The sequence below is a fragment of the Mastigoproctus giganteus genome, chromosome 7 (assembly GCF_048544385.1).
Source record: "Mastigoproctus giganteus isolate SK-2022 chromosome 7, ASM4854438v1, whole genome shotgun sequence".
In the NCBI taxonomy this organism is placed as follows: Eukaryota; Metazoa; Arthropoda; class Arachnida; order Uropygi; family Thelyphonidae; genus Mastigoproctus; species Mastigoproctus giganteus.
The window spans coordinates 20,936,610-22,011,491 of NC_143581.1; the positions used below are offsets into that span (position 1 = coordinate 20,936,610).

Sequence of the window (1,074,882 nt, forward strand, 5' to 3'; positions counted from 1 at the left end):
GCATTATTGTCATTAGCATTAAAAAAAAAAAACACTTCCCATTTCACCTATTCGTTCCCTTCGCTAGTTTTTCTTCGTCTTCCTTGAATTTATTTAAGCTATCAACTTACGCAACAATATATGGAAGTTTGTTCCACCAATCAACCACCCGCTGGCTAAAAGGCAAACTTCCGCACATTTATTCTACAACCGTCCTTCCTCAATTTGAATTTTTGGCTCCCTCATGTGCGTAGTCTGAGCAACAGGAAGAATCCCATCAGCATTGAGCTTGCCCAATCCATACAAAGCCTTAAACACGTCAATTAGATCACCTCGGCACATTCTCCAGAGGCTGAAATTTACAGATATGAAGTCTCTTTGTAAGAGCACTCCTTTGTTCCAATCACCAATCTCGTTTTCCTTCTCTGTACTCGTTTCAGCAGCTCTACATACTTCCTAAAATGAGGCCTCCAGACCTGTATGCAGTACTCAAGATGTGGCGTGACCGCTGCCTTATACAAGGGGATAATCACCTCCTTATCCCTACTAGCAAAGTTCCTGCGTATTATTGACAAGACCCCATGATCTGCTCTGGCAACCAGTCTGCACTGCTCAGAAAACTTCATATCTGACTGCACAATTACCCACAAGCCTTTTTCACTTTTAATTACCCTAATTGTAGTACCACACAGTTGATAAGTTACTGTGGAATTACTGCTACCCATATGCAGTACTTTGTATTTCTCAATACTAAACTTCAATTGCTATTTCTCGGCCCATCTGCCTAATTTTTCTAGTTCCTGTTGCAGTAGCATACCGTCATTCTTGTCATTAATCACCCTGCCAACCTTTGTATCATCTAAAAACTTGGATATTAAGCCTGATATGCCTTCATCAATATCATTGATAAATACAGAAAACAACAATGGACCCAACACTGAACCCTGGGGGACTCCACTAATAACATTAATCCACGAAGAGCAGTGTCCATTGATTACCACTCTCTGTCTTCTCCCACTCAACCATCCCTTTATCCATAGCAGCAATTTGCCTCCAATGCCACACTGCTCCAATTTGTGCAGCAGTCTTCCATGTGCAACAGTATCAAAAGCCTTTCTAAAATCCAAATATATGATATCAAAATTATTCTTTGCATCCAGTTCCTTTGTGACTACATCATAGTATCCAATCAAATTGGTCAGACAAGACTTCCCCTTAAAAACCCTATGTTATTTCTGAATTATTACTGCAATCTTGTGCAGATGATCCTTCAATGCTTCTTTGACCAGTGACTCCATTTTTTTTTCGGGAAAAGAAGTTAAACTAACAGGTCTGTGATTACTCTTGTCACCCTTTGACCACCGCTTTTGTGAATTTGGGATACATTTGCATGTCTCCAGTCTGCGGGAACCTCCCCTGAGTCCAAGGATGCTCTCATAATTATGGCTAAGATTCTTTTACCTGTAGATGCTTAATGCATGAATAATAACTGCTCATAATCAGATGAAGAGTATTCAACTTCTTGTTGCCTCCCTAACATTCCCCTGTAGAAAATGGTCATACAATAAATCCAGAAAAGTCTTATTTAACCACCGTTTCATTAAAAAAAATAATCGCGAGCAGTTTCATGAATTATTCATGATTTTTTTTATAAAAACACATATGTATAACTTCAAAGTACGATATTAGAATACTAATAGACACGATTTACAAAATTCTGTAATTATTGTACATCGCGTTTTCGGTTGTTCATTAGAAAAAAATATAGAAATCGAGTAATTATATGTAAAAAAGACACTGTTCTTTTACCTACCTCATGCATTCTTTGAATTATACGGTATGTATTTCATATTTTTATTTATTTATTTTTTCTCACGGAGTGCGGTTCGTTTGACTGACAGTGTTCGACAGTATGTGACGATATATTTTCTTAGAACACATTTTAAACAAGGTTGCAGTTAATAAGCACAGTCTATTAAAAGGGTAATCATCACAGCAGTCAGAATTAAAGAACATAAAAAAGACGCGCAGCTGTATGAGTATAATTTACTAAATACAGAGTTAAATAGTTAATTCTTACCTGGGTAGAAGCCGACCTTATGCAAAGTACAAAAAACCGGATCTGGTATATAATTCCTAAATTGCTGACTAGCAATAAAAATATTTCATTTCAATCAAGCTAGTAATATTGCGTGTCATAGATTAGAAGCTAATAAGACACTGCAACGTTTCACGACATAAAAATATACCTCTACAAAAAGATTTGGGTTTAGCTTCCGGCAGATCATTATGACGGCTCGCTTTTCTGCTGTCCTGAAATAAAAAGCAAAAGTGGCATTACTTATAAAGTGTACAAAGTAAAAAACAGAGATGAAGTACATTTCTACGTCTTACTGCTCCTAAAAAGTAGGAGATATTAGGTGAAGAGAATCCAACTTGTTAGTTGTGCGATCTTATGCGGTTATGCCATTTATTATTGCGTTTATACTCGAAATTATTTGAAATACGTAAACCTTTTTCAATGAACAAAGTACATCACAAAACTGATTTTAAAAACAAAAACAATTGAGAAAGTTAAACTCTCACACTATAGAACTACTTAATAACTTGCATTACAAGTTGAATCCTGTAACCAGGCCTAATCAGGAAAGGTAGCCGTTACTAACTGTACAAGGTAGAAGACCTGTGCAGCTAGTACAGGTCTTCAAATCTTTCTTGATCACGAAAACTTTCCCAAATCAGATAAAAATCTTCAAATATCTTTACTGATTAGGAATAAATCTTTACTAACTGAACAGGAAAAGCACTTCAAGCCTTTACTTTTAGTAAACAGCTTTCAAGTCTTTCCTGAAAAGCCCGATGACGGAATTCAACATGAATACAGAAACTTGGCCAATTCTTTAGTAATTCTGGTGCATGGAAGTTTAACTTGATAATTTGTACACAGTGAAATTCGCTTGATTACAGAAATTCGTGTGCTTTCATTAGGGTTATTCACATTTCAAATTAATTCATTGCGAACAACCACGTAATGGCATTCTCTCAACACATTAAAAAGTAAAATAAACAATGTTTTGTAACAGATTTCAGTCGAACAAATCACCCTTATTGACACACTTTTCCATTTGTTCGAAGGATCTAATTCAACTACGACTTATTTTTCAACTTTCTATATACAAAATATGCTAATATTCTTTTTCTTTATCTCTCTCTCTCACGCTATGTAGTCTTCCTGGAGTAAACAGAAAGCTTATTATATTTATTTCGTTTTATTTTATAGTAAACTGATAATAACAAAGTATTTGATTAGAAAAAATTTGTATAGAATATTTGTTTTTAGCCAGAGTTCCAATTGATTGTTAGAATTAACTTCCATCTGGTGTTGTGGAAGTAGGTAGTTTGAATAACTTTAAAGAAGGATTAGACAAATTACTAGAAAGGATGAACAAATGAAGGGGTGATTTTTTTTTTTTGCCGATGCTATATAAAGTTTCATTTTTCCAGCACTAATGCTAATGGGCATTTCACGTTTATTTAGCTGAATTAACTAAACGTCACAATTTTTTTTTTTCGAATAGAAAAGGCAGTTTTAAGGCAAATTATTATAAAATTGCAAAACAAATCACAGAAGACAATAAAATCAGCAAATCATTGTTTGCTAGTGTTTTGTATTATCCCAAGAAGGTGTTCGGTTCAGTAAAACTTTCCATTTTGAGTGTTGATTTATTCAAAGAAATTAATAGTGCGTGCGTTGGTCCACTTTTAGCCGATTACGATTACTTCAATGCGTCGTGGTCCTCGTGGGTAACACAGTTGGTATAATCGAACACAGTTGGTATATTCGAACCCAGGTATGGGAAAGACGGGCCCACGAGGATCCGTTGCTAATGCGCCTAAAACCCTACAACTCCCAACCAACTACCGTGGAAGACTTTCTACTACTTCCACTACTACTAAAAAAAAACTCTCGTTATTAGGAAAAAACTCGTTTTTCTCCCTGAGACTAACTCATCTGCTCATGTGTAATATATTCATCAATTTCGCGTGTTGTTGTCGATTTACCTGTTTTTGCTGGACGAAAAACCCCAGTTTCCAGGAGGGAAAAAACTTGGTAATTCACGCCTGACACTGACTAATTCAGCATTCAGCGACGGACTGCAAAAAGCCCATAAAAGTTGATCATATCATTGATGTTGTTGAAACCCGGGCCTTTTTTTCCCACCTGGTATGGGGAAGACATTGATAATACCACTATCCATCCTCGCGGACTTTCCAAACGAACAATAAAAAAAAAAAAAAAAAAAACTGTCATATTATGACTACCAAGACCGAACTTATCAGCCCATGTATTATGTCATTAATTGTGTAGGATCTCTGGTCGATTTCCGTGTTTCTGAACGAAAACTTCAAGTTTTCTGGATGGAAAACCTTGCTATAATGAGACCGACAACCCAGATACGAAGTGGGGGGAAAAAACGTCCATAAAAGTTCCTCGCGTCATTAACGGGATTCGAACCCGGGCCTTTTCCGCCAGTATGCTACCTGCGCAGTTTCTAAAACGATCACGACCTTGATGTCATAATAACTCTGCGTTCAAATTTATCCGAAGCTGTTCGATGCTCTGCGTAGCCACCGCAGTGTTCTGATATTATTCGCTTTTATTGTGACATGGAGATTTGTTGTGTTGGAAAGCTATAACGACTGCTTCCATAAAATTGCCACGATGTAGGGTACACAGACTTGTCCAGAACATCAGTGTATGATGTAGCATTCATGGTTCCATGCATTGCAAGTAGTTGACCTAGTTCCTACTTATATATGATTTGTATGAATCCGAATATGGTTTGTAATAATTTCACGAAGAAGGAGGTGTCATAGTTCTACTAAACCATGACCTCCTCCCATCTTCACAGTTGGGAGAGGTTATCGTTGTAGGATTTTTAGGCGCGTCGGTAACTTGATATTGCGCGGTATATAAGGCCCATAAAAATTCCTCACATCATTGAGGGAATTCGAACTCAGGTCTATTCCACTCGGTGAGGGGAAGACGGTGATTATACCACTGTGCTACCCACGAGGGCATGACAAGGGTATCTACCATATGGTTGGCCTGCCTACTTGTCCGACCTGAATCTCGAGCACGTCTGGGATGCCCTAAGAAGACGTACTGCAACTGGCCGGACTGACCAGTGACACTTAATACGCTGTAAACAACAGTTGCATAAGAATGGTAACTGATTTAGCAGCAACTCATCGATAATTTGATTTTATCGATGCATAACAGGTAAGAAACATATCCGGCGGTTTCTGGGACCATACAAACGTACCTAACTTTGTTATCCGTGCTCATGCCCTCCACAACGTTATCATTTGTTAAACGGTACTTTTAAATAAGTTTTTACTGTTGCTGGCTTATAGTACTTTGCTTCTGATAAAGTTGCAATCACTGTTCACTTTGGAGCGTTTTCGACAAACACTAATTGGAACCTAGCTTCAACTACATCATGGTGAAGTATGTATATCATGATATTAACACAATCATCATTTGCACATTTTATGATTCTTTTTTTTTCTTCTTCTTTTTTTTTTTTTTTTTTTTTTTTTTGACCAGTTAAACGTAAAATACTGCGTGACAGGTTTTCATGTTAGCCAATATTTTATGTCTATGAACCATAATTATTTTCATAACAAGAATGAACTTGCTTATTCTCATAACAAGATGCGGTAACGCATCTTGTTATGAGAATCTTGAGTTGTGGGACTGTAAGTTGTAGAGAAAGGTGCACAGCCTGTGAGCCTTTGATTTAAAAAAATGCCCGCAATCGATTGGAACAGTGGGACACACCGAGCTTGTACTATGGATCAATAGAAACCGGTTGTGTGGAGCGAAGAGTCACGCTACACACTCTTCCCGTCTGCTGGATGTGTTTGGGCATGGAGGATACCTGAGAACGCTTACTAAGTGTGTTGTCCTAGCTGTGCCCTCGTTGAATCCCACAGATGAAACAATTACCGTCCTTTCCCCACCGGCTGGAAAAGACCTGAGTTCAAATCCCGTCGATGATGTCAGGAAGTTTTATGGACCTTTTTCGCAAACGTGGCTGAGTTAGTCTGTCTCAGGCTAGGACATTATGGAAGTTAACCTGAAAGGATGGATCATTAATAAACTGCATATTGACAGAGAGCTTATGAGAAGTGGAATCTGGATATAGTGTCTATTAATGGAATCCTGAACAGGTAATATGTTTAATCTTGATTTTAAGCATTCATACTTCGGGTAATAGTTGAAACGAACGGTCTGTTTATAGTGATTCAGTGCAGTGGAACATAGCAATATTCTGCTTAAGGCAATACGGCACTTAAACTCTGAACAAGGTCAAGCGGTGACAAAGTTAGGGTTTATACCTCCCCCACTCCCACTTGCATACTTCATCAGCTAGTCGTGCGCTATCTTGTTGTGCTAAAGACTACCTGCCACGAAATTACTGAAATTCCGGCTCCCGTTTGCATTGCAGAACGATACATTTCAACGCATCAGCCGTGCCGCTTACTTGCTGCATATATCTGACGAATGATGACTTCATAATTAAATGCGTTACTTGTCACAAAAACTATTGATTATACTTCTGTCGATATTAAAAGATTGAACAAAACTAGAAAACGCAAGTTTGAATGTGACGCTTGTAGGCAACAAACAGGAAAAAATAATGAAGAATTACCTAATGAAGTCATTTGTGAAGATTCTTGCGAAGAACAGATTAACGACCTTGAACAAGCAACAAGAGTTGGAAATGGCATCTTGGGCCGTCCTGAAGGATCAATTTTTGAAACCTTGGAATGAGATATTTGCCCGGAAGACTGCGAGCACTCTGAAGGGGGTTCCGCTAGACAAAGGAGCAATCATAGCCCGAATGAAAGGCAGGAAGAGAACCGTAAAGAATATTTCTCGCGTGCGGAATTAAAGGATATCCTTGCAGACTGCATCAGCCCCTTTTCGATGCAGGCTGTGGAATACGCTGAAAACTTCGCAAGCAATTTCATCCCTGTACATAAAATGCTACAAGAACTGCAGGAAGAGAATTTTCTTCTCAAAGAACAAAACAGTAGAATATTGCACACCCTTAAACGACTGTAGGAAAAGCTAGGATGCTTTGAATCCGTCCTCGTTGCACAAGGTGGCTCAGCGGCCCCGTAACCGACGAAACTTACTATGCGAGGCAGAGCTACCCAAAGAAAAGTAGAAGTGATATGCATGGATTGCACAGGAGGATAGAAAACATTGAAAATCACAAACAGAAGACAAGAAACAAATGGAATTCGGGGGAAAACATATCAGAACGAATTGCAAAACTACAAGACAGCCAAATAATATGTGAATTTCAAGCCCAGCCACGAACTTTTTTTTTTTTATTTAAACCCCAAACACGAGAGGTGTTAGAACCTATAGTACTTAATACCGTGCTTGGGTTGGAGGTTGAGAAGACGAAAGAAGATATTTGTTGGCATTGGACTTGAACTTCTGTAGACTGTAATTTTCAGGAAATACGTATGAAGGAAGGTTAATTAACCTAACTGCCCTCTTCTGAATGGAATCAAGAAGCCTGAGAGAGGTTTTCACCACCCAATATGGGAACAATATTCCATGGCAGGGCGGATTTGCGATTTATACAGAGTGAGCAGCTGTTTAGAAGAAAAGTAACGCCGAGAGCGAAAGAGAAAACCAAGTTTTTTAGATGCAGAAGAAGCAATATTTGTAATATGCTTGTGCCAAGAGAGATTAGAAGTCAGGGTAATCCCCAAAAGAGATATATCATTTTGCCTAGAAATCGGAGTGTCACTAAACATAAGCATAAGAGCAGAAGAATCCTTTTTGCGAGATATAAGACAAGACTGAGTTTTAGAAGGGTTGAAATCAACTAAGTTGTCTTTGCCCCACTGGAAAATTACATGAAGATCGGCATTTAAGGAATTGGTAGCAGATTTTCGGGAAGTTGAAGCTGATCGAGCAGGACAAGGTTTCTCAAAATGGAAAGTGGAATGCAATGTGCTATCATCGGCAAAACTATGGATAGAATTTCCAGTCAATGGAAGAAGGTCATTAATATACAAGAGGAAAAGAGTGGGGGAAAGAACTGAACCTTGGGGGACACCGGCATTAATGGAGAAGTTAGAAGACAGAGAGCCATCTACCATCACCCTCAGTGAGCGATCAGAGAGAAAACTGGATAACCAGTTACTAAAAACAGTTGGAAAACCATAAGATGGAAGCTTGTTTAGAAGACCTTTATGCCATACACAATCGAAAGCCTTTGAGATGTCAAGAGCTGTCTGTTTGCAGCAGGACCTCGCAAGCAATAGCACCAAACCCAGTGAAACTTTAGGGGCAGCACAAGGAAATGACTTCACACGTTCCACTAGGAAAGTCGAAACCAAAATAAAGAAGTCTCAGAAATATTAGGACAACAGGAATCCACTGAAATGATTGGGGCATGCATGTATTCCGAGAGTACGAACGCCAGAGTTACATCTTCCCCCTCAGATCATGTTCCTGCAAACCCATTCACTCATGCGCACATCGCTAAGCTACCTAAAAAGCGTAACACCTTTGTGGGTATAAAAACCCGCCCACCCCAAAATTTCATGCTTACTCTCGCCGAGAACGGCCGAGGACGTAATCCAGTTCACAGAGAAAGTATTAACATGTCTTCCTGTAACACACCTGAAACAAACAAACGGTTTTCTGAAATCTACAACATTACTTCCGTTGCAACCAGAGAGCAAATTTTTGTATCAAGGCTGGGGCCCACAACACAGCCCAGAAATATTAAAGCCATGTGTGAGGGCGAACATGGGATAACTGTGGAAGTAAAGCAAGTGAAAACAATACACCCAGCTTACTCCTCCTTTATAATCTCTTGTCCACCAGATATAGCAACTCGCCTACAAGACGTAAGCGCCTGGCCAGTAGGTACCTTAGTCAAGCCCTACAGAGACAGATGGGCCAGACCACTGGTTAAAAATGACGCAAGGAATCGGGCTCAATAGCAATAAAAAAAATTACCCCCAGCTGGGGATACAGAACATCACATCCACTTGTTTGCACAAAACGTGAGGAGCATCTCAAATAAGCCACACCTTACAAACGATGATGATGTACGAGGACCTGGATTTCATTTGCCTAATCGAAACCTGGTTGGGAAATGGAAAACAGATCGGCTAACTGCGGCAGCAAACTACAAATGTGTGGGAACTGGAAGAACAGATAGACGAGGAGGGGGAGTTATAATTTGGTATCAAAATAAATACCAGCCTATAAGAGAACGAACAACCAATTCAAATAATTTTGAAGGGATTTGCGTCACCTTTTTCAAAAGAGCACGAGAAAATACAGTTATGCATCATATACCTCCCACCTGAGCACACAAAGGAGACAAGAAACGAACGCCATGCGTGGCTTGCTGCAAATCTAAAGCCATCAGTCAACACAATAATAGGGAGATTTTAATTTGCCTCTTCCGAAACACAGGGAGGCCAAGAAAGAGCTGGATGCTACATTGGGTGCATTGCACTTAACGCAGCTTCCGACACCAGTGACAAGGGGAATGCAGCAACTTGACCTGTTGTACCATAGTTCCTTAGACATAAGGCTAACGCAAAACTTGATAAAATTTAAGTCGGACCACAATCCCATTAAAATAGAAACAGCACTGAAGATACATAAATACATGCAGGGTAAGCACACGAACTGGGAAAAGCAAAGTAAATATCTTTTCTCCGTGAAGTATATTAATGCAGAAGTCATCCTCAGCCATCTGACTAGTTACAACTGGAATGACCTGCAAGAAAAGCCAGTAGACAAAGCTTTAGAAATGATCACTAAAAAGCTATACCAAACAGCATTGGAAGGAGCAGCAAAAGAAATCAAAATATCGGAGAGAACAAAAGAATGGTTCAACCCACAACTGAAAGCAGGTTTCCTCAGGAAGCAAAAACTGTATAGAAAATGGCAAAGAACGGGTCATCCCGCCGATCACGTTCGTTATAAGAAGGAAAGAGCACATTTCATCAAAGCAAAACGACAGGCACACTGCAGTGTTGTTCATAACAAACTAAAACGAGCAAAAATAATCACTAACAATAGAAATAGCTCAGAGAATATGACCGAATGCATTTTCAAGGAATGGGCTAATAACACTTTTGGTAACCTGCCTGGACTGAATCAAATTGAGAACACTGATAATAGTAACAAAATTTTGGACCTCCTGAAAGATTTAAACAAGCGAGACTATTCGACAAGAGAGGAACCAACAAGACCTCCATTGTTTGAAATACAAATCACCAAAGAGAGCGTAATGAAAGCAATCAACGATCTGCCCAATAAGGCCACTGTTGGACCAGACAAATTTCCAATGTTCATCCTTAAAATAAGTAGCCCATTTATAATAGATCGATTACTGTACATCTATCAGGAAATCATCCGATCAGGAGCGTTCCCGCAAGCTTGGAAAAATTACATTGTAACCCCAATACCAAAGATTAAACACCCAAAATTGGCTAAGGATTACAGACCAATTTTTGTTAGTTGCACCCTACAGAAGGTATTCGAAATCAATCAACACTGCTTCAGCCATAGACCACCACATTTGCACTCAGTCATTTTGGGGAGATCAACAATAACAAACTTACTGGAAACCCTTTTTCGTGTGCAGAAAGCACTAAATGAGAAAAAACAAATTGATATTATTTTTTTGGATATCTCCGCAGCCTACGACAACGTCTCAATTCCAGCGCTCATTGCGATTTTAAGGAATTATTTTAATGTAAGAGGAAATTTGTTAACTATAATAAGCAGCCTGCTAGAACACAGAAAACTTACTGTTACGCACCAAAAGCTACAATCGTGCTTTATCATCTCGCGAGGAGTGCCACAGGGGGGGGAGTTCTTTCGGCTACCCTCTTCGCGGCCGCCTCGAGCCGTTTCTTGCACGGTACTACAATTTTATAACATTCTTCATCATTTCCAAAGACCACGAATCAGCAGAAGGTATTTGCCAGATGGCGAATAGCACAATCCGAGAATTTGAAAGCTATCTGGATTGCACCGGGCTCCGTATTAATGCACAGAAGTCTGCCGAAATGACCATAACTTACAAGCAGAATAAAAATGACATCTGGATCTCTGTGAACGGGTCTAGTGTGGAAAAAGTGCACTCTCACCTGGACCTCGGTCTTAAGTGGGATGACAGACTCACCTTTGCTCAACACTTCGCCCATATGAAGACAAAAATATTCGCTGCTTTATGGGCTACTAGACAGGAACTGGTAGGAATTAGGGATCCTCAGCTAGCGACCAAGTACATTTTAATGTGTGTCCTGCCAATTGCAATGTATGCCTCGCAAATTTGGTCTTCAGCTCCAGATTCACATTATAAGTCCGTCCTTGGGATCGAGTACTGGTTCTTGCGATGGCTTAACAGCGTTGCTGGTCACCCTTTTACTATCTCAAGGGCCATTCTCTACTCAAACCTTAACATCACACCCTGGATGCAGTGGATAATTAACAGGAACATACACACTCTCGCACAAATGCTAACAGGCAGAGTAGATGCTCCAGTCCTGGATAATATTCTAGTCAAACCGCGTGCCACTGCTAGACGTTGCGGAGAAGTAAATAATCCACTGCGTCCAGTCCTGAACAATCTTAGTAGCCTGCAAAGATTCTTCCCATCAAATACAGCAAAAGTATTTAACTCACTACACATAGATGCCGAAAAACTGTGTGAGGATGCAGCATACCGGAAAAAGATCATCCAGAATTCGTACAGACTTACCGAAATATGAATCGGCTGCAAAGTACCAAAGAATTGTGAGTAAAAGTGAAACTTTCTGCTTTAAGAACAATAATAATTTGTTGACTGGAAAAATATACCTTCTGTAACAGTTATGTAACTATGTAAGTTATATATGGAATTATTAATGAATTGTAAATATATGATTTGTATAATGCATGTACAGAATCATTAATGAGTAAATACTATGTATATATTAAACATAAAATTTGTATATAATATTTCGGGACGAGACTACGTATTCAGTATATGTAACCCACTGCACGTAGTATCTCGTACGGCGCCTCCGTAGCCAGGTGGGAAGGAGCAGCAGTGCGTAGCACCCGCTTCTTCATTAGACCGGGGTTCGAGCCCGTCACCACCAAATACGGAGGATACGGAAAGGTCAGGCGAATGACCACCGCATATCCCGGAGCAATATGGCCTTAGTTGCTAATGCTCCAAATAACAAACAAACAACAAACGTATCTCGTACCCTGATATGTACTTAGCACCCTCCTGGCACTTTGCCGTCCCGGGGTGGTTTCCTTATGGAAATAAACAGATAATAATAATAATAATAATAATTTTTCCCCCTTCCGAAAACTCGGGTTTTTCGTCCAGCAAATAGCAAATCGACCACAGAACACACGCAATTTACAGACTTATATACGGCGTAATATGACCTAAGTTGCTGGTGCGCCTAAAACCCTACAACAGCCAACCTTCGTCTTCCAACATATTGTTGATCATCTGTGCTTCAATATAATTGAGCGTTATCGTCCATCAGAACAAACTCTTCGCCTACAGCAAAGAGTCAGGGTTGGACCTTGGGTCTCAGGATCTCATATCTATACCTGAGTTCAGTCAGGATGCCGTTCCTGATGACGTAGAGATCCGTACAACCACAGAGTAATGCCACCTATTCAATTTGGTTTCCCGATAATATGATTGCTCAGCAATACGCTTACCAGAGTGGTATTATTTGCCGAGAACCCCGCAAATCGTACCTGTCCTTCAAGTGAACTATCTGAGCACGTTAACTGTTCTACAAATTGTATGTGTCGACAATTGTACCTCGGGAATTTGATTATCAGCAAATTGACTTCGTCCCATGCCATCCCATACTACTAACAATCTACCTCCACTGAGTTAGTCGGTCTGAGGCGTGGAGAGTAAGGCTTCCCCCCACCCTTCCCCGAAACTCGGGTTTTTCATACTGCAAGACAGGAAAATCGATCAGAGAACACACTTAATTTATGGACATAATGCACATGGGCTTATAAGTTCGGCCTTCAGCGGTCCTAATATGACAGTTTTTTTTTTATATAACAATTATTTTTCCGACAGAAAAATTGCTATAAATTTGGAACAGCAACTCCGATCCCTTGTACCAAATTTCACTCACGTTGATAGGTCAGCTCATTTTTCCTTTGCGTACTTCGCTTCTTTACCCTTCATGCGGTTTTGATGAATACGTGTTGAGCACAATATAGAAGTTTATGCCCTGAGGTATGTTATTTAATGATCTAATGCGCCTGTAATATTAACGCAATGAGTACACATCTAAGTTGTATAAATGGCTTGTGTAACTTCAGTTTGCCAGAGAAGTCCCTATTATTTAAGATGGACACATATCACACAAATAGTACATTCTTGAGGCTGCAGAAAATAATTTTCGTCATCTTATTTTATATGCAAGCATCACAGCGCAAGTATTTCAACCATTACTCGAAAGCTTTTTTTCAAGTATTGGTTGAAAAAAGGTTTCAAGCTACTCCGAGTATACCTCAATCAAGAGGAACAGTCGTAGATTTGCATTACTTAAAATTTTCGCCGAGGCAACAGAGATCACAGCTCCACTATTCCATATCTGTAAATTGGGTGTTTACTATATTCAGACTGTATGGCTTGCGGGATGAAAACCCCAGTTACCGGGAAAAAAAAAAAAAAGGCATTTTGACCCGAAAGTGACTAACTTAGCCACAGTATGAAAACAGCCTCTAAGAAATCCTCTCTCCCCGACAAAAAGTGTTTGTCAACTTCAGCCAACGATGATAATCGTACCCAGACCCTTTTCCACACGGTGTGACCGACTGAGGTGAGTTGAGACTTTGGTCTATATGCAACGCTGTGCAAAAATGTATAAATCTAAGGGATCACATGGTATGTGACGTATGCAGGAAAGCGCTATAAAACCGAGTGACCCACTAGTCTAGGAATGAGCGGAAATTGCGTTCTGACAGATTTTCAAGGACTACTAAACAGATATGTTTATCGATGCTGGTTTAGCTAGCAAGTAATATAGCAGAGGGGGGCGGCTGTATTTGTCGAATATTCAAAAAAACAGTGTTATTCGAGCCTTTAACGAATGGTAAAATTCCTGGGAAGCATCTGTGAACAGATGCGACTGTAGGGGAAAATGTAAGGTAAAGGAGCGAGGCTCCACATCTGCAGCGAATTATCAAACGTAATCATCACCAAAAGACGGAACAGCGAAAGTTTAACTGCTTTTCATGTGGTGCTGTAAAGCGCACATCGGACAATACATCAGTACCCCCACTATGCGAAGAACCTTACGGAGAATGCATTGCAGAAGTAGGAGAAATGATTTTGAACGCTAACGAGATAATTCGGCTGCATTGGTGTCAGGAATGCAAAGGATGGACGCAGAAGGACCGGAGGTAAATTATGTGGTCAGCTGAGCTTCGATTTGCGCTTTACAGCACCAATGGAATAGTGCCCATATGGTCGAAACCACATGCGGCACTCTGTAACTATCTTCCTGTATACCAAGAATGACTTAGCGGCTCCAAAACTACTGAGATCTACAGACCCCTTCACAAATCAAAAAAAAAAAAAAAATAATAAAATAAATAAATAAATAAATAAATAAAATAAAATAAAAATTGCGGACCCCTCCCTATATACAGTATATGTATATTTTTTGTATGTATATATATATATATATATAAACATGTTACTTGATACGCCTTCTGAACATTTCGCGGACCCTTTGGAATTGATCTACGAACCCCAGTTTGGGAAATGCTGAACTTAGTACATTCCCTTGATCCCACTAGAGCAGCAATTCCCAACCTTTTTGATCCGCGGAGCCCTTTTTAGAATCAATTTCTATGGAGGAGCGAGCCTCTGTGCCGGAGCCACTATGCCGGTGCTCCGCTTTGCCTCGTCGTCTGTCCTTCTCGTACTACAATAATTTTGAAGCTAATGGCAGCAAAATGACTGAACGTCGTCTGCTAGAGAATGCGCAAAATTCAACTTGGCAAATTTTTATTCAGAATGTGATTTCTAGTTTTCTAAAAGTTATGTTTCTCATTCTTTAATTTCATTCAATTTTTAGCTATTTTATTTTCCTGGAGCGGCCGCGGAGCCCCTGGGAAGTGTACGCGGAGCCCTTAGGGCTCCGCGGAGCACAGGTTGGGAACCACTGCACTAGAGGATCCCGTGAACACTACAGTAGTGTAGTGTTCTGAATATCGTTGCGGATCAGTATACCTGGCAACGTTGCACGTTTTCCTTACGAAGAGAGGGACTTTCAAGATCACAACGCAACTGTCCACCTCCCTAAATATGTTAAAAATGTGGAAGGGCTACAATGACATTCCGTTAGCATAATCCTCTACCCGCGTCACTTCGGGAATTAAGGGCAGTTTTGCTACATGAATGGTCCAATATTTCTTGTGGTCACTTTTCAGCAGCTTGTTGACTCCATGTCATGTCGTGTTTGAACAATGATTCGAATCATCACCGATCCAACGCGCTGTTAACTCATGTTTCTAATAAAGTGGCCCTTGGTGTAGAAACCAAGGAACTTTATGTGCGTGTGTGCATTAAGCGCCAAAGCAGCTAAGGCTGTTAAGCAACGGTATATTGTGTCTGTAAATAGCGTGTGTTCTGTGGTCGATTTGCCTGTTTGCTGAATGAAAAACCAGATTTTTCAGGAGAAAGAAAGAGAGAGAGAGAGAGAGAGAGAGATGTAATCCTTGCCTGAGATCGACTAACTCAGCCACCTTGTGAAAAAAGCCCATCAAAATTCCTCGCTTCATTGATGGGATTCGCCCGGGCCTTTTTCACGCGGTATGGGGAGAACGGTACTTATGTGCATTGTGTTATCCGCAAATACATGGCTAGGCCTGCGAAGTGAAGTTGTAAACTTTTTAAATCAGACCTTTGCAGTTACTGAAATACCAGATAAAGATAAAATCTGTATCTGCCGAAGCCAGTTTAGCAGTTTTTATTAATCATTTGGTTGATGTTCAGATAATGAAATGTAGTATGTTGTAAACGAAATATGTCAACGAAGTTCAGTTAAATTTTTAAAAAAAAAAGTTATTGCTGTTTTTTTTATCTTAAAAAAATATGGGACTCCCACTTTTACCCCACATACGAGTAGGCTGCATGTTCCATGAATGCAAGAACATTTGAATTGCTAATGAAACTAATCGTCTTTAACTTCATTGAAAGAGAAGTGCACTCTTAGAATAATACAGATCTTGTAACAGGCTCGTCGTAGTTTATTGCATTGGTTCTTGCAGTTCGTAAATAGCATGGAGTCAATAAGCCCTTAGAAAGGCTCTGTCGTATTCTCGAATTTCGTTTGCAGTAGACACGCCAGATCAAAGTGTTGGAATGTTGGAAGCGGAATACACAGCCAAAGCATGCACTGAGTCTCCCTGCTGTCAACATCGCTCATGGTCCACATGTGATGAGGTTTACAGTGGCAGTTTATTTTCACTGTTTGTGGTTGACAGTGGCGACGTAGCGAATCGCGTGGTCCTCGGAGAAACAGCGAAGCCGCTTAAGGAGGCAATTACATTTAAGAAATTTTTGAAATTCAAGAATTTTAACCAGCTTATAAGCTTTAACATTTAAAGGTTAAAAGTCTAAACTTAAACTGTTAATCTTTAAAAATTCTAGAGTTTTAGTAATCTTATAAACTACCGATAGAGAGAAGAGTAAAATTTTTACTCGCTCTAATTATTATTTTTCATAGCTTTTTATGAACTGAATTCGCTGTAATTGAAGAATAGTCCAGCGCTGGAGGCATTCCATTCTCTAAGGAATGGAATGGCAATCCTGATAAGCGTTCCAATCCCATAGTCTTAACCAATTTCAGTCTAAATCTGAAATTGGTGAAGACTATAGGACTGGAACGCTATGGGATGGAATTTGTTAAAAATAACTACGCGAAGCCAACTGCAAATTATCTACACATAGACAGCGATTAGTATTCTTAAAATATTTTTTATACAAAACTAAAACTAATCGATTGGATATTATTAAAAGAACATTAGGTACAACTATAACTTTAAACATTAGACTTTCAAAACACAAAACAAAATACGATTATTTTAATATACTGTATATAGGAATGCGCGTTAATCTCGGGACAAGAATAGCAGGTATAATTACAACCAAAGTAAAATTGTTTCATGAATGAAGCGAATTCCTGAAATTCCTGAATTTCAGAAACTATAAAAGTACTCCTCGTATCCGTCTATAACCGGCACTGAAAAGATTCTTTTAGAAAAGATAGTGGATGCAGGAACATGTTTTTCATGTCGGAAATATTTTAAAATAATTTTTGAAGATTGAAGAGGCTCTTTCAATGCACTCTGAAGCCCGGTTAAATAATACTACTTAAGCTAGGCACAGAATTATGGAAGATGAGCCAATGTCATGTAAATAAATTTCAACTTTTTGCTAAGTTAACTTATTTTTATTAACAATCAACAGAACTGCGTACCATATGATCAATGGCAGTACAAAATGAGAGTTATTTCATTAACAACTGAGGTTCAGTCGCTCACGGTTACCTAATAATCACAAAAATTCCTCTTCTAGAGATGGATTCGATCCCAGACCTTTTTCTAGAATGTAGATGAAGGGCGATTATAACTAATATGCTAGCAGCAAAGATTGGTATCAGGAAGTATACATTATATGAATGTTGTCGACCAATGGAATAAACTGCTTCCCTGGGTGATTGTGGTGATAGTCTTGAGAAATTTAAGTGGTTGCATCCGGCTTTGAGAACAGTATGATAAGAAGGGTGGATATATAGACAGTTTTTTTTTTTTTTAGGCTAATGCAGCAAAAGCCTTGCTTCTTCGCAGCTTTGGCCTTCCTAATATACTATATCGGCAGAAATATCCGGAAACACCCTGGGATTTGTGAAAAATAGACTAAATTTTCCATCCATCCGCTTGTCAGGAATAGATATAAAAGCAGCTGTGTTAACGCTAGAAGTAAGCAGAACAACGAATTGAAATACGCAAGTTATGGAGCTTAGCGACTTCCAATGGGGAGTCACCATAGGATGCGATGCTGTATTGGCAATTAACCTGTTTCTGTTTGTGCCATGTAGAAAAAGTGTATCATTCTAGATCAACGGTGGCTAACGTACTCACCAAATGGAAACGTTATGATGCCGGAAAGACTGCAGAAAATGAGAGAAAGAGACCGGAGGGCGCTCAGAAGGGTGGTGCGTAGATCTTGTCAGTCTCGTCGAACACTGTCAACCAGGAGATGACAGGTGTTCAGAAAGGTTACAGGAACTGATGTTAATACAAGTACGATATGTAGGAGGATGGATTTTACAGAATAGCTACAACACACAAATCAAACATCACAGCATGCAGTGATGTTTGATGCACAGTATCGACTTGCCTGGTGCATAACCCATCTTAATTGATTCCTAGAACTTTGGAAAGCTATGTTATGGAGTAAAGAATCTCGGCACATGATTTTCCGATCTCATGGACGTGTTTCTGTCTGGCGGATTTCCGGAGAACGTTGTTTATCAACGTTATTCGTCCTAACTTTGAAGTTTTATTGCTGTTGCCGTCCGGAGTTGTTTCTCTTGATATGAGCATGGTTTATTGGTCCTGGAATGATGAATGTGATGCGATGCCTTGATATTTTGAACAATTCCTTTCTTTCTACACTCTGGCAGCAGTGTGGAGTGTGGGAAGAGCCTTTGTGTTTCAGCATGACGGTGCACCATGTTATACTTGCATTGTTTGTCGTTTTTTTTTTTTTTTTTGTTAGTTGTTGGCGCATCGGCTTCTGTGGCCATATTGCACCTCCCAAGGTTTTTGCATTTTCTACTCTGATCCAAGCCCGAGGCGGGGTTCGAACCCGCGACCTTTGGGTTATAGTTTGTAGTAACTTGGTCAGAAGACATGGATATGAATATATCCATGTCCATGATGGACCAGATATGAATATATCTGGTCCATCATGGACATGGATATGGACCAGACCTTAACTTTACTGAACGCCTTTGGGATGAACTGGAACATTAGTTTCGAGTCAGGCGAACACACCTGCAGTTAGTTAAATAAATAAATTTTCTCTTTATTTTCCCGGACAGCCACAGATGGGCAGAGTTTACAAGATAAAGAATACACGAGCATTACGTGTCGTATGGGATCGAATCACGTTCAATTCAAACGTATGTACTGCTGTACTCTCATGTTAGCCACTCGACTAAATCAGTAGCTGAATTGACACCGTGTTGAAGAGAGAACGGAACAAAATACCACCTTCCTATTATCAAAAATTGGTTTGGAGTCTACTGATAAGAATAATGTGTATAATTAAGACTCAAGGCAGCCTGACACGTTATTAAATATCAATAAAATGTTCTTCGAAACATGCTGGTGTATGATTACTTTTGGCTATAAAACATCCATATGTTACAAAGATTATCCTAACTAAAATGTTATACCGTTGACACTATCCATTCTGCATTTCCATCGACTATCTCTTTGAAGTCTTGGAATAAATACTGTACAGTATATAAAATATATATGTAGTATTTATTCTATATATACTATTTGTATATAGATTATACACGTAGTATATGTTCTATATACACTCAATGACATCGAAATTGCAGCAGCCTGAAGGAATAGGAATACAGAGAAGATATCCAGAATAATGATAGACAATCTGTTAAAGGAACACATGATATAAGTTGCAGATGCTAATATATGTGTGAACATATTTAATGACACACACAGTGATGTTTACAATGGACAGATCAATTTGATGTAGATCCTCCATAGTTGCGGATACATTGAGCTAAGCGACACGGCATTGAGTTGTATAGGAGTCAAATAGCCTCGTGCTGTATTTCACACCAAGCTCCTTACACGTGATCCTGCAGAACATTCGTGGTCTGTGCTGGCTGCAGGTGGCTCTTTAGATGGCGTCCAATCCTGGCCCACGTGCTCTATGGTGGGGAAATCCGCGAACTTGGTCGGCCAGGAGAGTACGTCCACACCCAAAAGCTCTTGTGGTATGTGAAACCCTTGTGGTGTGTGTTTGGACGTTGTCCTGCTGAAAAATGGCATCAGGCACTGCAGTAAGATAGGAAGAGTGACGGGTTGCAGAATCTCGGCGACATAGCAGCAAGAAGTTGGACTGCCGTTAACGAACTTCAGTGACGACCGACTATCAAAGCTGATTGCTCCCCACACCCTAACACCAGCAGGGCGTGCATTATGGCGTTCAGTAATGACTCTAGAATCGTTACGTTCACATCACTTTGTCGCGCCACACATGTATGCGGCGATCATCGGGCCCCAAGCAGAAGCGGGATTCATCACTGAAGACCACTTGACGCCATTCTGTATCTCAGGTGGCCCGTGTGCGGCACCATTCCAGACGCTGTTGACGATGGACAACAATCAGGGGTAATCGACGAAATGGCCCGCATGCACGGCACGGCGACCCCTTTCTGCCAGTCGGCATGCAATGGTTCGACGGGTGATGGGGCGACAACCAGCCGCTGTCACAACTCGGTGGAAGGTAGCTAGCGTGGGTGAAGGTGCGGTGTAAATCTGTCAAAGGTTAAGACGATCCTCCCGTTCTGTAGTCTTCGTCATGCTCCATTACCCATTCGCTTTGTTTTGTGGGTATACTCTCAGACATACCAGTGGTGAAAACGGGAAGTATGATTGTGCGCAAAATTATATCATTTTATAATTTTATAATATCGATCAAGACTATTAATTTCAGTCAGGTTATTTTTTATTTATTTATTTGTCCAATGACATGAAAAATCGTTCGATCTTTGTTTCAGTTTATTTCTGGCACACAGGTTCACCATCACTGCCGAAACTTTACCCGCTTACATTCTAATCTGGCCTCTGAATAACATAAATTATAATTCGATTTCAACTACTGCTTTGAAATACCCTTGCAATCCTGTCAATATTGAGAGAGAGAGAGAGAGAGAGAGAGAGAGAGAGAGAGAGAGAGAGAGAGAGAGTCTTTATTGCAACATTACAGTTAAATAGCACTACTGGTACAGTTTATGTTGCAATTTACCTATCACGGCTGCAGACTAGGGGTTAAGTTACATCGTAAACTGAGGAATTCTTAACTGCCTTTTTCAATCTAGTCTGTTATAAGTAACTTAATAGGCGCCTCCGTAGCCAGGTGGGAAGGAGCAGCAGTGCGTAGCACACGCTTCTTGATTAGACCGGGGTTCGAGCCCGTCACCACCAAATACGGAGGATGCAGAAAGGTCAGGGAATGACTACCGCATATCCCGGAGCAATATGGCCTTAGTTGCTAATGCTCCTAAAAACCAAATAACAAAACAGTAACTTAATCCCTGGCTGCAGGCCAGGGCTTAAGTTACTTATAATCGATTTCGAAAATACTGTCGTTTTATTTCCTGTAAGCAAGTAAACCCCGTAGTTCTTATCAGCATAGCTGTGCTTTAACTGCTGGATTCAGTTAACTACCCTTGTAGCAAAACCTGACTGAACGTGAAAAGTCTGTAGCACTCATCGATGTTACAGGTTTCAGATTGCGGAAGGTTACTAAACCAATGACACTGTAAATTTATTGGTTCTAAAGAATGGAGTGGGAATGACCCATCGTGATGTCCCTTCTTCCTTAGATGTTGAAAAAGAATAAAGATTGAAATATAGAATAAAGGATCCCTGTTTCTGTATTCCAATCTTCATTATTTTAATAGTAGAAGCCCAAATACCTGTTAAATCATCAGCCAAAGTAATGATTTCGCCATGTGATTTATCTGCATAATTTTCCTTTTATTTACAAAATGCATTCCAGGATATAATATTTAACAGAACTTGGTAAGCATTGGTAGCCAAGTAGTCAGGTAAAATCAGGTACAATGCAGAGTCATGCATCCAGCGTATTTAAAATCTTTGCAAAGCCACAAAATATGTAAACTAGGTTTTTTTTTTTTTTTTCTTAGATCTGTTTATTGCTCTCTGAAGAGCCATCCCTGGAAAGCAGTAAACTAGGAGGGTAATATTCACATTCAAAGGTTAAGGCGGGGACAGGTGTCAGGAGTTACATGGAGAACATGTATGCTTGTTTAACCTGAAAGGCACAGAATTTAGCTTTTTATTTTATATACTTGAAAATTGTGGAATACCATAGTATCCCAAATTAAGAAGGATATTATTTTATCAAAAAGTGCTGTACAACAACATGAGAAATATGTACAAAAATATAAAGGATTTAGGCAGTCCATCATCGGTTGTTGCCCATAGTATATCATCGGTTGTTGCCCGTAGTATATCTTGAATCTTGACTATCTGAGCGCTCACCGCCAGGCGTCTTTGGTGTAATAGATGCCCAGGGAGGGGATCAGTAACGGCTTCACTTTATTTTATTTGATATTTATCGTGTCACTGGAAGCATTGCCGTGGCAAGTTATTTTCTTTCTGGTGGTGTTGTTATGAATTATAACGGTAGATTTGTGTATGTGTCCATTAGCTTCTGGCGTCAGTATGTATGCTTCTGGCAGAATTTATGCAGATCGATGACTAGATTGTTAATCAAATCTACCGTGTTTTCTGGGAACATGCGTCTCAGGCCCAACAGGTTGTTGATTTTCAAGACATAACTAGACAAACATTTGGAGCGAGTGGATGGGTGAAATGAGAAGGGTGTGTGTGTGTGTGTGTGTGTGTGTGTGTGTGTGTGTGTTGGCTGATGCTATATAAGCTTGCTTTCTTGCATCATGTGCCCTTGCTAATGCTAATTTTCTTACCAGCATCTTCGGCCATATTGCGCCAGTAGATTATGTCTATGCAAACTTGTATATCCATGTACCGTTTTGCATTTTATGCGGAAAATGCGTGGAATAACTCACTGAGAAAACCGTATTCCTTCTCCTCTCCACCTGAGATACAAATGACTTCCTAGATTGAAAAGCCCATTAAAAATTCTCCCAGTCTCCCACGAGATTCAAACCCAGCCCTTTCCAAACGAGTGTCAAGTGGAGAAACCACTTACTATCACGGAGGGCATAAAATACGGAAAAAAGGCTTCTAAATAACTGTAGTTGCAAGCTCCTCTACTTTCTGGAACGTAAAACAGAAAATTTATTTTAATTAAAAGTTTTCGGATTAAAGTCTGTCGACTGACCAGCAGAAATAAAGTTTACAGTGCTAACGAGGATGCTGCCGCCTGTTTGGTAGATTAAAAATCGGTAACACAGGATACTTAGAAATCTCTACGATTATACTAATAACCTTTTATATTTATTAAATATATAATATAATAAAAGTATTAATTATTATTAATATAATACATTTATTAATTTATTGCATGAATTGTATTTATTTTTATAATTAATTAATTAATTTATTTATTTATTATATTTCTTTTCTTTTAAGCGCATTACGTTCAGTTTTTCCACTATTTTATTAATTTTCGATAAAAAAATTAATGCTGAAAGTGTATTTGAAATCAGTATGAAGTGTATTTGAAATCGGTATGAATTATATAGGAGCTGCTTCTGCTTTAATGAAATTTATTCTCGGCGGAAAGTAAGCACGTATGCACCACCTAAAAGGAATGCATACATTCAACTCAAAATAAGTTTAGTGATATATAGCAACATAGACAAGAAATGATTATGTTTCTGTATCAGCTCAACAGTATTTAATTACGGAAATGCTGTGCATGTTAAGTCGCTTGTATCTGTTCCTGGCCTCCAGAGTCCAGATACAAGCCACCAAAAGTCGCGGTAGGAAGTCGAAAAGGTGATGAGTGTCATCTTGGTGAACATTTGACTATGCTTCTTGCACTTTTTCTGTAAGTTGGACAACAAGATGGGATTTGAGGGAAGATGAGGGGAGGAAGTCAGTAAACATCCCCTCATATTCCAAACGTTTTCGATGGGCGACAAAATCTGCTGAATATACCGGCCAAAGAAGCATGGCCACATTACGTAAGTACTGTCCAGATATAACTGCCGTGTGTAAATTAAATAAATATATAAATTTTCTGTTTATATTTCGGGACGACCACACAGTCAGAGGAGGAAACCACATGATAGAGAGAGAGAGAGAGAATACAAGAAACAGCACCGTATTTAGCAGTCACGGGCTTGAATCCCCTTCATTCAAGGCTCGTGTACTTATGTACCCTCGCGACTGACCACTCGGCTACGGCAGGTCTTGTTGGAAAATAGCGTTTGGGATGGAGCGTAGCAGTACTGATCCTGTTTTTTTTTTTTTTTTTTTTTATGTAAACACCAAACACGAGAGGTATTAGAACCTATAGTACTTAATACTGTCCTTGGGTTGGAGGTTGAGAAGACGAAAGAAGATGTTTGTTGACATATTAGACTTGAACTCCTGTAGACTGTAATTTTCAGGAAATACGTATGAATGAAGGTTGTTCCAGAAAATGGCAGTTGAATGAATGAACGAGGAAGATGAAAAGTTGGTCCTGTGAGTTTGAAGTTGGACAGTAAATGGATGTTGGCTGGTGGGGGCACGTGTTCGGACTGTTTTGAAATAGCGAGCGGGAATTATAGAAGCCAATTCAGAAGAACAGTGCCCATGGAGGTATCTGTAGAAAAGGCATGCAGCAGAAACAGTATGTCTATGAGACAGAGTGGAGAGACTCTGTTAGAGATGAGTCATTAATTAACCTAACTGCCCTCTTCTGAATGGAATCTAGAAGCCTGAGAGAGGTTTTGGGGGCACCGTCCCAGATGAACGGCCGCCGTAGCCGAGTGGTCAGGCGCACGGGTGCATAAATACACGTGCCTTGAGTGACCGGGGTTCAAGCCCCTGACTGCTAAATCCTTTTTTTTTTTTTTTAATGAAAACCATAAACATGAGAGGTATTAGAACCTATAGTACTTAATACCATCCTTGAGTTGGAAGTTGAGAAGACGAAAGAAGATGTTTTATTGTATTCTGTCTATTTTGTGAACTCCTCTGACCGTTTGGTCGTCCCGGAGTATAAACAGAAAATTTATTTATGTGGGAACAATATTCCATGGCTGTTTGGAAGAAAAGTAACGCCGAAAGAGAAAACCAAGTTTTTTAGATGCAGAGGAAGCAATATTTGTAATGTGCTTGTGCCAAGAGACATTAGAAGTCAGGGTAATCCCCAAAAGAGATATATCATCTTGCCTAGAATACAGAGTGTCACCAAAGATAAGCATAGGAGCAGATGAATCCTTTTCGCTAGATAAAAGACAGGACTGAGTTTTAGAAGGATTGAAATCAACTAAGTTGTCTTTGCCCCACTAGAGCATTTAAGGAATTGGTAGCGGATATTCGAGAAGTTGAAGCTGATTGAACAGGGTGAGGTTTCTCAAACTGGAAAGTGGAATGCAATGTGCTATCATCAGCAAAACTATGGATAGGATTTCCGGTGAATGGAAGAAGGTCATTAATATACAAGAGGAAAAGAGTGGGGGAAAGAACTGAATGGGGGAAACCAACATTCGTGGAGAAGTTAGAAGACAGAAAGCCATCTAACATCACCCTTAGTGAGCGATCAGAGATAAAACTGGGTAACCAATCACAAAAGACAGTTCGGAAACCATAAGATGGAAGCACGATTAGAAGACCTTTGTGCCAAACATGATCGAAAGCCTTTGAGCTGTCAAGAGCAACTGCTTGTGTTTTGTGTTTCACCGACCTTTTCCATTGAATTTCTCCATAAATGGGTAACATAAGCCAGAATATCACCAGTGGATCGACACTGACAGAATCCATACTGGCCATCGCTGATCAGACGGAAGGGTTCTATGTAGTTTAAGAGTTGACGGTTAATTTATTTCTCCATTATTTTAGAAAGAGTAGAAGTAATTGCAATGGGACAATAATGGAATGGGAGCAATTTGTCACCCTTTTTAGGAACTGACTGGATATGAGTTAATTTCCAAGAAGAAGGAAAAACGCCTTTGGAATAAGAAAATGAAAAAAGGCGGCAAAGTACAGGAGTAAGTTCAGGAGCACAGGTTTTGAAAACAAGTGGAGAAATACCACCAGGAGCACAGGTTTCGAGAACAAGTGGAGAAATACCATCAGGACCTGATGCTTTCTTAGCATCAAGATTCGTCAAAATCCTTCTGACATCCTTTTTACGGAAGACCACAGGAGGTATTGAATGGAGCGTGTTGGGAATGGGGTTATTATCCCCTTTTATAAGGCAATGATTAGGCCACATCTTGAGTACTACATACAGGTCTGGAAGCCTCATTTTAGGAAGGACGTGGATCTGTTGTTACGAGTGCAAAGAAGAGCAACAAGATTAGTGAGGGGAGTAAATGGGTGCTTTTTACCAGGAAAGGCTTCAGTTCTGCAAATTGTAGCATCTAAAGACTAGACATCTGCGAAATGATCTGATTAATTGACTGCTTAAGGCTTTGAATGGATTGAGTAAGCTCAATGCTGATGGAATCCTTCCTCTTGCTTGGAGTACACGTATGAGGGAGTCTGCCCGGTAGCACAGTGGTATTGTCGCCGTCCTCACACACCAGGTAGAAAAGGCCCCGGTTCGAATCTCGTCGATGACGCCTGGAATTTTGTGAGCTTTTTTTCATTCCGTGGCTGAGTTAGTCGGTCTCAGGCGTAGATAACAAGGTTTTTTCCCCTCAGAAACTGGGGGTTTTTCGTGCAGCAAAACAGGCAAATCGACCAGAGGACACATGCAATTTACAGACACAAATACGGGTTAATGTAATCATTTACTGGCAACCTTAATATAATAATTTGATACACATATCAGGGAGCAAACTGAAACTGAGAAAGGATGGTTGAAGGATAGATATGTGGAAATTTGACTTCAATCAGCGGTAGTTGGTTGTTGGAACAAGCTTCTGTCTGGTGTTGTTAAAAGTGGGTATTTTTTAAGTGGGTAATCTGTCTATTTACTCTAACTGTTAACGGGAATGGACAGATGATTAGGAAGTATTGGCTCTTTTTTTTGCTAGTTCTGCATAAGCTTACTTTCTTGAATCATTTTACACTACTAATACTAATTAAAAATAGATATTTTGACAACCCGTTATCTGTTTTATCTAAGTACTTAATTTCATTTTTAAATTGTTCTAAAGAAAGAAATATTTTTCTTAAAATATAATTTTAATAACTACAGTGTATAATAAATATAATAATAACTGTAATATTATACATATACGACAACCAGCGCATAATCCGTCATATAATAATGGAAAAATTAATGTGTATGACTTTTTTTTTTTTTTTTTTTATTAGTCTTTTTTTATGTATCTTTATTGTGCAAATTCCTATGATCTTATGTAGCTGTCCTCGGGGAGGAAGAGGGGAGAGGAGGATTATCAAATTCTCCACCTTCATTATTTTCCATTGACTCTTGTGGCGTTGTTTAGCACATTTATTAATGCTACTTGTTTAAATCAAATTATAACAATTTTAAAAAGATAAGTCAGAGTTTTTCCCCCCTTAAGTTAGAACTTGACATGTGAAAAACTGATATTTAGTCAACTGTAAACAGAAAGCATTTTTTCAAATATATCATAGGCTGTTCTGAAAGACACATTTTTATGTTACCATCACATGCTAAGCTATTAGTTGCTTGCCTTTGAAGGCCAATGTCAACTTGTAGTTTCATTAGATGGCGCCTATTGAAATTATCGAGATTATAAAAAATCTCACATTGATACATAGATATCTATAGGGATAGCTTCTTCGCCCCCACAACTACTGCAAGTTAACAATCTCATGAAATTGTGCTAATATCTGAATTCCCCCCACAATGGAACTGCTTCACCTCAAGTACTTATGACTGAGTAAGCACGCACCTCACAACCTGCAATCGCTGCAACTGCTCAATTGAACCATCACATTTCTTCGCCCCGCGCTCCAAGGTTTGATTCCAAAGATGCCTGCTGTCAAACGGATCTTTGCAACTGTTGCATGTCTTCTCCAGTTTCCATCTTATGACAGTCACACTATCTTTAGTATGCTCCATAGTTTCCATTAATATTCAAGTTGATAACAAAACCGATGTCGTTCAAGACGATGTTCTTAAGATTGCAGAAGCTGTTAGATTACTAAGCTCAGCCAATCTTCATCTTTCCCTATAAAGAAGATTTCAACTTTACCAAATTGAAAGGGTCATATCAAATTCACTCATTCAAATTCTATGGATGTCAACCCAATATATCCAACCCGATGTCCAACCATTCCACTAGTGTTATCCTAGATGCTGATCTCAACACCCTCATGCCACCTGTCATTCCACAACCCTATTTCCCACTCCCTCTAACTCCCCAGTCTGTCCTGATTCTGTTCCACTTTGTCTTTCTTACACTCCCACCACCACCATATAATCCCTCAGTCATTCAGCCAATCTCCATGGCACCTTCCTATTCTCCTCGCCATTTTGGTCCATCTCCCAAACTACTACAAGGATATGAGAAATATATATTGATGTTGTTTATGGTACTCCAAACTCCAAGCTGCAGTCCTGGTATTAACAGTTTGTCATGAGCCTCCCACAGAAATGGATGCAATTCCTCTACCAGCACAAAGTACCTTCTACACATCATTTTCCATTATGTATCAATCTACAGACTACTTAGTATTATCAAATCCAAGTACTTGTCCTGTCGGCACCATAGTTCTTCCATTCTATGAGAATAGATGTCACCTTTCTTCTTCTTCTTCCCTCCCACAACTAATCTCCTGCTAATAATCCAATATGACCCATCGGAAAACCTCCATCCACCATTCTTGTTCATGTTTTGCCACTATATCCACATCCTCCACGAGGCAGGCGCTCCCTACAAGCCACTTGCCATGTCTGAAAGTGCCACGTTCTATCAAAATGTTATGAATGCCATGTCCTATCAAAATACTCACAGACTTACAAACAAGATCTAAACACTTGACTTTTTACTGTTTTCGTACACGTATGAAGTGTTTATATGAAACTTGGTTGTCTTCCACATGAAGAATCCATCCCGTCAGTCATTGCCGGCCAACATGGTGATGGTGTTGGCATTATCTATGGATGGTCTGCTCTCAACATTTCTTCTCATATAGCCATTAAGACTGAATTATTCGATGTCACTAGGATTACTTTTTAAGTCATAATAATCTCATTGACATTGTGGTAATAAACATTCCTCCACCTTCCTCCCCAAAAAGTCATTGATGCCTTTAGCTGGATTCTAAATGCACTCCACCCTACGACGATTAAAGTCATCTGTGGCGATTTCAATCTCGCCATATATCCCCAACCTCAAACAAGTACTACTTGCACGTCTCCCAGTTCAGTTCTGATTTCACCCTTAGCAGTGACTTTCAGCCAAACAAAGATTCTTAAACCCTAGATCTCGTCATCAACATCGAATGTGTGCCTCATCTCCAACTCAGTATAAATTCACTTATGGTTTATCCTTTGAATCTGATTACAGTGAAAATCACCTTCGAAATTCAATACTTATCACTCACAAGCAGTCACCAGAAAATCAAACTTTCCACCAAGAAATCCGTCTGTTCTCCTTCCTTTCTGAACCCATCAAATCTCTTCCAAGCCTCAATCTTCCCATAGGACTTTGGTCGACTGCAATCCAAAGCCTGCTCCAATTTGCTCACTGAATGGCTGAATTCAGTACCTAAGAATTCAGCCCATTGCAGCCCATTAAATCATGCATTCTGTCCGAAGTTTTCTCTCCAGACGAAATTGATATGTTGATAGTTGTATATAAAAATATACACTCAGTGATCACTAAATTATGACAACCTACGTAATACCGTGTTGGGCCACCTTTCACACGGATAACAGCATTTATTGCACGGATAATGGCAAAGAGCACACAATTTACTAAGAGCTGCCGGAAATATATAATTTATAAATGTCACACTAGAGCCACGCTGTATATAAATTCATCTGCCCAAGTGTATTATGTTTGTGAATTGCGTATGCTCTCTGGTAGATTTGCTTGTTTTACTGGAAGAAAACTTGTGGGTTGGGGACTTTGCTATCTACTCCTGAGCCCAGCTGACTCAGCCACGGAAGAAAAAAAACAAACAAACGGGATTCGAACCCGGTGCGTTTCTACCTGGTGGAAATACGGTGAATATGCAACTGTGCTTAGGTTTAAGAGCTATCGGTAGACCTCACCAGTCCATAGGTACCAGGTGTCATAATTCTTGCTAGTAAAACATGCTCCAAATGAAGCAACCACTTCCAGCTGCCTGGATAGTGGGCACGATGCAAGAACGCGTCCAACGTCGTGTTGCATCAGATATTTCAACTCTTCCGACCAGCATACTCGTTTCCAGTCCTCCAGTATTCAACTAGCGTGTTGTTACCACAGCATTCGCCGTCGACGATGATCAGCAGTGAGGAGAGGATGAGTCTCTAGAGTTGTCGCTGTGGAACCCCATACGTCTGAGTGTGCGGCGCATCGCCATTTGGGATATTGTTCTTGCGTTCCCCATATTGTATTACAATGTCAGCTGTCGCACAGGGACCTGCCGTTGAGCTACAACCCCCTGCACCCTTCGCTCATCACGAATAACCGCCTACGTAATCCTTTACTAATCTGTCTGTGGGAGGTGATTTAATCACTTCGACACCATTCTTTGTGTACCTTAACGACAGTGGGCCTAACAAGACGTGCCGTTTCTGATATGGACGCACCTGACGCACGAGCTCCCACAATCATGACCTTTTGAAACCCTATGATATCTTTACTAACTCCCATAACTGCTACTTTATCACTTTGGCTTGCTCGACCAGATGTAAAATACCACTGCTCTAGCGTAGGAAACTGTTCGGCTTTTTGTACTGTGAGCTATGCGGCATAGTCCATTACAGATGGGAGTGGTTATGATTCAGTGATCACTGAGTCTAAAAATCAAATTATTATATTAGGGTCATCCCGTAAATTAATACATATACCTATGTGTATTATGTCTGTAAATTGCGTGTGTTCCCTAGTCGATTTGCCTGTTTTGCTGGATGAAAAACCCCAGTTTCTGGGGAATTAACCTTGCTATCTACGCCTGATACAGACTAACTGAACCACGGAGTGAAAAAGCCTTTAAAGTTCCTCGCGTCATTGACGGGATTCGAGCCCGGGCCTTTTCCACCCGGTGTGGGCGGACGGTGACGATACCACTGTGCTACCGGCGCAGACATCACTGAGTGTTAAAAAAAATCCCCCAAAACTATTATATTTGGGTCACCCGGTAATTTCTTACATATACTGTACCCATATTTGTGTCTATAAATTGAGTGTGTTTTCTGGTCGATTTGATTTGCATGTTTTTCTGGATGAAAAACCCCAGTTTCTGTAGGAAAAAACCTTGCTATCTACGCCTGAAACCGACTAACTCAGCCACGGAATGAAAAAATCCCATTAAAGTTCCTCGCGTCATCGACAGGATTCATACCGGCCTTTTCCATCCGGTGTGGGGAGGATGGTGACGATACCGCTGTGTTACCCCGAGCACACCAGGCGGACGTGAAGAAAGACTCACATTTCATTTCGTTGCCTTAAAACACAGCTGCCGTTCATCTGACCTTCCTTGAAACATATTAAAATCTCCCTGAAGAGCGCTGATCATTGACCACTCTGCCAGTCTTGAAATCAGCTACAAATTTTCGTACTGACTGTGTGGTACTACACTCGTAGTAGAAAACGAAAAAGATCAGGGGTAACTGTGTAGTCAGATATGAACTTCTCGGAACAACGCAGACCGACTGCCACGACAGCTTATAGAGTTTTGTAAATGATATACAGAACTTTACTAGCAGGGATATGGAGGTGATTATCCCACTGTATAAGGAAATAGTCAAGCCACATCTTCTAGGCACCTGCGCGGTGATGATTTAGGTGTTTAAAGCTTTGAATGCATTGAGCAAGCTCAATGCTGATGGGACGCTTCCTCTTGTTGAGACTATGCACGATGGGACATACATTCAAATTGAGGAAGAACGGTTGCAGGACTGATGTGCGGAGGTTTGCTTTCAACCATCGGATGGTTGATTGTCAGAACAAACTTCCATCTGTTGTGGAAGTGGATAGTATGAATAAATTCAAGGAAGAACGAGACAAGTTATTTGAGGGGATTGATAGGGGATGTAGGAGTTTTTTTTTTTTTTGTCTGATACTTTATAAGCTTCCTTTCATGCATCATATGCCACTACTGCTACTACTGCTACTAATAATAATATTAATAAAATATTTGATGCTTTAATACTTGGGAAGAACTCCATCTTGACGCATTATAATGAAACCTTACCTTCTGGGCACTGCATTACTCGATATTCTTTTTTTAGACTGTTGTTTATTTGAATGCAACATTAAGATAATTCACTGATGAACCCCCCCCACCCCATGTATATTATAACTAGAGGACACGTGAGCTAACGTGCAAAGTGTATAACACCCACCCCCGTTTTTGTATATTCTCTGTATGTGCATATGCACATGTGGATGTCAGGGTTAAAAAGGTAAAAGTCAATTCTAACATGTCTGGCTCTCGCGCGTAGCACAGTGCATATAAGCATCGTGCTCTTCACCCTGGTGGACAAGGCCCGGGTTCGAATCCTTTTAATGACGCGAGAAATTTTTATGAGCTTTTTTTTTCCCAGCGTGGCTGAGTTAGTTGGACTCAGACAATGGTTATGTGGTTTTTCTTAACGGAATCTCGGATTTTCGTCCAGCAAACAGACAAATCGATCGCTGAATACACTCAATTAACAAGCGTAATATACAGGGTCATTGAAAAAGGTGTCCGTGATTTCCCTTTTAATTATCTTCCGAAATATTTGATCGATTGCTGTGATCGTAGAAGCAAACAGTGTGGTAACTCACTAAGTTTTATTTGACATTCCAACAATGACCTTGGCTGCGCCGTGAGTGTGCGCAGAATGACTCTTTTGCGCACCGCCCTAGTCAGTGTCAGTAAAATGGCTACCGTGAAACAGAAAGCGCGGTGTGTATTGTGGTACGCTGAATTTAAATCTGTCATAACAGTGCAACGTCAATACCGACTACTTACAGACAAGATGCGCCAACAGACAAAACTATAATACGTTGGTTTAATCAGTTTAAGGAAACTGACAGTGTAGACATTAAGAAATCTCCAGGCCGACCACCAACGTCTGAAGAAAATATGGAGCGCTTGAGACAGGTCGAAAAAATCCGTCGCTCGTCTCAGCCTGGAGCTTGGCATTCCAAATACTACCATTCAGAATGTGCTTCATAAACGACTGAGACTGCATGCATACAAGATTCAACTCAAACACGAAATCAAATCTGAAGACCGTCCCATACGTACTGAATTTGCTAGTGCCATGTTAAATGAGATTGACGATGATGAAAATTAGTTAAAACGCATTTTGTTTAGTGACGAAGCAACCTTCCATATAAATGGGTGTGTTAATCGTCACAATTGTAGAATTTGGGGGTCACAGCAACCAAATGAAGTTCACCAGTATGTACGTGATACTCCTAAAATAAACGTGTGGTGTGGACTAATGCACGATCGCTTGCTAGGTCCATTTATGTTTTCTGAAAGTTCAATAACTGGCAACATTTATTTGGATATGCTTAGACATAGAAAGGAGTTTCTGTGATTTTTCAGCAAGATGACGCACTACCTTATTTCAGCCTTAATGTGCAGAATGCCTTAAATGACAGGTTTGCTGATCGTTGGATCGGAAGAGGTGGACCTGTGCCTTGGCCACCAAGAAGTCCTGACCTGGCACCATTATACTTTTTCTTGTGGGTCTACCTAAGGAACATCGTCTAGCAGAAAAGATTCGCGATCTGCACCATTTAAAAGAAAGGATCACAGCTGTAATAGCAATCGTTACGCCGGAAATGATTGAGCGCACATGGACAAAGATCGACTACCGCTTGGATGCTTGCCGAGCAACGAACGGTGCTCATATTGAAACATACTAAGGTATGAAGTAAAATTTGAGATATTCCTGTAGATATTAATCTTCTTCTTCTTTGTCTTCGCCTTTTCCCACGTTATATGGGGTCGTATGAAATTCCTGTAGATATTAATAAATAAATCAATTGATTGATGTATTTGCGTTGTTATTTTATCATGAAATCATGGACACCTTTTTCGATGGCCCTGTATATGGAGCGATATGGTCTAAGTTGTTGATGTCCCTAAAATCCTGCTACAGCTAATATGCTTTGTATAGTTTAAATTAGGGTTTACTAGTAGACCTCCAACGATTTTTCACGGATCACGATTGATGTACAAATCATTTGCTAGTTTGTATATGAAGTAATTATTTCAGCTTTGTATTTTTGTTTTATTAATTCGATATGTGATATTTAATAAATCGATGATACATTAAATTAATGCACTTTTCCTTCTCTTCGTGTTCTGTGGTAAAAATATGTTATTATAATATTTACTTGATGTTTTATTAATTTTATACCAAAAAGGGATCGTGATCACAGTTTCTAATATAGTCTGTCATTAGAAATTATTACCCGAATCCCTTGAGTTGCATTTTTTCTGAAAAGATTTCGAAGAAAATTGATTGGAAATCCCTATTTTAGATGATATCATGATGTCTTAAAGACATCGCGGAGGAACTGGTAACTATATTAAATGGCCAGTTTGTTAGGATGCCTCCATCATCTGAGAAATCGACCACCTCATCAGAGAAAGTGTCACCTGCACCAGACTATATTATTATTATTTATTCATTTTATTGTTTTTTTACAATCACTCCCTGAACAGCACGCAAGCTAGAAGGGTAAAAAATTACAATAATGTTTACAAAGACAGTATTGATGTACAGAAATATTTACAATTGTTATTTGATATTTATATAAATATAAGGAATTGAATAAACTGGACTTTAGTTAGGAGAGTTCACTGGTTTCTCAGATCAAGTGAAAATATGCATTTGGTTCTTTCTTATTAGACATCCCCAAAAGGGTTTAGGAATGGCTCACTCAAGGCTGCGATAAAGGTTCTCCCAGATTGCATTTTTGTATGTCTTATTTTCGGTTACTTTGAATGGGTCAATTTGAAGTTCATTAAAATATTTTGAGGTGTTTGCTAGAAACATATTGTTCAGGCAGGCAAGGTTGTTCACTTTCATCCTTAAGGGAAACAGAAAATTCTGTCTGCTTCTGTGACGGGATCTGGGACCTGTAACAATTTCATATATGTTGAGCACAGCAACTCTTCTTGTCAGCAATTTCGATAGAGCAACGATATTTTTTTCTAGGACCAGGAACTTTTAAGGTGGCATGTCGAGGTTGGCGTGTAATGTCATCCGGGATATAGTGGACGGCATCCTTCGCATGCGGTTTATCCATCTTAAAATCCAGTATTCGCTGCCGAATATCTTTTCTTTTTGACAGTCTGCGCGAGTAGCACAGTGGGATCGTCACTGTCCTCCCACACCGGGTGGAAAAGAGCCGAGTTCGAATCCCGTCGATGACGCGAGGAACTTTAATGGGCTTTTTTCACTCCGTGGCTGAGTTAGTCGGTCTCAGGCGTAGATAGCAAGGTTCCCCCCAAAAACTGGGGTTTTTGTCCTGTTCAAAACAGATAAATCGACAATAGAACACACGCAATTAACAGACATAAGACACACAGCACGGCAGATGAATTTAAAAATTACGGGTGGCCTAAAATAATAGTTTTTTTTTTTTTTTTTTTGGCATAACGGTGCAGAGGACCAGATCGCTGAAGCATAAAATGGGATGGATGTGAGACAACTTATTATATATTGGCATATTAGGACACGTTGTGGCAACCTGTTAGTTCCTGCCGGATTGCTCAAGATGGCGCATATGTTTTGTTTTGTTTCTAGTTTGGCGAAATGCTCCTGAAATGTGAGATTCTCATTCGAGGTCTGTATACGTGCGCTAAAAAAATAATGTGCGCTATTTTTTTTTTTTTTTACTAACTTTCGTATAATAACTTTATTATCTACTGTATATAAAGTACGGTAGGTAGTCAGATGTTGGTACCTAGGTCAGAGTCGTGCAAACTTTTTCGACCGCTTTTGATTTGTAACTTTACTAGTGAACCCCCAAAATAATGCATTGGGATCTACAAGGAACATTATTTCTTATTCACCTTTAACGTATGCCGTTCTGCTTTTCAAAGTTGCTAAAAAGCTATCCACCGTCTGCCTGTCATTACACATAAGTATCCTTAATTGCTTATACTATATTTCGACTTCCAAAATTGTTCAAGAGAAAAAAGTCTTAACAGTTATCTCCAGATAGCGTTGGCGTGGAGCGAGCTCGTGTCATTTTTGCTGTATAACTCATTCGTAGCGCACATAATGAACTAAGAGTCTACCTTCACGCGGACCCATGACATTGTCCGCGGTCCATAGTTTGCACGCCACTGACCTGGATAATACAGTTCGTATAAATTCTGCATCCGCTGAGGCGAATTAGAATAAGCAGCAATCTAGGCAACATTTCTGTAAGATTATAATTTATGTCAATGAAAGAATGTTAAAAGATTTGCATTCACTATTCAAATTATTTTATTAGAGCCACTCAGAATTGCTTCTATATACCCATATATGTATTGTGTCTGTGAATTGCGTGTGTTCTCTGGTCGATTTGCCTGTTTTTCTGGACTAAAAAACCTCAGTTTCTGGGGAAAAAAACCTTGCTATCTACTTCTGAGACTGGCTAACTCAGCCACGGAGTGAAAAAAGCCCATTAAAGTTCCTCGCGTCATTGATGGGATTCGAACCCAGGCCTTTTCCACCCGGTGTGGGGAGGACGGTGACGATATCACTGTGCTACCGCACAGACTGCATTCACTTTGAATGAAGTTGTCACATTGGATGTGTAATAAGCTTATGTGAATATTAACATGGTGACTCTAGTGAGTAGAGATTCTTCGCCTTCGCAGTTGATATGATCACCGTCCTTCCTCTACCAGATGGAAAAGACCTGGGTTCGAATCCCGTAGCGAGGAGGTTTTTTTTTTTTTTTTTTGACGACGTGGCTGATTTAGTCAGTCTCAGGCAAGGATAATATGGTTTTATCTCCCGGATAACTCAGGTTTTCCTTTCAGCATACAGGTAAATCGACCACACACACACACACACACACACACACTGACGCTTTTTTTTTTTTTTCTTTTGGTAGTTGTTGGCGCATCGGCTTCTGTGGCCATAATGCACCTCCCAAGGTTTTTGCGGTACTTTGATCCAAGCCCGAGGCGGGATTCGGACCCGCGACCTTTGGGTTGCCAGGCAGGCATTATACCCACCCGGCTAGCCCGGTCGGCGATATATATATATATATTGACGCTGTTGTTGTTTTAAGATTTTAGGCACATTAACAACTAACACCAAAAATGCGCCGTATATATATATTATGTCAGTAAATTGCGTGTGCCTTGTGGTCGATTTGCATGGTTGCTGGACGAAAAACCGAAGTTTTCGGGAGAAATAATCATGCAACCCTCGCCTGAGACCGACTAACTCAGCGACTTTTTGAAAAAAGCCCATACAGATTCCTCGTGTCATTGATGGAATTCGAACTCAGATCTTTTCCACCCGATACTTTTTAGCGATAGGAACACCAGATATATACCACGTTATAACTGGGAGATAAATGATTTTGCGATAACTGAGAGGAAAGTGGAAAAGAAATCGTTGCAACTAAACGTGAATAAGTCACCCGGGCTGATAGAATCTATCCAATTATATTAAAAGAAACAGCAAAAGAAGTAAGCAAACATTTATCCGTCATTATGACAGCATTTTTAAGTTAAGAGGAGAGAGATCCTTACAGATTGGAGAAGTGCAAATGTCTCTCTTATTCACAACGAAAACAACAAATGACGAAGTAAGTAATTACAGACCTGCAAGCTCAGTTATTATTTAGGTGAATAATAAAGTCAATGGTTAGACATGTAGACGTGTATAATATCTTCTGTACAGCGGCTCCGGAACATTAGTTCAGCTCCGCCATTGTGTTCTGTGAAGATACAAAACTGTAGAATGGCCAGAAACGTGTGTAGTCTGTGTGTTGTTTCAGTTCCCGGTGGCAAAGTGGCCAACTTTGCCACCGGGAAGGCCAGGATCTCCTGGAGAGCCTACTCGGTGCCCGTCTACACCACGAGGAGGTCGGCCACAACTATGTATATCCCTAGTCCCATGGAGGTTGATCATTGCAATCTTTGTCTGCCCTAGGAAGGGCGAAGTCCCGCACCCACTGACCGTAACAAAAATGAATAAAATAAAAATAAGGGGAGAAAGGGGTGGAAAGAAAAAAAAATAATAATAAATACAAATAATTAATGATAAAAAAATATATATATATATACTGTATATGCTTGGAAAAAAAAAAGTGGGGTGGGAAGATGGAAGAGAGTGACTATCTTCGTGTTTTAGAGACATGAGATCTCCTAGGAATTGAAGATAGAAGATTCTTAAAGTTACATAATTTAGGTTCTTCATAGTAAACAGTGGTAAAAAGGGTCTCTGTTATTCTAGGCATCTTGATTTGAATTTGTGACTGGTTGGTTTGCCAAAAGTCGTTTTCTTCTAGAAAATAGCTCAGTTGAGGACTGCTGAAAGGCTTTAAAATTGGTGATGGATTCTTCTGAGTGTCTCGTTCCCTGGAGAAAGGCTGGGAATTTGTGTCTTCAGGATGTTTCTAATGTACATGTAGAGCGGGCAGTGGTATAGGATGTGGGTCCAATCTTCTGTTTGTCAATTGTTAAAGGAATAATGCAGGATCATCTTGACAGGATCGCAGTTTTGTGGAAATCACAGCATGGATTTCTTATGATAAAATCTTATCTGAAGCAGTAACAAAGGAGAGCTTTTTACACTATTCCACATGAAAGACTGCTGTAGAAACTGGAACAGTTTGGCAGTAGAGGCAATTTACTGTTGTGGATAATGGTATGGTTAAGTTTCAGAAGACAGATAGTGATTAGATTCAGAAGAAGGATAGTGATTCAAAAGACAGTTAGTGATACGGGTACAGCTCTTCTTGGCCTAAGTTGCTGTAATAGTGGAGTTGTTAGGAGCATCAGCGACTAAGGCTATATTGCTCCATTTATACTGTCTGTAAATTGCGTGTGTTCTGTGGTCGATTTGCCTATTTTCTGACCGAAAAACCCGAGTTTTCCGGAGGGGGAACCATGCTACCCTCGTCTGAGACCAACTGATTTATCCATGTTGTGAAAAAGCCCATAAAAATACCTCACATCATCCACGGGATTTTAAACTCAAGTCTTTCTCATCCTTTTATCGAGAGGACGGCGATTCCACAAACAGTGCTACAAGCGAGGGATTCCACAAGGCAGCGTTCCATGTAATTACAGTCCAACACTGTAATGCCAGAATTTCTGAGTTATGATTGCACCTTAAGGGAGAAAAACGAGGGAAAACATTGGTGTAAGTATGTTTTAAGCTTTGTGAGACAAGAAGACAGATTCATCATTAAATCTAAATAGCATAAAACTTACCAATTTTGCTGTGTGGCAAGGTGCTGAGTCCTGTTGAAAACCTGACCGGCGGGGAACTTTACAATCGCTATTATGCTGTCAGGATGGTATGGATTTCGTCTTTTGACATATCGCTTCCCATCCCAGCCATGCAGGTTGGGTTTTAACGCAATTCTGCTCCAAATTACCTGACAAGACTGGGGACTGAACACTAAAACCCTACATCTATTTTATACTGCTGCCATAATCCCAATTACAACCTATGCTGCCAGCCTTTGGTTTAGACGTACTGCACTTAAAACTGTACAAACTAAGTTATCCACTATTCAACGTTGTTTTCTCCTTCGCCTACTTCACGTTTGCCGAACAGTGTCAACTCCAGCTCTACAGACTCTTGCAGGCACTATACCACTTGACCTGCATGTTGTGTTTAGAGGGGCTTTGCTTTTACATCCGTAGAGGCATTTCTACGGAATTTCAGAGAATCATTGTTAACCCTCAGGCTGATCTCAAAACTGAACGAACCCGATGCTGGAATTTGTTAGTGAACACCTGGCAGAATAGATGGAATTCTACCGAAAAAGGAGCTATTACCAAAAAATTCGTTCCCAACGTAACTGCACTACTTTCATCATCCAACAGAAAATGGTTTTCACCCTCACTGTTTACCTCCTATATACTAACTGGACATGGTTCGCTTAACGCAAAATTCTACCAATTCAGACTTTCTAATAGTCTCCTGTCGATGTGGGCTACTGGAAGACTCTCCTCATGTACTTTTTGAATGCTCCATTTATGAGGACCTAAGATTGGCTCTTAAAGCAACAGTACAAAACTTGTCTCCCGGATGTGAGAAGATACTCATATCTATCAACAATTTCCAGGCCCTTCAAACCTTCTGCAGTGCTGCTTTTAATCGCAGGAAGACTTTCAACCTCAGTGTTAATGCAAGCAATCAAACTGAAAACCCTTCATAAATGAAAATACAACCCATTGCCTCGTTTGTTGTCCTGATGACATAATGTCCAAAATTTTGCTCCACAACTAAATCCTTCCTCTGCTCATTGATACCGTCATCAACCAGTGACTTCTGATACCACTCCAGATTAACAGATTTATATCTAGAACTTGTTCCTGCTGATCTCGTTTTTGAATGACAATGACATTGCTACTTCTGTTTGACAGTACACCTTTTCTCTTTGTGGACTACTTTGGGCATCACTGCATAATTATTATAAAGACGTGGGCAAAGACATAGATAAAGATTTTATTTTATTTATTTTTTACTTTATGCTATTCTTTTCTTTATTTCTTCGTCTTCTGCTGTCTTCTCTCCTGGGAATGACTGTGTGTGTGTGTGTGTGTGTGTGTGTGTGTGTGTGTGTGTGTGTGTGTGTGTGTGTGTGTGTGTGTGTGTGTGTGTGTGTGTGTGTGTGTGTGTGTGTGTGTGTGTGGCGCGCGCGCTGTTGCCGGCACGGGGTTCTTTTGAATGGTTCCAAACTCGCTTTGGACATTCAGTGCGTGACTGTTGAGGTTGGCCATGATTCATGCGTAGTTGTGGCCTACCTCCCTGTGGTGTAGACGGACACTGGGCAGGCTTTCCAGGTGATCGCCTGCCTGGTGACAAAACGGCCAGAAACAACTAAACAACACACACACATTGCACGAACATAAAATTACACACATTTCTGGCCTGTTATAGTGCTCTGTCACCATCACAGTGTACAAAGGCGGAGTTGAACTTTCGTTCAGGTGCCGTCCGACATAAGATACTATACATGTCTACATGCAGGTTGAATTTTGATTCGTCAGAAAAGTTGTTCCATTGCTCTTTTGTCTATGAAACATGCGTTTTAGCCCAAGCAAGTCGCTTCTTCCTCATTTGTTGGGTCAACAAAGGCTTCTTCTTGGGCCGATAGGCATGCAGACCACATTCCGAAAGCCGTCTCTGAATAGTTCGTGCACTTGTTTCAACACCAGAGGCCATCTCAGAGTCCAGTTTTAGATCAGGAGCACTAGCATGGCGATTACTAAGGCATAGCCGTTTCAGATATCATCAATCTTGGAAAGGTGTAGCCACTCTCTTACGGCTTGATCCAGGCCTTCTCTATCACATCACCGGTTTCACGCTTTAATTTCAGCACCCCGGATACTGTTGGCAGCCTATTTTATCAGCGATAGCACGCGTAGAAAGTCCTTCCTGGGACAGAGCAACAGCTACACTTTTTTTCTTGGTGTCAACTGAACATATGGAGCCATGCTTACATCTCCGCCAAACAGAATACTAAAGAGCATGTATACCCTTCCAATGCCGTATTTAAAGAAACGGCTGATGCAATACTTTGCAATTACTGTCTGATATAATAGAAACGTCATCTGACGCGATAGAAACTTTATCTGACGCAATACCTTTATTTTGCGACAAACAAAATGACGCAATACCTGTGCTTTGCGACAAACTATTGTAATCAAACAATATCGTATACGTTTCACTACAAATGTTACTCTTTTTAAGGTGATGCAGTTTTTTCTTCGCCCCTGTATATGCAAGGCAGTGATAAAATCTAGTGGAGGAAATTTTGATGAAAAATCATTATACTGTAGTTGTTTAATTTAATCATTTAAATATTATTTTGCTGTAAATTTTTCAACACTTAATAAAAAAAAAATCCAAAAGTAATTTGTAGTGTGTGTTTTTTTAATATTAAAATTTACATTGCCATAGCTAATTTCAAAAAAAAAACAAAAAAAAAACGAAAACTGTTGTCATTTGCTGTGATTCCAAACTTTTAGGTGGGAGTGTAATGTGCAATTTAACTAGAATGCTATTGTATTCTTAATTTTTTATACACGTGCCATCAACCAACCAGTAGCTAATAGGTACATACTATATTAATGCCGTACTGTGCAAAAGTGAGGTGTTATAATGACAATAATATTATTAAATAGGCCGAGACAGCTTACTTTTGCATATTATGGCATTAATATAGTATGTACCCATTAGTTATTGGTTGGTTAATGATACTTGGTTATATAAAATTAAGGACACAAAGAATTCTGGATAAATTGCGTTTATATATACTGTCTATTATTATTATTAACCATATGGTGCAAGGAAGCCTGAGGTTTATGCTGCACCAGCCAAAAAAAATTCCTCCATCACACTGAGAGAGAGAAAGAGAGAGAGAGAGAGAGAGAGAGAGAGAGAGAGAGAGAGAGAGAGAGAGAGAGAGAGAAGAAGGGAATCACCAAGAAAGAGAAGAATGATATCTAGCTCAGGACCCTGTGTGTGTGCCAAGCCCAAACTCACCAGATGCGAGCCCCTGGGGAACATATATATATATATATATATAATTTGATTTAAGTTGTAATGTATAACATGAATAGTTAAGTTGTAATGTATAATATGGCTAGTAAAATAGCTACTCAAGAAAACCAAAAACCTATACGGGTGCTAAACGTAGCCTGGAAAAAATACATATATGCCAAAAATAACATAAAATAAGCAATACAAATGTACAATTAAAAAGTTAATTATAGGCGATCAGATACATTGAAAGGGACTTTTTCAAGGGCTAACCCTTTCAATGTATCAACCATAATTAATGAGCTATCCGTTTCTGTAGTCATCGTCCAGCATAACTTGTCCGAATGATAGTTAAAAATTAATGAGATAGAGGGCCATAAATATAAAAGGCATATTTGTTGATACATTCCAATTTTTTTTCCTTCATTCTTTTTTTAGAAGTTTCCCTTATATATATATATATATATTATTTTTATTATTTTTATTTTTTTCAGTGTATTGGGAGGGGTGCTGACCTGTCAAGTATAATTACCATGGAAAAAATTAAGAATGCCTGCAAAGTAAAAGCAGATAACCTGAAATTAAATTAGATTAACATAAAAATAATAATGCAAACAACGAAGAAAAAAAAAAAAAAAGAAGGTACCTAAAGCATTGGGTCCTAGGGCTTTAACTACTTCTTTATAGAGTCGGCAGCCAAATCCGTAGGAGTCACTGCAATAAGCAGGGTCTTGTTATGATGTATATGAAATGTATACATCATAGCCGACCCGACAGAGACCAAAAAGAAGGAATAAAATTCAAACATAAAGCTAAAATAATGCCAATTATTTGATTTAATTTTATATTTATTTTTATTTTCGTTTTAATTCTATTCCTTCTTTTTGGTCTCTATCTGGTCGGCTATGATGTATACGTTTCGTACTTATACATCATAACAGAGACCCTGCTTATTGCGATGACTCCTACGGTTTTGGCTGCCAACCCTATGAAGAAGTAGTTAAAGCCCTAGGACCCACTGCTTTAGGTACCTTCGTTGTTAGCATTATTATTTTTATGTTAATCTAATTTAATTTCAGGTTATCTGCTTTTACTTTGCAGGCATTCTCAATTTTTTCAGTGGTGATTACACTTGACAGGTCAGCATCCCTACCCAATACACTGAAAATATACATTTGTCTATATTTCATTATGGTTGCCGGGTATTTCTGCTATAACTAGTAGTTCCTTGGATCCATAACCCAGTTTATAATTTAATACTTTTTCTTCTTTGCTTAGTCTTTCAGTAATGTGATTATACCCTATTATTTTTATCAATATTATATATATATATATATATGTGTGTGTGTGTAAAGCAGGAAGTGTAAGTTGTGTGTATATATATATATATATATATATATATACTGGCTGATGTTTTTATTTTAAATATCATATTTATTTTAATTATCAGATATATATATATATATGTATTTATATGTGTGTTCCGCTTCAATTATAAACAAAAACGTAGTGGGTAGGGATCTCAATGCAAAATTCCTGGGAGGAGAGTTGGGGGTTAAAACCTATAGCAGATTGCTAAGGCCGGAATTAGACTTGAGAAGGCATGGTAAGCCAAACTATGTGAAACGGCCCCAAAAATATGTAATTTTACATTTTTGCCTTCACAGAAGGAAAGGGGAAGGACCCCTCTCCCCCATCAGATCGCGAGGCTAAAATCCGGCCCTGCAGATTGTTGTGCTAACGAAAAGCAGGGAGTACCCCCAAAACTGACCATACACCCGGCCTCAAGGTGCCATTGCTCGATCCGATGTGTATGAAATAGAGAGAGAAAGAGCCTCCAGTAATACCGGCTTACAAATACTTTCACTATAATGATCAGTTTTAGAGAACAATTCCCTATGAAAAAAGAGGGAAGCAAATCGGAAGTTTCATTCATGAGTGCAGTTTCATCGATTCCGATGTATCTCTTCCAAAAACACTTTCACTTACTATTAATAACATTTCCTTAACGTCATAAAAGGTCTAAAAGCTGTAACATCGGCAAGGTCTCTTTTGTGCTTTGGCTTACCCTGTAATACAGCTCGTCTTGTATGTTATCATGGCTGCGAAGCAACTTCTACTTGCTAGAGCACATTCTAAATGAAGAAACGTAAATGTACGGAGTACACACTAGAAATATTTATCAATAATTATCAAGGACAGGGTAAAATTTTGTAAAAAAATTCAAGTATTTACCAATGGGTATTTAGATTGGTTGTCTGGGGAGGAGTTTTAGTAACGTTCCTGCATTGCACAGAAGATAATACATAACCAATGATAAGAACGAAGCTTTACGAAGCTCCAATAGGATGAGAGGACAAAAAATCTCGCGGTTGTTCCATCATGGCGGGTAAGATTTGTGTTGTAGCTAAGTTTAGATGCTGCAAAACTTTTATGTTCAAAAATGACAACTAATATTATGAATTACTTTTTTCGTTATTGAGAGTGTTAAACTATGTTTTTTACAGACGTAAACTTTCTGCTACAAGAGGACTGCCAGGTTTGCGGAGATGATTGTTCTGAACGTAAGTTATTACGGTCTATGAACTCATTCAGCTGTATTGCTAATCAGAAACTTAGGCTTGGTATATTTAGACTTTGAGTAGGTCAAGGATTTCTGCTTTAAGAAACAAGGATTTTTATTTGTTTGCTGAATTTTCGCATTAAGAAATTAAAATCAAGAAATGATTTTTTTAGTTTTAGTATTAAAGAAATATAAATAAAAGTTATATGATGAAGTTAATGACATATTGGGTACACCTACATCTTACATACTTTCATTCATCGCTATCAAATAGACTTTATTTTTTATTAAAATCTATCCAACATTTAAAAATGTTTTTTTTTTTTAAATGTATGACATATATTTATGTTTTATGGTATTTATTAATGTTATGCACACGTTACTACATTATGGCTCTTGCTAGCCCTTTATTTTAGTAGAGTAGTTTCATTCATGTACTAGTACTCCAGTGAACAGTGAAATTTATGAATAGTGTATATGAAGTTGTGTTTGTTTGCATGTTTAAAAGGTGTGTATGTCATCTTGAAATTTATATTGTAAGCATTGCAAAACAATATCTTACATAATTTGAATTGTGATGTTTCCTTATTTATCTAAACAATATTGGTAAACGATTGTTAGCACTTGCGAAACTGTTTTACTCATACTTCTTTAACGTGGCTTCGTTTTTTATTTATTATTTATCCGGAAAGTAGGTAGTTTTGCCCTAGCAAAATGTATTGTTAATAAATCAGTTGCTTTTAATTTGATTGCAGTTAATGTTTGTGGTCATTTATTCTCCTTCAGGGTACCTTTATTTTATGGCAATTTGTGCCACTGAAGCATTTTATATTATTCGTAATATAGCTAAAACTATATTGCCATACCAGTTTTGAATGATATTTTCATTTAATGAAGTGGGAAATATATTATTTTGATTTTGTTCTGAAATTCAAAAAATTCAGTTGCCATTCATATTTTAGGCTCTACAGAGGTTTCATTGGAAAGAGGATAAAATTTAAATGTTGTGAAAGGCTTACATAGAATATTCTAGATCAAAATCAAAAATTATAATGTAATTAACACTTAAATCACTTGGGATCTGAGCTGAATTGTGAGATTTATTAGATTGAGTGATTTCTAATACATTTAATGAGTAAATGAATAAATAGAGGTGCTGTTTATAATATAGCATAACCACATAAATAAGAGGTAATCATTTTACAATACTACAGTTACTTGAATTAACTGTATTTAGTAGTCATTTTGGCATGTCAACCCAAGTAGTAGCCAACCATTACTTCACACCTTGAGTAGGTTCTGTACTCAACCACTCTGACATTCTTGCTCTAACAGAGACAGCACTTAAATTTACAAAATCCAACTTTGAAGTTCATTATCAGGTTTTGAAAAAGCACTTGCTGTGTCTTTTTAAAGCTAGGAGAGCCTACTTCATTTACTACTTAGTAATTAAGTGTAATGGAAATCTCTCAGTATGCAGTAATCTCTTAATTAAGTTCAAATCTTATGTGGTGTCAAGTGTCAGTTACTTTGCAGTTTTTGATTTAATGATGTAGGCTGAAATTTGCTTGAAAAAGTGATGCAGAAGACTTAGTTTGTTCTAAAATTGTACAATTTTTCTTGTATGTTCAGATTAATTCATTTTATAAATGGTATATGCACAGATGCTACTTATTGGGACCACTTCAAGACACAGCTTAATTAATAACAATAACTGATGAAAACAGGAATGCAGTTTTTCAGTGTTATTTATTGATGCCGAGTGGAAACATGTATGTAAAACATTTTAAAATCAAATATAAAATATACTGACTGTTCATTATTATTCTAGAAAGCCATCAGCAGAAATGAAACAGTCATAATGTTTTCTGTAAATCCATTCAAACCATTAAAAACAAAAATATTAAAATCAAGAATTATGAAAGGGTTAATGCTTTACTGTAGAACAGTCAGATTGGTAGGAGTACAGGATACAGTACTTTCTTCGATGGAGTAACGATACTGACAACCATATGAACTGTACAAAGCAGTAGCTGGGCATTAAGCTTTTCAAGTTCCAGAACAAATTGGGATGTTTTGTAATCACTTCCACTGCACATGCATAAACTGTGATAAGGCAGAAAAAGTGATACCAAAACCAAGTGCTGATTACAATAAGCGTTTTTTTATGTGTTAGTATGTCTGATTGGAACTTCATAAAAGTGATATGATTACACAAAAGATGATGTTATCCATGATCACAATAAGCAACTTATGCTCTATTTATTTATTTTCTTTTATTTATTACTTTTTATTTATTTTTTTTTTTTTTTGTCGGCAGGTGTTCTATCATAAGCTTTCCTTCCTTGCATTGTTTTAATATTAACACTACAAAAATTTTAACTTCAGTCAAATTTTATGTGAACATTAAGAAAGCTGATAGATTTCCAGATGTGTGCAATAGGGCTTTAGGGGTCCATTTAATTTATTTTGGTAAAAATTAAATAGTTTACTGAAATATTAATAAGGAAATATGAGAAGTTTCAGTAGTAATAAGAAGCTAGGGGCTTTTTATGAAGAAATGTTTTTCTTTTTATGAGAATAGTATTTAAGTGTTAGAAGTGGGTGTGCAATGATTCTCCCACATGTTTTGCCTTTTAAGGAGGCAGAGATGCCTAATTGTATTTTTTTTTTTTTTTGTACTTTAATATTTCTTCAGAGGCTGGCCTACTTGATTAAAGTTTGGTTAAGTATATTTCCACATCAGTCATAAAAATAATTCAGTATGTCTCAATCAGTGGTCCATTCACTGTAATTTTTTTTTTTTTTTTTTTTAGTTAACATTTGAAGTCATTGCAGTTGCAAGTTATAAAGATAAAATAAATGGCTACTTGGCATATTCTTCTCTATAGATATAGTTCACTATATTAGTTATGAGGATATTCTACCTTTTGGAGATCGTTAGTGATTCTTTGGCATAATAATTATTACTCTACTATTGAATTTATTTTTAAAGGGAAACTTATTTTAGTGAATTTATATGGTATGTGTAGGAATTGTGAATTTCCCAATGTTATGAGTACAGGATGGCTCAAAGTAATAATTGTTATAGGGAAAAAATTTCAAACTTATGTCTTTTCATTAACCTGCCGACAAGTGTATGGAAATTCATAAATGTATATGGATAATTTTGATCCTAATTAGTATTAGCCAAGCTCTCAACCGATGGAAGCAACTTATTTTTACTGAGTAACAACTCACTGGCTAAAAGAAAATGATTAGGAAAATGTCTTCAATTTTTATTAGAGAAACCAAGGAAAAGACTTTTTTGAAAGGTATCGAATTACAGATGGGATAGAACAGCTGAAGAGTCCAAAAGAGCTAAAAAAAAAAAGTGAAGAAAATGGGAATCAAAATGACTACTATTTGATTAGTACTGGGTTAAAGTTTCATAGATACGAGCCATTACATAGTTTTGTTATTGTTCACCTCCATAGCCATGTAGACTCATTTGTTAGTATGTTTTATTTAAGATCTTAATATGTATTTCTTGGGATGCTGGCTGTTCTCTGTGAGAGCTTAGTTTCAAGCTATATTGCTGTCTGCTGTTTCTTTGAATAGCCTGGGTTCGGTTCCTCTCTGAAACTGGAGGAATTATTTAGGCATCATCAGTTGTTGTAGTTAGCTGAGCAGGAGGGATCAAGGTTTCTCTCTGCAAATTTTTATTGGTTTTTCTGCCTGTACAACGTGCAAATCTATCTCTGAACACACACTGTGCATGGCTTGCATTAGAATTAGTCACCGAATATGGGTGTAAGGGTGGATTAAATGGGAGATTATAAAAGAAGCAAAACTGCTTCCCCATCCAAAGTTGAGGTAATAATGTTAGGATGCTTGCTGATAGCAGTGTCATCTTTTTTGAAAGTTAGATATAATAACAGATAGCTTTGGAAACATGCAGTTAAATCAGTTTTTATCTTTGACAAAGCATTTATATCTGAACTTTGAAATTATAAAATAGCTGCTGCTAATTTGGTCTTTTCACAAATTCTGAAAATTGTTAGATGAGGAATCAGTAAGTCCTGAGACAGGTTGTCATAACAGTATCTTGTATTTTAACTAAATGGTAGCTTAACCTTGTGGGATGCTATTTACTTAAAAGTAGTCCAACACTTAAAATACCAAGTCTGCTTATTCAGAAAGTCTGAATGAGAAAGAAAAACATCCAGAAAAACAAAAGCCCATTAAGCTCTGAGCAATACCGACCATTGCATTTACTAGGCAGTTCAGATCTTGCTGGACCAAAAAACACAAGAATGGATGAAAAATTCCTCTCAGTTTTTCATAATGTTAGACACTTGCATTCTGTGGAAGTCTTAACAGATTTTGGGCCTGCATGATTTTGGTCCAAATGGATTCCTTTTCATGGCAAAGAACAGATATAGGATATAAGTTAAAAAAAAAAAAATAGTGGTATGGAGTTTGGGCTCCTTATCGTATTTAACAGCATGATAATTAAGAGGGCCCTGCATTACCACTGCACAAAGAATGTAATATTTAGTCTAATGTTCTCTATAACACTGAGAAGGAGGTTATTAAAAGATTTAAAGTGCATTTCAGCAAGTAATAGACATTGTGTATCTGGTTAAGAAAGTCTAGCTTCATTGAATCTGTTGATCAATTAATTAGATTAGATTAATAAATAAATTTGCTGTTTATACTCCTGTATGGCCATACTTTTTAGAAACTTTTAAGACAAATAGAAATTTTTTAGGTGGCCATCCAGGTGTAATAGAAACTAAAATATTAATACTGTATTTCATGATATCATGTAGATTTGAATATGCAACATGCATCTCTGTACTTTCACATGGAGTACTTGGCCATAGTTGTTTCTTTATTTGGTTGACTGAGAAAGAAAACATATATAGGATATGAATTTTATCAAAATGGAAGGAAAAGAATAGCAAAACTTCTGTTAATAATTTGTCTTAATTGTTACTATATTAAAAATATATTTAAAACATTTTCACTGTAATATAAGAGCAGGAAGGGATCATTGTCATAATTACTATTCTCATTCACAGTATTCACAGATCTGTTGCTTTTTCTTTTCTGCAGATTTTGCCATAAGATATGGTTCCACCAAATAAATCTGTCATTATTCAGCTTTTCATTGTTTATCTGTTTGAAGAAAACTCGGATAAAATAAATGAATATTGTGTGAGGAAAATATTTTTATTTCTTTTGGAGTCAGATTTGTCATAGGTAGTTGTTCTGTGGGGAAACACAGCACAAATAACCTGGGTAGGGAAAATTATTATTTATGCCAGGTAGCATTCTTGAATGGGTAATACATCTTAAATGACATAATTAAAAAAAAAAAGGAAAAAATATATTTGTAATCATTCAGAAACGGGCTTTTTTAAGTTGTAATATGGAAATACGGTATGGTTATATTTATAGATACATTTGTGCAAATGTATCTCCAATTCACAAAGGTGGATCAAAGGGTGACACGAGTAATTACAGACCTGTTAGTTTAACCTCTGTTCTAGGGAAAATAATCGAATCGCTGGTTAAAGAAGCATTGCAGGATCTTCTAGACAAGACTGCAGTAATAATTCAGACATAGCATGGTTTTGTTAAGCGGAAGTCTTGTCTGACCAATTTGATTGGATACTATGATATGGTCACAAAGGAACTGGATGCAAAAAATAATTTTTATATCATATACTTGAATTTCATGAAAGCTTTTGATACTGTTGCACATGGAAGACTACTGTACAAATTGGAGCAGTATGGCATTAAGGGCAAGTTGCTACAATGGATAAAAGCATGGTTGAGTGGGAGAAGACAGAGAGTGGTAATCAATGGACACTGCTCTTCGTGAACTAATGTTATTAGTGGAGTGCCCTAGAGTTTGGTGTTGGGTCCATTGTTGTTTTCTGTATTTATCAGTGATATCGATAAAGGTATATTAGGCTTAATGTCGAAGAGCACAGATGATACAAAGGTTGGCAGGGTTGTTAACGACAGTATGCTACTGCAACAGGATCTAGAAAAGTTAGGCAGATGGGCTGAGAGGAGGCAACTGAAGTTTAACATTGACAAATGCAGAGTACTGCATTTGGGTAGCAGTAACCCCAGAGAAATGTACCGACTGTGTGGTGTTACACTCATAGTAGTTGGAGAATGAAAGAGACCTGGGGATAATTGTGCAGTCAGATGTGAAGTTTTCTGAGCAGTGCAGGCAGGCAGGCAGGCTGCCAGAGCAGGTCATGGGGTCTTGTCAATGATATACAGGAATTTTGCTAGCAGGGATAAGGAGGTGATTATCCCCTTGTATAAGGCAATCGTTAGGCCACACCTTGAGTATTGTGTACAGGTCTGAAGGCCTCATTTTAGGAAGGATGTAGAGTTGCTAGAACGAGTACAGAGAAGGGTAACAAGGCTGGTGAGGGGAACGAAGGGGTGCTCTTACGAAGAAAGGCTTAAGTTCTGCAAATTGCAGCATCTGGAGACTAGACACCTGCGAAGTGATCTGATTGAGGTGTATAAGGCCTTGAATGGATTGAGCAGGCTCAATGCTGAGGGATTCTTGCTCCAATTACTAACCTGAGGGGTCATAAACTGAAATTGAGGAAAGACAGTTGTTGAATAGAATTGTGGAAATTTGCCTTTAGCTAGTGAGTAGGTGATTGCTGGAAGTTTGTTCCAGCAATCACCTACCTGTGGAGGAAGACATATTTAAGCCATCAACTTCCACAATCTGTCGTTGTGGAAGTTGATGGCTTAAACAAATTCAAGGAAGAAGTGGATAAACATTTTGGAGCAAATGGATGGGTGAAATGGGAATTTTTTTTTTTTTTTTTGGCTGATATATAAGCTTGCTTTCTCGCATCATATGCTTCTACTACTGCTAATCTCAACGTCCATTATTTTTAATAAATTGAATCTGAATGAACTTATAAATATATGATTCTGTGAGTTAAAAAGAAGTTTATGGAAGGTGATGCGTTTACACTGCACAAAGTGAGGACACCATTACACTTTGTGCAGTGGTATCAGTATGAATTTCAGCACCTGCTCCCCAGAAAATTGTATTTGGTGATCTGATTGCTGAGCCAAACTGTGACTTTTGGTAGCCTCATTTTGAGTTCAGCCATCCCTCCATTCCTTGGATGTACTGTATAATAGTTATGCCACTGACTTTTCAACTGACAAATAAAGATCTTTAATGCATCCTGCTAGTAGTGGTTGCAGATTCTGTTCATGATTTTGTTTAGTTGCATGTATACAGATTACATAAAATAAAACTTGAGCAGTTTTAATTTGCGTACTCTGTGTATCGAGAGTTGGGGACAGAAAACTTTGTTTTTTGTACAAGTCAATTTAATTTAATTATAACTGCGAAATGTTGCTGTAGGAGGAGTCGAAAAAATAAATTGAAATTGTAATTCAGATATTTAATATAACAATAAAAAGTGATGATCATACTAGAAAAATGGTATACTTCACGAAGACAGGTGTACTAGCTTTTGCTTATTAATACTTTGATAATGTGAAATTAATATTACACTGTATAATAAATGCATTCTGGCCTTAAACTAAAAAAACAATGTACTAGCTTGTGTCAAGATTTGCAAACAGGCAATATTTTTAACTAACAGAGTGAAATTCTTATCTCTGTGCTGAATCATAAATAACAACAATAAAAAAAAAAAGATTTTTGTTCAGTGACTGGCCATTGCATACTTCAAATAATGACAAAAAATCATTGCTTCGGTATTAGTGTTAGTAGTGGCAAATGATGAAAAGAATGAAAGGTTATATAGCATCAGCCAAAAAATCGAAAAAAAAAAAAACTTCACATCACCTCTCTGTTCCCTCTAATATGTATAATTGTATGTATAAGTACTATGTATCAATCTATTTACTGAAAGAAAATTTCTGTCCATCTATCCTGCAACTATCCTTCCTCAATTTAAATTTATGCCTGTTATGTGTGTTGGCTGAGCAAGAGTAAGGATGTAATCAGCATTTAGCTTATTCAATCCATTCAAAGTCTTAAACACACAGTTAGATCTTTGTGCATGTGCTTATTTTTTAGATGTTGTGATTTACAGAACTGAGGTCTTTCTTGTTAAGAGTACCCTTTTGTTCTTCTCACTAACCTCATTACACTTATCTGCACCCATTCCAACAGATCCATATCCTTTCAAAAATGAAGCTTCCAGACCTGTATGCAGTACTCAAGACGTCGCCTAACTATTGCCTTATACAGCGAAATAATTACCTCCTCATCCTTGCTGGTTTTATTTATTCTTAGATATGTTGACTTAATTTTTTATCAGCATGCATCAGAGCTAGGATGTGAGGTGTTTCTATGCTGTGGAGGTAGTTACTCTGAAACGAGCCCTGCCTCTCCTTCCCAAATTAAACTATATCACAGAAACTTACACACAAAATTCCTTAATTCTGGTATTCTTTTCAGACAGGCACCCAATGGCAATACTCTTATTCCACCTGTAGCATAACTCTGTGTGTACAGTTTAGTTAATTGAAGTATTTTGAGAAATGAGATAAAAATTAGTATATTAAAATATTGTTTAATATCCATTGAACAATAATAATGCTGTCAAACTAACATTGCTGATTTGTACAACTGTGATTAAAAATCAAGACTTCAGAAAGATGCAATACTCTAGAGTAATGTTAAGATTTTTGTTCATTGTTATGGACAAAAATCTCTATGAGCGAAACAAAATGGAAGAGTAAAAGTGGTCTATTTTATTATACACTATAATAAAAGTTAATTATAATATGTTATTGTAACTGGAGTTTACAAAATGCCATGATTGTTAAAAAAAAGTTGAATACAGAAATTGGGGTTGGGGTCTTATTTTGTTGAATAGGGCTACCATATCCTGGTGTCCCTGTCATGTGGTTAAAATTATAAAAAAAAATCCTGATTTGGCCAGGTATATTAAATGACACCAGTTACCATCTCTCTCTCTCTCTCTCTCTCTCTCTCTCTCTCTCTCTCTCTCTCTCTCTCTCTGCCTTTCACCAAAAAAGTATATATTTGGGCTTTGTTAGGGTTACTAAGAGCAAAAACAGGCACACAATAAACAAATTTGATGAATTTAAAATATTTGTTAAGTCATCATGTGAACATTATAAGAACAGATGCACTATACTAATGCTAGGAGCATAGCAAATAAATTTGATGAATTTGAAGTGCTGGTCAAGACATTAAATGCAGACATGTTGGGATATCAGAAGGACGTTGCCACTTAGGCATAGGGGATGCAGAATTTGAATGTGGTCAGTACAATGTGTACAGAGAAGACAGACAGGATGAGAAGGGGTGGGGATGAGGCTATGCTTTTAGTTCAGATGTACACAGAATCTGATGTAGTACATTTGTTTAATGTGAATGGTCAATGTAATGTTGAATCACTTTAGTGTGATAAGCATTGGGAAAACCAAAATGAGAGAAGTAAGTTATAGGCCACAGGACTATTATAAGTATAATGAACAGTTGTGCAGACAAATAGAGTGAGCCAGTAAACCAGAAGTCTCATAATGGAGGTTTCTGTTTTCTAGATATTGACTGGAACTTGTGAGCCGGTTGCTCTTATTGTAGCAGAACCTTTCTGGATTTATTGGATGACTGTTTTCTACAGCAGCATGTTAGAGAGGCAACAAGAAAATGCATGCAATCTGATCTGATTGCTTTCTCTGATTACACTGGTCAACAACAACAAAAGAAAAAAAAAAAAGTATCTCCGGAACAGAGGGTGCAGATTTAAAGGGAATTTATTTCCAGATATACCAAAATGATGTCTCTGGTTTCTCTTTTTCCATTGTGTATATGTTCGACGAAAGCATTCCCCTTGTTCATCATTTACATTTCTGAAGTGTTCAAATAAATGTTCAAAGACATTTGGCAGCCCATATCTTTATAATTTTAGTGCAGTTGACACCAAAGATTCATAATTATCTTCTTTCCTTCTTCCAAGAAATCCATGCACAATTGTTTAAATTATTGCCAAGCTGCTAGTTCAGTAACTTATAGCTTTGTTTCAAATTCATGATCTTTCAGTTCCTTTATATGAGGCCCAGTAAAAATTTCTTATTTATCTAGAGCCTCAACAAAATTTTTCATTAATTCAAGCTTTATATACAAAGGTGGAAGAACCTTTTTTCAGGTCAACCAGTGGAACATATTTTTATATTACTTCTCCACGTTAAAAATTCTTCCCACTGCTGCACAATATAATGTTTTTGATGTGAAAACATCTTTGGCAGCACCTACTACATTTTTGGACTTAAGCTAAACCAGTTGGTAACAAAATGGGCTTGGCAGACCCAGGGTCCTGAGCTGGATATCATCATCCTTCTCTTTCTTGGTGATCTCTCTCTCTCTCTCAGGGTAACTCAGGAAATTTTTTTGGCTGGCGCAGCATAAGCCCCCAGGTTTCCTTGCATCATATGGCTAGTAATAATAATAATAATAATAATAAAATTTTCTTATGCAAATGATGTCACTTCCCTAATGATGCTAACTCACTGCATGGGTAGCACAGTGGTATCGTCACCATCCACCCCACACCGGGTGGAAAAGGCCTGTGTTCGAATCCCCTCGATGATGCGAGGAACTTTAATGGGCTTTTCTTACTGCGTGGCTGAGTTAGTTGGTCTCAGGCATAGATAGCAAGGTTCCCCCCCCCCAAAAAAAAACCCAGGCAAATTGACCAGATAACACACGCAATTTATAGACACAAAATATGAGTTTATGTAATGAATTACGGGTAACCCTAATATAATAATTAATTATTATTTATTATTTGATTTTTAATGATGTCACTAATTAACTCAGTCACTAATGATGATTCGGTAGAGTAAGTAGCGGTAGTATTATTATGCAAGAATAAAGGCTTCAAAGCCACCGCAGAAGCCCCTTGTTTTGACAAAAAGCAAGAGTTCAAAAAAAATAGAGAACAAAAAAAAAAATGCATATTTTAACGAAATTTGTTTCTCAAAATTTTGATCAACATCATCCTTCTAAGTAGTGGATGTGAGCGTAAAACTTTACATCATTCATAACTTCAGTTCTAGCTGTTAGATTTTAATAGCTGTTTGATTAAACCGTTTAAAAATTGAAACAGTTTTGATTTAAGAAGGCAACAATAAAACAATCACTTCTTGCAGTAGTGTTTTTTTTTTTTTTTTTTTTATGCCGCCTCTGTAGCCAGGTGGGCAGGAGCAGCAGTGTGTAGCACACGCTTCTTGATTAGACCTGGGTTCAAGCCTGTGGCCACCAAATACGGAGGATGCGGAAAGGTCAGGGAATGACCACTGCATATCCCCAGAGCAATATGGCCTTAATTGCTAATGTTCCTAAAAACCAAATAATAAACAAACAAACAACAAGCAGTAGTTTTTGGTTGGTTATAATATCATACTATTCTACAAATGGATTGCGCTAACTATTGAATTATAAAAATACCAAATATAATTTCATTTATCAATCTATAAGAGTATTCCGAAGATGGTTAAAACTCCAGCTGAGCGAAATTGAGAGATTATGCAAGAATAGCCACTGAAGAAGCCTCCCACATTGACAAAAGAACGACTTCAAAAACATAGGGAACGGAAAAAAAAAAAAAAAACAGAGTTTAATGAAATCTGATTCTCAAAATTTTTATCAACATCAACCTTCTACATCGACTTCTCATCAAGAAAACTGGATGGTCAACATCACAAAATTATATTCAAGAACTTCCTGAAGATTTTGATCCAGAAGATTTGAGTTCAGATCAGATTTGAACTCGGTGAGATTCCTGAACCTTCTAGATAGAATATTCTGCAAAACCAGCTTCTATTGCATCATCCAAAAAGAAACAATATCATATTTTAGCTCAGTTGCAGACTCTCCCAGGTTTCAACGGTAGTCGAGCATGAAATCATTTACAATAACATCGAACGTGACCGTAATGCCTATAAAGAATTTGAATGGCAATTTTCTGAGAAATACATTTAGAGCTGTTTATGATATCTGTGATCAATTATGATAAGAAAATGATGTAAAATTTTGCAATCCAGGGAGTTATCCATTACTTCTTAGAATTTCCAACTGCAGATGTTGCGACTATGAAGGCTTGTAATACGTGTGGAGCGTCTCTCAAAAATGATTCCGTTCCAACATTTTCTAAGAGCAATGGTTTCGTTTATCCTGCTGTTCCACCTCATCTGCCTCAATTGGATTTTGTGACCGAGTGGCTCATTTCTCCTCGTAACCATTCATGCAAAATAGAAGACTAAGACATGGTTTTGGCTAATACGGAATTTTAGACCAAATTATAAATGTTCCTGTAAATTAACATTTACGGTCAATCATTTACCCTGGAGTATAGATGATGATTATTGAGTTAACATTCATATCAAACTTAAGAAAATTCACAAATTGAGTTATTTAATGGGCTTGGTTCATAAAGGTGAATGAAATGTTCCACAAAGTCAACTTTTTGACAGGCATGCTAATGAATTGTCCTTTCCTAGCATTTACCTTGGTCAGTATCAAGAGTTTACCCTGATCATTTGTCCTGGAGTATGATGCCCTGGAGTGAGATGATGATTATTGAATGAAATGTTCCACAAAGTTAACTTTTTGACAGGCATGCTTATGAATTGCCCTTTCCTTGCATTTGCCTTGGTCAGTATCAAGAGTTTACAGATAATTTAAAACCTGCACCGTTTATGATGTCATCGAGTGAGCTTCGTTGTTTAGATCATCGTGGAGTGACACCTTATCTTCTTTATATGGCCCTGAAAATAATGAGACTAAAAAGTTGAGATTTGTTAACAGTTGCTTTTAATAAATACATCGGAAAAGATACTAAACTCACCAAAGAACAAATCCAGTTTTGAGAATACATCAATAAATGCATTGAAAACAATTTAGCGTTTTCAAACAATATTGTCGGTAGTCATTTACAGTTCGCCTAACCAAAAGATCGAACACATCATTGAATTCATCCATTTCGTTTTACCCCCTTACTTGATTGAAGGAGCTGCACTGTTACAACAATTTTCTCACAAAAAATGAGATTGAATATCAATGATACTTAGTGGAGATTTCAACATGAATTTTGTAGAACTCAGTCAAAACCTTTGATTGATTTCTTAGAAAATAAATTTGGACTAATGTTAAATACTTCTAGATCTGTATAGACTACTAATCATGGAACTATAATTTGCCGGTGTTTCAAAGATATTTGCACCCTTTACAATCTCAAGTATATGTATCATATTTTAGCTATCACAAACCCATTGTAAGTGAATTACCTATTGAACATGTATTGCAACCTCAGGTCGATGAAACTGTCGAAAAAAATAAATGCTTTAAAATGTTAAACATGTTTGGATTTTTTTCATTCTTAAAACCCATTAACCTCGTCCAAGCCAAGGATGTTTTCACATAAAATAAAACATGTTTCATGTGTACAGGATATACATGCTGCTTTTTTTATTTTTCATGACTGTTCCACAAACAGAAAATAACAATATATTGTGAACTCTCCCTGTAGATTAATGAGTAATTCAGTTACCTTAAGATTATTTTATGTATTTTATCATTATGGTATTTTATCACTCAGGATCTTGGACATACTTTCGTATGTTTCTTCTAAGCCAACAGCATGAAGTAGAGTAACTGATGGGAATGCATTTCCATTGAGCAACTAAACTACTTTTAAACTTATTACTTTTGAGGCATGAATAAATATATGCCATCCTTTAGGATTGTGTTCAATGCCCAGTTCATTCAGATGGCTAGTATCTTTAGGGAAACACATACCACCTTTCATAATGAAATATTTCGAAAACACTTTTGACTCTTTCAAAATACTGTAATTTTAGTTTTTTTTTTATGAAAACCCTAAACACGAGAGGTGTTAGAACCTAGAGTACTTAGTACCGTGCTTATATGGATTGGAGGTTGAGAAGACGAAAGAAGATATTTGTTGACATTGGACTTGAACTTCTGTAGACTGTAATTTTCAGGAAATACGTATGAAGGAAGGTTGTTCCAGAAAACAGCAGTTGAATGAATAAACGAGGAAGATGAAAATTTGGTTCTGTGAGTTTGAAGTTGGATAGTAAATGGATGTTGACTGGTGGCAGCACATGTTCGGACTGTTTTGAAAGAGAGAGCGGGAATAATAGAAGCCAATTCAGAAGAACAGTGCCCATGGAAGTATCTGTAGAAGAGGCATGCAGCAGAAACAGAACATCTATGAGACAGTGAGTGGAGAGACTCTGTTAGAGATGAGTCATTAATTAACCTAACTGCCCTCTTCTGAATGGAATCAAGAAGCCTGAGAGAGGTTTTGGGAGCACCACCCTAGATGTGGGAACAATATTCCATGGCAGGACGGATTTGCGATTTATACAGAGTGAGCAGCTGTTTGGAAGAAAAGTAACGCTGAGAGCGAAAGAGAAAACCAAGTTTTATAGATGCAGAAGAAGCAATATTTGTAATGTGCTTGTGCCAAGAGAGATCAGAAGTCAGGGTAATCCCCAAAAGAGATATATCATTTTGCCTAGAAATCGGAGTGTCACTAAAGATAATCATGGCAGCAGAAGAATCCTTTTTGCGAGATATAAGACAAGACTAAGTTTTAGAAGGGTTGAAATCAACTAAGTTGTCTTTGCCCCACTGGAGAATTACCTGAAGATCGGCATTTAAGGAATTGGTAGCAGATTTTCGAGAAGTTGAAGCTGATTGAGCAGGACAAGGTTTCTCAAAATGGAAAGTGGAGTGCAATGTGCTATCATCAGCAAAACTATGGATAGGATTTCCAGTCAATGGAAGAAGGTCATTAATATACAAGAGGAAAAGAGTGGGGGAAAGAACTGAACCTTGGGGGACACTGGCATTAGTGGAAAAGTATCACCCTCAGTGAGCGATCAGAGAGAAAACTGGATAACCAGTTACTAAAAACAGTTGCCAAACCATAAGATGGAAGCTTGTTTAGAAGACCTTTATGCCAAACACAATCGAAAGCCTTTGAGATGTCAAGAGCAACTACTTGTGTTTCACGGAACCTTTCCATTGAATTAGTCCATAAATGGGTAACATAAGCCAGAATATCACCAGTGGATCGACACTGACGGAATCCATACTGGCGATCGTTTATCAGATGAAAGGTTTCTAGGTAGTTTAAGAGTTCGCAGTTAATTGATTTCTCCATTACTTTAGAGAGAGAGAGTAGAAGTAATTGCAATGGGACGATAATTGAATGGGAGGGATTTGTCACCCTTTTTAGGAACTGGCTGGACATGAGCAAATTTCCAAGCAGAAGGAAAAACACCTTTGGAATAAGAAAGTGAAAAAAGGTGGCAAAGAATAGGAGTAAGTTCAGGAGCACAGGTTTTGAGAACAAGTGGAGAAATACCATCGGGACCTGGAGCTTTCTTAGCATCAAGATTCGTCGAAATCCTTCTGACATCCTTTTGACGGAAGACCACAGGAGGCATTGAATGGAGCGTGTTGGGAATGGTGGGAGGTGTTTTACCAAGATCATTAATACATGAGTTGGAAGAAAATGGGATGCTAGCAAGTCAGCTTTATCCTTCGCTGAATTGACAACAGAACCATCTGGTTTGGAAAGAGGTGGGAGCAGAGATGGGCAAAAGTTGCGGCCAATAGCTTTGGCAAGAGACCAGAATGCTCGGCTACCATTAGGGCAAGAAGCAAGTTTTCTACTCTTAGCCTGTTCAAACTCTAGTTTGAACTGATTAATAACTGCTTTACAATTGTTGCGAGCTTTGGTGTAGGCAGAAAATGAAACTGAAGAAATAGAAACAAGCCAATTATGATATGCAACTTTCTTCTCTTGAACAGCCTTAGCACATTTATTGGAAAACCAAGGTTTAGATAAAGGACAAGATTTTAAAGTGGAGTGTGGGATAAAGGATTCCATTTCTGCAAGAATAATTTCACTGACAAGATCTGAGCAAATGTTGACATCAGAAGTTTTGAAACAGTAATCCGACCAAGGAAAAGAAGAAAAGAAGTCTCGCAGGTCATCCCATTTTGCATTCTTGTAATGCCAAACAACACGAGGTTGGGAATAGCCATGAGATAAAGGTTCCATTGGAGAAGAGACAATTACCAAGTTGTGATCTGAAGTGCCTAAAGGACCGCTCACTTCGACCGTGTACTTAGAACGGTTGTTTGTGAGAAAAAGATCAAGCGTATTGGCTGTATGATTAGGATTGTCCTTTATTCTTGTAGGTAGATGAACAATCTGTGCAAGGTCATTAGTAATTGCAAAAGACTCAGCATCTCAACTAGCTGGGTCGGTGTGACTAGAAAATGGAAGCAAGCTGGAGGTGTGAACATTAAAATCACCAAGGAAAATTACCTCACTGTTAGGAACGTTGGACTGGAGAAAGTCAAGTTGCAAAGAGAGGAAGTCAAAGAGCTCCAAGTGATTAGTGGAGTTGTGAGAACTGGAGAGACAACAGATAAATTTGACACAATGAGGTAGAGAAATTTTAAGCCAGAGAAGATCAAAGAGAGGAGATTCCAAATTGCTAAGTCTCTGACAGGGAATATCAGAACGGACATATGCACAAGTACCACCTTTGAGGCGAAAGGAATCATACAGCGAACAATTTTGGCATCTGAGATGAGCAGTAGTTGAATCAACCGATAACTGAGATTCTGTCAGAAAAAGTACGAGGTTTGGCAGATTGCAAGTGGAAATGGACATCGTTGGGATTAGAGTTGAGACCACGTATATTTGTGAAATGAATTAGGAAGTGCTTGGGAGGTTTAGATCTTTTTGCAGATAAGCTTGCTCTATTAGTTTGACAATTCATGGTGTACTCAATAGTAAGAAAAAGTGGGTGGGATATACTGTATGAAGTAATGAAATTTTTGAATATGGCGTACACATGGTAAGAATATACCCAGATCCTTGACATAACGGGGCCTCAACAATGTTCCCTGCATACACACTACTCGGACTCCCTCCAGTCACTGTCTGGCAGAGTACAGGTAGCAAGATTATACACTAGCTGATCGGGAAGCCTCCTAGAGAGTTACCAATAGGTTTGGTCTGGTGTACTAACTAGCGGCCGGCCTGCGAACACTGTTTTAGAGCTGCACCCTCGAAATGTAAGGAATATTGGATCTCGCAACGATGTTCATCATAACCTCAAAAGTCATCAATCATACTGCATGATGGAAGAGGTGGGGAAGGGTTGACCGGAACTTAGCTCTAGAGACTAAACATGGGTTCCACCACTTCAAGCCTCCAATAAGCAAAGTGGTGGTATTACACCGGTTGATGAGAATCATCTACCACCTAGTACTGCCTGGTAACATAGAGCGGTGGATTTCCTCCATGTGATGTGGCTGCCACACCTCGACCCCTCCTTACGTTGGTTCACACCTGGGTGGTCACCCACCATGTACTTGTACATGGAGGTTATACCCAGGATTACTAACAGTCCCACCATCGTGAAGGTGCAAGCAGAGGATTGGCTGTCACGGATCGTCCGAACTTCGCCAAAATTGGGTACACTTGACTTGAGTGTCACCAGAATATCAGTTTCATCAGCATTTTAGACTCCTGGCTAGCAAGTACAGCTTGTCTGGCCTATCTGAGAGAATGTCTGTGACAACCTCAAGGACTCAGTTCCTGCTTCAAGTAATTTCCACTGTTGTAACGTAGAGCTAAGGAGTTCTGCTTGCTCTTTAGATAAGTTTAAATTGCAAACTAAGTGATTCGACTCTTTTTGCTTTTAAGCAAGAAGAGTTGAATGTTGAATGAAGAATTAACATGCCCCACTTAATTAAGTGTGGCATGTTATAATTTTATGGTTCGTAGTCCAAATCTGTTGAAGTGAATGGTCCAGCAAAGACTGCAGTACAAGGATCCTGACTGATATTGATCACTCCTTCCTTTATCCTATGATTTTGAGGGAACTGGTATTGGCAGGCCTGTTCCACATAATGGGCTTCATTATGTGGAAGATATTTTTTTTCTTGGAGAAATAGCAATTGTCACTGCTGTTGTGTGGTTCTAGCCATACCACAGGAACAGCAAATGACCTGCTTTTAATTTTCCCAGTTAGCCATCCTCAGATTTATGGTACGGGTAATAAAGCACGTATATGGAGCCCAAGTTTTGCACTGATGACTAATCTTATAGTCAAAGTATAAAGAATGCACACATTTTTTAATTCTCTAGGATTTTCTTCCACCGAGTGTGAATTGCCCAGATATGTAGAGAAATTGGCTGCAATATGCATGTGGTGTTAGACAGCAAAGAGATCAAATTGATAGATTGACAGTATTCTGCTTTTAGATGGGCAGAAAGGTTCCCTACTTTTGGCTAGGCAGAACACATAAGGGAACATAAATTGATAAAGGATGGTGTTAGGATAGATATATAAAATTTTGCTTTTTGCCAGTGAGTGAATGATTGTTGAAGTAAATTTACACCTGGTGTTGTGGAGGTGAGTAGTCTAATAAATTTAAGGAGGAATCAGACAAATTATTAGAGGGGATGGACAGATGAGAAGGGCAGTGTTTTTTTTTTTTTTTTTTTTTTTTGTGTATCATTTGCCAATTGCATAAAACCTAATTGCATAAAAAGCTTATCCACATTCTGAAAATACTTGAACATCACTGTCTTTTTTTTTTTTTTGCTATGTACCACTGGTAACTTATTCTTTTGAAACAGCAAGGGTTTAAAAATGTTAGCATTGTGTAATATATTATTTTGAGTATTTTTTTTTTTTTTTTTATCCAAAATACAGGTCTTTAAATTCCAAAGTTTAATCTGGAAGACTGTAAAAAAAATAAATAAATAAAAAAAATAATAAAAAGAAAAAAATACCCATTTCATCTATATTGTACATATCTTTGCTGTGTAAGTTTTTAGTAGGGAAGGGAAGGTAGAGGTTAACCAGTATTTTGCCATGTCATTAAATACTTCTCGTGATTCACCACATGCCTTTTGCATCAAAAGAGGGCCAAAAATCAGAGCATTCTCTGCTCTTGCCGTTTAAACAAATGAGCAGTGTTGCATCTAAATCTTCGCATGCTATTGTTCCAGTTCAGACTTGCTGTTCTCAAGCATGGAATTATTTTTTTATGATTTTTTATAATAGTCAACAAAGTTGAATTTGGAAAGCCATATTTGCTTGCAGATGTCTGTTTTTGATGCAGAACCTGTATCAGGTGCTTGTAGGAGCTGCTCATTAATTTTCAGCGATTGTGCATTCTGTTTTGCTTGTCATTTATAATATGCAACTGTAAACAACTGTATTACAGAATGAACTAATAGGTAAACAAGAGCTCTAGAACAGGCAGCATTTCCACCTAAAAAATTCAGGAACTGATTGTGTAGCATCAAGGAATCAAACAAGTAACTCCATGTATAGCATTATACAAAAGATGAAAGAGGTACTGGGATGGGGAAGAGCAAGAAAGAAAGTTGTGTAGGTATACTTGGGATTTTCTGTAGTGCTGGACTAATGGAAAATTGCAATGGGCAGGTATGGGTGTTCAAAATACAAAGAGAAGATGTGAAAACAGTCCACAATACCAGTTCATGTTAATTGAATATTATGCATATATTAATTTTTACTAGGATTGAATAATATTTTTGTGTTAAGTGGTATTTCATGTCAACTGTTTTGTGTTAAGCAAAAATATATTCTGCCTTGGAGAGACAGCACATGGCTCATAGGGTAGAATTTTTCTTAGCATCAGCTGTGCTTGTTAACAGGAGAGACTGTTTTTAAAGGGATGGGATGCAAGAATATTTCTTGACACTATCAAAGCAGTGTTAGATGACTGGGAAAACTGTTAACCTGGGGAGGGATATGCAGACATAGATTAATAGCAGCTACAGGCAGAGGTGAGAGTGATTCTTGCAATACTTCTATTGGGCCATATAGCAGCTTGAAAAGTGAGGTGTTGGAGGTTACAAGGTCTGTTGGGGGTCATCATGCATTAAGTAAATACTTGAGTTACGTTTACTAAAAGTAAAACCAGCTGCATATATACTTGCTTGTAAACTAATGCGAGGAGTATAGTAAACAAATTTGATGAATAGAAGTACTGGTTAAGTCAACAGATGCAGATATAGTATTGATTTCAGAAACATCACACCACCCAGACATAAGCGATGCAGAATTTGAATGTGGTGAGTACAATGTGTCCAAGAAGAACAGAAAGTGGGGGGAGGAGTAATTCTCTTTTTTAAGGAGCATTCACATAGAATTTAAGGCAGCACATTATAATTCAAAGTGTAAACCTAAATGGATGTTAGATGAATTGATGAGACAGAAAAGAAGATTACATTATGATGGTTATAAACAAGCAGAGGACATGGATTTCTAGAGCAAGTTCAAACTGATGTGAAAGCAGGTCACTAAGGGAGGAGGGGTTAGGCAAGCTAAGGCAGATTCTCACAAGGCTAAGAATGCAAAGAAAAGTAGCAAAGAATTCTTCGCTTATCTTAATACTAGAAGGAAAGATGATCTGAGTAATTATAGGCCTTCTAAGTTTGACTTTTGTTTCAGGTAAAATATTGGGAGTCAGTGTGATTAAAGATATATTGTAGACTCATCTTAACAGAAATGGAATTGTATGGAAACTGCAACATGGGTTAGTTAAGAGAGATCCTGTCTGACTAATCTGATTAACTACTATGACTGAGTAACAGAGGAACTGGATGCTAATAATAATTTTTACATCATATATTTAGATTTCAGTAAAGCTTTTGATACTGTTCCATATAAAAGACTGCTGTAAAGATTGGAGTAGGTGGTATTAGAGACAAGTTTACTGCTATGGATAAGGGGATGGTTGAGTAGCAGAAGGCGGTTATAAATTGCCATTGCTCTTCTTGGACTAATGTTATTAGTGGAGAAAAAATATAAATAATTAATAAAAGAAAAGGAAATAGACAACTTATGTGTTTCCCTCCTTCCGTAGGTATTTATCCAGTTGACCTTTGAATTTCCCCAAACTGTCAGCCTCTGCCACCCATGTAGGTAACTTATTCCAGTAATTTATAACTCACTAGCTAAAATAAAACTTTCTGCAATTCAGTCTAAACATTTTCCCCCATACCACCAATTTTAAACACACACACACCAACCGTTTATGACTGATTGAATAATGAAATAAAATAAAATAAAATGATAGAAAAGACTGTAAAATAATATTTACAAAAAAATAAACTATAACAAAAATAAAATAAGTTAAAATGCATTAAAATATAAATATAAAAGCGATAAAAAGACGATAAAAAACACTATTAGAGCTTTCGGAGGTGTCTGCCTCCTTCCTCAGTAATAGTGAGACTTAAGCGACACATCCTTAAATACCAGGTTCACAGCACACGTGGATGACCAGGCGCATACTCAGCATTCCTTTCACTTGTACCAGAACCAGAAGTGGTCTGGAGACGCGGAAAATTAAAACGTTTATCTCTGGCCAAAACCACCGCCTCAAAAAGGGGGTGAAGCCTAACTCCCCTGTCTCTGTTCATACTATCGTTACCAGAGGATCCAATCCACAGACTTTCCAGCCACTTGCGGTCCCAGAATCTATGCGCCCGGTCAAGGATGACAGCGTTGTCGGGGGAGATCTGGTGTTGTTTTTCCCAATAGTGCTCGGCAATGGCGGATTTATTGAGCTCTGCGGTCCATATCGCTCGTGAATGTTCCCCCAGACGGTCCTTGAGACGCCGTCCTATCTCCCCCACGTAACATTCCCCACAATCCGGGCATGTGATCTCATATACGACCCCACTACTAGAATCCCTAGTAATGGGGTCTTTGACCTGTGACACTACTGTGTGCAACCTCCGGCCCAGAAGCTGCATACAGCATGTCTGAAAGTCACGAAGCATCCTCGCAATGCGATCTGACAAGGCCGGATAGTAGGGAACATACACTGTGGTAAGCGGTACAGGTGGAACTACCCGATTGGGCTCTTCCTCTCTGTTGTATTCATCAATGACCCTCTGGGGGTAACCGCACCTCATAAGATCCATCGTGATTTGCCTAATTTCCTTCTCCCCCTCCTCAGGGGTACTGCAATGTGTTCTCACCCTACCCAAAAGTGCCCTGGCCACACTATTTTTATGTTGGACAGTCTGTGCCGTCCTATAATGTGTGTACTGGCCCCTACACATTGGTTTCCTATAAAACTTAGTTCTAAGTCTGGGGCCTTCCCTATATACCATTATGTCCAGAAATGGGAGGGTACTATCTATTTCTACCTCCGAGGTGAATTTTATAAAGGGAAGAAACCAGTGAGAAACGAGACTACATCTTCCTCTCTCCCCTTCTTTACGATAGTAAACGTGTCATCAACATATCGTTTCCACTTATGCATAGGGAACTCCAATCTCGCAAAAACCCTATTCTCAAATTCCTCCATAGCCAGATTTGCAACAAAGGCGCTGATTGGAGACCCCATGGCTGTGCCGTGAACCTGTTTATACATCACTCCTTTGAAAACCAAGGTTGTACTAGAAAGACATAATTCAACAGCACCACGAATATCTTCTATGTTTAGGTGGGATCTAGCACTTAAGGTATTATCCTTTTGTAAAGCCAACCTCACACATTCTACCCCATGTGCTATGGGGATACACGAAAATAATGATATAACATCTAATGACATCATCATCTCGTCCTCCCCTATTTCTTGACTCCTTACAAAGTTCACAAATTCCGCACTGTCTCCAATGACCAATGCGGACCGCCCCACAACCGGGGAAATCAGCTGCACCAGATATTTTGATAAAGCATACGTAGGGCTACCAATGAAGGAAACTATGGGCCGTAATGGAACATTCTCCTTGTGTGCCTTAGGTAACCCATAAAATCTGGGCAGTCGACACCCTGTTGCATGCATGGACCAATACTTGTCCTTAGGAATCTTTTCCATTCTTAGCCAGGAAAGTAGCATCTTATTTACACGCTGTTCTAAGCTAGCCAAGGGGTTTCTGTGGATAATCTTATAAGTACAACTATCACCTAATAAGTCTAACACTTTCTTGTGGTAATCTTCTTTGTTTAATACCACCGTTGATCTGCCTTTATCTGCTGGTAGCATTATAATATCTTCGTCCCGTTTAAGTTCTTCTAGTACTTTCTTCTGTTTTGGGGTAAGATTTGGAGCAATCGTTTTTGCTTGGCCCAGGATGGCGACAGCTTTAACATGAATTTGATTAGCAATATGTTCAGGTAATTTGCTAATTGCCCTCTCAATACCCATAGATGTTTCGGTAATTGGAGGTTTAGGGGGTAGCAATGCAAACTTAGGTCCAAGAGCCAATAGTCTCTCTTGTTCTTGTTGCAAATCTGGCTATGGAGGAATTTGAGAATAGGGTTTTTGTGAGATTGGAGTTCCCTATGCGTAGGTGGAAACGATATGTTGATGACACGTTTACTATTGTAAAGAAGGGGAGAGAGGAAGATGTGGTCTCGTTTCTCAATGGTTTCTCCCCCTTTATAAAATTCACATCGGAAGTAGAAATAGATGGTATACCCTCCCATTTCTGGACATAATGGTATATAGGGAAGGCCCCAGACTTAGAACTAAGTTTTATAGGAAACCAATGTGTAGGGGCCAGTACACACATTATAGGACGGCACAGACTGTCCAACATAAAAATAGTGTGGCCAGGGCACTTTTGGGTAGGGTGAGAACACATTGCAGTACCCCTGAGGAGGGGGTGAATACAACAGAGAGGAAGAGCCCAATCGGGTAGTTCCGCCTGTACCGCTTACTACAGTGTATGTTCCCTACTATCCGGCCTTGTCAGATCGCATTGCGAGGATGCTTCGCGACTTTCAGACATGCTGTGTGCAGCTTCCGGGCCGGAGGTTGCACACAGTAGTGTCACAGGTCAAAGACCCCATTACTAGGGATTCTAGTAGTGGGGTCGTATATGAGATCACATGCCCGGATTGTGGGGAATGTTACGTGGGGGAGAGACAGGACGGCGTCTCAAGGACCGTCTGGGGGAACATTCACGAGCGATACGGACCGCAGAGCTCAATAAATCCGCCATTGCCGAGCACTATTGGGAAAAACAACACCAGATCTCCCCCGTCAACGCTTTCATCCTTGACTGGGCGCATAGATTTTGGGACCGCAAGCGGCTGGAAAGTCTGTGGATTGGATCCTCTGGTAACAATAGTATGAACAGAGACAGGGGAGTTAGGCTTCACTCCCTTTTTGAGGCGGTGGTTTTGGCCAGAGATAAACGTTTTAATTTTCTCCAGACCACTTCCGGTTCTGGTACAAGTGAAAGGAATGCTGAGTATGCGCCTGGTCATCCACGTGTGCCGTGAACCTGGTATTTAAGGATGTGTCGCTTAAGTCTCACTATTACTGAGGAAGGAGGCAGACACCTCCGAAAGCTCTAATAGTGTTTTTTTATCGTCTTTTTATTGCTTTTATATTTATATTTTAATGCATTTTAACTTATTTACTTATTTTATTTTTGTTATAGTTTAGTTTTTTGTAAATATTATTTTACAGTCTTTTCTATCATTTTATTTTATTTCATTATTCAATCAGTCATAAACGGTTGGTGTGTGTGTTTAAAATTGGTGGTATGAATAATCCCAACCTCAGAGGCCTTATTGCAGATATTTTCCCCCATAACTTGAAATTATGGCCCGTAGTTCTAAAATCATTTATAATGGTGAAAATTTCGTCCTCATTCATTTTACTTATGCCTCTCAGAGCCTTAAACATCTCAGTCAAGTCTCCTTCTAAGGTACCTAGTTTTCAAGCTCTACAACACACATATTCAAAGTCTTTACTCATATGGATGTGATTTTGCCAATCTCACCAGGCAAGTTACCCTTCTTTGAACCCTTTCAAGAAACTGTCTTTCTTTAGGTGTGGTCTCCATACTTGAACACAGTATTCCAAGTGTGTTCTAATATAATGGGATTATGACGTTCCTTATTTCTACTAGCAGATGTTTGATAAATCATCTATAGGGCACCATGCACCTTCCTTGCAACCTGTATACAATGCTTGGAGAACTTCATGGCTGACCGTATCATAACACCCAAGTCCCTTTCCTCCACTACCGGCTTTAGTTCAACTCCACCAAGTGTATAAGTTATTTTGGGATTACTGTTCCCCGGGTGTAATCCCTTACACTTTGCTGGATGTCATAAAGCATAGCTGCCATTTTTCTGACCATTCCCAAAGTCTATCTAAGTCACTCTGAAGAAGCTCTGCTTGGTCGTGGTCATTAACCTCTCCACCAATCCTTACATCATCAAATTGAGACATCACACCCTCTACCCATTCATCAATGTCATTTACAAAAATCAAAAACAACAGTGGTCTTATTACTCATCCCTGGGGAACCCCTCTTCTTACATCAACCCAATCTGGGGAATAACCATTTATCACAACCCTCTGCCTCCTGCCCCGAAGCCATCCTGTTATCCATCTAAGTTCCTCTTATCCATCTAACTCTGTGATTCCCACCTGTTCCAGCTTATAAAGTAACTGCTCATGTGGGACTGAGTCAGAGGCTTTGCTGAAATCCAAATAAACAATGTTAAAATTATTCCCTAAATCCAGCTTTTGAGTGACCCTGTCAAAATAGCTAACCAGATTAGTTAAATATGGTTTTCCTTTACAAAACCATGCTGAGTATTCTTCAGAATTCAGATTCTGTTTAAATGAACCTGAATTCCACCCTTGATCATTGCCTCCATGATTTTCCCTACTAACAAAGTTAGACTGACCAGCTGGTAATTTCCCACTTCACTGTTAGAACCGCCCTTATGTATTGGAGATACGTTGGTACTTTCCAGTCCAATGGAATCACTCCCATAATTAATGGGAGTGATTAATTATGAGAGTGATGCTCTCATAATTAATCTCAATGGTTCAATGCACTCATTTTCTGTCTCCTTTAAGATTATAAGGTATATGTCATGAACCCCAGGAGCCTTACTTGCCTGTAGGCTCAATTTTTTTCATTAAATAATTGTGAAATTTCAATATCATTAATTGGATATTTTTCTTCTTCACTCCCATAATTTCCCTCTGACCTAAGGGGTTTTTATTCTGTAAATATTGATGCAAATAAATGTTGAGTTCATCTGCAACTTCGGCTGTGGTATCTAATACTATCCCAAGTCCATTACATAAGGGTCTGATCTGGTTTGTCCTTCTGTTCTTTGCATTTATATATGTGAAGAATTTCTTATCCTCACTCTTTGCTCTCTTTGCCAGCGATTTCTCATAATCTGCCTTACCAGCCTAACCTTTTCTTTGGCACTATTGCAGATCACTTTGTAGCTGTTATAGGCTTTAGTACTTTTTAATTGCTCTGTAACTTTTCCATGCCGTCTTTTTCTGCCCAAGTAATATGGCAATTTCATTATTTATCCAACTTAGAATCTTCCTTGTGGAGTCTTTTTTTTTTTAATGGTATATAAGCATTCAAGGCTTCTGTGATTAATGTTTTAAAGATATACCATAATTCAATTGTATTCACTCCCTGTGCGATATCTACCTAGTTAATAGAGGCCATGTAGCACCTTAAGGCATCGTAATTTCCTTTTCTGAAATTATAACCCATTTCTTTGCCTTTAAGTACTGCTACCTCTCTCTTCATCGTCCACCCTAGAATTCCATGATCACTTTCTTCTACTGGTTCCTGTACTGTCAGCCCTATTATGTCATCTGGTTCATGGGTGATGATGAGGTCTAGAATATTCTTTTCCCTAGTACTTTCCCTGACATGTTTATACAAATAGCAATCATTTATTTGATTTAAAATTTTCATCTCATGTTGAGTTTCCTTCCCATTTGCTCCAATCAATTAGAGGCAAATTAAAATCACCCATAATAAGACATTGATGCTTACTTGCTCATTCCATTTGCATGTAGAGGCTCTCATCATAATCTTCACAATCACATGACCTGTAGATTACTCCCACTGTCATTATACCGTTGCTTCCAACTATCTCACACTGTGCAGATTCTCTACTAGCATGCGAAATGTCTGAATCTGGGAAAGCTTTTGTTGTCCTCAGGCTGCTTTTGATAAGAAGGCATGACCCCCACCACCCCTTCTATCTCCCCTATCCTTCCTAAATACATTATGCATACCATACTGAAACTCATCATCCCCCCTATCTCTAGGTGGTACTACATTTCAGTAAGCCCTCTTATGTCAGCATTACTTGTCCTAACCAGCAGTTCGAATTCACTTATTTTATTGATGACACTTCTGACATTAATGTATAAACATTTAAGACTTGGTGTTCTTGTATAGTTAACTACTCTGACATACCACTTAAATTTATTTAAGCTCGCTTCCCTGGCATAAGCTACCTGCTCATTTGAAACGTTTCTGCCTTCAGAACATCTGGCTAATATGTTCTGTTGTGGTAACAAACAAGAACTCTTGAGGTATGTGCAAGCATTACTTTGACCAATATTATAAGATAAATGTGTATCTGTATTACCCTTGGCCCCCTCTCCCTGAACTTTAACCATAATAATACTGGCAAAAACTGTTTCACCATTTTTGTTTAAATGTATCCCGTTTCTACAAAACAGATTCCTTCTACCTACAAGTGCGGGCCAAGCTGCTAGAAATTTCCCCCCAAAAGCCTTGCAGAGTCCTTCACGTCTTGAGTTAATCCACAAGGCTTTCAGCATATAATCCCTCCTATCATGCCTGGGCAGAATTGCAGACACGTAGACATTGTGACCTAACTCGCAGCATATCTTCAGCATGGTCCTATATTTGTCTAACAAATTGTCAGATCATGTATGCTTAATATCATTAGTCCCCACGTGAATAATAATATTCTCTTTACTCCCCTTAAAATCTGACAGTCTGTTGGTGGCATCATTAATAGTTGCTCCCGGCAGATATACCCTGGTTCTAGTCCACCTATCCTTATTACAAAAAATATTTGCTAGGCCTCTTAGCCCATCTGTGTATTAAATTAGGCAGATGGGCTGAGAAGTGACGGTTTAGGTTTAACATTGCTAAATGCAAGATACTGTATATGGACAGTATCTTGCATTTAGCAATCTCAGTATAAATAGCATACCATTCAGGTGGTACCACACTCAACGTGGTTGTGAATGAAAGTGACCTAGAGATAATTGTACAGTCCGTGAAGTTCTCTGAACACACTCAAGGTGGTGGTGAATGAAAGTGACCTAAGCATAATTGTGAAGTTCTCTGAATAGGGTAGACAGGCTGCTAGAACAGTTTATGGGGTTCTGTCAGTGATATATAGGAACTTTGAAATCAGGGACAAGGAGGTGATTATTCCATTATGTAAGGTAATGATTAGGCTCCATCTTGAGTACTACATACAAGTCTGGAAGCCTTATTTTAAGAAAGATGTGGATCTCTTGGAATGGGTGTAGAGAAGAGCAACCCGAGTAGTCAAGAATACAAAGGGATGTTTTTATCACAAAAGACTTGGTTCTGCAAATTTCAGTGCCTGGAAACTAGGCACTTGTGAGGAGACCTGATTGAAGTATTTAAGGCTTTAAATGGATTGAGTAAACTCGATGATGATGGCATTCTAACTCTTTCTCAGACAATGCACACTAAGGGATCTAAACTTAAATTGAAAAATGATGATTGCAGGATAGATGTACAAAATTTGCTTTCAGCCGCAGAGTAATTGATTGTTGGAACAAACTGCCATCTGGTGTCGTGGAAGTGGATAGTTTGAATAAATTTAAAGGAGAATTAGGCATATTGTTAAAGGGGATGGACAAATGAAGCGGGTAAGTTTTTTTTTTTTTTTTTTTCCTGGCAGATGCTGTATAAGCTTTAGCTTGCTTCCGTGCATCATTTGCCAGCAGTACTACAACTGCTAATAATAATTACATATTCTTTGAGTGATGTTGGTTCAGACTTTCATGACTACTGAATATGTTGCTGTTTCTTGTATACTCTGTCTTGAAAACTTCTCTGCCCATATGGTTACCCTGGAGTATAAATGGACATTTTTTTTTTTTTTTTAATTTATTTAGATAACTGAGATAAACTGGAGTGTGTGAATCACCTTCATGTATTTGCAAGGCTTGGTGTCACTGCATTTATTGAACATGCCTAGCACCAAATTTCCCTGTAATTAATATAGGCTAGTTTGTTTGAATTGAAAGTAAATCAGCGTTCTTATGAAAACAGTCTGCAAATTGTGTTGATTGCTTCTCAGGCAGGGAGAATGATTATTAACATATGGAATACTGGCGAGGAACTCATCACATCACCTCTCAGTTATTGGACCGACCATTACTATAAAAATAGACATTTCACTGATTCCCACTGTTCAGTATGTTCCTACATGCAGGGCTGTGTAAATGAGGGGTGCATTGGATGTACCGCACGAGGGCCCCCAATTTAGGGGGCCCCCAATTGATGCAGCCACCAGTCTCAACATAAATAAAGAAGGCCCCTTATTCCCTTTTTCATTCTGGCCCCGGCGTCTCCGTAGCCAGGTGGGAAGGAGCAGCAGTGCGTACCACACGCTTCTTGATTAGACCGGGGTTCGAGCCCGTCACCACCAAATATGGAGGATGCGGAAAGGTCAAGGAATGACCACCGCATATTCCGGAGCAATATGGCCTTAGTTGCTAATGCTCCTAAAAACCAAACAACAACAACATCATTCTGGCCCCCAAATACCTTTGCATGGCACTGCTTACATGTGTGTTAACTCTTATTGTGGTCTGTCATCTGTGGCTTTGAATTTATAATCTAGCTGTTGGGTAATGTACATTTGTTGTTCATAATTATTTTAAAAAAAACATACATACTTGAGGTAACTTATATATATGCAAGCGTTCATTTTTAGATTTCATCACATCACATCACATCACATTACTTGTAATATCTCCTCATTGGTTGTTTCCTCCCATAATTTATGTAGTTTTAATTATCCACATCCCATTAGGGATCCTACTTATAAAACCAAAATTATATGACTAATAATATAAAAGTGATTCAGTTATTTGCGTTACGTATACCCAACTTTCTGGATTTATGATGGATTTATTTCGAACCCTTCTTCTCACCATCGTAACATAGTTTTTCTCTATTGTTTTTGCATAAAAATAGTAGAATTTTGATATTAAATTCAGAATATTTTAAAAATTTTGTGAATTTCTGCTTATTTTTATTAATAAATTGGCTGTCAGATGTAACCTATGTGTCATGAAGTATGGGGAAGCTGAACTGTGAGAGACACTTAGTGTTGTTCTCTGTTATGTTGACGTGTTTCATCATACTTTTTTGTGTTTGTTGGCGTGCATGCAATTCTGCAGCAAGATGCCAAAGAAATACTATGTAAAATTTCAGAAGACATATGCAAGATTTTGTAAAATTTGGAAAAGGTAATACATCTGCTTTACTGTATATATATAAATGCAATTTTTCAATTTCAAGCGGTGGGGAATGCGATGCAATTAGACATATATGTAAAAAATAAACATAAGGAAAAGCAGTGCATAGAAAGAAATGCAAAGAAAAGATCTAGCATTTCACAGTGAAGTTTCACTGTTGTACATGCTGAATGTTATTTGTATTGTTTTTCATAGAGCATAATCTACTTGAGTTGTGCTAATCCTACAGGCATGTTTTCAGAAATAGATTTCCCAATAGTGAAATAGCAAAAAAAAAAAAAAAAAATGTTGTGGTAAAAGTAGCAGGCATTGTTAGCAAAACTGCACAGAGAGGAACAGAAGAGGTAGTGATGGCTGTGAAAAATGTTGCTCTTTTTTGATTGCTCTTTTTGATTGCTTGGAATCAAGGTGATTCCAAGTTATATTCCATTGTGGTGAACTTTCTTAATAAATAAAAAAAAAAGCCAAATTGAAAGCCTTCCACTACTGACAGTGTCAGCAGTGGAGGGCATCTCTAATGGATATGTTGGGCACCTTGTTCTAAACAACCTGCAAGTATGTAAGTTGTTCAGAAATGTCCTTGTTATGGTAGGTCTAAAAACTGTAGTAGCAAGAATATTAAAAGAGAAGATTGAGCAGTTGCTGGTAATAGGCTGTCCTTGTCTGCCAATTAATTTGTGTAATTAAAAGGGTGCTGTATGCCTTTAAATATAATAGGACAATATAAATTTTCTAATGAAATTTATATGTAATATATAGTTTATTTCTGTGGGAGGGGATGAAATTTGGTGGACATTTACTGCTGTATAGAGAGAAGTGCTAAAAGGAAAGATAGATTTAAACAGTTTCAGTTAATGAATGTCAATGAAGTGAAAAAGATTTTGAAGCATTTATATGTATGTGGCATCTTTGAATAAATGTTTAACTGGATGGTAGAATAATGGCAACCTCTGACAAGGCTGTTTAAAGAAGAGGTTAGAAGTGTTGAGAAGTAGTTATCAAATTGAAAAGTACAACAATTGATCACTATTGAGTGGTTCTTATTCATATCCAAATCCAGTTCGTAAGTTTTAAAAAGACCAACTAATGAAATCTTCAAGAAAAAGAACTTCTGAATTGTAAACTTTGGTGAAGCAACTCTGAACATACCAGGCAAACTGATAAATCTAGGCAGGTTATTCCCACTCATGGAGAAAATCTGTTCATGTTTCTCTTTTCTGGTTTGAATACAGCAGTTTACTAGTTTCTTTTAAGTGTTATGCCAACATTTTAAAATCTAAATATAGCTCTTCAGTGCAACAAACCTGACATACATTTATTATGGTCATTACTCCTAGATATGTTAAAGAATGTGATGTGTAAATTATTTTTCCACCAACAATTTTTAAATCTTCCACTTCCATTTTGGAAGTAATGACAAAACACAGAATCAGAAGATAATTCAGACTTAGTCGTGGCACTTAAATTGTCAAGGTTGTGGAGAGTCTAAAACAAAAGCAAATGATTTTTTTTCTTTTGTTCATTTAGGAAGTATAAGAAGTCCATGTTTATTGTTTCGTTAATTCATCAGCACTTGTCTATGATAGCACACCATGCTCCAGCTGGCGCATTATAGCCTTAGTTGCTAATGCGCCCATAAAAATCCAATCCAAACCAAACCAAATCAACCATGCTCCAGGACAGCTCATAGTTTGCTTTATACATTTATTGAGAATTTTTCAAACTTTCTTATAAATTTCACTGCAACCTTAATGTTATGTTAATTATTATATATAATATAGTATTTTTATATAAAAGAGACAGGCTTTTGTGATAATTGATTTAGGTAACAACAATTCTTAGTTTTTTAAAATAAATTATAAATTCTGTTATTCTCAAGTCAGTCTAACTCCATTGCCTACAATGATTCAGCACTTGTGGCCGGAGCCACATTTCCCCATACCCTAGTTACTCCTCTGCTTTCAGTTATTTAAATATTTTAAAGAAAAATTTAAAAAAGCTACAAAATATCTTCAGATGTTTTTATACACTTTTTATTATTATTATTAATGAAATTTAAATATAAAATGAAGTTACAAATAAATTTCTGAATAAGTTTATATGTACTTGCGAAACTATACACTGCTTAAGTTGCAGGCCATTTATGACATCTGAATGGTCTGCAACAACTGATAATTTTACGTTAGAAAAGAAAAAGGCTAAAAACACTACTCAGTTTGAGCAATATGTGAACATTATTTGCAGGTGGATATAGCCCTAGTGTCGTTAAACCGAATAACAACAACAACAGGTGGATATTGCACGAGATTTATCCATGCTGCCCATTTTGGTGAGATCTGATTGAAAAAAAAAAGAAATGGTATTTAGAAATGCTGTATAAAATGTTACTTCTGTGAGTGCCAACAAAGTAACAACAATAAGGAGCAATGTTATAGAAAGAAAGAATCGAATACTTTTAGCCATCTGGATTTAGGATATGAATCAATGGCATATGCCCATTAGTATGAGGATAATTAGCATTAGCATTAGTAGAGGCATATGATGCAAGAAAGCAAGCTTATTCAGCATCAGCAAAAAAAAAAAAAAAAAAAAACCCCACTCCCATTTCACCCCTCTGTTCATTCGAAATACCTGTCCAGTTGAGCTTTAAATTTGTTTAGGCTATCAACTTCAACAACAAGTGATGGAAGTCGGTTCCACCAACCAACCACCCGCTGGCCAAAGGCAAATTTCCGCACATCTATCCGACATCCGTCCTTCCTCAATTTGAATTTATGCCCTCTGAGGTGATTATTCTGAGCAAGATGAAGAATCCCATTGGCATTGAGCATGCTCAAACCATTCAAAGCCTTATACACCTCTATCAGATCACCTCGCCGGTGCCTAGTCTCCAGACTCTGTAATTTGCAAAACTTAAGCCTTTCTTCGTAAGACCAACCCTTTGTTCCATTCACTAATCTTGTTGCCCTTCCCTGTACCCGTTCCAGCAGTTCTACATCCTTCTTGAAATGAGGCCTCCAGACCTGTATACAGTACTCAAGATGTGGCCTAACCATTGCCTTATACAAGGGAATAATCACCTCCTTATCCCTGCTAGAAAAATTCCTGTATATCATTGACAAGACACCATGAGCTACTCTTGCAGCTCGTCTGCACTGCTCAGAGAACTTCATATCTGCCTGCACAATTACCCCCAGGTCCTTTTCATTCTCCACCACTGTCAGTGTAGTACCGCAGAGTTGATACGTTGCTCTGGGGTTACTGTTTCCCATATGTAGTACTTTACATTTGTCAATGTTAAACTTCATTTGCCACCTCTCAGCCCATCTGTTCAACCTTTCCAGATCCTGTTGCAGCAGCATAGCGTCAGTAGTGTCCTTAACGACCCTGCCAACCTTTGTATCATCTGCAAACTTGGACATTAAACTTGATATCCCATCATCAATATCATTCATAAACACCGAAAACAACAACGGACCCAACACTGAACCTTGAGGAACTCCAACGATGAACAAGGCAGAGTTTAGATATGTGTGTAAAGCAGGAATTTGGCAAAAGTGTGAACAAAGGTTTTAATGCTAGTCATGGATTGTTTTAAATACTATTTCCTGTTACAAAGAACTTTAAAAAGAGAAAGAAAAGCAAATAAAATGAAAAATCGTTCTCTCATTTAAGAAAAAATTAGGCTACAGTATCCTTGCAGGAATAAATTCACAACGTTTTGGTTTATTTATAGTTTACATTACGTGAGGTTTATATTAAGGAGAAAAACAGTTGGTAACTTGATAACACAAATTACTATTAAAATTTCTAAGGAAGCGGTCTTTTTCTGTATCTGCCATATAAAATTTAAAAAAAAATTAATAATAATAAAAAAGAAATCACAATCCCGTATACTTTTCCCATTGCTAAAAAGTGGCTATCCAATTGCATTTTTAACTTTACCAAACCCTCTCTACCTTAACTACCATGATAGGTAGTTTATTCTAATGATCTATAACTAAAAACTATAGTGCTACTTGAAAGTAAACTTCATGAGATCTGCCCTTCCATTACTGCTTAAGATTTTATATTTATGGCTCCTAATCTCATTTTTCTGATCCCCTTCAGGGGCTTATATACCTCCCCCAAGATGCCTGGTTGCTAAGATTTTCAGTCTGCACTTTGAGCCATTCTCCATGTAGATATCTATTAGCTCACCAATCTGGTTGCTCCTTTTTGAACCCTCTTTAGAAGCTCTATGCCTTTCTTCAGGTGTGGCCTTAACCCCTGAACACAATATTCTAATATTCCAAATGTGGTCTCACCATCATCTTATACAGATGGGCAATGACCCCCTCCTCTTCCTTCCCTCCTTGCAAATGCTCAATAAATCATAGATAGGGCAGCATATGCCTTCTAGCCACTTGTTTAAAATGCATACTAAATATAATATCTGATTATATGATAACTCATAATTGTTTTTTGTCCTGAACCGCTTTTAGCTCCTGTATTCCTAGCTTATATGCAATATTTAGATTTCTGTTTCTCAAGTACAAAACCTTACATTTAGAAGCATTAAACATGAGTTGCATTTTTCAGACCATATCCACAACCAGTCTAAGTAATTTTAAAGCAAAGTAGCCTGGTTCTGGAGGGAAAGATCTACATGGAGCCACCAAGCATTTTTCTATTTAATAATGTTTTTATACATTATTAAAAGTGATATAAATATATTTTTATACTTTATTGAAAGTGATAAATGGGATCTTAAAGAACATCTGTGCTTTTGCCAGGGGCAGTAAAGTTTGCAGACTGATGCAATAAAAAACAACACAAAGTGGAGCTCAAAAATGGTTTTATTTTTATTCAAAGTAATCATCACTTGATTGAATGCACTTATTACACCTTTTTAAAAGTTTTTAAAAAGAGTCAGTGAAGGCATCTAAAGAGATGTTCAGTTTGGCAGTTATGTTTTTCTGTGTCTTCCACATACTGAAATCTCTTTCCTTTGAGGGCAGTTTTTACCTTCTTGGGAAAGAGGAAGAAGTCTGCTGGTACTAGGTTGGGAGAGCCGGGTGGATGGTCGATCTGCACAGTACCATTTGTTTTGTAGAAATATTTTTGCTTCAAAAACTTGAGTAGTCTTTGAAGCAAATATACATAGAACACATCATTTGACTCTTTCACCCTTAAGGTACAAATTCCTTGCGAATCACACCCTGTTTGTTGCAAATTATGATCAGCATCGTCTTGATCCTGGACATCTGTAAACAAAACTTTTTGAGCCTTAGTGATGATTTTGAAGGACACTGCATGCTGTGATGCTTCATTTCTGGATCATACCGAAACACCTAACACTCATCTCCAGTGGCAATACAATTGAGGAAATTAGGATTGTCTTGACAAGTCTGGGTGAAATCTTCACATGATGACACCCTTTGTTGCTTTTACTCATCCGTGCGCTTCTTTGGTTGTCATGCACTTCTTTGGTCGTCATGAACATTCTAAAGACCACCTTTGAACAGTTATACCATTTAAACACATTGCTAATAATATGACTTAATGTTTCATACATTTCTGTTGCAAATTTTTCCAGTTTAAAGCAAAATTTGATATTTGTTTGTTGCAAAATCGTGAAATGGAACATTAGTGCTACTAACGAAACTGTTTGTTATGAGCAACCTGTCAGCCTACGGGACGATCTCTATACATACTACCATCTATTGGAGGAAGTGTGAACTACAACATACAACTTCTAGTTATTTTTTTCAAACTCATCAAACATTATCACAACAATTCTAGTCCAGGAACTTTATTTCCACACCATGTGTTCTTGAAGATCATTTTTAATATCACTTTTAATAAAGTATAGAAATATTATTAAATAGAAAAATTCACCACTCAACCCTTTACTCACTGTGTGTACATCTTTCTCTGTTCCACATAATTCGTGAATAAATAAAATAAATTTGCTTTTTAAGAACATAATTTTTTTTTTGCCTTTTGTGCAATACATGTTATATTCAAGTGTATAAGGATGTTGATTGGTCTGTTCTTTTTGTTTTTTTTTTTTTGTGTTTCTAGGAATGAAACTATGGCAGACAACAAGGGCTTCCTGTATTTTATTGATGTATATAACTATATGGTGCACAGATGCTCATTATAAAAATATTCTTATAAATCCGAAGTTCCACAAATTTCATCATTTGCCAGTGCATCATTTTCAAATTAGAAATTTTTTGTGGATAATTTTCCAGTTATCATTGAAGATGAAGAAATGGCTGTTTTTCAGTACAGTTCTGGCAGCTTCAGTATGAGAAGCTACCAGATGCTAATATGAAGAAAGAATTGATGTACATTGGTCCTTTATTGGAAAACTGACAAGTGTACATAGAAGCTTTAAATGCAAAAAATTATCCCAAGTTGCTTAGCATTTTAACAGTTTCTTATAGCATTGCCGAGTATGAGATGATATTCAACCAGGGGATAAAAAAAAAACACACTTCAGATTTTCTCTTTTTGGTGAAGCCTTGGAAATGCTTGTTGACAGCCAAGTCTAGATAGCAAGGGGTGATTGTTATAAACAAAACTTTAATGCAACATTTCTGAAAAAGATAAGTCTGCAGCAGTCACTTTTTAAAGCAGTCATAATCACTTGATATCTAGCAGGCATTCCAAACAGAAATCTATAGACAGAAAAATTATTAGGTAAGCTAAAGTTTGGAAGCACACTGTACTGGTAAATATTTCTATGGATGTAAATTGCATTTGTCAGTGAAATTGAATTTCAAGTCCCCAAGTACGGATTTTTTTAAAAAAAATCTGGTTTCCTCCTACTTGCAGTTAGTTGATCTTCAACTTTTCAAAAGTTGGCAGGTATGTGATTGACCATATCTGTGAAGCACTAGATTATGATATTGTCTTATTTTGATGCTGCCTGCTATTGGAGGTTGGTGATCACCACGCTGTACTTTTCTCTGTTTTGGGCGAGATGAAAACGATCCTTAGCTGATCTGCCAGTCCAATTGCAGACCTAGCCACATTTGCCAGTTTCCCAACTTCATATAAGGTTCTAACATTCCATGTTCCTATTTTACCTAATGAAAGTTTTTGCCACCCAGGGATTCTTAGCACTCCTGTCCCATTTAAAGGACGCCGTAGACTCGGGGCCATCTCTCTCGTTGTACTACCCATGGTGATTATTCTTGGGAAGCATAGGGCAGTAGTTTCCCCTTGCTTTCTGCACCCCAGTACTTTAGCTGTATCTATTGGTTCGACTACACCTGAAGTAATCTGAAAACGAGCTGGAATGAAGTTCAGAATATATATACATAAGTATTATTCAATTACTTTTGCACTATTTAATTTTTTTTAATTTTCAGTGAGGTGTTGCTATTATCCCTCTTCCTCTCTCAATCTCTAGCTAATAGTGTCCAATATATTAATGAGTTTTGAATTTTCTTAAAACATATTTTCATGGTGGTTTTGTATAGGCTTAGTCCCAATGAATAAATTTTAAATTATAGCCAGATAAAATGTTAAAATATTTACGCTATGCTGTAACATAGGCAAACAATCAGCTGAATGTTAGAACTAAGAATGTTCCAACTGTCAAATAAACATGTCTGTAAGTAGTTGAATACTACCTGATATGGTGCAAAAACACTTAACTCTAACTACAGTGCAACTCGTTAACAAGATGATCACTAAGAAAATCAAATAACTCTTCTTAATATCACATTTTCAACATAAAATCCAGGAGCATATTGTAATCACGTTAAGCATACACAGTAACCAGATTACGACTCCAGAACTGTTTTGAAAGGGGAACAAGTTATGTTGTATAAAACTGTTGGATTAACTTAAAAGATTGCTCTAAAGATAATTTTATTCTTCATGTAATTAAGATTGCCTGTGATGAAAACAAGTTGTTGAGGATAGTATATAATATGGAATAGGAAGTATTAGTATTAAATTTTTCTAAGCAATACAAAAAAACTAAGCTTATGTAACGTTTACCATCAATACCCCATTTGATAAGTTAACTTGGATTACTGTGATTCAGTTACAGAACTAGCATTAAGTAATTAAATAAATACTCTGTTGTACAATGAGATAAATCGAACAGTGCCATTTTACAAGCCTCTTTTTTGTCAGGGAAACGGGAAAACAATTGTTCATAAAGGATAGGTGGAACAGGACCAGGGTATGTCTTTCTGGGGAAAAAGTTGATGAAGATCTGCAGACTTACTTAACAAGGCAATGCTTAAAAAAAAAAAAAAAAAAAAGAGTCAAGAGTTAAACTTAAATTTATAAGTATCTGCAATTCTGCCCAGACAAGATAGGAGGGAATATATGATGAGACATTTGTCAATCATTTCGGCCCTTGGAGAGATTGTTCAAGGCTCATGGGGTAGAATTTTTCTCAGTGTGGTCTGTGCTTGTGAAGAGGAGATTACTGCTTCTACTTGGTTGGAATGCACTTAAATAGAAAGTGTGCAAGAATATTTACTGATGCTATTGAATCAGCATTAGGTGGGTCAAAAAACTACTAGTTTGGGGGGGATACACAGACTAATAGATTAACAATAACTGCAGGCAGAGGCAAAAGTAATTATTGTACTGCTTCTATTGGAACAAGCAGCAACCTGTAAAGTAAGGTGTTGTGGATTTCCAGGACTGCTGAGATTCATCATGGAACAAGTAAATACATGGGCTGTGTTAGGGTAACTAAGAAAAAGGACAGGCACATGTATACTTGCATGTACACCAATGCTAGGAGCACAGTAAATAAACTTGATGAATTTGAAGTGCCAGTCAAGATATCAAATGCAGATATTGTTGGAATATGAGATGGGTGTCACTCACTGTGGATGTCAGGTATGCAGGATTAGAATATGGAGAGTGCAATGTGTACAGATGGGAGAGGGAGTTATGCTCTTAGTTAAGAAGCACAAAAAAATCTAAGGCAGTGCATCCAGTTGACATGGGTGGCCAGTGCAATGTTGAGTCACTTTGGTGTGACATAAGCACTGGGGAGTAAAATTGAGAGTAGGAGTGTGTTATAGGTCTAATAGCCGAGTGGGCAGGAGAGGGAATGCAGTAGCACATGCTCTTTGAATAGACCGGGGTTCAAGCCCCTGACTGCTGAATACAGTCGATCTGCCAACCCGCACTGGACCAGCGTGGCAGATTATGGTCCATTTCCCTCAGCATGAATTGTTGAGGAGGCTTCCATCCTGCAGTGGGTTGATAATGGCTGCACTTTACTTTTTTTTTTTTTTTTACTTTATAGGTCTAATGACTGATGAGTACAATGAACAACTGTACAGAGAAATATAGAGTGGCCAGTAAATCAGAATGTCTTATAATGGGGATTTTAACTTCCCAGATATTGACTGGAACTTGTGGGTTGGTCATTCGCACACCAGCAAGACTTTTGTGGATTTATTGGATGATTGTTTTCTACAGCAACATGTTCAAGAGGAAACAAGAGGGAGTAATACCTTTGATCTGATTATCAGCAGTGATTATGCATGCATTAAGATTCTGCAGATAAAAGAACCACTAGGTGGTAGTGACCACAGTGTATTTGCTGTGGGATTTAGTTAAGGATGTAACTACCATCAAGGGTAAAGGTGAGTACAATGGTCTCAGACAGTTTAAATTTTATACAGTGGGACCAACTGATGATGTTACCATCAGCAAAGTCTGAATGGGAAGCTTCAAATAATTAATCCTAGAAGCTACTAGGCTTTTTGTACCAACTAAGAAATACTCTTCAAAGTATACACCTAAATGGTTGTCAGATGAACTAATGAGACTCGTAGCAGACAAGAAAAATGTATGTTATACATATAAATTATCAGGCAGCACAGAAGCCTATGGTAGATATAAACTAGTCTGTAATCAAGTCACAAAGGAGGTTAGGCAAGTGAAGGCAGATTACAAGAAAAATATTTGGCAAAGGATGCAAAGAATCATGCTGGTCTACTTGATGTTAATAGTTTAATTGTTAACAATCCTGCTTATGTTACTGACCGGCTGAATAGGTATTTTTCATTTAGATTAATGCATGAGAAGCTCTTGAGGGGGAATGTCAGAAGTTCATCAAAACCTAACAGGAGCAAAAAGATTTTGTGATAACGGAGGAAAGTGGGAGAAAAACACTTGAAGCTAAACATCAAAAATGTACCTGGGATGGATTGGATACATTTAATTGCAGTAAAGGAGACAGTGAAGGAAGTAAGCAAACCTTTAGCCATAATTATGAGAGCATCCTTAGATTCAGAGAAGCAGTGTTGAATCCAGGGGGGTGAACGGGGGCGAGTTTCACCCCTGGTGGAATAGTCCCCCTCATCGAAAAATAGTAATTTTTATTTTAATATTCATATTCAGACCTTGGAAGTTGAAATTTTCTTCTTACTGCACTTTTTAGGGGCCATATTATCAGTTTATACAATGTTGTAATTTTTAGGTGGTATACGGCCAAAATAAATCGCTAAAATTCAAGACACAAAATTTTCAAAATAATTAAATGGGCAATATTTCTGGCTGTACAAATTGTAACTAGAAGCCACTATTTCAAGTGCCAACCCGCACTGGACCAGCGTGGCAGATTATGGCCCATTTCCCCCAGCATGAATTGTTGAGGAGGCTTTCATCCTGCAGTGGGTTGATAATGGCTGCACTTTACCTTTTTTTTTTTTTTATGATGTGGTCACAAAGGAACTGGATGCAAAAAATAATTTTGATATCATATACTTGGATTTCAGGAAAGCTTTTGATACTTTTCCACACGGAAGACTACTGTACAAATTGGAGCAGTGTGGTGTTAAGGGTAAATTGTTGCTATTTTTAAAGGGATGGTTGAGTGGGAGAAGACAGTGAGTGGTAATCAATGGACACTGCTATTCCTGGACTAATGTTATTAGTGGAATCCTCCAGGTGCGGTGTTGGGCCATTGTTGTTTACTGTATTTATCAATGATATATAATGATGGCATATCCAGATCAATATCCAAGTTTGCAATTGATAAAAAGGTTGGCAAGTAATCAGATGAATCGAACAGTGCTGTTTTACAAGCCCTTCAGCCAGAAGGCCAAGAGTTAATTAAAGCTTAATTACCATTTTGAAACCATTTGTATAATTTATCCAAGCCTTGTTGTAGCAACATACTCTGATTCTCATTATTAACAGCTTTTCTCACTTTTTTATCATCAGAAAATTTAGACATGAAACTTGTAATATTACTAAAAAAATCCTTGGAGCTCTGGAACTGGGCGAATGAATAATTCTTGATCACACGAATGGGGATTTAGTTTTTAAAATATATTAGATTAAAGCACTAAAAATAAAATCTAAATACAAAGACACTTTCAGCACAATTCCTTTATCCTTTCAATATGATTCCTTTATCAACTGTAAAAGGTACTGGAGGGCAGTGAGTATAAATACGTCATGATGACAGAATGCATACATCTGGAAATGTGTTTTGGGGAGGAAAGAACAGTGGGATGAGGAGTATCAGATAGATTAAAAGTGAAAAGAGACTGAAGGGAAGGTGGTAGGGGAAGGAAAGGAAGTATTTTCCGAATGTCTTGAGGTAAACCTCTCAGTAACCTGGGTTATTCATGAATTACTTAGATATGGAAGGTGGGGGGGGGAAGAGAGAATCTGGGTTCATTATTTTATTATTATTATTAGCTATATGGTGTAAGGAAGCCTGTGGCTTATGCTGCACCAGCCAAAAAAAAAATTCCCAAATTATCCTGAGAGAGAGAGAGAGAGAGAGAGAGAGAGAGACATAAGTAGAAGGAAGTCACCAAGAAAGAGAAGAATGATGATATCCAGCTCAGGACCCTGGGTGTGCCAAGCCCATACTCACCAGATGTGAGCCCCTGGAGTTGATGTAATATATCAGTTTTCATTCAGAAAAATTCTCTCCAATTTTATATTTTATTTACATTTTTCTAAACGTTCATATAATATCCTATTTTAAATCCATATTAGTTTTCTAACTTTATTAGGCTAAGTGGTAACATGTTCCAGTAATTAGTTACTTGGAGGGAAAATTTTTGTACTTCGGTGTAGTTTTCTTTCCTTAATTTGAATCTGTCTCCTTGTCTGTGTCATAATAACACAGACAAGGAGATATTAAATTAGATCAAGGAGATCTAATTGAGATATTAAAATATCTCAATTAGATCCCCAAACAAACTAAGTTTACAGAACTAGTCTCTTACTCTAAGAATATCTTTTGCAGATTGTGAGAGGAACAAAGGGGTGCACTTACGAAGAAAGGCTGAAGTTCTGCAAGTTGCAGCATCTGGAGACTAGGCACCTGCAAGGTGATCCGATTGAGGTGTATAAGGCCTTGAATGGCTTGAGCAGGCTCAGTGCTGACAGAATACTTCTGCTTGCTGAGACTAAGAACCTGAGGGGGGCCTAGATTCAAATTGAAAGACAGTTGTAGAATAGATGTGTGGAAGTTTTTGCTTTTAGCCAACGGGTAGTTGATTGCTGGAACAGACTTCCATCTGGTGTTGTAGAAGTTGATAGCTTAAATAAATTTAAGGCTGAACTAGACAAACATCTGGAGTGACCAGATGGGTGGAATGGGAATTTTTTTTTTTTTTTTTTTTTTGGCTGATGCTGTATAAGCTTTCTTTTTTGCATCATATGCCCCAACTAATGCAATCACAACTAGTCTTGTTGCCTTCTTTTGTTCCCTTTTAAGTAAGTTGATATATTTCCTGAAATGAGGCCAACAGACTTGGTATTCTGTGGAAGTCCAGATGTGGTCTGAATATTGGCTTGTACAGTGAGATGACCTCTTTATCATTAATGCCAAAATTACCATATATCATTGATTGATTGACGGTACCCAGTGCACTTTCCAGAGATTTTTTACTGTCAGTTGTGCTGTGTGCTCTTCACTCCCCCCCCCCCTCCACACACATCCATTTGAAATTACTGTGTTCTAGATACAGCATTTTCTGTCATTAAACTGAGAAAGGATTGTTGCAGGAGAGCTATGCAAAAATTTGTTTTAGAGTAATTGATTGTTGGAACAAACTTCCATCTGGTGAATAAATTTTTGGAACGATTGGAGACCAATTATTAGAGGGGATGGATAGATTTTTTTTTTTTTTTGGCTGATGCTGTATAAAAGCTTGCTTCCTTGTATCATACGTCACTTCTAATGCGAAAACTTAATTGCCATTTTTCAGACCATTCATCAGCAAATATCATAAAATACCTCAAACTTATAATAATAAATTCCATTCCTGAAAATTAGGTAGCCATCCCTTTTTGTTCAGTGCTCCTTAGCTTATGTATAAAATGCTATTGTGCAGGACTTTGTTGAAGCCTTTCTAAAATCTAAGTAAGTTGTGTCAAAGTTATTCCATCCATTTGTCCCTTTGTAACTACCCCATAATACTTTACTGGATTGATTAAACAAGATCTTACTTTAACCTTTGATAATATACAGGAACTTTGCTAGCAGGAACAGAGTTCAATATCCCCTTGTATAGGGCTATTGTTAAGCTCTATCTTGAGTACTGCATACAGCCTCATCTTAAGAAATATGTGGATCTCTTGGGATGGGAATAAGAACAACCAGATTAGTCAGGTCTTCAGTTCTGCAAATTGCAGAGCTTGGAAACCTGATTAAAGGAGGCCTGATTAAAGTGTTTAATGCTTTAAATGGATGGGGTAAACTTGATGATGATATTCTAAATTTTCTCAAACAAAACATAAACTTAAATTTAAAATGGGTGTCTTTATTGTCACACAAGGTGTGACAATAAAGAGTTCCTGGACTGGTGATGTTGCGGTCATGTTCATGTGTTTGAAAATAAATGGTAGTTGTAGTTCAAACCACCCTCCAGCAGATGGTAGTACAGAGATTGTCTGTATGGAAAGCATTCTCCATAAATTCATTGAGTGGCTCGTCCATTGCCATCTGCTAATCCATACACTAGGTGCATGTCTGGCAGCTCACAGTTCGTATATCGATGCATGCTCTTCGTGCTGCAACTACTGCTTGAATGAGTAAACCAGAAATTTTCCCTCTCCTCTCGCGAACTGATGAACAGTACCATGTACCGACTTAAGGTGACGTTTCTGGTTATGGGTTCCTATGCAATTCACATTCCTTTAGATGTTACCTACCTCCTCTAAACGTTTGTACCAATATTTTTGAGACACCCTGTATATATAAGAGTAATAAAAAGGGCAATAATAATAATTGAAGGGCAAGACCATCCAGCCCCACCAACTGGAAGTGTTTCCTGTGCAACTGCACTAGTGACCACCCAGGAAGTAAGAAAACGCCAACGCATGAAGTGGAGCATTGAAATGAATACATACATCATGCGAGTATACTATGAAATAACCAGGCTAGAGACCAATATGACAATGTACAGATCGCGACTACATACCAAATCGTTGGAACGATACCTGGATATTCAGGTCACCGAACAGTGATTAGCAGACTAAAGAAGGACCATCATCACAAAGAACCTAATAGCACCTGCCATCTTGGAAAAAATCAAGCAGGATGTCAGTGATCTGCTGCAAAGCACAAAGAATATGGTAAATATGGAACCAGAGGAGGAACAGCAAAAAGAAACACAACCCAGAGTAGCTGAAGTGGAAAGAGACGAAGTCATGCTATTCAGAATAGAAGATGAGTGGAAGAAGGCCCTAACAGAATTCGAAGGAATGGACCCCACAAGAACCCACGTGATACCTAAGCAGAGGCCAAATAAAATCCTGTGGAGAGTAACAGACCACCTCAATCGGCAAATAATGCAACATTACCTTGACAACAATGGTACAATGCTGGAGGCTATCCACACAGCCGTATACTGTGCTGCCATAGCAGCTACTAGGATTAATGGAAAAGAAACGAGAGACCAGCAACAGCAGAAGAACCGAAAACAGAAGGAACCGCCAGCTTGGGAAAGAAGACTGCAGCAGAAGATAGAAGAATTAAGAGTCAAGATAGGTCAGTTGACCCAGTAGCAACAGGGTAATAGAAGTAAGAAATTGATTGGAAAGGTGAAGAGCATCCTCAAGAGAGACAGCGTCCACAGCAAACATCAGACCAGAAATCAGATAATAGGAGAATACTTGGACAGACTGAAGCAGAACCTCCTCGCACTCAGCAAGAGACTACAAAGATACAAAGAGAGTTCTCAGAAGAAAATAAACAACCAAATCTTCGATGAGGACCAAAGAGCCGTCTACAAAAAACTGGGAGAAGATCAGAAAGCAGGAAATGGATCACCCGAGAAGACGACGATCGAGGAGTTCTTTGGAAATATTTGGAGCAGTGAAGTAAGACATAACAGCCGAGCCCATAGAGAGAAGTAGAATGGAAGAAAACGAAGGACATACAAGAGATGATAGATTGAGAAGAAGAAGAAAAACAGTTGATCAGGAACACCCGCAACTGGCGAACCCTGGGAATTGATAACATCCACAACTATTGGTACAAGAAGCTCACCTGCACACACAAGAACCTAGCAGAACAGTTCATTTGAATGATAAGGCACCCAGAGACAATCTCGAAGTTTCTCACTGAAGGAGTCACATATCTGAAGCCAAAAGATGGAGAGACTGCTTCTACAGGGAGGGTATACACTTAAATAGAAAGGGTGCAAGAATGTTTGCTGATGCTATCGAGGCAGTGTTAGGTGGGTCGGGAAACTGCTAGATTGGGGGGATACAAGGACTAATAGATTAACAGTAGCCACTGGCAGAGGTGAAAGTGATTCTTGCACTGCTTCTATTGGAATGAGCAGCAGCCTGGAAAATAAGATGCAGGATATTTCAGAGACTGCTGGGAATCATTGGGGTACAAGTAAACACATGGGTTGTGTTAGGGTAGCTAAGAAAAAGAACAGGTGCATGTATACTTGCATGTACACCAATGCTAGGAGTTTAGTAAATAAATTTGATGAATTTGAGGTATTGCTCAAAACATCAAAGGCAGATATTGTTGGAATATCAGAGACGTGGTGTGACACAGATATAAGGAATGCAGAACTGGAATTTGGAGAGTGCAATGTGTACAGGAAGGATAGACAAGATAGGAAGGGAGGAGGCGTTATACTATTAGTTAAGAAACACATAAAATCCAAGGAAGTGAAGCCAGTCGACATCGCCGGACAGTGCAGTGTCGAGTCAGTTTGGTGTGACATAAGCATTGGGAGATCAAAATTGAGAGTAGGAGAGTGCTATAGGCCAAATGACTCTGATGAGTATAATAAGAAACTGTACAGAGAAATAGAGTGGGCCAGTAAATCAGAGAGTCTTATAAGGGGGGGATTTTGATTTCCCAGATATTGACTGGAATTTGGGGGTTAGTCACTCACACACTAGCAAGGCTTTTGTGGATTTATTGGATGATTGGTTTCTACATCAGCATGTTCGGGAGGCAACTAGAGGGAGTAATACTCTTGATTTGATTATCAGTAGTGATTCTTCATGCATTAAGAATCTTCAGATAAATGAACCACTAGGAGGCAGTGATCACAGTGTGCTGAAGTGGGATTTACTCAAAGAGGTAACTACCATTAGGGGTAAAGGGAAGGGTTATTGCGTTCGTAAAGGTGACTACGATGGACTGAGACAGTATTTAAATTCTATACAGTGGGACCAACTGATGATGTTACCAACAGCAAATTCAAAATGGGAAGCATTCAAAGAACTTATCTTGGAAGCTACTAGGCTTTACATACCAACTAAGAAATATTATTCAAGGTTTAGGCCTAAATGGATGTCAGATGAACTAATGAGACATATGGCAGAGAAGAAAAATGCATGGGATACATACAAATTAACACGTGACACAGAAGCCTATTATAGATACAAGTTGATCTGTAACCAAGTTACAAAGGAGGTTAGGCAGGTGAAGGCAGATTACGAGATATCTTTGGCAAGAGATGCAAAGAAAAACAGCAAAGAGTTCTTTACTTATGTAAACTCTAGAAGGAAGGGGATGAATCAGATTGGTCCACTGGATATCGATGGGTCAACTGTTGATGATCCTGCTCAGGTAGCTAACAAACTAAATGAATATTTTGCATCGACATTCACACACGAGGAGTTATTCAGCGAGGGTAATGCCAGAGGTGTATTCAACTCTAGCAGTAAGCTAGAGAATCTTGTAATCTCTGAGAGTAAAGTGGAGGAGAAATTGTTGAAGATAAACACAAGAAAAGCACCTGGGGTGGATGGGATCTATCCAGTTATATTAAAGGAGGCAGCAAAGGAAGTAAGCAAACCCTTAGCCATATTATGAGAGCTTCCTTGGACTCAGGGGAGGTACCCATGGACTGGAGATGTGCAAATGTGGCCCCAATTCACAAAGGAGGATCACAGACTGACACAAGTAATTATAGACCTGTGAGTTTAACTTCTGTTCCCGGAAAATTAATGGAGGCACTGGTTGAAGAAGCACTGCAGGATCATCTAGAGAAAACTTCAATTATAGCTCGGACACAGCATGGTTTTGTTAAGGGGAAGTCTTGCCTGACCAATTTGATTGGATACTATGATGCAATCACAAAAGAACTGGATGCAGGGAATAACTTTGATTTTATATACTTGAATCTTAGAAAGGCTTTTGATACTGTTGCACATGGAAGACTGCTGCACAAATTGGAGCAGTGTGACATTGGAGGCAAATTGCTGCTATGGATAAAGGGGTTGTTGAGAGGGAGAAGACAGAGAGTGGTAATCACTGGACACTGCTCATCGTGGACTAATGTTATTAGTGGAGTCCCTCAGCGTTCAGTATTGGGTCCATTATTGTTTTCTGTATTTATAAATGACATTGATGATGGTATATCAAGCTTAATGTCCAAGTTTGCAGACGATATGAAGGTTGGCAGGGTTGTCAAGGACACTACTGACACTATGCTGCTGCAACAGGATCTGGAAAGGTTGAGCAGATGGGCTGAGTGGTGGCAAATGAAGTTTAACATTGACAAATGTAAAGTACTACATATGGGAAACAGCAACCCCAGAGCAACGTATCACTCTGTGGTATTACACTGACAGTGGTAGAGAATGAAAAGGACCTGGGGGTGGTTGTGCAGGCAGATATGAAGTTCTCTGAGCACTGCAGACTGGCTGCAAGAGTAGCTCATGGTGTATTGTCAATGGTATATAGGAATTTTTCTAGCAGGGATAAGGAGTTGATTATTCCCTTGTATAAGGCAATGGTCAGACCACACCTAGAGTACTGTATACAGGCCTGCAGGCCTCATTTCAAGAAGGTTGTATGCTGCTGGAACGAGTACAGAGAAGGGCAACAAGAATAGTGAATGGAACAAAGTGGTGCTCTTATGAAGAAAGGCTTAAGTTTTGCAAATTACAGTGTCTGGAGAATAGGCACCAGCGAGGTGATCTGATAGAGGTGTATAAAACCTTGAATGGTTTGAGCATGCTCAATGCTGATGGGATTCTCCCTCTTGCTCAGAATAATCACCTGAGAGGGCATAAATTCAAATTGAGGAAAGACAGATGTAGGATAGACTTGCGGAAATTTGCCTTTAGCCACCGGGTGGTTGGTTGGTGGAACAGACTTCCAATCCTTTGTCGTGGAAGTTGATAGCCTAAATAAGTTTAAGGCTCAGCTGGATAGGTATTTCAAACGAACAGAGGGGTGAAGTGGAAGTGGTTATTTTTTATTTATTGATTTTATTTTATTTATTTATTTTTTTGGCTGATGCTGCATAAGCTTGCTTTCTTGCATCAAATGCCTCTACTAATGCTAATGCTAAATACACGAGTTGTGTGAGGGTTACTAATAGTAAAAACAGGTGCATGTTTACTTGCATGCATGCTAATGGAAGTAGTACATTAAACAAATTTAATGAATTTGAAGTAATGGTTAAGTCATCAAACATGCACATTGTAGGGATGTCGGAGATATATGGTACCACTCAGACATAAGGAATGCAGAATTTGAATATGGGAATACAATGTGTATAGAAAAGACAGAAGAGAGAGCTTCTACTCTTAGTTAAGAAGCACATAGAATCTAAGGCAGTGCACTCAGTCAACATGAGAAGCCAGTGCAATGTTCAGTTAGTTTGGTGTGCATAAGTACAGTCAGTCCTCGTATAGCACGATAGTTGTGTTCCTAGAACCCTCATGCAATGCAAAATCGTGCAATATAAACAACAGGCCCTATGGGAAAAATAGGGTTAGGTGCCGATCACCCAAGATTGAACACACATTTGTAACCAAAACATTACCAAACACAGTAAATAATCGTAATAAAATACTGACTATTACGTAATAAAATATTGCTAATGCTTTTGCTTCTATCGTAAGCAAACTTGTTTTGTGTTTGATTTTCTATCCAAACAGATGACAGCCGTTCCATCTCTTCCAATTCTCTGTGTCTTAATCTAATGGATTTTAATTACACTTTGAGTTGTTCCTGCTATGAAAGTTGTTTTTATTTTCTCTGCATTCTTTGTAATTCTTGGCATTGCCTCATTTAGGTCTGTAGCACGGGCAATATCACATGGTCTTTCATTTCGCATAAAGCGTTTCACAATTTCAATTTTTTTTTCTATCGACAGAGGCGGACTGGCCATAAACCTTACTGGGAAAACTCCGGTGGGCTTATGGCCAGTCACACCACATGTGATTTTGGCCATAAACCATAGTTTGAGGCCACTATAAATTTTCTCTGGTAAGAAGTTTTGACCCAGTCCGCCTCTGTTTATCGATATTGCTTTTCTTTTTCTCTCTGAATCTGCAGTGTCTTCACCAGGATGCTTCCTTTTCACACCTTTTAAGTATTTTACTCATTTTTAGGGAATAAAGCACAATTACCAAACGAGGAGGTACGCTTGATACACATAAAAAAAAAAAAAAAGGTTAAGTGCAGCCATTATAAACCCACTGCAGGATGGAAGCCTCCTCAACAATTCATGCTGCGGGAAAATGGACCATAATCTGCCACGCTGGTTCGGTGCGGGTTGGCAGATCGACCATATTCACCAGTCAGGGCCTTGAACTCCGGTCTACTCAAAGAACGTGTGTTACTGCACTCCCGCTCATGACCACTCGGCTATGGAGCAGCAACTGAATAACCAACATCGTAAAGGCAGAGATATGCTATTAACACCTCACATTTCTAGGGGTTACTACCATAGAACAATAAAAACAATTTCCAGTTGCGTTTCTGCTAGTGGAATCTGTTATAAACTGTTAGTAAACTCGATCTAAATGCATTTGCGATTATACCGATAGCTGGAATTGTGTTGGTTTTTACGTTATTATGGTGAAATGTGTTTCTCCTTTACCGATATATATAAAACATAAATACATTTTCAGAATCTTCTCTTCATTCCTATCGTGTTGCGTTCGGTTGGGGTTATTCCGCATTCGACTGCCATTTCTTGTAAACACAAAGGCGAATCGTGCATTTTCAGGGAAACGGGGAATATTTTTTGTAATAAAGATAGGTGGAGCAGAACCAGGGTATGTCTGCCGGGAGCAACTATTGATGATGTCACCAACAGACTGTGAGATTTTAAAGGGGGTAAAGAAAATATTATTATTCATGTGGGGACAAACGATATTAAACGTACACGATCTGACGATTTGTTGGAAAAATACAGGACCATGCTGAGGAAATGTCGCGAGCTAGGCCATAATGTCTATGTGTCTGCAATTCTGCCCAGACACGATAGGAGGGATTATATGTTAAGAGCCTTGTGGATTAACTCAAGACTTGAAGGAATCTGCAAGGCTTTAGGGGGTAAATTTCTATCAGCATGGCCCACACTTGTAGGTAGAAGGAATTTGTTTTGTAGAGACGGGATACACTTAAACAAAGGTGGTGCAAAAGTTTTTGCCAGTATTATTGAGGATACCTTAAAGGCTCAGGGAAACTGCTAGTTAGGGGGGGATGTGGGTAATACTGACACGCGTTTATCTGATAATATTGGTCAATGTAACTCTTGCACATACCTTAAGAGTTCTTATCTGTTACCCCAACAGGACGTATTATCTAGATATTCTGGGGGCAAAGACGTTTCACGTGAGCAGGTAGCTAATATCAGGGAAGAGAGCCTAAAAAACTTCAAGGGTTGTGTTAGGGTTGTTAAATATACAAGAACAGTAAATCTTAATTGTTTATACAGTAACGTTAGAAGTGTCGTCAATAAAATGAGCGAATTCGAACTGCTGGTTAAAACAAGTAACGCGGACATAATAGGGCTTACGGAGACGTGGTGCCACCCGGAAATTGGGGATGATGAGTTTCAGTACGGCTTGTATAATGTATTTAGGAAGGATAGAGTAGATAGAAGGGGTGGTGGGGTAATGCTTCTTATCAGAAGCAGCCTGAGTGCGACGATAGCTTTCCCAGATTCAGACATTTCACATGCTAGTATAGAGTCTGTATGGTGTGAGATAGTTGGAAACAAAGGTACAATGCGAGTAGGCGTAATCTACAGACCAGGTGATTGTGAAGACTATGACAAAAGCCTCTACATGCAAATGGAATGGGCAAGTAAGCGTCAATGCCTTATTATGGGTGATTTCAATTTGCCTCTAATTGATTGGAGTAAATGGGAAGGAAACTCGACATGGGGAACAAAATTTTTAAATCAACTAGATGACTGTTATTTGTATCAACATGTCAGGGAAAGTACTAGAGAAAAGAATATCCTAGACCTCATCATCACACATGAATCAGATGACATAACAGGGCTGACAGTAGAGGAACCAGTAGCAGGAAGTGATCACGGAGTTCTACGGTGGATGATGACGAGAGAGGTAGCAGAAGTAAAAGGCAAAGGAATGGGTTTTAATTTCAGAAAAGGAAATTACGATGCCTTAACGTACTACATGGCCTCTATTAACTGGGTAGATATCGCACAGAGAATGAATACAATTGAACTGTGGTACGCTTTTAAAACATTAATCACAGATGCCTTGAATGCGTATATACCATTAAAAAAATACTCCACGAGAAGGGTTCCAAGTTGGATGAATAGTGAAGTTGCCACATTACTTGAGCAGAAAAAGGTGGCATGGAAACGTTACAGAGCAATAAAAAGTACTGAAGCCTATAACAGCTACAAGGTGGTGTGTAATAGAGCCACAGAAAAGGTTCGACAGGCAAAGGCAGTTTATGAGAAATCACTAGCAAACAGAGCAAAGAGGGGGGATAAAGAATTCTTTACATATATAAATGCCAAGAAGAGCAGGACAAACCAGATCGGACCTTTACGTAAGGGAAAGGGGATAGTAATAAATACACCAGCTGCCGTTGCAGATGAACTCAACAGTTATTTTGCATCGATATTTACAAATGAAAAGCCTTTTGTGGCAATGGGAAATTGTGGGAGCGAAGTTAAAAAATATGTAATTAATGATATTGAAATTTCGCAAGATTATTTAATGAAAAAACTTTCAAGCCTACAGACTAGTAAGGCTCCTGGAGTTGATGGAATATACCCTATAATCTTGAGAGAGGCGGCAAGCGAGTGCATTGAACCACTGAGGCTGGTTATGCGAGCATCACTAGACTCTGGGGAGATTCCCTTGGATTGGAAAAGTGCAAATGTATCTCCCATACATAAGGGTGGCTCTAAAAGTGAAGTGGGAAATTATCGACCTCTCAGTCTGACTTCAGTAGTAGGGAAAATCATGGAGGCATTGATCAAGGGTGGAATTCAGGATCATTTGGATAGAATTGAAATTCTCAAGGATACTCAGCATGGTTTTGTAAAGGGAAAATCATGTTTAACAAATCTGGTTCGCTATTTCGAAAGGGTCACTCACGAGCTGGATTTAGGGAATAATTTCGACATTGTTTATTTAGATTTCAGCAAAGCTTTTGACTCAGTCCCACATGAGTGGTTGCTTTATAAGCTGGAACAGGTTGGAATCACTGGGAAAATCCTTAGATGGATAGAAGGATGGCTTCAGGGCAGGAGGCAGAGGGTTGTGATAAATGGCTATTCCTCAGATTGGGTTGATGTAAGAAGTGGGGTTCCCCAAGGATCAGTATTAGGACCACTGTTGTTTTTAATTTTCATAAACGACATTGATGAAGGGATAGAGGGCGTGATGTCTAAATTTGCAGATGATGTTAAAATTGGTAGAGTAGTTAATGATCACTGTCAAGCTGAGCTTCTTCAGAGAGACCTAGATAGACTTCAATAATGGTTAGAAAAATGGCAGCTGTGCTTTAATCCAACAAAGTGTAAGGTATTACACCTGGGAAACAGTAATCCCAAAATAACTTATTCACTTGGTGGAGTTCAACTAAACCCAGTACTGGAGGAAAGGGACTTGGGTGTTACGATACGGTCAGACATGAAATTCTCTGAGCATTGTAAACAGGTTGCAAGGAAGGCCCATGGTGTCCTATCGATGATCTATCGAACTTTTGCAAGTAGAGATAGGGACGTGATAATCCCATTATATAAGGCCTATGTTAGACCACACTTGGAATACTGTGTTCAAGTATGGAGACCGCACCTAAAGAAAGACATCGAGCTTCTTGAAAGGGTGCAAAGAAGGGTAACTCGCCTGGTGAGATCGGCAAAAGGGCGTCCTTATGAAGAAAGACTTCGAATATGTGGGTTGCAGAGTTTGGAAACTAGACACCTTAGAGGAGATTTGATTGAGGTGTTTAAGGCTCTGAGAGGCATCAGTAAAATGAATGAGGACAAAATTTTCAAGATTATAAATGATGCTAGAACTAGGGGACATAAATTCAAGTTACGTGGGGAAATGTTTAGATTGGACTGCAGGAAGTTTTATTTTAGCCAGCGAGTTATAAATTACTGGAATAAGTTGCCTTCATGGGTGGTAGAGGCCGACAGTTTGGGGAAATTCAAAGGTCATCTGGATAGATGACCTTTGAATTTCCCTTCCGGGTAAGGGAAGCGCATAGGATGATAGGATTAATTTCCTTTTTATTTAATTTTTAATTTCATTTTATTATTTTTATTTATTTATTAATTATTATTATTTATTTATTTAATTTTTGTTTTTATCATTGTTTTGTTCGGATTTTTTTTTTTTTTTTTTTTTTGGCTGGTGCAGCATAAGCCATAGGCTTTCTTGCACCATACGGCCGTTACTAATACTAATACTAATACTAATAAACGAATTCAGTTCGTGTTATATAAGATATCGTTCCCCTATTTATAAATCGTGTATGATCGAATTCGTGTGGTGCAAACACGTGTTATACGAGGATTGACTACTGGAAAAACACAGCTAAGAGTACGAGTGGTTTATAGGCCTGAAGAGCTTGAAGAACAGTTATACAGCCAGTAAATCTGCACGTCTTATAATGAGGGATTTTAACTTTTTGGATGTTGACTGGAAATGGTGGGTTAGTCACTCATGCAGTATAAGTTGAATGACTGTACACCATCATGTTAGAGAGAGGAAACAAATGAAAGCAATTCTCCTGATTATTTGCAGCAACTCTTCGTACATTAAGAACCTGCAGATAAAAGAACCGCCAGGTGGGAGCAATTGCAGTGTTACAGATGTGGGATTTATTTAAATATGTTACTACAGTTGGAACTACTTCTTCTTTAACGAACTTCCATATAGAAAATTTTTCTATGTAGCAAACTTTTTTTTGAATTCCCCTTGGTCATTATATTGAAAATAGTTTCTGTATAACGAAGAAAATTTCCATATAATGAACTGATTTCGAGAGACGTGGGTATGCATTGTTCGCACCTCTGGCCTTTAGGCAATACAGTTGATGCTGTAGAAAACATGGTTTAAGAGGTGAAATTAATCCCTTTAGCTTTTAAGAGCTAAAGAGATTAATTCCACGAATTAAGAGCTAAAACATTTACCATTTATTGCTGCCTGCAAACCCTGCAGGAGGAAACTGGCCGACCGTGGCGCAGAATAGAAAAAGATGGAAGGTTTTGGAAGACGCCTTTGCCCAGCAGAGGGTCAGCAATGGCTAAAAAGAAGTAATATGTATACACTACTGTACCGAGAAGTCGCGCTGGTCAACTGCTATCTATATGTTCACAGGCATTGGCAAAGATTAAGACATATTGCTGACATGCACATTGGCTCTGGTCATCCTGTTTTTGCTGTAAGCATTCTATTAAAGAATTAGGAGAGAGTGTTTTTCCTTTATCCCAGAAATTCATCTGTTGTTTCGAAGAAATGAGTCATCCACGCTTTCACTAAATTTCACCTGGCCCTGTTTACATGGTAGGTAAAAGTGGTCTCAAAATCAGTTTTATTTTTTAGTTACTGTGCAAGTAACTTTATGGTGTCTAAGAGGAAATCCTTGAGTGTAGTGTGAAAAAGTGGAAGTGCTAAATAGTGTAGATCGGAGCATTAAAAAAAAAAAAAAAAAAACAGAAATCGCTTTAAAATTTGGTATTCCTGCCTGCCAGTAGTGTCTCAACTGAAAAACCGTGTTTCGATTCTGAAACTATTTGAGGAAATGCAATCGTGCAAAATTATGCCTGTGTGAAGGTGTAGATGAAGCAGTTTTTAAGCAGATGAAGTTGATTCCAGATCAAAAGGTGTTGATATCAGGGCCATTAATGAAAGAAAAGGCTATGGAGTACGCTTCTTTTCTGGGTCATAAAAAATTCCAAGCCAATTCTGGTTGGCTGGTTAAATTTAAAGAGTGCGATGGCTTACTCAAAAGTTATTTCTGATGAAAGTGGAGTTTCTATCAAAGAAGACAATACCCATTGGAAAGAAACAGTTTTGAAAAAATTATGGAGAACTATGAGCCCAAAGATATATTCAATGTTGATGAAACAGGTCTATTTTTTTAAATGTTTGCTGAACAAGACGCTGACATTTTAAAGATGATAAATGTTTAAGTGGTAAAAATAGTAGAAGAGAATTGTCTTGGTTGGTGAAAATATGGCCTATAATGAAAAACTGATTTTGGTAATAGGAAAAAGTAAACAACCTCGATGTTTCAAAGGAGTAAAGTCAGAGTTGGACTACAACTACAACAAAAAAGCTTGGATGACAAGCAAAATTTTTGAACAGTGGATGTTTAATTTCAATAGAAAGGTGACGAAGGAAAACAGAAAAATTGCGTTGATTGTCGACAACTGCCCCACCAACTTTCATTCGTTAATTTTGAGACTTACAAGTGTGAAGCTTGTTTTCTTCCCCCGAATACCTCGTCTAAACTGCAGTAGCCAGTGGACCAAGGCATTATTAAGAATTTGAAAATGCACTATCCAAGGTGCTTACTGAAAAAAATTATACTGAGAATAGAAACCAACCAACCAATAGATTCTGTTATAGAATCTGTAGCAAATACGTTAACAGTGATGAACTACTATAAGAAATTGAGCAACCTTGGGAAGAGTTCCAAGCAAGGTTTGATCAGTGGAGAAATTGTTCTTGACGAATTTTTAGGAGTTGATAATGACGTCATAGTAGCTGAATATCCGAGTGACACCAACATTTTGGAACGTATTTAAAGAACTGGACAATATCAATGATTAAACCTTCCAAACAAGAAATGTTAAGTATTTGAAACTTTGCGTCGGGATCTTCAGTGGGAAGAAAATATATTTGCTTGTTTAAACAAATGCGAACAGTGTACAGTAGAATCCAATGTACAACAAAAAATAACCAAATATTTCACAACATAATTCTTAAAAGTGTACTAATATATTGTGCGCATCATGTAAGTAGTCATTTCTTAATATGTATGTATTAAGAAATTAATTCTTTTAAAATGTTAGAAAAGTTAATCATTCCCACTTATTTCTGATGTATTTCCCATCTTTTACTATATTTCTAAATTTACAGTATTTTTCGTTGCTGAAAAGGTCATATTTCTTTATAACGAAATTTCTATTTAACAAATTTTTTCAAGGGAATGATCGATTTTGTTATATAGAGGTCCAGCTGTATTGTCAAGGGTAAAGGAAAGGGCTATTGCTTCTGTAAATGGGACTACAGTGATCTCAGAGAGTTTTTAAATTCTATTCAGTGGGACCAACTGATGTTACCATAAGCAAATTCTGAATGGGTAGCATTTGGGCAAGTAATTATAGAAGTTAGGCTTTTTATAACAACTAAGAAATACTCTTCAAGAAATACTATTCATTACACCTAAATGAATATCAGATGAAGTGATGAGACTAGTTGCAGAGAAGAAAAATACATGGATTGTATATAAATTATTGGGGAATTACCTACTACCTACAGTGCATATACGGTAGTCTGCATCATCACAACAAAGGAGGTTAAGAGGGCTAAGGCAGATTTCAAGAAGTGGCTAGCAAAGAATACAAATCAAAATAACAAAAATATTCTTTACTTATATATACACTAGAAGGAAAAAAATGAATCATTAGTCCATCAGATGTGAATGATATAACTATTAATGATCCTATTTAGGTTGCTGACAAACTGGATAGATATTTTGCATGTGTTCATATATGAGGAATTTTTTAGGGGGATCAGATTGCAGGGAGCCAAGTGACATTATTATGATTAGTAGTGGCATAAGATGCAAGAAAGCAAGCTTATAAAGCTTCAGCCAAAAAAATAAATAAAAAAACTCCCACATCACCTATCCATCCACTCTAATAATTTGTCTTAATTTTCCTTGAATTTATTATTCAAGCTACCCACTTTCACAACACCAGATGGTAGTTTCTTCCAGCAATCAGTTACTGTACAAATTTTTGTACCTCTATCATGCAGCCATCATCTTTCAGTTTAAGTTTATATCTCTTTGTGTGCATTATCTGAGAAAGAGTTCGGAAACCGTCATCATGGAGTTTACTCAATCCATTTAAAGCCTTAAATATTTCAGTCAGATCTCCAAAATTAATGATGCTTTCAACAGATTGTCAGATTTATTGGAAGAGAGGTAAAGAGAGCATTATTATTCATATGGGGACTAACAATATTAAACGAACATGACCTGACTATTTGGATAAATATTGGTAAATATAGCACCATTCTGAAAAGGTGCCACGACTTAGGTCAGAATGTGTATGTGTTTGCAATTCTACCTCGGTTTACGATAGGAGGGATTATATACTGAAAGCCTTGGGGATTAACTTAGGGAATCTTGGATTAACTTGAGGGAATCTGCAAGGCTCTGGTGTGTAAATTGTTATCACTGTGGCCTGTTTGGTTTTTAGGAACATTAGCAACTAAGGCCATATTGCTCTGGGGATATGTGATGGTAATTCCCTGACCTTTCCGCATCCTCCGTATTTGGTGGTCACGGGCTTGAACCGCGGTCTAATCAAGAAGAGTATGCTACACACTGCTGCTCCTGCCCACCTGGCTACGGAGGCGCCTCACTGTGGCCTGTATTTATAGGTAGAAGAAATCTATTTTAGAGATGGTATTCATTTGAAAAAAGGTGGTGTAGGGATTTTTGTTCATATCATTGAAGATATTTTAAGGGTCCAGGTAAAACTGCCAGTATGTGGTGGAGAAGGGTAATACAGATCCACATTTATCTGATGATATGGATCAAAGTAATGCTTGCATTCACCTCAGGAATTAGTATTAGTAGTGGCAAATGATGCAAGAAAGCAAACTTATACGGCACCAGCCAAAAAAAACCAAAAAAAAAACCCCACCCTTTCCATTTCACCTAACAGTTTGTCTAACTCTCTACTTCACAACATCAGACAGAAGTTTGTTCCAGCAATCAACCACTCGCTGGCTAAAGGCAAACTTCCACACATATATTTTGCAACCATCATTGCTCAGTTTGAATTTATGCCCCATCACATGCATAGTCTGAGCAAGAGGAATAATCCCATCAGCTTTGAGCTTGCTCAATCCATTCAAAGAATTAAAAACCTCAATAAATCACCTAGCAGGTGCCCTAATCTCCAGACATTGCAGTTTGCAGAACTGAAGCTTTTCTAGGAACAGAGAGTAGCCTTTTGTTCTCTTCATTAGTCTCGTTGCTCTTCTCTGTACCCACTCCAGCAGCTCACATACTTATTAAAATGAAGCTCCCAGACTGTTTTTTTATTTCTTTTTTTTTTTTTTATGAAAACCCCAAACACGAGAGGTATTCAAACCTATACTTGAACTTCTATAGACTGTGATTTTCAGGAAATGTGTGTGAGGGAAGGTTGTTCCAGGAAATGGCAGTTGAATGAATAAACGAGGAAGTTGAAAAGTTGGTCCTGTGAGTTTGAAGTTGGACAGTAATTGGATGTTGGCTAATGGCGGTACATGTTCGGGCTGTTTTGAAAGAGAGAGTGGGAATTATAGAAGCCAATTCAGAAGAACAATGCCCATGGTAGTATCTGTAGAAAAGGCATGCAGCAGAAACATTCTGTCTATGAGACAGAGAGTGGAGGGACTCAGTTAGAGATGAGTCGTTAATTAACCTAACTTCCCTTTTCTGAATGGAATCTAGAAGCCTGAGAGAGATTTTGGGGGCACCACCCCAGATGTGGAACAATATTCCATGATAGGGCGGATTTGAAATTTGTTCAGCGTGAACAGCTGTTTGGAAGAAAAGTAACACCGAGAGCGAAAGAGAAAACCAAGTTTTTTAGATGCAGAGGAAGCAATGTTTGTAATGTGCTTGTGCCAAGAGAGATTAGAAGTCAGTGTAATCCCCAAAAGAGATATATCATTTTGCCTAGAAATCGGAGTGTCACTAAAGATAAGCATAGCAGCAGAAGAATCCTTTTTGCGAGATATAAGACATCTTTTTGCGAGATATAAGATTTATCATCTTTCCTAGAAATCGGTAAATATGCATAAGAGCAGAAGAATCCTTTTCGGATTGAAATCAACTAAGTTGTCTTTGCCCCACTGGAGAATTACCTGGAGACTGGCATTTAAGGAATTGGTAGTGGACATTTGAGAAGTTAAAGCTGATTGAACAGGGCAAGATTTCTCAAACTGGAAAGTGGAATGCAACATGCTATCATCAGCAAAACTATGGATAGGATTTGCGGTCAATGGAAGAATTTCATTAATATACAAGAGGAAAAGAGTGGGGGAAAGAACTGTACCTTGGGGGATAAAAGCATTAGAGGGGAAGTTAGAAGACAGAGAGCCATCTACCATCACACGCAGTGAGCGGTCAGAGAGAAAACTGGATAACTAATTACAAAGAACAGTCAGCAAACCATAAGATTGAAACTTGTTTAGAAGACCTTTATGTCAAACACGATCGAAAGCCTTTGAGATGTGAAGAGCAACTGCTTGTGTTTCGCCAAACTTTTCCATTGAGTTTGTCTATAAATGGGTAACAAGCCACAATATCACCAGTGGATCAACACTGACAGAATCCATACTGGCAATCGTTGATCAGATGGAAGGTTTCTAGATAGTTTAAGAGTTGGCAGTTAATTGATTTCTCCATTACTTTAGAAAGAGTAGAAGTAATTACAATGGGATGATAATCGAATGGGTGGGATTTGTCACACCCCTTTTTAGAAACTGGCTGGATATGAGCAAATTTCCAAGCAGAAGAAAAAACACCTTTGAAATAAGAAAGTGAAAAAAGGTGGCAAAGAACAGGAGTAAGTTAAGGGGCGCAGGTTTTGAGAACAAATGGAGAAATACAATCAGGACCTGAGGCTTTCTTAGCATTTCTTAGGTCTTTTTCATTTTCCACTACCCTGAGTGTAGGGCCACACAGTTGGTATGTTAATCTAGGATTACTGCTAATTGTGTGCAGCACAGGTAGTAGTAATCCTAGATTAACAAATTGCATTTGTCAATGTTAAACCACTGTTTCCATTTCTTGGCCCAACTCCGTAATTTTTCTAGACCTTGTTGCAGTAGCATACTGTCATTACTGTCATTAACCATCCTGTCAACTTTCATAGCATCTGTATTTTCTGTATTTTTAATAAATACAGAAAACAACAGTGTGACCAGCACCGAACCCTGGAGGTGCCTCCACTAACAACATTAGTCAGTGAAGAGCAGTGTACATTAATAACAACTGTCTTCTCCCATTCAACCAACTTTTTATCCATAGCAATAACTTGTGCTTAATGCCACACTGCTCCAGTTTGTACAGCAGTGTATTAGCAATGGTCACTTGGTGCAAGGAAGCCTATGGCTTATGGTGCACCGCCAAAAAAAATATATATAATAATAATAATAAGAAGAAGAAATTTTTAAGAAAATAATTATAATTAATAAGAGAAAAGGAAAGCTTTCGTGAAATCCAGGTGTATGATAACAAAATTATTTTTTGCATCCAGTTCCTTTGTTATGGTATCATAGTATCCAATCAGAGTGGTCAGACAAGATCACCCCTTGTTACTGCTAAATCTGATGTTGGCAAGATGTTCTGAGGGTAGCAAAGTTTCAAATGAGCTGGAAGGTAAAGTTGGAGAAAAAAGCTTAAATAACTTCAAGGGGTGTGTCATGTAGTAAACTATAGAAGAATACTTAGTCTTAACTCTGTTTACAGTAATGTCAGGAGTGTTGTCGGCAAAATGTCTGAATTCGAACTCCTGGTTAGAATGACTAATGCTGACATAATAGGACCAAGAAACAGGGTGCCACCCCGAAATTGGATACAAGTTCCACTGTGGCACGTATAATTTATTTAGGAAAAACAGGGAAGATAAAGTGGGTGGTGTCCTGCTTCTTATGAAAAACAGCCTAGGCACAAAAAGAGCTTTTGCTGGGTGAGAATTTAAGTCTGCCAGCATAAATCTGTGTGATGTGAGTTAATTGGAAGCAATAGTATAATGAGAGTGGGACTAGAAGATGGTGAAGAGTATGACAAGAGTTTCTACGTGCAGATGTTATGAGCAAGTAAGCATGAATGTCTTATTATGAATGACTTCAATCTGACCGTAATTGATTGAAATAAGAGGGAGGGAAACTCATCATGGGAAACAATTTTTAAATAAGTTAGATGATTATTATTTGTACCAGCATGTTAGATGATTATTATTTGTACCAGCATGTTAGATGATTATTATTTGTACCAGCATGTTAGAGAAAATACAGGTGGTGAGAATATCCTGAATGTCATCATTACTGATGAATCAGATAACATCATTGGGCTTCAATACAGGAAATATTTGCAGATAGTGATTGTGATCATTAGCATTAGTAGAGTCATACAATGCAAGAAAGCAAGCTTATGCAGCATCAGCCAAAAAAAAAAAAAAAAAAAAAAACCCTCCCATTTCTCCCCTCCATTCGTTCCAAATTCCTCTCCAGTTCAGCTTTAAATTTATTTAGGCTATCAACTTTCACAACAAAGGATGGAAGTCTGTTCCACCAATCAACTACCTGCCGGCTAAAGGCAAACTTCTGCACATCTATCCTACAACTGCTTTTCCTCCATTTGAATCTGTGTCCCCTCAGGTTCTTAGTCTGAGCAAGAGGAAGAATCCCATCAGCATTAAGCATGCTCAAACCATTCAAGGCCTTATACGCCTCAATCAGATCACCTCGCAGTTGCCTACTCTCCAGGCGCTGCAATTTACAGAACTTAAGCCTTTCTTGGTAAGAGCACCCCTTTGTTCCCCTCACCAATCTTGTTGCCCTTCTTTGTACTCATTGTAGCAACTCTACATCCTTCCTAAAATGAAGCCTCCAGACCTGTGCACAGTACTCAGGTGTGGCCTGACCATTGCCTTGTATAACGGGATAATCACCTCCCTGTCCCTGCTAGCAAAATTCCCATATATCATTGACAAGACTCCTTGACCTGCCCTGGCTGCCCATTTGCACTGCTCAGCAAACTTCATATTCGACTGCATAATTACCCCCAGGACTTCTTCACTTTCCACTTCTCTGAGTGTAGTACCACACAATTGGTATGTTTCTCTTCGGTTATTGCTACCCATATGCAGTACTTTTCATTTGTCAATGTTAAACTTCAGTTGCCACTACTCAACCCATTTGTCTAACTTATCTAGATCCAGTTGGAGTAGCATACTGTCTTTACTGTCGTTAACAACCCTGCCAATCTTTGTATCATCTGCAAACTTGGAAATTAAACCTGATATACCTTCATCAGTATCATTGATAAATATACAAAACAACAATGGACCCAACACCGAGCCCTGGAAAACTCTACTAATAACATTTGTCCACGAAGAGCAGTGTCCATTGATTACCACTCTCTGTCGTTTCCCACTCAACCATCTCTTTATCCATTGTAGCAACTTACCCTTAATGCCATATCTCTCCAATTTGTACAGCAGTCTTCCATGTGCAACAGTATGGAAGGTTTCCTGAAATCTAAGTATATGACATCAAAATTATTTCTGCTATTCAGTTCCTTTGTGACCACATCATAGTATCCAATCAAATTGGTCAGCCAAGACTTCCGCTTAACAAACCCATGCTATGCCATGCTAAGTTTTGCGAATTACAGTGTCTGGAGACTAGGCACCAACAAGGTGATCTGATAGAGGTGTACAAAGCCTTGAATGGTTTGAGCATGCTCAATGCTGATGGGATTCTTCCTCTTGCTTAGAATAATCACCTGAGAGGGCATAAGTTCAAATTGAGGAAAGACAGATGTAGGATAGTTGTGCGGAAATTTGCCTTTAGCCAGCGGGTGGTTGGTAGGTGGAACAGACTTCCATCCCTTGTCGTGGAAGTTGATAGCCTAAATAAGTTTAAGGCTCAGCTGGACAGGTATTTTGAACGAACAGAGGGGTGAAGTGGAAGTGGTTATTTTTTATTTATTTATTTTACTTTATTTTTTTTTTTTTGGCTGATGCTGCATAAGCTTGCTTTCTTGCATCAAATGCCTCTACTAATGCTAATGTCTGAACTATTACTGCAGTCTTGTCTAGATGATCCTGCAATGCTTCTTTAACCAGTGATTCCATTATTTTCCCCGGAAAACAAGTTAAACTAACAGGTCTATAGTTACTTGTGTCACCTTTTGAAACCCCTTTGTGAATTGGTGATACATTTGCACACCTCCAGTCCATGGGGACCTCCCCTGAGTCCAAGGAAGCTCTCATAATTATGGCTAAGGATTTGCTTACTTTCTTTGTTGCCTCCTTTAACATTACTGGATAGATCCCATCCATCCCAGGTGCCTTTTTTATGTTTAACTTGAAAAATTTCTCCTCCACTTTGCTCTCAGTTATTACAAAATCACTTAGCTCCCTGTTAGAATTTGATAAAGTTCTGGCACTCCCCTCATTGAATAACTCCTCACGTGTGAATGTAGATGCAAAATACTCAATCAGTTTATCAGCTACCTGAGCATGATCATCAATAGTCAACCCATCTATGTTAAGTGGTCCAATCTGATTCATATCTTTCCTTCTAGAGTTTACATAAGTAAAAACTGTTTGCTGTTTTTCTTTGCGTCCTTTGCCAAGGATTTCTCGTAATCTGCCTTCGCCTGCCTAACCTCCTTTGTGACTTGATTATAGACTAGTTTATAACTGCGATAGGCTTCTGAGTCACCTGATACTTTATATGCATCCCATACATTTTTCTTCTCTGCCACAAGCCTCATTAGTTCATCTGACCTCCATTTAGGCCTAAACCCTGAACAGTATTTCTTAGTTGGAATGAAAAGCCTAGTAGCCTCCAAAATTAAGTCCCTGAAGGCTTCTCATTTAGAATTCAATGTTGGTAACATCATTAGTTGATCCCACTGTACAGAATTTAAAAACTGTCTGAGACCCCTGTAGTCACCTTTATGAAAGCAATAGCCCTTCTCTTTAGTCTTGGTGGAAGTTTATCTTTAAGCAATTCCCACATCAGTACATTGTGATCACTGTCACCCAGTGGTTCCTTTATCTACAAATTCTTAATGAATGAATAATCACTGCTGATAATCAGGTCAAGAGTATTACTCCCTCTGGTTGCCTCTCGAACATGTTGCGGTAGAAAACAGTCATCCAATAAATCCACAAAAGTCTTGCTAGTGTGCGAGTGACCAATCCACAAGTTCCAGTTGATATCTGGAAAGTTAAAATCCCCCATTATAACGCCTTCTCATTTACTGGCCCACTATTTTTCTGCACAATTGCTCATTATACCCATCAGATTCATTAGGCCTATAACATACACCTACTCTCATTTTCCCTTTCCCAGTGCTTCTATCACACCAAACAGACTCAGCATTGCATTGTCCACCAACATCAATTGGATGCACTTCCTTAGATTTTGTGTTTCTTAACTAACAGCATAACCCCTCCTCCCTTCCTGTCATTTCTATCCTTTTTGTACTCATTGTACTCCCCAAATTCCAATTCTGCGCTGCTTATGTCTGTCTAACACCATGTCTCTGATATCCCAACAATATCTGCCTTTGATGTCTTGACTAGCACTTCAAGCTGATCAAATTAATTAACTATACTCCTAGCATTGGTGTACTTGCAAGTATACATGCACCTGTTTCTATTCTTAGTTACCCTAACACAGCCCATGTATTTATTTGTTCCACTACGACTCCAAGCAGTCTTGGAAATCTCCATTGCCTTGCTTTCCAGACTGCTGCTCATTCTAATAGAAGCAGTGCAAGAATCACTTTTGCCTCTGCCTGCGGCCACTGTTAACCTTTTAGTCTCTGAATCCTCCCAAGCAAGCAGTTTTCTGATCCACCTAACACTGCCTCAATAGCATCAGCAAATATTCTTGCACCCTTTCTTTCCATCCCTGTAGAAGCAGTCTCTCCTGTCAACAAGCACAGACCAGGCTGAAAAAAATTTTACCCCTTGAGCCTTGCACAATCTCTCCATGGCCAAATTGATCGACAAGGCTCTCATCATATACTCCCTCCTATCGTGTCTGGGAAGAATTGCAGACACTTTCACATTCAACCCTAACTCGCAACTTATTTTCAACATTGACCAGTACTTGTTGAGTAAATCTGCAGATCTCTTACTCTTAATGTCATTAGTTCCAACGTGTGCAACAATATCACCTTTTGTGCCCTTAAAAGATGATATCTACTCTACAACGTCATCAACTTTTTCCCCCGGCAGACACACTGGTCTTGTTCTACCTATCCTTCTTGCATAGTATATTCCTCGTCTCCCTGACAATAGTCATCAACAATAACTAGCTCCTGTGGGACCAATGCATTCTGCCTTGGAGATTGCATCTGTGTTGCCTGATGCACAGGAGTGAGCTCTGCCGTTGAGCTGGGCAGCTGATAGCTTGATGGGCCCCTAATATTAATTTTTTCGTGGGCATTTATCTTTCACCTCAAGCTCTCATAGACGCCCATTAAAACACTGAATTGGTGGCTAATTTCTTGACACTCTAGACACCTAGCACACACACAATGGCATCTCCTTGGCAAACATTTCACATTTCGCACATTTTTTGAGACTGTGATGTGTTGGAGAATCCCCCCCCCCTTTGTTTCTCTCCCAAGTCACAGCACTCTCACTAGTATGCGATCTTTGCTTCGCAGCTCTAGTCTGGATCATGATTTCCGTTTAAATACAATTTTTAATTAACAATGAAATTTAATATGATTAATTGATAATACTAAAATAAGCTAACAGATTCCTAATTGAGTGCTTCGTATTATGCTATCTAGTTTTACTTTACACCTTACGCTATCAGTTCACATATACGTTATGCTATTTCTTATTGACTACAATATGGCGGCTAGTTCAACAATATTGGTGCCAACACCGGGAGTCATAACTTCCAAAAATCGCTAGTTAAATTCAAAATAAAAGCTAACGAATGCTACTAAACCTATTTAAAATCTCTGTAAAACACAATGTAGTATGTTAATTAATGAAGAATATGGTAAAAATTAAAAATACTTATCCTTTTAACAGTAGCCAAAAATTTACCGACTGTTTTCTTCCACGACTAGAGTGTCCTCTCCTTAATTTTCACAACTAACTGCTCCAATCCAAGCAGTCTCTCTTTGTCCACAGGCAATCAATAATACTATCTGGAACCCATCGTCTTTTAGTTACTCTGTTATGCTGTCATCACCACATTCAGGTACAATATTAATAAATTTTAGTGTTGTGAATGCTCCTCTACGAAGACATTGAAAAACAAAATTCCTGATTTCTTAAATAAGCTAGATGATTATTATTTGTACCAGCATATTAGAGAAAATACTGGGGGTGAGAATATCCTGAATGTCATCATCATTACTGATGAATCAGATGACACCACTGGGCTTCAGTACAGGAAACATTTGCAGGTAGTGATTATGTAATTATTAGCATTAGTAGAGACATACAATGCAAGAAAGCAAGCTTATGTAGAATCAGCCAAAAAAAAAAAAAAAAACCATCCATTCACTCCAAATGTTTGTCTAGTTCTGCCTTGACCTTAAGTTGCTGACCTCTATTACAACAGATGAAAGATTGTTCTATCAAGCACCCACGGCTAAAGGCAAATTTCTGCACATTTATTCTACAATTGTCTTTCCTCAGTTTGAATTTATTTATGTCCCCTCAAGTGAGTAATCTGAGCAAGAGGAAGAAACCCATTAGTATTGAGCTTGCCAATCCATTCAAGGCCTTATACACCTCAATTGGATCACCTCGCAGGTGCCTAGTCTCCAGAAGCAGCAATTTTCAGAACTTAAGCCTTTCTTGGTAACATCAACCCTTTGTTCCAACGCTCACCAGTCATGTTGCCCTTCTCTGTACTCGTTCCAGCAGCCGTAAATTTTTTCTAAAATGAAGCCTCCAGACCTCTATATTATTATTATTATTATTGGCCATATGGTGCAAGGTAGCCTGAGGCTTATGCTGCACCAGCCAAAAAAAAAAATCTGAATTACCATGAGAGAGAGAGAGAGAGAGAGAGAGAACAAGAGTCAGAAGTAGAAGGGAATCATCAAGAAAGAGAAGAATGATGATATCCAGCTCAGGACCCTGGGTGTGCCAAGCCCATACTCACCAGATGTGAACAGTACAGAAGGTGTGGCCTGACTATTGCATTATACGAGGGGACAATCACCTCCTTATCCCTGCTAGCAAAATTCTTGTATATCATTGACAAGACATAATGACAAAAGCTACTCTTGCAGCCTTTTTGCACTGTTCAGAAAACTTCATATCTGACTGCACAATTACCCCCAGGTCCTTTTCATTTTTCACTAACCGAGTGTAGTACCACCCAGATAGATATGGTACTCTGGGGTTACTGCTAACCATATGCAGTACTTTATATTTGTCAATGTTAAACTTCAGTTGCCACCTCTCAGCCCATCTGCTCAACTTCTTCAGATCCTGTTGCAGCAGCGTACTATCATTACTGTCATTACCAACCCTGCCAACCTTCGTATAGTCTGCAAACTTCAGTTGACATTATCAGTTGATCCCACTATATAGAATTTAAAAACTCTCTGAGACCACAGTAGTCATCTTTACGAAAGCAAAAATCCTTCTCCTTACCCTGATGGTAGTTACATCATTAAGAAAATCCCACATCAGTACACTGTGATCATGACACCTAGTGGTTCCTTCATCTGCACGTTCTTAACGCTTGGAATTACTAACGCTTAAGAATTACTACTGATAACCAGATCAAGATTATTACTCCCTCTGGTTGCCTCTCGAACATGTTGATGAAGAAAACAGTCATCCAATAAATCCAAAAAAGTCTTGCTAGTGTGCAAGTGACCAACCCACAAGTTCCAGTCAATATCTGGAAAGTTAAAATCCCTTGTTATAAGACATTCTGATGTACTGGCCCACTCTGTTTCTCTGCACAGTTGCTCATTATACTCATCAGATTCATTAGGCCTATAACACACCTACTCTCATTTTCCCTTTTCCAGTGCTTATGTCACACCATACTGCCTCAACATTGCATTGTTCACCAATGTCAGTTGGATGCAGTTCCTTATATTTTATTTGTTTCTTAACTAACAGCATAACCCCTGCACCCTTCCTGTTCTGTCTATCCTTTTGTACAGATTGTACTCCCCAAATTCCAATTCTGCACTGCTTATATCTGTGTGGCACCATGTCTCTGATATCAGAACAATATCCACTGTTGATGTCTTCACCAGCACTTAAAATTCATCAAATTTATTTACAATACTCCTAGCATTGGTGTACATGCAAGTATACCTACACCAATTCTTACTCCTAGTTACTCTTACACAACTCATGTATTTACTTGTTCCGCTATGACTCCCAGCAGCCCTTGTAGTCCCCAGTACCTTGGTTTGCAGGCTGCTGGTCATTCCAATAGAAGCAGTGCAAGAATCACTTTCACCTCTCCCTGTGGCTCCCATTAATCTATTAGTCTGTGAATCCCCCCCCCCCCAAGCTAGCAGTTTTCTGACCCACCTAACACTGCCTCGATAGCATCAGCAAATATTGTTGCACCCTTTCTAATTTAAGTGTATTGCATCTCTGCAGAAGCAATCTCTTCTGTTAACAAGCACAGATCATGTTGAGAAAAATTCTGCCCCACGACCCTTGCACAATCTTCAGGGCTGAATTGATTGACAAGGTTCTCATCATTATACTCCCTCCTATTATGTCTGGGCAGAATTGTAGACGCTGTCAGATTTAATCCTGTCTCGTGACTTTTTTCAACTCTGACCTGTACTTGTTAAGTAAGTCCGCAGATCTCCTATTCTTAATGTCATTATTGCCAACGTGTACAACAATATCACCCTTTGTGCCCTTAAAAGTTTATTTCTGCTCTACAGCGTCATCAACTTTTGCCCCTGGCAGACATACCCTGGTCCTATTCCACCTATCCTTTTTGCACGACATATTTCCCATCTCCCTGAGAATAGAGTCACCGACAATAACTAGCTCCTGTGGGACAAGTGCATTCTGCCTTGAAGGTTGCTGCTGTGTTGTCTGATGAACAAGTGCAAGCTGTGGCATTGATGTGGGCAGCTGAGGACTTGATAGGTCCCCCAGTTTAAGTACTTCCAGGGCATCTACTAATTTAAGTCCTTCGAGAGCAAGCCCTCATTAAGGCCCATAACAACACTGAGTTGGCACCCAACTTCTTCACACCTCATTTACATCGAGCACACACAAAGACATTCCTTGACATCATGTCCTGTCCAAGAAAATCTGCAAACATTTCAAGTTGCACATTTCTTTAGACTGTGATGCGTTGGAGAATCGCCCTCTTTGATTCACCCCGAAGCCACAGCACTCCCGCTACTTTGTGTGTGTTGATTTGCTGCTCTAGTCTGTGACTTGATTTCTGTTTAAATGCAATTTAATTAACACTGAAAATTAATAAGGTTAATAAATTTAATTGATTAATTTATTATACTATACTTGACTGTACAATATTATACTAAGCCAATGCAGTAATACGTTTTCCGCTATATAGTTTTACGTTATCAAATTATCAAATTTGATTATCAATTATCAATACATTATGAAATTCGAGATATACATTAAGTTACGCTATAACGTAATGATCAAAATGCTAAATTAATTATATCCTTAGCTAAATACAAAAGTGATATGCCCAGTAAACGATTAAAACCTTCAAAATAGTTATTTATTGCAATTAAAACCCTACTATTCTTCTACGCTACTGATTACGCTATGATGTTCCAGCCAAAACACCAATACGATAGCGGTAAGAGTAGCGAGTTGTAACTTACAAAGTCACTAGCTAAATATAAAAAAATACACTAACTAATGCTACCAAGCCTATTTAATCTATTTGTAAAACACAAATTAATATGCTAACTAATCAAAAAATACAACAGATATATGCCCAAGAGGTGATTAAACCCTTCAAAATACTTATTTATTACAGTTAAAACCTTACTATTCTTCTGAGCTACTGATTATGCTACAATATTCTTGCCAAAAACACAGCTACAATAGCAGTAGGAGTAGCGAGTTGTAACTTCCAAAATCACTAGCTAAATTTAAAAAATAAGCTAACGAATGCCACTAAGCCTATTTAATCTATTTGTAAAACACAAATTAATACGCTAACTAATCAATCAAAAATACGATAAAATTTCAAAGAAGAAGAAAGATGTTGCAGTAGTTAAAGGCACAAGTTTTAATTTCAGTACAGGGGAATTTTTTTTGCAATTGGAATACTGTAGATTGGATTACATAATGGATGAATTGGTGGACTGTACCCTTTTATTTACATGGGAAAGTAGTTAAATAACAACTAAGGAAGCCTTAGTTGTTGTTTTTCTTGGGTTTGATCCTGCAATAACATCTTCCGGCTCGGTTTTGCTGGTTGATATGGGTAAAGTCTGTTGAGCTCTCTGATTCCTGGTGAATTGCTGTTCCTTGAACTGTTTATCTTTTTGGCGATTACTGCGGGCTCTTGCAATGCGTTATAGCAATGCGATGATTAGTATCTAGGATGTAATGCTTATGTTGTTGTTATTTGGTTTTTAGGAGCATTAGCAATTAAGGCCATATTGCTCTGGGGATATGCTGTGGTCATTCCCTGACCTTTCTGCATCCTCAGTATTTGGTGGTCACTGGCTCGAACTCCAGTCTAATCAAGAAGCGTGTGCTACGCACTGCTGCCTCTGCCCACCTGGCTACGGAGGCAACTAATGCTTATCTGTGGACAGTCTCTCTTCAGCAGTTTCTGTTGTAGCCTGCTTGTCCAGCTCATTGTGCTGTAGCTGAGTTCAGGATAACTATTGAACAATATAGTTTGTTTGTCATGTGCTAGTTTAATTAATTGATGATGTAAAATGTTTTCATGTATATAAGATATTGTTAATATTTGTATATTGTACTATGTCTATCATATGTATAGCAGATTTGCCAGATTTTTTTGGCTAGGGGGGCCACTTTACTCATTAAATGAAAAAAAAAAAAAAGAAAAAAAAAAGTAACATTACCAAATAAGGTTAGGGAGGTGAAGACTGAGTATGAGAAAGTGCTGCTAAGAGAGCAAAGAATGGGGACAAGGAATTTTTCCAGTATGTGAATACAAAGAAGAAAAAAAAATGAATCAGATCATACGTACCCTTGTGTTACTGGGTGTGAGGAAAGTCTTAGATAACCCAGCTGATGTTGCCGATGAATTGAATAGGTACTTCACATCGGTCTTTACTGACAAAAGACCCTTCATGCTGAAGAGAGGTTGTGGAAGTGTGACTGAGCCATATGAAATTAGTGTTTTCGAACTTACTGATGAGTGATGGCTATTTATTAGATAAACTTTCTAATAAAATTAGTGATGAAATTAGAATTACTGATGACTGTTTATTAGATAAACTTTTGAGCATAAAGGCAAGTAAGGCTCTGGAGTTGATGGCATATATCCAGTAATTTTGAGGGAGATGTCAAGAGAGTGTATTGAACCAGTGAGGTTAATTATGTGGGCATCATTGGACCCCAGAGACTCCTTTGCATTAGAAAAATGTCAATGTATTGCCAATACATAAGAGTGAAGTTGGTAACTACAAACCAGTTAGTCTGACTACAGTGGTAGGGAAAGTCATAGAGGAGATGATTAAAAAGGGCAATCCAGAGACATTTGGGAACAAATGGAATAATATATATATATTTTTTTTATGTGAACCCCAAACATGAGAGGTATTGGAACCTATAGTACTTAGTATCGTGTTTGGGTTGAAGGTTGAGAAGACAAAAGAAGATATTTGTTAACATTGGACTTGAACTTCTGTAGACTGTAATTTTTCAGGAAATACGTATGAAGGAAGGTTGTTCCAGAAAATGGCAGTTGAATGAATAAATGAGGAAGATGAAAAGTTGGTTCTGTTGGTTTGAAGTTGGACAGTAAATGGATGTTTACTGGTGACGGCACGTGTTCAGACTGTTTTGAAAGAGAGAGCGGGAATTATAGAAACCAATTCAGAAGAACAATGCTGCCTATGGAAGTATCTGTAGAAGAGGCATGCAGCAGAAACAGAACGTTTATGAGAAAGCGAGTGGAGAGACTCTGTTAGAGATGAATCATTAATTAACCTAACTGCCCTCTTCTGAATGGAATCAAGAAGCCTGTGAGAGGTTTTGGGGGCACCACCCTAGATGTGGGAACAATATTCCATGGCTGGGCAGATTTGTGATTTATACAGGGTGAGCAGCTGTTTGGAAGAAAAGTAAAGCCGAGAGCGAAAGAGAAAACCAAGTTTTTTAGATGCAGAGGAAGCAATATTTGTAATGTGCTTGTACCAAGAGAGATTAGAAGTCAGGGTAATCCCCAAAAGAGATATATCATTTTGCCTAGAAATCAGAGTGTCACTAAAGATAAGCATAGCAGCAGAAGAATCCTTTTTGCAAGATATAAGACAAGACTGAGTTTTAGAAGGGTTGAAATCAACTAAGTTGTCTTTGCCCCACTGGAGAATTACCCGAAGATTGGCATTTAAGGAATTGGTAGCAGATTTTCGAGAAGTTGAAGCTGATTGTTCAGGACAAGGTTTCTCAAAATGGAAAGTGGAATGCAGTGTGCTATCATCGGCAAAACTATGGATAGGATTTCCAGCAATGGAAGAAGGTCATTAATATACAAGAGGAAAAGAGTGGGGTAAAGAACTGAACCTTGGGGGACACAGGCATTAGTGGAGAAGTTAGAAGACAGAGAGCCATCTACCATCACCCTCAGTGAGCGATCAGAGAGAAAACTGGATAACTAATTACTAAAAACAGTTGGCAAATCATAAGATGGAAGCTTGTTTAGAAGACCTTTATGCCAAACATGATCAAAAGCCTTTGAGATGTCAAGAGCAACTACTTGTGTTTCACCGATCCTTTCCATTGAAATAGTCCATAAATGGGTATGGATAATACCAGAATATCACCAGTGAATCGACACTGATCGAATCCATACTGCCGATCGTTGATCAGACGGAAGGTTTCTGGGTAGTTTAAGAGTTGGTGGTTAATTGATTTCTCTATTACTTTAGAAAGAATAGAAGTAATTGCAATGGGACGATAATTAGATGTTAGGGATTTGTCACCCTTTTTAGGAACTGGCTGGATATGAGCAAATTTCCAAGCAGAAGTAAAAACACCTTTGGAATAAGAAAGTGAAAAAAGGCAACAAAGAATAGGAGTAAGTTCAGGAGCACAGGTTATGAGAACAAGTGGAGAAATACATCGGGACCTGGAGCTTTCTTAGCACCTAGATTCGTCAAAATCCTTTTGACGGAAGACCACAGGAGGCATTGAATGGAGCGCGTTGGGAATGGTGGGAGGCGTTTTACCAAGATCATTAATACATGAACTGGAAGAAAAATGGGATGCTAGAAGTTCAGCTTTATCCTTGGCAGAAGGCACAACAGAACCATCTGGTTTGGACAGAGGTGGGAGCAGAGATGGGCAAAAGTTGCGTCCAATAGCTTTGGCAAGAGACCAGATCTCGGCTACCATTAGGGCAAGAAGCAAGTTTTCTACTCTTAGCCTGTTCAAACTCTGGTTAGGACTGATTAATAACTGATTTACAATTGTTGCGAGCTTTGGTGTAGGCAGAAAATGAAACTGAAGAAATAGAAACAAGCCAATTACGATATGCAACATTCTTCTCTTGAACAGCCTTAGCACATTTATTGGAAAACCAAGGTTTAGTTTAAGGACGAGATTTTAAAGTGGAGTGTGGGATAAAGGATTCCATTCCTGCAAGAATAATTTCACTGACACGATCTGAGCAAACGTTGACATCAGAAGTTTTGAAACAGTAATCCGACAAGGAAAAGAAGAAAAGAAGTCTCACAGATCATCCCATTTTGCATTCTTGTAATGCCAAACAACACGAGGTTGGGAATAGCCATGAGATAAAGGTTCCATTGGAAAAGAGACAATCACCAAGTTGTGATCTGAAGTGCCTAAAGAACCTCTCACTTTGACCGTGTACTTAGAAGGGTTGTTTGTGAGAAAAAGATCAATCTTATTGGCTGTATGATTAGGATTGTCTGGTATTCTTGTAGGTAAATGAACAATCTGCGCTAGGTCATTAGTAATTGCAAAAGCCTCAGCATCTTGACCTGCTGGGTCGGTATGGCTAGAAAACGGAAGCCAGCTAAAGTTGTGAATATTAAAATCACCAAGGAAAATTACCTCACTGTTAGGAAAGTTGGACTGGAGAAAGTCAAGTTGCAAAGAGAGGAAGCCAAAGAGCTCCAAGTGATTAGTGGAGTTGGGAGAACGGTAGAGACAACAGATGAATTTGACACAATGAGGTAGAGAGATTTTGAGCCAGAGAAGATCAAAGAGAGGAGATTCCAAATTGCTAAGTCTCTGACAGGGAATATCAGAACGGACATATGCACAAGTACCACCTTTGAGGCGAAAGGAATCATAAAGCAAATAACTTGGGCATCTGAGATGAGCAGTAGTTGAATAAACCGATAACTGAGATTCTGTCAGAAAAAGTACATGCGGTTTGGCAGACTGCAAGTGGAAATGGACATCATTGAGATTAGAACTGAGACCACGTATATTTGTGAAATGAATTAGGAAGTGCTTGGGAGGTTTAGATCTTTTCGCAGATAAGCTTGCTATATTAGTTTGACAATTCATGGTGTATTCAATAGTAAGAAAAAGTGAGTGGGACATGCTGTATGAAGTAATGAAATTTTTGGATATGGTGTACACGTGGTAAGAATATACCCAGATCCTCGACATAACGTGGCCTTGACAATGCTCCCTGCATACACACTACTTGGACTCCCTCCATTCACTATCTGGCAGAGTAGAGGTAGCAAGATTATACACTAGTTGATCTGGAAGCCTCCTAGAGAGTTACTAATAGGTTCTGTCCGGTCCGGTGTACTAACTAGCGGCCGGCCTGCGAACACCGTTTTAGAGCTGTACCCTCGAAATGTAAGGAATATAGGATCTCGCCACAACGTTCATCATAACCTCAAAAGTCATCAATCATACTGCATGATGGAAGAGATAGGGAAGGGTTGACCGGAACTTAGCTCTAGAGACTAAACATGGGTTCCACCACTTCAAGCCTCCGATAAGCAAAGTGGTGGTATTTCACCGGTTGATGAATCATCTACCACCTAGTACTGCCTGGTAAGATAGAGGGGCGGCGTTCCTCCATGTGGTGTGGTCACCACACCTTGACCCCTGCTTACATTGGTTCACACCTGGGTGGTCACCCACCATGTACTTGTGTATGGAGGTTATACCCAGGGTTACTAACAGTCCCACCATCGTGAAGGTGCAAACAGAGGATTTGGCTGTCACGGACCGTCCGGACTTCGCCGAAATTGGGTCCACTTGGCTTGAGTGTCACCCGAATATCAGTTCCATCCGCGTTTTAGACTCCCAGGTAGCAAGTACAGCTTGTCTGGCATATCTGAGGGAATGTCTGTGACAACCTCAAGGACCAAAATGATGAAGAAAACTCATGATTTTGTTAAGGGAAAATCATGTTTTACTAACCTAGGAAGCTATTTTGACATAATTACTGATGAGCTGAATGTAGGGAACAATTTTCACATAGTTTATTTAGATTTTAGTAGTATACAATCGTAGTATCCAATCGAATCTCTGACAGCTTCCTTTCCAGGCTGATGCACGTTCCAATAGAAGCATCACTTCCACCTCTGCCTGCGGCTATTGTTAATCTGTTAGTTTGTGCATACCAGCAAGGTATTAGTTTCCAACCCTCTTAACATGGTTAACAACATCACGGAGTCAAAAATTGGAACTTGTAATTTCTTCTTGAGGAATTATGAATGATTGCCTTGATAGCATCAGTGAATATTCTTGCACTCCAATTTAAGTGTATCCCATCCCTGTAAAAACAGTCTCTCATGTTAACAACACAGACCATGCTAAGAAAAATTCTACCCCATTGGCATTTCACAGTCTCTCCAGGGCCAAAATGATTGACAAGTCTCTCAACGTGTATAATTGAGAAGAAAGTGGAAGAGAAATTGTTGAAGCTAAACTTACGTAATTCACATAGGTCAGATGACAACTACTCAGTTACATTCAGAGCAGCAGCAGCAGCGGCGCCTCCGTAGCCAGGTGGGAAGGAGCAGCAGTGCGTAGCACACGCTTCTTGATTAGACCGGGGTTCGAGCCCGTCACCACCAAATACGGAGGATGCGGAAAGGTCATTCAGGGAATGACCACCGCATATCCCGGAGCAATATGGCCTTAGTTGCTAATGCTCCTAAAAACCAAATAACAACAACAACATCAGAGCAGCAGCAAAAATAGGCAAGTGAACCTTTAGCCATAATTGTGAGAGCATCTATGTATTCAGGCAAGGTTCCAAAGGGATCGTGGCAAATTCACATATTTGGCTCAAAATCGAAGACACTGGTAGGAGCAGCAGCAGTAATTTACCTGAATAACATCTAGATTCAGCAATTTTTACAAGAATGCAGTATACAATGCTTCAGACTACAAGTGACAAAAATAGGTAAAGACCATATCTATACTAAAAATCTGCAAAATTGCATGTAAAATAGTAGAATTTTTTAAAGGAATTGCAGAGACATGATTCTGTTGTATACCTGGCCATCTAGCAATTAAAGGTAGTGAATGAGCATATGGAACAGTAATAGCTATAAGTAACAATTTCTTAATCCCATATACTAATTATTGATTGGCACTATGATGCAGCTGCTTGAGATAGTGTCAAACATTCTGAAACAAACAAGTTCTACATAAACTGTATCAAGGGGAAACAAGTAATTGAACTGTGTCATTTAATCATGAGACAATCTCAATGGGAGGAGGAAGAAGGCCTATCCAGATTGTGAATAGGACAAATGCATATTACTGACTCTTAATTACTTAGAGCTTAAGATTTATGACAATATTCAAGCATACCATCTTGGAATTTTCAGAACATGAAATGCAGAATTAATTCTGCAGCCTTGTATAGAAAACATTAATTAGTTACCCTCAAAGAAATATTAGAAAACAGAAATAGTATAAAACAAAAATACTCTAAACCCTCCCCCCATGAAAATGTATTTTTTTTTTTTTTTTTTTTTTTTTTGCAAGTCCCCAGACAACCACACTCAGTAGAGGCCATGTAGCATCTCAGACTTGGCGCCTCCATAGCCATGTGGGCAGGAGTAACGGTGCACACGCTTCTTGATTAAGACTGGGTTCGAGCCCGTGACCACCAAATACGGAGGGTACAGAAAGGTCAGGGAATGACCACCACATATCCCCGGAGCAATATGGCCTTAGTTGCTAATGCTCCTAAAAACCAAACAACAACAGCATCTCAGACTGTCATAGTCCCCTAACTTCTTTGGGAGCTTAGCCATCACAATACGTTGTTTTCAGCAACTCATTTAGAGAAGCCTGGGTTTGATTACTGTCGATGACTGGAGGAATTTCTAAACCTCTCTTTAGTTGATGCTGTAGTTTACCAATCTCAGGAGGAGGGAGCAAGGTTTCCCTGTGTGTTTTTCCAGGTTTTTCAGTCTATGCACCATGCAAATCTGCCTGTGAATGCACTTTTACAGATAAATACGTGATTTGGATATGAGCAACAAGCTGCAGGATGGTCATTAAAATAATAATTTGATTTTATTTTGCTGTAGTTTCCTTTCCTGAAATTAAAATTTAAACCTTTTCCATTACCTTTAACAATTGAAAACCCACTTGTCATCCAGTGACCTTAGCACTATATGATTGTTCCCTGCTACGGATTCCTGCACTGTCAATCTGAGGTACTTCAGGATCTCAGGTAATGATTAAGATCACAATGTCCTTGCATCCTAATGCTTTCCATAAAATGCTGTAGTAGTCGTCTAATTGATTTAAAATGTTTGTTCCTGATGGTAAGATTTGCTCCCAGTTGCTCCAGTGAGTAAGAGGCAAATTGAAATCTTAACAAGACACTTGCACTTGCTTGCCCCTTTTACAGTTGAACCTCTGAAATCTGACATCCTTGGAACCTGATGCTTGCTGGATCTTAGGACTTCCAGATTTCCAGTAGTTGTATTATTTATCATAAAAAACTACAAAAAATAAAAAAATATTGAATTTCTAGACTGCAGCTTTTTGTACATGTACAAGTGCAGCATCCTTCTTCTTCAGAGGGAGAACAATATATGGAAAAATAAAGTAAATATTACATTAGTAAAATGAATATAGTACGGAAAAAATAAAATTATTTCCCTTTCCAAAATAAACCAACTTTGTATGGTACATTTTGGAAAAGGAAAATGCTTCACACAATCAATTCACCAAAATCCCATTGTAGATTACTTGAACAACATGGCCTTTTCTGCAATATATATGGACCTGTGTATTCGTGACTGGATTTACAAGGAGCTGCCAAGCTTGGGAATTGTGTGGTGAACCAACTTAATTATTGTAAGGATTAAAATTTTTTTTAGCTTTTATTGTTTATATGCACCAAAGCCCCCAAACTACCTAAATCTGGTATTGTGTATATGTGTTTTGATACACCACAGTTTCTCTGGGCTGTTAATTTTCTTTTATGAAATCTGTTACAGATACAATGGATGAAGGCTGCTTGTTGATGTTATTTACAAAGGAGGCTAAAAGTTCTAAAACATTCACTAAATAGTGAATGTGTTTAGTGAATAATGCTTTTGGTATGAATTTTGAAACTAAAAAAAAAAAAAAAAAGAGTAATTTATCATTTATTATCAATGAGTCACTAATCTTGTTTTATGAATAGGAATTAAATTCCATGACTTAAAACAAATTTCTCAATATAGTTGGAGAGCAGTCAAAGGGCATTCTTGATCTTGCAAAATCATTTCTAAGATGGTGCTGTGAAAAATGGCCAATCTGAGAACAAAATTTTTTGATAGTTTCTGGGGTTTTCTAATTTTACTAAACATAGCTGGAAAGTGGGTGGTGCAGGATAAAGATTTGCCAGATTTGAGAAGTTCAACTGTAATTAAATTATAAAATAAAACAATGACTATATTATTATCTAAAAGCCTGTTTATTCTGCAATATTCTGTATGAAATTTTTTTTTTTTTTTTTTTTTTTTTTAATGAAAAACCCCAAACACGAAAGGTATCAAAACCTATAGTACTTAGTACCATGCATGGGTTGAAGGATAAGTATGGGGGGAGGGGGATTTAGATATGCAGATTAATCTTTAAGAATATTTCTAAACATATTTGTTATTAGTATTTTGAAAACTATGCACCTTCAAGGTTATTGACTTCAGAGAATGTCTGTGAAGTATATCTTCAGAGAATGTTTGTGACAACCTCAAGGTCCTTGAGGTTGTTACAGTCATTCTCTCAGATATGCCAGACAAGCTGTACTTGCTACCTGGGAGTCTAAAACGCTGTTGGAACTGATATTCGGGTAACACTCAAGCCAAGTGGACCCAATTTCGTCGAAGTTCGGACGGTCTGTGACAGCCAAATGCTCTGCTTGCACCTTCACGATGGTGGGACTGTTAGTAACCCTGGGTATAACCTCCATGTACAAGTACATGGTGGGTGACCACCCAGGTGTGAACCAATGTAAGCAGGGGTCGAGGTGTGGTGCCCATGCAATATGAAGGAATGCCACCCCTCTATGTTAGCAGGTAGTACTAGGTGGTAGATGACTCTCATCAACCGGTGCAATACCACCACTTTGCTTATTGGAGGATTGAAATGGTGGAACCCATGTTTAGTCTCTAGAACTAAGTTCCGGTCAACCCTTCCCCATCTCTTCCATCATGTAGTATGATTGATGACTTCTGAGGTTATGATGAACATCGTGACGAGATCCAATATTCCTTACATTTCGAGGGAACAGCTCTAAAACGGTGTTTGCAGGCCGACCGCTAGTTAGTACACCGGACTGAGCCTATTGGTAACTCTCTAGGAGGCTTCCGGATCAGCTAGAGTATAATCTTGCTACCTCTACTCTTCCAGACAATGACTGGAGGGAGTCCAAGTAGTGTGTACATGGGGGGCATTGTCGAGGCCACGTTATGTAAAGGATCTGGGTATATTCTTATCATGTGTACGCCATATCCAAAAATTTTATTACTTCATACAGCATGTCCCACTCACTTTTTCTTACTATTGAATACACCATGAATTGTCAAACTAATAGAGCAAGCTTATCTGCGAAAAGATCTAAATCTCCCAAACGCATCATAATTCATTTCACAAATATACATGGTTTCGATTCTAATCTCAACGATGTCCATTTCCACTTGCAGTCTGCCAAACCCCATGTACTTTTTCTGACAGAATCTCAGTTATCGTTTGATTCAACTACTGCTCATCTCAGATGCCCAAATTATTCGTTGCATGATTACTTTCGCCTCAAAGGTGGTACTTGTGCATATGTCCGTTCAGATATTCCCTGTCAGAGACTTGGTAATTTGGAATCTCCTCTGGCTTAAAATCTCTCTACCTCATTGCGTCAAATTCATCTGTTGTCTTTACCGTTCTCCCAACTCCACTAATCAGTTGGAGCTCTTTGAATTCCTCTCTTTGCAACTTGACTTTCTCCAGTCCAACTTTCCTAACAGTGAGATAATTTTCCTTGGCGATTTTAATGTTCACAGCTCCAGCTGGCTTCCGTTTTCTAGTCACACCGACCCAGCTGGGCGAGATGTCAAGGCTTTTGCAATTACTAATGACCTTGCACAGATTGTTCATTTACCTACAAGCAGGGCTTTTTTTGTGACGGTACGCAATGGTACGGCGTACTGGCACCTTTTTTAGCAGTGTGTGACATGGCTGGCACGCAGTGCGTGTCAACCATGCCAACTGTTTCCGTCTATTAAGGAGATCATGTGAGAACAGGCGGAGTCAGCACCCGTCAATCGCGGCTGTGTCGCTAGCAGTCTGGAAGGGGTACCCGTTTCTGAATCTCCTCGACCAAAACTTCATTATGAAATTATTTTTACTTATTTTTATATTTTACTTATTATTTTTTATTTATTAAATAAGACTCACCTTAGACTTATTTTTTATATACTTGTATAATAAATTTATGCTTAATGAACTGTGTGTTAATAAAATTAATGGTCGAGATTCAGTATCGGGTACAGTGTTCCGACAGCTAGCGATACGGCCATGATTGACAGGTGCTGACTCCGCCCAGCGTCACGTGATCTCCTTAACAGACAGAAGCAGCTGGCATGGCTGAAACCCACTGCATGCCAGCCATGTCACCCGTGTCGGCACGGATTTTTTCTTGATAGCAAAGAATGAGTACTGGCACCTTTTTTTTTTTACAAAAAAAGCACTGCCTACAAGAATACCGGACAATCCTAATCATACAGCCAGCACGCTTGATCTTTTTTCACAAACAACCCTTCTAAGTACACTGTCGAAATGAGAGGTCCTTTAGGCACTTCAGATCACAACTTTGTGATTGACTCCTCCAATGGAGCCTTTATCTCATGGCTATTCTAACCTCGTGTTGTTTGGCATTACAAGAATGCAAAATGGGATGACCTGCGAGATTTCTTTTCTTCTTTTCCTTGGTCGGATTACTGTTTCAAAATTTCTGATGTCAGCATTTGCTCAGATCATGTCAGTGAAATGCTTGCAGGAATGGAATCCTTTATCCCACAATCCCACACTCCACTTTAAAATCACATCCTTTATCTAAACTTTGGTTTTTCAATAAATGTGCTAAGGCTGTTCAAGAGAAGAACGTTGCATATCGTAATTGGCTTGTTTCTATTTCTTCAGTTTCATTTTCTGCCTACACCAAAGCTTGCAACAATTGTAAAACAGTTATTAATCAGTCCAAACTAGAGTTTGAACAGGCTAAGAGTAGAAAACTTGCTTCTTGCCCTAATGGTAGCCGAGCATTCTGGTCTCTTGCCAAAGCTATTGGCCGCAACTTTTGCCTATCTCTGCTCCGACCTCTGTCCAAACCAGATGGTTCTGTTGTCACTTCAGACAAGGATAAAGCTGACCTGCTAGCATCCCATTTTTCTTCCAACTCATGTATTAATGATCTTGGTAAAACGCCTCCCACCATTCTCAACACACTCCATTCATTGCCTCCTGTGGTCTTCCGTCAAAAGGATGTCAGTAGGATTTTGACGAATCTAGGTGCTAAGAAAGCTCCAGGTCCCGATGGTATTTCTCCACTTGTTCTCAAAACCTGTGCTCCTGAACTTACTCCTATTCTTTGTCGCCTTTTTTCACTTTCTTATTCCAAAGGTGTTTTTCCTTCTGCTTGGAAATTTGCTCATATCCAGCCAGTTCTTAAAAAGGGTGACAAATCCCTCCCATCCAATTATCGTCTCATTGCAATTACTTCTACTCTTTCTAAAGCAATGGAGAAATCAGTTAACTGCCAACTCTTAAACTACCTAGAAACCTTCCGTCTGATCAATGATCACCAGTATGGATTCAGTTAGTGTCGATACACTGGTGATATTCTGGCTTATGTTACCCATTTATGGACTAATTCAATGGAAAGGTTCGGTGAAACACAAGTAGTTGCTCTTGACATCTCAAAGGCTTTCGATCATGTTTGGCATAAAGGTTTTCTAAAGAAGCTTCAATCTTATGGTTTGCCAACTGTTTTTTGTAATTGGTTATCCAGTTTTCTCTCTGATCGCTCACTGAGGTTGATGGTAGATGACTCTCTGTCTTCTAACTTCTCCGCTAATGCCAGTGTCCCCCAAGGTTCAGTTCTTTCCCCCACTCTTTTCCTCTTGTATATTAATGACCTTCTTCCACTGACTGGAAGTCCTATCCATAGTTTTGCCGATGATAGCACATTGCATTCCACTTTCCATTTTGAGAAACCTTGCCCTGCTCAATCAGCTTCAACTTCTCGAAAATGTGCTACTGATTCCTTAAATGCTGATCTTTGGGTAATTCTCCAGTGGGGTAAAGACAACTTAGTCGATTTCAACCCTTCTAAAACTCATTCTTGTCTTATATCTTGCAAAAAGGATTCTTCTGCTGCTATGCTTATCTTTGGTGACACTCTGAGTCCTAAGCAAAGTGATATATCTCTCTTGGGGCTTACCCTGACTTCTAATCTCAAATTATTAGAAGGCATGGATAAAAAAAAAGCACATAATTTTTTTTTCTTTTTCTTAGCTGATGTTGTGAAATGTCCTTGAGGCCTGCTACCAAAGTCTACAACACTGATGGAACTGATATTCAGATTAAATCTTCGACTCTAGTCAAATCTTGAGTCGAAAATTTGAGCAAATTCTGGTCATACTGCAAAAACGCAAAAACTAGATCCTCTACAGCACCTTATGATGGTGGAACTGTTAGTAACAGTTCCACCTGGGTATAATCCCATGTGCAAGTCCTGAACTATGCCACCTGGTATACTGGAGGTGACTGCCCAGGTGTGAACCAACATAAGCAGTAATCAGGGTGTGGCATCCAGACCACAGAGGAATGCTGCCCCTCTGCATTAACAGGCAGTATTAGGTGGTAAATGACTCAACTGGTGAAATACTACCACTTTGCTAATTGGTGCTTTGAAATGATGAAACCCACACTTAGACTCCAGAACAAAGCTCTGGCATCCCCCTCATCTCTTTCATCGTGCACTATGATTGATGTCTTTTGAGGTTATGATGGGCATCACGACAAGACTAAATATTTCTTACATTTCAACGATACAGCGCTGAAATGGTGTTTGCAGTCTGGCTGCTAGGTAGTCCACTGGACCAAACTTATTGGTGACTCTCTAGGAGCCATCCAGATCAGCTAGTTATTAATCCTGTTGCCTCTACTCTGCCAGATAGTGACTGGAGGAGTCCAGTTAGTGTTTATGTGGGGAGAATTGTCAAGGTCATGCTATATCATCATTCTTCTCTTTCTTGGTGATTCCTTTCTACTTCTCTCTCTCTCTCTCTCTCTCTCTCAGGGTAACTCGGGAATTTTATTTGGCTCTGCAATATAAGCCTCTGGCTTCCTTAGACCATATGGCTAATAATAAATAATAAATAATGTGAAGGATCTGAGTATATTCTTGCTGTGTGTATGCTGTATCCAAAAATTTCATTACTTCATACTTGTCCTCCCCCCACTTTTGATGTGAAGACATCTATGGCGGCACTAGAGTAAAATTGATTGATAACGAAATTTTCTTATGATAATGGAAATGATGCAATTGATTGTTAACAGACTTTTTTTATGGAAATGACACAATTGACATCACTTCCTATTAGGTGGCTGTTAGATTTTAAATGACGCAAATGACGTTACTTCCTAAATGGTGCTAATGATGCCAACTCAGTCACTAACGTTGATTTGGTAGAGTAAGCATCAGGTAGTAATATTATGCAAGAATAAAATGCAGACTTTAATAAAATTTGCTTCTCAAGAATTTGATCAACATCAACCTTCTAAGTAGCATAAGTAAGTTTTGATCAAACTGTTCAAAAATTTAAATGGTTTTACTCTAGTTCTGCCATAGATGCTTTCACATAAAATAAAACATCTTTCGTGCATACAGAGTACATACGCTGCTTTTTCTTTACTGTTGAATATATCATGAATAGCCAAACTAATAGAACAAATTTATCTGCAAAAAGATCTGAACCTCTTAAACATTTCGTTCATTTCACAAATATATGTGGTCTGTTTCAATCTTAGTGATGTCCATGTTCACTTACAGTCTGTCTGCAAGCCGAACTTACCTTTTCCGACAATACCAGTTATTGGTTGATTCAACCATTGCTCATCTCAGTTGCCCTAATTATTAATGTGCTGTCCTGGAATTTTGTCTGCAATGCTAGGCACTTCATATCTGACTGTACAATTATCCCTGGTCTCTTTCATTTTCTACTACCATGAGTGTAGTAACACACACAGTTGGTATATTAATCTGAGGTCATTGCTACCCATATGCTGTACTTTGCATTTGTTATTGCTAAACCTGAATTGCCATTTCTTGGTCCAGCTGCCCAATTTTTCTAGATCTTGTTGCAGTAGCATATAGTCCTTACTCTCATTAATCACCCTGCTAGCCTTGATATACCTTCATCAATATCATTAATAAATTCAGAAAACAACAATAGCCCCAGCACCAAACCCTGAGGGACTCCTCTGATAAGATTAGTCCAATACAAGCAGTGTCCATTAATTACTACTCTCTGTCTTCTCCCACTCTACCAACCCTATGTCCCTAGCAGTAACTTGTCCTTAATGCAACACTGCTCCAATTTTACTCACTATGTACAGATCTGAAATTGGCCCTACCATGGAATATTGTTTCCACATCTGGGCTGTGTTTCCATAAGCTGTCTAAGGCTTCTAGACCCCATTTAAAAGAGTGTGGTTATGTTAATTATTGCCACATGTCTTACAGAATATCTTCACTATGTCTCATAGATGTTCTGTTTTCACTGCACACCTTTTCTGTAGATACATGGGTCGTGTCCTTCTGAATTGGCTTCTATAATTCCTCTCCTCACCCTCTTCGAAACCAGTCTGATAATATGCCACAACCAGTGAACATCCTTTTTCTCTCCAACTTCAAACTCACAGAACCAACTTTTCTTCCTCATTTATTTCTTAAACTTATTCCATTTCTAGGAAAAACTTCCCTTCACTTGTAATTCCTGAAAATTACAATATACAGGAATTCAAGTCTAATGTCAGCAAGTATTTTCTTTAGTCTTTAGCATTAGCATTAGTAGAGGCATATGATGCAAGAAAGCAAGCTTATTCAGCATCAGCCAAAAAAAAAAAAAAAACACACCACTCCCATTTCACCCCTCCGTTCGCTCGAAATACCTGTCAAGTTGAGCCTTAAATTTGTTTAGGCTATCAACTTCAACAACAAGTGATGGAAGTCGGTTCCACCAACCAACCACCCGCTGGCCAAAGGCAAATTTCCGCACATCTATCCGACATCCGTCCTTCCTCAATTTGAATTTATGCCCTCTGAGCTGATTATTCTGAGCAAGATGAAGAACCCCATTGGCATTGAGCATGCTCAAACCATTCAAAGCCTTATACACCTCTATCAGATCACCTCGCCGGTGCCTAGTCTCCAGACTCTGTAATTTGCAAAACTTAAGCCTTTCTTTGTAAGAGCAACCCTTTGTTCCATTCACTAATCTTGTTGCCCTTCTCTGTACCCGTTCCAGCAGTTCTACATCCTTCTTGAAATGAGGCCTCCAGACCTGTATACAGTACTCAAGATGTGGCCTAACCATTGCCTTATACAAGGGAATAATCACCTCCTTATCCCTGCTAGAAAAATTCCTGTATATCATTGACAAGACACCATGAGCTACTTTTGCAGCTCGTCTGCACTGCTCAGAGAACTTCATATCTGCCTGCACAATTACCCCCAGGTCCTTTTCATTCTCCATCACTTCAGTGTAGTACTGCAGAGTTGATACGTTGCTTTGGGGTTACTGTTTCCCATATGCAGTAATTTTCATTTGTCAATGTTAAACTTCATTTGCCACCTCTCAGCCCATCTGTTCAACCTTTCCAGATCCTGTTGCAGCAGCATAGCGTCAGTGGTGTCCTTAACAACCCTGCAAACCTTTGTATCATCTGCAAACTTGGACATTAAACTTGATATCCATCATCAATATCATTCATAAACACCGAAAACAACAACGGACCCAACACTGAACCCTGAGGAACTCCACTAATAACATTAGTCCACGTTGAGCAGTGTCCATTGATTACCACGCTCTGTCTTCTGCCACTCAATCATCCCCTTATCCATAGCAGCAATTTGCCTCCAGTGCCACACTGCTCCAATTTGTGCAGCAGTCTTCCATGTGCAACAGTATCAAAAGCCTTTCTAAGATCCAAATATATAATATCAAAGTTATTCCCTGCATCCAGTTCTTTTGTGACTACATCATAGTATCCAATCAAATTGGTCAGGCAAGACCCGCCCTTAACAAAACCATGCTGTGTCTGAGCTATAACTGAATTCTTGTCTAGATGATCCTGCAGTGCTTCTTTAACCAGTGCCTCCATTAATTTACCTGGAACAGAAGTTAAACTAACAGGTCTATAATTACTTGTGTCAGCCTTTGATCCTCCTTTGTGAATTGGGGTTACATTTGCACATCTCCAGTCTATGGGTACTTCCCATGAGTCCAAAGAAGCTCTCATAATTATGGCTAGGGGTTTGCTTACTTCCTTTGCTGCCTCCTTTAATATAACTGGATAGATCCCATCCACCCCAGGTGCCGTTTTTATGTTTATCCTCAACAATCTCTCCTCCACTTTCCTCTCAGTTATTACAAAATCATCCAGCTCGCTGCCAATGTTTACTTTACCTACATCATTCTCCTTCCTGAATAACTCCTCATGTGTGAATGTAGGTGCAAAATACTCGTTTAGATTGTTAGCCACCTGAGCAGGATCCTCAACTGTTGAACCATCAATATCCAGTGGACCAATCTGATTCATCCCTTTCCTTCTTGAGTTTAAATAGGTAAAGAACTCTTTTCTGTTTTTCTTTGCATCCTTTGCCAAGGATTTTTCGTAGTCTGCCTTTGCCTGTCTAATCTCCTTTGTGACTTTTTTACAGACCAACTTATATCTATCATAGGCTTCCATGTCACCCATTAATTTGTATGTATCCCATGCATTTTTCTTCTCTGCCACGTCTCATTAGTTCATCTGACAACCATTTAGGCCTAAACCTTGAACAATATTTCTTAGTTGGTATGTAAAGCCTGGTAGTCTCCAAGATTAGTTCCTTGAATGCTTCCCATTTTGAGTTTGCTGTTGGTAACATCATCAGTTGGTCCCACTGTATAGAATTTAAATACTGTCTTGACCATCATAGTCGCCTTTACGAAAACAAAAACCCTTCCCTTTACCTCTGATGGTAGTTACCTCCTTGAGTAAATCCCACTTCAACACACTGTGATCACTGCCACCTAGTGGTTCATTTATCTGCAGATTCTTAATGCATGAAGAATCACTACTGATAATCAGATCAAGAGTATTGCTCCCTCTTGTTGCCTCATAAACATGCTGATGTAGAAAACAATCATCCAATAAATCCACAAAAGCCTTGCTAGTGTGCAAGTGACCAACCCACAAATTCCAGTCAATATCTGGGAAATTAAAATCCCCCATTATAAGACTCTCTGATTTACTGGCCCACTCTATTTCCCTGTACAATATCTTATTATACTCATCAGAGTCATTAGGCCTATAGCACACTCCTACTCTCAATTTTGATTTCCCTATGCTTATGTCACACCAAACTGACTCGACACTGCCCTGTCCATCGATGTCGACTGGCTTCACTTCCTTGGACTTTGTGTTTCTTAACTAATAGCATAACCCCTCCTCCCCTCCTGTCCTGTCTATCCTTTCTATACACATTGTATTCCCCAAATTCCAGTTCCGCATTCCTTATATCTGTGTGACACCACATCTCTGATATCTCAACAATATCTGCCTTTGATGTTTTGAGCAATACTTCAAATTCATCAAATTTATTTACCAAACTCCTAGCATTGGTGTACATGCAGGTATACATGCACCTGTTTTTATTCTTGGCTACCCTAACACAACCCATGTGTTTACTTGTACCGCAATGACTCCCAGCAGTCTCTGAAATATCCTGCATCTTGTTTTTCAGGCTTCTGCTCATTTCAATAGAAGCAGTGCAAGAATCACTTCCACCTCTGCCAGTGGCTACTGTTAATCTATTAGTCCTTGTATCCCCCCCAACTAGCAGTTTTCCGACCCACCTAATCTGCCTCGACAGCATCAGCAAAAATTCTTGCACCCTTTCTATTTAAGTGTATCCCATCCCTGTAGAAGCAATCTCTCCTGTTAACAAGTACAGTCCAGGCTGAAAAAAATTCTACCCTTTGAGCCTTGCACAATCCCTCCAGGGCCGAATTGATCGACAAGGCTCTCATCATATACTCCCTCCTATCGTGTCTGGGCAGAATTGCAGACACTTTCAAATTCAAACATCTTCTCAACTTTCAACCCATGCATGTTACTAAGTATTATTAGTTCTAATTACTATTTCATGTTTGGGGTTTCATAAAAAAAAAAAAAAAAAAAAAAAAAAGGCCTCATTTTTTGCATCATTTTGTTTGCATCATTTTGCCATTATTACTATTTTTTGTAACACTTCTTAAACTTACAGCATGTCCCAAAAGTAATTATGCAGTGAATTTCTGTGATATTATTCCCTGTATCTGCTTGATAGCATAACAGTGCAGTCGCTTGAATTATTGTGTGGCTAGTGTTTCTATATTTGTTCTAAAGCCTTGGATTTCTGTTCTAGTAAAAAGTTATTAAACACATTTTTTTTCTTGATTTCAAAATTTTCTGCATAGTTACTCTGAATACTGTATTTCATATAGTTTTCTGCATTAATCAGTCGTGTTTATTAAAAATGTTTATTTAAACAATTTATTTTTCTTTAAGTGGTCATTAAAACATTGGCACCTTGTGACTGAATCCTCTTCTCCCCAGTTAACAGTTTCTGTGGGCCCTTAGCCTGGTCACACTGCACTCAACAGGTGTACTGAAAACAATCTTTGTGCAGAAATTTTTGATTTAAGGTTAATGAGTGAAATATTCTTCACTTTCCTAAATACAGTATATACTATTTTCTAGACCTGTTTTCACAGCATAACTGTGTGAGAACATGTGTCAAATGTAGGGCAACTTTTTTCATTTTTGGTGGTTACACTATGCCACAGGTTTACCTTTACCGCATCTCCAGATATACTATTTATGTAAATATTTTAATATTTAAATAAATAGAACTAGGAAATGGAAGCGATTAATTTCATGCACCTGTTGGATTGTAGCGTGACCATTTTTTTTTTTTTTTTTTTTTTTTTTAGTGATTTAGTGAAAGTAATCAAAGTACAGAAAAATTTATGTGGATATGGAAAATAAAGTGAATTTTAATATTCCTTAAAAATAGTATTCCATCCCCCTCTCCAAGCTGCATCATTATTTAAGTTTTAATTGGCAGAGTATAGTCAATAAAGAATTCTTTAAAGCTTTTTTGGAGTAAGGCAGGTCACTGCCCTAATTTTTTGGGCACCAAGCCTGTGTCTAATGACGTTTTTTTATTTTATGCAATGCTTTGTCAGATTGGCATCTATCATCACTTACAGTGATTATTCCAAGAGAAAACTGAATACCAAATTGGTAAAAAAAAACATTCGGCAAGCCATAAAATGGAAGCTTATTCAGAAGTCCTTTATGCTAAACACGATCAAAAGTCCTAAAAATTTCAATGGCAACTGCTTGCGTTTCACAAAATTTTTTCATCCAAAGATAAGTATCATAAGCCATTTTATCACCAGTGTATCAACACTGACAGAATATATATTGATGATTATTGATTAGGTGGATGGATTCAAGATAACTTAGGAGTTAGCAGTTTATAAATTTCTCCATTTCTCTGGAAAGAGTAATGTGGGATGAAAATTGGATAGGAGGGATTTGTCAATCATTTTAGGAACTGGTTGGATATGAGTAAATTTCCAAGCAGAAGTTAAAATGCCAGTGGAAAAAATATTAAAATGCTGTACTACCATATGGACAAGATGCAAGTTTTCTACTCTGTCCGTTCAAAATAGTTTGGATCAATTAACTGTTTTATGATTTTTGTTGAGCTAAATTTTGTGTGGGCAGAAAATGAAGCTGCAGATTTGGATACAAGCCAATTGTGATATGCTACTTTCTTATCTTGAATAGCCTTAGCATATTTATTGGGAAACCAAGGTTTAGATAAAGGACAAAATTTTTGGGCAGAATGTGGATAAAGGATTTCTTCCCTACAAGAATAGTTTCAGCAACACAATTTGAGCAAACATTGGGATCAAAATATTTAAAACAGGATTCTAACCAACAAAAGAAAACTAGAAATCGTGTAGGTTGTCCCACTTCACATTCTTGTAATGCCAAATGACGAGATGCTGAGAATGACCATGAGAGAGAGGAGGTTCCATTAAAGAAGAGACTCTCATCAAGTTTTGATATGAGATTCTTATAGGATTGTTTTGATTGTACTTTGAAAGGGTTTATGGTGAGAAAAAGATCCAGAGTGTTGGGTGTGTGTTTAAGATTGTCTGGTATTCTGGCCGGTAAATGAACAAGCTTTGTGAGATCATTTCTAACACAAAAGCCTTTAAACTGCAGATTTAAATATGAGGCTGATTGCTGCAAAATTTGTGACCTGTTTGATTGGTGGGATAATTTGGGTCTTTCGGGTAAAGCCTTGGTGGTGTCTAGAGGCTGTGTAGTAGTTATGTACCGAGGAGTATGCTGGAAAGGGTTTTGGATCAGTGAAAATTATCTGAGTATGAACAGGGTAGGCTAAAATGGTTTTGGGTGACGTTCAACTAGCCATAGTCAAGGATAGGTGAAGGGTTATGAAAGCAGAAGGTCCGTTAGCACAGAGTCCGGTCTGAAGTCCTAAAAGGAAGGCATAAGAAAATTCAAGCCCAAAATGGAAAAACCGTCCTTTGTTAACGGAACTGGCCCAACCTGGCGATGGGAAAAAGAACTAAGTACATATTATTCATACTATGTCTAGTAAAAAATTTTGTCCTGAGTAGAGGAATTAAACTTTTAATTTAAGAACTAAAGAAAAAGGCACTCTGTGTTCCTGCTAAGAAAAGACTCAATTAACAAATGTAATAAAAGAGAAAATTTTACCTGATTTCTAGAAGAGAAATGTCTAATGAAGTAGCAAGGACCCCTTGCTGAGAACTGGATTTATTGTAAAGCGTAGTAATTGTGTATACAAAAAAAAGGGGGGGGGGTTATATGTCATAAACAACTTGCTTGTAAAGTTATTAGTAAAAAGAAGAAGGAAAAATTAAATCTTATTATCTGTAACAATAAGGTATAACCTCATGCTTGAAATTTTTATATTAAACAAGTTTGAAATATATTTGTCTGTCAGTTTGTTTCACTTTAGTCTAGTTAACTAAAGATCCCTGGACACCTATATGCAGAGTCAGTGGCCCAAAAGGATAACAATAGGTTAACCTTAATTCAATAGAAATTGGTACAGATATATATATATATATCAATAAAGTTATACACAGCAGACTCTCGATTAACCGGGACACTTCAAAACTCCAAATAAAAAAAATAAATAAATAAAAAAATCAGAAATCAAAAAAATTCAAGTGATAACTGGAATAGGTATAAACAGACTTATAATACAAGCGATATTGTAAGTCGTCATTGGGAGATTAGTGTACCCCGCTGTCTTCACATCCGCCGCTCAAAAAAAAAAAAAAAAAACCCTGACACCAAATGTTTAGTTTGTTTTAGTGCATCGTGTTGATTGTTGTGTTCCTTTGCAGTGCAAAAGGACAAATTTTGTTTCGTTATTTATGTCAGGGATGTTGGAATTTATTATTTTTTGTTTTTGTTTAGAAAACACGAAAATGATGGGTAAACACAAGAGTTGCGTTTTCAGTTAAACAAAAACTTGAAATTATTCAAAAGTTTGAAAACGGTGCATCTGTTAAATCTCTAAGGAATCATTATAATAAGGATGTATTAAAATGGCCAAACATTAACAAGTATTGCGCGGAATTCAGATATTGTCAATAATAATAATATAGTAACAATATGTTATTAGTCATTCCCGAGTTACGTAAAACTCGGCGAAGTAAGAAGTCCTGGAACGTATGTCGGGGACTTTTGTATTTTTGGATTAACTGGGAAATCGATTATCCGGGGTTTGTTTTTTACCATCTATCTCAGAAAATCAAGTCTATTGTATATATATATATATATATATATATATATATATATATACAGGGTGTCTCAAAAATGCACGGCATAACTTCAGGAATGAGTTCCTCATATGTAGACAATAAAAATATTTTATATCAACATAGTTCCGGAAATGCTTGGTTTTCAAGTTTTGAAGGTCGTTCTTTGACACTTATCTGTTCATATCAACTTATAGTAATTGTTCAAAATGTCCACCTTCTGCCTGAATACAGGCCTCACATCTACGTCTCATGGACTCGCGAAGACTATGCCAAATTCCTGGCATGTTTCGTATTGTGTCACAACCTACCACAATTCGATTGTGGAGATTTTCCACATCAGCTACTGGAGTCAAATACACCAATGACTTTAAATGGCCCCACAAGAAGAAATCTAGTGGGTTTAAATCAGTGAGCGTGGAAGCCAGGCAGTTGGTCAACCCCTCTACTTCAGGAGTCGTAGATCTTGGTCGTCCTCTGTCGGCAGCACGAGGTGTAAAGGTCCCATGTTCACAAAGGCGGTGATAGATACTTTCAAACGTTTTCCTGTCTGGACATCTTCGTTCTGGGAACCTTTCATGGTACAAACAACGAGCCTCCAGAGCATTGCCGTCTGCCAAACCATACATAAAGTGCATATCCACTTGCTCCTGATCTGAGTACATGGTCGGAATGGAAAACCACCAGATTCTGTCAATACCTTGTGATGAAGGAAATCACATGCGGGAGATAAGATATTCTGGTTAATAACTCAGGAACCAAGCATTTCCGGAACTATGTTGATATAAAATATTTTTATTGTGTACATATGAGGAACTCATTCCTGAAGTTATGCTGTGTATTTTTGAGACACCCTGTATATGTAAGAAGAAAGATACACCTACATGTTCTTGTAGGGATGGTATCCTTTATTCTGCACTCAACCTTAAAATCTCATGATTTATCTAAACTTGGTTTTCCAATAAATGTGCTAGTGTTGTTCAAGGTAAGAATGTTACATATTGCAATTGGCTTGCATCCAAATCTCCAGATTCATATTCTGCCTACACGAAAGAACAACAATTGTAAATCAGTTATTAATCAGTCCAGACTAGATTTTGAACAGGCTAAGAGAAGAAAACTTGCTTCTTGTCTAAATGATAGTCAAGCATTCTGATCTCTTGCCAAAGCTATTTTCAACTGTAACTTTTTCCCATCCCTGTTCCCACCTTGTCAAAACCAGATGATTCTATTGCCACTTCAGCCAAAGATAAATCTGACCTTCGACCTTCCTATTTTTCTTCCAACTCATATATTGATGATCTTGGTAAACCACCTCCCACCATTTCCAGTACACTCCATTCAATGCCTCCTGTGGTCTTTCGTCAAAAGAATGTCAGAAGGATTTTGATCCATCTTGATGCTAAGAAAGCTCCAGGTCCTGATGGTATTTTTCCACTTGTTCTCAAAACCTGTGTTCCTGAGATTACTCCTGTTCTGTGTTGCCTTTATTTACTTTCTTATTCCAGATGTGTTTTTTCTTCTGCTTGGAAATTTTGCTCAAATCCAGCCAGTTCCTAAAAAGGGTGGCAAATCACTTCCATCCAGTTATTGTCTCATTGCAGTTACTTGTACTGTTTCTAAATTAATGAAGAAATGAATTAACTGCCAACTCTTAAACTATCTAGAAACCTTCCATCTGATCAATGATCTCCAGTACAGATTCCATCAATGTCGATCCTTGGGTGATATTCTGATTTTCTTGTGTTACCCATCTGTGGACAAATTCAATGGAAAAGTTTGGTGATACTCATGCAGTTGCCCTTAACATTTCCAAAGCTTTTGATCATGTTTGGCATAAAAATCTTCTAAATAAGCTTCCATCTAATGGTTTGCCAACTGTTTTTTTGTAATTAAGTATCCAGTTTTCTCTCTGACCACTCACTGCAGGTGATGGTAGATGACTCTGTCTTCTAACATCTCCACTAATGCTGGTGTTTTACAAGATTCTGTTCTTATTCACACTCTTTTCTCTTGTATGTTAATGACCTTCTTCCATTAACCAGAAATCCTATCCATAGTTTTGCTGATTATAGCATATTGCATTCCACTTTCTAGTTTGAGAAACTTGCCTTGCACAAAGAGCTTCAACAACTTGAATATCCACTACCAATTCCTTCTCTCCAGGTAATTCACCAGTGGGGCAAAGATAACTTAGTTGATTTCAATCCTTCTAAAATTCAGACCTGTCTTATATCACGCAAATTGGACTCTTCTGCTCCTATGCTTATCTTCTGTGACGCTCCGATTTCTAGACAAGTTCATATATCTTTATTGGGGATTACCTTGACTTCTAATCTCTCTTGGAATAAGCACATTACAAATATATTGCTTCCTCTGCATCTAAAAAATTGGGTTTTCTCTTTTGCTCTCAGCATTACTTTTCTTTCAAACAGTTGTTCACTCTATACAAATTGCAAATTCACCCTACCATGGAATACATGGTATTCCATGGTAGGGTGGATTTGCTGGCTTTCTGTTTTTGCTGCATGCTTTTTCCCACATCTGTGGCTGTGCCCCCAAAACTTCTCTCAGGCTTCTAGATTCCATTTGAAAGAGGACAGTTGGGTTAATTAAAGACTCATCTCAAATGGAGTCTCTCCACTCTCTGTCTCGCAGGCTTTCTGTTTTTGCTGCATGCTTTTTCTGTAGATACTTCTATGGGATCTGTTCTTCTGAATTGGCTTGTATAATTCCTGCTCTCTCCTTTTGGAAGAGAGAGCGGGAATTATAAAGCAGTTTGAACACGAATCGCAACCAGTCAACATTCCACCTTCAAACTCACAGAACCAATTTTTTTCCTTCTCCATTTATTCATTCCAACTTCTGTTTTCTGGAACAACTGTCATTTATACATATTTCCAGAAAATTACAATCTGCAGAAGTTCAAGTGTAATGTCAACAAATATCTTCTTTCACTTTCTCAACCTTCAACCCATACATGGTACTAAGTACTATAGGTTCTAATATCTCTCGTGTTTCGGGTTTCCATGAAAAAAAAAATCATTTAAGTTGAAAATCTAATTGATGTTAAGATTTCAATTACATAGTGTCTTCACCAAAAATCCAAAACTTCCTGCGAAGAAATGTTGATTTCCCTATGGATACGTAACAGAGTTAAATCACTGTCTTTATTCTCCTGTTTGATTCTGTATGTATGTTTTCAATCAATGAAGTAGAGAAGGAGCATTCATTTGCAATCGTTGAGTCTGGCAATGTGGCTAGTATTTTTAAGTCAGTTTATGATAGGAAAAAAATCATAACTGTACTCCTAATAGAATTCAAGAACTTTTTCTGGCTTCTTTATCAGTTGTGAAATTTGGTGGTGGCAAAGCCAATAACCCTCTTTCCCATTGGAAACATATCACTCACTATATTGCAAATCATTTTTGTAGAAACTAGTTGTTCTCTTCATCTTGTGTTGTAATTGTACTTCTGTCTGATAAAATACAAAAATCTGTAACACCTCTGTGTAGTTCAGGAAGCATTGTTCTATACCGATAATGAAATAGTCAAAAAATGAAACAGAAATACAGTGTGTAATATTCTTCAAGGTAGCTTGCCTTTTCATTATGCCTTTGTGGCTAGCAGCCAACTGTTTGAGGAATCATAATAAAGATTCCCAGTTCCTCAGCCAAAACAAAAATTTTTATTAGTCATAAAATTTGTTATTTTCTAAACCACTTTTAAAATGAAGACCCATTTCAGCTTCAAAGCAGCAAAATGATGGTGGGAGGGGGTACAGTGAAGCCACTGAAAATGGCTTTTGAGTATTCCAATCTTTGTTATGATGAAACCTTGTTTATCTCTGAAACATTAAAATATAATTTCTGTAAAGCAGTCTTATCAGTAGTGCATCACATTGTTTACATCTTACGAACCCATGTTGTTTTAAAATATTTATACTGTTACGCTACCATTTGCTGTTTTGTTTTTCAGATTTGGGTATGTCCCAAGAAGATGATGATAATTTAACAATAAAACAGGATGAGAATGATCTTGATCCAGGAAACTTGGAGGATGAGCTAGTTTCCAATCCTGATGATCCCCTCCCACCAGTGGCAAAATTAGAAAAATATGCCAACAGTGACATTGTATATAATAGGTAAATAAATTTTCTGTATTTGAATAAGTATTTAATTCTGAAACATGTATGAAAATAGAAGTCGAGAGAGGCATTTGATTCATTCCAGACTATTTTCCAGAAGCACTTGTTCATCCCTGTATTTTATTAATTTCTTTTTATATAAGAATATGTAATAGCTGAAGAATATGACTTTTGCTGGAGATTTGGAGTTTTCAAATTAAGCTTTAATAGGGTTTATAGTAATTTATCTTCTCTTGCTGTATCTGTGACTTGATCATTTTTGTTGCAATCCATGCATTTGGAAAAGTCTGTGCTCAGATCTTATCAAGAACTTAGGAACTTACCAAGGCTATAAAATTTAAAGTAGTCATTATTTCACAAGAAGTAGAACTGTTGAGCCTAATTAGAATGCAATTTTTCAGTTGTCTTTCTTATTTAAATTTAAGGATCTTAAGCATATGGTTTTTGATTTGCAACCTCAAACCTAATCAGCTTTTCAGTTCAATATGAATTAGCAGATAAACTTTTTTTAAGGATGCCCACATGCAATTAAGTTTCTATTTTTAAATTTTACTGATGCTGCTTTCATTGTGTACAATGCTTTATTATAAATTAAGCATAGCAGTTTTTAAAGTACTTAATTTACTGTAATTAGTACTGTATCAAATTTTTGTAATTTTTTTTTACTTCAATAAATGGTTAATACAAGAACAAGTTGAAATGCTACAACATGGGATTGCATGACTGAAATAGGAATGGCTGTAGGCAATTTTCCTCTGAGGATCCTCATAGGGAAATCCTAGATAAAGAGATAAATAAATAAAAGGGCTGCAGTACAAGGAACTTTCAAAGTGATGACCCTCTTTATCAACTTAAACTTTAACATAAACAGAAGTTTACTAATTATTCCACATATGTAGGGAGTCATACACTATTCAAATACTAGAAATAGAAGGCTCCAATTTGATAAAGAAGCATGTCACTTGAAAAACTTGTGTTTTTGTGCTTTTATTTATTTTTAGCGTTTATTTGACTTTATGTAGTTTTTATCCTCTTTGTATGTTACATTACATTTGTATGTTACTTTGTATGTTGTATGTTAGTTTACATAAGTAAAGAACTCTTTGCTGTTTTTCTTCGCATCCCTTGCCAAGGATCTCTCTTAATCTGCCTTCGCCTGCCTAACCTCCTTTGTAACTTGGTTACAGATCAACTTGTATCTATCATAGGCTTCTGTGTCACGTGTTAATTTGTATGTATCCCATGCATTTTTCTTCTCTGCCATATGCCTCATTAGTTCATCTGACATCCATTTAGGCCTAAATCTTGAACAGTATTTCTTAGTTGGTATGTAAAGCCTAGTAGCTTCCAAGATAAGTACTTTGAATGCTTCCCATTTTGAATTTGCTGTTGGTAACATCATCAGTTGATCCCACTGTATAGAATTTAAATACTGTCTCAGTCTATCGTAGTCGCCTTTACGAAAGCAATACCCCTTCCCTTTGCCCCTAATGGTAGTTACCTCTTTGAGTAACTCCCACTTCAGAACACTGTGATCACTGCCACTTAGTGGTTCATTTATCTGCAGATTCTTAATGCATGAAGAATCACTACTGATAATCAAATCAAGAGTATCCCTCTAGTTGCCTCCCGAACATGCTGATGTAGAAAACAATCATCCAATAAATCCACAAAAGCCTTGCTAGTGTGTGAGTGACCAGCCCCCAAATTCCAGTCAATATCTGGGAAATTAAAATCCCACATCATAAGACTCTCTGATTTACTGGCCCACTCTATTTCTCTGTACAGTTTCTTATTATACTCATCAGAGTCATTAGGCCTATAGCACACTCCTACTCTCAATTTTGATCTCCCAATGCTTATGTCACACCAAACTGACTTGACACTGCACTGTCCAGCGATGTCGACTGGCTTCACTTCCTTGGATTTTATGTGTTTCTTAACTAATAGCATAACCCCTCCTCCCTTCCTATCCTGTCTATCCTTTCTGTAGACATTGTACTCCCCAAATTCCAGTTCTGCATTCCTGATATCTGTGTGACACCACGTCTCTGAAATCCCAACAATATCTGCCTTTGATGTTTTGAGCAATACCTCAAATTCATCAAATTTATTTACTAAACTCCTAGCATTGGTGTACATGCAAGTATACATGCACCTGCTCTTCCTCTTAGCCACCCTAACACAACCCATGTGTTCACTTGTACCCCCATGATTCCCAGCAGTCTCTGAAATATCCTGCATCTTATTTTCCAGGCTGCTGCTCATTCCAATAGAAGCAGTGCAAGAATCACTTTCTCCTCTGCCAGTGGCTACTGTTAATCTATTAGTCCTTGTATCCCCCCAATCTAGCAGTTTTCCGACCCACCTAACACTGCCTCGATAGCATCAGCAAACATTCTTGCACCCTTTCTATTTAAATGTATCCTATCCCTGTAGAAGCAGTCTCTCCTGTTAACAAGTAAACTCTAGAAGGAAGGGGATGAATCAGATTGGTCCACTTGATATCGATGGGTCAACTGTTGATGACCCTGCTCAGGTAGCTAACAAACTAAATGAATATTTTGCATTGACATTCACACACGAGGAGTTATTCAGCGAGGGGAATGCCAGAGGTGTACTCAACTCTAGCAGTAAGCTAAAGAATCTTGTAATAACTGAGAGTAAAGTGGAGGAGAAATTGTTGAAGATAAACACAAGAAAGGCACCTGGGGTGGATGGGATCTATCCAGTTATATTAAAGGAGGCAGCAAAGGAAGTAAGCAAACCCTTAGCCATAATTATGAGAGCTTCCTTGGACTCAGGGGAGGTACCCATGGACTGGAGATGTGCAAATGTGACCCCAATTCACATGGGAGGATCAAAGGCTGACACAAGTAATTATAGACCTGTGAGTTTAACTTCTGTTCCTGGAAAATTAATGGAGGCACTGGTTAAAGAAGCACTGCAGGGTCATCTAGACAAGACTTCAGTTATAGCTCGGACACAGCATGGTTTTGTTAAAGGGAAGTTTTGCCTGACCAATTTGATTGGATACTATGATGCAGTTACAAAAGAACTGGATGCAGGGAATAACTTTGATATTATATACTTGGATCTTAGAAAGGCTTTTGATACTGTTGCACATGGAAGACTGCTGCACAAATTGGAGCAGTGTGGCATTGGAGGCAAATTGCTGCTATGGATAAAAGGGTGGTTGAGGGGGAGAAGACAGAGTGGTAATTAATGGACACTGCTCATCATGGACTAATATTATTAGTGGAGTCCCTCAGGGTTCAGTATTGGGTCCTTTATTGTTTTCTGATTTTATAAATGATATTGATGATGGTATATCAAGCTTAATGTCCAAGTTTGCAGACGATACGAAGGTTGGCAGGGTTGTCAAGGACACTACTGACACTATGCTGCTGCAACAGGATCTGGAAAGGTTGAGCAGATGGGCTGGGAGGTGGCAAATGAAGTTTAACATTGACAAAAGTAAAGTACTACATATGGTAAACAGCAATCCCAGAGCAACGTATCAACTCTGTGGTACTACACTAACCGTGGTAGAGAATGAAAGGGACCTGGGGGTGGTTGTGTAGGCAGATATGAAGTTCTCTGAGCAGTGCAGACGGGCTGCAAGAGTAGCTCATGGTGTATTGTCAATGATATATAGGAATTTTTCTAGCAGGGATAAGGAGGTGATTATTCCCTTGTATAAGGGAATAATCACCTCCTTATCCCTGCTAGAAACCTGGCCACACCTAGAGTACTCTATACAGGTCTGGAGGCCTCATTTCAAGAAGGATGTGGAGCTGCTGGAACGAGTACAGAGAAGGGCAACAAGATTAGTGAATGGAACAAAGGGGTGCTCTTACGAAGAAAGGCTTAAGTTTTGTGAATTACAGTGTCTGGAGACTAGGCACCAGCGAGGTGATCTGATAGAGGTGTACAAAGCTTTGAATGGTTTGAGCATGCTCAGTGCTGATGGGATTCTTCCTCTTGCTCGGAATAATCACCTGATAGGGCATAAATTCAAATTGAGGAAAGACAGATGTAGGATAGATGTGCGGAAATTTGCCTTTAGCCAGCGGGTGGTTGGTAGGTGGAACAGACTTCCATCCCTTGTCGTGGAAGTTGATAGCCTAAATAAGTTTAAGGCTCAGCTGGACAGGTATTTCGAACGAACAGAGGGGTGAAGTGGAAGTGGTTATTTTTTATTTATTTATTTTTTATTTTATTTATTTTTTTTTTTTTTGGCTGATGCTGCATAAGCTTGCTTTCTTGCATCAAATGCCTCTGCTAATGTCAATGTGTTATAGTTGTATTTATTTATTTTTTATAACAGGTGAGCTAATGTAGATATGACAAAAAAAATAATTAAATTATTAATAGAGACAGTGTATTTGCCTCTTTTTTTTTTTTTTTTGATAAATACATTGTATACAAGAGAGAGGGAATAAAAAGATATGTTTCTTATTATGCATGAAGGCAACCAGATTATTTCCAGAATGATGAAGCTTGAAGGAGGGTTAGTCTCTGTGCTGTGAGATAATCAGTTCTGAAGGAAAGATAGCAGGTATGATTTCTTGTGGACAACTTTAGTTTGCATCTTATAGACTGGCTGTATAAGTGGCATCAAATTTTGTACCGATTTGATGGCTTATTATTGCAACTTATCAAAGAGGATACAACGGGTTCAGATGTCCCTGATCTGATTCTCACTAGGGATGAAGGCAAGCATCCTTGAGCTTGGTTGTGAGACTGGAAAATTATTACAGTGTAGGCACCAATAGCAGTTAGTGACCACAATATCATTAAATGTGTAGGATTCAAATAAATTTCAACAGTCACAAGAAAGGACTCTGGCTTTAATTTTGTGTGTGAGGGAGGAAGATTAAGTTACTTTGTGGACTCTATTAAACAGAAGAGACAGCTTTATGCTGCAAGAATCAGTGTGCCAGTACTGAGTAGTAGTTAATTTCATGTGCCTTTAAGTTTATGGCACTTATTTGTTGATCTCTTAAGAATGACTGCTTTTATGTATTGCAGCACATCCCTCCTAGTGCTCTTTTACACTTATAAGCATAAGAGCAGTGTGTGTGCTAAAGGATTAACTTGGAAGCCATTGGCATATTCATTTCAGTGAAGAAATATTGGGGGGGGGGGGGGAAATAAGAATAAGCCAAAGCGCACGATAAAAGAACGTGAAAGGTCTAAGGGAAAAGGAAAAAAGAATCAGATAGATAGAATTGGAAAACACCATTTCATTTGACTTTTATATGCATATTTCTAACAGAAACTGTTGAGAAGAAAGGGGTTAGGAATGAGTTGAAGTCTGTTCAAATATGTATACAAGAAAGAAGAGATAGTAAATCAGATAGATCCCCCCCCCCCCACAAGATAGAAGCAGTTGATTCTTAGACAATCCAGATGAAGTGGCAGATGAATTGAATAGGTACTTTGCAGCAATCTCTATGATTGAAATTGCCCTTGAACCAGGAGGAAATATTGAAAAGGAATCAAGTTGCTGTAAAATAAGGTATGTAATGATTTCTGAGAAGCATCTATCAGGGAAACTACTGAGACTGATGGTAAGGCCTGAAAGGTGAATGATATACATCCAATTATACTATAAAAAGGCAGCATGCAAAGGAATCAAGCCATAACGATGATCTAAGCAATGTTACTGAGATCATCAACTCTTTTATCCCCTTGGACTGGAGAATCACTGTTTCCCCAATCCATAACACAGGACCTAAAGAGGTGATGGAAAATTATAGACTGGCAAGTTAAATGTAAGTAAGCACTTGACATTGTACATCTACTTTTGATGTGAACCTCAGTGAGAGGTGTTTGTACAAAATGAAACAAGCTAGGCCTATGGAAAATATGGGAAAGACTCTTAGGTAGGGGCTGGCTGAAAGCCAGGAGATGAAGGGTAGTCATAAATGGGCAGTCTTGCTGCTATCATAGTATGTGGAGCCTCCTAAAGCCCAGTGTCAGGATTCGTATTTTTACCCACCCTAATCTTCATTAATGGCTTTGATGGAACCAAAGGAAAACCAAAACAAGGGAAATCATTTCATTCTGGAGTACAGGGAAGCTTACCTTTTACACCCCAAGAACAAAATGACCAGAATCAGCGTATGTTGCTTCAACATGATAGATCGTTAATGAAAATAATTGTGTGAAAAATAGCAGCTAAGGTCTAATGATACTAAATATAATGTTTTGTACCTAGAAAACACAAACCCAGATTGCGAAAGTGGGAGTTTTAAAATGTTTCAGAATGAAAAAAATGAAAGGTTACGACTTCTACCACTATTGTTCTTAAGGACATTGTAATAGGCATTGTATTTCTCCTTTAATGTTGCAATAATCACAATGAAGATTGCAATAAGGATTATTACATCCTCAACTAAAGATAAAGCTGACTTGACTGGCTTCCTATTTTTCTTCTAACTCTTGTATTGACAATATTGGTAAAACATCAGAAGAATTTTGCATAATCTTGATGTCACAAAAGCTCCAGGTCCCAATGGAATTTCCCTATTTGTTCTCAAAACCTGTGCTCCTGAGTTTGCTCTCATTCTGTGTTGCCTACAGCATTTTATCCTGTAGTTTCTCCAATAATGCTGATGTGTCCCAAGGTTCAGTTATTTCTCCCACTCATTTCCTCTTATATATTAATGACCATCTTCCACTGCCTTGATATTCTATCCATAGTTTTGTTGATGATAAAAGCACATTCATCCTTCCAGTGTGACAAACCTTGCCCTGCACAAACATCTTCAACTTCTTGAATACGCTGAAATTCCTTAAATGCCGATCTCCAGGTAATTCTCTAGTGGGGAAAACATAACTTAGTTAATTTCAATCCTTCTAAAACTCAGTCATGTCTTACAAAAAAGTGTACTGCTCCTATGCTTATGTTTGATGACAATCAGATTCCTAGACAAGATCACATATATCTATTAGAGATTACGTTACTTCTAATCTCTCTTGGCATAAACACATTACAAATACTGCTTCCCCTGCATCAAAAAAACTAGGTTTTCTTTTTACTCTTGGTGCTATTTTTCTTCTAAACAAATTTCACTCTACAAATCGTAAATCTGCCCTACAGTGGAAGATTGTTCCTATCTAGAGCAATATCCCCAAACCTCTCAAGCTTCTTGACTCCATTCAAAAGACGGCAGTTAGGTTAATTAATGATCCAATCTCTTACAAAGTCTCTTCACTTTCTGTCTCGTAGGTGTTTTTTTTTCTGCGGCATGTCTTTTCTACAGATACTTCCATGGGCAATGTTCTTCTGAAATGACATTGTAATTTCCCCACTCTTCCAAACCTGTCCAATTCTATACTTGCATAACCAACTTTTCCTCTTCCTCTTTTAACACTACTTCTCTTTTCTGGAACAGCTTTCCTTCACATGTATTTCCTGAAAACTAAACTACAGACATTCAGGGCTTTTGTCAGTGAGTATTTTCTGTCTTCTTGGTCTTTGGTTCATACAAGGTACTTACCATAGATTCTAATACTCATGTGTTTGAGGTTTTTTTTAAAAAAACAAAACAACAAATGAGCTTATAATGCAATCAGATGTGAATTTTACCACATGATAGGTATATGGTGTCTTTATCAATGATTTATTAGATCTTTGCAAGTAGGGAAAAAATTTTTTTCTGTATAAGCGAGTGGTGAGATTGCCTATAATATATTCAGGTCTGGAGGAGGGTATACTGAAGGGGAAAAGATATAGAAATTCTGATTTATAGAAGATTCAGAGGAGGTACCCAGTTCAATGCGGAATACTAATTTCCCCCCTACTTCACTAACAGTTCAAATTCAAAGAAACCAGGCTTATTCAGCATTAGTCTTAAAAAAAAAAAAAAAAAAATTACAATATATAGTTTCATTCAGGCTTCTGTCCAATCCATATTATATAACATATTACAGTATATAGGAATTGGTATTCTTCAGTTATACAAGGTTAATAACCACCTTTTGACTAAATTTAAAAATTTTAGCTAAAGGATTATTGATCACTGAAATAATTTATTGAGTGTATGCTCTCTAAAGAAAAGAAAAAAAAAAAAAAAAAAAATTTTCTCCTTATTAATTTACAAAAGCCATGAAATTGAATACTGTTTCAGTTGTAACAGTAATACTGTTACTGTTGCATAACTGGGATTAGTGAAGCAGTGTTATTGTACTTGAATATCTCTTAGTTTGGCGTAGTATTTTTAATTTAAATTTAAGCCAAAATCATGTCTCTAACACCTGACAGTTTCTTGAATCATGACACCTGACAGGTCCTTGCACTCAAAACCGAATCAGCATTGTGCAGGCCATGTCTGATGCATTATCATAGATTCTGTGTACTTGTTAACTATGAGCATAACTCTTCCCTGCTTCTGTTTTTCTGTTGTTTGTACACATTGTACTTATCACATGCAAATTCTGCATCCCTTACGTCTGAGTGTCACCATGTTTCTGATATACCTAGAATGGCCACATTTGATGACCTACCTAATGCTTCAAACTCATTACATTTGTTTTCTGTACTCCTTGAAATGGGTGTGCAAGCAAGTATATCCATAATGCAGCCCATGTGTTTGCTTGTCCAGTGAGGACCTCCTAGCACCTTGGAATCCCTGACACCTTCCTTTCCAGGCCGAATATCCCAATAGAAGCAGTGCAGGAATTACTTTCACCTCTTGCTGCTGTTGTTATTCTGGGTATCTCCTCCTCCTCCAGTATTATCGAAGCTAGCAGTTTTCCCATCCATCTAAACTATCTCACTAGCAACAGCAAATATTCTTGCATACCTTCTATTCAAGTGTATTCCATTCCTGTAAATACAGTCTCTCCTGTTAACTAGCACACACCATGCTGAGAAAAATTGTACTCCACGAGCCTTGCACAGTCACTCCAGAATCTAATTGATATCAAGGCTGTCATGACATACTCTCTTCTATCATGTCTGGACAGAATTTGCAGATACTTCTCATGACTTTTTTTCTCAACATTGCCCTATGCCTATTTAATAAATCCTCCGATCTGCTATTCTTAATATCATTATTGCCATTAATAGTGATACATTATTACTGGTAATAATGTATCAACATCACCTTTTATGCCCTTATAAGTCGATAACTGCTGTATAACATTGTTATTGTTTACCTCCGACAGATAAATCCTGGTCCTATTCCACCTATCCTGTTTACACAGTATATTTCCAACTTCCCTGATCATTTGCTTGCTCATGTGCATGATGTGCCACAGTCAACAAGGAGAAGTATGAAGTGGTGAGCTTAGTGGTTCAGTGGTGAGCTTATAATGCAGCAGATAATGATCCAGATATTCTCCAAAACATAAACGGAACCTGGTGTTTATATATAGTCACTATTATAAACTCTTGATCTCCACATGGAAGCCGTGCATGTTTGAAGTCTCTTCTTGATCAAATTGATTATTGTATTTAACTTGTGGAACAGGCTATGGGCAATGCTCACAGCTAAATAAGCTAGAAATGAACCTTTGTATACATCACTTGCAGCCAAGAAGTACTAGCTCTCTCTATTGGGAAGGTGAAGTTAGTGTTTTTGTTTTACTAGTAGGACATTTTGCACAGAAAGTTTATTCCAGAGGATTCCACAGTCAACAAGGAGAAGTATGAAGTGGTGCTTGTCTGTATGTGGAAAGCAGTTCACCTGAAGTGTCCTGAAATGTGGGAACCTATGATTGCATTTTTCTGCATGACACTGTCTTGGCACATTGATTGCTGCTTGTTCAACAGCAATTTGCCAAGAACGGTACTGTGATAATTCTCACCATCATAGTCTCCACTTTCATACCTTATGATTTTTACTCTTTTTTTGTGAGTGAAGGACTGCTACTTCAGGTATGTGGTGGCAGTTTAAAAGGTTTTGGAGGTAGTATTGTAGGAGCTCGTGTATGGTGGTTTCTGGAAATGTTTCGAATAACCATGCAAATGCTTGACAGAAGTGTATAGCTTCTGAGGAATAGTCTTTTGAAAGCAACTGCATTTTGGCACAAGAAGCTTAACTCTTTTGCAAATTCATATATATATAATTTCCTGTGGTCTCTGTGGAGTATGCACATATATTTTGAAGGTTTTTCCAGTGCAGTGTTAACAATTTATACCTGTATATATACTGATTATCTTGAAATGCTACAGCAGTGGTTCCACCCCACAGGGCATTTTAGAAATTTTGGAAGCATTTGGGTTGTCTCACCAGTAACAAGGGCACTACCACAGAACCTAATATTTATAGACCGACTCAGTCACATTAAACTTAGGGATCTCATAAAAATTGCTTGTTGAAAATAAATGTACTTATATTATATCATTTATTTCATTTATGTGTATTTATATTATAAATACACATTGTTACAAATAGTTTATACATTTCCTTATCTATAAATGATTCTTCTGGAGTTTTTTGGTGGAAATATTCTAAGTAGAATATCATATGGTTTATAGATTAATATAGTTATACATGTTTTATTTTGACAGAAAATCTTATAAATTCATGAATATAATATCAAAATACTTGTAAATTTGTATAAATAGTAAATATATTTTAATTAGTTTTATTACAGGAAAAATTATTTTGATTTCGTGAAGGGGCATTAGATACTTGGTGAAGGGGTGGGGCACTGGGTTTAAAAAGTTGATATTGTGGTACAAGCCATAGTGCCATATATTAACTGTATTCACAAGTAATAGTAGCCATTTTTATATTTATGGTAGCATAGGAGGGTTCGATCTTTCAACAAGGTTTGAGATGATGTAGGCTTAAAAAATTCTTAGAAAATTAACTTAAATTCTTTGGAATTCAGATACAGAATATTATAAAAAATGAATTCAAATAAATTATAAATGTAGAAAATATTATATAGCATTAGAGATGGGGAAGAAAATAGTAGACTAAATTTAATTATTTATTATTGTTTTTAAATTTATTTTTGACAATAATCTCACTTTGATGTTCAGTTATAAAGTCTAAATAAGACAGAACTTAATATTTAAAAACATTTATGTGCATAGTTTTTCAAACTGAGTAAATTAACTAACTTGTTTTTACAATGTTTTCAGATTTGTCAAATTCACCCCAAGTTTCTTGCATACCCTCTAGAAACTCACTTGCAAAAGGGTTAAAGATAACACCATTCTTTATTTTTGATGGGGTTGGTATGATTTATGTGAATTTAACTGGGTCACAAAACACATTTATGTAGAAAAGAAAATATTTTTAATAACACTGAACATATTCTCTCCGTTTAAGATTTTGCATGAGATTGCTAATTTCACTGGGAGGTGGGGAGTCAATTATAATAATAGTATAACATATATAAAACTGCATTATCGTGTGTACAATGCATTAGATATAATTTATAAATAATATTTAATAATAATATTTTAATATTTATATATATTATTAATAATTCTATGAGAACGGACAGTATGAAGTCACAGAGTATTCCAAATGATGCTGTAATTTGTTAATGGTGCAAATTAAGAAAAATTTTTGAATACTTATTAATTTCAATATGTATTGTAAAAGGGAAATTATATGCTATGTGGATAGCCTATCTGATTTTTTTTTGTATCCATTACAACTTTAATCCTTTTTTTCTGCACATTAGCATATTATGCATAAAGATTCTATTGTCTTCACAATGTCTGTCCATCCATCTATGTGTATTAAAATGATTCTTAGCAGATGAATTTTCATGAAATTTTATGTTTAGCTCTTTTTGAATGGTTTATTAAGCCATTCTAAATTTCATTAAAATTGGACCAATAGATGATATCTGGCAATTATTCATTTATTTATTTAATTTTTTTTTGTACATATGCCATAGACTCTCCATATACTATGTATTGTAGCTGAAATACTAGTTATTGTGGTTGTTGCTGTGTGCTGATCGAAGGAATGAATGGGCAGTGTGGCAGATGTGTAGAAATAAAATATTCATAGTTCATGCATTAAAGTTGCTTTTTGCTTGTGATTTGTCATTAGTTTACTAAATACATAAATCATATGATTAATGTAATAAGCAAAATTATTATTGGAAATTGATGAAATAATGAGTGCTTAAAACTGCGTAAATCTACTTTTAATTTCTTAAAGAATTACAGATTATTCTCAGACATTTTGTGGTTAGTGCTCAAGAAGGTTTGAAGGTTTCCAGTTCTTGATATACCTACACACTGCTGTTAAAAGAATATTTAAAAATTATTCCTATTTTGCTTAATGTAGTAATCACAGCAGAAACATTAAATATGTATTATTATTGAATTGTTCTTAAAATCCAGGAAGAAATAAGTAAATACATTATGAAAGTATTGAGATTATCTTATGATTGTTTAATTTATTAAATCACACAGCTTGAAATATGTGTTGCATTCGTGTGATTATAAAGTATTACAAAATGTGGAGTGATTATTAAACTAGAGGGCAAGTGCAAGTGAAAACAATTATATATTTTTAGTTAATCAGTTCATAAGTTCATAATTAATTGGTAACAAGGTACTTGGTTATTTACTTTATCTACTTTACTTTATATATTTACTTGGTTATTTACTTTATTAGTCATAGAAAAGGGAAAAATTTAATTAATTTAAGAAATAATAATCTAATGAGCCTAAAATATAACACACTGAGTACATTAACTAACTTGTTTTTGTTACCTTAGGACTTAGTGAAGGAATGCACATCCATTATTTTTAATATATATGAATAAGTTTTTTTTGTTTTGTTTTGTTTTTGTTTTGCTTCCCTTTATACTGTTGTGTATGTGATTCCTATTCAGTTTTATCATAGTCTGACACTGATTTGTTGTGATTAGGTGTAGAAATATTTTTGGTTTGTCTGTGTAAATTAAGCATACAGATTATTCTGAAATGCAACATTAAATGGAAAAAGTTATTCTGCATCTAAGTGTTAAATAAGAGAAATACCCTCACTGCATGTAATTAACTTAAATTTATTAAATTTTTTAAAAATATGCAATAATAAATAGACTTTATATATAACATTGTACTATTTATATGCCTAGATGTCCAAATGTCAAATTTCGTCTTATTTTAAATGTTCACTCTCATTCTATTTAGTGAACTTGTGTGATTCAGTTGTGCCTTTTAATTCTCATATCAGAAGCATCTAAGTATAATATCAAATATTGCATTGAGTCAAAACATTTGTAAGGGAGTTTAAAGTTCATAATGGAAATAGAAAGATAATATATGGGTTGTTGAGGAATAAAAAAGGAACAATGAAGAACCTAGATTTCTAGTCGATATAGGTGGAAAATTAGTCACTGATGAGAAGGAAATTAGAAAACAGTGACAGGACTATTTTGCAACCCTGCTTAATGCTAAGGCCAATGGGAAGGAAGATGGTGTAAGAAGAGCAGAATCCACAGTGAGAAAAGAAAGCCGAAAAGTTGGTCTTTGTGAAGTAAAAGAATCAGTGAAAAAGATGAAGAATGGAAAATCACCTGGAGTAGATGAATTACCCGTGAAAATTATTAGGGCTGCAGGAAATATTGGACTAAAATGGCTTTATGGTATTATCAACGTAATTTGGAAAGAGAAAAAAAATACCAAATGATCGGAGAAGGGGAATCATTATACCAGTTTTTAAGAAAGAGTCCAGAAAAGAATGCAGCAACTATAGAGAAATCACTATATTATGCCACTGCTCTAATATCTGCGAGCAAATTCTTGAGAAAGATTGACGAATAAAATAGAAGAGAGAATGAGGGAAGAACGGTATGGATTTAGAAGAGGAAGGTCAATGATTGACTTGATATTTGTCTTAAGAGAATTGCTAGAAAGACACTGGGAGTTTACTAAGAGAGCCTTTTTCTGGTACTCTTAGACCTTGAAATGGCATATGATAGTGTGCAAAGAGAAAAAGTGTGGAAAAGTTTGGAGAAAATGGTAATAGATATGGAGGAGGTAGTGATTATTAAAAATATGTATTTAAAGTGTGAAAGTTGTGTGAGGACAAAATTTGGGGATTCAGAATGGTTTTCAGTGTCCAGTGGACTTTGATGGGGTAGTGTATTGCCACCATCACCACTACTTTTTATTATTGTCCCATGTACAATATCCTTGCAGCGGTGGATGATAAAAAAGATGGAACAGCAGTGTTTGTGGGTGTTCTTGTCCTTTGGGCAAACAAGGAGGAAGAACTTCAAGAGAAACTAATGCATTGGGAAAGAGTAGTTAGTGAGTATGGTTTAAAATAAGTAACCAGAAAAGCAAAGAGATAGTGATGAATGGAGAAGTAGTGTAAAAGGTGTGAAATTGGGGAAGGAAAAGTTGGAAGTGGTGGATAATTTTAAGTATCTAGGGCAGGGGGTGGCAAACCTATGGCATGCATAATTAAGTATTGCATGTAATGCAATAGCATATCATTTACGTGTCTGACTTTTTTACTGCTATGCCTGCTACAGGGTAAAAAAAAAAACATGCACGTTTACCCTGTACACACGAACAATGTTTTATTTTATGTGAAAACATCTTTGACAAAAGTCAGAACTGTTTTAAAATCGAACAGCTAGAACTGAAGTTATGAATGGTGTAAAATTTTATGCTCATGCTCGCTACTTACTTTGCAAAATCAATGTTAGTGACTGAGTTAGCATAGGAAGTGACATTATTTGTGTAATTTTCGTTCCCAATCGATTTTACTTCAGTCCAAAAAAATTTAGTAGGTGTCACCAAGGATGTTTTCATATCAAAAAATTGAACTTTCTCTAGAATTCAGTATGTAAATATAAATTTTTATTATTATTATATTGAAATGTTGTACAGTAGTTGCATTTTATATAGTTGTTTTTATGTGCTAGATTTTTTACTTATACCAGCATTTCCCAACCTGTAGAGCACAAACTGTTAGGAAGAATAAAAGAAGTAAAAGTTCATTTTTATGAATGATGATAGCATATCAATATGCTGTTATCATTCAACTCCATCCAAAAGCTGGATTCTCTAGTGACCAATTCAGTTCATTTGTTATAAATTCTGCAAGTAATGTGACCGCAACCACTTCAACTTATTGTTCTTTGGAATAATATTTTTAATTTTAATTTTTTTCCTTTTTTCCTAATCCAGCTATTTCTCTTTCTGTCCAGTTTGTAATTCCAAGAATTCTTCTTTTCACTCCTCTTTGAGGAGGTACTTTTTAAGTTCTGTTCCATTTATCTGTAAGCACCCATGTTTGATTTTCATAATCATGATAGGAAAAAGCTCATTTATTAATTTACATTTCAAGCATGATGATAGATTCTGTTTAGGAAGCTACTATACTCTTAGAGAATCATTCACCTTGAATTAATTTTTTTTTGTTATTTTCCTCCGCTTTTTAATGTCACAGAATTTTTGGCAAAGATAGTTTTATGTTCCACTTCAGTAACTTCATTTTTCAATTTCTATCCTTTTTTAAAACTGAATACCTGTTGTAAATATTTTTAATCTTTCCTATGTTGACCGTTTTGGCTTATTTCTTTGTTCACTGCTTTCAATTGTAGTCTTCTAATATATTTTCATATTGTGCTATCAGAGCACATTGAAATCTTAGATGAATCAGTATTTCACTCTACATTAGTACATTTCCTTGTTTAGTTCAGTTTTCTGAATGTGTATATTTCAAATTAGCTGTACAAAGTTTGGATGACAAAGTGCTCCTTCTTTGCTTCATTCTATTCGCAATTTTTTTTCCCCCAAAAAAATAATAATAGCGTGTAGAAATTATTAATTCTTGGTGAGATTTTCAAGAGGGCATCCATATGACTGGAACACTGATATATCGGTTGCCGATATCCTCTCTTTGGCTATGGCCTTAATTAATGCAAATGGATCTATCCAGTTATATTTAAAAGAAGCAGTAAAAGAGGTCAGCAAACCTTTAGCCATAATTATGAGAACATTCTTGGATTCAGAGGAGGTCCCTATGAATTGTAGATGTTCTAATAACTAGTATTTAGACAGGAGGATCAAAGAGTGAAGTGAGTAATTTCATACCTGTAAGCTTGACTTCTGTTCCAGGAAAGATAATGGAGTAAGTGGTCAAAGAAGTAATGCAGTAGCAGCTTGACAGGAATGCAGTTATATGGAATTTACAGTACGGATTCATTAAGGGAAGCTCTTGTTTGACCAATCTGTTTGGATACTGTGACACAGTAACAAAGGAACTAGATGCAAAAAAAAATAATAATAATAATAATTTTGACATACTTAAATTTTGAGGCGCCTCCTTAGCCAGGTGGGCAGAAGCAGCTGTGCGTAGCACACACTTCTTGATTAGACCAGGGGTTCGAGCCCGTGACCACTAAATACGGAGGATGCAGAAAGATTAGGGAATGACCACCGCATATCCCCAGAGCAGTATGGCCTTAGTTGCTAATGCTCCTAAAAACCAAATAACAACAATAAATAAAAATAACTTAAATTTCAGAAAACCTTTTGTTACTATTGCACATAAAAGACAGCAGTGCAGATTGGAACTCTGTCACGTTAAGGGCAAGTTACTGCAATGGAGAAAGGGATGCTTGAGTGGGAGAAGACAGTAGGTATCAGTAGACACTTTTTGTCTTGAACTAATGTTATTAGTGCAGCTCCCCAGGGTTCAGTGTTGGGTCTGTTGTTTTCAATATTTATTAATGATATTGATGAAGGCATATCAGGCGTAATGTAAGTTTTCAGATGGACTGATAACAATTGAAGTTTTAACTTTGACAAATGCAAGGTGCTGCATATGGCTATCAGAATAACATATCAGCTGTGTGAATAGTATACCAGAATAACGTACCAACTGTGTGATGATACCACACTTACGGTAGTGGAGAATGAAAAAAATTAAAAAAAAAAAAAAAAACGTGGAGAGTGAGAATTTTTCAGCTAGGCATGAAGTTCTTTCTGCTATGCACACGGGCTGCTATGAGAGCTCATGGGGTTTTGTCAAAGGTGTATAGGAATAAGGTGGTATTCCTCTGTATCAGGCAATATTTAGGCCACACATTGAGTATTGCATGTAGGTCTGGAAGCCTCATTTTAGGAAGGATGTGGACTTGTTGGAACGGGCAGAGAACTGTAACGAGATTAGTGAGGGGGAACAAAAGGGTACTCTTACTAAGAAAAACTTCAGTCCTGCAAATTGCAATGTTTGGAAACTGGGCATCTGCGAGGAGACCTTATTTGAGGTGTTTAAAGTTTTTAATGGATTTTGTAAGCTAAACGTTGAAGGTATACATCCTTAGTCTTGCTCAGTCAATGCACATAAGGGGATAAATTTAAATTGAAGATGGAGGTAGTAGTAGTAGTAGTAGTAGTAGTAGTAGTGGCACATGATGCAAGAAAGCAAGTGTAGGAGCTTATGCAGCATCAGCCAAAAAAAAAAAAAAAAAACAAAATCATCACGCCATTCCCTCCAAATGCCTGTCCAGTTCCTCCTTAAATTTATTTAACCTATCAACTTCCACAACGACAGATGGAAGTTTGTTCCAGCAATTAACCACCCGCTGGCTAAAGGCAAATTTCCGCACATCTATTCTACATCTGTCCTTTCTTAATTTGAACTTATGTCCCCGTAGGTTCGTAATCTGAACAAGTGGAAGGATCCCATCAGAATTCAGCGTGCTCAACCCATTCAAGGCCTTATAGACCTCAATCAGATCACCGCGCAGGTGCCTAGTCTCCAGCCACTGCAATTTGCAGAACTTAAGCCTCTCTTGGTAAGAGAATCCCTTCATTCCCCTCACCAATCGTGTTGCTCTTCTCTGTACACGCTCAAGCAAATCTACATCCTTCCTAAAATGAGGCCTCCAGACCTGTACGCAGTACTCAAGGCGTGGCCTGACCATTGCCTTATACAGAGGGACAATCACCTCCTTTTCCCTGCTAGCAAAATTCCTATATATCATTGACAAAACCCCATGACCTGCCCTAGCAGCCTGTCTGCATTGCTCAGAAAACTTCATATCTGACTGCACAATTACTCCCAGGTCTTTTTCATTTTCTACCACCTTAAGTGTAGTACCACACAGTTGGTACGTTTCTCTGGGGTTACTTCTACCCATATGCAGTACTTTGCATTTGTCAAGGTTGAACTTCAGTTGCCACTTCTTAGCCCATCTGCCCAAATTATCTAGATCCTGTTGCAGTAGCACACTGCCATTACTGTCATTAACAACCCTGCCAACCTTTGTGTCATCTGCAAACTTCGACATTAAGCCTGATATACCTTCATCAATATCATTGATAAATACACAAAACAACAGTGGACCCAACACCGAACCCTGTGGGACTCCACTAATAACATTAGTCCATGAAGAGCAGCACCCATTGATTACCACCCTCTGTCTTCTCCCACTTAACCATCCTTTTATCCATTGTAGCAACTTACCCTTAATACCATTCTGCTCCAATTTGTACAGTAGTCTTCCATGCGCAACAGTGTCAAAAGCTTTCCTGAAATCCAAGTATATGATATCAAAATTATTTTTCGCATCCAGTTCCTTTGTGACCACATCATAATAACCAATCAAATTTGTCAGACAAGACTTTCCCTTAACAAACCCATGCTGTGTTTGAATTATTGCTGCAGTCTTGTCTAGATGATCCTGCAATGCATCTTTAACCAGTGACTCCATTATTTTACCCACCAAATGCCAGGTTGCAGAAGAAATGTGTGGAAATTTGCTTTCAGCTAGATGGTAATTGATTGTTGGAACAAACTTCGATCTTGTGTTGTGGAATAGGTAATTCGAATAAATTGGAGGAAGAATTAGACAAATTATCCCGTCAATGACACGAGGAATTTTTCTGAGCCTTTTTTTCACAACGTGGCTGTGTTAGTCGATTGTGCAAAAAACTATGCAATGCCCTGCGAGGATTGCATGGTTTTTTCCCGGAAACTCGAGTTTTCGTCCAGCACATAGTCAAATCGAGCACAGAAACGCAATTTAGAGAATGAATGTACGGCGCAGTGTGGTCTAAGTCGTTGATGCGCATAAAGCCCTACAACAGTGACATATAAGCTGCACCATATCATTTGTTCTCAATAGTCTGTACTGAACCTGTCTACTGCATGTTCGATATAACGTATATATATATATTGCAAAAGTAGTACTTTTTTTTTTTTAATTTTACATTTCGTGCGGAAAATGTAAAAAAGTATAATTTTTTTAATGTATCCCCAGTTTTATTTATTTTTCATAAAGCATTTATTTCGTAAACATATCCTTTATTGTAGTACAGCACGGTTGTTTTTAAAGCTTAACTACGACCTCTGGATACTATATTTATTATTATTATTTTTTTTATTAGAGAACAGAAATAATCACAGTGTCAGTTAATGAATCATTTTAAATTCACGTCAAATGATAATAAACTTGAATTTTAAATATAGTTCATTAAGTGAAACTTCTGTTCTTCGGCACATTTCTGCTGCTGTTTATTAGGCATTTATTGGTATATATAGTGCGCATTTTCATTTTTTGAATGTCTTAAACGCACCAGTCTGTTGCGATCCTGAAGAATCTTCTCCCCCCCACCTCCTTTCTATTTGTACAAGTATGGTGTTTTACATTTTTTGCTTGACATTGAAAGGTGAATGGGTATGTCAGTGACCTAGTTCCCATCCCTCTGAATGGATTTCCTCTCCCAAAGAGGCAGGGATAGGGGGAGTTGAGGAAGAAAAATCGATGATTGACTCAAGGGTCAATCCACTGATGGTTGAGGGAGGTAGGCATTCAGAAAAGAAAAAAGGAAACGGTATTTTTGTCCCACAGAGGAGCTGAAATGAATAACAATGATTTCTTCGTCTCATCTAATTACAACTATTTATGAAAAGCCCTGCTATGTTAAATATTTGATATGCAAAGATTAGTTCCGAATTTTAAATGTTTTATTTTTGTGTAGGGTAGACTTTTTTTTAGTAAAAGAGATATATCTTGCTATTAATTCAATTCATGCATTATTTTTTTAATTAAAACTACATGACTTCTTGAAATATCCATTTCACGAAGCCTGCATTAATTCTCATTTTTCTTCTGTAGTTTTATTGGTTTCTTTGAAATTTTATTTTAATACTCCACCAACTCTGAATGTTTTCACTTTTCAAACACTGTAATCACCGTTTAATTATCTTATTTGTTAACCATTTCCGCACACCTTTTTGACCAGGAGAAAAACATCTTGCTAGATGAAATTATCTGCGCAGCAAAATAGAGACCAAATTTGTCTTTGGGAAGCTTTTCATTATTCCATCAACCAAGTTACCTACACCTTTGCAACAAATGGCTTTGCTATGTCGGAAATTTAAAAAGGAGAAAATGTCTTTCTTCTTGTAGAGACTTGATACAGTTGTCCAATTCATGTGCTGACGGCGTTGCTAGAAAGTTTATCTGAATTTAGTTTATTTCAATATTTCCTGTTTTATGGCGTTTATTTTGGTATTGATTATTTGATTTTATTTATTTATTTAACAATATACTAAGGGACTTCGCCCCCCCCCCCCGTTCCCTTTGCTCGCCCAATCCCGCACACACTTTTCTACGTAAAATGTAGAAGCATAGGGAGTAAGTCAAATCTTTTCTAGTAAAAGATACACCTGTCGAAACGCAATGGTCAATATTTAATCAGGAAATGACCTATGTAATTATTAACCTGTGCATTTGGAGGGCGTGGGATTCTCAAGGTCGAATAAATATCACGGTAAACTCCAGAACGGGGTACACCCTCCAAAATAGCGGCAAACAAAACAGCGGGAAAAGCAGTGATTGACAAGTTGTGATTCTCATATTTCGACAAACATGCAGGAACAAAGCGGCGATTGGCAGATTCCCTGCCCACTGGCCTCTTAGGTTGATATACCTAGAGTGTTTTTCCCTACATTTGCCGATGTTTTTAAACCTGGAACTCGTTTTCCCATTTTCAAACAGTGGGATGGAGGGATAAACATCCTACCTAAGCTAAGCTCCTTCTCGATGACACAAAACAATCAGAAAAGGGAGTTGCCTTCACCTGTCAATTATGGCCATCTTTCTCGCTTTCATCGAAGTACCTGCCGGTGTTCACTACACTGGACTTCAGCCAATATATCACTATGTGATTATTTACCTGCGTTTACGTAGGTCACTTAGAAAAAGGCCTTTTGCTTTGGGTTCCATAATGCATGACGAATATTATTACTGTGCCCTTATGTTATTTCTCCCTGATTGGGGATTCCACTCTGTGACGGGTACTGTTACCAAGTACATAGTGTGGTTGTAATGTCTGGTGTTACTGTTGGTTGAAGAACTCTCTGAATATCCTATAGGTGTTCAGGATTGCAACTTTCTGGAGTTCCTTGTAGGTGTTCTCTGGGAGATCTATTGCTGCTAGGCTGCTATGTAGAGTCTTTGGCATCATACCAGTGGTCTACACGATAATCGTTACTTCTTGTATATGCAACATCTCTTTGACCTCGTGTCTCAGGTTCATGTACTTCCCAATTTTTTCCTCATAGGTTTTCTGGACATTGCTAGTGTCGGGAACTGCTATGTCAATCAGGTAGGTACCCTTTTCCATCTTGTCCACAAGGATAATGTCCGGTCTGTTGTGCCGGATGGTCTTATCCATTATTATGGTGCGGTCCCAGTACAGCTTGTGGGTTGAGGTCTCTAGTACTGTCTGGGGTTCGTACTTGTAGTACGGTACACATTCTTTGGTCAACTGACAATTCCTCGCTAGCTTCTGATGTATGATCCTAGCTTTGTGTACTCAGTCTGGGTGATCACCTTGCATCCCCCTGTGATATGTTGGATTGTTTCTGAGGCCAGGTGGCATCGTCGACATGTCATCTGACATTCTGGGCTCCTTTGCGATGTATTTTCTATAGTTTTTGGTGTTGTTACCTGTTCTTGGATGGCCAGCATGAATCCTTCAGACTTGGGGAAGGGCATCCCACTTGTGAGCCATGCATTGGAAGCAATGTTATCGATGTGATCTTGATGGAGGTCATTGTAGTGTCTGCCATGGAGTGTCTTCTTTGCCCATCTTTCTAGCTTTGTTTCTTGTGCTGTCTGGGCAGGAGGGGGATGCTCGCTTAGGTTGAGTGGAACATACCACTTATCTTTCTTATGGCCTGGTGGAGTGGTGCTGTGTTGTTCTCGAAGTAGTCCTTCAAGTTAACTATCGCTGTTTTCGGTTGCTCTATCAGGTCTTTCAGGCCCTTTCCTCCCTCTTTCCGAGCTATTGTTAGTCTCTCCACTGCCGACTTTGGATAGTGTTGGTGGCTTTTGGTCATCATTGTCCTTGTCTTTTGCATGATATCCTCTAGCTCAGTGTTAGTCCAATCTATAACCCCAAAGAAGTATGTTAGTACTGGAGTTGCATAGGTGTTTATGGCTTTAACTGTGTTCACTCTGTTCAATTTTGCTTTCAGCAGTCTTCTGAGTCTGATGATAATTCTTGGTCAGGTACTTCATGATTTCCTTGTGCTCTAGCTGCTGAGCCTGCATCATCCCTAGGTATTTGAAGGTCTCTCCTTCTGTCATAGCTTCGATCTCTTTACCAGTCAGTAGCTGGTAATTTCGGCCGACTAATTTTCCCTGGTGCAGAGTGTGGGTCTTGCATTTGTCTAGACCAAATTCCATCCTGATGTCCTTGCTGGAGTTGCTTCTTGGTTGCCGTGTAGAACTTGATATCATCCATACACATCAGGTTGGTGAGGGTGTACAGGTTTTTTCTTCCTTCTTTAAGGTTATATCCATACTTGCTGCCATTAAGTATGGTGGATAGAGGGTTGAGTGCTAGGCAGAACCACATTGGGCTCAGAGCATCTCCCTGAAAGAGTCCTCTTATGATGGGGATTGGTCTGGTTGTGATGTTCGGAACCTTAATGGTGGTACTCCATTTTGCCATTGTACCTAGAAAGTTTGTCACTATCAGATTGACCTTGTAGATCTTCAGGATCTCTATTACCCAGCTATGAGGTACGGAGTCAAATGCCTTGTGGTATTCGATGTAGGCAGCATATAGGTTGCGGTGCTTCTTGTAGGCCTGCTCCATAACTGTGGCATCTGTGGTTAATTGCTCCTTGCATCCTTTGCTCCTCCGCTTTCATCCTTTCCGTTGTTCGGCCATTATGTTCTGACTTTCTAAGTTGTCTGATATCCTCTTAGTTATGCAGCTGGTCAGGATCCTGTACATCGTTGGGAGGCAGGTGATTGGTCTGTATTTTGCCGGATTTCTTGTATCTTCATCTGTAGGCTTCAGATACGTCACTCCTTCAGCGAGAAACTTCAGGATTGTCTCCAGGTGCCTTATCATTCGCGTGAATTGCTCTCTAGGTGCTTGTGTGTGCAAGTGAGCTTCTTGTACTAGTAGTTGTGGATGTTATCAATTCCTGGGGTTCTCCAGTTGTTGGTGTTCCTGATTGACTTTTACTTCTTCTCGAATCTCTTGTATGGCCTTGGTTTTCTTCCGTTCTACTTCTATCTATGGGCTCGGCTGTTATGTCTTACTTGGGTGGTCCATTTCCTGCTTTCTGATCTTCTCCCGGTTTCCTGTACAATACTGTTTGGTCCGCATCAAAGATTTGGTTGTTTATATTCCTATTGGTGCTCTCTTTGTATAAGCATAGTCTTTTGCTGAGTGCGAGGAGGTTCTGCTTCAGTGTGTACAAGTATTCTCCTATTCTCTGATTTCTGGTCTAATGTTTGGTGTGGATGCTGTCTCTCTCTTGAGGATGCTCTTCATCTTTCCAATCAATTTCTTACTTCTATTACCCTGTTGGTACTGGGTCAACTGACCTATCCCAAGCTGACGGTTCCTTCTGCTACTGGTCTCTCGTTTCTTTTCCATTAATCCTTGTGGCTGCTATGGCTGCACAGTATACAGCTGTGTGGATAGCCTCCAGCGTTGCACCATTGTTGTCAAGGTAATGTGGTATTATTTGCCGATTAAGGTGGTCTGTTACTCTCCACAGGATTTTATTTGGCCTCTGCTTAGGTATCACGTGGGTTCTTGTGGGGTCCGTTCCTTCGAATTCAGTTAGGACCTTCTCAGTCGTCTTCTGTTCTGAATATCATGACCTTGTCTCTTTCCACATCAGCTGTTGTGGGTTGTATTTCTTGCTCCTCCTCCTCCTCCTCTGGATCCATATTGATTGTGTTCTTTGTAGTTGATTGCTCATATCCTGCTTGATTTTTTCCAAGATGGCAGGAGCTGTTAGGTTATTCGTGATGTGATGGTCCTTCTTTGGTCTGCTAATCGCTATTCGGTAACCTGAATATCCAGGAATCTTTCCAACCACTTGGTATGTAGTCGCGACCTGTACATCGTCATATCTGTCTCTAGCCTGGTTATTTCATTGTATGCTCCCATGATGCATATATTCACTTTGATGCTCCACTTCATGCATTGGCATCTTCTTCCTTCTTGGGTGGTCACTAGCACAGATGCGCAGGAAGCACTTCCAGTTGGTGGGGTTGGATGGGCTTGCCCTTCTCTTGTGGTAGCCATACAGGGGACAGTGCCACTTCCTTCACTGTCTTGCTCGGGAGACTGTCTCCAACTTTTTGAATCGACCCCTCTGCCTAATGGCCTGAAAGGGAGTGATTGTCCTGCGCCACACTCGATGCAGTGTGATTAATATTTCTGTGCGACGTCATCCGTCTGTGGAGGTGGACTTGTTTAGCTTTGGCTTATGTCGAGTGAATTTTTTTGTTCTCGCGAGTGACACCAGGCGGCGTCACTATCTACCTAATCCGTCACTTCGACCTTGGGGAAGGCAAGTCCAGTGGAGCAACTTTCGGGATGCTTTATTATTATTATTATTAGCCACATGGTGCAAGGAAACCTGAGTCTTATGCTGCACCAGCCAAAAAAATTCCCTAGTTACCCTGAGAGAGAGAGAAAATCAGAAATAGGAGTCACCAAAAAATATTTTTGCATCCGAAAGAGCAGGACTAAAATATTTACAAGATACTAAACTACAGTATTTACAATATAATATAGAATATTCATTAATATACAAAAAAAACGTTACAATGAACATCTAATGTTAGACAGAGAATTATGTGCACGAGGTTGGTGAACATTATGGAGGCAGTTGCCAATAATTAATTGTATTTGTAGTGACGTAATTGCCTCGCCCTCTTCTCCCGTTGGCTCGAATTAAATATCACTAGGAGGAAAACTTTTTTTAATCTATAGATAGAAATCTGCAAATTTATTTCGTTCAAATATATTTATATCAATCATCGTTTGAATAAACTTATCTAATGCTAAGGAGTACTTAATTACACTGAGGGGGGAAACAATTTATTAGGTATGCACCTATTATTCGACCACACCATCAGCAGCACCTCCATTTGCTACCCCAGGTTGTATAAAGAAAGTAGTCGGATACCGAAGGAGTATGCATATCAGGGAGAGAATGAGTCCATATCACGACCTGTGACTTTGAACACGTTACAATAGGCGGCGAGAGCAGGGGCGTTCCTAGCATATGTGGCGTCCCCTTTAAAATTTTCTTCATATATATATATATATATATATATATATATGTGTGTGTGTGTGTGTAAGTAAGTTGCAGGTTTTCAGTCGCCCCTTGAACGTTGACCCCAGGGTGCAGTGCATCGCTGGCACCCTCTGGACGGTCCGCCCCTGGGCGAGAGACATGCTAGCGTAAATATTTCAGACACTGGGGTGTTCACGTACAATACAGACAGAGAATGATCCAATGACCAGAGAATATTCAGCCAATGGAAGTCACGTGGAGACAGCTTCTTGATCTAATAGGTTTGCGGACATGAGACAAAAATTGTGCACTCCAACATAATCAGTAAAATGAAGAGCACGGTACAACAGTTGTGTGTAATGGGATATATCGGAACGCATAATGCTTCGGATTCCCTCAAATAAGATAGTTATGTCCATCCCGTGGGCCGCATGCGACCCACTCAACATTGTGAAAACCTTCCTCTTTCCTAAATCTTCATGCAGAATTAGACGAATTGTTTCCTTATTCGTATCCAGCTGATCAGCCATCATTGAGGGTCAACCGACGATCTCGTGTCAGAATTTCCCGAAATTTTGCAGTTCTGCCCTCATTGGAACACACTGGTATGGCAACGTTTCATCGCCATAAAGAGTTTTAAGCATTTACCTTTCATTGTGTTGATTTTCCCAGTTTAAAGCAAAATTTGATATTCGTTCGTTGTTCCATTGCAAAATCGTGACACGGAACGTTAACGCTATTAACAAAACTGGTTGTTATTGGGCAGTCTTTGTTCTGGATTGGAGGAAGTTTGAACTTCCTCCAATCCAGCACAAAGTTTGAAAATATGATGAGTTTGAAAATACAGTAATACCACTTATTTTCAAACTCATCGAACATGATGGGAACTTGGTTGCCACACCTTGTGTGCAGGTGCACGCGCGCGAGTGTAAACGAGAGAAGGGTAATGGCTAAGTTTAGAAAACGTAAAATTATGGTTTTATTCAATGTTGTTCTATAAAGTTGAAATTGTAATAAATTGTGATAAGAATATACTATATTTACTTTTCACTTCTGTTAATCAGAGAAAAAGACAAAATCAAGGAAAAAATCGAACGCGCTTGAAATATAACACACTACTTACATTACGTTGTTAAATTAATTTTCCAGGGGAGGGGGTTCTTCGTACGAGAAAATTGGATATGATACGGTCCAAACTCCCTCCCCCTCCCACGCACACTACTTTTTCCAAAATTTGAATATGTTGCGCAGTGGTCAGTTGGCATAATCTTTTTCACACAACGTTTACTGTATAAGTAATTGGACCTGTTTTCCCGAATTCCTATTTCATGCCGTACTGTTAAAATCTCTGTATGTCTCCCTCTTTTTTTTTTTTTTTTTGTTTCCCCTAAGCGTAATAATGTTTGGATGTTTGCCCATGCTTAGATTAGTAGCAAACACCGGGGTGGGTGGTGGGGGAAAGAATCTGCCTTCAAATACAGTTAGCTGCATGTACAGTATATTCACCAGTCATGTCCTGTTTTGAAGCGTCTGCGATGACGCATACGTTGTCGAGACATCTTTGAATCAAGCATTTATACTTTATTATATGTATGAATACAGTATTATAGCATAACATACTAATATAACGCAGAGAACTGAAAAATATTCTATAATATAAAGAAAAATTTAATCAAGGGTGGGTAGAAAAAGCTGATAGATTTATTAAATTGCTGATTTCAGATTCTCTAAGTTCCTGAAAATGCACACGTTACTTGCTGTCTTTGAACAGGATAACTATAATAATATAGAAAAATCTCTCTCTCTGTATATGAAATTTATGCACTTCTTATTGTTTACAGTTTAGGGTGGATTTTATTATGTCTGCCATTATTTACGCCAAGCCATTAAAAATTTAAAGAAAATTAAATTTTCTTTTAATTTTTAATTGCTGAAGACTAAATGCACAAGTCATAATATGTTATGGGTAGAAATTAACTTTATAATATCGGTGTAAATACACCATAGTTTATCTACATAAGTAGTGTAACGGTATCGTTTGATTTTATCTCATATCGTGGCTACATTCACAACGAGATACCAGGTATTATTGCACTACTTCGAATAAATAACGCTTCTCTAGTAGAGGGGACTACCGTTATTTATTCTCAGTGGGCTGCACTACTTATGTAGATAAACTTATGGGTAAACTGTGGTGTATTTACACCGATATTATATAGTTAATTTCTACCCATAACATATTATGCCTTGTGCATTTAGTCTTCAACATATTATCATTATCTTCACCATTTGGCATCTCTCATATTAACTGCGCAACCGTGATGGCATGTCTGTATTATCAGGGTACCTGCCCGCCCACCGATGAGTGAGCCAGCAAGCTCCGCAACGCGTCTGTGTGGTAGTGCTCACTGAGAATAAATAACAGTGCCTGCCTGGCAATCCAAAGGTCGCGGGTTCGAATCCTGCCTCGGGCTTGGATCAGAGTACTGCAAAAATCTTGGGAGGTGCATTATGGCCATAGAAGCCGATGCGCCAACAACTAACTAAAACAACAAAAAAAAAGAATAAATAACGGTAGTGTCTCCTCTACTAGAGAAGCGTTATTTATTCGAAGTAATGCAATACCTGGTATCTCGTTGTTGTAGGTAGCCACAATATGAGATAAAATAAAATGATGCCGCTACACTACTTACATAGATAAACTTATGGGTAAACTATGATGTATTTACACCGATATTATGTATTTAATTTTTAATGCAAGCCAAAGGTGAAATAAAAAAACCAACGCAATGTTTGAATATATTTTATTCTTTGGTGAAACAGGTTATTTTTATTTTATATACAGTATTTATTTTTTATGTTCTAAATTTGTCCAAATATATCTATTTTGGATTTTTTAACTGCGCAGATTATCGTCTTTTTCCGATATTTGTTCATTTGGCCATTTAAACACAACTCGCCTATATATTAATGGTCTTCATGCGTAATTTCATTTTGAAGTTATTTTTTGCGTCGTGGGTTTTTCTATACCCCCCTCCCCCAACATACGGCTGGCCGTGGTTCATTTGCTTGCGTAATGGGTCAGGTTTTCTATTAAAAATATCAGTTAAAAATATTACGGCTTTAATTGTAAAAAGTGCAAAATAAAGTTTTTTGTTTGCTTTGCCAAACTATTGAAACCACCTTTATTTAAAAATGAATAAATAAGACTTGAATAAATGAAACCTCATGAAACAGTACTTCTCTTAAGTGCTACTCTTCGAATTAACGTCTACATTGGCGAAATTGCGGAAAGATATATGTATACGAAAGCGTAGGTTACAGAATACCTTAGGCGTTAGAATATACGAGTAAAGCACCTGTTCCCCCCGTATCTAATAGCTCGACTTCCAGTGGACTGCTTTTCATAAAATTTATATTTGGCTCTTTTAGAAATATCGCATAGGCTATCCGTATACTGTACGGATAGTTGAAGCACTGATTAGCGACAGTATGGCGGATGCGCAGAAACGAAATGTAGGTTCGTGCACACAACTCGTTGCTTTTTTCTGTTTTTTTTTTTTTTTTTTGTTATCAGTTTACTAAATACATAAATCATGAATTATTACTACTAAATTTGCTTATTAATTAAAAATTTAACCGAAAAGGTTCAGGACTTGGTTGAAAGTTGATATATTCCAAGGTCTTCTGTGAATTTCTGGGGCTTTCCTAACGATTGAGTTACGAATAACTTAAAAGTAATATCATTGATATTAGCAAGAGGATGCCACGAAAAAAATAATCCTTTTAAGTTTTTCCGAAGCACACCCTTATTAGCGATATTAGTTTCAGGTTATTTGTAAACTCATACCTTAGAAATTCATCTGACTTCACAGAATACCTTGGGATAAAGTACAGGCAGCGAACTATAATATTTATGTATTATATTGATAACATCAGAAACGTTAAATACGTTTAAATTTCTATTGTTAATAAAATCCAGGGGAAAAAGTAAATGTATTACGAGGGCGTTGACTGTATTGTTTAATTTATTAAATCGCAGAGCCTAAAATACGTGTTGCGTTTCACGTACTGTTGATTATTATAAAGTACAGTACTTATTACAAAACGTGGAGTTAATTAGGAATTATGTGCAGTAAAGTGAAAAGTTATTTTATATATTATTTTTATTTTATTTTATATATAGTCAGTCAATTAGTAATTAATTGGCAATAAGATAAATACTTATAAAAAGTAAATACTTTACTTTTTTCTTTTATTAATTACAGAAAAACATAACAAAAAAAAAACCACAAACATTTATTTAAGAAATCTAACGTTCGTTAATGCGCTGCGTGCATTAACTAACTTGTTTTATTTATTTCATTTAACTTTGGTTTAATAAAAGCTGTATAAGCCTTAAAGATGTTTCGGTGTGTTTTCGCCTTGTAGATTTTATGTACAATCAGTAATTTGATTTGTTATGAATAATTTAATAATGTTTGCCATACCCTTATGTCTGCGATTAAGCGATTTGCATAAATTATATTTTAGAGTTTCGTCCAGGTCAAGATGACGGTTACATTTTAGGTATACAGTTTTTTTTTTTTTTTTTTTTTTGTCTTTGAAGAATACATTCTTCCCTCTGCGGTAGATGGATTTAAACCTCTTAAGGTAAACACTTCGATGGAAAAGTGGAATATACTGCTGGTAACATTTAAATTCGGTTAGTTCACTATGTGCTGCAGGTTCAGTTCATACATAGGAAAAAATAATAAAACGATAAAGTGACATCTTTTTAATTAAAAAAAACAAACCAAAAATAATGGTAAGTTAAAAACTATACAAGACTTCTTCGAATAAGTAACGCTTCACCTATGGAGAAGACCAATCTTACTTATTCTCGGCGGATACCCCCACCCAGACGGCACCGTCTCTAAGCTTATTGGCTTCTCATCGGTGGGTGGGCAGGTACCCTGTTGTTAAAATAATTAAAACTGCTTTGGTAGTAGAAATTGTGTGTGCATTAATTACCCATGCATAATTAAACTCCATACTCTTAGGCATTTAGCCAAGAAATATCTTTTAGATTATACAAGACTGCTTTAAAAGCTATACAAGAGATAGTTCATACTCGAGTTTCTTCCTCAGACATCTGCTATGTTTTGGCAATCTGCCAGTCTCGCAGTTTGTTTTTAGCTGTAAATCGAACTTTTCCTGATTTGTGTGGTATTTAAAAATGCTTAAGTATAGCATTTTCCCATTAGATGCTATGATAAATGTTCACCTTTCTTGAATCTTTTGTTACTGTAAGAAGGGAATTGTAAATGTGTAGGCTATTTATTTATTTTTTATTATTTTAATTGAAACAAATAATGTTTCTAGTGTAATAGGATAACAGCGACTGTGGCGACTACGGATTATTTCAAATATTAATGAGAGAGTGGTGATACCTTAAGTTCGTGGTCATGGTCATTGAAGATTAGTTTTATATGAAAGAAATTTTAGAATTAATAGCATGTACACCCAGAGGCGTAGCTAGGTTTTCGGCGCCCTTGGCAAATTCGTAGCTACGTGCCTTTTTTCGATAATTGGTAAAATCATGATAAATAATAAGTAGTCGGACCTCTGTTTAACAAACTTCTTTATAGCGAATTTTTTTATTTAGAGATAAATGTTTTCTTTTTACCGAATTTTTTTTGAATTCGGTAAGTAGAATTTTATTCTTTGTCGAATTTTTTTGAATTCGGTAAGTAGAATTTTATTCTTTGTCGAATTTTTTTAGAATTTTTTTTATTTCTTCGTTTTTTTATGGAAACGAAAATTTTCTTTTCGTTTCCATAAAAAAAACGAAGAAAATTTCCGTATAACGACTGCATTACGAGACTCAACTGGGTACACATCGTTCGCACCCATGGCGCGCGCAAGCTATAGTACTGTTGTTACGCCCGAATTAAAAGATAGAGAGATTACCATCTGCAACTCATTGGAACCCGTAAAACCTATCCGACTACTTGCCCCCACATACCGACAAGTCGAGCTGGTCAACTACTTCCTGTGTATCCATAGCCAGTGAGCAGACCAAGGCTCTGGTCAACCTTCTATTGTAAGCACCCAGTTAGAGATTTAGAGCGCATTATGGCCTTAGCTGCCAATGCGCCATTAAAAATCAAATCAAATCAAAATCAGAGATTTAGAAGAGAGTGGTTTTCCTTTATCCTGACAAGCAGTCATCTGTTGTTTCGTGGAAGCGAAACGGCACCGTTTCAAAGCTATTGACCTATCATCGAGCACAATATGAGAGATAGAGGAAATGCCTCCCACACTACTATCGTAGTGTTTTCGAGTTATCTGTGATGTATCCACACCGCTATTATATAGATATAAAACTCTTACTCTTAACATATTATGACTTGTTGCATTTAGTTATTTTGAATTATTTCACTTCGTACTTTTGTTGCTAACAAATTAATAAATTCATTCTGAATTTATGGAGATAAATAATTAGTGTGGTGTTTAATATGCGATTCCAGAGCATTTTTCATACCGTCAAATTGGCTGACAAATTTTATCAAATTTAAAAATACGCCACAATTTTTTCCCCTTCGGTATCAATATTACTAGTATGTCCACGAAATGCCAAATTATTCAGCACAGAACAATATACATATCAATATTATTTTCAATATATGACGCCATTTCGAAATTTCGCTTCTTAGCGAAATTTCGCTTGTGCAGCGTCCATTAATCTGCCTTTTTGAAGACCCTTTTCTAATAATTTCCATTTTGTGAAATTGTTTGTGTTCTAATGAATTCTCATGAAAAAGAACGTTTGGGTTTAGATGTTTCCAATCCATCTGAACTGCAAAATGGAACATTATTTGTGTCAGATACAAATAATAGGCACGGAAAACAATATATTGCATCTTTTTTTTTTGCAATAAAATAACCATTTCCTCTCTCTCTTTTTTTTTTTTTTCCAATATCTTCATTTTTGTATTTCCACGAATTATTGAAACATCGGCCATTAGTGACAGGATACGTATTTAAGACTATGTTCGGGACCGTGTTGCACCATAAGAGATCTGTTTTTGTGGGTATTAAAGTTCCACGTGGTCCGATCATTAAATTCACTTTCTAATTCTTTTAAAAGAACTTCAACTGTTTGAGCGTTTTCTTGAACTTCCATTTCAGTGGCATCATGATTCCAATCATGTCCGTTTTCTTTGTCACTTTCAGGTTTGGAGTGGCTTATTGTAATCTAGTTTTGTGAACTAGCGGAATGTTTTTTTTTTTTTTTAATTTTATTTGTCTACTTTTTTTCTTTGGTGGCATATCTAAAATTAATTTGGCCTTTGTTTTATTTAAATTATAAATCAAAATATTCACGATTACCTGTTTATATAGCAATCACAAAAACACTAACTTATTCAGTTTGTACTCAATGCGTGAATTGCGAACTACTATGCATTCGAGCATGCGCTGATGAAGCGATCGCCTGATTGGTCCCTTCAAAGTTACATTCTGGACAGCAAATAGATCTATGATACTGTGCAGTATGTACTCAGATGTAAGGATGCATGCAGACTTGAATCGCCGTGTGAAAATTAATTTTCACCCTCCCTGTGCTGTCATCTTGATTCGACATCATCGAGGGGCACCATTTCGTCAGCTAGCCTCGGATGTCGAAATAGCTTGGCACTGTACTGATGTGGCCTACAGTGGCGCCCTTGGCACCTGCCCCAATGCCAAGGCGCTCCTACGCCACTGTATACACACACACACACCACCCGCTCACCCATAAGTGTTGTACTACTTGGCTACTTTTATTAAGATTAATGAAGGCCGGCGTATTAGTGGCAAATGATGTAAGGAAGCAAGCTTATATATCATCGGCAAAAGCGCGCGCGCGCGCACACACACACACACACACACACACACACACACCCTATCTGCTGTCCCTTCTAATAATTTGTTTTCAATTCTTTCTCAAATTCATTCAAACTGCCCGCATCCACAACACCAGATGAAAGTTTATTCCAACAATCACTTTCCTGCTGAAAGCGAATTTTTTTCACAGTTATTCTACAACCATCCTTTTTTAAGTTTAAACTTATCTCCCTTTATGTATACTGCCTCAGCAACAGGTCCATTTAACGCCTTAAACACTTCAGTCTGGTTCCCAGTTTCCAGAAGCTTCAATTTGCAGAACTGGAGTTTTTTATGGTAAGAGTACACCTTCTATGTTCCTGACTAGTCTCGTTTTGCTCTTCTCTGCACCTGTTGTAGCAATCTACATCCTTTCTAGAATAAGGCTTCGAGACCTGTATGCAGTATTCAAGATGCGGCTTAACCATTGCCTTATACAAGGAACAGTCATCCTTGTTCCTGCTTGCAAAATTTTGGCAGTGTTTTTTTGCATAAGCTTTGCAAGTGAAGAAGAGATAAAAATGGAAATTTTTAGCATTTTTAATTTTGAGAACAGAGAAATACCATGTATTGTAGCCAACACTGGGAAAGGGATCTCTTTCAAGCACTTTATTGAAAATAATGTAGGCAACGGTATCTAAACACTAGCAAGCGTTAATAAGGAGTAGAGTCAAGGCCAGCCGCACAAGGAGATAAGGATTGTTATCTTTTTAAACTATTGTGTTCAAAGATAACGGAACTGATAGAGAATTTTTGATAATTATCTATAATAATCAATATTCTGTAATAAAAACAAAGTAATGATTGCATGTAAACAGTATTAGGGATCATCACACAGTGTGTGATGATATGATCCCTAATAATGAGTTTCAGGCTCTCCTCCAAAATAACTAGGTTTCTGCATTCAACATTTCGTTAATAAACTTTATTCGCCCCACCCCTTTGTCTGCTTGTTATGCATCCCCTGACCGCCGGGGAACTTTACAGTCGGTGTTATGCAGTCAGGATGGTTTGTCTCCGATTTTCGTCTTCTGACATCGCTTCCAATCCGAGCCATGCAGGTTGAATTCACTGAACACGCAAGGCGCATTATAGCCATAGTAGCTTATGCGCCATTAAACTCCCATAACAACAACAACTGAACACGCTGCAGGTTGAATTCGCTACAATGACGTCCATTTTCTCAACAAGATCTACAGTTTGGATTTGTGCTGTGGTTTTTTTTTTTTTTTTTTTTTTTGCAACTGTACAAGTGTCCTACAACTCAGTTTAACGCTAAAAATTCTGTGCTCCTGAATATTGCTCGGCTGGCTGTGACTTTGTCATTGGTGATTGACTGGCTGTGACTTTGTTATTGGTGATTGACTGGCTGTGACTTTGCTACTGATAACTGCAGGACCTACTGGATGTTAATTTTTAAAATTTAACGAGATTACTTTCTTTGTTTACTTTGAAACCTCAAAGTATCATTTGTTTACCCCAGTATGTCGAAGTTAATCTCGTGTAAAGTATTTAATTTCTGTATAGTTGCTAAGATACCTTTTTTTTTTTTTTTTAATAATTTTTGGCTAGTCTTTGGCTCGAACTTTGTTGGGCTCTTGGCGACCCTCTCTTCTGCTGCTGGCTGCTAGCCTTCTGGTCTACCTTCCCTTGGTGGTGGTGGGGCGTTTCCCACCTGCTGATTCCGGGTAGCCAAACAGACAGTTCATTTCTGGCCATTTCTACAGAGTCCTGTATTTTAAAAGTGAAACGAAGTGAAGATGAACTGACGTTCCAGGTGCCGCCCTACACAAATACATACATACATACATGCAGGTTGAATTTCGATTCGTCAGAAAAGATGACAGTGTCCCATTGCTCTTATGTCCATGAAACATGCGTTTTAGCCCGAGCAAGTCGCTTCTTCCTCATTTGTTGGGTCAACAAAGGCTTCTTCTTGGCCGATAGGCATGTAGACCACATTCCGAAAGCTGTGTTTGGATAGTTGGTGCACTTGTTTCAATACCAGAGGCCATCTCAAAGTCCAGTTTTAGATCCGAGCCATGCAGGTTGAATTCACTGAACACGGCGCCTCCGTAGCCAGGTGGGAAGGAGCAGCAGTGCGTAGCACACGCTTCTTGATTAGACCGGGGTTCGAACCCGTCACCACCAAATACGAAGGATGCGGAAAGGTCAGGGAATGACCACCGCATATTCCCGGAGCAATATGGCCTTAGTTGCTAATGCTCCTAAAAACCAAATAACAACAACAACAACAACCGTAGCCAGGTGGGAAGGAGCAGTAGTGCGTATCACATGCTCCTTAAAACCAAAACAACAACAACGATCACTGAACACGCAAGGCGCATTATAGCCATAGTAGCTTATGCGCTATTAAACTCCCATAACAACAACAACCACAACTGAACACGCTGCAGGTTGAATTCGCTACAATGACGTCCATTTTCTCAACAAGATCTACAGTTTGGATTTGTGCTGTGGTTTTTTTTTTTTTTTTTGCAACTGTACAAACATGGCGATTACAAAGGCATAGCCGTTTCAAATATCAATCTTGGGAGGGCGTAGTCATGCTCTTACGGCCTGATCCAGGTCTTCTCTTCACATCAGCGGTTTCACGCTTTAATTTCAGCATTTGGCATACCGTTGACTGGTGGCAGCCTATTTTATCAGTGAAAGCACGCGTAGAAAGCCCTTCCTGGTATAGAGCAACAGCTACACATTTTTTTTTTTTTTTTTTTTTTGTGTGTCAACTGAACATATGAAGCCAGTAATTGCAAGGTATTGTATCAGCCATACTAATGGCTGATACAATACCTTGCAATTACTGTCTAATGCAATAGAAACGTTATCTGACGCAATACCTTTGCTTTGCGACAAACAAAATGACTGTAATCAAACAATATCTTATATGTTTCGCTACAAATGTTACTCTATTTAAGTTGATGCAGTTTCTTTGTCCGCCACTGTAGACTGTTCGTTGGTCTCTGTCTCCGGAAGTACTTGTAGCCATTGCAATAAGGATTTTTTGGTGTGCTTGAAGAGTAACCTAATCATTCAGTATTCATAAGACCAGAGAATAGATGAGGAAAGGGTGGCTAAGATTACTACAGTATAGAGCAGGTGTGGGCAACAGCCGGCCCGCGGGCCACATCCGGCCCGCGACGATGTTGAATCCGGCCCCCTCGGTAAATGCATAAATATAGAAAATCCATACCTGACTACACTCGCCGTAAACGTTCAGCTTAATTCGGTTCAATCGCGGCCAGTACAACAGTAACCAAGTGATTCTACGCAGCATCAAAGAATTATTTCCTAATTATTATTGTAGCATCGATCAAAGAAGTTCCTTTGGGTTTGACTTCTTATTGAAAAAAATAATATTGGTGCGAGATATTTTATGTTTTATGCATTTTCTAATTATTACAATTTTTAATTTAATATAATTTATAGCCCATAAAATGAGCCAATTAAAAAAAAAAGAAAAATTGATGCCGAATGCCGCATTTTCAATGATAATTGGACATTCAGATATTTTTTTTAAAAATACATTAATAATTTGGTAATTCAAGTAATATAACATTTTTTAGGTTCTGATTTTTTTATTAAATCGTTCAATCTATTCCGGCCCGCATCATGATGCGAAAATTTCATTCGGCCCGCATCATGATACGAAAATTTCATTCGGCCCGCTGACGAAAAAAGTTGCCCACCTCTGGTATAGAGGATTGTTGGGTGGATTTGCCTGTCGTTTTTTTTTTTAAAGATTGTTCGTTTGTGTTGCAAGTTTTGCCTAGCTTAGCACCAGAGACGAGTCGCCTTGAGATAAGGGATATCATAATCAAACTTTAGCCACCTGTCAAAGATCTTTGAACCAGGGGATTGGTGGTCCGTCGGGGATTGTGTTGATCTGAGTTTGGTTATGCTGAAAATAATAATAATGATCAGGACTGAATGGAGGCCAGAACGTCGTTCCCGTTATTGGAGTTGTCTTCAGACTTCAGCTCGTATTGTGCTGTTGACAATTCCATTTTGTAAAATTATTATTTTGAATCCTGATAATAATATTAACTTCCCCATCTTCTCTCCTCTTGGATTGCTAAGTAGTTTTACTGCATAGAATATATGTCATTTTTTCAAATACTGTTTCGCCAGTATTGAAAAAATTAAAAGCAAAGTGTCAAATTGAATTGAAACGAGGAGGGCGAAGTTCAGCTTTAAGTATTGGGCAGAACCAAATGGTACTTAATTTCGGTGATTGGATTCGAATACCATACCATACCATCTCGATTGGAGAAACTTTAATCTAATCTTTTCGCAGTATGGCTGAGTTAGTCGGTCTCGGGCGAGAGCTGCATAGTTTTCTTCCAGCAAGAAGGAAAACCGACCGAAAAATGCACGATATACTGACTCCGCATGGAATTAGTTGCTTTGGTTCGTAATACACACACCCAGCCAAGCTTTATAGTCAGTTGATATAGAAATTAAAAACGTTTTATTTAAGAACGAAATTACGACTTTTCGTTCAAGACTCAAATCTAATTCATGGGTTTAGACAAATTTAAAATTTATATATTGAGGCCGTATCGTCTGATCTCAAAAAGTGTTTAGATACTTCGAATTGAAATATGGATATAGTGAAGAAGCCAGAAGAAATCAAGAAGCGTAAAATGACTGATATCCTTGTCCCATTCTAACACGATTAATAGGGAGACTGGTGGACGGATCTACAGTGGGGACTGTGCGTGAGGAAACCTCTGTCGTTATCACTTATTTATGTATTGAGAAATACAGAGTAAGGGGGTTTCGGAATTCTTTTTGAAATTAAATTCGAACACGAGCGTACCTACAGTACTTGTCTTTGTTGTGACTTTTATAGAAATACCTTGATGGGATGAAATCGTCTCGTGATGCCATTCGGGCTGGCCTTCTGTGCTACATTTGATATCAGTCCTGTAAATTGCCCATCCCTGGAATTAATTTGGTGTGACAGCTTGGTTTCAGACTGACTGATAATACTCGGCAGCGTTCAATAAAAAAAAAGTAAATTTGAATTAACAATTTTCTACAATTTTTACATAATTTATTATACATACTGGATTAATTTTCTAAACCAAAAAATAGAACAAACGTAGAAAAAATTTCTCTTTGACGCATGATGGAAAAAAAAAAAAAAAAACACCATGATGAGGCCTGCCATAGTCATTTCTATATTAATAAAAATGAGTCCGTAGCTCTTAGGAAATCGTAGAGAGATATGTACGAATTTCTTAATAGCCTGCTGTATTTTTCTTGTAAGCGTTGTTTCGACATTAAGAAAACTAAAGATGCAAACCGAGAAAGTGATAGTGTTATGCCAGTTAAATTACATTTCGAAGTTTTCGCTTTGGGGCATGTGGCAATAAGACAAAGAAGACTTGCAGTCATCTATACCAGGATCAACTAGGGCTACTAGAGTTAAAAATCAATCGTAATAAAATCAAGCAGTTTCGATTGTGCACGGGTGCAATGTATTCATGGGACGCGAGAACTTTTGTTACCACTTTTCTCTACAGTATCGTTATTTATGAGATGAATATGGTAAAATTTTTACCGAAAGGTTGTCGGCATTGTCGTAGCTCACTGGTACCTACAAGAAAAGAGGTACCGTAAGCGCAAAATAAAATTTTAAGTACCAAGAGAGACGTAATGGTAGGTCTAAGTTATTGTGCACGTCAATTAAGCGGAGTAAATAACTCCGCTTAATTGACGAAAGTAAGTATAGTGATCTTGTTTGTGATTTAAATGTCAGAGCAGTAGGAAGAACTTTATGGTTCAAGAATGGAATCTGGTGGTTGATGATACCGGAATTTCCGTGTATAAACCAGAGATAAAAAGATTGCCGTCGTTTTAAAATTTAAGTGATTTCCTGGATATAAATGTACTAATGAAAGAATTGAGTTTGAAGAATGAGTGCTAGTCATTGATTCATCTAAAGTTAAATTTAAGGATAGTTTTATTACATAAAGGAAATGCAAAGGCTTCAATACTTGTAATGAGAGAAACCTACAAGAGCCAAATGTTGAATGCAATCAAATATGAGGAATACCGCTGGTATTTATGGTGATGTTAGTGCCATTATTCTTTTTGTGGGGGTCAGGGTGGATTTACTAAATATTGTTTCCTCTCCTTGCAGGATATTTTATCAACAGAACAGTACTCTTGTTAAGGGTTTACCAACGTGAGAAGAGTTCGTTTCTGTGAGAAGTAATGATAGATATTATGCAGCATTGGTAGATCCTCAGTTGTTATTCATTACTCCTTTACTGTTATAAAGGAGTAATATGAAAAAAGGCCTAATGAAAAATTTTCTGAAGTTGTTGGACAAAGAAAATAGTGGTTTTAACTGTTTAAAGGAAATATTTCCAAAATTAGTTTAGTGATGTCAAATTCAAATAATTACACTTTGTTGGGTTGAAAATTAGAATACTGTTGCATGGAAGCAGTTTCGGGTGGGGGGATAGCCCAGTCAGTTAGCTGCAAAGTACCTTTTAAATCCTTAGTAGGTGACTCAGGTTTCCCACAAGTACGATTTTGGTTGACAAAGGAAGCAAGTTTATTTTTCACCCATGGAACAAGGAATGTGTTCCATTGGGTGGAAAATTTGGCTGTCACTAATAGTAGTAGTAGTAGTAGTGGTGGTGGTGGTGGCATGTGATGCAAGAAAGCAAGTGTATGAGCTTATGCAGCATCAGCCAAAAAAAAAAAAAAATCCACCATTCCCTCCAAATGCCTATTCAGTTCCTCCGTAAATTTATTTAACCTATCAACTTCCACAACAGATGGAAGTTTGTTGCAGAAATTAACCACCCGCTGGCTAAAGGCAAATTTCTGCACATCTATTCTATATCTGTCTTTTCTTAATTTGAATTTATGCCACCTTTGGTTCGTAATCTGAACAAGTGGAAGGATTCCATCAGAATTCAGCGTGCTCAACCCATTCAAGGCCTTATACACCTCAGTCAGATCACTGTGCAGGTGCCTGGTCTCCAGCCACTACAATTTGCAGCACTTAAGCCTCTCTTGGTAAGAGGATCCCTTCATTCCCCTCACCAATCTTGTTGCCCTTCTCTGTACACGCTCAAGCAAATCTACATCCTTTCTAAAATGAGGCCTCCAGACCTGTACGCAGTACTCAAAGGGTGGCCTGACCATTTCCTTATAATCACCTCCTTTTCTCTGCTAGCAAAATTCCTATATATAATTGACAAAACCCCATGACCTGCCCTGGCAGCCTGTCTGCATTGCTCAGAAAACTTCATATCTGACTGCACAATTACTCCCAGGTCTTTTTCATTTTCTACCACCTTAAGTGTAGTACCACACAGTTGTTACGTTTCTCTGGGGTTACTTCTACCCATATGCAGTACTTTGCATTTGTCAAGGGGCTAGCCCAGTGGGTAAAGTACCTGCCCGGCAACCCAAAGGTCGCGGGTTCGATTCCCGCCTCGGGCTTGGATCAAAGTACTGCAAAAAACCTTGGGAGGTGCAATATGGCCACAGAAGCCGATGCGCCAACAACTACCAAAAAAAAAAAAAAAAAAGCATTTGTCAAGGTTAAACTTCAGTTGCCACTTCTTAGCCCATCTGCCCAAATTATCTAGATCCTGTTGCAGTAGCACACTGCCATTACTGTCATTAACAACCCTGTCAACCTTTGTATCATCTGCAAACTTCGACACCAAGCCTGATATACCTTCATCAATATCATTGATAAATATACAAAACAACAGTGGACCCAACACCGAACCCTGTGGGACTCCACTAATAACATTAGTCCACGAAGAGCAGCACCCATTGATTACCACCCTCTGTCTTCTCCCACTCAACCAACCTTTTATCCATTGTAGCAACTTACCCTTAATGCCATTCTGCTCTAATTTGTACAATAGTCTTCCATGCGCAACAGTGTCAAAAGCTTTCCTGAAATCCAAATATATGATATCAAAATTATTTTTTGCATCCAGTTCCTTTGTAACCACATCATAATATCCTATCAAATTTGTCAGACAAGACTTTCCCTTAAAAAACCCATGTCATCTTTAACCAGTGACTCCATTATTTTACCCGGAACAGAAGTTAAAATAACTGGTCTGCAATTACTCGTGTCACCCTTCGATCCCCTTTGTGAATTGGGGATGCATTTGCACATCTCCAGTCCGTGGGGACGTCCCCTGAGTCCAAGGATGCTCTCATAATTATGGCTAAGGGTTTGCTTAGTTGCTTTCTCGCCTCCTTTAATATAATTGGATAGATCCCATCCACCCCAGGTGCCTTTCTTATGTTTAACTTCAACAATTTCTCCTCCACTTTGCTCTCAGTTATTACAAAATCATTAAGCACCCTGCTACAATTTGATAACCTTGTGGCATTTTCAAACCTTAATAACTCCTCAAGTGTGAATGTAGATGCAAAATACTCATTCACGTTTGTTTGCTATCTGAGCCGGATCATCAACAGTCGAACCATCGATATCAAGTGGAACAAGGAATGTGTTCAGATTCCCCCCTTCCTTTCAGAGTTTATATAAGTAAAGAAATCCTTGCTGTTTTTCTTAGCATCCTTTGCCAAAGATTTCTCGTAATCTGTCTTCGCCTGCCTAACCTCCTTTGTGACTTGATTACAGACTAGCTTATGTCTGCCATAGGCTTCTGAGTCGTTTGACAGTGGTCTCAGACATTAAAAACTGTCTGAGACCACTGTACTCACCTTTACGGAAGCAAAAACCCTTTCCTTTACCCCTGATGGTAATTATATCTTTAAGTAAATCCCACATCAGTGCACTGTGATCACTGCCACCTAGTGGTTTCTTTTTCTGCAAATTCTTAATAGTGATAGGAGTGTTCTTAAAACATCTGAAGATGTTTTTAGCTTTTTAAAATTATTCTTGCAAATGTTTAAATAATTGAAAGTAACATTTAAGGTTGCAGTGAATTTTATAAGAAATTTTGTGAAATTCTCAATGAATATACAAAGCAAACTGGGTTTAACAACAGTATGACCAGGTGTGAACTATCACGTGATAGACATTTGGCGACGAATTAATGAAACCACGACGATTTCCTGTATATAAATCACTAATGTGAAATGAATTTTGGGAAAGAAATCGCTGCACTCGGTTCAATTAGTGTCGCCATCCAAAGAGTCCAGATGGAGTACTCAGTTCTCTGTTAAAATTAGTTAAAAATAATGAATTTAGCGGTTTATTATTAGCCGAAGTTACCCGTATTAAAAATCAGCATGGTGTTGAAAACAATAGCGCCCAGAAAAACAATAACTATGCTTGTTATTGTTTTTCTGGGCGCTTATATTCAATAAGTTTTGTTACTCCGTCTGGAGTTATTTGCTTAACTTACGTCATACAAAGCTTATTATTTTATTATATTTATCTACTTATTTTATTCTTAAATAAAAAAAAATTAAGTCATATAGGACAGCATATATATAATTTGTAATGTTCCTTCTAAATGAAATAAAATGAATGATTTTATTTTTTATTTATTTTTTTTATGATTCTGTTGTTAAATATTCTTATTTTATTATTATTATTTTTTTCTCAAATTTCTCGATCTTTATCATCGCGACAGTCAGTGCATAACATTTATTAATTTTCGCATTTTCTTTGTGTTTTCTTGCCCTTGAAGTTCTTTCTGTTTTTTCCTCCCCCCCCGCCATTTTCCTGGCGCGTTGTAACCTTTTACATTTTTGCACCATAACAAAAAAAAAACCCCAACCAAACCAACCCCATTTCCAGCGTTACTTTTCAACAGAACATGAGTTGGGTAAAAGCGCAACTGATATTTGTAATTTGCTACACATCTATCGTAATCTTATACTAATGCAGTCAACCAAACCTAGAATACTTCTCTGCTCTCACGTTTGGGATGGCGCTTGCAATGCATTTCTAAAAATGTTCACTTCTGTATAAAATTGCGTTTAGATCAGTGATACATGAACAACACGCATCCACAGCAGCAGTTGAATATTGGCGTGTAAACATTTTGGATTATATGCATATTTTGGCTTAATTAGGCATTGATACATTTAAGCTTTATTGCATGACTCAGGAATGTAATTGCACATCAAAAGGCAATTTTGGCTGCATCTAAAGCAAGGCTTAACAAATCCTAGGCACCAAGTCTTTACGGCGACTAGAAAAGAGACCCTGATGAAACAAAACCCAGATTCAACCCACTTGACTTCCCGACATACGACTCAACAACTTCGACTTTCAAGGTAGTCGGCTGGATTCAAGATTAATAATAATAGGATCACAGTTGTATTTTCAAAGAATCAGAAATCAAATGCTCTCAATTCACAATTTCTGAACACAAGAATCTTGGTTTTATTTGAGATCAAAATCTGCTTTTTCTTCGCATAAAATCTGTAGATCAAAATGCTTTGCTGCCATGTGAGGGAATGAAGAAGGAAATAAATCTTAAAACAATACATAAAGTGTGTATTATATTATTATATTCTCTGCGTCTTAGCTATAAGGACGTGAGTACAGGTTACTCCGCTGGGTTAACAAATCATGGGGAATCCACCTGTTGCTCCAAGTGTAGTTCCTCCTCATATCCATAGTCACACTGAGTCGGCTCTGGCAGCGCGCCTCGTGGGTAGCACAGTTGGTATAATCACCATCCTCCCTACACTGGGTGGAAATGATCTGAGTTGGAATCCCATCAGGGAATTTTTATGGGTCTTTTTTCACGACGTGGCTGGGTTAGTCGGTCTCAGGTGAGAGTAGCATGATTTTTTCCTCCTGGAAAAAAACTATGCTACCCTCGTCCAGCAAAAGTAAAAGTCGACCACCAAACACGCGCAATTTATAGACATCAACAACCAACCAACTTCTGGCAGCACTTCTTAATGTCCCAGGAATTCGTAATAAGGGATGAGCCAGTCGTCCCTGGTGCTGCTCTATGCGTGACTAAAATTACCTTTTGGAATCAAATTTGGGCTGGAAAATAAGGAGACAGAAATGAACCCTTGGTCCCGGAAGCTGTGAACTCTCGCTGCGTAACTGTCAGAAAAATTAATCATATGATGACCTGCTCAAAACAAAAGATGCATTACCTCCTCACAATGAATTTTCCACAGTAACCTTTTATCCCTTAAAACACCCTTGGCATCTGCCTGATTAGAATATCTCCATACAGAAAACACTTCGAGCCTCAAAACAGGAAGTCACAGTTCGGACGCTCTAAACTGGACTTCCTTTGAGACCTTTGCTTCCAGAAGAGATCAGGCACAAATCCTTTGTTGAAGATTCCACAAGTCTATCTTCGCGGCGATCTTGGCACAAACTACATCAGTCTTCTTATTTTGTGACAAACTGGTTCTTCCTCCTCCCCTCCGACCACTTTGAACCCTTTTCTGATACCAAACGTCTATATTTGAGAGACTGTACAAACTCAACTTGAGGTTGTTCGAACTTCCGATATATTTTTAGTTTTTCATTTCTCGTCTAACCGTACAACTCTAATTCCACACATTTCCTGCTGAACTCATCTTAATTTTAACCTGTTTGTATTGCATTATACAAATTACCTGATATTTGTTGTCATCATCGTATGGTGTCATGTTCATCACTCATTTCTCTGCCTCTGATAAATTTACAAATGGTTACAAATGCAATAAATTTTTATCGCACTTGTAACCATACATTCCATGGTCGGTGAAATGCCATGGCCCATTCCGAGATTAATAAGCACAAAATAAAAATAGTAATACAATAATGTTTTATCTACATTTGGTCAAAATATTGTCTTAGTCAAAAATAGCCCCAAACGCTTCTGTAATAATTATGTTATTTTAGATAATTTTGGGAACGTTATTCTTGTAATGAAATAAAATACTCGTAAAAATGAAACAAATCATCATCAGAATTAATTGTGAAAAAAGAGATCGCTGTTCTATATAATTTTTTTCCCCGAATATGAAAGAAGTTAAGTTTGAAAGAAAATTTTTAAAGGAAAATAGGCCACGTGGTTACTGGAGTTTTGAATACTGCTGCTGTAGATAATTTTTAGGCACATTGTTCTTCTGAATTAACATCTATATTATAATCCCTTCACCTTCTTTTAAACCTCTCAGAACACATGCTTCAAAATCACAATTCATCAGAGTAACTTTCTTCCGTTTCATCCATCTGTTAACTCCACACGTCATTCACGTGCATTCTACACTTTTCTGTTTTAGCTGCTAAGTTGCACTGTGAAATAGAAACCGACAGAGTTTGCATAGGTATTGAAATGTGGATGAAGTTTGAGGAATATTTGGGCTTAATTTTTTAAAAATGTATTTTGAGTGGATGTATTAATTTTAAGTTCTTTTTCAAATTACTTTTATTTTAATTGCATTCAAAAATAGGCCGAAGATGCTATTATTTTTCCGTACTAAATCTAGTAAAAGATTTCATATAATAATTGATCAAATATCACGTGATTATTTAATATGATTTTTGGATTTTACTAGAGGTAATCCAAAACCTGAATGCTCCTTCCACTTATGAGTGGACGAGGGAACTTGACCAGCTATTTCACTGTTTCCCGTAAAGATTTTTCTGGGTGGAACTATTGATCTAGCATTTCCAGCAGGGATAGAAACGACGCCCTAGTATTCCCAGGTCTGATTAGACTGGTCAATATCGACTTCTCTCGAATGGCTCTAGCTTGTGCACACAGCTATCGAATTGGCAACCGCATTTTCTGCCTTGCGCTATTTTTCCACCTTTTGTTACGCGGTAAAAGGAGCATACTCTTTACGGTTGTTGCTCTGCATCAAGCCACTCGGCATTTCACGTCCTAATACTTTGATCCACGGAGTGTTTGTTCTTTCGGCTGCTTATGGAAGATATGCATAAATTTCTCTGCGATTTCCGTGGGCGGTTGGTTCGTTGGCTTTCCATTCGTTTTGTTGCAATTGCAGACATTCTGTCAATACTTGATGGCCGGCAACGCTATAAGTTCTCCATCTGTGTGGATCCTTCTCCCCCATCCCTCCAAATGTAGGGATACTGTTTTCTGCCCTCAGTGCTGATAAATGCATTCCTCACACGCGCGCACATACACCACACAGAATCATCTTAAATCTTGCATGCTTGGCAAAGACTGAATTTACGACGACAGAATGGATGCATAGGTATTGAAATGCTGATGAAGTCAGGGAAATTTGGGCTTAGTCTTTTTTATTATTATTTTTTATCTCACTTATTTTTAGGTTTAAGGAATGTGTTTTAGGTTTAAGGAATTTGTATCAATATTTGTACGAAATTTAACTTGATATTAAACATAGGCCTAAATTTAACCTTTTCGATACTAGCAGTTTATTTATATTTATTTATTTTTCTAATATCAAAACAACTTTAATTTTTCCAAAATTAATTGCTTTTTTATCTCAGCGAGTGAGTTGATGCCATTATCAGTTAAGTCTAAAAACACCATCGATGTGCTATTAAAACGAACATAAACCGCTGATTTGGCTGGAGAAATACGAACTTCACTGCGTAAAGTGGGGGGGCACACACACACACACACACACACACACACACACACACACACACACACACACACACACACACACACACACACACACACACACAGTGTATATATATAATTTATGTGCATTTAATGTTACTGCACGTGATGACTCCTGCATAGCGTGTATTATGGTAAAAATATAAGCCGAAATCCAAGTAGAAAATCACTGTTATGCATAAAATAAAAATGTTTAAAAGAATTGCTGAAAAATTGAGCGATAGAACTCATGGCACTTAATATTAAAAGCCGATTTCATTTGCATTAAAAAGTGGGGTGGGGGAATCGTTCTGTGTGCGAAAACTGATTTTCGTACACAATAGTTTCCTACTAATTATCGAACAGTTTTGTTTGAGATCTCAGATGTCAAATAGTTCTGTTTCAGATTAGGTTGTGAGCAGGTTCAGGTTCCAACTCACCCAGGCTTTAGTAAAACGAATTCGGAATGCCTTCTGTTTTCGGAAAGATTGTCTTATCTAGTTCTTGGAAAAATTCTTTTGTAGACTGAATTGTTTAAGTCTCATTAATTGTAATTTTTGCCTATAAACGAGTGGTTACCTTCCTTCAGTTATAAAAATTTAGTTTAATCCCATGTAACTTTCTTGTACTTTTCACCAGTTTATATTTGTCGCTGAAAATATTAATCCATTCTTCGAGCAGAGCGGTTTTTAATCGAGATGACGGTGGTTTCTGTGAAAGAGTCTTCACATGTCTTTCTAGGTTATCCCACATTGTTTCTATTGGACTCTTCAGTGAACCAGCCCACATTATTTTCTTAAAACCACGGAGTTATGTGATGGAGGAATTTTTCTGTTGAAAATTGTAAGGTCAGTATTGGAAGTAAGGTGCTGTCGATGATGTCACAAAACCGCTCATTGTGCAGGGCGCTATAAAAAAAACAATGGTTGGTCGATATTATGCAACGAAAACAGTTCAAAACAGTCAGCCTGCCCCACCATGCTTGATGGTTGGAAAGTTGCAATCCTTCTCCAGGTCCTCCAGAGGCCAGTTCTGGCGACCATGAGATCATTTAAACTGCTGATGCTAACTAACTTCAGGAATGAAAGGTTTGTGGGTCAGGACTGACACTAGCGTTTGTGGTGCCGTAGGCAGAACCTGTAACGGCGCCTAATTTATATTCTATCTATCTATCTATCTATCTAGCTATCAAAAGTGGAGGTGCTTATTGGATGTTCAACAGTAGCCTTCTTCAGGACAGGGAATACATCTCTAAGCTATAAGACCTGATATCCAATCTTGCCCAATCCAAAGACAGATTGGAGCCCATGAACACATGGTGGTCTAGATTTAAAAGTCAACTGAAATCATTCTCGCAAACCTACAGCCATCAGAAAAGTCAACAAATGCGTAATAACATCTATCAACTTGAGCAAAGGCTGAAAAATCTCCCATCTGACAGTCAGGTCCATCAGTCAACACTACAAGCCATACAAACTCACTTAGAACACTCTGCAAAAGGCAGATCGCCCTACTCAGATCGAGATACACCCATATAAATCTATCTGATGCCCCAACCAAATACTTAATCTCATTAGAACGCTGATATCACAAATCAACCACCATCACTGCCATTCAGCTGCAAGACGGAAACATCACTGTAGACCCAGAGGAAATCTTCTCTGAAGTAGCAAGATTTTATAGAGAAATTTACAGTTCTCAAGAAACTTCTACAAATGCAACCGAGGAAATCTTTTCAGGACTTAAAAAAATCTCCCATATGGCCCATTGCAGTATGGAGAAACCAATCACCCTACAAGAACTAACAGCAGCATGCAAAGCCTTTTTCCAAAAATAAATCACCTGGTCTGGACGGACTGACTTCTCAGTTACCTGGAGTGCTACTCTTTGGAATGCTTGAAGAAGCCCAGTCCCATGGACTACCAGGTTCGGTCACCACCTCTTTCGCTCGACTGATTCCCAAGAAAGGGGTCGCACCAGTCTACAAAACTGGCGCCCGATTTCCTTAATGAATACGGACTGTAAAATCATTTCCAAAGCCATCGCCAATAGTTTAAAATCCACTCTCCCTGATATCATCGATCACCAACAAACATACTCAGTACCAGGAAGATCGATTCACGACAATCTACATCTGATCTGTGACCTCCTCTCCACTGCAAACAGCCAAAGAGAATTACTAGCATTAATTAGCCTTGACCAGGAAAAGGCATTCGACAGCGTTGAACACAGCTACCTTTTTCAAACCTTGAAAGCCTTTGGATATGGACCTTACATCATCGGAACAATCCATCTGCTATACAAGGAAGCCAATTTCTGCCTGAAACTGAACAACCAGCTCACCTGCCACTTTCCGTATTCCAGAGGGATAAAACAAGGCTGCCCACTCTCTGGACAAATCTACACAATTGCTATAGAACCATTCCTTAATAAAATTGCCACCAGCATACAATCCCGACGAACGCTGCTATCAGAACCCCACCTAAAGATAACCTACTCAGCATACGCAGATGACGTCACAATTGCAATACGCCACGAGAGCGAATTTGAAGACATTCAAAAAGGCTCATGATCTCTATGTTCAATCAGGCACAAAACTCAACCACTGTAAGACCAGCGGCCTGTGGGTTGGCAACTGGAAAACCAGAACAGACTCCCCCATCCAATGCACATGGTCCAGCGAGGGACAGAAATACCTAGGTGTGTACCTCGGCAATATCCTCCTTTCCTCCCAGAAGAACTGGCCCGAATTGCTGAGTCGTTTCAACAAAGTACTCGGGAAATGGAGAAGCGTGTGCGCCACATCTTCGCTGAGAGGGAGAGTGCTTGTGGTCAATCATATGGCGGCAAGCGTTCTCTGGCACACCTCCAAAATTCTCACTCCACTTGTTGACTTCCTCTAACAAATCCAGGCATCTGTCCGAAGCTTCCTTTGGAACAAAACCAACTGGATGTCCTACTCCAAACTTAGCCAGCCGCTTACTCACGAGGGTCAAGGGTTGGTCTCTCTTGACGTCAAAATCACAGCATTCCGGGTCACCTTTCTTCTTAAGGTGCTGCAAACAAAATACCCACATTCCGACACTACTGATAAACTACTAGAAACAGCCACTAGAGGACTATCTCTTTCAACAATATTGAGAATGGATATGGCACCAGCACCTCTCAAACTACTGCCGTTTTATAAAGATGCACTGTACCGCTGGAAAAAGCTAAACTTTCACCATACTCTTGAGAGAACATTCCTTCCCGGAATACTTTCAGAACCGCTCTTCTATAATAAAAGAATAATAGACCCTACAAATGATGAGTTTCTCTTCTTCCCTCTGTGGAACTGGGCAGGAATAAGAATCATAGGCGACCTCCTGATACCAAGCCTTGAATAGAAAGGATCAGAAGACTTGCCCATTAAACCCTTAAATGGAAAGCAGCAACACAGACATCTAAAATCAGCGATCACACAAGCTCTTCCAGACATCACTACAGCTAAAGGGATTAGAAATGTCACCGGATCCTCACCTACACCAACTTTCGTCATCACATCACCAGAAGACACGGTACCTCTGTCCCCTGCACTCTTCAAAAAGTCTATCAATTAATCATGTCTCGCCATACAGCCACAATTTTCCTGTCATCCACCTGCCAAGCTGTCCCTGTACCTCTCCACTCACCACAAGCCACCATCTAACTTTCAGTGTAACCCTCCGTACAGGAAAATGTTCCAAATCGGACGCAAATATCCAGTGGAGACTGTGGCACAACATCCTTCCCACCCCAGTCAAGCTACAAATCTTCGAGTTACGCACCTCAAACTACTGCCTCTTCTGCGCCACGCCAGGTACCCTGGAACATACATACCAGGCGTGCCCTGTGAACAAGGAACTGGTCAAATACGCTTTGGAAGCAGCAAATCTTGCCTGCAACCACGCCCACACTCTGGAGGACTGAGGATAAATTTCAGTTGATTCATTTATTATTTATTTATTTTTGCAATAAATTTAAATGCTTCTGAGAAGGAAAGAAATATTGGAAAAATTATGTGTGAATTTTACTAAATGGAACTTAAAATTATTTTGGTTACTTTTCTTTTCTCTCTTAAAAAATGAAACTACGAACCTTACAGTGTAAGATTATAGCTATTCCTTATAACCATATCAAAATTTATATCGTTGCGTAGTTCATGAACGTCACTTATCAAGCAATTCTATTATTTTATTTTATCTATTTTTATTTTTTGGAGTTTATGCACTTCTTAATCGATTAAAGTAGCTGAAATCATAAAATTGAGTGTTTTGCTAACTTCTGATAGTGCATGATTAGAGGCAGCCAACAATATGCCAGATAATTGGAAGGAAATGGGGGACCACTTAGAAGAAAAAATTGCTTTTCACCAAATCTGTATGCGGGATTTCGTCAATATGTTCCTAGCAAAATTCCAAATGAGACGATTTGTTTCTTTATTCTTTGAGAAAATCTACAGGATTTACAATATGATAATGAAATATGTGATGATTACAAATGTGACATCAAGTTATTTTCCTGTGGGGCTACTTTTTTGGCATCTTTCCAAATGCTTTAGTTGGCATGATGTCCAGTGCTGTTAAAGTTGTGTCCGCATCTGGATACATTTCTGTCGCTCTGTACAGAGCAACAGTCGAACAACAATGTTGCGTGTCCACATTGTGCAGTCGTGATCACGATGTCAGTGAGTGAAGAATTGGGCGCCGTTTTGGTGCTGCATATGTTGTTATTTCAGTACACCACATGCACATACGTTGAAATTGAAGACTCGTGAATGAGATAGTTTCTGGAAGATTGACCAACACATGAAGATTCATTTACATCTGTATCACAACGAGAGCATGGATCTAGTTCCGAGAACTTCGTGTAGCGTCTAACTTTGAATTTCAGTCGGTTGATTGCTCCGAAAATTATACGATTAGTTCCAAACCTTTCGAAGAGTGATTAATGAGAGAACTGTTAAACAGATATAAGAGTTATATGTAATAAAAAAAAAAAAAAACAACCAGAACACGAAAACAAAAGTTTATCCTTCTTTTCCGTAAGAGCTCGAAAATATTACGTACTGTTTATGCCGAACAATTTTCTGGAAACTGAAGTTAAGTTTAGCGAGATACAATTTAGACTTAACTAATTGAATGGACGGGGGGAGTATTTTTACTGCAAACTTGCTGAGATGACAGCATCTCAGTTTCGTGCGTCCATTTCAGATATATTAATAAGCAGTGTAATCAAAGTTTAATCAAAAATAATTTTTGGTAATACGGCTGTTCATAATTTATCTAATTTTAGTATACTTCTCTCTTCCGATGTGGTATGTAGAATATTTGTTATAATTACATCAAAACTTTTTCGTTACTTATGCTGGCAACCGTACAACTTTATGTACAGCGGAATTTTCCGCGTCGTTACATATAAATTAATACACTGCAGATTAAATAATAAGATAGCCTCTATAGTCGGTCAGGAGCGGTGGTGCAGTAGCACAAAGTCTTTGAGTAGACCGGGGTTCAAGCTCCCTGACTGCTAAATACGGTCGATCTGCCAACCCGCATTGCACCAGCGTGGCAGATTATGGTCCATTTCCCTCAACATGAATTGTTAAAGAGGCTTTCATCCTGCAGTGGATTGATAATGGCTGCAGTTTACATTTTTTTACTGTACTATAATACACTCGAATTATCCGTCTGTTCATTTCTCTCGCCTAAGAATTTTTTGTAATGTAACTTCGGAAAAAAATCCAGTTCTGTTCTGTAGGGTCCAAAAAAGCATTTCAGTTATGGGTAATTGACTTGATCAGGAATTCGCAACATTCAAACAGTTTTAGTAAATGCAAATGTGAAATATATGATAATCCATTTTTATTATTCATCGATATCTGTTGCAATTTGCACCTTTATTGTTTAATTGATTATTTCAGATCTTACACTTAAAACTGGTATCATAATTCTAAATAAAACTTCTTTTTAAAAAAAAAGGATAATCAGAAATGGCGGTCACTTGCAGTGGAAAATTACTAAGGTCTTCAGATCTGACGCCATTCATTTGTCATCTGATGAAGGCCATCAGATGACAAATGAATGTATACCAAAACTCTCTCTCATAGCAGCCTCGTTTTTCCAGTGAATGGCAAATTAACTATTTGGTGATAATATTTGTTTAAATGTAGTTCAATACTAAGCAGTATAAAATTCTGCCGAGGCCAACGTAGCAAGCTTATAGAGCATCAGCCCAGCCAAAAAAAAAAAAAAAAAAAAAAAACCCACTTCCCATTTCACCTATCCATTCCCTCCAGTACTTTGTCTAGTTCTTGAATTTATTTAAGCTATCCGCAACAATAACAGATGGGAGTTTGTTCCAGCAATCAACCACCTGCTGGATAAGGCAAACTTCTGTACATCTAGTCAGCAAGCCCCCTTCTTCAATTTGTATATGTGCCCCCCTCCCCTCATGTGCATAGGCGCCTCCGTAGCCAGGTGGGCAGGAGCAGCAGTGCGTAGCACACGCTTCTTGATTAGACCGGGGTTCGAGCCCGTGACCACCAAATACGGAGGATGCGGAAAGGTCACTCCGCATATCCCCGGAGCAATATGGCCTTAGTTGCTAATGCTCCTAAAAATCAAATAACAACAGCATCATGTGCATAGCCTGAGCAAGGGGAAGAATCTCATCAGCATTGAGCTTGCTCAATCCATTCTAAGCCTTAAACACCTCAAATAGATCACATCGCAGGTCCCCAGCCTACAGATGCTGCAGTTTGCAGAGCTGAAGCCTTTCCCGGTAAGAGCACCCTTTTTTCTACTCACCAATCTCGCTGCCCTTCTCTGTACTCATTCCAGCAGCTCTACTTCCTTCCTAAAATGAGACCTACAGACCTGTAAGCAGGTCTCATTTTAGGGATGTGGCCTGACCATTGCCTTATACAATGGGATAATCATCTCCTTAACCCTGCTAGAAAAATTATGTATATCATTGACAAAACCCCATGATGTTGTTGTTGTTGTTGTTGTTTGGTTTTTAGGAGCATTAGCAGCTTAGGCTATATTACTCCGGGATATGCGGTGGTCATTCCCTGACCTTTCCGCATCATCCGTATTTGGTGGTGACGAGATCGAACCCCGGTCTAATCAAGAAGCGTGTGCTACGCACTGCTGCTCCTTCCCACCTGGCTACGGAGGCGCCCAAAACCCCATGAGCTGTCCTGGCAGACTGTCTGCACTTCTCAGAGAACTTCGTATCTGATCGCACAATTATCCCCAGTTCTTCATTTTCCACTACCCTGAGTGGTACCACTCAGTTGGTACGTTAATCTGAGGTTACTGCTACCCATATGCAGTACTTTGCATTTGTCGATGTTAAACTTCAGTTGCTATTTCTCAGCCCATCTGCCTAATTTTTCTAGATCCTGTTGCAGTTGCCTCCGTAATTTCTGCCCTCAGCCACTCTGTCTTTGTATCATCTGCAGACTTGGACATTAAGCCTAATATGCCTTCATCAGTATCATTTATTAATATAGAAAACAACAATGGACCCAACACCAAGCCCTGGGGACTCCACTAATAACATCAGTCCATGTAGAACGGTATCCATTGGTTACTAATTCTGTATTCTCCCACTCAACGATCCCTTTATCATAGCAGCAACTTGCCCTTAATGCCATACTGCTTTAATTTCTACAGCAGTCATTTATGTCCAACAGTATCATCAAAAGCTTTCCTTAAATACAAGTATGTATATGGTATCAGAATAATTTTTTGCATTCAGTTCCTTTGTAACAGCATTGTAGAATCCCATCAAAATTAGAAGACCAGCAAGTGTGCACATTTTCCTTAACTTTCTTTCGTTAAGCAATTGTCTGGTAATATACCGAATGTGAAGACTATTCTCTTTTACTCTTTTGAGATATGTACTGTTTTTTTTTTTTTTTAACTCTTGTGTAATGCATCGTGTTTACAGTTTTTAAATCTTGTGTAATGAGTTTTATCAATTTCTGCTGTTGCACTCTAATTTATTTAGTCGAAAGGAGGTTTTTGTTGAGGTTCGGGATTCTGTAATTTAGAAATAAACTCATTAATTAAAGAATTTGATAAAATCAAAGGATTCTAAATGTATTAAATCAAAGGATTCCAAGTCAGTTTGGAAACACTTATATTTTTCCAATACCCAAAGTTAGGTCCAATCCAATTCTGTTTAACTTTTAGCAAACTCTCCGCCTCGGCTAACTTGGAAATAGTGACCTAATGCGTGCCTCCGGAAGATAAACTTTATGCAATTAAGCCTCTTACTTCCTAATGCTTCGTATTTGTGTCCTCTAGTTCTATTCATTTCATTGTTCCCCTTCAGGACTTTTTAAACATCAGTCGCCCTCCATCCCATTGCATGGTACCGTTGCCAGGCTTTGCTGTCCACGCCTTCTAAGCCACTAATATGTTTGGCCTTCTTTGAACCCTATAAAAGTTCTATGCCTTTTTAGGTATGGCATCTGTATCTGAATACAATATGTAAAGTGCAATCTACGTCTCTGTTCTATGACGGTTTTCAAACTTTAGTGCCATAAAAAATATCCCTTTTAATTTGAAATTTTTTTTTTTTACCTCCAAACTTAGCAAAATTGTTTCTGCGCTGATACTTCTACCAGCTTTTTAAATATTTATCAGAAATTTGGACATAATTCGCGAAAATCCTGATGTATCTCTATGAACCCACAGCGATCCGGGGACCACAGTTTGAAAAACGCTTTTTTGGAACGATTGCAAACTTAAGATTGCATACTCTCCTATTACATTCCTACTCTTCTATGCCAACTGAACTACAGGGTTGTGACATCGTGGGACTGGTCTCTATATATCGCGATTTTTTTTTGATTTTTTTAACTTTCCCTACGACGTACTCGGAAGAGAGTGATAGAACCAGCTAAACCAATCGTGAAACCGGCTAACTCCTGATTAATGAAATCAGTCAGGAGTTAAGCCGGTTCTGCCACTGTCTTCTTAAAACTATTGGAGGTGCGGGTGAGGTGGCGAATGGAAATTTTGTGTTGGCTTTTTATGCGAACTGACGGGGGTGGTTAAAGAAGAGAGTGATGTAGTACCATGTTATTTTCTGTTACTGCTTCGAAGTTCATACAACATACAGTTATTTTAATTCAACATTGAAGTTGTAATCCTGTATATTATTAAGTACTCTTCCAGAAGAGTTTTCGTCTTCGGATACATTTCCACTCACTGTCCCGTTTTTCTGAGGCTGACATCCTAGTCGTGATAGGAGAAAGCGGCTTCTCCCCCCATTAATCATATTGTTATTCAAAATATTGTTGCCACTTGACTATTTAATCTTGTTTATAATGTGTGAGCTTATTAGTTTAACGAAATAAGCCTTTTCGTTATCTCTCTCACCACATTTTATCAGTTTTAATTTTATTTCAACTTGTATTGCATTCTACACATGCATGCTCTTGATGATAATAATCATCCTGTATGTAGTAGTTGAGCGAATGAGAAACAAGCGGCCATTGTGTTCTTAGTGCATTGCGGTATCATTTCTGATCTTACCGCCGTCCATTATTCTTGCGCTGCTTGGCCAGAGTCTTTTGAGCTCAGTAATGCCATTAACTTGCGGTATTTCCTGCAGCTACTCTTCGCCTTATTCATTTTGTGCTCTCGGTTGTCAAGTAATTCTCTTGCAGAGTTTCTTTTGACCAGTTAAAGAGCGGATATGAAATGATGGGACTATAATGTTGCTCTAATTGCAGAGGGAAATCCTCCCTACATTCCATCACCTCTAATTTTCAAAATAGGCTAAATAAAAAAAAAATTGAATTGAATTCTGAAAACACTTGCATTTAGTGTGTAGTAAAATTTTTATAACCTATGCGGTAGCGATTATAGACTTCGGTGTGCTTGTACGAGTAGCTTGCACACACACCAGATTTGTGTTGGTCCATGTAGACTACATATTTGCAGATAAGTTAATATCTGGGAATGAAATTCATAATATTTTTATTAATTTTTGATTTTAAAAATTTAATTCAAATTCGAGCCATTCCAGATTTCATTAAATTTAGACATTCATAAATCTGGTAATTATTATTATTTTCTTGCATAATAATTACATAGACCAAGAGTTAGTTGGTTAATTATTAAAATCGAGCATATCTAAAACAGTTTTTAAGCGAATTCGCATATGAATAAATCATATACAGCAGAATACGGATAAGAAATTGCCGCACAAGAAGTTTTCCCCTGCACTAGGTTTGGTTTCTTAAGTCCCAATTTCATCTCTATATTCTGTAATGTGTTATTTTCCCGCTTAAGAGGTTTCCCGGGTAAAAAGCTTTCCCGCATAAAAAGTTCGTGATAAAGAATACACAGTGTATTATTATAATGACGTTTTCCCACTTAATACATTTTTTAAATATAGAAATTATTTATTTTTAATACAGTATTTAAAAAATATTAAACAATATAAACATTTGGTAATTGAACAGGTTAGTGCCAAATATAATTTTAGTTCATAGTAAACCACCGAAATAGGTGAAATGTCATCGTTTTTGATATGTACATATGTCTCATATTGTGGATACCTTCACAACGAGTGGCAAAGGTATTGCACTGCTTTGAATAAGACATTAGTCTTCTCCATTGGCTTTGCCAATGGAGAGTAGTGCATAGTGCAGTCGTGTAGAGTATTGGAAGTTGTGCGCTATCAGGGCAACTCGTTGTGAAGGCATTTACAATACGAGCTATAACAGAAACGATGCCATTTCATATACTTCGGTGGTTTACTATGAACTAAAATGATACTACGCGTTAACTTTTTCGATTAGTGAATTTTCCGTAGTCTGAGGCTTTCAGCGCTAAAACCTTTTTAGTATAAACATTTTATTATAATGGAAGTGATAAATTGCAATTGTTTTAATCGATATCCATAATTGGATACGTCGACCACGTTAAGAGTTAAATTCTGATGGTTGTGAACAGTTGTAAATTACTTAGTGGACTGTTGCTCTGTCTTGTTGTAATTGTGACCTTTAAAGATGTGTTTAAATGCCAAAGGAGCTCATTCTTCCAACTTGATAATGAGTTTAATGAACAGAATGTTAAGCAATTAGAAACCTTAGTTTAAAAATGTTTCCCATAGGCAGGGTAAAATATTTGATAAATTCTGAAATAGTACTTAAAAATCATCTTTAACTTATGTATGTGTATCTTTTCGTTTTTATTTGTGTAGTTAATATTTCATACCCTTAGGTCATTTTCCCTTCTAATAAGTTTCCCCGCGTAAGAAGTTCTAAACCTTTTTTTTTTATGAAAATCCCGAAAGGTATCAAAACCTATAGTATTTAGTACCGTGCATGGGTAAAGGAGAAGTATGGGGGGAGGGGGATGCCGGAAACTTTGCTCTAAAGACTAAACATGGGTTTCACCACTTCAAGCCTCCAATAAGCAAAGTGGTGGTATTTCACCGGTTGATGAAAGTCATCTACCACCTACAGGCCTTTGGAAAACTTCTTATCCGGGTTCTACTGTATTTTACTGACAGTAGCCTTATATTCTGATAAGTGTTTTCTATTTTTGAGGATTATAATAATTATTTGGTAAACGTGACTCTAGAGATGCACGCCGTCAACATTGATGGTTCTCAGTCGAATCCGTTCCAGGCTCGTGTTTCCCTAGGACGTCATCAGGATAACATCCTAGGGTGACATTAGTTGACAGTTTCCTAGGATGACATCAGTTGCCGGGTCGGCAACTGATGTTACTTCCACCCCCCCACCCCTTTTATCCCCGTATCTGGCATTACCATACCAATTTCTTAAAATCCGTGTTGTGTGTCTATCATGTTAAATACCAACTTTAATTATAAACTTTTTATTCCAAGACTAAACAAGTTTTATCTGTTTATCATTATTTTGTACGGCTTCTCCACGTGAATATGTTGTTAATTTCTTACCTTGCCGCTGAAGGAACCATATACAGTAAATGCAATAAAGATGCTCGCGTTCTCTCCCTCTCCCTAAAGGCATCACCTTAGAATTTCCTGGATGACACAAGACAATTTCATTTAATCATCCCAACAAGGCATTGCAAGATGCAAAGACAGACAGGACTGGACTGCTCATGTTATAATTTAATGTGAAAGTGGAACATTAGATTCCTCCCCCTCCTCCAACATATACACACTCATTCTGTGTGCATAATCCTGCGAAATAACAGTAGATTATTTTGCAATTGTTAATTTTAATTTCATTTTTCATGCTATTTTGTCCTTAGACTCAGATCCTCTGATTTCAGAAATTCATTGGAAAGGTTTCGCACCATCCTGAAAGCTTGCAAACCTTTGTTTTAGGTTATCGTAATGTAATTATTGTGTTTTATGTTCTCAGAGAGAGAGAGAGAGAGAGAGAGAGAGAGAGAGAGAGAGAGAGAGAGAGAGAGAGAGAGAGAGACAGAGAGAGACCTGTTTGAATGCTGAGCTGATGTGGAGTCCATAATAATAAATTATATTCTTGGCGTTGTCTTTTTAGTTACTATTTCTACGTGAAAATGCTGTTATTAGGAATATATTAAAAAGTTCCAGTGCGCTTATATGGGGGGGGGAAAGAGTTTCTTACGGAATGTCTTCCAGTTTAAATCACCGAAAGGATACTGTCTTAAATGCTGAATAATATTTTAAATGTAGCTTGACATTTACTGTTCTGATAATGTTTGGTTTTCATTTCCTATTTGTTATCCAACTTGACAGAACGTTTTAATCATTGAAAATGAATTTCGTTAATAAATGAAATTAATGCTTTTCTCTTTTAAGGGAGAAAATGTTTATTCCTGTTTCTACGATATAAAAAAAAAAGAAAAGAAAAAAAAAAAAAAAAAAACACGCATATCTTTGTAAATTAGTTTGTTTCGCAGCCGGTTCTGGTTTCCTCTATAAAAAGTGACAATGTCAAACGAACACTTAATCGATTTAACGAGAAAAGTGGGGCAGTAATGATCCGTGTAAGTAAAAACGGGCCTCAAATTAGAAAATGTAGTATTCAGGTTAATTAGTGTGTGTAACTTGTGTTAAGATAGCTTTGCGTTCTGCTAAGAACGGGATTTCATTGGCTTTAAGAAGTTTAATCCCTCTGTGTTGTTTGTTAAAGATTGCTGTATTCCTGGAAAACGGTAGCAGAAGTAATTAGTTGGTATTACAGAGCTTCCATTCATTTCTTACACTTTCCAATTACTGTTTCCCGAATTACATGTCACAGTGTGGGACATAAATTCGGGAAATAGTAATGCATACAAGAGGTTACTTGACAGGTAGAAAACACTGATTTTGACGGAGTAGGTAAGAAGAAAGCAGGCCAGGAAGGGACGAGGAATGACCAAGTTCCTTTCTACGAAAAAAAAAAAAAAATAATAATAATAATAAAATAATAATAATAAATAAATAAAAGAAGAAGATAGAAAAATTTCTATAGTGGGATGCAAAATACTTATTACAGCTGCAAATACCAACCTCATCATGGGATGTCTCTTCATCGATTTCAAATATTAAGTATCAAACTTGGCTTTCAGATAAAAGTTGTACGCAATTTCCACATCGGACTACCGTCAACAATTAGTATGTCTCAAAAACATATGGAGTACCCATTTAAATTAGTCTGTAAGTTCTCCCCATAGATTCCTGCAAATTTTGCAATGGCAACGGCTACAGGAATCGCGCACACAGAATACTTACCAATCCATTGAAGTTCTCCATATATATTAACGTCATTGACGAATGAATATCAATTTTAATGTTTATGTTTGCAGATGACACAAGAATAGCAGAGTTGTTAATAACAGGAATCAAAACATACTACTGCAACAAGACCTAGAAGAAATAAGCAGATGGTCTGAGAAGTGGCAATTGAAGTTTAATATTGATAGAAGCCTTAACGAATCCGAGTGGTCAAGTGTGAAAGTGCAGTAATGCACATGCGTTTGAGTGCACCGTGTTTCAAAGTCGCGTGTCTGCTAAATACGATTAATTATTGTATTCAGTATTCATCAAAATAATTAACTGTAAATCCCTTTGATATTGGTCATACCGTAGTATAAACAAGAACATAAATGCTGTATATGGATAGAGTAATCCAAGAAAACAGCATTTGGGGAGCACCACACTCAAGGTGGTGGAGAACGAAAAATACATGGAATTATTGTACCGTCTGGCATGGATTTCTCGGAGCAGTGCAGACATGTTGTTAGGGCTGCTCGTGGAGTTGTACCAGTGATATATATGGGTCCAGAAGGGACGAGGAGGTCACTATCCCATTGTATAAGGCAGTGGTTAGGCTTCATCTTGAGTACTGCATACAGGTCTGAAGGCCTCATTTCAGCAAGGATGTGGATCTGTTGAAACGGGTGTAGAGAATAGCAGTAACATTAGTTATGGACACGAAGGGGTACTCTTAACGAGAAAGACGTTCTGTATGCAGCTCCTGGAAACTAGGTACCTGAGAGGAGACGTCATTGAAATCTTTAAATGGATTGAGTAAACTAAATACTGATGACATTATCACCCTTTCTTGGGTAAACACAGAAGGGAATATAAATGAAAAGGGATGACTACAGGATAGATGTACGAAAATTTGCTTTCAGCCATAGAGTAATTGATTGTCGAAACAAATTTCCATTTTGTGTTGGGGAAGTGCGCAGTCTGAATAAATTCAATGAACAATTAGGCCAATTGTTAGATGTACAAATGAGAGGGGTTTTGAGGGAGGTAACTGATGCTGTATAGCTTCTTTTGCTTCCTTGCATCATTTGCTACGCTATAGCTCAGCAACCAATCCTGGCGTTGGAACGAAGTAATGACCAGTTTTTCATAAAACGTTAGTCGCCTTCCAGTGTTAAAGGTATGGTTAAGTACTCATTGCGTCTTCAGAAGGATTGGTTAATATGCCTTAGTCATTCTTTAAAACTGTACTTAATCATAATCTGAATTTGTAACTGTAAATAAGCATATATTTAATCCAGGTGAGAATTATAAATATAGATTAATCTGTAAAAAGTTATACATACTGTATTTTCATGTGGTCCATAATTATTTACCTGAATATATATTTAAACACATTATGTAAAATGTAAATGTTATCATGATCTATTGTTAATTTAAACTTCCTATCTTAATTCTTAGGTAAATCCATATGTGAATCTCGCATAGATAGATGCATTTTAATTTTTACCATGTCTTCCTTGCCGTCAGTCTACTTAAGGACAAAACCTTTTGTTTAAATAAACGGATAATAGTATGTCCCGAGGATGCCGGATTTATAAGGTTCTACCGTATGTCTATTTCTGGGTTATAAGAGCAAGCTTCTGTATCAACAACTGGAAATGCCCATGTAAAACAGGATAGTACTACTTTTCAGATACTACTATCAGTACAGTAGACAACCATTACCGTTAATTCTAAAGGGATGATAGTACTTAAAATGTGTTGTAAAAGGAAACTGCAAAGCTATCTCTGTCGAGTTCACAAAAAAAAAAGTATAGTATACAACGGGTATACAGTAGGTGGGCCGACTATCATCAGAAACACTAAACAGGATGGGATATGATGGTCGCTCAGCTGCTCACAAGTTCAAGCTGTTGCCTCACTTTAGCTAATTCTTGTGGGCACAGAGGAGAATCAGGTTTAGCCTTGGATAATCTTGAAATATATGTGATGTATGTATCTATTTTTATAGGGCGGAATCTGGAACATTAGTTCATCTCCACCTTGTTTCACTGTTAAGATACAGGACTTTGTAGAAATGGCTGTTTGGCTACCCGGAATTCGCAAGCCGGAAACGCACCACTTCGGAATGGTAGACCAGGGACTACCAAGCAGCAGCAGAAGAGAGGGACGCCAAGAGCCGAACAAAGTTCGAGCCCAAAGACATTTGCAAATTTTTTTTTTTTTAAAGAGAGAGATAGGGTATCTCAACAACTATACAAAAAATTATACACTGTACACAATACTAACCTCAACATTTTGAGGTTTTCAAAGTAAACAAAGCAAGTAATCTCGTTAAATTTAAAAAATTAACATAAATATCAAAAATTAAAGATTATAGACAAGATCAAAGAAAATAATCAAGGAAAGATGTGTGATGACTTACAGTTTAACGTTTACAGTATATTGATTGATTTATTGTAAACTCCACTGACCTGGTGGTCGTGCCGGAGTATAAACAAGAACTTTTTTTTTTTTTTTTTTTTACTAAAACGTTATACTAAGACTTTGGGTTCCCCAATAATTTTTAAGAGTATAAAGGGGGTCCTGAGACTCAAAAGGTTTGAGAACCGCTGCTCTAGGAACTTCGATGTATCCCCAGTGTAGTTCAGTATTGATATCAAAATGATCTGAGCCTATTTCTGTGTGATTGTTTTCGGTATATTGACTTTTGCACATGGAACCATGGTTGTTGTAGTAGTCTAAACAGTTCTGACTTTACATGTGTTGTGGGAATTCTGTGGAAAAGGACACGTTGGAAGATAAATATACTTCTTTGATGCACCTTATATTTCGTTCCTCTTCGCTTTAGTCGACAACTCAATGGATCTCCTTTTCTTTACAGTGTCGATCTACTAGTGATATTCCGGCTTATGTTACCCATCTTTGGACAGTTCAGTGGAAAAGTTTGGCGTAACTCAAGCTGTTGCTCTTGACACTGTGGGCGATGGTAAATGGCTCTCTGTCTTCTAACCTCTCCACTAATGCTGGTGTTCCCCAAAGTTCAGTTCTTTCGCCCACTTTTTTCCTCTTGTGTATTAATGACCTTTCATTGACCGGAAATCCTATCTATAGTTTTGTTGATGATAGCACATTGCATTACACCTTCCAGTTTGCGAAACCTTGCCCTGCACAAACAGCTTCAACTTCTAGAATATCCATTACCAGTTCCTTAAATGTTGATATCCAGGTAATTCTCCAGTGTGAAAAAGATAACTTAGTTGATTTCAATCCTCCTAAAACTCAGACCTGTCTTATATCTGGCAAAAAGACTTTTCTACTCCCGTGCTTAGCTTCTTCTATGACACTCCGATTTCTAGGCAAGATCATATATATTTATTGGAGATTACGCTGATGTCAAATCTCTCTTGGCATAAGCAAATTACAAATATTGTTTCCTCTGCATCTAAAAAACTGGGTTTTCTCTTTCGCTCTCGGCGTTACTTTTCTTCCAAACTTCTGTTCACTCTGTACAAATCGCGAATCCTCCTACCATGGAATATTTTTCCCACATCTGGGGCGGTGCCCCCAAAATCCCTCTCAGACTTCTAGATTCCAGCCAAAAGAGGGCAGTTAGATTAATTGACTCATCTCTAACAGAGTATTTCCACTCAGTGTCTCACCGACGTTGCGTTTTTGCTGCATGCCTTTTTATATAGATACAATACTTCCATGGGCACTGTTTTTCTGAATTGGCCCCTATAATTCCGCTCTCTCTTCCAAAGCAGTCCAAACGCGTGCCGCAACCATTCAGCATCCTTTTGCTGCCCACTTTCAAACTTACAGAACCAACTTTTCTTCTTTCTCATTTTTTATTCATTCAATTTACATTTTCTGGAACAACCTTCCTTCATACGTATTTCCAGAAAATTACAGTCTACAGAAATTCAAATCTAATTGTCAATTTCTTTCATTTTCTCAACCTATGCACGGTACTAAGTATTATTGGTTCTAATGCCTGTCGTGTTTGCCATTTTCATTAAAAAAAAAAAAAAAAAACCCTCTTATTTGAGTACGCCTCAGTTCGATTAAAGCTGAAGTGATTATTAATCGACTTGTCTTATCATTCCACATAATCAGCAGCTAATTTTTGTACAATGATTTTTATCTGGCAATTGCCGTTTGAAGAGGAAGAATAGGCGGTCTTCATTTTCAACAAAACTTTATTTACTTATTTATTTTTAATATATGCAAGGTTTGTCGAATAAAGAAAACAGATAGCAAGTCCTATTATTGTAATACTGCAAAGGTTTTCATGTTTCTTTCTTTTTTTTTTTTTTTTAAGCTGTATCCCTTTCTGGTTCCAAGATGCACCTGATGTATGCTCATATTTGTAAAAGAATAAGAGAAGTTTACCTCAACATGATACGTAGAATACCTCTGTATGATACTCTCCAGAAATTAAAACGAAAACAATTAAAAAAAATCTAAAATCTAAAATACAAATTGATCTTACAAATATTGATTTCAACGTATAACTATTAGTTACAAATATTGATATAAACCTAGAACGTATTGAGCATTATAGCTCTGGTTCATACTATCAAGCTCATGATGTTTGTATGTTACCGGTTGTGGGATATATAATAAAAAATTATCGTACTTACGTTTATATTAAATAAAATTTAATATAAACTTTATTTAATATAAATAAGTACATATACTAAATAAATAGTATAAATAAGTTATTTTACGGCAATTTTTATTTTTATTCTAGTTGTGCATACTCTCGCTTCGCAGCTACTGTATTATTTTGCTTTTGTTATTACATTTTATTTTTATTTTTGTATTTTACATATCCATTGTTACTATCATTCTCTTGTGGGGGGAGCATTTGAAAGGGTTTATGGACGATGGTTTGATTTCTTTGACTTTTAGTAACTAATCATTGGATGTGTATTAGCAATACCATTGTCACCATTTTAAAAGTAACTTATTTTATAAGAAAATTATCCGTGACTTTGTGTTAGAATTACTCCGACAGTGAAATGCACTGTATAGCAGTTTGTTATGCAGTAAATCAAGTTTCTGATTTGTCCATGCATGAAAAATATATGTCGGATTGCTATTGAAATACTGGCATAGATGATAATACGAATATTCTAGCAGTGATTTATTGTGAAAAGCATAAAATGGACTCAAAATAGTCTTGCTCATTCTCTTATAATTATTTTTCATCCATGTGTGTTTTGTTAATGTCAATGATAATAATTATTTTGACACTTTCTAGTTTTAAGGCCATAATATATATATATATTTTTTTTTTACTAATTAGCCTGTACAAAGTTCTAACACAGGCTTAATCGTATTTGCATTCTGAAACGCCATTGGTAATTGTTATGCCAGGCCTCCATAAATCTTGCTTTGCGAGCTGTATTCATGGAGTGGAAAGTTTTGTGCGCATGCAGCTTTACAATTTGTTAAACATTAATGTTTTGTAATTGTTATGTTAGGTTTGTTTTCATTCTCGTAATTTTCTTCTGTTCTTATTTTTCCATGTGTTATTTATTATTATTCTTTTTTTTGTTCATTCATTGCGTGCTAATCCAGAATTTTGTCATGACTTATTACTGTTTCCTTATTCGTTTTATAGATGAATCGCCACAAATCCCCTACCTCCTTTTGAAGCCTAGTGGCATGCATTTTGCAGAATTTCTTCTCTTCTTATCGTTTTTTTTTTTTTTTTTTTAATGGAGACCGTCGCCAGATGGCAGTGATGCTGTTAAAAAGAGGTATGAGAATCCTCTCTGGCATTCAGCCTCTTCATCCACTCTTCTTCTTGAATGGCAGCTGCCGCTGTTCGGCGTCTGTTCTTATTGGCTCTAATTGTGAGAGAGGCGTATCTGAGCATATTAATTAGGAACGATGCCTGCTTGCATCCCAGAATTGTTCCCTGTCATACTATTCGACTGCTTCCGACATTGTAATGGGGCGTAGAGCCGGGGTTGCTTATGTCTGGCGCGGATCACGCAATCTGCATCCAATTCACGAAGATGGGAAGTTACAGGAGCGCCCATGGAAGAGTATTTTGAGACTTGACAAATCAAATGGGGTGTCACGGCATCCTATAGGAGCTCAGTGTTCACATTATCGTGAAAAGGCCAGGTTATAACCAAATAGAGGTGTTGTATGCGTGTCAGAGGACTAATTCTGTGCGAAACTTCATTTTTTAAAATTAATTAATTCGTATGTACTTTACTGAACGTTGTTGCCAATCTCAAATAAAAGAATTGCATTTTTGGAATTAACAGCATTAATAGTTTTTTGTATAATACATACCTAATTACTTTAAAAATCACCTTCCTTTCAGTACATACAGTCTTAAAGCGTGTTTTGATGATATCCTGAACTTACCCTTTAATTTTTTTTTTACTAAATTCAGCAATAAACACAATGATGCCAATCATCAGCATATATGACTTTAATTTGAAAACTTTTAGCCCAGAGACTTTGTCCACTCGTTGAGAGAGAGAGAGAGTAGCAGCAGCAAAGCATTAACGGAATTACCATCTGTGAAAAGCTCTACGAACTGGCTGCATTATTTTAGATTTGAAAAAGACGGATTATCTAGTTGCCTCTCCCCCCCCGCTTAATAAAATTAACAGAATATATCTTTCCAAAGGTGAATCTTTAATGCAACTTATAACCATGTTCAGACTCGGTTATTATGTTGCCGCAAGATATGCAGTTCTGCTACATGTTATACAGTTAAATTATCGAGAAGCATGAGATAAAGAGAATTTCCTTGGATTAGATCATTGGTTGCAGAATACATTTGTGAAGTTTATCTTTATCTTCGTTGTTCCAGTACCGAATGTCACTGTGAAGGAAGGTAAATTTACCTTAATCTAAATATGAAGCAGTAAAGTAATACTGTACAGACTTTTCTGAATCTTGTATATCAAATTAGTATTTTATACCCTTCAGCTACTGGCTCAGCACAAAGCGATTAGCAGTCGCAAACGCTTCCTTCCATTTTGTTATCTTTTGGAGTGTGATGACCACATTTTGATAGTGGTTGTTGTTAACGCTATTATAACCGCTGTTATATGTTCAGCGATTAACATATAATTCTATGATATGTTAACCGCTGAATAAATCGAAATTTATATATTAAAGTTGATGTATGCATAGGTTACCGAGTATGTAATTATTATTTTTTTAACACCTCTAGCCTAATTGTAAATTGGTTGCAGCCTTTGAATGTCATGACAGAATTAGCATTTAAATACATATATTTCACATTACTAATAGGAATAGATCAAAATATGCTTTACTTTTGTTAGGATAACTTTCGAAACCGAATGACTGATTGAAAAAATCCTGTTTCAACCAGTTGAAACTTAGTTTATATTTTTGATTTGCGCTGAACTTTGTGGTTATGCGTATTTTGTTAATTGAGGTGATATATTTAAAAATAAATAAATAAAAATAAATAAATAGTATTTGAGATGATTCTGGGATACCTCAAAGTAAATTCACCGAATTGTGTGAGCGGTCTTTCTACGAGTATTCATGCGACATTCAAAATTTTTCTTTCCTAATTATACTTCGAAACGCATTCCCAGAATATATTTTAAACTGTATAAATGCTCAAGAGCCTTTGCAATTACAGGTATATTCCGTCGAGTATTCTCATTATATTTAAATCTCTCTTCTTTCCCATGTACAGTTAGTCCTTTTTACCTTTGACCCGAGCAAGCTGGCTTTAGGACAGGATTCTCAACAATGGATCATCCTCAGGTAATATCACAGCTAATGGAGAAAGAAAATGAACATAAAACGTCATTATGCGTGGTATTTGTGGATTATGAAAAGGAATTTGACTCCATACAGCATAAGGCAATGTTTCGGGCACTGGAAAGACAAGGAATAGCAATCCCATACATTATGATTTTGAAGAAAATATATGAGAATGCTACCTCCTTTATTAGACTAGACAAAGACAATAGCAAATTTAAAATTGAGAAAGGTGATCGACAAGGAGACACAATATCTCCGAAATTGTTTACTGCTGTCCTTGAAGAAGCTTTCAGACGATTGGACTGGTTGCAGAAAGGAGTCAATGTGAATGGAGAATACCTAAACCATTTACGATTTGCAGATGACATTGTGATTATGATCCCGAAAATCGTAATCAGTTATGCAGAGTTAGTAAGGATTTCGGACTAAAGATGAATATGGTTAAAACAAAAGTAATGATAAACAAGTATGTTACAGGAAGGGATATAATCATTGAAGGAGCAGAAATTGAAAAAGTGGATTCATATACTTATCTTGGACAAGTCGTTAGCAATAATAATGATAAATGGCTGGAAGTGAAGAGAAGAATAAATTTCGGATGGATAGCATTCACATACTGAGGAGCAATATTCCAATTTGTCTGAAACGTAAAATAATGAACCAGTGTATACTCCCCACCATGACTTAATTAAGTGAAACTTGGGCACTCACCATTATATTAGGAATCAAACTGTTGGATAAGAAGAGAAACACATGGATTCGGCAGCAAACTGAAGTAAAGAATATTCTTATCAAAACTAAAGAACTGAAATGGACTTGGGCAAGGCACATAGTTCGAAGACATGACGACAGATGGACTAAGAAAATAACAGATTGGTACCCAAGAAGAGCTAAAAGAAAACCTGGAAGACCACAACGGAGATGAATGGCCATTGCACGAAACAGAAGAAACTGGAAAGTTGTTGGAGAGGCCTTCATGCTGCAGTGGATTGAAAATGGATGATGACGACGACGACCTTTGGCCCAGTGTAATCTTTAATTGTAGAAATGGAATTGTTACAGAGCTGACAAAAGCACAAAATCATTTTCATGATAGGACTTAAAAAATTCATAGAAATTGTGATAAAGCATAAAATTGTAACGGTTATTTGGCCTAAAAATAGTAGCACTCATTCTCCTGTAGTTATTTTCTATCCATGCTGGAATGATTATCAAATCATTTTAATTGAACACAGATTTAAGAAAAAGTACGACGGATCTTAGGTCTGTGTTTTTCTATGATTGGTTCTTTCTAGAATGGACCATTTTGCGATAGTGAATTTAAGGAATATGCTTTTAAGGCAGCCTGTCCCAAACTGGGGTCCATGGACCAGTTCCAGGGGTCCGCGAAACGTAACTGGTCAAATTATTCGTTCTATGTATAGCAAATTGATAATAAAGTTGTTATTATCTATTTATATAAAAATAAGAATATAAAGTTCAGTTGTTTTTAACATAAAAGTTTTGAATTTTCTTTTCAGAAAACCCAGTGTTCATACATATATTTACGCACGCGCGCGCGCGCACACACACACACACACACACACACACACACACACACACACACACACACAGGGGTGCGCAAACTTTTTTTGATTTTTGTAGAGGTCCGTAGATCTCAGTAGTTTGGAACCGCTGATTTAAGGAATCAGTACGTTGCAAATACAAGAATGTTTAACTGTAAAGGCTTTTCTTGCTTGTAGAAATTTGATTATAGATTTTATTTTAAAAAATGGGGGAAAATAAATCTTAATTGTTTTCAATTAAGTTTATTTTATCACATTATTTCCCTTTATGGGAGTTGCGTTTCAAAACGATTCTAACTTCTTGATCGGCGGTTTAGATTCACTAAGGTGTTGCAGTCGCTATATTTGAATTTACAATTCCTGCTTCCTTTAATTTATGTTTAATTGGTGGTATAAAATAACAGTTTATCGAAATTATGCAGCTTTTCTCAGAGAAATAGTTTCTTCTAATGTTGTATTGTTTGTTCTCTAATTTTGTAGAAATGTATATAATTAGTAAAAAATAAATAAAAACATACAAATATAATTTGTGTAGAATTTCCAGTCTGCTTGCAAACGTATTAGAAGAAAATTTTTCTAATAAATTTTACAAAGGTGCATTGAAGCTTTTGTATGCATGTCTACTATGTATACTTACCCCTCCTATATCACCTCATTGTTGTTTGTGTGCTTATAGAACTTATATTTTGCATCTGTGGGAGTGACCATTTTGCAAATCCAGTTTCCATACGTAGCGTTTTGGAATCTGCACAATGCCATGAAATGCGCTGTCCATTCTAAATACTTGAACTCCTTGTGTGTCAATTTTAACTTCTTCTGGTGCAGTTTTATGACTGTAGTATGCAAATCACTATATCAATAACTAAATAACACATAATCTGTGCTTACCTGCTGGAATTCTTGATCAATTGTAACCTTAGGTTTATATTCTGTGTTTATATGTATATAAAGTTGTGTGGTGGATTCTGTGTTCAATTAGTCACAGGAGCCGTCTCATTTATAATATACTCATGTAAAGTGAAAGTATGGATTTCTCTTTGTGTTCTAATTGAGAAACTCAATTTATGATGTTAATTAATTTGACTGCACCGTGTGTGCTGGAGTGATTAGACTTGTGGAAGTTCTGGTTTTAAATAAAGTAGTAGTATCATTCGTTACTTTAAGTGCTGTTGTCTGGTAGACGGAAAACTAACTGTGTTATTTCTGCCTTCTAACAAAATATATCCTCATAACATTAGCATTAATGAAATTTGCAACAATTTAGCCTTTGGTGGAAGGTAGCATAATGTGCATGTTGCTAAAGAAGGAACGCCATCAGACAACAGAGTTCTTGTAAACAAGTAATTTGAAGAAGTCTATTTTGTATGAGGTATTCCAGAGGTATTTTGCTGTTGTAACACATGCTCTAAATACCTAGACATACCGGTGTTTGAACGCTTGGGATAAAAATAGTTCGCACGAATGGAATGATGGTGTTTTAAACTGCAAGCCTACAACGTGTGCATTGCAAAAGCATCACAGATCTAATGAGCACCGATTGGTCGCGGGGAGAAGATATTTCACAGAAATTTAAACTTTGACGTTTAAACGTTTGATTTAAAGTTCTTGTCTACAGAGGCTCCCGAGATTTAATAAATTAATTGAAATCACGTGGGAAACTTCATTAAAAGTTAATGAAATTTCATTGAACTGCTCAAACAGAACGGGAGGATTCGATTTCTCGTATTTGACCCTTTCATACTGGCCTTAAGAAAATGCATGTGTATCAAACAGAAAACATCGTAGTGTTCCTAAACATTTCCTGAGAAGTTGTAGCAGTTCATCCCTTTTTGTATTTAGAAAGAACTTTAGGCTATTATTGATTGCCTAAAACGAAACTTTTACCAATTTTCGGATACATCGCTTTGAGATCTCTTTAGAGACTAAATTGAGGAGAAATAGACACTGGATACGAATTCCCGCTTTTTGAAAGTTTTAACGAAAGTATTAAGGACAGAGAAGAAAACTTGTGCACAGTAAACCTTGGCATTAAACCTTGGGAAGTATGTTTCTAGCACAACCAGTTCTGCTTGTACCTTGAATATTGACTGAAAATAAAATTCACGGAGGACAAGAGCTACAGGAATGAGGTCCTGAAAGTTATGGAAAAGCATCCAAACCACTAGCAGATATAAACTGGAGTGTATAAGAGATCCGGATGTTTGTGAATAAACAGGCCAGTTTGAGGTCCAGCAGTTAGCGCAGCGTGGGTGCGACGAGAAGTATAAAGGGCATATTGAACTGCTCAAATCCTTGGATGAGACAAAACCTGGTACTGAAGACATGTAGGACTTGTATCTTGTGATGACCTTCGATTTTGGAGCAGTTATGCAAGAGGTAAAGTTTGTAAATAGTGAAATTTGTGTAGTAATTGATTTTTAATTTATATTGTTTTCCTGATTTCTAGCATTTAATTTTTCCATTCCGTCATATTCGTGGCGGCTGTTTTTGGAGCAATTAAAAATTATAAGCCACTGCAGTGTGGATTTGAATTTAAAGATGCAATTATTTGTATTGTTGAAATTTCATTTTATTTTTGGCAGTAAACGTATATTTTACAGTTTTGAGGAGTATTTATTTAGTTCATAATTTTTTATGCTTGACTTTCTAAATATAACGAAGATATATGAACATAAGTAAAAATGAATTTGGTATTGACTTTTGATGCTTGTTTTTATTCTGTTTTACACAATTTCAAAACATTTTAGAGGACGTGATAAAAAAAAAATAATTATCTAATAGACTTGAAGAAAGCTTTTGTCAGTTCTTATTGACTAATAAGTGTAACTAAATAAATGTAGCAAATGTTGCTACGAGAATATTTTATTAATAAATAGGTCATTGCAAACGGAAGTTCACACAGTGTGGAAGAGGCTAGATCATGTATAGACGAGAATAACGTTTTTCGCACGTGGCTGAGTTAGTTGGGCTCGGGCGAGAGTTTGTTAGGGTTCCCCCCCCCCCATCCTCAAAATAGGAAAATCAATTGAAAAAATGCATTCAATTTACAGACACAATACTTTGATGCTTCATGGCCTTAGTTACCTTGACACAAAATCAATTGAGCAAGTAATTCCTGCACATCCCAACTTCTTATTCCAGAAGTGTATCAGTTCCACATTTTAACAAACGTTATAATTGATGTTCATTTACGTTATAAATAGGCTACTGTAAATATATATACAGTAGAACCAGGATAAGAAATTCCCGCATAAGAAGTTTTCCTATGTTTCGTTTCTTAAGTCCCAATTTCACTCCTATATATTGTAATGTATTATTTTTCCACGTAAGCAGTTTCCCTGATAAAAACTTTTCCCGCATAAAAAGTTCGTGATAAAGAATACACAGTGTATTATTATAATGACGTTTTCCCACTTAATACGTTTTTTTAATATAGAAATTCCTTATTTTTAATATTAAAAAATATTGAACAATATAAACATTTGGTGATCGAATATAAACATTTAGTGCCAAGCATCATTTTAGTTCGTAGTAAACCACCGAAGTAGGTGAAATGATATCGTTTTTTACATCTCATGTGTGAATGCCTTCACAATGAGTTGCCCTGATATTGTACTACCTCCAATAAGCAATGGTTCACCACTGAGAAGACTAATGTTACCACCCAGGCGTGGCGATCCGCCGAGAATCCAGTGTAGAAGCGTTGCCTATTCGAGAATCCAGTGTAGAAGCGTTGCCTATTCGAGAATCCAGTGTAGAAGCGTTGCCTATTCGAGAATCCAGTGTAGAAGCGTTACCTATTCGAGAATCCAGTGTAGAAGCGTTGCTTATTCTAGGTAGTTCAATATTAGGGCGAAACTCGTTGTGAAGGCATTCACAATATGAGATATCAAAATAACTATACCACCTACTTCGGTGATTTACTACGAACTAAAATTATGCTACACACTAACTTGTTCGATTAGTCAGTTTTTCGTAGTCTGATGCTTTCAGCCTTAAAACCTTTTTAGTATTAAAATTTGGATATAATGGAAGTGACACACGGTTTTGCAATTGTTTTCATCGATATACATAATTGGATAGTTTTGACCACGTGAAGCATTTGCCGTTAAGTTCTGAATTTTCTGAATTACTCAGTGGATTGTTCTCTGTCTTATTGTAATAGTGACCTTTTAAGGTATGTTGAAACTCCGAAGGAGCTCTTCCTTCCAATTTGGTAATGAGTTTAATAAACAGAATGTTAAGCAATTAGAAATCCTGTTTAAAAATGTTTCCCCACAGATAAAATATTTATTTATTTTTCTTTATATTTCTCATTCTTTCCTCTTTCTTACTTTTCTTCTATTAGGCTCGGCACCTTGTGTTAAATATATATATTTTTTATTTATTATTATTATTATTTATTATTTATTTTTTTTATGTAGAAATCGTTTATTTCGGTTATAATGCAAAACTTAATATGGTATGTCAGTTCATATGGTGTATTGTATATGTACAGGTGGGACAGATAACAGATATAATCTGTTATACATTATAAAAGCCGTTCTTGAATATATGTATGCACTCTGTTTGTTAACAATATTGGCCTCAAGTTTTGCATCTGCAAAGATAAATCACATCTTTCGAAAGGTCTCAACCGGGAATCTAGTTTATAATATTAACCAAAATTTAATCGGTTAATTTTTAAATATGAAATTAAAATAATCGATGCGTTTGCCCAAATAAATAATTGACATTATAAATCATAATATTATGTGTTCATCGACCACAGTTGAACGAGTAGTGTAATGGTTTAAAAAGTTTCATGTGTATTCAATGACTTTGGGGATACGTGATAAAAAAGCATGTCACCAGGAAGGGAATTTACTGATTAAATACACTAACCACCGAACGTTAAACTGGAACCTTGTTTTTGATCTTTATAAACGGCATTTTGCAATCCATTCGATCACAGAAATGCGGCATACCTCCGAGTAGGGTAAAATGACTAATTTGCATGTGTTGAAGTATACTACTTGTGTAATCTACAATAGTACTAACTCAACCTTTATAACACGCAAAAATAAATACCTTTGAATAGTTGACTTTTGAAAAACATCTATTACCAAATAAATTTCTTTTGCTTTCTAGAATATAAAGTTCGTTATTTTTTCTTTCTTTTTTATGTTATACTGGATATTCTAACACTTTCAGTACCTTTATCCGGACTTAACCATCACAAGAAGAAATCAAGATGGTCGGGAAATCCAAATGTAGGAGGTTTTTAAACCTCTGATTTTCACGTTGTGGCTGGAAAAATTTCGGAATAACTCGGAGGAGAAACTGCTCCCTAGAACGGCTTCCACCATTCTCCGATTGAATTTGTTTCATTATCATGATTTCCCCTTTATTGAAGTGCTGTACGGAATCTTCCTTCTTCTTCATTGTAAATCGATTCCCATTCCAACAATTCAAATACAGTTAAAATACTTTTTATTTTTAATGATATGAGCAAAAATCGGTTTGCTTAAGAAAAGAAAACGTTTATTCTAATATAGGCATTCATCTCTAATATGCAGGTCAGTCGCTACGAACTTCTCTGATAACACCTGCAAATAAAAGAGACTTAAAAAAAATCATATACTCCTAATCCTTTGTTGTTTAGACGGTGTCACCATCCGCTCACAGTTGTTTCAACTGTGTTGCTGCTTGGTTAGATATCAATTAATATCTTTCCTGCAGATTCATTCATCTGTTTTGCTGTTACTGCGCCGTTGGATTAACAAACGACAGAATTTTAAACAATTCTAAGATTAATGACACTTAATTACAAGTAATTAATCTGTACCACATACTTCTCTTTAGAAAAATGTTTTTTATTCGTAGGGAAGTAAAACGCGACTAGTGACTATTGCACTGCCTAGTAGAGATTAATATCTTTATCGGGGGGGGGGGTCCCTTTTGTAAACTTGGGTTTATCTAGCTCATTATGAAAGTACGAGTAGAAATTAGGTTCTGTTTGTGTGGGCGTGAAGCTACTTATAAGTTCATTGATTTTAAATCGAAAATATTCTTTGAAGAATATTTTAGATTTAAAAATTTGCAAAAAATGTGAAACAAATGCCCTTATGATTATTATTATTATCGCGGTTTATTCTAATTAAACTACATAAAAGTGAAGAGTTCATTTTCAGAATATGTTTGATGTCTACTCCTTTTTTGTGTTACCGTGTGTCCTGACATCTGCAACACTTGTCTAGAGTTAGTCCAGTTTCGCTCAGACTTAATCTTCATAGAAGAAACAAAGAGTAATTAAATCTGGAAATCTTTCTTGACTTTATTTTTGGGCGATAACGATCATCAATTACACTGCGTTTATTTAATGTGAAACAAAATAATTATGCAGTGTGATTTCTGTGCTGGTAGTTAGCGGATTTCAGTCTGGGGAAGAGAATTTCTCACTTTCTTCCTTTACCGGTTACAGATGGATTTATCATTATCAAAGTGAAAATCGAGGAGTATTCAGAAGGTAAGAGAACTTTTCTTTGTAATTAAAAAAAAAAAAAAAAAATTGTACGTAGACTACAAATGCTATCCTAAGTTATAAAAATGTTGCTAACGATTCGCAATGGTTTTCGTTGTGTTGCACATAATGATCAATATAAAGGGTGTCGTGATCGTAAGAAATGGTCGAATTCAACAGCACTGAAGTATGGTCGGAAATAATTTACCCCTAAGAGAAAAATGCAGCTGCAGTTCAGGGTAAATTAGTGGCTACCTGTATGTGGGAGATGCAACTTCGTTGGAAGTATAGTTCTAGATTGCTTATGAGTTCCGTTCTGGAAGAGGCAGTGCTGAAGATGAACGGTTTCTGGATGGGCAGCACAGCAAACTACAACCTATACGAACGCATGAAAGCTGCTGCTTGGAGTGACGTGCATCTTATGTTGTATTTTTCTTGGTTTTGTATACATTATTATTCATGATTATCTAAAGGTAGAAAAGCTTTTGCAAGAAAGGTGTAGGAAATGAATTGCGGAGAATTTTATTTCGACATCTCAATGAAGGTGTGTTGCTGTTTTCATTGACAAGGAAAGAAATTGTTTTGGAAGATCCGGAAACCAAAATGAATTTGAAAGCATTCAGATTCATCGCTGCTATAAAGTTTCGTTTGGGCCATCGGCGAAAAGTTTGGAACGTGACGTTACATGGAACCGACAGGAACTTATCCTCGCATATCTTCTATCCAAAGGTAGCATTGCAACACGAATAAAACGTTCAGACTTAAAATATAAAACAGAAGTAAGTGTGTGTGTGTGTGTGAGAGAGAGAGAGAATATTAAAATTTATTATTATTTAAAAGTAAACAAAAAAAATATTGAAGATAATAAAACAGATAAATCAAATAATAACATTCAGAAATTTTAAGAAAACGCAAAGGGATTTAAAAAAAAAAAAAAAAAAAAATTGTTGTTGTTTATCCACAATCCAGATGACTTCAACTGGGGCCAACCACCCAGACTGAAGGCAAAAAACGACAAGAAGTTCTCTGTTTCTGTAATGATCAATATATGCTAAGTAATTTGAATTTAAACCAAATATAGGTAATTAAAAATAGTTAAGAAAATTTAGCATCAAAAGTAAGAAATTATAAATGTAAGCATATATTAATGATCGTTTACCCGACATAGAACATAATTTTTTCTAAACTATGTTTACAAATAGATGTAGTAAAAAAAAAAAAAAAAATCTTAAAATATCTGTGCTTATGGCAGGATTGATAACGTTTTACTCTGGAGTAAAGAAAGTCCTTATCGATGCGTTGAACATAAATTCATTTTGAATTGTGACTTTGGAAAAGAGGATCTGTGGAATGGTTTCTAATTGGCTTCTTATCTGAACGTGTTAGATATACTTATAGCTCATAATGCTGTGAGTACTAGCATGTTTTAATTATGAGAAAGCATGAATTTTTTGCTAATTTAATAATTATTTGATATCCTCTGATTCCATTGCTACTTCCTTTCAAATTTGAATTATATTTAACAATAAGTTGTGTGATCTGCGAAGAAATATGCTGTAACTAATGTCTGGACGTATGCATGTTCTCATCACCTTTTCCAACTCCGATTGACCTAGACACAGTGGCCTTGCATACTGAGACCTTTCGATACTGTTTGTTTGACTTCGACAAAAAAGTCCCCTTTCCTCTCCGGAACCAGACTATTATCAAGTTAACCCTTTTCGTACGTGTACTATTGAGTGCGTCGCCTCAAACTAAGCACCTCAAACGGAAAAAGAAAAGGCCAAAAAACTGGGAAGTCCGCTGTTCCCATCTTAGCTGCGCGTGCTGCTATTGTGCTCATCCACTGAGTCTTTCTCAAGTCACCCTCTTATCTTTCATAAGGAGTGTAACGGAGGTCTGTTGTGTATCTATTCTGCTCCTCCTTAGGCTTCCGAGTGCAGGACTCCTTCCTGGCACGTGCCTATTCCATAGACATGCCACCAAAATACTAGTTCGCTCACCGATGTTTGCAATCAGTGTAGTAGATCTTTAGTAGCAATATATCAAGTAAATAGAGCACATTGTGTCTGGTTACGTGGTTCTTTCTTGAACGCTTTATTACTTTAGTTTCCTCATACTTTTTTTTCCTCTCTCTTTTCTTGTAGTCCTTGCCAACTGTAGGTAACTGCATTAGGAAGATACATTATTAAAATATTTTGTTGCTTCATTATTTTTTTCCCGTCAGCTTCCAGTGTCTTTTTTTTTTTAATTGGATTGGCCATCAGTGTGTGTACGTTTTGAACGTACTGTTGTCTTTTTTCCCTGTAAAATTATTTTATTATGGCGGATATACGTGCTTTTTGTGCCTAAGTCAGCGAACAAAGGTTTGAACAAAGTTACATAAATGAGTGAAGTTCCGTAATCATAATTTTAATGCCCTTTCTATCCTTTGAACTGCTTTCGCAGTGGTTCCTATTTATTTATGAGATTATAATCAACAGGATTAATCTAGTTAGTAATGCGTTATGCGTAGCTTATATTATAATTCATATTTATTTTATTTTTTATTTCAGTTAACTTCATTATAATAACATTGACTATAGGATATACATACATTCACATATTTCTATTTATTTACATTAGTTATCATAAGATATATCACAAAAAAAAAAAAAAAAAAAAAACAGGTGTTCCAATCATTACGAAGGCGATATATCAAGTCTGGCTCATTATGCACTGAATGATCACTGAATTATGACCACCTACCTAATACTTCGTAGGTCCTCCTTTTGCCCTCAGTACAGCAGCTATCCGACGTGGCATTGATTCAACAAGATGTCGGGAGGTGAGACCAGCCAAGTTGTGTGTAATGCGCCCAGCAATGCAGGTATGGAGGTGATTGTTGTATCCAAACGCCTGATATGCCTTTCCATAGTGTCCCACAAGTTCTCTGTGGGATTGATATCGGCAGATTTCGGAGGCCAATGGATATGCTGGAAGTCAGAACTGTGTTCCTCAAACCATTCCTGCACAACAAGTGCCCAATGGCTCGGCGCATTGTCATCTTGGAAGACACCATCGCCATTCGAGAAAAAGAGTAACATAGCGGGGGTGTACACAGTCAGCAAGCAGTTGACGGTAGCGGAGACCACGGATACGTTGATCCACATGCACCATGGGTCCAAGTTCCTGTCAGTGAAACATGCCCCACACCATACAACCGCCTCCACCGGCCTGCACTTTTGATATCATGCATGATGGATGAAGAGCCTCGTGTTGTTGACGCGAAATCCGTTCACGACCATCCACGGTGTGGAGTAAATAACATGGCTCTTCCGACCAGCACACCTTCCAGTCTTCTAAAGTCCAACTTGCATGCTCTTTGCACCAGGCGAGTCTTTTATGCCGATGAACCTTGGTTAGGAGAGGGTGCCATGGGGATCGTCTGTTGGTATAGCCCATACGTGCGACGCATGGTCATGCCAGATATTGTTTTGGGTTGGCCAATGTTGTATTGAGTAGTCAACTCTTCAACAGTGCTGCGCCTGTGTGAGTCGTCGGATCCGATGCTCATCTCTAACATCAACCTTTCGCTGACCTTTGCAATTTTGCCGTCCGGTCGTTGTTTGACCATTTTAACGCCAGTCCTGGTACACTTTAACTACGGCGGCTCTTGAACACCCCACCAGTTCAGCCGTTTGGGAAATCAAGGGACCAGCTCGTCGAGCAACCACAATCTGTCATTTATCAAAGTCGATAAATCCTTCCTTTTACTCACCACGCTCGGAATTTTACTACCTACTGAACCAGTGACACTTTATCTATGCTACGTAGGTCGACTAACTATGCATTCTCGTACCTCACTTGGTCAACGGGTCGCATTCAGTTTTCATAGGGGTGGTCATAATTCAATGATCACTCAGTGTATATCCAGTTCAGCGAACCCGATACAAACAAATCATAGGTTTTAAATTTACGCAAAAACTCAGAACACTCAGGTCACTAAAATACTAATGTCCTAGTGAATCAAAATAAAATCCAGCTCATTATAGGTTCAATTCACAGATTCTAACTATAATATTAGTAGTGGCAAATGATGCACGAAATCAAGCTTATACAGCGTCGTCAAGAAGGAAAAAAAAAAAAAAATAATAATAAAATAAATAAAAAATAAATAATTATAAAAAAATATATATATGTATATTGTGTGTGTGTGTGTGTATATATATATATATATATATATATATATATATCATTATGCTCAGACTGGCAACAAATTTTCAATTTTTTATTTCTTTCATGAAAGTATTTTCTTCTGTATTGTTTTGCATGTGCGGAGTTAAGAAATCAGCATAAAAATATATATATTTTAAAAAACGTCTACCGTATTTTAATATAGCTTATATTGAAAAACATTTTATTTAATAATAAAAAAAACTTTACAAAAAAGTTTAAAATTATAAGAATTGATACATTTTTTTTGTTATTGAAAAGAAAAATATTGAATGACATTGATCGGCAAAATACATAAAATCATACATGATTAATTATTATTTTACGCTTCTTCGCCTGTCGTTTGTACCCCACATCTGGGGTCACTCTTGTAAAATAGTCCAGCAGTAGTCAGCTAGTATTGCAGAGTTCCATTTGCCTTGGTATCGCTTCTCCATCTCTCAGATGTTCTGATGAAATCTCTTGCCATGCTCATCACTTAACGCGCCGCAATTGTCCAGTAAAAAATCAAAAATGGAAGTGAAGAAACTGTATTTTTAATGAAGTGTTGCAGCCTAATTTATGGTATGATGATCTCACAAAACTGTTTGTAGTTATTTGCTTTGTTGTTTCCCAGAAAGGTTGTTGCTACAAGTTTGAAAGCATTCCAGGCCGCTTTCTTATCACCACGGAGGATCTGGTCATTGATCGTCCTTGAGAAGGTCCCGTATCTGTGGTCTTCCTTTATTTTGGCCTCACTAAGTCTTCGAAATTTTTTCTTGAGGTATTTCAAAGCTGCTTTGATTGATCCATGACATTTTAACATTTTGATCCATGGCCTTAAATTGTTTCATAAGTTCCAATTTTAAGTGTAGGGTAGCTAACAAGATTTTGCTTGGCTCAGCTAGTGAACTGTAATGGACATTTTTTATCCCTGGATCGAGTGAGTGCCTTGGAGGCCAGTCTTTTCTTTGTAATGAAAAGACCGCGCTCTGCGAATTCCATTCGCAAAGAAAACAAAATTTTGTTTCCCTGTTGCATTCCTTAACAAGGTAGCAATAACTTTTAAGTCATCGCAAATCTGCGATTGCTACTCTTTGTAGTTGATGAAATCAATAAGAAGCTTCATGTTACCGTATGATCCTTTCATATGCACTATATAGCCAATTCGAATTGATGGTAGTATGTTGCCATTATGTCATAACACTGCTTTTAAACTCAATTTAGAAGAACCTATGAAGAGTCTCCAGCCTTGAGGGTTGTGATGAATATTGAGTCCATTAAACCATTGATATCAGTGCAGGCAACAAGATTATTTTCCATTTTAAAAACTGGGTTAAATCTTTTTGGCGGCATCGGTATACAGATACTTTAAACATTATCTTGAAGGAAATTTCTACTGTTGCAGTCTTGAGCCTAGAAGTTCTGCCTTATTTTTTGATAAACCGAGACCTGTGATAAGATAATTCATTTTGTGTGGTTCTGTAGAGGGAAATTGGAAATAAAAATCAGGATCTGTTGATGTGGATGGTTCAGGTGATTTATCTCGACTCTCACCTGACTTTTCATTAGAAAATTTCATCAATAATTGGCCACCGAAGAGAAGCCTCAACCAATTGATATCGATGGCACGTCAATACCAAAAGCTGTAATGCAATTTGGAATCCTATATTGCCTCAGAATAAATTTCATGGTCCAATTCAGCCGTAACGTTTAGCAAACCCTATATCATACCAAAGTTTAATACCTAGAAGTCATGTCTTTCCTGTCTTACATTAAACCAAAATCAGTAATCAATTTTTTTAAAGTTCCAGATCAAATTCAAGCTCAAACTGAACTGCAAAATTTTGCAGTACAGTACCTAGAAATCAAGAGTCCTAATTGGCATGAATCCATACAACATCCAAATGAGAGAGGTTATTGGTCTATGTTTGAGATACAGCATTGGAATGATCATATGCTGGATCTTAAACACAGACCAGTAACTTCTCTCATTTGGATGCTATGTAAGACCTGAATTTCAAGAAATCATTTCATTGCATCAGAGTTCTGTTCCCAAAACGAGGACAGTTCATAAAACCAAGTGTGCTTCACAGATTTTCTAGCATAGCTATTCTTTTAACTCTTTAATTATTTAAATTGGACATTCTTTAGATCGTTTGAATGGTTCGAATCAATTTTATTAGAAGTGGCCATGCCCTTTCACTGCGCAATGTCCATAAGACAAACATTTACAACAAGAGTGTAACTAGATAAAATCGCTTGAAACTAGATCAGTTAATGTTCTCCGTCGCCTTTTAAGGATGGATCTCATACTGAAAGTTGTCTCGACCACCCAGTTTCTTCTTGTTCCCTTTTCTGTGACACCTCGAAAACTGAACTTTAGTTTCATGAATAAAATCTTCCTGTTTAATATCTGTATCTGCTAAATTGCGAATGTAAATTTCTTTAATTAACCCGTCTTTATCTATATCTGGAATAATATCATAAATTATAATTTTTTCGTTTTATATCTCCTATTGTTTCCACCACCAGTCCGTATCTTTTGAACATATTGTCCAATTCATTATTATTGTTGTGGTGATTATAGTACAGTTCACTGCATCTCAAACAGATGTAATCCTAAACTCGCAAATTCGATCTAATTTCCGAATGAAAGATCTGCTTGACTTCTCAGTGTACTGACAGATGCAATGTGGATCCCCCTTAATGACTGTCACATTCGATTGATCTCCAGAGACCTGTTAAGTTCTTTTATCACATCACTGGAATAAGTGCAGAGGCGATAATCTGTGTAACCTTAAAGGAGGACTATCAGACTTAATTCATCTGTAGACAGAACATTTTTCGTATTTAGTTCAAATCTTTTTATCGAGTATGTAATTCGGGCCATTGCCTTTTCTAGACCTGTCAACCTCTCTTCTGCCCTCGTTGGTAGCACAGTTGATAGAATCGCCGTTCTCCCCAACACCTGGTGAAAAAGACCTGAGTTCGAGTTCCGTCGATGACGCGATCAATTATGGGCCTTTTTCACAACGTGGCTGAGTTAGTATGTCTCAGGCCAGGGTAGCATGGTTTTCTTCCCAGAAACTCGGGTTTTTTGTCCATCAAACAAAATATAGAGCACAGAACAGGCAATTTAGAGACAATATAGGCAGAGCAATATGGCCTTAGTTGCTGATTCTCCCTAAAACCCTACAACAACAGCGCATTCCAAAGAGATTTATATTATTAATAATCTTCCTATCACTGTCGCCATCCTTTGTTATCATCGCAGTAGTTTTCCGTTTAACGGCTTTGTCCTGAGATTCCATACATATATTACTGTAACTATAGAGCTACAATTATACTCCATTTCCAAGTTCTAGGTTATCATTATTCTGTTCTTTTGATTCAACATAAATTCTTTGCAAAATTGCGCAGTGTCCCTGTGAGCAATCCTTATCCGAGGAAGATATCGGTTTATCCACGTTTTTAATCACTTCATCCATAGTTGTTGTTTTCTTCTCCAAATAGTAAAATTCATCCCAAAGCTGTAATGCGAGTTGAGGTAGTTCATGTAACCTCTTATCGCATTCTATTAATAGCCTGATCATTTGAATCCATCGATCTCTAATCCATCAAAGCATCGACTGTTACGACCTTCCGCAGCCTCCTCCTTAATAAGGTCCTTCATGCGAGCCTTCGCAATATCTACCATTTCCCCAAACTTACGTTATTTAGATCTTGGGATTCCGTTTGGTTGAAGGAGAATCGTAACCAGTTCCTTATCTGTATCAGATTTAGCATAATATTTCTTCTTTTCCCTGTTAAGCAGGTCGCTTTTGAGAAAGGATCCTATTCTTCTATGAATCTCCCTGCAAGTCAAATCATGCATTTGAGTGTCAGTACTCTCCAAATTCTCTTTAGAAAGAATATTTTTTTTTATAACCCATCTTTAGTTCCTCTCGCGTCTTCCTTTCAGAATTAGCGTTACCTTCGACTGGAGACTGGCAGCTTTCACTTTGACTTTTAACTTCAACTTTTGAAATTCGTAATGTAGACGACTAAACCAATATAAGTTAGTGTATTGTTTGTAATGAAAAAAAGTGTCCACATATATAAATCTAACAGAACTCAAAAACTCCAGGGGGGGTATAATTTATTAATTTTCTAACACATCAAAGCTAAGGAAGGGGGTGTCACTACTGTAACCATATCTCCTGCAGCCCCTCAAGGACTTCATCCTTATCTTCATGTAGTTCAACATATGCCAATATGGCCGCCTTAATGTTATCCAGTAGGCTTCCTAAAGTCTCAATTTCTCCACAACTCCCAATACGATTTGAACAAAACTCCTTATCTTGTTTACCCAAAGAGAAGAAGTATTCACAAAAAGTATCTCAGAGGGATGCTTATGCAACTATCTTAAGATAACCGATGATTTCTACCCAATATCTGAACTTCCCTACAACTGCTTGAAGAGTGTGGAGTGGAGGTTTTATCAACGTGATAGAGTATTCTTTATGAATACTTTATCACCTTCATAAAACCTCCAGTACGATTTGAATAAAACTGCTGCAGAAGTATCTCAGAGGGTTACTTAGGCAGTCGTCTTAAGATAATCAATGATTTATACCCAGTATCTGAACTGCCCTTCAATTGCTTCAGAAGTACGGAGTGGGCAGATTGTTATGCATACTATTACATTAATATTTTAAAATAGTTCACCCAGCTCTCTGAATTATTCAGATGGCGCTGATAGCCCAGCTTTGAACTGAATGAAGGAGGGCGAAATGGCTGTTATGGAATACCTCAGTGATCTTTAAAATGACCAATAAATAAATTTTCTGTTCACACTCCGGGATGACCACACAGTCAGAGAGAGGAGTTCACAAATAGAGCGAATACAAGAAACAGCACCGTATTTCTCAGCCACAGCTAGAACGTGGCTATTTGAAGTCAACCTATAATTATGCAGAACTCTCCCCTAAGTAATAAGACAGAGAACTTTTTTGACCTTGAATTTTCTAATGCTGCTGTATCCTTTATGGGAGGCCATTAAGTTTTCAATACTGCAAATGCTATCGTTAGTTTTTCAAAAAAAAAAAAAAAAAAAAAAAAATCCCTTGTAAGAAAGAACATCTGCTTACATACTCTCTATTCTGTTACTCACAGATTCTTTATTTTTTGTTTCACTATTAGTTAACTGTCGAACTAAACACAAGCAGCCTCATGATAATACTACTACTACTACTACTAATAATAATAATAATAAAAAACATAAGGAATAAAAGGAAGCGTGGTTACCGTGCTCTGAAGTGCAACTCAAGAAATGTGTTGATGAAATGTTCAACATGGCTATGTTAAATAATGATTAGTTGACTAGTGCTCCATTGTACAGTATGGAACAAGGGCTCATATTGTATAACATATAAATGTGCAACAAATTAATTTGATTGGAGAATATTATTTTTAAAATACGATGTGAATATTAATACAATTCATGTATACTACACATTAATTAATGCAAATAAGCATAATTAATAAAAATATTCGTAAGTCGTTACACACTTTAAGCGTTACAAGGTGGACTGAAGTATCATAAACGAACGCTTGGGTTCGCCATCAATATTAAAAGCATGCTGTCCACTTACAAATGCTGCCTACCTGGTTTAACCAAGCGTTTTCTGTATCATAAGTGAAAATTTATTTCTCTTTTTTGCGAATTGATATCTGCAAACGGATTCCTTTGTCGTCTTTTCACTAGCTTATAATCGAATTCATACCGTCTTCTGTGATTTAGAATTTCCTGTGGCTTTCCTTCACATTCTTGCTTTTTGAAATCTTTAAATCACGTTAATTTAATTTATTAATTTTCATATCTTATTCTTAACGGCTTTCTAAGGCATCTTCATATCTCAATCGGGTGGATGGGCTAAAATTGATAGAAGACTATCCTGCCATTAGTCTGTGAGGACTTATTGCATCCGATGAACGATCAGGCTCTGATTAAAAACCTGATGAGCCCTTGCAGTGAACAATGTTGCATACTTCACTGCACAACGTTCCAGTGAAGTATTTGTTTCTGGAGTCTTTGAAGTGGGTTGGCTTTTTTTTTAGGAGCATTAGCAACTAAGGCCATATTGCTCCGGGAATATGCGGTGGTCATTCCCTGACCTTTCCGCATCCTCCATATTTGGTGGTGACGGGCTCGAACCCCGGTCTAATCAAGAAGCGTGTGCTACGCACTGCTGCTCCTTCCCATCTGGCTACGGAGGCGCCTTTGAAGTGGGAGCGGACGGTAAGGTTTTGATCACATGTCAGCCCAACAGCTCCTTGTAGTGAGAAACCCCAATTTCGGACTCATCGAATATCTCGTTCTCTGTGTTCTTCTTTGTAAAAGTGACTTGCTCTGATTTCGCCTGTTCGCTTATAGTGTAATGGAATGTAGGTATTCTTCAGTACAAGTTTGTGTCATGTTTTCGGGGAATTCACTGGGTGGAAACTTGATCTCCTGAAGTGGTGATGATTTTAAATTATCCCTCACCAACTTATCAGTGATATTTCACACATTTCGAAAGGGTCAGTCTCTTCAGTGGCCGTTGTAATTGAAACGTTTTCTGTTTATACTCCCGGACAATCACGCATAAGGTTAGAGTAGTTAACAAAATAGAGATACTAGAATATTACTATGTTTAATAGCTGCTCAAATCGCGTGTGCTTCTGTACCTTTTCGATTGACCACTCAGCTACCAGATGTTTATTAAATTATAATTTTTGGTTGTTAATTTAATATATAGTTTTTTAAATTTTATATGTTCCACAGTTTTACTTCACTGTTCCGGTTTCGTTTTATTTCCCGTGTTTTGTTTATTCCCTGTCTTGATGTTAAATTTTCCGTGTATGTTCTAGTTTACGAGTGATACCTAATCTCTGTTGCTTGGCGCGGGCTTGTCTGCTAAGTATTTCGTTTCTCTACGGTTCTCAAAAATTTTATAATTTCGTTTATGCACACACTGTAATGAGATCCTTACCTGCATACAGACAACATATTCAGATCTCTTATGAATAAGATTGCTAGCACCTACCTATTTGGAGTTTTTTAGAACTGTTAAATGATAAATCAATGTTCATTTGCATTTCAAGGAAGAATTATTTGAAACACTGTTATTTGGATGGCTAAGAATCTTCTTAGTATGAACCATGTGCTCTTCCATGATTTTTCTTTTTTTTTTTTTTGTTGTAGGGTGGGGATTCAAAGCTGCTGCTTCGGCCTAAAGAAAATAATTTAGATGCTTCCCTCCCCATTTTGATAGGAATTTGTGAAAGAAAAGAAAGCCTTTCCATTTCACCCTAAATCAGAATCTTGCTCCGTTTATAAATATTTTTAAAATTGATTCTTTGCTGCTTGAATCTAATTTAATTTTGAATGCTTTTTCAGTTTAACTCAATTTCTGAGAATCATGAACTGCTTCCCTCTCCCCCTTTTTTTTTTAATTTGTTTTTTCCCTCCCTTCCCCTCGGGTAACTCGGGAATCCGCCGAGATCCATTCTAGTGAGCTGCGTTGACATTCCTTTAGTAAGTTGAGACGTCTTCAAAGGCTAGGAAGAAATTCTCAGAACGAGGCTACACTGGGGAAGTTTATATAGGTGAGGGTCAGTCAGCCTTCTTCACATTTAGATGAGAGCCACATATAGAATGCACTCTTTGCGCGAAAGCTACTGCGGCACCCCAGAGTTGGGGAGAAAAATGATTTATTCATAGTTAACATAGAAGTATAATAAAAATTTATATTTCTGCTGTTTCAGCTATTTTTATTTTATTATATATAGTTAACTCAGTTCTCCACACTAGCCTTAGAAGTCTACGATTACCCGTTTGAAAAATTTAGTGACAACTGGCGTGGTCGAGACGTAGCTATCACTTAGCTTCCAAATTCGCTAATTTAATTTTGAATGCATCTGAGAGGCATCAGTAAAATATTCATTTTACTGATGCCTCTCAGAGCATTTCATGACCTATTGCTATTTCGTTCTATAACATTAATGCGAAGATTGAAACATTCCTGCAAATGACATTGGGGATGTTGAACGGTGCATGGAAAAATTTGGCCTCGAATTACGAGCTGAACTGTGTCCGTAAGTGTTGGGGGTGGGGGAGATGTTAAGTCCGAACAAACTCAACCACAGTCTCTCATCTTTTTAGAAAGTGAGTCATAAATGCGAGTCAGAAACTAACGGTTGCTATTTGGAAACGATTTCATGGCTAAACGGTTACCCTGTATGTTCATTATATGAAATCGTGACATGATATTTATGAAAGAGGTGATAATTATCTGTATCATTAAACACACCTATTTTTCATTGTATTCATTATAGCATTTCACTTAAATGCTATATTTATATATTTCCAACATTCTTACCACGATTTCTGATTACTTCAGAACTTGGGGATTACTTGTGCAAGGACCTACTAAACAGATAGCAATGCAATAAATTAGCTACTAATTAAAAGTCTCAAGCTTTGTGCAACCAACAATAAAACAAAAATTTTTGTGATAGAAACTTCTTGTTTTATTATATTGTGTTAAGATGATTAAATAGTTCAGCTAGAAATTGGTTTTAGCGTGACGAGACAAAACCATTCTCACTGCTCGACATTTTCTTGGTTGTTTCTGTTCTGTCGTTTTACTTGAAATTACGACTGCGATTGATCGAATATTATTCCAGTAGTACGGTGTAACTTGTTATTGAATGAATATATTTGATTCAAACTTGTCCTGAGGAGAAAAATCTCAGTGCTCACTAACGCAACAACTTTCAGAATGTGAAAGGTTACTATAGCGGTGATATCGTGAATTCATGGTTTTCAATGATTGGTTTGTCACTAAGCTTTAATGTTGTTCTTCTTTTCTTCTCTGTATAAGGTTTATTAACTTTAGGAGCCATAGTGAGGGGTTTTTAATTTTAAATAAATGTAAAACAGCGGTATAATCCGTGATATCAGTACAGAATTCACTTTTAAAATGGCGAGCATAAACAAATACAGTAATCACGTGACTCGTCCTTTTTTTTTTTTTTTTTTCCGGCACTGCAAGACATCTGCGCTGTATGTAAATATCCGATTTCAATGTGCTGTTATTTGGGGTGCCGTTATTTCGACAGTCTACTGTAGTTGGCTGGGATCGCGTTTTTGACCACACCTTGTGGTCAACTTAACTTGCTGCTACAAAATATGACAAAATGCTTGTACAGTAAATCACTGTAGTTGCATGCTCATCAGACTATATGGTCCTATCAAATTATAAACAGAAAATTTATTTTAAAAGCTTGCGGTTAACACTTGTCAAATGAAGAGTAGAAACTGTTTATAGTACTAACAAGTTAGTTAAATGTACTCAGTGAGTTACATTTCAGACGCGTTAGATTTTTATTTTTTAATTAAATTGAGTTTCTTTCTTTATTATTTATTATTTTTTTTTTAGTGATCAATAGAAGCAGAAAGTAAATAACCCAATTTATTAAAACACAGTGCGTGAAAGGCACTGTGATTTCATAAATTAAACAATCGTTGTATACTGTCTAAATGCAGTTTTACTTATTTCTTCCTGGATTTTAATAAAATTGAACATAACGCGCATTTAATGTTTCTGATGTGATTAATATAATAAGCAAATAGGAAATCAAACCTATCATCCTAAGCGTTTCCCTCACCCGAAGGTACTATCCAGATGACCTTTGAATTTCCCCGACCTGTCAGCCTCTACCACCCATGTAGGCAACTTATTCCAGTAATTTATAACTCGCTGGCTAAAATAAAACTTTCTGCAGTCCAATCTAAAACCTCCCCCCCCGTAACTTGAATTTATGTCCCCTTGTTCTAGCATCATTTATAATCTTGAAAATTTCGTCCTCATTCATTTTACTGATGCCTCTCAGAGCATTAAACACATCAATCAAATCTCCTCTAAGGCGTCTAGTTTCCAAACTCTGCAACCCACATATTCGAAGTCTTTCTTCATAAGGACGCCCTTTTGCCGTCTCACCAGGCGAATTACCCGTCTTTGCACCCTTTCAAGAAGCTCGATGTCTTTCTTTAGGTGCGGTCTGCATACTTGAACACAGTATTCCAAGTGTGGTCTAACAAAAGTCTTATATAATGGGATTATCACGTCCCTATCTCTACTTGCAAAAGTTCGATAGATCATCGATAGGACACCATGGGCCTTCCTTGCAACCTGTTTACAATGCTCAGAGAATTTTATGTCTGACCGTATCGTAACACCCAAGTCCCTTTCCTCCAGTACTGGGTTTAGTTGAACTCCACCAGGTGCATAAGTTATTTTGGGATTACTGTTTCTCAGGTGTAATACCTTACACTTTGTTGGATTAAAGCATAGCTGCCATTTTTCTGACCATTCCTGGTCTATCTAGGTTTCTCTGAAGAAGCTCAGCTTGACAGTGATCATTAACTACTCTACCAATTTTAACATCATCTGCAAATTTAGACATCACGCCCTCTATCCCTTCATCAATGTCGTTTATGAAAATTAAAAACAACAGTGGTCCTAATACTGATCCTTGGGGAACCCTACTTCTTACAACCCAATTTGAGGAATAGCCATTTATCACAACCCTCTGCCTCCTGCCCTGATATCCATCTAAGGATTTTCCCAGTGATTCCAACCTGTTCCAGCTTATAAAGCAACCGCTCATGTGCCACTGAGTCAAAGGCTTTGCTGAAATCTAAATAAACAATGTCGAAATTATTCCCTAAATCCAGCTCATGAGTGAACCTTTCAAAATAGCGACCAGATTTGTTAAACATGATTTTCCCTTTACAAAACCATGCTGAGTATCCTTGAGAATTTCAGTTCTATCCAAATGATCTTGAATTCCACCCTTGATCATTGCCTCCATGAATTTCCCTACCACTGAAGTCAGACTGACAGGTCGATAATTTCCCACTTCACTCTTAGAACCACCCTTATGTATGGGAGATACATTGGCACTTTTCCAATCCAACGGAATCTCCCCAGAGTCTGATGTTGTATGTATGGGGGGGGGGAATAATAAAATTGCTGTATTAATTTTAATGAAATTTGGAAGGACTCGACAAACCTTTCTAAAAGCGTCAGGTATACAATTTCATGGAAATATACCAACTGGGAATCGTGTCGTTATATGCGGACGGACATGGTGAAGACAGTAGGCGCTTTATGGCTATATACTAAAGGGTCTAACTAAGACAGGTTATGTTTGTCTCTAGTATAGTTATTTAATCTTATCTTCATTCTTTTTGTCCTACTAACTGTGTTATGTATCCGTTTAGAAAGTAGTGATAGCATAACTTTTTTTATTGTTAGTGAATTGCATAAGATCTGTAAATGATGGACTGAGTAATGTTGTGAGGGTGTTTACTGCATATAATGCATTTCACTGTTCAGAAGACAGTGCTCAGTAGAGTTGTGGCAATGGTGGAAAATGGCAGAATTCAAGGATACTAAGTGTGGTCATCATATTCTTTGCTGACGATAGAAAGTTAGGAGAATACAAAGCAGTGTTTGTTTTTGCTTCTGTAATTTTGGCGAAATTAAGGATGGCTGTTTTTTTTTTTTTTTCTCTCCCACCTCGTATAGTTGCGAAAATATTTTATAGATACGTTACCTTCTAATTAACAGTACGGAAAAGTAAATAAATCCATCTTTATGGACTTGACTTTTTTTTTTTTTTTTTTAAGTTAAAGTCTGTTATGTAAATATACCTGTGTTTTCTAACTGTGTGATTCATTGAAGTAATAGATCGAAGTACTTTTAGTGAAATATTTGGTTGGAAAGCAAGACGATCGGTAAGTAAGATGCACACATGCAACAGCACACGCACACAAAGCGAAAGAACCCGAATGAATAATTCATAGCCGAAGCGTGACTTTATTATTGAATGCAGTTGCCGCGAGACTTGCCAGCCGAATATCTACACAAATCAGTCGGTATAGGTGACGAGGTAGCATTTCACAGAAAGACAAGTTGCGCATCATGTTCTTTTAAGGTTCCTAAAACATATTAGTGGATTCTTTGGATCGCAACTGTTTCCCGAAGGCAGCCTGATCGAGCATTAATTCGGAGTTCGCGGGGGGCGGGGTGTCATTTAGCATTGCTCATATGAACTGCGATTATTCGTGTATGCGAATAATCGTAGTTATTACGCTAAAAGAAACTTCGTGTCATGATTGTTTATCGACATAGCTTAGGGTGTACCTTGAATGATCTGGACAACGAAATTGGCAATTCAAGTTAATTTTTACAGTTCATGGCTCGCATGGTTGTGTTTTGTAATATGCCGATATTTTAAATGTCCAGTGGCTTGTTGTACTAACCTCTTTATTCTCATATCTTAAAGCCATAGTGACTTATTTCAACAACAAAATTTTTATGAACTAGATTTGTATTCCGTACCAGTTCTTGGGAAACGACCTTTTTTTGGCAGCCCTCATTTCTCAGGATTTGTAAGTTTTATAAATTATGGAACTTTGCTGCCGCCACGGTTATCAGAAATATGGCAGCGATATGCATGAAAACTTAAGACATCGCCTTAGATATTGGCTAATGTGTGTGGCGGAGAGGAGAATTAGAAAAATTAAAAATAATAATAATAAAATAATAATAAAAAATAAATAGATCATTATTGAATATATATTTGTTCTTAGTTTCAGAGTTGTTTATTGAGATCGTTGTAACAACTTCAGTGGATTTAAGATTTATTAAATATTGAAGAAATGATTTCTACCTTTATCGTTATTTTTAAGCACAAACGACAGAGATAAATCATGCCACCCCTCTACTGTGTCATTTACTGACTAATGACTGCCCTCCGACTTTTATTGAGCTCATCATTGCTTAGTGGACATGTTTGCAGCAGAGTGGAAAGGTTTGAGTCCAGAAGGAGCTTACTTAGAGTTCTTTGCAGCAGTTATTTATATCATATACACACATTTTTTTTTGTTGCCTTCTTATAATAAAACAATGTACTGTATGATCATATTTTGACCTCCTCCATCCTTCTCTTCGCTCCCAGCTGTCTATCTGTGAGTAATTCTGCAACATTTTGGCGATTGTGCGCATCCCCCTCCCATTCCCCCCTTTTTATGAAGTAGTATTTGTATATATCATTCCTACAGAAATATAATTTGACGCTAAAAGTAAGTTCTTGTACCATTTTGGTTTGTTTTCTATAATGCATACGGTGGTCACGTTATCATTAAATATTAACATGATTGCGCAGAATTGGTGCACCATATTACTTTAGAGTTTTTATGCGCGCGCACTATTTCACTCTTGTATCGTATGCGTGATATACTTGAGCAATTGTAGAGTGTTCTAATAAATGAAAATTGAATGTTTTGCAACCAAATCCTATTTGGTTGGGTGACCTGTATTTGTATAAGATCAGTAATAATTGCAGTAACCTTTACGTGTATGCTGTTAATACAAATCATTAAAGGATTGCATTTTCAATCATAGAAGTTGAAACTAATTAAAAACGAGAGAGAAAGAGAGATTATCGTTTCAAACACTGTCCCTTCCCTCTTCAATTCGAAATGTTTTTCATTAATCCCAGTCGATGCATGTGCCTGAGAATACATTCAAAAAATGGGGGAAGGGGAAGCATATTTATATGCATTCTTAGATTTTACGCAGCTATCTTTGGTTATTGCTTGCAATATTGAGAAAGTGTAAGCCAATCTAGCACAAAGTTTCTTTTCTTCCTGTTTTTATGCTAAATGATACTTGATATTACTGAGTACAGTTGCACACGTAGAGCAAATCTCTTATGTTGAATAGTACTGCCCTCTAGTGTCAGATCAACAGATTAGTAGGAAAAACCTAGACATACAAAATGGATTTCGGTGTACATTCTGAGGACATACACCGAAATTAGTAAAACCAGAGTCAGACGGGTGCAAGGTCATTTTAGCCGCAAACAGTACCATCCGTATGCAGTTAGAGTATAAAATTACTGTGGCCTCCATCATTTAAATTAACTGATGTATATTTTTACATATTCAAAATGATCTGCAACCAGAATGATGTAGGATTTCTCAATGTCGAATAAATACCTTTTTCACAAAGAGAGATTTGTAAATCTGCCGAATGGAAGTAATTTGAAAATTGTTGGGGAAAGTATTTTATTTATTATTTTTTTTAAGATTCTTTTGTTTATTTTATTTTTATTTTGTGCGCTGACAGATGAGGATTTTTATTCAGCACAGGTTTCCCTAAAGCAAAGTAAGAAAACTATTTAAAATGGCATATGATACCCCAATAATTTGTAATAAATTAATAAATCACGTTCTGTCATGTGTGAGTTAAACCGCTTTTTTTTTTTTTTTTTTTTTTTGTTTTCAATTTTATGACCGGTATTACACTTATGTATATGAAAACTCTTTTTGTCTACGGTACGCGTGTTGTGCGCGCTTGGAATGAATCTGTGCGCTTCGGGGAAGGACGAAATATTGTTTCGGACATATCGTTAAGGCTATTTCTAAACATTTAATAGCCACAACACAACCATATATGATTCCCAACAAGCTGAATCGATATTAATTTCGATATTTATTCAGTATATAATTAAATTTCTCAAACATTATTCCCATTAAAAAAATGGGAACGATTCCCCCCCCCCCTCGAAGTTATAATCAAAACGATACTAACATTAAATATATTACGTATTTATGTTTTTTTACAGCCTGCGATTTAGGTCCAATTCTTTCGACCCTCAGCGATTGTCCTCCTCGGAGTTCTCACCGAAATGTTATTGTGTTCGGAGGGAGGCGGTCTGAAATAGGTAAAATAGATGTATGTCTTCTGTTTTTGCGCGCACCAGAAAAGAAAGTGTTGTTCTGAGTTCATTATCGGCAAAGAAAGTGTTCTGGTTCATTAAACCGCTTTTCTCCAAAATATTCAGCACCACGTGCGTTTCCGCAGTTATCATCAGATAATCCTGGCGTACATTAATTAGCATATGTAAGTATATATAGCAAACCCTCGATTTAAAGGAGGTCGTATTTAATAGACGAAACAAAAATTTCGCTGGAATCAGATTGTGTTCATGAGACAGGGAAAACCAGGAAGTTATGAGTCATGGCAGCTGACAGCAAGCGTCCCAGTAGTCTGTTTGTGGTTAAGCTGGCTGTCATATTGTGCCATGTTTCTTTATTGTAACCCCCCCCCTCTCCCCCAATTTTTTTTTTTTTTTTAATTTACTATCAGTTTATTAACACAAAGTTCACCCCCTGTACAGCAAGTGGGCTTACCACGCCCCTAAGAAAACTGGTGAAAGAGAAAGCGTGAGCATCTGAGTGTTGTGAAGAAATTAAAGCTGTTACAGAAATTAGACTCTGCCATGTTTGTTTCCGCGTTTGTGAGGAATATGACGTGATGGGGGACCTTATGTCAGATGTCTATAAAGAAACTGGCATCAGTTTGCTTTTTTTTTGCAACTTTTCCTCTACTATTTGTCTTAATCTTAATATTTGGTCAGTTGTTGATCCCTCTTCTCTGAATCCTGCTTGGTATTTTCTAGTATTTCCGCAAATGGTGTTATTCGTTTTTGTATCAGGATGGATAGAATTTTATACCCTATTGTTAGAAATGAGATTTTTTGTGGATTGGTATTATTAGTGAGTCTCTCCACTCCCTTGGCATCTCAAGGCGCCTCCGTAGCCAGGTGGGAAGGAGCAGCAGTGCGTAGCACACGCTTCTTGATTAGACCGGGGTTCGAGCCCGTCACCACCAAATACGGAGGATGCAGAAAGGTCAGGGAATGACCACCGCATATCCCGAAGCAATATGGCCTTAGTTGTCTTTTCCAAAGTTGTCTTTTCCCGTTGTCTTTTCCAAAGTTTTCTTGATGCACTCATTTGTTTCCCTCCATGTTTGATCTACTTCTCGTACATTGTTATCTCTTCTTCCCCTTTTCGTATTTTACCCTGTCCTCTCTATTATATGACTTGTCCATATTATACCTAAGTTGTTTCTCTCCTCTTGAAACTACTGTTGATTTTGATCTTTAGGGTGATTCCCACAAGGTAATGGTCCTAACTGCACTTCGCCCCTCCAAAGCTTTTGCAGGTTTTCTGTGCGCCCTTTAAATGTGTTTATTAGTACATGGGCTTTTTGATTGTTGTACCTCTTCGTTCGGTGCTGTTCGTGTTTGTTCCAACCTGGAGAACTAGTGTGTCACTTTTCTGATTCCTGCCCGGCTAGGAAGTCTCTGTTAGTATCTAGACTACCACCGACATAGCTCTCGGGGTCACCAGAGCACGCAAGCCCTCCTACCACGATAAGGCGAAGACACCTAGGAGGGATTGATTAATTATTTTAAGTATGTTTGAATACGTCTAATTAAGTATCCATGATCATGCAGAAGCATGAAGTTTTAAGATTTGCTTTACTTACCATTATTTAACAGTATGCATTTATATAAGTAATACATTTTCTTTTTATACTCCGGGATGACCACGCGGTCAGTGGAGTTCACAAATTAAAGAGAATACGAGAAACAGTACCTTATTTAGCAGTTAGAGGCTTGAATCCCGGTCACTCAAAGCACCTGAACTTATGCACCCTCTCAACAGCCCACTCTGCTCTGGATCTGTTCCTGCATTTTTTAGGTCTAATTTTATATCAAGCATACAATATTACCCCTCCAGTATGTTTTTATGCGTTGTAACTGAGTGCTGGCCTGGTAAAGGAGCTGCTCTAACCTGATGACGTTTATTTGATGGTAATAATTTAGAAATTGCTAAGGCGTAATTATGACGTCTGGTGTTCACGGTGATTTGCAAATTTATTTTCTGTTAAATGTGAATCTGACTTTCAAAAGAGGTGTCCAAATGAAGGTCATTTTTTGAACTGGAGAATGCCTACTGGGTGCCTTCGAACAAAGACAGGAATTGTCAGTTATATATCTTGACATCCATTCCGCTTTTGGTGCCATCTATATACCTAATCTCCTACGTCTCTTAGAAAACTACTTCAATTTTCGCGGCGATGTTCTCTGGTTCCTAGAATCTCTCCTATCGAAGAGGACCCTTGTTCTAAAGATCGGAACAAAGACCTTCACGCGCCACATAACTGCCGGTGTACCTCAAGGGGGGGGATACTGTCTGGCATTCTCTTCTCAGAAATCATGGTGCCATTTGTGACCAATAAGTGCAATTGGATCACATATGCTGACGATGTCAAGCTCCTTACTAAAATATCGCCATCCAACTCGGCAGCCGAAATCACTCAGCAAATCACTAGCAAACTGCAGGACATGGCTGACTACCTCAATACCTTCAACCTCCAAATCAACCCCCTAAAATCAGCACAAATAACTTACTCTCTAAAGGGCAGCCCAACAACGTTGGAGCCTGTGCTTAACGGCTCCTCAGTTCCAAGTGTTCAAACACACAAAGATCTGGGGGTCGTCTTCGACTCCAAACTATCTTTCAACGATCACATAAACCTCATACAGTCGAGGCTGAACTCACTACGCTGGGTCGCCAAACAACAGCTGCTCCACACCACCGACCCACAACTGGTAAAAAGATACATCGTATCAATCCTTTACCCGACAATACTGTATGCTTCAGAGATATGGGCCTCGGCCGCCGAATCCAACATCAAAAGAATATTCTCTGCCGAATTCTGGCTTCTAAAATGGGCCAACAGCAAACTCCACCTTCCCCCAGCTCTCAGATCAACGCAGTTAGCAGAAGCTCTTCAACTACGCAGGCTCCGGTCCTACATCGCAGAAAGAAGGCTGCTGTTCACCATCAAGATGGCCACCGGTAAAATTACAGAGCCGAACTTCTGGGATCACTGCTCTTGGCGCATTCCTCCCCCTTATCTCCGGTCTTCAGCACAGCTGCTAGCAAACCGTAACCGGCTAGTACTAACCGACAGATTCCTGCCAAAGCAAATGCTGCCCTCACTGCAAGCCATCGACGGGGACCTCCAAGAAGTGGTCAATAATAAAAAATACAGGAAGGGTATCCTCGTCGAACTGAAAATGTAAAACTGTGCTTTGTTAATAATCTGATTTATCTTTTTTTCTCATGTGTATCTCTTTTGTAAATATGTTTTGTTAACCCCTGGCACCACCATGCCGTGACGGGACTAATTGTATGTCTATCATTGCTGCAATTAAAGATTCTATTCTATTCTATTCTATTCTATTCTATTTTCATTTTCAGATATTCACTTGAATTAATTTTTAATACTTTGGTTACTTCGGGCAAAAATGAATAATTTCAACACGTTGCTCGTTAACGTGACATATTAATACCAACTTCCAATAAAACGTCAGTGCGAAATGAGGGGGAGGACAAGAACTCTATAGGCAAAATGTCAGGAACCTTACTGACTTTGGCTTGAGTCTTCCAGTTTCTCGGCAGAAAATATTTCAATCTCTCACTTCAGTGGTGACATCAGTGCCTTAACGAATTTTCTGGAGCGCATTAGTTTTCTGATATTGTAAGCCAGAGGTTCCCAAAGTGTGTGCGGGGGAGCGCACTTGTTTTTTTTTTTTTTTTGGCGGGGCGTTTTTTTATGAAGCAGTTTTTTTTTTAACGAAATAAGGACAAACCATCCCACTAATATAGTACGAAACGTATTTTATTTATTTAAATCTCTGAGATTAAATGTATTAATTTATACATTTGTTTTGGAAGGGTGGGGCGTGAAATTTGGGAATATTTTAAAAGCGTGCAAGGAATAAAAGTTTGGAATCTCTGTTTTAACCATAGAAAAGAATGTATTACACTTGGTATGTCGCTTGCAAATAGTCGTATTTATAAATGCTATAAATGTAGTGCATGACTATTCGTACTAAATTCTGTTCTTCACTAAATTAAACTTTATTCATTCTAAAACAACAATTGAATATTTATTCATAATTAGTACTTGGTAGTTGTACGTCCATGACATTTGCTTGGAATGGTGCTGTTGGTTGAATTGTATTTCTTTAACTGCAATTAAACAAGAGTAAATCATAGTTTTAATAATTAAATGATAATACAGGATTATCCGTTTATTGCGAAACTCATTGGCCAGTGTATGTACCGAAGCTATTCCGTAATATGAATTTAAAAAAAAAAAAAAAAAAAAAATATATATATATATATATATATATATATACACACACACACACACACAAACACACACAGGGTGATTCACTGCCAGTGCGACAAACTTGCAGGGGGCACAAAGACGAATCGGAATCACATAGCATTTCAGGGTCGAAATACCTTCGTCATGCGGTAGAGGACGTTGAACGGGAGGTCGCGTGAACAGCGATCCTACTGGAAGTCAGCATTTGCGAACCGGTTCCCGAGGCAGTAGGATTGACGAGTATTCAAACGTTGAACTGGCCGACATGCACCTCGCGTATGGAGCTGCGGACTGTAATGGGCGCGCCGCTCTGCACTTGTACCAGGAACGTTTCCCGCACAGGCGTGCTCCTCATCATACGATTTTCGCACGTGTGCACAGAAGGTTACGTGAGACTGGTTGTTTCACGAGAGGTACCATGAATCGAGAGCGAACGACGAGGACGCCAGACAATGAGGAGAATGTCCTACGTCTTGCAGAAGGCAATCCGAGTACGAGTACTCGAGCGATAGGCCAACAATTGGGTATTTCCCAATCCACTCTATGGAGGATACTGTCAACAAACGAAATGAGTTCATACCATCTGCAATGCGTCCAATCATTGGAGCCTGCGGATTATCCACTCCAGAGGACTTTTGCTACTTGGTTTCTTCAACAGAAACAGTTCGCGAATGCTGACTTCCAGCGGGATCGCTGTTCACGCGACCTCCCATTCAACGTCCTCTACCGCATGACGAAAGCATTTCGGACCCTGCAATGCTATGTGATTCCGATTCGTCTTTGTGGCCCCTACACCTCCTGCAAGTTTGTCGCACTGGTAGTGAATCACCCTACACACACACACACACACACACACACACACACACACACACACACACACACACACACACACACACACACACACACACACACACGTGTTCAAAGAAAGTGCATCACTCAAAATTGTAATTGGCAGTATTTCTTACAGATTGCATCAGATACGATTGACACGCGTAGGTGATGAGGTAATATTGCATCAGCTATTACTTTCAGCTATATAAGCACGCTCTGCAAGGGTTGCAGTCATTCCTTGCTTGTGTCAGGATAACGAGTTACGTGCAGTTGACGCCACGAAGAAAGAGTGCTATTGTTGCTTTACGTGAGGATGTTCTTCCCATCATATTGCTTATAGAGTGTCTTGTAATCAGTCGATAGTGACTAGATTTCTTTCCAAATTCAAGAATACTGGTTCTGCTGATAGGAAAAAAGGAACCGGACGCAAACGGGTCTCTACGCCAAAACAGGACAGCGTTTTGAAGCGCTTATGCTTTAAAAACCGTAAAGCTTCTTCGTCTTGGTTGCACATGGAAGACTGCTGTTCAAATTGGAGAGGTATGGCATCAAGGGTAAGCTGCTACAATGGATAAAGGGATGTTTGAGTGGCAGACAACAGAGAGTGGTAATCAATGGAGACTGCTCTTCGTGCACAAATGTTATTAGTGGAGTTCCCCAGGGTTCGGTGTTGTGCCCATAACAATGGGCACAACACCGAACTGTTGTTTTGCATATTTATTAATGATATTGATGAAGGTATATCAGGTTTAATGTTTAAGTTTGCAGATGATACAAAGGTTGGCAGGGTTGTTAACGACATTAATGACAGTATGCTACTCCAACTGGATCTAGATAAGTTGGGAAAATGGGCTGAGAAGTGGCAACTGGAGTTTAACATTGACAAATGCAAAGTACTGCATGTGGGTAGCAATAACCGAAGAGAAACGTACCAACTTGGTGGTACTACACTCAGGAAAATGGAAAAGACCTGGGGTAATTGTTCAGCCAAATATGAAGTTCGCTGAGCAGTGCAGACGGGCGGCCAGGGCAGGTCATTGCAGTCTTGTCAATGATATATAGCAATTTTTCTAGCAGGGACAGGGAGGTGATAATCCCGTTATAAAAGGCAATGGTCAGGCCACACCTAGAGTACTGCGTACAGGTCTGGAGGCCTCATTTTAGAAAGGATGTAGCGTTGCTAGAACGAGTATAAGAAAGGCTTAAGTTCTGCAAATTGCAGCGCCTGGAGAGAGTAGGAACCCGCGAGGTGATCTGATTGAGGTATGTAAGGCCTTGAATGGGTTGAGCAAGCTGAATGCTGATGGGATTCTTCGTCTTGCTCAGACTAGGAACCTGAGGGGGCACAGTTTCAAATTGAGGAAAGCTAGTTGTAGAATAGATGTGCGAAAATTTGCCTTTAGCCAGCAGGTAGTTGGTTGGTGGAACAGGCTTCCATCTTTCGTTGTGGAAGTTAATAGCTTAAATAAATTTAAGGCTGAGCTGAACAGGCATTTGGAACGAATGGAGGGATGAAATGGGAGGATTTTTTTTTTTTTTTTTTTGGCTCATGCTGCATAAGCTTGCTTTCTTGTATCGTATGCCTCTACTAATTGCTAATGCTAATGTCTGAGCTGAAAGGAGAATGGAAAGAATACAGGAATGGTAGCAAGTGCAGTAACAGTCAGAAGATGCCTCTTCAAAAATGGACTTATAGCCCGTCGTCCTAAGAAGAAGCCCCTCCTCACACAAAAAATGAAAAGGGCCCGATTAATTTGGGGTAAGGAGTATGTCAAATGGATCCCGGAACAGTGGAAGTCAGTTATTTTCTCGGATGAAAAGGAATTCAACTTGCATGGCTCTGATGGGAGACAAACGATTCACCGTAGAAGTGGTGAAGAATACCATCCCGACTGTATGGTGTCTACAGTAAAATTCCCTACCAGCCAAATGATATGGGGGTGCATTTCTTATCGCTGAGTAGGTCACCTGCAGTTAAAAGGTTCCGTAAATGCCAATGGACACCTGGCTGGCTATATTGGAAGGCAAATTGCTGCCAACCGTTAGAGACCATTTCAACTTGCCAAGTAACTGCATCTTTCAGAACGACTCTGCTCCTTGTCATCGGGCGAAAACTGTAAGCAAGCACTCCTGTAGTTAGTTACTTTAGCTTCATTTGTGCAGCTAGAGGTTAAACAGTAATGTGTTTACCTTTATTACAGGTGAAAAAGTGGTTGGAAGAACGATCCATTACAGCTGTTAGCTGGCCAGGAAACAGCCCGGACCTGAATCATGTAGAGAACTGTTGGCATACTGTGGAATCTGCAGTTGCCAGAAAGAAACCAAAGACCCCTCAGGAAGCCACAGTTCGTGTTCGGAACCACGAACTATCAGTTGATTATCTTCAGAAATTGATTTTGTCAATGCCTCGACGGTGTGCTGCTGTCATCAGGGCCAGAGGCGGTTCAACTAAATATTATTTTGCACCTGGTGAACTTTTCATTTTGTCTTCCATTTAAAATGGTAAACTGAAGCAAATCGAGAGCTTCTGATAACATTTCAGCCATAATTGTGTTCATCCAAAACTGTTGTATAAAGGTTGCAATTGCTCATTTTGGAATATTTTGTGAGCACTTTTTTTTTTTTTTTTTTTTTTTTATGAAATTCCAAACACGAAACGTATCAAAACCTATAGTACTTATTACCGTGCATGGGTTGAAGGAAAAGTATGGGGGCAGGGGGATGCCTGAAACTTTGCTCTAGAGACTAAACATCGGTTTCACCACTTCAAGCCTCCAATAAGCAAAGTGGTGGTATTGCACCGATTGATGAAAGTCATCTACCACCCAAAATATTACTTAGCTTTGCCTTAAATATTAATAAATATCTTTTGTTTATATTTCTATTTGTGATGCTAGTCATTAATGTAACACACCATCGCGAAAAAGGGTTAGAAATGTGAAATTCCTAGGTGATACAATTTCTTTGAACACCAGTGTATATGCGTTTACTGTAAAGGCCTAAAACCAGCTAATTTCAAGATTTACTAATTCGCATTGATAAAAAGCCACTAATTTTGGGCTTTTCACCAAATCGAATTGTTAAAAGTCCGAAATATTAAAAAACGTTCTTCATCAGTGATTCATTGACTTTTCCGATTTTTAAACAAGGGGGTTGGAGGGAATATATTTGCTATCCCTGTAAGGTTGTCTGGGTAACATTCGCAGCATTTGGGACCTTGCGGGTATAAATAGCAGATACATCTCCTCTCTCCCATACCCTTGTTTAAAAATCAGAAAAACGAATGAACTAGGAAATCACCATTCCTCTCCTTTTTGTGCTGAGAATATTAAGATATATTCTCCTGGATCTTCCCTGTACCCTTGATCCTTTAAATTTCGGAAAGGGAATAATGGGACAGTAAGTAAAGTCAAGCAATGATAATTTCCTATTTCAATCACTTTTTCGATTTTTAAACAAGGGTATAGGAAATATATCATCTATTCCCACGCTCCAAATATACAATACTTAACAATGGAAAAGTCATAATGAAAAAAGAATTCGCAAATATGATTATCAGACGGACTTTTTTACCAACGCGAACTGCTTAATACTTGAGTATACTTTACCAGATCGTATAGTAAAGTAAAGTAAAATATTTTGATATCTCGGGCTTAATAAACAGTGCTTCAGTCAAATAATGGAAAAGAGTCTGACTTTTACCAAAGCGAATTAGCAAATGATAGGATTTACTGGATATATCTTTCCTTTCTCTACACTCACCGGTATTTCACTATAACTATTGACAGACCTTTTATGTAAGTCTAGCAGCATTCTCTGCCAGAACTCACACATGCGCACCCATTTAAAAAAATATATATAAATAATAAAAATAAAATAAAATAACTGACCGTTTCGGAATATATTTCCGAAATGTTCTGATGTATTTCACCAAAATCGGCGCCACTGAATAATACAGCATTAGCACCAATCGTGATGCAAAAGTGCTATTCCAGATTTAAATAAAAGGTGACGTATTTATTAAAATTTTAAATGAAATTCCCATCAGATGAATCTTATTGGGGAGCGCTTTTAGTGCTTAAACGTTTATATCAGTGCTTCTCAAACTTTCACCGCCCCCCTAAAAAAAAGCCCTCGCCAGGGCTTTTTTTTAGCCCATCAATATAAAGCGAAGCTAAATAACTGAAATGAATATTTGTCTGTTTGCCTCCAAAAACGTAAATGCAGCCCTGCATGTATGTGTGTGAATTATAAAGAAAACTATTTACTGCACTTTATTCCTTCGTAAAAAAATTAAAACTACATAAAATAAAGTCAGTTATAGTCACTTAAATTAAGTCATAAAAATTAAAGTTAATTACATAAATAAGTCATGATATTAATGGAAATAGTTAATTATATTTTAATATTTAATGCGATGGATGAGCTTGGTGGAGATTTATTAACTTATCAATATTAGGTTTAATATCTGTAAGTAGAAGTCGTAAATCGCCACGTTTTAACAACATCCAGACAATTTCTTTGTTTTGTCACCAATTGAGATACAACACTGAAACCAGTTTCGACTAGATATGATGTTGGAAAAGAAATAAGTAATTTTTTTACAATTCCCCACAATGCAGGATAATGGTCAGGGATTTTCTTTTGTAACCAAAATTCCTGATATGAATTTTGAAATTTTGGCTTCAGTTCAACTTCATTTTGTAACTCAGTCAATTCTTCTACAAAACGTTCACCGTCGTCATTATTTAAAAAATGATTTATAACCCAATCTGGAATTTTCAAATTAAGGAGATCTTCGAACCTTTCCAGCATATCTCTGTGCAACATTTCTTGATGATTACAAAAAGTTCGTAGAGTTTCATCAGCTATTTTTTCTTTTTTCTCTATTTCCAACAGATTTGGAAATTGATACAATTCACGTCGTCCTACGTTGCGCATAAAAAGCATTAATTTTGAAATAAATGCTGAAATTTGAGTTTTCGCCTTAATAAGAGTTACATCTTGTCCTTGTAAATGTAAGTTCATTGAGTTGAATCTAGTATATAAATCTGCAAGATAAGCAATATCAGTTTTCATTTTCTTGAGGTCATTACTAAGGTCGTTGTTCCTATCTTCAAAAAACTCGTGAGACAATTGCCTTTTGACAGCCACCGAACCTCGGAGTGAAGTAGCAATCGTTCAAAATCTTCACTGTTTTGATCACAAAGCTTGCGAAATATACGATCATTCAAAGAATGTGCTTTAATTTTGTTTATAGCAGTAATAAGAGTTTGTAGAGAATTGTGCAGTTGATTACCAAGTTTTTTCGCAACTAAATGCTGACGGTGAATGACACAATGAACAGTAATAATATTTGGCACAGCATTTTTTAAATAAGCCATAAAACCCTTGTAACGGCCAATCATTGATGGTGCTCCATCCGCCCAATGTCGCCCCTTTCATGCATATCGCCCCTCTGTTTCCCCCTTTCGTGCCTAACGCCCCCATGGATAATTCAAACGCCCCCCCAAGGGGCGATATCGCCCACTTTGAGAAGCACTGGTTTATATTAACAACAGGTATGTGGTACATTCAAGATATGAATTGCTTGGTATTTAAATCTGAAGATATCGTCACGTGGGAGTGATTATATACATACATAAATTTACTTTTGCTCCTGATAAAGCAAAAGTTTTTTGGTAAAGTTTTATTTAACGTAATCCTTTTTAATGAACAAAAATCGTTCCCTTGAGGTTCATTGGAAACGTGCATGAGTATATTATGTTTGATATATTTTTCCAGAGAAACTTATGCCTGATAATACTGTATATGAAAAAAATTAAATGTCACAAAAGCATAACAATATATAATAGTTATATTATATTACTTCCTTGTACGATAAACCACGTTACACATTAAAATTGCATTTTGGCGAGTGAAATAATATATCATACTGGAAACCATTTGTTTACAGGGGCGTGGTTTATAAATGGTAAAGATTGTTTTAAAGTTTGTCTCTATTAGCATTAGTAGAGGCATATGATGCAAGAAAGAAAGCTTATGCAGCATTAGCCAAAAAAGGAAAAAAAAAACAAAAAAAAACGCTCCCATTTCACCCCTCTGTTCGTTCCAAATACCTGTCCAGCTCAGCATTAAATTTATTTAGGCTATCAACTTCCACAACAAAGGATGGAAGTCTGTTCCACCAACCAACTACCCGCTGGCTAAAGGCAAACTTCCGCACATCTATCCTACATCTGTCTTTCCTCAATTTTAATTTATGCCCCCTCAGGTAATTATTCTGAGCAAGAGGAAGAATCCCATCAGCATTGAGCATACTAAAACCATTCAAGGCTTTATACCTCTCAATCTGATCACCTCGCAGGTGCCTAGTCTCCAGACACTGTAATTTGCAAAACTTAAACCTTTCTTCGTAAGTGCAACCCTTTGTTCCATTCACTAATCTTGTTGCCCTTCTCTGTACTCGTTCCAACAGCTCTACATCCTTCTTAAAATGAGGCCTCCAGACCTGTATACAGTACTCAAGGTGTGGCCTGACCATTGCCTTATACAAGGGGATAATTACTTCCTTATTCCTGCTAGAAAAATTCCTGTATGTCATTGACAAGACACCATGAGCTACTCTTGCAGACCGTCTGCACTGCTCAGAAAACTTCGTATCTGCCTGCACAATTACCCCCAGGTCCTTTTCGTTCTCTACCACTGTCAGTGTAGTACGACAGAGTTGATGCGTTACTCTGTGGTTACTGCTTCCCATATGTAGTACTTTACATTTGTCAATGTTAAACTTCATTTGCCACCTCTCAGCCCATCTGCTCAAATTTTCTAGATCCTGTTGCAGCAGTGTACTGTAATTAGTGTCCTTAACAACCCTGCCAACCTTCGTATCGTCTGCAGACTTGGACATTAAGCTTGATATACCATCATCAATATCATTTGTGTGGCATTGAAGGCAATTTGCCTTCAATGCCACACTGCTGCAATTTGTTCAGCAGTCTTCCATGTGCAACAGTATCAAAAGCCTTTCTAAGATCCAAATATATGATATCAAAGTTATTCCCTGCATCCAGTTCCTTTGTGACCACATCATATTATCCAATCAAATTAATTGATCAGGCAAGACTTTCCCCTAACAAAACCATGCTGTGTCCGAGCTATAACTGAAGTCTTGTCTAGATGATCCTGCAGTGCTTCTTTAACGAGTGCCTCCATTAATTTTCCTGGAAAAGAAGTTAAACTAACAGGTCTATAATTACTTGTGTCGCCCTTTGATCTTTAAACTATTACGTTAGTTTAAATTTAAACTTTGTTATATAAACAGGGATGCATTTCATTTGATGATTCTAGATGAATAATATGGATTTATTGATCAATCGATAAACTATTTTAATTTATAACACTTTTATCTTTAATATTTATTACTTAATTTTATTGAATTATGCAAAGCATTAATATACTGATAGTGAGGATATTAATAAATACACTCGTATACAAGTTTAAAACTATAGGATGAATTAATATACATTTTGTGATGCCTTCAGAAAGTATAACCCAAACAACGGAGGTGAAAGAACTCATACATATGACGATAGTTTTCGTGTTTCCCCAGCAGGGTAGACCTTACAAGGAATTACGTGTAGAATTCCACGAACAAGTAAATTAAGTTAGTCGCGTGCTAGCGTTTCACTTGATCGTGTCACACAGCATACCGCCATCAAAATGTCATTTCTCGATGAAAAATAAAAGGAAAAATACTTATCTAAATGAGAGTAGCTTTCATCTCGTAGTCGTCATATGTGCAGAAATCTCAAAGGAATCAGTTCCTACTTACAGTGGCACTCATACCATATCTTAGGTTATTGTAGTTTGTTTGCTAAAGACTGCCATCTGCAATAGTAGTTGCGAACTGTGATGAATAAAAGAAAAGAGAGAGAGAAAAAAAAAAAAAAAAAAAAAAAGAGTATAATGAGGTTTCTGTATTACTTGAAGTGTACAGGGAATACACATATAATTGTTTTAATATATACCGTTATTTTTATGTTTATTGACGAGAACAAATGACCAAGCGCAATATCAATCTGCACCTCACCCTGAACCATATCAGAGCCTTTTATCCGAGAGAGAGAGAGAGAGAGAGAGAGACGTGGATTTTTGAACCATCTGATGCTGGATTTTTGATGCTTTTAACTAACACCGGAATCATCTAACCCTTTGCCCTGAAGGGGCTTTTACAACCATATTTAAATTCCTCGTTGTACAATGAGGTAAAAAGTGTACTTTTTATCTATCCGAGTTTCTTGGCGCTCTAGGGATTTCCTGTCTTTCAGCGTTGGGATCAAGATGTTTCTTCTAGTCGAGTGTAATTCTCCTTTATATTGCAAGTCCCCCCCCCTTCTTTTTTTGTTTTCCCATTAACTAACTTTACGAGAAACTGTTAATTCCATTGTTGTGTTTGTTTTTTAGAAGTTAAAATTCACCGAGTTTATTTATATTTATATTATTTTAGTTGCAACAATCTTGTTTATTTTCTCTGCACATACCATGGTTCTAACTGCATTTTTCTCTATACAGGGTGTCCCAAAAGTCACTGCCTATTTTGGTGAAACAGTGATTTTCAAATAAATTTCATTACGACAAGTATATTTATTCTTTTTTACATAAAACTTAAGTATTTGTAGTGTGTTAGAGATGTTATTATAATTTTTATTAATTTTTTAATGTTTTGTTTTCAGACTCATGATGAATGTTGAAGAGCGAATTTTTGTTGTAATATCCCGCATCAAAGGAGTGAAGTTTTGTGAAATTAGGGAAAGATTTTCAAGGAGATTTCATAGTGTGGTCCATTAAGCTGTTATTTTGGATTTGATCGACAAGTTCTGCACACATTGCTGCTCGACGTGGAAAATCTCCTTTGTGCAGATCATGCAACAGTTGGATGTGGTAGGGCTTTTTCATGTGTCGAAAGCAAAATTCTGTGAACTGATGTTTTGGGTATGTTCAGTCTTCGAGATCCCTCCCTAATTGATAATTTTGGCTCCTCTTCGAACACTTCTCGAATTGATTCAATGCTTTCACGTGCTATCCTTAGGCGTCCACATCTCTCCTTGTCACGCACAGACCCAGTTCCTTTAAACTTATTCACCAGTGCACGAATCGCATTGTCTGTAGGACCGGGACTATGAAATCTCCTTGAAAATCTTTCCCTAATTTCACAAAACTTCATTCCTTTGATGCGGGATGTTACAACAAAAATTCGCTCTTGAATATTCATCATGAATTATGGGTCCGAAAAGAAAATATTAAAAAATTAATAACAATTATAATAACATCTCTAACACATTACAGATACTTATGTTTTATGTAAAAAAGAATAAATATACTTGTCGTGATGAAATTTATTTGAAAATCACACTGTTTCACCAAAATACGTAGTGACTTTTAGGACACCCTGTATATACAAAGTTAAACAAATATGTGATACGTTTTTAGAGATACTCAGAGATGTTCATCTGTTGTAGAGGTCTGCAATATGAATGCTACTTATCCATTTGGGGACGTTTTAAGGTTCCTCTGGGGCTTTGGATATACATTTATAGCGAAGAGAGCCGAGACGAGTTCCTTTCGACAGAGGAAATGGCTTCGTATTTCCTTGGAAGTTCTGCTTTAGTTTAGTTAGTGTTCTTTTTAATAGGCTTATGTTTTATCCCATTTTCGCCTGCACTTTTCTTTGTACAATCGCAATATTTATATTTTTATTATTTTAAGATTAAGAAATGGATTGGGTCAGCGAATCGAATTTTAGACTCATATGGAAAGAAGAAAGTCGTTACATGGCATTTTCGTGTTATTTTTGCTTATGAAAAAAGAAAAAAAAAAAAAGGCTTCATTGTGGTGATGCATCTACTAAGGAAAGACACTAAGCAATGAAATAGTTGAATATATGAGAGATGATTTAAGCAAAATAATAATAATAAATAAATAATGAATAAATCATGCAGAAAGTGACTCATTTGCATCAAGTACGAGTGTTTTTCCTAAAGGAAACTTGGATGTGGTTCCGACTTATATAAATGTATCCACATATGCTTACACAGAGCTTTCCGAAGGTTGCGCGCTCTTCTTCAGCGTGAGCCTCACGCTGATGTTTGGGGGATCAGGAGGGAGTTATTACTGCAGCAATTTCATTGAAATGCGATGTTAACTTCGCTGTTTGTCGACTGAACCGGTTTGCGTACAGAACACATAAGTTTGTCATCGTTGAAAGAAATACGAGGAGGATGTTCAAAAAGTAGTGGCAACACTGCTGTGTAGATATATATGGTCCTGTTAGCTTTTACACATAGACTTTGTGTAAAAGGTAAACGGGACAGCTGGACGCAGACCTATAGGTGCATGCTGCAGATGTTCGGAGCTGTTTTTAAACAAGATAAACGTTCTCGGATAAAGATTGACGTTTCACTGGGAAAAAATGCCAAAGAACGTTTCTGAAGTTTAAGGGAAGCATGCGAAAATGGTGCCTAATGTCACCCAAATTCTCTCCATAAAAATGAATAAATAAATAAAATAATAATAATCCAGACAACAACCAAGAATCGTGTAGGTGATGTCATTATTCTACGTCGTGCTGTCCCAGAAGCCAACGTTGTAAATACCACTAATGCTACTCATTCCTGGAAAAGCATTTTCACCAAGTGATTCTGCGAAAGCACCGACATTTCATGAAGCCTTGTGGTTGGGGAAATTATTACTGAAGCTTCGAAAGTGGGAAAACCTTGACCCCCCCCCCCCCCAACTTATTTTCTAGACATGATTCCTTATAACTTTGATTTGTTTCACAAGATGTGGAGCTACTTTACGTCAACGCTTTCGGACAACAGACGGACTGAGAACAGTAGACTGTTCATTCACCGCTCTTCAAGAAAATAAGGCTACTGATGGTATCAGAGCTGCCCCTGTATGCTTGGGATCGAGTTATTTAGGAGGCCGGAAATTACTTTGAGGAAACGTAGCTGCCAAATACTTGTAAAGCTTGTATGTACACTGGCGTGCAAAACTTAAGGACCAACACTGTTTCTAAAGGTTACAACCACAAAATCTTTACTTAAGATACTCTTTACTGATGAGAGTAGATTCAGTCTCAGCACCAATTCTGAACGTCAGCTAATCTGGCGAGAGGTTGGCACATGGTATCACCCTGCAAGCATCACTGATGAAAGGGATCGATATGGCGGTCGAGGTATTCTCGTCTGGGGAGGCCTTATCTTGGATTGACGTACATAACTTCAGATACTGGAAGGCGGTACTGTAACCGGTGCACGCTACTGTACTGAGGTAATCCTTCCCCATGTGCGTCTCTTCCGAGGTGCCATTGGCCCCGAGTTCGTGTTTATGGATGATAACGCCACACCGTATCGCACTGCAGCTGTTGATATGCTTTTGGAAAGTGAGGACATTGTTCGTATGGATTGGCCTGCCGATCTAAATCCCATCGAACACATATGGGACATTCTGGGGAGGCGCCTAGCGGCACGTCCACACCCACAAGAAAATGTTAACCAGATGAAGATGGCGTTGACAGAGGAATGGACGATGTTACCGCAAGAACTTATCAACAACGTTGTTCTAAGTATGGACAGGCGGTGTAAAGCCTACATCGACATTAGGGGTAGCCATATTTCCTACTGAAGACCACCTCTTCCCCTTGTTCCATCTTTGGCAGTGATACATATGTATCATGGCAGCCAGTGCTATGTTGCCATTTTTGAATAAAGTCCTTCTGCACCGTTTTGTTTCCGTTGTTGTGTCGGTGTTGTTTCCTTCATTATTTCTGTACCTCACGAGGTTCCTTTGGTATGATTTTCCCATATCCAGGCCACTCCTATGAGAAGCTACAGGTGAAAACCTGACTGGTCTTTAAAGTTTGCACACCAGTGTTTAACAGAAATGTTGCTGCAACTTTTTTAATGGTCTTGTATACAAAATATTTTAGTATATTCTTTGCACAGGAATGCGTGTATAAGGGTCAGCGTCAAACATTATTACAAATGAGACATGCAATATATATTTGTTGAGTTTTTTTTTTGTTTTTTTTTTTTATAAATACACATTCTCCATATTTTAATTTAATCTTCATTTTGATCCGACATTAGGATGAATTTTCAAACAATAAAAAGTGAAATGTAAGGATATTCCTCCAAACAGTAGCCGAACCTCAGGAGATTAGTTAATCAGTCGTTTTTCAGTCGAAAATGTTATAAGCATGTATCGCATTCTCAGCGTTACAGAGCTGTGAGCATTTGCGCGCCTTTATCGCTTAGAGTAAATTTTAGATGAATGTCACGAAGATATCACATTTTAGTTGTTAGATACTTCTCTCGGTGATTTCCACCGTTATGTATGCAGAGCCTTTTGTCTGATTTCATATCCTCTGTTTTCAGCAGCAACCATGTGTCTGAAGTTAAATGTATGGGCATGGAGAATGTTCCCCTGCAGGAACTTAAGTCCCTTTTTACATAATCCCTTAAATTTACAGTTGTCAAGAATCTGTAGGAATGTAACCTCCGCGAACGACGAGGTCTTACTGTAATGTAAACATATTTCGAAATAAATTAGCTACGTTGTTTTAATAACAAAACGATTTATTTTATTTATAAACTATATTTAATTGCTATACAAAAAAAAGAAAAAAGAAAAAAGAGCTTATCTGCTGGGAAGTTCTATTAACTGGGGCAAACATCCTGGATGATAAGAAAGGATCGATATCAAATTCTTGAACAAATCGACCTGTACGTTTGAAATATTAATGAAAAGCTAGATTCATTCTTGAAAAGGATGTAGTACATAAGGAAGCATTAAGCTTGCGCAATGATCTGAATTAAAACAGAAATAAGTGATGCAGGAAAGAAATTTAGGTGCGTCTGCAATTCTACGATGTGGTATTTTCCCTTTTCCAATCCATGGTGAAAAATACCAAATGTTTGTGCTAATCTTTATATGATTTTAAGTGATTGCTGATGCCTTATAACATAATATAATCAAGGGCATTTGTGCTTTTTAGAGTGAAACTGGAATTAGAGAGATATTCTAAGACGTTGAGCTTTATCGAAGCTAATAGAAAAATTCACTTAACTTGTATTTTGTACGGTATATTTTATTTGAAGTCCTCCGTGGTGTAGAAACTTTGTAGTTTGTCAACCGTCTGGAAATCCCTGGTTCAATTCCCGCCTTCCACAGGAGGGACTAAAGACTGTAGCTATCACGTCTCAGGTGCAGAGATTTATTCGAATTATGCATCCCATGTAAGCTACCCGAAAAAACCATAGCAGGGTTATTAATTCGACAGTACTGTAGTGCACGCGTTTGAGTTGACTGTTTTAGTATTAGTAACGGCCGCATGGTGCAAGAAAGCCTATGGCTTATGCTGCACCAGCCAAAAAAAAAAAAAAAAAAAAAAAATCCGAACAAAACAATGATAAAAACAAAAATAAAATAAAATAAATAACTAAATAATAATAATTAATAAATAAAAAATAAATAAAAGGAAATTAAACCTATCAGTGATAGGTTTAATTTTGCTTCATTGAAGTTTTGAGCCCCTTTGACCGTTAAAGGCCCCAATGCTCTAATTATCAGCCTTGTAAATTTCCCATCATCTTAGGTGATTATCCTGGAGTATAATTTTTTTTTTTTTTTTATGTTCATTCAGAATATCAATGAACATCGCAACCTAAACTCTCTCCCTAAGCACTTTTTATCTGTGATGCTTTCACTAACAGCAGTCGTCACTTCCGAGAGTACACACAAATAAAGTATAATTTTGCTTCATTGAAGTTTTCTTTTACCAGGAGGTAGTAGTTGGGTTCATTATACAGGGGTGTACAAAATAGTGGAAACACCTGTAATAAAGAGTTACAGGTATGCACTAATATGGTGTTGGGCTATCCTCTGCTTTTAAAACAGCTTGTATTCTATGTGGAATAGATTCAGATAAATTTTTCATGGAGGAACATTTCAAGATCTTTGAATGATAAAGGTGGAAGAAATCTGCTTATGATTCTCCTCTCCAAATGTGCCCGCAGTGTCTCAATAACATTTAAGTCTGGTGATTGTGCAGGCCATGGACAGATACTTAGTCTCGGTTTCTTGCTCCTCAAGCCAAGATTTGATGTATCTGGTCTGTATATTTGGAGCATTACCATCTTGAAATATGTTATCGTTTGTGGGAAAGTGTTGCATCGTGGGTGAACCTGATCACTCAGAATATCAAGGTAATCAGTGGCAGTAATTCGACTGTTCAGGGCAGAATCCTAAAGAGTATCAAGATATTGCTGCTCAGACCACTTGGTCCTTCTCCATGTTTGACACTTGGCACAAGACAGTCAGGTTGAAGCGCTTCCTTTGGCATTTGCTAAACGTAAACTCTCCCTGGTGTTAGAAAAGGTGTAAATGATGATTGTCTGAAAAATATGACGTCTCCAATCATCACGCGTCTGGTTTCTAGAACTTGGCAATAGCTGCTTGGCCTTAAATTTCAAGCTTTATGAAGTTCTCGCCGAACTGTTTTCCTAGAACCTGGATTGCCGAGACTCACATTAAGTTCTGCAGTTCATTTTGAGGCAGTAGTTTGTTTTGGGGCTAGAGGCAGTCTGTTCCAGTCAGCTTCGATTTGTTGCCGCAGTTCGTTCAAACAAAATTTGTTTTTCCATATTTGGTGAATGCAGACGTCACTTTCGATGTCTGCATTCACCATCGGTTGCTCTAGATACATTAAACAAATCAGCAGTTTTAGTCACCGTTGCCACTGCTAAACGTGTACCAACAATTTGACTTCTTTGGAATTCAAACAGGTTGGTCATTTTTTTAATGTATCTTTTTATATCACATGTAAATAAACAGCAGCATTTATGTCTTTTTTTACAGTACTACATGCAAGAAAAAGAAGGGGGGGGGGAACATGCTTTCATATCGGGTGTTTCCATTATTTTGTTCAACTTCCCCATCCCCCCATGTGTCGTGCTTTCTTTCTCATACATCAGCTTTGTAAAATTCAAATGTTAGTTGTGTAAATAGTAATAGCAGAAACACAAATTATCTATCTTAAAAACATTTTGAGGCTCTCGTTAAATTTCCCCTTCCCACCAATCAATAAACACTGATATTAGAGAAATAGCGAATTGAAAATCATTTTGAATCTACCTAAGAAACGTTATCATTTTTTGTGGTGCTATTAATGCATAATAATATATGTGGAGTATCGGTAAAGGCCTTTTGTTAACGTTGCTGATGTCAGACGTCCTTGACATCAGCAGCACTGTGTTCAAACGATATTTTTCGGCAACACAGGTGAAGATATTAATCAGTTTATTGGTTGTTGCAATCGCATATTAGTTATCAAATATAGATGGGGGTGAGCAGCTGTTTGTTTTGAATGTAACACGCCTGAGACCAGCTGCTTATTTTGAATATAACACACTTTAAGACACTTGCTTGTTTTGTAAAATGCGTATCATTTTAAAGGTTCTTATTATTAAGTTTAAATTTCACATTTCAGTGATTTTTTCTAACAAAATTTATGAAACGAATTTCTAAGTCGCCTTATTTTTACCGCCATTTTATGAAACTGTGGGAGTCTTATGAGAGGGGAACAGAGGTTAAGTGCTTACATTTGAAACTACCAACCACAGATGTGTGTATTCACTGATGATAAGGAAGGTTCAAGTCTATCTTGCCAGTATTCTGTTAGAAGATCGTGGAAACTTGACTGAAGGTCAAAACCAGAAACCCTTAAGTACGCTCTACTTAAACATATACGGCAGTATTTCTTTTCCTTTATTTTATGATTTTCTTGTTGTTCGTGCCAAAAATCCGTATTATGTTATTTAAATCGGCATTATAGATAAATTTTAATACCTCTTTTTTTTTTTTTTTTTTTTTTTTTTTGCAAAAAGTTTGGAGAAAACCTCTTTTTTTTTTTTTTTTTTTTTTTTTTTTTTTTAATAATAAATATAAATTCGCATATTTCGACTAATCATCAAAGACCCCGAAGACAAACTATTCAAATTGGATCGGCCTATCCAACTGTAAAATGAATTATTAATCCAGATACTGTTTATTAATCCAGATACTATTTTTGTATCCAGAATTACTGGATACAAAAATAGTATCCAGTCGAATAAAACTGTTTGTTTTATAGTCATTTCAGTTTACTTCCATCAGTTATATTATAATAAACTCTGTTATATTTTTATTATAATATAACTCTGTTATATTATAATAAAAATTATAATATAACAGTGTGTCTTACCATGCTAGATGACCAGGATAGTTTTTAAAAAACTTTGCTGTACATTCGTTTTAAATGCTGAGTACGTAACCACTTACCTTACGTTCCATAGATTGCTACGCAGTTGCAGTACTAAAATAAATCAGTTGTGAAATAATAAACGACCATTCGAGTAAATAACGAGCTGGTGTATGTTCGGAAACCAGCTCATAGACCTCCGGCCGTCAACAGACTTGCTAAACTCAGAAGGTGCCTAGTGTTTCAGCATCCAGACTATATTTAGAGCGAATTCTAGAGAATGCCTTTAACAGATATTGTTGTAATGTTCTTATAAACTGGGATGTTGGCAAGTTCGTTTGGCATTAACAACTGTTTTTATTAAAGAATATAAACAAATTTAAAAAGCTGTTTTATTTTTTATTTTGTGCACATCTGCATGTAAATGCTCATTGTTTTAAGTGAGTCAAAGACGGATCCCCTACGATTATTTCAGAATGTTTTTCGCGAGTTCTGGATCTCTCTCTCTCTCTCTCTCTCTCTCTCTCGCCCCCCCCCACCTGGTTCGGTCGAATTGTAATTTTCTCCAGTATAAAGTTGAGTAACTAATACCACTTATGCTTTAGTTGCTTCGCACTTTTCTAACTTAAAACAAAATGCCACTTTTCCTTATTTGATTTTGCAATTTCTACTATAATTTATATAAGTGAATGATAATTTAGAACCGTTGGGATCATTAAGAATACCAGACTCGTCTTAGATATATGCAGTACTGGCGGTAGAAGCACAGACGCTAGAAGAGTAGTCTGGAATAAAATTTTACAAATATCCAAGAACAGCTGCCCCCATAATGACCTGGAAAGGACATGATATAACCGAGCCAGAAGAAATATCAAATGCACTAGGAGACACCTTTGCAAAAATGTCAGCAATGCCTTCATATGACCCAGTCTGTCAAAAGCATAAAACACAGATCGAAAGATATAAACTTATAATTTTCATACGACTCAACAGACATCAACCTTTCACCTTTATATAGTTACAGAAAGCTTTAGCCAAAACAAGAAAGAGTACAGCATGCCCTGATAGAATTCATCTAATGATAAAGCATCTTGGTGAAAATTCCTTATTATTCTTTTTCTTCTACATTGAGGATACCTATCCTGACTGTTGACGACACTTGATTGTACTAGCCTCTCTGAAACCTGGCAAAGATCATACAAATCCAAATCAATATCGGCCTGTTGTCCTTTCTAGTTGTTTTAGAAAAATATTAGAAAGAGTGATTAAAAAAATCTAATGTGGTCTAATATGGTTTCTTGATTCATATAATCTTCTTAGTCTTATTCAATATGGTTTTCGCAAGAATAGATCCACTTTGGGTGTAATGACAAAGGCGGAAGCAAATATACGCAACGCGTTTCTTAGAAATGAGACTACGGTTATGATATGCCTTGACATTGAGAAAGCTTTTGATACAACCTGGAGATATGGTATCTTGCGTGACTTACACAGAATAGAAATGCGAAGCCGTTTAACAAAATTTATATACAATTTCTTAAGCAAAAGACCCTTCCAAAAGTCCGATTTAACCATATTGTGTCCCGAAAATATGTTCAAGAAGGAGTTCCCCAAGGCTCAGTCCTCAGTGCAACTCTGTTCGCACTCAAAAAAATTAACCTCATCACACAAGACATTCCTGAAATTGCTAAAACATTTTTGTATGCGGATGACCTCACTATTTCATGCCACTCACACAATATGTGTACCATAGACAACTGCAAGGTACTGTAAATAAAATAGAGAAATGAGCCACCTATAACGGATATCGGATCTCAAGAAAGCAAAGCATGTTATACCTTAAAATATTTTCTATCTAAGATTTACACTGAAGATTTTTTGAGAATCCGCGGGTCGTGTAAGGAACGACTTGGTTTTGACGTCGTACTCTTTTGTTCCGTAAGAGCTACTGAAGAATCATGGCGTCTTTTTTAGGTTATACTCCTTTGTCGCAGCTACTGTTTCTTTGCATATCAAGCACAAACCTTTACTTTTCAGATCTGTAAAGAAATATTATTCTTCCACTGTTCATTAAATGCACTACACACGGTCACCTCTCTCTCTCTCTCTCTCTCTCTCTCTCACACACACATACGGATAACGTCTAAAAAAAAAAAAAAACTTAACTAAACTGCAACATAATAAATTTACGAGAAAATTAATTAAATTAAATTTATTTATAGACCAATAAAATAATGATCTCGAAGCATTTTCAGCTGCGTCACCTGTGTATATGAAAATGTCGGGATGCAAGTCCGTTTTAGGTGGAACTTAGTGACCTGAAATTAGTGGATGGTTCAAAATATCTATTTCTGCAAATATACCTAGCGCTTTTATGTTTTGGCCGCACATATCTGTATGAGCGGCCATATCAAAACATACAAGCATGCGAAGAGATATCCCACTGAAGTCCGTTTTAGGTGGAACCTAGTGACCGGAAATTAGTGGATGGTTCAAAATATCTATTTCTGCAAATATACCTAGCGCTTTTATGTTTTGGCCGCACATATCTGTATGAGATGGCAATCCTAAACTTCATTAAAATAAACAGATCGAATATATCTGAGTAGTCATTTAAATGACTATCGAGTTCACAATGTTATTCCTGATAAGTTCGCTGTAAATCGGCTGTCCTAAGTGTGTCATGTTAAATACAAATTTCTTTTAATTAATTTTGTTATTCACACTTCCCTAAAAAAAAAAGCATTTATTTTTTTACTGTATAAGCTATTATTCGCCTCCTTTTTTTTTTTTTCATAATAACTTGTTTACGTTGAAAACCATTCTAATTAGGATAACCCCAATTCAGTCTTTTTAAGGTTAGAGACAATTAGAACCTTAGAGACAATGGCATTGAACTGCGCGATTTTAAGGTGACCATTATAGCTAGGTTCATATTGCTGTCTGATATTCACACTGAATATGTCAGACAAGAATATAGAGTATAAACGAAAGATTTTTCTTCTAAAAAAGAGCGGGACAAATAAAAATAAATAAATAAATAAATAAATAAAGTAATGCCGCCTTTGAACGGACTAATATTATTCAGCATTGATGTAGCACAAAATTTTCAGATTCATGTTATTTTAACAGCACTAAATCTTGTCGCTCAGATCCGTATCGTGTATTTGTCTGTGGACGTGTCCCTCCGCTTGAGATCTAACTATAGCCTCGATTAAAGAGAACTCGTAAAATTTCCCCAGTCGTCGACGAGAATCGAACTTCAGACCTCTCCAAACAAGGGGCAGCCGGCGCTTTATCGGACCAACTCATCCATCACGAAGTGCGTTGACGTAACACAGTTAACTTCTTTGCATCATCTGATTATAAATTAATACTTTCCTACCTACCCTTTCCTTTCCCAATAGTTATAAATATACGTACCGACAAATTCATGCGTGATATCCTCTTCGGTAAAGATTCATTTAATTCAGTGAACCTTTAAGATGCGTATGAGATCTCTCGGTTGTTCGTCGACCTCAGTTTTTGTTTAATGCTATGCTCCCAAGACGCTGCTGTTAAGGAGAGCATTAAAAAGATCCGCAGTGCTATTTCGAAGTCGGATACGAGTCAAACGTATTCATTTCATGCATAAAATTTAAATGAGAAATCCAAATTAAAAAAAAAAAATTTTTTTTTTATTGAGATTTGTTTGAGGTGATCCTTAGAAGTATTTCAGATATAGTATAGAAAAGTCTACTGCACAGTTTTGTAGATACCGGAATGATTGTTATCATAATTAAATAATCTTTACGGTGCATATTCTCTCTAAGATTTTTGCCGAACGATTCTGCAATTATTCCTACTGGATGGTAGTCTGAGATTCGAAATTCCTGACCTATTTCCAGAGGGCTATGTGGAGGAATTTGTAATTATACAAAATATTGATTTAAAACAAAATATTGATTTAAAATGAATATATACGCTATACACATTTGTATTTTTCAGGATGAAAAACTATATTTTTGGCCTTTTTCTGATTGTTCTCTGCGCTCCGATGCCATCTGTAATTCGCAATGCCTTGGAAGCAAGGAAAACTATGAAGCCTTTCCTCTCCGAAAACATTGCTTTTGGAACAGGACAGCCAACAACGTCTTAAAGTTGTTTATAATATTCGGACGTTATAACTTCCACTAATGCACCAAATTAAGTTACGATCACATTTCATTATGCTATTCCAAATTAATAATGCATTATGAAAAGAGTTTAAGGTCGCAGGAGTGAATGCTGATAATCATTTCTTCGATGTTAGCATCTGGAAAACTTAGTTCTGCGCTTATTTAAATGCTGTTTGCCATTTTTGGCGTGTGGCACATAAGAATTGGATCGGCACAGTTTTTACTTTTATTGTTTGATTTAGCCATTAAAGTTAAATAAAACGTTCCCATTATCATGTGCGTGTTTTCCTTGAAGAATTTTGGCGCCTGAACTTTTTCAATGACTTGACGTTGACAAATGGTAGATAATATTATTCAGACTGTTCACTACAGAGATTTTCATAAGCTGTGAGTGAATGTTTAACGTTTTATCGGAAAAAAATTTCGACAAGGCCATTCGAATTGCACTTAACTACTCAAAAACTGCATACAAACAAATTTTTAGCCATATTATTAAACAAGGAATGTTAGAGGTCCCCTTTTTCTTTTGGCATTCTGCTTTGCCCTGTGGTACTTTATTGAATTTTTATAAAATTAGTTTAACACGCAAAATAATAATTTAAACATTAGGTAGCAGTATATTGTACGAGATTCAAAGCCATAGAATTTATCTGCGAAGGAGTTCCCCAAGATAAAATACCCATTGAACAATAAAAGTAATGTCACTGTATACACCTTTTCTGAGCGGATGAGAATTTTGAATCGTATATCAAAGAATTCTTTAAGGGTATGAGAGCTTCAGCAGTCATTTTGAGCAACGTAGACTGGTTCTTTGTCAGTATGGTCTGGAAAATGACAACTGAAGTTTAATTATTTTTTATAATGTAAGCTTTGCACCTGGGGAACAAAAATCCATGTATTGTAAACTATGGGGAGAGCAGATTGCGTGATCGCATTTAGAATATTGCATTCGGATCTGGAGGGCGCACCTAAGAAAAGACAGCGCTTCTAGAATTCAAAGAAGGTTCACCAGTTTTGTTATTAGCATTAATTGATGTCGGTATGAGGAACGGCTTAGAAGTGTTGATTGCAAAGTTTGCAGCTAGAACAAGCTAGATGTCTTAGGGCTGGGACTGAGTGAGATATATAAAGCCGTGGAGAGGATCAGTACAATGAACGAGGGAAGTATATTCTCATTGGTAAGAGAGACAAGGACCAAGTGACACAAATATATAATCTTAACGAGTGGCGGAAGGCTGGATCTCATGAAGTTTACCTTTGGGCAGCGTGTTGTAGATTATTGGGCAGGTTATCTGCCGAGGTGGTGGATCTAGAGTTCAAAGTGAAATTGGATAATCATTTCTTGAAGATAGGGAGTGATCGTAATTTTTGTTTTTAATTTTTTAGCAGATGCAAAAAAAAAAAAAAAAAAGTCGTTTGTTTCTTTACATCATTTAACCACTCCAATACTCATACTGATAATAAACAAAACGCTACTGATGAGTGATGCAGGCTTAGATACCATCAGAATTTCTTTTGTTGCTTGCTAAGCATTCATGCACCTTGTCATTATTGTCACATTTTGTACCTTATGATTGTCGCAGAAGGGCAAAAAGCACTTAACACCATCAAGACAGAAACATAAATTGCTTTAGTTATGGTATGAAGTGGTGCTTAGCTGTATCTGAACTGAATTCAATTTTAATCCTGATGATGGGATCTCACAGTTTATCCGGAAACGCAGCCTGTCAGGTTATCATGACAATTGTATAAAACATAAATTTATTATATTGGATTAATTAATATTGCAAACTTTTCCAAGGAAATTGATTAAATTAATAATGATGTTTTCTGTTTATAACATTGATGACGTTAAAAATTTGCAAACTTAAATTGATTTGAAGTTAACTTAACATTGGAATTGTCTTGAGAGATAAAACGATTATTATTATTAATTTGGTTTCTTGTACATTTTGTGTTTAATAAGCACCATTGATCTAAACATACAACATGAATAATCAAATTTTTTTTTTTTTTGTTTTTTTGTTTCAGTTCGAGGTATGTTGCTGACACGCTCCCTCACGCGTGTTCAACCTTTAATTTTTATTTATTTATAAAACTTGTGACTTCAAATAAATCTAGACTAATTTTGCTATGCATTCCATGTTAACATTTATAGTAAAATTTGTTGTGATGTCAAGGGTGCACTGAATGGAATGGGGTGGGGTTGGCTGGCTGGTGTCGAGCTTCAGCCCCTTCCTCTTAGAGACTTGATAAAAAAAAAATAAAATAAAATAAATAAATAATAATAAAGCTGGATAATTTTTGCCATGTTGGAACAGCAGCCCTCGATCCTCAGCAGAAAAATAATGGGTACTCTAGGGTGCGGTATATTGAATACTGGCATAATAGCGCATTTATGAATGTTAATATCGAAATTGGGACCAGTTCACCATGGGGTGTCACAGTTTTTCAAGATGAATTGCTGATATCATAACTTGTTTAATTCACACACAAAACACATCGAAGACACTTAATTTGACAGATTATCAAATTTCTTCAGTCTGATTACACGATATTTGAGGTGGGCAAGATGGAAATGCGATCAGCTAAGGAGTTCAACGTAATTTTAATATCGAAGGACAAGAATATTCAGCAAATGTTTCATGGAGTACACATATAAATTCTCCTGAATCGAGCCGAACTGGTGCTAATGTTCGTGGGATCTCCTGACGTACGTGAGTCTTACCTCTCTGGTTGCTATGGCAACAAAAGATGTAGACAACGTGACCATTGAATATTTCTCCATCACTTTGTTTCCAGGGTAACCAGGAACATTTGTCAGGTCACTTCTGTAACTCAAGAACACCAGCCGAACTGGCGTTGGTGAAGGTTTTCTAGAAAACTTGATTCCCCTCTAAGAATCTGAGAAATATGAGTTGGTCAAGTTTTATGGTATTGAGTTGGTCACTAATAATGTGTGTGTGTGTGGCTAATCTCAACACACGCACACAGGGAGATCAGGTGAAGAAGCTGCACTATTATTTGTTTGTCTTGCACAAGTGTAACTGAATTAGCAGTTTCGTTATTGTTTTCTTCCAGTGGTTACTAACAGTGTTTGACTATACGATGCTATTTCAGGCTGCGTTGCAGGAGCTCGCTGCACAGTGACATTTTATTACAAACTGATTTTTATTCCTTTTCAGTCATTGCGATATGATTGAAATCCTAAATAGTACAGTTGTTCATGCATAATATTGTAGGATGCAAGGATATCACATTGAGCGTAATACATAAAAAGTTGTTACCCCCCCTGACCCGTCGGTATGGATTTTTTTTATATATATGTATTTGATATTTTATTAAATTATATATATATATATATATATATATATATATATATATATATCGCTTATTTTAAAAGCAGAAACAGAGTGGGATGGTGGACATTAACATTTAAGGGATTCCTGTTTGAGGGGAATTTGGCATAGAATCCTATTTGGAGTATTACATCTAATCTTGGTAACTTGTCGATAAATTTTTCCGTGGTACATACCAAATGTACTGAATACAATGTTTTCAGTTCCTTTGTTGTGGACGATGATCGACGGTATTATTAATTGAAAAAAGACCAGTCCTTCTCACGCTTTTCGTGAGCGACGTGACTGTCTGCTATTCGTGCTTCCAGCCTGTTAGTATCTACAGCAAAAAGATTGACACTTTGGCAAATAGACAACAGTGTGTACTGTACTTCTGATTCGTAATGAGTCACATATTCCACATTAAAAAACTTCTTTTATTTTATTTCTTACTAAGTTCTTGGTGTTATTTGTAAGAGGCACTGAATTAAGTCATATTACGGATTTCATGTATTACTTTTCACGACCCCCTCATATCTGTTACTTGTGACTCGAGCATTATTTCCCATCTTTTGTGCAGTACTTTACGGCAGCCTGCTTTTGATTAGTAATATTTAAATATAGTGAGTTTATAGGTCAATACCTATTTTCAAATGCTTGTAAATCTTTTATACAGAATTTACTTAAATCGGTTATCATGATAGATGCTAGTATATTTGTCACCGCTGGCGACATGTTTTCTTTAACTTTGTTCAGAACACTAGTTACTGTTTCTTTCAGTTTGTCCATGTTTCTTGTTTTTGCTTTTTCCTTTCTCCCTCAGTCTTACAGGACGAAGTCACATGGGCTTATTTAAGTCAGCACTGGGAGGAGGGAAGACCACCATTTTCAGGTCAAATTAATTTGACCTGAAAATGGTGGTCCAGCCGCTCTCGAAGAATACTGGCAAAGGATGTATAAAAATCCTCCATAAAGTGAAGAAAGGAATTCAATGTTACCCTAACGAGAAGCGACTAGCTACATTTTGTTCCTTAAGATTTCGAAGTGTCTTTTAGCATTTATTTTTGAACGATATAGCAAGTTTTGTGGATGTCATACTATACCAAACTCTGTGTGGTCATATATGAGTATAAAACAATTGTCACATTATACGAGCGTATTTCTATGTACACTTGTGAATTCTCTTTTGCCCAATAATGGCATTTGGGCCTGTTGACAAAACCACCAACAGTGAGTGAGTGGAATCACTCCACGTAATGTATCCAATAATTGTGAGCACATTTCATAACCGATTTTAGTCGACGAGTTGATGGTTGCCCTGATCTCTTGTCAGCAACGCACCTATTGTCAATTAATCTTTAATGTCAGTTCTTTTCTGATCGTGCATTCAAAATAGCATTAATTCCGTTTTGATAACAGAACTCCGAACCTCATAACTGGCTACAGTTTTGGCTCACGGTTATATACCTGGGATTAAAGCCTTCATTGGGTGAACTGTCTAAAAAAAAAAAACTTCTTAAAAACTCTATCATTTGATAGTTTGCCTAATTAAAATTGACTTACAATATCGGTTACGAGTTTACTACTACTTCTCCTTTTTTTTTTTTTCCTTTCATATTTGGATAAGCTCTTATGATAGTTGGGTAAATTAACGCACTTTAATAGTTTTAAACTTGTATACTGAGGCCGCTCATTTCTAAAATGGTGTAACAAGGAATCATAACGGCTCGCCATATAAAACTGATGAATAAATTAACCGATTTTTGTTATCTTTTTGATTCAGTCAATGGCTTACTCAGTGTAACATAGAGGAAAAATTATGGTCTCTCTCTAACCATTTTAATGACAGTACTGTTTAGAACTCTGCGTTCTAATCTGAGAATCATAAAGGTTTTATAAGGGAACGAACGAACATTTGTTTTTCAATATTTGTTTAATAATCAGTTCTAAAGAAAAGTACTAAGGCCTGTTGTGGACATGAAACATGGACTAATATTGATAAGCTTGCGATTGTAAAAATATTGAGAAACCGAGCATTATCATCGCATGAAATTCTTCATCATTTGATAGGTGAGTTGCCTTTTAAATGGCGACTTACCACCGAAATTGTTAACGTATTAAACTAAAAAAAAAAAAAAAGAGTGAGAGAAAGAAAATAAAAATTTTCTGCTGTATCGACATAAACACCATGTTACCACGAAGTTATTTCGCTTCTGTGTTAACGATATGGAAAGTAGATCATCAGTGCATCGCCTCACTTTATTTCTATGACGATTAAGTAGACAATAATATGTATAAATATAGTGCAAACGCATCAGAATTTTATTATTATTGTCTCTACTCGTAGACAGTAATAATAATAAAAGTGCAAGTCTTATGTTAACTTCTAGTCAAAGAAAATAGTACTCCACTAACAGGTACTTCCGATGAGATTCCAGTTTCATCAGACTCATTCCATTTTAAAATTAGCCATCTTTCGATTAGTGCGGGATCAACTGGTTTATTCATAATCTCTACTCTTACTCTCGTAATTGGTTTTATCTAATTATGATGGCAGCGTAAAGTGGTTCTGTACAAATGCTCTATTCCACTTTCTTTGTTCGAACCAAAATATCGGTGAAAATTCTCACGATGAGACATTCTCCGCCCTTCATTTCGTATACTTGGCCCCTCACAATTATTTATTTTTTTAGTCCATTATTCCGCCAATTCAGTAGTTAAGTTGACATTTAAGTTCTCCAGGCCAAGTAATTGCAAAGAATTGCCATACAGTATTATCGATTTATCAGTATGAGGTTCTTTCGTGAATATATATAAACATATTTTAAATGTATTTAAAATATCTTTGCCGTTGACTTTGCGTTGACTCTGGATCGTTTTTTGATATTTGAATATAAAAGGTGTATATTCACTAGAAAAGTTCCATACTACGAATTGCACATCAAATGAAGGAATGTATTGGACAGTGCGTAGTTTCTTAAGCGAAGTATTGAATTTTGCAGATATCGTATGCATTTTAGATACCGCTAGGCTTTGAAAACTAATTACCTGCTGTTATTACCAGCGACAGAAAACTCCATCTTAAGGCGAAGGAATCGATCTTTGGCTCACAAACGTTATGTTTATCAACAAAACTGATGAATACACTGTCATTATGGGAAAACAGAGGTTTTATTACGCGGTCTTTTCCTCGTTTAAGATTGTAGAGGAAGTGAAATTCGAGGTTTGGTTGAGAAAAATTCAAAATTTACGGATTGTATGAGGGAACAGATGAATGATGAAGAAGCGCTGTCATCTCCATTCCCAGTGAAAAGGAAGATAAACTGCCTTTACTGCAAAAGTAGTGCTCAGACTCGCCAGATAATTCAGATTTTCTGCGTGTCTTGCAGTTCCAATCACGTTATCAAGAGTAAACCTACCATTATGTCATCACATCGAAAGATGGTACATGACAACCTGAAGATATTTAATGTCGTCCGGAAAAAAAAAAAAAGAAAAAAGAAAGGAAAGAAAAGAAAGAAAGAGGAAAGAAAGGAGTGAGGGAACTGTGTATGTGTGCTGAGCGAGAGATGGAAATATCACCTAAACTTGAACCTCTTCAGATGTGGCTGTAAAGAATGAGGTCATTCGCCGCCAAAAACAAATCTTTTAGCGACCTTACGCGTTCTTAGCGTTCTTACTTAATTTTATTGAAACAGAACACACTCGTTTCTGATTATAATTTATGGTTAACAGTGGAAATATTTCGAGTTAGTTACCAATAAGAGTGATAAGATTTGAATATAGTTAACTAATAAATTACCTACCAGGAGGAAAATGATAAAACGAAAAAAGAAGAGAGAAAAAAAAAAAAAAAAGGGTTAAAAAAAAAAAGAGAGACATTTCGTCTACCAGTTAAATTGTACAATATACCACGATGTTAATATGTTATTTATTTTGTAAAGAATCGTTTAATCTGTTAATTGTACATATAATCGACAATTTATTTTACAGCCATTAGTTAGAGGGGTGTTTACTTAGGTAAACTACCTACTTAGATTTAAGCAGAGGCATATATCACAGTTGTCCTGAGTAGATTTTATTTACATTATCAGTTATTTCTACAACATGTTCTATTAGTCTGGAACCATAGGCAGGTGTTACAAACATGAGTTAAAATGAAAATATGCAAGCGTTTTTGCCAGTCCCGGAGAATAGTATGGATTGTTTTAGGTATGATTTCACTGCACGCTGTGACATATTTTCACAGCATATACCTTGAGTTTGAGATGGCCCAAGTCCAGCAGTGTAAGATCAAAGAATAGGGCTGCCCATTACATTTATTTCCACCTTCTGTCCAGTTGAAGAAACTTCTATATCCGATTTTCTGACTGCACGGTTGTAATTAGCAGACGCCACCAGCTTCCTGTAACCATTTCTGATATTCTTTCTGTTTGGAAAAGCTTCGTTTTGCATCTCAGTTATTCGGTACTTCCAGATACGTCATCATACCAGAAAATAGCTATCGCCTTAGTCGGACTAAACTAGTTTGGTTATTTTTGGACCAATAATTTGTGTTTTTCTGATTAACCTCATCCACATTAGAATTCGCTCTATCACACAAAATCACAGTTATTCTGAAAGCAGAGTTTTCTTGCCTGGAGCGCGGTGTCTATTCATAGAACTATGATACACATTGATAAAGATAATTCTCGCTTATTGCATGAAGAATTTGCAGCTTCTAAGAATACCATTGGTTTTCTTCAGGATGCAGTGAATACTCAATTTTTTTCTACAGTACCTGCCGGTCATAATTAGAAAGAAAAAATGAAAGAGATATATCATGGATTTTATCAATGAATCGTCTTATATAACATGAATTTGACGAAAATCAGCAAACTGAAAAATATGCTGCTCCGGAGGGTGAAAACTTTTGGTCAATAAATTGAATATGCCGAGTTACTTCCATATGCTCGTCTTTATTCAGTGTCGTCAGTCACAACTGTATCGGTGTTTAAAATAAATAAATGATAATAATAAAAAGGTATATAAACCGTATAGCATCCAGACTTATGAAACGTCCAGTATTTTGGATAAGTTTGTAACTTTTGTATTGCAATTATAGACGTTACGTGAGTAGTACTAAACTCTAGATTGGATTAAAACTCAGCCCTTTTATTAGCTTTCTGATGTGTTACCTATGACAAAAGATATTGGCATAGATTCCACGAGAGCAAGGTGTAATTCTTCGTAGCATAAATTACTTATTGTTTTTTTACCAAGAATCCTTGAAACCTCAAAACTGACCAAGTCGTTTTGAGATCGGGCAGCTGGTTTGATACTGATATTTCTTGAAGTTGTAATGCAGCAACTCGTTTTCTCAAAGCACCAATGCCTTGTTAATGCGAATATTTAGTTTCCCGATTCTTATGTTGTTGATCGAGATTTAACGTGCTCTTTCTAAATAGTTTTCAGTGGAAAGATCAGTGGTGTCATTCAGCCGGTTCGCACTGGTTTTCGAAGAACCGTTAACAAAATTTTAGAAAAACGCTGCCATAATCCCTCGATTAACTGAAGTTTTGATCAACTTCAACAACTCCGCATGACGTGATCTGTTGAAAGTAAAATGATTGAGAATGAAATGAAAAATAAAAATAAAATAAATAAATTTTCGGTTTATTTTCCAGGACGACCACATAAGGTTAGAGGAGTTTACAAAATAGAGAGAGAATACGGGAATGTTACCATATGTAGTAGTTACTTGGGCTTGAACCACGGTCACTTCACTCAAAGCGTCTTTATTTTCTGTATCCTCATGCTTGACCACTTGGCTATGTATCTTTTAATATTTATGAATTTAATGTGGACTATACAATAGTACAATAATTTAATGTGGACTATACAATAGAACAATAATTTAGGGTTGCTGCTACGATATTTTGTTTATCTAAAAGCACGGTACGTTATTAGGGCCTACAACCAAGAAATTTAACAAAAGAGGTTTAAAATAAATTCCCAATGATTGATGAATATATTGGAATTACAAAACCTCAAATTCGGTAAAATTGAGGTTAGACCAGTGAGGGATTTCGGAAGGAAAGTATATAGACATAATATTATGCTTTCTATTTCTTTCTGTTTGCATAGCAGAATGCTGCTCTGCACTTGGTTTTTATTATACTATAAACAACTTTTGGCACTAGTCTCATTATATATCGCTCTCGATTGAGAATATCAGTGACACCACTGAGAAATATTATGTAATTACTACGAATATTTGCTCTAAGGGTCTTGTGATTTAATATGCCTAAAAAGTTGCTGCTTTTGTGGATTCATTAAAACAATCAGGAACCGAGACAGAAAAAAGCGGATGCCCTCTTAGCAGGCTTCTTGAGTTCGTTTATTGAATTTTTGAATTGTTTCGACATTGTCTTTGATGGGAAGGTCGTTTCAGATTTGTGCTTTTGGCCTGTTACGTTCATGAAGATGGGGATTATTTGAATTCTTGTGCGTTTCTGTGAGAATCAGCTATGCTGTCTGAGTCTTCAATTTTTAACATATTTAATTGGCTTATTTGAATATGCGTTCCCTCGACAATCGGAGTTCCATATATGTATTTTACCAGTAAATTTAAATTACTTAGGTGTCTTACGTTTAATTAAACAAATGTTTATTTATTTTAGGGTTTGTATTTTGTATGTAAAGTTTGTACTTTAACATAACAGAATGGTTTTGTTGTGTTAACAAATACATTATATAATGCACATAGAGAGGGTAAAAAAGGAAAAATTCGAACACCACCGTAATGGTATGTATGTATTTTACAATAATAATGAAGATTAGACGTGATTACTATAGGTACTGCTAATAATTAACCTTACAAGGTAAATTGGTCTACTAAACGGAAGAGTTGCTTTCAGCGATCTTTCTTTACTTCAGAACATAGACTAGCGCGGAATTTCTTTACCTTTGTTAGTGTCAGATATTTCGAGAAATCTTGCTGTGCAACCCGGGTGTCATAAATGAACTCTTGTTATCCTCAACTTCCGCTCCGAGCTGATAAAAGAGCGCTCAACGGCGTTTAATTCACTAATAGATAACAGCGGTGTGTTTTAAGAGATGTGTCGACACGGGGAGAGTAAAGGACCACCATCCTCGTGTGAGCGTCTTCTTACAGTGGGGCGAATCTGCACTCCAAAGTCCACAGTAAGTTCGGAGTGGGACAATGACCCCACCCTAATGGCAGGAATTTCTGTGAAACGTAAGGAGAAAATAAATGGCGCTTCACTAGGAGCAACGGCCGCATTAAACGCCTGGCGTTCATTTACTTCAGACAAGACCCCCCCCCTACCCCCCTTTCAGTTTTTTTTTTAAATACCTGACTTTTTAGCCTCGATAGTTTTTGGATGGACCCAAACAAAGATCAGAAATCATCGATCTCGTAGCATTATTATTTTCAACTACGTAGCGACCATATTTCACTTACCGGTCATGACGCAAACTACTTAATAATGCTGAAAAAAGCGGAAGTTATTTGGGCATTTTCATCTGTTAAGCTATTCATAATTAAGCTATTTAAGGGATTATTACTTAGTTTTATTTGTATGTGTGCGTGCGAGACTGAGAATGACGGTGACAACTGTACTTGGGATTCTATTTATAAAAGCGCTTACTGAGGGGAGGGGGCTGGTTGGTATGTGATAGTTCAAATAGAGAGATAAGCGATATAATTTAATAAAATAAGCAGTGCACAGGTTTTCTTTAAATGGACGATTTGCTCTAAAATAAAAAAAAAATCCAGTTTTAATTATAACACCGCTATTTTTTTTTATCGTAACGTTTTTCATCTGGACGTTCTTTCCCCCTTTTTCAAGAGTAAAAAGGCAGAATTATTTGTTGCAATCCTCCTTTATAATACCGCCGTTGAATGTTCTTTAATTGGTATGCTTATTGTATATCAGACTGCTTGGCTCAACGTTTTTGTTGAACCTAAGGGATGGAAGCTGAAATCAAAGGTTTCCAAACTTCCCCGCCCTCAAATTTGTGAATCATAAATTCATTGCATTATATTACGTATTCTCGACACATTTGAAAATATACATTTAATTTATCTTGACTGCAGGGAATTTTGGTGACACTGTTTTAACATCTCAATAACTAGAAAGAGAAGAGGTTCTCAACTGGTGAATCGCGATTCATTTTGGCTTACGGAATTATAAGAACGGTTGAAAACGTCTTGACGATATTTGTATATAATTGGTTCATCTATAATATCTGTTCATCCATCCCTCCCTCCCTCCCTCTCTCTTTCTCCCCCCCCCCCAAACCGACTCATCATTTTTGGAAAACTTCGTACTTTGTCCTTTTAGCCCTTATTTCCAAATGAGATGAATGGACACAAATTAGATTTTACAGATGTAATAACTGAAAACTGTCTTTCAAAAGAATTTTGCAGTTTACTGCAGTGCAGTGTAATATTATATATAAAATATTTTTGTAATATTCCCGTCCCCTACCGAGCTGACATACGGGAAATACCTAACTTGAAGAGAACGTGCGTAATTCTCTCCCCTCCCTCCCCTGAGTTCTATCTCTCGACCTTGGCTGTGTCCCAGTTGCATATATGCATGCAGCTCAGGGTTCTCAGCTGCACATTTCCGTAGTAGGGGCACGAGATGGGGACTATCGTTTTGGGTCTCCTCGTCATGGTGCCCGCGTAGTTTTTGTCTCCCTTCTCCTCCCTACCGTTGCAGATGTGCCATCAGACTATACTGTTCTGGTACCGGACGTCATACAAATTAGACTTAACATAGAACTTACAATATTTTTAAAATATAACGCATTTCAGTCTTCTTTTAGGTAGCTTAGTATGTTTATTTTTCTGTAGGAGCTTCCAGTATAATTAAATTAGCAATTTGATGAAGATAATGGAGAAAATATCAATTTTGTGTCATTTTTTCCCCCTTTATAAATTTAAATTATTTCTTTGTTATACTGTAATATCCGGGATAAGTTCCTTCATCATCCTTTTCAAATATCCGAAGTTATTTTATGGCCGATAGAATGTCGAATTTCATCATTGTGTTTTGTAAAATATCTTCAATCAGCAATATTTGAATTTTGGCTATTATACTATGCCCAAAAAAATTCTAGAAAAGGAATTTTTTACTTGCGCATTTTGGCCGAGTCTTGATTTCTGAATAAGAAGGTTAATTCAAAGGAAACTTTTAGATAGCCCTCTGGAGTTTTTCCAAGTCATGTGACATGCATTTAATAAAATAAGAATTTAGTGTTGGTCTCTGCATAATGTAAAAAGTATACTGTCTGGTAAAACAGTTTGCATAGAAATGACTGAAGTTTTGTTCTAGGAACGTGGCGAAAATAAACAGCCAAAAATAAATTCGTGATATGTTCTAGATATGATAGAAAAATAAAAAAAATTATCGGATTGGCAATGAGTTAGCAAGTTAAGTGAGATTAGGTACAGTCTGCGGAAAACCTGTGCGTCAAAAACGCCCAAGTAACGTGCAAAGTCCCGACGCCTTTGCTCTATCATATTTTGCTCTACCACATTTATATTTTTGTCACTACCACCACTACTTTTTTCGCCTTTTGCTTTACCGTTTTACTTTACGTTCTATCTCATTTTGGTTTTACTCTCACTTTACTTCTAGGTTTTTGCTACTGTGCCGGCGTTGGGACTTTGCACGTTACTTGGGCGTTTTTGACGCACAGGTTTTCCGCAGACTGTACTTAATCTCACTTAACTTGCTACCTCATTGCCAATCCGATAAATTTTTTTTATTTTTCTATCATATCTAGTGTGTGTGTGTGTGTGTTAGAATTGTACAAGGCTGTCTTACAGTTAAGTAGAATACTTTAGTAATCTTGCTGCAAGATATTCACTTAATGAATGTTAAATTGGCATGTGTGGCACTTGTACGATTTATTTATGCATTTTTTTGTTTTGGCTAAATGTGGAACTGCAGTATGCATGTGTTCAAGATTATCGATAATTGGTATTATATACAAAAGTCGTTATCTCATGGTAATGGAAACTGGTGTTTAAGTATGTTATCTACAAAGGTCAAACAGTGAAAATATAATTTTTTTATTATTATTATTATTATTTTTTAATTTAAGATCAGTAAATTTTAGAATGTAATAATAAACGTCACTCGATGTATCCTCATCAAAATCAACACGTTTTTATCAGAATGTTTTTTTTTTTTTTTTTTTTAAACCGCTTTGTAACTTCAGAAAGAAGTTAATCTCTTTCAGTGGCTTTTATGGCATAGCTTAGACTCTCATTTACCGAATAACAAAACCTGAAGGAACAATGTTTAGGCTGCAAGTAGGATGAAGCTTGCCCACCTAAATCTTGAAATTCTTGCTCGTGCCGCCCGGTCTTACAGTATCCTAATAGAAAAGCACTGGACACCTCTCTAAGAAGCATTGCTTAGTTTTTATTGCCAATCTACGTTTTTTTAAAAGATAAAATATATCTCTCTTTGTTGACAGTGATTTCTTTTTCAAGAAAATCAACAAAACTTACGATTATCCCATTAGTTCCAAAAGAGAGTAGCTGTTATTTTATTTATTTAATTTTAGAAAATTGGTGTGTGTGTGATTCCACTGACTGGCATTTTGTTGTAGGATAGCAGTGATATAGCCATGTCTTCAATCCAATGGTATAACTCCTTTAAAACAGTCTTCCTTCATCTGTTTGTTGGTGTTTTCAATTTTATATGGGAGAAGCTTACTTATTTACCTTGATGCGTTTATAATCTTAAATAGCCTTTCATTTTCAGCGATGCAGACAGAGTTGGTCTTTCTGATCCAGGCCGATCATTAACATCAAAATCACTCTTTTTGCAACTTTCTAATCTGTGATCATTAGTTCTGCGAATTGACTTACCCATGAACTTGGAACAGATTTCTGTGGAGTGAAGATTAGATCTGTTACTTAAAATGTGAAGTGACAGACCGCTACCGATAATATATACATATTTTGATTAGTCTTTCACCCGTAAAATGGTAAAAAGTGTAGTGTACAATATTTATGCCAAAAGTGGTTACACCTATATTTGTAAAAAAAAAACAAAAAAAAAAAACTATAGCCCATTGTGCATTGTTATTTATTGATTGGCCCTTGTGCATATCTAAAATGAGTACCCACTGTTTTTATAGGTGTATATACAGGACTTGTATAGTTGTCTTACCTGATCGTATATCGTACACCGCATTGTAAAAATACTACTCATTAGGTTCCACATATGTGCTGCGTTTATACGGTAGAATTTTTTATTCATCTGGCCATATCATAATATAAACAAATGATGTAATTCGAGGAAAAATACATACATGCACACAATACAGCCTATATACAAAGGAAAATCGGAAAATAAGGCTTCCAGAGTTTTGTAGTAGTAGAGACATGTGATGCAAGAAAGCAAGCTTATGTAGCATCAGCCAAAAAAAAAAAAAAACATTTCCCACATCCATTCCCTCTAAACATTTATCCAATTCCTCCTTGAATTTATTTAAGCTATCAACTTCCACAACAACAGATGGAAGTTTGTTCCAGCAATCAACTACCTGCTGGCTAAAGGCAAATTTCCGCACATCTATTCTACAACTGTCTTCATTCAGTTTGAATTTATGCCCTCTCAGGTTCATTATTTGAGCAAGAGGAAGAATCGCAGAATTTGACCTGCTGAAACCAGTTAAGGACTTATACACCTCGATCAGATCACCTTGCAGGTGCCTAGTCTCCAGATGCTGCAATTTACAGAAATTAAGCCTTTCTTGGTAAGACTACCCTTTCGTTCCCCTCACCAATCTTGTTGCCCTTCTCTGTACTCGCTCAAGCAACTCTGCATCCTTCCTTTTGTTTTCAAAAGTTAGTGAGTAGCAGAAAAGCAGATTGTGTAATAACAAAGATACATGTAGTTTATTTCTAAATATAATTGCCACGACCGTTTAAACCATACATACCAACGTTTGTTGATTTTCGAAATACTGGTAATATTGTACTTCTATGATTAACATTGTTTCAAACCCATCGTTAACCATATTGTTAAGAAAATGTATGAAAGGTCAATAGGGAAAAAGCCTCATGCTACGAGAATTTTAAAATATTATTGTATGAGAAGGCCAAAGTCTCATTGTGTAGGTAGTTCGTATTGCACTACTCTAAATATAAAGCCTCCTCTAATGGAGAAGTATATTGCTGTATGTTTGAAGCAGCGATTTTGATTTAAAGTAGGTCAATTCTAAGGCAACTCGTGACGAAGTTCCCCAGAGTATGATCTCGACACCAAGCAGAAAACTTGATTTGCTCATTTATACATACAGAATTCGGAAATATGTATTTAAGCCCATTATTGTTAGGGAAATATTTTCCTTCAGCTTAAAGTGAGGAAACCGAAATATGAAGGTGCCAAAACAGAACTGTATGGGGGGGGGGGTTCTAACCAAGCCTGCTATTAATTGCGCAGTGGAATGTGTGGTCGGTGTGGTGTCTTGCGAGATGATGACCCACCATGAAGTTCCGGTTGGTTTTTCTATGGAATTTCTCAGTGTCATTTATTTGCAGTATGAATATTTCTGGGCATTAATACGATGAACATGTTCTGGGAAATCGATCAAGAGTTTTATTTATATATATATTATATCCTTTTTTTTTTTTTTTTTTTTTTGGAAAGGTAAAGAAAGACAGAGAGGGAAACTGATGGACAAGGCTCACTGATAGACAGAAAGCACCCATCGGCCACTATTACCAATCATAGTATTTTCCCTCGTATACCACATAATATTTCTTGTTCTGTAATATACTCCATTACGACCGCTAGGTCAGAGGACGTTACAGTCAGGAGCGGTTTAAGGTCGGTTGAGGTTCCGGGCGCAGAAGAAAATATTGGGCCCCTTAAAAGAGAGAGAGAGAGAGAGAGAGAGAGAGAGAGAGAGAGAGAGAGAGAGAGACAGGGAAAATAAAAATACATGTTAACCATTTTTTTAAATAAATAAAAAATATTATGTACTATTAATGTTTTATTTCCAATAAAATTTGAATATAATATATGTATAATATAATTAATAATAGCATAATAATAATCACAAAGTTTTGAACTAATAGTTGAACATATTAGTTCAACTATTAATTGAACTAATATATTCAAATAATTTGTTGGAGTTTTGCGTGGGCCCTTCAGAAGTCCGGCCCAGGGCGCCCGCCAGCCGTTAAATCCGCATTAAAAACCTTATTTAGCAGTCACTTGGGCTTGAACCAGTACCACGGTCCATTCAAGTGCGTGTGCTATCGCTCCTGACCACTCTGCTTCCTGTAGATGTACGACCATAGACTAAACAGTTATTAATAAACAGCTTTGGTTTGAATCTCTGAGTAAGTGCCCAAGGGGAGGGCAATGTCCTTCCATGAGATTTTTTTCTCGGCATCTTCTAGCTCCATTCCGACCTTATATTGGTCATTGTAGATAACGCCTGAAAAGTTCCTCTGCAGACAAAATATAATCAGTAGATTTTGTAGAACGATTTTAGGAAGAAAGTGTATCAAATTGTTGTGTTCTTGTGTGAAACAGAAACTGATATAAATTGAAGATATTAAAGGAAAGGTGTGTGTGTGTCACTCGAATATTTCTCTTAGATGAATAGACTGGAATAACGCTAAGAAAAACTTCCAAAATACTACTAGTTGATCATTCAGTTAACTAATGGCTATTGTCTTTGAATCCTGTTGTTAGCCAGTCTAGCTTCTGTTAGTGGTGATACATCTCCCCTTTGCGGCTTTTATCTTTTTTTCGCTTTATGTCATTGTATCCCCCATTAACAGCATCGTTAATTTTCAACTTTTCCGTCTCTTCAGAAGAAAGATAGCTTTTATTTGTCATCTTCAGTGATATTCTCTCGTTACTAGAACGGGTTGGTGTAGTTGGCTCATTTAATCTTAGTGCTGATTGACCGTAGTTACCAAGTTCCTGTCATGTGATTCGTTTCCGCATTAGTAGAGTTCAGCTTCTGAAGTCGGAAGCTGGTATTTCAACTAGCATGAAATCACTATCTCGTCCTACAGTATTCATTTATTTATTCGATGATATATTTGACGGTATTAAGGGTTGGAAATTAGCAGTATCAGAGGAAATACTGTACAAGAATTTCAAATTAATTTGGGAAAGGTTCTTTTTTATTATTATTATTAAGTTTCTCGCAATGTTCAGATATAGTTCTAAGTTATTGTAATGTTATTTTTGTTATTCTCCCTTGGCTTGAACGGAAGGTGCATTGTTCTATTTTTTGTTATATATTTTTGCTACTGTATTTGCAAGTACTGCAGGTCTTTTGACTAAACTTGGATCTCAGTTAAACCCTCATTCTTGTATTATGATGAAGCACAATAAATGGTGCTGTTTTACTTAAAGAATGTTGTTCAATTCTAGACTGATATATAGACTGGCTGAATATTTAATAATTGGCTAGGTTCACTGTTTTCATATATATGTCAGCACACAAACAGATGTAGTTTAGAGAAAAATAATACACAGGCTTGTGTTATTATTTTTAATTAATTGTTTTCCTGACCCAAAATAAAGAGGTGGAATCCTCTACACGTTTTTATTTCTCTTATTCTTTCATTTAAAGTAGTTAATTATATTTTTACTGTTCATTATTTTGTTTCAAGTGGATTCTGTTTCCTGATGGCCTTAGGCCTTTCGTTTTCCTTTTTTTCTTCCGCGCTTACTTTATGAGGAGATCTGTAGGAAAGTTTTCTTTTTTAAAGCTCCCTTCTTTTTCAGGGTTGTTGACTTTTAGCCTCCAACGTTTTTTACATATGCACACCTGTGATCGCTACGTTCCCTGAAGCTAGATCTAGCCGATTTAAAATGGTACAGGTGCTGCTTTTCTTATTGCTAAGTACTTGTGCCGATGATTTGGAATCAAATAAATAAGCAATTGATTGCAGGCCATCTACTAAAATCAGAGTATGGAAACTTTATGCTTTGCAGAATGGAAGACTTTCTGTTTTCTAAAATGCCCACTGTATTGCATTTGATTTTCCATAGCGTGGGACAAGTTTTTGATTTGAATAGTCACGACTTTATTATATATCATCAAATTATTAGAGGCTTAACTAATCATGCCACTATTATTTTGATTATTAGGGTCGAATAAAATTGATAAAGAATAGTAACAACGATGGGTATAATTGTTAATTGAAGTATAGTTTCTATATTGCTGTGAGACAAAGAGATTATGAACTGATGAATCATGCTAACCGTACAAATATCAGATGGACGAACCCGGTTCTAACAAAGCCCAAAGAATGGTTTCACCCAAATTATTTGTTTTTTTGATTATTCATCCAAATTATTTGTATTGCAGTTTGGTGGTCGTGGTAGTGCGATGATATGGGACTGAATGATGAAACCATGAATGCAACTGACTATTAAAACTTTTTGAACAATTTTGCTTACCTACATTGTGGCAATTCTTTGAAGAGGCGTCATATTTGTATCGGCAAAACGTTCCATGTCGCTCAGCATGGTCAGTAGAGGGATGGTTTGAAAAGAATAATGCGGTGAATCGGCTATTTGCGGGCCAGAGTACAAGTCTGGATCCAGTTTGAACACTATTAGGAAATATTTTGGAACAACAATTGCTAGCCATAAAAAGAGTTAGTTCAAGCAGAAGATTAGCTGCACCCTACGGTAGAGGGCGATCAAGGTTCTAGTATACACCAGAAGGCGATCTAGTCTATGTATACACCAGAACTTGAAGTGTGCCCCAGATGGTTACTAATGTCATTAAAGCCCATGGGAAGAGGCAGACACAGTTGAATAGTGAACACGGGAGTACAGCAGTATACGCGTTTGAATTGACCATAGTTCGAGTACGAATGACCGCTAAATACGATTTGTGATAATATGCTTGCCAAATAACTAATTGTAAACTGATCTACATGATCGTGTTGGAGTATAAACAGAACTAAGGTGGTAGATGACTTTCATCAACCGGTGAAATACCACCACTTTGCTTATTGGAGGCTTGAATGGTGAAACCCATGTTTAGTCTCTAGAGCAAAGTTTCCGGCACCCCCTCCCCCCATACTTCTTCAACCCATGCACGGTACTAAGTACTATAGGTTTTCATAAAAAAAAAAAAAAAAACGAAAATTTCCTTTTTTGTTATGCAGATGTATTTTCATGTGGTGTCCCAATATAAATAAAATAATATATTGAGCATTATCCGTTATAATTCGTTGTTTATTAAAATATTCAAGTGTTTTAACGAGAGAATGGAATCGTCGCTATAAATTTAAGCATCGCTAGGATTGCTGTGTGTGTGTGTGTGTGTGTGTGTGTGTGTGTGAGAGAGAGAGAGAGAGAGAGAGAGAGAGAGAGAGAGAGAGAGAGAGAGAGAGAGATATTCTGAACAGTTCTGCCTTGTATTTATAGCAATTCTTTTGAGGGGGGGGGATGTTTTTATAAGCATTATAATAAATAAATTTTCTGTTTATACTCTGGGACGACCAAACGGTCAGAGGAGTTCACAAGATAGACAGAATACAAGAAACAGCACCGTATTCAGCAGTCACGGGCTTGAACCCCGGTCACTCAAGGCACGTGTACCTATGCAATGACCACTCGGCTGCAGCTTATAACATTCCGTATCATTATAGCACGACCAGTAGTACAATATTGTTGTTTGGGGAGAATAATGTGTGACCCAATCATTTTCAGCCCAGAAGTAAAGGGTATAATGAAGTAATTTTCATTATACTTTTGTTGTTGTTGTTTGTTGAATTTATTAGTGCAAGAGGGATACTAAGGCCATAATGCACCTATTACAGTCTTATTTGGTACATGTTATTATACTTTTAATTTTATTATATTTCACGTTAATCGTCCGCCGAGTGCAGCACTCCTCTCCCTAATTCCTGACTGATAATTAATCGAGAGTTTGTTATATATCAATGCCATCTCTTGATTTCTCGAATATACTCCGATAATACTCGAAGATTATTTGTTTTTAATGAGATTGGAATATTCTATTATTTTATTTAGGCGACGCAGCGTTATTTTGAATGTTGTATAAAATGATTAGTTGACTTAACAAAAATTATTATTTTTATGTTTAATTATATTATTTCATATTTATCTTTAACCACAGTTCCGAAAACTGTTTTTTTTTTTTTTTTTTGATAAAATTTGCTTTACCCCATCTTGTCAATAATTAAATACTAAAGATGAGTTAGATAGAAAGTGGTTCATTGAAATGCTTTCCTTTTAAACAATAAATGATATATTATTTGCTTAAATGTATGGTTTACTTCTGTGTAATTTTCTTTAACTTTATTTTTATTCATATAAAAGTGATGCTGCCGTTATCAGCTTGTCGAACTATTTCTGTTCTTATTTTTAAATGCCACAAAATAGCAGTTTAATTGAAGCTTGTCCTGTACAATTATCACAAAAGAGTTTGTAAGCCCGAAATCGAATAGCTAACTTCGCTTGACCTTGAACTGAGTCTTCACTATATGTGGGTTTTTTTCCATGCCACGTGAGCTCTCTCTCTCTCTCTCTCTCTCTCTCCCCATTTTCGGCGGGGATGGAATGGAGGTAGAGCACGAAAATGGACCGTTCCGGACTCCTCCCGTGCTTCTGAATGAACGAGACACCACCCACCCCTCGTGCCTCGTGTTACCTTCTGCTACCAGAAGGAGGGTCCGCTTCGACTTCATGCCTGTGAATGGCAGGGTTATGGCAAGCATCCTTTGGCGGGAAACGCTGGTTGGTCGTCTCCGCCTGCAGTTCACGACGTGATAAGGCGGCTGAAGCCCTACTGGTTGAACGTAAGCATTTCGTGGGCTGCCGGCCAAAGGAGTAGTTTGGAGGATTATGCTGGTGAGATTGGCGCTCAGTGTTGAAGTTAGTCATGTGTGATAGTGGTTTACTGTGGGATGGAAAAGCGTTTTAATACTTGTAGTGTTGTGTTCTTTTGACCCTGTTTGTGTCATTCGCAGCGTCTGAAGGAGAGCGAGAGAGAAAATATTCGTTGGATTTCTTGTGCTGGATGTGTCGGGAAGTGAAGCGTGTGGTAACTCGTCTTCGTGTGCAGCAAGTGATAACTGTACCGATAAACGACAGTTAGCTGACAGGAAGTTCCCGTTTAGTTATCGACTGAGCCATTCATTCGCCTTCACAAAGCTGTTTCCCATTCACGTATAAGCAGCATTCATTGACGAGTGGACTTGACGACCACTGGCGTTTAGTAACTACCAAATCCCCCACCAGGAGCCGCTGTAATTGCTTGTCTACATATTTGGCACCATGCCAGGATTACGAGTAACGGCCAAAGCTGCGGGATGAGCACAGCTAACAACACTAAGAAACTGAGCTGCGAATGCAAAATTGGAAAATAAAACTTCCACTTCTGCTTGTGACCCAAAGTTTCTGGAAGAATCACGCAACGATGGAAAGATGTCGGAAGAGCAGGAGACTCTATTGTAGAGATTTTGTGCCGAGGAGTGGCTGGACGCCGCGAACGTCATTTCGCGTGGCAGAGAGAGGCATGACCTTGGGCTGCTGTGAGTATTACCACTATGGATACCTCTCTAGTTGTAGACCAAGTTCTGCGCTTGCACGCCTTCGATTTAACTGGGGTACCGCTACTCTATCCTAGCCCTCGTTGCTTTCGAAGCCTTGAAATCGCTGATTCACTGGAGAATTAAGCTTATGGAGGGTGGGAGGGGAGGGATATTGGGTGGAATAATGGTATCGTGCACGTGGATGAAATTCTTTCCCCGTCTTCCCCCCACGTTCTTTGAGCTCTCGCATCCGTTAGGTCGAGGAGGGAACTGTTCCCGCTCCCCACTTCCTTAACTTTTAACTTAAAATGGCGAAAACAGTTTAAAACTTTTTCATTACTTTCTTTGGTGGATCAATAAGTGTAGCGTAAACTATAATCATGGTCCTAATTCAGTAATCAAAAATGCTTTATAATTATTGCAGATCTTTCATGCTCTGGCTGTAAAAAGAAAAAAAAATAAATAAATAAAAGAAAAAAACAACAACAACCCATAATCCAGTTTAGTTTAGATGTTTATTCTTTAGAGAGCGACTTAATTCTATATCAGTATAGGAAATTACTTGAATTAATGATTACACGTTAAAATGTTTACCCACTGGCAGAGAAACAAACTAGTTTTTTTACTTTGGTTTCACCCTTCTACCTTTGCTCTCCGAAATGTTTTAAGATGGTGAATAATATTCAAATAGGAGCTACTCAAATAATTTTCTAATGTATACTGCTTATCTATCTTATTTATGCGATTACTCAATTATTTATAATTTTTTAGATAAGAATGCTCGCAATTTCGCTTTCTCAGTTTTTGTGTTTCCTAATAAAATTTAATGGTGCAATTAAAATATTGATTGCATGCTAGTGGTAAAAATACGGTTATATGCAGCTGGAAAGAAATATTAAATAAAATAGCCACTACAGTCTTACTAATGGGCATCTTTACATATGATCTCTGTAGTTTTAAAGGATAGTTGTTACAAAAGAATTTTGTTGTTTTTGTTGTTATAGATGATTGAACTCAGTAGAGTTGCATGAATGCTATATTTAGCTCAATTGTAATATTTCCTTTAGCCAAATAATGATTGATGTTAAATAACAATTACTCTCAGATATTCCTGTTATTAGTCACCTGTTTCTTCTCCCGTTTTCCTCAAATCGCAAAAGGAGTGCTTTTCTTCATACGAAGGCAAATACATTCATCCACCCTTTTAAAAAATTGTATTTTTTTGAAGGATTGGAAAATTTTGCAAATACTGCAAAATTTTCCAATCTTAAACTTGCTTTTCGACATGCGATATACCGGTATGTTACAAAATTTCTTCAGTATTATTTGTGTTATCTTCCTTTTTTGTTTTCTTTCCTCTCCCATCTCCTGCCAGAATTTGCTGTAATTTGTTAATCAGTTTGTTTGTAGTGTCGTATTTTTTACAATTTTGTTGCATGCACTTGCTAGTGATGTCCGCCATTTCTCATTTTTGTTATTTACAAGTAAATTTTTAGATAAGCGGCAGAATGTAAATAACGAATACAATACGCTGAATAAAGTCGTGTACGTGGAGATCATTAAATTTCAGTTGAGTGGCAAAACATTTTGCATACAAAGCTTTATCCCAATCAGAAACAGTCATTCTAATCATGGAAAGATCCAGCTATTTTGGTAACTCTAATGAGAGGGGTGGCTCTAATTATATTTTCCCTTTTATGGAAGATTTATTATCAGTTTCGCGGACGAGCAATCTGTTAAAATAATTTTCATTCCACATTGCGGAATCACTACTATAATATGCATTAACATGAATTTTAGATAGCTGAAAATTTTAAAATCTCTTACGAAAGTTTCTTCTTCACCTTTAACGTGTTCTTCTCAGAGTCGGAAGGAGGGATTTCTGCGCTCAAGGCATGTCCGGTCAGCTTTTTGGGACGTGCGCCCTTCTTCATCCTCCTTAAATAACCTTATCTTATCAACTTACGCCATTAAATTCTTAACTCTCCCAGCTTTGAGCCAGAGGCAGATACCCGAATGAGCATACCTTTGTCCCGGCTCTGTTTTTACCTTGTAACTGTCATCTAAGTCAGAAAAGAAACTATCGTATGGCTAAAAAATTTGCATGTCAGATAGTAGGGGGGGACGGAATCACAGGGGGAAAAAAGAAGTAATGCACGGTCATCTAGACAAGAATGAAATTATATTACATTCACAACATGAATTTGTTAAGGGGTGGTTTTATTTGACCAATCTGATGGATACTGCCACGCAGTAACAAAGGAGCTGAATGCAAAAAAATAAAGAAAAGAAAAAGAAAAAAAAAATTGACAATATACTTATGATTTTAGAAAAGCTTCTGATACTATTGCACTACTGCTGTACAAATTGGAGCGGTGTCGCATTAAGGGCAAGTTACTACTATGAATAAAGGGATGGTTGAGTGCGAGAAGGCAGAAAGCGCTTATCAATGCCAATGCTTCTTTTTGGACTAATGTTAATTCGAGTCCTTCAAGGTTGGCCTAGTTATTTTCTCTGTATATTAATGATACAGGCATATCAGACTTAATGCCTAAGTTTGCAGATGATATGAAGGTTGATAGAGCGGTTAATGACAGTAATCAAGGTATTATACTACAATAAGACCTATAAAAATTATTCAGATGGCAATTTAAGTTTAACGTTGAGGTACTGTTATGAGTATCAGTAATCCCAGATTAATGTACCAACTGTACACCACACTCACGGTGGCGGAGAATGAAAAATACCTGTAGGTAATTGCGCAGTTAGATATGAAGTTCTCTGAGTAGAGACACAGGCTGCCAGGACAGATCATCGACTTTTGTCAATGTTATACAGAAATTTTGTCAGCAGGAATAAGGAGGTAATTATTGTATTGTATGAGGGAGTCGTTGAGTACTGCCTTATACAATACATCGTGAGTATTGCATACAGGTCTGAAAGCTTCATTTTAGGAAGGATGCGGATCTGTTGAAACGGGTGCAGAGAAGAGCATCCAGGTTAGTGAGGGGAACAAAAGTGTGCTCTTACAAAAAGATTTTAGTTTTGCAAGTTGCAGCATCTAGAGGCTTAGGCACCTACGAGGAAATTTGTTTGAGGTGTTTAAGACTTTGAATGGATTAATTAAGCTCAGTGTTGGTGGCATCATCTTGCTCGGACTACACTCATGAGCAGACATAAAAATGAAGAAAGATGGTTGCAGGTTGGATGTGTGGAAATTTGCCTTCAACCAGTAGGTTGTTGACTGTTGTAAGAGATTTCTATCCTTTTTTTTTTTTTTTTTCTTTTTTTGTTGCTGATGCTGCATAAGCTTACTTTCTTGCATCATTTGCTGCTACCAATAATGATCTCTAATACAATTCTCCAAATTGTAGGAGAGTAATCGGATGTACTTTATTCTACAGATCATGTGGTTAAGATAGTGGATTTTTTAAAATGATTCCTGTAGTTTACAGAATTCGCTTTTATCCATATTTCTCTTGAATAATTTGGCATTTAATACATTTCTCTCAAATTGTAGATGAATCATAGATAGACATTAAAGGCTTAGAAAACTATTGCATGGTTGGTCGTCAGTCATAAACGAAAACCGCACAAAAAATTTATGAGAAACAGCATTTGTAAAGCTGTTTATTTTCTTTCCTGAAGGGTTAAGGTTTTTTTCTTATTTTTAAATTCACACTTTGTATATTCAGACAGCTTATTTTCAACGTTTCACAATTTTAGAATCTGCAGCATACAGCAGTTAAATCGGATATTGGTAGGGGAAAAGACGATATGAATATCTAGTACGAGTCGAAATGTAATCTCCGAACATCTCTCATAAATTGAGTGAATTACTAAATTATGTGTAATGAAAACCTCCATCCACAGGTAAAAATGCAATAGCATTTTCCCAGTAAAATAAACTGGAAAAATAAGTAACCCATTTTGAGAAATCTACTTCTTAAACAAATTCGAAGTTTTAAAATACCTGTGAAATGTAATAGTTCTACACAGCATAAACCTCAAAATCACAATCTGCAGTTAAATGTGAGGAGGGGAAATTTAGAAAACTAAGGAGAAAGGATACTGAACTCAGACTTAACCACGTAAGCTAAACTAGCCGAAGAGAAGCCTGAATAATCCTCCTGATGAAAGACCTTAAAAAAGAATAAATAGAAACCGTACAAATGAAAATCGTAATAACTCCAGTTCGATGTAGGTTTTTTGATCATGGGGGGGGGATATAACATTGAACACAAAGAAATATCAGCAGAATGGAAAGACTTTCAAACATATTCAAGGAAAAAAGATTCCCAAAACCTGTTATTCGATTTAAACCCAACAGGGAAAAGAGCATGAAAAGGACATAGAAAATGTGCCAAGAGGAGTATCATTATACTCCAGTGAAACTTTCCAACGTCCAATCCACACATTTTCAGAAAAAAATTCAGGTTTATTGGAGCGTCAGTTCAAATCAAAATTTGTTAATAATCTGAATTACCTTTTAAAAGTAATTTAGATTATTAACAACTTTTTAGCATAACAGTGTGCTAGAAACTATTTGTAAAGACAGCTCTGTATCAGTGAAAAATTATCTTATTTAGTTTGTATTTGTTATTAACAGCAACATACTTTAATGCATTTTAGTGTATCTGTTAGGAAAGGTTAAAGCCAGTTATAATATGGGCATTCTAACATTTCAAATTTCTCGCCTACCTTAGTTACTATAGCAGTCAAGAAATGCCTCAGCAATGCACCATGGAAGGATTTTTGTTTCAATTGGGAACTGGGAAATTGGGAATCATAGTCTTTTTTTCGAAATAAATTAAAATTCAGTTTTCGTTAACTTTTTTTTCCCTCACAATATATATATATATATATCGCAATTTAAATTTGTTTTATTTTATGGTTTTAAAATTCTCTTTAACTTTTTTTTTTTTGCTATACTGCATCTAAAGGTTGTTATAACATGACGTTGAGGCATGTTGAATTTTTTCTCTCTCTTTTTTTAATACCTATCAATCTAAATTTGTTTTATTTTATAGTTTTAAAATTGCGAAGTGCATTGTCAGTAATAGCGTCTTGGGGAGAGTTGTAACATTTCAAATGGAGCAGCAGTTGCCACTCGATGTTTTCAAAGTGGAACACGAAGGATAGTTTAGATGCAGTACAAAGAAATGAGAGAGTCTGAGGTTCCATGTGACTCTTTGTGCTGTTTGAAAGCGATTTTGAAAACAAAGCTTCGATTTAGGTCCCCTTAATGGCCAGGCGCGAGGGTGCATAACACGTGCTTAGAATGACGGGGGTTCAAGCCCATGACTGCTAAATATAGTGCTGTTTCTTGTATTCTCTCCATCTTGTGAAATCCTCCGATCGTGTAGTCCACCTGGAATATAAATAGAAAATTTACTTATTTTTGTTTTTCTTATTTAGTTTGCAAGTGTTCTCTTCCGTTTTTAATTTTTTCTCTTAATGTTGGTATATATATACCAACAAATTAATGTTAAAACACACCTGAAAATCTCTTTCGGAGGGATCCCGATACAGTTAATCCTCGCTTGCTTGTTTAAATAACATCCAAATGGGTAATTGCAGAATGGGAACATTCCAAATGTTATAGAAGAAATCACCCAGAAGTAGCGGGTCAGAATATCACACGGGCAAAAAAGATGGTACACTTACACCTATCCGTACCATCATTCTCATCTGTACACCAAACTGACCGTCAGCAGTTGTGAATTGTTGGGTGAGACCTTACATTTCCAATCTAGTTGTGTGTTAAATGCCAATAATTTGGATAAACAGTTCACAAATAGTCTGCAGAGGAATTGCCACTTATGCGTTTATTAGTTCCAAAGAAACACACGCAACTTGTACCACATTTTATTTGCTGTTTGTGCAAATATTAAAATGTCCTTACTGTCAAGGCAGTCACTCAGTTTTTTTAAAAAGAATACGAAGAATGGACAAAGGGAGAAGAAAATGAGAAGTACGAAGTTGAGCATAAAACATCATACCAAGAAGCATAAAAGCAATTTCTGTAAAGAATATTTACGCATGCCCGAGTAATTCAACGGCAACGTACAGTAACAGTACAAAGAGACGTTACTGCTCTACTAAGTACCTTTTCTGGTTGGGCAAAATTGCTCCTCGCCTCGCCATCTAAAGAGCAAACTGTTCCTTAAAATGCGACACTCACTATAAAATACTCTGATAACAATTCCTATAGATACCAGATCCATCTCACAAACGGTAGATTAAATAAAGAACACTAAAACAGGTGAGGAAACACACTCCGGGTCATATGGAGGCTGATAACAAGGAGCATTATAATGATCCCATTCGTAAAATAGAAGCAGAAAATTATAGGAACAAGCAAGCTTGTTCCTACACCTCCCCCCCCCCCTCAAAAGGAGAAAACAAAAACACCGCCACAAATAAACTTCCCTCAAGCAAAACAGAAAATTCAAATAAATTCAATTACAAACAATGTCTGTCTTAATTCAATAGGATTGTCGTTGTCACCGTGGCAACCTAGATGACTTATATAACCTGCCACAGTGTTTGTTGTCTTGTAGCAAACATAATCAGGCACCACTATTATTTCGGCCTTTCCAAAACCAGAAAAGGATCACAGTGAATCTACAAACTACCATATTGTAGGTCTTACTAATTGTTTAGGAAGAACTATAGAAAAGATAATCAACCTTTGCGACTTACATGGTTCTTCGAAGCCCACCACTTATTGAGTTATAAATCGCTATGATTTTCGCAAAAATAGGTAAACACCTGGTCTCATGGCAAAAACATACATTTGAAATAGCCTATGAGAGCCTGGCGATACGGAATCCTTCAAGAACATAGTTTGACGTGCCACTTTCCAAAATTTATCCAACACTTCTTAAATAATAAATTCTCTCAAGTTTAGTTTCGCAATATACTTTCCCAAACAAATATATAGAAGTTATGTTTCCCAAACATATATAAGGAGTTCTTCAAGGCTCTGTTCTTAGTGCCAGGCTCTCTGCACTAAGAATTAACTACGTTAGTAAGTGAATATCTAAAGCAGTTGAGGCATATCTTTATGCTGATGATCATGCTGTCTCATGCCATTCTTAAAACATGCCAAGAAGAAAGACAGTTAAAGAGTACCATAAGCAAGTTAGAAAATTGGGCAAAAACAGTGGTTACTGTCTCTCCAAACAAAAAGCAGCTGCAATTCATTTCTGTCGGAAGCGATTATTACACCCAGATCTTTATAACGACTGGGTCTTCAGTAAATCCCGTTCATTCATAATATCAAATATCTAGGAGTCTTATTTGATGAGTTGTTATCCTTTTGAATCATTAAATACATTTGTACTACTTAATTAAAGAAATTAAATCTCTTTAGAACAGTAGAACAGTATCTATCTTCTTTGGCTTTGAGTGCAGATCGTTACACACTACAGGCTGGCCTCGATTAACGCGATTAATTCGTCCCGCGAGCGCATCGCGCAAAACGGAAACGCGTTAATCGAATATAATCAATAGGAAAAATTATAATTGGTCCTTGACCTTCTGGAATGTCTATAAAGAATTTTAAAAATACCTTTTAAATAACTTTTTAACTGTATACAATGTAAAAGATAATGAAAATAATTATGGATTAAATGTTTATTGCATAAAACAGCGGTTCCCAAACTGCGCCACGGAATATTTTAAATTTTCGAGGGAAACACAGCAATACTCGACATCTGTCGGATACCGCGCGAACTACTAGCTTGAGGTAGTTCAGTGTCAACATTTCTTAAGTTGTTTGGACTTAACTACTAAACTTCCGTAGCCGAGTGGTTAGGAGCGGGAGTGCAGTAGCACACGCTCTTTGAGTAGACCGGGGTTCAAGCCCCTGACTGCTGAATACGGTCGATCTGCCAACCCGCACTGGACCAGCGTGGCAGATTATGGCCATTTCCCTCAGCATGAATTGTTGAGGAGGCTTCCATCCTGCAGTGGGTTGATAATGGCTGCACTTTACCTTTACTAAACGGAACTGTTAGGTATTTATTTTGGTCTGGGTGCGCCGTGAAAAAATTACTTTTTCACGGCACTGAGACACTAAGAGCGCCATGAACCGAGAAAGTTTGGTAACCTCTGACATAAAATACACAATGAAGAAATGACTGTTGCGGAAATATTTGAACAGTGTTGGCTTTCTCTTTTCATCAATCAATTTCCGATAGCGGACAACAATCTTCTCTGGGCCCTGGCGAAATAAATATCGCAGAGAACCTCAAACCTTTTGTTTGAGATTCTCTGCGATACGAAAGATTTCATCTAGTTCTTTTACCGTCATCTCCTTCGTGGTTACAATTTCATCTGGCTCATTTAAAAATTTGAATTTTTAAATGCAAGTCTGCATTGACTTTATTAGCGGTAGACAAACAAGTAACTCGTCTTTTTCCGATTGTGGATGGAACACACTGAGGCGGGCAGCAGGCAAACGTTTGTTTATTTCCCGTCTGACGCGCGGTAGGCTTAACGCACGATTCAAATCTTTTTCAACTACTACATAAAAAAAAAAAAAAAAAAAATCGCGTTAACTGGAAATTTTCATCGTGTAAAGTGAAAAGTGGTATAATTTTTTCAAATAGCGGTAACTGAAACACGCATTAATCGAACTCGCGATATGCGAGGCCTGGCTGTACTTTTATATCATGAATCAGGTACAAATTAGGTTATGGGGCTCCAGTTTATGCCTTAGATAAGGAAAATGTATTGAAATAGCATGATCCTATGCAACATGATGCCTTGTGCATCGCGCTAGGCACTTTCTAACATCGCATTTTGAGTCTCTGCACAGAAGCCAATGAACCCTCGCTATGTATCCGCAGGCAAGCACTAATCCTGAGTTATGCAGCCAAAATAATGTCTCCCAAACCTCCCGTTTTCCAAGCCTCCTTGGGAAAACCTATATCGAAACAAACCACTTCTAAACACACCAATTGGTATTCGACTACAAAATCTAGCCAGACAGTGGATTTCAGTAACGAAAAGTTGAAACAAATTATTCATGATTGTAACAATTTCAGCAGTATGGTAAATATGTTATTCCAAGCATGAACATCGAGTAATTGTGTATGGCTCAGTTTCACGGCCTTACCAAAGTGTATACCGATGGTACCAAAAAGGATAGTAAAGTTGGAGCAGGTGCGATTCTTCCAGGTAATAAAATTTCCTAACTCCGGTTGGAATGCAGCGTGTGCTCCTCAGAACAACTATATGCCGTATTTCTAGCCTTGAAGAACATTAATGAATTTTCACAAAAAAAAAAAAAAACACCCCTATTATATATATATACAGATTCTTTCAGTGCTGTGCATGCCCTTCTAGTCACCTTTTGCAAAAAATCTGAATGGTTCGGATTTTCTGCAAAAAAACGAATGCAGGTACCAAACTTTAATTAAATGATCAATCGTATTCCGGGTCATATAGCAATCCCAGGAAGTAAATGCGCCAATTATAATGTCAAAAACGCTGTCGATCCAATCTCGCCTTTCTTTAAAGTTCCAGCCGCAGACCATAGATTTATGAATACTGGACGACGTACATAGATATGTATTGTCCAGTACTCACAGCTTCCATACGTATTCACAGCTACCTTCTTACAAAGAATTACCTCCCACAGTTCCAAAATTATCCCAGTTAATTTAATAATAGATGTTCCAATCTATCCAAAAGAACGAAGATTGATCTTTAGTTCTCCCTCTCTCGAATCTTGAGGACTTTTTTTTTAAACATTACAGCGTGTACTAGGGAGAGGTAGGACATTGCAGAACTATTTACTTTCTTAAAAGCAATCAATAAATGTTTTTTGACGCCTTTGTTACATGATGGAATAAATGTACTTTGTAAAGCCTGATATGGACATATTATAGCCATAGCTACCAATGCGCCATTAAACGAACAACAAATAGACGAGGACCTAAATGAGAACCTTGTGGGACGCCATGTGATGCAGCAGAAGGAATTGACGTCTTCCTTCATCTGATAATGACCGTAGCTGTTCAAGCAGATTCAATAAAGAGAAACCGAATACCATATATAGAAAGTTTAAAGATGAACAACATCCGGATGAACGGAATCAAATACATATGATACACTGCTGGAACCGAAATGAGAGTGAGTTGTCTAAAGAAAGCTGTATGCATAACATCGATAAAAGAATGAAGGATTAGACACTGAGAACTTAATGTTTCAAAAACTTTAGCGACTTGCTTAAAATCAGAAGCATAACCACTACGAAAATACAGTTGAACAAGATAGAAGGAGCAAAGGAAATAGTACGCTTCTTTAAAAAGGGCCTAAGAAAAGCATCTAGACCAGAAACACTTGAACTTTTAGTGTCATTTGATTAGTTATGCTAACGTGATTCAACTGCAACAATTGTATTACAATACTTTGATTAATAATAATAGTAATGATACAATACAATTTATTCATCAAAAGATTTGTTTATAATAAATAAACTTGTTAAGAAAACTAAATTTCTTGGCAACAAGTTATAATTCATCAAATAAAACAGTTTTCCAAACAAATTTTTTTTTTATTAAACAAAAAAGAGAGGAAGGAAAAAAATAAAAGAAAAAGGAAATTACTACACATAATACATTCCACACCGTAAACAGAGAGTACTTTTTATATACAAGAAAACTCTAATCCACTGAATTATTAAGAATCAAAAATTTAATTCTTATTAAATATTTTAATTTGGAAATGGGATACTTCTCCTGAATCAAACACTAGCCAACAAATTGTTAATTATATTCATTGTATGCCTTTCTCCAAATCTCAGTACCCTAATGTGAGGCAAAACAATTGCTTTTGGATTTCTTAAATTATGTGAAAAATTCCTTTGCTCATTCAATCCATTAAAAATAATGTCCAAATTTTTCAAAATTTAGTTTAACTGCAGTTTTTGAACTAGATAAAGGATTTTATATTTTAACAAAAATTACCTTCTCTTATTCGAGTCATTCCAAATATTCTTTCCAGTTATGTTTCAAAATCCTGCTAATTGAAGTTCTTTATTACCCTTACTTCTGATAACTTGCTCGTGCTCATACATTAATTAAATAATGAAGTTGGGAGTCCACTAATGCATAACATAAGGTAACTTTTGTTCTGAGATTTAACTAATTCTTAATATAGTAAAAAAAAAAAAAATATACATAAAATCCTATTTTTTTTAATATAAATTCGTTATATGAATTGCCTAGCTAAGACTAGTCAATCCGTAACCCAAGGTAACGATGATTTGAAACTTCTTCCACAGTTTAACATTTGTAATTTTGGAAATTCTGATCATGAAGGCATTCTTTATGTATTTTAATAAAAGGATGACTAGAATTTTATGAGGAGGTTTGATTACCAAAAAAAAAAAAAAAAAAAAAAATTTTTTTTTTTTTTTTTTTTCAAAACTGAATGCTAGTTTATTATCATGTAGGAAAAATGTAGCCAACTCTGCCAATGAATAAGATTCCGCTGTAAATCATAAGTCATGTTTGTTTAATTTTTTCCAACTGTATATAAGATTATATCATCTGCATAAGCTTTTATATAAATATTGAACATTATTGGCCCTGCATGAGTTCCTGGAGGTACCCCTCTTTTATTAACTGTTATTCAACTGTTATTTTTCTTTTGGTTAAATCTTCCCCTTATACTATATTTCAGTTTTTTTTTGTTTTTTTTTTGCAATGTAGGGATATCTATTAAGTCATAAGCTTTAGTCAAATCTATAAATAAAATTATGATGAAATTATTATTATTTAAATATAAGTTTAAAGAATCCATTAAATTCTCTAATAATTGTCTGCGTATATGACAACCGCTAGGTTGTCATATACGCAGACTAATATATGACAACCGCTAGGTTGTCATATATTAGGGACTAAGTAAATAGGAGAATAAGAAATTAGTGAGTGGGCAATAGTAACAAGAATTGGATTGAAGACAGTTTACTTGAATAACAAATTTGGTCTACACTGAACTAGTATTTGTTCCTTATCGCTGTCATTGGAATATTTAGAATAATGGAAAGTGACATTCTCTGAGTAGCTGTTTGCAACATTTCAGCAGAGACAGTGCAGTTCAACTATAAGTAAGTTTGGAATGTGGTAGAGGAAGCATGGAAGAGGAAGTATAGGAATGAATGAAAAAAAAAACAAAAAAAAAAAACAAATCTGCAGTTTGTGGAATGCGAGGACAAACACAGTAGTTTGGATGAGGATGAAGGCAATGGAACAGTTTAAAATCTTATGGAGCATCTGCAGAAGATTAATAGATGTGAAGATGCCGATGTATTGAGTGATAAGAAAAACAGTACGATAACGGTTTTCTAAGATAACTGTGATGAAAATGCTGCCAGAAAATAATGAGAATGTGCAAGATAGCGGTAGATCTGCCAGGCTGTTAGGAAGTAGCATGAATAGTAAGGAAAGGAACCCAATTAGGAAGGACAAAAGTGTGAGTGAGCCCCTTTTTGTATGAGAGAGGAATATGCCAGTTAAAACCCACCTTTATATTATTTTAAAGTGACATTACTCCTTAGACAGACTTAACTTCCATATGATATTACTTTTCCAAAAAAAAAAAAAAAAAAAAAAAGAAAAGTGTTACGCTTCAGAAAATCATGTCAGTTCATGTCTGTCCTAGGTTTTCTTTCTTTAGTGTTCAATAAGTGACTTATATTCAGAACAGAAATTCCATTAACAAACCATTGTTAATTTTCCCAACTTGTATGTTTGGCAATATCCTCTATTTTCTTATAATTTTGTGTAGCCGTCAGCTTACCAGTATTGCGTCACCTGCAATTTGGAATTTATCAGAACCGGTTCTCTTTATATTTCCTGCATACTTAATAATGGTCACATCTAACTTCAGCACCTATTCCATGTGCAGTTCTTACTTTGATCATAATTCTTCTTTAGCCGTCCTTTAACTATATTAAAGAACTTGATCAGAAACAAGTTTACAATACTCAAGGAATTCGTCTCTCTTTCCTTGCACCTATGCCTACAACAGTGATTTGTGTTATACAGGAGAGGGAAGAAAAGGAGGAGGAAGGGAAAAAAAAGAAAAAAAAAAAACAACTACCAAACCGATTTTCATGATTTAGCCTAATAGAGTAAATATATATCCCATTTGAATTTTTTAAATGTATTTTATCCTGCAGACAGATTACTGAATTCTAGTGGCATTACCTACCTCGCTGAATATTCTAAAACAGCTCTATAACGAAGACGCTGTCATAAAAGAAAATCAGTTTTCAACTTCGGCAGTTGCTGGTGTCGTGTTCAAGAACTTTTCTTTCAAAGAGTTATGAAATAATTTTACTTCCCTGATCGTCTGACTATGATAATGAGGAGCAAAATCATGCAGGTATATCCAAGACATCGTTTTTTCTTTGATTGTCGAAGTGTTTTCTGTGCGGTGTCCGTGTGTTGAACGTTTACCAACGGAATGAAATTTTATTCTAAAGGAAAGCTTTAGAAGACAAAATTGAAATGCGCCCTAAATTATTAAATTTGCCACTGCCAAAACAAACAGATTACAGTATTTATTTATTACAAATTTAAGAAACTTCCCAACAAGGGAGAATAATGAAAAGAAGTCGACTTCCTAACAACAAAGGCAAAGCAATTCTGTTCCATCAGATTACTGGCTGGTTTAAGAACAGACGCTCCAGATAAACGCAAACATTGGGAGTATCCTCTACTAAAAATTCTGTATTTTCAGTATTATAAGAAATATTAAAAAAATTGTTCTGTTGTAACAATTACCAGGAGCATTGCGTCGGTTGTATTATCATGGAATCTTATCTTAATAAAATAAATTGTATTTAAAATAACAGATCAACCATATTTTTTGTCCATTGGCTTTTCAGCGATGCGCCCAAATGTTTTTAAGTAAACGTATTCAAGTATCTTAACATAATCGTTAAAACTGTCAAAATGTTTTTTTGATAACATTTTGTCAAAATGTTATAAAAAAAAATTATACAGTTTTCTTAAAATGCACGGTGTTCCAAATCACTCAAACGATCACATAGTTACAAAATTTTGGTGAACATCTTGTAGCTCTATGGTTCTTCGAATATGATAATGGCGTGCGTTTTGGGAGAAAGTCGTACAGTTTTCTTTTTTCTTTTCTTTTCTTTCTTTTTTTATGTAAACCCCAAACACGAGAGGTATTGGAACCTATAGTACTTAGTACCGTGCTTGGGTTGCAGGTTGAGAAGACGAAAGGATATATTTGTTGACATTACACTTGAACTTCTGTAGACTGTAATTTTCAGGAAATACGTACGAAGGAAGGTTGTTCCAGAAAACAGCAGTTGAATGAATAAACGAGGAAGATGAAAAGTTGGTTCTGTGAGTTTGAAGTTGGACAGTAAATGGATGTTGGCTGGTGGCGGCACGTGTTCGGACTATTTTGAAAGAGACAGCGGGAATTATAGAATCCAATTCAGAAGAACAGTGCCCATGGAAATATCTGTAGAAGAGGCATGCAGCAGAAACAGTACGTCTATGAGAAAGCGAGTGGAGAGACTCTGTTAGAGATGAATCATTAATTAACCTAACTGCTCTCTTCTGAATGGAATCAAGAAGCCTGAGAGAGGTTTTGGGGGCACCACCCCAGATGTAGGAACAATATTCCATGGTGGGGCGGATTTGCGATTTGTACAGACCTGTGTATACAGTACTGAAGGTGTGGCCTGACCATTACCTTATAAAAGGGGATAATCACCTTATCGATGCTAGAAAAATTACTGTATATCATTGACAAGACACCATGAGGTACTCTTGCACACTGTCTCCACTGCTCAGAAAACTTCATATCTGCCTGCATAATTACCCCCAGGTCCTTTTCATTCTCTACCACTCAGTATAGTATCACAGAGTTGATACGTTACTCTGGGGTTACTGCTTCCCATATGTAGTACTTTACATTTGTCAATGTTAAATTTCATTTGCCACATCTCAGCCCATCTGCTCAACTTTTCTAGATCATATTGCAGCAGCGTACTGTCATTGGTGTCCTTAACAACCCTGCCAACCTTCGTACCGTCTGCAAACTTGGACATTAAGCTTGATATACCATCATCAATATCATTTATAAATACAGAAAACAACAATGGACCCAACACTGAACCCCTAGGGAATCCACTAATAACATTAGTCCACGATGAGCAGTGTCCATTGATTACCACTGTCTTCTTCCGCCTCTTCTGAACGGAATCAAGAAGCCTGAGAGAGGTTTTGGGGACACCGCCCCAACTGTGGGAACAATATTCCATGGTAGGGCGCATTTTCGATTTGTATAGAGTGAACAGCTGTTTGGAAGAAAAGTAATGCCAAGAGCGAAAGAGAAAACCAAGTTTTTTAGATGCAGAGGAAGCAATATTTGTAATGTGCTTGTGCCAAGAGATATTAGAAGTCAGGGTAATCCCTAAAAGAGATATCATTTTGCTTAGAAATCGGAGTGTCACCAAACATAACCATAGGAGCAGAAGAATCCTTTTTGCGAGATATAAGACAGGACTGAGTTTTAGAAGGATTGAAATCAAGTAAGTTGTCTTTGCCCCACTGGAAAATTATCTGGAGATCGGCATTTAAGGAATTGGTAGCAGATTTTCGAGAAGTTGAAGTTGATTGAGCAGAACAAGGTTTCTTAAAATGGCAAGTGGAATGCGATGTGCTATCATCGACAAAACTATGGATAGGATTTCCAGTCAATGGAAGAAGGTCATTAATGTACAAGAGGAAAAGAGTGGGGGAAAGAACTGAACCTTGGGGGACATCGGCATTAGTGGAGAAGTTAGAAGACAGAGCCATATACCATCACTCTCAGTGAGCCATCAGAGAGAAAACTGGATAACCAATTACAAAAAACAGTTGGCAAACCATAAGATGGAAGCTTGTTTAGAAGACCTTTATGCCAAACACGACCGAAAGCCTTTGAGATGTCAAGAGCAACAGCTTGTGTTTCACCGAACCTTTCCATTGAATTAGTCCATAAATGTGTAACATAAGCCAGAGTATCATCAGTGGATCGACACCTACGAAATCCGTACTGGTGATCGTTGATCAGACGGAAGGTTTCTAGGTAGGTTTAAGAGTTGGCGGTTAAATCGATTTCTCTATTACTTTAGAAAGAGTAGAAGTAATTGCAATGGGACAATAATTGGATCGGAGGGATTTGTCACCCTTTTTAGGAACTGGCTGGATAAGAGCAAATTTTCAAGAAGAATCAAAAACACCTTTGGAATAAGAAAGTGAAAAAAGGCGGCAAAGCCAGGAGCACAGGTTTTGAGAACAATTTGAGAAATACCATCAGGACCTGAAGCTTTCTTAGCATCAAGGTTCGTCAAAATCCTTCTGACATCCTTTTGGCAGAAGACCACAGGAGGCATTGAATGGAGCGTGTTGGGAATGGTGGGAGGTGTTTTACCAAGATCATGAATACGTGAGTTGGAAAAAAAATGGGATGCTAGCAGTTCAGCTTTATCCATGGCCGAAGTGACAACAGAACCATCTGGTTTGGACAGAGATGGGAGCAGAGATGGGCAAAAGTTGCGGCCAATAGCTTTGGCAAGAGACCAGAATGCTCGGCTACTATTAAGGCAAGAAGTAAGTTTTCTACTCTTAGCCTGTTCAAACTCTAGTTTGGACTGATTAATAACTGCTTTACAGTTGTTGCGAGCTTTGGTGTAGGCAGAAAATGAAACTGAAGAATTAGAAACAAGCCAATTATGGTATGCAACGTTCTTCTCTTGAACAGCCTTAGCACATTTATTGGAAAACCAAGGTTTAGATAAAGGACGAGATTTTAAAGCGGATTGCGGAATAAAGGATTCCATTCCTGCAAGAATAATTTCACTGACATGATCTGAGCAAACGTTGTTGACATCAGAAGTTTTGAAACAGTAATCCGACCAGGGAAAAGAAGAAAAGGAATCTCGCAGGTCATCCCATTTTTCATTCTTGTAATAGAAATCTTTATTGCAATAATAATAATTATTGCAATAAAGATTTCGTAATGCCAAACAATACGAGGTTGGGAATTGCCATGAGATAAAGGCTCCATTGTAGAAGAGACAATCACCAAGTTGTGATCTGAGGTGCCTAAATGACCTCTCACTTCGACCATGTACTTAGAAGGGTTGTTTGTGAGAAAAAGATCAAGCGTGTTGGCTGTATGATTAGAATTTTCCGGTATTCTTGTAGGTAAATGAACAATCTGTCCAAGGTCATTAGTAATTGCAAAAGCATCGGCATCTCGACCAGCTGGGTCGGTGTGAATAGAAAACGGAAGCCAGCTGGAGTTGTGAACATTAAAATCACCAAGGAAAATTACCTCCCAGTTAGGAAAGTTGGACTGGAGAAAGTCAAGTTGCAAAGAGAGGAAGTCAAAGAGCTCCAAGTGATTAGTGGAGTTGGGAGAACGGTAAAGACAACAGATGAATTTGACGCAATGAGGTAGAGAGATTTCAAGCCAGATGAGATCGAATAGAGAAGATTCCAAATTACCAAGTCTCTGACAGGGAATATCTGAACGGACATATGCACAAGTTCCACCTTTGAGGCAAAAGGAATCATAGAGCGAATAATTTGATCAACTGAGATGAGCAGTAGTTGAATAAACCGATAACTGAGATTCTGTCAGAAAAAGTGTATTGGGGTTTGGCAGGCTGCAAGTGGAAATGGATATCAATGAGATTAGAATTGAGACCACGTATATTTGTGAAATGAATTAGGAAGTGTTTGGGAGGTTTAGATCTTTTCGCAGATAAGCTTACTCTATTAGTTTGGCAATTCATAGTGTATTCAATGGTAAGAAAAAGTGGGTGGGACATGCTGTAAGAAGTAATGAAATTTTTGGATATGGCATACACATGGTAAGAATATACCCAGATCCTTGACATAACGTGGCCTCGACAATGATCCCCCGCATACACACTACTCGGACTCCCTCCAATCACTATCTGGCAGAGTAGAGGTAGCAAGATTATACACTAGTTGATCCGGAAGCCTCCTAGAGAGTTACCAATAGGTTCGGTCCGGTGTACTAACTAGCAGCCGGCCTGCGAACACCGTTTTAGAGCTGTACCCTAGAAATGTAAGGAATATTGGATCTCTCCACGATGTTCATCATAACCTCAAAAGTCATCAATCATACTGCATGATGGAAGAGATGGGGAAAGGTTGACCGGAACTTAGCTCTAGAGACTAAACATGGGTTCCACCACTTCAGTTCTCTAATAAGCAAAGTGGTGGTATTGCACCGGTTGATGAGAGTCATCTACCACCTATTACTGCCTAGTAACACAGAGGGGCGGCATTCCTCCATGTGGTGTGGGCGCCACACCTCGACCCCTGCTTACGTTGGTTCACATCTGGGTTGTCACCCACCATGTTTTTGTACATGGAGGTTATACCCAGGGTTACTAACAGTCCCACCATCGTGAAGGTGCAAGCAGAGGATTTGGCTGCCACAGACCGTCCGGATTTCACTGAAATTGGGCCCACTTGACTTGAGTGTCACCCGAATATCAGTTCCATCAGCGTTTTAGACTCCTAGGTAGCAAGTACAGCTTGTCTGGGATATCTGAGAGAATGTCTGTGACAACCTCAAGGACCATGGTATGTCTTGAAACTATGGTATGAAATAAGGTATAATAAACTGTTTTATCGTTCCAAATACCCCTGACTATTTTACATAAAATAATAATGTGAAATGTAGCCTGCCTCGGGAAAAAAAACGTACTGTGTCTGGAGCATGGACTCTAATATTTTCATGGCTTCTTCCACAAAACAAATTGTTTTGCTGTAAACATTGAACTTCATTAACCTTGCTAGATTTATAAGTTTTCTATGTAAATGTAAAATAATTAACAGTATCTCAAAAAGAAGTTAAGGGCGTACTAAAAAAACCTTTTCTTTTCAATAAAAAATATTTAAGCCACTAAATCTATATAACCTGAGTCTGTAATCAGGGAATATTAGATGTGGTTTGTTACCAACAATTGGTAACATCACATATTTGCCCATGCAAATATCAGTTTTCAATTTCAAAATATAATTAGGAAAACAGAAAGTAAGTTACTATATTTCGAAATTATAAAGAAGGCTCTGGATAATTAGGGGGGGGGGGGATATATATATATAGTTCTTTGGTTCACAAATATCCTGCCTACACAAGAACAATGAACCAGTTTAGAATGTTTCTACATGATTTGACTTTAATTTTTCTAATATTTCTGCTTTCACTGTATAAGCTCGGCCTACTTTACAGTTTCAATACATTTTGCAAGAAATGGATTAGTACAAACTTAATAGTATTAAAATTTAAGCTTTTTACTTTAATTCTGTAAATGAAATTTTCGACTAAACCTTATAATGATTCAAAATGTTCACAGTGAAGAATAAAGTAATCTTGCTCTTCGCAGATACCCGGTACTTCTTACAGGACGAAGTGAGAAAGTTGAAGCGTTAACGAAAAGGCATACTAATATATTTTAAGGATTGTGGGTTTCCTAGGAAACTACTACAGTTTCATAGAACTCCATTGCGATTAGGACTACAACTTTCCAGTGGAATCATTGTCCTGTAAACGGTGTCTTTCCACACACAGACTTCTGTTACGTTCTATGTGTTTGCTATTTGTTCAAGAAAGCCAGTTGATTATCATACTCTTGTGTTAAAACAAAGTGCATCACCTAGGAATTTCACATTTCTAACATTTTTTCGCAATAGTATATTACTTTAATGACTAGCATCACAAATAGAAATATAAACAAAAGATATTTATTAATAGTTAAGGCAAAGCTAAGTAATACAAGGTTGTTAAAATTAAATTATCCCTATGTAGAGGGCTCTGGAGCGCGTTCTAAGGCTTGTACTGAAGAGAAATTTGGACAACAGGTACAATAAAGAATGCGCTCGCCATTTATTGGGAGAAAAAAAAAATAGTTACAAAATTTGTCATTATATGGCGCTGTGGCAATACAAATCACTTGAACAGCACTACAATTGTTCAATGTGTCCTCCATTTTGGTCAACAACAGTTTCCATTCGAAGAACAACATTTTCTACAGCAGAACGTGACATGTCAACTGGAATAGCCAGCACATGACGTCTAATGCTATATTTCACATCTGCCAGAGTTTGACCTCCTTTCCGATACACCTGGTTCTTCAAAAAACACCACAACCAGAAGTCGCATGGGGTTGAGGTTCGGTGATCGGGGTGCCAAGATGTATGGAAACAATGTCTGATGACCCGTTCGTTTGTAAAGTGTTGTCTTAGCAATCTTTGGACACAACGGTGGATGTGGGGTGGCACACCATCTTGCATAAATATGGTATCCTGAAGGCACCCACGTTGTTGCAGCTATGGTATTGCGAAATTTGCCAACATTTCATGATATCGCTATCCAGTGACGGAACAGGTGCGGGGTCCAGTCGGTGTTACCTGTTCAAAAAAATATCACTCAATCATGAATGTGGCCACACTTTTGGAGAATGCAACGGGACCTCTTGGATAACTCGAGGGTTTTCTGTTGCCCAAATGCGACAGTTGTGCGTATTCACTTGTCCATTTAATCAGAAGTGGATTTCATCACTCCAAAGGATGTTCCATGGCCAAGTGATATCCACTGTCATTCGCGCCAGAAACTGAAGTGTGTATATGAAACGAATATATGCATCATCATTCTTTTAGCTGCTGTATTTTTATGGATATGCTGTATTTTTATGGATCATGTGCATTTTTAAGGATAGTACCGCAACAACTGACGCATTACTAGCCTTACAGTGGAATACGGCATGTCCACTTCACGAGAAACTGCTGGCACACTTATGCTACCACATGGAGATTGACTTTATTAAATCCACGACAGCCATAACCACATCTTCCACACGAGAGGGGTCTACTCGTTTTCGACCTTTACCTAGTTGAACGCCAAGGCCTGACGTTTTTTTTTTTTTTTTTTGTCCCCAAAAAGGGCCCATTCACATCTGAACACAACGAAACAACGAATGATCTGCGTAACAAGATGTAAAAGAGTAAATTCTACTATCTTTTAGACCAAATATCAAGAGATTTGCATTGCATTTTTGCTAAGTTTCTGATTCTGCTGATTAAGAAAAGATTGAAATTTGCTTATGGACTTTGTTTAAACCACAGTCGTCCTGTTTACTAGACGATTCTTCCACCTCTGAGGTCTCTTTTGAAGAAGGTAAGTCTGCGGTGTGGAATTTGAGCAGTAGTCACTTTATTTGGAGAAGTTAATTACATTAAAAATACGAAAGAAGTGTCATAATTTTTAATGTAATTATCTTGTCCAAAACATTAAAAATAGAGTTGTGTTTATAGGGGGAGTCTAACGATAACCATATCGGTTCACTTATGAAGTGTTAAATTTGTATAAAAGCAAAGAAGTCTCTTCAAAATCATACAGTAGATGTTTGCCTGCACTACAGCAGCAATGCCAACAACGTTGCAGGAAAAGGCGCTATTAGTGAAGCTATACTATCAGAACAGCAACAATGCAGCTGCGGGTATCAGAGAATTCCGGCGTCAGAAGCGCATAAGGCCCACGTGGACCTATGACTGTTTGTGCTGTCCGCAAAATGATTGCGAAATTTGAAATGACAGGACATCTTAAAGACTACGCGTGCTATGCACTCAAAGAGTGCATAGCACGCGTTCCTTGAGTGAACCGGGGTTCAAGCCCCTTACTACTAAATACGATAAATATTTGTATTGACGATTAATTGTAAACTCTACTGACTTGGTTGTCGTGCTGGAGTATAAACAGAAAATTTATTTATTTTAAGATGTCCTGTCATTTCAAATTTCGCAATCATTTTGCGGACAGCACAAACAGTCATAGGTCCACGTGGGCCTTATGCGCTTCTGACGCCGGAATTCTCTGATACCCGCAGCTGCATTGTTGCTGTTCTGATAGTATAGCTTCACTAATAGCGCCTTTTCCTGCAACGTTGTTGGCATTGCTGCTGTAGTGCAGGCAATCATCTACTGTATGATTTTGAAGAGACTGCTTTGCTTTTATACAGTACAGTAGAGCTGAGTAGTGGCGCTGTGGCAATAACTTACGATTATGCAAATAACGTCAGTTATTTGCATAATCGTAACTAATTATTTTTTTCCAATAATGTTGAGCGCATTCTTTCTTGTACCTGTTGTCCAAATTTCTCTTCAGTACGAGCCTTAGAACTTGCTCTTGAGCCCTCTACATAGGGATGCTTTAATTTTAACAACCCTGTATTTGACAGGTGCTCTCAAAATATTTTATTCCAAAATGAGCATTTGTAACCTTTATACACAACTGATTTGGTAAACACGACAATTATCATTTGAAATTATCAGTTTATCATTTTAAATGGAAAACAAAATGAAAATTTCAGGGGTGCAAAGTAATATTTAGTTGAACCGCCTCTGGCCCTGATGACAGCAGTTCGAGGCATTGACAAGATCAATTTCTGAATATAATCAACTGATAGTTCGTGGTTCCAAGCACGAATTGTGGCTTCCTGAAGTTTACGAAGGGTCTTGAGTTTCTTTCTGGCAACTGCAGATTCCACACGATGCCAACAGTTCTCTATACAGTTCAGGTCCGGGCTGTTTCCTGGCCAGGTAAAAGTTGTAATGGACCGTTCTTCCAACTATTTTTTCACCTGTAACAAATGTAAACACATTACTGTCGAACCTCTAATGCAGAAATAAAGCTAAAGTAACTACAGGGGTGCCTACTTACACTTTTCGCCCGATGACAAGGATCAGAGTCGTCCTGAAAGATGCGGTTACTTGGCAGGTTGAAATGGTCTCTAATGGTTGGCAGAATTTTGCCTTCAATTTAGCCAGGTATCCATTGGCATTTACGGAACTTTTTATAAACTGCAGGTGATACGAAATGCACCCCCATATCATTTGGCTGGTAGTGAATTTCACTGTAGACACCATACAAACTGGATTTTTCACCACGTCTACAGCGAAACGTTTGTCTCCCATTGGAGCCATGCAGGTTGAATTTCTTTTCATCCGAGAAAATAACTGACTTCCACTGCTCGTTGGTCCATTGAGAGAGAGAGAGAGAGAGAGAGAGAGAGAGAGAGAGAGAGAGAGAGAGAGAGAGAAAGGTTGAAAAAGGTTTTTATATAATATCTACAGAATTACTTAGTAAACCTTATAAAGACCTTGGACTATTTTTATTTTTTTTATATCTGCTGGAAGTCACTGTCAAGTTAATTTCACATGGACAACTTAGTTTAACCAAGAAGAGGTTAGATCGGATATGCAAGTTATATCCTGCTATATTTGCAACTCTAAGCTGCTTCTAATCTTAATCGTACATCTCTCTATGATTTTTGTTCCAGATGCTTTTTCCAGGATTCAGAAAAATGTTGATCATAAATTGTGACAAATGTGTTAAACATTAAAAGAGAAATTTATTATTATTTTGAAATTTAAAAACTAGCTGTGTAAAACGTTGCTGGATCTTTCTATAATGAATTGCATATTTTATCCTGCAATAGGAGATATCAGAAATAATGGAGAGAAATTCTTTAGGCAGCTAAAGGTCTTTCTCTCCGTATATCTTTCACTCACATAATTCGTGGTACCCTACAGCTTACTTTTTTTTAGACCACAGTTTGTTGACGAAAAGGGGTGGAATTGTAGCGTGAATGCATACCGAAATGGCTAGTGAATGACCTTTACTCGCCTGTAGAAATTCTCGCTACTGTATGTTTGGTTGGATGCAATTTTTTTATTTTTCCCTTCAGAAAATTAAAGTGTCTTTCGTTACTTATCTTTTGCTGATAAATTTAATGTGAATTTTATTAGTCTTGTAATTGCTGCAACATCTAACTCTAACATTAACTTCAGATTGGCTTTACTAACTTAAGAGTTCCGTTCCATTCCGACTTTTCCCTTACTGCAAATATGTATAAAAATATACTGCGGTTTACATTTAGCAGGCGGCTTTTGTTTTTTGTTTGTTTTTGTTTCCTACAACTGATACTCAATCTGTGGTCGCAAAGAGCAAGAACAGAGAAAGCTTCGTTTGTTTGTCTGTGGGACAGCTGATAACAAAAGCAAGGGTAGTTAGTTCTACTTTGCACTGCAAGAAGAATTAATTGTGATAGCTACATACTGAATTTACAGATTCAGTTTGTAACTTCACACTTATTTAATTTTCTCGAACAAGTGCATGGCATTTTCAATCTTCAATTCATTTTCAACTTTTTCAAAGAAGAGCGTTTACTTCACAACGGAAATCTTTATTGCCAGTTGTGAAGTAAACAATTTTCATTGGGTTGTTCATGAACAGACTCTGTCGGATTGCGTTCACTACCAGTTTTTTTTTGCCCCCAAAAAGGGACCATTCACATCTGAACACAACGAAACAACGAATGATCTGCGTAACAAGATGTAAAAGAGTAAATTCTACTCTCTTTTAGACCAAATATCAAGAGATTTGCATTGCATTTTTGCTAAGTTTCTGATTCTTGCTGATTAAGAAAAGATTGAAGTTTGCTTATGGACTTTGTTTAAACCACAGTCGTCCTGTTCACTAGACGATTCTTCCACCTCTGAAGTCTCTTTTGAAGAAGGTAAGTCTGCGGTGTGGAATTTGAGCAGTAGTCACTTTGTTTGGAGAAGTTAATTACATTAAAAATACGAAAGAAGTGTCATAATTTTTAATGTAATTATCTTGTCCAAAACATTAAAAATAGAGTTGTGTTTATAGGGGGATTCTAACGATAACCATATCGGTTCACTTATGAAGTGTTAAATTTTTCTTTTATGGAATTCTGCATTTTCTCTTGGTATTTGGTTTACTTTCGAATTCAATACACTTCATTTTTAAAAAAAAAATTCTCTTTGGTCTATACAAAAACGAACCCCCCCCCCTCATAATCTTTCTTACCAAGTGACTTTTTTCATTAACATTAAAAAAAAATACGGGCGAGTGTAAGATGAATAAAAGGAAACATTCCGCTAACTGAATAGATTAATTTTAACGACTGCATCCACTAAATGGAAGTTCACAAATAAACTGCGCTCAAATAATTGCTAAACCCCATTGAGTGAAAGTAATGGACATATTAGCTTCATGATTACGCTTATAACGAGCATTATTTTTCTTTTCTTTTTTTTTTAAACTAAAATCAAGTTGATATATTTTAATGAGTTAAAATTTTTAAATAGAATATGATGAACTTTTGAAAACCGCAAGGGAGCTGACTTACAAAAACAGACACTGAAAAATGGGGGTTAGAAAACTGCCAGTAATTCGACTGGCAGTGTTATTCACTCCCTTTTTATTTGGAAATTAATTTAACTTTTGAGCAGATGTTCTGAAAAACAGTTCTAAAACTCTTTGTTGGTTGCTTGCTTATCAAAATATTACTCTATGCTGCTTAATAGATTAATTGGGTGGGTTTTAAACCCAGAATATTCTTTTTTCCGCTCTTAATATTGAACCACTGACTGTCGACAATGCACAGTACTGGTACTAGAGACGGCTCTGAATGGAATTTCAAAACAGTATTCATTCAGTACTCAACATAAAATATTATTGCAAAAAACCCCTCCCGCCTTCTGTGCACACATTTCTTCAAATTATCAATGGGAAATTTCTTTATACTGTATATAAATTTTTTGACTTCAAAATTTCCGATGGCACCAGAGATCCCCTGACCATAGTGAATCAGACACACCATCACTGCAAGGCCTACCACTCTTCCCCTAAGATCATCTAACAATCTCAGTCAAAGAGACGTCTTAAGAATTTTTCTCTCCTCCCCACAATCTCGAGATTCGAATCCAGACCTGTTCAAATGAGTTAAGTGGCGAAGACATTGTCACGTAGGACTTGTTTAAAAGGAAGGCATTTCTACTTTAGTAACAACTTGGAATTAGTCGAGCTTTCCAATCGTCCCATAAAACGGTTCTTACCTTTTGCTGCAACTTACGATTACGTATTTGTGTTAAGCAGGACCCATTGAATTTTTAGCTAGTATGTTCCGATATCATTCTTCGCTCTCAGATCTGATTGCGGAAATGTGTTGATAAATCTGTGGTTTCCAATGGGGACGCCACTGCCTCCTAAGGAATTTTTAGAAAATTTCACAAATTTCTAAAAAATCTGGCAAGTTTCTCATGGACGTTTGGTTTGTTATAGTGATAAAGGAGGCGTGGCTACAAAACTGAGCATTTGCAAACTAGCTGAGTCACTTCATTGTCAGGGATCTTATAGAATTATTTAATTAATAACATATCAGTTTCTGAACTTCTTAATTTTTGAGATCGCGATAAAAAAAAAAAAAAAAAAGGCTGAGAAGCTCTGGACATGAAAAGCACCATCTTTAAGCAGTTTTTGTTAGATTATGTCAAGGTCACGGGGATACTAGGATAGATATTGCTTAGGCCCTTCCTTTCTTTTCCCGTTACTGAATTGGTGAAAGCTATATTCCATTTATTTATTGTATTTTATTACCTTTGTTATGAAGAAATTATATGTTTAATTGAACCTGTTGAGTTATACATATTTGCCAATAATGTAGACTCGGCAATTTTCTCAGAAAATTACGAATACTTGGTATATTAATAAATTTGGGTATGTATTTAAATAGGCATTTAGATTTGACATATATCCATCTGAGTATGAAATATTTCTGGTAGCTCAACTTTCTTAAGTGAACGATGCTTTATCCCATATTATGGAGCCATACATCCAGTTTAGGTGAGAGTTGGATAGTTAAGCAGAAGGCTTCAGTACTTTTGAATAACATTTAGTCCTCCGTGACAATCTTAAAACAAAAAGGATGAATTGTGTGTTATTCCTAAGTATTTACGTTTAACTTTTCCTGTAGGTCAGCCATTCAGTTTATATTTAATGATATCGTTAATTACGAAGTTAAATACAATAAGGTGTATAAGATAGTTACATCTCTTGGGTGTATTTCGACTAATGAAATCATTATCTTTACATTTTGATATAAAGATAATACTTTTGTATTTCACGCTGCTTTATGTATTAAGTGGAGATAATATTATGATGTTGAAATTGTCAACCACTTAGAAAATGTACGGTTGCTGAGAATAGATGGGCAAAAATCTGTCAAATTTTATGTCGATGGAAGCTCTTCAGTCGCTAGAAGCCACTTTTTCACATCGGCAACAACTTCGACATCATCCCTAAACTTTCATCACAAATAGCATACTTCAGTTGATGAACTAAAAAAAGGTGAAAATTTCAACGACTTCCATCTTTTTGGCTCCAAATTTGGTTACAAAAACTATCATCGCCGTTTATTTACGCTGTACCTTGCTTCAGAAAGTTCACAGAACTTTTGGTTTCTTATTATATTATATTGAAAACTTACACAATTGTGCATTTTTTTGTTTTAACTCTAAATAATTCAGAATTTGTTTATTATATTTTCTTTCGCACATCTTCAATTTTATGCTGCCATATGAAACAAGAATATTGGTTGTTTCACTCGGGGGGGGGTTGGAAACAGCTTTAGACGTTCTTCTGTCATGACCAGATCATCTCGGACAATTCTCATCGCTTTCATTCAAATGGAACATGCGTAATAAACACGGGTGCCACCCAAGTATTGTTCGACTTTTCCACAGTGAAAATAGCGATACATGATGATATATAAGAAGAGATGCACTAAATTTTATATTTTAAATTATACGAATCTTTACAAGTCAATCAGGAGATCAGACATTTTTATGCCAGGACCAATACGCTAAAGTATTTGCTACATTTCTCTCAATAATGTTACATTTCTGACAACCTGAATCAGAATTGAGTCTTCCTTACTTACATAAAAGAGCACTAATTCTATCACCCATGTTTTCCCCTTAACATTAATAGCTCTTTTATAGCAAAGGTAAAAGTTCTAAGTTCGTGGATTTAAAAATCAGTTATCTCTATTCATTATTCAGAGAGAGAGAGAGAGAGAGAGATGTCACTTTATGAACTTATTTCTTTAACACGAATTGTCCATCCTAGAGTTACAACCCTTTCTGTTTGGAAAGTTTCCCTGAAAATTAAGCTTTTGCTGGGTACTCATTTCCCCCCCCCCCTGGGGGAAATGGGAAGAATCTACCCTAATCTTGTTGGCAGTGTTTTGCATAAAGAATAGTGGATACAACTTCCAAGCCATTCGATTGCCTTTACATTTCATTGCCACGTTCTCCTCCAGGCTTTCTCGTTCTTCACCTGCTTGACAGCATTCATTACTTCCCGTGTGATGTGATTATTTCTCTTATCAGTAGCTGATCTGAGGTTTAGTTAGATTGTTTTAAGGTCATTTCCGTTTAAGGTACATTTAAAAGGTTTTCTCCACCTGTCTTTCCTGTGTGTAACTTAATTTCCTTTTTGATGTGATTTTGCGCTTTATTTACTCGTAAACTCACAGAATTTTAGTTAATGTCGTTTTCAAGCACATGACCCATAAAAATAAATAAAACTTAATTCTGATTGTATTTCCTTTAATTTTTTACTTTCCAGATTTGAGGCAGTCGCATCTTTTCGTTTTTTCCTTATATTTTCTGTATTGTTATTATCTTTGTCGTTTCCTTGAAGTTTATTATGATATAGTTTTTATTAAAACTCATTCCACTTCCTTCCTTCGCATTGTGAAGTTCTAACGTATAATGCTATTCTTAAAATTTTAATTAAATATACGTTGTATTTAGTGCTGTATCTATTTGCTAACCTTTTACGATGATTTCGCCCTCGCTCTCTCGTAAATAATGAAGATAGTTATTTTGATTGATTCACTATAAATCAATATATGTTAGGCTTTAAGAGTTTGTATGTTCATCATGATTTTACATTTTGTGAGTATATGATCTATTCTAGCCGACTTTGGTTGGGAATAGGGTTGTATAATATTGATAATTTATTATTATAGTGTAAAATACTGGTACGGCAATACGTCTTATTGGATTTAATCAAAAACAATTGGAATAAAAAAAATAATCGGATTTCATTTCATTCATTCTGATAAACAAGGCTTCCCTCCCCCCTTCCTCCCTGTGCAGATGTGTTGCAATCTCTTGTTTTATGCTGAAAGCTTTTTTGTGTAAAGTATTAGACGATTTTTAAAGCAAGCCAAAATCGAAACTTAGTTATAATAGCAGTAATTGCATTCATTTCTTCACTCAATAGACAATGTGAATGTACAAAAAAAAAAAAAAAATAATAAAATAAATAAATAAATAAATAAAATAAAAAATAAATAAAAATAAGGGAAAGGAAACTTTCCTATTAAGTGGGAAAAAAGATATTACCACATTACAAATAAGCAGCATTGCACTTCACTTTGAGCTGCTTGTTCCAAATAAGTACAGCACCTCGTAGCGATAACTTCACAGTTTAAGAGATCAGATACCTTGTAAAAAGTCAGTTCTCCCGAAATAAGAAAGCATATGAAAGTACTGCTATTACGTTCAAAATAGACAGAGGCTCAAGACCCTAAATTATCGGACTTCGCTTTGGTATCTCCCATTTTTGTGAGATAATCATTACTGGGATTGTCAACTGCTGCACGGATGGGTGCCTGCTTTCCTTCCTAGAGGCGCAGAAATTACCAAAACTGGGAAGGTGTGCATGGAGTTAGAACCACATTACAAATAGCACTTTTAGATACTGCATATTTGCAGTGCAGCACTGAAAAAGACTTCCTTTTTTCATGTGATAGCCAACTTTCTTTTGCTGTCATCTGTGGAACATTTATAGTTCAGGTTTTTACCTATCTAGTAGCAAATTAATCGTTCGTAGCAAACTAGGTTTGCTACGAACGATTAATCCCACATTGTGAAGGAGGAACCTTTACCATTGTATCGTACCATGCACTTTAAATAAAATGTACTGCTCCAGAGAAGTATATTGCTATTTATGTAAAATTCGCGCCATTACCTATATTTCTCATTACTTGGTGGCTGGTCTTTGCTTCTTGGTACTCACTTATTCAAAATGCATGCCACTGGGTAAAAATTAAAAATATAAAGGAACGATTTAATTATCCTGTATTTTAATTATATCACACTTCAAATTTAATAATTCCTAAGTTTAATAAAGTTAATTACCAAAGGGAATTGGCAGATACATCTCAATATGCTGCTTTGAAATAAATTGTCCTATTTGTAGGCATTTACAATGATTATGCGCATTATGGTATAAAACGTAATTAAACCCTGGAATAACTAATAGGGGTAGAGGACTACTGATGTTTAGAAATCGTACTAGCCTTTAGAATTAATAAATATTAGTTAGTAATACATTTTATTAATTAAATATTAAATTAATAAATGCCAGCCGTAATGAATTAATAAACTAATAATAATACTGAGGTGGAAGACAAAGAAGAAATAAGTATTTCTTATTTCTGTTTAAAAGAATGCTGACTAGTTTATAGCCGTTTTGTGGTTAACGATGTGATCTCTTCTTGGGGGGGGGGGGGGATTAAATAATAATTAAATAAAACTGGAGTAAAAACTTCAAATTAATTCTTAAGAGAATTTTAAAAACTTTTTAGAATTAATTTAAGTTTTTACCACAGTAGGCATTATAATTTTATGGCATAAACTGTATGAATACAACTTACTAAGTTCGAAATAGAGGTTGTTGCTGTTCCTTCTACTCGCATGTGGGATGTGCGTGTGTTATTCATAGATTCAGCTGAGTGTACGTATGTACAGGATAATTGTAATTGAAGTGCATGACTTTGGCAACTTGTAGTTGGCAAACCGTGAATTGCCCAAAAATAATTTAGAATAAACAGGCAGTGTACCGTGCGGAAATGAAAGGCACGGGTGGAACCGAAAAAGTGACGCTAGGGTGCATTTCTCTCTGCTTGGCCACACAACAAAATTTATATGATCATGTTACAGATTATAAATATAAAATTGACCGATGTTATATAGCCATTTGCATTTCACATGTTGCTGGAAGCTCAATGGTCATCTATAAATGCCTGGGGATGATGTAATTTTTTACCTCATGCTTAACTTTTCTAGGGGCACCCTAATATCATTTCATATAACAAGTCTGGTCAACTATTGCTTGAAGCATGTCGTGGTCTTGGGAAACGAGTTGGTCGGACATTAGTAAAATGCAGGGAAATAATATGGTCATCGTTAATGTATCCTCGATCAGCTGTTTCACTAAAGAAGCACTATGCGTTGGATCTCCATAATGTCCGAAAGGTGTTGTATCCAACAACTTCTTTCTTCTTTTTGAATGCTGCCTCAAAAAGAGTGGTCCAATTAAGAGGTTTGGGTATTGTAAAGGAACGTCTTTGGCAAAACGTGGAGGCAATTATATCTCCGATTATGGATATTCACATGCTGTCATTTAGTCGGAAATGAGTCTTATCGGTCGAAAAGGTATTCCAAGCCTATATGTCATCTGCCTCCATTCTAAACTAGACATTGTAGAGCGAAGTCGGGGCATTGTTGGGAGCATATGGAGTTAGGATGGAGCATAGTGATCCTCTAAGGAAACCATTGCCGGAGGGATCGAAGGACTTTGCAGACAGCTGCCCATGAATATCTAGTTGTCGCAAAGCTGTCATTACCAGACGAGTGGATGGTATTTCATGTGGCACCACATGAAAACCCTACGAACAGCGATTTCGTCTGTCGCTGTTGCAATTGGACAGCGTCCCCAGCTTACAGTTATAGATAAAGTACTTTTTCTTTAAATATTTCATGACTAATAAATATTTCATAAATATTTCAAAAAAAAATATATATATATATATATATTTTTTTTTTTTTTTTTTTATTACAAAGAACAGGCAAGGATTCATTTGCAGTACCATGTTGACTTTAGATTACTACTATGATTGCATCTGAGATGCATACGTTAGTCATGCTATGAGATAGTTTTCATGCCTACTGCATTTCGGAATATTTTTGTGCCTTTCATTTTCCACATGGTCTTGGTACCGGTATTCCAAATTGTAGTTCATGGTTTGCCACCTACATAAGCTGTCAAATTGACCCGCTTTAATTATTACTATCCTGTATATACTGTGACACACACACACACACACACACACACACACACACACACACACACACACACACACACAGTATGCTTTACAGATCTATGTTATAAAGCCATGGTTAATTACTCTGTATACTAGAGGTTCCCAAAAATTATACCTTTCGTCCCCCACTTCACCTCCAGAACAAATACAAATGAACAGATCTGATATAAATTTTAGCTATGAGTGTACATACTTTTAAAAATTAATATATACTTAAATATATTTGATCTCAGCTATTTATATAAAATAAGCTTCGTACCTGAATTAGTGTGTGGGGGGGGAATAAATATGAAACCATCCCCAGTGAAGTTTTCTGCCGACGCTACTGGACAGAATTACATGCGCAATTTAGCCTGCTTGTTAGATTCTAATCCGCAACTTCTCGCCTCAACTTTAAGAAATAGAGTTATACTGTCACACACGTTTGTATTCTTAATCATACTATAATGCTTCCTTATCAATTTATAAGGAATTAGTAATTAAGAAAAAATGAACGCTAATGTGAAAACACATTGGGTGACTAGAAATGGTGTACCCATTTTTGGAGATAAAAACGAAATAGTGAGACAACGAAGTATTGATTTTTCCAAACATCTGGTACGCAGTAGACAAAAAAAAAAAAAAAAAGAAAAAGAAAAGAAAGAAGGAAAATCAAGAGAGGCAGATCAATAGATCTACTGTTTTACTGGTTAAAGAAGTTGTTGCAAATTCCTCCCGAATTCCATGTGAACGTTCCTTTATTTCAAAAAAACGATAACTGAAAAGTCCCGACCTCCTATTTGAGATTTATAATGGAAATTCTGTAGTCAATTTTTAGTATGTATAATGTGGTCATTTCTGCAAATTATAAAATATTTAGTTGTAAAGTTAGTAGATACATCAAACCTGGGAACATAAATATATTGTATGTCAGAATCCATTCTGTTCTTTTGTGTGGGTTTGTACGACTTCGTAGTCGCATTCACTACTCTTTTTGAACTTGGTCTGTGACTTCCGGATGGTGATTTCAAAGAAGCATAGTACATGCTTCTTTGATGAACAAGAGTAGTTTATATAAATATGAAAGCCGATTTATTTAAATCAACTATGAAAAAGTCTATTCAGTTAAACCAGAGGTACTCCCCCGCACCATTAAGGGCGGATCTGCCCTTGCTTATGAGCTACAAATTAACTGAACACCTATTAAGGATTTGTTATTTCTTAATTGAATCGGTACAGAAACATCACTCTTTGTTTTTAATATTTTTGAATGTAAAAATATCCATTGAAAATGGTACTGAAATTAGTATGCCACTGTGTACAAGCATATACATAGTGGCATACTAATAGTACAGTATTGTACTATTAGTATGCTCTTCAATATTGCTGCAAAGAATTAACGTACCGACTGTGCGGTACCACACTCAAGTAGTGGAGAATGAAAAAGACCCTAGGGTCATTGCAGTCAGATATGAAGTATTCAGAGCAGTGCAGAGAGGCTGCCAGAGAGCACTTCGTGGAGTCTTGTCAATGATATACAGGAACTTTGCTAGCAGGGATAAGGAGGTGATTATCCCTTTGTATAAGGCAATGGTCAGGCCACACCTTGAGTACTGTGTACAGGCCTCGAGTCCTCATTTTAGAAAGGCTATAGAGCTGCTGGAACGAGTACAGAAGAAGGGCAACGAGGTTGGTGAGGGGAACAAAGGTTGTTCTTACCGAGAAAGGCTTAAGTTCTGCAAATTGCAGCGTCTGGAGACTAGGAACCTGCGAGGTGATCTGATTGAGGTGTATAAGGCTTTGAATTGTTTGAGAAAGCGCAGTGCTTATGGGATTCTTCCTTTTGCTGCTCAGATTACACTTGAGGTGGCATAAATTCAAATAGCAAGACAAATAGGAAGACAGTTGTAGAATAGATTTGCGAAAATTTGCCTGTAGCCAGTGAGTGGTTGATTGCTGGAACAAACTTCCATCTGTCGTTGTGGAAGTTGATAGCTTAAATATATTCAAAGAAGAACTGGACAAACTTTTGGAGCGAATGGATAGGTAAAATGGGAATTTTATTTTATTTTATTAATTAATTAATTTTAGTGACTGATTCTGTATAAGCTTGTTTTCTTGCATCATATGCCACCAATAATGCTAATACTAATTGAGTCAGGTAGAATATATTTTTTATAATTTACCCATTCGAAGGATCCGCGAACTAAAGACTAGTTTAGGTCTAGAAAATTGGTGACCATTGCAATGTTGACAAATTTCTTTTATAAAACATCGCATATTGCTTGATTTTTGGGCCGCTTTCCGATATTTTCCGCTTTATTAATTCCACCTGTCTGCGAAAAAAGGCTTATTAGTCATTTCCTTTAATTTGAAATGTCTTTATTTCATTCTATTTTGGTTGTGGTTAGTCATCACATTTAGTGCAAATTTCTATGATTTTCTTTTATTCTTTATCTTCCCTTGCATTTTTACCTTTGTTTATTCATTTAATTTAAAGAGAAGAGAATGGTACTGGTGGTGATGGATGCGGTTGCATTATTTTCCATATATTTATTCTACATTTCAATCCGCCCCTTTTTTTAGAAACATTTCTCTTGGAGTTATGTCAATGTCTCTGAAATTCCTCTTTGTTTTGTATTTGGTTTAGATGAATAGACTTTTATATTTATATAATGAAAAATGTTTGTCATGCAACATTATTTTTCCGTTTTTACTTTGCGCGTACCTTCGCTTTTTTTTTTGACTTATTTGTTACTGGTAAAACTTCTAGTTTGATAATCGATTTTTATTAATAGCCTGCAGTTTGTTTTGGATGTCTTTTGAAACTCTTTTGTTTAATTATTATTATTTTTTTTAATTTGTAGTTGTCATTGCATTTGCACAGAATGAATCAAAAGTTACTTCTACTTTTAACACACACACACACACACACTGCTGGAAACATTTGGAAATCCCAGATGTGGTGATTGACTAATTTGATTGAGTCTTTTAAATACTAACCTGGCTTTTTAGTTTAATGGAACTATTATCTTTGAAGTCACTTCACGATTCCATACAGCCTGTTCTTGTATTGGCCGTGCTCTTTAGTGTGTGTATTGTGTGAGAGAGAGAGAATTCTTGGGTGGGACAGATACGTGAATGAATATCTGTATGCCTTGAACTGTTCTAGTTAACTTTTAGTATCATGATAACTGCCATTACTTTGACAGCGATTGGCTACTATTTTAGCACCGGAGGGGGAGGGGAATTCTATAAAAGTTACGGCAGTCATATTTGAAGGTTTTTTTTTTTTTTTTTGTAGTTGTTGGCGCATCGGCTTCTGTGGCCATAATGCACCTCCCAAGGTTTTTGCAGTACTTTGATCCAAGCCCGAGGCGGGATTCGAACCCGCGACCTTTGGATTGCCAGGCAGGCACTTTACCCGCCCGGCTAGCCTGGTCGCCATATTTGAAGTTTGTTTGTTTGTTATTTGGTTTTTAGGAGCATTAGCAACTAAGGTCATATTGCTCCGGGATATGCGGTGGTTATTCCCTGACCTTTCCGCATCCTCCGTTATTTGGTGGTGACGGGCTCGAATCCCGGTCTAATCAAGAAGCGTGTGCTACGCACTGCTGCTCCTTCCCACCTGGCTACCGAGGCGCCTCATATTTGAAGTACTAACTGTTTAGTGTAGAAGCAGTTGTATCAGAATCTGAATTAATGAATTAATTTCAAAAGTAGTACAGGGTGTTAAGTTTAAATGAGACCTTATAAAAAGCAAATAACTTCTAGTAAAAGAGTGCCAGAGAGATGAAATTCACAAATGACATTCTTTATTCTGTATATATTGTCACCATCTGTCGACATCTTTGCAAAACTATGAGCAGTGCATGCAGTAAGCTCAAGGTGAAAATAACCTCCAAACAGTCGTTTAAAACCACTCAACGTAATTTTTGTACGCAATTTCGATGTCGTAAGCCGCCATAAAAATCCTTTAATATTGGAAGTTTGTGAAAATGTACAGAGACATATCCAGCATCACTACAAACACGCTGAAAGCAGTAGTTTCGAACATGCTTTTTGCTGGGTATGGTGGTAATTTCAACATTTTTGACAGATTAATGTTACTAAAGAATTAATTAATAAAGAATGTTATTACTTGTGAATTTTAATATCCATAGCGCTCTTTTACTTGAAGTTATTCTCATTTTTATGTCTTGTCATTTAAAATGATTACCCTGTATTATAAGAAACTACATAGTCTATGATTTGTTTGCTAATTTTAGGATTACTTAGTTTATGATTTTTGATGTTAAGATTTTTTTTTAAGAATTGTTGTAACCTGTTTTACATTTCTTTAACACAAAAGTTTTGTTTTTACTCGGCACCAAATTCGGATGATTTCAGATTACTGTACTATCTAGATGGCGTAAAAACTGTCTCTGTGAATGCTATTGGATGTTTTCTTCATTTCATGAGATAGGAAAGCTGTATTAGCTTAAATATTTCGCGATATTAATTATTTTGAGTGTAGTGTTTGCAATGTTTTTATCATTGATAAGATGAATTTTTCATTAGCAGCCGAATACATGACAGTAGAATACGTATCTTTGTACAAACCTTCCAGTGCTGCCATTGGTCAGCTCTTGGTGTAACGAGATTATTAAATGAACGCAACAGAATTGATGAAAATATTCCAATCTGCCACTCATTTGTAGCAGTTTTTCTGAACCTCAAATTGTTAAAATATCATTGGATGATAGTGGATTTCTGTAACCAACTTGTCAGATTTATTTTTACTGTAATTTTCAAGAAAACTTGGGGTAGTAGTGAACATCACACCTGCATTGTTGAGGTAGGTACATCTGAAGATGAGACCTACTCTGCAACAGTTAGTTAAATAAAACTTAAGGAACGTTAGTTATAACAACTCGGAGACAAAACAGATGTTTTCAGCAGAGATCATCCATGAATCCCCTTCCCTCCGTACAAAATGATTTCAATGCTGTTATCCTTTTTTGGCGAAGTGTAATAAAAATGGTTATTGAAATTACGAATTTTTTTTTTTTTTAAACCTCCTGTATAAGCCGAACGAAACTGTTGCTACTCTTCAGTTTTAAAAATGGCAATTTCTACCCCTCCTCATATTCTAGTATATATAAACTCCTGTAGCCCAAGGGCTACACAGGAAATAAAAACTGAACAGAATAAACAAATATAAATGTCATATTATTTAGCAATCTAAGTTAAGCCGATTCTAGTAAGTGTTCTAATTTCTTTTTCTTTCCTCCTCGGGTCACATTCCTAATATTATACTGGCACTTCATTCATATGGTTGTTCATTCGGCACGTGAAATGACTCTATTCTATTATTAATTATGAAATATTTCGAATTTCTTCCTTCATATGCTTGTTAAATTTTAAAAACTCACTAAATGAACTACTTCATATGTTAAAATGGCTAATCCACCCTGTCCGGATTCACGTTGTGTTTCCTGTTAGGTCAAGTGCTCGATCACGCTAGGTCACACTTAGCAGGTCCCTCATTTTGCTGCAGGGCCTCAAACAAAGGAATGCTGTTTTACGAAATTTACGATACCCATGTTCTCAGTTTCTGTTGGGAAAACTGAAGAGAAAATGAAATTTATTCTTGTCTATAGTTTTCAAGGTAGAGGCTTGTTTGATTACTCGCAACGCTATTCTAACGTAAATCGCTCAGACTAGTATACGTGATTTGAATTTCTTTCAATTTGAGTTTTCTCTTTCCAACGTTTAAAAAAAAAAAAAAAAAAAATATATATATATATATATATATATATAAATTTAGTAGCTTTTACTGTTTGTATCTAAGCAGACTCAACTAGTTGTAGTTTATAGCGAATCAAAACTATGCACATTTAATAATGCTGGAGTTTCTAACAAACTTAACTAAAAGCTAGTTTGTTTTAATCTTGTTTGAAAAAGCGAATTCAGCAATAAAGACAATGATTTGTTGCCACCTGCCATTGTTAATGTATTATTTTAGGCACTACTAATTAGTTTTTAATGTGCAATTCTACGTTAGCTTTTCACTTACTAATTTCCTGTATCGATTTAAAGCCATTTTTTATTTTCTGTTTGTAAACGTATTAGTTTAGGTAATTCATTGCTTAATCAAATTCTGGACGCACTGAGTTCAGATACATAATATATTGGCGCCTCCGTAGCCAGGTGGGCAGGAGCAGCAGTGCTTAGCACACGCTTCTTGATTAGACCGGGGTTCGAACCTGTGACCACCAAATACGGAGGATGCGGAAAGGTCAGGGAATGACCACAGCATATCCCCGGAGCAATATGGCCTCAGTTGCTAATGCTCCTAAAAACCAAATAACAAACAAACAACCAACATGATATATGAATTGGAAGGGAGTGGACCAGAAAGCAGGTATTGGATTCTGAACAAGAATTACAATGTAGAAATCTGGTTTATAAGCATAGTTGTTGGTGGTATTGATAACATCTTTAGCAAAACTTTTTATTTGATATTTTGATTTTAAAATTTCTATTGGTAACAGCATAGTCGTCGATTTCAAATGTTCTTGTGGACCTTTATCTCTTGAGTTCAGAGCTATCAGAGATGGCTTCAGTGCCTTGTAATGTTTATGAACTTTATTCGGTGAATCATTTATCTGCATTTCTTTATATTTATGAATTTGAATATGCTGAATCCAAATATGTAATAATACTATATCAGATTTATTAAAAATGTTTGACATTTTTAATAAATCTGATATAGGTACGGAACAGATTATTTATTCACTTTTACTCTATAAGCTTTAAAAAAATCACAGTAAAAAGTAATACAGTAATAAAAAAATCCTTTAAAATATTCGTTTGAACGTCTTTGTGTTTTTTGGTCATTATCATCATTCCGCCTTCCTTGGTGCTCTTCTCCATTGGCTGTATGTCCTGGCGGAATCTCTCCTGATGCTCTTCACTAACTCCCTAGATAATTCCGAAAAACCTAGGTGACATTTTGTACATTCTATTTTTCTGTAATTTTCAATCTTAATGTCACCAAGATAGCCATTTGCTGTAAGGCGAAACGAGATGCCAGGAGCTCTGCATTGCATTTGGTTAGACCCATGGCCCTGACTAAGTCATCCAGTTCTTGCTGATTAAGGAAATGTGGCATTTTACTTGAATAAGCTTCTAAGGTATAATCCCAATTATCCTGTTCATCAGATTCACCAACCAGTTCTGAAGATTCTTCTTAAGTAGGCGGATTGGGAATTGGCGGTCTTCATTGTGTGGCATTGGAAAACTAAAGGATAGTATATTGGGATACATTACAGCCTTAAATTAGCAGACGTTTTAAACTTGGGTATTTCCGCCATATAAAAGTAGCAGATGTCATGATGGTTTGTGGCTCTCTTTTTATGAGAAGTATAGCAAAAGGCACGCACTTATGAGTACCACGAAACCATCCTTTTAATATTGACCTGCAACCATCACAGCAGAAATGAGGTACCCACAGCATGTATTAATCGCACATAGGCATTTCAGAATAGACTTCATTGCCCTGCAAAACTTCGTAATACTAACGATGCTGTGTCTCACCTACTTCTAACCCTATGTAATACCCACAAACGTATAAGAAGGAGTCTGAAGATAATTTACACCTTGGTAGAGCGAAGGTGGCAGTAAGCAGAGGTTGAAGTATCTTTTACTTGAAGTAAAAGACATTTATCGCTAATCCCGTTTCTTCGGTATACATGATCAAATTGAACTGTGGATGTTGAATGTTTTATTACAGAAAAATTGAGAGAGCTTGTTGTAGAGAATGTTCTAGATTAAATAAATGTATCACTTGATGTATTAAATTCTTATTAGATGTGCTGTATTATTAAATTATTAGGTATTTATTATTTTACATTTTCTTCATTATTAGGGTTTGGAACTTCTGTCCCACTAGAAACATAAGACATTTCATTTATTTGTCCCAATCTGTATGGCGCCTCCGTAGCCAGGTGGGCAGAAGCAGCAGTGCGTAGTACACGCTTCTTGATTAGACCGGGGTTCGAGCTCGTGCCCACCAAATACAAAGGATGCGGAAAGGTCAGGGATTAATCACCGCGTATCCCCGGAGCAATATGTCCTTAGTTGCTAATGCTCCTAAAAACCAAATAACAAACAAACAAACAAACAAACAAACAAGCCCAATCTGTTGGTCCGTTATTCTCGTTCTCTGTTTATGCAGTAGAATCTCTGAACGAAATAAAGCTATCACCATCAATGCTTAATCCTATTGCAGTTTTCGGATTAGCCAAATAATTCGACCTGATGTAGGTAACCCAAGTAACCAGAAAAATGGCATAGAAAAGTATTTGGAAGATTTGTGCATTTTGTTTCTTTTAACTGATGTTTCGATTATAGATCCACAGTGGAGAGAGAGGAAAGAAAGAAAGAATCCCTTGGTTCCTTACACGGAAGTATATAAAGATATGCATAAAGTCAACCAACTGCCATCACTAGGCTTTTTCGCTAGAATTTTTCGCAAAAATCAGAACTGGGCAGGTTTTTTTTTTTTTTGTAATAAGAGTCACTTCCATTTTTGTTAGAACTCCACTGTCCATTTATTTATTTTTTACTTAATTTAGGCATAGACCTTATCATGCTGCCAGGTTTCAGAACTTTTGCCGATCGACTTTTAAACTCAGTATTCATGTCAGTTGTTAATGTTTCTGTATATTTACGATGTATTTACTGTTCTTCCATTTCTGTAACTTGATTCTGTATTTTCAAGGTTCACTGATGAACTGTGATAGTCTTCCCCACCACCGGTTGATGTTAATGGAGTGGTAACTGTGTCGTGTGTAGTTCTTGTGGAAGCTTTAAAAACATGAAATTGAAAACTGTCTTTTTATAAATCATATAGTTAATTAGTTTTCATCTCACTTTAATAGCTTCTTGAAATTCATTTTGTCATAAATATTCATCCTCTCGCGTGATTCTCTCGTACTGCGCTTCCAAGTTATGTTATAATTTGTACTTCAGATAGCTGTGGAATTGATAGGTTTCTACATTTTACGTAGTATGCGGACTTTATTTATAAATTTCTGTTTTGGCTGTAATCGTTTATAGTCAGTTTTGCTTTGTATATTTAAAATATTCAGTTCCTAGCTGCAGGAAGTTTTTGTGTCAGTGTATATATTACAGTGTGAAACTTTCAGAACGCTTTCTTTCGCATTTGTTTTCTGTTTGTAAGCAAGGATTGTGTAGTCATAGTATTTAGGAGATAATAAATTCCCATTAATTGAATTACCTCACATATTACCCAAGTAACCAGAAAAATGGCATAGAAAAGTATTTGGAAGATTTGCGCATTTTGTTTCTTTTAACTGATGTTTCGATTATAGATTTTAAAAACAAGTTTAATCAGTTTGAGTAAGTCATTAAATTTTGATTGCCTTCATTTTCTTGCTTCCATGTAATAAATTATAGCTCAGGATAATAAAGTAGGCAATATTATAATCCGATTTATTTTCTGATATCTTACGTCCTGATATAGATAAGAATAATATGGAGCATATTTGGAAAATTAAAAGAAATAACAGCATTTTTTTAAAAAGTACTTTCCTAAACAAATAAAGTGCATGCACTGTATTGTTTCTCTTCGCCATTCCTCAATGAGAATGTTAACTTGCTGCAAATTATCAAGGAACATGGTTCTTCGCTAACGAACAACTCTGTTATCCATGATTAATGCTATTGCAGTAGATGTTTCCCCCTCCCCATCACAACGAGAGAGAGAGAGAGAGAGAGAGAGAGAGAGAGTGTTTTACTTCCGTCCGTCGTATATTTGCCGGGGTTTTCGGGTCGTGTCTGACATTGAATTAGCCTCATACAAGTTTTAGTTTTCAGTGCGTCTTATTCTTTTTCCTTCAGAACGGGATTTTTGTTTGTTATAATTACATCTCTGGAAAAAATATGATTGTATCAAGTGTCTAATGTGCGTACTGAAGTGTTTTTCTGTAGTAAAAAGACAGAAATTATGCATTTTGTTTTTTGTTATTATGACTCCCATCATCCAGCAGCAACTTCATTTTAAATAAAAGTACTTTGCGTTTACCTCCCCCCTCCTCCCCTTATTGTAAAAGTGGTAAGAGGCGATAGTCGACAGTCTTGGCTGTTCATGTTCAGTTGCATTGCGTGTATGCCACCCACTCGACAACTAAATACGATAACGTTCTTGTATTCTCTATCTTGTAAACCCTCTGACCTAGTGTGGTCGTCCGGCTTATAAATAGAAAATTTATTTTATGTACTGTATTTTAAAAGAGCTCAGAAGGAGCCAGGTTGAAAACAATTTAAAACATTGTCAATCTCTATATAATGAAATGTTATACACGTACTGATGGCACGTGGTGCTCTATTCTGTGATTGAAGGAACTGCGTTAGAGTATATCGTATTTTATTTAAAAAAAAAAAAAAACTTTGTAACTTGCGGAAATTCTTGTGTGCTTGCTCACATGTCAGCTGTTTTTCTTGTAGACATGTGGTGAATAATTCAGCATTTTCAGGATCTTAAGCTAGATAGAACACTTGTTGTGGGACCCATCCTATGTAAAAATACACAGGTAATGTTCATTATCCGCAAGATAAATTGCTACTTGGTTCAAGGTTTATTACAAGTTATATTTTACATACCTTCTTGCACGAAACGAAACGGAAGTGTTTCCTTAATGGATTTACTTGAGATGTATTGTAAGTGCCTGTCTGGGTTTCATTTGTGTTGGCTCTGTTCTAAAATGTAATTGCAGAAAAAAAAAGTTAAATAAAATAAAATATATTTTTATAATAAATGCAACAATGGCTTAGCTGTAATAATTTCTGGATCCCTAAATTTTGGATTCTGAAGTGTCTAGTTACCCTCCTTTATGCTTTTATTTACTGTCGTAAACGAAGTGTTTTATATAATGCTGTGCAAAATTCGTTTTTAATTATCTTACAAAAGCGTATTGGATATAAATATGCATTTGCGGATTAAAATAAAGAAAATAAGAAGTGCTGTATTTCATTATGCTGAATTACATGCCTTTCCTAACAAAACAGCTCATGATTTCAAATGTTCAGTCATTGCTAGTATCACTGACTCATCAGGACCTTGGTCTTAAAATAAGTTAAGACGATTCTAGCTCTGTTTGTTTTGAATTCAGTGGACCAATCTATATAAGAAGTTAAACGGTAGGGTTTGCAGAAAGAACATGGAAAATATTCAATCCGCTAACATTGGGCGCAAATGACACCAAAAGTGGAATGGGCAGAAAGTATTCGCCACCAAAAATGCAGCGAAGGAAGGCTTACATTTCTTTCTTTTTTTTCCCCAGCAACAGTGATGGTTCTGAAAAGTTGCCACGTGCAGTCATTGGCAGCTTTACCAAATTTAGATGCATTGATGATGAGAATTACCTCTTGAATTACTCTTCAAAGATGCACGGATAACATCATCTCTATTCAGAAACGATTGAACAATTTATGCACCATTTGCGATTCAAAGTAGAGGAAATTATTCTTTTTCCTAGATTTAATATCTTACTCGAAATAATCAGAGTTTATCATTACGAAATGAGAGGTAGTTTTATTTCCTCTAAACCGTCCATAAGTTGCAATTAATGGATCAAGTGTTATTTCTCAGGTAAAGAAAATCTAGAGAACTTGTCCAATGTTTCTTTCCATCTTTAACTATAAATTTCATAGGAATCTATGATTGAAAATGAAAGAAGGATCATCTCGACAAAGATGGTATCCTAAATGTCTCAGTATGGTTTCGTGAAGGGCAGACCTAGCCTGACAAATCTAGTAAGTTACTGTGATGTGGATATAAAGAAGTTGGATGCAAGAAAGAATTCTGGCATTATATAATTTGGAATTTAGTAAAACTTTTAATACAGTTCCCCATGACAAGTTATTGTATAAATTAGAGCAAATTGGGATAACAGGAAAAATCACCAGTGGATTAGGGATTGGTTGAAGGACAGGAGACAGGGGTGGCTATAAATGGGTAGTCTTCAAGAGTACTAAGTGTGGTCCTTCAGGGATCAGAGCTCGGGTATCATTTGTTTCTTGTCTTTTTAAGTGACATTGAGAAGAGAATAAAAGGGTAGCTTTCAGAGTTTGCTGGTGACTTAAATGCTGGGAGTGTGGTCAACATTCAGAAGGGCTATAGTGCTTCAAGAGGATTTGGACCGGTAACCAAATTTGGACAGTTTTTCAGCCTGTGCTTGCAGTATAGGTTGGAAAATGGCAGATAAAGTTTAATGCTACCAAAGGGGACAGAAACCCAGAAGTACGTTATAGATTAGGACAGGAATTAAAGAATGTTCAGGATGAGAAAGACTTGAGGATTACAATACAGAAACACATGAAGTTCAACATGCATGTAAGCGGCAAGAAGGGTGCATAGTATTTATGTTTTATCGGAATTTTGTAAGCAGAAATAAGATATTATCTCTTCCTATAAGACAGTGGTGTGACTACACTAAAAGACAAGATGTTGAACTTCTACAGAAGGTGCAAAGAAGGGCCCTAAGCATTATTCCTATGACGAATGGTTTAGAAGATATGGTCTTCAGAGCTTACTAACTTGACACCTTGTGGGTGGGGGCGGTTGATTGAAATGTATAAACCCTGAGTAAAAGGAATGAGAGAAATAATAAATAAATTTTCTGTTTACACTCCTTGACGACCACACATTCAGAGGGGTTTACCAGGTATAGAGAGAATACCAGAAACACAGGCTTTAAACACTGTCACTAAAAGCGCTTGTAGTTATGCACTCTCGCGCATGGTCACTCAGCTACGGCGGCCATATTCTCACTGACGAGTTAGATGAGAACCAGAAGGCAAAACTATAAAATCTTAGGGAACGGCTGGACCATATGAAGTTTACCTTTGACAGCTTGGTGCGGAAACATCAGAATAAGTTTGCCTATAAGGGTAACCGAAAGTTTGACAAAATTGAGGAGGAATTGGATAGACTTTTTTACGATGTAATTTCCCCCCCCCCCCCTCTACTAGATGCAATATATCATGTCCTTGCATGATTATGCAATTGTAATACTTATACTAAATGTAATTAAGCTGTCTTCTGATGTCAGGTCCAAAATGCTGCATATAGTAAAGGCAGTGCAGAGAGTGTGTATATCTGGAGAAAGAGAATCTATAGAATGCTACTTATAAAAAGCACTATTTATGGTTACTGACGAAGTGTCTGTGTTTGAAGATACGTAATTCAGACAGTGCTTGTGACATTTTATTTTATTTTATTTTTATTTTTTTTTTTTATTGAATTTGTCAAAATGTTGCAGCAGATCATTCATACCTTTCCTGTTGTCACCAAAAAGTACCTATCCAATTTTGGATTCCAAACTCTCTTCCCCGACTACTGTGGCAGGCAATTCACTCCAATGATCTGCAACACCCGGCCTAAAAGTAAAACTTCATGAGATCAAATCTATTATTCTTCCAATTTGTATTTGTGCCCCCTGATTCTTCTGTCACTCCATCAGGCCTTACCTAAGATGTCTTGTTGCCAAGCTTTGTTAGTCCATGCTTTTTAAGCCATTCTTCATATTCATGAAGCTCCTTACCAATCTGGTTGCCCTTCTGTGGACCCTTTCTAGAAGACAGTTTTTTTTTTCTTTCTTTTTTTTTCTTTCTTTTTTTTAAGTATGGCTTCCAGACCTGAACACATACTAAACTTGGTCACTCCATTGTCTGATACAAAGGGATAATGACAACCTTTTTCCTACTTGTGAAAGTCATATATCGTAGACAGGACAGTTGTATTGCCATTTGAAGAGTTTGTCACAGATGAGTTGAAAGAAAATGGAACAGAGCTGAAGTCTGAAGATGAACAGGAATTACATAAAATCTTACCACCCATTTTGGTTTCGTTAGAGAAATAAAGTGATTATTGAGAATGCTTTAATAAATTGCAGATCGCCGCCAAGCAGCTCATCGTATTTACTCAGCCATTCTATTTTTTCCGCGTGTTCAATATACTCGACTCGATTTTATTTTTTAATCGGTGTCCGATTGGAAGCTGAATATTTGAATGTACGTAAACTGATCTGATATTCCATTTCCTCTTTCCGTTATTGCACATTGTTTCTTGCTTTGTGTGCAGTTATCAGTACAAAATGTCATCTTCATGCAAAAGTAATGGTATATTAGCTATATTTTGCGTTATTGTTTCATTCCTCTTTCTTGGAAGTAATGTTTACGCATGCGTTGTAATTTTCTTTTAGATTAGTTTTCATGTATTTATTGTTTCTTGTGTAATAAACCACTGAATTCATAATTTAATTCTTCACAGTTTCAATTGGCTTTCATTTGATTAATCAAGTTTTAGTATATAATAAAACAGGCCTACGTGCTCTGGATTCATAATGCGAAAATTTTATTTTTATTTTGTTACACAGAGCATTAATTTTTGATTGTTATAATCTTAACTAATAGATTTTTTTTTAAGAATTCCCATATATCGAAGTTGTGAAAATAGGGTCAGTTGTGTTTTTCTACGTGGACGCTATATATATTTTCCCTTTTCTCTTCTTTTTATTTTTTTAACTCAACTAGACTGGGTGAAATCGGCCAGACACGATGTGCTCGTTAGCAAAGGAACATTTAATTTATGCTTATTTAAATTTGTTGTCAGTGTCCCTTAACTGCACATGTTTATATTAGGTGATGCGCATTTTATGCGTGTGCGCCTACTAGTTTTTCGTACCGCCAGTGGTTTCGAAACTACCGAGAAATGCAACCATTCGCATCGTTAGTGCTAGATAATTATTATTCTTGGGAGGTAATAAATTTGGAATTTAACGGCGTGCTTTTGGTTGTGGTTTTTCAGGCGTTGTGCTACTTTATTTTGCATGGTAATATCAAATCTTACAAAATGTTTATTTCTTGCGTTTCCTTTTTAAATTTCTCAGATTTAATTTGGCAAAGTTATCTCCACATAGATTCATAATTACACTGTTGAAACTTTTTTTTTTTCTCCCTTTGTATGCTTTTGTTAAACTAATCTAATGCCTAGTCTAGTGTTCGAGACTTCATAACTCCATAGTTGTAACAGCGATCACTATGTTCGGTTGTGTATCACATTAGCTCTCGCTCTGTAATTGCTATTCCGGCTGTTTGTGGTGTCCACTATTTGCATATTGTGCCTTTTCTCATCACAGATAATATTCGTTTATACTCATTGTGTATTACCTTTTATATTAAAGGTAATAAATGGATTATTTCGGAATTTGTTTGAAACTTGCTATCGAATGTTTGGAGTTGTTCTGTAGCATAAACTGAAAATTTATTTATATTAGGCAATAATTTCTATTCTCTCTCTCTCTGCTGCGGTACCATTGGCAACTTTTCATAGTGCTGACCACCAGTTAATTATACTTTATTTTTTATTTTTTTTATTTATAAGGCAGGCCCTGTTTTTCAGATTCTTTACAGAAGACCGTTTATCAAATCATGGTACGCAAGGATTTATAGATTAAATTAAAAATATTAGTGATTATTAGTTAAAATTTAAAAAAATAATAATCTAAATGTGATTGTGCCCAAATTGCGGTATTATTTGAACATTGAAAATATATAATGTGAGACAAAAAAAAAAAAAAAATATATATATATATATATATATACACACACACACATAACCAATAATTCATATAAAAAATAAAACAGTAGTACGGCAAAACTGTAGAGCGAAAGTTAACATAAAAATAAATCAACAGGGAGGGGTAAGTAAAGGTAACAAGACAGAAACCGTAGCCGAAAGTTCCCAAATAATTTGGGGACTTTATTATAATTATTATATAATTGGCATTATTTTAAATTTAAATTGGATTTATTATTATTAATTGGATTTAAAGCTCTAAATTATTTGGGGACTTTCGGCTACGGTTTCTGTCTTGTTACCTTTACTTACCCCTCCCTGTTGATTTATTTTTTATGTTAACTTTCGCTCTACAGTTTTGCCATACTACTGTTTTATTTTTTATATGAATTATTGGTTTTACCCCTATCTGTTGATTTATTTTTTATATGAATTATTGGTTACATCTGGGCATCATGTGGAGGATGTGCATTTTGCTACCTCTAATGATATACACACTCGTTCATTAACAATTAATACTGTGTGTGCGTGTATATGATAATGCGGGAGCTATTAAGTATGGAATATAGAAAGTATAAAGAGAAATATAACAATTAGAACAGCATCAGCGAATCTACTAGATTTAAGTCACGATGACAATTTTATTGTATAGATTCTTTGGCAGAATTTATACAATAAAGCTGAAAAATAAGTAACTAAAAGTATGATTATGCTCACATAATTCCAGCTGGAATTATGTGAGCACAAACGTTTGTGTGTAATACGGGTATTTCTCGAGTTCCACAAGTTCGAAATAATTCCACCCCTCCCCCATATCCTTACGCACATGAATGCGTATTAAAAAAAATAATCAAATTCATTTATTTTTAATACGTATTCAAATAAAAAGTTTGGTACTGCACGGATATTTATTTTCAGAACTGTGTGGGAATTGCACTTTTCAGGCAAACTCTCCACAAGATATCTAAATGTGATGTGATCAACTGCGTGTCTGCAAGGTAAGCTGTATCTTCTATAGGACCACACACACTTTGAATTTTATTATCTTTTATTATAAATTTACTATTAGCCACAAAAAAAAAGTGTATTTTACTTGAAAGAAATCTCAGGATTGCAATCACTGTCTCTTCCCCCCCCCCCCCCCCCAATAATCTCCTTGACCGAGATTTTGAAAAGGTTGCAATGAAACTTAAATATTGTTGCTAAAAAAATCAAATATGTAAGCATACGTGTCAATACATTTTGTTTAGAATTATGCACACGTTACAGCGATAAACAGTTCACTTTGTATGCCGGAATAAAATAAGAATTAACACGAATGTACTGCTGCTTCTGCTGTAGCAGGGTTTTAGGAATATCAGCGTGGGCATTGTGTGCAGCTTTCATTTCTTTCCTCATTTAATCAGTAATCTTCGCATTCATTTTTCGAATATATCATCCTTCATTCATATGTCTCGCATTTAGTATAATCAGTATCTATTTACTCTCCCCATTAACATGTTTCATTTAGCACATATCTTTTGTATTTAATACATCCATTTCATTTAAAATATTTCAGCATTAATTCATTTTTATTTTTTTAAATAAAAATTCAATTTATTTCGTTAATTTTCATTAATTTATTTTTGCCCTCTTGTTGTTTTCCTGTTTGGATTTTGTTTTACAAAGTGATGTTAACTAATGAAATTAATTAAAATAATATATTGTGTAAATTGCAGATTACAAGGAGGCAACACTATATACAAAACCCAAAGTAACAGGAGTTTTTTTTTTTTTTTTTAAGGAGCATTAGCAACTAAGGCCATATTGCTCCGGGAATATGCGGTGGTCATTCCCTGACCTTTCCGCATCCTCCCTATTTGGTGGTGACTGGCTCGAACCCCGGTCTAATCAAGAAGCGTGTGCTACGCACTGCTGCTGCTCCTTTCCACCTGGCTACGGAGGCGCCTAGTAACAGGAGTTAAGAGGGTTTGGAAGAGCAGAAAAGGACCTGGAAAACATAATGAGAGAGAGAGAGAGAGATAATACATGCATAACGTTTAACGCTGGCGTGCGTTCCTGTATGAGTGCTAAGGGATCATTATAGCATAGTCCCAATGAAGATGGGGTCTCTACATAGTAATCTTTTACTTGCGACCAACACATTAGGGTTATTTAACATAACACAGATAATAACCTGATTTAATAAATCTATTTTGTATTGTCAAATGAATAATAATGAAAAAATAAATAAATACAGTAAGTTAGTGTATTCATCAATGTATGGCGCAACCCGAAATGTGACGAACTTGGTAGCGCTGAGAGAGATGATTAGAGTTATTGTGAGAAGATGGGCCAGGTTATAGTATATCCTCCTCCTCCTGGAATAAAGCTTCAAAGATTGATTGGGGAGCTTGAAGGTTGTTCGCCTGGAGCAGTTCATTGTAGTGGGAGATCGAATCAGCAACAACTCTCTTCACTGCAGTGCTGCGATTAAAAATCTGCATTATTTTCAGTGAAGAGATCCAGGATGTGCATGATCTTGTTGAATCTCCTCTGTCAAAACCGCTGTTGTGCGATTTCGTCATCTGTGGAGTCGTCGTCCTAAGTAGAACGACGCTGTTCCGGCTTGTCTGGTGAGATTGAGTAGCTATGCACGTTGTCGCTGCCATTTCATCCATTCCTACTTGGTTCGTAACCACTGCTTAGTTCTCTTCAAATCCCCTGTAGCCGTGACAACCCGGGGCCATAGCTTCTTCCACCTATTGTTCATATAGTTGGTTGATATCGAAAACACAGAAATCAATGGTGGAATACAGATTGTTTAATTGCCAAACAGGAAAAAAACCGCGCCTGGAATCATTTCCGCAAGTATCCCACCACTAGTAACCTAATTGCTTTTAAAAGACTAAAAGCAAAAGCTAGACAAGTTAGGCGGAAAGCGAAACGGGATTCATGGATTGCTTTTGCCTCCACCATTACCAAAGACACAGACACACAAGTCATCTGGAAAAGAATACAGGCACTAAATGGCAAATTTGCTCGGCTGCCCTCTCCGACACACAAGTCATCTGGAAAAGAATACAGGCACTAAATGGCAAATTTGCTCGGCTGCCCTCTCCGATACTTCATTGGAAAGGGAAAGACGTTTCTACTCCCGAAGAAGTTGCAAATGCATTAGCAGAATCATTTGCAAAAATATCAGCTTCTGCCACCTATGCCCCCACCTTCCAGAAAATCAAAGCAGGTGCAGAACGGTATAAAATTAACTTCTCCACGCGCCGTTCATTCCCGTACAACCAACTGTTTATGTTAATAGAACTTCAAGAATCATTAAACAGATCTTCCAATAGTGCTGCCGGTCCAGATGGAGTTCATTACATTATGTTAAAGCATTTACTTGGAGAAGACTTGAGAACCCTATTAATTTTTTACAATCGGATCTACTCTGAAAATGCCTATTCATGGCGCCATTCGTTCATTATCGCCTTACCAAAACCAGGAAAAAATCCTTCCTGTGTTGAAAACTACAGGCCAATATCTCTTACAAGCTGCATGGGAAAAATTTTCGAAAGAATGGTTCATACTAGGCTCACTTACATCGTGGAGTCAGAGAATCTCCTTCCAGATCACCAGTATGGCTTTCGAAAAAATAGATCAACCCTAGATTAAAGCCGAGTCCCATATCCGAAATGCCTTTGTCATGAAATAACATCTAGTCATGGTCAATTTAGATCTTGAAAAGGCATTTGACACTACATGGCGGCATGGTATTATTATGGACCTTTACCATCTGGGGCTTAGGGGTCATTTGCCAGAAATAATTCAGAATTTCCTGCAATTGCACTCTTTTCAAGTCCGATACAAAAACGTCCTCTCTACATCTCACATTCTGGAAGAGGGAGTCCCGCAGGGATCAATACTCAGTCCAACACTGTTTTCAATTCGAGTTAGCAGCATGACACGAGATATCCCAAAACTGTTCAAACTTATATGTATGCAGATGATCTTACCATTTCCTGTCAATCTCAAAGTATGAATACCATTGAACGGCAGCTACAACTTGCCATAACCAAAATAGAATCCTGGACTTCACGGAACGGTTACAGACTGTCAGAAAAGAAATGCACTGTCACTCACTTTTGCAAGAAGCGAGCTCTCCATCCTGAACCTGAATTACAAATAAACAATACTCCAATCCCGCTCGTTAATACCGTTAAATTTCTTGGACTACTATTAGACTGCAAACTAAATTTCCAAGCTCACATCACTTATTTGAGAACTTCTTGTTTAAAGCATTTGAATATACTTCGTTCGGTATCATCAATGTCATGGGAAGCTGATCGGTGTACTTTGCTGCATCTTTATAGAAGTTTAATCCGTTCACGGCTAGATTATGGTTGTCCAGTGTATGACTCTGCCAGGAGCACTACTTTAAAATGGCTAAATATGGTCCATCACAGTGCTCTGAGGACTGCGTTGGGAGCTTTCAGGACTTCTCCGATCCAAAGTCTGTATATTGAAGCGCACGATCCTCCATTACACCTGCGTATAAAAACACTACTGCTTAACTACGCTGCTAAGATCCAGAGTCTACCTTTGCACCCAAGTTGGGAGTATCTCTATAATACTCGTTGAGATGTCTTCTATGAGAGCAAGCCAAATGAAAATAGACCCGCCTCTCTCAGGATCAAAGAGCTTGTTCAGACTTGGAATGTCGATTTAAATGAAATCTTCCAAGACACAACTACACCTGTTGCTCCTTGGACATATGTGTCTGTCTCTCAAGATACATACTTCCTCCAGTGGGGGAAAAATATACCTTCCTGCAATATCAGACAGTTACATTCAGCTCATGATATGAACAACCATGCCTATAAAATTTATACGGATGGTTCAAAAACTGAGAGTATGGTAGGTGCTGCGGCAGTTTTTCCTTTATGTACAATTTCAGCCACACTACCGCTTGCTTGCAGCGTCTTCACAGCTGAATTATATGCCGTTAAGTTAGCGCTTAATAAGATAATTGAGCTTTCCATCTCATCTGCCATAATTTACACAGATTCTCTTAGTGCTGTCTCTGCCATAAGGAAGAGTTCCTCCATTTCTCACCCTACATTGAACAGATTCATTCCCAGCTATTTGCTTGCAGTGTGTCCAATCAGTCAATCAGTTTTTGCTGGATCCATGGCCATTCAGGCATTCCGGGAAATGAAAGTGCCGACTTTGCCGCTAAACATCCTCAACCCGCTCTCTCACAACATCCTCAGGTTCCTTTCTCTGATTTTAAGTCTGTCATACGCAAAGCCTGCTACAATAAATGGTCACAGACCTGGAAAAGTGACCCTAACAATAAACTTTACCAGATAAAAGAAGATCCAAAGCTGTGGCTGTCTGGCTTCCTAAGAAACAGACGAGAGGAAGTGGTACTGGCAAGCTCAGAATTGGACACACTCACCATACTCATCTCTTTCTATTATTGGGTGAAAGCCCACCACAGTGCCCATCCTGTCAGACGCAACTTACAGTCCGTCATTTCCTGGTTGATTGTCCCTTACATTCAACCATCCGGTCAAACCATTTTCAGTCTCTCTCTAAATTGAATATATCACCAGATTTATCTCGCATCTTAGGAAATGAAGCAAATATTGAAGAACTTTTATTATATCTAAAACATATTGGTTTGTACGGAAGCATATAATGTAATTTCTCTAACAATATGCTTTTTGTAAATTAACAATGAAGAGACACAATTTGACCTTAGTAGCCCTTGTGTCGTTAAACTGAACAACAACATACAGTTGGTTGTCACTTCCTCCTAGGCTGCAACGATGTTTTCGACGCCCTTCATATTATCGAAGGGCTTCCACTATCCCTAATTGACTGCTTATTTTTGCTGGCTGATTCCTTGACTAGTTCCTTAAAGGAGCGTTGCAGGTAGTATAGTTTAAGATTTGAAATGACTTTCTGATCTGTTGGTTGAAACAGTGATGTCGTGTTTCGTGGAAGGAACACCACTTCTACAGAAAGTAAAGATTGTAGACAGGTCAAATTTTCAGGATGGCTAGGAGCATTGCTGAGCACGAACAACATTCTGGGCTCTGGGTAATTTTCCTCGCAACAGTGCTGCAGTGTTGAGCAGTGACTAGAGATGAACCACTGCTGAAAGATGGCTCTTTTCAGCTCCACTCTTTTTTGTTTGACATCCAGATGACAGTGAGGCACTCTTTGGCGTACCCTTTCATCTCCCGGAGTATCATCAAATGCTAGATAAGAGTGTGCGTCAGTTTAAAATATATATTAATAGTGTACTGCAATGGATTCTCATATACATCACACATGAATCAGATGACATAACAGGGCTGACAGTAGAGGAACCAGTAGCAGGAAGTGATCACGGAGTTCTACGGTGGATGATGACGAGAGAGGTAGCAGAAGTAAAAGGCAAAGGAATGGGTTTTAATTTCAGAAAAGGAAATTACGATGCCTTAAGGTACTACATGGCCTCTATTAACTGGGTAGATATCGCGCAGAGAATGAATACATTTGAACTGTGGTACGCTTTTAAAACATTAATCACCGATGCCTTGAATGCGTATATACCATTAAAAAAATACTCCACGAGAAGGGTTCCAAGTTGGATGAATAGTGAAGTTGCCACATTACTTGAGCAGAAAAAGGTGGCATGGAAACGTTACAGAGCAATAAAAAGTACTGAAGCCTATAACAGCTACAAGGTGATGTGTAATAGAGCCACAGAAAAGGTTCGACAGGCAAAGGCAGTTTATGAGAAATCACTAGCAAACAGAGCAAAGAGGGGGGATAAAGAATTCTTCACATATATAAATGCCAAGAAGAGCAGGACAAACCAGATCGGACCTCTACGTAAGGGAAAGGGGATAGTAATAAATACACCAGCTGCCGTTGCAGATGAACTCAACAGTTATTTTGCATCGATATTTACAAATGAAAAGCCTTTTGTGGCAATGGGAAATTGTGGGAGCGAAGTTAAAAAATATGTAATTAATGATATTGAAATCTCGCAAGATTATTTAATGAAAAAACTTTCAAGCCTACAGACTAGTAAGGCTCCTGGAGTTGATGGAATATACCCTATAATCTTGAGAGAGGCGGCAAGCGAGTGCATTGAACCACTGAGGCTGGTTATGCGAGCATCACTAGACTCTGGGGAGATTCCCTTGGATTGGAAAAGTGCAAATGTATCTCCCATACATAAGGGTGGCTCTAAAAGTGAAGTGGGAAATTATCGACCTGTCAGTCTGACTTCAGTAGTAGGGAAAATCATGGAGGCATTGATCAAGGGTGGAATTCAGGATCATTTGGATCGAATTGAAATTCTCAAGGATACTCAGCATGGTTTTGTAAAGGGAAAATCATGTTTAACAAATCTGGTTCGCTATTTCGAAAGGGTCACTCACGAGCTGGATTTAGGGAATAATTTCGACATTGTTTATTTAGATTTCAGCAAAGCTTTTGACTCAGTCCCACATGAGCGGTTGCTTTATAAGCTGGAACAGGTTGGAATCACTGGAAAAATCCTTAGATGGATAGAAGGATGGCTTCAGGGCAGGAGGCAGAGGGTTGTGATAAATGGCTATTCCTCAGATTGGGTTGCTGTAAGAAGTGGGGTTCCCCAAGGATCAGTATTAGGACCACTGTTGTTTTTAATTTTCATAAACGACATTGATGAAGGGATAGAGGGCGTGATGTCTAAATTTGCAGATGATGTTAAAATTGGTAGAGTAGTTAATGATCACTGTCAAGCTGAGCTTCTTCAGAGAGACCTAGATAGACTTCAAGAATGGTCAGAAAAATGGCAGCTGTGCTTTAATCCAACAAAGTGTAAGGTATTACACCTGGGAAACAGTAATCCCAAAATAACTTATTCACTTGGTGGAGTTCAACTAAACCCAGTACTGGAGGAAAGGGACTTGGGTGTTACGATACGGTCAGACATGAAATTCTCTGAGCATTGTAAACAGGTTGCAAGGAAGGCCCATGGTGTCCTATCGATGATCTATCGAACTTTTGCAAGTAGAGATAGGGACGTGATAATCCCATTATATAAGGCCTATGTTAGACCACACTTGGAATACTGTGTTCAAGTATGGAGACCGCACCTAAAGAAAGACATCGAGCTTCTTGAAAGGGTGCAAAGAAGGGTAACTCGCCTGGTGAGATCGGCAAAAGGGCGTCCGTATGAAGAAAGACTTCGAATATGTGGGTTGCAGAGTTTGGAAACTAGACACCTTAGGGGAGATTTGATTGAGGTGTTTAAGGCTCTGAGAGGCATCAGTAAAATGAATGAGGACAAAATTTTCAAGATTATAAATGATGCTAGAACTAGGGGACATAAATTCAAGTTACGCGGGGAAATGTTTAGATTGGACTGCAGGAAGTTTTATTTTAGCCAGCGAGTTATAAATTACTGGAATAAGTTGCCTTCATGGGTGGTAGAGGCCGACAGTTTGGGGAAATTCAAAGGTCATCTGGATAGTACTTTCGGGTAAGGGAAGCGCATAGGATGATAGGATTAATTTCCTTTTTATTTAATTTTTAATTTCATTTTATTATTTTTATTTATTTATTAATTATTATTATTTATTTATTTATTTAATTTTTGTTTTTATCATTGTTTTGTTCGGATTTTTTTTTTTTTTTTTTTTTTTTTTTGGCTGGTGCAGCATAAGCCATAGGCTTTCTTGCACCATACGGCCGTTACTAATACTAATACTAAATACTAATACTAATACTGTATATGCTCTTTAAAAAAAAAAAAAAAAAAAAAAATATATATATATATATATATATATATATATATATATAAATAATATAATATAATAGTAGTTATTGATTGTAGATAATTTCACCAGGGGAACGTATATGTGTTTTAAGGGCCAAAGCAACTAACGCTATGAGTTTCTGCATGCTTTTATCTCCTGTGATTTTAACTAATTAAGCCACGTTGTGAAAGACAATAAAAATTCCTTGACAGGATTGGTAGAAAATACTCATCACAGTAAAGTAAAATACGTGTATAATCGTACTTTAAATATGGCAACTCTTCGCCTGACGTAGCTAGCTATCACTTTAGAAGTGCAGTAGTATGCACGTTTTGAGTTGACACTGGTTCAAGCCAACTTGAATGCTGCATACGGTCTTGATTGTTTTCTTGTCAAATGATTTCTTGTAAACTCTGACTTTGTGGTTGTGCCAGAGCATAAAACTCTGTTTCCATCCTTTGATAAGACAAAAATAGCTGCGATAATTAAAGAATCGCCCCATATATAGGGAGATTAAACCACCATTTGTAAGACCCATATCGATGAAGATCATTTATGGTCCTAGTGGAATTGATTGTTCATTTGGTATAGATTATTTGATAATAAAATAATCCCTTATTTTTTCTGTTTCTCCAATTCATATCAGTTCCTATTACTTTTGGTTTTGCAGGAAACTTATTACATGTTTATATATAAATTTTCATGAAAAATTGAGTGTTTGTTTTCCTTCGTACTGAAAAGTTTAAACTGTTGACTTTTTTAAATAGATTGAAAGCTGAGGACATCAGGGAAATTAATTTGCTAAAATAGAAGAGCGTACCTTTTCCAGAGAATTAGAGAAATCAAACGCCCGTGCAATGAAAAATGCTCCCAATGTAGATGTACATTCGCCATCCCCGTAAAATAATAAGATAGTTTTCGTATTTCATATGAGCATTTTACCCACTTACAGCTTTGATCTGTGTTTTCTAGCGAAAATTTCTTTATTTTCTCATAACGTCTTCTTTTTAACATTTCTCTGGAGGATACTTTTAAATTATATAATCAACTTCTTTGTAACCTCTGGCGTCTAGGGGGCGGTGAGGGGAAAGCCACTTGAGTGAAATTTTGCTTCTGGGTATCGAAAACAAACTCATACTTACAAGATTAATTCAGTAGAATCATATCTTTTTCGCTTTAGGTCTCTATTAAGTTGTCAGATTGTCGAAGGCTGGTACTTCTGTTGGGCAACCATTATTCTGCTTTTCTTGACGCATTTCTTGGGTTATGTTTGCTCTTTTTTCATTGATTGTTTCCCTTTGGAAGGACAGAGGAAATATTTTTTATTTGTTACTAAATATCTTATCTTGAATTTCTTTTAACTTTTTACTGCCAAATTGGTACAGATCTTGGAGCAGGGTAGCCTGGTGCATTTCATAGATTTTTTTTTTTTTTGTTTTACTCAAAGCTATGACTAATTTATGATTAATACCTTAAACTCTATTTCGTATCAGTAACATCGCTTTTATTTTATTTCCATCAAGACCGTGTGGTGAAACTGGATCGTAAATAGAGGTATTATTATTAATAATCATAATTATTGATAATCCCCTAATAAAAATTAAATAAATGAATAAACAGGACATTCGATAGATATTTACGGGGCCGGTATGATAACTTCTTTTCTTTTGCTGCTAACATAAGCAAAAAGCTTTTTTACAGATTACTTTCTTTTTGTATTTATTGTAGGATTCAGGTTCCATTGATAGTTGATAATCATCTGTCGCCCTCACATGTAGCATAGCATATAAGCACTATCCTCCCCCACACCGGGTGGAACATGTCCGTGTTGAACCCTGTCAGTGACACCAGGAATTTTTAAGTCCCTCTCACAATGACCGAATTAGTCGGTCTTAGGCGAGGATTGCCTCGTTTGTTTCTCTCTCCCGGACACTCGGGTTTTTCATCCAACTGCACAGGCAAATCTATCGCAGAACACACGCAGCTTACAGACGTAATATATACGCAATATAGTCTATATCTCTGATGCGCCTAAAACCGAAACACAACAACCACGCATCTTTCTTTTCTACCGGCCAAAACTATCAGTTTTTTTGATATTGAAAATTTTGTTTATTCTTTAACAATACCTATTCGTTGATATGAAAAAACTTTATTAGCTTGCAAAATAACTTCTTTTTACATTACTTATTTAGCATTTGTCCCACTGAAAAGAATTTAAATGTGGCTGAGACTTGTTGTGAAACATTGTTTCATCATCTTTCCTTGGACAGTAGTTATTTGATTAAACCAACAGTGAAGCACCGTGATCACTGATTGAGACCTGCAGAAAAAGAATGCTTCCTTGCATCATTAGTTATAATACTAACACTAATATGTGTACTGCATATATTAATACATAAAAATTTAAATTATGAAACAACCAACTCTCCTAGTTGGAAAAGAAGCTTCCTATATCTAAAATAATGGCAATCCCTATTGTTTCATAATATAATAGAATATAGGAATTATCGAGCACTTAGTAGCTTTCTATTATCAAATCTAATAAATATTGAAAGCATTTCTTTCTCGTTCATGTTGTTTAAGATCATGTTTTATATGATAGCAGAAGTTAAGCAAAAGTTCGTAAAATGAATATGCGGTCAACAGTTCTTATTCTTAAATTGGGAGATGACAGTATCAAGAAACCCATCGCTTGACTTCAGTGATCTGACGAGAATTTATGCATTCAGCAGATTATGTTGGTTGATAATGGAATTCGAAAGGATCATATACCTCTTTTGTAGTCGCATCTATTTACTTTTACTTTTATTTTAGGCGCCTCCATAGCCAGGTGGGAAGGAGCAGCAGTGCGTAGCACACGCTTCTTGATTAGACCGGGGTTCGAGTCCGTCACCACCAAATACGGAGGATACGGAAAGGTCAGGAATGACCACCGCATATTCCCGGAGCAATATGGCCTTAGTTGCTAATGCTCCTAAAAACCAAATAACAAACAAACAAACAAACTTTTATTTTACAAAATTTTAAAGGGGTAGCAAATTTTTACTGCATTTCAAAAGACCTGATGAAAGTATCATCCTTTTTGGAAAATATTTTTTGCTTGTACGGAGCTATATCCCCATTTGCCAAGTTAAAAACTGCTCGAGACAAAGAAATATGCAGCACATAGGTGAAACTTGACTCTCATTATTGAACAGTTTTATAATCTTTTGATGGCTTAATTTTTCTGCTTCATGCGCGAAACTAATTTCTTCCAGTACCCAATAATTTCCTTTGAGAGTTTTAATTGCCCAGTATTCTTGAATTCTCTCAAAACAGGGAAGACAAAAAAAAAAAAAAAGTTTCTGTTCAGTTTAAAAATTCTCTGTAATTTCAATATTTCATGTATTCTTATATGATATAAAATTATTTTATAATAATTTTTATTTCATGTGTAGTGTATTTTTAATCATCTCTGAGATTCAGTGCATTTTTTAGTCTTTATTGCTTTGAATTGCCTAATTCAATAGCGGTGGTAAAAGCATGCAATTATAAATATTCTCTGCTGATAAATTTTAACTGTTACATGTGTGACTGGATGAAGAGACTAAGGGACAGATAGAATTCTTTAAAGCTGTGAATGGATGGATGTGGTATTAGGTGAACGTTCCACAGCGGAAATCGGACTCTCTCTCTCTGCTATTTCTTTTTCTTTTCTGTTTTTCTTCTCCATACCACTCCTTTTTTTTTCTTCTTCTTCTCGGGAGGAAATAGAGGAGTAGGTTACAAAGAGGGCCTTTTCGAGGGAACTAATAGGGTTTCTTGTCACAGTTAAGTCTGGTAGTACCGCGTGCCCTGAGGGGGAGCTCCGCGGTTGGAAGTTTCATGGCTGTATAATATGTTCAAGTAGAGAATGCGGAGAAAACACACAAAGCTTTGTTCCTTTTTTAAAAATGTATTTTTTATTTTTTTTTAAATACCGAATTGGCAATTCCTTAATTTCATTATTTATAGATTGAGTACAAATATAGATCATACTATCATTTAATAAGAATAGTATTGACAGAATCGGCATAAGTGTTGTCGTTAATATCAAAAGAATTTACGATGGAAATTATTCCGTGCCTCTTTAATCATTAGCAAAGGTGTTTAACAGGTAATTCATAAATTGATAATAAGTCGTTAGGGATGGTAATAATGTGTTTCGGGATTAAATTGGATCTTAAAATTGAACCGTGGCTGCTTGTGTTTTAGTATTTTATAATATAAAGAAGGGAATTTACAAGGAGGGGCTGCACCTATGAAGGTAAGTGTACCGAGAGAACAAGAAAGAGTCCTAACGTTTTAATCTGATGAATAGCCTTGCAAAGATACTTTAAGACTGGAAACGGATAATTTATAGATTTCATTTAATTCTGTGACTTCTTTATTTTCTTTTTTTTATATGTGGTCATGGTTAGCTACTTTTTTTAATCGACTTTGCGTGCCATTTTGATAGTAGGTATGCTTCGAACCAGTAATATTTTCCTCCCCCGCAAATATCTCATTAATAATTGAATATGCACTGTGTATTACGGAAAAAGTGAATAGTCGAAAGAGTTTTTAAGTATATATATATATATCTGATAATTAAAATAAATATGATATTTAAATAAAATCATCAGCCAGTAGTACGGCAATAATGCAGAGCGAAATAAAACGCAAAATAATATAAAATAAACAAACAGGGAAGGGAAAATAGAGATAATAAGACAAAAAGGTAGTCGATAATCCCCTGTATAATTTAGTCAATTAAATCATTAAACCCAATTAATAAAAAACGATATAAATTTAAATAATGCCAATTATAAATAATTTAGCGGTACCGCCCTTGAAGGTACCAGTTCCAAAAGACGTGAAATATCACCAAAAAAGGGTTAAAGAAACTACCAAAAAACTAAAATATCAAAATAATAGACTGACCATCATGCCCCATATCGACAGAGGACCACGAGGCCAATAATGGTCATGGAATCGCTGCATTTCAATCGTCATACAAATCATCGCAAAGGCAGAAATATCGAAGAACCAAACCACCCCTCCATTCTCCGATAGATCAACCAATGCAGAGGATTTGCATGGCGGTGGTCCTTATGCAGCGAAAACTAATCTATAGAACAGACAGCACTCTAGATCAGAGCCACACCACTGACATAATGCAAGCTTAACCAGCTTATATAACAGAAAGAAAAAGAATAGATGGCGGCACAGGTGCTGCTTATTTAGCATATCAACCCACTACTGCCACTAATTTATATTATGTAAGGTAAAAGTTAGGTAAAGGTAATAAAAATAAATAAATATGGCTATGTAGCTATCATTAGAGGCAGCAAATGCACATCCTCCACATGATGCCTAATTATATCTGATAATTAAAATAAATATGATATTTAAATAAAATCATCAGCCAGTAGTACGGCAATAATGCAGAGCGAAATAAAACGCAAAATAATATAAAATAAACAAACAGGGAAGGGAAAATAGAGATAATAAGACAAAAAGGTAGTCGATAATCCCCTGTATAATTTAGTCAATTAAATCATTAAACCCAATTAATAAAAAACGATATAAATTTAAATAATGCCAATTATAAATAATTTAGCGGTACCGCCCTTGAAGGTACCAGTTCCAAAAGACGTGAAATATCACCAAAAAAGGGTTAAAGAAACTACCAAAAAACTAAAATATCAAAATAATAGACTGACCATCATGCCCCATATCGACAGAGGACCACGAGGCCAATAATGGTCATGGAATCGCTGCATTTCAATCGTCATACAAATCATCGCAAAGGCAGAAATATCGAAGAACCAAACCACCCCTCCATTCTCCGATAGATCAACCAATGCAGAGGATTTGACGATTGAAATGCAGCGATTCCATGACCATTATTGGCCTCGTGGTCCTCTGTCGATATGGGGCATGATGGTCAGTCTATTATTTTGATATTTTAGTTTTTTGGTAGTTTCTTTAACCCTTTTTTGGTGATATTTCACGTCTTTTGGAACTGGTACCTTCAAGGGCGGTACCGCTAAATTATTTATAATTGGCATTATTTAAATTTATATCGTTTTTTATTAATTGGGTTTAATGATTTAATTGACTAAATTATACAGGGGATTATCGACTACCTTTTTGTCTTATTATCTCTATTTTCCCTTCCCTGTTTGTTTATTTTATATTATTTTGCGTTTTATTTCGCTCTGCATTATTGCCGTACTACTGGCTGATGATTTTATTTAAATATCATATTTATTTTAATTATCAGATATAATTAGGCATCATGTGGAGGATGTGCATTTGCTGCCTCTAATGATAGCTACATAGCCATATTTATTTATTTTTATTACCTTTACCTAACTTTTACCTTACATAATATATATATATATATATATATATATATATATATATATATATTTATTTTACCCTTGAGAAAACTCAACTCACCCGCACTCTACCTTTTTTTTCTGGTTTTAATATTTCAAATCGATTGTTTTTCAGTCAGTATTTTAATAACCACACCTTTTTTAATAATTCAAAATAATTATACAGCTACAAGTTTAAAAAAAAAAACTTCATTATATGTGGCTACGTAATTAGAGAAAGAAATTCAAGAAGCTAATTCTCAGTGCTATTTAGGACATTTCATGGTTTATATGTTGGTATCTAGTAGTATCCTACACTGAAAATTTCGGTGGATTCCATTTCATTTTAGAATTGTCTGGTTACCTTGATATCAATGAAATTCAACGTAAATTAGGGAAAAAAAATCGTATATAGTAGAATTGTTTTTCAGTGTTTTTAATGACCACATGAAATTATATGATGAACAATTCAACAGTCCATATGCTTAATTCTCCCCACTCCACCCCTCTTAAATGCCGTTACATGTAGAAAACAGTCAAGGCATCGTTTTTCCTCTATCTGGTTTTATCGTTGTTGGTCGAGGTGTTTCAGGAGCGGACGCTCTGGTATTCTAACCCTGAGGTCAAAAATACCATTTTCAGCCACAAGCATCTGCACCTCGGGGTTCTCCGTGCCGCTTCTGGTGTATGTGTATGCACAAGACTTAAAAATGCGGGTTGCCGGGAAGATTTCCAGGAACCTCTGTGCGTGGGATGAAAGAAGGGGAGCGGGTAGGGAGAAGGAGGAAGAGGAGGGCCGTTGTGGGTGTGTCATTTGAGTTCCCGCCCAGACAACCCCCTGCTTGATGTAGAAAAATTCACATAGCGATATGGGAAAAGAACTGTAGTGTCGAATGATAGAAACCATTCCAGTATCGAAAGCGGCTACAGAGATAAGCAGCTTTCTGTCTCCCGCCCCCCTGTCTGCTTTAGCAAAATATGTTACTTTAAAAGTTGATCACAGTATATTCCTTTTGTTAGATACCCAAGACCTCTTGCAGAAAAACATACAATCATTCTTATTATGTGTTTTGTTATTTAAAATAACTATCTTCAAAAAACATCAATGACAATCTTGTCTGCGAAACAGCGAATATCACTAATTATTTGTAGAGATGCTTACATGAAGCATTTATATCTATTGGATGATTATCTGTTTGGCTCAACAGTTTACTTGTTCGTTACTTGTAGGCCATTAGCCCTTTTCAAAGCTGCAATGTATTTCTTATAATGACCTCAGTCACTCTCTAAGAATCAAGAATGGATGAAAAACGTGCTGGTGAAAATACGTTTGCTAAAACACACAGGACTGTTCGTTGGTATTTTGCCCTGGGTGTATGGTGAGTTTAGGGAATTCCATACCTTCTATTATAACTATTTCGTAACATTTGAGAAATGTTTTGCTTCCTCTCCCACTTAAATTGGGGGGTCGCGTGCTTCGTATTCACTGCATCCGCATTTTTCACAGCCCCGTTAACAGAGATGCTCATCTTAGAGTATTATAGTCATTTTTTTATTTAGAGAAAGACAGGGTAAATAGTGATAGTAAAAGATGTTAAAAATTGTGGGGAAAAAGGAAGCACTCCACTTTTTTTTATTTATCATTGTATCATTTCTTGCGATTCATAATGTGAAATGGGTACCCGAATAACTTTTCAGTGTTATTCGTGGATTATTTAAAATAGACAGTTTTTATGATTTTTTGCCTTTACTATTTTCTTCATGATGCTTCAGCAAAGTTTTATCACGGATTTTTTTTTTTTTTTTTTTTTAATACTCACAATGTTTTCCATAGGCGGATTTAGTTTACAAAAATTGTGGGCAATAATTCGAAATTAAATTTACCCATTCAGTCAAGTGTCTTGTAACACTATGTAATAGTGTTACATGACACTTATTTAAATATCCGAGTTAGGAATTGTTATGTAAATTTCTGCTGTCTCCTCTTTTGGAAGATGTACTAATTTTTATTTATTCGGGAACCTCTGTGCGTGGTTATATGAGACCAATGAATATATTCTAGTCGTTCATGATGGTTTTGGTATACGCGGCTGTTAGCATTCTTTCTTCAGCGTACTTTTTTGTTCATTATATAGATCTATCTTTACATTTGCACCCAGGATGGATTTAAATTATTTTGCTAAGGCCCTTTCAGTACCATGAATTATATACATGTAATATGGCATAATCTGATTTTCCGTTTGAAATTGAGTACCTTAACCGATTTCTGTCTTTTAGCTACCATCTTAATATTGCCTATTTATCATCTAGTAGCAAATTTTCTTATTTATCTTTGAAGATGGACAGTTCGTGCTTCCTAAAATTTCCCCCACATTGGTTATGAACTCGTATTGATTGAGTAATGGATGAGAATTAATTGCCCACTAGTACAAAAACACCTTCAAATTTTGGCTTGCATTTGCAAAACGGTGATTCTTTCTACTTTCCAGCTTCATACGAGCAGGGGGCCTGTTCCTGGTACTAATCCATTCAGGTCCACATCTCACTACTAGTAATGACATCTTATTGCCGTCGCCCGGAGGTCGGAGCGCCACTGCTCAGAACAAGGCTAGCTAGCTGTTGAGTGACGTGACTCGCGGCCGTTGGAGCCTAGGCCCATGATTGGTCCTGGTGGACCAGTTCAACCGCGATCATCCTCGGGGTCGTCACATACCAGAAATATTTTGGCTCGGACTTGCCATCAGCACGGCCACAAAAAGCTCGTCCCTTCTTTTTGCTAAAGGCATATGACGTGCCCATTTATGTTCTTTTACCCCTAGTGTGCTCTGAGAGGCTACCCTAGGCAGTTCTGATTATTTGTGGGGGTTAATGTCACAAAGTCGTGCATTTTGCAGCTGTGTGGGGAAATAAGTCTCCACGAACATCAGGCTGTATTTCCAGGAAAACGTTGGTCGCACTTCAACTATTTCACTTGAGGTTAGCGCACTTAGAAATAACCGGAGGCTTCGTTTAAAATTTTAATCTGGAATAGGAAATAAAATGAGCATATTGAAAATTTTAAAGGTCTTAAACATAACAAAAGTGTTGTAAGTTGTGTATTATAGCAGAAAGACTTAAAGAGAGTGATCACCAGTTTAATCCTTAACAGCCTTGCCTGAAAATCCAATTTTATTTTCTCACTATCGTGTTAAAATTGCAACTGGTGTAAATCAGTTTGAATTCTTAACTGGACGATGTATAAAAGGGTGGAATAGTACCAGGGTATGTTTGTCAGGGAGCTAAAGTTAATGATGTAGAACAGTTAACATCCTCTATGGTTACAAAGAATAACATTGTTTTACATGTTGGCACTAATGATATTAAGAATAGGAGAAACTACAGATTTACTTAACAGGTATAGGAAAATGTCTAGAAAAAGTCGCAAGTTAGGATTAAATTTGAAAGCGTCTGTGCAATTTTGCCCAGACACGAAAGGAGGGAGTACATAATGAGAGCCTTATCACTTAATGGCTACTTCGACCCTGGAAAGGTTGTGCAAGGCTCATGGGGTAGAATTTTTCTCAGCATGGTCTGTGCTTGTAATTAACAGGTGAGACTGCTCTTACAGGAATGGGATGCACTTAAAGGGGACGGGGTACAAGAATATTTGCTGATGCTATCGAGGTAGTGTTAGGTGGATAGGAAAACTACTAGCTTGAGGACTACGCAAACTAGCAGTTTTCCTGCAGCCGACAAGCAGTGGTGAAATTGATTCTTGTTCTGCTTTTATGGGGACATGCAGCAGCTTGGAAAACAAAATGTGGTTGATTATAATGTCCATGGTAAAAGCAAATATATGGGACACTAAGGGCGAAATCAGGCAACATATACGTGTACGTTTGTGTTGGGCACTAATGCCTATTGTAATGAATAGTAATTAAATTCGATGAATTTGAAATATTAAGTCATCAAATACAGATATTATAGTGATTCAGAACATGGTGCCACTCAGACATCGTGGGTGTAGAATTTGAATATAGAATGTATACAATATGTACAGAAAGGACAGGATGTTGGGAGAATTATGTTCATGATTAAAAAGCACATAGAATCTAAGACAGTGGTTAACGTGGGTGGCCCATGTAAAGTGCAGACAATTTGGTGCGACATACTCATAAGCTCTGAGGAACAAAAAAAAAAAAAAAAAATGGGCGCAGCAGTATGGTTATAGGCCAAATAACTGTAATGAGTATAATGAATAACTCACAGACAGAGTAGGTTAATAAATCAGAATGCTTTATAATGGAGGGTATTTAACCTTCCATATAGTGACTGGAACTTGTGGTTTTGTCACTAATACAGTAACAGAATTTTTCTGGATTTATAGATGACTGCTTTCTACACCAGCAAGTTAGAGGCAACAAGGGAAAGCAATGCTCTTGATCTGATTATCTGATTATATAAGTCTTAGTGACTTATGCATTAAGAATCTCCAGATAAAGAAACACTGGGAGGTAGTGATCATAGTGTGTTGATGTGGAATTTGCGAAGATATAACCGGTAAAGTGAAAGGATTTTGCTTTTGTAAAGGTGACTACAGTGGCTTTAGGCAGCTTTTAAATTATTTTCAACTGATGATGATACCAACTGTAAATTCTTAAAAAAGCTTTTCATTACCAACTGAGAAATATTGTTCAAAGTTTAGACCTAAATGGATGTGAGATGAACTGATGAGATTACTGACAGAGAAGAAAAATGCAAAGTTTGATTATAAATTATCCAAGGATACGAAAACCTACAATGGGTACAAACTAGTCTGCAATTAAGGCACTAGGGGAGGTTAGGTGAGCTATGGCAGATTTCTAGAAGTTTTTGGCTAATAATGCGAAGGAAAGTAGCAAGTAACTCGTTACTTATGCTAGAAGGAAAGGGATGTGGTTCACTAGGTACGAATAGCATAAATATTGATGAATGTGTTGAATTCACTGACAAACTGAATGAATATTTTGCATCTATATTTTACTCGTCAAATTGTTTTTCAGGATAGTTATTCCAGAAGTATACCAAGTTATAACTGGGAGCTAAAAGATTTTGTGATAACTGAGAGGGAAGTGTAAGAGAAATTTTTTGAGCATAAAAGTCAATATGGCACCTGGGAGTGACTGAATCTATTAGTGATATTAAAAGTAGCATCAGAAGAGATAAGTAAACCATTAGCCATTATTATGAGAACGTCCTTGGGTTCAGCAGACCCTAAATATTGAATGTTTGCAAATATCTCTGCTGTTCTCAAAACTGGGATGAAAGGGTGAAGTGAGTAATTGTAAGCTTGACTTATGCTCCACGGAAAAAAATGGAGTCAGTGGTTAAGGAAGTAATGCGAGTCATCTTGAAAGAATGTAGTTATACGGCAATCGCAGCATGTATTTGCTAAGGGAAGATCATGTCTGACGTCTGATCAATCTGATTGAACATTATCATGCAGTAACAAAAGAACTGGATGCAGAAAATAATTTTGACATCCTATACTTAAATTTCAGAAAAACTTTTGATACTGTTCCACATGAAATACGCAAATTACTGCTGTGGATAAAGGGCTGGTTGAGCATCAGAAGTCATAGTAGTTTCTAATGTGCACCGCTCTTCTTGGACTAATTTCGTTAGTAGAGTCCTACAAGGTTCGGATGGGTAGTGAATGACAGGAATCAGGGCGTACTATTGCAACAAAACTGGGAGAAATTAGGCAGACGGGCTGAAAAGAGGCCCATCTGCCTAATTTCTCCCAAGACGGGCCAATAATAATTACAGAATAACATCTTAATTCGGTGGTACCACACCCAAGGTAGTGGAGAGCAAAAGAGATTTAGGAATTACTGTACAGTTGGACATTAAGTTTTCTGAGCAGTGCAGATATGCTGCTAGGACAGTGTAATGGGTTCTGTCAGTGATATACTGGAATTTTGCCAGCAGCGACATGAAGATGGTTTTCCCATTGTAGAGGAGGACTTGGTCGTACGGCGATCACCGCCAGGGAACAGCAAATATAGGCCGTCAACTGGTCATGACTTGATAACGATTCAAAACGGGGCCAAGATCTACCAGTACGGCCCCGTCCTGTTGCTATAAGGCATTGTTGAGGACTGCATACTGGTGATGGGCATTATCTAGACGTCATAATCGAATTAATTGATTATGGACTTTTGATAATCAAAACTCCTGAAGATTCGGGATGGGCGAATGCGAGAACACGCACACGCGCGCTTAGAGAGAAAAGATTGGCCAAATGGAATACGCCATTACAGAACTTAAGCTTTAGTTTTGATAGCATAACTTTGAATTCCTCCACGTTCATTTCTTTCTCACCCCCTTCTTGTTTTCGATTTTATGATCAAATGGTTTGCATGATCGATTATTCAGCCAATTCAATTATGCCCATCACCACTGCGACACGCCTGGAAGCTTCATTTAGGAAGGATATAGATCTGGTGCAGAGAAGAGCAACAAGATTAGTCAGGGGCACAAAAGGCTATCCTTACCAGGAAAGATTTGAGTTTGTGAATTGCAGCGTCTGGAAATCAGGTACTTGCGAGGAGACCTGATTGAACTGTTTAAGGTTTTAAATGGATTGATTAAACTAAGTGTTGATGGCGTCTTTACATTTTGTCGAACAGCACACATAAGAGGACGTAAATTTAAATTGAAAAGGGGTGGTTGCAGACTATACGTGCGGAAATCTGCTCTTTAGACAGAGAATTTGAACAACCTTTCATCTCGTGTTGTGGAAGTGGGTAGTTTTAATAAATTTAAGGAAGGATTAAACAAATTGTTAGAGGGATCGACAGATTTTTTTTTTTGTTGATACTGCATACCTTGCTTCATTGCACCATTTACCATTATGAATGCTAAATAGCAAATAATGAATAATTTGTATAAATTGTAAACAAATTAATTTATAAATAATAAATTTATCGAAACTAGTTTGTTTTTATTTAAAAGAAGCATAGAACATTCCAGGACTGCAGTCTTGAATGTCCTGTCGCGACACAGACTATATGCCAAAAAAAGCTATTAGAAGAATAAATATTCTTCTAATAGCTTCACGTCTAATGCAGTCACGTACATTGGCAGTATAAAAAAGTTTAACATCCCAAGTCTCTTCCGATCTTCACAATGTCTTTGGCTTTACGAATTCACTGGTTTTGAATTCGTAATTCAAAACCAGTGAAATAATTTGCCAAATGGGTCACAACATGCATTCTGTTTGGCAGCATGTGCCAAACAGAATGCATGTTTGGCACATGCTGCCAAACAGAACAAAAATAAATTGTGAAATTAAAAGCTATCATGTCGTCTTGTCAGGATGGAATTAAGAATACTGAACACTGTTGCACTTTGCCAGTGACTGCCTGAGGGAAGCTATTGGCACATGTGCATATGAGACTATTAAGTTGGCACTGGAGCATATATGTACACGTTCCTAGGCTACAACAATGCAGCATATATGTAGAGTACATGTCTAGGCTATTGAATGAGTTTTAATATGTACAGTAAATTTTTGACTTAAACTTCATTGAAAACCGTGTTATAGTGAAACCCGTGCTGTTTGAAGCCGTGCTAAGCGAGCTATTGCTGTATTTGTCCCTGATATGATTGACGTGATGCTTAAATGTTACTTTTGTGTCCCAAATGAGACCAAGCTCTTTATGTTCGTCACCTTTGATAACTGAAGATCCAAGAAGAAGAATAACTTGAACGATTTTCAAGTTATTCTTCTAATAGCCTGATAGCTTTTTTTTGGCAAAAGTAATTTAAGCACATTTCTGATTTAAGTCGGCATCAGTTAAATGAGTCGTCAGAGCGGACGAGTACTGTAGTGCCATCTGCATAAACCAAGAAATCTTGATGAGTCGCCAAGAAAGAGTCGAATGCAGCAGAAAGCGTTGTTGAAAAAACTCCTCTGTGGAATTCCTCTCGTGACCTTAGAACGTTGGTAAAAACTGTCATGCGTAACTAAAGGCTTGCATTTCTTCAATTACTTTTATGAAATAGCTAGTAGATTTCCCCGAATATTGAAATAAAATTGAAGTATAGATGGGTACTGACTGGATGTGCCCTTCTATACATACTTGGATGTGAAATAAGGTGCGAAGAAGATTTGTAACCGTCGATCGACCTCGAAAACCGTTTTGCAGGTAAGACAGTCTATGCCCGCAACAGTGTTCGTTCAGTCTTCATGGATGAGTTTGTTGAAAATCTTTAGTAGCGAGCAGTCTGTTAAGCCTATAATCGTTGGCTAATTTTGGCTTTCTAATTTTGGGATAGGTTTGGCGAAATAAGTTGACCAAATCATCGGTGGAGTTGCTGCTGTGAATATTTTCTTGGAATATATGGAGCAATACATCATTAATGTATGGATTGCACACTTTATAATTATAAAAAGTTGGAATCCATCTGGTCTTACGGTAGCTTTGTTCTTCAACCTGCTAATTTTGTAAGGGCTTCTTTGTAGGGGGGAAAAGAGCATTGTTATTAATTTCGGTCTTGGGGAAAACACACAGCTGGATCTTCTTTAAGTTCAAAGGTCTTCAATGCCTATTCCTGAACGATGTCATTGGTCATTTCGAAGTCATTCACGTTGTTTATTCAGAATTCTTCTGCTACTCCGCAACCTTGTTAACGCTGCCCTGTAGTAGGTGACTATTTTAAGCTGCAAGAATTTTGCCCTAAACGCTTTGTAAGCAATGTTATAGCCCTTAGTCTGTGATTTTCTGCATCGCCTAAAAGCTCTGTGTTTGAATGCCGCCTTCAGTTCCTCAGAAAACCAAGCCTTGAAGAAATTCGAATCCTTTTTGAGGCGCCTACTAATGCAATCCTGCGAAGCGCGGAGCATAGTTCTCTTACTGCGTCTTCCACACAGATTATATAGCCGAAGCCAGTCCACACCTTGTAGATTACGTAGGATGATGTCACCGTGGATGAAAGCTACAGCCTCAAAAAGAAATGAACTTACAATGCCATTGCATTGGAGAACAGCGGTGATCCTTATTTTAAAGAGCCACTACAAAAATAATGCCTTTCTGTTTCATCTATTCCTGAGAAATAGTCCTTTAGTTTTATAGTAGTTAGTTGTTATATTTCGCAAGATGCTTTTTGTTTCTTGAGTGGTCTGTGTTTTCTTTCATTAATAATAGTCTTTTGGCACTTGTAGACATCAGAATTGAAGTGCTGTGGATTGGTGTATTATTAAATAAATATGATAGATTCTTGAAATTCGGGAACAATAATGGTTTGTATTTTTGAGGCATTTTGTTAATATAAACCTTAAAAAGAAGTTTCTGTAATTCCATTGCATATCAACAAGATTAATGAATTAACCATTTTAACACCCATCTTTCAGATATTGAAACTTTAAGTTATAGTACAGTTTATGAAATTTAACTTATTTTTACACGCTATTTTAGCATTAATTATTTCATCAGGATAAATAATAACAATAACAATAATTTTAATCTATCGAAGTCTGCTCTTTACTTTGGTAAACAGTCGTAGACTAAAATTATAAATTTTAGTGATTGCAAGCGATATTTTAATTGAAATCTCAATTTTTATTGTTCTATTTAATGTATACAGGCTACTGAAAAAAAAGTCCCCCTCCCCCATTTATAAAGATCATATGTCATGAATAGAGAAATCGACGTAATATTATACATCTAACTACTTCCATAGTGGTTAAAATTGCTATTCTTCCACGTTTATCGCACGGAAAAGGACTAGGAGGAATGTTTTTGCTTTTTCCGTCCATCGGGTGGGCCATAAGATGGATTCCCGTTTAGGAGACCTATGTTGAACCTGGCATATAGGTCACGATCAAAAAGGCTTAGCTTGAGCTACATAAGCCACCATATTACGAGTAGATCGACACTGATGGAATTTATATTGGATTCCATCAGTGTCGATCCACTGGTGACGACATTCTGATGCTTCCAAATTTTCAAAAATCGAATATTGTGGAAAGAGGTTTGGGTCGGTTGGTAGGGACGGATCACAATCAAAATTTTAGTGCAGGTTTCACACGCAGTTGTATATTTGCGAGTATGTAGGATTTTAACTGATAAAACTCAGTTCTCTGAAATGGTTGTTTATAATCCAGATTAACCACACAGCAAGAAGAGTTAATAGTGTCATTATTACGGCAGCGCTTAAGTTAACAGTGGCTATGCATTTAATAATGTAATCAGCTTTCGATTGTGGGTGGGATTTGAAGTAATTAGAAACTTCAGCAAGTCTTGAAATTGAAATCTTAAGTTTTGGTGTCCTATTTAATGTATACAGGGTACTGAAAAAAAAGTTATTTTTCATTCCGAAAGTTATGTCCTGAATAGAGATCAAAGTAGATATTACATCAAACTACTTCCCTCGCAACTAGCAAGCGGTTGTAATCGCTGTCCTTTCATATTCACACGGAAAAGGGCTAGGAGGATTACTGATCGCATATATTTGAAATCTGTATTCGCAATGATTTTTACCACTGAATTTATTTTTAGTAGACAAATGTTAATACTAAAAGAGAGAACGAATGTTTTCTTTATATGTGTTGACTTAGAGTCATTATCAACTGTCAGATAAACAGGTAAGGCGGCATCTCTTTTACATCGAGTGGTACTCGTGTGCTGCCTTACGGTAGTCTTCCTTGTAGAACAACTAACCTTTGATTAAAAGAGATTAAGTTGGGTTGCCAAAGTGGCGTGATCAGAGATTTAAAATCGAAGATACTGCTAATCCATCTTTGTTAGTTATGGCCGAAATATTTAAGACCTCATTCACATGTCTGCTTTGATTCTACTTCAGACTGGCCTTCAGATAATTACCATGCCCCACCCTCTCGTCTGCTTTTTATGGTTACAGTCAAGCGAATCATTTGGCTACTGTCCGTAGTTCTTCATCTGTCCATAATAGTTAACGAGTTTAATTTACAAGGTTTACCAAATTCTTTTATCTTGAGCTAAAGGACGAAAAAATTGCGGTTATTTTGCGTCAGTTTACTCATGTATAATGTATATATAAATTTATGTGCTTGATAAAATACCTCGACTTTTCAGGAGTTAACATGCAGCACTTGCCCACGATGAGATGCTTTTTATAGTCAAGTGTGCTGGTTATAGTTTAACACCATGATTTTCGATAGATTTTTTTGGAGGCCTGTGATTTGGTCTATAAAACATATCCCAATTTTTGAATTTCTGAATTAAAACTATTAGAGAAAGTAATGCCTGTTATTACCTATGGATTAAACATACAGTAGGTGAATATTTTTTGGTTAGTTTGTACATAAACTTTAGTTATAATTCCTTTCTTCGTTTGAGACTTGTATTTTTAATTGATTATGCTACGTAGTAGCTCTCAAAATATCCTTTGAGAGCAACTTAGTACTATTTCAGTTTTGCAGTTAATATTTTTTAAAAGCTAGTGAACGTTAGACTAGTCTTTCACCGCCGGCTTTCCATATTTAGTTTCTGTATAGGCTATGCAAAATTTAAAACATATCAGAAAAGTGACTTTTTGTTAGAAAAACATAACGGTAAGCATTAAACAAATTCTACGCTGTGGTTATTGAATTCACTCCCACCTTTCTGGAAATTAAATGGAATCTTTCACGATAACAGAATTCGAAAATTGTATAGAATGATTTGCAAGGGGTCCATTACCAGTTTGGCTTTCTTCTTACGCCATCTGAATCACAAAATTAAATTTCACGGAAAACAGCAAATATAAAAGCATGACATAAACATTTATAAATCAAACGAGAATATTTATCAGCCTATTCTATCTCTTTCTTTATTATTATTATTAAGATTTGATCTAATTGCCTCGCACTATATATCTCAAATATAGTACCAATGAGTTAAAAACAGTGGAAATAAATGGGGAGAAAAAAAAATATATATATATATACAGGGTTGTTAAAATTAAAGTATTCCTATGTAGAGGGCTCTGGAGCGAGTTCTAAGGCTCGTACTGAAGAGAAATTTGGACACCAGGTACAATAAAGAATGCCCTCGCCATTTATTGGGGGGGGGGGTGGAAATTAGTTACAAAATTTGTAACTATATGGCGCTGTGGCAATACTACAATTGTTCAATGTGTCCTCCATTTTGGTCAACAACAGTTTCCATTCGAAGAACAACATTTTCTACAGCAGAACGTGACATGTCAACTGGAATAGCCAGCACATGACGTCTAATGCTGTCCTTCAGATCTGCCAGAGTTTGACATCCTTTCTGATATACCTGGTTCTTCAAAAAACACCCCACAACCAGAAGTCGCATGGGGTGAGGTCCGGTGGTCGGGGCTGCCAGGATGTCTGGAAACAGCGGCTGATTACCCGTTCGTCTGTAAAGTGTTGCCTTAGCAATCTTTGGACACAACGGTGGATGCTGAAGGCACCCACGTTGTTGCAGCTCTGGTATTGCGAAATTTGCCAACATTTCATAATATCGCTGTCCCGTGACGGAACAGATGCGAACAGAACCAATCATGAATGTGGCCGTAAATCCACACCACACTGCCACTTTTGGAGAATGCAACGGGACCTCTTGGATAACTCGACCTTCTCTCGAGAGAGTTTTCTGTTGTCCAAATGCGACAGTTGTGCTATTCACTTGTCCATTTAACCAGAAGTGGGCTTTGTCACTCCAAAGGATGTTCCATGGCCAAGTGATATCCACTGTCATTCGCGCCAGAAACTGAAGTGCGTATTTGAAACGAATATCTGCATCACCATCTAATTTCGCAATCGTTTTGCGGACAGCACAAACAGTCATAGGTCCACATGGGCCTTATGCGCTTCTGACGCCGGAATTCTTTGATAGCTGCATTGTTGCTGTTCTGATAGTATAGCTTCACTAATAGCACCTTTTCCTGCAACGTTGTTGGCCTTGCTGCTGTTGTGTAGGCAAAATCATAAAATTAAACTACTTTGGTTTTATTCAGTACAGTACAGTAGAGCTGAGTAGGTGGCGCTGTGGCAATAATTTACGATAATTGTAACTAAGATATCACGCGCCATACAGTGACAAATTTTGTAACTAATTTTTTTTTTTTTTTTTCCAATAAATGACGACCGCATTCTTTATTATACCTGTTGTCCAAATTTCTCTTCAGTACGAGCCTTAGAATTCGCTCCAGAGCCCTCTACATAGGGATACTTTAATTTTAACAACTCTGTATAAATGAAATTTTCGCCGCTATCCTGAAATGTCATGAACGTAATATAAAGAATTGAGAGAAAAATATCCTTTTCTAGAAGATGCCAAAATATAGTTTTAACTAGTCAGCTTGGACTCACTGGTAATAACTATAGCGAATCAGTTACATCGGGAGCATGATGTATGCCTTATAAAATATGTTCCTTGGCTAAACATGACAAAGGTTCACAATTCATTCGGTCAAAAACCTGAAAAGATGGTTCGGATGTTGTTGGCGCATAGTCTACTTTTGATCATAATGCTCCAATTCATATGATTTTTGATACGTGCTAAAAGTGTTATGTCTGTATTAAAAAAAAAAAAACTCTTGTTTATACTCAGGCACGGCCATCATGTCAGAGGGGTTTACAATATATCAGGAATTCAGTAGGGGCTTGTTTGTTATTTGATTTTTAGGAGCATTAGCAACTAAGGCCATATTGCTCCGAGAAATGCGGTGGTCATTCCCTGATCTTCCCGCATCCTCCGTATTTGGTGGTGACGGGCTCGAACCCCGGTCTAATCAAGAAGCGTGTGCTACGCACTGCTGCTCCTGCCCACCTGGCTACGGAGGCGCCATTCAGTAGGGGCTAGAACCACGGTCCACTCTAAGTGGCATGTGTTACAGCACTTTTTCTCCCGACCACTCGGTTACGTCAGGCGTATTATAAGTGTGTTTATGTTGATTTTCATATTATGCTGGCTGAAAAATCTGGAATAACTCAGAAAGGAACCCCTACTCCTTCTGCCTGCGTGATTACATCCCCCGATTGAAGAGGTAATAAAATTTCTGCAGTTTTGACAGGATTTGAATCCATACTTCTCCAAACGAGTAGCAAGTGGTAAATCTACTATTATTGTCATGGAGGAAATCTGAAAAGATGATGATCTGATGATATGAGTTATATAAAAAAAAAAAAAAAAAAAAAAAAGAGAGAGAGAGAGAGAGAGAGAGAGAAGCGTGCATTTATTGAGAAAATTCCTTCTCTTACATAGGTTAACTGGAGTTGGACTTATGTATCCTGGTGTATATACTTTCTACAGGATCTTTCGAGCTGAACAGGAAAACCTAATTTATTCAACTGAAATCATTTTTGTTCTTTATGTAAAGTGTGCGTAGTGGGAGGGGGGGGCTCTTCTGGAGAAGAGGATTTTCCGTATTTTGCGTTTAAAGACTAGCATACAGGCATTGCCAACTTCTTTAGGATATGTTCTTGGAAAACAATTTTATAATTAAGGTTGGTCTGAATATAATTTTCATGTGTGATTTATTGTAAAGTCCCGGCACATTTCAACAATGGCTTAGATTGCCGATCAAAAATTGTAGTCAGAATTGTAAATGTACTTACATCATTTGTTATGGAAACAGTTCATTTTTATATTTATGAAATGCAAAAAGGAAACTAAAAGATTAAAAAATATATACAAAAATTAAATAAATAAAAATACAGGGGGTAAAAAAAAACTTACCGAGGTAAGGATGAACTGAAGTTGATTTTACTGAGTTGGTCAGTGTCAATAAGCATTACCAGTCCAGAACTACGGAGGGGGGGGGGGGGAAGAATTATTATTTTTTAACAAATTTAGCTGCACTTCATAGCTGCTAGTTGAATATATTACGCAAGCCACAGGAAGAAATGCTTTCCATCTGTAATAAATTTTCAAAATCGCCATGCCGTAAAGGTTATAAGCTGAATTTCCTCAAATACGTTTTTCTATTTCATAAAAATTTATTCCGCTCAAGGAACCACATTATTCAACGCGCCAATTTTGCTGTCCAGAACGGGAGTTTTCTGGTGCAATATTGTATATATCAATATGACAGACATGCATTTGTATGTCTGTCATATTTTCTTTTGTATTCGCGTGTGTGTGGTTATCATTTTAAAACACCAGATGCATTCACCTACCCACCTATTCACACATGTGATAACTGAGCTAAGCATTTTGCTACCACGAACATCTTAATTTGTTAGAAACAGACTTATAATGGGAGGGGAGAGGAATCATTTTAAGTGGGTAGCAGTTATCCTTCTTTATGAGTTATACAGACGTCAGCAAAACATCATCAAGTTTCTTTCGATGCATTCAAGCGTTAGTGATACTGTGACTTCATTGTTCTTCGTTACTATCTTTTGAATAGAGACAACTATACAGTTTATTATCGCAGCTTTCCTGTGGTCCTTTTGCCAAGGAGTAGAGAGGAGTAGAAGGTGAACGGCACGTGCTCAAGCATCTGTTTAATCGATTGTTAGAATTTTCCTCAGTTGCGAGTCTTGAGATATTTGCTCCTCGTTGCAAATAAATCCTCTTATAGAAATATTGCAATATTCCAGAAATTCTGAAGCCTTTCAAGATTCTACTCCCCCCACCCTTCCCTAGCGGCATAACAGTAGTTTAAAATTAAGCTTCGTTTTATTTTTCCATTGTGTTTAGATGAATAATTCCTCTTTTATGTCGCAATTTGTGTTTATATCTGTTATTTTTCAGGTTGTTCTGCCGGAAAACAGAAGCTCTTGTTTAATTAGTTTTAACTTTTTCAAAATAAAACATTCAAATAGCTATTCTTATTATTCTTAAAAAATCCCAATTATTTGCGATTACTCACTGCCAAAAAAGTAATTAGAAATTCACAGGAATAGCAGTGTAGTGCCTTAATTTCAACATATTGCAATCAGCTACAGATTGCAGGAATTGCATCAATCTTTCTCAAACCATCTACACCTTGCGAACCCTTTATTGGTCATAACAATTCCTCATTTTATATCATTCGAGCTCCTCCGATCAGAACCAGCGAGGATCGTTTTGAAATTATGGAGAAGGTTTGTGTATGCTTCCAAGTTTATTTGATTCTCCAACAAAATTAGTTTTTATTTAATACTGGGAGAACTGTCTTCTTTACGAGTACTAAATCCTCCTTAGCAGGTTTGGCACTTGTCACACCGTTGAAGAATGGAAGAATTATTAAAGGTAATCTTCAATCAAGGCTGTACCTAGTCGATTTTAAGCGGAGGGAGCAGAGTTTTCTTGAGGTTTTGCCACAGTATATAAATCTGCCCCTGAACACAGAATAACAGCCATATGAACTGACAGTATGACTAAAAGTAGCTAATGTGCCATAAAAACACCCAGAACTATCATACCATTAACTAGGACAATACTGCCAATACTCTTATGCTCCCAAATGAAACCTTTATCTGATCAATGATCGCCAATATGGATTCCGCCCGCGTAGATCCAGTGGTGCTGTATTGGCCTATGTTACCCATCTTTTTGAAAAATTAGATGGAAACCTTTGGTAAACTTCATACAGTTGCTCTTGACACATCTTGAAAGTGTTTGGTATAAAGGGTTTTTAAACAAGCTTCCAACTTATGGATTGCCAACTGCTTTTTGGAATTGGTTATCCAGTTTACTCTCTGAGATGATGGTAGACGGCTCTTCTGACTTCTCCACAAATACTGATGTTCCCCTCCATGGTCCAGTTCTATTTTCCACTCTTTTCATCTTGTATATTAATGATTCTTTTTCAAGTTGACTGGAAATCCTATCCATAGTTTTGCCAACGATAGCACACTACACTGGAAACCTTTGAGTCTGAGAAACCTTATCTTGCACATAAACAGCTTCGACTTCCACGAACAATCCATTAAATACTTAGATCCAGGTAATTCCCTAGCGGGGCGAAGAAAACTCCAGTCCTAAAACTCAATCCTGTCGCAAAAACTCTGTTGGTGATAATTGGATTTTAAAAATATATTTTATTTTTTAATACTGTATATTAAATATGTTTAAAATTTTAATATTTACACATTGTCAGGTATTTAGGAAAATATATTTTTTATAGTATTTATTAAGATTGCGTGTAATTATTTTACTTATTTGATTTTAGGCTGTCGATATTTCCATCTGTCTTGAACTGAAGCGCTTTAATACTTCTGCTGTTTTTGAATCGGCTACTCAATTCTAATTTATGTTTACCACCACGCATTAAAGGTTTTAATAATTCCAATAAATGGCAATGCCAGAAATAAGACTATATCTATCTTAGTAAGTTATTGAGTTTCTCTTAGTTATTCTGCTGAAATATTTTTTATCTTGATTCTTTCCACCTGCCCTGTTGAAATTTTAACAGTATTTGTTCTTTCTGTGGTTTGTAGTTGTATGGTTCTCTGCCTTCTTCAGTTACGCTGTTTGTATCAGATTGTGAAAACTCCGTCTTTTTTCATCTCTTCTGAGCAGTTGGGAAGTGTCTGATGTTCATTTTTATAAGTAACAAATTCGCTTGGAACTACGCTGTCTTCGATTAGAGGATGCCAGAATCCTATCTGATCGTTCGTTTCTTTCTGGCTGACTTCATGCGCATCAGTTCGCTAATAACTGGAGTTTTTCAAAGCAATTTGGCTTCTAGCCAGCGGATTTTGCCTTAATCTTCATGTTTTATCCTAGTATCGAAGAAATGCAGTGTTGTAAAATTGAAGCATCACATTTTCTTCGAGATTTATGACAGTTTGGCAGCAAAATATAATCCGGTGTGTTCTTCTATACAGGTAAATATTTCTACCTTTCATTCACCAATTTGAAGAATCTAGTGATTTATGGGGAATAAACTTAATAGTAACCTGTCATTTTAATAATTGGCACGCCCTCAAAATTTATTATAAGTAACCTTCTAAAAAATAGCACATGGCAAATTTAAAGCATTTTCTGTAGCAACACACTCAATCTGATGCTCAATGGAGGCGAACGATAGCTTCTTCGGAACGTGGTGAACGTTTGGGTTAGTATCAGAAAAACGTTCTTTTTTATAGGAGGTTTTGGTGACCTATATCATAAAAATTCAACCAGTTCGGGAGAGTAAAGAACATCACTTTTATTTCCCTGTTTAACACAATTAAAAAGTAATGTCGGTGGCGGCTGCAATGTCTGATGGCTTTAGTCTCTTAAAAGAAACCGGGTGGGGGAGGATTTCAGTGCTTCGTACACAAGGGTCTATTTGTTTGGAGCATATCAGTAATTGTCTGCAGAGCCATTAAAAATAGGGGTAACTTTACCTTTTGTAATTTTTTTATTTCTTTACTTATTTATAAATCTATTATGCATAATCAAAACCTTCTTAAATAAATAATAATAATTATTATTAAAATCAGTTTATTTCCCAAGAAACCTTGGGTCACCCCGGGGCCGGCTCTGTGCCAGAAGGGTGTGAATATTTACAGATTAAGGTGCGAGGAACACCATGTACTGTACAATAAACAAGAGTACATGCGTGCTCGACCCGAGACTTTTACAGGATTAAATATACAATAATGTACAAAATATACAGTTATATGCAAAATGTATGATTGCATGAAGACAAAAAGTCTTTTCATATACAAATAGGCAAGTTAAAAAAAAAAAAAAAAGTCTGTCCAGGAGCAGGTGAGTATTATAAGTTCATAATCTGGTAGCAGTTCTTAATAAATTATTTAAATAAATACATTTTCTGTTTATACTCCGGGACAACCACACGTTCAGAGGAGTTCACAAGGCAGAGAGAACACAAGAAACAGTACCGTATTCAGCAGTCACGGGCTTGAACCCGGGTCACTCAAGGCTTAAATATGTTCATGATATTGGCCTCGAGTTTTGCTTTTACAAAGATGAATCATATATCGTTTTAAATTCTCAACCAGTAATCGAATTTATAATACAAAATCCGAACGTCAATAATCCGAACGAGCCAGCATTTAATTTTTTATGCTGGTGCCATAAAATAATTACAGTAAGAGCTGGTTATTGTGATCGCGTTTGCGAATTGAATTTTTATTCTATTAAACGGCAATTCTAATAAGCGAGAATCGGAGGAATATTATCCACAGGCTATAAAAATTAAGATATAAAGCACAAATTTACACTTTTATTACCATACCAATTAACAAAATTAAATGATACGTGAAAATCGACAAACTGGATGCTGAATCGGAAAACGATCAACAAACTGAATGCTGTTCCAGATGTTTGGTTATTATCACCTTGTTTGCTCTATATCCCCACACACCCACTCCGTAAGTAAGAATAGAAAGGAAAACACAGTTATAATGTAACCTTAGCGTGTGGGCTTTTAGGCCCCATTCTCTTCTGGTTATTTGCTTCAGGACCATTTCTCTCTTAAGTATTTCGTGTGTGTGAGAGGAAGCTGAGTGTTTCATCCACCATGATGCCTAGGTAGGTGGTAGACATCACAGTGCCCGGCACATGGATGACTGGACCCAGGGTATCCCAGCAGAACATCGCCCAATGCAGGACACCGCTGCCACCAGCTTGTTTTCAGCCCATGGTGTATCCGGGTGCCATCACTTTCCCAGGTAAACGACACACACGTACCCGGCCGTCCACATGGTGCAACAGGAAACGTGGTTCATCGGACCAGATGACCTTCTTCCAATCACGCAAGCTCCAGTTTCGTTGCTCGCGTGCCCACTGTAGCGCTGCGCCGGTGAACCGTGGTTAGCATGGGCACTCGGAGCGGGCTGCGGCTACGCAGCCCATTTTCAGCATGGTTCGATGTACTGTGTGTTGTGACACATTACTCCCATCACCAGCATTCCAATTTCTGGCGAGTTGCACCACAGTCGCCCTTGTGTTGCCACGTACCATCCGGGAGAGCCTTCGCTCACCTCGAGCATCGATGACCCGTGGTCGTCCAACGCCTCGCCGGCGGTTCGTGGGTTTTCCCTACTCGGACCACTTTCGGTAGGTAGGTACACGGCTGACTTTGAGAATCCCACCAGTCGTGCCGTTTCGGATATGCTCTGACCCAGACGACTAGCCATTATAATTTGGCCTTTGTCAAACTCGCTTAAGTCCGCTGCCTTTCTCATCTGAAGAACAAAAGTAACACTGATTAACGGAGCTAAGTGTCGGGTGTTTTTTATACTCTGTCCCGACCCGCCGCACGCGCCTTAGTTCCTGCAGTTGCTTCGATTTGCATAACGACTTGCTGGTCATAATGTTTTGGCTCATCGGTGTATGTGTTATTGTGGATGGAAGTTCCATTTGATTTGTTACCTATGAATAAAAATACGTAAGTACAACTTAAGTCTTTTTATTTCTAAACATACTGAACATTTTTTTTTTTTTTTTTTTTAAGTCTCTAGAATAGTATTTTTGATAAGTTCGAAAATCCGAACAAATCGGAAGTCTGAACTACCCCCGTTCCCAGTTAGTACGATTATCGAGGCTCTACTGTATTAACTAGAATTTAATGGGTTAATTTTTTAATTTTTAAATTCGAAAATAAGTAATTAATGCTTTTGCACTGATGACTAACTGACGTAAATTATTTCGATTAAATCCAGAAGTAAGCCTTCTCCCCGTCCCTATATGAAGTGATTTAAATCTGATATATAAATAAAAAACGATGTCACCGGGAAGGGAATTTACTGAGTAAATAAACTAGTCCCTGTAAGTTGAATTACAGCCTTATTTTTGACCTTTATAACCAATATTCACTGCCTTCTGCGTTCCATTCGGATCACAAATATCATAGACAAGTCGATCTCAGAATCAGGATATTTCCGAGTAAAGTGAAATAAGCACTTTTCCTGTGGGTTGCTGAAGTATATTAAATGATACAAATCGACTTTTTGGAATCATTTATTACCAAACTAAATTATCATTCATTCTATAAGGCCTTAAATTCCTACCTTACATGCAGGCCTTTATTACCAAGCTAAATATTATGAGTAGGTACAAGGCAGACGACTCAGACTTCCATCAAGAAACGTTTGTACCGAAAAATTACATTTTAGCAAAAGACGTTGCTACAAAGTCTACAAATACCTCCACGGACAAAGCATGAACTAAAATTCATGCTTTGTCCGTGGAGGTATTTGTAATGTTTTAAATAACTTTTCTTTTATCGATTACAAAAATTACTCATTTTTAATTTGGCAATAAAATCTTTTCTCAGAATTTTACTTAAAAGGATACTTGAGGATGTGTGCTTGTAAGTGTTAGGAGTTAGTATTATCAGTTTAGTATTCCTTTCAAAAAAATCCATATGCAAGGCAGTAATTTAAATTATTACTTAGTGTTAGGTAAACTTATATATTGTATTTAAATATACATCTGCTACTATATTTGTATCAGTCGCATTCAGCTGAAATTATACATAGTAAAATAAATTCTTTTATTCTTATATTTCATCAAACTCATCTAGGATAATATATATACATTGGTTTGTTATATATATATATATATGATAAGAATAAATTGGTACACTAAATAAGTAATTCGTTATATATTATATCAAGTATTGGATCTTTTTCTATTGGTTATGGCTGTTTGACCGCGCAGTGCACTATTATTTCAAGGTCTTTGTTAACTAATGGGATAAGATCGTTGTCCCTTTGCAAAATCCATGTTATTTGTAAATTTTCAGAATTCCCTCTTTTTGTTTTCTCCCATTGGTTGTTTTAAAGAGAAATTACTACATATATATTTTTTTTTACGCGGAGTTAGTTTAAAGTAATTTATACATCACTAACAAAAATCGCCCTAACTTACTGATCAAGTGCAAGGGTTCATCAGTATCTGCGTTTGAATTTACACACGATTTTAGTGTAACTACTAAATCCAGAGACGTTTTTATATTCTCTACCTACATTGTGGACTCATAACTTTACGATTGACCACCAGTATAAATTCAAAATTTATTTATATTTAGTTGGATTTGCAAAGGAACTGAAACCACTGGATAATACATTCACAACTAATGATACAAGCCTTGATATAGTTATTCGTGGGGTTGTTACAAACCACGTTCAAAACATTGTATATTTATTTTAAAAGCTTTTTCTTTCTTTCTTTTTTTAATTTCAAGTTGTTGAGATTTTTTTTTTTTTTTTTATCCACCACCGTGGGTACACATTAACTTCTCCAGTTCTCTTATTGTTCTTCTCCCCCTCCCCAATAATTTGATAGCATATCTGGTAGGCAATACTGACCAGATATTAGTAGTTCTAAATTACGAACGACCAAACTTCAAAATTTCTGTGATCTGTGACCGGGTATTAACGCTGTCTTTATAGACTTAGAATTTTCACGTATGTATTCAGTGTTTGAACTTGGGTAGAATTCTTCGGAATGAATTTCAGTACGGTAATCTTGAAACCTCTTTAAGGAAATTATTTTCATCTGGCTCAGATGAAAATGGTGTCACAAGTAGAGACCTACCTAGGGATGTTTTTATCAGTGCAAGTCTCCACAGCCCTCCTAAAATGTGCCAGAGGAAACTGTCCAGTTCTCTTACCCACGAGACGCCTCTGGTCAGCTGCTTTAAATCTAGGCGGGACAACCGTGGTTGGCTGCCAGAAAAAGTCTGCAAATGCTCTACTTGTATAGGTTAGAATTTTAGATGCTGTTGAAACGTCTACGGTTTTCAAATGGTATGAGTAGCTCAGCTATTAACATTTTCTCCACGCTGTAGTAGTAATTCACAATTAAATTGCAGAATTTTACATCCATTGCTAGAAATTGCAGGTTATGGACTTTTCTTTTCACTATTAGATATTGTGCTTTCACGTTGCGATGTTATCACTACGAGTTGCTCAGCTGTTGCATTATAAGTAAACTGTACTTTGTGACGTATGTTATTAGTTTCACTGCTTTCATCGCCAACATTGAGTACCGTTTCAGTGATTATTGCCATCCTGATCAGAGTGACATCACATTAATAAATAAATAGCATTATACCTCTCATTTGCAAAGTAGCTGTCTATAGCAACCCACAATTTTTGCAATTGAGTGAAAGTCCAGCAATTTAATTGAGTTAGTATACGATGCAAAAGATAAGTTATGTTGACTGGTTGATTGGTGCTGTGCAAAGGCCGTAATAGTTGTTTTAGGACCCTGTAGCATTGACTACTTTTGACCATAGTACAGCAGTTTCTGTGGTGTTAGATATTATCTTTATCGTGTGTTATGCCTATAAATGTGGGTCAACGGGCCGATTTACAGTTGTATTTAAAATTCCTCAATACCTCACAGGAAAAACCATACTCTCTCTCTCTCTCTCTCTCTCTCTCTCTCATTTTGAGTTCGACTGACTTCAGCTCTGATGAATTAAGAATTTCTCCAGCCTCCGACGGGTTCGAACACAGACCTTTTCAAACATGTGACCAATGGTGAAAAAATTGTAATGTGACGGGAAGTCACCACCAGTACCCTCTGTGTATTATTGATTGCAAATTATTTTTGTTTTAATGGCTTATTTTGCTTTTGTATGTTGTGAAAGAAACGGATACTGTAGAAAATATTTTTCCACTCATGGAGGGGATTCGATGAGGCACAGATAGCAATATGTAATTTCGCTATTCAAAATGTGTGAAAAATAAGTAAGTTGATAAAATTATTATTATTATTTTTTGGATTTAAAGTAGGGGAAAAAATCAGCGTTCAGGAGTGGTTACGGTACATATATATATTTCTTGAATTGAATAATTAGCAGAAATAGAATTGTGGCAAAAAATGGACTCTATCCTCTTCTTAGCGCTCTCTCTCTCTCGACCCCCCCCCCCCGCAAATTTCCTTTGTAATTATCTAGGAGGGGGGGAAGCCACTAATAATAAGGATCCGTGTTTTGGACACGATACGAATACGTTTATTTTGTTTAAGTGTCGGATGATTGGAAACCAGAAAAGTGTATGTGGGGGGGGGATGATTAATGCTTTAGTAGTGAAATGATTTACACTGTTTACTTCTCGTCTCCTGACTGAAACTGGTGACGTCAAAGACTTGTTTTTAAGTTGCAGCTGAACTGATGCAAGCAGAGACTGGCCTGGCTTTTGTGGTGATGAAATTACACTTGATTTCGTTTTGGCCACGTACAAACACAGCTTTGACTCTTGGCCTTCGCCCTTTGCTCGATTCATGAAAACTAGTGCTGAATGATGACTGAGAACCGCTTAAAAGATCTTGACCTATTGTAGATATAACCTTTTGTCTGTATGCAGTGTAAATCCCAGTTGATATCCGAGGAGCTGGATTTGGACTTTAATTTAAAAGCTTTTGTGTTAACAGCTTTATTTGTGCTTGTTCTGCATAGTGGGTATTTACATTTCCTTTACAGTTTATTTAAAAAAAAAAAAGAAAGAAAGAAAAAAGTGATACCAGGCCTCTTGTTGCATCTTTACGAAATCGGTGATCTTGTTTGTCTACTTATCGTGCATAATAATTTTGTAATTAACGCGAATCTTCAGAATGCTTAGGAGAGTTCTTAGCTAATTTAAGAAAATAATGAATAGGAGCAACCCGAAGTCAATCTTAAAGATTCCAGTAAAGCGTTTTTGTCAGTGACCTGAATTACTAAATGACCTACTTTATGAAAGCAATTGATTCAAAATAGGCCACAGAGTAATTGTACTGTCAGGTAAGTCCATTTGCCTTGAAACGTACGGCCACACGGTTGACGTCACTGAGTTTTTGACTCGACATAACCTTCCCCTTCTCCAGTGAAAGAGGAAGCCAGAGACGGGCTCATTCAAAAAAACAAAACCCTCACTATTTCGTTAATAAAGTTTAAATTGCATACACCTTTTCCTCTAATTTACCCAGATCACACAATATATGTTTCACTGGTTTATTAAATTGAAAGTACAGCAATTCATTGAACATCGAGTCTTTTGAAACTTCTGAAATTGTCTTTAAATGATATGCGTGCTTTAGCCTGTGTGTGGGAATGGGGGAGATCGAAAGATCCATTTCTCACCTTGTTGCCTATATCCTACAAACTAGATATACAGGTAGGGTTTGCATTATTTCATTTGAACCTTGTATCCCCCACCCCCGATTTTTGTATTTCATGAAAACTGTATGTTGATGACTGATTAGGACAATTTTAATATATGAAATAATACATTAACATAATGAAGTTTTAAGAAATAATACATTAACACAATGAAGTTTTAAGAAATAATAATACAAAAAAAGTCTTACGTAATCAAGTGGCTGACATGTGGATAGAGTAGTACAAGCGTTTCGGTTGTCTGTGTTTCAGGCCTACGTGACCGCTGAATACGCTAACTTATAATGTTCTCGTAAGTTCCACTGACGGTATGTGACCTTCCAGGAGAATAAACAGAAAATTCATTAATTTATTTATATAGTTTATTTATAAACCGGACTTGAAATTATGAAAATTTTTGAGCCCGAATAATAAATGTCAGTAAAGTTCTCTACATCAGCACTTTCAGTTTTCAAAATTATTTGCTTACATAGAGTTCCTTGCTGTTAGAACCGGGGTTACGTCGTTCCGCATCACTTGTAAAAAGACGGAGTTCAAGTTCCGTCTGGGTGAGGTGGTGGTGGGGGGAGAGACTGTTTTTGACACCGTTACTGAGTTAGTCCCAATCGAACGAGAGTGGCACCCCCCCCCCCCCGAAAACTGGAGTTTTTATTAAGCAAACAAGCAAAGACCAAAGAATGCCATCAGTTTTTATAGACACATCGTTTTTAGGAGCGTTCGTGTATCTTTATGTATAAGAGCTTATTGCTTTCACCATTTCGTCGGTCTGTTTGTCCGTTCGCATGCACAACTCGATTCTAAGTGGATGGATTTTCATGAAATTTTAAATTTAACTCTTTTAAAATGATTTCTTGAGCCATCCCAGATTTAATTTAAATCGGACAAATAGAAACCTGGCAGTTATTTCATTTTTCCATACAAACTATGGAAAAAAGAAAAATAATAATTGCCACATAGATTACACATGGCTTATAATAAGTAGTAAAACTAATATTAAGTAATATACAACTAGTAATAAGTAATAAAATATTAATAAGCTATAATACAATGTGACTTTATGTATAAGTAATAAATATACAGTTGCAATTAAACTGAACGTCTAAGTTTAGAGAACATAAAAGTATAAAGTTTTATTAAGTATTTTATAAAGTTATAATCTTAGTAATTAATTGATAAGAAGATAAATGTATTTATTTTTAACTTTTGTTAATCACAGAAAAAAAAAAACCAACATAAAATTGAATTAATTTATGTATGAAATCGAGCTCGCCCAATATGTAACGTACTGTGTGCATTTCCTAACTTGTTTGACCTCAATTTGGAATTCTATTATAAGTGCGAAGATTATATGCAACCTATTACTGTTAATTGTAATAGTATTTCTATTATTAATATTTAGTAATAGGAGTACATCAATTGTACATTTTGTTCTTATTTTATATGCATTTTATAAAGGTTACATTTGGAATTAATTGCCTGGTTTTTATGCTAACCCCAAAGTCCGCAAAGAATGATGCAAAAAGGGGGGGGGGAAAGCCACTTGTATGTGCTTAGCTTATACTAAATGTACGCTGAACTATTTTCGCACTGCAAGTTGCATTATGAAACTCTATTCTTAAGGTTAGCTTCCAATTGAAACTGATTTTAAGTATTATCAACTTGTATTTTGTGATCGGAGAAGGAAAACTCCGATACAAACCATAGTGGTTGGGCAGCAGCACTCACTATTACCAACCTGAAGCGGTTAATATTAACATTAACTAGGCTCAAGACTGGAAACCTGAAGACTTAGGTAAGCCCATAGATACAGCACTGCGATGTGGAAAGCAAGGGGAAATCACCACATTAATCATCCCAAGAATACATGACCAGTTCACAAAGCAAGAAGAGTTGGCTGGAAAATGTTGGTCTCCAATGTTCAAATTGAACACGGAACCTGAAGAAGAAGATTTTGTGATCCACTCTCTGACTTCTTTTCACTATAAATATATCATAGTGTAAATATTATGTAGTTTCATAGATAGATTTGTTACAGGTCCTATAATTTGACTTATTTATTTAGTAAATAAATGACATTGACTTCGACACATTCATATGCTAAGAAGGCATTACATAAAATTATACAAAAAAAAGCATAATAGCATATTTCTAGACAGATACATTATTTAAACATCGGTAGACTTACCATCAAAACTTCACAGTAGAAGTTTCACATAACACCCTTACCAATCGGACATATATAGATATATTCTATAACCCTTCGACATGGATGATCAAGATTAACTCCAGTTACTTACACACTATTTACACTACAATAAATTTTTATATTGTTCAATACATTTAAGCAGTACGTATATTAGAACCCTGATCACTTCCAATATGGAACAAAGTCTGGTGATCATTTTTCCGGTAAAGGTGCTTTAAAGCATTGCTGAACAATAAAGGATTTTATCCTGGTGAAAAAAGTGTAAGTAATTAGAATTAATTACCCCACGAAGAAAGCGACTCGTTAAATTAATGAAAGGTGTTAAAGCGAATTGGATGATTTATTTAATATTTATAGAGTACTAAGCAAGGTTAAAAGATACCAACTATATCTCCGAAATTTACTATCAGAGAAGCCTAGTTTCATTCAAAATGCTTTAATTTTTAAATAAGTGTTTTGATTTTTTTTACTTATACCAAGATTCTGTCCAGCATTTCAAATTCGCTGAACGGAAAAACGCGTTATATTCTGTCTTAAAAATTTAATTACTTATTGCTTACTTTTAATTACTTATATAGCATGGTTATTTCAGTAATTAGAATGCCGTTTAATTAATCGTATGACTTGGCATTCAGAAAGGAACCAATCCTCTTAAGCTTACTTTGTTAGTTTAGGGAAAAGGTAGGGTAGCCCTCAGTTAGCAGCTTGCCAGCCAGTTAGACGATCGGAAGTGGTGGCAAAGGATTTAGTATACTTATTTTGCCTTCTGTGACTAATGAAAAATTCATCCGTCACGAATATACCGTTCTTATTATTGCAAAGTATCAACAATGCCTTCTAAAAAATAAAACGGTGGCTTGGTTCAATCAAGTCAGCAGTAAGCAAGTTCCACACGCTACGGATTTCAGGCTTCAGTAGGCAACGATTAGGTAATTGGTATATTCAATCAGTAGATGATTTGTGAATTTTTATATTGGGATTGCAGTCTGTTTGATAGATGACAGGTCACTTGAGGTGCCACTTACTTGGTTCTTTGACCGATTGAGCATCATAAACAACCCATCCAATTAATAACAGTAAAATCGTGTTACAATGAATGCCATTTTACAGAAAATATTTCTGGCTTCTGGTGACTTCCATTATTATTAGTCAATATTTAGGTAAAATAAAGCAAAACTTACTATTTTATATATATATATATATATATATATATATATATATATATGAGCAAATAATAGTTAAATTCGAGTTAAACTGGATTTTACTGCATACTCATTTGAAGCTCTCCGTGATGACCTAGTCAGCACGATATATCGCCATCTGGCACTCATTTAGAGAGGTCTGGGTTTGATTCCCACTGGCAACTGGAGTCTTATCCTCTTCATTCGAGACTACTCTCCGATCTCAGTCAGAGAGCGTAGGGTTTTACCGTGAGTCATTCCGTGTTTTTCAGTCAGAATGTGCAGATCGACCCATGGACGCATACTTCTCTAGACATAATACACTGATGCTTATACGCGCTCCTAAGTATACATAAAATAAATATTGGTTAATGCCAGTATTTATTTTATGTATGCTTATTTGGCAGCTTAGGAACACCACAAAATACAGTACTGTCTCGTTTTTGACCCCTGAACATCGTGGATTTCTTTTGAATTAAGAATACAAATAAACAGAAAATAGATTAATTATAGTTATTTGCTTGGAAAACACCTATAATTGCGCTCGCGCGTGCGCACACACAGTATTATTAAAAAGTATTGGGATACCATATAATAGTCGCGTGATATCTAAAATGACGGTTATAGTAATAATATAGAGGACATTATCGTTGCACGTGGAAAATTGAACTGCAGATTGTATCTGGTTTAGTTTCAAGCGAAATATTACTTAGAGTTGGTGCTCGGTAGGTTCGATCGCGGACAAGTGGTTGAGTGCCACATCGTAGGACGTGGATTTCGGAGGTTCTTCGCCAACCATTGAATGGAACATCATCAAAGGAAGTGAAAGATGAAAATTAATGCTAAAGTTGAATCACGAAGGGACTAATCTTGTATTTTTACAGCAAGAGGCATCAGAGCAGTGTTGTCGAACAAAATCGCTACAATTGCAGCAAACTCTCCCAGTAATTCCAGAAGCGTAGCGGATAAACGCGATTACTGTAGGCATTGCATCGCATCAGATGGTTTTCATGGACGAGATGCAGTGCGCATGATTGCAAAAATCAGTGACCATTACAGTGGTGGCTTGCTTGCAGAAACTAAACAGTGTAGGAATGGAATCTGGAGGATGGATCAGTCGAGTGATGAAACAGTATACAAGACAACCCGCTTAATGACATAAAATTACCACCATTATTCGTTTGCGAAATTCCTCATCTCGTTATAACGAGGTGAGGGATTTCACAAAAATGTATTAAAAATATTAAGAATCGCGCCGCGAGTTATATATGTATATATGCTGTGTTCACTTGTTCTGTGCTATTTGCTTGATTCATTTATTGGTTTTTCTTGAATAACTCTGTTTAAAATGGATCCAAAACGCTCATGAAAGGGACTTAAGACTGGAGCGTGGAGTAAACCATGGCCTGGCTGTATCCAAAATTACTTTTGAATTGGAGACTACAAAACTGGCTGGCTCGGATAATATTAGGTAGGCTGGTGTAGTCGATTTACTGGAATCACACCTTGAAGAGTTTTATTACTGAAGAACTTCTTGAATTTGAAAGCCGAAGGATGCAAGTCATGGCTGAAGAAGTGCTAATGTTGCAATCCTAAAAATTAATAACAATCAAGGATGTTCAGAAAGCCTTTACCCTGTTTATAATCTGTAATGGCACCTTTGCCGAGAAAGATCAAGACACGCAAAGGAGCAATTGAATAAACAGAGATATAAAAAAATATGCGAATGTTACCAGCTAGTTTACAAGCAGAAGAAGAATACGTAGGTGTAAACAGACTGTTTTAAACGACCTCAACTACGTACACTTGCAACAGAAGATGCTTTAGCGTCTGTGACCGACTAAGACGGGGAGTCCCTTTTTTATTCTCCAGATTTGCTTTCTTCATTGCTTATAGGTCTAATGGGATTGTTAAATTTTAAATAAACCACTAATCCACGAATGTCTGCCTTTTATTATTATATAGCTGGACTCTTTCATGCGTAATATATGCCGAATAGGTAAGTACTGTATTATACTTCTTTCTCTATTGCATTGTTACACTAACGACTCATTTTAAAATTTGTGTATGGAATGCATATATTATTATAACATGGGAATATATTGAAAATCTCCATTCCCTTGACGACATTCGCTTAATGACTCTTTTTCTCGGAACGTAATGCTGTCGCTAACCGAAGTATACCTGCACAACGTTTTAGTGTGATGGAAGAAGCCGGGTGTGGCGACATCCATGAAAAGTTTTTCCGTACAGACAGCATCGTGATATGGCGTCGTACTGATGATTCCAGATAGTGGATCATCAGTACAGTATGGAATTTAACCCTAAAGGATCATACATGTTTCAGCAAGATATTGTTCCTTCCATGAAATAAAATACGATGACGAAGCCTGGTTTTAAGAGAACAATGTAGAATAGCCGGCTTTTAACCCCCATTGCAAATCTATAGGATGGATTGGATGGAAAAGCATATGGCGGCTGCAGAAGACACTCAGGAACGGTGACGGTGAAATATTGCCATTGAAGGACCTCCTTCGCCGCACATGCTGTCTGTTGTGTTGAAAGCCAAAGATTTGTGGATAGCCTATTAAAATTGTTTGTTTGCAGTCACTTATATGGATATATCATAACATCTCAATACTTGGTAGCATTGTATGTGTGCATGCATGCAGCGTATGTGTGTTTGAAAATGTAAGTAAATGTAAAGAAGATTGAATATTGAAAAAGAGCTTATGAAAAGTTATTAAATTAAATTAAAAAAGAATAACTAAGCATTGGAAAGCACTGAGTAATGCAGGTACAGTCAGTACTGTATTATACACTGGTGTGCAAAACTTAAGGTACTCTTTACTAATGAGAGTAGATTCAGTCTCAGCAGCGATTCTGGACATCAGCTAATCTGGCGAGAGGTTGGCACACGGTATTACCTTGCAAACATCACTGAAGGGGATCGATATGGCGGTCGAGTTGTGTTATCTTGAATGGACGTGCACAACTCCAGATACTGGAAGGCGGTACTGTATCCGGTGCACGCTACTGTACTGAGACAATCCTTCTCCATGTGCGTCTGTTCCCAGGTGCCGTTGGCCCCGAGTTTGTGTTTATGGATGATAACGCCACACCCAATCGCACTGCAGCTGTTGATATGCTTTTGGAAAGTGAGGATATTGTTCGTATGGATTGACCTGCTCGTTCCAACGATCTAAATCCCATCGAACACATATGGGACGCTCTGGGGAGACGCCTTGCGGCACGTCGACACCCAGCAGCTGAAAATGTTCAGATGAAGATGGCGCTGACAGAGGAATGGACGGTGTTATCGCAAGAACTTATCAACAACGTTGTTCTAAGTATGGACAGGCGGTGCAAAGCGTGCATCGATATTAGGGGTGGCCATATCTCCTACTGAGGACGACCTCTTCCCTTTGTTCCATCTTTGGCACTGATGCATCTGTATCATGGCAGCCAGTGCTATGTTGCCATTTTTGAATAAAGTCCCTCTGTACCGTTTTGTTTCCGTTGTTGTGTTGGTGAGTTTCCTTCATCATTTCTGTACCTCACTAGGTTCCTTTGGTATGCTTTTCCCATATCCACACCACTCCTATGAGAAGCTACAAGCTACAGGCCAATCCATACGAACGAGCAGGCCAATCCATACTGACTGGTCCTTAAATATTGCCCATCAGTATATAAACATTAGTTAAAGTAACATCATTAAGTGAATAATTTTTTGAACTATGTGAAATAATAAACAAAAAAATGGCACCTACCGCCATTTTGCTGTTTAGACCTTTTCATGGTGGCTTCTCGATAAGATGGTGTGCAGTCGCTTATGGTTGTGTGTGTGTGTGTGTGTGTGTGTGTGTGTGTGTGTGTGTGTGTGTGTGTGTGTGTGTGTGTGTGTGTGTGTGTGTGTGTGTATTCCCCCCACCCCTATTTTCCATTCTGTAGTGCTAGTTTACAACCTTACGTATTTCAGTGTTTTTTTACTTAGGTTATTTTTTATTAATATATATTTTTTCTTTACTTATGCGAAGTCTTGAAGTTTTCGCACTATACTTTTAATTTTGTCGATTGTTTTCAGCATATCTGTAGTTGATTGGGTGAAACGTATACCTGAAAGATTAAAACCTTCTCTTAAATATCGTTTCCAGTATAATCGGGATTATTTTGTCCCGTAGATGGAGTGTAACACCAGTCTTTCTTTTTTATTATTGTCGTTAAATGTCTAAAAGTTCTGCTCGGGAGTAATTTCTTTGAAACGGCCGGTTTCAAATTGCGTTAATGACCGCTGCCAGGCTCAGTTTCATTTTTAACTACAACATTCGTTTCTCTTTCTGATCGTAAAAATCTAGATTAGCAAATATGTTGTCTTTTTATGGTTTTGTGATGAAATTATAGTTTCGGATCAAATAGGAGCATCTTAATTCTTTAATGTGGCTTGGTTTTTAAAGAGCTAAATATAGGTTAGATTATTCAGTAATCTTTGGTTTCAAAATAACCTCCTTTTAATTATTATTTTTTTTAACCTACAGATAAAATTTTTGCAGCTTCATTTGCTGGGAAGGTAAGCAAAAGTTGTTGCTTTACCCTCCCAGTAGTAACTTTTAACATGTTTAATTTAATAATTATATATAATCGACAACGTATTTAGTACTGTGCCTTTCCACATTACAGGCGTGAAAATAATTATATCGTAGTTTAAAATGCTTTTTATGGTGAAAAGTTTCATACAGTTTAGACCTTATTAAATTCTCATATGACAACCTAATATTTCTCCGTTGAATTAACTATACATTAAGTAATGCTCACTGTAGTGATTCTCATCAGTATATTGGTTATTAGGAGTGCATTCAATGTACAATAAAATATACATCCAGTAATAGATTTTTACTATACGTAGGTCACAGGTCATACCGTTGTACTAAGTAATTCCTGAAGCGCAAAACTTTGTGCGAGAGGTTCAAGATGAACTGCAGAGAAGCCCTTTCTGAAGTCTCTGAAGATTTTGCTTGTTGTTAACTGACTCGTTAACCACTGTCGTTATACAAGGATACCAGTTCTGTAAAACTGGACGCAAATTGCTAATTGTCGTCAGAGAGCTTCTTTATGTTATTATTATTTCTATTTTATTTTTATTTTTTTACCCAGTGACACTAACCTAACAAGATATACCGAGATCTCTAGTGAAGAACTAATTTTTCTTCTTTCTTGACATTACGGTATTGCTTCATCAGAATAAAAAAAAGCGGTATCTGTTTCTCTGCCAGAATTAGGCTTCTTAATTGGCATATTTTCCTGCACTCTTATACCTTGTAGACTGCCAATAACATCCATTATCGAACTTCTGCGCACTGTATTAATTTTGCTTTCTCTCCCTTCAAATTGTTTCTAATTTATTTTGTAGACAGTTCTTTCTGCATACGTAATTCGTAAAATTTAGTCTTCAGAAATTCAAGTAATGTGAACCTTCTCAATCCTCTGCCATTCCCGGTACTGTGTGGTAATTAACTCTTATAGATTGAGGATACCATACAGAATGGTGGAATATCCATTGAAATTTGGATCACATTTACAGTATATTTAGAATATATTAAACAAAGCATTAGCATCTTAAAAATGAGAAACATTTGATGAAGCAAATTTCTGTTTTAAAGATGGGATTAAGGAAACGTTTCTTATGTTTATAGCTTATTTATCATCTATAGTAAGCGCAATTTTATTTTTCGACTTTGTGTCGATTATTTCTGACATTTCGTAAGCGCAGTTACATGTATAGGTATGCTATTCTCATTTCCTGTTGCACAACATATTCGTTTAAGAAAATGTAATTTTGCATCCAATTAAAAAAAAATATATTCATTAAATGGATGGTTTATAATTTAGAGGTTTATAATTAAGGCGTTATTCATAAAGGAAATAGCCAAATATGATACATATATATAAATTGACTTATCATTTGAAAAATTTTGAACGAAAATGGAGTATTGGTAGACTATGAATTCAATCACATCTGAACTGGCTAATATCCTATTTCTGCCCACCACTAATCACACTTGCCTCTTTGGTATCCTTCTAAAAATTGCGGCATTCTTCCCATCTTGTCTGTACTGTAAATCTCGAATTTCAATTTATAAACGGTTATGGGCAAACTTTATTTGTTATGTAGCAATGTTGTAGACTTTTTATTTATTTTATTTTTATTTTTTGGAATGGGTGGGTGGTATTTATTGTCTGTGTTTTAGAAGGTTCACATTACATTGAATAGTTCTGCTTTAAACCAAAGTCAAAGATATGGATTCTCTGGTGGCAGAGATGAAGGCCTCACAGTTCTATGTCGGCTCCATTTTTTTTTTTTTTTTTTTTTTTTTTTGCTATTAAGAGACTCATTTTGTGATGAGAAAAGATTTTGTGTATCTTGAATCTCCACTCTTAATGGCCGAATCATTATCCAAGACTATTAGAAGACAGATGGGTTCTCCTCTCTGCTATCTAATAGTCCTGTTTTAACTCCATCGATTATGTCTGTCATCTAATAGTTCTGCTGTGACTCCATCAGTTATGGTTCGGTGGAAATACTTCGCTCCGTAATCCTTATCAGAATTATGTTTTTTGAAAACTATTTAGTATCCGTTAAATTCCACAGGCTTAGTGTCAAGTGATTCTTCACATGTCCGTAGACTTCAAAAATATTCAAACGGTAAAAGAAAGGTCTACTATCAGTTTAATTGCAAATCATTCGCCTAAATATATCCCGTTTCTAGCGTCATGAATGATGCATTGTTTCTTCTTCTTCTTCTTCTTCTGCAATTAATATATATTTTAGCATTTTTAAGTGTCAGGCTCTTCGCCCCCTTCCCTACTTCTGTTTTTGAACCCTTTATAGAAATAAATGCAAATATATTTGTGGGCATAGGAAGCGCGTACAAAGGGAGTTGCAAGATTCCAGTGTCGGGCGTGATGCTGCTAGATATGGTTTTTGCCGTCTTCAGTTGTGATTTCATTCTTGAAACTTGTGCGAGGGCGATTTGGGTAGCGAAGCGCCACATAATAAGCCTTTTTGTAAAGTGCACGATCGTGGGTAGAAATTAGCGTTGTTTCAGTTCCTGTTGGCCAATGTATTTATGTACAAATGAATGAATGTCCTTTTTTCATCCGATGTCTTACAGCCTATAAAGCTATGCAGAGTTAGAAGATGGATAATATTTCGTAAACACTCAGGAGGCGTAATTTTCTTTAAAATGAAGCTTACGTGGCCTCCAATAAGGTTATGTCTTGTTAGGGCAAATCCTCACAACAACCTTTGCTATTCTTTTCCACCACGTCTTGGAATATAGAAATTCACATTAAAAGAGTAAATCCAGTCGAAAAGTAAGTTTTTTGCTAAATTAGAACTGAGATATGTATGTATGGATGAGAGAGAGAGAGAGAGAGAGAGAGAGAGAGAGAGAGAGAGAGAGAGAGAGAGAGAGAGAGAGAGAGAGATGTAATGTAAACTTTTGGAGAAATGGTTTCTTTAATCTTAAGTGGTGTGTCTGTCTTGATTTACTACATAAACAAATGTTGTTCGCAGCTGATAGTTTATTCTGCCGGTCCTTGAAATGTTCGTATAGTCTGAGGAAAAATTCTGTAAATAAAACTTCCTGATTCAGAGTATCCTATCGTACGTATGAAAGTTCAGTATTCTGTTGCATGTTCGCAGACTGCAGACCTTGGTTTGGTGGAGCAGAAATAGCATTCATATTAATGAGTTAATAAAGCACTTAATTGCAGTTCTACGATGAAGTTTTATTTCCTCTAGAAGGTAATTTGAATGAGCTAGCTAGCGGAAGTAATGCAGGTAAGTTGAAATGGAAAACAAGAAAAGGAGAAAAGAATTATATTTAAAAGACTTACAGTATACTGTATTGTTAAAAATTGGGAAATTTAAATTTGCATTTGTGAGCTGATTCTTAGTTTGTTAATTGTAATATAACATGTGATGAAAGTTTGATTATATATAGCTTCTATCTTAATTCGGCATAAATGAGTATGGATTTTCTTGAAAAATATATTGTGGTGATGGGGCAGGATGACTGTGCTGAAGCCAATTTTTGGATGTAGTAGCGAAAATGAGGGTATGTCAAAGGAGATCGATATCTTATTCTTTCACAGTATTACATCTCGCTGCTTGTGTGTGTGTGCACCTCAGAGGAATTGGGAACATTCAAAACACAGGATGATTTGGTTTACATAAATCGCGAAAGTTTTTCGCGCATACAACAACACTTTCTTATCTAAATAATATTGAGAAAGGCATTTGAAATAGTCTCATTTGCCCCCTGAAGAGACTTCAACTATTGCCCATACATGTCCCATACAATGGTGAGGTAATCCGAGCGAGGCGAAACTTCACCTTTTGGAGAAGTGAATAACTGTTTTCTGGTGTGATAATGTCACCTTGATGAGAATTATTGTCACTAGTACATGTACCGTACTTAGCAGCAATATATTTTGGTCTGATAAAATAAAGTTTTATTCCATTTTTGCCAAATTGATATTTGATTAAATCAAAAGATGACAGATTTGATGATACACTAGGCTTAGAATTAATTTTTGTCAAAACTATATTATTATTTTAGAATTGTTTATTTACAGGAGTTGCGATAACAGTAAGTTTTTTTATTTATTTATTTATTTACAGTATTTTGTGTTTTATTAGTGAGATTCAAACGTAAACTTTTTTTTTTTTTTTTTTTTTTTAAATCATGATAGATCGTGGAATTCAAATTAGGCTTTTATTGTAAAATATTCTTCGTCCCTCGTATTAATATTAATGCTACTATTAATAATACAGTATTTTTTTTTTGCCTTTTATTTTTATTTTTATTCTGCAAAATGATCGAATTCTGAACCTGAAACATATTTGCTTGCTTCTTATTATTTTTTCTTTTTCAAAATTATAATAGATCTTTTTCCAATATTAAAGGTTTTCTCTCCATTTGGAGAGCTGATCAGCTTGCCTTAACTATTCTTATTAAAAACATGTAAGCGGCCGAAAAACGCAGCCTGCCGGCATAATATACCGATACATCATGCTTTAGTTGAATCGTTGAAAATCCTAAACAACCCCATTTCAATCCGTTTTTCAGCCATGTTTATTGCTGATAGCTTCTGTGTAAACATTTTGTCACTACTAACATAAGTTGGAATTGGTGGCTTCATGAATCAATTTTTTGTCTGAATTCTAACCTAAAACGCAATTGCCTGAGGTCCTTCTTTTTTTTTTTTTTAATTCTATTTTCTAAATTTTATTGCTTTTTGAAATAGTCACGATTTTGTGTTGCTGTCTTTTCTCAGTAGAGTTACTGGTACTCATAGACTCTGAAAAGATGCAGCTCCTTGCTTTGCAGACTGACTCAATCTAGTGAAGACTTGACGTCTCTATTTAATGTCTGCAGAAAGTGGTTCCTTGTGCTACTGAGATAGAAAAAAAGAAGAGAGACTGTACTGGGGCACCTATCAGTGTTGGAACATTGTGTTTTTTTTTTTTTTTTTTTGTGCTTTGCCATTGGTTATCTTAATTGATGATGCTGGGGACTGACGATCTGACAATTATTGATAGTGTGGATTTAGTCTAACCTGGAATTTGGACTTCGTCAGTTTTTAATATGTATCTATTTTTGCGTTATCTTGGAGAGTCTTTCTAACCCCAATTGGGCTAAGAGGCTGACGCCAGTGACTGCCTAGCGTGGGATCATCTTCTTACCCTGTGATTGGGCAAAAACAGGGAGGGTGGATATATCAGAGTAGAAGATGTAAATTATTTGTGTAGTAGATCTTTAGCAGGGTTGCTATAGGTTAGCAGGCACCGTCTAAACACAATGAATGAAATGAGATGGATGAATAGTAACTTCCTTTTGAGTGGTGATGGAATAATTTTTCTGCATTGCTGTTGGCCTCGGTGAATTCTTGTATATCTGGCCACAAAGGCATGCCTCTAGATTATTTTATTGAAAGATCTTTAAATTGCATGGAAATTTTCGAATTACTCGATAGTATGAACCAGCTTCTAAGTTTATATCTACATTTGGATATCTTGCTCTTGCCAGGTTCATCAAATAGAATAATATCTGTCATACTGCCAGGAAAATGAACTACCAGATGCAATATATTTTAGGGAAAATGAACTACAAGATGCAATATATTTTAGGAAAATGAAGGTCACCACTTGATGCAGAATATTTTAAGAAAAAGGGGTAAAATTTATCAGGGGATAGATGACGTTCATCAACCGGTGAAATACCACCACTTTGCTTATTGGAGACTTGAAGTGGTGAAACCCATGTTTAGTCTCTAGAGCAAAGTTTCCGGCATCTCCCTCTCCCCATACTTCTCCTTCAACCTATGCACGGTACTAAGTACTATAGGTTTTGATACCTTTCGTGTTTGGGATTTTCATAAAAAAAAAAAAGGGTTAATTTAGGGTACTTTGACTTTTATTTTAATTTTAAACAAAAATAATCATATGTGTATAACAAAATAATGTATAGAATCGATACTGATATCACTTCGATCTTGGTCTATAATATAAATATATATACATTCACCCACTTTTTCTGCACTTCATTAATCCCTCATTTCTGAAATAGACTGTGTACAGTATTGTGGTGATTAAGTTCAGTTTATTCTCGTAGCGGTAGGAGTGTAATAAAATAGTTAAGATATTCTGCACGTTTTGGCTAATATAGATATCTTCCTTTACTTAGTCATATATCAACGATTGTCCAATTTTGTCAAAAGAAATATGAGTTATTGCTTTTACAGATTTCATCCAGGTTTTGAGGATCGTTGCCAATTCTGTTGCCCAAAATTTTACTTGAAGGTGTAAATGAGCAAGGATTTTTCATAATAATTTCAATCATACTCATGAATTGCCTTGGGATTATTTATTCCTTTATTAAGAAACTGATTTCTTTCCAGTTGATTTCTTTAAACCCGTTTTCTCAGGAGTATTCAGTGGTAATTGAAATCAACAGTATGGTTAGATTTTCCCACAATTTTCCCAATTCCAAAAAACGTTCGTATTCTGATAAGTATTCTGCAGTCCCTTGTAGTTATTTTCATATGGGAAATTTTTCGATATCTCCTCTCCTGTTTCCAATTTTAACTAAATGCAATGCATTTAGTTAAAATTGTATAGTTTTTAAGTTACTTAGAGAATGCTCCTAAATGAAGTGTTTTACGTTGATGATACTAAATCCAGTGAGAGGTTCTTCCTTTAAATATTATTTTATATAACGGACCTCGTTTGCTTAATCTTATTTTCTGGTGGAGTGGAATGGAATGGTCAGTGCACTACTTTCGAAGAAAATTTCACCCCTAAACTCTCCTTAATCTCTTTGCCGATTTTCTTCTTTTCAAACCTGTATCCATCTTGCTTTACTATTGACCAGTAAACTATTAATTTATAATATAAGGTTAAATGCATCAACGGATGCATTTTTTTTTTTTTTTTTTTTTTATTTGTATGTATGCACTCTTTGAGTACTCCATAGTGTCCCCAGTAGGAGAGTTACAAGCAGAACGTGTGGTTTTTAACGACTTATTTCCCTTCTGTGGGTGGCCAAGTACTGTATTCCCCACGCAATTTGCCATGCAAAGCAATGAGCAAGCTTACGATGAGAGTTCTGTCATCGAATCTTCCTTAAGTTTTGGGGCAAGGTGGGGGGAATAAGAAGAAAACTTTAAGCCTATTTCAGTGGGTATATAGTGGAGCGATGTTAAGACAACACATTTTTGAATTGCATAAATAGTTCCGCACGAGTTCATATTCAGAGCAGTAATTATCATTTCCGAGTATCCGTTAACACGGTCTCCGACAAAGTATCGATGCCCAAGGAGAAGCTAAAAGACTATCGACCACTGACCGTGCACGAAATGTCGACAATGAACATCGCTTACGCGAGTGTGAACCATTTCGTAATAGTATTTCGTGCTTGTGGCAGCGTGTCGATGCTTACTTAATGGCATCGTGGCTGAAAAAGATAATCCTTTGAACGCAATTTCAATTATGCTACAGCAGTGAAAATGGAAAATGTAAGATAAATGTGGTAATGAATATACTCCATATCGCAGCTTCTCTTCAAATCGGGGACTTGGGATCAGCTAGGACTGAAGATTTTATGGCAGTGTTTTTCCCAAAGATTATTACTGTTTTATTATTCAAGTATTTTTCTGGTCCCTCACTAAGTCTTTGTCGAAACCTTTCCGTAATAAACCTGAAAACAATACAGTGTCGATAATTCGCTTGACTAGAAGTTTCATATACTTTTATCGTCATCCTATCTAATGGGGCCATGTTAAATGAATTAATATTCTGCAAAATGAATTTTTGAAATTGTCGCCACTCCTTTTTTAGATGTACGAGCACCTGTTGTTTTCGTTAAGTTGGCCTACCCATAGGATAAAGCATCTCTTGCTGATTGATTGTGCCAAAATTTGTATGTTAGGTTATAGGATTTCGAAATCTCCAACGAAATTATAATTGATCCTATATCTACAAAATTGCTAAATGTTAGAGATATAGGATCCATACGACCAACAAATGTAGCTGTTATTCCATTCCTTGTGTTTAATGGAACAAGAGGGTGTAATTCTGCATAGGAAATTCTTTCAGCATTTCCTATGCACCATTACAGATCACGAAGTCGGTGGAAAGCATTGTGTTAAACCTATATACACTGGTGTTCAAAGAAATGCATCACCTAGGAATTTCACATTTCCAACCCTTTTTCGCGATGGTAAGTTACATTAATGACCAGCATCACGGTGAGTACCTAAACCATTTAGATTTTCAGATGACATTGTGGTCATAAGCCACGATCCCAAAGAATTAGAGGAAAATCTGAATCATTTATGCACAGTTAGTAAGGATTTTGGACTAAAGATGAATATGGCTAAAACAAAAGTAATGATGAACAAGTATGCCACAGAAAGAGAAATAATGATTGAAGGAGCAGTAATTGAAAAGGTGGAGTCATATACTTATCTAGGACGAGTTATTAGCAGTAATAATGATAAATGGCTGGAAGTCAAGAGAAGAATAAATTTTGGATGGATAGTATTCAGGAAATATAGTCACATACTGAAGAGCAATATCCCAGTTTGTCTGAAACGTAAAATAATGAACCAATGTATACTCCCCACCATGACTTATGGAAGTGAAACTTGGGCACTCACCAAAAGAATGGAAGAGAAGCTGAGAACTACACAGCGAAGAATGGAAGAGAAGCTGAGAACTACACAGCGAAGAATGGAACGAATTATATTGGGAATCAGACTGTTAGATAAGATTGTTGTTGTTTGTTGCTTTGGTTTTATTGGCGCATCAGCTACTAAGGCTATAATGCGCCAAGACCAGTTAGATAAGAAGAGAAACACATGGATTAGGCAGCAAACTCAAGTAAAGGACATTCTTATCAAAACTAAAGAACTAAAATAGTCTTGGGCAGGACACATAGCTCGAAGACATGATGACAGATGGACTAAGAAAATAACAGAATGGTACCCAAGAGGAGCTAGAAGAAAACCTGGAAGACAAAGGCGGAGATGGATAGATGAAATTCACGAGTTTGTGGGTAGTTCCAGGTAGTAAATGGATGGCCAGTGCTCAAAACAGAAGGAACTGGAAAGTTGCTGGAGAGGCCTTCATCCTGCAGTGGATTGAAAATGGCTGATGATGATCACAAATAGAAATATAAACAAAGATATATTTATTAATAGTTAAGGCAAAGGTAAGTAATATTTGACAGCTGCTCTCAAAATATTCCAAAATGAGCATTTGCAACCTTTATACAACAGTTTTGGTAAACACAACAATTATGGCTGAAATGTTATCAGAAGCCCTCAGTTTGCTTCAGTTTATCATTTTAAATGGAAAACAAAATGAAAAGTTCATCAGGTGCAAACTAATATTCAGTTGAATCGCCTCTGGCCCTGATGACAGCAGCACACCGTCGAGGCATTGACAAGATCAATTTCTGAAGATAATCAACTGATAGTTCGTGGTTCCTAATGTCCCATAAAATCCTTACGTGTATAATATTCAAGTTGAGATCCACCGTATTCCTGACGACAGAAATCAAATAACAAGGAGTGTTGGCTACCAAGTGCACATCCGAACCCAGGGACAAGAATCTTGTGAGAAAGGCTATGGGCATCTAACGTCCCTATACTTATCTAAAGCGAAGACCGATAAATTCAAGTCCTTAGAAATTGATAGACGATTTTTAAAAATCCAGATAATGGCCAAGTTTCGAGCTCATCATGGTTGTTTCGTTAGAAGCATGACACTGCCTGCTTTATCCTCAGGAGACTATATGCTCCAATGGCAAGCGTCTAGTCCGTTTCATTACTGGTCTAGAGATGCTCTTCATTTCTCAGTAGGATACTTTCGACTAGCAAATTGTATCCGCTCACTGTTTCTTCGCTTCCTGTGGAAAGGCCTAGTTTCAATTGCTGTTCAGTTGTCAATGTGGTAGAAACTTTTAGGGCCTTTATTACCTTCTAGAAATAGCTCAATTAGCTGTTCAATGGTAGCATGGCTTTTTCTCCTGGAAACCCGTGTTTTTAGTTCTGCAGACCAACAATAGAACACGCGAATACGCGGTGTGGCTATTAAATATCGAGATTGCGCGCGCAGCCACTACATAAAGCGCCACCTAGTTAACCTTGAACCTCCCCCTGGTTGCCTGTCAAGTCACGTTCCAATGCGCTCATTCCCTCTGCAGTGAGAGGTTTTTATTACTTTGTGATTTTGCAGTTTGCCGGGGAAATGGGGGGGGGGGGGGATTCGCGTGTTTGAATGGTATAAAGGATTTTTAGAAGGAAGAGAAAATGTGGAAGTCGATGAACGACCAGGCCATCCGATTTCCATGAAAACTGATGAAAATGGTCCTGGACATTGTAGATATATGTACCAGTAAGAAGTTGTATGTATACAAAAATATATAATAATCTTATACTTAATAATATATTCAAATCCTAATCTTATGCTGTAGTATAATTTTATAATAATCTTACATTATAGGTAACTGACTGATATATGTGAAACGGAATCTCTTGAGGATGCTACCCTATTTCACTATTTCATTATAATATATACTGAGATAGCCCATATATGCAGCTTATAACGTTTCAATAGTTTTCTGCACATATAATCTTGTATTTCTGCAAATAAAATATAAATACCAATTTGGGATGAATTTTTAGCAAATAAAATGTAAATACCAACGTTGTTTTCAAATATACCGTACCACTGGGTAATCTACATTTCATTAGAAACATTTATCACAGTGGTTGATATTTGCCTTAAAAACAAGCACGTTTTTTACTTTTGATGTTTTAAAAGTTTTTTTTTTTTTTTTGTGTGTCTTAGTGGACGCTTATCTCTGTTTATTAAGAAATTTATTTCCCCATTAATTTCAAGTTTTTTTTTTTTTTTTTTTTTTATGAAAACCCCAAACACGAAAGGTATCAAAACCTATATCACTTAGTACCGTGCATGGGTTGAAGGAGAAGTATGGGGGAAGGGGGGGGGGAACTTTGCTCTAGAGACTAAACATAGGTTTCACCACTTCAATCCTCCAATAAGCAAAGTGGTGGTATTTCACCTGGGAGCCACCTCTTGATCTTTCCAACAATTAGGGATTTTTATTTTCCAAAGACTTTTGAATAAATTTCATCACAAAACTTCTCCCTTCAATATTCAATGATTTCTTTGAACTTCGTATCCTATTTCCGTAGACAATTTAAAAAATTCGTTCTTATTAAATGAAATTCCTTTCTCGTGACCTCTTTACGACTAATTTCCACGCCATGGTCCCCCTCCTCCTCCCAACTCTTGAATTTTTGCATCAGGATGAGTAAAATATTCAGTGTGAATTCTTAGGTGTTACTGTTTCTTTCAAAATCCCCAATCTTAGCTGTTCACTGAACTATTCATCGAAGGCTTGGATGCCTGATGTGCTTTTGAAATGGTTTGGTGTTTCTATTTTATGAGATATCTGACATAATAACTCTGTTATACCCATTATTAAATTGGTTATTTGATATTTTGTCGTACTTAGTGTAGCTGTTACTTTGTATTAGAAACGTAGCAAACAGAGTAAACTCTTCCCCCCTTCCCCAAAGCCAGACGTTTTTATGAAACGTGGCATTGTATATACGAGGATGTATTTGGATGTACGTATATATTTACAATAGCGTGACAAAAATATCTTTGTATCCCGTGTACCCGTCGCTATCTTTGTGTGACACACGGCTAATTCAGCGATGCGCGTTTGATTGCGCGCGTTTCCATTACTGCCGTCATCATCTTGCCCAGCTCTGTGTGCTACCGATCGACCTATGCTTTTGTCTCTGCATTCATCGATTGTGAGAAATTAGGGGGTTTAAGCAGTAGTGTTGTCGGTTTACGGTTCGGCAGCCGCCGCCAACTGTGCCAACATTTATATTTCTGAATGGCCACTGTTGTGTCAGCTGTTAGCAAGGCAAAATTAACTGTGAGCACAACAGGTATTAATTAAGGAGGTCGAGACATATTAAAAGTCCATTGTATGAATTTGGGTCTGTGTACTTCATCTGGGGAAGATGCGGGTTCGATAAAATTCATCTATCCTTTCCAGAAGTACATTCGACTCTTGGTTTCCAGCCTGAGTCTGCTGATTGTTGTCATATTTATTCGAATCTCGTGTATAGACTGGAAGTTTCTGGTTTACTTGAAGATTCCTTTCTGCTCCCTCCCATTGCTTCAGTTGATAAATTTGACGAGATATGTTCTTATACCATAGCCTGCTTGGAAACATCTGGAAAATGGTATAGAAATTGACTGCTCAAAATGTATTAGTATAGCCATGTAGTGCAAGGAAGCTCCAGGCTTTTGCTGGACCGGCCAAAAAAAAAAAAAAAAACCCTCAATCAGGTACCATCTAAGGTGTCTCGTTGCATGCTCTGTAGCCCACATGATCGGAGGCTTTCTTCTTACGGTCGCCCATTTGCCGATCTCACCATGCGATTGCTCATCCTGGACCTTTTCAAGAAGCTCTGTCTTTTTTTTTTTTACATGAGGCCTTGCCTTATACGATGGGATTATGGCCTCCCTATCTCTACAGGATGTTGTTCGATAAATAATCGATAGGACATCATGGGCTTTCCTGGCCCCTTGTCTGCACTGCTCAGAAAAATTCATATCTGCCTGTATCGCAACTCCCTGATCGGTCTCTTCCTCTACTGTTTTTAATTCAACCCCACAAAATTTATAATTTATTTTGGGGTTGCTATTTCCCAAGTGTTAAGACCTTGCATTTTGCTGTATTAAAACATACCTACCACCTCTCTGACCATTCTTGAAGCCTGTTCAGGCCATCCTGAAAGAGCGCTGCTTGGCACTGATAATTAACTACTCTCTCAATCTTTACGTCGTCTGCAAATTTTGGCATCACGTTCTTTATCCATTCTTAGATGTCGTTTATGGTGATTAAGCTCCGAGTGTTTCTTCCAAATTGTTCATATCCGTAGCTTATCTTTCTGCCAGTACGTGTTTATTTTTTATGCCATCGGTTGTGAGGTAATCATTGGCCAGTTATATATCAGCTCAAGATTTCATTTATGGTGTGTATTATGTAATTTCTGGAATCCGTGATTATTCTTTGGGATCGAACTTTTGTAAAATTTAAGTTAGTGATTTTAATAAAGATTTATTAACAGAATAAATTCACAAATACATATAAATTATATTTATATCATAAAGCTTTTTTTATTCATAATATTATTAAGTTTATATCTTCCAATAAGTATTAAGAAAAACAAAATATTTTGTCCTAGATTAGCGATAATCTTTGAACAAATATGATGACAGGCATAACACTTATGAGGGCTGTTGGTAAATCTCGGTTTTAATCTTGAATACAGAGTTACTTTGTATTAAAGTTCCTTGTAATAAAGAGCATTATTGTATTGGGAGAAGAACATTATGCCACTGTTTTCTCAATACAATAATGAGAGAACATTACGCCATTGTTCATAAAGAATTAATGCGAAGAAGACCAAGTGAATTTTGTTCTATTCAAAAGATTACACCACGATGCTAAACCTATCAGATAGTGCATCTACTTGACAGTTCGTAAATTTTCATTCTCCCTTGACTGGGCCTAATGACAGGATTCAACATAGAATCCAGAAATGAATGTCAAATTGCCTGAAACCTTTACACAACTATATAGCTGGTCACGTTTTTTAATTACTGTCATTTTTACTTTACACTAATTCTTTATGGCGCCTCCTAGCCAGGTGGGCAGGAGCAGCAGTGCGTGGCACACGCTTCTTGATTAGACCGGGGTTCGAGCCCGTGACCACCAAATATGGAGGATGCGAAAAGGTCAGGGAATGACTACCGCATATCCCCGGAGCAATATGGCCTTAGTTGCTAATGCTTCTGAAAACCAAATAACAACAACAACTAATTCTTTATGGAATCTATCATAGACTACAATATGCAAAAAAAAAAAAAAAAAAAAAAAGCCTAGTAAACATGGGTCCTAAAGTGAATCGTTTTCGAGATATTGCACATTTCTAGTTGGGATCCACCACTGACTTGTTTGTTTAGGTTAGGTTATGTTAAGTCAGGTTATGCTCATTCTCTCCCTTTTCCCTCTCTCAATGCTCTGAGACGTAGCGGGCACACTAGTACTTGTCAAAGGATGATCAACATGGAAAGAGGTTACAGCAACGAAGAGTATGCGGATATGCACTTCGTGTATGGTAAAGCCAGCGGCAGTGCACTCGAGGCTGCACGTTTGTACCAAGAAGCATTTCCTCGCCGAAAGCAGCCGAACAGGCACACATTCTTCAGGGTACATCACCGCCTTAGAGAACATGGGCGCTTCTCACATGGAGTACGAGCGGGTAAGCCCAGAAGCATAACACCTAATGTTGAGGAAAGGTGTTAGAAAGAACATCCTGTAACATGTAATATCTGTAAAATCCTGTGGTGTTGAAACCAAAAATTAAAAATTTATTATCTTATGTTTAATAAAACCACCCTTAGCAAAGGATTCACAGCTTTTTTTCCAAACTAGTGCTCCCATAGTCAGTGGCGGATCTTAACAGAAAATGTGTATTATATTGAAAACGGTTCATTTGCGTCCCGATGTTCACTGGGACTTTTTTTTTGCTTATTTTAATTTGTACTTTTCACCTTTAAATTATTGACTAACATTTTGAAACACCCTACACACACACTACCAGTGCGTGTGTGATTCACTACCAGTGCGACAAACTTGCAGGAGGTGTAGGGGGCACAAAGACGGATCGGAATCACATAGCATTGCAGGGTCCGAAATGCCTTCGTCATGCGGTAGAGGACGTTGAACGGGAGGTCACGTGAACAGCGATCCCGCTGGAGGTCAGCATTTGCGAACCGTTTCTGTTGAAGAAACCAAGTAGCAAAACTCCTCCGGAGTGGATAATCTGCAGGCTCCAATGAATGGACGCGTTGCAGATGGTATGAGCTCATTTGGTCTGTTGACAGTATCCTCCATACAGTGGATTGGGAAATACCCAATCGTTGGCTTATCGCTCGAGTACTCGTACTCAGATTGCCTTCTTCAAGACGTAGGACATTCTCATCATTGTCTGGCGTTCTCGTCGTTCGCTCTCGATTCATGGTACCTATCGTGAAACATTTCGGACCCTGCATTGCTATGTGATTCCGATTCGTCTCCGTGCCCCTTCACCTCCTGCAAGGTTGTCGCACTGGTAGTGAATCACCCTGTATATAAATAATGGTTTAAAAGTTAGATTGTAATAACATAAAATAAGAAAAAAAATATTAAACTATCATTAGAGGTAGCAAAATGCACATCCACATCATGTCCAGATATAACCAATAATTAATATAAAAATTAATATAAATTTTATTATTATTTATTTATTTTTATTAATATAAATTTTATATTAATATAAAATCAATTTTATATTAATTATTGGTTATATATATATTATACAATGCTTTTTTTGAAAAAAAAAAAACAAAAAAAAACAGATCATTTAAGAAGGAAACAGCAGTGAACGCTGTGTACAAACTATCAGCGGAAGGAACAGTGGATGCTTTCATGGCACATTTTTGGTCTGATTCTACTGATGGGCAATTTAGACAGGCAGGTTATTTGTGCATCATCACAGATCATGTGTATCCGGTAATGTTACATATTTGCTCTAACTGGAATCGATACTTACAAGATGATGATGCAACTACCAGAGTTGGTTCAGGAATACAATGGGGAATAAGCCTCCACTAGCAGTCAGATCTTCATTTATTTGAATTGAGATCCTGATTGCTAGGTAGGGCATCTAAACATCTGTGGGGTAGACTGGAATGATGTCTTTTTGAATACATTCTCTGCCTGCCTGCCTCTCTAGAACAGTTACAAGATATTTTGCCCACTTACTGATAAAACGTTCTTCCTGATATCTTTAAGAACCTCGTAGATTCTATGGTAATGGGGAGTCAGATTTGAAGTGATCCAATATCTATTTGGACATTTTTGTAATGAAGTGGCCAACCAGTGAGTAATTTTGAATAGGTTATAGTAAGGGCCAGCAGCCTTTCTGGATTGATGCTGTATGCACTCTGCTAGGGATATGGGAGCCAGCTTCATTGTGGTCAAGAGCAGTATTTCGGTAATCATGAAGAGCTGGGAGAGGTATCGCCAAATATTTTCGAAATGTTTATACTTTAAATATACCGCTTTTTTGCAGAATATTTAAAGTATACCTATAAAGCATTACATAAAAAAACTTATGTACTTTTACTTTTGCAGTTTGTTTATTGTACTAAATTCCATAAAATAAATTAAACCGTTCATTTATAGAATTTATTATTGATGTATTTTCAAACAAAATCCAATGCACTAATTCAAGTGGCCATCCTCGCATTTCACAGTCTTTCAATCTACTGTTACTTATCTGTCGTAGTACGCACAGAATCCAGTGATTGGCCGATATTGCGATTACAGTTAGCTTAGACCGTTATTAGGATGTTTGATGTGACTAGAAAGCTATGTTTATGATGCTTTAGCCTTGTGAGCAAGAGCTGTGAACCCTGCTGAAAGGTCGAATGGCTTTCATGGAACATGGTAGCCTTCGCAACCTTCTCTGAAATGGTTACCGAAATGCAGGTCTATGACTTATAATGATCCCACAAATTCATCGTCCACGCTAGATAACTTATGCATGGTACCAGTAGCTTTCATGATCGCTGAACAGAAAGTTATACTTATGAAAATTAAATGTGGTTTTTTTTTTCAGTAGTAAACATTTTCTCTTGTCTGCGAAAACTTTCTCTGTCGGTTTTCGCAGGCTGGTCTGATCTGAGCTTCTTGATTTACTGTGAAGAGATTTACCATGTGTCCTGCCCTCCGTCAGCGCCCACACCTTTAGATCCGGATCCAGTTTTATTAACTTTGGTATGTGTTTCATGATGATATATCCATTTCCTTTGTTGCCACCTTTTGTTTGCAGATAGAATGTCGAATTCGGTAGTTTCGAGCTCCTCTGAAGTTCTAACTATCGTGGGTGACCAGATATACAGCTTTCATCTGTTCCCCGGATGTTACTTTAATGGCATGGCAAACAAATTGTCTGGTAATTTCCAATGGCTGGAGCCATTTTTTGAAAGTGTTGGATAAAAATTGACCCGTTTTGTGCAGTAATAACAGCTTCTCTGTATATTTTGTCGTCCCACAGAGGAAAACATAATTACACGTATTACTAGTTATGAGCGGTGTTTTGGCAAGTTCGTAACGTGGCCATGAAAGAAAGTAGTAGTAACAAAAAAATTAATATAATTTTTTTTGGCACAACCTCTTCTAATATATATATATAAAACAGATGCTCGAGTGTGCTAAATATGGGAATAAGGAGAATGGGACAGCCATCGAAAGCCACAATCAGTAATTGTAGCCATTGTAAAGTAACTTATTGGTGGCGAAGTGTCTTAATGAATCTGAAATCCTCTGGTAAGCAATCTGTAGTTTTTTATTTTTGCACGAATTTGGTTATAATAGTGTGATAGATAGTATGGCAATTTTCAAGGCAGGCTACCATTATTGTGCCCCTGTATCCTAGAAAATGGACCATCTTTCAAGCAGTTTGGAAAAGAAGTGAAACGGCATATTCCACTGCTCTGACTGTTTTGTTTCGCTCCAAAGTACATGTAGAACTGTAGATGCACGTTTCGTCTTTACAAATCTGTTAATGAAATTTACTTGGTTAGAACACCCTGAATTAACACACACGATATGCTGATACATGATAGCCATAGTTGTCTTGGAGTTAATTTTAAAATGTTTCAGTAAGTGGAATATTTTCATGGTTTGCGTCATCCCACCTCCCCAAGCGTTATTATGTTGAAGTAAGAAAGTAACTTCATAGAAGTCAAGTTAACAAAAATGGAACTGTTTCTTGGACAGCATTGGTCAGTTCACGTCGCTACACTTGTTTGGGTAAATTATTTATACCATTACGGTGTTGTTTTCGTAATAAATCAGTATTTCCTTCCAAAATAGTATTCAAATTTTAACTCTTCCCTGCAAATGTGTAGTGCACTTTTCTTTTGTTAGAGCGTTTTGAATTTTTTGGGGGATAAAATCTGTATACTACAGTGAATACAGTTTTTGAGTTCTTACCTGTTCTGTTCGGAAGAGTTGAGTTATATTTTATCTGTAAAAATAAGTATTAAGTGCGTTCCTTGAATTTGAAGGTTATGAAAATTCTTACATTTACATGAAAATATTCATATCTTAACTATGGGGTATAAAAACGTCCTAGCTAATTATGATATGATTGAAGTTTGAATTTTGGCAAGTTCTGACGGTAATTTATTAATTTAAACTTTACTTTGCGTTACTTCACATAGTAACACTACAGTTCGATGACCCGAAATAAATATGAGAGAAAAATTAATTGCAGAAAGTGAAAACTGTAAAAGTGTTCATTGTTATGTACTGTACTTTGGAAATTTAGTGTAAGAGCCCTTTAATATATTATCACCGTATGTACCAGCTACATTTTGGCTCTGGTGTTTTTCGAATTTTGTTCATGTGATTGAACCCATGACTCATGCATATCCATTTTGAGAAGTTGGAAGAAACTTAGAAATGCTAACTTGTAGAGGTTTTCTTTTGTGTGGTGCACTTTCAGAGAATGGAGTAATGGGAAGGGTGCCTCTGAAGCTCGAAGTCCTACCATATCTCCCAGTACCGTAGTCAGTCCTAATTCATGCGCCTTTACTTTTGTCTGTGGTTCGGCTTTCTATTATTAGACGGCTCAGGAAATGGTCGGAATTCCCTCTTGTGCTGTGTTGTTACTTAAAGCCGTCGTTTAGGGCGTGACTGCACACGACTCCCTTCGTATTACGGCTTGATGGCAATCTCACTCTGAGTTCGCAGAACACCGAGGTGTGGAATCGCCATTACACTTCTACCACGGGTGGAAGGGAGATTTCTAACTGAGTTAGTTGGGGTTCTGGAGTTGTTTACAAGGTCGTTCAATATCTGCAGGCTGACGTTAGCTGTCCAGTAAGACATTACTATTTGTGGTGTTTCTTTATCTTAGTATTGTATTGATCAGTTTCACCCTATTTCTGTTCAAATTTTGTACCGTTCTTGAAAGTTTGATAAGTTATATCCCATGCCGTCTTGGATTAAAAACATTTTCTTTCTCACCTTTTGGATTTTGGATGAGATGTTTTTCCGAGCCCTGCTGAGATGCTAACTCGTTTAGGTCCCCTTAAGGTCCTTCCTCACCTTTTGTAAAAAGGAGGGGGAAATCTTAATTTGTAGTTGTTCAGTTAGTCCTAAATGCCCTTCAAAGAAATTTCGCTGTTTTCAACTGATGGTACGAGATTACGTGAATCATAGACAGTATAAGTACAACTACTGTTCCTGTTTTTGAATGGATGATGTAAACGCATTTCCCATTCAGAATATCAATAAGCTTCCCCCCCCTCATTTTCTTATCATTTATTTATTTATTTTATTTTTATTTTTTTATTCCTTGTCGAAAAATGTCAGCTCTTCTGAAAACCGCGTCTTGGCTGAATAGGTATAATTTTTTTCAGCAATTAAAAATAAAACAAACAGTTTCTCGAAAGCCAACACATGCATAACATCCTGGTGTTAGAACCCTTCCTATATGTGTTGCAGTTTTATTATATCTTCTAGAAAGGGAGAAAGATAGTTAAAAACCAAAGTTTTGTGCCTCGTTGTTCGCTTCAGACCATTATGCTTTAGGTTTCGATATATATATATAATATATAAAATATTGTATTAAAGAGTAAAAACAGAAAACATCAGAGAGTTAAATAAACTGGATATGACAAATGCACCGATTATATATGTATATATAATATACATATATAATATATGTATGTGTATATATATATATATACACGTTTCCAATAGTTCGATTTTCTTAAATACTGGTGTTTTTTACATATAGGTATTATTGTTAATACAATAATACCTATATGTAAAAAACACCAGTATTTAAGAAAATCGAACTATTGGAAACGAATATACACCGGAACGTATAATGTTCAATTGGCCAACATAGCGAAAAACAATGGCATTAACGATGCACAAAAGACGGATTAAACCCCAATAGAATGATAGTAGAAAAGAATTATATATATATATATATATATATAGAAAGTGATACTCCTCAGTGAAAAAAATATTACCATACAGTTGTTAGGAAAATGTTAAGTATCTTGTGAAACGTACTCCTACGTTAAGATACGTTAAAGAACTTGGCTATCATGGGACCTTTCTAAAGCGGAAAGATTTTTAGGGCTCATCCAAATATTTTACCAAGATAAAACGAAGTGATTGTAAGCAGATCCTCAGTTAAAACAGCACTTGGATATATGTAAAAAGAAAACATTATCTTTCCGCAAACTTACCCATGCGAAACTATATTTTACGGTAATAAAAACGAAGTATCGAAACAGGTTGCACATTGAGGTTGCATTGTCGAATGTAAGAACCCCAAATTGACAAAATTGTTTCAAGAAAACAATTACATACAATGTAATGTGATTCATGTAATAAAATTTTATTTTGTAATTTTTGTGCATTTGGATTTTTTTAATACTGTATATCCTATTTATTTCTTTGGTGTGTATCACTGTCATATAATGACACACAGCTTATCATAAATATTGATAAGATATTTTATCTATCTTAAAATAGTAATGATAACACGAATGTTTATAAATGGTTAATCGGCACAAAACCAGTAAAATGTGAAATTACTTTTTTTCCCTTTATGTCCATATTTTGCAAAATAAAAAGTTGGGGACCCTATGTCCATCCGCCAAAAGTTTGGGAACTAGCATTTTAGCCAGTTGCTACCATTGAAGATTGAAACCACTGCTTTAAAAGTGCCTGGAAGGAACGTACCAACTGATAGATGCCGATGCACGTTGATACTGCTGGTTATTCCATTTTGCCATCGGGCGCTAAAGAATTTCTTATTTTTGGAGCTGAGAGAAGCCAGGAGCAAGTATGTGTTTTCTCACGTAGAGCTGCATGCCGCGAATATTCACAGAATAGTTGCAGCCTACGAGCCTTTGATAACAAAAAAAAAAAAACAAGTGCACACTGTTAGTATAAAACACTGAACCTAGACTGTTGATCAGTGAAAGCTGGTGTTCTGGAGCGACGAGTTACACCACAATCGGATGGATATGGAGGACGCTTAATACCAGAATATGTTTTCATTTTTGAAGATGGGAGAAGGAGGGATCGTGATTTAGGGGTTTTCTTGTAGTGCAGTCCAATGGATGCCACAGCATGCTAGTTTCTACATTGATGTCTTGGATAATTCTGGGTGCCCTTCGTTATAGGTATTTTACGAGGTATCCCTTTCATCTTCCAAGAAGAAAATAATATTTGAACATTGCAGTGGTTAGCACGAACCACATCTGAGCATTTTTGAAATTAATTGGGACACAGAATTAGGGTGAAGACGAAACTGCCTTCGTTAGTGGAGCTCACGAATGCTTTAAAGGATGAGCGGAGCACTGTAGCCTAGTGGTCAGGCGCGCGGGTGCATAAGTACACGTGCCTTGAGTAACCGGGGTTCAAGCCCGTGACTACTGAATACGGTGCTGTTTCTTGTATTCTATCTATCTTGTGAACTCCTCTGACCGTTTAGTCGTCCCGGAGTATAAACAGAAAATTTATTTATTTTTTTTTATTTTACTAGGTTCTAGTAGTAGAAAGCCTTCCATGGTACGTTATGGCCAGAGATGGGCTAACACGTTATTAATTAATATGTATAAATACGTACATTTTGCTCACTGTCTCATGACTTGGTATTTAAGACCTCTTCTCGTGTACTTTAGTTACTCACATAGCACTATTGGTGTCCTTTAATATTGCGATTTTATTATCGCGAAATTTGGATTTCTTAATCATCGCTTATTGATTCTCATCCTTTAACCTAACTTCAGTCATTGAATCTTTTGTTTTGTAATTTGAAAACACTGCGGTAATCGGGATAAATAAGTTTAGTATGAGGGCCATACATTTTCTGTAAGTGGATCTGTAGTGATCTAGTAGCGGCCTAAAGGAATGGGCAAAAGCTGCCCGAAAAAAGTGTATCTTAGGTTTCTTTGTTGATAAGATAGTGGAGGATCACCACTAGCTGTGGTGGTATTAGATGTGAAATTTAAACACAAATGGTTAATGCGTAGAATGGGTAAGTCATTTTGGTGGTTAGAGGAACTGAAAGGAGTCATTCTAGAGCTGCTGAAAACATTTCTTTATCCAGTAATTTCTTGTATATATACTTTATTCAGTAAAAGTAACCTTCGAGAGTAAGATTTGACATTTAACCTATGCGAAATGCATAGGTTAAATGTTTTTATTTTTATTTTATTTTATTTATTTTATTTTAATGTTTTTTAGTAAAATAAAATTTTTTATTTTACTAGGTTCTAGTAGTAGAAAGCCTTTCATGGTACGTTATGGCCAGAGATGGGCTAACACGTTATTAATTAATATGTATAAATACGTACATTTTGCTCACTGTCTCATGACTTGGTATTTAAGACCTCTTCTCGTGTACTTTAGTTACTCACATAGCACTATTGGTGTCCTTTAATATTGCGATTTTATTATCGCGAAATTTGGATTTCTTAATCATCGCTTATTGATTCTCATCCTTTAACCTAACTTCAGTCATTGAATCTTTTGTTTTGTAATTTGAAAACACTGCGGTAATCGGGATAAATAAGTTTAGTATGAGGGCCATACATTTTCTGTAAGTGGATCTGTAGTGATCTAGTAGCGGCCTAAAGGAATGGGCAAAAGCTGCCCGAAAAAAGTGTATCTTAGGTTTCTTTGTTGATAAGATAGTGGAGGATCACCACTAGCTGTGGTGGTATTAGATGTGAAATTTAAACACAAATGGTTAATGCGTAGAATGGGTAAGTCATTTTGGTGGTTAGAGGAACTGAAAGGAGTCATTCTAGAGCTGCTGAAAACATTTCTTTATCCAGTAATTTCTTGTATATATACTTTATTCAGTAAAAGTAACCTTCGAGAGTAAGATTTGACATTTAACCTATGCGAAATGCGAATACCACTGGAATTTTACAGAGAAAATTAACAATCCCAAATTATTCGTTATTATAAACAAGGTTCCAACATATTAAGGAGAATTGTTAACGTTTTCTGGCTAACAGAATATTTGCATTTACTTCATATCATATTTATTATTATTTCTTTAACTCTTACCATTTAAATTAGTAGACGGTCATTAGCGAATGTTACAACTTATAATAAAATATCACAAGTTTTATTCAATTCAAGTGCATTATTATTCAAGTATACTTCAGTAGTCAGCGGTGTTTGCTATGGCATGCTAAAATAATAAATAACATAATTGAGCTTCAGTAATCGGTACATATTTAGTTGACGCATTGCTCAATAAATTAAATTCAATTTCGTGTTCTGAGCACGTTTGATTTAAACGTCTCCATGTTTATCTGATTTCCTTTTGAAATTATTGGAAGGGAATTCTTTTGTGTGCTGAGAAAGGGAGGATAACCATTTAAATACGTAAAAGCATATACAGATAAATTATACAGGTAATTAATATATTTTGTTATATTTAACTGCAGTTTAATATTATTGCGAGAAGTCATTCTTTCTTCCCATGCCAGGATAATTTATTTTATTTTTTGTATGTCTTTCTACCCGGTTTGCTCTACACATCTCACTTGACTTTGGGAACCATCTCGGGTTTCCTAAGGCCTTGACTTGTGAACAGACTTCTATCACGTGGTAGTCGGTCATTGGTCACCGACCGTTGAGTGGGAGTGGGGGTCAGGGAGGACGAAAAAAAGGCACGGACCGGAAGTCCCTTACTGTGGTAAACGGGTGGGGGACATAAACCAACCGCCGGGTAGCAGGAGAGGCTGAAATACTATGTTCATGTGACCGTCTGCCCGTCTTGACGATCGTGAAGGTAAAAATAGTAAACTTGTTATTCCTTATTGCTAGCAGTTTCGTGGAGTGCGATGAAAAAGGTTTCGTCCTGCTTTTCATTCTTTCTTTCATTCATCCAAACGCGTAATCGTGAACATTGTTGAATGTCAGCTTTTGCATCTGTCTCCTTAACGTATCATTAGAATATGCTAGTCATGGCGGAGTTTCACTTGGATATCATTCACCCCAGCTTTCTGTGTCTCATTTTTGCTGTGATACAAAATAATTGGTGGCGGGGGATGTTCTACGATAGACGAAAAGCAAATTCATATAGCTGAAGGAAAGCAGCGATGCACAACGTTGTGTTGAGGGTAACTCTGTTTCTTTAGCATTAATGACATTAATCTGATTCTAGGAAAGTTGATTTTGATCAATGGGAAATGCTTCTGTGTATGCATGAAAATACTTCATGTTATTTGCTGAGGTAAGTTTTTTTTTCTCCTTTTTTTTTTTTTTTGCATTTTAAAAAATACTGAAAATAAAATAAAAAATACTGAAACGAGACTCAAAATTTATTATACCAGATGGGGAAGCGGGGTGATTAGAATTTTAAGTGAGAAAAGTCATTATTTGATTAATAAGGAGATTCCGTTTGTGGTACTTTGGGACTGCGCTTATTTCTTTAGGTTATTAAATTATTATTAATTTGTTAGTAATTTGAAGGAGAGAATGTAAAGTAATGTATCGATATTTATGAAATATTTTTATAAATTATAATTTATTAAATCAGTTATACCCGGGAATTGCTTATAATACAATATAAATAGTACAATATATCATCATCAACAATATATCTTTAGCTGCTGTCTTTTAACAATTGGCGTAATATGAATAATCTCAATGTTTTGTCCGGATGATTTTTTTTTTTTTTTTTTTTTTTTGGTACATTCGTGTACATTTTCTTTTACAATTTTTGTTAATGCGCCTTAACCTTACATTGGATTTTTATTTATTGTGGATAATAAATTCAACACCGGTATAACAATGTAATCCCATCCTGCTTGATGCAATGTTACCAATTTTTTAGGCAAACGTACATATTGTGCAAGGCTGTGTTTATTTGTGATTGTTTAATTATTATCTCCAATGGATATTAATGCTTTCTAGGATTCATTATTATTAGAGCGAATCGTATGTTTTCTTTGACATAAATTTTTTTTAAAAACTGATATGAGGTAGGATCGTTGAAAGTCTCGTGTTCTATAATGGGTTATATTAGCTCTAGACAAAAGCAAACTCCACCTCTCATTTATTTTTCCGCTCAATTATCTATATGCATAAAGTGCAAGCATTCGAGTCATGGCATTTTTCAGTAGTTCTGTATCTTATTCTTGAATAAGACAGAACTATTTCATCCATCCATAGCCGAGTCTGTAGATGCGGCTAATCACTATTCATTTGCTAGCGAGATCCGAAAGACACTCCAGAACGTATCCTAATGATGGGATGGTACAAAGTTAGACAAAATCTTCCCTTAGAGAATCAAGTAGCCAAACGACTCATATTTGAAATAACGAATTTCATACATTTATCATTTGAAGGAATGCGTATAGCTGGTTTTCCAATTAGACACTTCTGACGATATTTTAAAAGGATCCATTTACAAAATACGCGTAATCCCACGAAGATCCTTAATTTCTTCAAATGAGTCATTTGAAGAAACTTTGTTTGAAATTCCTTTGAAAAACCTTAAGAATTAAGTTCCTTCAGTCGGGATTGTAGATAGCAAATCTTAGGCAGAGAGATCAGGGCTTCCTTTGTTGAGTTATTGTGGAATTTGTGTCACACAACATACAAATCGACACTTGAACATTTGCATGTACTATTGACAAAACACACATGGCTCGTCTACTGTTACTACTATTGTATGAGAACTGCCACACTGGTAGCTAATACATTGGTAGCTAATGCCAACCAATCCACAAAATCTCTGCTCCCAGAGCAGTTACATCTTTTCTGCAATGGGGTTTCACTTATAAATTTTTATTCAATTAAATTATTTAGTGATAAAATCAATAGTTATATTCTAAATTATATTATCTTTATCTTTTTGTTTATTTTATTTTTTATTCCTTGGTGAATCCTGAAATCTGTAATTGAAGACTTAAAAAAATTGAAAATTAAACCAATTAAGATTTAATATTTTGCATCAGTACAGTTAATTTCAGGTGAATATACAAGTACTTGTAAACCAATTTTAAAATTGCATTTATAAATTTTTTTATATTATAAGATGCATTTAATTAATATTTTAGGAGTCAGCGTTTTATATCTTTTATAATGGTTTAATTTTTTAAAGAAAACTAATTTGTTTTTTATTCTCTCTTAGCTGCTCTGCAATAAACCTTTAATTGTCATGATGTTGTTAATCTTAAAATTTTGGACACTGAGCTTCCAGATAGTTTCGTTAATTTAATGCAGTTAAATTCAAATTCAAATCCTAATTCAAATGCCAGATTAAAATCATTTCAGAACGTTTTTTAATTAAAGCCTTACATTGTGTTTGTTTTTATCGCTGAGCATAGACAAATATTTGAAATTCGTTGTAAATCAGAGTTGATGTTTATGAGTTTCACAGTTTAAAAACTGCAGCTGCTAGTTAATCGCTGAGATTTACTGAATACAGACATGATACGGATAGATTTGGAGCGAATATAATTGAGACATAAACAAGACGCGAAGAGGAGGTTGATGAAATCGTTATTGCAGACTTTCAAGGGTACACAAGCTGTGTGAATAACGAGGTTGCAGTTGGTGATTTGTAGACATTGGTGAAACTTGACCATAGACTCTGATCACAAGAACTTCAGACAGGATTAGATATTATAGACTGTGGTAGTGTAATTCTGCCAATAAGCAGGCTGGCTTATGATAGCCCCTTGCTCCACAATCACAGATAGCTTTCAGTGTATCATCATTAATGCTCCCTTAATGGTGCCCCTTGCGAAGCCTGCTAGAACACACACGTTGATCTGGTGCTAACATTCACCCACGACCAAGCGACGGGATGATATTCTCCCGAACCTCTCCCCCATCTCCCCACCTTACCAGTATTATCCAGGCGCGTGTGAACCTAAGGTTAGTCATGACTGTTTCCATGGTAACAGATCGAAGTGTCCATCATTCAGCAGATATGTTTCGCATAGAACTATTTTTCTCTCTAGCTGCTCTGCAATAAATTTAAAATTCATGTTTTGAACTGTGTGTATATACTTAAATATTATTTATTTAATAATTCCTAGGCCGTAAGCAGGCTGGTAATTATTATTTTCATTAGAATTTATATTGATGTTAATTGATAAATTTAATACTTCTAGTTTTTGATAATTTGTTTCCCTAATGCAACAGTGTGTAACGCTGAAACATATCCTATCTTAATATAATTTCTATTGTGTAATACCGAAACTCGATTCTTTAAGAGAAACATTTTTTGTTTAAAGGAGGGGGGAAGTTGTTAAAAGTATTTGTAATTGTTAAAAGTAAAACACGATTTACTGGAAATATTCATGGAATGTATTCGCTAGTTTTTGTCACTTGAGATACTTGATTGACTATTTTGCAAACTAGCTCGCAAAATAATTATATAAATTTAAATATCTGTATGCGTTTTCACGCCTTAGTGTGCTGTCATCGTTTGTACAATAAATCAAAATCTTGTTTTCTCAGCACGCCATAATGATCGTTTCCTCATAAAGGATTCGCGGGCAAGAGAGTGATGGAATGGGCGCGCGCGCACACACACACACACACACACACACACACTGTTAATATTGTATTGACTCCAGCGTAACAAGTTAAACTTTTTTTCCTGATAATTATTGTCACCTTAACCCTATTTTTATCCGGTCCACATGTTCGATATCGGATCTGTTCTAAAGGGATTGCAGGATAGTTATTTACTAAAGATATGCACACACCGAGGTACACACCCCAATTTAAATTATATGATGTTATTTATTTTAAGATATTTTTCCGGTAATCCGAAAGACGAATGAACTGAGAGTCGGGGATGAATTCACTGACTTGTTGTTCTAAGCCCCCTTTTTTATAGGATTATGCGATCGACTCATTCAAGAACTGCAGGCGCATGATCTGTGACACAAGATGCTGGTTAGGGAACTTACAGGGAGTAGCTGTGGGTCCATCATAACTGCTTAACCTGCTCGAAAAATTACGTGCAGTAACTCTTGAATGGCCCTTGAAAAGTGTGGAGAGTTGTATTTTTTACGGGCATTTTGAGTACGACTTACTTTTTTGACTTAGTTGTTGTAGAAGAAGCATTAATGATACGCTGAGGTGACGTCAGTAGTGATGGCGTTTTCTTTGAAGAAAATTCAACTTGCGATAAAATATGTCAAGGAACATCCGCATTTTCACTTTTAGTGGATTTAACTTGAAGAATCACGCTGCGGCATGTACCAGAACGTCTTGAGTAAAGTTTATTTACTGGAAATGTCACATCATTTCAAAATCCAAGCTTTCGCAGTAAAATTTCACTCCTTTGTAATTTCTTCAGCATGAGACGGCAAAAATAGACCCACGCTTGGTAATCTGAGGTTCTTACTCTATGTCGCAATTGGATGTGATAAGCAAGGAGCTTGAGGTCATCTTAAACAATGCGATATATTCTTCTCATGGCGAGTTCCAGTTCCAAGGCCGCTCGACGCACGCTGGTCTTTTTTAAAATTAAAAAACGACCCGGTTGGGTAGTTTTTAAATTTTTATGTACATCAACGTTGTTCTGTCAATGATTGTTTCTGATTCGTGATTATCAATTATCATTTTAAATAACATTTTGGGGGGAGGGGAAATAAGTAAAAATGTGGCATCATCAGCATTTTTTATCCTTCTTTTTTCACTTTTTTACTTTTTTTCATGTTTTAATGTTTATTTCGGTGTATAAGGTGCACCACAATTTTACGGCGACTTTTTTTAATGAGGTGAGTGATATACACTGGGAAATACGGTATTCAGTATTATATATAAAACTAATACAATTTCCATTATAAAGGTCATTTTTTAGAGAGATAAATATCTTAGTTATATAGAGAAAATTTCAACTTCTGAAGTCTTGGAACGAATTACTAAAAAACAGTGTATTATTGGGTTCACATTACGATATTTTCACGATACGGTGGTCTCTCTGGAACGGATTAATATCGTAATGCGGGCGTCCACTGTACTATGTTACCTAAGGTGCATTTTGTAATTAATTACAAAATATTAACTGCTATTTATTTCACCCTTTATTTCATCCAAAGCTAAATATAATCAGTAAATCCTCAATTGGTGGAAATGAGTTTGAAGTTTCTTTCTGAGGAATGCTTGCGAATGAAATTCACTAAAACACATGCAATGAATGTTCGGTTTTCTAAATTTGCATATGTTCAGTATGTCAAACATCATCGTCAGAGGTTTCTTTACTTTGGTAATTGCTGTTAATTTATAAATAATTAGCACTTTCTGGATTTGCTTGGAACCGAACGCAAGGTTGATTAACTCTTTCTCTAGGTGAGTAAAAAGTTGGCATTTATCGAATGTGAAAATTGTTGTTATTATAAAAATAAACACTTTTGCCACATAAAGGAGATTGGGATGGGGGACCAGCACAAAGTAATGCTTTCAGCTGAATTCAGATCACTAGTTTTCGTTTAAAAAGGTTAGCCTAAAGTGAGTGGTCATCACTTTCTCCTTGATAAAATATATAGCTTACTCTTAGAATTGTTTTGTTTCTAGTGTATTTTTAATTTTATAAAAATTATGACATTAAGTTGTAATTGCTTGATTATCAGCGTGCGGTGAAATGTTTTCAGAGTTAGTTGCGCCGTTCGCAGAAATGAAGATTAATACTTAAGATTTGCCGACACACAAGGATTTTATTTATTATTATTATTTTTAGGAGACATTTTAATGTTTGTATCCCACTGAAGTTATGTTTCATCCAGTCCAACAGTAGCCCTAGAGAATCTCGATAATTACGACAAATGATGATCTCTCAGTGTAAGTGGTGCTTCGTTAGGTCAGCAAAGGAACGAAGAAAGAAGTTGCTCCTCTTGTTGCCTGGCAACCTAAATGAAACTCACAATGACTGTGATGACTTTTCTGGCTCGTTTTCCACTTTTAATCTATTATCAGCAGAAAGCCTGTTGGAATCAACGGGAAGAGTGCAAGTAATTTTCTGTAATGAAAGTAAACGTGTAGCCAATTTTCTACATATTGTATGAATCTAGTTTTGTGGCAACGGTATAATTTATTTTTATTATTATTATTTTTTAATATTTTTGTTAAGCTTTAAAAAGTAATATAGACTTTGATAATAATTCAAATTGCAAATATAGAACTTGAAAGATTTCGAAGGACTTATCACTATTCACATCGGAACCAGAAGATTGACAGTTCAATGGAGAGTTATATAGATAGGGATTAGCGATGATTAATATGTAGATGAATGTTTTCAGATTTAGAGAGTTGCCGAGTAATCCAGAGATAATGGTCGAATGCACTGCATAACGTGATTATGACGTTATTTATTATATTACTATTTAAAAAATCGCTGTTAAAACGGTTTCAGAATAAACAAATTTCTCTTTATTTTCTTGGATAACAATTGAATTTAAATACATCAATCCTAGAGTAGGTGATTGAGCTTCTGTCCTTTTTATTATTATTATTTTTTTCCCTGGCGAACTCCAATTTCTGATGCGAATTTAGTGAATGGCAATCTTTTATCCCAGTAACTAATTACTAAAATCGGTGGTCGACACGTGTTGGGCATGATTAATTACGCAGTTGTTGGCGGTACTGCTATCAGTAATAATGTTGTTATTCTGTACTGCTAGTAGTAATCTGCAATAAAACCTTATGGAATATGGAAAAAGTTTTTTTTTTTTTTTTAAGTAGAATAAAATTAAATTGAACTTAATTTGCCATTAGTGGATAGTGCTTTGAGTGACCCAGGTTCAAGCCCGTGACTGCTAAATACTGTGCTGTTTCTCATTCTCTGTGTCTTGTGAATTACTCTGACCTTGTGGTCTTCCGGTAATATAAACAGAATTAATTTATTTTATTTTTTTTATTTAACGTTCATTTCTAATTCGTCAAAATTTGACTGCCAACAAAAGAGGTAATCTTGACTTGTTTTCTCTTAGTATAAAAATGTGATATTTCGTTTATCGTTTATTGCAAAGAATTTTGAATAATAATAATAATAAAAAAAAAGCTCTAGTCTTAAATAATGTTGGAATAAAGTAATCCGTGTCTAAACATGAATTTCAAACCTCTTTGACCCAACTAAATGTCTCTTTTGTAGTTTAGCGATTCCCTTTAATGCTTCGTGATTTTTATTGGATGATTTTGTTATGACGTTATAAATTTAAGTGGCTTCATCCTGTGATTAATCGCTTTATCTTGGACTTAACCCAGGTAATACTGCACGTTCTTACGTCTTGTTACCCTGTGTAGCCGTTACGGATCAATGGGACATGCAGTTTAGCGGGTTGGAAGTGAAGCACTGAGAATGTTTTCGTAGTCTTTTAAGTTCACGATATTCAGGGCTATCTATGCTTGAAGCTCTGCAGTTGGTAGAGTAACTTTAAAAAGACGGATGCTGCCACCCCTCCTCATGAAAGCATTCTTTCTAAAATCACTGTGCTTGATATATGATATGGAAGTTATAAAGATCAACGTACCATAAATTTAATGTGTATTTCTAAAGTGTCGGACCAGTAGTAATATATGTACTTTTATTTCTTTCGAATATTAAGCTAGTAATAAAGACTTTCCTTGGCACATTGTTGGATACTTATATGATGTTCAGCAATCCAGGTTGAAGTGCGCAGGATTCGATTTATTTATTTATTTATTTTTTTTTGTTACAGCTGATATTTAATCCAGTGCAAATTATTGTCGATAGAATGATGACGTACATCAATAACAAAGGAGGAAAAAGTTAATCTGGATTCGTAATATTCGATCTTTAACAATTAATTATAATAATGATAAAGTAGTTCTTGTCAAGTTTTATACTTTCATAGAATATACATTTTTGCATTAATAATTTTCTAGCGCTCTTTCTCTTCACATCAATGCATGTGTATCCTCGCTCAGATTTAAAAGTAACTTTTCGTTATGCTGAAGTTTTTATTTTGATGACTGTCATATGATTGTCAGTCTGTATTCTGTACATTGAAAGTAATGATACGAATCTCGTTCTTAGATACTATTCGCAGGTCTACAAGATTAGGTGAATATATTTATTAGCTGTTTTACAAATATTCTTAATTCAAGGCGTTGCTATTGGATAAAAAGGGTTTTTTTTTTTTTTTTTTTTTTTTGTGTGTGTGTGCTTTAGTGGTCAAACTTGAAGCATATCATTTTTGTAGATTTTAAATTATACATTTTTCATTCTTTGATCTGGGATGTGCATTTTCCCTTCGATAACATGTTCATATGTTTGGATCGCTGACCAGACCAGTACGCTCCGTTTTCTGATAAGGGATTAACGTAAAGTCCTCGAAGATTTCTGTATTTGGCCCCTTCTTCCGAGAGCTAGCTGATCCATTATTTCCTTTCATCTGACACTGCTAAGGCCGATGTGGTAGTCTGCGATGATGGATGAACGGAGGCAGGCTCTGCTGGTTGGATAGCCATGGTCAGCCTGATGGCCCGATTCTCAGTATTTCCTTAAACTAATGGTCCTGCAAGCGTGGATGCACCTTTTCTGTTGGGCGGAAAAATCCGCACGAATTGCGAATACTGTAGTCGTGCTGAAATGAGAAAAATAACTATTATGAATTGAGAGGGGGCGCGCAGAAACCATTGCTGTAATGAATTCAGTAAGAGTTATAAAATTTGAGAGAGTGAAATAAAATGACCACTACATAGATTTTTGAAAGTATTACTTCGTAGAAACGCATGCTACAGACTGTTGTTAGACAATAAAAAAAATAAAATAAAAGACAGAGAGAGTCGGCGAGAGAAAGAGCGAAAGAAGCCGCCAGTCTTTCAACATACAGAAACTCGATCTAAATGAACAGCAGTAGCAACTAGTGAATCTTATTACAGACAAGGTTTTGTGAGTATAAATTGTGTGATAATCCAGTGGGAAAAATAAGCTCACATGATTTCTCCCCCACCACTGCATTAATGAGATTTTTGTTCAGTCGCTTTTTGCCGAGTTCTCGATTGCAGATCGAAAACGCAGCAAAAGAACTTCTAGTTGCAGATCGTGGTGTTATTGGTGGTCAAGAAGTGATTCTATAGTTGATTCATCTTTGTCAGGAAGGATATACAGCCAAATTGAAATGCTGTTGTATTACAAAATTCATACATTTTGTTTTTTTTTTTAGTGCTGTTGAATGAAGATTAAAAAAAAAAAGACTTTTTTAATACATCCATTTTTGAGTCATTTCTTTTCAATAGTTAGGAAATTCTTTTTCATTCGATTATAAAATAAGTGTTGCAGGTTAGCAGGTTCAAGTTGGACATATATTAAATCTGCAATATACACTGGTGTTCAAAGAAAGTGCATCACCTAGGAATTTCACATTTCTAACCCTTTTTCGTGATGGTATGTTACATTAATGACTAGCATCACAAATAGAAATATAAACAAAAGATATTTATTAACAGTTAAGGCAAAGTAATATTTGACAGGTGCTCTCAAAATATTCCAAAATGAGCATTTCCAACCTTTATACAACAGTTTTGGTAAACACGACAATTATGGCTGAAATGTTATCAGAAGCCCCCGGTTTGCTTCAGTTTATCATTTTAAATGGAAAACAAAATGAAAAGTTCACCAGGTGCAAACTAATATTTAGTTGAACCGCCTCTGTCCCTCATGACAGCAGCACACCGTCAAAGCATTGACAAGCTCAATTTCTGAAGATAATCAACTGATAGTTCGTGGTTCCATACACGAATTATGGCTTCCTGAAGTTCACGAAAGGTCTTTGGGTTTTTTCTGGAAACTGCAGATTCCACACGATGCCAGTAGTTCTCTCTGTAGCAGGGGTGGCCAACTTAATATGTGATGCGATCTACTTTTTTACTTAAAAATGCGCCGCGATCTACCATTTCACAAATTTCATTGCACAAGGTGCACAAATCGAGGGATGACTGTATATTTAAAATTCTTCGTGATCGACCGAAATTAAATCAGCGATCGACTCGTTGGCCACCCCTGCTCTATAGGATTCAAGTCCGGGGTGTTTCCTGGCCAGCTGACAGTTGTAATTGACTGTTGTTCCAACCATTTTTTCACCTGTAACAAATGTAAACAGATTACTGTCGAACCTCTAATGCAGAAATGAAGTTTAAAGTAACTACAGGAGTGCCTACTTACACTTTTCGCCCGAAGACAAGGAGCAGAGTCGTCCTGAAAGATGCAGTTACTTGGCAGGTTGAAATGGTTGACAGCAATTTGCCTTCCAATATAGCCAGGTATCCATTGGCATTTACGGAACCTTTTATAAACTGCACGTGATACGAAATGCAACCCCATATCATTTGGCTGGTAGGGAATTTCACTGTAGACATCATACGGTCTGGATAGTATTCTTCACCACGTCTACGGTGAATCGTTTGTCTCCCATCAGGGCTATGCAGGTTGAATTTCTTCTCATCCGAGAAAATAACCGACTTAAATACTGGGGGGGGGGGTTCCATTTGACATGCTCCTTACACCAAATTAATCGACCTTTTTTATTTTTTGTGTGAGGAGAGGCTTCTTAGGACGACGGACTACAAGTCCATTTTTGAAGAGGCTTCTGACTGTTACTGCACTTGCTACCACATTAATTATCACGAATTCCCATTCTCTTTTCAGCTCAGACGAAGAAGCTTTGCGGTTTTTAAGGCATAAGCGCTTCAAAACGCTGTCCTGTTTTGGCGTAGAGACTCGTGTACGTCCGATTCCTTTTTTTCCTATCAGCAGAACCAGTATTCTTAAGTTTGGAAAGAAATCTCACTCACTGATTACAAGACACTATAAGCAGTATGACGGGAAGAACATCCTTCCTCACGTAACGCAGTAATAACACTCTTTCTTCGAGGCGTCAACTGCACTTAACTCGCCATCCTGACACAAGCAAGGGATGACTGCAACTCTTGCAAAGCGTGCTTATACAGCTGATGCAATATTACGTCATAACCTACGTGTGTTTATCTGATGCAATCTGTAAGAAATATTGCCATATACTGTACTTACGTTATTCGGACGACAATTACAATTTTAAGGGGTGATGCACTTTCTTTGAACACCAGTGTAGATGCCAAGTGAGTCGTAATTATTTTTATTAGCGGAGTCTTTCTTTTATGACATCGTTCAGCAAATTGTATTCAATACACTATGTGAGTATTCAATATGGTTCTCTTTACCACCAGATCAATCTTACAAATAAAATATTTCTGATTCTAGCTAGCAGTTAGTTCTTTGAACTTCCTCATTAGCCATTAGTATGTCCAGCAGCTTTCATTATATTAATTTTTGTTTTTGCAAGTCATATACTAAATTACTCTGGCATTTCACCTCGTGTGCTCATTTGGTAAGTTTTACAAGGATCCTGTTCGGCAACCTCTTTACGTCTAAAAGATCCGTGTAGATTTAATTTCGCTTAACCATATTTAGGTTCTAAGCAAATTTCTCTTTGGTACGTATGTTCTTATTCTGTTATTTGAACACATCTAGAATATTTTAAGAAGTTTATAGTTTTCTTATTTCTTTTCTTCTTAAAGCCATGGTTTATTGAAGCCAAATTAATAAAAGTAGGAGCTTTCATTCTAAATGCATAATACTATTAATTATTTTATTTTATTTTATTTTGATGCCTTTGTTTTGAGATAATTCTCATACAGTAACTTAAATGATTGTAGGAATAATTCAAAAATGATTTTCTACAAACTCCTTATTGGACTCTCTGGTTTAGTTACTTCATGAGTATGTTTATTTTAATTTTCATTCACACGTGTGTTATGTTTTCAAGGTTTGTATCGTTGTCCGCACAGCCGGTACATTTTGATGTTTTAAGTGAGATGAAAATTCACGAAACCCAATTTTATATTGTATAGTTGTGTGTTCGTGCGATGATAAATTTCTTACATGAACTTGGACTCTGTGACAATGGATTTTGCCACTTGTCACTCCTTTGGAGAGGTCTAAGTTCGATTCCCTTCGACGACGGGAGGAATTTTTAAAGACTGCCTAAATTAAGGTTACAGTTAGCCGATCTTAGGCGGAGGAAGTAGGATTCCTCCGTTAAGTATTCCAGGTTTCTCTTCCCGCATGACATGTAAATCGTTCTGCAAATACACTTTTGTACAGACATAATACACACTATATGGTCTATCACCGATGTGTCTAAAACCCAACAACCAATGATGAACTTAGTTTTCTACACATAATATAAAAACTCTTACATTAATTATCACGATAAGTAGAGAAAGATACCTTCTCAGTGCATCAGAATGAGCTACTGTCGCCAATCTTCATGAAAACAGAGGCCTGAAATATATAGGTACACTGTATGATCGACTTAAATTTCTCAACAGCTCAGCCACAAACTTTTGATCTTTTGATAACTGCTTCTTGGACATTGTCAAATAGTAGTAGTTGTACACTGGTGTGCAAAATTTAAGGACCAGTCAGATTTTCATCTGTAGCTTCTCATATAAGTGGTGTGGATATGGGAAAAGCATACCAAAGGAACCTCGTGAGGTACAGAAATTATGAAGGAAACAAAGGTACAGAGGGACTTTTATTCAAAAATGGCAACATAGCACTGGCTGCCATGATACAGATGCATCACTGTCAAAGATGAAACAAAGGGAAGAGGTGGTCCTCAGTAGGAGATATGGCCACCCCTAATGTCGATGTAGGCTTTGCACCGCCTGTCCATACTTAGAACAACGTTATTGATAAGTTGAAACAGTTCTATCCTACTGCAAAATGTATTGATATAGCTTAATATTAAACCGTGTTCACACATCTGGAAAAGTCGAAAAGAATAATCATCGCACATAAGTTATAGTGAACTCTTCCTCTTAAAAGACTGCTTGAATGGGAGAGGTCTGAAGTTGATACTTGGTGTGAGAAAACTTATTGTTTTGCTTGTTATTAAAGCCGGACCTCAACACCCATTTTATTCTCATTAATACTATTTTACTCCAAAACTAGTCTAATCGTTAATCGAAAGTTTCTCAGTGACCTGCAGTTAGACTTTCTTTATCCAGCGATGCTAAGACAATAGTTTAACAGAGAAAGGCGTTGTAGGTCTCAACCCGCGCTCGATAGTAGTATGAGTTGAGAAATGCCATTAAATGCAACGAGCCACATTTACGTGTATCAATTTCGTTGCAGCTGATTGCTGTAATGTTATTGATATCGATAATTTACAAAATTTTAGGTGGGCTATATTTTCTGTTTTGTAATTTGGCTCATCAGTTTTCTACTCAGTCTCTATTCAGCCAATACAAGGTCTTCGCCTTCGACACCCTTTAGTATTATTAAGGTAATTTTAAGCATATCGGGAACCTGCTATTCTTATAACATCTTAATATGAATTCTCTTTTAATTATCAGTTTGCATACGCAAATATTTATACACAAGTTAGTAGCCCGTAGAGGAAAGAATAATGTTCTGTTTGCTCACAGGTTACACAGTAAAGCAGTTTATTCCTTTCGTTTATTAGCTTTCACAAAAGTGCATTGACACAGCTTTTCATCGCTTATCCTGATGTGCGTGACAGTCGATTAGGGTTCTCATTGTGTGTGTTAATGGACTTTGCCGTGCTGAATTTGTACCAGTTACCATCTAAGAATAGTGTTTATTTGAATAATCTTATGTTGAATTCCACGCAACACAGGTCTTACACGCATCGTATTCCTCTATCGTACTGCATTCTAGACGACAGTATACGGAATGCGATTGTCGAAACACAACGTTATATGCTCTGACAGGCCTCCAAAGAAGTGCATTTTGCTGAGCCAGATCCACTTGCTGTATAGTTTATTTCGTCTAGATTTTCTTTTAGCAAGAAAGTTAATTTTTTGATTCGTGATAACCAATCACGAATACTAAGTTGCTTATAAGTGGCATTACAGTGAGGCGAAAATAAAGAAATTGAAACAGAATTACAGTACCAAAAAAAAACAAAAACTAATTCTTTGACCATACTTAAAGGAGAAAAAATAAGAAAATACCAATATAATTGACTGAAACAAAACTAGTAAGACTATCTAATCTTTATACAGTATTATAAACTTGTTTTCTTAATCTGTACATAAAGCTCCTTAAAAGGTAAGGTATCTAGACTGAATCTGAACCTCATACCGAATCTGGCTCCCTATTTTCATTATATGCACATCGTATATCATTATCTACTGAGCGCCGAAGAACCTCCGGGATATTCAACAGGGAATACCAACCTCCTGTTTAATATCCCGGAGTTAAACATATATTGTGATAGATTGCCCAACATTATGAATACGATTGACGAAGGATCTTCACATTATTATACACTGAGTGATCACTAAATTATAACCACCCCTATGAAAACTGAATGCGACCCGTTGACCACGTGAGGTACGAGAGTGCGCAGTTAGTCGACCTACGTAGCATAGATAAGGTGTCACTGGTTCAGTAGGTAGTAAAATTCCCAGCGTGATGGGTAAAAGGAAGGATTTGTCGAACTTTGATAAAGGACAGATTGTGGGTGGGTGCTCGACGAGTTGGTACCTCGATTTCCCAAACGGCTGAACTGGTGGGGAGTTCGAGAGCCGCCGTAGTTAGTTTATCAGGACTGACGTCAAAATGGTCAAACAACGACCCGACGGCAAAACTGCAGAGGTCAGCGAAAGGTTGATGCTAGAGGCGAGCGCCGGGTCCGACGACTCGTACAGGCGAACAGGGTCAGCACTGTTGAAGAGTTGACTACTCAATATAACATGGGCCAACCCAGAACCATATCTGGCATGACCATGCGTCGCACGCTCTCACGTATGGGCTATACCAGCAGACGACCCCTACGGCATCCACTCCTAACCAAGGTTCATCGGCGTAAAAGACTCGCCTGGTGCAGAGAGCATGAAAGTTGGACGTTAGAAGACTGGAAGAAGGTTGGATGAGTCACTTTATTTACTCCACACTGTGGATGGTCGTGTCTGGATTTAGTGTCAACAACATGAGGCTCTTGATTCACCATGCATGGTATCAAAAGTGCAGGCCGGTGGAGGCGGTTGTATTTTGTGGGGCATGTTTCACTGGCAGGAACTTGGACTCCTGGTGCATGTGGATCAACGTATCAGTGGTCTCCGCTATCGTCAACTGCTTGCTGACCGTGTACACCCCGCTGTTACTCTCTCTTTTTTTTTTTTTTCTTTTTCTTTTTTCTCCCGAATGGCGATGGTGTCTTCCAAGATAACAGTCGGCCGAGCCATCGCGCACTTGTGCAAGAATTGTTTGAGGAACACAGTTCTGACTTCCAGCATATCTATTGGCCTCCGAACTCGCCCGATATCAAATCCATAGAGCATTTGTTCGACACTATGGAAAGGCATATCGGGCGTCTGGATACACCAACCACCTGCATTGCTGGACGCATTACACACAACTTGGCTGGTCTCACCTCCCGAACGCTTCCGACATCTTGTTGAATCAATGCCACGTCGGATAGCTGCTGTACTGAGGGCAAAAGGAGGACCTACAAAATATTAGGTAGGTGGTCATAATTCAGTGATCACTCAGTGTATAATAAAAGGCAAAATATCACCCTCAAACGTATCCGAGGCGAAAACGAACACGGATCAATCAGCATCCCATATACGTAAATAATAATGATATACTGTACACAGAATAAATATTTAATTTTCATAAAGGTGGATTTAGTTCTCATACAGAGAACCTAATACACCAAATTATCTGGCGCTTTGTGATCTCTGTTGTCGATGCGCCGATAAACACCAAATCATCCAAACCCTATCTTCAGCATTATTCAGTAACTAGAAAGATTTAGACAAGGCGTTTACTAACGTATTAGACTGATATCTGCATTTATTACAACAAAGGAAGGAAGGTGATACCTGAATAAGCCGATTTGTAATTTACCCTCACGAACTTGTCTGATATTTATTTTGAATATTCTTCAAATGTTTTTAAAGGAGGGTGGTTGATACTCTCGCTTCCTCTTTAGATAAGTTTGGTTCAGACAACGATTGGAAACACTTCAATAAGGAAGTTATAACATTATACTTGAATATAATACAATAATCATACTGATATCTGTTATTTACATTTGCGCGTTGCGTTTATTGGAATAACAGCATTCTGTGCTGTAACGTTAAAATATATAAATACGCATTTAATAATTCATAAGTGAGTTCCTGTTAGATTTTTTGCGCTTTTTGTTATTCATGCACAGCACAGAAATTGCAGTTTTTTACGCACGCGACGTTACTATGCTTTCCTTTCGGTGCTTTGACTTACGATTTACCCTTCTTAGTTGTCATATTTGACAGATATTCATAGAATCGTTAAGGGTTTGCTGATCAGCTGTTGAACTTCATTTTGACAGCTCAGTGCTTCAGAGATTTGTATCTGCTGTCGCTGAGCCCATCTGGTGGCATCCTTTGGCAATTTTGTGCTTACGGTTGTCGAAACATGGCAGGAACATGCTAGTAAAAGGAAAACTGTGGCTAATAATGATGTAGGACAGCTGAATACAAGTGGATACATGTCATTTTCATGAGTTCTCTTAATTCTGTATTCCAGTAGTTATTTATTTATTTTTTTACATCCTTTAAACTGCAATGGTATATTATGTTTCCATTTTAGAGGCCGCTTCTCTCAAGCGTTTGCTAAATAGCAGGGATAAAGTCGATCGTGCACTGAAGCGTGTCGAGTAAAAGCATAAACCAATTTTGTCACGCTCCATCAATCACGACGCAGCAATAAAAAGAGAATAAATCATTTATTATTGTTGCTAATTTTTCTCTGTCTCATTATTAATAAAAAGGCTTACTGCTTGCTCCCTGAAGCTCTTCAGGGAATAATCGATTAAGTAATCTTCATTAATATCATTCTTAGGAGAAAGTTTACCATCATAGAGATGTCGTGCATTCGATCACCCCATTTTTTTAAAATAAATGTGCATTAAAATGCCAACGTTCGATTTTATTTTTTAAATTTTTTTTTTTTTTAATTTCGTCATTTCGTCTCCACCATTTTATCCTTGTACTGTCTTTAGAAACCCCAAATAACGACCAAAATGCCTCGTAAACGAGCGGAGTGATTGTTAACGTTCCATTTTCCACTGTGTCCCGTCACATTGTCTTGTTTGTGTTGAATATCTTTGTCTTCTGATTTAATGATACAGTATTCGTTCGTTGAGGAACTGAACTCGATACTTGGTTTCACTGATATGAGGGACAAATTGCTTATCATTGCACACAAGACTTAATCAGGCCATCACAGTTTATTCCCTGGTAATGTCTTTAGTTCATTCAATGAACTGACAATACGTTAAAACGGGGGAGTTTCGTTGGATTTTTTTCTTGCAATATATAAGAGATCAGTTGTTATTAACCATAAACTCTAGTCAATGAACTGAACCTCACAGTTGCTATAGATGGCATTAGGAATACTAAATAATATTTTACGAACAGTTGGAGGTATTTTCAGCTTCCATTGTATTCCTTTATAGAAGTGTTAACAGGCTGCTTTTGTTGACTCGATTCATGCATGTAATGCACTTTGCTGAAACATTTCAAAGCAAATACCAAAAGACCAAAGTAACAGAATTTTGTTACTTTGGTCTTTATTTATTTATTTTTATGATGGCGTAACAGCAAGTCGCTGAAGAAGCGGAGAGCGAAACATCCTCGCAACGTGATTTGCAAACTCTATTAACAGTAAATAAATTCTAAAACTTTACAGATGCGAAATGCTTTCAGTTCAACTATTTAGATCAAAGATAACCTGTGCAACATACTGTTCAAACATTAATTTCAAGAATTTTTTGAATCTCTCTCTCTCACAACATTAAAAGTTTAAAATGTTTATAGTGGTGGTATTTTATCTAAACAAGGATGATCGTTGAACCAATAGTGCCCTTGTGCTCATGGGTGAACGGTGGAAATAGGATTTTTCTTGGATTAGTATCTAGGTGAGGCATCAGTAGGTCCTTTCTGTCAATTGTTGTTCTAAGATTGGTTGGCTTGTAGAATAAAACTACTCAGGATAATTCCTGGAAAAATTGTGTAATTCGTTTGAGCAGCGATAGAAGAGGTTTCAAGGTCCTGACATCATTGAAATTAGACTCGTGACCTTTCCAAACAGGTAGCCATCGACGAATACACTTTCCGGAAGCACTGCTTTCTGCTTAAACTCACTGACATTGAAATAATTTATCCAGACAGTACAATACAGCCGTAGATGCCAATGCGCGCTATAAATAATAACAATTTTCCCAGAAATGTATACAGAACTTTTTTTTTCTTCTTGATCTTCGCCGTGGGGTTCTGGATTCTACCTTTTCGAATAAACGGTTTTTAATTCGGTATTTTTTAAAGGTTAAATCTGCAGGGCTATTCGTTTTGTTAACCTATTTTTTTTTTATATTTATTTTGAATTTCTAATTTTTTTTAATTTTTTTTTTTTTATTAATGCAGTGGTTACTGGAGGAAGAAAACCTTTTATGTAGTGACTTGCATTCGGTGAGCGTGTTATATAATAAGAGTGGAACTTGGAAAAGTTAGAGATCGTGAAAAGACAACATTGGAGAAGAGAAATCAATATGTGGTGAAATGTTTGATGGCTACTGGGAAGTAATCCTATAAAAAGACAATGCCGTTCCGAAACGCAAACACATGGGTACTACCGTCTCGCCTGGGGATGAGGAAGAATCTGAATGCAGATGTATTTATCGACCAGAAGTTGGGGCATTAGAATCCTTGCGCCAGTCCATATGTGGTCAGATCATGCAATGAGATGACAATTCTTTTCGCCAACCCATTTTGTACTGGTAAACTAACCGCCACGTAGTGCTGTTAATGTCCAGATTTGCGTCGGGGGAGAGGCAGCTTGAAACGACGCAGGAATTTGTTACAAATGAGGACACTTTATATGTATATTTAAAGATGTTCCCCTCCAGAGAAAGCTCGTGAACCCCAAAAATTCCTAAGAAAAAAATGGGCCCAACGCTCCAGAAATGATTTATTCTATTAATCGTTAAGATGTTACAGTAACTAGTTTCAATATAGGTTGTCAAGGTGGTTAATGACGGTATGTTACTGCAGTAGGATCTAGAAAAGTTTGGCAGATGGCTGAGGAATGGAAATTTGAAGTTTAACACTGACAAACAAAGTACATACTGCATATGGATAGCAGTAACCCTAGAATAACGTACCAACTGTGAGGTACTACCCATAGGAAATTGAAAAAGACCTGGGGATAATTGTGCAGTCGGATATGAATTTCTCTGAGCAATGCAGACAGGGTGCCATGACATTTCATGGGGTAATTTTTTTTTTTTTTTTTTTTTTGTTGATACTGTACAAGCTTGCTTTCTTGCATCATTTGCCACTACTAATGCTAATATCATGTGATTTAGATAATCTTAAGAGGTCATGATGTGGTAATCCTAACAGATACTTGGATTTCCCCCATCCGTTCAGAATTTGAAGGTTTCATGCAACCTGAACTTCTGTTATCATAAAATATTTTAGTTATTACTTGTTATTTTATGGACATTTCAAATATGAAAGGTTACTGTAACCTATATCACTCTAGAACCGCGAATGGGTCCTGGGTTGATAGCCAGTTAAGCTTATTTAACATCAGATATGAATTTCTGTAGATATAGGTTGGAATTTTCAGAAAACAGATACCTGAGAAGATGTTTGTTCCAGTGAATCGAAGAGAGGTAAGAATGAATGAAAAAAGAGGAAGTTTGGTGAATTCTTTGATATTTGTGAGTATATTATTAGAAAAATTTCATAATATTCATCATTTTATTTTCCCATCGACCTTACTGTTTATAAATTGCATTTATATCACAACATTTGCCATAATGTCATTTTGCCGTAATTAGCTATACTTGTATATTTTCCTCGCTTTCATTTTCAATAATATTAAAGTGGAAAAGATTTGCCCATCCCTTCTAACAGTAATTTGGCTCATGTTAATTTTACTGCAAAATTTCTTCTAGAAATTATATTATACTCACAAATATATAAGTTAATACTCATTGTGAAGGCATCCTGTGTGTATTATATTATCTCACTGTAACCTTTGAAATTTCTTTTTGTTGCTTTAAGACAGTGGTTCCATCCGGTGGTTCGCAATAAAAATTCTGTAATGGCGTCTGCTTAGGTTTACATAGGCATATTATTGTAAACTACAAAAATTGCCACATCTCCCATAATTTCTTATAATTACTTTACTATCTTACAGTATATCATGTTAAATAAATATGTTATCAATACTAAATTTTTTTTTTCATTATCAAGGATCATTGTTATGTACAGGTCCCTTTTTTTTTTTTTTTTTTTTTTTTTAAGAACCTATAGTACTTAGTATCGTGAATTGGTTGAAAAGTTGGAAAAAAAAAAAAAAAAAAAAAACTTGTTGACATTAAACTTGAACTTCAGTAGATTTTAATTTTCAGGAAATACCTATAAACGAAGGTGGTTCCAGAAAAGAGAAGTTGAATGAATAAATGAGAAAGAAGAAAAGTTGATTCTGTGAGTTTGAACTTGGACAGCAAAATGATGTTGACTGGTTGCGGCACGTGTTCGGACTGCTTTGAAAGAGAGAGCAGGAATTATAGAAGCTTGATAGGATACTGGAGAAGTTGAAGCTCTTTGAAGCTCTACGCCCAGAGTACAACAATGTACAAAATAAAATTTGCCACTACTACTACTGCTACGGTACTTGCGACAACATTCGAAAAAAAAGAAATTCTAATTTTATAATTAGAAGAAAATCGCTGAGAAGGCAGCAAATAATGAACTCTCACTACATGATTGAGAGCCTTATCTTAGATCAAATTGCTATTGAGGGGAGACTTCGCTAATTTATTTGTAATATTCTTATTTTGTAACACTTGATGCCAATTTTTCCAGTTATATGGGGTGATTTTCCTGATGCTGCGCATGGTTTTTCCAACAAATGAAGTTTCAAGCATCTTCATAAACATCGCGCACTAACTCGAAAATAATTTAACGTTTCGTTTGCGATTTTATTGAATTCACTGCCAGTTTAATTAAGAGTGAATTCTTGGAATAACAGATTATTTGCAGTGTACTTCCATTTGCTGGTTGTCGATGTCATCATCGCAATCCATAACAGTTCTCTCTCTCGTTTCTAAGACCATCTTTTACATTAGTTTTTGTTTGCCGGATAGTATCTATAAACGAAAGGCGCAGCTTAAATGAGTTTTCTTTAATCTAGACTGTACTTTATGCTGCTTAGTGGGCTAACTGTCCAGTTATAGAACTGTAAGGTTTACGGTTTGCCATAAACCTTAGAGGATTGAACGGGTTAAATTGACAGTAAATAATAAAAAGGAAGTCTACTTGTTATGTAATTTAATCTCATTTAATTTTTCTATACAGAAGATAACTTTTACAAATATCCTGCAAGTGTATCGGAATTTATAAGCTCAAAAACAACAACCGTGATTTTGCAATTTAGTATATCTAACTATTTATTTAGGAGGGTATTTAATTATGGTCATTTCTATACTATTAATTTTGTATATTTTTCACTATATATATATATATATATATAAAAGGATTTCTCTGTTTTAATTGCGTGTGGTTTTCACTTCTGGGAGCGCAATAGAAACAGTCACTTCAGTTGCTGCTATTAAGTGTGTAAAAATGAGAAAGTTGAATAACAGTGAGATGAAATACCGGCTTTCCATGTACCGTTACAAGAGTATTATAAATTCCATCACCTTAACAAACTATTGATATTCGGTTTCATTCGGCAAGGTGGAAGTAGGTGTCAAAGGGATGCGGAACAAGTATGACTCCATGAGATTAACGGAAAAACCAGTTTTGACCTCGTGCACATGGGGGTAGTCTTCAATATGCCGAACAGTTAACTTTTGAGTTAAGATAGGAGAGTTGAATAGTGGTATGTCTTTGACCGAGCAGTTTTTTTTTTTTTTTTAATTGTTACACCTCCCAGCCCCTATCATTTCAGTTTGCTCTTACATTTAGTAATAGTTTTTCTTTAGGATATTGGATGATTAGAATTTAGGATGTTATTTTCAGACTGGAACTCAGATCGCAGTTTGTTCTGGCACTATCACAAATCACAATGTTACTGATATTTCGGCGCTTCTGGAAAACACCGTATATCAGTGGTTTTCAACCTTTTTTTAATAACGGCATCCCCTACTCAGTTTTCTGCCTGTTTTAGGTCCGATTCTCTCTCTGCATATATATATATATATATGTTTTATGATAGTTATTATAATAATATAAATATAAAAATTACATTTCATAATACAAATTATATATATATATATATATACAGTATATAATTTTATTCTTTATATAGAGGTATTCAGTAAACATCAATTATAGATCACCACAAAATTAAAAAGATACTGTACACCTCTTTATAATGAAATAAACATTATAAATTTAAAAATAATAATAAGTTTAAGTAACTTAAACCCAAATTATGTGGCATCTCTGGAATGTTGTTGCGGCATCCCGGTTGAAAACCACTGCCGTATATGGTAATATAATTCCCTTCTGTAAGTAAGAGTCCTTTATTATTATATATATTTTTTTCTTTCCGACAATTACACACCACATTTGCCCAATAACAGCGTATGGGAAAAACCAGTTTTGACCTCGTGCACATTGGGATAGTCTTCAATAAGCCCAACAGTAATTTACATTACATTTGATGTAATGCAAATTACCGTAATATTAACATTAATATATATTTCACTTTTGATTTATACTGGGATGGAGAAGGAAATTAAATAAAACGGAAACTTAAGAAATTTTTTGATACTTGAAACTGTTGTGAGGAGGAAGAGAGATGAAACTGTTGTTTTTTCGATTTTGACGTGCTTGATATCCTTTAATTTGCTGAGTTATAATTTTTATTTGTCCTATTTTAAGAGATAATGAAGTTTACATTGGTAAGATAGAGTATCCTCAGGAGATAAATTGGATTTGATTACCCATACCAAGAAACACCTGCACCATACGAAACTCATTTGTTCATCGTTCCGCATTCTGCAAAGAAGTCAGTCCATTGACGATGCCGAATTTGTACACATTTTGTTCTTTTGTTATGTGGAATCTTTGCTGTGCTTCCATAATCTGTTAGGCCTACGGAATAGAATTTTACTGAGTAATTGTACCAAATCAGAGAAAGCTTGATCGTGCGAATGAGTTCATGTTCGCTAGTCATAATTCTGAACTGGTGATATTCCTCATAACTGTTATAGCAGGGAATATGGTACCGGTTGAAGATTGTGGCTCTTGGGGAGAGGGGGAGTGATGAAGAAAATCTCCTGAAACTAAATGCAGTACTATAAAAATTATTTTAATTATGCATCACATAACAGGATACAGTTCTTTTTTTATTAATAATAAATGTATTATTAATAAATTATAACTGTTGGACCGGTATAAAAGTAAGAATTATGTAGACCGTAATGCTAGCTTGAAAATGATTGACCAATTAGGTATAGTATGATTTTAATCAAGGATTTATTTTAAAAGTGCTTGGAAAAAAGTATTACATTAAGGTATTAATGGCTTCCACCCACCCTACGCCACTGTGTGAAACTATAAGCCCCTGAATTACAACAAAATCATATCAAAATTAGGGCTCTGCCGTTTGAGAGATTTCATTAGTGAAGTGAGTTGGTTCTGTTCATTTTATTTTCTTTTCTTTTGCACCTTCGTGTAATTTCATGTACCAGGAAAACAAAGATATTCGAAATAGAGTTTGAAGTTACGCTCTTATTCTCTGTGCTATTTTGGGAAAGGGTAAAAAATAACATTACAGTACTTTGAATAATAAATATCAGTTTCTTGTGGCGATTATTTATTACGAAGGCAGATGTCTATATAAAAAAAAAAACATTATGGTAACAACAAATTACAAAGTATGCACTAATCGGGATATACGTATTATAATGGTATGCAAGATTCTGTCATTTAATAATCCCAGTAAGTTAGGAAATGTGTAACAAGGTCAAGCGAGTGCGCATGAATTTTCGCACTCCACTTTTGAAAGATGTAGTTCTCTATGTTAAGAAAACAAACCTTGAATTTTTCGTGCTTGCAAAGTTTTTCAGACCTAATTATTCCTGAATTTACTCTGATAAAGTGATATCAGGATGTCCCGAGTAGGAGCTGAAGGGATATAAACCCAATTATAATCACAATAATATGGATTTTTTTAAAACTGCTACATGATGATTAAAGCTTAATGGTTCCATGAAAACTTCTTTATCCTCCTCAAGAAAACCTTGGGACCGCCCCGAATGCTTTCTCCCTTCGATTGTATTTGCAATTCACTTTAGTTTTCACTACTTAATAATGAACGCAAGAATTAGGTTATTCTGATTATTGCATAAACAACTCATGATGCGTTAGTATATTGTCTCTGGAATCTTAACCCCTGGATAAACTGTATAAAAGGGAAGTGTCGTTTTGATAGCTGAAACACGGAGCCGTACTTTGCGATAATCGACCGGATGTTTATCTTTGAATTTGGTTTCAGAGAGGCAGGATGGTTCTACACTGGTTGTTAAAAATCTTATTGTGAATTGTTGTATTATAAGTGTACACGTTTCAATCCCTTCGGTCATAGTTGTATTAAACAAAATAGTGTTGTTTCACGGTATGCAGTCGTAACTTACCCCACCCGATCTTTAACTTGCAGCTTCTTTCCGTTCGCAAATCATTAGGCCAGTGTACGTCGTACTGAATCCCTTCGTTCATGCTACAGTTGCCCTTCACTTTTGTTCACAGTACGAAACGTGATACGCCACTGCTGCATCAGATTTCATCCATAAGCAGCTTCTTGTGCGAACAGCACAGCATACCTCTTCCCCACATCGCGGGAAGTGCCGGCCACGTCCTTGAGTAGGTTTCCGTCCTCTACCCTTTGCTTACTTCTCATACATGTACATCGAGTGTAGTACATGTGTACGGATGGATATGTGGTTGGTTTAATAACAGCTTCTTCACTTTACAGGTATGACAGTCAAGTCACAGTGCAAAACAGAATTTTTATTCAGATGACATGAATAGAGCATACCTGAAATTGTTACACTTGATCAAGTGATCATCCGTAACTTTATATGCTCAAAAATGGAGAATAAATGAAGTTGTTTTTTAATACCACCGGAGCTGACGTTAAGCATGTGGAACCGGTACAGCTCTGCCGAGCCACGCGTAATGAAACTTATATTCCGCATGAATTTATTTTCACTAAAACTTGAAATAGGTTAACAAAGCTACACCGGGTCTAATGGAATATTGCGCTTGCTTTGCATTACCGTAAGGCATAATTATTTTTTATTTTCAATTTTTAGAACAAATTGCGCAATTTTTTATTGACGTGTAACCTTTGGTATTTATTCGATGTTGAAAGAACAACTTTTATTGGAATAGACGCATTTGGAATTACATTTATGGAATAAAAACAGAAATCAGAATCTGCATACACCACAAATGTTTTAAAAAAAATGGCACGTTTTTGATTTTATCCAGAATGATCTTTTTATTATAACTTATTCTGTGTCTAAATGGACAAGTCAAATTATGTACTTTGCTCATTTATGACATTTGTAATTGGTTAACTAAAAAACAGATGCTGATTTTAACTCGAGCCATGTCAGTGTAGGATGAGGAGTGTTCTTTCATTGATTATTTATCACTTAACAATAACATACTGTTTCATGCGAATGTTTAAAATGTATCTTGTTGACTTCCGTTACATATTACTCTTGCACTCGTTACTTATTCTTAACTGCTTCCTTCACCCGATGCTCAGTCTTCTATTGTCCGCGACAGTACAATAGTGTGGGGATTTCGCCTCTCCTTTGAGAGGTTTTGGTTCGAATCCCGTCGGAGACTAGAGGATTTTTTAAAGATCCCTTGAATCGGGACTGTACTTAGCGGATCTAAGGCAGGGAAATACGATTTTTCAGCCCTCACAACATGCAAATTGGTTCTTGAACACTGCCATTACAATCATAATACGTATAACATTAATGTGTTGTTATATAAATAACAGTAATAATGTACAATAATTTATCAGCTAATGAGATCAGCCAAGTGTGAAACCTCATTGAAGGGGGCCTTTAAGAATTCCTTCGAACCCAGACCTCCCCAAATGGGTTACAGTTGGCGAGGACACTATCACAGAGGATTTACAAGCTCAGTCTTCCACGGCTTCTATCATTTAAAATATTAAGAGCAACAATTAAATCTACTCTTAAATCCTGGATGGAGGAATCCAAATTTGTCTGTTTGTGTGTGCGTGAACAGCATAATTGCGCACCAACACACACACACACGTGTAACAGCCATTATCTGAGCCAATCAAGAACTGACAGATAACGCTACGTAGTTCATTTACACTTGTTTGTGTTTGTTCTTGATTTCACCCCAGTTTAAGCACATTTAACGAATTCCTCCAGTATTACCTAATAAGGCCAGATCTGTTTTCGTATAGGTGTTTTAGACCTCACTGTGTTTTTTTTTTTTTTTCCCCTCCTCTTTTTAAGACCAGTGACAACTGTATTTAAGTCAGCGCATGACTGCTCACAGTATAAGGAATTTTTTTCTCCCGTGAGAACTTGGGTTACAACAGTAGCTTAGTATGGAAAATAATGCCGAGTTATAGTTTCTAAATTTACATTTTGAAGTGAGGCGACTCTAAGCGAAGCCTGTGTACTGTAGTCTGCTGTTGCTGAGGGAGCCAAGTGAAATGCATTGCGTTGCGGCATACATTTTGGCCGAAAATCCTGAGGGAAGACAGAATTTGTACAGTCCTCTCAGGAGAACAGGCTGGACGTGGTTAGCGTTCATTGCACTACAATAGCAGATAAGTTTTGAGGATGTTATTTTCCCATGCACATCTTTTACAATTTAATAGAGATGTCCATGAGGAAACTAATACATTTGTAAAACTTAACTGCCCAAACTACCTACTGGTGCAGTGGTTTTCAACCGGGGTGCCGCAACAACATTCCAGGGGTGCCATGTAATTTTGGATTAAGTTACTTAAACTTATTTTATTATTATTTATTTATTTTTTGAAATGTATATATTTATTTCATTATAAAAAGGTGTACGGTATCCATTGTACCGTATCTTTTTAATTTTGTGATGATCTATAATTGATGTTTATTTAGTACCTCTTATAAAGAATAAAATTATTATATAAGTATATATCATTTGCATTATGAATTTTAATTTTGTTTATAATTATATTATTATAAAAACTATCATATAAGATATATTTTTTAATAACACGCACACACGCACACACACAATCAGATGATTATTAAATGGTCGAAAACTACTGTATTAAGTATTTCTTTTGGCCTAGGGGTGCCATGAAAAAATTACTGGGGCGCTGAGGGTGCCGTGAACCGTACTCTGTAAAGAATCGGTCCGTTGTCAGAGCAACGCTAATCACTTCGAATGTCTTACCCTAAGCCGAAGAATATAGTTACGCCTCTGCGACAGACTCTGGGGGTGGTGGCAGGAGCGTGCAATGGTATCTGGAAGCCCGGGTCCATAGACGATTTTTGGGCCCCTTTTCTTTTGTTATAGCTATGTTACCATTTAAGAAATGCTTTCCCCCTCTCTTTGCCGGGGTATTGCATCCTGCGCATTCCTGTTCTGCACTGCTCTGCTGGGGAGTGATGCTGTTTGCACATTATTTTTATATATACAGTATATTAAGAAACAATGCATTTTGCGTTTCTTTGATATTGGCCCTTTTGCTTCAGGTTCCTTTTAAAGGTTGTGATGGTCATATATTTTTAAACGATCATTTTATTCAAGATATTTTTAAATTACTGTATAAAGTAAAAGTAAAATTAAATCTGTTAATTTAATTGGCAATTAAATTAGGAAGTTGTAATTGATCATGCAAGTGACTATTTTGTCAAAGTGCTGCTGGTTGGTTCTTCTTTCTGAGCTGTGTACTTAGGCTAATTGAAATGCAATGCGACGATTCCTTTTAGGCTTAATTTTTTTTAAGTATCGAAAATTTTCATGCCAAACAAAAAATAGGAAAAAGTCATCATTCTTTTACGATGACCCTTCTGTTAAATATCGCTCTACGAAGCCTGTGTGTTATATTTCTTTCAGTATTATCTTATCAGCTTGTTTTAAGAAACAGGTTATCTATAACATTACGAAGATATACTGTACAAAGGTAGGAAGTATTGTACCGTCAGCTAGTACTAATGTAGTAACATCTGTCGTAAAACATGCAGTGAATGAATACAGAATTGCACAAATAATTCGAAACACTTTCGCGCTCATTTAACTCCTGATCGTATCCTACGGCTGATAAACTTGGATATGAGAAGCTGACATCAATTAAGTGGTTGTTGCGCGAAAAGATTAGTGTTTTGATGTATATGAATCCTCCTTTTTGAGTTAAAAGATACGCATAGGAATAGTCTCAAAGATTACACCTGCAAAATGCTCTGTACAAAGATCATTTATCGAATTATATGTTAAATACAGTTGTACTCAGAACAATAGCTGGTTTCTGAATTTTGGGACTGACGTAGTGAGTGCAGTTGCAAACGCTCTTTGGGTGAAGTGAAGTTCAAACCCGTGATTACTAAATACGATTAACCAGTGTATTCGTGATTTTTTGTAAAGGCCTCTGGCCTGATCATCATGCCGGAGTACATTCCACCTCCCTCTCTCCTTTTCTTATCATCAATTGGCACACAGGTTTGTCATGCAAGCTGGTCAGTTTTAAATATAGATTCTACTTTTTCACTTGATTACTTTAAATACCAGAGCTTTATTTGTAATTTTAAATCGCGTGTTAGCACGTGATCACACCTTTCAATTAAAAGTTTTTTTTTTTTTTTTTTAATACAGTTTTTCCAGTTACACTGAACTCCCAGTATAACGCTTCTGCTTATAGCACTCTCCCACCTTTAACTCCCTTTTCTATTGGTCTTGTGTTAACTCTGATTGGAACAAGTGTTTTATTATTATTATTAATTGAAAACATAATAGCGGCACCTAACAATGGAATGTTAACGGAAATGCAAATGGTGTGGTCAAATATTTGCATTGTTGCAATCATACTAAGGAAGTATGATTGTGACGTCACAATCATACTTCCTTATGATTATTGACATTTTTCATATGTTTCTGGAATCAAGATAGTTGACATTTCGAGGTTTAGAACACAGACGGTTTCTAATATACAAAATGGTTTGTTTTCCAAATGACAGATTTTAGAGCATCTCGCGTTGAATTTTTGTTTATATTTCATTATTGCTTTGACTTAAGACCTTGTTGGAAAGTAACTTTCAACGAGAAAACAATGTTTCAAGGCATATTGAATTGCTTTTGTTGTTACTATTCAATCAGCTGGAACAGTGCACTATCTGTTTAGCTAGTTCTGTTTTAGTGTCATATCCAGTATATGGAGCTGTGGGTTTCTGAATTTTGGATCACTCTGTGCATGTTGCAGAGTAGCTGATAATTAATTAGCAGTGGAATTTAACCTCTATCATATTCGGATTGGGCGAGCCTGAATATTTTCAGGCTCGCCCAATCAGTTATATGTTTGACAATAATTTTCAAACTTTTTTTTCTGCGATTTGCCACTAGAGACCACCTGCTTTTACTACCCATTCTTACTACCAGTGTCAAGAAATTTGCAGTATAATTTTATTTTGTAACAATTATCATGACTCAATTTGAGAATACTAAAGATTAGATCAGTAGAACATCACATTATGAAAAGTACGACTTCCTCTTCTTTTCTGTTATTTTTTGGACTGTAGAATTTAAATTTCCTAGTAAATGTAATGACCTCAATAGTCAGAGCAGAACAAACTTCGTTTCTTGGAATTGCCCTTCTAATGGACTGTTGTTTAAATAAATGATGTGTATATACTGGATACATTTGAGTTTTTGAAGCTTGCTTTCATAGATGAAATACAAGGAATTGTGACTTCTTTTGTTCATAGCACATGAAATAACGCCAGTCGACTTCGGACGCATCAGAATAATGCGAGACAAATTAGGCAAAGGTAACAGCATTTCTCAAGTTATTTCCGAGATGCGTCTTTCAAGGTCGAAAAAGTATTGCTTTAGAGCGGGTAAAGGGGTTTCTGGAAGTTCGGTAAAACCACCTGAGCATCTAGTATTCCAGCTCGAAGGAGGAGTTGTGGGAGGCGCTGATGACCAGATAACAAATACTACAGGATGACCTTTCATTGGAGCTTTTTTTTTCTCAAGCCACTAAGAGAAATCCGCCTTTGGAAAAGGGGGTTAGGTGCATTCAGTTTGTTTGAAGAATTCGACGCATGCCTAGAAACAAGGCACAGGATTCGTATGTGGTTGCAGGATTCTGTGGCAGGTACTGATAATAGTTTTTTTTTTTTTTTTTTTACAGTAAACTATTGTTGTTTGCTGCTTGATAAAATAAATTCGTAGTCGTCTTTTCGGAAAATTAGCCAAATTAGCCTAACTTTTTTACCTTGCTAACTCTAGAAATCCGCGAATTTTGCAGGGATTCTACTGCGCTTAGAGTCGGAAGTAGTAGGGAAGAAATACTAAGAAGTTTTTCATTTATTATTTTTTTATTCGGCATCATTATTTTATTTTATTTTATTTTTTATTTAGCTAAGCGTACCGTTCTTTAAAATGTAATGTCAGACACAAAGCGGCACAACAAGGCTAATCCTGCAGGAAGACCTTTCTGGCAAATATTTACATAATGTAATCTGTTATCGACTTCCCAAAGTGCTATAAAGACACTTGTCTCCATTTTTATGCCTTAGTGCATGGAGCTGTTGTTAATGACGTCCCATTTAACTGTTGTGGAGCCACATAGATAACTGTTTATCATCTTAACGTTACGCACCGCTGTAAACACTTTCATGGTTAAAGGTAAAACACTTACTTTGTCTGAAACGAAATTCCACGTTTAGAAAAGCAATAGAGCAAGGAAATAACATTTTCGGAAATAAGAGCGTAATGAATATTCGTGACAGTGTTTTTTTTTTTTATCTCTACCTGTCGCGATTACTTATTTATCAGATCTTGGACCAAAGAATTGAATTTCTGTTGTTTTGTACACGCCTTGAGTGCATAAAATTTCGTTATTAATGTCATTAACTATATTAACTAGTTCTAGCTTTAAGGATCGAGTAATGTATTAATTTAATTGCATTACATTTTTGAGATTATATAGGGCGAGTCTGAAAAAGAAGCAAAAAGAAGCAAAAATTTCAAAAATCATAGAAATGAAAATTGCCATTTTTTTATACTTGGAACATGCAGATGTACAGATTGCAAGATTCAGGAATGCTTGAATTGAAATTCAATTTATTTGGCAATGGTGTCACAAACACAGCATCCTTTACCTATACCTACAAAAAGAAGTCTATTCCATCAGCGATTAACAGAAAGCTGTGCCAAAAAGAAGACTCCATCCACTTTCCACCCATTGTTGAGGTATGAATTATTTGAGATATTCTTTCACGCTCGCACTTGAAATCGAGAAAGGGACATCAACTTGCTAAATCGAGAAAGGGACATCAACTTGCTAGAACAGGGGTCGGCAACTTGCGGCTTTTTAATTTTTAGCCTACTTCACCAGAGCAGCGCGCAGCGGACGCGGGCGGCGACGTGGATATAACATTAGTGTCAGTGCAAGCCGCAGAACTTCTCAGTTTAGTTTGTTACGCATCGCGAGCATTAAATTTTTTTATTAATGATTATTTATTAATAAATAATATTTCAAAAAAAATATATTTTTAATAAAACACCTTTCCACTCTTCCAAAAATTTTTTAATAAAACACCTTTCCACTTCCATTTCTTAAAAAAAAGCTCATCTTCCCCCATATTGAGTTGAGGTGCGGCTCTTCGGGTTCTTTTCTTTTTTTTTTTTTTTTTTTAATTAGATCAGCAATGGCTCTTCACTCAAAAAAGGTTGGCCTACCCTGTGCTAGAAGGTGAATTAGTGGAACCTTGAAATTGAGGCATAATTCAGTTATTCGAACACGTCAAGTTAAATGTTCCCATTAGTCCTATTTTCATGAGAGAGAGAGAGAGGGGAAAAAAAAAAATGGACCATAAATTTTCTGTTGATCCAAAGAACATTTATTTGACGTAGGGGATTTCCGTTTTATTTGTAATTTGGTGACGATTTTCGGTGCCTCCCATAGTCAAATGTTGCAGGAATTGACTCGTTTCAGTTCTGAGCAAAAAGTCAGCACTGAAATGCTGGGCTTTGCTTCCACACCAATTCCTTACTGTTGAAAGTCACGGAAAAATTTGTATCGCTTGCACTTATCGTTTTAACATCTACAGAGTTTACTTCTTGTATTAATCCTCCTAAAAAAACAAATAACAAACAAACAAACTTCTTGTATGTTTTGAAAAGCTTACAAGTTGCATTTAGTTCCCGTGAATATGCCACACCATTGTTTGAGACATTTAACTCACGGCCACACATACAAGTTTAAGTGGGCTGGCTTCTCTTACACTGTTATCTCTTATTGGCCTGTGCTTTGTTCCTTGCAGATACTCTTTATTATATACAGAAGGCACGTTGCTGTATACAACTCCCTTCACGGCTGCAAGCGATTTACTCGTACAGCCGTTACGTTCGAACTGATTACATAATGTGCACCATATCACAGTTATTTCCAAATGAAAAAGTATTAATCGAGAAATGTCTGTTACCCCCCCCCCCCTGCAATTTTAACCCATTCAATCGAATGGGTATCGTGAAAAGCATTGATGTTTGGATATACGGCGTTGACATATCAAAATTTTACTATTTTAAAGTCTTACTATTGTTATTCATTGTGTACCCCCCAGGTTGATGAGATTCTCAGATAACCGGAACGCCCTAACCCCGTGATACCGGATAATAAAGCCTTTGCTTGTAGTGCATTAAATCTATTTAATGTTTGTTTACTGTAAATTATTTTGTACCAGAAGATTAATTCTTGTATTATTTTTAGGGCCTGAATCATTTTCTGTAATCTTCCCTTTCACAGTGAAAACAAATTGCATTCATTTGTTTTTCTTCAGTACTTTGAATTGAAGAACCATTATGATAAAAATGATTTCTGTTCACTAGTATGTTGGCTATGAGATGGTAATGCTAGTGACCAGCAATGTTGGCGTGAAGCCACCGGATTCTTAATGTAGGTTTGATAAAGTTCTTGATAATTGCCACGAAGATGTGTATCGCCATTTACTCTTTGCGCTGCATTTAAGAGAGAAATGCTTTCACTGGTCGTACTGAAAACATTGAATTGTTGTTCCGAAAATGTTGTGTAGTTATTGAAGGGGAGTTGGGGCGAGGACCGAATTTAAAGAGAACCTACTCGGAGACTGTGAAATATTCATGGTACATACAGGTTGATATGTTTTCATAGATATTTTTAAACGTCCATGACTTTCAAGGGGGGAAAAAAATAAAATCGTAAAAATATATTTTAAACTGAAACCTAGTGAGATATCAAATAAAATAGTGAAGCAGTTATTCTTATGACTTTTTTTTTTTTTTTTTTTGCCTCCATTACATATATTTTTAAAGCTTCTCTAGCTTTATGCTTCACCGCTAATGCATTAAGCAGACCGTCAGACTTAAAACGAGAGTGATTGGCTTATCTCATGTTTATTGTGCAGTATCTGATTCCTCTCTTCTCATCTATGCTAATTCATTGCAGGTTTTTCTGTTATAGAGCAAAACTGAGAAAATTTATATGGGGCATGGGAACTAGTTCCAACAAGAGATAATACAATTCACTATATTTATAGATTTATTTTTATTTATTTATTTATTTATTATTATTATTTTTTTTACAGACACGCTGTACTATAAAGGAACACATATTGGCAATATTATTCTTTATCAAAAATTAAGCAGATATATACAGACACCGGACAAAAATTAGCCACTAGTGTAATTTTTTTATTAATAATGTCTAACCCACCCTTTAGCACTCATTACTTATGAATTCTCTTTGGTAGGGATTCAGCTAGTCCCCCTTAAATAGTTTATATCAGTATTAAGATTTTTTTTTATTTTATTTATGAAAACCCCAAACACGAGAGATATTAGAACCTATAGTACTTAGTACCGTGCTTGGGTGGCAGGTTGAAAAGACGAAAGAAGATATTTGTTGACATTAGACTTTAACTTCTAGTACACTGTAATTTTCAGAAAATACGCATGAAGGAAGGTTGTTCCAGAAAACGGCAGTTGAATGAATAAACGAGGAAGATTAAAAGTTGGTTCTGTGAGTTTAATGTTGGCTAGTGGCGGCACGTGTTCGGACCGTTTTGAAAGAGAGCGCGGGAATTATAAAGCCAATTCAGAACAGTGCCCATGGAAGTATCTGTAGAAAAGCATGCAGCAGAAACAGTACGTCTATGAGACAGCGAGTGGAGAGACTCTGTTAAAGATGAGTCATTAATTAACCTAACTGCCCTCTACTGAATAGAATCTAGAAGCCTGACAGAGGATTTGCGGGCACCGCCCCAGACATGGAAACAATATTCCATGGTAGGGCGAATTTTCGATTTGTACAGAGTGAACAGCTGTTTGGAAGAAAAGTAACGACGAGAGCAAAAGAGAAAACCAAGTTTTTTAGATGCAGAGAAAGCAATATTTATAATGTGCTTATGCCAAGAGAGATTAGAAGTCAGGGTAATACCCAGAAGAGATATATCATTTTGCCTAGAAATCGGAGTGTCACCAAAGATAAGCACAGGAACAGAAGAATCCTTTTTGCGAGATATAAGACAGGACTGAGTTTTAGAAGGATTGAAATCAACTGAGTTGTCTTTGCCCCACTGGAGAATTACCTGGAAATCGGCATTTAAGGAATTGGTAACGGATATTCAAGAAGTTGAAGCTGATTGAGCAGGGAAAGATGGAAAAGTGGATGTAAAATGGAAAGTAGAATGCAATGTGCTATCATCGGCAAAACTATGTATAGGATTTCCAGTCAATGGAAGGTCATTGATATACAAGAGCAAAAGAGTGGGAGAAAGAACTGAACCTTGGGGGAACACCAGCATCAGGGAGAAGTTAAAAGACAGAGAGCCTATCAACCTCAGTGAGCGATCAGAGAGAAAACTGGAATAACAATTACAAAAAAAAAAAAAAAAAAAACTGTTGGAAAACCATAAGATGGAAGCTTGTTTAGAAGACCTTTATGCCAAACACGATCGAAAGCCTTTGAGATGTCAAGAGCAACTGCTTGTGTTTCACCGAACTTTTCCATTGAACTTGTCCATAAATGGTTAACATAAGTCAGAATATCACCAATGGATCGACACTGACGGAATCCATAGTGGCAATCGTTGATCAGACGGAAGGTTTCTAGCTAAGAGTTGACAGTTAATTGATTTCTCCATTACTTTGGAAAGAGTAGAAGTAATTGCAATGGGACGATAATTGGATGGGAGGGATTTGTTACCCTTTTTAGGAACTGGCTGGATATGAGGAAATTTCCAAGCAGAAAGAAAAACACCTTTGGAATAAGAAAGTGAAAAACAAGGCAGCAAAGAACAGGAGTAAGTTCAGTAGCGCAGGTTTTGAGAATAAAGGGGAGAAACACCATCAGGACCTGGAGCTTCCTTAGCATCAAGATTCGTCAAAATCCTTTGATGAATTTGACAGATGCGGGAGCAGAATTGGGCAAAAGTTGCGGCCAATAGCTTTGGCAAGAAATCAGAATGCTCCGCTATAATTAGGGCAAGAAGCAAATTTTCTACTCTTAGCCTGTTCAAAGTCTAGTTTGCACTGATTAATATCTGCTTTACAGTTGTTGCGAGCTTTGGTGTAGGCAGAAAATGAAACTGAAGAATTGGAAACAAGCCAATTACGATATGCAACATTCTTCTCTTGAACAGCTTTAGCACATTTATTGGAAAGCCAAGGTTTAGATAAAGGACAAGATTTTAAAGTGGAGTGTGAAACAAGGGATTTCATTCCTACAAGAATAATTTCACTGATACGTTCTGAACAAACATTGACATCAGAAGTTTTGAAACAGTAATCCATCCGATCAAGGAAAAAATAGAAAAGAAATCTCTCAGGTCATCCCATTTTGCATTCTTGTAATGCCAAACAAGACGAGGTTGGGGGAATTTCCATGAAATAAAGGCTCCATTGGAGAAGAGACAATCACAAAATTCTGATCTGAGGGGCCTAAATGACCACTCACTTCGACCGTGTACTTAGAAGGGTTGCCCGTGAGAAAAAGATCAAGCATGTTGGCTGTATGTTTTTTTTTGGGGGAAGGGGATTTTTTTGTCCGGTATTCTTGTAGGTAAATGAACAATCTGTGCAAGGTCATTAGTAATTGCAAAACCCTCAGCATCTTGACCAACTGGTTTGGTGTGACTAGAAAATAGAAGCCAGCTGGAGTTGTGAACAATAAAATCACCAAGGAAAATTACCTCACTCTTATAAAAGTTGGACTGGAGAAAGTCAAGTTGCAAGGAGAGGAAGTCAAAGAGCTCCAGGTGATTAGTGGAGTTGGGAGAACGGTAGAGACAACAGATGAATTTGACACAATGAGGTAGAGGGATTTTAAGCCAGAGAAGATCGAAAAGAAGAGATTCCAAATTACCAAGTCTCTGACAGGGAATATCTGAACGGACATATGCACAAGTTCCACCTTTGAGGCAAAAGGAATCATAGAGCGAATAATTTGGGCTACTGAGATGAGCAGTAGTTGAATCAACTGATAACTGAGATTCTGTCAGAAAAAGTGTATGGGGTTTGGCAGGCTGCAAGTGGAAATGGACATCGTTGAGATTAAATTGAGACCACGTATATTTGTGAAATGAACTAGGAAGTGTTTGGAAGGTTTAGATCTTTTCGCAGATAAGCTTACTGTATTAGTTTGACAATTCATGGTGTATTCGATAGTAAGAAAAAGTGGGGGGGGGGGACATGCTGTATGAAGTAATAAAATTTTTGGATATGTCGTACACATGGTAAGAATATACCCAGATCCTTGATATGACGTGGCCTCGACAATGTCCACCGCCTACAACTACTCGGACTTCCTCCAGTCACTGTCTTGCAGAGTAGTTTTTTTTTTTTTTTTTGATTTGGTAGTTGGCGCATCGGCTTCTGTGGCCATATTGCACCTCCCAAGGTTTTTGCAGTACTTTGATCCAAGCCCGAGGCGGGAATCGAACCCGCGACCTTTGGGTTGCCGGGCAAGTACTTTACCTACTCGGCTAGCCCGGTCGGCCTGCAGAGTAGAGGTAGCATGATTATACACTATCGCAATCGAGGGGTCCTCCTTGAAGCCACCAACAAGGAAGATCTGACCTCAATCTCCATGGCACCTGCTCTGCAGGCAGCTGGCCTGTCCAGCAACCCGCCTAAACGCACCGATCCATCAGTCCTTGTTTATGACGTGCCCAATACCATCACTGATACAGAACTACTGGAGGACTTGTTTAACAAAAACCTTGACAAGTTTGACATCTCTTTTGAAGAGATTAAACAAGAGATGGTGTACAGGTTCTCTATGAAGGCTCGCTCATCTGCAGCATCACATCGCGTCATTACAGTGTCCCCCAGACTCTTCAAGTACATCATGTCCCATGATAGAATCTTCCTGGGCTGTAGTGCTCACCGATTCAGACCCTTCACAGTACTAACAAAGTGTTTCTTGTGTCTTGGCTTTGGGCATTCAGCACAGCATTGCACACACTCCTCTCCTACATGTGGACACTGTGCCCGCAGTGGACATGTGCTTGCTGAATGCCCACATAGGGATGAAAGTCCTTGCTGTGCTAATTGCAAAAGGAGAAAGAAAGAGCACGGCCACTCGGTCAGAGATGCAGCCTGCCCAGAATATCAAAGAGCCCTCGACCTGGCAAGACTAAGGACCGCTGATGGATGAACCTGTTCTAACCCTCCTACAGAAACAGTCAGCCGATGATAGACCACCACAACCACTCCGAATATATTCAGCCTCAGTAAACTCTAGGAACAAGAATCCCTTTACAAAACTTAGAATAATGCAAATAAATGGTCACCGGTCTCGGGCAGTTGCTGACGAAATTAGAAGAGCAGCAGAAGAACACGCAATAGATATAATCTCCATCCAAGAGCCCTATGCCTCCAGAACTCCGATGTCCAACAGTGATAAGATTGTGGGATACTCCATACATGCAAAAGTCATCCACTCTGCTACAAAGGACCCAAAATCCTGTATTGTAGTGCTTAATAGAAATCTTGATGTACTGGTGATCCATGGATTATGCACAAAATTTGCAACCTGTATTCAGATAACATTCTACTCACACTCATTCTATCTAATATCTCTATACTGCCCACCATCTATGGATATTGAAGAGTCACTCCACTATATTGAGCACGCATTGGACCTTCTTGGCTCTAAAGCTATCGTCATCACCTCAGATGTTAATGCAAAATCCCCACTTTGGCACTCCCCGGCTTCAGACCCTCGAGGACTTCTCCTGGAAGACTTGATCCTGTCTAGGAATCTTACTGTCCACAATCAGCCCAGCCAGCTAACAACCTTCTGCAGTCCATCAGGTCAGTCCAACATTGACATTACAGTCTCGACCAAGGATCTCAGGACAGCAGTCAGCGAATGGACTATCATTCCAGACTGGACACTCAGTGACCATAGGGTGATCCTATTCAACCTCTGCCTGAACCTGAAAGACTCAACATCCACGAACCGGACCCCGGACTTTGTTAGGTTCTCCACGAAAACAGTTCACTGGACCGCTTTTGATGACACCATCCAGAATGACTTCCCTGATTCAAATATCCAGGGCCTGGAGCACATCTCAGCAGTTGACCTTGGACATAAGATTCAGAATTCTTTATCAAAAGCAGCGTACAAGTCTGCTAGGAAAAAGACTATCGTGCTAAGACCCTGTGCCTGGTGGACAGCTGAACTAAGCAAACTCAGGAAAGACACCCACAGTGCCAGGAGGGAATACCAACGCCATAGAGACTGGCCTCCCCCTGATGTCGAACGTCTTCACACTGCCTACTTGATAAAGAAGAATGAATACACCAAGGCTATTGCTGCTCGCAAAAGAGAAACCTGGACTGGATTTGTCAGAGACTCAGGTAATACTAACCCATGGGGCCTCCTGTACAAAATCACAAGGGACAAAACCTTTGTCCCAGAAATCTATGGATCGGTTGCCACTGCTATGAGGGAAACCACCAACTGGGAAGACTCAGTCAACGAGATACTAGATAAGCTTTTCCCCCCCGATGACGTATCAGAAGATATGCCAGAACATATGACAATCAGAAGAAACAATGCTAACTATATAGCATCCAACAGTACTAACCCTTTTACCCCACAAGAACTTGAAACAGCTATGATGAAAATTAATCCCAAAAAATGTCCAGGCCCCGACTTGATTGAGTATATGTTTATACAAAGATTTTATAAATTAAGACCCAGCCTACTGCTACTCCTGTATAACAAATGCCTCCTGGAATCAAAATTTCCGAAATACTGGAAGGAAGCACTCCTCCGCCTTATACCTAAACCAAACAAGCCACCAATGGAGCCAAGATCCCTTAGGCCAATTGCTCTTTTGGCCAACCTAGGCAAAATCCTGGAACGCCTCATGGCCCTGAGGATTGTCAACTTATTCCAATCACAAGATCTTATTTCCCCAGCACAATACGGTTTCACGCCTGGCCGCTCCTGCGAAGATGCCCTCTTCGACCTGGTTCTTCATCTAGAAACATCTAAGTCAAAGTATGAGCTTGCTGTTTGTGTTGACTTTGAGGGTGCATTTGACAAAGTTTGGTGGGAGAGTGCACTGGAGCGTCTCCGGTTAGCCAACTGCTCCTCACAACTCTACTGGCTAACTAGAAACTACTTTTCTGAAAGGTCAGTTATGGTGAAAACAAAACATCAGCACGTCACCAGACCAGTCTTTAGGGGCTGCCCCCAAGGATCTGTCCTAGGCCCCCTGATCTGGAATGTAGTTTTACAAGATTGGCTAAGCAGATCATTTGAACGCACCAAGGTCATTGCATTTGCTGATGACCTTACCATTGTTGTCTCCGGACACTCAAGACTTGCTCTGGAAGATACTGCTAACCTAGTACTAACTAACCTTACCAACTGGGCTAAGATTAACAAACTGCACATCAATCCTCACAAGACAAATATGATGATTTTTAAAACTAAACTGGATCTTCGGCTGCCCCCTCAGGTCAAGATAGATGGAATACGGCTCCCCCTGGTGACACAGACCAGGGTCCTTGGGGTCGTTATTGATCACCGGCTATCCTTCTTACCACACTTGCAACATTTATATGCCAAAATCAGAAAATTCTCTGCCTCAATTATCAGAATCTCCCGAAGCGACTGGGGTCTCTCTAAGCGTACCTTACAGTTATACTATAAAGCTGTTTTCTTACCTATCGCCACGTATGCTGCAGGAGCATGGTTTCACAGAGCGACCAATTGCAAAATCAAACAGAAGCTTAACTCCATCCAGAGAAGCATTATTCTTGCTACCCATCGTGCTTGTAGAACTGTGTCAACTGCAGCATTGCAAGTAATATCTGGAAACATCCCCCTGGATCTATTCCTTATCTATAGAGGACTTGCCTACCGTCTGAAGAAAAGAATCCCAACTGAAATACTGGATATTGAACTCAACCTGGACAGTGATACCAAACAGGAAAGAGCTCGTTGCTATAACGAGCTAATCAATTACTGGCAGACAAGATGGGACACGACCACAAAAGGCATTGTTACGAAAAAATTTATACCGGATGTCACATTCGCAACCAGCAAAGCGGTCAACAAGTGGTTCTCAATCAGCATGGAAACATCCTTTCTGGTCACTGGACATGGATCTCTCAACCAGAAACTCCACCAACTAGGTCTGCTAAATACTGACCTCTGTTTCTGTGGGTCTGTCGAGAGTTGGGAACATCTACTATTTGAATGCACTATCTACGAGGACCATAGACAACAACTCCAGGCAGCAATTTTGGGATTTTCTCCTGACCAAGTAGAACTCCTTGTCCATTCCAAAAGGAACTTAGGTGCACTACAGCACTTTGCGGCAGACGTATTCAAGCGTAGGAGGAGGATCATCCTAGAAGCTTCTGCAATTCAATAACTAGTTATTTATTTTTATTATTTTTTTTTTTTTACTCTCTCTCTCTCTTCTTCTCATAATCAGCTAGCACTAGTAGCCCTAGCACTCTCCTGATAGCCTTTTCCTATCCACCCCGTGTGGGATAATTTGAAAAAAAAAAAAAAAAAAAAACCCTCTTTCTTTTCTTTCTTATTTATTTGTTATTTTTTTCCCCTTTAACATCATTCTGCTTGCTGACATCCTGGCTCTATTCCTTTCCTTGACCAGGTTGTGGGATTTAAATCTTTTTTTTTTTTTTTTTTTTTTCGCGTTCTGACTTGGGCTGGGGCTCCCCAGACCAGGAAAGCTCCTCTCTCACACTAATTTTTTTTTTTTTTTTTTTTTTTTTTTATTATTATTATTATTTATTTATTTATTTGTTTGCGTTGTTGTTCTAGCTATCCATCCTGGACTGGGACTTTCCTGGGCCGGAACAGTCCTTCTCCTCTTTACTCCTTCCCTCTCTTCATCTTATACAAGTTTTTCTTTCTTCTTTTAACATCATTCTGCTTGCTGACATCCTGGCTCTATTCCTTTCCTTGACCAGGTTGTGGGATTTAAATCTTTTTTTTTTTTTTTTTTTTTTTTTCGCGTTCTGACCTGGGCTGGGGCTCCCCAGACCAGGAAAGCTCCTCTCTCTCACTAATTTTTTTTTTTTTTTTTTTATTATTATTATTTATTTATTTATTTATTTATTTGTTTGCGTTGTTGTTCTAGCTATCCATCCTGGACTGGGACTTTCCTGGGCCGGAACAGTCCTTCTCCTCTTTACTCCTTCCCTCTCTTCATCTTATACAAGTTTTTCTTTCTTCCCTGGGAACTCTTCCCCAGGGAGGAGGGCGTGCAGATAGTAGGGGAGGCCTTGCCCTTCTTCTGCTAGGGACGAGTACCTGGAGGAACCGTCCAGGTGCTCACTCCTTCCAGGTAGCCAATAGGCCAAAACACAACATCACGCTACAGAACACACACACATAAGCTCACAAACACAGTTTTTCTTTCCTATCACTTTCTCCCGTGCGGGATGAAAAGCTTTTTTTTTTTTTTTTTTTTTTCCCTCTCTCCCCTTCCTTTTCATCTATCTTCATCCAATCTGGGATATTCCTGTGTGGATTCGGTTTGGAAAAAAAAAAAAAAAAAAAAAAAATATTATTTATTTTTATAAGACACACACCGGCCTTACCCTTACAGAGTCTATAAAAACTGAACAGAGCAACGAGGCGGAGATGAACTTCTGTTCTAGGAGCCGCCCATACAAAAGCACAAAAATAATAAAAAAAAAAATGATTATACACTAGCTGATTCGGAAGCCTCCTAAAGAGTTACCAATAAGTTCGGTCCGGTATACTAACTAGCGGCCGGCCTGCGAACACCGTTTTAGAGCTGTACCCTCGAAATGTAATGAAGATTGGATCTCGCCATGATGTTCATCATAACCTCAAAAGTCATCAGTCATACTACATGATGGAAGAGATGGAGAAGGGTCGACCAGAACTCAGCTCTGGAGACTAAACATTGGTTCCACCACTTCAAGCTTCCAATAAGCGAAGTGGTGGTATTGCACCAATTGATGAGAGTCATCTACCACCTAGTATTGCCTGGTAACACAAAGGGCGGCATACCTCCATATGGGCGCCACACCTCGACCCCTGCTTATGTTGGTTCACACCTGGGTGGTCTCCGACAGTGTGCTTGTGCATGGAGGTTATACCCAGGATTACTAACAGTCCCACCATCGTGAAAGTACAAGCAGAGGATTTGGCTGTTACAGACCGTCCGGATTCCCCCGAAATTGGGTCCACTTGACTTGAATGTCACCCGAATATCAGTTTCTTCAGCGTTTTAGACTCCCAGGTAGCAAGTACAGCCTTGTCTGGCATATCTGAGAGAATGTCTGTGACAACCTCAATTACCAAGGAAGATACTCTGAAAACAGTTGGGTTCGTAATTCATTGAAGTTTCGTTGATGCTTTTGTGTTTTCGCTTTCAAATCAAGATAGTCCCTTGCGTTCTCTACAGAATTTGAGTCTGGTGATGGCCTTGCCATTCTCTCGTGTTCTTTATGCCAATTTAAAATAGTAGAGGCCCTGTGAACCGAATAGATATCAATCTGAAATACAGAAATATCGAAATCATGAGTGCCCCTCAAATGCTCAGCAAAAGGCACCCCTTTATCATCCAGAATATTTGCAACGTCCCGAATTATCTTGATTGGTATTTCAATTAGGAGAACCCACTTCATAAGAGTTAAAACATAACAAAAACATCACTGACCACTACCAGCTTGCACACCACCGTGCACGTAATATGGATGAGATGTGTCATTGCTTCTCCTGTGAACTTGATGCCTGGTATCATTAGAGTATAAGCAAATTTCCTTAAGCTCTTGGATTCGTTAGACCACATCACAGCATTCCTGTCATTAACAGTCCAATATTTATAACTTTAGCCCATATTAGCCGGACTTTGTTAAGTGCAAGTGTTAACATTGGTTTTTTTCGGATGATCCTATTCCTTTTAACTCTGTGTTATGCAGTTCTCTTCGCAGTTCTTTTAGAAATCAGCTGTGGGGTTCTTGGTTATCTGTTTGCAGCAGTTATGTCGTTTGAAATCGTTTTTTGTCTACTAGACACGATATTCATTGGCAATCATGAAAACTTCAAACCACAGTTCTTCCGCTGATTTTTGTTTGATTCTGACTTGTACCATTCCGTAAAATCTCTTCTTTCTGAAGCAGCAGCATATTCAGCTACTTCTTTAATAAGATATCCTTTAGATTTTCCAAATGCATGGGTGCAAATCCTTCTTGTTCAGTCTCAGCTCTACCTATAACTAGAGAAAACCTTATACTCTAATTTCAGTGCTGTAAGCAAACAAGTGTATAAGACACACGTGTTCAATCTGCTATATATGCCCTAAATACTGAAGGTTACTGATGTTTTTTGTCATCTTCAGTATTTATATCACCCTCCTTAGTGGAAGTCCTAATTTTGAAAGCAAAAAAGAATATATACCGTAAGTAAAAATTGTGATTTTCCTTATTTTAAGGAATTGAAATACGACAATTACAATAACCACTGATGCAATTTTGACGTTTAATTTAACTGGTACAGTTCATTTGGCCCCTACATCATTCGTTTGTTACATGTTTGACTTCCAAATCGCACCTGGCCGCATCACTCGTCTGGGTGATGTTATTCAAAACTCTTGGTGCTTTTGGTTCCCCAGAGGATCATAATCCGCCACTGAACATGCAGCATGCCTAGCAATACTTGTACGTTGATCATTATTTGGCTATGGTAGCGTTACGTTCGCTTGCAGTGGTTCTGTAAAATGTATTGCCAAGATTGCATTGGGTAAATTGCCTAAAGAAATCATTTTTCGAACTGCATATTAAAAGTTGTTTTGGCTTCCACCTTTAAAAGGAAGAAAGTTGTACAGCAAATGGATTGTTTTCAACTTTTGGGAAGGAACAGCCATCACGATGGGCCATTTCTGGTCTCCAGAACCCATTAACACCATCAGCGCTCTAGTAACCTTCCGCATTTTGAAAGTTCTTCCGTGGGTGAGCCTATAGATCCTTCAGGTTCAGGTTAGTCTTGTTCCAAGTGTGTATGTGGGGTTTACTACAAAAGGATGCAAAAATTGTTTTGATACAACGAACTGGTGGAAAATGGTGCACATACTGTTCTCTCGTTTAGTATTCATTTATTTATTATTATCGGTTCCAGTTTCGTGGAATAGCAATCCCAGCAGCATTCTCTAGAACAAATTTGTTTCACATGTTATTTCTTGAAAATTACAAGTTACAGAAATTCACTGAGTCTTGAATTAGGTTTGCCGTCTACTGGAGATGGAACTGTAACTACGAAATTTTGTTTACAAAATTTCGTAATCATAGTTCACCTGATTTTTGTAAAAAAGAACTAGTATCTTTCCATACCGATTTCTTAAGTTTTTAGTTTACTTTTTTAAACTACATGATGCATTAAATATACCGAAACGATAGACACTGGTAATATTACTTTTTCTCAATATATATATATATATATATATAAAAATCACATACCCTTTTCGCCATTCATCCCCCCCCCCCGATTTTATCCTTGTGTATATCTTGTGAATATTGCTTTCAGTTTCCTGCAAATTGTTAAATATACATCAGTTTACCTTACGATACGATAAATATTCTTGTTGACACCGACCAGGCAGGAAAAGTAGTTTTAAAATGGTAAAATAAAGTCCGCCCATGTAGAAAATGAATAATAGCAAACAAGGATCATTATAGTTATTTGCCTTCTTGAACTTCAGTTTTTACCTAGAATGGAGAAATTTTCTGCACTTCGTAATAACTTTTGTAATAATAGTCCTCTGCTTGAAGCAGTTTACATAATTTGCGACTTTCCGTTTCGATTTAAAAGTCCCCCTCCCCCCACTTTTTTTTTAACGGGTTGAGGCAAGTGTAGCTAATGACAACAATTTTAGTCTATTTGCCTCTCCCATTCCCAAGAAGCAATCAAAGATGAGATACCTAACTATTGAAACAATGGTGGATCCAGTGGAGAGAAAACTACCCCCCCCCCCAACACACACAGATGTCTGAGTAAATTGGAACAAACACTGTTTTATGATATTAAGTTTTATAGTAACCATTCGTTGTTGCATGTATATTATATAAAGACTTTAATAATTCTAAGTCCTAGCTTGATTTTTAATTACTGTCAATCACTAATATCATCATATCTCCCCCACTCCTCAAGAAAAGCAGTCTGAATCTGCCACTGCAGAAACAGGAAGCTGCATTTCTTTACTGTGTATCTCTGACCTTGGTTTATTGAATTTCTTTTTTTCGAACACTACAGACAATATTTCCTTAGCGGCAAGGACGTGAATGAGGCTGTGCTTGACAGGTTTCTTACTGAAGGCATTATACAGATCCGTGTTCACGCCGAGATAAAACCTCAAAGTAGTGTGATTACTTAAAGACGTACTTTTTTGTAAAGCGTTCGTCCAGGCAATAAAAGTTGAATGTCCTGCTTACTCTTCGTCAGATGTTCTTTTTTTGTATTTGGTGAGAAACTGATTTATAAGTTTATCAGGGTTTTTTTTTAAACATTTACTTTTGAGATTGCAGGGCTAATGCAAGTACTGTATAATGCGGACTATCTGCAACGGGGGGGGGGGGGGGGGGCGGATATATTTCTGTAGTGTACTTATTTACAAGAGGATAAAGATACGTGCTGTTGAGGACAGATCCCACTTGTATTTCCTGTAGACACATGGTTGGATAGAGACTGTTTTTCTAGGATGGACCGATATAACAGTAATGATATGTGATTGACAGTAATTGAAATACTGTAATATCATGAAACACCCATTTGTTCTGATATATTCAGGCTCTGCGGAGGTGGGGTGCAGGAGTAGTCTTGATTGCCTCCTCATGGAACCTCCCCACTGTGTGTACATACATGGTACAGATTACCGTTAATTTTCTGAAACTGTTGAATTCAATAAAATAATTGTTTAGAGGAGCGTACAACTATGGCAGTTACTTTTAACAGTGGACCACATTCGCGGATCATACTGTTAGCATGCTAGAGCGTCCGTGGATGTCGTCTTTATTTACTCCTTAGTATTTGTGGAATGAACTAGATCATTGTGCTGGTGCAATCCTTGAAATGTTTTATTTTATATATATATATATATTAATTTTTATTATTTTTTTTTGGCGGTTGGTTCATAAAGCCACATTCAAGTAATTTAGGACAAAAGCCTCGTGTTATAAGAACTATAAAACATTATTGTGTAACTAGGGCATAGCCTGAATGTGTCAGTAGTAGTGAGCAAACTAGGTTTGCTATTTAGTGCATCGATCTTATATTGTGAAGGCACTTCGCCACGAGTTGCCTTGGTATTGCACTAATCTAAACGAAGAGTACTTCTTCATTGGAGAGGTATATCGTTATTTAAAGTGTATGCAACTACCCAGACTTAACTTACTTTACCCGCTGTACGATATTGCATCTCACATTGTAAATATATCTCGTCACTGGGTTGTTGGGGTCTTCACATACTAACCTACCCACCGAGGAGACTCTAGTCAGAGTCGAAACCATGGTCTTTGCAGTGACGTCGCCTTAAATGTATAGCAATATACTGCATGCGCAGACAGTTAATATATGCAGACTGCATATTTTCCATGCAGTCTGCCCAATAATGGAATTGTGGCATTGGATTTTGTTTAGAGATTGGAAAAATACATATTATTTATTGTAGCATAAAGGCAGATCATGGCGAAAGCTTTCGCGATATGAGATCGGTGCTCTGAACAGCAAAACTAGTTTACCCATTGCTGCATAAACAATTAGGCTATGCCCTCATTGTATATGCATTTGTATAAAGCTAATTAATTCCTGTTTATTTCTATCAGTCTAACTATTATTGCTCTTGATTTATACATTCTCTGTCATATCCAGTTTTTTACCTAGAATGGAGAAATAAAGGATATCTAATAAGTAACTCAAGTTTTATTTTGTATTATTTTATTTTTTAGGTACAAAAATGTAGCATATACAGCAACTGTCTGTGCATTGTTTTATATATAGTATATTAAGTGCTGTTACATCTGGACGTCACCTCTTAAACCGATGTGATACATAATCCACAGATTTTCGCATAAAGTCAGTTGGAATGTTGCCGAAAACGGTTCGAATTTCTTTATTCCAGTGTTTGAATGGGTTTTGTAAATCTTTCTTTTGGTCCAGCTCTGAAAGATGAAGTCACAAGGTGTTAGATCTGAATTTTTAGGAAACCAGTTGACCCACGGTCTCTTAGCCACCTTCCAGAAACTTGATTATCCAGCTACGCACGAACGGTTAATATGCAATATAGTGAGATCGTTGGCCATAAATTCAAGCATCTGCGCTTATTGCACATGGTATCCTGTAACAGATATAGCTGAACAAACTGTATTGTAGCTATGCCAAACGAGACAGTGACTTTGGCTTGGATAACAAGTTCTCTTGTCTTTCCTAGATGTCGAAATTGTTGCAGCTGCAAAAAAATGAAATTTTAATGATTTACGAATTACCCAACTTGGAACACTGCTTCGTCTAATCAGAAAATATTGTTGAACAGACCTCTAGTCCTCTTTCTATAGAGTTCTCCGCAAACACTTGAGTAAGTAGACAGTTCTTAAACATAACGAGGTTTTCATACCCAGTAATGCAATGTCTTTTTTTTTTTTTTTCTTTCTTTTTTTTTTTTATATCACAGTATGGGCTGTCTAACGTGTTATCCCACTCTTTGCAGATTTTTATGAACTTTCTTGAATAGCTCCAACGGTTTATTTTGTCCGCGATGTTGAGGGATTCCCACCTCTCTAGCCACCTTTGAGTGAGCCCGTGGCCATTACCTTCATTTAAAACTTCTTAATTGCGTTTCGGTCTAGTATTGTATGTTTTCCATGAGTAGTTCGCCACCATCTTAAAAGACTGACAAACAGACCGCCGCATCTTTTATCATCCTGTGACTTGCTCATGGTTTTTTAAGTGATTTGCCGTTCTTTATCCGAAAATGTCCAAAACAAAATGGTAAATAGTGAGCTTCGCATCATTGACAGTAGTCTTGTTATAGCTCTTTGTTTTGCGAGTTATAAATGTCAAAATAAAAATAAAAAATAGGAGCTACATATTAGATACCCTGTGCATAAATAAAAAAAATGGAATCAGAATATATGTAACTTCCTAGTATGATTCATTGGAATAAATGATTTTTAGGCGTTTTTTTTTTTTTTGTTAAAAACGAGTACCAATGCTCCTTATGAAGCACTTTAAATGGCGTGGCTATAACTTGACGTGGGAGCTGGATCAGTAATGTCATTAAAATTGATCAGATGTTAATCGGCATGTTTTGTTCTCTCCATTTAGTTATGCTATATAGGTTTCTAAGGATATGTAGAAGTTGTTGTTCAAGACCATGTTGAAAATACTTGTCTTTTCAACGAGGTCTTATTCGTCAATATCATTCTTTTTACTTGGTATAGTAAAAAAGATCATTGTCCAATTATTCTTTTATATATTTATTTTTGAAATAAAGAAGGCTCTAAATTAATTTCAAGATTATTACCAACTTTAATATACATTACAGTATTTATTTCTATTTGTATTTCTAGGCAGGCGGTGGCGAGAAATATCCTGGATACTCTGCGTGCGGTGGCGGACGATGCCGATGAGGTGAACTGTGTATTGTCTGTTTTGTGCAGGCTTGCAGAAGATTATGGTAAGTCATTATGACTTTACTGTGCTGTAAAACTACCCTTCATAATTAAGTCAAATGCTGGTTTTTATTGAATTTCCTTAAGGAACGCCAAGTTAAACACTATATGTAAAACCAACAAGTGTTACTTTTCTATATAGCGGTTTTAAGAGCGATGCAAGTGTTATGATGTATGGGAAGAATGTTCTATTTCACTGAAGATTCTTATTTTAATCATGATGCTTAGTATGCTTAAAAATATCAATTGATTTGTTAGATTTTTCTGCCAGTTTTGCGTATGCATTTTCGAATAAATTCCAGTCTTCCCTGGTAATTAAGAATATGAAGGCAAGAGTAGTTTTACTAGTGATTTTTCTGGAAAGATGAGTTTGTTTTACGAGCCCAATTAAGAATTTTTGGAGTTAGTGTAAAACAGATTACACTCTAAGTGAATCATATTTAGCAATCATATGGGTTCGAACCACTGTTCAAGTTATTGTTCTACCCCTACCATGATGTGAAATATCGTAACTTATTTCTGTTTCATATACGTTCGCTTTTTACTCCAGAACGACCACATTGGCCAGAGGAGTGCACAAGCAGTTATTTTGATAAGAATATTAGCATTAACCATATTTAACGGTCAAGTGAAAATGCAATCAGCTCAATATAATACTGACTTAAATCTTAATTGCCTGTGAACAAGTGAAGCAAAGCAGTGCTAAAAGTGTTTCACTTGAAATATACGTTTTTTGATTACTTTCTAAAAATTTGATTTCCAAAATGTTATTTATATAGGGAAAAATTAACAGAAGGACTTTTCTTATAACCATTTTAGTTGCATAGATTATTTAATTTAATAATTTAAATACAATAATTTTAATCAACTATAATTTAAAACAGAGGTCCAGCGTGCTGCAGTTTCTCGAGAACATTATTTCCAGAAATTTCTAACTACCTGCCTGGTTTAGTTTATAAGTTTGCTTCAAAATTTTACGAACCTACTTACCTAATGTACATTTTACTATTTAAAAAAAAAAGGTGAAATTCTACAACCAGGAATGGTTCATGGATCATGGAAAATCCTACCGAATCCTTATTTATACATTGCGATACATGTATTAAAATTGCTTCACAAGTTCTTCACATACATTCTTTAAAAAAATTTAAAATAATAGTGATACCTCAAAATGGAATGGAAATGTTATTATTATTTTTACCTTCTACCCTATCATTGTATGACTCGGAGAAATTACGAATTCGGAATGCGAATGTGGCATTCTTAAACTCGATGCGGTGGTAATCCTAGTTGTACTTTTTTACTCGAGCAACCAGCTGCAGCACAAGCGATCGCTCTTTCCCCCAATTCCAACTTTGTAACAAATAATATAACCAAAGATTAGATGAATCGTAAAAGCGATATCAATTCATTTTCGAAGCCCGGAGTGCTCAGCGTATCAGTTGCGAGTTACACGTTCGAATCCACGTGATAGTAATATTGTTGTCGGGCTATTCTTGGAGTTTAAACTGAAAATGTATTTTATATACGCTATGTCTAATTAAATAGAAGGTAAAAAGATGACCCGAATTGCTGCACTCAAGTCCTTTCTATTTGGAAGTGTTTTGAAGCTTTCTGCATGTTCCTTGTTGTGCTTCACGTAAGTAAATCATGGTGGAAAGGTATGGTTCAATTTGAGAGCCAGGTTACCAGAAAGTGTATGACTCACATGAATCTGGGGAAGGGAGAACCAAACTCATAATAATGAGCACATTTTTTTCATTCGCTTCTTCCTAAATATTTATCTTGGATCATTAATATTATAAAGCGCTATAATATAATATTTCGTTCCTAAACAAATATTACTATTGTGCTAGTATTTGCCGAATCTCTCTGTCAGGCACTGCCGCAAAAGAGAATATTATTCAAGTGGGAATGGAGCGGGTCACGATACAGGAAACTTTCGTTTGATATGTAATTCAAAAGAACGAATTCAGTTTTTCAGTGTCGTCCATATACAATATGGACGACATATTGTATATAGTCAGTGTACGTGTGTTGGTTTGAAAGTCAAGCGCCCATGCTTGGCTTGCCATTTTTAGTGGGCAGTTATATCTTTATACAGGAAACTAATAACTTGCCAGAGTGTTTGGAAGTAACATGACCGGCAGTGTTCAGAAGAAAATTATTGGTATTATTTAAACTAACTTTACTTTTACTGTACATAAGAGTACTCTCCTCCCAATTGAATATACTGTTCATCGAGCACCAATTCGAAGCCCGCTCTAAGAATTGTCTTCAGAACTGCATTAGCATCGGACTCAAAGTAACTTCCACGAAAATGCTTCTTTATTTCAGGAAACAGAAAATTCGGAAGCAACCAGATATAGCGAATAGGATTGATGTCCCATCAGTTCATTCCCGTGTCTTCAGTTGTAAGAACGCAGTGTACGAGCATATGATGTAATTCTTCCGTTTCTCTGACTGTTAACATACAAGCTAACCTCGTTTTGGAACACAAAGTTGGAAATAACTGACGAGGTTCCCTACATATATTCCCAATTATCTGGGAAGCGTGTTGGACTGAATCGCACACTTATGCACCAGTTGATTATGCTCCCACCATGCACTTTCCATTGTTGTTGTTGTTTTGGTTTTTAGGAGCATTAGCAACTAAGGCCATATTGCTCTGGGGATATGCGGTGGTCATTCCCTGACCTTTCCGCATCCTCCGTATTTGGTGGCAACGGGCTCGAACCCCAGTCTAATCAAGAAGCGTGTGCTACACACTGATGCTGCTGCCCACCTGGCTACGGAGGCGCCCAACTGCACTTCCCATTAAAAATAAGAGTATAATCAATTTTGTTAATTTCATTGCTTTATTCGAATGAGTCTTGGCTAAAGATTAAGGAGTTTAACTTTTTAGATATTAATGGCCTGGGAAAATTTTTCAAACTCTTATTTTACAGGTATATGATTTAAGTTTTATAGATAGGCACAGAAATTGCAAATCCCAAGCAGATACACCTATACCTATCTAATACACCTATCTCATCCTATAGGATTTACTCTCTTTCCACAGTAATGCGTTTTATATATTTGTTAATATAAGTTATTTGTAATCTCTCATTTTAATTAAGGCGTTGCTGCTAATTTTTATAACCTTGTAACACGAAGAATTTTACATTGATGAAATGTTTACAGATTGAATTTATGTATCAGCCTCTTTTTTTTTTTTTTTACTGCTAACTATGTGTATATATATATACAATGATGGCCTCATAAATTGTATCCCCCTCTTTAAGTTTAATATTTCAGTATTAACTCCCTTTGTAGGTAAAATTGTCATCTCAAGACACGTCACTCTACATCCGATCTACATCCTCTTGGTGATGACGGGCAACAGGGGTCCCGACTAAATGGCCGAAGGAATAACACTGTAGTGTGAATAGTGTACTACGTAGATACCACCAAAACTCGCACTATCTCTGGCCTTCACAAAGTTTGTATTGCGACACAGAATTTACGTGTAGTTGGGGGGGGGGGGCTTAATAGCAAACACTATACATTGTTACATAACCCTGTAAAACGCTATATTGCGTCACCATTCCGTAATATTAGAGTATATTACGAGTGGTTTTGCATCATCGTTCTCTGACATTAGAATGGTATTGCATCAACTTGTTTATAAAAGCATCCACCTGCTGCTGTCCGTCGTCGCTTCCTGTTCTGCAGTGATATGGCCTACGCTCAGTTAACTCCAAGGGATAAAAAAAAAAAACACATAATTATTGCCTTTGACAGGGAGGTGCTTTTCTGTCGACATATAACTGCAAAAGTTGACTGTAACCAGTCTACTGTGTCAAGGGTATTAAAAAGAAATCTGAGGCTGGAATGTCAAAAGAAAATTCGGAACGAGACTGAAATGGAAAAGTATTCAAACATAGGAGGAGTTTTGAAGCGTCTGTGCCTCTGTCATTGTCTTGCAAGTTTCTTAGGCCTAAAATCCACATGGAATGAAAATACTGTGGTAAATGCAATAATAAAACTGCCTGCATGCCTGACGAAGACTCGTGATGAGTAGTCTGAAAGCATATTGGCCTAATAAGAAGCTCCATTGGCAAAATCCATGTGGGAAAAGATGACTAACTTGGGCTAAAGAACGTGCTAATTGGCCACTTGAACGATGGAAATCGGTGACATTCTCTGATGAATCGAAATTTATCCCCCACAGGTCGGATGTTAAATTCTTCATTCGGCGTATCACCCTGAGTGTTCAACCAATAGTAAAGTTTCCATTGAGCCAGATGGTTTGGAGATGCATAACGAGCAAAGAAGCGAGCAGAATACATATTTTATAATTGTAACGCTAACGATGACTACTACGCAAAAATTTTAAAGGAGTTTCTTCTGCTCGTCAAGGGCAAGACAGGTCGTGTTTGGGCTTCTGAAATTGGATATCATATAGTATAGATCATCTGAATCTTGTCTTTTCTTCTAACTCTGCATGCTTTACACTACACAGTGCTTTTAAGATCAGTATGCTGAGTAGATTGGTATGGCATTACCTGTGTTTGGTTGTAGATCCCTCCCCGGCTTCATATGCCAGGGATGGGAACAGGTTGCTGTGGTGAGCTAAGCTAAGCGGCCAGTCAAACAACACAACCTGACACTACACTATGACACACCTACACCACTGCACTGAGTCTGTGATAATTCTACACATTACACGCAGAGTTACCATAATCGCCCACACCAATAAATGCCCTCGTGGGTAGCACAGTTGGTAGAATCGCCGTCCTACCCACACCGGGTGGAAAAGTCTCGTCGATGACTTGAATTTTTATGGACCTACTCTCGCCCGAAACCGGGCGAGAGTAGTACGGTTTTTCCTCCCAGAAACTCGAAATTTTCTTCCAGCAAACAGAAAATCGACCACAGAACACCCGCAATTTACAGACAATATACGCGAACAATATGGCCTAAGTTACTGATGCTCCTAAAACCCTACTACAACAACAACAGCACCAATAAATAAATAAAGCAAAAAATGCCCGTCATTAGAGACATTATTTAATACAATTTCTAGTATGCTAATTTTAACTTGTACACTCCATACTAGACAGACGGAAGGCGGTAATTAAAGCTCATGCTGGGCCAACAAAATACGGATATCTGTTGTAAACTCCTGATACTATCACAACAGTTTTTTTTTCCCTAGTTAATATATATTTCAGTCTTCAATTATTTTTTTTAAATAATTGAAGACTGAATTTTTTATAATAAAAATAATAAATAAATATTTTTATTTTTTAATTATCATTCTAATTTACTTTACTTATATATATATTATTTTATTTTTTATTTTTTATTTTATTATAATTTATTTATTATTACTATTATTATTATTTTTTTTTCATTTTATGCTGTCTACGTTAATTTCAAACATTAATCACGATAAAATCACGATTGTATTATCAATAAAATGCATAATCATGTTTTGGGAGAATATTTACAGTGATGTATTTTGTGGCCGACCCTGTATATATATCGAGCCCATATATCCAAACTTCTACTAGTCCAAAGTTGTTCTCTATATGGATGCTACATTCGATTACCTGTGGCGCTGTGTTTACACAAGAGCTCAGTCCACAGCCTCTGCAAACTGCTCGTACAAGACATAAACAGGAAGTGGTATCCTTATCAAACTTTGTACTATAACGACGCCGTAACGATTTCGCGGATTTTGTTCCATGCATTCACAGAACACGTGATTTCTCTAATGGTGTCGCTGTTTTGTTTTAAATATGACCGCTGCGATTAGCTTTAGTTTGAGGTTTCACTTTTCATTGGCTTATGATTATTATTGTATAGTTTTCCAGTTTCCTTATAGTAAAACACTGTGGTGGTGGAGTACTTAAAGTGCGAAATTTTGTTACACAGTAACAAATCGTTATGGTGTTAAACAATAGTACTCTCCAAAAGTGTTGAAAGATGCTTTTAGAGAATAATAGCATTTTATTACAAAACTGTATACAGTCAGCATGAAGTTGAATGAGCAGTGGGAATCGACACAATCGTTTTATTATTATTATATTATTTCTTTGTGATGGGGAAGTGTCCGCTCCGTGACGTGCAGTGGTACCACGTGCACAGGGTGGCTATGTCCGGAGTTATTGTTCATCAAGGAACTCTCTGACTACCCTACAGATGTTCAGGATTGCGACTCTCTCTAGATTTCCTTCTGTTTTTTCTCTGGGAGACCTATTGTTTCTAGGCTCAGTGTAAGGTCTTTGGCACCATACCGGTGGTTGTCACGATGATCTTTACTTGTTGCATATGCCGCATCTTTTGATCACTTGTCTTAGGTCTCTGTTCTTCCAGATATTTTCCTTTTCCCGATGGGTTTTCTGGAGGTTGCCAGTGTTGGGCAACGCTGTGGCGATCACATAGGTAGCTTTTCCTTTTGTCGACAAGGGTTATGTTCGGTCTGTTGTGCAGGATTGACTTGTCCGTTATTATGGCCCCAGTACAGCTTGTGGATTGGGGTCTCTAGTACAGCCGTATTACAAATTCGTACTTGTAATACGGTACACTTTCTTTGCTCAATTGGTATTTCCTCGTTAGCTTCTGATGTATTGTCCTGGCTACCTGGTCGTCTTTACGAGTGTACTCCTGGGTGATCACCCTGCATCCTGCGGTGATCTGTTGGATTGTTTCTGAGGCCAGGTAGCATCGTCGACGTCATAGGGGCTCCTTGGCGATGTATTTTCTATAGTTCCCGTGTTGATTACTTGGTCCTGGATGGCGAGCATAATTCTGTTATGGCTTCGATCTCTCTACCAGTCTGCAACTGGTCCATTCTGAACAAGCTCAAATAAATCCAAATAATACCAAGATGATGCTTTTCAAAAACAAATTGGACCTCAGGAGACCTTTGCAAGTCAAGGTCTCTGGTTCTGACTTCCCATTGTTACACAGGCCAGCGTCCTTGTGTGGTCATTGACCATAAATTCAGTTTATTTTCTCACCTGTCGAATCTAGTACCAAAATAAAAAGATTTTCCCCATCCATCTTAAGGGTCTCTCCAGGAACGAGTGGGCTGTCTAAGTGAACGCTCTCGCTTTATTACAAGGCGGTCTTTCTTCCGATCGTCTCCTATGCGCCGGGAATCTTGTTCCCTCGTGCTACTCTAGTCGGCGCTTCCGTAGCCAGGTGGACAGGAGCAGCAGTGCATAGCACACGCTTCTTGATTAGACCGGCGTTCGAGCCAGTGACCACCAAATACGGAGGATGTGGAAAGGTCAGGGAATGACCACCGCATACCACCGGAGCAATATGGCCTTAGTTGCTATGGCCTTAGTACCCAGAATAATCTCTCCAGGTGATTAATGCTTCTGGGTAGCCAAATGGCCTATACTCTACTCACACAAACATACACCTCACATATCTGCCACTTTTATAGTGGTGCTGTTCTTTACAGGGATACGAGGTGGAGTTCAACTGACGTTCTAGGACCGCCCCTTACAAAAACACATGTCCACACAGTCTGCAGCTGCTTAGTTTCCCCTGATGCAATCCATGGGGCTTGAATTTGTCTAGTACAAATTCCATCCTGATATCATTGCTGAATTTTTCTTGGTTGCCACTTAGAGCTTGATGTCATTCATGTTCACCAGGAGGGAGAGGTTGTATAGGTTGTTCCTTCCTTCTTTAAGGCTATATCCATACTTGTTGTTGTTGAGCATGGTGAATAACGGGCTGAGTACAATACAACTAAAGTGGGCTCAGGGCATCTACCTGAAAGATTCTTCTCTTTATGGGGATGAGACTGGTTGTTGACATTGATGGTGGTACTCCATTTTGCTATAGTAGCTTCTAGGAAGTTTGTCACTGCCGGATTGACTTTGTAGATCTTCAGCATCTCTTTTAGCCAGCTATGAGGCACAGAGTTGAAGGCCTTGCTGTAATCGACATAGGATTTGTACAAGTTTGCGCAACTTGCTCTCTGACTGTGCCTTCAATGGTTAATTACCCGTGTACTCCTATCACCCTGTTGATTCTGGGCTGCCATTCGCAGTTTGATGACTTAAACATCCGGGAATTGTTCCAACCACTTGCCATGTTCATTACTTCTCTTTGACATCATCCATATATGGAGGTGGACCTGTTTTAGCTTCGGCTTGTGTCTTTGATCTTTATTGGCTGGGCAGAATTAAGAAAAGTTAAAATGTATAGACTGGCTACTTTATTGGGTATAGCTGTTCCTTTTCACGAAATTACAGCATCGTCGCATCGCACCATGCGATAAAAAACAAGTAGTAGTAGTAGTAGTGGCATGTGATGTGATGCAAGAAAGCAAGTGTATGAGCTTATGCAGCATCAGCCAAAAAAAAAAAAAAAAAAAATCACACCATTCCCTCCAAATCCTGTCGAGTTCCTCCTTAAATTTATTCAACCTATCAACTTCCACAACGACAGATGGAAGTTTGTTCCAGCAATTAACCACCCGTTGGCTAAAGGCAAATTTCCGCACATCTATTCTACATCTGTCCTTTCTTAATTTGAATTTATGCTCCCTTAGGTTCGTAATCTGCACAAGTGGAAGGATCCCATCAGAATTCAACGTACTCAACCCATTCAAGGCCTTATACACCTCAATCAGATCACCGCGCAAGTGCCTAGTCTCCAGCTACTGCAATTTGCAGAACTTAAGCTTCTCTTGGTAAGCGGATCCCTTCATTCCCCTCACCAATCTTGTTGCCCTTCTCTGTACACGCTCAAGTAAATCTACATCCTTCCTAAAATGAGGCCTCCAGACCTGTACGCAGTACTCAAGGCGTGGCCTGACCATTGCCTTATACAGAGGGACAATCACCTCCTTCTCCCTGCTAGCAAAATTCCTATATATCATTGACAAAACCCCATGACCTGCCCTGCCAGCCTGTCTGCATTGCTCAGAAAACTTCATATCTGACTGCACAATTACTTTCATTTTCTACCACCTTTAGTGTAGTACCACACAGTTGGTACGTTTCTCTGGGGTTACTTCTACCTATATGCAGTATGTACTTTGCATTTGTAAAGGTTAAACTTCAGTTGCCACTTCTTTAGCCCATCTGCCCAAATTATCTAGATCCTGTTGCAGTAGCACACTGCCATTACTGTCATTAACAACCTGCCAACCTTTGTATCATCTGCAAACTTCGACATTAAGCCTGATATACCTTCATCAATATCATTGATAAATATAAGTGAACATAAGAGGTGTGCAATTTAGTGTGAGAATGGGAAAGGCAAAAGATTTAAGTGACTTTGAACGTGGCCTGGTAGTTGGTGCCAGTATCAGTATCTTGGAAACTACAACCCTTCTGGGATTTTCACATACAACTGTGTCTCGGGCGTATTGAGATTAGTCCAATAATCAAATAATATACAGCCAACGGCAATCCTGTGATCAGAAATAGCTCATTGATGTCAGACGCTAACGTAGGCCGACAAGACTTGCTCAGGGTAACAGTCGAAATAATCAAGCGAAACACTGGTAGCGAATGAGCTATTTCAGAATATACAGCCCATCGTATCTTGTCACGAATGGGGTATTTCAGCTGATGACCATAAACGTTTCCGTTCCTGTCAGCAAAAATACAAGAAGATGCAGTTACATTGAGCTCAGGAACACTAACTAACGCTAGACAGTGGGGAATTGGAGAAACGTTCTGTGGTCTGACGAATTCCAGTTCCTGCTTTTCGCGTTGATGGCTGAACTCGAGTATGGCATAAACAGCATGAGTTCATGGATCCATCCTGCTAGGTATCAACTACGTAGGGTGGTGACGACCATGTAATGTTGCATATTATTATTCCACTAGCACCTTCACTTTGATTCCAGTGGAGTAACATTTGATGCCACAAGGGTATCTGGAAATTGTTTCCGAATAGGCGTATCCCTTCAAAGTTGCAGTGTAACCATCTGAAAATTGGCTCCTCCAACAGGATAATGTTCCATATCACAAGGCCAGAATTTACGAACTTTGTTTCAGGAGCACGAGTGAATTCAGTCCAGCGCAGTGGCCTTCCTATTCTCCAGATCTAATTGCATACCTGTGCAATGAGGTGGAACGAACTCTTTGGGCTAACGAGACCCTAACTATCCAAGTTGCGAAAACTGATCTAATGTGATTTTTTTTCTACACGCACACACACAACGTATAATAGAAAAATCGAATATATGCTAAGTGGTTATTAATTACTTTCTAATTGGAAAATTAGTTTAATGTTGTGATAATGATGCATTCTGGTGGATGGCTACTTATAAGTTTTAGAGTATATTTTCAATGTTTTGTTATCAGTTACATCGACTGAATTACTTGCAGACTTTTGATTGTATGGATCCCAAATAGCACACACAAAACAAGAATGGAAAAGTGAAGGGTGTATCAAATACAGAGAAGTTTCAATTACACATTCTGTGACAGTGTCATTGAAACCGTGCATAAGTTTCACCAAATTTCTTTCATCCAAACAGGCAATGTTACAAAAGTGAAAACTTTTGTAGCATTGCTTGTTGTAACAGTCATGAAAAAGTGATAGCCCAAAAGTGAATTCGGTTAGTCAATTTTAATAAAGACATCTGTATAAAATTTCATTCTCTCCGCCAGGAAGGCACTTTACTCTACGTATACAGGATGTTTCATAACATGTTGCAATGATCAGTCATCTTCCTTTCTGATGGGAGAAGAAGAAACATTTAAAAAAATTTTTTTTTCAGTTTAACTCAATGTTAGAAAGTGTTTAACTTAATTTTATCTTAAATTATATGTCCATTTTATGATTTTGTAAGAAAGGAAGGAATTTTAAATAATTACTGAAACATACGCATATAACGCATTCTGTAGTCAATGGCTGTTAAAGAGTATCTCTAATGAGAAATAAATGGATAATAATATTGTGGGCTGTACTTTTAGGATCGATTCAGCACTTGTAAAAAAATGAAAAGTTCATATAAACATGTGTCCGATTCTGAACGGTTAAGGAACTGTGGCTGTTTGAATTATATGTGTGCGGCGCGTTTGATTTCTTAAAAATTGAATTTTCATTTTCTGTGATTAATAGAAGTGAAAAGCAAATAACTAATGAACTTGTTGCCAGTTAATTACTAATTAACTAACTAATAATATATAAAAATAATTGTTTTCATTTCACTGAGCATACCTCAATATAATATTTGCTCATCTTTTTTGTGACGAACTCTACTTATATCTTTATGGATTTTAATTAAAATTGAAATGCAACACCTATTTCACGCTCTGATTTAATAAATTAAATAGCAAAACGTACCTCAGATGGTAGTGCACTTTCGTATTGTATGTTGATGGTATTGATGGTAGTGCACTTTCGTATCGATGTGAATAACATTTGAAATAATAAAGCATATTTCACGTTTATGCTGTGACTAATATAAGCAAATAGTAATAATTCATGATTCGTGTATTTAGTAAACGAATAACGCCTCAAGTTTCATAGGCGCGAACTGAGGACCGTGACCATATATTGCTTTCCCCACTCCCAATGAACAAACAGCACGAAACATAATGACCAATGCTTAAGCCACAATATACTGTACACGGGTAGCCTCTGTGATATGTATGAAAAAATAAAAATAACTGCTGGAATTTTATTTGTCCAATTTTAATGAAATTGAAAGCATCCCTCATCAGTCTGGTTGCCCTTCTATTGAACCCTTTCTAGAAGCTCTGTCTTTCTCCAAGTGTGTCCTCCAGAACTAAACAATATTCTAGCGATCTCACCATCCTCTTATATATCGAGCTTTCGTAGCAGCCTGTTTACACTGCGTGGAAAATTTCATTTATGGCTGAATAATAACCCTTAAGTCTTTTTTCGTCCTGAACCACTTTTAACTACGTTCCTCCCGTCTTACAAGTAATTCCTGGATTTGTTTTCTCCAGGTGCGAAACTTACATTTAGAAGCATTAAATTATAGTTTGCTGTTTGTATTCTGAAGCAGAATGGTCTAGTTCTGATCGTTTACCGCCCCATCTACCAATTGTAAGTCATTAGCAAACTTTGACAACTTGCCCACCACTCCCTTGTCAATGCCATTAAGGATTATAAGAAACAGAATCTATGTTTAGTAGAAGTGAATTTTTAATTCATCGGTATCTTTTCTTACTTCCGATCTTTCTTCATCGCGAGATGTTGAATGAATCATTTAAACAATGAATAAATAACTTTTACACCAGTTCTGTCGTCAGCTGGATGAGCGAGTTCCATGTAAGTTCACCGAACTGAGACAACATATTTCGATGTGTAATGACTTGAATGAGTTATCTTGGATGACTCCCTTTTACATCGATAATAAAGAGGAAATTGGTAACAAACTAACAGTGAAATCATTACCCTTTTTCCTTTCATGCTTGAGGAAGAGCCTTTTTATGCTAAAGGAAATGTGAAGACAACGTTACTCATTTGGGTTTAGACAAAAATATTCCACGTGTCATTTGAATTATTTGTGTTTTCTTTCTGCCTTTCTTATTCTAGACATAAGTTTGCCCCCGAATTGGATTAACAGGATAGTCCGCTTTCCTGATATTGTGGCGAAGATTCGCCCATCCATGCAATGTTCGATCTTCACAAGCTGTTTTCAGGCACTCTGGCTAATTTAAAAAAAAAAAAAAAACGAGCCCACTTCTTTTTAGAGCATATACTGTATTGTATTTGAGCAAGGTGAAACAAAGCAATCCGATAACTATATTTAATTAATGAAGGTAGAATATAAATTAGTGGTGTTTAATGATGGTGAGAAATTACTGCGAATTAGGTAGCGGATAATTTACTATGGCCTTCACGTTTTTTTTTTTTTTTTTTAACTTTCACTGAACTTCTGTATACCTTCGATTAATCAGGTTTGTAGCTGGTAATTCAATAAGCATAATATGCTAGGCTTTATATACTTTAAAAAGATGTGGTAATATGGTCTTATAAGCAGTCACATACATTTTTGGAATGCGTTGGAACTCATTGCTTGATAGTTTTACTTGTATATTCTGTTATTTAATGTGGAATTTAAAGCAGGTTGAATCCCTTGGGGGAGAGGGGTGCGCTTTGAATACCAGGTTTCAGGAATTTTCAGCTAATGTGAGCTGATAGCATAATTTAATGTAGTTAAAATGATCCTAGACAAAATTTTAATTTTACCGGTGTGAATTCGGGGAGAGATTTCTATTCCGTAATAAAATAAATATTGGCATTGTTTTGTTTTGCTTTAATATTCTAAAAATATTGTGGGAAATCACATTTGAATAATTTTTATTAGATAATACAGTGCCTCTCATTTCTGCACAGAGCGGTAGCTACCAGCATCATTAATCCAAAATGTGAACGCTTGTTGCCTAAAACCTTACTACAACCAACTAGAATTTTATTAGAATAATAAAGTTAAAAATAAAGCAATGTTTAAATTTGAAAAATAAATTGTTGTCGCCCACCAAAGGGGAAGATTTCGTGTATTTTAAGTCATCTATTCTCTTCTGCTTGAAGCACTATTTCCTCTATTTTACTTTCTGATGAATTTTTTTATTACTTTAGTGCCAAAGTAGTGGATTACCTAGGTTAGCTGATTATGAACACGCCAGGTTTGGCGGTGGAGGGTAGAGAGGAACGGCCAATACAGTACTTTGCATTTGCGGAATTCATTGCGCTACCGATGCCTTGTGGCCTAACCGTTTTATTTCTTGGCTCATCTTTCGATATAATACATTTGACTAGTTAACGAAATTCACGAACTTGTACTAAATTTGACATAGATTAGATCAGTACAAGTTTTCAGTGCTGTTCTTAATTAATTAAACACCTATTCATCTTTTTTTTTGTAATCTCGAAACCAAAATTTCCACAGACAGTTACTTTTTTATTTATTGTATTTTTTTTTTCCATATATTTTCCACTTCATTAATCGTTAAGCATATAAAGAGCGTCGTAGTGCTTATTTATTTAGTCATTATAAGGATTTTCTCTTTTCGCCGTTGTTGCTTTTGTTAGACACAGATGACAATCATGTGAAGATTAAGGAAGTTGTTGGTTTATTTATCAATCAGTTTGTAACCTCTGAAATAAACGAATTTCGAAAGCGTCATTAAATCCTTTTTTTTTTTTTTAATAAAAGAGCCGTTGTTACTCGTTTTAGTTTACTGCTTCCTAAAGTGATTTCGTGTTAACTGGAGCATTTTGTTTCTAAATTGCCAGTAACAGACTAACAAGATTTACAGTATTATATTTCATTTCAGCCCATTGCTTCCTTCCCCCCCTCTCTCTTTTCTATATTTTACATAGTACTAGAGTGGGGTTAAAATTCAAGTTGAATTTTGTTGCTTTATTAACTGTTTACAGCTCCTGAAGAGCTGCAGTGTTCCTCATGACGCGCTGTAAACTGATAGCGGTATGCCTTTCGGTAGTCTCCAGCCCTACGATCCCATGCTGTGGGATTGCATTCCTGCACGACCTATATTTGAGATACGTAAATATGCAACAATCGTTCTATTATAGAGAGATTTTTCTCCCCATTTTTAACACTTCTTTTATCCATTGTCCTAAGCTTGGGGGAACATCCACCTCATCGATAACTAGCGGTGTTTGTAGGATGGCAATTCAAACTGTAGCTGATTCATAAAGAACTAAAAACTCAAGATGTAACATTAACATGCATATGACAAATTCAAATTATTTTGAAACACGTGAGGTCGTTGCTCAATCATATGAATTATTTGCAGAAGCGTATTTGTTCATGGACCGACTTGCATGTTGTGGGTCGCATGAAAAACCCGACATAAGTCATGATATATGAAGTATTTATATATTTTTTAAAACCCATTTTTAAATATAATTTCCGTCACCTTCACCAGGGTAACATGTTATAACGTAAGCCGATTTACAGTTATAGCGGTTTGAAAATAAAGGTTGTATCTGCAGAGTGGGGGGAAATCCGGATCACTGTCTTTTCACACAAACGCGGGACATACGAATTTTGCTATGATTTTCAAAAGAATGTGGAAGCGAATGGTGTGGCAGTTATTTTATTTATTTATTTTTTGTGACGAAGGATTTTCCATATGAGTGGAAAAGTCGAAAAAATCTTCACCAAATCATGGATCATGAACCCAAAAATAAACGTGTTTTGTGCCATTTCACATCAGAAAACTTGACCCTTTAATTTTATGAGGAAAAAAAAAAACTTTCACTGGGAACATTACCTTGACATATTGACTAACAATTAATTTCTCAACCTCATGAAGAATCCGTGATTTCATCGTCCTGCGACACATTGCACCCCCTCCCCCACAACCCCATTAGTTTTATGTGGACGTGCGAGAATATCTTGGCAGTATGCTACCTCGGTGATGAATGGAACGAAATACCGAAGCAGTTGACGGAATGCCCCCCCCCCCCCAAAGTATCAGGATGGGTGGTGGAAGCAGGGGCACCCCCAGGATGGCGTGTTTGTGTCACCATTGCCAATAGACATTCCTGAACTGAAATGCTGGATCATTGAGGTAGTGGATAATTCACCTATGAACGCACACACAATTTATAGAGACATAATACATGATGGAGATCATATGTACCGATGCGCTACATGACTAAAGTCAGTTTATGCGCGTAGACCCCCTCCAATCCTCCCAAACAGCCTTTATATAACTCATCAAGAAAATACCAATTAATAAAACTGAAAAAAGCCTTGAAAATTACCTGATTCATTGTTTTTATACTTGTATTAGTGTTTAACAGTTTTTTCAAGATTTTTGCCACTTAGCTGAAAGCAAGCAGGTAAAATGACAATGAAATTATTTAGCTTATAAAAGCTTACTTACTGAGGAAACTTCTATTTAATATAATACTTTAGAGCATGGCTCTAAAGTTGGGTTGCATTTCACCAGAAAACTTGAAGGTATTCGGAAGTTGGTGATGTTCACACGAACTAATTCAAACAAGTAATAATTGAAAGCATAGCACCGAACGTAGGAACTAATATAAAAATAAATACAAGTAAATTCTGAGTCCAAGCAAATTCTAAGATTAAAGAATAGTCCTCTTCTTTCATGCTGAAATGGCCACAAATACTGAATTCTTGATGCACAATATAATATAATAGTGTACTCGAATGGAATATTTTTTCATTATTATTATTTATTTTTTATGAGCAATAGCTCATTAACTAGATTCAAGATGGTTATGGCTTATAGCAATCATTACAAACAATATTTGCAACGCAGAAAGTTGCCACACTAACTTCACCTTTGCCTCGCGAGAAACACTACATCGTTTTTCAGCATCGAGCTCGAAGAAGACTGATTAAGTGGAAATATGTATTTTTTTATTTTATTTTATTTAATGAAAATTCGATTTAATTCTGATATCAGAATATCGGTTTTCCCAGAAATCAAGGCATGCTTACAATAAGGTTTCTTACAATTAATAGATTATATTCTTACATTAATAGATCAGTAGCACTGTAAGGAGTATTTGGCACTGAGGGACTTCCTACAGCAGAGAATTTTGTGAAGGAATCGCCCACCCACCCCAGTTGCTCAGGACATTCCTTGTCGAGAAGTATTCTCACGCGATAAACAAGATATTTTTGCTTTGCGGTCTTGGTGTTAATTATCGTCTTCCTCTTCTCTCCCCTCTCCACTAGTGGTATTTAGCTCACTGTCCGGTTCCATTGCTTTCTGCCTCCTGCCTAATAGCATCCTGCTCGCTATAATTGTTTGCGTTTATATGTGTTTGTTCGTACATAAATTGGGTATTTATTGGAACTGATGGTTCAAATAAACGGCTGCCGAGTTTTTCATTTCATCTCTCTCTCTATCTGATTCACGCATGAGGTTGGTTACTTTTTTTACATATCATTGTATTGCTTATATTTCTTATGCATCTATTGTTTATGAAATGCTTAGTATATGTGGGCGAGATGCGAAAATGACTGTAAAAAAGGGAGTCGACTTATACTCTGGAATATATGGTAAAACAACACACACACACTGTATATCCATTCAAACTTATACCTTAAGCTGTTTTTTTTTTTTTTTTAGGTGAGGTTGTGAATAAAAATCAAACGATAATAATTTCCGCTCCTGTATGAATTCTAAAATGATATACGCGTAAAAAAAAGGGTATTTTCTTCACCACAAAATTAACTGATTAATCCACCCTCTCTCTCTTTTCCCAAAATAATATTACTTGCTAATAAAAACTTCTGCTCAGAACTTTGAGAGGTTTCTAAGAACAACACTGATAAGCAAAACTCCCAGAAAATCCGAGTTAGGGCAGCCTAGAAAAACATTAACCGATTCCTAGAACGCACAGGTCGTAATTATTTCGCGAGTCGGTCAGGAACTGTGTCGCGTCTTCCATTGCCATCTAACGGTTGCTTATGTGAGCCACAGAGGACATCCTGGGTTAGGTCGTTCTGTCGTAGAACTGCTGACATGGCAAACTTTCTTCCGCCCTAGGGATCAGCTTGATGGCTTCGGCAAATGGCAGCCTGCCTCCTCTCTTGTGTTTTCCGCGTGGCACTAGAAAGAGATGTAATAGGCCAGTCTTCATTCCTCGGACTGCGGTCTTGTGTGGCGACTTCTATCTTTACATTCGTTGTCGAGAGCTAATTATTCTCGATAAGGCATTTGAGATTTTGCACAGCAAGACTCGCCCGCTTTGCACATCAGAAACCTTTCTTTATTTTCGTAGAAAGTGCGTAATTGAGAGATATATGAGCGTTCTTTCAGTCTTGATTAGTATGTGGTTCATATAACAGGTACTGAAACTAGATGATTATATGATCACTGAGAATGAATTGGAAGACAAGTTATCTCATATTCAGGCGTGATGATTTATTTCTCTTCCAAGCAAAAAAGACAAGAATAGCTCATGGAATTTATTAATATTATTAGAAGGAAGCAGCAGCCAAACCTCTGTCAGTTATAATGGATGCAACGGGCTCACATGAAGCCCCACTGATTAGAGATGTGCGAATGTCTGCAATCTGCAGAGGTGATTTCAAGGATGAAATGGGTGGGTTTAACTTCTGTGGAAAGGAAAGTGTGAAATACGTGATTAAGAGCATATTGCAGGAGCATCAGAATAGGATTGGAATTATGCAAGAAACAGCATGATCTCAACCGCAATGGGATCCTTAGATAGTCGAACAGTATCGCAGGAACCGTTCATCGTTCCCAGTGCTGCAGATATGAACGTAAGGACCCCATGTTTATATATATGAAACCTCCAAACACGAAAAGTATTAGAACCTATAGTACTTAGTACTGCGCATAGGTTGAGGATACTTGTTGACATTATACTTGAAATTTTGTAGATTGTAATTTTCAGGAAATACATGTGAAGGAAGGTTGCTGCTCCAGAAAACAGAAGCCGAGGGATAAATGAGGAAGAAGAAAAGTTGGTTCTATGAGTTGGACAGTAAATGGATGCTGACCGTTTGCAACACGTGTTGGTACTGCTTTGGAAGAGAGTGGAGGAATTACAGATGCCAATTACAGGAGCAAGCCTACAAGCAGCACCGTAACCTGTACACATCTTACATCGATCACCGCGAGGCTTTCGACTGCGTGCCCCATTGCTGGCTGATGGAGACATCGAAGATCTATAAAACCAACCGACACTGACACACTTCGTAGAAGAAACCATGGCGAAGCGCAGGACCACCATTAAAGCCGAAAACATCACGACCAGACTGATCTCCACCAGAAGAGGAATGGTCCAGGGAGATTCCCTGAGCCCACTATGGTTTTGTCTAGCGCTCAAACCACTGTCCACCATGCTGGACAACAGCTAGTACGGATGTACCCTAAAATAAGAGAGGAAGAGCCTGTACACCCTCTCTCACCTGATGTACATGGATGACATCAAACACTATGCGGCAACTGAGAATCAACTCCAGCAGCTACTTCGGATCACCGAAGAGTTCAGCACTGATATCAAGATGCAATTTGGCCTAGACAAATGTAAGGCCGATGGATTGCATCAAGGAAATCCAGTCGGCCGAAACTACCAGCTGAAGAAAGGTGAAGAAAAAGGTTATTGCAGGGTGACCTCCATCAAGACTACATAGATAAGATGGCTTCCATGGCATGGCATGGCTCACGAGCGGTGGGCTCTTCCCTGAGACGGAAGGATCCATGCTTGCCACCCGAGATCAGGTAATCAACACCAGGACTTACAGGAAATACCTCACCGAGTCCCACCAGAACGCCCTTTATATAAATTTTTGGTTACATATATAAGTTGCCTTTGCTAATATTTTGATTTCACAGCGTTCAGTACTGGGTACCTTGATTATTCCCCCTCATTTACTTTTAACTTCTTGTTTATACTCCCGCACGACCACCAGGTCAGTGGAGTTTACAATGTCAATCAATACAAACGTTAATCGTATTTAGTATTTAGCAGTCACGGGCTCGAACCCAGGTCTACTCATAGGGTGTGTGCTATTGCACTCTCGCTGAGACCACTCGGCTATATTTAATTTAATTGTCAGTGAAATTGATGAAGATATGTCAGGTTTGATGGCAAATCTTTTCTGATGAAATAATAATTTTTTTTTTTTTTTTTTTTAGTCAAAAGAGTTAACCCTTGGAATAAATGGCCACATAATTTTACGAACAGCAAGATTATGTAAATTTTTGGTAGCGTAGCTTTGGAAAAATGTATGGATGAAGTTAGGTGACAATATAAATTTCAGTGAGTATGTGTGCGCTTACATATTCAGGCGGATGCCGAATAAACCCACGCTTTATTATATTGTTTTGCCTTTATTAATATAATCAAAGTGATAAATGAAATGCACATTTATATTTTTCTATTGCCTATTAAATTTGAGCTATGTACTGTGATTTTCATTTTCCGTTTTCGTTATAATATGAACTGGTCTCAGTTGGGGTTAGTAGTATATTCGTCCCTCAGAAAAGACGAACTGACCTCTAAGACATACTGATTCACTCGCACAATACATGAATGCATCATAATGTTATTTGCCGTTGCATCGAGCTAATCAACCGACCAGCATCGCTTTTATTATGTACTTAGGGCGTGCTGTGTGCAAACAAGACCGTGTCACAACTCTCTTTTATCCCATTAGTATTACCACTTATAATTTACTTGGTTCTATCGCAACAATTCTTGCAGCACCTGGGCCTAAACTCTGCAGGTATACTGACGAAGCCGAGAGGGACTTCTGCTATCATGCGTCATCGACCTCCTCGGGATTCAAGAAGTGACGGACTTCTATTAACTTTCCATTCCCGAAGGAAGAGATTAGTTACTTGCTGCCCTGTCGTGGTCCATGATTGATATAGGTCTCCTTTGTCGGGTATGCACTTTTCGAACGGAGATAATTCTCTTAAAACAGGAAAGTGCTTCTGCAAATGATAATTTCTTCTTTGCCAGAAGCTCTACATCCGACGAAATTTAGCAGATGGAACGCTTAATAGCAACTAACACCAATCAGGCTATTTTCAAAGCCGAAAGTAGATGTAATGTGCGAAAGGGATTAAGACTATATTATAGCCCTGTCTTTTAATGTCTCGATCTTCACGCTTCGCAATTTATCATTTGTATCCGCCTTGGAAGAATAACTGAGCCCTCCTTTGGCGCCGAAGCTCAAATATCAAATTGGCTCCTAACCGATTGTCATAGCATTACCAGATAGTGTTGAAAGAATCTCATGATTTTTCAGAGCATTTATATAAGGCTTTCTCGATAAAGTTTAATATTTATAATTCTTAAAATAAGAAGAGATAGAGCTAATATAATTACTAGAGCACATTAGTGAGAGGCATGCGGAGTTTCTAAGTTAATTAAACACTATATTTGCACGATAAACAAATTTAGTTTTATGGAATTTCTTTGTAAAGTTATAAAGCCATTCACCCAGAGCATTCATTTTTTCAGGGTACATTTTCCACTCTGGGGACTCGTTTAGACGAGGTCCTGCAGTCGATCAAAAGGCGAAGGCTATATTAAATACAATCTGTATAATAATTTGCTTATGTCCCTCTGTCCGGAACGCTCTTTGAACTTGAATAACTCAGACTAAACAAGCTTTTGCTCTGATTCCTTTTGCAATAGGTTTTAGTTAGCAGTAAAACTGAGTGGGGTGGGATCCAAAAAATTTCCCACCGATTTTCAAATCCCGAGAAGTGATTTAGCTTCCAGTGAAACTAATTTGTCCTTTACTTTAAAGAGAAGACAATTTCTTAGTTTTTATCATTACAATCAACAAATCTCAGGGCCAGGCTTTCAACGAGTTATCGTTTTTGTTCAGGGACAACTTTACGTAGCATTTTCCAGGTCGAGATAATTTCTATGCAATAATTGTAATTTTGTTTTAAAAGATGATACATGTTAAAAAATTATAAAATTGCATTTTACCCGAGTCAGTCCCACTGACACCTTATCTAGCAGCGAAGGAAGCCGAGGTAAGGGTTTTTGTAATTACTTCAATATTATTCTTTACTTCTCTGAAACAGCTTAGGTGAATATTCGTCACGAGTATTCTAGTACGAATATAGCTAGAATAATTTGATATCTTTAAACTGTAACATAATAACTAACTTTTTTTCGGCACTTTTGTAAGAATGACCGCAGGGGCTCACACATGGTGAGTATGGATTTGGCACACCCAGGGTCCTGAGCTGGATATTATCATTCTTCTTTTTCTTGGTGATTCCCTTCTCTCTCTCTCTCTCTCTCTCTCTCTCTCTCTCTCTCTCTCTCTCTCTCTCTCTCTCATTTATTTATTTTTTGGCTGGTGCAGCAAAAGTCCCAGGCTTCCTTTCACCATATGGCTAATAATAATTATAAAAAATGTAACGTAATAGTGAAATTAATTAACTTTCATTTCGTGTTACTGTTTATAAGTTCTTAATACAATTGGTGAACAAATGACAAGAGTTACAATACATATTACACCCCTGTGGTGTGTGGGATGGCATAATAAAATGCCAAGATATACCTTACGTCTCATCCCGAATGAACTTCTATATTAATTTTCTGCACTGACTCTTCTCATGTACCTCGGACCCCGCTGTACCAAGATATCATTCGCAAGGGATATAAGTACACGCGCATCGATTGACCATAATGATCAGTTCTCAGTTAATTTCATTATGTTTAACAGTTTATATTTTTACAATTGTTACAGCAGGCTACATGGTGTTGACAGAATTCAATTTGTATGCATATACAAAATATAAAACATATAAGAACTACATATAAAAACTACACTGTTGCTTCTATTTCATGCATGTTTCTCTCCAATGTCATCAACATATGCAACGCCCTTCACATCATTATCCATAATTTGTTTCTGGACAAGAGTTACAGAACGCAAATCTTTGCTTTGGTGTAATACTAACACCGTCGGAGGCTAAAGACTGTCATCCTATCTATGTCCCCGTTATTGTGCGGCTTCATGCACAGGTGGCTATACATGATGATCAACCATTAGAAACTTTTCTAACAGCTGTGCAAGTTGGAATGACTATTCATCTCAATCTGCACGCTGCAATGTGAATTAAGTTCTTGTCTGGTATTGTTATGTGTACTTCTTGCGGTCATGCTTTTTCAATATTTTTATATATGTATGGGCTCAAACTGAATAAATTATTCTTATCCATCTCTTATTGAAGTTCAGAAAACACTCTTTCCTGAACTTCCAGAAGAGATGGATTTATCGAGGAAAATCTTAGTGGTTTAATAAAACCAGCATGTTTAACCAAATATTAAATTTCTCTGTGATCCTCCACTGCTCACAATATCTCGCAGTACAGCTGTCTGTGTTTCTGTCTTTCATAAAATTTTATTTTATCCGCAACTCTGATTAACTTTAAGTTGGTATTAAGCAATTTTTGATAGAATCCAAACTTATTCATTATTCCCCCCCCCCCCCAACACTTTTCACATCTACTATCTGGGCAAGCAATGAACTATCAAGGGAACTGCCTGCATACTCACGATTATAATTATTTAAGAATTGCCCCTTCCATCTGTGGACCCCCTCTTTGTTATGGCATACATCAGCGAAAAAGAGCTCGTATAAAGTGCACATGTAGAAGTACGTTGTATTGATATTTAGGCGTGCGAACTATTTCGAGGGAAGTGTAGTGAATGTGATCTTCTTTGATCACGACGCGTGACCTTGAGAAGGGACTCTGAATTATTGCACTTCTCCACTGAAAATTCTACATCTAAATCAACGAGGTCAAGAATACTAATGTATTGTGCACGTGACATCTGTTTATAGTTTGGTATTACATGCAGGGGCAGTATTAGCTCGTGATCGAGCAAAGATGTTTGTTACGGAGGTAGCATTGCAGCGCGGCGATTGTGGAGATGAGAAACAATCAAAGGCTTATCTAGAGTTTGCCAGATTAAGTGAACGAAGACTTTTTTCGTATTGAATATTATGTACTTTGGTGTTTGTCTTGCTGGAACACAAGGGGAAAAAGGAGAGTCTATTCATTAAATATTCTCCAGTAATAATTAGAATTATCAGCAATACAGTATCGGGGTACTGTGATCATTGTTTGGTAGTTGTTATGATGCCAAATCCGAGTAGCAGTTTAACAGGCGATAATTAAATTTAGAATGTTAATTAATAATCAGTGGACAAATGAATCGAGGTACAATACACATTTCACCTAGCGGCGCAGACGGGAGGACAACATAAAATGCCGAGATATATGGATGTAAATTAAAACATCCATCCCAGAATACACTTTTATATTCATTTCCTGTAATGACTCTTCTTATTTTCCTCCTCGAACAACTTTGAGTTGAACTTTGCCTTACCCTGCCAATGGTGCAACCTAGATGTCTTTGTTCGCTGAAATATCCTATGTGCGGTTCTCAACCAAGAAAATGTGTATTCTGAGAGTACTCAGAATGATTGAGGGGGGGGGGAGTAAATTAACTCTATTGTAGGGAAGTGCATTGAAAGGCCAATAAAAATAAGTGCGTCATAGTTGTCCGGAAATTGGGTGTATGTGCGAATTTGCTTTTCCCCTGTGTGAGGAAGTGGGAGAATACAGCAATCCGGAGGGGAAAATCGTAAGACCCACGATCCAGTACAACCTCTTAATGAAGAAGATTGGCTTCTTTCAGGGCAGTAGTGAATTTCCAATCCTTTACTTTTTCTGCCTCTGTCAGTACACCACATCAGCCAGTCAACCACGTCCTTCTGTAGAACTTATTTCATGTCAAGCTTTTGATTTAGATTAGGCTTTTAATCTGATTCTAATTTAATGATCCATCTTTTATACCCGCGTTTCTCAAACTGTGGAGTGCGAAAATAATTCAAGCAAGGCTCAATATGATGAGCCTTGCTTGCCTGAGTGGGTGTGACCATTAGTCGTAATGGTTTAGTAGGGTATGATTTTTAAAAAAAGTTCGAGAAACTGTTTTAAACCATAGGCAATGAGCATGCACTAGCATTCTTGACAGCTAGACTACATTCATGAATGTTGCACTTGTCTGATGATTGGAGAAAAATCTTACTAATTTCTTACTAACGCCGTTTAGCAGCACTTTGTTTAGCCCAAATTGATTCTCTAATAGTAATCCTATTCTCTACGTTTGTGACACGTTTTTGAATGCATCGGATAAAGAAGTATGATTATAGTCACACAGTTTATATTCTGAAAACATTTATTGAACAAAGAGGAATTTTGAAGAACTGCTGTTCTTTAGCTTTAATCATGAACTTTGACTTTAGTAAGTGGGCACTCTTGTCCTTAAGGACAAAAGGGGAAGAATTCTGAATGGACAAAAGGACTCCCGAAAATAATTTAAAATGAATAATATTTAATGCAAAACTATTTTTGCAAGTGACTTTAGGCTCATCTCGTATTGTCTTTCTGTTCAGAAAAAAAGGTCACTAGTATTTTTTAGTATTGATCTTTTAAGATTATAATACCTCAACCTAGAAGTGACATTTCATTCCTCATATTCTCCTCCCCAACGCACTTTTATTGTGATGCGAATTTTATTTGTAAATTGTGTGTCGGTTTGTCTCCTATTGAAAGGCCTCATAATCTGATTCAGTGCTTGAGCAAAAAATAAAATTATGAAGGTAAGGGCGCAGTTTATGCTAAGATACGTGTCTTATTCCAGTGCCAGTAGGATTCCCAGCAGTGACCCCCTTCCATAACGTAATCTGTTTAAAGGTTTTTTTTTTTTTTTTTTTTTCCATGAAAACCCCAAACACGAAAGGTATCAAAACCTATAGTACTTAGTACCGTGCATGGGTTGAAGGAGAAGTATTTTTAAAACTTCATGCGGTACAGTATAGAAATATAACTTTGAACACTGATAGAATTCTCTGTGAAAAATTTGGTGGATGTGATATGATTGACTTTCTTTCAGATGCGAATGGGCATTATTGTACAGTATTATAAATGGCTAATCGAATATACACGTGCACAAAAGAAGTGTGAGACGTCATATTTTTCTTATGGGCACAGTTTCTTTGTTGATTTTGTTTGAACCTCAAGTTCTGTTGCTTTCTTGCCAAGTAAAAGAAAATAAAATAAACAGAGAAATCATGTGACTATGTAGGCTGAAGTAGCAATATCTGCAGTTTCTTAAATAAATGTCGATTATTTAATGACGGGGAAAGTAAGTTGCAGGATGAAGAACGACCTGGTCGCACACGAACATCAGCTTAGATGGAACAGCTGTTCCATTTATTTATTGCATCCCCAATTTATTGCTGATTTCAGCTCCTTCAAATTTCCATCTGTTTCTCACCTAAGCGATTATCTTTCAGGAAAACATTTTAAGAGCAGCGGTGTTGCTAGTGCCATGACACTCAGTTTGTGTTATCTCACTAACTTTTTAAAATAAAACTTTGGAACCTCACTTTTCGATTTATCTTCCTTTTATTTTGAATGGAGACAATTATAATTAGTTTTTCTTATAACTATGCCTATAATTTCATAATTCGTTTGTTTCTGATCTTGCCCTTATTATTTTGGTATCTTCCCGACCACCATTTTTTTTTTTTTTTTATTAATCATTTTGACTTTTTTTGCTAGTATTCTGAAAAAAATTACTGGCTTTCCTAAAAACTTTCTAGTCCCAGTTCACTTTAAAAAGTATTTGGTCACCTTACCATCAAGTCTAGATGTCATACATCTTTGGACCTGCTATAAAAAATTCTTTACGTGTTCTTTTAATGTCTCTAGTAGCCGACCGGGCTAGCCGAGTGGGTAAAGTACCTGCCCGGGCAACCCAAAGGTCGCGGGTTCGATTCCCGCCTCGAGCTTGGATCAAAGTACTGCAAAAACCTTGGGAGGTGCAATATGGCCACAGAAGCCGATGCGCCAACAACTACCACATAATCAAGTCTCTAGCCAAAAACAATCGGCTAGGAACTTATGAGCACTCAAGTGTCGCGTTATTGTATTAATCTGTAAATTAAAACATAAAATTATTGTTTCATCGGTATAAGAACCTGTGAAATGTAGTCCATTTTAAATAGTGGGGTGTTGAGATAGGCTGCCACTATTGAAGTTGCCTTTAAGAAAAGGTTTGGAATCCTTTTCACTACGGCCTCAGTTGTGCAGACTCATCATCACCTCTTGAGGATGGGGGCACTCTTTTCATGACTTCTAATTCTTGGTCCCTCTTCAAGACAGGCCTACCCTTTGCTTTCTTATATCTTTGTTTCTGTACCATTAGGCGCAATTTTGATATAACAAAAATGTGACATTCTTGTTATGCCTGTTCTCAAGTGAAGCATTCTCATTTATAATTTTTTTTTCTTTCTTCCACTGTTCTTTCTTCTCCTATTCCTATTCTGCTTTATACAATAATGACAGCTATAATTACGTCGTGTATACTTTGGATTTTATTTCCACTAACATTTTTTCTTTAATGCCTTGTTGCTGTCTTCAGTATCTAACTGTTTCATTATACTTATTTCTTTTTCATGATTTGTCTTTCTCAGAATCTTCTCTTGTTCTCGCCTTCTCGGGCCATGCTGTCTTTCATCGCAGGAGTAATCTTTAGGTTGCGCTTCTTCTTTTATTGTGGGGTTTCCAGCTGTTGCTGCCGCTCCTCAAATCTCTCCTGTAATGACCAGGTGACCTGCAGATAGCAGTTACTAATTTGGAATCTCTGGTTACAGGATAATCTTTATATCATGGTACTCTATGGCACAATCTTTGTTCTCACTGCAGTTTTGCGCATTGCTTTTAATTATTTTTATTAATTTAATTTCGGCATCACGCGACAGGTTTTTAAAGTTTTACAGAGATATACACAATGCTCCCTCACTCTCAGTACCTTACTTTGTAACTTTTTGTTATACTCGTAGAAATCGCTGATATCAATCCCATTCTTGTGATCCTAAACTGTATTAATTCCGGTATTCATTGGGTATGTCAGTTTTCTTTCCCACTGTTCCCATATTATTCAGTAAGTGTTTTCATAGGAAGATGTCGCTTGCTATATTCATAAAGCAGCGTGGGATACTTTTCCTTCAATCAGTCTTCTGGTAATCTCTCATTTTCTTGTTTTTATAAATGTTTGTCTTTTGCATATATAAGTATAGTCTCTTTAGCAAGAAATGCTGTCATCTTAATTATATAGCTGTGCTGTTTTTGCCACATTTTATGCTCTTTGTGATATCTTTTGTAATATCCTTTTGTCCTTCCATGCTTAATTCCTTGAATGCTTCCCACTTAGAATTTACTGTTGGTAACATCGTCAGTTGATCCCACTGTACAGAATTTAAAAACTGTCTGAGACCACTGTACTCACCTTTACAGAAGCAAAAACCCTTTCTTTTACCCTTGGTGGTAATTATATCTTTAAGTAAATCCCACATCAGTACACTGTGATCACTGCCACCTAGCGGTTCCTTTATCTGCAAATTCTTAATACACGAATGATCACTGCTGGTAATCAGATCAAGAGTATTACCCTCTCTGGTTGCCTCTAACATGCTGCTGCAGAAAACAATCATCCAATAAATCCACAAAAAGATACTTAAGAAATGTTTAGTTTCAGATCGACACTGGATGAAGAACGGCTAATTTCTAATAGTTGTCTTCAGTGCTTGTCCTCCTGTCATGTTGGTATTAAGGAGGGGGAAGGGTACAAATACCAGCTAGCAAGGGCAAGCGATGAACTAGAATAGTAGAGCATTATTAAGCTCGACTTCCATTTTTGTCGGAATTCCATGGCCCACTTATATCTTTTCACTTGATTATATATTGTTAATTAATAATTATAAGAGTACATTGTTATATATTTGCTATTCACCCATTTCTGCAACTTGATGTTATGCATGCTTTGGCAGTTCAAAATTGGTCTGTGATTGACGTCTGAGAACATAACCTCTGTGCGTCCCTGTCTCCCCGTCTTCATTTCCATTGAAATTCACTTACGTTCTTTAGGTGCATTTGCATAGACGTGTTGAGAACATTGTTGTAGTTATCGCTCTTGGATTTTTACTGCAAAATGTTCGAAACAGTGTTCATGGATTTTGTTCTGTATACGGTGCGTTTATGTGTATAGAACTGTTTTGGAAAATGTATGCCACGGTTACATATAAACAGACGGTGCTTTGAAATGAGCAGGAATTTCCTAACCAACATGCGGGCCCTTGAGGCAAGCCTTAAGGGCCGGCAGAATATAATATCGTAAATTTGTGTTTACACTTATGGATTTTTGTTCAGAACAGTTGCATATATGTATCCCACGAAAATCCACAACAAATAAAATACCAAGAGCATTGATGAATACAAAATCCAAGAATCGTTCGCTCAGAAAAAAACAAAACTGTGTTCAATATGAATTTTGATATTCGAACAATCAAGTTTTCACTCGATGGCACTTTATACACTTTTTTTTTTTTTTTTGTTGCTAGCTATTTTACTTTTATAAGGAATCGTTGATCTTCTGGTAATATGTCATCACTGCGAGCAAAACAAATAAATAGCAAAAAATCAGAAACAGTGACATCTTTTTTATGTATAATACAAAATCACCTCTAGCCGAAGTTTCAAAAATATTCCCCTGAGAGACGGATACGTCTGAGGAAGGGCAGAGTATTGTGTAAACTAACTGGTAACTTTATTTAATTTTTTTATTGTTGCCAGAAATAATGTTAAAAAAAAAAAAAAAAAAAAAGAAGGAACAATTTAAGGGAAGCTGCCTTGATTTTTGTAAACTGATATTTCGGAAGTTCGTAAAAGATACATATTGGAAATCTCAATATAAAAGTCAATAAATCTAAGATATGCCGTTTACATTTACTGCTATGGATAAAGAAATGGAAGAAGACAGAGAGTGATTATCAATGGGCACTACTCTTCGTGGAATAACGTTATGACGTGGGATAATTAAAGTATATCTGGCTTAATGTCAAAGTTTGCAGATGATGCAAAGGTTGGCAGTAATCAGAGTGTGCTACTGCAACAAGATTTAGGAAAATTGGGTCAATGGGCTAAGAAATGGCAGTTGAAATTTAATATTGGCGAATGCAAATATTGCATGTGAGTAGCAATAACTCCAGAGTAACGTACCAACTGTGTGGTGGAAAATGAAAAAGACCTGGAAGTAATTGTGCAGTCAGATATGAAATTCTTGAGCAGTGCAGACCCGCTGCCAGAACAGCCCATGGGGTTTTGTCAGTGATATATAGAAACTCTGCCGGCGAGGATAAGGAGGTGATTATCCCTTTGTAAAAGGCCATGGTTATGCCGCATCTGCAATATTGTATACAGGTCTGGAGGCCTCACTTTAGGAAGGATGTAGATCTGCTGGACGGGTGCAGAGGACAACTAGATTGGTAAAGGGAACAAAAGGGTGCTTTTATCTAGAACGGATTCAGTTCTGAAAATTTCAGCCTCTGGAAACTAGGAACCTGTGGGGTGATCTGATTGAGGAGTTAGGGCCTTGAATGGATTGAGTAATCTGAATGTGAATGGCAATCTTACTCATGCTAAGACTACATACCTGAGGGGGGCATAACATTTAAGTTGAGGAAGGTTGTTTTTGTGGAAGTGGATAGTTTGAATAAATTTAAGGAAGAACTAGACAGATTCTTGGAGGGTATAGATGGGTGAAGTGTATAGTTTTTTTTTTTTTTTTTTGGTTGATGCTATATAAAAGCTTGCTTTTTTGTATCATTTGCCATTACATACAAACGGACGGGGCTGCTCAAATGAACGTTGATCAGGAATTGCCCGATCAACTCGCAGTCGGTAAGTGGGCAAGCAGTCTGCACACTTACTTTCCTAATTTCCTTACTTTTCGACATTAAAAGGGCACATTTTATCATTTACATGCAGGCATATATAACGAACCCTGAACAGTAACGTAAGCAGATTTACTTCTTAATGTGGTGTCAGACGATGTGGCAATACTCCTGCTTTCTTGTAGTAATTTCTGAGGAGGAAAGAAAGACAACTCACAAATGGTGGGAAAGAATTTTTTTTTATCCAACTCATGGAGCCTATTATTCGCTCTTGAATGATATGATCGATTAGGGGACATTTAAAAAGATTGTCCGAATGTCTTCTATTGAATTTGAAAATATGCTGCAAATAGTTGCACGGCATGTTTGTTCGCAAGACACCAAATGTACAGATACAATATCGTTTGCAGCTCAATTAAAGGTTTTGGGCTAGTGTTGACTCATTCAGCAGTTTAATATACCTCCACAGGATTTCAGAATGAAAAATTCTGAAATCATGTCAGAATTTTTCAAGTCAGATAAAAGTCTGCATTGCCATTGTCCTTGTGCACAAGAATCAAATGAGGTTTATAATAGACAAAGCTTTAAGCATCCTCTGTTTATTACTGGTTACTAGTTATACAGTTATCGATTACAGTTATCTAGTTATCCAGACAACACTTATGATAGATAGGAGAAATCTTGATTCTATTATCAGTGCGAGTAGTGGGTAAATGTGGATTTTCAGAAATGGCAGGTTGTTTGGCACATGATTGGAGTCGTGCAGTGATATTGAGCTTGAAATTGAGCTGCTTGGTGATATGTATGATCGTGATGAATTACTAGGAATAACTGGTTTCAATGCCGAAAGTTTATGGTGCCAGTAATTTTTTCCCCTTCACTATAAGTAAGGCTCTGGACCTGCGTCACCCGCTATGTATTCTCCGAATGCAGTGGAATGGACATCTTTTGGATGCTTTGATGCAAATTAAAAGATGTTTACTCTGTAATGGCTGCACTCACGGTTCCCAAAATAGAAAGTAGTGCATCGAAATGGCGCTATTTTTTTTTTTTTTTTTCTTTCTTTTTGATTTTGGTTGCAGATATGCAAAATAATCTTCCGTACTGTTCTGACATTGCAGGTTCCTCGGCTGCACCACACCATTCGTTAACATTGCACTGCCATCTGGATATTGGTTTAATTTCCTGGAATTTGCAATTAATTATGATTTAAATTAAATTAGTATATTACTAGAACCATAGGTATTGGAGGTTTCCCCCCCTCCTCTCTAAGTTGAGGAAACAAAGAACTGTCTGTAGCAATCTGTTCACATATGTTTCAGCTTTCCTAAAATGAAGATTAGTAGATGAAAGTTGCAAGAGGATTTGATATGGCATGAAACTTTCCTCACTGCATAGACGCAATGGACTGCAAACACATTCAAATTATTCAACCTGCCCATAGCGGTAGTGCGTACTATAATCACAAAGGCACCTTCAGTATCGTGATGTCAGCTTTAGTTGATTGAAATTATCGGTTTGCATACGCCGATGTTGGCGTCCAAGGCAGAATTTCCGATGGAGGTGTTTTCAATCATTCATCACTGTTTAGGAAGCTTAATAATAAAAGATTAAGTATTCCTGACGGGAAAACAAATGTCCATATGTTATTATTGCAGACAACGCTTTTGAACTAATAATAGCCGTTCCGAAGCCTTTTCCAAGAAGTCATGACTAAGGAATTGCCAAATGAATATTTAACTACCGATTATCCAGAGCGAGAATAATTGTGGAAAATGTGTTTAGTTTTATATCAGTTTTCTCCGAGTGCTAAGAGCACAATTGAATCTGTCACCGAATATAGTTGCTCGCACCTTCGCAACTATTTTCGAAAAGGAAAAATTTATTTCGATAAGACTGCTACTAGATTTCTACAACCCAATTGAAGATAATCATAACTCTTGTCTTTGCAGAGCATCGGCCAGAGATATACTGAATCTGCAAGAGACGTTAGAGTGTTTACACGTTGAACGCAGAAGATTGACCAGGGTCTATCTTCTGCGTTCCACAACGAGAACACGTGTTAGCCTGCTCAGTGGCCGTGGACACAGAAAGCAGTTAACCAGCATCTGTTGTCAATTCCCGGAACTTGTGTTACTCGAAGCCGCGACGTATGCTAGTCTGTATGTGTGCATTGGTATGTACATTCAATGCACACTTATAATTTAGGTTGCAAATTTTTAAAAAACTTTTAATTATATTTAGGGGGGGGGGAAAAGAGTGATTATCGGTTAACAAAAACAAGTGCAAACAGGTCAAAAACTACCGGAAAAAATACTTGCCAACTGAGAACCTGCTCATCCGCCATACAACCAATTTATTCCTGCAATCAGCGCATAGCAGCAACATAATGCCTACTGCTTCATCCTCTGACAACCAGCAGGCTTAAGGTAAATTTCATTCCAGTAAGCAGGCAGATTAACAACCAGCGAGACCAGGCCTGTATCAGGACTGATCTCGCTGTTACTGTGCGCTCCTTTCATTTAAGTTGCTTGAAGGTGCTGGATCCCAGAAAGCGAGCCACCTGTGTTCTACGTGCAAACACCCTTAGAAACGAATTTGCTTCTTATTTCATTTCTGAGGAAGGAAAAGTTGAATGGCAAAACAAATTGGCATAAATAACACCGATTCTATTCTTAAACTGCCATTTGTGTAGTTAACAGAGCGTGAAAATAAATACAAAGCTAGTGATCTTACCTTGTTTGGTACATATGCTGTAGATCAGTTTATCCATAATCTTAACATTTCGGGATATACACCATTTCACTTACTCAAACGCCTGATCTTTAGATTTACTGACTTTTACTAATTCTCTGTTATACCGAGAATTATACCAAATTGTGTCATTTTTATTTCGGTCTTTGCAATATTTGTCTAAAGGATTCCACAAACATCTCGCATCTAGTTCATCAATTGGTGTTAATATTATTTCTCGTAACCACTACATGAAGTTAATATCAAAGCCAGTGAAGAACAAACGAAATCAAGTTGACCATAGCTAAGAAAAGTGCACAGTACTTTTCTTTGCATAAATGTCTCTCTCAAGGGTACATTTTTGAAACTGCCACACTTTAGCTAGTGGATGTTTTTCTGTATAGTTAGAGCTTCTCTAGGGAAGATCATCTTGTGTAGTTAAAGCACAAGCTTCCTTTTTATTTCCGCCTACATTGCCATTTTCTTTACTAGCACCGACAGCAGCATACCATTGATTCTGTAAAAAGGTAAAATAGCTACTATATGCGCATTTCTACAATGGATATGCACATAGGCCAATTGTTTTTTCTCGGAGAGCAGTTTTCCCCAAAAATGTTCTCATTTTATTTGTTCTAGTTTGTTTGTTGGGTACAATTATACAACTGTTCTGGACAAAAATTCATAAGTGCAAACGACTTTTTGGGGACTCATCAGAACACCCACCTCTATATCCTTGATTATTCTGTCTTTAGTTTCTCCAGGATCAGTACGCATCTTTGGAGTACAAATGATGGGACCCAGAGCTACCACCTTCTAACGATCACTAGCTAATTTTGCTTAAATTGCAATATCCATTTTTGGAGGAGCTCCTCCCCCACTATCGTAAGCCCCCCCCCCCCCCCGAACAAGGACCGAGTAGGATATGGGGAAAGAACGGTTCTGACTGTTGAAAGTTATACGCATATTATGATTGTTCATTGGTACTTTGGCTCGGCAGGCACGAAGTTCTTCTAAAACAACCTAGAAATTTCTGATTGGTATCGCCGTCTTCACTGCACTGCAAGGCAAAGCAATATGTTCGTTGGCCTTAGGGTTAGTGACAGTCCTTTACAAACGAGCCATCTCTTATATTATTATTATTGCTCTAATATGTGTATTTTAGTGCAATTGCATCATTTATACACAGCTAAATATAGATTAGCAAATTTGCAATAGCGGCATCGTTTAAGTTACATCTCATTGTGAAAATGATGCAATTGCACAATACACAGTCTAATCTCTTTCGTAGCTTGAGGCTTTAAGCCCTAATGCATTAAAGTATTGCTCTAATATTATTTCTCCCTGATTGGAGGATTCCACTCCGTGATGGATAATGCTACCAAGTACAACGGGGGGGTTATGTCTGGTGTTACTGTTGGTCGAGGAACTCTCTGACTGTCCTACGGATGTTCAGGATTGCGACTTTCTGGAGTTCCTTGTAGGTGTTCTCTGTGAGACCTATTGCTGCTAGGCTGCTATGTAGGATCTTTGGCACCATACCGGTGGTTGACACGATGATCGGGATGGTCGTTACTTCTTGCATGTGCCACATCTCCTTGACCTCGTGTCTCAGGTTCGTGTACTTTCTAATTTTTTCCTCATGGGTTTTCTGGACATTGATAGTGTTGGGAACCGCTATGTAAATCAGGTAGGTAGTCTTTTCCATCTTGTCCACAAGGATTATGTCCGGTCTGTTGTGCGGGATGGTCTTATCCGTTTTTATGGCGCCGTCCCAGTACAACTTGTGGGTTGGGGTCTCTAGTACTGCCTGGGGTTCGTACTTGTATAGTACACTTTCTTTGGTCAACAGGTATTTCCTCTCTAGCTTCTGATGTATTATCCTGGCTACCTGGTCGTGTCTATGAGCGTACTCAGTCTGGATGATCACCTTACACCCCCCTGTGATGTGCTGGATCGTTTTTGAGGCCAGGTGGCGTCGTAGACATGTATCATCTGACATTCCGGACTCTTTTGTGATGTATTTTCTATAGTTTCTGGTGTTGATTACCTGGTCTTGGATGGCGAGCATGAATTCTTCAGTATCGGGGAAGAGCGTCCCTTTTGTGAGCCACGAATTGGAAGCAGTGTTATCGCTGTGATCTTGATGGAGATCATTGTAGTGTCTGCCTTGAAGTGTCTTCTTTGCCCATCCTTCTAGCTTCATTTCTTGTGCCGTCTGGGCGGGAGAAGGGCTCCTCGCATAGGTTGAGTGGTGTATACCACTTATCTATCTTCCTTATGGCCTGGTGGAGTGGTGCTGTGGTGTTCTCGAAGTAATCTTTCAGGTTAACTGTCGCTGTTTTCTGTTGCCCTATCAGGCCCCTTCCTCCCTCTTTCCGAGCTATTGTAAGTCTCTCCACTGCTGACTTCGGGTGGTGTTGGCGGCTCTTGGTCATCATTGTCCTTGTCTTTCGCATGATATCCTCTAGCTCAGTGTTAGTTCAATCTATGACCCCAAAGGAGTATGTTAGTACTGGAGCTGCATAGGTTTTTATGGCTTTCACTGTGTGTTCCCTCCGTTCGATTTTGCTTTCAACAGTCTTCTGAGTCTCTGATGATATTTTTCGGTCAGGCACTTGATTTCCTTGTGCTCTAGTTTCTGAGCCTGCATCATCCCTCGGTATTTATAGGTCTCTCCTTCTGTCATTACTTCGATCTTTTTACCAGTCAGCAGCTAGTAATTTTGGCGGACTAATTTTCCCTGGTGCAATCCGTGGATCTTGCATTTTTCTAGACCAAATTCCATCCTGATATCCTTGCTGAATTCTTCGGTGATCCGGAGTAGTTACTGGAGTTGCTCCTCGGTTGCCGCTAGAGCTTGATGTCATCCATGTACACCAGTTGGGTGAGAGTATACAGGTTAAGATCCTTCTTATTATCATCATCATTATTATTAATAATTGTTTTGTATTGAAAAACTATTGCTGTTGTCGGGGAGAGACCTCAAAAGTTACATAACAGCACTAGGGAACATCTATAGCCCACATCTCATAAAGGTATTATGAATTACCAGTAATGTAAGAAAATGCATCATGCATTCAGAAGTATCAGAAGCCTACTACTACATGCTTGATCTCAAAAAACGATGGAATTCTACGGCTTTTTGATTTCACGACGAAAACCAAATTGTAAATAATTAAGCAGTTAAGGTTGATTTCAGCTTATCTCATTTTCATATCACGCCAGAAATTATGTTCTGTAAAATCACTCCAGAAATTGTTTTGTATTATTTTCTCGATCTTCTCCATGGTAATCGAACAGAGTTTTATAAAGAACCAAGGATAGGTTCATTTGATACCTTTACTTTAACGAAAAAATAATTTCAGCATTTCATAAGTATACGTAAAGGTGAATTCCATTCGAAAATGAGTACGAGGATTTCTTTGACTTTGCATTGCGAGAAACCAGTAATCTGGATTTGAAAATCTATAAATAGAACTAGCGTTTAGGACGTCTGGCTCTATATTCTCTTTGGAGAGATCTTAAGTACTTAATCGTCTTATTCATTTCCGGTTAAAGGCACAAATAGTTGATGCTAAATTCAGGAGGCAATTATTTAAAAATAGCCAGTTCATCTTAAAAGATTTTAACCCACAAAGCTGAATTATTATTAAGTAGTAATTGGGTTATTCCACTTTGTATTAGCGTAATCATATTTATGATATGCATTTGAATTGCTTTGTTAAACTATATTTCCGGTGTATAAGTAGGCCTTTGAAGTCTTTAAAAAATCATCTAAAATTGTGAAGTCGACTTTTACGCTGAGTATAAAAGCTCGAAACTTCGAATTAATGGCATGTGCTCAGTGTTATAAAGACATGAGGTTAAACCCGAATTTTCCCGGGGGGGGGATGAATCTTAAATAGTTTCGAAGTTTTTTTTTGTTTTGTGGCCATGTTCGCATGATATGCACGTTCTGAAAATGCGCTGCTGACTGTTAAATGTGCACAGTGTGTAATTTTTATTAAAATAAAAGTTATTAAAACCTCCCATTACCGTACAAGTTGTTCTGCAATAAAAATTATATTTTTGCAGTAGTAGGGTTTAAAATGAAAATGTTTTGTAAACACGTATTAGTCACAGAATGTGGTCCATATTTTTATGTGTGTTTTAAATTATATTGTGATTTTTTTATGATTGTTTTATTTAAAAACTTGGTGCAGTCTCACGAAATTTTAGCGTTTGATGAAGTTTCATATACGCGGGGAGGGGTCAGTAATAAAGAAACGAATATTTAATATTCTTTAATCAGCATACTGTCTACTTTTCTGTAGGATGGTGTGTAGGAAGGGACTACTGTTTACATATGTAATCCCCAATTTGATTTCGTTTATTCACCACACCAGCAATGAATTTAACCTACTATTATATGTTATTTGTTTCTTTTTTAGGAGGAAATGGGAATGACAGTTCACAAAACGTAGACTTTAAGTACCTATCCCCGTGAGGTCTAATAATATCTAACGATAGGGCGATAAAGTTTCGAATGTAGAAAAAGTTTTTAATGCAGTGTCACTTGTTTGTTCGAATAACAACCCAGTGGGAAGTTCGCACCCTCTAACAGTCCCTTTGGATTAATCTGTCGCATGTCATGTGCACAGTTAACGTTTCAAACTCTGCGATCTCTTATCACATGATGTAAGTACGCTTCGTCTACAATCGTTGGACAAATGATCCTTCTGATGACAAATGCTACGGAAAGTTAACACTCTGACAACACCAGTTTTAGAAATTTTTGCCCAGATAAATTTACAGAGGTTTTTAGGTTCAAATGCTTTCTCTCAATTTTAGGAATTTTATGAATCTCTCTCTCTCTCCCTACAGAATATTTCTAGAATTGTAAAACATGCATTATCACTAAAATTATGTAAACCCCTCTAGTTTTGCTTTACGGGGGTATTGCCCCCACTTTATTGGACGACAATAAATGATTTCATGTATAAATATTATTATTAAAATATATGTTATTAAAATGTAATAATGATTTTATAAACAATTAACTGGCGACCAAACATCAGGATTATTCTGCATTACTTATCTACATTGCATTTTTGAAACAGACGTAGTTCCTTTAGAAGCTTTTCGGCTTCCACCATTTCTATTTTCCAGTGATTAAGTCTCACTGTTTAACCATTTCATTTGCTCTCCCCTATCATCTATCCTTCTTCCTGTGCGGTGCGCTAATTCACCCTCCTTTTGTGGTTAACTTATATTTCCGGCGTCTAGAACGGCCTCTGAAGCCATGCGGGAATCTCTTTGGCATTGTTGAATACCGGAAGTCTCCGATCATAATACTAGAGGGGTATATTTTTCCTCCAGGCTCTTTTTCACTCCCCCCACAGCACGTCCAGGCTTCCTGAAGGGAGAGTAGCTGAGTGCCTTTGCTTTTTATGGCTAAGTGTGAGGGATAGTCGGTTCCCCGCGGTGCATTTCGTACATAATTTTATAAATTTTGGTTTTCTTAAGTATCATTGACATTTTCTTTTAATTTTTAAGAGGAAGGAGATTATGTGTTTAATTTTTTTTCCCTTTGAGGTTCTTTTCGTGATCAACACTTCATAAAAATAGCTTCAAATTAAGTATCCATCAAATAGCTAAAAGCGACTTCTGTTGTGACTAAGCAATTATACGTGATTCATTTTCCCGCAGGAAACATTTTCTTATTTTGTTGACCATGCTCTGTTCTTAAGGTTCACCTAGTTCCACTGAATTTCTTTTAGCTTCATTTATCTGTGAATTTCCCTTGTTTATCGTAGAAACAAGTTGGTATGATATGTAATGTTTTGAAAACCTTCTTTTCAGGTCGAGATATCGACGCCAATTTTCAAATCAATTTATCTAATACTAGAAAGAAAGTCTATACTCTAATATAAATAAAATTTAATTTTTCTTTTTACGTATAATAAAGCGATCTACCTCCAGCCGTGAGACACTTTCCATTGTCCCACAGCCATCAGGAGAAAATTTTAGTGTGGGCAAAAAATTATTACACATCTCTATAATAAATGAAAAATTTCTTCCATTGTCAAGTGTGCCCAACCACATTAGTGTAGTAATGTGGTTGGGAGCCAATTTGGGATAACCATATCCCAAATTGGCTCCCAACACTCAACAATTGGCTCACCAAAATGTCACCCAACGCTTTTAGTTGAATATCCTTACTCTATAATGAACACATAGAGCGACTATAATATTACCGGACACACGTCGCGGTTAACCTGTGTTTGTAAGCAGACTACAAGGCTACAGTCGTGCCGTACGTTATGATTAAATTGGCTTCATCATTGTTTTTTTTTAATATAATTGTGAATCTCGTGCCTTGAATGGGATCAAGTTCTTACATGACGTGATGTTCAGTTGCCAAACATCGCTCCTTACCTGGTAGTCTTCACAGATAAAGCCAAATTGCAATTTCACGAGGTGCGTAAAGGGCGGGAGATTCAACCGTAATTTATTTTCTTTATGAGTTCTTGAAACGTCGATTTTAATATTGACGATCTTGTAAGGGTTTAATGAGCTTTTGAAAATAATGTAAATGAAGAAGAAAAGTCACTAACAACAGTTATCATCGAGGATGTCAGTGTGCAGATACCAGTATTTTCTTAACACAGAATTCAGTGTCACGCGTCTAGTAAGAATCAAAGTTATAACACAAAATCCTTCTTGAATAGTTTGTTCTATTTCTACAGCTTAGCTAGCCCTTCTGAGCCGTTTTTTTTTTTTTTTTTGTATGAACTGTTATATTGCATTTTTCATCTAGGAATTGTTAGAAATAATCCAGGAACATACAGAATTTATCAGTTTTGTATTGTTTCTTCATTAAAAATGAAGGGCAATATAGTTTCATTTTGTTGATGTGATCTCTCTTGTGAAATGGCTGTTTCCCCCCCCCCCCAGCGTAATACCTCATTCTTTGGTGGTTCCTTATTGAAGTAATTCTGGATATCAATCATGGTTTTTACCGGAAATGTGCCTTTTCATCAGTGCTAATCACTCCCCTTTCTTTCCACATTGTAAATAAACTGGTCTACCATTGCTTACATGACTTTCAATATCTAACAGGCAACAGCTGCCATTAAGAGGTGCGTAAATAATACATTTAAATTACAACGCATAATAAATTACATCAATATTTCTTACAAATAAAATTTTGTGACAGTAACGGAACTTTCCTTATAACACCCTGGTATACTAGTTGTAATCAGCCTTCTGCACTAAGTGGGGCTCTGCTGTAGTCACCTTTCCTGTTTGTTGTTTGGTTTTTAGGAGCATTAGCAACTAAGGCCATATTGCTCCGGGATATGCGGTGGTCATTCCCTGACCTTTCCGCATCCTCCGTATTTGGTGGTGATGGATTCGAACCCTCACCTTTCCTCTTCAAGAGCATCTCCTGGGATGCATGAGGACTCTTCCTATGATTAAAGCCGGCCCCTTTTAAAATTGGCCATGTGGTAAGCAATGACATACCACCATATTATCTGATGCCATAGAGACCATAACAAAACCAACTCCAAAAAATGCTGTTAACGGAAGACCTGCAACTAGGTGGAAGGATGGGATCAATGAACTTTTGGGCGTAACATTTGGCAATGCCGCTCGTATAGCACATAATCGATGCAGTTGGAGGAATTTGTTAGTGGCCACAACAGCTCCTCAGGGAACTATGTGACTGGAAGAAGAAGATACTAGTAAAACGTTTCTGACAATCTGCAAAAATTCACGTACTGGTCGGACCATAAATTCGGTATTGCATTGCATCTATGGAAGCGTGTTGTTTTACCTTGCTTTTTTAATTCCTAGATATACGTGAAAAAGCATGTCTTTTCATGATTTCCTGTACTTTGCTTTCTTTAACGGTTTACAGTTTTACCTGATTTAAAAATTCAATACAAAAAATAATATGGGTGTAAACAACGCCCAAACAATGCAAAGCTCTTTGAATCTACAAGCATATATCCATTACATGCGAATATTGGAAGCATAGTAGCTGGGCGCCTCCGTAGCCAGGTGGCAGGAGTAGCAGTGCGTAGCACACGCTTCTTTATTAGACCGGGGTTCGGGCCCGTGACCACCAAATACGGAGGATGCGGAAAGGTCAAGAAATGACCACCACATATCCCCGGAGCAATATGGCCTTAGTTGCTAATGCTCCTAAAAACTAAATAACAAACAAACAACAAACAAGCATAGTAGCTGATTACAGTCTGCAACATATTTCCTGACAGTTGTAATTACAGTTCTACGTAACAGTTAATATTTCGCGAATTGCCACTCGTTTGGAGAGGTCTGGGTTCGATTCCCGTCCACGATTTGAGCGATTTCGAGAATTCGCTTCAATGGAGGCTGTGGTTAGTCGATCTGAGTGAGTATAGTCCTCCCCCATGAGTTATTTTTGGTTTTTTAAATATGCACAACGTTCAAATCGGAATGTGAGCACACATTTCTGCAGAAATGAATACGCTTATACCGTTATAAATTTATGTTTGTTAGCATAATATTAAGAAATAATAACTAGAAATTGTAATTACAGAATCTTTCAGCTGTTGGCTGCAAGTGTTTCTATAGGATATCCCCACTTGCTTTGTTAATATTCTTTGGGCATTAGCATTAGTTGACGCATATGATGCAAGAAAGCAAGCTTTATACAGCATTGGCAAAAAAAAAAAAAAAAAACTTCCCATTTCACCCATCCGGTGACTCCAAATGTTTGTCTACTTCAGCCTTAAATTTATCAAGCTATCAACTTCCACAACAACAGATGGAAGTCTGTCCCAGCAGTCAGCTACCCGATATTTTGTAATATCGAGTATTTTATCATTTGCCTTTTAAAAGGAGGTTGCAAGTGATATGCCGTGGTGTAGGTGGGATTAAGCACACCCCCCCCCACGCACGCACGCACGCACGCACGCACACAGTAGTTTTTAACATATTTAGCACTCAATTTGTAATTATTTATGTTTAATATAAAGTTAGCCGAAAATAAGGCTAACATCCAAGTATTGGTGATAAAACACTCGGTGACATGTAATATGAGTATTAAATAAAATTAATTTTTTTATATTCCAGAATGGACAGTTCAGAGGAGTCTGCAAAAATATTACCGTATTGGCTGGTATCATGTGAATTCGAACAGCGGCGTGAATAACTTGTACTTTTACGCGTTGTAACCCTTCTTAAGTACTGTTAATGCAAATCAGACAGCGTAATAAATACATTTTCTGTATTGATTGCGATATATCCTAGTATCAGTATGATTTTCGATATGTCATATGATCGATATATCGATTGGTTAATTTTTTTTTTTCTTTTTTTTGCCACTCCTGCTAACAGCCACTGCAGAATTCAGCGTCATTTGACGCCTTCAGCTTAACAAGATTACACCCGAGGCTGCCATATGAAGGCGTGAGAAGTGCGAAAAAAAAAAAATAATAATAAATAAAATAATACCAAGGTGTGAAAAAATAATAAAACGCTATTGATTTTATTACTTGTTCGTCGAGAACAAGTGATAAAGTCTGACCACAATCAAGTGTGAAGATTTCTGCCGTGGCTGAAAAATTCTGTGCCCGCTCATACCACTAAAACTTCAATGAAATGAAAGTTACCAGAAACGCTATATCTTATCCTCATGTATCTACCCCTGGACAGTTCCATTATATTGTTTCAACGTGTATGGCCGGTTGGCATGAATGTGTTAATTGCCAAACTGGACATAATCCATCTGAGCGTGTATGGCCAACTTTAAAGGCAGAGCTTTCCAAAGTGGGTGTCGCGAAACACTGGGGGTTGTCTTGTCCCAAGGTGTTGTCACATTTTGATATCATAGTACAACATTATCTTCGGCCTGATTTCCTTTTCAGAACATATACTGTACAGTATTGATGAAATTGATTGATTGAAATATAATTTTGGAACAACGTTAGACATTGATGAATGTGACATGGAATATCAGTAAAAGTAAAATATCTGTTTATACTCATCTAATAAATAATATTGTATTCAAAAAGTTAGTCATTGGTTTAGTTACATATGAAGTGAAATTATTCAGAGATGATTCCCAGATTTCGCTGAAACATAAAAGTATTTCGTACTCTCTAATATGAATTAATTTCACTCCGAGAAGATGCTTTGAGTTTTAGGCGCCTCCGTAGCCAGGTGGGAAGGAGCAGCAGTGCGTAGCACACGCTTCTTGATTAGACCGGGGTTCGAGCCCGTCACCACCAAATACGGAGGATGCGGAAAGGTCATTCAGGGAATGACCACCGCATATCCCGGAGCAATATGGCCTTAGTTGCTAATGCTCTTAAAAACCAAATAACAACAAGCTTTGAGTTTTTATTTGTATCAGTAATTTTTTCTACTGATATAAAGACCTACAGTAGCACTGTAATAATGTTTATAAGTACCACCTCGGTGGAAAATGATATTCTTGCATGGACATTAACGAGTCCAGTTTATTAAGATAAAATGACACGAATATTGATTGCTGTAGGAACTTCTCATTGGAAAGAAAGACCGGTGAGAAACTTTTAGCACCTACTATTTCTTCCGTTTTAATTTGCAGAGTACAACTTTTAATGCTAAATTCGTGAAAAGTTTCAGGTAAACTGTCTTTTCCAGTATTCAGGAGAAGAATATCTAGCTGAATAGTATTCTTCGCTGCTTTTTGGACCTACAGCGCCCTTCAGATTTTAGATGTTCTGCTTTTAGTGTCATGCTTGAACCTTTTCCTGGGACAATGAAATGGACATTGAATTTTCTGACTTTGATCTACTCGAGAGATTTTTCTCCCGGTATCTTTCATCATAAATCGTTAAACTGACTTGAGTGCACACATACACGCGCATATAACAGTTGACATGTCTTTAACAGTGATCGGAGTGCCTAGGTATGGGGCCAGCATCGTATATACAAGGGCAGTAAACATATTGCTCATTGTGCCAGAAAAAAAAAGTGTTCTAGCTGCAACAGGCAATTAATGCAATGTTTCAAGAGAGGAAGAAAAGATATTTTAAGGCTCCCCACAAGAAGAGTTATTTCTCTGTTTATTCTTGTTTACTTTGAGTGTCATTTTTTGAAATAGCAAATGTATTCAGTTGCTGTGTAATTGCATCCTCTTTGCTGATTTTAATCCCCCCCCAAAGCTCATATGTATCATACTTTGTCAGTAATTTTTTTGAATGGATAATGAAGTTTTTTTTATGAAATAAAGATCAAAGCTTGTAATGATTATAAGGGACCACTTAAATTAAATATTTAACTAAATTGGGGACTTAAAACCATAACTTGCACTGTTTCGGCAAATAATAGCTGGGTGAAATCACGCCAGTAATATTTCGAAAGTGTTTTTCGCATTTTGTGTAATGTTTTTTTTTTAATTGAGCTTTGTGTTTTTAATTCATGTCTTAACGAGAGCTTGCTAGAATGTATCTACACCGGAGAGGATGAATGTACTAACATATTTCCATCGATATGTGAACATGAATATTTCTATAGATATAGAAAACGTTCAGAGTTCTTCCTATCTTTGCGGGTATGAACCCGCGATCGAAAGGTTATTTCATTTATTATAAATTTCTAGAAATCGGAAAAAATCATCGATGGCCATTGAAATAATCTGTTGATAAACCAAATGAAATAATATGAAACTTTTCGCGAATATTACGCAGAATAATCCCCAGTTACCATTGGTTATTTTTTAATGTAACTTTTCATTTTTTTTATTACAAGCGATTATTTTCGCAATAATTGCAAGTAAAATTTATTTGGAATGATTTTTTGGTGGAGAGGGAGTGAAGTCAGTAGATGTATGGTATTCCTACTTTTGCGTTTTTTTTTTTTTTTTTTTTTATGTTTTTTTTAGATCTGTAGATGCATTTAGGGCTAAAGCCTCAGCTGCGAGGAAATTTAGACTATGTATATATTAATTGCAATAGCATCATTAACATCAGGCATCAGACATCTCATATTGTGGAGTTATACTTCATAACTGTTTTGCCATCATTGCATCACTTGGGTACCTACCTACCCATCCATCCACCGAAGAAGGCCTGAAACGGTGCCCTCTGGGTGGTGGTACCTATCTGAGAATAAGTAGCATTAGTCTTCTCCTTAGGTGAAGCGTTACTTATTCGAAGTAGTGCAATATCATGGCAACTCGTTATGAGGGTATTCACAATATGAGATATAACTTAAAACGATGCTGCCTTATAAATATTCTGTTTATTCAGAAATGGCTGTGTATTAATGCTGCTTTGCACTTAATATATACATATTTTAGATCTGTTTATTTGCACTTGTTCTGGAAGGGGGAGCGTGAAAATTATGAAATAGTTTAGAGGGACGCAAGGTATAAAAGTTTGGGAACCTCTGCCTCGGGTTTTTTGAGTTTTGAAACGCATGTCAACTCTACTTCTCCCCACATTTGTCTCATTCGTCCTGCTACCAGCCTCATTTATACTTCAAGTTGGCATCTTCAAGTATTTGAATAAATTCTTTAAGAATTTCTTCAAATTCTGGGGGAAAGAAGATCTAGTAACTAATCTACCTTAGATAAGTGTATGCAGGTCCTGGAAGCCAGAAAACGACTACATCTAGGCGTCACCTCCCAGGAGCGATAAAATGAACGCTGGGATTTTCCATGCGGCGGCATTTTTTTTTTTTTTTTTTTCATTTTTTTTTTTTTTTCACGGAGTGAGCTGCCACGCAGGACACACAGTGTCCTGCGTGGCAGCTCACTCCGTGCAATACATCATCGTTTGCCAATCTTTTGGAGAGGCCTGGGTTCAGTTCCCTTCGATGACTGGAGGAATTTCTAACGATCTCTTCACTGGGGGGATGTAGTTGCTGATCACGCACCCCCGTGAGTTATTCAGGGTTTTAGCCTGTACCACGAGCAGATCGGCCCTTGAACATACACGCAGATTTGAGCTTCGACCTCTTGTGCCTTTAAAATAACCTTCCACCCCCCTCCCCCATCCCTGAATTGTGCACATCCAGATGCTTAAGAATTGATATCGTAGTGAGATATATGGTGCCAAAAATGATACTCGTAATACTAATGAGTTAGACCGGAGGGTTAATCATGTTGTTACACTCAATTGTGTACCTAGTAAATGGGCACCTTAGTGTATACCAGTGAAGTTTGACCCAATCATGGAATGAATTTAATGGATCGTTAGTCGTTCTGAAGGTGTGATAATATGTGCGGGAGGGTCGAAATACGTCATAGTAAATTAGAAACAGGGCCAAATGAACAGGGAATTAATAAACTTGGAAAGACCCGTAAGGAGGCGAGATGAAAATTTGAAACAAATAAAGGTTTGCTTATTGCAAAAGATTTGTAAATCCCTGATATAGGAGTTATTTGGCATAAATGGGTGGCAGATAGCCAGAAGTGATTTATTTATTAGTCGGTTACCATATTTCCCCCCCCCCCCAATCTACACACCGATACAATACATAAAGAGAATGGTAATAATCCAATGCGTTTTATAGAAAGATGTAAGTACATTGGGAAAGCACACACAACCTTGAACAGTGTGATGAAAAGTTTCTTATGAAATTGGGTAAGCATAAATTCATTTATTGTTACGTTATGGTAATACCAAGCATATTCCACGATGTTAATCTACAAAACATATATGTTTAGATATTTAAAAAGTGGGATGTTAATCTACAAAACATATAATATGTTTAGATATTTAAAAAGTGGGGAGATATTCGAAACCCAGCCATGTAACTTTATGCGCATGCAGGTGATCTAAAAATAGCTACGTTAATCTTGTGTGCGAATAACGCTTCAGATTCTTGCACTGTATCGGATGTCAAGTTTCCTCTTCTGATAATGATATTTGGTTATGTACTGCATCTTTTTAACTCAGATGGAAAGCGCACGTGCCATTCCCATAGGCACGTGCAAAATATTCACGAGTAGCTCACGCGTTTGACGCGTGCAGGGATTCTATTCTACCCCGGTTTCTATTTTCAAAAATATCCTATTTTGCACGGAGAATCTTCTAAAACCAAGCACCACGTGTGCGAGTAACTGTCGTGCTCGTGGTCAAGAGGAACTTAACTCCATATATCCGGCCGGATAATGGCATCTTAAACGTTGTACTCCGAATTTCAGTCGCCACACACATTTCCTCGTAACTATATTGGTGAATTAGTTAATATTATTTCACTGAATTAATTGATATTTACCAGAGTAATAAAACCCAGCCATGTATTCATGTAATCATGTATTCTGTTGTATTTATTGCAGAATAGTTTGCGTTTTTATTGTGATTTATAAACTGTTAATTTTATTACTGTATGTTATGATGTTGACATATTGTATATTTACACGCGAATTTTAACGAGGGCTTTTTTTAACCAGACACCCCGAGATTGTCCCGAAAAACGTTTTTGTGACTTCATCTTTAGTTTCGATTTTTACGCATAATTATTTTTCTTAAATAAATACACGAAGATAAATGTAATAACATAAAATGAAGGCTGTATTAAAACAGGAGCTTGGAATCTACAGCACACAGGCGACGTCTGTCGGGGGTGGAAAAATAAATAGCATAAATGGGACCTTTCTATCTATAGGGTAAAATGACCAGACGCCCCAGATTTAAGTTGTTTGCCCGCATTGCGACCTGTCCCGGAAAATGTCCCGAATTGGACATGTAACTTCCATACTTATATCACACGAATCACGATTTTGCATTTTTTTTTTTTTTTTTTTTTAAGTTTTCTCGGCATCCTTGCGACATCTTTTATCTCATAGATGGGCAAGTGCAATTTTGCTAATCCTTGTGAAGAATTGTACGAATCAATAGCAAATAATGAAGAATTATTAAAAAATATTCACTCCGCAGAAAAATATATTTAATTATATTATTTTTATTGTTAAAAGAAGTATTTTTTAATTATTATTGTTTCACAGAAATAATAATTAAAAAATAATGTAGGTATTTATGTGAAATATATGTGGGGGGAAAAACCAAATACAGTATATATTTGTTTTTTGATATATATGAAAACATCTATAGCGGCCCCTATAGATGTTTCCACAATGGAATGTAACAAAAGTTTAGCAAAGACGTCACACTACCCACGCGACTGTTGAGAAATGTGATGTGAAATAGTAAAATTAAAGGAATAAGATACTGGCCACAGTAGGCTTGTGGTAATGTTGCTGGCTTGCTGAATAGCTGATCGCGGTTCGATTCCAGCCGCTACCCTTATGGGAATTTTTCCAGGGACATTCAGCATTGAGTTTGGCGGTCTGAAACCGTGGTTGTGAGGTTTTTCACCAGGATTGACTCCGGTTTTCCCCTCACAGCAGACAAACCGCCCTTCGCGACGAGGGGTACATGAAAATTTGGTAGGGCTAGGGCCGCTCGTAGACTAAACTCTACGGCGTTTTTGCTGCGGACTTCCCTTTTGTGGGAAGGGGATTAGTGGGGGCAGCCACACCACCACCATAGGGTGGGTTGCGAGCAGTCTATTTAATAGACATTCTGATCCAAGAATGCATTTGCTCTAATTTCAGCTGCAGCCAAAATCCATCGATTAAAATACGAAAAATTATGCTGTTCAGCAAAAATCAATTGCTGGGGTGTACACCTTCATAAGTTCATTACAAAAAAAAAAAAAAAAGTGTAGTTAATGTGCGCAGAGCATTTCGTCTCAGGCGTGTTAGCAAACGTTAATAATTCACGATTTACAGCAAAAAAAAAAAAAAAAAAAAAAGCACTATGTGCGAACAGTAAAAATTTCGTTCCTGCGCATGTCAGCAAGCATAATATGCCATCATGTCTTCAGCTACAGTATATGGATATCCCATGTGATATATATTCCAAAAAAAAAAAGAAAATAATTGCTGGAATTCTGTTGGTGTAATTGAGAAATGTTATTACATGCAAATGGGTGGACAAAGAAATAATAATTGTCCGATTTTAATGACATTTGGGATGTTCTAAAAGGTCCAGATATTATTCATGAAAATCCGTCCTGAGAGTTGAGTTGTTACATGCTAGGGGCTAGGTATGGTGAATGCAATAGGCGCATTATGCACATATGCTAACGTTCTGTATTTTATTCTTTATAACGTTCTATACTATATTTTACAAATCAGGCAATTAATTGCATGGTTAAACCACGTATGCTTACTTTTATTGATATGAAAACATCTATAGCGGCACCTAACAATGGAATGTAACGGAAACGCAGATGTTGTGGACACATATTTGTATTCTTGCAATCATACTTCCAGCAGTAGTAACTGCAGGAAGTATGATTTTGACGTACAAATGCCCTTCCAAGTCAAGGATGTTTTCGCATAAAACTTCTTTCGTGAGTACAGGTTACACATGCTTTAATTTTTTTAAGTGTGATATTTTATTTTATAAGTTTAGTTCAAAGAAGTATATGTATTTAATTTATATTTTGTATGTGAATATTTTTTTATAAATTAAAAAATTTAAAAGAATATATGTGTTTATTGTTTTTAGGGGGGGGGGTGTAAAATCGATGTCCCACATTGGAATACTAATGATTCGGTCACTTTAAGATCCCATAATACCAGATTAATTTCACCATTACAGGGTAATGGTCGATTTTCTTTCATTTTAATACTATGTTTTCTTGTCTTGGCTTTACACTTTGCTGGACTTCGTCACTCTGCAAGATATTCTATATGCATTTGGGCATGGATACTTTGCATCTGCCGTTGTTAGCCTTGCTGTATTCATTTCAATATTTAAGTTCCTTTTGTCCTGATTTTCATCACTGAAAATCTAGTTATCTTACTTATTCTATTTCAAAATAGGCCTGTTAAATTGAAGTGTCTTACCAAACACACAGTGTGTGTAGGTTAAATGTAATAAGTAACCTGTTACTGCTTTACATTTCTGTTAAAGCAATGCTTTGTGTATTTCATGGACACAATTATTAACAGCAACCTTTCCCTTCCTCATTCTTTTTATTTTTGCTAACTGTTCTTACTGCATTGTAGTTTCCTTTTCTGCTGTAAAAGCATTGAAGATGGCAGTGCCATAAAGGTTTATAATTGTTACAGAATTACTGTGTATTAAGTTTTTCCTTTAAAGATATCAAGGATTGCTAGCATTTTCTGTAATTACAATCTTGGACTAAAAAGCAATTAGTGAAGTTTCACTTGTAAATGGTTGCTATAGCAACAGTATCATGCTCAGTTCATCTAATTCTCTCTCTCTCTCTCTCTCTCTCTCTCTCTCTCTCTCTCTCGCAAACAGCTGAGTGAGGAAGCCTTGATAATGACTATAAAATATTAGCTTACCTTCCAGCCTAGCATAATTTAAAAATGCTAACCCCCTCCCCCAATTTAAACATCCAGGTTCTAGGTTTGCATTTGTTGTATTACATTTATAAAGATTTGTATTCACAGCACAATTATAAATGAAGATTTTTTTTTTTTTTTTCAGCACAAGTATATTGTTCACTAATGTTAATAAACAGTTGCTACTAAAAGAAATTCTTTCTTTCATCATTTCTTTCAACTAATACTCTATCAAAAGTTTGGAAAGAGGCACATACAATAAGAAAAGTTGCTCAATATTTTGCTGGTTAATGTAGCTGCTGTGAGGATAAACACCATTGCAACCAGTGGCATATCCAGGTATCATCGTAAGGGCGGGGCAAGGTGACCAGGTTTTTTTTTTTTTTTTTTTTAGAACACTTCTTGTGTTCTGTTTCTTTAATTTCAAATTTTTGGTTGGGGGGGGGGGGGGGGGGCATATGCCCTCTCTGCCCACCCCTGAATACGCCCCTGATTGCAACAGCTAGATTAACTCGCAGAATGCTGGTCTCCATGTCAGATTGTTCTTTGGTGACTGGATTTGCTTTCTTGTACAGTATGTTCTTGTTCATTGCAATAAATTTTATTTTGCTTATATGGCAGAGATATCATATTATTCAGCTGCTATATCACACATTATAAAGAATTTTATTTAAGCATACTATATGAGTTAATGCATGTTTGCACTTTGGATATTTGACAGTTGTCTTTTCATCCTATATACCTTTTGGTTAGAGATACTGTACCCTGGATTTCTGTTTATGTGTAATTACCATTAATGGTCCTTATTGCAGGAATAATAAATGCAAAATTGCACATTGCACGTTGCTCTCCAACTTTACGAGTGACTTTTTTTTTTTTTTTTGCATTACATTGTAGACCCCTCAAGTAAACCCCTCAAGCTCTCAGACTCTTCTTCCTCATCTTTTTCTTGTTCCTCTGAGTCAGGTGCATTTGCAAATGCTTCATGGAAACTGCTCCCATCACTTCTCAATTGTAGATGGTGATATGGTTCTCCATGCCTTCTTTGCTAAAGCAAAAACACTAGACAGTGTAAGCTTCTTGAGGCTGTTATGGATACTTCCTCATCAATTATTGGTTTGATTAAATATTTCCTATAGTGCATCTTGAAGATTAATATAATGTCTTTATGCAAAGGTGGAAACTTTGAGGTCATATTCTTTGGCATATGGCTCACCTTTATTTTGCTATCATGGCTTAGGAAGTTTTCTGCAGGATTGTGGTCAGTACAGTTGTCCAGCTGCAAAAGTGCTTTAAGTTCCATATATTTCATTTCTTAAATGAGTGCACACACACAAATAGCACAAAAATGTTTATGAAACCATAACTTGAAAATCTCTGCTGTCATCCAGGCATTCTTACTGTGGCAATATGAAAATGTTAATGCCTGCATTGTTTTGTGGTAGAAACACCTTGGCACCCTCAATTTTCCTATGTATAGTGGTCTGACTTTGTGTCTGCCAGTTTTATTGACACAGTAATGTCATCCTGTCCTTCATAACTTTAAACCCTATGCTTTTTATTCATTTGATTTATAAGGTAGTGTCTTATCGGAAAGCATGTGATAACATAGTCCTGATTTGTCGCAATTGTAAATTTATTCTGTAACATAGCAGCAGCCTTCTCGTATGATAACTTTTAATTGTGATGGATAGTCATCAGCAGCTGTCTACAGATCGAACTTCACTCAAAGTTGCAACCTGGCGAATTCCATGCCCCTTTTTCCATCAGCTGAGCCAGCCTTTGCTCGCTTTGAATTCTTTCTCATACACTTATTATACTCTGAACTGATTGTCTAAGTCTTTCTTCAGTTTTTCGTCTTGACTCCCGATAATTTCACCAGATATAGGTATTCCTTCTGCACATTCCTGCATGAACCATGTGAACACACGCCTTATCCAGTGGGCTGTTGCTTACTGTCTTATGCCACCTTTGCTGAAGCATCAAAGTCACTTGTTTGTGGTAGGTTAGCTTCATCTTTCATCCATCCCTAAGAGTGGATTTCCCCTACACCTATGTGTCAAGACACCTCTGTTTGCATCTTCCCCATTTTAGTAAGTCCAGTGCGATAGCTTTTCTTGAACTGACTTTGCTTTGCTTTTGAGAACTTTCTATGGACATTAAAAAGAAAAGGAAAGAAAAATTTCAAAACACACACTAATAATATGTAGTGTAAGTTTACATCCAATTTCCAAACACCACATGTAAACTTTATTGCTGTTGTATCTTTCTAGGACAGTTTTGGGTTTATTTTTCCATCACTGAACTTACCTTCTAAAGCTGTAGTTCAATCAGTAAAGTAAAATAAAATAAAGAATTCTCAGTTGACTATCTTTCTAAATTATTTACAGGTGCCTCCAACCTGAACTGCATTTGTCCAATACAAAGGCAGACGAAGCATTAAGATAACTGAAACAACAAAAGAAATTAAAAGTGGAATTATGGACACCATGTTTACAGATAGCAATTGTGCTAATCACTCAATGAGGCCTATTAAAAAATTAGCAACTATAAGTGTTCACTGAACTGGTAAATACGGTAAATACTCTGGAGCAAATTGTGAATCAATCACATTTGAAGCGCGTGAGTTGGAGGTGATAGAATTGGAGGTCTTACCTTTGACTGCGTTGTAGAGTGTTTAGTGTCAAATGGCACCAGGGGTACCTCATCTCTGCTCTTTGATTGTGTTATGAGATTCTGCATTATATCATGTCTACAGCGGATCTATCATACTTAAGAGCTATGGCTGCAATCTAGCTATTAAACGGCTCACAGCCCATTTTCAATGCACACCTATCTGTCTTTGCACTTGTAGTATCATGGGTTCCTGTCACCCATTCCCTCCCCACAAGCAATTTACTGGCACACTATGGCCATAGTTGCTGATGCACCTAAGAAATCTCTAAACCAACCAAACAATTTACTTATTGTGTACATGTTTGTATTATAATATATGTACATTTATTATTATTATTATTATTTTTTTTTTTTTTTTTGCAATTACAGTGAATCCAAGTCATATTTTCCATGCCACTCTAATATTCACCACAAAAAAAAAAAAAAAAAAAAAAAAGTGTGTACAGAAGCAATGCATTCCAGCACACTTGCTAACAGTTTCATTTAAGTGCTGCATTCATTTTTAATAAAGTTTTAGTGTACTACAAACTGGGTTGCATTTTAATTGGATGATTTTGTGTCTAAAGTGGTCAGAGCCATCTTTCTGATGTGCCTTCCTGGGGACCCTGATTATAGTTATTCCCCCCTATCGATGAACCCATGAATATACACACAAAAGGCACAACATAGCCAAATGGTCAGTACATGAGTGCAGTAATACAAGCATTTCAGTTGACTGTGATTTGAGCCCATGTGTTGCTTAAAGCAATTAATGATTGTATTCTGGGCAAAATAGCTAATTCTAAACTCCTATGACTTCTATTGCCATGCTGGAGTATAAACAGAACTTAGTAGTAAGTTTTAATATAATACTTTATTGGAAATTAAAAAAAGAAATACATTAACAAAGCAGGGGGACAATTCAGAAGTGCTTGCTGAAATCATTGTCTTGAAACTCATTCTACAGTAGTTGTATGGAGTATGCAGAGCGGCATTGTCTTGTTAGTGACATGCACTATGAAATTAATCATTAATCAGCTGTTCAATGGAGGGATAAAGAATGGAATATATTGCCACATCACTGTCTCTTGAAAGGGAATGGCTCAACTATTTACCTACATGACATGCTTATGTAGAGGTAGATAATTGGTCCCATTAAAATAAAATCAATATCAGTTTTTACTGATATTGATTTTAGTGCTTTTTAGCATACTGTTGAACTTCCTACAAAGACCTAAAATATGTCCCTTTCAATGAAGTTTTGATATGTGGAATAGAAACCTCAGATGAAGTCAAATCAGAACAGGTAGGGAGTTCCACCCGAAGGAGCTACTTTTCATTTAGAAATTTTCTCACTGGTAATGCAGTGTAAGCCACTGAATTCTTGGTGAGGCAATTTCTGTTGAATATAGAAACAGATCCATCAGATGGCACACCATCCTTACTCCTCTAATTTGGCTCCATCTGACTGTTTTTTTTTTTTTTTTAGTTTTTTTTATTCCTAAGTGTCAAAACCTTGCTGAAAGGGATGCATTTTGAGTCTTTGGAGGAAGAAATTTGGCAAGTTCAGTTTTAACTTATAATTTATTGTAATGTTTTTATAATTAATCCAACTTAATTATAAACAGACTGCACAAGTTAATCTATTAATAAAAATTATTCACTTATAACCAAATTTCAAGTGAAACCAAATATATATTAACATTGTTTTGGTGTACTGAAACAGATTTTTCTTAATAGTATAGATCAGTGGTTTTTGAGTAGGGGCACTCCTAAGTAATTTATTTTATTTTGTGGCACCCCTACTCAATTTTTTGCCTGTTACATCAGATTCTCTCTCTCTCTCTCTCTCTCTCTCTCTCTCTCTCTCTCTCTCTCTCTCTCTCTGTGTGTGTGTGTGTGTGTAATAATTTCATTCTTTATATAAAGGTACTAAATAAACATCAATTATAGATCACCACAAAATTAAAAATTATATCATACACCTTTTTATAATGAAATAAATATATAAATTAAAAAAAATAATAATAAGTTTAAGTAACTTTAACCCAAATTACATGGCACCCCTGGAATGTTGTTGTGGCACCCTAAAGCAGTGCGGCACCCTGGTTGAAAACCACTGGTATAGATTAATATTGAATAGAGGTAGAATTGTATGCTCATTAATTGCTGAAATACAAAACCTAACTAATAAGAAGTTAGGCATGGTCATTCGTTCTGATAGCTCCCTGAAATGAGAACATCCACTTGAGGTGAGATATACCACACATGAAAAAACATGACTGTTATCATCAATGGTAGTAGGTCTGTAATCGACAGCACTTTCAACTTCCATAAATTGAGTCGAGACTAAGAAGTTAGCAGATCAGAGAATGAGAAATTGAAGTCTTAAAAATGTTCTTTGAGGTATACCTGCATAAGAAGTGGACAAACTTTTGGAGTGAATGAATGAATGAGGGAAATGGGAAATTTTTTTTTTTTATTTTTGGCTGATGCTGTATAAGCTTGCTTTCTTGCATCATATGCCTCTATTAATGCTAATGTTCAACATGGCACACCTTGCCAGGGAAAAAATATCTTCACCATTAGGAAGAATGAGCATTAAAAGGTGCACCGAGTCTGCAACAGTGTTCAGTTTCATATAAAATAAATTTTTTGTTCATATTCTGAGATAAATTTGATCAGAGAGTTTCCAACTACAGTACAGTGATTTCCAAATATTTGCTATATTTTGTGGTACACCCATTGCCATTTGTTGCAGATCCACCTCAGTGTTCTTGCACCATGCAAATCCTGATTTATATGGATCTGGATCAGGTATGAGGTGCTTATATCTGTTCTTATATCCCTAACTACTGTTGGTGGTGGATTTTGGTACCGGGCAAAGGAAAATTTGACTATTCTAATGTTGAAAATATACCAATATGATATTAATATCAAAACTTCATTGAAAGGGACATATTTTAGGTCTTTGTAGGAAGTTCAACAATATGCTAAAAAGCACTAAAATCAATATCAGCAAAAACTGATATTGATATTGTGTGGTACTTATATGCCTGCACCAATAGTCATTCATTTTTCAAAGTATACTTAATTATAATGCTTGCCCACAACTGCTATACCTCACAGCATACAGTATAAGAAGGTTTGTTAACTATTGAATCCATATTGAACATGTCAGACTTTGGTAGCAGCAGCAAGGCTCATTATTTTCAGTAGTGTATTTTAATGATAGAAGAGCATGTATAGTATAAGTATAACAATAATGATCATTACAACTTGTATATTCTGTTATTATAGAACCTAGTGTACGAGCAGAACTTGTGGAACAAGTGCCACACATCGCAGCTTTTTGCAAAGACCAACCTCCCCATTTAGAAAATATTACAAGGCAGTATTTAGTACCCATGTTTGTGAAATATATGACCGATATTAACAATCAGGTAGGTTTCTATTATTAAAACGGCTTAAATTAAAAAAATAATAATAACTAAATTTAAAATATAGTTGTGGACACTGACTTCATGTTCTGTACACAGAACATGAAGACTTTGCTGCAACAGAACACTTTGCTGCAGTGTAAACAGTATTGATCTCCAATCAATTTATTGATTAACAGATGTAGAAAATCAGTATTTTTAAAATGGAAAGGAGGATTTTTTCACAGTCATGCAAAAATTATCTTATTAATTATTGCTTCCTAAATTATGGAATTAAAAATTAGTTTACCAGACACATTGTCTCTGTAATTTTCATTTTTGCAAAGTGTATGTTTATTGTACTTATAATATAGATTTAGATTAATTTTTGCTTTTATTTAATTTCTTTAATATATTGTAAATTTAACAATAATTGTTACAAAATCAACATTGAATACTTTGTTAGAGGCTACCATGACTCAGGTGGAAATGGCTCCAGGAAATTCCTGCATGAGTCATGACTTCATCACTGGCATTGCTTTCAGCATGTATTCAACTGTTAACCTACTTGCTAATCACAGCTAAATTGTTGATTCTTTTCTTTGTTACTGTTGCAAGGATTGTTCGAATCTAAAATTAAAACTTGCATATTGCTACAGGAATTTGAGTCACAATAAACAGGTGCTTGTCCTAGAGACAAATGCAGCTGGGAGCTTGGCAAGGACTGAAGCTTCTAGTACTCTGCTAAGTTTGGACCCTAGAACAGAATAATCTAGTGCAGATTGCTTTGGTTCAATTGGACTTAGTTCTGATGGGAGATTCCATTGTCAGGAAAACTGGTTTTTGTAATGGGGATAGGGAGAACCAGGATGTATCTGCCAGGAGCAATGCAATTAATGATGTCACTAACAGATGGCCAGATTATAAAGTGAGTAAACAGAGCATTATTATTCATGTTAGGATTAATGATATTAATACACATGAATGACAATTTGTTGAAAAATGTAGGAGGGATTATATGCTGAAAGTCTTGTGGATTAATTCAAGACTTGCGGGACCAGCTTTTTGGTGAGAAATTTTTATCAGTGTGGTCTGCATTTGTAGGTAGACGAAATGTATTTTGTAGAGACAGGACACACTTTGAACAGAGAGATGGTGCAAGGGTGTCATTGAGGACATCTTGAGCATTCAGTAAAACTGCTAGTTAAGGGGACAGGGATAATATTGATACATGTTTATCTGATATGGGTGAAACTAACACTTGCACACATCTTAAGAATTCTTATTTGTTGCTACAACAGCCAATATTGGCAATATGTTTGGAGGATAGTGATATTTAAAATGAGTAAGAAGCTCATGCTTAGGAAACAAGCTTAAATAACTTCCAAGGGTGTGTCAGGGTGCTAAACTGTACCAGACCACTTAGTCTAAACTGAATACATATGACTAAGTTAAGACTATAAAGTGTATACAGTAATGTCAGGAACGTTGTCAATAACGAGTGAATTTGAACTCCTTTAAACTTTCAACTAATGCTGACATAATAAATAGAACTAAAGGAAACACAGTGCCACCAAGAAATAAGGGATGATGCATTTCACTATGGCATGTACAATGTGTTTAGTATTAGTAGTGGCAACGATGCAAGAAAGTAAGCTTATACAGCATCAACCAAAAAAAAACATATCACTTCCCATATCACCTGGCCATCCTAATAGTTTGTTTAGTTCTTCCTTGAATTTATTCAAACTGCTCACTTAAACAACACCAAATGGAAGCTTGTCCCAAGGATCAGTTCCCACTGGCCGAATGTAAATTTCTGTGTATTGATTCTGCAACTATCCTTCTTCAGTTTGAATTTATGCCCCTTCATGTGTAGTCTGAGTATGTAGAATTGAAGCTTTTCCTGGTAAGGCATCCTTCTGTTCCCCTCACTAATCTCATCACTTGTCTCTGCACCCATTTCAACAGATCCATATCCTTCCTAAAATGAGGCTCCTGACTTGTATGTAGTACTCAAGGTGTCCTAACAATTGGCTTGTACAACAGACAATCACCTCCATATCCCTGCTAGCATAATTCTACAAAACCCCATGAGCTGTTCTGGCAGCCTGTCTGCACTGCTCAGAAAACTTCATGACTGACCACACAGTCCAGGTCTTCTTCATTCTCCACTCTCCTGAGTGTGGTACCACACGGTTTGTACGCAAGTGTTGTTAAATAGCAAGGTTTTCTAATTCTTGGATTTTCAATTACATGCTAAATGTAATAATATGTCACCTTTGCTCACTTCTTTTTATGTATTTCTTCTTTTTATTTGCCTTACTCCTTTTAATTTAGATAAACATCCCATGCTACAAATATTTAAAATTCTGTTCTGAAATTTCAGTTTAAATGTGTCTTGTAATGTTTGTCACCTGAGAAAGAGCTAAGATATCTTCACTGTTTAGTTTACCATAAATATCCATAAATACCTCAATTACACCTCCAGATATGTGTCTTGTTTCCAGACATAACTCAGAATTCATCGCTTTCTCTTTGTAAGAATACCTGTTTTTGTCTATAGTTAATATTGTTGCTATTTTCTTATCCCTTCCAATGTGGCCTTATCTCATTGGAAACAGTATACCTATTTCTAACATACTTCTTCACAACTGACTAAATTCCCCTTGTACTTTCCTTTCAACCTGCACTTCAGAGAGCTTTGAATCAAACTGTATAATTACTCCTAAAGTCTTTCCCATTATTAAATACCATGCTAAATTTAATGTCTGTCACCCTTGGCTGACTACATTACATTTAGTTGCTACCCAAGTAGTATACATTATCTCACAGTAGGATTACCGTTACCCAAATGCAAGGCAACTTTTGCATTTTCCCCATTTTTCACCCCATCTAAACAATTTGCACATATTTTGTCAAAGTAGTATTCTCTGATTATTGTTGCTAACTACCCTGCCCAATCCTGCCTACCTTTGTATCATCATCTAAATCAGCAGTTCCCAACCTCTCTTGACTCGCGAACCCCTTTCAACGTAATATTATTAATGCGAACCACTAAGCCTATATATTCTCTGAAATCGTATAATATTTCTGAATTTTTATTATAAAATATTTCCAGTGCTACCTTTTTATAAGCGACATTGCGTAATAATAAAAATTATTATTAAGTATTATTTATACTTTGCAAAGCAGTTATTAATCAGTCCAAACTAAATTTCAAATAGGCTAAGAGTAGAAAACTTGCTTCTTGTCCAAATGGTAGCCAAGCATTCTGGTCTCTTGCCAAAGTTATTGGCCGCAATTTTTGCCCATTTCTGTTCCCACCTCTGTCAAAATCAGACGGTTCTGTTGCCACATCAGCCAAAAATAAACCCGACCTGATATCATCCTATTTTTCTTCCAACTCATGTATTGATAATCTTGGTAAATCACCTCAAACCATTCCCAGTACACTCCATTCAATGCCTCCTGTGGTCTTGTGTCAAAAGGATGTCAGAAGGATTTTGATGAATTTAATACTAAAAATGTTCGAGGTCCTGATGGTATTTCTCAACTTGTTCTCAAAACCTGTGCCTCTGACCTTACTCCTGTTTTGTGTCGTCTTTTTTCACTTTCTTATTCCAAAGGTGTTTTTTTTTCTGCTTGGAAATTTACTCATATCCAGATAGTTCCCTAAAAGGGTGACAAATCTCTTCCATCCAATTATCGCCCCATTGTGATTACTTCTACTCTTTCCAAAGTAATGAAGAAATCAATTAACCACCAACTCATATAAGCTATCTGGAATTCGTTCATCTGATCAACGATTGCCAGTATGGATTCCGTTAGTGTCGTTTCACTGTTGGTATTCTGGCTTATGTTACCCATCTATGGACAAATTCAATGGAAAAGTCTGATGAAACACAAGCAGTTGTTCTTGACATTTCAAAGGCTTTTGATCGTATTTGGCATAACGGTCTTCTAAATAAGCTTCTATCCTATAGGTTGTTTTTTTTTTTTTTTTTTAAATTGGGTATCCAGTTTTCTCCCTGACCACTCACTGCAGGTGATGGTAGACGGCTCTCTGTCTTCTAACATCTCCACTAATGTTGGTGTTCCCCAAGATTCAGTTTTTTCTCCACTCTTTTCCTCTTGTATATTAATGACGTTCTCCCTTTGACTGAAAATCCCATCCACAGTTTTGCAGATGATAGGACATTGCATTCCACCTTCCTGCTCAAACAGCTTCAATTTATCGATTATCCACTGCCAAATCCTTAAATGCAGATCTCCAGGTAATTTTCCAGTTGGGCAAATATAGCTTAATTTCAATCCTTCTAAAACTCAGTCCTGTCTTATATATCGCAGAACGATTCTTCTGCTCCTATGTTTATTTTCGTGATGCTGTGATTTCTAGGCAAGACCTTGGGGATTACCCTGACTTCTAATCTCTCTTGGCACAAGCACATTACAAATATTGCTTCCCCCATCTAAAAAACTGTGTTTTCCCTTTCTCTCTTGACGTTACTGTTCTTCCAAACAGTTGTTGATTCTGTAGAAATACAAATCTGGCCTACCATGGAATATTGTTCCCACATCTGTGGCAGTGCCCCCAAAACCTCTCTCAGGCTTGTAGATTCCATTCAAAAGAGGGCAGTTAGGTTAATTAATGTCTCATCTCTAACAGAGTCTCTGCACTCTCTGTCTCATAGACTTTCTGTTTCTGCTGCATGCATTTTCTATAGATACTTCCATGGGCACTGTTCCTCTAAATTGGCTTCTATAATTCCCGCTCTCTCCTAGCAGTCCGAACACATGCTGCAACCAGTCAGCCTCCTTTTACTGTTCAAGTTCAAACTCCCAGAACCAACTTTTCTTCTTCTCATTTATTCATTCATTCAACTTTGTTTTCTGGAACAACTTTCCTTCATACATATTTCCTGAAAATTACAATCTACAGAAGTTGAAATCTAGGGTCAACAAATATCTTCTTTCATCTTTTCAACCTTCAACCCATGCACGGTACTAAATACTATAGGTTCTTAAAAAAAAGTACCTGTACATAACAATGGTCCTTGATAATGGGGGGTGGGGGGGTATTAGTATGGAAAACATATTTATTTAACATAATATACTGTAAGACAGTAAACTAATTATAAGGAATTGCGGGATATGTGGTTTTTTTTCTTTGTCAATTCTTTACTTTTTATTTAATTTTATTTTCCTTTATTGTTTATTATTAGTTTACAATAATATACCTATGTAAATCTAAGCAAAAAAATAAAAAAATAAATAAATTCAAATTATTATATTAGGGCCACCTGTAATTTCTTACATATACAGGTATAATGTATTATGTTTGTAAATTATGTGTGTTCTCTCGTCGATTTGCCTGTTTTTCTCGTTGAAAAAATCCCAGTTTCTGGGAGAAAAAAACCTTGCTATTTACGCCTGAATCCAACTAACTCAGCCACAGAGTGGCTGAGTTAGTTGGATAAATCCATAAGAGTTCCTCGCATCATCGACGGGATTCGAACCCGAGCCTTTTCTACCCGGTATGGTGAAGGTGACGATACCACTGTGCTACCGTGCAAAGTTGTAAGTCGAAGCAGACACCATTACAGAATTTTTAGTGCGAACCCCTGGGGGTTCGCAAACCACCAGTTGGGAACCATTGATCTAAATGAATAACTTCATTGCATCCTAATTTATCCCTACTTTGGAATTTGGCTTCTTTGATAATTTATAATCATCCCATGCATCTTTCTTCTCTGGTACTAATGTTCGGTTCTTTTGATATCTTTTGTATATCTCTTACTCTTGTATATCTTATATTTTCTGTTAAATTTAAATTAGTAAAATAATAAGAGGAGGAAAATAATAATATTTTACTAATATTATTATCAACGTAGAACATATTGAGTATTACAGCTCTGATTCATACTATCTAGTTAAATTTAAATGAAAAGTAAAAGTAGTACACAGAATCTATACTCCTTCTCACTATACTATACCCTACTTCCCAATTTCCAGTTATGAAATTAGTAATTTAATATTTATTTCTTTTTATTTTAGGTTCGTAAAACAAGCCAAGCTACCCTGCTTGTAATGGTAGAACAAGATTTAGTGGAAAAAGGTAATTTCTGATATGAAAAAAGTTATGTGAATTAGATCATACTACAATAGTTGGATTTTGAAGGATACAAAGTAAGAATGATCATAGTAACTAGTGAGTAAAAGAAACTTTCTGGACTTCTTACCTGACAACTATCGCACTTAAAATGTTCTGATTTCTTTGTTTTTCACGAAGTTTCCTTAGTTTTCTAAATTTGTTTACTAATGTGCATAATAAAAAAATGATTGGATGGTTAAGATATCTAACTAATATATTTTTTTATCCCATATTCAAAACTGTGATCATTATTACTTACAAACAGAAGAGATTTCAAATTTTTATTATTTGAAGTACAGTAAGTTATTTAAAATGCTTTATTGATAAAAATAAAACAGATTTAATAAAGTAGCATAATATGAAAAAAATTAATAAACGACAAAAATGTGACAGAAATTTATTAATTCACAAAAACATTCGCAATGAATATTTATCTAAATGAACATTTTCATCACCTGATTACCTCATTACTTCCATTTGTTTGTAAAGGCAAATTTTTAAAAAGATTTTAGCTTCACAATTTGATCAGAAATCAGTGTTTTAAATGCTGAACATCCTTATATCTTTAGAACTTAACTTTAAATGAGACCAGAATCCAATCCTTTCAGCTCATTAACACATTTAAATATACCTGTTTTTTTTTTTTTTTAAAGAGTTTACTGAGTGGTAGGAGTCAGTATAAGATTCACAGTGGTAAAAAAACAATTGGTCATTCCTTCATGACTTTTCATATCTTTATTGGCCCCATAGGTATATGACAACTTTTTTTTTTTATGAAGCACCCAAGATACTCTGCCCAGCTCTTGAACACATCAGCAGAGTAACTCACGACTGTGATGGTGTTCTCTATTATTAGTTATTCCCAATCCTTTGGCAATTCTGAACAGGGAAATATATAATCCATATTTCCAAAAATAATGGACTCTGATCATGTAATTTTTGTTTTGAAGTGCATGTACTATGATTTTTCCACTTGGAAGTCCACGAACTACATACAATCAGTTTTGCTCTACAGAGTGTGGACTGATTTTTCTTGGACAATACATTAATATTTTTCCAGGCATTTTATTTCTGTTCCTGATTGTTGCTTTCCATTTTATTAATTGTCTGATCAACTTTTTTCGTACCATTATATGGAGATATTAGTTTCAAATAAAACACAATTGGAGTGATCATTCTTTCCCTGTACCCTTCTTCACATATACTTTTCTTATAAGTTAGTAGTAATATCCTCACTAGAGGTCTTATTTTTATACTTATTTATTAGAAGATGATATAGCTCGCTGCTCTTATTCTGATATTGAAAATTGGGAGCATTAATCAGTCAGAGAGGGTACAGTTTATGAATATCTTGTTGTGTAAATGTCGTATGTGTTTTCATGGTTTTGCTATGTTGTAAATCATTAATCCTATATTTTTTCTAACACTGCTTCTCCTAAAGCACAGGGCAATATTTAATAATAATAATAAATCAAACTGTGGTTCTGTTCAGCACCCAACTGCTATCCACCATGCTTAATACCAGAAATGATGGTGATACCCTTAAAGATTGGAGGAAGAACCTGTACAACCTTCCCACCTGATGCATATGGACGACATCATGATGTATGCAGAAACCAAAATGCAACTCCAACAGATACTCCGGATTGCCGAAGAGTTCAGCATAGACATCAGGATGGAATTCAGACTAGACAAATGGAAGACCCATGGATTGTATCAGGGAAAATAAGTTGGCTCAAACTACCAGCTGAAAACTGGTAAAAAGATGAAAGCCACAACAGATGGAGAGACCCACAAATACCTGGAGATAATGTATGCTGAACAGCTAGAAAAAAGTAGATCAAGCCCTGCCTGACTTAGAAATATCATCAGAAAATCAGCCTGCTAAAAGAAAAGGGAACACAGTTAAAGTCATAAATACCTATGCAGTACCAGTACTAACATACTTCTTTGGGATCGTACAGTGGACTAACACCAAGTTGGGGGAAATCATGAGAAAGACAATGACAATGATGACTAAAAGATGCCAACGCAATCTGGAGGCAGCCGTTGAGAGTCTGGCTGTAGCCTGAAAAGGAGGAAGGGGTTTGACAGACCTCATTGAATGACAGAATAAATCAATTGAGAACTTAATTAATTTCTTCCAGAAAAATGCAGTTCCAATATACAAGGCCATAAGGAAGAAGAGGTACTCTACTCAACCTCAATGAGAGGACCTCCCTCACCCAGACAGAAGAAATGAAGGCAGAAAGAGGAGTGAAGAAGGCATTCCGTGTTAGGCACTTCAATGATCTCCATTAAGACTGCATAGATAAGGTTTCCAATACATGGCTCATCGGTGGAACACTCTTCTCCAAGTCCAAAACATTCATGCCCACCATCCAAGACCCCAAGTAATCAACACCAGGAACTACAGGGAATACATCGCGAAGGACCCCACAGTGGCTGACAACACAAATCAACAATTTTATCTTGCCCCAGAAACAATCCAGCATGTCACCACGGAATGCAGGGTGATCACCCAGACAGAGTACACTCGCAGACAAAACTAGGTTGCCAGGATAATACATCAGATTCTAGTGAAGAAATACTAGTTAATCAAAGAAAGTATGCCATATCACAAATACGAACCTCACATCATACTAGAGATCCCCTATCCACAAGCTGTACTGGGATCATTCCATAAAAAACAGACATGATGATCCTGCACAACAGACTGGATATAACTCTCACTTGGCAAGAAGAAAAAGACTACCTACTTGATCGACAGAGCAGTGCCCAATGCCAGCAACCTCCAGAAAACCTACAAGGAAAAGGTTGTTAAGTATATAGACTGTAGACAGGAAGTTAAAGGGATGTGGCAGATGGAACAAGAAACTACCATCTCGATCGCCATGTCAACCACCGGTATGGTTCCAGTGAGCCTAGATAAGAACTTAGCAGCGATAGGCCAGAGAACACATACAAGGGACTCCAGAAAATTTTGTTATGAAATTATGCTATGTAAAAGACATTCTAATGCTTTATACTTGTAATCACCTTATACCCTCTTAACAATTAGAAAAAATGTAATGCAGGGGTAGTTATTTCTACTTCTGTCCATAACCTTACTGCCTGTTGCCTTACTTACCCTAACCCAACGTTGGTGGTGCACAAAATGTAGCAAAAATAATGGAGGTGCCCATCTTCCTTTTTAAGTTTTGGAAAATGTTTTGGGTTTTTGAATTCTGCTTAAACAGTGCCAATATTTCATCTTTTCTTAATGGATTGCAGTACTTTTTATATACTTTTTAAGTTTTAATAAAAAATTAATTATTTTAAAAACATTCTATATCTTTTACACCTTTTATTTTCAAAAAAAAAAAACAAAAATTTAGACAAAAAATAGAAACACCAATCTTTTATTCTCTTCCATTTTCCAGTTTAAGACTGTTAACCTTGATTAGACTGGGGTTCGAGCCCGTGACCACCAAATACGGAGGATGTGGAAAGGTCAGGGAATGGCCACCGCATATCCCCGGAGCAATATGGCCTTAGTTGCTAATGCTCCTAAAAACCAAATAACAATAACAAGACTGTTAAAGTAGGCAAAATTTCGAACATGCATGTGGGCACGTATTGCTTATTATGTATTTATATACATATTGTTGAAAAATTAAGAAACATTATATATATTTGGTACCATTAGTTACTTACATTTTCAGCTTTATTTCAAAATTTATTTCAAATTTGGCATGCTTCACTATATGCGAAATTTGAAACTATCTACATTGCTTCCCACAGTATAGCAGCCATCTGGAGAAAATATTGGGTTTTGTGTTATAGTATTTACTCTAAGAAAACAATAAATAAATCTTTCAAAAACAACTAGGGTAAGCCCATTGTTTTGCATATTGTTGTAGCATAGTACTTACAACACAACTAGTAAACAAACATATTTCTGACCACTGAAGTTCCCAAAACCATGAAAAATGAATTGCAGGATGAGTAGTCCAAAATATAAACACTAAATATAAAATTGCACTATAAGGTTAATAACAGTGTCAGAAAAAATTAAAATAATTACTTGAACCACAAACTGAGGTTAATGAGGGTAAAAAAAAATTAACCACAAACAGGTTACATAACTTAGAAGATGCAATTTCATTTGTTTTATTTGGATTGTTAATAGTACAGGGTTATCTCTATAATAATATTAATACAGGCTCACCACAATATTAAAGTAATAATAAAATTATGGTACAGTTCTCCTGGATAGGATCAAGTGGAAAACTAAAAATAATGGATGATAAATTTAATTGAAATGAAAAGTTAAAACAAAAAAAAAAAGGAGAAGTTCAGCTACATAGATTATTCCAACCAGACTGATTAAACCAAATGCCTGTTGGCCTCAGTGATTAGATCAGATTATATTTTGCCAGATGTGACAGATTCAAATTTCACATTATATCTTAACAGCACTGGCTCTTGTTACTTGTGTCCTTATTGTTTATTTGCATGTAAAAATGAGTTCAAGAACAGATTTGCATGTTGTCTGGTCTAGATAAACCCAAATTCCTGCACTTGAGATAAGCTAACTGCAACTATGTTTGAAGAGTACTTTAGGAATTGTTTCAGTCATAAAAAGATACAAGCTTAGGCCTCTTTAAACAAGTGGCAGATGGCAATGTATCATGCTGCCTTAGCTGCCTTGGAGGATAGACAAGTGTGACAAATTATAATTTTAATGCAAATTATAATTTTAATTCAAATTCAAATTATAACTTAGCTGCCTTGGAGGATAGACTAGTGTGACAAATTTCAAATTATAATTTTAATGGCACCAGAGATTTTTATTCATATGTGTATAATTTTTATCTGTAGAAGTGTGTTTTCACAAGTTGATGTGCATGTTATTTGAGCTGATAAATGTCAAGAACAATTTATGGTTTTGAGAGAATCTACCTGAGATCAATCTACCAGAGAATCTACCTGAGATCAAGCCTTGATTAAGAACTGTAGAAATTCCTTCATTTGTTGATGGGAATCAAATCAAACCCAGGCTTCTCCAAACAAGTAGCAAACATGTTATGTCTCATGCCAACTCAGCTGCATGAAGGACAGCCAAGTGTGACACGTGTTGCACGATGCTGAAAGCTCTTATTTACAAAAGAGCCCTGCTTATGTGATAGCTTTATTTCACTCCTGATTACAAACAAACAGAGCTGTATTTTGGAAAGTTAAAAGGGTTAACCAAAATTAAGTTGAAGTTCAGAATGCTGACAGAGTTCAATGAAAAATTGCTGATAAAATATAGGAAATAAAATGAAATTTTATATAATTGAAAGAATCATCTTTCTAGCTTGTATGGCTTTCTCAACAGAATTGGAAATATCTTTTGATGAATATATAGATTGGTATGCTTATGTTGGTTTAGGTATCCGTATTCTTTAAAAATTGTGTGACCTAATCCGAAATAGCTAAATTTGTTGTTGAGGAACACAAAAATTTATCATAACCAATTCAGGATATTTCAAATAATTTAAGCAAAATAATTCAAAAGAATTACTTTAAGGATTGTTACTTGCTAATCAGCAGTATAATTTTTGTGACAGATCACCTAGAAGAGCATATCTGTCCTCTAATTTTACAGTTAACCGAAATTGACCATTTGGATGACCACAGAACAGAAGCTGTTACTGTAAGTCTTGCTATATGTAGAAATTACATTTTTATATCTATGTATATATATATTTATTTATTTATTTATTTCGCTGTTGTGAAAAAAAAAAAAAAATGTTAAAAGCAATAATGATATTTTGATACTGGGAACTACCAGTATTTTACAATGTTTTGAATTATTAATAAATAATAATAAATAAAAATATTAGTTTATTCGTCATAAATAGTATAATTACAAGGAACTTCATACAGACTGGCATACTGAATGGCAGGGGGGGGTTAACAGCTAAGAAAAATGATTAGTCTAGTTCATATAACATTAAAGAAACAAACAGAAAGAAAAAAAATATATATAATGATTTAAAATAAATGAAATTTAAGATAAAAATTTGAAAAAAAATAGTAAGGAAAATATTTACAGAACATATTCAAGAGAAAAGTAAAACTAACAGTCAGTTAAGCATATTTATAAAAACAAAGTGGATAATTGGATTGCTGGAAAGTAACATATTTAAAATCTGATTTGAAATGTCAACATTTTGTGTCATCAAGAAAATGGGATAGGTCTATGTTTATGAGCTTTAACAAGGCTATTTGAAAGTAAATTGAATTAAGCTTCTAAAAATGCATGAATTGAGAATGGATCTTTTATGAATATGATTGATTAGAGAAAGTTTTTCAAATTTAATTTTAAGAATAGTGTTGTCATAAACATTTTCCCCACACCAACTTTTGAAATTTCATGCTGCATCCATCATGAATAGTCAAACTAATGGAACCAATTTTATTGGCAAAATAACTAAATCTCACAACAGTACTTCCTAATGTGTTACACAAAAATGTGTAGTCTCAGTTCTAATCTCTTGATGTGCCATCTGTCTTCAATCTGCCCAACTCTACTTTATCTGATAGAGAATCTCAATAGTCAGTTGCTTAACTACTACTCATCTCCTTTGATATTCCTTTTCAGCAACTTCTTAATATGGAATCTGCTATATTTGCCTGGTGATTTTAATGATAATAACTGTGGCAGTCTTTAATTTTTTAAATGTACAGACTCAGCTGGTAGAACTGCTGATGCTTTTACTTTTACTAATAATCTCAAATACTTGTTTATTTACCTACTAGAATTCCAGACAATCCAAACACAGCTAACATTCTTGATATTTTCTTCACCTCGCCAGCAGCCTTTCAAGGTACACAATTAATCTTAGTTGTCCACTAGCTACCTCATATCACAGCAGGGTGATAGTCTCTTCTCCAGTGAAGCCCCTCTTCCATGGCAGTTTTCAGCCTTATGTTATTTGGCATTACAAATATGTGGAATAAGGTGAACTGGACAATTTCTATTCTGCTTTTACTTGGCTGGGCTCCTGTTTATCCTTTGATGCTAATATTTACAAATATTGTTTTGGTGGAATTTTTTTTTTAGGGATGAAATCCTTTATTCTTCATTTCACCTACACTCTCATCTGTTATCTAACAATGGTTTATGAATAAATATGCTAAGGCTGTTCAATATAGGACTGGCTTATATCCAATACCCAGCTTCAGTTTCTTCCTATAGTACAGCTCATAAGAGTTATAAACAAGTAATCCAGTCTTTGTGTTGCAGCTGACTAAACACAAAAATTTAAGTAATATTTTAATAAAATAATTTGAACAAATAAAGGATAATAAATAGATAAAATAACTAAAAACTAGTTAGGATTTTTTTTTTTTAATGAAAACTGCAAACATGAAAGGTATTAGAATCTGTAGTACTTAGTATGGCACATGGGTTGAAGTAATAAATGAGGAAAAAGAGAAAAAAATGGTTCTGCGAATTTGAAGTTGGACAGCAAAAGGATGCTGACTTGGTTGCTGCACGTGTTCAGAGTGGTTTGGAAGAGAGATAGGGAATTATCGAAGCGAGTTCAGAAGAACAGTGCCCGTGTAAGTATCTAGAAAAGGTATCCAGCAGAAACAGGACATCTGTGAGACAGAGAGTAGAGAGAAAGACATTGTAAGAGATGGAGTCATTAATTTACCTGGCTGCTCTCTTTTGAATGGTTTGTTTGTTTGTTATTTGGTTTTTAGGAGCATTAGCAACTAAGGCCATATTGCTCCGGGAATATGTGGTGGTCATTCCCTGACCTTTCCGCATCCTCCGTATTTGGTGGTGACAGCTTTTGAATGGAGTATGGGAATATTCCAAGGTAGGATGGATTTGAAATTTGTTCAGAGTGAGTACTTGTTTACAATAAAAGTAATGTTGAGAGTAAAGAAAGTAAATCCAGTTTTTCAGAAGTAGAGGAAGCAGTATTGTGATCTGCATGTACCAAGAGAAGTTAGAAGTCAGGCTAATGTCTAATAAATATATGTGATCTTGTCTGGAAATTTAAGTATCATTGAAGATATGTATAGGAACAGTAGAGTCTTTCTTGTAAAATATAAGACAGGACCAATTAGAAGGCTTGAAATTAACTAAGTTATCTTTGCCCTAATGGAGAATTACCTGGAGATCAGTATTTAAGGACTTGGTAGTGGATATTTGAAGCTGGTGCAGGGCAAGGTTTCTCAAACTGGAAGTTGGAATGCAATGTGCTATCTTCGCAAAAACTATGGATAGGGTTACCAGTCAATGGAAGAAGGTCATTAATGTACAAGAGGAAAAGAGTTGGAGAAAGAACTCAACCTTGAGGAACACCAGCATTAGTGGAGAAGTAGGACAGAGAGCCATCTACCATTAACTTCTGCTCAAGCAGTTTTGTATATAGAAAATAAATTGATTTCGGAGGTGCAATATGGCCTAAGTAGCCCTTGCCCCAGAAAACACCACAACAATCACCATCTACCATCACCTGCAGTGAGTGGTCAAAGAGAAAACTGAATACCCAATTAAAAAATATAGTTGGCAAATCATGAGCTGGAACAAGATCAAGAAGCACTGAAATGTCAGGAGAAACTGCTTGAATTTCACCAAGCTTTTCATTGAATTTGTCAGTATATCATTGATCAGATGGAAGATTTCTAGATAGTTTAGAAGCATTTAATGGATTTCTCCATTACTTTAGAAGAGTAGAGTATGTACAATGGGATCATAATTGGTTGGGAGGGATTTGTCACCCTTTTAAGGAACTGGCTGGATATGAGCAAATTTTCAAGCAGAAGGAAAAACACCAGTGGAAGAAGAAAGTTTAAAAAGGCAAAAAAGAACAGAAGTAAACTCTTGAGCACAAGTTTTGATAACAAGTGGAGAAATACCATCAGGACCTGTGCTTTCTTGCTATCAAGATGTTCAAAATTCTTCTGACATCCTTTTGACAAAAGGCCACAGGAGGCATTGAATGGAGGTACCTGGAAGGGTAGAAGGTAGTTTACGAATCTCATTAATACAAGGGTTAAAAGAAAAGTAGGTTGGCTTTATCTTTAGCTGAAATGGCAATAGAACCATCATGTTTTAACAGAGGTGCGAGTAGAGATAAGCAAAAGTCATGGCCAATAGCTATGGCAAGAGACCAGAACACTCAACTACCATTTGGATGGTCAGCAAGTTTTCTACTCTATTTTATACAGTTAAAATGTTGAATTACAGTTAAGCAGTTAAAACAGTGATATAGTTATACAGTTAAGAGCAGAAAATATATAAGCACAGTATCTTCTTATATATATATTTTTTTATTTGAACTGTATAAAGTGACAGTGCCTTCACTTTTAAACATATAAAGAGAGAGTGCCTGTTTTTCAACTCGTAAGGAACATATCAGTACAATAGAATTAACTATCATATGATGACTATCATAAAGTGTCACATGATATGTATTCGGACACAATGTTGGAATATGTTGGAGGTGAATCGGTCAGATTGTGGCAACAGAAGCTGCTTTCATTAGATAAAATGTATAGAATATACCAACATTCAATGTATTGTAAAACTGTGTATTCTGTGACAGGTGCATGAAGGTCTTTTTTTTATGACTATTACTGAGATTCAGTGCAAAAGTCTATAGACTTTCATGCCACAATGCCATTGGTCAGTGATCAATGGTGGTCATGCGAGTGGTCAATGATCTATATATTTACCAGAGTTGAGGTCATGTTGCTCCCGCCAGAAGCATTCATCTAAGATGGAATTGATAAAATTGTCAGTTTTTATAAATATTCTCTTACCCAATGCATTGCTCCCACAAATAATGACTAGAACAATTCAGCCTACAACTGATAGAAATCCTCCAAACATACTCTCCTAAAGCAAAGTAATACACATTAAAAGTGAAAATGCCAGTGATACATTTTGTCTCTACATATACAATGGGATGTCTTTTCATAAATGTCTTACATAAATGTACAATGTCTTTTCATAACCATGTATAAACATGTACATGGTTATGAAAAGACAGTGTACAAAATGAATAGAAATGCAGATTGAAATTACGTGCCAGACAAGAGAGAGGTGTATATGTGTTTTTTTTTTTTTTTTTTTGGGTGGCCCCTAGATGTAAGTCCAACCCCCCACCTTGAGAATTCTGTGTTGTAATAGTGCTACTGTCTACAGGCCTGATAGTTTCAGGCCATTTCGCTTTTGAGAAACGGACAAAACCTGAACAGTCACTTCCTGGCATCTGTCCCTAGGCACGTGAGCCTGGGCCTTGGTCTAGTGCATAGCGCACCAATAAGATGTCCATCGGAGGAAGTGCTATACCAATGAACGAAAAAGATACCTCAAGTTGCCCAACCAGTGGGGGGGAAACTAGTGGTGGTACTACGTCAGTCTATATTTAATTAATTTCTAACCCAAGGAAGTACCATTTCTAACTTCTAAAGCTCTACAAGTAACAGGCATAAGCTGTCAGGTCCCACAATTGTTGGGCAGTCACCCCTAGTACATACCACGGACCAAAAGAGACTTGATTAACCTGTGTGAAGCCATAATAACAAATAAATACAAATAAATATATACATGTCATACTACTATACAGTTAAAAGTTATCACTTTTAACTGTATAGTAGTATGACAAAAATTCCATGATGGGGGGAGGGAGGGAGGGAGGGAGGGAGAGAGAGAGAGAGAGAAAGAGAGAGAGATCGGTTTTATAATTATTTGTGCCACATATTAATGAAATATCCATGAGCCTGTGGGTGATGTAATATCTTTTAGCCATTCATGGAATACTTAAAAGTGCAATCTGGGTTGAGAGAAAATTAAGCAAGATTATCAGTAGAATTAATAGAGAAATAGCTCAAGTTTGCACTACTTATATTATTAGCCATTTACTCTATAAGCACTGCTGAGAAAATAAAAAAGGAAGTTTTTCTGAAATGGGTTGAATTTGAGCACAGTTCATTTTAGACATGTATAAACTTGGATGAACTCACATAAAATATGGTGGCAAAGAGTAGTAGTATAGTGGAGATAGTGCCTATAAATGTGTGTAGTTTGTACGATGCTGCACTCATATTGAAAGAATATTTTGGAAAACTAATAAATATTGAATAAATAGTCTTGTCTCCTTTGCATTCAAAGCACACAAAACTTGTAAAATAAAAGAAAATATTATTTTCTAATGGAAGTGTCCACCAACCTTTTAATACATTAATTATCACCATTTCCAGTCACTTTAATAAACCCTATTTAATGCAGAGACCAAACTTAGCATCTAACTTTAGCCAAACATAAATTCCTTAAAAGTTTATATAAAAAAGCTTTCATATATCAGGGCCCTATTTCACAGAAACCACAAAGGTTTGGTGATTGGATGTACCAAAGGACAATGCAATATTTCATTAATTCCTAAACACAGCCCTATAGGGAATATTATAAATAAATATATTTATTTATTTTATATATGCATTTATTATTATTATTTTTTTAAATTATAACTGCTATCATAGTAATGAGTTGTTTACACTAACAGTATTATTATATTGAATATCATGAGTGGGTCTCCAGTCAGTCCTTTTTCATTATTGAGTTACAGAAATAAAAAACTATGGTTGAGTTTAAAATTGGAGTCGCTATTTGAAAAGGAAGAAAATTAACATTATCCTGGATATATTTTTTTCCCATAATTTGTAGTTATCAGATAAAAATTTCATCAATCTTTATTTGTCCTTTGAGGTGAGTTATGTTTTCCTTCCTTCCTGAAGTGAAAAGTCAGATAGAGGAGAGAAGAAAATCTACCCTTATGCAATCTCAGAAACTAGATGTTTGATTGTGTTTATTTTGCATTTTTTCTGTGAAAGACATGGGTAGTGAGATGTGATAAATCTGCCATCTCACTACCTTGTCTTTGACGGAATGAATGCTTCCTAACATAACAATTACCAAATGATGATTCATGGTGAGCTACAAACAATGTTCTCAACAAAATAATGTTTGTTAAATTATAAAATAGTGAGATATTAATGGTAATATAAAATATTTTCAATTCAAGTATAATGTGATGTTTTGCAGTTAAATGAAAATGTTTTAGTGCTTTCATTTTAAAATAAACAATTGGTAGAAAAATTCTCAATTTTGCTGCTGTTTAATATTTTATGGTTATTAGTTGCATTTTTGAAATAACTGGATTATTAAATAAATGAAAATTCAGTAGAACAAGATGGAATATGTGCTGTGTACAGCCACTGCTGTTTATTACTAATTTGATCTGAAGATGAGACACCAGGCCTTAGCTTAGCCATCAAAGATGCTGGGAAATGTGTGACTTACAGCCATATCACAGCTATCTTTGATGAGCTAAACTGAGGAGAATTCTTCTGCTGGCAGATCCCATGGTATTTTTGTGTTTGATTTAGATTATTAGTGATTACATATTGAAATTATCTTGTTTTCTTTTTAAAATATTTAAGAGTATTGTTGAGCTGATTTTGTTGCTTGTACTTTCCAACTTTTAAAAACAGTTAATATGTTCCTTAAAATGTCACTATGAATCACAACACTTTAAATATTATTGAATTGAAGTATAATTTTTATATGATTTCATTTAATCTTAAATTATGTAAGAGTTGATTTTGGAGGCTGATTGCTTAGGTAGGCATGATTGAATTACCGTGAAGAATATATCTGCATTTTGAGACCGTCAAGTTGGCTGTGGTCTGTGTTATTTAATATTCATATCACAGCCATCTTGACGAATCTTAAGAGAGCAAGATTCTCTGGAGATCAAGTGAGGCCCCTCCAGGAAATCGGGGGAGAGGTTTAAGTGATATTTTGGGAATCAGCACTCATCTAGTCGGAAACTGTTTATCTTACAAGACCAGAGTTTAGTGTACTGTCATGTTTAGTGACAGTGATTGTTACTTTAGCAGTTAAAAATTATTCTCATAATTCAACCAGAGGAGATAAATATGATATTTTTCAGAAATGTTGGTTTTACCTTTCACAATGCTTAAATTTTTTTTTTATTATTATTAAATTTATTTGAAGTATTTAGGTAATAAATCAACCAGTAAAATAATATCATAAAAAAACAACCAATAATTTTTTTTCCATATATGACTTTTCACAGGAATATAGATGAGAGAGAGGTACATCCAAGGGTGTACCCCTCCATGTAATTGTGAAACATAATTCATCATGTTCAAACATATCTTCTAACATTTACAGAAAAGTCCCATGCCTGATTTTATTTTTATAATTAGTAACACTGGCAAATGTTGCAAGGAAGCAAGTCTATATGGTATCAGCAAGAAAAGATATCACTCACACACACACACACACACACACCCGACCGGGCTAGCTAGGTGGGTAAAGTGCCTACCTGGCAGCCCAAAGGTTGCAGATTCAAATCCCGCCTCGGGCTTGGATCAGAGTAAAATGCAAAACTTTGGGAGGTGCATTATGGTCACAGAAGCCGATGTGCCAAGAACTAACAAAAAAAAAAAACAACAACACAGATTCCATATCAAATGTCTGTCCTAATAATATAGTGTTTAATTTTTCCTTAAATTTATTCAAGCTACTCAATTCCACAACACAAAATAATATGTTGTTCCAACGATTACTGTCTGGCTAAAAGCAAATTTTCACATATGTATCCTGCAGCCATCCTTTTTCAATTTATGACCCCTTGTGTAGTCTGGGAAGATTTTAGAATATCATCATCATTAAGTTTACTTTATCCATTTAAAGCTTTAAACATTTCAATCAGGTCTCCTTACAAGTGCCTAGTTTCCAAGCATTGCAATTTACAGAACCAAAGCCTTTTGTGGTGAGAATACCCCCTTTGTGTCCTTGACTTTTATTATTTTCTTGCTCTTCTTTGTATCTGTTGTAAGAGAGCACATCTTTCTTAAAATGACACTTTGAGACCTGTATTTAGTATTCAAGGTGTAGTGCCTAACCATTGTCTTATACAGTGAGTTAATCATTGACAAAGTCTTATAAAGTGGGTTGACAAAATCCCATGAGCTTTTCTAGCTGCCTGTCTGGACTGATCGGAGAACTTCATGTCGGACTACAATTATCCCTAGGTCTCTTTCATTCTCCACCATTTTGAGTGTGATACCATCTAATTGGTGTATTATTCTGGGATTACTGCTGCCCATATGCAGTAGTTTGCTTTTACCCATGTTAAACCTCAATTGCCACTTCTCTGCCCAGCTGCCTAATTATTATAGATCTTACTGTAGTAGTATGCCTTGATTCGTGTCATTAACTTAAACAGTAAGCTTGATACTTGTATGCTTTCATCAATATCATTAATAAATACTGTAATCAGTAAGGGCTCATGACAGAACCCAGAGGAATTCCACTAATACCATTAGTCAAAGAAGAGCAGTGCCTATTTATAACCACCCTCTGGCATCTGCCACCTATCCTTAGCAGTAACTTGCCCGTAGTGCCACACTGCTCCAATTTGCACAGCAATCTTTCTTGTGGAATAGTGTCAAAAGCTTTACTGAAATCTAAACATGTGTTGGCAATATTATTATTTGCATCCAGTTCCTTCATTAATGCATCACAGTAGCCAATCAGATTGGTTAGACAGAATCCCCCCCTCCCCTAACAAACCCATACTCTGATGTCCACATAGTTCCATTCCTGTTACGATTCATTCATACTTCTTTAAGCATTGACTCCATTACTTTCCCTGAAAACAAGGGGATATTCCGCCGATATCCTACCACGACCAATCTTATAGCCTTTAAACGTGCGCACGAGCCAAAGCACGCTACATCTGCTGTCAGAGTCAAAAGGAATCGTGGATCCGTTTTACTTCGTCAATTACCCAGTCGACTAGTACTAAGTTGGTCTGGGCTAAAATCCGGAAAATGAAGGGAAAATATTCATTCCACCCTTCTTCAATCCTAGATTATAATGGATGCACTATTGCAGATCCAACCGCAATAGCAATCTCTTGGGGAAACATTCTCTAACATCTCTGCATCATCTTCGTATTCCCCAGAGTTCTTGGTCCGGAAACACAATGTTCTATCCATACAACAGGTCATTCACTATACAGGAACTGAAAAGAGCTCTTATTCTCTCCAAAGCAAGTGCTGTTGGACCAGATGGCATCCATTATGAAATGATTAAGCATCTTTCACCAAAATCTATGAATTATTTGCTCCTTCTATATAACAGAATCTTTATTGAAGGGCAGTTTCTGGATTCCTGGCACAAGGCAATCGTTGTTGCCTTTGCTAAGCCAGGAAAGGATCCAAAAGTCACTACTAATTATCGTCCTATTGCTCTGACTAGCTGTCTGTGCAAAATCCTGGAGGGAATGGTTAATTTTCATTTAATATGGTATTTAAAATCAAATGACCTTCTCTCCAATATCCAGTGCGGCTTCCGAAGGAACTGGTCCACTTTGGACCATCTTATTAGACTGGAAACATCCATCCGGGATGCTTTCCTAAAACGTGAACATTTGGTGTCTGTATTCTTTGACATGGAGAAAGCGTATGGCACAACTTGGAGATTTGGCATCTTAAAAGATTTGCATAGCCTTGGTCTTAGAGGGCATCTCCCCATTTTTATTAAAAACTTTTTGCCAATCGATCTTTCCAAGTTCGTGTGGGATCCTCACTCTCTCGTTCCTTCAGCCAAGAGGAGGGAGTACCACAAGGATCAGTATTAAGTGTCACGCTTTTCGCCATCAAAGTAAATTCCATCACAGAACAACTTCCTCCAACTGTAGACAGTGCCCTCTATGTTGATGACTTCATATTTTGTCAGTCATGCAACATGAGGATTATTGAAAGAGATCTGCAAAAAGCCATTGATCGCCTTAATTCCTGGGCACTTGCTAATGGCTTCAGGTTCTCGCTGGAGAAGACCATTTGCATACATTTTTGTCGTAAGTGTAATCTTCATCCTGAACCTGAATTACTGTGTACTTCGATGGGTGGATCCTGTCCATCATCAGGCTCTCCGTATCGCTATTGGAGCATATTGAACATCTCCTGTCCAGAGCTTATACGTCGAAGTAAACGAACCACTGTTATCGCTTCGATGTAAACAGTTGTCTCTAAAGTACGCTTTAAAACTGAAATCCCTGCTAGACCATCCTACGTGGCCATTCGTTTTTGAGCCACGATGGGAAAATTTGTACAACACCCGTAAGACTGCCAATCGTCCTTTTGGTATTTGTTTTTAAGAGCTACTCAAAAACTTAATTTCAAGGTAGACAAGGTTGCCCAAACACCAAAGCAACCCCTTCCACCCTGGCATGCTCATGTCCCAGCATGTGACTTGTCCCTTAGGAATTGGGGAAAGTCGGACACTCCATCATCTGTCTACCTGCAGCTTTATTCAGCATACCGAGCTGAACATTCTGACTTCACGCCAGTTTACACAGACGGCTCGATGTCGGAATCATATGTGGGATCTGCTGCTGTCTTTCCGGACACCACCATATCTCAGCAGATTCTCCCCGAATGCAGCATATCTACTGCAGAGCTGCACGCTGTAGAGTTAGCCTTGGATCACATTAGTAAATGCCATACCAATGGTTCATTTTATATTCCGACTCTCTCAGTGTGTTACAGGCTTTAATAACTGTGAGATATAATTCTCATCCAGTTCTGTCTTGCATTCAGCAGAAGATTCGCACTCTCCACGAACATGATTACAATATCCGCTTCTGCTGGATTCCCAGCCACATTGGGATTGAGGGAAATGATTTGGCTGACACTGCAGCCAAATCAGCAATTCCCAGCAATAATCGCTGCCTGTCAGTCCCTTATACAGACTACAGGCAAATAATACTCCAGAAGATATACTCCCAATGGCAAGATTCGTGGAATAGACAGACTACGAATAAATTATATCATATAAAGCCTGTAATTTAACCGTGGCAGTCTGTCTAGTCTGCGCAGGAATCGTAAGGAGGAAGTTGTTCTTGCCTGGATCCGCATAGGACATAGTCATTTGACTCATTCATTTTTGCTGAGGGCTGATGATCCTCCTATGTGTGAGTCCTGTGGCACAGTTTTATCAATCAGACACATTTTAATTGACTGTCCTGATTTTAGCAATATCCGTTTTACCGCTTTTAATCATCTGACAGAGCCATATACACTCAGTCAGATTTTATCCGACAATGACCATGTGTCTGCTATTTTTAACTTTTTGAAATCAGTAAACCTTTTTACTCATATTTAAAAAATTGTTACTTGTTTATTGATATTTGTCTTTTACAGTTTATACTTGTTTTTATACCTTGACTTAGTGACCTAATTCATTAGGCCACTGAAAGTTTTATCTTTTTTATGACCAGGTTTTTGCGCATTATAGCCTTAGTTGCTAATGCGCCAATAAAACTCAACCAACTAACCCTGAAAACAAGCTTACAGGTCTATAATTGATCATGTCATGCTTTGATCCACCTTTGTGAATAGGAGACACATTTGCACACCTTCAATTTATATATCTGTGGGAATCTCTCCTGAATCCAAGGATGCTCTCATGATTATGGCCAATGGCTCACTTACCTCTTTTGCTGCTTTTTTTAATATAATGGAATACATCCCACCAGCCCAAATGCCTTATTTACTTTTAGCTTTAGCAATATCTCTTCCATTTTCTTCTCACTAATCATAAATTCATTTAGCTCCCAGTTATAACTTGGTTTCTGCTAGTATTCCCATCCCTAAAAACGTCTTCATGGGTAAATATAGATGCAGAATATTTATTTAGTTTTTATCAGCAACTTTGAACAGGATCATTTGATAGCTAAGCCATTTATATCTAGCAGGAGAAGGTGGTTCATCCCTTTCCCTCTGGTGTTATATTAAATCTTTGCTACTTCTCTTTTCATTCTTAGCCAAGGAATTCTCATAATCCCTCTAATAACTTGAATGCAAACTAGTTTATGCTTACCAGTTTAGTTTCTGTGTGCACTGATAATTTGTAATCATGCCATGCATTTTTATTCTCTGCAACTATATCTCTTAGTGGTGTAAAAAGCCCGATTTGCTTCTACAGTTACTTTCATGAACACTTCTCATTTAGAACTTGCAGTTGGTAACATCATCAGTTGGGTCCACTGAGAGGAATTTAAAAACTGTTTATATCCCTTAACTTACGTTGAATATTTATCTTAATCTTTGAGTGCTGCATGAAGTTAGTTTATCACTAACAAAATGTTACCTGATGATATGAAATGCATGTAAGTGGCATGTATTAAATACTGTGGCCCAGCATAGATAGATATCTAGTGCATGTCTGGGTAGTGTAGTCTATACAACTGGACAGTTGTTTGCTTGGATATTTCTATTACAAATGAAATTCTCACACTTTTCTAAAGACAGTTTACCAATTACAGTAGACTTTCAGAAGAATGGCACCTTCAGGGATTCAAGGTGCTGTTATTTTGATTTTTCTATTATCTAGAAAGTTTTAATTTTAATATATTTAATGCAGAAATAATGAGGTTAAATAAGAAAAATAGAGATTAAGAATGAAATTTTATTAACTGTACATAAAAAACATAAAACATGTTGATGATCCAATGTTATATTCTGCCATTAATACACTTCTGCTTACACCCCATTCTATTTTCTTTATTATATCAAGTTTAGTCTGTGCAGGTAGCACAGTGGTATTGTCACGTCCTCCCCATACTGGGTGGAAAAGGCCTGGGTTTGAATCCCCTCAATGACACAAGGAACTTTTACGGGGCTATTCACTTTGTGGCTGAGTTAGCTGGTCTCAAGCGTAGATAACAAGATTCTCCCCCCCCCACCAAACTGTGGTTTTTCATCCAGCAAAACAGGCAAATCGACCAGAGAACACACACAGTGTACACACCCATTACACATGGGTGTGTACACACAGTAGATGGGTAGATGAATTAACGTTCCGGGTGACCCTAATGAAATAGTTTGGATTATGTCAAGTTTGTCCCTAAGCTTTAATGTTGTTCTTCTTTTCTTGTATGTATGCTGACTTGCTGGTTTTTTTTTTTTTTTTTTTTGCCACTGCAAGACATCAGCGCTGTATGTAAACATCCGATCTCAATGTGCCATATGTTCCCCAAATAACAGAACATCCGAGCTCGAATGTTCCATTATTTGGGGTGCCGTTATTTCGATAGTCTACTGTACAATGGCTAATGCATCAAATTATGATGAGAATTATTTCATCTGCTGCAAACTTTGTTACTATAAAAGCATATTATTGTTCCAATAAAATTTTTAAAGAAATTGTTTTATTATGTGATCGAAACTGCAAGTGTATGCATTGTCTTCATTGACTCTGCTACCTGATCACAAAAATATTTTTAACATTGTGGTGGGTGCAAGGGGATGCTTATAGCACTTACCTAGTCTAAAACTGTTTACCATGTAAGAACAAAGTAACCTGTCATGTTCAGTGACAGTGATTATTTCTTAGCAATTAAAATTTGTATTCTGATAATTGAGGCAAGCAGAGGAGGAACATAGGCAATAATGTCGGTGTATGCTATCCTTTATAATCACTGGTCAAAAAAAAGCATTGTTTTACATTGGGGTTTATTTATTATACACATTTTTTTAAAATGTCTTTCATCCATTTCTGTTTGATTAAGAAATTTAAAAAAAATAAATAAATTGAAATATTCAGATGTGACCATATAAGCAGTATTATATTACTCCATAAAGTTACTTGGATACAAAATGCACCTAATATAGTCACTTGGGCTACAAAAAATTAATAAAAAAATGGATACTTACTGCCTTTATGCGTGTTTTTATTATTTTTGCCCTGCTTATGATATTGACCAGAGTGAGTGAGCCAACATATGAAAAATATGTATATGAATATTTTTAATATTCATAGTCACATTATAAGGCTTCTTAAGTTGGACTGACAACAGCATTCTAGTGCCCACTTGCATTACAATAATATCAACTATGGAATTAGATAAACTTAATTTTTTCTGGTGTCACATCTGTTATTGATTTATTCTTCTGTTATTTATTCATCTGTTATTCTTCTGTAGTATGCAGATTGAACTTCTTGAAATTATAGTTGTATATGGATGTAACTAGTAGTGTGTTATTAAGTATTTTGTATTTGTAGACTTTTAGCCCAGGAAATAATTTTTAGGCATGTTAGCACATATGCATAATGTGCCTATTGTCTTCACCCTGTTCATCTAGCTGACTCTCTATATGTAACAACTTGACTCCCAGGGAACAGATTTTCACGAAATTGTATATTTGGTCTTTTAAAAAGATATGTGATGCCATTCCAAATTTTTCATTAAAATCAAACTAATAGGAATCTGACAATTATTATCACCACTCCCCCCCCATCCTTATGTAATAACTTGACTCCCAGTGATGATTGGCGCCTCCGTAGCCAGGTGGGAAGGAGCAGCAGTGCGTAGCACACGCTTCTTGATTAGACCGGGGTTCGAGCCCGTCACCACCAAATACGGAGGATGCGGAAAGGTCAGGGAATGACCACCGCATATCTCGGAGCAATATGGCCTTAGTTGCTAATGCTCCTAAAAACTAAAATAACAACAACAACAGTGATGATTATTTTTCATGAAATTTTACATTTATGCCTTTTAGAAAGATTTGTTAAGCCAGCCCAAATTTCATTGAAATCAGACCAATAGACATTTGACATTTATTTTTTTCGTACATATCATATAGGCTATCTATATATCACGTATTGTAGATGAAGCAATGGATATTATGTTTGTTGCCATGCAGTGGTTGGAGGAATGAATGATGGGTAGTGTGGTGATGCATAGGAAGGAACTTTTCTTGGTACATGCATAAAAGTCATTGCTTTTTATTACTATTATTTATTTATTTTTTTTAATAAATCATGAATTATTTCAATTTGTTAATGGGCCTAAAACGTAACCTACTAAACACATTAACTCACTAAATTGTTTAATTTTAATTAATGTAATTTTTTTATATTTTTTTACAATTGAATTCATTAGATTTTGTATTCTTCATAACTGAGTTCTCTTTGTATATCTCCATATGTGTATAAATATTAAGTGTTATCTAATTTATGTTACATTCATATTACTCTTTAAATTTCAAAAGTGTATAAAACTAACAAACGTTTTCAGACATCTGTTAATGTCAGTTGAGCCCCACTCACAAAGGGGCTGTTGTATGTAGCTTTGTACCATATCACAGCCAGCTTTGATGAGTGGGGAAAACTGAATTTATCATCCTCTTCATTATCAGTTAAAAGATTTTTTATCTTGTTATGGGATTTTGTTTATTAGATTTCATTAGCTGTATAATAATTATTTTATTTGCAATTTTATGAACTTTACCTTTATGCTTAGAAGAATAGCATTATTTTGATGTTTTCTGCCTTAGAAATCTATATAGTGAAATTTTTTTTAAAACAAAAGTGTTATGTGGAAATCGTTATATATGAGTCAAATGGGCTGAGAAGTGGCAACTGAAGTTTAATATTGACAAATGCAAAGTACTGCATATGGGTAGCAATAATCCAAGAGAAATGTACCAACTGTGTGGTACTACACTCAGGGAAGTGGAAAGTGAAAAAGACCTAGGGGTAATTGTGCAGTGAAATATGAAGTTTGCTGAGCAGTGCAGATGGGCTGCAAGGGCTGTTCATGGAATCTTGTCAATGATATATAGGAATTTTGCTAGCAGGGGCAGGGAGGTTATCCTGTTGTAGAAGGCAATGATCAGGTCCTCATTTCAGGAAGGATGTAGAGTTGCTAGAATGAGTACAAAGAAGGGCAACAAGATTGGTGAGGGGAACAAAGGGGGTCTTGCCAAGAAAGGCTTAAGTTCTGCAAATTGCAGCCCCTGGAGGATAGGCACCTGCGAGTGATCTGATTGAGGTGTATAAAGCCTTGAATGGGTTGAGCAAGCCGAATGCTGATGGTATTCTTCCTCTTGCTTAGATTAAGAACCTGAGGGGGAGCATAGATTCAAATTGAAGAAAGACAGTTGTAGAATAGATGTGCAGAAATTTGCCTTTAGTGATCGGGTGGTTGATTGGCGAAGCAGACTTCCATATTTTGTTGTGGAAGTTGATAGCCTAAATAAATTTAAGGCTGAGCTGGACAGGCATTTGGAAGGGGTGAAATGGGAGGGTTTTTTTTTTTTTTTTTTTTTTCATGGCTGATGCTGCATAAGCGTGCTTTCTTGCATCATATGCCTCTGCTAATGCTAATATCTGAAAATTAATATAAATAGATCACAACCTGCTGTTGATTACTTCTCCCATGGAACTCCATGGTTGTGATCTGTAGAACCTTTTGCAATGCAAAACAATAAGGCTGTGTTTCCCAAATTGTATTCCATGGGACCCTACGGTTCTTCGTACGGATGGCTAATTCTTGGGAATAATCTTTTGGCGGATATTCTGAGAATATTCCATTTGCATTAGCTCTAGGGAATACACTTTGAAAAACACTGAGATATGTATATTATCTTTGCCTGAGGGGAAGTAAGAAATACTCGTAAGTGACCATACCATAAGATTCTCTTTTGGGGTTTAGAAATAACCCACGTACTTATTTGTGTTATGAAACTTTTTATTTTTTTAAATAAAGAAAAATTACTACCTTTATGAAAATGATAGTTTATTTTTATGGTACTTAATTAATTAATATTATTATACCCACATGGTGCAGTGATTGTCCTAGGCATTCGCTACACCAACAAAAAAAAAAACACTTCATCTCTCACATAGGTGATTTTCCAGCTGATTTCTAATTTCTCGAAATGTCAGCCTATCTAGGGAAGTAACTTATTTCAGTAATTTATAACTTGTTGGCTAAAAAAGAACTTCCCACAGTCCAGTTCATACCTCTTCCCATGCAATTTTAATTTGTCTGCTAGTTCTGGTATCACTTAGATGGTGAAAATTCTATCTTCATTCATTATAGTATTTCCTCTGAGCCTTATAGAGGAAATAGTATAAATTATACTGAGCCTTATCTGGCCCCTTCTAAGGTACCTAGTTACCAACTTAGCCCACCATCTGAAATTTTTTCTCGTGTGAACACATTTTTGCCAATCTCACAAAGCACGTCACCTGTCTTTGGACCCTGTCAAGAAGCTCAGTATATTTGATTTTAGGTGTGGTCATCATATTTGAACAAAGTATTCCAAGTGCAGCCTTACCAATGCCTTATACAGTGAATTTATGACTTCCCTATCTAATACAAGTGAATAGTATTAGAGAGTAGTAGTAGTAGAGGGGAACAGGTATTCTGTGTGTTGTCAGACACTCAGTCTAAAACACTGATGGATCCAATAACTTTCTACTACAGAAGATTTAAGAGAAGTCCGGTTGGCCTGCTTCCCTAAAATCCACTCATGCACACCTTCTCAATGGTAAGCCCGGTTATGTCACTTAGGTGGCAACGAATGTGTAGAGTGGTTCTCTTCAAGACGCCTCGTCAGCGTGAAGAGGAAAAGACCAAACCCTCCAACACATGTCAGCACGGCAAAACAAATGGACCTCAGTCCCCAGCGGCTTTCACTCCTCCTCTTACGGCAGCGAGAGGATCAGAGTGGAAGCAGAGGGTGCTAAGAATCTCTGGGTACGACCAGGCTGCCATGCACGGAAACTGAACTTGGCCTGTTACAACGTAAGAGCGCTCATTGGTCAAAACAGGATATTAGAGCTGGAAAAGGAACTAGAAAATGTGAATTGGGATATCATCGGTGTGGCTGAAACAAGAAAAAGAAATGAATCACTTATAAGTTTATGAAGTGGAAATCTGCTGTACACCAATGGAAACAGTGAAAGGAGCCAAGGTGGAGTTGGGTTTCTGGTCCATAAGGATATAAAAAACAACATTATGGAATTCAAAAGTACATCACCAAGGGTGTCAAGAGTAATACTCAGGATTTCTAAGTGGTACAAGCTAAAGGTTATAATGATTTATGCACCAACATCGAGCCATGGTGATGAAGAGGTTGAAGAAATGTATACTGAAATTGAGTCTTCTAGATGAGCAGAAAACCCACTAAACTATCATTATGGGGGACTTTGATGCTAAGGTTGGAAAAAGACAAAACAGTGCAGAAAGGGGAACTATAGGAAATTTTGGAATTGCTGAAAGAAATAAAAGAGTTGAAAGACTCATGGAATTTGCAGAATCTCGAGGATTGTCAGTAATGAACCCTTTTTTCAAGAAAAGGGTGAACAGAAAGTGGACCTGGAAGAGTCAAAATGGATTAACAACTAATGAAATCGACTTCATCCTCACTAACAGAAGATATATCGTGAATGATGTTACTGTCCTGAATAAGGTAAATGTTGGAAATGATCACAGAATGGTAAGATGGACACTTGATATAGATGTAGGAAAAGAAAGGAAAAAACTGACTCGAGTAAATAATACGAAGGTCTTTGAGATAACAGAAGAGGAGAAAAAGCAGTGTGTACTGGAACTTAAGAACAAGTTTGAGTTTCTGCAGACTGCTCCGGACCAAGATATCGACAAGGAATATTACAACTTTCTGAAAGTGATAAAACCCCAAGAAACCTATAGGGGGAAAAAGAAATCCAAGGAAGAAAAAATTAGTCAAACATTTGTTATGATGAACCAAAGGTGACAAATGAAGAGCAAGGTAAACACTGACAAGGAGAAAATTGAATATACTGAATTATGCAAAGCCTAACATTAGAAAGAGACTCAGAGAGGACATAAGAAGATTTAACACAAGAAACGTAGAACAAGCATTAAGGGAAAACAAAGGGCTTAAATCAGCAACCATGAACAGTAATACAGAAAGACAAATGATACTGAAACTGAAGAATAGCGATGGTGTACTTATAAATAGCAGAAGAGAAGGTATAATTCAAATAACAGAAGACTACTATAGAGAATTATACATGAAGCGAGGGAATGATGCCAGCAGTGCGGAAGATGGATCACAAATTAGTAACACATACGACATACCCGATATTCTTCCTGATGAGAGTAGAACATGCATTGAAGAAAATGAAGAATCAGAAAGCCCCGGGGGGGAAGATGAAGTTACTGTAGAGTTGCTAAAATTGGGAGGAAGAGACATAACACAGAAAGTGGCAAGACTCTTCACAAAGTGCATTAGAAAAGGTGTGATGCCTAAGCAGTGGAATAATGCAATCATAGTTTTGCTGCATAAGAAAGGATATAAATCAGAAATTGGAAATTATAGACCAATTAGCTTGTTATCCCACATCTACAAGTTGTTCACAAGGGTCATTACTAACAGATTAGAAAGAATACTTGATGAGAATCAACCGAAAGAGCAAGCTGGCTTTAGGACAGGATTCTCAACTATGGATCACCTTCACGTAATATCACAGCTAATGGAGAAAGCAAATGAATATAAAACACTATTATGCCTGGCATTTGTGGATTATGAAAAGGCATTTGACTCCATACAGCATAAGGCAATGTTTCGGGCACTGGAAAGACAAGGCAGAGATACCCCACATATTATGATTTTGAAGAAAATATATGAGAGTGCTACCTCCTTTATTAGACTAGACAAAGACAGTAGGAAATTTAAAATTGAGAAAGCAGATTAGACTGGTCGCAGAAAGGAGTCAATGTGAATGGAGAGTACCTAAACCATTTACGATTTGCAGATGACATTGTGGTCATAAGCCACAATCCCAAAGAATTAGAGGAAAATCTTAATCAGTTACGCACAGTTAGTAAGATTTTGGACTAAAGATGAATATGGCTAAAACAAAAGTAATGATGAACAAGTATGCCACAGAAAGGAAAATTATGATTGAAGGAGCAGTAATTGAAAAGGTGGAGTCATATACTTATCTGGGACAAGTCATCAGCTGTAATAATGATAAATGGCTGGAAGTCAAGAGAAGAATAAATTTTGGATGGATAGCATTCAGAAAATATAGTCATAAACCGAAGAGCAATATCCAAATTTGTTTGAAATAAAATAATGAACCAAAGTATTCCCACCATGATTTATGGAAGTGAAACTTGGGCACTCACCAAAAGAGTGGAAGAGAAGCTGAGAACTACACAGTGAAGAACGGAATGAATTAGATTGGGAATCAGACTGTTAGATAAGATTAAGATGAGAAACACATGGCTTAGGCAGCAAAGTCAACTAAAGGACATTCTTATCAAAACTAAAGAACTAAAATGGTCTTGGGCAGGACACATAGCTCAAAGACATGATGACAGATGGACTTAGAAAATAACAGAATGGTACCCAAGAGGAGCTAGGAAAAAACCTGGAAGACAACGGTGGAGATGGATAGATGAAATTAATGAGTTTTGGGTAGTAAATGGATGGCCGTTGCACAAAAGAGAAGGAACTGGAAAGTTGCTGGAGAGGCCTTCATCCTGCAGTTGATTGAAAATGGCTGATGATGATGATGGTGGTGGGAATTTAAAGGGTAAATATCTATTCACATTTGCATGAAGTGATTTAAAGAGTAGTGTAAAAAAAAAAAAAAAAGACTTCAATCTGTGATCCTCTGTAAGGCACCTAGTTAAGTATTTATACAAACACTTTGATTCATCATCATCATCAACATCAGCCATTTTCAATCCACTGCAGGATGAAGGCCTCTCCAACAACTTTCCAGTTCATTCTGTTTTGAGCACTGGCCATCCATTTACTACCCACAATCTCATGAATTTCATCTATCCATCTCTGCCTTTGTCTTCCAGGTTTTCTGCTAGCTCCTCTTGGGTATCATTCTGTTATTTTCTTAGTCCATCTGTCATCATGTCTCTGAGCTATGTGTCCTGCCCAAGACCATTTTAGTTCTTTAGCTTTGATAAGAATGTCCTTTACTTGAATCTGCTGCCTAATCCATATGTTTCTCTTCTTATCTAACAGTCTGATTCCCAATATAATTCGTTCCATTCTTTGCTGTGTAGTTCTCAGCTTCTCTTCCATTCTTTTGGTGAGTGCCCAAGTTTCACTTCCATAAGTCATGGTGGGGAGTATACATTGGTTCATTATTTTACGTTTCAGACAAACTGGGATATTGCTCTTCAGTATGTGACTATATTTTCTGAATGCTATCCATCCAAAATTTATTCTTCTCTTGACTTCCAGCCATTTATCATTATTACAGCTAATAACTTGTCCCAGATAAGTATATGACTCCACCTTTTCAATTACTGCTCCTTCAATCATAATTTTCCTTTCTGTGGTATACTTGTTCATCTTTAGTCCAAAATCCTTACTAACTGTGCATAACTGATTAAGATTTTCCTCTAATTCTTTAGGATCGTGGCTTATGACCACAATGTCATCTGCAAGTCGTAAATGGTTTAGGCACTCTCCGTTCACATTGACTCCTTTCTGCGACCAGTCTAATCTTCTGAAAGCTTCGTCAAGGGCAGCAGTAAACAGCTTTGGAGATATTGTGTCTCCTTATCGAACTCCTTTCTCGATTTTAAATTTCCTACTGTCTTTGTCTAGTGTAATAAAGGAGGTAGCACTCTCATACATTTTCTTCAAAATCATAATATGTGGGGTATCTCTGCCTTGTCTTTCCAGTGCCCGAAACATTGCCTTATGCTGTATGGAGTCAAATGCCTTTTCATAATCCACAAATGCCAGGCATAATGGTGTTTTATATTCATTTGCTTTCTCCATTAGCTGTGATATTACGTGAAGGTGATCCATAGTTGAGAATCCTATCCTAAAGCCAGCTTGATCTTTCGGTTGATTCTCATCAAGTATTCTTTCTAATCTGTTAGTATTGACCCTTGTGAACAACTTGTAGATGTGGGATAACAAGCTAATTGGTCTATAATTTCCAATTTCTGATTTATCTCCTTTCTTATTCAGCAAAACTATGATTGCATTATTCTACTGCTTAGGCGTCACACCTTTTCTAATGCACTTTGTGAAGAGTCTTGCCCCTTTTTGTGTTAATTCTCTATCTCCCAATTTTAACCACTCTACAGTATCTTCATCTTCCCCCCGGGGCTTTCTGATTCTTCATTTTCTTCAATGCAAGTTCTACCTCATCAGGAAGAATATCAGGTATGTCATATGTGTTGCTACTTTGCAATCCATCTTCCCCACTGCTGGCATCATTCCCTCGCTCCTTGTATAATTCTCTACAATAGTCTTCTGCTATTTGAATTATGCCTTCTCTGCTGTTTATAAAGTACACTCGCTATTCTTCAGTTTCAGTATCATTTGTCTTTCTGTATTACTGCTCATGGCTGCTGATTTAAATCCTTTGTTTTCCTTTAATGCTTGTTCTACTTTTCTTGTGTTAAATCTTCTTGTGTCTTCTCTGAGTCTCTTTCTAAAGGCTTTGCATAACTCAGTATACTCAATTTTTTTTCATTGTTAGTATTATCTTGGTCTTCATTTTTTGCCTTTAATCACTTTTATGTAACTCTTTCTCCCAGAGGGAGAAAAAAAAAGACCAGTAAAGGGGGGGTGGGGGAATGAGGATAAAAACGGAAATGTTCACATATGAACGGGCATAAATTCAAGTTGGGGAAGGATGGTTGCAGGGCTGACTTCCAGAAGTTTGCCTTCAGCCACGCTTCTTGATTAGACTGGGGTTCGAGCCCGTGACCACCAAATACGGAGGATGCGGAAAGGTCATGGAATGACCACCGCATATCCCCGGAGCAATATGGCCTTAGTTGCTAATGCTCCTAAAACACCAAATAACAGGAACAACATCCTTCAGCCAGTGGGTGGTTGATTGTTAGAACAGCCTTCCAAGATTGAATACAACATGAATTATCAAACTAATAGAGCAAGCTTATCTGCGAAAAGATCTCAACCGCCTAAGCACTTCCTAATTAATTTCACAAATATACGTGGTCTCAATTATAATCTCAACGATGTCCATTTGCACTTGCACTCTGCCAAACCTCATGTACTTTTTCTGACAGAATCTCAGTCAACGATTGATTCAAATACTGCTCATCTCAGATGCCCAAATTATTCGCTGTATGATTCCTTTCGCCTCAGAGGTGGTATTTGTGCATATATCTGTTCTGATATTCCCTGTCATCGACTTGGCAATTTGGAATCTCCTCTCTTTGATCTTCTCTGGCTTAAAATCGCTCTACCTCGTTGTGTCAGATTCATCTGTTGTCTCTACTGCTCTCCCAATTCCACTAATCACTTGGAGCTCTTTGACTTCCTCTCTTTGCAACTTGACTTTCTCCAGTCCAACTTTCCTAACAGTGAGGTAATTTCCGTTGGTGATTTTAATATTCACAACTCCAGCTGGCTTCCGTTTTCTAGTCACACCGACCCAGCAGGTCGAGATGCTGAGGCTTTTGCAATTACTAATGACCTTGCACAGACTGTTCATTTACCTATAAGAATACCGGACAATCCTAATCATACAGCCAATACACTTGATCTTTTTCTCACAAACAATCCCTCTAAATACACAGTCGAAGCGAGAGGTCCCTTAGGCACCTCAGATCACAACTTGGTGATTGTCTCTTCTCCAATGGAGCCTTTATCTCATGGCTATTCCCAACCTCGTGTTGTTTGGCATTACAAGAATGCAAAATGGGATGACCTGCGAGATTTCTTTTCTTCTTTTCCTTCGTCGGATTACTGTTTCAAAACTTCTGATGTTGACGTTTGCTCAGATCGTGTCAGTGAAATTATTCTTGCAGGAATGGAATCCTTCATCCCACACCCCACTTTAAAATCTTGTCCTTTATCTAAACCTTGATTTTCCAATAAATGTGCTAAGGCTGTTCAAGAGAAGAATGTTGCATATTGTAATTGGCTTATTTCTAATTCTCCAGTTTCATTTACTGCCTACACCAAAGTTCCCAACAATTGTAAAGCAGTTATTAATCAATCCAAATTAGAGTTTGAACAGGTTAAGAGTAGAAAACTTGCTTCTTGCCCTAATCATAGCTGAGCATTCTGGTCTCTTGCCAAAGTTATTGGCCACTACTTTTGCCCATCTCTGCTCCCACCTCATTCCAAACCAGATGGTTCTGTTGTCACTTCAGCCAAGCATAAAGCTGACCTGCTAGCATCCCATTTTTCTTCCAACTCATGTATTAATGACCTTTGTAAAATTCCTCCTACCATTCCGAACACGCTCCATTCAATGCCTCCTGTGGTCTTCCATCAAAAGGATGTCAGAAGGATTTTGACTAATCTTGATTCTAAGAAAGCTGCAGGTCCTGATGGTATTTCTCCACTTGTTCTCAAAACCTGTGCTCCTGAACTTACTCCTATTCTTTGCCGCCTTTTTTCACTTTCTTATTCCAAAGGTGTTTTTCCTTCTGCTTGAAAATTTGCTCTTACCAGCCAGTTCCTAAAAAGGGTGACAAACCCCTCCTATCCAATTATCGTTCCATTGCAATTACTTCTACTCTTTCTAAAGTAATGGAGAAATTAATTAACCGCCAACTCTTAAACTACCTAGAAACATTCTGTCTGATCAACGATCGCCAGTATGGATTCTGCCAGTGTCGATCCACTGGTGATATTCTGGCTTATGTTACCCATTTATGGACTAATTCAATGGAAAGGTTCGGTGAAACACAAGTAGTTGCTCTTGACATCTCAAAGGCTTTCGATCGTGTTTGGCATAAAGGTCTTCTAAACAAGCTTCCATCTTATGGTTTGCCAACTGTTTTTAGTAATTGGTTATCCAGTTTTCTCTCTGATCGCTCACTGAGGGTGATGGTAGATGGCTCTCTGTCTTCTAATTTCTCCACTAATGCCGGTGTCCCTCATGGTTCAGTTCTTTCCCCCACTCTTTTCCTCTTGTATATTAATGACCTTCTTCCATTGACTGGAAATCCTATCCATAGTTTTGCCGATGATAGTACATTGCATTCCACTTTCCATTTTGAGAAACCTTGTCCTGCTCAATGAGCATCAATTTCTCGAAAATCTGCTGCCAATTCCTTAAATGCCGATCTTCAGGTAATTCTCCAGTGGGGCAAAGATAGCCTAGTTGATTTCAACCCTTCTAAAACTCAGTCCTGTCTTTTATCTCGCAAAAAGGATTCTTCTGCTCCTATGCTTATCTTTAGTGACACTCCGATTTCTAGGCAAAATGATATATCTCTTTTGTGGATCACCCTGACTTCTAATCGCTCTTGGCATAAGCACATTACAAATATTGCTTCCTCTGCATCTAAAATACTTTATTTTCTCTTTCGCTCTTGCCGTTACTTTTCTTCCAAACAGCTGCTCACTCTGTATAAATTGCAAATCCGCCCTGCCATGGAATATTGTTCCCGCATCTGGGGTGGTGCCCCCAAAACCTCTCTATCAGGCTTCTTGATTCCATTCAGAAGAGGGCAGTTAGGTTAATTAATGATTCATCTCTAACAGAGTCTCTCCACTCGCTTTCTCATAGACGTACTGTTTCTTCTGCCTGCCTTTTCTACAGATACTTCCATGGGCACTGTTCTTCTGAACTGGCTTCTGAATTCCTGCTCTCTCTTTCAAAACAGTCTGAACATGTGCTGCCACCAGCCAACATCCATTTACTGTCCAACTTCAAACTCACAGAACCAACTTTTCATCTTCCTCGTTTATTCATTCAACTACCGTTTTCTGGAACAACCTTCCTTCGTACGTATTTCCTGAAAATTATAGTCTACAGAAGTTCAAGTCCAATGTCAACATATATCTTCTTTCGTCTTCTCAACCTCCAATCCAAGCACAGTGCTAAGTACTATAGGTTCTAATACCTCTCGTGTTTGGGGTTTACATTAAAAAAAAAAAAAAAATGTGGAAGTGGGTGGGTTGAATAAATTCAAGGAAGGACTAGACAAATTCTTGGAGGGTACAGATGGGTTCTGAGAACAGTTCTGGCTGGAAAATTGCAGCAGTGGTGGTTAAGATAATCGATGTTCTACTGTATTTCCATTTATTCTTCATTAGATGATTTTCATTTTGTTCATATTACTCTCTCTAAATTTTCACTTTAGTATGCAAATACTTTAGCCATTCAGTCAAATTTATTGCCTCCCTGAATTGTGAATTAATGTTTTCTAGCTGATCCTTGCCTTCAGAGTGGTTTGGAAGAAAGAGACAAAATTACAGATACTAAATGATAATAGTACTAGTGCAAGTGATACAAGGAAGCAAGCTTATACAGCATCAACTAAAGAAATAGTGAACTATCCTTCTCATAATTTGTTTATTCCTCCTTTAAATTTATTCAGACTATCCACTTCCACAGCACCAGACAGAAGTTGGTTCCAACAATCATTTACTCTGACTGAAAGCAAATTTTCACGCATCTTTTCTGCAATAATCCTTTTTTTAAAAATGCCTCCTCGTGTGTTTTCTGAGACAGCATAAGGGTTCAAGACTAGTCTTGTTGCTTTTCTCTGTACCTATTTCAACAGTTCCACATCCATCTTAAATTGAATTGGGATGCTTTCTGTACCACTTCTTCAGAGAACTCCTGTAAAGGCAAATAACACTTCCATGCAAGGTTAAGTACTCATTATTTCACCAATTTCCAGTTCTTAATGTGCACCATGCCACTAAAAGAACATTTAAGTATCCAAGATGCAGCTGAACCATTGGTTTATACAACATGATATCATCTCCATGTCTCTGCTAGCAAAATTCCTGTATATCATTGACAGAACCCCATGATTTGGCCTAGAAGTCATTCTGTATTACTCAGAGAACCTCATATCAGATTGTACAGTGTATTTCAGGTGTATTCCATTCTCGACCACCTTGAGTATGGTACCACTTAGTTGGTATGTTATTCCGGGATTACTGCTGCCCATATATGGTACCTTGGATTTATCAATGTTAAACTTCAATTGCTACTTCTCAACCCAGCAGCATAAATTTTCTAGATCTTGTTGCAGCAGCATATACTAATTACTGTCATCAATCACCCTGTAATTAACTTCCCAATTTATTTGATCCACTTGATTTTAAAATGCCTTCAGATGCATTGGTAAATGCTTTGTTTAATGTAGGCTGAGAAGTGAAGATATTAAACATTGAACAATTAACGTTGTTGTTATCACCTATAATACATAATCCTTTAAATCATATTATCTGGAGGAATTTTAAAATTTTTCTTTTAAGTAAGCTTAATCCTGTTAATTGTAGGAACCAGTGCTGTATCAATATCTTTATAATTTGATAACACTGACATCATTTGAAACAAATGAACAGATTTTGCAGTGGATGTATCATTCCAACTAATGTGTGTTATTTTACCACCAGTGGTACATCAATATAGGGGCTCACATCAGGTGAGTATGGGCTTGGCACACCCAGGGCCCTGAGCTGGATATCATCATTCTTCTTCTCTTTCTTGGTGATTTCCCCCCCCCCCCACACACCCTCTCAGGGTAATACAGGAATTTATTTGTGGTTGGTGCAAAAAATATATATATATTTATATATATATATATATATATAAAAATATATATATATTTATAATTATATTAGTGATAAAAAAGGAAAGAAAAAAAGGTCAACGATGATTAATATACGTTTACATTTATATTTTACTTATATTTCTTACATTTGATTCTAATAATTCTAAATTTTCTTTCGTAATTAAATCATCATTCGATTTATTTACATTTGATTTATATTCGGCGTATACTGGTTTATATTTGGTTTAGATTTAAATTACTTAGCATATATTGATCATTACAGAAACAGAGAACCTCTTGTTGGTTTTTTGCCTACATTCTGGGTGGTTGGCCCCAGTTGAAGTAATCTAGATTGTCGGTAAAAAGCGATAATATATATATATATTTTTTTTTCTTTGCATTTTCTTAGGTCCCTGATGGTATTATTGTTGGATTGATTTACTTTTTCTAATAATTTTCTATTATCCTTAATATTCTATAAATATATATATATATATATATATAAATAATGTTGAAATAGTTGGAAAAACGGAATATTTGATAATAAAAATAAAAAGGACGGTACAGCATACATCAGGTGCAGCAAAAAGCATATTCCTTTACATGATGCTTGAAATATAATCATATAAATTAGAATAAGGTATAAAATAAAAATAAAAATAAAATAATGCCAGCAGTACGGCAAGACAAGAGCGAAAAGACAAAATTAAACCTAATTTCAAATCAAGGAGGGAGGGAAGAGAGGGGTAAAAAGAGTAAAAATATTGCAGCAGAAACTCAAAATTAATTTAGAAAATCTAAATGTACGAATAATAATTCTTTGAAATTTAAGAGCCAATTAAATAGAAATTTAGCAGTACCCCCCACTTCTGACAGGCACCAGGTCCAAATTTATGTGAAATATCACCAAACAGAGATTTAAACCACTACAATAAAACAAAACAAAAATAGACAAAAAATAGACTGACCATTATGTGCCATCTCGACAGAGGACCACAAGGCCAGTAATGGTCAGGAAATCGCTGCATTTCGAACGCTAAACAAATCACCGCAAAGGAGAATCGATCATAAGATCAGTCCGCCACATCGATCCCTAGATTGAACTGCCAGTGTAGGGAATTGAACAGCGGTGGTCCTGATGCAGCGAAAATCAAAAATAGAACAGACATGACCACTCCAGTGCAAAGCCACACTACTGACAAAAGTAAACTTAACCCGTTTATATAAATAGTAAACTTACATAAAGTCAAATTTGTGTAAGTCGAGTATTACGTAAGTCGGGGAGTTCCTGTATTTACATATTGTAGCACTAAAGTATGTTATGACAGTTCTACTATTGCTGTTTGTTTCCTTTGCTACTGGTTCCTATTTACCTTGTTGACAAGTTGTTAACAAGGTCATCCATTTGTTTCGTGAGAATTCTTCTTAGCCATTTTCAACTTGTTAAACTTGTATGTAGTATTAGTAAATGATTCAAGGAAGGCATTTACTAAAAGGTCAGAGGTTATCAGCAGTTAGTTCATTTTCTCCATTCAATTAAAACTATGATGGTGATTTCATTCCCTCCCCCCTTTTTTTTCAGTATTGAGAATTATGTGCAGGTGATTCCCCACTTATGGTGATTTGACAAACCCGTTCACCCTTCATCTCCGTGAGAGTATCATATTTTACCACTTTGAACTCATTTGATGAAGTCTGGTTCAGAGGAATTCTTAAAGGCCTCTTCAATCAGGGTTAGCTAGTTACAGACAAAGGGAGGCAGGTTTTATCTGGAAGGTCTTCTGGGTTTTTCAGTCTGCACAGCATGCAAATTTGACCATGTACACAAAGTTGTACGCACATAATACACATTGTACAGTATCTCGACTGCTAAAGCTGTAAATAATAATAACTGCAATAATTCAATTTGATTTTATAACACCAGTGAGTGTTATTACTTATGAGTCTGGTGTACATGTTTTACTGCTATTCCCCAAATAAAACAAATGCATCTGCATAATAATAATAAAATTTATACACATGAAAATCATTTAAAAGTTCAAATCATAATGGCATTATTGCACAAAAAGAATATTTTTAAGGTTTTTAAAAATATACTTAGTGCAGTCTAAAACTGCACTTATAGCATGTTATTGGCCCAGTTCTAATTCTGCTTACAAAATTAAACCAAATATATTTTTGAAGTGATTGCATAGTCAGGCTGTTTCCAGAAGAGCACTCTACCCACTAATTCCCTACTGTCAAGGGTAAAGGGAAAGGCTTTTGCTTTCATAAGGGTGACTACAGTGGTCTCAGACCGTTTTTAAATTGCAGTGGAACCAACTGATGATGTTACTAACAGCAAATTCTAAATGGGAAATATTCAGTGAAGTAATCAAAGAAGCTAATAGGCTTTTCATACCAACAAAGAAATACTGTTCAAGGCTTAGACCTAAATGGATGACAAATGAACTATTGAGACACGTGGCAGAGAAGTGGGGTGTATAGGATGCATATAAATTATCAGGTGATACTGGAGACTAGGGCATATATAAATGAGTCTGTAATTAAGTCACAAAGGAAGTAAGGAGAGACAGATTACGAGAAATCTGTTGCAAAGGATGCAAGAAAAACAGTAAAGACTTCTATGCTTATATTAACAGTAGATGAAAGGGGTTGAATTACATTTGGCCACTTGATGTCTATGGGTTAACTGTTGATGACTCTGCTCAGGTTGAGGACAAATCGAATAGGTATTATGCATCTACATTCTCACATGAGGAATTATTTATGGAAGGGATGCCAAAAGTTTATCAAATGATTTTGTGATAACTGAAAGGAAGGTGGAGGAGAAATTGCTGAGAATGGATATAAAATAGGCACCTGGGGTGGATGGAATCTCTCAAATGTACATTAAGGGGGCAGCAAAGGAGGAAAACAAACCCTTAGCCATAACTATGAGAGCATCCTTGGATTCAGCGGAAGCCCTATTGACTGGAGATGTGCGAATATATCCTCAATTCACAAAGTGGGATGAAAAGGCAACATGAGTAATTACAGACCTGTTAGCTTAACATCTATTCCAGAGAAAATAATGGAATCACTGGTTAAAGAAATGCAGGACCATCTGGACAGGCTCACAATTATACTGCATTCACAACACGGATTTGTTAATGGGCAGTCTTGTCTAACCAATAGGTTACTATGATTCAGTGACAAAGGAACTGGACACAGAAAATAATTTTGACACCATATACATGGATTTCAAGTAGGCTTTTGATACTGTTGCACATAAAAGACTGCTGTACAAGCTGGAGCGGTGTGGCCTTAAGGGCAATTTATTGCCCTAATGGCACCTGGGGAATGGTTGATTGGGAGAGAAAAAAAAGAGTAGTTATCAGTGGCCACTGCTCATTGAATGATTGTTATTAGTGGAGTTTCACAGGGGTCACTGCTGAGCCCATTGTTATTTCTGTATTATTAATGATATTGACAAAGGACTATCTTGAGTATTATATACAGGGTTGGTGTCCTCACTTTAGGAAGGATGTAGAACTGCTAGAATGGCAACTGCAGAGAAGGGCAACTGGGCTGGTAAAGGGAACAAAAGGGTGCTCTTATGTAGGAAGGCTTCAGTGCTTCAAATTGCAGCTTCTGGAGTCTAGGCACCTGTGGGAGATCTGATTGAGATGTTTAAAGCTTTGAATGGGTTAAGTAAGCTGAATGTTAATGGTATTCTTCCACTTACTGAGACTACACACATGGAGGGGACATAAATATAAGTTGAGGAAAAGATGTTTGCAGGACAGATGTCCGGAAGTTTGCCTTCAGCCAGCGGGTGGTTGATTGTTGGAACAGGCTTCCTTCTGTTGCAGAAGTGGATTGGTTTGAATAAATTCAAGAAAGAACTAGACAAATTCTTGGAGGGTATGGATGGGTGAACTGTGTTGGGTTTTTTTTTTTTTTTTTTTTGCCGATGCTATATAAGCTTTCTTTCTTGCATCATTTGCCTTCGTTACTACTCTGTTGGAATTTACATTCACTTCTAATCTCTCTTGACATAAGCACACCACAAATATTGCTGCACCAGAAAACTTTTTTTTTTGTTCTAATTAACTTATTTTCTTCTAAGCAGCTAGTCACTCTGTACAAATCTGAAATCTGCCCAGCATGGAATATCATTCCCATGTCCAGGGTAGTGCCACCAAAACTTCTGTCAAAAGCTTCTAGATCCTATTCAAAAGAGCACAATCAGGTTAATTACTGACTTATTACTTACAAAGTCTCTGTCTTGTAAGACATTTAGTTTCTGGCAATTAGTTTCAGTTTTACTGAGAAAATACAGGAAAGAGGTTTGGTAAAATCCTTTTAACAGGAAACACATAAGATAAGTATTTTAAATATTTTAATATGTTAAAAGGATTTTAATAAAACTGTTTCCCATATTTTCTCAGTAAAACTGAACCCCATTGTCATTATGAACCCTGAGAATGTGGGCCTTTTCCATTTACATTTAGTTTCTGCTGCATGCCTTTCTATAGAGTTAGTCGTATTCGCATTTATAGGTTCAGTGTGCATTTCAAGTAGTGTATAATACTTTAAGGATGTAATATTATTGAAAAATCACAGGAAATTACAAAGAAGGCAAAATTATTTTGTTGTTAAAGGATTATAAATGATAATTCCTTACAGAACATGTCAGAATATTAGAGATTATCTGTGTTTAAATGGTTAAAGGAAACAAGAGTTCAATAGAGGTTACAAATTCCTTATGCCTGGTTCTTCTGAATTGGCACCAGTTATCCCCAATCTCCCAAACCACTCCAAACACACATTGTAACCAGTCAGCATGTATTCAATGTCCAATTCCAAACTCATAGAACCAACTTTTCGTCTTTCTCATTTATCCTTCTGCTTCTGTTCTCTAGGACAATCTTCCTTCGCATGTATTTCCTGGAAAAAAACAAACACTCACAGTGCTTGGTATCCCAGACATGTAATAATTCTTAATGGAATTACTTTTGTTACCAGTTTCTGATTAAGAGAATAAGCATAATTTCTCAGGAATTTGGAAAATCAAATTTAATTAGAAGTTAATAGAAATGATAATTCTGTGTAATTGTTAAGACTAATGCTTTTACTTAAGAGATTTAAATTAACTATACTTAATCTCTGAGAAATTTATCTTTCGTCTTTTTTTTTTTTTTTTTTTTTTCTTTTCCTGATCAGCCCCTTAGTTTGTCTTTTTTATTTATTTAAAATTGCATTTATAGGTTTAATTATTGGTCATGTTCATTTCAAGTAGTTTAATGCCTTCAGTAGTGTAATACTTCAATATAATATTATTCAAAAATCACAAAAGAGGCAAAATTATAAATGATTATTGGAATTACATGGAATATTCCAGAATATTACAAAAGATCCATGTTTAAATGGTTAAAACAGACAAAAATTCAAGAACATATGTAAATTGAAATACTACATTCAAATGGCCTTAACGAAGCTTTTTTTTTTTTTTTTTTTTGTCAATTTGAAGATATGCATACTTATGAAAAAAAAATTAATTTAATAATTATTCATAGAAAACTAAGTTACCTTTTGTTATTATGATACTCCTGTATAAAAAAAATTGGACAAATGGGCTGTGAAGTGGTGGCAGCAATTGAGTTTAACATTGATAAATAGAAGGTACTGCATATATAAAAGTAAAAAAAAGTAAAGTGCAGCTATTATCAACCCACTGCAGGATAGAAGCCTCCTCAACAATTCATGCTGAGGGAAATGGACCATAATCTGCCACGCTGGTCCAGTGCGGGTTGGCAGATCGACCGTATTCAGCAGTCAGGGGCTTGAACCCCGGTCTACTCAAAGAGCGTGTGCTACTGCACTCCCACTCAGCTACGGAGGCCGGTAAAGCAGTATTAATCTCAGCATAACATATCAGTTGGGTTGTACCATACTCAAGGTGGTGGAGAATGATGCAGAGAGTAATTGTACACTCCAGCATAAATGTTTTTGAGCGGTTAAGACAGCTCATGGAGTTCTGTCAATAATACATAGGAGTTTTGCCAGCAGGAACAGGGAAGTGATTTTCCTGTTGTATAAAAGACTATGGTTGGGGTGCATCTTGAGTACTGGATAGCAATACTTCACACAGTGCAGCTTCATTCAGTATGAGATTCACCACAGTGCAGTTATAATCTGCAACTGATGATTTGGTTTATAATGTGTGACTGCGATTGATATTGCAGTCATATATGGCTGACATTTTTCTAAAATTTTCTAAAAGGTGTCATTGTGACATTTAAAGCATATTATTTGAGATGAACTTTTTCTCAAGCAATAAAGACTACAACTGGAGAATATGCACCATGTTTGGCTGAATTCTGGAAAAATAACATCAGAAATACTAGCAAAAACAAACAAAGCATGGCTTGAAGTTAGTGAGATTAACATGAGAGCAGTGCGGAAACAAGTTTTGTCTCATTGTGCAAGCGATTCCTGCGGGTTTGAGTCCAAAATCCAGGATGTTTCCGAAGACATTTTCAAAATTGGACACATTTCCAAACACTAGAATCTACACAATCCTGGATTCAAGTCTTTGGAAATGTTTGAGAGTGCATTGATGCATATTCTGAAGTCTCAATAATGATACTCTCCTTAAATTAGACCAAAAACGGACATATGAAGAAGCAGAAAGCGAGAAAAAGAATTTCCCTTACAAGAACTTGAAAAAATGTTTAGGGCAGTAAAAACTGCTTCAGACTTAATTATGAATCATGATCCAGATGTAGAGCTTAGCATTGATGCCTGACGAGCATTAGAAAATGCCGTTCAATGTTACCGAGAATTATACAAAGAAAAGAAGAAAAACATAATGGTGCAACTTAGATTAGATAGATTTTTCTTTAATCAGTAAAATTTTCTAGCTTTCATTTTTTCAAAATAAAACTGTTGTTTTCTTTTTTCAAAATAAAGTTTATCAATCAATTTCGTTCTTAGTCTACCTCATTACTGTTTGTATTTATTATTTTTCTAACTGATCATGCATAATTATTTCTACTATAAAAAATCCTTATGATACCTACGTATAATTTTTTCCATTGAAACTATGATGGTATTCTTACTCTAATCATACAGTGCATGCATAACGGAACAAAAACTTAAATTGAAAAAGGATAGATGCAGGATAGATTTGTGAAATTTTTCTCAGCTAGAGAATGATTGATTGTCAGAAGACACTTTCATTTGGTATTGTTGAAATGGGTAGTGTAAATAAATTTAAGGGAGAATTAGACAAATTATTAGTGGGCATGGATAGATGAGTTGAGGGTGGTTTTTTTTTTTTTTTTAATTGCTGTATAAACTAGCTTCCTTGCATAATTTCCCACTACTAATACTATAAAACCATGAAACTGGTAGTGCCCTTCAGAATGTAAATGAATGTAAATATATAGATCGAAATATATAAATTTAGGTTTAGAATCTCAAAAAAATTTATGGTCTTATGAGTTTATGAATAATTTACATGAGAAAGACATTAAAAATGCCAGTAGAAAGAAAATAAAGATGCTTTGTTAAATTGTTTTTAAAACTTGTGCTGCATCTCATAGAGAAAACATGCTTCTTAGATTCTTCTACAAAAGAAACTATTTCAGCAGTTCCCATGGTGTTTGGAAATGACCATTCCATGCAACTAGTAGCATTTCAAATATACATTTTGTGCATAAAAGGTGAAAATGGAGAAATGGGGTGCAAAAAAAAAATTCCTTCATTCCAGTCGTCAAAGTGGTTGTGATGTGTTATTTTAATTATTCATATCACAGCCAGCTTTGATGAGCAGGAATAGGGGCATAATCTGCTAGTGACATTCTTTGTATTGTGTGTGTATTCCTTTATATTTTCTACTTAGTTACTTTAAAAGTAAATTATGTTATACGTCCTTTATTTGAATTCTCTATGGCAAGTTTATTGTTGCAGAAACTTAATGTCACAAGGGTATTCAAAATGGTTAAAAGAAACAAGAAAACAATTTGCATGTAATATTGAATATGGAATTCTTATTTGAAGAAGGAAAAAGTTCTTTAACAACCTTTCATTGATTTCATGTAATTTCTCGTTTAATGTAATTTCTCTTTGCTATATAAATTAAATACAGAGGAATTGTTGACAGTTGAATATTAAAGTACTATTGCATTATTATGTAAGGAGTGATCAAATGTTCGAGCAAGAAACAAAAAGACAGCTAGTATAGATTAAGACTGTGTAACAAACCTTTTGGTATGTGTGTAAGATGCACACAGTAGATTTCTCCTGTAAGTATCCCTTCTGTAGAAAGAAGGGATACCTACAAGTGAAAATTTTCACTGCGTACAAATTGTTTACTGGAAAATCATCTAAGACAAGCAATAGATTGTAAGAGGTACAAACCTGAGTTTCCCAATCTCTTTTCCAGTGTGGTATGAATTGCATATTTTCAGATTGTGACAGGCTCTCATCATCCCTTATATCTAGATTACTGCCCCGTCATTACTGTCACATTGGCTGTGACTGCGTTTTTTCCGTACTGTATGAATAAGCCCCATCAATTCCTCTCTCCTCCTTAGTATTGCTTTAAAAATAAATGCTATTATGACTCCTTTATTTGAATGGTTCTAGTACAAGTTCAAGTATTTCAAAATATGTATGAGTAGTTATTGAGTATTGTAGGGTTTATTATGGAAGCATTCAAATATTGAATTTGCATCTGTATGATTTTTTTTTTTTTTTTTTTTTTTGTTTCTCTTCATTTGTTTTGTTTATATATATTATACAGGGTGATTCACTACCAGTGCGACAAATTTGCAGGAGGAGTAGGGGGGCACAAAGACGAATCGGAATCGCATAGCATTGCAGGGTTCGAAATGCCTTCGTCATGTGGTAGAGGACGTTGAACGGGAAGTTGCATGAACAGCGATCCCACTGGAAGTCAGCATTTGCGAACCATTTCTGTTGAAGAAACCAAGTTGCAAAAGTCCTCCAGATGGATAATCCGCAGGCTCCAATGATTGGATGCGTTGCAGATGGTATGAACTCATTTGGTTTGTTGACAGTATCCTCCATACAGTGGATTGGGAAATACCCAATTATTGGCCTATCGCTCGAGTACTCGGATTGCCTTCTGCAAGGCATAGGACATTCTCCTCATTGTCTGGCATCCTCGTCATTTGCTCTCGATTCATGGTACCTCTTGTGAAACGACCAGTCTCACGTAACCTTCTGTGCACACATGCAAAAATCGTATGATGAGGAGCACGCCTGTGCAGGAAACGTTCCTGGTACAAGCGCAGAGCAACGCGCCCATTACAGTCCGCAGCTCCATACACGAGGTGCATGTCGGCCAGTTCAACGTTTGAATACTCGTCCATCCTACTGCCTCGGGAACCAGTTCGAAAATGCTGACTTCCAGCGGGATTGCTGTTCACACGACCTCCCGTTCAACGTCCTCTACCACATGACGAAGGCATTTCGGACCCTGCAATGCTATGTGATTCCGATTCGTCTTTGTGCCCCCTACACCTCCTGCAAGTTTGTCGCACTGGTAGTGAATCACCCTATATATAAAAATCCCAAGCATGAAAGGCATTTGAACCTCAATGGATTGAAGGTTGAGAAGTCTGAATATGCTTGTTGACGTTAGACTTTGAATTTCTGTAGATTGTAGTATTTTTCATAAAATACTTATGAAGGAAGGTTGTTTAAGAAAACATAAGTTAAAGAGATAAATAAATGAGGAAGTAAAAAAGTTACTTCTGTGAGTTTCAAGTTGAACAGTAAATGAATGGTGACTAGTTGTAGCATGTGTTCAGACTCATTTGGAAGAGAGTGTGGAGAATTACAGATGCCAATTCACAAAAAGTGCCCTTGGCAGAAGTATCTTATCTAGAATGCCCATATAAGTATCTAGAAAAGGCATTCAGCAGAATCAGAATGTCTTATGAGATAGAGAGTGGAGAGACATTGTCAGATACCCATCATCAGATCATGCTGCCGACAGACTCCTGCTTGCCAATGCTACCAGAACCTGATGTGCATACTCCTGGTAGCGTCTGGTAGCATTGGCAAGCAGGAAGCTGTCAGCACATGGTCTGATGATGGGTATCGGAATAGTGCCCAAAACGTCATCTTAAATGTATAGTGGTTCTGGCTGTAAGCCGAATAAACTATATTATTAATTTCAAATGGTTTAAAAGTGGTCATTAAATATAGTAATTAATCATCATGAAAAACAACCACGTAATGTCCTTCCCTAACTCTAAAAGATTTCTTTATTTAAACTCAGAAGGAAGGGGATGATCAAATTAGTCCACTTGATGTTGATGATCCTGCTCAGGTTGCGGACAAACTGAATTCTTTAGGGAAGGGAATGCCATAAGTTTATCAAGCTCTAACACAGCTAATTGATTTTGTAATAACTGAGTTAAGTGGAACAGAAATTTTTGAAGTTAAACATAAGAAAGGCACCTGGAAAGGATGGGATCTATCCAGTTATATTAAGGAAGTACGCAATTGCTTATCCATAATTATGAGATATAATATCGGTGTTTAGATACACCATAGATAACTCTTAATAAACTACAAAGTAGTTGTTGTGGGCATCATTTGCTGTTTCTCATATTGTGCTCTGCCTTCACGACGAGTTGCCATGATATTGCACTACTTCGAATAAGTAACTCTTCACTAATAGAGAAGACTATTGTTACTTATTCTCAGTTGAGTACCACCACCACCCAGACAGCACTGTTTCACGGCTATTGGCCGATCATCAGTGGGTGGGCAGGTACCCTGGTAATGCAGACATGACGACCCAGTTGTGAAGTTAATCACACAATATGAGAGATGCCAAGAGGTGTAGATGTCAATATTTAAAATAAATAAATGCACAAGGCATAATACTTTAAGAGTTTGGTATCTATATAATATCGGTGTTTAGATACACCATAGATAACTCTTAATAAACTACAAAGTAGTTGTTGTGGGCATCATTTGCTGTTTCTCATATTGTGCTCTGCCTTCACGACGAGTTGCCATGATATTGCACTACTTCGAATAAGTAACTCTTCACTAATAGAGAAGACTATTGTTACTTATTCTCAGTTGAGTACCACCACCCAGACAGCACTGTTTCACGGCTATTGGCCGATCATCAGTGGGTGGGCAGGTACCCTGGTAATGCAGACATGACGACCCAGTTGTGAAGTTAATCACACAATATGAGAGATGCCAAGAGGTGTAGATGTCAATATTTAAAATAAATAAATGCACAAGGCATAATACTTTAAGAGTTTGGTATCTATATAATATCGGTGTTTAGATACACCATAGATAACTCTTAATAAACTACAAAGTAGTTGTTGTGGGCATCATTTGCTGTTTCTCATATTGTGCTCTGCCTTCACGACGAGTTGCCATGATATTGCACTACTTCGAATAAGTAACTCTTCACTAATAGAGAAGACTATTGTTACTTATTCTCAGTTGAGTACCACCACCCAGACAGCACTGTTTCACGGCTATTGGCCGATCATCAGTGGGTTTCTTCACAACTGGGTCGTCATGTCTGCATTACCAGGGTACCTGCCCACCCACTGATGATCGGCCAATAGCCGTGAAACAGTGCTGTCTGGGTGGTGGTACTCAACTGAGAATAAGTAACAATAGTCTTCTCTATTAGTGAAGAGTTACTTATTCGAAGTAGTGCAATATCATGGCAACTCGTCGTGAAGGCAGAGCACAATATGAGAAACAGCAAATGATGCCCACAACAACTACTTTGTAGTTTATTAAGAGTTATCTATGGTGTATCTAAACACCGATATTATATAGATACCAAACTCTTAAAGTATTATGCCTTGTGCATTTATTTATTTTAAATAATTATGAGAGCATCTTTGGATTCGTGGGAGGTCCCCGTGGGTTGGAGATGTGTGAATTTATCTCCAATTCACAAAGCAGGATCAAAGGGTGACATGAGTCATTACAGACCTGTTAATTTAGCTTCCAGGAAAAGTAATAGAGTCACTAGTAAAAGAAGTAATGCAGAATCATCTGGACAAGACTGCAATTATACTTCAAACACAGTATGGGTTTGTTAAGGGCTAATCTTGTTTGATACCAATTTGATTGGTTACTTTGATGTTCAAAAAATAATTTTGATATCATATACTTGGATTTCAGGAAAGCTTTTGATACTGTTGCACATAAAAGACTGCTGTACAAATTGGAGCAGTATGGCATTAGGCATAAGTGGCTGCTATGGATAAAGGGATAGTCGAGCGGGAGAAGATAGAGTGATAATTAGTTGCCATTAATCATCATGGACTAATGTTAGTGTCCTCCCCCCAGAGTTCGGTGTTGGACCCATTGTTGTTTTCTGTATTTATCAGTGCTATTGATGAAAGCATATCAGGTTTAATGTCCAAATTTGCAGATGATACAAAGGTTGACAGGATGGTTAAGGACAGCAATGACAGTATGCTACTGCAACAGTATCTAAATTAGTTAGGCTGATGTGCTGGGAAATGGTAATTGAAGTTTAACATTGATAATTGCAAAGTACTGCGTGTGGGTTCCAGTAATCCCAGAGTAACAGACTAACTGTATGGTACTACACTCAGGGTAGTGGAAAATAATACTATGGAATACTAAAAGAATACTATGAGGATCACAGGTGATGATCAGGTTCAGAATATTGTTATCTCCTAATCTCCCTCACAGAGGGGGAACTGAGGGAGATACCTACCTCAGGAAAAGAATTTTTTATATTATGTGATTATACTGTCACATTCACTGCATGCTTAAAAGCTACCAATATGGAATATAAAAAGCCCCACTCAAACACAATTTCCGAGCACACCATTTCTTGTCCCTAGCTCTGCCACTTCACAGTCTCAGCTGAGAAGATGCAGACATATCAATCACTGGTTTGTAGCAAATCGAAAAAAGATAAAACTCAGCATGGAATGTATTCTGCAAATACCCCACCACTACCAATCTTATTAAATATAAAAGACTTAGAACCAAAGCACATTTTAGGAAAAGGCTAAAAAAACAATTCCAGGAGAAGATTTACTTCCTCAATTAAAAAAAAAAAAAAAAAAATACTGATAATAATCTTGAAAAAATTGAAGCAGTTATGTGGCAAGTATTGCCCTCTTCACTTCTTAATGAAATGGGAAGGGAAGGACATCTCTGCCCAGCAGAGATTGCAAAGGCTGAAAATCCAAACTGAACTTTAAGATGACCTGCCCTTTACATTATATCCTACAACTTGTACTCTGAACTACAAGGATCAATAACTACCTCAAGGAACAGTACTGATGCCCTGATGTAATTTAATACATTATGCTCAAATGTCTAGATAAAGAATCATTATCCAAAATGTCTAATACTAAAATTTTTCAATTAGACCTTCTCTGAATATTATTTTCCAGTTTCTGAAATCTTTCCTATGTAATAGCAATCTCCAAATCAAGAAAAGATATTCTGTTCCTCATGGCTGTAGACAGATTTCCATTACCAGCTGTGTGAGTAAAACTCAAAAAACATAATTTCCATTGACTCGCCTGCATCTTGAGTTCCGAAACATGATCAATAATAATTAATTTGGCTTTAAATAGATCAACCTTAGATGTCATGGTAATGGTGGCACCTCCGTAGCCAGGTGGGAAGCAGCAGCAGTGCATAGCACATGCTTCCTGATTAGACCGGGGTTCGAGCCCGTCACCACCAAATACGGAGGATGCGGAAAGGTCAGGGAATGACCACCGCATATCCCAGAGCAATATGGCCTTAGTTGTTAATGCTCCTAAAAACCAAATAAATAAATAAATAACAAACATGTCATGGTAAAGGCTGAATTAAACATCAGAAATCTGTTTACCAGAAACCAGCATCTAGTCATAGTATGTCTTGATATGAAGAAAGCTTGTGATACCACATGGTGCTATAGTATCCCAATAGATTTTTATTCTGTTGATCTGAAAGGTCATTTTCTTTATTTTATTCAAAACTTTAACATAGATTCTTCCATTTTTGCTACTGGTATGTTCTCACTCAAACCTCTATACAAGAAAAATTAGTTCCACTTTATTTGCCATATGACAGTGTTTGGAATGTCTCTCCCCAACATTCCTCTTTTAAGATTGCCCTAGGTTGCATACAGAGTGTCTCTGGTTCAAATTCTGTATGTTGAGCCCACAAACATCTACTAAGTGTCAGAAGAAAGAACCTATTGTTTAATATGCACCTATAATTAAAAGCATCCCACCCACCCAATTTGGCCATTACTACAGAACCTGTAGTGGACAATCCCTTATAGAAACAAACCCAGAGCAAATCAGCTTACTGGCATCAGATTACGTACATTAACAAAATGTTGGAATATTCACTTCCATAAAATCCTCAGAGATTTTGCAGCGCTGGATCCCTTGTGGATCGCCTTCACACTTTATTGTGATGATTACTTTCAGCAGTTGGGGAAAGATGCTTGAGCAAATGTCAACAGCTAACAACCACATCTTGCTCATAACAAAATTATTCCTACTTTGCTGAAGATTTATACCAACGGTTCAAAGTCTAGCAATGAAGTGGGTGGGTGCAGCTGCCCTCATACAACTGTGTCTCTTTCACTTCCAGCCAAGTGCAGCAGTTGAGTCACATGCCATTAAGCTTTCCCTAGAAAATATTTACCTCCTGTCAGTCAATAAAAGCATAATATATACTGACTCACAGGATGCTCGCCTAATTTTGAAAATCAGCCCATGTAACAGTCCTTTATTAAAGCTCATAAAGATGAGCTGATGCATCTCCATGAGCATAAACAAATAGTTATAACTTCTGTTGGATCCAAGGCCACACCGGGATTTTAGGAAATCAGTGTTCAGGTTATGCTGCAAAACTTCCCTCCTGCACAGCCTCATGTTCTAGTCCAGTAAACTGATTATAGTATACAGGGCTATCACATTTGATGTGTCTGTTGTCCAATACCAACGGTTCAAAGTCTAGCAATGAAGTGGGTGGGTGCAGCTGCCCTCATACAACTGTGTCTCTTTCACTTCCAGCCAAGTGCAGCAGTTGAGTCACATGCCATTAAGCTTTCCCTAGAAAATATTTACCTCCTGTCAGTCAATAAAAGCATAATATATACTGACTCACAGGATGCTCGCCTAGTTTTGAAAATCAGCCCATGTAACAGTCCTTTATTAAAGCTCATAAAGATGAGCTGATGCATCTCCATGAGCATAAACAAATAGTTATAACTTCTGTTGGATCCAAGGCCACACCGGGATTTTAGGAAATCAGTGTTCAGGTTATGCTGCAAAACTTCCCTCCTGCACAGCCTCATGTTCTAGTCCAGTAAACTGATTATAGTATACAGGGCTATCACATTTGATGTGTCTGTTGTCCAATACCAACGGTTCAAAGTCTAGCAATGAAGTGGGTGGGTGCAGCTGCCCTCATACAACTGTGTCTCTTTCACTTCCAGCCAAGTGCAGCAGTTGAGTCACATGCCATTAAGCTTTCCCTAGAAAATATTTACCTCCTGTCAGTCAATAAAAGCATAATATATACTGACTCACAGGATGCTCGCCTAGTTTTGAAAATCAGCCCATGTAACAGTCCTTTATTAAAGCTCATAAAGATGAGCTGATGCATCTCCATGAGCATAAACAAATAGTTATAACTTCTGTTGGATCCAAGGCCACACCGGGATTTTAGGAAATCAGTGTTCAGGTTATGCTGCAAAACTTCCCTCCTGCACAGCCTCATGTTCTAGTCCAGTAAACTGATTATAGTATACAGGGCTATCACATTTGATGTGTCTGTTGTCCAAAACATATAGAGAATATGTTAAGGAAAATCGTTTTGAATATTTTCGTTAGATTCTTTTAATTGCGTTAATTTTATTTTTAATTGTTTTAAATTGATTTGAATTGTGTTAAATTGATTATTTAATTATTTATATTTTACTCTAATGTACCGGTAAGTTGTCGATTTTTTTTTTCCGTTTTAATTTCTGGAGGGTATCATATGGAAGTGTTCTACGTACTATATTGAGGTAAACTCCTCTTATTATTTTACTAATATTATTATCAACGTAAAACATATTGAATATTACAGCTCTGATTCATACTATCTAGAGAATATGTTTGAAACAATGTTAGACTTCTGTGGGCGCCTCCGTAGCCAGGTGGGAAGGAGCAGCAGTGCATAGCACACACTTCTTGATTAGACCGGGGTTCGAGCCCGTCACCACCAAATACGGAGGATGCGGAAAGGTCAGGGAATGACCACCGTATATTTCCGGAGCAATATGGCCTTAGTTGCTAATGCTCCTAAAAAAACCAAATAACAAACAAACAAACAGACTTCTGTGGAAAATGAAAATGAATAATAAGCTGTTTTAATTCAAACCTGAACCACAATTATGGATCTCTAGCTTCTGTATAAATAGAAAAGAGGACAGAATTCTATCCAGCACTCGAATAGGTCATATCCATCTCATTCGTCTCTGCTTACAGTAAAGGATGCTTTGGAGTGTACATGTTGTTTGATGCTGCTCACAGTAAAGCATAAACTTATTAAATGTGCCTTGTTCAGCAACACTTTGCATTCAACATTCAGTTTCCTCTCAGATCTACAAGAATCTTTTTCAGTATGCCATGTCATAATGATTCAAAACTCTATAATTTTTTTTTTCCCTTTTCTGAAACAGATTAAACTGTTTGACCGCTGCTGACTGCTCCCTTAGCTGTCATTATCTGTAACCTAAATTCCTGATAGGCACAATATTGCTTAAATAGCCCATACACTGGAAAATCTTATAATATTAACAGTAATAAAAATGTCTATTCATCTGTTCTTCCATCATCATGTAATAACTTGACTCCCAGTGGATATATTTCCATAAAATTTTATATTTGGCTCTTTTAGGAAGATTTGTTGGGTCAACCAAATTTCATTAAAAATTGGACCAGTGGAAACCTATTTGAGAAATATCTTGGTGAAACTTTTCAATGTGTTCACCAGAGATTGCTTACAAGTTTTCAGGAAAAAAGTCTAAATAGTAATGTAGGAGGAAATGAAGCTTTAACGACAGGTCTTGGCTTTCAGTCATTAACCTACAATATTTGAAAATTGAGGGTGATGAGAACTTTTTAAGCACATATCTGAGTTTCGAACCTATTTCCTACGAAAATCTGTCAAAATTATTTCAGGAAGGAAATTGATGCCGACCAGTGTAATTTGTGATTTATTGTCAGTTGTGTGCACTGTGGTAAATAGCATTAGCATTAGTAGAGGCATTTGATGCAAGAAAGCAAGCTTATGCAGCATCAGCCAAAAATAAATAAATAAATAAAAATAAATAAAAAAATAACCACTTCCACTTCACCCCTCTGTTTGTTCGAAATACCTGTCCAGCTGAGCCTTAAACTTATTTAGGCTATCAACTTCCACGACAAGGGATGGAAGTCTATTCCACCAACCAACCACCCGCTGGCTAAAGGCAAATTTCCTCACATCTATCCTACATCTGTCTTTTCTCAATTTGAATTTATGCCCTCTCAGGTGATTATTCTGAGCAAGAGGAAGAATCCCATCAGCATTGAGCATGCTCAAACCATTCAAGGCTTTATACACCTCTATCAGATCACCTCGCTGGTGCCTAGTCCCCAGACACTATAATTTGCAAAACTTAAGCCTTTCTTCGTAAGAGCACCCCTTTGTTCCATTCACTAATCTTGTTGCCCTTCTCTGTATTCGTTCCATCATCTCTACATCCTTTTTGAAATGAGGCCTCCAGACCTGTATACAGTACTCTAGGTGTGGCCTGACCATTGCCTTATACAAGGGAATAATCACCTCCTTATCCCTGCTAGAAAAATTCCTATATATCATCGACAATACACCATGAGCTACTCTTGCAGCCTTAAAAATATTTTAATGATATATTTTTTTAAACTCTGAAATGTGTGACACATATAATTACTTATGTTATACATTTCAGAGTTGCTTTCTTTCTGGTTTTAACAATAAGAAAAGAATTCTTTTTCTACTTTTTTCACTTTTATGTCCAAACTTTCCATAATCTGCCTAAGAATGTCATTAGTCTGCAATCGTGTTATCTATAGGATTCCTTGCCTCTGAAAAGGTATAATCAGTCAAAACTCTCATTTGATTCATTTCACATCATTTACATATAAACTTTAAATAGTATTTCTCAGCTGGTATGAAAAAACTTGGTAGCCTCTATGATTACCTCAGTTAACATTTTCCCATTTTGTATTTGCATTTTTAATGTAATTTAGTCCCATTGGAAAGAATTTATAAATGTCTGACTCCATTGTAATCACCGTTCTGGAAACAAAAGCCCATTCTATTCCTTTGACAGTATATTTGTGAATAAATCCTACATCATCATACTGTGATCACTCACCACCACCACCCTGTAGTTCCTTTACATGAAGATACTTAATATATGACAACTTACTTCTAATAATCAAATAAAGGATATTGCTTTCTCTTATATCATTTCTAACATGTTTCTGTAGAAAGCAGTCATCTGGCAAATCCAGAAATGCTGAGCTACAGAATGAGCTGTAGACCCAAAAGTTGTAATTATTATCAGGAAAGTTGAAATTACCCATGATAAGACATTCTGTTTTGCTTGTATAGTTATATTCATCACAGTCATTTTGTTTATAAAATGCACCTACTGTCATTGTTTTCCCAAGCCTGAAGCACACCAGACCCTAGTACACTGAACCTGTGTATGTTGGATGTATTGTTTTAGAATCTATGTACTCCCTAATCAAAAGCATAATTATAGACTTCATTAGGTTCCTCCTCCTTCCTGTCATATCCCTTCTGTGTACATTACTCATTGTATTTAAATTTGTATCCCTTATTAGCATGATACCCAGTTTATATTGTTCCTGCACTGTCAGTATCTAATAACGCAACCCACAATTCTAATTCATCAGATTTATTTACTATGCTTCAGAAATTAGCGTGCGCGCGCGCACACACACACACACACACACCTGTTTTTGTAGTAAAACTTACACATCCCATATGAGAATAATTAGGTCATTCCATGTGGAATGTACCCCCTGCTGTTACCACATATCACAAAGAAGCAGTACAAGAATTAAACCTGTGCCTATATATGTCAATAAACTAAAGGCCTCTTTTGCTGAGTGGTCAATGCAAGAGTTCAAAAGTGCACGTACTTTGAGCAACTGTGGTTCAAGCTCATGTGAATACTAAATGTGAAATTTTCTGTCTTGTAAACTCCTCTAACCTTATGTGATTGCCCCATAGCATAAACAGAAAATTTATTTATTTATTTATTAGTCAGTGATCTCCTTCACTCCAAACTAGCACTTTTCTAACCTGCTCTAACCATGCTTTGATATCATCAACAAAATAGGCTTACATCACTTCTATTCAGTTGTATAAAAACAGCCTCTCTGTTAAGAAATATAGATCATGCTGATACAGCAGCATAGCTATGGCCTTTTGCACCCGGAGCAGATCCTTCTGGCATCACCCCCTAAATAATGTTATTAACTTAAAAAAAAAAGTCTTAAAATTTAATTGATTTTAAGAGATCACAGTAAACTAAGGAATGTTAAAAATTCAGTGAATAAAGTATAGTTTATATACGTAGTGTGTAATATAATAGCAAAAAGAGATACAAAATGACAGAATAGATTTATAGTTTCCATTTTCATGACTTCATTTTTTTGATGATTGACACATTTCATTGATGAGGTTACCAATTTATTAGTAACCTCATCAATGAAATGTGCTACCAATTTATTGGTAACCTCATCAAAATTAATTTTACTGGCAATTCATTTTCAATAGATAATATAGCCAGATTTGATAATCTAGTCTGCCCCATTGATGAGCGGAAGTAATTTTTAATTAATTTTAATTTGGAAAAGTTTCTTTCGCAAGAAGCTATAGATACACATACCTATTAAAAAGAACCTTAAATTTATAATAAATTTGGTAAAGATTCTGAAAAATCCCACTTTATAATAAACTACAAACTGCAAAGCCATCCGCTGCTGTGCTTCCTCAACAGTTATTTTTGAAGCTTGTAAGTGATGGCTTAGTTAGCCAATTTCTAATACAATTTCTTCATGATGAAATTCATCGAAAATTTTGGTCAGTTTTAAAATATGCATTTCATATTCTTCTTTCTTTACAACAACCAAATTATACGGTAGAATAATGGCAAACGTTGAAAGAATTTCATCCATCACTTTCGAATGAACCTCCAATTCTGAACAAAACCTATCCAGGCATTCATTCATTGTTCTTTTTAATTTTTCTTGGAGTGACAGCTCAGCATCCTTCATCGTTTCTCCTGGCTTTTGTTTTTTTATCCTTATTCTTCCTATTGAAATGCCCATTTCCTCACAAGTTGTATTTGTGAATTGAAGAGCTGTTTCTACAATTTTATTTCTTTCTTCATTAATAAATAATTTTAAGATCTGTAACTTTACAACACATTTTTCCAGGCTTATTCCGACTTTTTAAATATTTTTAAAAAGTCGGAATAAGTTGTGTAAGGTTAACTTCTTGTAGAATTTCATATAAAGTTTCAGCAGTCCTTCTGGTATTCATAGTCTCTTGAGGTTCACTCAATGTTTGTAGAGCCGAAGTTAGTTTTTCAAAATTCATTTTGACCATATTTACAGATTCATAATATGCACTCCACCTTGTCTGTGCATGTCTTTTGACTGTTATTCCTGTATGTTTTTCATTATTTCCCAACAGTGTGGAGAGACTGAAAGGAATGAAAGTTCCAAAGAAGGTTACACATGATGAAATGCTTGCAAATGAATGCAATCCACATAAATTTAATGAGTGGTTTGCACAGGGCATAAACAATGCATTGGGATTAATTTCCTTGATTTTAGATTGCACCCCACCATGAATTCCTGCGGTGGTTTACGCATTGTCTTCCATGGCACAGATTAATATCCAGTCCATCCTTTTCAAAATTATCCAAAATTTCTTTTGTGAGTTCAGCAGTGCTCTTTCCTACAATGGTGAAGAGGCCTAAAAATGACTTCTTCACTTCAACCTTGTCACCTACAATGTGAACACATCAAATTACTTCACACATTTGGTCAGCATGACACATCTGCTGTACTATCAAACAGAATTCCAAAATATTTAGCTTGTTTTATATTATCGGCTTATATTTTTTCTCTCACATTATTTACTAAAATTTTTTAAACTCGTTTTGAATATCTGGCAATAAATATGAAGGTTCTTTCCTATCAGATGAACGTTCAGTTCTTAAAATATGTTCTTTCAAAATGGGATCATAATTTTATAGCAACTCTAGCATTTCTCTAAAGTTTCCTTTATTTGTAGAAGAAAATATTGATTCATCATGTTCGCAGAATGGAAGATTTGACAAGTCAAAAATAAGATTACATCTAAATTTCGATGTAAAACATCCCTCCATTTCTTTCTTTCTTTATCCAGTACTGTCTGATGAATGTGGTCATAGTTTGTTGAAACTTCAACCCTGCACTTAAGATCTTAAGGTTTTCCACTTCTCCAAGCGTGAGAGATGATGTTCACTATTTTCAGATGGTTAGAAACCTTTGGGTTTAATTTCCACCAAGTTTTAAATCCTGTGATAAAGTTGGATGTTTTGATTTCTTTATTCTTCAATGAAAATAGTTTGCAGCATATACAAAATAAATTTCCTGATGATGGTAAATAAACCATCCATGTTTCTAAAATTTTTTCTCCATTTGGCAGGTTCTTATAAAACCAGGAATTTGTTAGCTGTTGACATTTCCCTTTAATTTTTTCTTCTGCTCTTTCAACAGTGTCAAAAGGTCTGTCCTTATTTTGAAAATATTCACTGCCTTTCTTAATAAAATAAAATCTCAAGTTATATGATACTGGGATAGGCCAAAAAGTGACATTGCAATACTTTAAAAATATGGCTACTACCTCTTCAGAATCTTCTCTTTTCTTGTGTATTTTCACTAGATTCTTCTCCACTAGTGGATGAATAACTTTCTCTGTTAGATCCTCTTGAAAAGATGACTCTTGTACTTGCTCTTCTGATTTATCATACTGAATATCTTTTTCACTAGATGTTGAAGGTGTAACATACTTCAACAATGATCCAGACATTTCTTGAATAACTTCTTCTCTTGCTTACTTTGATTTTCTCTGTTGAAACCCGCTAGGTTGATTTTGCTTCCTTTTGTACTTTATATGTAAGAACAGATATAAAAAAGTTCATTAAAAAACTGAAAATATCTGTAAAACGTAAAATAAGTAGAAATGAAAATGAGTATTTTTCAGGAAATACAAAGGTTTGGCTGTATACTTCATATATTGTAAATCTGCTCACCAAAAATGTGGTGCTAACTTAATGACTTGTAAGACGAACTTTGTAAAAAAAAAATGTGATTAAGCTAAATGCGTTTGTAAAGGCTGAATATTGTTATGATCCCCAGTTTTTTGTGCCTTAATAAAATACCAAAAATTTAAATGCAAATATTACAGTTGCAGTCAGTTAATATAAAAATCAAAGCATCTTGTTGTTAATTAAATTGTGTCAGATAGAAATTTCAACTAACAAGTTGTTAGTTGAAATTTGTTAGTTGTTACTTGAAAACTAACAAGTTGTTAGTTTTCAAGTGATGGCACCCGGGGCGGACCATCCCGCTGCCCCTCCCTCTCCTTGATATGCCACTGTGCTGATATCAACTCAAGTTTTATTGCAGATTTTCTTTTATGTGGACAGTCATACAGATAGTGCATACTTCATAACAATGGTAATAATAAATTTAAAAAAGATTGTACTAATCCTTATAAGTAAGCAATGGTGGTAATTATGAAACTCTAGAACATGGATATGCAGACTCAGAAATATGTAATTTTTCTACATCTGTTAAGGCTTAGATGGGTTAGCAGGACTTCCACAAAAAAAACAGTAAAATGATTTAAATTAACCAAATACTCAGGACATCTTTTAAAAATCATGAAATTCGGAAGAATACCCATAAGGGTAACTCTGCAAATGGACTTAAGCCTTTTTCAGAGTGAGTCTCTTGACTATATCTGTACCTAGAACCTAGAGCAGTGAACTTTTTTGGTAGCAATGGACTCCGTACAGTGAATTTCTTCATTAAAGTTTGAAAATTCATAACAATGGAAACAGTAAATATAAATGCTTTCAGATATTTATTTGTTCTTATTGTAACTTGGTTGCCAATATGAGAGTGGAATTATTTCAAAAATACAATTAAAATTTTTAAAAAATCCACAAAATTCTTTAAAAAATATTCCTTTAAAAAATTTTAAAAAGAAACTCATTGTTGTTTCTTTTTTGATGTAATACTATGTTTTACTTCTATTCACGTACCATTTAATTCATTTTGGACAGTAATGACTGACAGGTATGATCTCTTCCCCTGATCTTAAAATATATTTTCCTGCTGCCATCTAGTAGAGATCATGTCTACAATCTTTAGAAACACAGATAAGAGATGGCACCACTTAATGGGAGAATTGTAATGTACTTTGAATCATTATTTGAAATGTACTTGAAATGACTGTGTGTGTGTGTGTGTGTGTGTGTGTGTGTGTGTGTGTGTGTGTGTGTGTGTGTGTGTTAAAAGACTAAAGAGTAACTGCAGTAAAGCATTTTTATTCAAAAGAGATAGAAATATAATCCCAACCAGAAATCTAATTATTATATTCAATACTTCTTAACCTCCAATGAATGTTAAAGTAGGATATCCAAACCCTTTAAGATATTCAAGATGTTAATAATACACCATTCACAAACAACACCCAGAGGTATATGGCATTATGTGCCTGACATGGGTATAAAGAACAAGTGCAGTAAAAACTGAAAAATACCAAAAATATCATGTCCAGTATGCAAAATAGATCGTCAAACATATTCCCCAGAAAGTGTGAAATGGAAACAAGTGGAAATGTAAAAATAAAAAACACATTTAAGCATTTCATGTCAAAAAGCAAAGAAACTTGTACTACTGCCTACCCTTAACAATATCTCATGCTCAAGTAGTGTGAAAATGATAGTTTTGCAGTTTTGTGTTGCTTACTATCAACACAAGTGACACATGCTGACTGAACTACAACAGTTTCTACAGAAAATGAACCAGTTGTGTTTCCAGTTTAGGTGGGACAACAACATACTGAAACAATTAAGTGGAATACTTAATATTCTCTGATGATCTTTTACAATTGAAGTTAAACTGTAAAACTTTTTCCGTGATTGAAATTATACTCAGTTTTAATAATCTTTCCTAAATCAAGGAAAGAATTCATTTCCATGTAACTATGAAAATTTTACTTACAATCTGTTTAGGAAAAATATCAAAAAGATAATACACAGGAGACACACAATTCCTGGAATCTCCACACTCAGTGAATGAGAATTGGTATATAGCTTTTTCAGACAAATCAGTCTTCATCAGCTGTGTGATTAAAATGCAGTTGAATGTCCAAAATACAATTTTTAGAAATTAATGCCTGGTTATGATCAGTTAAGACAGAAAAGTATCTAACCTCACTCAGTGATTTGGTGGCCCTCAAGATCTTCATTCTTTTGAGGGTACGGTTATTTGACTCAATTTATTCAGAATATCTTCCATTGCAGAATCATTGATGTCCACCATGGAAGTATCATCTGGCAATTATTTGTGCAGTAAAAGCTGTCCCACATTGGTCAGTACTTTGTGCTGTATTATTTGCAGTAAGAATAAATGTTACCCAAGACAAAATGTTACAAATACAGTAGAAATATAGTTATATATTGATTATACCCTTTCATACTACAGACAAAACTTTCATTCCATTGAAAGATAACTTTTAGTGCTGGTCAATACATTAGCAGAGATTTCACATAATGGCTGTTGCCTCTCTAAAGAAATACACTGCTATCCACGTGTAAAAAAAAAAATAATAAAAAATAAAAAAAAGAAGCAGTACATCCCGAACTTGGACCTTGTATGATTCTGCTTACTAGTAATCCTGGGTGTCAAGGTTTGTCATGGAATTTTAATTAAATTATAGGTAATTATAGGTAAAGATGCCACCTGGAAGTCTAAAACACTAATGGAATTCAGGTTGCACTTGTGTATGAAATTCATTGAATTTTGGCTATGTCTGTCCAGTCATTTTAGACAACCAAATCATCCACTTGCATCTTCACACTAGTGGAACTTTTAGCAATTCTGCATATATCCCCAATATGCATGTTCTAGAAATATTGTCTTGCATGCCACTGGTAACTAACAAGGTGTGAACCAATGTAAGCAGAGGTTGAAGTATCATTTTATACATAATTATTTTAATTAAATATTATTTTAATTAAAGTCTGCTCCATAAGCCTACCTTTCTTGCATTTGTTTTGCTTATACTATTCATTTTTTGTTGTTGTTTTTGGGAATAAAGTGAATGTTTAATTTTTAGCTCCTGGGTAAACTGGCTCCTCTTATTGGTAAAGATATGACAGAGAGGTTATTTTTACAGCGTTTTGAACTTCTTTGCTTAGATGGTTCTTTCCATGTAAGGAAGGTAAGCTTTTTATCTAGTTTTCTTATTGTTGTTTTTCAGTTTTATCAGTATTGAAAGTTGGCAACAACACAAAAAATGGTACATTTCAGTTAAAATTTATTAAAAGATGCGATTTATATGCACAAATTAATTAAAGTTATCAAGGATTCACTTATTTTTCAGTATGTGCCAAAATGTAAAATCAGTTGGAGAATGATAATGATTTTCATATGAGAATACTCTGCAAAGGCAGTAATGTTTATTTGTGGATGAGAAGAGGCTAATTTTTTATCAGTATCTCAGATTGCAAGTTGGAGACTGCAGTGTATGAGGTGTGGCTATTAAATAATGAGACTGCATGCATAGTTGCTACACACCAAGCACTACTTGTGAAACAAAAACACATCAGTTGGCCTTAAACCTTTCTCTAGTTATCTCCCAAGTCATGTTCCAACACACTCATTCACTCTGCAGTGAGACAGGTTTTCTTTACCTTATGTTTTTGCAGTTGGCAAGAAAATTGACAGACAAAAGAATCAAACAACAAATCAACCTCAAGCCTTTAGCAAAACTAAAGAAAATGCCATCTGAAAGTTAAAAGTTGTTACATCAAGTTTAAGGGGAAGATGCTGTGTCATGAGCTCATATGTTTGAATGGCATTAAAGATTTTTAGAAGAAGAGAAAATGTAGAAGACAATGAATGCCCAGGCCATCTGGTATCCAGGAAAACTGATGAAAATGTGGACCAGTTAAAGACATTGATTAGAAGTGATAGTTGTTTAAGCATTAGAATAGCTGTATCAGAACTGAATAAATAGACAAATTTTAACCAAAAATTTAGGCATGAGCAAAGTATGTGCTAAGATGGTGTCAAAAATTTTGAATGAAGATTAAAGAATAAGTAGACTCCAACTTTGTGGAGATTTTTTTTTTTTTTTTTTTTTTAAGAAAAAAGAAGCTCCAGATTTTGAGTACTGTAATTACTTGTGATGAAAGTTGGCAACTCAAACTAGAAGGCAGACAGTGCAGTGAAAGAAAAAAATACAAGAATTTCAAACTCAAAAATGAAAGCCATGCTTCTTGTTTTCTTCATTATTAAAGGAATTATTATGGCTAAATACATCCCACCAAATCAGGCTGTCAATCAAAATGAAGTTCTGACAAGACTGCATGAAATAATTTGAAGGAAGAGGCCTGAATTGTGGAAGTATCATTGCAACTTCAACACTCAGTGTGCTCTCAGTTTGCTCCTTTCTGTCCAGAAAACAAATCCCTGTGTGTGAACATGTGCCCTACTTGCCCCTTGTGACTTTTTCTTTTCCTTAAACTGAATAGTGTAGTACTTAAGGGAACCATTTTCATTCCATTGAAGACATTCAGGGAAAAAATAGCTGAAGTGATAAAAGGGTTTACAGAAGATGACTTCTAGAAATGTTTCTGTGCTTGAAAGAAACATATGGAACAGTAATATGTGTACAAGTCCAGGGCTATTATTTTGAAGGGGATAAGTTGTAAGATATGAAATATTTCATTATATTTATTTTATTGTAGCAGTCTTGTTATATAATAGCCAAACCTTGTATCTTGAAAGTAGATGTTATCTGTGGAATTAAGATTTTGGATATTAGGCTGGATGCACACATATCTGCACCTGTTATTACTCAGTGTAACTGTAGCATCACCTGATGCTATCAAAACACTGTCTTGATATCGTCAGCAAATAATCTTGCTTCCCTTCTATTTAAGTTTGTTAAACCCGGTACAGTTTCTGAACAAGCTTAAATCATGCTTAGAAAAATTCTATCCCATGAGTTTTGCACAGTATGTCTAGAGTTGAATTGATTGACAAGACTCTTCGTGTACTCCTGTCATTCCTGAGAAAAATTCCAGAAAATTTCAAATTTAATCCTGATTTACAGCTTTTTCTAAACATTGCATTATATCTATTTAGTTATTCCTCAGGGCTCCTATTTTTTATATCATTATATTATCAGGGTGTACAGTAATATCACCTTTTGTGCACTTAAAAGTTGTGTCCTACAAAAAATTGTGAACTTCAGCCACTCGCACACGTGACCTGGTCCTGTTTCACCTATCTTTTTTGTACAGTATATGTTTTCCATTCCAATGACATACATCAGCAACAATACCAGTTCTTGTGGGACCAGCACTTTCTGCTGATGGGAATTCTGCTGTACTATCTGATGCATGAGCTCAGCCTTTGAACTGGGTAGCCGAATGCTTGGTGAGGTCCTCATTTTAATCCCTTTAAAGGCATCAACCCTGTTCTTCAAGCTTTAATATTGCCCTATGAGAACACTGAATATGTGCTTAATAGCATATGTTATTAAACTCTAATTCGTTGGAGAACTGTGAACATCAGTTTTCCCCCAAGACATGTCATTCACACTACTTTGAGCTCTTTGCTTTGATAGTCTCAGTCACATGTTTAGCTTAAATTGAATATTAAAAATAGGACATGACTACTTCATTCATGTCCTATTTTTAATTTAAAAAGTACAATAATAATAATAATATTCCCAATTTTTTAGCAGTAGACTTGGGAATAATAATGTGCTATGCTGTAAAATTATGTTATGTTATAAATCACAATTGTAAATTTTTCTGGAAATCTATAGTTTATAGACTTAATAAAAAATACTTGAAATATTAATTATACTTCTGTGGACTTACCTAAAAGAATATTAGTGTTTTATATAATTCTTATATCAATGCAATGAATATAGTATATATTGTTATTTGTAATGTGGCTCCGGGGGTTCCCCCCAACTCCACGTCAAGCAATGTGATGAATACAAAACTCTATGAAGACCAGGTTTATGTAGGTTAGTGGGTGTTAGTGTGGGTTATGTTGTTCATCTGGGCTCCTAGCCTATGGGGCCTGTGTTTTCACACAAAAATCTCTCGTTTACCATCCGGTACCACAAGGGGCGGACCGGGTAGTAGAAAGTATGAAAGCACTGGCAAGGAGAGCCTAGTAAAAAATAAAAATAGAAAGTAGTGTGTGGGGGGGGGGGGGTTAAAGTGGTATAGAGAAAGAGGGGAGAAGTAGAGAAGGCACCCACCTGGTTGAAGGGGGACTGCAAGGGGGTTCTCCCAGGACTAGATGCCCATTCCTGTCCTGGGGGTCAGAGTTGACAGATGGCAGCACGTGGCAAAGGAGGATAGGACTGCTACCCAGGTGGGAGAATGGGGGAACAACTAATCCAGGTCGTAGGAGTGAAGAGATCCCTGTTTTGGTGCTCTATCTCACACTGGCTGGGGGCAAGCCCCACTGGTGAGTGTCTGCTTGGACGGTAAGGGGGCCCCATATGAGTCATCGCCCATCATCCAATTGGGGGGGGGGGGAGAGAGAGAGAGAGAGAGAGAGAGAGAGAGAGAGAGAGAGAGTTTAATGCACTCATAATTCACATTCACACTTCACTTCCATTCTGTTTTTGTACTTTTTTTTTTTTTTCATCTTACATTTTATACAATTTTTGTACTTTTTACATTTTCTGTTAAATTATTTATAAAATAATAAGAGAACTTTACCTCAATATAGTATGTAGAGCACTTTCGTATGATACTCTCCAGAAATTAAATGAAAAAATCGAAAAACTTACATTAGAATAACAAATAATTTAAAAAATAATTAAAACTCAATTTAACACGATTAAAAATCAATTTAACGTAATTAAAATTAAGAAAATTAATTAAAAGAATTTAACAAAAAAATTTGCAAAATGATTTTCCTTCCTGAAGCTAACAACGTTTTTTGACCATATGTTGTGATCACAGGAATGAAAATTACCGAAGAGGGGTGAGTATGAAACTAAATAGGGATTATTTGTCTCCGCGTATGCACATAAAAGTCCACAAATCGGAGATGAGATATGGCCAACGAACATTAACAGAATTTTAATGCAATTTAATTTCTACGGTTTCTACAATTAATAGTTGCGTATAATTACTTTGGACACTAAGTATTTTGGCCTCATTAAAAATAAAAAAGTATGTTTTTCGTTAACGGTGTGAAAGGCTAATTCTGACGCTGCTGAACGAGAAGCACGAACTGAGGCTACATTTTGATTAACACAAATATTCAAAGGAAAATGCATTGAACCCTGGTAAGACGAGTCGCAATCACTGCAAGAAATGTATACCAGGTCATTAATTTGTGTTGTGAATAAGGAAGGGACTGAGCGATTGTTCAGTATAGTGTGAAAATTCCATATTGGCCTGGCCACAATTTTAAATTCGGTATCTTTAAAGAATCTGTTAAGCTGTTTGTGCCACTGTTCAACATATGGGACAGAAATAAAGTATTTTTTGATATTACTATTGTTGGTTGGTTGGTGTAGTATTTTGTATCCTATCCTTAGCTTGTACCCTAATTCGGTTTATTGTAGCAACGGGATAATTCCTGTTTAAGAATCTGCTTGCTGGTTAATATTTGTATTTCTGAGCCCAAAGCAGATTCCGTCGTTGAATATTTGTAGGCATTTAGAAATTGATCAAAGATAATCGATCTTTCATAGGTGAATGGGCGATAGCTGTTATAATGTAGAAGCATACCGGTGTTTGTAGGTTTTCGATAAATGTTAAATTGGATTTTATTCGAGTCCCGAGTAAGTGTGAAATTTAGAAAATTTAATGACTGTATCCGTATCCTCCCTTTATAATGTAAATTTGAGCCTAGAATGAATATTATTACACGAATGTAAAATGTCCTGGATAGTATTACTATCAGTAATAACTAGAACATTGTCTAAATACCTCCCATACTATGTGATATGGGGTCGAAAAGGCATCAGATGAGCATTACAGCTCTGGTTCATACTATCTGTTAAATTATATATATATATATATACATCTATCCTCTTTCTCACACCAGTGGAATGCAGTGGTGTGTGGTGTATTTTAACTTAAAAGACTAAAGTTAACAGTTAGAGTAAATAAGGTAATTAAAACATAGAGGCCGATAAGAATAAGGTTTAGTATTAATAAAAATGTTACTAAATTTAAACTTGTGCTCTTTCTCATTCACACCCATGTTTCCATTCATTCTTTCAAGCATTCTTTTTACTTATTCCATTCCTTTCGCTCTGCATTGCATCCTCAGCCCCCACAATTTACTATTATTATTCAGTTGGGGTGCAGTCCCCACTGCATATCTTTTATGCCAGGGAGGTATGCAGAGGCTGTTTTGATGTAGTAGTTGAAGTATTTTGATGCTTAGTAGTTGAATTAATGTGTTAGTTATACACTTTATAATATATATTATAAAGTGTACACTTTATAATATATATTATAATATATTATACACTTTAATGTATATTATACACTTTATAATATATATTTAACTAATTTGTAATATTTACATAACTAATTTCTTACTTTCGGTTTCATTAACCCTCTTTACCAAAAATTTACTTTGACTCTCTTTGCATTCCTACTAGGTCACTCTCTTTTACCATAACTTCGCATTCTCTAACTTTCACCAAAATTTCAGTTTCACTCTATCCCATTCATTCAGTGCCCAGAAAATTCACTCAGTCTCTTACCCTCTTTCATTCATTCGTCTCATTCATCCTTCTTTCATTCTGTATTGCTTCCCCTTGCTGCAAACTTAGTACTGGATACAGCTACCCTGTCAGTTTAAAATGTCAACATCTGGGCTTGGTGGGAGACATGGGCATTTTTAGTTATTGATTATTATTTAGCTGTGGGAGCTGTAAGGTGCTCTCTGGATATTTCTTCTCATTTCAAATATCTTTTGTGTGAAGTTAGTGCAAGCTTCATATATGTTCTCTTCTATTATAAAAAGATGTCCTTGTCCCATGGTGGGGGGGGGGGGCAATCTCTGCTATTAACCGAGTTCTAGGGATATCATAATTATACATTCATAGAGAATGTGTGCCCAGTCTTCTCTCTCTCTCTCTCTCTCTCTCGCCACAAGTTTGTTTGTTTGTTTGTTATTTGGTTTTTAGGAGCATTATCAACTAAGGCCATATTGGTCCGGGATATACGGTGGTCATTCCCTGACCTTTCGCATCCTCCGTATTTGGTGGTGACGGGCTTGAACCCCGGTGTAATCAAGAAGCATGTGCTACGCACTGCTGCTCCTTCCCACCTGGCTACGGAGGCGCCTCTCCCCACAGGTACAGTTTGGGCCATCAGTCAGCCCTAAGGAACTTAATTTGGCCTTTAGGGAGCCATTACCTGTCAGTTATAACAAGATTTAAAAATTATTATGCCTACAGAAATCCATCTGTTCCTTTTCAATATGGTTTCACTAAGGGCAGGTGTATTACGGATGCAATCGAAATGGCATTAAATACTGTTTCGGCTTTAAGTTATAAATACGTCCTTGGTCTCCCATGGACTTCAAAGGGGCCTTTGATACCCTGTGATGGAAAAGTGTCCTGGCGAAGTTCCAGGAGACCAGGGTCTCAGCTCCTCTGTACCGTCTGGGTCCAGATTATCTCAACAGAAACCTTATTGTCTCCTGAGGCACTTGCTCAGTCACAAGATGGTTTACTTGCAGCTGCCTTCAAGGATCCCTACTTGGTCCAATTTGTTGGAATGTGGTCCTTGATGGTGGCTTGCTACTGATCATATCAATGTTCGCAAGATTGCTTTCACAGATGACCTGGCCCTTTTGATTACAGGAAACATAAGATTAGAGCTTGAGAAACATAAGATTAGAGCTTGAGATGACCTAAACTCATGATGCATTCTGCACAAATTAGTTATTTCTATTCCCCAAATGAAACAACTTCATAAAGACAACTTGAATGTAAATAGACTGCCAGTTTTTAAACTTAATGATCAACGCATAAACTAGAAAGAACATACAAATATTATGGAGTAATGTTTGATCATAAACTCTCTTTTCTCCACCATGTAAAGTATATTTTGAACAAGATGAAGGCTTTGATCTTGTTCGAAATAAGGATTAAGGGAAAATACATAAAATTTGTAAAAGCATTTGGGGTATAAAATCAAGTCATTAATTTGGCCCTGGAGAGATTGTGCAAGGCTCATGGGGTAAAATTTCTCTGTGTGGTCTGTACTCATTAACAAGAGAGGCTGCTTCTACAGGGATGGGATACACTTAAATAGAAGAGATTGAAGAATATTTGCTGATACTATCAAGTTAGTATTACGTGGGTTGGAAAATGCTAGTTTTGGGGGATTTGCAGACTAAAAGATTAACAGTAGCCGCAGGTAGAGGTAAAAGTGATTCTTGCACTGCTTCTATTGAGGGCGAGGTGCTGGGGTTTTCAGGGAATGGTGGGGATCATCACAGAACAAATAAATAAACGGGCTGTGTTAGGGTAACTGTGATTAAGAATAGGTGAATGTATACTTGCGCCTATTAAAAGGCATTTGACTCCATACAGCATAATCCAATGTTCCGGGCACTGGAAAGACAAGGCATAGATATCCCATATATATTATGATTTTGAAGAAAATATATGAGAACACTACCTTCTTCATTAGACTAGACAAAAACAATAGCAAATTTAAAATTGAGAAAGGAGTTCGACAAGGAGACACAATATCTCCAAGGTTGTTTATGCAACAAGTGCAGTGAAGCAACAAGTTGCAGTGACACAACAAGCACAATTGAGAAGTGACACACTACGTTATATCAGCATATATCAGATTAATACCCAAGTGACTGTGCCGAAATCTACAGCTCAGCGTATGCCATAGAAAAGGGATATAATGATTGAAGGAGCAGTAATTGAAAAGGTGGAGTCATGTACTTATCTGGGACAAGTCATCAGCTGTAATAACGATAAATGGCTGGAAGTCAAGACAAGAATAAATTTTGGATGGATAGCATTCAGAAAATATAGTCACATACTGAAGAGCAATATCCCAATTTGTTTGAAATAAAATAATGAACCGATGTATACTCCCACCATGATTTATGGAAGTGAAACTTGGGCACTCACCAAAAGAATGGAAGAGAAGCTGAAAACTACACAGCAAAGAATGGAACGAATTATATTGTGAATCAGAATGTTAGATAAGAACAGAAACACATGGATTAGGCAGCAAACTCAAGTAAAGGACATTCTTATCAAAACTAAAGAACTAAAATGGTCTTGGGCAGGACACATAGCTCGGAGACATGATGACAGATGGACTAAGAAAATAACAGAATGGTACCCAAGAGGAGCTAGAAGAAAACATGGAAGACAACAACAGAAATGGACAGATGAAATTCACGAGTTTGTGGGTAGTAAATGGATTGCCATTGCACAAAACAGAAGGAACAGGAAAATTGCTGGAGAGGCCTTCATCCTGCAGTGGATTGAAAATGGCTGATGATGATGATGTTACTTGCATGCACAACAATGCTAAGAGTATAGCAAATAAATTTGATGAACTTGAAGAGCTGGTTAAGACATCAAAGGCTGATTTTGTTGGCATATCAGAGACATGGTGTCACACAGGTACAAGCAGTGCAGAATTGGAATTTGGGGAGTATAATGTGTACAGGAAGGATAGAGCGGGGGGAGAGGAGGGGTTATGCTGTTAGTTAAGAAACATATAAAATCTATGGAAGTGCATCCAGTTGACATAGATAGTTGAAATGTTGAGTCAACGTGTCATAAGCCCTGGGAAAGCAAAAATGAGAGTAGGAGTGTGTTATAGGCCTAATAACTAACAACTGTACAGAGAAAGAATGGGTCAATAAATCAGATTGTCTAATAATGGGGGATTTTAACTTCCCAGATATTGACTGGAATTTGTGGGTTGTTCACTCACATACCAGCAAGACTTTTGTGAATTAACTGGATGATTATTTTCTACAGAAACATATTAGAGAGACAACCAGAGAGAGTAATATTCTTTATCTGGTTATCAGCAGTGATTATTCATGCATTAAGAATTTGCAAATGAAGGAATCACTAGGTGGCAGTGATCACAGTTTACTGATGTGGGATTTACTTAAAGACGTATCTACCATCAAGGGTAAAGGGAAGGGTTTTTGATTTCGTAGAGGTGACTACAGTGGTCTCAGATAATTTTTAAATTCTGTGCAGTGGGACCAACTGATGATGTTGCCAACAGCAAATTCTAAATGGAAAGCATTCAAGGAAGTAATTGTGGAAGCTACTAGGCTTTCATACTGATTAAGAAATACTGTTCCAGGTTTAGGTCTATTTGGATGTCAGATGAACTAATGAGACTTGTGGCTGAGAAGAAAAATGATTGGATGCATATAAATTATCAGGTTACACAAAAGCCTATGGTACATATAAGCTAGTCTGTAATCAAGTCACAAAGGGGATTAGGCAAATGAAGGCAGATTGTGAGAAATCTTTGTCAAAGGATGCTAAAAAAACAACAAGAATTTCTTTAGTTATATAAACTGTAGAAGGAAAGGGATGAATCAGATTGGTGCATTTGATATCAGTGGTTCAAGTGTTGACGATCCTGCTCAGATAGCTGACAATCTGAATGAGTATTTTGCATCTACGTTCACACACGAGTTATTAAGGGAAGAGAATGTCAGAAGTTTACAAAATAACCCTGTTATTTTGTAATAAAAGGTTACAAAATAAAATTTTACAAAGTAACAGGATGCTTAATGATTTTCTAATAACTGAGAGCAAAGTGGAGGAGAAATTGTCGAAATTAAACATAAGAAAGGCACCTGGGGTGAATGGGATGTATCCAGTTGTATTAAAGGAGGTGGTATAGTTAGTAATCAAAACCTTAGCCATAATTATGAGAGCCTCCCTGGACTCGGGAGAAGCCCCCACAGACTGGAGATGTGCAAATGTATTGCCAATTTATAAAGGAGGATCTAGGATGACACTAGTAATTAGAGACCAGTTAGTTTAACTTCGCGCGCCTCCGTAGCCAGGTGGGAAGGAGCAGCAGTGCGTAGTACATGCTTCTTGATTAGACCGGGGTTCGAACCCGTCACCACCAAATACGGAGGATGCGGAAAGGTCAGGGAATGACCACCGCATATCCCGGAGCAATATGGCCTTAGTTGCTAATGCTCCTAAAAAAAAAAAAAAAAACCAAAGTTTAACTTCTGTTACGAGGAAAATATTGGAGTCACTGGTTAAAGATGCATTACAGGATCATCTAGACAAGACTGTAGCAATAATTCAGACACAGCATGGATTTGTTAAGGGAAAGTCTTGTCTGAGAAATTTAATCAGATACTATGATGTGGCTACAAAGGAACTGGATGTAAAAAATAATTTTGATATCATACATTTGGATTCCAGAAAACCTTTTCACACTGTTGCACATGGAAGTAATGTACAAATTGGAGTATGGTATTAAGAGCAAGTTGCTAATGGATAAAAGGGTGGTTGAGTGGAAGAAGACAGAGTGGTAAACAATGGATGCTGCTCTTCAAGGACTAATGTTATTAGTGGAGTCCCCCAGTGTTTGGTGTTGAGCACATTGTTTGTTGTTTTGTATGTTTATCAATGATATTGATGAAGGTATATTAGGTTAACCTCGAAGTTTACAGATGATACAAAGGTTGGCAGCATTGTTAATGACAGTAATGGCAGTGTGCTGCTGCAGGATCTAGAAAAGTTGAGCGGAGAAGTGGCAACTGAAGTTTAACATTGACAAATGCAAAGTACTGCGTATGGCTAGAAGTAACCCCAGAGTATTGCACCAACTGTGTGGTTCTACACTTAGGATAGTACAAAATGAAAAAGACTGGGAGTAATTGTGCAGTCAGATATGAAATTTTCTGAACAGTGCAGACAGGCTGCCAGAGTAGGTCATGGGGTATTGTCAATGATATACAGGAATTTTGCTAGTAGGGAAAAGGAGATGGTTATCCCTTTGTATAAGGCAGTGGTCAGGCCACCCCTTGAGTACTGCGTACTGGTCTGGAGGTCCCATTTTAGGAAGGATGTAGAGTTGCTTGAGTGAGTACAGAGAAGGGCAACAAGATTGGTAAAGGGGAACAAAGGAGTGGTATTAGTAAGAAAGGCCTACGTTCAGCAGATTGCAGCATCTAGAGACTAGGCACCTATGAGGTGATATGATTGAGGTGTATAAGGCCTTGAATCTGTTGAGCAGGCTCAGTTCTGATAGGATTTTTCCTTTTGCTTGGATTACAAACCTGTGGGAGCATAAATTCAAATTGAGGCAAGACAGAATAGATGTGCAGAAATTTGCCTTTAGCCAGCAGGTTGGTGATTGCTGAAAGAAACTTCCATCTGTCATTGTGGAAGTTGATAGCTTAAATAATATTAAGGAGGAACTGGACAAATGTTTAGGAGGAATGAATGTGTGAAATGGTTTTTTTTTTTGTTTTTTTTTTTTGACATTAAAAGCATTTTTACCAGTGTTAAAAAAGAGTTACGTTACCTAGAAATCGTCATGAAACCCGATGCACATGCGCTCAGAAAAACTCAATTGTATGCAACAAGTGCAGTGAAGCAACAAGTTGCAGTGACACAACAAGTACAATTGAGAAGTGACACACTACATTATACCATTATATCAGCATATATTAGATTAATACCCGAGTGACTGGGCCAAAGTGTATAGCCCAGTGTTCGAAGGAATATCATGAAAGAAAGGGAAGTTGGACAGAAATATGAATCCATATGAAATTCAACAAGAGTGTTTCCTTATGCCCTGGAGTTCTCAAACTGCACCCAAAAAAAACTAGCTGAAATAATGAAGGAATATTGTGAGGCAGAAGAAAAGGAAATTAGAAATTTAAACTATTCCGAATAATAATGAAATTCAACCAAAGAATTCTACTCTGCCTTGATACTTGTCAGGAATGTAAAACTCCAGTAGAATGAATGAATGAAGGAATATTGTGCATGAAAAAAAAAAAAAAAAAAAGAAGCAAAATTAGAAATGGCAAATAATGAGATTCCTAATTACATCGCTGTAGTGTCTACACGAGCTGACAGTGAGTTTTAAAAACTAGTGTACAAAAACCCATGGCGCCTCTGTAGACAGGTGGGAAGGAGCAGGTTCTTGATTAGACCGGGGTTCGAGCCCATCACCACCAAATATGGAGGATGTGGAAAGATCAGGGAATGACCACCGCATAACCCAGAGCAATATGGCCTTAGTTGCTAATGCTCCTAAATACCAAATAACAAACAAAAACCCATTTGTATTTAGTTGTAATTTTTGTGATCGTTTATGGTTTCAATTAGATTTGAAACTATTTCCAACAACTTCATATGAATTACTTCAAAATGAATTTCATTTGCAAGAAATGAGTACTTTCATGACATGTAATACATGTCATACTTCATTAAAAGAGGGACAGATCCAGCATATCCTACTCATTTGCCTCCACTGAATGTTGTAACTGAGCATTTGATATCACCACGATTACCCTTTATGCAAATTCATCGTTTACATTATGAACATGGACAATATGGGATCATAGGACAAGCAATAAATGTACCAGTTAATGTAAATACGATGGTTCATCAGTTACCTCGAGAATTAGATGACGATTATGCCATTAATGTACATATAAAACGAAGTCTCATACTTAAAGCATCATATCTACCAGGATGTGTGCAGAAGAAAATAGTGAAAATATGGTTACGGTATTTGATAAATTCAACTTTGTATAAATTCTACAGTATAAAAGTGAGTGACGATTTCTTGGGGACAAATGATGATAGTGAGCAGGAACATTCAGATGAAATTGTGGAACCTGTCAACAATGATGATGAACTATTGTTAATTCAACAACAAACATTTTTATGGTCTGAAGATAAATATTTATGTAAAGCACCGGGTCAGAAATCATCTCCAACAAGTTTCATATTTGATATACATGCAGAAGAACTTTCTTTTCCAGTTATATAATTGGGACATGCACAAAAATTTAAAAATGAATTGAAAGTTACTCCTTTTATGATAGCATCGAGTGAAATTCGTAAATCTGATCATCGTGGAGTAACCCCCCAACATTTGCTATATATGGCAATGAAAATTATGCTAATGCATACCACAGAAAATTTGCAAATTGCATTTAAATCAGTAGGAATAACACAGCTAACGTTACTGGTTCTGTATTGGAATTGAAAGAATTTATAAACAAATCATTAGAGATTGCTCCAGAATTATGGCATTCACTACAATTTCATGAATTAGTACAAGTTTTTCGACAGTCTGGTAGTACATTTTCTAAAATTCTTACAAAAATAGGCAATGGAGAAACGTTATTACCAGATTAACTTAAAATTATAGAATCGAGATTTGTTACCAAAAAAGATGCTACTAATTTATGTTCACAAGGGTTTCGACTATTTTTAAGAAATAGTGATGTAAATGCCTATAATGCTTTAATTGCAGATAAAACCCATGAAGTGGTTGCACAAGATTTATACTATGGATATCATTCTGAAGAACAATTGGCAAGTATGCAAAATAAAATGTCAGTGACTGAATCTGCAGGACTTCCATACATTCTACCATTATTGAAAGGAAAACCGTACATGATTACTACAAATATAGATGTGGTCGATGGGTATTTCGAATTTGAGGACGATGAAACAGTTAAACGAGCATTGATGAAATTTCCTGAGTCAAAAATAGGACATAACCTTCAATCTCGTTATAAACAATATGTGTAAGATAAACATTTACATAATCAATCTTTAGCTATTATAAAACGATCAGCTACGATTCCATTCAAGAACAATAGGAAATTAACATGTAGGCATACACAATTTCCTTTAGTATTTGCTTGTGCTTTGACTATACATAAATCTCAAGGAGGGACCTTTGACAAAGTTGTATATAATTATGAGAAAGATCATCAACAACAACTTGTATACATGGCGTTGAGTGACCTCATTGCAAGGTTTGTATATTACAAATCCCCACGACGATTTCACCACAGCAAAGCTACTAATAATATAGAATTTCTTGCTGAACTATTTAATACAAAGTAGTATATCTATATCGTCAATGAACGTACAAAGTTTGCAAGTCCATGTTCGAGACCGGTATTTAGCGCATTATAGCCTCAGTTGCTGATGCGCCAATAAAACTCAAACCAAACCAAACCAAACCAATCCATGTTCGAGATATCGAAACGGACACGATCTTACAGCAATCCAAAATATTGATGCCCTCAAAAAAACTTTGTCACACCCCATTCCAGTGTGTGACTCAATTTAAAAGGTCGGATGTTCGTAGTGGTGGTGTTGCGATATATCAACGTGAAGGTTCAACTATCATTAGCACACCACATATCTTTGCACAACATAATAGCAGCAATGTGAAAGCGATATCAGATGAAATTGGAGACATTTGTGGATCTCTGTGCAAATTCAATAATGGATCTATTTTCATTGTTGCCATATACATCACTCCAGGGATGTCATTAGATATAATTCAAAAATTCATAATCAAGAATTTGATGCCCTATTCCATTGAAAGTGCAAAATTATTGGAAGAGCAACTGGATCGTATACCTTCATAAATTTATGAAAGCTGTCTTCAATTTAGATATTAAGTCAAATACTTTAGTAAATGCTACACGTAATGGAACAACAATCGATGGAGTATTCACTCGGAAATTTTAATTCCCGAGTGAATACATTTGAGTGTCAAAATTATATATCTTATTTCAGTTACCATAGACCACTAATTTTAGTGTTATTATAATATATTTTATAGAATTATTTTTCGATTCATTGCATTTCATTGTACTGAAATAATTTTTTCAATAAAAATAAAGCAGCAATACTTTTTTTTAATTTATTTTACTGTTTCATTATGTTTTATTTTACTGTACCAGTTTCATAATGAGTTCCTGCAGTAAAGACCTTTTTAATGGCTGCCACTGTGACTTTATCAGTGACACTACAGTCTCAGAGTAGAGCGGCAGCAACTCATGTACCTGGTACATAATTTTTTTATTTATGTGACAAATTTATTGCCATATAAAAAGTAGTGTGCAAGTTTCAAGTATTAATGAGAAATCATGGAAACAGTATTTATCATTGGATAGAATTATGTACTTTTTAGAATTTAAAGCAGTTTCTTAATATATCAGAGCTGAAATGCATAGTTTCATGAAAGGTAGGAATCAGTTGTTGATATTGGAGGGGGTGTGAAGAAACGACTTTGACTGCATTATTGAATTACAGTGAAACTTCCCTTTAACGGACAGCCATGGGGAACGAGAATGTGTTCGTTACAGAGAAATGTCCGCTAACAAGAAGTCTGAGAGAGAAAAAAGAAAAAGAAAAATCGTTAAACATTTAATGTAAAATTAAATTAAAATATATACAGATTTTGAACAATATTTTTGTAAATAATGTACAATTACATACACAAGAGATAAAGAAAAATCATTAAACAGTTAATGTAAAATTAAATTAAATTATATACAGATTTTGCACAATATTTTTGTAAATAATATACATACAATTGTGCTATGCATATTATGACTTTATCTTAAGAAAAATACATACAGTAATCACTTATTTTCTTCTGCACCTTCTTCCGGCTGATAATTTTGTTTTCAACATTTGTTTGGAGTGAAGAAACCATCGAAAGTCCTTCAGTATCTTCTTCAGTCGCGAAAAACATTTTTAAATGATTGATTTGTATGAGCGCTTCTTCTATTTTCATCGGTAGTTCGTTGTTAATATGTTCTTCGACAGAATGACCTCCTTCCATTTCTTCATCCTCATGAGGAACTTCTTGAAAAATATCGATGATAATGTCGTTGATATCAAGAGCACCATCTTCTGTAGTGAGGTTTGAGTCTATATCTTTGTAGCCAGGGTCACTTGTAGCGGAAGTATCGTACATTATCAATAGATGTTGAAGTTCTTGTTCTTCTTGGTGCTCCACATTGCTGTTCACAACTTCAATTTTTGCGTTTGAGAAGCCAGACTTTACAAAACAGTTCACGACAGTTTGTTTTATTGCGTTTACTGAAGAGGAAATCCATTGAATCGCATCTAGGATGCTGAGTTTCTTTGCAAGGTCACTCGCACATGTTACATCGTTCATGTTTGCAATGAGATGTCTTAAAACACGTTTTCTGTAGTGAAGTTTAAAATTTTTTATTATCCCTTGATCCAAGGGCTGACACTCTGCAGATGTGTTTGGTGGCAGAAAAATGATTTGAATGATACAGTTCAATGTGCGGGTGAGATGCAGCATTATCCATGAAAAGAATAATTTTTCTGTTTTGACGAATCATGTTTTGGTTAAAGTGACTTATCCATTCACTCATGATACCTCGTGTCATCCACGCTTTTTTTATTAGACTTCCAGTCAATATTCGAAAGATTCAACTTTATGCCCTTGAAACAACGAGGATTTTGTAGTTTTCCTATAACAAGAGGTTGTTCAAAGTCTCCCAGCATATTTGTACACAATAGTACAGTCAAGCGTTCCTTAGAAATTTTTCTGCCCTGGCACTTTTCGTTTTTTAGACTCATTGTTTTTTCAGGAAGAGCTTTAAAAACAACCCTGTTTCGTCACAGTTGTAAATATCCTTAGCTTCAAAATCACGACATAAATCTTCCAATTTGACAGTCCACTCTGTTACAACCCCAGTGTCAACAGATCCACCTTCACCACTTACGGTTTTCCAAGAAATTTTATGTCGAGTTTTGAACTTGTCTAGCCATCCCACAGAAGCTTTGAACTCATTTACTCCCATAGATTTCACAACCTCCAAAGCCTTTTCCCTAATAATAGGCCCATTAATGGGAATTTTTTTAGCATGTGCGCAACAAAACCACTCATACGTAACATTGTCAGTTTGAAGTCCAACAGTTTTCGGGAATGATTTTTGAACGGGATCATTTACGTGTTGCCAAAATTGTTTGAGCAGTTCATTTTTTTTCTTTAGGATGTCGCATACCTGCATCTTCCCGATTTTGAATTTTACAGCGAGATTGCGAATACTATTTTTTTGCCGATCATCCGCATTAATGAGTTCGACTTTATCATTTAAAGTTAAATGTTTACGAGAAGACATTGTGCACTTCACACAACACTGAAGAAAACTGAAACTGAAAAGACGAAAGGCCGACAACCCCCCCCCCCACCCCTGTACACACCGAATTCATCAGAAGTTTTACACATGCCTTAAAATTCTTGAAAAAGGGTTTAGAACCGCGACGTAAACCTTGATAAAATTCAGAGAATCAGAAATAGAAAATAAACACATGATTGAGGCAATACATGGAAGAAACGTTCCTAGAAAAAAGGCCATGAGCTTGCCCGCTGTCTGTTATGGGGAGATCAATTAAGTGCTAATCTAAACGAAACAGTGCAGATTGCCTGTCCGCGTCCGTTACAGAGAATGTCCACTAGACAGAAGCTGAAAACACGTTAAAACCAATAGAGGAGAGTTGGGGAATTTGAAAATGTCCGTTGTAGAGAGAGATGTCCGTTAGGAGAAGTTTCATTGTATATAGTTTATGAATGCTTTCTACACATGGCATTCAAAATAAACTAATTTCGTGCAATGTTTGCTTGTAGAAGTTACTGGTAATATTACGTCTAGATTAAATAATCCTGTTTTTTTTTTGTTTTTTTTATTGTTTAATATATAAAGTCATTATAATAAAATTGGAAAAATTTAATGACTTGTATAATTTTTCTTTTAAACGTTTTAGATATCTTATTTTGTTTAAAATATGAATTGCTGCTTCTGTATTTTTCAGGTTTGCGCATCAAGTTTTGGTGATTTGTGTGGTGTTGTTGGACAAGAAACTACAGAAACTCGCCTAGTAAATGCATTTTTTTTCTCATAATCTTTTCATATCTAAAAAAAAAAAAAAAAAAATCTTGGAATAATATATCAAGAGGACATTTTGTGTGAAGTTATAAAAGTAAATAATAAAGAAAACACTTTTGATATCCCTTCACCTTCCCTACAAGATATTGGCCTTGATTACGGAATTTCAGAACAGGTCCAGAAATATTGCACGTTGCATTATTTTAGTAATTCGTTTGCATTGCAGTAAATATATAGTCATACTCAGTTATAGTCATTGAGGAAACCATGATATTTTTGACATTATAATTGAGCAACATTATATATTAGTTAACCCTAACATTCTATTTTGCTATCAGTGATGTTTTTATTTATTAATTATTATTAATGCCACAATGCTCCACTTTGTGCAGCAGTGTTTTATGTGCAGCAGTATCAAAAGTTTTCCTGAAATCCAAGTATATGATATCAATTATTTTTTGCATCCATTTCTTTTGTCACTGCATCATAGTATCCAATCAAATTGGTCAAATAAGATCTCCCCTTAACAAACTCAGGCTGTGACTGAAGTATGACTGCACTCCTGTCTAGATAGTTCTGCATTACTTCTTTAACCAGTGACTCCATTATTTTCCCTTGAACAGAAGTTAAGTTAACAGGCCTGTAGTTACTCATGTCACCCTTTAATCCCCCTTTGTGAATTGGGAAATACATTCGCACTTCTCCAGTCCACAGCCTTCCCTGAATCTCAAAATACTCTTTTAATTATGGCTAAGGGTTTGCTTACATCCTTTGCTGCTTCCCATAATATAATTGGATGGATTCGATCAACCCCAGCTTCCTTTTTTTATGTTTAACTTTCAAAATTTCTCTTTTACTTTCCTATAGTCATATTACTTATTACAAAATCATTTAGCTCCCTGGTAGAGTGATAAACTTCTGGAATCCACTTCCCTAAAGAATTCTTCATCTGCAAATGTAGATATAAAATAGCTATTCAGTTTGTCAGCAACCCGAGTAGGATTATCAACAGTTAAACTATTGATATCAAGTATACCAATATAATTCATCTCCTTCCTTCTAGTGTTCACAATAAGTAAAGAACTCTTTGCTGTTTCTCTTTTCCTCCTTTGCCAAAGATTTCTCATAAGCTGCCTTGGCTTGCTTAACATCCTTTGTGATTTTATTGCAGAATAGTTTATACCTATCATAGGATTCTGTATCACCTGATAATTATATGCATCCCATGCATTTCTCTGTCTCATTAGTTCATCTGACATCTATTTAGGCCTAAGCTTCGAACAGTATTTCTTAGTTGGTATGAAAAGCCTAGTAACTTCTATGATTATTTCCCTGAATACTTCCCATTTAGAACATGTTGATAACATCATTAGTTGTTATTGTATAGAATATAAAAACTGTGAGACCACTGTAGTCTCCTTTAAAAAAACAAAAACCCTTCCCTTTGCTTTTGATCATAGCCACATCGTTAAGTAAATCCCACATCAATACAGTGTGATCACTACCACCTTGTGGTTCTTTTATCTGCTGATTCTTAATGCATGAAGAATCACTGCTGATAATCAGATCAAGAATATTGCCCTCTCTTGTTGCTTATCTGATGTGCTGCTGTAAAAAAGGCATCCAGTGACTCCCCAAAAGTCTTGCTAGTGTTTTTAGTTACTGACTCACAAGTTCCAGTCAGTATCTGGAAAGTTAAAATCCCCCATTATAAGACATTTTGATTTATTGGCCCACTCTATTTCTCTGTATATTTGTCCATTGTACTTATCACAGTCATTAGGCCTATGGTTTTGTTATGTTATAGCTGAATTCTTGTTATTTCTGAGGTTGATTTAACTGAGTTTTACTTCATAGTAATAAACTAAACTTGGTTATCACTCACTGTTAATGTTCATTGATTATTTCTTTATGAAGTGATATCGTTATTGCTTTGTATTGAGGATGAGAAATTATTAACAAGAAGAACGCACGGCAGATCTAATTTCAAACATATTGAAGAGTAGGATGGAAATAAATAAATAAATAAAATATCACTGTGGGGAAAAAACATTTAATTTCTTGTATCAGAATTATATTAAATTACTTCAGCTTTTATAATTTTCACAGAAACTTTTAGTAAATATAAAATAAATTATCTTTATTGTCCGTTCCATAAAAATATTAACGAATACAATTTTACAATTTTTGATATAAACGACATGAAATACTTTGAATTATATATATAATATCAGTGTGTAGATACACCATAGACAACTCTTGAGAAACTACAAAGTAGTTGTTGTAGGCATCATTTGCTCTTTCTCATATTGTGCTCTGCCTTCATGACGAGTTGCCGTGATATTGCACTACCTCGAATAAGTAACGCTTCACTAATAGAGAAGACTATTGTTACTTATTCTCAGTGAGTACCACCACCCAGACATATTTCAAGGCTATTGGCCTATCATCAGTGGGTGGGTGGGCAGGTACCCTGGTATTGCAGACATGACGACCCAGTTGTGAAGATAATCACACAATATGAGAGATGCCAAAAGGTGTATATGACAATATTTAAAATAACTAAATGCACAAGGCATAATACATTAAGAGTTTAATATTTATATAATATCGGTGTGTAGATACACCATAGACAACTCTTAACACCGATATTATATAGATATTAAACTCTTAATGTATTATGCCTTGTGCATTTAGTTATTTTAAATATTGTCATATACACCTTTTGGTATCTCTCATATTGTGTGATTATCTTCACAACTGGCTCGTCATGTCTGCAATACCAGAGTACCTGCCCACCCACTGATGATAGGCCAATAGCCTTGAAACATGTCTGGGTGGTGGTACTCACTGAGAATAAGTAACAATAGTCTTCTCTATTAGGGAAGCGTTACTTATTCGTGGTAGTGCAATATCATGGCAACTCGTCGTGAAGGCAGAGCACAATATGAGAAAGAGCAAATGATGCCTACAACAGCTACTTTGTAGTTTCTTAAGAGTTGTCTATGGTGTATCTACACACCGATATTATATAGATATTAAACTCTTAATGTATTATGCCTTGTGCATTTAGTTATTTTAAATTTTGAATTATATATATGTTACCTAATCCTCTCTTGATGATAGACTTACTTAGTAGTACGTTGAATTAGGGAAGAACTCCATTTCATTTTGTTCTCCCACTGATTTTAGACGTGACTCCACATTTCAGCGAGTACTGTAAGTAACTTTTATAAATTTTGACCATTTTAATGTCATTGTAATTGTGTATACAGTTTAATGTCAGTTGTTACTAAAGTCTCCAAAATAAGAATATAATTCTGCAGATATTTAAAGTAATTTATTTCCAGAAATATATAGGAAATCCATTAAATATTTTACCTCTATACAATAAGAGCTAATAGTTTTGGCTAAAGATTTCCCCATTTGCTTACTCATTTTGCTGCTGCTTTTAATATAACTGGATAGATTCGATCAGCCACAAGCTTTAACAATTTTTTTTTTTCTTCTCAGTTATTGCAAAATCATTTAGCTCACAATTATAACCCTGTACTTCTAGTAATACCATTCCTAAAAGCCTCTTTGCAGGTTACTAGATGAAAACATTTCTTTAGCTTGCCTGCAACATGAACAGAATCATCAGTAGTTATGCCATTCATATCTAGTGTCAGTGTTGTTCGTCCTCCCCCCATTTTATGTTAACATAAGGAAAGAATCCTTTGCTGCTTTTTTTGGCATTCTTAGCCAATGACTTCTCATAATCTGCCTTGCCTTGCTTAATCCCCTTATTTACTAGTTTATATTTATTGTAGGTTTCTCTGTCCTAATTTGTAATCGTCCATACAGTACTAGTCTCATTTATCTGACAACCATTTTAGGTCTAAACCTTAAACAATATCTCTTAGATGCTATATAAAAAACTTAGTAGCTTCTATGATTAAAAACAAATAGAGTTTAGTAAAGAAATTCATCAAATTATTTTATGATGCATTAGCATTAGCAAAGGCAGATGATGCAAGAAAGCAAGCTTATATAGCATCAGCCAAAAACACACACACACACACACACACACACACACACACACACACACACACACACACACACACACACCCTTCTTATTTCAGCCATCCACTCACTCCAAATGTTTGTCTAGTTCTGCCTTGAATCTGTTTAAGCCATCAACTTCTAAAACGCAGATAGAAATTTGTCAATCAATCACCCTCTGGCTAAAGGCAAACTTCCACACATCTATTCTTCAACTGTCTTTCCTTAACTTGAATTTATTCCCTCTCAAACGATTATTCTGAGCAAGAGGAAGAATCCCATCAGCATTGATTAAGCTCCAACCATTGAAGGCCTTATACATCTCTATCAGATCACCTCGCAGGTGCCGACCGGGCTAGCCGAGTGGGTAAAGTGCCTACCTGGCAACCTGAATGTCGCAGGTTCGAATCCCGCCTCGGGCTTGGGTCAAAGTACTGCAAAAACCTTGGGAGGTGCATTATGGCCACAGAAGTCGATGCGCCAACAACTACCCAAAAAAAAAAAAAACCCTCGCAGGTACCTAGTGTCCAGACACTGTAATTTGCAAAATTTAAGCCTTTCTTCATAAGAGCAACCCTTTGTTCCATTCACTAATCTTGTTGTCTTTCTCTGTACTCGTACCAACAGCTCTACTTCCTTCTTAAAATAAGCCTCCAGACCTGTATACAGTACTCAGGTACTGTATACAGTACTCAGGTACCTGCTAGAAAAATTCCTGTATATCAGTGACAAGACACCATTAGCTACTCTTGCAGACTGTCTGCACTGCTCAGAAAACTGCTTATCTGCCTGCAAAATTACCCCCAGGTCCTTTTCATTCTCTACCACTGTTAGTGTAGTACCACATAGTTGATATGTTACTCCGGGATTAAGGAGTACTTTACATATGTCTATGTTAAACTTCAGTTGCCACCTCTCAGCCCACCTGCTGAACTTCTCTAGATCCTGTTGCAGCAGTGCACTGTCATTAGTGTCATTAAACTTGGACATTAGTCCAAGTCTGCAAACTTGGACATTAAGCCTTATATACCATCATCAGTATCATTAATAAATACAGAAAACAACAATGGACCCAATAATGAACCCTGGGGGACTCTATGAAGAGCTTTGTCCAATGATTACCACTCTCTGTCTTCTCCCACTCAACCATTTTTTGATACTCTTCCATGTGCAAGAGTATCAAAAGCCTTTCTAAAATCCAAATATATGATATCAAAATTATTTTTGCATCCGGTTCCTTTGTGACCACATCGTAGTATCCAATCAAATTGGTCAGGGAAGGCTTCCCCTTAACAAACTCATGCTGTGTGTACGAGCTATAACTGAAGTCTTGCTTAGATGATCCTGCAATGCTTCTTTAACCAGTGCCTCCATTAATTTCCCTGGAACAGAAGTTAAACTAACAGGTCTGTAATTACCTGTGTCTCCCCTTGATCCTCCTTTGTGGATTGGGGTCACATTTGCACATCTCCAGTCCATGTGTACCTCCCCTGAGTCCAAGGAAGCTCTCATAATTATGGCTAAGTGTTTGGTTACTTCCTCTGCTGCCTCCTTTAATAAAACTGGATAGATCCCATCCTCTCTCATCTAGGTGCCTTTCTTATGTTTATCTTCAACAATTTCTCCTCCACTTTACTCTCAGTTATTACAAGATTATCTAGCTTACCTGCCACAGTTTAATACACCTTTAGCATTCCTCTCCCTGTATAACTCCTCATGTGTGAATGTAGAAGCAAAATTTTCATTTAGTTTGTTTGCTACTTGACCAGGAACATCAACAGTTGAACCATTGATATCAAGTGGACCAATCTGATTCATCCCCTTCCTTCTAGAGTTTACATAAGCAAAGAACTCTTTGCTGTTTTTCTTTGCGTCCTTTGCCAAAGATTTCTCGTAATCTGCTTTTTTTTTCCTGGCTAACCTCCTTTGTGACTTGATTACAGACCAGCTTATATCTATCATAGGCTTCCGTGTCACCTGTTAATTTATATGTATCCCATGCATTTTCTTCTCTGCCACATGTCTACTTAGTTCATTTGACATCCATTAGGCCTCAATCTTGAACAATATTTCTTAGTTAGTATGAAAAGCCTAGTAGCTTCCAAGATTAATTCTTTGAATGTTTCCCATTTTGAATTTGCTGTTGGTAACATCATCAGTTGGTCCCACCGTATTGAATTTAAATACTGGCCCAGACCACTGTAGTTACCTTTATGAAAGCAAGAACCCTTCTCTTTACCCCTTCTGGTAGTTGCCTCTTTTGAGTAAATTCCACTTCAGCACACTGATCACTGCCACCTTGTGGTTACTTTATCTGCAGATTCTTAATGCATGAAGAATCATTACTGATAATCAGATCAATAGTATTACTCCCTCTAGTTGCCTTCTGTAGAAAGAAATCATGCAATAAATCCACAAAAGTGTGTGAGTGACCAACCCACAAATTCCATTCAATATCTGGGAAATTAAAATCCCCCATTATAAGACACTGATTTACCATTATAAGACACTGATTTATTAGGCTCCTAAGATTACCACGGCAATACCACCATTTATCTTATTGGAGGCTCTAATGCATTAAGGGCTTAAGCCTTAAGCTGCGAAAGAGATTAGACTATGTGTATTTTCATGCAATTACATCATTTATACACAGCTAATTATAGATTAGCAAATTTGCAATAGCGGCATCATTTAAGTTACATCTCATATTGTGAATACCTTCACAACGAGTTGCCATGACATTGCACTACTTCGAATAAGTGACGCTTTACTTGATGGAGAAGACTATTGTTACTTATTCTCAGTGGATACCACCACCCAGACGGCACCGTTTCAGGGCTATTTGGCCCTTCTTCAGTGAGTGGGAATAAGTAACAACAGTCTTCTCCTTCGAGTAAAGCGTTACTTATTCGAAGTAGTGCAATATCGTGCCAACTCATCGTGAAGGTATTCACAGTATGAGATGTAACTTAAACGATGCCCCTATTGCAAATTTGCTAATCTATAATTAGCTGTGTATAAATGATGCAATTGCACTATAATACACATAGTCTAATCTCTTTCGCAGCTTGAGGCTTAAGCCCTTAATGCATTAGAGTCTTAACTTATATCATACACCATCAGGCATCTCTCATATTGTGAAAATATACTTCACAACCATTTTGTCATTATTACATCACTTGGCTACTTACCCGCCCACCGAAGAAGGGCCAAATAGCCCTGAAACGGCACCAGGGGAAGCCTGATGATGTCCGGAGTTTCCAAGAATAGGTAACAACAGCCTTCTCCACTGGGGAAGCGTTGCCTATTAGAGGAGTTTTGAGGTTTTTGAGTGGTGTGAGTTGAAAGAGTTACTGTCCCTTTCATTCTTCTACACCGTTTCTTTTCCTCTTCCACTCCTACTATTACTTTCCCTTTACCTTTTTGCTTTTCTAAGTCTAATAGGGACAAGTGGATAGTCGAATTATTATCCCACACATATACAAAATAGCCTGAAACAGTGCCTTTTGGGTGGTGGTATCCACTGAGAATAAGTAACAATAGTCTTCTCCTTCGAGTGAAGCGTTACTTATTCGAAGTAGTGCAATGTCATGGCAACTCATCGTGAAGGTATTCACAATATGAGATGTAACTTAAATGATGCAATTGCACTAAAATACACAGTCTTATTGGAGGCTTGAAGTGGTGAAACCTGCGTTTAATCTTCAATGCTAAGTTTCCAGCATCCCCTCTCTTCTTGTTTTCAACACATGCACAGTACTAAATACTATAAGTTCGATACCGTTTGTGTTTGGGAGTTTCATTAAAAAAAAAAAAAGAGAGAGAAAGAGAATAAAGAAAAGATTGGCACATATGGAGGTATACATGCACTTGGTTCAGCTCTTAATAACCGTAACACAGCTAATATATATATATATATTTTCTTTTTTATGTGAACCCCAAACACGAGAGGTATTAGAACCTATAGTACTTAGTAGCGTGCTTGGGTTGGAGGTTGAGAAGACGAAAGAAGATATTTGTTGACATTGGACTTGAACTTCTGTAGATTGTAATTTTCAGGAAATACGTATGAAGGAAGGTTGTTCCAGAAAACGGCAGTTGAATGAATAAATGAGGAAGATGAAAAGTTGGTTCTGTGGGTTTGAAGTGGGACAGTAAATGGATGTTGGCTGGTGGCGGCACGTGTTTGGACTGTTTTGAAAGAGAGAGCAGGAATTATAGAAGCCAATTCAGAAGAACAGTGCCCATGGAAGTATCTGTAGAAGATGCATGCAACAGAAACAGTACGTCTATGAGAAAGCAAGTGGAGAGACTCTGTTAGAGATGAATCATTAATTAACCTAACTGTCCTCTTCTGAGTGGAATCAAGAAGCCTGAGAGAGGTTTTGGGGCACCACCCCAGATGTGGGAACAATATTCCATGGCAGGGCAGATTTGCGATTTATACAGAGTGAACAGCTGTTTGGAAGAAAAGTAACGCCGAGAGCGAAAGAGAAAACCAAGTTTTTTAGATGCAGAAGAAGCAATATTTGTAATGTGCTTGTGCCAAGAGAGATTAGAAGTCAGGGTAATCCCCAAAAGAGATATATCATTTTGCCTAGAAATCGGAGTGTCACTAAAGATAAGCATAGGAGCAGAAGAATCCTTTTTGCAAGATATAAGACAAGACTGAGTTTTAGAAGGGTTGAAATCAACTAAGTTGTCTTTGCCCCACTGTTGAATTTCCTGAAGATCGGCATTTAAGGAATTGCTAGCAGATTTTCGAGAAGTTGAGGCTGATTGAGCAGGACAAGGTTTCTCAAAATGGAAAGTGGAATGCAATGTGCTATCATCGGCAAAACTATGGATAGGATTTCCAGTCAATGGAAGTAGGCAATTAATATACAAGAGGAAAAGAGTGGGGGACAGAACTGAGCCTTGGGGGACACCAGCATTAGTGGAGAAGTAAGAAGGCAGAAAGCCATCTACCATCACCCTCAGTGAGTGATCAGAGAGAAGACTGGATAACCAATTACTAAAAACATTTGGCAAACCATAAGATGGAAGCTTGTTTAGAAGACCTTTATGCCAAACACGATCAAAAGCCTTTGAGATGTCAAGAGCAACTACTTGTGTTTCACCGAACCTTTCCATTGAATTAGTCCATAAATGGGTAACATAAGCCAGAATATCACCAGTGGATCGACACTGGAATCCGTACTGGCGATCGTTGATCAGACGGAAAGTTTCTAGGTAGTTGGCGGTTAATCTTTCTCCATTACTTTAGAAAGAGTAGAAGTAATTGCAATGGGACGATAATTGGATGGGAGGGATTTGTCACCCTTTTTAGGAATTGGCTGGATATGAGAAAATTTCCAAGCAGAAGGAAAAACACCTTTGGAATAAGAAAGTGAAAAAAGGCGGCAAAAAATAGGAGTAAGTTCAGGAGAACAGGTTTTGAGAACAAGTGGAGAAATACCATCAGGACCTGGAGCTTTCTTAGCATCAAGATTCATCAAAATCCTTCTGATATCCTTTTGACGGAAGACCACAGGAGGCATTGAATGGAGCGAGTTGGGAATGGTGGGAGGTGTTTTACCAAGATCATTAATACATGAGCTGGAAGGAAAATGGGATGCTAGCACGTCAGCTTTATTCTTGGCTGAAGTGACAACAGAACCATCTGGTTTGGACAGAGGTGGGAGCAGAGATGGGCAAAAGTTGCAGCCAATAGCTTTGGCAAGAGACCAGAATGCTCATCTACCATTAGGGCAAGAAGCAAGTTTTCTACTCTTAGCCTGTTCAAACTCTAGTTTGGACTGATTAATAACTGCTTTACAGTTGTTGTGAGCTTTGGTGTAGGCAGAAAATGAAACTGAATAATTAGAAACAAGCCAATTACGATATGCAACGTTCTTCTCTTGAACAGCCTTAGCACATTTATTGGAAAACCAAGGTTTAGATAAAGGACGAGAGTTTAAAGTGGAGTGTGGGATAAAGTATTCCATTCCTGCAAGAACAATTTCACTGACACGATCTGAGCAAACGTTGACATCAGAAGTTTTGAAACAGTAATCCGACCGAAGAAAAGAAGTCTTGCAGGTCATCCCATTTTGCATTCTTGTAATGCCACACAACACGAGGTTGGGAATAGTCATGAGGTAAAGGTTCCGTTGGAGAAGAGACAATCACCAAGTTATGATCTGAAGTGCCTAAAGGACCTCTCACTTCGACCGTGTACATAGAAGGGTTCTTTGTGAGAAAAAGATCAAGCTTATTGGCTGTATGATTAGGATTGTCCGGTATTCTCGTAGGTAAATGAACAATCTGTGCCAGGTCATTAGTAATTGGAAAAGCCTCAGCATCTCGACCTGCTGGGTCGGTGGGACTAGAAAATGGAAGCCAGCTGGAGTTGTGAACATTAAAATCACTAAGGAAAATTACCTCACTGTTAGGAAAGTTTGACTGGTGTGAAGTCAAGTTGCAAAGAGAGGAAGTCAAAGAGCTCCAAGTGATTAGTGGAGTTGGGAGAAGGTAGAGACAACAGATGAATTTGACACAATGAGGTAGAGAGATTTTAAGCCAGAGAAGATTAAAGAGAGGAGATTCCAAATTGCCAAGTCTCTGACAGGGAATATCAGAATGGACATATGCACAAGTACCACCTTTGAGACGAAAGGAATCATACAGCGAATAATTTGGGCATCTGAGATGAGCAGTAGTTGAATCAACCGATAACTTAGATTCTGTCAGAAAAAGTACATAGGGTTTGGCAGACTGCAAGTGGAAATGGACATCGTTGAGATTAGAATTGAGACGACGTATATTTGTGAAATGAATTAGGAAGTGCTTGGGAGGTTTAGATCTTTTCGCAGATAAGCTTGCTCTATTAGTTTGACAATTCATGGTGCCAATAGTAAGAAAAAGTGGGTGGGACATGCTGTATGAAGTAATGAAATTTTTGGATATGGCGTACACGTGGTAAGAATATACCCAGATCCTTGACATAACGTGGCCTCGACAATGATCCCCAGCATACACACTACTCGGACTCCCTCCAGTCACTATCTGGCAGAGTAGAGGTAGCAAGATTATACACTAGCTGATCCGGAAGCCTCCTAGAGAGTTACCAATAGGTTCGGTCTGGTGTACTAACTAGCGGCCGGCCTGCGAACACCGTTTTAGAGATGTACCCACGAAATGTAAGGTATATTGGATCTTATCCCATGAGAACCATCCAGCAGGTCTTATAAACCCAAGCATGCTTCTTTCCAGGCCGTGGCATGTCCTCATAAAAGCAACGCAACAAATTATTTTCATCTCTGTCTGTAGCTATTGTTAATCTATTAGTAGTCCTCCTCCCATGAGATAGCAGTTTTCCAATCAACCTAACACTGCTTTGATAGCATCAGCAAATATTTTTACATCCCTTTATTTAAGTGTATCACATCCCTTTAAAAATAGTCTCAGTTACTGTTAACAAGCACAGTCCGTGCTGAAAAAAGTTGTACCTGATGAATCTTGCATGCCTCTTCAGGGCAGAATTGAGTGATAAGTTTCCTATCGTCTACTCCCTCCTATCCTGTCTGGCCATAACTGTAGTCACTTTCAAATTTAATCCTAACTTGCAACTTTTTCTCTCTACTCATTAATAAATCCTTACATATATAATAATATCACCCTTAAAGATGATAGCTGCTCTGTCAAATTTGTTCCTAGCAGTTTTATCCTGCTCCTATTTCACCTCTTCTTTTTCCAAAATATATTTTCCATGTCTCTCACAAAAGAGTTAACTTGCATGTACACCAATGCTAGAAGTATAGTAAATAAATTTGATGAATTTGAAGTGCTGGTTAAAACATCAAAAGCGGATATTGTTGGGATATCAGAGATGTGGTGTCACACAGATGTTAGGAATGCAGAATTGGAATTTGGGGAGTACGGTGTGTACAGAAATGACAGACAGAATAGGAAGGGAGGAAGGGTTATGCTGTTAGTTAAGAAACACACAAAATCTAAGGCAGTGCATCCAGTTGACATTGGTGGACGGTGCAATGTTGAGTCAATTTGGTGTGAAATAAGTAGTGGGAAAGCAAAAATGAGGGTAGGAGTGTGTTATAGGACTAATGACTCTGAATACAATGAATAACTAAGCAAAGAAATAGAGTGGCCAGTAAATCAGAAGATCTTATAATGGGGAATTTTAACTTCCCAGATATTGACTGGAACTTGCAGTTAGTCACTCACACACTAGCAAGACATTTGTGGATTTATTGGATGATTGTTTTCTGCAGCAGTATGTTTGACAGCCAGAAAGAGTAATACTCTTGATCTGGTTATCAGCAGTGATTATTCTTGTATTAAGAATTTGCAGATAAAGAAACCACTAGGTGGCTGTGATCACATGTACTGATGTGGGATTTACTCAAGGATAAAATTACCATCAGGTGTAAAGGGAAGGGTTTTTGCTTCCGTAAAGGTGACTGCAGTGGTCTCAGACAGTTTTTAAATTTTGTACAGCGGGACAAACTGATGATGTAACCAACAGCAAATTCTGAGTGGGAAGCATTGAAGGAATTAATCGTGGAAGCTACTAGGCTTTTCATACTGATTAAGAAATATTGTTCAAGGTTTAGGCCTAAATGGTTGTCAAATGAACTAATGACTCATGGCAGAGAAGAAAAATGCATGCGATGCATATAAATTATCAGGCAACACAGAAGACTATGGCAGATAATAAGCCTATGGATATTAGGCAAGCGAAGGCAGATTATGAGAAACCTTTGGCAAAGGATGCTAAGAAAAAAACCAAGCAAGGACTTCTTTACTTATATAAACTCTAAAAGGAAGGGGATGAATCAGATTAGTCCACTTGATATCAGTGGTTTGACTGTTAATGATCCTGCTCAGATAGCTAAAAAACTGAATGAGTATTTTACATCTACATTCACACATGTGGAGTTATTAAGGGAGGAAAGTGCCAGAAGTTTATCAAACTGTAACAGAGTGCTTAATGATTTTGGATTAACAGAGAGAAAAGTGGAGGAGAAATTGTTGAAGTTAAACATAAGAAAGGCTCCTGGGGTGGATGGGATCTATCTACTTATATTAAAGGAGGCAACAAAGGAACTAAGCAAACCCTTTGCCATAATTATCAGAGCATCCTTGGACTCGGGAAGTCACCACGGACTGGAGATGTGCAAGTGTATCCCCAATTCTGAGGGTGACACAAGTAATTACATACCAATTAGTTTAATTTCTATTCCGGTTAAAATAATGGAGTCACTGGTTAAAGATGCATTGCAGGATCATCTCGACATGACTGCAGCAATAATTTACAGACACACGATGGGTTTTTTAAAGGAAAGTCTTGTCTCACAAATTCGATTGGATACTATTATGTGGTTACAAAGGAACTAGATGCAAGAAATAATTTTGATATCATATACTTAGATTTCAGGAAAGCTTTTGACACTCTTGCACATGGAAGACAACTACACAAATTGGAGCAGAATGGTATTAAGGGTAAGTTGCTACAATGGATAAAAGGGTGGTTGAGTGGGAGAAGACAAAGTGGTAATCAATGGACACTGCTCCTCGTGGACTAATGTTATTAGTGGAGTCCCACAAGGTTTGATGTTGGGCCCACTGTTGTTTCATATATTTATTATTTTTTTAATGATATTGATGAAAGTATATCCGGCTTGCTGTCGAAGTTTGCAGCTGATACAAAGGTTGGCAGGGTTATTAATGATAGTAATGACAGTGTGCTTACTTGATCTAGGAAATTTAGGGAGATGGGCTGAGAAGTGGCAACTGAAGTTTAACATTGACAAATGCAAAGTACTGCATATGGGTAGAAGTAACCCCAGAGGAATGTACCAACTGTGTCATACTACACTTAGGGTGGTAGAAAATGAAAAAGATCTGGGAGTAATTGTCCAGTCAGATATGATGTTTTCTGAGCAATGCAGAAAACAAAACCCCATGACCGGTTTCCAGAGCAGGTTATGGGGTTTTGTCAATGATATACAGGAATTTTGCTAGCAGGGAAAAGGTGATTATCCCTTTGTGTAAGGCAATGGTCAGGCCACGCCTTGAGTACTGTGTACAGATCTGGAGGCCTCATTTTAGGAAGGATGTAGATTTTCTTGAGCATGTACAGAGAAGGGCAACGAGATTGGTGATGGGAACGAAGGGGTTCTTTGACCAAGAGAGGCTTAAGTTCGGCACATTGCAGCGGCTGGGGACTAGGCACCTGTGAGGTGATATGAATGAGGTATATAAAGCCTTGAATGGGTTGAGCATGCTGAATTCTGATGGGATTCTTCCTCTTACTCAGATTAAAAACCTGAGGGTGTACAAATTCAAATTGAGAAAGACAGTTGTAGAACAGATGTGTGCAGAAATTTGCCTTTAGCCAGTGAGTGGTTAATTGCTGGAACAAACTTCCATCTGTCATTGTGGAAGTTGATAGGTTAAATAAATTTAAGGAGGAACTGGCAAACCTTTAGAGGTAATGGTTGTGTGAAATTTTTTTTTTTTTTTTTTTGGTCCATGCTACATACTTGCTTTCTTTGATCACATGCCTCTATTACTACTATATCTACTAGTTCCTTCGGGACCAACACTTTTTACCATGGAGGATTTTGTGGTGGCATAATGCACAGTTGTAATCTTGAGCATTGTGATGGGTGGCTGAATTGTTGTTAGATCCCTTTATTTAATTTCTTCAACCACATGAACTGTGTTTCTCAATCCCTTATCTGCCCATCAGAATACTGAATTGGTGTTTAATCTGCTCACAGTCTCTGAAACAAAAGCACACAGCAGCATCCTCCTTGGTCATATGACGTCACACTATAGATAACTCCACAGAAGCAGGACAAGTAGCACCCTGAATGTAGCTCTGATTCCCAAGGGAACTGCTATTGATAGCTCTTTTCTTAGTCAAATCATTTCTACTACCTTTACCTTTTTGTTTTGCTGCTCTTGTTTGAGGCAGGATTTTAGTCTAAATTTAATTTAAAAATATCACATGAACTAAGAGATAAGAATGTGTAATAATTCTACACTATTCCCAAGGTGTACCACATTACTGTGTTTCTGAATAAAACTGCTGACTTTCTAAATGCTTAGCTAAATACAAAAAGGTAATCTATGTGATTATGATCTTCAAACTGTTTATTTGCTAATATTTAAAAAAAAAACTGCAATTAACTACTATGAGTTACTCATATATCATAGTAGTTAACTAGTAGCTAACAATATTCTCGCCAAAATAAAATAAAATCTGTTGACTGTCTAGTCATAAATTGATATTGTATATAGTTTGCATCAGTATTTGCTATTGGTTGTATCTGGCTAATTAAGAGAAGAAATAAGCACAAATAAAAGGCAATAAAGATAGTGTATCTCTCTGAGAGATATCAGTAGATAGATTTGTGTTGTGGGTTTGATTGGAGTGGTCAGTGATTAATTTTATATTAAATTTAGAGATTTTCAGAGAAAAAAAGTATGGAGAAAAGGCCATAGAGATAGTATTCCTCTCCAAGAGATATCAGTAGTCCGCTTTCTGTTGTGAATTTGGTTGGAATGGTCAGTTTTTAATTTTATACTAAACGTAGAGATTTTTAAAAAGCTAAGTTCCCTGATATTCAGTGGAAGTTTTTTGGTAAGACAATAATGCTAGAGAAGTTAAGAGTTGAAGTCAGCCAAAACATCTAGATGGATAAGGTCTAATTGAGCATTATTATGGACAGTTCAAGTTGTAGAAAAGAAAGTTCAGCCCTTTTCTTACCCTAGCAAATTTGGTCTAAAGTTTGAGAAAGAATTTGTGCAGAGAGCACCATAAGGTGTGTTTTCTGGAAGAGCTTTATTAATCAAGATGCAGATTTGATTTTGCATCTTTTTTCAGTTGTAGCGATATAATAGTAGGGCCTTTAGGTAGTGGTTGGTTTTCCCCCCCTTTTTATTTTTAATTGTTCAAAAATGTGTTCTAGCCTTGGCATAGTTATATGACCCCTCCTCAGAATGTTTTTGACATTGATTCTATGTATTTTTTTGTTTATTTATTATTATTTTTTTAAATGCCATCTCAACTTCAGTATCCCATCATCTGTTTGAGATTGCCATCATTGAAAAATGAAAACATTGATTTACAGTGTTTTGCGATAAATCTTAATACATGCCCATTTTCAGGTCTATCTATTGGAGCAGTAGAAAGTTCTGATAAATTCATTAACTCAGGTGTTAATGAATTAATTAGGTGTTAGAAAATATGTTTGGTTTTTTTCATTAACGGCTTGCTGACATGTAAGAAAACAAAGTGCTGTTTCTTTAATATTTAATTTATTCAAGGAGAAAAAGTTGAAGTTGTTTGAAGTGCAGTCAAATTACTCTGTAACTTATTAACTATTGTTGCATTATTAAATTTATGATCAAATGATTGTTTATCTCTGGTGTTTAAATGCACTGTATGTTTGAGATTTGATGAGGGAAAAGCCTTTGAGGGTGTAGGTCCCGAATATTCCACAATTTGGAATAGTTGAAATACCACAAATAGTGATAGGTACATTTAGGTTAGCTGAGACAACCCTCCATATAAAATTGGAATAATGTGAAATTTGTTCACCTAACTTCAGATGCTTTTATTTCAGACTTTAAGAGAATTAATACCTTGCCATCTCTGTTACCTTCTCTATTTTTGGCATGTGTATTTTTTGGATATACAGTCCATTCCGGTTATTTGGGACACATCGGGACTAGTGCATTTTGGCCCGATTAAGCGGCTGCCCCAATTATCCGAAGTTTCACATAAATAGTTAAAAATACAATGTATCCCCCCCCCCCTTTACCATTAGGTTACACTGTACAATCAAATCATGTTATGACAAACTCACCATAGTAAAGTATCGTTCACTATACTATGTGTAGTAAGCGCCGGTCATTGTGATCACTTTTACGAATTGAATTTCAATTTTATTAAACAGCGATTCTAATTAGAGAAAATAGGAGGCATGTCCACAGGCTATGAAAGTAAAGATATTAAAGCACAAATTTACCCTTTATTACCTTACCAATTAAAAAATTAAATGATACGTGAAAATCGGAAGAATATACATGATAATCGGAATAATTAATACGTACTATTATTATTGTTAGCCAAATGGTGCAAGGAAGCCTGAGACTTATGCTGCACCAGCCAAAAAAAAAAAATTCTGTTCCCCTGAGAGAGAGAGAGAGAGAGAGAGAGAGAGAGAGAGAGAGAGAGAGAGAGAAGGGAATCACCAAGAAAGAGAAGAATGATGATATCTGGCTAAGGACCCTGGGTGTGCCAAGCCCATACTCACCAGATGTGAGCCCCTGGGGTTCACTATAATATGTACATATGAACTAGTTGACATTTCTGTTCGCTGACATTTTTGGGTGGCGGTTAAAATTTAAAACAGTAAAAAGATAAGTAATCAATAACAAAGAACACGGCACACACAAATTACAAGTAACACAATATGCGCAAGTGAGAACGCAGTAATGAGTTACAAAGCTTGAAAAATAAGAATGAAGAGAAGATCTGAAAATTAATTTTTTTATATGACTGAAGATTCCATGGAAGTGTAAACACGTTCACCATAATAACCCACAGAATTCCAGCTGTCGGTATTATCACAAATTCAGTAAGATTGAATGTACTGTCCGTTTATGATAGGTTTCACTAACAGAAAAGCCCAATAAACATGTGACTGCTAATTGTTTTTATTGTTTTATGGTTGTGACCTCCAGAATTTTGACCGAATCACGTCGTACCATCGGAGACAATCGTAGGGTAATCTCCAGTGCTGCGGCCTCCTGCCCTGATTAAATAGCATGTTGTCCCAATTAAGCGAAGTAAACCCTGGCTGTTTTCTCGATTGGTTTCTGTTTTTTAAGATATGCCCCAAATAAATGGCTGCCCTGATTAACCGGTGGTCCAAATAACCGGAATCCACTGTATCTCCTTTCGCCATGTTTCGTTGATACAAGTTGCATTGAAGAGTGAAGAGAGTATAATATTTTCTAGAGAGGAGAGTTATTTTGAAGGCTTCTTAATTTTACTCTAAGCCATTTTGAGCAAACAAAGTTATCTGTATTGAACCTTGCCATTAATGCCTGTTATTACCTCAAAAGACATCAAAAATCATACTGCATGATGGAAGAGATGGGGAGTTCCTTGAGCTTTGCCCTGGAGACTAAACATGAGTTTCACCCACTTCGAGCCCCCCAGTAATATAATTGGTGATATTCCACCAGTTGAGAGTCATCTGCCACTATTGCCTGTTAACATAGAGGGGTCACCTTCCTCTGTGTGGTATGAACACCACAACAATTCACTTGGTTACAAAAATAATAAAAAACTACAAAACCCACATCACACTTTCTAATTTTTATGTTTAGTTCTTTTTATAATACTGCAGTAAATTAAAAGCAAGTTTATTTCCCATATGCCACTTGTGCCATAAAAACTTAAAAAAACAAACAAACACAATTCTAATGCCTGCCTACCTTTGCAGATTTCCCTAATCCATTGTAACGAAACTGGTGCGTGTGTGTGTGTGTGTGTGTGTGGGGTTAGGGAAATAGATTAAATTATTAAACAGGAATAAGATAAAGTTTTTATTTATAATTTGCTGTTGGTAAAAGCAAGTGTAGTTTGTAAAGTGAATGCAGTATGCGACTTTCCTATTATTGACAAGAGCAGTGTGTGGCACAGGAAATACTTCTTGTTGGGCATTATAAACACAAATCTCATATTTGAGAATGGAAACAGAGCATTCCAAATTTTGTTTAGGAGCAAGGGGAATGAATACCTTGCTTTTACAAACAAAACTTAAATGCTTTAAATTATTTTTGTGTGATTAACTTTTATTCCTATGTGCAGAATAACTCATTGTGCTCTTTATTACAAAACCCCGCACACGATCAGTGATTAGACCAGGGTTCGAGCCCGTCACCACCAAATACGGAGGATGCGGAAAGGTCAGGGAATGACAACCGCATATCCTGGAGCAATATGGCCTTAGTTACTAATGCTCCTAAAAACCAAATAACAAACAAACAAACAAATTACAAAACCCATAAGTGAGAGGGAACAAGACACCTGCAATCGAGAAATTTACTGACAACTAAGTTACCAAAGATGTTACAGGCTTTTTGTACTAAGGCTTAAAAGTTTATATGTTGTATTGCTTAACAATAGGTGTAATAATTAAGAGGAGCAACTAATGATCAACATTCATAATGGAGTGTGATTATCAGTGCAACATTCAATAACATCATAGTGTGAGTTTGATTGCAGAAAAACTTTTCAGAAAAGTTTGCATGATAACACTGTTGAAGTACCTTTAGATCAATTTTGCCAAATAAGCATATTAACATTCATATAAATCTAAAAAATATATTTGCTAAAATATTGAGTTTTGTGATAGATTTGTAAAATATTGAGTTTTGTGATGTGTATTTAAAACTTACTGTTTGATTGTATATATGGGTGAGTAGAGCTTCATGGTATTCTCCTTTTCTCCCACAATAGCTCTCAAGGTTTTATTATCTTTGTGAAGATGGGGTGTGGGGTGTGCGTAAAGCCTGTGCTGAAGTGTTCATGCCCGTGTCTTGTGTGTGTTCAATGAAAACTCGTCATAGATATTTAGCTCCCGTTTTTCTAAACCTCCTCTGTGACCAGTCTCGTTGGGTAAGTACCACAAATTTTTGTACATTCAAACCTTTGTGAACCATAACTTTTGGTATTTGGTATTTTTATAACTTTTTTATATATATATATAATCTTGCATTTAGAAATTTTGCTACTTGTGACTGCCTTGGAAACATTCTATCAAGCAAGACACTATACTTGCATTGAATTGTAACCACATCTCCTTCAACTGATTATGAATTTCTTGTGAGTTTTTGTTATCTGGTGTTTCAATTTTTGACATGAGTGTTGATCTTTGCACTTTACTTGATCTAACATCTCAGACTTGTGGCACAAAAACTGCTTGTTGTGGAAATGTAAATCTGGTACCTCCTTCAGCACAAACCAAACTGAAACGATTGACATCCCAAACTGGAGAAACTAAGTCAGATGTGCAGGAGCAAAGTGCATTAATTTTGGAACCACCCTTATTATAAATGGGAATTTCTTATTATTATCATCTCTTTTTTTTTTTCTCCTTTTGGGCAGGGTTTTTTTTTTTTTTTTTTTTTGGTGTTCCATCCCACAATGGTACTAGTACCAAGTACATGGAGTGGTTGTTATGTCTGTCACTGTTTGGTTGAGGGACTCTGACTATATCTACAAGTGTTAAAGATTGTGGCTTTCTTTAGTTCCTTGTAGATGTACTTTTGGAGGCTTCTTGCTGCTAGGTTTTTATATAGGCTCTTTGGCACCGTGTCAGTGGTTGACACTCTGATTGAGATGCTCGTTATTTGTTCTGCATGCCACATCTCTGACTTCCTGTTTAAGGGCTATGTACTTCCTGATCTTTGCTGGTGTTTGGCACCACTATGTTGATCAAGTAGATAGTCTTGTCCATTCTTATGATGTGTTCCCATTACAACTTGCATGTAGGGATCTACAGTACAGCCTGAAGTTCGTACAGGAATACCTCGCATAGTGCGGTTTCGAACAGCGCGGGTTTTGCTATAGTGCGGTTTACAAATTGAAAAAAAAAAATAGATAACCGCTTTACATGCCAATACATTTGATATGTATGTATGTATGTATTATAATGCCAGCACATAGGCCAATGCGTTGTGGATTCAAGACCACGCTGACTGTTGTCATAACTCCCGTTATATACGGACTCTGCTAGCATTAATGCATTAGTAAACAGTCTAGATTCCGAGCGGTGAGGTCATTCGCTGTGTATTTTTATTAAAGATTATTTTTTAAAAACGTTACACCTTTATATGCAAATATGAGTGGAAAGAAGAAATGTAATGGTGCTGAGAGTTCTTATAGATCCAAACATCAAACAAGGTATGAAAGTAAGGCAGACGTTGCAAAATGACATTCAATGTTATAAAGAGATGTATGCAGATAAAAAGAAAAAAAATAACTGTGCAAACTAAGCTGATCAGTTATTTTTCAAAATAAAAATACAGTACATATTTCACTTATATTCTTTTGGTATGTATGTACTGCAATAAAAATCATTTGTACTGTATCTACTAGTATTTTTCATTTTTATCATTTTAATTTCTTTTTTTTTTTTTTGCAACTCGACCCATATAATCAAATTGTCGGAACACGTTACATTAAAATACATACTAATAATACCCCAATCAGCACAGTTTCACACAGCGTGGTATTTTTTTGGCACAAATTAACTACGCTATGTGAGGTATTAATTGTAATATGGTATACTTTCTTTGCTCCGTGGTATTTCTTTGCTAGCTTCTTTTGTATTATCTTGGCAACTTGGTCATGCCTACAAGTGTATTGCATCTGGGTAATCACCATGCATCCCATAGTGATGTGCTGGATTTTTTCTGGGCAGTGTGGTATTGTCAGTATGTGTTGTCTGTCACTCTAGGGTCCTTGGCAGTGTAGTTCCTGGTGTTGATTACCTGGTCTTGGATGATGAGCATAAATCCTTCAGTCTCTGAGGAGAGCCTCTCACTCATGAGCCTTGTGTTTGAAGCTATCTTATCTGTGTAGTCTTTATGGAGGTCATTGTAGTGTGCCACGGAGTGCCTTCTTTGCCCATCTTTGTTTCTGCTTTCTGTGTGAGTGGGGGTCTCATTGTTGAGGTTGAGCAGTGGGTGCCATTTGTCTCTCTTCCTTATACGAGGGGGTATCAAAAAGTTCATACCCTGACCTAGATAAAACATCGGTAGGATAATGCCGTTTTTAATATAAGTTGTCTACATATTCAATAACTAACATGTTAAATTTCATTCCCATAGGTGATCATACACCAGAGGTGGAGCTCAGATTCTGAGGAAGGATGCTATGGTTGACAAAGTGGAGTATTGAGCAGTGATCAAGTTCCTTCATTTGCAGCCGACCGGGCTAGCCGAGTGGGTAACGTACCTGCCCGGCAATCCAAAGGTCGCGGGTTCGATTCCCGCCTCGGGCTTGGATCAAAGTACTGCAAAAACCTTGGGAGGTGCAATATGGCCACAGAAGCCGATGCGCCAACAACTACCAAATCAAATCTCAAACCTTCATTTGCAGGGTAAGAAAGCTCAGGAAATTGACAAAGAAATGAAAGCTGTGTATGGCCAGAATTGTCCATCGTATGATACTGTAAAGAAGTGGAAACGGGAGTTCCAGTGTAGTCGTACAAGTGTCTTTGACAAGCCAAGAGATGGAAGGCCAATCATTATCCACAGACAGTGAGACGTTGCAAAGGTTGAGCAGCTGGTGCTAAGTGACAGACATGTGACAATTCATTTCATTGAAAATGCAGTGAGAATTAGTTATGGGTCTGCCCACAACATTTTACATGACCCTCTGTGCACATGTCTAAGGTCTCCACACAGTGGGTTCCAAGATTGCTTTGCAGAAGCAATGTCGAATGAATGTTCTCGTCAACTGTTGGATTTGTGTAATGCGGATGTTGAGAACTTTTTTGATCGGTTGGTGACAAATGCTGGGTGTACAGTGAAGAAGCCATTGCATGGATGCCTCTTTCGTTCAAATCAGGAAGTCATCAATGAAGTGGAATTCTGGTTTCAGGCAAAAAGTGTGAACTTCTATGATCAAGGCATTAAACAACTGATCCCTCGATGGGAGAAATGTGTTACTATATACATGGAGAGTACAGAGAAAAGGATGGATTAAAGTTCCTGTGAAGTTTCACCTCAAGATAAAGATACTTTCTAGGTAAGGGTACGAACTTTTTGATACCCTCTCGTAGATTGGTGATGTTTTCCTGGAAGTAATTCCTCAGGTTTTTAATTGCCTTCTATTGTTCTTCAATAAGGTCTGTCAAACCCCTCCATCCTTCTTTCCAGGCTATGGTCAGTCTCTTGGTGGCCACCTATGGATGGTTTCGGTTGCTCTTCGCCATAGTTATCCTGGTCCTTCTCATGTCCCCCCCCCCAGTTTAGGGTTACTCCATTCTATGATCCTGAAGGACTATGTTAGTGCTGGGACTGCATAGGTCTTTATGGCTTTGAACTATATTTGCTCTGTTCAGCTTTGCTTTTAGCAGTCTTCTGATGGTATTTTTCACTCAGGTAGACCTTGATCTCCTTGTCTTTTAGATGTTCAGCTTGCATCATTCCCAGTTACTTATAGGTTTACCATCTGTCACAGCTTTGATCTGTTTCCTAGTCTTCATCTCGTACATTCGCCCAGCTAGTTTTTTCTAATGCGATCCATGGCGGGTCTTATATTTGTCTAGTCAGAATTCCATCCTAGTGCCATTTCTGAATGTTTCAGTGACTGGATTAGTCATTGGAGTTGCTTTTTGGAGTTGTTTTATTTTACAGAATCTGTCCTAAGTAGCCCAATAGCACCCCTAGTTACTTGCACTAAATTAACACTAAAATGCAGTAAATCGAGTAAATAAGGTTCCCATCACACTGAAATCTGGAAATAAAAGTGTAATTTAATCTATGTTAGGAATTCCAAAAATAATTTTACATCTCATCCTTTTGGTTCCTTATTTTTTAAGTTCATTGTAAATTAAATGAAACTTCCTTTGTTTAAAGCCAAATATACATGGTATTTGAAATTAAATAGGCTTTAAAAAAAAGAGTTAAAATTAGAAAGAAAGTGTTCAGAGTACATGAACTTGTAAGTACAAAGTGTATGAAGAGATATAAATTTTTTCTGTATTGATTGAAAATTTAAGTGAGAATAATGCCAGAATTTGGTAACACCCATTTCGGAAAGCTTTGCTGTGTTTATCTTCATTTCTGATTTTTCAGATTGGCTCCTGATGAAAAAAATTTCACATTAGGAGACATGCCACTATTAAGAGCTGCATGGGCCCGGGTGGAATGTATGCCATGGGTTGCCTACACCTGCTTTAATCCATTCAGTGATGTTTAAATAGCACTGTATACAGAACACATGGAGTGCCCAACTTCTGTCTTAAATTTCCAAGTGCATTCAATGGAGTGTTCAAAGGAGTGCATTCAATTAGAGTATGCACAAAAAAAAAAAAAAAAAAACCTTAGATTTCAGAAAGCTTTTGATAGGCTTCTACATAAAACACTGTTGTACAAATTGAAGCAGTGTTGCATTACTGCTGGATAAAGGAATGCTGAGTGAAAGAAGACAGAGAATGGTTATCAATTGGGTACTGGCTTTTCTTGGATTAATTATTATTATACAAGTCTCTCTGGGTTCAGTGCTGGTCCTGTTATTGTTTTATAGTGTTTATTAATGATATTGATGAAGGTACGTCAGGCCTAATGTCTAAGTCTGTAGATGATATAGAGGCTAGCAAGGTGGTTAATGATAGTAATCAGGTATGCTACTGTAACAAGATTTAGAGTAGTGGAAAATTAAAAAAAAAAAGACCTGGGATAAATGTGCAGTCAGATATGAAGTTCTCTGAGCGGTGCAGACAAACTGCCAGGACAACTCATTGGGTTTTGTCAATAATATATAGGAAGATTGCCAGCGGGGATTAGGTGGTTATTATCCCATTGTACAAGGTCAAGATTAGGTCACACCTTGAGTACTGTGTACAGCTCTGGAAGTCTCATTTTAGGAAGGACATGAATCTGTTGAAATAAGGGCAGAATAGAAATGAGATTAGTGAGGTGGTTAATGCCGACATTATGGAAAAAAGGTAAGAGTACCAAGAAAAACTTCAGTTCTGTAAATTGCATTGTCTGGAAACTAGGCAACTGCAAGGAAATATGATTGAAGTGTTTAAAGCTTTTGAATGGATTGAATAAGCTAAATGCTCGTGGCACCTTTACTCTTGCTCAGAAAACATACACGAGAGGGAATAAATTTAAACTGAGGAAGAATAATAAGGAAGAACTAGACAAATTATTAGAGGGTATGAACAGTTCATTTGGAATTATTTTTTTTTCCTGGTGCTGAAGCTTGCTTCCTTTCATCATTTGCCACTACTAATACTAAAGTAATGTAATAAGCTTGTAATTTGTCTATTTTTATTACAGACAGATATGATTTTGGTTTAAACTATCTACTCACACAACAAAATTTGTCTGGCTAATCCACATAGCTACAATGATGTTTTTTCTCATACTGATTATCAGAAAATAAATTTATACAAAGAAATACAAATATAATAAAACATACAAATGGTATCAAATGCACAAGTTGACAACTGATAACTAACATGCACATACCTAATACTTATGAGTTGTGTTCATCTACTTTACTTCTCTGTTTTTCTTATGTTCAGTAAGTGATGCTAATTTTCTCACATTATTGTGAAAATCAGTTAATGCATTCCCCCCCCCCCCCATACACACCACCACCACAGATTTGATGTAAAATTTGTTTTTAGATTCAGAATTAACAGGTTTTTTTTTTTTTTTTTTTTAAGTTATTTTACTTTTATGGTAGCAAAACCCTGTTGACCAGTGTCATAGATTCTTCCATTATTTAAGGCAATCTTTAACCTTGTTGGCCTAAAGGTAAAGTATATTATGTAACATAGAATGTAGAATAATGTTTCACAGCCTGTTTCATAATTCTAAATGATGCTGCTTTTTATGGCAGCATGAAATGGGTTAAATTCTTTGGTGTGTTCTTTGGTTTCTAATATAACTATTAGAAAATATTATTTTTTTTACTGAATCAAAAAAAGTAAGAGAAAACAGATTAGTAAAAGTGGATGTAGGAAGACACAATTTCTAAGTATTAGGTTTGTGCATGTTAACCATTAGTTGTAATCTGGGATGTTTGAGGCTATTTTGTGTTTTATTAGCTTTATTTTTCTTTGTATAAATAAAAGATTTAATGACAATTAGATATTGCAGTCCAGTAGTACTGGTATAGAGTTTCCTTAAGTGAAACTCTACAACAGTTACTTCAGCTTATTTTACCCATTTCTAATTGAACTGTATATTACTGTGAAAAGAGCTCATTTTAGTTAGCATTTTTATTATTCCTAATAAATGCTTTGAAAGTCTGTTTAACACAATCTTTATTTTAATTTATAATATTGAAAATGTTTCTGTTTTTAATGGCATATGCAATAAAATCCTATTGCGTTGATTACTGTTTGGTTTTACAATAATTGCTTTTTAACAAAAATATTTACAGGTCCTGGATAACTTCTCTTATTACTAATGCTTTGTATGCCTCATTTGGATGAAATAACTTTGAGAAAAATTCAATATAACAAATTATTTTTAAAGTTCACCTATACATAAAATGTATTACTTTAAAAGGGAGGGAACTTTGTAAAATCACAACTGATTGGGGCTTTTGTTTCATCAACCATGGGCAAAACTCGATACAGGAAGCCTCTGTTTTTATGATATTTATATAAATATTCTTGTTAAAACTAAGCAGACATGAAAACCTAGCAGAAAAATAGTAAAATCAGGTTCATCCATATAGAAAAAGAAGAAAGAAAAACATCAAAAACTGAAATGGTATATTCCTTTGCAAGTTTAAGTTTCCCATAAGTGAAAAACTAGAGTGAATGGGGGAAAAATAATTCACTTAGAGAGAGTAAATTGAATAAAACAAAGGCTGCCTAATGAAGAATAAAGGAAAATACCTCAAAAAAAGAGGAATTTGGTCACTGATGCCCCATCTTTTCAATTGGAAACTTCAAGGCATTTCAGCAGAAAAAGGACAGACGTATTGTTTTTATAACCTCTCAACCCAGAAGAAACTATGCAGGTTCTCCTTAAAAAAAATGGGGCATTGGTAGCTAAATTCCTCTTTTTGTTTCAGGTATTGTCATATATAATCTTTTTTTTCCCTCTTCAATTTGCTCTCTCTAAATTTTACTTCAGTTTATGAGAGCTTTTTCCAATTGAGGAGGCATTATTGTCTCACTGGCATTCTGAAAAATATTTCTTTCATTCACCCATATTTTTTTATTTATAGAAATTATAAATCTGCAAAGAAATGTACTATTTTACTGGATTTTGGTATTTTCCTTCTTTTCCTGTTATTCTTTTTTTATATAGGTGTTTCACTATTTTAAATGCTATTTTAAAATTTTTCAGCTGCATTTCCTGGGTGGTCAATGTGTGACAAGAGCATTAGAATTATTTCTTACACATTACCAGCTGTTGATTCTTGGCAGCCAATTTTTATATTAGTCAAAGAGACAGGAATAAATTAATAGTTTTAAAAAGATCCAGCAATGACAGCAACATAAATGTAGTGACCAGTGGAAAATGACCACATCTGCTAATCTGTCCAACAGAATAGCAGCATTACAGTTTAACATTACACCGTGGAAGATGTCACCCTTGTCAGCTACATATATTTCATTTTAAGTGATAAAAAGTGATTTAAGGTCAATTTTTTTAAAAACAAACTTAAATCACCAAGAAATTTGCCATTGATTCTACTTCTCTTCTTAATAATAGACAAAATATGTTACTTTATTGCGATGTATTTTTTAATTGATCTAATACACTACTTTGTACTGGCACTGGAATCTTACATAAATGCAGATCATCGTTAAGCAAGGACTGATTGCTCTGGAATGTTGTTGGGTGTGTACCCTATATTGTAGATATGGCCAAGTAAGAAAGAAAAAATGAAGAGCAGCAACATTCATTTGAAGAATTAAAAAAACAAACAAACCATAAGTTCTGAAAAGTTTGGGAAATTAATGCAGTATCACATCTTATGCATTTTTCACATTCTTGAATGATGATGGTCAAGTATAGAGCTCCTATTCTCCTCACATATACAGTAGTATGACATGCCAATGTCTTTTCTTAAAAACTTAATATTCAGTAATGCTGGCTGTGAGGTGACAGATTTGTGTTCTGATAGCTTCTCTTCTGCTACCTCTTTGGAGGAGGCAGGAGAGGACATTTAAAAAAAGCAGATATTGGACCATAGCAAAATTTTTAATTTACCAAACAAACAAACAAAAAAAAAGTCACTGTGCAATTTCTGCCATGCTATCTGAAGTTTTATTATCTTGATGGAGAGTTATTGGATATGCCTCTGAGAAGGATCTCAATTTTCTTTTGGCTCTTTGAAGTTTACTTAAGGATAAATATGAGGTGTGGCAGACTGGTGCTGTTGTGATCAAGTTTGATGAGTTCAAAAATTAATGGAAGTGGTATGCTATATTACTCCCTCCAGCAAATTGTGGTACAGAGATTGTTTAGTAGCATTAACATTCTGTGTCACAATTTTCAATAGGGCAAAGAAAAAATATCAAATTTCGGTTTAAACTAGGATTAAACTAGGAAAAACCTTTTCTGAAGAATAATTTTCAGGAAATGCATACGCATTTCCTGAAAATTAGTCTTCAGAAAACCTCGGATTGTTTTAAAAGAGAGAATGGGAATTATAGAATCCAATTCAGAAGAACAGTGCCCATGGAAGTATCTGTAGAAAAGGCATGCAGCAGAAACAATGTCTATGAGACAGCGAGTGGAGAGACTGTTAGATATGAGTCATAAATTAACCTAACTGCCCTCTTCTAAATGGAATCTAGAAGCCTGAAAAGTTTTGGGGGCACTGCCCCAGATGTGGAAATGATATTCCATGGTAGGGTGGATTTGCGATTTGTACAGAGTGAACAGCTGTTTGGAAGAAAAGTAACACCGAGAGCGAAAGAGAAAACCAAGTTTTTTAGATGCAGAGGAAGCAATATTTGTAATGTGCTTGTGCCAAGAGAGAGATTAGCAGTCAGGATAATCCCCAAAAGAGATATTATCATCTTGCCTAGACATCAGAGTGTCACCAAAGATAAGCATAGGAGCAGAAGAATCCTTTTTTGCAAAATATATATGAGAAGACGGAGTTTTAGAAGGATTAAAATCAACTAAGTTGTCTTTGCCCCACTGATGAATTACCTGGAGATTAGCATTTAAGGAATTGGTATCGGATATTCGAGAAGTTGAAGCTGAGTGAGCAGGGCAAGGTTTCTCAAACTAGAAAATGGAATGCAATGTGCTATCATTGGCAAAACTATGGATAGGATTTCTAGTTAATGGAAGAAGGTCATTAATATACAAGAGAAAAAGAGTGGGAGAAAGAACTGAAACTTGGGGGAGACCAGCATTAGTGGAGAAGTTAGAAGGCAGAGAGCCATCTACCATCACCCTCAGTGGGCGATCAGAGAGAAAACTAGATAACCAATTACAAAAAACAGTTGGCAAACCATAAGATGGAAGCTTGTTTAGAAGACCTTTAAGCCAAACACAATGAAAAGCCCTTGAGGTGTCAAAGCAACTGCTTGTGTTTCACTGAAATTTTCCATGAAATTAGTCCATAAATGGGTAACATAAGCAAGAATATCACCAGTGGATCGACACTGATGGAATCCATACGGGCGATCGTTTGTCAGACAGAAGGTTTCTAGGTAGTTTAAGAGTTGGTGGTTAATTGATTTCTCCATTACTTTAGAAAGAGTAGAAGTAATTGCAATGGGACGATAATTGGATTGGAGGGATTTGTCACCCTTTTTAGGAACTGGCTGGATATGAGCAAATTTCCAAGCAGAAGGCAAAACCTTTGGAATAAGAAAGTGAAAAAAGGTGGCAAAGAACAGGAGTAAGTTCAGAAGCACAGGTTTTGAGAACAAGTGGAGAAATACCATCAGGACCTGGAGCTTTCTGAGTATCAAGTTTGAAATCCTGCTGACATCCTTTTTACAGAAAACCACAGGAGGCATTAAATGAAGCATGTTGGGAATGGATGGAGGTGTTTTACCAAGATCATTAATACATGAGTTAGAAGAAAAATGGGATGCTAGCAAGTCAGCTTTATCCTTGGCTGAAGTGACAACAGAACCATCTGGTTTTGATAGAGGTGGGAGCAGAGTTGGGCAAAAGTTGCGGCCATTAGCTTTGGTAAGAAATCAGAATGCTCCACTATCATTAGGGCAAGAAGCAAGTTTTCTACTCTTAGCTTGTTCAAAATCTAGTTTGGACTGATTAATAACTGCTTTACAATTGTTGCAAGCTTTGCAGTAGGTAGAAAATTAAACTGAAGAAGTGGAAACAAGCCAATTACTATATGTAACATTCTTCTCTTGAACAGCCTTAGCACATTTATTGGAAAACCAAAGTTTAGATAAAGGACGAAATTTTAAAGTGCAGTGTGGAATAAAGAATTCCATTCCTACAAAAACAAGAAATTTTTAAACAGTAATCTGACCAAGGAAAAGAAGAAAAGAAATCTTGCAGGTCATCCCATTTTTCATTCTTGTAATGCCAAACACACGAGGTTGGGAATAACCATAAGATAAAGGCTCCATTCAAGAAGAGACGATGACCAGGTTGTGATCTGAGGTGCCTAAAGGACCACTCACTTCGACCGTGTACTTAGAAGGGTTGTTTGTGAGAAAAAGATCAATCGTGTTTGTTGTATTATTTTATTATTTATTATTATTATTATTATTATTATTAGACATATGGTGCAAGGAAGCCCGAGGCTTATGCTGCACCAGCCAAAAAAAAAAAATCTGTTACCCTGAGAGAGAGAGAGAGAGAGAGAGAGAGAGAGAGAGAGAGAGAGAGAGAGAGAATGAATTCCAAATTAGAAGGGAATCACCAAGAAAGAGAAGAATGATGATATCCAGCTCAGTGCCCTTGGTGTGCCAAGTCCATACTCACCAGATGGGAGCCCCTAGGGTTATGGTTAGGATTGTCCGGTATTTTGGTAGGTAAATGAAAAATCTGTGTGAGGTCATTAGTAATTGCAAATGCCTCAGCATCTCGACCAGCTGGGTCGGTGTGACCAGAAAACAGAAGTCAACTGGAGTTGTGAACATTAACATCACTAAGGAAAATTACCTGACTGTTAGGAAAGTTGGACTGGAGGAAGTCAAGTTGCAAAGAGAAGAAGTCAAATAGCTGCAAGTGGATTAGTGGATTTGGGAGAATGGGAGAGACAACAGATGAATTTGACACAATGAGGTGGAGAAATTTTAAGCCAGAGAAGGTCGAAAAGAAAAGATTCCACATTACCAAGTCTCTGACAGTGAATATCAGAACGGACATATGCACGGACATATACTTTTGAGACTAAATGAATCATACAGCGAATAATTTGGGCATCGGAGATGAGCAGTGGTTGAATGAACCGATAACTGAGATTCTGTCAGAAAAAGTACACGGGGTTTGGCAGACTGTAAGTGGAAATGAACATCGTTGAGATTAGAATCGAGACCACATATATTTCTGAAACGAACTGGTAAGTGTTTGGGAGGTTTAGATCTTTTGGCAGATAAGCTTACTCTATCAGTTTGGCAATTCATGGTGGATTCAATAGTAAGTAAAAGTGTCTGTGGGGGGGGGACATGCTGTATTAAGTAATGAAATTTTTGGATATGCCGTACAGATGGTAAGAATATACACAGATCCTTGACATAATGTGCCTTGACAATACTCTCTGCATAAACACTGCTCGGACTCCCTCCAGTCACTATCTGGCAGAGTAGAGGTAGGAAGATTATACACTAGCTGATCTGGAAGCCTCCTAGTGAGTTAATAATAGGTTTGCTCCGGTGTACTAACTAGTGGCCAGCCTGCGAATACCATTTTAGAGCTGTAACCTCGAAATGCAAGGAAGATTGGCTCTCACCATGATGTCCATCATAACCTCAAAAAGTCATCAATCATACTGCATGATGGAATAGATGGGATGGGTTGACCGGAACTTAGCTGTGGAGACTAAACATGGATCTCACCACTTCAAGTCTCCAATAAGCAAAGTGGTGGTATTTCACTGGTTGATGAAAGTCATTTACCACCTAGTATTGCCTGGTAACACAGAGGGGCGGTATTCCTCCATGTGGTGCGGGGTGCCACACCTCGACCCCTGCTTACTTTGGTTCACACCTGGGTGAGAGCCGCCCACAGTGTGCTTGCCCATTCGGGTTATATCCAGAATTACTAACAGTCCCACCATAGTGAAGGTGCATGCAGGGGATTTGGTTGTCACAGACCATCCGGACTTCACCAAAATTGGGTCCACTTGATTTGGGTTCAACCGAATATCAGTTCCATCAGTGTTTTAGACTCCCAAGTAGCAAGTACATCTTGTCTGGTATATCTGAGTGAATGTCTGCGTCAACCTCAAGGACCGAACCTCAAGATTGTTATTTGAGCCTCAGATGAGTAGAATCAATGAAGAATGTCATCGAATAAAGATTTGATCCAGACCTGTCAAGACAATCCTAATGTCCTTGACAGTAGAGTAAACCCCCGCTATTTGCGGTTTCGCGTATTCGCAAAACCTAAAAAACCGAAACCTAAAAAAATGTGAATTTTAAAGCGCCATGAATATTTTCCGCCATAAAAAAACATGGGCGTGGCTAGAATTATCTTTCCCTGTCAAAACAGCGCTGAGGGGGTGGGGGTGACAAAATCGCGAGCGTGGATGTTTCTCGCTAATCCTTGTTCAGTGTGTGTTATGCGCTTGTCATGGAAGATTTCGCGTTTGCTTTTAATTTATATGCTTATAAATTGAATAAATTTATCAATTTATAAATTTGATATGCTTACAAAAATGATAAATCTACCGTTTTGCAGTGTAAAACAGTTTTTCGCAAGCAGAGTTTTTCGAGTGTGTTAACGGAAGAAAGTGACTTTATTGTGGACAAGTTCTTTCTAACCCGTACAAAATATATCTACGAATAACAAGGGAAATGTGAAAAGATCAAAGAAGGTGATGACATTAGCGAATAAAATTGAGTTATTAGACAAAATTTCTAATGTTGAAAGTGTCTCCTCAGTGGCAAAACATTATACCATCAATGAGTCAACGGTACGATCAATCAAGAAATCGGAAGAAAAAATCCGCCATAGTGTCCGTGAAAACGCGCTAATTGCTTAAAAAATTTGCTCTGTAACTCGTGATGTTAAATTAGAAAAAATGGAAAAGGCTTTAAATCTGTGGATAGAAGACCGAACTCAAAATAAAATTCCATTAAGTTCATTCATCATTCGTGAAAAGGCAAAACTCCTTTATCAACACTTTAGCGAAACTTGTGATAGCACTGGTGGGATAAGTTTTTTTGCTAGCAAAGGCACTGGTTTGAAAGATTTGTTTGAAATTTCTAATAAATATTACATTTAATATTAAATTGTTTCTTATTTTCATTTCGATGCCATATGTTTGCATTTCACTGTGTACATAGTCATAATATGAAGGTACATATAATACATAGAAAAAATTTTAGACTAGTTTTTCTTATATATTTCATACTTTGGAATGGAACCCTTTTATTACTATGGGAGCCATAACTCATTATTCGAGTTTTCATTATTCGCGACATTTCTCAGGAACGTAACCCCCCGCAAATAGCGGGGGTTTACTGTATTGTCACTGGTTATTAGTGTTGGGTGTTTTGGTATGGCCCAGGAATGAAGTGTCAGAGCTTGCAGTGGAGAAGGCCTAAAATGTTTTATGTAACGGAAGTCCAGGATCAAGATAATGTGATCATGTGTTTCAATAAACAAGGTGTGATTCACAAGGAAAGAGAGAACCAGTTCTGCATTCTATATACAGGTGGTTCAAGGACTACTAAAGTGTATTTCCTGGGTAAGGCTGCAATGTCAAGAGAAAGGCAGCTGGGTCTTGTAACATGACAATGCTCTTGCCCATTCTGCATTTGTGAACACATTTCTGATAAAACATGGAATTCTACAGGTCAACCATCCACTCTACTCATCTGATCTAGCACCAGCAGCCTTCTTCTTCTTTGCCAAAGTGAAAACTGCCCTCAAAGGAAAGAGATTTCACGGTGTTGAAGACACAAAGAAAAACACCCTCTGAACTGAACATCTCCTTAGATACCTTTGCTGACTCTTTTCAGAAACTTTGAGAATGGTGTAATAAGTGCATTCAATCAGTCGATGTTTACTTTGAATAAAAATAAAGCCATTTTCTTTTTATTGCACCAGTCCAGGAACTTTATTGCCACACCTCATATATCTCTGTTTGTCTGATTGTCATTCCTTTCTCAAGGAAATCAGCAAAATTACATTGATTCCAAAAGACATTAGGCATTTCTTTTTTATGAGTGGTATGGGTCTGGTCCATTTCATGTAGTAGTTTTTTTGCTTTGGGATCATTGTAATATAGTTTAATCACTGATTATTAAACACTTTTAAAACAATATTTACCTGTTTGTTGAAAAGTCTCAATGAGATTGACACAAATCTCCATCCTTGATGGTTTTTTTTCACATTCAAGAAGTTGTGGGACACACTATGAGCAGATTTTATTGTAGCCAAGTGAGACCATAATATTCCTTTTGATATTCCAAGGTATTCATTATCATGAAATCTGTAACATCTGATAATTTTGGCAATAAACCTTACATTTGCAGTGATATATACTGATAATGATCTTCCTGGTCTATGTTGGTCATGTTCTAAACTTGATCACAACCATTTATATCAAAATCACCCTTTATGAGTAATCTAACCACACATGGATGTTACTCCTGTGAATCCTCAGTTTATCCTGCTCGTAAACTGAAAAAAATTCACTGTAGATAGAAATGGCAGAACAACTACCAGTCTTGAACAGTACAGGTATTCAGTGCTGACTGTTGGTGATAATGGTGTCTTTCACCTGTAAAAAGATAAAAGTTGTGGTTTTTAATATTTATTGAAAACTGGTTAGATTTTGGATAAAAATGTAACAATTTTATGCCATAAATGATCGTATGCGCGTGCGCACACACACACACACGGGGGTGGGGGTGGGGGGTGGGGGGTTTGAAAAGTTTTTAGTCCAATATAAATCACAATGATGTTCATAAAAGGCAATATTGCCAGTCTGTGCTGTGACTCTTCTTGTGTGTTCACAGAAAATTTCAGGTTTGTAACTGTATTCTTTTCCTTTACAGAGGGTATGGAATGTGAATGAAGATGGCAACTGTTGAGAGAATCAAGCACCGTGCAGTCATCGAGCATCTTCATTTAAAGGAAATGTCTCTGAAAAAAATTTATGAAGTCGTTCAACAAACATTAGCGGAATCTTTTCCTTCATACACCCCCGTCAAAAACTTGGTTGCAGAATTTAAGCATGGATAAGACAGTGTTGAAGATGCATCCCACAGTGGGACATCTGTAACTGCATAAACACCTGAAAATGTTGATGCCATTCGTGACCTGATCATGCAAGACCACAGAATAACATTGAAGCACATTGTGACAGCATTTCACATCTCCTGTGAGCAAGATCACAATATTATGGTGAATGTTTTAGAAATGAAGGTTTCTTCAAGATGGGTTCCCCAAACATTGAATATAGATCAGAAGCGGGAATGGGTGAGGTGTTGTCATGAGATTTTGCAGCATTTTGAAGTGAATGAAGCTCAGTTTTAGGTCAGTATGTCACTATGGATGAAACTGGGGGAGTACTTCGATCTTCAAACAAAAGAACAACCGAAACAGTGGAAGCATTTCCCTTCACCCCTCCTAAAAAGTGCAGAAGTTGGCAGAGATAATCATCTTCTGGGATGTAGAAGGAATGATCATGGTTAATTAACTGGGATAAGTTGCCACTATCAATGCCGAGTTTTATTCTAACCTACTGAGATATTTCTGCAAGGAATTGGAGTATTAGTAATGATGATATGGTGCAAAAAAAAAAAAAAAAAGAAGCTGAAAAGACACAGGAAATTGGCCAAAGGAGTCATCTTGCATGAAGACAATGCACTGGCACACATGCAGAATTTGTGATTTAAGCAACGCTGCATGACTGGGTTCAAGCTTTTACAGCATCCACCCTACTCATCGGATTTGGCTACCATCAGACTGTTTTCTATCCCAAAAGCAACTGAAAAACAGAAATTTGACAGTGACAAAAGTAACTGCATCCATTACAGCTGTAATGGATGCAGTTAACAACTGGTTTGAGTCCAAATCATCTGAATTTTATTTGAGCATGTTATGAAAGTTAGTGAATCATGCCTGAAAGTGTTGGCTTAAGGAGGGACTTTGTTAAAAAATAAATGGGTTTTTGCAACTTTCCAGTATTCCATCTATAAGAAGCTAGAAACTTTTCAACCTCCACTCGTATATTTCTTTTAAAAAAAAAAAAAAAAAAAAAAAGAAAGAATTAAACCCATTGTGCATTATTTATGACCATCTCTATTTTACCTTTTTTTTATTTATTTATTATTTATTTTAAAGTTGATATTTAAGTAAATTAAAGTGAAATATACTTTTGCATGTTAGAAAAGCTTAGTGGATTATTTGAATAGATGATTCTTCTTTTAAAATAATTTTGAGTGATATTCATTTAAACAAAATTTCAATACAATAAAATTTGTGTTCTCCCCAGGAAGTTCATTGTAGTGGAATATTACTGTATAATACTGCATTTTTCATTTCAGTATTGTTAGGTTATCACCGCATAAATATTTCTCAGAAAAGAAATGAGAGAATGTGCAGTGATAACCTATTTCTTTCCCGAGAAATATTTATGAAATATACACAACAGTATAAAATTACTAATATTTATTTTGTTCTATTTGTATGTTTAGGTCAGAATGGCAGCTTTCAAACTTTTAGGTCCGTTCATCTCAACTTTTGCCGAACCAGCAAAAACAGGACTCTATTATAGTAATGAAGGAGTGATAATGAAAGTTCCCATGGAAGATAATCGTCTCACTTCAGCTGATTATAAGTCAGAACATATTAACTGTACGTCAAATAGGAATGAAAGTGAAACATCTTCCACATCTCTAGACAGTGGTATGTTTAGTGAAAGTGACATAGGAACTACTACTTTCAGGGAAAGAAGTATGGGATGTTCCACACAAACTGGAGATTTCTGCACTGTGATAACAATACACTCCAGCAGTTTCAGTAATGATGTACAAAATACAACAGACTGCAGCAACACAGGTGATGTACACTCACAATGTGTAATCTGTGATAAAAATGGTAGTTCTCAGGTCCCAGAAAACAAAATTCAAGTGAACACTCGGAACAGATGCTCAGAAGCCACTTGTTACTATGAAATCTCTAGTCAAAAGGAAGAAACTATAATTTCCAAAGAAATCAATGCTCAGTCAACTAAAGGTACAGTCGAACCATCTCTTACTGTCACTGCAGGAAAGGGCCAATTACATGTTCATGTTGATAATGAAAGTGCCTTTAACCATTTCCAATACTGGCGTATTCCTATACCTGATCTTGAACTGGACATTAAATTTGAGAAAGGAAAGGCAACTAATGTTCATGTTCGTGCACGTGTTTCCGATCAAGAATCTCAAAAAGTATATGGTTCAGACCTTAATGTTAAAGTTATGTCCCCACTTAAAGAATCCGATTGTAAATCTGAACACTCTAGTAAATGTGACACTGCTGTACATATGAATCCTAAAAGGTGAGTATTATATTTATATATAGATATATCTAAATTTGGCTAAAGGTTAAGATCTGTAAGGGATCCTAACTTCTATAGAGCTTGTCCAAATTTGTGTTTTGAACATGACTGTTGTTTTTGATACAAGAATTTGTATCACTGGTTTAGTTATTTTGCCGTGGTGTTACTTTGTAACCATGTTTGGATCTCAACTGTTAGATTGCTTATTACAATATGAAAAGGGGCGGGGGTGTCATAAGTTTTTGTAATTTAGTGACCATTAATTTACTCTTTACAATTTTTTTTTATTTTATTTATTTATTTATTTTTTTTTTTTGAGAGAATATCCAGCAAATTCTAAATGATGCAATGCAGAATATGGAAGAAGTGAATCTCCTTACTCAAGTAAAAGATTTTCAAAGAAAAAGAATATATTAAAAGATATTTTTTGGTATTTATTAGCCTAAAACTCATAACAACCCATATTATTATTTGCTATTAAAAGTTGAAATACAGCAGTTTTTTTTTTTTATCAGTAGCTGTTCAAACTAGTGATTTGTTTTTGATTCTTGTGGCTACTGAGAAAGAAATTGTCATTGCTGATATGTTCTGCTAGGCATTCTTCTTTAATTTTTGAACTGCGAGTAACTATACTATTTTGCAGTCTCTCTCCCAATACAGTTCACATTAATTGTACCACATGCAGATCAAATAGTTAAAATATGGTTTAAAATTATTATAAATAACTCCAGCAACTTCAGCCAAATTTTATGCTGATTTCTTAGATTATATTATATAAAATAACTTAAGACTACTGAATAACCTGATTAGATGATTTAATTATTATTACTTATTGTGTTATTATTATTAGCTATTTTTAGTTCTGTCACAGAATTCACTTTTTATCACACATCCATTGTATTATAGAACTTATTGATTCTACCTGAGTTGAATGATAGCTTCTTTAGCAGCAGAGCTAGCTTCTCCATTTGCTACATGTAGTTGTTTACATTTTGTTTACTGGTTCAACTACACTGCTCGACAAAATTAACAAAACACGTAGAAAACATGATGTAACATGCACCTTGTAATAAAGTGAAACAAAATTAGGTATGGTGGTGTACCATAGAATAATGATGAAATGAGGAGACAGTAAGAAATTTTGGATAGGTATCAGGGACATTTATAGAAGTTGTATAAGAATTACCAAAAAGGTCACGTTACAGAAGTCGATACAAGATGCTCGAAAATATGATCACATGACATCAGTACAGCATATGCTCCTCTCCAGTGGCTAAACAGGCCTGACAGTGGTGAATCATGCTCTATATAAGGGTGTCTGTAAGATTCTGGTTGGCTGTTGGTCTGCAATATGACACCCAAGGGCATGCCACACATGTTCTGTTGGATTTAATTCTGATGATTATGATGATGATGCCATGGCAGTCGTTGGATATCGTCAGTTTCAAGGTAGTCCTCCACCACCTCTGAGTTCTATATGCAGTGGTGGTGGTGGTGTCATGCATGAAAAGAAAATCTGGGCCAATCTCACTCCTAAAAATTTGCACATAGGGTTCGAGGATCAGTTCTCGGTACCTCAGAGCATTATGGTACCCCTGTCATAAACATGAAGAGGGGTGTGGCCATTGATCATTATCTTACTCCCCCACAAGAACACTGCCTCCACTGTAAACGTCCCTTTCTGTGAAGTTGGAAGGATGGTATGCATTCTTCATTGTCTCCAGATGAAATAACGTGTAGATCTATTTTCAGGCTAAAGCGGGACTCATCAGAGAACGAAAGTGTACCTCATTTGCCAGGGCTCCAAGTCACATGTTAATGTCACCAGTTTCAATGAGCTCTGCAGTGGTTTGGGGTTAATGGGATACAAACCACTGGCGTCCTTGAGTAGAGTCTACTTGATTTGAGCATTCTTACCACTTTCCAATTGGAAATGTTTTTACCTGTGGCCATAGCAACCTCAAGAGATAGTTGATGACAGAACATTGTAGGGATCCATCTTCCTATTAGAGCCATATAGGGTCTGTTCTGGTTGACATAGCCTGTCCTTGGGCAACCTTGGTGAGTTATTCTTGAAATGGTTCCTGTCTCCTGAAACTTCTTCCATAGTGCCGAGATGATGTGTGACAAAGATCTCTATAAAAACAAAATACCATTGCATTACCAAGGAAATTACGAGAGGATGTCCTCAAGGATCCATCCTTGGCCCTGAAGCCTTTAATATGGTTCTTGATGAATGATTAATGAAGTAGTTCCAACACACTTCTGCCCTTTCCTATGCAGATGATCTAATTCTCCTCATCAATGGCCCATCATGCTTAGCACTGGAAACCCAGGCGAACATTGTTTTTTCTGATCTGGCTGCCTGGACAACAATTCACAAGCTTACCATCTCCAAAAAGTGTAGTACCCTCATGCTGAAGGGCAACCTTGACATCCGTTAACCTCCAGCTATAAGGATCAACAAGCAGTCGCTCACCAACTGCCATTCTGTGAAATTTCTTGGTGTCACCCTCGATGACTGCTGGTCCTTTATCCTTTACCTGAAGGCAACCAGAGACAAGACAAGGCAGTTTACTGCCATGCTCGCATGTGTCACTAGGAGAGACTGAGGGTTGAAGGGTAGATCCCTTCAACTCATGCATTGCACCATCTTCATTCCAATTGTCCTCTATTGTACAGAGGTTTGGTACCACAGGACCAACAAGCAATTCATCCAAGCCCATCTTGAACAGACAGAGAATCATCATACTCCTTATGACCTGCACTTGCAGAACAACCTCTACCGCAGCTCTCCAAGTACTCACTGGTAGCCTTCCCTTAGATCTTCATGCTAAGTACTAAATATAATATTAAAAAATTTTTATAACATGACAACTTTGGGGACTATCCATCTGATTTATGTTTATTAAATGCATTTCCCACTACTATGTTCCTAACATATAGGCCTGTGCCCACCAAATACGGAAGATGCGGAAAGGTCAGGGAATGATCACTGCATATCCCCGGAGCAATATGGCCTTAGTTGCTAATGCTCCTAAAAACCAAATAACAACAACTAACATATAGAATTTTTTAACTTTTTCTTTTTGTCATTTTGTATATTTATACTGTGTATTAATTTTGCACCTACTTACTGTATTTTGTATAAAAATATTAACAATAAATTTTTACATCTACAATATCCCTATTTTATTTCTTAAATCTTCTTACATAAATATGGCTCTGTTTTCACCCATAATATGGTCCTCTTTGACTTTCGTAGACAGAGATCATTTAGTAAAATAATTCCTTCAAAGCATTTTTCTGACCCAGCAAGGCCTTCTGGATTAAATATGGTATTAATAACTATACTGTCTCAACTCAATCTTGCCTCAGAAATTTGACAGCCAAAAAATAAATAATTGAAATACAATAAATAAGTAAATCACTGATTTCTGGCTCTTATCTAGGAACTCTTTATTTATTTATTATTATTATTATTATTTTATTTCTTATGTGAAGGCAGTGCCAGACCAGACTGGCAAGCTCCGCTGTGTGTATGTGAAGATACTGTACCCTGCAAAACCAATCAATGCAGTTGTGAATATGTTTTGCAATATAATCTTGGGATGTTGTTTTTTACGGTTTGATCGGTCTCTTAGCCTAGCGGGTAGCAGAGTATACCACCGAGTGGTTTCTGCCCTTAGCCCGTGGAGGAGGGCCAAATGGAGACCATTGGGTGTTCGAAGTGTTTCAAAGGTATCACATACTGAATTCTATTCTGTTATCCATGGAACAAAGGTCAAATCAAGGGTTGCACAAGATTGGTGTTAACAGTATTCAAACGGGAATTTATTTTATGCTTTAATTATTATTTTATTATTATTTTTTTTTATTATTTATTTATTTATTTTAATTTTTTATTTATTTGTGTTTTTTTTAATTTTTTTATTTATTATTATTTTTTAAATTTATTTATTTGGTGTTTTTAATTTTTTATTTATTTGTTGTTTTTAAAATTATTTATTTTTTTAAAATTTGAATCCTGAATAGGATTCAAGGTCATGAAGTCTTATAAGAAAATACATTTAAGGGGATGAGTTTTAGATTGTTAATGATATATTTAAATATGTCTTATGATATTTAAATTCTGACATTTCAGAATTATTTCGTGAATTTTGAAAAGTTGAAATTAGTTCTTCAAAAATTTCAAAGCAGATAGTACAGCCTGAAACAAACACAAAAAAAAATCTTCTCATTGCAATTAAGGAAACAATACATTACAATAAAAACCTCTGTGTACAAAATTCAAAGAGTTATAATGTTATAATATTGTGGGTGAAAATAGAACCATATTTTCAGATTTGAGAAATAAAATAGGGATATTGTGGATGTAAAAAGTTATTGTAATATTTTTATACCAAATACAGTAAGGTGCAAAATACAGTATATCTATACAAAAAGATAAAAAGGAAAAGTTCAAAAAATTCTGTATGTTAGGAACTAGATAGTATGAATCAGAGCTGTACTGCTCAATATGTTCTACGTTGATAATAATATTAGTAAAATAATAAGAGGAGTTTACCTCAATATAGTGCGTAGAACACTTCCGTATGATACCCTCCAGAAATTAAAACGGAAAAAACGAAAAAATCGACAACTTACCGGTACATTAAATTAACGCAATTAAAAGAATCTAACGAAAATATTCAAAACGATTTTCCTTCCTGAAGCTGACAACGCTTCAGGAAGCAAAAATCGACAACTTACCGGAAGTACCGGTAAGTTGTCGATTTTTTCGTTTTTTCCGTTTTAATTTCTGGAGGGTATCATACGGAAGTGTTCTACGCACTATATTGAGGTAAACTCCTCTTATTATTTTACTAGTATGTTAGGAACATAGCAGTGGGAAATGCATTTAATAAATGCAAAGCAATTGGAAGGTCCCCAAAGTTTTCATTAAAAAAAATTATATTATATTTAGTACTTATAATAAGGAATACATTTAATTTTAGTAGCGAGGTATGAGCAGTATTTCAGCCTAGTATGGCTTTATATAAAAGTTGGAACTGTAATTCACTTGATAATGGTATCATAGGATGATAAAGAAGTTTATTTCATACTTTGTCAAGCATTCCATACAATGCCTGGATTCTAAACACTTTGCGGGAATATATATGAAATGTAAAAGTTGAAAAATAATATTACATAAGTAAATCTACTAGGAATCTCCAGGGACATTATAACTCATTTGAATATTATACAATCATTAATAAAAATAAAATAAATTAAAGTTATTTAATTTATCATATATTAATACCATATAAAAATAAATAGATATCTTTTATTTTGTTTTATTTTATTTTTTTGTTTAATTGCATCAGCAAAACTTAATGTGTAGTAATGATGGGAATTGAAATACCAACATGTTCTTTGGAAGCTTCCATACAATAAAAATTAACATAAAATGATAAATGCAGTGATTATGTAAAATTAAATACAATGCTTTATTTTAGATTACTGGCTGTACACATATTTAGGCACATTGTCAAGGGTTCTGGCCCTTGACAGTGGTCAGTATGTAAATAAAGTATTAAAGTAATTTCTATGTTATTATCTCCTTCTGTATATTTTATAATGGAAGGATAACTTGTACCTATTTTATTTATTAAGTAGCAATCAATTTTGAGACAACACAGGGAAAAGATAATTAGGAGGATTATTTATACAAAGTAGAGAATAGTGGTGAGTGATAGAGTTCATGTGCAGTTGATAATGTTTTCCTGCATCATTAAAAACTACTTCCACCAAGCTGTTTATTCTTATCTTAAACATCCTAATTTGAATAAAGAGCTTGTTGCTGCATACCTCTTTGGCCTGTTTTTCGAATTTGCCAATAGTCACCAGAAGGCTCAGTATTAGCATTAGTAGAGGCATATGATGCAAGAAAGCAAGCTTATGCAGCATCAGCCAAAAAAAAAAAAAACACTTCCATTTCACCCCTCCGTTCGTTCAAAATACCTGCCCAGCTGAGCCTTAAATTTATTTAGGCTATCAACTTCCACAACAAGGGATGGAAGTCTATTCCACCAATCAACTACCCGCTGGCTAAAGGCAAATTTCCGCACATCTATCTTACATCTGTCTTTGCTCAGTCTGAATTTATGCCCTCTCAGGTGATTATTCTGAGCAAAAGAAAGAATCCCGTTGGCATTGAGCATGCTCAAACCATTCAACGCTTTATACACCTCTATTAGATCACCTCACCAGTGCCTAGTCTCCAGACACTGTAATTTGTAAAACTTAAGCCTTTCTTCATAAGAACAACCCTTTTTTCCATTCACTAATCTTGTTGCCCTTCTCTGTACTCGTTCCAGCAGCTCTACATCCTTCTTGAAATGAGGCCTCCAGAAGTGTATACAGTACTCAAGGTGTGGTCTGACCATTGCTTTATACAAGGGAATAATCACCTCCTTATCCCTGCTAGAAAAATTCCTGATTATCACTGACAAGACACCATGAGCTACTCTTGCAGCCCGTCTGCACTGCTCATACAACTTCATATCCCTTTGTTCCATTCACTAATCTTGTTGCCCTTCTCTGTACTCGTTCCAGCAGCTCTACATCCTTCTTGAAATGAGGCCTCCAGACCTGTATACAGTACTCAAGGTGTGGTCTGACCATTGCTTTATACAAGGGAATAATCACCTCCTTATCCCTGCTAGAAAAATTCCTGATTATCACTGACAAGACACCATGAGCTACTCTTGCAGCCCGTCTGCACAGCTCAGAGAACTTCATATCTGCCTGCACAATTATTCCCCCCCCAAGTCCTTTTCATTCTCTACCACTGTCAGTGTAGTACCACAGAGTTGATACGTTGCTCTGGGGTAATGTACGCTCGTGGTTTCAAACCTAGCAAGATCGAGCCTGTATCCTCTCACAAAAACTGAACAGCCCATTGTTAGCAGTTGTGCTGGTAAATCAGCTGCAGTAAAATAATTGCAGTGAAGCTGTAAAACTGTTCTGGCTTCGGCTTTTTAGAGAATAAATGCAAATTAATTTTATATATCTTGGTATTTGTTTATTGATAGACAATAATAATATCAAAATTGATTAAAAGGAAGCATTTGGCTTCTAAGCAATTTATTTACTTAATTGGGTCTTTGACATTTCTAAAAAGATTCATGGCAGTATTATAAAAGGCACTGTAACTAATATAAAAAATAAAAAATAAAAATAAAAATTAACAAATTACTGCACAATAACATATCCAACAGATATCTGTGGTTCCTTAGCCAGGCAGCTATCCTCATCAAAAGATCAAGTGGCAGTACATTTAACAATAAAGTTATGCACATATGCATAGCATGGCCCACAAAAACCCATCTACTATGACTGTGTGTGTGAATGACTACATGTAAGGTGCATATGACTTCTTTTTCATTCTTGATATTTTTGATTTCAAGATATTTTTGAGTTCAACTCAGATTTTGTCTAATTTTTAAGCTGTTGACTTAAGCTGATTTTTAAGCTTTTTTTTTTTTTTTTTTTTCTTACAGAAAAATAATGAAGTTCTGTACTGACTTTTAAGAGATTATAGAAATTTAGTATAGGTAAATACCTGTTTATTCAGACTTTAATCTGCCTGTTTTATTGATTAAAAGAATGCAGCTTAAATGTTTGGTTAAAAGAGGTATTGTTTGTTTTGGCTAAAACTACTATGTAATTTCAGTGGAGTATTGACAACAGAAATTTTGCAATCTAATTTAAGAATTTTAAATTTTCTTGCAACCCTCAATAAAATGTGTTTTTAAAAATTGGTTCATTGGCCAGTTTTCATTGCTTAGGTCATATCTAAGTTAAACTGGACTTCACTGGAAACTAATTGCAGTTCAAGATATATATGGTTTATTCTCAAAAAAATGATAAGATCTCACTGGCAGTACTGAAAGCTTGCTTTTATTATTGTTTATTGCTGCTTTTGTTATTCTCACAAAGTAGTAGTAGTAGTAGTAGTGGCATGTGATGCAAGAAAGCAAATGTATGAGCTTATGCAGCATCAGCCAACAAAAAAAAAAAAAAAAAAAAATCACACCATTCCCTCCAAATGCCTGTCCAGTTCCTCCTTAAATTTATTCAACCTATCAACTTCCACAACGACAGATGGAAGATTGTTCCAGCAATTAACCACCCGCTGGCTAAAGGCAAATTTTCGCACGTCTATTCTACTTCTGTCTTTTCTTAATTTGAATTTATGCCCCCTTATGTTCGTAATCTGAACAAGTGGAAGGATTCCATCAGAATTCAGCGTGCTCAACCCATTCAAGGCCTTATATACCTCAATCAGATCACTGCGCAGGTGCCTAGTCTCAAGCCACTGCAATTTGCAGAACTTAAACCTCTCTTGGTAAGAGGATCCCTTCATTCCCCTCACCCTTCTCTGTACACGCTCAAGTAAATCTACATCCTTCCTAAAATGAGGCCTCCAGACCTGTACGCAGTACTCAAGGCGTGGCCTGACCATTGCCTTATACAGAGGGATAATCACTTCATTTTCCCTGCTAGCAAAATTCCTATATATCATTGACAAAACCCCATGACCTGCCCTGGCAGCCTGTCTGCTTTGCTCAGAAAACTTCATATCTGCCTGCACAATTACTCCCAGGTCTTTTTCATTTTCTACCACCTTAAGTGTAGTACCACACAGTTGGTACTTTTCTCTGGGGTTACTTCTCCCCACAGTACTTTGCATTTGTCAAGGTTAAACTTCAGTTGCCACTTCTTAGCCCATCTGCCCAAATTATCTAGATTCTGTTGCAGTAGCACACTGCCATTACTGTCATTAACAACCCTGCCAACCTTTGTATCATCTGCAAACTTCGACATTAAGCCTGATATACCTTCAGCAGTATCATTGATAAATATACAAAACAACAGAGTACAGAACAACAGAATACAAAGTACAGAGAAGGGCAACAAGATTAGTGAATGGAACAAAGGGGTGCTCTTACGAAGAAAGGCTTAAGTTTTGCAAATTACAGTGTCTGGAGACTAGGCACCAGCGAGGTGATCTGATAGAGGTGTATAAAGCCTTGAATGGTTTAAGCATGCTCAATGCTGATGGGATTCTTCCTCTAGCTCAGAAAAATCACCTGAGAGGGCATAAATTCAAATTGAGGAAAGACAGATGTAGGATAGACGTGCGGAAATTTGCCTTTAGCTAGCGGGTGGTTGGTTGGTGGAACAGACTTCCATCCCTTGTGGTGGAGGTTGATAGCCTAAATAAGTTTAAGGCTCAGCTGGACAGGTATTTTGAACGAACAGAGGGGTGAAGTGGAAGTGGGTTTTTTTTTTTTTTTTTTTGGCTGATGCTGCATAAGCTTGCTTTCTTGCATCAAATGCCTCTACTAATGCTAACAGTGGACCTAACACCGAACCCTGTGGGACTCCACTAATAACATTAGTCCAAGAAGAGCAGCACCCATTGATTAACACCCTCTGTCTTCTCGCACTTAACCAAGTGTGGGTTAGTTGAATGTATTTTGTAAACAAATGCTTAAATACTGAATGATAAATGTTTTTTCCCCTCCCGTGTGCAATGCAATAAAGGTCATATGCAATAAAGGTGTTAAAACTTTTGTATCATCTGCAAACAAAAGTTTGCAGATGATACAAAAGTTTTGTATACAAAAGATGATACAACAGGGTTGTTAATGACAGTAATTGCAGTCTGCTACCGCAACAGGATCTAGATAATTTGGGCAGATGGGCTAAGAAGTGGCAACTGAAGTTTAACCTTGGCAAATGCAAAGTACTGCATATGGGTAGAAGTAACCCCAGAGAAATGTACCAACTGTGTGGTACTACTCTTAAGGTGGTAGAAAATGAAAAAGACCTGGGAGTAATTGTGCAGTCAGATATGAAGTTTTCTGAGCAATGCAGACAGGCTGCTAGGGCAGGTCATGGGGTTTTGTCAATGATATATAGGAATTTTGCTAGCAGGGAAAAGGAGGTGATTGTCCCTCTGTATAAGGCAATGGTCAGGCCACACCTTGAGTACTGCGTACAGGTCTGGAGGCCTCATTTTAGGAAGGATGTAGATTTACTTGAGCGTGTACAGAGAAGGGCAACAAGATTAGTGAGGGGAATGAAGGGATCCTCTTACCAAGAAAGGCTTAAGTTCTGCAAATTGTAGTGGCTGGAGACTAGGCACCTGCGCGGTGATCTGATTGAGGTGTATAAGGCCTTGAATGGGTTGAGCTCGCTGATGGGATCCTTCCACTTGTTCAGATTACGAACCTAAGGGGACATAAATTCAAATTAAGAAAAGACAGATGTAGAATAGATGTGCGGAAATCTTCCTTTAGCACATCTTTCTCCTTCCTTTCACCAAATTCATGAAACTAGTTTCAGCTTGCCTTGTATATTTTTTTCTTGTATTTTCTTATATCCTTCTGTACATTTGTCCTGTATGTTTTTTTTTTTATTATTTTTATTTATTTATTTTTTTTGTATCCTGCTTTTCTGCAACACTTTGTCCTACTTTTGGTGTTAGCATATATGCACAAATCACCTATTTTCATCACCATGCCCATTTGCAGCATGTAATAACTTGACTCCTAATGGATTGTCTTAAAATGTTATATTTGTCTCTTTTAGAAAGATTTGTAGAGCAATCTCACATTTAATTAAAATGAAACCAATACAATCCAGCAATTATTATTTCTTTTTTCTGTGCACATCATGTAGGCCATCCATATACTGTATATTGTAGCTGAAGGACTAGATATTATGTTTGTTACCTTGTGCTAATTGGAGAAATGAATGGGAACATGGCAAAAGCATACAAACAAAATGCTTTCAGTTCATGCATAAAAGTTATTGCTTTTTGTCTTGCATTTTTTTAAAATGTATACACTGGTGTTCAAGGAAAGTGCATCACCCCTTAAAATTGTAATTGTCGTCCTAATAACGTAAGTATATGGCAATATTTCTTAGAGATTGCATCAGATAAGATTGGTATTCCTAGGTGATGACGTAATATTGCATCAGCTGTTACTTTCAACTATATAAACACGCTCTGCAAGAATTGCAGTCATTCCTTGCTTGTGTCAGGATGGCTAGTTACGTGCAGTTGACGCCACGAAGAAAGAGTGCTATTGTTGCTTTACATGAGGAAGGATGTGCTTCCCATCATATTGCTCATAATTGTCTTGTAATCAGTCGATAGTGAGTAGATTTCTTTCCAAACTCAAGAATACTGTTCTGCTAATAGGAAAAAAAGAACCAGATGCAAAGGAGTCTCTATGCCAAAACAGGACCGTGTTTTGAAGCTCTTATTCCTTGCAAACCATAAAGCTTCTATGTCTGAGCAGAAAAGAGAATGGGAAGAACATACAGGGATGGTAGCAAGTGCAGTAACACTCAGAAGACACCTCTTCAAAAATGGACTTGTAGCCCGTCCTAAGAAGAAGCCTTTCCTCACACAAAAAATGAAAAAGGCCTGATTAATTTGGGGTAATGAGCATGTCAAATGGACCCTCGAGCAGTGGAAGTCAGTTATTTTCTCAGATGAGAAGAAATTCAACCTGCATGGTTCTGATGGGAGACCATCCAGACTTTACGATTCAACCATCCAGACTTTACGGTGTCTACAGTGAAATTCCCTACCAGCCAATAGATATGGGGGTGCATTTTGTATTGTGGAGTAGGTCTCCTGCAGGTTCTAAAAGGTTCCGTAAATGCCAGTGGATACCTAGCTATATTGGAAGGCAAGTCGCTGCCAACCATTAGAAACCATTTCAGCCTGCCAAGTAACTGCATCTTTCAGGACGACTCTGCTCCTTGTCATTGGGTGAAAGGTGTAAGTAGGCACTTCTGTAGTTTTTAGCTTCATTTCTGCATTAGAGGTTTGACAGTAATGTGTTTACATTTGTTACAGGTGAAAAAATAGTTGAAAGAACGGTCCATTACAACTGTTAGCTGGTCAGGAAACAGCCCGGACCCGAATCCTATAGAGCATCAGTTCCCAAACTACTGAGATTTATGGACCCCCTTTTAAAAAATATGTTTGCAGAGCCCTACACATAAATATGTTAATCAATATACACTGAATTATGACCACCCCTGTGAAAACTGAATGCGACCCGTTGACCACGTGAGATACAAGAGTGTGGAGTTAGTCGACCTATGTAGCATAGATAAGGTGTCAGTAGTTCAGTAAGTAGTAAAATTCTGAGCATGATGGGTAAAAGGAAGGATATATCGGACTTTGATAAAGGACAGATTGTGGGTGCTCGACGTGCTGGTGCCTCAATTTCCCAAATGGCTGAACTGGTGGGGTGTTCGAGAGCCGCCGTAGTTAAAGTATACCAGGACTGGCGTCAAAATGGTCAAACAATGACCTGACGGAAACACTACAAAGGTCAGCGAAAGGTTGATGTTAGAGGTGAGCACTGGGTCCGAAGTCTCGTACATTCAAACAGGCAGCGCGGCACTGTTGAAGAGTTGACTACCCAATACAACATGGGCCAACCCTGAATAATATCTGCCATAACCATGCGTCGCATGCATGGGCTATACCAGCAGATGACACCTTCGGCATCCTCTCCTAACCAAGATTCTTTGGTGTAAAAGACTCGCCTGGTTCAAAGAGAATGCAAGTTGGACGTTAGAAGACTGAAAGAAAGTGTGCTGGTCGGAAGAATCATGTTATTTACTGCACAGCATGTATTGTAATGTTCTTGATCCATCATGCATGGTATCAAAAGTGCAGGCTGGTGGAGGCGGTTGTATCGTGTGGGGCATGTTTCACTGGCAGGATTTTTGGAACCCTGGTGCATGTGGAACAACATATCAGCGGTCTCTACTATCGTAAACTGCTTGCTGACTGTTTACACCCCACTGTTACATTTTTTCCCGAATGGCGATGGTGTCTTCCAAGATGACAATGCACCGAGCCATCAGGCACTTGTTGTGTAGGAATGGTAGTAGTAGTAGTGGCATGTGATGCAAGAAAGCAAGTGTATGAGCTTATGCAGCATCAGCCAAAAAAAAATAATAAAATAATAATAAAAAAATATGTCTTCCGAGATGACAATGCACCGAGCCATCGGGCACTTGTTGTGCAGGAATGGTAGTAGTAGTAGTGACATGTGATGCAAGAAAGCAAGTGTATGAGCTTATGCAGCATCAGCCAAAAAAAAAAAAAAAATAATAATAATAATAATAATAATAAAAAAAAAAAAAAAATCACACCATTCTCTCCAAATGCCTGTCCAGTTCCTCCTTAAATTTATTTAAACTATCAACTTCCACAACGACAGATGGAAGTTTGTTCCAGCAATTAACCACCCGCTGGCTAAAGGAAGATTTCCGCACATCTATTCTACATCTGTCTTTTCTTAATTTGAATTTATGTCCCCTTAGGTTCGTAATCTGAACAAGTGGAAGGATCCCATCAGAATTCCCTGGGTGAATTCTGATGGGATTCAGGATTCCCATCAGCATGCTCAACACATTCAAGGCTTATACACCTTAATCAGATCACCGTGCAGGTGCCTAGTTTCCAGCCACTGCAATTTGCAGAACTTAAGCCTCACTTGGTAAGAGGATCCCTTCATTCCCTGCTAGCAAAATTCCTATATATCATTGACAAAACCCCATGACCTGCCCTGGCAGCCTGTCTGCATTTCTCAGAAAACTTCATATCTGACTGCACAATTACTCCCAGGTCTTTTTCATTTTCTACCACCTTAAGTGTAGTACAGTAATACCCCGAAGTTACGCGATAGGTGGGTCCGACGAAAATCGCGTAAGTCGAATTCGCGTAAGTCGGGGTACAACTTTGCATATAAATACATATAAATTTTGCTTAATTGGGACCAAGGACTAACAAAAACACTAGTTTAGAAGAAAAATATTAATAAAATTGCAGTTCTTTATACATATTAATACAAAATATATATTAAAAAAAACAAATGACTTACGTTAAAAAGTTATTTCGATGTCGATGGCTTCATAAAATCTAACAAATTCGTCTGACGACACAGCGCGTTTCTTTTTTTCACGCAGAATTTCTTCGTAGCAAGCTAATAATTTTTTTATTCCTTGCTTTGTAGCTATAACGCGTTCTTCGTTGGAGTCTATGTTTTCTAAAATTTTTAAGCCCTTTACAATTGAGATCTTTTCAATTTTCAACCTGTCAAGTTTGCAATTGTTATGTGCTTTTCGCCGTTGCTTCATTTAGGCCTGTAGCACGTGCAATATCACATGGTCTTTCATTTTGCTCAAAGCATTTCACAATTTCATATTTTTTCTCTATCGACAGAGGCGGACTGGCCATAAGCCTTACCGGGGAAACCCCGGTGGGCCAGTGTGATTTTGGCCATAAACCATAGTGTGAGGCCACTATACATTTTCCCGGCTAAGAATTTTTGATCCAGTCCGCCTCTGTTTATCGATAATTGCTTTTCTTTTTCTCTCTGAATCTGCAGTGTCTTCACCAGGACGCTTCCTTTTCACACCTTTTAATTTTACTAATTTTTAGGGAATAAAGCACAATTACAAAACGAGGAGCACGCTTGATACGCATAAACAAAGCTGCGCGCATGTAGCAACTGAATAAACAACACCATAAAGGCAGAGATACACCATTAACACCTCACATTTCTAGGGGTTACTACCATAAAACAATAAAAATCCAGTTGCGTTTCTGCTAGTGAAATCTGTTATAAACTGGTAGTAAACTCGATCTAATTGCATTTGCGATTATACCGATAGCTGGAATTGTGTTGGTTTTTACGTTATTATGGTGAAATGTGTTTCCCTTTCACTGATATAAAAAACATAAAAGCAGCAAAGTTGAATTTTGTTCATCTTTCGCTCTCAATCTCCGCCGTCGCACCGGATATCGATAACATATGAAAAACGACCTTGAAGATAGTGGGCGGCAGCGTTAACGAAAAAATCAAGAACCGCGTAACTCCGAGTTCTCGTAAGTCGGGGTAGCGTAAGTCGGGGTATTACTGTACCACACAATTGGTACGTTTCTCTGGGGTTACTTCTACCCATATGCAGTACTTTGCATTTGTCAAGGTTAAACTTCAGGAATACAGTTCTGACTTCCAGCATATTGGCCTCCGAACTCCCTCAATATCAATCACATAGAGCACTTGTGGAACACTATGGAAAGGCATATCAGGTGTCTGGATACACCAATCACCTCCATACCTGCATTGGTGACCACATTACACACAGCTCCATTGGTCATACCTTCCAAACCCTTCCGACATCATCTTGTTGAATCAATGACATGTGGAATAACTGCTGTACTGAGGGCAAAAGGAGGACCTACGAAGTAATATGTAGGTGGTCATAATTGAGTGATCACTGAGTGTATATATCTACACACACGCGCACACACACACATATATATATATATCATAAATTTGCTCTAGGTAGAACGAATATTTTGAAATATGTATACAGTATATATACTATTGTATCAAAAATAAGTAATATTCTATAACAAAATTTATGTGATTCTATCAGTATAGTGTGTGTGTGTGTGTGTGTGTGTGTGTACACACACACACTGCACATATATATCATAAATTTGCTCTAGATAGAACGAATAATTTGAAATATACAAAGGGTACTAGGAAAGTTTTGCAATATGACGCAACAATGAATCACAGGAAGCTGCTTGTTGCTGCATGTTGAGACATGTTCATACGTGCATAGTAGCCGCCGCGCCAAGTCGATGGGCTCAGTTATTCATTAGTAGTGAGAGTGTAAAGTGCTTGCGATGGCATCGTGGTCACGAAATGAGATAAGGACAGTTTTGCGGTATAATTTTGTGCGTGGTTTAACCATAGACCAGTGCTTAGAAGAAATGACTCTTGCACTAGATGATGATTGTCCACATCGTACAACGATATTCAGGTGGTATAGAGAATTCCAAAGGGGAAATTTCACTCTGGAGGATTCTGAGAGGCCCGGAAGGCCAGGAACGTCAGTTACGGAGGAAAACGTTACTGCTGTGAGGAAAATGCTTGACGAAAACAGGCGAGTGACCTACCAACAGATAGAGGATACTTTGGGCCTAAATGCACCAGCAATTCGTTCGATTCTGCAAGATCATTTGCACGCGAAGAAACTTTGTTCTCTCTGGGTGCCGCATCAACTGACTGAAGAGCAGATGACACGACGTGTGACTTGGTGCCGGGAGATGTTAAAAAAGTTTGATAAGGGACAATCTCGGTATGTGAACAACATCGTGACAGGTGACGAGACTTGGCTGTACTATTACGATCTGCCGACCAAGGCTCAAAACAAAGTTTGGGTCTTTGATGATGACGACACACCCGTAATTGTCAGAAAATCCCGATCTGTAAAGAAGAAAATGATAGCTGTATTTTTCAAATCGAGTGGAATTGTGGAACGTGTCATTTTGGACACGCAGAAGACAGTCACAGCTAAGTGGTATACTGAACAATGCCTGCCTAAAGTCATTGGATCTATGAAGAACCTGCGGCCAAAGTCAAGAATGGACACCTGGTACCTCCATCACGAAAATGCTCCAGCTCACCGCGCCAAAGCCTGCACCGAATATTTGACCACGACAGGACTGAAACTTCTCGAGCACCCTCCCTACAGTCCAGACCTTGCTCCCTGCGACTTTGCACTGTTCCTGCATGTGAAAATGAAGCTAAAAGGGAGGCGGTTTTCCAGTGATGAGGACCTTCTACGGGCTTGGGACAACGAGTGTGCTTTACTCCCTAGTGAAACTTGGCAGAACTGGTTTAAAGATTGGTTTCGGAGGATGGAGAGGTGTATTGAATGTAGAGGAAATTACTTTGAAAAAATTAAATAAACAAAGCTGTATTGCAAAACTTTCCTAGTACCCTTTGTATATTGATTGTATCGAAAATAAGTAATGTTCTGAAAAAAAATTCAAAGTTTTATGTGTGAAACAACTCAACTTTATTCTTATTTTTATACAGATATATAATAATAATAATAATATTTATCATCAATTTATTATACATAGAAAGAATAATTTGAAAAATATATATAAAATTATATATACTAATTATGTAAACAATAAGTAATGTTCTGTAACAAAATTCGCGTGATTCTATCAGTATATTTTTTAAGAAAATAAACACATATTACTTGATACCTTCCAAACGTTTCGCGGACCCCCTGGAACTAGTTTACAGACTCCCAGGGGTCCGCAAACCCCAGTTTGGGAAACCCTGCTGTAGAGAACGGTTGGCATCGTGTGGAATCTGCAGTTGCCAGAAAGAAACCAAAGACCCTTTGTGAACTTCAGGAAGCCATGATTCGTGTGTGGAACCACAAATTATTAGTTGATTATCTTCAGAAATTGATGTTGTCAGTGCCTCAACGGTGTGCTTCTGTCATCAGGGCAGGAGGCGGTTCAACTAAATATTAGTTTGCAGCTAGTGAACTTTTCATTTTGTTTTCCATTTAAAATAATAACCTGAAGCAGATTGAGGGCTTTTGATAACATTTCAGCCCTAATTGTCATGTTTACCAAAACTGTTGTATAAAGGTTGCAAATGCTCATTTTAGAATATTTTGAGAGCACCTGTCGAATTACCTAGCTTTGCCTTAACTATTAATAAATATCTTTTGTTTATATTTCTATTTGTGATGCTAGTCATTAATGTAACATATCATTGTGAAAAAGGGTTAGAAATGTGAAATTCCTAGGTTCTTTGAACACCAATGTATATAAATCATGAATTATTATTATTTACTGATATGCCTGAAATGTAACACACTGTGTATATTTTGTATTAATATTATGAGAAACCCTGTGGTTATTGGTTTTCTCATAATATTCCTTAACAACTAAACTTTCTATGTACACTGTAAACTGTCAATGGACTGAAGCCAATATTGATACAATTTCAGTATGAACAGCCTTAATTTCCTAATGTGTTTACAGTGTTCTTTTTAAATTTATAATGGATTTGTGGTGCACAGATTGGTGAAAGTTTATGAAAAATATAATTAAATACAATTTTTGATTAATATAATATCACTATTGGTTACTTAATAACATTATGAAATACATCTCAACCACACTTTGTAGTGGCATGTCTGTAAAGGGATATAATAATTATTTCAAAATTATTATTGGGAAATTGATGGGAAAGAAAAAAAGTAATAGATATCTGCAATAAGGCCTCTGAGGTTGGGATTATTCATACCACCAATTTTAAACACACACACCAACCGTTTATGACTGATTGAATAATGAAATAAAATAAAATAAAATGATAGAAAAGACTGTAAAATAATATTTACAAAAAACTAAACTATAACAAAAATAAAATAAGTAAATAAGTTAAAATGCATTAAAATATAAATATAAAAGCGATAAAAAGACGATAAAAAACACTATTAGAGCTTTCGGAGGTGTCTGCCTCCTTCCTCAGTAATAGTGAGACTTAAGCGACACATCCTTAAATACTAGGTTCACGGCACACGTGGATGACCAGGCGCATACGCAGCATTCCTTTCACTTGTACCAGAACCGGAAGTGGTCTGGAGACGTGGAAAATTAAAACATTTATCTCTGGCCAAAACCACCGCTACATCAATAAATCTCCTACTATGTCTGAAGTCATCATGAAGTTTCTGAATCCATGTATTCAAAACCTTCTTTTGATACCATTTGATAATCCTGGACAAACGGGCATCTTTAAATGGTGCCTTGATCCTAAATCCATGTGGCATAAGATTATGATCCCTGCAACGGTAGGCAAACCTTAAGTGCTGTTGCTGTTTGGACTCAGCTATGCTATCTCTTTGGAACCTTCAGATGTGCCGCAAAACTGTATGGCCATAAACATTAACTATATCTGCAATAAGGCCTCTGAGGTTGGGATTATTCATACCACCAATTTTAAACACACACACCAACCGTTTATGACTGATTGAATAATGAAATAAAATAAAATAAAATAAAATGATAGAAAAGACTGTAAAATAATATTTTCAAAAAACTTTTAATTATTTACAGAAAACTAAACTATAACAAAAATAAAATAAGTAAATAAGTTAAAGTGCATTAAAATATAAATATAAAAACGATAAAAAGACAATAAAAAACACTATTAGAGCTTTCGGAGGTGTCTGCCTCCTTCCTCAGTAATAGTGAGACTTAAGCGACACATCCTTAAATACCAGGTTCACGGCACATGTGGATGACCAGGTGTACTCAGCATTCCTTTCACTTGTACCAGAACCGGAAGTGGTCTGGAGATGTGGAAAATTAAAACGTTTATCTCTGGCCAAAACCACCGCCTCAAAAAGCGGGTGAAGCCTAACTCCCTTGTCTCTGTTCATGCTATTGTTACCAGAGGATCCAATCCACAGACTTTCCAGCCACTTGCGGTCCCAGAATCTATGCGCCCGGTCAAGGATGACAGCGTTGTCGGGGGGGTTGGTATATAGGGAGGGCCCCAGACTTAGAACTAAGGTTTATAGGAAACCAATGTGTAGGGGCCAGTACACACATTATAGGACGGCACAGACTGTCCAACATAAAAATAGTGTGGCCAGAGCACTTTTGGGTAGGGTGAGAACACATTGCAGTACCCCTGAGGAGGGGGAGAAGAAAATTAGGCAAATCACAACAGATCTTATGAGGTGCGGTTACCCCCAGAGGGTCATTGATGAATACAACAGAGAGGAAGAGCCCAATCAGGTAGTTCCGCCTGTACCGCTTACCACAGTGTATGTTCCCTACTATCCGGGCCTGTCGATCGCATTGCGAGGATGCTTTGTGACGCTGTGTGCAGCTTCCAGGCCGGAGGTTGCACACAGTAGTGTCACAGGTCAAAGACCCCATTACTAGGGATTCTAGTAGTGGGGTCGTATATGAGATCACATGCCCGGATTGTGGGGAATGTTACGTGGGGGAGACAGGACGGCGTCTCAAGGACCGTCTGGGGGAACATTCACGAGCGATACGGACCGCAGAGCTCAATAAATCCGCCATTGCTGAGCACTATTGGGAAAAACACCACCAGATCTCCCCCGACAACGCTGTCATCCTTGACCGGCGCATAGATTCTGGGACCGCAAATGGCTGGGAAGTCTGTGGATTGGATCCTCTGGTAACAATAGCATGAACAGAGACAGGGGAGTTAGGCTTCACCCGCTTTTTGAGGCAGTGGTTTTTGCCAGAGATAAACGTTTTAATTTTCCACGTCTCCAGACCACTTCCGGTTCTGGTACAAGTGAAAGGAATGCTGAGTATGCGCCTGGTCATCCACATGTGCCGTGAACCCGGTATTTAAGGATGTGTCGCTTAAGTCTTACTATTACTGAGGAAGGAGGCAGACACCTCCGAAAGCTCTAATAGTGTTTTTTATCGTCTTTTTATCGCTTTTATATTTATATTTTAATGCATTTTAACTTATTTACTTATTTTATTTTTGTTATAGTTTAGTTTTTTGTAAATAATTATAAGTTTTTTGTAAATATTATTTTACAGTCTTTTCTATCATTTTATTTTATTTTATTTCATTATTCAATCAGTCATAAACGGTTGGTGTGTGTGTTTAAAATTGGTGGTAAGTAATAGATATATAGAAATAAGTTGGTGTGCTTTGTGATAAGTGAGAAAGAGGAAAGAGCAAATAGGTTTTAATCCTGTAGTTTGAAATCAGCCAGTTCCAGATAAAAGAGAAATAGTGAAAGTAGAAAAGTTAATAATTTAAACTGATATATCTAAACACATATGTGTAACTTGATCATGAGCATAAACTTTTTTGTGTAGTATGCTGAATTCAGAATCTGAAATCGATGTTCTTGACAAACAAAGCTGTAGTCAAAGTGAATCTCTTTCCACTGCCCATAACACTGAGTTAAGAGAAAACAGATGTTCATACAGATTGGAAGAAACCAGAGTTCACAAGTTAAGTCTAAATGAACATCCATTTACTTCGGTAGATGATCCTCTTTCAAGTAAGTATTTTATACCTCAGTGCTTTATTTTTGTGTAATTCTGAATTATTTAATTTATTGTTTCAATATTGCATTATTTTTATTAGTACTATAGTTATATTAGAATAAAAATAACATGAATATGAAGCAGCGTGAGACTGACTTGGTATTGGGATACAGTTATTGTGGCAAGATTTTGTGATAAAAGATTAACTCATTATGAAAAAATAACAAAAAACAATAATTTTTGACAAGTCAGTCAATGATATATTAGATGACTATTTTAAGAAGCTTATTACAATTAAAGCTGGTGATAACATCACTTAGAGGATAAAGATATCTTCATTACTTTTATATATATATATATATATATATATATATATATATGAAATTAAATTTATGAAAGTGTGAGCTGCTCCCAATACAGTCAGCTATGTTCTGTCTCTGTTTTTTTCCTGATTTTCTGAATGGATCTCATTGTGTGCAACCTTGAATCTGTTTTTATAAATAGTATCCTGAAAATTGTAATAAACAATCTTATTTTGCATATCATCATATCCTTCTCTTTCTCTTGGTGATTCCCTTCTACTTCTCCCCCCCCCCCCTCTCTCTCTCTCTCTCTCTCACTCTCACACTCTCTCTCAGGGTAACTCAGGATTTTTTTTTTTTTTTTTTTTTTTTTTGGCTGGCACAGCATAAACCTCAGGCTTCCTTGCACCGTATAGCTAATAATAATAATAATATCATGTTCACTAAATGTGTTTGCATAGCAATGAGTGATGTTTTCCTACTATGGGCTTGTTCTGTGGAGTGAGATTTTTTCATAGAATTTAAAAATTTTTTTAAAATTGTAAACAGTGGTCTCCGACAGTTTTTAAATTCTGTACAGTGGGATCAACTGACGATGTTACCAACGGTAAATTCTAAGTGGGAAGCATTCAAGGAATTAATCGTGGATGCTACTAAAAGTTTCATACCTATTAAGAAATATTGTTCAAGGTTTAGGCCTAAATGGTTGTCAAATGAACTAATGAGACTCGTAACAGAGAAGAAAAATGCATGGGATGCATATAAATTATCAAGCGACTCAGAAGCCTATGGCAGATATAAGTTAATCTGTAATCAGGTCACAAAGGAGGTACGGCAGGCGAAGGCAGATTACGAGAAATCCTTGGCAAAAGATGCTAAGAAAAACAGCAAGGATTTCTTTACTTATATAGCAACAATCAACCCCCCAGCAACATAAACCCCCATAAACATCCACAACTACTGGTACAAGAATTAATCTTTATTGTACGTAAAGGCACAATACAATGTTCAGCTGCACACACAAACACTTACAAGAACAGTTCACCTAGAGACAACCCAAAGTTTCTTACTCAAAGAATCAACTGTCTCCTAACAATGTACACGATCCTGACTAGTTGTATAACTAAGATGAATCTGATTGGTCCACTTGACATCGATGGTTCGACTGTTGATGATCCTGCTCAGATAGCAAACAAACTGAATGAGTATTTTGCATCTACATTCACACATGAGGAATTATTAAGGTTTGAAAATGGCAGAAGGTTATCAAATTGTAGTAGGATACTTAATGATTTTGTAATAACTGAGAGCAAAGTGGAGGAGAACTTGTTGAAGTTAAATGTAAGAAAAGCACCTGGGGTGGATGGGATCTATCCAGTTATATTAAAGGAGGCGGCAAAGCGACTAAGCAAACCCTTAGCCATAATTATGAGAGCATCCTTGGACTCAGGGAGGTTCCCACTGACTGGAGATGTGCAAATGTATCCCCAATTCACAAAGGGGGATCGAAGGGTGACACGAGTAATTACAGACCAGTTAGTTTAACTTCTGTTCCGGGTAAAATAATGGAGTCACTTGTTAAAGATGCATGGCAGGATCATCTAGACAAGACTGCAGCAATAATTCAGACACAGCATGGGTTTGTTAAGGGAAAGTCTTGTCTGACAAATTTGATAGGATATTATGATGTGGTTACAAAGGAACTGGATGCAAAAAATAATTTTGATATCATATATTTGGATTTCAGGAAAGCTTTTGATACTGTTGCGCATGGAAGACTATTGCACAAATTGGAGCAGAATTGTATTAAGAGTAAGTTGCTACAATGGATAACAGGATGGTTAAGTGCGAGAAGACAGAGGGTGGTAATCAATGGGTGCTGCTCTTCTTGAACTAATGTTATTAGTGGAGTCCCACAGGGTTCGTGTTGGGTCCACTGTTGTTTTGTATATTTATCAATGATATTGATGAAGGTATATCAGGCTTAGTGTCGAAGTTTGCAGATGATACAAAGGTTGGCAGGGTTGTTAATGACAGTAATGGCAGTGTGCTACTGCAACAGGATCTAGATAATTTGGGCAGATGGGCTAAGAAGTGGCAACTGAAGTTTAACCTTGACAAATGCAAAGTACTGCGTATGGGTAGAAGTAACCCCAGAGAAACGTACCAACTGTGTGGTACTACACTTAAGGTGGTAGAAAATGAAAAAGACCTGGGAGTAATTGTGCAGTCAGATATGAAGTTTTCTGAGCAATGCAGACAGGCTGCCAGGGCAGGTCATGGGGTTTTGTCAATGATATATAGGAATTTTGCTAGCAAGGAAAAGGAGGTGATTGTCACTCTGTATAAGGCAGTGTGACCACTGCCTTATACAGAGCCATGCCTTGAGTACTGCATACAGGTCTGGAGGAATCATTTTAAGAAGGATGTAGATTTTCTTGTGCGTGTACAGAGAAGGGTAGCAAGATTGGTGAGGGGAATGAAGGGATCCTCTTACCAAGAGAGGCTTAAGTTCTGCAAATTGCAGTGGCTGGAGACTAGGCACCAGCGAGGTGATCTGATTGAGGTGTATTAGGCGTTGAATGGGATAAGCATGCTGATTTCTGATGGGATTCTTCCACTTGTTCAGATTACAAAACTAAGGGGACATAAATTCAAATTGAGGAAAGACCTGTAGAATAGATGTGCAGAAATTTGCCTTTAGCCAGCGGGTGGTTAATTGCTGGAACAAACTTCCACCTGCTGTTGTGGAAGTTGATGGGTTAAATAAATTTAAGCAGGAACTGGACAAACATTTAGAGGGAATGGTTGTGTGAATGTTTTTTTTTTTTTTTTTTTTGGCTGATGCTACGTAAGCTCATACACTTTGCTTTCTTTCATCACATGCCACGATTATTATTACTATATTACAACAGCCATGAACATTACTCCGTTTCGAACATAATGCAAATTATCACAACGGACAGAGACAGACACTTACATTGGTGGCAATCTGGTCTAGCAGTGAGTGCTTTTGTGTTTTCACAGTTACTGCATTAGGGCCTCCATGATGTGATTTTATTACTTTGGCAGACTGGCATTTAAATGAATGTTTGTCAATTTGTGTTATGTTCGAAATGCAGTGGTCATCTATTTTTTCCCTCTTGGTTTGTCCTGTATCTATTTTTCTTTTGTGGTTGGTTTATCATATCATTTTAGTGATATTTCGTGCTTTTTTGGCCTTGACGTGGTCAGGTGGTGCCGATCTGAATTTATTATTTATTGATTTACTTACTTTGCCTGTATTTGCCCTATACTTTATATTTTCAAAATTTTTAGCACATATTCCTTCCATTCTCATTCCATTTCTACTTCTTTCTTTGTTATTTATTTGTTTCTTTGCTCATTTTCCACCTTTTTTTTTTTTTTTTTTAATATGTTTCTTTATATATTTTGCATTGTGTTGTAGGATATTGCTTATGCAGCCACTTACATTCTCTGTAATCTCTTTCTTTCTTTATTTTTGCTATTAAACATTATTTTTACAGTTTAATTTTTATGTATGTATACAGGTGCTAAAGTTCCTCCAGATTCCTATAATATAGAAGGAAGGTCTGCAATAGGATCTTTTTATAGCCCACACTGTGAAATCAAGGATGATACAATCAGCTCGAAATCAGCAAATTTTTGTATAGTTGACCAGGTGGGAAAGTTAGAATTTTACCATCATTAGAATTTTAAAATTGAAGGCATTTTAATTATTGATTGAGTGTGCATTGTAATCTACTTAAATATTTGATATTAGATGAGAATTTAATTGTAAATATATCATCAAAGGAATTAATTATCACATAATTGGGAAAAGACATTACAGTGGTACCTTGGATTGCGAGTAACTTGGTCTACGAGTGTTTTGCAAGACGAGCAAAAATTTTTAATAAATTTTAACTTGATAAACGAGCGAGGTCTTGCAATACGAGTACAGTCAGTCCTCATATAACATGTGTTTACACTACACGAATTCGATCATACACAATTTATAAATATGCGAATGATAGCTTATATAACATGAACTGAATTCGCTTATGCACGATTCTCCTTTGTGTTTACAAGAAATGGCAGTCGAATGCAGAATCACCCCAACCGAACGCAACACGATAGGAATGAAGAGGAGATTCTGAAAATGTATTTATGTTTTTTATATCAGTGAAGGGGAAAAACATTTCGCCATAATAACGTAAAAACCCACACAATTCCAGCTATCGGCATAATTGAAAATGCAATTAGATCGAGTTTACTACCAGTTTATAACAGATTCCACTAGCAGAAACGTAACTGGAAATTGTTTTTATTGTTTTATGGTAGTAACCCCTAGAAATGTGCTTTAGTAAAAATGTGAGGTGTTAATAGTGTATCTCTGCCTGCCTTTACGGTGTTGTTTATTCAATTGCTACACGCGCGCAGCTTTGTTTATATGTATCAAGTGTGCCCCCTCATTTTGTAATAGTGCGAGCGATGAATCTGTTTAACGACAATGCAATGTCATATTTCCGTGAAATCCTCAAGAGGAGGCAAGTGTCATTGGAGAGGTTCCTTGTTAATGTCACACAAAAAGAAAGAGTCAACAGATAGCAGTGATTCCGTTAGTGACAGTGAAAGTCGTCCTACCATAAATCCGATTGCTTTATGTATATTAAATTTAAATATTAAAAATATGAAAAGGTATGTATGTATTTTGTATTAATCATTTTTACAGTATATGAATATTTTTGAGTTTTGGAACAAATCATCTGGGTTTCCATGATTTCTTATGGGAAAATTCGCTTTGATATACGAGTGCTTTGGATTACGAGCACGTTTCCGGAACAAATTATTCTCGCAAACCAAGGTACCACTGTACATAGTTTATATCCATATGGTAAAATTTATACTATATGTATAATAATAAAGTAACATTATTTATTATACCCGTGAAAATTCTTAACAAACAGGTTTTATTAAACTCTTGTACAATACTAGCTCGATACTGCACTAATTTGTTAGCAGGTGACTTTTAATATTGTCTCATTAACTTAAATGATAGGTGATTCTTATCATATAGTGTATAAACACCACTACCACTTAATGGAGGCTTAAAGCTGTAACCTCCCCTTTCTCTGTCTTCTTCTTCTTCTTTTTTTTTTTTTTTTTTTTGTTTCTTTTGCATATTCCTTGGAGATCAAAGAAAATGCCCTACAGTAATGCCGAGAGTCTGTGTTTAGTTGGTAATCACATATGTGTGAGAATTGTTTGATAAATGTAGCATTTCTTATATTTGCAAATAAGTTACGAGACCCTTTGTTCTTTTGATGTATCATTCTTTATACAGTGAGTCATTGCACAGTTTGATTTTTATTATTATTATTATATATTTATTTATTTATTATTATTATTTTTTTTTTTGTAGGATATAGTTCCTCCTGAATTACTTTTACGGTATCTTAGCATGACCGATTCTGCCAGAGCACAGACAATTGATGCAGAAATTGCTCGCCATTGTGCTTATAGTTTGCCTGCTGTAGCACTTACACTTGGCAGGAAATACTGGCCCTGTTTGAAAGAAACTTATGAACTGTTAGCAACTGAAACACAGGTTTGTAATATGTGTGTGGTTAATCTGTCTTGAATTTAGAAAATAGAACCAAGTCTGTCGTAGATTTATTAACTTAAGTCCTTAGTAAATATTAAGGTAATATTTATCAAACGGGGAGGATATTAGTAAATATCCTCCCTGTTTGATAACTGTTAATCTTGTAATTGGACCGTGCATTATATCACTTTATTTTGTATTATTTTATTTATTTTCTAATTTATTTTATGATTGTTATATTTATTTCATATTCTCCACTCATAATTGTCCCTTTGGCTATATGTTTTCAAAAAAAATTATGTACTGCATTTTTAAACCAGTCTAAACATATCTTCCAGTTTAATTTGTGGATTCTTCAAATTTGCAGTCCAACAAAAATTTCTGCTTTGATTTTTTTCATATGTTAGTAATAGGAATTTAGTGCAAGCATACTTAAAATAATTTTCTTCTGTATTTGGTGCTTGGATGAACTGTTTCATTAAACCTTAAACCTAGCTTTATATGTAGATGAAGCAACATTATTTTGTTTTAATGTACTAGTGACTTGTTTCTTTTTTTTTTTTTTTTTTTTTTTTTGAACCCAGTGTCTTGGTGGCCACACTTTCCTTTCCCAATGTTCACTTCTTGTTTGCCTATCCCACTTGCACAGACAATACTTTGGCAGACTGGCATTTTTGTGTATCCAAGTTGTTGGCTGAGTATCATTTAGCTTTTTTTTTTTTTTTTTTGCCAGTGCAGCAAAAGCTTGTAGCTTCCTTTCATTATATGGCTAATACTATACCTTACAGAGGCTAACAGGTACTTATTTATAAGATGTTTTACAAATCTTCAGGTAAAAGATTATGATATGAGCATTTAGCCTTGTATGGAGCTTGTATTTAGCCCTGAGAGCACAAACTATTTTAATTCATTTGTGAGGTATGGAAGCAACAGAGTGATTTTTTTTTTTTTCCAGATCCAACAAGCTAGCTTGTAGGTAAGTGTCTTCAAGAAGTGTAGGTCTTGTCATTAGTGAATTTTTCTTAATTTAATTAGAAGATTGTTGAATTATTGTGGACATTCCCTGAAAACATGTTTATTACATATGTGGGCTTGTTTCATACTCAAAGAAAGGTGCCATTTTGTTTGGTCTTCTTCTTTGGCCTATATTATAGCTAATGTTGCTAATGCCAAACAAATATTCTTAATAGACAACAACTGTCTGTTGACATTTTGCATTAAATATACTCTAGCTCTGAAGTATTGTATCCAACTCCCCTTTTCTCTTACAAATTCATCATCACAAGGTTCTTCTCTGAGAGAGAGAATATTAAAATATAGCAAACATGTAATTTGATTTTCTTTTCTTTATGCATTTCTTGTTGAACTTTTGAACTCATCTACTACTTGCTTTTGCAAAGTTACAATGTTACGTGTAGTCAGTCATTTTATGAACGAGATTGCAACAACTTACTTATCAGTGAGTATTACAGAATAGTGACTGTTTATATTTATTATTATTATTTTTTTTTTCCTTTTATGAAAACCCATGTATTTAAAAAATAATTCTAAACTCTCCACATACTAGCCACCCATAATCCTCATGCTTAATTTTTTTACAAAAGAAGCTTAACATTTTTGTATTTTTCTTTTAAATGTGCTGAATAGACTACAGGAATGTATCCATCCCTGTAGGCTATTCATCACAGTTTTGTAGTCTATACTTCTTTCCATTATGAAAGAGAACTCAGAACTCCTGAGTTCTCATAACTACAGGAGTCTGGGTGCGAGGTTAGCCTGTGCGGACGAAGCTCCTTGAAGCTCTTGGAACAGAGAAGTTTTTCCTGATTTATTTTCTGATTTATTAGCTTAAATTGTCATATTAACTTATTTTCTAGAGTAGCTCTATATTCCTAGTTACGATACTTAGTTTAAAGTTTAACTTAGACAGAGATTTTGTAGGTATTACTTAGTATCGGTAACGGTATCAAATCCATGTGTTACAAATTGAACGAGAGGTCTTTTTTTAACCAAATTTAGTCGATTTATTAACCAATTGTTATATCAAATTATCTTCTATAAGTAGATTATAGACCTAGTCAGGATCCTTAGTTTATTCTAAATTGAGATAGCGAGATTTGGAAGCTAATCAATACTTACGAGTCCGTAGAAGTACCGTTCGAGAATTCCCGCCATTTTTACACGATAACATAAGCTTAGTGTAGTATAGTGCATAATATAATATTGTCAATTAATCAGTAAATCTATTAATCTTGATAAACTTGGTTGTCAATTAAATTGTATTTTTAACTCTATATATATATATAACGACTTAATCGTAACAAATAATTAATACATAACTATAGTGGTACACGTGATACGGAAGTTGTGTAAAGGGAACTCGTAGAAAACACTAGATACCAAAAAAATATATATATATAACATAACTGTTTTGGTATATAACTTAAGGATTTAATTTTTGTTTTGAAATTTTATTGAATTAAATCGGAATCATGACTCTGACCAGAGCAGCAAAGCAAAAGGCTCAAGCTAATGGGAGTGCTGTGGTTCAGGGGAGAACTGAGGGGGGCAGTTGCCCTCTGAATCACAGTCTTTTAAAATGCACTGTTTGCTTGATGTTTGCGGAGCAGTCGGGTACGGGACATGATACTGCCAAGGGGGATGTCTTTGTGGGTGCACGATGTAAGGAGTGCAAGGAAATCAGGCGACAACTCAGCGTTGTTATGGGCCTTTATGAGAGCTTGAAGAACAGGGTGGATGCCCTCGAAGCAAATAAATTGAGGGGCCCATCAAGCTCTCAGCTGCCCACATCAACGCCAGAGCTTGCACTTGGTCATCTTGCAACACAGAGGCAGCCCCCAAGGCAGAATGCGCTGGTCCCACAGGAACTAGTAGTTGTTGGTGACTCTATTGTCAGGGAAACGGGGAACATGCTTTGTAAAAAGGATAGGTGGAATAGGACCAGGGTATGTCTGCCAGGGGCAAAGGTTGATGACGTTGTAGAGCAGATATCATCTTTTAAGGGCACAAAAGGTGATATAGTTGTACACGTTGGCACTAACGATATTAAGAGTAGGAGACCGGCGGAATTACTTAGCAAGTACAGGTCACTGTTGAAGAAAAGCCGTGAATTAGGGTTGAATTTGAAAGTGTCTGCAATTCTGCCCAGACACGATAGGAGGGAGTATATGATGAGAGCCTTGTCGATCAATTCGGCCCTGGAGGGATTGTGCAAGGCTCAAGGGGTAGATTTTTTTCAGCCTGGACTGTACTTGTTAACAGGAGAGATTGCTTCTACGGGGATGGGATACACTTAAATAGAAAGGGTGCAAGAATTTTTGCTGATGCTATCGAGGCAGTGTTAGGTGGGTCGGAAAACTGCTAGTTGGGAGGGATACAAGGACTAATAGATTAACGGTAGCCACTGGCAGAGGTGGAAGTGATTCTTGCACTGCTTCTATCGAAATGATCAGAAGCCTGAAAAACAAGATGCAGGATATTTCAGAGACTGCTGGGAGTCATTGCGGTACAAGTAAACACATGGGTTGTGTTAGGGTAGCTAAGAATAGAAACAGGTGCATGTATACCTGCGTGTACACAAGTGCTAGGAGTGTGGTAAATAAATTTGATGAATTTGAGGTATTGCTCAAAACATCAAAGGCAGATATTGTTGGGATATCAGAGACGTGGTGTCACACAGATATAAGGAATGCGGAACTGGAATTTGGGGAATACAATGTGTATAGAAAGGATAGACAGGACAGGAGGGGAGGAGGGGTAATGCTATTAATTAAGAAACACATAAAGTCCAAGGAAGTGAAGCCAGTCGACATCGATGGACAGGGCAGTGTCGAGTCAGTTTGGTGTGACATAAGCATAGGGAAATCAAAATTGAGAGTAGGAGTGTGCTATAGGCCTAATGACTCTGATGAGTATAATAAGATATTGTACAGGGAAATAGAGTGGGCCAGTAAATCAGAGAGTCTTATAATGGGGGATTTTAATTTCCCAGATATTGACTGGAATTTGTGGGTTGGTCACTCACACACTAGCAAGGCTTTTGTGGATTTATTGGATGATTGTTTTCTACATCAGCATGTTCATGAGGCAACAAGAGGGAGCAATACTCTTGATCTGATTATCAGTAGTGATTCTTCATGCATTAAGAATCTGCAGATAAATGAACCACTAGGTGGCAGTGATCACAGTGTGTTGAAGTGGGATTTACTCAAGGAGGTAACTACCATCAGAGGTAAAGGGAAGGGTTTTTGTTTTCGTAAAGGCGACTAGCATTCATGGAACTAATCTTGGAGGCTACCAAGCTTTACATACCAACTAAGAAATATTGTTCAAGGTTTAGGCCTAAATGGTTGTCAGATGAACTAATGAGACATGTGGCAGAGAAGAAAAATGCATGGGATACATACAAATTAATGGGTGACATGGAAGCCTATGATAGATATAAGTTGGTCTGTATCCAAGTCACAAAGGAGATTAGGCAGGCAAAGGCAGACTACGAAAAATCCTTGGCAAAGGATGCAAAGAGTTCTTTACTAATTTAAACTCAAATCCTTGGCAAAGGATGAAAAACAGAAAAGAGTTCTTTACATATTTAAACTCAAGAAGGAAAGGGATGAATCAGATTGGTCCACTGGATATTGATGGTTCAATAGTTGAGGATCCTGCTCAGGTGGCTAACAATCTAAACGAGTATTTTGCATCTACATTCACGCATGAGGGGTTATTCAGGAAGGAGAATGATGTAGGTAAAGTAAACATTGGCAGTGAGCTGGATGATTTTGTAATAACTGAGAGGAAAGTGGAGGAGAGATTGTTGAGGATAAACATAAAAAAGGCACCTGGGGTGGATGGGATCTATCCAGTTATATTAAAGGAGGCAGCAAAGGAAGTAAGCAAACCCCTAGCCATAATTATGAGAGCTTCTTTGGACTCAGGGGAGGTACCCATAGACTGGAGATGTGCAAATGTAACCCCAATTCACAAAGGAGGATCAAAGGCTGACACAAGTAATTATAGACCTGTTAGTTTAACTTCTGTTCCAGGTAAATTAATGGAGGCACTGGTTAAAGAAGCACTGCAGGATCATCTAGACAAGAATTCAGTTATAGCTCAGACGCAGCATGGCTTTGTTAAGGGCAGGTCTTGCCTGACCAATTTGATTGGATACTATGATGTAGTCACAAAAGAACTGGATGCAGGGAATAACTTTGATATTATATATTTGGATCTTAGAAAGGCTTTTGATACTGTTGCACATGGAAGACTGCTGCACAAATTGGAGCAGTGTGGCATTGGAGGCAAATTGCTGCTATGGATAAGGGGATGGTTGAGTGGCAGAAGACAGAGAGTGGTAATCAATGGACACTGCTCAACGTGGACTAATGTTATTAGTGGAGTTCCTCAGGGCTCAGTGTTGGGTCCGTTGTTGTTTTCTGTGTTTATGAATGATATTGATGATGGGATATCAAGTTTAATGCCCAAGTTTGCAGATGATACAAAGGTTGGCAGGGTTGTTAAGGACACTACTGACGCTATGCTGCTGCAACAGGATCTGGAAAGGTTGAACAGATGGGCTGAGAGGTGGCAAATGAAGTTTAACATTGACAAATGTAAAGTACTACATATGGGAAACAGTAACCCCAGAGCAACGTATCAACTCTGCGCTACTACACTGACAGTGGTGGAGAATGAAAAGGACCTGGGGGTAATTGTGCAGGCAGATATGAAGTTCTCTGAGCAGTGCAGACGAGCTGCAAGAGTAGCTCATGGTGTCTTGTCAATGATATACAGGAATTTTTCTAGCAGGGATAAGGAGGTGATTATTCCCTTGTATAAGGCAATGGTTAGGCCACATCTTGAGTACTGTATACAGGTCTGGAGGCCTCATTTCAAGAAGGATGTAGAGCTGCTGGAACGGGTACAGAGAAGGGCAACAAGATTAGTGAATGGAACAAAGGGTTGCTCTTACGAAGAAAGGCTTAAGTTTTGCAAATTACAGAGTCTGGAGACTAGGCACTGGCGAGGTGATCTGATAGAGGTGTATAAGGCTTTGAATGGTTTGAGCATGCTCAATGCCAATGGGATTCTTCATCTTGCTCAGAATAATCACCTCTGAGGGCATAAATTCAAATTGAGGAAGGACAGTTGTCGGATAGATGTGCGGAAATTTGCCTTTGGCCAGCGGGTGGTTGGTTGGTGGAACTGACTTCCATCACTTGTTGTTGAAGTTGATAGCCTAAACAAATTTAAAGCTCAACTGGACAGGTATTTCGAACGAACGGAGGGGTGAAATTGGAGTGGTGTGTGTTTTTTTTTTTTTTTTTTGTTTTTTTTTTGGCTGATGCTGAATAAGCTTGCTTTCTTGCATCATATGCCTCTACTAATGCTAATGCTAATATCGTTGCAATATATCATTGACCCTTCTTCATTCAAATGGGGAACCATTCTTTTTCACACTGTCTATGCCATGAAAAGACTGTTCCTGAGACCACCAGAGTCTTGGATTTCAGTCTGTTAGGTAGAATTTAAATCTACCTAATAGACTCAAATAATAAGACTAATAGATTAGGTAGATATAAATCTCTCATGAGATCATCAAGCTAATTTTATGTAAACAGCTGTGATCCAGAGTTGTGAATTTCTTTGTCACGATAGTTTATGTCATCCTCTAGATCAATCACATGTCAAATTTGGTCCCTCCTTAGCCAGGAGCAGCAGTGCATAGCACACGCTTCTTGAATAGACCAGGGTTTGAGCCCGTGACCACCAAATATGGAGGATGCGGAAAGGTCAGGGAATGACCACCGCATATCCCCGGAACAATATGGCCTTAGTTGCTAATGCTCCTAAAAAAAAAACCAAATAACATGTCAAATTCAGGATCTGACAGCTTATGTTCAGGAACAACTGGTGAAGGTGATACTGGAAGTTCAAGTTCATGGTGTACTAGTCTTACAGCTGAAGTAATGTGAATATTTTTTGTTGGAGTACACAGTGCTTTGCTTGTTCTTCAAATTATAATCTGCTACATTTATGGAACCAAAGTATTAGTAATTAATATGATCCCAAGGTTCTCTCCGTTGCATGAACTTCAAAAATGTTATTTAAATGTTATGCTTTTCTTTTTACCACATTTCCTCAATGTAGAAATGTGGTAAAAAGTGGCATGGTGGAAAGGTGCAAAAATGTAACAAAATATATTTGGATTATTCACACTATCATGAGTTTGCCATTGTCAAAGACACAGTATATGAAAATTACATTAGAAGCAGATACTGGTTAGCACGGTACTAGAAACTGAACGCAGAAGGAACTCTTTGCAGGTTTATATACTGCAGATCTCATCATGGCTAAACACATCTGGGCATGTGTATATATGGAATGTGTAACTAAGAAAACGATTCATACTGTTTATGAAAAAAAAAGCAGTAAGTTATGTGTTAAAATAGTTTGAATTTTTAGAATTATCACTAAAAGCACACTCAGAAACACTATTAATTTTGGAAACATCAAAATCTATGCAGACTAGTGTTATTAAAAGTAATTGCACCATTTAAGATAATAATATAAGATAACAAAGTTATTTTATTATTTCAGATGTTTTAAAAAAGTCTATCTAAACTCAAAATAATTTACTAAACAATAACCCATTGCATTCCCCTCCTTATGAATGAACAAAATTGCAATTGTTGATAATCATGCAGAGTTGGTTAACACAAATATACTAACAATTTTTATTCTCCAAAACTTGTGTATAATAGAAATATGTTGAAAGTTAAAATTTTTGATTTCAATAAATGAACATACTATCTCTTTTATCAGTATTTACATTTTAATATTTATTAGGGTTTTAATTCACAATGGAAAGCAAGACGTACTGTTGCGTCATCAATGCACCAGTTGGCTGTTATTTTGGGTCCAGATCTTGCTGCTCAGGATCTTTTGCCTATTTTTTCTGGATTTCTTAAAGACTTAGATGAAGTTAGGATTGGTATACTTCAACACCTTGCAGACTTTCTGAAGGTTTGTTTGTAAACGGTTTATTATTATTATTGCTGGTAATTTATATTTGCCATATTCTTTATTTAAATTGTAGCTTGTTGAAAAGTTGCTCTCCATAACAAATTTTGATTTTTAACTGAACTTTAAATAGTAATTGTTATTATTATTTGAGCAAATAAATAAACTTTTAGGAACATTTGCAATTGCATAAAGTACTGTTACCTTTAGCATGTCTGCCCTTGAACATATTAACAACTCTACTTCTAATGAACCTTGATTAGACCGGGGTTCAAGCCCGTGACCACCAAATACAGAGGATGCAGAAAGGTCAGAGAATGACCACCGCATATGCCCGAAGCAATATGGCCTTAGTTGCTAATGCTCCTAAAAACCAAATAACAAACAAACAAACTTCTAATGAATGCATTTTCATGAAATTTTATATTTGTCACTTTTAGAAGCATTTGTCAAACAATTCCAGATTTCATTTAAATCGGACAAACAGGAATGCAACTTTTTTTTCATTAACATCCTGGATAATCCATATATAATTAGCTGAAATGCTAGAAATTGTTTGTGGCAGCGTACCGATGCAGGAATGAATTTTTTTATTTTTTTGCTATTGTTTTACTGTATATATAAATAATGAATTACAGTAAACCCCCGCTATTCGTGGAGGTTACATTCCTGAGAAATGCCGCGAATACCGAAAACGCGAATACTGAGTTATGGCTCCCATAGTAATAAAGGGCTCCCAAAGTAATAAACTAGTCCGTTCCAAAGTATGAAATACTGTATATAAGAAAAACTAGTCTAAAATTTTGTCTATGTATGTATTATATGTACCTTCATAATATGACTATCTACATAGACAGTACATAGTGGCATAGTATTTAGGTTCAGGTGCCACCAGTGGTTTCCCACATCTGCACCATATGTACTCTGTGATGAAATGCAGAACTACTGCACAGCCAGAAAAAAGTGTAATGTCTGGTTAATGTAGTATTGTGCTTTGTTCTGTTGTTGTGTCTGGCTGCTTGGCCGCGGGGCCCCTACTGGGACTCCACGTTGCCCCTACTGGGACTCCACGTTGCCCCTACTGGGACTCCACGTTGCCCGCCACAACCACTGGGAGGTGAGCCAGGCTGCCCATTATACTCTGGCTGCCTCTGCCAGGGTTGCCTGAGCTACCTGAGAGAAGCCATAAAATAAATAAATAAATAAATTATAATAAAATAAAAAAAATAAAAATAAATAAAATAAATAAAATAAAAATCATAAATAAAATAAAAAAAAATGAAGAGTGAAAAAAAAAGAAAGAAAAGAAAAAAAGTTGAGGCTGTAAAAAAAAAGGAAAAAAATAAATAAAAATAATAAAATAAAAAGATAAGAGAGCATATGGGGGGAATAAGAGAAGAAGAAGAGGTCAAATGTGGGGAACAGTATTTGGAGTGGACCAAAGAGGGAAGGCAGTCCACTCTAAGGAAGAGGATGGAGAAGGGAGTTGAAAATTACAGGAGCAGGTGCTCTGTGAGTATCCTGCACCCAGGGTAAATTGCATTATCCTATCCCAGTAGGGGATCGCAGGGGTGGCACGTTATTCTGTTCTGCCCTGAGTTCCGCAAGTCTTGCTCTTCTACAATTGAAAACAGCCTGGGCGTAGCATGTTAAGGCTAGGTATGTGGCCTCTTCTTGGAGTAAAGTTGACTCCTGATTGCGGGGGTTTCCTTGAATCTCTGTGAGAAATTGAAGTCTGGCATTGTTGTAAGTGAGACACTCGTACATAAGGTGTTCCCAGGACTCCTCTTCACCACAGTGGCAATATGAGTTATTTTCTATTCCCATGGCTGTTAGTTTTTGCTGGAACGGTCCATGGCCTGTAAGCAGGAAGGTGACTTGCAATCCAGGCGAATACCAGGGAGGAGGCTTTGGGGAAGTCCGACTAATTGAGGGAATAAACCTTTGGTGATTGCTCCTTTAGGCGTTGTGTCCCATGTTTCTTGCCAGAGGTTTTGAAGGTGGTCCGCAATTTTTCTTCTTTCCTTATAGACAGTACATAGTGAAATGCAAGCATATGGCATCGAAATGAAAATAAGAAACAATTTAATATTAAATGTAATATTTATTAGAAATTTCAAACCGCGCCTTTGCTAACTAAAAAGCTTATCCCACCAGTGCTATCACCAGTTTCGCTAAAGTGTTGATAAAGGAGTTTTGCCTTTTCATGAACGATGAGTGAACTTAACGGAATTTTATTTTGAGTTCGGTCTTCTATCCACAGATTTAAAGCTTTTCCATTTTTTCTAATTTAACATCACAAGTTGCAGAGCAAATTTTTGAAGCAGTTAGCACGTTTTCACGGACACTACGGCAGATTTTTTCTTCCGATTTTTTGATTGATCGTATCGTTGACTCATTGATTTTATAATGTTTTGCCACGAGGAGACACTTTCACCATTAGAAAATTTGTCTAATAACTCAATTTTATTCGCTAATGTCATCACCTTCTTTGATATTTTCACATTTCCCTTGTTATTCTTAGCCATATTTTTGTAGGAGTTAGAAAGAACTTGTCCACAATAAAGTCACTTTCTTCTGTTAACACACTCGAAAAAGTCTGTTTTACACTGCAAAACAGTAGATTTATCACTTTTGTAAGCATATCAATTTATAAATTGATAAATTTATTCAATTTATAAGCATATAAATTAAAAGCAAACGAGGAAACCTTCCATGACAAGCGTATAACACATACTGAACAAGGATTAGCGAGAAACATCCACGCTCGCGATTTTGTCACCCCTCCTCCCCACCCACTGAGCGCTGTTTTAACCGGGAAAGATAATTTTAGCCATGCCCATGTAATTTTATGGGGGGAAATGTTCACGGCGCTTTAAAATTCACATTTTTTTAGGTTTCATTTTATATTAAATCAGCGACCGCGAATACAGATTCCGCGAATAGGGGGTTTACTGTATTGCTATTTGTTTGAGTAACACATAAAATCCACAAAATGCATATTGTATTTAGAGATAATGCCATTTTTAGGCAAATTTCCATATATATATATATATATATATATATATATATACACACACACAGAGTGTCCCAAAAGTCACTGCATATTTTCTTGAAACAGTGTGATTTTCAAATAAATTTCATTACGATAACTATATTTATTCTTTTTTACATAAAACAAAGGTATTTGCAATGTGTGCAGCATTTTTTGATGAAATCCAAAATAACAGCTTAATGGGTCACATCTTGTTCAGTGATGAGGTGACTTTTCACACTTGTGATAAAATCAGTCACCACAATTATCCTATCTGGGCTTCTCAGAAACCCTAAGTTCGCAGAATGGCATAGAGACTCCCCTAAAGTAAACGTGTGGCTTGTGATGACGAAGTCAAAAATTTATGGATCTTACTTTTTTGCAGAAGCAACAGTCACTGGAACTGTGTACCTTAATGTGCTTCGGCAGTTTCTTGAACCCCAACTTCTTGATGATGGTGTTATTTCAAGTGTAGTGTTTCAGCAAGATGGGGCACCATGTCATTATGCTCGAACTGTCCAGGAATACTTCAACAGGTGCTTTCCGTATCAGTGGATTGGACATGAAGGACCTTGGGTGGCGAGTTCTCCAGATTTAACTCCTTTGGATTTTTTTGCTTGGGGTTTCATAAAATCAAAGGTTTATCACAGGTTTCAAGATTTATCTGACCTTAGACAATGCATTGGGGGGGGGAAATACAGGAAATTACCCCTGAAATGCTTGCCAATGTGTTCCACAATGCGATTTGAAATTTGCAGGGACACTGATGGGACACATGTGGAAAGAAATAATTAAATCCTTGACCTTTGTATGTAATAATTTTTTTTTTTCTTTCTGTTTCTAACTTGAATATTGTATAAAAATAAACTTGTAATCATGCTATTAAGTCATTCTCAAATTCACCAGATTTCACCAAATTATTCAGTTATTTTTAAGACACCCTGTATATGTTAACCACATTTCCATATATATATATATATATATATATATATATATATATATATATATATTCACAGTGAGATCCTATTTTATTTTATTTTTAGTGTTTGTGTATGAATATATATTTGAACAGGATGCATTGGAGCCTAACTGTACTGTCTAGCAATTTGGTGTGCTAGCAGGTGCTCGTTTTGCCTAAAGGTCTACATTGCGAATTTAAACTAACCTAAACTAATCTAAAATGGGAAAAACTAAATGAATATAAGAGGAATATAGAACATTAGAGGAAATGGATTTTTTTTTTTATATATATATATAATAATGATTTGAAAAAGGAATATTAGTGAAAGCTAGAGAAGGGGGGGGATTAGGAAAGAATTACGTTCATTTACTTGGCCATCTCTCTGCTACTTCATCAGGAGCTTTGAGCAGAGAGATAGCTGTACTAAATGAATGTCTTGTGCATACCCGTTTCTGTAGTCCCAATAACACAATAACAGTTTTATTAAAATTCATTAACATTTTTTAGTAAATTTCATTAACCAATTTTAGATATCTTTTTTTATAATAAAGTGTGCCTATATATTAAATTATTTTTATCTTAGATTGGCATTTACAGTAAACTGGGATTGGGACCCAAAGCCCAATGCGTATGCATCAGTATAAAGGTATTTACTTGCAATCACTCTGGGTGGTGGTCAGTATAAAAAGATCACTTATCGATCCATGGTGCTGACTTTATACTGTAGAGTGCTGTAGCGGCATCTGGTCTATTTTGCCTGTCTGGGTGTAATTGCAATTAATTTTTTGATTAGTTTATATAAGACTAAGGGTATTTTATGTGTATTAAAGCATATCAATTAGGTTTGTATTAGTTCCAGAAAAGTGTTTTTGTGGTGTTATGGATTATAGGTAAATAAATATTGGAATTAATCTATGAATTTAATCAATTCATAGATTAAATGTAGTTTTAATGTACTATTGTTAGATTTAGACAGTTCATGCATGCTTCATGTGTATTGTTATATAAGACTCGTGATTGTTCCACTTCTGTTAGTCATAAAAAATAATCAAACATGCCTGTATTGCAAACATAATCAACAATTATTTTATTTGCTTGTCTTTTAGAACACTTACAATTATTAAATGACTGACATCATAAACACAACCAATGAACATAGGTGATGTACCTCTTTCTGATCACTTTATTATCTCCATTTTAGATTTAGTTGGAAACACTCAATGTATTTTACTGGACTTGGATGAGATACCATCACAATGCATCCTCCATGGCAGCCGAATCAGCATGATATGTTGCCATCTGCCTCTTTTTCAGAGAAGTCTAAGTTTGAGTCCTGTCAAAGGTCAGAGAAACTTATAAAGGCCTCTTCTGTTGGGGCTGGCAGGGGAAATAGGGTTTCCACGTTAATTTTTTTTAACCAACACAACATGCAAATTGTCCTGTTTGCCTGCTGAAACAGAAAAAATAGATACGGGTGTGGAAGGCATAAGAAACCATTACATTAGACTATATAATTCCCTGAATATTCCAGATGTTTTGCACCAAAATCATGAACTCTCTGTAACAGAAGAGAGTGAATTAGGATGACCATCACAATCTCTATATTTACTCTTGTGTTATGTATTTTTTTTAACTAATACAGGGAATATGTATGCCAACACATGCTGGTACTTTTAAATGCACAGAAAAGTTGAAATTCTTCAGTTGTTCAGTATATTATTGGCTGGTTGGGAAAGTAAATTGAATATGAAGACATATTTTACCTTTTCTTGTCTCAATCAATCAATTGGAGGGGGGTACCCATAACAGTGACACCACATAGAACACTCAATTCATCGAGAGGTGTCATTTCAGAGTGGGACCTTCTCGACGTTACCAAGGAGGAAATCTGCTCAGAACTGAAACCACAGGGAGTTATTGCCGCAAAGAGAATTAATCTGCGTAGAGATGGGAAACTTGTTAAAACTAGAAACATAATCCTTACTTTTAACTCTCCTTCGTCTCCTGAGGAGATTAAAGTTAGCCACATCAACTCTCCAGTACGTCCATACGTTCCAAACCCTGTATGGTGTTTTAAATGCCAGAAATGTGGACATTCTCAAATGGATTGCCGTGGAGTCCTTGCATGCGCTCGATGTGGTGTAAAGGACCACGAAACAACAGCATGTTCAGCCACAAAACCCACCTGCATTAACTGCGAAGAAGAACATCCAGCCTATTCACGAGCATGCCAGAGGTGGAAAGAAGAAAAAAATCCAACGGCTGAAGGCAGAGCTGAACATATCATACCAGGAGGCAAGGAAAGTGGTGATACCTCTAAATATCACCAAACCCACCTACGCCCAGAAGGTAGCAGGGAGCTGTTCCATTGGAACTCATACAGACGTGACCATTCCTCCAGAAGAGTCATTCACTCCCATCGCACGTTACCTCTTAAGCCCACAAAAACCTACACAGAAAGACCAATCAGCTGCCATTCCTATATCGATACCTCCTAATGCTCCAGAAATAACAAAAGCAACTTTCAAAGAAGACTAAGAAAGTTGAAGTATCCCCTAGTACCCAAGAAAACATGGATGTCGTGGTGGAGGTACAAGAAGATTCAGTCCTGGAACTCTTTGCTGAGGAGGAAATGGACACTGGACAGCGTCCATACTTTCCTAGGAAAGATAAAGCCAAGACTGACAAAAGTAAGCCCTCAGCACCTCAGAAGCCATGTGATGGACCCACCAAGCCAAAATAATGGTTACATTCGTACATTGGAACTGTTGCGGATTCTGGCAAAACAATGATGACATCAAGGCCATTTTGCAAAAGCACGAGCCAGTTTGTTTTTGCTTACATACCTGAAGGCAAATGAAAACCCTTCCCTTCGTAACACTACTATCATCTGAAAGGACAGAACCGGGGATGGACCTGCTCATGGGGGTGTTGCTATACTAGGCAACCGTACCCCTTTCAAACTATTCCAGTCTCCACCAACATAGAAGCGGTAGTGGTTCGCCTTACGGTAGGGTTTTTATTAACAGTCTGTTCAGTTTATTTGCCACCTGATATTCCCCAGAAAGACCTTGATGCTGTCATTGTGCAGCTGCCTACTCTTGTCTTACTCCTGGGTGATTTCAATGGACATAACACCCTGTGGGGTAGTGCCAACATTAATGGCACCACCCCACAGGTCAACGAACATATGCTCACTGATAATGACCTTTCCCTTCTAAATGTGGGAACTAACACCTTTTTCCACATGCCTACCCATACCTTCTCTGCTATTGACCTCTCTATATGTCCACCCTGGCGCCTCCGTAGCCAGGTGGGAAGGAGCAGCAGTGCGTAGCACACGCTTCTTGATTAGACCGGGGTTCGAGCCCGTCACCACCAAATACGGAGGATGCGGAAAGGTCAGGGAATGACCACCGCATATCCCGGAGCAATATGGCCTTAGTTGCTAATGCTCCTAAAAAGCAAAATAACAAATAACAAACAAAATATGTCCACCCCTCTCTCCTTCCTTCACTCACTTGAGAGGTAGAGCAGAACCTTTATGGAAGTGACCACTTCCCTGTGATAACCAACTTACCTAAAGGGAGGCCATGCCCACCTTTTAAGTTACCGTGATGGAAGATTGATCAGGCTGACTGGAATACCTTTCAACACCTGGTAGACTTTAACATCAGTACAGTCAGTCAGGAGCCCATCAATGATGCAGTGGTGTACATCACAGAAAGCATTGTCCAAACAGCTGCAGTTACAATTCCAAAAACATCTAGCTGATTCCCACCATTTCCAAAACCTTGGTGGAATGCTGAATGCGCAGCAGCAAAAATGGCACAAAATAAAGCTTGGGGTATATTTCAACAATATGCTACCGCAGCCAATCTTTTAGCTTTCAAACATGCACATGCGAAAGCACGATATACTCGTCGTCAGAGCCAAAAGGAATCCTGGATCTGCTTTACATCTACTATTACCCAACCTATCAGGAGTAAAGCTATCTGGGACAAAATTCGGAAAATGAAGGGTAAATATACATTGCACCCTTCATCGGTCCTGGACTGTAATGGTTGCATTATTGCGGACCAAACTGCAATAGCCAACGCACTTGGGGAACCTTTTCTACTATCTCATCAACATCTTCTTACTTCCCAGAATTTCTGGTCTGGAAAGACCAACTCGAAAAGCAGCCAATTAACTTTAAATCAAAAAGGTCTTATCCATATAATGGGCCGTTCATCACGGAAGAGTTAAAAACAGCTCTAACTCTTACCAAGGCCAGTGCTGCTGGACCAGATCTTATCCATTATGATATGATCAAGCATCTGTCTGCAAAATCCATGGACCAACTGCTCTTTCTATATAACAGAATATTTCAAGCAGAGCAGTTTCCGGATTCCTGTCCTATTGCTCTGACCAGCTGCCTGTGCAAAATTCTGGAGAGAATGGTCAATGCCCGCCTTATATGGTATTTAGAGGCAAATGGGCTCATCTCCAGATTCCAGTGTGTCTTCTGTAGGACTAGGTCAACTTTAGACCATTTAATCAGGCTTGAAACTTCCATTCGAGATGCCTTTTTAAAACGAGAACACCTGGTGTCCGTGTTCTTCGATATGGAAAAAAAGCGTATGACACAATTTGGAGATTTGGAATTTTAAAAGACCTCTACAGCATCGGCCTTAGAGGTCATCTCCCAAATTTTATAAAAAACTTTTCATCTCATCGTTTTTTCCAAGTCCGTGTAGGATCTACTCTCTCTCCTCAAGGATCCGTTTTAAGTGTTACGCTTTTTGCCATCAGAGTGAATACTAACACAGAACAACTTCCTCCAACTGTAAATTGTTCCCTCTATGTTGACGATTTTAGCATATTCTGTCATTCCTGCAACATGAGGGTAATTGAGAGGCAACTGCAACATGCCGTTGACTGCCTGAACTTGTGGGCAACGGATTCAGGTTCTCTCCACAGAAGACTTTGCGTGCATTTTTGCAGAAAGCTCAGTCTTCACCTTAACCTGAATTGAGGCTTGGACTTAATGCTATTCCAGTAGTACCTGAGACTAGATTTTTGGGGCTCATATTTGATAGAAAGTTGACTTTTCTATAACACATTCGTCAACTACGTACGAAGTGCATGAGAGGCTTGAATTTCCTACATGCAATTTCCTCACTTTGGGGCGCTGACCGATGCAATCTTTTGCGCCTCTATCATGCACTCATGCGATCTAAGTTAGCTTACAGGTGCCAGGTATACGCATCTTCTAGACTCGGCATACTCCGATCAGGCAATCTGTATTGCCACTGAAGCATTTTGAACGTCTCCTATCCAGAGCCTATATGTCGAAGCGAATGAGCCCTCGTTATCACTTTGCAGAAAACAGTTGTCTCTACAGTATGCTTTGAAACTGAAATCCCTGCCAGACCCTCCGACATGGACACCCGTTTTTGAGCCATGTTCAGAAAATCTGTACAACATTCACCAGACCGCCAATCAACCATTCGGTATTTGTATCCAAAGACTACTGAGCGATTTGAATATCACATTAGACAATGTTGTCCCATCACCAGGGCAACCTTCTCCACCCTGGCATACTCATATCCCAAATTGCAACTTCTCCCTTAACAACTGGAGAAAGGACAGTACTCCATCTGCTGTCTACCTGCAGCTCTTTTTAGCACAGCCTCGGAACATTCTGACTTCTTGCCCGTCTACACAGATGGCTCGAGGTTAGAAATGTCTGTCAGATCTTCAGTTGTTTTCCCACGGTATCTGAGTAGATCTCCCATGAATGTAGTGTGTTCACTGCAGAGCTGCACGTGGTTGAGCTAGCCTTAGATCATATACTAACCACCCACCACAAAAAATATATTATACATACCGATTCTCTGAGTTCATTGCAGGCTTTATCATCAATGAGGCTCAATCCTCATCCTGTCCTGACTTGGATACAGCAGAAGCTGCACTTCCTTTCACAATCTGCATTTGATGTTCGCTTCTGCTGGATCCCGGGCCACATTGGTATCTCAGGAAATGATTTGGCAGACACTTCAGCCAAATCAGCGAAGCTCTTTAACTCTTGCCTGTTAGTCCCCTATACAGACTACAGGCAAGTACAGTAACCCCCCCCCCTATTCGCGGGGGTTATTCCTGAGAAGCCACGAATACTGAGTTATGGTTCCCATAGTAATAAAGGGGTTCCGTTCCAAAGGGGTTCCGTTATATAAGAAAAACTATATATATCTAAAATTTTGTCTATGTATGTATTATATGAACCTTCATAATATGACTATGTACATAGACAGTACATAGTGAAATGCAAGCATATGGTATCGAAATGAAAATAAACAATTTAATATTAATTGTAATATTTATTAGAAATTTCAAACCAGCGCCTTTGCTAGCTAAAAAACTTATCCCGCCAGTGCTATCACCAGTTTCGCTAAAGTGTTGATAAAGGAGTTTTGCCTTTTCACGAATGATAAGTGAACTTAATAGAATTTTATTTTGAGTTCGGTCTTCTATCCACAGATTTAAAGCTTTTCCCATTTTTTTTCTAATTTAACATCACGAGTTACAGAGCAAATTTTTGAAGCAATTAGCTCGTTTTCATGGACACTACGTCGGATTTTTTCTTCCGATTTCTTGATTGATCGTATCGTTGACTCATTGATTTTATAATGTTTTGCCACTGAGGAGACACTTTCACCATTAGAAATTTTATCTAATAACTCAATTTTATTCGCTAATGTCATCGCCTTCTTTGATCTTTTCACATTTCCCTTGTTATTCGTAGCCATATTTTTGTACGGGTTTAGCACACTCGAAAAAGTCTGTTTTACATCGCAAAACGATAGATTTATCACTTTTGTAGCATATAAATTGATAAATTTATTCAATTTATAAGCATATAAATTAAAAGCAAACGAAGAAACCTTCCATGACAAGAGCATAACACATATTGAACAAGGATTGGCGAGAAACATCCACGCTCGCGATTTTGTGACCCCTCTCCCCCCCACCCACCGAGCGCTGTTTTGACCAGTGAAGATAATTTTAGCCACGCCCATGTTTTTTATTCACGGAAAATGTTCACGGCGCTTTAAAATTCACATTTTTTTAGGTTTCATTTTATATTAAATCAGCGACCGCGAATAGCGGGGGTTTACTGTAATTCGAAAGAAACTTGTATCCCAATGGCAAGGCTCATGACATGGACAGACTGAAAACAAATTATATGAGATTAAGCCTGTAATTGAACATTAGCAGTCTAGTCTGCGCAGGAACCGGAAAGAGGAAGTAGTTCTATCTCGGCTCCACATAGGATATATTGTCACTTGACACATTGCTATCTGCTGAGGGCAGGCGATTGTCCTATGTGTAGAAATTGTGACACCATTTTAACAGTCCATCATATTTTAATTGAATGACCATCTTTCTGTAATGATCGTCGTTTACGTTTCAGCCATCTTTCTGAGCCTTATACACTCAGACAGATTTTATTGGACAAGGCCAACATGTCAGCTATATTTAAGTTTTTACAACTTATTAATCTAAATAACTCTATCTAGAATGTTTTTATTGTTTTATGTTTTATTAACTTTTTATATCGTATACTCTTTCACAATAATATATAAATAATTATAATATTATAGTTTTATATTTTACACCTTTTTGACTTGCTGCATTATAGCCTTAGATGCTAATGTGCCATAAAATCCTAAAACAAACAAACAAACAAAGCTCTTCATGGACTAATGTTGTTAGTGGAGTCCCCCTTGATCAGTGTTGGGTCCATTGTTGTTTTCTGTATTTATTAATGATATTGATGAAAGCATATAAGGCTTGATGAAAGCATATAAGGCTTAATGTCTAAGTTTGCAGATGATACGAAAGTCGGCAGGGTTGTTAATGACACTAATCACAGTACGTTGCTGCAACGGATCTAAAAAAGTTGAGCAGATGTGCTGAGATGTGGCAATTGAAGTTTAACATCGACAAATATAAAATACCTTTTTTAAATACAAATATCAAATATCCCAGAGTAACGTATCAACTGTGTGGTACTACACTGAGAGTGGTAGAGAATGAAAAGGACCTGGGGTAATTGTGCAGGCAGATAAGAAGTTTTCTGAGCAGTGCAGACAGTCTGCAAGAGTAGCTGATGGTGTCTTGTCGATGATATACAGGAATTTTTCTAGCCGGGATAAGGAGGTGATTGTCCCCTTGTTTGAGGCAATGGTCAGGCCACACCTTGAGTACTGTATACAGGTCTGGAGTCCTCATTTTAAGAAGTATGTAGAGCTGGTGGAACAAGTACAGAGAAAGGCAACAAGATTAGTGAATGGAACAAAGGATTGCTCTTATGAAGAAAGAGCAATCTTCTTAAGTTTTGTAAATTACAGTGTCAGGAGACTAGGCACCTGTGAGATTGTCTGATTGGGGTGCATAAAGCCTTGTATGGTTTGAGCATGCTCAGTGCTGATGGAATTCTTCCTCTTGCTCAGAATAATCGCCTGAGAGGGCATAAATTCAAATTGAGGAAACACAGTTGTAGGATAGATGTGCAGAAATTTGCCTTTAGCCAGCGGGTGGTTGATTACTGGAACAAACTTCCATCTGCCGTTGTAGAAGTTGATAGCTTAAACAGATTCAAGGCAGAACTAGACAAACATTTGGAGTGGAGTGAAGTGAATGGGTGAAATGAGAAGGATGTGTGTTTTTTTTTTGGCTGATGCTTGCGTTCATGCATCATGTGCCTTTACTAATGCTAAAAATAGAATCCCAACAAACTAAAATGTTAATGCTAATATGTTGAGATGATTACTTTTGGGGTGACAGCATAAAATGCCCATTGTAAAAAAAATAATAAAATAATTTAAAAATTTAAGAATCTGGTATTTATGTATTTATAGCACTTCAGTATTCTAATGTTTTATGTACCAATTCTGTATCATTGATCTTAATACTAGGTTTAAACAAAAGATTTATAAAAATCATTCTTTAAAGAATGATAAATTTAGATAATTTCTGATGGGCTGTTAATATTAAATGCAAGCATCATGCTATATTTAACATTTTTAAATTTAATTATTTAATAAATGAAAGAGCTTCAATGCTCAATATGTTGTATGTTATTAATCAATTTACAAACTAATGAAAGGAATTACCTTGATATAGGCATGCAGAATGTTTCTTTCCCAACACTCTCCCTGAATAAAAGAATTAAAAAAAATTAATGATCTATTTATTGTCCACATTCTAGTTTCTAAGGTAAATTGTAGTGTGGAATGAATATCATTAAAGGTATATAAAATTTCCTGTATGGTAGTCGAGTCTGTGATATAGAGGACATCGTCTAAATATCTACCATAATACCTAGGAAGAAAAGGGAATAAATATAACTGTTCAATTTGGACAAGTAGATTTCTGACATGAGGCCACTTAGATTCAGACCCATGGGCAATCCAAAAATCTGTTTGCAAACTTTGTTTTGATATGTAATGTAATTGGCTTTTATTAAATATTTGATCAAGTAAAAAAATTACTGTAATAGGAAGTTTATTGGGAAGGAGTTATTTCTCAACATTTCCCATATGATACTCAACATTGTGTGTGTACTCAACGTTCACGTTCATGTCCTCTGTATCAGACTCAACCACCAAAAAAAAAAAAAATGTTATATACCTTTAATGATATTCACTCCAGACTATGGAACTCTTAGAAGCTGGGAATATGTACAATAGATTGTTAAATTTTAAAAGTTTTACTCTTACCCATAATAATAATGACATTTTGTTTAAAATATATAGAAAACCCACCAATACTAGCATATTTTTACATTGTAACAGCTACCATCCCTTCATGTACAAAAGATCGATTATTTTAAATCAATTCCTTAATGCATTTAAATATTCTTCATATGAAACTGCTTTAAATGCAGAAATAAAAATATTGACAAACAGATTTCAAAACAGAGGTTATCCACTATCAGTAAAAAACCACATCAAGGAGCAAGCTGATAGTCAGCTAAAACAAACTGCTCCAAATAACAATAGTAATAGGAGAAAAAAAAAAATTTATTTCTTTACCATACATTGAGCATTGGCATAAACAGCTTAACCAACTTTTCAAAGACAGAATTTAAAATTGTTTCTAAACCTATAAGGAAATGACAGACTGTGTTAAATAATCATTCTATCCAATCTTCTTTCACACTTCAAACAAACAATTTGGTTTATCATATTTCGTGCAAAGACTGCGATTCATCCTATCAGGGATCTGCACACTGTGCTTTGGGCACGTGGGTGAAACAGCACAAGACTTCAGCTTGCTTCACATTTTTCAGCCTCAGAATTAGCTTTCCACACTGTCAGTGAAGCCCATACATTCTTGTTAATTGATGCCAAAATTATCAAAATCCAACACAATTATACAAAATTATTTGAAACACTCGAAATTAAATGACATCAAAATTCATTTAATGTGCTGTGCCCTTATCCGATTTCAGATGTTTGGTTTTTACGTGCATGCTCCAGGATAACAACTGATCTCTCATTTATAAATTCCACCATTCATTTCATGTTTTTACTATCCTGCGATCATGACCAAAGTTGAAGAATCTATCCTTAAAAAAAAAAAAAAAAAAAAAAATTTTTTTTTTTTTTTTTTTTAAGGATAGATTTGTATTCGTTCTAACTATAGACACGATGTCTTCCTTTGCTTGTTGACATTTGTTGGTGGTCCGATTTATTTTGATGTCCAGTTGAGAGTTCTTGAACCACAGATTACAGGTATGTTTGATCGCCAATGTTTTCTCTCCGAGTGTAGAGAATTCATTTAGTTATTTTAAATTCTTTTATTCAAGAAGAATTTTGGGAAAGAAGCATTGCATCTGCCTACCTATATCGAGGTAATTCCTCTCATTAGTTTGTAAATAAATTTAAATATATATTAAAATATTGCCTATTCAAATAAATATTGTTAATATCCTTCAGTTTGTGAAAGGATTTTGAAAAGGCTTTGCCTGTTCTGCATGTGTATACGTGCAAGGTGTTTATTTTAAATTCAAACTCGTATACCTGAGACTTTACAGAGTATATATTTTTCTCAAAAATGTCTCTTGAAGAATATAAACAACTGTGGGGGATACAAAACAATTTAGTCTAATTGAAGGAGAAGAGTTTTAGGAGTGGGAAAAATGCAGTGTGTTATGGTAAACTAATTACTTATATGATAAAAAGTAATTTGACATTTTCCCCATGAATATTAAGGAGAAATGGAATGTGCCAGAAGTCCCCTGTACATGTATATTGACTGAGACATAATCTATTTTCTGCTTTTGGATTGGAACTTGCAGACCGTCAATGTGGTGTGGTTGGGTGCCAAAGCAGGAACCTTTCTGTGCATGCAACTGTAACTCATTTGAACTTCCCAAAATCCACTGTGGCAAATGGTATTCAAAGATGGAAGACCAACCATAGATGACTCACTCAGAGACCAACCCTCAGTGACCTTATTGATTACCAGAAATTCTCTGTACATGTATATTAAATCTTCACAATATCATCACACCAGATTAGGCTCTGTTGAAAACGTCATGGAGCAGGTCCAAGAGGCCACAGGTGTATCTTACAGTATAGTTACTCCACATTGTTGATACACTGTCAGGTGCATATGACAGTACAGTAATACCCCGACTTACGCGAACTCGGAGTTACGCGGTTCTTGATTTCTTCATTTGGTGTATATCTAAAATTAGCTTACCAGTGATTTGGAAGTCAAATCTTAAAGCTTGGGTGACAGCTTCCGTTTTTGAGGACTGGTTTGATCACCACTTCATACCCGAAGTCGAACGTTATTGCAAGTCTAAACAGATTCTGTTTAAAGTGATGCTTCTTATTGACAGTGCACCCGGTCACCCTCCTGCCACCCTAATTAATTTCGACCCACGTGTGAAAGTTGTGTTTTTCCCTCCAAACACAACCAGCTTGCTTCAACCGATGGACCAGGGAGTCATCAAAACATTCAAGGCTTACTACACGAGGCGTTCGTCTGTACGTCTGAATGAAGCTATGAGACAAAATAGTGAGATATCTGTTAAAGACTTTTGGAAACAATTCAATGTTTTAGATGCCGTAAGAATCATTGAAGAATCTTGAGATGAAAATCACAAAAAAACATTGAATGGTGTCCGGAAGTAACTGTTCATTTTTTTTTAAAAAACCGAGACAAAAACAACGCCAGAAACTGATCATGTCGCTCATGTGATAGAAGTTGTTAATCTTGCCAGGCAATTAGATTTGGAAGTCAGTGGTGATGATGTCAATGAGCTGTTGGATTCACACAGTCAGGAGCTGACAATAAATGAGCTCATAGAGATGCGTGTGCAAAACGTCACTGAAGTATCCGACACTTCAGACCCAGTTCCACAAGAAAAGCACATGACAATTGCAAGCTTGACAGAAGGTCTCAGCTCAGTTGAAAAGGCTTAAAAATTTTAGAAAACATAGACGCCAACGAAGAACGCATTATAGCTACAAAGCAAGGAATAAAAAATTACTAGCTTGCTACGAAGAAATTCTGCGTGAAAAAAAGAAGGCGCTGTGTCGTCAGACGAATTTGTTAGATTTTATGAAGCCATCGACATTGAAATAACTTTTTTACGTAACTCATTTATTTTTTTAATACATATTTTGTATTAATATCTATAAATAACTGCAATTTTATTAAATATTTTTCTTCTAAACTAGTGTTTTTTGTTAGTCCTTGGTCCCAGTTAAACAAAAATTTATATGCAAAGTTGTACCCCGACTTACGCGAATTCGACTTAAGCGATTTTCGTCGGACCCACCTATCGTGTAACTTCGGGGTATTACTGTATATCAACAATGGGGAGCTGCATACCATGGGTTCAGTGGTAAGAAAGCTGCATATAAGCCTAATATCATGATTCACCAATGTAAAATGGCATTTTGAGTACCGTCATTTCATGATATTTATGGACTCTAGAACAGTGGTAGATGGTGCTATGAAGTTCTGAATCTAACTACATAATGTTTCATTCTGATGGACTTGTTTGGGTGGAAATTATCCAGAGAACTTTTCATGTCAAAATGTACCATCATGACCATAAAGTTTGGTAGAGATGATCATGTTGTGATGCTATTTTGGATTTGGTCTATGGTGTGGTGCTGTTTTGGATTTTGTCCATTTTTTATTTTATTTTTTTATGCAAACCCCAAACACGAGAGGTATTAGAATCTATAGTACTTAGTACCGTGCTTGGGTTGGAGGTTGAGAAGATGAAAGAAGATATTTGTTGACATTGGACTTGAACTTCTGTAGACTGTAATTTTCAGGAAATACGTACGAAGGAAGGTTGTTCCAGAAAATGGTAGTTGAATGAATAAACGAGGAAGATGAAAAGTTGGTTCTGTGAGTTTGAAGTTGGACAGTAAATGGATGGTGATGGCATGTGTTCGGACTGTTTTGAAAGAGAGAGCAGGAATTATAGAAGCCAATTCAGAAGAACAGTGCCCATGGAAGTATCTGTAGAAGAGGCATGCAGCAGAAACAGTATGTCTATGGGAGAACGAGTGGAAAGACTCTGTTAGAGATGAACCATTAATTAACCTAACTGCCCTCTTCTGAATGGAATGAAGAAGCCTGAGAGAGGTTTTGGGGGCACCACCCCAGATGTGGGAACAATATTCCATGGTAAGGGCGGATTTGGTCCATTGGTCATAATGCCTGCAAATATGAAGTACATGACCTGCTTGTACCATTTTGCACTACCTAAGTTGTGGCAGTAATATGGAAACAGGCTCTGTCAGTGTGTAAATAATGACATTATGGTTTGTGTACAGTGATGTTAAAGTTGGACTGGCTGATTCAGAACTTAAAACTCAACCTCGCTGAATGCCCGTGAGTTGAATTGGAACACAACATTAGGCTGCATCCCTCTTCTAAACCAGTTCAGCTTCATTGGAGGCAGAATAGAGTGAAGGCTAGCTAACACTTAGCAGAAGCTGGTAGGCCCAGAGGATCAGCTACCATACAGGCCAAGGTGACCTTATGTATTAAATTAAAATTTCTTTTTGCAACTCTCTGAGCACGTCCGAATGCTTTTCACCATATAGTGTATTTGCTTGGTCTTTCTAGTCAATCTTCCTAAAAATACCAATCTCCTTAAAATTACCATCAAACATTAGTGAGTGAGTTATACATAAGAAGAATTCTTTTCCACAACAGTGCTCTAGTCTGTAAATCACACAAAATTGAACCTGCGATTCATGAATACAACCTGACAAATCAAACATTCCACCTTATAGTCCCAATATTGCTCTTTTGTATAGTTCTGTCTTATTGTTATTTCAAGTAGATTAACTTTTTTTGATATGATTAGAGGATTCGATGATCAGGCATGAGCCCTAACAGCACTTTGTGTTTATTGCATTTCTAATGGAATTTGACATTTACTAAACTTTAGTGATATGTTTGAGGTGAGTGCCACAGCCTAAGCACTGTGCATGTGTGCGATCGCATTCTGTAAATAATGAATGCATTAGAAATCTAGCTGAATCTTTTAAGATCTATGCAGTCATTGACAGTCTTGAGATGTAGTGTATCAGATATACTTGTGCTACCCCAAAGGTACAATCTCTGTTATAAAAAGAATGGTATACTATCACTGTTGTGCAATGGTTACCAAATCCTCTATTCATTCCAAGTTTTCTGCTGTATCTCATCTTATTTGAATTTTCTTTTTTTGGAAAACTAATTTTTTTGATATTTTATTGACAGGTACTTAGCCCTAATGATAGGCGAGAGTTTCTTCCCCACATATCTGAATTTTTGGATAGTGAACATAACCGCAATTGGCGTTTCCGCTTGACTCTTGCTGAGTAAGAATATTCTTATGTATTTAATTTTTTTTATTAAAATAGTATTTAATTTTCTTGATGATAAGGATGATTTTTTGTAATTTTACATTGAATGGTATCAATTTTCAAATTAGTTTACTTCCAGATTATTAGATGAGATGAAGCTAAAATTTTACACTTTCATTATTTAACATACCTTCCAAAATTGCTGTGATGTTTGAACAATAAAAATGTATTTTAGTAGTTTAAAAATTTATTTTTGACTTAATTTTCTGTCAGGTTTTGGCCTTAAAAAATTCATATGAAAGTAATGTTTTTTTTTTTTTTTTTTTACCCAGTTTGTCTGTTCTATTAAAAAAAATAGACATAAAGCCCTCTTATACAAATGAAATTCATGTCAAAATAGTTTCATGTTTTGACTATACTTCAGAAATCAGTGGGATAGCATTTTTAATACTACAAATATAACCAAACATAATTCAGATGGGATAGATGCATGAGCGTAAATATTTAATTTCCAATGCAAAGGAAACATCTCTAGCTAAATTTTAAAATAGAGCTTCTTACAATCATTCTGGTGTAACATCTAATCAGTCTATATGTATTTCTTAATTCTGTGTATGTAGGTTGTCTCCAGGAATTACCTCCTGAAATAAGGTTGTGATTCATTGAGTTAGTTCGAGTGAAAAAGGTAATTATAAACAGAGGTCTGATTCTCTGTGGTTACAGAGTTGGATGTGAAATATAGCTTACAATTGCATGAATGCAGCAAGCATGAACATGTTTATGCGTCTTAGTGCGCCACTAGCATTGAGTTAGCAAACAATGCCGTAGAGTCATGTTGTGTCATAACAGAAGTAATAGTGAGCATGCAATGTATTTTCCAACAAAAAGAAAACATAGATACATGTTTTGCAGTCTGTAGTTGAGGATATGGCAGTGATTTCCACAACAAAGAATTCCAGATTAACAAGTGTTTCTGAATGTTCACCAGTTTTTGCTAGAAAATGACTAATTGCCAGTTGTGTTGTTGACAGTTGAACATTCAGTACAGTGGAATATAGATGAAGAGGAAAATGCTATTAAAGTGACAATGCAGCTCACAAGTTAGTACCCAAAGAATTTCCACCAGCTCTATGCATTAACAATCTAGAGAACATTAATCATGAAGAATTGAAACTGTGGATATGTAAATAGTTGGAATTTTGTTTTTGGTTCGCTGCACACTCCCATTTGCATCAATACATTTTTGTTTACCAACAAAGCACATTTTACTCATGATGCAGTCAGTGATGCCAGAAACTCATTTATGGGTGCCAGGATAATATAGTGGATTCACTACTGGTCACTTGTTTGGAGAGGTCAGAATCCATTAGAGACGAGGAATTTATAAAGGTCTATTCGGTTGAGGGCTGTAGTTAGCCTGTCTCAGGCAGAGGGTGCAGGGTTTTTTCCCATGAGTTATTCTAGGTTTTTGAGTCCACATAACATACAAATCAGCCTGTGAACATGCTTGTACAGATATTATATTCTAGTTCAGTGTGGTCTAAGATGTTGATGCTTTATAAACCCAACAGCAGAATGTTTTTCATTAATGTTTTTTTATGTCAAGGTTTTGTCTTACAATGGCATGTATATTGAACGATATATCGTATATTCATGTATAACGTAAAATTGGTTAAGATGATTAACAAGTCAATTAACCGACGTACATTTACATTTCTGAATATTGAGTTAATTTTATTTATGGATTTCTTAATTGTTGATTTTTTTTTTTTTAACTAATACCGAAAGATTTTCTTTGCCATATTTAATAATTAACTGCCATACTTTAATTCAACATACATATTTGAACTTGCTATCACTTTTGTAGATATGAGCTTTTGTACCTTCCTTTGATCAATTGTAATAGCTAGCTTGCTGATTTTTTAATATATATTTAGTATATATTTTTTAAAATTTTGTTGTGGATTTATTATTAATAAATGCTCTGTATTTCATTTATATATTTGTTACTCAATTTTCATTATATTTATGTGTTATGTAAGCTGCCGTGCTGTCATTGTACTATAATTCACTAATTCAACTGTTGCAGCATGGTTGAAAAAGTAATGTAGTACTACTTTAGTAGTGGAGTACCTCTCCTCCTTAAATGTCAGTTGAACTGCCTCACTCCCACCACCAGCTAGTTTCCTTGTTAGGTAGCCATTGCCTTTTTATGTCCTCTGAAAGTCCTTGTATAGTGCTGTAGCCTTTATTCTATATCTTTGTATTAACTTCCACATTCCAATCATTCTGGTGTAACATAAGTTTCCTGGAGCTGCATAAAAATACACTTTTTAATTTTTCCTTCTTTATTTTAGTACTTGTAATTTCACTTTGTTTCATATGGAATAGCTGTACAGATTTTACATTCATGGATATACTCTGTTCTCATTAGAAAGTTTATTATTATGATCTAGTTACTCCATTTGCATTATTAGATGTTTATCATTAAAATGTAGTTTACAAATAATTACACTAAAGATGTTATTGAGCAGGAAAGCATTTTTTCACCACTGTGGAAAGATGGAAGACTGGGACATAATTATGATAAATATATCACACTTATGCAAATATTTAAGCAAACTAGCACAACCACTTTAAATTGTCCCACTGTACACTATAGAAATTTGTTTGCAGTGATTCATTATAATGTGAACATTTTAGCATCATAAATGAGAAGATAACTTGTCTTTATTAGTACAAATAGTAGCAGAAGTGGCAAATGATACAAGAAAGCAAGCTTGTATAGCATCGGTAAAAAAAAAAAAAAAAAAACCACTACACACTTCTCCCATCCATAACTTCCAAGAATCAAGTTTTCCTTGAATTTATTCAAACCATACACTTCCTCAAAAACAGATGGAAGCCTCTTCCAATAATCAACCACCCACTTTCTGAAGACAAACTTCCACATATCCGTCCAACAACCATCCTTCTTCAATTTAAATTTATGCCCCATGTGTAGTCTCAGCAAGAGGAAGAATGCCATTCACATTCAGTTTACTCAATTCATTCAAGGCCTTATAAACACCTCAATCAGACCACCATGCAGGTGGCTAGTCTCCAGAAGCTGCAATTTGCAGAACTGAGCCCTTTCTAGGTAAGAGCATCCTTTTGTTCCCTTCAACAATCTGATTGCCTGTTTCTGCACCTGTTCCAGCAGAGCTACATCCTTATAAAAGTGAAACCTCCAGACATGTATACCATACCTAAGATGCTACCTAACCATAACCTTGTACAAAGGGATAATCACCTCCTTATCCCTGCTAGCAAAGTTTCTGTGTATCATTGATAAAACTCCATGGGCTGTTCTGGCAGCATATCTTCACTGCTCAGAGAATTTCATATCTGACTGTACAATAATTCCCCAGGTCTTTTCATTTTCCACTACTTTAGTGTAGTGCGACACCGTTGATAAGTTACTCTGGGATTACTGCTACCCCATATTCCAGTACCTTGCATACTTCAACTGCCATTTCTCAGCTCATTGACCCAATTTTCTTAGATCTTGTTGCAGTAGCTCACTCTGATTACTGTCATTGATCACCCTGCCAACTTCTATATCATCTGCAAACTTTGACATTAAGCCTTATACAGTTAGTCCTCGTATAGCACAATAGTTGTGTTCCTAGAACCCCTCATGCAATATAAACACCAGGCTGTATAGGAAAAATAGGGTTAGCTGCTGACCACCCAAGATTGAACACACATTTGTAACCAAAACATTACCAAACACAATAAATAATTGTAATAAAATATTGCTAATGCTTTTGCTTTTATCGTAAGCAAACTTGTTTTTTGTTTGATTTTCTATCCAAACAGATGACAGCCGTTCCATCTCTTCTAATTCTTTGTCTTGATCTAATGGATTTTAATTACACTTTGAGTTGTTCCTGCTATGAAAGTTGTTTTTATTTTCTCTGCATTCTTTCTAATTCTCGGAATTGCCTCATTTAGGCCTGTAGCACGTGCAATATCACGTGGTAGTAGTAGTAGTAGTAGTAGTAGTACTACTACTACTACTACTACGTGTATGATCAAATTCGTGTAGTGTAAACACGTGTTATATGAGGACTGACTGTATACCTTCATCAATATCATTAATAAATATTGAAAACAACAATTGGTCCAGCACTGAACCCTGGGGGACTCCACTGATGACATTAGTCCACAAAGACGTTCAGTTTCAACAGTTCCACTTTCCTTTCAGTTATCAAAGTCATTTAGCTCACCATTGGTGTTTTATAAACCTTTGGCATCCCCTCCCCTAAAGAACATCCTACATTCCTCATGTGTGAATGTAGATGTAAAATACCTATTCAATTTGTCAGCAACCTGAGCGAAGTCAACAGTTAACCCATTGACATCAAGTGGCCCAATGTGATTCAGTACCTTCCTTCTACTTTTAATATAAATATAGAAGTCTTTGCTGCTTTTCTTTGCATTCTTTGCCAAAAAATATTCTTTGCATGCCTAACTGCCTTTTTGACTTGATTACAGACTAGTTTATATCTACCAGCCTGATAATTTATATGCATCCCATCCATTTTTCTTCTCTGACGCAAGTCTCATTAGTTCATCTGACACCCATTTAGGTTTTGAACAATATTTCTTAGTTAGTCTAGTTAGTGTCTTAGTTATGAAAAGCCTAGTTGCTTCTATGATTACTTCCCTGAATGCTTCTCATTTAGAATTTGCTGTTGGTAACATCATCATTTGGTCCCACTGCATAGAATTTTAAAACTGTCTGAGACCACTGTAATCACCCTGACGAAAGCAAAAGCCTTTCCCTTTACTCTTGACAGTAGATATGCCTTTAATTAAATTCCACAAGACTACACTGTGATTGCTGACACCCAGTGAGTCTTTTACCTGCAGATTCTTAATGCATGTAGAATCACTGCTGATAACCAGATCAAGAGTATTGCTTCTTTTTTTTCCTCTCTAACATGCCACTGTAGAAAACAGTCATCCAAGAAATCTACGAAATCTTGCTAGTGTGTGAGTGACCAACCCAAAAATTCCAGTCAACATCTGGAAAGTTAAAATTCCCCATTATAAGACGTTCTGGTTTTTTTTGGCCCACTCTATTTCTCTGTATAGCTGTTTGGTATACTCATCACAGTCATTAGGCCTATAATACACTCCTACTCTTAATTTTTTTCCCAGTGCTTGTTTCACACCAAACTGATTCAACATTGCACTGCTCACCCACTGCCTTAGATTTAATATGCTTCTTAACTAAGAGCATAACTCCTTTACCACTCTTCCTGTTTATCCTTCCAGTATACATTATACTTCCCATATTCAAATTGAGCATCAATTATGTCTGAATGACACCATGTCTCTGCTATTCCTGCAATATCTGCATTTGATTGACTCAGTACTTCCCTTACAAATTCACCAAGTTTATTTACAATGCTCCTAGCATTAGTGTACATGCAAGTTTCCCTTACACAGCTGTATTCACTTGTTCCATGATGACCCACAGTGGGGTCTGAAATCCCTGACACCTTACTTTCCAGGCTGCTACATTTTCGAATAGAAGCAGTGCAAGAATTACCTTCACCTCTTCCTGCAACTCTGGTTAATCTATTAGTCTGTGTATCCCTCCAAGCTAGCAGTTTTCTGACCCATCTATCACTGCCTCAATGGCATCAGCAAATATTCTTACACCCCTTCTATTTAAGTGTGTCACATCCCTGCAAAAATAGTTTCTCCTGTTAACAAGCACAGACCAGTCCGATAAAAAAAATTCTAACCCTGCACATTTTCTCCAGGGCCCAGTTGATTGTCAAGGTTCTCAACATGTACTCCTTCCCGTCATGCCTGGGCAGAATTGCAGTACAGGTCAACGTTGCAACTTTTTCTCAATATTTCCCTGTATTTATTAAGCAAGTCCTTTGATCTCCTACTCTTAATATCATTAGTGCCAATGCTTACAAGCAAAGTATCACCTTTGTGCCCTTAAAAGATGATTTCTGCTCTACAATGTCATCTACTTTTGCCCCTGGCAGACATACTCTGGTCCTATTCCACCTATCCTTCTTGCACAATATATATCCCGTTTCCCTGACAATAGAGTCACCAGCAATAACCACCTCCTGTGGGACCAGTGCATTCTGCTCTGCCTTGGGGATTGCCACTATTTTGCCTAATGCAGGAGTGTGAGCTTTGGTGTTGAGTTGGGCAGCTGAGAGCTTAATTGGCCCCTATTTTAATTCCTTCACGGGCATCTACTCTACTCTTCAGACTCTCATAAATGCTCATCAGAATGGTGAGTTAGCACCTAATTTTCTCACTCTCTGCACTGAACAGAAAGACATCCTCACTTTGCTGTATCATGTCCTGTTCCAGAAAGTCAGCAAACATTGCTCAAGTTGGTTAGGACCCCATTGGTTCTCCCCCAAGCCAAAGCACTCCCACTGCTTTGTGCCCATTGCTTTGTTGCACTAGTGTGGAGCATAATTTCAATTTAAATACAATTTAATTGATCAACAATGAAAATTAATTGATTTAATTGAAGGTACTTCACTAGGCTAATAGATTTCAGTGCAGATTCCTAAGTGCAGTGATATGTCTTATGCTATCTAGGTTTAGGCTATATCATTGCGATTGCGGTTTTAAATTAGTTATCCTTACTGAAACGTAAAATTTCTTAGCTAAAAACAAACAAAAAAAAAAAAATATATATATATATATATATATATATATATGCTTAGCAAGTGATTAGAACCTTTGAGCTACTTATTTGTCACAACTGAATCCTGCTATTCCACTTCACTGATAGTTACGTCCTACGATATTTGCACTAACCACCAATACAATAGCGGTACAAATAATAAGCTGTAATTTACAAAATCACTAACTAATTTAAAAATAATCTAATGAATAGTTGTACTAATTTAATATGTTAATTAATCAAAAAGACGCCAAAAGTTTCCAGTAAACTTATCCATTCCCACAAGCTCAAAATTCTTTGTTCGTTATGTTTATCACGTACTGTCATTTTTCATAGTTAATTATCTGGAGTTGATATGTTCTTAATCACTAGTTTTCAATCTTGATTTGTGTACCACTTGTAGCATATACTTTATTATAAAGAGATATACAAAAAAATAAAATAGCTAGTATTTAACCTGCTACATACAAAATAAGTAAATAAATAAATTAAATTAAATACCAGAAAACTGAATTTATTTCAGTAGTTCAGAAAGGTTAGGAAACCTTTACATTCCAAACTGATGCCTTTATTGACAATATAATAAACACAAAAATTATATTGACTTCTGTATATTAATTTAAAAGTTTAAGCAAGAACCTAGAAATAAATATTGAGAAATTAAATAAAACTTAATTTTCCTTTTGATATTAAAAGTAAAATAATTAAAAGTAGTTTGTAATTACTTTTAATACAGTTAGGCATACAGTCACGAGGGAAGCTTACACAATTCAGATTTGATTCCTTGATTCAGATATTTGGTGCTGATAGGTTTTGGAATATGGAAATTCTATGTTGTGGAGGTGTGGGTGGGTAGCTGGAATTTGGATGAGACATTGCATCAGATTTCACAGCTCACTTGGAATAATTTATGTTCTCTTGATCCACGAAGATTGGATGTGAACATGCTTGTTTTAAATTTTTGCTGTATTAAACAGCACAAATGTCTGTTATGATAGTTATGGTAATAAAAACTGACATTTCTCCTGAAATAAACTTGGGTTCTTTTGCGTATGTTTTTAATTGATTGTCCAGGTCAATGAAGCATATTTTAACTCTGCTTTTTGCTCTATAAGATGATGAGTAGAAAGCAGATTTAAAATATGCTTCTTTTTGTAACTTTGACCAAAGTAAATTCTGTTACATTGACAATACAAACTGAAGTGTAAGGGATCTTACACTTCAGTCAAGTCTCTCCTCATAGAAGCCTGATCTCCAGACACTACAATTTACAGAGTTGAAATTTTTCTTAGTAAAAGTACCTTTTTGTACCCCTGATTGATGCTATTCTCTGCACCCATTCCACCAGATTGCCTTATACAGTGAAATAATCCCCTTCTTGTCAGTGCTGGCAAAGTTCCTGAATATCATCAAAAGAATCCCGTGAGCTGTCCTAGCAACCTATCTGCACTGCTCAAAGAACTTCACATTGAATTGTTCAATTATCCCTAGCTCTGTTGTTCTCTACTACCTTGAGTGTGGTAGCATGTAATTGATATGTTATTCTACGGTTAAAAAAAAAACTGCAGGATGGAAGCCTCCTCAGCAATTCATGTTGAGGGAAATGGACCATAATCTGCCACGCTGGTCCAGTGCGGGTTGGCAGATCGACCTTATTTAGCAGTCAGGGGCTTGAATCCCGGTCTACTCAAAGAGCGTGCTACTGCACTCTCACCCTGACCACTCGGCTGCGGTTACTGTTACCCAATTGGAGTACTATTCAATTCTCCGTTAAGGCCATAACTGTTAACATAAGCAAAGAATTCTTTGCATTCTTAGCCAGACATCTCTTAATCTGTTTCAGCTTGCCTAATCTTCTTAGTGACTTGATTGCAGACTAGTTTTTAGTTTCTTTTGGTTTTTGTGCCCCCTGATAATTTATAATCATCTAATTCATCCAATAGCAGTTGGTTTTTCTGCCAACAGTATTTGACTCTTTATCAAGTGAGTTTCCAAATGTGTGTGAATTCTGTGTAGCTAGTTTCAGTTAGAAGATTATATAAATACATTTTTAAATATTAGTTAATTATATAATTTTATACAGCAAAATGTTTTGTTCAACACATTGGTTAATTTCGGTTATTTTAAATTTGTTAATTTCGGTTAGATAGTAAGAATGACATCCACAAAACATACATTTTTAGGTTTTGGTAGATAAAATAAATAAAAAATCATCAGACAGTGTGTGTCAGAATATTATATACAGACATTAGATATTTTCAAATTGTGACACCACAAATATCCCTGCTAACAGGTAGGAACGTAGGCTTCCCACGCTAATGCCTGATCTTAGAATATTGATTCTATTTTGGATGGTGACGTAAGACTTTAGATGGTGACTGTATGGAGAGATGGACGAGATTAAAGATATTCTGTTTTGAAAAAGGCCTGTGGAATGAGACAAAGATTTATTTTTCCATTCTTCCAGTATCTCATTCGGGGAAGCTCTTGAACCTTGAAAGGAAATATTGGAGAAACATTGATTTGTCTTCAGAGCTTATCAGTAAAAATAGGATTTATATACTTACTCATAAAAATAGGATTTATCATCTTTGCTTTCAGTGAGGCTGACTAGGAATTTGATTTTGAATTTTGATGCTCCAAATTTATAATTTTTTAAGATTTGAAGAATAAAATAGAGGTATGACTGTTTTTCTGATTGATATTTAAAAAAAAAAATTCCCCTTCCTTTTTCCACCTTAAATTATAACATAAGCTTCTTCTTCTTTTTTTTTTTTTTTTTTTTTTTTTTCCATAAAAATAACAGGTATTGGAATTCTGGTGACCTTATTAAAGGTTATCTCACAATTTGGTGAGAAGACAGAGAGCAATTTAATTATCTCTCTTTTATAAATAGTGCAGTATAAACTACCTTGTTACTATTATTTTTTAAATTATATTAGAACAAGTTTAATCAGTTAAACTGATTAAACTCATATGTAATATAAGAGTTTCATTTATCGTGTAATGAATGTGAATTCCTAGAATAATAATCTGCAACAATTTTTTTTTTTTAGACAGCTGATACCTACAGCAGAGTTATATAATCCAGCAGATATTAAAGAGTTCCTAATGCCTCTAGCATTGGCATTGGTGAAGGATAAAGTTTGTGCAGTGCGTCTTGTTGCTGTGCAAGTGGTAATATTCTAATCATTCTTTTATTTCTTATGCTTTTTATATTGTTTAATATGAATACCTCTAATAAACTTTTATTGCACTTGATGTAGCACGTGGTCAGGCACACGGGCGCAGAAGCATATGCACTTTGAGTGGACCGTGCTTCAAGTTCACATGACTGCTAAATATGATTAATGTTTGCATTCATTGTCAAAAATAATTAATGTAAACTCCTCCGTCCTGATGGTCATGTCAGAATTTAAACTAGCAATTTTTTTTTTTTTTTTTGCACTAGTGATGTATATACTGTAGGTAGGTCTCTTCTAGAAGATGCAAAAAGTTTGGGACACAAAGTGCATTTCAACAAAAAATGATCTTTGACAGAGGGAGCAGATCCTGCCCCACTAATTATTCCTGGATCTTTAGCCAACATAGTGCAAATTGGACACACACTGAACCCACACATCCATAACATATGATAAAAATCATATGAACTGGTAACTGAAATAATTGATTTCCAACAACTTTAATTATGAGATTAAATATCCATAATTATTACTGCATCCTTGGATTTAAGGGAGGTCCCTATGAATCAGCGATGTGGGAATTTATTCCCAATTCTTAAAGGGGGAGGAATCAAAGGGTGACTTGATTAATTACAGACCTTTTTAACTTCACTTCTGTTCCAAGGATAATTGTGGAGCCACTAGTTAAAGAAGTAATGCAGGACCATCTAGACAGGATGCAGTCACAGCATGGACTTGACTTGTTAAGGAATGATCTTCTCAGAAAAACTTGATTGGATACTGTGATGCAGTAACAAAAGATCTAGATGGAAAGAATAATTTTGATATCGTATACTTAGATTTCAGAAAAGCTTTTGACACTTCCAGATAAAATGCTTCTGTAGAAATTGGAACAATATGGTATTAAGGACAAGTTCTTGATAGGGATAAAGGTATGGTTGAGTGGGAAAAGATAGAGTGGTTTCACTGGGTACTGCTCTTATTGGTGAAGTTCCCATTATTCGGTGCTGGGCCCATTGTTGTTTTATATTTTTATTAATTATATTGATTGAAGGTATGTCAGGCTTAATGTCTAAGTTATCAGTTGGTATGGAGTAGTAGTAGTAGTAGTAGTAGTGGCATGTGATGCAAGAAAGCAAATGTATGAGCTTATGCAGCATCAGCCAAAAAAAAAAAAAAAAAAAAATCACACCATTCCCTCCAAATGCCTGTCCAGTTCCTCCTTAAATTTATTCAACCTATCAACTTCCACAACGACAGATGGAAGTTTGTTCCAGCAATTAACCACCAGCTGGCTAAAGGCAAATTTCCGCACATCTAATCTACATCTGTCTTTTCTTAATTTGAATTTATGCCCCCTTAGGTTCGTAATCTGAACAAGTGGAAGGATCCCATCAGAATTCAGCGTGCTGAACCCATTCAAGGCCTTATACACCTCAATCAGATCACCGTGCAGGTGCCTACTCTCCAGCCACTGAAATTTGCAGAACTTAAGCCTCTCTTGATAAGAGTTTGGCAGGGTAGTTAATCATGGTGTGATATGATATTACAACATGATTTAGAAAAATTAGGTAGGTGGGCTGAGAAGTGTTAATAGAAATTTAACGTTGATAATTGCCCAGTACTGAATAGGGGTAGCAGTAATCCAAGGATAACACCAACTGTGTAGTGCCACACTGAGGATAGTGGAGAATGAAAATGAAAAGATAAGCGTTTAGTAAGATATGAAGTTTTCCAAGCCATGCAGATGGGCTGCTAGGACGGTTCTTTGGTTTTTGTTAACAATATACAGAAATTTTTCCTGCAAGCAAAATTCCTGTATCCTGTTGTACAAGGTGATGGTTAAGGTACATCTTGAGTACTGCTATGCATCTGGAAGCCTCATTTTAGAAAGGATGTGGTTCTCTTTGAACAGGTGCTGAGAAGAGTAGCCTGATTATTGAGGGGAATAAAAGGGTGCTCTTACCAGGAAAGGTTTCGATTCTACAAATTGCAGCATCTGAAAGATCTAATTGAGGTGTTTTATTGGGTTGAATAAGCTCGGTGCTGATGGCATCCTTTGTCTTGCTCAGAATTATACAGATGAGGGGGCATAAATTGAAATTGAGGAAGAATGGTTGTAGGACAGATGTGTGGAAATTTGCCTTCTGCCAGCAGGTTGTAAACTGTTGGAACAAACTTCTGTATGATCTGTTTATTCTCCCCCCCCACCCTTTATGTTGTGTAAGATTGCTTTCTTGCATCATTTACCACCACATCTACTGATACCAAACCTCCAAAATAAATCTCATTTAAATAGCAACGTCAACAGCAACAATAAATTGTTGCTGTTGTGTTTATTATATTGCAAGCTTTAGTTCAGGGTATAGGGCAGAAGTGCACCTGCTAAGTCTATTGTATTTATTGCTACTTTGTAATTTCTAAATAGTTAGCAAAGAAGTTTAGCATATTTTTGTGAAGTGGATAAGTGGAAATTACAGTAATTTAATCTTGATCGGAAAAACCTTCATTCTGTATTTAATATGACCAGCAGTATGCAACAGTTGGAGAATAAATGTTGTAGTTACTGAGTTTATCAAGACAGCTGACAAAAAGTATTTCAGAGTGCATGATTGTTTCACTAATCTACGACTACAGCCATAGTTTTTGGTTGTTATGCTTTTCAAAACAATAAACATAATTTTGTAAAACTAACAAATAAAACTCTTGAAAAACAACTAAAAAAATTAGTGAATTAGTTATTAATTATTAGTCATTTAGTTTTGTTTATGCTATAACTGAATTGAAACCCAGATCCAATGTTTTCTATGTGTTGCTTATAGGATTTTAGTTTTAAAAATTTTTTGCAAACTTTATAAAAACTTACATGGATTAATATGCATAGATCCCTCCTGGTTCTCAGGGAATGATTTGGTATTGGGTAAATGTGAATGGCATCCTCCCTCTTACTTAGACAACATACATCATGTGACATTCATTTAAATTGATCATGTGACATTCGTTTAAATTGAGGATGGTTGCAGGGTAGATGTGTGAAAATTTGCTTTCAGCCAAGTAGTTGATTATTGGAACAAACTTCTATCACGTACCATGGAAGTGGATAATTTGAATAAATTTAAGGAGAACTAGGCAAATTGTTAGAGAGGTAGGATGATGGCGGTTTTTTTTTTTTTTTATACAAGCTTGCTATCTTGCATCATTTGCCACTACTAATACCAATACTAATAAACATTCTTATAGCCATTTGCATCTTGTTTGAAATTGATAATACACCGATGAGCCAAAACATTATGACCACCTACCTAATATGATGTTGGTCCTCCACGTGCAGCCACAACAGCTTGTACCCGGCAAGGCATGAATGCTACAAGAATTCTAAATATGTCTTGTGGTATCTGGTACCAACATGTAACCAGCAGATCCTTTAACTCCTGTAAGGTCTTTGGTTGAGATGCCGCAGATCGGAGTTGCTGTTCCAACACAAACCACAGATGCTCGATGGGATTGATGTCTGGGGAATTTGGAGACCAGGGAACAGACCTGGAAATCTTCTTCATGTTCCGCGAACCAGTCTCGAACAATCCAGGCGATGTAGCATGCCGCATTATCCTCCTGAAAGACTGTACCCTCAGAGGGAAAGACCGTTACCCTGAAAGGATGTACCTGGTCAGCAATGATGTTTAGCTAGGTGGTAGACATCAGAGTGCCCAGCACATGGATGACTGGACCCAGGGTATCCCAGCAGAACATTGCCCAAAGCACAACACTGGTTTGGTTTCGTCCTACGGTGCATCCAGGTGCCATCACTTCCCCAAGTAAATGATGCATGTATGCATACCCGGCTGCCCACACAGTGCAACAGGAAACGTGATTCATCAGACCAGACAACCTTCTTCCAATCACTCAAGATCCAGTTTCAATGCTCACATGCCCATTGTTGGCACTGTTGCTGGTGAACCGTGGTTAGCATAAGCACTCAGAGCAGCCTGCAGCTATTGCAGCCCCATTTAAAGCAGGGTTCGATGTACTGTGTGTGTTGTGATACATTATTACATTACTCCTGTCACCAGCATTCCAATTTCTGGCGAGTTGTGCCACAGTCGCTCTTCTGTTGCACGTACCATCCAGGAGAGCCTTTATTCAATTTGAGCATCAGTGAGCTGTGGCCGTCCAACACCTTTCCTGCAGTTCGTAGGTTCCCCCTCCTCGGACCACATTCGGTAGATACTAAGCATGGCTAACCGTGAGCATCCCACCAGTGTGTCATTTCAGATATGCTCTGACCCAGTTATCTGGCCTTTATCAAACTTACTTAAGTCCTGTCTTTCCCATCCGAAGAATAAGAGTAACACTGATTAATGGAGCTCAGTATCAGGTGTTTTTTTATACCGTGTCCTGACACACGCACGCACCATAGTTCACGTGCAGTAGCTTCAATTTGCATAACTACTCACTGGTCATAATGTTTTGGCTCATCAGTGTAGTTTGCAGCTCTTTTTATTCTGCCTATTTTAGCTAACTATCACCTTCATGAGGAACATCCACTGCTCAGGCTATTAAAAATTTTTGCATATTATCTAAAGCACTTTTATCTCATATTGTTTGCTTTAGCAGCTCCAATCCATTTCCTTATTAAGAAAGGAATCCAAACTGCTGTTCTGTATTAGTATTAATTATTGTCAAAATATTGAAAGGAAGCAAACTTATGCAACATCACGGACAAAAAAAAAACAAAAAAACTTTTGCTATTCTATATAATAATTTATAGTCTTTTAAATTTATCCAAACTTTCTATATCCACACTGGGTGAAGGTTATAGAGAAGATGTGCAAATTTTTGCACATCTTCTCTATAACCATCCTCTTTCAGTTTAAATTTCTGCTCTTGTATGTGTTTCCAAAGATACAGTAAAGATGCCATCAGCATTTAGCTTATTCATTACTTTTAAAGCTGAAACACCTCAATCAAATCTCCACACAGGTACCTAATTTTCAGATGTTGCAAGATTTGACCTAAGTATTACTCTATACAATGGGATAATTACCTCTTTGTCCCTGCTGGCAAAATTCCTATATATCATTGACAGGACTCCATGAGCTATGTACACTGTTCAGAGAATTTTATGTCAGACTATGCAGTTATATACAAGTTTTTTTTTTTTTTTTTTTTTTTCATTATTGACTCAATTAATTGTTTGTTCAACTTTCTAGGAATGTTACCCGATTATCTCCCTATATTACTGTATAGAGAGCAGAGCTAGTTTGGTTTGTTCCCACTCTGAGAATGTTAACTTGTATTTGCTGAAGAAATATCAAACAGTTATATTATTGTTGTAATGTTATTCTATATCATATTAATTGTTATCTTACCTTCCTTGTGGAACAAAAGGGTAAAGTATTTTTTAAATACACTACATTAAAAAAAATTATTTTATGTGTTTTGAGACAATTCTTTTACAGTAATGCAGAGGCTGTTGTGCTTTCAGGAGGTACTGGAATCACCATCTTATTTAATGTTGTTAAGGAATTTGATTTGATAGCTACCTGCTCATGTAAGTGTAAATGAATTACCTACTCCATTTCCGTGGGAGAAAACTTTCTTGTCCCTGGAAACTGCAATAAAAATTATTGAAACAACATGACTTGTATGCAAACAAAAATAAATCCCACCAATCAAAATAAAATATAAAAATAAAAAAAGAGTATGTGCATCATATTTGAAAAACAGTTATATTATTACAAATATAAGTGTAAATGAGTGTAAAATTACTAAATTTCAATCTAGTTCACTAGATTGAAATTTAGTAATCATTAAATATTAGATGTCTAAAACTGTGACACAAAATTACCACACAAATAAAAATATGATAGTCACCAAATATAGTGGCAACAAAAATCACCAACTTAGCAACAATTGGCAAACAGAAAAACTGAAAGGTGTTAGTCTCAGATGATATAACTTTGATGTAAAACAACATAAACCAAAGTAAGGTTAACTTAAAATCAAGATTAATCGGGATATACCTGTACTAATTTTAAAGTTTGTATGTATAACTTTACACAACCTATGTAGTTTAATATTTAATGTTGTTGATGTCTCTTTAGGTAGCAGTTATGATTAAGCAGCTGAGTGAAAATGCAAACCTCCTTTTATGTAAAACTGTGCTTGCAGAGCTTGCCGAAAAATTCGTTCATACTTCCAAATGGTTATTCCGACAAATGTAAGTTTATTTTGGATAATTAATACCCATGGCACTTAAAAAGTTTAAATGACATTTATTTATTCTTTAGCAGTAATAGTATTGTTGTTGTTGTTATTTGGTTTTTAGGAGCATTAGCAACCAAGGCCATATTGCTCCAGGGATATGTGGTGGTCATTCCCTGACCTTTCCGCATCTCCCATATTTGGTGGTCATGGGCTAGAACCCCGGTCTAATCAAGAAGTGTGTGCATTATATCTATACACAGTACTGGAACAAACTTCCATCTGTCGTTGTGGAAGTTGATAGGTTGAATAAATTTAAGGAGGTACTGGACAGGCATTTGGAGGTAATGGTGTGATTTTTTTTTTTTTTTTGGCTGATGCTGCATAAGCTCATACACTTGCTTTCTTGCATCACATGCCACTACTACTACTACTACAGTAAATCGGCCGAAGTGTTGGCATACAATAGCCTTAGATGCTGATGCACCATAAAACTCGGCGCCTCCATAGCCAGTTGGGCAGGAGCAGCAGTGCGTAGCACACGCTTCTTGATTAGACCAGGGTTCGAGCCTGTCGCCACCAAATATGGAGGATGTGGAAAGGTCAGGGAATGACCACCGCATATCCCTGGAGCAATATGGCCTTAGTTGCTAATGCTCCTAATAACCAACCAATCAGCCGAAGTTGTGCAGTGGGATCATTATGTAACTTCTCATTATACCTCGAATAAGGCAACTCGTTGTGAAGGCATCTCATGTTGTGAAGGAATTCATTAGCATCATTACACAACATGAGATGTTATGTAATGATGCTAATGCACTAATTTATATGGTAGTAAACTGTTTGCGCAGTCTGAGGCTGTTTAGCCCTAAATCCTACACATATTGAACTCTGTACTCTCTAATGATTCTCCTCCTCACAAGAAACTGATCATGCCTCTTGTGCTGTTGCTTACCATTCTAATAGGTCTGTGAATACAAAAATGCAAATTACCATTATCTAGCACATGATAAGCTATTATTATTTAAGTTGTAAGTTATTTAAAATAAAAGGTTATACTAAAAGTATCATTTATATATATATATATAACAGTGAAGTAAGAAAATTATTTAACCTACTGTTTTAGATATACAGAAGTAGAAATTAATTTATTTCTTACCCCTTTATAATTTTGTACCAAGTTCTATCCCACTGGAACAAATGAACATACCCTTAAATTTTCACAATAATATTAGAAGGAAAATATACAGTATTCAGTTATTAGTTTACGTGGCTGATAATTATGGTGAAGGTTGCAGTGATTTTCTCACATTATTACAAGAAAGAAGTAACTCTTTTGAAGTAAAACAGAAATTTAACAAATAAATTGATGTTATTGACTATATTATTATACCAAGGGATTTAAGCAACTACAGTAAACCCCCGCTATTCACAGGGATTACGTTACATTCCTGAGAAATGCCGCGAATACCGAGTTATGGCTCCCATAGTAATAAAGGTTTGTTACTTTGTTATTTGGTTTTTAGGAGCATTAGCAACTAAGGCCATATTGCTCCGAGATATGCAGTGGTCATTTCCTGACCTTTCCACATCCTCCGTGTTTGGTGGTGACGGGCTCGAATCCCGGTCTAATCAAGAAGCGTGTGCTACGCACTGCTGCTCCTGCCCACCTGGCTACAGAGGCGCCTAGTAATAAAGGGGTTCCTTTCCAAAGTATGAAATATATAAGAAAAACTAGTCTAAAATTTTGTATATGTATGTATTATATGTACCTTCATAATATGACTATGTACATAGACAGTACATAGTGAAATGCAAGCATAAGGCATCGAAATGAAAATAAGAAACAATTTAATATTAAATGTAATATTTATTAGAAATTTCAAACAAATCTTTCAATCCAGCGGCTTTGCTATAGCTAAAACACTTATCCCACCGGTGCTATCACCAGTTTCGCTAAAGTGTTGATAAAGGTGTTTTGCCTTTTCACAAATGATGAGTGAACTTAAGGGAATTTTATTTTGAGTTCGGTCTTCTATCCACAGATTAAAGCCTTTTCCATTTTTTCTAATTTAACATCACGAGTTACAGAGAAAATTTTTGAAGCACTTAGTGCATTTTCACGGACACTACGGCGGATTTTTTCTTCCGATTTCTTGACTGATCATACCGTTGACTTCATTTTATAATGTTTTGCCACCGACGAGACACTTTCACCATTAGAAATTTTGTCTAATAACTGAATTTTACTCGCTAATGTCATCACCTTCTTTGATCTTTTCACAATTCCCTTGTTATTCATAGCCATATTTTTGTAGAGGTTAGAAAAGAATTTGTCCACAATAAAGTCACTTTCTACCGTTAATACTCTCAAAAAAGTCTGTTTTCACTAACACACTGCAAAACGGTAGATTTTTTGCTTTTGTAAGCATATCAATTTATAAATTGATAAATTTATTCAATTTATAAGCATATAAATTAAAAGCAAATGACTAAACCTTCCATGACAAGTGCATAGCACATACTGAACAAGTATTAGCGAGAAACATCCACGCTCGCGATTTTGCCACCCCTCTCCCCCACCCAGTGAGCACTGTTTTGACCGGGAAAGATGATTTTAGCCACGCCCATGTTTTTTTATGGAGGAAAATGTTCACGGCGATTTAAAATTCACATTTTTTTAGGTTTCATTTTATATTAAATCAGATACTGCAAATACGCGAATACAGATACCTCGAATAGCGGGGGTTTACTGTAGTTGAAGACAGGAGGATATATAAAGTATTTCGAGTTTTAAGTGACTATCACATATGACTTCTAATTACTATTTTTAATGTTTATCCTGGAAGAGAGTTTAAATGCTAGAAAACATTATTAATTAGAATTATGTAGGCAAAGACTAAGATGGAAAGCTGTCTGTGTATTTGGCATTGTTAGAGGACAAAAAGGGATGGCTGAGTGGAAGAAGACAAAGTGCTGAACTGTTGTTGTTATTTGGTTTTGGGGAGCATTAGCAACTAAGGCCATATTGCTCCTGGGATATGCGGTGGTCAAGGGCTCGAACTCCGGTCTAATCAAGAAGTGTGTGCTATGCACTGCTGCTCCTGCCCACCTGGCTACGGAGGCACCTGCTGAACTGTGTACCAACATCAATGGATGATGCTCTTCTTGGACTAATGTTATTAGTGGAATCCCTCAGGGTTCAGTGCCGGGTCCACTGCTATATACAATATTTATTAATGATATTGATGAAATCATATCACGCTTGATGTCTAAGTTTTCAAATGATACGAAGTTTGGCAGGGTGGTTAATGATAGTAATCAGGGAATGCTACTGCAACAAAATCCAGAAAAATTAGGCAAGTGGACTGAGAAACAATACTTGAAGTTTAACATATAGGCCAGACAATGGGTCCTGTGTGATTTATCCATGTATTAGGGTATTGCAGAGTATTGTTAATCCAAAACGTTTCTAGTAAAAGTTTCTAGTAATCTAATAAAATTAGACTTATTTTAGCCATATTGCTAAAATAAGCCTCATTCGTGGTTTAAGGTTTATGTATGATTTATGTGGTTTATGGTTATTTGTGGTTTATGCATGACAGTGCTTCACTCATGCATAAACCACTTGCAAGGAATGGCATCACGTGCAACTTCTTCCAATAACTCATTTCAATGTTCTCTTAAAAATTGCAGTAGGATGCTCCTGTTAATCTCTCAGGCAGAACAATAGGCCTGGTTGAATTGTCACTAATTATTCCTGCTTCATTGTTGCTAGACTTGATTGAACAATGGCATGGCGATTTTCTTCAGCCCATTGATGAGCATTGTGAAAATTGACCACACATCCCTAGTAAATCAAGCTTCATCAGTAAACAATGAAGCAGATAGGAAATGCTGATCTGAGCACACATCTGCAGAAACCAAGTAAAAAAGATTCTTGTGGCAGGAAGTCAGTTTGAGTAAGTCCTTGTGCTCTCTGAAGATGATGTGGATAAAGCTGTTAGTCCTGTAAAATTCTCTACACAGTCATACATCCCACATTCTGCTGTTGCTATCCTTCAGATGCTGTCACCATCATTTTCTTCAACATGATTGATGATCTGTTCTTCCAACACAACAGTTCTGGTGCTGAACCACCATCTGAAACTCATTTTCTAAATGAAACAGTTTCTGCAAGCTGTTTGTGTATACTATGAAAGGTTTTTTCTTATTTAGCAAGTAATATTCAAGATCTCATAGAGGGCAAGGCCCTCTATGAGATCTTGAATATTATTTGTAAACAGTTGAATGGAGCCAGCTATGCTAACTCAGTTTGTGTAATTGCTAGAACACAGAAATGTCTGTAACTCAGAAACAAAGGAAAATCAGACCTGTTTCCACGAACCTTTTTTATTGTTTTTAAGTGCTAAATTCTTCCCTGAAGTGGGTCCCACATGGTATGATACACTGTATATTCCTGAAGATCAATAATTTTTACTAATTACTTCTTCTAATTACTATTTTTAATGTTTATCCTGGAAGAGAGTTTAAATGCTAGGAAACATTATTAATTAGAATTATGTAGGCAAAGATTAAGATGGAAAGCTGTCTGTGTATTTGGCATTGTTAGAGGACAAAAAAGGGATGGCTGTCAGATAATATATTATCTGACAGCTTTCACCAGCTATTGTCATCTCTTTACTTGCATTAATTCATATGCTTTTTCTTTCTTAAGCACCATATACCAGTACTACATATGATCACTATACCATCTATGCGGTCGCGGGTTCGTATCCCGCCTCAGGGTTGGATCAGAGTAGTGCAAAATCCTTGGGACATGCATTATGGCCACAGAAGCCGATGCGCCAACAACTAACAAAAAAAAAAAAAAAAAACATCTATGCATAATAAATAATGTTCACAGTCTCAAAATTGTAATACTAAATTGTATTGGTAAGTTAAGGGATAAAATTTATTTATTTCAAAGTTTTAAACCTTTAAATTGAAAATATATATAAATAAAACTTTTCTTTTTTTACTATGTGCATATTATTGAAGAGATCTGAAGAGTTCCTCCTTATAAAGCCTTTAAAAATCTTGTATTTGTACAGTGTATTTTAGGCACCTCCATAGCCAGGTGGGCAGGAGCAGCAGTGCGTAGCACACGCTTCTTGATTAGTCCGGGGTTCGACCCCGTGACCACCAAATATGGAGGATGCCGAAAGGTCAGGGAATGACCACCGCATATGCCCGGAGCAATATGGCCTTAGTTGCTAATGCTCCTAAAAAACCAAATAACAAAACATAACAGTGTATTTTAAAATAATGGCCTGCAGTCATTTTTGATTACAGGCATTTTTGAAATATTTATGCAAAATGTAATGGGTCAATTCAAAATATTTGAATGAAAAATGAAAAAAAAAAAAAAAAAAAAATTATATTGGATGTTTATACAATTTGTATTTTTTAGCTATGTTGACCTTTTATTGTCAAAACATAAATCACTCTCACTAGTTTTTAATAGATTCCTTAGTTCTAATTTTGGTTAAAGTCAAATTTTTTGATATTGCATGGTTTTCAGCTAGTTGATACCTTGCATGAATAGTTTGAACCAAATTCTGACAGAAGGTCAAGTGCAACTTTCTTACCCATGTGGCTATCAGTGGTCGTAATTTCCATCCTTCCCTCTATGTGGAAAAGGACTAAATTTGAATCTATCTCAATTGATCTTTTGGGGACTTTTTTTTTAATGCAAAGGCCAAGTTCTCTTAAAAGTTCAATGCCAAGTTAATGCAAAGGCCAAGTTCTCTTATATTCTATGAAGGTCATAGCAAGCAGACCTTCATAGAATATATCAAATTTACAGACAGTTTTACTGATGCTTTATGGCATCAGCAAAATGTCTCAATTAAAAGCAAACCAACAAAATTTTTGAAGAAATGGAAGTTTTCTCCAACAAGAAGAAATAATGTTAAGATGATTAGATTCATTTTTCTGGAGACACTGATGCTGTTGTTATTTGTTTTTTAGGAGCATTAGCAACTAAGGCCATATTGCTCCGGGAATATGCGGCGGTCATTCCCTGACCTTTCCACATCCTCCATATTTGGTAGTGACGGGCTCGAACCCCGGCATAATCAAGAAGCGTGTGCTACGCACTGCTGCTCCTTCCCACCTGGCTACGGAGGCGCCATTGACACTGATGCAACTGATTTTAATCTGTTGGCAAATAAATTTCTGAATTCAATTAATTTATATTTGAATTAAATATTCTGGTAGGTAAATGAACAATCTGTGCAAGGTCATTAGTAATTGTCATAGCCTCAGCATCTCAACCATCAGTGTCCATGTGACTAGAAAACTGAAGTCAGCTGGAGTTGTGAACATTAAAATTGCCAAGGAAAATAACCTCACTGTTATGAAAGTTAGACTGGAGAAAATCAAGCTTCAAAAAGAGGAAGTCAAAGAGTTCCAAGTGATAAGTGGAACTAGGAGATCGACAGAGGCAACAGATGAATTTGACAGAATGGGACAGAGAGATTTTAAGGCAGAGAAGATAGAAAAGAGGAGATTCCAAATTACTGTCTCTGACAGGGGGAATATCAGAGCTAACATTTGTACATGCACTACCTCTGAAGTGAAAAGAATTGTACAGCGAATAATTATGACAACTGGGATGGGCAATAGTTTAATCAACTGATAAATGGAATTCTGGGAATAAAAATAAGTGGGCTTGGTAGATCATAAGGAAATGTTCATTATTGAGATTGGTACTGAGACCAATCTCAATGCATGAGATTCTTCCCCATATATTTGTGAAATGAATGTGGAAGTGTTTGGGAGTTTAGATCTTTTCACGGATAAATTTGTTCTGTTAATTTGACTGTTCATGATGTATTCAGTAGTAAAAAAAGTAGAGGTGTTGTATGAAATAATAAAATTTTTTGATAATAGCATACACACAGCAAGAATATACCTAGCTCCTTGACATAACGGACCTCATCAGTACCGCCACATACACACTACTAAATTCATCAAGTTTTATTAAATGCCCTGTATTTAGAGTTACACTGCTTTTAATAATCTGACTCAGCCATTTACACCCTGCCAAATTTTTGATGATAGAGACAGTATGTCTGATATTTTTAACTTTCTACAGTCTTTTAATTTATACACACAAATTTAAATTTATACTTTTATATTATGATATATATCTTTTTATTTACATTAGTACATTATTTTTACCTTTTTGATGTGGTAACCTGTTTATAGGTTACCAAACCTATTTGTTACTATTTTTCTTTTGACTTGCACATTATGGCTTAAACTGCCAGTACACCATTTAAAAATGAGATCAATCACTCAGTCTCTCAATCCCATTGGTTTCTAAAGTTTCCCAAACTTTTGTCACTCGAGTCATATTTGGAGTTAAAAGATGTATACTTGCAGCACACCTAAAGAGTGATTGCCATTGAACTCATTGAAATCCTTTCTAATGTTGTATCACACATGACTAATAATAAAATAGCAAATGCTTAAAAAAGTGGTACTCACCTTGAATAAATCTGCATGGTTTAATTAAAAAGGGTTGGTTAATATTTTAGATGAATAGTTGAGTTAAAAGACTAAGGGAGGGACGAAAAAAATAAAGTGTTATTTCAGAAATTAGAATAAGCGCAAGGAAGCAGGTGTGGACACATCTAATCCTTGGTTGTCATTAAAGTAGGGAAAAATAGTTGAAATTAAATAAATAATGTAGTGGGCCAATAGTCATTATGGGGACTTTTGTTGGATTACAACATCTTCAGTTGGCAATTGAGTGGATAAAGAATGCGCGCGATATTTAAGAAATTATTTATACTCTTGTGATGCACTTTTTGACATGCGGTAACCTCAACCGCTAGAGGTTCCAAATTGGTGAAAGGTTTACCTGGCAACCATCGAGAACCAAATTCTACACCCCTTTCCCTCTGAATTAAAATTATACATTCGCTACGCTGACGACATCCTTGTAATAGGTTATAGACCTAGCATCGACAATCTCTTTTCAAAACTTAATTCTGTACATGACAGGCTTAAATTTACCCTTGAAATTGGACTAAACAATCAGATCAATTTTCTCAACCTCACCATCAACATAACAGTCAGAAAACAAGTACAAAAATTTTCAGGAAAAACACACATACCAGCAAATACTTTCATTTCGTTTCACATCACCCCCTTAACACTAAAAAAGCCGTCTTATACAACCAAATCTATGCTCTAAAATATAGCTCTTCACAAAATGACCTATACAATGAAATCCAATATCTCACTGATAAATTCATAGCCAGAGGTTACCCCCATCAACTTATTTTACATACAATTGCCATCGCCAAATATAAAATTAATAACCCGATCACACATAACAATAATACAAACATCCGCATAGTCCTCCCCTATCACAGTGAACTAGTAGGACAGTTCCACCGTATGTTCAACGATACTGATATCTCTCTTGTCTTTTCCGCTTACAATAAACTCGGATCTTTCTTCAGCTCTTACAAAGACATACATAAATATCCTATCAGCGATCTTAATAATATAATATACCTTATCAATTGCCAGCCAAACTGCGACACCTGTTACATTGGAAGCACTACTAAAAAATATGGCTCGTCCAAAACCTCTAATACCCGTGCATAATACCACCACTACAGTCTCACGACTAACCAAACCGTTACAGAACTCACAACTCACACTCAAATCCATAATCACACCCCTCTCATCGATTCTATTATTAAACTCAAATCCAGCTATAGGATTCTTCAATATGAAGCACTAGCCATTGAGTGGTATCGACACCATTCCAATCTTAAAGTCTTAGACACTAAACTTCCTTCAACCTTTCACCGATTTGGAACCTCTTGCGGTGGAGGTTACCACATGTCAAAAAGTGCATCACGAGAGTATAAATAATTTCTTAAATATCGCGCGCATTCTCTACCCACTCAATTGCCAACTGAAGACGTTGTAATCCAACGAAAGTCCCCATAATGACTATTGGCCCACTACATTATTTATTTAATTTCAACTATTTTCCCTACTTTAATGACAACCAAGGATTAGATGGGTACACACCTGCTTCCTTGCGCTTATTCTAATTTCTGAAGTAACACTTTATATTTTTTTCATCCCTCCCTTAGTCTTTTTAACTAAACTGTTCATCCTAAATATTAACCAACCCTTTTTAATTAAACCATGCAGATTTATTCACAGTGAGTACCGCTTTTTTAAGCATTTGCTATTTTATTATTAGTCCATCTACATGGTATTTTAAGATATCTAAAGCCTTGCATTGTATCACACATGAAAAAAGTTATGACATATCTGGTGCTGAGATGCACTCTTCATTGCCATATATACAGTGTTGCAGTGTGTGGATTCATTGCTGCCTCCCTGCCCCCTATAGATTTTCATAATTTTTTGACTAATATTTATGTTTTAGTTAGTGTGGTATTTGGGTTTTTTTTTTTTTTTTATGCTTTGGAGATTACCTATTTTGCAGTACCAAGTGAAGGTGCAACTTAGGAGGATAGTCAATGCATGTACATGTGTTTCTGTTCTTATCCCTTTATTGTATTGTCAACTGTATAATTTTTATGTTGCATAAATGGAAAAATTTTTTTTTTTTTTTTTTTAATATTTTTACCAAAAGCAGTACTTTTTGGGAACATATACCTCACAGTTGGTGAGGGATTACTGACTCTCTCTCTCTCTCTCTCTTTCTCTTTCAGTTGCTAATTTGTACTTTCTGCTTTCTGAATTAAAAATGCATTGGGTAAAGCCTGCATTTAGTATTGTTTGAAATTCTTTCTGCTGCCAAATTTCTAATTAACCTGTTACTACATTTTATGTTTTCTTTATTGTAACATCTGCAGGTATGTATATCTTTGTCAAGAATTTATAAAGGAAGATTCGCTGCCACTGGATTTGTTCGTACAAGAAGTGATGCCACACTTATTAGAACTCTGCTGGGACAGAGTTGCTAATGTTAGGTTGGTGTTAGCTCGATGCCTTTCTCAGACATTATGGCAGCATGGTAAGATTTGGAATTTTTGGGTTTATTTGATATATGCTTTCTATATATTTATTTCTATATTATATTAATGTGACTAAAGGAAGAATTAAGTTAAATAAAACCATCACCTTAACATTTTGTGATAACAGTAAATTCCATGTCTAGTAGAGTTACTACATACATTTAAACACTGTGCCTCCGTAGCCGAGTGGTCAGGAGCAGGAGTGCAGTAGCACACGCTCTTTGAGTAGACCGGGGTTCAAGCCCCTGACTGCTGAATACGGTCGATCTGCCAACCCGCACTGGACCAGCATGGCAGATTATGGTCCATTTTCCTCAGCATGAATTGTTGAGGAGGCTTCCATCCTGCAGTGGGTTGATAGTGGCTGCACTTTACCGTTACCGGAATATAATGTCTGAATTAATTATGAAAATGTTTCGTGATCATTAGGATATACTTCATTATTATAATATAAATAGAATTAATATAAAATGTATAAAAAAAGAAAGTGCTATATTTAAGTAATATAACATTCTCTTTAAACCAATTCCTTTCTTTATGATACTTATTTAATTAATTTAATTTATTGATCTTATTAATTTAAAGTATCATGCCCCAAACTAGAGCAGCAAAGCAACGGGCACAAAGTGGCAGGAGTGCTGTGACTCGGGAGAACTGAGGGGGGGCGATTCTCCAACGCATCACAGCCTAAAAAAAATGTGCAACTTGTGAAATGTTTGCCAAACTCTCTGGAACGGAACATGATATTGCCATGGAGGATGTCTTTGTGTGTGCGCGATGTAAGGAGTGTAAGGAAATCAGGCGACAACTCAGCGTTGTTATGGGCCTATATGAGAGTTTGAAGGACAGGGTGGATGTCCTCGAAAGATCTAAATTGAGGGGCCCATCAGGCTCTCAGCTGCCCACATCAACGCCAGAGCTTGCACTTGGTCATCACGCAACACAGCGGCAATCCCCAAAGCAGAATGCGCTGGTCCCACAGGAACTAGTAGTTGTTGGTGACTCTTATCAGGGAAACAGGAAACATGCTTTGTAAAAAGGATAGGTGGAACAGGACCAGGGTGTGTCTGCCAGGAGCAAAGGTTGATGACATTGTAGAGCAGATATCATCTTTTAAGGGCACAAAAGGTGATCTAGTTGTACACGTCGGCACTAATGATATTAAGAGTAGGAGACCGGCAGAATTACTTAACAAGTACAGGTCACTGTTGAACAAAAGTCGAGAATTAGGGTTGGATTTGAAAGTGTCTGCAATTTTGCTCAGACACAATAGGAAGGAGTATATGATGAGAGCCTTGTCGATCAATTCAGTTCTGGAGAGATTGTTCAAGGCTTAAGGGGTAGAATTTTTTTCAGCCTGGACTGTACTTGTTAACAGGAGAGACTGCGTCTACAGGGATGGGATACACTTAAATAGAAAGGGTACAAGAATATTTGCTGATGCTATCAAGGCAGTGTTAGGTGGGTTGGAAAACTGATAACTTGGGGGGATACAAGGACTAACAGTAGCCATAGGCAGAGGTGAAGGTGATTCTTGCACAACTTCTATTAGAATAAGTAGCGACCTGGAGTTGAGGGGTGTTGGGGGTTTCAGGAACGGATGGCAGTCATCCTGAAATAGGTGGGTATATGGGATGTGTTAGGGTAACTAGCAATAGGAATAGGAGCATGTATACCAATGCTAGAAGTATAGTAAATAAATTTGATGAATTTGAAGTGTTGGTCAAGACATCAAAGGCGGATATTGTTGGGATAGCAGAGACGTGGTATCACACAGATATAAGGAATGCTGAACTGGAATTTGGGGAGTATAATGTGTACAGAAAGTATAGACAAGATAGAAAGGTAGGAGGTGTTATGCTGTTAATTAAGAAAAACACAAAATCAAAAGAAGTGCGTCCAGTTGATATAGATGAACAGTGCACTGTGGAGTCAGTTTGGTGTGACATAAGCACTGCGAAAGCAAAAATAAGAGTAGGAGTGTGTAATAGGCCTAATGACTTGAATGAGTACAATGAACAATTGTACAGAGAAATAGAGTGGGCTAGTAAATCAGAATGTCTTATAATGGGGAATTTTAACTTCCCAGATATTGACTGGAACTTGTGGGTTGGTCACTCACACACTAGTCAGACTTTTGTAGATTTATTGGATGATTGTTTTCTGCAGCAGCATGTTCAAGAGGCAACTCTTGATCTGGTTATCAGCAGTGATCATTCGTGTATTAAGAATTTGCAGATAAAGGAACCATTAGGTGGCAGTGATCACAGTGTACTGATGTGGGATTTATTTAAAGATTTAATTACCATCAGGTAAAGGAAAGGGTTTTTGCTTCCATAAAGGTGAGTACAGTGGGATCAACTGACGATGTTACCAACAGTAAATTCTAAGTGGGAAGCATTCAAGGAATTAATCGTGGAAGCTACTAAAAGTTCATACCCATTAAGAAATATTGTTCAAGGTTTAGGCCTAAATGATTATCTAATGAACTAATGAGACTCGTAACAGAGAAGAAAAATGCATGGGATGCATATAAATTACAAAGCGACATAGAATCCTATGGCAGGTATAAGCTAGTCTGTAATCTAGTCACAAAAGAGGTTAGGCAGGCGAAGGCAGATTACGAGAAATCCTTGGCAAAAGATGCTAAGAAAAACAGCAAGGATTTCTTTACTTATATAAACTCTAAAAGGAAGGGGATGAATCTGATTGGTCCACTTGACATCGATGGTTCGACTGTTGATGATCCTGCTCAGATAGCAAACAAACTGAATGAGTATTTTGCATTTACATTCACACATGAGGAGTTATTAAGGATGGAAAATGCCAGAAGGTTATCAAATTGTAGCAGGATACTTAATGATTTTTTAATAACTGAGAGCAAAGTGGAGGAGAAATTGTTGAAGTTAAACATAAGAAAGGCATCTGGGGTGGATGGGATATATCCGGTTATATTAAAGGAGACGGCAAAGCAACTAAACAAACCCTTAGCCATAATTATGAGAGCATAATTGGACTCAGGGGAGGTTCCCACAACTGGAGATGTGCAAATGTATCCCCAATTCAGAAAGGGGGATCGAAGGGTGACACGAGTAATTACAGACCAGTTAGTTTAACTTCTGTTCCTGGTAAAATAATGGAGTCACTGGTTAAAGATGCATTGCACGATCATCTAGACAAGACTGCAGCAATAATTCAGACACAGCATGGATTTGTTAAGGGAAAGTCTTGTCTGACAAATTTGATAGGATATTATGATGTGGTTACAAAGGAACTGGATGCAAAAAATAATTTTGATATCATATAACCTTCCCAATCATCTTCATCCCATGCAATTCTCCCACGTCCACATCTTCATTTCTTTAATACTAGTGTAGGGATGGGAAGAGATGTATGACACCATTATTATCACACACCTCTTCCTATCTCTACACTAGTTAGTATCTGTATACAAGATTAATCTTGCTTTTAAAATAAGTAGATTAAAAGCTCATTAAAAGAAGTTCCAAAATGATTTATTATAATTGTTTTTTTCTTATTATATTATTACTATTATTTAAAGTAATACTTTTGTTTCATTTGTTATAGAATTTTTTTCTAGTAGTCCACACCGAGACCATTTACTTCAGATCTTACAAATATTACAGTGTGACAAGGACAATGATGTTTGCTATTATGCAAGACTCGCAGATAAAGAATGTACATCTTTTAAGGAGGTTGGTTAATTTATTAGCATGCAAAATAACTTTAAAAGTATTTGGTATAACCAGACTAGAATATAGAGGGTGTTTTAGATTGCATTCCAAAACATTGATGTAATAAAATTAATTTATGAGTACAAAGTTATAATATTACTGCAGTAATTAATAAAAATTTACATTTGTTTTCCCTTAAAGCATTTTAGTTTTTCATTATTATTTTACATTTATATTCATGTAATACACACAGTGTAAAATGATTGGATTATTAGTTATACGGTAGAACGTCTGTTATCTGGAAGTCAGTTATCCGGAATAATTTGAAAGGCTGATCCTTCTTATTTTTTTGTTTTAGCAGTAGTACAACAAGCACTGGTTATAGTGATCACATTTGAAAATTGAATTTTGATTCTAATAAATGAAAGATCGAGTTTACTACCCGTTTATAACAGATTGTAGAAACAAAAAGCCTAATAAACTGAAAACTGCAAATTGTTTTTATTGTTTTATGGTTGTGACCTTCAGAATAGAAAAAATATCACAGAGACTACTGGGTTTTCTCGGAAACCACAAGTGAATATCAGATTATTTCAGCTCCAGATTCGGTAAGAATAATATTGGCCCAAAACTGCGATTTATTATTTTTCTCAATTTTTTTGGGGTAAATTGTAAACAAAAAGAAAACCAAGTCCAGAAAACCAAGTGCATTTAAAAATATTTCTAATTTTCCTGTTTTGTATAAAAATCATAAAAATGCCGGGATGGATGTTTCTGTTTTCCGAGATTAGTTTATTTTTTTTTTTATTTAATTTAATTATAAGGTAAGATTAAATTTATTTAATCTTACCTTACAATTAAAAATTAATCCGGTAAATTTTCCAGTTCGATTATCCTGAAGATTTGTATATCTGGAAGAAGTCTGGCATCAATTATTCCGGATAACTGATGCTCTGCTGTACTGTGTTAATCTGGAAAGAACATAGTATCTTAATCCTTGGCATAGTTTAAAGCAATTAATTAGCTTATATTGAATTGAATACTGCATTTTCAGGTAAAGAATGCATCATTTGTTGGTTTAAAATATGAAATCATTTAGCAATTAGTATTAGTAGAGGCAAATGATGAAAGAAAGCAAAATTTAATACAGCATTAGAATAAAAAAAATAATAATTAAAAAAAAAAAAAAGAAGGAAAAGAAACCTTCCCACATCACTCACATGTTCAACCCTTATCTAGTTCCTTAAATTTACTGACCCTAGTATTACTGTCTTGCAACTAAATGTGGGACAGGAGAGATAAAACTTCTTGAACTACTGCATAATGTAAATGGAACTTGATGATGAATCAGCTGAAACAGGTTAAAGCTGTTTCAGTTCATTGTTTATGGAAGCACAAGTTGCTCTAAAGACTGATATTTTCCGAATGTTTACAATACTAATAACTTAGTTGACTTAAACTCATTTTAAAATTCTCTAATTGAAAGTGATAAATTATTTAAGGAATTTTAGGAAGTAACAAAAATTACTTCCTAAAATTAATTTTGCTGCCATAGACTATTCTTTGTGAACAGTTACTTATATCACAAAGAATAGTCTATGGTGCTATCCAGAACATAAGGGAGTGTAGTATCTAATCCTTATTAGTTCTTTCATTGAAAGTCTACAAAAAAAAAAAAAAAAAAAGATTATCTTGAAAAGAAAAAGGTGTTAAAAAGCATAGCAGAGAAACAATTCAAAGAAAAGAGAAAGGTTAATAAGAGCATTCATTTTGATTTTTTGGTTTATGTCCATGTCTCCATACAAAATAACAGCACTGAGCCTGGTTGAATCTTTGCACTTGACAATGTATGAATGAACATGTTGCATGTAAAAAGTAATGAAACTCTGGGGGAAAAAATGTCCAGAAAAAAAAATTCATCGTGAAAATCATTCACAATACTCCCATGGGGATGTGCATTTGTTACACTATTTTTTTTAATTGTTGAAAGCATTCTTGAAATTCCTACAAAGTTATTTCCCCGACATGATTAGTCACATTTCATCTTCATTTTTAATTTAATAAAGGGAAAGAAGAATCCCTCCCCACATTTACCAGAGCCAAATCTGGTGAATGTGGGGAAGGATTGATCTTAGTAAACTCTTTTTGAGAAAAATCTTTGAACAGTTAACATGAAATGCACAGGTGCATTGTTATGCAAAAAAAAAAAAAAAAAAAAAAAAAACAGTTAATGAAAAATTCTGGGTTGACCCATCAAATTCTCTGCAATAGTTGTTCCAAAACTCCTAAATTCAATTGTTGCAAAGAATTTGATGGGTCAGAGTATACTTTCACAAAAACAAGAACTGGATTTTGTTGGACAACGATGTGCCAGGGCATTCCATCTTAATTATTCAGAAGTTTATTTCACAAATGTGATTATTGAGACTGACTTCTTTCTGAAGAGGAAAATGAAGGTGAAAAGAAAAAGATTTCATACCATTCAAAAGAATGTGACCGACTATCTCAAGTAGATAACTCTGGTGGAATTTCAAGAATGCTTTCAATGACTAAAAAAAGAAGTAAGTGTGTAGGGTCACATGAGGACTATTTTAGTATTAGTAGTGGCAAATGATGCAAGGAAGCAAGCTGATACAACAGCCAAAAAAAAAAAAAAAAAAAAAAACCACTTCCCACATCCCCTGTCCATTCCTGCCAATAGTTTGTCTAGTTCTACTTTGAATTTATTTAAACTACCTGCTGGCCAAACTACCTACTGGCTACTTCCACATAGTGGAGGACAATCTTCTCCCATTTGAAGTCAGTTAACCACAGCCTTGACCGATGATTATTTTAAGAATTCTTCAAGTCTTCCACAGGATATGAACGTAGACTTCCCCAGAGTGAGAAACTTACTATACACCCATAGAAGCTGGTATTTTTATATAAGATAAGATATATTACACTTGTGTGCCAACTTATATACTAAATTAGAATAACACACCCACAGTTGATTGAATATACATAAAAAGACTGCTATGGATAAAGGGATGGCTGAGTGGGTCAAAACACAGAGTAGTTATCAATGGACACTGTTATTAATGGAGTCCCCCAGGGTTCAGTGCTGGGCCCATTGTTGTTTTCTATATTAATGAAGGTATATCATGCTTAATGTGTCTAAATTTCCAGATGATAAAAGGTTGACAGGGTGGTTAATGACAGTGAAACCAAGGTATGCTACTGCAACAAGATCTAGAAAAATTAGGCAGATGGCTCAGAAATGGCAACAATTAAAGTTTAATAACAAGTGCAAGGTACTGTATATGCATAGTAGTAATCCCAGATTAATGTACCAACTGTGTGGTACTACACTCAGGGTGGTGGAAAATGGAAAGGACTTGGGGTAATTGTGCAGCCAGGTATGAAGTGCTCTGAGCAGTGCAGGTAGGCTGCCAGGACAGCTCATGGGGTTTGGTCAATGATATACAGGAATTTTGCTAGCTGGGATAAGGAGGTGATTATTCCATTGTATAAGGCAATGGTTAGGCCACACCTCGAGTACTGCATACAGGTCTGGGGCCTTGTTTTAGGAAGGCTATAGATCTGCTGGGATAGGTGCAATGAGATTGGTGAGCAAAAGGGTGCACTTACATGAAAATTAGTATTAGTATTAGTAATGGCCATATAGTGCAAGGAAGCCTAAGGCTTATGCTGCACCAGCCACAGGGAAAAAAAAAAAAAAAACTAAAATAATAATAAAATAAAATTAAATTAAATAAATAATAAAGGAAATAGACAGCTTATGCATTTTCCTCCTCCTGTAGGTAACTCTCCAGCTGACCTTTGAATTTTCCCAAACTGTCAGCCTCAACCACCCATGTAGGTAACTTATTCCAGTAATTTATATTCTGGCTAAAATAAAACTTTCTACAGTCCAGTCTAAACTTTCATAACTTGAATTTATGAAAAGCTTCAGTTCTGCAAATTGCAGCATCTGGAGAATAGGCACCTCTTACATGATCTGATTGAGATGTTTGAGGCTTTGAATGGATGCCATCAGCATTGAGCAAGTGCAATGCTGATAGCATCCATTCTTACTCTTGCTCAGGTTACACACGATGCGGCATAAATTCAAATTGAGGAAGGATGATTGCAGGAGATTGATGTGCTGAAGTTTGCCTCCAGCCAGTGGGTAGTTGATTTTTGAAACAAACTACTTCCATCTGTTGTTGTGGATGTTGGTAGTTTGAATAAATCCAGAAAGAATCAGACAAATTATTGGAGGGGTGAACAAGTGACATGTTTTTTTTTTTATGTGTGTCTGATGCTCTATTTATTTGCATTATTTAGCACTACTAATGCCAACACTAATCACTAAGACATCTGAAAGTACGAAGGGCAATGTGTATATCCACTCAGTTGGTTTGTTATTTCTAATTTGACATATATCTTATCTTATATAAAACTACCATGCTTCATGATTATACAGTTTGTTGCTCATTTGGGAGAGTCCAGGTTCATATATTGGAAGAATTCTTAAAGCAGTCTTCAGTCAAGAATATAATTAGCTGATCTCCATTTGGTGGGGGGGGGAACAGATATTGCATTACCACTAGAAATGTTTGTTAGTATTCTTGATTCTGGTATATTTTTTTACATAACATTAATGGATCCTTGATAATTTTATTTATTTATTCATACAGAACTCAAAAAAATGTTGGTTCCATGTCATATGTTATGTATTTACTAAAATTATAAACAAGAGCAAAGAATTGCTCTTTTTATATTGTCATTGTTTTCATGTAAGTTTTTCATAGATAATAATAGAATTTTTCAGTCATTGGTATCTGACCAAATAAAACAGAGAGAATATTACAATAATAACAATAAAAATAAATAATCTCATAATGAAATATATTTATTATACTGTCACCCATCCTCCAGTTATCATAGCAGTATTGCTAATATTTTTCACTATATGTCATTCTGTTATGAAAAATGTTTTTAAATACATATTAATCCCCAGTCTCATATATTTTTATACCTTTCTCTTACTAATTCTTTACATCTTGTTTCCTAGGATCCACCCGTATGATATGGTAAATCATTGTAGATTCAAGTATGCATTTGGTGCTGTAGTCATTGTATAAGGAACTCGTAACTGCATCTTGCATTTCTTCCGCGAAAGAAAAGAAGAAGAAAAAGTCTTAATTACATTCCAGTGTTTCACCATTTTAATATCATTATCTGCCTTACTTCCATCCATAAGAAACAAGTAGTTCATGAGTTCACATTTCATGCTCAATCTTATAGCACCACGACATTTCTTTATAGTAATTTTTTGTACAGTGGCTTGAAACTTAACAGCAATGTGGTACTTTAATGTGTTATGGTAAGTGGTAATGTAATTTGTAATGCTTAAATCGAAATTATAATTAAAAGTTTTTAGAGATGTATTATGGAGAGAGAGAGAGGGGAAAATAACATATCATTGTACTTTCAAAACAGCATTTTTTGAAAGCTGACGAGATGCAGAAAATTTCCAAATTTACCATTACTGTGTTGTAATGGAATACCAAGTAAACATTCCCATACACCATTTCACTTAATGTGTTTTCACCTAAGATTCCTCTGTTTAGAATGAGTGAATTCATTTGTAAAATTTCACTAAAATGGAAACAATTTTCCCACTTTCATTTATATTTGAACAGGACTAAATAAATAAGTTACTTAATACTTTGCTTGGTGAAAGATGAAATACACCAAGGTAATAGTCAGTAATAGATAAATAGAGAGCACACTGTCCTGATAGATTAATGTACTCGTTCCACGTCAAACAAATTTTGTATAGTTTAATTAGCCAAAATAGAGAAGATAGTTTTACCTAGTAACACCTAGAGATTAACATCTGTGTATAACTACAGTAAACAGTTAAAAATGTTTTTATTGTTTTCATTTAAATGTCTTTTTAGTCTGGGCTTAGATTTAAACCTGTATCTTGGGTGTGGCATTCCCCATGATGATTCAATATGAGGATTTTTTATCGTATGAATTCACACTGGACTTGAACCTTTGGCAAAAATATTTCCCAGGATGTTCATTTTTTTTTTTTTGTAAAATTAGTTAATTTATTCAATCATATTCAGTATATCAAATTAGCATAAAAAATTATAACTGAAGTTTATGCACCATAAAACACACATGGGTATAGAGAAGGAGTGCGCAAGCTTTGTTCATCCGCAGGCCAGATATGTAAATATATCTTCTTTATTATTTGGTTTATCAGGATGTAAACAAAGGAAGAAAGTAGAAATTACACTATAATTGTATAAGTTTGAGCACGTTATTTATATGAAAGGTAAAAATAAAAAAGGGTTAAAGCAAACTGTATATTTGAAGAAACAGAATTTACAGTTAATTCAAAGTTGGTCGTGGGAACAGATTTACTCTGCAGAATTTTAATTTTACAACAGTTCACCTAATGAGAAAAGACAGGATTTTTCCTTTTCAGTTACTAAACATTATATTTTATGTAAGGACAAGTTTTCTTAGCGCTTAATTTTATGGTTTTCCAATGATAAATATTGACCATCCAGATATACTTGGAAAATCTGCAGCTCATGGAAACATTTTGATTTCAAATATTTAGCCAAACATGATTCGTGTAATTGATGCAACTTCAACTGCATTCACCGTCATAACAATTCATTACACAAAACTTTTGTAAGGTAGTGAACACTTGCAAAATTTTAAAAGGATGATCAACAATTTAGTGTTTTTGTAATATTTCATATCATTGGTTAAATATACTGAGAGAAAATATTTTTGGGTGAAAACACTTTAACTGAATTGGCCTCCCTTGGAAAATTCTTAGATGAATAAGCAAAGTTTTTATTGTATGCATAAGTATGTACACAGATAAGTACTGCATTTACTTTTTTTAAAGATTATCATCACTTTTTAAATCGTTTTACTCCTGAATTGTGAACAAAATTTTCTAAATAGGAAATATTCTAACACTAGAAAACTGTTTATGATATTTGTGTGGTTCAATTAAAATTTTATAATAGATTACTTGTATAACAGGTTCTCAAAGAAGAAAAAATAGCACCCATTGTTGTTTTTTGTTGTTTAATGTGCTCAATCCACTCTTACCTAAATTGTTAATATTCATTTCTCATAAGAAAGTTGGTGATCTTCTGCTGGAACTCAGGTTTAATTTTGTTTCTCATTTTTGTTGTTTCCATTCATGGAGAAACAGAAGTTTATAAAGAAATATATAAATGTTTTCAAAGCAGGGGTAGTAGTTGCTTGAAACTTGATTAAGAGATCCATGCAGAAAAGAATGCAGTGTTGTTGCAAATATATACCTAATGCAACCTTATTCATTCACCTGCCTCCCTCCCCCTTATTAATTTCAGTTGGTGATCTTAATTATATTTCCATGTTGTTGAACATGCAAAACATTTAGCACAATACCGATATTTCACACCAGGGGGAAAAAAATAAATAAAATAAAAATAATGGGAATACTGCTAACTATAAACACAAGCTAACCATAGTCTAATAGTTAATTCGAATGTGTGTTAAAGATGATTATGATGTTTGAATATTTAAGCAATTTTACCTAATTTATTCATAATACGCTTTTGAAAAGGTGTATGAACTTTTGTTTTTAGAAATCAAGGATCATGAATGAAAACTATATACATCTCAACCACGGATACAGCTATATGAAGTTGCATTCGTGGTTGGGCCTACTGTTGAGGACCCTGAGCATAGGGTAAAAATATAGATTTTATAATAATAAATGCTGTATTTCTTTGTTTATTATCATTTGATATAACAGTTATAGAATTTTTTGTGAAGTGAAGATGATTTTAGTCATCTATCAGCATCATCATAAAATTAAAAACCTGAATACAATTGTCATGATAAGCTTAACTTTTATGTATGTATAACTAATATTTACCACAGTCTGAATATAAGTCACTTTTCCCTCCCTTCAAAATTGACACATTTAAAACTAGGATGCAACTTCTAAACAATTCTTAAAGAGGGAAAAATTTCATTTGGTTGTCTAGTTACACAGTTCATTGTTATGACAAAGAGGTGAAGCTTTACCTTTGATTAAACAATACATCAACTAGGGGAGTCCTTGCAAAAATGCATCATACCTAATTTTTTGGTGTTATTGGAGCCTCCTGTCAAGCCATAAATTTAAATTAATACACTCTTAAGTAAGGTATCACTTTTGTTTATTCTGTGAGTTGTTCCGATTATTGTGTAAAGAATTTCAAATGACAGTGTAGTGTTGCAAGAAATTCATATTTCAGTGTTCAACAGTAAATGGCATTAAATATAGGAGGTTCCTTGTCTTTAAACTAATTGTTTTTAATTATTTAAATTTTAGTGATCTATATACCAATATTCTATTCAATTGGGGGGTTTCACAATTAGCTTGACCTTGATTTGTGTGCATTTTTTTTTTTTTTAATCAAAAATTATATAAACATTCTTTCTCCCATTTCAAGATGATCTGATTTTTGGGAGTCTGGTTTATATTCAGGCACAAACAGTTCAATAATAATTTGCATGTGAAATTGAAGTTATTGAATTTTTTTTTTTTTTTTTTTTTTTATTAAAAGAAAAATGCTTTTTATGAACTATTTTATAGCATTTTAAACTATTAGGCACAGCATTATTATTGTTAATATTAAAGAAAATGTAAATTTTTAACTCTTTTATCATCATGCTAAAAAAAACCCTCCTTAAGTTTGTTATTAAAATAAATGGAAGTTTTAAATTTGTTTTTATAAGTGAAAAAAAAAATATATATATATATATATAAATTTTTAAATTTAGCTAGCTACCTCAAATGTATTGAGGATTCAAACTGTGAGGACCTGGATGGTTCTCACAGTTTGAATATGACACAAGTTAAAATGTACCAATTTAAAAAAAAAAAAAAAGTTATTTTAAAGGGAGACAGTTATGATTAATTTACATACAGTGATAAGATAATGATTTATAATGAATCTGTAACTTATTGCTAAGAACCATAATTATTTGAAGTTGCTAACAGAAAATTCTTGAATACTGACGGTGCGTTATATTAAACATTTTAAAAATCATCTGTGAAGACCTTTTAATCTAGTAGTTATGCAACTGTTGCTACTATCATACATTGGACATTAAATCTCCTTTCATGGTGAATATTTTTTATAAACTGCTAAAAATGTACTTTAATGTTTTAAAATTATATCTAAAATTACACAACTCCAAGGTAACTGTTTTGGAGAAGATTTTATGTACAAATTTCAAAATTTCATATTGTACAAAGCACCAATTTTCAGAAATACAAGAAATATATACCTGTATATCAGGAAAAAGAAAAATAATTAACACAATAAATGTAATCTGTCTTGATTTGCTATGTATATTTGCATTGTACGTTGTGTCGTTCCTCCTTTGGCTGTGTTTATATAAAGGTGGAACTATTTGGAGTGTTTTAAGAGAATGGCACTGCTAGTTTATTGTACATTGGTACATTGCTTTATGTATTTATTGTACATTTATTTTATTTTATTTTTTAAAATATTTTGTTACTTGGCTAATACCAAACTGTGATAATGAAATGATTTCATGTTTTCATACTGTGATTTTAGTGTGTATTATTTGGTGCCAATGACGGATGTTTCATTTCTGTGAAAAAAACAAGCTTAGTTGAAACTGTTGGTCTTCTGAAGATCAAGTGTACATATATATAAATAAATAAATATATATATATATATATACAGACATTGTTTTAAATTATTTGGTTTAGATATGTATAGCAGAAATATCCGATCTGCTTGGATATTGTGATTATTTGACTGCATTAAACAACTTTGAAATATTCATGAAAATACTCATGATTAACAAAATCACATACATTCATCACCGTGCATATGCAGATTGTTTGATATTTTGTGTCTGATTCGTGATGATATGATTTTGACCTTTTAATTCTTTTTTATGAATTTAAATATTTTGCTTGGTCATTTTAACAGGTTTTTATTATTTCTATACGTATTTTGTTAGTATTTAAAGTTTCATCTGTGTTTTTTTATTTTTTTTTTTTATTTTGTGGAGAACTCTTAATTTCTACCTTCTGCTTAAATCTTCAGACTATTATTTTTGGTCAGTGGCAGGTGTTGGAAATAACGCCTAATGGAATATTAAAACAAAGAGACATCACTAAACTGTTCATATACTTTTCTTTTTAAATAAAACAAGTTGTGGTTGAACTTGAACTCTGTACTGTGCCTTTAAGTAAATTTTTGTTTAGATTATTTTATTTTATTTAGTTTTTAAATATAATATTCTTTCAGCAGTATAGGCAATTAACATTCAGTGAAAAAAATAAAAGAATTAAAGGAAAAAATACACTTGGTCTTTTTTTCTTTATTTTCACATTCTCTCACAGCTTCATAGCTTTACTTGGACAATTGTTTTTAAAGGCTTTGAGGCAGAGCTGAGTGAGCACAGTTGGCACATTTTAATGTGACAACACATTTCATATCATTGACATTTAGCCTGAACAGCAAAAATAAAACACCTTTTAGAACTAATCACAAATATCTGCTTCCACAAAGTTTTACAATCTCTAAGATACAAAAAGTGTGGGATAAAACAAAGACATACAAAATGTTTATAACAGTAATTTCACATTTATCCATCCACACATACAAAGTTACATTGACTATCATTCGTCCATCCATTCAGAGACACACACATATACACCCACATACGTATATAAAACATGTACTGTGCAAACAGTTGCCTACAGACATTGTAAATCACCTTATGACAATGTAAACAGTATATAATGCATGTGTGAAAAGTGAAAGCATTCACTAATATTAATGCAGTCGAACAATTTTAGTTACCGTCTACTTTTTAACATTGATTTGATGTCATAGTTTTGATATTTTCAAATATGAAATAACTTTTTTAAGATACTTGAGAGGGTTGAAATATTTGAAACTTAGCTTTACTAGTTATTTGTGTATTATCCTCCCACCAGTGTAAGTTACAAGTCTAGTCTAACTTAACCTAATTAGTATATTTAAAATATAAACATAAATATATATTAGGTTAGGTTAGACTTACACTGGCAGGAGTCTAATAGACAAACACCCTTTACCATAAAAAACCTTAAATCTTTCAGTGTAACAGTACTTTTGTATTTTATATTACACAAAGGTTTAGTGACATTATATTACAACCCTCCGTCAAGACAGATTTGCAATAACTTAAGATCAAATGCTATTAGTATATTCTAACAATACAAGCAGTGCAAGACTAGTATATTTACTACTCAGTTACCAAATATCAAGGACAGTTTGATATAAAGATTTTTAAAGCAGTGCTGACAAACCTCCTTTCATAGTCACTTTTATACTTTTCGTTATCTAAAATAACTTTACATTTTGTTTTTCCCATTTTTGAAACTGTTTGACAGCCTCAACTTTGAAAATGGCGTATAAATGGAAAAAAATGAAAACAGGACAGTAACAGTTAAAAAAAATATAAAAAGTAAATTAAATTTTTCTTGAGTACAATATAATTTGTTTCCCTGCTATCAACCATTGATGATTGCTAATGTTTTGCAATCATCAGTAGTTGGTGGCACCAAAAAGCAAAACTCTATTGTTTTTTTTTTTTTTTTTTTTTCATCGTAGATTAAAAAAAAAGAGCAATACAAAGTTTTGCTTTTTTTGGTGGCAGGAATTATAAATCGATATATATGTTTGAGTAACACAGGTTATATACGAGTATAAATTGTATGGCATTCCACTTTGCAAATTCACTCAATGGTCATAATAAAATATAACTGAATAAATTAGCACTTATATATCCATTCTGAATTCAAACTTTGATATACATAGAATTGAACATTATTTTAAGTGGAATGTACCAGCATATATCCTTCCATAATAAAAGTATAATTTTTGTTTTGAGTTATAATGGATTCCAGTAGCTGCCAAGGTTTGAACAGATATGCTTGAATAAGTACACTACAAAGATCTCAAGTTGCATTATTATTGTAATATGGAATAATAATGTAATTACAGAGAAACTGAACTCCTTAAAGTACCACTCATGTATTTTACAAAGAGGGGTTAGAAATATTGTTGAATGTAATCTTAGAGAAGAAAAGTCATGGGAATCTAATGAAGTATCAAGAAATTGCTCTTTCAAATTTTAGAAAAATATGACATTAAGGATAACCTTTTACAGGGAACAAGAAGTTTGTATAAAAATGGCAAGACTGCATTGAGGATTGAAAAAAGCATGGAAACTGGTTTAAGGTTAAACTTGGAGTGAAGTAACACCACATAATGTTGATTTCAAATCTTCCACACTTTTATTGTTTTTGCTGTGACACTGAGCGATTATTTTTTGGGGGGTGGGGTGGGGGGGAAGGATTAACATGGAAATTGCAGGAATTAGTGAAATCTACAAGCAAGCCATTTCAAATGTTAACTCAAGTTTTAGTGGTAATGAGTTTAAGTCTAATCTTCCATCACCCGCATCCTCAATTGTAACAAGGGCACTAGTGTGGTGCCTCTTTAACCCAGTGTAAAAACTAAATTCAATTCAGTAAACCAAAAACCAATTTCAATTAAGTGAAAAAAAAAACAAATTTTCGGTTTTTTTTACTGAGTTGAAAACAGTAAACTATTATGATTTGCTAAACCCAATTAAAATATCAAAAGAAAATAAATTATAGAAACCAGTAATAATAAAGAATGTTTTTATCATATTTGTTTACAATTTGCAAGGTCACTGACTCCCAGATTAAAATTCAGATACTTGCATGGTGTCCAGCGGACACCATGCAAGCATCTGAATGACCAATTATTTGGAAATTCTGAAATGAATGTGAGTGTTTGGTATTTAAAGAAAAAAAACCTGTGACCAATTCTTGATTATTCATTAGATTTTTGTTCCCTGCAACTTTTTCTGCTTCCTAAGTTGCAAAACTTTCACTGCTGGTTTTTCCAACAACCTTTTTGAATTTTGTATTAAAAACCATGGGATTGAGTCATGGGTGAATCTGGATTGGAAAGGGCAGAGGCAATTTTGGGCTTTCTTCTGTCAAATTGGAAGAAAAAGAAAAAGCTCTAAAAGTAGGGTAGTTCCCCTCCAAGTGGATTAAACAGCCTGATGCCACATATTTGCATAATGAAGCAGTGAATGTTAATGTATTGCCCTTTTTCACAGCCTCACTATTTACTGGCCATGGTGCTAGACTGTCACAGGCTGGATCCCAAGAATCACTCTCTCTAAAAATAGATACTGGATGATATTCCAAAAATTAACTGAAATATTTAACTTCCTCAAACTAATGTAATATTACCATGAATTATAATAACAACTTGAAGCAAGTTTCTGGGTCATTACTTTCTCTCTCTGAAGCTGCAAGCACAATACAGTTTGAAGATGCTCTTATGCTATGAAGCCTTAAACATAATAGCGACATGAAAGACAAAGTAACAGGTGTTCTGAAGGGTATTTTAGAATAGAAGTTCCAAACTTTTTTCAACAGCATCCACACATGATCTATTCTGAAGGAGAAAAAAATTCATATGAATGTACACTACTAATAAATGTGTTTATTATAAAGTAATACTTTATGCTCTCACTTTATTTTGTATAATTTTGGAAGTTGTAGCCACATTTAAGAATAGAAATGAAATTTAAACTTTAACTTAGCCAAATGTAGTTTTCCACATTAATTACCCAGTCTATAGACAAAAGGCGCCTCCGTAGCCAGGTGGGAAGGAGCAGCACTGCGTAGCACACGCTTCTTGATTAGACTGGGGTTTGAGCCCATCACCACCAAATATGGAGAATGCGGAAAGGTCAGGGAATGACCACCGCATATCCCGGAGCAATATGGCCTTAGTTGCTAATGCTCCTAAAAACCAAACAACTATAGACAAATCTGTATCCACTTATTTTTGACATATTTAATGTTTGGTTCCAAAGTTATTCTAAATTCATAATTCAAAAGCTCTAGAGGCACCTAAAATTATAGATGCATATGTATTGCCTTCTTTTTTTTTTTTTTTTTTTTTTTTGTTTATACTGTATTAGTGCACTTTAACCATTCAGTCACTAGAGATGAAATTCATAAAAGTTTGTTCATTCATTCTCTCTCTCAAGCCATATACTTAGATAAGTTTGGGGGGGGGGGTATATTTACCGTTATTATATCAATGGTGAATATACTTCCACAAATGAAATCTGTTATGATCACAAGTGTTATCTGGCTTGGATACTAATTTCATTTCAAATTTTAAAAAAAAAATTGCAACTGTCTGTCTTTGTGGAAACTCATAGCAATGCATTATTGAAATGAATCAATTAAATTGCCTTCTAGTACCATTCAAGGAATTCTCTCGTTATGTCTGGAACCAGTACCATACGTTTCAGAGACAGCTGCCTGTCCTTGGAAACATGGTTCCTTGTAGATACTTAAGACCCTAAATCTGCAATTCTTTTAAAAATTCAACAAATGCAGTTTTTAATTTATAAACAAAATAGTGCTAAGAATGGGTTTAGGCATCAGCTTTTAATAAATTAATACAAAAGTTACCTTGTTATATGCTTTTAAGCAAAATGGGAATGAACTAATTGGATATATATCGCACCAATATTACAAGTTCGTCTGTAGTAACACACATCATTAAATGCTGTTTGATTTTTAAGATAAGCAAGAATTATTAAGTATATTAAATGTGATGTAATCAAAATGATTTCCACAATATTGTGCCATACAACAGAACTGGTGTTGTAGCCCTATAACACAACCCATTTTTGCTTCTTTTTTTTTTTATACTGCTGCAATGTCATTCTTGTGGTCGACATAATAGTAGTATTATCTGAACAGAATGTGTTCAATCGGTATCATATGACAGATTCTGAAAGCATCAAATCTATATTCTTTCAGGTAGGATCATCTTTCGTGGCAGACATGGAAAATAGAAAACTATTTTCTACAATTTATCATCAAGAATTAATACTATTATGGGATAAATCTTTGTATCTGTATTATTTCTGGTATTAACTGAAACAGAAAATGGGCCATTTTGCAAGCACTCTGGAAATTATAATTTTGGCAGAACAAGGCAATAGCTTTTTTGAATGAAACAGTATCTGATACAGTTTCATTCAAAAAGCTATTGCCTTGTTCTGCCAAAATTATACTTTTTCATGATTTCCAATTTAGGAAACATTTTCCTGAATAAGGGACCAGTATGATTTTTTTACAGTCATAGAAGGATTGTGTTCTACAAAAAATTAGGTAAAAAGGCTCTCCGCTTGTATAACATCCAAATCATTGTTTTACTTTTGGCCAAAAGCTTTGTTTTGTTCTTAAATGCTTTACAAATGATTAGTAATAAACAGCTTTACCATCATGAAATGTTAAATTCAGATTGGCACAAAATGTAAACTTATTTTGTATTTGGACTTTAAAATACAGGAGAAGGTACCAATATATGCATCCCTAAACTCTTGGAAATAATGCTTCTTTCTTTTGTTTTACCTGATTGTATTTTTTTTATATATATTTGAAGTACCTGTAATGCAAGTTATAAGTATGATAAACAAAGGTCCTCCATGACAGTATAGTGATTTCCCTACTTGTCACTCATTTATAGAGTTTCGGGTACAAGTCTGTTGTAGACTAGAGGAATTTCTAAAAGGCATCTTCAATCAGAGCTGTAGTCAGCCAATCATAAGCAGAGGGAGTAGATACCCTCCTCTAAGTTATTCTGGGTTTTTCAGCCTGGACAACATGCAAATCAGTCCATGAGCACACATTTATACAGCCATAATACACCATGGCAACAGTCTAAGCTACTGATGTGCCTAAAATTAGAATCTGATTATGCACCATTTAATGAACACATTTTCTGCACTATGCTAAACATGAGCAAAGGCAATTCTGAGGTAAACATCAACAGATAAAACAAGCATGTTTGTGTATTCGGTAGGTGGGGAGGGGGGGGAATTCAGAAGAAAAGCAAATTACTGGAAAACCATAATGGACATATATATATACTGAAAATCTTCCAACAAAGCTGGAAAAGTTGACAGAACTCTGCATCTAGCAATCTTATGGCCAAACCATTGCTGGATTTTAGAATGAAAACTTATCAACAGTTGTAAAACTTGTCCATCACTGACTAACACAAATACTATACAACACTTTTCTTCTTTTTTTGATATGATATACATACATACATACATACATACATACTACAATTAATATACACATAAAATATAGCAGAATATATACATTAAATAAAGAAGCATCAACAATACTGTAGCCAAGAATTGTAATTTGTTATATTTGACATTGCAACCTTCCATTATATATGGGAAAATCACTCCTGATTTACAAACTTTCTGATGAATGCATCTTATTCATAACTTAGGATATTACCTTATACTAATTTTTGGAATTGGATTAATGATACATTTTTAACTTTTTAGAGTCATTTTCCATCATGGAATATTTTGATATATATATTACCTCATTTTACAGTAAGCAATAGCAACCACTGAATTATATATTACTATGTTTACATTTTGTGTATAATGCTAAAATCCAAGTAGAAATTCTTAGAATAAATAACTTTTTATTATAAATTATTCTTTCACATAAGTATTAGATTTCACATGGCCAAAATCTTTGTATCATTCTAAAAATCTATGCACTGCTGTATTTATTAGTATACATAATAGGATTAAGATCTTTATGTTCATCAATTTGTAAAAAAATCAAGAAAACATAATTGAAACAATTTTCAGTTTCCTTAGACCTAGATTTAGCACATGAAATTAAAGCTGTGCGTATGATTTGCAATGAGTTGGGATTTCCATCCTTCATATTACAAGCAGCTAACTAGCTGGATTCCAAACTGCATTTGTTGTGCCTTCTGTGAGATTATAAGGAATATCACAGTGTCTACTTGTCTTATATTCCAAGTTGTTCAACACTATTTATTAAAACATTGATTTTGTTTTTTTTACATTCAGTGTACATCAGACTGTTTGCAGTAGAGCAGAGCAGATAGAGCCTATCAAAGTTATCTGTAAAGTTTTAACTATTATGTATGAGTGAATGGGGAGGGTGGCTGTCAAGAGAAGAAAAAGTCATTTTGTCTATTCCAGACATGTCTAAGTTTAATTATAATAAACTATTTAGAAATTTTATGCTATCAAATATCTGCACATAAGCCTATATGTGCATTTTTAAAAAGTTTTAAACAGTTTTAAAGTATGAAACGTGCCATGTTTTTTATGCATCAAAAATCTCTTTAAGTAACAGATTTTAATTGATTTAAACTTCTGCTAAAAATGTGTAAATTAAGTGTGCCAAATTTTATAGACCATTAGGCTTTTGCCAGTACTGTTACTTAAGGATGCATTTCATGGCTCTGAGGGTCTTGATGTGACTCATGCACTCCACTAGCATTAGCCCTCTCCTCTAATAAGCTGAAATATGTACTGCATATGCATCTATATTAAGAATAGAATTTATTCTCAAAAAATAAAGTGCTTTTTATATACATTCCTCATTATGAGTGGTATAGTGGTTATGCTATGAAAAAATATGTAACTATTTTCTGTGCGATCATCTGATGCAAGCTGAATGTAACAATAGTTTTAATGAACAGTGTACCACAAGTGTTCATACCACATACATGTGGCTTAACATTTATCCTTGCTGACTAACATCAAACACTTGTCCTTTACGTTCTGGATCACCATAACAAGTAGAAGGGGGTAGTTCTTCTTCAATACTAGTTTCACAACATAGCAACAATGTAGTTATTACCTGCTGATTTTTTAGGCCTAACACAACTGCTTTGCCATCAAGAGATAGTTCACAGCATGTAAAAGCTTGATCTGGAGTAAACACTGCCAGGCATTCACCTGTGGATATCAATAATAAATTAAAATACTGTCTTCAGATCTATTATTTATTTCAATTTAAACTTCCTTATTTTCACTGTGTAGATTTAGTAAGTAACAAGTTCAGTACAAAGATCATTCAGAAAAATTTTTCTAAAAGTTTTTATTATCAGCAAGAAGTTTTTTTTTAAAAGTACTGAAAATTGGTGTAAGTGTTTTTACATATTGTGTTTTGTGAATTATGCAGATCCGTACATCATTGGCAGATTGCCACCCATATTACTTACAGAAGTCTCCCCTTACATTTACGGCAAAGCCACCTGATGCACACTTTCATTCTTATTATACATATTTCATGGAACAGTAAAAATATAACACCATAAGAATAAAATTTAGATACATGATAATCATTCCAAAATCAAACTGTGATATAATATAAAAAAGGAAATATTTTTTAAATGTTTAAAAATATACTTTCAGTAGTAACCTGCATTTAAAGCATGATGTCGACTGAGTTCAGCTTCCTAAATAACTCTAGTGCTAAACTTCTGTGTATAAGTATAATTTTGGTGACTTTTTAAGCATATTTGATTTTTTTATCCTTAAACATGGCTTTTTAATAAAAGCAATTTTTTTTTATGAAAGGTATTAGAACCTTAAGACAAAGTTCCATCCAAAAATTAATATAATTAAGGACTCCAAGGGCAAAATCTGAATGGAGGAGAACACAATTAAAGGAAGGTAGAAAGATTACTTTGAACAGCTCTTCATAGTGCTTGCACTATGACACTAACAATCTGTCACCCTGTTTTCAAGGGTGTAATCATGAGCCAGTTCCACTAAAGGAAGTCGAAAAAGCCATCAAAGAACTGATGTGTGGCAAGTCACCTGCAATTGATGAAATCCCAGCGGAATTGATTAAAGCTACAGGTGTGAAGGGTACAGAGGTTTTTCATAAAATGATTGTAAAGATTTGGAAAATAGAACAGTGGCCATCAGATTGGAAGAAATCAATTTTCATTCCCCTACCAAAAAAAGGAAATCTGAAAATTTGCTCAAATTACAAGACTATTAGCCTAATTTCTCATGATAGCAAGATTCTTCTTAAACTACGCAGAATTTCAATAAAACTTGAAGAAGAAATGCCAGAGGAGCAAGCAGGTTTCAGAAAGGGCAGAGGAACCAGAGATCAGATCAGTCTATGACTGATTATTGAAAAATGTAATGAATTCAATGTTCCAGTCATTTTGTGTTTTATCGATAATTCAAAAGCATTTGAGAAACTATGCGAAACAATGACTAATATTGGGATTCCCAATCCACATAATTAAGCTACTATACCAGGAATAGGATGGAACTGTAAGGACTAATATAGGAAACACAGACTTTTTCAAAATCGGTAATGGTGTCAGGCAGGGCTGCATTTTGTCACCTCACCTTTTTAATCTTTACACGGAAGGTATCATGTGAAGAAGCTTGGGAAGATTTAGACACTGGCATCAAAATTTGAGGATTGAAGATAAACAACCTCTGTTATGCAGATAATACTGTGCTAATCTGCAATTCCAAGGATCATCTTAAAGAAACTGAGTAGAGTATGTGAAGCAAGTAAGAAAAAAGGACTGTTTCTGAATGCGAGTAAGACTAAAATTATGGTGAGTGGTGATAATCTCAGTTCCAGTAAAGTGAAAGTAGTCTCCAACATATTGAAGAAGTTGATGAATTTGATTACTTAGGGTCAAGAATAAATAATGACTGCTCAAATGATGTAAAGAGATGACAGGCTTAAACGTTGGTCACTGATCTGACAAAATTATGGAGTCAAGATCTGCCCCTAAAGCCGAAACTGAGAATCATTGATTCGATAATTTTTCCAGTTGCCACATAGGAATGTGAAGGATGGAATCTGGAAAGAGTTAACAGGAAGAAAATTCAGGCATTTTTGAAGAACAAGTGAGTGGGTATTAAATAAAACTGGCAGGCCTAAAATTCTTAATAGCATCAACAGAAGAAAACTCAAATTTTTTGGACACATAGCAAGAAGGGATACTTTCTGTTGAAGAATATAATGGAAGGAAAAATCAAAGGGAAGAGGAGCATAGGAAGACCTGCAACTAGGTGGAAGGATGAGATCAGTGAACTTCTGGGCATGACAGTTAGCGATGCTGCTCGTAGTGCACGTGATCGATGAAGTTGGAGGAATTTGTTAGTGGCCACAACAGCTCTTCAGGGAGATATGTGACTGGAAGAAGATTAGAACCTGTAGTACTTTGTATTGTGTGTCAGTTGAAGATTGAGAAGGTGAATGAAGATACTTGTTGACATTAGACTTGAATTTCTACCTTGTAATTTTCAGGAAATATGTGTGAAGGGAGATTGTGGAAGGAAAAAAAGTTGGGTCTGTGAGTTTGAAGTTGGACAATAAAATGGTGCTGACTGGTTGCATCATTTGTTTGGTCTGGTTTGGAAGAGAGAGAGAGGGTGGGGAGCAATTATAGAAGCCAATTCAGAAGAACAATGCCCATAGAAAAGTCTATAGAAAAAGTGTGCAGCAGAAAAAGAACATCTATAAGACAGAATGAAGAGACTTTGTAAGAGATGGGTCATTAATTAACCTAACTATCCTCTTTTGAATGGAGTCAAAAAGCCTGAGAGATGTTATAGGGCCACTGCCCCAGATGCGGAAACAATAATCTATGGTAGGACAGATTTGAGATTTGCACAGAGTGAGTAACTGTTTAAAAGAAAAGTAACACTAAGAGCAAAAGAGAAAACCCAGTTTTTTAGATGCAGAGTAAACAATATTTGTGATGTGCTTGTGCCAAGTGAGATTAGAAGTCAGGGTAATCACTGATAGAGATACATAATCTTGTCTACAAATCTGGGGTCAAACATAAGCATAAGAATCCGTTTTTTGAGAGATATAAGAGAGGACTCAGTTTTAGAAGGATTGAAATTAACTAAGTTATCTTTGCCCCATTGGAGATCAGCATTTAAGGCATTGGTAGTGTATATTCGAGAAGTTGAAGCTGTTTGTGTAGGGCAAGGTTTCTCAAACTTGAATGCAATGTGCTATCATCAGCAAAAGTACGGGTAGGATTTCCAGTCAAGAAGAAGATCATTAATATACAAGAAGAAAAGAGGGGGGGGGGGAGCGAGTACACGAGCTGAACTTAGGGAACACCAGCATTAGTGAAGTTAGAAGACAGAGCCCTGTCTACCATTACTTGTGAATGGTCATAGAGGAAACTAGATATTATGTAATTCTAATTAATTATATTGTACACTGAGTGATCACTGAATTATGACCATCTACCTTATACTTCGTAGGCCCTCCTTTTGCCCTCAGTACAGCAACTATCCAACGTGGCATTGATTCAACAAGATGTTGGAAGCGTCCGTGAGGTATGGCCAACCAAGCTGTGTGTAATGCAGTCAGGTATAGAGGTGATGGGTGTATCCTGGTATAGCCCATGTGTGCAATGCATAGCCATGCCAGATATTGTTCCAGGTTGGCCCATGTTGTATTGGGTAGTCAACTCTTCAGCAGTGCTGCACCTGTTCGCCTGTACAAGTTGTCGGACCCGGCACTCACCTCTAACATCAACCTTTTGCTGACCTTTGCAGTTTTGCCATCGGGTGGTTGTTTGATCATTTTGATGCCAGTCCTGGTACACTTTAACTACGGCAGCTCTTGAACACCCCACCAGTTCAGCCATTTGGGAAATCGAGGCACCAGCTCGTCGAGCACCCACAATCTGTCCTTTATCAAAGTCCAATAAATCCTTCCTTTTACCCATCACGCTAGGAATTTTACTACCTACTGAACCATCGACACCTATGAAACGTAGGTCGACTAACTCTGCACTCTCGTACCTCACGTGGTCAAAGGGTCGCATTCAGTTTTCATAGGGGTGGTCATAATTCAGTGATCACTCAGTGTATATATATAGTATATTTTAATAGATTTTATATAGACAAATATTGTTTTACCAACGAAATGGATAAATAAAAACAACTAATAAGGAATTATTGTTTCTTTTTATATGAACTGGAACTAGTTCACTATGTTCAGGAATTTTCAAAGCTTTGCCAAAAGCATAGGTAGACTACCTTCTGCGAGCATCACTTCAAACCATCCTATCTAAAGGCATGGCAATTTGCAAGTACAAAGGTTTTTTTAGAGGCTTCTATTGAAATACAATTTCACATAGTGCACTACTTTCCAGAACTTTGCTTTTCAGAATTTTCTCATAAGTGTATCATCCTCTTTTAATTCCAAATTAGATATAAAAATTTTAATTTATTCCCATTTTCCTAACCTAAAAGGATTGTAATACATTTTTAGTCAAGTTATTGAAAGTAAGAAATAAGGGCAAGTACCAAAAAACAACCACTTTACCACTATGGAAAAACCTATGTTCTGGTAACATAGCTGATGATAGCTGTCATTGGCTTTCGTTAATCACCATTGATAACTAGGTGTCTGCCATTTCAGCTAACATGAAGCTGAATAAGGAGGGAAAAATTCATTCATTGAGTGGCATTCATAAATCAAAAAAGAGAACACACTGCCAAGAATCAAATCAAATTCTTGCCATGTGTTGGGAGAAGGGGGGGCCCCCCTGAGTGGCTTTTAGAACATTTTTGGAAACACACCAAAATGATACACTATTATCAAGTAAAATATAAAATAAAAACAACAATTAAAAAAGCGGGTCACTATATGAAAATAAATATCCTGGATGCCCAGTTTATGAATAGCAATAATAGGCTCTCTGGGCTCCATTAAAAGATCAGCAACTGGTACAAGAGCAATATGATACACTTTGCCAAGAATGAATACTTTTGTTGATGCATTTAATATCAAACAAAAATAACAATAGACAAAATATCAGACAATATCATAAAATAAACTCAGTAAGAGTGCAGTTTCCCAAATTTACTGATGGAGGGAGCTGGCTCCCAATGCATTCTATGTACTGTCACTGCTGATAATAAGGCCAACAAGTTGCCCATTTCCTCTTGTTTTTTTTTTTTATTTTCCCCTAAATTAACTTTGAAGTTAAAAGAAGGCATTGTGCTTGCTTAGGAGTGTTAGTTTTATAAAACTGTCAGCTGCTGTTGATTGTAGTTTGCCATGCCTGCATCATACTATCAATGGAGCTGATGAAACTGCTAGAAAGAGATGCACTGCTCGTAACTGAGTAAAGTCCATAAGAAAAAGCTTCCTGCAGTGGGGGGAATGGGTCTGTTGGGATTCTTATAACACTAGGACCAGACACCACAGTTCACTGTGAAACTATGGGACAATGGAAAATTAATGGGGAAATAATACACAGTTGCATTGCAGATGAGTACTAGAGCTAACATAATATCCAATTAGAAAATTTCTGGGGAAAAGAGTGCCTCACATGTTTTTTTATACTAATGATAAGAGTATAAAATGGCATTTTGATGTACTGGATGCAGAATTTTAAGATGATAAATAAATAAATACAGGAAAGACATGACAGAAGGAGAAGGGAAATTAAGTTTTTAATTGTGAAGCACACCAATTTAAGGGTAGATGGGAACTTGCAAGCTACTACTGAGTCTGGTGTGACACAATATACAGAGCAAGAATGAGGTTGGGGGTTGTGCAAGCAATGGAGTGTGCGAGCATCTATGTATTGTCATGGGGCTTTTATTTTCAAGATATAAACTGGGACCTGTGGTGGATTGTTTGCATTGCACCATATTTTGATAAAATAGATGACTGCTTCTTATATCAACATGTTAAATATCCCACACAGGAACAATATGCTCACTTTGCTTTTTACCAGTGATCTAACTGATAATGAGAATTTCTATATGAAAGAAGTGACCCTAATGTATTAATGCAGGAAACATTTGAAGAAATTGCTATTTTCAAAAGTAAAGGAAGGATTTTAATTTTCGCAAGGGAATTATCATGGCTTTAAGCATTATTTAAATTCTATTCAATGGAAATGGTGAATTCAATCACAAATATTAAAGAAATTCTAGAAATTACTCTATTTTTATATCTTTAAAGGATTATAGTCCTGTTACTAACTTAATTAGTTTATCTAAACTAATACAGTTAGTAACAGAAATGAAAGTTGCATGAGATGAATATAAATTATCAAAAAAAAAAAAAACTGAACACTATAATGAGTACAGAGTAATATGTAATAAAGTTACCCAGTGAGTAAGGCATGCTAAAGCAAAGTTTTAGAAGACTGGCAAGGAGAGCAAAGTCTAACATTCAAAGAATTTTTTATACATATGAAAAACAGGAGAAACGAACTATACCTTTATTAGTGGAGTCTCCCAGGGTTCAGTGTTGAGCCCATTGTTGTTTTCTGTATTTATCAATTATATTGGGGACGGTATATCAGGGTTAATGTCTAAGTTTGCAGATGATACGAAGGTTGGTAGGGTTGTTAATGACAGTATGCTACTGCAACAGGATCTGGAAAAGTTGGGCAACTGAAATTTAATGTTGACAAATATAAAGTACTGCATATGGGTAGCAGTAACCCCAGAGTAATGTATCGACTGGGTGGTACTCTGAAAGTGTAGTACGACCCAGTAAAACACCTTGAGTATATACAGGTCTGGAGGCCTCATTTTGGGAAAGATATAGAACTGCTGGAACGAGTACAGAGAAAGGCAACGAGGTTGGTGTTACCAAAAAAGGCTTAAGTTCTGCAAATTCCAGCTTCTGGAGACTAGATACCGGTGAGGTGATCTATCTGAGGTGTATGGATTCAGCAAGCGCAATGCTAATGGGATTCTTCTTCCTGCTTGGCTTATTCACCTGAGGGGGTGTAAATTAGAATTGAGGAAACACAATTGCAGAATAGATGTGCGGAAATTTTCCTTTAGCCAGCGGGTGGTTGATAGTAGGAACAAACTTCCATCTGTTGTAGTGGAGGTCAGCAACTTAAATACACTGGTGTTCAAAGAAGTGCATCACCTAGGAATTTCACATTTCTAACCTTTTTTTCGCAATGGTATGTTACATTAATGATTAGCATCACAAATAGAAATATAAACAAAAGATATTTATTAATAGTTAAGGCAAAGCTAAGTAATATTTGACAGGTGCTCTCAAAATATTCCAAAATGAGCAATTATAAACTTTATACAACAGTTTTGGTAAACATGACATTTATGGCTGAAATGTTACCAGAAGCCCACAATTTGCTTCAGTTTATCATTTTAAATGGAAAACAAAATGAAAAGTTCACCAGGTGCAAACTAATATTTAGTTGAACCGCCTCTGGACCTGATGACAGCAGCACACTGCTGAGGCACTGACAATATCAATTTCTGAAGATAATCAACTGATGGTTCGCAGTTCCAAACAACATGAATTATGGCTTCTTGAAGTTCACGAGGGTCTTAGGTTTCTTTCTGGCAACTGCAGATTCCACATAATGCCAACAGTTCTCTATCGGATTCAGGTCCAGGCTGTTTCGTGGCCAGCTAAGAGTTGTAATGGACTGTTCTTCTAACCATTTTTTCACCTGTAACAAATGTAAACACATTACTGTCGAACCTCTAACGTAGAAATGAAGGTAAAGTAACTACAGAAGTGCCTACTCACACTTTTCGCCCAATGACAAGGAGCAGATTCATCCTGAAAGATGCAGTTACTTGGTTGGCAGAAATTTTCCTTCCAATATAGCCAGGTACCCATTGGCATTTGCAGAACCTTTTATAAACTGCAGGTGACCTACACCGACAAAATGCACTCCCATATCATTTGGCTAGTAAAGAATTTCACTGTAGACACCATACAGCCTGGATGATATTCTTTACCACATCTATGGCAAATCGTTTGTCTCCCATCAGAGCCATGCAGATTGAATTTCTTCTCATCCGAGAAAATAACTGACTTCCACTGCGCGGGGGTCCATTTGATATGCTCCTTACACCAAATTAATCGGGCCTTTTTCATTTTTTGTGCGAGGAGGGGCTTCTTCTTAGGACGACGGGCTACAAGTCCATTTTTGAAAAGGTGTCTTCTTACTGTTACAGAACTTGCTACCACTCCCGTGTGTTCTTCCCACTCTCTTTTCAGCTCAGATGATGAAGCTTTACGGTTTTTAAGGCATAAGTGCTTCAAAACGCCGTCCTGTTTTGGTGTAGAGACTCGTTTGCATCCAGTTCCTTTTTTTATATCAGCAGAACCAGTATTCTTGAGTTTGGAAAGAAATCTACTCACTGTCAATTGATTACAAGACACTCTATAAGCAATATGACAGCATTAGCATTAGTAGAGGCATTTGATGCAAGAAAGCAAGCTTATGCAGCATCAGCCAAAAAAAAAAAAAAAAACCCACTTCCACTTCACCCCTCTGTTCGTTCAAAATACCTGTCCAGCTGAGCCTTAAACTTATTTAGGCTATCAACCTCCACCACAAGGGATGGCAGTCTGTTCCACCAACCAACCAACCACCCGCTGGCTAAAGGCAAATTTCCGCACGTCTATCCTACATCTGTCTTTCCTCAATTTGAATTTATGCCCTCTCAGGTGATTTTTCTGAGCTAGAGGAAGAATCCCATCAGCATTGAGCATGCTTAAACCATTCAAGGCTTTATACACCTCTATCAGATCACCTCGCTGGTGCCTAGTCTCCAGACACTGTAATTTGCAAAACTTAAGCCTTTCTTCGTAAGAGCACCCCTTTGTTCCATTCACTAATCTTGTTGCCCTTCTCTGTACTCGTTCCAGCAGCTCTACATCCTTCTTGAAATGAGGCCTCCAGACCTGTATACAGTACTCTAGGTGTGGCCTGACCATTGCCTTATACAATGGAATAATCACCTCCTTATCCCTGCTGGAAAAATTCCTGTATATCATTGACAATACTCCATTCCATGAGCTACTCTTGCAGCCCGTCTGCACTGCTCAGAGAACTTCATATCTGCCTGCACAATCACCCCCAAGTCCCTTTCATTCTCTACCACTGTCAGTGTAGTACCACAGAGTTGATACGTTGCTCTGGGGTTGCTGTTTCCCATGTGTAGTACTTTACATTTGTCAATGTTAAACTTCATTTGCCACCTCTCAGCCCATCTGCTCAACCTTTCCAGATCCTGTTGCAGCAGCATAGTGTCAGTAGTGTCCTTGACAACCCTGCCAACCTTTGTATCATCTGCAAACTTGGACATTAAGCTTGATATACCATCATCAATATCATTTATAAATACAGAAAACAATAATGGACCCAACACTGAGCCCTGAGGGACTCCACTAATAACATTAGTCCACGACGAGCAGTGTCCATTGATTACCACTCTCTGTCTTCTCCCCCTCAACCACCCCTTTATCCATAGCAGCAATTTGCCTCCAATGTCACACTGCTCCAATTTGTGTAGCAGTCTTCCATGTGCAACAGTATCAAAAGCCTTTCTAAGATCCAAGTATATAATATCAAAGTTATTCCCTGCATCCAGTTCTTTTGTGACTGCATCATAGTATCCAATCAAGTTGGTCAGGCAAGACTTCCCCTTAACAAAACCATGCTGTGTCTGAGCTATAACTGAAGTCTTGTCTAAATGATCCCGCAGTGCTTTTTTAACCAGTGCCTCCACTAATTTTCCTGGAACAGAAGTTAAGCTCACAGGTCTATAATTACTTGTGTCAGCCTTTGATCCTCCTTTGTGAATTGGGGTCACATTTGCACATTTCCAGTCTATGGGTACCTCCCCTGAGTCCAAGGAAGCTCTCATAATTATGGCTAAGGGTTTGCTTACTTCCTTTGCTGCCTCCTTTAATATAACTGGATAGATCCCATCCACCCCGGGTGCCTTTCTTGTGTTTATCTTCAACAGTTTCTCCTCCACTTTACTCCCAGTTATTTCAAGATTCTGTAGCTTACTGCTAGAGTTGAATATACCTCTGGCATTCCCCTTGCTGAATAACTCCTCATGTGTGAATGTCGATGCAAAATATTCATTTAGTTTGTTAGCTACCTGAGCAGGATCATCAACAGTTGACCCATCAATATCAAGTGGACCAATCTGATTCATCCCCTTCCTTCTAGAGTTTACATAAGTAAAGAACTCTTTGCTGTTTTTCTTTGCATCCCTTGCCAAGGATTTCTCGTAATCTGCCTTCGCCTGCCTAACCTCCTTTGTAACTTGGTTGCATATCAACTTGTATCTATCATAGGCTTCTGTGTCATGTGTTAATTTGTAAGTATCCCATGCATTTTTCTTCTCTGCCATATGCCTCATTAGTTCATCTGACATCCATTTTGGCCTAAACCTTGAACAATATTTCTTAGTTGGTATGTAAAGCCTAGTAGCTTCCAAGATAAGTTCTTTGAATGCTTCCCATTTTGAATTTGCTGTTGGTAACATCATCAGTTGGTCCCACTGTATAGAATTTAAATACTGTCTCAGTCCATCGTAGTCGCCTTTACGGAAGCAATAACAATTCCCTTTACCCCTAATGGTAGTTACCTCTTTCAGTAAATCCCACTTCAGCACACTGTGATCACTGCCACCTAGTGGTTCATTTATCTGCAGATTCTTAATGCATGAAGAATCACTGCTGATAATCAAATCAAGAGTATTACTCCCTCTAGTTGCCTCCCGAACATGCTGATGTAGAAAACAATCATCCAATAAATCCACAAAAGCCCTGCTAGTGTGTGAGTAACCAGCCCCCAAATTCCAGTCAATATCTGGGAAATTAAAATCTCCCATTATAAGACTCTCTGATTTACTGGCCCACTCTATTTCCCTGTACAGTTCCTTATTATACTCATCAGAGTCATTAGGCCTATAGCACACTCCTACTCTCAATTTTGATCTCCCAATGCTTATGTCACACCAAACTGACTCAACACTGCACTGTCCAGCGATGTCGACTGGCTTCACTTCCTTGGTTTTTATGTGTTTCTTAACTAATAGCATAACCCCTCCCCCCTTCCTATCCTGTCTATCCTTTCTGTAGACGTTGTACTCCCCAAATTGCAGTTCTGCATCCCTTATATCTGTGTGACACCACGTCTCTGATATCCCAACAATATCTGCCTTCGATGTTTTGAGCAATACCTCAAATTCATCAAATTTATTTACTAAACTCCTAGCATTGGTGTACATGCAAGTATACCTGCACCTGTTTCTATTCTTAGCTACCCTAACACAACCCATGTGTTTACTTGTACCGCAATGGCTCTCAGCAGTCTCTGAAATACCATGCATCTTGTTTTTCAGGCTTCTGCTCATTCTAATAGAAGCAGTGCAAGAATCTCTTTCCCCTCTGCCAGTGGCTACTGTCAATCTATTGGTCTTTGTCTCCCCCCAAGCTAGCAGTTTTCCGACCCACCTAACACTGCCTCGATAGCATCAGCAAATATTCTTGCACCCTTTCTATTTAAGTGTATCCCATCCCTGTAGAAGCAATCTCTCCTGTTAACAAGTACAGTCCAGGCTGAAAAAAATTCTACCCCTTGAGCCTTGCACAATCTTTCCAGGGCCAAATTGATCGACAAAGCTCTCATCATATACTGCCTCCTATCGTGTCTGGGCAGAATTGCAGACACTTTCAAATTCAACCCTAATTCTCGGCTTTTGTTCAACAGTGACCTGTACTTGTTAAGTAATTCTGCCGGTCTCCTACTCTTAATATTATTAGTGCCAACGTGTACAACTATATCACCTTTTGTGCCCTTAAAAGATGATATTTGCTCTACAACGTCATCAACCTTTGCCCCTGGCAGACATACCCTGGTCCTGTTCCACCTATCTTTTTTACAAAGCATGTTCCCCGTTTCCCTGACAACAGAAAGAACATCCTCGCATAAAGCAACAATAGCACTCTTTCTTAGTGATGTCAACTGCACATAACTTTCCATCCTGACATAAGCAAGCAATGACTACAACTCTTGTAGAGTGTGCTTATAAAGCTGAAATTAACAGCTGATGCAATATTACATCATCACCTATGCATGTCAATCTTATCTGATGCAATCTGTAAGAAATATTGCCATATACTTATGTTATTCGGACAATTACAATTTTAAGGAGTGATGCACTTTCTTTGAACACCAGTGTAAGTTCAAGGCAGTACTTGACAAACATTTGGAGTGAATGGGAAGGGTGGGTTTTTTTTTTTTTTTGTCTGATGATAAGCTTGCTTTCTTGCATCCTATGCCCCTACTAATGCTAACTATAACTATAATGCTCCATTATATGATAGCTTTGGTAACATCACTGATGACTCTAAACGGATGGCTGATGAATTTTTTTTTTTACATCAATATTTACATGTGAGCATAAGATCTTTTAGGCTTTCCAGGCTCAAATAATAGGTATTGGGAACTAGATGACTGTGTAAACGCTGAAATTAGATTGAAAGAGAAATTACTGTGCCTTAATAGGAAAAGGGAACGAGATATTGATGGGGTCTATCCAGTAATATTTAAGGAAGCAGCAGGATGGACTGCCAAACTCCTATCTATTATTATGAGTGCAACTCAAGAGCATGAAAAAAAAAATAATATTTACAGATTTTAAAACCTAAGTGATCTGACAATGCTTACATTCTAAATTCAGAAGCTTATAATGTATATTTAAGTATATTTATCACTGGAATTTTTTGTTTTTATTAGTCCATGATATATAGGTACAGTATGATACAAAATAAAATATATATCCATATATATTTTATGTCTCTACATAGCCGACCGGGCTAGCCAGCTGGGTAAAGTGCCTGCCTGGCAACCCAAAGGTCGCGGGTTCGATTCCCGCCTCGGGCTTGGATCAAAGTATTGCAAAAACCTTGGGAGGTGCACTATGGCCACAGAAGCCAATGCGCCAACAACTACCAAACCAAAAAAAAAAAAAAAAAAAAAGTCTCTACATAAAATATATATGGAGAGACATTAGGTTGTAATAAAAAAATAGACATTAGGTTGTAATAAAAAAATAGACATTAGGTTATAATAAAAAAAAAAAAGTAGAAATTTTTAATGATCAAAGCATTCAATCTTGAAAACGTACAACACATTCTAAAAGAAAGTCTGGCTGTTATTTCTTTACTTGCACCTTTGTGAATAATAAGCTTTGTACCTTATTATTATTATTCACATATAGCAGTTTATCATAGAATTTTTTTTTAATCCAAATATCCTAATCAAATACAAATACAAACAAAAGAACGATGCTTCTTCAATGATGTTTGCAAAAATGTGCATTAAGCTTAACCATTTCTTGACCCTTATTTACAATACTACTGCCTTACATGAGCTTAATGACCGCACACTACCAAATGCTGCAGAATACAACACAGCTGCAAACATTAAAAGAAGACTACCAATCTCCTGAAGGAAAGAAGCAATAAAACTTACAAAAATAAGCATTTTCCTTAAGCCAAATATCAATTAGAATACAAGAGTAGGAAATTTGCCTTTGTTCAAAAGGAAATCGAATAATATCTAAAACACATTTGATCAAGGTTCTTCAGATGGACATTTCATTGAAGTAAAAATTAAGTGGCAGAATGAATGAATGTACTTTCTGTGAAAGATAATAAGCAAGTATAAGCCATAAAATAAAATATAAGCCTAATAATCAAAATTACACAAGTGTATATTATCATGACCATGTTTTTGCTGATCAACATCCACAGATTAATGGATGAATACAGGAAAACTTGTCTAAAAAAAATGGCTAAGGTAAAGAATGCCAACACGAGAACCACAGCAAACTTCAACTAAAAGTCAGGAAGAAGGCAGTGATTGGTAGGTGCCACTCACTGTTTTCCGCTGCCCTCCTAGGTGATGATGTCTAGGGTGTTTACCCCCCACTTGCAGCTGTTTTAAAATCGGAAATTCGTTTTTCAATTTTAAAAAGGCAGGATGGGGGATAAACACCCTACCTAAGCTAAGCACCCACCTCCTCGACGACACAAAACAATCAGAAACAAAACGCCTTCACAATAATCGCCCAATCACAGAACTCGACTGTATAATCACTCCATTCTACAACCACGCCCACTGCGCGGAGACAAGTAGTACCCAAATAATAGATTTTAGCCGAAATTTGTAAGGAAAAATGAAATGTTGCTTGATTTTTTTGATGAAAACTAAATTAATAAGACCAAAACTGTACTGTTTTAAATGCAATGATTAATTTAAACTAATTGAATCATGAACACTCGTGCAAAGTTCTGGCAATGCAAAAAATGTACTGCGCAAGTGTCTTTAAAAATAACAACAAAATAAAGTAAAGTAATAAAAAATTAATTTTTTGTTAATAAACAATTTATCCACCAGCCCACCCATGATTCTAAAGAAAAAAGGTCACAGATCCCCCCCCCCACTATGCGAGGGATTCGGGCTCCCATGGAATTCAAGTAGGGGTAACCTGACCTTTTTTCACCATTATGTCAAGCATTCATCAAGACAAAAGGATGTTATCATCTGTTGTGTTCACACATGAATCAGTACATCATTTGTCACACCTACCTGTCAATCAATATATCGTTCTCGACTTCTACTCCAGACTGATACCACTACTATCTGTTTACCAAGCGAGCAGTGCTAGAGTGCGGTAGCAGCAAACTAGTTTGGTCAGTAAGAAGTCCAAAGTGTGCTGTGATTCTCATGTTGGCTTTCTTTACCTTCGCCAGATATATATATATATATATATATATTTTTTTTTTTTTTTCAAAGAATCCTGATTGAGTTGCCACATTTCTTAGCTACACTATCAGGGTGGCCATATTTTGAAAATTGGTAAGCGGGACAACTTGAAACAAAAATGTGTTGTATAGCATTTTTTCCTTCAAAAAAGTAAAATAAAAATATAAAATTGCAATTAAAATACATATTTTTATCAATCATAGTATTTATTTGTTATATGATTGTTGTTAATATGTACATGTCCTATATAAACTATAATATTATTTATAACAGTTATTTTAAAAATAGTGAGGAAGACTACTTTTACTTTATATATTTTTCTTTAGCTTTCACTAGTTTTAAAATTTCTTCTCCTTCCAAAGATTTTAAATTCTGAACAGGACATGTAGTTTTCTTTTACCATAAGTTTGGCTTCTAAATTTTCTAATAAAAGACGGTTTCTCTCTTTCTGGCAAGCAGTTTTCATTAAGCTGAAAACTCTTTCTGATGAAGCATTTGAATGTGGCTTACAATTTGAATATGGAGCTTACAATTATGATTTGAAGCTTTATGGAGCTTACAATTACAATTTTAATAATTTGTCTCAAATTGTAAGCTTTACAATTTGAGACAAATTATTTGCCTCTGGAAATTTTGAAAAAAATTGCACCCATTTTTTATCAACATGCATTTTCATTTCTTCATTATTCAGTGACAAACAAAATGCCTTTAAACTTTCTCATTTTTCTCTTGTTATTAGAATTAATTTTTAACACATCCAGTAGATTCTAATAAGAATTAATTAAAAATATGTAAAATCAATAAATTATAAAAATGCGTGCATTTTTAATTCTTGCTTCGTCCCCATCAGCAAGTCACCCTATATTTTTGCCACTGCTATGCTCAGAGAATAATAACCATTTCATGCAGTAAGCTATTTTTGTCTGTTCTAATATACACACCTTGACTTCTAACTTGGGAGGCAGCAATAGAGACGCTATTGTGAGTCTGGCTAAATCACAGGAAGAGTTCATCACTCGATCGGTTCGGACAAATGTCGCAGATTTAAATTTCATTAAAACAATGAGAAAGTCTAATTCTCGGCGGAGAAATTAGAGTATTGCTAAGTAAAGAACATACCTTTGAGGTGAAACCTGAACTTCCTAACTACGAAGTGATTGTTATCTGGAGATTGGTACAAATAAGAGACTTTAGATTTAGCGACTAATGCTGAACAATCTGGATATGCCACCTCATGCAGATGCGAAGTTCCTCTTTCTACTCATAAGATTCTAATTTTAATGGGGTCAGGTTTCCAGGACAATCGTTTTTCTTTCACCCACAAAATTAGTCTCTTGACCAATACGAGGATTCAAACCTAGGGGAGGGAGGGACCTATATATATTTGGAGAGGGCAGAAAAAGAGTCGTTCGTTAGTTGGGGAGTGTTTGTTCGTCGGTTGTTGAAGTCATGACTGATTGTTGTGGAGTGGCGAAGAGAAGCAGAGAGATCCAGTAGAAGAATTGTCGTTGAAGTAGTGTTATGAGAAAAAGTTATACACCATGGAACGTTGTCCAGAGCCTTCAAACTTTGGAGGAACACAGAAATTTTCTGGTAAGTTTGCTTGTCCTTTAATAGCAAATTAAATGGAACGACCCAGCAATAAGACCTACCCCTCCCTCCACACTGTCGACGATTACTTACATTTCTCCTCTCAGATTTACATGTCAACATTTTACCTATTGTTGATAATAATCAAATGGAATATTATCAATTACTGGTAAACATAACAGCCAACTTTACACAGTTACCTAAATATTCGGACAGCAAGATGCCTATTGACGCATTTGAATATGAGCAATGAATATCTAATAAAGGTCTCACGAAGAACACAAACCAACTAATATACATGTGCCAAGTATGTCTCAACTTTTAGTATATTGTGCAATCTTCAGTATATAGCAAATAAGGTACAGAGTCATACTCTTATACTGAGATGCAACCAGCCACTGCTCTGATTCGTTTGTATCATATATATTTATGTCTAATAAATCATGTTTTGTTTGTTTACTCCTGCTTCTTGACCATTCTCTAGTTACACACAATTCACAGAATAAGTTTTTAATGGAAAAGAATCACCATTTGCGGCCGCTCTGGAATTTAATCATCTGAAAAGGGACCAGAGTGGAAATCACAGCACCTTCTTGTTGTCGCGGATCTATCCTCCATATTTCAGGATAAGATTTGAGTATACGAGATTGTAGTCCTAAAAGTAACTCACTAGTCGATCATATGAAAACCCAGGTTTCCTGGAATACTAATATTAGTGATAGTCTTGCCCGGTAGCTTTTTATGCATTGAATATTGAGTAATTGTATGAGTTGATTGTCTTAATCGTTAGGTGATAAAGGTTATCCGGCAAGCACACTATAACAGGAAAGCCTGTGGAACAAAATTAACAGTTTTTTCCTGCTATCAACTGCTTCAAAGCTGTACTCTAATATACTAAAGAATAAACTTAATAAATGCAGTGAACAATTCTTAGAAGAAGAACAATGTGGGTTCAGAAAAGGGAGAAGCACAATAGATGCCATTTTCTCATTACAACAAATTTTGGAGAAAAGAAGAGAATTCAACCTGCTGTTTATTGATTACGAAAAAGCATATGACAATGTAAACCGGGAAAAACTTTGACAGATTCTACATGAACAAAATATCCAAACCCAACTCCAGAAAGCGATACAAAGCTTATATAAAAACTCAAAAGTCTGCATAAAATATTCTATCGGCCAACTATCATTCCCAATTTTAACACCAATAAAGGAGTCAAACAAGGATGTGGACTATCAACAAATTTATTTAATATCTACATTAATGAAATTATTAAAGAATGGAAACAAACAATTAACAATGGAATACAGTTGAATAATAGGAATAAAATCCAAACTATATTATATGCTGATGATCAAGTTATAATTGCAAAATCAGATGACTACAGATAACAGCTAAATAACTGAATAAAATAGATAAAAATTACAAGATGAAAATCCCCACCTCAAAAACAAAATCAATGAGATTATGTGGAAAAAACATACAAAGAGTCAAAATTGTTATTTGACGACAAAATAATAGAACAAATATCGGATTTCACATATTTGGGAAATTTAATATCAAATGAAGGGAAAGACATCCACACTAAACTACAAAAATATAATCAAATGAACAGAATGATTAAATGCCACTTCGGAAAACAAATGACAACTGAAACAAAATTACAATTGTACAACATCACTTCAAAATCAGCCCTCTTCTAAATGACATAAAACGGTATCAGAAAAAAAGGATCAGTCACATAGAAAAAATGAATTCAGACCAGATCCCAAAATTAGCCTTTAACTACAAACTTACAGACAAGGGAGATGTGGGTCAACCAAGACAACTATGGCGAGATCAAGACTACCTCCAAGAGCTACAACGGAACAGGTCTTAAAAGACCTAAGCCAGACCAAGTTCATAATGATGATGATGAACAGTTTTTTTCCTCTCTTTTCAGAACAAATGATGGTATTATTGGGAAGCGGGATTTGAAGTTCTAAATCAGGACAATCCCGGCCATATTAGGGCTGTTGGCCACTCTGTACACTATGCAGACAACATACTTCCCATTTAGCTACTACTGACATACAGACATGTAACAAAATGTAAAGGTTAACAATAATCTTACTGATTACCAATATGTTATCAGATGCATTCAGATTACCAGTATCTATAAAATTTGCTATGAAGCTTGGCACTTAAATAGATTTTGCTATTAAAAAATAAAACTGTTTAAATGAGCAGAATCTAATTATTTTCTTAGAGACATTCCTTTAGTAATTATTATCAAGAAACTCACAATTTATACTTTTAACAAACTTTCAAGATTTGAAATATTACTAAATAGTTCAGTGTGTCATCCAAAGTGCTTTAATTTTGTTGCATGTGAAAGAGACCAGGTTGGTATACTGTACTATTATTACTAAATTCAAAGTACTATTTCTTTATTAAATATGGTGAAACCTTAATCTAATTTTTTTTCTCAAGAAATGTGCATTTTTTTTATTTCAAGTGCAAGAAAATTCTAGATGCACTTTTTACTATAACTTGCACATACATTTTTTTTTTATAAAGGCAGATTAGAATTAGAATTGCTTTTATATGGTATAAGTAAATTTGTCATTTATAAATGACTGCCACCATTTCCATCTTTAACAAGTATTTCAATAAATTTATGATTATGCAAATTTTATTTATAACTGATCTCGTGATTTCTAAATCTATCAAACATACCTTTAGCAACATCCCAAACTCTCAAGCTTCTGTCCCTTCCTATTGAATCATATGTTAGGCATCTAGTACCTGCTTCATTCATTCGAATTTGATCAACTGGAGCTGTGTGGCCTTGTAAAGTAAACCTAAACAGAAATTATTGCAATAAAAATGAACTATCTTTTCAACAAATTGAATTAGCACACTAGGCAGAGAAGGTAACATATGTGAGTGCACAAAACAAAATTAACATATGTGATTTACAAGTATAAAGTTTTAGAATTCTTATAGTACCGTGATAATAGACTAATATAAAAATAGCGAAATGCTTAAAGTGCGGTACTCACCTTGAATATAATCTGCAATAGTTTTATGAAAAGACTGATGGCTAAATATAAGTGGAATGGTTAAGTTAATGCATTAAGGTGGGATGAGATTTAATTTAACGGAATTTTAAAATAAGCACAAGGAAGCAGAAGGGCACTACTCCGTCCCTGGTTGTCATAAAGTAGAAAGTAGTTGATCTGGAACATAAAGGAATTGATAATGCCAATAGTCATGATGACAGACTTTCGTTAAGTTATGTCTTCAGTTGGTGGTGTTAAGTGAGAAGTAACGTGTGCTGTATTTTAAGGCATTTTCTATACTCTCGTGATGCTCTTTGGAACATCCTTGAACTCACTTCACTTTTACTAGACGCCGATATTTCAGATTCAATAATAAAATTTTCCAACAAATATTCGGTTTACCCATGGGTTTAGGTATTTCCACCCCCCTGTCAGAAATTTACCTAGCCACAATAGACAACCAAATGTTACAACCCTTCCCTCCAGAAATAAAATTATACACCCATTACGCTGATGATATACTCATAATAGGCAATAGGTTCACTATTGACAATCTCTTTTTAAAATTTAATTCAACACATACAAAGCAGAAATTAGTGGAATTCATACCATTGAATCATTTTTTCTGTAATAATGATTCAACCAGATCTGGTTGCATAAAAGAGGGAAAGGGTGAAGATATGAAAAAAAAAAAAAAAAAGAGTTAAACTACATCCCATCATACCACTTAATTACCACAGAGTAACTCATGATGTTGCTTACCTACGTGCACCAGTTGAAAGATCCCAGACGAGTACCCATGCATTTTCAAGTCCATTGATCACACATCCTCCCTGGGAGGAGATAGCAATACTGCAGCTGTTGCTTTCAGGTTTCCACTTCTTAAACAGAGTACCACTTTGGAGATCATATACAATGATAAAATTGGGAGAAGTGTCATGCAGTTCCTGAGTAAATTGGGAATGAGAAAGTAAATGAAAAAAAGAACACATTTCACAATTTTAAGCATATTTATTTCTGTTTTTAAAAATCCAGCTTTCATTATTAAAAAAATTTAAGTTTAAATTTTTCAATATTTTTGAAAAGTATTTTCTTTACTAATATTCTCCTGTAAATAAGTGCCACACTTTATGAAAGCTATTAACATACTATGCTAAATTTGTGAATCATTTTGATAGAGCTTTTGGATCATTTAAAAGCTTCTAAAATTAATTTTCAACAAAACTTAATATGTAAAAGGGTCTTATCCAGAAGTTGTTTTCCAGAAGATTGGAGCAAGGTATTATTATTATTATTATTATTATTAATAGCCATATAGTGCAAGAAAGCCTGAGGCTTATGCTGCACCAGCCAAAATAAATTTCTGAATTACCCTGAGGTAGAGAGAAAGATACAAAGAGAACAAGACTCAGAAGTAGAAAGGAATCAACAAAAAAGAGAAGAATGATGATATCCAGCTCGGGACCCTGGGTGTGACAAGTCCATACTCACCAAATGTGAGTCCCTGGGGTTAACATTAATTACATCAAAAAAAGTTAAATAAAAACTAAATTTGGCAATTACAGGTAAAATTTATGCAAGTGTGTAGATTAGAGAACAGGGTTAGAGGTATTGTTGAATGTAACCACAGGAAAGCAGGCAAGTTTTTATAGGCCAAATGACTGTGCTAAAATAAACGGGGATGTCAGGATCAAATATTTTCAATAAGACAAATTAGCATTAGCATAGGCACAGGATGCACAGCCGAAAAAAAACAAAAAAAAACGCAAATCTAATTACACCCATCCACTCGCTCCAAATGTTTGCCTACTTCTGCCTTGAATCTATTTAAGCTATCAACTTCTACAATGACAGGTGGAAGTTTGTTCCAGAAATCAACCACATGCTGGCTAAAGGGAAACTGCACATCTATCCTACAACTGTCTTTCCTCAATTTGAATTTATGTCCTCTCAGGCAATTATTCTGAGCAGGAGGAAGAATTTCATCAGCATTGAGCATGCTCAAACCATTCAAGGCTTTATACACCTCAATCTGATCACCTTGCAAGTGCCTAGTCTCCATACACTGTAATTTGCAAAACTTAAGCCTTTCTTCGTAAGAGCAACCCTTTGCTCTATTCACTAATCTTGTTGAACTTCTCTGCACTCGCTCCAGCAGCTCTACATCCTTCCTAAAATGAGGCCTCCAGACCTATATACAGTATTCAAGGTGTGGCCTGACCATTGCCTTATACAAGGGGATAATCACCTCCTTATCCCTGCTAGAAAAATTCCTATATATCATTGACAAGACACCACGAGCTACTCTTGCAGACTGTCTGCACTGCTCAGATAACTTCATATCTGTCTGCACAATTACCCCAGTTCCTTTTCATTCTCTACCATTGTCAGTGTAGTACCACACAGTTGATACGTTACTCCGGAGTTGCTACTTCTCATATGCAGTACTTTACATTTGTCAATGTTAAACTTCAGTTGCCACTTCTCAGCCCACTGCTCAACTTTTCTAGATCCTGTTGCAGCAGCAGCGTACTGTCATTAGTATCATTAACAACCCTGCCAACCTTCGTATCGTCCGCAAACTTGGACATTAAGCCTGAAATACCATCATTAATAAATACAGAAAACAGCAATGGATTCCTGGGGTATTCCACTAATAACATTAGTCCACAAACAGTAGTGTCCATTGATTACCACTGTCTGTCTTCTCCCACTCAACCATCCCTTTATCCATACCAGCAATTTGCCTCCAATGCCATACTGCTCCAATTTGTACAGCTGTCTTCCAAGTGCAACAGTATCAAAACCCTTTCTAAGATCCAAATATATGATATCAAAGTTATTCCCTACATCCAGTTCCTTTGTGACCACATCATAGTATCCAATCAAATTGGTCAGGCAAGACTTCCCCTTAACAAAACCATGCTGCGTCTGAGCTATAACTTGAAGCCTTGTCTAGATGATCCTGCAGTGTTTCTTTAACCAGTACCTCCATTAATTTCCCTGGAACAGAAGTTAAACTAACAGGTCTGTAATTACTTGTGTCAGCCTTTGATCCTCCTTTATGAATTGGGGTCACAGTTTGCACATCTCCAGTCTGTGGGTACCTCCCCTGAGTCCAAGGAAGCTCTCATAATTATGGCTAAGGGTTTGCTTACTTCCTTTGCTGCTTCCTTTAATATAACTGGATAGATTCCTTCACTCCCAGGTGCGTTTCTTATGTTTATCTTTAACAATTTCTCCTCCACTTTGCTCTCAGTTATTACAAAATCTTTTAGCTCACTGCCAGAGTTAGCATTAGCATAGAGGCATTTGATGCAAGAAAGCAAGCTTATGCAGCATCAGCCAAAAAAAAAAAAAAAAAAAAAACACTTCCACTTCACCCCTCTGTTCGTTCAAAATACATGTCCAGCTGAGCCTTAAACTTATTTAGGCTATCAACTTCCACGACAAGGGATGGAAGTCTGTTCCACCAACCAACCACTCGCTGGCTAAAGGCAAATTTCCACACGTCTATCCTACATCTGTCTTTCCTCAATTTGAATTTATGCCCTCTCAGGTGATTATTCTGAGCGAGAGGAAGAATCCCATCAGCACTGAGAATGCTGTAACTATTCAATGTTTTATACACCTCTATCAGATCACCTCGCTGGCGCCTAGTCTCCAGACACTGTAATTTGCAAAACTTAAGCCTTTCTTCGTAAGAGCACCCCTTTGTTCCATTCATTAATCTTGTTGCCCTTCTCTGTACTCGTTACAGCAGCTCTACATCCTTCTTGAAATGAGGCCTCCAGACCTGTATACAGTACTCTAGGTGTGGCCTGACCATTGCCTTATACAAGGGAATAATCACCTCCTTATCCCTGCTAGAAAAATTCCTATATATCATTGACAATACACCATTATTTAAGTTCTCTGAACAGTGCAGACGGGCTGCACTGTTCAGAGAACTTCATATCTGCCTGCACAACCACCCCCAGGTCCCTTTCATTCTCTACCAGTGTCAGTGTAGTACCACAGAGTTGATACGTTGCTCTGGGGTTGCTGTTTCCCATGTTTAGTACTTTACATTTGTCAATGTTAAACTTCATTTGCCACCTCGAAAACCCATCTGCTCAACCTTTCCAGATCCTGTTGCAGCAGCATAGTGTCAGTAGTGTCCTTGACAACCCTGCCTACCTTTGTATCGTCTGCAAAGTTGGACATTAAGCTTGATATACCATCATCAATATCATTTATGAATACAGAAAACAATAATGGACCCAACACTGAGCCCTGAGGGACTCCACTAATAACATTAGTCCACGATGAGCAGTGTTCATTGATTACCACTCTCTGTCTTCTCCCCCTCAGCCACCCCTTTATCCACAGCAGCAATTTGCCTCCAATGTCACACTGCTCCAATTTGTGCAGCAGTCTTCCATGTGCAACAGTATCAAAAGCCTTTCTAAGATCCAAGTATATAATATCAAAGTTATTCCCTGCATCCAGTTCCTTTGTGACTGCATCATGGTATCCAATCAAATTGGTCAGGCAAGACTTCCCCTTAACAAAACCATGCTGTGTCCGAGCTATAACTGAAGTGTTGTCTAAATGATCCTGCAGTGCTTCTTTAACTAGTGCCTCCATTAATTTTCCTGGAACAGAAGTTAAACTCACAGGTCAATAATTGCTTGTGTCAGCCTTTGATCCTCCTTTGTGAATTGGGGTCACATTTGCACATCTCCAGTCTATGGGTACCTCCCCTGAGTCCAAGGAAGCTCTCATAATTATGGCTAAGGGTTTGCTTACTTCCTCTGCTGCCTCCTTTAATATAACTGGATAGATCCCATCCACCCCGGGTGCCTTTCTTGTGTTTATCTTCAACAGTTTCTCCTCCACTTTACTCTCAGTTATTACAAGATTCTCTAGGTTACTGCTAGAGTTGAATACACCTCTGGCTTTCCCCTCGCTAAATAACTTCTCATGTGTGAATGTCGATGCAAAATATTCATTTAGTTTGTTAGCTACCTGAGCAGGATCATCACCAGTTGACGCATCGATATCAAGTGGACCAATCTGATTCATCCCCTTCCTTCTAGAGTTTACATAAGTAAAGAACTCTTTGCTGTTTTTCTTTGCATCCCTTGCCAAAGATTTCTCGTACTCTTCCTTCGCCTGCCTAACCTCCTTTGTAACTTGGTTACAGATCAACTTGTATCTATCATAGGCTTCTGTGTCATGTGTTAATTTGTATGTATCCCATGCATGTTTCTTCTCTGCCATATGCCTCATCAGTTCATCTGACATCCATTTAGGCCTAAACCTTGAACAATATTTCTTAGTTGGTACGTAAAGCCTAGTAGCTTCCAAGATAAGTTCTTTGAATGCTTCCCATTTTGCATTTGCTGTTGGTAACATCATCAGTTGGTCCCACTGTATAGAATTTAAATACTGTCTCAGTCCATCGTAGTCGCCTTTACGAAAGCAATAAACCTTCCCTTTACCCCTAATGGTAGTTACCTCTTTGAGTAAATCCCACTTCAGCACACTGTGATCACTGCCACCTAGTGGTTCATTTATCTGCAGATTCTTAATGCATGAAGAATCACTGCTGATAATCAAATCAAGAGTATTCCTCCCTCTAGTTGCCTCCCGAACATGCTGATGTAGAAAACAATCATCCAATAAATCCACAAAAGCCTTGCTAGTGTGTGAGTGACCAGCTCCCAAATTCCAGTCAATATCTGGGAAATTAAAATCTCTCATTATAAGACTCTCTGATTTACTGGCCCACTCTATTTCCCTGTACAGTTGCTTATTATACTCATCAGAGTCATTAGGCCTATAGCACACTCCTACTCTCAAATTTGATCTTCCAATGCTTATGTCACACCAAACTGACTCGACACTGCACTGTCCAGCGATGTCCACTGGCTTCTCTTCCTTGGATTTTATGTATTTCTTAACTAATAGCATAACCCCTCCTCCCTTCCTATCCAGTCTATCCTTTCTGTAAACGTTGTACTCCCCAAATTCCAGTTCTGCATTCCTTATATCTGTGTGACACCAAGTCTCTGATATCCCAACAATATCTGCCTTTGATGTTTTGGGCAATACCTCAAATTCACCAAATTTATTTACTAAACTCCTAGCATTGGTGTACACGCAAGTATACATGCACCTATTTCTATTCTTAGCTACTCTAACACAACCCATGTGTTTACTTGTACCGCAATGACTCCCAGCAGTCTCTGAAATATCCTGAATCTTGTTTTTCGGGCTTCTGCTCATTCCAATAGAAGCAGTGCAAGAATCTCTTTCACTTCTGCCAGTGGCTACTGTTAATCTATTCGTCTTTGTATCCCCCCAAGCTAGTAGTTTTCCGACCCACCTAACACTGCCTCGATAGCATCAGAAAATATTCTTGCACCCTTTCTATTTAAGTGTATCCCATCCCTGTAGAAGCAATCTCTCCTGTTAACAAGTACAGTCCAGGCTGAAAAAAATTCTACCCCTTGAGACTTGCACAATCTTTCCAGGGCCGAATTGATCGACAAGGCTCTCATCATATACTCCCTCCTATCGTGTCTGGGCAGAATTGCAGACACTTTCAAATTCAACCCTATTTCACGGCTTTTTTTCAACAGTGACCTGTACTTGTTAAGCAATTCTGCCGGTCTCCTACTCGATATCATTAGTGCCAACGTGTACAACTATATCACCTTTTGTACCCTTAAAAGATGATATCTGCTCTACAACTTCATCAACCTTTGCCCCTAGCAGACAAACCCTGGTCCTGTTACACCTATCCTTTTTACAAAGCATGTTCCCCGTTTCCCTGACAATAGAGTCACCAACAACTACTAGTTCCTTTGGGACCAGCGCATTCTGCCTTGGGGGTTGCCGCTGTGTTTCACGATGACCAAGTGCAAGCTCTGGCGTTGATGTGGGCAGCTGAGAGCTTGATGGGCCCCTCAATTTAGTTCCTTCGAGGGCATCCACGCTGTCATTCAAGCTGTCATATAGGCCCATAAGAACGCTGAGTTGTTGCCTGATTTCGATACACTCCTTGCATCGCGCACACACAAAGACATCCCCCATGGCAATATAATGTCCCGTAACTGAATGCTCCACAAACATCATGCAAGCTGTGCATTTTAGAAGGCTGTGATTCAGAAGGCAACTGCCCCCCTCAGTTCTCCTCTGAGCCACAGCACTTCCATTAGCTGGAGCCTTTTGTTTTGCTGCTCTGGTCTGAGTCATGATTACTTTTAATTTAAATAAAATTTCAATTTATAACCCTTATAAACTGAAACTTATCTCCCAACACATTTATAACGGTATATATATTTTTTAGTGTCAAGTATTAACTATCTCCGAGTTCCCTTTATATAACTTCCGTGTCAGTTATGTATTAATTAATTATGTTACGTTTGTAATCTAAGTCGGTATATGTATTTAGTTAAAAGTGCAATTTAAATGCCAACGAAGTTCAACAAGTTTAATAGATTTTACCGATCGCTGAAAATATTATAACCTATACTATACTAACGCTATCTAGGTTCGATATATAACGATCGTATGACAAAGACAAAGGTGGGAAGTTACAAACAGTAATCTATGGACACTTAAGTATTAATTAACTTTCAAATCTCGCTGTCTCGATTCAGAATAAACTAGCGATCCTTACTAGGTCTATAAGCTACTTACAAAAAATAATTTGATGTAAAAAATATTCAATAAGCGGCTAAATATGGCTAAAAAACTTCTCGTTCAGCGGAGTTGTAACTTGTAACACGTGGTACTTTTATGCAATTACAAGGCCGAGTAAAGAATAAATACACCAGATTAATCAGAAATATCACAAAATAATGCTATACTACTAAATTTAAATCAAAAGTTTTAGAAAAACAATAATCTCAAATCAATAAATAAGAAAAATCCACAGCGGCTTTGAACACGTCTGGCCCCTACTAGCCTTGTCAGCAGTGAAGTTTAATTCACCTCCCTGAATAACTCCTCATGTGTAAATGTAGATACAAAATAGTTTTAGGTTGGCGCTCATTTAGTTTGTTAGGTTGGTGATTCCATAGCCAGGTGGACAGGAGCAGCAGTGCATAGCACACGTTTCTTGAATAGACCGGGGTTCGAGCCCATAACCACCAAATACGGAGGATGCGGAAAGGTCAGGGAATGACCACCGCATATTCCCGGAGCAATATGGCCTTAGTTGCTAATGCTCCCAAAAACCAAATAACAAACAGTATGTTAGCTACCTGAGCAGGATCATCAAGAGTTGAACGATATATCCAGTGGACCAATCTGATTCACCCCCGTCCTTCTAGAGTTTACATAAGTAAAGACCTCTTTGGTGTTTTTTGGCATCCGTTGCCAAAAAACACCAAAGACTTGATGTTTTCCATGCATTTTTCTTCTCTGCCACATGTCTCATTAGTTCACCTGACATCCATTTAAGCCTAAACCTTGAACAATATTTCTTATTTGGTATGAAAAGCCTAGTAGCGTCCAAGATTAACTCTTTGAATGCTTCCCATTTTGAATTTGCTGTTGGTAATATCATCAGTTGGTACCACCATATAGAATTTAATATACTGTCTCAGATCTCCATAGTCACCTTTACGAAAGCAAAAACCCTTCCCTTTTCCCCTGATGATAGTTACCTCTTTGAATAAATCCCACTTCAGCACACTGTGATCACTGCTACCTAGTGGTTCCTTTATCTGCACATTCTGAATGCATGAAGAATCACTACTGATAATCAGATCAAGAGTATTTACTTCCTCTAGTTGCCTCCCGAAAACGCTGCAGTAGAAAACAATCATCCAATAAATCCACAAAAGTCTTGCTAGTATGTGAGTGACCAACCCACAAATTCCAGTCAATATCTGGGAAATTAAGATCCCCATTATAAGACTCTCTGATTTACTGGCCCACTCTATTTCCCTGTACAGTTGTTTATTATACTCATTGGAGTCAATAGGCCTATAACACACTCCTACTCTCAATTTTAATTTCCCAGTGCTTATATCACCCCAAACGGATTTTATGTGTTTCTTAACTAATAGCATAACCCCTCCTCCCTTCCTCCTGTCTATCCTTCCTGTACACATTGTACTCCCCAAATTCCATTTCTGCATTCCTTATATCTGTGTGGCACTACGTCTCTGATATCCCAACAATATCTGCCTTTGATGTTTTGACCAACATCTGAAATTCATCAAATTTATTTACCAAACTCCTAGCATTGGTGTATACACAAGTATACATGCACCTGTTCCTATTCTTAGATACCCTAACACAGCTCATGTGTTTAATTGTTCCGCAATTACTCCCGGCAGTCTCTGAAATCCCTGTACCTTGTTTTCCAGGCTACTGCTCATTCCAATAGAAGCAGTGCAAGAATCACTTTCACCTCTGCCAGCGGCTACTGTTAATCTATTAATCTGTGTATCCCCATCCCCCAAACTAGCAGTTTTCTGACCCATCTGACGCTGCCTCGGCATCAGCAAATATTCTTGCACCCTTTCTGTTTAAGTGTATCCCATCCCTGTAGAAGCAGTCTCTCCTGTTCACAAGCACAGACCAGGCTGAGAAAAATTCTACCCCTTAAGCCTTGAACAATCTCTCCAGAACTGAATTGATCGACAAGGCTCTCATCATATACTCCTTCCTATTGTGTCTGAGCAAAATTGCAGACACTTTCAAATTCAACCCTAATTCACGGTTTTTTTTTTTTTTTCAACATTGACCTGTACTTGTTAAATAATTCTACCAGTCTCCTACTCTTAATATCATTAGTGCCAACATGTACAACATGTATCACCTTTTGTGTCCTTAAAAGATGATATCCACTCTACAAGGGCATCAGGCATAGGCAACAAGGGCGTCAGGAAGGGCATCCGGCCGTAAAAATTTCATGCGAAAACAATAAAAATGCTGACCCCATATATGGGAGATCAGCAATGGGAAAAGGTGAGGACAAAAAAAAAAAAAAAAAAAAAAAAATACAGTATTTGATTCAAAAATGAATGGTAATAAGTCTAGCAGTAGGCCAAGAGGAAGGTGGGCTAATCATCAAGCAAGCATTAAGGCAGCAGTTCCCAACCTTTTTAAGAATGTGGCCTATTTTGACAATTCAATAATGCTTCACTGTCCAAGTCAATTCAAACCTGAGAAGGGGACTGGTACCCTCCACTTGGAAAATGTTTTGAAAATTATGACCTCAAATGTGCCAAATGAAACCATTTTTGCATTACACCAAAAAAAAAAAAAAATTTAAAAACTCTTCTTAAATGAATCATGTTTAGTATTTATATGATGTTGAAATTTATTTTGTTTCAGAGATTTGTCAGAAAGAACTTCTGTGCATATGATGCATTGCAGCTTTTTCATTCCTGCTATAATTATTGAAATAAATCCATACTTGATATACAGTAAAACCTCAATTTAACAGACCTTGATTTAATGGACAAAAAAAAAAAAAAATTGACAGAGCATATTCTGAGTGTGCTCATGAGATAGGGAAAACCGGGAACTCAAGAGTCACAGCAGCCTCCAGCAATCATTTCAGCCTCTTTACAGATGCGTTAGCTGTTATATCGTTAAGTGCCCATCTATACTCTTGTTTTTTTATTATAACTTCACTTATAGTATATCATCATGCCCCCTAAGGAAACTAATAAAAAGAAAAAGCATGTACATCTGAGTGTTGTGTAGAAAATTAAAACTGTTAGTGAAGTTTGAGTCTGGTGTGTCTGTTTCCCACATCTGTCAGGAATATGACATGAAAAAAAACAAATTGTGTCAGATATTACAAAGAACAAGGTTTTTTAAAACATCTGACAGGTTAATGAGTTTTTACTTTTTACAAAATCTAAATCTTAAAAAGTTTAACCCTGAAGATTCATTCACCAGTTTCTCAACTTCAGCTTCTTAGCTGTGATTCTGAAAAAAGCTTTTGCAGGAAAAAACTTTATTCAGAGTCAAAACTTTATTATCTTCTTCTATGTATTGACCAATAATGTTGTGGTGGAATTGTGCAGCGAATCAGAAATCATGGTGTCAGGTGAAAAAGCTTAAATAAAAGCTTGTTTTTATTGTTTAACTTTATTTCAGTGTTTCTAATATATGTGGAATAACTGTTTAAATTGCCAATTATGTTGGATACAAATGGTCTCAAAAATAAACTCTCATTTTAACAGACATGTATGCTACATGTATGATTCCCCATCAGTCTACAAAATTGAGAGTTTACTGTATTTATCAATATACCTTCTTTTAGCTGAAGTCAGTTTTAACATAAAGGGCAAAATAAATTTTACCATATACTGCTGTACTAAAACAATATTCATGAATGCATAAATTTTATTGAGTAAAGGAAACATCGGATCACTGCTTTACTAATGAAAAATAAATGTACAAGTTATGATTGTGCAACACCAAGTGATTACAATTTAGCTACAAAAAAAAGCAAAGCTGAACATGTATGTTGCAACAAGTAGTGCAAGTTTGGTGTATTATTTTATTAATATTTTATTAAATATTATTTATCAGCATTTTATTAAATATAACATAAATATAGGTATTACAGAAATATATGATGAATTTGAAGTGCTGATCAAGGCAGATATTGCTGGGAAATCAGAGACATGGTGTCACACAGATATCAGCAGTGCAGAATTGGAATTTGGGGAGTACAATGTGTACAGAAAGAACAGACAGGGTAGGAAGGGAGGAGGGGTTATGCTGTTAGTTAAGAAACACAAAATCCAACGAAGTGCATCCTGTTGACATGGGTGGACAGTGCAATATTAAATAAGTTTGGTGTGACATAAACACTGGAAAAGGGAAAATGAGAGTACGAGTGCACTATAGGCCTAATGACTCTGATGAGTACAATGAACAATTGTGCAGAGAAATAAGAATTGGCCAGTAAATCAGAATGTCTTGTAATGGGAGATTTTAACTTTCCAGATATTGCCTGGAACTTGTGAGTTAGTCACTCGCACGCTAGCAAGACTTTTTCGGATTCATTGGAGGATTGTTTTCTACAGCAACATATTCAAGGGGCAACCAGAGAGGGTAATACTCTTGATCTGATTATCAGCAGTGATGATGCATGCATCAGGAATATGCAGATAAAGGCACCACTAGGCGACAGTGATCACAGTCTACTGATGTGAGATTTATTTAAAGATGTAACTACCATCAAGGGTTAAGGGAAAGGTTTTTGTTTTTGTAAAGGTTTTTGTTTTCAGGCAATTTTAGAATTCTATACAGTGGGATCAACTGATGATGTTAAAAACAGTGAATTCTAAATGGGATGCCTTCAGTTAATTAATCTTGGAATCCACTAGGCTTTTCATACCAACTAAGAAATACTGTTCAAGATTTAGGCCTAAATAGATGCCAGATGAACTAATGAGGCTCAAGGCAGAGTAGAAAAATACGTAGGATGCATATAAATTAGCAGGCGACACAGAAGCCTATGGCAGATATAAGCTAGTCTGTAATCAAGTCACAAAGGTTAGGCAAGCAAAGGCTGATTATGAGAAATCCTTGGCAAAGGATGCAAAGAAAATCAACAAAGAATTTTTTAGTTATGGTAACTCTAGAAGGAAGGGGATGAATCAGATTGGTCCACTTGATGTTGATGGTTCAACTGTTTATGATCCTGCTCAGATAGCTGACAAACTGAATGAGTATTTTGCATCTACATTCACACATAAGGAATTCTGTAAGGAAGAAGAGGACAGAAGTTTACTAAACTCTAACAGGGAGCTAAATGATTTTGTAATAATGGATAGCAAAGTGGAGGAGAAATTGTTGAATTTAAACATAAAAAATGCGCCTGGGGCAGACAGAATCTATCCAGTTATATTAAAGGAGGCAGTGAGGGAAGTAAGCAAACTCTTAGCCATAATTATGAGAGCATCCTTAGATTCAGAGGAGGTCCCCATGGGCTGGAGATGTGCAAATGTATCTCCAATTCACAAAGGGTAACACAAATAATTATAGACCTCTTAGTTTAACTTCTGTTCCGGGGAAAATAATAGTCACTGGTTAAAGAAGTGATGCAGGATCACCTAGACAAGACTGCAGTAATAGTTCAGACATAGCATGGGTTTGTTGTTAAGGAATGCAAATCTCGTCTGACCAATTTGATTGGATACTACGATGTGGTCACAAAAGGAACCGGATGCAAAAAAATTATTTTAATATGATATACTTGGATTTCAGGAAAGCTTTTGATACTGTTGCAGATGGAAGACTACTGTACAAATTGGAGCAGTATGATAAAAACGGACACTGCTCTACATGGACTAATGTTATTACTGGAGTCCCCCGAGTTCGGTGATGGACCCATTGTTGTTTTGTGTATTTATTAATGATATCAATGAAGGTATATCAGGCTTAATGTCCAAGTTTGCAGATGATACAAAGGTTGTTAATGATAGTAAAGACAGTATGCTACTGCAACAGGATCTAGGAAAGTTAGGTTTGGTTTGGTTTTTTTTTTTTTTTTTTTTTTAGGAGCATTAGCAACTAAGGCCATATTGCTCCGGGAAATAAATGCAGTGGTCATTCCCTGACCTTTCCGCATCCTCCGTATTTGGTGGCAACGGGCTCGAACCCCGGTCTAATCAAGAAGCGTGTGCTACACACTGCTGCTCCTTCCCACCTGGCTACGAAGGCACCCCAGGAAAGTTAGGTAGATGAGCTGAGAAGTGGCAATTGAAGTTTAATATTGACAAATGCAAAGTACCACATATGGGTAGCAGTAACCCAAGAGAAATGTAACAACTGTGTGGTACTACACTCAAGGAGGTGGAGAATGAAAAAGACCTGGAGGTAATTGTGCAGTCAGATATGAAGTTCTCTGAGCAGTGCAGACAGGCTGCCAGAGCAGGTAATGGAGTTTTGTCAATGATATATAGCAATTTTGCCAGTAGAGACAAGGAGGTGATTATACCTTTGTATAGGGCAATGATCAGGCCACACCTTAAGTACTGTGTACAGGTCTGGAGGTCTCATTTTAGGAAGGACGTAGAGTTGCTAGAATGAGTACAGAGAAGGGCAACAAGACTGGTGAGAGTAACAAAGGGGTTCTCTTACCAGGAGGGGCTTAAATTCTGTCAGTGGCAGCATCTGGAGACTAGGCACCTGCGAGGTGATCTGATGATTGAGTTGTACAAAGACCTTGAATGGTTTGAGCAGGCTGAATGCTGACGGGATACTTCCACTTGCTGAGACTAAGAACCTGAGGGGCAGAGATTCAAACTGAGGAAAGACAGTTGTAGAACAGATGTGCGGAAGTTTGCCTTTAGCCAGCAGGTAGTTGACTGCTGGAACAGACTTTCATCTATTGTTGTGGAAGTTGATAGTTTAAATAAATTTAAGGCTGAACTAGAGAACCATTTGGAGTGGCCGATGGGTGAAATGGAAAGTTTTTTTTTTTTTGGCTGATGCTCTATAAGCTTGCTTTCTTGCATCATATGCCTCAACTAATGCTAATATTTTTGCACCCCTTAAAAAAATCTAATGGCAACCCATGTTTGGGATGAGATCGATAGGGTGGTGTAACTGGTGCATTAGAGAAAAGTGGACTTAGTGTGGCAAAGTCCACTTTTATCTAAAGATCTAACAGCAAATAAGATACCATGAAGGAAATTTCTTCTTTTGTTGTTTTTGTAACTCGCTGGTCATAGTAAATCCAGTAAAGTCTTACTACTGTGTGAGCGGCCAATCCACAAGTTCCAGTCAACATCTGGAAAGTTAAAATCCCCCATTACAAGACATTATGATTTACTGGCCCATTCTATTTGTCTGTATAGTTGTTCAATATAGTCATCAAAGTTATTTGGCCTATAAATGCACTCTACTCTTATTTTTGTTTTCCAAGTGTTTTATGGCACATCAAACTGATTCTGCATTGCATCTAAAGCAGTGCAGTACCTAAATCAGCTGGGTGCTGAATTAGATTCTAAGTGCTTCTTAGATAAGTGGATAATCCTCCGTCCTGTCCAGTCTGTTCTTTTTGTACACGTACTTGTCACATTAAAATTCCATATCCCTTACGTCTGCATGGCACCATGCCTTCGATGTCCCTACAATGTTCATGTTTGATAACTTAACCAGTACCTCAAATTCATCAAATTTTTTTATTATACTCGTAGTGTTAGTGTACATGCAAGTTTACTTTAACCTGTTTTTGCTAACTCTAACACAGCTGGAATATTTCTGACATCTTTCTAGGCTACTGCACAACATCCCAATAGAATCAATACAGGAATCACTTTCATCTCTGCTTGTTGCTGTGTTAATCTATTAGTCTGTATATCTCCCTCCCCTAAGATAGCAGTTTCTGATCTGCCTAACACTGCCACAATAGCATCATCAAATATTCTGTTGCAACCTTCAAGTTAAGTGTATCTCATCCCTGCAAAAACAATCTCTTCTGTTAATAAGCACTGACCATGGGGAGAAAAATTTTACTCCACGAGCCTTGCACAGTCTCTCCAGGGCTGAACTGATTGACAAACTTTCATCATGTTCTCCCACCTATCATGTCTCAGCTGAATTGTAAGCACTTTCAAATTTAATCCTAACTTGCTACTTTTTCTCAGCATTGCTCTGTATTTGTTAAGTAAGTCCTTCAATCATCTGAGGCCTTACTTAAGTATCATCAACTTTTTTCCTTGGCAGAAATAATAGGATATGGCATCATAACAGGTACAACAATGCAGTCATAATTTTAAACTTATAAACTTAAGCATCAGATTTTCAAAATGGCTTCATAACAAAGAATAAAATACGGTTTTTGTACTATATATATGTGTTTTCATCTAATAGCAAAATCACAAAAATGGTTAAAGACTACAGTAAACCCCCGCTATTCACGGTTTTGCGATCGCTGATTTAATATAAAATGAAACTTAAAAAAATGTGAATTTTAAAGCACCGTGAATATTTTCCGCCATAAAAAAAACATGGGTGTGGCTAAAATTATCTTTCCCGGTCAAAACAGCGCTCAGTGGGTGGGGGAGAGGGGTGACAAAATCGCGAGCGTGGATGTTTCTCACTAATCCTTGTTCAGTATATGTTATGCGCTTGTCATGGAAGGTTTCTTCATTTGCTTTTAATTTATATGCTTATAAATTGAATAAATTTATAAATTGACGGAAGAAAGTGACTTTATTGTGGACAAGTTCTTTCTAACCCGTGCAAAAATATGGCTACGAATAACAAGGGAAATGTGAAAAGATCAAAGAAGGTGATGACATTAGCGAATAAAATTGAGTTATAAGATAAAATTTCTAATGGTGAAAATGTCTCCTCAGTGGCAAAACATTATAAAATCAATGAGTCAACGGTACGATCAATCAAAAAATCGGAAGAAAAAATCCGACGTAGTGTCCGTGAAAACGCGCTAATTGCTTAAAAAATTTGCTCTGTAACTTGCGATGTTAAATTAGAAAAAATGGAAAAGGCTTTAAATCTGTTGATAGAAGACCGAACTCAAAATAAAATTCTGTTAAGTTCACTCATCATTCATGAAAAGACAAAACTCCTTTATCAACACTTCAGCGAAACTGGTGATAGCACTGGCGGGATAAGCTTTTTAGTTAGCAAAGGTGCTGGTTTGAAATTTCTAATAAATATTACATTTAATATTAAATTGTTTCTTATTTTCATTTCGATGCCATATGCTTGCATTTCACTATGTACTGTCTATGTACATAGTCATATTATGAAGGTACATCTAATACATACATAGACAAAATTTTACACTAGTTTTTCTTATATACAGTAATACCCCGAAGTTACGCGATAGGTGGGTCCGACGAAAATCGCGTAAGTCGAATTCGCGTAAGTCGGGGTACAACTTTGCATATAAATACATATAAATTTTGCTTAATTGGGACCAAGGACTAACAAAAACACTAGTTTAGAAGAAAAATATTAATAAAATTGCAGTTCTTTATACATATTAATACAAAATATGTATTAAAAAAAAACAAATGAGTTACGTAAAAAAGTTATTTCGATGTTGATGGCTTCATAAAATCTAACAAATTCGTCGGACGACACAGCGTCTTTTTTTCACGCAGAATTTCTTCATAGCAAGCTAATATTTTTTTTTTATTCCTTGCTTTGTAGCTATAACGCGTTCCTCGTTGGAGTCTATGTTTTCTAAAATTTTTAAGCCCTTTACAATTGAGCCCTTTTCAATTTTCAACCTGTCAAGTTTGCAATTGTCATGTGCTTTTCGCCGTTGCTTCATTTAGGCCTGTAGCACATGCAATATCACATGGTCTTTCATTTCGCTCAAAGCGTTTCACAATTTCATATTTTTTCTCTATCGACAGAGGCGGACTGGCCATAAGCCTTACCGGGGAAACCCCGGTGGGCCAGTGTGATTTTGGCCATAAACCGTAGTATGAGGCCACTATAAATTCGGGGTAAGAATTTTTGACCCAGTCCGCCTCTGTTTATCGATAATTGCTTTTCTTTTTCTCTCTGAATCTGCAGTGTCTTCACCAGGACGCTTCCTTTTCACACCTTTTAATTAAGTATTTTACTCATTTTTAGGGAATAAAGCACAATTACAAAATGAGGAGGCACGCTTGATACGCATAAACAAAGCTGCGCGCATGTAGCAACTGAATAAACAACACCATAAAGGCAGAGGTACGCTATTAACACCTCACATTTCTAGGGGTTACTACCATAAAACAATAAAAACAATTTCCAGTTGCGTTTCTGCTAGTGAAATCTGTTATAAACTGGTAGTAAACTCGATCTAATTGCATTTGCGATTATACCGATAGCTGGAATTGTGTTGGTTTTTACGTTATTATGGTGAAATGTGTTTCCCCCTTCACTGATATAAAAAATATAAAAGCAACAAAGTTAAATTTTGTTCATCTTTCGCTCTCATTCTCCGCCGTCGCACCGTATATCGATAACATATGAAAAACGACCTTGAAGATAGTGGGCGGCAGCGTTGCCAAACGAAAAAAAATCAAGAACCGCGTAACTCCAAGTTCGCGTAAGTCGGGGTAGCGTAAGTCGGGGTATTACTGTATTTCATACTTTGGAATGGAACCCCTTTATTACTATGGGTGCCATAACTCAGTATTCGCATTTTCGGTATTCGCGACATTTCTCAGGAACGTAACCCCCGCAAATAGCAGGGGTTTACTGTACTTATGTTTTATATCAAGCCTAAAAAATCAACAAAAGATTTTTCTAAGCTTTTATTATGAGTGTGAGACTGGGGGAATTTTACCACCTGCACCCACCTGGTCAGGCCTGTAGTGGGATTATATGAAAAGTTTTGTTGGTGTGTTTAATTTTATAGACAATGCAAAAATGGTTGAGAATTAGGTGCTCTGGTATGTTTTATATTCTAAAAACTAAAGCTTGAACTCTATGCTTTCATTATGAATGTTGGCTGGGGAAGTTTTTTTGTTGTCTATATACTGCTACCTAGCTCATAAAGCCTATTATTAGATTTTGATTGATTTTCCAGGCTCATTAAGACATGTGTGATGAACAGTTTGCTCGGTTAATTAGATTATTATCATTATTATTATTTATTATTATTATTAGCTATATGGTGCAAGGAAGTCTGAGGCTTATGCTGCACCAGCCAAAAAAAAAAAAAAAAATTCCCAAGTTACCCTAAAAGAGAGAGAGATAAAAGTAGAAGGGAATCACCAAGAAAGAGAAGAATGATGATATCCAGCTCAGGACCCTGGGTGTGCCAAGCCCATACTCACCAAATGTGAGCCCCCGGGGTTTAATTACAAAGCTCATTTTTAATCAGTTGGCATGCCACTGCATTGATAGCAGTAATAACAAATGTGTTCGTAAAACTGTGTCCCATTTCTAAAAAACAGAAGTTTTTTTTTTTTTTTTTTTATTATAAAGATAGTCCTACTTATACTATTATAGAACATTAAAATATTCTTAAAAATAACTGAAGAGATCACACAATTTTACTTTGTAGTCCCATTAGTTCTTATTCTTGGCAATTCATGGTCAAATTATGTTCACCTTGCTGGAATAGTAGACTATTCGTTCTGCAGAATGTTGTTAAGAAATTAATGTTTTGTCGTACAGCCATTTAAATATATCCAAACCTTTTTTTTTTTTCTTATATTAAGTCTATTGCAGAAAGTGAAATGCCACTTACTTACTTACATAAGACTACAGCAATTCTCATAAACTGAAGTCATGGAATGACTTACTCGACAGATTGATACAACATAATGTCCATCATCACTGATTGCTGCCAAACGCGTGATGAATTCGTGATGGGGAATTCTAAGATCATACACCAACTTCCTACTAGCAAGGTCCCATACAAGAAGAGGAAAGGGTTTTTGTGTTTCATCTCCGCATACACAGATTCTTCCATTTGCACTGACCAAAAGACTGTTGAGAAACCTATGGAAGGAAGAAAAATATATTTACTATGCAATATGACAACGTAAGTAATTTATAGTTGATATTCTCTACTTAGGTTCTCTCACTGAATTATTTCACCCTATCAATTTTACTGTTTTACAATACCAATTGGCCATTTTTTTTTTTTTTTCTAAGGGAGAGCTTCATAAAAATGAATACAACAAAAGTAAAAGCAGTGCTGAAATTAAGAAAATTTCAACAATCTCTGAATCTAGTTCATCCTCCACTGGTTTTGCACCACAGAATTTGTACAAACTAGTTATTCTGCCTCTTGTTTGCCACACCTGGTGCACTTGCACAATGATGGGTCAGAAACAGCCAGCCCATTAGACACTATCTCTGATGAACACATCTTGCACTGACGTCATGCCTCACTGGAAGTCCATCATATCATGGCTTCTTCTTATGCTCGTAACAGGCAAAACCAAGTGCCAGCTATGCACATAATTGGCATAAATACTACTGAAATTCCATTTACCAATCTACACTTTTATTTGAATGGTGCAATTCACTTTCACAGAATGTTGCTATACAAAATATATGTAAGCCAGGGTAAAACCCAATACATCATATGAAGTCTGTAAGGATAGTAGATCAATGAATGCAAATACTGTATACCAATTCCAAATAATATACCTAGAGTGATAGCAACCATACACCTAGAGCGATAGCAAACTTTTCATAAGAAAAGTTTGCCAATGGTTGCCATCACTCTAGGTATATTATTTTTATTGTTCCTCTTTGCTAGAGATAATAAAAATGAAATAAATAATTATAATTTTTTATCAAATTTAATCTATAAATCATAATAAAAATGTGATTTTGAATCAAAATTTAATTCAATAATGATTTTTTTAAATTATTTTTAATATCCTTGAGCTTTCCTAATATTTGCACCCACTGGCTTCACCTATACCTAAATTCAGCTCTGCCTTTCACATAGGTTTTGTCAATCAGACCCCAGAATTAATTGCTCAAACCTGAAATTGGTAATGAACTTAGCATTTCAACCAGTGCATCCAGCCCAGTTCAAACACTGAGTGGGGGAGAATATATGTTTAGTTTTATAGGTTTCCCATAATGTTTTTTATACCCAACTTTATAAAGCAAGCCCAGAACTTGAATGGACTGGAGCACACCAGAACACCAGTTGGCACGTGTGAAAAACCACAACAAGAGTCTGGTTCTTCACACATGCCAGTAATGGTATGTACATACTTTATTATTAAAAATAGAGTATTTTATTAATGAGCATTCCTTTTCATAAAATTTCCCATTTCACCTCTTGAACAGGAGTGCCTCTGAGAGGCAGAAATGCATTGTGCTTGGCCCAACACTCAGGCTAGCTCTATGCTCATAACTGCATTTTGACTTAATATTAAAAGAAAAAAAAAAAAAAAAAAAAACAGTACATACTCTAAAATGGTATAAACTCTGATTCTGTAAGGCAAATTGATAATGTTCCCATTGACTCTACTGGGGAAGCCTTCCAGAGAAGCTAAAATGGCTACTGAAATTGAGCTCTCAAAAACACAAGTTTTTGTAAAATTTTGATATTTTTACTTATTGTTGTTATTTGGTTTTTAGGAGCATTCCGGGATATGCAGTGGTCATTCCCTGACCTTTCCGCATCCTCCGTATTTGGTGGCTCATGGGCTCGAACCCCGGTCTAATCAAGAAGCATGTGCTATGCACTGCTGCTCCTGCCCACCTGGCTATGGAGGCACCTTATTTTTACTTAACATACTAAATTGCAATTTCATTTTAATTTTGTCCCAGATTTTGTCCCATTCCTGGGCAGGTGGTGCCTAGAGATAATACATTTTAAAAAAATGTCCTAATCGCATATATTAGCTTATTTTTGAATTCTGCTATTGATTTAATAAACTATGACTTATAACTATGATTCATAGAGCCTTTATTATCAGTAATTTTGGTGCAAACATTATATCTCATAACTAGTATATTGTAGTGTAGTAGTTATTACAGCATTTTCTATTGTAGTAAAAAAACTGAAGATCCTAATCATGTAGGTTAGCTTTTTATATAGCTAAGCATTTAGAAAAGCAACAGAGATATTTAGAAATATAATACCAATCACATAACATGGGAATAATGTAGCATTATTTCACACTCCTATTTCTTCATCTGTGTGGTTTGATTGCATTTCAAATTAAATTTAGACTAAAATCAGGCCTCAAAACAAGAGTAGCAAAGCAAAAAGCTCAAAGTAGCAGGAATGGCTTGGCTCGTGCAAATGGGTGGGGGGGGTGCATTGGACGTGCTGCAGGAGGGGAGGTCCAATCGAGGGCACCATCAAACTCTTAACTCCAGATGCAAACTCTTAACTCCAGATGCAAAGGTACTTGCATCTGGTAACATGGGAATAATGTAGCATTATTTCACACTCCTATTTCTTCATCTGTGTGGTTTGATTGCATTTCAAATTAAATTTAGACTAAAATCAGGCCTCAAAACAAGAGTAGCAAAGCAAAAAGCTCAAAGTAGCAGGAATGGCTTGGCTCGTGCAAATGGGTGGGGGGGGGTGCATTGGACGTGCTGCAGGAGGGGAGGTCCAATCGAGGGCACCATCAAACTCTTAACTCCAGATGCAAAGGTACTTGCCCCCCCCCCCCCAAGTACCTTTGCACAGCCCTGTCCAGGAAGCAACTGTTTTGGTTACTCTATTAGCATTAGTAGAGTAAAAATATTCAGCTCTGCCTTTCACATAGGTTTTGTCAATCAGACCCCAGAATTAATTGCTCAAACCTGAAATTGGTAATGAACTTAGCATTTCAACCAGTGCATCCAGCCCAGTTCAAACACTGAGTGGGGGAGAATATATGTTTAGTTTTATAGGTTTCCCATAATGTTTTTTATACCCATCATAGGCATATGATGCAAGAAATCAAGCTTATACAGTGTCAGCCAAAAAAAAAAAAAAAAAAAAACACCTTTCCATTTCACCCATCCATTCACTTCTAGTTTTGCCTTGAATTTATTTAAGCTGTCAACTTCTACAATAACAGCTGGAAGTTTGTTCCAACAATCAACCACACGATGGCTAAAGGCAAATTTCTCCACATCTATTCTACAACTGCCTTTCCTCAATTTCAATTATTCATTCATTAAGAATCTGCAGATAAAGCAACCACTAGGTGGCAGTGATCACAGTGTACTGATGTGGGATTTACTTAAAGATGTAACTACCATGAAGGCTAAAGGGGAGGGCTTTTGCATTCGTAAAGGTGATTAGAGTGGTCTCAGATAGTTTTTAAATTCTGTACAGTGAGACCAACTGATGATGTTACCAACATCAAATTATAAATGGAAAGCAAGGAATTAATCTTGGAAGCTACTAGGCTTTTCATACCAACTAAAAAATACTATTCAAGGTTTAGGCCTAAATGGATGTCAGATGAATTGATGAGACTAGTGACAGAGAAGAAAAATGTATGGAATGCATATAAATTATCAGGTGACACAGAAGCCTATGGTAGATATAAAGTAGTCTGTAATCAAGTCACAAAGGAGGTTCATGCAAGCAAAGGAAGATTATGAGAAATCTTTGGCAAAGAATGCAAAGAAACACAGAAGAGATTTCTTTACTTATGTAAACTCTAGAAGGAAGAGGATAAACCAGATTGGTCCACTTAACATATTGATGGTTTCACTGTTAATGATCCTACTCAAGTAGCTGACAAACTGAATGAGTAATTTACATCTACATTCACACATGAGAAATTCTTTAGGAAGTGGATGCCAGAAAAAAAATCTGGTGAGTATAAGACCCTTTGTATAAGGTCACACCTTGAGTACTGCATACAGGTCTGGAGGCCTCATTTTAGGATGGATGTAGAGCTGCTGGGATGAGTTCAGAGAAGGACAACAAGACTGGTGAGGGGAACAAAGGGTTGCTCTTACCAATAAAGGCTTAAATTGCAGCACCTGGAGCCTAGGCATCTTTGAGGTGACATGTTTGAGATGTATAAGGCCTTGAATTGTTTTAGCATTAGCATTAGTAGAGGCATATGATGCAAGAAAGCAAGCTTATTCAGCATCAGCCAAAAAAAAACAAAAAACACACCACTCCCATTTCACCCCTCCGTTCGCTCGAAATACCTGTACAGTTGAGCCTTAAATTTGTTTAGGCTATCAACTTCAACAACAAGTGATGGAAGTCGGTTCCACCAACCAACCACCCACTGGCCAAAGGCAAATTTCCGCACATCTATCCGACATCCGTCCTTCCTCAATTTGAATTTATGCCCTCTGAGCTGATTATTCTGAGCAAGATGAAGAATCCCACTGGCATTGAGCATGCTCAAACCATTCAAAGCCTTATACACCTCTATCAGATCACCTCGCCAGTGCCTAGTCTCCAGACTTTGTAATTTACAAAACTTGAGCCTTTCTTCGTTAAGAGCAACCCTTTGTTCCATTCACTAATCTTGTTGCCCTTCTCTGTACCCGTTCCAGCAGCTCTACATCCTTCTTGAAATGAGGCCTCCAGACCTGTATACAGTACTCAAGATGTGGCCTAACCATTGCCTTATACAAGGGAATAATCACCTCCTTATCCCTGCTAGAAAAATTCCTGTATATCATTGACAAGACACCATGAGCTACTCTTGCAGCTCGTCTGCACTGCTCAGAGAACTTCATATCTGCCTGCACAATTACCTCCAGGTCCTTTTCATTCTCCACCACTGCCAGTGTAGTACCGCAGAGTTGATACGTTGCTCTGGGGTTACTGTTTCCCATATGTAGTACTTTACATTTGTCAATGTTAAACTTCATTTGCCACCTCTCAGCCCATCTGTTCAACCTTTCCAGATCCTATTGCAGCAGCATAGCATCAGTGGTGTCCTTAACCACCCTGCCAACCTTTGTATCATCTGCAAACTTGGACATTAAACTTGATATCCCATCATCAATATCATTCATAAACACCGAAAACAACAACGGACCCAACACTGAACCCTGAGGAACTCCACTAATAATATTAGTCCACGTTGAGCAGTGTCCATTGATTACCACTCTCTGTCTTCTGCCACTCAACCATCCCCTTATCCATAGCAGCAATTTGCCTCCAATGCCACACTGCTCCAATTTGTGCAGCAGTCTTCCATGTGCAACAGTATCAAAAGCCTTTCTAAGATCCAAATATATAATATCAAAGTTATTCCCTGCATCCAGTTCTTTTGTGACTACATCATAGTATCCAATCAAATTGGTCAGGCAAGACCTGCCCCTAACAAAACCATGCTGCATCTGAGCTATAACTGAATTCTTGTCTAGATGATCCTGCAGTGCTTCTTTAACCAGTGCCTCCATTAATTTACCTGGAACAGAAGTTAAACTAACAGGTCTATAATTACTTGTGTCAGCCTTTGATCCTCCTTTGTGAATTGGGGTTACATTTGCACATCTCCAGTCTATGGGTACCTCCCCTGAGTCCAAAGAAGCTCTCATAAATATGGCTAGGGGTTTGCTTACTTCCTTTGCTGCCTCCTTTAATATAACTGGATAGATCCCATCCACCCCAGGTGCCTTTTTTATGTTTATCCTCAACAATCTCTCCTCCACTTTCCTCTCAGTTATTACAAAATCATCCAGCTCACTGCCAATGTTTACTTTACCAAATTGGTCAGGCAAGACCTGCCCCTAACAAAACCATGTTGCATCTGAGCTATAACTGAATTCTTGTCTAGATGATCCTGCAGTGCTTCTTTAACCAGTGCCTCCATTAATTTACCTGGAACAGAAGTTAAACTAACAGGTCTATAATTACTTGTGTCAGCCTTTGATCCTCCTTTGTGAATTGGGGTTACATTTGCACATCTCCAGTCTATGGGTACCTCCCCTGAGTCCAAAGAAGCTCTCATAAATATGGCTAGGGGTTTGCTTACTTCCTTTGCTGCCTCCTTTAATATAACTGGATAGATCCCATCCACCCCAGGTGCCTTTTTTATGTTTATCCTCAACAATCTCTCCTCCACTTTCCTCTCAGTTATTACAAAATCATCCAGCTCACTGCCAATGTTTACTTTACCTACATCATTCTCCTTCCTGAATAACTCCTCATGCGTGAATGTAGATGCAAAATACTCGTTTAGATTGTTAGCCACCTGAGCAGGATCCTCAACTGTTGAACCATCAATATCCAGTGGACCAATCTGATTCATCCCTTTCCTTCTTGAGTTTAAATAGGTAAAGAACTCTTTTCTGTTTTTCTTTGCATCCTTTGCCAAGGATTTTTCATAGTCTGCCTTTGCCTGCCTAATCTCCTTTGTGACTTGGTTACAGACCAACTTATATCTATCATAGGCTTCCATGTCACCCATTAATTTGTATGTATCCCATGCATTTTTCTTCTCTGCCACATGACAACCATTTAGGCCTAAACCTTGAACAATATTTCTTAGTTGGTATGTAAAGCCTGGTAGCCTCCAAGATTAGTTCCTTGAATACTTCCCATTTTGAGTTTGCTGTTGGTAACATCATCAGTTGGTCCCACTGTATAGAATTTAAATACTGTCTCAGACCATCATAGTCGCCTTTACGAAAACAAAAACCCTTCCCTTTACCTCTGATGGTAGTTACCTCCTTGAGTAAATCCCACTTCAACACACTGTGATCACTGCCACCTAGTGGTTCATTTATCTGCAGATTCTTAATGCATGAAGAATCACTACTGATGATCAGATCAAGAGTATTGCTCCCTCTTGTTGCCTCACGGACATGCTGATGTAGAAAACAATAATCCAATAAATCCACAAAAGCCTTGCTAGTGTGCGAGTGACCAATCCACAAATTCCAGTCAATATCTGGGAAATTAAAATCCCCCATTATAAGACTCTCTGATTTACTGGCTCACTCTATTTCCCTGTACAATATCTTATTATACTCATCAGAGTCATTAGGCCTATAGCACACTCCTACTCTCAATTTTGATTTCCCTATGCTTATGTCACACCAAACTGACTCGACACTGCCCTGTCCATCGATGTCGACTGGCTTCACTTCCTTGGACTTTATGTGTTTCTTAACTAATAGCATAACCCCTCCTGTCCTGTCTATCCTTTCTATACACATTGTATTCTCCAAATTCCAGTTCCGCATTCCTTATATCTGTGTGACACCAAGTCTCTGATATCCCAACAATATCTGCCTTTGATGTTTTGAGCAATACCTCAAATTCATCAAATTTATTTACCAAACTCCTAGCATTGGTGTACACGCAGGTATACATGCACTTGTTTCTATTCTTGGCTACCCTAACACAACCCATGTGTTTACTTGTACCGCAATGACTCCCAGCAGTCTCTGAAATATCCTGCATCTTGTTTTTCAGGCTTCTGCTCATTTCAATAGAAGCAGTGCAAGAATCACTTCCACCTCTGCCAGTGGCTACTGTTAATCTATTAGTCCTTGTATCCCCCCCCCCCAACTAGCAGTTTTCCGACCCACCTAACTCTGCCTCGAAGCATCAGCAAAAATTCTTGCACCCTTTCTATTTAAGTGTATCCCATCCTTGTAGAAGCAATCTCTCCTGTTAACAAGTACAGTCCAGGCTGAAAAAAATTCTACCCCTTGAGCCTTGCCCAATCCCTCCAGGGCCGAATTGATCGACAAGGCTCTCATCATATACTCCCTCCTATCGTGTCTGGGCAGAATTGCAGACACTTTCAAATTCAACCCTAATTCACGGCTTTTTTTTCAACAGTGACCTGTACTTGCTAAGTAATTCCGCCGGTATTTTAGCAAGTAATTTAGCAAGCTCCATGCTGATGGGATTCTTCCTCTTCTTCAGATTACACACTTCAGGGGCATAAATTCAAATTGAGGAATTGAGGAAAGACAGTCGTAGAACAGATATGCAGAAATTTGCCTTTTAGGCCAGCAGGTAGTTGATTGCTGGAACAAATTTCCATCTGTCATTGTGGAAGTTGATAGCTTAAATAAATTCAGGGAAGAACTGGACAAACTTTTTGAATGAATAGGTGAGTGAAATGGGAAATTTTTTTTTGTTTTTGGCTGATGCTGTATAAGCTTGCTTTCTTGCATCTTATGCCTCTACTAATGCTAAACTTGCCCTCAATGCTACATTAATCCAGTTTATATAGCAGTCTTTTATGTACAACAGTATCAAAAGCCTTCCTAAATCCAAGTATATGATATTAAACTTATTTTTTTCATCCAGTTGCTTTGTCACTGCATCACAGTAAACTATCAGCTTGGTTAGACAAAACTGCCCCTTAACAAATCCATGCTGTGATTGCAGTATAATTGCATTATGATGATTTTGCTTTACTTCTTTAACCAGTGACTCCATTTTTTTTTTCTGGAACAGATGTTATGCCAACAGGTCTGTAATTACTCATGTCAATTTTGATCTGCCTTTATGAATTGAGGAAATATTTGCTTATCTCCAGTTCATAGGAACCTCCCCTGAATCCAAGGATGCTCTCATAATTATGAATAATGGTTTGCTTACCTACTTTGCTGCCTCCCTTAATATGATTAAACAGATCCTGTTCACCCCAAATGCCTTTTTTATGTTTGGTTTCAACAATTTATTTTCCACTTTCCTTTTATTTATCACAGTTGTTGAAGCTAAACGTAAATAAGGCACATGGTTCAGATGGGATCTATCCAATTACATTATAAAGCAGCAACAAAAAAGATAAGGAAACCTTTGACCGTAATTATGAGCACATCTGTGGAATCAGGGGAGGTCCTTATGGATTGTAGCCGTGCAAATGTCTCCCCCAATTCATAATGGGGGATCAAAAGGTGAAGTAAGTAATTACAAGTTTGACTTGTAATTACTTACCTGTAAGTTTGACTTCTGTTCCAGGAAAAATAATGGAGTCTAGTTAAAGAAGCAATGTAGAACCATTTAGACAGAAATGCAGTTATGTGGCAATCACACCATGGATTTGTCAAGGAGCAGTTCATCTGAACAACCTGATTGCTATAATGTAATAACAAATGAAATGGATGAAAAAACTAATTTTGACATCATATATTAAAATTTCATAAAAGCTTTTTATACTGTTTTCAAATGAAAGACTGCTCTTCAAATTGAGTAGTGTGGCATTACATTAGGGGGCAAGTTACTGCTATGGATTAGGGGATGGTTGAGTGGGTAGTTATCAATGGCACTTCAGAGGTAGTTATCAATGGTACTTCTCTTCTAATGTTATTAGTGGAGTCCCTCAGGTTTCACTGCTGTGCCCCATAAGCATAACTATGAATTTTGACTTGTATGGCCAAATATCAGAAATGTTCCCTTGGTTTCATGACAATAATAAATTTTTGAAATTATTATCACTGAATCATTATCTACAGGTGGTACTTTTATAAAAAGGGAGGAGTTTATAATGACTGATTCAGATAATAACAACTGCCATATTTTTAAAATTATAAACTGTTATCCAAAGTCTTTAGCCAATTTGTTGACTACAATACATCAGCACCTGTGGCTAAGGCCACACTTTATATATCCTAGTTATGGCAAGTATTTTATGCTACTGCTGGGCCCATTTAATATTTATTTATTTATGATATTGATGAAGACATATCAAAATTGATATCTAAATTTGAGGTTTGATACAAAAGTTGGCAGGGTGTAGGTGGTAAGTGACAGTAATCAAGGCATACTACAGCAACATTTAAAAAATTAAGCAGATGAACTGAGAAGTAGCAATTCAAGTTGAACTTTGACAAATGTAAGGTGCTGCTTGTGGATAGCAGTAATCATAGAATAACACAACTGTGTGGTACCACACTTCAGGTAGTAGGGAATGAAAAAGACATTGGTGTGCAGTCAGACATGAAGTTCTCTGAGCAGTGCAGACAGACTATTAGGATAATCTATGAGATTTTGTGAATGATACATATAAAATTTCCCCAGAAGGAATAAGGAGATGTTTATCCCACTTAGTGAGGGGGGGGAAAAAGGGGTACTCTTGCCAAAAAAGATTTCAGTTCTCCATATTGCAGCATCTGGAAACTAGGCACCTGAGAGGTCTGATCGAAGTGTTTATGGCTTTGAATGGATTGAGTAAGCTAAATGTTGATGGTATCCTTATTCTTTCTGAGACAGCCCACACAAAAAATAGCCATAAATTTAAATTGAGAAAAGATAGTTGTGTGATAGATGTGTGCAGAAATTTTCTTTTGGCCAGAGAGCAGTTGATTGTCAGAACAAACTTCTTTTATAAGCTTGCTTCCTTACATCATTTGCCACTACTAATACTAACATAGTTGGCAATTGAATCAAACCTGAATTTGAGAAACAAGAATTCACCCTGAAAAAGAATATTTGATAAGGAATACAAAGACAAAAGTTCAAATGATAGAATGATAGAGAAGGAATTTTTATTATCCACTTTTTTTCAAAATTTTAGACAAAACCATCCAGTTTTTTTTTTTTACCTTTACAAAGACAAAGTTCAAATGATAGAGAAGAAAGTTTTATTATCCACTTTTTTCAAAATTTTAGACACACCCATCCAGTCACTGAAAGATGGGGTTGATTTTGAGTTGATTGTCTCTTCCTGTCACGTAGCTCCCTGAGGAGCAGTTGTGGCCAACAATTTCCTCCAACTGCATCAATCTTGTGCTCTACAAGTGACATCGCAGTCATGCCCAGAAGGTCAGTGATCCCATCCTTCCACCTAGTTGCAGGTCTTCCTCATGATTTTTTCTTACATTATATTCTTCAACAGAAAGTTATCTCTCCTTGCTATGTGTCCAAAACATTTGAGTTTTCTTCTGTTGAAAACCCAAAATGAAGAAGAATTTTAGGCCTGCCAATTTTATTCAATACCCACTCATTTGTTCTTCAATCAAGGTAAGAAATACACAGTATTTTCCTGTAACACCACCACATTCAAATGCCTGAATTTTCTTCCTGTCAACTCTTTTCAGATTCCATCCTTCACATTCATATGTGGCAACTGGAAAAATTATCGAATCAATGATTCTCAGTTTCGGCTTTAGGGGCAGATCTTGATCTCTCCATAATTTTGTCAGATCAGTGACCAATGTTTTAGTAATTGCCTGTTGCCTCTTCACATCATTTGAGCAGTCACCATTTTTATTTATTCTTGATCCTTAGTAATCAAATTCATCAACTTCTTTGATGTCCAGCCCATTAACATTCACTTTATTGGAACCGAGATTATCACCAATCACCACAATTTTAGTTTTACTCACATTCAGAAACAGTCCTTTTTTCTTACTTGCTTCACATACCCTCCTCAGAGTTTCTTTCAAGTGATCCGTGGAATTGCAAATTAGCATAGTATTAGCTGCATAATGAAGGTTTGTTATCTTCCAATGTTATCTTCCTTTGTTGTCTTCCAATTTTGATGCCAGTGTCTAAATCTTCCAAAGCTTCACACATATCTTTGGCATAAAGATTAAAAGGCAAGGTGGCAAAATGCACCCCTGCCTGACACCTTAACTGATTTTGAAAGAGTTGGTGTTTTCCATGTTGGTTCTTACAGTTCCTTCCTGTTCCTGATATAGTAGCTAAATCAGATGAATTATGTGGATTGGGAATCCAATATTAGTCATTGTTTCCCATAGTTTCTCATGTTGAACACAATCAAATGCTTTTGAATAATCTATAAAACACAAAACAACTGGAATTTTAAATTCTTTGCATTTTTCAACAATCAGATGTAGACCTTAGATTTTATCTCTGGTACTTCTGCCCTTTCTGAAACTTGGTGCTCTTCTGGCATTTCTTCTTCAAGTTTTCTTGAAATTCTGTGATTTTACGAAGAATATTGCTAGCATGAGAAATTAGGCTAATAGTCCTGTAATTTGAACAAACTTGAAGATCTGCTTTTTTTTTGGTAAGGGAATGAAAATTGATTTCTTCCAATCTGCTGGCCTCTGCCCCATTTCCCAAATCTTTACAATCATTTTATGAAAAAGCTTGGTACCCTTCACACCTGTAGCTTTAATCAATTCTTCTGGGATTTCATCAGTTCCAGAGGGCTTTTTCGAATTCTTCCTTTAGTGGAACTAGTTCATGATCACATCAATTCATTCCAATTTCTATACAATTTGAATTATGCCACAGAAATGATGTTCATCAAGTTGCATAGCAATTTTATGGATTTAGAAATTCTTCTTATAAATAGTTATCAGAAAGACATCAGCTTATACAAAGAATTAAAATATATGCAAAACAATTCCAGACAGTTACGCTGCACTAAAAATTTTGCAATTTATGTGGTCAAACAATTTAATGGCATCATTGTCAAATCTTTCCATGGTGCTGACAGTGCTTGTAACATTGCCAGTATCAGTGGCCCTCACAGAATGAAGCTTTCCAAAGCTGACACTAATTGAAACTTATCCCCCATCCACGATGACATAAGATCAGTTGGATAGTTTGGCAACCCTATCTATTGAAACATGCTACTGCCAAGGATGAAGTGATCCAAAGATTTGCAGCTGTTAAGGCTAAGAAAAGTTAATTTTGAAGGTGATATTTTAATGAGTATATGACAATTAATGCCACCTGTTTATTAAAGTAAAATTAATAAATTATATTTTTATTTTAAGATTTTAGTAAAATGAGATGAATGAAATAAATAATCAAATTATATCAAAAGTTAACATTTTATTTTATTAAATGAAAAAACTTTGTCAGCTTATATAAATGGGACAGGGGCACGGGCACCAAAGCAAAGTCAGCTTAGGGTGCCACAACACTTTTAGCTGGTGGCTCTGTGAAAACCTCTAGTGGTGCAGCAATGGGGGAACATTCTTCACTGGCACCAGACAGTGGGGGCACCATGAGTTAAGGTCAACTCTTTCCTACCTAAGAGGCATCAGTGCAACAAGATCAACTTAGCAATCTGACCTTACAAAGTAGGGAAAAAAAAAAAAAAAAAAAAAACTAGGAAATACTGATTTTAGTAGCATTATTGACAATTTTGCATTTGTAGCCTGGAAAATCAATCTTTAATTTTTATAATCTTTTAATATATATAAAAAAATTATATATATTTTATATATTTTAAACATTTTTTATATATAAAAATATTCACATACAAAATATAAATTAAATACATATACTTCTTTGAACTAAACTTATGAAATAAAACATCACTTCTTAGAAAAAAATATATATAAAAAAAAAAATATATATATATATATACACTGTATATATATACAGTATATATATAACCATAAAAATAAATTGGAATAAGAATTAAAAATAAAAATAATGCCAGCAGCATGGCAAGACAAGAGCAAAAATAGTCAAAAATAAACATAACGTTCAAACCAATAGGGAGGGAAGAGAGGGGTAAGAATATTGCAGCAGAAACTCTCTAAGATAATTTATAACATCTAAATGTAAGGATAATAAAATAATAATTCATTAAATTTCAAAAGCCAGATAAATAGAAATTTAACGGTGTCCCCTCGGACGGGAACCAGGTCCAAATTTATGTTATACTGTATTATATATATAGCCTATACCGTATTTGTTTTTGTTTTTTTTTTTTTTTTCAGAGAAAGGCTGAAATTCAGTATACAGTACCCCTCGTGCTAGCTACGTAACGAACAGAAGATTGCGTGAAGTACGAGAACTGGGAAAAATAGTTGTAATTAGAAGAAAAAAAAAAAACACTTATTAGAGGGATCGTGTTTTTAATCGATTTTCATTTTTGTTTAGTGAAAAAAGGTTGTTTTTTATGTGAAATAATAATACATACATCTTTTAATAATAAAAACAAGAGAAATTAAATAATATAATTAAATTTATTTTTCCGCTGAGTGAATTTTTTAAAAATAATTCTTCGTAATATTCTTCACAAGAATTAGCAAAATTGCACGTAACTTGTATTGCTTTCATCATTTCTAAGGTCGGTTGTGTTTTTGTTCATGTTCACAGCTTCTTTACTACCAAAAAAAAAAAAAAAACTCTTTCCATTGTATCATTGGTTCCCGGCAAACATAATGCAAATCATTTGCATTATGTCCTGAATTGCACATGTAGTCTCCGTATTTAATGGCAGACATAATGCAAATCATTTGCATTATGTCTGCCATTAAATACGGAGACTACATGTGCAATTCAGGACATTTTCTGGGACAGTTTGAAAACGACTGAAATCCAGGACGTCTGGTCACTTTGCCCATATAAATCATGAATGATTATTTTTTATAAATCATTCATGATTTATAAAAAAAAAAAAAAAAAAAGGGAGCAAAAAGCAACAACTTTTGTACCTTCAGTTTGGCACCATATTGCCCATTCATTCCTCCAATTGGCACAAACAACATACAAAACATCAAGTGCTTCAGCTATAATATATGGATACAAAAAAAGAAATAACTGTCGGATTTCTTTTGGTCTAATTTTAATTAAACTCGGGAAGGTGGGAAATATCTTTCTAAAGGAGCCAAATATACAATTCCATGAATATCTATCCACTAGGAGTAGCGTTATTACATGCGGACAGACGGACAAAGATATAACTGCCGGATTTCTACTGGTTCGATTTTAATATTTGGAATAGCACGACAAATGTTTCTAAAAGACCCAAATATGAAGTTTTATGAAAAATCCATCACTAGGAATCGAGTTATTACATGCGGGCGGAAGGAAATGGTGAAGACAATAGGTGCTTTATGGCGCCTCCGTAGCCGGGTGGGCAGGAGCAGCAGTGCATAGCACACGCTTCTTGATTAGACCGGGGTTCGAGCCCGTGACTACCAAATACGGAGGATGCGGAAAGGTCCAGGAATGACCACCACATATCCCGGAGCAATATGGCCTTAGTTGCTAATGCTCCTAAAAACCAAATAACAAACAAACAACAACAGGTGCTTTATTGTATGCCGACGAGCCTAAAACTGGGCCCAACTTGTCGAGCTAGCAGCCTGGCACTACAACACTGCGTACTGCGCATGCAAATCGCGAACATGTGACTGAATGTTAAATTATTTAAGCCTTATAAAACTGAATGTTACAGATTTAAGAGATTATAAACGTTTTAGTCTGAACCTTGATACTATTGTGCACCCAACTTTAACGATATCCAATAAAACTGAAAAACAGTACCACTTATTAAATGCGCAAGTAACCAATTTTTCAAGCAACTTCTAAATAAAATGGTACTGTTGTAAAAACTAAAAAAAAAAAACGAGTGTTTGCGTCCCCTTTCATCTTTGTCGGGATAACGGGACAACTCATCTAGTTCTAGCATATACCCCGAAAATCCAATAACAGATGTGACAATGCAGTATATTAGCGTCTATTATCCAACCAGGTACAATTCCAGGGCTTAAGGGATAAGCAAACGTGTCGTCCCAGAGTGCCAAAAACGAAACAGCAATAGGGAAAAAAAAATAATAATAAATAAAAATAACAATAAACCTGTCAGTAACTTGGCCAGGATATGAATATTTGTCCTGATAACAATAAACCTCCACGGTGTCAACTCCATATTTATCTGCTGTCTGCTTTTGTGGTTCGTCATTTTAAGCCAAATAAACATTACAAGCAAAGCCCTCTAAAAGATGAACCTGAATTTATCACGAACTGTTTCCCTGCCTTCAAAATCAATCAAATACCGTAAAAAGTGCAGATGATAAATTTAAAATGACTTCTAGATGATGCAAAAAAGTAGCTAGCAATTGAATTGAACCTGAGCAACAAAAATTAGCTCCAAAAAAGAATGTCTGATAATGAATACGAAGACGAAGTTGAAATGATAGACAAGAAAATTATAGGATCCACTTTTTTAACACTTTAGACAAAGCAATCTAATCACTGAAAGACCGGTTTGAGTTGATGGCAAAGCATAACAATCAATTCCAATTACTATACAATTTGAATTATTATTATTAGCCATATGGTGCAAGGAAGCCTAAGGCTTATTCTGTACCAGACAAAAAAAAAAAAAAAAAAAAATCTGAATTACCCTGTGAGAGAGAGAGAGAGAGAGAGAGAGAGAGAGAGAGAGAAGTAGAAAGGAATCACCAAGAAAGAGAAGAATGATGATACCCAGCCCAGGACCATGGATGTGCCAAGCCCATACTCACCAGACGTGAGCCCCTGGGGTTATGCCATAGAAACCAGGATCGACGAAATGCGTAACAATTTTCAGCAACTCCTGCATCGATTTCAAGGAAGAATTAAAATATTTACGAAGCCATTTCGCAGGGTGTTGTTCTCCACCAAAATCTTGCAATTCTTGTGCTCAAACAACTTGACGGCATCACTGGCTAATCGTTTCGTGAGGCTGAGAATTTTGCCACCATCGTAGCCATCGCAGAATGGAGCTTTTCAAAGATGAAGTTAATCATAACTTATCTTTGTTCCACGATGGCATAAGATCGATAGGACGGATTAACAACCTTATCAACTGAAACATGCAATTCCCATGATGTATTTGGATAAATTTGGGAGTATAACGTGTACAGAAAAAACAGACAGAGAAGGGAGAGGTTATGCTCTTAGTTAAGAAGCATATAAAGGCCGCCGTAGCCTAGTGGTCAAGCGCGCGGGTGCATAAGTACACGTGCCTTGAGTGACCGGGGTTCAAGCCCGTGACTGCTGAATACGGTGCTGTTTCTTGTATTCTGTCTATCTTGTTATCCGGGTCGTCCCGGAGTATAAACAGAAAATTTATTTATTTTATTTTATATTAAACCTAAGGCCAGTTTACATGGGTGACGAGTGCAATATTCAGTCAGTTTGGTGTGACATAAGCAGTGGGGAAACAAAAATTGAGAGCATACGTGTATTACAGGCCTAATGACTGTGATGAGTACAATATAACGAACAGCTACACAGAGAATCAAAGTGGGCCAATAAATCAGCATGTCTTATAATTGGGTATTTTAACTTTCTGGATATTGACAGGAACTTGTGGACTGGTCACACTAGCAATACTTTGGGGATTAATTGGATGACTTTTCTACAACAGCATGTTAGAGAGGTAACAAGAGGAAGCAATACTCTTGATCTGATTATCAGCAGCGATTCTTCATGAATTTAAGCATCTGCAGGTAAAAGACCCGCTGGGTAGCAGTGCTTCATAGAGTACTGATGCAGGATTTACATAAAGACATAACTATTGTCAAAGGTAAAGGAAATTATATACTAATAATATACTAATCCAAATATTATTCTATGCGGTGAAACCAATTGATGATGTTACAAAAGCAATTTCAAAATGGGAAGCATTCAGGAAAGCAACTGTTGAAGCTACTAGGCATTTCATACCAACTAAGAAATACTAAAGGCTTAGACCTAAATGGCTATCAAATGAATGGATGAGACTTGTGGTAGAGAAGAACAATGCATGGGACGCATACAAATTATCAGATAAATCAGAAGCCAATGGTAGACAAATTACTCTGTAATCAAGTCACAAAGGAGGCAGGCAAGCTAATGCTGCTTATTCTCTGGTCAAGAATGCAAAGAAAAACAGCAAAGACTTCTTTAATTATATTAACAGTAGAAGGAAGGGACTGAATCACGTTGATCCATTTGATGTCGATGGTTTAACTGTTGATGAACCTGCTCAGGTTGCTGATAAAATGAATAGGCATTTTGCATGAGAAATTCTTTAGGGAAGAGGATGCCCGAAGTTTATAAAATTCTAAGAGGGAGCCAAATGATTTGTAATAACTGAGAAGAAAGTGGAAGGAAATCCGTTGAAGCTAAACTTACAAATGGCACCTGGGTTAATGGAATCTATCCAATTACCGTATTTGTCGGCTTATAAGACGCACCTTCATTTTGAAACGTTAACTTTAAGAAAAAAAAAAAAAAAAATTTTGAAAAAATTTATCGTTAATACATTGCACAATGTAAATTTAAAATTCAATAAAAATAAAACCAAATAAAGAAAGGTATAGGATTATTACTCTTATTATTTTAAAGTTATTCAACTTCAGATTCATTACTGACTTGATCATCATTATCCTCAACATCATCATCACTAGTATCACTGTTATTCTTAAACAGTAAACGATCTTCAGTGCCCTTTTTTTTTGCATCTCTTACCACATTTTTAAAGGAATTGACCACAATTTCATTCTTAGCACCATGCCATGACTTCAGCACCCATTCACACACTTGTGCTATTGATGGACGTTTCATTCTTCCCGTAGGCGTCATATCATGGTTCCCCTCTATCATCTATTTATTCCACTGCTTCCGCATGTCATTCTTGAAGGCTTATTAATGCTGACATCTAAAGGATATAACTGGGAAGTTAAGCCATCCGGAATTACCCCCAATCCTGTGTCATCATTTCAGCCAGTTGTTTGATGTTTTCAGTAATATTATGCTCTAAACTGATCCCATACGAGTAGTGCATTTTTACGCAGTAGTCCACCAGGACGCTTGAATAAAACTTTTACAAACCAATCCTTGATACATTCTTCATCCATCCATTCGGTTGTACAAGTATGTGAATTCCATTTGGCAGTTTATCTTTCGGTAAAGTTTTTCTTTTAAAAAGTAACACTGGCGGAAGTTTGATCTATCCAGTTATGGATAGATCAAAGGATGGGATCTATCCAGTTATGTTAAAGGAGACGGCAAAGCAACTAAGCAAACCCTTAGCCACAATTATGAGAGCATCATTGGACTCAGGGGAGGTTCCCACGGACTGGAGATGTGCAAATGTATCCCCAATTCACAAAGGGGGATCGAAGGATGACTTGAGTAATTACAGACCAGTTAGTTTAACTTCTGTTCCGGGTAAAATAATGGAGTCACTGGTTAAAGATGCATTGCAGGATCATCAAGACAAGACTGCAGCAATAATTCAGAGACAGCATGGGTTTGTTAAGGGAAAGTCTTGTCTGACAAATTTGATAGGATATTATGATGTGGTTACAAAGAAACTGGATGCAAAAAATAATTTTGATATCATATATTTGGATTTCAGGAAAGCTTTTGACACTGTTGCGCATGAAAGACTATTGTACAAATTGGAGCAGAATGGTATTAAGCGTAAGTTGCTACAATGGATAAAAGGATGGCTAAGTGGGAGAAGACAGAGGGTGGTAATCAATGGGTGCTGCTCTTCGTGGATATTTATCAATGATATTGATGAAGGTATATCAGGCTTAATGTCGAAGTTTGCAGATGATACAAAGGTTGGCAGGATTGTTAATGACAGTAATGGCAGTGTGCTACTGCAACAGGATCTAGATAATTTGGGCAGATGGGCTAAGAAGTGGCAACTGAAATTTAATCTTGACAAATGCAAAGTACTGCATATGGGTAGTAGTAACCCCAGAGAAACGTACCAACTGTGTGGTACTACACTTAATGTGGTAGAAAATGAAAAAGACCTGGGAGTAATTGTGCAGTCAGATATGAAGTTTTCTGACCAATGCAAACAGGCTGCCAGGGCAGGTCATGGGGTTTTGTCAATGATATATAGGAATTTTGCTAGCAGGGAGAAGGAGGTGATTGTCCCTCTGTATAAGGCAACGGTCAGGCCACGCCTTGAGTACTGCGTACAGGTCTGGAGGCCTCATTTTAAGAAGGATGTAGATTTACTTGAGCGTGTACACAGAAGAGCAACAAGATTGGTGAGGGGAATGAAGGGATCCTCTTACCAAGAGAGGCTTAAGTTCTGCAAATTGCAGTGGCTGGAGACTAGGCACCTGCGCGGTGATCTGATTGAGGTGTATAAGGCCTTGAATGGGTTGAGCACGCTAAATTCTGATGGGATCCTTCCACTTGTTCAGATTACGAACCTAAGGGGGCATAAATTCAAATTAAGAAAAGACAGATGTAGAACAGATGTGCGGAAATTTGCCTTTGGCCAGCGGGTGGTTAATTGCTGGAACAAACTTCCATCTGTCGTTGTGGAAGTTGATAGGTTAAATAAATTTAAGGAGGAACTGGACAGGCATTTGGAGGGAATGGTGTGATTTTTTTTTTTTTTTTTTTTTGGCTGATGCTGCATAAGTTCATACACTTGCTTTCTTGCATCACATGCCACTACTACTACTACTATCTCATCAGCACAATAAGTTCAAACTGCGGTGTATTTTCATGTCCAGTGGTTTTACTAGTTATAGATTTTTTTTCCCTCCCAAATATACGGTTTTATTGAATGGCACATCAAAAGTCAGCGGAATTTCATCTTTATTCCCTATTTGGCTAAGTTCGTACACTGGTGTGCAAAATTTAAGGACCAGTCAGGTTTTCACCTGTAGCTTCTCACAGGAGTGGCCTGGATATGGGAAAATCATACCAAAGGAACCTCGTGAGGTACAGAAATGAAGGAAACAACACCGACACAACAACGGAAACAAACGGTACAGAGGGACTTTATTCAAAAATGGCAACATAGCACTGGCTGCCATGATACAGATGCATCACTGCCAAAGATGGAACAAAGGGAAGAGGTGGTCCTCAGTAGGAGATATGGCCACCCCTAATGTCGATGCAGGCTTTGCACCGCCTGTCCATACTTAGAACAATGTTGTTGATAAGTTCTTGCGGTAACATCATCCATTCCTCTGTCAGCGCCATCTCTTCATCTGGTGAAAATTTTCTGGTAGGTGTGGACGTGCCGCTAGGCGTCTCCTCAGAGCGTCCCATATGTGTTCGATGGGATTTAGATCGATGGAACAGGCAGGCCAATCCATACGAACAATGTCCTCACTTTCTAAAAGCATATCAGCAGCTGTAGTGCGATGGGGTGTGGCGTTATCATTCATGAACACGAACTCGGAGCCAATGGCACCTCGGAACAGACGCACATGGGGAAGAATTACCTCAGTACACTAGCGTGCACCGGTTATAGTACCGCCTTCCAGTATCTGGAGTTTTGTACGTCCATCCAAGATAACGCCTACCCAGACAAGAACACCTCGACCGCCATATCGATCCCTTTCAGTGATGTTTGCGGGGTGATACCGTGTGCCAACCTCTCGCCAGATTAGCTGACATCTAGAATTGCTGCTGAGACTGAATCTACTCTCATCAGTAAAGATTTTGTGGTTGTAACCTTTAGAAATAGTGTTGGTCCTTAGGTTTTGCACACCAGTGTAGTTGCTTCTCTTTCTAGCATTAAGGACAAATTTATGGAAATCTAATATTTTCTGCTCGTACTCAGCAGGCATTCTCTGGGCCATTCTAATTCTTGTGCGTAAACTTGACCCGTTTCTTTTCATGAAGCGATAACACCAAGATTCAGTTCCTTTAAAGTCGCGTATCCCGATATCAGCTGCTCGTTTCCGTGCTTCTACAATTATCATTTTAGCACTCACTGCAAACCCACGTCTCCAAGTTCCATTATCTAACTACACAAGTTTTCTTCCAAATTTGGCTATATAGGTGGAATTTTACGAATGTTGTGTTTTGTTTTATCAGCTTCTTGTAATAAAACTTCCTGCTTTCTCCACTGACGAATCATCTTCTCAGTAGGCAGTAGTCCGAAATTTCGTTCTACTGCTCCGTTTCCATGTTCTTTGGCATATTATACTACTTTTAGCTTAAATCCGCTAGTATAATTTTGCCTTCTTGATGCGCCTGGCATTGATTAGGGCTTAAATATATAACTGGAATTCACTTGTTACTCCAACAATAGTCTGGTAATTACTGAAAAGTGAACTAATACAGACTGTGGTATCTGTATTGCTGTGAGGAAATATTCAATATAAAGAATTAAAGGAGTACAGAATTATGGGTAAAGGAGATAATAAACCTCGTGGACGGATGTCTGCTTACGCATTTTTTGTTCAGACGTGTCGTGAAGAACACAAGAACAAGCATCCTAATCAAAATGTGGTATTTGCTGAATTTTCAAAGAAGTGTGCAGAAAGGTGGAAGACAATGTCTGATAAGGAAAAACAACGCTTTCATCAAATGGCAGAAAAGGACAAAAAGAGGTATGAATCTGAAATGGCAAACTACAAACCTCCCAAGGGTGAAAAGGGGAAGAAGCGAAAGCGCAGCAAGGATCCCAATGCACCAAAGAGAGCATTATCTGCTTTCTTTTGGTTTTGCAATGATGAGAGACCGAAGGTGAAAGAAACAATGCAAGATGCTACTGTTGGAGATGTTGCAAAAGAATTAGGTAGAAGATGGAATGAAGTGTCTGATGATGTAAAGCAAAAGTATGAGGCATTGGCTGCTAAAGATAAGGCTCGATATGAAAAGGAAGTAAAAGCATATAAAGGCAAAAAAGCTAAAGGACCATCACCCTCTAAAGCTGGAGGAGCTAAGAAAAAGGACGAATCAGAGGATGAGGAATCTGGGGAGGAGGAGGAGGAAGAAGAGGTTGAAGAAAATGAAGATAATGAGGAGGAAGAGGAGGAGGAAGATGACGATGAGTAATGTTATCAGCTCACCTGTTTGTAAACACAGGGAATCGATCTAAATTACCTGCTGTCTTAGAACCCTGTTTATAGTTCTTCATGTAGGGGTTATTGGAGTAGGTGTGTTATCTGTGCATCATGTCATTGTTCATTCATTCATCCACTCATTCATACATTGGTTTCATCACATACTGTTTATTTGTACTTAGACATGTGCATTGTAGCAATACACGTGTTAGTCACACGTGCGATATTTGACAGTCTCAACTTTTCTGCAACATGCAGTGGTGTCAGTGTTGTTGCCTCTTTGTGTTTTAGGTCTTTAAAGACTTAGACATGTCACTTTTTAAATCATCACCTCCTTGCTAGTGGCACTTGAAGTTGTTCCAGGGGGTTTAATGACCTTGATTTAGTTAATTTGGTTACACTTTATCTATTTAATCAGACATGGGCTAATGGTATTTCAGTGATGTTGATATTATGCTTAGTTCATTGTAGATTATTCTAAAAAAAATTGGGGTTGTGCCATTAGAGAAGGTGATGTATGTTATTCAGGGAAGATGTACAGTCTGTTGAATATTGTGTAATGTAATACATAACAAGGTGTACAGCCTTTTATGGACGTAGATCACTGTATGTTTCAGAGAAGAGAACTTTATAAAGCTTGCATAAAATCATCTTGCTCATTTTGTTCATTGCCTTTGTAGTTGGAGCTGTAATTCATGTCTTCATCCTGGTGTCTGCACTTGTAAAGCTTCTATGCTATTAAGGGGGGTGGGGGGATGGAAAGTTAAATACCTTGTTTGATACTGCTGTGCAACCATCAAATGGTATTTAGTAGTATTATTGCATGTTAACAGGTTTTCTGCCTGTGATCATGTAATTGATAAGAGACTGTATACTTGCTGCACTTATGCATTGTTTCCTGATACTGTGATTTGTCTGTCCACTCCAGGTAAAATTGTCTGCCAAAACTTTTGCATTATAGAACTGGGTATAAGAATACTATTGTACTCATTTTCTTCATTGAGATTTCAGACAGTAGGTCCTGTGTTAATTTTTATTTCCATTACAACCCCTGGCATGGTGCCGTGAAGGGTATTGTATGGTCGTGGTACCTGCGTGTACCGATGTACTGTACAATAAAGATCTTATTTATAATGTATAGATAGAAATTAACTATCCGTGAACTACTATACATTAAGTCTCGGTTTTGCGCATGTGCTGTGATGCCACATTCGGCTTCTAAGACGCAAGGCGATTTTTTAAGATATTTATAAAGAAAAAAGTACGTCTTATAAGCCAACAAATGTGGTATATTAAGGGAGGCAGCAAACTTTTAGCCATAATTAAGAGAGCATCTTTGGATTTAGGGAGGTCCCTATGGACTGGAGACGTGTGAATATATCTCCGAGTCACAAAGGAGAATTCAAAAGGTGACATCAGTAACTACAGACCTGCCATCTTAACTTCTGTCCCAGGAAAACAATCCAGTTACTGGTTAAAGACCAATCTGATTGTATATTACGATGCACTAACAGAGGAGATCTGTTACTATATCTGGAGTCTCCCGGGGTTCAGTGCTGTGTCCATTGTTGTTTTCTATACATATTAATGATATTGATGAAGTTTAATGTCTGTCTTCAGATGATACAAACATGAGGCTTAATGTCTGCCTTCAGATGATACAAAGGTTGGCAGGCTGGTTAATAACGGAAAGCTGCTGTAACAAGGTCTAGAAATATTAGGCACATGGGTTGACAAATGGCAGTTGATGTTTAAAATTGGCAAATGCGAGGTACTGCATACGGGTAGCAATAATCCCATATTAATGAACCAACTGTGTGGTGCTACACTCAGGGTAGTAGAAAATGAAAAGGACCTTGGGGGGTAAGTGCGCAGTCAAATATAAGGTTCTCTGAGCAGTGCAGACAAGCTGCCACTACATCTTATTGGGTTTTGTCAATGATAAACAAGAATTTTGCTAGTAGGAATATGGAGGTGATTATCCCATCGTATAAAGCAATGGTAAAGTCGCATCTTAAGTACTGCATACATGTCTGGAGGCCTCATTTTAGAAAGGATGTAAATCTGCTCTAACGAGTGCAGAGAAGGACAATGAGATTGATGACGGGAACAAAAAGAGCGACCTTTTTAAGAAAGGTTTCAGTTACGCAAATTGTAGACTCTGGAGACTAAGAACCCTGTGAGGTGATCCAATTGAGGTGTTTGTGGCATTTAATGGATTGAGCAAGCTTAATGATAATGGCATTCTTCCTCTTGCTCAGACCATTCACATAAGGGGGCATAAATTCAAATTGAGGTAGGTTGGTTGTAGAATATATATGTGGAAGTTTGCCTTCAGTCAGCTGGTAGTTGATTATTGGAAGAAACTTCCATATGTTGTTATGGAAATGGGTAATTTGAATAAATTCAAGGAACAACTAGACAAACTATTGGAGAGGAGAGGTTAGGAGCGGATTTTTTTTTGGCTGATGCCATAATCTTGATTTCTTGCATCCTTTGCCAATACTAATCCTTCTGTTATACCAATGAGAATTAGACTTGAAAGATAAAATTTTAACGTGTCAAGTTAATTACATAATTGTTTCGAAGAAAAGTTGGCTGAGACCATCACAGCCCTTTCAGCTGTCTGTACAGTTCTTTAAATTGAGAAATGTAACACAAAACCCAACATAAAAACTCATATATATATATGAAATTTTAAGTAAATCGCATAACTGTAAAGTATTATTGTAGCAATTTCAATTAATCATAATATTAACTTTAAAAGTTAATAAAAATAAAGAAATAGCGAGATGCTTAATTAGATTAAGGACGTTTAGCCTTATTTAATTATGTACGTCTTTTGCTAATCAATACCAGGTCTAGCTGAAGCACAATGAAAGAAGTAGGGCATGGTACATGCGAAGTCTTGGTAAGTTTACTGTGATCACTGTAGAGATAATTAATGAAAAGCAAGAAAATTTGTATGCAATGGATGTACAATTTTTTTATTATTATTATTTTATATATATATATATATATATATATATATATTTTTTTTTTTTTTTTTTTTTTTCCCTAAATTCCAGGAGTCTCCTCACCTGGGAGACAGCAGAAATGAATTCCACGTGCGGTAGCCGTTTTTCTCAAAATGGAAAACATGATTCCTGTAGTCTGCTGAAGTGAGAGCACGTAAGAGAAACTTTTATTGGCTTTTTCCAAATCTTCGAATTATTCAGTTTTAAGCCTACCAGGGTTACTCAATTCTATAGCTAATCCACAAGGCTTTCGTGAATATATTCCCTCCTATCAGGTGTGGACAGAATTGTAGACCATTTTGGAGCATTTTGTCCCTTCTCACGACATTTTTCTAGCATAACCTTATATTTCTTAACCAAGTCATCAGTTTATGTTTTAAGTTATTAATACCCTCTTACCCCCTTAATCACCGCACAACCTTTACTACTCTTAAAAACTAATGGCTGGTTAGTCACATCATCAATTGGAACCAGAGAATTCTGCACTGAAAAATACAGTCCTAGGCCGAATTCGGGAGACTGTCGTCAGGCACAGAATTATAAACTTAAGTCTCTGTCCAGCCTCCTGTTCGATTTTTCTGTAGGGCATTAGAGATTCAACTCTCAGAGATTCAATTTCGTCTAACTACATTGAGTTAGGGGCGATTCACTTGATGTCGCCATCCCTACACCTAGTATACATAAAGAAATCACTATCAGACCGTTTCTTTAAAAGGTCTGCAAAATGTAATTTTGCACAAATTTTAACTCCTTGATAATTTAATTCCTCGGTCGTGACACCCTCGTCTCGGCTGTCTGTGGTCCCTTCATAGTTCACTTCCCCACACACACACACCAAATTATCACTGACACAGAACTGTGTCATTTTCTTGTCTGTCGGATCATTCTGAGTATTACATAGCACTGCTGCTTTGATGACAACTTTCCGATTTCCTTTAGAGCGTTAGAACAAATGTTAACTCCAGTTCTAAAGAGAGAGTATTTTTCTTGACCTCACGGAAAACACGCATCCCTATATCTGATTTAATTAACCTTCACATCGTTCTGGGTGACATTCTCATTTTCTTGGTGATTACTTTTTGTTTGCGGAAAGGATTTCCGCGAATTCGGTTGTATCCTCAGGAGAATCTAAGATTAAACTGAGAGAGGAATGCGACAAATAGGCCACTAACAGCCTTCATCACCCCAGGAGTTCTGGCTGTGCATGGACGATCAGATATAGAGTATCAACTACTCGCTTAGTGTGATCGCATCTTTTAGTGGCAGGTTAGACAAATTGTCTGCTAATTTCAACTGGAACAATTTGCAAATGTTAGCTGGAGACTGATGTTTTGTACAGCGCTTAGGCCTAATAGCTAATAGATTTTAATATGGTTAGGAAAGGACGTTACGTGGTTTCTAAATTATAATATATGTAAATTAACACTCTTATACAACGTGGAATTTTAATATATTTTATTTAGGTTTTACCTAAATATACATTGAGTAACGTTTCAGGTATCTTGCCGATACCCATCTTGTTAGGTCTGAGCGTCCGGCAGGAGGATTCGGGCAGCAGCAAGGTCTGATTTTGGGTATCGGCAAGATGCCTGAAACTTTATTCAATGTATTATTATTTTGTTATTTGGTTTTTTTTTTTTTTTTTTGTTTTTTTAGGAGCATTAGCAACTAAGGCCATATTGCTCCGTGAATATACGGTGGTCATTCCCTGACCTTTTCACATCCTCCGTATTTGGTGGTCACGGGCTCGAACCCCGGTCTAATCAAGAAGCGTGTGCTACGCACTGCTGCTCCTTCCCACCTGGCTACGGAGGCGCCTCTCAATGTATATTAGTTTAGGTAACATCTACATAAAATACAGTAGAACCCGGATCAGCCTTCTGCACTAAGTGGGGCTCTGCTGTAGTCACCCCTCCTCTCCAAGAGGATCTCGTGGATGCATGATGACTCTTCCTATAATTAAAGTCGGCCCCTTTTAAAATAGGCCATGTGGTAGGCAATGGCATACCACCATATTATCTGATGCCATAGAGACCATAACAAAACCAACTCCAAAAACTGCTGTTAAAGGAAGATCTGCAACTAGGTGGAAGGAGGGGATCAGTGAACCTTTGGGCGTAACATTTGGCGATGCCGCTCGTATAGCACATAATCGATGCAGTTGGAGGAATTTGTTTTGGTTTTTTTTTTTTTTTAGGAGCATTAGCAACTAAGGCCATATTGCTCTGGGATATGCGGTGGTCATTCCCTGACTTTTCCGCATCCTCCGTATTTGGTGGTGACGGGCTCGAACCCCGGTCTAATCAAGAAGCGTGTGCTAGGCACTGCTGCTCCTTCCCACCTGGCTACGGAGGCGCCAGGAGGAATTTGTTAGTGGCCACAAGAGCTCCTCAGGGAACTATGTGACTTGAAGAAGAAGAACCCGTATAAAAAGTTTTCCAAGGTACTGGAGGTTTAGAACTTCTTACAGGATTTTCTTCTTAGAAGGGAAAATTACCTAAGGGTATGAAATGTTAACTATACCAATAAAAATGAAAAGATACACATGCATAAGTTAAAGATGATTTCTACGTACTATTTCAGAATTTATAAATATTTTACTCTGCCTGAGGGAAACATTTTTAAACTGAGGATTTCTAATTGCTTAACATTCTGTTCATTAAACACTTAGAGGAATTTGTTAGTGGCTTATACTAAAAAGGTGTTAGTGCTGAAAGCCTCAGACAACGGAAAATTCACTAATCGAACAAGTTAGTGCCAAGCATCATTTTAGTTCGTAGTAAACCACCGAAGTAGGTGAAATGCAGTGGCGGCACGTGATTGATGTATGGGGGTGCTGCTTCTTAAACTTCAGAAGTTATAAGACACTAGACATAGATGGTAATAATAATAAGCAAATTAAAAATACTACAAAACATTAACTGGACACTTACCATTAACAGACTTGGGTAATCTCGAAATTTTATTTAAAAATAAAATCCATTCTTCGGTTATTTGTTGAAAATAGATTAAGAACTTTTTCATTCAAGTTTGGTGCACTGTTCAAATCGACACTGCTCGCTTCGCAGTTTCTTTGACTCGTTTTTATCACCTCTAAAAAATGCGTATTGACAACCTGCCAACTAGGCATTGACTCAACACTGGAGCTAAAATATGGAACTGTGTAGGGCACAGTTCCACCTACGGTTAAACTTCAAAGTTGAAATCGATTCGTGTTTCTATTCGTTTATTATTGAAATTATTATTGGAAATAGAGGATGAGTATACTATATGCGGGACCTGTTAATAAAAATATTCATTGCGTTGCATTGTTCTTCACAAAATTTCATATAACTGCGTTGATTGTATATTTAGATTTAAAAAGCTGGGGATGCTGCAGTTCCACAGTGCCTACCAAAGAGGCACCCCTGGTGAAATGGCATCGTTTCTGTTATATCTCATATTGATACTACCGTAAGTAAGAGAGGATCCCACCACCTCTCACCACCCAAAGGTGGTGGTATCCGCCCTACTCTTCTCCATTGCGAAGGAGGCAGTACAATGTCTTACTGGAGGTGGTGCAATGTCAAAGCAACTCGTTGTTAAGGCATTATCAACCGGTGAAATACCACCACTTTGCTTATTGGAGGCTTGAAGTGGTGAAACCCATGTTTAGTCTCTAGAGCAAAGTTTCCGGCATCCCCCTCCCCCCATACTTCTTCAACCCATGCACGGTACTAAGTACTATAGGTTTTGATACCTTTCGTGTTTGGGGTTTTCATAAAAAAAAAAAAAAAAAAAAATTCTCATTACGAGATACATATATGCAGTGCTTTTTTGGGACAGTACGCAACGGTGAGGCGTACCGGCACCTTTATTAACAGTGACATTTGGATGCAGTGCACTTCGACATTTGTAATATTCCGTAAATTTTTTTCACATGTTTGCCTACTATTCAAATAAGTTTAAAATTATTTAACTAAATTTGCATTTTTCACTGCCTATTGTTAAAATATTTTCTATATAAAACTGTATAACCATTTTTATAATTCTAAATTACTCAGTCGGACCTCTGTTTAACAAACTCCTTTTATAGCGAATTATTTTGAATTCCCCTTGGATGTTACATTTAAAATTCTCCGTTGAGCGTAGAAAATTTTCATATAGCGAACGGATTAGGAGAGAGTTAACTCGGTACGCACTTTTTGCATTTCTGGCCTTCAGGCAATTAGGGCTGCTACGCGAATTAAGAGAGCTAAAGGGATTACCATTCTACAACTTAGTGGTACCTGGTAAAATCTATTTGACCACCTGTCCCACATACGGAGAAGTCGCGCTAGTCAACAGTGAGCAGATCAAGGGATATTCCCAATGGGCTCTGGTCCACCTTCTACTGCGGTGGTGTCCAAACTGGTATTATGCAAAAATTCTTTAGTGTGTTCTTTTTTCAATATCTTGTTGCATGTAAAAGTAAAATTGAAAATATTCGAAAATTTTTATTAAGTACAATACACAATTACATTTACTGAACAAAACATTTAATGAGAATTTTTTTTTGATAATTAACAAAATTTAAAATGCTGTTTTAGTTCACTTTCCGCATGGGCCGTAGGTTGGACACTACTGTGAATCAACTGTAAGCGCCCCGTTCGAGAATTAGAAAAGTGATTTTCTTTTACCCCGACAAATAATCATCTGTTGTTTCGCGGAAGTGCTTTATCCACATTTTTCCGTAAATTTGCCCTATCTCTGTTTACATGGTCACAGTCCTGAATATCCGAATGACACTGAAATTTTGGACAGTTTCAAAAAAAAAGAGAAAAATATCAAATTTAAGAACTAGTGATAATACCGATGATGAGAGAAGGAAAACGAGGACAACGAAGGTATTAAACCTTCTAAACATGAATTGTTGGCATTTGGTGAAAATCAAGTTAGAAAATTAGAGTTAAATGAAAGAGATACAATTCGTGGATTTCGGGAATACCTAATTGAAAAGATGGTTTCGGAAGAACTGAAACATTTGATGGACGCTCTGAGTACAATACCAATTTCATCGAGTGATTGTGAACGAGGTTCTTCACAAATGAATCTGATCGTCAGCCCAACCAGAGCTTCGTTGATGACAAAAAGTTTCTTCACTACTGTTTCTTAAAATTGTATGCCCACCGCTGACCCGCTTCGATCCAGCAAAATATGTCGATTCGTGGCTGCTTTGGAAACGTCATTCAGCAACAGACACACAAAGAAGAAGAAAAGAAGTCGGCACAGGGATGAGAACTTAATAAAAAATTTGGAATATTCTACAGAAACTTTATTATGAAATTATTTTTACTTATTATTTTTTGCGTCTGTAGTCTAACGAAGAACCCTTATGTCACTCGGTTGTCTGTCCGTCCGCCTGCCACAGCATTGTATCTCTGGAACCTCAACCTATTGATTTGAAATTTTGCATGGGTTTGTACATCATATGGGCCAACATAACGCCATATTGATCATTGTTGACAAAAATTTGTCTGAGAAATGGGGATAAAAAGTGTGGGGAGCATAAAATGTCGACAACCTATAGCTTATTATACACAGTTGGAAAGAGCTCAACTAGTAGGTTTAAAATATAATTTTAAAATATTTTTAAAATAAAAAATGGCAGGAAAATTTGAGTGATTTTCGTGTCCCCCCCCCCTCTATTTCCATCGCTAATGGAGCTAAAAATTTAAAAATCACATTAGCTATGCGTTATTCAATGCTTATCAAGGGTAAACTATTCCGATTGAAATCTGTCATTTACTTTTTGTGTTAAAATTAAAAAAACAATTTTTATTGCGCTTCGATAGTGCGCTTCTTTTTACTAAGTAACTCTCTTGTTGGTGACAAAAAGGTTGTTAAATAGTTAGTTAATAATTCTATAAAGGTCATTTATAAATTTTGCGACGAGAAGTATTTTTTAACAATTTTCAAAACTGGATTTGTCCTGGCAAGGAGATACTCAGAGAGCCAGTGTTGAGGGAGCGGTGGTAGGGAGGTGCCTGCACGGAGTCTTGCACAGTCCTCACTTGCCAGTCGATTCTCCTCAAGACTTTAATCGCTTCTCCAGGAAGAAGTCGGAGTCGCTTCTCCCAAGGCGGGGTACTAGAAACTTTTTTCAGTTATCAAAAAACTCTCTATTTGAGATACTACACTAACGACCATTCGTGACTACGGACCCTTCATCCTGAGTGCCCGCCACTTAGTAGTTGACCGATTTATTTACTTATTATTTTATATACTTGAACTGTGTTAATATACTAAAATTGTTGTTCTTATTCCAAAAACATTACTACTAAAGTAACAATATCAGGAAAAAAAATTTTAGAGTACTTTTCATATCCTTTTATTTTCAATTTTTCCTGATAGCAAAGAATGAGTACCGGCACCTATTTTTTTACAAAAAAAAGCACTGCATTTATGTATATCAAAAACGATGCCATTTCACCTACTTCAGTGGTTTACTAATAACTAAAATGATGCTTGGCACTAACTTATTCGACTACCAAATGTTTATATTATTTAATATATTTTAATATTAAAAATAAATAATTTCTATATTAAAAAAAAGTGGGAAAACATTATTACAATAACACACTGTGTATTCTTTATCACGAACTTTTTATGCGGGAAAACTTTTTACCCGGGAAAATACATTACAATATACAAAGGGTACTAGGAAAGTTTTGCAATACAGCTTTGTTTATTTAATTTTTTCAAAGTAATTTCCTCTACATTCAATACACCTCTCCATCCTCCGAAACCAATCTTTAAACCAGTTCTGCCAAGTTTCAGTAGGGAGTAAAGCACACTCGTTGTCCCAAGCCCGTAGAAGGTCCTCATCACTGGAAAACCGCCTCCCTTTTAGCTTCATTTTCACATGCGGGAACAGTGCAAAGTCGCAGGGAGCAAGGTCTGAACTGTAGGGAGGGTGCTCGAGAAGTTTCAGTCCTGTCGTGGTCAAATATTCGGTGCAGGCTTTGGCGCGGTGAGCTGCAGCATTATCGTGATGGAGGTACCAGGTGTCCATGCTTGACTTTGGCCGCAGGTTCTTCATAGCTCCAATGACTTTAGGCAGGCATTGTTCAGTATACCACTTAGCTGTGACTGTCTTCTGCGTGTCCAAAACGACACGTTCCACAATTCCACTCGATTTGAAAAATACAGCTATCATTTTCTTCTTTACAGATCGGGATTTTCTGACAATTACGGGTGTGTCGTCATCATCAAAGACCCAAACTTTGTTTTGAGCCTTGGTCGGCAGATCGTAATAGTACAGCCAAGTCTCTTCACCTGTCACGATGTTGTTCACATACCGAGATTGTCCCTTATCAAACTTTTTTAACATCTCCCGGCACCAAGTCACACGTCATGTCATCTGCTCTTCAGTCAGTTTATGCGGCACCCAGAGAGAACAGAGTTTCTTCACGTGCAAATGATCTTGCAGAATCGAACGAATTGCTGGTGCATTTAGGCCCAAAGTATCCTCTATCTGTTGGTAGGTCACTCGCCTGTTTTCGTCAAGCATTTTCCTCACAGCAGTAACGTTTTCCTCCATAACTGACGTTCGTGGCCTTCCCGGCCTCTCAGAATCCTCCAGAGTGAAATTTCTCCTTTGGAATTCTCTATACCACTTGAATATCGTTGTACGATGTGGACAATCATCATCTAGTGCAAGAGTCATTTCTTCTAAGCACTGGTCTATGGTTAAACCACGCACGAAATTATACCGCAAAACTTCCTTATCTCATTTCGTGACCACGATGCCATCGCAAGCACTTTACACTCTCACTACTAATGAATAACTGAGCCCATCGACTTGGCGCGGCGGCTACTATGCACGTATGAACATGTCTCAACATGCAGCAACAAGCAGCTTCCTGTGATTCATTGTTGCGTCATATTGCAAAACTTTCCTAGTACCCTTTGCATAGAGATGAAATTGAGACTTAAGAAACCAAACCTAGAATAGAGGAAACCTTCTTATGCAGTAATTTAGATATATTATAATTTAAACGAATAGATTTTCTTTGTTATCTTGTTCCATGTTAACCTGTACAGAGAGAGAGACTTTAGGATAATAATATAGGACCTGGCACATTTTGGCCTTAGCTGTCCTTGTGCCCTTAAATACCAATACCAATACAGAGAGAGAGAAAAGTAAGTTCCACTAATTATTTTGCAAAATTATTGTACTAAATAATGCATTAAGTATTTCGTTGAAAAAATGTAGTACACCGCTTGTTATTGAAATTGCCGAACTTAGAAAAAAAATGGGTGGATTTATATGAAAATATTCATGTATAACTGACTTATATGGTCGTAAACGATTACCACGTCAAAGCTGATAGGCGCAGTAGAACGTCCAATAACATGTCTGTTACCACTATGACGTAGGAATCAGAAGTTTCTATAAAAAGGTGCGTAAATGTTAGCAGGTAAACAAAACAGTAAGCGAATGATAATTAATCCTCGTCGCCTAGAGTAAAGGGTGCGAAAGCTTTCCGGTTTAGAGACTGCGGATTTCGATTCTCACCTGTACTAAATACAGTCTTTGTTTCTAATTTTAACAATAGCGGTAGCATCAGTGCAATCAAACGCGTATACTGGTACACGCGTTTCAGTGGTTATAGCCAACGTGACTGCTAAATATACTGTATATAGTAATGTTCTAATTCTCCTATCTTGCCCTCGCGAGTAGAATAGTGGATATAATCACCCTCCTTACCCCACACTGGATGGAAAATTCTCCGTTTCGAGTCCCCTCAATGATGCGAGGAATTTTTATGGTCTTTTTTTTCACAGTGTGGCTGAGCTAGTCTGACTCAGGCGAAGGTTGCATGGTTTTTCCTTCCCAGAAACTCGAGTCCAGCAAACAGGCAATCGACCATAGAATACACGCAATTTACAGACATAAAATATTTCGCCTCATAACCTTAGTCACTGTGGAGCTTAATACTCTCTCTCTTCCCCCCTCCCCCCACCTAAAATCCTCTAACTATACGTGGCCATTCTGGAGTATAAACAGAAAATTTATTTTCTCTAAAAATGCATCATCATTCTAAACAAATTTAGATGTGGTTATCATGCAGGGTCTCTGCAACGAACTGGCAACTTGTGTGCAAATCACCTTCTCATCTCTCTCTCCTTTTATCTTCTGTCAATCTCTTGCCCCCCCTTCTGCAGACTTCAATGACTCGCTAAACTTCTTGAAGTTCGCGCTCAACTTCCTCGGATGACAATGCAAAGTCCTATTTCTGGTTCAGTGCTGTTTCTGACGCCCGAGGCCTTCTTCTAAAATCATATTCTTGCAGTCTATAATCGACCAGGCCAACTCTCCATTAATTGCAGCTCAACTGGCGAGTCAAACATTAACGTTACACTCGCCACCAATGACTTAATTGTTTGTTTGAGGTTTTTCACGAATCCTCAGAAAGTAAAATCTAAAGGAGTCGGATCAGGGAGACAGTTGGGGCCATAATGCGCCACCAGTGACTTAACTTAAATTCATGTATCAGCGATTGGGTTACAATCCCAGATTGGACATCAGCGACCATAGAGCCATCGTGTTCCATGTCTCTGTCGATGCACTTACCAACTGCAACTCGCCTAGACCACCAGACTTTGTTCGGTTCTGCACAAAAAAACTGTTGACTGGGACTCATTTGATGCCTCCATTACTAGACTGTCCACTAAACCCTCCAGACAGTTCAGCTTAACTTCTTCAGAAAATCTAGCTGAGCTTATTCAACAGTCTCTTATAAAAGCCTCTTATAAATCAGCAAAGAAGAAGACCATCCACCCTAAAGTCTGCTCCTAGGGGTCCCAGGAGCTTACTACCCTTCGCAAATCAGTCCATCGCGCTCGACATTTATACCAGCGACACCGCAAAAAAGAACACATTTATAAAGCAATTGCAACGAGAAAAAAAAGAAATCTGGACAGTCTTTGTAAAAGAATTCAATAGGAAAAACCCATGGAGCCTCACGTACAAGATAGTCAGGGAGAGAACATTCACCTCTGATGTCCTCGGCACTGTTACCACTGAGACTCATGAAACCTCTGGCTGGCCAGCCTCTGTCAACCAAATTCTTGATAACTTATTTCCTATGGATAACCCTTCTGAAGATTCTCCAGAGCATACAGTAATTCGAGAGGCAAATAATAATTACACCACTGAAGTACCGAGCGTACGAAAAACAAACTCAGTGGTCAAGAAGATCAACGTGAAGAAGTGTCCGGGAATGGATATGATTGAATATGTGTTCATTCTCCAGGCTGTTAAAATTAAGACCTCTCTACCTGCTCTTGCTCTTCAATAAATGCCTCCTGGAAAGCATTTTTCCCTCTGTTTGGATGGTTTCTTTGCTCCGTCTAAAAAAAGCTGGATAAGCCCGCCTCAAATCTACAAATGCCTACAGACCATTTGCACTGCTTGCCAATCTTAGGAAGATCTTGGAGCGTCTTACGACCTTTCGACTGTTTCAACAGCAAAATCTCTTTTCTGCCCGTCAATATGGCTTCACTCCAGGTCATTCTTGAGAGGAGATCTTGTCTGACTTCATCTGGCACATTGAAAATTCTAAGTCCAAATCTGAACTAGCTATTATGGTCGACTTCGAGGGCGCCTTCGACACTGTCTGATGGGGCAGCACCCTTGAACGTCTCCATTCTGCCAGATGTTCCTTTCGAAAATATGTACAAATTATTTCAAAATTACTTCTCTGACCGCTCAATTGTTAAATCAAAAATTCTTCGTCTCTAGGAAGGTCTTTCGAGGGTACCCCCAGGGTTTAGTCAGGGGGCCCCTTATCTGGAACATTGGCTGGGCCGCTCCCTCCAGAATTCTAAAATTATTGCCATCACCGATGGCCTGTGTTCTCGTGCGGTGTGGGAGGTGAATGAAAACTGGATTTTATCTGACTTTTCCACCTGGTCATTAGCTAACAAACTTAAAATTAATCCAGTGAAAAAAAAAATTATGTTTTTTAAATCCAAGTTGAGTTGGATCTCAGGCAGCTTCCACAAGTCAAAATTTTTGTCAAGCGGCTCCCTGTAATCACCCAGGCAAAACTCCTTGAGGTCATTATTGACCATAAGCTTTCCTTCTATCGTCATCTGATCCATGTGAGTATTAAAATCAAAAAAGTCCTGGTTCAATTATTAGAATTTCCATGGGGAGGGTGGAGTTTCTCTCTAGGAAGTCACTCTTTCTCTACTATAACGCTGTTTTTCTGCCCATAGTCACCTATGTGGCAGGAGCTTGGTTTCACCGGGCCACCAAAATGAAGTTAAAACTGAATTCCATCCAGCAGAGCATGCTCCTCTCTATTCTCAGAGTCTATAGAACAGCTTCCACTGCTGCAATGCAAGTTATTGCGGGATCCCTTCCTTTGGATATATTTGTCATCTATTGTGGCCTCTGCTTTCGACACAAAAAACAAATACCTTCAGAATTACTTGGTATCCAGTTAAATTTAAATGAAGATCCTAAAAATGAGCAATCCAGATGCTTTAACGAGCTAATTAGTATTTGGCAGACCAGACGGGACACCACCACACGTGGAGCTGCACAAGAAAATTCCTGCCTGATGTGACCTTCTTATTTTCTAAATCGGTTAAAACCTGGTGCTGATCCGCTCAAAAAAAAAAAAAAAAAAAACTCAAACTATTATATTAGGGCCACCCATACAGTAGGCCCTCGATTTAACAGACTTCGGATTTAACGGACAAAAAATTTCTGTCCTAAAGGAAAAATTTAGAACCTATTTATATCTGATAGCGTCGCACATCAGACAGCACATCTGTCTGATGTGCGACGCTATCAGACAGATGTGCTGAAAATTCCCTCTAATGAAATAAAGGCTGTTTTACTGCTAGATAATGCACCTGCTCACCCTAATGCTGAGAGGTTAGTTAGCAGGGATGGGAGAATTAAATGTGTTTTTGTGCCTCCTAACACTACTTCACTGATACAGCCGATAGATCAGGGTGTAATCGTTGCATGTAAGTGGTTGTATAAGAAGAAGTTTTTGGAAGAGGTGATGGTTGTTTTGGAAGAAACAGAAGACGCAGAAAAAGATACAAGAGGCACCAGGCCACTGCAAAATTTACATGCATACAACATCAGATCTGCTATCTTCAACTTAGCAGCTGCGCGGAAAGATATGAAGATACCTTGGCCAATGCTTGGAAGAAGTTGTTGTACGACGCAGAACCTGAAATGGACTTTGAAGGAGTTGAGGCGTCTAATTTTCGGGACACTCTTCTGAGGGCCGGCAACAAAAATGCAACTAAGAATGATGTGGAACAATGGCTCGAAAATAATGAAAGTGATCCGGGATATCAAATTTTTTTTGAGGGAGATACTTGATTGATTGATTTTGGTAGTTGTTGGCGCATCGGCTTCTGTGGCCATATTGCACCTCCCAAGGTTTTTGCAGTACTTTGATCCAAGCCCGAGGCGGGAATCGAACCCGCGACCTTTGGGTTGCCGGGCAGGTACTTTACCAACTCGGCTAGCCCGGTCGGCCGAGGGAGATACTGCGGAAAATGTTCTTCATGGAGAACAAGAGGACGATGATGATGACAAAGACGAAGAATCAGTTGCACCTCATCCTAAATTGTATGTTATAAGACAACATATGGATGGTATCATACATTATATTGAATCATCATCAGACCCTGATGTGCTTCCTTATTATGAACATTTTAGAGATTTTTGATCTACTGTAATAAGGAAGCAGCACCAAGGAGTAAAGCAACTGAAGCTTAATGATTTCTTCAAGACCACTTCATCAACTGGACCTGTTTCATCCGAACCCTCTACTAGCAAGGAATTAACCTCTCTCTCTCCATATGACAGTTGTTTCTGACTCTGAAAATTGTGATTCTTTCAGTTAAGTTAATATTAATATTATGTATCTTTTTTAACGTTTTTTTTGTGTTTTTATTCAATGGAGTTTAAGAATTTTAAAGTATTTTTCCCTCTAAATTGGATTTAAATGAAAAAACTAATGTTCACATTGAAAACAGCTTTGTGTGAGCTTTAAGAAAAAAGAAAAAAAGGTGGAAATACTCCATTGGTTATATAGTTTTTGACGTGTTTAATTAACATTTTAACAGATGATTTTTACAGATGCGTGTATAAATTGCTCAATGTACATTATAATATTTTATTCATACTTATACATTATAATAACATTTTAATACATACTGTACATTGTAAGCTCCTTATATATGTTTTTAAAATACATTCGATTTAACGGACTTTCGACGATAGCGGACACCCCTTCCCCCAATTAAATCGAGGGCCTACTGTATATGTACTATGTCTGTAAATTGCGTGTGTTCTGTGATCGATTTGTCTGTTTTGCTGGACCAAAAACCAGTTTCTCAGGGGGGGGGGAGGAATTTGCTATCTACGCCTGAGACCGATTAATTCAGCCACGGAGTGAAAAAAGCCCATTAAAGTTCTCCGCGTCCTCGATGGGATTCGAACCTTTCCGACGGGCCTTTTCCACTGGTGTGGAGAGGACAGTGACGATACCACTGTGCCACCGCGCAGACAGGTACTCATTAACTATGGAAACTTCCTTTCTGGTAGCTGGACATGGCTCCCTCAATCAAAAAGTCTATCAGTTTGGCTTGTCACACTGATCTCTGCCGCTACGGAAATATAGAAAATTGGAGTCACCTGCTGTTTAACTGTACAATCTACGACAATCTTAGGGTGAAGCCCTGAACTGACGTTTCAGATCTTTAGACTTTGTCCAAGGACGTTGATCGTAACCACCGTGCTAACTGCGAGGACCAGAAACAGCCATACAATATAAGCAATTTACAAAAACAATATGGTGTAAATCTTCTCACAGCCCTAGTTGCCTCGGAGATAACACCAAAAAATCTAACCTAGCAGATAAGAATAGGTATAAAAAGTATATAGCAAACACTGGGATATCTGGAGCAGTGAGTGAAAGTCGCGATAAGAAGCTTACGGTTCCTGAGAGAGAGATAACTGTCAGTTTTCATGTCAGCAGTTTCTTTGCGCATATTACAGATGACTTTTTGGGGCTTCTGAAGTCAGCATGGTGTCCAACAGATGGAGGGCCGAAGGTGAAAAGAGTTAAACTATGAAGTGATTGATTAAATAATTGTTGGAAACAAAAAGGGGAACCTTGAAGAGAGTTGTTACATCATCCCCCATCAAGCTGGAATTGGGTTGAGTAGAGCGGGTTAGGGTGTTTAGAATTTGTGTGGAGGCAACTAAAGCCACGAGGCGTCATTAGATCATATCTGTAAATTTATACTCTATGACTTGTAGTGCACATGCAACAAGTGCATGTACTATTTTTACGGAACATGAACTTGGATTTCAACGTGTTCCAAACGTCATTTGGAACAGCGCATTATCCATCGGCTTTAGACTCTAGAACAGTGGCATAGTGTTTGCGGAATTGTTGTTGTTGTTGTTTGGTTTTTTTAGGAGCATTAGCAACTAAGGCCATATTGCTCCGGGGATATGCGGTGGTCATTCCCTGACCTTTCCGCATCCTCCGTATTTGGTGTCACGGGCTCGAACCCCGGTCTAATCAAGAAGCGTGTGCTACGCACTGCTGCTCCTGCCCACCTGGCTACGGAGGCGCCCTGTGTTTGCGGAAGCCGCCACCGGTGGTTTCCCACAATTGCGCTAGACTCGAGAACAACAGAATCAGTATGGAACAAACGAGTCACACTAAACAATGATCAGGTCTGACGTCGAGTTTAAGTTTGGAAATTGCCCAGAGAGCGCTACCTACTGGTGACCGCCACAACAAAGTTGTGAGGAGAAAGTGTCAGGATGTAGGATGCTTTTCGTGGTTTGGACTTGGACTGTTGGTCGTAGGGCTGAAAACTCTTAATACTGCAGTCGTGTATCCACATTTTGGACACCTCCGTGATACCTGCCCTGCCAATAATACGAAACTTAACCTTTCATGTTCAACGATAACGCTCGGTTTCTAGAGAGTTTTTTGTATACACTTGATTTGAGGAAAATAATGGTCCACAACTGGCCTGGTTGTCCCAAAGTACCCATCTGAATTTCACAGAAACAGCTTACAGACGAAGCAGAAAGCCTAATCTAAAATGTTGACTCATAGTAGTATGGCTCACTTCGATTTCTGTGATAAAAATGCACTGGAGAAGGAACAGTGAAAGGTTTGATTGTTAAAAGTCTCAAAAAGATCTGAATACTACAATTTAAGCTAAACTTCGATCCGCACATTAATGTTTTTAATTAAAAACAATTTATTTTCCTCTACACTGCTAATGTCCTAATAATTCTGAGAATTGTTACATCATCCCCCATCAAGCTGGAATTGGGTTGAGTACAGTGGGTTAGGGTGTTTAGAATTGGTGTGGAGGCAACTAAAGCCTCAGGGTAGGTGCACAAACCTCCTTTACCAAACTAAAACATTATTGTGTGAATAATGTACATGATAGAAATCCCAAAGCACGCAAAAATTATAGAGGATATCTTAAAGCTTTAAGTAGAAATGTTCGATATGGGGGCCTTTAGTTATACTGAAGTTGTCCCATATATAATATTTTTGGAATACATATCACATCCCCCACATATTCGGCACGACATATTGCTGTCAACGCGGTCGATTGTTTCACAAATGCGTTGTTTAAAGTTCCATAATTGTTCCTGGCATAGGTGGAACATACACCTGGTTTTTCACGAATCCTCAGAAAGTAAAAAAAATCTAAAGGAGCCGGATCAGGGCCACAAAATCGGTCTACTTTTTTCTAGTCCATTTCTCAGGAAACACTGTGTTGAAGCATGCATAAACTTCTTTGTGGTAATGTGACGGTGCTCCAACTTGTTCGAAAATCAAGTCCGCCATCTTTGTCCTCCTGCAATTGGGGCATAAGAAAATTTTGTATTATTTCCTGATACATGATACCCGTGACGGAAGCTTCTCCAAAGAAGAAAAGGCCGTATACTTTGCGACAAATCATCGCGCAAAAGACCAAATTTCACCTTGATTACTGTTTTGCGATTATGCTGCCATCTACTGCAGCATGCACATTTTCTGGTTGGCGAATAAAAGCTTGACGATATCTTCTATCATCTGGAAGTGGTTACAGGATTTTATCATGCATCCTATTCACAAAATAACGTTTCAGTTTTGTAAAGGAAGTTTTGTGTATCTTTTATCTCCGTCAACTCGAATACAAAATTTCCTATATACGTGCCGGTAGTATTATAATCGTTCCATTAATTTAATTAAAATAATAATAATAGTATAATTTTATATAGGCAGTCAAGTAGTCATATATTTAGAATTTGGGCCGCGGTTCTAAACAGAAAATTATTTACTCGTATATATATAACATAAGTATGTTTCCACGATTTGCCGATAATTAACACATGAATACAATTCATTTAAATACTGTAGAAAAAGTGAATATGGATTTCATAAGATATTTAAACAGTTTTCCAATTACTAAAACTGCATTATCTTTCAGATGACATTCAAATTAAATTCCACAATGGTATTCGCGCAAGTGAAATAAAATATAAATCAGTTATTTCCTCGTTTTCTACCTGATATCTAGATGTATTTTCATCGTGAAAGTTGATTGCCACAACGCACGCAAATTTGAAAGAAGTAATAAATAATTGCATAAACTACTTCATATAACAATATCACTACAGAAACGGTACCAATACTGTATAAACTTTGTCAGCAGTGAAGGCTACAATTGCTACCCATTTTACCTTATAAATTATTACTGAACCAAAAAAAAAAAAAAAAAGAAAGGAGGAGGAGGGATTTACCTTTCTTTGAAGGAAAAACAATAAATTACACAGAATTTATTACAGACCATAGAAGAAACTTTCGGAAAACTAGTCTTATGTATGATGCTTTAAATCATCTGAACGTTTATTAATTTCCTAAAATGTTCTTCCCACCCTCCTTTTTTAAACGGTCGCAAATAACATTTTCCCTTAGATATCATTAACAATTATAATTAAAATTTATTAAGGAAAAATTATGAAAGATTCCAACCTTTACAATTCGAGGAAAAATCATAAAGTATAATGAAAAATAGGCATAATAAAAATAAAATCTCAATATCAGTGTATATTATGTCAGGAAAATTCTCGCAACATCAGAGGCAATAAAAATATATGGTACATTTTTATGCCAGTTTTTAGATATTATTGACTAAGTGAGCTATATCCCTAAATATATTTCAAATAAAAATACAATTATTGCAATGATGATAATATTTATTATTACTAGTGAAAGAAAATTTTATTTTATTTTTGAATTTATAAACAAGTGTTTTCAAGGGAATTTATACAGTATTTATTTATCAGTATTTATACAGTATTTATTTATCAGTATTTATACAGTATTTATCATGTAGACGCATTATAACCAAAGCAGCTTACGCTTTGGCTATAATTTAGCCACAGTTAAACCCCCACAACAACAACAAGCTGTAATCTTCATGAATTGCATCATGACAGTTACACAATATGACTGCGCTGGAGACTGCAATTCAATATCAGATTTAACGCCCTCGCGGGCAGCAGAGTGGTTATAACAACAGTCCCCTTGCACCAGATGGGAAAAGACTCTCTGAATCGTGTCAATGACGAGAGGAAATTTTATAGGCTTTTGCCGCGTCATGGCTGAGTTAGTCGGTTTCAGTCATGGGTTGCTTGGCTTTTTTTTTTTTTTAAATCCTGGATATTCGAGTTTCAGTCCATAACATCAAAACCTACGAAAGTATACATGCAGACATATATTGTATTGTAGACAATATATGCTGAAGCCTCACAGTCTGATTTGCTATGGCGTATAACACACATCTAATCCAACATAACATAACCTAGTCAGATTTGATGGTGATCATAGACTCACTGACCATAGAGATCTCGTGTTTTAATCAGATGCACTTACACCCGCATGGTACAATAAACAAACATAATCCACAAATATGAGCAATGAAACACCTGCACACTTCCAACTCACCAAAATTGAAAATTTAATATTCGTATTAGCAAAAGAATGCACAGAAGCAAACTCATACAGCATCAGACAACGAAAATAAATAAATATATAAACGTACTCACTACCTTTGTCAACCCCTTTTAATAATTTGACCAATACTTTAATTTATTAAAATTTCCACAACATCAGATGTAAATTTAATCCAACAGTCAGTTATTCTCTGGCTGAAAAACAAATCTCTGAAAATCAATCACCCTATTCCAGTTTATATTTATGTCCTCTGAGAAACAAATAGGATGCCGCCAGCTTTAGTTTATTGAATCCATTTAAAGCGTTATATACTTCAACCGGGTCTTTTTAGGCGCGTTCGCATATATATACATGTATACATAAAGTGCCTACTGTCTTCACCATGTACATCCGCCGTAACTCAATTAGCAATGTGGGGATTTTATAAAATGTATCTCTTTTAGAAAGATTTTCGAGGAATATCAAATTTGACTTAAAATCAGATAAATAGAAATCCGGCAATTATTTCGTTCTTTCTTTTTTCTTCATACATATCAACATAGACTATCGATATACCTAAAGTGACCAGATCCAATGCGGGACATCGATTTTACAACCCCCCTTAAAACAATATACACATTTTTTAAAAATTTTTTATTTTTAATAACTTTTAAACTTTTAACTTAAAAAAATTAAAGCGTGTGTATCCTGTACTCACGAAAGATGTTTTATGTGAAAACATCCTTAGCTTGGAAGAGGTTGGCGAAATGCATTTGTATAATAGTATGACGTCACGATATACTTCCTGCAGTTACTACTGCTGGAAGTATGATTGCAAGAATACAAAATGTGTCCACACCATTTGCATTTCCGTTACATTCCATTGTTAGGTGCCGCTATAGATGTTTTCATATAAATAAATAAAAGCAAGTCTACATACCTTAACCAAGCAATCAACTGCCCGATTTGTAAAATATTATCCCGTTTTTTAAAAACGTTAACATATATGCATAATGCACCTATTGAATTCACCACGCCTGCTGTCCCCTAGCATGTAACAACTCAACTCTCGGGATGGATTTTCATGAAATTTATATTTGGACCTTTTAGAAAGATTTGTTGAGCATCTCAAATATCATTAAAATCTGACTAATAGAAATGCTACAATTATTATTTCTTTTGGTGTGATTGAGAAATAATAACATTTCTCATTAAAGTTTACTCCGCACTTTAATCTTGAGGGAAGGGGGATTAGTGGGGGAAGCCGCGCCACCCCCACCACATATGGATGGTCTTTTTTACATAGAAGAACATGGACTTATAGATGCTCTGGTTCGATTGCTGGATACTGCAGAATATTGTATGACTTTAGCCAAAGATGTGTCAACCCCCAAGTGGTGAGCCTCCTTGGTTTTATTAATTGACCTGTACGAGAAAGCATCAAGACGAAAGGCACCTCTACTTCAGATTGTTATTAATGTGACAGCCCTGTTAAAAGCAGTAGCTCTGATGACAACTGCTGACTCAACTGTTCAGGAGTGGGCTGCTCAGTTGTCATCGCTGCCAGAGGCAAACAGAACTGCCGTTAGGATTTTTTTGGATTACATATCACATAGGCTACCATATACTGGATATTATGCTCGTTGACATGCGCAGAAGCGAAATTTTCACTGTTTACGCATAAATAGTGCTTTTTTTTCCCGCTGTAAATCGTGAATTATTAACGTATGCTAATGTGCCTGAAGTGAAATTAACTACCTTTTTTTTTGCTGAACAGCATAATTATTCGTATTTTAATCGATGGATTTTAGCTGCAGCTGAAATTAGTGCATGCAATACATTTTTTTAAGGGGCAGAATACCTGTTAAATAGACTGCCCGCAACACGCCCTATGGCGGTGGCGCGGCTGCTCTCACTAACCCCTTCCCTCAAGAGTAAAGTCCGCAGCGAAAACGCTGCGAAGTGTAATCTACACGCGGCCCTAGCGAAGGGCGGTTTGTCTGTTGTGAGGGGCAAACCTCACGACCACGGTTTGAAACCGCCAAACTCAATGCTGAATGCCCCTGGGAAAATTCCTATAAGGGCAGTGGCTGGAATCGAACCTCAATCAGCTATTCAGCAAGCCGGCAACGTTCCCACAAGACTACCGTGGCCCCGTATGCTATAGCTTTAATTTTACTATTTCACTTCATATTTCTCAACTGTCGCGTGGGTAGTGTGACATCATTACTAAACTTTAGTTACATTCCATTGTGAGGGGCCGCTACAGATGTTTTCATATCAAAAAACAAATATAGCCTGCATTTCCCCCCCCCCCCACATATATTTGTTTTATTTCACAGAAATACCTACATTATAGGTTTTTCTATGAAATGATACCAAAAAAATACACACTTCTTTTTAACAATAAAAATAATATAATTAAATATATTTTTCAGCGGAGTGAATATTTTTTAATAATTCTTCATTATTTGCTATTTCTTCGTACAATTCTTCACAAGAATTAGCAAAATTGCACTTGCCCCATCTATGAGACAAAAGATGTCGCAAGGATGCAGAATAAAATTTAAAAAATGCAAAATCGTGATTCGTGATATAAGTATTGATATGTAGGTAGAAGGAATCTGTTTTGTAGAGACGGGATACATTTAAACAAAGGTGGTGCAAAAGTTTTTGCCAGTATTATTGAGGATACCTTAAAGCAGTGGTTTTGAATCAGGGTGCCGCAACAGCGTTGGGGGGGGGGGGTAACCACGTAATTTGGGTTTAAGTTACTTAAACTTATTATTTTTCAGGGAAAGTATAGTACTAGGGAAAGAATACTCTAGAGCTCATCATCACACATGAACCAGATGACATAATAGGGCTGACAGTACAGGAACCAGTAGCAGGAAGTGATCACGGGGTTCTACGGTGGATGATGAAGAGAGAGGTAGCAGTAATTAAAGTAAGTAAAAAACCCAAACTAATATAATAGTTTGGGTTGTTTTTTTTTTTTTTTTGTTCTAGAAAGTTCCGGAACATTATCGAATGTTGTAGAAAGCTACCGAATGCTCTAGAAAAAATAATAATAAAAAATAAAAAGATGGAAAAGTTGATTAAATCAACTACAGGTCTTGGTTTTCAGTCATTAACCCACGATATTTGAAAACTGAGGATGATGAGAACTTATGAAGCACATATCTTAGTTTTTGAACATATTTCCTACGAGAATCTTCGAAATTATTTCAGGGAGGAACTTGATGCTGACAGTGTAATTTCCGCATTTCTGGTGGTCCCATTTTAATGAAATTTGGAAATGCTCTATAAATTGTTCTAAAAGAGTCAAATACGTGCTCTGATTATGATATAACTGCATTCCTCTCAAGATGATCCTGTATTATTTCTTTAACCATTGACTCAATTATTTTACCGGGAAAATAAATAAAACTTAAGTCCGTAATTGCTCACTCCCTTTGATCCTTCCCCCGAGGACAGGAGAGACATTTGCACAGTAGGAACATTCCCCCGAATCCAAATTTGACTTCATAGGTTGCCATAACGACTAAGTAAAAAGGTAAAGTGCAGCCATTATCAACCCACTGCAGGATGGAAGCCTCCTCAACAATTAATGCTGAGGGAAATGGACCATAATCTGCCACGCTGGTCCAGTGCGGGTTGGCGTATTCAGCAGTCAGGGGCTTGAACCCCGGTCTACTCAAAGAGCGTATGCTACTCCACTCCCGCTCCTGACCACTCGACTACGCAGGCCTCTTAACATGCTCTAAATTTATCAGAAAAATGTGGTAATGATGATCACGGTCGTCACAACATAATTGAACACGACGACGCATAAATATAAAGCACCGAATAACTCAAAATATTCATTCCCAGTCTCTCTGAACGTTTTCAGAAACTTTTATACAGCAGATTTTGATGGTATCGTACATCGAGATTGCGTACAAAAAAAAAACCACGTTGAGTAATAGTTTTAATTTAGTATTCGTACTGATTTTAAAAACAAACTGATTTTAAAATTATTATATTTAAATATTAATATTTATTATATTTAATTAGAATTAATTTATTATAATTATTATAATATAAATGTAAAAATTAAACAGCCTCTTAACGCAGATACGTAGTAGTAGTAGTAGCAGTGGCATTTGATGCAAGAAAGCAAGTGTATGAACTCATGCAGCATCAGCCAAAAAAAAAAAAAAAAAACACACCATTCCCTCCAAATGCCTGTCCAGTTCCTCAAATTTATTCAACCTATCAACTTCCACAACGACAGATGGAAGTTTGTTCCAGCAATTAACCACCCGCTGGCTAAAGGCAAATTTCTGCACATCTATTCTACATCTGTCTTTCCTTAATTTGAATTTATGCCCCCTTAGGTTCGTAATCTGAACAAGAGGAAGGATCCCATCAGAATTCAGCGTGCTCTACCCATTCAAGGCCTTCTACACCTCAATCAGATCACCGCGCAGGTGCCTAGTCTCCAGCCACTGCAATTGGCAGAACTTAAGCCTCTCTTGGTAAGAGGATCCCTTCATTCCCCTCACCAATCTTGTTGCCCTTCTCTGTACACGCTCAAGTAAATCTACATCCTTCCTAAAATGAGGCCTCCAGACCTGTACGCAGTACTCAAGGCGTGGCCTGACCATTGCCTTATACAGAGAGATAATCACCTCCTTTTCCCTGCTAGCAAAATTCCTATATATCATTGACAAAACCCCATGACCTGCCCTGGCCGCCTGTCTGCATTGCTCAGAAAACTTCATATCTGCCTGCACAATTACTTCCAGGTCTTTTTCATTTTCTACCACCTTAAGTGTAGTACCACACGGTAGGTTTCTCTGGGGGTTACTTCTACCCATATGCAGTACTTTGCATTTGTCAAGGTTAAACTTCAGTTGCCACTTCTTAGCCCATCTGCCCAAATTATCTAGATCCTGTTGCAGTAGCACACTGTCATTAACAACCCTGCCAACCTTTGTATCATCTGCAAACTTCGACATTAAGCCTGATATACCTTCATCAATATCATTGATAAATATACAAAACAACAGTGGACCTAACACCGAACCCTGTGGGACTCCACTAAAAACATTAGTCCAAGAAAAGCAGCACCCTTTGATTACCACCCTCTGTCTTCTCCCACTTAACCATCCTTTCATCCATTGTAGCAACTTACCCTTAATACCATTCTGCTCCAATTTTTTTGCCTCCAGTTCCTTTGTAACCACATCATAATAACCACGTGCCTTATTAAATATATATATGAACATGACTTTCAAGAAATAAGACTCGTGATAATATATAAATCGGGGATTCCAAAAGTGTGAGACGTACCCCCACTTCCCGGGGGCGCACTTAGTTGTTTTTAGGCGGGCGTGTTGTTTTTATGAAGCAGTTTTTTTAGCGAAATATTGACAAACCATTCCACTAATCCAAGTATGAAAAACGTATTTTATTTCAATCTTTGAGATTAAATGTATTAATTTATATAAAAAAAATATGCATACTCATAGCTGAAGTTTATGTCAAAATTTGTTTATTTTCGCTTGTTCTGAAAACGCTGATGTAAAATTGAACTTGGATTTACTAACGCTTGCAACCGCTGAACTGTGACTCAGCGGTTACAATCAAATGCAATCAAATCATTAGACATTGTAAATAGGCCAATATTTCAGTTTCTGCCTCGCTTGCATATTTGCGCTATGTATTAAAGAAAACCCCAAAGTTACGCACTGGTTTGCAAATATATCCCGAACAGCGACCGTTCCGAATTCTTTTTGCAAACTAATATAAACCATGGGCCAAGAAAGTAATGTGAATTAGATCTTGACAGAAAATGCAAACTCGCAGCCCACAGATACCACATCTGTGGGCTGTGAGTTTGCTATTTTCTATCCCGCTCAAATACAGGGAAAAAATGACTATACGAGCGTACACACACACACACACAAAATGATTAAAAACAGAAAAACAATAATTCAAATTATATATCACACAGCAATAATTATATATATATATCACTAGAACTTAACATCAAAATACATTTCTATAATTCGAATTACAGATTTAGGGCCAGAATTTCATTAATACTTGAACCATGCACAGACGATAAAAATCTAATGATTGGAAAAAATAACCACAATTATGATAGCTTAACTGTCATCAAAATTTTTGAAAGTACTCTATGTTAATTAAAATAAAACTGATTATTTATAATCAAACTGACTCTGTTTGTAAAATAAATAATTAAATACCTTTTGTGATAACATAGCAACAGTAAAACTATTAGTTTACAAAGGAAATTTCTTCTAGCGAAATCAAATCTATACTCTTGAGGCAACACTAATAATCTTTTGGAAATCTGTGTTTCCGGCGAAACAGCGCCTCCTCTCTTTAAATTCAAGAATGTCAATAAAACTGATTTCATAACTACATTACTATTAAATTAAATTATTGCGTAAATTCTTTTTAGTAATTCATGATGAAATAATCTAATTAGACATCCGATAATATTCAATAAAATATAAGAAAATATGCAATAGCATTTTTAAATCAAAATAGAAAAAATAGAAATTGTTAAATGAAAAATTTTAGATGCTTTGGATATTGCATCCGCGGTATCAAAGAAGTACTGCAGATTCAATATCCATGCCATAGAATCAAAGTTTTTTGGCATAAAAAATGCTGCCCATATCCATGTTCTTTCTCCACTTTGTCAAAATAGTCTCTGGTTCAGGAGGAAAGCCATGATGCATATCTCTGTAAATAGCTATGTGTGTACGATCAACAAGAAATAACTTTATTAACTTTGCAAAAACTGTCCCGAATTCTTTTTGCCAGCTAATATAAACCAAGGACTAAGAAAATAATGTGGATTAAATCTGGACAGAAAACTTGTAATATAGAAGCTGCTTTTATTATATCGGAGCAGCGTCACTAAAAAAAAGTTGCTGACTTTTCATCACGATTCTGTTCTCGGTTTGGCCATAATAACTACAAAGAATCATTCACAAATCTTGCGATTGTAGTAGTAGTAGTAGTATTGTGGAATAAGTCACGTTTCCGAGAACCTTACATGCAAGCAAATGAAAATCAGAAGGATTTTGTCGTCTAATTTTCCACATATCGAATGTACAACATCACTGCCACAAGCATCCGCCGTTTCATCGGCGGACGTCCAGGTTCAATTTTCTTGGTCCGGTATCTTGACAAATTTCGCGAACAGTATCATCATAAATATCCTGAGATAATTCTAATTCTAAAGATAATTCTTCCTCAGGTAGATTCGCTTGGAATGTTTTGATTTTAACAATATTTTTTTCAAAAATCGTTTGAAAATTTAGATTGCTTAACTATATTGGAAGGGGTATTGCCGCATACCAAGGCGAGACAGAAATCCTTTGACAAGCCACTTTTCTCTACTCTTGAGTACTCGCCTTGGTTAAAAGCGACTGATCTGTCAATTTTTCCTTTCTTTCTTTCTTTTATTTATTTAATTTTTTTTTTTTTTTTTTTTTTTGCCACAGTGTTCCATGTTGTTTTCACATGTTGGTCGATCTGTAACTTTTACAAACAACACAAAGACAATAACTGCCATCCATTAGTGAACTCACTCCTGTGATTGGCGATTCACGATTCCATAAGTTTAGCAGCGGGTTTGATTTTTTGGCATTTTAAAAGAAAGCTCGAACTGAGTATTTTCTAATTTTTTTATAGCAAAGCTGAACTGTTATTCAAAGAATATTCATTGATGGCACGAGAAAACACCGTTGACATGTTTCCATGCTTACTGAAATCTTATCCTAAACTAATGTTGTTGTAATATTTTAGAAACCCATTTCTAAGTTTAAGGATGCGTTCATACAAGTGAATGCGACACTGCTCCAACCAACCAATAAAATTAAAGAGCCTTCACACCACTTCAGTTTTATTGGTTGCTTGGGGATAATAAGCGCCGCCGCGTCCGCTGCTGAATTGTTTGTGTGCGCACAGCCCAATTCCTGAAAAATTGATAAAATTAATTAACGAAATATGCAGTGCTGCTAGTAATGTTAGCGTTATATGCAGTTATATGTAATAATGATTAAAACTACTACAATAATTCGATATCTACTAATGATTTATTTAGATAAAGTAATTCCGAAAAGCGTCCCTACTACCGTAAAAGCTTTTAAAAAAGTCTGGTTACTCTGTAAAACTGTTTAAAATAGCAAAACGCTATATTTTACTTGATCCTTATAGTCTTGAGTACATTATTTTTGAATGAGCTAAAAGTCAGGGCTGGCTCTAGACATGATGAGACCTAAACCAAATCATGTGAAGAGAGCCCCAAAGTATGTGATCATTGATTTTTATCCTTACAAAAGGAAACAGAGGCCGTGGTGAATGCGCGAAGTGTTGTATTGTCTTTAAAGACTGATATAATTGAAATTATAATTGATGTATGAAAGCTTTTCATGTTCGAAATGCTGTTTATATAAAACTCATGGATGGCGAAATTTCTCTCGTGTATAACCAGTTTAATAAATTTTGAGAGCTGAAGAAAAAAAATTAAACAGGAGCTAGCATCTTTAGTGAGCCAAAGATGTTTTATTTTTAAAAAAAATCTTAAGGTTTTTTAAATAAAATAGCCAAAGGCTACATAAATATGAAAAAAAGAAAAAAAAAAAAGATCCGTTATGTAAAAATCGTTAAACGAGAAAAACACGCAACTGTTGTAGCGAAAACTAAAGTCAAAAGCCGAAGAGGTATTGGTATCCACTTTAACAAAGTCTTGTAGCCCGAATGGCACCGTCGGCCGACAGAATTGGTATATTATTTTACAAAAATATACGTATATAAGCATATGGGAACGTGTATTGATATAGAAACATCACACGCAATTACAATCAACGAAAATGCTTTGCAACCAAAATGTCCCTTATGTTTTACATTTTAGTCTAAAACCTATGTGGTTGAAATGGAAAAACATTTTCACGCATCTTTAAATCAAAAGAACAAATTATCTTAATGAGCATAATGAGAAGTTTATTGCGATGATTGGCACACAAAAAAAGTCAAATTTGGAAAAACTGAAATCTTAATTCCGGGAATGGTATTAGAAGTGGGTTAAAACACTACTTTGAAAGATCACGAATTAAAATATTAATAGATTGTGGACATTCGCTTTGTCTACCTATAGGCGCATCCGTAGCCAGTTGGGAAGGAGCAGCAGTGCGTAGCACACGCTTCTTGATTAGATTTTCGACCCGTCACCACCAAATACGGAGGATGCGGAAAGGTTAGGGAATGACCACCGCATATCCCGGAGCAATATGGCATTAGTTGCTAATGCTCATAAAAAACCAAATAACAACAACATTGTCTACCTATCCCACATACACGCTTATTAGAACAAATAATGTCGAACTGAGGGTCTATATTCCCTTCTAAAGAAGGGCTCGTCACTGTATTAACAAAAAGGACTCTTGTATCGGGAACATCTATTATATCGAATTTTCGAATACACCGATACCATTGTATCTAAAAGAATAATAAAACAAAATAACATGTCATTATAAAATGTGAACAAGACTTGTCATTGTAATTCAGCAGAGACAGTATTTGATTGTTCTTAGATAATTGCAAACTAATCTGTATTTTACATACATGTTAGTTTGCAATAAAGTTTTTTTTAAAGCCAAATAAAAAAAAAACAAAACTGTACATGTCCACACACCTACCTGTCCTCTCCAACTTTGAACGTTGTTTCAAGATCTCCAGTGTTGAGATTCATCATGTTTACGTACATCCTGTTACGAGACAGCGCAACCACATAGTTCTCATCATGGAGGCCATAGTAAGCCATTTTTTGGTTCATCACACCCTTGAGTTTAATAGCCAGAACTCCTTCGTCAAGATTGTATACTTTGAGTTCCCGGTTGCACAGTACCAAGGCACGATACTTATTAATCATTCGAATGTCCTTTGGTTGATTAACGCCCATTATAGTCCTCACCGGAGCCTGTTCATAAATGTTCCACAGGATTATCTCTCCTTTATCTGGAGATAATGAGATCACGTGAGCTACGTCATCCTTGATCGTATAAAGTCCCGCCAAAGGAGTAGACATTGCCTCGTCATCGTCAGCCCGGTGGTTGTTTTCCTGGGTGGGCTCCCGTAAACACGGAGTTAGTGGCAGGAGACTAGAAAGTGGGGGCTTACACGCAATGGCAAATATTCTATTAATAGAGGGGTATTTGTCACTGCTGTTCCCATCAACCATTGTCTTGGCCATCCTCCCATAAACCTGAGCAAAAAACTGAGATCCATCGTAACGGAGAGCGTAGCTGGCTAGCTGGACTAGTTCATACAGAAGTTTGAGTTCAGTATTTTGGTCCTTCACAAAACTGATATCTTCAAGAAACTGATAAGGGTCTGAGCCACAGAATTTGTACAGAAGCCAGGTGCTGTCGAAGAGAAAGTTTTCTACGATGTCCTGGCCACTGCGCAGGCAGTGGAGTGGCAACTCTTCCAACTTCCTTCGATTAGGATTCGACCCATAAGCTACTGGTTGCTCTAATACATGTCTGTCTTTGGATTCTCCGGTATCCCCAACTGGTTTCTTTTCTCCTTCAGCCCATTTTCCATAGAAGTAATCCATCAGAGCATTGGAATAGTACTCTTCACCCTCGTGTTGATGAGCATAATTTTCAAACACCGTTCGTGAGGCTTCACTGGAAGTCCAAGTAAGACTTCGACCCCCAACAACACGAGTCCATAAGAGAGGAGATAGCCGTCTCTTGATGAGAGCCCATAGCACATACGGAAGCCTCCTTACCTCGGGAATCTCTTTATAAAAAATTCTATTTAGCGCACCATCTTCACACGAGACCAGATCTATGACCTCACTGTCTGATAATCCATGTTTGGAGGTCACTAACAAACCTAGAACGAATGCCAGCAGAGGGGCACCTACGTATCCCTCAAGCTGCGTTAACAATTGCAAAATGATCCCCTCTACAGTCTTCTCCACTACGATGTCCTCTGTATTTTGCCAGCTGTGCCACTGGACGCCAATGTGACCAAGCAGGCGAGCATAGCGAGCATCAAGACACTCCTGAAGAGATGATTCCAACAGCTGCTTTTGGGTTTCAGTAATTGCTCTGTTGTTTTGCTGGAAGACATTATGCACGATATCTGATGCCTCGGAAAAGGATGGATGCGGAACTCGCAGGAAGCACCTCTCCTCATCAAGTAAGTTCTATAATAAAAGGGATAAAATAATAAATTCTATAACTATAGGGGAAAAAATAGGTTTTTACAATCTATCCAAGCAATTTTTTTTTTTTTTTTTTGTTTTTATAGAAAAAAAATATATATTGGTTCTCTCTTTAAAAATAAATTAAAGCATAACTAACAATGCAGAGTGTGTGTATATACACATAAAACATCCCAATAATGCAATTTATATAGATTCCCAAAAGAAAACAAAGTAGAAAAATTTAATGAGCTCACCCTTATTTCCGTCAGTTCTGTACTATTATCTCTAACGGTTACAATGAGTTTAACGTTCTCTGGTAGTTCTTTTGGTAACCATTTGAGGTCTCTGCTGCTGTATGCTGCTGTTTGATCAAGTCCATCGATAATTATAACCAGAGGGCGGTGAGATGACACTTTTTTTAACAAAATACCAAATCCTGATCCTTGGAAGCTCTAAAAATGACAAACACAGAAACGGCGTTGATATTTTTCATTTTAATTTTAAAATAAAACATCATTTACGAAAAAGTGACAGACATAAATATCAAAATTATTAAAAATTAATGGTAACCTATTATATTTTTTCTGTGAGTACTTAATCTTACAATCGAAATGCAAAATCCAGTCAACTAGAAAGACAAGTGATTTGTACGAGAATGGGGATAATTTATAGCAAATTAAGCTCATCAGTTATAACGTGAAACATATCACCAGAACAGTTGAAGTTTGAGATATCTGTTTTCTTCTCGTCATCGATTATTTGACCAATTTCTGTGCGGTCAGTGCAGATGACAAATCGTAAATGACTCAAAGGTTTCCGTAAGGTCAGCGAGGAAAGGCTTTATGATCTCTCAAAAATTAATATCAAATCTTGAGACTACCGCCAGGGCTTTTGGATTGAATGCAAATAACACAGCACGAGCTGCAGAGGACGTTGGAAACCACCACTATTAACCGCCACAAATATTACGCGTCACAACGCTTGGCCAAGCAAATGATAAACATTCTGAATAACGTGTTCGGTAATTTTCACTGATGAGTTACATGTTCAGCATTTTACTCGAATCAGCGTATATATCTCTGGAGGAAATTACGAGCAACACATTCCATCTTCGAGTATTCTCCAAGGAATATTATTAACAAAGTTGTTGTTTGCAATTGAACTCTTCTTTAGTAGTAAGTCAAATTTCATAACTTATACGGATATAGGCTAGAGAAGCAAACCGATATATCTTCCAATCAGCCTATCGATAAACTACACTAAAGAGCAAAAGTCATCGGGAATTTACAATTATGAACTAAACGTATTTATCCATTGAAATTAATAACGTGTTGTCCCACCTTTGATCTTAATGACTGTTTCAACACATCGGACAAGACTTTCTGCTAATTTCTAACAGAAAGATGGCGGTACTTTGTTCTACTGCTCCTTTGAAGCTTCGTGAATTGAGTTGAGCTAAGGAAGATGCCTGTCTTGGCTCGAAGTAAATTTGCGTTCTACTTCGCCCCAAAGATTTTTACTCGGGTAGAGGTCAGTGCACTGTGCTGGCCACTACAATGTTCGGACGTTATTTTCTTCAAACCATGAATTCCTTTCTTTGTGACATGCAGTCGCGCTGGAAGGTGCAAAGGCCGCTTCCATAAAATTTCCACAATATAAGACATAAATAATTGTCCAGAATGTCGATGTAGGGTGCAGCATTCATATTTCAGTGCACTACGACCCGCAGACCAGATGAAGAACCAATAACAGTGTTCTCTGGCTCACAGCAGTCGTTTTGGTACAATGGACATCACGTATAGGAGTAGCTACAGCCGTAATCCACTAAGATAGTTGGGCCGCTGGGATCCGTCTCTGCATCTAACCGGATTGTTTAGAATCAGCACAAATGTAACTCTGCTTATCATTTCTATAAAAGAACCAATTTAATTTTAGCAAAGCTTAATTGACCCCCTAACCATCTAAAGTACGAGTACGTAAACTATTCCATGCTAATTAGTACCGACGTCCATAATTACTACAACTGGTTTCATTATAATACAGTACTTTTATTAATATACATGACATATCCTCTTACATCTAACACAAACCTTTTGGAAACAAAGTGAGCAATCAAAAAAATAATAATAAAATAAAGGTGAAAGTCAAACGAAAAATTATCAGCCAAAGGAACTTAAATTCCATTTAAAGCCTTCTCAGTGTACAGACTGACTCTACTAATATATAGCATATAACAAATATCTGAATGAATTGGATTAGATTGAAATCTTAACATCACCACTGAAACTAAAAACTTTCTAGGTGCATGCTATTTGATGAAGATTATCAACTCAACAAATATATACAGCATACATAGAAACGATTGATATTACTTAAAAAAGTATATCATTTTCAAAATAATGATGCTAAAGAGTTAAGATTAACCAGATAAAATATGAGATATGACAAAATGTACTTGATAGAATTCTATCAAATCTTTTATAGAATCCTGGAAGAATCCTTTTATAGAAGAGTACAGTATTATTATAAACTCACTTACAATGAGTTTGAAAAGAAATATGCATCTATTTCCAAATCGTGATTACAATAAGTTAATAGGTCATCTAGTTCAAAAACTGAAGCATACAAGAGACTTAGACATAACTGATCTGAAGGACAGAGCTTGTATGCTTTGGGTCCTGTATAGGTAGATATGTCTTCACTCAATCCGTAATAAAGATACACCGATAAGCCAAAACATTATGACCAGCGAGTCGTTATGCAAATCGAAGCAACTGCAGATGAACTATGGCGTGTGCGCGGGTCGGGACACGTTATAAAAAACACCTGATACTGAGCTCTGTTAATCACTGTTACCCTTGTTCTTCAGATGGGAAAGGCAGCGGACTTAAGCGAGTTTGACAAAGGCCAAATTGTAATGGCCAGACGACTGAATCAGAGCATATCCGAAACGGCACAGCTGGTACGATACTCACGGTCAGCTGTGGTTAGTACCTACCGAAAATGGTCCGAAGAGGGAAAACCCACGAACCGCCGGCGAGGTGTTGGACGACCACGGGTCATCGGTACTCCAGGTGAGCGAAAGCTCTCCTGGATGGTACGTGGCAACAGAAGGGCGACTGTGGTGCAACTCGCCGGAAATCAGAATGTTGGTGACAGGGAGTAATGTGTCACAACACGCAGTACATCGAACTCTGCTGAAAATGGGACTGCATAGCTGCAGGCCGCTCCGAGTGCCCGTGCTAACCACGGTTCACCAGCGACAGCGCCTACAATGGGCATGCGGGCATCGAAACTGGACCTTGAGTGATTGGAAGACGGTTGTATGGTCTGATGAATCACGTTTCCTGTTACACCATGTGGACGGCCAGGTACGTGTGCGTCGTTTACCTGGGGAAGTGATGGTACCTGGATGTACCGTGGGACGAAAACAAGCCGGTCGCGGAGGTATCGTGCTTTGGGCGATGTTCTGCTGTGATACCCTGGGTTCAGTCATCCATGTGCCTGGTTCTCTGACGTCTACCACCTACCTTTGTAGACAAGAAGAATCCTGGGAGCACCTCCTTCATGAGTATGACCTCTTCGAGGACCTGCGTAGACAACTATACACGATTGTCCACTCACTACTCAGGAATGAAGAGCACGTCATTTTACAGGAGCAGGACAACTACAGGGTCTTCACCCACTTTGCCCAGCTGCTGTTTACAAGACGAAGAACCCTTTTACCTCCTTAAAGAAAATGACACACCATAATAGGAGTAGGGGCCCATCTTTTGGACCCAAATGCTGGACATGACACTATCAAGTTAACATCTTGCGAGGTATATAGAAGGCCATTTGGCGCCCTCTACCCCGCACTAGCGAGGTATCTTTTAACCCCTTACCCCAGCGGGGAAGAGGAACTTGTTCCCCATCCCCCTGCCTCTCCCATTTTCCTTCTGGTGGGGCACGGGCATGCTCCACTGCTAGCAGGGTCCAGCTACTCTATCGGCCCCTTACTTGCTTTCCCCCCCAGCCTTCAGTCTCCTTACCCTTTTTTTCACTTCACACCGCATCTGCCTCACACGTCCAAATTTGATATTTCCAGCGCGTAACCCCATCCAGAGAAATTTCTAAAGTTATTGGCAGAATAGACCGCGTTCATCTTTTACTTCTTAGATCATAGCCACTGAAATCTCAGGAAATTAAGTGGCAGGACCTGCCAGAGTAGATTTGTCTTAATGCTACACCCGGTCGGTCTCCCCGTGGCTGAGTATGGTAACGTTGGGTCCCACTAGGGGCCAGGCGGCTAACAGAACCGGATGAACAATGGGCGCAACACACTACATAATAAATAAATAAATTTTCTGTTTATACTCAGGGACGACCAAATGGTTAGAGGAATTTACAAGATACACAGAATACAAGAAACAGCATCACATGATCCATACAGTTCTAAAATCTCTGGCTTTGACAGGGTACTGTCACTCGATAGATAGAACATATGAGGAGATAGGAGAAATTCCAGGAGCCGTTAGACCCTCGACATACTTATACCTTTACTTATACCTTTATTATTATTATATATATATATATATATATTTTTTTTTTTTTCTGCTGGTACTCAGGACTGGCATCCTGAGTAGGGGATTGCTGGAATTCAATGGTATTGCATCCAGTGGATGCGGGATTTTAGCGCACTACTGAGGCGTTAAGGTCCTAGCCACTGAAATCTTAGGAAATTAGGTGGCAGGACCTGCCAGAGTGAACTATATACTAGTGAGTACCTGGTCTGCCTCCACGGGGCTAAAGTGGGACAACGTCGGGCCTCAGTAGGGGTCTGGCGGCTAAATGACCAGATGAACAACGGTACAAGGCATCAAATATATACAAAGTCCATACACTTTTAAATCTCTGGCTTTTCCAGTCAACTGGTTCACCCACAATGTAAACTACGCGGAGATGGGGGAAACCCCTGGTGCCGCTTGACCCTAAACACACTTTACACTTTACTGAGGCGCAGATAGTAGATTATGTACGGCTCCACGTGCCTTGGACGGGCATCAGGCAGCAATTGCTTAGGTGTTGGCTGCTCACACTTCAGGCCCTGTTTACACAGATTCTGTAGTCAAGACAGAGACAATTTGCGGAGATGGACCCAGATCCCGGAGTTGCTACAACAGGCCACATACATACACGCATACATAAATGTCATTGAGTGTGCATACATGCATTTCTTTTACTTTTGAGTCTTTCAGAGTTTTGTTGCATTTTACAATTTTGTATGAGAGGTTCCATTTTCTGCTGGAGTTTCTTACACAGGTTCGAATGATTGTAAATAGAGACTGTTTCTGTTTATGTATTTATGTAAATAAATAAATAAATAAAAATAATAAAATACCTAAACATCATTGCTAACCAGGTATACCCTTTCGTGGCAACGGTCTTCCCCTCTGGCAGTGCCGTCTTTCAGCAGGATAATTCGGCATGCCACACCGCCCAGATATTCGAGACTGGGTTCGCGGAACATGAGGAAGACTTCCAGATATTGCACTGGCCTCCAAATTCCCCAGACATCGATCCCATCGAGCATCTGTGGTTTGTGTTGGAACAGCAACTCCGATCTGCGGCGTCTCAACCACGGACCTTACAGTAGTTGCTGTAAGGATCTGCTGGTTACTTGGTACCAGATACCACAAGACACATTTAGAAAGCTTTTAGCGTCCCTGCCTCGCCGGGTACGAGCTGTTTTGGCTGCACGTGGAGAACCAACATCATATTTGTTTGGTGGTCATAATGTTTTGGCTCATCGGTGTATATGTATCTAGGCTCCGTTAAGATATACAGTAATTTAAAGCGCAAAGTAACTTTTTTTTTTGTAGCACCTTATATCTTAAATCAACGTTTCCCAAATTTATACAAAGGGTAGTGGTATAAGGGAAAACTAACTCTTTTTATTACGGTTAATATAGTACATTAGCAATCTAAGGCCATATTGTGCTGTCTATAGAAGTGTGTGAGTGTTAACCGATTTCACCTTGTACAGGATGAAAAACCCGGGAATAACTCGCGGGAAAACCAGATTCCCACTGCACGAAATCAGCTAATAACAGCACAAATTGAAGAGTCCTTTAAGAATTCTTCCAGTATTCGACAGATTCGAACCCAGACCTCTCCAAATAAGCAACAAGGAGCGAAATGACTCGATAACGGAGAACCAAAAAAACAAGAGACTAATATTTTAACTTATCAAACCACCAATATTACAAATAAAATTGGTGGCTCACAGAAAACTTTATTATTATTATTATTATTTTTTATTAAGCTAGAAGGAAATTATACTAAACAGCGGTACTTAAGTTCTAAAAAGTTGGGAATCACAATTTTAAATTATGTTTAAGATATTACTGATTTTTTATATATTTATTTAAATTTATTTCTACCAACCTCAAATGCCAAAGATGGATGCGCTCCATAGAGGGCGCAACACTGTTCGCACATACTACGGAGAAGCTGCTCTTGCGTGGAGGACTCCGGAGTGACACCAACTAACCTCGTGACTACAGGAGCATTCGGCATCCATTCCGCACACAGCTCTGCTACCTTGGAGACCAACGCCGTCTTCCCGCAACCCGAAGGTCCATAGAACAATGAGAGGTAAAGCGGAAGATCCTTCTAAGTACTCTTTGATTGACGTCAGCAGATCTTGACGGCCTGTGAAGCGTGTTGCATGCATTCTAGAAGCGTTTGATTGTTGCACGAGCTCCGCGTACAGCGGATTTTCGATACCTGAATAACAGAGAAAGAGTTACAACCACCATCTATAAAGAAGTCCGTGTTTCATTTTGTCTGAAAATACAGTATGGCCTAAATGCCTTTAATATTAGGAACAGCAACTGAAATAACATCTTTAATTAATAAACAACCTTTTCTTTATTGTTAGTGTTACACATAATAAAATTAATTTTATTTTTTTTATAATACTTGTGTCCACTAGGGGTAGCATTGCATAGTTCTTGGGACAGCAGTTCGTCTGCCTATCAGTTAACGAACTCCTGCATTTTCATTATGATGATCATTTATTATTATTATTATTATTATTTTGAAATATGGCAATAATATATAATTCAGTTATTTAAAATTAGTGAACTTGATGAGATGCAACAATAAAATAAGAAGACTAATTTTACTGTGCACTTTCACAATGGGAATGCTTTATAAAAGAGGTAAAGTTAAATGAAACTTAGTTTTTTTTTTTTTTTTTTTTCCTTATTCTTCTTCTATATCCTTTACCTTCCAGCCTTCCTTTTGAGATTTTTTTTTTTTTTTCCTTATTCTTCTTCTATATCCTTTACCTTCCAGCCTTCCTTTTGAGATTTTTTTTTTTTTTCTTTATTATTCTTCTATATCCTTTACCTTCCAGCCTTCCTTTTGAGATTTTTTTTTTATACACCGGTTGTAATATCCTACATAAACAACAAATAACCTTTATTTACAGCAAACTAATAATATGTGCTGAAATCTTCAGCCTTTATGGCTGCCATTAGTGTCTGTGGACCACTATATACAATATATATATATATATATATATATATATATATATATATATTTTTTTTTTGTCTTCCTCCAATATTTTCCCCCATTCTGCCATCAAAACGGCGACTAGCTCAGTTCTGTTCTTTGGTCACACCTTCTCACACGCACCCAACAATCCAATTTATACCATAGGTTCTCTAATGGATTAAGGTCAGAGCTCTGGACTGGCCAGTCCAAATTTTCGACGCCCGTATCCGCAAAGCAAGCAGTATGACATGGAATCTTGTCCTGCTAATACAGGTATGGGCCCTCCCCGACGTGCTGGCACAAAGTAGGCAACGCATTTCTGACCAAGGGATCTAGATAGACCTCGACATTCATGTTTTGTTCAAAGGAACCAATGGACTCAGGCCAAGCCATGAAGAACAGCCCCAGACCATCACGCTGCCTCCGTCCAACTTCATTATCGAGACGATACAGTTTAGCCGGTCGATTTTTCTGGGCATTCGCGATACACCAAGACAAAACCATCAGACTGGTAGGCTATGCACCGTGACTCGTCACTCCAAAGCACAGCTTTCTATTGATCTACAGTCCGAGAACGTCGGTTGTTACACCAAGCTAGACGGTCTCTAGCATTAGTCGGGGTGAGTAGTGGCTTGTGAAAGGCTACACGACCGCCGTGGTTACCCATAAAATGCAACGTCTTGCGCACACCACTGGGGCTCACATCTGTCTCAATCATCTCGCTGAAGACGTGTGTATGATATTAATGGCAGGGTAGTGTACATATACATGACCAAATCAAATTCCATTGATTAAAATGAAGGCGAAATGACCATACCATTTCTAATTTTGGTGAATCAGAAATACAGTCACCATAACCCAAAAACAAAAACCCAAGACATCGGTCTGTTAATATCTCCAGTGGTTTTGCCTTTATTATTTAGTTGTCATTATTATGACTGATGAAGAATAGGCAAAAATCACTGGAGATATTTCATTCATTTTTTTTTTGTAAATAAATGAAAAAGAAGGAAAAAAAAAAGAATGAAATATCTCCAGTGATTTTGCCTATTCTTCATCAGTCATAATAATGACAACTGAGGGAGCCCAAAATTTAATATTGAGAGCTGTTGTATAGCAGCCATAATTCAGATGTCACTAGTAACAAGAATAATTTGAAGTCTGCAAAAAAAAAAATAATAAAAAATTAAAAAAAATCGCCGTAATCTTAAATTTATGATTATTCAAATAGAAAACCTTTTCAAACAGATTATTTCATCAATAAATTATGTGAAGTACTACATTTTTAGCTTCCTTTCATTCTTTATTCGATTCCATAAATGAACAGGAAGTTACTAAACCTGCTTTCAACAGTAGCAGAAGGAACTGAGAATATTAATGTTTTATAGATGGCGCTCAAGTAAAAAAACAAAACCTGATCACCAGAACTCATTTTTCTTTCCACTGAAGCAGATAACAATCAATGAGGATTTATAATTTTAATAGAATGAATATATATATACACATATATATATATATATATATATATATCTGATAATTAAAATAAATATGATATTTAAATAAAATCATCAGCCAGTAGTACGGCAATAATGCAGAGCGAAATGAAACGCAAAATAATATAAATAAACAAACAGGGAAGGGAAAGTAGAGATAATAGGACAAAAAGGTAGTCGATAATCCCCTATATAATTTAGTCAATTAAGTCATTAAACCCAATTAATAAAAAACGATATAAATTTAAATAATGCCAATTATATATATTGGCATTATTTAAATTTATATCGTTTTTTATTAATTGGGTTTAATGACTTAATTGACTAAATTATATAGGGGATTATCGACTACCTTTTTGTCCTATTATCTCTACTTTCCCTTCCCTGTTTGTTTATTTATATTATTTTGCGTTTCATTTCGCTCTGCATTATTGCCGTACTACTGGCTGATGATTTTATTTAAATATCATATTTATTTTAATTATCAGATATAATTAGGCATCATGTGGAGGATGTGCATTTGCTGCCTCTAATGATAGCTACATAGCCATATTTATTTATTTTTATTACTTTTACCTAACTTTTACCTCACATAATATATATATATATATATATAGTAAGGTTATCTAGATTATGTTCAAAAATATTACCTTTTTCGGAAAGTTATTAAATAGAAACAACGGTGATAAACATCTTGTTTATACTGACATCTGTCATGGTTGAGGAAATGTGTATGTCTAGGGTTCAAGGAAACTTCCTCTCTCTCCCTTTGTTAACAGGACAAATCGATTAGCATTGACGTCATTTTTCACTTAACTGTCAGAACGTTTTCCGACTCTTTGGGACTGTTAACGTTAAATATTTAGAAATGAATTCAGATCGAAAGATCGAAGACATAGCTGTCTTCTATTTGAAGAAAGCGTTAGGGCTAAACTACTCTTTGTATTTTTCTGGATTACTCGTCCCACTGAGACTAAGCTTTGCCAAGAGACCTAATGGAAGACGAAACATGCCGCTAGCGGATTTAAGTTAAAATAGTTTACGGCCGTAGCATTTAAGAAACTTTAAATTCCTACATACACTGGTGAACAAAAAAGAAAGGAAGGGGATGTTTTACAGGAAATATTCTTACCCATATATATAAAGATATGTCGAGAATCGAATTATGTACTGAATATGGACCCAGTCGTTAACATCATTATCGGAATATTGCTCTTGGGTTGGGCAATGTTCACAACAAGAGTTGAAACGGAATTTTTTTGCTGCAATAAAGTGATAATGATGTTGTAGTAGTAAGGGTTTTAGGAGCATCAGTGACTAAGGCCATATTGCTCCGTGTATACTGTCTTTAATTTGCGTGTGTTCTGAGGTCGATTTTCTGTTTTGATGGACGAAAAACGCGAGTTTCCGAGAGAAAAAAAAACTATGCTACCCTCGCCTGAGACCTACTAACTCAGTCACGCTGTGAAAAAGGGCCATAAAAATTCCTCCTGTCATCGACGGGACTCGAACTTAGGTCTTTTCAACCCGGTTTGGGCAGGACGGTGATCCTACCAACTGCTGCAATAAGGTGAGAGCCCTCGTGGGTAGCACAGTTGGTAGAATAGCCGTCCTCCGCACATCGGGTGGAAAAGACCTGGGTTCGAGTCCCGTCGATGACGAGAGGAATTTTTATAGGCCTTTTTCGCAACGTGGCTGAATTAACCGGCCTCAGTTGAAGGTAGCAAGGTTTTTCGTCCAGCAAACACAAAGGCGACCACATAACATACGCAAATTACAGACTGGATACACGGAGCAATATGGCCTCAGTCGCTAATGCTCCTAAAACCCAATAACAACAATAAGGTTGGAGGACATCATGGTCATCTAACATACATACTGTGTATGTATATATATATATGCAACTCAGTACAGTAAAACACGTCAATATAATATAACTTAACAACTTGCTGCAAAAGTGACATTTTCTTTTATTTTTCGTCCGATTTGCTCTTAGCTGTTTGCTAAGATCAAATCGGCCAGAATCTGATAGAAAACAAAAAAAAATCATTAAAGATATAGTATATGATTTTTGAGCTGTAAACAAAAAATTCTCTCGAGAATACATCTAAAGCTAAAAATTTGCTTGATAAGAGCATCACTTTGTTCCCCTTACCAATCTCGCTGCTCTTCACTGTAGCCGTTCCACATCCTTCCTAAAATGAATCCTCCAGACCTGTATGCAGTACTCAAGGTGTGACGTGACCATTGCCTTATCTCTATTAGCAAAATTCCTGTATATCCTTGACAAACCCCCCCATGAACCTCTCTCCACTGCTCAAAGAACTTCATATCAGACTGCACAATGAACCCAAAGTTCCTTTTCGTTTTCCATTACCCTTAGTGCAGTACCACACAGTTGATGCATTACTCTGGGATTACTGCTATCCATAAGCAGTTCCTTGTCAATGTTAAACTTCAACTGCCATTTCTCAGCCCATCTGCCTAATTTTTCTAGATCTTGTTGTAGCAGCATACTTCTTTCTGCTATCTGAAGAACGCTGCCAACCCTGTTCTGTGTGTCAATCTGCAATCACACTTCTTATGAAGAAATGCAATCCCTTTTCTTGTTCCATTCTGCTCCCTCTACCATCACAGAATGTGCATGTAATTTATACTCTACTATTATATGACCTCTGGAATTAACCATTACTTCCCAAGGGGGAGAAGGTGTCCAAAACATGGAGGATAGTATAAGTAGGACCACTAAGAGAAATTCGCCGGGAGCGGCTGCTTATTTCTCCATCTTCGAGTACAGACATAAAAGGTTTAAAATTGTATAAAACAATTTTGGGACTTCCAGTTCCCCCCACAACGGGAACTCGAAGTGTCTTTTTCATCTGCCTTATGGTTAACCCCGTATTGCACATTTATACATGAAGGCATCAAAACTGGAGATATATTTATACTAAACCTTTAACGAAAAGCATTTTAGTAGCCTTCATGAGCAACACAGGTTATAATGGTTATAATTTTTTATGGTCTCTTTTTATGGTTTCACAAAGTAGCGGAGTTAGTTGGTCTCAGGAGAGTGTTGCATGGTTTCCTTCCGGAAACTGGGAGTTTTTGTCCAGAACACAGCAAATGGACAAAATGATACACATCCTTGAAATAACATTACCAGAAAAAAAAAAAACATTACTACTAATGAAAATTTTAATTACGCGAGCTTATTTACTCTTACAATATGTTAAACAGGTGTTAATGTCTTTGTTAATTTTCCTTCCGAAGGCGGTAAAATCAGATTTCTTTTGTTCTCACCTTTGTAGTGCTCCTGCGCCTCCTCCAGAAAATCTTCTTCCAACATCCCATCGATCATTTTCTTCACCTCGTCCTTTATCGCTTCACATACCTCGTCGAGGTAACGCGCATGCTCAGGAACGTTTTTTGGATCGAGCCCACCTTGGTGCCACTTCACATAAAACACCAACTTTTGAGTATCAGGGAGGTAGTCCTCGAGAAGAACTTTGGAGTGATCGATTCGTCGAGAGTCAGGAATGTCTCGGTGGGCGAGGTCCTCGTGTCCTGCTGCATCTCCGCTGCCTTGGGGCCGCAAGTGGGTAAAACGACGTTGCATCCAAAGACAACGCTTAGCCAGCTGCGGATCATCAGAAACAATGATTTTAATCTCCTCTTCCAGCACTACAAAGAAAGAAAAGCGCTTGGTATTTAAAAAAAAATTAATGTGAAACACTTCTTTTTCACAATCATTATAATATAATAAACGAACTAAATAAAAGTTTACAGTAGTTAACCACACATATCAAATGACTAATTAATCATTTCTGCGCATGCTCCATAACAATTAAATCTAATGTTTCGCGTGCAGTGAGATGTCGCTTCTCGCGTGCAACCAACAGACATAATTTAATTTTTGTTTATCGTATTTTGTTTTCAAGGCAACACGCAATGAAGTAGCCCAAAGTTGCTTGGGTAGCGCTTAATTTGACCACTGTAAATATTAACGACAGTGTAACACAATACGTTCCATTTAATTTTCTTAAAGCGCAAGCATTTAAGTGCCCCTCCATTATTTATAACAAGTAGATTTAAAAGCGGCAAAAGAATCAGAATTCCAAGTTATCGAAATAAGCGTTATTACAGAGAACGATTTATTTTAAACACTTTTATGCGCTCAACAGACGTACTATTTAATAAATCGCCTCAAGAGGGCGCTAGACAAATGCTCTCTCTCTCTTTTCATACTTACAGTTTTACTTGGTCTCTCTCTCTCTCCTACATTTTTTTCTTTTTGAAACATTGTAACTGTAGCAGAGACAGACAAAAAAGATGAGACGTAATATTTCCTCACTTCAAGTATAGAATTTTTTTTTGCAGAGAACGAATTTAAAATATTTTTTAGTGCCCGAAACGATTGATTTGGGCTTTGTATGCCCTTTAATGGTTACTTAAAAATGTCTTATTAAGGCAGCTGGTTAATACTGTTTTCTAATATCTTCAGGTTTGGACAGTAATATAGCACAAGCCTGAAGATTAAAGGTTCTAAGCGAAATTATAGGCCAATTTCGCTTTAAATTTAAACTTTTTAAGATGATACTGGATAAAAATCGGCCATCATGCTCATTTTAGAGAACAAAAAAGCCTGACAAGTAATCCATCTGCCTACCTGTGTTAGTTTTATTTTCTACTTTTATTCTGCGGTGATTACATTCGATCCCTTACCTGTCAATAAATATTTACTTCTTATTTTCTCCTCATGGAACACCAATTTCATGGCTTGTACTATCTTCTGCGATTCTTCGTGCCATTGCTCTCTAGCCGTGCCCATTTTATCTATTTCATCACTACTGATGTCTGGGATCTCACTAGAAATCTGTTGTAACACATAAGTTGATGGTGACACGTTTGCATCCAGGGAATACCACTTATTGAGGAGATTTTTGTTTTCTTCTGAATCTACCCCTTGGATAAGGGTGTCGAAATCGGACTGAGTGATTGTTGGTGGGAGGAGGGATAATCCAAGGTTGTCATTAAACAACACCTAAAGTAGATAAATATTCACTTGATAAATGATCTTCCGTATTCAATAAGTGTAATATATAATGCATCTATATAAAATTTCTGAACAATTTCTAAAGAAAAATTCTTCTATATAATAGTTAATGATCATTACATGTAAAAGCTTTAAATTAAATCCTATACCTAGTAAGCTAACAGTAACATTCAATCTAAAGATTTTTCACTTACCAGACTCAATAATCTTCCAAGATTTTTTGAGTTCTCCAAGTTTTCCAGACACATGTCTCGAAAACTGTGATCGATAACATATTCGCCAGCTAAACCCCAATGGAAATCAACGACATTCAACTCATAATTCCGTTCAGCAGTATAACGCCGAAGAACAGGAAACACTCTCTCCATTAGGACATTTCTTTCTACGATGGAGTCTTAGATAAACAAAACACAGAATTACATATCAAGAGATAAACACGGAGGATAAATAAATAAAAATATTATGAACTTTGAATAGAAAGTGGCAGAAAGAGCTAAGTCATTTAAAATTCTAATTAAAAATAAAAGGTCATGTGATCGTTACGATTTTTTGCAAGTGTATTTTTATTTTAAATAAAATATGCTGTTCATAGATATTATATTTTATTACAAAACCACATTTAGGTACATAAAAACAATGAAGTAAAAGTTAAAAATTAAATCAGGCAAGTAATTAATAAGGTTTATGGAACTGCTCAATCAATGTATACTCCCCACCATGACTTATGGAAGTGAAACTTGGGCACTCACCAAAAGAATGGAAGAGAAGCTGAGAACTACACAGCGAAGAATGGAACGAATTATATTGGGAATCAGACTGTTAGATAAGAAGAGAAACACATGGATTAGGCAGCAAACTCAAGTAAAGGACATTCTTATCAAAACTAAAGAACTAAAATGGTCTTAGGCAGGACACATAGCTCGAAGACATGACGACAGATGGACTAAGAAAATAACAGAATGGTACCCAAGAGGAGCTAGAAGAAAACCTGGAAGACAAAGGCGGAGATGGATAGATGAAATTCATGAGGTTTTGGGTAGTAAATGGATGGCCAGTGCTCAAAACAGAAGGAACTGGAAAGTTGCTGGAGAGGCCTTCATCCTGCAGTGGATTGAAAATGGCTGATGATGATGATGAAACTGCTGTCTCCAGAACCTCGTGGACCTTTTCCACCCAGTCCGGGTTCGAGTGAGGGAGGACAGTGATTATATTCACTGTAGTATCCACGAGGGCATTTTAGTTGGTAATGTAAAACGTGTATTTTAAGTGTAATTTGGAAAAACATTAAGGGGCTGTTTAAAAAGTATAAAACTCGCGTAAAGTAATTTTTGAATAGTCCTTAATGCGTTTTTCATTTGTGGAAATTCTCATGGCCCAACATAAGATCAGTATCATGGATGTTTCAAAGTCAGACAGGAAATATTTTAATTCTATTAACACGAAGTTCGCCAAATTAAAATTTTAAGTTCAAGAACATTTTGAAGGATTTTAATTTACTTATAAATGAAATCATGAAACCCGCCTCTAGTGAGCTACGACCGGCTGAATTAGTCGGTCTCATGCGATTCCAGCAAAACAGAGAACACACACGCAAGTTCTTTCTCGGGTGTCCCTGATATAATAGTCTACTCTATATATAAATAATGTATAAACTTATCAATGTATTTCTGTGTAGCAGAAGGGTGGACTGCAGAGTTTGACAACCAGAAATCTAAGAGGTAGATCTGATTAAGGTGTATAAGGAACAGAAGAGATTGAGTAAAATGAATGAGGAAGCTTTGTTCTCTCTCGTGGGAAGACACGAACCAGGAGACACAAATATAAAATCTCGGGGAATGACAGAAGATTGGAACTCATGAAATTTACTTATGGGTTGTCGAACACTGGAATAAGTTGCTTCCTAACGTGGTGAAGGCAGTGAGCCTAAGTTTAAAGTAGAATTAGATGCACTCCTTGGAACATGAACAGTATGAATATTCTGTTTTAATTATATATTTATTTCTGGCTGATGCAGAAAATATTCGCTCCCTTGCATCATTCAGGCTTGCTAATACTAAGTCAGCTTATGAAATTAAAAGGATAACGTCTAATTCATAAACTAGTAGGTACTTTCTACCATGGGACTGTACCAGATGACTTGAAGAAACTTTATACAAAAACAGTTGAATAGCTTATTGAAAAAGAAAAAAAAAAATTGAACATGATAGAAAACAAAAGTTCAGGTGTAGGGCAAAAGTAACATTCGTCGTATCGTGAATACGCAAAGGATTAAAATTTTTCCAGCTTGCTTAAACCTGATTTCCATTAAATCTGTATTACTAATACTTTGAACAAGAAAGTAATAGTAACCGATATTCTGGAATAAAAGCTAAAGAGGAAAATATTTAGCAAGGAATATGAATCATACTAATTTCTTCGTGTAATGAAACGAATAATGATTTTGTTGTACTTCTATTTCGTTTATATTATAATTATACTGTGTGTGGCAATACGTTTTTCACTCCTTTATTCATTATTATTACTTAAATATATTGAAAATTGTTATATTTAATAATAATTTTGATATCATTATTTCAAAATATCACACGAGTAGAAAATGGAGGTGGAAGTTGGGTTGTTTAGAATTACCAAGGAAGAAATGAAGGCATTGGGTATATCATGCCCATAAATTACGTGTGCTCAATGTCGGTTTGAATGCTTTGTTGGATTAACGATCCGAGTTTTCTGGAGGAGAAAATCATACAAGTTTCAGTAAAGGCTAATTCGGCCACAGTGTGACACACTTTTATGAAAAAGTCAAAGTAAAATATGGTTAGATGGCTACAAAAAACCAAAAATATTATCAAAAGCAATGTATAAAAAAAAATAATTCCAGTGATTCATTTCTACAGCGAAGAAATCTTCAATTCATTAGATTTTCCAGTTTGAAATCAGCATTTCATGAAAAAATTCTACCTATTTTAAACTTGGAAATTTCTTATGTAGGTCTACTTACCTTGGAAATCGGCGGAAATGTAAAGTGTGAGTTCTTTCAAAGTGGGCGATACATCCGTTTCGTTAACTCTTCCCATTAACAGTGAACGAACATGATCGGGAAAGAATCGGAGATCTGGCAACCCACTTTCATCCGTTGGTGGCTCTTTGACGACTGGTGAGGAGGTCTACATCAAGAAAAAAATGTTAAAGAAACAAAGTTCGTAAAAGAGGTGGATATTACTCGATATCTCATAAATAATAATCAGTTTTTTACCATGATGTACATGAGTTATAGTTATTCATTCAATCATTGGTCGACCGAAGAAGGTTAGGAATTACCAGTCCTCGAATAACACAATTGAATTGTCTATAATCAATTTTCTATCTTTTATGGTATATCAAAAATCCTTTGTAATAGTATTTATGGCAGTGTTATTTAATAAACACGGATCCAACTTACCGTTCCTGTAGGAGGAGGCGAACAAGCCCCTCCTATGCTTCCTTGAGACGCCGCGGCATCTACTATCCTCTTGGATTTTGCTTCATCAGGAGTCTCTTCCTGTTCGGTGAGTGTTGGTTGCGAGGGTGCATTAGGATCGAAAGAATGTCGTCTTGAAGATGGAGGAGAACCTTTTCCATAAGGTAAGCTATCCGTGGATCGTCGACGACCCCCTATTGGAGACCTAAAAGGTAAATGAACGATGTTTACTTAACGAACTCCTCAAACGACTGATAAATTTTACTGAGACAGATCGGTTCGTGTAATTTGGTTTCCTATCGCTGTTCTGATGTCTAATACTTGACATTATATTTCCACAGTATTATAATGTCCATCATAATTCTATTAATCGCAAAGTATATTGCTGTTTAAAGATGATGCAAACGAAACATTTAACTTTCGTAATCAATATTTGCAAATTTGCAATTACAATAATACAAAAAACCTTCTGTTACGTAAACCCATTAAGTTTGAATTCTTTGGTATTAGCACTTTCCCTCCTAATCCCACTGCTCTGATGGTATTAATAAGAAACTTATGATAATTATACACTTAGTGATCAAGTACCTCATACTGTGTTGGATCACCGTTTGCACGGATAACAACAGCTATTTGCCTAGGCACTGACTTCACTAGATATCTGAAGAAGTCTGTAGGGATCTGCAGCCATTCTTCCTGAAATGGCTATACACAGTGTCGGAATAGATGACGGTTGTCTCACTTCCCATCCCAAAATACCCCACAGGTGTTTAATTGGATTGAGGTTAGTGGAATTTGGAGGACAATCAAGATGGGTGATATCTTCACTGTGTTCCTCGAACCACTCGTGCACAGTGAGAGTCCGATGACACGAAGGAATATCGTCTAGGAAGATCCCGTTTCTGTCCTAGTACAAAAGGAACATGGCAAAGTCTCCAGAGAGCTGCCAGTAGACTTCACTAGTGAAACGGTGATCATTACGCAAAAGGGGTTCCAGTTCTTACCAGCAAAACATGCCCCATATTAACTTGCCTGGATATGGGCAGCATGCACGATGAGTCCATGGATTCGTGTTGCTCTAGCCACACATAAAGGTGTCTGTCGGCATGTTGCAGCAGGTACTTGGATACACCGACCAACACAATCGTTTCACTCTTCCAGTGCCCGACCACTGTGTTTTTGACACCAGCAGCATTCGCCGTGGACGATGATCAGCGGTGAGGAGAGGGTGTCTCTTGGGCCTTCTGCTGTAGAATATACGTCTGAGTATGCAACGCATCATCATTTGGGATACTGTTCTAGTACTACATATTGAATTGCGATGTCAACTGTCGCACGGTAACCTGCCTTTGAGGCCGTACAGCGCGGTGCAACCTTCGCTCATCACGAACATCCTCCTTGCGTAATCCTTTGTACTTCTGTCTGTGGGAGGTGGGATGACCCGTTTGACACCGTTCTTTGTACTCCTTAACCACAGTCGGCCGTGAGCAACCGACAAGACGTGCCATTTCGGATATGGAAACACCCGACACACGAGCTCCCACAATCGCTGCACTTTTGAAACTCAGTGATATCTTTACCGCTTCCCATAACTGCTACTTTATCCCTTTGACTTGCACAACCAGATGCAAATTACCACTTCTGTGGCGTAAGAAGCTGTTTGGCCTTTTGTGTTGATAGTTATGCGGCATAGTTCATTACGGATGGGGTGATCACAATTCAATGATCACTGAGTGTATATTTCTGGTACTAAAAAACGGCAGGCAGCAATACAAATTTTTTTAAAAACGAACTTTACGCACACAGTAAAACAAACGAACTATATACGCAGAAAAAGGTGGTTGCAAATCAAGTACATGTGAAGATTTTTTGTTTAAAGCAAAGCGGATGGACTACCATATATTAAGTCTGTACTTACTGGCCACCTTGGGAAGGGTGTCTTTCCTTCTCTTTCTTCTTCTGAGCAGACGAGCAGCTACTTCCCATGGCAGTGATGGCACGTTGGGCTTGGAAAATGAAGACTAATGTAATCAAGTAAATGCAATGCTTGATCGCCAGATGGCGCGATGAATAGGAATGGGTGAATTCATCGCTTGTTTCTGCCAAAAAATAAACCAAAGGCAAAATGTAAGTTATTAAAAATTGCTTGTAAAAATTAAAGATATAAAAATCCTGAAGCTTCCATAAAGTTCAAGGACGTTGATAAAAATAGTGCTGCACTTGCATTATTTTTCTACTTACTGGGCTGAAGAAAAACAAGGGAAAGAAAAACACAAATTAACCTCATTATTGAACCGTTTTGGGAATAAAAGGAAGAATTCCCTCTCGGAATGACAGTGTACAGTATTTTAAATTCTCGGGATGTAGGAAAGGGCTGTGTTCATCCGCACTATGGATAAACACAACACCCTTTCCTTCTTTTTTTTTTTTTCAGCAAACAGACAACAAAGTACATTGATATCCTTGGCACAAATTCAATATTAAAAGTTCCTTTTGTCTGAGCGGAATACTTCGGCAACTCATAACGGTGGTGATGCATATAAGAATAAGATACCACTACGGAAAATCAGATTTTAGGAAGTGGAAATTTCGACTCTTCCACTTTAATCTATATAGAAATATATTTTCTGCTGTTGCTGTATAAAATTAGAAGTCTAAATCTAGAAAACTCCGTGGGTAGCACAATTAGTAGATCACCGTCCTCCCCACCAGTGGCGGTTCGAAACTCTGATGCTGCGTCTTAAAGTTACATTAAATTGCCTTGGTTATAAGACACGTAGACATACACAGTAATAATAATAAGTGAGTTAAAAATACTACAAAACATTAACTAGACATTTACCATTAACAGACTTGAACTTTTATTTAAAAACAAAATCCATTCTTCGGTTTTTATTTGTTGAAAAATGATTAATAACTTTTTCATTCAAGTTTGGTGCCCTGTTGACTAAGCTTTTCTCTATTGAAAGCACTGCTTGAGCATTTAGCCTTTCCTGATTCATAGTGCTCCTTAAAAATGTTTTTATTCTTTTTAACGTCGAATGGGATCTGAAGTAGTCATCGGAATGGTCAAAAGAACTTTTATGAGTTTTGTAAGTTCACCAAGAACTTCAGCTAGATTATTTTCTGAGATAAATTTCAGCGAGTCAGTTAATTTGCAATAATTGTGTAGATCATGTCTGCTATAGAAAACTTGTAATTCCGAAAGAGGTTTTTCTCTTTCAATCGTGGGCTATGCCTCAGTAGCCTCCCTTACCTCTTCCATGGGTATTTTCGTACACAAAAATAACAAAGTTCTCCTTGTTAAACAATTTAGCAGCAATTAATTGCTTTGTAAAAGTATCTCTCACCTATGTCAACACTTATAAGTCACATACTTCCTTCGCTTCAATCATGAGTGTTTTTGAAGGATTTTCACAATACATTGAATTCCTGATTTTTAGAATGGCATTCTTGAAGTTTCCTATACATTCTTGTATTTTAACTGCCTCAATTTCTCGAAATTGCATTTGATTATAAATAACTTTTACGTGAGGCATTATCTGATGGAAAAGTTCTAACCAGAACTCGAATTTTTCATTACTCAAGATGCAAAATTCCAGTTGCTTCTGAAATCGTCTTATCTGTGTTTGCTGTCGCTTGTAGTTCCTCCATGCACTTTTTTTTAAGGATTCAAAATTTTCATAAATGCTGTTCACAGTGCGTATATTGAAGTTCCATCTTGTAGGGGAAGGTCGGCCAACACGGCTGTCCATATGCTTTCTGAGAAAAATGCTCTCGAGAAAAATGTTGGTATCGACATGAGGTTCGAAAAGAATATTCTTGAATCTCAGGTACTACTTGTTGCATTTCTCATCATCAGACTCAGTTGGAGTGCATAGCAGTGAGTAAAATGTGCATTTTTTGTACACTTCTTTTATTTTAGCCTGAACTCCCCCTTTCTTGCCTTTCATCACACTTGCGCCATCAAATGTCTGAGCAACCAGTTTTGAGTATTTCCTTCGAGGATTATGTCTAACTGATCTAGAATGCACTTCGATATTGCGTCTGCCGTTTGGTTTTCTGGAGTGAAAAAACCCCAAAACGTCTCCATTCAGTTCATATCTCAGAAAAATTACCATTTGTATATGTTTTGAAACATCTGTTGTGTAATCAGCCATGACAGCTACGAATGAAGCTACTTTAATTTCTCTTTTTATTTCATCCCGGCATATTGGCAACAAACGGTCAAGAATATCATTCTGAATATTTTTGAAATTCCTTTAAATGCCGCATTACTTTCTAAATTGTTCTTTAAATTGGAATCTAATACAAATTTGTATACAGGCAAAATTTATTAATCCTCTGAATACTCTTGGATTTTTAGAATCCTCTTTTTCGACATGTCCACGTAAAGGAATTTCAGACTGTCCACAAAATAAATTTAATGCAGTCTATTATTTTAGATAATACCTCACGATTCTTGGTAACTTTTCTGTTATGCTTGCAGATCGAAAGTCTGTAGGCCTCACTAAGCTGTTCTTTAATATTTACGCTTAAGGATAGACAAGAGAGGAAGGGAGGAGGGGTTATACTATTAGTTAAGAAACATAAAATCCAAGGAAGTGAAGCCAGTCGACATCGCTGGACAGTGCAGTGTCGAGTCAGTTTGGTGTGACATAAGCATTGGGAGATCAAAATTGAGAGTAGGAGTGTGCTATAGGCCTAATGACTCTGATGAGTATAATAAGGAACTGTACAGGGAAATAGAGTGGGCCAGTAAATCAGAGAGTCTTATAATGGGAGATTTTAATTTCCCAGATATTGACTAGAATTTGGGGGCTGGTCACTCACACACTAGCAAGGCTTTTGTGGATTTATTGGATGATTGTTTTCTACATCAACATGTTCGGGAGGCAACTAGAGGGAGGAATACTCTTGATTTGATTATCAGCAGTGATTCTTCTTGCATTAAGAATCTGCAGATAAATGAACCACTAGGTGGCAGTGATCACAGTGTGCTGAAGTGGGATTTACTCAAAGAGGTAACTACCATTAGGGGTAAAGGGAAGGGTTATTGCTTCCGTAAAGACGACTACGATGGAGTGAGACAGTATTTAAATTCTATACAGTGGGACCAACTGATGATGTTACCAACAGCAAATTCAAAATGGGAAGCATTCAAAGAACTTATCTTGGAAGCTACTAGGCTTTACATACCAACTAAGAAATATTGTTCAAGGTTTAGGCCTAAATGGTTGTCAGATGAACTAATGAGACATGTGGCAGAGAAGAAAAATGCATCGAATACATACAAATTAACACGTGACACAGAAGCCTATGGTAGATATAAGCTGGTCCGTAACCAAGTTACAAAGGAGATTAGGCAGGCAAAGGCAGACTATGAGAAATCCTTGGCAAAGGATGCAAAGAAAAACAGGAAACAGTTGTTTACCTATGTAAACTCTAGAAGGAAGGGGATGAATCAGATTGGTCCACTGGATATTGATGGTTCAACTGTTGATGATTCTGCTCAGGTGGCTAACAAACTAAATGAGTATTTTGCATCTACATTCACCCATGAGGAGTTATTCAGGGAGGGGAATGCCACAGGTGAGTTAAACTCTGGCAGTGAGCTGGATGATTTTGTAGTAACTGAGAGGAAAGTGGAGGAGAAATTGTTGAAGATAAACATAAAAAAAGGCACCCGGGGTGGATGGGATCTATCCAGTTATATTAAAGGAGGCAGCAAAGGAAGTAAGCAGACCCTTAGCCATAATTATGAGGGCTTCTTTGGACTCAGGGGGGAGGTACCCATGGACTGGAGATGTGCAAATGTGACCCCAATTCACAAAGGAGAATCAAAGGACAACACAAGGTAATTATAGACCTGTTAGTTTCACTTCTGTTCCAGGAAAATTGATGGAGGCACTGGTTAAAGAAGCACTACAGAATCATCTAGACAAGACTTCAGTTATAGCTCGGACACAGCATGGTTTTGTTAAGGGAAAGTATTGCCTGACCAATTTGATTGGATACTATGATGTGGTCACATAGGAACTGGATGCAGGGAAAACTTTGATATCATATATTTGGATCTTAGAAAGGCTTTTGATACTGTTGCATATGGAAGACTGCTGCACAAGTTGGAGCAGTGTGGCATTGGAGGCAAATTGCTGCTATGGATAAAGGGGTGGTTGAGGGGGAGAAGACAGAGAGTGGTAATCAATGGACACTGCTCATCGTGGACTAATGTTATTAGTGGAGTCCCTCAGGGTTCAGTATTGGGTCCATTGTTGTTTTCTGTATTTATAAATATTGATGATGATATATCAAGCTTAATGTCCAAGTTTGCAGACGATATGAAGGTTAGCAGGGTTGTTCAGGACACTAATGACAGTACGCTGCTGCAAATAGGATCTAGAAAAGTTGAGCAGATGGGCTGAGAGGTGGCAAATGAAGTTTAACATTGACAAATGTAAAGTACTACATATGGGAAGCAGCAACAGTAGAGTGACGTATAAACTCTGTGGTACTACACTGACAGTGGTAGAGAACGAAAAGGACCTGGGGGTAATTGTGCAGGCAGATATGAAGTTTTCTGACAGTGCAGACGGTCTGTAAGGGTAGCTTGCAGACCATCTGCACTGCTCAGAAAATGACATACATGAAATTTTTCTAGCAGGGATAAGGAAGTGATTATCCCCTTATATAAGGCAATTGTCAGGCCACACCTTGAGTTCTGTATATAGGTCTGGAGGTCTCATTTTAAGAAGGATGTAGAGCTGTTGGAAGGAGTACAGAGAAGGACAACAAGATTAGTGAATGGAACAAAGGGGTGCTCTTACGAAGAAAGGCTTAAATTTTGCAAATTACAGTGTTGGAGATTAGGCATCTGCGAGGTGATCTGACTGAGGTGTATAAAGCCTTGAATGGTTTGAATATGCTCAATGCGGAAGGGATACTTCCTCTTGCTCAGAATAATCATTTGAGAGGGCATAAATTCAAATTGAGGAAAGACAGATGTGCGGAAGTTTGCCTTTAGCCAGCGGGTGACTGGTTGGTGGAACAGACTTCCATCATTTGTTGTGGAAGTTGATAGCCTAAATAAATTTAAAGCTGAGCTGGACAGGTACTTGGAACGAACGGAGGGGTGAAATGGGAGCGTGATTTTTTATTTTGGCTGATGCTGCATAAGCTTGCTTTCTTGCATCGTATGGCTCTACTAATGCTTCTTAAAAGTAATAGTGCCGTGAACCTGGTATTTAAGGATGTGTCATTTAAGTCTCACTATTACTGAGGAAGGAGGAAGACACCTCCGAAAGCTCAGTGTTTTTTATCGTCTTTTTATCGCTTTTATATTTATATTTTAATGCATTTTAACTTATTTAACTTTTGTTATAGTTTAGTTTTTTGTAAATGATTAAAAGTTTTTTGTAAATATTATTTTACAGTCTTTTCTATCATTTTATTTTATTTTATTTCATTATTCAACCAGTCATAAACGGTTGGTGTGTGTGTCTAAAATTGGTAATAGTGAAATCACATTATCAATGTATCTTCGAACTCTCATGTCAGGTGGAAAACCTGAGTTCGAGTCCTGTTGTTGTACGAGAGGAATTCTTATTGGCCTTTTTCACATCGTGGCTGAGTAAGTCAGTCTCAGGTGAGGGTAGCATAGTTTTTTCTCCCAAAAACTCGAATTTTCGGCCAGCAAACGGAAAATCAACAACAGAACACACGCAATTTACATACAATATACACAGAGAAATACGGTCTTAGTCGCTGATGCTCCTAAAACCCAACAACTAGAAAAATGGAGGAAAAAATACCTAAGGAAAACTATGTACAAACATACATATTAATTTTGTCAACACTTCCAAGTTTTTGTTTCAAAAATAACACCTCCCTGACCAATGATTTTATTAAGCTAAAGTAATAATAATAATTCATTAACGTAACCTTTTGACGATGAATTTAACTGTCGTCTTTGAAAAGGTTTCAAGAGCAAGAAGAGACATAAAAATAATAAAATAAAAATGCCAGACAATTCAGTTGCTTTTTTCCCCCCAACTACATGATTAAAAGAGGTCGCCCATTGGAAATTCACTGCAAGAATATACATTTTAGCTACCGTCTTTTGATAGACTTCTTTTACTTCCAACCACCAATATAATTGATCGAAATGGTCTTAAGATTAATCTACAAATGGATAAATTTTTCGAAAATTTCTTTCTCGAAAGTCTGAATCCTTACAAATCCTATTGAAGAGTTCTGATATTTAAATATTTACTACCTTTTCGCTTGCAAATTACTTTATTTTGTTTACTCAGGTTTCACGTGTCTTATTGAAAGGTAGAGTCCTTACATTTTTTGTTGACGCTTTAAACAAGGCAAAAAATAGTTCTTTCATTAACAGCAATACTGCAATTAGAAATGCGAAGACTCAAAAAAACAACCACACAGGAACTTTTTGGATGAAGTAAAAAGAGTGGTTGTAATTAAATTGGGTCACTTTGAAGGCTTGCAGGCAGAAAAATTACTAATCTCTAAACGGCTAAGCTTTGCAGCCCACATATTCGAAGTCTTTCTCATACCGGCGCCTTTGCAGATCTCACAAAGTGGGTTGCACATCTTTGGACATTTGGAAGAAGCTGGACTTTTTTTTTATTATTATTATTTTTTAAGATGCGGTCTCCACACTTGGACCAATATCTCATGTGCGATCATACAATTGCCTTGAACAGTGGGAGTATGACTTCCCTATCTCTACAAGCAAATTTTCAATAAATCATCGACCGGTCACTATAGGCCTTCCTCGCTGCGTGCCTAAACTGGCGAACACCTTCACATCCACCCGTATCTTAAACTCCAAATCATATTCCTTCCTCTACTGTTTTTAATTCAACAGGCTAAATATATGCCATTTTGAGGTTGCTGTTACCCAAGTGCAGGACCTCGCATTCTGCTGCATTGAAACATAATTGCCACTTTTCTGACTGTCCTTGAAGCCTATCCAAGTCATCTTGAAGGAGTGCTGCTTAGCGTTGATCATTAACCATTCCTCCAATCTTCACATCTCTGCAAATTTTGATGTCACGCCCTCTGTCCCTTCGTAGATGGCATTTAAGAAAATCAGAAACAGTGATCCACCACTTCTAATGCTAATTCAATCTGAGGAGTAACCATTAATCATAACCCTCTGCTTCCTGCCCTGTAGCCACCTTGCGATCCATATAAGAAGTATGATGTGACCCGAATATGTTTCAGCGTTTACAGTAACCTCTTATGCGGGATTGAGTCAAATGCATTGCTAAAATCATAATAATGTTGAAATTATTTTCTACATCCAGTGAGTGACTGTATTAACTAGTTAAAAAGGTTCGTTAAACCTGATTTTTCTCCTAATAAAACTTTGTTGTCTATCATTCAGAATTCCATTTCTATCTAAATATTCCGGTATTGTACTGTAAATGTCCTAGCTCTGTGATTTTAACCACAACTGAAGTTACATTGAGGGGTCTACAGTTTCCCACTTCGCTCGCAAAAACTCCTTTATGTATACATTGCCACTTCTTCAACCCAAAGAAATCCCTTCCGAGTCCAAAGATGCCCTCGTAATTAAGATTAATGGGCTAATGCATTGTCTTACTGCCTCATTCCAAATTACTACGTAGCCTGTATAGCCCTCCACGACAGGGTTTCGCCACTCGTTTTGATGACAGACCTGAATTCGAATGCCATTGATCATTGGGGGAATTTCTAATGGTCTTTTCAACTGGGGCTGTAGTAAGGATCTCAGGCGGAGGGAGTAAGGTTCCCCCGTGAGTTATTCCTGGTTTTTCGGCTCGCACGACATTCAAATTGATCCGTGAATACACATTTCTATAGACATACGCACAACAGAGCAATATGGTCTAAGTCGCCGGTGCTCTTAAAAATCAACCACAATGGCTAGGTATATCCCATCAATTCAAGGCACCTTGTTTTTAGGCTCGAAAGTTTTTCTAATGAAAAATCTTTTATAATTTCAGTATCTTTAATTTAATATCGCTCAGACTCATCGGCACAGCCTCTCGTCACTATAAGGGGCCTTCCTTCTGTAAAGATCGATTAAAAGTACCTCTTCAGTTAATCAGAAACAGTCCTCGTGGGTAGCACAGTTGGTAGGAAAGCCGTCCTTCCCAAACCAAGCGGAAAAGACCTGAGTTTGAGTCCCGTTGATAACGTGAGAAATTTTTATGAGCTTTTTTCATAATGTGGCTGAGTTAGCCTGTCTCTGGCGAGGGTAGCATGGTTTTTCGTCCAGCAAACTAGAAAATCGACCACAAAATACACGCAATTTACAGACAATATACACGGAGCAATATGGTCGTAGTCGTTGATGCTCCTAAAAAACCTAACTACAACATAATCAGAAACAACCGGGTTATCTAAGACTTTCCCACACTCATTAGCAAGGGTCGGATCTGACTCGTTCTTTTCTTTTGTTGTTGTTATTAGATTTTAGGGGCATCGGCGACTAAGGCCATATTTCTCTGCGTATATTGTTTGTAAATTGCGTGTGTTCTGACGTCGATTTTCTGTTTGCTGGACAAAAACCCCGCATTTCCCGGAGAAAAACCATGCTACCCTTACCTGAGACCGACTAACAGCCACATTGTGATAAAGACCCATAAAAATTCCACCCGTCATCATCGGGATTCGAACTGACGTCCTTTCCACCCGGTGTGGGGACGATTACGATCCTACAAACCATTGCTACCCACGAGGGCTTTCTTTTTTATTTACATACATGAAAATTCCATGTACCCATTCTTTCCTCTATCTCTTAGCCAGTGATTTATCATACCCAGCCTAACTTTTCTGTTTTGATACAGATCAACTTGTAGTTGTTATACGCTTCAATGTTTTATGTCGTTTAGTAAGTTTTCCATGCAATCTTTTTCCAACACCCACTCTCATTTTACCTTTGCTTCCGACTACCTCTGTGCTAGCATACATATTCAAGGCTGTATTATCCAATATATTCCCACACAATGTGGAAAAGATCTAAGTTCGAATCCCGTCAATGATGCGAGGAATTTTTATGGGTATTTTTCGCAACGTGCCTGAGTTAGTCGGTCTCAGACGAGGGTAGCGTGGGTTTTCTCCCGGAAACTCAAGTTTTTCGTTCAGTGAACAGCAAAACTACCACAGAACGTATGCAATTTACAGATATAATATATATGGCGCAAAATGGTCTAAGTCGCTGATGCGCCTAATGAAAAACCCTATAACCAACTCAATATGCACAGTAGACAGTCTGCCATCGGGAAATAAAAAAGGCCATTTTCTGTTTGTACAGTCATCAGGCCAAAATAATGGAAACCTTTTGCGATTGACGTCATGAAATAAATGTCGATCGGGCCATGGGGAAGACAGGTCATATTTCTAATTTTCAGTAAGGTGTCACTGTTGGAGCGTGTTTACCTGGAACCACAATTGAGAAAACGAAGGAAATCACTGATGTGTCAAAAGCAACCATCTCAAAAGTACACAAAGACTGGAAGACGAAAGGAGAATGCAGCCCTAAAAGGAAGAAATGCGAAAGATAGTCGGTACTGTGAGAACGAGACAGCAGGAACTTAAAGTGACTTATGCGTCTGGAACAGAAGATCCAGTGTGCAGGAAATGATTAATTCAACTTATGCAAAGGAAGACCCATTTCCAAATGAACCAACGGAGTTAAAGAATCTGAGTCGTGTGGTAGTCACGTGCCTATACGAAAGCCACGTCTGTAAAAAAATCGAAAGATTCGAGTCGAGTGATGCCGCCAACGCTAAGCCGGGATAGTGGAGAAATATCATGTGATCTGACGAGTCCCGATTTTTTCTTTTTACACCAACGGTACACAAAGCCAGACTGCCTCGTCTCTAACACGCAAGGGTGGAGGTGGTATTGGTTACGTTCTGTTGGACAGGATCCGCTCATACCGTTAGAAGGTTGTGTTACCTCCATCGAATATCTTTCTGTAATAGCAGACCAACTTCATCCTGCAATGTTTCATTTTTACTCGGATTGTGATGAATTCTTTCAAGACAAAAACGCAACTATCTACCATGCAGAAATTGTATCTGAATGGTTCGAGGAGAAATGCCCAAGATTTCCAATATCAACCATGGCAGCTTAATTCTCCAGATCTAAATCCCAGTAATAATGTCTAAGATATATTGGAAATGACAGAAAGTCCAAGTATATTAAGTAAATTGTAAAAAAATTATTTTTCCTTGAATTAAAATAATCATTGCCCAAGTATATAAGTAATTCGGATGGCAGTCGGCCTTTCCAGATACTCCCGGGAATATGTGTTGGTAACGTTAAGTGTTTGTACTAGACATGTAAGTTTGATATTCTTTTACTACAATAAATATCCAAGTCAGTAATTTTACTCCTGTCCGACTGTAAGTCGAGTTCTACGATCAACTTGTGTTCTTTTATCTATTTTATCATTTGCTATTTTAGCAAATCACTCATCTCAATGGTTTCGCGTTGGTGTGTCAAAGAATCGATACATGCGTTTAAATTTCAAATTTACCCCGAAACGATTGTACAGTATCCAACAACGTGTACGTTATTTAAACATAATCCGACCTTGTGGAAAATCGGATTTTAATTAAAACCTCAACCAGATTTTCCTGAGCAGAGAAAAGCGAGGCGTCTGGTTTGTGTCGCTAATACGTGAACATGTGGCATTCGAGAGCAGGTGTCACCCTTTGAGTGCCTAATTAAGACACCTGCATAATCTCTAGTATCTAGCGTGACTAGGATCTTTAAACTCAATCCACGGTACATGGGAACATTTACATGCAGCAAGAAACGGCTTTGCATCGTATATTCGTATTTTACGTAAAATGATGTCACACATTTGCTGAAATGCATTCAGCTCATCCATAAATATTTTAATACCGCGAGAACTCGGTTACTCGCAAACAGAGAGAGAGAAAGAAAATTACAGAAAAGAGGGAGCTCAGGTATTACATATGCATAGCATAGCATAATTTAGCACGTGACCATGCAATGGCTTCGTTTAAAATGGCAGACGAGCATTTGGAAGGCATAAATAAATGCAAAAATTCTTTTGCGATAAATTCTCACTAAAAATAAATATTGTTATTTGGCAATATTTACTTCATATTTATTTTATTTTAATATACAGATTCGTCCGAATTAGACTAAATTAGATTGCACTAATTGCTACACTGGTGTGCAAAACTTAAGGACCAACACTATTTCTAAAGGTTACAACCACAAAATGAAACGAAACAGCCTGTGGCGATTTGCATAACTGTGGCCATTCAGTAGAAAGCTGGTGCACATGCAAAAATTTGAATCGTGATGAGAGCTCACATAAACAGATAAAAGCAGCAGTTCAGCAGTTAAGTGCAAAGTACCGAATGGTGAGCACGATTGTTACAGACGTTCCATTGGTTTCATACAGTCCTACAGACAACGAAATGGCCAGTAGACAACATCTGGATGACTTTACCCGGGGTCGAATAATTGGGAAGCTCGAGGAAGGTAGAAGTGCGAGGAGTGTGGCTGCAGAGTTCAGTATCGCCCATAACATCGTCTCACGTGCGTGGTCGGCCTTCAGAACGACAGGTACAGCTGTTCGAAGGACCAGTGGTGGTCGTTCACGAAAAACAACGCCCAAAGATGAACGCTATATACTCCTACAAGCCAAGAGGGACCGACACCAGACAGAGGGCTCCATTGCAAACCAGCTGCACAGGAGTGCAGGACGCAGAATATCGCGGTTTACTGTGGCCTGGCGACTCCACAAAGGTGGACTGTTTGCCCGACGGCCAATATGCTGTGTCCCTTTAACCCCTGCCCATCGGAAACACCGTCTACAGTGCTGCATCGAACTCAAGGACTACACAACAGCGCAATGGGGTAAGGTACTATTTACTGATAAGAGTAGATTCAGTCTCAGCAGCAATTCCAGTGTCAGCTAATCTGGCGAGAGGTTGGCACACAGTATCACCCCGCAAACATCACTGAAAGCGATCGATATGGCGGTCGAGGTGTTCTCGTCTGGGGAGGCTTATCTTGGATAGATGTACAAAACTCCAGATACTGGAAGGCGGTACTATAACCGGTGCACGCTAGTGTACTGAGGTAATCCTTCCCCATGTGCGTCTGTTCCGAGGTGCAATTGGCCCCGAGTTCGTGTTTATGGATGATAACGCCACACCCCATCGCACTGCAGCTGTTGATATGCTTTTGGAAAGTGAGGACATTGTTCGTATGGATTGACTTGCCCATTCTTCCGATATAAATCTCATCGCAAACATATGGGACGCTCTGGGGAGACGCCTAGCGGCATGTCCACACCCACCAAAAAATGTTCACCAACTTCATCCCGCAATGGCGATGACGCCGAAGATAGCGCTGACAGAGGAATGGACGATACTACCGCAAGAACTTATCAGCAACATTGTTCTAAGTATGGACAGGCGGTGCAAGCCTGCATCGACATTAGGGGTGGCCATATCTCCTACTGAGGACCACCTCTTCCCTTTGTTCCATCTTTGGCAGTGATGCATCTGTATCATGGCAGCCAGTGCTATGTTGCTATTTTTGAATAAAGTCCCTCTGTACCGTTTTGTTTCCGTTGTTGTTTCCTTCATTATTTCTGTACCTCACGAGGTTCCTTTGGTATGTTTTCCCAAAATAAGGCCACTCCTAAGAGAAGCTACAGGTGAAAACCTGATTGGTCCTTAAGTTTTGCAAACCAGTGTAGCAGGGAAAAGGAGGTGACTGTCCCTTTGTATAAGGCAATGGCCACGCCACACTTTCAGCACTGCGTTCAGATCTGAAGGCCTCATTTTAGGAAAGATGGAGATTGCTTGAGCGAGTAGAGAGAAGAGCAACAAGATTGGTGAGGGGAATGAAGTGCTCCTCTTACCAAGAAAGGCTTAAGTCCTGCAAATTGGAGCGTCTGGAGACTAGGCACCTGCGAGGTGATCTGACTGAGGTGTATAAGGCCTTGAATGGGTTGAGCACGCTGAATTTTGATGGAACTCTTCCACTTGCTCAAATTACGAACGTAAGGGGGCATAAATTCAAATTGAGGATAGCCAGTTGTAGAATAGATGTGCGGAAATTAGCCTTCAGCCAGCAGGTAGTTGATTGCTGGAACAAACTTCCATCTGTCGTTGTGGAAGTTGTGCTTAAATGAATTCAAGGAGGAACTGGACAAATGTTTAGAAGGAATGGATGTGGGAAATGGTTTTTTTTTTTGGTTGATGCTACATAAGCTTGCTTTCTTGCATCACATGCCTCTACTACTACTAACTACTATCCCCTTATTTTCTAACATCCACACTACTTAAAATTAAAGACTGGCCGTTTTCATATATTAAGAAACATACGTAAATTACATTTGTAACTATTAAGGTTAATAAAGTAACGCATTTAATTATACACAGTTAACTTTAGGAATCTGAACAAAAAAAAAAAAAATAATGACAGTGAATCAAACTCACGTTATAAAAACTCAAGTTTTACGTTCTCTCCCTCTTTCTTTCTCTCTCAACGATAGCCACACTTTCGATTATGTCTTTATATTTGATTATCAAAAATCCATAATCGATTATAACCACTTGATTTTTCACATCGACTAGACTTTGCTTTTAATAACAGGGAAAGTCAAGTACTGTATGTTTTACTGTAAGAACATTATGGCAGTGAGTACACTGCAGGAGATCACTTCTGTACAGTTTGTGCACGTGGTGCGCGAGCAGGATTTAAAATTTTCAACGGAATAAAAATTTCCCCTATTTTATTTCACCATTCAGTTTCGACATAATTATATCGACAAACGTTTAATATTTCATCCTAAAACTAAAATTTCATATTGGCGTGTACTGCCAAAAAGAGAATGGCATCATTGAAGATGTCAATCTCTTTGGCGAAGAACCTTTTACTGATACACTATTTCATAACCTCTCACCTCACCTTTGGCCGTAATTAAACACTATATTTTGATCGGTAGACTCCAACCCAATTTTTGATAACAGGTGATATTTTAGCCCATTCCTCCTCCAACACAGCTGCTAATTCAGCTATTGAATGCGGGTGTATTGTCCTAGCCTGAAGCCGTTTCCAGTTCATTCCAAAGGTTTTCAGTGGGGGCTCTCAGCAGGTCAATGAAGGTTTTCCACGTCCCTTCAAACCAAGTCACTAAGAGGCTGAGCAGTACGACATGGTTCACTGTCATGAGGAAACAAAAAAAGGGTCTTTTTCATATTGATATTGCAGTGTAGGAAGAGCAGAATTGTTCAGTACAGCAAACCGTGATTCGTCACTCCATAAGACAGCTTTCCAACTTCCCACAATGGGTTGTACACCAGGAAAGTCGACACTGTGCACAGTGATCTCTGGTTTCTGTGTAGTAGCTCTTCCGTAAAATCTGGTAAATTTGCAACTCCATACGTATCCGTTCCAGTGGCCTCCTTAAACTCCTGGTTGACAGTATTCTATGAGGACTTCACAAGAACTACGTATCATTGTTCTCAGCACTTTTCACTCTCTTTCCTTCTATTTCTCATTTCTCAGGTCTATCCAAACGTCTCTCGGTTCGATTTGGTACATCAGCCACTGTTGATCTAGGATGCTGCAGTGGCACGAACAGATTGATTGCTAATATGGCTTCCCACGAAGACTCTCCGTTGGAAATCAAACTCAACACTCCATCTACTGTATTTATTATCTTTTACCCAATAAAAAAAGCAGTTGCTTTTTTTTTTTTTTAAACCTATTCCTGACACGTAGATACCAGGTATGGGTTATTTTTCCTAAATCTCACGAGTGTCCGGATACTTTTCCAATATAGTATATATAATATAAATACGAGAGCAAAATACAATATAAATAAATAAAAATAAGAACATAATGAAAACCAAGAATTCATAAATTAAATTTAAACTTTAGAAATATGGGAGAAAAATAAAATAGAAGAATGATAAAAATCAAGACATTTTATACCATTTTATTTTTTTTATAAAATTTAAACATGGTTAAGTTAAAATTTATGTCAGGTTTTAATTAACTGACATGAGGTTCTAATTAAATAGATAATTTACATATATCAACAGAAATATACTGATTAATTACGCTTAAACAACGCTGAAAGTGAATCCTAATACATGGTGAGGAAAATTTCAAAAAGTCTCAATGATACTTGATGAGTGTTTGAAGCAATAATGGGGGGCAAAGAAAAGGCAATAATCAAAATAGTAGCCCAATCTGGTGGGATTATAACTAAAATAAGAAATCGGAATATGTGGGGGAACATCACGGTACTCCTACTTTGGTCCTCATGAGTAATACATTTGACATAATCACTATCCTCCACACACCGGGTGGAAAATTCCCAGGTTCGAATTCCATTCAATGGAATTCAATGCTATTTCACAACGTGGCTGAGTTGAGTGGGAGGATTGGTATAAGGGGGAGGGTTGAGTGGTTTTTCCTCCCGGAAACTTGGGTTTTCGTCTGGTAAACGGGCAACCAGACCATAAGTACACGTAATACACAATATATTTTCGCCTCATAGCCTTAGTTGCTTTGGCGCTTTTCACACACACACTCACATTGTCTAGAGTCTAATGGTTTTACAATGAAATCTGCCTTTGGATGTTACAGCTTCGTGACTGGTAAGAACTGATTGAAATATATATGAACATAAATTGAAAAGGTAACAAAATACTTTTCATTTTCTGCACATGCAGTTTGGACAAAGTTTAATTTTAAAAATATACGAGGTAGTCATGTGTTGTTGTTGTTTGTGGTTTTATGGCGGAAGAGCTGCTTCGGCTATATTGCGCCTAGTCAAGTGTTAGTTGGTTGCTTGGTTCCATGGCTTAAATGCAAGCGGTGCCTCTCGAGGACTTAAACCTTTGAATGAGAAAAAGATGGTCAAATAAAATACAAATAAATGAAGCATAGTAAAGAGGTATGAAACTAACTGCTTTTAGGAGATGTAGTAGGGTTCAGGAGCATCAGCGACTAAGGCCATATTGCGCCCTGTATATTGTCTTTAAATTGCGTGTGTTCTGTGGTCGATTTTCTGTTTTCTGGATGAAAAATCCGATTTTCTGGGAGAAAGAACCATGCTACAACGCCTGAGACCGACCAACTCAGCCACTTTGTGAAAAAGGTGCATAAAAATTTCTCACGTCATCGACGAGACTAGAATTCAGGTCTATTTCACCCCTTGTGGGGAGGACGGCGATTCTACCACCTGTGCTACCCATGAGGGTCTAAATGTTTCTTTTGGGAGATCTAGTGTGTTCTGTATGGGCATCGGTTAGTATGAAGACAGAACCAGAATTAGCCAGAATGTTTCTATCATATGGGTACCAAGGCAGAAGGATATAATTAATGGAAGAAGAGAAAATGCACTTTAGGAGATTGCATTCAGGTTCTCCAAGAAAGCCGGCGGATAATGCAAAAGATCACAGTCGAGGTAATGGATCGAATATAAATCGGCAGTCATCCTGAGGTCATTCACTAGTGAAAAAACTGCTCCACCCTAATTGGTATATTGATTTATTTCAGACTTGGTATACAAATAGGTAACAATGAAGAAAAGAAATATTTAGAACGAAATATCATTTATTAATACGAAACCTAGCATACCCTAATACGAAGTGTAATCTCCTTCCAGAAGCGAGGAAACTGTTGTGAATGTTGGCGTTGAGTCAAAAGAATGCCTGCTTCCATCTTGAGCAATATCCCTTCATACCATGGTTTGGACTGGCTGAAATATGGCTCTAAGCTGCTAGCGCTTCATGTCCCAGACATTCTCAATAGCAAGCAAAGTCAGGGTACTTGACAAGCGAGGAAAGCATGCCAGTTTTGCAGAGAAACAGTCCTATAATATTAGCGGTATGGGGGCTGATCGCTGTCCTATTCGAATAAATTACCCCAGGGGCTCACATCTTGTGAGTATGGGCTTGGCAAACCCAGGGTCCTGAGCTGGATATCATCATTCTTCTCTCTCTCTCTCTCTCTCTCTCAGGGTAACTCAGAAATTTTTTTTTTTTTTGGCTGGTGCACCATAAGCCTCAGGCTTCCTTGCACCTTATGGCTAATAATAATAATAATAAGGGTTATGTAACTGTTGAGAAAATGACAAGACAGGTCTGAAATATTGCGTCAATGTAACATCGACCTGTCAGACTACTATGAACAAATACAAGTGATTAACAATTGTCATAAGATTACATCCCAATATCATTATTTCATCTGAATGCCGTCGTTGAATATAGGAGGGAAACCCCCCCCCCTTTTTTTTTTTTAACCAGAACTGAACGTAACCACGCACGGATTCTTCTATTTATTATTGCTCCCCAATTAGTACATTGATTTATTGCAAAATACAAAATACCCTTTTTTTAGCGGTGTGACCGATTTAGTCGGTCTCGGGCTAAGGCTTCATGTTTGGTTGTTGTGGAGATTCAGGCGCATCATCAGCTTAATCCATATCTAGTATGTTTGTAAATTGAGCGCGTTCTGTGGTCGATTTTCTGTTTGCTGGACAAAATACCTGAGTTTCCAAAAGAAAAAACATGCTACCTTGCCAACATCGAAATTTTTAATTGCAGTGTAATAAAACACTGTGGTAATAGTTTTAGGTCCTTTCAATGAATGATATTTGTTTGACATCACCACAGCGGTAGTCATTTCAAGTGACTGGACAATGAAAATAAAATATAAACCAAACTTGGCGGGGCTGGGCTGAGGTCATTCACTAATCTCTGCTTCCAAGTGATTACAAAAGCTTACCTGGAGAGAGCAGCCTAATGATTGACCTTCAGTTGTAGAATTAACTTCAGTTTGGAAAGGCCCTCACAGGTAGCACAGTGAATACAATCGCTGTCCTTCCCACACCGAGTGGAAAAGGACTAAATTTGAATCCCGTCAGCGACGCAAGGAATTTTTTTTATGGTCTTTTTTCACAACGTGGCTGAGTTAGTCGGTCTCAGGCAAGGGTTGCATGGTTTTTTTCTCCCGGAAGCTCGCGTTTTGCTTCCAACAAACAAGTAAATCGACTGTAGAATATAGGAAATTTATCGAGACACAATATACTGACGCCTCACAGCCTTAGCTGCTTTGACACTTAAGGAATTTACGCTTCTGCATTCTTAATCATTCAGCCCAATGTATTTTATAACTGTGACATGATTTTATTACCTTGCAGTTAAAAATAGAGCATCATGTGTATGCCAATCAGAATTGATGGAACTCCTACGACCGGGTGTTCCTAGATCACATGGCAGGAATATATCACATAAAGAATTATCAAACGGCGTTAAACGTGTTGTGTAGCAATGGAAAATTAATTAGAAATCTTATTTAGAACATTCTTGGTAGAAAGGCTTTTGCTAACGTCTGAGAGGGATTATAGCGTGCTTTAGTTAGGTTCAAATGATTATTTAACGAGGTGGGTAAGGAACTAGTTGACTGGCAGGTAGAGAGGAAAGTATTGGATAAATTTTTGTTTAATTAACAGCGGGTCTGCCAAGAGGGCAGCTTCAGGTGTTTAATATAGTAATTAATAATGTAAGGATTAACTGCAAATAGACAAATACCACTTCAGTTCAAGATATCAAATCAAGGAGAAGGATCTTGAGAATCTTAATTATTTCAGAAAATCGTTTTTCTTGTCTATTCGACTAGAACAGTCTGGAAAGATCAGCAGTTTAATTTGCTAGAAGAAACTTAACCATAGCAGATAAAATAATATAAAATAGACCACAAAGTTAATGATAGAAGTATTTGAAACAAAATATTTGGAAGCACAGTGACGAATGATTTGAAAGATTTTGACTATCAGTTCTTAGACTTTAAGTCTAACTTCTAGACTTTAAGTCTAAGAATTGATAAGAACTTAAGAATATCATTTCCTATTCTTCTGTTGTTGTTGTTTGTTTTAATAGGGGATTTAGGAGCATCAGCGACTAAGGCCATATTGTTTCGTGTATATTGTCGTAAATTGCGTGTGTTTTTCTGTTTGCTGAACGAAAACCCAGAGTTTCCGGGAGGAAAAACCATACTACCTTCGCCTGAGACCGACTAACTCAGCTATGTTGTGAAAAAGGCTCATAAAAATTCCTCCCGTCATCAACGGTACTAGAACTTAGGTCTTTTCAATTCGATGTTGGAAGGACGGCGATTCTACCAACTGTGCTATCCACGAGGGTTATTCTTCAGTGAAAAATTCTAGTGGTTCTACTATTAATTTTTCCATTCTAAAAACAACTATTTCACATTTACAATTAGACTACCAAAATATTCAATTTTGTTACTGAAATCGTTTGCCACTGGTAGGTTAAGAGCATTTATTTAAGTTTCTATGGCATCCAGGATCTACTCCTTCAACTAACTCAATAGCTGTCTTTCTCGGTGTATAGTTGTTCAATATCTGCTTTTTGAAGGCAGTGATATTCTCCGGACTTCTTTCCTTGAACAACAACAACAAACCGAGAAAGACAGCTATTGAGTTAGTTATTGAAGGCAGTGATATTCTCCGGACTTCTTTCCTTGGTCTGTTGCTCTTAAATTTATTCAATAATGACCTTAGAAGTTAAAACGAGAGCGTTACATATTTCACCATATTAAACATTAAAATAAAATAACAAAACCCACTTCATATTCTCTGAAAAATATTTAAGAATTATATTACGAATTCCACAATACACAGTTTTATACTGTAAGTACAGTACTCCTAATAATTGAAAAACTCTTTACAAGGGGCAGTCAAAACGTTTTAGGAACAGGGTATATAAAATATAGTAATAAATTATATAATAGGTTATTTTGATAGCTTATTGTTTTACACAATAACATGAAAAATTGTATGTCAATGTCTTACACTTTTCTGAAATTTAACTTTTTATGCTGGTAGGTAGAAGGATGAATATCCAATAAATCGGACATCGATCAGTAATCAAATTTTTGATCAAAGAAGGCAAAAATGTTGAAGAAATCCATGACAGAATGACTAGAGTGTTTGGGAAAGTAAGACCTCGTTCTGCAGCTGTTTCTAGATGGTCGACAGAGTTCAAAAGAGAATAGGAGTCAGTTGAGGGTGATCCAAGGTCTGCTCAACTATCCGAAGCAAATCATTTCCGAAAATTGATATCAGTGAAGAAAAAAAAATTTAGAAAATAAGAATCAAAATTAAAAAGAGAACTTAACGTTTCCCATGGAAGCATTTTAGCAATAATGCACGAGCATTTGGGAATGTCGAAAGCATTTGCAAGATGGGTTCCGAGAAACCTTTCCATTCACGACAAACATCAGAAGGTGGAATCATCAAAATAAATTTTAAAATCAATTCTTGATAATCCAAATAGATTTTAATCCTGTTTAGCGACTGGCGATAAAACTTGGCTGCATTTTCATGATCCTGAATTCAAATTAGAAACCAACCCCGAAGAAATTTCGAAGCCAACCATCACCTGGAAAAGCGTTGGCCACAATTTTCTAGGACAACAAAATATGTTTGTTAATTGATTACCTTGCACCTAACACTAGAATAACAGAGGAACATTAACCCGGCGCACAATGCCCGAGTTGCACAGCTACAATTTATGAATGTGGATTTGAACAATTAAACAACCCCCCCCACTCCGTACAGCTGAGATGTCGCCTTACGTGACTATCATACATATAGGGTTAGGGCTAAAAAGCGTCTGAAGGCGAAAACAGTTTACTGTCGTATAACCAACCAAAGTTACACAGTGGCATCATTATACAGAAGAAACTCGATTATCCGAACCTCGATTATCCGGATTGCACAGTGAAAAATACATAATATATTACGTTATAGAGAAAACTTTCTGCGGATATTGTGTTGTTCAATGTTGTGCAATGCACGGTGAAGCAGTAGATGGTGTGCAGTACACGCGCCAGTATGGAATGTAACAATTCGGCATTCGGAAATACGCTCGTGCCCTGATGTTGTTGTTTGTTATTTGGTTTTTAGGAGCATTAGCATGCGGTGGTCATTCCCTGACCTTTCCGTATCCTCCGTATTTGGTGGTCATGGGCTCGAACCCCAGTATAATAAAGAAGCGTGTGCTACTCACTGCTGCTCCTGCCCACCTGGCTACGGAGGAGCCCTTCTCGTGCCCTGAGCGCAGTTAGTCGATGCACTTGTTCGTTTAGTGAGTGGGTATTTTTTCGAGTGCGATTTATAAACAAAAACAAAATTGTTTAATACGTGTTGTGCTAACCTTAAAAGACAAAACGGCAATAACTGAGTACTTGAAAAGGGTGAATCGGGACGTATTTTGGCTGAAAAATATTGAGTTCGCACTTCCTTAGATATAAAGAAAAATAGAGAAAGCATTATAAAATTCTCTAAACATCTGATGAACGAGGATGGCAATTTAGAACACGTCAAGTTATGAGAAAAACTCGAAATGAAGAAGCTGTCTACGCGTGGTTTATTTAAAAGCGATTTTCAGGAAAGCCGATATCTGAAAAAGCGATATTTTTAATACAAAATTAAATAGAGAAGGTGAACTGCAAGTTCCGGTTGGCTCGAAAAGGCGCGTGGTATTAGAGAACTTGAAATTCAGGGAGAAACGCTTTCTGCCGACTTATCTTCAGCAAACGCTTTTATAGAAACATTGAAGTTGTTTGTAAAGGAAGAAGGATACAACGAAGACTTCATCTATAATGCTGATGGGACTGATGGAAACTGGAAAGCACTTTCCAGCAGGTCATTAGCCTCACGCCGCAAGAGTACTAGAGCAGGGTACAAACGAGCAAAGAACGTGTAACCACAATGGTTTTTGCCAAGTCAATTGGTAGCCACCGAATGTCGTTAGAACAAACTTATCTGCGAAAAGATCAAACATCCCAAACACTTCCTCGCTCATTTCACAAATATACATGGTCTCAGTTTTAATCTCAAATGTTCTCCATTTCCACATGCCAAACCCTATGTACTTTTTTTCTGACAGAATCCCAATTATCAGTTGATTCATCTATAATGCTACTAAAACACTGACTCAAATCAATAAAATACCTTTATTAAATAAATATACTGACTGTATAAACTGTATATTAAAATAAAATAAAATAAGGTGATATTATAACAAGAATGAAAAATAAAAGCGCTAAAAAGATGTTAAAATTACTAAAACCGTAGCTTTCGGCAGCAGCGGCCGCCCTTCATCAGCAATAATCATTATTGCTGATGAAGGTTGTTGGATAACCTCAACCAGATTATCCAACGATCTATATATGTACATCTATACGTCACTTGATTCAACCACTGCTCATTTTAGTTGCCTGGATTATTCGCCGTACGATTCCTTTCGCTTCAAATATGGTACTTGCGAATATGTCCATTCTGATATTCCCTGTCAGAGACTTAATAATTTGGAATCTCCTCTTTTCGATCTTCTCTGGCTTAAAATCTCTCTACCTCGTTCTTTCAAATTCGTCTTTTGTCTCTATCGTTCCCCAACTCCACTAATCACTTGGAGCTCTTTAACTTCCTCTCTTTGCAACTTTACTTTCTCTAGTCCAATTTTTTAACAGTGAGGTAATTTTTACTGGTGAATTTTATGTTCACAACTCCAGCTGGCTCCCGTTTTCTAGTCATAAAGGACCTAATTGGTCGAGATGCTGAGGGTTTGGCAATAACTAATGACCTCGCACAGATTGTTCATTTACCTACCAGAATACCAGACAATCCTAACCACACAGCTAACACGCTTAATATTTTTCTCACAAACTCCTAAGTACACGGTCGAGGTTAGTGGTCCTCTAGGCACCTCATCACAATTTGATGATGGTCTTTTCTCCAATGGAGCCTTTCCCTACTGGCCATTCTCAACCTCGTGTTGTTTGGCATTACAAGAATGCAAAAAAAAAAAAGGATGATCAGCGAGATTTCTTTTCTTTTTTTCCTTGGTCGGATTACTGTTTCAAAACTTCTGATGTCAATGTTTGTTCAGAACGTGTCAGTGAAATTATTCTTGCAGGAATGGAATCCTTTATCCCACACTCCACGTTAAAATCTCGTCCTTTATCTAAACCTTGGTTTTCCAATAAATGTGCTAAGGCTGTCCAAGAGAAGAATGTTGCATATCGTAATTGGCTTGTTTCTAATTCCTCAGTTTCATTTTCTGCTTACACCAAACTTCGCAAGAATTGTAAAGCAGTTATTAATCAGTCCAAACTAGATTTCGAACACGCTAAAAGTAGAAAACTTGCTTATTGACCAAATAGTAAAAAAAAAAAAAAAAAAATCAAGCATTCTCTGGACAAAGCTATTGGCCGCAATTTTTGTCCATCTCTATTTCCACCTCTATCAAAACGAAATGGTTCCTATTGCCACTTCAGCCAAAGATAAAGCTGATCTACTAGCATCCAACTCATATACTGATGATTTTGGTAAACCACTTCCCACCATACTCCAATCAATGCCTCCTGTGGTCCTTCAGTCAAAAGGATGTCAGAAGGATTTTGAACAATCTCGATGCTAAGAAAGTTCCAGGTCCTGATGGTATTTCTCCACTTGTTCTCAAAACATGTGCTCCTGAAATTACTCCTGTTCTGTGTTGCCTTTTTGTTCACTCTCTTATTCCAAAGGTGTTTTCCCTTCTGATTGGAAATTTGCTCATATCCAGCCAGTTCCTAAAAAGGGTGACAAATACCTCCCATCCAATTATCGTCCCATTGAACTTACTCCTACTCTTTCTAAAGTAATGGAGAAATCAATTAACCGCCAACTCTTAAACTACCTAGAAACCTTCCATCTGATCACCGATCGCCAGTATGGATTCCGTCAGTATCGATTTACTGGTGATATTTTGGCATATGTTACCTATTTTTGGACAAATTCAATAGAAACGTTTCTGCTGCATTCATTTTCTATAGATACTTCCATGGGTACTGTTCTTCTGAATTGGCTTCTATAATTCCCGCTCTCTCTCTCTCTTCCAAAGCAATCCGAACACGTGCTGCAACCAGTCAACATCCTTTTACTGTCCAACTTCAAACTCACAGAACCAGAACCAACTTTTCTTCTTTCTCATTTATTCATTCAAATTCCATTTTCTGGAACAACCTTCCACATACGTATTTCCTGAAAATTATAATCTACAGGGGTCCAAGTCTAATATCAGAAAATATCTTCTTTCACCTTCTCAGCCTACAACCTATGCACGGTACTAAGTACTATAGCTTCTAATACTTCATGTGCTTGGGGTTTCCATAAAAAAAAAATATATATATAGTAGAAAAATTGTAGACCGTAGATACTTCAAAAGAAGTCTCCAAGTTATGTATGATTATCAGAAAAGAGCATACATGAATGGTAAAATTTTACAATTGTATATAAAAAAAAAATTCTGGAAGTGAAAGAATATCAAAAATCGATTGGTAAAGAAGGAAAAATATTATTCCGGAATGAATCTTGTTTAAAATCATCTGATTGGAAGGTCAATCATAATAAATGAGAAGCATTTCATTGGCATTGAAATAAAAGTTGGAGATTATGAACCTTTTCATTTAACATTAATGTTTCTTAATTAAAAAAACAAATCAATATTATAATTGCTTTTTATAAAGAATACAACTCGTAATATTTGGGGCAGGCAAACCGACTTCAAGAAACAATTACTTATGAATTAGCTGTTCCTTCTGTCTAATTTTACTCATTATACATTAATTTCCATATTAAATGCAAAAAAATATAAAATACGAATAATAAGCACGCAACTACATCCTCCCCTCTCTCTCTCTCTCTCTCTCTCTCTCTTGGAGAAAGCGGAGGGACAGACATAACTACATACAATTAATTTTAAAAATAACATTTTTCCAGGTTAACTTTTTATTAGGATTTTTCATCCAGCAAACAAGCAGGTGACTATAGAATGATAGCCTCAACTGACTCAGCTTTAATTCTAAGCATAAGCAATAGACAGCCAGGGAAATTATTTGTTCCAGAGCTATCAAACGTGGTATAAGACAGCACTTAAACTTCATTATTCACAAAGATAAGAGACCTGGGTTCGAATCTCGTCTAGTAGGAGGAATTTTTGTTTTTTCAAACAGTGGCTGAGTTAGTCTGCCTCGGGAGTGGGATCGCACACTCTCCCCCTCCAATAAACTCAAGTTTTTCATCCAGCAAACACATTAAAACTGTTAGTCCAACGCAAGACCAATGTATTATTATTTTTTTTTTTTTTGTATTATGGTGTTGGACAGAGTTTTTGTGGATGGTATGATGAGTCCTTTTGTATTTTCCTCCGTATAGTTATCCGATTTCAGAAGAAGGGAGCAGAGTTCCCCGGGTTTGTCATTCCTGATTTTTTAGCTCGCAAAACGCTCAAATCGGCCCGATCTCTTGCGGGTATGTACAGATATAATACACGATGGAGCAATGTAGTCTAAATCGCTGATACCTTAAAAACTAACAAGAACAACTTTCTGTATTTAAGAAATCAGTCTGAACCTCGGTGAATAGTTCGGATTTTCGAGGACTATATAGTGCTACCACAACGAGGTAGCCTTATATACAGTGCATAACTTTTATAGCCTGCACAATTCGATTTTTTTCCCCTTTTGTCACGTCTTATGATATAAAATGAAACTAGTAATGTCCAGCGTTATAAAAGTAATAAACCTACATCAAAGACTACCAGCGACTTTTTATTTTCTGTATTTCCACAAAAAGCTACGGATTATAAGATATAAAACGTTAGCGTTTGCTATTTTATCTCTCGGAATCTGTGGAACTACTTCCGGTAGATGTGGCACAACAAAGAGATTACTATAGATAAAAAACTTTATCAAAGATACTGGAAGGTGATGGAAAAGCTTAGAGCCCTAAAATGTTTTATGGTGGTCTTCTTTCTGAAAAGATAAAATATTTGTACCCTTGCCCAATAGACACAGAACTGACAATGGCACACCGCAGCAAGAGATGGATTGTATCAATTACAATAACTCTATTTTGAAAACGAAATTTAGCAAAAGTTCTTTGAAACCTTTTGCATCAACAACTACGAAAAACCTGATCTCCATAAACCTCTTTTCGTAACAGATGACGGATACAGATCAGCAACTGGCAATAATAAAAACTTGCGTTTATTTTATTTCATTTTGCAAGTGAACAGAAATTCAATAAATCCTCTGCTCAAAGAATCGTTTCCTTTTGGTTCTAAATCCTGTCATTCCTCAAGAAGAGATAAGAGAAAAGAAAGTAACCAATCCGACAGAAAAGAAGACAATTTCTATCTACTGCTTTATATACTCTGGCAATTTAATCTGCAATATTGCTAAATAACTGCAAATCAGTCCGAAATAAAATTATACAGTTATTTCAGACACCACACCAAAAGGTGATGGAGATCTATGATTACTGGCTTCCAATTGTGTTTCCTATTACCATATCATTTTACACTACTACCTATCACTACTTCATTTCAGTTTACTTTCGCCATTAAAGCACATCTCATTTTTATGATGTGGTTCATTTTCAAACAAACCACTCATATATATTTTTAAGACCATCCGTTATGGCTTAATTTTTTGATGTTGTGTTCTTCTCCTTCGAGATGCGCTTTCTGGACATGATTATGATATGAATATTTTATAAGGTAATCAAAAAGTTCAAATGTATAGTGTGTTCCAAAAGTAAAAATCGTTTAAAACAATGAGAAATACGAGTACTTTTGAGTACCAATTTTAGGATGTTAGATCTACACTGATCAAAACAATTGGGAGAGGATGGTCACTATACAGTTTCTTTTTAAATACTCGACCATGTCGCAGAAGCACGCATTCTTCAGACACGGCTGCAAAAGAAAATTATCATAGACAAAGACGATTATCATAGTGAAGGATTTGAAAGTGTCATCCCACATGGATTTGTCCGAGTCTACCGTTTGGAAAATCATCAGGAGACCGCAGGCGGGACAGTCACGATGTCAAGTTGCGCCATGGCTTAGTATGTTACAGTCACTAGGGACAAGAATGTCAACCCAAACGCCTAAAATTGTTTGTATAGTCATTAAAGACTTATAGACGTCCAGTATGTTCCATTGAGTACTCGATATCGTTGGACCCACTAGGGACGTCGCCGTGTACTCTTCGCAGAGGAGTCCAAATACAACCTGCAGTTAGATTCTCATCGGGTCCTAGTATGTTGTGAAATAGAAACCCGAAACAAGCCTAGGTATGCACAAAGACGAAGTTATTTCGGTGGGGGGGGGGAGATTGCTGATATGGAGTGGCATTATTCTCTGTAACCATACAGATCTCCACATCATCAAGTCTGTATATTGCATACAATATGCAGACCAGATCCCCGCTCTCTGTGGTCCATCTCTATGCTGGTGCTGTAGGCAAAGAATTTGTTCTGATGGACGTCAACGGTCAACCCAATCGGCACAACTGGTGAACAATATCCAAGAAGAGTATCGTCCATATGGATTGGCCTGCCTTCCTCTCTCGGATCTGAATTCCATAAAGCACGTCGAGGATGCCTTGGAAGACTTATTGCAGCTCGTCCGGACTGTCCAATGACATTTAAGGGCAGTCTACTTGGCTAGGAATGGATGGTTGAATTACCTTCTGTCTCGTACTGGTATACTTCCAGTTGATTCTGCATGCCTCATTCCTTCTGCTATCGAGCGAATAAGGTATCACGTTGAAGATATGTGTTGAAAGATAGTGTATATTCATTTATTTGCATCAGCACTTCAACAAAGTCCAAGGAGATCAGAAAGACAAATAATAATATTAGTACTGGCAAAATGATGTTAAGAAACAAGCCTTTATATTCATAAAGGCTTGTCGTATTTTACGCATTGCCTATTCAGAAATATAATCTCTTTATAGACTAAAGTTTAGCATTAATGTCGACAGTTATTAAAAAGAATTCAAAACCTAAATATTTATAATATGACTATGTTGCAACCACGTATCTTGCATTATTTTCAACAAGATTTGGTCACTAGCATTCACAGTAACTGCACTTAATAATAATGATCGCATTTCACGGTTAAGAGAAATCTGGTGCATCATATCAATCTATTTTTACATCAGTTAAGATATTTTAAGACAAATTGAACGCGCAGCTAATAGAAAAATGGCCAGACTACACTTTTCACAGAAGAGCGGCACTGAACACGAAACAAACCAGATTCAATCAGTACGAATCGGCATTCTAGAAACCGAATCGAATTAATCAATCTCACTTCGAAATCAAACCGAATCTCAAAGCTTAGTTGACCTTAATGGAAAGTTTCCTGTCAAAATGAACCCCTAAGTCTTTGTGTTCCTTAAATGGTTGGTTGAATTTCCATGGGACAATTCTTTAGTGAATATGCTATCAAGGTCGATTTATTCGGTGGTTAATTTTTAGTGAGACGGATAAGTAGACTTACATATTTTTGGAAGTCTTCATTTACACAGATTAAAATAATCCGGGGACCACACCATGTGCAAATATGATAACATACAATTAACGCATCTCAGAAGTCGATACAAGATATACAGTACATCGAAAACATTCAAAGAAATTCCAAAGCGAGCAATAATTGTGGCTTAATTGGTACATGATATATCAGAAGCAAAGTACTGAAAACTTTAATGGGGTGTATAGCTCCGAGTAACCGCCAGACATATTTCGCACACCTGCAATATATCGATAAAATCGAAGTATCAACGAGATGTTGCGGAATCGGTCACCATCCAAGAGCATGTCGACATTTCAAACGGATTGTGAGAGGAAATCACAAAGCCGAAAGCTCGTAAAGCTGAATATCTCTTCCAGCAATTTGCGCTTCACTGCCTATATTAGCACAGAGAACTTTGTGCGTGATGCGAAGTGGTGAATCGTGTCTTTCACATTCCTATTTATCTCCCAGAACTACACGGTCTGGGATACAGATGGACACACCTTCCTAAAGATCGGTATCACCTAGATTATACTGAAGTTCAGTGGTTGTATTAGCCTATTTTACATGGTTTCGACTTGATTAACTGGTTGTCATCGGTGAAACCATGAATGCAGCTGTCTATTATAAAACTTTCTGAACAAATCTGGAGGAACCTCTATCGGGCATTTTTTTCATAATGGCCGAGTTGTCCGTCAAGACAAGGGTTGCACGGTTTTATCTCCCTGAACCTAGGTTTTTCGTCCATCAGACAAGCACACCAACCGAAGAAAGCATACTAATAGCAACACAATATACTGACACCTCACAGCCTTAATTGCGCTTAACACATTACTGAACCATAAATTGTAGCGACGAGGAGAGCAACACTATGTCATGCTCCAGCGATGACACTGAAACACGTTTATCATGTATACTGACTGGCCAATTAATTATGAACACCTGCTAATGAGTGAAGACACGACGTGTCATGTTTTCTATATGCTTTCAGAGAGTGCTGTCTTAATGGTAGAGTCCATTCTAACATTAAGACAGTTGCGAATTCCAAAAGTGATCAAGGCAAGGGTTAGTGTGCTCGAATTTCAGTTTCAAACTTTTCTAAAGATTTTCATTAGGATTGAGGAAAAAGGGAAGATGACAGAAAACTTTAATACTGCTTCATACCTCAAACTGCTTCGACACGATCCTACCTCGATGAATGGCAAATTTCAAGAAATGTCATTCCCTCACAGATGGAAATCATGAATTAGCAGAAGCACCTGATCGCCAAAGAATCTCAAACATACTCGTGAAGTAATGCACCAGTATACAGAAATTAGAATACCCAGTCCATGCAAAGAAAATTCTGCTCATATGAACAGTAAGAGTTACATATGATCGTCCATAGCCCCATGAGGTTGCTGATATACTCTATGTTTGTTTGTTATTTGGTTTTTAGGAGCATTAGCAACTAAGGCCATATTGCTCCGGGGATATGCGGTGGTCATTCCCTGACCTTTCCGCATCCGCCGTATTTGGTGGTCACGGGCTCGAACCCCGGTCTGATCAAGAAGCATGTGCTACACACTGCTACTCCTGCCCACCTGGCTACGGAGGCGCCGATATACTCTCTCTGCCGACCGTCTGTGATGAACAGCATCAAAGCGAATTAGTAGAAGCACACTGCACATTTCCAGAAGACTGATAACCAGTTTTATTTTCCAATCTGTTAGTATCTACCATGTATTACAAGTAGCTTATACTTCCGGTTTCTGACTATTTTATGGTCACCTGATCCTCACAACAACGTTTTCAACAAAACAGAGCAATTTCAAATCAAATTCATTAAATTCTTCTCCAGAACTTTTTTTAGGTGCGATCGCCAGACCTGAATACAATAAAGCAGTGTAACCTCTGTCTTGTATAGAAGGATAAAGATGTTCTTCCCTCCCAGAAAAGAACTGTTAGTTGTATATACAAATGCTTCATCATCATCAGCCATTTTCAACCCACTGCAGGATGAAGGTCTCTCCAGCAACTTTCCAGTTCCATCTGTTTGGTGCAATGGCCATCCATTTACTACCCACAAACTCACGAAATTCATCTGTCTATCTCCGTGATGGCTTCTAGGTTTTCTTCTAGCTTCTCTTGCGTACCATTCTGTTATTTTCTTAGTCCATCTGCCATCATGTCTTCGAGATATGTGCCCTGCCCAAAGACCATTTTAGTTCTTTAGTTTTGATAAGAATGTCCTTTACTTGAGTTTGCTGCCTAATCCATGTGTTTCTCTTCTTATCTAACAGTCTGATTCCCAGTACAATTCGTTCCATTCTTCGCGGTGTAGTTCTCAGCTTCTCTTCCATTCTTTTGGTGAGTGCCCAAGTTTCACTTCATTAAGTCATGGTGGGGAGTATACATTGGTTCAATATTTTACGTTTCAGACAAACTGGGATATTGCTCTTCAGTACGTGACTATATTTCCTGAATGATGTCCATCCAAAATTTATTCTTCCCTTGACTTCCAGCCATTTATCATTATTACAGCTAATAACTTGTCCCAGATAAGTATGTGACTCCACATTTTCAATTACTGCTCCTTCAATCATTATTTCCCTTTCCGTGGCATACTTGTTCATCATTACTTTTGTTTTAGCCATATTAATCATTAGTCCAAAATCCTTACTAACTGTGCATAACTGATTCAGATTTTTCTCTAATTCCTTGGGATCGTGGCTTATGACCACAATGTCATCTGCAAATCATAAATGGTTTAGGTACTCTCCATTCAAATTGACTCCTTTCTGCGACCAGTCTAATCTTCTGAGAGCTTCCTCAAGGGTAGCAGTAAACAACTTTGGAGATATTGTCTCCTTGTCGAACTCCTTTCTCAATTTTAAATTTCCTACTGTCTTTGTTTAGTCTAATAAAGGATGTAGCATTCTCATATATTTTCTTCAAAATCATAATATATGTGGTATTTGTGCCTTGTCTTTCCAGTGCCCGAAACATTGCCTTATGCTGTATGGAGTCAAATGCCTTTTCATAATCCACAAATGCCAGGCATAATGGTGTTTTATATTCATTTGCTTTCTCTATCAGCTGTGATATTACGTGAAGGTGATCCATAGTTGAGAATCCTGTCCTAAAGCCAGCTTGCTCTTTCGGTTGATTCTCATCAATCATTCTTTCTAATCTGTTAGTAATGACCCTTGTGAACAACTTGTAGATGTGGGATAACAAGCTAATTTCTCTATAATTTCCAATTTCTGATTTATCTCCTTTCTTATGCAGCAAAACTATGATTGCATTATTCCACTGCTTAGGCGTCACACCTTTTCTAATGTACTTTGTGAAGAGCCTTGCCAGTTTTTGTGTTATGTCTCTTCCTCCCAATTTTAACAACTCTACAGTAACTTCATCTTCCCCAGGGGCTTTCTGATTCTTCATTTTCCTCAATGCATGTTCTACCTCATCAGGAAGAATATCGAATATGTCGTATGTGTTCCTGATTTGCGATCCATCTTCTCTACTGCTGGCATCATTCCCTCTCTCCTTGTATAATTCTCTATAGTAGTCTTCTGCTATTTGAATTATGCCTTCTCTGCTATTTATAAGTACACCATAGCTATTCTTCAGTTTCAGTATCATTTGTCTTTCTGTATTACTGCTCATGGCTGCTGATTTAAGCCCTTTGTTTTCCCTTAATCCTTGTTCTACTTTTCTTGTGTTAAATCTTCTTATGTCCTCTCTGAGTCTCTTTCTAATGGCTTTGCATAACTCAGTATACTCAATTTTCTCCTTGTCAGTGTTCATCTTGCTCTTCATTTGTCGCCTTCGGTTCATCATGACAAGTGTTTCTTGACTAATTTTTTCTTCTTTGGATTTCTTTTTCCCTATAGGTTTCTTCGGCTTTATCACTTTCAAAAAGTTGTAATATTCCTCGACGATATCTTGGTCCTCAGCAGTCTGCAGAAGCTCAAACTTGTTCTTAAGTTTCAGTACATACTGCTTTTTCTCCTCTTCTGTTATTTCAAAGACATTTGTATTATTTACTTGAGTCACTTTTTTCCTTTCCTTTTCTACATCTATATCAAGTGTACATCTTACCATTCTGTGATCACTTCCAACATTTACCTTATTCAGGACGGTAACATCGTTCACGATATATCTTCTGTTAGTGAGGATGAAGTCAATTTCATTAGTTGTTAATTCATTTGGACTCTTCCATGTCCACTTTCTGTTCACCCTTTTCTTGAAAAAAGGGTTCATTACTGACAATCCTTGAGATTCTGCAAATTCCACAAGTCTTTCACCTCTTTCACCAATTCCAAAATTTCCTATAGTTTTCCTTTCTGCGCTGTTTTGTCTTTTTCCAACCTTAGCATTGAAGTCCCTCATAATAATAGTGTAGTGGGGTTTTCTGCTCATCCAGAAGACTCAATTTCGGTGTACATTTCTTCAACCTTTTCATCATCATGGCTCGACGTTGGTGCATAAATCATTATAACCTTTAGCTTGTACCTCTTAGAAATCTTGAGTATTAGTCTTGACACCCTTGGTGATGTACTTTTGAATTCCAAAATGTTGTTTTTTTTTTTAATCTTTATGGACCAGAAACCCAACCCCACCTTCGCTCTTTTCACTGTTCCCATTGGTATACAGCAGATTTCCACTTGATAAACTTATAAGCGATTCATTTCTTCTTGTTTCAGCCAAACCGATGATATTCCAATTCACATTTTCTAATTCCTTTTCCAGCTCTAATATCCTGTCCTCACCAATGAGCGATCTTACGTTGTAACAGGCCAAGTTTAGTTTCCGTGCATGGCATCCTGGTCGTACCCAGAGATTCTTAGCACCCTCTGCTTCCACTGTGATCCTCTCGCTGCCGTAAGAGGGGGAGTGAAAGCCGCTGGGGACTGAGGGCCATTTGTTTCGTCGCGCTGTCATATGCTGAAGGGCTTGGTCTTTTCCTCTTCAAGCTGACCAGGCGTCTTGAAACACAAATGCTTAGTATATATCAATACATAAATCCCTTTACGGATACAAGCCAGGGGTTTATACACTGCTCGACAAAATTAACAGAACAAAATGTATTTCATGAATATTTTATTGTGAACAGTGTCGCCGAAGGCAAATATTTCATGCAAATTCGATCTACCACTTTACAGAGCGGCACATTATGCAAATTATTCATGCTTATAAAAACACTGGCTGAAACTACATCATATCATTCCCATTTTTTGTCTTGGTCAGTAAGATAGCCACATCTGCAGTACTCAAAAATGGTAAGCCATCGTCGTTTAGATGATTCTTTAAGATGATAGGCCGTTGGACGACTTGAAGTCGGGCAGTCGGAGGCGGAGGGGGAACGTTGGCTTAATGTGTCATGCAGCGTCATCTTGGCACTATAGAAGTAGTTTGAGGAGACAGGAACCATTAGAAGAGGAGCTGGTCAAGGTCGCCGGAGGGCTACATCAACCAGAACAGCCCGCTATCTGGCTTTAACAGCTAGACGGAAGGAACCCTACGATGTCCTATCATCAACTATCCCTTGAGGTTGCTGCGGCCACAGGAGAGAACATTTCCTACCAGACTGTGCTAAGAAGGCTCAGTTCAAGTGGACTCTAAGCAAGGAAGTCAGTGGTTTGTAACCTATTAACCCGCAGAGTTCGTCGAAACTGGTGCCATGAACATGTGACTTGGAACCCTGACAAATGGGGTACATACTGTTCTCTGATGAGTCTCGTTTTAGCCTACAAATATATTCTAGACGTTATTTCGTCTGGAAACGAGGAAAGCGGTACCATCCCTCCAACATCAAAGAAAGGAGCACTTACACTGGAGGCGGTGTTCTCGTGTGGGATGGAATAATGATCAACGGCCACACCCTTCATGTTTTTGATAGAAGTACCAAAAACAGATCCTCAAACCCTACGTACGACATTTTAGGGGTGCAGTTGGCCCAGATTTTATTTTCATGCACGACGCCACTGCACATAGAGCTCAAGTGGCAGAGGAATATCTTGAAGATATCCAACGACTGCCGTGGCCAGCGCAATCCCCCAGACTTAAATCAGATCGAGCATGTGTGGGACGCACTTGGGCATCGGATTGCACGCGTACAGCCAACTCCTCCGTCACTTGTTGAGCTAAGGTCTGTGCTGGTGGAAGAATGGAATTTGTTGCCATAGAGTCTAATAGACACGCTTATATCGAGCATGGTTCACCGCTGTCAGGCCTGTTTAGCTGTTGGAAGGGATCATACGCCGTACTGATATCATGTGACCATATTTTCGAGCATCTTGTACCGACTTCTGTAATGTGACCTTTGTGGTAATTCTCATATAACCTCTATAAATGTCTCTTATACCTGTTCGAAGTTTCTCGCTGTCTCCTCATTTCATCGTTATTCTATGTTACACCACCATCTTCATTGCCAGCTTCGCGAGTTACAACGCATTTTCTACGTGTTCTGTTAATTTTGTCAAACAGTGTATTATAGTAACAAGGTTAAGTAGAGTGATTACGTAATTGATTACAATATAAATAGACGAATTAACATTGAATAAGTTAGGAGTTGAGACAAAACGCAGATGAATACAATATAAACCAAAGCTAACATAAAATAACGCGAACAGATACAAAATAAACTAAACATAAATCTATCCTAATAGGGGATAAAACGTGGCTCCAAATAGTCTCGAATATTTTCATTCAGTATGCACCACGCTCATAACAAAAGGTTTTCGGTTATTCACTGTCACTTTATCCCAGTTATGGGATCCAGACCAGGAGCACAGATTTGGAAATACTATCCCTGTTGAATAACCTCTGGATGAGTGGAAGGACACAGGCAGTCATGAATAGCAAAAATTTAGAACTAATCCCAGGAAACTACAAAGATGGAAATGATGGTGGGACACTTCAGGAACTGTTTTTTCTCTGTACTTTTTGTTCACAGCAGATTTATGGGATCTCTATCTTGCAGTTCTATGAATTTCAATATTTATGTGGGTTGTGGGATTGTGTGGGACTGTGGGATAGAAATCTATCCCACAGTCTCAGGGGGTTAGGGATGGGCACCAAGACTGGGTTGGATCTGAGACTTAGAGATTTTCCAGCTACAGTAGCTCTAGAAGTTCAGTTTTGTTTCCTGGATTTGTTTCCAAGAGATCCTCGAATGAGTCAGAACTCAACAAACAGGAGATTAGATATTGTAGACAATAGATTTCCACATCTTAACTCTTTAAAGGCTTAAACTCCTGAATAATTGACTGTATTCGGAGACCGTAGTATACTACGGTCTGCATATACAACATTTTCACTCTTTATTGTCTCCACTTTTTTTGAGGAACTGTAAGCGTCGCTTTTCTTTCCATTCCATACAGGAAACGTTCACCAAGAACTCGCTGACCAAGGCGGTAACTGATCTGCAGGTTTGGATTAAACAATACCGCAAAGTCAGTATGTTGGGAAATAGAGGATCTCATCTCCTTCAATCCTCAATTAGATGTTATTCGAGTTAGATTTCAATTTAAACACCATCACCCCCATGTTTTCAACAAGAATGTTTTGTTAACAAGCTTCATCGTCTTGCTACTCTTGGCATATTTTCATAGGAAATTAATATATTCTCAAATTTTAATATTTGGTATTTGTGTTTTTTTCTACAATAGTTATGTGTTCGCTTAAGCGTAGTTATGTCTTCGGTATTGAAGACAACTACGCTCTGTCTCTGTAATTAAGATATTCTTTGCTTTATTAGATTACTCTACCTCTTTTTAGTCTTATATTAACCACTATAATATTTCCACTTGTACTCCTAAGTATTAGAGTCTGTTTAAACTGGGGGTTTGAAACAAATCAATGATATCGCGTATAAAGACAAAATTATGGATAGAATTCAGTTGGAGTCCAAAGCCGAGAAAGATAAATTCATTAAATATTAAAAAAGAAGGATTCATTGAATTTTCATTTGGTCCCCATACCTATCCAGGAGGGAGGATAATTTATTTTTACGGTGAGACTGCTTTGCTATAGCTACGCCATTGAATGAATGCAAAAATCGAAATTGTTTTTCTACAGAAGTTTGTTGCTTTAGATACGGTTATAAGATATGAGAAATGACTTGACCGCTATGGTCAAGTCATTTCTCATATCTTATATAGGAAGATATGAGGCCAGTAGAATTCTTCTTATTATTTCTGGTGCATTTTATCTCATTAACATATTTTATAAGTACCAACTATTTTCTACAAAAGCAGGTCTAAAGTTACTGTAAATGAACTGCAGGCGGAGTCTCGGGGTTACCAACAGTAGTGAGACACTAAGAGAAAGGAAAACAGTTCACAGATCAAATTTAGCATGGTACAGGACCTCCACTAAACTGTAATACACTACGTACTCTTTGTGGTACGGTACGCTTTTCACACAATATTTTGTTTGGCACAATATTTTTCCCATTTCTCCAGCATAACAGTTTAATTGGCAAGGATTAAATGCGTGTGTATGTTAAGCGCCGAAGCAACTAAGGCCCTAAAGCGACAATATATTGTTCTATAAATTGTGCGTATATTCTGGGATCGATGTTGATGTTTACTGGACAAAACAAATCCTGTTTCCAGGATAAAACTATGCAACCCTCTTCAGAGACCAACTAAACCCCGCCACGTTGTGAAAAAAGCCGTAAAAATTCCTCGTGTCATTGGTGGAATTCGAACTCGGGCATTTTCCACTCGGTGTTGGGGGAGGACGGTAATTATATCCACTACGCTACCCGCGAAGGTTAAGTGGCAGATAATTTCGTCCATGGGCAAGACCAGAAACATCTTCCCAATTCGTTCTACACTGGTGTTATTGGGACTAGTTCATCAGTGCTGTATTATTTTTCACAAATTGAACTGTCCCAGACTGGACTTTGTGATGGGGAATTGCACAATTAAAAAAAAAAGTTTGTGGGCATCAATCAGCTCGTCTGTGAAATACCTGTTAATGCAATGATCTGCTTATAGCACGTGATATGACAATTATTACCAAGTCTGCAGACATCTTCGGTGAATATTTAGCAACTCTGAGAGTGATCCCTATCACAGATGAACAATTACAATAATGTTTTACAACCAGAGAAGTGTATTGTACATACGCCAACACAAAACCATTAAATGTAGAGATTGGTCGGGCCCTTGCGGATAGCGCGGTGGTTATAATTTCCATCCTCCGATACAATTTAGAAAATGCCTAGGTTCAAATACGTCAAATGAATTTTTATGGACTTTTTTCATAACGTGGCTGAATTAGTCGGTTTGGGAAAGAATTGCATGGTTTATCTTTCTTAGCAACTCGAGTTTTTCATCCAAAATACAGCCAAACTAACCGAGGAATACATGTATATAGATACAATATACCAGCCCTCACTGCCTTAGTTGAGATGGAGATGCTAAACACACACACACACCCCTACCTTTATAATATATAAGGCAATTGCAAGACCACATCTGGAATCTTTCTCAGTATCTCATTCCATCTGAAATACTTCACAATTATGTCAAATTAAAATGACATCTCTAGCTTTTGTAAAGATCCAAAGACAAAATAAAAAAAAATGCGCCTGTTGAGATTAGCTTAAGAGCGGGCCCATATGAAGAGATATTTCTTTTTTATAACCTTGGTGAGTTACAGTGGATCTAACTCGTAATAATAAGGCTCTGATAAGGAATAGTAAAATTTTCACGATAATAAATTACGCTAGAACGGGAAGGGGATAAATTCAAACTAAGGGGAAAAGAATTTATGGACAACTGTAGGAAGTTTAACTTTAGCCAGTTAGTTGTTAATCATTGTAATAAGTTGCTCCATGGTCAGGATCGGTTTAGGCATGACGATGACCTAAGCCAAAGCACGTGAAAAAGCTTCAAAATATGTAGTTACACATTTGTATCTTCGCTAATAAGCCATGGCGGCGAGTCACAGCTTATTTAGCTTATACTTGAATTTTTTTACGGACAGTTGAAGTTGACGACTTTGAGAAATTCAAAAGCTTGCTAGAGCGGCACCTAACAGAAGAGAGAGACACACTGGTTAGTTTTTTGACTGGTGCAGCAAAAAGCCTCTGGCTTTCTTGATATGGCCAATATCAACTCTTTTGTGGTCCGATGTCGAGTCCAGCGCGCCCGTCGGCGTTTCCAAATTTTTTTTTCTTGCTGTGCTGCCGCAATTCTTGCACTACCATCTATTTCCATTTGATATAAACAATCTGAAAAGCTAAATCCATGTTGATTGATGTTTATATTCAGTTGTTAAGCAGAATCAGCGTTCTTTTTTTTCTTTTTTTTTTCAGTCTTATTTCAGTCCGATGTCGTGAGTCTGCGAATATCGAAGTTTCCAATTATGAAAATTGTTTTTTCGGTGTACTGGCGCTGCCATTTATTTATAATTCATATAAACAAACAATCTGAAAAGCTAAAAGCAATGTTTTTTATTCAATAGTTGACGTCAGCCAATGGTTTTTTCTTTTTTACTTTTTCAACAGTCCAAAAGACCAATGTAGAAACCGGCGCGACTGTTGGCGTTTCAATTATAAATTTGTTTTCCTCGCTGTACTGCCATCCATTTACACATCATATAAACGATCTGAAGAACTGAAGTGGATATTTATATTCAATTGTTAACGGCAGGCGGCGTTGTTTTTTCACAGAGTATGTCACAAAGTAATTTATACTCTGTGTTAAAGTGAAGTATTTAGACAGCTGTCAAGATCTAGTAAAGGCTTTTCTGGTTGCGAAACTGAGAAATTGTTAGACCTTTAAGAAGAAATTGAGGAGAAAAAAGGGAACTCTTACAAATAAGACAGTTTCCGACATTCCATATGCTATGGCTGCGTTTAGGTTTCACTAAAACGAACTAAAGGAGTTTTTTTGAGTTACTCGTATTATCAACATATTCATAGGACCAAATGAATAAATTGAAATAAAGAAATATTGGTCTGAAGAATGGAGAGAGAGAGAGAATTAAATTTGTGAAGAATGTATTTAGCAGGAAGAGATTTCTGCAGATATTCTAGATGTCGCATCTCTCCCCACCCACAAAAAGACAAACAAGGAATTCAAAAGTGGGGAGTCTAAATTAAAAAGCATTGTCAATTATCCGGATGGAAGGTTTTGTGAATATCTTATTCGAGGAAGAAATATTGTATTAGAACTTTTAAATTGTTTTTTCATGCTGTTTTATATATTAGCTCGTGTAAACCCGAAAATAATTTTTTCATATCACATTTCAGTCATTTTTTAGACGGATGGAGGCGGACTGCATGGAGGAAGACAATGAAAAAATGCTGGACTGCAAAGGGTCGATACTAATATCTATCGGAACACCTCATCCCTGGGAAGAAGCTAATAGTTAATTGCAGAGGGCACATTAAAAGAAGATAGTGCCAGTTAAGTGGATAAAAAAGGCATGCAGGTACACTCAGTGACAGCTAGGTGGAAAAGACTGAAACGAGAAATAGAACCCAGATCTCTTCACCAAAGGCGTGATTGTAGGTTGTTACGTAACGAGCATGTCCATTCGCCAGATAAAGAAAAAAAGTGGTGAGATATCTGAAATCAAATGTTGGAAAACGTAGACTGCCATTAATGACAGCCAAGGCATGATGGAAATTTAAACGGACAGAGAAAGAGGAAATCGCAAAGGCATCTTTAATTAGCTGATTCGAGAGACAGAACTGGAATAAGTTTAGGATCAGCGGCCATCAGAAAAATGCTCTCTCAAGTAACCAATTCTATGAAGAAGAGAAGAATTCTTTATTGCATACAAAAGGCACATGCCGTACACAATACCATTCACGGCTACAGGCCAATGGTGCAACCCAATATAAGAGAATCTGCGATTTCTGCTGTTCAGCAACACACCGATCTGGGCGTTATTTTTGACCAGAAGCTCTCCTTTCTACCACACATAGACCACCTGCAAATAAAGTTCTGTCGACTCCGGTGGATACTTAAGCAACAACTTATGCATGTCCATGACCAGGCTGTCAGGTGCAGATATATTAAGACATGTGTCTATCCGGTCATACTTTATGGCGCAGAAGTCTGGACCTCAACTGCCGCAACGCATCCGAGACGGATTTTTGCGGACGAATTTTGGCTATTGAAGTGGGCGATATGGAAATTTCGGCTTCCCCCTGCACCAAAGACCACCCAGACGTCTTCTTGTCATTATCTATGAGAAGTATTTCAAGATATAAAGTTGTTCAAGATAGAGTGAATTGTGACTTGTCGAAACATGTTTGGTGACTCATCTAGACATGGTAACTCAAGAATCACATGCATCTCTCGGTAAGTTTGAATTAACAAGCATTGAATAGAAGCTATTTTATGCGTTTCATAGCATTTTTAAAATGAGCAATTTTATTGAGCAGCGAATTTGCAAACTTTATTTTATTTTTTATTTTTTCAGATTACGGAAAAGGGCAACAGAGAAACCTACGAAATGTTAAAAATAGTTTTCGGAAATGATGCTATACGTTGCTCGAAGGCTTTTCATTGGTTCGCAAAGTTTAAATAGGGTCGATTGTCCGTGGAAAATAATCCTTACTATGACTTCCCCCCTTCAATTTCAAAAACCAATGATACAACCCCTCATTCGTGATCTTATCAAGAGCGATCGATGTTTAACTATCCACGATGTTACCAGTGAAACTAATGTTCCTTATGGTACATGTCAATCAATTTTAAACACAAGATTTGGGAATGCGACGTGTTTCAGACAACTTTGTGCTTAGCATCCTCACTGATAATCACAGAGAGGGGCGAGTTCTGTATCTCAGGAACCGTTGATGTATAGTTATGACAAGGGGAAAAGGTCCAGTCTTCTCCAAGGGCGAACAAAAAAAAAAAAAAAAAAAACGATAGACAATCTCGATCAAATATGAAATCATGCTACAAAACACGCTTCTACGGCGATTGCGCGAAGCTCATTGAAGAAAATGGCAGGAACAGTGGGCTTCAGGAATTGGTGCTTGCATCATGAGAACGTCCCTGCACACTGGCGATTTCCATTCAAATAATTGTTGCGAAGCACACAATCACTTTGAATCAAAGTCCCCTTGGAAGGTTACAGATTTGCAATGACTGAGGAAATTATTATTCCGAACACGACACAGGAACTGTTAGCAATTCCAAAATAGAATCCTATCAGAAATGCTTCAAGAAGTATCAGAATCGGTGTATGCAGTGCCAAGGAGACTACTTCGAAAGATATCCATCCAAATAGCCAGTAAGATTCATAATTTATCAAAAATATTAGTTCAGTCCCGGATTTTTTTTTTTTTTTAAGGAGCATTAACAACTAACGCCATATTGCTCCGGGGATATGCGGTGGTCATTCTCTGACCTTTGCGCATCTTCCGTGCTTGGTGGTCACGGGCTCGAACCCCGATCTAATCAAGAAGCGTGTACTACGCACTGCTGCTCCTGCCCACCTGGCTATGGAGGCGCCTTCAGTCCCGGAACTTTTTCATCACACTTCATACATCACAGTGGAATGTCTCAACGTCGACACTGTTTCGTGTTCTAAAATATAACTACCAATAAATGCTAATGCATTACTCTTCTTACTATAGTGACAGCAGTTACTTTTTAAAAAAAATCGCAATCTAATTTGTCTTTACACCCTAATTATTTGACCTAACTCAAAAAAAAAAAAAAAAATCGGAAACCATATAGAACTGGGTGCTCTAGTTTCGATGGAATGCCTCATCATTTCTGACCTCGTGAAGTCTATTTTCTATATTACCATCTTCCTAATATAGAGGAATTCAAATACACTTCCTAAATTCTCTCTAAAAGTTTCTTTTATGATTCGAGAGTTATATATATTTTATATTTTTATTTATTTATTTGGTTAGCCTGTCCTATAGGGAATGAACGTCTCTTTAAACAGCAAAAATTTCAAATATTTCATTTCATAAACCTGCTTTACTGGTTGAATTGAAGCAGTAAAAAAGCCCAATTTTTCTAATAAACTTCAAGGCAAGACAATGCAACTGAGTAATAGCCTCGATAAACCAAGAGCTTTTGGGATTGTTCGGGAGGAGGTCGTCAGCCTTCTAAAAAGCTTTTGGTAACTACTTGCGTCCAAGTGTTGACCTAATCGGTGTTTGTAGACGCGCTGCCATTACTTGAGTGTTCAAACGAGTCGAAGGAGGTAGAAACATATGAAGTGAAGGCTACCTTTATGTTACTCGAGATTTTTTCAAGACATCAACTGTGAAACGCTTCGCCGATCTTGGAGCGGTTATTCCTGTGTGTAATGTGGTCATGCTGCTAGCATGATTACCATTGTTACTCTCCCAAACTTCCGCTGTTAACGAAAGAACAAAATAATAAAACATTCTCAACAACTAACACGAACTTTTTCAATATAATTTCCTCTTAGGAAAGTTCTTTAATTACATGAAAAAAAAAAAAAAAAGATAGTACAAAACATTAATTAAAAAGTTAGCTTCCGTAAGTTCAATTAAATCTTACAATTTTGTTTTTTATATTTTATCTTCCATCGGTCGCTATAAACAAATGAGTTGTGAACCATTTGTCACTAGGTGGCTGTACTGGAGTGAAAGAAATTAATATTATTTTGTTAATTTTGAATAAATTTATTTTTGTTTCGAGCTGCGTACTTTTGCCGTCAGGTGTCGTTCCAGTGTACACATTTCCTTGAAATGTATGACTAGTGTAAAATTTAATTGAAAAGATATCGTTAAGTTCGTGAAAAATCTAAAGAGGAAGAAAATATACTGATTCTCGAATTATATATAACAATTATGTATTATTTGTATTAATTTTTATGTAATATTTATATTAATACGTATTACTATTATAAATAACAAAAGAATGTGAAACAAATCAGAGGAAGCAATCTGACACCAGGAATCCTTTTATTTTAAGATAATCAGGCCATTATTAGTAACTCAAGGATAATTTAGAGAGTTTGGTTTGAAAACGTGTAGCCGCAGAGGAATATGGCATTACTCTCAACAGATGAAACTAAAACCGTGATTTTTAAAGATAAAATAAAACAACCGAAACAAAACAGCAATAGGTAATAAAATTATTGAATATACAACAAGTGAAATATCTAGAATGATATAGAACAGAACTTATTTTATTTATTTATTATTATTTTTTAATATACCCAGTACATTAAAAAATTATAATAAATTCCAGGATATTTAAAAAAATTATTTTTTTTTAATTCAAAGATTCGGAATGTCTTAAGAAAGAGTTCGATTTGCAGTGCTTCTTGGAATACCCACCTTTAATGCAATAATGTAAGCGTTACCGACAGAGGCTTTTTTAACAGCACGTGAAATTGGTACCGTTTACCGATAGTATACCAGAATGAATTCATTCATTAGCCAAATAGCTAATTCATTCAAGGTTCGGTGACGCTCCCGTATTTAGGAGAAAAGCGTTTGAAGAAAACTAAAAATTTAAATTGGAGTAGGGGCATTAAAGAAAGTCGACAGTGGCTGACGACTCGCGGTCTGGACAGTCAAGGACTTCTACCACTCCACAGCAAATTACAAAGGTTCAGGAAATTATGGATGAACACAACGCCATCAGCTAAGCAGCAAAATGTCAATCTCATAAGCGATTGTTAAAAAACATTAAATGCCACGAATCTGTGCTCATTGGATTTCACATCATATGACACCTGATCAGAAACAAAACCACGTGAAAATGTATAGAGAAATGTTAACACGTTTTGATAGACACGGTGAAGAATTTATTAGTCGCATAGTGACTTGCGATGAGAATCATCATTATGAACCAGAAACACCTCCCAAAACAGTTCACATTTACAACAAGCAGCTGAAGACTACCAGACAACACATCAGAACTTGCAACTGGGTTAGCGTGTTCTTGGACATGTACTCTCCTGCCATCTACAGGCAATTTGCCAAAACCTGAATGAATGTACAGTGGCGCTGCAATTCTGCGATTTAAATGTCAGACTGACAGACAACATATATTATTTATAAAGGTTTCTCTCAGCGTGTTCCTTTGTTGGATTACTGAGGACGGCATTAAAGTTTTTAGTCGAAAATAAGTTTCGAAAGGATAAAAAAAAACTTGATAAAATGATTTTAACTAAAAAGTAATTTAGAACTTATTCAAAGCATTCATCAAAGCGATTTATTTGAGGGATTTATAAAGCGATCTGTCTTTAGGCTACCCAGGTATTTTTTCGATTTGACTTACAACTCAATTGTCGAATCACTACAGTAAGTAATAAACAACATTCATTTTTCTGTTCAAGTTTTTCTTGAAAATACGTTCAAAATGGAATTATTCAAAACATTCATCAGCACGATTAACAAAACAGAAAGGAAAAAAAAATTGAACATCAAAAACTAAAACGAAAAAGAGGTGAGAAATGAAGCACCTAAAATATTTAATTTATCATGAATGGAACAACAGATTTCCCCGGTAAACTACAAGTATTTCAGATAGTATATTCATATAGTCCATTAAATTGTGAAACTGTAGCATGCATGTTTTTATAATATAGGTTGGTTGGTCGTTGTAGGGTTTAGGCGCATCAGCAACTTAGGCCATATTAAGCTGATATAATATGTCTATAAATTGCATGTGTTCTGTTGCCTGTTTGTTGGATGAAAAACCCGAGTTTCGGGGGTAAAAAAAAAAAACATGCTGTCCTTGCCTGAGACCGACTAACTCAGCCACGTTGTGAAAAAGGATCCATAAAAATTACTCGCGTCATTGACTGGATTCCAACTCAGGTCTTTCCCAGCCGGTGTGGGGAAGACTGTGATTATACCAACTGTTACCCACGAGGGCTTCTTATATTCCATAGTATTTAGAAAGGTTTGAGTTTAAAGAAAAAAAAGTGTTCTCAGCTTCAGGAACTACATAAGCCAAATCTTAATGCAACGTGGCGTTTCTGATGCTAGAGCTACATGGAATTAAAGGATACGGACGGACTACATTATAAGATTACTTTCATTTACATTAGATAGCTGACATCCTATTTATTCTAATATTCGATATCAAATAGAATTTAAATCAGTATACGTTATTACACATAGCTTGCAAGGAAACAAACTTATATAGCATCAATAGAAACAAAGCTACCCACATACATTTGTCCATTTAAGTAAAATAAGATCTACAAAACTGTGTTGATTTTGAATATTTTTATTTAATATCAACACACTTATTTAGAGGATCCTTCTTTCATCCTCTACTGGACATTCGTCAGTGAATTGTTTTGACGTCAACAAAAATAATAAGAGAAATACATTGCGATTGCCATGATCAATTATAAAAAGGAAGAAAGTAGTCTAAGCTGACGCATGATCTCAAATTATTGATATAACAACACAATCTCCTTCCTCCGCTTCTTCTAAGTGATGAATAAAAAGCGATGTTTCCCAATTCTCTTTATTAGAACCTAAACTCCAGTGTTTTGAATTTCTCCAATACACCAAAATTGGGCAAATAAATGTTTTCCACAGCTTATTGAAAGTAGCAGCAAGAGTCAGACCCTATTTATATATTTTAAACAAAAGGTGATTTTTTTAAGGAACAGACTAAATCATTATATAGACCACACAACAATTTCTATGAAATCGTTCGTCCCCAATTTATCTTTAATACTCTAACCTTTCCGATTTCTCTACTACCGGGATAATTACAGACAGATGAGGAGGATACGTTTAAAAACATTCATTTCTATAATCAATAATGATAGTCTTATTTTCTGTTTACTAAGAGAAACAGTGAAAGAAACGCATACTTACAGACCACCCACTGAAGAAAGGGGAGGGAAAGAAACCGGCCTTTTATCCAACGAGCGATGCTAGCCGATGAACACACACACACACACACGCACGACTAAGCTGAAGGTACACCTGACCCGAAAATCACCGAAGTCTGCTTCAACCGCGTAACCACATCCCTTTTACTCAAAGACCACCATTTTCCACCACAAGTTCTTTGCTCCCAACAAACCTTCCAAGTCCAATTACCTGTTTGTTAAAACCGAGCGACCTTTGCTAGCGATATTCTCATTTCATCAAGCAACGGCGAATCCTGACAGCATTCATTAATGCTCTACCCCGCCTCGCCATTTTGGAAAGTTCGACGCACTGCGCAAACTCCACAAGCACGCGCGAACCTATGCGCATTTATCGATCGCAAGGTTCGTTGCGCTACATATGTGCGTACCCCTCTCAGGGCGCGTGCATGCGTCTGTGAGTTAGTCTGTCTTCTGCAAAAGACGAAGAGAGGACATTCATCGACGATACAGAATTTCGAGAAGGGGATGTTAAAGAACGCTACATATGAGGGGGAAAGAAAAGTAGTCGACTATTTGGAAGATTTGCGAAGTCTACCACCCTCTTTTACTTTTCTTTCTTATTATTTTTTTTTCCTCGAGTTTTCCAAGCGTCTGGAGAATTTCTCTTCTTCATAACCAGACACAATTCCTCCAGAAAGTTCTCAATTACAGCCAGATGGCGTTATTGATAGTCTGCAGTATTCAACACGGCTCGACTTGCCGCAGAAGCATAAATGGGTTTTAAATGCGCTTAAAAGCATAAATATTTACGATCAGCTCTGCAACAGAATGACGGGGAATCAATTAATCAAAGGGGTGGTACGCTACGTGCTAATCTACTTGCAAGCGATGTGGGGGGAAAAAGTTTTAATTTGTAATTTTTTTTATTTGGAATCGACGCCAAAAGATAATAGAAGTGTTTGAAATTATTTGTCAATGAGCAGTCGCAAATTTAAATCAAAATAAAATCTCTAAAGACCTGGAGTACAAACCTTTTTTTTTGATGTCCCCCCCCCCTACACTTTTGATTATAAAGGATTCATGTGACAACCTACCAATCTCAAGTTTCGTCTTCTTTTTTCAGTTTGTGGAGATGGCTGCTGAAACACCATGAAAGAATCACAAATAACTTTGAAATATTCCATCTTCATTTACATAAACATGTTCTTTGAGCTCTTCCAGAGTTAATGGAAAGCACGAATGGATACATATCGATTTTACGGTCATTCTGTTTTCAAAATATATCGAATTCCTGAACTTTTGTATTCTCATCCGAGTAAAGAGAAACAGAGAATGCGAGGATATGTAATATTGAATTTCGGAGGTTTTAAATATTGGAAAATATTTGGGTTGATATTCCTTCTATTGTGCTGCTCATCTTTTCGTGGAGTATAGAAAAATGTTTTCTAAAAACCTCTGCTGCTTTTAATAAACCACTGTTCCTGGTGGCTTTTGTTACATTTGTTTGTTTATTCTTTGCTTTCCGTCTTTGGTTCGAATCCTATCTTGCTCAGATTCGATTTTTATACTTCTTCTGTGGCGTCCAAACGCTATGGATGTGTTCATTTTGATGAAACAGAGGCCACCGTATATTGTGGAGATTACAGTGGAGTAGCCTCATCATAAAACTGTAATGAAGAAAAATAGTCTGACAACCTACAGCACTGTTTGGCTTAAATTCGCCATTTAAGAAATTTTTAAAATTAAAAACAGAACAGCTCATGATTCTATGCTACAAATTTATTTTATAATAAATAGAAGTATGGTAGATTCTCGGTTACTGGGGATGGATTAATCGAGATTTCTACCACCCACGAAAAGACAAGCCAATAATCCATCAGTTTTTTTTGTACGGTTAATTTTACTATTCTTCTCTTGATTTTTATTTTTTTTTATTTGTGTCTCTATATCATGTTAAAACAGAAAGGATTGTTGAGCTCCTCACTAAACACAAAAAAGGTGCTCAAGTGTCAATTTTAATAAATCTCGACTTTATTGAGTCGAGATTTATTAAAGGAGAGGCCGCTGTCTCTGACAAGATGATGCTTCGAAATTTACATGAGGATTATTCGCGAGATTGGAAAATCAAAAGGAAAAGCGAATAACTTTTTTTTGTCAAAATTTTCCACATTGTAGTATATTTTTATAAATATAAATACAGTATGTATATGTAAATAAATAAAGAAAGAGAAACGTAGAGAAAGAGACAGCGAAAAAAGAAAGAAAGAGAGAAACGTAGAGAAAGAGAGCGAAAAAAGAAAGAAAGAGAGAAACGTAGAGAAAGAGACAGCGAAAAAAGAAAGACAGAAAGAAAAGAGAAAAAGAAAAGACAGAAAGAAAGAAAAAAACAGAAAGAAGAAAGAGACAAAAGAGAGACAAAAAAGAGAAAAAAGACAGAAAGAAAAGAGAAAAAAAAGACAAAGAAAAGAGAAAAAAAAGACAAAGAAAAGAGAAATAAAGAAAAAAGAGAAAGCAAGACAGAAAGAAAGAAAAACAGAAAGGAAGAAAGAGAGAAAAGAGAGAGAGAGAAAAACAGATAGAAAGAAAGAAAAAAATAAAAAGAGAGAGACAGAAAAAAGAAACAGAGAAAAAAGAAAGAAATACAGAGAGAGAAAAGAAAGAAAAAAGAGAGAGAGACAAAGGGAGAGAGTAAAGAGAGACTGAAAGGGAGACAGAAAAGAAAGAAAAAAGAAAACAGAGAGAGAGACAAAGGGAGGGAGTAAAGAGAGAGAAAGGGAGAAAGAAAGAAGAGAAAAAAGAAAGTGAAAGAGAGAGAAATAAAGCGAGGAGAAAAGAGAAGAGAAAGAAAGAAAAAAGAGAGAGAGAAAGAAAGAAAGAAACGGAGAAAAATGAGAAAGAAAAAAAAGAAAGACAGAGATAAAAAAAGAGAAACAGAGAAAGAGAAAAAAAAGAAACAGACAGAAAAGAGAGAGAGAGAGAGAGAGAAAGAAAGAGAGAAAGTGAGGAGAAAGAAAGGAGAGAAAGGGAGACAGAGAGAAAAAAAGAGAAATACACAGAAAGAGATTAAAAAAAAAGAGAAAGAGAAACAGACAAAAAAGAAAGAGAGAAACCGTGTGGTATATGAATGCAAAACTTAAACCTTAGTTTTAAACGTTACTTCGGTTCCGTTCACTAGCATTTCTTTTTTTATTTGACCTTTTTTTTTTATAAATTTCATAATGGAGTATTTAGCAGTCACGGGCTTGAACCACGGTCAACTCAAAGATCGTGTGATACTGCACTCTTGCGTTCGACCACTCGGATATGTCCAATTAACTTATAGATTAAAGGCTAAACAAAGCCTCGCGAATCATCTGAAAAACCGGTATCTTTCATTCTCTCTTTTTCTTTTTTTGGTTGAAGAACCTTATATAATTGATGTGCGCTGATTGGAGGAATTAATGGGAAATATGGCGGATGCGCAGAAAAGGAAAGTTCTCAGTTTAATTACTGAGCATATTAAATTCATTGCTCTTATATCAATATTAAAATCCAGAAAGAAAGAAATATTACAAAAGGCGGATGTTACATTACGAGGTATTTGCAGTGGAGTGAAAATAATTACTTTTACATATTATCAGTTAATTAGTAACAAGTAAATTGGTTATTTACTTTTTGCCTCTATTAATCACAGAAAAGAAAACAAAAATTCAATACGCCTGAAAGTGAAAAACAATGGATACATTACCTAACTTGTTTTTATTCTACCATCGGCGAAAAATTTAACATTTAAGTCACCAGATGGAGTAATTTTTATTTCACCAACATTATTATTTTAACTATTCGCTCTTTCTCCCCTTGGAAAGAGCGAATGGTTAAAATAATAAAATTATTAGCATTCAACTGTACGATGCAATACGTTTCTTCTTCCAGATGAAAATCCATTCTCGTTTCTCCAAACAAACGTTACGAGTCTTGTTTTCTTTTTGATGTTTCCTCTTCACCGTTCATTGCTTCCCTGTTTCCAGGTAACTTTAGCCATCTTACAGCTTCATTTAATTGATTAATTTCTGCTGCAATGAACGAAAACATCGCGAGTTCGCAATTGCGAAATGATGTTGCTTGGCACCGAACCGTTGACTCAGCGTAGCGTGGAAATGCAAGTTACTGGTGGCCAAGAAATGCAGCTGTATTTGAATGGATCTATTTAATTATGGGGATGAACAATTGCGCGAGTCTTAAACAGTCATCAACTTCATTTCGGCGCATGCGCAGAGAGAACACTGCCATTCTTTATTTTAAAAAAGTCTTCACGAGGGGAATTCAAAAAAAATAAGAGATTTAGACCTTGAAATCTCTATAGCAATCACAAATTTTGGTTTCCATCTGGCAATTCATTCTTTTTTTTTTTTTTCTTTTTTTTATTGCAACGCTGAATGAAGAAGTGTCACAATGGGTAAAGTGGAATACAGATCCGGTTCCTCTTGCTACAAGGAAAAACACTTAAAACAATCCACGAAGAAATGGTCGCTGTTTATGGAGAAGACTGCCCAGGTTATTGCACATTGGTATAAACAATTCAAATGTGGATTGAAGAAATCCCAGGACGCCCAGCCCCAGCAACTGCTGTAACAGAAGAAAGTGTTGCAAAAATTGAGGCATTAATCCTGGAAGATCGCCATATTCACACAGTTCACATAGTTCCAAGTTAGAGTAGGGTCAGTGGACAACATTATCCATCAACAGTTGCATATGAGTAAAGTGTCTGCTAGATTGGTTACCAGACTTCTAAATCTTTACCAGAAGAAGGAAAGGGCACAATGCACACATGAAATGTTGTCGATGTTCCTGGAAAAGTAAGAGGAGTTTTGTCAAGGCTGGTCATCATAGATACAACTTTGATCCATCACTATGATCTCGAAACTAAACAAATGTCAAACAATGGAAGCATGCAGAATCACCACTCACCAAAAAAGGTAAAGGTGCAACCAAGTACTAGCGAGGTGATGCTGTCAGTTTTTTGGGATCAGCATGGTGTAATACAAACAGATTACCTTCAAAAGGGCCATACCGTGACAGCGAAGTATTATTCCAGCCTCTTCTTAAAGCTACGTGCTGCCATAAAAGAAAAAAAAAAAGACGAGGCAAGCTGTCAAATGGTGTGCGCCTGCTCCACGATAACGCCCCTGCGTATTCTGCAGTGAGGTGTGCCCACGAATGTGGGTTTGAAATATTGCCGCATCCTACTTATTCTCCAGACCTTGCGCCCTCGGATTTCTTCCTTTTTCTTGCTCTGAAGTCATTTCTTTTGGGGAAAACACTTTGCTTCTGATGATGAGGTGATTTCTGCTGTTTAGTCGTGGTTTGAAGGAGAGTCAGGTGACTATGTTGAAAATGTGTAATACATGGTGGTTGTTTCAACCTTCTAATACAACTACTTCTGGGTAAATACAAACCTTTTTTTGAATACAGTAGCAATGGCGGCAGTTCTGATGTAATACGATATTTGTGTATGAAAACGTTGACTATAAAATAAAAAAAATAGCGCGCCATAGCTAGGAAAAAACGAATTTAAATAAATCAAGAACCTTTTATTACATTATGATAAAACATTTTAGAGCTAACCGGCATCTCCTAGGTACCAATAAGCAATAAAACGTTTTGTTCATCTAATTGAATCACATTCCGATTGAAGACTGTATATCAACTAAATATAGTAACTTGTCAGTGAAGAGCGTCATGGTCCATTTTTCTTGGGTCCTGACGTCAAGCTGTCAGCATCATTTCAAACTACCCGCATGTATCTTATGTATACAGGGGCAAGAGGGAACACGGACAGCTGACTGGCCAATAAATTAGAAATCTTTATTCAGTATCTAGCAGGGCCATTTTGAACGAATTAACAACGTCATAACATGATGTCTGAGGAAGACTCGCTCCAGATTTGACTATTGTTCCATCAGGATACTTGTCAGCTGCTGTACTGTGATCGGTAAAGAACTGTGAAACCGAACTGCCCTTTTCAATGTATCCCAAACATTCTCAGTTGGATTTAGATCTGTAGAATTAGGCTGCTAAATCTACGAATTGTTCCTCGAACCATTCAGATACAATTTTTGCACGGTGGGTAGTTTCGTTGGCGTCTTGAAAAAATACATGATATATATGTTAACCAGTTGCAAACTGTTTGACTTTATGGCCAGTGAGTATTGTGTCAGCCACAAAATTTCAATACCACTTAGAAGAAAAAAAATTCTTTGTGTCAGTCGAAATCACTGGTGACAAGATCTACGAATATGAGGTGTTTTATCAGCTCAGATCATATATCTCTGAAATATGATCCGAACGCATTCAACTCAATACACAGCACAACTGTTTTGGGCAATGGACCGCTCTATAGGGTGGTCCACGACAAAATCACCATTTTAAATACACTGCCCTACCATTAATATCCAGCCACTCGAAAACAACCTTTATTTATAGGAAAACTAATGTGCACATCTGTGCTGAAATCTTTTGCCTTCATGACAGCATTTATTCTCTCCGTGGAACATACTCTGGCAATTTTTAGTAAATTGTCCTTCAACATTTACCGCCAGTCGGCCTTCAAAGCGGCGACCAGTTTAGCTCTGTTTTTTGGGCAGTCCCTCCTCACATGCACCGGACGATCCGATCCAATCCATCTCAGAAGTTCTGTATAGTATTAAGGTCATGGTTTTGGGCTGGCCAGTACAACATTTCGTCCATCATGTCCTCAAACCAATCCATCACAATTCCAGCAGAATTAACACAGAGAGTTGTCCCGTGGACACATGTATGGGCCTTCCCTGACGTGATGCTACAACGTAGGTAACGGATTATTGTCCAAGATGTCTAGATAGACTCCGGTATTCGTGGTTTTGTCCAAAACAACTAATGGATCCAGGCCAAACCATGAAAAACACCTACAGACCATCATGCTACCTCCGCCAAACTTGAGAATCCAATCGCCATATTGAAGACTGTGTGTGTGTGTGTGTGTGTGGTGTTGCGACACCGTCGACCTGCGTTCCGAACAGTGGATTCTGAGGTTTCCCGGTAATTTCGTGGCGGTTTCAGCACCAGTCCACATCCATTTGCACTTAACATCATCCATCATCGACCTAATGATCTTCAGTGCCGTTTAAATGTCACATACAGATCATGTTAACTGCGTCCATCGCGGAGTCTTGCATTCACAATCGTATTACTGTCTCCTCGAAGGCCTACGAGCATATTTATAGTTGCGACTAACACGCGGTGTTTGGGTAGGATATGACCAACTCTCAACAGGAGGGTGTCCGAATATTAATGGTAGGCCAGTGTATTTAAATACAGCATCGTTAATGTAAATAAAATATTCAAACTGCTTCTCTCTACGCTCTTTTATTTAATCTCATTTCTAATTCTTTCAAAATCAATCGTTCACTAATGTTCTGCTCCTTATAACACAAAGATCATCAATCCACGTGATTCGCTAGCGATCAGCTTTCCTAATCTCCAAGCGAACGGTCAAAAAGAGCCACGAAAGAAAAAAAAGAAAGAAAAGAAACTGACAGTAGATTGCATTGTACTACCAAAGAGGCTGACGGAAGTCTTCGCGAAGGACACAATATAATCTCTTCTTGTTCAATATTGCTACCTGACGGACATCCACGCAGGTGAATGCATTTCAAGTTGGATAGAAGTCAGGTGGCGTGCTAAGTTCCGGTTCGATCTTTTGGTCAGTGAATACTCTTTTTACATCGGCTATAGCTACCACGAAACCCAGCCCATGAGGATTGTGAAGGATTTTAAGGCCACTAAATATTCTATTTATTATTAAATGTCTTTTTAAGGTAAGCCTAGGAAGGAGATTGAAGAATACACATGGGATAGTATCCCAGATGTACGATTCCTTTTAGGGAACCAAGGGAGAATACTTCCTATCTTGATACTTGGAGAGTTTTCACATTAAATTTTTCAAAATTACTATATTTTCGGGTGTATAAGTCGATCTTTGAAACACTAAAAATCGCCTAAAATTTTAAGATCGATTTATTCTCCAAGCATAAAATCCTAAATTTGAATAAAGGCAAGTGCGCAGAGTTAGAAAGATATAAATTAACCCTAATATATTTACAATTTATTACACACATTTTTACAAAAATAAACGGTGTTCATCTTTTCAAATCCAAGAATTTACAGAAGATGAGAGTAAAACTTTTAATATGAACCAACAAAGTAGTCGACAACTTTGAAATATATAGTATTCCGTTGGAGTATATAGTATTAAATATGTAGGAATTCGACTACTAGTGAATGGATTTTCATAAAATTTTATATTTAGCTCTCTTATAAAAATGTCAAGCCAATCAGAATTTCATTAAAATCGAATCAATTCGTCAATTATTACTCTTTGTCTGTCCGTCCGCATGTAATAACTAGACTCTCAAAGGATGAATTTTTACGAAATACACTATCATATTTAGTGGTTTTGGAAAGATTTATCGATCCTTTCCAAATTTTATTAAATATGACCAATATAAATCTGACAATAATTATGTTTTTTTCCTACATAAACAGGAACTTCGATTAACATCATTCAACGATGCATGTGTGCCACTAAATCAAGTTTTATTTAAATTCTGAAGGGATCAGTTAAAAACAAAAACACTGAAGGTAACGCAGATCATGTGTTACAGCAGCATATTAATGTTATACAAAAAGTCCAGGAACACAAAGTCCAGATATATTTCAAGTGCGGGATTACTGTAAGGTGTACCTCGAGTCCAACGACACTACTTACGAAATCTGTTTCAATCCCGAGATTAGTTTATGTGATCCTGGAGGGCTGTGAAGTTTCTTACCATGTCCAATGATTTCGTTCAGATTTTGATGATACTATTTCCTTTGGCATCAGTGGAATTCAACATTACATGCAATAAAACAGAGCTGCTGGGAATTAGGAATAGATATTGGTAATTTGCTGGTGTTGTGGCCCTTGGTAGACCGAGACAGACCTTTGATAGAACTTTTACTCCGGTCTTCTAGAATCCCAGTTTACTCCACAATAACTGTTTTACATGTAGGAACTTTTTTTGTGGACATCCTATATATTTAGCTATAGAGTCAGGTTTTCCTTACTCCAAATTATGGTCGTAAAGAGGAAATGCTAGATCACATAACATGCAAGCAAAAAATATTTCCTTTCTCCCTCACACTAACTAGAAAAACACAAATTTTCAAATGCCACTGCATAAAACCTGTTATTATACTTCCCCCCCCCCACCCCACCACAAGGAAATCTCCCTTTGAAGACTCTTTGCTTATTCTAGAAGATACCTGTAGTGGTAGGACTGAACAGCAGAAAAATCTTTAGAGAATAACTCTTAAAATTACAGTAAAAAATAAAAAAAAATTAGAGCAGCGCATGAAATAAAGAAAACAGACCTCTTGCCAAAATGGATGCATGCCAAAATTTAATGAACTTTGGAATCTATCCACAGTGACGTCAGTAAGGAGGGGAAGAAAATTGAGACATAATGCCGTATTTTGCAATCGAAGCTAGGATTACTATAAAACAGGATATTCCCATTTCTGTCTGAAGTGTTATTTGGAATTATAAAATATATCTCGTCACGAAGGAAAAAGTAAAGGATCATTAATGTAATTTTTGTGCTTAATTAAAATATTTTAATATTTGCCCACGTTAAAGAACACTTAATTATCTGTAAATTTATGACTTTCATCTTCGAATCGAGGTCGAGAGATGTTAAAAGGAACTTAGTTCAAAAACGCGTATATAAGACAGAAACGCCTATTGTCATCTCCATGTTTGTCCGTCCGCATGTGAAAATTTGACTCCCAATGATCATTATTATTATTATCCGTTTATTAACCACAAGAAACTGTGGGTCATCCTGGGACGGCAGTGTGCCAGGAGAGTGAGAGATTTACAGTGTACAAGAATAAATGCGTGCTCGACCCGAGATATTTACATAATTGAACTTACATACGCTTCAAATAAAACAGTTTATAGCAATAGACATCTGAATTTAAAAAAATATAAAAAATAAACAAATAAATAGAAAAAAATAAAAATAAAAATGCAGCAGGCAAAAAGTCCAGGTGTAGGCGGTCGTCACAGGTTCAATAGTTGGTAATAGTTCTTGAGGCATTCCTTTCTGTAGAGCTTGTCCTCACAGAACTTATCAGAGTTGATGCCTAGTTTTTTAATATATATTTGGAGGCAGTTGGCCGGAAACATGCCCCTAAGGGAATCAATGTTTGTAAGTGTAAAGCGGAGAGGGTAGAAGGAGTAGCGGCGTTCACCTCTTGTCTTCTTTGTGCCAGAGATTAACGTGGATACAGATGGAGCATCTATTCGGCCTGTGATAAGCCGAGCTAGCATGAGTACGTTTCTTGTGGTAATGAGAAGTCTCCAAGGAGTGGTCCCTAGATTAGCTTGGAGGATGGATCTAGAGATAGTAAAAAGGGTGACCCACCACCCTGTTCATCCATCTGAGCAACCAATATTCCACACTGAGGTACTTTTTTAGGTGGGAGGCAGTATCAGATGACCAAATTTCAGATGCATAGAGAGGGACAGGGGTAATGCACCTCAGGATGTACCGACAAAGCAGCGTTGGCTGATGCACACCAACGAGCTCCTGACGCACTGCCCAAAGTGCCGCGTACGTCTTCTGTCTCATCCTGACAAAGTGAGGCTGGAAGGTAAGTCCAACATCCCAGGTGAGGCCTAGGTCTGTGTGGGAAGTTACCCTTTGCACCCTTTCCCCGCCAACGAAGATTTGAACACCATTTTTAACTCTTTTTTTGGTTATTGGTAGTTGAGCATATTTGGAAGGGTTCAGATGCAACCCAATTATGGCTAGATAGTTTTCCAGTTTCATTATCTGTGTATAGACCTGTTGGTTAATATCCAGGATCTGGTCAGGATGGTTTCAACTTACGTAGAACTTCAGATCATCTGCATAGGAGACAAAGTTAGGATTACATGCTAGGAAAGGTTCCAAAACTGCTGCGAAGAGAACTGTTGAAAGCACACTCCCTTGTGGGACGCCTCTTGTGACGTCGAAAATTACCTGGAAATCGTTGACAGTAGCAGGCAGATGTTTGAGAAGTAGGATGGACTTCAAGATTTGTAGCAAGGTATCTGCTAGGCCAAAGTAGTGCTTCAGAATAGCAAAGAGAGCTAGTAGGTATATTCTATCGTATGCCGATTTAATGTCCAGGAATATGATGTCAATCTGGGATTTGTTATCGATGGCCTCTTGGATTCTGAACAGGGTATCTAGAAAATTTGTAGTTGTTGATGTCTTGTGCAGAACTGTATGAAGGTCTGAATGATTTGTCAAATCGTCCTAAATTTCATAAATATCTGGACTTATCTATTACTGCCAAAAAGTATCCGGTCACCAACGGATTTGTGAGAAATTAACCATACACGCCTTCGACATGCCAGAAATTGATATAAAAGCAATTGAGTTCACTCAGGAAAGAAGCAGTGAACATAGTTATAGGTATGCCAACAGGTCATTAAATATTTGTACCATTAAAAGGGTCTTTAAAACATGAAGGTATTCGGTAACTTTTAGCAATGAAGTTTATATAAAAGAAAGTATCTTTCAGATGATTGGGCTTTGCTCTATAAGAAAAATTGGAATGAACACCAAATTTTCAGGGCATTTTCTGTCGATCCGTCAGAAGGCTTTAGGCGTAAGCAAGGCCATGGTGGCCTTAGCATCATGATAAGAATCAAGATATCTGATGTTACTCTCAACCTTCTGTTTGTGTTTTATTGCTTGTAGTTTCTGGTGCATTTGTACGTGTGGTAAATCAGGGATTCCAATCTGATGCATAAAATTGTAGTTGTCAAGGTTCATGGGTGTTTCTCCTTGTCGAACTGGTCTCCCTGAATTTGGATATACTCCAGCCATCAATATACGAAGCGAGTATATTCGGTTCATGAGGAGACAGATGGAATCTCAATAGGCTATTTGCGCTGGAAAAGTTTCAAGTACGTTGTGACTGATTTCTAGATTCTGCAACCTTTTAAGTACGTTTCAGAGATATTTTCGGTGATTCGTCAGTAGCAGAATAGAACTGACACAGTTGTTATCATTCGAACAACATACGCTTTATAACTTTCCAGAGAGAGAGAGAGAGAGAGAGAGAGGTAAATCGAGAAAGAAATAGAAAAAGAGGGGAGGAGAAAGGGAGTTGGTTGGTAGTTGTAGGGTTTTAGACGCATCAGCAACTTAGGCCATATTGCGCTGTATATAATATGTCTGGAAATTGCGTGTGTTCTGTGGTCGATTTGCTGGACGAAAAACCCGAGTTTCCGGGATAAAAACCATACTATGCTCAACTTAGACCAACTAACCCAGCCACGTTGTGAAAATGAAAGGGAGAAAAGAGATACAAAGAATGAGACAGAAATCCAGAAAAAAGTACAAAAAGTGAAAGGGGAAAAGGAGGGAAAGAAAGAGACAAATCGAGAGAGTGAAAGATATTCGAAATAAAAAGAAAACAATAAATAAATCGAAATACGCCGGTCATGTGAAAACATTTATACACCTAAGCATCCGAAACAATAATAATACGTTGAAGCATTTTAGGATTTATAATATTTGACGCATCATTATGCAGTATAGCAATAATTAAAGTTGTTATAAACTATCACAAAATAATATCCCAATTCTGTCATACAGTTGATTACAAAGGTTTCAAGCTCCCTCTTGCGGTCACTTTCTCTAATCCCGTGAAAGATATTAATTAAAAAAGGTTTCTAGCTTGTTCCCTCTTGCGGTCACTTCCATTAAAATCCAACAATAATTTATTACTTAAGTAAAAATATAATAATTTCAAAATACACACACACACACACACAAAAGGAATGAGAGATAGAAAGAAGAAAAAAAAATGAGGGAAATTCGGAAAGAGAGGAACAAAATTGAGACAGAAAAATCGAGAAAGAAATATAGAAAGTGAAAGGGGCAAGAGAGAAAGAGGGGAAATAATGAGAGATAAATAAATAAATAAAGGAGAAAAAATAAAAGACAAATTGAGAAAGTGAAAGAGATATACACATATACGCAGAATGAGATACAGAAAGAGAGAGAGAGAGAGAGAGAGAGAGAGAGAGAGAGAGAGAGAGAGAGAGGGCGAAAGAAAGAAATGCAGAAAGTAAAAAATGAAAGGGAAATAAAGAGAAAGAGAAGAAAATAGCGAGATGATGAATGACACAGAAATCGGGAAAGAAGCACAGAAAGAGGAAAGAGAGAAAGAAAAAGAAACAGAGAGAGAAAAATAAAGAAAGAGAGATAGACAGAAAGAAAGAAAAAAGAGAAAGAGAATGAGACAGAGAAATCGAGAAAGAAATATAGAAAGTAAGAATGAGAGAGAAGGAGGGACATGAAGAGAGAAAGAACGAAAACAAGAAAGCGAGAGAAAGAATGAGATAAATGAAAGAGGAGGAAAGAGAGAAGGAAAAAAGAAAGAAACCGAGAGCAAGAAAGAGGGGAGGAAATAAAGAATGAGAGATAATAATCGAGAGAGAAAAGTTGAGAGAAAAATGATACATACACATACAGAATGTGTGTGTGTGTGTGTGTGTGTGTGTGTGTGTGTGTGTGTGTGTGTGTGTGTGTGTGTGTGTGTGTGTGTGTGTGAGAGAGAGAGAGAGAGAGAGAGAGAGAGAGAGGGGGCGAGAAATCGAGAAAGAATCACAAAGTGAAAGAGAGGAAAGTACAATGAGAAGAAGCGAAGGGAAGAAGAGAGAGAAATCAAAGATGGATGGGGAGAAGAGAGAAAGATAACAGAATGTAGAAACCACATGAGATCGGGCGGGCCTCTCTTCACAACGTAGTTGGAGGGTGTTTTGAACGGTGTTTACTGCATCCAAGAAGGCAGGACTGTAAAGAACCTTTATCTCATTTCATAACGGAAACCTATTAGCCTCATTTGTGAGGGGCATTGTGGCTATGAACATTAATTAGATATTGCGAGCCCATCAATCACCCAAATGGTGCTTAACCAGTGTGCATTAGCACACGACAACTATTGTTCGTAAGTGCATTAATCTCGCAAATGGTTTGATGTTGCCACTGTCTCTAAGATCTCTCTTCCTTTATCTTACAACAGCCCCGTGCTGCACACTTGGCCGGGAGTGGACGCAAACCGACGAGTTAAAAATGATGCTCGCCATATTTATCACTTAACAAATCTATCATCGTTCACCACTTGTACTTCACGAAAGTTTGCGATGTTATATATTTTTATTACGCTACACAACGTCACAAAATCACGTGATTGTAGTAACGTAGCAACAATGATCCAGGCATTTGAAGTGGTTGTTATGGTAACAACTAAAGAACATTACAATTACCCCTGTATATTTTCGATAGTGGAAATCATATATTCCGGATCTGCATGTTTAGAAATTAGGTCGAGTGAATTTAATTTCAGTTGGTCGCTTAGAAACTGAAAAAAAAAAAAAAAAAAAAGAAGAAAGAAAGAAAAGGGCACAATTCTCTGAGGAGACTGTCAATGTTCCGCTTTCCTATGGTTTTTGCGTTCTGTTTTGTGCTGATAGCTTTCAAATGTGCTGTCCATTCTGTTCAGACAGCTCAGTTTATATTGCTTGTCAGCTTTGGCGCTACTTTGACACTGGTCGACATCCGAGTGATGAAAGGTCAATGAGCAACGTCGCGATGGCTTAGTTGCATTCGTGTCACTTTAGAACTAGTCCAGTAAAATCGACAACGCTATTAGAGAACTTCGGGGTCGATAATTTTAGAATTTGATATCGAAAGAAGAAAAAGAAGCATTTGTTCCTGTCAAGTAGAAATAATGAAAAGTAGTTTGTGGATGGGTAGAATTATACGAATTATTCGAAATAAAAAGAAAACAATAAATAAATCGAAATACGCCGGTCATGTGAAAACATTTATGCACCTAAGCATCCGAAACAATAATAATACGTTGAAGCATTTTAGGATTTATAATATTTGACGCATCATTATGCAGTATAGCAATAATTAAAGTTGTTATAAACTATCACAAAATAATATCCCAATTCTGGCATATAGTTGCTGACAAAGGTTTCAAGCTCCCTCTTGCGGTCACTTCCTCTAATCCCTTGAAAGATATTAATTAAAAAAGGTTTCTAGCTTGTTCCCTCTTGCGGCCACTTCCATTAAAGTCCAACAATAATTTATTACTTAAGTAAAAATATAATAATTTCAAAATAAATCGTAACTCTAATTGTGATTCCCTAAATGATTCCCTTTACCATAACTCGTTACAATTTAAGCCTTAGATCTAAATTTCCTTCATTGTTTTTATATTATAAGTAAAAGACTCGGAGAGTTCACGTTGTTTTATTAGCAGGTCAGTCCGCTGTTGTTCTGATTTCAGAAATATTATTATTAATATTATTAGCTATATGGTGCAAGGAAGCCTGAGGCTTATGCTTCACCAGCCAAAAAAAAATTTGAGTACCTTGAGAGAGAAGTAGGAGGAAATCACCAAAAGAGAGAAGAATGATGATATCCAGCTCAGGACCCTGGGTTTGTCAAGCCCATACTCACTAGATGGGCTTGGCAAACCCAGCCCATACTCACTAGATGTGAGCCCCGGAGTGTGTGTGTGGGGGGGGGGGGTAATGGTTCCAATCGGCTATTCTGGATTCTGAAATCTCACCCACCAAGTATTCCTCTATCGAGTAAAAAATTACGCTATTTTTCAATTTTATCTTCCACTCTTTAGTGCCAATGCCTTATTGATTTTCGATAGCATAATCGACAAGAAGGAATACAATGACCGTCAAAAAAAAAAAAAAAAAAAAAAAACAACTTCATTAATAAAACAGAGGGAAAAGGATTGGAGTGGTTTGGCCATGTGAAGAGAATGGAGGAAGACAAATTGCCTAGAGATGCCATGGAACGGATGCCATGCAGAAGTCAAAAGAGAGAAAGACTAAGGAAGACGTCGATAGAGGGTGTGAGAGCAGTTTTGAATAGAAGAGGACTGGAAAGACAAAAGAGAGTGGAAAAAAGAATAAAGAAATAACATTTTGATGTTAGATTGAGGATAACTGTTGTAATAAAGGAATAAATCCTAAGAAGAAGAAAGTAATCTACAAGTCAATGTTGTCTAAACCAATGCTATTCAAAGTGTGATCCGCGGACTGGTTCCGATCCGCGAGCTGTTTGTTACCGGTCCGCGACGAGTAATTTTTCATTTTTCTAGTAATTCATTTTTATTGTATTTTACAAAAGTATCGGTCCGCGATGGATTGGAAATAAAAGAAACTTGTCCTTCACCACAAATAGTTTGAGAAGCACTGGTCTAAACCCTTCAAGGCAATTCCAATTATTGTTGGAAGTTTTAATATTCCCATTTCTTACGAGTCTACAAAGATTCCTATTTTGTTTCTTTTATGATTTGTAATGTTTGGGACAGCAATAATTTAATAATTATTGCCAGCGACTTTTATAAACACTTGAATTTCCAGAAGCAGTCAAATTCCTGAGAAAACCTCCTCCTCACAGCTGCTTTGCTACCAAAATCTTTCTGTGGTCAAAGAATAAACAGTCTATGGGATAATGAATTAATGACTCGTAAATAATGTAAGAGTTTTCCTACTATGCACCTTGGTAAACTTTATGGATTGCCGCTTTTAATAGTACAAATTTTCATAGAAAATAGATTAACTGTAGACTGCTTCAAAGGAAAATTCCTGTGATATTTATTCCTCGTAATATAATTGTGGTCGGAGTACAGTATTCTATTGGGCAACCAGGCTACAGTTCGACGCAATGAAAGTAACCTGATATAGATTTTCGGGATTGAAAAATGTAAAAGAATTAGAACTGCAAACGTACTGATACATTATTCATTCTCCATATAAACCAACACAATAATCTCAGCTGCAATATTTACTTCGTCAAATTCGTTAAATATTAATTACGAGCTCTGAGAAATCGGTTTACAGTTGCTTAGATTATCTTCGAGTATTAGCTATTAACTCATTTAAAAGCGAGTAAGAAATATGCTGGGCAGGAGCTAATTTCTCAAGATAATTCACTCTGTTTCTTTTCAAAACGTCTAAGCATTAGGTTCATTTCAATTATTTTAATTTTAGAAATTTATATTATATTTATTTATTTATAAGTAGGTCTTAAAAGAAATTTACAATAAAGAAACAATTTTGTAAAGTTGAGGAGGTCTGCGGAAAATTTTTCAAGCTAAAAGGGAAGAAGAGTGGTTCTTAGGTCTTTTGTTTGAGTACCACCGACTAATTCTAACTGGTTTTTAGCTACAACGACTTAACCCTTTTAACTACTTTACCCTTTAAAGACTTTCAACTTATAAAACTTGGAAACAAAAAAAAAAAAAAAACATTGAAGACTTCGGCTTTTACTTCCGCTCTACAATATAAAACTTTTATACAAATTCTGTTCAAGAATGAAATATTTAATTTCTCTCTTTTCTTTTTTTTTTTTTCCCATGTACACGCGTTGATATAAAGGTTGTAAAATTTATATAATTTATTCTAAAATTAAATTTCTTTATTAATAATTTTATTCGGAGATACAATTCTAAGAATTGCGTTCCCTCGGCAAACTGATACCAAACTCTTACTTCTGTTTCTTCTAAAGAGAACGCACGTTGCCTATTTTGAGTTCTTCAAAAAAGTTTTTGCTCAAAACAATAACCTATTGCCTACTCTTAGCCAGGTAACCAGACTATACAAGACATCAGATCTAAACAGTTCCTTTAGCCACTTAGTTCAATATTTCCTCACACTTAGCAGTATTTGAGAAGAATTGAAAGATTCAACGCATGACACGAGCTTATTTGATAATATCATTTCGAAAGGCCTCAAGCTAAAATGCATTAGACTACCCAGCTCTGTCATAAACCAATAAAATTGTAAATTGATATTAAATTAAGGTGACAGTAGACCCTACAAAGCTCGCCCTGTAAGTAACCTATTAATGTGAATTGCGTTTTTCTTTTTACCAAAACTAGAACACAAAGCACAGGTTGATTTGATTTAAATGAAACCAATTAAGAACTACATTGAGTGACCACTATATTAAATATACTTTCGCAATAGTGAGTATGACTCCCTTTAGTTCTCAAAATAGCTTCGATGGTACGAACAAGTGATGCTGTTACTGAAGGAGTGCTCCATTTTAGTGACATGTCGCATTATAACCATAATAGTTTTTGGGCCACTGAAAACCAAAACAAACAGGCTCCATTTCAGAAAAAGGATAAGCGTACCTAATAAAGTGGCACCCAGCGTATATGAATATATATTTTTTTCCCCAGTAGCTAATTTTGTTATTCAGGGTAACAACCTTTACCAACACGTCTACACCCTTCCTGAAATATTAAATTTAATTAAAAATTTTAATACGGTGTAGGGTCTCCTATAACTTAGGTGATGGACCTAAAATGTTTATTAACTAATAAATATTTAAAAAATAAGCACCCAATTTATTATTTATTTAAAGAATCCAAATTTTTATTAAAAATCTGATAATGTATACAATGTATGCAGAAGAAAGGAGAAATATATAGGGTAAAATGATATGAAACTCTGATTTGTGTGCTCTTTTCTAATACAGCGGACTGACACGATGAATTGTAGCAATTTGTCTATAGTTCCGAAATGCAATTCTGAAAAATCAAAAAGAAAATGTATAAAATAAAGTGTTTTCACGTCTCAAAGGAGTATATTGGCATCTGTCTGCTATTTCCTCTTTTTGTGTGAAATATTACCATACTAACCACCAACACGCACAACTATGGTCAGGTCTGAGCAAGATCCGTACCTATAGCCATTGCTGCTTCACATTATCTCCGATCCATAAATCGGTAGAAATTGGAAACAGAATTACAAATTATCCAGAAAAAGAGAAGGTTGAAATATGACTATCCAATATTGCCTATCTTACGATATACCTTGGGTATCTTCTCTTGAAGTGGTCGTTTATGGTAATCAAATATTTGATAGTGCAATTTCGTCAATATTTCAAGGAAATTAGCGATTAATTTCGGCGATCAACCTTTTGGGCTAGAATTCTGAAAATATTAACTCTTCAAACTGCTGAGATAGCAACCATTCACCATTGTTTGATGTGATACTGAGTTTTTTCCCGATGCATACCATCTTCTCGAAACTATTTGCCCTCGTGGGTAGCACAGTTGGTAGACTCGCCATCCTCCCCACACTGGGTGGAAAAGACCTGAGTTCGAATCCCGTCGATGACGGGAGGAATTTTTATGGGTCTTTTTCACAACGTGGCTGAGTTAGTCGGTCTCAGGCGAGGGTAGCATGGTTTTTTCCCTCCCGGAAACTAGGATTTTTCGTCCAGCCAACAGAAAATCGACCACACGATACAAGCAATTCACAGAAAATATACATGGAGCAACATGGCCTTAATAGCCGATGCACCTGAAACCCAATACCAACAACAAAATTATTCGAACTTCACTGGCATTAAAAGTAGATTAATAAAAATGCCAAAGTGGTGTGAGAGCCGATTCCTTATGCCAATAATTTGTGGGGGCGTTATGGCAGATCATTTTATCGTTCCAAAGTCAATAGTCCAAGAAATTGACGGATAAGAATAAACGAACTCCTATATCTGCCTCCAGATATAAGCAACCCTGTGTATAAATGGATGCACTGTCAGTATGAAGTTGAACGGAATTGTTTCTTCCTTTTTTTTTTTTTTTTTTCTTTTAATAGATTTTGCCCTGTCGCAAAATATATTAAAAGAGAAAAAAAAAATAGGTTTTGCGACAAGGCGACTTAGGCTACGACACATCAGTATATTCTGTTTCCTGGAAGATAACTCCGCCCCGATGTGAAAAAAGCCAACAAAATTCCTCTCATCTTGACGGAATTCGAACACATGTCATTTCCAAATGTGGAAAGCGAGCGATTGGAACCACTGTTATACCCAAGAGCTGCAGCCCACAAGTCTCACACCAACAAAAGCTAGAAATGTCAGTTGGAATGAAAATGATATTCTGTAGCGTTTATGAACTAAATGTCCCAAATAAATAAGATATGTAATAATTTGAAAAAATTACTTTCTAATAGGAGAATGAAGTATAAACTAAAAAGAAAAAAAGCATTAATTTTTTTTACGTTTACTGTTTTATTAGCCGCCGTAGCCGCGTGGTGAGGCACGCGAGTACATAAGTACACGTGCCTTGAATGAACGCGGTTCAAGTCCGTGACTAATAAATACGGTGCTGTTTCTTGTATTCTCTCTATCTTGTGAACTCCTCTGACCGTTTGGTCGTCCCAGAATATAAACAGAAAATTTATTTATTTAAATACACACAGTAGCCAAAAAAAAAAAAAAAACGAACCTTTCTATTAAGACAGAAGAAATGCGAATAAATAAAAAAATAGAAACACGTCATCACCCCAAGTCACAAAGAAAACTGAGAAGTGGAGATGACTTTTTTTTTTTTTTTTTTTTTTTTTATGAAAACCCCAAACACGAGAGGTATTAGAACCTATAGTACTTAGTACCGTGCTTGGGTTGGAGGTTGAGAAGACGAAAGCAGATATTTGTTGACATTGGACTTGAACTTCTGTAGACTGTAATTTTCAGGAAATACGTATGAAGGAAGGTTGTTCCAGAAAACGGCAGTTGAATGGATAAATGAGGAAGATGAACAGTTGGTTCTGTGAGTTTGAAGTTGGACAGTAAATGGATGTTGGCTGCAAGTGTTCGGACTGTTTTGAAAGAGAGAGCAGGAATTATAGAAGCCAATTCAGAAGAACAGTGCCCATGGAAGTATCTGTAGAAAAGGCATTCAGCAGAAACAGTACGTCTATGAGACAGAGAGTGGAGAGACTCTGTTAGAGAGGAGTCATAATTAACCTAACTGCCATCTCCTGAATGGAATCTAGAAGCCTCAGAGAGGTTTTGGGGACACCGCCCCAGATGTGGGAACAATATTCCATGGCAGGGCGGATTTGCGATTTGTACAGAGTGAGCAGCTGTTTGGAAGAAAAGTAACGCCGAGAGCGAAAGAGAAAAATCAAGTTTTTTAGATGCAGAGGAAGCAATATTTGTAACGTGCTTGTGCCAAGAGAGAGATTAGAAGTCAGGGTAATCCCCAAAAGAGATATATCATTTTGCCTCGAAATCGGAGTGTCACCAAAGATAAGAACAGGAGCAGAATAATCCTTTTCGCAAGATATAAGACAAGACTGAGTTTTAGAAGGATTGAAATCAACTAAGTTGTCTTTGCCCCACTGGAGAATTACCAGGAGATCGGCATTTAAGGAATTGGTAGCAGATATTCGAGAAGTTGAAGCTGATTGAGCAGGGCAAGGTTTCTCAAAATGGAAAGTGGAATGCAATGTGCTATCATCAGCAAAACTATGGATAGGATTTCCAGTCAATGGAAGAAGGTCATTAATATACGAGAGGAAAAGAGTGGGAGAAAGAACTGAACCTTGGGGAACACCGGCATTGGTGGAAAAGTTAGAAGACAGAGAGCCATCTACCATCACCCTCAGTGAGCGATCAGAGAGAAAACTGGATAACCAACTACAAAAACAGTTCACAAACCATAAGATGGAAGCTTGTTTAGAAGACCTTTATGACAAACACGTTCGAAAGCCTTTGAGATGTCAAAAGCCACTGCTTGTGTTTCCCCGAACTTTTCTATTGAATTTGTCCATAAATGGGTAACATAAGCCAGAATATCACCAGTGGATCGACACTGACGGAATCCATACTGGCGATCGTTAATCAGACGGAAGGTTTCTAGGTAGTTTAAGAGTTGGCGGTTAATTGATATCTCCATTACTTGAGAAAGAGTAGAAGTAATTGCAATGGGACGATAATTGAATGGGAGGGATTTGTCACCCTTTTTAGGAACTGGCTGGATATGAGCAAATTTCCAAGCAGAAGTCAAAACACCTTTGGAATAAGAAAGTGAAAAAAGGCGGCAAAGAACAGGAGTAAGTTTAGGAGCACAGGTTTTGAGAACAATGTTGCCTCTTTGAGTATAAAGACTGCACAGGCTGTTCGACTGCAGTAACCTGAAGGCAGAATGGTGGAAAACGTATGATCTGACAGACTTTGAAAAAAAAGGTCTTATCTTCGGTGCACTTTAGTAGGTGCCGCGATTCAAAAAACGAAAGACATGACTGGTTTCTCAAAAGCATCCATCTCAAAAGGTTTTAAAAGGTTTGACTGGAAAGCAAGTGATTCTTCGACATCTCAAAGGCGTAAATACGGGAGATTAACAATACTTCAAGAGCTAAGCCGTCGTACTCTAAGGAGAACTGTACGGATAAACAGGACATCATCCAACGTGCAGCAAATGACATCTGAATTCAACCAAGCCCAGAACTGCCCTATTTCGACCGTATCATTCACAGAGAATTGAAGAAATTGGGTAGTGGCAATCGCCTGCCTATTCGGAAGCCACTTGTTTCACAGAAAAATCCCCTTTCAGTACTGCCGAGAACGTCGTGATTGGACAGTGGGATAATGGAAGAAAGTCATGTGGTCCGAAGAATCACAATACACCTTGTTTTACATTGATGGTAAGCAGAGAGCGTGGCGAGAATTTCACGAAGCGATGGACCCTGCTGCCTTGTTAAGACAAGCCAAGCATCTGGAGGTGGTATCATAGTATGGGAAATGTTTTGATGACACGGATTTGGTCTGTTTATACCGGTGGAAGGTCGAATGTCATCCAGGGAGTATCTGAATTTTGTATCAGATCTACTGCACCCTGCAGTGTTACACTTTTATCCCGAAGGTGATTACCACTTTATGAATGACAGTGCAACAGCGCATCGTACCAGAACAGTTCGGAGAACACGACACGATTTCCACCATCTTCCCTGGCGCCCACAATCACCTGATCTTAGTCCTATCAAGATGTGTGAGGTATGCTGGAGAGAGCTATTCGGCAACGAAGTCCTCTTCCTTCAGCTTTGTCACAGCTACAGAATATTTTGCTGGAAGAATACTCATAATTAGAAAGGAAAAAAAACGCACTAAAACACCCTATTTTTTTTTTTTTTTTTTTTTTTGCCAGTGTGCGTATAATTTAAGGGGTTTTCAATTTGAATAAATTTCTAGGCTTCCATAGCCATATAGTGATCTCGTTTGGAGATCTCTGAGGTAGAATAAATTTTCTGTTTATACTCCGGCACGACAACCAAGTCAGTGGAGTTTACAATAAATCGTCAATACAAATATTCATCGTATTTAGTAGTCACGGGCTTGAACCCCAGTCCACTCAAGGAACGCGTGCTATGCACTCTCGCCACTGGTGGAATTCCTAAAGGTCTCTTCAATCAGAGTTGTATGTAACCGATCTCACTAGGGGGTATGTATTATGTCTGTACAAGTACATCTAAAGACATTTGTACAAACATAATGCACGCATTACTATGCTATATAAATGATATAAACAGCAAATTTTTGATAAATTACAACTACTGCAATACGGCGAAAATTATAAGAAGATAATTATAACACTCGTTATTTATAAAAATTATTTTTCGAAATGTTAGGTGATGTCCAAATTCTTGTGAAAGGCCAACCATCACAGGAAGGAAATAGTAGTAGTAGTAGTGGCACTTGATGCAAGAAAGCAAGTGTAGGAGCTTATGCAGCATCAGCCAAAAAAAAAAAAAAAAAAAAAAAATCACACCATACCCTCCAAATGCCTGTCCAGTTCCTCCTTAAATTTATTTAACCTATCAACTTCCACAACGACAGATGGAAGTTTGTTCCAGCAATTAACCACCCGCTGGCTAAAGGCAAATTTCCGCACATCTATTCTACATCTGTCTTTTCTTAATTTGAACTTATGTCCCCGTAGGTTCGTATTCTGAACAAGTGGGAGGATCCCATCAGAATTCAGCGTGCTCAACCCATTCAAGGCCTTATAGACCTCAATCAGATCACCGCGCAGGTGCCTAGTCTCCAGCCACTGCAATTTGCAGAACTTAAGCCTCTCTTGGTAAGAGGATCCCTTCATTCCCCTCACCAATCGTGTTGCTCTTCTCTGTACACGCTCAAGCAAATCTACATCCTTCCTAAAATGAGGCCTCCAGACCTGTACGCAGTACTCTAACCTGTACGCAGTACTTTAACAAGCATTCTACAGAACGTTGGAGAATATATGGCTGTGCGTTTCCCGATACTTCTTTCAAATCAGCGATTGCTCGCCTGTGTTGATGCATCAGTGTGAAAAGTTAGTGTGTGTAATACTGTTGGTATCGTATGTAATTTATTCTTACGTTAGCCGGCTGGCAGCTTTGCTACCTTTCTGATACTCATTCCTAGCACGTGAAGCCCGGCCATCTATTAGAAGCGCAGGAGAAACATGAAATGCGTGCTTACATTTCAATTATTACTAAACTTTAGGAGGAAATGAGTAAAGTACATTACAAAAATGTTGACAGCATACTACGATATGAGGTAAGTGTTGCTATTTCTTTATTTTATTAAACCACAGAAGATTCGTGATTATAAAATAATATGAAAAAAAAAAAAAAAAAAAAAAAAAAAAAAAACTGTACTGATTCTAAATTTTTTATATTGATAGGCGGAAGAAGAATGGATATCCAGCAAATCGAGCATCGTTAAATAATCAAATTTTTGACCAAACAGAGCAGAATTACTACAGAAATCCATGAAAGAATGATTAGAATGCTTGACGAAGTATCACCCAGTTATGCTACTGTTGCAAAGGCAGAGTTCAAAAGAGATGAAAATCAGTTGATGATCCAAGGTCTGGTCAGCCATTTGAAGCAATCAACTCTGAAACAATTGCCATCGTCGAAGAAAAAAAAAATTTGTAAAACAGAATTAAAGTGTAAGAACTTGAAAACGTATTTAACAAAACGTATAAAACGTATTGTTGGCATTTGAGAATGTCCAAAGTTTGTGCAAGATGGTTCCCAGAATTCTTTCCATTCGTGACAATCATCAGAGAGTGGATTCACCAAAATAGAATTTATATTTAATTACTGCTAACCCAGATAGATTTTACCCCATTTAGTGACTGGTGAAAAAACTTGGTTACAATTTAGTGATCCTGAATCCAAATTAGAGATCATACAAAAAAAAACACACGAAAGGTCCCCAACCCCGAAAAAAAAATTTTTTTTCCCGAATTGCGACTTTTAAAAAGGGTCTTACCCAAGAAAATACGACATTAACAAAAATGCTCTAAAATTAATAACATAATTTTAAAAAACAAAAACATATAAAATTTTCTTTTCTAAAATTATGTTATTAATATATTCCCTACTAATTACAGGTCCAATTTTACTGAATTTGTATTGTCTTAAAAGTTAAAAACATGTGAATCCGAAAGAACTTACTCTTAGCCAGTAAACCTCAGTGTGTAACAAAAGCATTTAAGTACCATATTCAAGTCCATTAAATAAAAGTTAAAAACTATCCTTATGTGAAGCTTTTCCATAAATTGGATTACGAGCTTTGTACCAGCAACACCTACTATGTTATTTAAGTTTCCCAACTTCCACATAGCACTAACATTATGCAATACTTTGAGATGATGTAAAATGACAAGTCTTTTAGTTTTCGCTTTCCGAAAGCGCTATGAAAACATCTTTGGACTCTGGAAAGAGCGTGTGTCGTAATGTAAACTGGGTAAATTAATATAATATAAAGTTTGTTAATAAAGTTTCTTCACTGGAAGCTTTTGGATTTGCTTTATAAGAGCGCCTCCTTCCTACCTTATCATTTCCATGTGGTTTTATTAACTTACTTTACTTTATAGTCTAGAACACTGTTAACAAGGCTGAAATATCTTTTCCTAAGAACGAAAAGAGATTTCAACCAAACACAGGACTTACACACGGTAATAAATCATTTAGTATCAGATTCTCCATCTTGTCTTTTGAACAGCTGGAATAGAGCGTTTCATCACTGCGAAGGTTATGACTCTAAGAGCGCCTGTTATTGAGGGGGTATTCTTTTCTTTTCATTTTGATGATTGCCGAACATAAATCATTGTTATCGTACTCATAATTCAACAAAAAAAAAAAAAAAATTACACAAACTTTGCTACGCTATACTTTTCTTTATTAAAATTCAATTTCAATTTTATATTTTGTGTTTGAAGATTATATTAATAATGATATTAATTTACTTTGGATATAAAGGAGATACGATGATAATGAAAATTAATTTAATATGAGTAAATTTAGCGCCTGAATCTCTACCGAAACAGGCAAACTCACTATAGAAGTATAGTTGGGCTCACTACATCGCATTCAGACATTTGATAAACAGCAAAGGAGCGTAACTTTTTTTGGACAAAGTTTTTTGGAGAAATCTTTACAATTTTAGAAAACACACTATCCTTTTTCTTTTCACATAAGTTACCCAAATTTCTATTAATTCAGATTGTTTTTAACTTATTTCTATGTCTTTAAAATTTATAAACTTATTTCATGAACGTCATTTAAATTTTCAGAATCAGAACCAGTAATGAAATTCAAAGCGTAAACAAGATTCATGATAGTAATGTATTACTTCTGTACACAGAAAAGAAATCGTACATATACTAAACCTCTGGTATATTTACCATTTCAAATATGCGACCTACCAGTTAATCTTCAGAAGCTTTCCTCAGTAATTATATTTTAATCATTATGAAATGTTTAATGATCCAACAGTTTTAAAAATAACGCACAAATAATGATCGTAAATCGAAATGGTTAGCCATGCAAAACAGCTATAGTTGATGATATAAACTTATTCTATAGTTGAGAATAAGATGATATAAACATGTAATAGCAGTAATCGTGGCATTTGATGCAAGAAAGCACGCGTATGAGCTTATGTAGCTTCAGCCAAAAAAAAAAAAAAAAAAAAATTCACACAACCATTCCCTCTAAATGTTTGTCCAGTTCCTCCTTAAATTTATTTAACCTATCAACTTCCACAAAGACAAATGGAAGTTTGTTCCAGCAATTAACCACCCGCTGGCTAAAGGCAAATTTCCGCACATCTGTTCTACAACTGTCTTTCCTCAATTTGAATTTATGCCCCCTTAGGTTTATAATCTGAACAAATGGAAGAATCCCATTAAAATCCAGCGTGCTAAACCCATTCAAGGCCTTATACACCTCAATCAGATCACCTCGCAGTGCCTAGTCCCCAGCCGCTGCAATTTGCAGAACTTAAGCCTCTCTTGGTAAGAGGATCCCTTAATTCCCCTCACCAATCTTGTTGCCCTTCTCTGTACACGCTCAAGCAAATCTAGATCCTTACTAAAATGAGGAATACACACCTGTGCGCAGTACCCAAGGTATAGCCTGACCATTGCCTTATACAGAGGGACAATCACCTCCTTTTCCCTACCAGCAAAATTCCTGTATATCATTGACAAAACCCCATGACCTGCTCTGGCAGCCTGTCTGTATTGCTCACAAAACTTCATATCTGACTGCACAATTACTCCCAGGTCTTTTTCATTTTCTACCACCTTAAATGTAGTACTACACAGTTGGTACGTTTCTCTGGGGTTACTTCTACCCATATGCAGTACTTTGCATTTGTCAAGGTTAAACTTCAGTTGCCACTTCTTAGCGCATCTGCCCAAATTATCTGGATCCTGTTGCAGTAGCACACTGCCATTACTGTCATTAACAATCCTGCCAACCTTTGTATCATCTGCAAACTTCGACACTAAGCCTGCTATACCTTCATCAATATCATTGATAAATATACAAAACAACAGTGGACCCTGCCTAGAAAAGCAGCGAAGAGCCAAGAAGAGCAGCGCCCACTGATTACCACCCTCTGTCTTCTTCCACTCAACCATCCTTTTATCCCTTGTATAAACTTAGCCTTAATGCATTCTGCTCCAATTTGTACAATAGTCTTCCATGCGCAACAGTGTCAAAAGATTTTTCGAAATCCAAGTATATGATATCAAAATTATTTTTTGCAACCAGTTCCTTTGTAACCACATCATAATATCCAATCAAATTTGTCAGACAAGACTTTCCCTTAACAAACCCATGCTGTATCTGAATTATTGCTGCAGTCTTGTCTAGATGATCTTGCAATGCATCTTTAACCAGTGACTCCATTATTTTACCTGGAACAGAAGTTAAAATAACTTGTCTGTAATTACTCGCGTCACACTTCGATTCCCCTTTGTGAATTGGGGATACATTTGCACATCTCCAGTGCGTGGGAACCTCCCGTGAGTCCAAGGATGCTCTCATAATTATGGCTAAGGGTTTGCTTAGTTCCTTTGCCGAATATAACTGAATAGATCTCATCCACCCCGGTGTCTTTCTTATGTTTAACTTCAACAATTTCTCCTGCACTTTGCTCTCAGTTATTACAAAATCATTAAGCACCCTGCTAAAATTTGATAACATTCTGGCATTTTCCATCCTTAATAACTCCTCATGTGTGAATGTAGATGCAAAATACTCATTCAGTTTGTTTGCTATCTGAGCAGGATCATCAACAGTCGAACCATCGATATCAAATAGACCAATATGATTCATCCCCTTCCTTTTAGAGTTTATATAAGTAAAGAAATCCTTGCTGTTTTTCTTAGCATCCTTTGCCAAAGATTTCTTGTAATCTGCCTTCGCCTGCCTAACCTCCTTTGTGACTTGATTACAGACTAGCTTATATCTACCATAGGCTTCTGTGTCACCTGTTACTTTATATGCATCCCATACATTTTTCTTCTCTGCCACGAGTTTCATTAGTTCATTTGACAACCATTTAGGCCTAAACCTTGAACAATGTTTCTTAATTAATAGGTATGAAACGTTTAGTAGCTTCCACGATTAATTCCTTGAATGGTTCCCACTTAGTTTGTTTGTTACTTGGTTTTTAGGAGCATTAGCAACTAAGGCCATATTGCTCCGGGAATATGCGGTGGTCATTCCCTTGACCTTTCCGCATCCTCCGTATTTGGTGGTGACGGGCTCGAACCCCGGTGTAATCAAGAAGCGTGTGCTACGCACTGTTGCTCCTTCCCACCTGGCTACGGAGGCGCCTTCCCACTTAGAATTTGCTGTTGGTAACATCATCATGTAATTTAACTCATTTCTATAAGGTTTTCAATCAAAACACTGATAGTTATTTTGTATTTATAGCTTATTAAAATCTTCTTTCACAATCAATTTCAAATTCACAATCAATTTCAATTTCTAAAATTTCAAAATAATAAACAGATTTTTTACACATTAGAAGCATACGAAAATGGCCACCAGAGCTCGCTGTCGAATATCAACACTGAAAAATGAGTTTATTTCAAGTTGTGTCTATGGACGTGATTAATTTAAATTGGCGCAGATTACTTGTTTTCAAAAATATTTTATAATAAATGGTACAAAATATGCCCAAAGGTCGAGTTTTTAATTTTTTTTTTTAACAAATTAGTTATTTGTTAAGTGGTGTATGGCCAAATCAATGTCGCTCTTGATAATAATGACATCGCGCAATGAAAAAAAAAAAAAAAATTGCCTCTCGTCATTAATTTTTTTCTAGGCGTAACTGTGTTTCAAGTGAGAATTAATGAAACTCTTATCATTTCTCAGATAAATGGGATTGAGGGTTGATTATTATTATTTTTTTTGTATTAAAACTACTTCCGTTTACTTCTCTCTCGAGTACAGTACTTCAACGCGTTGTTGCCTATCGACATGAATTTTTTTCTTTAAAAAAAAAAAAAAAAGCTAATTAGCTAGAAAATTATCAAAATTATTTATATAGAACATTCACGAACTAGTTAATAAAACGACAAAAACAACAACATGGAACTTGATCAAGCCATAATGAATGAGTTTTGTAATTCGAACTTACTTTACTTTTGGGGGGAAAAAAAGTTTTCTGGGAAATTGCATGAAACGCATACGGGAAGAAAAAAAAAAAAATTCTACACTGGAAGCATCGAATTTAAATAAATTGGACGATGAAAACATATTTACTAAAAAACTTAAAAATATATATTAATCAAATGCTCAGAAATTTTTACTTCTGAAAACCTTTCCCTTTGACCAAGATTCTATCAGTCATGAATGATAAATCTGAAGGCACATATGTGTTATTTTAAGGGAAAATATTGCATCCGCTGGGTATTCTCCCTAATATAGAACAATCACGAACAGACCTGGTGTACTATTCGACCTCCATCATTTGCGTAGTTGCATCCGAGTGGGAGTTATGGGGGTGTTTAAAGGCCTGTATGAGAGCGATAAACTTACACGAACAGACGTGTATCGACGCTGCGTGCTTCCGTAACTTAACCTTTGTTCCTCAGTCTGGGAACGATTAACTTTACCATTTATTTTTCGTTCACTGGTTCTCCCAGCGTGTGTCAAGTAGGCCATTTCCTGACTACCCTCATCAAACTTTAATTCGGCGAATAAAAAAGGGTCATTTGTTTTATAAATACGAAGAGTAGCCTCAGGAAGAAATGACACAAATAAACCAGATACCGGTAGCTACAATTTTAGTAGGAGCTGAGACCAAAATAAAGCAATTTTGGCGATATTGCACAAGATATTCTGATCTGATCTGTGGCATATTTGAATAACATACCAAAGAAAGAAAAATCACCATTCTACATGAAACTGCTTATGTTATTTTTACGAAACTTCAATAATTCGAAAGTTCTTGTTTTCCTTCTGTCTACGAAAGAGTTGTCAAAGAAGAAACATATGAGGGGCAAAAAAAAATATTTATTTGGGCCAATGTGAAAAATAAATAAATAATAATAAAATATTTTACCACTAACCTTTTCTACTATAATAAATTTCAAAATATACTCTTCCTCCTTTTATACACACATTCCAACTTTCAGCTCAGCAGGATCATAACACTTTTGTCTTCAAATGATTCAAAATGAGATTTTTCAAGATGTTTTTCAGTTTAAAAAACACGATAAAGTCACATGAAAAAAAAAAAAAAAAAATTAGAATAGTACGATTTATGTCCCAACACTGGTATTTTTATTATTTGTTTATTTATTTTTTTCCAAAAATTGTTTCAGTATTAGAAAAGTCAACATCACATTCCCATGAATCTACTCATATTTTAAATCTCGTGTTTTATCAAAGAAAACGCACGCGCGCACTCACACACACACACACACATCAAACGCGTTCCTACAGGGGTCATTTATGTCCCCTTAAATGGCCTCAGAAATTTATAAATTTAGATAAATGCCCTCAGAAATTTGGTACATAATAATTTTTATATTTTTATTTTCTGCAATCAAAATTTTGCATACGTTACTGATGGAAAAATTGAGCCTTCATGGTTAAAAACAGTGACTGTGGCCTAGAATTATGTCTCGATGTGAGGAACTTATGGACTTTATTCACAGAGAGAACGAGCGAGGAGTACACTGCTTTTCTTCCAGGAACTTGGAATTTTCATCCCGCGAAGCACGCAAATCGACAATACAAACCAAAATAGTTACAGAAGTGTTTATATTCAATTACAGTACTGTATAAATACTATATTCAGTTAAATATACTTTTTATAGTACACTTAACTTCAAAAAATAGCAAGGGCTTAATTTTTCAGTACTCACCTTGATCGATCTGCAATTGCTATGGTTTGAATGGCAAGAGGTGACTAGCTTTAAGGTGATTGGTTCTTAAATTAAGGGATGGGTAAATAGTAATTATAATGGAAACGGGATTAAAATATGCGCAAGGAAGTAGAAGTGCACTAACTCCATCCTTGGTTGTCATTAAAAAAAGCTAGTCACCTCTTGCCGTTCAAACCATAACATTGCAGATCGATCAAGGTGAGTACTGAAAAATTAAGCCCTTGCTATTTTTTGAATTTAGTCCAATAAAACAGTACTTTAAGACATACTATAACTTCTAAGTGTCCTAGTATACTTAACTTAATACACTATTTATACAGTATATTTATATAGTATAAACTATTTATATTAAAAAGACAATGTTCATCTACGATTCTGAGTTTTTGCACCAAAACCTAATTTAAGTCATAAATCCAACTACGTCACACTAGCATAAAAACTGTAAAATTAAATAAAATTTAGGTCAAAAATTGTGAAGGGGAACTACAAAATTTCAGCAAAAACCCACTAGTTTTACCAGGACTCAAATGAATTAAGCCGATTCCAGTCGCTGTAGGGTGCCCTCTCCATGGTTTATTAGGCAAGAGGCCAATTCATGTATCTGTGCATTTTATATAATATCTTTATTGCAAGCAGTTACATGGATGCCTGATGCAATACCCATAACAGCGATAATGCTAGGGGTTATTTAGAAACAATGACAAAACAATAAATAAATAAACAAAATTACAGCAGAACTTAAATGTTCCGTCTATATACAGTAGTGTTCACTGAAAATAATAATAAAACATTGCAACTTAGATAAACACTAAAATGGAATATTTTCCTACATTTACCATTAATGACTAAAAATTCTCTCATTTACTTTTTGTTAGAACGATTAATCTCTGCAAATATTCAAATGCTTATACACTGAGTAACTATATTATTGGGTACACCTACCATTTTTTTTATGAAATTGTAGGTGCACTGAGTACAATGCACTGTATTTAGTATAAAAATGGAATGCTGTTGTTTGTTTGTTTGGGGATTTATTAGGCGCATCGGCAACTATGGCCATACATATGGTAAGTATGTATGTATGCTGTTTCTTCTCAGATAGAGATAATTGCAAAAAATAGTACCAGAAAGGTACTTTAATCATTTTGAGAAAGGTAAAAGTGCTTGAGACATTTGTTTTATTGCCTAAAAGTGAAGTAAGTGTAATAGAATCTTCTGTTGTGGCTGGAGTGCAAAGATTCTGGCGTCTCTTGTATATTTTGTGCATTCAACAAGAATGTGTTGCACTGAAATCATTATGTTACAGTGATGACACTGAGGGGTGATCTCTCCCCTTAAAAGATAATCATGAGTGATATTTGTGTGACCTATTCGCAGACTAGCCAATATTACCTCCTGTTGTGATGATGACCGGAAGCTGGAAGGCCATCACTCAAGGTTTGGCTTGATACTTCAAAGTTTATTATTAGGTTGATTTTCCCATGATAATGGCCATTGGCACATGCATTTTTCCTGGATTATTGGTCTATAGTCTTGATGAGGTATTTTCCAGTTGTTGTCGGGTGGTAGGTGAGCCGATTTGGCAGCATTGTCCGCTAGTTCATTTCCAAGAATTGCCATATGTCCTGGGACCTAACAGAAGTATATGTTTTTCCCAAGTTCTGATATGGTATGTAAAGAGGTGACTATTCCTTTCACGACTGGGTGGGTGATGTTCATGATGTTTTTTTGTGCTTAAAGTACACTTAAACAATCTGTGAAAATTATGCTGTTATTAGTATCAGAGGACTCAATGTAATTAAGTGCAACCTGAATTTCTATTAGTTCGGCGGAAAATATACTGAATTCACGTGACTAATGTGATGTTTGGAAAAACTGCGGCGATTCCAACACGGGAATCGTTCTTTGATCCATCAGTATGTACTATGACAAAGTTGGGAAACTGGTCCACTACTGCATGGTATAGTTGTAAGAAGTTTTCTCTTGTAATGTAGATTTATTCTATTCATGCAGATGTAAGTCACATGAAGGTGGAGTGCTGTTCCAAGGAGCAAGAGAGAATGGGAAGGTATGCGCCACATTGTCTAAGGTTAAATTTAGTTCTTCTAAGAGGTGTTTTATTCTCATACCCAAAGGACGGTTAGCATTAGGGCGGTTGTGATGTGAAAAGTATCTGCCAGTTCGGGTGTTCAAGCATAGATCTAATTTTATATGAATAGCGTAGTATCAGTTGTTGTCGTCTGATTAAGAGAGGGGGTTCATGTGCTTCAGCATATAAACTATGTATTGGAGATGTGGGATATGCTCCTAAGGCAATGCGTATTCCATTATAATGGACAGTGCAATTTTCTGTTGCTGATGTTTTGGCAAAGGTTTCTCCTAGTATATTCTCCAATATACTAGGAAAAATTACATTCAACCCTCTCCATTCCATGATAGGCAATGGTGTCGTTTGATATTTGCCACTCATTTTTCTGATTGCTTTCCAAATTTTATGTGTAGGAGTTGCTTGATTGATAGTTGAAGTGAAGCAACGTCTAATATATCTGACTCTTGCTCTAGCGTGCTTATATTGAACGAGATTGGCTGTAGTGGACTCAGGCGAATAATATTCCAAGCTTTGCTCTGCTCTTTTTTAGTCACGAGGCATTCATCACTCCACCAGATTTTTGGGTGTATCGGTAATTTTGAAGAGGATTTCAGTACGGTTTTTTCTGCTGCATGTAATATCGTTTTTGTGACACATTCAACCGCTTCATCAGTTGTGGATTTTTAGATTATTTCAGGGTCAAGCTAAGTTAATTTTTATAGGTCTACCAATCTGCTTTATCAGTGATTCAATGTGGAATTTTAATAGGATGATGAGAGGGGTTATTTATTAATTCAATTGTTATGGGGAAATGATCCCTATGTAGTGGATCAATGTTTATTGTCCACTTAAGAGTAGGATACAATGTTGCTGAACAGATAGACAAGTCTATTGCAGTACTTGTTCCTGAAGGAAGGTGAACGTATGTAGGTGAACCGTCATTTAGAAGAAGAAGATTGTTATTGTCTAGACACTGTTCAATTAGTTCTCCTCTTTGATCGATGTTTTTGTTACTCCATAGAGTGTGATGACCGTTTAAGTCTCCCAGAATGAGAAAGGTGTGGGGAGTTGAGCTATAAGATTGTTTAGATCATTTTGTTGGAAAGTATAGTTTGGTGGGATGTATAAGGAGCAGATTGTCATATGGGTGTCAGCAGCTACACGGCCTGCTATTGACTCGAGGGGAGAGTTCAGTAAGACCCGTTTGGTAGGAATAGGTGGGTTTGTTAAAACAGATACACTACCATATGCAATATTCTGATTGGTGCTATCTTTTCTAAAAATATTATACTGAGACAGTTTTGGTGTAACTTTGGGCTTTAAATATTTCTCTTGAAGGCAGAGACATATTGGTGAGTATTTAGAGGTGAGACCGTATAGATAATCGATATTGGACGAATTCCACTGTATTATTCTGTTCATTATTTATCTATTACTTTTCGGGCGTTTTCGTGTTGCTGAGGTTTTCTGTTTTTCACTCTTATTTTTGTCTTTTTTTTTTTTTTTTTTTGGAAAGGAGGGCCTTCCTGTGTCCATGTCTTCTTCAACAAAAATTTGTACGATAAGGTCATCTGCTGGTTTTTCCTTAGTGTCCATTTCTTGTTGGCGACTAGGAGTTAGGATATGTGTTTCTTTGCATCCTTGATCCGGGATGTGGAGGTTTTCGAGTGGTATGGAAATTGGTGTATTGACTGCTTGGGTTTGAGTTGCACTGTACAGTGATTTTAGGTAGTTCAAGAAAGATTCTTTTGAGGACACTGTTAGTTCAGTTTGTGATCCGGTTTATTGGAATTTTTTGGTGGCCTCGGCACACGTAGGTCTGTTTGCATGGTTGGTGGTGAGATGATTCTCTTTTCCAGCGCTCACATGTTCTAGCATAAGTGGGATGATCTTTTTTGCAGTTTAGACATACTGGTTGAGGAGCATTACAGTTTTCGCTATCGTGTTCTACTGAACCATACTTTGCGCAAGAAGGGATTTCCCGGCAAGCTGTCTGGGAATATTCGCATTTCTGACATCGGAAACACCGTAGCGGGTTTGGGATATACACCGATGAGCCAAAACATTATGACCAGCGAGTGGTTATGCAAATCGAAGTAACTGCAGGTGAACTACGGCGCATGCGCGGGTGGGGACACGGTATAAAAAAAGCACCTGATACCGAGCTCCGTTAATCAGTGTTACTCTTGTTGTTCAGATGGGAAAGCCAGCGGACTTAAGCGAGTTTGACAAAGGCCAAATTGTAATGGCCAGACGACTGGGTCGGAGCATATGCGAAACGGCACGGCTGGTGGGATTCTCACGGTCAGCCGTGGTTAGTACCTACCGAAAGTGGTCCGAGGAGGGGAAACCCACGAACCGCCGGCGAGGTGCTGGAAGACCACCGCTCATCGATGCTCGAGGTAAGGCTCTCCCGGATGGTACGTGGCAACAGAAAGGCGACTGTGGTGCAACTCGCCGGTAATTGGAGTGCTGGTGACGGGAATAATGTGTCACAACACACAGTACATCGAACCCTGCTGAAAATGGGGCTGCGTAGCCGCAGACCACTTGGAGTGCCCATGCTAACCATGGTTCACTAGCGACAGCGCCTACAATGAGCACGCGAGCATCGCAACTGGACCTCGAGTGATTGGAAGAAGGTCGTCTGGTCTGATGAATCACGTTTCCTGTTGTACCATGTGGACAGCCTTGTACGTGTGCGTCGTTTGCCTGGGGAAGTGATGGCGCCTGGATGCACCGTGGAACGAAAACAAGCCGGTGGTGGTGTCATGCTTTGGGCAATGTTCTGCTGGGATACCCTGGGTTCAGTCATCCATGTGCTGGACACTCTGATGTCTACCACCTATTTAATCCAACTAGTCTGCGCGTGTAACACAGTGGTAACGTCACCGTTCTCCCCACACCTGGTGGAAAAGGCCCGGGTTCGAATCCCGTCGATGACGCGAGGAACTTTAATAGGCTTTTTTCACTCCGTGACTGAATTAGTTGGTCTCAGGAGTAGATAGCAAGGTTTTCCCCCCTAGCAAGTGGAGTTTTTCGTCCAGCAAAACATGCAAATCAACCATGGAACACACGCAATTTACAGACATAATACACGGCAGATAAATTTAATATTCGGGTGGCCTAATAAAATAGTTGAGTTTTACTTAATCTAACTAAAACGACAGCGTACGCCCTCTAAATTAACACAGCCAAATTACTATCGGCAAAATTCAAACCTCACTCTAATTAAAACAATTCGACCTAATCAAACTCTACTGCTCATCTTTTTTTTTTTTTTTTTTTTTTTAACAATAGGCCCTTGCCACTGAAATCTTCGTAAACTAGGTGGCAGGGCCTGCCAGAGTATGAAATATAATCTACTAGGTATCTGACCAGCCTCCTCGTTGCAAAGTGTGGGCAACGGTGGGTCCTATTATTATTATTATTATTATTAATAAATCCGTTTATTAAAAAAAGCAAGTGTTTGCTTTCACCCCTTATATCCTAGTAGGGTTTGTTATTTGGTTTTTTAGGAGCATTAGCAACTAAGGCCACATTGCTCCGGGAATATGCGGTGGTCATTCCCTGACATTTCCGCATCCTCCGTATTTGGTGGTGACGGGCTCGAACCCCGGTCTAATCAAGAAGCGTGTGCTACGCACTGTTGCTCCTTCCCACCTGGCTACGGAGGCGCCGATCCTAGTAGGGCCCCAATGGCTAAATGGTCAGAAGATACAACGCACAGCGACATTACACTACAGAACAATACCCATATACTTTTTAAATCTCTGTCCTCCACAGAGTACTGTGTTTCACAAACAATGCATACAACGCGGAGATGGGGGAAACCCCGATGCCGTTAGACCCTAAATACTTTACCTAAAACATTATTGCTGACCAGGTACACCCTTTCATGGCAACGGTCTTCCCCTCTGGTGGTGCCGTCTTTGAGCAGGATAATGCACCATGCTACACCACCCAGGTCGTTCGAGACTGGTTCGCGGAACATGAGGAGACTTTCAGGTATTGTCCTGGCCTCCAAATTACGCAGACATCAATCCCTTCGCGCACCTGTGGTCTATGTTGGAACAGCAACTCACGTTCTGCGGCGTCTCAACCGCAGACCTTACAGGAGTTAAAGGATCTGCTGGTTACGTGTTGGTACCAGACACTACAAGACACATTTAGTAAACTTGTAGTGTCCATGCCTCTCCGGGTACGAGCTGTTTTGGCTGCACGTGGAAGACCAACATCATATTAGGTAGGTAGTCATAATTGTTTGGCTCATCGGTGTATGGTCTGACATTGCATACCAGATATCCGGCCTTAATGGATGATGGACGATTCGGTGTATTAAAGGTCAAGATCAGATTGCGGGTAGGGATCAGATTGCCATCTTTTCTGGTGGAGATTCTCTTGACATGAATAACTCCTTGTTCTTTGAGTTCTTCTAGCATCTCCTCTTCAGATACATCTAGTAAGTCCCAGTCTGAGATTACTCCTTTAGAAGTGTTCAGTGATCTGTGGGGCGTTACAGTTACTGGTAGTCCTGCAAAGAAATTAATTCTCAGACATGGCTCACAATGTTTGGCATTAGATGTCTCAATGAGAATGTCTCTTGACCTAACCTGAGTCTTTTTACGGATTTCGGAGATCCAGCTCTATTTTCCCATTCCTTCTGAACTCTAAATGGTGAAAGTTTGCCAACTGCATTCTCACCAGTTGAGTGGATGATCAAAAAAGTTGGAATTGGGTAGGTCTCTGGCTGTATTTTTGTGCTTTGCAGTTCCTGCTGTGGAATTATTTTTCTTTTTTATATATCTGGGTTGCCAGAGGCAACCCAGATAAGTCTGAGTTTGACTTACTCATGATATGCTCTTTTTGGCCCTGGGAGATTGTCTTTTTCTCCCAGGTTACCAGCCCCACCACATGGAGGCAAGAGCGGTGCCACCTAGTGACTCAAGGGTTAGTATTAACTAAAAATAAAAGAGGGATTAAAGAAGGTAGCTTTCCTTTCTAGATTATAGTATTTGAATATATCTATTTAATTATAATACTCAGGAGAAACGTGTTTACAGTTAAGTGTACTAGATAATCACTATGAAAAGGCGCTGTGGCCACTAATATCGCTTGGCACTCGGGGCTTAAAAATGGAAAGGCCTGACGTAGCCGAGTGGTCAGGGTCAAGAGTACATATAACGCGTTCCTTGAGTGGACTGGTGTTCAAGCCCGTGACTACGATAAATATTTGTATTGACGATTTATTGTAAACTCTACTGACCTGGTTGTCGTGTCGGAGTATTACTAATACTCCAGCCAAAAAACCCCGAATAAAACAATGATAAAAAAATTAATAATAATTAATAAAAGAAAAGGAAATTAAACCTATCATCCTATGCGCTTCCCTCACCCGAAGGTACTATCCAGATGACCTTTGAATTTCCACAAACTGTCAGCCTCTACCACCCATGTAGGCAACTTATTGTATTGAGCATAACTTATCGAGTATAAAACAGACTATGGAGTTGAAGGCGATAAAAACTAATAATGGGTGGATAAAGTTGAAATGTATGAATGTTACAGATTTGGAGGCAACAGGAGCAGCACTGAGGCTTCGGGGCAACCGTCTCCTTTGTCGGTAGTGGAACTTGGCAGCTGTGGTGCATCCTTGAATGGTGCTGGTAGGGGCATGGCTCTCGGTGCGTGTTACTGAAAGACCATGGCTTGAGATCTTACAAATTTGCTCTGCTGAACATAACACTATTAATAGAGATAGGGGAGTCCGTATTCATCCCCTCTTCGAGACCATGATCCTTAGAAGGGATGAAGAGTTCCGTCTGGCACGCTCCCAGGCCACTTCTTCACAAAATTAGATACTTTGTTAATTTTGTACCCTCACAAGTAATGGAAGATTATGAGGCAGTGGTGTCCTTTGATGTGGTGTTTCTCTTTTATGAGCATCCCCATTGACAATGGTGTGAAGTGTGTGCATATTGGCATTGGAGAGCGATGCCACATTAAGGGAAAGGACTTCCTTGATTACAGAGGATGTTTGCAGCAGTGTTGAATTATGTCTCCCTAGCACTACTATGCTGTACCAAGGTGTTATGAATAAGCAGGTTCACGGCATGGCTATGAGCTCTCAATAAGTGCTACTGTTGCTAATTCAGCTATGATAGAGCTGGAGTCCAAGGTTTTTAATGGGTCGGTTCCGCCTCTCCCATGCAGGGAAACGTTATGTCGATAATACTTTCGCCATTATACGAAGGGGAGGAGACGGTGAAATGCTTAATTTTCTCAATGGATTTCCTCCTTTCATTCGGTTTACCTCGGAAGTGGAAGTAGAGCGTGCCTTCGCTTTTCTTGATGCGTCGGTTTGTAGGGATGGCCCTGGAGTGCAGAGAAAAGTATACAGGAAACCAATGTGTCGGGGACAATACACGCATTATAGTATAGCACAAGCCAACACTCATAAAAATAGTATAAAGGGGCGTTCGGAGAGGGACGCTCACACCCGTTGCTACCGTGTATATCCCTTACTACCCGGGCTTAACAGAACGGATCTCGAGGATCCTACGGACTTGTCAGAAACACTGTATGCAGCTGCAAGGTGGCTTCACGCAGTTGTGTCAAAGGTAAAAGACCCTGCACCTATTGAAGGCACAAGTGGAACGGTACAGGAGATCAAATATCCGGTTACCTTCAGAACATAACACCATTAATAGATATAAGGGAGTTCGTATTCATCTCCTCTTCGAGACTGTGATCCTTGATGAATCACATAACCACTTCAATTTGGAGAATCAACATAACCACTCAGCTGGACGATGGTAAAATACTGAACTTAAAAACCCAGACGTTGGGTAATCCGTAGTTAATGGTTGATCTTGTGGAATTTTTCAGCCTTTCCTTGATAAATAGGATCGCAGCAGTAATAGAAACTTTAAATTAAAAAAATTTAGACCGACTAACTTGCCCACAGAGTAAAAATTACAGTGCTTGGGTGTACGAGCTGCTGTTGGGATAACCTATAATTTGAAAGTGTTTTATTAATGTTATCTAGCTTCTGTTATACAAAATACTTGAAGTTTTAAATAATATTAATAATAAATTTATTTCTCGTTTTTTTTTTTTTTTTTTTTTTTATAAAAGGACAGCTGACAAGGTTCCTTTTTAGCCTACAAAATTTTAAAGTTATTTCTGATTCACTCTTTTTGCTGCCGATATCTATAGAAATCATCTTTGATATTTATATATAGATAGGTCGTACATTCTCTTCAATTAAGAGTAATTTTGTATTATTTTAACAAATGTACTAATATATATGATACGTATGTTTAGAATATATGAACATCATCAGCCATTTTCAATCCACTGCAGGATGAAGGCCTCTCCAGCAACTTTCCAGTTCCTTCTGTTTTGAGCACTGGCCATCCATTTACTACCCAAAACTCATGAATTTCATCTATCCATCTCCGCCTTTGTCTTCCAGGTTTTCTTCTAGCTCCTCTTGGGTACCATTCTGTTATTTTCTTAGTCCATCTGTCATCATGTCTTCGAGCTATGTGTCCTGCCCAAGACCATTTTAGTTCTTTAGTTTTGATAACAATGTCCTTTACTTGAGTTTGCTGCCTAATCCATGTGTTTCTCTTCTTATCTAACAGTCTGATTCCCAATATAATTCGTTCCATTCTTCGCTGTGTAGTTCTCAGCTTCTCTTCCATTCTTTTGGTGAGTGCCCAAGTTTCACTTCCATAAGTCATGGTGGGGAGTATACATTGATTCATTATTTTACGTTTCAGACAAACTGGGATATTGCTCTTCAGTATGTGACTATATTTCCTGAATACTATCCATCCAAAATTTATTCTTCTCTTGACTTCCAGCCATTTATCATTATTACAGCTAATAAATTGTTTAGAATACATATTCTACATAAACGTCATCCATTAACAAACCAAAAAAAAAAAAAAAAAAAAATACATTCAAGATGTTTAACATAGTTACTTAAAATATAACTCGATGAACACAAAATATTAAGGTGGAAAACATCTCAAATATAACTCGATGAACACAAAATATTAAGGTGGAAAACATCTCAAATATGCGCACCAGCAATGTAATCCTCGACCGAATGTTGGAAGGACATGTAACCTCAGAATAAGGAAGGGTAAGACGACAAAACTTTCTTTGATTGGCACTTGAAGGTTTCTCAGTTCACGTAACAGCGAGTCCACGTGACATATTCTGAGTTGAAATAAAATTCAACTCAGTTACCACTGATGTTTGTTGCCAATTTTCGCATGAGTAGCAAGAAGTACAATGTGTCACACCCTGCAGTATCTTACGTAAGGCAATTTATGTTTGACAGTGAACTGGTGACGCCCCCCGGCTGATCAGTGAGGGATACTGAATTTTGCAGGAATCCAATGTTATGGTGATTTGATTATTTTAATTATTTCAATGCTTAGGAAATAAAAAATCTCACTTAAAACAGAATTATTACTATATTTAATACAACTCTTATACCACGTGAAATTAATAATATACTTTATTAAGCTATTCGCCTGGCGGCCAGGAGCAGCAGTGCGTAGCACACGCTTCTTGATGTAGACCGGGGTTCGAGCCCGTGACCACCAAATACGGAGGATGCGGAAGGTCAGGGAATGACCACCGCATATCCCCAGCCCGGATAAAGGGTGAGGGTGGGCGTCAGGAAGGGCATCCGGCCGTAAAAATTGCATGTCAAAACAATAAAAACGTTGACCCCATATATAATGGGAAAAAGCGAGGAGAAAAAAAAAAAAAAAAAGCTATTCGCCTAAACTACTATACATTAAGGTAACGTTTCAGGTATCTTACCCATACTCATCATCAGACCATCTGATGGTGATGCGAATCTTTATAAGTTATTTTGACACTGAAATAAATAAATAAACCTATGCCACTATATTAAAATATTTGAATAAATATTTAATATTTATTCAAATTGTTTCAAATTTATTCAAGAAACTACTAATTGAACACATCACCAGGGGTGTCTGATTCAAATTACCTTCCACTCAACTCCTGGATTTTAAAAACACCAACATGGTGTTTTTAAAATTGACGTTGACCCCATTATATATGGGGTCAACGTCTTTTCCTGTTGAACATTACCTGCATGGAAGACTATTGTACAAATTGGAGCAGAATGGTATTAAGGGTAAGTTGCTACAATGGATAAAAGGATGGTTAAGTGGGAGAAGACAGAGGGCGGTAATCAATGGGTGCTGCTCTTCTTGGACTAATGTTATTAGTGGAGTTCCACAGGGTTCGGTGTTGGGTCCACTGTTGTTTTGTATATTTATCAATGATATTGATGAAGGTATATCAGGCTTAGTGTCGAAGTTTGCAGATGATACAAAGGTTCGCAGGGTTGTTAATGAGAGTAATGGCAATGTGCTACTGCAACAGGATCTAGATAATTTGGGCAGATGGGCTAAGAAGTGGCAACTGAAGTTTAACCTTGACAAATGCAAAGTACTGCATATGGGTAGAAGTAACCCCAGAGAAACGTACCAACTTTGGTTGGTACGTTTCTCTGGTCCTTGAGGTTGTCACAGACATTCTCTCAGATATGCCAGACAAGCTGTACTTGCTACCTGGGAGTCTAAAACGCTGATGGAACTGATATTCGGGTGACACTCAAGTCAAGTGGACCCAATTTCGGCGACGTCCGGACGGTCTGTGACAGCCAAATCCTCTGCTTGCACCTTCACGATGGTGGGACTGTTAGTAATCCTGGGTATAACCTCCATGCACAAGCACATGGTGGGTGACCACCCAGGTGTGAACCAACGTAAGCAGGGGTCGAGGTGTGGCGCCCACACCACATGGAGGAACGCCGCCCCTCTATGTTACCAGGCAGTACTAGGTGGTAGATGACTCTCATCAAACGGTGAAATACCACCACTTTGCTTATTGGAGGCTTGAAGTGGTGGAACCCATGTTTAGTCTCTAGAGCTAAGTTCCGGTCAACCCTTCCCTATCTCTTCCATCATGCAGTATGATTGATGACTTTTGAGGTTATGATGAACGTCGTGGCGAGATCCAATATTCCTTACATTTCGAGGGTACAGCTCTAAAACGGTTTTCGCAGGCCGGCCGCTAGTTAGTACACCGGACCGAACCTATTGGTAACTCTCTAGGAGGCTTCCGGATCAGCTAGTGTATAATCTTGCTACCTCTACTCTGCCAGATAGTGACTGGAGGGAGTCCGAGTAGTGTGTATGTGGGGAGCATTGTCGAGGCCACGTTATGTCAAGGATCTGGGTATATTCTTACCACATGTACACCATATCCAAAAATTTCATTACTTCATACAGCATATCCCACCCACTTTTTCTTACTATTGAATACGCCATGAATTGTCAAACTAATAGAACAAGCTTATCTGCGAAAAGATCTAAACCTCCCAAGGACTTCTTAATTCATTTCACAAATATACGTGGTCTCAATTCTAATCTCAACGATGTCCATTTCCACTTGCAGTCTGCCAAACCACATGTACTTTTTCTGACAGAATCTCAGTTATCGGTTGATTCAACTACTGCTCATCTCAGATGCCCAAATTATTCGCTGTATGATTCCTTTCGCCTCAAAGGTGGTACTTGTGCATATGTCCGTTCTGATATTCCTTGTCAGAGACTTGGCAATTTGGAATCTCCTCTCTTCGATCTTCTCTGGCTTAAAATCTCTCTACCTCATTGTGTAAAATTCATCTGTTGTCTCTACCGTTCTCCCAACTCCACTAATCACTTGGAGCTCTTTGACTTCCTCTCTTTGCAACTTGACTTTCTCCAGTCCAACTTTCCTAACAGTGAGGTAATTTTCCTTGGTGATTTTAACGTTCACAACTCCAGCTGGCTTCCGTTTTCTAGTCATACCGACCCAGCAGGTCGAGATGCTGAGGCTTTTGCAATTACTAATGACCTAGCACAGATTGTTCATTTACCTACAAGAATACCGGACAATCCGAATCATACAGCCAATACGCTTGATCTTTTTCTCATAAACAACCCTTCTAAGTACACGGTCGAAGTGAGAGGTCCTTTAGGCACTTCAGATCACAACTTGGTGATTGTCTCTTCTCCAATGGAACCTTTATCTCATGGCTATTCCCAACCTCGTGTTGTTTGGCATTACAAGAATGCAAAATGGGATGACCTGCGTGACTTCTTTTCTTCTTTTCCTTGGTCGGATTACTGTTTCAAAACTTCTGATGTCAACGTTTGCTCAGATCGTGTCAGTGAAATTATTCTTGCAGGAATGGAATCCTTTATCCCACACTCCACTTTAAAATCTCATCCTTTATCTAAACCTTGGTTTTCCAATAAATGTGCTAAGGCTGTTCAAGAGAAGAATGTTGCATATCGTAATTGGCTTGTTTCTAATTCTTCAGTTTCTTTTTCAGCCTACACCAAGGCTCGCAACAATTGTAAAGCAGTTATTAATCAGTCCAAACTAGAGTTTGAACAGGCTAAGAGTAGAAAACTTGCTTCTTGCCCTAATGGTAGCCGAGCATTCTGGTCTCTTGCCAAAGCTATTGGCCGCAACTTTTGCCCATCTCTGCTTCCACCTCTGTCCAAACCAGATGGTTCTGTTGTCACTTCAGCCAAGGATAAAGCTGACCTGCTAGCATCCCATTTTTCTTCCAGCTCATGTATTAATGAACTTGGTAAAACACCTCCCACCATTCCCAACACGGTCCATTCAATGCCTCCTGTGGTCTTCCGTCAAAAGGATATCAGAAGGATTTTGATGAATCTTGATGCTAAGAAAGCTCCAGGTCCTGATGGTATTTCTCCACTTGTTCTCAAAATCTGTGCTCCTGAACTTACTCCTATTCTTTGCCGCCTTTTTTCACTTTCTTATTCCAAAGGTGTTTTTCCTTCTGCTTGGAAATTTGCTCATATCCAGCCAGTTCCTAAAAAGGGTGACAAATCCCTCCCATCCAATTATCGTCCCATTGCAATTACTTCTACTCTTTCTAAAGTAATGGATAAATCAATTAACCGCCAACTCTTAAACTACCTAGAAACCTTCCGTCTGATCAACGATCACCAGTATGGATTCCGCCAGTGTCGATCCACTGGTGATATCCTGGCTTATGTTACCCATTTATGGATTAATTCAATGGAAAGGTTCGGTGAAACACAAGTAGTTGCTCTTGACATCTCAAAGGCTTTTGATCGTGTTTGGCATAAAGGTCTTCTAAACAAGCTTCCATCTTATGGTTTGCCAACTGTTTTTAGTAATTGGTTATCCAGTTTTCTCTCTGATCGCTCACTGAGGGTGATGGTAGATGGCTCTCTGTCTTCTAACTTCTCCACTAATGCCGGTGTCCCCCAAGGTTCAGTTCTTTCCCCCACTCTTTTCCTCTTGTATATCAATGACCTTCTTCCATTGACTGGAAATCCTATCCATAGTTTTGCCGATGATAGCACATTGCATTCAACTTTCCGTTTTGAGAAATCTTGTCCTGCTCAATCAGCTTCAACTTCTCGAAAATCTGCTACCAATTCCTTAAATGCCGATCTTCAGGTAATTCTCCAGTGGGGCAAAGACAACTTAGTTGATTTCAACCCTTCTAAAACTCAGTCTTGTCTTATATCTCGCAAAAAGGATTCTTCTGCTCCTATGCTTATCTTTAGTGACACTCCAATTTCTAGGCAAAAGGATATATCTCTTTTGGGGATTACCCTGACTTCTAATCTCTCTTGGCACAAGCACATTACAAATATTGCTTCCTCTGCATCTAAAAAACTTGGTTTTCTCTTTCGCTCTCGGCGTTACTTTTCTTCCAAACAGCTGCTCACTCTGTATAAATCGCAAATCCGCCCTGCCATGGAATATTGTTCCCACATTTGGGGTGGTGCCCCCAAAACCTCTCTCAGGCTTCTTGATTCCATTCAGAAGAGGGCAGTTAGGTTAATTAATGACTCATCTCTAACAGAGTCTCTCCACTCTCTTTCTCATAGACGCACTGTTTCTGCTGCTTGCCTCTTTTACAGATACTTCCATGGGCACTGTTCTTCTGAATTGGCTTCTATAATTCCCGCTCTCTCTTTCAAAACAGTCCGAACACGTGCCGCCACCAGCCAACATCCATTTACTGTCCAACTTCAAACCCACAGAACCAACTTTTCATCTTCCTCATTTATTCATTCAACTGCCGTTTTCTGGAACAACCTTCCTTCATACGTATTTCCTGAAAATTACAATCTACAGAAGTTCAAGTCCAATGTCAACAAATATCTTCTTTCGTCTTCTCAACCTCCAACCCAAGCACGGTACTAAGTACTATAGGTTCTAATACCTCTCGTGTTTGGGGTTCACATAAAAAAAAAAAAAAAAAAACCAACTGTGCGGTACTACACTTAAGGTGGTAGAAAATGAAAAAGACCTGGGAGTAATTGTGCAGGCAGATATGAAGTTTTCTGAGCAATGCAGACAGGCTGCCAGGGCAGGTCATGGGGTTTTGTCAATGATATATAGGAATTTTGCTAGCAGGGAAAAGGAGGTGATTATCCCTCTGTATAAGGTAATGGTCAGGCCACGCCTTGAGTACTGCGTACAGGTCTGGAGGCCTCATTTTAGGAAGGATGTAGATTTACTTGAGCGTGTACAGGGAAGGGCAACAAGATTGGTGAGGGGAATGAAGGGATCCTCTTATCAAGAGAGGCTTAAGTTCTGCCAATTGCAGTGGCTGGAGACTAGGCACCTGCGCGGTGATCTGATTGAGGTGTATAAGGCCTTGAATGGGTTCAGCACGCTGAATTCTGATGGGATCCTTCCACTTGTTCAGATTACGAACCTAAGGGGGCATAAATTCAAATTAAGAAAGGACAGATGTAGAATAGATGTGCGGAAATTTGCCTTTAGCCAGCGGGTGGTTAATTGCTGGAACAAACTTCCATCTGTCGTTGTGGAAGTTTATAGGTTGAATAAATTTAAGGAGGAACTGGACAGGCATTTGGAGGGAATGGTGTAATTTTTTTTTTTTTTTTTTTTTTGGCTGATGCTGCATAAGCTCATACATTTGCTTTCTTGCATCACATGCCACTACTACAATTTCAAAACTGTACATTTTTCAATTGTATATTCATAATTTTTTAAGGGAGCACCCCCTAAAAAGCCATTGGCTTATGTGTTCTCCCTTCCCTTTTGCTGTTATCTCCCAAAAAAGTGTAACATAAAATAGAGATAAATAAATTATTAATAATATAACTGAGAAACAGTAAGCAGATGCCTAGCAACGTGCCATAATGTCAACATGACGTACAAATGAGAATCGTTGCTGTTGTTCTAATAGAATTTTAGGAGCATCAACTACTAAGGCCATATTGCTGTGTATATGGCTTTAGTTGCTTTTTCTGCCGGAAAAATCCGAGTTTCCGGGAAAAAAACCATGCTATCTCCACCTGAGACCGACTAACTCAGCCACATTGAAACAGCCCATAAAAATTTCTCACGTCATCGACGGGACTTTTACAACCGGTGTCGCGAGGACGACGATTCTACCATCTGTGCTACACAAGATAGCAAAATGAGAATTGATTAAGATTATTATCTTACGGAAGAGGATGGGTTCGCTTAAGATAAGTAAGACACGGGACATTAGGATTTCAACGTGTTGTGTTTAAATTATCTAATGGTTCAAGAGAAGTTTTAAGACTAGTTAAAATATTTTAAAAAATTAAAATAAGTGTAAATACTGTAATACTTTATCGATTTCTGATTTTTTCCATTGTTTATAACTTTATATATGCACGCGAAACACACCTTAAAGAAAACGTTCGAGATTTTCCAATGCTGGACAAATTATAGAATATTTTCCTTCACGAAAATTATTATTATTCATTGCACAACTAAACAGACCGATGTAATTTTCCAAGATCAATGTATTAACTAGCGAGTTTGCTTTTTTGGGGGGTGGGGGGATCCCTCACTGAGATAAGCTCTATATCTCCGCTCGAGAATGGCTAATTACATTTTCCAGAGTAAAGAAACAGTAAGCTACGAAAAGTAAAGAAGCCACATCAGCTCACAAGTTTCTGTGGACGATTTGTGGTCTAGGAAGATGGTTGTTAGTTTTTAAGCAACATTTCAAACATAACACTGCTTATAAATCATTTATTTCTCAATTATTTAATTTTCGTATATTCAAAAAGCTTTTTAATTTGCTAAAGACTGTACAATTGGGGTTTGCTAGCTTAAACTAAAGGGGACAAATTTGCTGCACCCCTACAAATCTCTGTTTTATATCTTTTGAGTTTGTTTAATAAAGCCTCACAAGGTGTTGTTAGGCATGGACCAGTGAAACGACTTTTAAAAGCTAAAAATATACGTTTCTATGCAGAAATATGTGAAAATTCCCTGTATATGAAAAGATATATAGTGCAACCGATGACTTTTCGGTTACTCTATATAATAAAAAAATGCATTTAATACAGAAAAATAACAATTAATCCATATATATATATATATATATATATGCATACACACTTGTTAATTTTATGTTTTATGCGCTTTAAAGGAATAAACTTTCAGTTGTATTATGGTTGTAGATATATGGTGTTAATGTTATTGTTAAAGTTATGAAGTAGACATTATACGCACATTGTTTGAATTAGGGCATGATCCTATTTATTTTTGGGTTTGTGTATGTTGTGTAATTTATATTCTGGGTAAAAGGCATTAAGGCCTAATGGTGCTGCCTAGCAATTTGGTGTGCTAGCAGATGCCGGTTCGCCTAAAGATCTTGTAAAATTTAAATTAAATTAATTTGAAAAAGGAATACAGAAAGAAATAAAGAGCTAGGGAAGGAGAAAGGAAATATTTAGAGAAGAAGGGAAAAAAATACACACACACACACAGTATATATATATATATATACACTGTGCTGCCACTTTATTAGGTACACCCCTGCTGGGGTGCCCCCGTAGCCAGGTGGGCAGGAGCAGCAGTGCGTAGCATACGCTTCTTGATTAGACCGGGGTTCGAGCCCGTGAACACCAAATACGGAGAATGCGGAAAGGTCATGAAATGACCACCGCACATACCCGGAGCAATATGGCCTTAGTTGCTAATGCTCCTAAAATCCAAATAACAACAACAACACCCCTGCTGTGCACACAAATGGTTTGTCCCACAACGTTGCAAGTCACATGACCACAGTTATGGATATAAATGCAGCAGAACACATCCTTTATAGTATCAGTTAAGCGTACAAACCGTAGCAAGAATGAGACAAAGGAGTGATCTAATGGACTTCGAACGTGGCATGGTAGTAGGTGCAAGACGTGCTGGACAAAGCATCTCTGAAACAAAAGTTCTCCTGAACTTTTCACGCACCACAGTTTCAAGTGTGTATCGAGAATGGTGCAACGAACAGAAAACATCAACGGCACTCCTGTGGAAGAAACTCGCTTGTTGATGAAAGAGGTTAGAGAAGGATAGCTAGAATTGTGAAAGCAAACAGACGGGCCACAATGTCGCACATCACGTCAGAATACAACCTTGGTGCGCAGAACAAAACATCGCAACGGACCACTAGTCGCACTTTGTCGCGAATGGAGTACAAGAGCCGACGGCCACATCGCGTACCTTTGTTATCAATGAAGAGCAAGAAAGCATGCCTCCTGTGGGCACAGCAACACCAGCACTGGACTATCGAGGATTGGAAACAGTTGCTTGGTCTGACGAGTAGAAGTTTCTCATACATGATGTTGATAGAAGGATCAGAATTTGGAGAAAACAACCTGAATCCATGGACCCATCATGTCTGACGACTACTGTGCAAGGTGGTGGAGGCAGTGTTATGGTGTGGGGAATGTTTTCTTGGCACACGTTGGGTCTATTAATACCCACAGATTCACGTCTGAATGCCACATCTTACCTAAACATCGTTGCTGACCAAGCGCATCTGTTCATGTTGACAGTTTATCCTCAGTCAGATGGTTACTTCCAGCAGGATAATGCGCCGGTGCAGAAAGCCCGAATCACTATGGAATGGTTCCAGGAACATGACAATGACTTTTCTTTGCTCCAGTGGCCCACTCAGTCCCTGGATCTCAATCCTATTGAACATCTTTGGGATGAGCTGGAAAGGGCTGTTCGCTGAGGGCCTACACCTCCGTCGAATCTCAAGGAACTGCGTGACACACTCATGTCTGCATGGTACTCCATTCTTACACGTTTTCAGCATCTTGTTCAATCCGTGCCTAGACGAATTCAGACTGTTTTGAAAGCTAAAGGAGGATCAACACGCTACTAAGTAGGTGTACCTAATAAAGTGGCAGCACAGTGTATATATAAAGCCCGAATAGTCCATTCCCTTAATAATTTGGTAAGGTAGTGCTAATGCAATAATAATAAGTTATTGCTAAAAACTGCTAACTAATATTCCGAAAGAATGTAATTTTATTAAAAGTAATCTGACTGAGGATAAACTGTTGATATTTCTGTGAAAAGCCAGTTTTCAGTTCTCGTTCAAAGTAATATTAATACTTTTGACCCTTTGAATCTGAGCAGCACCATTTTTTTTTTTTATTTTTAAATTCCCTCTGAATTTCGAAGAATGAGATTTCTAGAACAGCTTCTTTTATCGCAAACCATTTTCGGTCACAAAAACTCGAATGTTAGGTAATAGCCCAGTGACGTCAAACTATGGTAATTAAACAACTTTGGTGACGTAAGCGGACTGGTATTATATCACCAGTTTAAGAAAGTTAGTCCATTCTATTACCTCATAATATTTTATTGATACCTCTCCACTTTCCTACGAAAAATCACATTTACGTCTAAAATTTTCATGGTAAGGAAACCCATAGAAGAATTTATAAATTATACTTAATTTTTCTGTATCAACTAACGGATGATTAATGTCACAAATCAATTTTTAATTAAATTAAATAATAATAATATTATAATTTCTATTTTCTTATTATTTATAACTTCCCATTTTGCCTACAAAAAAAAAAAAAAAAAAAGACATTTTATTGGTTAAAATTTATTCTTCTACTAGGGGACGGGCTCGGTTTTACACGTCCGATTACTTACATTAACGAATATTTCAGCTTCTGTGGATTAAAGTAACTAACCCATTTACTCTTTCATTTTTTAACTTCTGTGCTTCTTGAAACATTAATTTAAGGCTTATTTTTCTTATACCTTAATGTTTACTACAGAGAAAAGACTAAATCCACTCACCATAATTGCGTATGAAACTTCTTTTCCCCCAACTCATTTTTACGCTTCACATCATGACAATGCTTGTATCATTAAAATCTTTCATAATTATATCCACTCCAGTAGACAAATCCAATTTATGCGTTAGCAAAGGCAGACGATTTAAAAATTTCTTACAAGCTGAACAATAGATGTCGCTTTCCTTTCAAAACAACATGGATTATATTACGTCCCAATTATAATCAGTTTTCATAAAAGATTGTAATAATTTATTATCAATTTTTCTTTGCTTGTTAAAATTGTAAACAAACGAGATAAATTGCAGAATTTTTTTTTAATTCGGATATTAAATAATGTTAATTACTAAAATCAAACCACATGAACAATTTTTCTAGCTAAATCAATGAGTATTATTCGCACTGAAAAACAAACACTTGGGCGAGCGTATTTGTTCAAGTCACGCCTTACAAAAAATAAAGTTTCTATCATTTCACGACCTTTACATTAGGTGGCGCTGTGGTACGTTATAAAAACCTTAACTTCAACAAACTTTCGCTTTCATTGTCTTTCTGCCTTGTGCAAAAGGCGGGTAGGAAAAATTATGGTTCCAATTTACTGAACTTTGCACGTAACTGTAGGTTGTTAGCCATTCCGTTGCTGTTCAGCTGCTAGCGTGTTTCACAGAAAACGGGCGTCACAACGTCTTTTCACGTGCGTCAACGGTCGTACAGTGACGTTGACCGACAGTCATTATTCACACGGTCGGGAAAAAAAAAAAAAAAAAAAAAATCTATAAAGTAAAATTGAGGGACAGCTAACATTGAAACTCCACCCGTGGCATTCTGAAACAACTTATTTCCTTATTGCATAAATCCTCTTAAAATTTTTTTTTTTAATTGGTTACAAAAGTTCGATGTTTACAGTCCTTTGTTCGCATGTTAAATCGTACGAGATCAGAATGGGAAAATACATAAAATATTTCAACTCTCTGTACCACAAGTGGGCCCATTGTAGTAGATTGGAAGGATGAAAAACCTGAGTCAGCGCAGAGACAAACCCCAAACGTTACTCGGCTAACAGGGCCACTTAAAAAATGAGCCATAAAAGTTATAGCAGATCACTTTCTCAAAGCAGTTCCTTTCTCCTGATGTTTATGGACTGATTTCGGGCTTTCTACACATGATAAATGGAATATGTAATTGTAGAATGAATGAATTTTGACTTTTCGCCACCATTCTTTGTACACCTTAACTACCGTGAGAAATCGACAAGACGTGCCGTTTCCGATATGGAATGATCCTTGAACTAAGGCTAACTGGAACGGAAAGTTAAGGCAACAACAATATCTATGAAACCTGAATGAATTTCGGGCTTAATTATTTTCAGAATGGCTTAATGTTAATTTAAACTGTTTAACGGGTATAGCTGAATCCCTATTATGAGAATTCATGAAGTGACTGGTGCTGTACGATAAGTTAGGCATTATTAATTATTGACTAATTTTTTCCCGATTTCTGTATACGGATACATGTAGTGAACATCTGGACAAGATCAGTGATAGATCTAATGTGCGCTCAGTCAATTTACGAAAGTCCGGAAAGGTGAATGTGGCACACAAACATTTTCACAGGAAATAACAAATGATAAGAAATGAAACACAAGAGTTCATTTCCTAAAAAAAAAAAAAAAGGCCCCGAAGCAATGAAACGATCAATGGAAGAAGAGACAACAATAAACCCAACTTCCAAAAATGAAAACATAAAATGAAAAGACCAAAAATAAATTTTAAAATTTGGATCTTGCCGTGGTCTTTTGGTAATTACTATTATTGTAACTTAACAGCACAGGAACTTGCCACTCTTATGTATATTTGTACATTTCTACACATATAAAAATACTACTTCTACGAATACCTCATGTATATTTGTAGAAGTGTGTGTTTATTCACCGACCGATTTGAATGTTATGCAGACTGAAAAACCAAAAATAATTCTTGGAGTAAACCTTATGGGATAATCACCTCCTTTTCCCTGCTAGCAAAATTCTTAAATATAACATCGAAAAGACCCCATCATCTGCTCTGACAGTGTGTCTGCACTGCTTAGAAAACTTCATATCAGACTGCACAATTACCTCCAGGTTTTTTTCATTCTCCACTACCCTGGGTGTAGTATCACGTGGTAGTGGAGAATGAAAAAGACCTGGGGATAAACATATCTAAAGTATTCCTTGAGCGTCACGATGCACAGGTAAACCGTGTTGCTTGAATATAATAAAGCCCTCAAACTTCGGTCAGAAAAACCTGGAACAAATTCTTGTGACCAAATTTATCTTTTGTGACGGTCATTTTGAAAGGCAGCTGTAATTGAAGATGTGGTAGGAAAAACCACAAAACGTTTGACTCCATTATGTACATATTTCCGATTCAGAAATAAACATAATAATACCAACATAGGTTTTGAGCACTTTAGAAGATATTTTCCATAACACAAAATTTAAATTTAGCATCGTGAAACCTTAACGGAAATACTTGGTCTAATTTTATTATGGAATAAAATTAATGTAGTTAATTAAACATAAAATAATATGTACATTGAAACAAAAAACAGGTGTTCATAAGAAACAGAATCCGACCCGAATTTCTTGTTGCTTCTGAAGCTGTGCTCGTAGAAATCAACGCCAAGTTCAAAGTACAAGGTACAAACACGACCAGGTAAAAAATGAACAGTACCCTCTCGGAAGTTGCAAAAATTAACAAAGGTTACACAGATCTGCGGGAAAAGATCTAGAAAGAAGCTATAGTAGGAAATTTTGACACCGCCGTAATTCAAAGTCCCCCCCCACCATAAAAGGGAAAAAAACAACGAAGACTGCTAATTACTGTACATATAAATTTCGTTCACAAACAACTGTCACCGGAAATACAATACAAAGTGAAATAACCACATCAGCAGTTAAGAAGTATATTAAAGAATTGAGTAAAGGAGACTTGGACTGAAAAGGGCAGATTAGGTTTCCTGATGGAAATCTAATCTTCTCTTTTTAGCCAAGATAAACTGGAACAGTATTCATGACAGAGGCATAAAGTTCAACATCAAAGAACTTTATAAAAATATTACAATTGGTAAGAGACTTGTACAAACAAAAACTCAAAAATAAAGAACTTTCCAGATAACTTCTCGGTAGTACAGGGCAGATTAGAAAATAAATGCTTTTAGACAGATAAAAGCATAGCCTCAAATAGACAGCAATGACCGGTAAAAAGGTTAAAGACAAAGAAATTATCCAGTTGACAACCGGTAAAGTTTAATGTATGCAGAATATTATTAATTGAAAAAGTTAAATAATTAATAATTATTTGTTTCTACTGTTTTCCAAAAATTATTCGGAGAAAAATGTCAAAGAAAATAGATTTTCATTAATGCAATTAATCACTTGAAAGTCCACCCTTCGGCTTGAATAGTAGCATGGATCTGGAAAGTTGATCACTTCCACTGGACCTTAGTTCCATTCCTTTTTCAGTGTAATATCTTCGCAGCGGTAGAAGAGGACCGTGCTTGGTCTTGTCCTGATGTGGCGCTTCAGTTCGTCCCCAAAGTGTTCTGTGGGATTTAGATAATGCTCTCGGATGCCAGGCTACTTATAGCAACTTGTTTACCTTTAAATCAGGTGCACAGAAGCCAGCTTTAAGTGAAGTAGCATTATCTGAAAGACTTAATTCTATAGAAGTAGAACTAACAACGGTAGCACCATACAAATTTCGTTTGGCATTTGTTTATTTTATGTGACATTTGTGAGCTGCAATTGTTCCACAAAAACCAAGCATAAAATTTCCTTTTACTAATCCCATGGGTAAGCTGTTTTGTTACAAAGCTTTGTGCACCAACAATTTTGAAAGGAAAGGCGGTAGCAACCCCACATTAACACAAGCAGACTTTCATTAACTTTTCTGCCAAACTTCGAGAGCGCTTGAGGAATCAAACATTCCGAAAACTAATGGGTAAGTTAAAACTTGTTGAAATTGACCTAGCCAAAAAAAAAAAAAAAATTTCAATGTTGAGGAACTTGGTACGTATATTTTTTTTTCAGCAGCTTTTATGTGGGTTCTTCTCTCTCTTGACCTGAATCCATTTGAATGCTGGCATCACTTTGTCTAAAATTAGCATATATTGGATACTATCTTGGTTTTGAAAGGATGTTTCGACAAATAATTGGTTTTCCAAGTGATTTCACTATGATTCATCCCAAATAATTCCAGATTTAGTTAGTATGGTGTCCTAGCGCACATATTCTTAGAAAACCTAGACTCAGGATCTAAGTTCTCAGAATCCATTAAGTGGACCGACAGATCCGGCGTCTGGGCCCTCGTGGGTAGCACATTTGCGAGGATTGCAGTCTTCCCCACATCAGGTGGAAAAGACCTGAGTTCGAATCCCGTCGATGACGGGAGGAATTTTTATGGGCCTTTTCACAACGTGGCTGAGTTAAACGGTCTCAGGCGAGGGCAGCATGGTTTTTCTCCCTGAAACTCGGGTTTTTCGTCCAGCAACCAGAAAATTTACCTTAGCACACATGAAATTTACAGACAATATACGCGGAGCAATATGGCCTTAGTCGCTGAAGCTGCTAAAATCCTACAACAAGAACAACAATTGGCGTTTGGATCCTCCACCACGGACTATCGCAGTTCTACGGGAAGCAATCCTGGCGACGTGGCACAACAATGCTTTGTGTTTTAAGCAACTTTAAAATGTATTTACATTTTATAAATATTCTTTCATAATTTGAATTAGTGAATTTACGTAGTGTTTAACTTTTACATTATTCAATATTTATTTCATATTTATTTAAATGTTAGAGTTTGGAGAATATCAGTGCGGTTTCATGACCCAATCGCTCAACAACTGATCAGATTTTCATCTTGAGGAAGATACAGGAAAAAGTATTTGAGTACAATATACACTTATTTAATATATATAGATTTCAAACAAGCTTTTGATTTCCTCAACAGAGAGGAAATAATAAATGATTTCCTTCTCTTGGGCACACCTGCAAAGATTGTTAGGCTCATAAACGTAACCCTGGCTGGCTCTTAAGCAGTGGTGAGAATTGACAACGAGTTGACGACTCCCTTTGACATTAATGCTGGTGTTAGACAAGGCGATGCACTCTCTACTGTATTATTTAGCTTGGTTTTAGAGGCATCTGTCAGAAAATTAGAAGTGACTGGACACAAAGACAGTGCAGGTCTGTGCATATGCTGATGACGTCGCTATTATCAGTAGGACTAAAGGAGCACTGGAGGAAACAGTGGCCTGGCTGGATAGCGAAGCACAAAGAACAGGACTTAGGATAAATGAAGCAAAGACAAAGTACAGTATATGGAAGTCCGGAGAACGGCAGATAACATGGAAAATTTAATAACCAGCAGCTTCTCGTTTGAGCATGTTCAGAATTTAACCTATACAGGGTGTTTCAGTTAAACGTTTCAGAACTTCTAAGAGGGGTAGGGTACATCCTGACAACTCGAAATCATATAGCAATGTGGGGTCGGAAATGCTTTCCTGAAGCGGTGTTGTACACTGAAGCACCATAAAAAGAAAAGAGACCGTAAGTGAGAAATCGTTTTAATAATACATGAAAAGAAGCAAAAAGGTACATGGATTAAAGTAGTGTTCGAAGTTTCTTCCACGGGCTACAATGCACGCCTCACATCTCCGACGCATGGACATCCGAACATTCTGGAATACTCCAGGCGAATTTCGAATTTCTTCGGCAGCTACTGCGATTCTTGCAACCAGCTCCTCAGCATTGTCAACAGGGGTGTCATAAACTAGCGATTTCATATGACCCCAGAAATAAAAATCAAGACATGATAGGTCGGGTGACCGAGCAGGCCAACGCACGGGACCACCACGTCCGATCCACTGTTGACCAAATGTGACATCCAGGTAGTTACGAACATCTCCGCTATAATGGGCAGGGGCTCCATCGTGTTGGAACCACATTGTCTGTTGCGTCGATGCAGAAATCTGTTCATCTCTCAAAAGTTGTGGCAATACTTGCTGCAGAAAGATCAAGTAGATAGGTCCGGTTAGACGACACGGTAACAGGTAAGGTCCGATGAGGTGATCTCCCATAATACCGGCCCATACATTGACCGAAAATCGAATCTGTGCTGCACGACGTCGTATTGCATGCAGGTTCTCGACCGCCCAGATATGGTCGTTATGCGTGTTGAAAATTCCTTCCCTTGTGAAGGATGCCTCATCGGAAAACAACACTTAAGCAGGAAAAAGGGGATTTGTAGCACATTTTCCAAGGTACCACTGTGCGAAAGCAATACGAGGTGCATAATCCTCCGGTTGCTGTGTCTGGACACGCTGCACGTGAAACGGATGCATGTCTTATTCTCGGAGAATCCTCCAGACGCTGCAATGGGAAACCCCGACTGCGTTTGCTAGACTTCGTGTACTCGTTCTTGGATTCCCCTGTACATGCTGCAGCACATTCTGTTCGACGGCTGGAGTCCGTGCTGTTCTTACCCTGTCCCTGTCAGCTCTTTCAAATGAACCTCTCTCAAGCTAACCTCTGGTGCAGTCTTGCAAAGAAATTATGACTGGGAATACGCCTCGTCGGATATCGTTCCGCGTACAAACGCTGTGCGGGTGGCCCACTACAATTTGCAGCCCCGTACGCCAAATGCATATCGGCTAACTCTGCGTTCATGTAATCATCCATCCTACTAACTTGGCGTTCTTGTTCAAGAAATTCGAAATTCGCCTGGAGTATTCCAGAATGTTCGGATGTCCATGCGTCGGAGATGTGAGGCGTGCATTGTAGCCCGTGGAAGAAACTTCGAACACTTACTTTAATCCGGGTACATAATGACAACTCGAAATCATATAGCAATGTGGGGTCGGAAATGCTTTCCTGAAGCGATGTTGTACACAGAAGCACCATAAAAAGAAAAGAGACCGTAAGTGAGAAATCGTTTTAATAATACATGAAAAGAAGCAAATCGTTTTAATAATACATGAAAAGAAGCTTGGACATTAACGAATAAAGAAGAGCAGTTGTTGAAAATGTTCGAGCGTAGTATTTTACGAAAAGTTTTGGGGCCAGTACAAGACGTTGAAGGATCCTGGAGGATAAGGATGAACAATGAACTTGACCATCTTATTCAGGATGCGAAAATCGTCAGATTTGTGAAGAACCAGAGACTTGCCTGGTTGGGATATGTTCTGAGAATGGATGACAGCAGAACAACTAAGAGTATAATGAAATGGAAACTTACCGGTAGGAGGGGGAGAGGAAGATCGCGGATAATATGTATGGATGACGTAGAAGAGGACTTAAAGATCATGAGAATAAGAAGTTGGAGAAATTTGACTTCCGGATGGGCTTATTGGTAAAACATCGTTGAGAAGGCTAAGACCCACCCTGGGTTATAACACTAGAAGAAGAAGAAGAAGAAGAAGAATGTCAGTTTCTGCATTCAGGATGCGGACGTCGCCAGATTTGTGAAGGGCCAGAGACTTGCCAGTTTTCACAGATTCTAAAGACTAAAAATGTTTGTTTTGCATTCTTATCCTTTTTTTGTTGTTTTATCTTTCACCATTATTATTTTTCCAGTATATTGTAATCTGGATTTGACCTGTAATGTACGATTTAAAAAAAAAAAAAACAAAAAGTAAACTTTTTTCTATTACGCTTTAATATTTATTTTTTAAAATAAAGTAAATTTTTAGTAAAAATTTAAAAACTCTAAAAAGTTTAAAATATAGCTTTTTTTATATAAGGAGATTTTTCCATTTAAAATTGATATTTAATTCTGTTTTCACTGATAATATTAAAATCATCAACGAAATTGTCATAAACAAATTATTTGACATTTTAACGGATATTAACCTAAGGGGCTCACATCTGGTGAGTATGGGCTTGGCATCCCCAGCGTCCTGAGCTGGATATCATCATTCTTCTTACTGAATTTTTTTATTTTTTTGGCTGGTGCAGCATAAGCCTCGGGCTTCCTTGCACCATATAGCTAATAATAATAATAATGTTTTTATTAAACATTCTTTTTAACTCCGTTTTTATCTCTCGATAATTCACTGTTTTCTAGCGCCTCTAGTGGCCGCTTCATTATCGTACGATATGTGTGCGCTAGTATTAACGAACTTTAGTGTTTGTCGAGAGCTTTTAGAAACAAGCTATGGCCATTTGTTCACAAGAATACAAAGTTGCTAAATAATATTTACATCAAGCTGTCAGACATTTGATTTCTTTGTTACGTTATTTCTAATACAGTACAATTTAAATCTTACTGGAAAAAAAAACTTTTCAGTGATTACCCATTGAAAAGTTTTTTGTACATAACGAAAAATATCGCAAAATTTAGGTAAGATAATTGCTACAGTCTGCAATAGATCGACATAAAATATCTGTTCAACTTGGCAGTTATTTCGGCTGGATTGTCGATTATACCACCACGTTAATCTATCGAATTTACTGGGTTTTTTTGTGTTCGTATATGAGCAGAACTCCTTTTTCACATTTTTAGCTCTCATCGTCAGAGAGATTTTTCATACTGATATGCGAACAAGTGGTTTGAGAACACGAAGAAAATTACAAGCAACTGTCCAGGACAACGCAGTCCCATTCTGCTGGGAAATGAACTGGAAAGGAGTGCTCATCAAAGATATCTTCTGCCCATGTCACTTCAGAATTGAGGATTTTGTTATATGAAATGATCCAATATTCCTCGTGCCGTTTTTCAACACCTTTTTGACTTCATAGTACTCCAATCGGAGCAATGATTCGGGCTAACCCTGCGGAGGTCCAACACACTATTATCGAATGGTGTAATTCATTCCTGATGAAGAATTTCTGCTGTTGCTGCTGCAGAAGTTAGTCGTTGAAAAAGAGCTTTCTTTCTTTGTCCAAACTGTTTTTTTTTTTTAACTTTTTTTTCCCCTTACTTGAAAATGAAGGATTTTTCCATGCCTTTGCAAAAGAACATTTTCTTTAAGATCGTTTACACCCTCAAAAACTTTTTTCTTTCCTTCGCTGCAAAAGATCACTTTTTTCCAAAATTTGTTTTATCGTTTTTTTTCCAAACGTTTTTCTTCTTTTGTTGTAAAAGATTCTTTTTTTTAAAACTTTGTTCTCTTTATAATTATTTTTTCAAACTTTTTTCCTTCTTGCAAAAGATCGTTTTTTACCAAACTTTGTTTTCGTTCCCTTTGTTGCAAAATATCGTGGTTTTTTCCAAACTTTTTTCTTTTCTTTGTTGCAAAGGATAGTTTTTTTCCAAACTTCTTTCCTTCTTTGGTTGCAAAGGATAGTTTTTTTTTTTCCAACGATTGTTTTTCCAACTTTTTTTCTTTATCGTTTTTTTTTTCAAACTTTTTCTGAGATCATTTTTTTCAAAGTTTTTCTTTATCCCTCTTTTTCCTAACTTTTCTCTTTCCCTTTATTGCAAAGGTCGTTTGTTTTTTTTTTTTTGTTTTTTTTTTTTTTTTTTTTTTTTCAAACTAATTTTAAATCAACCCCAAAATTTTAAAAGTTATAAATGCCACTAGTAACATGTCATGTAAATTTACGAGTCCATTGCAGAAAACTGATACCACACACCTTTCTGCATGACATTAACTCTATTGCAATCTTCTGCTGTAATATAATCTAACCTTTCTTTCCAGCCGTCTTTACATAAATGTTATCAAGTTTTATTTTACTTTTTTTTCTTTTTTTTTTTTTTTTTTTTTTGTGAACCTAAGGCTAACAGCTCGCATCCGATGCAATTAATCCATCGTATAGTAGCGTACCAGGAGTTTAATGTTTCCTAAAAGCCTACATGTATCACATTTCCCTGATGCTACACTAAAGCACAAATTGCCTCGAGCCATCATCATAATGCAGAACATTTATAAACTTCTCTACGTATGGTTCGTGCAGAATAAACCTTTCTAACAGCGACCTTATCGTCACTGACATAATTTTAATCAGGAACCACCTGAGGGCGCGCGTGTTGCTGATGGATTTGAAACTGAAATTCACGATTTTTCCCCCCGTTGTTATTCCTTGCTACACATAAAATACTTTGAGAATAAAAGTTGGCCACTTTAATGAGATAATTTAATTTCTTTTTATTAATAAATTCCATTGCAAGAGGTTTATTTAGCTAAGTAATCAGATAATTGGCAATATGTAATCCGTAGGTTACATAAATTTAATTTAATGGCTGAAAGGGCTTGTGAACTGTTAAAATCTTGCGCGACGTTCAACAAAAGTTTTTTTATTATTATTAAGTTGTGAGCCATATTTTGACAACAGTTTCTGGGTTGCTGCACAGTTAACCAAGGTAATCTTTAAGTTGAAATACTTAACAGTCAATAAAATGTCAACGTAGCCACCATCTTAAAATTTCAATACATCCGCCAGCTGGAACGATGAATGGGGAGAGTTCAAAGATCTATTAAAGAAAGATAAGTTCATTAAAAGTCAATTCTTAGCTATAATGAGTTTATGTAAATGACTCTGCTCTCTATTATGAGCATAAAAGTGCACGCGATAGTTACAAAGAAATGGGTCGACGGGAGACGTACAGTACTCATTCTTTCATTAATCTAGTTGGAAATCATTACAAAAAGACATGAAGCTGTCCTTTTTTTTTTTTATTTTTCCTTATTCTTTCTTTCTTTTTGTTATTCCAATCATTACTTCATCAGCAGGTAAGCACTTTAACAAGGTGGCCTGACACAATTTCAGATTTATGGATATTTAAAGTTTTCAAGAAGAAAATGCATGCATGCATCCTATTCTTTTCATGCAAACTAAAAATGCCGGATGGAAACGTTTTTAAATGCATACGAACTGACTGCCACCAATTCCTTTGTTGCATTTCTTTCTGGGGTAGATTTAATTTAGATCGCCATATTCCTTTCATAGTCCTCTCATTTCCTTATTCAAGGGAATAAGGAGATAATGAGGGCGGAATGTGCCCTAAACTATCTAGGAGTTTCTGGAAAAGTGTGGAATTGTGGAGCTAAATCCTACTTCATTTATTCCCTAGATTTATCTTCATGGACTATTGCGTTCCCTAAAATCAAACAATGCCGAAAGGACCAATTATTTTACAATGTAGAGGACATTAGCATTAGTAGAGGCATACGATGCAAGAAAGCAAGCTTACGCAGCATCAGCCAGAAAAAAAAAAAAAAAAAACCGCTCCCATTTCACCCCTCCGTTCGTTCCAAATGCCTGTCCAGCTCAGCCTTAAATTTATTTACGTTATCAACTTCCACAACAAAAGATGGAAGTCTATTCCACCAATCAACTACCCGCTGGCTAAAGGCAAACTTCCGGACATCTATCCTACAACTGTCTTTCCTCAATTTGAATTAATGCCCTCCCAGGTGATTATTCTAAGCAAGAAGAAAAATCCCATCAGCATTGAGCATGCTCAAACCATTCAAGGCTTTATACACCTCAATCAGATCACCTCGCAGGTGCCTAGTCTACAGACACTGTAATTTGCAAAACGCCTTTCTTCGTAAGAGCAACCCTTTGTTTCATTCACTAATCTTGTTGCCCTTCTCTGTACTCGTTCCAACAGCTCTATATCCTTCTTAAAATGACGCCTCCTGACCTGTATACAGTACTCAAGGTGTGGCCTGAACATTGCCTTATACAGGGGGATAATCACCTCCTTATTTTACATTACATCTATATAATATCGGTGTAGATACACCATAGACAACTCTTAAGAAACTACGATGGTAGTGTGGAAGGCATCATTTGCACTGTATCTCATATTGTGCTCTTCCTTCACAACGAGTTGCCATGGTATTGCACTACCTCGAATAAGTAACGCTTCACTAATAGAGAAGACTATTGTTACTTATTCTCAGTGAGTACCACTACCCAGACGGCACCGTTTGAAATATGGTATGGGATAAAGATCTCTGTTATCCTCATACTATCCCTATTAGACTTAGGAAAGCAAAAAAGATGTAGGAAGGTGATAGTAGGAGAGGTAGAGGAAGGAATGCCGTAGAAGGAAGAAAGGGACAGTTACTCCTTCAACTCACACTACTCAAAAGCTCATGAATTCCTCGAATAGGCAACGCTTCCCCAGAAGAGAATATTGTTGTTACCTATTCTCGGAAACTCCGTGAATATCAGGCTGCCCCTGGTGACTGTTTAAAGGATATTTGGCCTGTCATCGGTGGATGGGCAGGTACCCTGGTATTGAGACGTGACAACCCAGTTGTGAAGATAATCACACAATATGAGAGATGCCAATATAATAACATTTAAAATAACTTAATGCAAAAAGGCATAATACGTTAAGAGTAAGAGTTTAATATCTATATAATATCGGTGTAGATACACCATAGATAATTCTTAAGAAACTACGACGCACAATATGAGATACAGAGCAAATGATGCCTTCCACACTACCATCGTAGTTTCTTAAGAGTTATCTATGGTGTATCTACACCGATACCCTCAGCAACCCTTTCACGCCTGTTCTCAAATGGCACCCTCTTCCCTAGTTCGACACTGTCTCTGTTTGTTCTCTTGTATTATTTAAAGTACTTGTTTACCTTTAGCCGCTATTTTAATTCACACGTCTAAAACTATCCATTCCTAAATCCAGTGTTTCTTCAAACTTTAACCTTATTTACATTAAAACTAAATGTCTAATCTTAATACTTACTATCTTTAACTTAATTCTCACTTCCCATCGCCCTTCCTGGATTTATTTTAGCAAAACAAATATTTCTATTTTAATTTGTAAGATCTACACCTTACATGTTGAAAGAATAAAGCATATAATGAAAATATAATTTTTTGGAGAACACCAATGCCAGAAATATTATCACTTCAGTTCCTAATTTGGTTTAAGTTTAATTAAGATTTTATAGTCTATCTACCTTGTTTTTATGATAAAACAAAAAAAGACCAGTGCATTTTATTTAAAATAGGACATACTCGTAAAAAATTGTGATGGTTGATCTCGAACCTCATTTAATTTTAAAGTAGTTCGCAGTGAGAAAGGTTGCCGACCCCTAGATTAAAGCAATAATTGAAGTCGTCACTATCCTTTAAAAATTATAATTTTTAGAGAGTAAAAAAATTCATGTTCCAGTTGACAGTTATTTGAAATCACAGCAAAATCCCTTTCAAAATTCTGGTGAATAGCAGTGTTGCTAGCAAGTTAAGTTTATACTGGTGGAAAATGGTTATGGTATAAGTGATAAAAGTGCAACTGTTTTACAAAAATAATTGATAGAAGTCACTGAATTCTAGTACGGAAGTACTCAAACATTATGTTATGAAGCAACAACATCGTGTGTCAGCTTAAGAGTAAAATATGGTATTCTAAAATACGCATGAGCATAAATATAAGTTAGTTTACTTCCTGGTAGACAAGAAACATTCCTTGAGGAGGAGTTGACTCGAAATTTCTCCAGAGCATACAGTACATGCTCGGTAGGAGTCGGATTTGAAGACCTCAATGACCATTATATTTGAATAATATCTGTATGAAACATAAGATTAGACACATAGCGAGAATGATTTCATCCCTGTACCCCACACCTTTTCACTCTTAAGAATAGTAGAACCGTATTGGTTTCGGGTTTTTCTCTACAGACGAATTTATACATGAATATCAAAATTGGACCATTACGATTGAGCCCAGCTCAATCGTAATGGTCCAATAATATGTTGACACCCGTTTAAAATGCGATGACTTGAGAGGGACAAATTATGGATCATTATGCATACGAATCTCTCAATCTCTCTCTCTCTCTCTTCCCTGCTCACGAAATACATTTCGGAGGAAGGTATTCCATTCTGAAGAACTTCAAAATGGGAAGAGATTTCCTATGTTGTCATCTAACTGTTAGACCAGGTGTTGGTTATCTGCTTGTTTTGTTATAGTTATCGACCTTGTACAACTCTTTCAGGTACTCCCATCTTCCAGAACCTGGAACATAGGAAAAGAAGTATCTTAATGTCCACATTTTGATGGACATTCATGATTCTTGCAATCTTTACCTGTGATTAACCTGATTTCATTCTGCCGACCACTCCTTGCCACAATTACTCACATAAAGCCAATGTTCCATTGGACCATAAAAGTTACCCAAATGTGCTCGTTTTCGTGCATAATACAAGTAACCCATAATCAGATATGTACCATTTGCATCGTCACCTAAATCTAAAAGGCACAATTTAACTTTCGTATTTAAAGGATACTTATGAAATCTAATGGGCCTGTGGAAAGCTTCGAAGGGAGAGTGATACTTGAAAAAAAAAAAAAAAACACCTTCATAAATAATGACTAAGAAAAGTGAATTTAAATTTAAAAAAAAAAAAAGTAGTTACGACCCGTCACTCAATTATTTTCCATAATTATCGTGGATGGATCTAGGCTCGTGCATCTCACTGATTTAATTGTGAAAGCTTTCTTGGACTCAGGGAAGGTGTCCGAGGACTGGAGGTCTGCAAATGTGTCCCCAATTCACAAAGGAGGACACGAGGAATTACAGACCTGTCAGTCTAACTTCTGTTGCAGAAGTTAGACTGAACGGAAAATAATAGAGTCACTAGTTAAAGAAGCGATGCAGGACTGCAGTTATAGTTCAGACATAGCATGGGTTTAAGGGGAAGTCTTGTCTGACAAATTTGATTGGATACTATGATCTGGTCAAAAAGTAATTAGTTGCAAAGAATAATTTTGATATCATATATTTGGATTTTAGGAAACCTTTTGATACTGTGACACATGGAAGACTACTGCATAAATTGGAGCAGTATGGCATTAAGAGCAAGTTGCTACAATGGATAAAAGAATGGTTGAGGGCTAGAAGACAGAGAGCGGTTATCAATGGACACTGCTCTTCATGGACTAATGTTAATAAGTGGAATCCGCCTGGGTTCGGTGTTGGGCCAATTGTTGTTTTCGGTATTTATCAATGATATTGATGAAGGTATATCACGGTTAATGTCTAATTTTGCAGATGATACGAAGGTTTGCAGGGTTGTTAATGACAGTAATCATGGTACGCTACTGTAATAGGATCTGGAAAAGTTGAGCAGATGGGCTGAGAGGTGGCAACTGAAGTTTAACATCGACAAATGTAAACTACTGCATATGGGTAGCAGTAACCCCAGAGTAACGTATCAACTGGGTGGTACTACACTTGGGGTAGTGGAGAAGGAAAAGGACCTGGGGGTAATTGTGCAGTCAGATATGAAGTTTTCTGAGCAGTGCAAAAAGGCTTCAAGAGTAGCTCATGGTGTCTTATCAACGATATACAGGAACTTTGCAAACATAGATAAGGGGGTGACTGTCCCCTTGTATACAGTACTCAAGGTGTGGTCGGGCCACACCTTGAGTACTGTATACAGGTCTAGAGGCCTCATTTTAGGAAATGATGTAGAGCTGCTGGAACGAGTAGAAAGAAGGGCAACGAGATTGGTGAGTGGAAAAAAGGGTTGGAGTTACCAAGAATGACTTAAGTCCTGCAAATTGCAGCTTCTGGAGACTAGGCACCTGCAAGGTGATCTAATTGAGGTGTATAAGGCCTTGACTGGATTGAGAAAGCTCAATGCTAATGGGATTCTTCCTATTGCTCAGATTGGGTATACCTGAGAGGGCATAAGTTCAAATTGAGGAAAGACAATTGTAGATTAGATGTGCGATAATTCACCTTTAGGCAGCGGGTAGTTGACAGTTGGAACACACTTCCATCTGTTGTAGTGGAGGTCAGCAACTTAAATAAGTTCAAGGCAGAACTAGACAAATATTTGAAGTGAATGGATGGGTGAAATGAGAAGGGTGCTTTTTTCTTTTCTTTTTTTTTTTTTTTTTTTTTTTGGCTGATGCTATGTAATCTTGGTTTCTTGCATCATATTCCCTACTAATGCTTATTCAGCGAGGAACTTCACTTGTACTAAAAATGACGATTCTTATATCTAGAAGGTAAATCACGTAGATCTTTTAAATTCATTATAATTAAGATTAATTTATAATAATTAATGAAGGGAATGATGAATTTTGTGTAGTAAACTTCCTTTTATTTTATTTATTTATTATTACTATTACTTTAAAACTACAAACCAAATGATTTTTTGGCTGGCAAATAAAACATTTTTGTGAACATTGATAAGTGTTGCAGGTGGCGCACACGTCGGGATATTTTCATTGCAAGTAATTGGCGAGAAGTCTCTGTTGACAAACGGTAACTTCTCTTGCTAGTTAAATACCATTCGTGTGACGAATCAAAATACTATTTCAATTAATTTTATTTTAAAATTAGACGATAATTAAAGAAATTAAATTAGAAGCCAACATTTGTAAAGATAAAAGGAAAAGAAAAGCTTTACGCAGGTAAGTGGCACATATTGGACAGCAGACGAATACATTTATTTTGATACGCGCATTTATATGCGTTTTTTTTTTTTTCTCTCTCTCTTTCTTTCAGTTACTGAATACAGTCTTGGCACTGTTGTAAGCAACTGCAACAGCTAAAATTTTCTTTTTCTGGACGAGGGCCAGGTCTTCAGCATTATAGGGAAGCTAACTAAGAAACGGGAGACGATTTTTTTTTAAATCTCCCCTCTCACTTCTCTAATGTATCAGTAAAAACCGACGACATGAGCAACCACTTCAGATTTAGCTTGCTGTTCGGAATATTTTGTAAGATATACAGAGGTTCAGGTCAACTGAGGACAGACAACACCGAGGGGTGACACACTTTGAGTTCACTCCTCAATTCCTTCCTTCTTTACCCACCCTTGCCATGCAACCAATTATCGCAAATCCGGATGTTTGCTAAAAATTAAACTTGCCCGATCTTTAGTAGTTTACAACGAAACTGCTGTTGATTGGATAAGGAAACAGTAAGAGATGTTAAAACTATTTATTCTCTCAGAGAATAAAAGATTAATCCTGGATAGGCTTTCGTACTAAAGTCTGCATGCTTTGTGCTCGCATGGTGGAGGAGTTCGCTGTCATTCCAACTAGATGGCAATATATTCTACTCTTTCTAACAATTTTAAACTATTTGTTTTTATTTATAAACATTTTAAGGAAAGTTAGAAACATAACCTGGTATGTTTCATTAAAATACAGAAATAAGAATATTTTATCGAATTATACGTTGGCTGAGTTCATCCGGAAGTGTTAAAGATAACGCTTGCTGCAAATATCCCCTAATAGACAGTTCCAAAAGACAATGATTAATCAAATTACAAAATAATTAATTAATTACGCAAAAAGAACTGTCACTTACCTTTCACTCCCAAGTATCCACTACTGCTTCCAAGGATGGAAATCAAAAAACTTTCACTCGATACATTGCTAGCACACGTCACAAAGAGATGACAAATCCAAAGGCCGAACAACGCGACACCCCTCACCCAAACACCACACAGACTGTAACTAAGCCCGGCCGTTGAGAGTGCATCTGCCAACAAATATTTCAACAACTTCCAGTGACGTCAGGGAAAGCCAGTCGCGTGCCTCCAGGTTGTAAGCCCGAGCTGAGCTTGTGCGTACCTCGGCGAACAGATGACGTCAAAGCGAATTGCTCTCGCCGCCCGAGAAGGTCGCTTGAGCTACGGCATTGCTTTCTCCGACGACACAAAAAAGACGAACTGTCTTCCCCCTTCCCCCAACACACTTCCCACCTCGGAAAAAAAGAAACAGGAAGAATTTGGAGATAGTGTCCGACTGTCTTCAGTTTAGGTACGAAGGAATCATGGGAGAAGAGACACGTGCGAATGTTGTTTTTGTTTTTAAATACTGGTTGCTATGGTCTTTCATTAGTATCTGCTGTTTTTCTTGCTTGTAAAGGGAAATTAAATCAGTTAAAAGTGTTTCCTTAAAGACTTCCTTTGTATCGAAAACGATTGCAGTGGTTATTACGAATACACTGTATATATAATTGTGAAGTACAGCGAGAACAAAGAACGATCCTCGTGCGTCGGTATAGAATTTTATTTGTTTGTTTATTTATTAAATTTAAACCATCACAAGTACCATCCGTACACCATAGGTTTTCAAAGTGGGTTCCGCAAAAAGCTTGTTTTGGTTCCGGAGATTTTCAATTAGAGAGAAAGAGAGAGATAATTTTGCGATCTTTGTGTTTTCAGTGAAAGAGAGGACAGAAAACATAAAAGTGGGCGGGGGGGGGAGAGAACCTCGGATGAGAGTTTTGAAATAAACAGTATTTTTCCTTAATTAATTGTAAGTTTTCAAATAGTTTCCTTTGCTGTTTTTTTTTTTTTTTTTTTTTCATTAAGAGATTTAATACACCCGGCTATTGTTATTATTGTTATTATTATTATAAGCCATATAGTGCAAGGAAGCCTGAGGCTTATGCTGCACCAGCCAAAAAAAAAAAAAAAAAAGAATTTCTGAATTACCCCGAGAGAGAGAGAGAGTGAGTGAGTCAGAAGTAGAAGGGAATCACCAAGAAAGAGACGAATGATGATATCCAGCTAAGACCCTGGCAAGCCCATACTCACAAAATATTTGTTAATAGCATCATGATCCGGATCTTCTGTCAGTCCTTTGGTTATATACACTCAGTGATCACCGAATTATGATCACCCCATTCGTAATATAAAAAGCCGAACAGCTGCATGTGCTAGAAACAGTGGTAATTTTCATCTGCTCGTGCAAGTCAAAAACGGATCAAGTAGCAGTTATGGGATGTAGTAAAGATATCATGGAGTTTGAAAACAGCATGATTGTGGGAGCTCGTCCGTTGGATGCTTCTATATTGGAAACGGCACGTCTTGTCAGTTGTTCACGCCCACTATGGTTAAGTAGCACTAAGAATGGCGTCGAACAGGTGAAACCACCTCCGCCTTCAAAACTGAAAAGGATTATGCAAGGTAGATGTTTAAATAAATAAATTTTCTGTTTATACTCGGGGACGACCAAACGGTCAGAGAAGTTGACAAGATAGACAGAATGCAAGAAACAATACCGTATTCAGCAGTCACGGGCTTGAACCCCGGTCACTCAAGGCACGTGTACTTATGCACCCGCGCGCCTGACCACTAGGCTAACGCGGCCTGTTTGTGATCAACGAAGGGTGCAGCGCGCTGTACAGGCTCAATGGCAGGCAGGTCGCTGTGCCACAGTTGACATCGCAATACAATATGGGAATGCAGAACAATATCCAATGACGATGTACCGCACACTCAGATGTACCGGTTTCCACAGCAGACGACCCAAGAGACACCCTCTCCTCATTGCGGATCATGTCGACGGCGAATGCTGTAGTGTCAACGACACGCTGGTTGGACATTGGATGACTGGAAACGAGTGTGCTGGTGGGGATGAGTCCAAATACCTGGTGCAACACGCCGACGGACGCTTTCGTGTGTGGCACAAGCAACACAAGTACACGGACCCATCATGCATGGTGCTCCCTATCCAGGCAGATGGTGGTTGCAGCACGTTTTGCTGGCAACAACAATGACCCATGGTGCGTATGGACCAACACTTTACTAGTGAGGTCTACCGGGAGCTGATAGAAGACCATGTGTACCCTGCCATGTTGCATTTTTTCCGAACAGAAATGGGATCTTCCAAGACGATAATGCGCTGTGTCATTTGGGCCTGCATTGTGCACGAGTGGTTCGATGAACCCACTGAAGATATCACCCATCTTGGCGTCTAAATTCGTGACTTCCCTTCAAAAACATCCCGGAGGATTGAATTGAGGTCAAACGAATTGGAGGACAAATTGAGGCATATGGACACTCAGCCGTCATATATTCCGACACTGTGGAAAGCTTTGCAGGTAGCACAGCTATGGACATCTTCAGACATCTAGTGCAGTCAATGCCTGGGCAAATAGCAGTGTTATCCCTGAGAACTGTGGCCCAACACGGTTTTAGGTAGGTGGTCATAATTCAGTGATCAGCGAGTAGTGTATGTAGAATAGTTAATTAACAGTGCATTAAATCATAGTTATCTCTTTATAAACATATTTTAATACAAATTAAGAAATATCCAACATTTATAATTTATAAAGGGTGTTTCGCAGGTTCCCTAAAGGGATTTTAGAGGTTCTGGACATGCACTTTGATTTTTTTTTTTTTTTTTTAATTTGTACACGTGTTTACTGTCTGCGCTGTATTACAGTGGTTATAATCAATGTTCTTTCCCCATACTGGGTGGAAAAGGCCAGGGTTCACATCCCGCCAATTACGAAAGGGTTTTTTTATTGGGCTTTTATACTCTGTGGCTGAGTTAGTCGGTCTCATTAGATAAAACGGTTTTTTTTTTTCTCCCGGAAAGTCGGGTTTTTAGAAAACAAGCAAACTGACCAGAGAATACACGCAATTTATGGACATGATACACATGGTCGGATGAGATTTTCTCCGGTAACCGTAATCATCATCATCATCGTCATCATCATCAGCCATTTTCAATCCACTGCAGGATGAAGGCCTCTCCAGCAACTTTCCAGTTCCTTCTGTTTTGAGCACTGGACATCCATTTACTACCCACAAACTCATGAATTTCATCTATCCATCTCCGCCTTTGTCTTCCAGGTTTTCTTCTAGCTCCTCTTGGATACCATTCTGTTATTTTCTTAGTCCATCTGTCATCATGTCTTCGAGCTATGTGTCCTGCCCAAGACCATTTTAGTTCTTTAGTTTTGATAAGAATGTCCTTTACTTGAGTTTGTTGCCTAATCCATGTGTTTCTCTTCTTATCTAACAGTCTTATTCCCAATATGATTCGTTCCATTCTTCGCTGTGTAGTTCTCAGCTTCTCTTCCATTCTTTTGGTGAGTGCCCAAGTTTCACTTCCATAAGTCATGGTGGGGAGTATACATTGGTTCATTATTTTACGTTTCAGACAAACTGGGATATTGCTCTTCAGTATGTGACTATATTTCCTGAATGCTATCCATCCAAAATTTATTCTTCTCTTGACTTCCAGCCATTTATCATTATTACAGCTAATAACTTGTCCCAGATAAGTATATGACTCCACCTTTTCAATTACTGCTCCTTCAATCATTATTTCCCTTTCTGTGGCATACTTGTTCATCATTACTTTTGTTTTAGCCATATTCATCTTTAGTCCAAAATCCTTACTAGCTGTGCATAACTGATTAAGATTTTCCTCTAATTCTTTGGGATCATGGCTTATGACCACAATGTCATCTGCAAATCGTAAATGGTTTAGGTACTCTCCATTCACATTGACTCCTTTCTGCGACCAGTCTAATCTTCTGAAAGATTCCTCAAGGGCAGCAGTAAACAGCTTCGGAGATATTGTGTCTCCTTGTCGAACTCCTTTCTCAATTTTAAATTTCCTACTGTCTTTGTCTAGTCTAATAAAGGAGGTAGCACTCTTGTATATTTTCTTCAAAATCATAATATATGGGGTATCAATGCCTTGTCTTTCCAGTGCCCGAAACATTGCCTTATGCTGTATGGAGTCAAATGCCTTTTCATAATCCACAAATGCCAGGCATAATGGTGTTTTATATTCATTTGCTTTCTCCATTAGCTGTGATATTACATGAAGGTGATCCATAGTTGAGAATCCTGTCCTAAAGCCAGCTTGCTCTTTCGGTTGATTCTCATCCAGTATTCTTTCTAATCTGTTAGTAATGACCCTTGTGAACAACTTGTAGATGTGGGATAACAAGCTAATTGGTCTATAATTTCCAATTTCTGATTTATCTCCTTTCTTATGCAGCAAAACTATGATTGCATTATTCCACTGCTTAGGCGTCACACCTTTTCTAATGCACTTTGTGAAGAGCCTTGCCAGTTTTTGTGTTATGTCTCTTCCTCCCAATTTTAACAACTCTACAGTAACTTCATCTTCCCCCGGGGCTTTCTGATTCTTCATTTTCTTCAATGCATGCTCTACCTCATCAGGAAGAATATTGGGTATGTCGTATGTGTTGCTACGTTGCAATCCATCTTCCCCACTGCTGGCATCATTCCCCTGCTCCTTGTATAATTCTCTATAGTAGTCTTCTGCTATTTGAATTATGCCTTCTCTGCTGTTTATAAGTACACCATCACTATTCTTCAGTTTCAGTATCATTTGTCTTTCTGTATTACTGCTCATGGCTGCTGATTTAAATCCTTTGGTTTCCCTTAATGCTTGTTCTACTTTTCTTGTGTTAAATCTTCTTATGTCCTCTCTGAGTCTCTTTCTAATGGCTTTGCATAACTCAGTATACTCAATTTTCTCCCTGTCAGTGTTTTTCTTGCTCTTAATTTGTCGTCTTTGGTTCATCATGACAAGTGTTTCTTGACTAATTTTTTCTTCTTTGGATTTCTGTTTCCCTATAGGTTTCTTGGGCTTTATCACTTTCAGAAAGTTGTAATATTCCTCGTCGATATCTTGGTCCTGAGCAGTCTGCAGAAGCTCAAACGTGTTCTTAATTTCCAGTACATACTGCTTTTTCTCCTCCTCTGTTATTTCAAAGACCTTTGTATTATTTACTCGAGTCAGTTTTTTCCTTTCCTTTCCTACATCTATATCAAGTGTACATCTTACCATTCTGTGATCACTTCCAACATTTACCTTATTCAGGACGGTAACATCATTCACAATATATCTTCTGTTAGTGAGGATGAAGTCGATTTCATTAGTAGTTAATCCATTTGGACTCTTCCATGTCCACTTTCTGTTCACCCTTTTCTTGAAAAAAGTGTTCATTACTGACAGTCCTTGAGATTCTGCAAATTCCACAAGTCTTTCACCTCTTTCATTTCTTTCACCAATTCCAAAATTTCCTATAGTTCCCCTTTCTGTGCTGTTTTGTCTTTTTCCAACCTTAGCATTGAAGTCTCCCATAATAATAGTGTAGTGGGTTTTCTGCTCATCTAGAAGACTCTCAATTTCAGTGTACATTTCTTCAACCTCTTCATCATCATGGCTCGATGTTGGTGCATAAATCATTATAATCTTTAGCTTGTATCTCTTAGAAATCTTGAGTATTAGTCTTGACACTCTTGGTGATGTACTTTTGAATTCCAAAATGTTGTTTTTAAAATTTTTATGGACCAGAAACCCAATTCCACCTTCACTCCTTTCACTGTTTCCATTGGTGTACAGCAGATTTCCACTTGATAAACTTATAAGTGATTCATTTCTTCTTCTTGTTTCAGCCAAACCGATGATATTCCAATTCACATTTTCTAATTCCTTTTCCAGCTCTAATATCCTGTCTTCACCGATGAGTGTTCTTACGTTATAACAGGCCAAGTTCAGTTTCCGTGCATGGCAGCCTGGTCGTACCCAGAGATTCTTAGCACCCTCTGCTTCCACTCTAATCCTCTCGCTGCCGTAAGAACCGTAATACTACAGTTTATTTATTTATTTATGAATTTCGTAGAGAGCACTGTGAGAACTGTGGAAGGGCACTCTCAAGCTGCTGTCACCGCTTGAGAGTGCCCTTCTAGTTACTTTGGGAGAGGTTTCTAAAGCAACTGATTGGTGGTCGGAAGAAAACTTACAGAAACTTTGGATTGTTTGATTCCCTCAATATAATGAAGGTCATGTATAAATGTTGCATGCCGCTAGTGGGTGAAGTTGCTAGGAGACTAAGCTTTAGGGATGAAAATAGTAGGATCACACAGCCTGTTCTCTTGGATATCTGGGGAGATGCATGTTGAAATTGTCTGTGACAGTAGCTGTCCCAGATTTCTAAAGGGAGAAATAAAGAGAAAAAAAAAGTTTGAAAAGAGCTGCTCTGGACAATGTGCGCGTGTTCACTGTGACAGTTAGTTTGTAGCAGCTTCGCTGACAGGATACATCACCACCTATTTTCCGTCTTATATTTTCTAAAGTCCTCTTCAATCGAGACTGTGATTAACTAATCTCAGGCGGGGGGAGTAGGATTTTCTTTTTACAGACAGATATATGTACGTGGATATGAGCTCTGGTAGTGTTCAAATAATAATTTAATTATTATTTTTTTTTTGTATCCCTTATACGACTTTTCAGTAGAAGATGTAAGTCCGAATTCAACCTAGTATGTGACTAAACGAGAGAATGTATACACTCTGTGACATTTAAATTTCAGCAACCAGTAGGAACGATTGGAATTGCATGCAAATCGGCAAGCAGATGAGTTTTGCCGAGATATACAACTGATTAAAATCTGGCGGAAGCTTCGACTGATATAACAACGAATGTAGAGATCGTGGAGTTCAAAGCAACCGTGTGACGCGGTTAATAGATTTTTGTCTCTCAGGAACCAATCTCAGAGTGCAAGGAGATTGTAAAGGATGCCAATAGGTCATGTTCGATACCGATATCAGCGACTTCGATAGAGGGCAGATTACCAGCCTTCAAGGGCTGGATGCTCTGTAATGTATCCGCAACTGTGTGAAGGTACGATTGCAGTCGAATGAGTAGTGGAGCACGACGGAGGACTACAGAACGGGAGGATCGTGTTATTCGTCGAGAGGTTTACCCTGCAGCCACGCTGGCTACCATATAACGAGCTGTGACATCAGCTGGTTATCACTCCATCACACATCGAACCATTGCACGCAGACTAGCAGAAGGGATCCGCCATGCATACCGGCCATTGCGTCGATTACCCTTGACCGCTGCCTATCGTCAATGAGGATTGGAATAGTGCCGCGCCGGGCCACCTGAGATATAGAATGGCGTCAATTGGTCTTCAGGTATGAATTCCGTTTCTTCTTAGGGCCTGCTGATCGTAGCATACACGAATGGCAACGACGTGGCGAACGCAACCATTCTAGAGCCATTGTTGAACGCCACAATGCACGCCCTGCTGGTGTGGGGGGGGAACAGTTTTGATAGTTGGTCGACGTTGGTGTTCGTCAATGGCAATCTGACTGCTCGCCACTATGTCGCCGAGATTCTAGATCACTCGCTCTCTCCTTTTTTTACTGAGGTGCCTGGCTATTTTTCAGCAGAACACATACCGCAGGGTTTACCTCTGAGTGTCATCGTGGTGTGGACGTACTGTCTTGGCCAGCCAGGTCTTGGATTTCTCTCCCATCGAGCAGGTGTGGACCATGATCGGACGCCATCTACAGAGCCAGCACAGACCGCAGATATTCTGTGGGACCAGGTCCACGGGGCTTGGTGGGAAATACCTCAGAAGGCTATTCGAAACCTGTACAACTCAATACCGAGAAGCTTAGCTCACTGTATCCACAACTGAGGTGGTTAACATCATATTAATCTATTCATTTTAAACATAATTTTGTGTCATTAAATGTGTTCACTCTCACATTAGCGTCTGCAACTATTATGATGTGCTCTTTAACTCCTTGTCTATCATTACTCAAAATATCCTCTCTTTATTTTTGTTCCTTTGCAGTGCTGCTATTTAAATGCTATATAATTGATAATTTTACATAATTATATAGGCTTCTTTTTTTAAATGAAAAATTTCACACTGGCCATCTGTATTTTCCCTGCTAAGAGATAAAGTATCTTGAAAATATGTAATAGAGTTGGACGCGCTTTATAGAAAAGCTTTCGAACTCCAATAAAGCTGTTATTCGATTTTCACCATTTCGCTAATGGGTATTTAAGAGATTTAATGGATTAAGAAGAATGTCTCGCGCAACAACAAAATTAAGTCTTTAACTTAAATAATGTGATCTCAAACTTTTTTTTACTTTTTTTTTTTTTTAAATCTTTGGAACGATTACTTAAGTAAATGACCAATACTTTACTTCAGCACCACCTGCAGTCATTAATGGTAATATTCTAAAGGCATTAGAATTTCTGCTAAGTTGAATGATCGCATTTTTACACATCAAATATTAAAAGATGAAATGCTGGACGAGAAGTCGTTAAGTGAGTCTTTAAATTAAAGCAATTACATATATTCAGCACTGACATAAAATTTTTAATGTAATATTTATTTTTTGTTTTATTAGAAATCTTCATGTAAAGGAACCTTTAGGTAGCAGTGGTCACAGTGCATTCAAAGAAATAATTAGTGTTAAGGATGAGATGGGATTTTGTTTTCGTAAAAAGTGATTATACAGCAATAGGCTCAGATATTTTCAGATATTATAATAGGCTAAGGTATTTTCATGTATTATAATAGGCTCTGGAATATATGCATAAAGCGCCTATTGTCTTCACCATGTCTGTCCACATGTAATAACTCAACTCCAAATAGAGGGATTTTCATAAAATTTTATTTCTGGCTCTTTTAAACAAATTTATCAGGTCCTTCCAAATTTCATTAAAATCGAACTAATAGAAATCCGGCAATTATTTATTTATTATAATTTATTTATTTATTTTTTTTCATTCATATCACATAGGATATCGTATATTGTAGTTGAAGCATTGATATTATGTTTATTGTCATGCGCTGGTTCGAGGAATGAATGGGTAATGTGGTGGATGCGCAGAAACGAAATGCTCTCGGTTCACACATAAAAGTCGTTGCCGTTTTCTCGTTTCTCTCTCTTTTTTTTTTTTTTTTGTTCTAAATTATGAATTATTATTATTTGCTAACGCGCCTGAAATGTAACGGACTGTGTCCACTAAATAACTTGTTCAAACTCTTTTCATTTGGACCAACTGATGTTTATAAAACTGAAAATGCTAAATGGAAAGTGTTCAGAGAGGTAATCATGGAGGCCCAGTAAGTGTTTTATATTAAACAAGAGATATTGCTTAAGGTTTAGACCAAAGTGAATGTGAGATGAACTTTTGAGCAAGTGGGTTTTAGGCACATCAACGACTTAAGCCATATTGCGCCGTATTTAAATTGCTTGTGTTCTTTGCTCGATTTGCTGTTGGCTGTTCGAAAAACCAGTTTCCGGGAGAGAAAAATCATGCTATCATCGCCTCAGACAGACTAACTCAGCCACGTTGTGAAAAAGGCCCATAAAATTCCTCGCGTCACTGGCGGGATTCGAACTCTGGTCTTTCACACCCGGTGTGGGGAGGACGGTGATTGCACCAACTGTGCTACCCACGAGGTCTTAGTGACAGAGAACAAAATGCATGAAATTATTATAAATAGTCGGGGAACATATATAGTCCTACAGTAAGTATAAACTAGTTCATAATTAAGTTACTGGATATGAATGGTTAAATTATTAATGATTCTGTACAGGAAACTGATAAACTGAATAAATATTTCACATCTGTGTTCACACATGAAGTTTTTTAAGGTGGGGTGGCAGAGGTTTATCTAATTTGGAGTGGAAGATTTAATAATAACTGAAAGGAAGCTGGAAGAGAAACTGCTTCAGCTAAAAGTGAATAAACTGCCTGGAGTTGATGTTGTTGTTGTAATAGGGTTTTAGTAGTATCGGCAACTAAGGCCATATTGCTCGTATATACTGTCTGTAAATTGTGTGTGTTCTGTGGTCGATTGGCTGTTTGCTGGACGAAAAACTCGAGTTTCCGGGATAAAAAAAACCATGCTACCCTCGCCTGAAACCGACTAACTCAGCCACGTTGTAAAAAAGGCCCGTAAAAATTCCTCACATTCAAATTCCTGAGTTCGAGTCCCATCGATGGGACTCGAACTCAGGTCTTTTCCACCCGGTGTGGGGAAGACGGCGTTTCTATCAACTGTGCTACCCACGAGGGCCCTGGATTTGATGGAATCTATCCAATTATAATAAAAGAAGCTGCAAAAGATGTAGTTATCAGGTCGTCACAAAGGAACTGGATGTAAAGAATAATTTTGACTTCATATACTTAGATTTCAGGTAAGCCTTTGATAATGTATCCAAGGCTCTGATTTCTGTTTAGCATTAGCATTAGTAGAGGCATTTGATGCAAGAAAGCAAGCTTATGCAGCATCAGCCAAAAAAAAAAAAAAAAAACCACTTCCACTTCACCCCTCTGTTCGTTCAAAATACCTGTCCAGCTGAACCTTAAACTTATTTAGGCTATCAACTTCCACGACAAGGGATGGAAGTCTGTTTCACCAACCAACCACTCGCTGAAATTGGAGCAATGTGGTATACGGAGAAAGTTACTATTATGGATAATGGGATGGTTAAGTGGTAGGAGACAACGAGTGGTTATAAATGGTCACTGCTTTTCATGGACAAATGCGATGAATGGAGTACCACAGGGGGGTTGGTGTTGGGCCTCCTTATTGTCTTTGAAATTTATTAATGATATTGATATAGGTATTTCAAGTTTCATGGGTAAAATTTCTGGAAACATAGGTGAGCACAGTAGTTAATGACAGTAATCAATGAATGCCACTTCAAGAAGATCTAAATAGAGTAAGCGAGAGAGCTGAAAAATGGCAACTGGAGTTTAACATTGATAAAGGCAGGGCAATGCACGTGGACAGCTTAATCTCAGAATAACTCACCATTTCGACGGCACCATACTCAGGTGGTTGACAAAGAAAAAGAACTAGAAATAATTATGTAGTCCAACATGAAATTCTCTGAGCAGTGCAAATAGGCTGCGAGAACACCCCATGGAGTTTTGCCGGTGATATACAGAAACTTTGCCAATAAAGTCAGAGAAGTGATTATTCCATTGTATAAGGCAATACTTAAGCTACATCTGAATTTACTGCACACAGGTTTGAAAACCTCATTTTATGAAAGAGCTAGAAGTGGAGCAAAAGAGCTAGACGAAAAACGAAATTTTCGAATAGCTCCCCTTGCTCTTTAGTATCACTAGTCCTTCCCTCCCCTTAAGAAAGTACCAATGGCATCCTGTAAAGACTGAAGACAAGTTAGTTAATGTTCGTTCATTAAGTGCGTTCATTTCAGGCGCGTTAACAAATAGTAATAATTCATGATTTATAAACAAAAAAAAAAGCAAAGACTTTTATGTGCGAACCGAGAAAATTTCGTTTCTGCACATCCTCCAACCAGCTCATGGCAACAAACATAATATCCAGTGCTTCGGCTACAATGTACGATATATGTATGAAAAAAATTAAATAATAATTGTCGAATTTCTATTGGTTCGATTTTAATGAAATTTGGAATGGTTCCACAAACCTTTTTAAAGGGCCCAAATATAAAATTTTACTGAACATCTTTAAAACCCAAAATATTTTATTTGATACACGGAAACATAAAGAAGTTAGATGGAGCCATATCGGTTCAGTAGGGAGGATGTTTCCTCTGAAGATCCGTTTTTCCGTCAGAAATTGATTCAGTGTTAATGGTGTGAGTGAAAACGTCGTCGGTGAGGCAATTTCGATGTGTAAATGGATCACTGAGAGAGAGAGAGAGAGAGAGCGAGAGCGAGAGCATTCTTTATGCTACCCGATTTGGTTACATTTGACTTCTTTCTGTTCCCAAATATCAAAACTTGGTAGAAATTTTGGGTATTTGGAGGAAGTCCTTGTGATTATCGGTAAAACCAGAAGTAAATAATTGGTAAGTTCAATATTACCTTACTTTAGGTTTTTCAGCCCGCATAACATGCAAATCGATTTGTGAACACACTTAAACATAATACACAATGGCGCAATATGATCTAAGTCACCGATGCACCTAAAATCCAACGAATTGAAGTATTCCGTTCTTAAAAAAATAAATTTTCTATTTATTCCCCGGGATGACCAAATGAGTTCACAAGATAGACAGAATACAAGAAACAGCACCGTATTTAGCAGTCACAGGCTTGAGCCCCGGTCACTCAAGGCGCGTGTACTTATGCACCCGCGCTCTTGAACAGTCGGCTACTGCGGCCTTAATTGTAAATTGCCCTGTACTTGAGATTTGAACGATAAAATTAAACACTTAATTCTTATTAATTAATAAGTTTGTAATTTATTTAAAAAGAACCCATTTTAAAATGGTACACATTTATAATTAACCGGATTAATATAAAATTCATATAAATATATGAATTATTTATTCATATATTTATTTTATTTTTGCGTAGGATTAATTACATCGTTTACAACAATTTTTGGTAATTCTCTATAATATATTACTAATTATACCATTTTACCTTAGTGTAAAATTTTACACTACATTATATTTTATTTTATATTACAATGCACATAATTGATGTTTTAATATATTTTATTTATTTAACTACATATTATGGAAAATATATTTCCTAAAAATGCGTAGGCTCAATAATGAATGAAAATTTATAAATACACTTAATTTTAATATTTTAATCATAAAAATGAATTTTAATCGTAAACTTCCTGGCAAGCTGAGCTATGTTCCTATTGACCGGTCATGGTTCGATTAAGCAAAGTTGCACGATTTAGGAATCACTGAAAGATCTAGTTGCCATTGTGGCGAAAGGGAATCATGGGAACATATTATATAGAACTGTAAGGAATACAGCGATCTACCACCTGAATTAGTATCTCGGGTGAGTAATCTCAATCTTATGGCAGAAGGCTGCGAGACGATTCTACTCGATAACCAAGAAAACTTCTTGGCTTTCCAGGCCTTTGCAACTGCTATTTTTATTAGGCGAAAGACTCTTCTGCATCTGGAATACCTAAAGCTCTCTTGCTGGATTACCTAAAGTTCTGTGCAATCGTTCTGAAAGGCCTTGCTTTGATGGAGGCATGAGTCTGCAATATCCACTGCAACTCCAGCTCCTTGTGCTTGCAGTTCTGTTCTCGGCAGCTCCTTGCGCTGCTGGCTTTCCAACAGACTCTGAACAGATGTAGCTCTTTGCGATGAAGTTTGGACTTTGTCTGATATTTCATTATATTTATTTTTTATGTATTTTGATTATCTTAAGTTTTTTCATATACACTGTATATCTGTTTTGGTCGTGGCAGTTTTTCCCTCCCTGTAGTTGGGCAAACAGAAGAGGGGATATATTAGAGTGCTAAATTGACAGCGGGGTTGCCAAAGGTTTGGCTGGGACCGCTTTAATTAATAAATAAAATTTAAAAAAAAAAATGGCAATCTGAGGGGAAGCCCAACAGTTTTATCATAAATACCGTATTCGAAAAACATAACGCTTAACGAAGACTGTGTTCTCAGTATCGATAATAAAATCGATAGTGAAAACGGAATCATTTGTAGTGACGATTATATATTAACAGAGCTGTAACACAAAATAAGTAAATAAAAATGATCGTTGTTATTATGTAAAGCTCTCCTGTAGCCGACTTTACATAAACAGATGTGGAATAAGCACTGGCGCAGTTATTGCGGATAACTCATGAAACAAAAATCGATATTTGCAAACAGCCTCGTTATCTAAAGACGTCACTACATCGTGGCTAAGGTAAAGTCAATAACATATCGAATGTCGCCATCATTCTATCCATTCATTCCACCTCTTTTCACCTGGATCAAATATATTCTGCTAGCGTCATTTTTCGCACTTCCTGTGAGGAAGTGCGCCATACATGTATATAGATCTGTAGCTCAAAGCCACTTTGTTTCTGCTCATCTCCTTAGTGATTTCTTTAAATATCATCATAAATGCAGTTAAACCTCACCCTTCACGTAAAATATTTTTGAGATCATACTTCGCCCTTCCCAGCTCAATTGTTAAGTTTATTACCCCTTTTCATACTCTTAACCTTACCAACTGCGCAGATCGATTGCGCATACAAATCACCGCGGAAGAATACATATTTATGGCCATTATATTATGAATACATGTTTATTTTATGAATAATGATTTTTTCTGTGCATTTTAAATTACATTATATATAATTGATGTTTTCATATATTTTATTTATGTATTTATTAACTATTATTACATTATTTTATGTATTTATTACATATTCATAGAAAGTTACTTTTTTAAAAAATTGAAGGCGCAGGCTCATAATGAAGGAAAATGTGTAAAAATATATACTTATAAGCTGTTGCATAATCATTTTAAATGTATTAAACAATATAATATTAAATAATAAATACAAGTAGTCACCTTGTAGTAACAAATCTACACTCAATGACCAAAAAATTAGAAACCTTTTGTAATTGGCCTCAACAGATAATTAAACGTAAGGTATGCAAATGTCAGTGGTTACATGATATGACCACAAGTTCTTTGGTATCAGATAAATACTGTGCGCTTTTCTGGGGCTTCTTAAGTCTATCCGGTCATGGGGAAAACAGGTGATCTTCCTGATTTTCAGAAAGCTGTTATTGTTGGTGCACGTTTAACAGGAGCCAAAATTGAAAAAAAAAAAAACAAAAAAACTGCGTCTTTGTGTCGAAAGCAACCATCTCAAAAGTGTACAATGAGTGGAAAACAAAAGGAGAATGCAACAGAAAGTTGACACTCTAAGGACAAGACCGCGGGAATTTAAAGAGAACTGTGCATCAGAATAGAAGGTGCAGTGTACAGAAAATGACTGAAAAATTCAATTTAGGCAAGGAAAGACTCGTTTCCAACTGAACTATGCGGCTGGAGTTGAAGAATCTGGGATTTGGTAGTCTTGTGCCTGTTAAAGTCACTTCTTTTTGTAAAAAATCGAAAGCTTTGACTGGAGTAAAGTTGGAGTTGACGGCAAGACTGGACTGTGGATCAGTGGAAAAAGATCATGTGGTCTGACGAGTCTGAATTTACACTTTTTTGTACCAATGGTCAAAGTGTGGCGTGAACTTCATGAAGCCACGCATCCAGACTGTCTCTGGTCCAACACTCAAGCAGCTGGAGGTAGTATCATGGTATGGGGTGTGTTCTCTTGATAGAGACAGGATCCGCTTATACCATTAGAAGTTCGTGTTGCCTCTATGAATATCTTTCTGTCGTTTCAGATAAACTTCACACTTGCAATGCTTCATTTTCATCCAGACTGCGATGGATTCTTTCAAGACGACAACGCAACTATCCACCGTGTAAAAATTGCACACGAATGGTTCGAGGAATTTCCAAGATTTCCAACATCTTCCTTTCCAACATCAGCCGCCTAATCTTTCAGATCTTAATCCAATTGAGAATGTCTGGGATATATTGGAAAGGAAATTCGACTTCGCAGTTCTCTACCAACCACAATACAGCAGCTGACAAATATCCTAATGCAAGTATGGTTAAATGTGGAGCTAGACTACCTCAAACACCTAGTGGAAATTGAGTACTTACGTAGTTATCTAACTGAAGTTCATAGGACTTTAAAAAGGGTTAACTAAAGTATATGCTGGTGGCATCTTTTCCCTTTCTCAGATCATGAAAACACAGACACAGGGAATATAAATTGAAAAAGGATGGTTGTAGAATAGAGGTACGGAAAATTGCATTCATCAAGAGAGTAATTGATTGTTGGAATTAACTTCCACCTAGTAATACAGAAGTAGCTAGTTTAAATAAATTTTAAAAAGATTTGAAAGAATTATTAGAAAGAATGGGAAAATTAAGCAGGGTGAAAAGGAATCAATTTAAGTGAGCATAAGCGCTTTGTTTCTTAGCATCATTTTGCCATTACTAATAGCAATATGATATTTTTTCATAAGTGTTTTGGTAACATTGTGTAAAAAGATTGTCTGATCACGTATTCAATATTGCATACTGGTTTGCAAGCTGCACGAGAAGGTTTTCTCCAGGGCCACCTTAAGACACTTGGAAATCATACAATCATAAATTTTTGGGTGTCCCACTTGACCGTCTTATTTATCATGTTTTTGCACTCATTGTTATCATGATTATCTACTTATTTAGACAATGCAAAGTGTGTCTGAAAAGTTTTAGGACTACATTCATAAAAAATCATAATGGCAAGGAAAATAATTATCATTTAATCTTCAAGGTATATCCCTCGTTACTCGATATACCTCTTCAAATGGTCGTACAGCTTCTGGATGGCTGTATGTAACTGATCTTGTGGAACCCTGTTTAACTCCCTTTTCAGGCTGGTTTAGATGTCTGAAACGCTGTCAAAATGATGGCCCTTCAGGTGGGATTTCACTTTGGGGAACAGAAAATAATCAGCAGGTGCGAAATCCCTACGTGCGAGAAACTGCTTGACGATGGTCGCGCTGTGTGAAGGTGCATTGTCGTGAAACAAGAACCACTCACCTGACTTTGCCACGTCTGGATTAACACGTCGAATTCTTTTCAGTAGTCTGCCCATCACTCTTCTATAATTCAGATTTGACTGTCTGCCCTTATGGTACAAATTCTTTGTGCACAACTACTTGCCAATTAAAAAAAAAAAAAAAAAAAAATCACCAACATCGTTTTTGTTCGAGACTTTTGGAGCCGAAGTTTCTTTGGCCTCAGCAAATTTTCTCCAACCCATGTAGCTGATTGTCTTTTTATTTCGGGTTCATACTCAAAGCGCCAGGTTTTATCAGCAGCTATAGTTTTTTTTGTTTTTTTTTTTTAATTCTGGATCACTGTATGCTATCTCAGTCAAATTTCGATGCACGCAGCAACTCGTTTCTCCTTCTGTTCCGCCCTCGATGCATGCGGTACGAAGTGTGAACACCGTTCCTTTTTCAAATCTTCGACATTAATCGAACGCACGATATCCTTGCTGATATGGAGCTAGTCTACTGTAATTTGGAGTGACAGGCGACGATCTTCCATTAACAGTTGCCGAACTTTTTGAATTGTCGATTCTGTACGAAACTGGGATGGGCGACCACTGTTCTGAACAAAAATGTTGGATCGTGATAGTGCTGCATTCGCCATTGCAACTGTTTCGGTTGCACTTTTCCAGCTTTAAAACAAAATTTTATCGCCACTCTTTTCTGGGTCCTTGAATCCACGAAGACATGATTTTACTGGGCCAACTTAAACAGGACTTTCCAGTAGAACGCCTTTGTGCACAACGATGAAACTTGGCACAGAACCAGGTCAGACTTGATAGTGAATAGTTTCAACAGTGGCCAATGTATGGAGCTAGTAGTATCGTTTAAAAAAAATCGGTCTTAAAACTTTTCCGACGTACCTTGTAGTACGGAACAGAGTTTGCCACAGTTTGGTCAGGGCCGCAAACATAATAAATAAATAAAAAAAAAAAAAGCCTTCCACATCAATTATATTGTTAAATGTTGTATTTTTGATATTTATATCTAAAATTTTGTCCACTAGTGTATATAACTCACACAGAATAAATGACTTTAAAGTTAATATTACCTCACTCTCGCTGATCGCATGTATGGTGATACATGATCGCATGTATAAATTGATAATTTATTTATCCCTATTTTGTGTTACAATTGTTGGGAGATAACAGCAAGAAGGGAGGGAGAACACGTAAGCCAGAGGCTTTTTAGGGGGTGTTCCCTTTGAAAAAGATAACAATAAAACCAGACCTGAAATTATACAGGAGTTATTTAACAGATACATCATGAATCGGACATGTTTCTACATTCCATTACAGAGACTTCGTAAACCAACCACATATGTCGCGTGGTTAACAACGGTACTTATAATTACATTGTGAGTACTTTTACAATAACAAGTATGAAAGAAAAAAATTATGAAATAATTGCGTAGAGTGTTACAAGCTTTTTGACAGCTATTCGTTTAACTTTTTTACATAATTTACAAACTAGTATGCATTGTGGAAAGTTCAGGAGTTGAGTGGAAGGTGATTTAGATCAGACATCCCTGGTGATGTGTTCAGTTAGGAGCTTCTTGAACCTGTTTAGTGAAATGGCATTTTTGATATTTTCAGGAAGATTATTCCAGGTTTTTGCGCCTCTGTATTTTATATTTTTCTGACCTATGGCTTTTCTAAAAAGCGGAACCTTCAGGTTCGCTTCGTTTCTTAAATTATATCTTATTCCTTCTTCTTCTATTGTTATAAAAAGGATCTGAAGAGAGGGGGAAAGTTTGGTGTTTTCAAAGCATTGTAGACAAAAGACCGCCTCAGCTTTTTGTATCAGTTGGCAGATGCTTAAGAGTCTCGCTTCCTTATATCTCGAAGTCACCGATGCATTCCAGGGAAGGCCCAAAATTGAACGAACACATCGATTGACAATCGAATTGATTCTCGCAAGGTTATCTTGACTGGTCGTACCCCATGAGATGATTCCATATGTGAAGTGAGGCTGTATTAAGGAAAGGAATACTAGTCTGAGAAGGGAAGGAGGTACCAGGCAGAGGCTCGGGCGAATATTCCTGCTAGTGACGAAGTCTTCTTTCGTAAAGTGATCATTTGTTTATCCCAACTCAGCTTGTCATCTAGCCAGATTCCTAGAAACTTGGTATCATTCAACCTTTTGAGTTGTTTTCCTTTGTACGTTATTTCTAAATCAATATTTAGCGGTTTATTTTTCGTCCTAAACACTATATATTTGGATTTTTCTGGGTTTAGTATAAGCTGATTCTTTTGTAGCCAACTATGCATTTCAGAGAGCAGGGCAGAGATCTTGCATTGAAGTTGGTTAGGGTCTTTATCAGTGATTAGAATGGAAATGTCGTCAGCATACGCTACTAGGTGGGAAGATGGAAGATGAGAGAGAAATTCATTAATGTAAAGAACAAATAGGATTGGTCCGAGAGGTGGGCCATTTCTTATTTCTCCAGGGTACTCCCCTGGAGAAATAAATGTCTGAAAAAGACTGGTTTGTTTTAACGACAAATGGCCTATCAGTAAGGTAGTCTTCAAGGAGAAGGTTGATTTTCCTCTCAAGCCAAGATTGTTGAGCTTGTTGAGTAGGATATTATGATTTATGCAGTCAAAAGCTTTTGATAGGTCTAGAAAAAGTGCTATTGCATAGTGACCCTTTTCAAGACAGTCCGTGATCCTAGAGCAGAAGTCAACAATTGCCAGGTCAGTGGATCTTTTTGAACGATAAGCGTACTGTTGTTGATGGATAAGCCGATTGACTTCCAGGAAGCCCATGAGTCTGCCGTGAAGAATTTTTTCGAATAATTTGGCAAAAACTGAGAGTAGAGCTATTGGACGAAAATTGTTGATAGAGTTACAATCTTTCCCCTTAGGAACAGGAACAATGACTGCTTTTTTGAATTGAGACGGGAATTTACCAGATTGAAAGGAAAAATTGTAAATATACTTCAGTGGTGTAAGAATTCAGTTAAGGACTTTTTTCAGCAGAGCAGGAGATATTTCATCAAAGCCAGGGGCTCTCTTTTCTTTTAATTGATGTCCTGCTTCTGAAATCTCTTTATCTGAGAGCGGAGCGAGAAAAAAAGAGCACCTCATTGAGTGCCTGACAGATTCTCTCGTTGCATTATCTCTAGGGTCAACTTATTCTTTAAAAAGGTTATTCACACTTGAGATAAAGTGATTACAGAAGGCTGCGGCTTTTTCCTGGTCATCTGAAATGAGTACCTCGTTCTCAACTACATCTCCAACGTAGCTCTGTGATTTCCTTTTCCTTCCAGGTAGTAGCTTGTCCAAGACTGTCCACTTTTCCTTGCTTGTAATGACGCCTTTAAGTTGGGAACTATAGTATTTCCTTTTCTCCGACCTAATACTGTCGGTGACTTTGTTTCTGTACGTTGTGTATTTGTTTTTAGCCGCCTTCTTTCCTGTTTCTCTAGCAATTCTTGCAAGTTTGTCCCTTTTCTTTAGCATGTTACAAATTTTGTTTGAGATAAATGGGCATAATTTCCGTCTTGGCCTAGTGGTCTTTTTATTCCCTGGGATCCTGATGTATGACGCGCATTTTTCATAACTATTTAGGATATGCTCAAAGAAGAAGTTCGTCGCAATTTCAGGATCATTTGTAGCAATCACCCCATCCCTGGTATATTTTTTTCGTCCAGCAAATCGACCAGAGAACACACGCAGTTTACAGACAAAATAAATATATGGGTATGATTTTTTTTTTTTTTTTTGTACTAGCCTACTACTAACTTCTTTCAGTAAAAACTATAGCATATTAAAAGTTTACATTTTCTGTCTTGTTTCGTCATACACCGAATTGTGGTAGCCACCAATTATCTTTCACCAAATTGCCACATACAGCGAAATGTCATTTACCAAATTGTCTCGTGCACTGAACTCTCCTACAAAGAACTGTCTTGCAACGAATTGACACGATCCCGTTTGTGAGCGTCTTAATTGTGTGGGTAGGACCCAAATTGCATTAGAAGTGGGACCTGGGGGATTCTTTTTTCTAGGCATAGTTATTATGCTTTCTATATTAATTTTTTATCTGTTCTGATACTCTGCTTTTGATATGCATGTGGTGAGTGAATGTCTATTTGTATGCCATTGTTTTTAGGTTAATCTTGTTGGTTATGCCAATAATGAAGGATTCTTTGTAGTTAGAACAGAGGTGTTCTTGAAATCCCATTGATGATTCTCGCATCAGGTGTGGAATGCAGAGTCTGATTTGATTATTAACCAGTGGGCTGTCATATTTATGTTCTTTAATTCTTTTGAATAATTTTTTACCAATTTGCCCAATATACGATTTTTGGCAGTCTTTGCATTGTAAATTATACACTGGGTATTTAGTGGAAAGGGTCTTTGTTAGGAGTGAAGCTGGGAAGTGTGTTTTTACCATATTTTTCATGGTGTTAATTCTTGTAAATCTGGTAATTGGTTCATGTAATCTGGTTGTACACAAGAATCTTGTAATTCTTGTTGTTTAATTCTTCTAATCCATGTGGGATTAGAAGAATTAACATTTTAACCATTTGGTTAAAATGTTATCAATTTATTCAGTATATTGGTTTTAGAGGGAAATTGTCTAAGGCTAAGTCTTCAAATACGCTCATAAAAAGATTATTTAAGATAGTGATCCTTTCAGGTTATTATTATATTAATACCACTCTTATACCACGTGAAATTAATAATTTAGTTTATTAGGCTGTTAGCCTAAATTACTATACACTAAAGTGACGTTTCGGGTATCTTACCGTTACCCATCATCAGACCATGCTGCTGTGATCCTTGCCTGTGACCATAGTGATCCTTACCTATGCCCACAGAATACTGAAACCTCCTCGATACCGATTTTGCCAGTAGGGATAAGAAGGGATAGATTCCGTCGTATAAGGCATTGGTTAAGCCTCATAGTCTCAAAGTTTCATGTTAAGAAGGATGCGGATCTGTTGGTACGCCTGCAAAGAAGAGCAACAAAATTAGTCAAGGACATGAAAGGATACTCATATCTTAAAAGATTTCACTTCTGCAAATTGCAGCGCCTGGAAACTATACACTATACTGCGAGGAGAGCCTGGTTGTTTAAGGCTTTAAACAATTTTTTTTTGTAGATTTAAGGATTGTTTAAATGGACTGGATAAACTAAATGCTGATGGAATCGTTACTATTTCTGGAACAACACGTAAGGGGACATAAATTGAAAAAGGATCGCTGTGGGATGGATGTGAGAAAATTTTCTTTCAGTCATGGAGTGATTGATTCTTGGTACAAATTTCTATCTGGTGTTGTGGAAGTGGGTAGTGTGAATAAATTTAAAGATTCTTCCAGTAATCCCAGAATATCTTGTTTTATTTTTATTATTTAAAAATAATAATTTTTCTCTGCCCCTCTTGACATAAAGCGGGATGCGGGATTTGTATTTGCAAATCGGGACGGTTGACATCCCTATTGGATAACCATGGCAATTCAAGTGTTGGTGGTCTTTTGAGACTTGTCGGAAAGCATATCGGCTCCAAAAATTAGGATTGAACTTTCAGAAAAATAATTAAATAGATAAATACTCACAATAAAACTAGATTTTAAAATGCTGCAAATTAAAATGCTTGTCGAGTTAGCATTTTACTTGGATTTACCTTAAACTGTAGAAACCTATAATATTTTTATATAAGAGAATTACATTTAATTTTTGATTGCAAATGAAATGTAATTTTTTTTTATAAAAGATGCTCAGCGTGATTATTTGTAACGTATAATTTCCATATACAAATGAAAAGCTAAGAAAATAAATAATATTGCAGTAGTTTCAGTGCAGATCAAAGCCAAGATGCGCGCATAACGTACGCACGACTGAAATAGGAAAGTGAGTGCAAAAAGAATGTCGAATTGTGAATAAAATTCCATTTCTTTGCTTAAATATTATCTGGGCATAGGTCGCGCGCATTTGATTTTGAATAAGGAATGTTTACTTGATGTATATATTTTATGCCAAAGACATACATTACAGCTGTGAATTACAGGCTCCGAAAAAGCAATAAGTGTTTTGCCTTTTTATTTACCTAATTGTTATTCTATATTGTACTTTATTCGTAGTCTTATAGTTATAGTTACGCTGGTTATTTTTATTTTTAATTTAGATAAAGAGTTTTTGTAGATTACTACTTAATATACGTAAAACCGTTATTTCGTTCGAATCTTGCAGCCATTGTTTTTGTATAGAGTAGTGGGGAATTCAAATTTTTAATTGTGGTAACTAGGCAGTTCTAACGTATAATTATATAGCGTAATACGCATAACTGCAGTTAGGATTATATTAGATAGTGTAGTATTGACAATTAATTAATTAAATTTATTGATCTTATTAATTTAAAATATCATGCCCCAGAGCAGCAAAGCAACGGGCACAAAGTGGCAGGAGTGCTGTGACTCGGGGGAGAACTGAGGGGGGGCAATTCTCCAACGCATCACAGCCTAAAAAAATGTGCAACTTGAGAAATGTTTGCCGAACTCTCTGGAACAGAACATGATCTAGCCAAGGAGGATGTCTTTGTGTGTGTGTGTGCCAGGTGCAGAGAGTGTCGATAGGAGGGAATACATGATGAGAGCCTTGTCAATCAATTCGGCCCTGGAGGGAATGTGCAAGGCTCAAGGGGTAGAATTTTTTTTCAGCGTGGTCTGTGCTTGTTAACAGGAGAGACTGCTTCTACAGGGATGGGATACACTTAAATAGAAAGGGTGCAAGAATATTTGCTGATGGTATCGAGGCAGTGTTAGGTGGGTCGGAAAACTGCTAGCTTGGGGGATTCACAGACTAAAAGGTTAAAAGTAGCCACAGGTAGAGGTGAAGGTGATTCTTGCACAACTTCTATCAGAATAAGTAGCGACCTGGAGCGAGGGGTGCTGGGGGTTTCAGGGACTGATGGCAGTCATCGTGAAACACGTGGGTATATGGGATGTGTTAGGGTAACTAATAATAAGGAGAGGTACATGTATACTTGCATATATACCAATGCTAGAAGTATAGTAAATATATTTTATGAATTTAAAGTGTTGGTCAAGACATCAAAGGCAGATATTGCTGGTATAGCAGAGACGTGGTGTCACATAGATATAAGGAATGCAGAACTGGAATTTGGGGAGTACAGTGTGTTCAGAAAGGATAGACAGGATAGGAAGGGAGGAGGTGTTATGCTGTTAATTAAGAAAAACATAAAATCAAAAGAAGTGCATCCAGTTGATACAGATGAACAGTGCACTGTTTCAGTCAGTTTGGTGTGACATAAGCACTGCGAAAGCAAAAATAAGAGTAGGAGTGTGTTATAGGCCTAATGACTCGAATGAGTACAATGAACAATTGTACAGAGAAATAGAGTGGGCTAGTAAATCGGAATGTCTTATAATGGGGGATTTTAACTTCCCAGATATTGACTGGAACTTGTGGGTTGGGCACTCACACACTAGTCAGACTTTTGTGGATTTATTGGACGATTGTTTTCGGCAGCAGCATGTTCGAGAGGCAACCAGAGAGGGTAATACTCTTGATTGGTTATCAGCAGTGATCATTCGTGTATTAAGAATTTGCAGATAAAGGAACCACTACGTGGGAGTGATCACAGTGTACTGATGTGGGATTTACTTAAAGATATAATTATCATCAGGGGTAAAAGAAAAGGTTTTTGCTTCCGTAAAGGTGAGTACAGTGGTCTCAGACAGTTTTTAGATTCTGTACAGTGGGATCAACTGACGATATTACGAACAGTAAATTCTAAGTGGAAAGCATTCAAGGAATTAATCGTGAATACTATTAAAAGTTTCATACCTATTAAGAAATATTGTTCAAGGTTTAGGCCTAAATGGTTATCAAATGAACTAATGCGACTCGTGACAGAGAAGAAAAATGCATGGAATGCATATAAATTATCAAGCGACTCAGAAGCCTATGGCAGATATAAGCTAGTCTGTAATCAGTTCACAAAAGAGGTTAGGCAGGCGAAGGCAGATTACGAGAAATCTTTGGCAAAAGATGCTAAGAAAAACAGCAAGGATTTCTTTACTTATATAAACTCTAAAAGGAAGGGGATGAATCTGATTGGTCCACTTGACATCGATCTGTTGACGATCCTGCTTAGATAGCAAACAAACTGAATGAGTATTTTGCATCTACATTCACACATGAGGAGTTATTAAGGTTTGAAAATGGAAGAAGGTTATCAAATTGTAGCAGCGTGCTTAATGATTTTGTAATAACTGAGAGCAAAGTGGAGGAAAAATTATTGAAGTTAAACATAAGAAAGGCACCTGGGGTGGATGGGATCTATCCAGTTATATTAAAGGAGGGGCCAAAGCAACTAAGCAAACCCTTAGCCATAATTATGAGAGCATCGTTGGACTCAGGGGAGGTCCCCAAGTACTGGAGATGTGCAAATGTATCCGCAATTCACAAAGGGAGATCGAAGGGTGACATGAGTAATTATAGACCAGTTAGTTTAACTTCTGTTCCGGGTAAAATAATGGAGTCAGTGGTTAAAGATACATTGCAAGATCATCTAGACAAGACTGCGGCAATAATTCAGACATAGCATGGTTTTGTTAAGAGAAAGTCTTGTCTGACAAATTTAATAGGATATTATGATGTTGTTACAAAGGAACTGGATGCAAAAAATAATTTTTATATCATATATTTGGATTTCAGGAAAGCTTTTGACACTGTTGCGCATGGAAGACTATTGTACAAATTGGAGCAGAAGGGTATTAAGGGTAAGTTGCTACAATGGATAAAAGGATGGTTGAGTGGTAGAAGACAGAGGATGGTAATTAATGGGTGCTGCTCTTCGTGGACTAATGTTATTAGTGGAGTCCCACAGGGTTCGGTGTTGGGTCCTCTGTTGTTTTGTATATTTATCAATGATATTGATGACGGTATAGCAGGCTTAGTTTCGAAGTTTGCAGATGATACAAACGTTGGCAGAGTTGTTAATGATAGTAATGGCAGTGTGCTACTGCAACAGGATCTAGATAATTTGGGCAGGTGGGCTAAGAAGTTGCAACTGAAGTTTAACCTTGACAAATGCAGAGTACTGCATATGGGTAGAAGTAACCCCAGAGAAACGTACCAACTGTGTGGTACTACACTTAAGGTGGTAGAAAATGAAAAAGACCTGGGAGTAATTGTGCAGGCAGATATGAAGTTTTCTGAGCAATGCAGACAGGCTGCCAGGCATGTCATGGGGTTTTGTCAATGATATATAGGAATTTTGCTAGCAGGGAAAAGGAGGTGATTATCCCTCTGTATAAGGCAATGGTCAGGCCACGCCTTGGGTACTGCGTACAGGTCTGGAGGTCTCATTTTAGGAAGGATGTAGATTTTCTTGAGCGTGTACAGAGAAGGGCAACAAGATTGTTGAGGGGAATGAACGGATCCTCTTACCAAGAGAGGCTTAAGTTCTACAAATTGCAGTGATTGGAGACTAGGCACCTGCGCGGTGATCTGATTGAGGTGTATAAGGCCTTGAATGGGTTGAGCACGCTCTACCCATTGGTAGTGGCACCATAATACTCGGCGTTGGTAGTGGCACCTCATTCCAGGAAATCAACCATGATTGCCACTGCATCCCAGAAGAAGGATGCCATGACTTTCCAAACGACTTCGAAACATTTCAGGAACGGAAGAAGGCTGCTTCCACTTTTCCGATTGTTCTTTTGTTTCAGGGTTGAAGTGGTGAACCCATGTTTCGTTCATAGTGCCCCCAAATTGAGTTTCATTAGCTTCAAAATTCTGCACAATCTCATTACCATTAGTAGAGGCATATGATGCAAGAAAGCAAGCTTATGCAGCATCAGCCAAAAAAAAAAAAAAAAAAAAGCCACTTCCATTTCACCCCTCCGTTCGTTCGAAATACCTGTCCATCTGAGCCTTAAATTTATTTAGGCTATCAACTTCTACAACAAGGGATGGAAGTCTGTTCCACCAACCAACTACCCGCTGGCTAAAAGCAAACTTCCGCACATCTATCCTACATCTGTCTTTCCTCATTTGAATTTATGCCCTCTCAGGTGATTATTCTGAGCAAGAGGAAGCGAGGAAGAATCCCATCAGCATTGAGCATGCTCAAACCATTAAAGGCTTTATACACCTCTATCAGATAACCTCGCCGGTGCGCAGTCTCCAGACACTGTAATTTGCAAAACTTAAAGCTTTTCTTCGTAAGAGCAACCTTTTGTTCCATTCACTAATCTTGTTGCCCTTCTCTGTACTCGTTTCAGCAACTTTACATCCTTCTTGAAGTGAGGCCTCCAGACCTGTATACAGTACTCAAGGTGTGGTCTGACCATTGCCTTATACAAGGAAATAATCACTTCCTTATCCCTGCTAGAAAAATTCCTGTATATCATTGACAAGACACCATGAGCTACTCTTGCAGCCCGTCTGCACTGCTCAGAGAACTTCATATCTGCCTGCACAATTACCCCCAGGTCCTTTTCATTCTCTACCTCTGTCAGTGTAGTACCCCAGAGTTGATACGTTGCTCTGGAGTTGCTGTTTCCCATATGTAGTACTTTACATTTGTCAATGTTAAACTTCATTTGCCACCTCTCAGCCCATGTTCTCAACCTTTCCAGATCCTGTTGCAGTAGCATGGCGTCAGTAGTGCCCTTAACAACCCTGCTAACCTTTGTATCGTCTGCAAAGTTGGACATTAAGCTTGATATACCATCATCAATATCATTTATAAATACAGAAAACAATAATGGACTCAACACTGAACCCCGAGGGACTCCACTAATAACATTAGTCCACGATGAGCAGTGTCCATTGATTACCACTCTCTGTCTTCTCCCCCTCAACCATCCCTTTATCCATAGCAGCAAGTTTCCTCCAATGCCACACTGCCCCAATTTGTGCAGCAGACTTCCCATGTGCAACAGTATCAAAAGCCTTTCTAAGATCCAAATATATAATATCAAAGTTATTGCCTGCATCCAGTTCTTTTGTGACTGTATGATAGTATCCAATCAAATCGGTCAGGCAAGACCCATGCTGTGTTTGAGCTATAATTGAAGTCTTGTCTAGATGATCCTGCAGTGCTTCTTTAACTAGTGCCTCCATTAATTTTTCTGGAACAGAAGTTAAACTCACATGTCTATAATTACTTGTGTCAGCCTCTGACCCTCCTTTGTGAATTGGAGTCACATTTGCATATCTACAGTCTATGGGTACCTCCCCTGAGTCCAAGGAAGCTCTCATAATCTCATGGCAATGCCTCACTCTTTCCCGTTTCTAATCTGCATTCAGTGCTTTAGGGACCCACCTCAAAGAAACCGGCTTCATTCCTAAAACATTCACCACAATATTGTGAGTTGGCTAATGGGAGATGTCGAATGCTGTTTCATTGTGCTTCAACGTTATTTTGCAGTCTTGCATAATCAGGTCATGAATGGAACCACATTTGCATATGTCGACACCGTGGTACGAGTAACAGCTCTCCACTGTGGGATGTATCTTCAACACTGTCTCGTCCGCGCTTGCTTAAATTCTGCAACCCAGTTTTTGACTGTAGAGTATGAAGGAATGTTTGTTGCATGTCTTTATTAATTTCTTTATGCGACATTCCCTTTAAATGTAAGTACTCAGTGACTGCACGGTGCTTGATTCTCCTCATGATTCATGTCCCAGGATGACACGTAGCTAGAAATTCCTCCTCTCCCCACCAGTGATTTTTGATCCCTTCTTTCCTCCCTGCTTTTTACCAACCGAACCATATTCAATGGTTTACCCAACTTACCTGACTTAAAGTGAATGCGAAATTCTCATATATTAACCTACGGGAAGTACTTTTTTGGATCATAATATTTTAATAAATTAAAATAATTAATTTCTTAATTAACCATTCAATTCATCTCTTAAGAAATTTCTTAATTTCTTAAGAGATGAATTGAAAGTATTAATTTAATGAATGGCAGATATTCGTTTTAACTATAAAGGAGTTTTAATGAAGTTTCATATAATTAAATGTGCTCCGTTTATACATTCATTCATTTATTAATTACGCACAATATACAGTCTCAAGGTTATGTACATCAAAGTATATACATGATTTATATACAATATATATTTACATATAATTAGATACTCTGTACATATCATTAAGTGTGTGTGTGTGTGTGTGTGTGTGCAGGGTAGCTCTCAGGCAAACTCTACCTTGAGAACTTGTGAATATGTAATCGTTACAAAGCAGACCTCGAAAAGTATGTTTAATTTCCCGGGTCTGATTTTACTGTAGCGCAATTCGCGCATGAAATCCCGCACCCACTGGAGGTAGTGGAATACCAGTGAGTGCCAGCAATCCCGTCCCCGGGTTGCCCATACCAGGGAGCCAGCAGGAAAAGAAAAACAAAAAACCAACACTAATAATCAATAGTCTGGATGGCACAATTGTAAACTTCAAAAATCACAGTTCGACTGAATATTTCCTCATTTGCTGTTCTACATGCACTGGAACCTCCAAACCCCATAAAGGTACTGTCCAGCAAATCTCCAACTATACGCCATGGATAATAGAACGATTAGAGCACCAGACCCGACGCAACGAATCAGTTCCAGCATCCCAAAATCCAGAAGGGAGTATTCATGATCGCAGCACAAAAGACAACTAACAGAGCACCAGACCCAACACCATGAATCAGGTCCAGCACTCCAGCTGCTAGCCAGAGGTAGAAACCAATAGTGAAACTCCATGAAGACAATCCAGTCACCAGGTTTGCCTCTCAAAGAAAGGTTCTAAGAATAGTTCTTCTTGCAAAAACAGCAGCTGAAAACTTCTGAAATGAATTAAAATAGTCACGATTTGCAATAAGTAAATGTATCAAATGATAAGCCAGGAATATGTGCCATCAAAGTCTGCCTTTGGTCTTCACACTCCCTACATAAAAAAAAAAAATTACATGCATCCAAGTCTACTGTTCGCCACATGTACAGAAAGGATCTGCCTCCAATTCTCTCTCATATAATTTGGCCTTAAGTGAGCCATGTCCTGTTAACAAAAAAGAAGTATACATAGAAGGCGCAAACCAAGATGCCACGGTTTTTGACAATGCATAGTTCACCTGGGGAATATATTTCCTCCTCACAGCTCCAACATCACCACTTTCCCATCTGGTCTGCCCTAAATCCATTAATTTATTCCATATTCGTTGTTTTTCTTCTTTAATATTATTCTCCAAATCGATTGTGATATCCAAAAAGTTAACAACATACGGACGGTCATTCAAACCCCGCATGGTTTGAATGACCTAATATATAATATTAGGACATTACCGGGGTATAAAAGATATCGCCCTCCCGAGCGCTATGTATAATTTCTAAAGTTTATTATCTTTTATTTTAATTATTACTTTAATTTTTAATTAACTTTAATTTAATTATTACTGTATTACTGGTTCTTGTAGAAAATATCAGTGACAGATACGTATATATACGTCTATATCAGAGGTTCCAAAGTGTGGAGCGCGCCATTCTGGGGCGCTCCACACTATTGGCTTGGGGGGGAGGGGTTCATGAAGCAATTTTTTTTAACGAAGTATGGAAAAAACATCCCATTAAATTAAAGGTACGAAGCGTTTTTTTTAATTTCTATTTTTGAATTTTATTTTTTTTTTAGATTACCGTAAATGTATTGCAGTATATATTAATTTATAAAATCGTGCATATTCATAGCTAAAGTTTAGTTAAATATCCGCATTTGGTGGTCACGGGCTCGAAGCCCGGTCTGATCAAGAAGCGTGTGCTACTGCTGCTCCTGCCCACCTGGCTACGGAGGCGCCCTCCGTGGGCAGGAACCGCAGTGCGTTTTTATGTATTATAATACATAAAAAAAAAATATTTTTTTTATTTATGTATTATAATTTAATACATAAATAAAATATAATAAAGCGAATTAAAGAATAAATGAACACGCAAATACTGGAAATTTTACTATACGTATTGCTTGTATATTGAATACGAATAATGAAGTATTATTATTATTATTATTATTATTAGCTATATGGTGCAAGGAAGCCGGAGCTTTTGCTGCACAAGCAAAAAAAAAAAAAAAAAAAAAAATCCCAATTTACCCAGAGAGAGAAAGAGAGAGAAGTAGAAGGGAATTACCAAGAAAGAGAAGAATGATGATATCCAGCTTAGGACCCTAGGTGTGCCAAGCCCATACTCAAGTACAGCATATTATAGCAATATCATGAAATTAATACTACATAAATCACTGCAGTATTTACAAAAAAAAAAAAAAAAAGTAAAATTTTAAGATTTCTCATATTGAGGAATTGATACATTCTAACACCAGCGTTATATCCTAATCCGCGGTATATGCGACGGCGTTATAATCGGAGGGCACTTCAGTATAAAAATTAATTTCCATCCATAATGTTCTTTTTCGGATTTCACAATATAATTCGATATTATTCAACCCCAGGGGCTCACATCTGGTGAGTATGGGCTTGGCAAACCCAGGGTCCTGAGCTGCATATCATCATTCTTCTCTTTCTTGGTGATTTCTTTCTACATCTGACTTTCTCTCCCTCTTTATCTCTCAGGGTAACTCGGGAAATTTTTTTGGCTGCTACAGCATAAGCCTCAGGCTTCCGTGCATCATATTGGCTAATAATAATAATATACTAAGACCGCTTGTGTAACTTTATGTTAGGGATGTCTCCTTTCAAAAAATAATTCTTGGGTAGGAATATCTACCATTGCTGACACCAGATGCCGACTCTTTAAAGAAAACTTTTTTTTTCTTTTCTTTTATTTATTCATTATTATTAGTTAACTCATTGCAGGTCAGTTCGTATATGACACCAAGAATTTTAGATATGTAGATGATTGTTTAACATCATAATTCAGAAGCTGTTAAAAATAATAATAATTAATAGTAGAGATTAAAAAAAAAAAAATCAATAGGTTTAAGTAAACCTGAACGATATGATTGGAATAACTTTTATTCGGAAAAGTTAAACCGTATTTATGTCCTGATGCTTCACTGTTGATGCCTCAGGATATAACTAAATAATTGCAGTTTTATTTTGGCGAAATGTTTATATCTAAAAAATTAATATTCCAACTGTAATTGAAATCGTATATGCAATACTTTATAAGCTATAAATAAGTGCGAGATTTCAGTTGCCCGGCTAGCTCAGTCGGTAGAGCACGAGACTCTTAATCTCGGGGTCGTGGGTTCGAGCCCCACGTTGGGCGAATTTTTTTTGTTTTTTTCCTATCCTTTAGGATTATCTAATTTTATTTAAACATTATGTGAACATTGAGAATTGCTTACAAAGCTGCGATTGATTTATTCATTCATAAGCGCACTATTTATACAATTGCAGTCTGCCCAGCCGTTCGACTGGCAGTAAATATTCCTGCCAATTTTTAAAGTATTGTACAGTACAATCCGATAATTTAAGCAACATCGGGAAATTCGCATAATTTGAAAATTTACACACTTTTAAGAAAAAATATATGTATCGACTCTTCGATATGAGCAACTATCCGCACTCGTAAATAATGGCAAAGAAATATGAAAAATGGCTATCATGCAAAACATGATAGATACATATTTCAAACATACAATTTAAATAACTTTAAAATTAGCAAAATTTTTTGAATGAACCATACTAAATGATGGCTTCAGTTTGCGATTATAAATTCTGAACTATTAAAAAAAAAAGGGGCTGCGAGACGTAGAAAATAAATAAATTCAGTCAAACGAGAAATTAATAGTAACAGAAAAATACTATAGATGGCATTGCTGAGCAAAGACTACTACTAATAAAGTTTTAATGGCCGGAAAAACTGTAAACTTTTACACGTTAGTGCAGTGGTTTTCAACCTTTTTTTAATAATGGCACCCCTAAGTAATTTATTTTATTTTGCGGCACCCCTACTCAATTTTCTGCCTGTTAGCTCCGATTCTCTCTCTCTGTATATATATAATATTAAAAAATATATATGTTATATGATATTTATTACAATAATATAATTATAAAAATTACATTTCATAATACAAATTATATATATACAGTATATAATAATTTTATTATTTATACAGAGGTACTAAGTAAACATCAATTATAGATCACCACAAAATTAAAAAGATACTGTACACCTTTTTATAATGAAATAAACATATAAATTAAAAAATAATAATAAGTTTAAGTAACTTAAACTCAAATTAAGTGGCACCCCTGGAATGTTGTTGCGGCACCCCGGTTGAAAACCACTGCCTTAGTGTCATATTTTTACGGAGTAGTTGAACACGTAGTGTGAAAAAAATGCTGCAAACAAGGAACAAGTTAAGGAAAGAAGGGTTTTTTTTTTGTTTTTTTTTTAATATTCTGAATGTGTTTAATGTAACTTCATTTCAGTGTTTTATACGTAGTTTATTTGTAGTCCCTGTTACACGTAAAAGAGATGGAGAACACGTAACCCACAGGCTTTTTTTTTTTTTTTTTTTTTGGAGGGTGGATGATCCCTGAGAAAAGAAATAAAATAACGATAAAAACTTGTTCTGAGAATGTACAAGAGATCGAATACAAATAATTAGAATTTTTATATACATTTCAATATATTTGTGAGATGATTCTCGGGCACTTTTCACAAGATTGATATGAGTATTGGGAACTGAGGACGATTAAAGTGATTTACGTGTTACGTGGTTTACAAGAACGCTTACAATTAAATTATGAACATTTTTATAATTAAAATCGAGAGGTATCTCAATTTCATGTAGTCCATGAACAGTTCCTTGAACTGATTTAGTGATTTCTTTTATTATATTTTTTATTTATTATTAAGTTGTAAATTCATTTCTTAAGTTGTAAATTATTTCTTCCTCTACTGTTGGGAAAAATGACCGGAATAGAGAAGGGAAGTTTGGTGTATCCAGATTGATCGAAAACAAATACAACTTATTAAATAGCTTTGTGGAGCAGTCAGACATTGATTCGTCTCATTTGTTTGTATTTTGAATTTATAGTTGCATTCCAGAGATGACCTAAAATTGAACTGACACATCAGTGGAGCATGGAGATGATTCCCACCAGTGGCGTAGCCAGGATTTTTTGTCAGCAGGTATATTCACAAAAAAAGGCGCCAATTGCCTAGTGCTAAAAAGTGCCATAATAAAATATTTCGGCATCAGGGGCTACAAAATGTACACGATGACTCTTCCCTGGCTACGCCACTGATTCCTGCAAACTTTTCTTGGCAGATGATATCCCATGAGATAATACCATAGGTGAGGTGAGGCTGAATTAAAGAGATAAAGATTATTATTATTATTTCTCCCTGATTGGGGGTTCCACCTCATGATGGGTATTGCTACCAAGTACTCAGGGTGGTTGTTGTTATGTCTGGTGTTACTGTTGTCGAGGAACTCTCTGACTATCCTACAGGTGTTCAGGATTGCAACTTTCTGGAGTTCCTTGTAGGTGTTCGCTGGGAGACCTATTGCTGCTAGGCAGTTATGTAGGATCTTTGGCACCATACCTATGGCTGACACGATGATCGGAATGGTCGTCACTTGTTGCATATGCCACATCTCTTTGATCTCCTGTTTAAGGTTCGTGTAGTTCCTAATTTTTTTCCCCTTGGATTTTCTGCAATTTGCTAGTGTTGGGTACCACTGAGTCAATCAGATAGTTAGCCTTTTCCTTCTTGTCCACAAAGATTTTGTCCGGTCTGTTGTGCGGGATTGTTCTATTCGTTATTATGGCGCGGTCCCAGTACAGGTTATGGGTTGGGGTCTCTAGTACTGCTTGGGGTTCGTACTTGTAGTACGGTACACTCTTCGATCAACTGGTATTTCTTTGTTAGCTTCTGATGTATTATCCTGTCTACCTGGTCGTGTTTATGAGTGTACTCAGTCTGGGCGATCACCTTGCATCCCGCGGTGATGTGTTGGATCGTTTCTGAGGCCAGGTGGCATCGTCGACATGTCATCGGACACTCCGGGCTCCTTGGCGCTGTATTATCTATAGTTCCTGGTGTTGATTACCTGGTCTTGGATGGCGAACATGAATCCTTCAGTCTCTGGGAAGAGCGTCCCGCTCTTGAGCCATGTATTGGAAGCAATTTTATCTATGTGATCTTGATGGAAATCATTATAGTGTCTGCCGTGGAATGTCTTCTCTGCCCGCCTTTCTAGCTTCGTTTGTGCCTCCTGGTCGGGAAGAGATTCCTCGCTTAGGTTGAGTAGAGTATGCCGCTTGTCTATCTTCCTTATGGCCTGGTGGAGTGCTGCTGTGTGTTTCTGGAAGTAGTCCTTCAGGTTAGCAATCGCTGTCTTCTTCTGTTGCTCAATGAGGTCTATCAGGCCCCTTCCTCCTTCTTTTCGGGCAATTGTCAATCTCTCCACGGCTGATTTCGGGTGGTGTTGGTGGCTTTTAGTCATCATTGTCCTTGTCTTTCTCATGATAACCTCCAGCGTGGTGTTAGTCCAATCTATGACACCGAAGGAGTATGTTGGCACTGGAACTGCATAGGTGTTTATGACTTTAACTGTGTTCCCTCCGTTCAGCTTTGCTTTCAGCAGACTTCTGAGTCTCTGATGGTATTTTTCGGCCAGACAGGCCTTAATTTCCTTGTGCTGTAACTGCCGAGCCTGCATCATCCCCAAGTATTTGTAGACCTCTTTCTCTGCCATGGCTTCGATCTCTTTACCACTCTGCAGCTGGTAGTTTCGGTTGACTAATTTTCCCTGACGCAATCCGTGGGTCTTGCATTTGTCTAGACCAAATTCCATCCCAATATCATTGCTGAATTCTTCGGTGAACTGCAGTAGTTGCTGAAGGTGCTTCTCAGTTCCCGCGTAGAGCTTGATGTCATCCATGTACATCAGGTGGGTGAGGATGTATAGGTTTTTCCTTCCTTCTTTCAGGTCATATCCGTACTTGCTACTGTTGAGCATTGTGGATAATTTTCGTAATATTAGAAAAATATTTTGCTGGATTCAATGTAATTGCAATATTTTCAATAAAACAAATTAAAATTTCAAGAGATATATTAATGTTGTTTACTGAATTCATTCCCATATAATCAGCGCTGGTGCTATCATTAGGCCACCTAGGCATACCTCAGCCTCCTAGGGTGCATACCTCAGAGGGGCGCAGTACTGACCTTTGAGCAAGGCATATTTTTATACAGATTAGTTTTTTAACCCATGTAAAAAATGCAACTGACAATTTATATTTTTAAATTTAAGATAAATATCACAAGAGTGCTAGGAATTATAATTAATTATAAAGTCTTATAAAAAAATTCTATACTGTTTTTTTTATCCTTTTTATATGTTGTTCTGTTTTTCTTTTTGAAATTTAGTGATATTTTTGGATACGAAAAAATCTGTTATTCTTCTTAATAGTTGGCAACACGTGTTGTTTACAGCTAGATACGTTACGTTATGTTGTCATCGAATGAGTAATAGCGTGTTTGTGCAATTTTGGTGTAACTTTTGTCATATTTTATAAGTTTCTGATAATATTTTACTTTTATTTTATATTTTGAAGAATTTTATCATTGTTGAAGGCAGTGGGGGGCACTTTTCACGTGAGACAATTTTATTTTTCGACGATTCTTTTATTTATGTAAGTGTTGCTAGTTGTGAGAGGAGTTTTTCTAAATTAAAATTGATTAAGAATTACCTAAGATCTACAATGAGTACCTTGCGTTTAAGAAATCTTGCCATACTGCCAGAACAGCAACTGAGTGATGAAATAGATTTCGACAATGTCATCGACGATTTTGCTAACAGAAAAGCAGGAAAAATAACATATTTTTATATTAACATAACACACCAAAAATAAACATAGCGTTTTAATTTATTTCCCTATACGTCGTTTTGACATTTGTAGTATTTTTGGTGTGTATTGAGAGGGGCGGAAAAAGCTCTAGCTACAGTACTGGTTGAAGGTAATATCAATTGAACATGCCCAAGCTTCAGCACTTGACCTGAAGGAATTGGTGACAAAATTTGCAAAGGAAAAGGCATGCAAAGTGAGATTTTGATGTGCCCGAAATGTCCAATTCAAAAGATTATTCAAAATGATTTGTGTGCTAAAACATTTTCTTTTGTATTTGAGAAAGATAATCAAAGATTGTTGTTTTACTTATTCTTGTAATTTAAAATAAATTTAGCAGTCTCAAGTTTTCTGCTTTTCATTTTTTCTCCAAGACACCTGGTTTTGAAAATTGAAGTTGGCAAATTTTGTTGAGGGTGCAAGAAACGAGACTTGCCCAGGGCGAAAAACAGCCTGGCACCGGCACTGCATACACAATTAACAGTGTGCCTACCGTTCGAAAGTATCCTACTTCCTTGGAAATGTTGATTTTTGCTCCAAGATTACTGATAGTCTTAAAAATGGATACTATGGAATCTTTCAATTTCCTAAATCATAACCTGCTCAACAATCTTAGCTCAAGAGGGAACATTGACGTTCTCTTTGAAGATTATCCTACCGATTATCCATTTGTCAAAAAAAAAGTCTTATTCAGAGATATTCGCAATTTTTCCAGGGAAGTACCTCATTTCGATCTATCCTTTTTATTATTTTTATCGATAGATTTCCTCATCTTCCATCTATTCACCAGTCGTTTATACTGATGATATTTTCACTCTAATTACAAATAAAGACGCTAATCACCTCCAATTCAAAATCTCTACCTTACTCTCTATAATGCAAGTCAGCTTTAAAGAATCAGCTCGCACTTAATCCAGAAAAATCCAAATATACGGTCTTTAGAACGAAAAACAAACCGCTATTTATTTCAAAATAATGTATAAAGAAAATAACTTGAAATAGCCAATGTCACCAAGTGCCTACGAATCTGTCTAGATAATAAGTTAGGCTGAGATAAACAAATTATCACCATGTACAACAGTACCTCTCTCGCGGGCATACCTATCGGACCTCTGTCCAAGGGCTCACATCTGGTATGATCTAGTACCAGATGTGAGCCCAGGGTCCTGAGCTGGATATCATCATTCTTCTCTTTCTTCGTGATTCCTTTCTACTTTTGACTCTCTCTCTCTCTCTGTCAAGGTAACTCGGTAATTTTTTTTTTTTTTTTTGGCTGGTGCAGCATAACCATCAGGCTTCCTTGCACCATATGGCTAATAATAATAATAGGAGCATCCTCAAGAGAGACAGCATCCACAGCAAACATGACACGAAAAATCAGAGAATAGGAGAGTACTTGGACACATTGAAGCAGAACCTCCTTGCACTCAGCAAGAGACTATGCCGATACAAAGAGAGTTCCCAGAGGAAAATAAACAACCGAATCTTCGATGAGGACCAAACAGGCTTCTACAGGAGTCTCGGAGAAGACGGGAAAGAAAGAAATGGATCACCCGAGCAGAAGACGATTGAGGAGTTTTGAGGAAACATATGGAGCAGGGAAGAGACATAACAGCCGAGCTCCTTGGATAGAACTAGAACGCAAGAAAACCAAGGACGCACAAGAAATGAGAGAGTGGGAGATTCGGGAAGAAGAAGTAAAACAGGCGTTCAAGAACTCTCACAACTGGCGAACTCCAGTAATAGATAACGTCCACAACTACTGGTACAAGAGGCTCACTTCAACGAACCTGGCAGAGCAGTTCACCCGAATGATAAGGCACCCAGAGACAATCCCGAAGTTTCTCACTCAAGGAATCACATATCTGAAGCCTAAAGACGAAGATACAAGAAACCCGGCAAAATATAGGCCAATCACCTGCCACCCAAAGATATGCAAGATTCTGATCGGCTGCATAACCAGGAAGATATCAGACCACTTGGAGAGCCAGAACATAATGGCCGAACAGCAGAAAGGTTGCAAGCAGCTCAGCAAAGGGTGCAAGGAATAATTATTATTATTTTTATGATTATTATTAGGCATATGGTTCAAAGAAGCTTGGGGCTTATGCTTGCTGCACCAACCAAAAAAAAAAAAAAATTCTGAATTACCCTGAGAGAGAGAAATAGAAGGGAATCACCAAGAAAGAGAAGAATGATGATATCCAGCTCAGGACCCTGGGTGTGCCAAGTCCATACGCACCGGATGTGAGCCCCTGGCTCTCTCTCTTGGGGTAATTCAGAATTTTTTTTTTTTTTTTCTAATGCAGCATAAGCCCCAGCCTTCCTTGCACCACACGGCTAATAATAATAATAATAATAATAATAATAATAATAATAAAGAAACGGGTAAAAAAATAATAATAAAAAACCTTTCCATTTTACCCATCCATTCGTTCCAAATGTTTGTCTAGTTCTGCCTTGAATTTATTTAAGCTAACAACTTCCATAACAACACATGAGTTTCTTCTGGCAATCAACTTCCCCGTGGCTAAAGGCAAATTTCCGCATATCCATTCGACAACTGTCTTTCGTCAGTTTTAGTTTATGCCCCCTCAGGTTTGTAATCTGAGCAAGAGGAAGAATCCCATCAGTATTCAGCCTGCCCAATCCATTCAAGGCCTTATACACCTCAATCAGATTAGCATTAGCATTAGCATTAGTAGAGGCATATGATGCAAGAAAGCAAGCTTATTCAGCATCAGCCAAAAAAAAAGAAAAAAAAAAAAAAAAAAAAACAACCACTCCTCCCATTTCACCCCTCAATTCGTTCGAAATACCTGTCCAGCTGAGCCTTAAATTTGTTTAGGCTATCAACTTCAACAACAAGCGATGGAAGTCTATTCCACAAACCAACTGCCCGCTGGCTAAAGGCGAATTTCCGCACATCTATCCGACATCCGTCCTTCCTCAATTTGAATTTATGCCCTCTCAGGTGATTATTCTGAGCAAGAGGAAGAATTCCATCGGCATTGAGCATGCTCAAGCCATTCAAAGCCTTGTACACCTCTATCAGATCACCTCGGCGATGCCTAGTCTCCAGGCTCTGTAATTTGCAAAACTTAAGCCTTTCTTCGTAAGAGCAACCCTTTGTTCCATTCACTAATCTTGTTGCCCTTCTCTGTACTCGTTCCAGCAGCTCTACATCCTTCTTGAAATGAGGCCTCCAGACCTGTATACAGTACTCAAGGTGTGGCCTGACCAATGCCTTATACAAGGGAATAATCACATCCCTGTCCCTGCTAGAAAAATTCCTGTATATCATTGACAAGACACCATGAGCTACTCTTGCAGCTCGTCTGCACTGCTCAGAGAACTTCATATCTGCCTGCACAATTACCCCCAGGTCCTTTTCATTCTCTACCACTGTCAGTGTAGTACCACAGAGTTGATACGTTGATCTGGGGTTACTGTTTCCCATATGTAGTACTTTACATTTGTCAATGTTAAACTTCATTTGCCACCTCTCAGCCCATCTGCTCAACCTTTCCAGATCCTGTTGCAGCAGCATAGTATCAGTAGTGTCCTTAACAACCCTGCCAACCTTTGTATCGTCTGCAAACTTGGACATTAAGCCTGATACACCATCATCAATATCATTTATAAATACAGAAAACAACAATGGACCCAACACTGAACCCTGAGGAACTCCACTAATAACATTAGTCCACGTTGAGCAGTGTCCATTGATTACCACTCTCTGTCTTCTGCCACTCAACCATCCCTTTATCCATAGCAGCAATTTGCCTCGAATGCCACACTTCTCCAATTTGTGCAGCAGTCTTCCATGCGCAACAGTATCAAAAGCCTTTCTAAGATCCAAATATATAATATCAAAGTTATTCCCTGCATCCAGTTCTTTTGTGACTACATCATAGTATCCAATCAAATTGGTCAGACAAGACCTGCCCTTAACAAACCCATGCTGTGTCTGAGCTATAACTGAATTCTTGTCCAGATGATCCTGCAGTGCTTCTTTAACCAGTGCCTCCATTAATTTTCCTGGAACCGAAGTTAAACTAACAGGTCTATAATTACTTGTGTCAGCCTTTGATCCTCCTTTGTGAATTGGGGTTACATTTGCACATCTCCAGTCCATGGGTACCTCCCCTGAGTCCAAAGAAGCTCTCATAATTATGGCTAGGGGTTTGCTTACTTCCTTTGCTGCCTCCTTTAATATAACTGGATAGATCCCATCCACCCCGGGTGCCTTTTTTATGTTTATCCTCAACAATTTCTCCTCCACTTTCCTCTCAGTTATTAGAAAATCATCTAGCTCACTGCCAATGTTTACTTCACCTACGACATTCCCCTTCCTGAATAACTCCTCATGTGTGAATGTAGATGCAAAATACTCGTTTAGATTGTTAGCCACCTGAGCTGGATCCTCAACTGTTGAACCATCAACATCCAGTGGACCAATCTGATTCATCCCTTTCCTTCTTGAGTTTAAATAGGTAAAGAACTCTTTTCTGTTTTTCTTTGCATCCTTTGCCAAGGATTTCTCATAATCTGCCTTTGCCTGCCTAATCTCCTTTGTGACTTGGTTACAGACCAACTTATATTTATCATAGGCTTCCACGTCACCCATTAATTTGTATGTATCCCATGCATTTTTCTTCTCTGCCATATGTCTCATTAGTTCATCTGACAACCATTTAGGCCTGAACCTTGAACAATATTCCTTGGTTGGTATGTAAAGCCTGGTAGCTTCCAAGATTAGTTCCTTGAATGCTTCCCATTTTGAATTTGCTGTTGGTAACATCATCAGTTGGTCCCACTGTATAGAATTTAAATACTGTCTCAGACCAGCATAGTCGCCTTTACGAAAACAAAAACCCTTCCCTTTACCTCTGATGGTAGTTACCTCCTTGAGTAAATCCCACTTCAGCACACTGTGATCACTGCCACCCAGTGGTTCATTTATCTGCAGATTCCTAATGCATGAAGAATCACTACTGATAATCAGATCAAGAGTATTACTCCCTCTAGTTGCCTCCCGAACATGCTGGTGTAGAAAACAATCATCCAATAAATCCACAAAAGCCTTGCTAGTGTGTGAGTGACCAACCCACAAATTCCAGTCAATATCTGGGAAATTAAAATCCCCCATTATAAGACTCTCTGATTTACTGGCCCACTCTATTTCCCTGTACAGTATCTTATTATACTCATCAGAGTCATTAGGCCTATAGCACACTCCTACTCTCAATTTTGATTTACCTATGCTTATGTCACACCAAACTGACTCAACACTCACTGTCCAGCGATGTCAACTGGCTTCACTTCCTTGGATTTTATGTGTTTTTTAACTAATAGCATAACCCCTCCTCCCTTCCTATCCTGTCTATCCTTTCTGTAGACGTTGTACTCCCCAAATTCCAGTTCTGCATTCCTTATATCTGTGTGACACCACGTCTCTGATATCCCAACAATATCTGCCTTTGATGTTTTGAGTAATACCTCAAATTCATCAAATTTATTTACTAAACTCCTAGCATTAGTGTACACGCAAGTATACATGCACCTGTTTCTATTCTTAGCTACCCTAACACAACCCATGTGTTTACTTGTAACGCAATGACTTCCAGCAGTCTCTGAAATATCCTGCATCTTGTTTTTCAGGCTTCTGCTCATTCCAATAGAAGCAGTGCAAGAATCTCTTTCACCTCTGCCAGTGGCTACTGTTAATCCATTAGTCTTTGTCTCCCCCCAAGCTAGCAGTTTTCCGACCCACCTAACACTGCCTCGATAGCATCAGCAAATATTCTTGCACCCTTTCTATTTAAGTGTATCCCATCCCTGTAGAAGCAATCTCTCCTGTTAACAAGTACAGTCCAGGCTGAAAAAAATTCTACCCCTTCAGCCTTGCACAATCTTTCCAGGGCCGAATTGATCGACAAGGCTCTCATCATATACTCCCTCCTATCGTGTCTGGGCAGAATTGCAGACACTTTCAAATTCAACCCTACTTCACGGCTTTTTTTCAACAGTGACCTCTACTTGTTAAGTAATTCCGCTGGTCTCCTACTCTTAATATCATTAGTGCCAACGTGTACAACTATATCACCTTTTGTGCCCTTAAAAGATGATATCTGCTCTACAACGTCATCAACCTTTGCCCCTGGCAGATCACCTCGCAGGTGCATAATCTCCAGACGCTGCAATTTGCAGAACTTAAGCCTTTCTTTGTAAGAGCACCCCTTTGTTTCCCTCACTACTCTTGTTGCCCTTCTCTGTACTCGGCTCTAGCAACTCTATATCCTTCCTAAAATAAGGCTTCCAGATCTGTATGCAGTACACTGACTATTGCTGTATACAAAGGGTTAATCACTGCATTGTCCCTGCTCTCAAAATTCCTGTATTTCATTCTTTACCACCCTAAGTGTAATACCACACAGTTGGTACGTTTCTCTGGAGATACTTTACCCATATGCAATACTTTGCATTTGTCAATGGTAATTGGTAATGGCATTTGTCAATGGCAATTGGTAATGACAATATGCAGTAGCATATTGTCATTACCAACCCTGCCAACCTTTGTACCTTCTGGCAAATTTTGACATTAAGGCTGATACACCTTCATCAATATCATTGATAAATATACAAAACAACAATGAGCCAAACACCGAACCCTGGTTGACTCCACTAATAAAATTAGTCCACGAAGGGCAGAGTCCATTGATTCCTCTGTATTCTCACACTCAACCACCCTTTTATCCATTATAGCAACTTGCCCTTAATACCAATTTGTACAGTTGTTTTCCATGTGCAACGGTATCAAAAGCTTTCCTGAAATCCAAGTACAGTAAACCCTCGCTAATCCGGTTACAGTTAATCCGGATCGAAATATGAAAAATTATGTTCACAGTTGAGTACTTTGAAAGACACGGGCTTTAGGAAGGCAGATGAGTCACTCTGACTTCGCAGAGAGAGAGAGAGAGAGAGAGAGATGGACAGTACGTTACATTATTTTCCATGTTGCTCAGTATCGTTGTTTACACTGAGTCGGACAGATGTTATTGCTTATATCACTTCATTTGCGTACTTTTTTATACGTATGTATGTACATAATTATGGGTTCTAAAGATCTGAAAAGTGCAATAAAAAGAAAACATGTTACTTTAACTATCATTAACAAGCTCAAAGTGACAGAACAACTTGAGAACTGTGTTCCTGGAAAAGAAATTGCTGAAGAATTTGGTATTGGCAAACAGACTGTTAGGAAAAAAAAAAAAAAGAATCTACAGGATGTCTCAAAAATATTGATACAAACGTTTAGGGGAGGTAGGTAACATCTAAAGGAATGTGAATCGCATAGGAACCCATAACCGGAAACGTCACAGGAAAGTAGTAGCAGAGGCACAAGAAGCAGAAATGACACAAGACAGTAATTAGTGGCAAACATTTATTTGACATAATATTAACAATGGAGTACGAGATGGATGCATTTCATGTTACGACAGATGCTCGAAGGTTCCACCACGAGAAGCGATGCATGTGTGACGCCGACGCAGCATGGATTGGCAGACAACGTCGAACACACCTGGAGTTTCTTTGACAGTAGCAGCAGTGCAGACGAGTCTCACCACGAGATCCATTTCGATCTCCACAGGCGATTCATACACGATAGATTTGAGGGCCCCCACAGGAAATCAAGGCTCGATAAATCAGGTGAGCATGGGAGCAAGGCAACGGGTCCACCACGGCCAATGCATTGATGCCCAAAACGTCTGTTCAAATGGTCATGAACACACCATTCATAATGGGCAGGCGCCCCGTCATGTTGAAACCAAATGTTGCATCTCACATTTGCTGGAACATCGTCAAGTAACCCTGGTAGAACTTGTTCAAGAAAGATCCGATATTTAGCTGAGTTCATGCGGGACGGTAACAGGTATGTGCCGACTAAGCAGTCACCGACCATACCTGCCCACACATTTATTGCGAAGCGATGTTGTGCCGCATCGGGGCGCACACCGTGTGGGTTGTCGTGAGCCCACACATGAGCATTGTCCTGATTGAATAAGCCTTCCTGAGTGAAATAAGCCTCATCCGTGACCAAAACATGGGCTGGAAAATTTGTCTTGAACACTTTCTTGGAGAAACCACTGCGCAAAAGTCACACGTGCACGATTATCTTGGGAGAGAAGTAACTGAACCCTTTGGAGATGAAAGGGGTGTAAGGAATCGTTGTGCCAGACACGCTGCACACTGCAACGAGACACTCCTAAGAGAGAGGCAACGGCACGTGTGCTGGTAGTAGGATTATTCTGGAAGGCATTCAACACACTTTGTTCTATGGCGGGAGCTCGCGTCGAACGTCGTCTGCTCGCACTACTCCTGTTACCTCTAAATGACCCATAATCGCACAAATTTTGATGCACACGCGCAAACAATGCAAACAAGCGGTGGTCCAGTACATGTCTGTCTGTCTGGGAAGCATTCACCATAAATTCGTTGAGCGGCTCATCCATTGCCCTCTGCTAATCCATACACTAGGTGCATGTCTGCCAGATCACAGTTCGTATATCGATGCATGCCCTTCGTGCGGCGACTACTCCTTGAATGAGTAAACTAAATTTTCCCTCTCGCGAACTGATGAACAGGCGCCGTCTGACTTACGGTGACGTTTCCGGTTATGGGTTCCTATGCAATTCATATTCCTTTAGATGTTACCTACCTCCCCTAAACGTTTGTACCAAAATTTTTGAGACACCCTGTATAAAGATGTTTTCTTTAAAATTCGATGTGGGAAGTGATAAAAGCAGTGATTCAAATAGAGACATTAAAAATACCAAAAGAAGTATTGCTAGAAGCTGTATTTAAGTGGTATTCATAGCAATAATCAAATGGCGTTGGAGTGCAATGCCAACGCCACCTGATAAATATATGCCAGCGCCACCTGATAAATATATTTGTTGCCCTTCTCTGTATTCGTTCTAGCAATTCTACATCCTTCCTAAAATGAGGCTTCCAGACTTGTATGCAGTACTCAAGGTGTGGCTGGACCATTGCCTTATACAAGGGGTTAATCACCTCATTGTCCCTGCTCACAAAATTCCTGTATATCATTTACAAGACCCCATGACGTACTCTGGCAGCTTGTCTGCACTGCTCAGAAAATTTCATATGACTGCACAATTACCCCCAGGTCTTTTTCATTCTCTACCACCCTGAGTGTAGCACCACACAATTGGTACGTTTCTCTGGAGATACTTTACCCATATGTAGTCTTTTTAGTTTTTAAATAATGGTTTTACAGTGATATTTTTTTATTTATTTTCATCAGCATTACCTATATTTTATTTATTAAATTTTCCATTTATTTGTGTTCTAAGTTTTTGTTCTTTTAAGGCCGTCTTTTGCTTCTCTAATCTGGATGATCTCTTTCCCCAGTTAATTCGAATTGGCGAGCGTTTACTGTATATGATATCAAAATTATTTTTTGTATCTTGTTCCTTTGTGAGCACCCGATAGTACAGTATTCAATTGGTCAGACTTCTCCTTAACAAACCCATGCTGTGTCTGAATTATTACTGCTGTCTTGTCTAGATGATCCTGCAATGCTTCTTTAATCCGTGGCTCCATTATTTTCCCTGGAACTGAAGTCAAACTAACAGGTCTATAATTACTCGTGTCACCCTGTGATCCCCCTTTGTGAATTAGAGATACATTTGCACATCTCCAGTCTGTGGGGACTTCTCCTGAGTCTAAGGATGCTCTCATAATTATGGCTAAGGGTTTGCTTACTTCCTTTGCCATCTCTGGATAGATAATATAATATAACTGGATAGATTCCATCCACCCAGGCCTTTCTTGTTTAACTTCAACAATTTATCCTCCAATTTGCTCTGTTTTTACAAAATCATTTAACTCCCTGTTAGAGTTTTATAAATATCTGGCCCTCTCCTTAAAAACTCATGTGTGTATGTAGATAGATGCAAAATACTCATTTAGTTTGGCAGCTATCTGAGAATGATCATTCACAGTCAAACCACTGTTATCAAGTCGACCAATCTGATTCATCCCCTTCCTTTTAGAGTTTATATAAGTTAACCCTGGGGACTCACATCTGGTGAGCATGGGCTTGGCACACCGAGGGTCCCGAGCTGGATATCATCATTCTTCTCTTTCTTGGTGATTCCCTTCTACTTTTGACTCTCTCTCTCTCTTAGGGTAACTTGGGAACTTTTTTTTTTCCTGGTGGAGCACAAGCCTCAGGCTTCCTTGCACCATATGGCTATTAATAATAATAATAAAGAAGTCTTTGCTGTTTTTCTTTTGCATCCTTTGCCAAGGATTTCTCAAAATCTGCCTTTGCTTGCCTAACCTCTTGTGTGACTTGATTATAGACTAGCTTATATCTATCATAGGCTTCTGTGTCGCATGACAATTTATATGCATCCCATGCATTTTTCTTCTCTGCCACAAGTCTCATTAGTTCATCTGACATCCATTTGGGCAGTATTTCGTAGTTAGAACAAAAAGCCTAGTAGCTTCCAACATTACTTCCTTGAATGCTTCCCATTTAGAATTTGCTGTTGGTAACATTATCAGTTGGTCCCACTGTATAGAACTTAAAAATCTCTGAGACCACTGTAGTCACCTTTATGAAAGCAAAAACGCTTCCCTTTACTCCTGATGGTAGTTACATTTTTAAGTAAATCCCACATCAGTACACTATGATCACTGCCACCTAGTGGTACCTTTATCTGTAAATTCTTAATGCATGAATAATCATTGCTAATCTCTACTATAATCACTACATAACTGAATATGCCATTAGTTCTATGAATTGGAACATCTTCAATCAAGTCTTGCAGTTCCACTGTGGTCAGTTCGATCTCCGTAAAAACATCGACAAGATGAATGCTTTCCAGAAGGCTAACTTTGTGCAGGGTCTGTTTAAGTGTAAGCTGGAGGCCACCATGGAGTCACTTTGCTCTAACAGTATCACTTGGTGGGTGCAAGGAATTGCGGCTTCTGTATGCCTACCAGTGATTTGAAAAGATTTTCAGAAGAAACAGTGTTATGCTCTGCAACAGGAATTGGGCCTCCTGAAAGTGGGATTCAAAACCTTTGGGGACAGTATACGAGACCTGACATCGTCAGAAATGAAAAGCCTGGAGAAATATTCTTGAGAGCCAGAAGGGAGAACTGTTCTGGTGAACTTTACAAGTGCCTTGCAGATTTTCGTACAGGCAACTTGCAATAAGAACCAAGTACCATAGTATCTCCAGGAGTGTCACAAGAAGCTGTTTCCAAGGCTCCAAACTAAACCCAGCAGTTTACAACATTGTCATGGATGAGTCTGGTTTCTTCCTCCATATGAAAATTATATCATATACTTATGACCTTGTTCTTGTTGGGGGCCTCCAGATCGGCCCTTGTGCATATGGCCAACGTGTCATTTCCACCCCAAAGATTCGGCAGACTTCAATAAACTGCAAATCTCAACAGACAAGAATAAGACCATGATGTTGAAGTGGTGTCTCAATGTCCATCAGCCTCCCATTATCCAGCTTAAGCAACACTTGCTTAGGAATAGGTGTTCTTCTGTTTCTTGACATCATACTTTATAATCAACGTCCTTTCTGTTGCATTTTAAGGTGGTCAATGAGAAAATTGTACACTTCATCATGTGCTATACTCGTTTACTAAGATGCGGAGTTGAAAAGCAGGTCCCTTTGACTAATCCCGTCAGTGCTGATGGGATACTTCCGCTTGGTCAGATTAAGAACCTGAGGGGGCATAGATTCAAGTTGAGTAAAGACAGTTGTAGAATAGATGTGCAGAAGTTTGCCTTTAGCCAGCAGGTGGTTGATTGCTGGAGCAGACTTTCATCTGTTGTGAAAGTTGATAGCTTAAATAAATTTAAGGCTGAACTAGACAAACATTTGGAGTGACTAGATGGGTGAAATGGTTTTTTTTTTTGGCTGAGGCTGTATAAGCTTGCTTTCTTGTATTATATACAGTGGGGTTGACAAAGGTTGGCTGGAACCACATAGTATAGTCAGCAAAAATTACCCATCTAAAAAATGAAATAACTACTGTGAAAATTAGGAAAGACATTTATTGCCATTACAGTTTAATAATATACATCAAAGCATTTATGTTACACTCCTCTGTGTTGAAAATGGTATCTCTTAAATGGCCACTGCCATTGCAAACAATTCTTTACTCATACTTTCTCACATTATCCATTGTCCTGTAATGTTCCTGGTGGTATTCTTTCATGCTTTGTTTCAATTGCTTAAGTGTCCATGCATGGTTTATGTAGACTTTGGATTTTAAGAAACTCCATAAATGTAAATCACAAACAGAGAGGGCTGTTTGTGTGACCAATTTATTACCAAAATGAGACAATGTGATTTAGAAGCATTTCTTTAAAGTGCTTGTGAAAAGTCTTGCAATATCCATAATACTACTGTTATCTGGTAGGATAGGTTCATGGATCCATGCTGTTTTTTGCCTCCTATCAGTGTGAAATAAGAACTAGGATCCCAGATGAGCAACATTCTCTCCCAGTCCTCTATTGCCCAATAATGTTTCATTCTGTGCAGAACAGTGAACCGTAAAAATCTATTATAAGGAAAACAAAGTCCAACAGCTGACCTAGTTGGCTTAGACAACCCCTGAATTGGATTGAACTGTGGATGGACTGGAATTCTGGATCAAGATGCATCCCATTTCTACAGATGAATTGGCATTGAAGGAGGAATGGTGTCATTGTTGATGCTATTGGGACCAAAGGTGGGCTACACATTATTCATTGAAACATTTTTTTCCAAATGTGAGATGGCTTGTAATTTTGGTAGTGTACATATATAAACAGTTGAACTGGTACAGTTGATTACTTTTATATTATATATGTATATAAATATATACATAATAATATAAAAGTAATCAACAAAGTGATGAAATAAAATGCAGGAAATTGAAACATTTGTTATATGCATCAATTCACTATAAAACTGCTGTTATATACGGAGTAAAACTTTGTTTTGCAGATTGCACTATCGTTCTCAATAAAATTAAATGCACACGAACTTTTTTTTCAAGAAAAATACAAACATTCAACCAATAAATTCCAAATTAACTTAAGTTTTATTTGAAGAAATTCCTTGATTGCATAATTAGTCGCTAAAATGTTTGCAACCGTCCCATAACAGAAAAGTAACTTTTTCAATTAAAGTATTTAAAAATGAATAGTTTTTGTGGGGAGATGTAACCCTCATCCAAGAAAGCACTGTGTGCAAAAAAACCGATTAAAATTCCTCTGATCCTGATATGAACCCAAGCATTTTAGCATTAGTAGAGGCATACGATACAAGAAAGCAAGCTTATGCAGCATCAGCAAAAAAAAACTTCCCATTTCACCCCTCCATTTGTTTCAAATGCCTGTCCAGCTCATCCTTAAATTTATTTAGGCTATCCACTTTCACAACAAGTCTGTTCCACCAATCAACTAGCTGCTGGCTAAAGGCAAATTTCTGCACATTTATTCTACAACTTCTTTCCTCAATTTGAATCTGTGCCCCCTTAGGGTCTTAATCTGAGCAAGAGGAAGAATCCAATCAGCATTCAGCTTGCTCAACCCATTCAAGGCCTTATACACCTCAATCAGATCACCTCGCAGGTGCCTACTCTCCAGGTGCTGCAATTTGCAGAACTTAAGCCTTTCTTCGTAAGAGCACATCTTTGTTCCCCTTACCAATCTTGTTGCCTTTCTTTGTACTTGTTCTAGAAACTCTACATCCTTTCTAAAATGAGGCCTCCAGACCTGTACACAGTACTCTAGAAAGAGCAAATGATGCCCCAACAACTACTTTATAGTTTTTTAAGAGTGTCTATGGTGTATCTAAACACCGATATTATATAGATATTAAACTCTTAAAGTATTATGCCAAGTGCATTTAATTATTTTAAATATTATCTTATACACCTTTTGGCATCTCTCATATTGTGCGATTAACTTCACAACTGGGTCGTCATGTCTGCAATACTAGGGTACCTGCCCACCCACTGATGATAGGCCAATAGCCTTGAAACATGTCTGGTGGTGGTACTCACTGAGAATAAGTAACAATAGTCTTCTCTATTAGTGAAGCGTTACTTATTTGAGGTAGTGCAGTATCATAGCAACTCGTCGTGAAGGCAGAGCACAATATGAGAAAGAGCAAATGATGCCCCAACAACTACTTTGTAGTTTTTTAAGAGTGTCTATGGTGTATCTAAACACCGATATTATACAGTACTCTAGGTGTGGTCTGACCATTGCCCTGTATAACGGGATAATTGCATCCTTGTCCCTGTAAGCAAAATTCCTATATATCATTGACAAGACTCCATGACCTGCCCTGGCAGCCCATCTGCACTGCTCAGCAAACTTCATATTTGACTGCACAATTACCCCCAGGTCTTTTTCACTTTCCACTTCCCTGAGTGTAGTACCACCCAGGTGGTACATTTCTCTTCGGTTATTGTTACCCATATGCAGTACTTTGCATTTGTCAATGTTAAACTCCAGTTTTTCAGCCCATTTTCCCAACTTATCTAGATCCAGTTGGAGTAGCATACTGTCATTACCAACCCTGTCAACCTTTATATCATCTGCAAACTTGGACATTAAACTTGATATACCTTCATCAATATCATTGATAAATAAGCAAAACAACAATGGGCCCAACACCAAACCCTGGGGAACTCCACTAATAACATTTGTCCACGAGGAGCAGTGTCCATTGATTACCACTCTTTGTTGTCTCACACTCAACCATCCCTTTATCAATCATAGCAGCTCATTCTTGATGCCATATCTCTCCAATTTGTACAGAAGTCTTCCATATGCAACAGTATCAAAAGGCACCTCCGTAGCCAGGTGGGAAGGAGCAGCAGTGCGTAGCACATGCTTCTTGATTAGACCGGGGTTTGAGCCCCTCACCACCAAATACAGAGGATGCGGAAAGGTCAGGGAATGACCAACGCATATCCTGGAGCAATATGGCCTTAGCTGCTAATGCTCCTAAAAACCAAATAACAAACAAACAGTATCAAAAGCTTTCCTGAAATCCAAATATATATCAAAATAATTTTTGGTATTCAGTTCCTTTGTGACCACATCATAGTAAGCAATCAAATTGGTCAGACAAGACCTCCCTTTGACAAATCCATGCTGTTTTAACTATTACTGCAGTCTTCTCTAGATGATCCTGCAATGCTTCTTTAACCAGTGATTCCATTATTTTCACCAGAACACAAGTTAAACTAACAGGTCTGTAGTTACTTATGTCACCTTTTGAACCTCCTTTGTGAATTGGTGATACATTTGCACACCTCCAGTCCATGGGAACCTCCCCTGAGTCCAAGGAAGCTCTCATAATTATGGTCAAGGGCCTGCTTACGTCCTTTGCTGTCTCTAATATAACTGGATAGACCCAGTCCACCCCAGGTGCCGTCCTTATGTTTAACTTTAACAATTTCTCCTCCACTCTGTTCTGTTATTACAAAATCACTTAGCTCCCTGTGAGCATCTGCTAAACTTCTGGCACTCCCCTCATTGAATAACTCTTCATGTGTGAATGTAGATGCAAAATCCTCATTGTTTATCAGCTACCTAAGCATGATCATCAATAGTCAACCCATCTATGTTAAGTAGTCCAATCTGATTCATCCCCTTACTTCTAGAGTTTACATAAGTGAAGAACTCTTTGCTGTTTTTCTTTGCATCCTTTGCCAAAGATTTCTCATAATCTGCCATCGCCTGCCTAACATCCTTTCTGACTTGATTACAGACTGGTTTATACCTGCCATAGGCTTCTGTGTCGCCTGATACTTTATATGCATCCTATACATTCTTCTTCTCTGCCACTACCCTCATTAATTCATCTGACATCCATTTAGGCTTAAACTTTGAACAGCATTTCTTAGTTGGAATGAAAAGCCTTGTAGCCTCCAAAATTAAGTCTCTGAAGGCTTCCCATTTAGAATTCACTGTTGATAACATCATCAGTTGATCCCACTGTACAGAATTTAAAAACTGTCTGAGACCTCTGTAGTCACCTTTACGAAAGCAAAAGCCCTTCCCTTTAGCCTTGATGGTAGTTACATCTTTAAATAATTCTCACATCAATACATCGTGATCACTGTCGCCCAGTGATTTTCTGCAGATTCTTAATGCATGAAGAATCACTACTGATAATCAGATCAAGAGTATTACTCCCTCTGGTTGCCTCTCGAACATGTTGCTGTAGAAAACAGTCATCCAATAAATGCACAAAAGTCTTGCTAGCGTGCAAGTGATGATGAAAAAGTCAATATCTGGAAAGTTAAAATCTCCCATTATAAGACATTCTGATTTACTGGCCCACTCTCTTTCTGTGCACAATTGCTCATTATACTCATCAGATTCATTAGGCCTATAACACACACCTACTCTCATTTTTACTTTCCTAGTGCTTATTTCACACCAAACAGACTCAACACTGCATTGTCCACCTGCATCCAATTGATTCTCTTCCTTAGATTTTATGTGTTTCTTAACTAACAGCATAACCCCTCCTCCCTTCCTATCCTCATACACATTGTACTCACCAAATTCCAACTCTGCACTGCCTATATCTGTGTGACACCATGTCTCTGATATCCCAACAATATGTGCCTTTGATGTCTTGACTAGCACTTCAAGCTCATCAAATTTAACTATACTCCTAGCATTGGTGTACATGCACCTGTTCCTGCTCCTAGCCACCCTAACACAGCCCATGTATTAGACATAGTGGAACAAGACTACTTGTTCCACTATGACTCCCAGCAGTCCTGGAAATCTCCATTACCTTGCTTTACAGTTTGCTGCCCATTCTGATAGAAGAAGTGCAAGAATCACTTTTGCCTCTGCCTGCAGCCACTATTAACCTTTTAGTATGTGTATCCCCCCAAGCTAGCAGTTTTCCGACCCACCTAACACTGCTTCGATAGCATCAGCAAATATCCTTGCACCCTTTCTATTTAAGTGTACCCCATCCCTGTAGAAGCAGTCTCTCCTGTCAACAAGCACAGACCAGGCTGAAAAAAAAAAAAAAAAGTCTACACCTTGAGCAATCTCTCCAGGGCCAAATTGATTGACAAGGCTCTCATCATATACTCCCTCCTGTTGTGTCTGGGCAGAATTGCTGACACTTTCACATTTAACCCTAATTCGTGACTTTTTTTTCAACATTGACCTGTACTTGAGTAAATCTGCAGATCTCTTACTCATAGCAGCTTAATGTCATTAGTTCCAACATGTACAACAATATCACCTTTTGTGGCCATAAAAGATATTTGCTCTACAACATCAACTTTTGCCCCTGGCAGACATACCCTGGTCCTGTTCCACCTATCCTTCTTGCATAATATATTCTGTCTCCCTGACAATGCAGTCACCAACAATAACTAGTTCCTTTGGGACCAGTGCATTCTGCCTTGGAGATTGCCTCTGTGTTGCCTGATGCACAGGAGTGAGCTCAGCCATTGAGCCATTTTCCACATGATGTGGAAGGATAGTGACTGTGACCGAACTGTGCTTCCCACAGGAGTACTGAATGTTGTAAGTGGGGTGATGGAATTCATTTGAGGGTAGTAATTTCTTCCAGATCTCTGGTTTTGATTTTTGTCTATATCACAACATGGAGAGATATTAGGATGTCTTTTCCACATTGTAGTGCAATAATTGGCAATATTATTATACTTGAATGTTTTTTGTTTTCTGTTTACACAAGATAGACAGAATACAAGAAACAGCACCATATTTAGCAGTCATGGGCTTGAACCACTGTCACTCAAGGCATGTGTACTTATGCACCTGCGCACTTGACCACTCGGCTATGGCGGCCAATGTTTTTTGTAAACTATTTAATCTTTGTGTAACTAATTTAAATTGAGGAAGAAATCTGAGAAAAAATAAATTGTCCTATCTTATGCTATGGTTTACTGTGTATGAATTGAAGACTAGTTTGAGGGCAATGTCCACAGAAAATAAAGTAGCATGTTCATTTAAAAAAGTACACAACCTGGAAAGGAACACTATAGTGCCTTATTGCACTGAGCAAATTCACAAAATAACTGCATCACACTTACAAAAAAAAAAAAAAAAACAAAGAAGCGTTTATATACTATTACAAGATTGATACAAAACTGTAGCTTTACGGGCCAAAAAACTACAGGCATTTATTTACATTTTTATATTCATAAAAATTAACTCATAATAACAACTAATAATAGTTAAGCATCTGCTTTCAACTGATTTTCATTCAAGCTTATCTTCTCTCCAGGTTTAAAAGCTGGCATGCCAAGATAAGGACAGCTGGCACAACGAAAAGCATCCCCAAGATAACACTGAAAAACACAGAAAATTATGCAAAACAGGCCAATGAACAAGAATTTCAATATACTTAATATTGTTTAAATACAGGAAATACATGTTGGTCTCTGTCTTGGAAGAGAGGAAGTTATATGAGATATTCAATATTTTCAGTAATGTGGACCACTGGTCCAACTATTCCATGGCTCGCTCGCTCGCTCGCTCTCTCTTTTTTTTTTTTTTTTTTTTTGAAAATGCATCATTACTTTAGCCAAGATCAAGATATACTAATAAGCTAAAATGTTATGAAAAACCCGTCTCCATGAGTGGATGCATCCCACATCACCTAGGAGTGATGTCACAGACAAGCACAGCATATATAGAGATGCCATAAGTAGTGCCTGTCAATTCGTCAGTAACAAGCTCGTGCAATGAGGAAAGGGAAGGACCTAAAGGAGTTTGAACATGGAATTATTTGCAGTGCTGGAAGGAAGGGACCAGTAGCTCAGCAAACACAGACATTGTTGACTGTTTGAGGGCTGCTGTAGTGAAGGTGTGGCAGGAATGGTCCAAAGAGAGAAACAACCACTGGTTGACAGTGGAGGTGAACAGCAGTTGATACATGCTATCTGGAACAACAGACTGTGTTCACGATCACTCAATTAATGGCAGACTATAACCAGGGCACACAGAGAAATGTTTTTGAACACACTATTCAGTGGACACTATTGCAGATAAGCCTACAGAATAGTGACTGTTTATGTGCCTATGCTAACTGACCATCATTGAATACACAACCCATCACAACTTACTTAAAACATTTAAAGGATACATGGCTTGGGAGATTCATGAACATAGTATGCATGCTTCATTTTAAATTTTAAAATGTTTATAGTGTGTCCATGAATACCCCTCATGAATTTTTTTTATTTAACAATAATCTTCACACAAACTCAAACATTCACAGAGGAAAGCTTATAATAAAGATGCAAATACCTATAATCTGAATTTTTTTTGTCAGTAATACTATAAGCACCTTAAAAATAAAATATCACAAATATGACATGGTCCTGAAACTATAATAACAAGGTCAGTGTGTTTTACTGGTTGCATGCACTATAAATTCTTCTTCATAATGGAAAGAACATTTAAGAAATTAATGAATTTTAAAAAACATCATTGATAAAAAAAAAATAAATTGACACCGCTTCAGTTGCAGTGCATTTCTTGGTGGATACTATGGCAAAGTTTATATTTGTACAATTATATTAATAATAAGTAATTATATTAATGCTTTTTTTTTTTTCTGTGGTGCTCAGGAAAGTTACAGTGTATTTCCCTAGTGAGAAATACACTATAACTGCCATGTATAAGTGGCAATGTTGCTTTAACACAAACAAAGCTGCACAGTATTACACTTAAAAAATAGTACAGATTAAGTCTTAATATAGTCAGATTTATGAGGTTCTGCTGTATATGTAAAATATAGGCTGAAATGGACTAAAACCATGTTTAGCCATTAGTGTGAAGCTGTGGTCTCTCTCTCTCTCTCTCTCTCTCTCTCTCTCTCTCTCTCTCTGCTCTGTAATCATACTCCATGACAGAATTGTATGGCAGATAAGACCCAAAATTCCTTACATTTTAGGAGTACAGCGTGGTAGATGACTTTCATCAACCGGTGAAATACCACCACTTTGCTTATTGGAGGCTTGAAGTGGTGAAACCCATGTTTAGTCTCTAGAGCAAAGTTTCTGGCATCCCCCTCCCCTCATACTTCTCCTTCAACCCACACACAGTACTAAGTACTATAGGTTTTGATACCTTTCGTGTTTGGGGTTTTTCATAAAAAAAAAAAAAACTTGTGGATGTGAATCTTACTACCATATTATACTGTAAATCAAATAAAAAAAAAAACCTTTCATTTTGCACTTTAAAAAGATTAAGGAAACCCAAAATAAACAAATTAAGATAAAAATGTTTAGCTGATTTTAGCTGCAACTTTTTTTAAATGTATTTTGGTTGAAATTAGTATTTTATTTCTATTCCCCTCAAGATTGAACATTAAAATTTAAATTTTCCAAAAACTTAAATAGCAAAAAAAAAAAAAAAAAAAGTGATTTAAAAAGTTAAAATTACAGTTCCTCTTATAGCATGATGGATGCACATACAAAGCTCATTATTAAGCTATTAAAGGATAAATTCCTATGATTTATGATCTGTGTTAAATGCATCTATAAATTTATTGCATATTTCACTAATGTACTCAGGCTCAGACACTGATGCAGATTCTTTCATCGTAGTACAGTAATGAGGGAGAGGTGCAGACATAAGTAAATGTAACCAAAGAAACATCAAAAATAAGCAACAAATTTATCTACTAATCAAAAACCAGTTGAAATTATATTTTTCCACTTGTCACTTACGCAAATTATACTATATAATATTGGTGTAAATACACCATAGTTAACCCATAGATTTGAACTACGATTGTAGCGTAGAAGGCATCGTTTTAATTGTATCTCATAATGTGGTTGCCTTCACAACAAGATAGCTACTATTAAATTACTTCAAATAAATAATGCTTCTCTAGTAGAGAAGGCTACTGTTATTTATTTTCAGCGTACCACCACCCAGACGATCGTTTCGAAGCTTTTTGGCTTCGTCATCAGTGGGCGGGTAGGTAATACAACAAGCCATCTCAGTTGCGAAGTTATATCCACATTATGAGAGATGCCAGAAGGGTGTGGTGGTAATGTATTTGGAAAATTAAATGCACTAGGCATAATCCTTATGGGTTTTGATAATTAACTATATAATATCGGTGTAAATACACCATAGTTAACCCATAGATTTGAGCTATGATTGTAGCGTAGAAGGCATCGTTTTAATTGTATCTCATAATGTGGCAACTGAGATGGCTTGTTGTATTACCTACCCACCCACTGATGACGAAGCCAAAAAGCTTCGAAACGATCGTCTGGGTGGTGGTACGCTGAAAATAAATAACAGTAGCCTTCTCTACTAGAAAAGCGTTATTTATTTGAAGTAATTCAATAGTAGCTATCTTGTTGTGAAGGCAACCACATTATGAGATACAATTAAAACGATGCCTTCTACGCTACAATCGTAGCTCAAATCTATGGGTTAACTATGGTGTATTTACACCGATATTATATAGTTAATTATCAAAACCCATAAGGATTATGCCTAGTGCATTTAATTTTCCAAGCAAATTATACTGGAAAGGTTTTCACAGATGAGTATTTGTGAAGCCCTGATCATTGTTATGGAATTGAATTATCATTCTAAAGTTCTTCTTAAACTATAAATGCAGAGGAAAATTATCTATCTTATTCTTTAAAAAAATATATATGACATAGTAAAACAAAAAACTCTTTACATTTCCACAAGCTGAAGTTGCAGATACTGCTTTGGTTTGACGAGCCTCTTGTTCCAATTCCTCTGCTAACCCACAAGTGCAATTTTTACAAGCTTTCCTTTTCTTAGGGCCATCACAAGAAACTATATTTAATAAAAAAAAATAATAATAAATGTAGAATTTTATTTCATGAATAATAATTATTCTCAAATATGTTAAGGAAGCTAGCCATTATATTTCCCATTGATATACAGTAAGTCCTTGCTGTTTGTTGCCCAGTAGTTCATTTTGTTCATTCATCACCACAATAACATATGCACACCACAATCTGTGAGAGCTCACAATGGGTTGTATCACTGTTAAATCAGCCGTGTTTTGTGCATTTAGTGAAAATTTCTCAATTTCTTATAAATTTAATTGCAACCTTAAATGTTTCCTTCAATTACTGTATATAAATATTTTAAAGGATAATTTAAAAATGCTAAAAATATTCAGATATTTTAATATACTTCTTACTATTATTAATGAAATTAATAAATTTTCTAATGCATATGCATATTAAAACCATACCCTGTTTAATTATGACATCTAAACAACCTGCTTTGTTAGAAAAGAAAAGGCTAAACCATGATGTTAGAACAAAAGTTGAACGTTATTCACAGGTTTGAAGATGATGAATGTGTGTGGTGGACATGCATGAGATTATCCATGCCTCCAACCATGGTAACATCTGCTTAAAAAAAAAAAAAAAAAAAAGCACAGTATTTAGAAGTGTTACACAAAACGTTACTCCCATAGGATGCAACCAAAGTAAAAAGAAACAATGTTATGGAAATAATGAAAAAACTATAAGTTATCCGGATTAAAGATATGAATCAACAACATATGCCAAATAGTATAAGGATAATTATGAACAAAGGCATTACATATGCATTTATAGCAAGAATTTGGTGAAAGTGTGCAAAAGAAGCTTTAATATTAGTTGTGGATGGTTTAATTGTTTTAAATGAAATTTACTGTTACAAAGAAAGAAAAACATTAAATGACCGAAATCAGTTCTTTATAAAAAAGAAATTGGCCTTTTCTTAAATTACTTTTGTTTATTTATAGTTTATATTACACAGTTTATACTAAGGAGAAAAAGAGTTAAGAACTCAAGATCATGAATTGTGAGTAAGAGGGCAATATGTATATGGAGTGAGAAGAGGATCAAGGGGTGAATTGCTTCTCTTCTTAGTAACATATTTAGAGTTTATTGAAACTAATGTGATCCTAAAGAACATTTGCACTTTTTACCCACATAATTTTTTAACACATCTTTGGAACATATCCTTCATGCAATACATACAAGGTTGATAAGCTCCATTGTTTGTTGCAGTTCTAGAACATAACCACGACAAATAGCAAGAACTTACTGTATTTTAAAATACAACAATTTGAATAAAATTATAAAAAAATGCACGAAGAAAGGAAGTGGTTTACCAGTAATGAAAAAAAAAAAAAAAAAAAGATTTTTTTTTTTTTGCACTTATAAAATTTTGAATACGCGAACAATTTGAACAGAATAGAAACGGACAATAAATTTTTAAGTAGGTGTGCATAAGGTCAAGGATCGTTTCCTCGAAAAGACCATTTTTCTGAAAATGGCCAAGCCAGGAATTATATGACGAAACGAACAGGAAGGGTTTTAGATGGTCAAGGACGGGATTAATGGGGATTAGAGAAAACAGGGGTAGGGGAAATGAGAACATAATTTGGTATATAAGGAATTGAGAGGCAGGAAAATTGTTGTTCTTTAAGAGTAAGGCTTTTTGGTGTGTGTGGGAGTAAGGGAAAGGTTCAAATACAGTTCAGTTATAGTTATCAAGGGATCGGAATGAGCTGAACAGAAAAGTTGGAGATAAAAGGAAAGCAGAGGAAGCAAAAAGGACCACGAGTATAAAGTCAAGCAATGGAGGACCCATCCTTATTGAATATGTTGGCCCAACCTGTGAAAACCTGTAACTAAGATATTGTTGAGTTTAGTATTCCAAAATTTTGGCCCAGGGGAACAAGATTAACTAACTTTAGAACCCCAATGCAATAAAAAGGCACTCTGTATTCTTATAGACTAGGATACTTAAGGAAAATTGCAGAGATAATGTTCACTTTACGGCAGAAGGACACCATACCAATAGTTATGTAAGATATACTGAGGATGAAAATTAATGTAATAACAATTGTCTAGTGATGTGGAAGTGACAGAGCTGTTTGTTGAATTATTATACAGATATACCGATATTATACAGATAATACTAACATTGTACCTGGATGGTGATGGGCTGTTACCAGAAAACAATGCCACACACTCCACAGGGCACGAATTGTGTAAGAACAGCATACAGAATGCTGATATTGCCAAAAGTTAATTTTGACGTGGCTATAAATTTGATCAGTCTTCAATTTTTATATCAATTTCTAAAAGAAATTTAAAATCAGATACAGATTAAGGCAGTGAAAGTCTGACAGAAAAATAAGGCATAGGTATACTCTCTCCCTTTTAATTTTACTAGGCTAAAAGTGTGTGTTTATGAAGTGGGAAATTTTTTTTTTTTTTTTTTTTAAAGTTGCAATGGGAAAATTAAAAATAAAAAAACATCACTGTAATGTTAGCGCAGTTGTGGGAAACCACCAGTGGCACCTCACCCCCCCAAACACTATGTACATAATGTCATTAGAAAGTTCGTGTGGTCTTTATACACAAAATAATACCATTTAAGTAATTAGGTTAAGTGGGGAGAAAAATCATGTGCAAAGTCAATTTTTCAGCATCTGACACCTTGAGATAAAGGCATAAATCTGAAAAGAGTACATATTCAATCACATTATGTGTCTGTTATGTAATGTAGACATAAAGAGACAAAAAAATCGTTTACTTTACTACTTACCACAGCTGCCAAACATGATCCTAATTCTATTCATTAGAGATCCAAGTCTAAAGTATTACTTTTTTGTAAAATGTCAGTTTGTAAAATCTTGATTTCTATGCTTTTATTCTGATAACTAAAAGATTTTCTGGCATATGACCTTCTCCTCTTGAAATAAAAATTCATTGCATCAAAAATTAGGCTCTCTTTTGCTCACGATGTTACTTTTCTTCCTTAATTACAAATCTGCTCTACCACAGAATATTGAAATTGTTTCTCATACCTAGGGTGGTATCCCAAAACCTTTTCAACTCTTAGATCATTCAAAAAAGGGCAACCAGTTAAAACAATGATCCCTCACTTTTAAACTTAACCCACTCGTTATGTTCACTTTCTGCTGCCTTTTCTACAGATATTTCCAAGGGCACTGTTCTGAATTGGCAAATGAACTTCCTTCTCTTCTTTCAAAATTGGTTGAAACATATACATCAAGTAGCCAATATGCATTTATAGTTTACCTGATAATTTCCAAACTAAACTTTTCCTCTTCTTTATTTATCCCCTCTCTCTCTCTCTGGAAAAACAACCTTATTTTATATATATATATATATTCCATTAAAATTATGACCTACGGAATTTGAAGTTCAGTGCCAACAAAGTCTTTAACTCTAAATAAATGCTTTTTTAATGTGATCATTAAAGATAGATTAATTTTTTAAAAGATAATTCTTGTTTAAAAAATTTTTATCTTTAGCTTTTACATAAACAGACCCTACCTTTTAGAGATTCTGGACTGGGTTTTACAAGGTCATCCTCATCCAAAAGTTGATCTGAATCTATAAGTTCTACATCTTCATCAAGAGTATCGGATACTGATAAACTCCATATTTTTGACATATCTTGAGCTAGCTTGGCTGAGGCTTGAAAACAAATTAAAGAATTTTTTCATAACAGTAATTTATTTAAATTTCATTAACATTCTTGAACAATAATATAGCTTGTTCACTTTTAACAATTAAAATGACTAGTGGAAGACCACTGTGAATACACAATGCTCCTCCACCAGGCAATTCCACTATAGGGCTGCACTGTGGAGAAAAATGACTAACATTCATAATGTTACATCGTGGCCATGGGTATTCAAACAAGAGGGAAAGAAAATATGTAAAGGGCATACTATAATAAGCTTAATTGAAATAATTTGATAAAGTATAGGGCAAAATCCTTATCCATTGTCAAAAGGTTCAGCTTGGAGACCGAATATCTCCAAGTATCTCCGAATATCTCTCTAAATTATGATGCAGCAAATATGTCAGCCTTTCCTCACTTATTTGTTATTATACACTGCTCTACTGAAATATTAGAGAATATACTTAATAGCACATAGGCCCACCTTTAGTGGAAATGACAGCATGAATCTTGCACGGCCTAAATTAGGTGTACGTAGGTGTCTGTGGTGCCACCTGATAATGATCCTTAGGTGTTATCAATCACTGGCTGCTGAGACCTACATGAGGTGCACCAGGTGTTCAGATTCCATGATTTCTCAATGTTGCGGTTTGTTTTTAACCCCTTCCTGGAACATATATTTCTGGAAAATGTGCCATAACGGATAGACTTTTTTTTATTTTACAGATTAAAAGTATGCATCATGCGAATACTCGTATAGTTTTTTGGTGTTTTTTATCAATTTTTTCATAGAAAATACATGGGAGTAATTAACCCATTTGGGCTATCCCGAGTTATCTCGTGTACGCCACATGGGAGTAATTAACCCATTTGGGCTATCACGAATTATTTTGTGTACGCCAAAACGTGTGCAAATTATACAGATTTTTTAAAATAAATTAGCACTTGAGCTAAAAGAAAGGCACAGAAAAAGTCTTCATTACTCATTATATAAATAAATTTAAAAAATCAAGTGGAACGCACAAGCAGTAACCTCCCGCCACAAGCAGTAATTGCAAACTAACTACCGTACTTCCCCATGTATAAGACACACCTTTTTTCGAAAAATTTGGGGTCTAAAAACTGGGTGCGTCTTATACAGTGGTTGTAGATTTTTTTTACTTGCATTTCGTGCTTATTGTCTTTGTGCTCATTGTTTCGCACTTGTTACTGGTATATTAGGTTACGTTTTTCCACATTCTGCCCAGAAATGGCTCAGAAAAGATTTTCATACAGTGCTGAATTCAAGTTAAAAGTGATCTAGTTTGAAAAAGTGAATGGAAATCATGCTGTTGAACATAAGTTTGGTCCTCCTCCAACTAAGAAAACAATCCGAGACTGGCTACGGGAAGAAGAAACCCTACTGAAAACGCCATGGCAGAAGAAGGCCATTAGAGGCAAGTCAGCAAAATAGCCTGATTTAGAGAGGGAATTGAAGATATGGATTGAGGACCAAAGGGCAATTGGAATTCCTGTGTCCACAAAGATGGTTCAGCATGAGGCAAGAAGAATTGCTGATGAAAAAGAAGTTACTGATTTCAAAGGAGAACGCAATTGGTGCTTCAGGTTCATGAAACGGAATGAACTAAGCATGCGTACACGCACCACACTTGCCCAAAAGATGCCTGAAAGCTATGAGCAGAAGGTCCTTGAATTTCATTGTTTTGTCATTCAATGTCAGAAGACACATCAGTTTGAGTTGGGACAGATTGCAAATATGGACGAAGTACCCCTTCAATTTGATGTCCCAAGTAACAGACAGAACTGTTGATAAGAAGGGGGTGAAAACTGTAACTGTGAAGACAAGTGGACATGAAAAGAGCCATTATACAGTTGTTCTAGCTTGTTGTGCCGACAGAACCATGCTGCCTCCTATGATGATTTTCAAACGCAAAACAATGCCAAAAGAAGACATTCCTCGAGGAGTGATTGTCTACGTTCATGACAAGGGTTGGATGGATCAGGATGGGATGAAGATCTGGTTTGAGAAAGTTTGGAGCAGGAGACCAGGTGGGCTCTTATGCAAACCTGCCCTATTGGTGCTTGATCAGTTCAGGGCACACATAACAAAAAATACAAAGATTTCTGCAGAGCAAAAAACAAAACTTGCCATCATACCTTGACATCCCAGCTCCAACGACTTGATGTCAGCATTAACAAACCCTTCAAAGCTGATATGAGAGACGAATGGAACCAATGGATGAAGTCTTCTGGGGACAATTTGACACCAGCATGAAGAGTGAAGAAACCAGCTATAGGAGAAGTTTGTACCTGGGTGAAAAGATCCTGGGATAATATCAAGATTGAGATCGTTGTCAAGTCATTTAAGAAGTGTGGCATTTCAAATGCCATAGATGGAACTGAGGGATATATGAAGACAGTGATTTGTCATCAGACACAGATGAGGACAAGCTAATGGATGGGAGTTTTGACAGTGATGAGTTGAATTTTATGATGAATAAAACTTGAGTTCAATAACTTTGTAATACATTTTTTTTCAAATTTCAGGCCCCAAAATTAAGGTGCATCTTATACATGGGGAAATACAGTACATTCTGACTCATGGCTGCCACAAGTGGACAGGCGAGATAAGCATCACTTACGGGCAACAGTTCAAGAGGGCGCTGAAATATTTTTTGCTATTGTTTTTGTGAATTATTTTTGTGGGTTCAGTATTCTGCATTTAGGATGGCAAATTATATTTTGCTTATTGGCAGCACAGGAACGCGTGCTACTGTTCTGACATTGCTGTACAATATAAGTAAAATGAAAGCCAGTCGTTTGCTGCAGGCGTAAGAAAATCCTGAGAAAACTCGGGATTTACCTGCCTAATGCAAAATTAGCCAGATAAATGCCAGAGAAAATATGTTTCAGTACTAAATTTGGAGGTATTATTGTTAGCTTCAGGTATTATTTTTTTATTATTGTATCCTGAGATATTTTCGTGTAGTTCCAAATAACTTTTAAAACTAAAAACGAGATATCTCGGGATAATCCATGAAGCAGTTAAAGTGCATCAGCATCTTAGCCCTTGTATACCAATTCTCAATGGATTCATATCTAGCAATTATCAGTGCTGTGCTCAATTACCACTCTCACACAATTTGCACTGTGAGCTGGTATTATCATCATGGAACAGTTCACTGCCATCTAGCATTATGAAATAAATGCTACTTCACAAGAATGTACAAACATACTCTCCAGAATAAAAAAGAGCAGAACTGTACCATACTTCAAAAACTGTTCCAAACACAAACCACCACCAATAACTTGCACAGGATGAATTAGGGATCTACTGATTTGTGTAGCTTCCTCCACACTCTTGTGTGTCTAACAGTGCTAAACAACGCAAGCCACGATTCATTTGGCCACATTTGTTTCCAGTGCTCCATCAATCAACAACCCTTATGGTCAAATGCAAATAAACCCTTGTGATGATTTCCAATATCGCTGAAAATGGTTTCTATGGAGCAGTGGTCTCAATGGTTTGGTCTTCTCACTGTTGCCCCCCTCAGTAGCCACTAACTGAAGGCCCTGACACTGTCTGTACCATTATGTGGGTGAATGCCACTATCACCCATAACAATGTTGGGTTGCATGAGTACCTGTAATCATGCTTCTTGGAAGGTCACTTACGTCATCTGTCTTTTTCAGAGTACACTTTTAATGCATTCACAGATGTGCTACAGCTCTTAGAGATTTGTCATACCACATAACTTGGCAAGTTATGAGCTATTTTATCTGTCTGTAATGGGAGGCATGTGGATATTGGAAATGGATTTTCTAATGAACAAGTAGATTATTTGTTTGTTATTTGGTTTTTAGGAGCATTAGCAACTAAGGCCATATTGCTCCGGGAATATGCAGTGGTCATTCCCTGACCTTTCCGCATCCTCCGTATTTGGTGGTGACGGGCTCGAACCCCGAGTCTAATCAAGAAGCGTGTGCTACGCATTGCTGCTCCTTCCCACCTGGCTACGGAGGCGCCTTGAATAAGTAGGACGGAAATATCTGTTCTTCACTTAGATAAATTAATGTGTAAAAATTATATCAAGTTAACTTTTGACAAGTGAAGTGGGGTATGCGAAGAAAGACATGGGTATTTTCTTATGAATATATATTACACTATACAATAGTGATTTTTCTCTTTAGTCAAAGGATAGATGATTTTAGTGTGTTTCTGCTCTAATTATCAGTCATCCAATATTTTTAAAAAAAATGGTGGGTGACTGATTATTGAAAATAACATTTGTGATTTTTTCAAATTAAAATACAGTGGATTCCGGTTATTTGGGCCACCAGTTAATTGGGGCAGCCATTTATTTGGGACAAATCTTAAGAACAGAACCTAATCAAGAAAATAGCCAGGGTTTTTTGTTTAATTGGGACAACATGCCATTTAATCGGGGCAGGAGATTACTGCACTCAAGATTACCCTACGATTATCTCCGACCATACCATGTGGTCCGGTCAGATTTCTGGAGGTCACAACCATAAAACAATTGGCAGTTTCCGGTTTATTGGGCTTTTCTGTTAGTGCAATCTATTATAAATGGATAGTAAACTCGATCTTATTGAAATTGCAATAATACCGACACCTGGAATTCTGTGGATTTTTACGTCATTATGATGAAATGTGTTTCTCCTTCCATGAAATCTTCAATCATATAAAAAACAAAAATTTTCAGAATCTTCTCTTCATTCCTATTTTTTAAGCTTTGTAACTTGTTACTCCGTTCTCACTTGCGCATATCGTGTTAGTTACAATTTGTATGTGCTGTGTCCTTAGTTATTGATTGCTTGCTTATCTATTTTACTGTTTTAAATTTTAACCCCCCCACCCAAATCTTAGTTCTTAGTACTGTGCATGGGTTGAAGGAGAAGTATGGGGGGAGGGGGATGCCGGAAACTTTGCTCTAGAGACTAAACACGGGTTTCACCATGCCAGTGAACGCAAATATCAACTAGTTAGTAGTACATATTACAGTACCTATTAATTAAGCTATGCACATAGGCGCAAATTTATTTTTATTTTGTTAACCTGTGGAAAATATTCTTCTGATTTTCACATATCATTTAATTTTTTAATTGGTAAGGTATTAAAGTGTAAATTTGTGCTTTATATCTTTACTTTTATAGCCTATGGATAATATTCCTCCTATTTTTGCTTATTAGAATCACTGTTTAATAGAATTAAAATTCAATTCACAAACATGATCACAATGACCAGCACTTACTATATATTGTATAGCGAATGTACTTTACTATGGTGAGTCCATCGTAACGTGATTTGATTGTACAGAGAATCAATCGTAAAGCGGGGATCCACCGCATTTTTAACTATTTACATGAAACTTTGCATAACTGAGGCAGCCGCTTAATCAGGCCAAGGTGCACTATCTTGATGTGTCTCAAATAACCAGAATCCACTGTACAACTATTTTACATTTCACAAAGAGTCAACTTGAAGTGTTAAGTGTGCATATAGTTATTGGTTAATATAATGTCAAATGTTACTCTAACAGTGGTCAGAAAATAGTCTTGTCATTCAACAATTGTTTAAAAAAAAGAAAAAAGTCCTGTCATACCTCACTGACTTCTCACCTATTACTTTTGATCTTTAGTTGCTCACTACTGTGTTTAAAAAAAAGTTAGCTGTTTAAGGTTGAATATAATGTAGTGAAAGTGTCTTAATAATTCAGATTCATTTTGTTACATATAAGGAATTTATTTTGAAATCCCAAAAACAAGTGTTTATTCCAATGATCAAGAATGCATGCATTATACTTCAGATGCAAGGCTGGAGATCAGGATAAAAGTTGGGCTAGGTAATTGGGAGGATGGTTATAGGATGGTTTGCATTCATTTAGGCCATTTATTATTCCAAAGAAATCCATGCAGAGAGCCAAAGGACTACATACATGATTGCTATTTTTAATTCATATTTGGGTTTTAATATGCAAGCTTAAGCAAGTTCAGAATTTTATGCATCTTATTTAAATATTCAAAATAACTGAAAGCATTTTAGGGCTAAATGCCTCATGTTGCATAAGAGTTTACTATGGTGAGTCCATCGTTAGTGCAAACAATTTATGTTTATTTAGTCCATCGTTAGTGCAAACAAGTTAGTGCAAACATTTTAGTATGCAGAAACCTACTAAAGTGGTTAAAAATTGGCATCATTTAAGTACATCTCATTGTGAATACCTTTACAAGTTCCCATGATATTGTACTAACCTCCAATAAGTAACACTTCACCAATGGAGAAGACTATTATTACTTATTCTCGATTGTATCTGCTAAGAACAGGTAACAATATTCATCTCCATTGGTGAAGCATTACTTATTTGAGGTAGCACAATATCATGGCAATTCGTGAAGGTATTCACAATACGAAATATACTTAAATGATGCCAATTTTTAACCATTTTGGTAGGTTGCTGCACACTAAAGTGATGCATTTGCACTAACCTGTATGTCATATTCAAACTATATAATATCAGTGTAAATACACCATAGTTTACCCATCATTTAGATTTTATCTCATATTGTGGCTACCTTCACACAACGAGATACCAGCTATTGCACTAATTCAAACAAATAACACACTTGTCTAGTAGAGGAGACTACTGTTATTTATTCTCAGTGGGCACCACCACCCAGATGTGTTTCAGAGCTTGTTAGCTCACTCATCAGTGGGCGGGCAGGTACCCTGGTAATGCAGACATGACATTGCGGTTGCGAAGTTAATTCCACAATATGAGAGATGCCAAATGGTGAAGGTAATGATGATATTTTGAAGACTAAATGCTCAAGGCATAATACGTTATGGTTTTGTTTTGTTATTTGGTTTTTAGGAGCATTAGCAACTAAGGCCATATTGCTCCGGAGATATGCGGTGGTCATTCCCTGACCTTTCTGCATCCTCTGTATTTGGTGGCTCACGGGCTCGAACCCCGGTCTACTCAAGAAGCGTGTGCTACGCACTGCTGCTCCTGCCCACCTGGCTACAGAGGCGCCAATACATTATGGGTTGAAATCAACTATATAATATCGGTGTAAACACACCATAGTGTATTTACGAATTAACTATATAATATCGGTGTAAATACACCATGGTATATTTACATCGATATTATATAGTCAATTTCAACCCACAACGTATTATGCCTCGAGTATTTAGTCTTCAAAATATTATCATTACCTTCATCATTTGGCATCTCTCATATTGTGGAATTAACTTCGCAACCGCAATGGCATGTCTGCATTACCAGGGTACCTGCCCGCCCACTGATGAGTGAGCCAACAAGCTCCAAAATGCATCTAGGTGGTGGTGCCCACTGAGAATAAATAACAGTAGTCTCCTCTACTAAAGAAGCATTATTTATTTGAAGTAGTGCAATACCTGGTATCTTGTTGTGAAGGTAGCCACAATATAAGATAAAATCTAGACGATGCTGTTACACTACATATGTAGTTAAACTTATGGGTAAACTATGGTGTATTTAAACCGATATTATATAGTTAATTTCAACCCATAATGTATTATGCCTTGAGCATTTAGTCTTCAAAATAACTAATTTAGAAAAAACATGCATTTATTACTAACTGGAACTAACAGCAGTACTAACCTTCCTTTTCATGAATTCTAAGCTGCATGGCTGAACCAACCTCAAAGTTTGGTTTAAAAGCCTGTATTTCCATAACAGAAATAATGCCATCAAACTGCAGTTCATTTTTTAATTCTTGAAGGCGAGTTTCTTCTAAAGATATTGAATGTGGCTATTAAAAAAATAAACTTAAGTAATGAGTTTATAATTTAAAGAGTTTCTGATTTTCTAAGACAATCAGTTTAAAGCAATATTAAGAATAACATAATGTGTTTATGTTACCTCATCTTACATATAAAACATTAAACATTAATCTACTAACAAATTCAATATTTAAATAGTGAGTTCTATGACATCTTTTAAAGAAATGCAGTATGAGATACACAGTATTGGAACATCTTTTTGGATATACACACAAGCACTGCTGCAATAATACATGCAATTAAGCTCTTGTTAGGCATCAAAGAGTTTTTTTTTTTTATATACTGATGTAAAAATCATACGATTTTTGAAGAAGCAGATTATGAATTGAAATCGGTATGGATATTCATTGTCAGCTGAATTTTTTTTTGTCTCACAATAATGTTCTTTTTGAAAATGACAATTTTTTTTCAGTACAAAAAAGCCTCACTCGTGCACACGTGGGGTGTGCGCACGCTGCAAACATTTTTAAATATATTGAGATTTGTTTATTTGCATTGTATCCAACTAGAATAACTGAAAAATAAAACAGGTTTTATATAAGCTGCAAGCCATGCGGGAATGCATGGCATGCAATCAATAAAAATATATTAATCATTCATACATAGGAAATAATTTCAGAAAATAGGAATCTAGGTATTGTTAGGAGGAAGGGTGAGGAACATTATAAAATATTTTGTTTTATTGTTTTCAATAATAAATTGTGATCAACAAATGGAAAATCTTTCTAAACTTTTCAGTCTAAAATAAGCAGACTGTAACAAAAAATAATAAAAAGTTTAAATGCTTGTCTGCCTGCACACAATTTGCTCAATATGCAATCGCTTATATCTCAGTATTCAGAAGCACTAGAAGTCCAACAACTTACCTTTCAGAATTAGTGTGGTGGGTAAGCTTGTATCTGTATTGGTATGTAACCCACTTGTGATGCACACAATGAGCATAGAGTCGACTTGCACACAAATTCCCACAGATAAATAGTATTTGCCATATAGTGCAAGGAAGCAAGCACAGAAGACAGAGAAAAAAAAAAACCCATCAAGTAGATAAGAAAATACAAATTATATGTATTTGTTTCTTCCTCATATAGGTAACTATCCAGTTGACTACTCAATTTATTCAAACTGTCGGCCTCAACTACCTGAAAAGGGCAATTATTGTTCCAACAATAAATGACTTTCTGGCTAAAAGAAAACTTCCCACAATCTAATCTAAACCTCAACCACTGTAATTTGAATTTATGGTCCCTAGTTCTGGAATTCATTATAACAGTGAAAATTCTACCTTCATTCACTTTACTAATCCCTCTTAGAGCCTTATAAACCTCAATCAGATCACCTCTGAGGTGTCTGGTTGCCAAGCTCTGTAGCCCACATAATCAGTCTATCCTCATATGGTCATCCATTTGTTGATCTCACCATTCGCGTTGCCTGTCTTTGGACCCTTTCAAGAAGCTCAATGTCTTTTTTCAAATGAAGTCTCCATACATGAACAGAGTATTCCAAATTCCTTTGTCAATGTCATTTATGAAAATGAGAAACAACAGTGGTCCAAGTGATCCTTGGTGGGCCCACTCCTGATGTTACACCAATCTGAACAATATCTATTAATCACAGCTCTCTGCTTTTTTACCTGGAGCCACTGAGCAATCCATCTTAGAATCTTTCCAATAATCACAACCTGTTCCAGATTACATAGTTACCTCTCATGAGGGACTGAGTCAAATTCTTTGACTAAAATCCAAATAAACTATGTTGAATTGTTCCTTACACCCAGCTCATGAGTAACTGTCAAAATAGCCTACTAAGTTAGTTAAACATGATTTTCCCTTAACAAAACCATGTTGTGTGTTCTTCAGAATTCAATATCTATCTAAATTTCTCTGAATTGTACTCTTAATCATTGCCTCTAATTTTCTCTACCACTGAAGTCAGACTAACTGGTCAGTAGTTACCAACTTCACTCTGAGAACTGCCTTTATGTATTGGTGATATGCTGACACTTCTCCAATCCAAAGGAATCATCCCTGAGTCCAAAGATGCCCTCATAATTAACATCAATTGTTCATATGCTCCCTGGCAGTCTCCTTCAAAACTACCAGGTATATGCTATCAACTCGGGGAGCCTTACTTGCCTTTATGCATAAAAGTTTTTCTAATAAATAGCCATCTGTAATTACGAAATAACTAATTTTATATGGCTCAGCTTCACTCGTATAGCCTCTTCTCACCATAAAGGATCTTTCGTCAGGACCAATGCTAAATACCTATTCAATTCATCCACAGCATCAGCTGGGTTATCTAAAACTTTCCCCACACCCAGTGTACAATCTGATAACTTTCTCCTTCTTCATTGTATCCACATACATGAAAAATTCCTTATCCCCATGCTTTGCTCTCTTAACCAATGCTTTCTCATAAAGTCTTTGTAGCATATGCGACAGAAGCCTCAAGGGGCCCTTCCAGGTCCAAATCCTCTGTAAAAGAAGAATTCTGCACAGTCAATCTGTGCAGAGTTGACATTATCTTGTTTATCAGTAGTAACATATGTTTTCTCATATGCAGCCGTGGCCTCCCTAACCTTATTTGTGGTACTATTACAGATCAACTTGTACTTGTTGTAGGCTTCAGTACTTTTCATCACTCTGTAATTATCTCACGCTATCCTTTTCTGCTCTATTTGAGCAGCCATGACTCTGCAGTCATTCATTTTGGCATCCTCCTCTTCCTGCAATATTTTCTTAATGGTACGTATGTATTCATGTCTTCTGTGATTTTTACTTTAAAGTATTCTAAAATTCAAACATATTCGCCTTCACTCGGCAATCAGTCAAATTAATATATGCGATAAAGCACCATAAACTGCAAAAGTCCTCTCCTCTGAAGTTAAAAGCCATGCCTTTACCTACTCCAACATCTTTCTTCATCTTCCAACTAACAATTGTATGATCATTTTCTGTACTTTAAGTCCTGTGATGTTATCTAATTCGTTAGTAATGATGAGACCAAGAATATACTCACCCCTAGTACCTTCTCTAACGTGCTGGTACAAATAATAAATCTAGTTTATTTTAAAAAAATTCTTCCCCACAGTGAGTTTCCCTTCCTCTTATTTCACTTAATCTGGATCAGATTAAAGTTACTCTTAATAAGACATTCATGCTTGCCTGCTAATTCCTTCTGCATGTAGAGACTCTTATCACTCTTTCCAATCTGTGGATTACTCCCACTCTCATTGTACCTTTGTTTCCAACTAACTCACATCACACAGATTCTATGCTGGCAAATATAACTTCAGACTCAGCAAAACCTTTTTTTTTTTGTGCTCAGACTCTGCTTTTGATAAGAAGCATGTCCCCTTCGCCCCTTCTATCTTCCCTAAATACATTATACATACCATAGCGGAACTCATCTTCCCCAATTTCGGGGTGCTACCACGTTTCTGTTAGCCCTATTATGTCAGCAGTTATCCTAAGCAGGACAACTATTCAGCCATTTTATTGGCAACACAGTTAAGATTAAGTAATTGTCTAAAGTCTATTACCCTGACACACTGCTTGAAGTTATTTAGGTTTGTGTCCTAAGCTTCATCTTCTCCCTCATTTGAAATGTTGCTATCCTCAGAGCATCTTATCAACATCGACTGTTGTGGCAACAAACAAGAATTATTGAAGTGAGCGCAAGCATTATTTTGACCCATATCATCAGATAAATGCAGATCTAAATTACTCCTGTCCCCCTAACTAGCAATTTCCCTGAACCCTTATGGTATTCTCAATGATACTGACAAAAATCCTTACACCACCTTTGTTCAAATGAATACCATCTCTACAAATAGATTCCTTCTACCTACAAATGTGGTCAATGCTGATAAAATCTCCCTTCCCCACCAAGAGCCTTGCGGATTCCCTCAAGTCTTGAGTTAATCCATAAGGCTTTCAGCATATAATCTCTCCTATTGTGTCTGGGCAGAATTGCAGACACATACACATTCTGACCTAACTAATGGCATTTTTTTTCAGCATAATCCTATATTTATCCAAAAGATGGTCAGGTTGTGTACATTTAATATCATTAGTCCCCACATGAATAATAATGCTATCTTTACCTCCTAAAATCTCACAATCTGTTGGCAACATAATCAATTGTTGCTCCTGGCAAACAGATTCTGGTTCTGGACAAGCTATCTTTATTATATAAAAAATGATACCCATTTCCTTGACAACAAAGTCTCCCAATAAAACCAGATCATCTATGACCAGAGCAGTCTACACTCTACTATTATTTTCTGGAATCATAATCAGGGGTGCATTACTTGGCAGGTCACGAGATACTTGAGTCCCTGATGAGCTCCCAATTACATTTGTTTCTAGGGCAAGCACTTGTTCCTTCAATGACTCAAATTCTTGATTATATAACACTGCTAGGTTAAAAGATTATCCTCAAATTATTTTTCTAAGGGCAGATTTCTAGGTACTCTGTCATGTGCTTTTTGCAGCTCAACAAATTTTAAATATAAGCTTTATGTTCCTATGTATTTTCTTTAATTTGCTTTACTGCAAATATTTGCTCTTGGCATCCCCTATTCAGTCTAAAATCTGAGTGTTCTTCCTCCAAGGTTACACCTGAGAATACTGACCCTCTTCTGAAAAATATTTGCATAGATTTTGCCTGGCACACTAAGGAGTCGAATTCCACTGTCATTTCTACATTCAGCTTTAATTCCTAATTTTTTATATTGGGGTAATTATTAAAGCTTTGTTCCAATCTTCCAGAAGTTTATTCGTCCAAAAACAACCCCTAGGTATTGCAATGTAACTACCGTGACATTATTTTCCATCCAGCTTTCACAATTTGAAGTATAAAAATCTACACCTGCTGCCTATCCATACTTGATATTTTGCACAATTTTTTTTTCCCCATCATGGCCTCAACAACAGAGATGGTAATCATGTTTCCTCCATTTTAATCTTTTCCTCTTCTTCAGTGATATCTTTAGCTTCTTTGTTTTGCAAATTAAAGTATTTGCTCCATTCATATAAAATATCCTTCTCATCTGTTTTAACATTATAATTTTTGATTACTTCAGTTATGGTTTCAGCCGACCGGGCTAGCCAGGTGGGTAAAGTGCCTGCCTGGCAACCCAAAGGTCACGGATTCGAATCCTGCCTTGGGCTTGGATCAGAGTAAAATGCAAAAACTTTGAAAGGTGCATTATGGCCACAGAAGCTGATGCGCCAATAACAACAATAAAAAAAGTTATGGTTTCCTCAACCCCTGCCCTATTCTGGGATTTTTAACTAAACAAACATTTTTGCATTTTCTTGATATTTATTTTCTCCATATCCTTCCCAAAATCTTCTCAAGATTTTGCTTTAGCCTTTTTCATAGCCCTCTATAACATGAAAACATACTAATATGTATGATATGTATACATATTATAGAGGGCAATGATATATATGAAAAAAAAAAAATCATTCATCATGATACAGCCATGACTGTATCACTAATGATTTTTTATGAATGTTATTTAGGATACCATCTGCTTTTCCAGGTAACAGAACATTAAAAAAAATAATACAATTAGTTTCCAAAATTCCTACTTTTATTTAACTCTAAACCTGTGCATAAAAGTTAAAGGTTTAGAGTTGGATAAAAGTAGGAATTTTGGAAACTAATTGTATTATTATTTTTTTAATATTCTGTTACCTGGAAAAGCAGATGGTATCCTAAATAACATTCATAAAAAATCATTAGTGATACAGCCATGACTATACCATGATGAATGATTTTTTTTTATGAATGTCAGTTAAGATGCCTTCTGCTTTTTCAAGACAAAGCCCTCCCTCATTTTTCCATTCATCCTTTACTTTTTCCTTTTGTTGTATTTTTCTGTTATCCTTGCAATCTCCCCTCCCTCTCTCTGCCTTCTTATTGGTTATCCATTCCATTTTCTTCTCCCCATTGTTTTTCCATAATTAACTTTCTCCCTTATTTTACATTTTTTATTTCTCTTTTTCCCCTGTTCATCAAACAGCATTTATTTCAAACTACATTTTGAAGGTAAAAATACACAACAAGGAGTAACACTGAGAGGCCAGTTTAAACTTTCTTGAAAAACTTCAAGTATTTAATACAGTAAGAGACATATGGGCTTAGAAATAAATTTAATAAATTAATTATCTTATTGTGCTGCTTGGTAGCTGAAAGCCATAAGTAAATGCTATGGTTTCATGATTAATAAACAAAAGAACAACTGTGGTTATTCACATAATTTGCATAAAAAACATTACTTATAAACAAATAACTCTGTTGAAAGAATATTTTACTGTACCTTTAAAATATAAAACACTGCTATGGAATCATGTTTTGAGATATACTACTCTCTCATCAGGGGGTGATACACAGACTTAAAAGAATTCAGACAGAACTGCTTCTTCATTCATAAGTTGTCACACATGCATTATGATTGATTATGATTATTATTAGTCATAAGGAAGCCTGAGGCTTATGCTGCACCAGCCAAAAAAAAAACAAACAAACCTGCGTTACCCTGAGTGAGAGAGAGAGAGAGAGAGAGAGAGTCAGAAGTAGAAGGGAATCACCAAGATAGAGAAGAATGATGATGTCCAGCTCAGGACCCTGGGTTTGCCAAGCCCATACTCACCAGATGTGAGCCCCTGGGGTAAATGAGACTAAGTCTCAAAACAAACTGTTTGTAGTGGAATATTGTATTTTAAACAAATAGTCTTTCAGTGATGTTTCTGTTCAAAAGCAGTGTTTTTAAGGGCAAGCTTCTATGGAGATTGTAAGATATTCTATTGCTCGTGTATTTCATAAGATTATAGCATTTACTTAAAGCACCAATAAACATACTAATATTATTAAGATTAATAATTGATAAGATATTATTATTGATATTAATATTCTTAAAGAACTTAACTTACTTCAGAAATGTCAATAAATCCAGAAAGTTTTAGGGCTGATGCCAATTTTGATATTGTCCTTATTTCATCATGATCATCTAAAATTAATAACAGTCATACTTAAAATAATAAAAACCTGTGGGAATCATTTCATGATACAGAGTTAAAATTACAAGCAATTTTTAAAATTTTTTTTTGAAATTCCCGATTCATCAGAATTTTGCTTCAGATAAAATTTTATTATAGAGAAGTTTGATAGAGAGGAGTTTAACTGTATTTACAACCAATTAAATATTAACAGATAATCATCTCCTAAAATTTTAAATTTAATTAAATTTAAATGAGATATTTATGTACCAGATATTTCAAATATATAAAGTTAATCTCTCCAATATTAGAGCCATCATTACAATATCAGAAAGGTGTTTAAGAAAGAAATACAATATATATAAAACATGTCTAATGAGATATCACTCACATACCATGTGTTGTTATTGGCTCCCTAAGAATAAGCCTTCCTCCTGGCTTCAGAATTCTAGCTACTTCAGCCAGCAGATCTGTTGGATGAATAAATGCAGATGGAGAGAGTACTCCACAAAAGATAATGTCAAAAGAAGAACCAGCATGGGTGGCTAAAAATAAAATATAGCAATTAATATTCTTGACAGACTTTTTAATTAAAATATTACTTTTGAATGATTAATTCAAATAGTTACCTTGAATAATCAGTAAAGGCAAAAAAGATGCAATGAAGCTAGAATTTTAATGAATCAAAGGAGGTAAAAAAAAAAAAATTGTCCCTATAACAAAACAGAAGAAATCTGTTCTTATCATAATCTTCCCATCACCATAAGATAAATTCAGCTGATCTTAATTAACATAAGATTGTCAACCTCAACTACATAGTGGGGGACTTATGACTCCTGGTTTTTTCATTCCATTTTAATGTGAAAATCACAATTTATTTTGTCTCCCCCTTAATGCTTCATATATGAGGGATGATCATTTAATTTGTGGACTGGTGCAAAATGTTTACAGCGTGAACTTTCCATAACTGCTACAAGAAGCACTCTCCCTGATTGCTACTGAGCAGACTGTGTGCGTGCATGCCAGTACTTCAGCTAGTGTTGCATGAAGAGTTTTTTTTTTTTTGCCACGTGTCACTGACGATCATTTTGAACTGTTGCTGTTTGGTTTTTAGGAGCATTAGCAACTAGGGCCATATTGCTCCGGGATACGCAGTGGTCATTCCCTGACCTTTCCGCATCCTCCGTATTTGGTGGTGACGGGCTCGAATCCTGGTCTAATCAAGAAGCGTGTGCTACGCACTGCTGCTCCTTCCCACCTGGCTACGGAGGCACCAACGAACATTTTGAAGCAAGTATCATGTCGTACATACTGAACAGTGATATGCAATTCATCATTGTGTCAGATGGGGCTTAAATACATTGGATACAGTTAAAGAGATAACTTAAGCATATGGTAATGAGTGCCTTGGTAGGACAGCAATGTTCTTGTGTAACTGAGCTTTCCAATGTGAAATGGTTTCTCCATCAAGACAATGCCCCATACGGCTGATATTGTGCAGGTAGTGATCATTGCCATAGGTGCCAAGGTTCTGCCGCATCCCCCTTATTCACTAGACTTAGCCCCGTGTGATTTCTTCCTGTTTCCCTATCTGAAAGGCATTTTGTGTCTGATATAATGATGTTCAAAGAGCCACAATGGCAGCAATTCTCAGTTTCGAAAAATGGCTTGCAAGAAGAATTTAATGCATGGGTACAACAGTGGTGAAAGTGTGTAAAGTTCAATGTAGAGTATTTCGAGAAGTAGAAATCCACAGAAGATTCAGATGATTAAGATAAGATCTTGCACCACCAATCTGCAAATTAAATGATCACCCCCTGTACCATACTTCACCTTGTGCTGTTGATCGGCATCTAGTAGTGATCAGAAAAAAAAAAAAAATTAAAAAAAAAAAAAAAAATATATATATATATATATATATATATATATATATATACACCAGAGAAAAGACAGCCAGCTTTCAGGTTGCTAGATAAATAGCTTTGTCTATATGCATTTCCATTGGTATTGCAATTTAAGTGAAAGTAGCGGTAACATACTTCTGCCAATGTGTTGTTGAGGTGACTGTGTGCTGGTCTGATCCAGTGAAGTGTTGCAACTCAGGTATTTAATACACTTCTAGCAAGACTACGTGGCTTTAGAAATATATTTGATAAATTGGACTCAGTTTACTGGTCAGCAGCTGCTTTATATCATAAATTTGTATGACCTTATACTCAAAAAATAAGTTTTGCATGACACTGAAAAAAATCAGTTTAAAAAAACAAAAAAAAAAAAAAAAAAAAAGAAAGTTCATATCTAGATTTTGAACATTGTGTAGTTACCAGCTTGGTTAAGCAAGACTTTTTTTTTTACAAAGCCACGTTGTTGTCCATTTAGGATATTATACTTTTCAAGATGATGCTATAATGTACCGTTGACTACAGACTATGACCTTTTCCACCACCACCAAGGTCAACCTTACTGGTCTATAGCTACCCATATCAGTCTTAACACCCTTTCGTGAATTGACAAGACAAGAGCATGCCATTTTTTTTTTTTTTTTTAACTTTAATGGCATGTCATTCTCCTTTGCAGCCTCTTCCAGTATGACTAGATAAATACCATCAGTAGCTAGAACCTTACATAGTTTTCAAGCTCAGCAGTTTTTCTCTTAGACTCTCCCTTTTAATACTAATATCACTTATCCTACAGTAATATTCTTTATACCAAAAAGGGTTTTCTACTGTGAACACTGAAACTAAATAGCTATTAAGCTCACTAACCACATCTGGCAGATTAACTATCATTTTATTATAGTTATGCAAAAAGCCCTATCTTGGCTTACTTTGTTTCTATATAAATATTAAGAGGAAAAGAGTGATCCACTGTTCTCTTTGTTAGTGATGTCTTATATTTGAACTTATTCCTGCCCCCCCCCTCTTTCTCTCTTGTGTGTGTGTGTTCTAATTAGCAGTGGCAAATGATGCAAGAAAGCAAGCTTATACAGCATCAGTCAAAAAAAAAAAAAAAAAAACAGACACTGCCCATTTCACTTATTCATTTCCTCCAATAGTTTTAGTTTTTCTTGAATTTATTTAAGCTGTTCACTTCTACAATGACAGATGGAAGTTTGTTCCAGAAATCAACTACCCGCTGGCTAAAGGAAATTTCTGCACATATTCTACAACATTCTATTCTACAACTGTCTTTCCTCAATTTGAATTTGTGTCCCCTCGAGTGATTAATCCTGGCCAGAGGAAGAATCCTACCAACACTGAGCTTGCTCAAACCATTCAAGGACTTATTCAACTCAATCAGATCACCTCACAGGTGCCTAGCCGCCAGAAACTGTAATTTGAAAAACTTAAGCCTTTCTTCATAAGAGCAACCCTTTGTTCCATTCACTAATCTTGTTGCCCTTCTCTGTACTCATTCCAGCAACTCCACATCCTTCCTAAAATGAGGCCTCCAGACCTGTATACAGTACTCAAGGTGTGGCTTGACCATTGCCTTGTACAATGGGATAATCACCTCCTTATCCCTACTAGAAAAATTCCTGTATATCACTGACAAGATCCCATGAGAAAATCTTGCAGCCTGTTTACACTGCTCAGAGAACTTCATATCTGACTGCACAATTATTCCTAGGTGTTTTTCATTTCCCACTACCCTCAGTGCAGTACCACACAGTTGGTATGTTACTCTGAGGTTACTGCTACCCATATGCAGTCCTTTAGGCGCCTCCGTAGCCAGGTGGGCAGGAGCAGCAGTGTGTAGCACACGCTTCTTGATTAGACCGGGGTTAGAGCCAGTGACCACCAAATACGGAAAGGTCAGGGAATGACCACTGCATATCCCTGGAGCAATATGGCCTTAGTTGCTAATGCTCCTAAAAACCAAACAACAACAACATGCAGGCCTTTGCATTTATCAATGTTAAACTTCAATTGCCATTTCTCAGCCCATCGACCTAACTTTTCAAGATACTGTTGCAGTAGCATACTGTCATTAACAACCCTGCCAACCTTTGTATCATCTGCAAACTTGGACATTAAGCCTGATATACCTTCATCGATATCATTGATAAATATAGAAAACAACAATGGTCCCGACGCCAAACTCTGGGGACTCCACTAATAACCTTAGTCCACGAAGAGCACTGTCCATTAATTTACCATTCTGTCTTCGCCCTCTCAACCATCACTTTATCCATAGCATCAACTTGCCTTTGATGCCATACTGCTCCAATTTGTATAGCATGCTTTTATGTGCAACAGTATCAAGAGCTTTCCTGAAATATAAGTATATGATATCAAAATTATTTTTTGTATTCAGTTCCTTTGTGACCACATCATAGTATCCTATGAAATTGGTCAAACAAGAAACAATCCTTAACAAAGCCATGCTGCGTCTGAAGTATAATTGCAGCCTTGTCCAAATGATCCTGCATTCCTTCTTTCCAGTGACTATTATTTTCTCTGGAACAGAAGTTAAACTAACAGGTCTGTAATTACTCATGTCACCCTTTGATCCCCTTTATGAATTGGGGAAACATTCACACATTTCCAGTTTGCAAGGATCTCCCCTGAATCTAAGGATGCTGTCATAATTATGGCTTTGCCTATTTCCTTCACTACCTCCCTTAATCCCCTTCTTTCTAGAGTTCATATAAATAATCTTTGCTGATTTTCTTTCTACTGAATGTTTTTCTATTTCTGAAAGATTATTTCACTGGGGACTTTAATCAGCTGATCTCAAGGTAAAGTCCTCTCACCACAAGGTATTTCAGGTTTTTCATCTTTCTCAAAATATATATGAGGTGTGGGAATAAAGTTCCTGGGCTAGTGCTGTTGCAGTCATGTGCAGTGATTTATAAAATAAACAGAAGTTGTATGTTGGAATTCAAACTTCTTCAACAGATGGTGGTGCAAATAGTTGGCTGACAGGTTGCAAGTAACAACCAGTTTTGTTAGTAATGTTAATGTTCCATGTCACGATTTTACAATGGAGCAACAAACGAATATCAAATTTTGCTTTAAACTGGAAAAATCTGCAACAGAATCATATGAAAAGTTAAAAACTGTTTATGGTGATGAAACATGAAGTCATACCAGTGTGTTTCAATGGTATAAACAGTACAAAGACAGGCGTAAGGATGTTCAAGATGACCAAAGAAGTGGGTATTCCTCAAATTCGAGAAACAAGGACAGTGTAGCAAAAGTTTGAGAAACTGCGGCAAGAGATCATTGTTTAACCCTCAGAATGATGGCTGATGAATTGGATATGAATAAGGAGATGATTCATCAAATTCTGCATGAAGATTTAGGGAAAAGAAAGACCTGTGCAAAATTTGTGCTGTACAGCCTCATGGATGAGCAGAAACGATGAAGTGTTCATACGAAGACTGCATCCAGACTTGTCAAAAATGATACTAATTTCCTCAATTGTGTTGTCGCTGGAGATGAGTGTTGGCTGTTTTAGTATGTTGTTTGTTTGTTTAAGAGTTTTATGGTGCATCAGCAACACTGGCTATGTTTCAGTACAACCCAGAGACTAAGCATCACAGCATCACAGACTTCAAAATTATCACCAAAGCCCCCCAAAAAAGTATAGATTACAGAAGTCCAGAATCAGGACGATGCTGATCATTTTGTCCAGGGGAGCAGGGTGTGATTCACAAGGAATTTGTACCTGAAGGAGAAAGAGTCAATGCTACATTCTATGTACAGGTGCTTCAAAGACTATCCATTTCCTGGGTGAAGCTACAATTTCAAGAGAAAAATGACTGGTTCCTGTTGCACGACAATGCCCCCACCCATTCTGCACTTGTTGTGAAGATATTTCTGAAGAAACTTGGCATTGTGTGGATCACCCAACCACCCTATTCTCCTAATCTAGCACTAGCAGACTTCTTTCCCAAGATGAAAACTTCCCTCAAAGGAAAAAGATTTCAGGATGTTTTGGACAAAAAAAAAAGCATAACTGCAGAACTGAACATCATGTCTTTGGATACCTTCACTGACTCTTCAGAAACTTTTAGAATGGTGTAATAAGTGCATTCAATCAGGTGAGGATTACTTTGAATAAAATTAAAACAATTTTTTAAGCTCCTTCACTTTATTGCTACACTTCATATATATCACACACACACGGACAAATTTTTAGTCATAATACCCGCCAACCTGAAAAAACTGGTTGGCGGGTATTATGACTAAAATCTATGACTATGAAAAAACTATATTGATCACTGCTTGATTGTATAATAAATAATAAAAGTCAAATTGAAATTAATTAAATAAGCATTTTTAACACCTTTGACATATATTACCTTAGTATTCTGGTGAAAGCATCCAGTATTTTGAGCATTACATGAAAATGCATTAAGAGGTATTCACACTAGTGAATGACAAAGCCAGAGGTTGCCTACTTCACACATTAACATTTGAAACATTAAATACATAAGTCACTCAAAAGTTTTATCCCACAATTTTTTTTTTTTTTCTCAACAAGAATTTATTTAAAAAGCTGAAAACTGGCATAACTATAATTACTTAACTATCTCCAACTTCTTGCATGTGGATAATGCAATTCCATGGAATGTCACTTGGTTTCTGGCTCAAAAGTTGCATATTCATGTTTCATCAGAAGTGATAGTCCATGAAAGGAAGGCATCTTTATCTGATTTACATCATACAAGCAATTAGAAGCAATCCCTCTGATATTAAAAATTTAGTGTCTGCTGTCATGATATAAGCTGTGAAAAAAAAAAACAAAAAAAAACCCTTGAATATCCCAGGAAGTTCATTATTGCATTTGTACCTCTTTCACAAATTCCTAGTGATAGCTCCCCATATGTAATATGCCAATCCCAATTAGGTATCATTTTTATACTGCACATTATTCAGCATTATTGCCAAGGTTAGGCAAATGTAGTAGTAGTAGTGGCATGTGATGCAAGAAAGCAAATGTATGAGCTTATGCAGCATCAGCCAAAAAAAAAAAAAAAAAAAAAATCACACCATTCCCTCCAAATGCCTGTCCAGTTCCTCCTTAAATTTATTCAACCTATCAACTTCCACAACGACAGATGGAAGTTTGTTCCAGCAATTAACCACCCGCTGGCTAAAGGCAAATTTCCGCACATCTATTCTACATCTGTCCTTTCTTAATTTGAATTTATGCCCCCTTAGGTTCATAATCTGAACAAGTGGAAGGATCCCATCAGAATTCAGCGTGTTGAACCCATTCAAGGCCTTATACACCTCAATCAGATCACCGCGCAGGTGCCTAGTCTCCAGCCACTGCAATTTGCAGAACTTAAGCCTCTCTTGATAAGAGGATCCCTTCATTCCCCTCACCAATCTTGTTGCCCTTCTCTGTACACGCTCAAGTAAATCTACATCCTTCCTAAAATGAGGCCTCCAGACCTGTACGCAGTACTCAAGGCGTGGCCTGAGTACTGCGTCACTAGTTTATCATGAAATTTAAGCTTTTCCTTGTGTTGATGCTTCACTTCACACTCAAATATGTTTGTCTAGCAGTGCTATTCCCATAGATGTTTTTCTAATGTTTGTGAACATTCTGTAGTGTTCTTTCTCTACAGTTAAAAAATGTCATAGTAAACTGTCAAACTTTATTTTAAAAATAGATTATTCTAGCACTAGCAGAATGTTTTTAAAATTCTTTAGTCTGAAAAGGAGAAAGTAGTGCCACTGTAAATAAACTTTTAGCATTTTTTTTTTTTTTTTTATAATGAAAAAAAAAAAAAAATGCAGGGAAAAACTTTTTGAGCTACCCTTATATCATAATGGAAGACAACAAAAATTTATCAATAAAAAATCCTATACTTACAAATTGACAATCTTTCCATATTTTCAAGTGCAACTAAACCATTATCTCCAACTTGTTCCCTTAAATCTTTTACTGTATTCTTCAAGTCATCTTCTGATACTTTTGAATCCCAAAGGACTAACACCTTTTGACCAATCTTAGGTTTGCAGTTCATTGCAGTTCAATCTAGGAATATTTTACAAAGGGAAGAACATTAATTAGGTTATTGGCTAAAACTGACATTTAATTTTTAGAATAATTTAAAAACTTTATATATTGCTATCTAACTACAGCTTAATCAGAGTATACTGAAAAGGAAAAATCTCTTTTGCACACAACAGGGCAACTCAAATTATGATGTTATTTATTATTTGTTTGTTATTTGGTTTTTAGGAGCATTAGCAACTAAGGCCATATTGCTGCGGGATATGCGGTGGTCATTCCCTGACCTTTCCGCATTCTCCGTATTTGGGGTGACGGGCTCGAACCCCGGTCTAATCAAGAAGCGTGTGCTATGCACTGCTGCTCCTTCCCACCTGGCTACGGAGGCGCCATAGTTTGCCTCTTGTTTGCAATTGAGCAGACAGTTTTCTCTCCATCTGTTCACAGCAGGTGATGGTAGGTATTTTCTAACTTCTTAGTTAAATGTGATATTCCCTAAGGTTCTGTTCTTTCTTCTCACTCTTTTCATTCTATATATTAACTCTTTGAGGTCCAACGTTATTTCTGCTGTCTTCCATTCAGGTCCAGAACGAGAACAGAAAAAAAAAAAAAAATGAATACTGAATATGAGCTCTTCAAATTTATTTTCGAGTTTACATGAGTTATTATATAAAAGTGATTGAAAAACAAAAAAATGTTTCAGACATTTTATTATTTATATGATTTCAGTGTGCATGGTATTTCTTGAAACATTCAACAAGATGAAATCCTGGTTTTCTGAGGCATATTTCATAATACCAAACTATTTCTTTTCTTCCACCACTTCCACTTTCTTCCTTTATAGAAGTTTTTTCATTTAGACCAGTGGTCGTCAACCTGGTCCTACCACCCACTAGTGGGCGATTCAAGCTTTCATGGTTGGCGGTGGGGGTTTTTGTTCGTTGTTACAAATTTTGTTCTTCCTCCATGTATCGAATACATTACTAACCACTTCGCAAGTTTGACTTTTTAAAATATGCCTTTGCAATTTACTTTTGAATTCCATCTCTAAACTTTGAATATAGATAATTCACTGGACACTTTTCGAAGTATACTTGTGGACGGTAAGGAAATTTTACTTTCAACAAAGATACAAAAGTGGGCAGTAGGAATTAAAAGGTTGACGACCCCTAATTTAGACCCGCGTTAATAATCATACAAAAAAAGCTTTGTTCATTTATTGAAACCAAAACCCATTCACACCAAATGGAACAATCTGGAAGTAGCTTATCTGAAAGCATTCCATTGGCATAATTATTCGTTTAATTCTAAATTTCTTCTAACAAAAAAAAAAAAAATATATATATATACACACACATATATATATATATATATATACACACACATATATATATATATATATATATATATATATATATATATATATATATATATATATATATATATATATATATATATATATATATATATATATATAAAAAGTTTAGTTTTTGGAATACTTGCATTGCTGAAACGAAATCCACATTTCGAAACAGTAATGGAAAATGTTTGAATGAAACATTTACCTTGCTTGGTCACAGTACTGGTTGACGGGTCATCAATTTCTTCATCAGTGCTACAAGATATCGTCAGAATTGAAAATCACACCATTGTCACTACTGGACAAAAGTAAATCAAATTCTGAATCAGAAAGACCTTTAAGTTGTTCACAACACCATGACTAAACACTGTTTCTGGCAGATAGTAAATATACAGTGAACACTTAAAAAAAAAAAAAAAGAAACGCTACAGCCACCATCTGTTAAAATTGAATGTAAATATTCAATTAGTTTTTCAGTGTTTATATGAAGTATAAATAGAAGGTACTTCAATAATTACACTAAAAGAGCAAGAAAACCAGCTATAAAATTGGCAAAACAGAAAGGTTGATGGGCATAATTATTTGTTTTCTTGACAATGAACCAGAAGAGCAATTTTATGATGGTGCATGAGAGGAGACACTGGACTGCAAAGGGTTAATGATCTTCTTCCACTGACTAGAAATCCTATACACAATACTGCTAGTGATGGAACACATTTCATTCTTCAATTTTAGAAATGCTGTTCTGCACAAAGAGCACACTACAACTGAGTATTCATCACTAATTCTTTATATGGTTATCTCCAGTGATTCTCCAATGAGACAAAGACTTTATTTTAACTCTTTTTCATAATTATGCTTGGATTCCTTACCTACATTAACTGTCTTTTAATTGTATATTATTTAATCTTGAGAATACTACAGCTTTTGATACTTCTACACTTAAAAAAAATATATATCAAATTTTAGTTTTAATTCCATTCCACAATAAATGCTGTTATTTCTATTCACACTGGACTATGAATTATTATTATTAGCTATATGGTGCAAGGAAGCTTGAGGATTATGCTGCATCAGCCAAAAAAAATTCCTGAGAGAGAGAGAGAGAGAGAGAGAGAGAGAGAGAGAGAGAGAGAGAGAAAGGAAGGAAGGAATCACCAAGAAAGAGAAGAATGGTGATGACGTCCAGCTCAGGACCCTGGATTTTCCAAGCCCATACTCACCAGATGTGAGCCCCTATTCATGTAAACTTTGTTTCAATGACATTCATAAATAATACGACTCAGCATATGAAAAAAGTCTTCAAGTTGGGTAAATTAATTATGAAAAATTCTTTCTAATACTGACTATACAGACAGCAGAAACTTTTATTACAAAATACGGATAAAATAGGATAAAAACAGATAAAGCCACCAACATAGTCTGACACAAAGCTGGCTTCAGAAATTTGGCTGAAGTGTATGTGAAAGAAAAATGGATCAAGTAGCAACCCTTTTTATTGATATGGAAAACTTTGCTATAGATCTTATGCAGCTGATGTTGGAACTTGTTGGCTTTCACTAATCATAACAGCTAGACATCCCCATTCTTGCTGCATGTTAAAAAAAAAATACTTCCCTGGAAACCCTTGCTGCGCATTTAGCAGGTAGATTTACTCAGCCTGTTCCTGACACATTAAATACACTGCCAGTGGAGCAATAACAATGTTGCTAGTTTTGACTTGCAATTCACAGCAAGGGTATTCATTTGTTCTTGGCAAAGTGTATCACATTCTTTTTGATTTATAAATGCTACCATTATGTTTTACTGATCATGGTTTTCTGTGCCAGCAATCGTGTTATCAATGGAGCTAGTTTTGTGAAAATGCTGGCAAGTGACATGCTGTGCCTTGAACCTGAGAACAATTCTCAAAATATTTGAGACCTCCCTATAATAAAGAAGGAGAGAACACAAAAATCTGTTATCCTTGTAGCAAAGTATGTTTCATATCTTGATATTTATTCTTCTGTATGATCAGTTTCTATCTCAACTAATGTATCATAAACTGCAGTGATTTGAAAATTAATTTGGATAAGTTTAACTTTCATCATGTTGCATGCAGAGGTTATAGGAATATGCAATATCAAAATACATAGAGCAGTAGCATACCTGGAGGGGTGTAGGGGGAGCAAATGCTGTCCCCTGCAACATTTTTGCCTTAAATGTCACCTATGGAAGGGTGTACAATTTCTTGACAGAGAAATAGGCCATATTTGTGGATTAATGTTATTAGTGGAGTCCCTCAGGGTTGAGTGTTGGGTCTATTGTTGTTGTTGTCTGTATTTATAAATGATATTGATGATAGTATATCAAGCTTAATGTTCAAGTTTCAGATGATACGAAGATTGGCAGGGTTGTTAAGGACACTAATGACAGTACACTTCTGCAACAGGATCTAGAAAGGTTGAGCAGATGGGCTGAGAGGTGGCAAATGAAGTTTAACATTGACAAATGTAAAGTACTACATATGGGAAGCAGTAACCCCAGAGTGATGTATCAACTCTGTGTTACTACACTGACAGTGGTAGAGAATGAAAAGGACCTGGTGGTATTTGTGCAGGCAGATATGAAGTTTTCAGAGCAGTGCAGACAGTCTGCAAGAGTAGCTCATAGTGTCTTGTCAATGATATACAGGAATTTTTCTAGCAGGGATAAGGAGGTGATTATCCCCTTGTATAAGGCAATGGTCAGGACACACCTTGAGTACTGTATACAGGTCTGGAGGCTTCATTTTAAGAAGGATGTAGAGCTGTTAGAATGAGTACAGAGAAGGGCAACAAGATTAGTGAATGGAACAAAGTGTTGCTCTTACAAAGAAAGGCTTAAGTTTTGCAAATTACAGTGTCTGGAGACTAGGCACCTGCAAAGTGATCTGATTGAGGTGTATAAAGCGTTGAATGATTTGAGCATGCTCAATGCCGATGGGATTCTTCCTCTTGCTCAGAATAATTACCTGAGAGGGCATAAATTCAAATTGAGGAAAGACAGATGTAGGATAGATGTGCAGAAGTTTGCCTTTAGCCAGCAGGTAGTTGGTTGGTGGAACAGACTTCCATCCTTTGTTGTGGAAGTTGATAGCCTAAATAAATTTAAGGCTGAGCTGGACAGGTATTTGGAACGAACGGAGGGGTGAAATGGGAGCGTTTTTTTTTTTTGGCTGATGCTGCATAAGCTCGCTTTCTTTCATCATATGCCTCTACTAATGCTAATTACAAACAGAGTAAAAGTGCCTCTTTTGTCACCTTTACTTCCCATCAAGGAAAAACCTGGGTACTACACTGACAGAGAGTAGAACTAAGAAAAAAGCCATCTGTTAAACCATAGAAAAAAATTCTAGTTTCATTATTAAATTTTAGCAGTGTCATTAACTGCTAGATTTAGTGAAAGTGCACTACATGGTATAAGAAGTGCTCTTGCATTAATGTCCAGTCTTATACTGTATGCCTACAGCATTTCTGTTGCACATAGTCTACTCATTTTTATATCCTTGTTCCATTTCAGTGGTGTCCAACATTTTCCCATACGGGGGCCACATACAAAGTTAGATTTGTTTTACGGTCCACACCGAGTGATTTGAGAAAAGTTTGTGATACATTTTCCATATCTCGTTATATGTAAAGGGAAGTTTCTATTTTTGTGTTACTGCCTTTTCTTTTCAGGCTATATATATAAAAAATTTAAATTTCAAACACATATGTGCAACAAATTATATCAGTAATTTATATTTTAATATTTCATTAAAATTATAAAAATATGACTTACTTTCGTTTTTATAAAAAAATACTTTATTATTATTATTTTTTTTAAATATCTTACTTTTGGCTTTTAAATATCTTACTTTTGGCTTTTAAATGCTCACTTTAGAAAATTTACAACCTCAAAAGAATTGCTACTTTTCAATATTAAGGATGAATAAATAAAATAATGATACACCTAAAATTGAAAATATTTGAAAATTTTATTAAGTACAATACACAATAACATTCACTGAGCAAAACTTAACATTTAAATGAGATGACCGAGGCTGGATATTTTTAGAAAATTGTTCAAAATTTGTGATGCCAATTCTTGATACAGAACAAAGATTTCTAGTAACTAAACAACAGATTGCAAATTATGGCATGGCCACCCTAATCGCCTGAGTTAAACCCAATACAGCTTTTATGGAATCATCTATTCATCTGTTATTCTGTTTCTTTTTTAATATTTATTTGACATCAAGCATGAAGAAAATCTTCAGATGGGAGATCCTTTTAGAAATCAAGTAGTTTATTTTCACAGTCCATATACTGTACTAATTTTTGAACTATGTTTTGGCTTGAATATCAATAATTTCAAGTTGCAAGCTGGGATTGTAGTTTTCAGCCAGATTCTCAAACAAACACAGATTCTCAAACAAGCTTATGTCTTTTTTTTCTGGGATCTTATATCAGCAAATCAACTTTCAAACTCGTCAAAAAGTAATTGTAATAACAAGAGGCAACAATTGTTTAGAAATATGTGTTTCTCTTTTAGTTCAGTACAACATTCGAAGTGGACTAAATTGTCTTGCTCAATTTGGGATTTAAATAATAACAACCTATTCTGAAATGATGTCACCATATAAATCAGAGACCAATTTTCCTTTCCCTTGTAGTTTTAAATTAAGAGCATTTGAATGACTAGAAATGTCTGTAAGAATTTCAAGATCACACAGCCACTCCATATTTGATAGTTGTTTTATTGGTTTCTTTTTTTCTGCCATAAAAATATCAATTTCATGATACAGTTTAAAGAAACGATATAACACATTGCCATGACTAAGCCATCTCACTGCACTATGTAAAATTACATCTTCATATTCAGCTTCAATTTCTGAAAGAAACTTTTGAAACATATAGTGATTAAGGCATGTGATCTTATACAATTTACAGTTGAAATAACTACATTCATAATGAGTTGGAGATCCAGTACTTTCCCACAGAGAGCTTCTTGATGCAGTGAATTCCAATAGGAGGTTGCTCCTATTGGAATTCGGATGGGTCGCAAGCCACCATCTATCTCGAAGGCGTCCAGATCGAGCAAGTGCAGGACTTTAAATACCTTGGGTCGCTGGTCCAGGAGAAGAAAGTTGCATCCACCATGAAAATCCACAGCAGAATTGGACAGGCGGCCACTGCGTTCGCCTCGCTCAAATGGTGTCTGTGGAAGAGGACCAACATTTCCTCAAATACTAAAATCCGACTCTTCCGGACTTTGATCCTGCCCATTCTCCTTTACGGATCAGAAACATGGATTTGTCTCAAGCTAGATTTAAACACACTTGAGGCACACTCCAAAACACACTCCAAATGCGATGCCTGCAGCAAATTTTGGGCATCTCACTTCGTGACCGCATCACTAATGATACCATCCGCGCCAGATACCAACAGCAACCAACCATTGCCGACCAAATCCAGAAGCGAAGGCTTAGATGGTTTGGCCACGTATGTAGAATGGGCACGAACAGAATACCATCCACACTCCTTTGGAGACAACGACCCACCCAATGGAGCATCCAACGGACCGCGCCTAGGAAAACGTGGGCCAAGCAAGTGGAAAATGACTTGAAGAGCCGACGTCTCGACCTTAACCAGGCCAGGACTGACGCCATGGATCGTAAAGTATGGAAGAACATCACAGAGCAAGTCCGAAACCCTGCGGCACCTACAGCAGCATACTGGTTGCGTGGCCAACCGCCTCCCCCAGCTGCCAGCTAAGGACCAAGAAGAAGAAGAAAAAGCCCAATGTTTTTACCAATCATATTTTTTGCACTGTCAGTTGTGGCTCTTACCAAGTTTTTAATATTTAATCCTAACTTTCCAATAGATTGGCAAAAATTTTCAAAAAAATTTACTTGTAGTTGTTCTGTGCATACACTGTAGATCAGCTAAATCTTCTTCTTCTTTTATTTTTTTTTTTTGTGAAAAATGAATAATGAACAAAAAAAAAGTTAATTGTGAATGACACAGGTGATATCAAGTGAACAATCCAGAAACTCCTCTCGCAGCTACATGTGAACTGCTACTGATATAAAGAATCTCTAGTGATGAATTCTCTGTAATTGGACTTAGTTGATTATTCAAAAAGTCAACAAAATGATCATTTCGTGTTTGAGTTTAACCAGAATGAACCAAGCAATATTCTCATTACTTGTCACATATTAATGAAAATGAAAGATGGCCATGATTTACATTTCGTTCACAACAAAAAAATTATGGCTATCAATGAATATTGGGGAACAAAAATACAATCATATTGGCCATTGCATAGAATCAGAATATACCAATATTTTGGCATATGAGATGTGGCAATAAAGTTCCTGGACTGGTGTTGTTGCAGTCATGTTTGATGAGTTTGAAAATAAACAGTTTGAAGTCTGAATAGACTGACAGATTGCAAGTAACAACCGGTTTCATTAGTAGCATTTTTTCACGATTTTGTGATGGAGCAATGAACAATTATCAAATTTTGCTTTAAACTCGAAAATCTTCAACAGAATATATGAAATGTTAAAAACTGTTTATGGTGATAAACAGTTCAGACAATGCAAGAATGTTCAAAATGACCCAAGAAGTGGGCATCTTTCAACTTCTTGAAATGAGGACAGAGTTGCAGAAGTTCAGGAAATTATGTTAAGAGATCACTGTTTGACCCCCAGAATGATGGCTGATGAGCTGAATATGAAAAATATGGAGACAATTCAAATTCTGCACGAAGATTTAGGGAAAAGGAAAGTCTATGCAAAATTTGTACCACACAGCCTCATGGATAAGCAGAAGCAACAAAGTGTCATCATGCGAAGTCTTCATCCAGACTTATCAAAACAATGCTGATTTCCTGGATAGTATTATCAATGGAGATGAGTGTGGGGTGTTTCAGTATGACCTAGAGATGAAGCATCAGAGCATGCAGTAGACCTAAAAAATCATTACCAAGGCCCAAAAAGTTTTGTTTACAGAAGTCCAGGATCAAGATGATGCTGATCATGTTTTTTTTAACAAAAAAAGTGTGATTTGCAAGGAATTTGTTCCTGAAAGGGAGAATCAATTTGTATTATATGTACAGGTGCTTCAAAGAATATTTAAGTGCATTTCCTGGATGAGGCAACAATTTCAAGAGAAAGGCAGTTGGTTCTTGTTGTCCAACCATGTCCCCCACCCATCCCACACTTGTGAAGACATTTCTGATGAAACATGGCATTGTATAGGTCAACCAACCACCCTACTCCCCCTGATCTAGTACCAATGGATTTTTTCCTCTTTTTCAAAGTGAAAACTTCCCTCAAAGGAAATAGATTTCAGGATATTGAGGACAAAGAAAAGCATAATCACTGACTTGAACATAGGATGTCTCCTTGGATGTCTTCACTGACTCTTTTCAGAAACTTTTTGGAACTGTGTAATAAACGCATTCAATCGTCGGTGACCAGACATTTATCCCCCTTTCTCCTAGCAGTAAAACCCTTTTTTGAGTTCCTTCACTTTGTGTTCTTTTTATTGCACCACTTTGGGAACTTTATTGCCATACCTCATATTCAACTGTGTGGCTCTGCCTTGATGGTTGGCATCAAAACTGAAATTAGAGTTACCAAAGACATTGCAGAGACGAATACGATTTACAATATTGTATAGAACCAAGTTTTCAGCTATGTAGCCAAGAAGAAGAAGAAATTAGGTTAATACATTTTTATTATTTTTAATTAAATTTTTTAATTTTTTCAGTTTATCATTTAATTATTATTCAATTAACCACTACTAACTAGAAAATTCATGTATATCATTCATCAAGATTCAAAATGCATTCACTATAGTAATTGTTTTGTGGAGTCAAGTTCTGGCAGGTGAAGCAAGCAGGGTCAGAGCATCCTGTGTGTTATTCAGTAAAAGAATATAATTAAAAGCAAAAAATTAATAAGAACAGTACCATCCCTTTGGGTATAGTGCTTTAAATTAACTTTAATTCAATTATCAGTAAACACCCTTTGCTAGAATTCACTTACTTTATTGTAGACAATTTCTATGCAAACTTTTCAAAAATTTTCTATGCAAACTTTTCTTGAGGGAGATCTTCAGTCAAAATTTTGATGCCATTTTTTGAAGCTACTATAGAAAATGGAACAAGGTTGATCACATGCAAATGTTGCTTGAATCAGAACAGAATAGAATAAATATATTTGAAACTTTATTCAATAATTAATCCAGTTATCTGCTAATTGTCACTGCAAATACTAAACTAATTTAGTGCCTTTGCCAGCCCCCCATCAATGACCAGAGTTCAGTGATACGTCCGTTGGGAATGCAAGAAGCCGTTATGGGTTACTATTTTTACTCCATGGATGAATTAGTTCAGTTATGGATTCTATGGCCTTCATCTTACCAGAAATTCATTTCCCCCCAGCAATAAGCAAATCAACCACAGAATACACAGTATTTTTTTTTTTAATGTGTGGACCCCAAACACAAGAGGTATTAGAACCTATAGTACTGTGCTTCCACGAATTAATCGTGGAAGCAACTAGACTTTATATACCGATTAAGAAATATCGTTCAAGGTTTAGGCCTAAATGGTTATCAAATGAACTAATGAGACTCGTGACAAAGAAGAAAAATGCATGGGATGCATATAAATTATCAGGTGACTCAGAAGCCTGTGGCAGATATAAGCTAGTCTGTAATCAGGTCACAAAGGAGGTTCGGCAGGCGAAGGCGGATTACGAGAAATCTTTGGCAAAAGATGCTAAGAAAAACAGCAAGGATTTCTTTACTTATATAAACTCTAAAAGGAAGGGGATGAATATGATTGGTCCACTTGACATCGATGGTTCGACTGTTGATGATCCTGCTCAGATAGCAAACAAACTGAATGAGTATTTTGCATCTACATTCACACGTGAGGAATTATTACAATTTGAAAATGGAAGAAGGTTATCAAATTGTAGCAGTGTGCTTAATGATTTTGTAATAACTGAGAGCAAAGTGGAGGAGAAATTGTTGAAGTTAAACATAAGAAAGGCACCTGGGGTGGATGGGATCTATCCAGTTATTTTAAAGGAGGCGGCAAAGCAACTAAGCAAACCCTTAGCCATAATTATGAGAGCATCCTTGGACTCAGGAGAGGTTCCCACGGACTGGAGATGTGCAAATGTGTCCCCAATTCACAAAGGTGGATCGAAGGGTGACACGAGTAATTACAGACCAGTTAGTTTAACTTCTGTTCCGGGTAAAATAATGGAGTCGCTGGTTAAAGATGCATTGCAGGATCATCTAGACAAGACTGCAGCAATAATTCAAACACAGCATGGGTTTGTTAAGGGAAAGTCTTGTCTGACAAATTTGATTGGTTATTATGATGTGGTCACAAAGGAACTGGATGCAAAAAATAATTTTGATATCATATACTTGGATTTCAGGAAAGCTTTTGACACTGTTGCGCATGGAAGACTACTGTACAAATTGGAGCAGAATGGTATTAAGGGTAAGTTGCTACAATGGATAAAAGGATGGTTAAGTGGGAGAAGACAGAGGGTGGTAATCAATGGGTGCTGCTCTTCGTGGACTAATGTTATTAGTGGAGTCCCACAGGGTTCGGTGTTGGGTCCACTGTTGTTTTGTGTATTTATCAATGATATTGATGAAGGTATATCAGGCTTAATGTCGAAGTTTGCAGATGACACAAAGGTTGGCAGGGTTGTTAATGGCAGTGTGCTACTGCAACAGGATCTAGATAATTTGGGCAGATGGGCTAAGAAGTGGCAACTGAAGTTCAACCTTGACAAATGCAAAGTACTGCATATGGGTAGAAGTAACCCCAGAGAAACGTACCAACTGTGTGGTACTACACTTAAGGTGGTAGAAAATGAAAAAGACCTGGGAGTAATTGTGCAGTCAGATATGAAGTTTTCTGAGCAGTGCAGACAGGCTGCTAGGGCGGGTCATGGGGTTTTGTCAATGATATATAGGAATTTTGCTAGCAGGGAAAAGGAGGTGATTGTCCCTCTGTATAAGGCAATGGTCAGGCCATGCCTTGAGTACTGCGTACAGGTCTGGAGGCCTCATTTTAGGAAGGATGTAGATTTGCTTGAGCGTGTACAGAGAAGAGCAACACGATTGGTGAGGGGAATGAAGGGATTCTCTTACCAAGAGAGGCTTAAGTTCTGCAAATTGCAGTGGCTGGAGACTAGGCACCTGCGCGGTGATCTGATTGAGGTCTATACGGCCTTGAATGGGTTGAGCATGCTGAATTCTGATGGGATCCTTCCACTTGTTCAGATTACCAACCTACGGGAACATAAGTTCAAATTAAGAAAGGACAGATGTAGAATAGATATGCGGAAATTTGCCTTTAGCCAGCGGGTGGTTAATTGCTGGAACAAACTTCCATCTGTCATTGTAGAAGTTGATAGGTTAAATAAATTTAAGGAGGAACTGGACAGGCATTTGGAGGGAATGGTGTGATTTTTTTTTTTTTTTTTTTGGCTGATGCTGCATAAGCTCCTACACTTGCTTTCTTGCATCATGTGCCACTACTACTATTACTACTACTGCTTGGGTTGGAGGTTTGGAAGACGAAAGAAGATATTGGTTGACATTAGACTTGAACTTCTGCAGACTGTAATTTTCAGGAAATACGTATGAAGGAAGGTTGTTCCAGAAAACGGCAGTTGAATGAATAAACGAGAAAGATGAAAAGTTGGTTCTGTGAGTTTGAAGTTGGACAGTAAATGGATGTTGGCTGGTGGTGGCACGTGTTCGGACTGTTTTGAAAGAGAGAGAGAGAGAGAGCGGGAATTATAGAAGCCAATTCAGAAGAACAGTGCCCATGGAAGTATCTGTAGAAGAGGCATGCAGCAGAAACAGTACGTCTATGAGACAGCGAGTGGAGAGACTCTGTTAGAGATGAATCATTAATTAACCTAACTGCCCTCTTCAGAATGGAATCAAGAAGCTTGAGAGAGGTTTTGGGGGCACCACCCCAGATGTGGGTACAATATTCCATGGTAGGGTGGATTTACGATTTATACAGAGTGAGCAGCTGTTTGGAAGAAAAGTAATAGCGAAAGAGAAAGCCAAGTTTTTTAGATGCAGAGGAAGCAATATTTGTAATATGCTTGTGCCAAGAGAGATTAGAAGTCGGGTAATCCCCAAAAGAGATATATCATTTTGCCTAGAAATCGGAGTGTCACCAAAGATAAGCATAGGAGCAGAAGAATCCTTTTTGCGAGATATAAGACAAGGCTGAGTTTTGGAAGGATTGAAATCAACTAAGTTGTCTTTCCCCACTGGAGAATTACTTGAAGATCGGCATTTAAGGAATTGGTAGCAGATTTTCGAGAAGTTGAAGCTGATTGAGCAGGACAAGGTTTCTCAAAATGGAAAGTTGAATGCAATGTGCTATCATCGGCAAAACTATGAGTCAATGGAAGAAGGTCATTAATATACAAGAGGAAAAGAGTGAGGGAAAGAACTGAACCTTGGGGGACACCGGCATTAGTGGAGAAGTTAGAAGACAGAGAGCCATCTACCATCACCCTCAGTGAGCGATCAGAGAGAAAACTGGATAACCAATTACTAAAAACAGTTGGCAAGCCATAAGATGGAAACTTGTTTAGAAGACCTTTTGCCAAACACTATCAAAAGCCTTTGAGATGTCAAGAGCAACTGCTTGTGTTTCATCGACCTTTTCCAAGCAGAAGGAAAAACACCTTTGGAATAAGAAAGTGAAAAAAGGCAGCAAAGAATAGGAGTAAGTTCAGGAGCACAGGTTTTGAGAACAAGTGGAGAAATACCATCGGAACCTGGAGCTTTCTTAGCATCAAGATTTGTCAAAATCCTTCTGACGGAAGACCTTAGGAGGCATTGAATGGAGCGTGTTGGGAATGGCGGGAGGTGTTTTACCAAGATTATTAATACATGAGCTGGAAGAAAAATGGGATGCTAGCAGGTTAGCTTTATCCTTGGCTGTTTTGACAACAGAACCATCTAGTTTGGACAGAGGTGGGAGCAGAGATGGGCAAAAGTTGCGGCCAATAGCTTTGGCAAGAGACCAGAATGCTCAGCTACCATTAGGGCAAAGAAGCAAGTTTTCTACTCTTAGTCTGTTCAAACTCTAGTTTGGACTGATTAATAACTGCTTTACAATTGTTGCAAGATTTGGTGTAGAGAGAAAATGAAACTGGAGAATTAGAAACAAGCCAATTACGATATGCAACGTTGTTCTCTTGAACAGCCTTAGCACATTTATTGGAAAACCAAGGTTTAGATAAAGGACGAGATTTTAAAGTGGAGTGTGGGATAAAGGATTCCATTCCTGCAAGAATAATTTCACTCACACGATCTGAGCAAACTTTGACATCAGAAGTTTTGAAACAGTAATCCGAGCAAGGAAAAGAAGAAAAGTCTCGCAGGTCAGCCCATTTTGCATTCTTGTAATGCCAAACAACACGAGGTTGGGAATAGCCATGAGATAAAGGTTCCATTGGAGAAGAGACAATCACCAAGTTGTGATCTGAAGTGCCTAAAGGACATCTCACTTCGACTGTGTACTTAGAAGGGTTTTTTGTGAGAAAAAGATCAAACATAGTGGCTGTATGATTAGGATTGTCCGGTATTCTTGTAGGTAAATGAACAATCTGTGTAAGGTCATTAGTAATTGCAAAAGCCTCAGCATCTCGGCCAGCTCGGTCGGTGTGACTAGAAAACGGAACCCAGCTGGAGTTGTGAACATTAAAATCACCAAGGAAAATTACCTCACTGTTAGGAAAGTTGGACTGGAGAAAGTCAAGTTTCAAAGAGTTCCAAGTGAGTTCCGATATACACCTGTAGTTTTTGGTTTTGTGACCAGCTATACAAGTATCTACCAGCCCACCATCCATTCTTTCTCACTGTGCACCCCATGGCCATGAAGGCAACCTTAAGTGTTATGAATTTTCCACAAGGTTATAAACCTACGCATCAGGCATCTCTCTGCAGTTTATGTTTTAATCTCTAGCCAAAACAAGGTTTATGTACTGTACAGTAATGTAATCAGTTATTACAACTTTTAAAAGAAAGAACAGAACTAATTGAAATCAAAATAAGACAGTGATTCTTCATGCAGATTTCACTGAAATATACCACTATGCAAAATACAAAAGATAACTGTAAAATAAGGGGTTAACTTATACAGTGAATACATGATTAATTATGAATTTCCAGGTAAAAACAAAAGTACCTATAGGTAAAATATATAGTAATCATTCCGAATGATTCAATCAAATGTTTGCTTTTATTCTCCCTTCCTGAAAACAGGAAGTACAAACTGCATTATAGAATCTGCCTAAAACTAACAGCTAGGATTGGCTGTGGTTCTAGGGTAATGTATGCAGATGCAAATTTGCATGTTGCAAGATCAAGCCCATATGCGGTCACAAAAACTGTACAGTATTGATAATTGCAATTCTGGATAAATAATGGCTGCTAAAAAAAGCAGTTACAATGTGTTAAAAAAAAGAAAAGAAAAAAAAAAAGCAACTTAAAATTTTCAAATAATAAAGATGCTACAATGGAAACGTTATTAATAAACTTACATAAAACACTCTAAAAGGAAAAAATACTGTACCCTGATCTGAACTTATGCTATTCATAAGAAATTAGCATCTAGAATCAAAATTTTGTTTTGCACTAATATAGTGGTGCAAAGTAGTGTTATTTTACATGGATATATTGGTTAAAACCTGCATATACAGTTTTTACATTAACTGCAATATCTGGTCAACTGATCAACAATATCTAATCAACAAAGTCGAAAGAACTAAATAAAATTTCATCAGATTCCTATCGGTCAAAATTCATTTTATTCAGTGATGTCACTCTGCTTTTTTCAATAACTAATTTTGATTTGATTATTCTTTAAGATACAGTAAAGTATTATACAAATAGCATTTTTATACATTTATAAATGGTTCTGAACCAGATAAGTGCCACTGGTTTTAATAGAAAAGAAAATAACAAATACAGAAAGAAATAACAAATACAAAGAATGTGAAATATGAAGAAATACAAAAAATAAGATGATATAAAGGTTGGCAGGGTGGTTAATAACAAGAATTAAGGCACACTAGTGCAGCAAGACTTAGATAAATTAGGCATATGGTCTGAGAAATGGCAGTTGAGGTTTAGCATCAGTAAATGCAAGGTATGGCATATGGGCAGCAGTAATCCTAGAATAACACACCAATTAAGTGTTACCACCCCCACGATGGTGGAGAATAAAAGAGACCTAGGAAAGAGGAAGTGATTATCCCACTGTATAAGATTCACAAACTTTTATACCTTGAGCCCTCTTAATTTTTCATACATTTCATGTGCCACCAACCTAAGTTCCAGAACAAGTGCATATAAACATATTTGACCAAAGATTTAGCCATGAATATATATACTTTTAGAAATCAATGTATACTTCAGTACTTTCATCTAAAAAAAATAATAGAAATAAATATAAAAGGCTCAAAAAGAGTAAATCTTAATCTAGTTTTGCATTTAATTTTCAGTTTTCTATTTAAATTTACAAGGTTTGTTGTTAGATGTAATAGTGGCATGCGATGCAAGACAGCAAGTGTATGAGCTTATGAAGCATCAGCTGGGGAGGGAATCACACCATTCCCTCCAAATGCCTGTCCAGTTCCTCCTTAAATTTATTTAACCTATCAACTTCCACAACAACAGATGGAAGTTTGTTCCAGCAATTAACCACCCGCTGGCTAAAGGCAAATTTACGCACATCTATTCTACATCTGTCATTTCTCAATTTGAATTTATGCCCCCTTAGGTTCGTAATCTGAACAAGTGGAAGAATCCCATCAGAATTCAGCGTGCTGAACCCATTCAAGGCCTTATACACCTCAATCAGATCACTGTGCAGGTGCCTAGTCTCCAACCACTGCAATTTGCAGAACTTAAGCCTCTCTTGGTAAGAGGATCTCTTCATAACCCTCATCAATCTTGTTGCCCTTCTCTGTACACGCTCAAGCAAATCTACATCCTTCCTAAAATGGGGCCTCCAGACCTGTACGCAGTACTCAAGGCGTGGCCTGACCATTACCTTATACAGAGGGACAATCACCTCCTTTTCCCTTCTAGCAAAATTCCTATATATCATTGATAAAACCCCATGACCTGCCCTGGCAGCCTGTGTCTGCATTGCCCAGAAAACTTCATATCTAACTGCACAATTACTCCCAGGTCTTTTTCATTGCAGATTTGAATGTGTTGCAGATTTGAATTTTGTTTGGCAGTCAACATGTAATTTGCATTCTGTGAGTTGTTTCTTAGTTATTGGATACCATATTTAAGGCCTATTTTTTTTTTTTTTTTTTGTTGTTGATATGTCTGTTCTATTAGAAGAATTAAAGTAATTGGATCTATCTAGAAATAGAGGGAAGTATGTCCAACAGCAATAACTAATGATACTATTAACCTATCTCTGTATGCTATTATCTGTACACTGGTTGCAGTTGCAACTATTGCTTCAACATGGTATAACTGTTTATAATTTCCTAAAAATCAATAATTGGTTACACCATGTTAATTTTCAACATCTAATCGTAATTATTATTATGAAAATAGATTACTCTTTTTAATTGCATCAAACTGCATACAGGTCTGGAAGCTTCATTTTAGGAAGTATGTAGAACTGCTGAAATGAGTACAGAGGAGGGCAATAAGATTGGCGAGTGGAACAAAGCATTTCTCTTACCAAGAAAGGCTTAAGTTCTGCAAATTGCGGTGTTCGGAGACTAGGCACCTGCAAGGTGATCTGATTGAGGTGTAGAAGGCCTTGAATGGTGTGAGCAAGCTGAATGCTGATGGAATTCTTTCTCTTGCTCAGATTATGCACCTGAGGGGGCATAAATTCAAATTGAGGAAAGACAGTTATAGAATATACGTGCAGAAATTTGCCTTTAGCCAGTGGGTGGTTGATTACTGGAACAAGCTTTCATCTGTCATTGTGGAAGTTGACAGTTTAAATAAATTTAAGGCAGAAATAGATAAAGTTTTGGAGTGAATGGGTGGGTGAAATGGGAAGTTTTTTTTTTTTTTTTTTGGCTGATGCTGAAAGGTGTTTTTCAGAGGGCTGAACAAATGGAAGTCTGAAGGTGCTAAGTCTGGGCTGTAGGGGGGGATGTGACAGTTTTCCAATGATTACGGCGCAACCACTCACGAGTGGTGTGGGAAGTGTGTGGAGTTGCGTTGTCATGCAACAAAATCACCTTGCCTGTCAGGAGTTCTGGTCGCTTGCGTCGAATTTTTTTTTTTTTTTTTTTTTTTTATGTGAACCCCAAACACGAGAGGTATTAGAACCTATAGTACTTAGTACCGTGCTTGGGTTGGAGGTTGAGAAGACGAAAGAAGATATTTGTTGACATTGGACTTGAACTTCTGTAGATTGTAATTTTCAGGAAATATGTATGAAGGAAGGTTGTTCCAGAAAACGACAGTTGAATGAATAATGAGGAAGATGAAAAGTTGGTTCTGTGGGTTTGAAGTTGGACAGTAAATGGATGTTGGCTGGTGGCGGCACGTGTTCGGACTGTCTTGAAAGAGAGAGCAGGAATTATAGAAGCCAATTCAGAAGAACAGTGCCCATGGAAGTATCTGTAGAAGAGGCATGCAGCAGAAACAGTACGTCTATGAGAAAGCGAGTGGAGAGACTCTGTTAGAGATGAATCATTAATTAATCTAACTGCCCTCTTCTGAATGGAATCAAGAAGCCTGAGAGAGGTTTTGGGGGCACCACCCCAGATGTGGGAACAATATTCCATGGTAGGGCAGATTTGTGATTTATACAGAGTGAGCAGCTGTTTGGAAGAAAAGTAACGCCGAGAGCAAAAGAGAAAACCAAGTTTTTTTAGATGCAGAGGAAGCAATATTTGTAATGTGCTTGTGCCAAGAGAGATTAGAAGTCAGGGTAATCCCCAAAAGAGATATATCATTTTGCCTAGAAATCGGAGTGTCACTAAAGATAAGCATAGGAGCAGAAGAATCCTTTTTTGCGAATGTTGGCTTTCAGTTTTTCTAACGTTGCACAGTAAAGCTGGGCATTGATTGTTCTTCTCTTCGGAAAGAAATCCATGAACAGAACACCTTGGCGATCCCAGAATACTGTGGCCATGACTTTTTGGACAATGGGAACAATTTTGAATTTTTTGCGCACAGGAGATTGTGGATGTTTCCAGGTCATGGAGTTTTCTTTCCAGGTTAAAGTGATGAACCCACGTTTCATCTGCTGTGACTATGCGACAAGAAAATTCTCTCCTTCATCGCTGTATCACAACAGGTACTCCAGACACATCCCCATGCATTTTGCTTTGTCCTCCCCTGACAACTGTCAGGGCACCCAGCAGCAGCACACCTTTCAAAAGTCAAGGACATTGTGAACAATTTCACGAACAGTCAACTTGCTCATGTTCCCTATTTGTGCAATTTCACGCAGTTTCACTTGCCTGTTTTAAAGAACAATGCCATTAATGTGCGAAAAGTTGTCTTCTGTCTTACTCGATGAGGGCCCGCCCGCCCGATGTCGATCTTCAATGTCAACAGGGTTCGCTTTAAATTCATTGCACCAAAAACACACCTGCTTCTTTGTCATCACTTTTTAGCCATACACAGCAACCAGTTCACGGTGAATGTCACTTGGTGAAGACCGTTTTGCTTGCAAAAAGTGAATAACTTCACAAACACTGTTTTGGACCACACTCACATGGTAGCTGCCATTTTGCAACTGGAATCTGCCATGAGGCGACAGTACTGCAACACTGCACTGGCAATCTTTTTGAACATTATTAACGGGTCTATCTGTCCACCGCATTTCATCTCATTCCCTTTCACCATTATTAAGAAAATAAAATGTGTTACCTTACTTTTCGGGAACCCCTTGTATTATTATACAAATTTATATTACTGTATGAATTTGTATCATTACTTTAATATTTTTTTCTGGCACCATGATTAAATGGGTAGCTTTTCAACTTACATACAACCACTTCTTCATGAATACTAAAAAAAAAAAAAAATTGATATCTATCAAAATATTTATGAAAAATAGTCCCCAAAAAGGATAATTCTGCATATAATGTTCTATAGTTCCTGGGTGCACTGTAACAGTTGTTTACTGTATAGATGTGTGTGTCAGATGGGAATATGTACATGTTTTGTTGTATGAGGGTAAAAAAGCAGAATTAATAAACTTTATTAATTCTGATTTCATTATTATGATAATGGATTACTTTCTTTAATTGATTATAGTATTATATAAATTTATATTATTGTATGAATTTGTATCATTAATATTTTGCATTTCATCTTTCAGACATTTTATTACTGGTTTTTGGGTGTTTTCTGTATCTATGTCTTTATATTATATTTTTGTCGGTATAAATAATTATAATAATTATTTATACACTCAAAATAATACACAGATATATATAAATATAATAATTAATTATACACGCATCAGTTACATACGTTATGGAACCTTGCTAATCGCTGTTTGCATCTTATTTAAACAGTGCCCAAATCAAGATATTCACTTGCAGGAAATTCGAGATTACCTGTCTGAAAACGAATATTTTTTTTTTTAATCAATTTTTCGCTTAGATTTATTTGTCTCAAGGAAAATTTACAAAATGCAAAGTGTTATTTCTAAACTAATTTATCAAAAGTAACTAACTGGTTACTTCGATAGTAACGAGTTAAAACTCTTTAACCCCTTACTATCCAAGTCTATGTTTACAAAAGATGTTTTGTATGTCCGATCGATGCTGTAATTGCGAAAAGAAACTAACGGAGGAAAAAACCTTAAAGAGCTCAAGAAGAGTGACGTCATGAACCTGACTATATTTCTCTTAATTTTATTTTTTCTGTACAAAAACAAACAAAAAAAATACTCAAACTGCTAGAATACAAAAAGCATAATATTTTACTGGAGTCTTTACCTCAAGTAAAAGTAATTTAAGAGAAACCAAGTCAAGTCACTCATAATGATGATAATAATAATTTTATTTTATTTTTTTTCTGCACAAAAGCAAACAAAGAAAAAATCAAACATCTAAAATATAGAAATAATATTATTTCAAATACTGTATTACTCATGTCCGATCTATAAACAGATCGATTAGTTACCATCTGTTTATAGATTACCTAATTGCACAATTCACTGATTGATTGGCAAATTTAAAAATCAAAAATAAACGATATAGAAATAAGCACTTCAATGCATAACCTTATACGAACACACTTACGACATGATATAAAAAATACATATATATATGCTCCCTTACCTTTATGTAACCGGTTTAAAAAAATTGGGGGGGAAATTAACTTCCTAACGTTCTAACACCAACAATGCGTTTTGCGATCAATGATAACTGCAAATGCTCACGTGATCAAGTGCAGCTGATCAAAAGGAAACCGTACAAACAGATCACAGTCACCAAACGGTGAACTTAAAATTTCAGGAGATTTGCTAAACTCCCAGTAACAAATCTATATGTAAAAATATACGATGACCTGCATATACCACACCATTCATATGCAAAAACACTGTTCAACGCCCTCTCTGCTGAGTGTCCCTGTCTCCACCTGACACCGAGGTAATAGAGATTTGGTTGAGTGAGTCTTGTTACGATAGTATAAATTAAAATTTTGTAAACTTTATTTTTTTATTCCATTTCATGACACATGTACTAGCAGAACTGTGCAATGGTATTCGGCGACCCAGGTGCTTGAAACCTATGTATAAACTATGTATTAACAAGCATTTAGGGGTGTGTCGGACCCGGATGCTCTGCATTTGGTCATCCCCTTTTTCATAGTCCTGTGTACCCCATTAGTGTCTGATGAATACAAAAAAAAAAAAAAAAAAAAAGAAGAAAAGAAAAAGGCGATGAGCTGTTATATAGTATAGTTGACTAGATCATAGGTATAGCTTAGCTTAATTTTTTTTTTCACAGATATCACAGCACATAAGGACTCCTTAAAATATCAATAGTATAGATGAGTAAACTTCATTTTTTTAAGCGACCGGTCCCCCCCCCCCCATTGCATCCAAAGGTATCATAACCAGGTCAATCTTTGAAGTAGGTGAACATGGCAATTAATTAAGCTTTTTCTGTATGTATTATCTTATGCATATCACTAGGGGAATGAGAGCAGGACAGCACCATATCGTGTATTACATGCCAAATTCTCATCTGTTTTCACGTAGCTACTGAAATTGGGCTGGAACGCACCAGAGCGCACTTGCTGCTGAGTTTGCTGATTAAAATTAAGTACACAGAGAGAGAGAGAGAGCAATTAAAATCAAAACGTAAATTAAACGAGGTATAACCAAATAATAAAATTTAAATTTCAAACACTTCTAGTATCATACATAAAAATCTCTGCTAAATATAATAAATTTAATTTTATTTAACTGCTGCCAAATGCAACTTGTTGCATTTAGCAGAGTTGAACAAAAATTAAGATGGATAATAATTATCAATTTCGAGTTAGACAATTATCAATTTCAACATATTCGTAATTAATCGTGGCACCCTAATGTGGCACCAGAACAAATGAGAAGTGGCGTATCTTATTTTGAGTATTGCATGCAGGTCCGGAGGAATCATTTTAGGATGTAGAGCTGCTGGAACGAGTGCAGAGAAGGGCAACGAGATCGTTGAGTGGAACAAAGGCGTGCTATTACCAAGAAAGGTTTCAGTTCTGCAAATTGCAGCGTCTGGGGACCAAGTACCTGCGAGCAGGAGTGGACTTTGGCTTACGCAAACTAGGCAACTGCTTGGGGCCCGTAATTTTTTGTGGCCCGTAAAACGGTTTTATTATACATTTTTTCATTAATTTATTTTAAATAAATTTATAATGTTTCGTGCCGATCAATCAATCTTTACACGCCGCGCCATCTGGTGAATCATCGTGTATACAACACCTGGCGCGGTGTACACGATGATTCACCAGATAGCGCTAGTCGTACATGCATTAAGTAGATTTAGTTATTATTATTATTAGCCATATGGTACAAGGAAGCCTAAGGCTTATGCTGCACCAGCCAAAAAAAAAAAAAAAATTTCCGAATTACCCAGAGAGAGAGAGAGAGAGAGAGAAGGGAATCACCAAGAAAAAGAAGAATGGCGATATTCAGTTTACTTAATCAGTGCCTCTGTTGTACGTTGGTATGAACTGTTTGATTTGAGTTGGCAACTTCAATAATAGAGTTCAAATGTATTTTTATATTTAGTAATAGAAGACCTTTTTTAATCCATTCAACTGTGAACTCCATTACAATTTCTGAAAGGTGGCAACCTAGGTGGAGCCAAAATGAGAATCTTGCCTAGGGCCTGATTTTTCCTTAGCCCGCCGCAGCCTGTGAGTGATCTGACTGAGGTGTTTACGGCTTTGAATGAATTGAGCGAGCTCAGTCCATTCATCCATTCTGTCCTTCCTCTTGCTGAGACTACACACATGAGGGAACACAAATTCAAATTTAGTAAAGGCGGTTGCATATTAGATGTACAGAAGTTTGTCTTTTGCCAGCGAGTGGTTGATTCCTGGAACAAACTTTCATCTATTGTGGTGGAGGTTGATAGCTTAAAAAAATTCAAGGAAGAAATAAACAAACTATTGGAAGAAATGAATATGGCGAAATGGGAAGTGTCGGTATTTATTTATTATTTTTTTTCGGATGATGCTAGTTTCTTGCATCATTTGCTACTGCTAATGATAATTTAACGGCATTCGAACCTGGGTCTTTTCCACATGGCATGAAATAATAAAGGATATGTTACCCACAAACATTGAATACAAAATTATGATATATTAGGGTCACCTGTAAATGATTATGTCTTCCCATATTTAACCCCGGGGGCTTACATCCGGTGAGTATGGGCTTGGCACACCCAGGGTCCTGAGCTGGACATCATCTTTCTTCTCTTTCATTCTTCTCTTTCTCTCTTTTCTCTTTTATTTACAATATAAATTTATTTATCATTTGAATTTGTTTACAATAAATAATAATAATAATACAATACAATTTTATTTTATCAAGAGAATTTGTTTACAATAAAATACAATACAATACAATTTTATTTATCAAGAGAATTCGTTTACAATAATAATAATAATATATGTATTGTGTGTGTAAACTGCGTGTGTTCTCTGGTCGATTTGCCTGTTTTGTTGGATGAAAATAAAAAAACTCGATTTCTGGGGAAAAAAACCTTGCCATTTACGCCTGCGACCGACTAACCCAGCCACGGAGTAAAAAGAACCCATTAAAGTTCCTCGCGTCATCGACGGGATTCGAACCTGGGCCTTTTCCACCCGGTGTGGGGAAGACGGTGTCGATACCGCCTTCCCCAAACCATTGTACTGTATTACCAGATTGGTTAGGTTTTCTGCTACAGCTACTGTCCTCTGTATATTTTGTGTGGTTTATGTTCATTCCATTGATCGTTATTCTACGCAGATCCTCTATTCTTTCTTTTGTAATATTCCATAGGATGATGTCGAAAAGGCAGGAAAAGTGAGTGAGTGAGCAAGAAAAGTGAGGATCAATGATTCTAAGCTTTACTACTGCATTAGTGTCTATTCTTTCTTTTGTAATATTCCATAGGATGATGTCGAAAAGGCAGGAAAAGTGAGTGAGTGAGCAGGAAAAGTGAGGATCAATGATTCTAAGCTTTACTACTGCATTAGTGTCTCTATATAAAATTCAGTTAGAAAGTTTAGCGCTGTGGAGTCAATATCATTATTGTCTAGGGCCTTTATTAAATGATTATTACTATTATTATTAAATAAAATTGTATTGTATTGTGTTGTATTGTATTATTATTATTATTATTATTATTATTATTATTATTATTATTATTAGTCATACGGTGCAAGGAAGCCTGAGGCTTATGCTGCACCAGCCAAAAAATTTATTTTGAGTTTCCCTTAGAGAGAGAGAGAGAGAGAGAGAGAGAGAGAGAGAGAGAGAGAGAGAGAGAGAGAGAGAGAGAGAGAGAGAGAGAGAGAGAGAGAGAGAGAGAAGGGAATCATCAAAAAAGAGAAGAATGATAATATGCAGCTCAGAACCCTGGGTGTGTTAAGTCCATACAGCCTGTCTACATGCAATGTAGACAGGCTGCTAGGGCAGGTCATGGGGTTTTGTCAATGATATATAGGAATTTTGCTAGCAGAGAAAAGGAGGTGATTGTCCCTCTGTATAAGGCAATGGTCAGGCCACGCCTTGAGTACTGCGTACAGGTCTGGAGGCCTCATTTTAGGAAGGATGTAGATTTGCTTGAGCGTGTACAGAGAAGAGCAACACGATTGGTGAGGGGAATGAAGGGATCCTCTTACCAAGAGAGGCTTAAGTTCTGCAAATTGCAGTGGCTGGAGACTAGGCACCTGCGCGGTGATCTGATTGAGGTCTATAAGGCCTTGAATGGGTTGAGCACGCTGAATTCTGATGGGATCCTCCCACTTGTTCAGAATACGAACCTACGGGGACATAAGTTCAAATTAAGAAAGCATAGATGTAGAATAGATGTGCGGAAATTTGCCTTTAGCCAGCGGGTGGTTAATTGCTGGAACAAACTTCCATCTGTCGTTGTGGAAGTTGATAGGTTAAATAAATTTAAGGAGGAACTGGACAGGCAATTGGAGGGTATGGTGTGATTTTTTTTTTTTTTTTTTTTGGCTGATGCTGCATAAGCTCCTACACTTGCTTTCTTGCATCAAGTGCCACTACTACTACTACTACTACTACATACTCACCAGACGTGAGCCCCTGGGTTAACGATTTATGTTCGCGAAGTCAAAGGCTTGTTTGTCTATGAAGCAGCAATAGAGGTTTTGTTTCTGTCCCAAGGAACACGAAGATCGCATCATCTGTTCTCATTTCACTTCTGAAGCTTATATGTTCTTTTCACGTGATCCTTTTATATCATTTATTTAGCCTGTTTTGTAGAATTCTAATATACATGGTTGAAGAGGCAGAAAGGTCTAAAGCTTGAGCACAGTTGTCGATCTCCTATACTATAGTTGGGATAACGATTTCTTTTCTCCATTCATCTGGTATCTCAATTTTTTTTTTTTTTTTTTTTCCTAGGTTGATTTTGAAAAGTTTGGCGAAAACGCTGTTGTTTGTTCACCATTTGTTTCCACAAGGCTATAAGTATTGGAACTGTGGCTTATTTTCCTTCATTTGGAGTATTTCCGTGTAGGTTTCCTTCTGGAGAATTTTGCATACAAAAAAATTCCCTCCCAGTCCATATGAGTGGGGGGAAAAGACAGCAGTCTATGAACAGTTGAGTATCTGGGTGAAATGTGCTGTCCACGCTTCGCTAATGTTTTCTATATTCCCTGTTACATTACCTGAGTAGTCTTTGATCATTGGATGTGAGATAAAGGTCTGAAGATATTTTTGATTGTTTGTTGTATTTTTTTTTTTTTTTTTTTTTTTTAGCGTTGTGGCGGTGGTCAGCTTCATTGCTTCGTTCACCTTCTTGTCCAGCCAACTTATTTTAGCCTCTTTGTATTTTCTGTCTATTATGTGTCTGAGTCGTATGTGTTCGTCTGCGCTGGTAGCACAGTGGTATCGTCACCGTCTTCCCCGCACCGGGTAGAAAAGGCCCGGCTTCGAATCCCTTCGATGATGCGAGGAACTTTACTGGGCTTTTTTCACTCCGTGGCTGAGTTAGTCGGTCTCAGGCGTAGATAGCAAGGTTTCTTCCACAGAAATTGAGGTGTTTTCGTTCAGCAAAACAGGCAAATCGACAAGAGAACATGCAATTTATAGACACAATACAATATAATAGAAACCCTAATATAATAGTTTAGTTTAGTCGTTTGTAGTACACATCTTGACGTTACTCTTTTCCTCCAAAATTTCTATTATTATTATTATTATTGGCGGTATGGTGCAAGGAAGCCTGAGGCTTATGCTGCACCAGCCGAAAAATATTTCTGAGTTATCCTCTAAGAGAGAGAGAGAGAGAGAGAGAGAGAGAGAGATGATAATATCCAGCTCAGGACCCTGGGTGTGCCAAGCCCAATACTCACCAGATGTGAGCCCCTGACGTTATCCACCCATTATTTATTCTTTATTTAAACCG

The 1,074,882-nt window shown here is 37.0% G+C and overlaps 4 protein-coding genes and 1 non-coding gene across 9 annotated transcripts; 3 read left to right on the top strand and 2 right to left on the bottom strand.

Annotated features, from left to right (window-relative positions):
- Positions 1 to 45,160: 45,160 nt before the first annotated feature.
- LOC150082631 (serine/threonine-protein phosphatase 4 regulatory subunit 1-like) lies at positions 45,161 to 722,869 on the top strand. Of its 4 annotated transcripts, XM_090377553.1 has the most exons (21): positions 45,161 to 45,261; positions 45,380 to 45,436; positions 143,409 to 143,574; positions 456,222 to 456,328; positions 512,639 to 512,781; positions 518,815 to 518,875; positions 524,506 to 524,591; positions 577,858 to 577,962; positions 595,642 to 595,707; positions 615,307 to 615,465; positions 632,378 to 633,225; positions 654,035 to 654,222; positions 658,062 to 658,192; positions 659,936 to 660,121; positions 667,985 to 668,161; positions 686,950 to 687,050; positions 696,813 to 696,933; positions 703,043 to 703,158; positions 713,045 to 713,205; positions 716,795 to 716,922; positions 721,961 to 722,869. In XM_090377553.1, the coding sequence occupies exons 1-21, from the start codon at positions 45,255 to 45,257 to the stop codon at positions 721,973 to 721,975; spliced, it is 3,129 nt and encodes a 1,042-aa protein (XP_090233679.1). In that variant the 5' UTR covers positions 45,161 to 45,254; the 3' UTR covers positions 721,976 to 722,869. The 4 variants fall into 4 exon arrangements, with proteins under 4 accessions (XP_090233679.1, XP_090233678.1, XP_090233680.1 ...); XM_090377552.1 differs by lacking the exon at positions 45,161 to 45,261 and having other exon boundaries at positions 45,338 to 45,436; XM_090377555.1 differs by lacking the exons at positions 45,161 to 45,261; positions 45,380 to 45,436; positions 143,409 to 143,574 and adding an exon at positions 406,946 to 407,052.
- A 10,853-nt stretch (positions 722,870 to 733,722) lies between these two features.
- Positions 733,723 to 963,586, bottom strand: LOC150082632 (NACHT domain- and WD repeat-containing protein 1-like). The gene is given in 15 exon segments (XM_090377558.1): positions 733,723 to 734,880; positions 753,840 to 753,964; positions 754,928 to 755,112; positions 773,425 to 773,623; positions 826,787 to 828,306; positions 828,561 to 828,758; positions 834,733 to 834,930; positions 834,932 to 835,074; positions 840,642 to 841,022; positions 842,064 to 842,382; positions 842,589 to 842,788; positions 845,390 to 845,555; positions 845,831 to 846,053; positions 847,767 to 847,947; positions 963,388 to 963,586. Coding segments are annotated over 14 exon segments (4,143 nt in total). The 5' UTR covers positions 847,835 to 847,947; positions 963,388 to 963,586; the 3' UTR covers positions 733,723 to 734,662.
- On the top strand, positions 795,298 to 796,052 carry LOC150082633 (high mobility group protein DSP1-like). The gene has a single exon (XM_090377557.1). The coding sequence runs from the start codon at positions 795,357 to 795,359 to the stop codon at positions 796,008 to 796,010; it is 654 nt and encodes a 217-aa protein (XP_090233683.1). The 5' UTR covers positions 795,298 to 795,356; the 3' UTR covers positions 796,011 to 796,052.
- Positions 963,587 to 995,244: 31,658 nt separating the features above from the next.
- TRNAK-CUU (transfer RNA lysine (anticodon CUU)) lies at positions 995,245 to 995,317 on the top strand. The gene has a single exon. It is a non-coding gene; the product is annotated as a tRNA-Lys (tRNA).
- A 22,839-nt stretch (positions 995,318 to 1,018,156) lies between these two features.
- CIAPIN1 (cytokine induced apoptosis inhibitor 1) lies at positions 1,018,157 to 1,069,271 on the bottom strand. Of its 2 annotated transcripts, XM_090378719.1 has the most exons (9): positions 1,069,066 to 1,069,271; positions 1,057,750 to 1,057,852; positions 1,048,190 to 1,048,354; positions 1,040,752 to 1,040,901; positions 1,040,291 to 1,040,367; positions 1,033,165 to 1,033,315; positions 1,025,362 to 1,025,505; positions 1,021,701 to 1,021,822; positions 1,018,157 to 1,018,335 (listed from the first exon to the last, which is right to left on the bottom strand). In XM_090378719.1, exons 3-9 carry the CDS (start codon positions 1,048,341 to 1,048,343, stop codon positions 1,018,222 to 1,018,224), a joined length of 912 nt encoding a protein of 303 aa, XP_090234845.1. In that variant the 5' UTR covers positions 1,048,344 to 1,048,354; positions 1,057,750 to 1,057,852; positions 1,069,066 to 1,069,271; the 3' UTR covers positions 1,018,157 to 1,018,221. The 2 variants fall into 2 exon arrangements, with proteins under 2 accessions (XP_090234845.1, XP_090234844.1); XM_090378718.1 differs by lacking the exon at positions 1,057,750 to 1,057,852.
- Between the last annotated feature and the right edge of the window lie 5,611 nt (positions 1,069,272 to 1,074,882).

What these genes read in the sequence shown, in the direction of transcription:
- CIAPIN1 (XM_090378718.1), bottom strand. Translation starts at nt 1,048,343, where the DNA reads ATGAACTGCAAACCTAAGATTGGTCAAAAGGTGTTAGTCCTTTGGGAT. An exon ending in TATGGAAAGATTGTCAATTT is followed by an intron (nt 1,040,902 to 1,048,189) that starts GTAAGTATAGGA and finishes TTTTATTTTTAG; the next exon opens with CCACCCATGCTGGTTCTTCT. An exon ending in TAGAATTCATGAAAAGGAAG is followed by an intron (nt 1,025,506 to 1,033,164) that starts GTTAGTACTGCT and finishes TTTGTTTTCAAG; the next exon opens with CCTCAGCCAAGCTAGCTCAA.
- LOC150082633 (XM_090377557.1), top strand. Translation starts at nt 795,357, where the DNA reads ATGGGTAAAGGAGATAATAAACCTCGTGGACGGATGTCTGCTTACGCA.
- LOC150082631 (XM_090377552.1), top strand. Translation starts at nt 45,367, where the DNA reads ATGTTTTTTACAGACGTAAACTTTCTGCTACAAGAGGACTGCCAGGTT. An exon ending in CAGGCTTGCAGAAGATTATG is followed by an intron (nt 456,329 to 512,638) that starts GTAAGTCATTAT and finishes CTGTTATTATAG; the next exon opens with AACCTAGTGTACGAGCAGAA. An exon ending in TTCCGCTTGACTCTTGCTGA is followed by an intron (nt 687,051 to 696,812) that starts GTAAGAATATTC and finishes TTTTTTTTTTAG; the next exon opens with ACAGCTGATACCTACAGCAG.